At 39.6% G+C, this 1,153,433-nt stretch overlaps 4 protein-coding genes across 7 annotated transcripts; 1 reads left to right on the top strand and 3 right to left on the bottom strand.

The window, feature by feature from the left end:
• Positions 1-216,766: 216,766 nt before the first annotated feature.
• NELL1 (neural EGFL like 1) lies at positions 216,767-1,082,219 on the bottom strand. 4 transcript variants are annotated; one of them, XM_068554539.1, is made up of 20 exons: positions 1,082,133-1,082,219; positions 1,073,655-1,073,783; positions 1,004,048-1,004,198; positions 956,854-957,024; positions 918,899-918,995; positions 890,722-890,794; positions 889,983-890,065; positions 881,463-881,597; positions 880,438-880,540; positions 870,789-870,862; positions 864,112-864,211; positions 849,598-849,726; positions 669,261-669,386; positions 545,042-545,164; positions 428,219-428,314; positions 291,689-291,829; positions 263,305-263,498; positions 221,206-221,382; positions 218,690-218,914; positions 216,767-217,181 (listed from the first exon to the last, which is right to left on the bottom strand). In XM_068554539.1, the coding sequence occupies exons 1-20, from the start codon at positions 1,082,188-1,082,190 to the stop codon at positions 217,131-217,133; spliced, it is 2,436 nt and encodes an 811-aa protein (XP_068410640.1). In that variant the 5' UTR covers positions 1,082,191-1,082,219; the 3' UTR covers positions 216,767-217,130. The 4 variants fall into 4 exon arrangements, with proteins under 4 accessions (XP_068410640.1, XP_068410641.1, XP_068410642.1 ...); XM_068554540.1 differs by having other exon boundaries at positions 1,004,048-1,004,192; XM_068554541.1 differs by lacking the exon at positions 291,689-291,829.
• Positions 498,638-499,805, bottom strand: LOC137771339 (isocitrate dehydrogenase [NAD] subunit gamma, mitochondrial-like). Its single transcript, XM_068554570.1, is given in 2 exon segments — positions 498,638-499,555; positions 499,557-499,805. Coding segments are annotated over 2 exon segments (1,167 nt in total).
• On the top strand, positions 536,720-537,025 carry LOC137771338 (vacuolar ATPase assembly integral membrane protein VMA21-like). Its single transcript, XM_068554569.1, has one exon. The coding sequence runs from the start codon at positions 536,720-536,722 to the stop codon at positions 537,023-537,025; it is 306 nt and encodes a 101-aa protein (XP_068410670.1).
• A 17,051-nt stretch (positions 1,082,220-1,099,270) lies between the features above and the next one.
• Positions 1,099,271-1,153,160, bottom strand: SLC6A5 (solute carrier family 6 member 5). The gene is made up of 15 exons (XM_068554895.1): positions 1,152,645-1,153,160; positions 1,149,903-1,150,041; positions 1,147,203-1,147,334; positions 1,146,680-1,146,853; positions 1,136,875-1,137,016; positions 1,133,598-1,133,730; positions 1,125,802-1,125,936; positions 1,123,906-1,124,009; positions 1,120,351-1,120,475; positions 1,114,983-1,115,095; positions 1,114,114-1,114,245; positions 1,113,063-1,113,162; positions 1,106,633-1,106,733; positions 1,102,067-1,102,234; positions 1,099,271-1,099,426 (listed from the first exon to the last, which is right to left on the bottom strand). The coding sequence occupies exons 1-15, from the start codon at positions 1,153,158-1,153,160 to the stop codon at positions 1,099,271-1,099,273; spliced, it is 2,370 nt and encodes a 789-aa protein (XP_068410996.1).
• Between the last annotated feature and the right edge of the window lie 273 nt (positions 1,153,161-1,153,433).

Here is a 1,153,433-nt window from a genome sequence, read left to right as displayed (position 1 = left end):
CTAAACCCTTCATTCTCTGTACTCATCAAACACTTATATATTTTTACTGTATGCAAACAAATTTTCTCAGTGTAACTTTGCCCAAAACTCAGCGCATTGATTCTAATTGGTATTGAAATACACTGAAAGTTTAAAATGTTTTTTGAAAGGAATCAGAAATTTTAGACCGTGGGAATTGCTTTGTCAAACTTTAGATTCTGCCTCAGTTTCACAGGGTTGATCAGACTGAAAGAGAACAAAGACCGCCCTATTTGAAGAAATAGTGTGATGCGAAATTTCTGCAATGACTTCCCTTTGCCCACAGAATATGTCCAGACCCCTCGGCAGGTAGCATGGCATTCAAGGACCAGAAAGAAGTCCATTGTTGCTGGAGCTGAGTGAATGAAGGAAAGAGTAGCAGATGATAAGGCCAGAGACCAACGCTGGACCAGGTTGTGCAGGACTTTATAGGCTAATGAAATGATGTTGACATTAAGTCAATGAAATGATTTTGAGAAGTGGAAAAATATTATTTACGTTTGGAATCATCCAAGAGTTTATTTGGCTAGATCAACTTGAAGGATTGTTACTTACAAAGTCAGGGAAAACTGTGGAGAAATCAGAAACAGGAATCGTGAGTTCAGTTTTAAGGTTTGAAAGGCATATTTGATATCTAATTGGAGATATAATGTAGGCCATAAGTGTGTGGAGTTCAGTGAAAAGGTCCAAGCTGGAGATGTAAATTTGGGAGTAGATGTAAATTTGGATGGTGTTTGAGTTAATGAGCCTGAATAAGATTATATAAGGAGGGAATCATAGAGAAGACATTCAAGTCTGTGTTCTGAATCGTTTCCGTACTCGTGGTTAGGGAGATGAGAAGGAATCAACAAAGAAGACTGAGAAGGATTTCTGGTGTGGCAGGCAGAAATATGAGAATGTGACCCACAAGCTAAGTGAAGAAAGTTAAGAATGAGGTTTTGATCAAATGTGTCAAATGCAGCTTAGTTGAATAAGGTGAGAACTAAGAAATGTCCATTGGATTTAGCAACATGGAGGCCACTGGAGATCTTCACAAGAGCTATTTTATAAGATATTTGGGGAGAAAAGTTGAAAAACATTGCACTCAAGAGAGAATGGGAATACGGGAACTTGAGATAGAGAGTATAGGCAGAAAATCAGGAGTTTTGCTGTCAAAAAGGAAAAGAAAGATGTGGCCAAAGCTGGAGGGGAAGTGGAATTAAGAATTTGGGGTTTTTATGTTGGAATCTTCTGAAACGAGTTAGAATGTTTTTGGAAATTATGCAATAGTGAAGGAAAAAATGATGCAGAAGCTGAAGCAATATCTTTGAGGAGGTAAAAAGGGAGAAATATTGAGAACAAGCAAGGAGTTGGCCTTGGCATGGCCACTACCTCCTTTAGAGACAAGGTAGGGTACTGAGGTTGGGTAGAGTATACAGGTATAGAAGAATGTAGGTCAATATATAAGTAGTGAGAATGTATGGAAATTCTCTTTTGATTGCTTCTACTTTTCAAGGAAATATGTTGCAATTTTGTTGATTATGAGCTAAGAGAGAAAAGTAGGTGTTGAAAGTTTGAGAAAAAAAAATACAGCAGAAAATTATTTAGCAAGCTGAGTGAGGAAATGAATGGGTTATGAAAGCAGCTTTAAAATTGTGACTGAAGGGTTCCTGGAGGCCCCCAAGAGTCTTTAAGTAGATCTGTGAAGTTAAAACTATTTTTATCATACTACTAATGTTATTTGCTTTTTCACTCTCATTCTCTGAGTATACACTGGGATTTTTCAAAGACTACATGACATGTGGTGTTGCAACAAATTCAGTGCAGAAGCTGATAGGAGAATCCAGCTATCTTTTATTAAGCCATACACTTCAGAAATTTGCAAGATGTAAAAGTATTCATTTCTTATCAACTTTTGTTTTGCAAAATAAAGTTATTCATAAAATATTAAACTATCATATGATGGATTTATTTGGTTTTTAAATGGATTAGTAAGTCTTTTAAACTTTCTCTACTTTAACTTCTAATGTGGCAAATATTGGTAGATATAACCCATATAAACAGAATTACTTAATTCTATAATTTTTGGGAGTAGAAAAGGGTCTTGAGACAGAAAATTTTGAAAACCATTGAACACAGGAAATCTAGTTTGATTCCTGTGCAGCACTAAGGGTACTCTCAAGATGAGTGATTATGTATCTAAGATAAAGCCAGAAAAAAAATCCTAAGATTTGCATGGGACTGCAAAAGACCCAAATAGAAAAAACAATCTTGAGAAAGAAAAACAAGCGGATGGGACTTCCCTGGTGGTGCAGTGGATAAGACTCTGTGCTCCCAATGCAGGGGCCCCAGGTTTGATCCCTGGTGAGGGAACTGGATCCCACATGCATGCCACAACTAAGAGTCTGCATGCCACAACCAAGGAGCCCACCTGCCACAACTAAGGAACCCACATGCTGCAACTAAGACCCTGCGCAACCAAATAAATAAATAAATATTTTAAAAAACAAAAACAAAGCTGAAAGCATGACACTTTTTCATTTCAAACTATGTTACAAAACTATAGTAATCAAAACAGTGTGGTATTGGCACAAAAACAGACATGTAGATCAATGGGAAAGATTATAGAGCCCAGCAATAAACCCGTGCATATATGGTCAATTAATTTACAACAAAAGGACCATGAATGTGAAAGGATAGTCTTTTCAATAAATTGTGTCAGGAAAGCTGCACAGCCATATGCAAAAGAATGAAATGGGACCCCTGTCTTACACCATACACAAAAATTAAGTCAAAATGGATTAAATTAAAACTTGAATGTAAGACCTGAAACCATCAAACACATAGAAAAAACAGGCAGTAAACTCCCTTGACATTAGTCTTGGCAATTATTTTTTGTATTTGACACCAAAGGCAAAAATAAACAAGTGTGACTACTAGACACTTAAAAGATTCTGCAGAGCAAAGGAAACCCTCAATGAAATGAAAAGGTAACCTAAAGAATGAGGAAAATATTTGCAAATATGTATCTGATAAGGAGCTAATATCCAAAATATATAAAGAATACATACAACTCAGTATCAAAAAACCCCTCAAAAATTCAATTTCAAAATGGGCAGAGGAACTGAATACATGTTTTTCCAAAGATGACATACAAATGGCCAACAGGTACAAAGTTGCTCAACATCACTAATCATCAGGGAAATGCAAATAAATACCATAATGAGATATAATTTCACACCTGTTAGAATGGCTGTCCTCAAAAAAGCAAAGGATAGCAAGTGTTGGCTAAGATGTGGAGAAAAGGGAACTATTGAACATTGTTGGTGGGAATGTAAATTGGTGCAGCCATTATGGAAAACAATATGGATTCCTCAAAAAATTAAAAATCAAACTACCATGTGATCCAGCAATTACACTTCTGGGTATACAGTTGACCGTTGAACAACATAAGTTTGAACTGCACAGATCCGCTTCTACTCACAATTTTTTTCAGTAAATAAGTACTACAATACCATATGATCCATGGTTGGTTGAATTCACAGATGTGGAACTGCAGGTAGAGAAGGTCAAATGTAAAGTTATACACAGATTTTCAACTGTGCAAGTAGGTTGGCCCTTCTAACCCCCACGTTCTTCAAGAGTCAGCTGCATATCTGAAGGAAACAAAATTACTATCTTCAAGAAATATCTGTCCCCCCATGTTCATTGCAGCATTATTTACAATAGCCAAGACATGGAGGCAACCTAAGTGTCTATGAACAGATGAGTAGATAAAGAAGATGTGTGATACATATATACCTCACAATGGAATTTTACTCAGCTATAAAAATAATGAAATCTTGCCATTTGCAACAACATGGATGAAACTTGAAGGCATTATGCTAAATGAAAAATGTCAGACAGAAAAAGATAAATACTGTATGATCTCACTTACATGTGGAATCTAAAAAAAACAAAAAAACAAAAACAAAACAAACACAAAAAAACTCATAGAAATGGAACAGACTGGATTGCCAGGGGAAGGGGGTGGAGTATGGGGCAATGGGTGAAGGTGGTCAAAATGTACAAACTTCCAGTTATAAGACAAGTAACTCTGGGAATGTAATGTACAGCATGGTAACTACAGTTAATGATACTGTATTGTATGTTTGAAAGTTGCTAAGAGAGTGGGTCTTAAAAGTGCTTTTCACAAGAAAAAAATGTATTAACTATGAGAATTGATGGATGATAACTAAATTTATTGTGGTAATCATTTTGCAATATATACATGTATCAATCATTATGTTGTACACCTTAAACTAATACAAAGACATATGTCAATTATATCTCATTAAAACTGAGAAAAAGTAAGATAAAATAAAGCCAGTCAGCATTTTTATGTTTTCCTTTCATCAAGTTCTGATGCCTGGGCACTGACACAATGTAGATGAAGCACTGAACTTATCCAGGGTTAGATTTTGCCAAGCAACAATGTCAGAGGGAAATGGAGCAAGGTAGTCAGGTTGGACAGTGGAATTTAAGCTGGGTAAGGAGGGAAGTGAGAACATAAGGGGTCCTGAGAGGGAGATAAGATGGAGGTTCAATTGGTTCAATGGGTTGCATTTATATGGGTTTGAAAAATTGTTGTGAGTCTGGAGTAGAGGCAGTAGGTAAGAAAGAAGCTGGTGGTTTTGGAGTGTGACACTTGGAATTGCCATAATGAAAGCAATGTTAGTGATTCAACTATAGGAATGGATTATTGAATGGAAGGGAGGGTGAAATCATTGAAAGAGAATAGGTTATTGAATCTGTCAAAAGCCAAGATGCTGATCTATAGGCAAAAATCTTTAAGGAAGGAGAGAAAGGAGAGGAGGATATGAGGTTGTAAATGTGAATCTCTTGAAGAACTAGTGTATGAAGTCCCCAGAGGATCAGGGCAATTTTGTTGGGGATTAAGAGCCCCACCAACAGTGGGGTCCTACCTGTGGTGAGGCAAATGAATTATTAGCCTTCCTGAACCACCATCAGGTAACCTTGGGAAAATCTCTCAACCTCTCTAATCCTCAGCTTTCTTACTATGAATTGGGTAGATTTGTACCTAACTATAGGGTTGATTATAAAAATAAATTGACAAAACACATATAAAGAACTTACTTTAATGGTTGACACCCAGTAAGTGCTCAGAATATGTTAGCTATCATCATTATGATTATCTCCTCAGCAAAATATATGCTCTTTGAGGAAAGGCATCCTATTTCAATCACCTTGATATCTCCCTATGCAACTAGCATAGTGCTAGGTATTACAAAGTTTTCTTAAATTAAATTTGTATGACTCACTCATTTTCTACTTCAGTTAGCATTTTTGGAGAAAATGGCAGTAAATGAGATATTTTAAGATATACCTTAACTTGTAGAACACTCATCAGTACCCAGCAGCTGACCAAGAAATGCTTGGTTAGTTGCCTGAAAACATTAATCTCCGCCTATGCTTTGGAGTCTCCGTGAAACAAGGATAATGATACAGTACATGTTTGCAAATGATTTTGAATCTGTTAGATGAATGCAACACTAGAATTAAACTGTCATCAAATTTAAACTAGATTCTGTTTAATGCAAGAGGCCTCATAAACTGTTGTTTTTCTATTTAGGCCCAAAGCAAACCTACAGTTTTAACCTTGGAATTGACATTTTAGGCAAGGAACTTTACGTTTAGGTTCAGAATTATCTCTTTTACCATAATATTTTAATATGTTGATGATTCACCCTAATATGTAATTTACAGGTGCAAATGTGACTGGAAAATGAAAAAAAAACAAACAAAAACACTTTACTTTCAACTTGAATCAAGTGCCTTGCTATATTTTACCAGTTTCCTTGCAATCTCTAATTTTCTTTTTGAAATATGGAGATTAATTTTGGCCAATGTCTTAGTCTTCTGTTGCTAAAATTAGACCTCTCTAAGTGAAGAAATATAGCCCAGTACAAAGAAGAAAGGAAGTTAATAATAATAATTGTCATAGCAGCATACATTTATTGAGTGCTTACTGTGTGCTATTTACATAATTCTTTCTAACAGATTTAACTCTCACAGAAGTCCTGATAGTGAGAGGTGTCATCTTTGGTTCTATTATATCAATAATCAGAAAACTGAAGTAGAGATTAATTTCTACTTAATTTCACAGTCACACAGCTAGTAAGTGGGAAGCCAAGATTCACACCCAAGTAGTGGGTTTACAGTGGCCACATTTTCAACCAAGATCTATGCCTTGACACTATCCAGTACTGCTTCTTTAATATAGGAATGGCCTTCACCTTGTTTCTAGGTGGCAGTAGACACATGTCTTGGAATCTTTTTATTTGAATATAGTTGATTTACAATGTTGTGTTACTTTCAGGTGTGATTCAGATAGATATATATATACTTCAGATATATATCAGATATATATATGTCTGATATATATATATGATTTATATCAGATATATATATATTCTTCATATATATATATATATATATATATATATATATATATATATATATATATATATATGATATATATATATTCTTTTCCAGATTCTTTTTCACTATAGGTTCTTACAAGATATTGAATATACTTCCCTATGCTATACAGTAGGTCCTGGTTGTTTAAGTATAGTAGTGTGTATCTGTTAATCCCAAACTCCTAATTTATCCCTCAGCCTTCTTTCCCCTTTGGTGACCATATGTTTGTTTTCTGTGTCTGTGAGTCTGTTTCTGTTTTGTAAATAAGTTCATTTGTATCATTTTTTTAGATTCCACATGTAATTGATATCATATGATAGATATTTGTCTTTCTTTGTCTGACTTACTTCACTTAGTATGATAATCTCTAGGTCCATCCATGTTGCTGCAAATGGCATTATCTCACTTTTTTATGGCTAAGAAGTATTCTATTGTTTGTGTGTGTGTATATATATATACCACATCTGCTTTATCCATTCATCTGGCAATGGACACTTATGTTGCTTCCATGTCTTGGCTGTTATAAATAGTGCTGCTATGAATATTGGGGCTATTTTTAGTTTTTTAGTTTTTTAAGGAACCTCCATACTGTTCTCCATAGTGGCTGTACCAATTTGCATTCCCACCAACAGTGCAGGAGAGTTCCCTTTTCTCCACACCCTCTCCAGCATTTATTGTTTATAGACATTTGATGATAGCCATTTTAACTGGTGTGAGGTGATACCTCATTGTAATTTTCTTCTTGATTCAGTTTTGGTAAGCTGTATGTTTCTAGAAACTTGTCCATTTCTTCTAGGTTATCCAATTTGTTGGCATATAACTGCTCCTAGATTTTCTTATGACTTATTGTGCTTCTGCTGTATTGGTTGTTATTTTTCCTCTTTCATTTCATTTTGTTTAAATGGGTCCTCTCTCTTTTCCTCTTGATGAGCCTGGTAAGGGGTTTGTACATTTTGTTTATCCTTTCAAAAAAACAGCTCTTGGCTTTATTTTTTTTCTATTGTTTTTATCTCTGTTTTACATATTTCCTCTCTGATCTTTATTATTGTCTTCCTTCTGCTGACTTTAGGTTTTGTTTGTTCTTTTTTTTCTAGTTCTTTTAGGTGGTAATGTAGGTTGTTTATTTGTGATTTTTCTTGTTTTTTGAGAAAATCCTGTAACACTATGGACTTCCCTCTTAGGAATGCTTTAGCTGCATCCCATAGATTTTTTATTGTTGTGTTTTCATCGTCATTTTTCTTGAGGTATTTTTTTATTTCCTCTTTGATTTCATCATTGACCCATTGATTTTTCAGTAGCATATTGTTTAGTAGTCTCCATTTAATCATTTTTTTCTCATTTCTCTTTTTGTGGTTAATTTCTTGTTTCATGCTGTTGTGGTCAGAAAAGATACTTGAAATAATTTCTAACCCCTTAAATTTGTTGAGGCTTGTTTTGTGTCCTAGTATATGGTCTATCCTAGAGAATGTTTCTGTGCACTTAAAAAGAGTGTGTATTCTGGGTTTTTTGTTTGTTTTGTTTTTTTGTTGGATGTAATGTCCTGAAGATACTAAGTCTAACTGTTCTATTGTGGCAAATTGGTTCTCTATTGCCTTAGTGATTTTGTCTGGAAGATATGTCCATTGATGTCAGTTTGGTGTTAAAGTCTCCTACCATTAGTGTATTCCCATCAGTTTCTCCCTTTATATCTCTTAGTATTTGTCTTATGTATTTAGGTGCTCCTATACTGGGTTCACATATGTTAACGAGTGTAATATCCTCTTCTTGTATTGACCCTTTTATCATTATACAGTGTCCTTCTTTATCATTCTTTATGGCCTTTGTTTTAAAGTTTGTGTTTTCTCATATGTGTTTTGCTACCCCAGCTTTCTTGTTATTTCCATTTCCAGGAAATATCTTTCTCCATTCCCTCACTTTCAATCTATGTGTGTCCTTTGCCTTAAAGTGGGTCTGTTGTAGGCAGCATATTTTAGGTTCTTGTTTTATTATCCAATCTGCCACATTATGTCTTTTGATTGGGGCATTTAGTCTATTGACATTTAAGGTAATTATTGATAGGTATGTATTTATTGCCATTTTTAAACCTTGTTTTCCAGTTGATTTTCTATCCCTTTTTTATTTCTTTCTTCTTTTTGTTTTTTCTTAAGTGGTTTGATGGTCTTCTTTTGTATTATGCTCTAACTCTTTTCTTTTTGGTTTTTGTGAATCTATTGTATGTTTTTGTTTTTGTTTTTGTTTTGGCTGTGTTGGGTCTTCGTTGCTGCATGCAGGCTTTCTCTAGTTGCAGGGAGCAGGGGCTACTCTTCATTGCAGTGCACGGGCTTCTCATTGCAGTGGCTTCTCTTGTTACACAGCACGGGCTCTAGGCACACGGGCTTCAGTAGTTGTAGCACGCGAGCTCAGTAGTTGCGGCACACGTGTCCTAGAGCATGCAGGCTTCAGTAGATGTGGCACATTGCTCTAGGGCATGCAGTCTTCTGTAGTTGTGGCACACAGGCTCAGTAGTTGTGGCTTGCAGGCTCTGGAGCGAAGGCTCAGTAGTTGTGGCACATCGGCTTAGTCGCTCTGCAGCATGTGGGATCTTCCCAGACCAGGGATCACACCCATGTCCTCTGTATTGGCAGGTGGATTCTTAACAGCTGTGCCACCAGTGAAGTCCCTATTGTATGTTTTTGATTTGAGGTTACCCTGGTTTTCAAGTATGCTAACACATTACTATATGTACTTGCATTAGACTGGTAGTCATATAAGCTCCACACATTCTAAATGATCTACATTGTTATACTCTCCTCCCCCACATTTTGTGATTTTGATGTCCTAGTTTACATATTCATGTTTATCATTTTGCTGTTCATTGTAGTTCTAATTGTTTTCACAAAAATTTTTGATTGTTTTATTTAATCTATGTACTGGCTTATTAAACTGATCTACAATCCTTTTTTATATTTGCCTTTCTAATTGTGATTTTTCCCTTTCCTATAAATTTTTGCTTTTTTTCTATATAGAGAAGACCTTTCAATATTTCTTTTAGGATAAGTTTAGTATTGCTCTATTGTTTTAGCTTTTGCTTCTCTGAGGAATTCTTTATCTCACCTATTCTGAATGATAATGTAGCTGTGTAGAGTGTCCTAGGTTGAAGATTTTTCCCTTTCAGGACTTTGATTATATCTTGCCACTCCCTTCTCACTTGTAACGTTTCTGTAGAGAAATCAGCTGACAGCCTTATGGGAGTTTCCTTGTGATCTACTCTTTGTTTTTCTTTTGCTGCCTTTAGAATCCTCTCTTTAATTTTGCCATTTTAATTATGATATGTCTTGGTGCAGGTCTGTTTGGATTCATCTTGTTTGGAACCCTCTGTACTTCCTGTACCTGGATATCTGTTTCCTTCTTTAGGTTTGGGAAGTTTTCAGCTATAATTTCTTCAAATACATTTTTGATCCCCTTTTCTCTTTCTCCTCCTTTTGGAATCCCTATTGTGCATAGATTGACATGCTTTATATTATCCCATAGGTCTCATATGTTACTTTCTTTTCTTTTTTTTTTTCCATTTGTCTTTCTATCTGCTGTTCTGATTGGGTGATTTCCATTATTCTATCTTCCAGATCACTTATTTGTTCTTCTGCATTATTTAGTTTGCTTTTTATTGCCATTTGCTTGATTTTCATCTTAGCAACTGAGTTGTCTAATTTTGATTGGCTCATCTTTATAGTTTCTAGTTCCTTCTTACAGTGATCTGCATTTCTACTGATTGCCTTTCTAAACTCCTTCAGCATTTTTATTACCTCCTTTTTGAGCTCGAGATCTGGTAGACTGGAGAGGTCTCTTTCATTGTTCTTTCAGGGGATTTCTCTTGCTCTTTTAATTGGGAGTGGTTCTTCTGTTTTTTCATTTTACTTATATTTCTCTGACTCTGTGAATTTAGGAGAAACAGTTATCTACTCTGGTCTTAAATGGGTGTTTTTATGTCGGAGCATGTGTATACTGTGTGTCCAATATTTTTGAAGTGAGGGCTGGTTTTGGTATAAATGCCAGCCACATTTTTCCTCAGAGTGTGCTGGTTGTTTCCCCCTTGATAGGGGGTGTTATTGGTGTTGTGATGACCAGAACCTGCACTGGATGTTGCATGGAGCCTCCTCTTTGCTCTGTGGTTGTCACAGCCCTGTCGGGGGCAGGGTCTGCTCCCCAGTTGTTGCAGTAGAAGCCCCCAGATCCATTTCTAAACTTTTGTGTGAGATAGGCGGGACTGGAGTGCTCCTGCTGGGAAAGGAGTCATTGTGTATTTCTCTCTAGGAGCTGTCCACTGGGACATTCACTTTGTGACATTACCTGCTACCTGGTGTGTGAGTACACTGTTGTTGGTACTGCCCTCAGCCCCGCCTTAGCTGTAGGCATGATAGTTATGGGCTCAGATTTCAGCTCTACCTCCATGTGTGGGCAACACCCTGGTGCTCGTGTGTTCCTAGATCTTCTAGCAGTTGAGCCACACTCACTGTGAGCAAGCTGAGAATGAGGCTGCTATGGTGGGGTCACACCCCTCCCTTGCACGCAATGACAATGGGGCTCCTTTGGCAGACCCGAGCTCTGTCCCGTGCACACCCCCACTTCAGTCCCGGACCACTAGCCAAACTGATTCCTCTCCCCAGGTCTGTCTGCTGAATCTCATGTTTTAGCACCCAGCCTCTGGGCACACCAGCAAGCACGTGCCTTGGGCTGGGAAGTGCAGTGATGTGGCAAGGATCATCTGTTCTCATCCCTCTCTGTCCTGTCTGCTACAAGCCAGCTGTTGCACTTTCCTCTGAGTTTCTGAAGCTCCCTTTTTGTCCTGACTGACCTCCCAGCCAGCAAAGGAGGTTCCCAGGCTGAGGGAACCTTTCTTCTTTCACAGATCTCTCTCAGGGGTGCAGGTTCCATCCCTATTCCTTTTTTTTTTCCCCTTTAGTCCTACCCAGTTATATGGTGATCTTTCCCGCAGCTTTGGTTGTATGAGATCTTCTGCCAGCGTACAGTATGTATTCTGTGAGAATCGTTCCACGTGTATATGTACATTTGATTTGTTTGTGGGAGGAGATGGGGTCCTTCTATTTTGCCATCTTGGTCTCCACCCTCTCTTTGTATTTAGCATCTCTTGTGTCTTTATTTTCAAAAGGCCTTGGATGTATAATACACAATAAAGTTTATTTTTATGACTGCTTTATTTTATTTCTGAGGCAATGTCTACATGTGCTGGAAAAGTGTAAGGCTGTCTCTTTGTCTAACCAATCAGGAAAGAAATCATTCAGAGATTGTATTTCTGAGAGTGCCTTTCACCCTTTGAAGGGATGGTTAATTATTCCTTTATAGTAGGGTTGTTGGATGATTAAAGCCAAAAGCTTGCTGGGGTAATTCGGTAAGTGTGATTGTGACAGAATTTCATTACATACAGGTAGCATTTTGTCTTATGGAGATACGTTATAATATTTGTTGTTATTATGTAAGTTATCTGAGAGGAGAAATCTACACACCCAAAATAAACAACTGTTTCAAAGTGACCCAAAACTTGAGATAACCTAATTCCAGGCTTAAATACTTCCCTATTTCATTAATTTATTTGCATATAAAAATGTTTAAGGGACAATGAAAATATCTATTATAGGGCCAGAAAAATATATGGTTTCTGGATCCAGTGGAATGAATACTAGAAGAGCTAGATGTTCCACTGTCCTTTCCAGCATCTATTCTAGTATATACTTTTCATAGATACTCAGTGTACAATAAATATCTCCGTTGCTCTCTCTCCTTTTCTTTTTCATTTGTGTGTGTGTGTGTGCGTGTGTGTGTGTGTGTGTGTGTGTGTGAGAATCTCATATGCCTGTAGACTTTTCATGAGTAAATGAGAATTTCAGTTTCCAGATGGTTTCCTCTAATGGTTTTTGAGGAACATACATTTGAAAATTAGGACTTAGTATTAGGAAGGAAGTGAACCATACAATAATCTAACCACCATATGGAGACCATCGTTCGTCATAACCATTCAATACATCATCCATGAGCTACCATAACTTTTACACTTATAACTTTATTGAAATAAATATTAGATGATTGGCCTATGTCTAAATATACACCTTTTTAAGAAATAGAATTATGATCTTTCAAAAATAATCTCTGCTTTTGAAACATCTATTATGGTGTCATAAGCCCATAATGCATTAGCAAACATATTTAAACAAAAAAAGTCTTTAAGGCTTCAAAAGAATGTTGTCAAAGTTTATGTTCTTGAACATTATTTTTCCAAATTCTTTTTTTAAACTTCCTCTCATGATCAGTCCAGCTTAGTATACAGGAGAACCATAACTAAAGGCATAAGGCTTAAAACTCTTCAGGTAGGGCTTCCCTGGTGGTGCAGCGGTTGAGAGTCCGCCTGCCAATGCAGGGGACACGGGTTCGAGCCCTGGTCTGGGAGGATCCCACGTGCCACGGAGCGACCAAGCCCGTGAGCCACAGCTACTGAGCCTGCGCGTCTGGAGCCCGTGCTCGGCAACGGGAGAGGCCGCGACAGTGAGAGGCCCGCGCACTGCGATGAAAAGAGGCCCCCGCTCGCCACAACTGGAGAAAGCCCTCGCACAGAAACGAAGACCCAACACAGCCAAAAATAAATAAATTAATTAATTAAAAAAAAAAACTCTTCAGGCAAATTTTTTCCTGAGGCGTTTTCCAAAATGACCAACTTCCTCACTCAAACTTATTCCTAGTAAAGTGTTAGTGAATCTAAAATAGATATGAGGCTTACTTCTGTGTACTAAGGCTGGGTGAACAATGTAAGTGGACAGTTATTGATTACCTGTCTAAACTGATTGACACTAATTTTAATAATCTGGGACCTTTAGCCCTTATTGCAGCCAGTTTTCCATGAGTTCAAGGCTTTATTACTTCATTAGAACGAATAGAATGATTTGCTGACTTTTTCTAAAGGCTTTCCATGGTCAGAAAAACAAATTATTATGAAAGACCAGAAGTTGAATTGTGATTTTATAAAGAAGCGTTTGGTCTTTTAATGTTTGATTTGCTGTCTGAGTGCTTTCCAGATAATTAAAATGTTCTACTTCTCAAGCCTCTAATGTGAACTAAAGGACCTCTGAGGATTTCACCTTAAGTAATGTGGATCATTGTTAATTATGAGATAGTATTTAGTGATGCTGTGTAACAATGGCTGGCAAGTGAGCAAATTAACTCAAAACAAGTTTAAAAGCTATACTGGAAGAATGCAGCTTGTACTTGTGACACTGACTTGATAAGAAAAATATATGTATAACAAATGCATGTATTTTAAAGCCATACCATTTCCTCTACAAAATGATTTTTGAAAATGTCTTTGACAGCTAAAAATAAGATGGTAAATGGGAAGTCCAAATACAGATAGTAGTTAAATCAGCCAGTTTAATGAATCTCCCTCTTCCCACTACCACCTCTGCTCCTCATTTTAATCACAAGGTCCTGGGCCAAAATATAGAACGAGGGCTCCTATTGCACAGGTAGCATCAAAAATTAATATCAATTAGCTTGATCTTGAGGGGATAAATCTCTGTATTAAAGAAATAAATAAGTAGAAATATGCTGAGTTGGTTTCATCTTTCTCCCTTCTGGGAATTTAGCATTTAAATGAGATGATTACATTCCAATTTGTTCTCCTACAAAAGCAACTAATTTGTTGTATTTTTTGCTTACTTCTGAAAGGAGACCATGATAACTAGTGCATTTCCCTGTATATGATAAGTAATGAAGATGCCCATTTTCATTTCATCCTTGCGAAGCAACATGCCTTGCCACGTTCTCACACCTGCAACTATGTTTTCTGACTCTTCATTTTCTTCTCTAATTACTCCTTGATTGTGGGGTAAATTCTCCAGGCTGAAATCATTGTCTTTTTATCACCTCCCTGGGGAAATTATTCCACTTGTTTGCTGATATGTATGGCTGACTGAATAAAGTGATTCCTAATTAGAATATATGAAATAATCATTGGTCTATCTGGAGTCGTAATTAATGCATTAGGAAAAATTTACTGTGAAGAAGATAGGTATTAGCATAAATGAGCTTATTTTATCTGCTTTAAAACATAGAGGATACCTTTTAGATACGGTGTTTGGTAAAACAGAGCAATAATAATATGGCAATTTACTAAAATCGTTAGTGTGCGTCATTGAAAATATAGATTGTTGCATCTAAACTCCCGTCTACATAATGCACCACAGTAAAAATAAGGTGGTTTGACACCTTAGTAAATGTTACTGAAAGCTTAAAAAAAGGAAAAATTCACTTGTTTTTCTGTAGTGCTCCTTTAATAATTGATGTAATCTTTATTTAGCATTTTCCTGGGCTTGGAGGAAAAAAAAAGAACCCTACTACGGGAATTTTATTTTTACTTGGTAAGATAAACAAAATCTTCCCACTGCTTTAGGCATATGTTTCTGGGTAGGAGATAGTAAAGGTTTGAAGCCAAGGACACAGAAAGGTCAAAGGCCTCCAGGGAAAAGCTGGCTGGCTGGCTGCCAAAAGGCACACAAGATGTCCTTGGTTTGGAGAATTCACCACAGTCCATGGTCTGGCGTTCAGCCTTGCCAACTCAGACACACTATTTTGTCAACATATTGAGAACATATCTATCTTTTTGGAATGAATTCCCACAAATTCAGCTCAGATTGAGTGACGTAAAAAGCAAAGGCTATCCTATTGATTTACAATGAGAAATATAACTGTCATAAAGCTGAGCACATCTGCATCAATATGACCAGTTCAATCTTCCACTAAGCAAATCTTCATGGGAAGTCAAATTACAACCTGAGTTTGCTTGCTGAGCAAGGAGGAGGGCCAGGTCAGTGAGTGGGGTTGTACTGTTTTGTATTCAGTAGCACCAGGCATAACCTTTGATGTCTTCATGATCCCATTTCCACAGTAGAGCTCAGTTTGCCACAGGGACTGGAATCTTGAGAGTTTGTATCAGGACACCTCTTCACAGTGAATGGGGGAGGGTAGATACTGCCAAGGTTTACCTCTTCAGCTCTTCCTCTCTTCTCTTCCTGGCAAATGAGCTGCTTCCTAACTGAAACATTCTCTATAGAGAAGTTAATCCCTTGGATCAAGTCCTTTGAGGCTTTCCATCTTTCTAAGATGTTTTTGCATATCTTGGATCTGTGGCATTATACACTGATTCTACATTTTAATTCTCAGAGATCATAATTTTTCACAGTTCCTTAGAGGAGAATCTTACTATTGACCCATGTTAAATATCTTCATATAAAAACCAAAAAAAAAAGGGAAAATTCTCATGACAGTCTTAGTTATAAAGTTGTCTGAGCTGAAAAGTCTAAGATACCTTTACCAGGAAGCCATAGTCACAGCACGTACAGGCACACTCTACTGAAGGATATGACATTGGCCTTCAATATACCCCCTACTTTGTCATTTCTGTACTCTTCTCCATGGCTCTTCCGTTTCTCTCCTTTATCCCCTTTCTCACCCACCTTCTCTCCACCCCCACCCTTTTACACATGCTTATCACATCACAAATATCAAGAGGAAAGGGATGTACTAAGTGTCAGTGTAGTTTTGTGGAAAGCTCCCTGCACTACCATTCTGAATGCCGGAATTCAAGTTCTAACTCTGCCACTGACCAGCATTGCATTCTTGTTCCTGGCACCTAACTGTTCCTGAACTTGTCAGCTTATCTTTAAATGAGGGATTGGACCTGGTAAATTTTTCTGTTTTTGACTCTTTGGTGTGAACTATTTTGGGGAATTGTTGAAAGTTAAAGGATGAGAGATTAATTGTTGATGGAATTGGGGCCCTGGTTTGAGTGAGATAATGATTTGAAAGCTGTGTTCCTCTCTAGAAGACAGCCTTCTTTGAATGTTTATGGACATTGTATCTATTACAAAGTGATTGTATCTATTACATCTATTGCTTTCGTTTGTCCAGAATTCCTTGTTCCTCCCTTCAGGAACATCCTTCCTCTGGAGAACCCAGTGTAGGATATCTTTCCAAAAGAGTTTATTTCAGTTACTGATCTGAAACTACTCATTCAGCTATTGTTTGGATCCTTGTTACTTGCTGTTTAGATTCAGCCCACTTCCCAGCTTCAATTCCTACTCCTTTGCTACCTCCACCTCAGGGCTTTATCACATTAACTTTCTTCCTGTTCTCAGGAGAACACTGTATGTCTTTCATGACTGAATGTCTTTGCACATGCTGTTCCCTCTCTATCCCTACTCCACCTTTATAATCTGGCTCAGTCTTAGTAGTATACATCTGCATGGCCCTCCATGACATCCCACTCCTTCTCTTTGCTCTTGTACTGCTATATCCACTCTCTAATACAGCACATATCACCCCACACTAAAATTACTTTTACACTGTTAGTGTAATAAACAAAGTGCCTGTAACTCTAAGCAAAATTTCATTTGGCTTCTTACTCTTCTGTGGGTCTTAGCTTGCATCTATACAAGTCGATGATGGAAATCTACTTGAAACCCTGAGCCTTTAGGCTAGCTAATTCTGCTATGCTTCACATACCAGACGACCTTGGTCTTTTGAAGTTATAATGTACATATATTCATAATTTAATTAAACACTTACTGTGTCTAAGGCACTGTATAGAAAAATTGTACCTGTATTATCTCATTCAATTTTTCCATTGGAGAGATAAGGAAACAGGCTTAGAGTGTTTAGCAGTTTTCCAAGCGACACGCAGCTAGTCACTCAGTGGAACTAGGATCTAAACCAAGATGGATTAACTCCAGAGCCTATGCTTGTAATCACAATACTATCTCCTACCCATCATCTGTACTCCTCTAAACTCATTTACCATTTCTTCTCTGTACTTCCTCTTCTCTGACTGACTTCCCCTCCTCCTCTCCTTCCCATCCATTTCTACTGTGCCCTCTGGAACCCTCTACAGTGCAAATACCCCTACTTTTTAAAACCTTTTGACAGAAGTTCTACTTTCACTTTTGCGCTAACCAAAATCTGGCTCCCTGTCTGCAAACCCCATTCCCTTTATGCTCATTTTAGGAGAAACTGCTCCTCTTCTCTGTCCACATACCTTCTACTTCTGCATGCCTTCCAGAACAATACTCTTCCTCTCTTTTGTAAAATCCCCTCTTCATTTGAGATGTATGCTGCCATGTTCTACTACACTTCACCCTCCTTATTGGTGTCTTCTATTGATATACTTTGCTGACTAACACATTTGTTTTCCTACTCAAGCATTTTCATTTTCTTGAGGACCTTTAAAACTCTATATGAATAACCTATTTAACACCCAGCTCACAGTTTCTTCTCTGACTCACTCCACTGATCATTGACACCATCCTATTTCAACTATATAAATCCTAAACTTCATCATCTTTGAGCCATCTTCCAGCTACAAAATCTTAAGATTTTATTCTTCTAAGTTTGACTACAACCTCCTATCCTACTAGGTCTCCTAAGAAAAACTGACTTATTCTTCCACTTTATACAGTTCTCCATGTCCTTCATTCTTCTTACAGTTAATCATTCCATCTTTTCTCAGCTTGCCCACTCCCACCTGGTCAGACTTTCCTCCCTACCAGGCTTGGACATCAGAGTTAAACATCTAAATCACTTTTTTCCACCAACTCTATCAATTTCCACACTCTTTTATGTTTATGCTGCATCTTCAGTAAATGGCAGCAATAAATCATGCTACATCTGTACTTTCTGCTTCTGAAAATTTCAGAATATCACATTGGAATTATTACAAATACTCATTCCAGGGCAAGCTAGTGTCTTTTTTACTGAAATGCTATACATGTACTAACAGCACCTCTAAGGGCTGTGCAGCCTGTCCTACTTAAGATGATCCTCCCATATCCACATGTATATTTATTATCAAAAGGTTTTAAATTATATATAAAGAGGCAAGATAGAGTGGATCATTGGAAAAAATTCTAACTTTCTGCCATTAATTCTTATGCAGCTTTGAGAAGAATCTCTGTCCGTCTCTGTACTTTTGCTGAAAGGTGAGATTATTAGTTGACTTCAAAATGCATATTTCATATGCATTTCCTTTCCACAAGTCCATGGGAATTCTTTCCCATGAATTATTAGACTTGAAGCAGAATAGTGTTCCATTAAATTAATCTGATAATTGCCTCCGTAATCTACACAGGTGTACCTGTGATACGCATGTGTGCATGTGTGTTAGTGTTAATATAATGTTGTGTGCATATATACAAATACAGAGTTGTATGTAGAGCAATGTTTCCAAAATTGTAATGTAACCTGAAAAGTGGGGGAGTTCTGATGTTAAAAGACTTTGAAAATCTGGGTTCAAAAGGATAAACAGGGTTCTTTAACTATAGGATATGACAATACTTGTAACAAGCTGGTGTGCCTGTGAGAGAGATGTGGTTGCAGTTTTCAAATTTTATTTCATAATGGAAATTTCTTTGTAAAAAATCGGTTTATAAGACTTTGTTTTCCACAGTATACGCATTGGTAAATTGAGCTGTAAGAAGTTTATTTTCTCTAGTGCATTTTTGACCACCATTTTTGATCCAATTAACAGAGAGATAAGTTGGTCTAATGATCAACCAATCAGTAGACTTAATTAATAAAAGTAAAGTGAATAATGTTATTCAAAGTAAACAAGAGACTTGGTAAACAAATTGTGGTACATTCATACAATGGGATAACTTTAATCAGTAAAAAGGAATGGACTACTAAAACTCAAAGTAGTGTAGGTCAATCTTCAAAATATTATTTCTGAGTAAAAGAAGCCAAACAAAAACTTTTTTTAAATACTTTTTTCTTAGTGATTGCTTAATGGCCTATCATACTCCATTAATTTATCAGAATGTACTTCAGGTGAGATATAGAAATGTGTTCCTTCATAGCGCTGATCCCTCTTCCCCATTTTTGTGATATGATTGTTATACACATTGCATTTATATCCTACAAACCCAACAATACAATGTTATAATTATTGCTTTATATAAATGTATGTCTTTTAAAGGAGCTGAAAGAAGATAGGAGAACATGTATATGTTTACAGTTTGTTATACTGATCTTCTCATTTACCGTCTCATTCTCTTCCTTGTTCTTTTAGATTCTAGTTACCATCTGATGCCATTTCCATACACCTTTGTTCCCACCTTTCCCTTTTTGTTATATTTTCAAATAGATTGCTTATATGTGTTACAGGCCCAACAATATAATTACACATATATAGTTTTATGGAATAGCTTTTTAAATTAGTTAAGAGAAGAAAGAGAAGAAATAGCAGTTATACTGCCTTCTATAATTACCTACAGAATTAACTTTACCAGTGCTCTTCGGATTCAAATTAATGTCTGAGGTGACTTGCTTTCTGAAGAACTTCTTTTGGTGTTTCTCTGAGGTGGTCCTGGTAGCAAAAAAGTCTATGAGGTTTTGTTTATCTGGGGATGACTTTATATTATCTTTATTTTTGAAGGATAGTTTTTGCGAATTTAAGGTTCTCGCTTACAGAATTGTTTGTTTTTTCCTCTCTGAATTTTAAATCCCGCTGCCATCTGGCCTACATTATTTCTGATAAAAAGTCAGAAATTTTTCTGATTGTGGTTTCCTTGTATGTGATGCACTAGTTTCCTATTGCTGCTTTCAAGGTTTTTTTTTTTTTTCTTTTGGTCTTTGACTTTCAGCATTTCTTACTGTGACATGTCTAGGTGGCAATGTCTTTGAGTTTATACTACATGAAGTTCATTGAGCTTCTTAAGTGTTGTTTAATATTTTTCTTCAAATTTAGGAAGTATTCGGACATTTATTTCATGAAACAGTCTTTCTTGTCCCTTTTTCCCCTCACCTTTTTTTATGGTACTTCCATTATGTGTAGCCTGTTCTTCCTAATTGTATCCTATATTTCTGAATCTGTGCTCATTTTCCCTTATTTTTCCTCTGTTTTTTAGATTTCATAATCTCTATCAAACTTTCTTCAATACAAGATATATTATTGGGGCTTGTTTTATGACTAACATATGGTCTACCCCTGGAAGTATTCCATGTGCATTTGAGAAGAATGTGTATCCTATTGTGGGGTGGATATGTGATTCTTTCTTGCTACATGTCAAATCTACTGCGGAGCCCCTCTCATGATTTTTTAATTTTAACACTGTACTTTTCCATTACAAAATTTTCATTTGATTCTTATATATCTCTTTATTGAGCTTCTATATTTTTTGAATCCTTGTCCTTGCACCTTCCTTTACTTTCCTAAACATGATTACCTTTGGTACTTTGAATACATCTATTGTAGTCTCTTGGAAGGCTTTGTGTTCTATATCTAATATCTCAGCCCTTTCAAAACCATTTTATGGTGCCTCTTTTTTCTCCTTTTGTATGAATAACACTTTCCTGTTTCTTTTCATATTTTAAAATATTTGTTGGAAACTAAACATGCTAGATAATATATTGTAGCAACTCTGGATACTAATCTTCCTCCAAAGCTTGTTATTGTTACCTTTTTTTTTTTTTTTTTTTCAGTGACTTGGCTGAACTATTTTAGTGAAGTCTTTTCCCCTGCAGTGTGAAACCTCTGATATCACTCTGCATAGGGCAGAGCCTGTGATGAAAGGCTTTAGGAGGATTCCCTTTTACTATTTCTTTCCCTCATCTTTCTCTGACACTGGCTGCCTCTGTGGGTATCACACCCAGTTTTTAGCCCTCACTAATTGTTGGCCAGTTGCTTTATTGTTTACAACAATGTGGTGGGGCATAATTTGCTCTCAGTCTGGTCTAATTAAACAGGATAGTTTTGCAGGGTTAGGTTTTGTTTTTGTTTTGTTTTGTTTTTAATTTTTATTGGAGTATAGTTGATTTACAATGTTGTGTTAGTTTCAGGTGTACAGCAAAGTGAATCAGTTATACATAGACATATATCCACTCTTTTTTAGATTCTTTTCCCATATAGGCCATTACAGAGTATTGAGTAGAGTTCCCCGTGCTATACAGTAGGTCTTTATTAGTTACCCGTTTTATATATAGTAGTGTGTATATGTCAGTCCCAATCTCCCAGTTGCAGGGATAGTTTTTGAGGCCAGTCTTTCAGTTTATTCTGACTCCTGTAGAGCTCTTTTTAGCTGTCTCTTTCTCTGGTTCTTTGATAGACTCCTAGTTAGTGTATGGTTTAGCTTGTTGCTCTCATAGGGCTACCAGCCTCCTGTTAATTACTTGTCACTAAAATCTCCATTTTGTTTTTTAATAGCATCCTTTGGCTTAAATGTCTCTGACCTCTTGGGGGCAGTTGCCTGGCATTTATTTGGTCTCATAACTAGGACTTGAGATATACTGGTAGCCTCACTTTCCCAGGTAGAAATCACATCTCTTGACTCAGATCTGGGATAACAGACTAGTATTCTTGGCTCAACCTGCCCAGAGTACGGCTTCCATCATGCTGAGCTGCAGGAAGGGGAGGGAAAAGTGGAGGCCGAGAGTGGTTCAATGACATGGTAGTCTCTCACTGTTTTTACCTTGATTTAATAGTCTTACTTGGATAAGTGTTTTTTCATCTTCTGTATGTCTTTAGGACTATTTCCAGAGGTTTTAATTTTTTAAAAATATTTTTCACCAGTTATTATCACTTCTTTGGTGAGCTCCTCACACCACCATTTGGAAAGTCAACTCTATGAAAAATTAATATTTGTTGAGGAATTATGCTTCCAAGCATGGAGATAAGATCTTTCCACATATTATATCTTTTCATACTTACAATAATCTTAAGAAGTATCTGGTAATATTATCCCCATTGTACATAAGGGAAGGCTAAACCCACAGATGTTTCGTCATTTTTCCTGAGGTCCTTCAGGTGCCAAACCTCTGATTTAAACACAGACTAATCAATTCTAATAACCATGCTTTTTGCCCCATCATCACTGCTGCCTCCCATGCTTCACTACTCTTCATGAAGAGTTAATTCTAACAGAGAGAAAAGCGGGCATAACTAACGGACATATTTAGTGCCAGGGTTTTTCCATGAATGGGTTGCTCACAACTGAAGTCTGTGAAATGCCTGTGCAGCAGGAATTTAACTGAGTGGCTGCTGAGGAAGCCAAGCCAGCTGCTGGGAAATTGTGCCCTTGTTTAGAGAATCAGGTCCCTTTTTTATTCCTGCCAGAAGTCTTTGGGAGTTCTGTATTCTGATTTGATTATACATTCAATGTATAATTGCAATACAAGATTGAAAATGCTGTTTACAAAGTAATTCTAAAGTAGTTTATACTCTTGCATAGTTGAAATGGCTTGCTTCAAACAGCTCACTGCACCCAAACATGCTTACTTAGCTAAGCAGGAGGACTTCCAAATCCATTCTTCACAAAATGTTACAGCAACGAGGTGAACTATACCCTGTTGCTGGCTGAGATTTTCTGAACTAGTGTATTTGTATTAAAGTTTTTCAGTTTAAGGTGATCAGTCCTTCCTGTTCATTAGCATAATATTGTAGGGAGGTGCATCTATAACTTTATTATTGAAAACCATTCCTTGATTGAAGACAATTGTGAAAATATGTCAACATTTTAAAGAGTTTTCCAAATGCAAATTTTAATTTTCATTCCTCAAGACAACACCAATAGTTGATATTGCCAATATAATGTTTATGATCTTTGCAGGGATGACTTCTCCAAATTTTTTCAAGGCACGCTTTGTGGAAACAAATGATATAAACATTCTGTAGTCTCCTCTAATTTTCTTTCTCTTCAGGATTAATCTCTATGAAGTTTCAGTTTCTTAGCTTCAATCAGAAAATATTTCTTGGTCACCTAAGATTTACAAACCAGGCTAAGCACTGGGGAAAATATGGAAAAATTGAAAAGCATGGGCCCTGCCCACCAGATCACTAAGGTATGTTATTTGTGAAGATGACATACATGAAAGAAGTAGAAAATGTTCAAATTCTAGCACTAACATGTACTAGTGATAGGACTTTGAGCAAATTATTTAACCCTTATGGGTCTCAGTTTCTTCATCAATAAGATGAGCTTCATTAACATTTATTTTGAGAATTTTTATGAAGTTGCAATCAGACAATTTATGTAAAAGCTCGCACCCTATCTGACCCAGAGTAGAAATTATATTTGCTAGTGATGATGGTGATAGTGATTATATATGTATATACACACACATATATATGTAATAATCATCTTCATGTATCTACTTTATCATATAAAAAGAAAAAATAAATGCTATACATTTTCAATGTCAAATTAAAAACAATTTATTAGCTAATTTCAGGTTCTAAGTATTTCAATATTCTTATGCATAAGATATTAAGGACAAGTTTAAATATTTTAAGCTTACCAAATAACTAATACTATTCACGACTGAAAAGTCCGGTGAGTATAACTCAGTGCATCCAACTTTAATTTACCAAGTTAACCAGGAGTTAATCTGATTGCATAACTGAAAGTCTGAGGAATGACTATGCAAAAGGATGGAATAGGTCTTTTGATATTCAGCAATATGGAAAAATCACAAGAGATAAAGAATGACACTAGAGTAGAAGTTTGGTTTCAGAGAGCCTCAGACTTAAATGTGGACGCTAATAATTTCTAGCTGTCTGACGTAGATAAATAATGAAACTTCTTTCTTCCTAGTTTCCTCATCTTGCAAAAGGCATATTGTATATAAAATGCTTGCACAGAATCTGGAAGAAAATAATTGCTCAAAAATGTAAATTATTGTTCTTTTTATCTATTTTTAAAATTATTAATTGAATTGAAATTTGGCTTGCATTTCTGACCATGAAGCATCAGTCAGAAGAAATTCCTGGGTCTAATATGTTCAGGAGCTCAGGTCAGCGATAGATGGGCACAAAAACTGGATTAGTTACTAAAGAGGATGCCCTCATGAAACATCCAATGAATTGATACCATGACAGATGCCTGGGCCACAGAAACTGTGAGATAATAATTTTGTGTTGTTTTAAGCCACTAAGTTCTTGGTAATTTGTTATTCAGCAATAGAGAATCAATACAAAGCTTAAGACAAAAGAAGTGCAGAGGTGCTGTATTGAGCTTCATGTTTAAGGGCCTGAATAGGTGCCAAGGTACAATAACTGAGCATTTATATGTACATCGTACATTTTTAATTAGAACATGATGCACCTCTTATACAGCTGATAAACCAAGACATCCAAGATGTATATACGTGTGAAATAGGCTTGACTTCTGCCCTTCAAGGAGCTAACAAGTTAGTGGATAGGACAGACATGTTCATCAATTTAAAAATACAAGGAGTGAACAATAAAGGTGGGACAAAAAATGTTGACTGTGCGGTAAGAATGGAGGGCTCCATCTTCCCAGCTCCCAGTTGACTTTCAAATCTGACTTCAGAAACATTGAGACTATTAGAAGCCCCTCTTTTGGGCTTTTACCTTGATTTCAGCAGAAACCACTTACATCACATTTCAATTAGTGAACAACAACGTGTATCTTTGTTCCAATGTTTTAGATTTTCTCCAGCCAATTTATTATTGGTCTGAAATGTCAAGAGTAATAGACTGCTTCACCAACCCTTTTGGCTTACATCGGGATCCCAAATGCAACAGAATCTGATGTCACAGTAAAAATTATATAAATAATACTGAAAAAGCAGCACCCATAGAAAAATAATATAAACAGTCATATGCAGAGGATGATGCTCCAATTTCTGAAACCCCTTTTTTATCCTCATCATTTTCAGTGGAATCTAATTATGATGTTCCTGAATAATAGGCATTCTCAGAAGATGGGAGGAAAAGGGAATAAAAAGCCTGCGCTGCACTAATGGATGCAGTTCATGTTTAAACCCCCAGCCCCCCACCACCACCATTAATTTCCAAATCCCAGAGCTGCAGCAATTTATGATGATTACTCAATAATTTACTTCTGCTTTCCCGTTCCTTAAATTAGTGTTTCTCCCCCCTAACTTCACTTACCAGGGTAAAGGCTAACAGCCCCGCAAGAGTGTGTGCATTTAATGGGAATAAGTTGCCAATCCTATTGGGTTCTTTCCATAAAGAGCTGAGATTTTCTTTCATGCTAGAGAAAAAAAGTAACAACTCACTTGGAAATTCTCATTTCAAAATAGGTTATTATTTGGAAGAGGCAACCATCAATTATATTTTTAACTCTTTGTGAAGAGAAGGTCAAGTCCATTCATGCATTCATTCATTCAAATGTCCATCCATTTATACATGAATCATCTGCTGAGGACCAACTCTGCTAAGTGTTGAGAACATAAATATGACTAAGTTATGTTTCCTGTCATAAGGCAGTCTCAGTTAAGAGGAGAGAATTCTGCACCCAAACCCCTTAGGACCAAAATGACAGGAGCTGTAAGGGATTTGGAGGCATAGGAGACGTATACCTGATTCAGGCTGAGAATGGAAAAGAGGGTTGTTTTGTGTAGAAAATGCTCAGTGGGAGCTTTTTCGTGCCTGCCTGCTCTGACAATACAGGACCATTAGAATGGATTTCCAGGCAACTGAGGACACAGTTATTTTGCAGGCATGGAAGCTTGATGTGCTCTCTGTGTGAAACAGTGACTAGAAGGAACTGGGCAGATGACTGGCTTCAATGACGGAGGATCAAATAAGCAAAGGATGTGGGCTCTTCTTAATTACACATACAACATTTAGAATGGGGAAGAAACTCACCCCAAAATGAAGAAAATATGCTCAGGTTGGTCTTGGACATGGGCTGTCCTCTCCAGAGGGTGTTACCTGACTCAACTTGGAGTAAACAGGAGCTAAGTTACTAAAATAGAAAGCGGTTTGAGTTGGGTTGTTTGAATAAAATAATAAAAAATATGGAATATTTGAGTTTTAATACAAAGAGAATTAATTCTGTCATACACCAAAGGATGAACAGGGAGAGGAGGGCTAGTTCATCGAAATTATGAGGCGCTCAGCTCACTCCAAGTAAACATATAATCTAAGCTAAAAACAGTGTTCTGCTTAGGCAAATACAGCTTTAAATGTAAATTCCCTTTTTTAAGCATAAGCTCTTTGTATATTAAAAAAATATCAAAGGGGGAGACCTTCAAGATGGGGGAGGAGTAAGAGGTAGAGATCACCTTCCTCCCCACAAATACATCAGAAATATACCTACATGTGGAACAACTCCTACAGAACACCTACTGAATGCTGGCGGAAGACCTCAGACCTCCCAAAAGGCAAGAAACTCCCCACGTACCTGGGTAGGGCAAAAGAAAAAAGAAAAAACAGAGACAAAAGAATAGGGACGGAACCTGCACCTCTGAGAGGGAGCTGTGAAGGAGGAAAGGTTTCCACACACTAGGAAGCCCCTTCACTGGCAGAGACAGGGGTGATGGAGGGGGAAGCTTCAGAGCCATGGAGGAGAGCGCAGCAACAGAGGTGCAGAGGACAAAGTGGAGAGATTCCCGCACAGAGGATCAGTGCCGACCAGCACTTCTCAGCCCAAGAGACTTGTCTGCTCACTCGCCGGGACGGGTGGGGGCTGGGAGCTGAGGCTCGGGCTTGGAGGTCAGATCCCAGGGAGAGGACTGGGGTTGGCTGTGTGAACACAGCCTGAAGGGGGCTAGTGCACCACAGCTAGCCGGGAGGGAGTCCAGGAAAAAGTCTGGACCTGCCTAAGAGGGAAGAGACCATTGTTTCAGGGTGCACGAGGAGACGGGATTCAGAGCACTGCCTAACCGAGTTCCAGAGACCGGTGTGAGCTGGGGCTAACAGCGCAGACACCAGAGACGGGCATGAAATGCTAAGGCTGCTGCTGCAGCCACCAAGAAGCCTGTGTGCAAGCACAGGTCACTATCCACACCTCCCCACCTGGGAGCCTGTGCAGCCCGCCACTGCCAGGGTCCTGTGATCCAGAGACAACTTCCCCAGGAGAACACACAGTGCGCCTCAGGCTGGTGCAACGTCACGCCGGCCTCTGCAGCCACAGGCTCACCCCACATTCCGTACCCCTCCCTCCCCCTGGCCTGAGTGAGCCAGAGCCCCCTAATCAGCTGCTCCTTTAACCCTGTCCTGTCTGAGCGAAAAACAGATGCCCTCAGGTGACCTACATGCAGAGGCGAGGCCAAATCCAAAGCTGAACCCCAGGAGCTGTGCGAAAAAAGAAGAGAAAGGGAAATCTCTCCCAGCAGCCTCAGGAGCAGCGGATTAAATCTCCACAATCAAATTGATGTACCCTGCATCTATGGAATACCTGAATAGAAAACGAATCATCCCAAAATTGAGGTGGTGGAATTTGGGAGCAGGATATATATATTTTTTTCCTTTTTCTCTTTTTGTGAGTGTGTATGTATATGCTTCTGTGTGTGACTTTGTCTGTATAGCTTTGCTTTTACCATTTGTCCTAGGGTTCTGTCTATCCATTTTGTTTTGTTTTGTTTTTTTCATAGTATAGATTTTAGCGCTTGTTATCATTGGTGGATTTGTTTTCTGGTTTGGTTGCTCTCTTGTTTCTTTCTTGCTTCCTTTCTTTTTCTATTACTTTTTAACTTCTTTTTATTTTTAATAATTATTTTTTATTTTAATAAGTTTATTTTATTTTATTTTATTTTTTTCTCCCTTTTCTTCTGAGCTGTGTGGCTGACAGGGTCTTGGTGCTCTGGCCAGGTGTCAGGCCTGTACCTCTGAGTTGGGAGAGCCAAGTTCAGGACATTGGTCCACCACAGACCTCCCGGCTCCATGTAATGTCAAACGGTGAAAGCTCTCCCAGAGATCTCCATCTCAACGTTAAGACCCAGCTCCACTCAACGACCAGCAAGCTACAGTGCTGGACACCCTATGCCAAACAACTAGCAAGACAGGAATACAACCCCACCAATTAGCAGAGAGACTGCTGAAAATCATAATAAGGTCACAGACAGCCCAAAACACACCATTGGATGCGGTCCTGCCCACCAGAAACACAAGATCCAGCCTCATCCACCAGAACACAGGCACTAGTCCCCTGTGCCAAAGAGCCTACACAATCCACTGAACAAAACTTAGCCACTGGGGGCAGACACCAAAAACAACAGGAACTATGAACCTGCAACCTGCGAAAAGGAGACCACAAACACTGTAAGTTAAGCAAGATGAGAAGACAGAGAAGCACACAGCAGATGAAGGAGCAAGGTAAAAACCCACCAGACCAAATAAATGAGGAGGAAATAGGCAGTCTACGTGGAAAAGAATTCAGGGTAATGATAGTAAAGATTATCCAAAATGTTGGAAATAAAATGGAGGAAATACAAGAAACGTTTAACAAGGACCTAGAAGAACTAAAGAGCAAACAAACAATGATGAACAACACAATAAATGAAATTAAAAATTCTCTAGAAGGAATCAATAGCAGAATAACTGAGGCAGAAGAATGGATAAGTGACCTGTAAGATTAAATAGTGGAAATAACTACCGCAGAGCAGAATAAAGAAAAAAGAATGAAAAGAATTGAGAAGAGTATCAGAGACATCTGGGACAACATTAAGCACAATGACATTCGAATTATAGGGGCCCCAGAAGAAGAAGAGAAAAAGAAAGAGACTGAGAAAATAGTGGAAGAGATTATAGTTGAAAACTTCCCTAATATGGGAAAGGAAATAGTTAATCAAGTCCAGGAAGTGCAGAGAGTCCCATACAGGATAAATCCAAGGAGAAACATGCCAAGACACATATTCCTCAAACTTATTACTCAAAACACATATTACTCAAAAATTAAAAATCAAAAATTAAATACAAAGAAAAAGTATTAAAGCAACAAGGGAAAAACAACAAATAACATACAAAGGAATCCCCATAAGGTTAACAGCTGATCTTTCAGCAGAAACTCTGCAAACCAGAAGGGAGTGGCAGGACATATTGAAAGTGATGAAAGGGAAAAACCTGCAACCAACATTACTCTACCCAGCAAGGATCTCATTTGGATTTGATGGAGAAATAAAAACCTTTAGACAAGCAAAATATAAGGAATTCAGTACTGCCAAACCAGCTTTACAACCAATGCTAAATGAACTTCTTTGGGCAGGAAACACAAGAGAAGGAAAAGACCTACAAAAAGAAACCCAAAACAATTAAGAAAATGGGAATAGGAACATACATACCGATAATTACCTTAAATGTAACTGGACTAAATGCTCCAATCAAAAGACATAGACTGGCTGAATGGATACAAAAACAAAACCCGTATATATGCTGTCTACAAAAGACCCACTTCAGACCTAGGGACACATACAGACTGAAAGTGAGGGGATGGAAAAAGATATTCCGTGCAAATGGAAATCGAAAGAAAGCTGGAGTAGTAATTCTCATATCAGACAAAACAGACTTTAAAATAAAGACTATTACAAGAGGCAAAGAAGGACACTACATAATGATCAAGGGATCAATTCAAGGAGAAGATATAACAATTATAAATATTTATGCAACCAACATAAGAGCACCTCAATACATAAGGCAAAAGCTAACAACCATAAAAGGGGAAATTGACAGTAACACAATCATAGTAGGGGATTTAACACCCCACTTTCACCAATGGACAGATCATCCAAAATGAAAATAATTAAGGAAACACAAGCTTTAAATCATACATTAAACAAGATGGATATAATTGCTATTTATAGGACATTCCATCCAAAAACAACAGAATACGCTTTCTTCTCAAGTGCTCATGGAACATTCTCCAGGATAGATCATATCCTAGGTCACAAATCAAGCCTTGGTAAATTTAAGAAAATTAGAATCGTGTCAAGTATCTTTTCTGGCAACAACGCTATGAGACTAGATATCAATTACAGGAAAAAAAATCTGTAAAAAATACAAACACACGGAGGCTAAATGATACACTACTTAATAACCAAGAGGTCACTGAAGAAATCAAAGAGGAAATCAAAAAATACCTAGAAACAAACGACAATGAAAACACGATGACCCAAAACCTATGGGATGCAGCAAAAGCAGTTCTAAGAGGAAAGTTTATAGCAGTACAATCCTACCTCAAGAAACAACAAAAATCTCAAATAAACAACATAACCTTACACCTAAAGCAATTAGAGAAAGAAGAACAAAAAAACCCCAAGTTAGCAGAAGGAAAGAAATAATAAATGTCAGATCAGAAATAAGTGAAAAAGAAATGAAGGAAACGACAGCAAAGATCAATAAAACTAAAAGCTGGTTCTTGAAGAAGATAAACAAAATTGATAAGCCATTAGCCAGATTCATCAAGAAAGAAAGGGAGAAGACTCAAATCAGTAGAATTAGAAATGAAAAAGAAGTAACAACTGACAATGCAATGGAGACATACAAAGTATCATGAGAGATTACTACAAGCAACTATATGCGAATAAATGGACAACCTGGAAGAAGTGGAGAAATTCTCAGAAAAGCACAACCTTCTGAGACTGAACCAGGAAAAAATAGAAAATATAAACAGACCAATCATAAGCACTGAAATTGAAACTGTGATTAAAAATCTTCCAACAAACAAAAGCCCAGGACCAGATGGCTTCACAGGCGAATTCTGCCAAATATTTAGAGAGGGGCTAACACCTGCCCTTCTCAAACTCTTCCAAAGTATAGCAGAGGGAGGAAAACTCCCAGACTCATCTACGAGACCACCATCACCCTGAGACCAAAACCAGACAAAGATGTCACAAAGAAAGAAAACTACAGGCCAGTGTCACTGATGAACATAGATGCAAAATCCTCAACATAATACTAGCCAACAGAATCCAACAGCACATTAAAAGGATCATACACCATGATCAAGTGGGATTTATCCCAGGGATGCAAGGATTCTTCAATATACGCAAATCAATCAATGTGATACACCATATTAACAAATTGAAGAATAAAAACCATATGATCATCTCAATAGATGCAGAAAAGCTTTTGACAAAATTCAACACCCATTTATGATAAAAACCCTCCAGAAAGTAGGCATAGAGGGAACTTAACTCAACATAATAAATCCCATATATGACAAACCCACAGCCAAGATTGTTCTCAGTGGTGAAAAGCTGAAACCATTTCCACTAAGATCAGGAACAAGACAAGGTTGCCCGCTCTCACCACTATTATTCAACATAGTATTGGAAGTTTTAGCCACAGCAATCAGAGAAGAAATAGAAATAAAAGGAATCCAAATCAGAAAAGAAGACATAAAGCTGTCACTGTTTGCAGATGACATGTTACTATACACAGAGTATCCTAAAGATGCTACCAGAACACTACAAGAGCAAATCAATGAATTTGGTAAAGTAGCAGGATACAAAATTAATGAACAGAAATCTCTTGCATTCCTATACACTAATGATGAAAAATCTGAAAGTGAAATTAAGGAAACACTCCCATTTACCATTGCAACAAAAAGAATAGAATACCTGGGGATAAAGCTAACTAAGGAGACAAAAGATATGTATGCAGAAAACTATAAGACACTGATGAAAGAAATTAAAGATGATACAAACAGATGGAGAGACACACCATGATCTTGGATTGGAAGAATCAACATTGTGAAAATGACTCTACTACCCAAAGCAATCTACAGATTCAATGCAATCCCTATCAAACTACCAATGGCATTTTTTACAGAACTGGAACGAAAAAGTTCACAATTTGTATGGAAACAAAAAAGACCCCGAATAGCTCCCCAATCTTGAGAAAGGAAAACGGAGCTGGAAATAATCAGGTTTCCAGACTTCAGAGTATACTACAAAGCTACAGTAATCAAGACAGAATGGTACTGGCACAAAAATAGAAATATAGATTGATGACACAGGATAGACAGTCCAGAGATAAACCCACGCACATATGGTCATCTTATTTTTGATAAAGGAGGCAAGAATATACAATGGAGAAAAGACAGCCTCTTCAATAATTGGTGCTGGGAAAACTGGACAGCTATATGTAAAAGAATGAAATTAGAACACTCCCTAACACCATACACAAAAATAAACTCAAGATGGATTAAAGACCTAAATGTAAGGCCAGACACTGTAAAGCTCTTAGAGGAAAACATAGGCAGAACACTCTACGGCATAAATCACAGCAAGATCCTTTTTGACCCACCTCCTAGAGAAATGGAAATAAAAACAAAAATAAACAAATGGGACCTAATGAAAATTCAAAGCTTTTGCACAACAAAGGAAACCTTAAACAAGACAAAAAGACAACCCTCAGAAGCGGAGAAAATATTTGCTAATGAAGCAACTGAAAAAGGTTTAATTTCCAAAATTAACAAGCAGCTCATGCAGCTCAATATCAAAAAGACAAACAACTCAATCCAAAAATGGGCAGAAGACCTAAATAGACATTTCTCCAAAGAAGATATATGGATTGCCAACAAACACGTGAAAGAATGCTCAACATCACTAATCATTAGAGAAATGCAAATCAAAACTACAATGAGATATCACCTCACACCGGTCAGAATGGCCATCATCAAAAAATCTACAAACAATAAATGCTGGAGAGGGTGTGGAGAAGAGGGAACCCTCTTGCACTGTTGGTGGGAATGTAAATTGATGCAGCCACTGTGGAGAACAGTATGGAGGTTCCTTAAAAAACTAAAAATAGAACTACCATACAACCCAGCAATCCCACTACTAGGCATATACCCTGAGAAAACCATAATTCAAAAAGTGTCATGTACCACAATGTTCATTGCAGCTCTATTTACAATAGCCAGGACATGGAAGCAACCTAAGTGTCCATCAACAGATGAATGGATAAAGAAGATGTGGCACATATATACAATGGAATATTACTCAGCCATAAAAAGAAACGAAAGTGATTTATTTGTGGTGAGGTGGATGGACTTAGAGTCTGTCATACAGAGTGAAGTAAGTGAGAAAGTGAAAAACAAATACCGTATAATAACACATATATCTGGAATCTAAAAAAAAAAAAAAAAGGTTCTGAAGAACCTAGGGGCAGGACAGGAATAAAGACGCAGATGTAGAGAATGGACTTGAGGACACGGGGAAGGGGAAGGGGAAGCTGGGATGAAGTGAGAGAGTGGCATGGACATATATACACTACCACATGTAAAATAGATAGCTAGTGGGAAGCAGCCGCATAGCACAGGGAGATCAGCTCAGTGCTTTGTGACCACCTAGAGGGGTGGGATAGGGAGGGTGGGAGGGAGACACAAGAGGGAGGAGATATGGGGATATATCTATATGTATAGCTGATTCACTTAGTTATAAAGCAGAAAGTAACACAGTAATGTAAAGCAATTATACTCCTATAAAGATGTTTAAAAAAATTTTTTTAATAAATAAATTTAAAAAACTAAAAGTCCGGGCTTATAATAAAAATAATAATAATAAAATCACTTTTAAGTTTATGAATTTTATTATGAGTATAGCTTCAAATGTATATGATAAGTTCTAAGAAGTAGAGTTCTAAATTTTAATTATTTTCTACTTAGTCTGTAATGGTAATTTTTGCTTTTCCATTTGATTCCTTCTTTACTTAGGAGATTGCATTTTTATTCCAAATGACTGGGTGGTTTTAATTAAGTTTTTGATAGCTATCAGTTTGTGTTTTATTATATTCTAGAAAAGAGACTTATACAGTTGTTTCTTTGGGGAATTTAGTTTTTTGGTTGTCTGGTATGTGGTCAGTTAGTTTAGATTATTAAATGCATTATTAAAATTCAAAAAAAAAATACCGAGAGCATCAACTTTCTGTTCCTCAGTGTACAGTCTCTTGAACATACTAGGGTAACACCAGGCTAAGAGGCCCAGTAGTCCCTTGGTAGGGCCAGAGTGATTGGAATACTTAAAGCAACCCTCAGATAGTTAAACATCTACCTGTATACTACCAATGTTGCCCTACTGATATGTTACAGGAAAAAGGGGAATACAGTGAAATTAATGATAATCATTAGGGATATCTGGTTCAGAAAGAGGAGGCATTAAAAGATGAATTCTAAAAAAACTCTTTGGTGGCCAGACTGGACTCAGTCAAATCAGACTGCCCACAGACTAATTCACACAAGGTATGTCTTAGGTTATATTTCCTAGAAGAGCCTGAGATAGGCATTCTGTTGCAAACGATTATTTTGTGCAAGCAGGTGCTTTTAGGAGAAAACTTTAAGGAAGTCAAGGTGAGAGAAGAAGATGAGCAAAATGGGGGCTGTACTGAAATTTAGCTTCTGTCGACCCCCATCAGAGAAAACTGGAGCATGAACAGTACTGCAGAGGTAGACCCCACACTGAGGTTAAGGGGTTGAGCTTTTTACCCTCACATCAATCATTCAGTGACTAAATGCCACTCCCATGGGACAGCTTAACCTCTGGGCTATTTCTACGTGAGGTAGTTCCTGTTGACCTCAAGCACAGCTGTGAGTCATTAACTGCTGGAGGTTGGTTGCACTGGAGTAGGCAAGGAGACGTAGGTGGGCATCAACAGCACCTACTATTATAAATATATAACAGACTTTAGTGATTATGACTTTGAGCACCTTGGAGTTCTGGTGCTACTCTGCTTCCATCTCATTGGCCTCTAGGAAGTACAACCTTAGCAAGCATGAGACAGTGTCAGAATTAAGTCTTGGTCACTCACTCCTTGGAAACTCCTTTACTTGGGTTGTTTAGTGAAGCTGTAAGAACTGCCCAAAACATTAGCATCATTTGCAGAAAGAAAAAGGCAGCACGTTCAAACAGCACAGTAAAATCCTTCTAACCACATCAAGCTGGGTGACTAGGATGTACTGAGCTTCTTACAGAACTGCTTGAATCTTAAATGTTAGAGAAACCAGGATTTCAATGATGATATCATTTACAGGGAGATTCTGAGCCAGTCTGCCATCATGAGCTAGAAAACCTGGGTTACAATTGTTAAAAAAAAAAAAAAAGTGCGGAAAGATTATCAAATTATTCTACAAAGATTTCAAACATTTTAGAAGTTTATTTATTACACAGTAATGTGCTAAATTGTGCATTGTTTTAGTCTTGTCACTAAAGCTGGACTTCTTGACTAGTTACTTTTTCAATGGAATAGTTTATATAACTTAAAGCAAAAAAATGCTTTTAAAATCATTCTCTGGTCTCCTTTTGTATCTTTGCTACTGAAGACAATTTTTAACTTAGTATTTAATATATCTTACCCTAAGATTCATAAATATACTCTTTGATTTTAATGCTACCACTCTGTTTACAGCCAGGCAAACAGAGGGACTTCTTACTGTCAGACACAAAGAAATATATTATCCTTTTGTCTTGGTTACCAGGAAGCTCAAAGGTAAATTTTTAGTAAAACTCAAGTCAGTCTATATTTCAGAAACAACTAGAATCCTGACCTCATCACTACATAATTCTTTTTAGTGGTACCGGTCAATGTCTGCATTTTCTTATCCATCACTTCGAATCTTCTGATGTAGGCAGATATAAAAATAGTGTATCTATCTATCTATCTATTCTCTAAATATATGTATATTTACATGTTACCTAGTTTTTACATATACAGCATATAAATATGCTCATTTATATATATTTGTTTATACAAAACTGATTTTATGTTCATGTTATATATTTTAATTTATATTTGTTTACACAAAACACATTTGTATGTATAATTATATATAAAGTTATAAATGTACTTATATATGTGTTAAACTATACAAATACATATATATATATATATACATATATGTATTCTCTCAAATAGATCATTCAGATTAAAATTTGGCTTAAATATGAAAGACTGTTTTTGCAAGAACTAGAAGTATTCATCAAATAGGTTTTCACTTAAAACCTCACAAATATTAGTATACTCACGTTTTTATTAATCAGTAAAGCAAGGCCAAATGATGCAGGATTTCATACCCGGTAGATATATACACTGATGGATGGAATGATTGACTGATTGCTTGTTTTATTCATTTAGTAATCAATTTAACAATTACCGAATGTCCCTTGCTAGACTCAAGGAATTAAAAATGAGTAAGTCTCTGCCTTGCCTTGGAACTCCTAATATAGTGGGAAAGGCAGACATAGAAAGAAATAAAATGTAATTAACTGTATTAAATGCAAAATGTACATTGTGCAATGAGAGAACAGAGGAGGGAATATTAATAGACACCAATTAATCCCCCATTAGATGCAATAATAATAGTTATGAATTGATGCACTTCAACTATGAATCAGGGCTAAATGCTTTACTTAAGTTAATCTCATTTAATCTGCACAACAATTTTATGAAACGAGCTACTGAAAGTAAGTAAATTTAACAAAAGTAAGTAACTTGCATAAAGTCAAACTGCTTGTATTTGTTGGCACCAGCCTTCATTATAAAAATAATCCCATCCCCTGCAATTAGGGGAGTCTCCCTGGAGAGAAGATCTTTGATCCAGGTTTTTAAATATAAATAGCAACTTTCCTAAATATGAAGTTGAATTCAAATAAAGACTGGATAAAAATATATTGTGATCTTTGACTGTAGAGCTAGCTAAAGTTGAAACAGTCTGGAGTTACTGATTCATTTAGTTTTTCACTCATCGTAAGTTCATTTTCGTAATTCATATCTTTCTAAGAAATAACCACTGTATCACAATTATAATTTTTTGCATTAAGTTGTACATTTTATTCTTTGAAAGATTGAAAAAAACCTCAACCATGTATGAAATTACATTCCTAATATCATTAATTTATACATTCACTCATTATATTTGAATTGATTTTGCCAACTTCATCAGTATTTTTCCAAAGAACTAATATAATATTTGACTGTATCACCTTCATCTACAGAGCTTCTTTGTTTTCTGTTTTGTGAAATTTTACTTTTGCATTTATTATTTCCCTCCTGCTCCTTCTTTGAATTGAATGTGCTGTTCTTTTTTAATTTTACAGCTTAACAATTTTATTTTTTAAATATGAATTTAGGGCTACGTATTTTTCCTGTAAAGATGGTTTTGCTTACATCCCAAAGTTTTTAATATATCATGCATTTTTTTTACGTTTATTTTTTATTTATTTATTTTTCTCATTAGTCGTCCATTTTATACATATTACTGTATACAAGTCAATCCCAATCTCCCAATTTATCACACCACCACCCCCACCCCCTGCTGCTTTCCCCCCTTGGTGTCCATACGTTTTTTCTCTACTTCTGTGTCTCAATTTCTGCTTTGCAAACCAGTTCATCTGTACCATTTTCTAGGTTCCACATATGTGTGTTAATATATGATATTTGTTATTCTCTTTCTGACTTATTTCACTCTGTATGACAGTCTCTAGATCCATCCACGTCTCTAAAAATGACCCAATTTCTTTCCTTTTAATGGCTGAGTAATATTCCATTGTATATACATACCACATCTTCTTTATCCATTCATCTGTTGATGGGCATTTAGGTTGCTTCCATAACCTGGCTATTGTAAATAGTGCTGCAACGAACATTGGGGTTCATGTGTATTTTTGAATTATGGTTTTCTCTGGGTATATGGCCAGTAGTGGGATTGCTGGGTCATATGGTAATTCTATTTTTAGTTCTTTAAGGAACCTCCATACTGTTATCCATAGTGGCTGTATCAATTTATATTCCCACCAACAGTGCAAGAGGGTTCCCTTTTCTCCACACCCTCTCCAGCATTTGTTGTTTGTAGATTTTCTGATGATGCCCGTTCTAACTGGTGTGAGGTGATACCTCATTGTAGTTTTGATTTGCATTTGTCTAATAATTAGTGATGTTGAGCAGCTTTTCATGTGCTTCTTGGCCATCTGTATGTCTTCTTTGGAGAAATGTCTATTTAGGTCTTCTGCCCATTTTTGGATTGGGTTGTTTGTCTTTTTAATATTGAGGTGCATGAGCTGTTTATATATTTTGGAGATTGATCCTTTGTCCGTTCATTCATTTGCAAATATTTTCTCCCATTCTGAGGGTTGTCTTTTTGTCTTGTTTATGGTTTCCTTTGCTGTGCAAAAGGTTTTAAGTTTCATTAGGTCCCATTTGTTTATTTTTGTTTTTATTTCCATTACTCTAGGAGGTGGGTCAAAAAGGATCTTGCTGTGATTTATGTCAAAGACTGTTCTTCCTACGTTTTCCTCTAAGACTTTTCGAATGCCCAGTCTTACATTTAGGTCTCGAATCCATTTTGAGTTTATTTTCGTGTATGGTGTTAGGGAGTGTTCTAATTTCATTCTTTTACATGTAGCTCTCCAGTTTTCCCAGCACCACTTATTGAAGAGACTGTCTTTTCTCCATTGTATATCCTTGCCTCCTTTGTCATAGATTAGTTGGCCATAGGTGCATGAGTTTATCTCTGGGTTTTCTATCCTGTTCCATTGATCTATATTTCTGTTTTTGTGCCAGTACCACAGTGTCTTGATTAGTGTCTTGATTACTGTAGCTTTATAGCATAGTCTGAAGTCAGGGAGTCTGATTCCTCCAGCTCCATTTTTTTCCCTCAAGACTGCTTTGGCTATTCGGGGTCTTTTGTGTCTCCATACAAATTTTAAGATTTTATTGTTCTAGTACTGTAAATAATGCCATTGGTAATTTGATAGGGATTGCATTGAATCTGTAAATTGCTTTGGGTAGTATAGTCATTTTCATAATATTGATAATTCCAAACCAAGAACATGGTATATCTCTCCATCTGTTGGTATTATCTTTAATTTCTTTCATCAGTGTCTTATAGTTTTCTGCATACAGGTCTTTTGTCTCCCTAGGTAGGTTTATTCCTAGGTATTTTATTCTTTTTGTTGCAATGGCAAATGGGAGTGTTTCTTTCATTTCTCTTTCAGATTTTTCATCATTAGTGTATAGGAATGCAAGAGATTTCTGTGCATTAATTTTGTATCCTGCAACTTTACCAAATTAATTGATTAGCTCTAGGAGTTTTCTGGTGGCATCTTTAGGATTCTCTATGTATAGTATCATGTCATCTGCAAACAGTGACAGTTTTACTTCTTCTTTTCCAATTTGTATTCCTTTTATTTCTTTTTCTTCTCTGACTGCCGTGGCTAGGACTTCCAAAACTATGTTGAATAATAGTGGTGAGAATGGACATCCTTGTCTTGTTCCTGATCTTAGAGGAAATGCTTTCACTTTTTCACCATTGAGAATGATGTTTGCTGTGGGTTTGTCGTATACGGCTTTTATTATGTTGAAGTAGGATCCCTCTCTGCCCACTTTCTGGAGAGTTTTTATCATAAATGGGTGTTGAATTTTGTCGAAAGCTTTTCTGCATCTATTGAGATGATCATATGGTTTTTCTCCTTCAATTTGTTAATATGGTGTATCACATTGATTGATTTGCGTATATTGAAGAATCCTTGCCTCCCTGGGATAAATCCCACTTGATCATGGTGTATGATCCTTTTAATGTGTTGTTGGATTCTGTTTGCTAGTATTTTGTTGAGGATATTTGCATCTATATTCATCAGTGATTTTGGTCTGTAATTTTCTTTTTTTGTAGTATCTTTGTCTGGTTTTGGTATCAGGGTGATGGTGGCCTCATAGAATGAGTTTGGGAGTGTTCCTTCCTCTGCAGTTTTTTGCAAGAGTTTGAGAAGGATGGGTGTTAGCTCTTCTCTGAATGTTTCATAGAATTCACCTGTGAAGCCATCTGGTCCTGGACTTTTGTTTGTTGGAAGATTTTTCATCACAGTTTCAATTTCATTACTTGTGATTGGTCTGTTCATATTTACTATTTCTTTCTGGTTCAGTCTTAGAAGGTTATACCTTTCTAAGAGTTTGTCCATTTCTTCCAGGTTGTCCACTTTATTGGCATAGAGTTGCTTGTAGTAGTCTCTTAGGATGCTTTGTATTTCTGTGGTGTCTGTTGTAACTGCTTTCTCATTTCTAATTTTATTGATTTGAGTCCTCTCCCTTTTTCTTGATGAGTCTGGCTAATGGTTTATCTATTTTGTTTATCTTCTCAAAGAACCAGCTTTTAGTTTTATTGATCTTTGCTATTGTTTTCTTTGTTTCTATTTCGTTTATTTCTGGTCTGATATTGATGATTTCTCTCCTTCTGCTAAGTTTGGGTTTTGTTTGTTCTTCTTTCTCTAGTTCCTTTAGGTGTAACATTAGATTGTTTATTTGAGATTGTTCTTGTTTCTTGAGGTAGGTTTGTATAGCTATAAACTTCCCTCTCAGAACTGCTTTTGCTCCATCCCATAGGTTTTGGATCGTCGTGTTTTCGTTGTCATTTGTCTCTGGGAATTTTTTGATTTCCTCTTTGATTTCTTCAGTGATCTCTTGGTTATTTAGTAACGTATTGTTTAGCCTCCATGTGTTTGTGTTTTTTATGTTTCTTCCCCTGTAGCTGAATTCTCATCTCATAGCATTGTAGTCAGAAAAGATGCTTGATATGATTTCAATTTCCTTAAATTTACTGAGACTTGATTTGTGACCCAAGATGTGATCTATCCTGGAGAATGTTCCATGCGCACCTGAAAAGAAAGTGTAATCTGCTGTTTTGGGGTGGAATGTCCTATATATATCAATTAAATCTATCTGGTCTATTGTGTCATTTAAAGATTGTGTTTCCTTATTAATTTTTTGTTTGGATGATCTGTCCATTGGTGTAAATGAGGTGTTAAAGTCCCCCACTATTATTGTGTTACTGTTGATTTCCTCTTTTAGAGCTGTTAGCAGTTGCCTTATATATTGAGGTGCTCCTATGTTGGGTGCATATATATTTATAATTGTTATATCTTCTTCTTAGATTGATCCCTTGATCATTATGTAGTGTCCTTCCTTGTCTCTTGTAACATTCTTTATTTTAAAGCCTATTTTATCTGGTATGAGTATTGCTACTCCAGCTTTCTTTTGATTTCCATTTGCATGGAATATCTGTTTCCATCCCCTCACTTTCAGTCTGTATGTGTCCCTAGGTCTGAAGTGGGTCTCTTGTAGACAGCATATATATGGGTCTTGTTTTTGTATCCATTCAGCAAGCCTGTGTCTTTTGGTTGGAGCATTTAATCCATTCACGTTTAAGGTAATTATCGATATGTATGTTCCTATGACCATTTTCTTAATTGTTTTGGGTTTGTTTTGGTAGGTCCTTTTCTTCTCTTGTGTTTCCCACTTAGAGAAGTTCCTTTAGCATTTGTTGTAGAGCTGGTTTGGTGGTGCTGAATTCTCTTCGCTTTTGCTTGTCTGTAAAGCTTTGGATTTCTCCATCGAATCTGAATGAGATCCTTGCCGGGTATAGTAATCTTGGTTGTAGGTTCTTCCCTTTCATCACTTTAAGTATATCTTGCCACTCCCTTCTGGCTTGTATAGTTTCTGCTGAGAAATCATCTGTTAACCTTATGGGAGTTCTCTTGTATGTTATTTGTCATTTTTCCCTTGCTGCCTTCAGTAATTTTTCTTTGTCTTTAATTTTTGCCAATTTGATTACTATGTGTCTTGGCGTGTTTCTCCTTGGATTTATCCTGTATGGGACTCTCTGTGCTTCCTGGACTTGGGTGGCTATCTCCTTTCCCATGTTAGGGAAATTTTCAACTATCATCTCTTCAAGTATTTTCTCTGGTCCTTTCTCTCTCCCTTCTCCTTCTGGGACCCCTGTAATGCAAATGTTTTTATGTTAAATGTTATCCCAGATGTCTCTTAGGCTGTCTTCATTTCTTTTCATTCTTTTTTCTTTATTCTGTTCCACAGCAGTGAATTCCACCATTCTGTCTTCCAGGTCACTTATCTGTTCTTCTGCGTCAGTTATTCTGCTATTGATTCCTTCTAGTGTAGTTTTCATTTCAATTATTGTATTGTTCATCTCTGTTTGTTTTTTCTTTAAGCCTTCTAGATCTTTGTTAAACATTTCTTGCATCTTCTTGATCTTTGCCTCCATTCTTTTTCCAAGGTCCTGGATCATCTTCACTATCATTATTCTGAATTCTTTTTCTGGAAGATTGCCTATCTCCAGTTCATTTAGTTGTTTTTCTGGGGTTTTATTTTGTTCCTTCATCTGGTACATAGCCCTCTGCCTTTTCATCTTGTCTATCTTTCTGTGAATGTGGTTTTTGTTCCACAGGCTGCATGATTGTAGTTCTTCTTTCTTCTGCTGTCTTCTATTGTTCTTTTATAAACAATGATTGCTAGTGTTGGAGGGTCTCCTGCAGAGGTGGGGGGTTGCTGTGTCTCACCCTGAGGACAAGGACACTGGCAGCAGAAGTTCTGAGAAGTATTCCTTGGCTTGAGCCCTCCCAGAGTCCGCCATTAGCCCCACCAAAGAGCCTCTCATTGTTTTAATTATCTAAATTTTTTATAATTTCTATTATGTTTTGAGAATTATGAATTACTTTGAAGTGATGTGACTATTTTTATTTTCAAACATAATGACATTTTTCTGACTCTCTTTTTAAATTAATTTTACTTAAATAATGTTTTTGTCATGGTAACTCATTAATATATTGATTTTTTTGTATTTCTTGAGACTTCTTTTTAGACTCAACATTAGGCTCTGATGTATGGTAAATTTTGCAAATATTTCACGTGTACTTGAACAATATTTGTGTAGATGATGATATTCCTGAGGGCAGGTATTTTTGTTTGTTTTGTTCCCAGCCACAATAACAGTTCCTTACATACAAAAGGCTCTTAAAACATACATAAGTCTAATAAGTTTGCTATCTGCAATATACATATATAAATTCACCATATTATATTTAAAGAATGTAAAATTCATCAAATTTTTTTCCTCCTGCCCAGAAAATATAAGCTCCCAAGGCTTTACTTCCAATCTTCCATCTTTATTTTGTGGTTGCCTAGTATTTCAGTTCAATTTTGTTTTTCCCTATATTTTTATTTATATGTGTATTTAATAGTCACTCCTATATTGAAGCCCAAGGCTCCAATTTTTATTTCATGCCTATTTGTTTCTCATCACCAAATTGTACACAAATGCTTACCAGTGTATAACTGCAGGGTGAGGTTTATTTTGTTTTCACTATATAGTTAATAGGTTTATTTCATGAATATATACTAATAAATCAAGTTTATAAGATGAATTTCATGGTCTTTTATTTTTTCCATTTTAAATCAACTTTTATTGTTCTTGAAGTAATACATGCAGATGGTTTAGAAAGTGAAATAATACACAGAAGCTTATAACAAATATAGCTGTTCTCATCACTCCCCTACTCCTGCCTTTGGAAATCTCCTCCCAATTATTTCTTTGGACTGCCTCTTCTCTTATTTACTTTTAAAATTGTGAACACACACGTGCACACACACATACATTCATCTTTTGAATTATCACATACATTGATTGGCATAGTATTATGATATAAAAGGGTAAAAATATTTTTACCTTTCTTCTTTCACTCCTCTTCCTCATTCATCCAACATAATTGTATCATCATTTTTAGTTAAGTCAGTATTCAATGTTTTAATTCTTGTAACTATTTTTTACTGGTGAACCAATTTTCCTTTCTTGAGCATATTTTGATTATTTCCTGGAGTTAATACCTTTTAATGTTCTAATACCTGTTGCCAAATATCTTGACACCTTCCAATAATTCTGTAAAAATCTTTCAATCAACATTTCCTGTTGGATTAGATCACCTTATAATCACATCTGTTGGATAAGATAGTCATTCAACCGGGAATAAACTCCTTGGCTACTCCATTCTCCTGCTAGAAAGATGAATTTTTCTACCCTCACACTTGATGGATATTTGAGCTGGGGTTTTGGGTTCTAGGCTGAAAATAATTTTCTGCCTAAATTTTTAATATGTGGCTTTATCGTCTTTAGATTTCCATTATTGCTACTAAGAAGTCAGAAATCATACATATTCCTTTGGTGTCATGTGAGTCTATAAAATAGTCTTCTGACTGAACACATCTGTATCCTCTTTTCTTCTCAGTCATCTCATGTGAGGTGGAGCTCAAGATGGAGCTGTAGAAAAGTTTGAGTTAGTCAAGGAGAGAAATAAATTCCAAGAGATTCTAGAATTGACTAAAGTGGAAATAAAGTCTGAAGTGACAAATAAGTCTGAATCAACAGGTGTAGAAAAAATATTATCTTTATTACTAATCATACTAAAATAGGAGATTGTGGCTTAGGTGTATGTGCATGTGACAACAATTGGCTTCCTAATACTAGACTTAATAAATAAGCATATTTACATGCCCATTCATAGGCTATGCTGGAAAATGATGTAACATGTACGTCTCTACTCTGTAACTTAGAACATGGAAGAGCACATCAAAAGACAGTGTTCCTGGTAGCAACTGGCTCCCAAACAAAAAGGGAGAAGGAAGAGGTAATGCCATGCATGCCTAGATGCTACTCCTAAATATACATTCAGACTTCACTCTCTTCCCCAAGGGATGAATAAACTAGGGGGAAGAGAAAAGCCTGAATATTATATTAACTGTTGTCCTTCCGTGTGTGAATTAGTTTCCTAGGGCTGCTACGACAAATAATCACAAACTTGGTGACTTAAAACAAGAGAAATTTTTTCTCTTACAATTCCAGAGGCCAGGAGTCTGAAATTAAGGTGCCAGTAGGAATGCATTCCCTCTGAAGGCTCTATTGGGAGAAAATTCCACTCCCTTTGAAACAGGTATGAGAATTCCTTGCAGAGAGACCCATCTTTATTAGGCTGTTTTGATGAACTTGTTCCATGTAGAAGTTAAGCCTCCAGGGTCCGAACGTAAATTTGCTGGTGCCTAGATTTAAGGAAGTTAGAAGTTTCTCTGAAACTGGTGGGGGGATTTCTCTCACAGCTAAAAGAGAAATCGAGTAAAAAAGGAAGAGCTTGAATCTGCATGAAGAAATGATGAGAGGAAAAAAGATGCCATAGAAGTGGTGATGGAGTGGGTTACTGAAAAGAGACTTTGAGGGAGAAATGACCAAGAAGGGTGCTTTTACATAAAGATTCCAGCAGCACTCCTGTTATGTTTTTCATAGGGCCTGTCTTAAAACAGTACCTTAAATGTTTACTCCTGCTTGACTCACAGAGGCCCAGATGAATGTTGGGAACAGCAATGGTGTAATTATCTTTGATTAGTGACTAAGCTTACTAACCCCTTCCTTTATTTTATACAAAAACAACAAAAAGAGAGGAAGTAGGTGTTGACTATAAGGCACAAATGTAGAGCATTCATGCCTTGCTATAATTCCACTCATGAATATGCATAGGTTATGCATCAGTTGTTATTCTCAACAGCATAGAAGGTACCTCAACCAGTGCTATACTCATTTAGGATTAGAAAACAGATGGGGATATTGGAAAGCAATTCTGGGGAAAATATTGGGCAGCAGCCAAGCACTCTGAATTGTGCTCCATATGGAAGTAGTCCCTAGGCTTTTCATCATATAAAATGCGGCTGCTGATTTAAGATCCCAACAGAGGAGCTATAGTGATCTTTAGTGACTGCTTGGAATAATGCTGATGTTAAGGGTATGAAGGAACAACATTCAGAAGCAACACTGTACGGGGGAAAGTCTCTGAATTCAGGCAGCCCTGACTTCAAATTCTGCTTCTGTTGCTTTCTAGCTAGGTTGTCTGTCTTACATAGGTAATTAGCCTCTTTGAGCTTCAATACCCTCAATTGCAAAAATGTAATGATAATGTAACCTCTCAGGGTTTTTTTCCAAGTGAAAAATATATGTACTTTTAAAATGCTCATACATAGGCACTCAAGTAATGTTAATGGAAGGAAATCTAAACCTACCAGACTGATTGCATTTCCTTTCAATCCATCTTATGAATTATTAAAATATATATATTATTTAAAAATTTTACTTAGTTGAAACTATTTTGTTCTGTCCTAGTCAACTGGCAAATCTTTTACTGATTGTCTGAACGGTAATAATTTTTGGCTCCTGCATAAAAACCAAACTGTTCTCTTTCATTTATTCTATCCTACATACAGTAGATTTCTTCATGTACATATTAAGATCACAACTTCCTTCCTGAGAATTTTTTTTTTTTTTAGTCCCCATCGTGCGCATGTGGGATCTTAGTTCCCTGACCAGCAATTGAACCCGCGCCCCCCTGCATTGGAAGCGCGGAGTCTTAACAGCGGACGGCCAGGGAAATCCCTGTGAGTATTTTTTTATCACTCAATTAACTAGCTGACGTGCAAGTCCATCCTTTATTCCACTTGGCCTGTCCCCATGCCTACAACAGCTGATTGGACCAGTAGAGATTACTTGACATAGGATTGCCAGGTAGAATACAGGACACTTAGTTAAATTTGAATTTCAGATAAACAATGTATAATTTTTTATTTATAAGCATGTCCGAAATGTTACATGGCACACATTTATTTGCTCAATCTGGCAAGCCTAACACAAAATGGGCCAGATTTTTTCCGCTAGGGATTTAGAATTAAAATATAAAAGCCTAGCTAGTCCACAATGCATGTTGGGATTGGTAGATCACATGGATCTGCCATTGTACAATTAGAAATAAAGAAAGCTGGTATACAGAGATAAAAGGAAGAATGGCACAGGTTTCAGAAGTGCAGAGATGAGAGGCCACAGGGCCACAGAAGGATGGAAAGAGTTACTGCGGTTCGTAACTTACTATTTCTTTGTTTCACTTCATTCTGAATCCAGACTATATACTTTCTGATATTGCATTCCATGAAATGCCCCTGTATCCAATACGTTTCTTTTTTGGCTTAAGCAAGTTTGAATGAGGTTTTGTCTTTTGGAAGCAATATTCCCGTCATAAAAATCAGTTTTCATTCACCAACTATACCCTACCCCACCTTTCCCAGCATGGTTCAGAGGATCCAGAATCAGAAACTATTTTTGATTGGCATGAAAGATTGCTAACCTGCAAGCTCTTGCATTTGCCTGTGTGTAGCAAACAGACTGTGAAAATAATTACTGAGAATTAGTAAAATCTTATGTATTCAAAATTAAGAATGTTTTGAAATATTTTAGAGTTTGAGAGAAAAAGAAAAAAAAATGATGTTATTTGGGCAGAAGGTGAAATCTGGTTTTCTTTCACAAGCGTTTTAACAACAGGATATAATTTCTTCTGAGTTCTGTCTTCCGATAAACGTATTTAAATGTTAGTGAGGAACTCAGCAGAATTCAGCCAAACTAGCCTTTAGTTCCTTGTCAAACTAGCCTTTTAGTTTAGTTCAGTTCCTGGCTCTCAGTTCCTTCCCACATCAGGTATTTATAATAGCTGTTCTGCCTTCTGCTGAGTCTTTCTGGAGAATGATGGTCTCATCTGAAAGCTATAGCTGTTTAATAGTTTAAGGAGCATAATTAATGCTCATGTCCTTCTGTTTCTTTTCCCTCCCTACCTTGTGTTGCATTTTGCTCTGTGTTTCCCTAACCCAAGAAATTGAGATTACTATTGGCTATATTAATAGCAAAAGTATTTATAGGATAGAAAATTCTATTGATATTTAGTGTATTTTTATTTTGACTACAAATAAAACCATTGTTTAAGTGCAGGTAGATGGAATAGTAATAAAGGATGATATAGAAAAATAAATTGAAATATCAATGATATTATATTTTATTCATTTATTTACTTTATATACATATATATCATTGATTATCCATTGTTTGCCAGGCATTTACATTTTTATTAAACATTAGAAGGTTACATATAAGAAATTATAGCTGTGTTGAAATAACTGACAATCTAATGACAGAAACAGGCAAGTAAGCATGTAATTTGGAGTTGGCTAAGAAAGGAGTAATGGAAAAGGTAATGCTTCAGTTGCCTATAGAAACAAAGAGAGTAAAACGGGTAAAGAGGAGAAAGGAAAGCATCTTTCAAGTAGAGACAATAAATAGCACATTCAAACCCTTAGAGGCATAAGAGAACATAGAAGAATTTAGAAACTAAAAATAGTTTGATATATCTAACTGAAATATTCATTCAACAACATATCTTGGGCTGGAGTGGTAAACAGGTGGCCAGATAAAAATCGGCTTTTTATGCCATGATAATACATTCAGAATCTGTTCTTATTAAGGGAAGATTTTAAGCAGGAGAGAGTCATAGCCAGGTTTGCATTCTAACAGGATCACTCAGTTAGAGAATTGGAGCATTTTTAAGGAGCAAGAGAATTGTTGAGGGGAATCTGATTGTTTCCAATGTAACAGTCAAATATGATGATGGCCTAAACCCAGACGATGAGAGTAAGCAGTCACCTGTGTGCTGGAGATTAGACTTGGCGTGTTTAGGGAGTAGAATAGACCCATCTCAGTGACGTATATAATTAGGAGAGAAAAAGGGAGAAGGTGCAGTCTGCCATGATTCCAGAGTTCTGACTTGGATGACTGTGGGGATGTTGGGGCGTTTCTCTCTTTGTCTGTCTTTCTTTTTGTCTCTGCATCTCTGTCTCTGTCTCTCTCTATCTGTCTGTTTCTCTCTGTCAGTCTGTCTCTCTCTCTCTCTCTCTCTCACACACACACACACACACATACCAGCCCAGAAAAAAAACTGATTTGAGCAGAGGCAAAGAAAGTTAAAAAGAAGTGGTAAATTCATTGCTAATTTGAGGTACTTTGGGATATCCAGGAAGAAATGTTCAGCAAATGTATTTGAACATAAGTGGCTGGAGCTGAGCAGGATGGATTATACACAGAGATGAAGGTTGGTTATCACTGGCATATTCTGGCTGGTGAATCATTTTTGCAATGATAAAACAATATATAAACTTGAGTTATAGTAGCAATGTTCTGAATTTTTAGAAAAGAGATGATAACTTTGGAGTATAAGTAAATTTTAGAAAATGCATAGTCAGTTTATCAATTAAAAAGTGTAAAGGTAGTGAAAGGCCCGCGCACCGTGATGAAGAGTGGCCCCCACTTGCCGCAACTAGAGAAAGCCATCGCACAGAAACGAAGCCCCAACGCAGCCAAAAATAAATAAATAAATAAATAAAAATTTTTTTATAAAAAGGAAATACTTTCTTAAAAAAAAAATAGAAGTGTAAAGGACTGATTGTTAACCCTACCCTTCCTTTTTCCTTTCTCTCTGTATGTCTCTGTCTTTCTTTTCAATTTTTCCCTCCCCCTGCCACACACTTCCTTTCTTTTTCCCTTTTTCCTTCTACAGACACCGTTAATTACAGGACATGTCAAGTAACTCACTGTTCAAAACAAAAGTTGATTTTAAAAATTTGGGAGAAAGAATAACACTTGAGCTTATAAACCTCAAAGACTTATAGGGACCTCATGGAAAACTCTTAATTTATTAAAGGAATCTCCTTTCTTATCATTTCTCATGTTAAGAAAGCAACATATACCTCAATGTATAACAAAGAAGAGAGAAGAGATGCATCCAAATTCTGGGCTTAATGAAAATAAGTCTTCCCTTTACCGGTATATCTTGGGATAGACCCCACTCTGTTACTTTAAACCTTGAGGCTAGATTATGATAGCAGTCAAAGAAATCACTGTGCCCGGCTGACAACATATAACCTTTTTTAAGGTAAATATTCACAATATTTTAAAGCTGCTAATTCTGGATGAGTAGATCATAGAAACTTGAACTCAGTTTTCCTTCTTTTCTCCCTGTCCAGGGCCCCAAGCTATTGTAGAAAGACCAGATCACATTCAAAAGTCTCTTTCAACTGAAAAAAGAGTGCCCCTCTTAGAATAGCTGTTCTTCTCAAAATGTTTCTTTAGGCTGTCTCTGGGGCTTTGTGAAATCAAAGATAAGTTTTAGCTTGTACATGTGCAAACAGGACTTTGAAATTCATATGCTCTTTACCAGTGGATTGGTTTGGGGCAATTTATGGTTTTCTACCCGTTGGGATAGTCGTAGCCCTGAAAAGCTTCTGTGTCACAGGGGAAAAGATAAAGAAAGAAAAGGATAGTGACAAGGCTCGACATTTCGTGAATGTCTTTATAGTCCAGGCATTCTTATGCTTTTACTTTTACATACGTCATCCCGTGAAACCTTGATTCTCACACTGCCGGGTAGGTTGTATTAGCTCCAGTTTAAAATAGATGAAGCTGAGTGTTAGAGCTGAGTGACTCATATGAGGTCACACATCTTGTTAATGACAGAGAGAACATTCAAACCCAGCTGTGGGTACCTTTGAAATGTTCTGACTCCCCACATTCCTGTGTTGAACAGCTGATGAAATAGTCTACCTAAGGAAAACATATTCTCAAATAGAGGTATCTGTGAGATCCATAGCAAACCAATTTAAAAGAATTACTGAAAATATGAGGAAGGAAAACATGCAAAAAAAAAAAAAAAGATGCTTCAGACGTTTCCAGAAGTTTCTGTTTAGCTGGTTGAGACAATATTTTTTGTGGAAGACAAGTTGTTAACAATGTACTAATGACTTGGTGGGCAGCAAAAATTACAAACTGTTATTCATCATCCACAGATAACTTTGGTGTTAAAGAATTTAGAATGTTTGGAAATTAACTGCTTCAGCCTGGGAGCTTTGTCTTTCTCTACATCAACCAGATAATCTTTATTACTCCTGTGAGAAGCTAATAACTTTCATAAACTTTTATAGTCATGGTGTGCTTAACAATGGACTCTATGGGGATTAAAAAGGAGTTCACTGATTTGTAATATTTACCAAGTTGCATGGTGTAAATACTCCAGCCACTGCTAATTTCAAGCTATCAACATAACATCACTAAACATTGAATTGGGAAGAGATGCTCCTTAGCTCAACGTTATATAGTATTTCCTTGTAAGTAACGAAAAGTGCATAGATAATAGTAAAACACAGTAATGTAATTATGAGCTGATGAGTTTTGAGTATTTATTAACTTTATTTTTAATGTGATTTATTTAAGTTATATAATTTAAGTTTTAGTAATGGCTGTGCTTAAAAACTGGCTTTCAAAGCTTCTGAAAATTTGTTTGCTCCTATGATCTGGCACGAGATGGCTCTAGCACCCTACACGGATGCCTTCATTCTGCTTTTGGCTTCTCTGGGCTCATTTCCTCTCAGTCTGTTCCAATCAGTGCTGCATACTATTGGCCTATTTGTCTGGTTTGTCTCCCATCGTAATTCTGCACTATCCCACTCTTTCATTGCCTGGAGTGATAGCTATGTTTGGAAATTGTCCAATATATTAACTATCCCCAAAGCATTTATAGCCTTAGCACGTGCATAAGAATAGTAATTTCTTAATTGAAATGAACCTTTGACTAACAGTAGAAATTTCAAGGACCATAACAGAGCAGTGGGTAAACATTTTAGGCTGGTGGAATTTCTTAGTAACCTGAAAATTACAAGGATTACCTAGTTATCAATGCACAATATAGGTCCTGAATCCAGATGTCCTAATGCCTTTGCCATGTGATACTCAAGTCTTTCATTTTTTTGTTTGTTTGTTTTTTAGCATAAAACCAGACTTGGATTTATATGAAACCAAACCCAATAGTTCTGATGATCTTTCTGGGATTTCTTGAGCGAAGTGGTCTTTTAATAGGTAGCTTATTTCTTTGCTTGAACTGATATACTGCAAATGTCATCAAGGATTTAAACAAATAAAAGGCTTTGAACTGCATAATCTTAGATCTAGGAGGGATGTTATCATGCAGGTGAGGTGAGTTGAGACCTTCCTTTGAATAGGACAGTATTTTGATCATCCCAGACATATAAGGGTACCATTCTTCAAAGTTGTCAAGAGGAAGATATTTAACAGCTGCTCATGTTCAAGTTCAGGGAGGAAATGTTTTCAACAATAAGACTTCCTTCTGTCACACCTCAGTCTCTCCTGCTGTACTGTATATTTCACATTCTTCACTCAGTGACAGAATTGAGACGCATTGGGCCTGCCATCAGTGGTCATAAAGCCAAGCTATTCCTCGAAGATTGTTAATCTACTACCCTTGTAAGATTGTTGCTCACTACCCTTCCCTTTCCTTGTCTGAACAAACTCAATCCCTTTAACTTTTCCACTGGAATTGTATTTGCATGTTTCCCTCTATGCAAACATTTTAATCTCTTAGCAACTAATGCATGGTGGGGATTTACTACCACCATCACCACCCACCCACTCATATCCATTTATTTTGCATTTCACTTTTGGGATCCCATGAATGGCAGCAACCTGCTGCCACCAAGGAAACTGAGCCATATCCTGAACTGATTTATAAATATGTCTCCTCTTTGCTGCCTTTGAGACGTAAAGAGGAGACTTGGATCCCTGGTGCTAGGATGCATCTGTCAGGAAACAAATGGCAGAAAGAGGTGACTGGCAATAAAGTCCAAAAGGGGATCTGCAGATTCTCTTACAATAATCATAGTGGTGGTAAAATCACCTGTGAAATATTATAATCTTACTGTTATTATTAATAATGTTGCCGTTTAACAAGGCAAGCATTAAACCGAGCCTAGTCACTTATTAGCATCGTATGTAATGGAATGAGTCTCATATTAGAGGTCAGGAGATTTGGGTTAATCTTGGTTCTGTCTTGATTGATGACTTGAATGATTTAATTCCATAAATATTATTAAGCACCTATATTGTGTAGAGCAATACGTGTGGCACTAAGAATAAAAAAGAAATGTCTTCTGTCTTCAACGTATTCATGATGTAGTGGGTCAAGTCAATTAATCTCATTTCTAAGATTTTTTAAATGGAAGTTTGACATTAACTTATCTCCAGGGTCACTTTCAGCTTTACATCACCAGTATCTAAATTGCATAATCTTGAACATTTCTTATCATTAAGTTTCTTTCTTTTCTTGTTTACGAAGAAACATTGAAATGCAGAAGTTACTTTCAACAACAATCTTGCAGCTGATAAACTAGTGTGACCTTAAAAACTTTTCTAACATATCCAAGTCTCAGGTCCCTTACTAGCAAAGTCAGAATATTAATATCTACTTCTCAAAGATGAAGGGACCAAAAGAAATAATTTAGGCAAACCTTGGCACAAAGAAAGTACTCAATAAATGTTAGCTATTATTATATTTATTAATAGATTTTCAGAAGGATGAAATGTAAAATAATTTATATAAATTACTAGTACAGTGTTGGGTACATAGAGAGCCCTCAAATATGGAAACTAGTATTATCTGGTTATTAGTGCTCTTATTATTTTAAACCGTAGTCATTATGTCATTTATATTGATTAAATTCATTACAAACTCATGAGGAGAATTTTCAGTATATATTAATAATTAGATTCATAGAGAATAAGCTACTTGTTCAAGATCATACAGTTTCCCTCCCAACGGGGGTGAGGGGGGAACTAGAAGAAGAAAAAAGGAAAACGTTGAATTTAGAAAGAACATGGCCAACAATTTATTAAACTGCAAAACCAGCTTGGTTAATCAATCAACATTAGTCTCTGGAGGACCAGAGTTCTGCATGTAGTTGCAGGTAGTAAGGGCATGTGAGTGTTATTTCCTTCACTCCTTCAACACATTCCTAAACACAGCTGTGGACCAGACACTGTGCTGGGTAGGGACATAGTTAGAGAGAACAGACATAGCCTCTGCTTCCATGAAGCTGAAAGTCTAGCAAAGGAGAATTTTAATAGCCAAATTATTACCCCAAATTGCAAGTGGGACCCAAGAGAATATATGTTTGCAAGGGGAATTTGGCCAACAGGTGAGGGAATTTTCCCATGAGAAAGTGATGACTGGGCCACCAAATTCTGCAGAATAAAGAGGAATTGTTTAGATGAAGGGAGAGACTGAGTTAAGCACTTCAATCCAAGAGAGGCACACAGTAGGAGGGAACATTTTGTATCCCAGCAACAGGAAATCATGACTAGAGCAAGAAGGCAAAGATCAGAGTGATGTGAAAAGAAACTGAGAAAGTAAGGGTCTGGAAGAAGGCAGAATACAACATCTTATGCCTCTTGTTAAATATTTGGTCTTTATCATAAAAGCAATGAGAAACCACCAAAGGCTTAACTTGCTGGGGGTACAATCAGATGTATACTTTGCTAAGTCCAAAATGGCTATGATGGGAAGAACAGATTGGCGTGTATAATTTTGTTGTTCAAGTGGGTAGCTCCACTATTCCTATATTTGACCTGGTAAGGGATAGGACTGTAACATATAGATGAAGACATTACCAATGTAAAATTCTCCTCCCATCATTAGGGCCTCTTATGACCCTGATGATATAAAGAAAATAAAGATCATTATAGTTCACCAACTCTTTTATTAACCTGATATCTAACAGTATAGCCTCAAATTTGTTTCAGAGAAGATCCCAATGCCACAATACTCTACCAATAATTCTGTGCTGCCATCACCATCATTCATGCTTTTATTCATTCATTTATATATTCAGCACATACACATGGAGAATCTGTAAATAAACAGTGTTCTAGATGATAAGAATTCATCAAGAAATAAGAGACACAGCCCTCTTCCTTCAGGGAGCTTAACTCTTCATAACAGTAAGGATACAATAAACAAAAGAAGGTAAATTTCAGATTCTGAATTTGTCACATTTTGGTTAATGCTATGAAGAAAAACAGAAGGGTGCCATAGAGGAAATATGACACAAGGGAAAGCATCACTGAAAAGATATTTAAGCAAAGACATGGAGGAGATATCTTGGTGAGGGTAAGTGTATTTAATGAGAAGAAACAGTACGTGGGAAGGCTCTGGGTTGAGAGATGTTAAGGGAACATCAAAAAAGCCAGTGTGACTGGAGCCGAGTGAATGAGACATAGAATATAGAAGATGAGGTCAGAGAGGTAATGAGGTGTGGGGACAGATTGTACAGGATCTTAAAGACCATTCTTGGGGCTTTAGATTTTATAACTTGTACAAAGCCCTGAGAGATTTTTGAGTCAAAAGGTAACGTCAAGATTGAAATTTAGTATTACAGCAATTACTCTGGCTGCTAGATAAAGAATCCCCAGTACTCTGCACAAGAATAATTACACATTCCTGTGTATGCTCCCAGTCTAACAATCAAACACCAAAAATACTGGTGGAGGAACTTATGCATTATTTGCCTTTGTCTTATCTATATTATTAATCAAAATGAGCTATAACTATCCTTAAGCAAGAATGTCTGTAAACCCAATCCTTGAGATAAAGATTCTTCTTTTTTTTTTAAATTAGAGTGCAGAAGATGGTCGTTATGATAAAAAAATAAAAGAAAAATGAAAAAAGACTGCATTTCAGGGAAAGAATGTCAGATACATAGTTCTAACACTGAAAAGGAGCAAATGGGGGTAGTGGAATAAACCCTGTACTGTTCAAGCTCAAGGTTCAGAAGAGTTTATTCTAAGAGTGTTTGAATATTTCTTTTTTAAATAAGTTAAGCAGAAGAGCGAAATTTAACAAAATGTGTTTAAAAAAAAAAAGATGCCTGTTTCATTACTTTCAGGTGAGGTTTCTTACTTATCTAAATGGAAGATGCCAAGAATCTTCCATATGAGGATGAGCACAGCGTTTGCAGTGGAGCCCATTCTTTTCTCCCCTTTGATATTTGGTTGCCATTTTTTTCTGGAATAAGGCTGTTTGATCCATATCTCTGACTAGCTGATGTCCTAACTCTGCAACTTTGAGCATTATTTCTTAACAAATATGCACTCAAGTTTCTTCATTAATTAAAGGGGAATAATATAATATCTATCTCACTAGGACTTTACAAGGATAAAATATATGCAAAGTGTGTAAGGTAATCCTTGGTCTAGCAAGTGGCTTGTTGGAAGAGGATCCCAGAAATACACTGGGGGTTTAATGTTACTGGATTAAATATTCTTTATTTTCAAGCATTTTTATGTAAATGTCAACCTACATACCTTGCTAAAATTTTAAACCAGTATCATTTTTTTTTCCAGCAAATTATTATGTAGATATAATGAGAATATAGTAGCAACAGTTTTCTATTCATCTAAAGTCTAATGATTAGCTCAAATATATTATAAATATTAACTCCTTAAATCTGTAATATACCTTCAAATAAGAGAGCCAAGATTTTTATCACCTTTCTACACCCAGTGTCACAGAGGGGTCAAATGCATCATGCAAGTTCATATAATAGGACAGTTTTCACTCTGTTGAATCTTTCAACAAAGGTTACATAGATAGTAATAACTATTATTTAACAGGATTTCTTCTTTTTCTTCCCCAAGATGACGACTCTTTGGGAGAGTGATTTCTTTATGTTTATTATTTCAACAACAATGTCATGGCTGTTGCTTCCTAGACATTCTCTAAAGGCCCTAATAAGTGTGTGTGTGTGTGTGTGTGTGTGTGTGTGTGTGTGTGTGAAAGGGAGAAAAATGTGTCATAAAAGTGAAACAGAAAAATATTTATCTCTTTATTACACATCTGTGCTATCTTTGTGAGGGTCTCATAAGTCACTTTCAATAATGAGGAAATAACATTAACCCAGCCAGATACTTTATCTGAAAAGATAAGAGAAGCAGCTTATTTGCAACGATAGAGTCCATTGGATAAGCTTCTTGTCAACATTAAAAATGTTGTTCATTTAAATAAATTATATTTAAATAAATTATATTCCTAAAATATATGGGAATAAATAATTTCAAAATGAGGTTACAGATGAGGGATTTAATATCTGAAAAGACTACAGGTCTAGCAAGATTGAGAGAACCTAAGCAAATGTAATTTACAACATATAATTGTGCTGTTAAAATCTGGAAAGGTTCAGTTGAGAAGAGTCCAGGGGAAAAGTGAAAGTTTCTTAGCTCAGATTCTTATCAAGCAACACAAGAACACATTAGGGGTATCTCAGGCATTGTCTATGGTATTAGCTTCTTTCTTTCCTTACTATAAGTTCTTTGGGTACTGAGGTTTCTCTTCTATTTTCCCACAGTTCTGGATACAGAGGATTTAGTTTAAAGGACCCATCCTCCTTTACTGAGTTGCTTTGGCCCTGTCAGCATCCTTGGGTAACTTCAAAGAATATAGAAGAATCTCAGGAAATTTTCGGGGCCACTTATGTTCAGCATAAAATGAGAATCTGTGTGCACATCCATCCAAGATTTCCCCAAAGATATCTAAGACATAATGTTTTATTGGTTTCCCAAATTCTCGTCCAATTCTGACCCTGTCAATAGAAAAAGGGAGTGGAGTTTCAGGTTCTCTTTATTAAGTGCCCTTATATTACCTTCACATTATTATCCCAAACTCTATCTTCACAGTAATCATCCAAAATATCAATGGATTATCTTGTGCCTGAAGTTGTACTGAACATTTTACATCAAATATGTAATTTAATCCTCTCGAATAACTTAAAAGCATGCGCTAATGTTCCCGGCCTAATACTGCTAGTTTAGCAATCTAAGTTGTGTTGGGTTGTTACTATGTTCCAGGCACTATTCTGAGTACTTCATATATATTAACTTATTTAATTCTTCCCCAAAACATGATAAAATAAATCTAATAGTATTCTCATTTTACAGAAAAGGAGATAAAGACATAGGAGAAAAAAATCTTCTTTTTTGGGGGGAGGGGTGGTTAGTAAGTTGAGGCAGGATTCATATTCAGGGCATCTTTTTCCAGAGCCCATGGGTCAGTTCTAAATATCAACCATCATTGAATATGTCATAATTGTAGATATACTGTAGGTTACATGCCAAGTACAATAGATTTGAGACTCAATGGAGTAAAAAAACTCATAAAAGAGGAGCCCTTAGTGAGGCATAGCTCAGATCCCAGTGCAGACGAAGAAGAACATTCCTTAGGCAGGTCTTAGCTGCCTCCACAGTAGAGTCTCCAAGAGACCCAGGCATCAAGCACCACAGAAAAAAGCCCTCAAGGAACTTAAGAAGAATAGAATACAGAATTTAAAAGAAATATGACTCTATAATACATCGTTTCTAAAGTACATGGTCCTCATCCAAAAAAATTTTTGTAGCTACATATGGTAATGGATGTTAACTGGACTTATTGTGATCATTTTGTAATATATACAAATATAGAAACATTATGTCGTACACCTGAAACTAATATAATGTTTTGCCAGTTATACCTGTTAAAAAAATAAAGAAAAAAAGAAAAGAAATACAAAGACTATGCAATACATCACCATGTTCCTAAAGTATCTGATTCTCATCAGCATACAGCAAGCACTGTCTGTAACTTCATTCTAAGAATGCTCAGGATGCATACAACTTATACACGGACTTCCACAGAACGACCAGTGGCTATGAGGACCATTATGCAGAGAAGGACTCTGTGTGTGGCCTTCTCTGGCATCACCAGGAAGGCCTGGCAGGAGGCTTGCCATGGGCACAGTCAGGAAGCATAGTAGGACAAGGAACTGGAAGGGTGGCTGTTCCTATCATACGTGTCACTATCTCTTCTTTAAACCTCAAGACTGCCAAAATCACTACTAATTCCTGATTTTCTGCATATGATGGTGCCATTTAGTTCTCTACCATCTCTCTCAAAGCAGTAGCTTCATGAACCTCTTAATGCTTTCACTAGTCTAGTTCAGAGAAATTTCCTAGCTAACCCAGAAACCTTCCCAGTATTTGGAATTTCCATACACTTCTTTCTGGTTTCCAGCCCAAGGAACATAGCTCAACTCCTACTATCCATAGGGAAGGTCACTGAATCATCAAATTATGAGCTCTGGTTAGGTGAAGTCTTCTATAATCACTCAAATGAGCCTCTGCCTCTCATTTCATCCCCTGATGGCCACCAGACCTGGCTTGGAAGCTGACCCAAAGAACCATAAGAAACAGTCAGTTGTGCTACTAAAGGTATTAGCCTATCAATGTAAAAACCTTTCCTGCATTGGCAATATATGTGTGACATAGTACATGTGCCTTTATGTTAAAGATATAGATGGATAGATGATAGATAGATAGATAGATAGATAGATAGATAGATAGATAGATAGATAGAATTTAAAAATAAGGAATTGTAGAACTAGAGTAGATACAGCATAGAAGCAGAAAGGGATAAGGAAAGAGAACTAATATGGAATGTCTATCATGTACAAATTTCAAAATCTGCTAGATTCTTCCTATATCATGTTCAATGTTCACAGTAATGCTGTGAAGTCAGAGGTCAAGAGCACGGTCACTGGAGCCAAACTGTTTGGGCTTGAATCCTACCTCCAGTATTTAACTGGAGTGTTATGACTTCGAGCGCATTCATTAACCTCATTATGTCTCAGTTTCCTCCTCTGAAAAATGTGACTAATAATGCTACCTATTTCACAAGGTTATTGAGTTTTTAGAACAGTGCCTGTCTCATAATAAGCATTGAATGAATATTAGGTATTGATTTTATTATACTGAATTTTGCCAGTATTCACACAGAAAGTGGTGAAGAATCCTGATTGAATTCCAAAGGACTAAATCTATAATGATCTAAGAACATTCCTCAAAATTCAATTAAGAATTTACATTATTTTGCCTTATGCTATTTACTGACCATCTATTCATCAAATATCATTGAGCACCTACTATCTGCTGGGCATTTGGAGTACATCAGTGAACAAAAGGAGACAAAGATCTCTGACTTTTTGGAGGTGAAATCCCAGCTGGAGTGCTGGTGAAGGCAGACAGTAAACCATAATCATAATAAATAAGTAAAGTACATATTATATTGAAAAAGAAATAATTGTTATAGAAAAAAAAGCAGAACAAGGTGATGGAATCCAGGGGAGCAGGTAAGGTACAGGTAGAAATTGTAATAGTCATGTGGTCGAGAGAAATCAGAAGCAAATGACACTTCTTTCATTCATACTTCTGCATGGCAAATAGTAAATGCCCCAGTTGATGATTGTTAAGCTTAGCTAAACTTTGAAGAAGTGAGGACATCTGTCTGCTTGTTACAGTAGTCTGGAATTAAACAAATCTGAATTTGAATGCTAGCTCCAGAACTTAACTAGTGTGTGGCCTTGGGCGAGTCTTTGAACCTCAATTCTTTCATCCATAAAGAGAAATAATAACATCAACAATGCAGAGTTGCTAAAAGGATTAAATAGGATAATTTATGTGAAATGATTTTCTCAGTGCTTATTGAGTGCTCTCTGGCCACAGTTAATGATAACCATGGCCCTGTGTAGGATGCTCAATATGGGGTATTCCCTTCAGGGATCTTGGATTCAACATTTAAAGTCCCAGTGTCTTGTGAATGAGCTGTTATTTTCCTTTAGATATGGATGAAAATAATGAATAATGTAGTTACTTTTGGGCAAGGGATCAGAGATTGGAAGCCAGGTTGACACACCTACAGAAAGAGTATATTGTGACTCCTGCCACAGACCCAAAAGCCTGATACTTTACAGCATGGGCCCAAGACTGGGAAGCCATGAACTGTGCCCCTCTTATAAGCCATTCATTGGCTATCCTTTGCATACATATTTGCATTCCTAAGTTTAGGTTCTCCTTTAAGGTAAAAGCCCACTCTATGGGGGACTTGTTTTATCTTGGCCACCATCTTCCACTAACCTGAGAGAAATGGATGTGCCCTAAATTTTCCTTTTGAAAAGGTAAAACCTAATTTCTATAGAGAAAAACAGACTAAATTAATTTTGTTCCTATGTTTAGGTCCTGTATGCTCACTATGTGGGGAGATTGGGCACTATAGAAATAGATTTCTATTATAAATCCTCTAACAAAACTAATAAGTCCCTCATTACCCTGGGAATAAAACCACAGCTAATAAATGCAAATGGATTGGTTTGAGTACTCTGCTCAGGATAAGGGGAGTAGATCTTTAAATGACTCTGCACTTGTATTCTTTATTAATTAAATTACATAGTAGTTAACTCCCAATTGAAATTGAGTATTTGTTGTAAAGTGGGACATCCCAATCCTATTCCCCTGTCAAGTTTCCATTTTGATTTAGATTTTAATTAGATTTCTTTAGGAGTCTCTATTTTACCATAGGCATTTGAATCAAAGTACCTTTCTTTCTTTCTTCGTTGATTTGTAATTGATCTACAAAGTTTCTTCACTGTAAGACACAATTATTGTGGAATGGTCAAAAATAGCTAGCATGCAATGTATCTGATAAATTGTAACTCTGGAAATCAAGCAGGATGTCCCCACCATAAGGCATGTGTTCAATTCCTCAAAGCAAGAGAGTTATTTATAGTTTGTATTGTCATGTGTAATTAAAGGTTATGTATTGCAGGAGGGTGGGTGTCTGGGGAGAAGGCAAAGCATTACATTTGTTAAGCAGCCACTATGTCCAAGGCATCATGCTGGGCACTTTGTGTGTAACTTATTCAATCTAGTGAGTAATATTAGCCTAATGTGACATTTGCAAAGTTAAAGGTCATATTAGAGAGAATAACCATTTCAGAGAGCTGGAAATTGGCTATCCTGGGTTTTAAACCTGATTGACTAGCTCCAAAATGCTCTTCTCCTTTCACTGTATCAGAATAAATCTGGTATTCTTAGATTTAGGTATGTGTTTTTATTTTTTTAATCAAAATAATGGAACAACTGCAATGGATCCCAATTTTTCTTAGTTTGTGAAAGACATGACTTTAACTGCAGTGTGTTTAAGAGTTAGGTAGACTATACAATGCACGTGTACACACATACACATGAGTTGTTTTAGGAACCCAGTGGCACCAGCCTGCCACTCATGTAATGCTAAGACACACCATTTCCTGGGTTTGAAATCTCATCAGTTATATGCCATACCGCGAATGCAATATACCTTTAAAAATCATTTTTATTTCTTTTTTATTGTGATAAAATATACACAGCATAAAATTTATGATTTTAAGTACTTAAAGTCTACAGTTCAGTGACGTTAAGTACATACAAAGTACTGTGCAAACCATCACCACTATCTATCTGGTTCTGGGTTCTGTGCCCCAAAAGGAAACGCATATCCATTAAGCAGTCAGTCCTCATTTACTCCTCCCCTCAGCCCCTGTAAACCACTAATTTACTTTTTGTCTTTATGGATTTGCCTACTCTGGATATTTTATATAAATGGAATCATACAATACATGACATTTTGCGACTGGCTTCTTTCATTTAGTATAATATTTTCAGGGTTCATCTATGTTGTAGCATATATCAGTATTTCATTCCTTTTTTTGATAAAAAATATTCCATCATATGGGTATATCATTTATGTTTACCCATTCATCAATTGATATTTAAGGGGGGGACAGAAACTGTACATTAAATGTATATATCAACTGAAAAACGCATCCACATCTTCAAAAGGCTAAAATATGGCAAAATGGGCATCTTAAAATTGAAGAAGTGGAATCATTTACTGAAAAGCAGTCTATTTGAGCTGTGTCTCTCTGTATGTTATTTTACAGGGGTGAATCAGAGACTGGATTTAGTGGCTCTTCAATAAATTTTTGTTTTATTGGTTAAATAGCAGTGTCTTTGTTTTCATGTAAAAAATCATTAGGGAAAAAGAGCTAGTGAATAAATGAGCCAGATTTCTTCTTACACAGTTGTTACCTGTTATAGGGGTTTATAAATTCTAAGAAAGCCTTATATGTCCATTCCAGATGCCAAAAAAAAAAAAAAGCCTTGCTTTAGTTTGAGTTCCTGCTGTGAAATATAAAGTATGGAAAACTAAAATGTGCATTCTATTGTACATAAATGTTCAAAGCAGCATTTGTAATTGCAACATTGTAAATGTTCAAAGCAGCTATTTGTAATAGCCCCAAACTGGAAACAAATCACATATCCATCAACAGGTGAATGGATAAACAACTGTGATATATCCATTCAATATACTTATCAGCAGTAAAATGTATCAAGCTATTGAGACAGTAACAGCATGGATGGATCTCAAAATAATTATGTTGAAAGAAAGAAGTCTGATAAAAAAGTGCATACTGTATAATTGCATTTAGATAAAACTCTAGAAAATGCAAACTAATCTATAGTGATAAAATACAGATCAGCAATGGGGAGCAGGGAGAGGCAGGAAGGAGGAATTGCAAAGGAAAATAAGAAAACTTTTCGGAATGATGATGATGTTTATTGTCTTGGTTGTGATGATAACTTCATAGGAGTATAAAGAGGTCAAAATTTATAAAATTGTACACTTTAAATCTGTGCAATTTATCATATCTTGATTAGATCTCAATAAAGCTGTTTTTAAAAACATGATTAACTAAAAAATAAATACGTAAATACGTAAATGCATGTCCCAGATCATAGCTGTGACTGACCTTTCATTCAGAGAAAACGTAAAGCAAATTATTACTATTAGCAAAAAAAAGAGGGTGGATGGCTAGCAATTAGTATTTTTAATACTGGGCACCAGGGCCCATCCTATTGGCTATGCTGAGAGAAACAATTACAGGTATACACAATCTTCTGATAGAATCATCTGGTAATGAGTAGAAGCCTATGTTTATGCTCTCAGTGTTTAACCATAACCTTATCAGAAATACACATGCACTCCATTCCTTCATGAGAATGTGAAAAAAAAAAAAAAGACCAGACAAATGGTTCTGTCTTAATATCATAAGCATATCAAAGGCAGCAATCATACGCAAGCTGCAAATAGTTCTATTGTTATGCTACTCTTGGGTAGCTGTACTACCACAAATATGGCTAACTCAAGGGTAAGTATTGACAGTTCAGTTAATGCCAATTCTTTGTGGACAGGCTGAGTAGGTTGGAAATGGATAATCAATTTATGTACGTAAAGACAGAAAAGTGTTCAACAAAATGAATTAACACTGAACATGAGGCCAATGGTTTCTGATTTTGCCCATTCTAAGCAACAGAATCTTGAATATGGTAGTCAAGTATGCAGATTATATAGATAACCAGAGGGTTCACTTAGCACAGGACTTTGGGAAGAACACAAAATTATTTATTGAAGATGAAGACACTGTATTGAGAATTATGTTGATGGTACAGACTGCTAGACAACCAGCTTTAAGCCACGTTGTGTGTTGCTACACTAATCTCCAGTTTCTTTTCACCTACAAAAGTGGATTCTTAACACACATAGCTAAGGATATAGATCTGACCCATTTCAAAAACATTTTGTATCCCACTGGTACCGACACCCTGGGGCCTCGTCCTGCTTATGATGTCTGCTTCTTGCATTAGGACCTCTAATATGATTATTCATTCTTAGTCATTGCCTGTTAATCTCCAGAATGGCTGTGTGCTGCTAGAGCACTCTTTCCTCAACGTGAGTATTTTAAACTCGTGCTGTCTTTGGCATCTTACTTCTCTTTTAGGATCAGCATTAATTTTACATCTGCTGACCTGTCACCTCAATCTCCTTCAACACTCCCCTGCACATGCACACACATGCACACACATCCCTTCAGTGGGAATATTCACGTTCTGCTTCAAGTCTTGCTGAGAACGCATTGCCTATTGGGCAGAAACATGAAAACATCGATGCCACAGTACCTACTTGTACAACTCCATTGACTGTTCCCCAGGCAATAGTAGCTCAGGGAGTTACTGCTCATTCACTTCACGCCTAACATATGTGAGTTTTGCAAGCCTGAGCGGAAATCTCTACTATAGAGTAGAGGTCAGGATGCTCAATGTACCCGCATGCATCTCGCAAAGAGTAATTTTCTCTCAGTGGCGGATCCCAATATTCTAATTGTGTCTCCCTAATAGAAAGTGTGCTTCATCCTACAATGTGTTCCAAATGAAAATTTTAAAACCCGCATGAGGCAAAAGACATAATGAACAGAAGATATTACCTGGGATTTCCGATGTCTTTGCCTCTTGATTTCCATTTGCTTTGGTAATTGGAAGGTGGAACAGATGGTGACAATCTCATTGAATATGGTGTCCCCATTATAATAGCCCATTCTGCTGAGCAATTCTTCACAAGCAAATGATGCATTAGAAGGAACTGTGGCTTTCAAAAACTGATGATGAGCTCTGGGGGATGGATGATTATGCAGGGGATACTGTTGGTGGTTTATGGCCCTTAGATGCAGCTGCTTTGTAAAACTTGTGACACCTTTTGCAGTCCACAGAGGAGGAAAATGGAGACATAAAAGTGGGCAGCTGGATTTCAGTGATTATTAGCATCACAACTCCAGCTTAGAAAAGCTCCCAGATCCATTGCCCAGTAAGGCTAACATCTCCCCAAACAGCCCCCTATTTCTGGTCTTGCCTGAGGACGAAGAAAACCAACTCCAAATTATGGGTATAACTCATATTTTGAAAGGCCATAAAGAGCAAGTTCAACCACAGCAGCATCTGTACAAAACACAAATGAAAGTGGCTTTGTTCTAATTTGATCACTTTCAGGATCAGGCAACAGGTAGTTGTTGAAATAACCCACCTTTCCACAACTACTGTCTCATTGCAAAAATCCTCTCCAATTATATTAGCAAACACAATAACTTAAAATGAAACTGGTATAATTCATAAAACCCCACAGGTGAATGGAAATCAAGGTGCTTGTAAATACTGTCCCTCTGTGCATTTTCCGGTTTGCTGGGAGTCTTATAGAGAGTTAAACATTTTTGGGTTCTACTTGATAAGGTGGCATTTGCTATCAATTTATAGGTTTGAGTTTGCAAGACAAGCCATCAAGAGGCTGGTTATTTCCTTCTGGGTGTTTTGCACATAATTGGAATAGCAGAAAGAGAAGAGAGGTGACAGCAGGTTCTGCTGGTGTGTGTAAAAGAAACACTGTCTTTTCCCCTACCAAAGGAAACAATATTACACTCTTAAAACAAAACAAAATAAAAACCTTCTCTGCATCCCATTTAATATCTGCTTAAAACTTATTTGTATTGCTTACATGTTCCCATTAAATGTAAGGTGTGATTCTCAGCATCTTATTCAGCCCGTATTTTCTTAATGGAATCATATCTTTTCTCATTATACATCCATGCTTATTTGAATTCTCCTTTTAAAATAGAACCAGGAAGAGATTTATTTAATATTCATTTATTTTTCTATTATAAAAGTTGTACATGCTTTTTTTTTTTTAAACATCTTTATTGAAGTATAATTGCCTTACAATGGTGTGTTAGCTTCTGCTTTATAACAAAGTGAATCAGTTATACATATACAATATGTTCCCATTTCTCTTCCCTCTTGCATCTCCCTCCCTCCCACCCTCCCCATCCCACCCCTCTAGGTGGTCACAAAGCACCGAGCTGATCTCCCTGTGCTATGCGGCTGCTTCCCACTAGTTATCTATTTTACATTTGGTAGTGTATATATGTCCATGACACTCTCTTACCCTGTCACATCTCACCCCACCCCCTCCCCATATCCTCAAGTCCATTCTCTAGTAGGTCTGTGTCTTTATTCCCGTCTTGCCACTAGGTTCTTCATGGCCTTTTTTTTTTTTTTTTTCCCTTAGATTCCGTATATATGTGTTAGCATACTGTATTTGTTTTTCTCTTTCTGACTTACTTCACTCTGTATGACAGACTCTAACTCCATCCACCTCATTACAAATACCTCCATTTCATTTCTTTTTATGGCTGAGTAATATTCCATTGTATATATGTGCCACATCTTCTTTATCCATTCATCTGTCAATGGACATTTAGGTTGCTTCCATGTCCTGGCTATTGTAAATAGAGCTGCAATGAACATTTTGGTACATGACTCTTTAAATTATGGTTTTCTCAGGGTATATGCCCAGTATTGGGATTGCTGGGTCGTATGGTAGTTCTATTTGTAGTTTTTTCAGGAACCTCCATACTGTTCTCCATAGTGGCTGTATCAATTTACATTCCCACCAACAGTGCAAGAGTGTTCCCTTTCCTCCACACCCTCTCCAGCATTTATTGTTTCTAGATGTTTTGATGATGGCCATTCTGACCGGTGTGAGATGATATCTCATTGTAGTTTTGATTTGCATTTCTCTAATGATTAATGATGTTGAGCATTCTTTCATGTGTCTGTAGGCCATCTGTATATCTTCTTTGGAGAAATGTCTATTTAGGTCTTCTGCCCATTTTTGGATTGGGTTGTTGGTTTTTTTGTTATTGAGCTGCATGAGCTGCTTGTAAATCTTGGAGATTAATCCTTTGTCAGTTGCTTCATTTGCAAATATTTTCTCCCATTCTGAGGGTTGTCTTTTGGTCTTGTTTATGGTTTCCTTTGCTGTGCAAAAGCTTTTAAGTTTCATTAGGTCCCATTTGTTTATTTGTGTTCTTATTTCCATTTCTCTGGGAGCTGGGTCAAAAAGAATCTTGCTGTGCTGTATGTCATAGAGTGTTCTGCCTATGTTTTCCTCTAAGAGTTTGATAGTGTCTGCCCTTACACTTAGGTCTTTAATCCATTTTGAGTTTATTTTTGTGCATGGTGTCAGGGAGTGTTCTAATTTCATACTTTTACATGTACCTGTCCAATTTTCCCAGCACCACTTATTGAAGAGGCTGTCTTTTCTCCACTGTATATGCTTGCCTCCTTTATCAAAGATAAGGTGACCATATGTGTGTGGGTTTATCTCTGGGCTTTCTATCCTGTTCCATTGATCTATATTTCTGTTTTTGTGCCAGTACCAAACTGTCTTGATTACTGAAGATTTGTAATATAGTCTGAAGTCAGGGAGCCTGATTCCCCCAGCTCCATTTTTCGTTCTCAAGATTGCTTTGGCTATTCGGGGTCTTTTGTGTTTCCATACAAATTGTGAAATTTTTTGTTCTAGTTCTGTGAAAAATGCCAGTGGTAGTTTGATAGGGATTGCATTGAATCTGTAGATTGCTTTGGGTAGTAGAGTCATTTTCACAATGTTGATTCTTCCAATCCAGGAACATGGTATATCTCTCCATCTATTTGTATCATCTTTAATTTCTTTCATCAGTGTCTTATAATTTTCTGCAAACAGGTCTTTTGTCTCCTTAGGTAGGTTTATTCCTAGATATTTTATTCTTTTTGTTGCAGTGGTAAATGGGAGTGTTTTCTTAATTTCACTTTCAGATTTTTCAACATTAGTGTATAGAAATGCAAGAGATTTCTGTGCCTTTATTTTGTATCCTGCTACTTTACCAAATTCATTGATTAGCTCTAGGAGTTTTCTGGTAGCATCTTTAGGATTCTCTATGTATAGTATCATGTCATCTGCAAATAGTGACAGCTTTACTTCTTCTTTTCCGATTTGGATTCCTTTTATTTCTTTGTCTTCTCTGATTGCTGTGGCTAACACTCCCAAAACTATGTTGAATAATAGTGGTGAGAGTGGGCAACCTTGTCTTGTTCCTGATCTTAGTGGAAATGGTTTCAGCTTTTCACCATTGAGGACAATGTTGGCTGTGGGTTTGTCATATATGGCCTTTATTATGTTGAGGAAAGTTCCCTCTGTGCCTACTTTCTGCAGGGCTTTTATCATAAATGGGTGTTGAATTTTGTCGAAAGCTTTCTCTGCATCTATTGAGATGATCATATGGTTTTTCTCCTTCAATTTGTTAATATGGTGTACCACATTGATTGATTTGCGTATATTGAAGAATCCTTGCATTCCTGGGATAAACCCCACTTGATCATGTTGTATGATCCTTTTAATGTGCTGTTGGATTCTGTTTGCTAGTATTTTGTTGAGGATTTTTGCATCTATGTTCATCAGTGATATTGGCCTGTAGTTTTCTTTCTTTGTGACATTTTTGTCTGGTTTTGGTATCAGGGTGATGGTGGCCTCGTAGAATGAGTTTGGGAGTGTTCCTCCCTCTGCAATATTTTGGAAGAGTTTGAGAAGGATAGGTGTTAGCTCGTCTCTAAATGTTTGATAGAATTCACCTGTGAAGCCATCTGGTCCTGGGCTTTTGTTTGTTGGAAGGTTTTTAATCACAGTTTCAATTTCAGTGCTTGTGATTGGTCTGTTCATATTTTCTATTTCTTCCTGGTTCAGTCTCGGCAGTTTGTGCATTTCTAAGAATCTGTCCATTTCTTCCAGGTTGTCCATTTTATTGGCATAGAGTTGCTTGTAGTAGTCTCTCATGATCTTTTGTATTTCTGCAGTGTCAGTGGTTACTTCTCCTTTTTCATTTCTAATTCTATTGATCTGAGTCTTCTCCCTTTTTCTCTTGATGAGTCTGGCTAATGGTTTATCAATTTTGTTTATCTTCTCAAAGAACCAGCTTTTAGTTTCATTGATTTTTGCTATTGTTTCCTTCATTTCTTTTTCATTTATTTCTGACCTGATCTTTATAATTTCTTTCCTTCTGCTGGCTTTGGGATTTTTTTGTTCTTCTTTCTCTAATTGCTTCAGGTGCAAGGTTAGGTTGTTTATTCGAGATGTTTCCTGTTTCTTGAGGTAGGCTTGTATTGCTATAAACTTCCCTCTTAGCACTGCTTTTGCTGCGTCCCATAGGTTTTGGGTCGTCGTATCTCCATTGTCATTTGTTTCTAGGTATTTTTTGATTTCCCCTTTGATTTCTTCAGTGATCACTTCGTTATTAAGCAGTGTATTGTGTAGCCTCCATGTGTTTGTATTTTTTACAGATCTTTTCCTGTAATTGATATCTAGTCTCATAGCGTTGTGGTCGGAAAAGATACTTGATACGATTTCAATTTTCTTAAATTTACCAAGGCTTGATTTGTGACCCAAGATATGATCTATCCTGGAGAATGTTCCATGAGCACTTGAGAAAAATGTGTATTCTGTTGTTTTTGGGTGGAATGTCCTATAAATATCAATTAAGTCCATCTTGTTTAATGTATCATTTAAAGCTTGTGTTTCCTTATTTATTTTCATTTTGGATGATCTGTCCATTGGTGAAAGTGGGTTGTTAAAGTCCCCTACTATGATTGTGTTGCTGTCGATTTCCCCTTTTATGGCTGTTAGTATTTGCCTTATGTATTGAGGTGCTCCTATGTTGGGTGCATAAATATTTACAATTGTTATAGCTTCCTCTTGGATCGATCCCTTGATCATTATATAGTGTCCTTCTTTGTCTCTTGTAATAGTCTTTATTTTAAAGTCTATTTTGTCTGATATGAGAATTGCTACTCCAGCTTTCTTTTGATTTCCATTTGCATGGAATATCTTTTTCCATCCCCTCACTTTCAGTCTGTATGTGTCTCCAGGTCTGAAGTGGGTCTCTTGTAGACAGCATATATATGGGTCTTGTTTTTGTATCCATTCAGCCAGCCTGTGTCTTTTGGTGGGAGCATTTAGTCCATTTACATTCAAGGTAATTATCGATATGTATGTTCCTATTCCCATTTTCTTAAATGTTTTGGGTTTGTTATTGTAGGTGTTTTCCTTCTCTTGTGTTTCTTGCCTAGAGAAGTTCCTTTAGCATTTGTTGTAAAGCTGGTTTGGTGGTGCTGAACTCTCTCAGCTTTTGCTTGTCTGTATAGGTTTTAATTTCTCCATCGAATCTGAATGAGATCCTTGCTGGGTAGAGTAATCTTGGTTGTAGGTTTTTCTCCTTCATCACTTTAAGTATATCCTGCCACTCCCTTCTGGCTTGCAGAGTTTCTGCTGAAAGATCAGATGTTAACCTTATGGGGATTCCCTTGTGTGTTATTTGTTTTTTTTCCCTTGCTGCCTTTAATATGTTTTCCTTATATTTAATTTTTGACAGTTTGATTAATATGTGTCTTGGCGTGTTTCTCCTTGGGTTTATCCTGTATGGGACTCTCTGTGCTTCCAGGACTTGATTAACTATTTCCTTTCCCATATTAGGGAAGTTTTCAACTATAATCTCTTCAAATATTTTCTCAGTCCCTTTCTTTTTCTCTTCTTCTTCTGGGACCCCTATAATTCGAATGTTGGTGCGTTTAATGTTGTCCCAGAGGTCTCTGAGACTGTCCTCAGTTCTTTTCATTCTTTTTTCTTTATCCTGCTCTGTAGTAGTTATTTCCACCATTTTATCTTCCAGGTCACTTATCCTTTCTTCTGCCTCAGTTATTCTGCTATTGATCCCATCTAGAGTATTTTTAATTTCATTTATTATGTTTTTCATCATTGCTTGGTTCCTCTTTAGTTCTTCTACGTCCTTGTTAAATGTTTCTTGCATTTTGTCTATTCTATTTCCAAGATTTTGGATCATCCTTACTATCATTATTCTGAATTCTTTTTCAGGTAGACTACCTATTTCCTCTTCATTTGTTAAGTCTGGTGTGCTTTGACCCTGCTCCTTCATCTGCTGTGTGTTTTTCTGTCGTCTCATTTTGCTTATCTTACTGTGTTTGGGGTCTCCTTTTCACAGACTGCAGGTTTGTAGTTCCCGTTGTTTTTGGTATCTGTCCCCAGTGGCTAAGGTTGGTTCAGTGGGTTGTGTAGGCTTCCTGGTGTAGGGAACTAGTGCCTGAGCTCTGGTGGATGAGTCTGGATCTTGTCTTTCTGGTGGGCACATCCACGTCTGGTGGTGTATTTTGGGGTGTCTGTGGCCTTATTATGATTTTAGGCAGCCTCTCTGCTAATGGATGGGGCTGTGTTCCTGTCTTGCTAGTTGTTTGGCATAGGGTGTTCAGCACTGTAGCTTGCTGGTCATTGAGTGATGCTGGGTCTTGATGTTGAGATGGAGATCTCTGAGAGATTTTTGCCGTTTGGTATTACGTGGAGCTGGGAGGTCTCTTGTGGACCAGTGTCCTGAAGTTGGCACTCCCACCTCAGAGGCATGGCCCTGATGCCTGGCTGGAGCACCAAGAGCCTTTCGTCCACACGGTAACACAGCCAGAGACTCTTTATCCAGAACTCCAAGTGTCCAAGAGTAACCTCAAGTAATCAGGCAAGAAGGCTGTACATGCTTATTAAATGAAACAAGGCCACCCAAAAAAAGAAAACAGAGAAAAGCAAGAATTTATATAAACCTATTCATGTTAACATTTTGGTTATTTTTCCAGTTTTGTTTTGTATAGATAGATTTACAAAAATATTTTAAAATAATTATAGTGATACAATTCTGTATACTCTATTTTGTAATTAACTGGTAACCTACAATTTGTGAATGAACATTTAAATTGTTGAATAATATTCTATTGGTTAGATGCTATCAATTTTTTTAAAAATTCATTGTATTTTTGAACATTAAAGTTGTTTCTAAATATTTTGGTATTACAAATAATACTATGATGGAGAATTTTGTGTATAAGAACTTTTTGTAGTACAATTATTTATTTAGAAAAAATTTCACATTTAGACTCTATATTTCCAAAAGTGGTGCCATTTTAGCAGTGCCTCATTAGCAGTTTATGAAAACTGTTGTGGATATTACAAGGTTTTTAAAAAGTTTTCTTATTTGATATGCAAACCGGTATCTCATTTTAATTTACATTTCTTTGATTACTAGTGAGGCTGAGTATTTTTCCATGTGTTTTAATCTAATTTTATTTTCTCTTTTATGAATTGTCCATATGAATTTTCCATATTTATCTGTCAGACGTTTTCTATTCTCTCCTTTGCATGAATGTTCTCTACAGCAGAAATGTGCTGTCATACTTGATGTATCGTTTCCTAACTTGTTGCCTTCCTTTTAATTTTGGTTATTTCTGCAGGGAAAGTTTTTAACTTACATGTAGTTAAATGTTAGTCTTTTCTTTTGGACTTATTTTGTGGCTTTTAAGCTTAAAACGTCCCCACTGACACTGATATTCAGAAGCTTTATAGTTGCAAAGAAAGATTATATGGATTCTTTTTATGTATTTAACTTTTATTCCATCCAAAGTTTCTATTCTTAATAAACTATGGAAACCAAAATGGATTAATTCTTCCCCAAATGTTAATCAACAGTCCCAACACCAGACACCAGTTACTGAATAACCTTTTTCTTTGTCACTGACTAGGAATGCTTCCATAAACACACACACACACACACATGCATCATGACGATAATTCATTTGCGTTGCTTTAACACAGTGAGGTTTGTCCCAACAGGAAGGATTACTGCTTTAAATTCAGATATTACCAGGGCTGACACTCTTGTCAGAGTGCTCTATGTGTTGAGTCAGCCCTGCTCAGTGCCAACCTAAGTGAATTATATCAGAGTTCATCACTTCCCCTTGGGACCTGCATGGGTCTGTTGACAGCCCATCACTCTTGGATCAGTTCCCTAATCCTACCCATGCCATTCCAGCTCCCCACACCCCCATCTCAATTTTCAACAACGTTTGCCTCTGAAGTGACAAAATACTTTCTAAATGAGCTCCCCCAAATAAACACAAGGGCTCAATGACTTAGAAATACCCAATATAGACTACCCTCCAACAACGGCCAGGAAGAAATTCAAGACTAATTATTTTCTCCTTCTCCCATTTGTATCTATTTTCCATTGCTATAGGACAAGACAGCACTCTCTACTTGCCTAAGGAGCAGCTAATCTATCAGACCTCCAAGACTGACACTAAATATGCTATCAGAGACCACTATACCTGACATATTAACTTCCTATTGATGCTGTAACAAATTTTCACAAGTCACAAACTTGAGACTTAAAACAAAACAAATTTATTCTCTTACAGTTCTGAAATTTAGAAAACTGAGTTTCAATGGGCTAAAATTAAGGTGTCAAGAAAGACTGTTTTGCTTCTTGGTTCTAGGAAAGAATCCATTTCCTTTCTTTTTCAGCTTCCAGAGACCATCTGCATTCCTTGGCTCATGGTCCCTTACTCTATTTTCAGAGCCTGCTGCCTGGAATCTTCAGTTCTCTCTGACTCTCCGCCTTTGCTCTTTCACTTATAAGGATCCTCATGATTACAATGGGCCTACCTTGATAATCTCCACACCTCAAGATCCTTAATTATATCTGCAAAGTCCCTTTTGCCATGAAAAGTAGCATATTCATAGGTTCCAGGGATTAAGATACGGACATATCTAGAGATCATTATTCTGCCTACTACTCTAAAGTTGGACTAATTAAGGAAACCATGCCCTCACAGAAGTGGAAAAATCAGGTCCAAGTTTGGATTAGTATGGTAATAATTCAGTGTATACACAGTGTGTATTGGGTGGGTATTTTTGCCCATTTTATTCACTCATTAATTTTTCATTTACTTGTTCAGGAGAGACAGCATAGAACAGTGTTTAATTAACTATTCACTGGAAACAAAATATCGGGTTTTAATCCCTAACTCTGAATCTTATTGCCTAGGGAGTTATTTAATAAATACTCTGTGCCTCAGTTTTCTCATCGATAAAATGGTGAAAATAATAGTATCTATCTCATAGAGTAGTTGTGTCCGTATAATGAATTCATTCATGTTGAGAGCTTAGGAAAATGCCTAATACGTAAAAAGTACTCAAAAAAAATTAGCTGCTATCATCCTCATCTTCCTCATTATCATTATTCATTCATTGAACAGATATTTTCTGAATCCCGGGTACTAAGCTATTTTCTTTCAAAATTCTCAAAATCTAGAAGTCACAGGCACCTAAATAACTGAGTGACAAACCATACTCTGCTAAAGTTAAAACATTTATAGATGCACAGAAAATTGAGCAGTTGATCCTGAGGCCGTTGCATGTGTGTGTGTGTGTGTGTGTGTGTGTGTGTGTGTGTGTGTGTGTGTGTGTGTGTGTGTGTGTGTGTGTGTGTGTGTGTGTGTGTGTGTGTGTTGGGGGGAGCGGTAGAGGAAACTATCAATGAAGATGTGCCATTTAAGTTATACATTGAATGATAGATAGGAGTTTGAAGAGTGAACAATATAATGTGTGCTTAAGTCTTCTCTCTCAGCATAATCAATTGGATCCTACATTGGCTTACTAAACACCTATAATTTTTAACCCTCAGCTTGATTCTGTATGCAGTGGGAAAGAGACATAATATAAAACAGATTAGAATTGTTGTCACTAAGGAGCAAGGGAAACAGGTTTACATACTTCCAACAATGAAGATATACATGCCTAGATATTTACTTTGGGAATAATCAAAAGAAAAACTGAGGGAGTGAAAAGATTTAATTTTAGAATATTAAAAGAACCATCCTATACTATACAGAGGAAGCCTTTCATTCTGTGGATGAAGAGACTGAAATCTAAGTTTATCTAAACTCATATCTCTTAGACGGAAGACCAGACATCAAATTCTTGTCACATAACACATGTTCAGGAACTCTTTGGGCGAAAGCTAAGCTGCCTCAGATTTGAGCTGTAGTCTTTAATAAGTTTTCTTCTGTCTTCCCCACTTTTTAGCAGTATAATATACACCTCTGAAGCAGTCTTATTGCTTTAGTTAAGGATAACTGCTTTTATGATGTCCTAAGAAGCCATCTTTACTTTCAAGATTGATTTTTAATTATTTAATAATTGATAATAACAATCATTATAAAAGTGCAAGGCCTTTGCTTCTTGCTTCAAGTTGGGTATGAATGTTCAAAGAATGAAATATCCTTTCATTCAGTTCTCAGGAGAGACTCTGTGGTCATTATTATCAGCATTATTATCAGAAAAAAAACAGAGATTTAAAATGATGCAGTAACTTGCTCAAGCTTACATTACTAGTAAGTGGAGGAGCCGGGATTTGAAACCCTTTCTGCCCATTTGAAGCATTTGTGTCCTCACAACTTTAACATGGTGATTTGTGGATTTATTTCCTAATTCAACCTTCTTCAAAGGTGAGTGGGCACTGGAGATGAGAAAACCAATGACTAAACTTTGTTGATTCTCTGAAAAAGTGGCTGCTTTTTCCCAGCAATGTCCAAGATAGAAGCAGTCCTCAGCTGGACAAAATTTAGGTCGAGTGAGAGGACCAAGGAAAACAGTATGATCTTCACTGGCAGATACAATCATAAACTTCTTTTAAATCTGCTCTCTAGAAAGATACAGCTGGAGGAACATGTTACTTACAACTGTCCAGTAAAAGTTCACAGGATATAAGGGTCATCTTATCAATATCATCTCTAACAGCTAAATTCTCAAACAGGCTCACCTTTGAGAACAAAGTGAAAAATAATCCCTAGATATCCTGATAATTTTCGAGGCACAGTTCTTGTTAAAGACATTAAATGGGAGTTAAAGTTCATGTCTCTTGAACACCTCACTAATATTTTCCCAGAAAGGGCACACATAGAAGTAATGATTCACATTATTTCATTATATTTGTCTGTAGTTAATTCTGCTTTTTCCCCCAAGTCATTCTTTCTAATACTCTCTCCATTTGTTCTAGAAATTGTTAAGAATGGTGGTGAGAGCTAGATTTATCAGAACTTTTCTTCTTAGAAAAGATATAACATTATTATGTCTATACAGGTTAGGATGTTTGAAGGGCTGTCACATGAAGAGGAAATAGATATGCTATTTCTGGGACTAGTAGCAAAATGGGGGAAGGACAGAGCCTTGGGGGAAACTGGGCAGCCAGAGAAGGCATATTTGAGGTCAAGAGAAGGAAATACTTTCTGACAAGCAGTGCTATTCTAGAATAAAATTGGCTTCCCCATGAGGTAATGAGCCTTTCATCATGAGAAGTGTGCAAGCAGAAGAGAAAAGATTGCTTGTTGGGAATGACATAGAGTATGTTCCTGCACTGGTAAGAGATTAGAACAAAAGACATTTTAGGGCCCTTTCTAACTCTGAGATTATGAGCCTATGTTGTAAAATTTTATAGATGATAGATAGATAGGTAGGTAGATAGATAGATAGATAGATAGATAGATAGATAGATAGATAGATAGATAAACTCTACCTAAGATGGCTACTGTATCCAAAATCCTTTATATAAAAACCTTGCAGCCTATAGATGCTAAATAAACTTGCTGAATTATAGATTTGGTGATTAACAAATAAATTGACAATTGATGATTCCTTGAATGACAGCTATCTGGTTTTTTTTAAATTTTTTTTTTTTGCTGCGTTGGGTCTTCGTTCCTGCATGCGAGCTTTCTCTAGTTGTGGCGAGTGGGGGCTACTCTTCGTCGTGGCACGTGGGCTTCTCGTTGCGGTGGCTTCTCTTGTTGCAGAGCATGAGGTCTAGGCGCACAGGCTTCAGTAGTTGTGGCTTGAAAGCTCAGTCGTTGTGGCTCGTGGGCTCTAGTTGCTCCACGGCACGTGGGATCTGCCCGGACTAGGGATCGAACCTGTGTCCTCTGCACTGGCAGGTGGATTCTTAACCACTGCGCCACCAGAGAAGTCCAGATAGCTATCTAGAATATACAAAGAAATAATGGCGTTGAGAAAGAAGCCTTTCTTTTTTCCTCCTTTTTCTAAGCAATATAGCAAGGCAATTTATGGAAGCACTTTCTTTTTAAAAAATCATTGTATTCACTCCAGGAGGCTCCCTTGGAAACAGCAGTGAAAAGGAAGGAGACAAGCCTAAGTAGTAGCTAAATTTACAAGACCGAATTTTCTTGTTGGGAACAGCAATTATTCATACAAAAGCTTGAAAATTTGAGAGTTGGAAATTGACTAGTGTCTTCCCATATTTCTAACACACCATAAATTATTCAGTGTTGTATAATGAAACACTGCAAAACTTTGTGGCTTAAAACAACAGACTTTTTAAAATTCAAAATATGATTTGACTCGGGTTTAGCTAGGTGGTTCTTCTGCTGGTCTCCTAGACTCTCTCACTGAGGTCAGCTGCCAGTCAGGTGAGTGTCTCTGCTCATGGAGGTTAGTTGTGAACTTGTCATAGGGGCAAATGGACCATGATTCTCTCATCATCCAGCAGGTTAGTCCGAGCTTGCTCACATTGTGGTAGTGGCAGTTCCCTAAAGTAGTAAGAGAGAGCAAGCCCCAAAGTACAAGCACTTTTCAAATCTCTGCTTCTTTACATTTGCTATTATCTCATTGTCCAAAACAAGTGTCATGGGTTTAATTGTGTCCTCTCAATTCATAGGCTGAAGTCCTGACCCCCCAATACCTCAGGGTGTGAACTTACTTGGAATTAAGTTTGTTACAGATGTAATCAGTTAAATTAAGGTGAGGTCATCCTGGAGAAGAGTGGAGCCCTAATCCAATACGACCTTATAAACATGACCTAATTCAATATGTCCTTATAAAAGGGGGACACTTAGAGGCAGACACATACACAGGGAGAACACCATGTAAAGATTAGAATTACAGTGCCATGAGCCAAGGAATTCCCAGAAGATAAAAGAGAGACCTGGAACAGATCCTTTCCTAGACTCTTCAAAGAGAGCGTGGCCCTGCTGACATCTTGATCTCAGACTTCTAACCCCCATAATTGTGATACAATAAATGTCTGTTTTTTAAGCCACCCAGTTAGTGGTACTCTGTTAATGTAGCCCTAGCAAACTAAAACAGCAAGTCACATACCAAGTCCAGAGTCAATATAGGGGTGGACTCTTTAAGAGCATGGACACAGGGAAGCATGAGAAAATTAGTGACCAATCCTGCAATAATATCTCACAGAGAGTAAAAAAGGTAAATCAACAGGAGACCATACCTGGTATATTCAAGTAAGTATGTACGTTCAAATGGTTTGGTTTTAAAAAATCATTTTCAATAGTTCCTCTGTATTGCTATGCCATCAGGTTAACACACACTTAGGTTCATTTGCTTTTTTTTTTCTTCTGATTTTAGGGATCAATTTTTAAAATTTAATTTGTCTTCAGAATTATGCAAATTATTTGCTTTGTCCCACATTAAAATTTATAACTCGAAGTACTTCCAAGAAATTTTAACTTTTATGGCTGCTTCCACTCTGGGGGTAGATTTGATCTGTAGATTGTTAGCATGCAAGAGCCCTTTCCTTCCTTATACCTATCTTTATTAAAGTCCTAACCACATCGGATTGTAATTCTTGAACATTTCTGTTTCTCTCCTAATCTTATAAGCTCCTCAATGACAGAAATCATGTCTTGTTTTTCTTTCTGTCTTCAATGCCTAGCTCAGATATTCATTCATTTAATTATTTATAAGTTCAGAAAATGTTTATTTAGTACCTACAGTATGCTAGGACTTGGGGACATGATAATAACAAGACAGACATGGTTCCTGTACTTACAGAGCCTAAATTCTCACAGAAAAGGCAGTCCTTAAAAGGATAACTCTGATAAATTGCAGAAAATTCTACAGAAGAGGAAGAAACTGCTCTATAAATGCTCATTCAAATTAATGTTGTTTTGCTGCCAAAGCATTGCTTGGATAATTCTCATTATATTACCTCTGTAAGACTGAATATGACTTGAAATAGAACTTGAAATTACTTGTCTAGCTGAATTTGTGTGTGCAAAATTTCCTAATTTTATTTTTCCACTTTTGAACTGACAATGACCAATCACATAGTTGTCATGAGGAGCAGAGGTGGTCTGGGGACTCGAGTTTTTCAAATTACCCTTCCTGCAGTGTCACTGCACAAGTCAGTCACATGTAAGCAGCAGAAAGAACATCAGATTAGATGGAGACAAGGGGCAAGAGTAATAAACATGGAAATTAACCCAAAAAACCAGCACTGTTCAACACATTGTTTATTTCTTACAGGAGGAGCCCAGTTCCCTTCAGTCACAGAAGTTAATCGGGAGCAGGACCAAAGTAAGACTATTCAATTATTCATGAACACACATCAGTAACAAGTAATTACTGCATTTGGTTATAGGGATGCAGTTGGCATTGAACGTGGAACTAGACATCTTTACAGGAACCTATACAATCTCCAGAAGAAGACAACATCAGTGTCTAATTACCAGCCATTGCATGCAATCTGCATATTCTGAGAGTGTAATCCAGAATTTTTCAATTCTTCTCAATTCTGGCTACACATTAGAATTACCTGGAATCCCAAAATTTATATATATTTAATATATATTAAATATATATTATATATATGTGTGTATATATACATACAGACTATAGACATCATCCCTCAAGGAATCTGATTTAACTTATTTAATTGGCCTTGGGTGGGGCTTAGGCATCGTTTTTTAAAATCCCAAAATAAGACCTTCCAGTGTGCAACCAGGGCTGAGAATAACTAGAGTAGCCATTTGAGACCACCTTTAGATAAAAACAATGAGTAGAATCTCATTAACATTTATTTAACCTCTTTTCCATTTACATTACAATAATAGTGAGCCAAAATTCCCACTGGGGGTCATTGTTGGAGTACTTTTTGGTATTCATGAATACAAACGTGATCTATTGCTAACTCATTCCACAATTCTAAGGAAGACATTTGACCTCTGAAATACTCAATTTCTTCAACTGCAAAAAGGAGGAATTGGTCTGGATCAGAGTCACAGACATAAACGTCTACAGTAGAATTTAAAATTGAAGAGTATGGACTCTGGAGTCAGGTGGCTTGGATTCAAGTACCTGTTGTGTTAATACTACCTATATGAACTTGGCCAAGCTGGTTAATTTCTTTCTGCCTTAGTTTCCATTTCTGTAAAATAGAAATAGTTATAATGTCTCAGAGTGTTGTGAAGGTTAAATGAGTTAATATAGGTAGAATGCTCACCAACAGTGCCCTGCTAGTGTGATTGCTCTCATTTGCAAAATAGTATAGCCTATAAGCTTACAGCTTATAGCTTATAAGCATGAGCTATGGAAATAAACTGCTATTGTGTCTCACCCACGATAACTTATTTGTTCTATTTGTTCCCTCAGCCTTAATTTACTCTGAGTAAAATTTTCCTCATAGAGGGTTATAGAGTTAAACAGTTAATACAGGTAAAGCCCTTAGAACACTGGTAATGAACAGTATTTGCTTAATAATTGGGTTTAATAACCCAATAAATTCCACCTAATATATTTAAGGGTAGAGCAAAGCAGGTAAAGTAAATATTTGAAATGGTAGGAAGGTTGACATCTGGCCTAAAAGGGGAAGCTAATACCAAGTTTGAATTGATTTTTGCCATGACAGATCTTCTGATATTTTTCAGAAAAAGATTTTTATCTGAAATCTCTGGATTTACAGTATTGACCACTAAATAAATAATTTTGAACTGATCATGTTATACATGTCTGATGCCATCATTTGCAACTTCTGGTCTAAATTATTTGGGGGACCCTTTTAAATAACTGGAGGAACATTTACCTACAGTTTTCAGATCCTCCCCAGATGGTGTAGTTGCACAGTGGTTCTTCAAGTGTAGTCCCTGGACCAGCAGCATCAGCGTTACCTGAGAAATTGTTCCACATGCGAGGTCATCCAGACACACTGAGTCAGAAACTCTTGGGATGGGGTTGAGTAGTCTGTGTTTCACCAAGCTCTCCAGGGGATTCTGATGCTTGTTCAGTCGCTGAACCATTGATGCAGTAGAAATTGCATGGTCTTCGAAAGAGATTCAACCCCCCAGCTCCATAGCACAGTAGCTGTGCAACCTTGGTCAAGTTCAGTGAGCTTTCGGAAGCGGTGACCTACCACAGAGTGGTTAGGAAGACTAAACACAATTTGCCCCTTTCAGTTGGGCCCTTCCTTGCTGTTTCCATGAGAAAAGCCACAATCTTTCCACCTATTACTCCCTTTCTTTTAGGATAATAATCCTGCCAATTGAATTGTTCAACTGTTATGTTCTAGGAGTCCAATTCAATTGCAGTCTACACATATATGAAAAGAATGACTCTCTAAAAAACTTTAATCTCTGACGTCTCCTGGAAAACTCTCAAATCTCCAGAGCAGTTAAGCCCTAGTACCTTGGCTTGTCTCACTTCAGACTCTTATTTACAGTGAATTTCCATCCCTGATTATTAGGCTTCTTATTTGTGAACCCACAAAGCACTTTTTATTTACTCTATACTTTCTTCTAGGATATGTCTGATTTCATTTTCTTTTATTTTGTTTCAAAACACCAAAGTAGTAAAACAGTGAACTTATTCAGCTTATGATTTAGACCATTATAGTGGCTCATAAAGAAACATAAGGACAAAGAACAGGCCACATAGATGATACAAGAAAAACAGAAGAGCCCTCGACTCCCTTAGTCTCCTGCTTTTGGGAAAGGAGACACAAAATGAGTTGAGGGCAAGGAGAGGTATAGAACGCATATGCTCAGGGCTGCAAAAAACTGCAAAAGGTATCTAGTCTGATCATTCCCAAACATGAATATTCTATGACAATTCACTGGAAAGAGGTCTTTTTTTAAAAATAAGGATTCTTGGGCAACACTAAAAATCAACTGAACTAGAAGCTGTTAAAGTGAAACTTCAGAATCTGATACAAGGTACTGGTATTTGGAAATCTGAATCTAGTTATTTCTGCTTATTTAATGCTTGAGTCCCATCAAGCAGTTTTCCAGTCTCCAATTGGAAATCAGAGAGAGGGAACTCACTACCTGGAGAAGAATGTAGCACTGGGTTCATGAATGTGGATTCTGAGCCAGACTGCCTCTCTCCTAATCATGGCTCTGTCTCTGTAGCTACATGACCTTCAACAAGTTAGTAACTTCTACGTCCCTCTGTGCATTAGCTGCAAAATGAGGCTAATGCATGTTTTAGTACCAGCATTAGTTTCCTATGGCTGCCATAACCAATTACCACAAATTTAGCAGCTTAAAATAACAGACGTGTAATCGCTCACACTTATACAGGCCAGAAGTCTGAAATCAAAGCAGCAGCAGGGCTGCACTCCCTCTGAAAGCTCTCAGGGAGACTCCTTCCTTGCCTCTTCCAGCTCTGGTCGCTGTCAGTTTTCCTAGGCTACCTTGGCTTGTGGTCACATCTCTCCAGTCTCATTCTCTATTTTCATGTAGCCTTCTCCACTCTGTGTCTCTTAAAAGGACACATGTCATTGGTTTTAGAGCCCATCATGATAATCAGGATGATCTCTTCATCTCAAGATCCTTAACTAAAAGAGACATTTTCCCAATAAGGAGCCTTTCACAGGTTCTGGGTACTAGGATATGGACATATTCTTTAGGGGCCCGTTATTCAATCCATTACAGTACCCCAAATACTAAGACTTATAGTAAAAGTGCTTAGTGCTTGGTACGTAGGAAGTGTTCTATAATATTATTCCCAGCCCCTGATGCGGTCTCTTCCATATTTGGGGAACTTTTACCCTAGACATTTCTGCTTTATCTTGAGTTAAAATAAATCTCTATCACATTCTCTTACTGGCCCTGGTCCTGCTCTCTGGGTCAGGTAGAACAGCCAGATTGCATATTCCACATGACCGCCCTTAAATAATTTGCAAGCATAGTTCACATTAAAAACAAAACTGATGGCAAACACAGTCCACCTGAAGAGCTTTTTTCTCAACTCCTCCTAGAGGAAGTATCTCTAACCTCCCCTCTCCTTGTTCCTTCCTTCCCCATATCTACCTCCAACATTAGGAAATGTTAGCTTTGTTAAATATAAATGAGTTTAGGATGGCATTCCAAGGACCTTCATAATAAGCAAATACTCTGTTCATCTCTGAAGTTTTCAATTCTAAAGATAATAAGGCTGCATCCAGGACAAAGTATAGATAGTTAATAATTGGAGCTATAATAATATGAACTTCCAGAGCTGAAATTGTGAATTTATTTGAAAAAATTAAGATGAGATGAAATGACCAGAAGAGAGGGTAAACATCTAATCCAGTGTTATCTCAGACTTTAATATGACTTGTCTTGAGAAATAACATGAACAACCAATTTGGACAAAAAGTAACTTTTTGAATAATAGACTAGATAGGTGAAGACCTAAATAAAAATGTGCAATCCAGGACTTCCCTGGTGGCACAGTGGTTAAGAATCCACCTGCCAATGCAGGGGACACGGGTTCAAGCCCTGGTCCGGGAAGATCCCACATGCCACGGAGCAACTAAGCCCGCACGCCACAACTACTGAGCTTGCGCTCTGGAGCCCGCAAGTGACAACTACTGAGCCCTCATGTCTAGAGCCCGTGCTCTGCAACAAAGAGAAGCCACCGCATTGAGAAGCCCACGCACTGCAACAAAGAGTAGCCCCCACTCACCACAATTAGAGAAAGCCCGCGTGCAGCAACGAAAACCCAATGCAGCCAAAAAGTTAATTAATTAATTATTTTTTTAAAAATGTGCAATCCAAATATTAATAATAAATAAAAGAATATTTTTTTCAATTCCTGAAATCCCCATCACACAGCATAAATAGTAGACTGCATGAGGGACCTGTCAGGTGTGAGAAAAAGTAAGGGTTGAATTTTTAGACTAGTTCCCATGCCATAATATTCCAACCTGGGGACAATACTCCTCTACCTTCAGATGATCACCTTGACCAATGATTTTACCAAAGGTGACACTGTCAGGCCATAGCCTCCACTAAGATACACTGTCCTGTCTCAAACCAGTGAATTTTTCTTGAACTAACTCCATGTATCTTTCCTCCTATTTAATTCCCCGGGTGATCATTTCACACCAGTTTTACTTGAACAGCCAGCATGCAGAGTGAAATCTAGCAAAAGCACTAGGCCAACATTTGTGGAATGAAAGAGGCAGGGAGAGAGTCAGAGTGAGAGAGAAGAGGGGATTGAGAGGGGAGGGAAAAGGGAGAGAGAAGATGAAGAAAGGAGGACAGGGAAATAAAGAGAAAGACTGGACTGGGAGGAAAGAGATTAGGGTGAGAGAGGGAGAAAGGAGTGACAGAGTGAAGAGAGATAGATGAATAGAGATGGGGTAAGGAAGAGGGGAAAAGAGGGAGGGTATTATGAAGATTTAGGAAGAGAGACTAGAGGGAAGACATAAGAAAAGTGAAAGAAGAGACAGAGACAGAGAGAGAGAAACAGAGAGGGAAACTCAAATAGCACCCTAACTCCTGTCACTTTTATTGGGGTTTACACTGGATAAGTGATGTTTAACTGCACTTTATTCTCCTACAAAGTTTGAAACCAATTGAGAGATAGTCACTGGAGGCAGGCAGACAGAAATAAAAATGTCAACTTGATACTGGCTAAAACTGTGACAAATCTAGCTTTTCACCTGCATCCCACCCAACACTGAACTTTCCCCATGCCTCCACAGCCTGGGCTGGATAACTGTAGCAGCTGCTACTTCCGTCCGCCTAGGGACAGAATCTGTCATACACTTACCACGCTGCATGCTCTCTGAAGATGGGAAGTTGAACAGGAGAGCCTAAAAGACTTTTCCTTTTCACAGATAAGCCACACTTCCTCCTCTGGGTGGAATACCTGCTGGGCAGGGTGGTACAGGGAGACATGAGGGTTACTTTGATGGAACTTAAGAGGTTCTCCTCTTAACAACTCCATATTGAAATAACCGTTGTTTTATTTGACTCCAGATTTCAGGGACCCTAAAGTGCCAGGCTTATATTTTGTTCATCATTTTCATCCCCAACATCTAGCATTCATTCTAGCATATGGGAGGTACTCTGTAAGTAAGTTCTTGTTGAAAGAATGACTGATCCCAGTCTGTCCAAGATTTGAAAAGGAAAAGGGTGAGCAAAGAGTTAGCAGCCTAATGGTAAAGCTCAAACTTTGGGATCGGAGCAAATTGGGATAAAAGTTTAGTTCTAGCACTTAGGAGCTGTGTTCTTTAAAAATAACACCCACTGTAATGAAAAAAAATGTGATTAAAAACAATAACAACAATAAAACATTGGAAGAGAGTCACCACTTGTAGTGGACATTTGTTTCTCTCTCATTTTCTCTTTTTTCCAGTTTTTGTGTATCTAATATTTAAGCATCTTTTATCTTCAGGGTAAATTTCAAAAGAGGTGAAATCCAGGACTTCTTCCCACTATGGAAATTGATGGAAGGTCAGATAGTCCTGTGTTCCACTCCATGGCTACCAGGGCAAGGGCATACAGCCTAAGCCTGGGTGATCAGTTAGATGCCTCTGCCTGAGGCTGTCAATGAAACAAGAAGTAGGGATGCTTAGACATTATTCATGATGACAGCAGCATAGTCTACCACCCCTTGCTGTAACAGTGAGATCAGAGGTGATGTAGTAGTGAGATGTCCTCTGGAAGTGGCATGACTTTAGCTGTTTCTTAGCTGCTCATCAATTTCCCAGCTCCATTCTCTCACCTTCCCATGCGTTCTTTGTGTTAATCAATGTCTTTTAATAAACTCCTTTTCAGCTTAAGTTGGCTAGAATTACGAAGTAAGTGTGTCATTTGAAAATAGTAAATACAAATTTTCAAAGAGGACAAAAGGAGGATATCTGATCTAATTCTTTCTGTTTTGATTCAGGAAGAATTAATACGTAGCAAATATTCCATCAGCAACTGTCCTCCCATTGGGAACTTGCATACCTGAAGAGTGTTAGGAAACTTTGTCTAAAATTCCACCAAGAAAAAGAGACTCGCTTAACATGATTCTCCATCAATCCCCTTGACCAGTTCCAAGAAAGACCAGGAAGCCTGATGGTTGCCACCAAAGTTTCTCTATGTTGAATTTATAATCCCTTACACTTTGAAACACAGATTTGAGACTGTACTGCTTTAAGCAATGAAGTCTAAGTTATAATGTGGAAACATCTTAGTAAAATTTACAATCAGATCTACTGTCCTGGACCAAGTCAGGGACACAATAAACTGCCCCACAACACAGGAAAGCTTCAATTTACAGCACTTTGCTAAGCCATAAATGCACAGGTAGTCCGTGATGGTGTAAGCAGAACAAAATGCTGACAAAGTAAATACTTGCAGTTTTCCTAAAATTAAGTCACCTGTATTCCTGGACAATAGTTTCTATGTGAAGAAATTTTTATATGTATAGTCACAGAATAAATTCATTAAAATGCCTTCATGGAGATAGAGGTGAGGAGAGAATATTTGCCTCCTTAAAAGAATAAATGGCATCATGGAACCATGTTTCATGTGATCTATAATTTGTCTCTGGGAGTCAATGAAAACATAGCCAAGTTTACTGCATTTTAGTTAACTTCCTTAGTAAATTCAAGGTCCCTGGGTTACGGAAAATATTTATCTTTTTACTGACAATATGGCAAAGAATAAGATCTTCACTAGACGCTGCTTGAACTCTTTAGAAAAAGCTTCACTTTGACATCAGGGCTGGGGTGCTGAGTCTCACTAAGGTAGTCAAGAATTGTTCTGGCAGTTCAGGATAAGTGAGATTTGAAGCATCATGAGGATGGACCCTGCTGTGCTAACAGCAAGAGGGACCAACTCAGCTCTTCCAAGAAAGCCTATTGCGAAATTGAAAGTACAAGGGAAGAGCAATCTGGCCTTTTAGAGCAGAAGTTCAAATAGGGTTGGAAGTCAAAGAAAGCCAAAGAAAGAAACTCATTATAAAAATATATACCCCTTGAGTGATGGTTTTATATACATTCATCAGCTGCATACAATATTTAATTAAATGTGTTCTCTCACCTCTAGCTATTTTTTTTATACTGAATTAAAACTGCAGTAGGACAGTAAAAACGGTGGAATTAATTTAAGGCTCCTATTCCAGGAACGATGTGTTGTATAAAGTCAAGTGCTAATAAGAAATGCTGGCCCAGAAAGTCCTCCTTGTCAGATAGAGGAACCTGTAGGCAGCTCAGACTTCAGAAGGCTCTAGGGCAGGTGGGGCTAGTACAGATGATGGTAGAGAAAATGATAAAGTGATCTGTCCCCAGTGTGTGGAGGGCCCTTGAGGACACATGTAACGTCACATAATGATGAAAATAGTGTCAATAAGCCTAATTCTTGGTACGGGTAAAAACTTGGGTCATTTTACCTCCAGGACATGTTGCCTGCCTACCCTGGGTTAAGTAATGTGCCCTTGCTATGTACCACCTTTCCAAACTGTAATTCCCGTAAACTCGGTTTTTTTCCTTCTCATCTCTCTTTATTGAAGGCAAAGAATACATATACTCTGTTCTTGTATTCCTAGTGCTTATCACAATTTCTTGCCCATAATAGATACTCAGATAATTACTGAAGAAAGGAAAAGCAAGAGAGAGGAAGGATGAAAGGAAAGAATAAAAGAAGGAAGGAAGGAGGGAAGACTCCAGAATGTATCTAGGTCTGGAGTCAGCTTCAGAAAGGTCCAGGAATCAGTGAGTTTTCAAGAGGGAAGATGGGTAGTTGCACATAGAGATAGACAGAAAGGTAGCCAACAACATGGTAATGTCGTTGCAGAGACATGGACATTGACTGAAATTAAGGAAGAATCTTTCCAGGTCCTGTTAAGAACAATGAGAGAGAAATTCAGTCCTCGAAAAGGAGGAGAGGGTGGGTGAGATAATGCCCGTGTGGTTGACATCAGGAATAAGGTGGAAGTTCAAATATTTTCATAAGGACATGAGAGCAGAATTCAGAATAGGACAAAAGTCAAGAATAAATTTTTTGTTTTAACAATATTTTATTTCTTTATATCCTTTAAATCCACTTACTTTCCGACCCCTTCTCTTTTGTTTAAGACTAAAATTCACTAATTTAGAGCTTCTGCTCTTCAAAATATTCTCTTAAGAAAATGATAAAATCAGCCAAGTCTTGGAGAAAATATTTGAAAATCATTTATGATAGAAGACTGATATTCAGAATACATAAAGAACCCCCAAAACTCAGCAACAACAACAAAAATGACCCAATTAAAAATGGTCAAAAATTTGAACAGACAGTTCTTCAAAGAAGATATATAGATAGCAATCAGCACCTGAAAAGATACTCATTATCATTTAGTCATTATTGAAATGCAACAGAACAAAACAAACAACCCATTTCAGAAATGGGCAAAGGACTTGAATAGACATTTCTCCAAAGAAGACATCAAGTAAATGGCCAGTAAGCAGAGGAAAAGATGCTTACCATCACTAATCATTAGGGAAATACAAATCAAAAGTACTATGAGATGCCACTTCACACTCATTAGGATGGCTACTATTAAAAAAAAAAAAAAAGAAATGATGAGGATGTGGAGAAATTAGAATCTTTGTGCCCTGTTGGTGGGAAGTGGAATCAAATTCAGTATGCTAATAAGTATTAATTTCTTCTAAGTTGTAAAGTATGTTCTAATTGACTCTGTTCTAATAGGGGTATATCCTCATCTGTCTACAGTAATTAAAGCTAGTAAGTAAAAGATTCTTAGGCTAATAACTTTTAAACAGTAACTACTTGGAGTCTTTAAAGAATAATGGATGGCTGCTAATTTATTTGGATGAATAGATAAATTATTAGAGTTACCAAATTTTGTGAATTGGGAAACATGATAAAATTCCAAAGGCAAGGATACTTGTATCAACATAAAGCTGTAGATCACTTCATTAGTCTCCCCAATGTCATGTCACTATGGAGAAGGCAGAAGCTTGACTACAGAGGAAGGCAAGTTGATTTTTTGCTGACTTCATCATGTTAACTTTTACTTGACTCTTAATCCCGTCATATGTGCCTATACTAGTGAGGAAAACGTCAATGTCTTTAACCTCATTCCTCCAAGCAAGAGAATAAATTATGTTAAGACAAACAAAAAAACTGTGGAATCGAATGATCAGATCAAATGTATAACTACCAGGAGGGAATTGGAGGGTACAGTTTGGAGCAATGAAATTTGTAGTGGTAAAGAATTCAGACAGAAATCACAGTCTGGATTTGAATCCTGATCCTAGCATATGCTACCAGTGTAAGTTTAAGAAGGTTATTTAACCTTTTATGCCTTAGTTTTCTCAGTTATAAAATGATGCCCCACCTTATAGAGGTTTTGTGAAAAATAAATGGTATGATTTATTATTTTATTTTAAGAAATGTTTATGTGATGCTTATTATATACTAGAGTGTGTTCTTTACCCTTTACAGATATGAATTTATTTCATCCTGATACTGCTTATAAAGTACTTAGAATAGAGCATGGCACAAATTAGATGCTCAATACATGGCATCACTCTTGCTTCCTGTAATGATGGCACAGGCTCTTTTAAGAAAATTTAGAAAGTACACTGAGTTGTAAAGAAGGATGGAAAGAAACTTATTCCCATAAATTTAGAAGAAATCGTTTAAAACATTTAGGCGTATTTCCCTTATCCTTTCCCTTTAGTGTTAAAAGTAGAGCTCATATATTTTGTAAAATTGTATCCTGCTTTTGACTTTCCCTTTGTGTATTTTTAAATTTTAATTAAACTTTTGATTTTGAGATAATTATAGGTTCCCATGCAGTTGTAACAAATAATACAAAGATATCTCAATTTTTATATAGTTTCCCTAAATGGAAATATCTTGCAAAAGAATAGCCAATTATTACAACCAGGATATTGAGATTGATACAGTCAAGATACAGAACAATTCCATCACCACAGAGGTCTCCACGTGCAGCCCTTTCGTAGCTACACCCACTGTTCTGCCCAACAGTCTCTACCCACCGCCTGTGTCTGCTCTTCTCCCATCTTTAACTCCTGGCAAGCACTTATCTATTCTTCATTTCTGTAGTATTTTCATTTCAAAATGTAATATATGTGGAATAATATCGTATGTAATTTGTGGGGGCTGGCATTTTTCACTCAGCATAATTATTTTTTAAAGATTCATCCAAGATGTTGCTTGTATAAATAGTTCATAGCTCTTTCCTGCTGTGCACCTTTTTACTGTACTATTCCATTATATAGGTGGACCAGAGTTTGTTTAACTATTCACTTGTGAGAGACATCTGGGTTGTTTCCAGTCTGGGGCTATGATGAATAAATCTGCTATGAACATTCATGTACAAGATTTTGTGTGAACATTAGATTACATTTCCCTGGAATAAATGCCCAGAAGTACAATCACTGGGTTGTAGGGTGGTTATATTTTTCATTTTCAAAAGGAACTGCCAGACTATTTTCCAGAAAGTTTGTACTATTTGATATCCCCAGCAGAAATCTATGAATCTATGAACCTGGAGAATTCTAGACCTAGGAGTTTCTTTTTGGGGACTTTAAAAAATTATGAATACAATTTCTTTAATAGTTATAGGGTATAATTGTGTAATTAGAATTCCAATCACTATCTGGGAGACTGACCAATATAATTAAAAATTTATAGATGGTGAGAGAAGTAGAAGGCAATAATAGGAAGAAAAAGAGATTTGCCTTTCATGTAGAAGAAAATGCTTCCCCATCAGAACACTACATATAACTAGGATTATATTGTTTATGCCATATTAGATTATTCTTGTTTGCATAACATTGTAGCATATATATATCTTTTTACATATTGCCAAAATTCTTTACAACATAGTTTTCATAGGTATAGAATATTTTACTGTGTAAATATATTAATTTTATGAATTCTACTATTAATATACTTTGTTATGAGATTTGTATATTACGCTTAATTCTATAATAAACATGTTTATGCAAACATACATATTTTCCTAATTTAAAAATATTTGATGATGCTATAATTATTTGAGGTGGAATTACTAGATCAAAGAGTATGAACCTTGTTATGGTTTTTCATAAATTTGCCAAATCACCTCTCATAAACTTTGCACCACTCTATGTTCTCACAAATAGCATTCGAGAGCATGCTTTAAGCTAAACATTTTAACAACAGTGAGTATTCTCTTTTTAAAGATAGATCATTTGTTAGGCAGAAAGCAAATATGTCTTATCTATGTGCATTTATTTGATTATAAGCAAGAGTGTAAAAGTGTGAGAATATGATGGCATGTGGGCTTGTATTCATTTTATCTTATTTACACTCCTCTGAACTGTCCTTATTTTTATACCATAATCATATTTTTTCTTTTGTTTAATTGATTTATACAGGATCTTTATCCATTAAATATTAACCTTAACTAAACTTCTGGAGAATAGTATATCTTATTTGTTTTTTAGTGTGACTCAAAATTTTAAAGCTATTTTCTTATGCACAGGCATTTCACATTTTTAAAAGACTTATTGAATTTTTTCTTTGGTAGTTCTTCCTTTGCTTATCTGCACACAGAATTCTCCATAGAGAGAGAAGATAAATAATTACTGATTTTTTCAAGCGTTTTATGATTTTTAGAAATGAATACTTTGAACCAATGATTTTCAAATATTTTGTTCTTAGTATCTGATTACACTCTTAAGATTACTGTTGACTTCAGAGAGCTTTGGTTTATGTGAGTTATACTTCGGCTGTATTGGAAATTAGAGCTGAGATATTTTACAAATATTTATTATAAATTATTTTAAATTATTATTAAAAATAATAATTACTCATTACATGTTAACATAATTGATATTTTTAAGGGAAAATAACTATATTTTCTAAAATAAAAAAATACTGAGAAGAGTGACATTGCTTTAAATTTTTGAAAATCTCTTTAATATCTGACAATGGAAAACAAATTATACTCTGTTTCTGCATTCAATGTACAATCAATTAAATTATGATAGGTTGTTTTGATCAAAGTATTTTATCAGCTTTCTCATTCTAATACCCCATGCACTAACCTCCATCGACCCTATCTGCAAATTAATCTTATATAATTTATACATTCAAACCAAGATTAATAACCATGCACCTTGAGAACAGTGGGCCTTAAGAAGAAAATATACTACGCTCTCATGTCATCTTTACTTTCATATTTAAACATTTTTGGTAGCTGAGAATAAGATCCAAGGCTTCCTATGAGATACCACGGTTTTACAAAGGAAATAAGGTTTTTACTGTAGTAGCACCTTCCTTGATATTTTAACTTTTTCTCTTGATAAATTTTAAGGTGGGACTCCATATTTATTAGCCACTATTTTACATGCATCATGCTTTCTAGTAAATCAGAAGCAACCTGCAGTCCAAAAAGGATTCAATGCTTATCCCAAATTTGGGAGCACAAGATAGGAGAGAAGTATATTACATGATACTCTGAACAAAAATAAATTTAAATATCTTTGCCTAAGCGTGAAAGCAACAAAACTCATTTTAAAGCAATACAGTCAGACATGATCATTTCATCCATAATAGGACAAGTATACAGCTCCATGAGAATAGCAACCCTCAGTATTTCTGTTTTAACAACTTACAGGGGATACGCAAAAATCTATCATTCCTCCCTAATATATGAAAAACTAAAGAGCAATTTCATAGCAACTTCAGTGCTTTAAAAAAGAAAAAATTCTAGTCTCACAAAGATAGGTAGTTGGGAAGGGGTGGAGTCTTCTCATAGGCCATTCAGACAATGGTAATTTTTTTTTTTTTTGATGCTACAGCAAAACTCAATAAGTTAGTTTCTTAAATGTCAATTGCAGAATAGAATTTGAAGCCATATCAATTAATTTTCATGCTCCGTTATGTCAACATCTATTGGTCTTTCGTGCACTTTGAATGGATCCTTTACTTATACGTGATTTTGGAACATAATACATTATTCATTTGGAAAATACTGGTTCACTGGCTTATGTAGATCTTTCAAATTTTGGCACATTCATTGTACCATATCAAAACAATCACAGTCATTATTATTGTAACCGATCTCATCGGAAAGTCTTTCAGTATTTGGACACAGGTATTGGTAAGCTCATGATGATAGATACAGGCTTCCCCAAATTCTAATTTTTGCTTGAAAGCGCAAATGTTATTGACAAAATATGTGGCCAGTTTTTTTCCTTGCTGTGACAGGTTCATTTCTTTCATTAACCATAGTTTGTCTGTCAGTTGTTCTTTTGTTGCAGGAGGGGGGACCCCTTCCAGGGCCCGAGAATGGGCTCTTGTCTAACACTTGGAAATGAATTGTCCGAGGAGACACAGGTGCTGATAAAGCAAGAGACTTTATTGGGAAGGGGTGCCCAGACAGAGAGCAGCAGGGCAAGGGAACCCAGGAGAACTGCTCTGCCACGTGGCTCGCAGTCTTGGGTTTTATGGTGATGGGATTAGTTTCTGGGTTGTCTCTGGCCATCACTCTGACTCAGGGTCCTTTCTGGTGGCCATGAAACCGCTCAGCCAAGATGGATTCCAGCGAGGAGGATTCTGGGAGGTTGGTAGGCCATGTGGACTGGCGTCTCCTCTCTCCTTTTGACCTTTCCCGTATTCTTCTGGTTGGTGGTGGCTTGTTAGTTCCGTGTTCCTTACCAGGATCTCCTGTCGTAAAATAACTCATGCAGATTGTTACTGTCTTTGCCTGGCCAGGGCAGGCGGTTTCAGTCAGTGTTTCCCCTAACACTTTCAAGGTACAAATACTGTCTCATGAAAAAAGCAGCTAATCCAGCTGTCAACTCAAACAATCACAGATATAATTTTCTTCAAAACCACCATGAATTATACTTTCACATGGAGCAAAATGTTTTATGCATATTTTCCATTTGTCACACAGGATATTAAAATGTCTCATTAAAAGGTCAAGATTAAATAAAGTTAATAATTCTTCTACTTCATCAAGGACATTCTTAGGTGAAATTGGCTTTTTTCTTTTTCCCTTACTGGTGTATTGCAATGAGGAATACAATGACTTCTGCTATAATTGGTGCTGCTGCCTTCATCTATGCTGAACATCAGCATTTTACCTACTATCGCTTTTGCAGCATCAGTGCAAATGTCAACACAGTGGAAAAAAAGCTAATTAACAAACTTTTTCTTTATATTTTTTTCTTCTTTTAAATTTTTTTTCTTTTTTAACCTCATGGATCCCTGAAAAAGTCTCAGAAACCTCCAGGTTTTATGAGACAACAATTTGAGAACTGCTATTTTAAACTATTTGGAATATTTACTGTATTATTGTACAGGAAGACTGCATTTTTTCAGAATACTTAACCAATTTCCCTAGTTTTCCCAAGTGACTAGAATAAATTATAAGTAAAGTATATAAGTAATAAATATATATATAGTGAGAGAGAGAGAGTCTTTTTCTGTGCTATCAATTGATTTGTTCACTATTCTCCATCAGCATTACAGTTTTAATTACTTACCTTTCAAAATGTCTTTAAAATCCAGTGGGAGCAAGAAACCAATTATAACTCTTTTTTTAAAAAAATGTCAAAAGTGGTTTTATGTGCTTAATCACCCAAGAAAAATAAACATTATTTTCATGCCCACAAAACAAAACAAAATGATTCTAATTATAGTTGAGTGAAATTGATCTTTGTATAAGGAAATATTTAACCTACTCAGAAGCACAGTTTTTATTGATTAATTATAAACAAATTTAAAAATTAACTTGAAAAGAATTTAAAGTTGTATAATATTATGATTTTTCTTGGGATGATTGCTTCTCCTTTGTATGAGTCTACCTTTATACCTCTTAATAAGTATAGTTTTCAACATATAATTCCTGCATGTTTCATATTACTGTAATTATTTGTATTTCTCTCCACTATTGTTAAGATTATTATTTTTACTATTTCTTCTAACTCTCTGTTGCTAGTGTAAAGTCTTTTTATTTTTAGGCATAGATTTTATTTCATTTTAGGTATTGAAGAATCTTATAATTGTCATCCTGTTGGTTTTATTGAGTTATAAGAAGACAATGAAATCTCCTGAAAGTAGTGATAATTCTTTCTGTAGTTTTAGAAAAGTTTGAAGGAAAAAAAGAGATAATTTTATTGCTTCTTACCTGTTTTATATCTTACTTTACCTTTAAAACCTCTAATAGTGTTAAGTAATATGGTTATTCTTTGCGATTTTTCTAGAAGTACCTCTAGTGTTTCATCATTAACCAAGAGATTGATAGTTTGAGAAAAAAAAATCTTTGTTTCACCATGGAAGTATCTTCAGTCTAAAAATGGAGATGTACATTACATTAAAGAAAAAAATATGTTTCTAGATATAACTTGATTGAATCTTTATATTTTGAAGATAAAGTTTCCCCAAATATGCAAGAAAATGATTGATTAGGTTAATGTTAGGTGGATCCCAAATTCTTCCTATGCAAACACAGAAAACAAAGGAGCTCCATTTACAAAACTATGAAGGAAAGTGTTTTTGACTCCACAATTCTATACCTAGCTAAATGGCTGTTTATGCAGTTAGCAATGCCTTCTACAATGCATCAGATATTTTCTAAATCTCTTCTTTTTAAATTTTTCTGAACTTTTAAATTTCATGAAATAAGTATATTTCAGTGTAACATTACTACTTTGACACTTCAGAGAATCTTCTTTGAACTGCAGATTCTTTTCATGTTTCTGGAATTTTTCCCTGTTTATGCATCCTCACAGATCTCTATTTGCCTTGTAGTGGCTTATAGTAAAGTAGAAGCTGAATTTATTTCTGATATAGGAGTTTGCAAAAATCTTTCACCTGCTAGATTCAGAATCAAAAGGGAGTATTTAGTCAATTATTAATGTGGAGAACCAGCAGCTGCAGGAGTAAAATGGTATCAACAATTCCGAAAAAGAGCCCTAATGCTGGATCGTATTCTCTGCATAGCGTGGCTGTTTGTACCAAAAGGAAAACTCGGTGTTCTCCCACGCAGCTGGCAGTATCCCAGTGCCGCTGATCAACCCAAAGAAGAGATATGTTAACTATGGACTTTGGGTGATAATGAAGTGTCAATATATTTAGGTTCATCAGTTTGTAACAAATGTACCACTCTGGTGCGGAATTTTGGAAGTGGGGGAGTCTGTGCATATGTGTGGGTCTGTGGGAAGTCTGTGTGCTTTCCACTCTATACTATTGTGAACCAAAAACTGCTCTAAAAATAGGCTATTAAGGCCCAAAACAAAACAAAAAAACAAAAACAAAGAAAAAGTGCTCCTGCCACAACTGGAAGAATTCCCTTGGAGCTCACATTGTAGGTCCTAACAAACCAAATGATAATGTTTATCATCATGCCATCACACCCATTGTTTTTAATCTTTAAAATATGAGTGCAAGAGTAGAAATCTAGGATCAACAAACAATGTAGAGCCAGAGAACAAACATGAAAATGAGTGATTTAGTGTGAAAAATATACAAAACTGATTGGTCTTGCCTCCTTAACCAGGGTTACCTTATACAACCATGTGAGTTATACAATGTAAAGAGAGTTGTTGAGCACAACAGCCCTAAGAATTTGCGGAAAACAATTGAGAGATAACATTGCATTTTGTGAGAGAGGTTAACATGGAAGACTTGAACATCCTCCAGTCTAAGGAGTTTGAGCAAAATGTATCAAGAAAGCTTAGAGATTACTGAGTAGGAGAATGGCCTGCTGATAGTGGGCTTGCAACCTGTGTATAGATCACACTATACACGGGAAAACTTGAGGCAGGGCAATCCAACATCTCATTCCACAGCAGGTACTCTCATCCTGCCTTCAGACGCTGCTAGTGTTCAGCTGCCAGTTGCAGCTCTATTCAGTCATGAAGAGCAGTCCTGCCCAGGGACAAGCTGATTTCTGCTTTTATTCCACACTCTATATGATGGTCATTATTATTCAAACTAGTGAGCACCACCAGAATTAGAATAGTTTTGCCTGTCCTGAGATGATGCATACAACCAAGCCTATTCTTTCACTTGCCTTTAATAAGTGAGAAGAAAAATAAAAGTTTCAGTTACTGATGAGCAAATTAAGAAGTGCTCCATAAGACATTCTCAGTTGTTTCATTTTCCATCAATTGTATTCCCATCAATACTTGATACTTTCCACTACTTGATAATGAAAGTATCAGATATTCAAGCCTAATTCATTATTCATTCATTTTCTTATTCATATACTTACTAAGTAACTGCCTATTAAGTAAATACTATATGTCAGGAGAGCTCTAGGTACTGGGATAAAGCTATGAAAAAATGGACAAAAATCGTTGCCTGCATGGAACATACATGTTTCTTTTCTTTCTCCCTCCCTTGCTTTTTCTTTGTTACTTCCTTTTTTCATTTTTTCCATTCTTTCTTCCTTTATAATTTTATTGTCTTCTTTATTAAAACACAAAAAGTAATGCAACTACTAAAATAGATGCAATTAAAATGTATACAATTAAATAGGAATGTGAACAGAAATGTCTGTTTCAGTTAGAATATAGGAGGACACATAAAAACCTTCATTCCTGTGGCAACAACAAGAAAAGCACAGCAAAATAAAAATCATATTTTTCTATAGAGCTAGTTAAGTGTGGTAGATGCAAAGAAGCTTGCTGAGCTAAGTACCCACAAGATAAAAGCCTTTCACAGGTGTCAAGAAGTCATTCAGCATTCATATTGGTGGCAGTGAATGCCTGGGCTAGGTGCAGATTGACAGATGAGTGGACATGCCATAGCGAGACTGAGCATTAGATTATAGTATGGGCTAGTGGAATGGACTAGTCCCTTGAAGAAGCCCAAACACAAAAATTAATCACTCAGCAGAACAATTCTTCCCTCCATTGCACCCACTACAAGATTTTGTTGAGAAAGTGGCAGTGGAAAAGGAACTGGAAACCAGAAAGAAATCAGGTACTTCAGCATATTTTTCTAGTGCTCAGATTCAGACTCACTTCCAGAATTGAATTCAAAAGAAACCAACATTATCTGAAACTGAAGACCAAGCCTCATCCTCAAAGTTAACAAGATAACAAGGGCATTGCAGGCAACATAGTAAGTAGCGGTTGAGCTAATCACAGATGGACTCAGTATAATTAAAACTATGGCCCAGCCCAGTTTAACTCAACTCCAAGACAAATCAGAATGAGCAGCTTCTCATCGTATCTACCACAGAACAAAGACTTAACAGTCTCGTCGAAATAAAACAAAACAAAGCAAAATGTTACACTTCATTGTACAGTGTTCTTTAGTATGTTCAGAATACAATAAAAATTATTAAACGTGCAAAGAGGGATGAAAATTTGATCTATAATCAAATAAAGATAGTAAATAGAAATTGGAAATCCAAATGTCTATCAACAGAAGGATAAATAAACAGACTGTGGTATATTCTTATAATAGAATACTACTAGCACTAAAAGGAACAAATTATGATACGTGAAACAACACTAATACTTCTCAGATTTGCTATGTTGAACAAAAGAAGTCAGGCACAGGAGAATATATGTTGCATGATTCCACCCATATAAAGTTTTCAAATAGGCAAATCTATCTTTTGGTGCTAGAAATCAGAACAGAGACTACCTATTTGGGTAGGGGGAGAGTGGATTGACTAGAAAGTGACATGAAAAACTTTTGGGGTTGATGGAAATATATATCTTGCTTTGGATGTGGGGTTATGTGTATGTATGCATTTGTCAAATTCACTGAAATATGCATTTAGCAAGTCTGTTTCACTGTTCTTAAAATTGAAAAATAAATAATATAGATAAAAATAAAACTTAAAAATCAGTGCCAGTAAAAGTAAATTTATAAGACCAGAAGGATAACACAGGTAAAAAAAAAAAAAAAAAAAAAAATAGAATTCAGATAGATAAGCTTTGTCCTAATTACTAAAATTAGGTCACAAATTATTATGGAAGTTGTGGGTTTTATCTGCCTATTTCTGCTTAGAATACTCTATTGGGACTTGCAGATAGAGGAGAAGGCAGCACACTGCTGTTTGGCCTTGTTGGTCTACTCAGGAGTCTGCTCTGATTCTGAGGAATCTCTTTCCATTCCCATCATGCCCTAAATCTACAGGGTGGCCTTCCATCTGTATGGTCTTTCTCCTGTGTCCTTATGGACCCTACAATTGTTTTTCCAAAGATCTATTGTCTCACATGTGACTCACTTTCCTTTTCCAAAGCTTTAGCTATTTTCAGGAACCTACAGTAATAATTTTTTTTTTAATTTAAAAAGACAAGTTAATAACATGAATAATACTTCAATAGACTTTTTTCAGTCTAGTTTTTTTTTTAACAGGGATTCACAATGAGCACAGTACACAGCATAACTGAAAGACAACAAGAAAGAATCTGAATGAATGCAGGTAGAGAGCAGAAGGAAAATTTTGCCAACACAATTTCCTCCAATTCAAGAGGCCAGTGAAGTGTCATTGATGGAGCACTTCGGGGTATTCATAATTGTGCTAATTAATGTTTTAACATTGAAATTGCTATGGTTCTTAGAAGCAAATAATAGAGTCCATTCTTACCAGGTTAAGGAGAAATGAATTTCTTGAGGGGCATTAGTACTTTATAAAATTACTGGAAGAGTCAGAGTAAAAAACTCAAGTCTAATCTTTCCACATTCCAAGACGGAGAAGCTGCCGCCTCCTTCACATCAGTTTAGAAACACTCTTCCTCTGCTCCTTTTCGTGTTGACCTGAGCTCAGCCTGTTTCCCTCTGTTGTTTGCCTCTGAATAAAAATCTGGGTTGGGAGTGCCTTACTGGCAGAAACTAAGTCATATGCTTGCATTCTAGCTGTTGAGGTAGCCTGGGAAATAGAGTCTTGCTTTTCTTTTAACTTAACCTTGGGCTGTGATGATACACAATATAGCAAAGTACTAAAATTTAGAGAGGGTATTCAAAAGTCTTTGGTAAGATAGATGTCTACTACAAATACATTCTCTTATTTCATGCTTGCAAGACCCTATTTTTGTCTCCATTTTCCTAAAGATAAAGAAATGGTGGCTTTGAGAAATTAAATAATATGCTCAAGAGCACATAAGTAGACACATGGAACAAGATGTGAACTCAAGTCTGTTCACAATGTGAACACAATTCTGGGACAAGAGCCTGAACATCTCATTCTGGTCTTAGTTAAACAGTAACATTTCTTTTAGGTTTTAATCTACCAGTTGTTTTTATTTTTAATTTTTTTTAAAGTTGATTTCTTAGTTAAAGGAAGGAACTGGATGATGAATGCTGGGGACATTTCTTACATTCCGAAAGTAAGAGACCTAGCAACTCAATAAAGCCTAGATGTACAGATTTTCAAGTCCAAATTGGTGCTAAATTAGGGCCACTTCATTTATCTTCACTCTTAAGGATTGAACAGACTTTATTTCTGTAGTGGAAGAAGTAATTTTTATTTCCTAGACACACAGTTGGACTGACATAATTCACTGTAGTGGAATACTGTAATCAAAAATTACCTTGCTACATAACTAATCTTTCTGATTTTTTCCCCGGTTCTAACTCCAGGGTTGCAAAAGTAACCTTTGGTACTTTTTCTAGAAATTAGTGAGTCTTTGTCCTGCCTTAGAACAAGGATCCAATTACTCAGGACTCTATTTTCCTTTAATACTAGTGCTTGGTATCTCAAGCATATTCTGTTATCTAGAGGATGTTTCTATTTTCTATATTGATAAAACAAAAATATTTACTCAAAATCTTCTCACATGATCAAAAGCTTCTCACGTGATTGTTGGGTAAGATTTATTCTTTAAGGGCTTCATGATTTTCCTCAAAAACAAAAGCTCTTACTCTTTGGCAGAGTTTGGCATCAGTTAACTCCATATTAGATAAAGTAGAATGTAGAAAAAGACCTTAGCCATTACTAAGAATAGAGCAGATCTTTTAATTTAGGGATAATCTTTGCATTTTCTCTATTTTATGCTTTGAACAATGTCTAGAAAGAGAAAAAGAATTGGACTTAAGTCAGAAGACTTGAGTTCATTAGTACAGTACTTACGTGCCTTTGAATAACTTGCTTAAAGTCTCCAGGTGTAGGTTTCCTCAAATGATACATGTGCAGAATAAAACTAGTCTTACTGTGAAGTTGGACCAAAAGTGACTGTGTTAGTGAAAGTACTTATGTGTCCTCCTGCAATTTTCTTCTCAGCATCTGCTGTTATCTACAGCATCAGAATTATTCTTGCTCTACTGGATCATGTGAAAGAGAGAGAGAGAGAAATAATACTAATAATAATAAGGAAGAGGAGAAGGAGAGGGAGAAAGGAGGAAGGAAGGAAGGAAAGATGGAAGGAGGGAAGGAAGGAAAGAGGGAAGGAAGGAAGGGAAGGAGGGAGGAAGGGAGGACCCACTCTACGTTGACCCCACATCCCACATTTCTCATCAGGTAACATTCATTACTGGGTTCCGGCACCCTGGCCTACTTGCTGTATTGAACACATTGAGCGTGGTCCCCTTCTCAAAGAGATGCACTTGATAGTCCATCTTCCTGGAAGGCTTTTTCTCTCTACAATCTCTGGCTGACTGTTTAACCTAATTTAGGTCTCTGTCTAAAGATTGCCTCTGCTTGGAGACTGTATCTGATAATCAATGTCTGTTTTATTTTGTTCTCACACATTGGTTACCACCAGACAATGTATTATATATTATTTGCTTATTTTCTATTTTCCCCATTAGACACTAAGCTCCACTAGGCATGAGCTTTTTAAATTGTGTTCATTACCATATCCCCCAGTAGCTCAAACAACACTTGGCACATTGTTGGCAGTTAATAAGCATTTATTGAATAAATGACTGGATTTAGTTAATAAAATTAATAGATTAAAAATTCCGTGAGTTTTCAACTGCATATTAGTTAATGCCTTGGTAAATTCTGGATCTGGGTCAGCGGTAATTTCTTTACTCATCTCTCTGCCAACTTGATAATGAATACATCTATTTTACTTAAAATATTTTATAAAGATGCCAGTCTGACTCCTGGTATGGGGCTTCATGTAAAACCACACAGTAAGAAAATTTTTTCTATGATTTTCAAAAGTTTATCACAATTAAAACTTGACAGTCTAGTATGCCATTCCTAAACATTTGCTAAACAAATCTATTAATTAATCCATGCCAAGGTGTTATGGGGGATTAGTGTTACCGCTCTTAGGTAACTAGCTTGCAAATTAAAATAGCTGTACCTTAATTTGCTTCTTTACTCAGTGATTCCTGACTTTGCTACAGAGTGATAGCACCTAGAGAACTTAAAAAAATCCCCATGCCCAGGTTGCACCACATAACAAATCAGAATGTCTGAGGGTGTTAGTCAGGTACCAGTATTTTTTAAAATCCCAAGTCAATCCTAATGTACAGCAAAGATCACTTCCTTAACCCAAATGAATGGAAGTTTCTAACACCAGAGAAAAATTAGTGATTTGTGTCTCTGTTTTCTCCTAGAAAGGCCCACACTTCACCATGTTCATGGTTCTCACATAAGAGCTAGTCCTCTTCTTCTCCCTGGAAAGCACAGCATGCATACAACATATACCTTGTATATAATTTAAATGAGACCTTATGGGCATACTCTATAGGCTCCTGCCTTTAGACTTCAATTCCCATTGGTCCTTCTGAATGGAATGTCCTTCTTACAGTCTCTACCTGTTGATATCCATCTTTTAAAGCCTTGTAAAAAATGGTACCTCCTATTTGATATCTCTTTCCCTATTGGAATTGATCTTCCCATAGTCAGTCTACCCATTAATCTTTCTCTTGTTCCTCATTTATTACAGTCTGGTTTCCATCACTAATTTGGATAAGTCACCTTGCTTAGGCTGTGATTTAATCATCTGTTAAATAAGAGGGTTGGGACTTGAACTTGCAAGACTCTCAGCTCTCTTCTGGCTCAGAATTACTATGAATTCTTGTATCCTACACACTCTCCTAGAAACAACAACTTTTATCATTACCATGTATCTTGAGTGTACAACACACTAGTTTTAAGCTGATAATGGCTTTTTGGCTTCCGAGCTGTCAGAAGTAGAACAATTCCACATACACATACTTCTTTTCCTGAAAAATAGCAATCATAACTCTGATGATATTTAATATAAATGTGTGTGTATACCTCTATATATACCATATGTATATATAACATATATATACCTACACGTACTAAATATATATTCTATATAATATGTATATAAGCATATATGTTTTATGTACTATAAAACAATTTGCATGACATTTTTGTGTGTGTATTTTTCCGTTTTATTCATCTTAACAACATACAAAGTAGGTAGGCAAGTAAGTTGTATACCATATTGCAAAACAAAGACTCGAAAAGGTCAAGTGATTTGCCCAAGGCTTCACGTAAGTTACATGACAAGGCTCTATCTGAAATAGATGTCTTCTGCTTCCTTAGTTCATTGTTCTTTCTATTCCCTCAGAGTTATCTCTGTATTTATAATATTACAAGAGAATAAGTAAGACCTCCTCACGCTGTGGGGTCCAATGTACTCCACATTGTCTGTTGTTTTTCCTCAGACTTGGGAAAGTAAGCCCCCCCGCCCCCCCCCCCCCACCAAATGTCAAGGTTTTGGAGCTCTGCTTATGTGTGACCAGCTAGCAGGAACTAAAGTCATGCAGTATTTGTGTGACCTCCATTTACTGATAAATATCTAAGCCGGGGAAAGTGTCCTTCCACTTTCTATGACAAATCAAGCATATCTGACACCAACTATTCTTCTCTGTCAGGCATTTCACAGCTCGTGCCTCAGAAATCCAAATTCCTGTCATCCCTCAACAATCTCCCAGCAAGGCACTTTGTTTTCAAGTTAGCAGTGATGTAGATGTTTCCTAAAAGGAGAATGGCTAGTTACGCTAAGTGGATTATGTAGAAGAGAAAGAGAGGACCCTTTGAACAACTTCTATTACACTGACATCGGATTTTAACCTTTATAAAGTGATCTCATATCCATTATCCTCATTCAGTAAAGGAGGAAACTAAGGCCTCAGGAGTTAAATGCACAGTCATAAGATCAGAAATGGTGGAGCCAGGACAATTATCCATGTTTTCTGGTAGCTAATCTAATTCAGAAGAAAATGATGAATTGCCCATCCCACTCCATTGCAGTGATGAAGAGGAATTTTTTCTCTGACTTTGCTCTCTTCTGGGCTTATACTGAAGTCTTTCCAGTCAAAGACTTCGGATACTCTATATCCAAATGCAACTAGAAAAATGTGCCTAAATCAAGAAACTTCAGGGTCAGCTAGTGCTTTTGCCTAATCTTAACTGCCATTTTTGTACTTTTCTTGTTTTACTTTTTAATCCTTTATTTGGACAACCACTAAGTATAGGTGTATAGGCTTTGTCTAAATGTTGATTGTTAAATATAGATGAGGAGGAGGAAGGTAGGTGTGAGTATAAAGGAGTGTATAAGGGAGCCTTGTGATGGAACATTTCTACATCTTGATTGTGGTGATGGTTACATGAATATTAGATCCATGAATTATACCAATGTTCATTTTCTGGTTTGATACTTACTATATTATACAAGGTGGTATCACTGGGGGAAACTGAGTGAAGAGTACATAAGAACTTCCTGTGAATCTGTAGTTATTCAAAATTTTTAAAAAACTAAACATAGATGATGAATGAGTTCCCAATGTAAACAATGATAATAATAATAATTAGATAGTTAAGCCATGAGAATCTTGGGATGTCTTCCTGTCATTAGGAGGATCGAGTTGATATGTAGTAGATGGAGTTCTCTGCTTAAAGCTGACTCTGAGTGTTTTTCTGGCTCTACTGGCTAGTATACAGCTGCAGAAATAAGCTGCTGGGCTCAAATCCAGGCTCTGCTGCTTACTAGATATGCAGCTTCAGGGAATTTACTTTGCTCCTCTGCATCTCAATTTCCCCATCCATAAAATGGGGTTATAAATGTATCTTTCCCACAGAGTTATTGTATGGCATAAATAAGTAATCATATTACAAAATATAAATATATCAAATCAGCACATTGTATACCTTAAACTTACACAATGTTATATATCAATTATATCTCAATGAAAAAAATAAGTCATTATATGTAAAGTACTTGAAGTAATTATATATATTATATACATATATTTCAAGGAAAGTTAGCTTTGATTATCATTGTTTTAACTGTGTTTCCCTGAGTAGAATGAATGCTGTAGTATTTTTGTTTTGAATAGAAGAGTTCGGGAATTATCCTGAGTGTTCAAGGAGTTTTCCTCAATTTCACTGAAACAACAGATCCTTGGTCCTACATAGGCCTTCTAAGGCACTCTGGAGCTAAAACACACTTGGAGGCGGAGCATGCATAAGGATCTAAGGGGTACACAGTGGAGTTGGATCAGCCTCTCCTGTACCTGAGAAGATTCATTGTATTTGATCCTTTTTCTACATTAAAGCATCCAAGTCCCCTTTAGAAGGACATATAGTACATTAAACATTGTCTTCATTTCCAACTGAGATAGTGAATAGGGATAATATACACAAATAAATATGTAGAGATTATAAGATTACGTATAGTTTTTTTATCACAAAAGTTTTAACACTTCATCAGGAAATATTTGGTCCTATATCAGCTAATGCCACTGATTAATATCTCTTTGGAAAGTGGTGATGAGTGATAAAGAAAATAATTGGAGTTTGAAAAATATTCTTGGAGGATAGAGAGGTAGTGTTACCTTGAAGTGCCCTGGGATGTTGCTAGACAGCCAGATATGTTAGGGAAGAATGTGATGTGAAAATGAATGGGCATTAGAGGGTAGAAGTAGCATGGTTGGTGGAAAGGCACTGGTCTGGGACTCAAGAAATCTGTTTTTGAATCCTCCCTATGCTACTTACCTATAAGTACAACAATCTTAGATCAGTTACATGATCTTTATAACTTAGTATTATTATCTATGTGGTGAGAACAATAAGATCTACCCACCACATATTGTGAAATTAAATGTTTCAGCTTGTGAAACAATGAATGGGAATATGCTTTGTGGACTATTGAATGTTTCTTTATCCTAGGATTTCCTTAATCACTTTTGCTCAGATGCATTCTCCTTAATATAACAACACAGATTCCCACATTACTCCGTGTAGAGAACCTCTAAATTTTTTCACTAGAGGTGACTTTAAAATCTGTTCCTAATGATAAATGTCTCAAATTGATAATTGGCTAGCTCAACTTAAGAGAATATTATCCTCCTGTATCTCCTAGTTAATTCTGTAGGAGGATGATTTTGTTTTGAAAACTCTTTTAATATTCACTACAAATAAGTCAGATAATGCTTATTTACATTTTACACATGGGGAAAATAACATTCAGGTAAGGTAAGCTACTCATAATCACACAGCTGATAAATAGTTGATTTATGTTCTTATCAATCTGGCTGCAAATCCTATTATCTCCCCACTGTTCTATAAAGTAGAGGTGGTATAGATTCCACCAGTGTCCCATCTTTACTCAAATTATCTCAAGTCAAACAAAAATACCTGGGACAGAATGGTACTTGCAAAGATTACAAATATTAAGACACAGAATATAAAATAAATTTTTACATGTTTAAAAAATGGAATAAAGGACTAAAATGAAGTTACAGCGCAAAATTTTAAAAGAACCATGTAGGCAGTCACTACCCTAATCAAATGACCAAATTAACATTACTATACATAAAATGTCAATACTATCATGTCTCCCCTAATAAAAATTGAAATCACAACATCACTTCTTAGTATTCTCACCAAAACTGTGCAACACGATCTGATGTACAAAAATGTACAATTTGATCAAATTGTGAGAAAATGTCAGAAAAATCCAAATTGAGGACATTCTACAAAATAACTGGCTAGTATTCTTCAAAAGTGTCGGGTCATGAAAGAAAAACTGACAAACTGTCACAGATTGGAGAATACTAAGACTAACTTAAAACTAAATGCTATGTGGAATCCTGGATTGGATCCTAGAACATAAAAGGGACGTTAGCAGAAATGCTAGTGAAATAAAATTTGAATAAAGTCTGTAGGTTTGTTAAGAGTTGTGTATCAATGTGAATTTCCTAGTTTTAATAATTGTACTGTTGATATGTAAGACATTAACATTAGGGGAGGCTGGGTAAAAGGTATATGAGAACTCTTTGTGTTACCTTTGCAACTTTTCTTTAAATCTAAAATTATTCCAATATAAAATTTGAGAAAAAGTTTAAAAATATATTTAAAAATTATCAAATAGAATTTTTAGAAATGAAAAATTGTACATGAAATTAAAAACTCACTGGACCCACAATCATTTTCTGGTACACTTAAGGTATGTTCTTTTATTATTTGTAAATTTTACTTCAGGACAAATAACAAAACCTATAAATAAATATTAAATTTTAATTAATGATATGCAGGACAGAGTATTTAGGTGGAAGTGTATTCATGTCTGTAACTTTCATAGTAATATATAAAGAAAATAAGATGATGGTTAAATGGATAGTATAATAGAAATGTGACAGTGTAAATATAGCAAAATGAAGACAGTAGAATCTAATTCTGGGTACGTGGGTATTCACTGTAAAATTCTCCCAACTTGTGGAAGTTTAAGAATTTTTACAATAAAATGTTGGAAAAAATCAAAGGATAGTTTAAATAAGAAATTAGTTTAAAAGTTTGAATAAGATTTTAACAAGAAAAAAGTTTAAATAAAAAAGAAGGCATATCTGAAGAAATAAAAATTATGAAAGATTGATTAATAGATGTGGAGGGTAAACTAAGTCTAATATACAACTAACTGGAATTCTGAAAGAAGAGAGAACTGGGTACAAGCAATATTTGAGGAGATTATGGTTAAACATTTTCCAGAACTGATGATGGAAAACAATCAATATTCTATTCCATGTGGGATAAAGACCAGTAAATCCCTAGTAGGATTAAACAAAGAATGAAAGAAAAGAAACACAATCACACACTTAAGTGAAGCTTCAGAAAACCAAGGAAAAAGAGTGGATCTTAAAAAACAGCCAGAGATTTAAGACAACAAAAACTTGAATGAAACAAAACAAAACAAAAAACAGATCACCTTCAAAGGACTGACACAGACTGAGAGCTGATTTTTCAATAGGAAGAATGAATGCCAGAATAATATTTTCAATGTGTTGAGAGAAAATAAGTCCCAACACGTTTTTTTTTTCCTCACCAAAAACGTATTTCAAGAGTAAGAGCAAAATACAGACTTTCTAGGTAAGGAAAACCTGAAGGCATTTGATCTGGTTAACTATTGCTGCATAATACATTATCCCAAAACATAGTGACCTAAAACAACAGCCACTTGATTATATCACATAGTTTTTGTGGATCAGGAATAGGATGGGGCTAGAATGATTCTTCTATCACCAAATAGGGCCAGTTGGTGATATTTACCTTGTGGCTGAGCAGGTCTGAGGGGTCCAGGAGACTTCTCTCATGTTCCTGGTGCATTTAGGGTACAAGTGGGACTGGAAAACCAAGCTTAGCCAGACCACACCTCTCTCCATGTAATCCTCCTGCCCTCTCCATGTGGTCTCTCTAGCAGGGTAGGCATACTTCCTTCATGTCAGCTTAGAGCTCTCAGAGACCATGGCAGAAAGAAGGCTCCAGTTCTTGAAAATGCCCAGAACTGGCATGGTATCACTTCTACCACATTCTACTGAACAGAGTTGTCAGAGGCCAGCCCAGGTCCAAGGGAGGAAAATTAATTTCACTTCTCCACAGGAGGAATATGAAAGAATTTGCAGCCATCTTCATTTCACCACTGACTTCAGGCAGAAACAACTAGATTCCAGATGTACAGTCAGAGCTATAAAAAGGAATCCTGTACAGAGAAACTGATAATATCTCGGTAAATCTAAGTAAGCACCCACAATATGAAACAATAATAGTGTTGTCATGCTTGTAAAAAGGAAAAAGAGAAAAACTCTAAAATATACAACAAAAGGAATATATAAGTAGGAAGAGGATGAAAAGAATTTAAATATTCTGGAGGTCTTTGTATTATTCAAAAGGAAGAAAAAGATGTTGATTAACCTAACCATAGGCTTTCATAAAGGAAGTGTGCCTTTGTGAAAAACCTCAGGGTAACTACTAAAATACTAGAAATAGGTTGCATAGCTCTTGATGAGTAGAGGAAAAAAAGATTGAGAAGAAATTTAGGTAATGCAAGATAAAGGAAGAAAAGCAGAAAATTGCAAAAAGGGGACAAATAGAAAACAGAACGTAAGATGGAAAACGAATCCAACTATGTCACTAATTATAATAAATGTGCATGAACTAATTATGTTACTTAAAAATCTATACATTGTTTATAAGAAACACAACTAAAACACAATAATAAAAATAGTTAAATATACACAAATAATTTCATTTCCCTGTAATGGTAATATATAGCTTAAAAATATAATTTACTAAAAAGATACAATTTACATTAACAATAAATACATAAAGTTTTAAAAAATAAACCTAATATAAATTGAGCAAAATATTTACAGGGGAACACTATAAATTTTTAGTTAAAGACTTCTAAAAAGACCTCCAATTATTTATTGGAGACCTTTACCACATTCTTCAAATGGAGGTAAAATTTCTCCCAAATTCATTCATAAATTCAGTGTAATCCCAATAAAAATCCCAAGAGATTTGTTCTTGTTTGTTTGTTTGTTTGTTTGTTTTTAACTTTGTAGGTGATCCTAAAATTTAAATTAATGATCAAAGGGCCAGGAAGAATCAAAGGACTCCTGAAAAAGAAGGAAGAGTTTATGGTTCAGAAAGCTAATCCTTCTAAATGTCACAACTTATAAAACATTAGTTAATTGTGTCAATATGATAGTGGCACAAAGATAGATAAAATCACTATCAGTGGAACCCAACAGCAGATGGAAACTTACTTTGTAATTGGCAGAAACCACAAGGTCACAGTAGAGTTCCTAGTGCTCTGGCTTTAAGAGATCTGGGTGCTCCAGATCCATCAGTCCTTCTCAGGCTTCTGCATCACCATTGGCTGGACAAAGATGAGGCCAGGAAATTTTGTATGCTCCTGGAAAGACACTTCTAACACCGCACCCTATTATTCATACCCTCAGTATCAAGAATCAGTGAGTAAACAGAAACTGTCCTAGATGTTTAAAAAGAGGAGATATGTAACATAGGGAAATTCTTACAAATAAGTCAGAAGGATTGAAAGTCTAATTCCCAAGTTGTCATCACATACACACACACACACACACACACACACACGCAAATCAAAAACAAAAAACTTGCTCGTCCTGAATCATTATCCATCACAGTAAATGGCACCTAATTATCCAGCTGCCCTGGCCAAAATCCTTGAAGCCATCCTTCCTCTCTTCCTTTCCCACCTCACATCAAATCTACTGACAAAAACCTGTTGCCTCTACCTTCAAAATTTATGCAGAATCCAGCTAATTCTCACCACATCCTCTGTTACCTCCCTGGTTTAAGCCTTTGTTTTTGAACAGGCTGTACTCCCTGCTACTGCCCCTGCCCACCAACGATGTGTTCTCAACACAGCAGCCAGAGACTTGTAGACATTAGTGCTATGCACCAGATACTCCACCATGTGCATGGTTGAACTTCTCTGTCCCCTTGAAACCTAAATTACCATGTCATTTAAGTTGGCTGATGAAATGAGAATGGAAATGATGTGGTCACTTCTAGATGAATGGAAGCTCTAGCGGTTGGTGCTTGTTTTGACTGGTCTTTGTTTCTCTCACTGTGATGAGAACTAGTAGCACTCCCAATGGTAGCTACTCTGCCAGCCTGGGTCCTGAAGTGAGAATGTGGATCATAGTACCCAGCTGCCTTGCAATGAGTGTAACACGGGCAAGAATTAAACATTCATGGTGTGAGGCCACTGAGAACATGTGGTTATTTATTGCTAAATTACAACATACATGATTGATTCTGATTGTTTGATACAGTGATCTTTTGATCACTGATCAATACAATGAACCATTCAAAAATGTAATTCAGGGCTTCCCTGGTGGCGCAGTGGTTGAGAGCCTGCCTGCCAATGCAGGGCACACGGGTTCGAGCCCTGGTCTGGGAAGATCCCACATGTCGCGGAGCAACTAGGCCCGTGAGCCACAGTTGCTGAGCCTGCGCGTCTGGAGCGTGTGCTCCGCAACAAGAGAGGCCGCGATAGTGAGAGGCCCGCGCACCGCGATGAAGAGTGGCCCCCGCTCGCCGTAACTAGAGGGAGCCCTCGCACAGAAACGAAGACCCAACGCAGCCATAAATAAATAAAAAAAATAAAAATTAAAAAAAAAATGTAATTCAGATCATGTCATACTTCAAAGGCTTCCTGTCTGATAAACTTGGCCCCTTGTTCCCTCTCTGAACTCATCTTTTAACTTCTGCTTGATTACACTTTCCAGACTGATCTTCTGAACACACCAGGCATACTTCTGCCTCAAGAATTTTGCAGTTGCTCTTCCCTTTATCTGAAATGTACCCCCTGCCCCAGATATTCACATGAATTGTTCCTTAACTTTCTTCAGATCTTTCCTCTAATGCTAGCTTCTTAGTATAGCCTTTCCTGATAATTCCATTAAAAATTCACCCCAGCCCCACTTTTCCTATACTCGTTCTCTTTTTATTTTCTTTATAGCACTGATCACCATCAAAAAAGTAAATTTTACTTTTCTTTGCATATTTTTTATTAGCTATCATCTTTCTCCCTCAACTAAGATGAAAGCACCATAGAGTAAGAATTTTAATCTAATTTGTTTCTTCTGGATCCCTAACCCCTATAGTGGTGCCAGGAACATATCAACCACTCAGTAAGTATGAGCTGAACAAATGAATGGCAGAGGTGGCATTGAAGACAAGGAAAGTATGTGTTTCTACTAAATGATGCTAGGACAAGTGATTGTGTATAATAAACAAAAAATGAAATTGGGCCAAAACTTCATACCACATGAAAAATTAGTTCCAAACAGATAAAATTAAATTTAAAGGGAAAAGTATTCAATTTTATAAGTCTATATAAAAGGAATTCTTATGGGCCGGGGAAAGATTTCATAAATAATAAACCAAAGAACAGAGCATAAAGGAATTACCTACTACAAAATTAAGAATTTCTGTTCATCAAATATCACAGAGAGAATAAAAAGATACATGAAAAATAGGAAGAAATATTTTCATAAAAACTAATTAAGAGTAAGATAAACAATTCAGTAGAAAAATAGTGAATCGTAGGTACTTCACTGAATGAGAAACATAAATGGTCAATATACATGCAAATGTGCTCCTCTTCATAAAAAATCAGGCAAATGCAAGTTAAAGTCACAGTATATTCCATTTTGCATCTTCCAGGGGCACAAAAATGTCAATGTTTGGCAATATCAAGCCTTGGTGAACATGTGGAAGACCTGACACAGTGTACAGACACCTTAATAAACAATATACAATATCTGATAATGCTGAGGATGTAAATACTCTATGACCCCACAAATCCATATATGTTCTAAATAATATATGAATATGTTACATATATACATGAATATATCATGAGTTTCATATATATTTATATATAAACTCATAATCATATATAGCAAGTGATATATGTGGGAATGTTCCTGTATAAGAACATTCATAACAGAACTTCATAAGAACAGGAACAATCCAAATGTCCATTGACTGGAAAATGGTAAAAAAATTGTGGCATGTTCTTAAAATAAAATCATATACAGTAATGAAAATAAATAAATTATAGCTATAAATAGCAACAATAAATATTGCAAATATGCTGCAAAAAAACAAACTAAATAAATCACAAAAATCCACAGAGAATAATTCCATTTATACATGATTCAAAAATATTTAAAATAAACAATACTTTATTTAAATCTAAAATTAAATATAGTGGTTACTGTTTGTTTCTGAAGGAGGATGTATAATGGAATCTGGGAAGAGCAGACAAGAAATTTCAAAGAAAAATTTTTTTCCTTAAAATGGATGGTTAGAATATAGATATTCCTTTGTTTTTATTTCTTTTAATTTACATGTATTCTTATAATATTCTTTTATATCTATTCAACATATAATAAAAAATTTTTTCAGTTTTTGCGCTTAAATGTCCTTGCATTTGAAAATGAAGCATTTAGAGAATTCTATATTTATTTGCCATGATAACAGAAATGCTTTTGATTATCCAATTGTTTTGTATCTCTTTGGGTAGCTTGAAACTGTGCCACTCAGCGTTATAAACTGCAAGTAAATGCCTTTTGAGAAAGGCAACAAATCAGAGATGCAACATGCCATCACTGATTAATTTATGAAAACGAAGTTTTCAGCCTACAAGAACCAGGGGCAAAACAAAACAATAACTCACCAGGGGCCCATGAGCCCTGAAGTGTGACGCTTGGCCATGTGTAACTATTTATCATTCCAAGTCTCAAATCTGAATGATATCAATCATGCTGCTGCTAAGGTGCCAACTGAATATAAATTGGCCTTTCTGGGCATCAACAGCTCTCGTTCTGCCAAGTGATTTGATAGTTCTTTTATTTTAAAACACTTAGGATGGATTATAGAATGAAAACCCACACTTTGGAGCTGTTTAGAAAAATCAATTCAATCCATACTTAAAAAGACAAATCCTTCTGTTGTTTCTAGTGACATATCTTACTCAATAGAATATTCCCATGGAGATACAAATACTTGCACAAGGTAACTTTCGACAGCAATGTGATTGTTAGCACGTGTATCATGGCAATATTGGCACACTGTGAACCTCTACATTTACTCCAGTGACTCTAAGAGTGCTCAAAACATTTTTAGAACACCTGCTGAGGAATAGGTCCTCAAAGCCTTGAATGAATTTTTACAGTTTAGGGGTGGATTTCAATGGTTTTTGAAAAATGCCAAAATTAGAGAATAAAGGGAGATTTCAAGGGCAGGGCGTTCTTCATTTGGCTCATACACAAGAGGCAGCTTTGTGGAGAAAGGAGTCTTGATTCTGTGGATGGTTCATAAAGTGTTACTGATGCCAATTCCCCACGACAAGGTAGACATAAACAGGTCTCACTGGGAATCCTGTCTCTGCCACTTACTGCCTCTGGAACAACTGAAAAGTTAGTGAACTCTTCAAATGTCAACAAACTCCCATGAAATGAAGATAATTAAGACTATCTTGAAGGGTTGTTATGGCAATTTAAAAAACATACACATGTCTACTAACACATAAAATTACTCAAAACATGGCAAATAAAAGTAAAAAAGAAAATAGTAGTAGTAAATCTAATTCTGAGATCTTGAATTTAGGCAATATTGAATAGCAGTTAAATACATGAGGTCAGATTGACCTGAATTTAAATCACAGATTCTCCATTTCCTAGATAGGTAATTTATCTAGTTTTCAGAAAATTATTTAGCATCAGAAAGACTTTGAAAAATGGAATGATAATAGTATTCGTTGATTTATCATAATAATCATATAGCTATTTAGAATTTAAATGGAATTGGTGGTAAATTCAAGTAAAGTAGAAATTTTAAACATTTAAGTCTTATCTCATTCATAAATGAGATCAATGCCTTACAACAGAATGACTTGGAAGGCCTGGGCATGGACATATAGGCTATCCTCTTTAGCTTTCCCAGACCATACAGAATTGAAGTGACAGAGTGTGTAGTCTAGATCTGGGCAGTCTGAGATTAAATCTGGCTCTGCCATCTTAACTAGCTGTATGAACTTGGGGCCAGTGTTCGGGTCCTAAGCCTAATACGATTTTGGAAGTATCCTTTAAGGAAATGAATACAAAATTATAAATATGAAATTAAGTATCTGATTCTGAAATTTAAACTTTATTAACTCCAGAGTACATTTGCCTCTGATATCTTATAAGGTTGTCGGATTGGAGATCGAATATATGTAACATGTTTGGAACAGTGCCAGCACAGTGATCACTAGATAAGTGTTTGCTGTAATTACTGTCTCAATCCCACAAAGATATCTCTAGACCTTCCATACCCTAAAAAAACTTTTAAGAAGAAAAGAGGAAATAGGTCTATTATTCCCTACCCATATTATACATTTCATTTTATCCTGAAGTGCTAAAATGCCTAGTTATGCTCAGGACAGTACTGGTTATGGGTAGGTGCTGAAGACATGAAAAACAAGAGTTCACAGGGATAAGAAAAAATCTAAGAAGACCCCCATTTCTGCCCCTGGAGCAAGTATCATTGCTAAATGTTCTCACTTTCCCACTTACGGTTTTGGTGTTTGGTGGGAAGGTCCGGGAGAGTATTGTGCCTCACTCAGACTTGCTGGGGCTAAGCTCTTTGGAAAATGTTAGTTCACATTTTGGTTTCATCCTGCTTTCTCCTCTTACTTCCCACCTCACTCCCACCTCCCATAGTTGACCTCCACATCTAATGAATAGATTTGACAAAATAAGCTTGTTTAACAAATGTTCTGATTATCATTGATTTCATGTTCGCTTCTATCTAGTTCATTTTATTTACACAGAGGAAACAAGAGGTAATGATTACTACATAAAGGACCCCTTGTTGCATGTTTAACAGAACTAAAGAAGAGAGAAAACTTCTGTCTAGAGACTTCATAAATTTAGGTCATAAGTTTGATCACTTTTTTCTACTAGAAATGTTTTTTTTCTGCCCTTATCTGATTATCTGTTTTGAGGCTAAAATCAAGAACTATCCCATATGCCTCTACCAGTCTTCAACTACAGAATCTGTAGCTGAAAGGATATATTCTTTTTTTGAGATTCTCCAGGTTTATTAAAATTTCTGGTCTACTAAGAAGTTATATTATTTACTAAATCTAACTCCAAGTCATAGAACAGGTACTGGACCAGTCTCCTGGGAGAACTTTGTAAGCATCTTTTCCACATAAGAAGTGAAGTTCTTATTTCTGAATAGTAGGCTTGTCCTATCTAATTAAATACAACTTACTTTCAAATGTGATGTTTCTGGCACGGTTATGGTTATAAATTTGGTTTATCCAATTAGATCTTGGTAGCAATGAAGACAAATTCTTATTGAACCTTTGCAAACAACTATATTATAATGGGAAGTAAGGGGATTTAATAAAGATTTAGTTTTGCAGACAAGACCAATTAAAATGTACCTTTATTTTCTACAGAATCATCATCCTGAGGTTCTCCTGATGGTTTATTAGCTTATAATATACATTAAAATTTCTAAATGGCTATTTTTCCTAAATTCTGAGGGATCAGTTGAAATAAATTTCAGGGAATTTTAGTTTAGTTTACACAAGTATATCCAGCTATATTGAGGTTTAAAGATAGGCCAAGATGAATGTAAATAGGTTTTTCCTAATGCCCATCAAAAAACAGAACCTTATAACAATGCCTACAGCATGTAAAAATAATTATACAGTTAGATTTTTTATTAGTTTAATTCAGTTCTACAAAAGTAATGCCTACTTGAGAAGTTATACTAAAATAGTAAATTGAGTACTAAAATACCACTGAAAAAATTGTGTAAGGGTGGAACGAGATAACCAGAGTTAGAGCATTCTTAAATCCTTTTATTGTCTAGAAGTATATAAAAGACATTGATAAATTTTAGACTTTGTAAAATTAGGTATAGATGATAAAATTTCAAAGATAACTGCTTTAAAAACAGGGATAGAGAGTTGGAAAAGAAAGAAAATAAAAAAGAAATGAGATTTCCCCTCATAAGAAGGCAATAAAGAGGGGGAAAATAACCATCAAAAAGGCAAGGCAAAAAATGGTCAAAATGGAAACTATGAATTTTAGATTAAGACACATGGAGGCTAGAATGTGTAGTTCTATAAGAAAAAAAAGAACAGAAAAAAATCAATGTGTGCAGTGTTAATAAGTATAATTGCCCTTTCCTAAAAATTACAGATTTGTAGACTATTACAAAGCATCAGAAAATTATATTGAACAGTACCTGTCTAGTCAGACCTGCATGACATTATGTGCAAAGAAATTGACACAAGAATGTTGCTGGCAAAGCAATCAAACAAACGTTCAGGCAAATGACCTAAATGTCCATCTACAGAAGAAGGGAACATATATTGCTGCTGATTCAAACAATATAATAGTAAACAGTATGAAATATCTTTCAAAAATAAAAGATAGCTACAACTATTAGCATGAAAGACTCACATGATGGTATTAAGCTAAAAAATACATTGCAAATAGTATATACAGTATGATACAATTTATATAGAGCCAGACCACATACAAAACTAGCCAGTACATTGTTTAGTCATATATCAACAGAATAATAAATACAAAATTTAGTATACCTTCTATTCCTGATGAGAAGAAGGTGATCAAAAAGGGAATTCACATCCGAGTGAAACCCCCTTAATACAAATAGTTATTTTCTTTTTCTTTCATGGTATTGAATGTACAAATTATCTTACATGTACATTATAGTTTTATATGCACAAAATATTTCATTATAAAATAATGGTGCACGATTTATCCTTATTTCTTAGTGGTTAAGCTTTGAGTGTATCTCCTTTAACTTTGATGTGATTATTTTCAGATAGATGTTATAATTAAAATATTTTAGAGTAATTTTTATATTTCTATATTTTTATCAGAATAAGAGTTGAAACTTAATCAAATAATTTTTAGTAATCAATTGGAATAATTATTTTTGACCCATTATATGATTTAGATTCCAAGTTAATATATCATATTTGCAATACTTTTGGGGGGTACATTAGTCTCTTGATGCACTGTTGGATTTATTTACTAGCATTTTATTTTGAATACTCACATATCTCTTGGATTCATAGTTTCCTTTTATGTGCCATCTTTGTGATATTTTGAAATCAGTTGTATACTTGCTTCATGAAGTGAATTAAATGGCTTTACCTCTTTTATATCTCTGGAAAAATAGATTTACATAACACAGGAATTGGAATCACAAGTTAGAAGGATTCTACAATAAAGATATCTGACCTCAAGAAAACTTAGAAATAGTTCTCAGATAACCTTTAAAGTATTTGTCATGTGTTCTTATATTCAGCTTTTCAATTTTATCCTATTTTGCTAATTTATATTAGTAGATTAACAGAACCACCTCCCTCCTGCCATTTTGTTAGGATTTTCACATGTCAGTGCCCACAGTATATAATTTTACATCCTTTTTGCATGATTACTACCATCCCAGCACTTTCTCTTTTTGCTTATTTGTGCTTTCTTTCTCTGTTTATTTTTTTAGATTTGTCAGAAGAGTATATATTTTAATATTTTTTTCCAGAGATCCAGATCTTGAATATATATTTAACAGTGAACTATTTTTGTGGTTTGCTTTTTAAATTTTTTTCTGCTTTTGTCTTTATTATTTCCTTCCTCATGGAATGTTGGCAATCTAGACCAAGACCATGTGGATAATGGGCCCAAGGAGACTTGTGTTGGACAGTGTTTATGAAAGAAAGTAGTCTGGTTCCTAAGTACTGTGTCTGCTATGCCTAATTGATATGTCAGCCCTGACTTCTTTTCCTACAACTGATCTAATCTTCCTTATGCTTAGCTTCCCCCTGCCCCGACATAAGCATGTATGCACTGCTGAGTAGCAGTAAAAGTACTTCAGCCTTAAACTTAGCAATGATCTTCTTCTCTTACAAGCTCATTCCTTTTTCATAAATACTCCACCAAGGAAAAAACTTACCTTCTCAAATGGACTTTTCCGCACCTTTTCTCCTTCCCAACATCTTCACAGAAGTCCTTAAAAATTCTATCATTTTTTTCTTTTTCCAGCTTTGTTGAGGAATAATTGACAAATATAATTGTATATATTAAAGGGCACAACATGATGGTTTGGTATACATATACATTATAAAATGATTACCAAGATCAAGATATTTAACACATCATATCACCTCACAGTTACATGGTTAATTCTCCTTAATTCTCTTGTGTGTGTGTGTGTGTGTGTGTGTGGTGAGAATGCTTAAGATCTCTTGTGGGGTTTTTTCCCACAAAAATGTTTTAATTTCCGTTAAAGTCCGAAGAAAAAATTAACCTTTAAGATCAAGGATTATATTTGTCTATATACCAATGCAGTCATAAAATATACTTTGTAGTATGTTTTTATGAAAGAAGGGGACCATGAAAGCAAAATTGCCTAGAGGCCCACAAACATCATTATGTGGCCCTGAAAAAAAGGTACATTTTCTTTGCATAGATTGTAGTGTCACAGAGAGAGAAGGTGCAGGTCGTTGTCACAATTTTCAAATGTAGGGGTTTTTTTTCTTTTTCTTTTTCTTTTTTTTTTTAGGTATTTGTATTACCCCATTTTATAGATCATGTCTTGGAGAAGGTCACTCATCTGGTAAATGTTGAACCTAAGATTTGGTTCTAATTCCCACCCTCTCTAAAGTCCAAGCATATAAGTTTAGAGAGAGCAGTCCTGTTCCTAATCTAACAAGGCTTATGTCAGGCCTGGGGTAAGGTAACTGACATTCACTGTGTGCATCACATTGTAAAATGTAAAATGTAAAATGTTCTTAAGGGAGACTTAAGTAAGTAGCTTTTGTTGTTCCTCCCACTGAGTCTCCAGCCTGAATCTCTGCTACCAGTTCTCCCCTAACAGTTGTATCTTGCCTTTCAATGCTTCAAGTTCTGCTACCAGTTTGATATCCCTAATAAGCCATTTATCTCTATAGTATCAAATAATCTTTATTATTATTATTATTTATTGTCCCATAGCAGAGAATATCTTTCAAAATTTCCTAGGGGAAACAAAATGAAAATTTCAGTCATTCAACTTATTCCTTAGAGAAACCAAAGCTCAGAATGAGAAAATTGTTATGACCTCAGAGAGACAGCAGTGAGCAGTCCTGAAGCAAGATCTTAGTTCCCTGCCCAGGAATTGAGCCTGCGTAGCCTGGATGAAAACCAGGAATCCTATTCACCAGACCACCAGGGGCTAGAGGCTAGAAGCAAAGTGCCCCTGGCTCTTGCCCTATTTGAGAGCAAGAATGTTTCAAAGAGGCAAAAACTGTAAAAACAGGTACAAAGCTTATTATTAGAGACACAGCACAACAAGTGGGAGAGCACACAGAGAAACAATTTGTTTATTTAAGACTGAAGCAAGGGGGCTTCCCTGGTGGCGCAGTGGTTAAGAATCCGCCTGCCAGTGCAGGGAACACAGGTTCGAGCCCTGGTCCGGGAAGATCCCACATACCGCGGAGCAACTAAGCCCGTGCGCCACAACTGCTGAGCCCGCATGCCACAACTACTGAAGCCCGTGTGCCACAACTACTGAAACCCGTGCGCCTAGAGCCCATGCTCCACAACAAGAGAAGCCACCACAGTGAGAAGCCCGTGCACCACAAGGAAGAGTAACCCCCCGCTCACCGCAACTAGAGAACAGCCTGCATGTAGCAACGAAGACCCAACACAGCCAAAAATAAATAAATTAAATAAATTAATTAAAAAAAAAAGACTGAAGCAAGACAGAAATTCACACCCAGAGAGAAAGGGTGTGGGCTTCCTTCATAATGAGGACGAGTACAGTAAAGAGGCAGTTAAATCATTTCTATAGGGCAGTTCTTTCAGGTCTTTGTTTACCTTTGCCCAACTACCTCCCTTCTTTTTCCACACCTGACCTGCCCTAGGACCCTCCCCAACATGCGTGCGCAACTTTTTGCTAGATGGATTCCACTGCTGAGGCCTGTGGGGGTATGTCCACACTTATTATGGGATGGCACCCCCTCCTTTTTTGACCCCCAAGGAGCCTTCCTGCGCAGGTGCAGACAGGGAGGTTTCCTTGACCTCAGGAGTGATCGTCTTATCTCTTTACTCCAGCAGAGCTCAGCTCCTGCCGTTAACTTTGTCCTTGGAGTGTCAGGGAAAACAAAGCTTCAGCTTTACTCTGTTTGACAGACACCAGCTGTCCAGCCCAGGGGCCTATGTACCGCCTACCTCAGTTACAGTTAACCAAACAAGTGCACCTACTCCAAACTCATTTCCCACCCTACCCCCAGCCTTCCCACAACCTTCACTGCCAGCACATTTACAGCAAAAGATTCTAAGGCTCTGGGGTAACACAAATTAAGAAAGGAATTTTAGATCTTAATGGCTTATTTACTTCCTCGTAGAAGTCAGGAAATATGACAGACTAAACCTGTATCAAAGAAGTTTCTATAAGTAGGTTTACAAGCATTAAAATTACAGTAAATTTTGATATCAGATCTCTACAGTTGTAAAATCAGCCTACCCAAAATTCAGAAGCTTAAAACCTCAACCACTTATCTGACTTCCAATTTCACTAGGCAGTTCTGGTGTACCTGAATCTTTCATCTGGCCTTACTCATGCACCTGTGGTTACAGGTGGGATGGCTGAGGGTTAGCTGATCCCAAATGTCCTCCCTCATACATCTGATAGCTGACTTGCCCTCAGCTGGAGTGATGGGTATAACTGGGTCACATGTCACATGTCTCTTATCATCTAGCGGGCCAACCCATGCTTGTTGACATGATGACTTGGGGCTCCAAGAGCAGCAAGAGAGGACAAGCTTAAATGTGAAAACTTCAAGTCTCTGCTTGCATCATATTTGCTATTGTTCCATTGCCCTAAGCAAGTCACGTGGCCAAACCAGAGCTAGTGTATTTGTGGATTCTGTAAGGGCACTGATACCAGCAAGAATAAATAAATTAGAGTCTGTCACTGCAACAAAATGTCATATTTTCCAAGCAATCTTCCCATTGTTCCTCCTACCAACATAACATAATAGCCATCCCTGGGACTTGGAGTAATGAGAACAGTATCAAAGAGGCTTGCAATTTTACACTTTCATATGGTTAATGATTCTCCTCCTAGGCTCCACGTATAAAACTAGAAAAACCTAAAATTCAAGAATCTATATAGGTGAGACATATTTTCTTCATATTTTTCAACTCACTCATTTCTCAGAAACTCTAATTGGGTTTTATATTTGGACTCATGTTTGTTTAACAGGAATTTTAAATCGATGCTGAATGAGTATATGTGAGTGACCAAGAAGTGAATACACTCTGCCTGGAATAGGTGTACTGGTGGTAATTTACTGAGATAGGAGCAGTAGTGGATAAAGGGGTTTTCCATTGTCCATTGCTGTGAGGGACAGCACACATGGATGTAGCAAGTCTTGAAGAAATGTCTGCCCCTTCTCTGACATGAGCAAGGCTGTGACCCAAGCCCATCTCAGCAACCTATCAGGATTGATTGCCTTAAGCCTGTGGTTCTCAAAGTTTTTGGTCTCTAGAGCTTTTTAAACTCTTAAAAATTTTTCAAATGTCTAAAAAAACATATGTTTGTGTGGGTTCTATATGTTTATATTTACTATACTAAAAACATTTAAAACTGATAAATTTTCAAAAATATTTATTAATTCATTTAAAAATAATAAATCCGTTCTATGTTAACATAAACAATAATATTTAATTAAAATTATATTTTCCAAAACAAAGCAAAAATTAGCAAAAAGACAAATTAGTGGCAATATTTTACCTTTTTCCAAGTGCCTTGAATATCTGACATTGAAAAACACCTGGATTCTCCTGTCAGCTTCTGCATTCAATCTGTTGTGATGTCCCTTGTCAGACAGTCTAACCCTACCAGGTACTTAGGAAAGGATGAGAGTCAAAAAGACAAGTGACATCTGGAATATTATGAAACAATATTGATGGTTCTACCCCTGAGAGAGCTTTGGGACACCCAGGGATTGAGGATCACAATTTAGAACAGTGGCACGTTTCCAAGGAGCTCTGCAGGAGGCTAAGTTCTGTTCTGTCAGGAAGCCTGCTTGGAATCAGTCTTAGATAAATTAATACTGAAGAGAAAACAAACAAAAAAGGTATAGCCATTATGTAGATATATGACTTTTCAATGTCAAACATCCCTAAAGAATAGGTAGAGAAGGAGGCAGAAAGGATGTGGAAGATTCAAGAATTATTTAAAAGTCATTTAAGATTCTATATAATTAATGATCTCCATATAAATATAAATAATATTTTCCAAAGTAGTCGCTTTCCGAGGATCCCACAGTCATTTATTGGCATAGCTAGAATGAGAATTTTGATTTCCGCATTCACTAACCAAGTGTTCTTTTATGTATTTCATTTTTATTTTCCTGGAAAAGGAGTCAAACCACAACAATAAAATTCAGGAGTTTTGCTGGTGCCAACACTAATTCTTATGTAAAATAAGGATAACTGCTACCCAAGTCTGCTACTGCAGTGTGTAATGGAGAGGGAAGCTTTGGGGACAGAATGGCATTGTTTATGAAACTTTTAGCAAGTCTCTCTACTTCTGTGACTCAGTTTTCTCAAATGTAAAATGCAGATATATAATAGTAAATGCTTAAGATCATCACAAGGAAAGTACTGAGTACAATGATGACATTTACTGAACATACTTAAGAAAGGTTAGTTTCTTCCTATTCCTAAAAATACCATACTATCATGATTGAACATCCAATTTTGTTTCTAAAATAAATTCTTGCCTATCAATGAATAAAGGCAAGAACCACCAGGAAAGCAAAAAGTCTGAACTACGTATGTTCAAAACACAAACTCTCTGTAGGGTTGAAAGGAATTCAGGGAGGAAAAAATTCCTGTTTCTTGGCCAAATGAGCAGGTTAGGGTTTGTTTACAAAACAAGAATTTCTTAGTGAATGGCAAGTGGAAGGAAGGTACATGTTCAGCCTAGAAAGCAGACAAAATATAGTGAATTTTGTAAGAAGTAGGCTCTCTAAATCCCTATGAAGTCAGAGGAGTCCCTTCTGCTCCCTCTCCATTTTAACCTATGCTTACAGGTCAAGTATAGTTTACACATGTTTTATACTCATTTTACATTACAGATGATCAAAATAGCTGGAAAAGTTTACTGGGAAAAAGGTAGAAGCAGGCAATGCTGAAGAGATAAGAACTAATATTCTAGAATACCTACCTTCTGCCAGGCACTTAGAAATAAACGCTATCCAACAAATTTCATTAAGAATTCTACAAGGTAGATTTTATTGTTCTCATTTTACAGGTGTGAAAGTGAAACTCAGAGATGTTAAGTAATTTGTCCAAGGCCCATCTATCTGGATCAAATTCTAGTTCATATTCCTCCTTACTTTACCTCCTTGCCTTCACTTCTTTGCTTCTGGGCATGATAGATACTTGCAAATCAATGAAGGGTAGTCATGATGAAATAGAAACTTGACTGATCTTTTGGCCCCAAGTGATAAAAGCAGAAGGATTTACATTTCAACTTATTGAGAAAGAGATTTCTGCTAAATATAAGGATGAACCATTCTGCAGAATAGTCAAAAAGAAAGTGAGACACTTTGGGAGGTGAGTATAAACCACTAACTTGTCAGTTGGTGACAGGGGTATAAACTGATATCTTTTGACAATGAATCAGTAGAGAATAAATGGGACAAATGAAATACTTTTTGAAATTCTACCTAATCTAGTGATTTTATTTCTAAAAAGGGTGACTTTTTCCATGAAACATTTGTTAACTCCTCCCACATGTAATATCCTCTTTACTTTCTGAGGTCTTTGAGCAAAGACAGGAATTACATTTAAGAAATGGAGATGGAGATCTAGTTACAGGCTATGTGTCAGAAAAAGAATTGAGGAATGAAGGAGTGGTATTTCCAAGAAACGATTGATCTCAAAGGGTAAAACCAACCAACAATGATGAGATCTGTAGCATATTACTATTTGTTTCAAATTGATTTGACTTACTATTTTTCAGTAGCTTTACTGAGATATAATTAACATACCATACAATCCACCTATTTAAAGGGTACAACTCAATGTCTTTTAGTATATTCATAGAATTGTATATGCATCACAACCAATTTTACAATATTTTCATTACTTCAGAAACCCTGTAGCTCTTAGTGATCACCTACCAATTTCTTCACCTCTGTAGTTTTAGGCAACTGCTTATCTACTTTCTGCCTCTAAAGATTTGCCTATTTTTGGACACTTCATAGAAATAGAATCATTAACTATGTAGTCCTTTGTGACTTCTTTCACTTAGCATAATGCTTTCCAGGTTTATCCATGTTATACCATGTAGCAATACTTTCTTTTTTCTTACAAAATTATATTCCATATATAGAAATACCACATTTTATTTACCCATTAATCAGTTGACAGACATTTGGATTATTTCCAGTTTTGGGCTATTATAAATAATGCTTCTATAAACATTTATGCCCATATTTTTGTGTGACCATGTACTTTCATTTATCTTGTGTATATTTCTAAGAGTGGAATTGCTGGGTTATAGGGTAACTCTGTGCTCAACCACTTGAGGAACTGCCAAAATGTTTTCCAAAGCAGCTACTCCATCTTATATCCCATCAGCAATGTATGAGGTTTCCAATTTCTCCATATTCTCACAAGCGCTTGTTATCATCTATCTTTATGGTTATAGTTATCCTAGTGAGTATGAAGTGGCATCTCATTGTGGTTTGGATTTGCATTTCTTAGATGACTAGTGGTGTTTAGTGTATTTTTATGTGCACGTTAACCATTTCTACATTTTCTTTGAGGAAATGTCATTCAAATCCTTTGCTCATTTTTAAATTGGGTTATTTGTCTTTTTATTATTGAGTTATAATAGTTCCTTATATATTCTAGATACAAGTCCCTTATGGGATATATGATTTGAAGTAAATTTCATCCATTCTGTGGGTTGTCTTTTCCCTTTACTTATGGTGTTCCTGGAAGGATAAAGTTCTTTATTTTGAATGATGTCCAGTTGATCTAAATCTTTTGTTGCTTTTGCTTTTGGTCATGTCTAAGAAACCATTGTCTAATCCATAGTCACCAAGATTTAAACCTATGCTTCTTCCTAATTATAGTTTTGCATATTGACATCCTGTTGTGCCAATATCATTTGTTAAAAAGAATGCTCTTTCCCACTGAATTGTGTTAGTACCTTTATTGAAAATCAATTGAATTATAAATATGCGGGTTTACTTCTGTTCTCAATTCTCTATTCTTAGATGTGTGAGTCCTGCAACTTTGTTTTTCTTTTTCAAGATTGGTTTGGCTATTCTGGGCCCCTTGAACTTCCATATGAATTTTAGGATCAGCTTGCAAATTCTTGTAAAAAAGTCATCAGGCGTTTTGATATGAATTGTTTTGAATCTCTAGATAGAGATCATGACCTACTAACTCTCCAGAGGTCCCACCTCCTCATACTATCACATTGGGCATTAGGATTTCAACATATGAATTTTGGAGGTGGGGGGGCACGAACATCCAGACCATAGCAGATAGTTTTACTAATTCCTTTACAACATGAATGCCTTATATTCCATTTTCTTGCCTAATTGCCCTGACTAGAACCTCCAGTACAAAGGTTAAATAGAAATGGCAAGAGCAGACAGGCATTCTTGTCCTTTTCTTGATGTTAGAGAGAAAGCATTCAATCTTTCACTGTTAAGCATGCTGTTAGCTCTGGTTTTATTTTAGATGACTTTTTGTCGGGTTGAGGAAATCCCTTTCTGTTCCCAATTTGTTGAATGTTTTTATCATGAATGGGTGCTGAATTTCTGTGTCTACTGAGAAGATTATGTGGTTTTTGTCCTTTATTCTATTGATGTGGTGTATTACATTAACTTATTTAAGATGTTAACCTACCTTGCATTACGAAGATAGATTCCATATGTCATGGTGTATGATCCTTTTTATATATTGCTGGGTTCAATTTCCTAGTATTTTGTTGAGGGTTTGCATCCATATTTGTAAGATTAGCGTTACAATTAAACATTTTGCCACTGAAGAAAATTCTAGGTAGGAAATCACCATGTTAATATCTTTGGCATATGGTTCAAGCTGATTCAGATTAGACAAGTGGAATTCAAATCAGTATTTAAATCAGTTTTCAAAATGTTTTGGGAGTGGCTTTTCCCAAGGAGATCTAAATAGCACCCCAGCCCCATTGCCTATGTTTCAGGTCTCATTAGAATGTGTAATTACTCAGCAGAGTGATATGGGCTACAGTCATCTTGGGATGACAGAGGCAGAGAAGGGCAATAATTAAGAGCACAAACTCTCAAACTAAAACATCTAGATTTGAATCCTGGAGTTTACAACTGTTACTGTGTGACACTGGGAAATTTATTCAGTCTTTGAGCATTCAGATTCCTCACCTGTAAAAAGGGAGTAATAATAGAACTCATAATTTTGTTGAAAGGATTAAATAAAGTTTTTAAAACAGCATCATATATATAACTTAATAAGTGTTAGTGTATATTTTGACATAAGCCAAACTACTTGGATCACTTATTTTAATCCCTAATGACCTGAGAGGCATATGCCATGGATATGCACATAGCAGAATCATAGAATATTTATTCATAAAGTGTCCTTAGAGACAAGCAAACTCACTCCCATTATAATAAACATGGAGAAACAGGCCTAGAAAGAAGAAATGACATTCCTCAAATTCATACATATTTGTCATAGATCTGGGATAAATATTAACAATTTCTGACTTGGAATGCCCCATTTATTAACATCTTTTTCTTTTTTTTAAAAATTAATTAATTTATTTATTTATTTATTTTTGGCTGTGTTGGGTCTTCATTTCTGTGCGAGGGCTTTCTCTAGTTGTGGCGGGCGGGGGCCACTCTTCATCGTAGTGCGCAGGCCTCTCCCTATCGCAGCCTCTCTTGTTGCGGAGCACAGGCTCCAGACGCACAGGCTCAGTAATTGTGGCTCACGGGCCCAGTTGCTCCGCGGCACGTGGGATCTTCCCAGACCAGGGCCCGAACCCGTGTCCCCTGCATTAGCAGGCAGACTCTCAACCGCTGCACCACCAGGGAAGCCCTAACATCTTTATATTGTGGACTCTAACCATGTATCTTTAAGCCAAACTAACCAACCCAGTTTTGGTAACTCGTTCACGAATTAAGACATATCAGATCACACAAACAGTGTTCACAGAAATAACTCAGGACTCTCCCAACTTGACAGATAGTTTAAAACACTGAAGGAGAGCATGTGTTTTTGTACGAAATAAATCTAGATAGGAATCCCTCTTTGGGTACTTAAGAGCTGCATGACCTTTAGGCAAGTTATTTAGCATCTCTAATTCCCAATTCCTCAGCTGTAATTTGATCAATTCTAATACATGTGTGGCTCATAAATTCCCTCAGAGGATTAACATACGCTAATACAGTCGTCCCTTGGTATCCGTGGGGGACAGGTTCCTAGACCCCCGCAGACACCAAAATCCATGGATGTTCAAGTCCCTTATATAAAATGATTCAGAGCAGTTGGCCCTCAGTATCCCCGGGTTCCACATCCACAGACATGGAGAGATGATTGTATATGTAAACATTTAATATAATGACTGGCATGAAAAATTTGCTTTTTGCTTGTGTTGCTTTTACTATTTTTAATCTATCCCTATATGTGTATCTGAGTTTTTTGCTTATTTGTTTCATAATTCTCCTTTTACAACCCTAATCTGACTTTTAGACTCAGTGCTTGCTATTAGTACCCCTCTCAACTGTTCGGGGGCAGTTTCAATTCTTCTGCTGTCTTCTCTATGGTTTATCATCCAACCTCTCTGAGATAATCCACTCCCTGAGATGATCCACTGACTAGTGCTTTGACTAAGCACTACAGCCCCTTGTAGAAAAATGACAAGGTCATGGAGAAAGTAAGTCACCAATCAAGCACATTTTTTTTCTCCACTAAGTCCATGAATACAGAAAATTGTAAAGTTGGGTTGTCTTTATTCATGTTATTAATGAGGTGTTTCTTCACAGTGCTGTTGCTTCCATGGTCATCTTGTAAAATTAAATTGAATTTTACTCCTTTTCTCCAATCAGTGATAGTGCAGCTGGTCTGTTTAATTCCAATTATTTTTTTTTTCCAGGGAGATGCTCTGGTTAGATGTTAGCTGTTTCCTGTGTAATTAAAAGCACCTTTCCCTTTTTTCATGTCTCTCTTCTGCATAACTGCCTTGATCATGATCAAGAGTCCCTCTGCCTAAATGCATCTCTACTGGCATTGCATTAAGGGGTGATATGATATAATTTTCAGGCACATAGACTTGATTGCTCAAGGCTTCCTTCCTTAGCTGTGATTATTGGAGCTGGGGAGGGTGTGCTGGAGAAAGAGTTTAATTTTTATATCTCACTAGGAAACAGAACCCAAGTAAAGCAATCTCTAATTCAGAGCCAGTGACTTTTCCATTTCTGACTAGGTGAACTGATAGAGAAAATTTCAAAGATCAGTTGGGATTAAAAAAAGAAAATAAAGACCTTCATTTTGCCAGGTCAGATCTCCCACAAAGTAACTACCAGACATAAACTTGAAGAAAGCAAAGAGAAACATTAATGAGCAAGGCTGCAGCCCACATGCTGCTGATTGGGGTGTTCCTTGTGGTATCCAGCTTAATTGCACACATCTGGCTTGGTACCAGATCCCACAAGCCTCTGCAAATTAAATAAAGATGATGGTTTCATTTAATCATAAATAACTAAATATGCAAATAATTGAGGAAGGTTCCTTGATGGTGGTGGAGGTTAAATCTCCGGAAAAAGCAGGAAAGACTGAGCAATAAGTGAGTGGTTTAAGAGAATTGAACATTTATCTAGTGAAATTTAAAATTTGGCTTAAGACACAATTGACTTCCTTCACTAGAGAGAAAAATATCCACAAACAAAGGGGAAGAAATGATCAGTCCCAACATTAAGGCAAAATGAAGGTTATTTTATCCGTAGGGATATTTTGTTCAAATCCAGCATTTGGCTTGGTAAGCATCAGTTCACACTGGCATCATGTGACAGACTAGAAAGTTTAAGGGCTTTGCCTCTTTAGCTGTGTGACTATAGACAAGTTACTTTAACCCTCTGATACTGAGGCATCTCATCAGTTAACTGGACATAAACCACTTTCTATCTCAAGTGGTTATTTTGAAAATATATACAAGTTAGATAGCAAGTCTTCAGCAAATGTTTGTTTCCTCCCTCTTCCCTCACCTACCTCCTTTGGGACCAATCTTCCCCAAAGGACATGTTTCTATATAACAACTGCTTAAAGTTAACTCAGTGTTCTCTCCTGCATTCCTGCCCAAAATATTATTAAGGGCTTATGAAGAGCCAAGTCGTGTGCTCAGGGCTAATGATGAAAATAGAATATTCCATATTTTTAGAAGCTCACATGGTAGTAGACAGACATGTGAAAGTAACCAAATTTTATGTAATTCATTGTTCATTAAGTATTGATAGAGTGCCTGCGATGGATCAGCTGCTTTTCTGAACATTGAAAACAGCAGTGGGCAAGCAGCCCAAAAACCCTGCCTTCGTGGAGTTTACATTCTGGCAAGGAGGCAGAAGAAAGTCATATCTTATACTGAAGGTGATAAATGCTTGCGAGAGAGAGAAAGCAGCGAAGAAGCATAGGGATGTTCTAGTTAAAATGTTGCAATTTTAAATAGTCAAGGAAAGTTCTTTGATGTGTTGACATAAGTCAACATTTAAAGGAGGAGAGGGCTTCCCTGGTGGCGCAGTGGTTGGGAATCTGCCTGCTAATTCAGGGGACACGGGTTCGAGCCCTGGTCTGGAAAGATCCCACATGCCGTGGAGCAACTGGGCCTGTGAGCCACAACTACTGAGCCTACGCGTCTGGAGCTTGTGCTCTGCAACAAGAGAGGCCGCGACAGTGAGAGGCCCGCGCACCACGATGAAGAGTGGCCCCCGCTCGCCGAAACTAGAGAAAACCCTCGCACAGAAATGAAGACCCAACACAGCCAAAAATAAATAAATTAATTAGTTAATTAAAGGAGGAGAGGCATGGCATGTAAATATCTGGGGGAAAGCATCGCAGGTAGAGGGATTGGCCTACTTGAAGACATTGAGGAGAAATGTGCCCGAAGTGGCAGGATTAGCAGGAGTCCAGTGTGGCTGGAGCAGAATGAACAGGGGTGGAGGGGAGGAAAAAATAGAAGACACCAAGAAGTAAACAGGAGCCAGATCATGTACAGCTAAAGATCATTGTTGGGAGTTTGGCTCTTACTCTGAGTAAAACAGGGAACCATTGAAGACTTTCCAGCAGAAAAGTGACAGATTTTAACAGGCTCATTCTGGTCATTGGGTGGCCAACAGACTGCAAATAAACCAAAATAAAAGCAAAAAGGCCAGTTACGAGGCTGGTGCAATAATGCTGGTGGCTTAAAGAGAGTCACTATGTTGAGATTAGGTGTTGTCAGATTCTGGATACTTTTCACAGGTCAAGCCAGGAGGACTTCCAGATAGAATGGATATGGAGTATGAGAGAGTAGGCAAAGGAGAAACAGGATGTTTTGGTCTAAGCAACTTTAAACAGAGGGTCATCACTATCTTAAATGGGGGAAACTGCAGGAAAAACAGGTATAAGAAAAGTGGGGACTCACAGAAGTTCAGTTTTGGATATGTTAACTAATTCATGTTAAAAAATTACAGTGGTATATACAAGACATGTGAGGGCGCAAAGGAGAAATACTTGTTTCTGAGTCCGAAAAAGCAAACTTAAGCTGGGTAGTTGTCTTAATGAAAGTCCTAAACAAAACTCACTCTTAGTTTTGGATTCCATCAAATACCCTCTTCTTTTTATTACCCCACCTCCTAGCCAATCTGACTTCCACATTTCATTGAAGGTCTTTTACTTAAAGCCATCCTATATATTTTCTTTCTCTGAAATCCTACAGAGCCACCCTTCGCTTTGCACTTAGACACACAATCCAGCACTCGAATCTTCCTTGCTAGTACGCGTTTGTTTTCTTAGACACTTCTCTAGTGGTTTCTTGTACCTTCACTACCTTCCCACCTAAGACTCTTTGAGAACAGAAGCATGTGTCCAGCATCTTTTCTACTTTCTTGGGGTCCCCTTGCAGTCTTCTGGTCACTGGTTTTGCTCTACACCAGTCTTCTAGCATGTGTCACAAATGAAAAGAGAGTCAAGTCAGACACAACTTTCTCAGATTCTCTCACCTGATTTCATGCCTCTCCCTCCCAGGCCTCAGCTGTTTCTTGGCTGCCTTTGTGCCTCAGTAGTGGGGCTGCATGCTAGCCATTCGGTCAGTCACCCAAGGCCCAGCAGCTGCAAACCGGAGTCTCCACTTGGTCCTGCTGTACCGCAGTGTGTGGATCTGGCTGCCACTCACCATCTAGCTGGATGTTGCAACCCTGAAATGCAGAGCAAATAACTCCCTGAAAGGAGGATTTTGACCCGTGGGAGCCAGGAGATGGGAGGAACCCTGGAAGAGACATTCTCTAGTTCTCCCTCCCTCTAACGGACTGTTTCCAAGTTTCTCAGCACAACACTCCAGAAGTCATTCCAAGTAAACCTGATATATGTACTGGCCAAGAGACCAGCTAATTTTCTTAGAACACTAAAATATAACATATCTCAATTTGTTACAGGTTCCGAGGAAGTCTTCCATTAAAAGACCTATTTAACTTCATACAACCCAGAATTTTCCAAACATACAGGACCACTGGACTGTGCAAGGCATTCTTTGTCACACAACATCAAATATCATTCTGGAGCATGCGCTTTGGGAAAATGTGCTTTAAATTAGCCTAAAGAGTCACAGTGTAGACGTGTGAGAGGAGCAGCCGGCAACGTCCACTGCACGCCCAGGTCCTTAACTTTCACGCCCCTTCTTCCAGTCTGCCCAACAGCAGCTCTGCAGGAGAATGAGAGGCAGATAACAGAAGCACGGGCCAGGCTTAGCCACTGCTGGTCATGAGTCTTGCAGTCTCCACTGAAGCAAAGTGCTGCGAGGCAGCATTGCCTGGGAGAACAAGGATGAATATTTAGACTGATTCACATGCTTCTGACAGATAGTTGCTATGTTTATGGGCATCATTCAAGGAGTAGTTGTAAAATTTCTGGGAAAGGACTAGGATTCTGTCTGTTTATTGGCAGAGTTCTGTTCTTTTACTACAACCACTATGAACAGGGGGATGAGGAAGGGTGTGGGTTCATGGGAGCTCCAAAAGAAGGGTTTATGGCACCTTTGACCTTTCTCTGTATAACATCAGGTGTGGATCGTTTGTCACATTGCTGCCTACCCTGGTTGACACCCTGAGGTTCCCACCTGCTATACAGAAACATGAAAACAGGGGAACTTTGGCCACAAACAACATAGGAAACCTGTTTGCAATGGACCATGGATTAGCCTAGTGACCATCAGTATTTTCCACAAGGGTCATGACTTGTAGAAGAACCATTCATCTTTGCAGAAGCATTTCCGAGTTATTTCATCACAACCACTTTTTCTTCCCCTTATGGGATTCGATCACTAAACTTTTGGTTGCTGATATTTAACTTTCTGTACCTCTGGATTTGGATAAAACATCAAATTTTCTTCCTCAGTTCCTCAACAAGCCAGGAATGGCTTCTGAGGACATTATAAGTCTTCTGACCACAACATAATAAAATGTGCATGATTTGTAGTGCAGTAGAGAGAATATTATAACAGGTTCCACCATAGAACGTTTTCAGTTACTTAAATAAAGCATTAATTGAGAAAAACAGAAACATGCTTAAGGTTCTGCTCACCAGAAACTCAAATCTGAGGCTGTCATCCTGTACACTTAGCCTGTCTCTTAACATTGTTAGAACAGTAATAGCAGCAGTGGTGATAACATCTGCTGAGACCTCACTCTGTGCTAGGTACCACCTTAAAAGCTATACAAGCATGTTCCTATTTATTTTCTAAAGCAGTAACAATCAACATATATTTGGTGCTTGCTTACTGACACTTTCCCATATACTATACATAGGAAACTCATTTAATTTCCACAGTGTTCTTGTGAGATGCTATAATTATCCCTATTTTGCAAATTAGGAAGCTAAGCCACAGAGAGCTTAATGTCATACTAGGATGTTGCAGAACCAGGATATAAACCCACATGGTGTGACCCAGAGTCTATGTCCTTACCCACTGTGTCAAAGAGGCTCTTAGGTAGCTGTGAGTGGCTTTATACAACATACAAAACATTTAATGTTCAGCAATTCAGACAATCTGTGAGGTTGAGCAACAGTGTTTTACTCCTCATTTTATATAGGAGGAACCAAGACTCAGTATGATTAAATGAATAGCCCCAAATTGCCTAAGTAGCAAGTGATTAAAGCCAGACTCAAATTCTGGTCTTCTTGGGGAAATTCCATTCACTTCCTGGTGTGCCACCCTGCCTCTTTTTTCTTCTTTCTCTTTTTCCTAATCTCCCATGATCCTAAATTCTTCTCAGATAGAGGTTCAGTGTTACCATGGACCCAATAGTTTGAGCCCTTTTCCAGGATCACAGAAATTCTTTAACGCATAGTCAAAAAAGATGATTGGAAACCTGCCTCAACTGGGGGAAAAAATCTTGAGAGTAGAGATCACATCTAATACATCCTAGGATGAAATAGGAAAATCTAGTGTCAGTAGCAGTTAGGACTCCAGGATACCATACTACCAAATACTGGAATGTGACAGGGAAATATACTGTAGAAATTTCAAAAAGAGAAGGTCCTTGTGAACAGAGATGACCAAGGGTAAATTCATATGGGTGACATAGAATGGTACGGAAAGCTCATACTGGATAATAAGAAGAGGTGGAAAGGAGAAGCATTCCATCTGAGAGTTGTATTTTCCAGGTTGCCAGGCTGAGATGTCATGTCCATGTATCATCCTAAAATTCTATTAGGCCATTTACTATGATTCAAATTACCCTCAAACTCCCTGGTACTCAAGAGCTGGGGGAGGTCTGAATGTAGCTCTAAATATGGCAACTGCAGATGAAACAGAACAACATTTTTTGACAGGTAAAGGCTGCTGATCTGGGTCATGGACCATAGCCCTCCTGACAGTACAATAATTAGCCGCTGAGTGTTTTACTTAAATAGGCCCTTTCCCTTTGTGCGTTAAGCATTATTTCAAATTCTGTTATTGGTGTCTGTTTGCATTTGGTGCAGTTGTTTCATTATTGATGTAAAGGAGCAATTCAGAATTTCATGATTAATTTTAATGTGGATCTTCCTTCTGTAAATAATTGATGAGAGAGATGATTAGAGCAGTACCAAAGCAGGAGCTGATATTCTTTCTGTGAACTCTTATCTTCTCAGTTGCTCTCGTTTTCAAATCCCCCCTGAGAACCTTCATTTGGTTGCAGATGCTTTGTATTCCCTGACTTCTTGTCACTTAGTTCTTTGGTTATAAGGCTACAAATCCTGTGATAGCTTCATAAAGAAAATAAAATACTATTTTCCCATGTTTCTCCAACTATTTATAGGAAGAAAGCCTGAGGCAGCAGAAACAAAGTTATTTCTATCCTCCTGGGGTGCTGAGACCAGTGGCAAATGAGTTAAGTGAAATCCAAGAAAGGAAAACAGCTTACATCTATATAGCTCATTACACAGTGCTTTTAAAAATTAAAAACCAAGGTACCAGGGCTCATATCTCAGTAAATCGTAAGATATCTCTTCCACTCTTCCTCTCTTGCTGGGCCATCCTCCCTTCTTTGTTGAATTTCTAATAACTGGCATGTGTTCTTTGCTAAAATGTCTGGTATAGGCTCCAGGCATTGCTGTGAGAAGAAAAAGAGACGGCCAACCTCTCGGTGCTGCTGGGCACAACATTCTTCAAATGCATATTTTAATTTTTCTGACAGAAGATTGAAGTGAGTTAGAAGTCAGGAACTATACTCCTTTGGAGCCAGTGATAGGAATGCCCTGAGAGGTATATACAACTTCAATATCCTCATCTGGGCTTCCCAGTACAAGTGTTTGTCTCATTTGACTTTGGATCTGGTCTTGAACCCCTTGGGGATTCCTGGTTCTCATTCTTGGGTATCAGCCCTACTTGGGTATCTATCACTCCTTGTCCAACTTACAAGGAAGCAGGAATAAGAGAAAAAAATAGATTTATGGGAGTGATACATTGAAAGTGGTGTTGAACGGGGCGGGGGGCGGGGCGAAATGAGCTATGGAGCAGGGGCGGGGCCTCATCTGTCTCTGGCTTTGAATTTGTTTGCAACAATTCATTCTCCCTCCCACTTCTACCCTCATCTCTTCATTGTTTGTGAGGAGTCCAGCTCCACAGGGAGATCCTACAAGTGATTCTTCAGGCCTGACCACAGACGATTACAAGGCTTTGTCTGGTGGGCCTCACGGGGGAAGCTGCCTTCCCCACACCAGATTTGGTGCAGAGCCAGTGCACTGCAGTTTTCTGGGAGGAGCTGCAGTCAAGGACTCAGCCCCCCAACCCCCCAGACCAGCTGTGCTCATAGGAATAGGATGTCTGCATTCCTAACTCAGACCCTCCATTAATGGCACTCTTTATTGGGTGTCTTGATGGAGGTATCTCCACCAACACCTCCTTATCAGGGGCCTTGACTGAGGTACTTTTCTCCCCTCTGACTCAGTACTTTTCCACTTCTAGCCCTTTATTGTGTCCTCCTGCTCCCCTGCGTTCCTAAAAGGGCAGAGACCTTTGATTTGGTGCTCCTTGGCAGTGAGATAATCTCCCATCCGCACTGCGTGTCATCTGACCCTCACTTAGTGCCTTTCTGTGGGGAAAAATGGAATACTGAGGAGCCAGTGCCTTTTTCTTTGTCTCTTACCTGCGTTGTCACACTGAGGGAACAAAGGCTTGATTATTACTTTCAGCTGGCTTGGCTCATTGCCCTAAGTCACCACCTTCATACCTTGACATACCGGCACAGTAAGCAGGGTGGTCAGTTGAGCACCATGCCGTCTGGAAGAGCAAAAACCCAGACCCTTCCTCAGAGCACTTCCCCAGTGCAAGCAGGCTGTTTACAAACACTCTGCAGTTCACAGGGGGACCACTGGTCCTTCTCTTTAGCCCCAGACACGCTGGCTGAGCTCACCCGGTGGATCAAATAAGAAATCCAGCAAAGAGGCTCCAAGAAAACTAGGCAGCAGTTCCCTAACACACTGCTTATGGTCCTCTGATAAGGAGACGAGAGACCATTGGAGGCCCAGCTGAGTGGTGTGCAATAGCTATTGTTAACTTTTAGCAGGTCCCTGGCGCTGGTGATGCCCGGTAGCACAGGAAGTTGTCGAGGCTCATGCCGTTGGTGAAGGAGAATGCGGTGCTCTAGGATTGCTTCACTCAGAGGCCCTAAGAGACCTTAGAGATTTGATTAGTCTAAATCATCTCATGCCTCCATGATAAAGGAGGTAGTCCTGTTATGTTTAGTGAGGGAGTGCGGCGTCTTGTGGGCGGTGTTGCTGCAGAATCCCTCCTTCAGGGGCCTTGAGAGTGGCCGCCGCCACCAAGATGGCACAGCTTCAGCAGCAGTGGCAGTGGTGACCAGGGCAGCACAGTCTCCACTTGGTCTAGCAGGGGGACAGGCCCATGCTGGCCTCACTCAGGCTCCAATATGCCACGGAGAGGAAGCTCCTTGTAATCACCTCAAAGACTATCAGCAGAGAGAGGGCAGCGTAACAGCGGTAACCGGGTTTTCCCAACCCAAAGCTGTACAGCACCAGTTGTAGGTAGGGAATATGTGCCATCCAACCATAGGCTTTTGAGTGTCAACAACCCCTGCCCACCCCCCTCCGTGGAAGCTGGGGCTCCACCCAAACTGTCCCACCCTGTACCACCTCCAGGAGTCTCAGCTAGGGAACAGCTGCCTGGCTGCCTGCCCCGAGCCTGCTGGCCCACCCAATTCTCCACTCCTGCCTCCGCCAGGTAATGTATGGCCAGAAACCAGGCCATTGGCGCCCAGTGGGCAGCTACGCTGGGGTCTTTACATGAAGGGCCTCTGTGACTGACGCAAATACTATTCCGTCTGCCTCGCCCAGTGAGCCTGGAGGTGAGTCAGACAGCTCTGCCAACCTTTACTTAGGCCTCTCAGCCTTCACAAATAAACAAGACTAGGAGTTAGGTTGAGGACTCTCTGTCTCCTGGTGGGACCAGAGGCACTATGCCAAGGTCAGAGTTCAATGGAGGGGTGGGAGAGAACTGACCTTCTTGGGCCTTGGGCACACTGGTGCATAGGTGACTATAATCCCTGCATCCTCTGGCACCAGGATGAGGGGGGAAAAGGTCATGCTCTCCAGTGTTAGAACTGAGGCCACCACCACTGGGACACTTCCCCAGGGCCAGCTATGGGTAGTGGGTTCCTTCAAGGCCCTACAGTCTCCATTGTTATGGCTCCCACTACTGAATACTTTTTGCTGTAGATACATTATCTATGTGCATTTTTGCTTGCCTTCATTCCTAAGGCCTGATGGAAAAAGGCTGCAGTTAGGGTCATTTTAGTAGAGCATGTAGAAGCCCTTGGTCCTACCTGACTCTGCTCTGTGGCTAATGGACTGGTCATTTGGTTGGGCTACTAACACGTCTTGGCATATAAAACAAGCCCCACTGTGGGGATGAGACATTTGGATAAAAATCAGCTCTGCCCCTTACAGAGCTGTTAACCCGTGTGGATGCTTATCAGAAAAGCCCCTACACTGACCCGAGCAAACTGCTTGGGTCAGCTAAACCTGGAGACCTAATTCTGTCTGCCCCAGAGCAAGCAGATGTGCAGCCAGTTGCCTCCTGGATCCATGAGAGTATGGCCCAGGGAAATTTAGACATCGTCCTAAGACCAGGCTTACATGCATGGGCTACCACTGTCATCAGAAGATGCCAAGACAGCATGGAAAGCTGTCCTATCTGCCAGCCCCTGGCCTAGGCTAAAAATTCTGTCTCAGGGACAGCTTCTTTGAGCCAACAGACCAATACCCTCAATGTTCAACATGTTTGAGTCTATGATGAGGTAGCCTAGGCTTCTCACTTGGGCTGTCCCTAAAGTATCAAGGTGTGGAGTTGAGGGTCCAGCTTGAGGCCAAAATCCTATGTGTGATCCTCAGGTCTGACCACAGACAATATAAGGCTTTGCCTAGCATGCCTCATGGGAGGAAACTCCCACCCTGCACAGGCTTGGGGCACAGCCATGGGTTGCAGCTTTCTGGAGGGAGTTGTGGTCAAGGATTCAGACCCAGGCCAGCTGTGCTCATGTGCATGGCTGCATTCCTAGCCCAGGCACCTCCACTCAGAGGCCTCCTTATAAGAAGCTATGGCTGAGGCACATTTCTCCACTTGGACTCAGTACTTTTCCACTCCTAGCCCTTCCCCTTCTCTCTTCTCCCAACGCCCTAATTCATGAAAAGGCGGGGGCCTTGTCAGATGCTCTTCATCAGTAAGACATATCCCTCCCACACCTTCCCCAACCCAGCTGTGCTGCATGTCATTGGACCCTCCCTGGAGCAGTGCTATTCTATGGGGGAAAATGGAATAATGAGTAGTCAGCGCCTTTTTCCTTTTGCCTCTTGCCTGCACTGTTGCTATAATAGTGGCTTGTTACTTTCAGTTTGGCTTGCTGTCCTAATTTACCATCTTCATGTCTGAACACCCAACAATTTGTTCCTGGTTTACAGTCCCCATCACTCAAGATATGATCATAATTTATTTGAAGACATGAATATAAATAATAGTTTTTTGAATCAATGTGCTTTTACTGAGCAACTCTTATGTTCCAGAGGCTGAAAAATACTGAGAATTTGTCAGTGACAAATTAGACATTACCAGTACAAACAGGGAAAGAGTCAAGTGTAACCCGAAATGAATTTAATACCTTAGAGCAAGGGAAATACAGGGACTCTGTGATGGGATACATAAATGGACTTGGGAGATAAAAATGCTTCCAAGATAAGGTAATATTTGATTATAATGCCATGGGGAGAAGGTGGGGTATGAAAAATGTTCTGGGCAGATAGAAAATTGAGTGGGAAAATGAGACATTAAAGAGACTATGACATTTTATAAAACTAAAATACATGTTTTATGTAATTGTATTTTTTAAATTAATTTATTTATTTTTGGCTGTGTTGCGTCTTTGTTGCTGCACAGTTGTGGCGAGCAGGGCCTGCTCTTCTTTGCAGTGCATGGACTTATTGCGGTTGCTTCTCTTGTTGCAGAGCACAGGCTCTAGGCACACAGGCTTCAGTAGTTGTGGCACACGGGCTCAGTAGTTGTGGCTTGTGGGCTCTAGAGCACAGGCTCAGTAGTTGTGGCGCACAGGCTTAGTTGCTCCGTGGCATGTGGGATCTTCCCGGGCCAGTTTTGCAAATTCAGTAGTATCTACTCAAAAGGGAGGCCAAATAGTTGAGCGCAATGGCCTTCAAATATTTTGGCCATGACCTATCCTAATAAAAGTACCTTACATCATGATCCAGTACACACACACCTCATAATACTAGTAGTAGCAATTGTAGATAAAATTTTTTAATGGTAATGAGTACTTACTATGTGCCAGGCATCATGCTAAGTGCCTTATATACATTAATTCCTTGAATTTTCTCAATAACCTTATGAGGTGTTCACTATTATTAACTCTAACTTACAGATAAGAAAACCAAGGTGTGGAGAAGTAAAGTAAGTTACACAGGTCTTACAGTTGGCAAAGGGCAGATCCAGGATTGAAACTCAAGTAATCTGGCTCCAGAGTCTGTGTTCTCAGCCATAACATGCTGTTGCTACACACACACACACACGCGCGCACACGCACACACACACACACATTTTATAGAACATTACTTACATTACTATGTGTGATACACTTGTGTATTTATTTTGTATTTTGTATTTTTTAATGCAAGTTGAGACTCACTCAGAGCCCCAGTACAATGCATAGAAGTGGACAGTGCCCCCTGGAATTGCACAAGGCAGTGCCGTGCCCCTCACACTAATGGATTGGCATCCAAAGTTTGTAAAATTTGGCCCAGTATTTAAGAGCTTTGGCTTCAGAATCCAATATAGAGCTCACATATACTATCAATTTGACTATGTCTTAACTCTGTGACCTTAAGAAAGTCACTGTTAAGCTGCAACTTTTATGAGTGTTTGTCCCATAGGTTTATTAAGAGAATTAAATGAAGTAATGCAGTTTAAAAACCTAGCAGAAAACCTCACCTATATTCATTCTTGAAATGGAGTGGATGTGATTTTGTATACCATTTTTGGCATGGTCTTGTTTTGATTAAATGCAATAGGGAATTCTGAGATTAGATCAGGCTAAAGATCGAAGGGGCTACCTCAGGATTTGCACCAACAGGTTTGAAGCAGAGATTGTAGCCACATGGCGAAGCTGTCTTACTGGGAATTCAAGCATTAGATGAGGTTGGATTTGAACCAGAGACCCTGAAAGAACCAACAAGTCAGTGATGTACCACAACTAGCTCAATATCCACCAGCATCCCCAGCCATTAGCGAGATTCCATGCAAACCCTGTAGTATCTTGAGGTGTTTGCCCCACTGATAGTTGGATATCTCCACTGGCAGACGAATGAACTTGACTCCTGAAACAATGCTAAGAGATTGCTAGTGTGTGCTATTCTTAGACCTGACTTTGTGATCTAAGTGCAAACTCAGCCACCATTTAATTAATGAGCTTGGGCAAGTCTCTTAGCAAATCTCAGACTCACTTTTCTCATATGTGAAATAAGATTTGTCTAAACTTCACAAGGCTTTTGTAGGAATTTACAGATAATAATTATTACAGAAAAGGAAACTGAGATGGTGAAAGGTTAATCAGATTTCCAAGAACAAAGAGCTAATAAGACCACAGTTCTTTATTTTGGAAATATTTATTGAAACTTGTAATGTGTCAGGCACTGTGTTTTTAAGGGATTTAGCATAATGCTTCAAAACAGTACTTACTTAATAAGATTTCTTCTCTTTCCCTTCTTGGCCATAACCCTCTCAGCTGCAGCAAGGATGTGAGGTCTTTCGGCATCCTTTGGTTCAAAGGACTGTGTTGTGGGTGATAAATCAAATGGCAGATTTCTCAACTTCATGCTTTGGCCTACATTTATATCAGAAAGCGCCTGAGGTCTTCACTTGGAGAAGCCTTTCCTTGCATCTTCGTTCTTTTTAGTGAAAATGCATGGGGGATTGTGGTTCAATGTGAATTTTATATAAAATAATCCTGCAATATTTTCCTAAAGTAACTGTCAGAATTGTGATTTTGAGGGGATGGCAACATCTCATAACCTAAGAAGGCACTCGAGGTTATCTTTTCCCTTTTTAAAAACTGTATATCTCTAAACATAGAGTGATGGAGCTGTTGAAAATTAAACCTTTCCCAGAATTTTATGCAAAAGAATGTTCACCACATCAGCATTTATAGAGCAAAACACTGAACATAAGTTTTATGTTCAACAATAAAGGATTAATTAAATATGGGATGTGTTATTATGTTCCTGGTACATTCAAAATGATCAGTAAATATTTATTGAATAAATATGTAAATACTTAAAAGACATAGAAAACTTACTCCTTACATCTGAATTTTTAAAGAAAAACACAGAATTATCTAAAATTGGAATTTATTATATATGTATATATATTATATAATGTATATATAATATAGTGTTTGGGCATGTACAGGTCTAGATGGTAAGATTAGGGGCGGTAGGATTACTATTATATCTGTCTTTGGATGCTTCAGATTTTCTACAATGAATTTTTATATATTTGATACAAACAAAATTGCAGTTTTAAAAAAAGCACACTTACAAAAAACCCACAAGCTCACCAAAAGTCTTGCCAGTTTGGTTGGCCTATATAGTATTTTAGAAAGCATTAAAAATGGGTATTCACCTTATAAATCATATTTATGGACTTTTTTTAAGGCATAGCATATGGCAATCTTAGATCCACTTTTCCACGTTCCATATCACTCTTCACCAGCCTTAAACCAACCCTCCTTTGCCTTGTCTGGCTCCTATAGGTCATGACCCCTATTGGCCCTTGTAACTACTCTGAGATCTAAGAAACCTGAAATTCTGCTACTCAAATCTGCAGTATTCACTTATAGCCATGCAAAAGGAACTTATGACTCTAGCTTACATAAATCTTGTTCAGCTGAGATAATCAAACACTTAGTGAATATCTCCTATGAGGTAGGAAGTAAACTAGAGGATGTTGCTGCAGCAGCAATACATGCGGACCTCTGCCTTTGAGAGACTTAAGAACTAATGAAAGAAATATAAAGGTGTACAAAGACAATTTCAATTTAACTTGATAGGTGAATGTAATCAGAATACACAGGATGCTACGCTATGCAAACACAGCAGAAGCCCAGGGTAGGAATTCAAAATAGGCTTCCTGGAGAACATGCTGGAGTTGAATCTTGAATAATCATAAATAACCAAGTGAAAACAAGTGAAGAAACATTTTGCAACAAAGAGGCAGTCACAATATATTATTGGACATATACAGTCATCCCAAGACAGGGGTGTAGTTCAGGAAGAAACAAATTAAACTTTGTGAGAATCTGGACCCATTAATGTTTTATTCCAATTGAACATGAAGTATCAGGATCAGCAACAGAAGCTCAAGAGGAAAAGAGGTGCAGACAACTACAAAGTGCCCAGATGGGCTATGTGGGAAGGAGGATGGGGTACTAAAACCTAGTAGCTTAAAACAACAAGTATTTGTTATTTTTACACATTTTCTGAGGGTCAGGAATCTGAGAGCAGTTCAACTGGGTGCCTCTGGCTGAGGGTCTCCCATGAGGTTGCAGTTTTGATATTGGCTGGGGTTGCAGTCATCTGAAGGTTCTCCGAGGAGGATCTAATGTCCTGCTCACTCACAGGGCCATTGGCACATTTAGTTCCTTGCTACCTGTTGGCCTGAATCTTCAGTTCCTCACCATGTGGGAAGTTTCCATATAGGCTGTCTGAGCGTTCTCACAATATGACAGCTGGCTTCTCCCAGAGTGAGTGATCCAAGAGAGAGAGAACACACATGCCCCAAATGAAAGCCACAGTCTTTATAACCCAATCTCAGAAGTGATATGCCATAATTTCCACCGTGTCTTATCAGTCACACAGACCAACTTTGGTACAATGCAAAAGGGGACACAGAGACTAAATAGTAGGACTCAGAAAATATGGGGGACCGTTTTGGAGGCTGGCTACCACAGTGAGTTTTCTAGACCTGTTCAGTGCAGTGTTGGGGACTAAAGCCTAACTAGGTTACGATGAATAGAGAATGAGAGATGAAGAAGTAGAGACAAATAGTATGGATATGTCTCTCATTATGTTCTACAGAAGAAGGGAGCAGAATAATGGGACAGTAGCTGAAGGAAGACATGGAATCAAAAGAGATTCATTTTGTTTTCGTCTTTCTTTAGCATCCTCATTGTGATTGATCCAGCAAAGCAGGTTTTGGAGGTTTGAAGTTAGAGGGATGAAATACATGTTTCAAGGGTACTGAATTAGTTGTCAGCAGAGGTGTCTTCTAGTTCTTGGTCTGCACTAGCTAACTGACCTTAGGCAAATTACTTGACTTCTTGGAACTCAGTTAAATAATTGATAAAATGTAAATGATAATGCACCTACTTCAAATGCCCTTCTGTGGCTCAATTGCTATTATGCGTGTGAAAGTGCTTTATGGACAGGAAAGAGCTCCCCCAATGAGAGGGAAACCAGCAGCTCTTCATCCATGCATTTTGACCAGTACTCATTTCCCTAAGAGAAATTTGGCTTTGTCCACAGGCGCTCCCTCTGCACTGAAGAGCTGTGTTTTGATCATCCGGTTTTAAATGAAAACAGCTGGAGCACATGGCTCTTTGTTCATCTTGCCATATAACTAGATACGCTCCCAGTACGTTTTGAAGAGTAAAATATCAGACCCACCATGACTCAATTACCAAAATGTGGCTAAAAAGTACTACTTATGGGCACTGACCAAAGGCTTTGCAGTGCATTTATTCTTCTCAGTGGTTTCTGGAAACATATTAGACTCATTTGAGAAACTTTGAAAAAATACCTTTTTGTGGGATTCACCTGCAGAGGTTCTAATTTAATTTATCTGGGATGGCACATGTTCATCAGCATTTTTTAAAATCACCTCACATTTCTAACGTGCAGTCAGGGCAAGAACTACTGGTCTAAATTATATATTATCTACCTCTTTTTTGAGCTGGATTCTTAGACTCTCATTCTTTTGCTGCGTCGTATCACTCAACCTCAAACTCTGTCTGGTAAATTATAAGTGGTTTAAAGTGTTTATAATTGGAACGATGGCTGCCAGCCTACACTGAGAGGCATTATGTGAAACAATACTTTGAAATGTATTCTATATTTAGAAAAAAGACTTCACTCATTATGTTACAGGGTACCCTTTCTTTAAAAAATATGGGAGAAAATGTGTTATTTTATACCAGGTAGTACTCTTTTCTGAAGTGACTGGTTTATTTTCCATCTTTTGGCCACTCTGAACCACATAAACAGTAATGTTTCTCTGTGCCCATTGATGGCTAGAAAGGTTGAACACAATTGTGTTCTCTACCTAATGAAAGGTAAGAAGAAAACTATTGCTGTATTAAACTCAGTTTTGATCCTACCTTAATTTTCTACCCTCCATTTTCTTCTGCCTCAATTGTCTTCTCTATTTAAAGTTCCTACATCTAACATGTATGTTATTTTAACTATCTTAAATCCTTTTGAGAACAAAATGGGCTTTGTTCAAACCAACTGATCAACAAACTAAAAATAATCTAAATAGAGGGTTCTATTGTTTGCGTTATAAGGTAAAATATCTGATTCGACACTGCTTTTCATATAAATAAGAGGATCTATCCTCCAATTTCAGAAGTTTGGAAAGTTGAAGTGTTTCTAAATTCTTGTCTCTATTCACTTTGAAAACACAAGTACACTGGCTTTGCAGAACAAAGAGAAAACATGCAACTCAAAGATTACCTACTAGAGATCATCAAACTCTTCCTTACCCTCGTCTTTCTTTCCTCTGCCTTTCCCATGAAAGTTTTTCTTTTGCTAATGTGTCTTACATGTTCAATAGAACAGAATATTGTAAGCAAGAAATAAGCCTAATAGAGGTATAAATCTCTTCTGTTTTATAACTACTTAATATATCTGCTGTCTTTCCCCCCCACCCCCCCAGGGGAGTTTTTTCTCAGAAGTGAATTTTAAAATCTAATCCTAATCCAATTCAATCAGACTATATGGAAGGAAGACCTTGGGTTAAATCTATTCCATCTTAATATGAAGATATAACTGGCCCATCATCAGATTACCAAGCAAAGTAGCCAATGTGGAGACCATTGGGGTGTTTTTAGATAATTTAATTATAAAGCATAGCAAGTATGTATGTGTATGGTGGTGAGGAGTGCCTGTTGGAGGGTTAAGTGAGCATTTTCAATATCTTTATCAGTATTTTAATAATGCCCTTGAAATGACCTACACTCCTAATGTAAAGAAAATGACATTGTAATCCAGGAAGTTATGTAACATATTTCTGAGGTATGCTGAATTGAACCTAGGAGTTGTGGGAAGAGCAAATCACAGCCTTATGTCCTAGAAATCTTCCAGAATTAAGAAAAAAAAATCTCTCCCTGAACGTCATTCTGGCTTTTTGGCAGAACAGAAGGCTGCCTGGCTGAGCATTTGGGCTTTGTGAATGAACAGGGAATCTCTTACCATGTATCATCTAACTAGTACCTACCAAGAAATCCATGCTTTCCTTTTCTAGTTGCTAACCTTTCCTTGTTTCTCTCTGTTTTTGTTGCTCCCAGCTTTCCCCAGCTGTGTCAATTGCAGAATTCCAGGTGCTTTCTACCACCGTGATGTCTGGTGTGTGATGAACACCTAGAAGGGCTGCCAGGGATTTCTGGGGAATATTGGGTCTTCCAGAGGGTGTCAGGAGCTGCCAGAACCAAAGAGATACTCTAAATTAAAATTTCATCCTCTCTCTTGTTAATACTAATCCAGTATTGGACAAATTTCTGTTCATATTAATATTAAAAGAGCATCCACAAATTCATCTACTTTTTTAATACATATCTGTCCTGTTATGAAAGGGGTAGTTAACTCCAAGTGTTTTTTGCTAACAATTCACCATTTTAAAGAGCACTTTCAACTTTGCCTATCCAAATACCTAACTTTTCCATACTTTTTAATGTGTTATTTATTACTTCTGACTTTTCAACTTACTTTTGAGATTGTACAATTATTATAGAATTCTAACCAACACTAATTCTACATACTTACATGTTCAGCAAGCACTCCTAATGGGCACAATTCTGTTTTGGGAGAATGACCAGAGCAAATATCGGTAGACATGTTAAGTTGATAAACAGCTGATAGGCATTGTTGATTTCGTGGTGCTATTTATTGATCCCCTGCCCCCACAAAAGGATGTTTCTATTTACAAAAATGGAAATACATAAAGTAAAGGAAAAATTATCTGAAACTAAGTAGCTGTTTCAATTATTTAAACAATGATTAACGATTGTATGTTCTTGTCTGCATTACTTATCTGTAATCCATTTGAAAGACGATGATATTTTTCTCATTTAATTTGAGTGATGTTCAAGTATAAAGGTGCTGGCCATCTTTTCCAGATAGACACTGCAGTTGTCTGGTCAGGGAAGGACTTTTTCCAATAAGGTGACCTTAGAGCTACATCCTGAATAATGAGAAGAAGCCAGCCATACAAAGATCAGGTAGAGAACATTACAGCTGGAGGGAACCACTATGGCAAAGGCCCTTGGAGTAAGGCCCTTGGAGTAAGAAGGAAGATTAAAGATTTGTAAGGAAGGGGGAAACAGGTAGGAGACAATGTAGGAAAGGGACCAGATACAGTGGAGAAGTAAAAGCCATGGGATGAAGTTTGGATTTTATTCTAAGAGCCAAGGAAAGCAATAGGCAAGTAAAATTTTCTATTGAAGAAACCCCCAAAATAAACTCTATCATTTAGGTTCCCATCAGGAGGCAGAACTATTCAGTAGGCATATCATTACCATTTAGTGCAGGTGATAGTTTAATTAATTGTGATGCCACTGCATGCCATGCATTACTAGCATCCCATTTCCTATTGGCAAGGTGCTTAACTCTGAATTCAAACTCAAGGACACTTCTGAACCAATTCACAGCCTTGTTTTGGGTGGTCTGTGGTTTTTTGGTACCAATTTCTATAACTGTGAGAGGGGATAGAAATCACATAACAATTTTAATGGAAAGAATTTATGTAAGGGATGGTTAACTAGAATTCAGCTAACTAGGTGACTGAAAGGGTAAAAACAAAAAGAGAGAGAATTCTAAGATAATAACTGCAGGAAACAGCTACTCTGATTGGACTGTGCAACAAAGGCAAGAGGTAGGACTTACTAGAGCCTGAAGGAGGGGTTACTTGGAACTGAAACTCAGAACTATTGCTTGGCATGTGCTGGTAGCTCTGGATACCAGGAGGGGTCCTGTGAGGCTGGGATCCAGACCTCTGAGGATGGAAGACCAGATAGCTGCTATCGATATCTTTGACAGTGCTCGATGAGGCTATTTCTGTGAATGTTGGAAAGACTGAAAACCAGATTCAGCTGCTCCTATGGAAGCAACTGCTACCTCAAGGGTGAAGAAGCATTGATGGGGTGACGATCACAAGAACGGGAAACAGAAAGGAAGGAGCAAGTTTATCCTTGTTCTTGCAAAAAGGTAGTTTGTACACTCAAAGTCCCACCATCATAAAGCAGAGCATAGAGGTGCTGAAAGATGGAAACTCATTGACTGCCCCAGGAATGTAATGCAGGACAAATCAGTGCAGCAGGTGAGAGCTATTCAGTAGTCCTCCACTCTCTAAACTGAGCACCTAGACATCTCACCTCAAACTAATTAACTACTCTCCTTTTGAAGCCTCCCAAAGAGGCTTCAGAATTCCAGACTAACTAACCCATACAATTCATGTAACTCTCGAAGGCAAATGTGCTTATGCTTAGCTTTCTCCCAGTGCTATGGAACCCAGACAAAGAAGGCCTGGGTGATAGCAGGCCTCAGAATGGACCCTTGGATGGAAAAATGACCTTTCTCCCTCTCACAGCTCTCGTTCTCCCTGATCGTCAGCTTATTAGATTAGAGCTGTTGCACTGACTGCTAATCAGAAAACACTTGATTTAGTCTCAGGTGGTCTTCTTAGGTAATCAGCTCAGGTACCTAACGCCTGACTCCTCTTTATATTCTGAGAAGATTTGATAATCCACTTCACCTTTCAGGAGGCCTGGGGGGCTTCTGGGAATTTCAGTTATGACCAAAGCTAATTTTCATGCTTATAGGTGCATATTTAATGGTCGGCACAGCCTGCTCTGTCTTTGGTCTACATTCAATATCATCACATGTGGATGTAGCTACAGAGTCCTTGCTGTTCGGAGCTTTTATCTTGAGGAGTCCAGAGACTCAGGTACAAAAGTGTCCTTAAGAAACTTCTCAGAGGTTCCTGGGGTGTTATTGAGCACAAGCCATTTACCAGTTCAAAAAGCTGGTCTCTCCATGTACAGCTCTCTAGAAGGAAAGCAGGAAAACAAGGAAGCAAAGAGATATTCAACCCTTACTCCTTATCAGAATATATTAAAAAAAGAAAAAAAAGAAAAGAAACTCTCAAGTGGGCAATGTTTTCTGAAAGAAAAGCATAAATAAGAATATACCTAAAATTATCCAGAAAAGAATACTGGATCCAGGAATTCAAGTCTAATTAGCCAAAAAAATCCATACACTTTCCATCACATCATGCCACCTACTACCCTACACAGTGTAGTGAGTATTGGGAGCACAAGTTGTTAAGAGACATCATACATACTGGATACTTGTCTGGGTGTTATTTCAGATCTTTAGGGGAAAAACAGCCCAGGTAAAAATGCTTGATTGTCTGTGATGAGGCAATATCCCATGCATTTCCCTTTTCTTATTTTTTTAACCATACCAAAGATTGTAGTATAAATGACTTTCTTCTGTGGGTTCTCTAAAGCTGAGATGTTGCTAAATTCTTGGAGGAGGCAAGATTGCATTCCAAATGCTGGCATGAGCTGCGGCTAGAGAAACACTGGACTGGCAATGAGTGTTACTTGCAAGGATGCACTAGTTTTAGTTGATTTTTCGTGCTGCTCACAGGTGAAGTCCATATTCAGTTTGCAAGCCTTGTCTCAGCTCTGCACTGAGAAGGGAGCCTGTGATTTTATCTAACAGGGTAAGCAAAAGGTCATCACGCCACAGATTAGAAACACAGCTTTCTTAAAGGAATGGAAACTCAGAGATAACCACGCTGAAATCTCCTTCTGCGCACACGCTGGGGTATAACGTGGAGACAGCAGTGTGCGCTCAGAGAATTTGCAGAGATAGCCCAGCTCAAAGCTTTCATCAGGATGGGGGTGGGGTTAGACTGAGTGGGGGTAGACTAGGTGGGCATAACAACAAGCTTACCTTTTCAATGTTTTCAAAAGGAAACCACCAAAAGTGAGGTGATCCGGTGATAATAAGGCTTCATGTTGGTTTGTAGATTATATTTTGCACATATTTTCCTTGTGTCTTCTTCAAAACCCCCCTGGATAATAGAGATTATTAGAGTTAGAGGCTTAATTCTAGAAAAGAAGGGCCCAAACTGCTCTCAAAGGTAGTGTGGGATGGTGGGATAACTGGAAGAGAACAGGCCCAGGAAACACAGTCTCAACAAAAATCATGTATATATAAAAATATGCATATATATGAAAAAATATATATATATGTGTATTTGTATTATCTTCACAAAAATCCCGGAAGTAGTCAGAGAAGAAAGTATTATCCTCATTTAGAGATTTAAAAGACTGAAATTCACAGGTTATGGCTAGAGCAGAGATTAAACAGCAAAGCTAAACTTTTGTCCAGAAACCCTGGATCATGCTGTTTCCTTTATTAAGCTTCCTGAAGGTAAAGACCATTCATCATCATCAGCGACATCATTACACCAATAGCCACAAGGTACCAAGAGCTCACAGGCAAAGTATTATTAAATACACTTTCTATACAGCCTCATTTAATCTTCACTACAACCATATATAAGGTTGCTTGGTTACAAAGGTACATAAACCCCTCAATAAAAATGGAGGTTTTTAAAACCTCCAAAATAAAAATGGAGGCTCCACAATGTGGAGCTGGAACCAGAAAGCCCTTGAAGTAAACAACCTTATCCATGAAGATAGCCGTAGAATGATGCTAAGAAACAGAGTTTGGCATCAGGTGCACCTGGGTTTGGGTCACAGCTCAGGCATTTACTAAGTGTATAGAAACCTGGGCAAATTGTTTCACCAGCTTGATCTTTCTTTTCCTTATCTGTAAATTGGGAAATTATATTGTGTTACTTTGTTTTGTATATACTCAGCTAAAGGTAAGATCTGTATTTCCTAAGATCCTCTTCACAGTATGGTTCCCGGTTAGAGCTGGTCAGAAGAGGAACTTACGTGGGATTAGGTAGGTGAAGTGAAGCAGAAGTCATTCCTTTCAGAAGATCATCATGGTCCGACATGCTGATGGATGCGTGTGGAAATGCCTGGCAGTGTCAGCGTGCCCTCTCAATCCTGCATTCCCCAGCTAACTCATTTTACTAGTTGCTGGCTTTGATGAGCAAGATTGGTAGCAGGCCTACAACCAAGTGCCTGGCTGTGGACTTACAAAAACAAGAGCTACACAGAGGCAACAGTTTCCCAGAGAGCAACACCTATGCAGCTCTACTTCAGTGGCCAGATGTGCTTGGCTTCTTACATTTATCTGCAAGCTCTGACTTTTCCGCCTGTACCAGTGCTTCAGGCTGACTAGTTAGCAGTGGTTTCTCTAACCCTTTCTGATCCCCTCCTAACCCTCTCTTCCAGACTTTCACTTTCGCACCTCCTCCCATATTTGCGTGAGGTCTAATTCATATAACAAATGCCTATTCCTCAATATTTACAAGGACTCTGTTTTCCTTGGTCTTGACTAACTGAAATATCTCTACGTTTGTAATCTTGTAATGATTGAATAAGCTTACGTATAACAAAACTTGGCATAAAGTAATGGCACAATAGATGTTACCTGCGATTATTACCATCTATGTGTTGTATGAACATCAGCTCATAGTGTTTCTCTTCCTCTTTGTGCTTCTGCTGTATTACTTTCACTCTGTCAGTGGTTTTCTTTGTAATTTCACCTTGCACGTGGTCTTTTGTGGATGCCTTCAGCAAAATCTACTTCAGGAAAAATTCAGCTCCAGCAAACAAATGGTGTTTTTGTCCCTGAGTGTAGCAGTTGAAATTCTTAAGAGAGCCATTTGATTGCTCATGTGATTAGACCCAGTCAACAAAATCATGGATTACCTGCTTGTGTTGGTCCTCTAAACTAGCATAAAGGTAGGCAGATCCTGGTATTTGGACATAATCCACTTGGATACAAAGTCTAGTATACAAGAGCCATTCAATTTTCTTAGAGAGCAGGCAAGTAACATAAAGTAACTATGCTCCAGGAGAGTCTGTGCAAAACAATGGGAAAAGAGAAGCTAAATTGAAGATGTGGCTTGCTGAGAAAATTGTACTTATCTAGACTATCTTGTAGAGCTGATAAACTCGTATTTTCTCATATTTCTTATTAAGGTAAAATTTGTATGCAGTGAAATGTACAGATCTTCAGGGTATAGCTTGGTGAACTTTGACAATTGCACACATCAATGTTCAGCAGTATGCTAGAACCAGATTACAAGGACTGATCATTAAATATATAAAAATTCTTCAAGTCAGCTATTCAACCATTCGTAGGAGTATTAATACCAAAAGAAAAATCTACAAATGCTACAAATTGGGGGTTTTTTGCTGCTGAGAGTCAGGTTGTCAGCACATTCCTGTAAAATCTAGATCTTATCAAGGTATCAAATAATACCTTCATTCATGCCAGAAAGATCCTCTTGCTCCTTCCCTCTCTATTCCAACCCTCCAGTTTCTTTCTTTTTTTGGGGGGGGGGGAGGGTAGAGAACCAATATAAAGTATCTATTGATTATTACATGTGATAATGGGAAATATTAGGGAATGGGGAAATGGGAAAATTTTAGTACTGGCTTTTTTTTTAAAAATACATTTATTTATTTATTTATTTTAATTTTTGGCTGCGTTGGGTCTTCGTTGCTGTGCTCAGGCTTTCTCTAGCTGCGGTGAGCAGAGGATACTCTTCATTGTGGTGCGCAGGCTTCTCATTGCGGTGGCTTCTCTTGTTGCAGAGCACAGGCTCTAGGCGCACGGGCTTCAGTAGTTGTGGCACGCGGGCTCAATAGTTGTGGCTCGCGGGCTCTAGAGCACAGGCTCAGGAGTTGTGGCGCACGGGCTTCGTTGTTACGCGGCATGTGGGATCTTCCCAGACCAGGGCTTGAACCCATGTCTCCTTGAGAGCACAAAAGATGCAGGAATCTCCCATGCATTTGTCAGTTGTAAGCTGCCTAAAGCTACGTCGGAAGATGTCCAAGTGCCATAAAACCTCCAAACTCTGGAACTCCAGAGGCCCTCCTTTCCACGTGCTGCCTCTCCCCTTCCACGCAGGTCCTTCCAACCCTCCAGTTTCAGCTAGTGTACTGACTTTCTTCCCTTACGTTATTAGTTTTACCTCTTCTAGAACTTCATATAAATGTAATAATACAGTAAGTACCTTTTTGTTTGGCTTATTTAGCTCAATATAAGGTTTTTGAGATTCATCCATGCTATTCCAAGTAACCGTAGTACCTTTCTTTCTATTGCTATGTAGCATTTAATTTTTATAAATACATCAAATTTTTTTAATCCATATCTTGCTGCTAGACACTTGGGCTTCTTCTAGCTTTGGGCTATTGGGAGTAAAACCGCTATTAACATTCTTGTACAACTTGTTTTGTGAACATAATGTTTTTGTTTCTCTTGGGAATCTATCTAGAAGATGAACTACTGGCTCATAGGACAGGAATATTTCATAATTTTATGAAAAATTACCAGACCAATTGTCAAAGATGTTAGATAATTTTACACTCTCGCTAGTAACATAAAAGTTCTGGTTGCTCTCATCCTTGCCAGTGTTTGTTGTTTTCTGTCTTTTTTACTTTAGCCATTCTGCTTGGTATGTAGTGGTATTTCATTGTGGTTTTAATTTTTATTTCCCCTTTGACTAATGATGCTGAGCACTTTTACATTTTCTTAATGGCCACTCATATATCTTCCTTTGTAAAGTAACTGTTTAAGTATTCTGCCTATTTTTTATTGGATTGTCTTTTTGTTATTGAATTATAGGAATTCATATATTCTGAATACATGTAACCCATAAGACATATGTATTGTAAATATTTTCTCCTAGTCTATGGCTCACTCATTTATTTTCTTAATGTATTTTAGTGAGCAAACATTTTTGATTTTTTTAATAAATTTATTTATTTTATTTATTTATTCTTGGCTGCATTGGGTCTTCGTTGCTGTGCATGGGCTTTCTCTAGTTGCGGTGAGCGGGGGCTACTCTTCGTTGCAGTGCGCAGGCTCCTCATTGCGGTGGCTTCTCTTGTTGTGGAGCACGGGCTCTAGGCGCGTGGGCTTCAGTAGTTGTGGCTCGCGGGCTCTAGAGCACAGGCTCAGTAGTTGTGGCACACAGGCTTACTTGGTCCACAGCATGTGGGATCTTCCTGGACCAGGGCTCGAACCCGTGTTCCCTACAATGGCAGGCGGATTCTTAACCACTGCACCACCAAGGAAGCCCTCATTTTTGATTTTGATAAATTTTATCAAATTTTTCTTTTATGAAAATCCTGTCTGTGTATCTGGGTCCTGTTTATAAAATCTTTTTTCTCCTATGTTCTCTTCTTGAATGTTAATATTTTTAATTTTTGTGTTTATGTCTATACTCTTTTTCAGTTAATTTTTATATGTGGTCTAGGAGGTATGAGTCAAGTTTCCCTTTTTGAAAACATAGCCAATTGGTCTAGCACCACTTTGTGAAAAGACCTTCCTTTCCCCATTGATATGCTTTGTGGCCTTGATCAAAAATCAATTGACCATGTAAGTGTGGGTCTACTTCTGGACTGTCTGTTCTGTTCCATAACTCTATTTGTCAATTTGTATGCAACTACTACCCAATCTTAATTACCATATATTTATATAAATGCTACAAATAAGGTAGTCCTTCAACTCTGATCATTTTGTTTAAGATTATTTTGGCTAGACTAGGATCTTTGCATTTCCAAATAAATTTTATTTAAATTTTTGTTTAATTGAAGTACAATGTTGTGTTAGTTTCAGGTGTACAGCAAAATGATGCAGTTTATATATATACATATATTCTTTTTCAGATTCTTTTCCCTTCTTGGTTATTACAAAATATTGAGTATAGTTCCCTGTGCTATACAATAGGTCACTGTTGGTTATCTGTTTTATATATAGTAGTGTGTGTATGTTAATCCCAAACTTCTAATTTTTCCCTCCCCCCCCTTTCCCCTTTGGTAACCATAGTTTGTTTTCTATGTCTGTGGGTCTATTTCTGTTTTGTATATAAATTTATTAGTATCATTTTTTTAGATTACACATAAAAGCAATATCATATGATATTTTAGAATAAGCTTGCCAATTTTACAATAAGTAAAATCTGCAGATATTTTGATTGGGATTATGCAGAATCTGTAGGTCATTTGGGAGAAATCTGACATCTTAAAAATACTGAGACTCACAATCCATAAAAATTATATATCACTCCATTTGTTTAATTTAATTTGCAATGTTTTATGTCTTTCAGTGCCTCACATATGTTTTGTAAAGCTTGTTCCTAATTCATTTATGTATTTTGAATTTATTGCAATTTTATTTCATTTTTCACTTGGTGGTGGTGGTGGTAACTAGGAGTACAATAGATTGCCTATAATGACCTCGTCTCCTGCCAGGACCTGCTACGTAATTTGCAGGGCTATGTGCAAAATAAAATTTTGGGGCCCTTTGTTCAAATTTCAAGATAGTGACAGTAGAGCATTAAACCAAGTGCAGGGCATTTCTGAACATGGGACCCAGTGCAACTGCATAGATTACATAGCAATGACGCCCAGCCTGTCTCCTGCAATACTGCTAAATTCATTCGTTAGCTGAGGTAGAGTTTTTTTGGCAGGTAACTGAAATTTTCTACATAAGTGATATATTGCCTATAAGAAATATAGCTTTATTTCTTCCTTTCCAATCTACATTACTGTGCTGGCTAGACCCTCCAGTTAACTTCTATTCAGCATAATGTTGAATGGAAGTGGTGGGAGTGGGCAAAGGTGCTTTCTTCCGATCTTAGAAGGAATACATTGTCTTTCACTGTTAAGTACAATGTTGCCTAAAGATATTTCACAGATGCTCCTTATCAGTTTGAGGATCTTGCTGAGTTTGTTTGTTTGGTTTTGTTTGTTTGTTTTTTTTATCATGAATGTGTAATAAGTTTTGTCAAATTGGGTTATACTGGCCAAATAAATTGAGAAATGTTTCCTCTAGCTTTATTTTCTGAAAAAGTTCATAAAGTTTGATATTATTTACTCTTTAAATTTACTTCTTAAACGTTTGATGAATTCACAATGAAGACACCTAAGGCTAGAACTGTAGTTGCTTTAAGAAAATTTTCAATTATGAACTTAATTTATTTTCTGTTTCTCTTTTGTTGGTTTTGGTAATTTGTCTCTTTCAAGAAATTTCTTCATTTTATTTAAGTTGTCAAAGTAATTGACATAAATTGCTCATAATATTTTCTTATTATTCTTTAATATACAATATACATTTAATGTACAATCTTTTGGATTTGTAGTAGTGTCACTGCTTTACTACTTGCTTATATTGCTAACTTGTGTTCTCTCTCTTTTTTCTTAATAATAAAGTTAGGAATTTTGCTATTTTTATTAACCTTTTCAAAGTACCAGGTCTTTATTTTTTTAAACAGTTTCTCCACTTTGTATTTCAGTAATTTCTGCTCCCATCTTTATTATTTCCTATGCCACTTTGCTCTGGGTTTACATTACTCTTCTGTTGCTAACTTTTCAGTGTGGAATGAGAATGAGATTACTCATTTTACATCTTTCTTCTTTTCTATTATAAGCATTTTTTTAGAGCTATGGATTTCCCTTTTAAACACTGCTTTAGCTTCATCTTACAAAATTAAAAATTTTTTTTCATCAAAATTCAGTCCAAAATATGTTCTAGGGCTTCCCTAGTGGCACAGTGGTTAAGAATCCGCCTGCCAATGCAGGGGACACGGGTTTGAGCCCTGGTCGGGGAAGATCCCACATGCCGCAGAGCAACTAAGCTCATGTGCCACAACTACTGAGCCTGCGCTCTAGAGCCTGCATGCCACAACTGCTGAGCCCACGTGCCACAACTACTGAAGCCCGCATGCCTAGAGCCCCTGCTCCACAATAGAAGAAGCCACCGCAGTGAGAAGCCCGCACACCACAATGAAGAGTAGCCCCTGCTGGACACAACTAAAGAAAGCTCACGCACAGCAACAAGGACCCAACGCAGCCAAAAATTTTTTAAAAATTTAAAAAATATATGTTCTAATTTCTTTGGTAACTTCTTGGAACTAGGGGTTATTTAGAAGTGTTACTTAATTTTCTAATATTTGGGTCAATTTCCATATATCCTACTGATATTAGTTTTTAATTTAATTCTCTATTTATTTCAAAACCCTTAAAATTGTTGAGCCTTGTTTTATAGTCTATCATATCTTCTATATAACCAATGTTCTGTGCACGCTTTAAAAGAATGGCTATTTTGCTATTGGAAGGCAGAGTGTCATAAATATTGAGGAAGAATTGGTTGAGATTTTTCAAGTCTTCTATAATCTTAATAATTTTTGTCTACTTATTCTATTAACCACTGGGAGATAAGCTTTGAAACACCACTTATAATTATGAATTTGTCTATTTCTCCCATTAGTTCAGTCAGATTTGCTTCGCATATTTTGAAGTTACTTGGTCTTTACATATTTCATATTTCTGTCTTTTTTGATGACTAGCCTCTTTTATCATAAAATATCACTTTCTGCATTTAGGAATACTTTTTTCCTGCATTCTAATTTGTCTAGTATTCATAAAACTGCTCCAGTTTTCTTATGCTTTATGTTTTATGATTAATTAATTTCCCTGATTTATCTTTTTTTATCCTTTTAGTTTCACCCTGTATTTTGAAACCTGAAGTGCATTTTTTATTTAAAAAAAAAAACAAGCCCTTAGTTTGGACTTGGTATTTTATCCAGTCTGATAATCTCTGCCTTTCAATTGTTCATTTACATTTAATGTAATTATTGATATTGTTGGCTTTATGTTACATTGTTATTTCTTTAGTGTTAGCTGAATCTCTTTTTTTGACTTTTTTTTCATTAAAGCATATTTTGGTATTACGTGTTATCTTCTCTATTGGGTTATCAGCCATACTGCCTTTTTTTAAAGTCGCTCTAGAGAGTAAAATATGCATCTTTAGTTAACCACAATCTACTTTCAAAAAATATTACACCACTTTGCATGTAATATGAGTTACTTAAAGCAGCATCCTTCCATTTTGTCCCTCTAGTCTTTTGCACTACTGTTGCCATACATCTACAGAAGCTATGAACCCTACAGTGTATTGTTACTATTTTCACTTTAAGTGGTCAATTATTTATAGTAACAGGAAAATATACATTTACCTTTATATATATTTCATATGAATTTATAAATTTACACGTTTATACATTATATACATTTTATATTTACCTTTATATGCATGCCTATGTGTAGTGAGTTTCCATATAGTTTCGTTTACCTTTAACCTAAGGAATACACGCACACAAACCACATGCATACAATTCCACCCTACAAAATAGTTGCAAATATTGTGCAAATGAGCATTTTATTTCCCTGAACAATTTGCAGTGTAAGTTGCTGAATATAGAATTCCATGTTTACAGGGTTTTTGTTTTGTTTTGTTTTTTGTTAGCACCCTAAGGATGTCATTTAATAGTTTTTTCTCTTTTGCATTGTTTCTGGTGAATAGTCAGCTATCATTCTTACTGTTTATCAATGAATATACTGTGGGGTTTTTTTCCCTAATGAGAATTTAATCCCACTACCATCTTCTCCCATAATAGTAACATTTCTTCTCTAATTGAGAATTCTGGTTTATTCAGATAAAAAAATCTACCACAGTTTCTGTGTATCTCATTACCATATCCCAGGACTTACCCCTAGTGAGCTGAGAGTCCTCTTGTCCAATGAATTCTGAGAAGCAGACAGCAAGAGTAGTGGCAACGCCAGTGAAGATTATCTCCATCTTAACATGCTTGACATGTTGCCTGTGTATTGTCAATATACACAATCCAGAGAATACCTACAGTGAATATAAATATGTATCTGCCCATTGGGTAGTGATGTACCAAAATTAGGTGTTGGGGATTTGGTGGGAGCAGTTTGTTCCAATGGAAAGGAGTATTTTTTCACTGACTTTGACTTTCTTTAGGATGGCTAGTTCACAGAGATAATAAACAGAACTTTTTGTCAGCCTTATTATCATTTGTAAATGACCTACACACAAAGCATCCTCTTATTACCAGTTCTGCCTCCCTTGATATGCCACTACTGTCAGATGCACTCTAGTTCCTTCTGCAGACATCTGCTTTTGGAAATGATTCTAATACAATTATCTCAGCTATGACCATGATCACAGAATACTAATACATATATTTAGGACTGAGAAACTGTTTCTGAATTTTTAGAAAGATGTGTAACTAGGACAACAATGATTAGCGTCACTACAAAGCTTTCTGGTGAAGAAAAGGAAATTGGCTCAGACAGGTTAAAAACTATTCATAATCAGTCAGATAAAGTATTGAAAGTAGATTTAAGCCCAGATATGAGTAGTTCCCCAAGTTTGTATTCCTAAAGCCTAGACTATATGGTATTTCTCAAGCCCAAGTTATCTGTGAAATTCCAACCATTTCTTTAATCTTTCAGACTGTTAATTTCCACTCCTGTGAGGTAATATTATTATCAAGTGTCTTACAGATCCCACAGAAATTAGATGAAATAAGATAAAAACCTTAATATAAGGTATGAATTTTTCAATGTTTCTTAATTGAGAGATTGTTTTTTCTTTAGTTTTTGCATTCCAAGATCAATGTCTGGATTGATGGGAAAAAATAGGAAAATCTTTCTGTCTGATCACTGCCAAAGTCTTTTGTTATTTCTCCTAAATGCATTTGCAAAGTATTTCTTCAATATTTTCTGAGCAGGCACATAGCACCAAGCATCTTGAGTTGTTTCAAATAAGGGGCCTTCTCAGGAATTGATTCATGCAGCGTTAAGAATCTGAAATAAGTTTTCCCCCCAGTTTTATTGAGATTTAATTGAGATATAATATTCTGTAAGTATAAGGTGTACAATGTGTTTATTTGATACAGTTATATATTGAGAAATGATTACCATAGTAGGGCTAGTTAACACCTCCATCAGATCACATGATAACCATTTATTTTTTGTAGTAGGAATATTTAAGATCTACTCTCTTAGCAACTCCAAGTATATAGTACAGTGTTGTTAACTATATTCACTATACTGAATGTTAGCTCTTCAGAATTTTTCATCTTATACCTTCAAGTTTATACCCTTTGATCAATATTTCCTCATTTCCCCCACCTTCCAGCCCCTGGTAACCACCATTCTACTCACTGTTTCTGTGTTTATCTTTTTTTGATTCCACATAAAGGTGAGATTATACAGTATTTATCTTTCTATGTCTGACTTATTTCGCTTAGCACAGTGACCTCAAGTTTCATCTGTGTTGTCGCAAAATGCAGGATTTCCTTCTTTCTCGTGACTAAATAATATTCCATTGTGTGCAGGGTATACAGTTGACCTTTGAACAATTAGGACTATTATTGTTTAGGGGTGCCAACCCCTCCAGCAGTCAAAAATCTAGTATAACTTTACAGTCAGCCCTCCTTATCGGTAGTTCTACATCCACAGATTCAACCAAGTATGGATTGTGTAGTACTGTAGTACATATTTATTGAAAAAAATCTGATTATAAGTGGACCCATGCAGTTCAAACCCATGTTGTTCAAGGGTCAACTGTATATATAAACACCTAGGTATATATCTCTCTTCTTCTTTATCCATACGTCTGTAGATAGACACTTAGGTTGTTTCCATATTTTGTCTATCGTGAATAAGCTGCAATAAACATGAGTCTAAATATCTCTGAGATCCTGATTTCATTTCCTTTAGATATATACCCAGAGGTGGGATTGTCGGATCATATGTTAGTTCTATTATGAATTTTTTGAGAAACCTCCATACCATTTGCCATAGTGGATGTATGAATTTATATTCTCACCAACAGTGCGCAAGGGTTCCCTTTTCTCCACATCCTTGCCACACTTTTTATCTTGTCTCTTTGATGATAGACATTCTAACTAAGTGGCATGAGGTGATATCTCAGTGTGGTTTTGATTTGCAATTCCCTGATTATTAGTGATGTTGAGCATCTTTTCATATACCTGTTGGCTGTATGTATGTCTTCCTCTTAAAAGTGTCCATTCAGATCCTCTGGCCATTTTTCAGTCATATTGTTTGTTTTTTTGCAAGTGAGTTGTGTGAGTTTCTTATACATTTTGGATATTTACCCCTTCTCAGATATATGGCTTGCAAATATTTTTTCTCAGTACGTAGGTTGCCTATTCATTTTGTTGTTTCTTTTGCTATGAAGAAGATTTTTAGTTTGATGTAGTAGTAGTCCCACTAATTTATTTTTGCTTTTGTTGATTGTGCTTTGGGTGTCATATTAAAAAAGAAATCATCGCCAAGACCAATGTCAAGGAGTTTTGTCCTTATGTTTTCTTCTAGGAGTTTTATAGTTTCATATCTTATGTTCAAGTGTTTAATCCATTTCAAGTTAATTTTTGTGAGTGGTATAAAACAGGGGTCCGATTTTAGTTTTCTGCGTGTGATTCAGTTTTCCCAACACCACGTAATGAAGAGACTATCCTTTCACTATTGAGTAGTCTTGGCTTCCCTGTCAAATATTAGTTGATCATATACATGAAGATTTATTTCTGGGATCTCGATTGTGTTCCATGGGTCAACATGTCTATTTTTATGCCAGTTCTATATTGTTTTGATTACTACATCTTTGTAATATAGTTTGAAATTAGGAAGTGTGATATCTTAAGCTTTGTTCTTCTTTCACTGGATTGCTTTGGCCATTCAGAGTCTTTTGTGATTCCATGCAAATTTTAGAATATTTTTTTATTTCTGTAAAAAATGCCATTGGAATTTTGATAGGGATTCCCTTGAATATATAAATGGCTTTGAATAGTATGGACATTTTAACAATACTAATTCTTCCAATTCATGAATGTGGAATTCTTTCCATTTATTTGTGTCTTCTTAAAGTTTCTTTCATCATTATCTTATAGTTTTCAGTGTTCATTATCTTATGTGAAGTAAGTTATTCTTTTACTTACTCCACATAGCCTATTTCAACAATAGCTAAAAAGCACTTGAAAAAAAGAGAGAGAAGAAAAGAGAGAAAGAGAGCATCACTCCAAAAAACAAAGAACAAAAGAACAAGCTAGGTACCAAGTACAAGTTTGATTTGATGTTATAACAATGGACATTGTTGACTTGTTTCCAAATTCAAGTGGAAGGACACACTAATTTTTTTATTGTGTGACATAAGCTGTAGGTTTTTAAGATAGAAATTCTTTATCAGGTTAAATAACTTCCCATCTAGTTCAAATTTACTGAGAAAAAAATTTTATACCCACAAACAGGTATTGAATATTTGTTTCAAAGCTTCTTCTGCATATACTGAGATGACCATATGCTTTCCCCCTATTTTTTTTTCTGTTAAAATAATGAATCATACTGACTGATTTTCAAATGTTAAACTAATCTTGCATTCTTGGAATAAACCTCACTTAAGGTGTTTGCCTTTTTATATATGCTGGGATTTCATTTGTAATATTTTAAGGATTTTTGTATCTGTGTTTTAGCTTCTTGAGATAAATGCTTATTGGTTTTTCATTTGCTCTTCTTTTCTAATAGACGTTTAAAGCTATAAATTTCTGCCTAGGAACTGCTTTGTACTGATATGTCACATTTTCATTATTTCAAAATATTTTATAATTTTCCTTTTTATTTCCTCTTTTATCCATTGGTAATATAGAGTATTTTGCTTTAATATTAAACATTTGGAGATTTTCTTTTTATCTTTCTATTACTGATTTACAGTTTAATTCCACTGTTGTCAGAGAATATATGATTTCATCCTTAAAGTATCTTCAGCCTTCATTTATGTCACAGCATTTAGCCTATTTTGGTAAATATTAGTGATAAAGATTATTGATACCTTAAGTTTATAAAGATACATTTTAATAGTGATTTTTGGCTGATTTTAGAATATTGTGATCTTCAATTAGTTTAAGTAGAAGACAAGTAAAAATGTTTACAAGTGTGATATGCAAGATGAGTGCTTTATACTATGAGCTAGAGCAGGTCTCTCAATCTCAGATAATTCTTTGGGTGGCTGCCCTGTGCATTTAGCAGTATACTTGCCTCTACTCATTAGGTCTAGTAACAGTTTTCTGGTCCCCAATTTGACAACCAAAATTGTCTCCAGACATTGCCAAATGTCCCCTGAGGGACAAAACCACCTCCAGTTGAAAATCACTGAACTATACAAAGAAACATGCTTTTATAAAATCAGTGTACCTATGTAGATATATTTTTATTATTTAAAAAAGTCTGGGTTTTACTGTAAGAGCATGGCTGCATGTTCAATAATAGTTACTATTTCTGGTTAAAATAGCATATGATATCACTTATATGTGGAATCTAAAATATGATATACATGAACTTATTTACAAAACAGAAACAGATTCACAGATATAGAAAACAAATTTATGGATACCAAAGGGGAAAGGGGATGGGAGAGGGATAAATTAGGAGTTTGGGATTAGCAGATACAAACTATTATATGTAAAATAGACAAACAAAAATGTCCTACTATATATAGCACAGGGAACTATATTCAATATCCTGTTATAAACCATAGTGGAAAAGAATGTGAAAATGTATATATATATATTAATATATATAACTGAATCACTTTGCTGTATACCAGAAACTAACACAACATTTTTTTTTTTAATTTTATTTATTTATTTATTTATTTATTTTTGGCTGTGTTGGGTCTTCGTTTCTGTGCGAGGGCTTTCTCTAGTTGCGGCAAGCGGGGGCCACTCTTCATCGCGGTGCGCGGGCCTCTCACTATCGCGGCCTCTCTTGTTGCGGAGCACAGGCTCCGGACGCGCAGGCTCAGTAATTGTGGCTCATGGGCCTAGTTGCTCCACGGCATGTGGGATCTTCCCAGACCAGGGCTCAAACCCGTGTCCCCTGCATTAGCAGGCAGATTCTCAACCACTGCGCCACCAGGGAAGCCCTAACACAACATTTTAAATCAACTATACCTCAATAAAAAAATAAAAATAAATTAAAAATAAATAAAATAAAACATAAATATATAAATAAATAAGAAAGAAAAGAGAACATATGATTTCTATTCAAAATGCAACACATGAAAATGCTCCAAAAGCTGTGAAAGTTCAAACAAATGCAAGGAATTCTTATGTGTCATGGGTGGGAACCATGTGATACACTCTCTTCTATATTCTGTGCCTAGGGAGATATCACAATTCAATATGACACTGCTTTCCCACTAAGCCTAGGTATTTCCTCAGAATCCTTCTCAACAGGAGAATCAAGAAAGCTATCACCAATAGATCAGAGTGAAAAAACTCTGTCATCCCTGCATATGGCTTTTAGATTCTTCTCTTCATATACCACTTCCACTAATTTATTCAGTGATCTTCAAAAGGAATAAAGGGGAAAGGGCATCCATTTACTGTCTCCAGCAACAGGGTTCTCTGAGGATACAAGGTGCACTGCCACATTGATATGACAGTGTTTGGGAACCCTGTTCTGAACAGTGATACGGCTACTACATCTGGGGATAAACTGATTTTTGAATATGAATCCACTCTTCTGGCTAGTGGCTAAAATATTTTCCCACATTCAAAAATAACCCTCCTAGGTATGTGCACTGTGGATGCCAACAGTGGAAACACCTGTTTGTCTTGGCACAAGGAGATTGTAGAGTCCAGTATCACACAAAATCATCCATCTTAAAAGTAGAATTAATAACAAAATGTATGCAGACTCAGAGCACCTCCGACAGGAAGAGAGAAAATGTTGGAAAAGTGACTCAGAGATGAGTATTTCTAGATAGTTTCCACTGACAGAATGCCAGTTACATGAGAGGAAGCAGTGGAAATAAAGTCCTGATTAAAGAGGAGAGACAAAACAAAAAATCCAAGTTTTGCTTCAAATCAGTTCAAAGTCTGTATTCAAGAATCATTGTAAAGCTGCATTCCTGTATATTGATCCTCCTTTTTTCTTATTTTGCTATGGATACTTTTCCTTTTTCAAGAAATACAAGCCCAGAAAATAGCCTATATTTTGTCATGGAAATGACAAATTGATAAGAGCCCCAGAGCACTTTAGTGCTGTGAGGTAAAAGGCAATTATGCATTATTCCAAAATAACTGCAGAGCTAAGAATTGTGGAAGCAATATCTAAATGACTGCGGAAAATAAACAGGGAGAATTGTGAACTTTTTAATGCAGAGTTTCAGCCTGAGCTCAAGTTATAAATATCAGCAAATGCTCCACCGTGCTTCATTGCATTCCTCTAGTGCAATTTGTTTAGTGCTTTGAGATATGAGACAGCCATATATTTTACTCTCACTGCTAGTAGCCAATTTGCAAGAAAGCAAGTAATATAAAAATGGATATTTACTCTGTTACAAGTGGTACAGTTCATTATCACTCTCCACTGATGTTGTTACAAGGATAGCAAATCAATAATCAGTTCTCATTCCCTAACTCGGTAAACCATCTGCTTCCATTATTGTAAACCACGTTCAGTTTGGATGCAACTTTACTGCTGTGCTAGAAGCTGACTCATTTGATAAGACCACAAACATCACCACAGGAAAATTATTTCTTAAGTACCTATCTCTAAAACTTAAATGGTTAAATGCTAGGGAATTCCTTTGCCATAGGGAAAACCAACATTACAAGACATTATAAATGTATCAGCAAAGACAAGGGCTTTGTCTAAATTGTCAAATGACAAAGTCCATCTCACACAGCTTTTTCTCAAATAAGATTGCTCAAGTAAACCTTGGCTCTACGTAGGAAGCCTCAGTTAGATATTTCATCATAGCCTGTAGGACACTGCTTCTGGAGCAGCCATTGAGATTGAAGCTGAGGGTAATCATCAGTTAGATCTATCACACCCATAACCTGCTTTCACTTATCAAGCTCCCTTTAATTGTTTTTATAAAAACTTGCATGTCCTCAAAGTGTCATGTAGCCTAAACAATAAGATGTTTGCCCAAGTTTTTTTGTTTTTTTTCAGGAAGTTAGTCAGCTGTGTCCAGTTCAAACTCAAGCTGGTTGAAACTGGTTAAGACCACTAACCCTCCCATTGGGCATGTGTGAGGGTCCACTTGGTGAGATTTTGATGTCATAGGGCCAAAACCTCCACCCTCAAAGCATGTTAATGCTATTTTCTGACCATGCGTCCCATTAAGAAACCTGTAGCTTAGTTGCATCTGGGCAGAACAACACTTACTTCACCTTTTTCTTATCTCCAATCACCTTTCCCCATGCTCCGCACGCCTCAGCTTTATCCCGTAAGTATCCCGAGCCCCTCCCCTTTCGGGAAGCAGATTAGAGATTTGCTTTCCTGTCTCCGAGCTTGGCTGCCTTGTGAATACACGTTTTCTCTGCTGCAAAACTCAGTGCCTTGGAGTTTGGCTTGCTGCATGTTGGACAAAGGAACCTGTACACAAAAGACAAAGGACCAACTACACAAACCTGAAAATTGAGATGGAAATCACTGGATACATTTCAGGTAAAAAATTTAATGGCCCCAAGCCCAAGTGTATGAAATAATGTCTTTGTTTTATATAACTCAGTTTAATTGATGTTTCAAGCCTTTATTCTGCCAGATACACAAAATGCCAACTAGTAACTTCCAAGGAGACTCACTAAAATTGTACCTTTTCTTAGTCAATTCACGTTTTAAATTCGGTCGCTCTTTCTCCTCCAAAGCCCAATCTTCCCTTCCTCTTGCTGGGACTCACTACAAGTTCCTAAGAGGCTAACACCAATGTTGGAGGAAGACATTTATTCTAACCTTATAATTCTGTGCTAGCATCTTTTGAGATGCCATTTGCCCCATCTTGTCTCATACATGTCTCCCTCAGGCAGACAGTGCACAAGTTGGAGATACAGAAGCACAGAGATGGGACAACCTTTGTAACTTCTTGTCAAGTTCCATGTTCTCTTTCAGATTCTCCTTCTGGTCTGCAGGCTTCCTCTTTCAGCTATCTTCTGTGCCCCTTTCCATAGGTGGGGGAAGAATCAATTGCTATTTTGTGTCACTTTGGGACTTTTAGTGTGAGCCCTGACAGTTGTTTTCGTTTTTACAACGCAAGTGCCTGACTTTGATTGTCAAGGCTTCCATTTCAAAGACGCATTCCCTTCGAAGATGGCCGTCTCCAGTAAACACATTTCCAGCCACACAACTAGATAAAGAGCCAGGCTGAGGTTCCTTTGTTTTAGAGATCTTGGTTAATTTCAATAACTGACCATTTGGGCTATTTTTTTTCTCTTCCAGCACTTAAATTCCCACTCTTGGGTTTTAAATTCACCAGTAAACAGTAAGCCCTCAAAACTGTATGCCCTCACCCTCGACCCCAATCAAAGGAGAATACCAGGCCTATGCACAGTCTCTACCCACAACCTCACAGAGTGGCCCCAGGTGTGCCTTGTAATTTCCAGGTCTTGTAAGTAATAAACCTTTGTTTTTTTTTTTTTTTTCAAAGTTCAAAGTGATTGATGAGGGACATATTGGAATCTTAATAAGAATCACAAGGGCCAGTTCAACCACAGCACTGATTATTGATAGGCTGAGACTGGTGCAGAACACGACTGCAGGTGGATCTAGAGCAGGGCAAACATACTGCCCCTACCATACCTAGCAGCCATCTCTGCTCTATTGTTTTCCATTAGTGTGGCACAAAGAACATTGATAAAGCTTCTGACTGTAAGAGTTCCAGATAGGACTAGGGAGGCACAGGTCCTCTTTGCATTGATTCATGAGCTATCTTTGGAGCATAGAGACAGACCAACAACTAGCCAGCACCCCTTTCTTATCCAGTTGCCTCTGTACTCCCAGATCACGGAAGCTATCTCTGGTTAGATAGTATGGAGCAGAAAAGGGGCAAAAACTAAGTCGTAATGATCATGTATCCTTTCTAACACTTCCGGATTTATAACTGCTCAAGGATTTTAATTGTGGAAGTCAATAATTTGTAATGCATATTGTTTCCCACACTAACACAATAGGTGCCCTTCTATCTAGTTGCATGAAAGAGTTTATCCTGGTATTTAGGGAGTATAAGAAAGAACAAGCTATTTAATACTTAGACTCCTGCTTCAGACAGAGTTAAGTTTTAATTTGTCACTTCTATGTGCCATCTCAGAACAAGGGATAGTCCTACCTTACAGTCTTTATTAAACTCAACTAGAACCAAGTAATTATTCTTTCAACTGTGTCCCTTAATCAGATTATAACTATTTCAAGGGCAAGGCTGCATCTTTTCCTTTGTTTTGAAGGGATAATAAATGATCTTTATTTAAAATAAGACTTATATACTGAAAACATCATAATATATAAATGTGTAGTGTAGACAATGATTATAGAATCAGTACACCTGTAAAACCACTATCAGAAGTCCTGATGTTCCCCCATGTCCCCTTTCTGCTTACAAACACCTTTCTCACTTTATAGAAATATTACCTAGATTTTTAATTTTATTTAATTAAATATATGTGTGTATATACACAGTAATTCTAGTTTTGAACTTTATGTAGGTGGAACCAAATGTATGTATCTAAGATGAACTATGTCGTGTGCAGCTATGTTCATTTACGCTGATGTACAGAATTTCACTTGGTACAAATAAATCACTTTTTTTTTTTAATTCACACCAATGTTAGATCTGTAGTGCATTTCCAGTTTGAGAGTATTTTGAGCAGTGCTGCTATGAACATTCTTACATGTACAGGTGTCCTGGTTCACATACACACGAGTTTCTCTAGGTTAAACATCTAACACTGAAATTCCTGAGTCATAGAATGTGCAGATGGTTAACACTAGAAGATAATGCCAAATAAATTTTTACAAGGTTGTAAATATTTAGCCTTCCATCAGGAGTGTATGATTATTTCCATAACCTAAACATTTCTTGCTATTTGTCTAAATTCATCAGTTTAGTAGGGGTATAGTTATCATTCCTTGTGACTTTACTTTTTTTTTTCCTTATGACTTTAATTTGCAATTTCCTGACAACAAATGAGGCTGAGCCTTCTTTTATATGCTATTGACCTTGACTTTTAGCCTTTGGTGGAATCCCTATTCAAGTTAATTGCTAATTTTTCTTTGGGGTTTCTGTCTTTTTCTTAGAGGATTATAAAATGTCTTCATAAATTTTGAATTCAGACCCTCTGGTGATTACACATGTTGCAAATATCTCCTCTCTTGTCTTTTCACGTTGTTATAGTGTCTTATGATGAAGAATAATTGTACTTTTAATATGGCCAAATGTATTTTCTACTCTATGCTTAGTGCTTTTTGTAGCTCGTCTCAACAAATTGTGAAGATAGTCTCATATGCTCACATTTGAATTTTTGATCTATCTGGAATTTGTTTTTGTGTATGATGTAAAGTAGTGAATCAACTTTATTTTTTTCCATTTGAATACCCAATTCCTACAGCACTGTTAATTGAAAAGTCCATCTCTTTTCTATTGCTCTGCAGTATCACTTTGGTTAAAATTTGAATCCATATAAGTGTAGATCTATTTCTAATTTTGTCTATTGGTTTATTTGTCAATATCACACTGTCTTAATTGCTATTTCTTTATGGTAATTTATGACATCTGATAGAACAAGTCTCTTACCTTGTTATTTTCATCAGGTATGTCTTGATTATTATTGGTCATTGAATATTCATAAAAATCAAAGAATCATTTTGCAAACCTACTAAAACATTTGTTGGGGTTTTGATTGGGATAATATTGACTCCTTATGCCAATTTGGGCAAAAATGATAACTTTAAAATATTGACTCTTCATATCCCTGAACACAGTATTTCTCTCACTTTGTGTTTAGTTTTTTCAATAAACTTATTATTCCCCCTTAGAGGAATTTCACAAATTTTGTTAGACTTAGTGCTAGATATTATATAGATTTTGATGGTGCTGTCATATTGTATTTAGTACTTTTTTAACCTATTTGTGGTTGGAATATAGTATTAAATTTATCTTTCTATCTTGAGTTCATAAACAACTTTAGCATAACTCATAATAACAAACTATATTCTAGTAATTTATATTTTATTACAATGTCTTTAACAAGTTGCCTCTTCTAATAATTCTTTTATAGACTCTTGGATTTTCTAATAATACAATTATATCAATTAAAATTTTGATAAATTTGATATGTTCTTTTCTAATTCTTATATTTTTAGTATCACTTTCTTCCTAGTTTAAGGCTAAACTCAAATATAATGCTAAGTAGAAGTGGTAATGGTGGATATCATTGCTTTGATCCTGGCACCAAAAATAAACTTTTTAATGGTTCATTATTTAATATTGTTTGCTGTAGTTTGTTTGTAGATATGCTTTGTCAGGTCAATGAAATTCCCTTTTACTCTTAGCTTGATACTTTCTTTTAATATGAATGGATCTTGAATACTATCCAGCAATTTTTCTACCTCTGTTGAGATACTGAGATGATTTTTCTCCTTTAATCTGTAAATAAGATGAATTATACCAATTTATGTGCTATAGTTAAATCAGTTTTCATTCTTGAGGTATTAATCTTGGATAAGATGTATTATTTTCACATATTTTAAAATTCAGTTTTCTAATATTATGCTTAGGATTGGTTAAGAGTGACCGTAAGGAAAAACGCAGTTTTTCATCCTGTGAGTGCTTCTCCTGTGAGTGTCCTTTGTTATTGACACAGAACACTTCACTTCTGACACTTCTGATCACCAAATGTGTGGAGGTTTTTCCCCCACAGCAAGTGATTCTCCATGACACCAGATGGGTGTCCTACAATTTAACTCAATTCTGACACTTTTTTCTGATATCTTTTTGGATATACTGTTAAATCACACAGGTTAAGGGCCCAGTCCCACAAGACTGCTGCCACCCAATTCAGATGCCAATCACAAGTAGGTCCCCAGGTTACCCACAACTTCTGTCCAATTTGGCTGAAAATTGGAGGTCTCCATGACCCCAACCTCAGTTCAGTTTATTTGTTAGAGTGGCTCACAGAGCTCAGGGAAACACATATATCTGCCACTTTATTAAAGGATATGATAAAGGATACAGATGAACAGCCAGATGAAGAGATAACGTAGGGTGAGGTCTGGAGGGTCCTGAGTGCAGGAGCTTCCATCCCAGTGGAGTTGGCATGCATCAACCTCCCAGTGAGGATGTATTTACTAGTCTGAAAACAATTCAAACCCCATACTATTGGGATTTTATGGTTGCTTCCTCAAATAGGCATGATCAATTATTAACTCCATTTCCAGCCCCTCCTTGGAGAATGGGGGAGTGGGGCTAAAAACTCCAAGCTTCTAATCATGACTTGAACTTTTCTGGTGACCAGCTCCCATCCAGGAGCCCACCCAGAGTCGCTTCATTAGAAGAAAAGATGTTTCTAGTGCTCTTATCACTTAGGAATTTACAAGGGTTTTAAGAGTCTTATGTCAGTATTGGTTTGCAAACTCAGGAGTTCCCCAGATGAAATCTGAAGCTGGCTCCTTACCAGGAGGGCAAGGAGAGACCAAAGAAAGAGACAGACCACTCCAGATTGGTAGGTGGCAGATTTAATAAGCAAAGGAACTTACATATGAGGCTTGCCTTCAACAGTCACAAGACAAATAGCTCTCTGCACTTGCCTGCCAGAATCTTAAAACTTTATATAGAGGCCTTAATGGGTCCAGTCACATACACAGTCCGGATGGTCTAGAGTCGACAACACCTTATTCTCTCAAGGCTGCTTCCTTGAAACAGCTCACTCATGCTGTGGGAACAGCGGGCGGGGAGGGAGTGAAGAGCCTCTGATTGCCCAGGTCCAGCTTGAGGGTCAACCCCTGGTCACCTCTCCTCAATGACCTCTTCCAACAGTCAAGGACAGGGATGGGGTCAGAGACCAAATACTAGAACAAGGGATGCTCCTAGTCTCCTATCACTTAGTAAATTACAAGGGTTTCAGGAGCCCTGTGCTAGGAATTGGGGGCAGAGACCAATATGTATTTTCTGTTACCTCACAGTGAACTTTACTTCTATTTTTTTAATGGTATACATATTGGGGTTCAGTATTAAGGTTATGTTAGTCTCACACAGTTTCTATTTTTTTTTAAGCGTTTTTGTAAGATTAAAATGGTTTCTTCCTTGAGTGCTTGGGAGAATTTCCTGATGAAATCAAGTAGGCCTAGAGTTAATTTCTAAGAAGTATTTTAGCATGAATTTACATTTTTAAGGGGATATAAAGGGGATATGCAGGTCATCTACTTTTGCCAATTTTGATAGGTCATATTTATTAGTTTGTGTTTGTGATATCTCGCCCCCGCTTTTTTCTTTCTTTTTGGACTGCAGCCACTCTTGTGATGTTACTTTTTTTTCTCTTATGATGATAACTATATGTGCCTCTTCTCTCCTCCCTCCCACCTTGGTAAATCTCATCAGAGGTTTGGCGGTTTACTAGTCTTTTCAAAGAATTATTGGCTGGGCTTCCCTGGTGGCGCAGTGGTTGAGAATCTGCCTGCCAATGCAGGGGACACGGGTTCGAGCTCTGGTCTGGGAAGATCCCACATGCCGCGGAGCAACTAGGCCCATGAGCCACAACTACTGAGCCTGCGCGTCTAGAGCCTGTGCTCCGCAACAAGAGAGGCCGCAATAGTGAGAGGCCCGCGCACCGCGATGAAGAGTGGCCCCCACTTGCTGCAACTAGAGAAAGCCCTCGCATAGAAACGAAGACCTAACACAGCCAAAAATAAATAAATAAATTTATAAAAAAAAAAAAAAAAAAGAATTATTGGCTGTGTTAATCCTTTCTCTTAAATGTTTGCTTTATTTTTATTTTTCAGTTAAAAAAATATTTCCTTTTAATTTTCACAATCTTTGTCTTTTTCTAACTTCATGAGTTGGGTTCTTGTCAAATTTAATCTTTTTTTTTTATAAATTTATTTATTTTTGGCTGCGTTGGGTCTTCTTTGCTGCACGTGGGCTTTCTATATTTGTGGCGAGCGACAGCTACTCTTTGTTGCAGTGCGCGGGCTTCTCATTGCGGTGGCTTCTCTTATTGCAGAGCACGGGCTCTAGGCACACGGGCTTCAGTAGTTGTGGCTCGCGGGCTTTAGAGCGCAGGCTCAGTAGTTGTGGCGCACAGGCTTAGTTGCTCTGCGTCATGTGGGATCTTCCTGACCAGGGCTCGAACTCGTGTCCCCTGCTTTGGCAGGTGGCATCTTAACCACTGTGCCGCCAGGGAAGTCCCTAATCTTCTTTCTAATGTATACATATGTGGTTATAATTTCCTCTCTACCCAACTGCTACAGCCCATAAATCTTAACATGCAGTATTTTTATTCACTTCAAAATATACTCTAATATGCGTTGATAACCATTATGACAAATAAGATTTTCTTATTTTGACCCATATGCTATTTAGAAATAGTCCTTAACTTACAAATACACATAGTAATGTTTTTTAAATTGATTTTTAACCCAAGTACATGGTATTCCAACGATATATCAGATATAATCCAATCTTTTAAAAAATTTTGATGAGTTATGGACCAGCATATGGTCAATTTTTGTTAATACTGTGTGTGCTTGAAAAGAATTTGTGTTCTGAGGTTTGGGGATACAATGTTCTATATATTGAATACTTCCTTTAGGTCAATTTGTTTCTATACCACACCTTTTATACTTGTTGCATCTGCTTTGAAGGCTCTTCCCCATACATTTTCATGGCCACCTACTTCACTCCTTTCAGGCCTATGCTTACAGATTCTCTTCTTAGAGAGACTTTCCCTCATGACACTATCCCCAAACAGGCTTCATTTCTCATCTCCTTTACCCTGAGCTATTTTCCTTAAAGCACTTATCTCTACCTGACATATTATGTATCTATTTGTTTGCTTATTATCTCCCTAACTGTAATATAAACACTTTGAGGCAAGGGCTCTTCCTGGCTTGTTTACTGTTCTGTCCCTAGCACTTGAAAAGTATCACACACTAAGTGCTCAATAAATGTTTTGAATGACTAAGTGAATGAATTTAAAATAGTACTCAACAGAGAACTTGGCAAATGTATATAAAAGCTTCATTTACCCTGCTGTTACTTCAGTAGATTGGCAGTGCCCATGTAAGTAACAGGTATGCTTAAAGCACAGGTAAGCATGGAGCAGGAAATGGAGAATGAAAAAATCCTGTCATAGGCCAGCCCAGAGCAGGTGCTCAATAAGTATTTGCTGTATGAATTAAATAAAATTGAGAAAAAGAATAAAAAGAGGAAAGAAAGGAGGAGAAAAGGAGAGATCAAGTTGTAAATTAAACAAAGGATGACACTAATAGACAATATGTATCTCTACTCTTGCCTTGTTTAAGCACCTGGTGGCTTCTGCCCATTTACTTGCTACTTCCCAAGAGGGAAGGAATTACTAATATGATTAGTCAGTTAAGGAAAGAAGCTGAGTCTATGCAAAGCTCAGCCCCTTCTTTCCTCCTTGAGTTTTGGCACTAGTCTCTCTGCAGGCAATGTACATTCTACCCTGCTCCTCTGTACATTAAATTTCACAGGGGCAAATGCTCATATGTGGGAGTTATTATCCAGTAGTAAGTGGGTAAATCTATTTAATTCTGGGAATCAATTTTATGAAGCCCAGTATTACTGTAGACCCAAGTCACATTCTCCAAACAGTTCTATTCATAATATAACTTTTTTTTTGTTTTTAAATTTTGTTTCTTCTCTATTGCTCAATTGCTTCTAAAGTCAGGCTGAGAACAGGTGTGTCCATTTATTAGGGCTACCTGTAGTATATTCTCACTATGGTTTATTAGTATTATCTCTTTCAAGTAAGGCTTTCACAATGACAGAAACTATAGATTTCCATAAAAACAAAACCAGACTCAGAAAACTGAGGGAGGAAAGGAAAATAGGTTCCTATTTCAGAAATTCAGCCAATTTTCTATGCATGCTTTTTCTCATTCCATTGTTCAATCATGTCAAATGTCCTCAGGCTGTCTCCATAGGCAAAATGAAGTGTAGAGATGCAGCAGTTGCTCAACAAATCTAGACTTATACGGAAAAAACCAATACCACACTAAGGATATATTGGGGATTCACTGGAACAAATTACTGTTCATGTTTGTATTCTAGGTTGTCCTTAGAAAGAGCCTATTTTCTTAAGTGTAGGATCCTTCAAAGAGGCTTCTGACCAACCAAATTGGAGGGAATTCTAATGAACTCAGAGCCATTAAAGACATGCTGGTCAATGACAGTTTGGATGAACACAACTAAAACTAAAAGAACCTGGAAGTAAAATTAGAAAGGATAGCATCAGGTCATAGCCCAGGGTAATGCAATGCTAATGAGGAAGTTTGGTAGGAGGGCTACTTCATGCATATATGTTTCTAAATTTTTATTAAAATATAGTTGATTTACAATGTTGTATTAGTTTCAGGTGTACAGCAAAGTGATTTTATATATATATAAATCAAACATTTGTTTTCTGTCTGTGAGTCTATTTCTGCTTTATAAATAAGTTCATATGTATCATTTTTTTAGATTTCACATTTGAGTGATATTGTATGATATTTGTCTCATTTACTTCACTCAGTATGATAATCTCTAGGTCCATACATGTTGCTGCAAATGACGTTATTTCATTTTTTACGGCTGAGTAATATTCCATTGTGTATATATACCACATCTTCTTTATCCATTCCTCTGTAGATGGACACTTACGTTGCTTCCATGTCTTGGCTATTATAAATATTGCTGCTGTGAACATTGGGGTACATGTATCTTTTCAAATTATAGTTTTCTCCAGATACATGCCCAGAAATGGGATCGCTGGATCATATGGTAACTCTATTTTTAGTTTTTAAAGTAACCTCCATACTGTTCTCCATGGTGGCTGTACCAATTTACATTCCCACCAACAGCGTAGGAGAGTTCCTTTTTCTCCACATCCTCTCCAGCATTTATTATTTGTAGACTTTTTGATGATGGTCATGCTGGGCAGTGTGAGGTGCTATTTCATTGTAGTTTTGATTTGCGTTTCTCTATTAATTAGTGATGTTGAGCATCTTTTCATGTGCCTCTTGGCCTTCTGTATGTCTCCTTTGGAGAAATGTCTATTTATATCTTCTGTCCATTTTTTGATTGGGTTGTTTGTTTGTTTGTTTTGATATTGAGCTGTATGAGAAGTTTGTATATTTTGGAAATTAATCCTTTGTCAGTTGCATCATTTGGAAATATTTTCTTACAAAGACAATGAAATGTTGTCTTCTTGTTTTGTTTATGGTTTCCTTTACTGTGCAAAACCTTTTAAGTTTAATTATGTCCCATTTGTTTATTTTTGTTTTTATTTCCTTTACTCTAAGGAAGGACGGGTCCAAAAGAATATTGCTGTGATTTATGTCAAAGAGTATTCTATGTTTTCCTCTAGGAATTTAATAATATCCAGTCTTACATTTAGGTCTTTAATCCACTTTGAGTTTATTTTTGTAAATGGTGTTAGAGACTGTTCTAATTTCATTTTTTTACATGTAGGTGTCCAGTTTTCTCAGCACCACTTATTGAAGAGACTGTCTTCTCTCCATTGTATATTCTTGCATCCTTTATAGTAGATTAATTGACGGTAAGTTTATGGGTTTACTTCTGAGCTTTCTATCCTGTTCCATTGATCTATATATATGTGTGTTTGTGTGCCAGTACCATACTGTTTTGGGTTTTTTTCTAACATTTTTATTGGAGTATAATTGCTTTACAATGGTGTGTTAGTTTCTGTTTTATATCAAAGTGAATCAGTTATACATATACATATATCCCCATATCTCTTTCCTCATGCATCTCCCTCCCTCTCACCCTCCCTATCCCACCCTTCTAGCTGGTCACAAAGCACCGAGCTGATCTCCCTGTGCTCTGGGACTGCTTCCCACTAGCTATCTATTTTACATTTGGTAGTGTATATATGTCCATATATACACTACCACTCTCTGACTTTGTCCCAGCTTACCCTTGCCCCTCCCTGTGTCCTCAAGTCCATTATCTAGTAGATCTGCATCTTTATTCCTGTCTTGCCTCTAGGTTCTTCATGACCTTTTTTTTTTTTTTTTTTTTTTTTTTACATTCCATATATATGTGTTAGCATACGGTATTTCTTTTTCTCTTTCTGACTAACTTCATTCTGTATGACAGACTCGAGGTCCATCCACCTCACTACAAATAACTCAATTTCGTTTCTTTTTATGGCTGAGTAATATTCCATTGTATATATGTGCCACAACTTCTTTATCCATTCATCTGTCGATGGACACTTAGGTTGCTTCCATGTCCTGGCTATTGTAAATAGAGCTGCAATGAACATTGTGGTACATGACTCTTTTTGAATTATGGTTTTCTCAGGGTATATGCCCAGTAGTGGGATTGCTGGGTCGTATGGTAGTTCTATTTTTAGTTTTTTAAGGAACCTCCATACTGTTCTCCATAGTGGCTGTATCAATTTACATTCCCACCAACAGTGTATGAGGGTACCCTTTTCTCCACACCCTCTCCAGCATTTATTGTTTGCAGATTTTTTGATGATGGCCATTCTGACCGGTGTGAGATGATATCTCATTGTAATTTTGATTTGCATTTCTCTAATGATTAATGATGTTGAGCATTCTTTCATGTGTTTGTTGGCAATCTGTGTATCTTCTTTGGACAAATGTCTATTTAGCTCTTCTGCCCATGTTTGGATTGGTTTGTTTGTTTTTTTGATATTGAGCTGCATGGGCTGCTTGTAAATTTTGGAGATTAATCCTTTGTCAGTTGCTTCATTTGCAAATATATTCTCCCATTCAGAAGGCTGTCTTTTCGTCGTGTTTATGGTTTCCTTTGCTGTGCAAATGCTTTTAAGTTTCGTTAGGTCCCATTTGTTTATTTTTATTTTTATTTCCATTTCTTTAGGAGGTTGGTCAAAAAGGATCTTGCTGTGATTTATTTCATAGAGTGTTCTGCCTATGTTTTCCTCTAAGAGTTTGTTAGTGCCTGGCCTTACATTTAGGTCTTTAATCCATTTTGAGTTTATTTTTGTGTATGGTGTTAGGGAGTGTTCTAATTTCATCCTTTTACATGTAGCTGTCCAGTTTTCCCAGCACCACTTATTGAAGAGGCTGCCTTTTCTCCATTGTATATTCTTGCCTCCTTTATCAAAGATAAGGTGACCATATGTGCACAGGTTTATCTCTGGGCTTTCTATCCTGTCCCATTGATCTATATTTCTGTTTTTGTGCCAGTACCATACTGTCTTGATGACTGTAGCTTTGTAGTATAGTCTGAAGTCAGGGAGCTTGATTCCTCTAGCTCCGTTTTTCTTTCTCAAGATTGCTTGGGCTATTAGGGGTCATTTGTGTTTCCATACAAATTGTAAAATATTTTGTTCTAGTTCTTTGAAAAATGCCAGTGGTAGTTTGATAAGGATTGCATTGAATCTGTAGATTGCTTTGGGTAGTATAGTCATTTTCACAATGTTGATTCTTCCAATCCAAGAACATGGTATATCTCTCCATCTATTTGTATCATCTTTAATTTTTTTCATCAGTGTCTTATAATTTTCTGCATACAGGTCTTTTGTCTCCTTAGGTAGGTTTATTCCTAGGTATTTTATTTTTTTTGTGGCAATGGTAAATGGGAATGTTTTCCTAATTTCACTTTCAGATTTTTCATCATTAGTGTATAGAAATGCAAGAGATTTCTGTGCATTAATTTTGTATCCTGCTACTTTACCAAATTCATTGATTAGCTCTAGTAATTTTCTGGTAGCATCTTTAGGATTCTCTGTGTATAGTATCATGTCATCTGCAAATAGTGACAGCTTTACTTCTTCTTTTCCGATTTGTATTCCTTTTATTTCTTTTTCTTCTCTGATTGCTGTGGCTAAAACTTCCAAAACTATATTGAATAACACTGGTGAGAGTGAGCAACATTGTCTTGCTCCTGATCTTAGTGTAAATGGTTTCAGTTTTTCACCATTGAGGATGATGTTGACTGTGGGTTTGTCATATATGGCCTTTATTATGTAGAGGAAATTTCCCTCTATGCCTACTTTCTGCAGGGCTTTTATCATAAATGGGTGTTGAATTTTGTCAAAAGCTTTCTCTGCATCTATTGAGATGATCATATGGTTTTTCTCCTTCAATTTGTTAATATGGTGTATCACATTGTTTGATTTGCATATATTGAAGAATCCTTGCATTCCTGGGACAAATCCCACTTGATCATGGTGTATGATCCTTTTAATGTGCTGCTGGATTCTGTTTGCTAGTATTTTGTTGAGGATTTTTGTATTTGTGTTCATCAGTGATATTGGTCTGTAGTTTTCTTTCTTTGTGACATCTTTGTCTGGTTTTGGTATCAGGGTGATGGTAGCCTCGTAGAATGAATTTGGGAGTCTTCCTCCCTCTGCTATATTTTGGAAGAGTTTGAGAAGGATAGGTGTTAGAACTTCTCTAAATGTTTGAAAGAATTCGCCTGTGACGCCATCTGGTCCTGGGCTTTTGTTTGTTGGAAGATTTTTAATCACAGTTTCAATTTCAGTGCTTTTGATTGATCTGTTCATATTTTCTATTTCTTCCTGGTTCGCTCTCAGAAGGTTGTGCATTTCCAAGAATTTCTCCATTTCTTCCAGGTTGTCCATTTATTGGCATATAGTTGCTTGTAGTAATCTCTCGTGATCCTTTGTATTTCTGCAGTGTCAATTGTTACTTCTTTTTCATTTCTAATTCTATTGATATGAGTCTTCTCCCTTTCTTTCTTCATGAATCTGGCTAATGGCTTATCAATTTTGTTTATCTTCTCTAAGAACCAGCTTTTAGTTTTATTGATCTTTGCTATCGTTTCCTTTATTTCTTTTTCATTTATTTCTAATCTGACTTTTATTATTTCTTTCCTTCTTCTAACTTGGGGTTTTTTGTTCTTCTTTCTCTAATTGCTTTAGGTGTAAGTTTATGTTGTTTATTTGAGATTTTTCTTGTTTCTTGACGTAGGATTGTACTGCTATAAACTTCCCTCTTAGAACTGCTTTTGCTGCATCCCATAGGTTTTGTGTCGTCGTGTTTTCATTGTCATTTGTTTCTAGGTATTTTTGATTTCCTCTTTGAGTTCTTCAGTGATCTCTTGATTATTAAGTAGTGTATTGTTTAGCCTCCATGTGTTTGTATTTTTTACAGATTTTTTCCTGTAATTGATATCTAGTCTCATAGCGTTGTGGTCGGAAAAGATACTTCATACAATTTCAATTTTCTTAAGTTTAACAAGGCTTGATTTGTGACCCAAAATATGATCTATCCTGGAAAATGTTCCATGAGCGCTTGAGAAGAAAGTGTATTCTGTTGTTTTTGGATGGAATGTCCTATAAAAATCAATTAAGTCCATCTTGTTTAATGTATCACTTAAAGCTTGATTTTCCTTATTTATTTTCATTTTGGATGATCTGTCCATTGGTGAAAGTGGGGTGTTGAAGTCCCCTACTATGATTGTGTTACTGTCGATTTCCCCTTTTATGGCTGTTAGTATTTGCCTTATGTATTGAGGTGCTCCTATGTTGGGTGCATAAATATTTACAATTGTTATATCTTCTTCTTGGATTGATCCCTTGATCATTATGTAGTGTCCTTCTTTGTCTCTTGTAATAGTCTTTGTTTTAAAGTCTATTTTGTCTGATATGATAATTGCTACTCCAGCTTTCTTTTGATTTCCATTTGCATGGAATATCTTTTTCCATCCCCCCACTTTGAGTCTGTATGTGTCCCTAGGTCTGAAGTGGGTCTCTTGTAGACAGCATATATATGGGTCTTGTTTTTGTATCCATTCAGCCAGTCTATGTCTTTTGGTTAGAGCATTTAAACCATTTACATTTAAGGTAATTATTGATATGTATGCTCCTGTTACCATTTTCTTAATTGTTTTGGGTTTGTTATTGTAGATGTTTTCCTTCTCTTGTGTTTCTTGCCTAGAGAAGTTCCTTTAGCATTTGTTGTAAAGCTGGTTTGGAGGTGCTGAACTTTCTCAGCTTTTGCTTGTCTGTAAAGGTCTTAATTTCTCCATCAAATCTGAATGAGATCCTTGCTGGGTAGAGTAACCTTGGTTGTAGGCTTTTCTCCTTCATGACTTTAAGTATATCCTGCCACTCCCTTCTGGCTTGCAGTTTCTGCTGAAAGATCAGCTGTTAATCTTATGGGGATTCCCTTGTGTGTTATTTGTTGTTTTTCCCTTGCTGCTTTTAATATGTTTTCTTTATATTTAATTTTTGATAGTTTGATTAATATGTGTCTTGACGTGTTTCTCCTTGAATTTATCCTGTATGGGACTCTCTGTGCTTCCTGGACTTGATTAACTATTTCCTTTCCCATATTGGGGAAGTTTTCAACTATAATCTCTTCAAATATTTTCTCAGTCCCTTTCTTTTTCTCCTCTTCTTCTGGGACCCCTATAATTCGAATGTTGCCATGTTTATTATTGTCCCAGAGGTCTCTGAGACTGTCCTCAATTCTTTTCATTCTTTTATCTTTATTCTTCTCTGCAGTAGTTATTTCCACTATTTTATCGTCCAGGTCACTTATCCATTCTTCTGCCTCAGTTATTCTGCTATTGATCCCTTCTAGAGAATTTTAAATTACATTTATTGTGTTGTTCATGATTGTTTGTTTGCTCTTTACTACTTCTAGGTCCTTGTTAAACGTTTCTTTTATTTTCTCCATTCTATTTCCAAGATTTTGGATTCTCTTTACTATCATTATTGTGAATTCTTTTTCAGGTAGGCTGCCTATTTCCTCTTCACTTGTTCGGTCTGGTGGGTTTTACATTGCTCCTTCATCTGCTGTGTGTTTCTTTGTCTTCTCATTTTGCTTAACTTACTGTGTTTGGGGTCTCCTTTTCACAGGCTGCAGGTTCATAGTTCCCATTGTTTTTCGTGTCTGCCCCAAGTGGCTGAGGTTGGTTCAGTGGGTTGTGTAGGCTTCCTGGTGGAGGGGACTAATGTCTGTGTTCTGGTGGAGGAGGCTGGATCTTTTCTTTCTGGTGGGCAAGTCCACGTCTGGTGGTGTATTTTGGGGTGTCTGTGACCTTATTATGATTTTAGGCAGCCTCTCTTCTAATGGGTGGGGTTTTGTTCCTGTCTTGCTAGTTGTTTAGCATAGGGTGTCCAGCACTGTAGCTTGCTGGTCCTTGAGTGGAGCTGGGTCTTGGTGTTCAGATGGAGATCTCTGGGAGATATTCACCGTTTGATATTACGTGGAGCTGGGAGGTCTCTTGTGGACCAGCGTCCTGAACTTGGCTCTCCCAACTCAGAGGCATATCCCTGATGCCTGGCTGGAGCACCAAGAGCCTGTCATCCACACGGCTCAGAATAGAAGGGAGAAGAAAAAAATAAACAAAAAGATAAAATAAAATTAAATAAGTTATTAACATAAAAAACAATTATTTTTTTAAAAAATTTTTAAGTAATTTAAAAAAAGAAAGAAAGAACAACCAAACCAAAAAACAAATCCACCAATGATAACAAGTGCTGAAAACTATACTAAAAAAAAAATAAACAAAACCAACAAAAAACGGACAGACAGAACCCTAGGACAAATGGTAAAAGCAAAGCTATACAGACAAAATCACACAGAGAAGCATACACATACACACTCACGAAAAAGGGGGAAAATATATATATATCGTTGCTCCCAATGTCCACCTGCTCAATTTGGGATGATTCGTTGTCTATTCAGGTATTCCACAGATGCAGGGTACATCAAGTTGACTGTGGGGATTTAATCCGCTGCTCGGAGAGATTTCCCTTTCTTTTCTTTGTTTGCACAGCTCCTGGGATTCAGCTTTGGATTTGGCCCTGCCTCTGCATGTAGGTCGCCTGAGGGCGTCTGGTCTTCACTCAGACAGGACAGGGTTAAAGGAGCAGCTGCTTCTGGGGGCTCGGGCTCACTCAGGGCCGGGGGAGGGAGGGGTACAGAGTGCAGGGTGAGCCTGCAGCGGCAGAGGCCGGTATGAGGTTGCACCGGCCTGAGGCATGCCGTGTGTTCTCCTGGGGATGTCGTCCCTGGAATACAGGACCCTGGCAGTGGCGGGCTGCACAGGCTTCTGGGAGGGGAGGTGTGGAGAGTGACCTGTGCTTGCACACAGGCTTCTTGGTGGCTGCAGCAGCAGCCTTAGCATCTCATGCCAGTCTCTGGGGTCCGCGCTAATAACCACGGCTCGCACCTATCTCTGGAGTTCCTGTAAGTGGTGCTCTTAATCTCTCCTCGCGCACCAGGAAACAAAGAGGCAAGAAAAAGTCTCTTGCCTCTTCGGAAGTTCCAGACCTTTTCCCGGACTCCCTCCCAGCTAGCTGTGGCGCACTAACCCCCTTCAGGCTGTGTTCACGCAGCCAACCCCAGTCCTCTCCCTGGGATCCGACCAAAGCCCAAGCCTCAGCTCCCAGCCCCCGCCCGTCCCGGTGGGTGAGCAGACAAGTTTCTCGGGCTGGTGAGTGCTGATGGGCACTGATCCTCTGTGTGGGAATTTCTCCGCTTTGCCCTTCGCACCCCTGTTACTGCACTCTCCTCCGTGGCTCCAAAGCTTCCCCTCTCTGCCACCTGCAGTCTCCCTCCACAAAGGGACTTCCTAGTGTGTGGAAACCTTTGCTCCTTCACAGCTGTCTCCCACTGGTGCAGATCCCGACCCTATTCCTTTGTCTCTGTTTTTTTCTTTTTTCTTTTGCCCTGCCCAGGTACGTGGGGAGTTTCTTGCCTTTTGGGAGGTCTGAGGTCTTCTGCCAGCGTTCAGTAGGTGTTCTGTAGGAGTTGTTCCACATGTAGATGTATTTCTGATGTATTTGTGGGGAGGAAGGTGATCTCCACATCTTACTCTTCCACCATCTTGAAGCTCCCCCCCCCCCACCATTACTGTTTTGATGACTGTATCTTTGTAGTATAGTCTGAAGTCAGGGAACTTGATTCCTTCGGCTCTGTCATCTTTCTCAAGATTGCTTTGGTTATTTTGGGGTCTTTTATGTTTCCATTAAAAGTTTAAAATTTTTTATTCTAGTTCTGTGAAAAATGCCTTTGGTAATTTGATAGAGATTGCATTGACTCTATAGATTGTTTTCGATAGTATGGCCATTTTAACAATATTGATTCTTCCAATCCAAGAACACAGCATATCTTTCCATCCTTTTGTGTCATCTTAAATTTCTTTCAACAGCTTATGTTTTCAGAGTACAGGTCTTTTGCCTCCTTGGTTAGGTTTATTCCTAGGTATTTTATTGTTTTTGATCAGGCATATGTGTTTTTTTTGTTGTTGTTGTTGTTATTTTTCTTTTTTTTTGAATCAGGACTTTTATTGACAGCAACACCAACAGTGGTAATCAAAAGTGTACATGTAGCCAAATACTAAATTCTTCAGGGCGAGAATAAATGGGTTCTTTTATTGAGTCTTATTTCAGACATCCTGGGGTCTCTGTAGTACTGCAAAAATTCTTCAAGAAGGAATCTAACTCTGTGTCTAAATGCTTCAGTATATTGTCAGTCCTTCAATAGCACATGTTTCTAACTCTTGCTCAGGCACCATATTTTATTTGAAAATGCCCTTATGAAATGGTGCATGAGTTGCCATTTTGTTTCAATATGACAAAATATAAATTGTTTCTACAATGAATAGTGATGCCCTTTGGGAGCATACTTTAGAAGTTATTGGAGGAATATATAAAAAAGTTAATGACATAATATTTCAAACTGTATCATTGAAAGTGAGACCTACCTTTCTTAGGTCATGAAGTTCCAAAGATATCATCTCTTTATCTTTCTAACTTAAATCAGTGCCAGATGTTACTGGCTCCTGTTGAAGGAAATGAACCTGTTTCTTTCAAGAGTGTAAATATCTGTACTCTGTCACCAAGAGAAATAGGTGTCTTCAGAAATAGATGCTTGACTTTAACCATTAATGGGCAGGCAATATCTGTGGTTTGACTGAGAAAATGGCTCCTGGGGCAAGCTGGTTGATCAGCCATGTGGGGAACCAGTCATTTGCTGGTTTGTTCTCACATTCCTTTTCAGTCCTACCCCTGTTTTATTGTATTCTCCAAATGTCCTCTTCCCTCTGACTTATAGGTAGGTTGGAATAAAGGGAGGAATCAGTAGAAGACCAGAAGGTAGGAGGAGGGGAGGATCCAGGGTATTTCTCTTATCTCCCTGCCTTGGATAAATGTCCTCAATAGTGCCTATGTTTTCTGTGATTCCAGCTCTCACAAGGAGGGCTGGCCCCTATTCCAACAGGGCAGCCCCTATCTTTTTTCTATCAGTGATTTCTGTCAGTTGCTCCTGGTTCTTGTTTCAGTGCTTTGGTAACACCACTTCCTCTTGTTATCCCTCCCAATACTTCCAGCTTCTGCTAACTGATTTGGCTTCCTCTGTTTAGCTTCAGAACCCTTCCAACACATGTGTAACTAATCCCCTGTATTAAATTCCCTCTGCTTGAAATATCTAAAGTGTGTGTGTGTTTTTCTTTTTTTTTTTTTTTTTTTTTTCCTCTCTGGACCCTAACAGAAATGGTTAGTGATCAGAGGAGAAAGGATAAAGTGATGTTGGGTAACATAGAGGAAAAATAATAGACGTGAGAAGAAGAAACATAATTAAAAATTTATTTCCTAGTGTAGGAGGAGGAAAAGCATAATCAGCTTGGTTGTTCAGTTGAAGTTTTAACTCCTCTACTGGATTCAAATCCCAGCTCTGCCTCTTAGGGACTCTGCAGTTTTAGGCATATTACTTAACTTCTCTGCTTCAGTTCCCTCATTCGTGAAATGGTGTTACCATTGCCATGGACTTATTGTGAACATTAAGGAAATTACTAACAATGCCTAGTTCACAGCAAGTCATTAAAAAATGTTATAATTAGCCCTTTTTTTTAGTGTTGTGGTGATACTTAGGAGTTTCCTGTTTATTTTTGGTGTATTTAAGCTCTAAATAGATATTAAAATTATCCTTCTAAGTAAGGAAGTAGAATAATACATGAATAGAAAACTACATAAAAGAATGAACAAATGAATGCCTAAAACTGATACATTAAAGAGAGAATAAGTGAAACATTCTTACCCTCAGAGACAATCTTAGGGATATAATTGATTCTTAAAAATCACTCTCTATTTTCTTTATCCTCAGAGTGAAGATTGGAGAGGGAATGATATGTGCTCAATTTACTCACACCTTCCTTGATTACTTACACTTTTGCTTCACTTTTTCTCTAGTTCTTCCATTTGCTCAAAGACATAACTTCCTAATCTCACTGACAACATTCTATTAGAACTTTTACAGCCTGAGAAACCCAAAGTAGCAAAGACATAAAGACAGAGGCCAAGGTCAGAAGAGTGTATTGTAAAGGATTATAACCAGAAAGTCTCTTCATCAGTCTTTTTTGGGGGGGGGGGTCACCTACTCTTTGTTCCCCAGTAATGTTGTTTTTTCTCCAAGTGTGCTTGACTTACCATCCTTTAGTCTTCTTGGCTCCTTTATTCCAAAAGACATAAAACAAAATTCTAGAGTACTTACCACCTCTGTGGCAAGTGCTAATGGACCAGGAATTTGTCATGGCCACCAGGACCTTATTTGAAAAGTCAACACTTAAATATTTTTCCCATTTTTAACTTCAAAATTGGGTTACTAAGTCATTTTCCCTGCTTGCTTTCTAATTGTTCCATATATTGACATACAAAACCCTCCAAAACTTGGCCTTCCTTCCCTCTTCAAACATCCTTCTTACCATTTTCCCCTACCTCCTATTTCACAATTATAGGTAGTATGAAACTACCTATGCTACCATGTCACTCCTCTGTGGACTTTCTTATGTTGTTCTCATCTTCTGGAACACTATTTACTGCAGCCTTTTTTTGGATAGTTCCATCTCAATTCAGGCCTCTTGAGGTTTTCCATGACAACAGTTCCCAAAGGATGAGTTAGGTGCTCCTCCTTTTTACTGCCTTAGCACCTTATGGTGACCTCTATCACAACACTTAGCAACATTGCTTTTAAATCCATAGTCTATAACTCCTTATACATTTTAAGCTCCTCCAGGAAAAGGGCCAGTATTATTTCATTCTTCCTTGATCAACACACAGTTGGTGCATAATAAATACTTTTGGCTGAAAACCAGGTCAGAATATGTGTTCCAAAAATTTTAGCCCCAGGGCTTCAATCTACATAATTTAAGCAAATTGTTTTTGTTGTCTTTTCCTTAAATTATCTAGATAATAGTATCTGGAAAGGATAACTGCAGCATCTCATACCTGCTGTTTTAATACCATGTGAATTGCTTTCTCTCCCTAAAAAACAGTATGATGATATCTACACATTATCTAATTCTATCCCTGGGAAAGAACAGTCATTTGTTGATTATTTGCCTTAAGACAATGGGTGTTAGAATGTGGGCAAAATAGGAAATGACTCACCTGTTGCAGTCACTCATTGGGACCTATTTTAACAAAGCTTCATTCTGAACACTTGGCTTTTGTTTTAATACCTGCATAGAATATTGTTCAATCTTGGGCACTCAGTAAATACTGGCTGATCTGGCTTGATTGGATAACTGCAATAGAGACCACTTAATATCTCTCATGAACATGAACATGGTGGGAACCGAGGGTAGGTATGTTGAAGCCACCCAAGTAGGGAAAATTTGAGTCAATCTACTCAGTCTTCCTTCTCTGTAATGTGAAAATCCCTTTTTATCCTTTATTATTGGAAAAGTGCCACCAAGATGTATTGTTTCTTCAGAAATTCCCTCAATTTCTTAACTGTGCAGAAGAATAGGGTATGCTGCATGTAACTTTCAAGGTTAAGTGTTTCTTTCAGGTTTTCCAAGGGAAACAGTACCCATCTTTTTCAGCAGCCTAATATTTATCAGATCAAATGACTTCAAATTACTCAACTGCTCTTTACTTTGATTTTTGGTCCTTCGGAAAATAGGTAATCATTTCTTATCATTACCTACTTGCTTGCAAACGTGTATCTCTAATACACCCCTTTATCATCATTCCACTTCCCCACACAGCCTGACAGAAGAATCCAAGTGCTGAGCAGTTATAGAATTTACCCAGCTTGTTAGCAGTTCATCATTCTTTTAGAATTATTCCCCCAAAAGCACCTTCAGATGTTGAGGTTGCCTATGCATATTCTTGGAGGGGAAAAACAAACTGGATAAGCTATGTATTTTCCTGATGGCTCATCAATATGACTAAGATGTTTTGAACTATGAATAAAGCATCACCCAATCCCTGACAACCTATTTATGTAGTTGTCTAAGAGGGTGAAGCAAGAGGGGACAGGGCATCAGAAGGGGTCAATATGAGAAAACGCATCAACGAAGATTATCCTAATAATAAGTATTATTCACTGAGTATCGATTAAGTTTATGAACTTCATAATATATCTCTTAATCTTATAAAAATTCCTCAAGGTATGTGGTCCCCCCCCCCTTTTTTTTTTTAATAAACCAGGATGTTGCTATTTAGGCAAATTGATAACTTGTTCACAGTTAACTGAACTAAGATGTAGTGGAACGAGGATTCAAACCCAGGACTGCCTGGCTCCAAAACATATGCTCTTACCATTTTATCTTCTGTCCTCCAGTGACAGTTCTCATTCTTCTGCTTGCCACTTTGTTCTCCAGTCTCTATGTGCAGGTGGCTTCATTCAGATGCCTCACTGTGGCATCAAAATCATGCTCTGTGACCTCATCCCTTTGCTCCAAACTCTTCCATTAAACACCTGTTATATTAAAACTGTACAGCATCTGGCTGAACATCAGCAAATAGTCAAATCTTAACTGATGCCATTTATTTATTTCCGCATTTTCTATCGTTACTGACCCCTGCCTCCTACAAACCTGCTGACTGTGTCCTGATTGTGCTGTCAGATGGTCAGGATGCTAGGCTGGGCTTGTTCCTACTGCACTTTGACACCATAACCAGTCACTACTCATACCCTGTTTCTTAGAGCTCCTTCAAAATAGCTCACAGAGTCTTGGTCCTTAACATTAGAAAAATGAATGCCCAGGCTTAGAAGTTGTTTTATCCAGCAATGTTTTATCAATTAATGCTGTGATTGTATCCTTTCATCCAGAAGTGACATCTCTTTCCTCTGAATGTCTGTAACATTTTTTTCTGTATCTTGCTGTATTCATTTTCCTAAATAATATTGTCCAAAATAGGTGTTCAATGAAATAACCAATAAATACCTAGCATAAATATAAATTCATAAATGACTGAAAGAGTAAGCATGAACCATAGGGAGCTGGTCTCTTTACACTAAGTTTTTTGAACCAAGACATATGCATGTGCTTTGGAGGGATGTTTCAGGACATCACCACAATTCCTGCTATCTTTTGTTGGGCTCCAAAGCTTGAGCCAAATTACACTGACTTCTTTGCTTTTAAGTCCACCTCATACTGTCTGTTTCTCACTTTTGCTATTGTGCATCACATAGGCTGTTAACAAAAGCCAGTCAAACCTTTTTTCTTGGTCTGAGTTCCTCAGCTTCACTCTCAAATTTTGTCTTTTTCACAATATGCCATTTTCTTCATGCTCCAAACAGTGGCATTTTTAGTAGTTTTGTCCATTGTAGAGTGAGAGTGAGTTTTCATATTTTCTAAGATTGCTATGTAAAGTGACTAGAAAGATAAATCTCCCCACTGAAAAGAAGTGTGATTGAACCATCTAGATCCAGAGCAAAGAGGCAGATGATGAACAGGCTTCTGCCAGGGACTGGACAGCTGGATGCATTTCACAGCTCACAATGCAACCCTACTCGTGAGAACAAATGAAGAGTCACAGGTCTGCAGGAAAGTAGCAGCGGGATGGTTGTAGGCAGCTGAATGTAATTACCCACCTCAACCAGAATGCGAAAGTGAAAATTAACAGCTGCTACATTGTGGGGTGAGAGGACTCTTAGCCATGCATGTGCCAGGCACACGTTACTTTATCAAATGCAGCATAGCAAAGTTCTACTGAGAATTACAGTAAAAGTGGTGGTCTTACTAGAACCAAAATAGATCTCAGGTCTTGTGCAACCCAGTCCAAACAACTCAGCTGGGCATAAAAGATCTTCTATAATCCTAACTCATGCTGTATTATTCTCACTGCCCACTCTCCTCTAGCTTAGTTCTTTCATTTCTCTATCCTTATTCTGGGAAAGGCTTTCTGTTCCTAATTCTTCAAAACAGCTTTAAGTCTTCCTCTCTCAATATTTCCCAGCTACTCAGTATGGCTTTAGCTTTAGAATCACAGAACCTCTACTGACAGCTGTGTACTATAAGGCAAGGTCATGTCATCATTTCCTCATCAGTAAAATGTGCATCATTATCCCCAACTTTTAGGAGGATTTTAGGTATGAAATGAGACACCATTTGTGTAATGCTTAGTACAGTCTTTGTCAGATAATGTGTTAATTCTATATTTGTCCTCTACTCTCAGCTCCAAAAATAAAGAGCCTGGGTGAGTTGTCCATGAAATACTGACTTGATAATTAATTGAAAAGGGTTTGTTAGCTCAGAGTCTACTTCCTGAGCTCAAATGCCCAGAGATGGATTCTTTCAAACTATCTTTGAATGAAATGAAGGGAGGAATGTGTGATAAACTATAATGATTTTAAGTTAATGAACTCCATTCTGCAATCAAGAGATGAAATTGATATGATATAGTACCATCAGGTATACTAGGGGGATTTTTTTTTATCTTGGTGGGCAAAGAGATATTTGCAATGCATACGCATGTATAAGGCTTAAAGAGCATAAGTCTCAAGCTTTATCTGGTACGCTGTCAAGTATGGGGGGAAAGCTGAAACTGACTTTCAGAGGAGAATTCATGAAAATTTTAGGGTCTGCTTGAAATTCCAGTTAAATATCCGACTGTCTGTTTTTTGTGGTTATATAGTCAGGTCTTTTTTAAAAAGAAAAAGGAGCGTTTAACTCAAATTTCTACTTCTGCATTTTGGCAATGTCAGTGTTTGACTGTGAATGGACACCAAGTGCTATCCAAGGACTATTGAATAAAATGTCTTGTATGAAAATGAAATAGCAATGACCTCATCACTCCCTTCTTAATTTTTATAATTGCCTCCTTAATTTCACCCAGGGTTTTAACTCTTTAAGACCTTAAATATAAGTTTCTCTAGAAAATTTCTGGAATGTAGAAGTTCTAGTCTATGGGTATTTGTATACTGGTAGAAAAACATCTTCTCTATATGTGAGTGAAAATCACATAGGCAGTATCCACCCTAGTGCCTAAGTGATTCAGATTATAAAGAAAGGAGGAATCGTAACTTTTCAATATATAAAGGGGTTAAGTCAATATTTTTTTTAGACTTCCTAATCAATTAAGGTGTAATAAGCCAAATGGCAGCCCCCCAAAAGTAATGTCTACACTCTAATTCCGAGAACCTGTGAGTGTTACCTTATTTGGAAAAAGGTCGTTATAAATGTTAGGGGTCTCAAGATGAAATCATCCCATATTATTAGGTGGACCCTAAATCCAATGACAAATGTCCTTATAAGAGACACACAGAATAGATACATGCAGAGAAGAGGAGGAGGTAACATGACCACAGAGACAGAGACTAGAGTGATACAGCCACAAATGTAGGATCAACTAGAGTCATCTGAAGCTGGAAAAGGCAAGGAGGGATTTCTTCCCTGGGGCATATGGAAAGAGGATGGCCCCCTTTGATTTTAGACTTTTGGCCTAGAGAATTGTGAGGAAATAAGTTTCTGTTGTTTTAAGACATCAGGTTTATGGTTATTTGTTACAGTAGCCACAGAAGACTAATATACAAGGCTAGTTCTAATTCTGATACTCTTCAATATAATATGCAGTGTCTTTTCACTTTCTTCATTTACAAAATTTTCAAGTCCACTTTATATTTATTCTCTTCATTTTTTCTTATGTGCTGAATAGCAGAAATGAATGACAAACAGTCCTTTCTCAGATATACTGCAGCTACCAAGATGCTCTGCTATTGTTAATGAGAAGGTATTCTGTGTTTTCCTTTCTTCATCTCTGTAGATGATACTTTAAGAGCCTGCCCACAAGTCATAAGCTGTTGGATGTCCTATCTTACCTAGGCTTCCTTGGTCTACTACATTTTGTCTGGTTGTGAATTAGAGTGAGGTTGGAACAGGGAAGATCATAGGTCTAGCTGTCTTGTTTTTTCAGCAGACTTGCACAAATTTAAATCATCATCAGAACCCTTGTGTGAATTACTTCATATCTGGTGCCTGGGCAATGAACAGTTTTGGTAAAGAATAATCTTAAGTCTTCTGAATGAATACTTTCTACAAACACATCATTGGTTTCAGAAATGGAAATATTTATGGTGACTGATGATGCCTTCTAACAGGGAGAAGGCTGATGTTTTACAAGCTTAAGTAAGTGTTCCAGTTCCAGTAGAACTGAACTAATCAATAGAAATATCAGCACACACACTTTGCAGAAGCAGACACAGATTATACTGAGGAAATTCTGGGGTTTAAACATGAATAAATGCCATATGATTAAAGTGAATGATAAATGGGAGGGTGAAGTTAGAGTACAGAGAAAAGCAATTCATTTACTGACTTGTAAACTTTGAAGTATTAGATAACTTCTAGGGTGTCCTGTGGCTCTAAACCAGAGAGATCTGTGACAAATTGATTTCACGGTATGACATCAGTCTGCAGACATGCTTTGTATGTACCGTGTTTATTATAAACTTGGATGCAGAATTTAAGACTCATAATATCACACATTAAAATCCAAATCGATAGTTTCGATTTTAAATATTGAAAAGCATGGGAATACAGGTCCCATATTCTCAGCTGGCAATAACTGGCTAACAATCCAGTGAGCCCTATAAGATACATATTATTTATGTCATTGCCCTTCTTGTGACTCCCTCCATCTTACTGAGTACTTTTTTGAATTACATTATCACTTACAACAATTGATACTTTCAAATCTGTTTAAAGCTTTTGTAACTCCGATTTCTAGTTTAGTGACCCATTCCTTCAGTTAGTCATTTTCGAATTTTATTTGTGAAATTTATCTAAGAAAAATCCTCCCCTGGAAGTACCTGGTCCACAACAGAATCATCTCAGCTCTGTTCTCAAACATGATTGAAGGTAATATTCATCATTTGTAAATATTATGGCATACAGTACTCCTGATTTTTGTTCTATTTTCTTTAAAATATTTTAAGTTTTTGAAGTTGCTGAAGTTAATGCTTGTTGTTTTCAATCAAAAGAATATTTTAATTTTGCATTTAAAAGTAACATTCCCATGTCCCATCCTTATCTTTATTTGGTTCTTTACTTTCCTGAAACAGTAGTGCTAAATTACCACAAAACTGTATAAATGTCCCTTTTAAAGTTGAACATTTTTTATCATGTGAGATTGGCATACCAACTGTCAATAACTCCAGGTAAATTTGCATTTATATATGTTTAGATATTTCTATTTGGCTTCTTGTTTCCTAAAATATTTATATCCCTTCTCAATAATAAATTACTTTTTATTTTAAAAATTTCAGGTATGGAAAAGCTGCTACAAATTAGTTAAACCTCATTTTTCTGGTAATCTACCTCATTTCTCCTCAAAAGCTTTTCATACTTGATGGACAGTGTCTTGGAGAGTTGACCACTACAATCTACTACAATCTCTACAATCTCTACAATCGTTGTAGTCATGGTGGTGGCAGTTGTTGTGTTCTCAGATTAGTCAAAGAGATTCTTTTCTTTCTCAGTGTTCTGTTATCCCTGTTTGAAGCTATAACATAAGATGACATCACAGTTATGAATCACAAAACTGATTATGATTCCAACCTACAAGAACCAAGAAATCAGATGAGGGTAGAGCAGAGGCAGCAAATTGATGTAAAGATTCAAGTTTTTAAAAATGTTTTCTGAATTTATTTCTGAACATGCCATGCATTCCTTCCATCAGTGTACAAGGGTTCCATTTTCTCCACATCCTCATCAACATTTGTTATTTGTTGTCTATTTGATGACAGCCATTCTGACAGATGTGAAGTGATATCTCACTATTGTTTTGATTTGCATTTCTCTGATTAGCCACGTTGAGCATCTTTTCATGTGCCTGTTAGCCATCTGTATATCATCTTTGGAAAAATGTCTATTCAGGTTTTCTGTCCACTTTTTATTCAGGCTGTTTGTTTTTCTGATACTGAGTTACGTGAGCTATTTCTATATTTTATTAACCTCTTATAGATCATCTCATTTGCAAATATTTTCTCCCATTCAGTAGGCTGCCTTTTCAATTGTCAATGGTTTCCTTCAGTGTGCAAAAGCCTTTAAGTTTAATTGGGTCTCATTTGTGGGTTTTCTGTTTGTTTTTGCTTTTGTTTCCTTTGCCTGAGGAGACGGTACAAAAAAAAAATTGCTACAATTTATGTTGAACAGTGTTTTGCCTATGATTTCTTCTAGGAGTTTTATGATTTCAGGTCTTACATTTAGGTCTTTAGCCCATTTTGAGTTTATTTTTGTATATGGTGTGAGGAAATGCTGTAATATCATTCTTTTATGTGTGGCTGTCCAGTTTTCCCAGAACCACTTGTTGAAAAGACTGTCTTTTTCCCATTGTATATTCTTGCCTCCTTTGTCATAGATTAATCATAAGTGCATGGGTTTATTTCTGGAATCTCTATTCTGTTCAATTGATCTTTGTGTCTGTTTTTGTGCCAGTACTATTCTCTTTTGATTACTGTAGCTTTGTAGTAAAAGTTGGGGAGCATGATATCTCTAGCTCTGTTCTTTTTTCTCAAAAGTGCCTTAGCTATTTGGGGTCTTTTGTGGTTCTAAATCAATTTTAGGATTATTTGTTCCAGTTCTGTGAAATTTGGAATATTTTGATAGGGATAAGAATTGAATCTTAGATTGCCTTGGGTAGTATGGATGTTTTAACAATATCAATTCTTCCATTCCATGAACACAATAGATCATTCCATCTGTGTCATCCTCAATTTCTTTCATCACTGTCTTATAGTTTTCCTAGTACAGGTTTTTTACCCCCTTAGTTAGATTTATACCTAGGTATTTCTTTGATGCAGTGGTAAATGGAATTGTTAACTCTTTCTCATAGTTCATTGTTACTCTATGGAAATGGAACAGATTTCTTTATATTAATTTTTTACCCTCAAACTTTACCAAATTCATTGATGAGCTCTAATAATATTTTTTGGCATCTTTAGGATTTTCTACATATAGTAACATGACAGTTTTACTTCTTTCCAATTTGGATTCCTTTTATTTCTTTTTCTTCTCTGATTGCTGTAGCTAGGACTTCCAATACTGCGTTGAACAAAAGTGGTGAGATGGGCATCCTTGTATTTTTCCTCATCTTAGGGGAAATGCTATCAGGTTTTCACCATTGAGTATGATGGTAGCTGTGGGCTTATCAAAAATGGTCTTTTTTATGTTGAAGTATATTTCCTCTATATCCACATTGTGACCAGTTTTTATCATAAATGTATGTTGGATTTTGTAGAAGGTTTTTTCAGTATTTACTAAGATAATCATATGATTTTTATTCTTCAATTTGTTAATGTGGTGTACCACATTGATTTGTGGATGCTGAACTATCCTTGCATCTCTGGGATGAATCACACTTAATCATCATGTATGATCCTTTTAATGTATTCTTGAATTTGAGTTTGTTAATGTTAATGTTGAGTTTGCTAATTGGCAGCCTGAAATATTCTTTTGTATGTGTGACCTCTTTGTCTGGTTTTGTTATCAGGGTGATGCTGAGCTTGTAGAAATGAGTTTGGAAGTATTCCTTCCTCTGCAATTTTTTGGAATACTTTGAGAAGGATAGGTGTTAACTCTTCTCTAAATCTTTGGTAGATTTCACCTGTTAAACCATTTGGTCCTGGACTCCCTCTAGTGAGAGCATCAGAATCACAACTAACTGCTGAACAATCATTGACAGGAAGACACTGGAACTCACCAAAAATATACCCCACATCCAAAGACAAAGGAGAAGCCACAATGAGACAGTAGGAGGGACGCAATCAAAATAAAATCAAATCCCATAACTGCTGCATGGGTGACTCACAAACTGGAGAACAATTATACCACAGAAGTCCACCCACTGGAGTCAAGGTTCTGAGCCCCATGTCAGGCTTCCCAACCTTGGGGTCCAGCAATGGGAGGAGGAATTCCCAGACATTCGGACTTTGAAGGCTTGTGGGAATTGATTGCAGGACTTCGACAGGACTGGGAGAAACAGAGACTCCACTCTTGGAGGGCACACACAAAGTAGTGTGTGCATCAGGACCCAGGGGAAGGAGCAGTGACCCCATAGGAGATTGAACCAGACCTACCTGCTAGTGTTGGAGGGTCTCCTGAAGAGGCTGGGGGTGACTGTGTGTCACTGTGGGGACAAGGACACTGGCAGCAGAAGTTCTGGGAAGTACTCTTTGGCATGACCCCTCCCAGAGTCCACCATTAGCCCCACAGAGAGCCAGGGAGGCTCCAGTGCTGGGCTGCCTCAGGCCAAACAACCAACAGGGAGGGAACATAGCCCCATGCATCAGCAGAGAAGCAGATTAAAGTTTTACTGAGCTCTGCCCACCAGACCAACACCCAGCTCTACCCACAACCAGTCCCTCCCATCAGGAAGCTTGCACAAGCCTCTTAGATAGCCTCATCCACCAGAGGTCAGACAGCAGAAGCAAGAAGGACTACAATTCTGCAGCCTGTGGAATGAAAACCACATTCACAAAAAGACAGACAAAATGAAAAGGCAAAGGACTATGTACCAGTTGAAGGAACAAGATAAAACCCCAGAAAAACAACTAAATGAAGTGGAGATAGGCAACCTTCCAGAAAAAGAATTCAGAATAATGATAGTGAAGATAATCCAGGACCTCGGAAAAAGAATGGAGGCAAAGATTGAGAAGATGCAAGAAATGTTTAACAAAGACCTAGAAGAATTAAAGAACAAACACCTAGAAGAATTAAAGTACAAACAAACAGAGATGAACAATACAAAAACTGAAGTGAAAAATACACTAGAAGGAATCAATAGCAGAATAACTGAGGCGGAAGGACGGATAAGTGACCTGGAAGACAGAATGGTGGAATTCACTGCCACAGAACAGAATAAAGAAAAAAGAATGAAAAGAAATGAAGACAGCATAAGAGACATCTGGGACAACATTAAGCGCACCAACATTTGTATTATAGGGGTCCCAGAAGGAAAAGAGAGAGAGAAAGGACCCGAGAAAATATTTGGAGAGATTATAGTCAAAAACTTCCCCAACAAGGGAACAGAAATATCCATCCAAGTCCAGGAAGCACAGAGAGTCCCAGGCAAGATAAACCCTAGGAGAAACATGCTGAGACACATAGTAATCAAATTGACAAAAATTAAAGACTTAAATTAAAGAATTAAAGAAAACTTATTAAAAGCAACAAGGGAAAAATGACAAATAACATACAAGGGAACTCCCATAAGGTTAACAGCTGATTTCTCAGCAGAAACTCTACAAGCCAGAAGGGAGTGGCATGATACATTTAAAGTGATGAAAGGAAAGAACTTACAACCAAGATTACTCTACCCAGCATGGATCTCATTCATATTCAACAGAGAAATCAAAAGCTTTACAGACAAGAAAAAGCTAAGAGAATTCAGCACCACAAAACCAGCGCTACAACAAACGCTAAAGGAACTTCTTTAAGTGGGAAACACAAGAGAAGAAAACAACCTACAAAAACAAACCAAAAGCAATTAAGAAAAAGGTAATAGGAACATACATACCAATAATCACCTTAAATGTGAATGGATTAAATGCTCCAGCCAACCAAAAGACAGCGGCTGAATGCATACAAAAACAAGACCCATATACATGCAGTCTACAAGAAACCCACTTCAGACCTAGGGACACATACAGACTGAATGTGAGGGGATGGAAAAAGATATTCCATGCGAATGGAAATCAAAGAAAGCTGAAGTAGCAATACTCATATCAGATAAAATAGGCTTTAAAATAAAGAATGTTAGAAGAGACAGGGAAGGACACTACATAACGATCAGAGATCAATCCAAGAACAAAATATAACAATTATAAATATTTATGCACCCAACATAGGAGCACCTCAATATATAAGGCAAATGCTAACAGCCATAAAAGTGGAAATCAACAATAACACAGTAATAGTAGGGGACTTAACACCTCACTTACACCAATGGACAGATCATCCAGACAGAAAGTTAATAAGGAAACACAAGTTTTAAATGACATAATAGACCAGATAGATTTGATTGATATTTATAGGACATTCTGAAAATAGCAGATTACACTTTCTTCTCAAGTGCACATGGATCATTCTCCAGGATAGATCACATCCTGGATCACAAATCAAGCCTCAGTAAATTTAAGAATATTGAAATCATATCAAGCATCTTTTCCAAACACAACACTATGAGATTAGAAATCAATTACAGGTAAGAAAACGTAAAAAACACAAACACATGGAGGCTAAACAATACATTACTAAATAACCAAGAGATCACTGAAGAAATCGAAGAGGAAATCAAAAAATACCTAGAGACAAATGACAAGGAAAACATGATGGTCCAAAACCTATGGGATGCAGCAAAAGCAGTTCTAAGAGGGAAGTTTATAGCAATACAATCCTACCTCAGGAAACAAGAAAAATCTCAAATAAACAATCTAACCTTACACCTAAAGGAACTAGAGAAAGAAGAACAAACAAAACCCAAAGTTAGTAGAAGGAACAAAATCATAAAGATCACAGCAGAAATAAATGAAACAGAAACAAAGGAAACAATAGCAAAGATCAGTAAAACTAAAAGCTGGTTCTTTGAGAAGATAAACAAAATTGATGAACCTTTAGCCAGACTCATCAAGAAAAAGAGGGAGAGGACTCAAATCTATAAAATTAGAAATGAAAAAGGAGAAGTTACAATGGACACCGCAAAAGTACAAAGCATCCTAAGAGACTACTACAAGCAACTCTATACCAATAAAATGGACAACGTGTAAGAAATGGACAAATTCTTAGAAAGGTATAACCTTCCAAGACTGAACCAGGAAGAAATAGAAAATATGAACAGACCAATCACAAGTAATGAAATTGAAACTGTGATTAAAAATCTTCCAACAAACAAAAGCCCAGGACCAGATGGCTTCACAGGTGAATTCTATCAAACATTTAGAGAAGAGCTAACACCCATCCTTCTCTAACTCTTCCAAAAAATTGCAGAGGAAGGAACACTCCCAAACTCATTCTACAAGGCCAACATCACCCTGATGCCAAAACCAGACAGAGACACTACAAAAAAAAGAAAATTACAGACCAATATCACTGATGAATATAGATGCAAAAGTCCTCAACAAAATACTAGCAAACAGAATCCAACAACACATTAAAAGGATCATATACCTTGATCAAGTGGGGTTTATCCCAGGGATGCAAGGATTCTTCAATATACATAAATCAATCAATGCGATACACCATATTAACAAATTGAAGAATAAAAACCATATGATCATCTCAATAGATGCAAAAAAAGCTTTTGACAACATTCAACACTGATATGTGATAAAAACTCTCAAGAAAGTGGACATAGAGGGAACCTACCTCAACATATTAAAGGCTATATATGACAAACCCAGAGCAAATATCATTCTCAATGGTGAAAAACAGAAAGCATTTCCTCTAAGATCAGGAACAAGACGGGGATGTCCACTCTTCCCACTATTATTCAACATAGTTTTGGAAGTCCTAGCCACGGCAGTCAGAGAAGAGAAAGAAATAAAAGGAATCCAAATTAGAAAGGAAGTAAAAATGTCCTGTTTGTGGATGACAGGATACTGTACATAGATAATCCTAAAGATGCCACCAGAAAACTCCTAGAGCTAATCAATGAATTTGGTAAAGTTGCAGGATACAAAATTAACTCACAGAAATCTCTTGCATTCCTATACACTAATGATGAAAAATCTGAAAGTGAAATTAAGAAAACACTCCCATTTACCATTAAAACAAAAAGAATAAAATACCTAGGAATAAACCTACCTAAGGAGATAAAAGACCTGTATGCAGAAAATTATAAGACACTGATGAAAGAAATCAAAGATGATACAAACAGATGGAGAGATATATCATGTTCTTGGATTGGAAGAATCAACATTGTGAAAATGACTATAATACCCAAAGCAATCTACAGATTCAATGGAATCCCTATTGGACTACCAATGGCATTTTTCACAGAACTAGAACAAAAAATTTCACAATTTGTATGGAAACACAAAAGACCCCGTATAGCCAAAGCAATTTTGAGAAGAAAAACAGAGCTGGTTGAATCAGTCTCCCTGACTTCAGACTATACTACAGCTACAATAATCAAGACACTATGGTACTGGCACAAAAACAGAAATATAGATCAATGGAACAGGATAGAAAACCCAGAGATAAACCCACACACCTATGGTCACCTAGTCTATGAAAGGAGGCAAGGATATACAATGGAGAAAAGACAGTCTCTTCAATAAGTGGTGCTGGGAAAACTGGACAGCTACATGTAGAAGAATGAAATTAGAACACTCCCTAACACCATACACAAAAATAAACTCAAAATGGATTAAAGAGCTAAAAAGACCAGACACTATAAAACCCTTAGAGGAAAACATAGGAAGAACACTCTTTGACATAAATCACAGCAAGATCTTTTTTGACCCACCTCCTACAGTAATGGAAATAAAAATAAACAAATGGGACCTAATGAACAGTTTAAGCTTTTGCTCAGCACAGGAAACTATAAACAAGATGAAAAGACAACCCACAGAATGGGAAAAAATATTTGCAGATGAAGCAACAGACAAAGGATTAATCTCCAAAATATATAAACAGCTCATGCAGCTCAATATTAAAAAAACAAACAACCCAATCAAAAAATGGGCAGAATACCTAAATAGTCATCTCTCCACAGAAGACACACAGACGGCCAAGAGACACATGAAAATCTGCTCAACATCACTAATTATTAGAGAAATGCAAATCAAAACTACAATGAGGTATTACCTCACACAAGTTAGAATGGGCATCATCAGAAAATCTACAGACAACAAATGCTGGAGAGGGTGTGGAGAAAAGGGAACACTCTTGCACTGTTGGTGGGAATGTAAATTGATACAGCCACTATGTAGAACAGTATGGAGGTTCCTTAAGAAACTAAAAATAGAATTACCATATGACCCAGCAATCCCACTACTGGGCATATACCCTGAGAAAACCATAATTCAAAATGATATATGCACCCCAATGTTCATTACAGCACTATTTACAATAGCCATGTCATGGAAGCAACCTAAATGCCCATCAACAGATGAATGGATAAAGAATATGTGGTACATATATACAGTGGAATATTACTCAGCCATAAAATGGAATGAAATTGGGTCATTTTAGAGACGTGGATGGACTTAGAGACTGTCATACAGAGTGAAGTAAGTCAGAAAGAGGAAAACAAATATCATGTATTAACGCATATATGTGGAATCTAGAAAAATGGTACAGATGAACCAGTTTGCAAGGCAGAAATCGAAACACAGATGTAGAGAACAAACATATAGACACCAAGGGGGGAAAGTGAGGGGGGGTGGTGGTAGTGGTGGGATGAATTGGGAGATTGGGATTGACATATATACAATAATATGTATAAAATGGGTAACTAATAAGAACCTGCTGTATAAAAAATAAATTAAATTAAAATTTAAAAACCCATCTGGTCCTGGATTTTGTTTGTTTGGAGGTGTTTTTCCTTTTACTTATTTAATTTCATTACTGATAATTGGTCTGTTCATGTTTTCTGTTTCTTCCTGATTCAGTCTAGGGAGATTGTACATTTGTAGAAATTTGTCCATTTTTTTTAGGTGTCCATTTTATTGGCATATACTTGTTTATAGTATTCTTTTATGATTCTTTGCATTTCTGTGATGTCAGTCGTAATTTCTTTTTCATTTCTGAGTTTGATTTGCCCCCTCTCTCTTTTTTTGTTGTTCTTAATGAGTCTGGCCCTAGGTTTATCAATTATTTTATCTTTCTCAAGAAAGAGTTCTTTCATTGATCATTTCTTTTGTGTATTTTAAAATCTCTATTTCATTTGTTTCTGCTCTGTTATAATTTCTTGCCTTCTACTAACTTTGGGTTTTGTTTGTTCCTTTCCTAGTTACTTTAAATGTAGGCTTGGTTGTTTATATAAGATTTTTCTTGTTTCCTGATTTAGACTTATTTTGGTATAAACTTCTCTTCTAGAACTGCTTTTGCTGCACTGCATAGATTTTGGATCGTAGTGTTTTTGTTTTCATTTGTCTCCAGGTATTTTTTAATTTCCTCGTTGATTTCTACAGTAGTCCACTAGTTGTTTAGTAGCATGTTGTTTAGCTTCCACGTGTTTCTGTTTTTTTGCAGTTGATTTCTAGTCTCATAGTGTTGTGGCAAGAAAAGATGATGCTTGATATGATTTCAATTTTCTTAAATCTTTGAGACTTGTTTTCTGGCCTAGCATGTGATCTATACTGCAAACTGTTCCTTGTGTACTTGAATGTGTATTCTGCTGCTTTTGGATGTAAAGTTCTATATAAAGTCCATTTTGGTCTAAGTTGTTATTTAAGACCGGTGTTTCCTTATTAATTTTTACACCTAAATGATCTGTCCATTGATGTAAATGGGATGTTAAAGTTCCCTACTATTATTGTGTTACTGTCAATTTCTCTCTATATCTTTTAATATTTGCTTTATGTATTTAGATGCTCCAATATTGGGTGCATATATATTTACAATTGTTATATCTTCTTCTTGGATTACTCCCTTGATCATTATGTAATATCCTTTGTCTCTTTTACAATCTTTGTTTTAAACTCTATTTCATCTGATATAAGTATTGCTATCCTGGTTTTCTTCTGATTTCCATGTTCATGGAATACCTTTTTCCATACCCTCACTTACAGTGTGTATGTGTCTTTAGATCTGAAGTGAGTCTCTTGTAGGCAGTATATAGATGGGTCTTGTTTTTGTATCCATTCAGCTACTCTGTCTTTTGATTGGAGTATTTATTCCATTTACATTTAAAGCAATTATTGATAGTCATGTACTTATTGCCATTTTGTTAATTCCTTTGGTGTTATTTTTCTAGGTTTTGTTGTTGTTGCTCCTTTCTTCTTTTGCTTGTTTCCCTTGTGATTTGGTGACTATCTTTAGTGTTATGTTTGGATTCTTTTCTCTTTTTTATGTGTGTATCTGTTATAGATTTTTGGTCTGTGGTTACCATGAAGTTTATATGTAGCAATCTTTTGTGTGTGTGTGTGCATGTGTGTGTGTGTGTGCATACATCTGTGATTATTTTAAATTGCTGATCTCTTAATTTCAAATGCATTTTAACAACCCTGCATGTTTACTCCCCTTCTACATAATCACTGTTTATGACATCATATTTTACATCTTTTTGTTTTGTTTATTCCTGAACTACTTATGCAGGTATAGATGATTTTACCATTTTTGGTCTTTTAACCTTCCTAATAGCTGTGGCCTTTTCTTTTTTGCTTAAAGAAATCCCTTTAACATTTCTTATAAAGCTGGTTTAGTGGTGCTGAACACTTTTAGCTTTTGCTTGTCTGTAAAACTTTTTAAAAAAATATTCTTTATTGAAGTATTGTTGATATACAATGTTGTGTGAATTTTTGCTATACAACAAAGTGATTCAGTTATACATACATATAAATTCTTTTTGAATATTCCATTATGATTTATCATAGGATATTGAATATAGTTCTCTGTGCTATACAGTAGGACCTTGTTTATCCATTTTATATATAAAAGTTTACATCTGCTAACCCCAACCTCCCACTTCTTCCCTCCCCCAACCCCCTCCCCCTTGGCAACCACCAGTCTGTTCTCTATATCTGTGATTCTGTTTCTGTTTCATAGATAGGTTCCTTTGTGTCATATTTTAGATTCCACATATAAGTGATATCATATGGTATTTGTCTTCTCTGTCTGACTTACTTCACTTAGTATGATAATCTCTAGTTGCATCCACGTTGCTGCAACTGCATTATTTTGTTCTTTTTTATGGCTGAGTAGTATTCCATTGTATATATGTACCACATCTTCTTTATCTGCTTCTCTGTCTATGGACATTTTGGTTGCTTCCATATCTTGGCTATTATGAATAGTGCTGCTATGAACATAGGGGTGTATGTATCTTTTTGAATTATAGTTTTGTCTGGATATATGCCCAGGAGTGGGTTTGCTAGATCATATGCTAGTTCTACTTTTAGTTTTTTGAGGGACCTCCATACTGTTCTGCATAGTGGCTGTACCAATTTACATTCCCACCAACAGTGTAGGAGGGTTCCCTTTTCTCCACACCCTCTCCAGCATTTGTTATTTATAAACTTTTTAATGATGGCCATCTTACCAGTGTGAGGTGGTACCTCACTGTAGGTTTGATTTGCATTTCTCTAATAATTAGTGATGACGAGCATCTTTTCATGTGCCTACTGACCATGTTTATTTCTTCTTTGGAGAAGTGTCTATTTAGGTCTCCTGCCCATTTTTCGATTGGGTTGTTTTTTTTGTTGTTGAGTTGTATGAGCTGCTTATATATTTTGGAAATTAAGCCCTTGTCAGTTACATCATTTGCAAATATTTTCTCCCATTCTGTAGGTTGTCTTTTCGTTTTGTTTATGGTTTCCTTTGCTGTGCAAAAGTTTGTTAGTTTGATTAGGTCCCATTTGTTTATTTTTGTTTTTATGTCTACTGCCTTAGGAGACTGATGTAAGAAAACATTTGTGCAATTATGTCAGAGAAAGTTTTGCATATGATCTCTTCTAGGAGTTTTATGGTGTCAGTCTTATAAATAATAAGTCTTTAAGCAATTTTGAGTTTATTTTTGTGTGGCAATAGCATGTTTTCTAACTTCATTGATTTTACATGTGGCTGTCTAACTTTCACAGCACCACTTGCTGAAGAGACTATCTTTTTCCCATTGTATATTCTTGCCTCCTTTGTCAAAGATTAATTGACCATATGTGTGTGGGTTATTTCTGGGCTCTCTATTATGTTCCATTGATCCATATGTCTGTTTTTGTGCCAATACCATGCTGTTTTGATTATTGTGCTTTGTAGTATTGTCTGAAGTCTGGGAGTGTTATGCCTCCTGCTTTGCTCTTTTTATTCAGGATTGCTTTAGCAATTCTTGGTCTTTTATGGTTCCATATGAATTTTAGGATTATTTGTTCTAGTTCTGTGAAAAATGTCATGGGTAATTTGATAGATATCACATTAAATCTGTAGATTGCTTTGGATAATATGGCCATTTTAACAATATTAATTCTTCCAAGCCAAGAGTGTGAGATATCTTTCCATTTCTTTGAGTCATCTTCAGTTTCCTTTATTAATGCTTTATAGGTCTTAGCATATACATCTTTCACCTCCTTGGTCAAGATTATTCCTAAGTATTTTAGTTTTGGGGGTCTGAGTTTAAAATGTGCGTTTTTTGTTTTTTGTTTTTTACATTCACTTTCTGATAGTTCATTGTTGGTGTAAAGGAATGCAACCGATTTCTGTATGTTAATCTTGTATCCTGCTACCTTGCTGAATTTGTTTATCAGTTCTAGTAGTTTTTGTGTGGAGTCTTTAGGGTTTTCTATATATAGTATCATATCATCTGCATATAATGACAATTTAACCTCTTTCAATTTGGATACCTTTTATTTCTTTTTCTTGTCTGATTGCTGTGGCTAGGTCTTACAATACTATGTTGAATAGAAGAGTTGAGAGTAGGCATCCTTGTCTGTTCCAGGTTTTAGTGGGAAGGCTTTCAGCTTTCCACCATTTAGTATTATATTGGCTGTGGGTTTGTTGTAGCTTTTATTATATTGAGATGTTCCCTCTTTACCCACTTTAGTAAGAGTTTTATCATAAGAGAATGTTGAATTTCGTCAAATGATTGAGATGATCATGTGGTTTTTGTCTTTTGTTTATGTGGTATATCACATTGATTGATTTGCATATGTTGAACCATCCTTCTGAACTTGGGATGAATCCCACTTGGTTGTGGTGGGTGATATTTTTTATGTGTTGTTGGATTTGTTTTGCTAATATTTTGTTCAGAATTTTTGCATCTGTATTCATCAAAGATATTGGCCTGGAAATTTCTTTATTGGTGGTGTCTTTGTTTTGGTTTTGGTATCAGGGTTATGTTAGCTTCATATCATGTCTTTGGGACTGTTCCCTCCTCTTTGATATTTTTGGAAGAGTTTGAGAAGATCAGTATAAGTTCTTATTTGTATGTTTGGTAGAATCTGCCTGTGATGCCATCTGGTCCTGAACTTTTGTTTGTAGGGAGATTTTAATTACAGATTCTGTTTCACTTCTAGTGATCGGTCCATTCAAATTATCCATTGCTTCTTGATTCAATTTTGGTGGACTCTATGTTTCTAGAAACATGTCCATTTCTTCTAGATTGTCAAATTTGTTGGGGTTTTTTTTAGCATCTTTATTGGAGTATAATTGCTTTACATTACTGTGTTAGTTGCTGCTGTATAACAAAGTGAATCAGCTATACATATACATATATCCCCATATCTTCTCCCTCTTGCATCTCCCTCCCACCCTCCTCATCCCACCCCTCTATGTGGTCACAAAGCACCGAGCTGATCTCCCTGTGCTATGTGGCTGCTTCCCACTAGCTATCTATTTTACATTTGGTAGTGTACATATGCCAATGCCACTCTCTCACTTCGTCCCAGCTTACCCTTCCCCCGCCCCATGTCCTCAAGTCCATTCTCTACGTTTGCATCTTTATTCCTGTCCTGCCCCTAGGTTCTTCAGAACCTCTTTTTTTTTTTAAGATTCCATATATATGTGTTAGCATACGGTATTTGTTTTTCTCTTTCTGACTTACCTCACTCTGTATGACAGACTCTAGGTTCATCCACCTCACCACAAATAACTCAATTTCATTTCTTTTTATAGCTGAGTAATATTCCTTTGTATAGATGTGCCACATCTTCCTTATCCATTCATCTGTCGATGGATACTTAGGTTGCTTCCATGTCCTGGCTATTGTAAATAGAGCTGCAATGAACATTGTGGTACATGACTCGTTTTGGATTTTGGTTTTCTCAGGGTATATGGCCAGTAGTGGGATTGCTGTGTCATATGATAGTTCTATTTTTAGTTTTTTAAGGAACCTCCATACTGTTCTCCATAGTGGCTGTATCAATTTACATTCCCACCAACAGTGCAAGAGTGTTCCCTTTTCTCCATACCCTCTCCAGCATTTATTGTTTGTAGATTTTTTGAAGATGGCCATTCTGACCGGTGTGAGGTGATACCTCATTGTAGTTTTGATTTGCATTTCTCTAATGATTAGTGATGTTGAGCATCCTTTCATGTCTTTGTTGGCAATCTGTATATCTTCTTTGGAGAAATGTCTGTTTAGGTCTTCTGTTCGTTTTTGGATTGGGCTGTTTGTTTTTTTGATATTGAGCTGCATGAGCTGCTTGTAAATTTTGGAGATTAATCCTTTGTCAGTTGCTTTGTTTGCAAATATTTTCTACCATTCTGAGGGGTGTCTTTTTGTCTTGTTTATGGTTTCCTTTGCTGTGCAAAAGCTTTTAAGTTTCATTAGGTTTTTATTTCTATTTCTCTAGGAGATGGGTCAAAAAGGATCTTGCTGTGATTTATGTCATAGAGTGTTCTGCCTATGTTTTCCTCTAAGAGTTTTATAGTGTCTGGCCTTACATTAGGTCTTTAATCCATTTTGAGTTTATTTTTGTGTAGGGTGTTAGGAAGTGTTCTAATGTCATTCTTTTACATGTAGCTGTCCAGTTTTCCCAGCACCACTTATTGAAGAGGCTGTCTTTTCTCCATTGTATATTCTTGCCTCCTTTATCAAAAATAAGGTGACCATATGTGCGTGGGTTTATCTCTGGGGTTTCTATCCTGTTCCATTGATCTGTATTTCTGTTTTTGTGCCAGTACCATACTGGCTTGATGACTGTAGCTGTGTAGTATAGTTTGAAGTCAAGGAGCCTGATTCCTCCAGCTCCATTTTTCTTTCTCAAGATTGCTTTGGCTATTCGGGGTCTTTTGTGTTTCCATATAAATTGTGAAATTTTTTGTCTAGTTCTGTGAAAAATTCCATTGGTAGTTTGATAGGGATTGCATTGAATCTGTAGATTGCTTTGGGTATTATAGTCATTTTCACAATGTTGATTCTTCCAATCCAAGAACATGGTATATATCTCAATCTGTTTGTATCATCTTTAATTTCTTTCATCAGTGTCTTATAGTTTTCTGCATACATTTCTTCTAGGTTGTTGAATTTGTTGACATATAATTGTTCATAGTATTCCCTTAGGTTTTTTGTATTTCTGCAGTATCAGTTTTTGTCTCCTTTTTCATTTCTTACTTGTTTACTTAGGTTCTCTCTCTTTTATTCTTGTTAATCCTGGCCTGAGGTTTTTGTTAATCTTGTTTATCCTTTCAAAGAACCAGATCTTGCTTTTACTGATTTTTTTTCTCTTGTTTTTTAAATGTGTATTGTATTTATTTCCTCTCTTATCTTTATTTCCTCCTTCTGCTGACTTTAGGTTTTGTTTGTTCTTCTTTTTCTAATTCTTTTAAGTGGTAGGTTAGGTTGTTTATTTGAGATTTTTCTTGTTTTTTGAGGAAGGCCTGTATCTGAACTTCCAAGAACTGCTTTTGCTGCATCCCATAGATTTTGTGTGGTTGTTTTCATTTTCATTTGTCTCAAGGTATTGTTTAATTTCCTCTTTGATTTCATTGTTGACCCACTGGTTTTTTAGTAGCATGTTGTTTAGTCTCCATGTAGTTGGTTTTTTCTCCTTTCTTTTTCCATGGTTAATTTCTAGTTTCATGCTGTTATGGTCAGAAAAGATGCTTGAGATAATTTCTATACTCTTAAATTTGTTGATGCTTGTTTTGTGCCTTAGTATGTAGCCAGTCCTAGAGAATGTTTAATGTGCACTTGAAAAGAATGTGTATTCTGGATAATTTTGGATGTAATGTCCTGAAAATATCAATTAAATCTAACTGTTCTATTGTATTATTTAGGATCTCTGTTGCCTGATTGATTTTCTGTCTAGAAGATCTGTCCATTGATGTGAGTGGGGTGTTAAAGTCTCCTAATATTATCGTATTCCTGTCAATTTCTCCCTTTATGTCTGTTAGTATTTGTTTTATATATTTGGGTGCTCCCATATCATGTGCATATATGTTGATGAAGTGCATATATGTTGACAAGTGTAAAATCCACTCCTGGAGTCCAGGCGGGCAGTGGCTGTTCATGATCGCCCCTCCAGCCTGTGCAGGAGGTGTCCTGACCTCTGTGAGCATGCACATATGTAAAAAGGCTACAATGACAGGTCCTTCCCCCCCGCCCAATGCACCCCCGAAGCAATGGCACCGGCATCTAAGGCAACCTGGGCTTCCTCTATGTACACCCTCAGTTGCAGTCATACCAGATTCTAGCCCTCACAGGCCATTTCTGTATAGTCAACTCCAGTCTTCTCCCTGGGTCTGATCTCCAAAGCTTGAGTTCCATCACCCAGCCCCCACCCATACTGGTGAATGAGTGTCTCAAGCTGGGGAGTGCAGGGTGGCAGCACTGACCATCTGTACAGTCCTCCCTCCACTCTGGCTGCTGTGTTCTCCTCTGAGGCTCTGAAGCTCTTCTTCTGTTCCAGACAATCTCCCTGCTGGTGAACGGGCTTCCCAGGGTGCAGGAACCTTTCCTCTTTCACAGCTCTCTCCCAGGGGCGCAGGTCCCATCCTGATTCCTTTCTCACTTTTTTTTTCTTTTGTCATAACTGGTTATGTGGAGATTTTCTTGCCCTTTCAGCAGTCTGAGTTCTTCTGCCAGCATTCAGTAGATATTCTGTGAGGATCTTTCCACGTGTAGATGTATTTTTGACGTATTTGTGGGAGGAGGTGAACTCCATGTCCTACTATTCTGCTGTCTTGATCACATTCTTGTCTGTAAAACTTTTGATCTCTCCATGAAATATGAATGAAAGCCTTGCTGGGTAGAGTATTCTTCGTTGTAGATTTTCCTTTTCATCACTTTAAATATATCATGCCACTCATTTTTGGCCTGCAGAGTTTCTGCTGAAAAATCAGCTGATAGCCTGATGGGAGTTCCCTTATGTATAACTTGTTACTTTTCCCTTGTTGCTTTTAATATTCTCTCTTTAATTTTTGCCATTTTAATTACAATGTGTCTTGGGGTGGCACTTTTTCGGTTGATCCTATTTGGAACTTTCTGTGCTTCTTGGACCTAGGTGTCTGTTTGCTTTCCCAGGTTAGGAAAGTTCTCAGCTACAATGCCTTCAAATATGTTATCTACCCCTTTCCTCTCTCTTCTCCTTCTGAGACCTCTATAATGCAAATATTAGTATGTTTGATGTTGTCACAAAGGTCTCTTAAAATGTTCTCATTTCTTTTTATTCTTTTTTTTTTCTGGTCAGGTTCAGTGATTTACATTACTCTGTCTTACGGCTCAGTGATCCGTTCTTCTGTATCTTCTAATCTACTCTTCATTCCTTCGAGTGCATTTTTTATTTCAGTTATTGTATTCTTCAGCTCTGTTTGGTTCTTTTTTATATCTTTTCTTTGTTAAACATCTCACTTTGTTCATCCATTTTCTCCCAAGTTCTTTGATCATCTTTACAATCATTACCTTGAACCCTTTATTGGGTTGATTGCCTGTCTCCACTTCCCTTCTTCTTCTGGGGTTCTTCTTCTGTTGTTTTATCTCATTCCTTCATTTGGAATGTATTCCTCTCACCTTTTTTTTGCCTAACTCTCTGTGTTTATTTCTGTGTATCTGGTAGGTTGGTTATGTTTCCAAATCTTGGAGAAGTATCCTCGTGTAGGAGATGTCCTATGCATCCCAGCAACATGCTTCCCTTTGGTCACCAGAGCTAATACGCTCTAGGTGTGCTCTCTATGTGGGCTGTGTGTGTCTTTCTCTTGTGGTGGGTTGACTAGTTGGGTGGTCTTGTAGGCATGACTGGCCTCTGGTCCAGTTGGTTGCCAGGCCTTGCCTTATGCAGAAGCTGCTGTCACTGGTTGGCAGGGCTGGGTGGCTGATAAACCCTGGCTACTGCTGGCTCACTGGTGGTCAGAGCCAGTTTCTGGAGCTGGGTGGTTGTGGGGCTAGGATTCCAGGGTCTAGTGTTGGCCTGCTGGGGGGTGGGGTTATTTCCTGACATGGTTGGCTGCAATTTCCTAGGTGTCCCAAAGCTAGTGCTGGCCCACTAGTGAGTGGCGCTGGATCCCAGAGCAGCTGGCTGAGAAGATCAAGGTATCTCGGAGTTGGTGTTGGCCTGCTGATGGGCAGGGCCAGAACCCTTGATGTCCTGGGGCTGATGAAGGGCTTATGGTGTATTGGCTGTGTCCTGACAGGGCAGGCTATGGGGCTGCAGTGATCCTAGGGCTCACGTCCACCTGCTGGTGGGAAGGTTTCAGGCTTAGTGGAATCTGGGACTGATTCCCACCCACTTGTGGGTGGAACCAGGTCCTAGAGTCTCTGGGTGCAGGGCCCTGGGTGTCCTGAAGCTGGTGTTAGCCCACTGGTGAGCAGGACCAGGTGCTGACACAGCTGGCTTCAGGGTCCAGAGTGTCCCAGAGTTTGTGTTGGCCCACTGATGGGTGGGATGGGATCCCATGGCAGCTGGCTGAGAGGCCCAAGATGTCTCAGAACTGGTATTGGTCTGCTGGTGGGTGGGACCAGGGCCGAGAGGTTCCTAAGGCTGGTGCTGGCCTGCTGGTAGGTGGGCTGGGTCCTGCCACTGTAGACCACGAGGCTGTGGTGGTCCCAGGGCTGGTGTCTGCCCATTGGTTGGGTGGAGCTGAGTCTCAGAGTCTCCAACTATAGGGGGCCCTGGGGTCCTGGAGTTGGTGTGTCAGCCTGCTGGTGGGTGGGTCTGGGGCCCTGGGGGTCCTAGGGCTGATGCCTGCTCACTGGTGGGCAGAGTTGGGGCCTAGGATCTCTGGCTGCAGAGCCCTAGGGGTTCCCGGGCTTGTGCCTGTTAACACTGGTATTTGGGGCTGGGTCCCTTTTGTTGACAGGGTCAAGTCCTGGGATGGCTTGGGCTCAGGAGGTCTTAAGGCAACCTGCCTGCCAGTGGGTGGGGCTTTGTCCCCACCTGGCTAGTTGCTTGGCCTGAGGCATCCTAGTACTTGTGTCTACAGGCTGGCAGACAGGGCAAGGTCGTAGTGCTAATAAGCTAGTGAGAGGATTCCTAAATGGCACTTGCCAGCATCTGTGTCCATGCAGTAGAACAATCTCCAATAAATGGCTGCTGCCAGTGTCTACATGCCTAGAGGGAGTTCCAGTTGCCTCCTGACTCTCTAGGAGACTCTCCAAGATCAGCAGGTAGATCTGACCCAAGCTCCTCTTAAATCAATGCCTCTGCCTCGCATCCTGGACCATGTGAGATTGTGTGTGCATCCTTTAAGAGTGGAGTCTCTATTTCCCACAGCCCTCTGGGTCTTCTGAAAGTAAGCCCTGATGGCCTTCAAAGTCAAATGTTCTGGGGGCTCCTCTTCCCAGTACAAGACCTTCAGGCTGCCGAGCCTGATGTAGGGCTCAGACCCATTGCTCCTAGGGGAGAACCTCTGCAATTGTAATTATTCTCCCATCTGTGGGTCACTCACCTGGGGGTATGGGTCTTGACTATACCACAACTCCACCCCTTCTACTCATCTCTCTCCTTTTTCATATCTTTAGTTGCAGCAGATCTTTTCTGCTAGATTCTGGTCTTTTTCGTCAATAATTGCTCTGCAAATAATTATACTTTTGGTGTGCTTATGAGAGCCAGTGAGCTCAGGGTCTTCCTACTCCACTATCTTGGCCTGAACTCATGATTATCTTTTAATGTCATCCATTTAGAAGGAGTAAAAAAGCTCACTTGAAATTGAAATTTGAAAAAACATTTCAAATCATTACCAGGATGGCAGAGGGAAAACCAGGGTGGATTGGGTGGTAGTTCTAGGTCTATAACAAATTAATTATGAACTCTGGCCAATTCACGTAACATCTGAGTGTTGGTTTCATTTGCAGAAGGGAAGGTGGTGGGTTGGTCAGTGGCTTTTAAGCTATGCTCTCTTGATGTCTGTGAGTTGTGGTGGGATATATGAAGGTATTCCAGTTCTCCAACCCTTGCTCCAAGCAGAGAAATTCTGCTTTTATCTGATTTTTATAGCAAAGCACTGAATAAATTTTATTTTTAAACAGGTCTTATTGCTTAAGAACATTTGAAAGCCACTAGAGTGGGTTGTTTCCACCATCCCATGATAACTTATTGATACTATAAAAGATTATGAATTTAATTTTTTAAATAATGAATGGAAAACCGACCCTATGCAAGGCACTATGCTGGATGCTAGAAAATGAAGATTGTATGTAGTCTAGCCTTTTGCATAATACAAGGAAAATGTACATTAAGTCCATAACAGTAACGTTAGTGTAGAACTAGAAAGCTCAGAGGAGGGGAAGCTCTGAGACTAAATAAATAAACAAACATACACATAGCATATGAATATATATTAAGATATATGCATTATCAGTTGCATATAAATATATATAGATTATAGATATGGTACCTATATATAACATATATGATATATGTGTATATATATTTCATATGCAACCTAGAAGGAAATGAGGCAAAATTTATGTCTAATTGATGTCTTGTTAATATATAGGACTTTCATCTCCCTTCATATTCTACTGTCTTAAATCACAGTGCCTTTACACTATTGAAAATCAGAGGGTAGCTACATAATTGCTTATGTATTTATCATTGTTTCTTACCAATGTGTATGTTACACTTGAAGACAATGGTTATGATCTGTAAGGAGATATGTTTGTCAAACACTTTTTTTGTTCATTAAATGCATAGCCATTTCACACTGTAAATCACAGCATGAGACTTAAGCACATTCCATCAGGAGGTTTACCACACTTTTAAAAATAACTTTTCAGTTTCTGGCTGGAGAAGATATTTCAGGGAGTAATTTATTTCAATATGATCCCCTAATGGATTCAGAGATTGTCAGCACCTTCTAAAGGCCCACATAATGGTGATCTTTAAAGTAAAAAGTATTTTGTTCATCTTTTTATTTCCCCAGCTCAGCACAGTACTTTATGAATAAAGTACTCAGTTTTTTAGTAAGGAAATGTCATCAATTATTTTATAGGAAGTAAAACCCCGTATAGATAGGAGCTGGCAGTAGTTTAAATTGTGTTACTAAATATCAATAACATTTTGTCATCACGTTAGCACAGATTAAATTTAACTGAAATGAAAAGAAGAAAATACTGAGTCTTATGATTGTAGTTGTGAAACACCAGTATTTTAGGATGAGCCATCAATGCTAATGGCTCTGCAACAAAGTATGAATATGTACAGATTCAGTGAAAACTGTTAGATTCTGGAAATTCCTTGGAAAAAAAATGGAAACACACATTCTAAAATACACACCAATGTGCAGTCATCACTTACACCAGACGTTGGCAAGCGTTTTTGTAGAGGTAAGATGGTGATATTTTTGGTTTTGCATCTTTGTTGGAACTACTCAGTTCTGCCACTTTCTTCAGCAGTAGAGAATATATAAATGAACGTGCATGGCTGTGTTCCAATGAAATAGGCAGATGTCCGGATTTGACTCAAGGGACCATAGTTTGCCAACCCCTCACTTATACAGCCACAAACGATTCTTATAAATGTCTTTGTTTTTCCATTGAAAACTGACAGGTATTTTTTAATGGAGGTGCCATAAATATTTTCTAAATAATCATTTTCAAAAATCTCTGTTCCAAGATTACACTTAAAGAATTAAAATGGAGACGTGTTCTAATTTACCGTACTATAGCAGTAGTTGTCAAATATAGTTTTAACTGCTATATCATAATTTAGCACATGAAATTGATCTCATGTAGTGAGTTGTAGTGAATTTTATCTTCACAAAAATACTGACAAATATCAATAAATAAGTAATCTGAACTTGTAATTTTTAATTATTAATTCTATTAATATTTGGGACTTAAAATATATTTAGCATGACTGACTTAACAACTTAGGTCTTTGTCTTGATTTTGTGAACAAAATTTCATGAACCAACTTGATTCAGAACAATGATGAATTCAGGAGACTTAGGTATTACAAACCACTAAGATGTGGTTCACTTGAAAACTACAACTGTTTTAATTCTCAGCTCAGATATAATGTCATTTGCACATTTTATTCATTTTATGTAACTCAATAACTGCCATCTCTTAAAAATATGGTAGTGGCTCAAATGAAAACATTCACTGTTCTAAAATAACTACTGAGCATACAAACAGCTTTCTTAAAAGCGTATCCTCTACCATATGTGATGTGGCATGATTTAGTAGAAAATATCATTGGACAGGCATCAGGAGACCTGGTTATCAATCCCAATGTGTTATAAATCAACTAGATCTGAACAAATTGGTTGACTGGGATACATTAATTTACTCTAATGTAGGAATAACACCATGCACCTCTCCTATAGTGACAACTTGTATTAAAAAGCATGGCAGTCCCTCATAAGTAAGTATCAAATACTATATAAAACCGATGCAAGGATACTTTCTCTTTCAATGCCAGAAAAGTCTGCAAGCATTGCTGCTTCTAAATTGTGGCTTAAGATTTTGTTTCTTTTGTTTGTAAGAGGGAGGAGAAAGTTCCTTTTCAAATAATTATTTATGTTTGTGGTCTTTCCCCTCTTTAACATATCATAATTGCTCTCAGCTTGCATAAGCTGAACGAGTGGGTATCTAGGTGTGTTCAACAGTTTGAAATGTAAGTAAGATGCAGTTAGGCTCTACGTACACATATTAATACATTTCACAGGAATCTCAATACTAAGTATTCAGTGGATGGGACAAAAATCACAACAGGCAACTTTATTTGTAGAATTTGATCCAAAAATCCAGAAAAAATAAACAAAAGGAGCTGGGTCTCTATTATGTTTGTTAGTACACAAAATAAACAAAAAAATACATCAACATTTACCATGAGATCATTTAAATGTGTCTGCAAATGATCTGATAAGGGAAACGTGATTTACAACATGGGAAACTTTTTTTTTTTTTTTTAAACAGCCATAAACTTAAATGCACTGCACTGTAGGTCACCTAGACTAGGTTAGCAAGAATGAGCAATGTGGTAGGTCCAAAAGGCAACCCCCAAACACCTTCCTTCAGTGGAAACTTTGGTAATTGTCTGTGGTTAAAAACAAAAAACACCAACTCCTGTTCTTCATCATGTTGGATGGTTATTTTGTCCATTTTTCTCCCGTGATGATGAGTCCATTTTAAATACTTCAATTATTATGAAGACACTCCAAATCCACAGAACAGCAGACACTTCCATTCTGTGCATCAAGACACAAGCATTAGCCAGTGAGACATAGAATATAAATCAATATGTACTGTCCACCTTTATATTCAAAATGACCATCTACGTATTGAGACCAACTCCATGAATGCTATAAAAAAATTACTAGAAAAATGCCAGAGTAGGAGTTGAAAGAAAGGAAAGACTTATGAGACCCTTCAGGGTCTCTCTTGTTGGCTACTGCTGGCAGTGCAACTTCATACACCCCTGTCTGAGCTCAGACCATGTTTGTTTGAGACTCCTCTGTATTTCCAAGTTGTTTGTTTACACAACTTATTCACTGGACTTACTCTAAATGAGATTCTTTCCAAAAATAACCCCCTGAAAGATAAATTGCCATTAATAATACTAGTCAAAAGTACCAAAAGAGCCTGAAAATAACTCCAAAATGGCTTACAGAAAGGTGGGCATATTAGGGGTAAATATAGACTATCTCATGGTGACTGTGAAGGGGATGGTACCTATCAATTTTGGGGACTTCTTCATGAAAAATCAATTACATGTATTAATGTAAATATACCTTTATAATCCTCCTAAATGAATCTCAAACCTAATCTCAGAGAAATAATACTAAATAACATAGGTCTCCACATCTGGTCATTGTGTCTGATGGGGCTGAAGGTACAATGGGACCATGACTCTTGTTATATGAAGCTTGATGTCCTTTTTGTATTGGGGCTGCATTTTAAGATGGTACTTTTCAGGAAAGAGAAAAGAATCCACATTTAAAAGCATAAAAAGACAAGTTGGGATCCTTCCACTGATGCCTGAAGCTGAGCCAGGGTTTGATAGAATTGAATGGACTAATATTTTTAACATGCTTAATCATGGGAATCTTAAGCAGATGTTTCGGCAGAAATTTGACCCTGCCTAACCCTTGCTTCAAGTTGACTACAGTCATAGCTCTTCATAAGCTTTGAAGGTAGGAAGGGGTCAGTTATTAATTTTAATGACATATGAGGATGCCTCATGGGAACTCCTCCAAAAAGATAGGAAAATAATCACAATGAATTAAATCGCGCAGCCAGAGCTTCAAGTCCCTGCGTTAGGTACTGTGATAATTAAACAAAGCAAAAAACTTCATAGATTTATAGAACACTTTCTTCTAACACTGGCAGTTTCATGAAAGAGCTTATAAAAATTTCTAGGATGAAAAAAGATTTTTTTTTTTTTTAACTTTTTAATATGCAGGTCAAAATAGCTTAAATCAGCCATAATTGGGCCTAGTGCAATTGTTTAAATCCTGTATTTTAAAAGGCAAAAGAGAGTATTTTATTCCATGGTCATCATTTGGAATTTGCCTTAATACATGGTCCAGCTACAATCCATTCAGACAGATTAACCTCTGGTGAGAAGCAAATGCCTGCCTGTGTTTCCACCATGCCCCTTGGAAACCTGTGCATTCAGAAACATCAGGAGTGGACCTCCGGCAGGTGTTCTCTGGCAATGGTTCAAGGCCTGGTTATCCTCAGGACACCCGATTACCTTGCATTTGCAGGTTGTGCAGGGAGATCCAGTCATTGTCCACACTGAGCCGCTAAGCCTAGAGAGGCCATAGCTGTCCAGGCAAGTTTTTCTGATGTCATAGGCGATGTTATCAGCCAGGCAGGGGTCACTGACACAGCGGGGACAACATTCCCCTTCCAAGAGGGTTGTGTACTCACAGCTCAAACTGGGGCAAGTGAGCGGCCAGCAATCTACCTCTCCTTCCTGTGGAGAGAAAGCCAAAATGCTTCATCATTGACCTTACGCACAATCCTGTTGCCAAAGTCCCAGAGGGGGAAATTCTCAGGAATCTCCATCCCTGTCCGCACTAACTGTTGCTACTTTAGCATCATTATGGGTATGATGTGTTTCCTCCTTGAAGAACAAATACAGACATCACCTCCTCCAGGGTGCTTTTGCTGACTGTCTATACTGTAGCCATGGAAAGAGTTCGGTCCCATCTCTGTGTGCCAATGGCAACCCATAATTATTTTTATCGTGAGACTTATCATAATTATCAATACAATTCCAGATTACGTTTTGAGCTTTCAGGCTTTGGGCTTGTTCCTTTATCTCCCTGATGCTTAGCACAGTTCTGGTCAATAAATGTTAAGCAAATGAACAAATAGATGATAAGGTACTGAGCTAGTGTGTAAAGAGAAATCTATTTCTCTTAAGGTTAAAGAGGAACTTAAACCACTGTACTATTTCAATAACAACATGCACTGAGTTGCTTATATTGGATTTAAAATTGAGGTTGGGCAATATCAGGAGAACAATTTCATATTGGTTTTGAATGTAATGTCTGGCTAGTGACACATCCCTAATATGTAGTAAGGTGTTACAGTTCAGACAGAACCTCCAAGTATTCCAGAATGTGGCCACTGTGGCTCCACTGAGCTGCACATAGTAGAGACTACTACCTATGTACCCTCTTCCGTTATCATGGCACTCATTATAATTTATGTAAACGAATGCCTAATTATTCAGTCAGGTTCACAAGACTATGGCCTTTGGTCAGCTTCATGATAGACCATGTCTGTCATGCTCATTGTTATATCATCCAGAGTCTGGCACACGCAAACTATTGATACTTATTAAATATAACCCACTTTATTCTCAAGTCATTATTAAGTTACATTCAGCAGCTTCAGTTCTCCCAGGAAATAATAACCTTAGGGTCTGGGGATGAGAGAGGATACTCTTTTGAAATTCTATGAAAATATCATGTCTAAAATTAATACCAGTTTTTCTGAGTGCCTGATGATTGGCTTCTTCAAAGAGAAATGTAATTTTCCAGACTGATATGGAACCTAATTCTATAGTTGTGTTGGGTTTGTCTATTCTTGAATGGGAGATGTAAAAATGGCTATGATTTGAATATATCTGAGTTATACTCCTCAGTATTAGGAGTGATTAAGAAAGATTTGTTTCTATTAAGATTATCTGCACATTCGCCAGGTGACTTTAGAAAATCCAATAGAAACTTACAGCCAAATTTTTCTGAATGCCTGTTTTTATACAGTATCCATAGACTGAATCATTAATTTTAGCAAATGTTAAATTATGGAACACAGCTAACAGTTTCCATTACAAGTTGACTTAGTTATGACTTAGCTCCACTGGCTGTAATTACCTCAGAGATGGAACATCATATTCACTATGATAATGTGTCTTAACAGTCTTTGCAACATTAGACATCTTTGTTTGTGTTATATAATTTTAAACAGAAAGAACCAGGTCCAGAAATTAAGGTTTTCCTCTGGACTTTCTCAAACCTGATTATATCATTAGTATCCCCATATTAAGATACAAAATAACGTTCGTTTTTCTACATTAAGGTTTAGCACCGGAAACAAATTTTTCAATCTAGGAAATATGAACAATAGTAACTATTGTGCACTAAGTACCTTCTATGTGTCAAGTACTACACTTGCCTTTCACATAACTCTGATCTTCACAACAGCCCTGCAAAATAGGTGCCCATCGACTTGTGTACACTGAAGGAAAGAATGATCAAGTAAAATGTTAGGACTTGCTCAAGTTAATTACACACATCTTGCATGTGGGAGAACCAGGACTGTCTCTATGACCTAGAATCAATATCCATCCCTGATATTTCTACTATGTTCTGCTATCTCTGATATTGAAACCTTTAATGGTAATGTCCCAAGAAATGAAAGATTTGGCTCTGTAAGAACTACAAGTCCCCATCAAGTCTTTGAAAGCTTTCTATCATGTGGGGAATTTTATTGATCTGGAGTGGCTAAAAAGTAGCAACTGTAAACTAACTTGGACCAAATCTGTGCTATAAATGTCCTTTCTATCTTACATGGTGTTTTAAATAGTAGAATATGAATGTCTTCTGGAAGAACATATGCCCCGTAATTAGCCACAGGACCCACAACTCCCTGCACAGTATCACAAATCGCAGGAAACTAAAGCCCACAGGCAACTGAGCTCGTAAACCCCTCCAGAATATAAAGGATAACACACTCTAAAGGAAGCCAACATACCAGACACCGGCACTGCTGGCAGCTGTGAGTCCAGTTGTCTCCACTACGATAGAGCTTGTGTCCATTTTGATCTAAACATTGACTTGTGACCCTGGTGTCACACTCTGGGCAACAGAAAAGGTCAACGCTTGGATTCTGGCAATCACAAGCTGTCCGCCGGCAGAATATCTTTCCATCCTGTTTAGAAATGAGGTTAAGGAGGTTTCATCATTAGGGAAACGATAAGCTGCCCTATGGAAACCAAATCTTATAAACACTACAGAGCACATAGGAAAGATTTCTAGTCAAAGTGCTCCCCTGGCCACCTCCCATTTTGCTCGAAACAGATGCACACATGTATACTCACATATACACACCCTGCCTTTCCCTGACCTTGCTTGCAGGGCAGCCCAAGTAAACATGGAGACACTTCTAAGTTGCAAACAGAAGTCAATATGTTCTTTGAAACTTTTCTTCTAAATGTTTCTTAAAAATCATATTTCTAAGTAACATTATAACTAAGCAGCTAAAAATGCATAAATAATCAAGCACTCATTTGAGTGGAAAATCATGCTGCTGTACTTTTCCCAGTTCACAATGAACAACCTAATACATTCAAATGCATTCATCTAATTTTATCTCTGGCTCAACTCTGGGAGGAAGTCTGACTATACCCTTTTTACAGAAGAATTAACTGAGGCCCAGAGAGGCTAAAAGACTTATCTAGTAACACAGAGGTAGCAATTCTCTAAGCACCACCACCAGATGTTCTGGTTTCGAAATAATTTTTCTTCTACAAGATAGCTTTTAGGTTGTTTATTACAAGGAGCTACAATAAGGTGTCACTTCCCACCTTGAGGCAGTTCCCCAAATTATAGGCAGAGCACAATTTCTGGAATAATGGCCTTGAACACTCAGAAGGGATTGAAGGTCAACAGCACTCAAACATTAAGACAGAACATTTTGCAGTGTTTCTCATTTATATGTCTGTTGCTCACAGTAACTTCTCATCTCAGACAATGAAGAGCTAAAAATTTAAGGTGAGACATATGGCCACCTTTTATGGTTATAACTGCTTTGCCGAATATTTACAAAACCAGAGAATCTCAGGGCCAGAATACATCTTAGAGGACACATAACCAAACTTTCTGACCTATACTTGATTAGTCTAGAGCAACCATATTCGAAAGTCATCAAGCCTGTGCTTAAAGCTCTCCAGTCTTGAAGAACTCACCATTATGGAAGGTATTCTAATTATGCAACTCTGTACCTTTCTGAATGTTAAAAATTGTACTTTTTCTTGCCCATCTTCATTGATCCTTGTTTATACCCTTGGTAATCATAGAACTCCCCATCCCTTCTATCACATTTTTACTCTTCATTCTTAGAAGAGAGCTCTTATGTCTCCTCTGAATCATCTCATCTCTAGATTAAACCTCTAATTTTTTGACCACTTCCAATAGTTTTGAATCTTTTCACTGTTGTTGTTGTCACTTTCTTTTTTAAATTTGTTTTTATTTTTAAATATTTTATTTTTTAATATTTTTATTGAAATATACTGGATTTACAAAGTTGTATTATTTTTAGCTGTACAGCTAAGTGATTGTTATGCATACATGTAGGTATATATTTGTTTGTTTTTTTTTACATTTTCTTCCATTATAGGTTATTACAAGATATTGAGTATAGTTTCCTGTGCTATACAGTTGGTCCTTCTTGGTTATCTATTTTATATATAGTAATGTGTATATTTTAATCCCTAACTCCTACTTCATCCCGCCATTTCCCCTTTTGTAACCATAAATTGGTTTTCTATGTCTGTGGGTCTATTTCTGTTTTGTAAATAAGTTCATTTTATCATTTTTTAGATTCCATACATAAGTGATATCATATCTTTCTCTGTCTCACTTACTTCACTTAGTATGATAATCTCTAGGTCCATCTATGTTGCTGCAAATGGCATTATCTCATTCATTTTTTATGGCTGAGTAATATCGCATTGTATATATGTACCACATCTTTATCCATTCCTCCATTGATGGACATTTAGGTTGCTTCCATGTCTTGGCTATTGTAAATAGTGCTGCGATGAATATTGGGGTGCATGTAACTTTATGAAGTATGGCTTTCTCCAGATATATGCCCAGGAGTGGGATTGCTGGATCGTATGGTAGTTCCATTTTTAGTTTTGTAAGGAACCTTCATAGTGTTCTCCATGGTGGTTGTACCAAGTTACATTCCCACCAACAGTGTAGGAGGGTTCCCCTTTCTCCACACACTCTCTAGCATTTATTGTTTGTAGACTTTTTGATGATGGCCATTCTGACCAGTGTGTGGTGATACCTCATTGTAGATTTGATTTGCATTTCTCTGATAATTAGTGATGTTGAGTATCTTTTCATGGCTTTTTGGCCATCTGTATGTCTTCTTTGGAGAAATGTCCATTTAGCTCTTTTGCCTATTTTTGATTGGGTTGTTGTTTGTTTTTCACATAGAGCTGCATGAGCTGTTTTTATATTTTGGAGATAAATCCCTTGTCGGTCACCTTGTTTGCAAATAATTTCTCCCATTCTGTGGGTTGTCTTTTCATCTTGTTTATGGTTTCCTTTGCTGTGCAAAAGCTTTTAAGTTTAACTAGGTACCATTTGTTTATTTTTGTTTTTATTTTCATTACTCTAGGAGGTAGATCCTAAAAGATATTGTTGCAATTTATGTCAGAGACTGTTCTGCCTATATTTTCCTCTAAGAGTTTTATAGTGTCCGACTTTACACTTAGGTCTTTAATACATTTTGAGTTTATTTTTGTGAAAGGTATGAGACAATGTTCTAATTTCATTCTTTTACATGTAGCTGTCCAGTTTTCCCAGCACCACTTATTGTAGAGACTGTCTTTTCTCCATTGTATATTCTTGCCTCCTTTATTGTAGATTAACTGACCATCGGTGCATAGGTTTATTTCTGGGCTTCCTATACTGTTTCATTAATCTATATTTCTCTTTTTGTGCCACTACCATACTGTTTTGATTGCTGTAGCTTTGTAGTATAGTCTGAAGTCAGGGAGCCTGATTTCCTCCAGCTCTGTTTTTCTTAGGATTGCTTTGGCTATTCAGGGTCTTTTTGTGTTTTCATACAAATTTTAAAAGTTTTTGTTCTAGTTCTGTGAAAAATGCCATTGGTAATTTGATAGGGATTGCACTGAATCTGTAGATCACCTTGGGTAGTATAGTCATTTTCACAATATTGATTCTTCCAATCCAAGAACATGGTATATCTTTTCATCTGTTTGTGTCACTTTCTATTTCTTTCATCAGCATCTTATAGTTTTCAGAGTACAAGTCTTTTGCCTCCTTAGGTAGGTTTATTCCTAGGTAGTTAATACTTTTATTTATTTATTTACTTTTTTAATAGTTTTAAATTTATTTATTTATTTATTTATTTATGGCTGTGTTGGGTCTTCGTTTCTGTGCGAGGGCTTTCTCTAGTTGTGGCGAGTGGGGACCACTCTTCATCGTGGTGCGTGGGCCTCTCACTATCGCGGCCTCTTGTTGCGGAGCACAGGCTCCAGACACGCAGGCTCAGTAGTTGTGGCTCACGGACCTAGTTGCTCCACGGCATGTGGGATCCTCCCAGACCAGGGCTCGATCCCGTGTCCCCTGCATCGGCAGGCAGATTCTCAACCACTGCGCCACCAGGGAAGCCCCCAGTTAATACTTTTAGATGCAATGGTAAATGGAATTGTTTCCTTAATTTGTCTTTCTGAACTTCTGTTGTTAGTATATAGAAATACAAGAGATTTCTGTGTATTACTTTTCTATTCTGCAACTTTACCAAATTCAAAGATGAGCTCTAGTGGTTTACATAGAATTTTCTATGTATAGTATGATGTCATCTGCAAACAATGACAGTTTTACATCTTTTCCATTTTGGATTTTTCTCTCTCTTTTTCATCTCTAATTGCATGGCTAGGACTTCCAAAACTATGTTGAATAAAAATGGTGAGAGTGGGCATCCTTGTCTTGTTCCTGATTTTAGAGGAAATACTTTCTGCTTTTCACCATTGAGAATGATGTCAGCTGTGGGTTTGTCATGTATGGCCTTTATTATGTTGAGGAAAGTTCCCTCTATGACCACTTTCTGGAGAGTTTTTTTTTTTTTTTATCATAAATAGTATTAAATTTTGTCAAAAGCGTTTTCTGCATCTATTGAGATGATCATATGGTTTTTATTCTTCAGTTTGTTGATGTGGTGTATCACACTGATTGATTTGTAGATATTGAAGAATCCTTGCATCCCTGGGATAAATACCACTTGATCATGGTGTATGACCCTCTTAATGTATTGTTGGATTCGGCTGGCTAGTACTTTGTTGAGTATTTTTGCATTTATGTTCATCAGTGATATTGGCCTGTAATTTTCCTTTTTGTGGTATCTTTGTCTGGTTTTGGTATCAGAGTGATAGGGGTCTCATAGAATGAGCTTGGGGGTATTCCTTCCTCTGCAAATTTATGGTAGAGTTTCAGAAGAACAGGTGTTAATTCTTCCCTAAATGTTTGATAGAATTTGTATTCTTCCCTAAATGTTTGATAGAATTTGTCTGTGAATACATCTGGTCCTGGACTTTTGTTTGTTGGGAATTCTTTAATCACAGTTTCAAGTTCAGTGCTTGTGGTTGGTCTGTTCATATTTTCTATCTCTTCTTGGTTCACACTTGGGAGATTGTACCTTTCTAAGAATTTGTCCATTTTTTCCAGGTTGTCCATTTATTGGCATATAGTTGCTTGTGGAGTCTCTTATGATCATTTGTATTTCTGTGGTGTCTGTTTTAACTTCTCCTTTTTCATTTCTAATTCTATTGATTTGAGCCCTTTCCCTTTTTTCTTGATGAGTCTGGCTAAAGGTTTATCAATTTTGTTTATCTTTCAAAGAGCCAGCTTTTAGTTTCATTGATCTTTTCCATTGTTTTCTTCACCTCTATTTCATTTATTTCTGCTCTGATCTTATGATTTCTTTGCTTCTACTAACTTTCACTTTCGTTTGTTCTTCTTTCTGTACTTGCTTTAGGTGTAAGGTTAGGTTGTTTGAGATTTTTCTTGTTTCCTGAGGTAAGATTGTGTTGCTATAAACTTCCCTCTTAGATCTGTTTTTGCTGCATCCTATAGGTTTTGGATCGTCGTGTTTTCATTGTCATTTTTCTCTAGGTATTTTTTGATTTCCTCTTTGATTTCTTCAGTGATCCACTGGTTGCTTCGTAACGTATTTTTTAGCCTCCGTGTGTTTGTGCTTTTTACAGTATTTTTCCTGTATTTGATTTCTAATCTCATGGCATCATGGTTAGAAAAGATGCTTGATATGATGCCAATTTTCTTAAATTTTACCGAGGCTTAATTTGTGGCCCAAGATGTGATCTAACCTGGAGAACGTTCCATGTACACTTGAGAGGAAAGTGTATTCTTCTGCTTTCAGATGGAATGTTCTATAAATTAAGTCCATCTGGTCTAATGTGTCATTTAAGGCCTGTGTTCCCTTATTGATTTTCTGTCTGGATGACCTGTCCATTGATGCAAGTGGGATGTTAAAGTCCCTCACTATTATTGTGTTACTGTCAATTATCCATTTATGTCTGTAAACATTTGCCTTATGTATATTGAGGTGCTCCTATGTTGGGTGCACATATATTCACAATTGTTTTATCTTCTTCTTGGATTGATCCCTTGGTCAATATGTAGTATCCTTCTTTGTCTCTTGTAACAGTCCTTATTTTACAGTCTATTTTGTCTGATATGAGTATTGCTACTCCAGCTTTCTTTTGATTTCCGTTTGCATGGAATACCTTTTTCCATCCCTTCATTCACTGCCACCTTCTTCAGCAGTTTTGAGTATTTCCAATAATTGTTATCATCATCTACCATCAATTTAACATTTATTTCATGTCATACATTGTGCCAACTCTTTTATATGCACTGTCACATTTAATACTGATTATTCAGTGGAATAGAAATTTTTATCTCCATTTCTCAAATGAGGTAGCTGAATTAGAGAGCTGAATATAATTCCTCAGTAATGGTCTGACCAACACAAAATGAAGTGAGACTCATGGTCACCTTGTTTTAAGTACTGTACTTTTATAAATGCAGCCTGATTTCAATATTTACTTCCTTACTTACTTTGGTTATGTCATAGTGTTGACCTCTATTAGGTTAATGAAGACTAAAACCTCATTAAGCCCTACTGTGTCTTGTGTGGTTAGTTGTTTGGAAGTGTAAAACTTGGTGTTTACCCATATTGTATTTCACCTTGTTAGATCCATTTCATTTCTCTGGCCTGTCACAATGTTTTCTAAATGCTGTGTCTGTCATTCATCTTAGTTTGTCCTCCTTCAGTTTAGTGACATCTGCAAACTTGATGGGCCTGCCCTTAGGGTCTTCATCTACTTTATGGATAACAATGTTGAATAGGACAGCGCTTGCTGAGATATGTTTACTGCCAGCTAAAGTGGAAATCTTTAAATGCTTTACATTCTTTATGGAGACATGCTGGCTACATACGTAATGAAGTAACAGGTTAAAAAATGCTTTACCTCAAATGGTGTGCATCAACTCTATTACTAGGAGAAATGACAAGAAATCAGTGTTCAAAATATTAGGGGATGAAAGATTATATGTATATAAATGCATACACATACATACATATGCATATGTACATATATGTATACAAACATACGTATGTTTGCACATATTTATAGAGAGAGCAAGCAAGAGACTCTAGTTAAGCAGATGAACTGCGTCAGGGAATTCAGCTAGTCTGGACAAAGGAGTGTCCAGGTCCTAGGAGTTTTTCAACAATAGACCTTCAGCTTATAGCTCATATACCATGATTTTAACTCACTAATATATTTGGCTTATATAACCATACCCCAAATGACTCCCCTATGGATTTAACAGAAGCTAAGAAAAATGATAGCTATGACATGAAAACATTTGGTCAGCTCAGCTGACCACAATATTACTCTCCCCAAGTATAGAAGGACCAGGTCTTAGGAACCCACATAGCTATTCATGAACAACATCAAAACACAGGGATAGAGTCTTCTGGAAGCAGGTACTGTTCAACAGGCAATGAGACCCAATCAGAATGTCAAGTTTCTCTGTGTGTGCTGTTCAAAAGAATGAATAAGAATAAGTGAATAGCCACCAGGGTTAGTTCAAAATAATTTCACATCTCATCAATTATGTGAGAATGCCAAATAGGCCCCTCTTAGACTTTAACAGGCTTCAGAACAATAGCCATGTTCACACTGGCTTTTGAATTACAGGTTAACTGTCAAGAAAATTATTTTCCACTTTTACTGGGAAATAATTGTCATACATCATTGTATAAGTTTAAGGAGTTGCAGCAGAGTGGTGTTTGACTTGCATATATTGTGAAAGGATTACCACAATTGCTTCAGCTAACATCCATTTCCTTATATAGATAAGAAAGAAAAAAGTGAAAACAAAAAGAGGTGCAAAAGTTCTCCTTTGATGTTAACTATTAGGATTTACTCTCTTAATAACTTCCCTATATATTAGACAGCACTGTTAGCTCTAGTTGTCATGCTGTACATTACATCCCTAGTGCTTACTTGTCTTACAGAAGTTTGTACCTTTTGACCACCTTCTTTCAATCCCCCACCCACCCTCTACTTCTACAAGTCTGATCTCTTTTTCTATGTTTTTGCTTGTTTGTTTGTTTGTTGGGCTTTTTTGATCCCACCTCTAACTGAAATCATACAGTATTTGTCTTTCTCTGTCTGATTTATTTTACTTACCATAATGCCATTAAGGTCCATCCATGTTGTTGCAAATGGTAGGATTTCCTCATTTTTTTTCTGGCTGAATAATATTGTATTGTAAATATATACCACAACTTCTTCATCCACTCATCCATCTATGAACACTTAGGTTGTTTCTGTGTCTTAGCTATTGTAAATAATGCTGCTATGAACATGTGGGTGTAGATATCATTTTGGGTTAGTGTTTTCATTTCCTTTGGATATATTCCCAGTAGTAAAACTGCTGGATCATAGGGTAATTTTATTACGTTTTTTTTAGGATCCTCCATAATGTTTTCCACAGTGGTCATACGAATTTTCAATCCCACTAACGGTGCACAAGGGTTCCCTTTCCTCCACATTCAAGCCAGTATTTGTTATCTCTTGTCTGTTTGATGATGGCCATTTGAACAGGCATGAGGTGATACCTCTTTGTGGTTTTAATGTGCATTTTCTTAATGACTAGTGATGCTGAGCATATTTTGATGTACCTGTGGCTTTTCATATATCTTCTTCTGAGAAATGTCTATGCAGGTCCTTAATGCATATTTAGTTGTGTTATTTGTTTTTATGCTATTGAGTTGTATGAGTTCTTTATATATCTTAACCCCTTGTCAGATAGATGGTTTGCAAATATTTTTCCCATTCCATAGGTTGTATTTTCATTTTGAGGATGGTTTCTTTTGCTGTCCAGAAGTTTTTAGCTTGATGTAGTCCAAACTGTTTATTTTTAAAATTTTGTTGCTTGTGCTTTAGGTGTCATATAAAAAAATCATTACCATGACAAGGAGCTTTATTCCTATTTTTTCTTCTAAGTGTTTCATGGTTTAAGGTCTTACATTTAAATCTTTAATCCATTTTGAATTTTTGTGAATGGTGTAAAATAGTGGTGCAGTTTTATTTTTACATATGATTGTTCAATTATCCCTGCAGCATTCATTGAAGAGATGTTTTTTTTCCTCCATTGAGTGTTCTTGGCTCCCTTGTCAAGTATTAGTTGACCATATGTGCTTGGTTTTATTTCTGAGCTCTTGATCCTGTTCCATTGGTTCATTTGTCTGTTTTTATGCTCGTGTAATACTCTTTTGATGATGATAGCTTAATAGTATAGCTTGAAATGAGAAAGTGTGATGCCAACTGCTTTGCTCTTCTTTCTCAGTATTTCTTTGTTATTTGGATCTTCTGAGGTTCCATATAAATTTTAGGAGTATTTTTTCCACTTTTGTAAAAACTGCCATTGAAATCTTGATAGGGATTGCATTAAATCTACAGATGTCTTTTGGTAGTATTGACATTTTAAAAATATTAATTCTTCCAATTCATGAATATGGGATATGTTTCCATTTATTAGTATCTTATTTAATTTCTTTCATCAGTGTCTTGTAGATTTCAGAGTAGAGATCTTTCACCACCTTAGGTAAATTCATTCCTAAGTATTTTATTGTTTTTGATGCTATTGTAAATGGGATCAATATCTTTCTTTTTCAGAAAATTCATTGTTAGTATATAGAAACATGACTGATTTTTGTATGTTAATTTTGTATCTTGCAAATTTACTGAATTTTTTTATTAGATCTAATAGATTTTGGTTGAGTCTTAGGATTTTCTCTATACAAAATCATGTCATCTGCAAATAGAGACAATTGTACTCCTCCCTTTCCAGTTCTGATACCTATTATTGCTTTTTTACCCTGACTTCTCTAGCTAGAACTTCTAGCACCATGTTGATAGGAAGGGTGAGAGTGAGCACCCTTGTCTTGTTGCTGATCTTAGAGGAAAAGCTTTCAACATTTTAACATCGAGTATGATGTTAGCTGGGGGCTTATGTCATATATGGCCTTTATTATGTTGAGGCATGTTCCTTCCATGCCTAATTTGCTAAGAGTTTTTATTATGAAAAAGAGATGTTGAATTTTGTCAAAAGCTTTTCTGCATCTATTGAGATGTTCATATGGGTCTTTAATTATATTAAGGTGATGTATCACATTGATTGATTTGCCTATGTTGAGCCATCCTGGTATCCAAGGGATAATCCCACGTGGTTCCTTTAATGTGCTGCCAAACTTGGTTTGCTAGTATTTTATTGAGAATTTTTGCATATATACACATCAGGGATATTGGCCTATAGTTTTCTTTTCTACTAGGGTCCTGTCCTGGTTTTGTTAAAAGGAAAATGCTGGCCTTGTAAAAAGATTTAGGCAGTGTTCCCTCTTCTTCAATTTTTTTGGGGAAGAGTTTGAGAAGGATGGGTGTTAATTATTCTTTCCTTATTTCATTCCTTCCTTCCTTCATTCTTTCTCTATTTTAATTGAATCATAGTTGATTTACATTTTATTAATTTCAGGTGTACAATAGATTCAATATTTTTATAGATTATACTCCATGAAAGACATTATAAAATACTGGCTATATTCCCTTTGTTGTACAATATATCCTTGTATCTTATTTATTTTACAAATAGTTTTTAACTCTTAACCCCTTACCCCTATCTTGCCCCTCCCCTCTTCCTTCTTCCTACTGGTAACCACTGGTTTGTTGTCTATATCTGAGTCTTTCTGTTGTTGTTGTTGTTATATTCATTCATTTGCTTTATTTTTTAGATTCCACATATGTTATAACATACCATCTTTCTCTGACTTATTGCACTAAGCATAATGCCCTCTAGGTCCATCCATGTTGTTACAAATGGCAAAATTTCATTCTTTTTTATGGCTGAGCAATATTCCATTGTATGTGTGCTTGTGTGTATATGTATGTGTGTGTCTGTATATACCACATTTTCTTTATCCATTCATTTGTTGATGGAAACCTAGGTTGCTTCCATATCTTGGCTAGTGTAAGTAATGCTGCTGTGAACATTGGGATGCATGTATCTTTTCAAATTAGTGTTTTCATTTTCATTAGATATATACCCAGGAGTGGAATTGCTGGTCATATGGTAGTTATATTTTTCGTTTTTTGAGGCCCCTCCACACAGTTTTCCACAGTGGCTGCACCAATTTACATTCCCACCAACAGGATACTAGGTTTTCCCTTTCCTCCACATCCTCACCAACATGTTATTGTGGTCTATTTGATGATACCCATCCTGACAGGTGTGAGGTAATATCTCCTTGTGGTTTTGATTTGCATTTCTCTGATTAGAGATATTGAGTATCTTTTCATGTGCCTGTTGGCCATCTGTACGTCTTCTTTGAAAAAATGTCTGTTCAGGTCCTCTGATGTTTTTTAATTGGGTTGTTTGTTTTTCTGATATTGAGTTGTATGAGCAGTTTATATATTTATATATTTTGGATATTAACCCATCATCAGGTATATAATTTGCAAATATATCTCCCATTCTGTAGGCAGTCTTTTCTTTTTGTTGATGGTTTTCTTTGCTGTACAAAAGATTTTAACTTTAATTAGGTACGATTTGTATGTTGGTTTTGTTGTTGTTGTTGTTTGTTTGTTTGTTTTGCTTTTGTTTCCTTTGCCTGAGTTGAGACATGCAAAAAAATATTGCTACACTTTATGTCAAAGAGTTTTCAGCCTATGTTTTCCTCTAGGAGTTATGTGGTTTCAGGTCTTACATTTAGATCTTTAATCTATTTTGTGTTTATTTTTCTCTATGGTGTAAAGAAATGTTCATTATTTTCATGTAGCTGTCCAGTCTTCTCAGCACCACTTCTTGAAGAGACTGTCTTCTCCCCATTGTATATTCTTCCCTCTTTTGTTGTAGGTTAATTGATCATAAGTGTGTGAATTTATTTCTGGGCTCTCTATTCTGGTCCATTGATCTATATGTCTGTTTTTGTGCCAGTACTATACTCTTTTGAATACTGTAGCTTCACAGTATAGTCTATAGCCAGGGAGCATGATACCTCCAATTCTGTTCTTTTTTCTCAAAGTTCTATTCTTTTTCTCAAGAGTGCCTTGACTATTCAGGGTCTTTTGTGGTTCCAAATCAATGTTAGGATTATATGTCATGGAGTATTTTTATAGAGATTGCATTAAAGCTGTAGATTGCTTTGAGTAATATGGACATCTTAACAATATTAACACATTATTGCCTGGGAGATTTTTGCAGAAACTAACACCTGTGGCTGGCAATTTGTGATATAAGTGAATATTGAAACACCTCAAAATCAAACAGCATTTGAGCAAATATCAAAAACTTTTTTTTGCACTTACTGTATTTATTTGAAACTTTGTACATGTCTTACTAAACCATTCTAATATTTTGTTAGAGTGCTATAGGAAGTATATAGCAGGTACCTCTCTGCAGGGGAACAGAGCATCTATTGCAAATATACCATGTCTCACTGCGCTTTCCCCTGGAAAAGCAGAGTCTACACTTTCTGGTAGCATTTTTTTTTTTAGTCCTGTGGGTATTATTTCCTCTAGAATATGTTCTTTTATTTTACCTGATAGTTGACAAGGTGGATCTTTGTGGGGGGTTCTTTTATAAACTCCACAAGAAGGACCAAGTGCAGGGCTACCACTACATTCACCAGAATGGTCAGTTACCCATACTCTAGCTACTGCTAACAAAAATTGCTTGTAAGTCATTTTATTCTGTGCATTAAGGCTACAATAAATTTTAAATGCATTGAATAAACTGCAATTATTCAGAAACCCACTTTCTATTACCATTTTTGTGTTTTCTGGAGGATATTGAAGTTTGCCAGATATTGATTGAATCAATCAACTCCTTTCATATATTTATTATATACTAATATAAAAGTGGGCTTAGTTATGCAATAGCCAGTCCTCCTGTCTTCCTTTCCTGTAGATGCTGTGGAGGTGTCATGAATAGTTGTCACTATGTAGACTAGCCACTTGTCTTTCCATATAAGAAGAATCACTACTCCCTTCTGTAAGAATGTCATTTCTCCTCGTTGCAGATTTTCGGATTTCTCCTTTAATTGGTTTGGTAGACCCTGATTCTCTCTTATAGTCCCACAAACTCTGGTATTGTTTTTCAACAATATTTCAGATGTGGACACACTGTTGTAATAATTGTCTTGGTAAATATGGTGCCATGAACCCAGATAAGGTTGTAGGATTGATAATATTGTTTCTTGCAGTTTCTTTCCTTCACCTGTATAAATTTCAAGGTTGCATATGTATCCAGTTTCACTTTCACTAACCATCCTGACCAAAATTCCATATTTTGTAAGTTTTCTGGGATTATAGGTTTTGAATCTGAGTCGTCCTCTCCACTTTATCATTGCCTCTGCAAGTGATGGCTCTTGTTTGGGTATATAGATCAATTGAAATTTTGGTAGAAAATAATCCAAAAGAGGTTTAACTTTTGAAATTCTGTCTGCAGGAAGTGGAGTTTCTGAGTTATCATTAAAGTGAAGAAATGTCATTATTTGTTCAAACCTTCTTCTCATCATAATCTTTGGTAAGATAGATGTTTCAGTAAGAATCAGTTGACCAATATTCTTTCCAGTGTGACTTTCTTATCTGTCCCATCAAAATTATTAATCTAAGAAACCTCTTCATGTCACTATTGGTTACATCAGTCCATTTTAAAGCCTTATCATACTTTTTATATGATTTTTCATTCTGTTGGTGATACAAGTTTGTTTGAGAAGCTACCAACTCGAAAAAGTTGTAACTGAAAATTAATTCTGTTATTTCACTAACACTTTGTGGGTTATTACATTCAACAGTTACACCTGACATACCTGTGAAGTCTTCTAATTTTCATGAAATGTTGTCTTCAATACACTCTAGAAGCAAAGGAACATTCTCCAGAACCGTGAGTTTCATTTTCACTTTCCATATCAGAATCAATCACTGAGGTTTTTTCATCTTTTTGTTGGTCTAATATTCACATTGTCTGAATCAGAACTATATTCTGAAGAACTGTCATCTTCTGTGACACTAGTATTTATGTCACTCAAATAATCAGAGAAAGTATCTGCATAAAATTTACTGAAAAATTCTTCTTCAAAGTTTCGTGATGTGTCATTTTTGAAAATTTTACGGTAATAAAGTGGCGTTTATAATATACACAAGGTAGGTTGGAACAAAAACCTAACGGAGCAAAATATGAATGATAATGACAACCATAAGTTGTATAATGAACCCTTGATCAATTTTAAGCTGTAACAACTTTGCACGGTAATGTGAATTGTATCACCCTCTAAAGAACTTATTGACACGTCTCTGGTCAACAAATTGTTAATTCTTTCAATCCAAGAACAAGAGATATCTTTTCATTTTTCTGTATCATCTTCAATTCCTTTATCAATGTCTCATAGTTTTCAGAGTATTGGTCTTTCACCTCCTTGGTTAAGTTTATTTTAGGTAGTTTATTCTTTTTGATGTGACTAAACAGGATTGCTTTCTTGATCTCTCTATTAATTCATTCTTAGTGTATACAGAGCAACAGATTTCTGTATATTAATTTTGTATCCTGCACATATACTGAATTCATTTATTAGTTTAAATAATTTTTTGGCTGAGACTTTAGGATTTTTTAATGTAGTATCACTTCATCTGCAAATAGTGGCAGTTTTACTTCTTCTTCCCTTCCAATTTGGATGTCTTTTATTTCATTTCCTTATCTGATTGCTGTGTCTAGGACTTCCATTACTATGTTAAATAGAAATGGTGAATGTGGGCATCCTTATCTTGTTTCTGATTTCAGAGAAAAACTTTAAATTCTTCACCATTGAGTATGATGTTAACTGTGGGTTAGTCATAAATGGTCCTTATTTTTGTAAGCTATGTTTCCTGTTTACCAACATTGATGAGAGTTTTTGTCATGAATGGATGTTGAATTTTGTCAAATGCTTTTTATGTGTCTACTGAGATGATCATGTGATAAAAAGAAATTTTTTTATCACTTCTTTTGTTAATGAAGTGTATAACATTCATTTTGCAAATAATGGACCATTGTTGCATCCCTGAAATAAATCCCACTTGATCATGGTGTGGATCCTTTTTATATATTGTTAAATTTGGTTTGCTAATATATTGTTGAATTTTTGCATCTATATTTATCAGAGATATTGGTCTGTAATTTTCTTTTTTTGTAGTGTCTGTATGGTTTTGGTATCAGGGTAATGCTGACCTGTAGAATGAATTTGTGAATGTTCCCTCCTCTTCAATTTTTGAAATAGTTTGAGAACGATAGGTATTATCTCTTTATATTTTTGGGAGAATTCCCCTGTGAAGCCATCCAGTCCTGGACTTCTGTTTGCTGGGAGGTTTTTTATTATTATTAATTCAATTTCACTACTAGTACTCATTCTATGCAGATTGCCTATTTCTTCGTGATCCAGTCTTGGAAGGTTGTATGTTTCAGAAATTTTTCCATTTCTTCTGGGTATTCAGATTTGATGGCATATAACTGCTCATAGTATTCGCTTATGATTTTTTTGTATCTCTGTAATATTCGTTGTTAATTTCTCCTCATTCATTTCTTATTCTGTTTACTTGGGTCCTATTGTTTTTCTTGATGAGTCTGGCTAAAGAATTTTCAATTTTATCTTTTAAAAATCCAGCTGTTTAATCTTTTCTATTTTCTTCTGGTCTCTATTTCCTCTCTGATATTATTTCATCTTTTCTGCTGACTTTGGGATTTATGTGTTCTTTTTCTAATTCCTTTAGGTGGTACGTTAGGTTGTTTGAGACTTTTTCTTATTTCTTGAGGTAGGCCTGTATTGTTATAAACTTCTTCCCTCTTAGAACTCCTTTTGTTGGATTTCATAGATTTTTTAAAAGTTGTGTTTCCATTTTCATTTGTCTCCAGGTATTTTCTGATCTCCCCTTTGGGTTCTTCATTGACCCTTTTTTTTTTTTTTTTTTAGTAGCATGTTGATTAGTCTCCATGTGTTTGTGTTTTTCCCATTTTTTTCTTCCTATAATTGATTTCCAGTTTTATACCATTGTGGTCAGAAAAAAATGCTTGATATAATTTCTATCCTGTTAAATTTGTTGAGACCAGGTTTGTGGCTTAGCATGTGATCTATCCTGGAGAATGTTCCATGTGCACTGGTATAGAATGTATATTCTAATATTTGGGGTAGGAATGTCTTGTAGATATATATTCAGTCCAACTGGTCTAATGTGTCATTTAAGACAGTGGTTTCCTTATTGATTTTCTGAATGGATTACCTGTCCATTGATGTAAGTGGGGTGTTAACGTTCCCAAGTATTCTATTACTGTCAATTTCTACCTTTATGTATGTTAATATTTCCTTTATATATTTAGGTACCCATATATTAGGTGCATATATGTTAATGAGTGTTATGTCCTCTTCTTTTATTGATCCCTTTATCACTGTATAATTCTCTTCTTTGTCTTTTGTTATAGCCTTTGTTTTAAAATCTACTTTGTTTAATCTGATTATTGCTACCCCAGCTTTCTTGTCATTTTCATTTGTATGAAATGTCTTTTATAATCCCCTCACTTTTAGTCTTTATGCATCTTTAGCTCTGAGGTGAGTGTCTTGTAAGGGGCATTTAGACTGGTCTTGTTCTTTTTTATCCAATCAGACACCCTATATCCTTCATTGGAGCATTTAGTCAATTGACATTTAAAGTGAATATTGAGGGGTATGTACTTATTCCATTTTGTTACTTGTTTTCTAGTTGGTTTTTGTAGTTCTTCTCTATTCTTTTCATCTTCTTTTAGTGTCTCCCCTTGTGGTTTGATGATTTTCTTCAGTGGTATGTTTGTGTTCCTTGCTCTCTAGTTATTGTATATTGATTGTAAGTTTTGGATTTGTGGTTACCATCAGGTTCATGTATGTTGACCTGTAAATACTTGTTTTAAAGTAATAGTCATTTAAGTTTAAACACTTTCTAAAAGATCTACATATTTTAATCCCCTCTCCCACATTTTGTGGGTTTTGATGTCATATTTTATGTCTCCATATTTATCCCTTGTTTGTTGTAGTTACGATTGATTTTCTAACTTTTGTTTTATTCTTCGTGCTAGCTTATTTAAGCAGTTGATCCTCAGCCTTTACTATATATTCTTTACTAATCAGATATTTCCTTTCCTGTAAATTCCTTTTATTTTAGCCTTTTCTTTTCTACTTAGAGGAGACCCTTTAACACTTCTTTTAGAGTAGGTTTAGTGTTGATGATCTTTTAGTTTTTGCTTGTCTGAGAAGTTCTTTAACATTTCAAATTGAAAGAGAAATAATCTTGCTGGGTAGAGTATCCTAAGTTGCAAGGCTTTCCCTTTCAGCACTTTAAGTATATCATGACACTCCCTTCTGGCCTACAAAGTTTCTACAGAAAAATCAGCTAATGGCCTTTAGAATTTTCTCTTTACCTTTAAATTTTGCAATTTTAATTCTGATTGATTTGCCTCTTTGAGTTCATCTTGTTTAGGACTCTGTGTGTCTCCTGTACCTGGGTATCTGTTTCCTTCTTCAGGATTAGGAAGTTTTCAGCCATAAGTTCATCAGATACATTTTTGACCCCTTTCTCTCTCTTCTCCTTCTGAGACCCTTATAATGCAAATGTTAGCAGGCTTAATGTTGTCTCTGAGGGTCCCTTAAAATGTCTTCATATTTTAAAATGTGTTTTTCTTTTTGCTCTTCTAATTGGGAGATTTCCATTATTCTATCATCTTCCAGATCACTTGTGAGTTCTCTATTGCCTAGTCTGCTGGTAATTCCTTCTAGTGTGCTTTTATTTCAGTTATTCTTCAACTCTGATGGGTTCTTTTTTATATTTTCTAGTTCCTTGTTAAAATTCTCACTGGGTTCATCTATTTTTTTTCCAAGTTCAGTTAGCATTCTTATTACTGATTCTTTGAAATCTTTAACTGGTAAATTATTTGTTTTTTACAATAATGTTTTTTACATTACTTATTTTTTCTTGTTCTTTCTCATTTTGTCTGTCTTCTCATTTTGCTTAACTTTCTGTCTCTATGAAAGTAGGTGAAACAGTTACCTATCCCAGTCTTGAAAGAGTGTCCTTCTATTGGAGCATTCCTATGAAGTTGGCATTTGTGAAGTGGCTTTAGTGGGAAAGCTGGATCTGAGGTGAATACAGGTCACATCTTCCCCCAGCTATCACCTTGGTGGGAGATGGGGCAGGAACTGGAATGTCTAGAGCCAGAGCTAGGTGTGAGCTGGAGCTTCTCCCATGCTCAGTGGTTGTCACCTTCCTACAGGGATGAGGTTGGGTCCCAAGGTGCTGTAGCAGAAGCCTTGAGAGTCAGGTCTGAGGTGATTCTGTTCCAAGTGTGTGCCCTCCCCTCTCCCAGCAATAGCACCTTGGCCCCAGAGGGGAACAGTGCTGGAGAAAGAAGGGCTGGAGCAGGTATCTGGTGCAGGCCAGAGTATGTGCTGTGATGGTCCAGGCGCCCCAGTCAGAGTTTCACACAGCTCCCAATCCACAGCTTCCAAAAGCACCAGCAATGGCCACACTTGCCCCACTCAGACGAAGTGCTAAGTTCGAGCCAAGTGCCCACCCTCCTTGGCAACAGCAGCCTTTGCCATAGTGGGGAGCTTATCCAGGGCTATAGGGCCTGCTTGGGTGCTCAGTGTGTTGAGGCATGTGCTGGGGTGTTAGTAGGAAGCTGGCCAGAGCCCCACAAAGTTTCAATCTGCTTCCTTCCTTCCTGGGAGTAATCAAGTGTGTGCATGCTCTTCACGAGTTGAATCTTGGGTTCTAAGAAGTCCCACTGGTGTTCAAACCAGCTAAGGGGACTTGTCTTCCCAGTTTTAGACCCCAGGGCAGGCCGCCCCATATGTGGCTCAAACCCCTTACTCACCAGGGATGCTCTCTGAACCCGTGATATCTCCCTCCTCTTCTCTGTCCCCTCTTAGGGGCACAGGTCCTGACCTGATGGCTTCTCCTCCCTTCCTGATTCCATGTGGATCTTTTACAGCCTTGGTTGTAGAAAAGTCTTTCTGCCAGTCTCGTTTGTTTTCAGTGAGAATTGCTCCACGTACAGATGTATTTTGGATGTGTTCATCGGGGGAGGTCAGCTCCTCATCCTTCCCCATCTTGATCTCCTCAATTCTTTAAAGTTCACCAGTGAAGCCTTCTTCGTTGTGAGATTTTTTTCATTACTGAATCAGTCTCCTTACTAGTAATCTGTTTATTCAGTCTTGAGTCTTGAATCAGTGTTAGTAAGTTATGTTTTTTAAAATCTTTTTCCATTTCTTCTAAGTAAGTTTTCCAGTTTGCTGAAGTAAAGTTGTTCACAGTAGCCTCTTATGATCCTTTGAATTTCTGTGGTATCAGTTGTAATGTTTCCTTTTCCATTTATACTTTCGTTGATTGGAGTCTTTTCTCTTTTTTTCCTTGGTTATTCTAGGTAAGAGTTTGTCTCCCTCCCTTTTTTTTTTCTTTGCAATGAACTGACTCTTAATTTGGTTTATATTTTCTATTTCTGCTCTGATTTATTAACTGTCAAGAAAATAATTTTCAATAATAAACATGTCACAGGTCACCTTATTTAATTCAATGAGAATGTCATTATAAAACATCAGCTTACAGAGCACAACCACACTAGAATTCAAATTTGGCAAGAGAATGGAGCCCACTAATGGTGAGTAATACTACTTGCCATAGATTTGTGGGTTTATTCCTACAGCTTGACCTCTATCCTAGCTTGGGTGGTCAGAACAATGCCAACTTAAATGACAAAGATGTATTTTCACACCCTTTTGTCATAGAACCTAAATGCTTTTATGCAATTTTATAATGAAATTTCAGCTATAAACAGTAAGTATTGTAATATTTAAATTGCTACTGAATTTTAAATACCAGGGACATACACTTTCCTAGTATATTCTTACTGTAGCATAAAAATTATACTGTAAGTTACATTTTATTACTGAATAGTCAATACATTGAAACTTTACTCCTTATTGCATAATATCACTATTCCTTTTTTCTGCCATAGTTTCAAAATTTCTTAAGAAAGCAGACTTAGGTAGGATTACTTATATAAATTGAATAATAATATAAAACGGGTTTGGCAAGCTGATGCCCACAGTCCGAATTCAGCTAGTCACCTGATTCTCACTCAACAGTAAAGTTGAGTATGTGAGACAGATCTTACAGTGTGCAACACCTATCTATCTTGCCATTTAAAGAAGTTATTTGATCCCAAATATGAAGTATAAAATTAGTAGTGGTACTCTAGACCCATTTGTTTTACCTTCTCACATACAAATTTATTGGGAAGTGATATTCAATCTTTTCACAAAATAATAAATTTTGCCTTCAGGTTATACCCCACAAACTATTATTATTTTTAGTCCCCTCTAATTTGCACCTGGTGTAGAAAATTTTTAGCAGTCACTTAATCCAACTGACTCATTTTAATCAAGAGGAAACCCGGTCCAGAGAGGGGAAATGACTTTTCTACATAGCAAATTAATAACAAAACAGGAACTAGACCCCAATCTGGAGTTTTATAAGAATCACTTTCTACTATACTGCTTCCTTGTATCATGAGGAGACTGGGAGGTAGGATAAAAGGATTTCACACACACTCAGAACAGAAGCATTCTTGGGGTAATGGTTCTCAAAGTGGGGTCGTCTGACCATTAGCATTAGAATCTTCTGGGAACTAAAGGCATACCTTGTTTTACTGCATTTTCCTTTATTGTGCATCATCACAGACTGCATTTCTTACAAATTGAAGGTTTGTGGCAACTGTGTAGAACAGGTCTATTGGTGACATTTTTCCAATGTCATGTGCTCACTTTGTGTCACATTTTAGTAATTCTCACAAATCAAACTTTTTCATTATTACCATTTGGTATGGTGATCTGTGATCAGTGATTTTTTTTTGTTGTTGTAATTATACTTTATTTATTTTTGGCTGCATTGAGTCTTCGTTGCTGCACGTGGGCTTTCCCTAGTTGTGGCGAGTGGGGGCTACTCTTTGTTGCAGTGCATGGGCCTCTCACTGCAGTGGCCTCTCTTGTTGCAGAGCATGGGCTCTAGGCGCGCGGGCCTCAGTAGCTGTAGCACACGGGCCCAGTTGCTCTGCAGCATGTGCGATCCTCCTGGACCAGGGCTCTAACCTGTGTCCCCTGCATTGGCAGGCAGATTCTTAATCACTGCACCACCAGGGAAGTCCCGATCAGTGATCTTTCTTTGATGTTGGTGTTGTAATTGTTTTGGAGTGCCATAAACTGTGCCTATAAAAGATAGATAGTGAACTTAATAAATGTGTGTATTTTGACTGCAAAACCAACCACCAGTTCCCTGCCTTTCTCCTTGTCCTCTGCCCTCCCTATTATTTCCTGAGACACAATATTGAAATTAGGCTAATTTATAACCCTACAATGGCCTCTAAGCATTCAAGTGAAAAGTCATACATCTCTCACTTTAAATCAAAAGCTAGAAGTGATTGAGGTTAATGAGGATGGTATGCTGTGTCATAAACCAAGATGATAGGCCAAAAGGCAGACCTCTTGTGGCAAACAATTAGAAGTTGTAAATGCAAAGAAAAAGTTCTTGAAGGAAATTGAAAGTGCTACTCCAGTAACAGACAAATGATAAGAAAGTGAAACAGTCTTATTGCTGATGTGGAGAAAGTTTTAGTGGTCTGGATAGAAGATCAAACCAGCCACAACATTGCCTTAAGCCAAAGCCTACTCCAGACCAAGGCCCTAACTCTTTTCAGTTCTGTGGAGGCTGAGAGAGAGGTGAGGAAGCTGCAGAAGAAAAGTTTACAGCTAGCAGAGGTTGATTCATGACCATTAAGGAACGGAGCCATCTTCATAACGTAAAAGTACAAGGTGAAGTATTCCGGGACAAGATGGCAGAGCAGAAGGACCTGAGCTCACCTCCTCTCATGAAAACACCAAAATCACAACTAACTGGTAAACAACCATCGACAAAAAGAGACTGGAACCTATCAAAAAAGATGATACTCTACTTCCAAAGACAGACAAAGAAGAAACCACAACAAGATGGGAGGAGGCGTGCATTCACAATATGATCAAATCCCATACCCGCCAGGTGGGCGACTCCCCAAACCACAAAATAATTATAACACAGAAGTTCTCCCGCAGGAGTGAAAGTTCTGAGCCCCACATCAGGATCCCCAGTCTGGGGGTCTGGCATCAGGAGGAGGAGCCACTAGAGCATTTGGCTTTGAAGGCCAGCAGGGCTTGATCACAGGAAATCTACAGGACTGGGGGAAACAAACTCCACTCTTGGAGGGTGCATGATGTGCACTGGGACCCAGGGGAAAAAGCAGTAACTTCATAGGAGCCTGGGCCAGACCTACCTGCTGGACTTGGAGGGACTCCTATAGAGGTAGGGGGTGGCTCACTACAGTGACAGGGACACTGATGGCAGAGTTACTAGTGAGTACTCATTGGCATGACCTACCCTAAAGGCCGCCATTTTGATGCCAAGACTGGGCCCCACCCAACAGCCCTTTGGACTGAGGCATCCCAGCACTGAAGCCTAACAACCAACAAACAGGGTGGGAACACAGCCCCAGCCATCAGCAGACAAGGTGCTTAAAGTCCTCCTGAGCCACCTTTAAACACATCCCTTGACATGACCCTGCTTACCAGAGGGACAAGACACAGCTACACCCATGAGTGGGCAGGCACTAGTCCCCTCCACCAGGAAAAATGCACAAATCCAGGAAGCACAGGGATTCCCATACAAGATAAATCCAAGGCAGAACATGCTGAGAGACATATTAATTAAACTGACAAAAATAAAAGACAAAGAAAAAAAATATTAAAAGCAACAAGGGAAAAGAAACAAATAACTAACCTTATGGAGTTCCCTTGTAGGTTATCAGCTGATTTTTCAGCAGAAACTCTGCAGGCCAGAAGGGAGTGACATGGAATATTTAAAGTGATGAAAAGGAAAAAAAAAACTATAACAAAGAATACTCTACCCTGTAAGGCTCTCATTCAGATTTGACAGAGAAATCGAAAGCTTTACAGTCAAGCAAAAGCTAAGAGAATTCAGTGCCACCAACCAGCTTTACAACAAACACTAAAGGAACTTCACTAAGCAGAAAAGGCCACAAGTGGAACCAAGAAAATTATGAATGGTTATGAATGGGAAAGCTCACTGGAAATGTCAAACATAAAGAAAAGGTAGGAAATTATCCACACATGAATCTGATATCAAAACCTAAAATCGTATGAAGAGGCGAGTACAAATGCAGGATATTAGAAATGCATTAAAAAATTAAGAGACCAGCAAATTAAAACATTTTTCTATATATATATATAGACTGCTATATCAAAACCTCATGGGAACCACAAATCAAAAATCTACAAGAGATACACACCCAAAAAAGAAAATGTGATCCAAACACAACACTAAAGAGTCATCAAATCTCAAGGGAAGAAAACGAAAGAGAAAGGGAAGGAAAAAGACCTACAAAAATAAAACCAAAACAATTAACAAAATGGCAATATAAACATACCTTTTATTGGTGATTACCTTAAATGTAAATGGATTAAATGCTCCAACCAAACGACATAGAGTGGCTGAATGGATACAAAAACAAGACCTGTATATATGCCGTCTACAAGAGACCCACTTCAGACCTAGGGACACATACAGACTGAAAATGAGGGGATGGAAGAAGATATTCCATGCAAGTGGAAATCAAAAGAAAGCTGGAGTAGCAATATTCGTATCAGATAAAATAGACTTTAAAATAAAGAATGTTACAAGAGACAAGGAAGGACACTACATAATGATCAAGGGATCAATCCAAGAAAAATATAGAACAATTGTAAATATGTATACACCCAGCATCGGAGCACCTCAGTATACAAGGCAAATGCTAAAAGCCATAAAAGGAGAAATCCACAGTAACACAATAATAGGGCGGGCTTTAACACCCCACTTGCATCAATGGACAGATCATCCAGACAGAAAATCAATAAGGAAACACAGGCCTTAAATGACACATTAGACCAGATGGACTTAATTTATAGAACACTCCATCTGAAAGCAGCAGAATACACTTTCCTCTCAAGTCCACGTGGAACGGTCTCCAGGACAGATCACATCTTAGGCCACAAATCAAGCCTTGGTAAAATTTAAGAAAAATGACATATCAAGCATCTTTTCCAACCATGATGCTATGAGATTAGAAATCAAATACAGGAAAAAAAACTGTACAAAGCACAAACACGTGGAGGCTAAAAAATATGTTACGAAGCAACCAATGGATCACTGAAGAAATCAAAGAGGAAATCAAAAAATACCTAGAGAAAAATGACAATGAAAACATGACTACCCAAAACCTATGGGACACAGCAAAAACAGATCTAAGAGGGAAGTTTATAGAAACACAATCTTACCTCAGGAAACAAGAAAAATCTCAAACAACCTAACCTTACACCTAAAGCAAGTACAGAAAGAAGAACAAACGAAAGTGAAAGTTAGTAGAAGCAAAGAAATCATAAGATCAGAGCAGAGATAAATGAAATAGAGGTGAAGAAAACAATGGAAAAGATCAATGAAACTAAAAGCTGGCTCTTTGAAAAGATAAACAAAATTGATAAACCTTTAGCCAGACTCATCAAGAAAAGAGGGAAAGGGCTCAAATCAATAACATTGGAAATGAAAAAGGAGAAGTTAAAACTGACATCACAGAAATACAAATGATCATAAGAGACTCCACAAGCAACTATATGCCAATAAATGGACAACCTGGAAGAAATGGACAAATTCTTAGAAAGGTACAATCTCCCAAGTGTGAACCAGGAAGAAATAGAAAATATGAACAGACCAACCACAAGCAATGAAATTGAAACTGTGATTAAAGAATTCCCAACAAACAAAAGTCCAGGACCAGATGTATTCACAGACAAATTCTATCAAACATTTAGGGAAGAATTAACACCTGTCCTTCTGAAACTCTACCATAAATTTGCAGAGGAAGGAATACCCCCAAGCTCATTCTATGAGGCCACTATCACTCTGATACCAAAACCAGACAAAGATATCACAAAAATGAAAATTATAGGCCAATATCACTGATGAACATAAATTTAAGAATACTCAACAAAGTACTAGCCAGCCGAATCCACAATACATTAAAAGGGTCATACACCATGATCGAGTGGTATTTATCCCAGGGATGCAAGGATTCTTCAATATCTACAAATCAATCAGTGTGATACATCACATCAACAGCTGAAGAATGAAAACCATATGATCATCTCAATAGATGCAGAAAATGCTTTTGACAAAATTTAATATTATTTATGATTAAAAAAAAACTCTCCAGAAAGTGGTCATAGAGGGAACTTTCCTCAACATAATAAAGGCCATATATGACAAACCCACAGCTGACATCATTCTCAATGGTGAAAAGCTGAAAACGGTTTCCTCTAAGATCAGGAACAAGACAAGGATGTCCACTCTCACCACTTTTATTCAACATAGTTTTTGGAAGTCCTAGACAGGCAATCAGAGAAGAAAAAGAATCCAAAATGGAAAAGAAGTAAAAGCTGTCATTGTTTGCAGATGACATGATACTGTACATAGAATATCCTAAAGATGCTACCAGAAAACTACTATAGCTTGTCAGTGAATTTGGCAAAGTTGCAGGAAACAAAATAACACTCCAAAATCTGTAGCATGTCTATACACTAACAATGAAAGATCAGAAAGACAAATTAAGGAAATAATCCCTTTTACTATCACATCAAAAAGAATAAAATACCTAGGAATAAACCTACCCAAGGAAGCAAAAGACTTGTACTCCAAAATTATAAGATGCAGATGACAAAAAATGATATGATGCAAACAGCTGGAAAGATATACCACGTTCTTGAATTGGAAGGATCCATTTGTCAAAATGAACATCTACCCAAGGTCAACTACAGACTCAACACAATCCCTATCAAATTACCACTGGCATTTTTTTCAGGTCTAGAACAAAATATTTTCAAATTTGTATGGAAACACAAAAGACCCCAAATAGCCAAAGGAAGCTTGAGAAAGTAAAATGGAGCTGGAGGCTCTGAGTCAGCCTCCCTGACTTCAGACTATACTACAAAGCTACAGTAATCAAAACAATATGGTATTGGCACAAAAACAGACTTATAGGTCAGTGAAACAGGATAGAAAGCCCAGAAATAAACCCATGCACATATGTTCAATTAGTCTACAATAAAGCAGGCAAGAATATACAATGGAGAAAAGACAGTCTTTTCAAGAAGTGGTGCTGGGAAAACTGGACAGCTACATGTAAAAAAATTAAATTAGAACATTCCCTAACACTATACACAAAAATAAAATCAAAATGGATTAAAGACTTAAATGTAAGGCTAGATACTGTAAAACTCTTAGAGGAAAGCATAGGCAGAACACACTGTGACATAAATTGCAGGAATATGTTTTATGATCCACCTCCTAGAGTAATGAAAATAAAAACAAGTGGGACCTAATTCAACTTAAAAGCTTTTTCACAGCAAAGGAAACCATAAACAAAATGAAATGACAATCCACAGAATGGGAGAAAATATTTGCAAACGATATGGCTGAAAAGGGACCCATCTCCAAAATATAGAAACAGTTCATGTAGCACAATATTAAAAAACAAACAACCAGACCAAAAACTGGGCAGAATATCTAAATAGACATTTCTCCAAAGAAGACATACAGATGGCCAAAAAGCACATGAAAAGATGTTCGACATCGCTAATTATCAGGGAAATGCAAACCAAAACTTTAATGTGGTATCACTTCACACACGTCAGAATGGCCATCATCAAAACGTTTACAAATAATAAATGCTGGAGAGGGTGTGGAGAAAAGGGAAGCCTCCTACACTGCTGATGGGAATGTAAATTGGTACAGCCACTATGGAGAACAGTATGGAGGTTCCTTGTGAAACTAAACATAGAGCTACCATATGATCCAGCAATCCCACTCTTGGGCATATATCCAGACAAAACTCTAATTTGAAAAGATGCATGCACCCCAACGTTCATTGTAGCACTGTTTACAATAGCCAAGATATGGAATCAATCCAAATGTCCATCGACAGAGGAATGGATAAAGACGATGTGGTACATATATACAATGGAATATTTGCCACAAAAAAGAATAAAATAATGCCATTTACAGCAACATGGATGGACCTGGAGATTATCTCATACTAAGTGAAGGAAGTCAGACAGAGAATGACAAATATCATATGATATTGCTTATATGTAGAAACTAAAAATATTGATACAAATGAACTTATTTATGAAACAGAAACAGACTCATAGACTGAGAAAACAAATTTATGGTTACCAAAGGGGTAACATGAGGGCGGAGGGATAAATTAGGAGGTTGGGATTAACACATACACACTACTATATATAAAATAATCAACTAGAACCTACTGTATAGCAAAGGGAACTCTACTCAACACTCTGTAATAACCTATATGGGCAAAGAATTTGAAAAAGGATATATGTATAGCTAAATCACCTTACTCTACACCTGAAACTAACACATTGTAAATCAACTATACTCCAATATAAAATAAAAATTAAAAAAAGAAAAAATATAAGGTGTAGGAAGTAATGATGTAGAAGTTACACCAAGTTATCCTGAATATCCAGCTAAGATAATTAATGAAGGTGTCTAAACTAAGCAACAGCTTTTCCATGTAGACAAAACAGATTTATATTGGAAGACTCTAGGACTTTTATAACTAGAGAGGAGAAGTCAATGCCTGGTTTCAAAGGACAGGCTGACTCTCTTGTCAGGGGCTAATGCAGCTGGTGACTTGAAGTTGAAGCTAATGCTCTTCTACCATTCCCAAAATCCTAGGGCTCTTAAGAATTATGCTAACTCTACTCTGCCTGTGATCTATAAATGGAACAACAAAGCCTGCATGAGAGTACATCTGTTTACAACATAGTTTACTAAATATTTTAAGCTCACTGTTGAGACCTTCTGCTCAAAAAAAAAAAAGATTCCTTTCAGAATGTTATTGCTCATTGGCAATGCACCTGGTCACCCAAGAGCTTTGATGGAAATGTATAATGAGATTAATGTTATTTTCATGCCTACTAATACAGCATCCATTCTGCAGCCCATGGATCAGGGAGTAATTTTGACTTTCAAGTCTCATTATTTAAGAAATACATTTTGTAAGGCTATAACGCCATAGACAGTGATTCCTACAATAGACCTGGGCAAAGGAAATTGAAAACATTCTGGAAAGCATTCACCATTGTAGATGCCATTAAGAACGTTCATTTGTGATCCATGGGAAGAGTTCAACATAACATTTTGAGTATGGAAGAAGTTGATTCTAATTCTCATGGATGACTATGAAGATTTAAATACTTCTAGTAGAGAAAGTAACTGCAGATGTTGTGGAAATAGCAAGAGAACTAGAATTAGAAGGAGAGCCTGAAGATTTGACTAAATTGCTACAATCTCATGATAAAGCTTTAATGAATGAAGAGTTCCTTCTCATGGATGAGCAAAGAAAGTGGTTTCTCAAGATGGAAATCTACTTCTGGTGAAAATGCTGTGAAGGTTTTTGAAATGATAACAAAGGACTGAAAATATTCCGTAAACTTAGTTTACAAACCAGCAGCAGGATTTGAGATGGTCGACTCCAACTCTGAAAGAAATTCTGTGGGTAAGATGCTATTAAGCAGCATTGCATGCTACAGGGAAATCATAAAAGTCAATCAATGTGGCAAACTTCACCGTTGCCTTATTTTAAGAAACTGCCACAGCCACTCCAGCCTTCAGCAACACCACCCTGACCAGTCAGCAGCTATCAACATCAAGGCAAGACTCTCCAACAGCAAAAATATTATAACTCACTTAAGGTTCATATGATGGTTAGCATTTTTTAGCAATAAAATATTTGATATATACTTTTTTAGACTTAATGCTATTGCACATTTAATAGACTCCAGTACAGTGTAAACATGATTTTTATATTCAATGAGAAACACAAAAATTTGTGTGACTCACTTTATTTGCTTTATTGCTGTTGTCTGGAAGTGAACCTCTAGTATCTCTGAGGTATGCCCATAATTAGAAATGCAAATTGTTGTGCCCTGACCCAGACCTACTATATCAGAAAGTTTGAGGGGTAGAGTCAGTAAGGAAAGTCTCACAAGGGATTCTGTGCAAGAAAAAGTTTGAAAACCTCTGATGGAGAAACAAAGTAACCAAGACCACTGGGGAATTAGGATGGCATAACCCTCAAGCTCCTGCACTGAAAAGGTAGGGTTTGGAACTGCACAGGAATACGAAGTCAGGGGAATAAAAATGTAGCCTCTGTTCTTCAAAGGACCCCTAGAGTATTGAAGGCAGAAGTAAACCTGCCAATATGTTTATCTTTCAAAGAAAAGGAAACACAGGGGCAGAGACCAAGATGGCAGAGTAAGAGGATGCCAAACCCCCCATGAACACATCAAAAATACATCTACATGTGAAGCAGTTCTCAATGAAAACTAACTGGAGACTGGTAGAGATAATCTCTTACAACGAAGGTTGTAAGAAAGAGTCACACGGTGTCAGGTAGAAAGGGAAGAGAAGTTATAAGGTCAGTACCTGTTCCCATGGGAGGGTACTCAGAAGAGGTGGGGAATCCTCCCTGGGAGTGAGTAGTTAGAGCTATATATTGGGTGCCTCAGCCCTGAGGTCTGACAAGGGGAAGACAAAGCCCATGGGATGGTTGGACAGCCAGTGGAATTAACAGGAGGTCTGTAGGAAGTCTGGACTCCATTTGTGAGGAAGGTGCACATTCTTGGTTACTCCTGAAACAAGGTGAAAAGGGTGGATTGAAACTGCACTGGATTCTGGCTGTTTCCTGAAACCACCCCAGTACATGCCCCAGCCTGAGTTGGGCACACTCTGGCCTCACTTGCTTCACAGTGCAGCTCCACACTGGGGTAAAGGCTCAGTTTTGAGGGACATAACTGGGTATAGGCGGGAACAGGGAGGGAGCAGCCATTAGTGGCGCTTACCAAGGCAGTACTTTGGAAGTGGTCCCAGACATCAGTGCTGGGACAGCCCATCCCTAGACCCAGGCTGAGTGCTCACACCAGCCCCACCTGCTCTTTGGTGCAGCTCCACACTAGGATGAGAGCTAAAGCAGCTGAAGAGAGAGCTTAGCTGTGAAGGAAAAAGGCAGCTCAGTCCCAGTGCAGGATCTGAGCTGAGTCGGGGCAGTCGTTTCTGGCCCTTATGAAGGCAGCACATCAGAAGAGGTCCGGGACTCTGACTGGGTCCAGAGGTACCACAGCCCATGCCTAGACCCACAGAGGGCACCTGCTCCAGCCCTTCTTGCTCCAGCATTGTTCTCCTCTGGAGTGAGAGTGCTGGTATTAGGAGGGGAAAGAGCATACACATAGAGGGAATGGAGCCAGCTCATATTCGAACCTCAGGGCTTCTGCTCCAGCAACTTGGGACTCGATCCCAGACCCAATAGGGTGGTGCTGCCCACTGAGCAGAGGAGAAGCCCTAGATCACACTTGGCTCTGGCCCTAGCAACTTCATCTCCAGACCCATATCCTACCAATGTGTTAGTTTCCAGCACATTCTGGTGAAAGACATGACTCATGCTCATGTCAGATCCAGCTCTCCCACTAAAGCCACTGGACACATGTAGACTGTATAGGGATGCTCTCACAGAAGGACACTCCTTCAAGACCCCAACAGGTAACTCTTTCACCTAATTTCATAGAGACAGAGAAAGTTAAGCAAAATGAGAAGACAGAGGAATTTGTTTAAACTGAAAGAATAAAAGGAAACCCCTTAAAAAAAAACTAATAAAAAAGAGACAAATAATTTACCAGATAAAGAGTTCAAAGCATAAATAATAAGAATGCTAACTGAAGTAGGGAAAAAAATAGATGAATACAGTGAGGATTTTAACAAGGAACTAGAAAATATAAAAAGTCATTCAAAACCAAAGAATACAATAATTGAAATAAAAACCACACTATAAGGAATTAACAGCAGACTAGGTGTTACAGAAGAACTCACAGTGATCTGGAAGTAGAATAATGGAATTACCCAATCAGAACAGCAAATAGAAAACAAATATAAAAAATAGAACAGTTTAAAGGACCTCTGAGACAATATCACATGTTCCGACATTCACATTACAAGGGTCCCAGAAGGAGAAGAGAGAGAAAGGGGTTGAAATTGTATTTGATGAAATCATGGCTGAAAACCTCCCAATCCTGAAGAAGGAAACAGATATTCAGGTATAGGAAGCACAGAGGGTTTCAAACAGATGAACCCAAACAGATCCACACTAAACATATCATAATTGAAATGGCAAAAGTTAAAAATAAAGGGGCAATTCTAAAGGCAGTAAGAGAAAAACAAACAGTTGTATACAGGGGAACTACCATAAGGTTATCAGCTGATCTTTCTGTAGAAACATTGAATATACCATGTCACTTCCTTCTGGCCTGCAAAGTGCTGAAGGGGAAAAACCTGCAACCTAGGATACTCTACCTAGCAATATTATCATTTAGAATAGAAGGAGAGATAAAGAACTTCTTAGACACGCAAAACTACAAAAGTTCATCAACACTAAACCAACCTTAGAAAAAATGATAAAGTGTCTTCTCTAAGTGGAAAAGAAAAGGCTATTACAAGAAGTAAGTATTGATAGGAAAGGAAAAGTCCCAATAGTAAAAGCAAATTTAGATAAAGGCTGAGGATCAACCACTAAAATAAGCTAGTACAAAGATTAAAATACAATTAAAAAATTGTAAAATCAACTGTATAATAATCAATGAAGGGACAAACATAAAGTTATAAAATGTGATATCAAAAATACAAAATGTGGGAAATAAAAAATGTAGATCTTTTAGAATATGTTTGAATTTAAATGACTACCAGTTTAAAACTAGTAAATATAGGTCAACATATATGAATCCCATGGTAACCACAAATCAGAAAGCTACCATCATTATACGAAACTAGAAAGGAGCACACATATCACTATAAGAAAATCATCAAACTACAAGGAAAGAAACTAAAAGAAGAAGGAAAAAATAGAGAATAACTACAAAATCAACCAAGAAACCATTAACAAAATGGCAATAGGTACATATCTATCAATAATCACTTTAAATGTCAATTGACTAAATGCTCCAATGAAGTACATAGGGTGGCTGTTTGGATAAAAAAACAAGACCCATTTATATTCTGTTTACAGGAGACTCACTTCAGAGGTAGCAACACACACAGACTGAAATTTAGGGAATGGGAAAAGATATTTCATGCAAATGGAAATGACAAGAAAGCTAGGGTATCAATACTCAGATCAAATAGACTACAACAAGTCCGTAACAAAAGACAAAGGGAATTATATAATGATGAAGGGATCAATACAAGGAGAGTATAACATTCATTAATATATATGCATCTAATACAGGAGCACTAAATATGTAAAGCAAATATTAACATACATAAAGTTAGAAACTGATAATAATACGATAATGAGTAGGGGACTTAACACCCCACTTACATCAATGGACAGATCATCCAAACAAAAAAATCAATTAGGAATCAGTGGTCTTAAATGACATTAGACCACCTGGCCTCAATATTTATACATAGGACATCCCATCCAAAAACAGCAGAATACACATATTATATATAAGTGCTGTGGAACATTCTCTAGGATGGATCATATACTAGGCCACAAACAAGCCTCAACAAATTTAAGATACTAGAAATCAATTACCTGAAGAAAAATGGGCAAAGCACAAACACGTGGAGACTAAACAACACGCTACTAAAAAACCAATGAGTCAATGAAGAAATTAAAGAGGAAATCACAAAATACCTTGATATAAGTGAAAATGGAAACACAACTCTCAAAAATCCATGAGATGCAACAAAAGCAGTCCTACAAGGGAAGTTTATAGCAATACAGGCTTACCTCAACAAACAAGGAAAATCTCCAATAAACAACCTAACCTACCATCTAAAGGAATTAGAAAGAGAAGAACACACAAAACCCAAAGTCAGCAGAATGAAGGAAATGATAAAGATCAGAGAGGAAATGAATAAAATAGAGGCCAAACAAAATAATAGAAAAGATCAATTAAACCAAGAGATATTTTTGAAATGATAAACAAAATTGATAAACCTTTAGTCAGACTCATAAGAAAAAAAGAGGACCCAAATTAACAGGATAAGAAATAAAAGAGGAGAAACAACAATTGATATCATAGAGATACAAAAAAAACCCAATAAGAATGCTATGAACAGTTATATGCCAACAAATTGGACAACCTAGAGAAATGGACAAATTTCTAGAAACACAACCTTCAAAGACTGAATCAGGAAGAAACAGACAATGTGAATAGACTTATTAGTAGTAGTATAATTGAATTTATTAAAAAAACGAACAAACAAAAAAACCTCCCAGCACAGAAAAGTCCAGGACTGGATGGCTTCACAGGGGGAATTCTACCAAACATATAAAGAAGAACTGATACCTATCCTTTTCAAACTATTCCAAAAATTGAAGAGGAGGGAATACTTGCAAATTCATTCTATGAGGTCAGCATTACCCTGACACCAAAACCAGACAAAGACAGTACAAAAGAAGAAAATTACAAGCCAATATCTCTGATGAATATAGATGCAAAAATTCTCAGCAAAACGATGATATATCATGATCAAGTACGATTTATTCCAGGGATGCAAGGATGGTTCAATACTTGAAAAATCGATGTGATACACCTCATTAACAAAAGGAAGGATAAAAATCACATGATCATCTCAGTAGATGTAGAAAAGGCGTTTAACAAAATTCAACATATATTCATGATAAAAACTCTCATCAAAGTTGGTACACAGAAAACATATCTCAACACAATAAAAGCCATTTATGACAAACACACAACTAAAATCATACTTACTGGTGAAAAGCTGAAAGCCTTTCCTCTAAATTCAGGAATAAGACAAGGATGCCCATTCTCACCACTTCCATTTTACATAATATTGTAAGTCCTAGACACAGCAATTAGACGAGGAAAATAAATAAGAGACATCCAAATTGGAAGGGAAGAAGTAAAACTGTCACTAGTTGCAGATGATAGGATACTATATACAGAAAACTCAAAAGTCTCCATCAAAACACAATTAGAACTAATAAATGAATTCAGTAAATTTGCAGGATACAAGATTGATATACAGAAATCTGTTGCTTTTCTATACACTAATAATGAACTATCAGAAAGACAAAATTTTAAAAATCCCATTTGAAATTGTATCAAACAGAAAAAAGTACTGAGGAATAAATTTAACCAAGGAGGTGAAAGACATATACTCTGAAAACTATAAAATGTTGATGAAGGAAATTGAAGAGGATAAAAATAAATGGAATGATATTCTCTGTTCCTGCACTGGAAGAATTAATACAGTTGAAATATCCATTCTAGCCAAAGCAATACAGATTTAACACAATTTTTCACAGAACTAGAACAAATACTCCTAAAATTTATATGTGACCACAAAAGCCTCTCAATTGCCAAAGCAATCTTGTGGGGAAAAAAAAAAATAAGAGCAAAGCTGGAGGTATCATACTCTCTATACTAAAAACCCACAGTAATCAAAAGAGCATGGTACTGGCACAAAAACAGACACATAGATCAACTGAACAGACTAGACAGCCCAGAAATAAACCCATGTACTTATGATCAATTAATCTATGACAAAGGAGGCAAGAATATACAATGGGGAAAAGACAGCCTCTTTAAGAAGTGGTGCTGGGAAAACTGGACAGCTACATGTCAAATAATGAAATTAAAACATTTCCTCACACCATATGCAAAAACAAACTCAAAATGGATTAAAGACCTCAATGTCTTTAATAACCGTAGAACTCCCAGAAGAAAATATAGGCAAAATATTCTTTGACATAAATCATAGCAATATATTTTTTTGGCTCTGTCTCTTCAGGCAAAGGAAACTAAAGCAAAAAAGAAAAAAAAAAATGAAATGGGACCTATTGCACAGCAAAGGAAACCATTGACAAAACAAAAAGATAACCTTGTAAATGGGAGAACAGGATAGAAAGCCCAGAAATAAACCCACACACTTGTGGTCAATTAATCTATGACAAAAGAGGTAAGAATATACAAAGGAGAAAAGACAGCCTCTTCAATAAGTGGTGCTGGGAAAACTGGACAGCTACATGTAAAAGAATGAAATTAGAACATTCTCTAACACCATACACAAAAATAAACTCAAAATGGATCAAAGACCTAAATGTAAGGCTGGACACTATAAAACTCTTAGAGGAAAACATAGGAAGAACACTGTCTGATACAAATCACAGCAAGATCTTTTTGGTTCCACCTCTTACAGTAATGAAAATAAAAACAAAAATAAACAAGTGGGACCTAATTAAACTTAAAAGCTTCTGCACAGCAAAGGAAACCATAAACAAAATGAGAAGACAACCCACAGAATGGGAGAAAATATTTGCAAACAAAGCAACCAACAAAGGATTAATCTCCCAAATATACAAACAGCTCATGCAGCTCTATGTCAAAAAAAACAAAAAAAAACAATCAAAAACTGGGCAGAAGATCTAAATAGACATTTCTCCAAAGAAAGCATACAGATGGCCAAAAAGCACATGAAAAGATGTTCAACATCGCTAATTATCAGAGAAATGCAAATCAAAACTGCATTGAGGTATCACTCCACACACATCAGAACGGCCATCATCAAAAAGTCCACAAACAGTAAATGCTGGAGAGGGTGTGGAGAAAAGGGGACCCTCTTGCACTGTTGGTGGGAATGTAAATTGGTACAACCACTGTGGAGAACAGTATGGAGGTTCCTTAAACAACTAAAAATAAAACTACCACATGATCTAGCATTCCCACTCCTGGGCATATATCTGGAGAAAACCATAATCTGAAAAGATACCTGCACCCCCAGTGTTCATTGCAGCACTACTTACAATAGCCAAGACATAGAAGCAACCTAAGTGTCCATCGACAGAGGAATAGATAAAGAAGACGTGATACATATATACAATGGAATATTACTCAGCTCTAAAAAGAGAATGAAATAATGCCATTTGCAACAACATGGATGGACCTAGAGATGATCACAATGAGTGAAGTAAGTCAGACACTCATATATCACTCATATGTGGAATCTAATTTTAAAAAATGATACAAATGAACTTATGTACAAAACAGAGACAGTCTTACAGATACCAAAAACAAACTTACGGTTACCAAAGGGGAAACATGGTGGGTGGGAAAAATCAGGAGCTTGGGATGAACATACACAGACTACTATAAATAAGATAAATAACCAACAAGGACATATTATAGTACAGGGAACTCAATATTCTGTGATAACCTATAAGAGAAAAGAATCTAAAAAAGAATGAATATATGTATATGTATAACTGAATCACTTTGCTGTACACCTGAAATTAACACAACATTGTAAATCAACTATACTGCAATAAAATTTAAAAACAAACAAAAAATCAAATCAGACCTAATTCAACTTAAAAGTTTTTGCACAGCAAAGGAAACCATTGACAAAACAAAAAGATAACCTAGTGAATGGGAGAAAATATCTGCAAATGTTATGACCCATAAGGAGTAATATGCAAAATACATAAACAGCTCATACAATTCAATTAAAAAAAACAATTTAACAATGGCAGAAGACCTGAATAGACATATTTCCAAAGAAGATATACAGATGGCCAACAGGCACATGGAAAAAATATTCACCATCACTAATCATCAGAGAAATGCAAATCAAAACCACCATGAGATATCACCTCACACCTGTTCAAATGGTTACAATCAAAAAGTCTATAAATGATTAATGTTGGCAAGGATGTGAAAAAAGGCAACCCTAGCACACTGTTGGTGGGAATGTAAATTGGTACAGCAACTATAGAACATTGTATAGAGGTTCCTCAAAAAACTAAAAATAGAACTACCATAGGATCCAGCAATTCCTTTCCTGGGTATATATCCGAAGAAAGTGAAAACACTAATTTGAAAAGACAGATGCACCCCAAAGTTCATAGCAGCATTATTTTTAGTAGCCAAGATATGGAAGCAACCTATGTGTCCATCAACAGATGAATGGATAAAGAAATGTGATATGTATATACAAGGGAATATTACCTCAGTCATACAAAAATAAAATGAAATTCTGCCATTTGCAACAACATGGATGGAGCTAGAGGGTATTATGCTTAGTGAAATAGGTCAGACAGTTGCTCTATGTTATCACTTTTATGTGGAATCTAAAAAATAAAACAAATTAGTATAACAAAACCAAAACAGACTCACAGATATAGACAACAAACTAGTAGTTACCAGTGAGGAGAGGGAAGGGGGGGTGTGTAACATAGGGACAGGGGATTAAGAGATCCAAACTACTATGTATAAAATAAATAAGCAACAAGGATGTATTTTACAGTACAGGAGAATACAGCCATTATTTTATAATAACTTTAAATGGCATATAATGTGTAAAATATTGAATCACTACTGTATAACTAAAACTAATACAATATTTTAAATCAACCATACCAGTAAAATATCATAACAAGACACATATAGTGTAACAACTCACATTTTTCCCTATGGATTCTCTACTACTAAATATTTCTAAGAACAAGAATTCCACACATACAGGGAAGTATTTGTTATTATTAACTGATAAATAAAAATGAACAAAAGCGGGAAAAAAAAGAAAGGGAAACAAAATCTTAGGGCTTGCACAGCCAACTCCTGCCATCAAGAACACCCTAGACAGGAAGGTATTGATAATGGTGCTGGTTAAGTTCTGAGAGCAGAGCAGAGCAAAGCAAAGCAAAGCATTTTTATGAGTAGACTGAAGGATTCTAGAAGTCTAAGATCTACCCTGGCCCCAGGCACAGGCTGACTCATCCCTGTTCTTCACTCTCGGAGTGAGTGCCATGCTGAGAATGGCAGGGCTATTTTACTGTCAGCTCCTTGCAGAGAGGGTTATTCTCTCCTTACCTGAAGGAAAAGCATGAAGCCTTTAGTTTCCCTACTATGGCCACCTTCCTCCGTTTCTGGGCAAAGGCTTATATGAGACCAGATCAAATGGCCGGTATTCCAGACAATTTCAAGGCAAAACAATCTTCTACACTTTACCCACCTTCCTTGTCACAGCTCTTTGGCCCTGACTTTAATATGAATGGTGGGTGACTGCTTATGGTATCTATTTCTCTACCCATCTCTGTAATTCCCAGAAAAACTCAAGACCTGGTTTTGCTCAGGTCTTCAGTATTATATTTACTTTCAGGATGAATGCTTTTCTTTTTAGTTCACCTTTCTTTTTAATTAAACAAAAATAACAACAAAACAGAAAAACAAAAACAAACCCTCTGAATGAAGCACAGAAATGAAATCTGGCCTTTATAGCTTTTCTCTTTCTCCCACTGGATTTTCCAGCTACTAATGATAGTAGTAGTAGTAGGTGAAGGTGTAGGTAGAGGAGTAATTGCAAATCCTGTCTCTTTACTTGAAACTGGCACCTCAATTCTTTTCACCCAGGAAAATGGGCAGCTAAGTTTCCAACATGTCACTCTGAAGCTTTTTTCTGCCTACATTATAAGAACACACATAGCCACAGAGGCTGAGGGTCTGACGTCATCATTCATCAGGACCCATCATTTTACTTCTGTGTTATCTCCCATGTGATCTTACCTCTCTTGCCTCTTTCAGGTTCTCACCTTTACTTTCCTGAACCTTTACTTCAGCCTAAGTGGTGTCTCTCCATTTAGCCTTGATCTCCCCAGTCTGTCCATCATGCTGTCAATCAGACCATGATTAGGCCACACCAATCCTAAATGAAAAAATCTCTCATGATCCTCAGCTGCTCACAGGATGCAGTCTAAATTCCAAAGCTGGACTCCATGCCCGGCCTTTATCTCCAGGCTCATCAGCAGTTATAACCTTCCCATACTCTTCTTGCTCCTGATATTCTAATCTCATCATTCACTTCATATTTCCTTTAATATATATTGTTATGCTTCTGCTTCTTTGTTCTTGTTTTCCCTCTGTTTGGAGTTCACCTTCCCCACACCTCTACTTGGATAAATGTCTCATCCTTTAATGTTTCATTCAAAGTTCACCTACTCTATGAAGTCATTCTCTATTCCTTTCTGCATCCTCCCAGAATAGAGCATACTTCCCCTTTGTATGTTCCCTCAACAAATAAATTGTTCATGACTCTACCATGGCATGACAGGTGGTTAATTGTGTATCCATTTCCCCATTCATCTCCATGATCTCCAATATAAATGTAACCACTCATACTAAAATGCTGCATTTCCTAGAAACTAATAAAGCTGAGACCACTCTGCCTTTCCATGTAGTACAGATAGAAAATAAAAATGTCTCCATAAGGCCCTGGACAAATTTATGAAAGGAAAAGCCACAGATGGGTATCTATGAAAAGAAATTGGGCTGGAACTAAGATTTAGGGATCAAGCCCAGTGAGAGAACCATTTTTCACTCTGGGTTTCTGTGATCTGGATAATGCTGGAGGAACGTGGGTTCCAAACAATTCAGCAATTATTCTGTGCCTAATCAACTAAGTGGTCTAAAGGTGCACAAAATCATTGCCACTGTCAAGGAAGCACATGGCATCTAAACAAAGCCCAAATCCATGCTAGCCTAGCTTTATCATTGAACTCCATTCAGCTGTGGACATGTTTCAAGGCTTCTTTTTTCCATTGGCATGAAACATTAGCTAACCTGATGTACTGATTCTCAAGGGGGAAAGAACTTTGACTTTTCTTCTTTCAACGGTATGCCTTGACCCTTTGTTGGCTTGTGTGATTCTACTTGTGTGATTCTTTTTTATTTGAATTTGAAACATCAAGGGTATGACTGAAAAGCTAGCACTTTATATCTTAACCTTGATTTTATTTCTTAGCCTCTAAGATGATGCCATTATAATAGTTCACTTTGATGCTTAAGTACTGGAAATATTTCTTATCAAATCAGAATAGAATACTTACAACTGAAAATAATGGAAACAAACAAAGAGGATCACAAATAAGTTCATTTTTTGAGGATGATCTACAGAATTTGATTCAGGGTTTCAGTTCAGCTCCTAAAGCCAGATCTCCTCCCCATCCACAACCTCTTGGAAGCTATGCTACTAACGAGTAATTATTTTTAAAAAAGACTTATGTAGAGAACTCTGCCCAGTACTTTATTCATAAAGGAGTGCAGTGGTGGTGGAGGTGCATTATATTAACAAAATAAGAGGACAGGAATTGTTCCTTTCCTGTGGCAATGTCACAGTCTAATTCCCAGAAGTCTTTGGAGCTACTTTAGGTGTCAAAGCAGAATAAGTCAACTTAGCCTTCTTGGATTATTATTAGCCCCACCAATTAATGAAGCTTTGGAAAATTTTTAATGATTGGTAAGTGCCCTGCTTTATCATGGGCTTAAATAAAACAACAACTGAAAAATAAATTTTGGTTTCATACTGGTCAAGACTCAACTAAAGTCCCTTGCCTGTTCCAGGTACTGGGGATCCAGAAAGCCTAAGAAGAATTTGGGGTTAGGTTGTGAGCCTCCTCAAAGGTGTAGAAAAACAATATTTTCTAGAAAAGAACTAGCAAAGGAATTCATCTTCATTTTGCTGGCTGAATGGAGACCTAATTGCCAACCTCTTCCATAAGCCTTTCTCAACTATCCTAACCCACAGCAAGCTTTTCTGTCTCTCAAAAATTTTGCTCTGGGAATTCCCTGGCGGTCCAGTGGTTAGGACTCTGCGCTCTCACTGCGGAGGGCCCAGGCACAATTCCTGGTCAAGGAACTAATCCCGCAAGCTGCGCGGCATGGCCAAAAAACCCCAAAACTTTAGCTCTGAGTCAGTGCCACATGTTTAAATACTGTACTTAATAACTTGAAAACTTCTTGAGAGGATGTCCTACCCAGTCATTAACATAGTACTGAGTTGAGCGTTGAGCTCAGCCAAGTTGGATTGACTGATTACTTAACTGCTTTTTATAAATGTCAACAGATGTCATCTGTAGAGGGTTACAGGACATGTAGCAAGATGAGAAAACTATAAAGTTTGGGGCAAGCAAGTAGAATTCAAATCCCAGCTTACACATTTATATCTTGTGATATTAAGCGCACATTACTTCCCCTAAAACTTAGAAACTCAGTTTCTTCGTCTTTCAGAGTTGTGCTATATTAAGTGGGATGCTGTCATTAAATTACAGGGTGCTTGGCATAGAGGAGGTACTTAACAACTGGGGGCAATGGACCTAAGTTTAAATGTGGGGAACTATATTTATGTATAAGGGGGAAAATGGGTGTTATGGGCTAATGATCTAAACACCTGGTAAAACAGCTGTCCTAAATAGCTGCCCCCAGGTCTGTTGCAGGTGTGACAGACTTGAAGGCAGGTGAATGAATTGGGGGACTTTTCAAGGTTCATTTCTACTGTGTTTCCAGGGAACACTCAGAGTTTATCAGGAGACCAGCTCTCTACAAGGCTACTAAGCAAGTAATTTCTCAGAGTTCCCATGCCCGTAAGCCAAAGATTAACAGTCCTATCCCCATGGGACATAAAAAATACAAGGTAAGAGCTACAGGAAAGCAATATCAAAGGAAAATGAATAGGCAAGATCAACAAAAGAAGAAATAAAGCACAAGGAAATCAAACACTGTAATAGGCCCATTTTGCAAAGCATAAAGCAAAACTAGTCGATGACAGAATTTTGTTTTCAGAAGCATTAAACTCACTTCCAAACAACTTAATGTAAGGAATAGCCCAGCACTGAGAACGACAAAGAAGACATCATTTGGCCAGACGGTCTCGTACTATCATTATTGTGTGTTCAGAATGTATCAGAAGCCCACCTGTCTCTGACCACTGCAAGCAAGTGTCTGAGCCTTGCTTTTCTGGATGATGTCACCAGAAGAGTGAGCAAGTTCGTGCAGGTGATCATTTCAGAGAAAGAGAAGTTTTAATCAGCAGGACTGTAGAAGTGAGGGTTGAGGGCTCATTAAAGCTCTCACCCAGCTGACCTGAAAGGCACTGCCAGCTCTCAGCGGGAGGACTGGCATCGGCTTTTCTGCCCTGCTCCCCCCGTGCTCAGCAGTCTCTTTGCAACCCTATACCTCACTTTTCATTCCAAGCAGGTCTGCCTGCCACTCAGCAGCATCATTAGCTGTAGCTGGGATTAGAACAGGCGAAGTCTTTTCAGGAAATCGCGGGAGACCCATGACTCAACCACCTGGGGGAAAGACATGGGGAGGGAGAGCAGAGGGGGAGGGAGAGAAAGAACAGTGACGATCTCCGCTGCACCACATTAGCCTCACCTTGCAGGAACAGACAGTACACCTGTCTTCTTTCAGCGTCCACACCTGCCCATTGTGCTTCAGTCCTCCTTCATGGGGGCAGTCACCAGAGCAGGAGGGCCCAGAGGGACAGAGGCAGTCGAAGCCCCCTGCCAGGTTGATGCAGGCAGAATCATTCCAACAGGTATGAGTTCTTAAGGCACATTCATCAATGTCTGCAATAAAGAAAGCATGGAGCTTTAGACTCCAGTCAAGATGATCATTAGAAAATAATCATCACTTATAATAGCATTAGTGAACATTATTGAGTGTTTGCCTTATGCCAAGTACTGTGCCAAGCTGTTCACATGCATTATCTCATCTACTCTGCAAGGCAGCTAATGCAGCTGAGGCTCATATAAGTTAAATAACATGTTCACTGTCAGATAGCTAATAAGTGGTCAGTCTGGGACTCAAACCCACAGCTGTCAGACTCTAATTACTAAATTATCCAGGAGCAACTCTGAACTGCTTTTAGGGTATTCTCAAGAACTATACCATCCAGAGGCCATAAATACTGCTAATTCGTTAACAGTATGGATACACCCATGGAGATCTGGGTCTTACAGAAAAGGTGTGAATAGATTAGTCACTGAGTAGGAATGCGTGGGCAATTAAGGCAAAACGAGTGAGCAATTAGGGCAACCCTGAGCCAATTAGGCTGCCCCCAGATCCTGGGGCCAAGGTTGAAAGAAAAGGAAATAATTCTTGGAGGATGCCTTGCCTAATCAAAAACTCACCACCCTAAGGGCTAGCAACAATTTTGCTCACACAAGAAAACATCTCAGAGCTACAGTTAAGATATGGCATGAATGCTGATGAAAGACACCATATATTTTGCTGTTTTTCATTGACAGCCAAGTATGGAAGGAAAACATAAATCCAGTAGCCCTCCCTGACATTCAGGGCTCTGGTGACCTTAACATCTCAAACACATAGCTGTCCAGCCCTGGTTTGAGTCCTTTCCCTGCAGACAGTCTATTACTGCACAAGGCAGCCTATTCCATCTTTGAATAACTCTTCTAGAAATGTCTTACTTTTGAATTATAGTTTTCTCAGGGTATATGCCCAGTAGTGGGATTGCTGGGTTGTACGGTAGTTCTGTTTTTAGTTTTTTAAGGAACCTCCACACTGTTCTCCATAGTGGCTGTATCAATTTACATAATTCAAATAGAGTCATGTACCACAATGTTCATTGCAGCTCTACTTACAATAGCCAGGACATGGAAGCAACCTAAGTGTCCATCCACAGATGAATGGATAAAGAAGATGTGGCACCTATATACAATGGAATATTACTCAGCCATAAAAAGAAATGAAATTGAGTTATTTGTGGTGAGGTGGATGGACCTAGAGTCTGTCATACAGAGTGAAGTCAGAAAAAGAAAAACAAATGCCGTATGCTAACGCATATATATGGAATCTAAAACAAAAAAGAAAAAAAGAAAAAAAAGGTTCTGAAGGACCTAGGGGCAGGATAGGAATAAAGACGCAGACGTAGAGAATGGACTTGAGGATATGGGGCGGGGGAAGGGTAAGCTGGGACGAAGTGAGAGAGTGGCATGGACATATATACACTACCAGATGTTAAATAGATAGCTAGTGGGAAGCAGCTGCATAGCACAGGGAGATCAGCTCGGTGCTTTGTGACCACCTAGGGGGTGGGATAGGGAGGGTGGGAGGGAGACGCAGAGGGAGGAGATATGGGGATATATGTATATGTATAGCTGATTCACTTTGTTATAAAGCAGAAACTAACACACCATTGTAAAGCAATTATACTCCAATAAAGATGTTAAAAAAAAGAAAAAGAAATGTCTTCCTTACATTGAAATAAAATATATTATCTAGTAACTTCTACTTAGGCACTAGTTCTGAGGTCACTCAAGGACAGTCTACCTGATTTTTCTTGTGACAATTTTTAAGGTATTTGAAAACATTAGCAATTTGTCTATCATGTCATTTGTCTTCTCCACTGATTAATCTACTGCCAAGTCCTTCAAATATCTTTCAGGTGACAATGTTGAGTTCAACACATTTTTACAAAAAGTCTGCCATGCACCAGGGTTCTTTGCACACTGGTGCTACAGATGTTGGCAACGACTTATAAGACGTTGTCCTCATGAAGGTGATAAAGGAGGAACACAGCAGTATATATATAACTGTTGGTAGGCTACTGAATGGTAGGCTTGACTCCTATGGTAGGTGAGAATAGGAACAGTATAAATTAACTTACTCTTCATCCTAAAATTCATGTTAAATATGTATTGTAGGCATTTGTTTAAGAATTATGGAACTAAATTACAGAAAAAAATAGTTTAAGTGCCATTTCCCCCTAAAGTGCTCAAAGGCATAATATCAATTTTACTGCTAATATATATATATATATATATATATATATATATATATATATTTATAATATACTATATACATAGTTTCAAAGTTTTCCAGAGTTCTTTTTCACAAGTCATGTCATATAATTGCAGGATAGGAATAGTTATTTTCAGTTTACAAAAGAAGAAACTAAGTTACAGAGATGGCTAAGTGGTCACACAGCTAGTATCTGTTAGAGCAAAGACTGTGTTCTGGGCCTTCTGAAAGGTGCACTGGAGTTCTTTCCACTATACTGTGCCAACTCAAGGTCTAAAGTCTTCTTTCAGCATACTAGAATATTCTGTGGTTTTATATACTTTCAACTAATTTGCCCTCTAGATATTGCAACTCATTTTCAAAGATAAAATATTACATGGATCCTCTTCAGCATTTTTAGCTGAAATTCTGAGAATGATACGATATGATTACTCAGTCAAAGTTTGCTAGAATTTAAAACTATTGTGTCTTAAAAATAATGGAAACAAATGACCTATCTTCCCTTACTGACTGCATGCACTATATTGGTATAAAACTTGGCTTCACAGCCGTGGTACAAAGTAGAAGATGTTAAGGAATTCCAACAATATTTCTAAGACCTAGTTCATTATAAGATTTATTTATTTTGTCTTTGTTCTACCAATTGTAGCCTCAGTCAAGATATTTAGTTAATGAATAATTACTCCTCCTTTGAAAACTGTGGAAATGATCCCAAATTATGCTATCTAGAGTCCAAGTCAACTACAATCAGACCTCAATTGCTTCCTCATTATTCCTGGTCAACACATATGACCATATGGTGCTCCCGCCTAGAAGCCTCTCTCATCTTCCCAGCCTTCTTCCTCTACTTCAATTCTTCCCAACAAAAAGTAGCATCGAATGCGGGAGTCAGGAGGTCACTCATGTTCGAAACCAAACTTCCACTTAATTGAGTGCTTACTATGTACCAGTCATTTTGCACATCACACTGTATGTCCTTGGTCACATTATTAAGTCTCTCTGACCCTCAATTATCAACTGTATAAAACCATACCCACCTAATCTATTGTCTTTTGAAAATAAAACCAGATAACATAATATGTACTCAAAAATATTTGTTTCTTGATTTAATGAATGTGAATGATTAAGACCAAGTTCAAGCCCTACCTCTTCAGTTAAGCATCTCCCAATATGATGCCAGTTTATAGTAATTATTCACCTTCTCTGAACACTCATTGCAATGACAGTTGGCGGTACCTGGCTTACTGTTTAGGTATATGCTCTCTTGGAACAATACTAAAGTGGTATGTTTGCATTATTCTCACTCCTCAGTTTTTGCTGAAAGTAACAAAACATTGTCTTATACTTCTCTCATCACATTTATAATCCAGTTTGTATCTCTAGGAGATACAGATAGAGAGTAACTTGATGGTAGCTAGCTAGGGGGCTCATCACATATATATAATCATAAAAGTAACATTCAGATTTCTTTGAACTCAGTTCAAATTTTCATCCTTATCACCAGGACTATTGCATTAGTCTCCTATCTGGTCTCAACTGACTCCAGACACTTCTCACTCTAATTCAGTGATTTTTTGGATTGTGGGCACAATGGAAATATTTGGAGATTGTGGGCAAAATATAAATATTTGGCGAGCCTTTTAAAAGTACTGGAGCCCAGGCTCACCACCACTAGAACTGGATTTAATTGACATAAATTAGGATCCAGACATCTGGGCTCTGTTCAGCCAGAGGAGAATCATTGCTCTAAATACCCTCTACAGGGTAGTGGTGTTCTAAAAAGCAAACCTGTCCATGTCATTCCTCTGCCTGCCACTTCTCTGTGGTTCTCTGATGCTTATAATAGAAAGTTCAATCTCCTGGCATACATATAAGCCCCGATTTAGTACTTCAGTTGTTAACCTTCTGTCTTTTCCCCTTTCTCTTCAAAAGCAATGGGTGACCCACAAACAGACCATGGTGTTTCCTCTGCCTGTGCCTTGGAACATGCCTTTTCTAATTATGGGAGTACTCCCCCCACCCATCTCTGTTTCTTAGCCCCTATGGAATGGGTGGGGTATAAATTAATTGATAAGGTAAGCATTTCCCTTCCTGTGTTATCTTCACTCCCACGCATTCTTCAAGATCAAGACCAAGCATCACCATCCCTCATTCTGCAAGACAGTCACTATTGACTTTTTGCTTTCTCTGTACCTTGCACACACACAATGCTATCCTTGCATTCATCTCTTGGGAGCTCCATGTTTAATTTATCCATGGCTCATAGATAGATGGTGAGCTCATTGAGGGCAGGGACTAAATCTTTTTCCTTTTTCTCTTCTCAGTACCAAGTACAACAGAATATACTGTGGATGTGCAATGTATTTATTTAACTTACTTAAATCCAGGAATTTTACAGACCAATACTACTATAAAGCCGTCAAGGGCTTCCCTGGTGGCGCAGTGGTTGACAGTCTGCCTGCCGGTGCAGGGGACACGGGTTCGAGCCCTGGTCTGGGAGGATCCCACATGCCGCGGAGCGACTAGGCCCGTGAGCCACAATTGCTGAGCCTGCGCGTCTGGAGCCTGTGCTCCGCAACGGGAGAGGCCGCGATAGTGAGAGGCCCGCGCACCGCGATGAGGAGTGGCCCCCGCTTGCCGCAGCTGGAGAAAGCCCTCGCGCAGAAACGAAGACCCAACACACCCAAAAATAAATAAATTAATTAATTAATAAAAAAAAAAAAAAAGCCGTCAAAATTTGGTCTTTGGGGTGTTCAGTAAGCATAAGACACAACCACAACCCTTCCCTTCAGGGAACACATTTTATTGTTGACTTTTCATCAGGAAAAGCTCTTGGGTCTAGTTCAAAGTACAATAAATTCAGTGTGGTTTCAGTAGTAACCACACTGAAATAGGAAGGCCACCTTTCCTCCTCCCTCCACATCCCAGTTTCCTGTCAAATGCTTAAGGGGACAAGGGCAGAGAAAGACTCATCAACAAATCACCCCAGGAATTGTCTGGAAGATTAATTTCAACAGATCCACAACCAGTGGCTACAAAAGGATCTTTAATTTATGGTCTCCTCTAAAATAACCTCTAAATTGTCAATTAGTGCCCAGCTATAATATGCTATTTTAACATTTGTTTATTTTGCATTTACAAAGTTACAAACATATTGGCAGTGTTTTCCTCTCATAAATTAAGAAACCTGAGCAAAAAGATGAACACACTTAGGGTGCACAATAAAAACAGGGTTCAAAACCTGGATTTGCTTTTGCTGCTCCGGAATGAAAAGATTTCACAGTTGAATACAGGACCATATTGCCTACAGAATTCCATGTAATTGCTTTACTTATGACGCAGAAATCTAATTCTGCTTCCATGCAATTTAACAGATTTATGGAAAGCCAGATGTTAGCAATTATGGAAACTGACATTATTCATATTCTTGGTAATACAGACCTGTTTGCTCTGCACAAAGCCAGCTTAATCTATTATACATATCCCAAGGCATCCAAAGGGAAGAGGCACCCTATTTACATATTGCAACTGTTGTTCTCTGCTGAGCAAACACAAAGACATTCACCCATGATACTTACCCAAATCATCAGACAGGCCTCCAATGACAAAGAGGCAATGAAACAAAAATCAGGCAAAATATTCCATACTCAAATCTATAACCATTAAAGTGTACTTGTTTTTTCTTATTGTAAGTAATGGCTCTCTGTGATTTCCTTGTGTTTCTCCTTGTAAATTCATTATTTAAATGCCCCATGCTAGGATGAGAATATTTTCAATAAAATCCCACAGCTAGGCTTAAATTGGAACTAATTTTCTTGCACTGACATTGTCACAATTTCTGAAAACTATTATTATTGTACTCAATTTTGCCTAAAAAATATCTAGTTGTGCCTAGACGATCTGCTTTGTTCTTTAATTTGAAGTTCTTAGGTTACTTGCACATGTAAAAAAAAATACAATCCAGAGATGTTTATATCAACAGCAATCAAACCAATCCCAACCTAGCCCCAAACAACTTTCCTAGCCTTCAAGAAAAAAGGGCTCTGCAGAACTTTTAATAGCATAACAACTGTAATGGTACCTGCCTCAGGAGCTGAAACTTCTACAAGTTGATTTCAGAGATCAAGGGAAACAATTTTTTCCAATGGTTTGGTAGCAGTTAAGTCAAAGGAATGACCTTTTTCATTACCCCATCTTCTTCCTTGAATAACTTCTGCAACACATCTAGACTTACTTTCAAACTCCAGACAGGTGATATGTCAGAAAACAAAATTTAACCTGGGGTTTGAATATCCAGCTGTGTGTGTTCTGACTTGGAAATCATTACCAGACATTAGCAGCTTGGAAATGAGAACAGAGCTTGGGGGTTTATTAATGATAGACAAGATAGAGCACAGATGCCGCTCCCATAGCTAAAGCAGCATTGCTTCTCTTACAGTGGCAGAGAGAAAACTGCAGGGGAAAATATACATACTGCACATCAGCAAAATAAGTGAAAGAAACAAGCAGAGAAAAATCCGAGGTCTGAGATGGCTTGCAAAATACAAGGCTAATGAGATTTTAAGCATAGGAAGTTTCAGGCCCAGAACAAGAGAGGTGACAGCCATGCTCTATGTGTGCCAGTCACATCACACTTTGGTATCACATTCCCTTTAGAGCACAGACTATTAAGAGTGGGGCTAAAAAAAAAAAAAAAAAAAAAGAGTGGGGCTGACATACTTAGGACACATCAGAAGAGGTCCACCAGCATAGTGAAGGGCTCAAACTCATCTCAATTGAATGAAACATGAGGTGTTCAGCCTGAAAGGTAAAGACTGAAAGAAGAGATCAGTGAGCTATAGTTTTGTCTATTTGAGATGCTATCATGTGTTTCTTAGGAAGAAGTTCCAACGTCCCTCCAGCGTTAACGCTTCAGTCTTTATAGTTCCAGCTTCCAGCCTTTCTTGAGTTCGAAGAAACCTGTCCTTGTGGTGTTTCTTTATTGTTCAGTGTGTAATTGTGTTTTTCTCCAATGAGTCTTCTCCTTTTCCTTTAACTGAGCAGACTCTCTGAGCAAAAGAAAGGAACCCTTTGTCTCAGCTCACTCTTTCCTTATCTCTTCCTTAAATCCAGGTCTTATGTCCTAGGGCCTACGGCCTACAACCAGCAGCTCCCTCCATTTTTGCATCTTGGTCCTCTCCTAAATATTTGCAAGCTTCCACGTGACTCTCTTTTCAAAGCCTAAATCCTAAAGGTTCTCATGACCATCAGTTTGCAAAAGCATTACCCTTCATGTAAATGTTGTTATTTTATTTCAGTCTAAGAGCTCTCTACTTGATCCTTGTGGGATATGATGTTGCCTTATTTATCCTATTACCTCTTCATTCATCCAATCACTAATAATCAATCATCAATCACTTAACTAATTACACATATTTATTGAGCATCTACTCTGTCTTAAACATAGTGCTAAAGACTGGGGATAAAATGGGCAAAGGATACAGCCCTTTAAGTAAGGAATTTATAGTCTTCTTCCATTTTTAAAGTTATTAACATTTTCCAAGGTTCCATCTCTGGTCATTGGTTCTCTTTCTCCTCAGTGGAAGCAGTATAAGATACCAACTTAAAGCTTAAGCTTTGGAATTCAGCAGCTGTGGGTACAAGTTAACATGGCCTGTTGTCCCAATTTGCCTGGGACTGAGGGGGTCCCTGAGATAGGTGACTTTCAGTGATAAAACTGGGAAAGTCCTAGGCAAATGGAGCAAATAAGCCAACTGCATCCCAGTCCTACCCCTGCAACTTATTTACCCAATATCTGGAAAATTTAGCTAACATCTCTAAGCCTTAGTCCTATCATTTGAAATTGTGGATAAAAAAATACGCCCTGGGATAATCCGGTAATTTGAGTAAGCACATAATACAATGCTTATCATATAGTAATTGTTCAGAAATGATTAGCTGTTGTTATTGTTCTTCTTGTTTGTATTATTTTTTTTCTCTCCTGGATTTCATCTCAGCTTATGAATTCCATTGCACTATCTCTTCAGAATATACCTGAGCTCTTATTATGCAGCCAGCCCACACCTTCATCTGTTTACTGAGGGATTTCCACTTGAATTCTGAATTCTCACACAAATTCTCATAGATTTGATCGGTACTTTGGCCACCAAATCCAGAAATGCTAACACTCCAAGTTCTCTCTGAGCCCTAATTGGTAAATCTGGTGTATTAAGTGACTAATATCAAAAGAATATAGTTTACTGACACTCTACAAACTTGCCTTGGTCACTGACTATATTTTTTTCTAGGCTGTACAAATTAAGGTGTTTTAGTGCAGATGAAGAAAACAGTTCCTTCTAGGTATGAAAACAAGAGTAGAATACAGGCAGAGTAGCCTCCTAAATTAACAAAGTTGGCTTGCTTTTGCCATGAACAAGTCATGCTTCTTTAACTAGTGATTACATCTGTTTAAAATCAGTACAATTCTGAACAGTGCAGAGAATAAATAAAAAATCTATAAATATTGAAATACTATCCAAAGAGAATTTTACTGCACAGAGAAGCTACAGTATTGACACCAACAAACCTAGATTTATATGTTTTTACATATCTGCTTATGGGTAGGAGGGTAGGTTGTGTTATAGCTGCATCTGCATCACAGAGGGTACAACAGAGATGTTTTTACAAATTACTAAAATGCCTAACACTGGGCTATGCATTACACATTCTATTGTTACATTCATTTTATTGCTTAATCTCTTTAACAAAATTTCACCCTCAACTGAAAAGAACAACCCTCTGGCCCTTCAGGTTTTTTTTCTTTTTTTTTTTTTAGCATCTTTATTGGAGTATAATTGCTTTACATTGTTGTGTTAGTTGCTGCTGTATAACAAAGTGAATCAGCTGTACGTATACATATATACCCGTATCCCCTCCCTCTTGCATCTCCCTTCCACCCTCCCTATCCCACCCCTCTAGGTGGTCACAAAGCACCAAGCTTATCTCGCTGTGCTATTCGGCTGCTTCCCACTAGCTATCTATTTAACATTTGGTAGTGTATATATGTCCATGCCACTCTCTCACTTCGTCTCAGCTTACCCTTGCCCCTCACCATGTCCTCAAGTTCATTCTCTACGTCTGCGTCTTTATTCCTGTCCTGCCCCTAGGTTCTTGAGAACCATTTTTTTCTTTCTTTTTTTTTTTTTTTAGATTCCATATATATGTGTTAGCATACAGTATTTGTTTTTCTCTTTCTGACTTACTTCACTCTGTATGACAGACTCTAGGTCCATCCACCTCACCACAAATAACTCAATTTCATTTCTTTTTATGGCAGAGTAATATTCCATTGTATATAGGTGCCACATCTTCTTTATCCATTCATCTGTCGACAGACACTTAGGTTGCTTCCATGTCCTGGCTATTGTCAATAGAGCTGCAACGAACACTGTGGTACATGACTCCTTGGATTATGGTTTTCTCAGGGTATATGCCCAGTAGTGGGGATTGCTGGGTCGTATGGTAGTTCTATTTTTAGTTTTCTAAGGAACCTCCATACTGTTCTCCATAGTGGCTGTATCAATTTACATCCTCACCAACAGGGCAAGAGGGTCCCCTTTTCTCCACACCCTCTCTAGCATTTACTGTTTGTAGATCTCTTGATGATGGCCATTCTGACCAGTGTGAGGTGACACCTCATTGTAGTTTTGATTTGCATTTCTCTAATGATTAGTGATGTGGAGGATCCTTTCATGTGTTTGTTGACAATCTGTATATCTTCTTTGGAGAAATGTCTATTTAGGTCTTCTGCCCATTTTTGGATTGGGTTGTTTGTTTTTTTGATATTGAGCTGCATGAGCTGCTTGTATATTTTGGAGATTAATCCTTTGTCAGTTGCTTTGTTTGCAAATATTTTCTCCCATTCTGAGGGTTGTCATTTCGTCTTCTTTATGGTTTCCTTTGCTCTGCGAGAGCTTTTAAGTTTCATTAGGTCCCATTTGTTTATTTTTGTTTTTATTTCCATTTCTCTAGGAGCTGGGTCAAAAAGGATCTTGCTGTGATTTATGTCATAGAGTGTTCTGCCTATGTTTTCCTCTAAGAGTTTGATAGTGTTTGGCCTTACATTTAGGTCTTTAATCCATTTTGAATTTATTTTTGTGTATGGTGTTAGGGAGTATTCTAATTTCATTCTTTTCATGTAGCTGTCCAGTTTTCCCAGCACCACTTATTGAAGAGGCTGTCTTTTCTCCACTGTATATGCTTGCCTCCTTTACCAAAGATAAGGTGACCATATGTGCATGGGTTTATCTCTGGGCTTTCTATCCTGTTTCATTGATCTATATTTCTGTTTTTGTGCCAGTACCATATTGTCTTGATTACTGTAGCTTTGTAGTATAGTCTGAAGTCCGGGAGCCCGATTCCCCCAGCTCCATTTTTCTTTCTCAAGATTGCTTTGGCTATTCGGGGTCTTCTGTGTTTCCATACAAATGGTGAAATGTTTTGTTCTAGTTCTGTGAAAAACGCCATTGGTAGTTTGATAGGGATTGCATTGAATCTGTAGATTGCTTTGGGTAGTACAGTCATTTTTCACAATGTTGATTCTTCCAATCCAAGAAGATGGTATATCTCTCCATCTGTCTGTATCATCTTTAATTTCTTTCATCAGTGTCTTATAGTCTTCTGCATACAGGTCCTTTGTCTTCTTAGGTAGGTTTATTCCTAGGTATTTTATTCTTTTTGTTGCAGTGGTAAATGGGAGTGTTTCCTTAATTTCTCTTTCAGATTTTTCATCATTAGTGTATAGGAATGCAAGAGATTTCTGTGCATTAATTTTGTATCCTGCTACTTTACAAATTCATTGATTAGCTCTAGTAGTTTTCTGGTGGCATCTTTAGGATTCTCTATGTATAGTATCATGTCATCTGCAAACAGGGACAGTTTTATTTCTTCTTTTCCAATTTGTATTCCTTTTATTTCTTTTTCTTCTCTGAATGCCGTGGCTAGGACTTCCAAAACTATGTTGAATAACAGTGGTGAGAGTGGACATCCCTGTATTGTTGCTCGTCTTACAGGAAATGCTTTCAGTTTTTCACCATTGAGAATGCTGTTTGCTGTGGGTTTGTCATACATGGCCTTTATTATGTTGAGGTAGGTTCCCTCTATGCCCACTTTCTGGAAAATTTTTATCACAAATCGGTGTTGAATTTTGTCAAAAGCTTTTTCTGCATATGTTGAGATGATCATATGGTTTTTATCCTTCAGTTTGTTAATATGGTTTATCACATTGATTGATTTGCACATATTGAAGAATCCTTGCATTCCTGGGATAAATCCCACTTGATCATGGTGTATGATCCTTTTAATGTGCTGCTGGATTCTGTTTGCTAGTATTTGTTGAGGATTTTTGCATCTCTGTTCATCAGTGTTATTGGTCTGTAGTTTTCTTTTTTTGTAACATCTTTGTCTGGTTTTGGTAACAGGGTGATGGTGGCCTCGTAGAATGAGTTTGGGAGTGTTCCTCCCTCTGCTATATTTTGGAAGAGTTTGAGAAGGATAGGTGTTAGCTCTTCTCTAAATGTTTGATAGAATTTGCCTGTGAAGCCATCTGGTCCTGGGCTTTTGTTTGTTGGAAGATTTTTAATCACAGTTTCAATTTCAGTGCTTGTGATTGATCTGTTTATATATTCTATTTCATCCTAATTCAGTCTCAGAAGGTTGTGCTTTTCTAAGAAATTGTCCATTTCTTCCAGGTTGTCCATTTTATTGGCATATAGTTGCTTGTGGTAACCTGTCATGATCCTTTGTATTTCTGCAGTGTCAGTTGTTCCTTCTCCTTTTTCATTTCTAATTCTGTTGATTTGAGTCTTCTCCATTTTTTTTTCTGGATGACTCTGGCTAATGGTTTATCAATTTTGTTTATCTTCTCAAAGAACCAGCTTTTAGTTTTATCGATCTTTGCTATCATTTCCTTCATTTCTTTTTCATTTATTTCTGATCTGATCTTTATGATTTCTTTCCTTCTGCTAACTTTGGGGTTTTTTTGTTCTTCTTTCTCTAATTGCTTTAAGTGTAAGGTTAGGTTATTTATTTGAGATTTTTCTTGTTTCTTGAGCTAGGACTGTATTGCTATAAACTTCCCTCTTAGAACTGCTTTTGCTGCATCCCATACATTTTGGGTTGTTGTGTTTTCATTGTCCTTTGTTTCTAGGTATTTTTTGATTTCCTCAGTGATCTCTTGGTTATTCAGTAGTGTATTGTTTAGCCTCCATGTGTTTGTATTTTTTACAGTTTTTTTTCCTGTAATTGATATCTAGTCTCATAGCATTGTGGTTGGAAAAGATACTTGATGCGATTTCAATTTTCTTAAATTTACCAAGGCTTGATTTGTGACCCAAGATATGATCTGTCCCGGAGAATGTTCCATGAGTATTGAGAAGAAAGTGAATTCTGTTGTTTTTGGATGGAATGTCCTATAAATATTAATTAAGTCCATCTTGTTTAATGTGTCATTTAAAGCTTGTGTTTCCTTATCTATTTTCGTTTTGGTTGATATGTCCATTGGTGAAAGTGGGGTGTTAAAGTCCCCTACTATGATTGTGTTACTGTCGACTTCCCCTTTTATGGCTGTTGGCATTTGCCTTATGTATTGAGGTGCTCCTATGTTGGGCACATAAATATATACAATTGTTCTATCTTCTTCTTGTATTGATCCCTTGATCATTATGTAGTGCCCTTCTTTGTCTCTTATAATGGTCTTTATTTTAAAGTCTATTTTTTCTGATATGAGAATTGCTACTCCAGCTTTCTTTTGATTTCCTTTAGCATGGAATATCTTTTTCCATCCCCTCACTTTCAGTCTGTTTCCCTAGGTCTGAAGTGGGTCTCTTGTAGACAGCATATATATGGGTCTTGTTTTTGTATCCATTCAGCCAGTCCGTGTCTTTTGGTTGGAGCACTTTATCCATTTACATTTAAGGTAATTATTGATATGTATGTTCCTATTCCCATTTTCTTAATTGTTTTGGGTTTGTTATTGTAGATCTTTTCCTTCTCTTGTGTTTCCTGCCTAGAGAAGTTCCTTTAGCATTTGTTGTAAAGCTGGTATGGTGGTGCTGAATTCTCTTAGCTTTTGCTTGTCTGTAAAGGTTTTAATTTCTCCATCACATCTGAATGAGATCCTTGCTGGGTAGAGTAATCTTGGTTGTAGGTTTTTCCCTTGCATCACTTTAAATATGTCCTGGCACTGCCTTGAGGCTTGCAGAGTTTCTGATGAAAGATCAGCTGTTAACCTTATGGGGATTCCCTTGTATGTTATCTGTTGCTTTTCCCTTGCTGCTTTTAATATTTTTTCTTTGTCTTTAATTTTTGATAGTTTGATTAATATGTGTCTTGGCGTGTTTCTCCTTGGATGTATCCTGTATGGGACTCTCTGTGCTTCCTGGACTTGAGTGACTATTTCCTTTCCCATATTAGGGAAGTTTTCAACTATAATCTCTTCAAATATTTTCTCAGTCCCTTTCTTTTTCTCTTCTTCTTTTGGGACTCCTATAATTCAAATGCTGGTATGTTTAATGTTGTTCCAGAGGTCTCTGAGCCTGTCCTCAATACTTTTCATTTATTTTTCTTCATTCTGCTCTGTGGTATTTATTTCTAGTATTTTATCTTCCAGGTCACTTATTCTTTCCTCTGCCTCAGTTATTCTGCTATGGATTCCTTCTAGAGTGTTTTTAATTTCATTTATTGTGTTGTTCATCATTGTTTGTTTGCTCTTCAGTTCTTCTAGGTCCTTGTTAAACGTTTCTTGTATTTTCTCCATTCTATTTCCAAGATTTTGGATCATCTTTACTATCATTACTCTGAATTCTTTTTCAGGTAGACTGCCTATTTCCTCTTCATTTGTTTGGTCTCATGGGTTTTTACCTTGCTCCTTCATCTGCTGCATATTTCTCTGTCTTCTCATTTTGCTTAACTTACTGTGTTTGGGGTCTCCTTTTTGCAGGCTGTAGGTTTGTAGTTCCCATTGTTTTTGGTGTCTGCCCCCAGCGGGTAAGTTTGGTTCACTGGGTTGTGTAGGCTTCCTGGTGGAGGGGACTGGTGTCTGTGTTCTGATGGATGAGGCTGGATCTTGTCTTTCTGGTCAGCAGGACTGTGTTTGGTGGTGTGTTTTGGGGTGTCTGTGAACTTAGTATGATTTTAGGCAGCCTCTCTGCTAATGGGTGGGGTTGTGTTCCTGTCTTGCTAGTTGTTTGGCATGGGGTGTCCAGCACTGGAGCTTGCTGGTTGTTGAGTCAAGCTGGGTCTTAGCATTGAGACAGAGATCTCTGGGAGAGCTCTTGCTGATTGATTAATATTATGTGGGGCCGGGAGGTCTCTGGTGGTCCAATGTCCTGAACTTGGCTCTCCCTCCTCAGAGGCTCAGGACTGACACCCAGCCAGAGCACCAAGACCCTGTCAGTCAGCCACACGGCTGGAGTGCCTTCAGAGTTGGAGAAGCTGGCCTGCAGTAGCTCCCCTTCTGTGCTGCACATTAGAATCACCTGATTTTTCCTTGTTTTGCCCCAAAGGCAGTGTTCCACAGAGAAAAACAGTAGCCTTGAAAATAGTCACAGCTCTGCGATAGCTTTTTTTTTTGTCCTTTGTGCTTAAGTTGGGTTTCACCTGCTCACAGTGGGCCACGTGCAGAGGCCTCACACCTGGCTCTTCTGACCGGAGTTCCTAGTGTGGAATCTGCCCTTCGGTTTTATGTTACCTATATGTCCTTTATGTTACCTTGTATGCTTAGCTGGGAACGTAGTTTTCTATCTTCGTTATTCATTCAGAAATAATACTGTGGTCTTATTTATCTTTGTGTTTCCCACAGCACCTTTTACAGTGCCTTTCGTCTACTTACTTAGACGTGCATAAACAGGTGTTAAATTTGAATCTGATGGATTAACCCTTGTCCTTTGGGGGCCTCAGTTTTCTCTTTAATAAAATATAGGGGTTATATAAAATACTTTCTATGATCTTGTCCATTTTCATCTTTATATGATTACTTTTCACCTTTGCAGGACTGAGCTTGTAATTCCAGTGTTGTTACAATATGACTGGTGACAAATGGAGAACAGTATGGAAGTGAATGGAAGAACACAGTTTCAGGATAACAAAGAGATTTCTTAGAATTAAACCATTTTCTTGGACATTTACTGTTTATTGAAATATCCCTAGTCTCTCTTAATGAGTATTTGCAAGCAGGTGCTGACTGACAAGAGAAAGTAATGAAGGGAACGGCATGGTTTTCCTGTTTCATTGAAGCCTGGCAATGTTACCCTTAGTGACAAATATGGATGGGGAATCCAGCCAAGTGAAAACCAAAACTAATTCTCTATTTTAACAAATCATTCTCTCAAGCAAGTTGACAGATGATGAGAAATAATTTCTTCTCTCTTCTATGCCAAGGAAAGGCTGTAGGCACAGAGAGAGAGGTTACAAAGTAATTTCATTTACTACTAGAAGCATCCTGCAACTTACATAGAAATCAAAGGGCAAAAAAACACCATTGTCAGTGGTACAAAATTCAAAGGTCTCAATCTAAATAACACGAGATTCAGGTTACAGACCCTATGAATTCAAAGACTATCCATGTCTCTTACTTATTGTCTCTTTTTACCACTCTCTTTATTATGGTCCCTGATTTCTAGGAAGGGGTCAAAGCTTTTCCAAAAGCTTTGTCCCAGCAGAAGGCAAGTTAGTTAGGACATTGATCTAGGACAAAGATCTGGGTCACCATGCCAAGAAGGGCAGTAGCTACAGAGAAGACCAACATGCTATAAATAAATCTTAATGTGATCTCACGGTGTCTTTTCTTGGATGATTCCTTCTCTTTCATCTTCTTTCTCTCTTCATATTTTTTCTCTTAATCCACTGATTTGGTAAAAATAGACTTGGGGCTGCCTCCTGTTTTGAAGGCATAGTCTCTGGAAAGATCTAGAAGGCTTTTGGGAGACTCACTCAAAGGAAAAATGAGGCAAAGAGTAGGCAACTTGAACCCACTCTGCCCTAGAATTTTGGGAGGCAAGTTCTGTTTATTTTGAATTTGTCGTTCTGTGTTTTTTACCTTATGAGAGATAAAACCATAAGAGCCCAAACTAAGTCGGTTTCTAGTGAAAAGCAAAGGCGCCCATAGATAAAGATTCTCTCCCTGAGCAAACTCTAGTCAGGCTCCTCTGAGCCCTTTTCTTGACTAGGCCTCAACCTGGGCCTATAAACCCTGCAGACTCTTTTAGCACAAATAATTTTGTCCACCCCACGTTAGAAAAATTAACAAACAAACACTAGCATAGTTTCTAACAAACAGCCCAAGGCAGCATCAATAAAGTAACGGCTCCAGTCCCATTAAGTTCCTGCATGGGAAAGCTCAAGGTTGCAAAAGAATTTTCTGCTGTTCCAGCTAACACCTGAATGAAGATAGATAGGCCCCCATCACCCCTCCCAGTCTCTGTAGGAGAGTAGAAACCTAACTTCAATAACAGCTGGTTAACAAACCCAGATGGGATTCATATGGACCAACACCTTTTCCTGCTTTTTGTAAATTTCCACTTCCTTATTTCTACTCAAGCCTCCACTTTCCTCCTTCCGACTCCCTCATTTTCCTTTTAGAATGCCCAGTCAGTCACCTCTGCACAAATCTAAGTTGAATTCAATTCACACTGGACCCTCTTCTCTATTGCAGTAGCTTATTGCTGATTAAAATCTGTCCTTACCACTTTAACTAGAGTCTGATTTTATTTGTCTTTGACATGACTCAGGCTGCTCGAGTATAAACAAAAGGAATTCTTGCAGTTCATTTGTGGTCCAGCTTAGCTCCTCAGAGTAAGCAGCAGTTAGGGGTCAGTGTCCTCATTAATAATAGAAATGATTGCTTTGAGAGTCCTTTTATTAATTCATTTATTCAACAAATAATATTTATTGAGCACATATGATATGCTACACACTGTTCTAGGCATTGGGAATACTATTGCAAACAAAACAGACAAAATTCCTGCTCCTGGGAAGGTAAAATTTTAATGGAGCAAGCAAACAGTGGATAATTCTTTACATGTATCTTTTTTAGGAACCTGCGGATGCTTTGGTATCCCAGCCATGACTCATTTTATTGAGTCATGTTAACACGTCTTTATGAAACAGATTTCTATCCTTTTATTATGTATAATAACAATAATTTATTATACTCTTATACACTGTACTCCTTAGGGTTTTCAAAATCCTTTCAAATCATGACCTACTTTGTCCTTTCAAAAAAACTTCTTAGAATGTTAGCATTACCATGTTGTCCCATTAAAAGAACCAAGCAGAGGGTCAAATGATCATTGCTTCTCAAACATTTCTACCGAGTTTATCTCTATGGTAGGAAAGAGTGAACGCTCACTTTTCTGAATCCTGGACATACATAAAAGGGAAACCATGGGTCTGAAATGTATTTGAGGTTTCGTATTTTCTATTTTAAAAACTATTTTTCCTGCTAGTTTTTCAATCCAGCCATTTAGTCAGGATTATGATAGAAAGATCATTTTCCCCTCAAACCATTAAGCAAAGTAAGACTCCTCATCTAGCTTTGGGTACCCTTTCAGCAATACCTGTACCCCAGTATAAGAAATTCAGGAACATGCTCAGGGCTTACAGCTAGTAAGTTTCTGAGTTAGTTAGGACACAAATAGAGGCATCTTTACTTCAGGTCAGGCTTGTCCCACATCATCACATGATGGCAGGCTCCCAAGTCTGTAGAAAACAAACTTTCTGCAAAGACCAAATGGTAAATCTCCAACACAGCAGCCAAGACATAGACCCTCCAAATATGAACTGATGCTCACTATATGTAAAAGGTAATACTAAAACAATGAAGGCAAGGTCCATCTTTAAAAAAAATTACGATTAATTGAAGCATATAGAATGCTCACCATCCACCCCATAGTGTAGCTTATTCAGCCCTCTCCATTTCTACTGCTTGGACTATTACAGTAGCACCTTCCTGTTTTCCCTGCCTCGGCCTCTTCAAAGAGAAACTAGATTAATAGAGCACACCATTCTCTCACTATCTCAAAGGCTTTTTAGCAGGAAAATGACCCAGTTTGAGTTGCTACAAGGTAATATTTCTAGGAATTGGCAGAAAATTGAATTTGAATCAATATTTTACTTATATGTATCCCTAAACTAACTGCTTTAATAAGTCATATTAATTTCTCAGCTGAGAAATTTTTACTCACTGTGTGGCAGAGAACAGACCTCTCTGTTCTTCATTTTCTCTTTCTGTAAAATGAGGAATCATACCGAAACTGAAGGGTTGTTGTGAGAACTATAGGACAAAATGTCAGCACACAGGAGTTGCTTGATAATAATCGTGATCAAAAGCCATCTAATTCTGATGGCCTCACTTTTTTCAGAAGAAAGACATTCCAAGCAAAAGGAACAGAAGAAGCAAAATTGCACAGATGTAGAAAATCACAATGATACATGTCTGATAGAGGGTTTGAAACTTTGTGGGAAACACTATTCTATTTACATAGCTATCTTTTATATTAAAAATAGCTACTTAAAAAGTATCAGGGTTGTCGCAACAAAATAGATGTTTCAACAACCTTTAGAGACACTAATATTTATGAAATAATTCAAAACTTTCAACTCCTTAGCTTAGAACACAAGACCCTTCATAATCTGGTCTCTACCTTTTATTTCCAGGGCTCCTTTCTTGCCATTCTTCACCCATAACATGACCATATATATCATGTACTTCATCCACAATGGAAATCTCACCATCCCTTGAGCATAATTAGATCTCTTCCATGATTCTGTCTCCAATCAGACTACTATTCCTGCGTGGAATACTTACTTACCTTAATATCTACTTTGCCTGGAAAACTTACTTCTCATCCTATAGACCCAGTGAAGAATACCATATTTTCTGTGAAAAATTCCCATATACACTGCCATCCCCACATGCCCCAACCCTAAGAGGAGTTAGTCAATTTTTCATCAGTCTATCTATCTATCTATCTATCTATTATCTATCTATGATAAACAGTTTTTATTGTATGGAAATGTGATAGAGACTTAGGGTTTACTACTTCTTCTGAACACACAGAGAATTATACTTCCCTGAACTCATGCATTCAGACTGGGCTGTACAGCTATTTCTAGCCAATGGCTTGTAAGCAAACATAATGCGTGTGGCTTTCAGGTCCAATAATTTCAGCAAGAGACCCTCAAGTGCTGGATCCTGATGTTTCAGCAGTGGTTTTTACCTTGCTGCAGTTAGTGTCATTCTGAGATCCGAGTGAAAAATATGGTTCTGCTTCCTCCAAAAGATGCATGTACACACATATACACATACTTGCATACAGATTCAAGGCATTCATGGACCCCTCTGAAGCCTTTCAATGAAACAAAAAACCAAACTGGTTTTCAAACATGAGTGGGCATCAGAATCAACTAACGGGGGAGCATTATAAAACAGATCACCGGTCCACTCCCAGATTTGCTGATTCAGTAGGTCTGGGGGCGGGTAGAGAATTTTCATTTCTAACAGCTTCCTAGGTGATGCTGGTCCTGCTGGTCTGAGGATCACACTTCTAGAACCTCTGCCCTAAGCTACATGAAACTGAGTTCACAGGAAGTAACGTTAGGAAACTATTTTTAGGAATACCCCCCTGTCATTCTAGTGTCACTCATGTGGGACTAACTCCTCAGGAAGAAAGGAAAAGAAAGTCATTTAAAACTCATGAAGAAGATTTTGCATGGTGTTAGCTTCAAGATCCTGTGTAGGAGAAAATCAAAGTGCTTCTGTTGTTGCCTGATCTTTGTAAAAATGCCAAGTTCATATTGAAAGAGAAGACCTTAAAGAAAACCATAATTGCATTGAAAAGTACTTATTTTAGGGAAATATATCACTTTTTCTTTGTATATCATACAACTGTTACTCCTTCTGTATGAGCCACTGCACGACCCCCTCCCTGTTTCCAATACAGCCTTCCTTACAGCTGCCATCCGACTTGCTTCCTTTTCTCAGAACTCCCACTGGGCTGATTCATGCAACGTAGAATTGTCATGGAGCACCCCAGAGACCTGCATCACCCCTCTTTACATCCCCAGAGCCTAAAGAGGCAACTGGCTTCTAATTACTCCTTCTGAGTTATTGTGGCCTGAGACATCAAATTACCAAGTCTTCATTTACCACAGTGGAAAGGCAAGCAATCTTCTCGGTATCATTTAAAAAATTACAGGTTAGGCTGGTAATACATGAAGGAGATAAAATACTTATTCAAAGGAGAAATATGTTTGTCAAAAACATAATGACTGGGACCATTCAGCTTAGGGACAAAACAGCTATGCGCCAATAAGCCTTTAGAAGATCACTCAGTACAGGACGGTAGAGTTGAGTGATTTACATTTTTAATGATCACAGGAAAAAAAGAATGCAAGAGACACAAAGTCATATATTCAAATGATTTTCTTATAGCAAAATTAAATAATAATATAAAAAATTGCTGGTACTTAAAGGACAAGTATTATGCCCAAAAACATTTTGTTGCAGAACTGAAAAAAAAAAAACCAAAACCCTCTTTTGAACAGCACATTATTCAATGATACTGAACAAATAAGGTTTTCTAAAAATTGTTAGAGTAGGCTGTATTCATTTTTTCAGTTGAGTTTTCAGTTAGCATATTCTGCCAAGTGCCAAATCCATAGGATGCCGAGGAGGAAAAAAAGGGTTTAAAGCCAAATAAATTCTGGACACTCTCAATGTAAAGGCTCTGAAAAGTCCTGCAGTTGATAAACCACCTTAACTCTATTTAATTTAGAATTTCCCAGATGTATTTACTAGTAAAGCCTTTGCTGCAAAATATCCCAGCATTAGTGCCCTAAGATCCAGACTCTGATAAATGCTCTGTTGGAGGCATCACCCCAGTCTGGTCTTAACCACTGATGTCAACTGCAGGGAAAAGGAAAAGCTTCAATTAGTCACAATCACTTTGTTCTTGCTCTCTTTTGCCAGGCAGAAACCGGGCTCCAGTCAAAAATATAGGCCTATGAAGCAGAGCCGTGCTTTTTAGTTCAATGTAGCTGGGGACAGGAGATAGCAAATAGCCGCACCTCAGCAGCTGAGCAGATGCGAGCCAGACACAGCCCTTGAGTCCCTCGGATACAGCAATTCCCTGATGCTCTTGATTCAGACAGAATATAGCAGCTCTGTCTGGGTCTCAGTTATACTCCCTCATTCGCTCTTTGCCTTGTGTCTCACTGACCTCTAGCTGCTCTGCTTGGCAGCTCTTCTGCCTGTGGCTCATCGCAGGTCTCCTCCTTTCCACACAGCTCTACAGTGTTAACATACTAAAAGCAGAAAGAAGATTTGGGATCAAAGGCACCTGGATTACAGCCTCTGTGTGCCACCTACTGGCTGTGGCATTTGGGACAAGTTATCTTAATCCCTGGGACCTTATTTCCCTCATCTTGAAAATGGTGACAGTAAAAGGGCTTCCCTCCTAAGACAGTTGTGAGAACTAAATTATGTAATGCATGAAGTTCCCTGGCACATGGTGTAGGTGCTCAGTTCATGATAATAGCTCACATTTATCGAGCACTTAAAAACACAAGTGCTAAATGTTTTTTTCCTATGTTAGCTTATTTAATCCTCACAATTACTCCACAGCAATTTATGAGGTCGGCACTTCTGTAAGTTGCTCAGTGCCTGGCAGAAAGTAAGCTCTCAATTAATGTTGGCTCTTATGAGTATCACTGTTGCTGTCTTCATTTGACAGATGAGAGATTTAGGCAAAGGGAGGTTAAATGTTGACTATTATCATCTACTACTTGCTAGGATATTGGCATATAGGAACACTTATATTACAAAAAATTCCACCAGGAAATATTATTTTAATCATTGTACGCTGAGGAAACTAAGGTTTAGAGAGAGAGGTTAAATAGTTTGCCAAACGTGGCTCAGCTAGAAAGCGGCCCAGCTGGGATCTGAATCCCAACAATCCTATAAGTATATACTGGAAACCTGCCTCTCCTGTATCACACTGTAACCGGCTAAGGTTTCATAACCCTCCACCCCCCGCAGTGAGGTTTGTCACAGGGAGCATCTCCAGCTTCTAGCCCTTTTTGAAAATCTCCACTCCTATGAGAACTAGACACTGGGCAATGACAGCAGAACCCAAGTCATTCTTAGACCATTTCGATCAGCCCTGACGCTTCAATCAATAAAAAGTGAAATCTCCTTCCCAAGAGATTCCAGTGGAACATTCTCTGGTGGTTTTATGTTGCTCTGCAAGTTCACGTCAGCTGCAGCAGCTGCTCTGACAAGTAAATCCTCACTGGGCTGTTTACAGTGACCAGAAAACAGATTCCAGAGTCTGGGAACCTGCCTCACACAACCAAGTCCCTTTAGAGGAGGCAATAATGGGAGGCCAAGAGGTGCTGCGTCCCATAGGAAGAGCTATATGTTATCCCGGAGTCCGTCATCAACAAAATGGATTTTACCAGGATTTGAAAATTTTGTTTGATAACAATAATTACAAAATTGCATGAACAGTACAATTTAATTCAATACAAATCTAGAGAAGATACAAAAAGACCTCAGCTGTACTGCAGGCTATAAAGAACTGATGACAACAACAAACTTAATCTGATAAATTCCATACAACACGTGCAAGCACATGGCTATGAGAACATAGAAGAGGTAGGCCTTTTTTTTTTATTATTGGAGAAATATGACAGTGGCTCTCTATGTTAATTGACTATTCTTTCTAATCACTTGTAGACCTTTAAAAAATGACCTCAATCTATCCCATAACAGACCAACTGAATCAGATTCTCCCAGTGTGTGATGCCCCATTATAAGTATTTTTAAAAAGCTACTCACGTGAATCTACTGTGAAACACATTTGAGAGTCACTAGTTTAGGGCGTAAAACTTCATCAGGATTTTGACAAGTGGAAATGGGGATAGAGGGGTGGTCAGGGAAAAGCATACAAGCAAAGGAGTAAAGAGTGCAGGGTTTGGGAAGGGTGGAAGAAATATCTGCGGAGGCCCGAGGATTCATGTGGGAGATGAGAGGGAGCAGAGGAAAATAAAGATGCAAAGGCAGAAGCAAGATCACGGAGGCAGACTGACATTCAAGGGAATTTGAATCTCATTTTCAAAATATGTAAAATCCTGCTCTCTAGATATGGCATTGTTGATTATACACTAGTTTTCATTTCTAAATGACCCAGATAACTGTGCCCAGATAAAAAGGAACTGCTCACAGCTTCTATGTGAAAACCGAGAGTCACTGAACTCCCACCACTGCATCCAAACACAAAGTGCACCGGACCCCACAGTAATAAGGCATCCCTGTCATCTTCGTCTACAAATTCCAGCTAGCAAACCTGTGTGTGCCCATCTCTCCCGGACTTATAAACATATACAAGCAAATGGGAGAGAAAGAGAGAGATAGAGGAGACTCTGATAAGCTTCTCAAGAAGGGCGATTCCGTCTGTCTCTACAATACCTAGACTAGTCATTTCTTCAATTATATGATCTACTTCAGCAGAAAGAGGCAACAGTAAATCTTGCAAGGGTGCTGTCCTTTATGATGTTAGTAACGTTCGACGTTTCCAGTAGCTGATGAAGTCAGTAGAGCAGGTGTTAACCTCATCTAACAAAAAATGGCATGGAGTGGCAGGTGACTGTTGGCCTGAAAGCCTATAATTGCCATATTTTAGATTCCAACATATGCCATCCCTGCTATTGTCTGGGGAAAAAGCATAGCTGAGTGCATGTTGCTAAAACAATTAAAGGGTTTTTTAAACGATTGTTTTAGATGCTGCTATTTCTTTTAAATGTAAGCATTAGTAGCTGATGTTATTTAGGGCTTATTTTACTTGCTAATTTTCAGTGCCATTAAGATAGGTTATTATGATTCAAAATATTTCAAGTCATAAATCCTTCAAGAACAGAGATCTTATCTTCTTTATACTCATATTCCCAGGAGACTTAACCCAGTACTGGTTTAATGGTTGTTCTTAATAAATATTATGTTTCTGAAATGAAAGACTCACATGATTTTGTGATATTTAACATCTTATGTTACTCACTGCAATCTACACAACTAGTTGTGTCAAACCAAATACAAAATAAATTTGACCTGATACAGTTTTATCTATTCCTTCAATCATTTGACATATATGCATTGAATGCCTAATTTGTGCCTACATTGTGTATACATGATGAAATGTGTGTACAGTGGTGAAACACAGACAAGGTCTCTGCCCTCAGAGAATCTGTACATTTGTGGCAGGAGACAATTACACATATGTATATACACAATAAATTTGTAAACCAAAAAAATGCTATAAAAGATATAAAAGAGAGATATAATGAAGCAACTACCCCAGATAAAATAGTCAGGGAGAGTCTCCTCAAACAAGTGGCATTCGAACTAAGAATTAAATGAAAAAATAAGTCTACAAATAACAAACTGTGGAGAGGGTGTGGAGAAAAAGGAACCCTCCTACACTGTTAGTGGGAATGTAAATTGGTGCAGACACTGTGGAAACAGTATGGAGGTTTCTTAAAAAAACTAAAAGTAGAGTTACCATACGATCCAGCAATCCCACTCCTGGGTATATATCTGGAAAAATGAAAACTCTAATTCAAAAAGATACATGCACCCCAACGTTCATAGCAGCACTATTTGCAATAGCCAAGACATGGAAGCAACCCAAGTGCCCATCAACAAATGACTGGCTTAAGAAGATGTGGTGTGTATATATATATATATACATACACACACATACATATATACACACAGAGTGGAATATTACTCAGCCATGAAAAGAAAGAAATGTTGCCATTTGCAGCAACATGAATACACATAGAGAATATTATACTAAGTGAAATAAGAGAAAGACAAATACTATATGATATCACTTATATGTGGAATCTAAAAAATAATACAAATGAGTCTATATACAAAACAGAAATAGACTCACAGACATAGAAAACAAACTTATGGTTACCAAAGAGAAAGGAAGGGAGGGAGGTACAAATAGGAGTATGGGATTAACAGATACAACTACTATACATAAAATAGATAACTAGGATTTGCTGAATAGCACAGGGAACTATACCCAATATCTTGTAATAACCTTTAATGGAATATAATCTGCAAAGAAAAAGAAAACAAATCACTATGCTGTACACATGAAACTAACACAGTATTGTAAATCAACTATACTTCAAAAAAAAAAAAAAAAAGACAACCGTGCAAGGAAACAGGTGTTGAGTGTTCCAGACGGAGAGAACAGCAAAGGCAAAGGCCCTGAAACTGGGTGAGTTCACTGTCATGTTCAAGGCATGAAAAGATCAGAAAGGCTAACATACATAAGAGATAAGCCCAATACGTGGGCAGGGACAATGTCACCTGAAGCCTGAAGGAAGACCATGCAAAGAAGTTAGAAATTTATTTACATCCAATGGGAAGGCGTTAGAAGGATGTAACAAGAAAGTGACATGATCAGATTTACACATCTATTACACCAAGAAATATTCTGAACCAACAGTGCTCTCAACTACCAAAAATAACCTAAATGATAGTCAGATTTCTGTTCTTAGTAAGACCCATATACAAAACTATTTTTAAAGGTGAGGAAATGAAAGCGAATTCAGAAAATATGTTACTACTAAGAGCAACCCTAGTTCCTTGCCAAGGAATCCAGTTCACCAACATTTTCCTGGGCAGAGCAGGAAGCAGTTCATGGATGAAGAAAGTGCATCCCTGCGGGGGGGGGGGGGGGGGGGGCAGGGCTTTGTTCCCCAGGCACGTCACGCAGCATGGCAGAGAGAAATCAGCAGGTGAGGTGATCATGACATCTGTCATTCTAACAGGGACATTTATGACAGTGACAGGGCACGATTGATAATTACATCAGAACAATAGGTATAAAGTGGGACTGTCCCCAGCATCTGGGACATAGAGTCACCCTTGACCTAGGCTTGAGTCTCGACTTGTACCAAACAAACTACGTGGCTGGAAGCAAGGTGTCACCCTTTCTGAGATTGCATTTCTTTACTGGACACATGAACTGTGGTTGCATCTTCTCATTTACTGCACACCAACTACCAAAGGGTCTTGCTGGAGAGACAGAAGAATAAACCTCATTTCATGTTCACAGACTAGTCCAAGAGCAAATAAACTGAATGGCAGTGCAACAAGTGAAGCTACAGAAACATATGCCGGGGTAAAAGCTCTAGAGCTAGAGAGGAGAGGAGTGATGACTCCTATGAAGACATCAAAGAATGCTTCATGGGGTCCCAGTGAAACATGAGCTGAAGTTAGGAAAAGGAACAAAAATTCACATGTGAATCAGCATGATCAAGGAGAAGAGCTCCTTGACTCAGAGCTCTGTTCCATTCCAGTCAGGGGGGTCGGCCCGTGCAAAGGCACAGAAGTGTGCGACACCATGGCAGGTCCAGGCAGTTATCAAATTGGATCAACTACGTCATGTTTAAGGTCTTTTATGCACAAAAAAGCTAAGAGTCACCTATTTATTGATGTTAAATACTGTTTTTAAAAATGAAATTTTTATCTTTAGCCCCAAAATGTAATATCGCATATGTCAATATTCTATATTTCTATCCAACAACAGCCATTTGATCTATCCCTATTCACATAACATCTATTTACTCTGAGTTGTACACATACAGAAGTTCCTGGCCATGTGTAAAGGAAGTATATGAAGACCCAGGATAGATGCAAACCTCTGCCTGAGGTGGCAAATCATCGTTTTAACAATAAAAGAAACACGGATAGACATGGGGCAGAGGGCTGAATATGCAGGAACATGAACATTTCCATTTTATAGATGAGACAACTGAGGTAGAGTTTAGATAAGACCTTGCAACCTACTTAGTAATGGCAGAGCTGGAATTTGACTTCAGGGAGTCTGGCTGAAGGGTCTATGCCTCTAACAACTACACTACGTGCCTCTCAACAGTAATGCTGACATTGCAATGGACCATTCATGCCATGTGCCTATTGTTCCCCAGTTCATCTTTGCTTCAGAGCAATCTTAGGGGAAGAGTTGTAAAAAACACTGACTGGTTCTCAGGAGCAAACTTTAGAAACAATAAGATAGATATGCAGAGAGCAAAGTCAAATTTCCATTTTCTAATTCAGCATTCTGAACTTTGAGAACCCATGGTCAGAATGCTTGCCCTCTGGGTCTGTCCAAATCAGCATTAAGAATTCAGCTGAGTCCACATGGCATGAAATAACGGGATTGGCCAAGTTCTCATGGAAACGATTACATTTTTGATCAGTTGTTTGGATTTCATGAAAGGTATAAGGTCTTGAAGGGGAAGAACTCCATCTGTTAACTTCCTCTGTTCAGCAGTTAACAGAACTGCAAGCAGAAAAGTGATTCAAGGAGACCTTGCAAAGATGATAGCAGTGGTAATAGCAACAATAATAAGGTTAATTTGACTCTATCATATTTGTGCATCAATCCAAAGCTTATAATCTTTAAATATTATGGTATCCCATTTAAATCTAATAATATATGTGCATTATTATCCACATTTTTATGTATTCACAGGAGAAGGCTCAGAGAGGTACAGTGACTTTTGTAGTACAAGAGCTGAGATTTAAACTAAACTTTCTAAGTCCCGCAATATTTCCTCTTCTCCCACAGCTGTATCTTAAACTGTGAAAAATTCCAGCAAGTCATCATGGTTTCCTTCAGAAAGAACTAAAAGCCACAGCCTACAGACCCAGGTTTTGTCCTCTGACTGCCCCAGTTTCTGTATAATAGTACTAAAACCCTGCACTGCCTAATCCCTGGCCTGATCCCTGAATTGTAGAGGGAGGAAATTTGAAAACTGATGAGTTTAACCAGTGAGGGGTCATATCTTAACACTGGGAGCTGAACAGACTACCAAAGCAGGCTGCCCCTCCTGCAAAGGTCCAGATGGATGGAGGGCATGGCTGAAAGCTGCTTACCAATACAGGATTCCCCGGACAGTGAATAGGTCCCATCGTCATGGAAGCCGCTTCTGCACTCACAGTGGTACCACCCTGGCAGGTTAACGCAGCGGGAATGGTTGTGGCACTCAATGATCCCCTCTGTACATTCATCAATATCTGCCTCAGAGAAAAACACAAGCCCACCAGGACATTAATTTCTTTTGACACTAACCTTTCAATAAACACCTAAAACATGCTCATGTCAACATATCAATTAAAACTGGTTAGTCACCTAAAATAAAGTTACAGGAAAAACTGTATCCCATCTTGTTTTTCTAGAATCCAAACAAACAAACAGAAAGCTTCATTTTTTGGATGCTTTCTCATAAATTGAACAATGAATGAGAACTGATGGTCATGAAGACATTCCTAACAGCACATGCTGTGTTAGCTTCTGAATCACCAGAAACTAAATCGAGGATGTTTGGCACAGTTTTGTTATTCAGAGTATATGACTCTTCTCTGATTCAGTGATTTCAGTACAGTAATCCCAGATATTAATTGGTATTCTTTGAAAATATCTGTGAACAAATAAGTTCAGGAAACTCTAGGTTAAATAGTGTTACACAAATGTTTTATAGATTTCAGTCTCAGAGACTTATCATATTTATATGCCCTGCAAAACTTAGGAGAATCATAATATGCACTGTTTCCCAAATTTATTTGGCTGAGGAATGCTTTGTCTTTGGATAAGATCTTGTGAAACTAAGTTTTGGGGGAGCACAGTTTGAGAACCACTGTTCTAATTCTTTCCAAAACTGCTGATTCACTTAAGGACTTGATTTGTGATAGTCAATCAGAGCTCCTCATTCTTCAATCATGCCTGATGAAAAGAAGTTTTCTGGGCTGTATTTGCTCTATCAGCAAATGCCTGGATCATGCACAGATTCTCTAGCCCAAAGGCTTGCCTCTGAGCTGAAGGAAAGTGACACCACTGCAGAAAGATGATCTGTCAATCGTCATGCCAGGCTCAGCTCATCTTACAGAATCTCTCCAGGTAATTATTTCTTGGAATACAGCCATGGCTGGCTGGGAATCCCCCCCTAGTCCTCCTAGAAACACCTGATCTACAGCAGTCTTATACAAATAGAAATTTAATTAATACTAAGATATAACACATAATGGATAGAACGCACTTTGGAGTCCTGTTCAGCAGTGCCCTGCTGTAGGCATCAGCTACCAGTGTATCTATTATACTGAAAAGTCCTGAGTTGTGCACAAGGCTGTGAATGTAGCTTGAAACCTGCCAGTCTCATCTCATAGCATTCCAGCCAAGTAAAGAGAGGAAAGGTGCAGCTCTTTATTCTGGGCAACTCCATCCTGGCCTTTTTCTGCCAACTGCCATCTTCATCCTTTATGGCTGTGTCATTAAGTTCATGCAGTCCTTTGACATACAGACATACATCCCTCAGGTTTCTAAATGCAATCAGGCCACAGGACCTAGTGCTTCTATAGCACCTTCAGCTATAGCAGTCAGGTTGTGTGTGCATTTATTATAAATCTCCAAACAATAAAATTTCAACAACTATGTTTTCATTGCTGAAATTTTACAGGTGTGTGGTTCAGTGGGACACACCTTGAATCACTAAAATGTTCATAAATTGAAACAGAGAAGTGACTTGAGGCCATATCTCACAGAGGGGAAGGACTGGGCCCTAAGTTATGAAGTCAGTTTGGTTATTTCTAAATACAGGTCACCAAGAGGAACAGACATAACTAGAAGACTGATTTTCAGAGATAACTTCTCTATGAGAGGCTGAAAGATAACTCTCTGTAACAAAGCAGCAACAAATTTTTCCTCAGACATTTATTTCCAAAGCTTCCAGAAAGTCTGTCATGATCGCCACAGACCCTGTGATTTCTAGACTAATGACAATATTTAGGTAACAACCATCTAGCCACAGTTAGTGTGTCAGGAAACCAGGACATACAAAAGCAAAACTTCTCAAATAACCAAAGAAAGCATGTGTCCTGGTTGGTCTCATTGTCACCTGCTGCCTCTTTCACTCTCAAAACCAACTCAGTTTGGAGGATAAATTATCTGAACATCTTACAAATAATTCCTCCTGCTCTCAATTCTACAGGAAATTTCTAGGAGGGGCAGGAGTACTGAATGATGTGCAAATATTTTTTTTCGATTCACATATAGTTTTATTCCCCAAAATGAAATAAGAGAAACTAGTAAAAGCTTCCACAATCCAGCAGGATATAAGTTATCTGTGTAGCATGGGAGACTCTTATAGGGAGTGAATACAACCAGTCAAGTTATACATCTGCAATTACCCCAGAGACACTGCGGTATTCCTGGCTTATACTGAAAATTAGAAAAGTAGTGGAGGTGTTCCTTGCCTGGGAGCTGCACTGCACACAGCAGATTCCGGGGCTTCACTGGGAATAAGCAGGGCTCATCGCACACTAGCACCTGCAAACAAGGCTGCACATTTCTATTTCAAGGGCCAGGTCTATAACCGAAGCCAACAGTTTCATTTCATATGAAACCAGGCTGTACTTGAGAGGTGCTTATATTTTCGTCGTGTTCATAAAACTGGCTATTTCTTCTGTATAGTCGCAGTAGTATTAAAAGCAACAACCACAAACCCAAATACAGAAAACACTTGGAGGCTTTTCAGTGATACTTTGGGGACTTTAAAAACTGTTAACTGGCTTGTGGCTGCCTTTGTCCTAAGAGATTTGTTTCTCCCAGTCAGCACTTGCTACAGGCAAACAAACAAGACAGGTGCTCCGGGAACGGGGTCTCTGTGAGTTCACCGTGGAATCTGGCCCCCTGTCTCAAGGAATTCTGATAAATCACAGTGAGCCTGGGTGCATCACACGGTGTCAGACATTGCAAAGGAAACAGACAAATAAAAAAATCATTTTTCCTTCCTATAACAAATCCCAGGATTTTGTTTAAATCTCAGTTTAATCCAGCACAGACCTGAAAATGTAGCAGAGGAAACAAGAGATGTTGGAGGATTCTTGAGAGTGGAACCTATAGTATTCACTTTTGTATCCAAGTGTCTGCTACATAATGAATCACATGATAGCCCAGGTCAAACAGCTAACTTACGGTGAAACCAGGTTCAGAATGAGCTAGAACCCGTACTTGTCATTCTTCTATCACATCATGTCATTGATGAATGGAGAAAGGAAGATTTACACCAAGATAATGTATTTATTCAATTCTCTAAATATTGGCTGAGCTGAAAATACATGTCAAGGATGATATTTGTATTGTGGCAGTTGCAAAACAGATGCAAAAGTGAAGAAGATGTGATTCCTGAAACGCAGGAGCTCTCGATCAAGAGGAAGAGGTATATAACACCCACTCATCCTTCAAACCCTAACTGATATCACCTTCTCCAACTCCTCCAGACATACAGGTCCTCCCTCCCTAATGCCTCACTATGTACACACACATCTATTTAAGCACAGCAGTATTTCCCTTTTGTGTCCATCCCTCAAATGCAGACTTCCCAAGGATACAGACAACATCTTAGGTTTGCATTTCTTGGAATAATAAGTGAATGTCAAGCAATATGAAAGTACCCAGTACAAGTCTGTGGGAATGAATGAATGAAAAAATAAATGACAATGGACCGAACATAAGGAACAATGAAAAAGTGCTATAATAGAGATTCAAAGTACCACAAGAGATCCTGCTATTTGCAAATCACAAAGATACAATGTCAATTCACAAAACTAAATATTATGGGGTTAGTTTAATCTTTACATCTTATTTACCTCTAAAAGACACTATATAGTTTTTAAGACTTTGCTCCTGAGTCTAATCTTTAGGGATTTTCAGGCAACAAAACACACACAGTTAAAGTTGCCTTCAATCAAGAATCCTACTTGTACTTTGAGTTTTTAATTCAGCATCAAAAACAGAGGACAACCCAAGGTTTTTCCATAGGATGTGTCCTAAGCAACACATTTAACCCTATTTGGAATGTACAGTGAATTTGCTATCAAAAGTGATTGGCAAACACATCCTTGGATTCTTGTAAAATTCTAGTTTCTTGACTTGGATGAATCTCTTCCTTCATCTGATCTCCTCTCTCTCAGATTTGCTATTTGAAAATTTACAAAATAAAGTTGTTTTCAAAGTTTATTTCCAAGGAGATACTTTTGTATTTCATATTAATTGGTTAAAGTTCACAGAGAAATAGTTGATTATATCTTTTCTAGGGATTTGTAGGTTGAGCCATGAGAAAAACTTTTGGTGTTTTCATTCATTCAACAAAAGTTTATTGAGCATACTTGTATGAAGCTATATTCCACCCTATGATAAAAAGATGAAAAAGATAAGGTCCCTGTACTCCAGACACTTAGAGTCTATCATGGCAACTGGAATGTAAACATATAACCATGGTTGAGAACACTGGCTTTGCACACAAATATGACTTCAAACTCCTGCTCAACAACACACTAATATATTGTTTAGATTTTTCCAAATTTTTGCTTTCTGATCTGTAGATCAGGAATAACAAAATCAAACTTCATAGATGTGATGAACAAAAGAGACCCTTAAGCAAAATCTACTGTTTCCCCTATTGTATAGGATATTAACTTTGGACTCTATATTACTGCTTAAAAATAGAAGACAGAAAATAATTAATATTACCTTGTAACCAGGTCACTGGTTAGGACTGAGAGATGATTTCTGGGTCTTTAAAAATGTTCATTTGTATTTTTTTAAATTTATATATTTTTTATTATTTTTTTTAGCATCTTTATTGTAGTATAATTGCTTTACAATGGTGTGTTAGTTTCTGCTTTATAACAAAGTAAATCAGCTATACATATACATATATCCCCATATCTCCTCCCTCTTGCGTCTCCCTCCCACCCTCCCTATCCCACCCCTCAAGGTGGTCACAAAGCACCGAGCTGATCTCCCTGTGCTATGTGGCTGCTTCCCACTAGCTATTTATTTTACATTTGGTAGTGTATATATGTCCATGCTACTCTCTCACTTCGTCCCAACTTACCCTTCCCCCTCCCTGTGTCCTCAAGTCCATTCTCTACGTCTGCATCTTTATTCCTCTTCTGCCCTCAGGTTCTTCAGAACCATTTTTTTTTTTTAGAGTCCATATGTATGTATTAACATGTGGTATTTCTTTTTCTCTTTCTGACTTACTTCACTCTGTATGACAGAATCTAGGTCCATCCGCCTCACTACAAATAACTTGATTTCGTTTCTTTTTTATGGCTGAGTAATATTCCATTGTATATATGTGCCACATCTTCTTTATCCATTCACCTGTTGATGGACACTTAGGTTGCCTCCACGTCCTGGCTATTGTAAATAGTGCTGCAATGAACACTGTGGTACATGACTCTTTTTGAATTATGGTTTTCTCAGGGTATATGCCCAGTAGTGGGATTGCTGGGTCGTATGGTAGTTCTATTTCTGGTTTTCTTAAGGAACCTCCATACTGTTCTCCACAGTGGCTGTATCAATTTACATTCCCACCAACAGTGCAAGGGGGTTCCCTTTTCTCCACACCCTCTCCAGTATTTATTGTTCGTAGATTTTTTTGATGATGGCCATTCTGACGGGTGTGAGGTGACGCCTCATTGTAGTTTTGATTTGCATTTCTCTAATGATTAGTGATGTTGAGCATCCTTTCATGTGTTTGTTGGCAATCTGTATATCTTCTCTGGAAATGTCTATTTAGGTCATCTGCCCATTTTTGGATTGGGTTGTTTGTTTTTTTGATATTGAGCTGCATGTGCTGCTTGTAAATTTTGGAGATTAATCCTTTGTCAGTTGCTTCATTTGCAAATATTTTCTCCCATTCTGAGGGTTGTCTTTTCATCTTGTTTATGATTTCCTTTGCTGTGCAAAACCTTTTAAGTCTCATTAGGTCCCACTTGTTTATTTTTGTTTTTATTTCCATTTTTCTAGGAGGTGGGTCAAAAAGGATCTTGCTGTGATTTATGTCATAGAGTGTTCTGCCTATGTTTTCCTCTAAGAGTTTTATAGTGTCTGGCCTTACATTAGGTCTTTAATCCATTTTGAGTTTATTTTTGTGTATGGTGTTAGGGAGTGTACTAATTTCATTCTTTTACTTGTAGCTGTCCAGTTTTCCCAGCACCACTTATTGAAGAGGCTGTCTTTTCTCCATTGTATATTCTTGCCTCCTTTATCAAAAATAGGGTGACCATATGTGCATGGGTTTACCTCTGGGCTTTCTATACTGTTCCATTGATCTGTATTTCTGTTTTTGTGCCAGTACCATACTGTCTTGATGACTGTAGCTTTGTAGTATAGTCTGAAGTCCGGGAGCCTGATTCCTCCAGCTCCATTTTTCGTTCTCACAATTGCTTTGGCTATTCGGGGTCTTTTGTGTTTCCATACAAATTGTGAAATGTTTTGTTCTAGTTCTGTGAAAAACGCCATTGGTAGTTTGATAGGGATTGCTTGATTGAATCTGTAGATTGCTTTGGGTAGTACAGTCATTTTTCACAATGTTGATTCTTCCAATCCAAGAACATGGCATATCTCTCCACTTACCTCAACATAATAAAGGCCATATATGACAAACCCACAGCCAACATCGTTCTCAGTGGTGAAAAACTGAAACCATTTCCACTAAGATCAGGAACAAGACAAGGTTGTCCACCCTCACCACTATTATTCAACATAGTTTTGGAAGTTTTAGCCACAGCAGTCAGAGAAGAAAAAGATATAAAAGGAATCGAAATCGGAAAAGAAGAAGTAAAGCTGTCACTGTTTGCAGATGACATGATACTATACATACAGAATCCTAAAGATGCTACCAGAAAACTACTAGAGCTAATCAATGAATTTGGTAAAGTAGCAGGATACAAAATTAATGCACAGAAATCTCTTGCATTCCTATACACTAATGATGAAAAATCTGAAAGAGAAATTAAGGAAACATTCCCATTTACCATTGCAACAAAAAGAATAAAAGACCTAGGAATAAACCTACCTAAGGAGACAAAAGACCTATATGCAGAAAACTATAAGACACTGATGTTCATTTGTATTTTGAGACAATTGTAATATTTCAAAACATTCAGGGATAGAATCTATGAATCTATAATATACACCTCATAAAACTGGATTCTCTCCTCCCAAAAAATGTTACTTGAATTTAAGGAAGTAAAGCAATACCATAAAGTGCCACAAGTACAGTGAACACAAACCTGATTATTATCTAATATTTGCCGTGTTCCAGGACTGTACTGAACATAGCATGCATCGGAATACTTGAGGGAAACTAAAAAGACAAATAAATGAAAAAGAGAGGTTCTGTGGAAAGGCAAATCAAAACTACATGGAGGTATCACCTCACACTGGTCAGAATGGCCATCATCAAAAAGTCTACAAATAATAAATGCTGGAGAGGGTGTGGACAAAAGGGAACCCTCTTGCACTGTTGGTGGGAATATAAATTGATGCAGCCACTATGGAAAACAGTGTGGAGATCCAGCAATTCCACTCCTGGTCATGTATCCAGAGAAAACTTTAATTCGAAAATTTACGTGCACCCCAATGTTCGTAGCAGCACTATTTACAATAGCCAAGACATGGAAACAACCTAAGTGTCCATCAACAAATGAATGGATAAAGAAGAGGTAGTGTGTGTGTGTATATATATATAAAATGGAACACTACTCAGCCACAAATAAGAATGAAATAATGCCATTTGCAGCAACAGGGATGGACCTAGAGATTATCATACTAAGTGAAGTAAGTCAGAGAAAGAAATATTATATAGTACTACTTATATGTGGAATCTAAAAAAAATGATACAAATTGAACTTATTTACAAAACAGAAACAGACTCACACACGTAGAAAATACACTTATGGTTATCAAAGGGAAAAGGTCGGGGGAGGGATAAACCAGGAGCTCGGGATTAACAGATACAAGCTACTATAGATAAAATAGATAAATGACAAGGACTTCCTGTATAGCACAGGGAACTATATTCATATCTTGTATAACCTATAATGGAAAAGAATCTGTAAAAGAATATATATATGTGTGTGTGTGCACGTGCGTGTGTGTGCATGTGAGTGTGTACCCACTGAATCACGTTGCGGTACACCAGAAACTAACACAACGTTGTAAACCAACTATACTTGAATTAAAAAATAAATAAATAAAAAGAAAGGCTCTGTGGTAAAAACAGGCTAGCTCTTCCATCTTTTCTTCTTGGGCTCCCAAGGGTGTGTCCTGAGCACAGGTCCTTTACAGATGGGTGAGGCCTACACGTCTTTTGCAGATGGGTGAGCCCTACACGTCTTTTGCAGATGGGTGAGGCTTTGTGACTAAGCTCTAGCTCTAAAGTTAGAAATAATGTAATTCCAATATGGCCCGCAAAAATATCTCATATGAACCTCCATGCTATTTCCACCTTCCCACTGGAGGCTAATGTACAGGGGAACTTGGAAGCCACAGGTTGAAAATGGCAGAGCCTTTGTCTGTCTGGCTCCATGCATGACTAAGTGGAGCAGAGCCCTTCCACAGACCTGAAACTGTCAGGGACTCTTTATGTGAGCAGAGATATGTTTCTGTCTTATTGAGCCATTATACATTTTGGGGCTGCTTTATTGCTACAGCCAGCATTTCCGAACTGTTTTGATAGACCCCTTTCCACATTAAGGGGAAAGACTGTGCTAAGGTCAGAAGCATGCAGACACAATCTCTAAAAACAAAAACAAAAATAAGCAAACAAGAAAAAAACAGCACCTATCAAGATTATGCAGGCAGCTACAGGGGTGGTTTTGTGCTGAAAACCAAGAATCGAGATAATGTGCAAATGAGACGAAGCTTTGTAGTCAAATATACCTGAGTTTGAATCCTGGCTCTGTGACTTCCTAGTCAGAAGACTCTGAGCAGGTTGTTTATCTTTTTTCAGCTTCAGTTTCCTTGGCTCTTAAAGGAGGAGGATATTACCTAGCTCTCATTGTTACTTTAAGTATTGAATGAGATCAATGTAAAGCTACTCCACCAAACTAGGCAGGCACTCATTAGGTCTGCAATCATTAACATTCTGTAATTTCTAATCCCCACTTGGTCATGGAGGAGCTATGTGTCCAGGCCAAGACAGTCCAAGTCTCCAGGCTTCCATTCCTTTCATGTAAAAGGAAAGGACTGTGCTGTAGCACACCTCAGTCTTCTTCCAGCTTTAACTCCCTACAAGATGGCAGATCTGGGCTTTGGGCTGATGTCTTCATCTGCTACTAACCAGCTGAATGGTGTTATCAAGTTTAAATGATCGCTTTGTACCTCAGTTTCTTCATTATCTAATTTGCAATAACAAAAATAAATGTTTTGTCTGCCTCACAAACAAAGCTTCAATAAGGTATAAACAAGCCCTGGAAGTCAATTAACTGCTACACAGAATATATGGTGACATCATTATTACTGTTTCTTCTTCGTAAGTCCCGATCAGCAACTCGTTTGGGTCCATTAAACTGAATGGTGCCTGCTATTAATAATAGCATCAGTGGCATTGTTGATATTGCTCTTCTCTGCCTTTTGTAAATCTCTTTCTTTACTGACTTGGCATGAGAGAGTTGTACCCTTCTAATTTTATCTCTGAAGTGTTTCTTTTTGTTTGACTATTCTCTGAACAAATCATTCCCAAATTCTTCTACAACGAATCACCTTAACCCACTTTAACTCTCCTCTCTAATCTGGAGGGTGTCTCATCTACATCTCTATAACGTGACCTCTAACAGAAGTTCATACACACATTTACTATTGCCTATGAATAAGTTAATCTCAGAGGTCTCTTCATTTCAAACTCATTCTACCCAAAGCATTACATAACATATATCTTTCTATGTATCAAACTCATTTTCCTCCCCAATACTCTGTCTCAGCTCTCATTCCTCACAATCAATGAATAAAAGGTCAAAGTTGTTATAATGGCTTACAAAACCTTACATGATCTGCCTGCTCTTACTTCTTTGAGTTCATCAAACACTGTTCTTTTTGATTACAATGGCCAGGACAGCTACACTGACTTCCCAGCTACTCCTCAGGCATATCAGACATGCTCCAGCCGCTGCATATGTTGTCCACATAAGCTGTTCCTCTGTCTAGAATGTTCTCTCAGATACCTCCATGGCTTAATATCTCAACCTCCAAGTCTATACTCAAATATCCATCCTCTCAGCAAGCCCTTTGCTAGGTTTTAAGCTCATGAGGTGACATGAGGACAAAGCAGGACCTGGAATTCAATGGCACAAAAGGAATATTTTCTGGGTGAAGGAAAGTCAGAGGAAGGGAAGGGAGATGCATTGAAAATTCTTCCTTTGACATGGTTTAAAAATCTGTTTTGCATCCATTCGCTAGATCTGTTGCCAACACCACATACAGTTTCTTATTTTCTCAGACCTGAATGAGTGCAGTATCTCCTGGCTGGTCTTTCCATCACTGTCTTCTCCAATTCATAGATGTATAAGACTGATGTTCCCAAATCTAATTGCTCAGAAAATTTTAATTAAAATAACACTAGCTATTCTGGCACTCGATAGCTAATTCAGCTTGAGTAAGTCACTTTCCAAGTCAATACATTAACTCTTTTACTTTTACAATAAGCAAAGATTTAACTATATCAGTGTTTTTCAACTAGTACTCAACAGAGCACTAGGTTTCCATGGAGGTTCTCTTAGGCAAACCGGTTGAATCTCCAGATGGACCCACCTGGAGTGGCCATTGAGCAAGTTATACATTTCTGTAGTATAGATCTATTAAAGTTTCACTGTGATGCACATTGATAATTAAACAAACAAACGAACAAACAAAACCATTGAACTAGGTCATATTCACTCCCAGTCTGAAATTTCTATGATTCTGTGATTTTATTATATCCGGCTCTTCTAGTATTTACAAATGATTGTTATTGTAAAAACCTCCCACCAGGCATTCAAAGAGTCAATAATCTGACCTCACTTTGCCTATCAATTCTCTTTCATTTCTCAAAATTCTTCAGCACAAAACCTTGGCATACTCTGGCCTGGTTACCTTAGTATCTGCATATTCTATGTGCAATTTCATTTCATGCTTCCCACTCTGTAAGTGACTTTTTTTTTTTAAGTTAAAATCCAAGCACAAATTTTAATCCCACAAAAAAAGTCCTCTTTATTTCCTCTGAATTCCTATAGTGTTTAACAGTTCTATCAGCTGAATTCCTACTGTGCTCTTTAACACAGTTCTGCTACCCTATTTAGCTTATATCCACTCTATTTTAGAATATTCTGTGTTTCTTGCTATAGTTTCTCTCTTTACCAGATAGAATTTTTGAACTTCTACCTATTAATAATTTATTATATGTCAGGCCTTCCGACAAGTGCTTTATACTCACTACTTCATTTGGTTCTCAGAATGGCTCTGACATAATTTGAATTACCTTAAACAGAAAATGGGAGCTTAGATGTTTAAATCATATGCTCATAGTAAAGCATCTGGAAAGTAGCAGAGAGAGATTTAAACCAAGGTCTACTTGACTCCAGAATACGCCCATTAACCCATACAGCCTCCTGCATATTTTGGAGGAAGAAGGAACTTCTCTTTTAGCATCAACTGTGGCTAAGCACCATTTCAGGCCTAAAGATGATCTAACCTATTGTTAGCAACAGATATGCAGGTGAAAGAGTTGAGTACAGATTTCAGCCAATGCTACTACAAAGGAGAGAGAAATTAGAGTCTGAGGCTAACCAATTTAACTGCCTGCTGTAATGAAAATAAGCACTCTTCAGAGGAAAATTCTACCTCTACTAAGTAGGAATATAATATCCAATACACAATAAAAAAAATTATACATCTAAAGAAATAAGAAAATGTGACCATGCTAAAGAGAAAAAGCAGATAATAGAAACTAACCCCACTCTTACCCAGATGTTGGATAAAGTAGACAGAACTTTAAAGAAACACAGAAATATGTTCAAGGACTGAAATAAAAAGATACTGAGTTGAAAAATAAATAGACTTCTACTTTTATTGAAAATTGAATAAGAGGGACTGGACTTACCTCCCCACCCAAAATAACAAGAACAATCCAAACAATATATATGAACAAAATGGTTTTTAAGATATTGGAAATTAGGCAGTTAAGAAGATGATCCCTGAGAGACATAAAACACATGAGAAGAGTCCTGCAATTGCCCTAGTTTGCTACCTTGAGAGAGGTTCAGACCTGGTACAAGGGGGAGGAGCACAAGAGGAGCCCAGTGGACTACCTGGTTTAAGGATATGGAGCTAAGGGTATGGAGAGAACAAGACAGCTAGAGTTTGCAGAGCAGAGTAGTGGAGGGGCAAGAGCTGCACAGAGAGAACTCTGGAGTCCTGCAGGGTGTCCCATTCAAGTATTCAGCAGAGTACTGATCAGAAAATGAGTGTCATGAAACTACTCAAAGCTGGAGAAAGACAATCAGAATGGATTAGAGGCAACAGTACCTGGTGGTCACCTAGGGAGGGGACTAGTGCATGCTTCCACAAGTTAGACTGAAAATTCTCATAATTCATCGAGACGTACTGGATAGAGTACACAAAAAGGTCTTGCCTCAGTACTGTAGAATAATTAGCCCTATATTAAACACAGCATTGGCCTCAACTAGTAATCTTAAAAGCAAGACCCAAAAGGATATAATTGTATATAAGTATCTTAACTGTGTCCCAGAAGAAAGCTCAGGAATATTTATAGGAATACAAAAATATCCAGTATCCAAAAGGTAAAATCAATATTGACTGGCATTCAAACAAAGATTATTAGGATGACTGAAAAAAAAATCTAACCCAAAATGAAGACAAAAGAAATCATTTGATATCAAAACAAAACTGACACAGGTGTTAGAATATAGGACATTAAAACAGTTACTATAACTGTATTCATGTTTAAAGAGTTAATAGAGACATGAAAAGAGTTTATATATATTAACTGTATATTATAGATAGAATATATAATATTATATATATGATATAGATATATATATCATATATATATACACACACACACACCATCTGTGTGTATGTATCTCCAAATCAAGCTAATAGAGATAAAAGCTACAATGTATGAGATGAGAAATACACTGTATGAGGCTACTGGCAGATTAGAAAAGAAAAGATTAGTGAACTTTAAGACATAGAAATAGAAGCTATCCAAAACAAAATATAAATAAAAAACAGACTTTAAAAAAATTAAAAGAGAATCAAACTACAGGAGAAAATCAATATATGTGTAATTGGAGTCCCTGAATAAGGAGCAGGAAGACAGGAAAAATACTTGAATATTAACCAAAAATATTCCAAAGGCATTGAAAACTATAAGAAAATAGAATCAAGAAGCTCACTGTGCCCCAGGTGCAAGACACATGAAGAAGAAAACATGAAGGTACATCATAATCAAACTTCCTCCAAACAGCGATAAAGTAAAAAAGTCTTAAAAAGTAGTCAAAGAAAAAAAAAAAGATATGCTACATGCAGAGGAACAAAGATAAGAATGTCAGCAGATTTCTTTCATGAAACAATGCAAGTGAAAAAGACAGTGAAGTAATGGCTTTAAAAGCATAGAATGAAAAAAAAAAAACCTGTCAACTTAGGATTCTATACATAGCAAAAATAAGTTTCACAGATGAAGTGAAATAAAGACCTTTCAGATATATAAAAGCTGAAAGATATCACAGCTAGCCTTTCAGTACTACATGAAATTTTAAAGGGAGTCCTTCAGGCAGAAGGAAAATGATAACAGATGAAAATATGGATGCACACAAAAGAACGAAGAATATTGGAAATGGTGTCTGCATTGTAAAATTATTTTCTTTATTATTTTTAGCAAAAAATTAAAATTTTTATTTTTAAATTATTTTCTTATTATTTAAATATCTTTAAATGATTTTTGACTGTTTATTAAAAGAAAAACAATGTATTTGGAGGTTTCAAACACATGTGAAATAAAATGTACAACAATAGCATAAAGTCCAACAGGGAAGAAATGGAAGTGTATTACTGTAAGGTTCTTATATGTAAGGAAGTATAATAGCACATAAAGGTAGCCTATGATAAGTTAAAGGTTATACTATAAATACAAAAGCAACCAGTAGAGTAACAAAATAAAGATTGATAACTAATAAGGAAACATGATAAAATGCAATCCTATAAAACACTCATTGCAAAAATGGACCTAAAAAAGTAGACAGGGAACAAAGAACACATGGGACAAATAGAAAACAAATAGCAAGATGAGAGACTTTAGCCATATCAATAATCACACTAAGTGTAAATGGTTTATACATCCAGAAGTCTAGATGCAATAAATCTATTTTTCAAAAATGATGGTAATATAAATATATTTTCAGATAAACTAAAACAGAAAATCATAGCAAGCTGACTGGCACTACAAGAAACACTGAAGGAAGTTCTTAAGGGTGAAGGAAAAAGAAACTAGATGGTATCGCAGATCCAGTGGAAGAAATGAAGCACATTACCAATAATAAATATAGGTGAAAATATATAAACTATATGGATTATCTCTTTTTCAATCTCTTAACTTCTTTAAAGTATAAATAACTTTAAATCAAAAATTATGTCACTATTGTAGGACCCAGAATGTATGTAGATGTAACAAATGACAACAATAGCAAAAGGAGAGGTGGGTGGTAAAATGGAACCATACTCAAGTATTAAAATATTAACTCGAAGTAGTCTGTGAAAAAACAGAACTATACTGATCTAGCAAAACAGTACACAAAGTAGACTGAAAATTAAAGGTTCATAGATAATGAACCTTTTTGTAATCCCTACGACAACCACTAAAAATAATTTTAAAAAAGCAAAAAACCTAATAAAAGAAAAGTATTTGATTAACCCCAAAGAAGGCATCAATAAAGGGAAAAGAGGAATTAAAAAAATCAAAAAAATCAGACAAATAGAAAAGAAACTGAAAAACGGTAAAGCCAAATCCAACCATATCAATATTTGTATTCAATGTGTGTGTGTGTGTGTGTGTGTGTGTGTGTGTGTAGCTCATGCAGCTAAAGGCAAAGGTTATCAGACTAGATAAAAAAGCAAGATCGAATTATATATTGTCTTCAAGGGCTGCACTATAAATACAAAAGCACAAGCAATTTAGAATAGAAGTATGGGAAAAGATATAACATGTACACATGAATGTTAAGAAAGCTGGAATACTTATTATTTTTCAGCTTAATTAAGGGATATTTGGCAAATAAATTGTAAAATATTGAAAGTGTACAACATAATTTGATATATGTATACATTGGTAAAGGTTGGAATATCTATATTTATATCAGAAAGAAATAGGCTTCAAGATAAGAAAAATTAGCAAAGATAAAAAAGGCATTTCCTAAAAGAGTCAGCTCATCAGGAAGATATAACAATCCTAAATACTGAAAGTTCTTAATAGCAAAGGTTCAAAATATATCAAACAAAGCTAAAGAACTAAAGGGGAAAATACACAAATCCAGAAATTTTAACACCCATATTTCAGTAATTCATAGAATAACTAGACAGAAAAAAATCAGTAAGAACGTAGAAGACCTAAACAAGACTTATTGACATTTACTGAAATGACACCCAATTACTTCAGCATACATATTTTTTTTGCGAGTACACACGAAAAGTTGATCAAGATAAAACAAATGCTGGTTCATTAAACAATCTCTAAAAAGTTAAAAAGATTGAAATCTTACAGGGTATGTTCTCTGACCTTCAGAATTAAATGAGAAGTCAAATAACAATAAGATATCTAGAAAAAGTAAACATATTAGGAAACTACACCACTTCCAAAAGCCCATGGATTAAAAAAGAAATTATGGGAAAATATGAAATATGATGAATGACAATAAAAATACAACATGTTAAAATTGGCGGGAATCAGCTACAGCAATGCCTGGAAACAAATGTTTGGCTGTAATGCGTTTACTAGAGAAAAGAAAAGTTTAAGACCAATGATCTAACTTTCCACTGTAAGAAACTAGTAAAAGACAGGCAAACAGATTTTTACACTATATCTGGTCCTGCCACGGGGCTGGAGTATGTGAGGTAGGGTCAGTGTCGACATCAAGGCCTCTCAAAGACTCTATTAAAATAGAAGACATATTTCTTAACGTAACCTGAAGCAGAAGAGCCAAATGTAAATTTTTGATGCTGAGAACCAGAGGAAAAACAAAAACATGATTCTGAACAACAAAACGAAAGAAAGAGTGAAGGGCAAAGGCTGGAGGAGTAATTGTGGAGTACAGATCTAGGAGAACAGAAAGCAGGTAATCATGAGGTGCAAGGAGCAGGTACGTGGAGAGAGGCCCAGGGATGAGTACTTGAATGGTAAGTTGATGCTGAAACACCTTTTAACCTTGGACCATCAGTTTCAGGTTATACTTTAACCTTGCTTAACAACTTCCAGCCCCAAATAAACATATTGTCTCACCTAATTGAAACCTCCAGGGGTTCTAAACCATGGGATTCAGGTAATCAAACAGTATCATCAGGATTCAGACTCCTTCTCTGGTTACTCTGCTCTTCATTGTACTAGCTTCACTTTAAACCAGAGCCTCTCCAGCTGTTCTAAGCTGTTCTAAATCCATCGAAAAGAGAGATTCTTTATCAACAGCATTGTCAAAAAGCTAGGATTTGAGCATCATTGGTCTCAACTTGGTCATTTACTGAGTCCTGAAGTAATTACTGTGGCCATGTCTGGATTACCAGCCCATCCCTGGAGCAAAACGTAAACTCAGCTTCACCTGAGGTATCTGGACCTGAGAATTGAGTTCAAGACCAATCAAGGTTTTATTTTACAACTGCAGCATATCTGAGATGAATCTAATGGCACATGAACCCATCCTGCTTTGGACAGTCTACAACTTTCCCTTAGGAATGCTTCTCAGTCTCAATCAGAAAGGGCACTTTCAATTCCCTTAGGAATGCTTCTCAGTCTAAAGGGCACTTTCAATTCTCTATTCTCGTCTTAGCATCAGATCAAAGTTTCTGATATATGTATCTGTTGTTACCAAGAAGGTAAAGAAGGACGTCCAGTGTCATTCTATGAACTAAGTGTAAAAGATTCCTCTGGGGATTTGGGGAAGATGGCGGAGTACATGTGAAACTAGTAAAGGGGACATAATGTGTTCTGGCAATTCTTTGGGAATCACTTCATTCCATCATTATCATTGTTGCTCATCATCATCACCATTTACTGAGATCTTGTTTTGTAACATGCATGTTGTTAACTACTCTAAATACATTTTTGAATGCTTCTGTCAGTCTTACACACAGCAAGCGTTTGCAGCTGACTCCTTGCCAGCCATTCTCCCAGCCCCTTGTACCAGTCATTCATCTACTTGCTGTCAATTCAGTACCTACCTTTCCTCTGTTGACTCCGGAGAGTAGAATTCCTCAGACCCTTTTGTCAACTGGCTTTCAGCTAGGTGTGGCTGATTGGGGGCATTGGTGAGACTAAGGAGTGAGGGAGGAAGAGAGAAGCAGGACATTTCTTCCCATCCTCTCTACCTTTGGTAGCATCTCTGACAATGGCTATACCTTTCCAGCCCAAGCAGTGGGAGTGGCTCCTGCAATGCTAATCTCTAGGTCACTCCTGCTTCCCCCAATTGCTCATTAAGCTCTTCTAACACCTTTGTAGATAATTCACTCTATTAAACTACCTCCACTGAATTACCTGCTGAGGTTTTTGTTTTCCTGCTAGATTGTGACTGATACACCACCTTCCATTCCCTTCTGGAAGAAGAACTTTGAGTTGTTTACATAAAGGGTAGTGGTTCCTTAATCTCAGAAAAGAGGAAGCCCATATCCCAGCCCCAGGGGTGGAATTACTCTTGATCTAAATAACAGGTTTTCAAAGAGTAATCCTCAAGCTAGCAGCATTAACTAGCAGTGAACACACTAGAAATGAAAATTATCAGACCCTACCCCAGCATACTGAATCAGAGATTCTGGGGGTAGAACCCAGCAATTTGTATTTGAACAAGCTTACCAGAATCATCCTAACAACCATACTTTGAGAACCACAGGTCTATGATCATAATGCTATCCCTGTCGCCTTTCCCAGTGGTTTATCTAGATAAGGGCATGTGACCAAGTTCTGACTAATGAGAAGTAAGGGGAAGTCTGCTGGGGCTGGAAGTAAGAATGGGGTTGCCTTTCATGGTGAAATGACAGAATTCCTGGCATATCCATTCCATGTAGCAACCCTGAGGGAGGACTTGACGATGGAAAGTGCAGCCATCTTGGTACCACGAGAGAAAATCCAGTAAAATCACAGGCACACCAAACTAGCCTTCTGAACTAACCCTGCAGCTACATAATGCCAGATTTACATCATGAAACTTAATTCAGGATTTTATTATTAAGTCACAATTACTTGAGTGTTCTGTTACTTGCAGCCACAAGTAACAACTAACCAATAGAATACTTTTATCCCTCTTTTGTAGATAAGAAAACCAAGCTCAAAAGAGAGCAAATAATTTCTATAAAGCTAGCTAGTGCATGGTATGGTAAGATTTGAGCTTGTTTTTGATTTCAAAACTTCAGTAGGCTAGTCTCCCTTTCAATAGGTCACACTGTCACTCTTACCAAATTGCAGGTCTGCCTGATGTGACCAGGAAACTGAAATGGCTATGTTTTAACCTTTTCCCCTTGTGCCATTCATTATACCTAATCCTGAGTATCTTTATGGCCTTAAGAATCCTTGGTTAAGACAGCAGTGAAACCATCCTGAACAATGCTTTATTTTCTCGCTTAAAAGGTGGAACACAAGTTGGTTTTTAATTTATTCCTGCAAGATGTTAAACCTATTCCTTTCAGAACAGATCCACATGTTTTTCGTTGAGTATTCCAATAGTCTGCATTATTCATAGCGGAGGTATTTATGCAGTCATGATAAATAAGATAATTTACCCCCAAATAAAACAGAGGCTTCAGGCTCCAATAAAAAATGAGAAGTTTAAATAAGTCAGTCCTTTAGAAAACTTCACCATATTTCTGTCACCATCTGATTACACCCAAAGAAAAACTTCTTTTATATTGTTTAATGGCAGACAAGCAACCATAATAATGAAAAAGTTATTTTGGAAAAAAAGTAAAAGCCTTTATTTGTCAAATTCACAAAGGTTTGTAATTGGTGTTTTTGGAAGGGGAGAAAGAAAAGTGTCTCTTTTTCTATTCCGTGAGTTGGAGAAGAAATTCAGAAGAGAAAATTCAAGCATACTGTTAAACAGATAAAAGGACCTGAATTTAAGATCTCTAAAGAACATTCATGCTGCTTTGTCTGGCTCTAGTGCCACAGTATCCTGGATGAATCTGGTTTGAAAATGTCTTTGCTGGGCTGATGCTCTTCACCAAGGTTCCAGAGCCAGAGCTGGCCCTGTGAGTCAGCCTGAGAATCTATGATCTGGAAAGCTCAGCGTCAGGACCAAGTAACTATGAGTGGAAACAAAGAAAATGAGTCATCTCGCTTCAAACAACCAACCATTCAACTTGATAGTCCACTTAGGTATCTAGAGGTCTAGAGAAGACAGACTCCTGATAGAGTAGATTACATGGGGTGAAAATCACTCAGAAATGGATTAGAGGATAATATCATTGTCTGTGGTCATTTGTCATCTGTCCCTTTTCAGTGCCTATAGAGAAACAATAGCTCTTTCCAATTGTGTGGGTTAGCCATTGTAGTATTGGTAATAGCTAAGTTTGTCTAAAGTCCACATGCTTAGAAATCACTGATTCACAAGGGAACAGAGGAATGGAATTTTTATATGCTACCATATTCAAGGTCATACATTCCAAAGATTAACAGAATCCAGGCAGGCAAAATAAGTGAACGATGTAGCCCAGGCTTTAGTAAACTGGTGAGAGTACATGCCCTGCCTATTGGGAGCAGCTTTTACTTAGCTCCAGCCATGGTGGAATCCCAGCAAAGACCATTCCTTCACTCGGTTGAAGGTTCACTGGTTAAGTCTGCCTGTAAAGTTAATTTTATTTTTTAAAAACACCAGTTAGGCCAATACTGGACAGGGCACGGAAAATAAGTTTTCATTGAATTCAAGCTCTCAGTTTGCAAACTCTGAGTCCAATGACCATCTATTTATACAAAGGAAAATTGAGGCCCAATGAGAGAAGTAATTTATCTAAAGTCCCCTACCTAACAGCATGAATACACACACACACACACGATAACACATCATCTATCATGAGTCCAGAGATTAGATGATGAAATGCAAAGAAGGAAGAGAATGAATATATCTTCCATGTCTACTAAATGCCCAGGCACTATGGTTTAGTCTCTATGGCAACCCTGAGAAGTATGACTTACTCTCTCATTTTACACATAAGAAAAGCAAAAGTATAGGCCATGTAGGATACTACATGATTGAATTGAGATTCAAGTACAGGTCTGTTTAAGGCCAAATACTCTGTTTCTCCTAGTATGCAATATTGACTCTTTCTTCCACCTTCTTCTGTGAAATCATAAATACCACACATAGCCTCCTCCCTTGAGGACCTCAGAGTCTGTTGAGGGAGCCAGACAAAGAAACAATCACCTCTGTGGGGGAAACTCATTGCTACCTACCCAGAGAAACTCTAGCATTTCTGGGGGACACATCCAGAGCCAGGTCTGCAGGAAGATCATTACTCAGTTCAGTAGAGCTTCAGTTGCTGCTCCCCAACCTGCAGTGAACCGACGTGGAGGTGCGAACATACTCTCTGCAATATCTAGAGGATGCTCTGGCTTCACACTCAAACTTAGATCATGGAGCTCCTAAGACCGTCTTTTTGATGTGAAATGCTGTACCTCGCAGGCTTGACAACAATGGTGATCTCTCAGGGCAGGCTCAGCATGGAACCATGTGCAACGTGCTATCACACTCAGTATCTTGTTTGACCCTCACACCCCACACTGAATGGGGCACATTAAGGTTCAGATTTTCCCTTCAAACCTGGCGAAACTGAGACTCAGAAACTGCTCAAGGTGGGAAAGCCCCGCTGAGGTCTTCTGCCTCCTGGGTCTATGTTCTTCGTAGCGTAATATGCTAACTATTCAGGCATTTGGTGATAGAAAGGAGGTTAGTGGCAGGAAACAAGAGGAAGTTTCCTCCAGAGTGAATTAATTAACATGCTGCAATGGGATTTGATTCCTGTTGGTGATATATCTATTGGCTCCGTCTTCATCCATCCAGCTTTCACTTTTCTTGAGTCTTTCCTGTTTCAATAATTTTCAGTATGCTATTCCCATTTGTCCTCTCCCATCCTTGTCCCCTGGAGTGCACCAGAGACTGATATTTTCAAAACTAAGGGCTGGGAGTTTGGGATCAGCAGATGTAAACTATTATATACAGGATGGATAAACAACAAGGTCTGACTGTATAGCACAGGGAACTATATTCAATCTCCTGTGATAAACTGTAATGGAAAAGAATATTTAAAAAAAGAATGTCTATATGTGTATAACTGAGTCACTTTGCTGAACAGCAGAGATTGGCACAGCATTGTAAATCAACTCGACTTCAATTAAAACAAATAAAAATTTAAAATAGAGAAGTAGAAACATAGCAGGCATAGAATACCACAGATTGTTTATACTGAAGGCCACATGAAGGTCCGTACCATAAAAATGAAGCAAATGTCTAAAGCATCATTAAAAACAAACAGGAAAGAGGAATTATCAAATAATTTAGGTGTCCACACATGATTGCCAAGGAAAAGTCAAGTCATCCTTCAGAATGTTTCACCATTTTTTGGCTGCTTTACCTTTGGTCCTACTAAGAAGTTTCCTTCTGAGAAGGAGTCTATCATCCACTGCCATCACCACAAGCATGAGTATTGCTTTCCTCACCTAACTCCTGGCTTCTCAATAGTAACACTGGCAAAGGAAGAACGAATACATTGAAAATCAGTCTTCAACAAAATGGGACAGGACTGGACCCTGTAAAAAGAATAGCTTCCCAATTCCTTAGGCAGGGATTTCCTGTCACAAAGACCTGTGCCAGGTCTATTCCTGTGGCCTTAGAATAGATGACCTACACAGTCAGCCCTGGGACCAGAAACAGTCCACATACATTGTACGGTTTTGCTTGGCACACACAGAGGTCTATTTAACAACTGGACCAGATGCCAACGTTAAGAATCTGGGGATTTCACATACAAATCTTAGATTACTGGCATCTCTAAAAAAATTAATCTGGCAACCCTGGGCCCATGCTTCCACATGACAACAATTGGTGGGACATGAGCAGTGGTTGCCGCCTTTAAATAGCACATGAATTCTCCACTGCAGAGCAGCCCATACCTGGTTCTTCTCATGCTGGACAGGTGTAGGTACCTGAGTTTGTAACAGCTGCCAGAAGAGGCTGCCTTCATGTTGACAAGGGCAACACAATCTCTAAACTTTTTGGATGGTGCACCTCTGATATTATAAATATTTTTTTTAGTAACCCCTATATATAAGCATTTTTACATACCAAACATACACAAAAGTTAAAATTAAAAATAAGGTAAATATTTAAATCAATTAGTAATATTAATGACATTGTTATTTATTAATTTCACAAAAATGTTTGTTCTGTCCAATGTATTATTTTTAACATTTGCAAAATGACAGAACAGGTTTGCTGATTCTGAGAGTCTCGCTTTTAATTTTGAACTACTTTCTGTGCTAACTAAATGATGTTGCCAGGGCAACGTTTGCAATTAAATCATCTGCAATTAAAGATTAGTAAAATTCTATGTCTTTGTTTTTAAAAGATAACTAATACAAATAGAAATTTGAATATTTTAATACCAGTGGATTGATGTGACTTTTCTGGGGCACATGCCTGGTGCTGCAGGCAGGGATGAATGTCCCATCACCATTCTTACACAGTCACCACAGACGGCCAAATCAGGGCAGCTCAGACTCTAAGCAACAGGTTCTAGAGTCAACCAGAACCAGCTCGAACTCTGCCTCTGTCCCTTCCTGGTTATGGAACCAGGTATTATCTCTTTCAGTGCATGGGACTAGAATGGGGAAAATAATGGCTATATCAATGTGATATTTAAACGAGATAAAGCCTGCAAATTGTTGATCTCAGAAATCAAAGCCCATGCTCAACAGCAGGTAACTCTTAACGTTCTTAAATCTTATTATTTCCACTCTGTTCAGTTTGTTTAACAACACGATTATCTCTGACGGACTGAGAGTCACATGCATCTCTTTGAGAAAACTTGCCACTTTTAAAATTTTTGTTTTTTTACTTCCTCTTTTTCCTAACCTCTGCAATCTGTTTATAAATATATAATTTCTTAAAACTGAAAAAGATGACTTTCTTCGATGGAATAGTAGAGAAATGGGTCATCATAATCTGGCAAAAGTATTTTTTTTTCCCCCAGATATCTACTTACCAATGTCCACCCCCAAAAACACACATATATACATGTTCACTAAGGAATGACTTCTTTGCAAAAGCCAAAGCCCATATTATTTAGGGGAAAAAAGGGAATACCCTCATTAATAATTGCAAACAGTCCACATTTGGCTTCTCTTCCCATTATTCAAGTACTATTTCATAGGCATTAATTATTCCTGTGGTGCTGACTACAATTCATTGAGTAAAATGGTGATAGAGGAAAGAGGATTACAAGTCAGAACCTAACTGAACAGCAGAGACAGACTGATTGACTTTGGCAAGTACCTCTTCTGTGGCAGCTTTAGCGGGGCTGCCTGGGCCCCCAGACGGTAGCTAACTGTGGCCTGAATGCTTGAGAATAAATTTGGTGCCCAATAATCTTGAATCCTTAGATTAGGCAAATAGGTGCCCTTAACCCCTTGTTCTTACTCTAAAATGCCCAAATATGTTTTTCACTTATAACTCACCAGCTGATATTGAGTATCAGCTACGTTCCAGCAACCTGCTGCGGAGTTCAAGGCAGTGGATCTGTTGAAGTGGAATGTAAACGAGCTTTGTTGGTTTATATGTTTCAAATACTATTTCATGGTCATGCGGCTTATATTTTCAGATGGTTTGGCACTGCATACACAGATCTGTCCTTTCCTTGTTCTGTGGTTTTGGATTCTTCATTCTCATATTTAAAATAGAGATAATAATTCTTGTCTTATAGACTTTTGTGACTATTAAATGAGACTTGTACTACTATTTGCAGCATGTGAATAAAAATGTTGGTTTTCTTTTACCCCTTTATAACCAGTGGTACAGAGTTGAATGACTGGTTTCTGCCTTTTAGGAGTTTATACTCCTTGAAGGAGAAAAGAACATATATAATTACAATATTAGACAATATAATATTAATAAGTCAAATGCAGTTAAATACAAAACCAAAGCTACCATGTCATCCTCTCTAACAGTAAAATTCTGGGATTATATACTCCCTGATAGCATGAATTAAAATATGATAGGATTTCTGAGTGGCAATTAGCTCTCATTCTCTGTCTAACCCTTATTCTCAAATAGAGGTGGAATAAAAACATTATCTTTTGGGGAGATGGAAAGAGAACAGAAGGCCAGCAGAAAACAGGAATGAGAATGGGTCCCATGTGCCCAATATCCTCTTAGCTTGATCATCTGGGATCATCAACAATCATCAGTGGGCACCATCTCACTGGGACATTTCTGGCACAGCTGCACACTTTAGCCAAGACAAGGAACTAGAAGTAGCCTCAATGTGATATTGAGGCCTGAGGACAATAGCCACCAGGTGGCACCAAATAGCAGCAAAGCCTGGGTGGATTTAGGTCTCGGAGCTGGCTCACCTGGGCAGGCTCACTGAGTCTTTTCCTCAACCTTGTTATGAAGTATCTTTGCATTTCACATAATTTAATATTTTAGGGCCACTTTTTCCAATGCATGGGTTTTATTATAGTATTTAGATTTTAATAGAAGCTTTGAATTATATTACAATTCCCTACAAGATCTAGACTGTCCTCACCCTTTTTCTCATCTCATACCATTCTCCCCTCAGCTCACTGCACTCCAGAACTCACCACATGGCCTTCTCAAATCCATCATCTATCTTAGAGAGTTCGCACTCGTTGTCTCCTCTTCCTGGAATGTTCTTAATATACACAACAAGCTCCTTCTGTTATTTAGGTCTCAACTCAAATGCTACCATCGCAAAGACCCCTTCCTTGACCACCATTTTTGAAGTAGTCTCCAGTCTCTCCCTACTCCATTACTCTGCTTTCTTGTCTTGAGGGCATTAGTCAGTGTCTGATGTGATGTGGTATACATGTTTGTGTGTTGTCTCTCTTCCTCCACTAGAACATAAGCACATGAGGAGAGGGACTTTTCTGTCTTGTTATTACCATGTGCCTACATCATTCTAGACAGTTGATGGTGAGAATGGCAAGCTCAGTGGAAGCTCCTTTGTGTTGGGCTCCTTCCCTGTAGGGCCAACTGGAGTAAGCCACCAGTAACTCTAGAGGGAAAGTACAAATAAGAAAGTTGTAGGAAACTAGGGTGACTCAGAGAAAGTAAGAGATGATTCCAATGAATACAACTGCTGGAATATATTGGAGGCAACATCTTGATAATAACCGATGAGCAACCACAACTAGCACACATTGAGTGCTGACTCTGCTAAGCACTCTTCTGAGCACTTTACAGGTGTTTGCTTATCTAATCCCTTCAACAAACTAACGTTACAGAAACTATTATTATTATTATTTTACAGATAAGGAGATAGAGGCTCAGAGAAGTTACGTAACTTGCCCAAGATCACACAGCTAGAAAATGAAGGTGAGATATAAACCATGATCATTTATTTCCATTCTCTTAACTGAAACTAGTACTTCAAATCAAATCATGAAAATAGCAAACACTCATAAAAGTTATACTTAAAAGAAAGAGAAATAGCCAAGAACATCTTAGCTAGGAGAGACGGGTACAAGTGACTAGTCAAGAAGAGGGCAGTTCACATGGTAAAAAGAAAGATTACATCTGAAGTGGTCAAAAGGACAATAAATATAAAGCAAGAGAGGTTGGGGAGTAAATAAGGAACTCCTGAGAGGGTTCAGGAGCTGAGTTTGGGGGAAAAAAGTGCTCACACCACAGGTGTATCTTTTCATGCTCCAGGAATTAATACCATAGCTTAAATATGTTCTGCTAGGCTGGATCATGACATTTTGGCAGATTTGGGCAAGAGCAAATACACTACAATTTGTTACCACAAACTGTAACTAGGTTTAACCCTCATCCTATGCTTATGCTTTAGCCCAACCAGAGAATGTGTGAGAAGGAAGGAAAAGATGGACACCAAGGAAAAGATGAACACCAAGGAGCTTCCTTTATGCTTCTACACGATTCAAGTCAAGGGCAGAAATGGGAATTTGCTCAGTTCTGCTTTAAGAAAATGCTTCACAGATTCCATAGGACACATTTAAACTGCATTTGGATTCTATGCTCTATTCCAGCACAGTCATTTATGGTGTTTATTAAATACAGCCACTATTCTCTGCCTGTCTGCACATTTATAAATACAGTTTCTAAAAGGCATCCATTATGGCTTATGCTTTATAATTGAAAACAAGATGTGACCAGTCGTGCATTCACCAACAGTACAGAATCATGTTAAGTCATCCTGGTCTACTCCTAGAGGGCTGGAGAGGTCTTGTCATTCAACACAAGTGCCCAAGATGTTAGTTAGGCCTCAGTCTCCGGATTTTTCAGTGAGACCTTCAGTTCATGGGTTATCATTGTGTACATGCATTCACTGCCTCTCCTAGTAGATCAAACACAAGGATCAATGATCTAATCTGTAGTAGGAATCCTCAGAAGTTTTGGAATTAATTTTAATCGTCATGAAGGCAATGAGAATACTATTCATCTCTATTGCTCACCTATACACATACCTGTCATTTTTATGAAATCCCAAAGCAATCCAAAAAAGTGTAAAAGGTAATGCTGTGAAAGCACCAACATTCACCTCCCAGGTAAAAGGATAAATCATTACCAATACAGTTGCGGACTCCTCTGTATGCCCACCTGATCACATCTTGCTAGTATTAACCAGTGTTATGATCATAGTTTTGTCATTCCCAGGTGCTTCTTTATGTACAAATCCCTAAACAATGAATACTGTTCTTTTGCATTTTTAAAATGATATAAATGCCATAAGGCTGTGCACATATTTTTGTAACTTCCTTTTTTCACTCAACATTGTTTTGACATTTACTAATTTGTTCAATTTCTGTGCTATTATGTTATCCTCTCTTTGATAGAAATTCAGTTCCCCAATTTTTGCAATCACAATCAATGAACTTACAAACATTCCCATTGGTATGTTCTTGTGTACTTGCTCAAGAGTTTCTCAAGTATATTCCTGTAAGTGAAATTGTTGGGTCAGAGACACACACAGTGACCTTTACCAAAGTACAAAACAATTCTCCAAAAGCTTAGAAATTAATATAAATATGTGTTCCAGCTGAAAGTGTGCATTTTCTTTCCTGGAGCTTCATGTGTTTGTCAACACTTTGTACTGTCAAAAGTTTTACTACCACAGTGGGTGTGAGACAGTATCTCATGTGGTTTTATTTACATTTCCCAGATTACTAATGAAACTCATCTTTCCATACGCTTATTGATTTTTCTAATTTCTGTAAATTATATTTATCATTTGGTCCATTCTATTTGTTTTCCTTTTTCATATAGATTTTAAGTTACTTATATATTCTACATATTACCTTTGTTGGTTTATATCTGTTGTAAATATCTTATTCATCCTTATATTTTCACCTTTTTGGAAGGGATAGTTTCTTTGATGAACAAAAGTTAATTTATGCTAATGTAGAATGATCTTCAATATTTTATTTCCTCGTGTTTTTTAAGGGGTTGTTTCTACCAGTTCACCTTTCAATTTGAGGCATGCTCTAGGTTTTTAGCACATATCCCACAGTTGCTAAGATTTTTTTTCTTTAACACAGTGAATGAATTGTACTGAAAGTTATATTTTTAATGTGAGATAATTAAAATATTTCTCTCCTTGCATCATTTAATGTAATGAATTATTGAAAATTAGGTACTGTTAAATCATTCTTGAATCTCTAGGATAAAAGCAACCTATTCATGATATTTTTTAAATAATAATCATTTGGGCGTTGTTTTCCTTACATTTCTTCTGAAAATAATTTTTTAAAATATAAGTGATATTAGACTGTGATTTTCCTTTATTAAATTGATTCTGACTAGTCTGGCAACAAGTTTATACTATCTATATTAAGTGCAATTGGGAAGTATTTCCCCTTTTTTATTCTCTGAAATATTTTGTAAAGTTCAGTACTATATGTTTCCGAGATGTTCAATTGACCTCACTAAATAATATCTGTGCTTGAGTGTTGAGTATCTATACGTATGGTTAGATGAGTATAGAATTCTAACTAATTGAAAATTTTAATTTTTAAATTTCTTTTTGATTCAGTTTTTGTAAATTATATTTTTCCAATAATATGTGTATTTCATCTAAGTTTTCAAATTTTAAGATAATTTTTTTTTCATTTTAAGAATTACTTGTATCTGTACTTAAAGCTTCTTTTTTATTTCTAATAATGACTATTTGTGCCTTGACTATTTCCGCTTGATTAATGCCAGTAGGGTTTTGTTTATATAATGGATCTTTTTAAAGAAATAATTTCAGCTTTTGATGATCCTCAAATTTCATTTCTCATTTTACTTATTTTTGCTATTATCTTTAGTTTTTTTCCCTTTGGTTCCCTCTCTTTGTTTTATTCTGAGGTTCCTAACTTCACAAGTTGCATGCTTTTATTATTAATTTTAGCCTTTCTTTTATTCTCACAAAAGATTTGAAGTACATCAAAAAACCATTTAAGCTGTATTCAACAAATTTAATCCCATATTTTAACTCCTAAAATATGTGTTGGGATCCAACAATTCTATTTTCTGAAACCTCTGCACATGTTATTCTGTTGTTTATTAATTTTCTGACTCTCGTTCATATTATTTAGAGGTTTTGAATAAAAGATTGTGTTCAATGGAGCTACACCTGAGAACTGGGTGAGACTTGAGTTGGTGGTGAGTGCCTCCAGAAAGAATGAGATTTTGTTTCTGCCAGATGTCCCAGGAGAATAAGTCTTTAAAGAAAAAGTTTTTTTGTTAATTTTTAAAACTCAGGTTTCCCAGCTCACAAAAATAATATAAATCCAGTTTTTTCCTGGAATATTTCTTTATGTAAAGGGAAGATATTCAATGAAGAAGAGAAAAAAAACTCTTCAAAAAAACTGAAGGTGCATCTTGTTCACAATGTCTCAGGCCTTGATATGGAAAGAATTCAACAGTCCTGAGCTTGAATGCTGGCTTTCCTTCGTCCAAAGTGTGACCTTGAACAAGTTTCTTACTTTTGTTAGAGTGTGAGCCTGATTCTTTGTGACTAAAATATGGGGAATATAATACATGGATAGAGTGAAGATTAAATACACATAGTATGAACCCACCTAATGGAACACACAGAAAAAAACGTATGTTCAACATATGATGTGACTAGCCCTGTCTTTTCCATTTCTTCCCTGGGCAAGATAGAATGAGACCTCAGCAAATGAAAGGATCTCCTAGTCTATCGTCTGTCTGGCCATGAGTCTAAAACCACAGCATCTATTCAACAAACACTTATTGCCTATCTCCTCCATGCTAGGCAGTGAAGAATAGGATGCATGTGGAATATAAAAAATTTTTAAATAAAGGAACAAACCAAACCAAATAAAAATACATAGATATAGAAAAAAAAAAAACATGGTAGGAAACATTAGAGTGAGTCTAACATCTGTCTCTAGGGGTTAGGAGCTTAATGGACTCAGGTTGCTTGATGTTTTGAGATAATAATAATCATCACTCTTCTGTGTGCTTTGCATATATTATCTTCTTTAATGCCTCTATCAACTGCAATAAAGTGTTAGCCCCCTTCCTGATGAGGAAATGGAAATCCCAAAGCACACATCAAATCTGTATTAAAGCCCAGGTCAGTTTACTCCAGATCCTACTTCAAAGTCTTAAATAGTGGCTCCTCCTAAGAGTACAAAGTCATTATATGGTAGTATTTTCTGAAGTATCTTGGGACCAATTAGACCAGAAAGTCATAAACATGTTATCCCAAACATGATTGAGCACCATGATTTGGCGGGAGGGTGGACTTGTGAATTGTTGGGTGAATCAGGCATTACTGCGTCGAGCAGCAGCTGTGCTGTGATTCTGCAGTTCTGGATCTCCATTATCAGCCCGCTTTAAGTGTTTGAAATGTCAGAATAAACTCAGAAATAAGCAAATGGCAACCACAGTGACAATTCTTTTAAGCATAGTAATCCAACCCCACTTTGGGTGTTGACCTTTCTTTAAAAATCATTATTTTAAGACAGCGCACCTAATTTGTAAAAATATTTTTTAACACATGCACCAGCATGATTTTTTAATTAGTTTTCAGCCTGTCTTATCATATTAGGATGCTTATATTGTGAGAGTCTGACATGCTGGTGGCCCTGAACTAACCAGATGGTTTTGGAAGTTTTGTGTGTGTACCTAGGGGAAAACTCAGAATCCCAACCTTTATTCAGTCATCAATCATTTACTGAATTGCTACTATGAGTAAGAACGAGGCACAGAAGACATACAGAGAAAAGACATGGTCCTCACACCTGAGATTTCATAGTGTGGCAGAGGAAAAAGAGACAAGCAGATAAATACACCAATACTCTAGATGTTAGAGGGGATGAGTCAAGGTTTTTAGAAGAGAAGAAGGGGCGCTACTGTTGGATAGAGATGAGAATGAAAGAAATAGCATAGGCGAGATGTCTGATCTGAGCCTTGCAAGGCAAGTAGAATTTCCCCTGATGGAGGCGAATGCTCTTTTAAGAGCATTACAGGACCAGGAAACACCATATGTAAAAACCCTGGATGCAGGATAAAATGCAGAGTGTTCAGGAAACATGGAGGTCCTCAGCATGGCTGAAGCACAGGGCTTATGGAAGAGCAAGGTGAGGAAAAGATGAGTTTATCAGGTAAGATGGGATTCCTCTATGAAAGTCCTTAATTTAAGTCCTGCTTGAGTTAAGTGGGAAATCATCCAAAGGCTTTTCAGCAGAAACATGACATAATCGCATTTCTCTTTGGAAAAGATCACTCTGGAGATATGGGTTAGTGAAGACTGGAGGATTGTTTAGAAGCAGGAAAATCATGTGGGAGGCCTTAGAAGACAGGTAGTCTTCCTACAAAGTGACATCCCAAGGCCAGTATGACAAGGAAGTTTTCTCTCATTTATCAAGACAACATAATTTTTAAAAACTTTTCTTATGGAAAATATTAACTCTGAATCCCACCATATTGAAATGATCAAAGCAAGAGATACCAAGGGTGATAGCCATGGAGTCTGCAGAGAAGAGAGATTCAAGAGTGGAATCAATAGGATCTGGTAACAGGCTGGGGATGATACAAGAGGGAGACGCTGAGCATGACTTTGGAATCTCTGCTTCGAGCTAATGAGTGGGTGAGTTTAAAACAAACACTCATTGAAATTAAAATTAGAGTCGTGTATATCCTCTCTGGAAGCCAGGGGAAAGAGCAGAAAAAGGACCAAACCCACATGACTGGGAGAAAAATGGGAACAGAGAGAATGAGCAATTTAAAACCCAAGTTTCTCAAAACCTATTATAGGTACATCATGATAAGCATCGAGTTAATTAAGGCAAGAATTACAAAGGCACCCTGCAAATTTCTTGAATTATGCACAAAAGTTGGAGTCAGATGGTAGAAGATGCTGTGGAAGCAGAGGAAGGTAAACAGGCCTTTTGAACAAAAGACGTAAGTTCCAACTCCTGCCCCACTATTTACTCATCTCTCTGAGTTTCTGCCTGTACATCCAAGAACATGAAATAAGAATCCCCGCATGGTGCTGATGTGAGGATCAAATGAGATAATGGATGTGAGTGCATCTGTAAACTACAAAGCCCTTGACAAACATGAGGTATTATTATGACGGTATTATCACAATACAGTTAAATGCACTTGGGAAAATGCACCCTAGCTTCCAATTATTCTGTCAAAATATTTATTGGACACCTATGTGCCAGCCTGCTGCTCTAAGCCCTGGAGAACAAACGAGGGCTCTGCTCTCACAAAGATCTCATGGAACCAGCTTTCTCACAGTGACAGAGAGAAAGTCACAAGTTATTCACTAATTCGGGATGCCTTTGTCAAGAGAAAAATCCCTGTTGAGAATGCAGCTAAGTAGTTCCTGGATCCAGCACCAGGCAGGGATATAATTCACGCCTCCCAGTGATGTCACAATATTTATTATATCAAAGTGGGAATCAAGGAAAAATTTGGAGGTGAAGAGGGTTGGAGGATCAATTCCTGGATGTCAAAAAATAGAAAAAGAACCCAGTGTCACAGCCATGAAATAGAATCCAAAATTAAGGACTAGTTTGGGCAAGTGAAGTATTAGAATATGGAGACTCAGAGAAACTGCTGCAAAGTCTGAGACAGACATTATTTGCAGGGCCTAACTGAGAATAGCTTTACATGACTGGATTTACAGGCAACTATTCAAGTTGAGTAGCAATGTAAATGTTATCTGTTCCCTGAGAGCCCCTCAGAAAGGATCCAGGCACAGTAACAGACTAACCCCAGCCTTGTAGTCAACACATGACAGTCTGCCTGACCAGACCTTTCCCTAACTCTCCAGACAGATGTAAAGCTGTCCTCTGGGCTGCAAATGTCAATCTTGATGTTGAGGCATCCTCCTATACTATCTAGAGCAGTGCTGTCCAATAGAAATATCCTATGAGCCAGGAATAAAATTTCTAATTTTCTGGATGCCACATCAAAAAAGTAAAAAGAAAGGAGCCAAATTAATTCCAATAATATATATTTAACTCATTATAGCTAAAAGATTATCATTTCAATATACAATCAATATATAACATTTATTAATGAGATGTTTAGAAACCCCATAAGAAGCCAACTGTCACACTACAACATTAATAATAATATCTTAGCATGATGCAACAATGAAAGTAAAATGTAGTCCTACCAAGACAATAGAGTTGTGCTAAAATATTTTACATAAGCTTCAGTTTTAAATTTTTAACCAAATTAAAATTGAAAATTAAGGTGCTCAGGTGTACTAGCCATATTTCAAATGCTCAATGACCACATGTGGCTAGTGGCTACCACTCTGGACAGCACACGTATAGAGTTCAGGAGTATTAGAACTTCACAGAAACTTAAAGATCATCAGATTCAGTCTTTAGGTCACATACGCTTAAGATGAGGGAAGAAGGAACCTGTTCCAAGTATCATGCTCTGTATTGGCCCATATTGTTTTCTTGTGCTTTGAAGTAACTTTAAGGAGGATTATTATTCTCATTCCACAGCTGAGGAAATTGGAACTTGTACAGATAGGAGGATTTACCCAAGACACATGGAAAACACACGATAGAACTCAAACCCCAAATCCCTGCTTATTTCTGTTACTGAGAAACATAGAGTTGTCCCTCAGTATCTGCAGAGGACTGGTTCTAGGATCCTGTGGATACCAAAATCCAAGGATGCTCAAGTCCCTTATATAAAATGGCATGGTATTTGCACATTATGCACATCCTCCCATATACTTCACATCATCTCTAGATTACTTATAATGTGAACGCTATATAAATAGTTGCTGGCATGAAGCAAATTCAAATTTCGCTTTTTAGAACTTTCTGTAATTTTTTCGGGTATTTTCAATCCACGGTTAGTTGAATCTACAGATGCAGAACCTGTGGATACGGCAGGCCAACTATACTTCATTATTTGATTCTTGTCTTCTTTTTTTGTCTTAACAGTAGTATATCCCTGTGTCTTAGGTCCTATATCTCAACTGGTATGTGGTTGATATGGGGAGTTTCACTTACTCTTTGAGAGGAGGGCATAAACCTGACCCTCTCTTCATACTCATGCCTGTTCCCTTCAGCTTCCGGCTTATCATTCAAAATATGCTGTGTGTGTTCTCTCTTTGGGAATGAAGCATAGAAAAGGAATTATTCTATTAACATTATACATAGCAGCCAGCTTTCCAAGGACCTGTTCAAGGAGGAAAACCATGCACATTTGCTATGTCAGTTTTGTTCCTTCCTTGCATAGTCACAATGCAGGTGTATAACCAGAAAAGGCCACTGTGATATATCTGCCCACCAAAAGAATCCTAAAGCTCAAAACTGCCTGAAAGGCAGGAAATAATAATGAAGACCATGAAGAACAAGATACTAAAAGGCAACAGATATACTGTTGGCCTAACTTCCTTCAAAATCAAATTGGAAAAGATTCTGATGAATCAGGCTGCAAGAACACCAGGACCCCTTAACTTCTCTAGGATAACTTTCCTAGGGCTATGTGGTGAATGCTGATGATAATAGAGTTGCCTGAGTCAGGAAGAGAAATTTTCAATCAGGGTGAGAATAAATTCATTAACCAGTTTTAAAAGCAAACGTGCACTTTCTGCAGTATTTTGCGGTGAAAAGGTTATGGGTTTTGGAGCCAGAAGATCTTACTTGAATTGTGCCACTTTTTGTGCCATGGTCTCTCTATTCCTCAGTTTTCCCATCTAACCCAGTGCCAGGGAATTAATAGCAGTTCTTCAATCAAGACAAGTTAGTTACTTATCCAGGGTTGCATACTCCTGCACTTTACTGATAATTCTTATTCACCTCTCCATTTTTGTGAATTTTGATCATACCATCTCCTACCTCCATTATTGATAACGTTATCGATAATAAATAATTGGAGTGGCACCGGTTAGAAATCAGTCCACTCTAAATCAACAGAGGCCACCCGTATCGGCCTTCTAAGCCTTAGTCATGTTTTGTTTCCAGGAGAGAGTCTGCAACACACATGAGTAAGGACAGAGGATTTCAAAGCTATAGTCACTGTTTCCCAAAGACAAGAGGCAGGAGTGTTGATGACCTTTGTTCAGGGCTGGTCTTGAAACAAATTAAACTTTTGGGACTTGGCCAAAAAGTACAAAATATTGGAGGAAGGGAGACATGCAATAAGAGGAGTTATAAAATGTACACACATTGGCTCTCCAACACTCTTTGTATATGAGGCTTACTCTAGTTACTCCATTTGCCCCATCACAGACAGACTGTCTCTCACATGTATGGTGAGCTAAGGCCACAAAGAGGAGAACCTTGACCTACTCCATAACATTATCAGCTGGTAAGTAATAAGATATAAATCTTTTTCTGTCACTTATGACAGATTTGTAGTAATTAGAGCAGATGGGATACACCAGTTTAAATCCCAATAATGCACATATTATTGTCCACAGTTGATTACACATTCCTTTGTCCAGTTCATTGTTAATGACTCAAATAATGGGGTTTCCTGCTACTTTGCCTCACACCATAATCAGATGAGACACGCTGATGAGGTGAAATAATAGTTGTCAAAATGTTCTACATGGTAAGAAATACAAAGAACAAGCAAGCCCTACAATGGACAATGAGATTTTAAGCAGAGTGTCCAAGAAGTGTAAGTCAAACTCTAGGTAATACTGGGTCACATGTGAGACAACTACCACAACAATTTGCAAGTACAAAATCACACATCTTCAGCTGCTTTTCTGATTGAATAAGAATAAAAATGATAGGAAAATAGAACCAGTCTCTATTAAATTGCCAAGCTCAGAAGAGATAAAAATTTCCATCCACGAAAAAGTTTTTGAGATATCTTTAGCAGTAAAAAAAAAAAAACTTACTGAGATCACACACACACAAACACACACTTAAAGACCTACAGACGATGCATGTTGGCAAAGTCAGACTTACTTTCAGGGACTATTCACATTAAGATGTTATTCCACAATACTCATGGACAGTAAACAGTATAGAACAAACACATCCTTTACCAGCATCAGGACGGTCACCAGCAAACATCAACCCACTACGATGGAGAAAATAGTTATATGCTCTGGATAGTAGAATATGACACAGGGTGGGGAGAATACTAATTAAAAGAAACTATGAGTTTGAGTCCTGTCTTATATTTAATAACTTTAAGTGTGATGCTGAAAGTCAGTTTCTCTCCTCCTATAATGGAGAAAATAATGCCTTCATTGCAGAGTAGGAATAAAGTTCAAATGAGATAACATATCTGAAAACACCTTGTTAACAAAATTAACAAAAAGTTTGTAAATATAATATCTCAACTAAATCTTCCAACAACACTATAAGAAGCATAGCATCATATCACTGTTAGGAATAAGGGTAAATTATAACAGAGATAACCTGGATGAACCCTTTGTTAGGAACAGAGCAGTGGTTCTGGGTAGTGGAAATAAAAAGAAGATATAAAGGCCACCCAAATGTATATATGCTTCAAAGACAATGCAAATTGAATTGTTGGGAATTATATTTCCACCTGACTATAAATATTATGTAGGGAATAAAATACTAAAGCCATAAACGACAAATCATAAAGCAAGTCTTCCCAAATACGGGCTAACATCTTGCATGAAGAGCAAACAGGTTGACAGTACATAATCTTTAGATACTGTACAGTGGTTTAGCACTTGGAGAGAAGTGAAGAGTAATCTAAAGCTATTTATAAAACTCATCATTACAGGAGGCATTTTTGGGCCAAACAGTATAATACGTAGTAGAATAAATAAGAACTCTCATGACAGATGAAATCTAAATTCTAGAAGGTATTGAAAGTACTATGTTCTTACTAAGTTGTTATAGCTAATCACGCTAGTGTAATTATTTGGTGAAGTGGATGCTATAAAAAGGAAGATAATCCTTTTATGCCATGTTGATAGTATGTGTTTTTTATTGATTTACTTTAAATGTTTTTTTCCCAGATGATAAGTTAAATTTATCATTATATAAACTTTGTAATAGAAGATTCTAGATAGAGGCCTAAACGTATCCTTTTGCCCTCATATCCTTCAACTTCAATCCAATACCTATGTCTTCTCCTGAGGAACGCAGATCTGGTTAGGGCGACGAGACAGGTCCTAGAAGATGTCAGCAAGCTATGCCAGGATCTTGAGTCCCAGTCTAAACAGATGACATAGACTCTCTCATCCTGGGTTTGAAGTGTGATTAGACTGGTACTGGATAGCCCTGGGGTAAGGATGAGAACACAGTGGTGTCTAGAAACCTTGGTATTCAAGGATCCTTGGACCCATAGGAAGAAAGACTTTATTAGACTTGTGTAAATGCCCTTGGAAGCACCTGCTATTCCCTGTCATTAAAGATCATAAGAGAGCTGAGTGGGAGGATTAAATCCTCTCACCCTGAGGCTAGGAGAATGCTAGTCTTTATAGTAGAGTGGGCCAATGCAGACAGTCATCTTCCCAGTGCCTCAAACAGGAAACTTACAACTTGCTACAACTCACAACAACTTTGGCCACAGGGGCAGAGAAAGCTGGCCACTCCAACAGCTGGATTTGAATTCTATGGAAAGGCCAAGAACAAACTTTCAAAGAAAGTGGGAAATAAACACTACGAGATGACCTGTAGTTTTTTTAAAAAAATATAGTAACTAAAACAATGTGTTATTGGTGTATGAATAGCAAATAGACCAATGAAGCAATATGGCAGACTGCAAATAGACTTAGTCATATATATTAATGTGATTATAATGAAGGGGTACCCATGTTCAAGATGGACTAGACAAGTAAATGAGAAAACTGGCTCTTCCTATAGAATGACAACAAAAATAATAGATCCCTACTTCACACTATATATAAAAACACATTTTAATGTGTTAAAAAACCTTAAATAATAAATGGAAAGTTGCATAATACTCCAGAAAAAAGTGAGATAATGTCTTCATGATGCCACGTAAGAGAGGATTTCTGAAATACAATACAGACACAAAAATTAATCAAAAGGAGAAAACAAGAGAACATCAACAATTGACAAGAGATATCATGGACTAAGAGAAGATATGTGCAAGGATGATATAAAACAAAGAGGATGCTATAAAACAAAACAGTGTGTAATTAAAATCCTATAAATCTACCGGAAAAATATAGGTGACAATAGAAATATGGGTAGAAAATGCACTGAAAGTAAACAGAAGGACCAATAAATTGATGAAAAGTTGCTTAATCAAGGGAATGCATGTAACATAACCAAAAGAAACCAATTCCTATGTCAGATTAGAAAAAAAGTAAAATCTTCCCATACCAACTATTAGTGAAAATGTGTGGAAAACCAACATTGTATAGTATAGTATAAATAGTATAAATTGGTAAACCTCTTTGAAGAGTAATTTGTCAATATCTAATAAAATTGAAGACAGTCCTATCATGTGATGCGATAATTCCATCTCTAGATATGTACCCTAAAGAAACTCTAGTAAATGCTTGCAAGGATGTGTTCTATACAGTTTACTGTCTATGAGTATTGTGGAATAACATCTTAATGTGAATAGTCCCTGAAAGTAAATATGCTTACAAGGAGAATTCACAAATATATTAACTGCAACAATTTTTATGATATTAAAAATGGAAACAACCTAAATGTTGGTCACTATAAAAATGGAAACTAACATCATGTCTAATTTCTTCAAATATAAAATTATACAGCAGTTAAAATATATTACTAGAACTATATGTATAAATATGAATGTATCTAAAAAATAGCTGAGTGAAAAACATCAATTGTGGAGTAGGGGGATCAAGATGGCAGAGTAGGAGTATGGGGAGCTTACCTCCCCCCACAAACACATCAAAAATACATCTACACGTGGAACAATTCTCACAGAAAACTAACTGGAAATTGACAGAAGATCTCCTATACAACCAAAGCTGCAAGAAAGATCATGCAACTGTGTAGAATGAAAACAAAAAAAACAAAAAAAACAGGCAGCAGCTGAGAGCAGTGCCCCTGGGAGGGATCTATGAGGAAGAGAAGGTCCACATGGGTGGACATTCACCCCAGGGAGGGAGCAGATTGACTCACAGTCCGAGCACCCCAGACCTGGGGTCCTACATGGAGGAGACAAGCCCCCTTGCCTGTTAGGAAACCCACTGAGACAGATAGAAGGGCTAGAGAAGCCTAGACTCTCCCCACAAGGAGTGGGTACATGCTGGTTTGCTAACAATTAGGACGAGAGAGACTTGCACTGGCAGCTGCTGCCTCCTTGCTGTACTTCCCAATCTGAAGGGGTAAATGCCCTGGCTCCACTCACTCCATGTCACAGCCTGATGTGAGGTCAGGGCAAAGATTTGGTCTAGCTATGCAAAGAGAGACCAGGGCACCTGGTCCAGGCAGGTGATCCAGGCAGAACAGCAGAGACCACTGTCGGCGTGCACTGGGTGGCACCACAAGAATAAGCAGTGGCTAAACACTGAATCTCAGGCACATAGACCCTGGGTAGGGCTTCTCAGCGATTCCTTTCCCAGCAAGAGAGCCCCGGCTCCACCCACTCCACTCTGTGCAGCTTAGCACCAGATCTGGGGAAGACAGGTACTGGGAGAGGTCTGCCACAAAGGCAGCCCAGATCCCAGGTGGAAGCACAGCCACCTCAATTCCTGCAGTCACAACACCTCGATCCCCAGCCCCAGCCTACTTCAGACCACATCTTTGCACTACAACTGGGACAGACACAACTGAGAAAGGGACGTGATCTTGGGCTGCTTCTGAGAGGAGCCACAGATGCCAACACAGGTGATGCGTAGGTTCACTGTGACCACACGGGCCTCACTGGCTTCAGCAATCACTTCCTTTCAGGCAGGGCACATGCTCAAGGACAATGGAGCCTGACTGAACCCAACCCTCAAGGCTTCTACTCCAATAACTGGGGAGCAGACCCTGACCTGACAGGGGGGTGACAGCCAAAGAGCAAAGAAGAAGCACTGCCTCACATCCAGCACAGGCTCTAAACACAACACCAATAACACTCCCTATCAAGGGGATAACGACCAGCACACCTTGAGGAACGACGTGACTGGCATTTATACCAAAGCCAGCCCTCGCTCCAAAAGTTTGTAATTTGATGCAATCCCTATCAGATTACACATGACCCTTTTCACAGAACTAGAATAAATAATCCTAAAATTTATATGGAACCACAAAAGACCCAGAATTGCCAAAGCAATCCTGAGGAAAAATAACAAAGCTGGAGGCATAACCCTTGCAAACTTCAGACTATACCACAAAGCTACAGTAATCAAAACAGAGTGGTATCGGCACAAAGACATACATATAGATCAACGGAACAGAAGAGAGAGCCCAGAAATAAACCCACACATCTATGGTTATTTAATCTATGACAACGGGGGTAAGAATATACAATGGAGAAAAGGCAGTCTCTTCAACAAGTGGTGTTGGGAAAGCTTGACAGCTCATTTAAATCAATGAAATTAGAACACTTACTCACACCATACACAAAAATAAACTTAAAATGGTTTCAAGACCTAGTCTATCTACTAAAAATCAGTAGCAGCAATCTCAAAGGATGAACACTAAAGTTGTCTGTTGAAAAATCAAGTAAAAGGCAGAAATGACCACTATCATCATTATTATTCAACAGGATTATTTTGTACATTTTCAGCCCAACTAAAAGGACAAAATGAAAGGTTTTGCAAATATCAGAAAAGATTATTCAAAATACATCCTTGTTAAGAGTATATGTAAATGGTTCTGGTAAAAATCTGTATCATACATAAAACATCCCCCTTAGGTATAAAAATCATTGATTATTTAGAATATATGTAAAATTATGATAACTGAAACATTATATATGCTGAGAACAGCAAATAAAAGGAATGCCTATCAATGAGGGAAAGGTTGAGTAAACTGTAGTTTATCCACACCATAATAATCTCAATAACCCTTGACTTGAAACTGACATTTTTCAAGTCAAAAGCAGTTGAATATTGGCAATTTCATATCATTACTATGACTTCATGTATATTCATACATATATGTCACATACAATATATAATATACACTTACATACATATATGTGGATATATAAACAACATATATACATATGTAAATACATAATATAAACATATGTATAAACACAAACCTACACATACATATTCCTGAAGTGTGTATCTGTAAATTTTTATATTAGGTGGTTACATGGGGAGTGGGTCAAACTACAGGAAGAAGAGGAAGAAAGGGAAAAAAGAGAGAGAAGGGGAAAAACAACCTAACTGAAAAAAGTTGCCTACCATAAAGCAGCATTATAAATGTCTTTTTTTAAAAGTATGAAGCATGGATGTGTATGCAAAAAAAAAAAAATGGTGATGCATGTGAAAATGATGACCAAAATGATGGTGGTTTCTCAGGGTGTGGGGAAATAAATGTCATTTTCCTCATTAGGTGTTTATGTTTGAACTTGTATTGGCAAGTGTTTTGTTGTTATTCTTATTCTTTTTTTAGGGGGAAAAAAAGACAATAGGGCTATTTCCATCATGGAAGAAAAAGAAAAACTATGGAAAATTCAGAAATTTATATAAAAAATAAAGCAGAGGAAAACCCCCTCAAATTCTACTGCCCAAGATAACCCCTATTAACATTTGTATGCATTTTTTTTTACAGTGAGGGCATATGCTACATATATCATTTCATATTTTCCTTTTGTTACTTAACATTTATCAAAATATGATAACCATACAATATTTCATTCTTTGGGTATCCTAATTTCCTTAATTATACCCCATGCTAAATACTTGGTTACTTCCACTTGTACACTCTTTTGATTAATGACTAACAGCATAAGGCACATTTTACATAAAAATATTAGTTTACATTTTACACTGTTTCCCTAGGAAATCCCCATAAAAATGGAACACTGACTCCAAAGGTATGAAGATTTTTAAAAATCTTGATACTTATTGCAGAATTACTTTACTAGCAGTTTACGTAGCACCTAAACCAGTAGTCTAATTACTGCCCGAAGCAGCACCTCTGACAGGACAGTATTTAAACCATTGTGTTCGGGAGCCCCAAACCTATGTTTAAGGGGGTAACTGTAAATAACCCTGTCTAACAATTCATTCAGTTAGTCTGTTGAAGGTGTACTTGCAGGAAGCACATATTGGTATGTACTTCAAACAAGAAATTATTGTTTCCTTTTTTGGGATAATGGGAGAGGTGCAGAAAACATTAGCTTTGCTAATTATATCTAATAAGTTTATAGAAGCCTAATAGTAACCATAACAGAGTCAATTACCATTTATCAACCAAGGTTTATAAATCCAGGGAGATTCCGAAATGAATTTTCTGGCGCTAAAAGTTTCATGACAATTTGGTTTTGCTTTGTTTTCATTTTAACAGATAATCTTTTAAAAATACCATGTTTTTCAAGTAAAAAGACACTGTCTTGTAGTGGTAAATTGCAACTGAGCAATATTTTTCATGGAAGAAGTATTAGATTCTTAAGTAACTATTCTTCAAACTAGTAACTTCAGACCCTTGTGAGGAGCTTGGCCATATTCTAAGGAAATCATGAGAACAACAGGGAGTAGAAAGAATACTTTTCCATATCCTCTCACTGCCAGAATTTTAATAATCACTGTAAGACAGAATGATCTGAATGCTACAGCTGCATGTAGACTTTTCTTCCTTTTTTATGTTATTCTAGCTAATTATTTTGAATATCTAATATGGGATTCTTTATCTGTTTGTCAAATCCTCATTCTTTAATATTCCCAAGATATAGATCACCCATATCATTGTTGCCTATAGACTTCTATAGCTCTAGGAAAAATTAAGATACCTCTCTGGCATGTAAATTTAGAAAATATAATTTTAGATAATGTGAAACCTTCAACATGAGATGCTAGTCACGGCTCAAGAACATATGAGATGTTCATAAATTTTCCGTTGGGGATGTATGGCATAAAGGTCAAAAAGCATATAAAATTCTACAAAAATGGAAATTGAAAGCCTTCCTTCCTCATAAAGATTTAAGGAAGCAATTTCTACCACGTATATAAGAGTTGAGTCAAAATATTAGAATGTAAAAAAAATTAGAGACCAGTTTATATTCTTTTTCCATGGAGGATCAGAGTAGCAGGATAAGAAAAACTTCTAGTGCTCTCTAAAGAAACTATACTTTTGTTCTTTTCAAGATGGTCTGGAACTTTCAAGCGTTCATGATTTGGGGGATAAGGCACACTAGCTCTCTGTCCTCTATTCTCCTAGTTCTATTTTGCATTCAGCTAGAACGGCGATTCCCAAACTTGACTGTACCTTACAAAATGGTAAAACTGATGCATCATACTCAGAGATTTCGATTAAAATAGTCTGCTTTGAGTCCCTGGCTTCAGTGTTTTTTTTTTAAAGCTCCCCAGGAAATTCTAATGATTGAGAGACACTGAACTCGAACATTGGAGAGTAAGAAATCTGCTTGCAAAAAGTTCATAATCTAGTGACAGACAGAAGTTATCCAGTTCCTATCGTGCAACTTCTCCTCTTACCAACCACCACCACTAGAGTCATTTTTATAAAGAAAGGTAGCATTTGTCATGGTAGTATATGTCACATGGATCAACCCTAGGGGTAGAATATTATCTCCATTTTTCAAAAGATAGGAATAAAAGCTTTTTAGCAGACACTTGTCACACATTCACTGTGAGTCAGGCACTGTTTTGGACATTGGGGGTCTAGCCCAGATTTAGAGGCAAGATCACAGTCTGTAGGCAGAAGTCACAAAATTGCCTAAAGTCCAGGGTGGGCAAAGCATTCTCAAAAATGTCCTGCCACCAGCCATCCAGATTCTGCCTCTGACAAGTACACAGGCAGGGGGTTTTCTCCTTGATTCCGGTCCCAACATCTATCGTTGTTAGCGATAGGACTCTATTTCATCTACTTCTGCTCTTAGGAAATATCTAGCAGGTTTTGGGAGAATGATAATGATGTGTTTCCACTTTAATGCAACCCTTCCATTACTCTTTCAGTTACTAACATCAGTCACACTTGAAGACCATTATTAAGTCATGCAGCAATCTTCACCTGCCCAGATTAAAGAACACATCTTCTCTAACCTTTTCCCCAGAGGAATGACCTCACAGACCTTTCATCATTTTCACTGCTCTTTTCTGAGCTCTCTTCAACAGTCACTAAGTCTTGTATGAATAGAAATAATGAATAATGTGTATAAGCCCTTTATGAAGGTGTCTTTGTGAACTTGCCCTACAGGCTCTTTGGATTTAGATAGATTTTACCTGTGAGGCATTCACATTAGAGGAACATGATTTAATATTTCATAGTCTGATTCTGATTTAAACCCCACTTATTGGGCTTCCCTGGTGGCGCAGTGGTTGAGAATCTACCTGCCGATGCAGGGGACACAGGTTCGAGCCCTGGTCCGGGAAGATCCCACATGCCGCGGAGCAAATGGGCCCGTGAGCCACAATTACTGAGCCTGCGCGTCTAGAGCCTGTGCTCCACGCAACAAGAGAGGCCGCGATGGTGAGAGGCCCGCGCACCGCGATGAAGAGTGGCCCCCGCTTGCCACAGCTCTCACAGAAACGGGGATCCAACACAGCCATAAATAAATAAGTAAAATTAAAAATAATAATAATAATAATAATAATTACCTCCTAGGGTTGTGATGACTAAAAGAGAGAATCCATACAAAGTGCTTTGCATGCTACCTGGATACTCACACAATTAAAAAAAAAACAAAACCCCACTTATTGAGCACTTGCTATGTGCTAGGCGGTATCCTGGGGAACTTTCACGTCATCTCACGGAATATTTACAATGGCCTTTGGAGGAAGGCATTGTAAATTTCTCATTTTACTGAGGAATAAACTGAGGCTCAAAGCGGTTAAGTGACTGGTGATCCGTCCAAGAACATATGGCCAGGAGCCAGAAAAGAAGCTGTGAAGAAGAGGTAAAAGGCAGAAAGCCAAAATAGTAAAAAAAAAAAAAAAAAAAATCAATTCAAGGGCTATTTTCCCAACGATTCAGACCACCCTACTTGGTCAAGCAGGGGAATAGTAAGGAAAAAAATTAGAACAAAGCCTTATGAGGGGAACAGAAGGCATAACATTATAACTGGTTGGACTTCTTCCTTCTCCCTCTCCAGTGCTATTGGTCCCGTGTGGGTAGATGGAGGTGGGAAGTGCACACAAAGGAGCTTTAATCAGGCAGCACTGCAGAGCAGTCCCATTAGTTTCCTGGTAGACAGAGAGGTCTGAAAGCTATTTTAACTCAAAGAAGGAATTACTGCCCAGGATTTTTTGTCAGAGAAGTGTGACAATTTAGCACGTCTGTGGCTGACATTGTCAAGCCAAATGGACAGTGTAATAGCTTCACTTGTGTTACAAAAGACCCTGCCAGGTTGTGTGACACTCAGGTTCTTCCCAGACAGTGAAAGTCTCCTTTCCCCTGCCCTGCTTGACTAGGTCCTGCTGCTACCATCTCTCATTGACTGATTTACATTTCTTCTGAATGGAAACAGGAAGGTCATTTGTAGGAACAGCAGCCCTGATCCCTTCTTAGAACTGGAATGGTTAAAATAAAAGTAGTCCCCCCACCCGCCGGCTTAGGAGAGCTTAAAGCTTTGCTAATTCCAAAGCTAACAGTAAAAGTTTCGGGAAAACTTCTCATTGTATTTCAGAAAGAATTTTGCAGTTGCATCAGAGAGAGTCAATCATCAGCCATTTACTGTTTCCAGTCTCCCACTGCATCCTAATTATGATCATGAATTTTACACAGTAAGTTTCCAGACCATCTCAATTATTCACATGTGAGCTCTACTCATTTTTGCATCAGAGTGAGGGAACTTGACAAGGAGAGAAGACTATCCAGGGAAGGGAGATTGGGGGCGAGTCATAGAAAGCATAGCATACAAGGAAAAGTTGATGACTTGGAGATGTTTATCCTGGAGAAAAGAAGATTTAAGACTATGGGGAGAGGTGATAGTATAAAAGTGGAAGGAGAATTAGAATTTTATCATCTTTGCATTACAGTCAATACCTATGGGATCAAGATATTATCATAAAAGAAGTTGTTGAAGAGGCTTTACCCTTGATAATTGCCCTTGAGAGACGTGATGCTCCCTTTGCTCCAACTCTATCTTCTGGTGTGTCTTTCTGATGGTCCACAAAATGAGAAGTATGAATTGAACAGCCCTAAATCACAGAGTAACTTACCCTTTATTAATTTTTCTTTCCCTCTTTCTGGTAACAAGGAGTAGGGCTCAATTTGTAATACTTCCTAATAATTCTTGTTAATAAAGGGATAGAAAGGCCCATAGTGATAGGAATCAATAGGGCATAGCTAGGATCAATAATATTGTTTCATTTCTACAGTATGTGTCTTTTACTGAATGACCTTCTGTTTAAGGCCACTGATAATGGGTTTCCAGTTCTGGTAGTGATAACAAGTACTCTTGTTAAGTAAATCTATTTAAACAAAAAGAGTTTAATTAAAGAGGATTTATAAGTAAGTAATTGTACAGGTGCAACTCAGATGATGCCATGGATGTAGCAACACGTTTAAGGTATCACTTGGATAGGTTAAGATTAAAAAATTCTTGAGTGGTTGACAAGGTAGCTTCTTGTGAGTGATTTTCAAACAGTGAGTGGCTTGATGGCTATTTGGTATGATATTCTGGAGTAATTCCTATACTGGATAGAGGTCAGGACTCAATGACCTCTGATGGATCTGCAACCTTGAGATTTTATAATTCTTTGCTTTACTTTCTTTGACCCTCTATTACTGAGCATTTGTTATGCTAACAAACAAACCCAATTTCTTAATGGACAACAACAATAAAATATTTATTTCTTGCATATATCACATAAAGGCAGGAAGTCAGTTCAGGCTCTGCTCCAGGTTTACTGGAATCTGCCCCACCTGACTTCCCATTCTGGGTGTCAGGATAAAACAGCAGCCTCTTTGTATAACATGCTTCTTCTTATATCAGGGAGCATCTGCTTGGATGCAGCTTACATCCTATCGACTCATATGCTAATGACCAAAGCAAGTTACATGGCCAGTCTTGCCAATGGTACCTACAGAAGGCGCTGCAAGTGATGTGTGGCAAAGGATACAGATGTATATTCCTCTTATAGGGGTGGGGAGGAAATGGAGAGCTATATATGAACAATATTACAATTCACCACAGAACCATTCAGGCTGGGGACATGTGAATCATAATTAAAATTTTCCCAGCAGGGTGCAACTTCAAAACATCAATACTTCCAATTAAAACCACACTGAGATATGGCTCTGTCATGTCTCCCCATAATTAAAAAAGCATAGATAAAATAAATAGAAAAGCTTTCAAGGAACTCGGGTTATGACAAACGTTAACATGAGGCAAAGGAAAAATTTAGGGCATTAAGATAGATTTTGCTTTTAGCTTTTCTTTTTCCTTTTGTTTTTCTCATACGCAGGCCATAACGCAGCTGGCCATATCAGAAAGAGCATGGAGACCCACTACAGGGATATATGTGACATTGAAAGAATCCCTTTCCACTCTGTGTCTCTAAGATGCCTTTCTGTTCTGATGTTCATTGAACTGAGATAAGAGATGAGAGAAAAAGCTCTATCAAATAGACAGGGGGGGATCATCGTTACTATTATTTGTATTAGCTAAAGTTAATATACTTTGTGCATTAATTAATGATTACTATGTGTAGTAAATACTCCACAATTATCCCACAGATGGTGACAGCCCAGATTAGGTTATACTGAAATGGAAAGAGAGAAAAACAAATACCTAATTATAACAGAGGTATTGTGGAAGAAGGTATCGCTTATGTCAAGCTCTGCAACACAAGGGAGAAATTTACTACAGCATGCTCTTTATTTTGGTGTAGTGAAAAAGGAAGGAGCTTTCAAGTTTAATTCCCAGCTGCTTCAGTTACGAGGCTGGCGATTTTGAGTAAATTTCCAATCTCTGCTGATGACAATATGCACCTCCCCGTAAAACATGGACAGTAATACCTCTAATTTAATGCATTTTGATTAAATGCTTATTACATACTGGGAATTGTTCTAGGCTTTGGGTATTCAGCAGTAAGCAAGATAAAAGTCTCTATTGGGATTGACATATATACACTAATATGTATAAAATGGAAAACTAATAAGAACCTGCTGTATAAAAAAATAAATAAAATTCTAAAGTTCAAAAAAAGTCTCTATTCTCTTGGTGTTTATAATCTAGAGAGAAACCCAGACAATAAACTAAAATATTAATATATAGCATTATGTTAGGTGGTATTAAGTGAGATAGAGAAAACTAAATAGGAGAAGCAGCCGAGATCAGTGGTGGGAGGAGATCTACATTGGACCAGGTGGTGAGGGCAGGCCTCTCTGAGCAGAGACCAGAATGAAGGGAGAGAGAGAACCACAGGCTTTGTTGGGGATGACCACTCCAGGCAGAAGATACAGGAAGTGCACAAACCTCAAGGAAGCAATGAAGTTAATATAGTCAGTGAAAAAAGGCAAAAGCAATTGAAGTGATGGTGACAGTGACAGGGGATGGGAAACAAAGAGGTAAGCAGAGGCCAAATGCTACAAGAACTCAAAGTCCATGGTGCTACTATGTTTTAATGTGAATAGGATGAAAAGACAGGAGGTAGTTTGTAAAGGAGAAATACCTTAGAAATAGTACATGGTACATAGTATTATTTAAGAAGTATTTTAAGAATTAAGAAATACCTATTTTCCTTCCCTTATCCCTGTCATGGTAAAGTAAAGCATCCTTTTAGAATATCTGAGAACACTTCAAACCATGAGGCTCTTGGAACACAGACATTTGTGCAAATTTTAAGGGATACTTTTTCTCTTAATACAGGGTTAGTAGAAATAGTTATTTGATTTCTAAACCTGGTTTGCTACTAACAAACTTCGGGGTGCCCCAAGCAAACCTCATTTCCCCCCAAATCATTTGTCTGCCAAAAAATCAAACTGGTTACATGTAAATTATGTTGCCCACAAAATTCAGATCTTGCTCAGGTTTTCTTGTGCCCAATATTGTTTGACAGAGGGCCTTCCAAGTTAGCTAAGAGGACAGTTGTCTCTCTAATCTAAGACAAGGTTGAAAGTATCCCTTCCTTTCCTAAAATAAAAGCAAGTACCCTGACAACCTAATACTATGTGTGGAATTGAGGTCATGTCTCAGAAATCCCTGGTTAAAATATAAACAAGTCACCTTAAATGAATGATATCATAGACCAATGATATTTTCATGGGGACAGATCACCTAGATGGTCCTGACTGCCCATCCAACACAGAATGATTGAGTTTGATCTGGGAAAATGGATGGAAAAGGGTCCGAGGAGGCTAGGATTCAAGGATTGTGGCATCCAGAGGCATGGAAGGGGAAGGAGAGAACTGAAGGAAACATGACACTTCTCATCTCTCTATGCCTCTGCATTCCTCCACCTGAAATGCTGTCCCCATCCCCAACAGTCTTTTTTTTTTTTCCTGAAGTATATAGTTCACTTACAATATTGTGTTAGCTCTAGCTGTACAACATAGTGATTTGGTATTTTTATAGATTACGTACCATAGAAAGTTATTATAAAATATTAACTATATTCCCTGTGCTGTACAGTACATCCCTGTGACTTATTTATTTTATAGATAACTGGTAGTTTGTACCTCTTAATACCTTTCACCTATCTCACCCCACCCCCCCACCACTAGTTTGTTCTCTGTATTTGTGAGTCTCTTTCTGTTTTGTTATATTTGTTCATTCGTTTTGTTTTTTAGATTCCACATATAAGTGAAAATATACAGCATTTGTCTTTCTCTGTCTGACTTATTTCACTAAGCATAATACCCTCCAGGTCCATTCATGTTGTCACAAATGGCAAGATATCATTCTTTTTATGACTGAGTAATATTCTATTATATATACACCATATCTTCTTTATCCATTCATCTGTCTATGGGCACTTAGGTTGCTTCCATATCTTGGCTATTATAAATAATGCTGCTATAAACATTGTGGTGCATCTATCTTTTCAAATTACTGTTTTTGATTTCTTTAGATAAATACCCAGGAGTAGAATTGCTGGATCCTATGGCAGTTCTATATTTAATTTTCTATAGTGGCTGTACCAATTTACTTCCCACCAACAGTGTACTAGGGTTCCCTTTTTTCCACATCCTCACCAACACTTATTTCTTATCTTTCTGGCGATAGCCATTCTGACAGGTGTGAGGTGATATCTCATTGTGATTTTGATTTGTATTTCTCTGATGAGTAGTGATGTTGAGCATCTTTTCATATGCCTGTTGGCCATCTGCATGTCTCCTTTGGAAAAATGTCTACTCAGGTCCTCTGTCCATTTTTTAATTTGATGGTATTTTTTTTGATATTGAGTTGTATGAGTTTATATATTTTTGATACTAACCCCTTATCAGACATATCATTTGCAAATATCTCCTCCCATTTAGTAGATTGCCTTTTCATTTTGTTGATGATTTCCTTCACTGTGGAAAAGCTTTTTAGTTTGATTTGGTCCCATTTGTTTATTTTTGTTTTTGTTCCCCTTGCCTGAGGAGACAGATCCAGATCCAAAAATATATTGCTAAGCATGAGGTCAAAGAGCACACAGCCTATATTTTCTTCTAGGAGCTTCATAGTTTCATGCATTGAAGTCTTTAATCTATTTTGAGTTTATTTTTGTATACAGTATGAGTTTCATTATTTTACATGGAGCTGTCTAGTTTTCATAACCCCACTTATTGAAGAGACTGTCTTTTCCTCATTGTATATTCTTGCTTCCTTTGTTGTAGATTAATTGACCATATGTCTATGGGTGTATTTCTGGGCTCTATATCCTGTTCCACTGATTGATGTGTCTGTTTTTGTGCCAATACCATACTGTTTTGATTACTATAATTTTGTAGTATAGTTTGAAGTATAGTATAGCGTATGATGCTTCCAGCTTTGTCCTTCTTTCTTTCCTATCTTTTGTAAGAGTCCAGTTCCAATGTTGCCACAGTCATGGAATTCCTTGATTCCCTAGCAGGAAGAATCTCTCACATGAACTTCCATAGGCTTACCTGGGCTTCTCTATGGCACTGAGCACTTCCAACTTTGAATTTTAGTTACCTTTTGCCCTGCATGTCTTGCTTGCCCTCATATTATGAAAACAACTTAAAACTAAGACAAAGTTTGATTAATCTTTGTGTCTCCATTCTTTAAATCTGGGAGATCTGCACAGTGCTTCACCCATAGTAGGCATGCAATAACTGGTAGTAACATGGAAGGCATAAGTGGAAGAAAGAAAGGCTTAAGAAAGAAGGAAGGAAAGAGTGAATTGTTGGCAACATTTCCTATTTGATTTTTTTCTTCTTGGATACTCCCATCATCTCAGGAGGCATCAACAACACAGGTTCCTCAGATTGTCCAAGAAAAGCAAAACTTAGTCATTTTTTTTCTAGGAACTGCTCTGTAATTTTAAACACCAACCTACCTGATTTGATTCAAATATCACATTGATCTCTTAGTAGAATTAGATAACAAGACATGTAACAAATAGAGGAAGATTTTATTTTCCAAGAAGCATCTCAGAATCTGTTCTCAATAGTTAACTGCAAACCTGGCAGTGGGTAAAGGCCAGGGAGTGATTTATGACTCAGTAACAATTGCAGGAGTAATGTGCTTAGTGGCATAAGTTAAAATAATGTTGTAATGCTCCAAATCTTTAAAGTTCAACAATTTAGCTTAAGGGAAAGCAAGTTGTACTTGATTACCAGTGTCTTGTGTATCTGGAAGTACAATCAAACTAATGATGAACTGAGCTATAGGCAGAAGGTGCTTTGCTAATCAGGGACAAGAGTGAATTGAACTTTTCCAGAGATTGGAGGTATTAGCTGAGCCACAGCTGGGCAGAGGGTTAAAAAAAAAAAAAAAAAAAAAAAAAAAGACAGTGAACCTGTGTCTTGCTTCTGGGAGCTTAGACAGCTCAAAGGCCATCAGGAGGAAAAAAACCAAAATCAGTCTTGCTCTCCATTGACTCTAATGCTGAAGTCACTCCTGAAATTGAACTCAATTGAACTCCATGGTCTTCAGGAACAGGCTAAAATAAATGTTTTAGAACTTGTCTCTTTTTTATCTGTTGACCAGAGTCAACATGGGCTTTTAATATGAAGCCAAAAAAATTAATTTCATGCTTCAATTACAGCTTTATATACTTAATTAGGAGCCTGAATCTACTGGCTTTTCACATATGCACGCACGCGTATGAATGTGTCTCTATGTGTGTGTTTGTTCAGTGCAGTGACAAATAGCATGAACTTGGGAGTCACACAGAATTGGTTCAGTGTCCCAGGTTTGCCTCTTTATAGCTATTGACCTTGAACAAGTCCTAAGGTTCTCAGTTTCTTTATTTCTATTTTGAGAATAATGATGGTAACTTCCTCATTGAATTGTTGTGATTATTGAATGTGATAATAAATACAAATGTGCTCATCACAGTAAATAAACAATAAAAGGTAGTTACTATAATTATATTATTATACCACATTCACTTAATCTTGGAAATTATTTTCAGTTCTTTAAAGTCTATATCATTTAAGGGAAATGTCATGCCTTCCCTACATATTTACCAACATTTCTAGTTCACCAACTAGGAATCTTGGCTCTATGGATCAGAAAGCCCCAAGAATAAATCAGAAAGGAGCACATACCTAAATAGTTTTATTAACGTGTATTCTAGTTGGCAAGACTGAAAAAGTGGCAAGCCTGATAATTTTATCTTAGGCTCAATTTTATTCATTCTTTTCTTTCCTAAAATTTAGTTTGGAGGCAAAGCTTGGTGTACATATGGTGTGTGTATGTGTGTCTGTGTGTGTGTTGTGTGTGTGTGTGAGAGAGAAAGAGAGAGAGGAAGAAAGGAAGAGAGAAAGGAGAGAATGAATTTGGAGTATCCCGTTCATACCTTTTCCTGGGAGCATACTCTTAGTAAATACTTTCACAAGAATCCCAGTCTCAGGCTCTGCTTCTAGAAAAGTCAGTTCTAAATCAACTGACGTGGAAGTTGCCTGCCAGAAATAACCAGCTCTAAGGCATATGCAGGTGTCCATAAAATCACACTGCAAAGGCCATTAAGATTTTTTTTAAATTAAATGGTCTGTAGAGTCTAAAAAATTTGGGTAGATATGGGTAGATATGCTATATCAGCTACTAACTCTTTGACCTTGGGAAAGTTAATGAACCTCTAGTGACTCAGTTTCCTTATCTGTAATATCTATCACACAGGACTGTTTGGAGAAATAACAGATGTAGGTGTCTTCTCAGATGTCCTGGTACATCATATAAATTTAATAAATAGTAGCCTTAACCTTCCGTAAATTTTCAAGCCTATAATTTTTTCTCAAACACAGGAAAAGAGACCATTGAAAAGAGAGCAAAAAAATGAGTGGTACACAATGTGATCCATGTATAGAGCCACATTTCCTTAAAGTTTTCCCACTGCAAGGATTGACAAACTCTAGCAAATGGCAAGGATGTAAATCTGGGTAGAATTTCTCTGAGAGTTTTTGTAGCCTTAAACAGATGTGCTCTTGTCTTGGGTTTGAGTATGACCCTTTCTAAATATAATGATGAGGATTGATGACAATTAACATTTACAAGTGACTATTATGTACAAAACAGCTTGCTAGGGCTTCCCTGGTGGCGCAGTGGTTGAGAATCTGCCTGCCAATGCAGGGGACATGGGTTCGAGCCCTGGTCTGGGAAGATCCCACATGCCGCGGAGCAACTGGGCCCGTGAGCCACAAATACTGAGCCTGCGCGTCTAGAGCCTGTGCTCCGCAACAAGAGAGGCCGCAATAGTGAGAGGCCCGCGCACCGCGATGAAGAGTGGCCCCCGCTTGCCGCAACTAGAGAAAGCCCTCACACAGAAACGAAGACCCAACACAACTAAAAATAAATAAAAATAAAAAATTTAAAAAAAAAACAAAAACAAAAACAAAAAAAAACCGCTTGCTATGTATTTTATATTCATCGTTGTGTGTAATTTTTACAATGAATATGGTGAAGATACTACTATTTTTATCATTTTACAAATGAGAAAGTTGAGGCTCAGAGAGTTTAAGTCAACTGTCCAAGTGACACAGCAGTAAGTGGTAGTGTAGGATCTGAGCTCTATAGAGTCAGACCTCTTAGCTGCTGCACAGAACAACCTCTGGGTCAGGACCTTTTAGCCAGCACATTCTGAGCGTCCACTCTGCTCTAGTGTGCCAGATGCCACCGATATCAGGATGAGTAAGGCATGGCTTTGGCCCTTGAGGACTTCGCAGCCTAGTACAGGAGAGAAACACTTAAATAAATGTCAGTGTAATATGGTAAGCTCTGGTCATGAAGATGCACAGACTGCCAGGTAAATATATAGGACAGGTACCACCACTGACCTGAAGCCAGCAGAGAAATGTCATAGAAGGCGTGGCACTGAAGTCTACAAAGCGCAAGAGGAATACAAAGTACATACTGGGCAATTTAAAAGAGGAAGCCAAAAATATGAAAAGAGGTGTACTGGGAGACTGACATGTATGGCTGAAATATATAAAGGAAAGAAAAGTCATGAGATGAGATAGGAGAAGTGGCCAAATCATAGAGAACACAGATATCACACTAAGGACACTGGACTTTACCCTTTTGAGTCTAGGCAAAGGGAGCCATTGAGGCTTTTAATCAGGAAAGTGATGTGATTCTATTTGCATTTTAGATGCATTATTCTAGAGACAGTAAGCTTAGTAAGATTACTTTGTACCAGCTTTGTGAACTTGGTCATGTTGCTGTACATTTTTTTACTTCAATTCTCCATTTTTAAAGTGGAAATAGAGTACCTACTTCATACGGTCGTGGTGAAAGTTAAGTAAGTTCATGTAGAAAACCACACACGCAAGTACCTGGCATAGAGTCAGCCCTCAGTAAGTGTTAGATATTATTTACTTTTTTATGGATGAAGGTTGGAAAGCACTAATCAAGTGCTACTGTTCATTATACTCTTCAGATGAAGAACCCAAGAAAGGGGTCATAAGTGTCATCCCTGGTAACATTTGCATTCAGAGAGGCCCATTTTGCATCACGATCTAATTTCAAAAGGAGACAAATATGGCAATCTAGAAACGCACAAAGATATATCTAATCTCTCTGCAAACAGCATAGTGGTACTTACACTTTTACGATGCCTTTGGATTCAAGATGCTACAACTCAACATCCTCCACTCCCATAGCAGACCTTACTACTTATCTGAGAGGCATTGCTTACTCTACTGCATTATAATAATTGTTTCATTTGTCTGTACCAGGAAAGCCCTGGGCTTTGAGCAACTTGAAATCAGGTTCCCTATCTTTGCATCCAAAAGCCTAGAAAAATGTGTGGTACATTTTTTCCTGTTAGTGGAATGAGTGTAGATAATTCACAGTTTACCTGAAATGCAAGTGAAGGGGGATGGGAAAGGAAGTTCATTCCTCTAGGTTCTGACTACAGAGAGCTATGGCAAAGAAGATTATAGTGAGCAGAATAGGATTTAGGAATCTCACTGGCTTTTTTTCCCCCAAAATTATGGAATTCTAGGGCTGGAAGAAAACCCAAGGGACACTCTCCAACTGAGGCTGCTGGACTTTTTTTCTGTTTAGGTGGAGGGAGGATACTAGGTACTTTTGCCAAAACCCCCTTCTTGCGAATGGAGTTCAGCCCAATCATTTTCACTTCTAGGACTCATGCAAAATCTACTGAAAAAAAATTGTCCTGTACTTGCATGGAATTTTGTCTTCTAATCATCCTACTGACATGTTATCTTAGCCTAGAAATATGTGGATGTGTTTTGATGTAAAATAAGTAGGTCCCTGAAAGTTTCATAGATGATTTTATCTATAATTTGATTGATATTTACTCTCATTTCTATTCAGACAGAGATCCTTGGAATTCCCGGTAAGTCCTGGAAATGTCTGCTCTTCTCACTCATGGATGAATGGAATCTGGCTAAAAAAAGCCCAGATTTTCCAGCAGAAAAATATTTCAAGTGTCTGAAAGCAGAGAAATGTTATTTCCGATCTGACTTGTCTGTTCACTCTTTCCAGGCAGAGCTCCTCAGAAGAATTTTGGTTCATCTGTAAGTTGAGTCTGTTTGTTGTGTTCTGCAAATATGCTTCCAGATAAAAAAGAATCTGTCTGTAGGTGGGCATCCACTTTCTCTACCTTTCTGCATGGCATCCTGGGTCTTCTCTACTCTACCCTCACCCCAGGCACACCTTTCTTGTCTAGAGATGGCTCTTAAATATTATCAACCTTGGCCCTTTAAGGTAGGGCTTTTACTCAACCCACTTCATTTTTTTTCACTTTTCAGACAGGTAGTAACTTGTTATTCAGTTGCCAAATAGAAACTTGCCACTGTAGAAGCAAACTGGGGATTAGATGCAGACAATTCACATTTTAATTGAAATGCAGTTACATAAAAGTTTTCTAATTGACAAATTATTGACCCCCCCCCCCCGCAAGATACTATTAAAATTAGCATCACTACATAAGTTTAGGCAAAAGTAACTCACAAGAAACAAAACTAATATTAATAGAACTAAATTAGTAGTGATTTATAATTAAGAATCAAGAACAGTAGTAATTAAAGCCATAAACAACTTGAAATGCCTGTAACATTCAGTTAACAAAGCATCCTTCCCTCAGTTTCTAAGAACTTTGTCTGTGTGAGTTGTGGAGTTTTTCAGAATGGCCTGGACTTTGGTGATAGCCGATACCTCAGTGGAATAGTGAATTGATTCTTGAATAAATTTGAGAAATGTCTAATTATGCAATAGAAACAGTAGGTTTTAGTAATCTGTAATAAATCTTTTAATATGTTTGTTGCTAATATCCTTTAGAATGCAGCTGAGGACAATTCCATTGCCAGTGGTTTCATTTTTATTCTACTAAGAAGCTTGCCAGTGGGACTTAAGATACATTTTGAGACTCTCTGTCCCAGAGCTATTTTCAACCTGTGTTTACTGGAGCCTTAAATGTTGCAAGGGGGATTAGGGAAAAACACAGTGGGCTGGAGAAGCCTCTTACTTCTTCTCAGCTTTACCCAGAACAACCCAGACAACTCTTGAGATACAAACTCAGGAGTTCCAGGTGATTCTCATTCATCTATTGCGGTGGTCCTCCATCTAATCACACCCAATGTGCCCTGTTATAAACAAGCATTTTGTAATGCTTTCCTTACTAATTTCCTGAAATGAAATTTAAAAGTAGTATACACTACCTACACGTATAACCTTAAAAGAAATCTACATAAACTCTAAATATAAGATACAAAAGAAAGTAATTTATAATAAAAAATAATACATAATCAATAGGTAAAAGGCTGGGCATGGCTACTCTAGGAAATGTAAGAAAGCAGTTAGACACTTATCTCTGATAAGTTTATATTTATGTGAAATAGGACAACATTCAATTGTTTTACTTTCAACACTTTTTCCTATAGCTGATATTTTAAAATAAGACCTAAATACCTCTCTATCAATCAATCATAATCACCAGGAATGTGACAACTGCAAATGCAAAATAATGCAGGTGTAATTCTTTAGAGCCACAAATAACATAGCAGCGTTGCCATCACTAACATGATTTTCCAAGATGAATTAGAGCCCTTCTTTTGTGCCAGGTACTGCTCTGAGCACATTACATTATTGACTCATTTAAGTCTCATGACATTTTGAGATAGGTACTGTTATTATCTCCAATTTACAGCTAAGGAAACTGAGAGACAGAAGTGTTAAGTACCTTGGCCATCATCACACACAGCTAGTAAAGTATAGGATTTGGGATTCAAAGCTAGAAAGCTTGATGTTAACCCTTTCATTATGTCTCTTAGTGAGCAACTCCTGGTGAAGCTCTTAAGAAGACAAAAATGTACATTCTTCTCCCAATCACCCTAGCCGTTGCATTTCTGGAGATGCAGTGTGTGTTAAAACTGCGTAATGAATACCACTTGTCATATGTAAAATAAACTAGGTTCTAGGCTCAGATATTTACACATTGCTCTTTCATCTACATGAATGTCTGGGGAGCTATTCATACCTATCATGTAGGATACAGGACATCTAGAGCCACCATCCTCCATATTGCAGGACATCTGACATCCCCAGTTCCCTGCCCACTAAATAACAAGAGTACCCCCACTAATCACTATGAATACCCAAACTACCGGCACAGATTTCCAAAACTTCTCCTAGTGGCGGCTTCTCCTCCTGCTAATCATTACTATCCAAATTCTGTAGCCAGGAACCTTAGAGGACATCTTATTCTCTCTCCGAGTTCAACCAGAGCAGCTCTGCTTTCTGCATCTTATGCACTCAAGTTCCAGGCAAGATCTGGCCTGGAAAAATACAATCTTTTTGCTACTTATAAAAAAATAAGTTTTAAAACTATTGCTCCAGACTAAGACTCATTCTTTACCTCTTTTCACTGGCCATAATAGAAACAACAGTCTGTGGTCCCTACCATCTGCTCTAGTCTTCTTTTGCTTCTTTTGCTTAATGCCCCCAATCACCTGTTACTACAAAGAGCTGGAGAGACAGACGGCAGGCACAGCTGGAGAACTCAGCCCCTGATGCGGCTAGCTGTCTCTCCGCCCTGACTGACGTCCACTGGGCCTGTGTGCTCCTCATGACTTCAGCCGTTTGGATGCCGTGTCTGGTCCACTGAACCTCAGTGGTCCTCTGTGATGCTGGGAGCCTGCTCTGCCACCAGGGTTTCAGCTGGAGGGCACTGCATTGGACCGGAAGCAAAATAAACCCGCTATTTCTAAGAGAGTCCTGAACTAGGGATTAGGAGACACAGTTCTCTGCCACTAATTAGTTGTGTGGCCTTGAGCAAATTGTTCCCCCTCTCTGGGTTTCAGACTCTTCATGTGTAAAATAAGACTGGATTTCAAGATTCCCAGAGCCTTTCTCATCTCTGACCCTCTCTGCTTCTCTGATCCTGAGAGTCGACTGTGGGTAGAAAGGTAGTATGTACAGCTCCAAGGCAAGGTCAGTGGCACAGCCAGCTGAAGATGAGCAAGAAATACTTTTCTGGGGCCGTGGGCTTGCATTTTTTACATGCAAATAAGCTAGCAGGGTTATTTTGACCTCTTGAAAGCATCAGCAGAAGATGGCAGCTTGAAGGAATGGATGAACAATAGTAGTGATAATGCTGGAAGGAAAATGTGTTTTAGAATGAGCTTTTGCCTGGATTTTATTGTCTACTTGTCCAGTTCATCCTCCTTGTAACAGAAAATAACTTGTCTGTGAGGCTGTCCAAGGAATTTTAAAAGAAAGTGAATGAATGAGGCTTAGGGAGGAAGAGGAAAAAACTGGGGCAGGAGAGAATTTTATAAGATGATGATTGAAATGTCAAGTGTTGCTTCTCCGAAAGAAGATGAAAATGCTGTAACAAGTTCTGGACAGATGCCAAATGCTCTTGTCAGGAGATAGATGGGAGAACTTTACAGCAAATTAGGTGCCAAGTTTCCAGTGAGTCATCAGCATGTTGCTTATTATTAACAGGTCAGGGCTTGGAATGGGAAGCTTGCAATTTGAGTGCCAGCTCAGTCTCTTACTAATTGGGTGGCTTTGGGCATATTACATAATTACTGGGGTCTCAGTTTACTCATCAACACATTATTATTGCCAATATTTTCTATTATTAGCTGCTGATATTTTGTACCAGTAGAACTCCTTTCAAAGTTTAAATCTTAGTAAGAGTTTTAATATCTGAAATAGATAAAAGAGGACCCCTTCTACTTCCTGCCCATTAATCTCCAAGGTGGCCCCTAGGGGATGTTTGAAAACCATCAGATTACATCCTCTTTAAGATTTCTTCCATTCTAAAGTATTCTCTTTCATATATTCAACAAACATGTATCGTGAGCCTCATCCACTGCTAGGCATTGAGTACATTGAGATAATCGTGACATCATAACTGCCTTCCAGAGTTTTGTTCAATACTTACTTGCTTTGTCATGTAGAGTACCTCCAGGGAAAGACTATGAAAGTGAGGGAATGGAAGTATCCCTAAGCAGTGATAGTTCCTCATATAAATTATTGAACTGGTATCTGGCTTACACTTTAGTCTCCTGCAACCAGCTTCACGTGACCTGATCACTAAGACCGTGTACTAACCAACAGTGAATTTCAGATTTTGCAAGTCTGCGTAGACAGAGCTCAGATCATGGTGGATCCACTAAGGGAAGCATCCCTTTGCAAGGTCCCATAGCAGCCAGACTCAACACCCATGTTCAATAATCTTCCTTTATAATGTGGTCCATTGGTCACAACATTTCACCGTGAACACTGTCAGAGGCAGCAAAGCCCCTCACTAATTTGGAAACCACTAAAAATGCATCCCATAAGGTACAGTGATCAAGACAGACGATGAAGCTAGAGAATGACTTTTAGCTTCCAAAGAAAAGAATGACTGAAAATTAATGAGACTTGTGTTCTCCTGAGCCTCCCAAACTGGTCCTAAGCTGTCATGCTGAGATTTGCTTGAGCCATGGAAATATCCCTAGAAAACGTGTCTAGAACCAAAGTCGATTGTGCTAAAGGGGCAATATCTATTTAGAGATAGATTGGGATGTGTTGAAATGTACTCTCATTACTCGGTGTTGCCAGTTACCAAATGTGGCAGTTTTAAAACACAGTCAGAACTTTGATACTTTCTAGCAAGAGGTGGGAATGTACTGTATCTACTCCTGATTCTGGGCAGGCTGTGACTACAATTTTTGGAGTTTAAGCAGAAGTAAAGGCATGTGATGTTGAAATCTAGGTTGTAAAGGCTATGTAGCTTCTATCAATACTTTGTTTACTGAAACACATGAATGTGGATCCCTGCACACTACAGAAGAGATCCAGCTACTCTGAGATCATCATGCTGTGAGGAAGCCCAAGTCACATAAAGGTGGCATGTGCAGTTGCTCTGGTTGATAGTTTCAGCTGAGCCCAGCCTTTAATTGTCCCAACCCAGGCTCCAGACATGTAAGTAATGACACCTTCAGATGATTCCAGCCCCAGCCATGCATGCCACATCCTGTCTTTAGAGTCTTTCCAGTTGAGGTCTCGGAGAGACAAGCCTCCTCTGCTTGGCCTTGTCTGAATTCTTGACCCAAGGAGGCATGAGCATAATTAAAGTATCATTGTTTTATACCACTAAGTGGTCGGGTGGTTAGTTACGCAACAACAGATAAGCAGAACAACAGGTGAGGTCTGAATTAGGCATCCTCTCAGTGACAGATGTTGTTCTTATTCCTTAGTTTAGGAATGCAGAATAGGAACCTTTGCAGGATAGACTCTACCAAGCTAAAGAGAGAGGATAGACCCGACCTAAAAATAAGGAACCTTTGCAAAATTGCCCATAACTTAGATACTCAGTCCCTAAGGACTTGAAAGCCATGATTTCAGGTTTAAACAAGGAGCCCAGAACTGTAAAACACACAGGGGAAGGTCCCATGTTCATCCATATTGTCCTGTGACCCTCACTAATGAGGCAGGTTGATGTGAGGCTCTAGTTCAACACAGACCCAAGTTAATTTGCAACAAATCAATTCATTACAAATCACACCACTTAATGACCAATTCTCCAAAAAACATCAAATATCTTTTACTAGGTCTTGAATAGATTACCACTCTCATTTTTCTACAGAGCAGAAAGTGGAAGTCAGCCATCACCCAAATGACAGAATAGGTTTTCCTCTTTTGACATATAGTTAACCCATTTTCACTGCTGGACAGAGATCCACCACCATGCCCCAGAAGGGCAGACAGAAGAGAGATTCCTAGATATGGACTCTATAGTACAGTTAATTTTGTACAGGTTTTAGAGGATTACTCAGCAGATTAATTCTTAGTGAATATTTCAAGGAACACAATTTTTTTTTTTTTTTTTTCCTGCAGTGGTTCCATTGCCTCATTCAGTCCAGCTTAAATGGTATCCAAACTGCTATTCCACCCAGGAACAAGTGCTTAATTGCGACTTTGGGGAGTTTTTAATCCTTGGCAATTTTGGGGAGTTTTGACCTTTGTCAACTTTGTAGAATTTTTCTATGGTGGTAGGAAAGGAGGAGAAGTATCCACCTTTCAAAATTGTGTCCAGTTAGATTCTCAGGGAATATGCACACTTGCCTAGGTTAGTAGATAAGGACAGCTTCTTGGATACACATGAGCAAATGTGGTCCCCTTAATGCTAAGAAGTCACTACCTCTGACCGAGAACTCAGCTTCTGACTGTATCATTCTCCCTTAAATTCACAAAACCTATAAACTCTGCTAAAATAAAGCATTGCATTTGACAGTTATTTGGGCTAACCTAAGGAGAAAGCATGCTTATTGGTATCCATCAGGATGCAGTAAGTAGATTCCTTCACATGAAAGTGGTTTAAAATTCCAAACGGAATGTGGCAATGCCTGCTGCCTTCCTAGTTATGCATGTTTGACCCAGTACGCTTCTCTTTTATTGAATTCTAATTCTATGAATCTACACAATGAATAAAGTTCCATAGCCTCATTTAATGAAATTCTCCCATTTGAACCAAGACGTCCATCCTATTACTGGCCTTTTAAACCCAGCAGACTTACCCAAACACAACACCGTGACTGACAGGTAAAAAGAAGCTACAGACAGCATCCAGAATTCTAGAAAAACACCCCATACTTCTAGCTTACTCTCAGCTCAGTGCTCTTGTATTTGGCTCTGCTTCTCTGGTTTCCTAACATTCTCTGGCCCTCAGGAATATGCCACTCCATGGGGATCTTTTTACTTTCGTGGTCTTCACTTCCTACTTGACATCCACTGAACCACACTAGCTGATTAAATCCCAGATTAGCATTGTGATTACAGAAACTGTCTGTCTTCAAATCATCTTCTATACCTATGTGCCTCTGTCTCCTCAACTCCAAAACGGTGCTGATAATAGCACTGACCCCCAAATATGTTGTAAGAATTAAGAGAGATTTTATAGTTAAAATTTCATGAGAGAGATCCTAGCTCATAGTGATTACTTAATAAACATTAATCTGCTGCTGCTGTTAACTCCAACCTACCAATAATAGGAAGGGGATTGAAACCTTGTATCAGTGTTTCCTAAGGTGCTCTGAGGAACTTTGATCCCTTGAGTGTTTAATAGGTTTTATGGCAGGGAAAGATCTGGCATTCTAGGTAAAAATGCTAAGTTAAATTAAAGTTAAACTGATCTGTTAAATTTAGAACGTTTACCAAAAAGTACGTTGTTCCTGACGCTCAAAACAGAAATTTAAAAGTTAAAAAACTGAATTGTCACGAGGGCTGAGCACTGAGGGGATATTGGATACTGATAACTTCTAGGGCTGTTTTGTATTTCATATCTTAACCTCAAGTGAATTTACTGAGGATTTGCTTGGTACCAGGCATTGTGCACTGTTTATTCAAACACATTTTCTCGTTTATTTTTCATATCTACCCTGTGAAAATAAGAATTATTCTTACTTGACTGATGAGGAAAATAAGGCTAAGAGAAGATAGATGGTATCTTCATGCTAAGTGAATTCAAACCCAGGACTTCTGCCTCTGACCTAGTCTTCATTCACTAGACTATTCAACTCCCCATGTCACTGAGCACTTCTCTAACGATTTGAAGTGTTTTGTTCTCTGAAATGAGTAGTGAGCTATGAGTTGTTTCTGTGTTTCAGAAGTGATTGTTATCAATCATGGAATTATTAACAACACTTCCCATCTGCCTCTAGTTTCCAGCTAAGAATGTTAATTAAAGCACAAATCCATCCAAGAATTTGCGAAATTTATGACTGAAGATGTTTACCAATGATTCTGGTTAAAAATGCTCAGCATGTGTTCAGTAAATAATACAGATATGGATTTCACATCTCACTAGATGTCGATAAATCTTCCTTTGACTAATATATATATACATATATATATAATCTTTTTATATGCATCCTGTTGACATGTAAGCTACAGAATATATATAATCTTTTTATATGCATCCTGTTGACATGTAAGCTACAGAATATATATAATCTTTTTATATGCATCCTGTTGACATGTAAGCTACAGAAGAGAGGTTATACCACTTCAGAGGCTCTCACCAAATGGTCAGAGCAGAAAAATAGAACTTAGTCTAGGGACAGAACTTGAGGCTTTAGGCTTTTAGCAACCAAAAGTCTACCTCTATACCACTGAGGGCTAAGGCATTGGAGAAAATAGCCAAGTTTATCCCCAGCCATGTAAAAAGAGCTCTACTTGAGGGTAGTTTCATCTAAACTGCTCCATGATAGCTAATTTGTATGAGAAGAAATAAACCCTATTCCACAGCTACCTCAAGCCAACGATTCCTCTAGGAATGGAGCAGTTTAAAGGTCAGTGAGTCATTTCCAACAGCCAAAGCAGAATTATCTTTAAAAAACATTACGAAAGCTTCTCTACATCTTGCTGTTTGAGTCCTGAGCAAAGACTGCAGGCTTTTGTCATTGTTAGCTCCTCAGACTACCTAGGCTTTAGTCGTCCCAGTCTTAGGGACTGTAGCATAGTCAGTGGGAGCCACTCCTTCACGCGTGCCAGCCTCAGTCACAGATCAGAACGCCAGCCTTTCCAATGAACAAACCTCTATATGACTGGCGTCCATCCATTATCCTGTGCCTTTCCCATCAAGTTCTTTCAATCATTTCTGGTCTTCTTTACAAAAGCTTTCCAATGTTGTCTTGGGAACCCCAATTCCGAGGTAATTAGCCCCCATTCCATGACATCCTCAACCCTTCCCAGAATCCCTCCACCCCCCTGATGTAAAACCATTAATTTTATATTCATTCCTTTGTCTATAAAGTGAGAATGAGTTGGCATTCAGCATTCCTTGTGCACCAGGCAATGTCCTAAGCATAAGGCTATCTATCACCTGCTTCTTCAAGAAAATCTCTCTCACTATATCCCAATGCTGTAGAGGCCAGGGTCGTTCTCAGAGAGTTCTTTGCTGATGCTAGATCTTTATTTCACTGATCCCCAGCACATTCCTTTCATCTTTTGAGATTCATGCCATCCCACTTTCCCACCTCTGCTCTATCTCATATTTCTGGTCACTCCATTTTATCTACTAAGCACTTTGGAACATGCCTCACAGTCTATCTCCACTGCTGATTTCTACCATCATAGAGATGATGTAATCATTAATTTTTTCACAGAATTTTGGGCAGCTATTCTAACCATTTAACCATACAGCTTCAAAGTCCTCAGCCTTCTTGATGACAACAAATTGTATTTGCCCTTTCCACTTCTGCCCTTTTCACTATGCCCTGACCCCCTTCAAGGACTGCAGTCCCTCTCTCCACCCTTCTCTTTTACCCTGTTCCTTCACCTCTTTATAAAAACCTTGTAATCCATATTAAGCTTAGATCCCACATTCAGCTTCAACTGTTGCCAACATCCTCAAACTTTTCAAATCCTACTCTTTTCATTGAATCTCCCTAGTAAACCATAACTTTCAATTAATCCAGCTTTCCTTTTCTCTCCCACACCAACACATTTAACTGCATTTGGAGAAAACAATGTATAAGTTTGGGAGCTGGTTGCACTCCAAATAAGTGATCTTAAGGAAACTTTTGGTACCATTCAGCCATTTTTTTTTTCTTGTCTCTGGTCAGCTCCCTTCAATTTACCCACAGTGACTATTACAGAACTTTTAAGTCTCTTCTTATCAAAGTTGTCCCACTCCCCTCTCTGCAGAAGGCTCTGAACTGGACCGTGGAGATAAACAGGGCTGGGTATGGATCTTGCCTCCACCGTTCCCTAGTGTGTGTAACGTCTAACCTTTCCATGACTTGGTTTGCTTATCTTTCATAGTAGCTACTGTGATATTAAAAACATATAACACAAAATGTGACACATAATTAGCCCACAATATGTGTTATTGATATTGTGGAATTGTGGTGATGATGATGAGGAACTTGCTCGCATTTAACAACACAAAAAGATTTTAATTTCCTTCCCCACATCTACAAACATCCTTCTATTTCTCCAAGTTAGGTAGAGGCATCTCTCTACCTAAACTAACCCTTACGTCCCTGTTGGGACCTAGTCTCCTTAAGTCTCTGCTGACACATTGTTCAACTTTCTAGTTTTTCCTACTCATTTCTATACTTTTCCCTTTAAATTTTATGTTTCTACATTTTTCAACATTAGATTACGTTCTATATTCAGTTTGTTTGGTTGTTTTTTTTGGTTTGTTTGTTTCTCATTTTTCATTCAACAGTGTATTATGAGGACATTTCCCTTAATAATTTGAAAGTCTTTGAAAATAGGATTTTCAATGGTTATATAAACTGTAGTGTATTCATAGAGTATTATACAACTATGCCTTTTTTGTTGAAAATAAAGGTTGTTTCCATTTTTCATTATTATAAATGATGCTGTGATTATTAGCCTTGTACCTAAATTGTTATCTGCATCTCTGATTCTATCCACAGGGTAGAATTCTATAAGCAGACTTATGGGGTCAAAAACTATATTTTAAGGCTCTTTACACACATTATTGAATTGCTTTTCAAAAAGATTATACCGATTTATACACCCACCAACTGCGTATAAAAGAGATGGTCTCACCATACCCATGCTATCATTAAGATTATTTGCTGCTAAATTTTCAACCTCTCCCTCTCTACTAGTTCTTACAACAAAGGCTAAAAATATATTTAAGTGTTTTACCTCCTAAAAATAATAATTTTCTACTAGTGTCTCTCTTTGGATAATCATCTTCTTCTTCCCTTCACAGCTAGGTTTCCTGGGGAGTAATTAATCTTCAGCCTTGGTCTCTATCACCTAATCTTCCTTCTCTCATCTTAATTGGGCCTTCACTTCTCCACTTAGCAGATGTTACCAATGACGTCCTAACTCAGTCTAGCAGGCTGCTCTTGTCATTCATCATATATTAAATTTAAACATCTAACAGTGTTAACTTTTTTTCTAGGAATTCTAAATTCCCTTGCTTCTGAGACATAATTTTCTTCCGTTTTTCCTTATTTCTCCTTAGCCGTTGTTTCCAGGGGCTACTTTGTAGGTCATCGTCTATCCCTCCTTACATTTGCTCTAGATTATTTAATCTACACTAATGGCTTTGACAACAGCATATAGCTGATAAATCCCAAAACTTTACCTTTAGTTCAACTTATTCCATAAACTATAGCAAGAACTCTATATTAAAATATCTATTTGATTTCTTTAAGTAAATATCCTTGGGAACATAAAACCTAAAAGTCTGAAATTAAATTCATTCCACTCCCGCCCAAGCCTCCTACTCTTGTATTGATTGTTTTGGTGAAGGGCACCACTATCCATCCCTATGTTTAAAAAAGAAATCTGGAAGTAATAAATTTATCTCACTGTTCACTACTGACTAAACAATACTCAGTAAAATCTTACAAAATAATGTTCAACCCTATAAAACTCAGCTACCCTTCAGTCTTTTTTTTCTAATTACACTCACCTCCATTATACTCTCGGTCCTTGCATTTCATATTTCTTGTAGATTACAGAGCACAACACTCTGACTTTTGCCTCTTAAGACATTTTTTCCCCATAATGTTTCACCCATACAACACATCACACCAACCTACCCAGCAAAGAACTCTTCAATTTTCTGAATCAGCACCATGGAAAATTCCTTAAGCTAGACTTCCTGCCTGCTCAGCTAGAATTGACCTTGTCTTCCCCTGTGGTTGAAATTCAACACTTACCCTTCCCTTCCTATTCAGTCCTAGAGCACTTTCCTCAATTTATTTATTTATAAGTTTTTTGCTAAATTGCCAGCTCCTTAAGGGATGTATCATTTCTATTTGTCTTTGTCAACCTAGTTTGGGGAATTTATCAAGAGATTACAGAATTTATCCAGGCCTTCTGAAGTCAACATATCAGGTTAAAAGAATTGTATTTCTGGTCTCACAATCTCATGGAAAATGGATGTATATCTTCCTCTGCACCACACATATATTTCTGATGAAATTTCTCCATGCTTCTTTTGTGTCCTTGACAGCACCTTTTAAACATTTCGTCCACAAACTATGTCTTATTTGATAGCATTTTTTGGTTTACACAGTTGTCCTGCTTCTTGAAGACAGACTCACATTGTTATGCATCTTTTTGTTTCTATAAAGCTCAGTTTAATAGATTCCCAATAAATATTTGTTTATAAAGTTGAATGTCAAAAACGACAATGCAAGATCAATATAAAAAAAAAAATCAAAATCTACTGAGGGAATACTTCCACTCTACCACCCAAAGAAATTCACTCCTGCATTAATCAACTAGAAAACTAAAAAAAAAAAAAAAAAAAAATTACAAAATAACTCTTTCTGTCTATGGAGAACAGGCAGTGCAGGGCAGTGATCCCTAAGAGAAGAGCAAACAGGAAGTAAGTCATGTGATTTCCCCTAGCATACTGTCAGTATCCAGGCCACAGTAGAGAGAGAGAGCACCCTAAACAGTAGATTAGACACTGTGGATGATAAATCAGTAAAACTGAAGATGTAGCACTAGAATCTATCCACAATGAAGCAAAGAGAGAAAAAAAGAGAGTCTGAGTGACTTATAGAACAATATCAAGCAACACACAAATAACTGGAGCCCTAGGACAAAAAGAGATCAGAGGGGTTCAAAAATAACTTATTTGAAGGAATAATGCCTAAATTATGGCCAGAATTTTTTCAAAGTTGATAAAACCATAACATTACATACCCAAGAAATTCAACAAACCCAAAGAAAAGGGCATAAAGAAAACCCCACGAAGGCAAATATTAATCAAATGGATAAAAACTAGGGACAAGAACATGTTAAAAAGCCACCAGATTAAAAAAAAAATTTATAGAAAAGAGAGTAATGATAAGAATGATGACATATTTCTCTTCAAGCAACATTCAAACCAGAAAGACAACTTTTTTAAAGTATTGAAAGGAAAACCTGTCAACCTATAATTCTACATTCAGTGAAAATATCTTTCAATAATGAAGGTGTAAAAAGGCATTTTCATGCAAACAAAAGCTGCATCAATCACCAACCAACTTACAGTACACTGAATGCTTATGGAAATTCTTCACATAGAAGGAATTTGGATCTCAAAAAAAAAAAAATAGATTAAAGAGCTGTGGAAATGGTAAACATGTGAATAAATATAAAAGACAATTTTTCCTCATTTTTACCTCTGAAAAGTTGGCTTTAAAAACCTATTATTTATATATTTTGGAGTTTATAATATATGTAGAAATAAAATGTATGACAAAAATAGCACAGAGCCTAGAAAGGGGAAAAAAGAAGTTTACTGCTGTATAAAAAAACATGTGATAAAGTGCTTACACTACATGTGAGGCAAATCAATATTATTTAAAGGTACACTGTGACAAGTTAAAGATGTATATTGTAGACCCTGAAGCAACATCTAAAAAAAAATAGTTATAGCTAACAAGCTAATAGTGAAGATAAAATGGAATCATTAAAAAAAAAAAATCTTAAAGAAGGTGGGAAAAGAGGGGGAAAAGGGACAAAGAACAGAATGTATAAATAAAATACAAATTGAGATATGGTAGATTAAAACCCCGCCATAAGATAATTGCATTAACTGCAAATAGCCTAACCATTTCAATTAAAAGGCAGAGATTGTAAGATTGGATAAAAAAGACCCAATCTTATGCTGTCAAAGTATGTAGCTGAAATAAAACAACACAGACATGGAAAAATTTTCCGTGCATATAATAATTAAAAGAAAACTAGAGTAACTATAGTAATACCAGACAAAGTAAACTTCAGAAAAAGTAAAATTAGATAATGATCAAAAAGATCAATTAATCAACAAGATATAATGACCCTAAATGTGTATGCAGATACTAACAGGGATTCAAAGTTCATGAAGCAATAACTGACAGAACCTAAAGGAGAAATAGACAAATCTGCAATTATAGTCGGCTATTGCAAGGCTAATCTCTCAACCACTGATAGAACAAGTAGACAATAAATCAGTAATGACATAGAAGATTTGAATACTATCAACCAACCTGCCCTAATTGACATTTACAAAATCCTCCATCCAAAATTCTCTTGACCAGCACATGGAACATTAAATAAGTGTAACTATATTCTGGATTATTAAACAATTCTCAATAAATTAAAAAGACAAATCATATAGAGAATGTTATATTATAAAATCAGAATTAAAATAGAAGTAAATAATAGAAATATATTTGAAATATTTCCCAAGTTTTCAGAAATTAAACACACACACACACACACACACATCCATGGATCAAAAAGAAAGTCACAAGTAAAATTATACCATAATTTGAATTAAATGAAAATGAAAACACAAAATATGAAAATTTGTGGGATGCTGTTAAAGCAGTGATTAAAAGGAATTTATAGCATCAAATGCATATATATGAAAATAAGATTTCAAACCAATGATCTAAACTTCTACCCTAAGGAGCTTTAAAAAGAACAAATTATACTCAGAGTAAAAAGAAAGAAGGAAATAATAAAGATAAGAGCAGCAATCGTTAATACAGGAAATGGATAACCAACAGAGAAAAAGCAATAAATTCAAAATCTGATTATTTGAAAAGGACAATAAAATTAATAAACCTTTGGGCAGAATTATCAAGAGAAAAGAAAGACCACACAAATTACAATTATGGATTTTAGAAATGTCAAATCGACAGTCAGAAAATATTATAAACAACTATAAATTAAACAACTTAGATCAAATGAACAAATTCCTTGAAAGCACCAACTACCAAAGTCATTCAAGAAAAAAACAAACAAACAAATAGATGACTTCCACTTTTGGTCAAAAGGGAGTAATAGGGGCTAGTGTTATCCACCTGATACAACCAAAACACCTAGGCAAAATACATGAAATAACTCTTTTCAAGACATTAGACATGAGGTAATAAATGACAATGAATATCCCATGCTTTGATCTTTTCATCTTTCCTCAGAAATGTTATGAGGAGCAAATAAGGTTTTACATGAGAAATTTCTAGCTTAACAACAGAAACCTTAATAAATGTTTCCTTCCCTCCCCCCTCCCCTTTTTCCTTCTTGGCAATAATTCACTTCTACATGCCAAAATAATTTAAAGTGTTACTGTGAAAGCTTTCCCCAGAATATTTCAGGTCCAAAATGAATTCTGAATGAAATTAAATACCACTTTTAGACAACGTTGCCCACACAAACACAGACACACATGAGTACACACATACTCGCACATATACACACATGCACCACAAGGCATTAATTAAGGAACTTCTTAACAGGATTTTAATTCTTAGGGGAGAAAAAGCAGTCTACCTAAAGTGTTCGTTGGCTCCAAACATTATAGCACCTGTCAGGCTGAATTAAAATACATGTCATTCTCTCTTAGTCCGCTACATATCATTTAATGTGAATTCCTGATCCTATTTTTCCCAGAATCTTTTACATTTCTTTCTGGGGACTGAACATAAATGGAATTACCAAGTCGAGAGTCTAAATGCAGCCTCTAAAGAACAACCTCTTTATAATCTGGCTCACAGTTCTTTTATGATAATCAATACATTTGGATATCTCTCTTCAGGAAAAACATAGGCTTTGTGGTCATAAAATCCTGAGACTAGATCCCAGTTCTAACACTTAGTCGTTTTTTGAGCTCCTGAACCAACCTCAACCTTAATTTCATAATCAGTAAAATGATATATCAACCTTGTTATGTTGTTCAAGGAATTAAATCAGAAGATACAAATGAAATGTTTAGCATAGTGCATGACACAAAACCTCTCTTCTGTTCATTCCTCACCATTCATTTCTAAAAGTATATGCAGTTATTTAATGAAATATATGCATTTAAGTAAGCAATCTATTCTAAATTAAAAATCAGGGACTATCATTATAACAGGAATACCAACAAAGGGACTATTCAAAATATTTCATAAGCAGCAACAGATTTGGAAGTGACCCCCATTGTGTGCAGTTCCATCCTTCTCCCCTCTGTGTAAACATTTTGCTTTCTTCCAGGTAAGTTAGTCAACATATAGCCTTTCTTCCAAGGGCTCACTTGAAATGAGCATGACGGTGTTTCAGAATGGAATTTTTGTGCCTTCAGCGACTTTGTACAATAGTAACATTTTCTGTTTTTCAATTGTAATTTCAAAGTTGTTAGGATTTCTGACACATGACTTTTCATCATTTCTAATTTTCATCCAGATTGCAATCAGTATCATCATATGACATACCAATTATACCAGCTTATCCCTCAATAGCATAAATCATATTTCTACCCACAGTTATAAGTATCAATGTTCAAACAGTGATGCATTTTGTAAATACACTATAGCAGACAGAGCCTGGAAGACTTTTCCTTTTAAATTAACAACAATTTTTTTGTTGTTTGTTTTCTTCTTCTTTAAGGCTTTGTAGAAAAATTCATTGGAGATCCCCCGGATTTATCCCTCAGGGTGATTACAGTGAAATTATAATGAAAAAGAGAAGGACACAGATGGTTCACTTCTTTTAGAGCCATTCTATCAGATCAAAAGAGTCTTTATATTTTTGGATGAATACTTATTTTTCTAATTAAATGAACAATAATAAAATGACAATAAATTTCTACTTTTTCTGACCTCCCAGACCTGAGTTACAGAGGTATCATAACTATCCATTTTCTTTTAATTTTTATTTATTTATATTTATTTTTGGCTGTGTTGGGTCTTCGTTTCTGTGCGAGGGCTTTCTCTAGTTGCGGCAAGCGGGGGCCACTCTTCATCGCGGTGCGCGGGCCTCTCACTGTCGCGGCCTCTCTTGTTGCGGAGCACAAGCTCCAGACGCGCAGGCTCAGTAATTGTGGCTCACGGGCCCAGTTGCTCCGCGGCATGTGGGATCTTCCCAGACCAGGGCTCGAACCCGTGTCCCCTGCATTGGCAGGCAGATTCTCAACTGCTGCGCCACCAGGGAAGCCCTATCCATTTTCATTAGTGTTAACAGGTCACCAACAAAGCAAATTGGAGATGCATTTTGATAGCTTTTTAAAAGGATGAAATTATTTTGAAAAAGAAGAAAAAAGATGGAGGGTCAACTGTACCTTATTCCAAGGCTTATTGTCAAGTTACAATGATAAATTCATGTGGTGTTGGTTTAAACATAGACAAACAGATCAATGGAAAAGAGTAGAGTCCAGAAATAGACTAACTCATATATGATACTCATATATGGACAACTGATTTTTGACAAGGGTGCAAAAGCAATTCAGGAGAGAAAGGTTAGTCTTTTCAACAAACAATGACAGAACAATGAATATACACAATCAAAAGAAAAATAAAACTTTGATCCATACTTTTTCTCATTTAAAAAATTAACTCAAAAAGTAGCATAGACCTAAATATAAAGCTTAAAATGTTAAAATCTCTAGGGGAAAACACTGGATAAATCTTTGTGACAATGGGTTATCCAAACATTTCTTAGCTGCAACAACCAAAGCACAATCCATAAAAGAACAAATTGGACTTCATTAAAATTAAAATCTTTTCCTCTTCAAAGAAACTGTTAAGGGGATGAAAAGACAATCCACACATTGGGAGAAAATAGTTGCAAAGCATCTATCAGATAAAGGAATTTTATCCAAATATATAAGGACCTCTCAAAACTCAATAAAAAGAAAAACAGCACAATTTAAAAAAATGTTTAGAAAAGTTGAACAGAAACTTCACGTAGGAGACATGTGACGTCACATAAGCAAATGGAAGGATGCCAAACACTATTAGTCATCAGGGAAATGCAGATGACAGCCACACACAAAAAATATATAAGATACAACTAGATGCCCGAAATAATTATTCTGAGTAAAAAATATCAGACAAAAAAAAGAGGACACACTGTATGATTCCATTGACATAAGACTCTAGAAAATGCAAACTAATATATAGTGAGAGAGAGAGGAGAGAGAGGGAGCAATTCAGTGGTTTTTGGTTGGAGGGGAGGCAGAGAAGAGTTGGAGAGTAAATTACAAAGACAGATGAGGAAACTTTACAATGATTTCTATTATCACAAGTCCTATATCAAAACCTGTCAAACTGTACACTATAAAAAGCAGCTGTTTTTTCTATGTCAATTAGATGTCAATAAAGTGTTAAAAATAATATTAAACACATGTATATGTATTTATTTGGGTGAACTTTGTACACGTATTTGATTAATATTATGCAACACAAAATAATAATTATAAGTAAATTATAATGACATGGGGAAATTCTTAAGATACAATTTTAAGAAAGATTATTAGGTTAAAAATTGAAGATCCCACATGCCGCAGGGCAACTAAGCCCACACGCCACAATTACTGAACTCGGGCGCCTCAACTAGAGAGCCTGTGTGCCACAAACTACAGAGCCCACATACTCTGGAACCTGCGCCCCACAACCACAGAGCCCACGTGCCCTGGAGCCTGCATGCCACAACTAGAGAAAGAAAACCCTCATGCCACAACTAGAGAGAAGCCTGCACACCGCAACAAAAGATCCCGCATGCCTCAACGAATATCCCCCGTGCCGCAACTAAGACCTAATGCAGCCGAAAAAAAAAAATGAAAATGGTAAAGGGATTCACTAGGTAGAATAAAATATGAACAAAATACAAAAAATATATAAGAAAATGTAATCAATAATAGCATTAAATTTTCTAAGATCAATAAGATAGATTCTTTTATGATCAGGAAAAACTATTTTTAATCTAATTTCAATTATAAATATTATCAGACTCAAAATAATGATGATAATAGCCAATGTTGGTAGGGTGTCAAAATGGGCATTCTCTTACCCAGCTGGTGGGAGAATTAGTGAGTAAAAATCCCGAACAGAACAATTTGGCTTTGTGTGTTAAGACCCTCAATGTGTGCATAACCAGAGAAGTTTCACTTCCAGAACTTTTATCTGAGGATTGAGTCAAGCAATTTGCAAAGATGAAGCACACAGATGATCACAGCAGATCTTCTTAAGCCAGTAAACCATCAAATTTTCCTTTGCTGTTCACTGGTAAGAAACTGCTTATGGTGATGACAACGTAGGTCTGTTGTCTAAAAATATATTTATTATATTCTGTTAAGGGAAAAAAGTTTAAAAGTATTTACAGCATGATCTCATTTTAATTTTATAGTGTGGTGTCAATTTATATGCCTTGGGTGGGTGATGTTGGGAGGTGTGTGTACGTGAACATACAAAGAGAAAATGTCAGTAATCGTACAAACAAAATGTTAACTTGAGTTATCTCTGGTTGGAGGAACAAAGAAGGATCATTATTTTCCCTTTTATAACTTGATATCATCTGAGTGTTCTATGATGAAACTGCAGCACATTTTATAATCAGAAAAAAAAATGACTTCCATTTTAAATGAAATAAAAACAAAAAATAATCTTCAATTTCCATTCTGAAGAAAATAAAAACAAAGACAAAAGATGCTTCCAAATTTCATGAATATCATGTTTTGCTTCTTACCAGGAGCTCTTTATCTAAACAATTTGTACTCATTCAATAATACAAACATCGAAAATTATTCATTATGCATTAGCCATCCTAGTAGTTGTTAATCAGTACACAAAATGGAAGTGTTGAATGAAAACAAACAAACAGACAAAAAAGACAACAAACATTTCTACCTACAGGGGATAGGAAAGCTAATTGTGGCTAATTTCCACTTCAGGGTCTTAAATTATTAGTGGCCTCAGCCATGTTCACTGCGTTTATACTGTTGGCCTCACCTCCAGCTTAGGTAAACTCTCCAACATGGTGCTAAGGTGTCATTGTCAAGTAGTGCCTCACCTCCAATACTCTGTTATGAGACCCACTTCTTTCAATCTTGTGCTGAGCACAGACTTGCATTACATATCTCTGAGCAAGAGGTGCCTCAACTAAACCTATCAGCGTTCCATGCACATAACAGGTGCTCAGTTAATATATGTGAAATGATTCAATATGCTTGATAATTGAGGGACTATATCTAAATGACCCTCCAAATTTAACTGGAGTGATTGACACAAGTGGACTACCCTGAATAACTGAATTTCTTGTTTAATGAAAATCAATTTAGTCTAGCTTTCTTTCTAGTGACCCACTATTTACTGCTTTCAAAAAGTATTATACTTACTGCCTGCCTCCCCTGAGGGGGGTTGAAGTGCTAGGTGGTGAAGATTGAGACAAACAGGAACCTTACAATCATGATTGAGACAAACAGGAACCTTACAATCAGGAAGCTTATTCTCTATTGTTGGATACAGACAAATCGGAGGTATTTGACCAGAGTTAATACAGAGTTGATTCAAAGGATTCCAGAAGCAGGCCTCCTAGGTAATTGGAAAAGGTTTCTTCTTAGAGTAGATTTATCTAAACTGACACGTGAAGAATGAATAGGCATGAACCAAGTGAACAGGGTGACTGGGTGAATGCTGTAAATCATTTAAACAATCAGTCTACTCTCTTTTCTATTTTAGTAAGTGAAACAAAAATATGTCTTCTCTGATGACAGGATCAGTATAAAGGACTTGAAGACGAACTTACATTATAGGAGCCTATAGCTATTCTTTTGTTTTGCTAGTTATTTTAATTAAATCATTTCTATGCATTTAAAAAATACCTATCTAGGGGACAATGAAAGTAACATAACAACATTTCTGGTTAGATATATAGTCCGTGAAGCTGGGCTCTTGTTACTCAAGTTTTCACTGTGTATCCAATGAAGAAACAAGGTCAACGTAAATTTACTACAGGACTATGTGTTTAGCCAAAGCTAATGAAACATCTTGTCGAAGATGTACTGCCTACTGATACCAGATCTTATCAAATGATTGACAAGAAAAGAGAACTAACATTTATAAAGAAACTAAGGTGCCAAACTCTTAACATACATAATTTCAATCTTCATAGATGATCTAAGAACCAGGTATCCTTATCCCCAATTTTAGAGCTGGAAAATCATGGCTTGAGAGTTATGATTGCCATTCAGATCTGTCTAATGCAAAATTAATAATATCACATAGCCTTTACTGATTGCAAATATCAAATAAACACAGAATAGTGTGAAAATACAAAGCAGTACAAGATATTATCTTAACTCCAGATAGCTATAGATAACTAGGTAATATAGCAGGGAGGACAAAACACATCAAATGACAATTCAGAACATAACAAAGTATGTCAAATGACAAATGAGTAGTAACACACACACACACACACACACACACACACACACACACAGAGACACAGCCCAGGATGAGGGAAGATATGGTGGTTCAAGGTTGTCCTAAGAAACATTATAAATAGGAGGGATTTCAAAGACAGGCCAATTTTTGAAAGGCGAACAGGGAGGACATTTGAGACAGAAGAAACAAGGAGAGCCAAAGTTTGGTTTGGGAAAGAAAAAGTTTTCTGGAGAACAGAACCAATTCAATGTTGGTGTTGAAAATGGTTCTAGGCGGCAACACGTGAGGGATAAGATAAAAGAGATTTAACAATAAAGGCGTTTCAGACATTTGCAAAAACACAGCAGGCTCTGTAGAGCTGTGAACTAAGTATAGATAACTCCTCTAATTCCTACTTCCCATAAATTTTACACATCTTCAACAACTCACTCAGGTAATGTGATTCTCAGAGGTAAAAGCCTTTACCACAATTCTGGTCTATAAGCAATAAATGAGAGTTGCAGACTCTTCTCAGGAAGGCAAGCAGTCATGGGACCCCAACACTCTGCTGAAACTACTCTCACAAAGAATGTTACTGTCTTTGCTCTTCTCAAATCCCAAGGCCTTTCTTCCTTCTCATTCTTCTTGACTGTGTCACTGCCTCCTGCTTGACACACAAATTCTTGTTTCCAAGCCACTTCATCCGTGAATTAATAAAAAATTCTACACCTAATATGTTCCAGGTATGAACAATGTTCGTTCCATGCTCCCTATTCTTCTTTATTCTACTCATGCCTCCCCTTGGAAGAATGAAAGCAACTTGAAGGCAAATAATATATCTCATTTTTTCTTTCCCAAGAAAGTCTAGCTTTGTGTTAGTCACCAGATTGTGAGGCAGATAATCCATGTGACATAATAAGAGATTGACGAAATGGGTAGTGTCTGTTGCTAGAAATGGTCATGAATGAGTGGTTTTAGGAAATCCCAGAAGGAGGACAGGAGGAAGATCTAGTAAAGTTCTTACTTCCTTAAAGTATGGAATGGATGAAAACTATACGAAAGATGCACTCAACACCTAAAACAATGTAGTTAAAGCATGGTTTGCAGTTGGAATGCATGTTTCTCACGGACTTAGTCCGTTGGAACTAAGTTGGAATCATTTTCTTGGCTAAATTCAGGATGGTACTATATTAGCAAGAAAAGGTCCCCAAAGCGGGATCCTTGGCTCCAGAGTCATCAATTCATCGATTATGCTTTACCTCAGTTAGCACTGATCGACTGGCTGCAGTAACAGCATGGCCTCTTATCCCTTGCCCCGTAAACCAGCTCTGTCTGCCTGTGCTGGTGCCATCTGAGTCCCATCTCTAGATATTATTCCAATCAGTGATCAGAGATCAATCTGCTTCTCCATCATCAGACTATATTAAGTACTTTTAAATGTATAAAACCAACTCACTCAGTGCTTGGCCCTACCTTTTCTGTGTCCTCCAGGTGTAGCCTCGATTAAAATCTGTCTTGTTCTTGTGGCCTATTCATTCCCTTATACTTGATAACATCCAGAGTTGGGATTCTGTCTCAAGAACTGAGGACTGGAAGTTCAGTCAGTGTCTTCCTACCTATCTGAATATCCACTGACTTTCTTCTTCCCTGTCATGATGTTTCATTCCTTCTTAGGTCTAGTTATTTCTTAGTAAACTTGTCTAGAGCCTAGATTCCCACCTGTGAATTCTCCCCATGCTCTCAAACACGCACCTTCACCATTTGAGCCATACCTCCTTCCATCATTTCCAGTTCAATCTGTGTCCCACCTCAACCCTAAGCTTTAGCTGAGAGGACCACCTCTAGGTTTCAGTCTCTCCCATAGTAACTTGCTTCCCATGGATCAACCTCTACAAGTCTATGATACAGTGAGACAGGAAATGCTTATTTTACTTTCACGGGATCCAGCCATTATCAGTGATGTTACCAACATAAAATTGAGCAGAAAAAGTAAAAAGGAAGATTAATAATTCATAACCGCGTTATGTAACCTTACTGAGGCACAGAAGGGGGCTGGCTCTGTTTAGTTTTAAAGGAATGCACTGATGCATTGCAAAAGATCCATTCCTCAGCATATTTAATTAGGTGAGAGGCAAGTAAATGGGATAAGAAAAAGAAATTATGTATTTAACTAAATAACAATAATTATATGTTGCTGAAGTCATCTCCATTTCTAATGTCATGCATTTAGTAAATCCAGTGAACTATGAGAAGTTACACATTTTGAGCTCAAATAAAAATAGTATTTTTTTTCCAACAGTGGGCAAGAGATGTTCTTTTCATGTGCAAACAATAGGGAGGATAAAGTCTTTTTCTCTTTTCAGAAGGCTTTCACTTAATCATTTTCCTTTCATTTCTTTTCTTGTAAATAAATACAAAATACTGAGAGGAGGGCAAAATTAACCAGTCAGATTATCAATGCGAATAAGTACATTCTTAAGGCTGTGACTGTTGACCATAAGTGCAAAGTTCTCAATGTTTATTTAGTACAATTATTTGAGTCTTTTTAAAAAGGAGATATTGAAGATTCTGCCAAACTAACATATAAAAAGAGAATAAAATTGGGAAGTGTCCATAGAAGTGGTTAAAACAAACCTTTAGGAATGGCTTTTGAAGCCTCCTAATCCCAACATAGTACACAATATTGGCAAATACATAGATTCTCTGCAATGATTTATGACAAACTAATAGAGAATACAGAAGCTTACAGCAAATACAGGGCTACAGGAAATGGAAAATGAGAATAGAAATTTTAAAACAAGTGTGAAAACAAGTCTTGCAGTTACAAAAAAGTAAGAGAATCAGAATTAGTAATGCTACTTTTTTTGTTTTGTTTTTGCCTTTCCACAATTAACCGGAATATACTTATTATCTAGGAAAAAGTACCATGTGGAAGGTGGCTTATTCTCATAGTGACAATAAACTTTCCTGTTTTCTGGTGTTCTAGCCAATCATTCTATAAAGCATTTGCTGACTGTCCTGGCATGCTCATTACTGTACTACATGTTGTGAGGGATAAAAACGGACTAAGTTCCTGTCCGTGAGAAACAACATCTAGTTCAGGTGTTGAAATAGGCATGTCTAAAATGACCTAAACTGACACAAGAGTATACATGAACTCATGGGTTGGACAGGTGTTCCTGCAAGGTTTACTAAAGTCTTGGCACTACCATCTGGTGGGAAAGACAGAGAAGCTGATAACGCATACAGTATGCTCGTCTGATGAGTCTCTAGGCTTCCTCTCAACTGGGGAAGTCACTAATCTGGTCCAGATGACCAAAGAGATGAGACAACTTTTACCTTGATGTGAAGCTAACCGAATACTAGAAGGGAAAGTGCATTTGGTGGGTGAGGCACAGAAAACATGAGCAAGTCCAGAGAGCAGATACACTAAGCAAGATTACATGTCTGTGTTTGTGGATGATTGTAATATCAAACCAAGACCCAAATAATTCTTGGGAGTTTGAGGAATGAAGTAGAAGAGTTGACAAGAGTCACAGAAGACTGTAGAAAAAAAAAAAGCAGCCCTGACAACATTCACCTGATATCCAGTCTGGCTCTAATATTTAGACCATGGCGTTCTGCTGAACATAAACAATTTTACATGGAATTGTTCGGTGATCGTGAGAGAGCAAGACCAAAGTAATATAACTTTTAAGTCATATATGAGCACAGATAAAAATAAGAGTACAGTGCAAAGTGCCCAAAAAATTCAGACCGTTCCCACTTTCAGGTAATAGTGACTGCTGCTTCTTTAGCAATTACGACTTTAGCTCTGCTTAATTCCTACTGATTCCTAGATTAAAAAAAAAAATTATTAAGATACCCCAACCATGCGTTTACCCCTTCCTCAAAAAAGTAAGCAATAGCATCATACTTCCACTGAAACCTCCCCAAATCACTTAACACAAGACCAAATCACACAGAAGCCATCCTTTAACACTTTCTCGTGGAGATAACTACTATCCCCAATAGCAACGTCCCTTGTTGCAGCAAATAGTGAACCCAACTTTACTTGACTACAGGTTTATCCTGGTGTCCTTTAGCTGGGGGGTTATTGACAATTATTAGGACTTCAGCTGAGTGATGTAAGGTTCAGGACAAAGAATCAGGAAGCTAATAGCTCTAAGAACCAACAATAACAAGTATTTTCACTCCAGATTCCTCAAAAAAAACGCTAGTATAATAAGAACATCAACAATGTGTGAAATTCATTTTGCTTTACATTTTTGTAGCTATCTTTAGGAACATCATGAGACCATTTGCCTTCACAGTAGTTAAAACCAGCCAAACAGGGCACTGAAAGGCCAAAGAATCATTCAGAAAACAGGTATAATGTTTGCTATTATGTTCTAGAGGACAAGCAGAAAAATATGAAGCCTGGATAGTCCTTACACGTGGTACATTTATAGTCCACTTAAGACAAAACTAAAGTGGCTTTCATTTTATCCTTGGAGTTTTAGTCTTGAGTTTACTACATGCTAGACACCGTTACAAGTGCTTCCCAAAAGATCTTATTCATCCATAAGACAGCCCTACAAAAAAAGATGCAAGTATTATCCCAATTTTGTTGATGAGAACATTGAGGTACAGAACAGTAAAGAAAATAGCCCAGCGTCACATTTAACTAGTAAAGACGGGTTCAAGGTAAAGAGACAAGCAGTTTGAATTCAGAGCCCACATTCATAAAGCCTTAACCTCACTCCTTTTGAGAGATAGCTAACAGCACAAGACATAACATGGTTAAACATGAAAACGTGTAGAAGTAATACATTGAGCCAAATGACAAAGGGAGAGGGAAAAGGGGTAGGAAAATAACTGTGGCCACTCAAAGCACAAGATGTCCCATTGGTGTTAACACAGAAGGAAACCCCTCTCAACTATGGCAAAACTTCAGCAGATCAGAATTTGGATAAATGGATACATTTATTTTCTGATAATTAGACCTCTTTCTTTCCCAACCTTATTGTGGCAAATCTATATAAAATATCTAAATTCTAACTTCTACCTTAGAAACACTTTATAGGAATCAAAGCTGACTCTCTTTGTTATTTAAGTATCTTGTATTATAATCTTCACCAAATATTTATTGAACGTACTAGACATCGTCCAAGGCACTTCGGATATATCAGTGAACAAAACAAATCAACAGAGGTGCCCTAGTGGAACTTACATGCTTCCAGCGGGAGAGTGACAGTAAATGATAATAAATAATTAGATGATGTAGGATTTTTGGAAAGTTCATGGATTTTGGAAAAAGAAAATAGAGAACAGGTAAAGGGCACTGGGAGTACCAGGAGTGAGGCAGGATTAAAAACAAGTAGTCAAGACAGTCCTCTTTGAGAAGTGAAGGTATGAACATAAATTTGAAGGAAATCAGCCAAGCAAATTATTGGCAGGAAGAAAGCAGGTATCTCAAACATCCTTTGGAATCAATAGCATCATTAAATTATAATGTAGTTTGCTCCGTATGCTGAAAGAATTAGATTGGATGTGTTTTGAATTGGGAAGTCACCTAAAGATTTTCTTTTAAAACCTACATATAGTTCCCCCGCTAATCATTTGCTTCTTTTTTCAAAATTTACTGAGGACCTACCATACTCCAGGCCGTAGCTGTAAAGGATATAGAGACGAGAAAGACTTGGTAACTACCCTCAGGTTGCTTGGTCTGGTGGGGGAGGGATAATCATGAAAGCACAGTGTGACAAGCAAGAAAATACAAACAGGATCAAAGTGCTGCAGGGGACTCTGTGTATACAGGTAGGACACACGCTCCTTCTGGAGTTAGGCTGGATTCCTCCTGGCTTATGCTGCAGGTTGAGTTGTCTTCTATTTCACCACTTCTTGTTATCTGAAGTTCACGAAGCCTGAGTGGTGACCCCCATCTCACCCCCAAAATTATGTTTTATGATCTAAGGGGCACTGCCCTACATCTCTGAAGACCCAGGTTCTTTTTAAGGGAATTGAATGTACATCTGAGGTGGTAACAGCGTTTAAAAAGTTTCCCTTGAAACTTTTGTTTAATGCTCAAATTTCCTTTAAAAATTAAACTAACAAATTAAAGATTAGTTGTAGAGGTTTTTAGACAAAATGACTAAAAGTCCTCAGTTTTCCATGAACGAATGGGACCTAATTAAAAGCTTTTGTACAGCAAAGGAAATCATCGACAAAACAAAAACACAATCTATGGAATGGGAGAAAATATTTGCAAATGATGTGACCGATAAGGGGTCAATATCCAACATATATAAACAGCTCATAAACTCAATATCAAAAAAGCAAACAACCTGATTAAAAAATGGGCAGAAGACCTGAATAGACATTTTTCCAAAGAAGACATGCAGATGGCCAATAGGCAAGTGAAAAGACACTCAGCATCACTAATGATCAGAGAAATGCAAATCAAAACCACAATGAGGTATCACCTCACTTCTACCAGGATGACTATCATACAAAAGACCACAAGTAACAAATGTTGGTGAGGATGTGGAGAAAAGGGAACCCTTGTACACTGTTGGTGGAAATGTAAATTGAGGTAGCCACTGTGGAAAACAGTATGAAGGTTCCTCAAAAAACTGAAAATAGAACTACCATATAGTCCAGCAATTCCACCCCGTATGTATCCAAAAAAATGAAAACACTAGTTTGAAAAGATACCTGCACCTCAATATTCATAGCAGCATTATTTACAATAGCCGAGATATGGAAGCAACCTAAGTGTCCATCAACAGATGAATGGATAAAGAAGATATGATATATCCATATATATAAAGAAGATGTGTATACACACACACACACACACACACACACAATGGAATATTACCCAACCAAAAAAATGAATGCAATTCTGTCACAGAGAACAAACTAGTGGTTACCAATGGGGAGGGGGGTGGGCAAGAAAGGGGTATGGGATTAAGAGGTACAAACTACTATGTATGAAATAGATAAGCAACAAGGATATATTGTACAGCATAGGGAAAATATAGCCATTATTTTGTAATAATTTGAAATGGAGTATAATCTATGAAAATATTGAATCATTATGTTGTACACCTGAAACTAATATTATAAATCAACTATACTTCAATAAAAAATAAAGTCCTCAGTTTTCCATTTGCACAAAGTGTGAAAAGATGTCCATAAGAATTCAAAACATTCTCATTATTCATAAAATGCTACAAATCTTACATGTATTATAAAAATCATGTGGAAAGTGTCTTTAGCAAAAATAAATACACCCTAAAAATGCACCCACAATGTCAGTATATAGTGGAATAATCAAAGGAATGCAAGAATTACTGAAAAAGTGAGATTTCAAGTAAGCTTTTAATTGAAAAGATTGGTCAAGTGTAGTCAACAGACTATTTTAACAGGCAGCATAACTAGGCAGATGTTATGTTTCGTTCTGAGACCAAATTCTTAATATCTTTTGTCTTCCACATACTTGCTTCATAGACTCATGTTATCTGCCAGTAACCACAAAAGAAGCCTGAAACCTGTGTAAATAGATGGAAGAAGTGAGTATGTCACAAGCGTCTCAGATGTTTCAAGCACTGTAGGGGAACTTGGCCTATTTTATTTAATCTTTACCACAACTCTTTAAGATGGATAGATAGTACTCTTATCATTTTTACAGACCAACAAATCAAAGGATTAAGATAGAGAAGTACCAGGATCCTCTCCTGTGTCTAAAGAGATGACGTTGCTCTGAGGTTTTAGGGTTCCTGGCAAAGACACTCTCTGAAATTTTGTGAACCCACATCCCAAGCCAACCAAGCTGCTCAATTTATCTTGCAGACATATGAGAGACTATCCTGCTCACAGCCTCTTCTAACCTGTAAATATGCAAAGCCTCTGTCATCAATCCAGTCTGACAAGGGCAAATGCATCTTAATATATTTTCCTCCTCAAAAGTGATTTCCAAATGATCTAGCATTTGAATTTCAAAGCTGATGCAGCTGAGAATGTGTGGGTTTGGAATAGGAAACTCTCTTGGAATAGCGAGCCATACCTTTGCTGTGCACGCACTGAAGTTAGGGTGTTTACAGATAGGATTCAATCCAAGATAGGATTGAAGCTCCGTTGCCTGAACATGGCTTACATTCCTCTAATAGACTAGCTTCCACTTTTATATGCTGGTTTTAATAAAGTCAAAAATTCCCCCTTTATCATTTTAAAAGCTAAAATAGGAAAGTCAGATTCAAGCCCTTGTTTGAAAATCGGTTAAGACGTGAGTCATCTTTCATTTCTCCCAACTTGTCAATGTTACGTTAATACTGAAGCCCATAAGCTTTATATAATTGTCTAAAGATGTTTAAAAATTTTTTAATGTTTTGAAACATTTTTGACTTTCAGTTTAATGTTAAGTGTTTTAAAATCACTATTTTAGTGAACAAAGCAATCAAATTATTAAACCAGTATCTATCTTTTTGCATGAGCAAAATACTTCCTGTGAATGCAAGAGTGGAACTCACATTAGTACTTTAAAAGCATGGCACTGTACTGGCACTGTGAATGCAGAGTTCGGGGACTAATGCAGGAAACAGAACCATAAACAGACATTTAACATTATGATGTGAGAAGTCCAATGGAAAACTTAATTTCAAGAAAGAGTAGAATTATTGAAAAAGGAGGAATGGACTCCACAGTGAACAACAGGTTTTCTCCTGTTCATTCTCACTGTATTTCTTTTGGGGTATTTCTAGTCCAACATACTATATAAACAGAGTTAAAAAGTGTCAAATCCTTCCTATTTCTGACTGCCAGCCCCCAAAGGCAAGCATATTCTTCTCCTTTAGCTATGTCTTCTGGTATTTCCCTCCATATTTAATGCTCATTTCTTGATCTGTCTAATTTTTAACATTTTCAATTGACTTTCTTGTTTGGAAGATGAGGACACCTTTTTGTTCTCTGCTGCTTGCAGGTCTCAACACAGTTTATCACAAATTTTGTCAGCCAATTATTTAGTGCTTACATTATTATGACTACGTAAACACTCTTTATGGTTGGCTCAAGTTGATTTTATAATTATATATCCTAGCCTTTGAAATTTGTCTCCTGTGTGGATGCTCACTTTGCCAGATTCCCTGCACTCCATGGTTTACAGCCTCATTTTGGAGGAACACATCTCTAGTAGCTTTCTAAGAAAGAAAGCATAGAAGTACTTTTGGAAATTGGCTTCAATATCTAGTATTGTCTTTTCATCTTTGTAATTGATTTTTAGTATCTGCAAAACTGTAGACTCTAAATAACTTTCCTCAAAAGTATCTTTTCGAATTAGCGTTTTGGGTTTCTTCAGATATGTACCCAGGAGTGGAAATGCTGAATTGTAAGGTAGTTCTTTGAGAAACCTCCATAATGTTTTCTACAGTGGCTGCAACAATTTACAACCCCACCAATAGCGTGCAAGGGTTCCCTTTTCTCCACATCCTCACCAACATTTGTTATTTGTGGTCTTTTTGATAATAGCCATTCTGACGGGTGTGAGGTGATATCTCATTGTTGTTCTGATTTGCATTTCCCTGATGATTAGCAATGTTGAGCATCTTTTCATGTGCCTATTGGCCATCTGCAGGTTGTCTTTGGAAAATGTCTATTCATTCCTTCTGCCCATTTTTTAATTGGGTTGTTTGCTTTTTTGATGTTGAGTTATATAAACTGTTTATATATGTTGGATATTAATCCCTTATTGGTCATATCATTTGCAAATATTTTCTCCCATTCAGTAGGTTGTCTTTTCATGCTGTCAATGGTTTCCTTTGCTGTGCAAAAGCTTTTAAGTTTAATTAGGTCCCATTTGTGAATATTTGCTTTTATTTCCTTTACTTTAGGAGACAGATCAAAAAACATATGGCTGCAATTTATGTCAAAGAGTGTTCTGCCAATGTTTTTCTCTAGGGGTTTTATGGTATACGATTTTACGTTTAGGTCTTTAGTCCATTTTGAGTTTAATTTTGTATATGGTATTAGAGAATGTTCTAAGTTCACTGTTTTACATGTAGCTGTCCAGTTTCCCTAGCACCACTTAAAAAAATTTTACTTAGATATTTAGTGAGTTCTTCATGTATGGGAACTCATATCCTTGCATTCTGGGAAATTTTATTCATTAATCTTTGATAATGTTCTTCAAATTTTTTCTACTTTCTCTTTCTGGAACTTCTATTATCCAGAATTAACCTTCTGAACATATCCTATGATTTTCTTATTTGTTCTTTCTCATTTTCCTTTTTTTTTCTTTTATTCTTTTTTTGAGATATGTTCAACTTGACCTTCTAACTAGTCAAATGAACTTTTGTAGTTCTATCATGTTTTTCTAACGTCCAAAACCTCTTTTTATTCTTTGAAGGTTTCATTTTATAGCATCATGTCATTGTTTCATAAATGAAAGGTCTTTTTATTTTTCTGCATCTTTTCCTTTGGCATTTTCTTCTGTTCACATTGTCTCTCATTCACTGTGGGTTTCTTTTATCCATTCTGATTTTTATCTGTGCTTCATCTTTTAGGCTTTCTTGGTTACTTTGCTGTATGGTATTCAAATTCTAGTATTCCTAAGGGTCTTTTATTTTGAGGTGATCAGTGTTCTCTGAGAGAAATCATCTAATCATCCTCTTGAGAATTAAATGCCAGACTGCAAATAGGGGGAGGGAATTTGGGATGCTGCAATTCTGGAGATTTCTTTACATTTACTTCCTTTGATTTATTTTGTACATCCTCACCCTGCCTTTTGCTGTGCCTGGTACTCCCATTTATGAAGCTTTTCTGGTACAGTTTCTCATAAGAGCAAACCTTCAGTCTTCTGATGGGAGGGAAAGATGTAGCCCCTGTTTTCAAAAGGGAGGGGAAGGGACCTGAGGGATACTGGTCTTCAGAAGAGTTTTCACCCAATTCTCCTCTGTTCATCCCCCACACTTGATCTTCATCTTCAGAGGTAGCTTATGGTACCAATTCCTAAGTCTTCCCAAAATTCTTTGCAAGTAACTATCCAGATACTTGAGTTTCATTTTTCTCTGATATGCTGTCTGTTTCCATTTGTCTATATACTTTGCACTTCCATTCTCAGTCACTACTGTCTCTCTCCTCCTCTTTCCATACTTGTGTATTTGTATCTTTTTCTTATCCTTTTAATGTCATTTATATACTTTTTGTTCCTTTCTTGGAGATACGTGGAGGGAGCAGATATAAATGCATATATTTAATCTACCACATTTAACATGAATTCTCTCTCATTTAATATTAAATGGGTAGGTCAACATTGCCTGTATACCTTCATTTTATAGAAAAGATTGAAAAAGACTTGTTGTTCAATATTACGAAGTTGAGATAAGCCTAACACAATCTCACTTACATGCATTTCATTCATTCATCATTCATTCATTAAACATGCACTTCAATGTACCAGGTTTGTACTATGTTACTGCAGGCACCACACAGACAACACACACACACAGAGTTCTGCCTCAAATACTGTAATAACATGGTCAATCTAATATGGGAACATCCAGGCAGATATGATGAAACCAACAAGTGACAGAAAAGTAGGAGTAGAACAAACTGTCAAGAAGTGGCCAGAAATGACTATTAATAGGAACAACCTTATGCAAAGTCATGGCAATGAGAAAGTTTCATAAAAGCATCAGGAATAACAGAGAGATTCTTTTTTTATTGTAATGTGACCTGAAAGTGATGAAAGCTGAATTTCTCATTGACTGAATGAATTAATGTCTTTATCATCTTCCAAAACTATATATTTGATATCCCCTATGTGTACTCTTACTTACATGTTTCACCTTTTTCTTCATCAAAGTGACAACCTAGGTGTTTTTCCCCCAAGGGATTAAGTAAAATTATATTCTGGAGTCATATTATAAATATGTGTATCAAACTAATAGCTTCCTGCTCTTCCTTGGGACAAGCAATAGAGAATATTCAGAGAAGAGTGTCACACTCCTCAGAGAATTTCAGTACACGCCTTTGATGACAATGGTGGCTGCAAAGATTTATGAGAAAAGTTGAATTAATGACTGATTGGGTCTCTATTTCTGTGACCTTTCAAAATCTCTTCTGTCTGCAACTTAGCAGTTTCTCTCTACTAATACTCAGGTTAACATTTAACTGTCTCAGTATTGTACACCCCCCCCCCCAAAATGTGACAGTTTCCATGACAACTGATGGGGAAACATAGCTGATAGGATTTTCTTTTCCAACTTTATGTGGCAATTTCAGAACTCTCAAAATTGCCTTAGCAGGATTATAAAAGATCATTTTGGGCTTTGTCATCAAAGAGACCCCTTTCTCTCAATAGCTTATACCATGACCAGGATTTGCTAACTCTATTTTACACTTTTGGGTAGTAGGACCAGCTTTCAAGTCCAAAGGATTTGGTCAAAGACATTACATTAAAGTGCAGTATAACCAAAGGAACATAGTGTGCACATGTACCTCAGTCCTCTTCTTCACCCATCCAGAATTTCTGGAACAGACAAATGTGAGCAGGGTTCATTAAGGGGAAGAGTGGGTGAGGATAGTCTCTCTCTGCTCTTGGGAAATATATTTGTTATCTTAGGCTAGGCATGTGCAGCAATAAACAACCCTAACCTAATACCTTGTTTTTTACAACAATAATGGTTTAATTCTCATTCACTTTTCATGTTTGTGCAGGTTGGCTGCACCTCTGATCTAAACCTAAACTTTGGATATGCCATCGTCATAGCAGAGAGAAAAAAAGAGATAACTGAACTATGCAAAGGCTTTTAAAACTTCTGATCATAAGTGACATGAGTTGATTCCACTTATACTCTATTGGCCAAAGCAAGCCATATGGCCAAGCTTGATGTCATCAAGGTGGGGAGTATAATTCTTTCATGGGGAAGGACCTAACAAGGAATGGCTTAGAAACCCAGAAGGAAAGGACAAAGAAAAAAGACAAGGCAAAATTTTTGAATAAATAGTATAATCTACTATGGAAGAAGATACTCTTTTTCACTTTGCAGACCTGTGTCTTCAAGATTTTCTGACTCAGAAAAGCCTTTAACCTGATGCAAAGTCTCTGCCTTTCTTTAAATTAGGCAAAAAGACTTGCTCTCTGATCTCAACTGAGATCGGATCAATAAACTTGGTCTCAGAGCTGCCTACTTACAATTGGTGCCCCACCCCAGATTAAACTCCTGGAAAGAAACAAATAGTTCCTTATTCATCTTGTATCCATGATATGAAAGTCACTACCTGTTGTAAATGAATATTTATTGGACTGAGCTGAATTGAACTGAATTGAATGGCACTACCAGAGAAGACATAAGTTTTAATATATCTTTATTCATTCATTCATTCATTTCTGTAAACCTCATTTATTTAAAAGCCACTGACCACCTACTATGTAGAAATACAAGACATAGCAACTGCCTTTAGAAGCACATAGGCTAGAAGAATCAAATTTTTTCATTTCCCTTAAAATGTCTCAAAAAAACTTTATGGGTCTTGTGAGCAGATATACTATGAAAATTTACCATAGAAGGGTGGTCTTAAGTGAGGGCTGGCAGTGCAAAAATAAATAGACACTAAAAAGGCAATAGAAAGAACAGTGAAACTAAGAGCTGGTTCTTTGAAAAGCTGAACAAAATTGACAAACCTTTAGCTAGACTAATTAAGAAAAACAGAGAAAAGACTCAAAATCAGAAATGAAAAAGGACAAGTTACAAGTAACACCATGGAAATACAAAGGATCATAAGGGACTACTGTGAAAAAGTATACATACAGAAATTGGACTACCTAGAAGAAATGGTTTAATATACAATATTCTAAGACTGAATCAGGAAGAAATAAAAAATAGGAATAGACCAATTACTAGTAGGAGATTGAATCAGTAATCAAAAACCACCCAACAAACAAAAATCCAGGACCAGACAGCTTCACTGGTGAATTCTACCAAACATTCAAAGGAAACTTTTAAAACCTTCAACAAAAGCAAAGATAAACAAGTGGGACTACATCAATCTTAAAAGCTTCTGTACAGCAAAGGAAACCATCAACAAAGCAAAAAGGCAATGTACTAAATGGAAGAAAATATTTGTAAATCATATATCTGCTAAGGAGTTAATATCCCAAATATAAAGAACCCATATAACTCAATAGCAAAAAAAAAAAAAAAAAAACCAATTAAAAAATGGGCAGAGATTCTGAATAGACATTTTTCCAAAGAAGACATACAGATGGCCAATGGGCACATGAAAAGATACTAAACATCACTAATCATCAGGTAAATGTAAATTAAAAACACAATGAGATATCACCTCACACCTGTTAGAATGAATATTATCAAAAAACAAGTAACAAGTGTTGGCAAGGATATGGAGAAAAGGGAGCCCTAGTATACTGTTGGTGGGAATGTAAACTGGTGCAGCCACTGTGGAAAACAGCATGGAGGTGCCTCAAAACAATTAAAAATAGAACTACCATATGATCAAGCAATTTTACTTCTGGGTATATATCTGAAGAAAATGAAAACACTGATTCTAAAAGATATATACTCCCCTATGTTCATTGTAGCATTATTTATAATAATGCTTCATAACCAAGATATGGAAACAACCTAAGTGTCCATCGATAGGTAAATGGATAAAGAAGATATGGTATACACCACACACACACACACACACTGAGATACTACTCAGCCATGAAAAAAAAAAAGAAATCTTGTGAAAACATGAATGAACCTTGAGTGTATTATTATGCTGAGTGAAATAAGTCACACAGGTAAAGACAAATATCATATGATTTCACATGTATCTGGAATCTAAAACACAAAACAAATGAATAAACAAGCAAACCAAACCAAAATCAAACTCACAGATACAAAGAACAGAATGGTGGATGCCTGAGGGTAGGGGGTTAGGGGGTAGGCAAAATGGGTGAAGGGTTTCAAGAGGTACAAACTTCCAGTTATAAAATAAATAAGTCATAGGGATGTAATGTACAGCATGATGACTATAGTCAGTAATATTATGCTGCATATTTGAAAGTTGCCAAGAAAATAGACCTTAAAAGTTCTCATCACAAGAAAAAAAGTTGTAACTCTGTATGGTGACGAACAGTATCTAGACTAATTGTGGTGATCATTTCACAGTGTAATCAAACACCCAATCATTTATATGTTTTACACCTGAAACTAATATAATGCTGTATGTCAATTATCCCTCAATAAAATGTAATAACATTATCAGTTTTAAAAAGATGAGGGCTGGCAGGTAAACCTCAATCACTAAATCTGAATTTAGCACAAAAACACATATCAAAATGGCTCTTTTTCATAAAGTAAGAAAGGACAGCTAGTTGTTTGCATATTTATTTTCTTCTTCTAGATAATAATTTACTTAAGGGTAGAGACTGGGTTTTGTTCATCTATGTGTCACCAGCGATTAGCACTGTGTTAATATGTATTCAAAACATCTGTGCAGTTGAATGAATAAAACTCTGCCTCCCAAATTCAATTCATACCTACACATTCTATTCCAATTTATTCATTTATTAGTTCCTCAATTGTTGTACAGACCATAGAGGAACCCTAGCTTAAAGTAGTAGATAATTAGGCCAAAATCACAGTTAGCCACTAGGATCTGAAACTGGCTACCTGGTTTCAAAGACCATTCTTCCATAGCTCCCCGTAGTTTCCATCCACCTACCAAAGTGTCAATAACACATTCATTTGCATGTTAACTTCACGTCCTTCACTGCCTTTCCCAGGATAGAAACCCTGACTATTTTGGTCACTACTGTATTTCTAGCAACTCTTCCCACCGAACAGAGGGAAGAGTAGGTGCTAACATAAGTAGGTGCTCAATAAATATCAAATAAATTGATTAAATTTATTCTAATAAATTGAATAAATGGAAGACCAACCGATTAGCGCAAGAAAGACATCAGTGCCTCATCGGTATAAAAATAATAATGCCCAGCTCATAGACTATTGTGAGGATTAACTGAGCCAGTGAATCTAAAGAATCAGCCTAGTGCTAGAGAGATAGAAGGCCACTAAATTACCGGTGACTAAAAAGAAGAAAACTCCCTAGGAGCAGGTGTAATTGACCTGGGTGGGATTTGGAGAGGAAAGACATGTTCTGTTTTGTTATTTCAAAACAATAAAATAGGTATTGGATGTGACGTGGGACAGCAGGGAGTGGAGGGGGCACTTAGGAATCAGACCTGACCCTGGTGAGAAATCAAATAGGAGAGGTAGCATAGGGTCAGATGATGGGAGCAAGGAGAAGGGAGTCGCCCTTGACAATAGTCTAATCCGATAACCAATCAAGGCCTCCCAGTCCATCAACTCCTGTGTTCCACTTCAAATTCTTAACACATGAACCTCACGTGGTAAATTAGTCTGATTCATAACAACTCTATTAGGTACATCATAGATGATACACTAGTAAGGAAAATAACCTGTAGAGCCATGTTTGGGAGACAAATTATCCTCTTTTGGTTTTGTAAACTCCTTAAACAAGGATTCCCAATTTCAAAAAATCGTGAACAGCTCTGACGTAAAAATCACCAAACGTGAGAAATGAATGGAAACATCTATTAGTAGTTTCGGAGTAATGTTACAGAAAAGGTACTAAAGGCAGCAACGCATTAATGTTAAAATAAATGTAATGATTATTATTATAGTAAAGTGAAGGAGAAAGAGGAAGAAGAGGAAGAGGGGGGAGGAGGAGGAGGGGGAGGAGGAGGAGGGGGAGAAGGAGGAGGAGAAAAACAACAAGAACAAGCAGCAGCAGGAAGAGCAAATGCTCATATAACACATACTACATTCAAGGCTCTACTCTAGGCCCTCTACACATGTCAACTCATTTAACAGTAAGAAGCAGTGTATCATACTATTTAGGTGCATGAACTTGGAGCCATGCTGCCTGGGTTTGTGTCCCCACTCTGACACTTACCAGCTATGAACCTTGGGCAAATTATTTAATTTCTTACTGCCTTACTTTCCTCATTCATAAAAAGGGATAAACTCACAATTTTTGTGAGGATGTGGTGGGTTCCATAAATAATCAACATGAAATATGAGACAATATAAATTACCTAAAATGCAATTTGCACAACTGTGCTCCTGACCCCACTAAATAATGAAGGAAAACAAAGGACCTAGACTTTATTCCACATGTGCCCCAGCAAGTGAAGGGCAGTCATGCTACCCACAAGTTGCCTGCAGTGCCTTTCCCTGTGAGGATCTCTTGTCGCCAGCCCCCTGGTTCAGAGGTATGACTGTGAAGATCCAATTGCCACTGTATGTTTTATTGTGTTTAAGCAGTAATGGGAGATCCTGTATGTAAAAATTACATTAGCATCTTCCAGTTTAAGGGTAAAGGGAAAGTGGGGAAGATAGAAAAACCATTTATCTTTCTGTCACCTTGACTTTCTTCAGTGAATTTTGGCCTTATTACATGAAATTTGAATCAAAGGTCAATTTCATCCCCTTTCTTTCCCTCATTTTCCTTTGCAAATGACTAATTAATGCAGGGAGTATAGGCACAGAGGCTGAATGACTTGAAGGGGAAATGAATGCTCACAGAGGCCACCGTTTATGAAGTCAGCCACCTCACTAATTACCAGGGAGGCGGCCTCACCCCAAGGTTAGAAGCACTAAATCATCCCATCTGAGGTAATATTCATTTTAGCACATCATCCTGCTATCAGTACCATTTTTTAACTTATTCCCAGGTATGAACAAGGTAGATCAACCACACTTGATTTGTGGGCAGAAAAGCAGACAACAATCTTTGTCCTCAGTGGAGAATCAGTAATGCATTTGGAGACACCTTGCATAGACTTTTATTTTCTCTCTGAAGAAAGATATTTGCTTCCTGGAGTGTTGTAGCAGCAGGGGCTCCAGGAGACCAAAACACTGCATAGCTCAATCTTTGCAAGAGGCATAATTTCTTTACAGACACACAGCATCAGAAGTTGGTTTACCAAAAGGCTTCCCTCCATCTTTCCCAACCCCTCCTGAGGATGAAGAAGATACTGAATGTTAAGGATTGTGGAAACACCAGTTCCTGGTGAATGGAACGTAATTAGTGGCAACTAAAATGTTACTTGGCATGGGTCTTGGAGTCCCAGACACATGGCTGCTACATCTGTTTTTAAGCCTTGGTGCCAGAGAATGGAGAAACGCCACCCCCCTCTCCTTTTTTTTAATGTTCTTTTAGTAATGCAAATGGAAGGCAAACTTTAGGCAAAGTAAGTGATTACGAGCCCCAGCCTGGGTACTCAGTTGTTATCAGAAGGAGGGACATCAAGGTGACATAGTCACTACCTTGGACCGTTCTTGTAAAAATGGAAAAGATAGGGAGTAAATAAAAAAAGAAAAGAAGCCAAACAAACAAAGAAACAGAGATCAATAAACCCAGCACCATCATTACATTTTTAATCTGGATGTGCGCAGATGGGACAAGAGAAACTTGTCCGTCAGATTGCTAAAAAATAAGATAGCCTGGTGTTATCAGCCTCATACTGAGAAATTCAATCCTTTTGAAGTCTGGAAAAGACGCACTTATCCCACTCTGCTTAAATCACTCGTTTCTTTCCAGGGCAACTGGCTTCAAGGCAGCCATAGACAGTGCACCTCTGAACATGGCTGGCAAGCCAAGGTACGTTTACCCAGGTTTCTCTGGCTTTCCCTTCTGTAAAGTTGCTGAGAGGAAGGGCGAGGAAAGGTGGAGGAAATGACACTCCATGTGTGCATTCAAGCACAAGTTCAGTTTCCTCAGTCAAAGCACCAACTGACTCTGGTTTTAGACAGTTATAACAACCAAGAAGGAGTGAAGAGCACGGTTAACTGAGTAATTCAGGAGGTACCTTGGGGATTATTTTGGCCCTCTAGTTTTTTTCATTGCCTCCTGATGCCTTTTTTTTGGGGGGGGGGCGCAGGGGTGGTTCTTTATATTTTAATGCCTCATTCAGAGGTTGAACAAAGGGAAGGAGGAAATGGAAGCTGCCCTAGTCAGCATGGTTTTCTGTTAGAAGCTGGGGGGTGGGGATGGGGAGGAGCCCTGCATTGAGATAGGCTGAAACTATTCCAGAATTATCTGTGGAGTCCTTTGCCCAAAGGAACCCTTATTAAGGGACCTGAAAACCAAAGGTCCATTTTCAAATTGCCCCATTCCCACTCCATAAAACGCCCTTTAAAATCCAAAGGATGCAACGAAAAATGATAATACATAGGAAGAAAAGAGTAGTATATTTATGAAAGGTCTGGGGATTTCTTATTAAAAGAAAAAGAGCTCAGGAGAAGAGAAGGGCTTATCAGGCATCATAGTAACCAAATCACATCTGGGTTTTTCTTTTGCTGTATCAGCGGTTCTTAGACTGTGATCCATGGATGCCTACGAGTCAATGGATAGACTTTAGCGGGCAACTAAAACCCCTTCCGCATTTTCAAACATGTTCAAGGTATATATGCAAATATTTCTGGAGAGATTATTCAGAGCTTCCATCAACTTCCCAGAGTGGAGAGTGTGTGTGTGTGTGTGTGTGTGTGTGTGTGTGTGTGTGTGTAGCAAAAAGGGAAAAAAACAAACTAAACAAATACCCTGCCTACTTTATTCCCACCAGGTCTTTCTTCCTTGACCCCCCCTCTCCCTCACCCCGTCCTGCATAAAAATATTCAGATTAACTTGATTTCCAGAGACCCTTTATCAGACCCAGCGGCACAGAACTCTCATGCATCTTCCACCTGCTTCAAGCTCATTAAACACATAATTAGTCTCTCTGGACGATAATCACGGTTGCTCAAGTTCATGAATTTCTTTCTCCCTAATCTCTAATTCTGGGTAGGTTTGTGTCATACGGCTTCAGGAAGACCAGTCTGTCATTAAATGGAGGGCTGTAAAGATTTTACTACCATCGTAAGCAACGAAAGCCTTGATCATACTATTATTGCCTCTACAGGAGGAATATAAACCAAAATGCCATTTACGTGCCCCCACTGAGGCCCCCTGCCTCCTGACAGCTGGTGAAATATGTCCTGCATTTTACCTCGGAGGGATTGACTCAAATTGTGACAGGTCATGGGAAGAAATAAATGTCGATATCTGGCCATAGCCTCAAAAAATATTTTTCTACATCAGAAGGAATTGCTTTGCTATTGCACAGGGGTGACAAACAACTAAGATTTGAGGAGGATGCGTGACACGGCAGCAGAGATGCCTTGGAACAGGTATGCAGACAAATACAGGCCAAAATAGAGAAAGAACTGGAAGCCAGATGTCAGAAGACCCGGGTTCCTGTTTTAGTCTTGTTATTAACCCAGTGTGAGGGGCTTCCGTGGTGGCACAGTGGTTGAGAATCTGCCTGCCGATGCAGGGGACACGGGTTCGAGCCCTGGTCCGGGAAGATCCCACATGCCGCGGAGCAACTAGGCCCGTGCGCCACAATTACTGAGCCTGCGCGTCTGGAGCCTGTGCTCCGCAACGAGAGAGTTCACGGTAGTGAGAGGCCCGCGCACCGCGATGAAGAGTGGCCCCCGCCTGCCGCAACTAGAGAAAGCCCTCGCACAGAAACGAAGACCCAACACAGCCATAAATAAATAAATAAATAAATAAATAAATAAATAAATAAATAAATAAATAAATAAATAAATAAATAAATAAATAAATAAATAAATAAATAAATAAATAAATAAATAAATAAATAAATAAACAAACAAACCCAAAGTTTAAAAAAAAAACAACTATATAACCCAGTGTGAGGCTTAGGCAGGACATCTAATAACCTTTCTGGGACTCAGATTTCATAAACATAAGATGAGGAAACAGGATTTGATGAAAGATTTATTTATGCTCATCCTTCTAAGCAGTCAAACTTCTTCAAATCTAACGTTATGTAAGAACCTAATACACAGAACCATACAGGTGAAGCTTCTAAGATTTCCATCGGGATGGGTGCTGAAAGCCCATTCACTGCATTGCAGCCTCACCCAGGCCACCCCTGAGTGTCACTCTTTCCATCATATAGTTTCACAACCATTGTAATAGGTGCTTCATCCAGATTCGACATCCTGGGTTATGGGTGATCTCACATTCCATCTCTGAGATTTCCAGGTGACTCAGCAGTCCTCAACAGCTGTCACATAGTGTTACCCATACTTGTAACAGTGACAGCAAGCCACTGCAAGGGGCTGAGGGGCCCTCTAAATTGGCAGTCATGAGTTTTATTAGCTTTAATAAAGCTTCTCATATGTTTTATTACTGCACACTTTTTTATTAGCTGAAGTACTGGATCACCCAGAATACTCCATTCCAGACATATAAATGAGGAAAGAGAGGGTACCATGATCAGGGGCCAGCATCACTGCCTGGGATGCCTGTGGAACTAGAGGTTTATTTCCAACAGCCTGTGATACCTCCTGGTCGGTGAAGGATTGCAAAGTGATGCAGGGGCAATAGCCAGGCTCGTGCAGGAAGGGCAGGTGAGACTCAGAAGAGATCTCGAAGCAGAACCAGACCTGGCCAGCTTCCTCTCAGGCCTCTTTCTTTAGGCACCACTTTGCCTTACTCCCTCCATGCCACACCCCCAGCGCCCTCATCGAGACACACTGGAGGGGGTCATATTCCATCTGCTGTGTTTCTAGGTTATTTTTGGTTTTTCTATCTCTGGAAGCTTCTCAAAGGAGGTAAACATTCCTGAGGTTGATAGGGTATTTCTTCCTGATACTTCGTTTTCTGTGAACTCATTTCCCTCCAAACAAAAAGCACAGATGTTCAAGCCTTAACCTTTGCCTCCATGCACTGAGCAAGGACCTCAGAATCAGAAAGACCTGGGCTCAGTTTTTGCCTCAGTCACTTACTGTGTGATCTTGAACTCACTCAACGTCTCTAGACTTCAGTTTCTTTACCTGTAAATAATCCATCTTACGGAGCTCACCTGAGCATTAGAGGAGGTAAGGAAAAAAACACTTGGTTCAGTGCTTGAGGCAGACTAGGCACCCAGAAATCACAGTTTCTATTATTTAATAGCAATAAATATTAATTTCTATTTATCTATCAATTTGTTGAATACAATCTGAACAAAATTATCGAGTTTCTAATACCTACACTGGGTTCAGAAGAAGAAACATTCTTTCTTTTGAACAACATTTTTTATAGCTATAAGTTTGGAGAAAATAACTAACTGAACAGAGAAGACACTATTCTACTAGTTTTCCATCAATCAAGCTGTTTTGAAAATATAAAGCAATATTTTCCTTGAATTTGAGAACCTCTACATGAAACTTCATATGCAAACTTGTCAGCCTTGTACCTGAAAATCAGTCATCATAAGCTTCCCTCTCCCACTATGGTCTTTGGTTAAAGGCCCTGAAACAAAATCTACGGCGGGGCACATATTTTCATTATTGAAAATGGGGTAAAAAAGATCATCAATATAAACCTCATATTCTATTGATAGCCAAAATCGTTGAGGAAGGTCTGTCAAAGTACATCTCTGAAATCTCCCAACCAACGCTTAAAATCCTCACAAGGCACTCGTTGATGTGCTGCAGATCTTTATTGGGCTTCACACCTGCATCATGATCCCACCCACTTTATCTGAATCCCACCTCTGGTAGATCGTGTCTTTATTAAAAACTTGGTATTTTGTTCATAGTAGATATTTTGCATTGATTTGATTTTTTAAAATATTCCATTATAGACAAAACAGAAATAGACTCACAGACGTAGAAAATAAACTTATGGTTACCAAAGGAGAAAGTGGGGGAGGGATAAATTAGGAGTTTGGGATTAACAGATACACATTACTATGTATAAAATAAACAACAAGGACTTACTGTATAGCACAAGGAACTCTACTCAATATTTTGTAATAATGTATAAGGGAAAAGAATCTGAAAAAGAAAAAAAATATATATATATAAAACTGAATCACTTTGCTGTACACCTGAAACCAACACAACATTGTAAATCAATACTTCAATTAAAAAAAAAATACTTTTTCAAGGTAAAAAGGAATGGATTGCAAAAGGAAGAGTGGGATTTGTCTCTAGAAATTAAAATCTCTTTGAAAAGAAAAAAAATCATTAGAATAATATTTATCTTGATTACCAAGGTTTTTGGCATCTGAAGTGAGAGTCTCTTTCACCTCACCCTAGTTTCAGTGCTGCTATAGGCCCCAAATAATTTTTTTACACAAACCTCCACTAGGTATTTTTACTCTACCCCACCCTGACTAGGGTTTACTGTGAGTTATGTTATTGGTAGGCATATATTAGTGTAGAGGCATGAACAGTAAAGTCACTGCATGGAAGCAAACACTCCTCAAGGTTGCGGTTTCAACAGAGGAATTCCTGAGAACTGGATAGCAAAGCAAAGCCCACAAACAGGTCTACAAAAACCTCAATGAAACCACAAAGTGTCCTTTGCTTGTTCTCTCTCTCTCTCCCCTGACATATGGCACAATACCAACACTTTCTGTTGAACACCTACTATATGACAGACAATATCCTAGAGCACTTTACAGGTGCAGGCACACTTTGGAGACATTGCTGGTTCAGTTCCAGACCACCACAATAGGTGAATACCACAATAAAGCAAGTCACACAAATTTTTTGGTTTTTCAGTGCCTATAAAAGTTACACCATACTGTAGTTTATGAAGTGTGCAATAGCATTATGCCTAAGAAAAACAAGGTACATACCTTAATTTAAAAATACTTTATTGCTAAAAAATTCTAACCTTCATCTAAGCCTTCAGCGGGTCACAGTAGTAACATCAAAGATCGCAGATCATTATAACAAATATATAATGAAAAATGTGAAATATCCCGAGAATTATCAAAAAGTAACACAGAGACGCAAAATGACCATATGCTGCTGGAAAAAATCGTGCCTACAGAATTGCTCGATGCAGGGTTGCCACAAACCTTCAATTTGTAAAAAACAACAACAAAAGCAATATCTGCGAAGGCACGATGAAGTACAATAAAACGAAGGTAGGCCTGTATCCCATTTAATTCCCTCAACCTTGTAATTTAGATATTATTTTCTCCACATCCAGACGAGGAAAATGAGGAGCAGAAAGTTCTAAACCTCCCTTGAGGTTCTGATACTAATTCACGAGGGGACTTGTGTAATCTGACTCCCAAATTGGTATTATCATATTAAAAGAAAGAAACTGGCCAGATTATAATCTCTTCAAAAAAAATCATCATATATGCCATCTGTTGGGGGAGGGAGGGAGGAAACTTTGGGTTTATATTAAGCTAATTCCCTCTTAAACTAAGTTGCTATTCATCTGTCTCCAACCGTAAGCATCTCTAAACCCACAGAAACGGCGAATGCCGTTTGCTCCAGTGCAGGGAGCTCACCAGACACACTACCCCACAGGGACTTCATAGTAGGCAACCTTGTATCAAATATTCTCTCCACTGAGATAAGGAAGATGCAAATCATTTTTGTGATCAAACAGCATAAAGCTTTTAAATAGGTAGAGATGCCATATTACATCTTATCGCTGAAAATCTCAATAAAGATACCATGAACAGAAATCCACAGGTGTAACAAATCACATTTAACTGTGACTGGTATCCGATTTATGTTAGGTTATAAATTATTGAGTCATGTGACTATGCTGTTGGAATAGAACCCAGGCCAGAAAATGTAAAAAAGAATCAAAAAAGAAAAAAGATGGAGAAATAAATTTCTCTTCTCCTTTCCTCGTTTATCCCTACCCCACTCCATCTCTCAGTTTTAAAGCAAACCTAATGGAACCTGAAATTTACTCAGAATGTATTCTCTCCGTTGGCAATGCACTTTCAAAATAACTAAATGTTTTTCAGTTTACTACAGAGCGGAAATGAAATGAATGACATAAGTTCTGAATACTTGATGCACTGTAGACATTAATCATCTTGTTCTCTCAAACAGATTTGTTTTCTTGTGTCTACATGATGGAACAATGAAAAATGAAAAGCAATTGACATTTCCACTGTATCAGAAGACAAAAAACATCCCATATGAAAAAGAAGGGAGAAAGCACTGCAATGTAGAAAGTAACTAAAAGCAGTGATAAAGCAAGCTCATTTAAAAAAAAATATTAAACTAAAATACGTAATTATTATAAAAATTACTTTCAACATAAATGAAATCTTAATGGAGTGATTTTATGTCTTCAATTTAAAAATGCAAAACTCATTTAAATGGTGTTGTCTTCTCCTAGTTTCATTCATTTTTTCTTGCATTCTTTCACTCTTTGTGTGCTCACTGTCATGTGTATATGTGTATGTATATGAGAGAGTGATATACAACACATCCCTTCAAATCTCAAGAAGGATGTAAGAAGATGACAGATTTCATCTAGGCCAGTGTCTGTTGTTCACCTAAGATAAAATCTGACCAGCTATGTTGGGAATAAATGTCATGTCAAAGTAACAACCTTATAATCAGCTGATTGGAAATCAATGCTCACATTAAAACATGTGTTCTTTCATTTCTAAGTTCTTTAACAGGCTAGTTGCCCTTTTTAATGATCTAGCATCCATATCTCTACAAGTAGAGCTACTGGAAAAACTGTAACAAAAGGACTCAGAGCCTTGGAGCATTTGTCCTTCTTTCCTTTTCATCCTAAAATAGTGACCTGACCTATGGAAATAGAGAACCAGGAGATAGGCAGGCCCCAGCAATGTTCAAGGACTATTTGGAGAAATAATGAGTAGCTTTGTTTAGTAGGAGGGCAGGGTAAATGCATGAGGTCGAGGAGAGATGAGGTAAGAAAGTTAATTTGGACAGATACTGGATAAGGCATGAGTTCTAGTATAAAAGCATATTATCAGTCTTGGCAGGAAATAGGGATCCACAGAAGAATCCAAGTCATATAATCAGAGTTGGGCTTTGGAACAATAAATCAGACCTACAATTCATAAAATAAATTTGAAGGAGCTCTACCGAGAAAATAGAGAAACCTGCCACTGCAATGCTGTGAACGAGGGGGATTGGGAGCCTGAGTTAAAGGTAGAATGAATATTTCAAAAGAAAATTCAGATAATTTATTGGCTGTCAATGACGCAAAATAAGTAATTTTTAAAAAGATTCAACTTTTGAGGCTGAGTGATAAAAAGTGGCATTAATAGAAATAAGGAGATAGTTTAGTGAGACGGCTAATTGCCTAATTCTGGAGTCAGGCCTATATAGTTTTAAATGACCTTGAACAAGATGCTCAATTTCCCTAAGCCTCATTCCCTCATCTCTACAAAGAGTATAATCCTTATCACATAAGGGTGTTTTGAGATGGAGAAGTTAATTGAGGTAAAGCACTAAGTGATACCATAATTTGGAGAGAGTAATCACTCAATAATCTACTTCTTGTGATAATTACTGTTATTAGAAAATTCAGGAAAAGAAAGGCCTCAACTGGGAATAATTTGGTTATAAGGGACAAAACCCCGCTTGAATAAATTCAAGGGAAAGTATGGTTGATTATAAAAACATACAGAGAACTTTCAATGACCCCAATGACAAGTATTGCTGGTCTTCCCAGGAACTAGGCGAGCTTTAAGAAATTTACTCTTTCCATATCTTTCTCCTTGTCTTCTCTCTTCTCCTGCTGTGGCTTCCTTTACAAAACTCTTTTTTTTCTGCTTCTCTATGAATTCGGCTTTCCTAGCATCAACTCTGCTCCTATTTACTGTCTTAAAATTCCGGTGGTCAGCACAACCTTACTGACTCAGTCTCGCATCCTGCTTTGAAACCTCTGGAAGACAGAATCCAGAATCAACATGAATCGACACGTGTTCAGTGCCCACCCAACTTCCTAGGTGTCAGGACTTAATTTGGTTAAAGGTCCACAATTCCTGCTGTGGCTAGGGGCAGACTTACAAAAACAAGGGGGAGTTGATGAGAAGGAAAATAATGGGAATTTTTAGCAAAAGGAATTAATTCAGGATAAAGAAAGATGATATGTCCATTTGTGACCAAGTCAAGGGTCTTTCAACACACTGAAAAATCAATTTCAGAGCAGCATGTGGGTCTAGAGTTTGGAAAGGATTAGGTCCCAGAATATAGATTGGTGCGTCATCTGTTTAGCAGGTGATAATTGATGCCTGCAGAGGAGCTAATGAAAATCCCAAGGCAGGAAATAGTACGTGAAGATAACAGTCTGTTTTGGCCAACTTTCTGATAGCCCAGAATCTAATTTTTTGCATTATCTTCACTGGAAACATTTCCATTGACCTCAATTACCTCAGGCCACAGACCTTTGTGTTCTATTAGCACAGAGCACAATGACAAGTCTGAAATAATAAATTCGAGACCAAAAAAACCAAAGCAAAACAAAAAACCCAACAACAAAAAACACCCCGAGTCCAGTTTCTTCTTACAATAATAAAACCAAAACTACAAAGTAGACGAATCAAACCCAAGATATTCCCATACTCTTTACAGAATTAGGTGAGGCCATCCACTTTAGTCCCTGATGAAATGCTGAACAAGCCACCACTGGAATGTGTGATGGCAACACCAAGAGGAAGGATAGAGACAAGAAGTAGCAAGTCCTGGGGCAGCAAAGTGGTTTGTGTGATTAAAGAAGAGCTTGGTGGCCCCAGGCATCTTTGGGTAGAAGAACCACACAGCCCTCAGAGATGGTGAAACTTGGGGTCTTCACAGATACTGGTAAACCTTTCCTGAAATGCAAGATCCCTTGCCATCCCCTTACCTAAGAGAAGAAAAAGCAGAGCAGCTCTGGTTAAAGTGGGAGTAGAGGACTTAGAGTGGGCTCTTTGGCTCCCATCCCATCCCAAGTGAGTAGCAAGGGGACTTGGCTGAAACCCTAAAGCTCTTCCAAGAAGCAAAATTTGAACAGCACTGACAGAGGCTGCTCTCCTCTGGGCCACTGAGGGAAAGCCCTCAGACTGAGATTCAGGAGACCCAGGCAGAGATTCTAGCAATAATGCTGTCCTGCAGGTAATGAACTTTGGAGTTTAAAAAGAAAATCAAAAATAAAATTTTAACCCCATCTCCAGGCCATACCAGCTACATGTTTAGTGCCTAAGATTTCTAATCCTCATCATTATTATTTCCATTTTATAAGAGGTTACTGTGATAATTTAGTAGTAAAAAGTATGATTCTACAGTGCCTGGCATCACAGCAAGCCGTCAGGTAAGGGTAGTTACAAGTCATTTTGATTCTTGAACAAATCACAGTGCCATTGGTGTTAATTTTGTCTATAACATGAGAGGTTAGGACTAGGTGAACCCAAATCCGAATTTCTAGCAGTCTATGAAGCAGAACTGGAGAAGGTAAATCAGAAAATCTGAACTTACTTTAATTACTCTTGTATGGACCACATACTCAAAAGTTCCTGATAAAGCCTTTGAACTGTACTATTTTGCCCCCTATATTCTATATAAAGGCAAAAGATTGAAGAACAGCAAGAACTAAGTCAGTCAACCAGTTCATTCTGAGTGTGTGACCTAGTGTGGATTAAGCAAAAGAAAATATGAGTATGAAACAAAAGTACTAGGAAAATGTTTTAAGAAATCGCTTGCAATCTCGTTCTTTTATTTTCCCCTCTCTCCTTCCAAGAGTAGTCAGGCTCCTGCTATATTTCAGGCCTGAGAAACAAAGTTGCTTGAAGGCCACATGCCTTTTGTGAAAACTAAAGTTCAACGAGATTGTACTAATATATCCATGGGGGAAGAGGCCCAGTCCTTTTGATTGCAGAGGTGGGAGCAGGAACAAGAGAGATCTTTTTGCAACACTGATTAAAGGATGAATGAGGATGCATTCCACAGGTGGTGGAAGCCTCTGTCCACTCATTCTCAGCACCCTACAAAACAGGCTGAGCTGGAATTGACAGAAATAGTTGAATGATGTGTGTAGGGAGACAGAACTCTAATAATTGTGCTCCCACCTTTGGAAAGATTCCCTTTTTCTGTGCCCAGGTAGATGCTGGTTGCTTCTGTATGCCCAACATCTATTCCTCATTCTTTTGATAACATTCTTGACTTTCCATTAGGCACCTCTCTTTCCCTCAGTCCCTGTGATTCATGCAGAATGATCTACCTGCATCACTTAACCCAAACAGTGCAATGAGAGCCAATTAAGGACCCATCTGTTGGAAGAGCTAAAGAGCTCTTCTATATCCACTAGGATAAGCAACACATAAAGAGGGGTGCTTGGGGTGGCAGGTGGCCAAAATTTTACCATGGGGGAAGAGCCTGCTGAAAGGAAACTAACCCAGATGAAAACAACCGTGAGAGAAAGATAGATTCCTAACATTATTTGAGCACCTTTATCTAGCTATGCCCAGAGACGAGGCTCCTCCCTTGGACATTTCAACAATGTGAAAAACATTTTCCATTTTTGGTTAAGATAGGTTGGGTTGGATTTGTGTCATTTGTAAAGCCTCCAAATTTAACAGTCTACGCAGGTTTGGTCTATGAGCATCCCAGCACTGACCAGTGGAGGCTATACAACATGCTCAAATGCTTTGTGCCCCATGAGACCCCAAGATCTTCATAGGACTCTGTGAAGGAACCCTCTTCAATATGCTAAAGATTGAATTCCCACTAGTCTGAAATGGGGGCTCAGAATAGGGTTATAATTTATGATAATAAAAATAGAGTAAGTGGCTTTTCCTATACACCTGAATCTATGTAGAATGATTTGACAGCCATTTCAGCAGCAAAGTGTGTCCTCCACAGGAGGTCAACTATCTCTTACTTGATCCTGTCGGTGACTTCCCAGCAGATATTGATAACTGAGTCACTGCCCAATTCTTCAGGCATCAGCTAATATCAATAGGGCCAGCTAACTCTTAGCTGCTCTCACCTTTGCATAATTATCCAATTAAAAGAAAGAGTTGCAATGCTCAGCTCTATCTCAGGGTGACTTTAGAAGCAAATGCGAAGGGTTCAGAAACTTCAATAGGCCTCACAAGCTCCTGATGGAAGACTGAGAAAGACCTTTCTTTCAGATGCCCTCTTAGGTTAAAGAATCATAGCTCATTCTTCATAGAAGACATACAGATGGTCAACAGGCACATGAGAAAGTGTTCAACATCACTACTCATTAGGGAAATGCAAATTAAAACCACAATGAGATACCACCTCACACCTGTTGGAATGGCTATTACCAAAAAGAAACAGTAAGTATTGGCAAAGATGAAGAAAAGGGAACCCTTGTGCACTGTTGGTGGGAATGTAAATTGGTGTGACGACCACGGAACACAGTATGGGGGTTCCTCAAAAAATTAAAAATAGAACTACCATATAATCCCACAATTCCACTTCTGAGTAGTTATCTGGAAAAAAAAATGAAAACACTAGGTTAAAAAGGTATACGTACCCCTATGTTCATTGCAGCATTATTTACAATAACCAAGATATGGAAGCAACTTAGGTGTCCAACAATAAATAAATGGATAAAGAAGATGTTATATCATATATATACACGTACTTATATTTATTATTTACAGTCATCAGGATTATTAGCCATGAAAAAGAAAGAAATCTTGCTATTTGTGGCAGCATGGATGGACTTGCAGGGTATTGTGCTAAGTGTAATAAGTCAGAGAAAGACAAATACCATACGACTTCACTTATATGTGGAATATAAAAAGCAAAACAAACAAACAAATAAAACAAAACAGACTCACAGAGAGAACAAACTGGTGACTTCCAGAGGGGAAGGGAGCCAGGAGAAGGACAAAATAGATGAAGGGGAAAAAGAGATACAAACTCACAACATAAGAGATAAAATCTATTTATTCTTTAGTAGAGTGGTAGAGACCAAGGTATCAAAGACATCATCTAGAGTAAGAGACAAATGAGTTAAAAAAAAAAAAAAGAAAGAAAGAAAGGAATGGTGATTTCTACCAAGCATTAGTTAAAGTACTCTGTAGTTCCAATTATTCTTCTTAACTCTGCCTTTCTCCCCTTATGAGCACACATGGCAACCTGGTAATAGAGTGTGGTTACATTATAGGAATATCTAGATGCCCAGGCCATGGCTCACATAGCAAAAATTTGGGACATTGTCTGAGATTTCACCCTTAGAACATGGTACTTCATGCCAAAATTGTAATCTCTAGTCAAATGCAAATATCATGGGTGGATCTCTTGCCTAAATTCTTCAGTACTTTTCTACAGATGAAAATACAGCTTTACTTTCTTCCCCCAGAAGGAAGTGGAGGAGGAAAGGAGGTACTGAAAATGCGGAAAGAGTCCAGAAAAGAATTTTCCTGGAGTGCAGTTGTCAAACTTCATATGTGCAAAAATTTTAGTATGGCTGACACCAGGAAAGGTAGATGAAAAACCAAGCATGACCACGGCCAATTCCTGACAACTAGAAGGAGTAACTTGAAGGCAAGCTGAATTATCTAAGCCTGCATCTGTTCTTTCAGACTGAGATAAGGTTAAAGATGCTTCCTGTCCTATGAGTGGCTTAAATCAGAAATGCTGAGTCAGCCTCGCTTTCTCTGACAGCGCAAGCATGCTACAACTTCCTTTTCCTTAAGTTTCAGTGATGCATGTTTCTACCTGACAGCTAAAGCCTAATGGATCCCTGGTACAATCTGAGGTTATGAACTAAGTCTACTGCCAGCAAGAACTCAGAATAATTTTTCTTAGGTCAATTTGTACTTTCTGGGTAGCGTCCCCCCGGGGAACATAGAGTAACTTACCTAAATTGCTGATATTAGTTGGATGCAGGACAAATACCTAACACCTGTACAACAGCCCTTCACAGTCCTCACTCAGGCTCTAGTTTGCCAAGTAAGCATTTTGCATTTAAGAATTTGGGAAAAAAAGACGCCGTTCGACATTTGTCAAAGTAACAAAGTCTTCCCACTTGCCCCTTTTAATTGTCTGTGTCTTATACTGTACCCTGGATAGCTTTGTGGTTTGCAGGTAACTTCTATTACCTAAAATATATTTTTTTCTTCCCAAGGAGCTCTGGCTGAAGATCTCATATCGTCAATTCGATAAAAATCTTTTACGTTTTCACTAAAAAGACACTTTGTGTGTTCTATTAAGATTGCTTTATAGCAAGTGGTAGTTCAGCTTTAACAGCCAATGTTACAGGAAGGGTTGTATAATTCAAAGTAGAAAGAAAGGAAAAGAGCTAAATGTGGTGCTTTTCTTTGCCACCTTCTTTCTATAGCTCTGCGACATTCAAAGACACGCTGTGAAATCTGTCATTGCTGCTGTCACTCGGTGTCTGAAATGTGTCACTTTCCGTTTGACTGACACAGGCCCTTTGTCAGTGTCTCTCCCTCTGTCTCCTCTTACATCCTCTGCCATCCTATGACTGCTATGCCTAGTGCTTTGCCCTGGCACTGAGATGTGGATAGGGATCGTTAACTACGAAACAAGTGGACATACAAAGAGAGAAGAGCTAAAATCAGTACAATCACACAAAAAGATAGACGCTAAAGGGTGACATGTTAATGAAACTGAAAGTCTAATTTTTTTCCTTTATTTGTGGCACAGATAAGTCATAAGTATTTGCCAACTTAGCTTTTCAATGTGATCTGATTGCAGAGCAGAAATAAAAGTTTCCCTCAACTCAGGAATTGGAGAGAGACACAGAGGGCATCACATGTCTACCAACTTTAGAGATAACATGAAATTGATTGGACTGTGAATAAACAGGATGGCAGAATTATGACCTAAAATGAACTTGGCAGCCTAGAGCTGTGGGTCAAATCCAAAAAGAGAAGTTTAATGGGAATAAATTTAGGTTTCACCACCAGGAAGATGCTACATGGAAGGAGCTATTTCCCTAACTGGTTCCAAGACGGAAAACTAGGACCAAAAGTTGAATCATAAGGAGGCAGATTCCACCTGAAAATACAAATGAATGTGACAAAATGTGCTGCTTCAGCAGGACTGAGTTCCTTTCACAACAAACAAACAACAACAACCATAACAAAGAGATTAGAATGAGTTCATAAGAAAACAAACTTTGGGTGGAGAGTGGGGCATGGGGTGGGTATGTGAATAAGAGAAGATCTAAAGCTCATCTCCAATCTTGAGATTCTAGAAAGGATTCTGTGACCCAAACCAGAGTTTTATTAAAGGTGACTTTCTTAAAGAAGGGTGAAAATTAAGAGAAAAAAGAAACACAAAACTAGAATTTATTTCTAAGTACTATCCAATCACTGAGTAGTCCACCAGTAATGTGTACAGAAATAATCTTTTACATTTGCATAGATATTCCATCTGTGAAATTCTAAACCAGTTGGCAATGCTACAGTGAAGGAGCTATGAAAAGGAAGCTGACTTGCCCAGGGTAAGGGTGTTAGTAATGTTTTTCCTTGACTTGACACCACCATCACTATCGACTTCCATCATCAGCATTACCATTATCTTCCATCAGCATCACAGCTTTCACAGATGAGAGATATTATTGCAAGGTAACACACAGTGTTTTAAATGCAGGCTCTGTAACTAGATTTCCTAAATTCAAACACTGGATCTGCCTTATCTGCAAAGCAGAAATAGAGACACAGACGTAGAGAACAAACATATGGTTACCAAGGGGAAAGGGGGTGGGTGGGATGAATTGGGAGACTGGAATTAACATATATACACTATTGATACTATGTATAAAATACATAACTAACAAGAACCTACTGTATAGCACAGGGGACTCTACTCGGAGCTCTGTGGTGACCTAAATGGGAAGGAAATGCAAAAAAGAGGGGATATATATATACATATGGATGATTCACATTGCGGTACAGCAGAAACTGACACAGCAGTATAAAGCAACTATACTCCAATAAAAATAAAAAATAAAAAAAAACCCTGGATCTGCCATATTCTTGGGTTACTTAATTTCTCTATGCCTCAGTTCCCTCATCTGTAAAATGGGGAAATTGGTTGTATGCATTTTGATGCTTAAATTTGTAAATATATGTAAAAATACTTAAATCTGCATCTGGTACAGAGTTAGTGCTCAATAAGTGCTAGCTATTATTATTTTTACTTATCCTAAATAAATTCATTTAGCCATTATTATCCTAACGTGAAAGGAGAGGAAACTAAAGCCCAAATCAAAAATTATGAGACTCAATGGTAAGTGCTGAAGCCAGAATTCAAAGGCACGTCTATGTCTCATCCTAAAATCCAGGCTTTTCTTAACAATTTACCTTAATTTCTACCAAATGGCAATAGCTGAACACCATCAAAATCAGACTGTCAACCACAAACACAGCTTGACAAAATGCCTAGTTACTAATAATGAAACCAAACACCCAATTCAATGTTTCTTAGCCAACCATCGATCATGAAGTATTGTCTACTTGTAGACTTACAACTGACCTGAAATGAAGAGGTTTCATATTCCATTGCCATCTCTCTAATGCTATATTTTCCCTGAGGCTTTACAGCTAATTTCAAGAGACGTCTTTGGAAATGCATCTAGTTGTACCTGCGTATACCTATATCTAAGTTTTTTGTTTTTTTCTTCAATAGACAGATGACTGTTATCCCCAGCACAGACACATCAGAATACTGTAATGACCATCCTGAGCAGGGTTTCTAACCGCTACTGAATAACTGGATCACTTGGGAGTTGTTAGTTCCAATTAGTGCTATAAAAATCACTGACTATAAGTTCCCTATTTAAAGTGTAAGGAATTGGAAGAAAAGAGAAATGGAGAAATGAGCATACGAGGCAAGAATGGAATAGGAATAAACTTTTTAAGGAGGCAAATATTAATACAAAGTAAAAACAAAAACATTTTTAAGTACTATATAAAAGAACTTAGAATTCAGCTCAGAGGACACTTATTGAGCATCTACCGTTTACCAGACACTTTAAGGGTCAGGTGATCATTGGCGAAACAGGCTTTATCTTTGTTCTAATGAAATATGGTGCTCCTTCCACCTGCCTTCCTCATACTGGACCTCGCTGAGGCCCTATAAGGATCCTTGCTTTTGCCTGAGGCCAGTGTCCTTTGGTTATCCTGAAGATTCTCCCCAATACCAACTGATGATACCGCCTTGATTTTCTGTCTCATCAAGGCAGGTGGGCCCATGGGCCCAGAAACTCCATACAGCTGAACTCATGCACATTAATGAATCATTCAACATGAGGAGAGACACAGGGAGTGAATTACACAAGGCTTTCAGATTGTTAGAGCAGGAGGCACCATACATGGAATATATTTTAATGAACATTTAAAGACACAGAGAGCCTCAGGAAACATGGTTTGTAGCCATGTTCAGAGTTTGATGCTTGGAACTCCAGTGGAAGACACAGGCCTTAGGTGAGTAAGCCAAGTCCACTGTTACTATTATCATTATTATTATTAAAAATATCTTCCATAAAAAAGCAATGATTTATGATTCATTATTAAAATAAAAACAAAATACAGTCTGATATCTATAGCATGGGCTAACTCTTGTTAATTACAAATATACTTTTGAAATTTATATAGATGTCTGTATTTTACACAAATATAATATTAATATTTAATATGCAAAATTTTAGATAATTTAAAATGTGATTGTAGAGCACATGTGCCTATGAAGTCTATCTATAAATTATATAAAATTTAATATAGATGTATATTTAATTATATAATTTATATATGTTTTACACAACTTAAAATTATACAATAAGCATATTTTAAGTTGCAAAAATTGAGTGTACATACGTAAGTATGCTAGGTGAAAAGAAATAGAGTAATATGAGTATTTCCTCCCCTGGAATAAATATTATGAGTAATTTTAATTTTTTCTTTATACTTTTTCATATTTTCCCATTTTTTACAATGAAAAAATACCACTTTTTTATTTTCTAATTTTTTTTATTGGGGTATAGTTGCTTTACCATGTTGTGTTAGTTTCTGCTGTACAGCAAAGTGAATCAGCTACATGTATACATATATCCCCTCTTTTTTGGATTTCCTTCCCATTTAGGTGACCACAGAATATACCACGTTTTTTAATCCAATTTTTTGATGGTTTGTTTTTTGGGTTTTTTTGGCCATGCACGCAGCATGTGGGATCTTAGTTCCCCAACCAGGGATAGAACCTGTGCCCCCTGCAGTGGAAGCATGGAGTCTTAACCACTGGACCACTTGGGAAGTCCCTGCAATGTTTTTATCTAATGCAAACATCAAGGGAACCTTTGAGACATACAAAAAAATGATGAATTCATTCATGCTTAATACCAAGACGCAGTCTTCATTTGTTTTATACTATGTTAATTTTTAAAAGAATTGTAAATAAATCATTTATGGACTTTGCACAAAAATAGGAGTCCAACATTTATTTTTGTCCATATAACCCTCCCTCACATATGATATATAGCCCTCATATATAATTATATAATCTAATAAATATAATGTGTGTGTATATACATGTATATTCTATGGCGCTGGAATAGAACAGAACTCTTTGCACTGGAAGTGATCCATCAGAAACTCACTGAAATATTATAGTATTATAGTTAATGTAGAAATTTTTGACATGTTATTTTATGATGGGAAACAAGATGAAACTGCCCCCATCTCTACCTCTATTTAACATCATTCTAATGTACAACTCCTTAAAATCAACCAGGGAAAGACAGGAATCTCAACAGGAGAATGGGCAAAATGAATCAACAGGCAATTTTTTTTTTTAAAGTAAATCTAAAAGACTAAGAAGCGTAGGAAGAGATACACAAATTCACTGGTACTTAGAGAAATTAAAATTAAACAATGATCTATGATTTACACAGACAAGATTGGCAAATTTAGAATCATGCACTGTTGGCAGACGTTTGGTCTGATGCAGCCGTTCTGGAAACAATCTGGTAGGATTTAGTCAAATAAAGTTTATACATGCATTTTAACCCATCAGCCCCTGTTTTGGTCTATGTACCAGGAAAATTTTCAGAATGACAAGATGACAACTAAGAGGCTATTCAGAGTGATATTGCTTGCAGTCAAGGGGAATAGTGGCTGTCTGGGTTTTATTTTGGAGGGAAAATGTATGAGAAAAACATGATGGAAACATGCTTAGGACACTGCATCATGCAGCATTACCAGTTTTTCTTTGTACTTGAAGACATGATCTTTTTTTTTTTTTTTTTTTTTTGCCTGTGCCAAGAAAGCACGGAGTCCTAACAACTGGACCACCATGGAATTCCCGACATTATCATCTTTGTATCCTATGAAACAGACCTTGTATATTTATATGTTCTGCTCCACATTGATTCTGAGTGTAGTTTATTTAGCTTGTACATATATATTCTGCCAAAATAAACAATCATTTAATGTTGGAAAAAAAAAAATCTCTTGTCAGTCAGAACAAGTGGACTTTAAGTAAACAGGGCAATCACTCTAAATCTTACATTTAAACAAAGGTGTTGAATTTTTTCAAGAGAGGAATCATGGCAAAATATACAGCATTATACCATTTGAATAAGTTGAAAATCAAAATGCAAAAAAAAGGAATTCACATTTCAAGGAACACATATAAGTAAAGAAACATATCAGATGCATTAAATAGTTGTCTTTATGGTAGAGCGAGGCTTGAGAGAAGGGAGCAGTGAGAGACAGAAGAGATTAAATAAACAAACGAGAGAGAACTTACAAGAGTAGCATGATAACGTGCAGCAAGTGAGAGAGATGATTAGCTCATCCTTCTGCATCTGAGCTTAATACAAATAAGTATAATCCCAGCCCACCTTTCAGACAGACTAGATTGCTCAGCTTTCCCAAGGTGGTCCTGTAATTTCACACTGCAAGATTTCGTTCATGCCATTTTCTCTTTCTGAAATGCTATTTCTCTACTTTGAGTTGGATGTGTCTGATTCATTACTTAAAATGCTATCCAAATGCCTGTCATTCATGACGATTTTCTTGATTCTTCCTCCATTGCCCCCAAACAGAAGGAATATTCCTCCTCTAAAATCCTACGAAAGCTCTTTATGACTCTCATACAGAATTTATCATTTTAAAAATCATGTATTAATAATTATTTATGTAATTCTCTTATCTCCCCTAGTAACTCATCATCTGGATTTATTTTAAAGCATTTTTGTACCTAGCAAGTAGTTGGTAACCATTTACGGGCGAAGTAAATACATGTGAATTCTGCAATTCACAAGTGACCCTAGCTGCCAAGTCTGTATTTCTTTAGCCCTTTCTTCAGAAATCCTTCGTTTACCTGGGATAAAATTGGTTTCTGCTCTTGTATATAGTATTCTGAAACCAGTTTTTATTTAGTAAATGAACCACATATTATTTTATAATTTTGAATATGTAAATGAGGTAATTCTATAAATGTGGTGGTTTCAGTTGCTCGTATTGGAAAATTGCTTTAGAAAACATTTACATCCAACACTCCCTCCCCCTGCCCCACTGCCCCCTTCTATCAGCTTAGTTCCCTATAGATTTTTCTCCTTAGGAAAAATGTAACAGTGCAGGTGATGACCAAGTTCACAGGGTATGGCTTGTTAACTACTGATGCTTTGATGACAAGCTTTGGGGCAAAAATTCATTTATGTGATGAAGGAAGTTTCATCATCAGGTATGCGCACGTGAAAACTACTTCTGCCAAAACTTGCAACTGCGTGCTCCCAGAATTGAAGAGGGTACTGAAAAGATACTTAAGGTCTGTATGAATTGACCTGGTCTCTGTAGGCTAGATGTTATCTCACCTAGTGTTGTCTTCCCCCCACCCTAATCAATAAATTCTCATACTTGGTTGATTTTGAGGATTGATGTTTCTTTTTCATTATTTTTTCAGGCTTCTCATCTTTGAGACTTCGATTCAGGTGTTATTTTCAGAGAGGCCAGTATAATTTCTACTCGTGAAAAAGTAGAATTATGCTCTTAATATTTCATGCTTTTCAAAGTCCTATATTGTAACATGACTTGTGATATTTCCCATGTAGTGTTAAATAATGGGGGAATTACTATGACTAGAATAATAGAAGAGATTCCACTCTATCATGAAGAAATTTCTCTACAATTACTGATGCCATTTTAGTGGGTGAAGTGAGCTCTAGAAACTGAATGTGTCATTTAAGTAGGAGTTAGAAAGAAATATTTCTTAGGTCTTTTGCCCCAGGGACCAAAACAGGATTTTTCTTTCCATGTGTTTTATTTAGCCAAATATAGATTCGAAAGTTAGAAAGAATGGTCTTGTTACCAGTTTGCTAAAATCATTTCATAATCTGCTTGATCTCTCCCAGAAGGGATACCTGACTATCCTAAATGTGATTAAGTTTCAATTCAAACCACCTCACTTGTATTACAAACAGAATTCTTCTCACCTCGAAATCTCATTCACCATAAGCTCAAGGAATTCTGATTAGTTTCAAAGAGAGGGCAGATATGGAGAAGCTAAAGCAATCAGTCACCCTAGATATCTCTTCTCACTGTTAATCTTCTGGATTTCCCTCCTTACATCTTGCTCACTTTCCAGTAAAGCTGCCTACATTTTCCAATTTTCCCATTTCTTAGTGGTTTTCAGCACACTTCATGGGGAATTTTTCCACTCTAGCCTCTTCAAATAAAACTGTGAAGTGTATCTTAATTCTCTCTGACCTACTTAATGCCTCTTGTATGTGTGTGTGTGTGTGTATATATATATATATATATATATATATATATATATATATATATATATATATATATATATATATATATGCACACAAGGTGCCCTCATCACCTCTAAAAAAACCCACATCATCTGGGTCCTGTTAAAATTGGTGGCCTAGTAGCCTACACACAAGAAATTGGTAATTCTTGTTCCTTCTGAGTAGGGGAACTTACAGCTGAAAGACAGATGGAAAGACTTCCAATGTATCTCCTTACCTAAACTGTAGAGCATCTGAATCTGCTAACATATATAAAGGTTACCTCTTAAACATACTAATACTTAAACTTTAAAACATGGTGACTCTGGGTGACTACAGTTGGGAATGACACTATCATATTATGTAATTTCTGCTACATGTTAGTTCATGTGTCTCCTCTCCCAAGACACAAAACAATTAACCCAAGTACAAAACACTCCTTTAATACGATTTTGCATTGAAAACTGCACAGAGTGAAATCTGCTCACAACTTTATAGTATACAAGAATAGCTCTGTCAATGAGTCTCAGAAGAATGTTTCTCTGCCCAAAACTCTAAAGAATAGACAAAATACACACACACAGGAGTTCTACATATATTATTTATGCTAGTATTCTATGACAAATGGTGTAACATAGTTGGAAAAAAAAAATGCACATAGATCTTAGAAACAGAAAGCCCTTGGTTTGAATTCCAGTTTACCCATGCTTATTAGCACTTAACCTTAGGTGATTTTCTTACATTTCTTAGGCTTGTTTTCTTGATTTCAATTTGGAGATGAGAATAATGTCTAATCCTGTAGATTGAGTGTGAGCATTAAAGGAGTTAACTTAATGTAAATTGCTTGGAACAATCTTGACACAGGCAAGGTATTCAATAAGTGGTCGACATCTTGCCCTTGTATGTCTTTGCATACATATGATTTCCATTCTGATAGTTATCACTATAATTTCATCTAGACTGCTCTACTGTCCCCAGGCCTTGGTTGGATTCCATTCTATTGACCATACTACTGAAACCAGACAAACTCTTAAACACCCAGACCTGAGAGGGTGCCCTACAGTGAACGGTACTGCTGGGACAGGGTGTAAAATTACCCAACAATCTTCCCAACCTCACACCACATTAACACAAAGAGTCTATATCGAAAAGTTGAAATCATCTATTTTGTAGTCAGTTGCCTCTCAGTGGTTCCTCCACATCATATACTTCTCATCATTTCTTGATCTTAACCTCATTAATCCATTATAATATTTTTGTGAGATTCTACTCCACCTACCTTACTACTGATAGAGTGTAAATACATCTGAGGTTAGAGATTCTTATTTGCGTCTGTAATGTCAGCCATCTCCTGGTGACTAAATGTTTTGTGAATATTATGCACACAGCAAATATATTAAAAAGTACATGTTCTTTTTAAAATGAATTTATTTCTGGAGTCACAAAGCAAGGCTCCTGTCTAAATAACTTGTTCATCAGCCACAGGATTTCTTTCAGCTTTACTATTTTCTATTCAGCACCAATTGTTTGCAGTTTAACTCCTATTTTTTCATTTAACAAAGTGTATTCAATTTTAATTATCGTTCCCAAATTTAATTTTGCTCTTCTGTGCCCAAAGCTATCAAAGCTTTCGACCCTCAGGTCTTCCTGTATTATTTCTTAGTTCGCCCTGGTATTTGTAACTCCACTAAGGACCATCTGCAGATTTAATTCACTTGAATCCTCCTTCTTCCAGATCATTAATGAAGTTGTTAAATAAGTCTGAGCCCAGTGCTTATCTCTATGGTATCTTGATGGTCCTTCAACCCCAATTATGTACTAAATTTCCCTTTGCCATTTCCTCTTACTTATTTTCCCTTGGTCATTTCCCAAGCCACTGAAAGGCCCACTTCCAAATCATTTGAAATTACATTTCAAATGAAATTTCATGTGAAATAGCTCTTGATTTTTTTTAAAACCTGACTTAACTATCCTTAGTGGAAAGGCAATTTATGGCCCCAATTTCCAAAACATCCTGCAAATTTAAAGAAATAATTCAAACATTTAACATCATAAATAATGCTCTATTGGTCTTTGAAATTAGTCAGATACTGTACTTCCAAAGGGGAAATGTCTATCTTTCCAGGAAGCCTCTTCTAATATTTTTTTAGAGAGAGTAATTTTTTTAGAGAGGGATACTTATAAATTAAATTATATCCCTTCCCCCAATCTTCTATTTTCTGAAAGAAAAATATATTTTATATCCTCTAATTCTACATTCATTTATACTACTATTATTGTATATACATTTTCATCCATGGGTTCTTGTGACTCTTCATTTATGAGTTAGAAACACTTTTAGAACTGAGGGGTTAAATTCCAATTAAAGATGCTGGATTGAATACTCACATCTACCTCTACTTTCTCCATGAAACACTAATAAAATAATATCAAAGAGAAATTATGAAGGCCATAAACCCTCAAAAGGCAAGGACACTGGAGAAGAGACAAGGGCAACATAATTTTGGAAGATGGAAAAGAGGTGGATGAGAGTTAACTCACTCAGAAGACCTAAGGAAAATGACTCATAGCCTGCAGTGGGGAAGCCAGAAAGCAAGGTGATTTACACCACAGAACACAGGAAGCGGTGGCATCAGGTATCTCTGGCACTGCAGGGAATAGTGAGGCTAAAAGAGGAAAACTAATTGGAAACTAGATAAAGAAGCAGTTAGACTCCTCAGAGATGTTCCCTCACCCCAGCCAGACTCCTGGCCTTTCTCCTGCCCCAGCAAAGACTGGAGTTTTCTTCTCAGCAGAGGGTACCTCAGAAACTGGAAGACAGTTGAGAGCAAAGATACCATACTAAAAACGGGGGATTCAGTGGAAATACACATACTGAATTTTGAAACCCTTTGCCTTATCCATCCCACCTGGCTCTCAGAATGCTAGCAACCAAGTATAATTCTTCCAGAAATGTCATTGATCCCTTCTATTAGACTGGAAGAATCTTCTCTGAAAAATCTGAATAGCTCAAAAGAATAAACCTAAAATCATTTATATCAATATCACACATAGGTAAACTGAATTTTCAACCAACTTTTTAATGTCTCACTCATAAAAATAAGCAGAGAGCCAAGGCTACTAGATGTTTGAGAAAATACAAAGAACAAACTAGAAGAAAAAAATTCAATTTATAAAAAACAGATTATATTAAGTAATAAAAAAAAAACTTTAAAAGTAATTCTTGCTATTATCTCTGAAAAGGTCAAAAAAGACACTACCTACAAGAACTGGAAACAATATAAAGAGAACACTCAGAAAACAGTAATAAAACAGGATAGTAGAAATAAATAACAACAAATTTGGAAGATAAGTTTGAGAAAATATCTACACCTCCCAAAAAAGAGAACAAAAAGTGAAATTTAAAAAGAGAAAGATAAAAAATGAGGCAGAAGTAATCAAATAATTAGACCAATCTAAAGGTCTGACACTCAAATAATAGGAGTTACAGAAATAAATAACAAAGAAAATTCAAGGGAATAAGTCATCAAAGAACTTTTTTTTTAATCCCGAAAACAAACCCAGAAATTTCTAAATTGAAAGAATCTTGAAAGTTCCCAGTACACTGTTTTAATAATAGACCCTCACAAATGTACATTATCATCAAATTTTATAACACTAAGGAATAAAGTTTTCCAGAATTTTCCAGATGTCATACAAATGATCAAGAATAGAATGGCAACGTACTTCTCAAAAGTTACACTGGAAAATATAATAATAGAGTTATTCCTATAACATTCTAAAGAAAAATGCTTTTTAACCTGAATTGCTACATCCATCTAAACTATCAAATAAATGCAAAGGTAGAGTAGAAACTTTTTCAGACATGCAACACTTGAACAATTTATCTGCCGTGCACACTTAGGAAGCTAATTACATATCCGTCCTCTAAAAATAAGGATGTAATGCAAAAACGAAAAATAGACAGGATTCAGAAAACAGGAGATCCAACGGAAATGAGATTATGTTGAAAGGCTATCCAAAAAATCCCAGCTGTGCTGTACACCCAACAAGCTTCCAGTGCAGAATGGAGGGGGTCAGAAGGCTTTGGAAAAGTTTTCTTCATTGAGTTAAAGTTGTAAAATATAAAATATATTTGAAGGCACTGGGATGATAGTATTGGGTTGGCCAAAAAGTTCATTCGAATTTTTCTGTAACATCTTACGGAACATCTTTTTGGCCAACCCAATATTATTTGAGGAATATCTGAGATTGAATGGATGTTGAGTGAATAAAAAACTGAGCAAATAAACAATAACAAAATGAGATAATAATTAAATCCAGGTAAAGCAAGCATTTGTACAATACAGGAGAAATAACCATAGCTAACTCTGCAGAGTACGTAAAAATATCATAGAAATAAAAAGATAAACAATACTGACCTAATGAAACTGAAGAAGGAGGAAATAAGAAGTGTTTGTGTGCGGTGTGTATGTCGGCATGTCTGTGTGTGTCTGTGAGTGCACTGTGAGTGAGAGGTTGAAAAGATATAATTCTTCATCTTCCCTGGTGGTCAATAGATAATGCCTAAAACTGAGAAATCAAGATATAATAATATGAATGTTTTATAATCAGAGATGTAGAAAAGAAAATTATCGACTCTGGAGAGGAAGAATGGAGTAGGATAGGAACAAGAAATTGCTGCGTTTTCATAACTAATCATGTAGAACTATTTGCCTTTTAAAACTGGGCATTAGAAAAGAACAGACAGTGCCTTAGATAAAAGGGAAAAGGACTTGACTAGATACTTCATAAAACAGTAAAAATCAAATGGACAATAAGCATATATGTTCAACTATATTAGTCATCAAAGAAGTGCAAATTAAAACCAAGAATATACTATCACAACAGCAGTATGGCTAAGATGAAAAAGACAGTAAATAAGTATTGATAAAACTGTGGTGCAATTAGAATTCTCATCTGTGTCTACTGGGAATATAAATAGGTACAGCCACTTTGAGAAGCTGTTTGTTTGGCAGTACCTATTAAAATTGAACCCAAGCATATTCCAGTAATTCCATTCCTAGATATATAGATATATGGAAATACTTGCATACGGTCACCCAAAGTCATATACAAGGATTTTAGTCTGGCAAAATAAGCAAAAGTGGAAACAACTCAAAGGTCCAACAATAGAATGGATAAATACATTTGGCATATTCACAAGATGAAATACTATTCGACAATGAGAATTAAATAACTGCAACTATAAGCAACAGCATGGATAAACCTCACAAATCTATTGTTGAGCAAAAGAAGTCAGACACAAAAGAGGACTTACAATTTGACCCCATTTGTAATGACGTTCAAAAACAGGCAAAACTCTTCTACGGTGCTATAAGTCAGGGCAGTGGTTCCTCCTGGTGGGGTCTTGGAAGAGGACAGGACGGGGTGCTTCTGGGATGCAGTTAAGTTTCTATTTTTTAATCTTGTTCCTGATTTCAAAGATGTCTTTAGCTTTTAAAAATTCATTGCGTGATATATGTATCTTTTGTGTGCTTATCTATCTACAGATTATATTCCAATAAACGTTTATTAAGTTTTTTGTGAGTTTTCCAGATCTCCTGCTTTTCCCTCTTCCTGCACTCTTAGGATTATGTCAAGTCTTGAGGTCACCCTTAAACAAAAGGGGATGAATGTGACATTTACCAATCAAAGGTTTTATTAGATAACATCTCGGCTAATTATTGCAGAAATTGAGGAGAGAAAGGGAGAGTGATTTAAATAAATAATTACAGAATTTATTTTCCAGGAATACCTTCAATGATACAGACAGCTGGAACAATAGAAACTGCCCATTGCACTGTAGAAGCAAATTCTGATCTCCAACCTAACAGCTGTTCAAGCCTCAGTTCCCTCGCCCATAAAATGAGGATAATAATAGTATTTATCCTATAATCCATTTAAGTACTTGTAATAGTGGCTGGCACATAGTCACCTCAAAAATATTGACTACAGGTATATTAATAGACTGAAGAATAGGAAAATAGTTTCTGCTCAGATGCCCAGCACTTGAGTGCTAACTACTACTAAATTATAAGCAAGATGGTTCACTTAATGAAAATGTATTTACTTGACATTAAAATAAGTTTGCCTTGAGAAAAAAACTGAGGGTGTTAGATCAGGGAAAGGTCTGCAGATACGTATATAACAGACTTCAGATCTCTCCAGAAACTTCCAAATTGTTGGTACACTGCTTACCTGCAAACATCTGTTCAGACATCTTGTCTCCTTCTGATTTTTAAAATGTCACTACTCTGAGGATGTGTTAAGTCATGCCCTAACATGTGCAGGGTTTTGTAAGAACAATATTTAGGCATTAATCTCTGTTGGAGTGGCATCAACATTGGGAGGCTCACATTGCCTTTATTCTGCTTCAAGTTCAAAGTTTGGAGTGGTGGAACTAAAAGACCCATATTAGAATACCAGCTCAAGGCTTACTAACCGCATGAACTTAGAAAAGCCATTTTAATCTATATGAATATGTTTCTTTGTCTGTAAGATGGACATGAAGCTTACTTCACAATGCTTTATTGGAGTGTTCTAAAAAGAAAGTATCTTTGAAAGAGTCTGTGACTACAAAGAGCTACATAAATATTAGCTACAATTGATAACACGGCTCTCAAATAGAGAAATTATAAATGACAGTCTCTGCACTGTGATTCTTTACAATCTACCAGTTTATCATCATCTACTGTTTACTAATTAGACTTTCTCTAGTTCCTGTGACTTGCACGCCTGAGAAGTTATATAACTTGGTCAATGCCACATGGTGAGTGGTTGAGGCACTTCATCTCGAAAGGTTACGCTGTGCCCCACTGTCCTAATTCAGGAATGCCCTATGAGTAAAAGGCATAACAATGGCATTCTTTTGGCACTTCCAAATTCAGCCTACATATTAATGAACTGGAGCTAAGAGAAATGAAGACTCCTGTAGGAGGGAGGCAGGTGGCATGACATAATAATGAACAAAAACTTAAAGAGCATGGAATTTTAAATCACCACACAAGAATTCAAGTCCCAGTTGTCCCCCTGATTATAAGCCTTACAAACTTGAGCAGTTTCTTTAATCTCTTAGCCTCAGTTTCCTCATCTGTAAAACTAGAATGATGATAATATATCTTCCATGGAATTGTTATGAGATTAAAAGAGAGATGATACAGTTCCTGGAAACATGCATTGGAGACTGTAAAGATCTATACTACATGAAATACTTCTATTACACTAGTCCCATTCTAAGGAAGAGGGTATCAACTAAAGTATAACGAGGAAAGTTAGTCTCTCAGATCATCACCACAGCGTCGATGGTATATAAAGGAATCACAGTGGCATGCTCAGAATTCAGAGTTTAACTGAGAAAAACAACACACAAGAGATGAGCTCTGACAACTGTTAAAGATAATCAGCCTTGCCTTTTTGGAGAAGGGCAGCAAAGGACGGTGTTTAAAACCCAGAGCTTTGAAGCACAAAGAACTGTTCAAATTACATCTCTGACACTTCCTAGCCCTATAATCTTGGTCATGTTACTTTACAGTTCTTAATCCCAATTTACTCGATAAATGACGATAATCATCAATGATTCACAATTTCTTGCATGTATACTAAGTGCCACGCACTATTCTAAGAGCTGGGCTATAGCAGCAAACACTGACAACAATCTCTGCCATCATGGTGGTCAACCTTCCCGTGGGAGAAGAAAGAATAAGCAAGATAGATTAGTGATATATTCAGTGTCATAAATGGTGATAAGTGCAAAGAGAAAAAATAAATAAATCAGAGAATGGGGGTGCTATTGATTGGGGCAAGATTTAGGGTTGCAATTTTAATAAAGTGGTAGGAAAGGCCTCACTGAGACTGACAGTTGAGTAGAGACCTGAAGGAGATAAAGCAATGAGCCACCGAGATATATGGAGAAAGAACATTACAGAAAGAAAAAACACCAGGTGCAGAGAACCTGAGATATGCTTATATGCTTGAAAAATGGCAAGTGGGAACAGTACAGAATTATATAATGAAATTAGACAAGCAATACAGGTTTGGAGGGTGCTAATCAGTGCCAGACTTCTGGGTTATAGTATAGTATGTTAAATAACATACTATAATATATGTCAAGCACTCAGCACAAGTTCTAGCCTCAATTAAGGTCTAGCCTAAGCATTAAATAATAGCTATGAAGGTTAAATAGTGCCTTCATCATCCTGACTAAAATCTTAGAAATTGGAGAAGTATAACTACTGCAAGAGACACTGAGAAAAATATGTAGAGAAAAAAAGTAAACATCTCTAAAATGCTAATCCATGGAGTTAGTGGGGAATGCATAAGTGACCATGGTATTTCCACATAACTGGAGACCAAGTAGCTGGAAAAGTTAAAGCTTGCTATTGGGTACTTGAGATCATTTTATTGAAAGAAAGTGCCATAATAATTTGCTGACAGTAAATCAAAAAGTGCTTAAAAGTGCAGTTCGCAGTTCTTTGACTTTTCTAATCAAGTGGTCCAATCCAAACAGGACTACGTGCCAATTTAAGAACCAGGGAGGTGCCATATCTGGGCAGGCTTACCTGGGTCAGGGGTATGTTAAGACAGGCTGGGGCTTGTCTATGGGAGGAAGGAAGGACTTGCTTCTCCTCCTGAAATGAACCATCTAGTTTATGTCTATTAATGTTTTCTTCATAGATACTAATGCTTCTTTCATCCAGAAACATGTTATACAGATCCCATACGATCTAATTTATATTCTTTATCATTAACACCTTGAAGTGGGAAGAATAGGACCAGGAAAGGGATGGAAGGAAAGTGGTTAGGACATAGGCCGTTTTGGTTTGGAGACACTGTGGGTTAATAGTTGTCGAATCAAGTTAATGTTTTATAGGGTTTTTTTTGCGTGGAGCAAGAGAAGTTAAACATATATGTTGGCTATGCTACAGGGATGGGTGGTAGGAAGAAAGGGGAGAGAAAATAAGTAAACATGCTATTAAACGTAATCCATTTTATGAAAGGGAAAACCAAGTTGATACGGAGCACACAGGAAGGGACTTGCCATTAACTAGGAAGTCTGAAAAATATTTTTGAAGAAAAGCTTAGGTTAAAATCTAAGTAAGATAACAAGGGAAGATGGGGGCTGGATATGGTGGGAGGAAGAAGGAAGGTGGGGAAGGAGAAGCAAAGAGTTCCAGGTAGAGCAAATACCCTGGGCGGAGACCTGCAGTAAGAAGATCATTGCTTTGGCTGCATAGCACAGGGAGATCAGCTCGGTGCTTTGTGACCACCTAGAGGGGTGGGACAGGGAGGGTGGGAGGGAGGGAGACGCAAGAGGGAAGAGATATGGGGATATATGTATATGTATAGCTGATTCACTTTGTTATAAAGCAGAAACGAACACACCATTGTAAACCAATTATACTCCAATAAAGATGTTAAAAAAAAAAAAAAGAAAAGAAGATCATTGCTTTGAGAAAATGTAAAAAAGTTCAGTTTGGGAAAAATTCAAGTTATTGATTATAACTTGAAATGGGGAAGGGACTCAGAGAGAGTCCAGGTTGGAGTTTACACTAAGGGCAATGGAAACCATTTCAGGTTTTTTAGCAGGAAAATGATTTGATTGCATTTGCATTTTATAGGGATTATGTTGGCTGCAATTCAGCAGAAAGAACAGTTTTTTGTGTGAGGAAAGAGCAGGACTTGGGACCTGGAGATTTGCCTTTTGCTATCATTCCAAGCAAAACACAAATGACAGTGGTTTAGACTAGGCAGTAGGATGGAGAAAAAATAGATTGTGGTGGCTGATCGAATGGGAATGTGAGGGAGAAGAAAACATCAAGGATAACTCTGATTACATATGATCTAAAAATACCAGGGATGAAAATGTGTGATTGACAACAATAATTTTCTCATTCTTCCCAAGATATGTCATGATGACAGTATCGTGGCTTTGGAGACTAACACAAAAACTAAAAGAGATTCTTATTAAAGTATCCATTTATTCAACACATGTTTTGGGCAGCTGCTATGTGCCAGGTGTTGCCCTGGTCCCTGGAAACACAGTGACAATAATATAAAAAAACTCTTGCCCTCATGGAGTTTATATCCTGGCTGGGCAGTTGGACGAGACAAAACAGCATTATCATATCAGAGAGTGATACGGGCTCTGATGACCATAAAAGAGTGACAAGCAGGAAGAGATATGTTATTTTAGTTAGGGGGTGAAGGTCTTCCTGAGGAGGTAACACTTGAGCAGAAACCTAAATGACATGAGGGAGCTGACCATGAAAATATCTGGGGGAAGAACATTCCAAGCCACCAAACAGTAAGGAAAACATGACTGGAAAACAAGGTATTCAAGTGAGGGGGAGCACAGTGAACAGTGAGGACAGAGAAGGAACAGGGAGTGGGGCCCAGAGCATGAAGAGTCTTGTTGACCACTGTAACGACTCTGACGTTTATTGAGTGAAAATGGAGAGCCATGGAGGGTTTGGAGCAGAGAAGTGTCTGCATCTAACCTAGTTTTTAGCAATGTCCCCTTGACTACCATGCTAAAAAGAGATGATAGTTGTACAACAGTGGATGGGAGATGAGTTAGGAGGCTTTGGCCATAATCTAGATTAAAGATGATGATGTCATGCACAGGAGTGGTAGTGGTGGAGATTATACAATGTTTGGGTTCCAAATATATCTTAAAGGCAGAGCAAGGATTTGGATGTGCTGTGCAAAAGAAGGAAGTCAAGGACAATTTCAAGGTCTTGATCCAGAGAATGGGAAAGGGTAGATTTCATCATCAACTGGAATGGGGAAGACGGTGGGAGGAATATTTTGAGAGGGAACAGATCATGAGGATTCTAGATAATTAGAGACCCTCAATAACCGATCTTTTCCATTATAGGCACACCTTGTTATATCGTGCTTTGCTTTATTGTGCTTGGCAGACATTATGTTCTTTACAAATTGAGGGTTTGTGGCAACCTTGTGTCAAGCAAGTCTATTGGGACCTTTCTTCCAACAGCATTTGCTCACTCCCTGTCTCTGTGCCACATTTTGGTAATTCTCACAATATTTCAAACTGTTTCATTACTGTTACATTTGTTACAGTGATCTGTGATCAGTGATTTTTTTCCTTTAAATTTTTTTAATTGAAGTATATAGTTGATTTATAATGTGCTAATGCAGGGATTTTTGATGTTACTACTACAACTCACTGAAGGCTCAGATGATAGCATTTTTGAGTAATAAGTATTTTTTAATTAAGGTATATACAGTGTTTTTTTGAGACATAATGCTACTGCATACTTAAAAGACTACAGTATAGTGTAAACATAACTTCTATATGCAAAAAACCAAAAAATTTGTGTGACTTGCTTTATTGTGACAATCGCTTCATTGCAGTGGTCTGGAACTGAACCTGCAGTATCTCCGAGGTACGCTTGTATTTTAATTAATATCAGATATTGGTGATCAACATGTAAGCCTGTATGTGTGTTACAGGCAGAGAGAACATTACAGGCAAAAGCTCCAAGATTTGAAAAAATAAGGTGCATTTCAGTGACCAGAGTAGTTTAGAATGGGCTGGGATTTAAGATGTATGTGGAGGAGAAGGAGGAGATAAAGCTGGAGAGGTAGGCAGAGGTCCAATCAGGGAGGTCTTTAGATATCATGCTATGGAAGATGGACCTTATCTTGTAAGCACTGAGGAGGTACTGAAAGGTTTTCTTAGCAAGATTAATAAAATAATCTTCCAGAATCTCCCCTTATGGACTCAGTCTTCTTGGCTAAAATTGTTGCCTCCCATAGATAACTTCAAGGTCTCTATTAAACTGGAGAATGCTTTAAAACCACATTAGCCCACCAAGCCTGAAACTTCTTATCTTTTCAACCACCACCAAAATGAATGCATAGATATTGCTATTTGATTCATCATATTTTGGACCCAAGCGAACATCTTCAGGCAACTACCTTTTCTAATCAGTGGATCCTATTAGGAGAGAGTGATGCAAATTGCAAGAGTTTACATTCTTTTTCGGCCAAGCTATTGGCTTCAATTAGGCTTTTTCCACATGATCTACAGTGCATTAAATATACTTGGATAGAAAGAATCCTTGGATACTAGTTACTAGGGAAAATTTGTAATTTCTGGGCTCCAGTCGGTCATATTCTTACAGAAGCCTGGATTTCCTTTCTGTTCAGCCATTGTGCTTCAAGTTACAGGGGTGTTTGTATTTCCCAGGGCAGAGGACTAAAAATGAGCCTATGAACAAAACTCCTGACTTTCATAGTTCAGTAGTATGAGCTTGCCTGGTGGGGAGGAAGAACCGCTTGTCATCTAAATAGTCAGGAATTATTTTCTGCATTACTAACTAGACTAGGTAATCCCTAATAGCTTTCATGTATTTGATGAGGAATGCCAATCCATTAAAAAGATTGGTGCCCTTTACTTTGCTTCCTGGAAAGCATGCTGCCAAAGCTACTGGAAATACACAAAATTTCTATACTATACTATTCTTATTAATGGCATTCTTGTTAATGGCCTTTCTCTCCTCCATCCCCAATATAATATATTTTTACTTCGGTGTCTTTAAAATTAGATTTCAACTGGAGCCATTACAACTTGTGATCTATAAAATGAAAAGACTGGACCATGTGAAATTTAGGGTCCTTGTGTATACTCATTCATTTATTCATTTACCAAATATTTGTTGAATTCAAACATAATAGGATATTAAAACTGGACTTTTCCTATGTTAGAGTTCTGATACATAATAATGTTATGTTTCAAAGCTGTATGCTAGACTACCTTTATAACACTTTCAAAAATCAGCTGTGCCTACGTTAACCGTTAACCACCCTCCAGCTCTGTAAACAAAGACCTAGAATTTTAGTAAGGGATGGTGATGAGGCCAAAAGTGAGAACTTGGTTAGAGAGAGAGATTTGGCATGCTTCCAGTTCCAGGTCATCCCTTCTTTACTTTTTGCACGAAAGAGGGGGAAGAACATCCTCTCTAAACTCATCCCAGGGTGACAGTCTTCAAGCACATCTAGAAATGTCCCCTGGATGGTTAGGGACAAAGCAAATTATATTTGACTTGTGCCCTAAGAGCCTAAAGGTTAATGCCTGGGTCTGGCACTGCCTCAGTCACATAGCAGAGGAAAAAAAAAAAAAAAAAAAAAAGACCACATTAAGAGAGGGCTGCACTTGGACTGAAGGAGGGGAAAAGTGTCTGCTTTATTGGAATCCTACAAAAGAGCATCAGAGTGTCACCCTAATCTTACGTTAATCTTGCAGAGCAAAGGAGCTACAACAGAGAAGTGGCCTTTCACAAGCTCAGAGCTACAGAAGATAAAAGGATCGTCATGTCAAGGGAACTTCGTTTGGAAGTAATTCGTGATCAAAGGCCCTTACCAAAACACCTCACAAAGGAAGAACCAGCAACTGCACATCGCCCATCCAGAGGGCCTCAACACTAGAAACCCACTGTACTGGTTACGTGAGACCTTATTCTCTTTCCCATAAAATTGTCTCACTCAGGATAAGATTCCTGACACCTATGAATTTTAAAATACAATACTGAAAGAGGAAAAGAGAAAGTGTCCACATCTCCTCACTGCAGGCTTCTCAGACTGTGGCAGGCTGATGAGTGGATTATATGCCAGGCACTCTACCAAATGTCTTAAGCAGACTATTTCATATAACCTCACAATAATAATATGCAATAAGTAATATTGATATCCTTTTTTTAGTGGCGAACTGAAGCTTAGAAACATTATGTATATCTGATCTAATCTCATAGATTCTGGTAAATAGTGGAACCCAACTGAGACTGACCTAGAATGATGTCAGAGGGTGCGTTCTTACTCTTATTTTGTTTATTCTCTTCTCACCTTAGGTGCAACAAAGATGTTGAAAGGAATATATAAATCAATGCCCATCATCAAGTAGGAGAGTATGGTTTATTACCCACAGAAGAACATAATTTATTTAGCCTTGCATATAATCTGTTAGATTTAATTGCCATTGAACACAGGTAATATCATCAAGAGGCAACAGGTTATTGGAAAGTGTGTAAAATTTGGATTCAGTCATGCATGGGTTAGAACCACAACTCCACTACTGACTGGCTGAGTAACACTTATACACATCCTCATATATGTTCCCTAGGGTGGGGCTAGCTGCCTCACAAGAAATAACAAATGCAAAAGGTTGGGACTCATAATCCATGGGTAGTGGGCTGATGCAAGTTTCACTTCACAGAGGCTAAATAATTCATGGCAGATCTAGTAGCAGAACACAGGTCTCTGTCCTTCCGTCTAGAAGTCTTTACACTATCCCAGGCTGCCTCTTTATAGTCCAAATCGCTGTTTGTGAACAGAAGGCATAGCTCCCTACAGTTGTATTGAAATGACTTGAAAACTTGCTCTGTACCAAGGAGATGAGAATGAAAAATGGTTTCAGGTATTTTCCCAGATGTCTGAAACCTGGCAAAATGGTGAGCCTGGCAGGACCATGGACAGGGTTTTGAAATTGCTCCAGAGAGATCTGAGAGTTCAGTGACAACTCCATTTTGGAGCCATGGAGAAGTGTGTCAGATCTCTAGCTCAATTTCTCCATCACGGCTGAAAAAAATAAAGTTGAGCGGGTGGAACTGAGAAGAGGAGGGGAACGAGATACTATAGGTTCAGCAGCTGAACCCAAGGCTGAGCTGCTTTAAACATGAATGATCTCAGTGCTGGTGGGTTTGGGCTCCTCCCATCCTCCAGCACAATGCCTCTCCTCTGCCATTCTCTATTTCTGGAAAGAACCAGTGCAAGGAATAGTTCCTCAAACAAATTTATACTCATCTGACTTTAATGAAATTTTTAAGAGTATCTGCATCTCTCCTTTTCTGGTGGGTTCAACTGGATGGGCAACTCAGAGAAACCTCAACTCCTAGTACTTCCCTTTTGTATGATGCCACAAAAATCCTGCTTACTCTTTCCTGGGCACCTGTTAGCTACACAACAATAGCAGCAACATTAATAATAGAAGCTGCCATTTCCTGAGCATGCACCATGTGTCAGACAACCTGAGAAAGCTCATGCTAAGAAAAGTTAAATAACTCTCCTAACTGCTGTGAATTTGCACTCGTTCTCCTCCCAAATGCCCTCCCCAGAGTCCTGTTACACCTGGCAAGGAAATATCCTCTTCTCCATTTAGATAATGGAGCTACTATCCACCCTTGTAAAGACTCTTAAAAAAATTTTCTCCATAACAGAGGTGAGCAGAGATGTAGCAAATAGAACACTGGTAGAGCTCCATCAAAATTGGGGCAAGATTTAAAATTTGGAAAAATAGACAAGTTCTTTCTTCTGACCATTCTTTTTACTTGGAGGATGGACAATATACTCAGGGTAAACTACTATCCTCTGCCTATATACCTACAACGCCCTGAAGCACAGGGAAAAGAATAGACTAAATTATCCTGCAAAAAGTCGTTTCCCTTTAGGAAAGGTTAAAAGGCCCCCAGTCACTGAGAAAAATGAAGTCCTTTTCATGGATTTTAAATTCTCTTTATGTTAAGCTTTTAAAAAATCATTTCGTATTACAAACATAATTTATATTTATTGTAGAAAAATTAGAAATTTCGGATAAGCAAAATAGAAAAAAATAACTAGAAATTATACTGTGAATGGACAATGCTGTTCAACTTTTTTGCTATTTATTGATTACCCAGAAATAGAAACAGCCTCACAGGTACAGAGAACAAACCAGTGGATCCCCAAGGGGAGAGGGCTGGGGGAGGGGCAAGATGGGTGAAGGGGATTTAGAGGTACAAACCACTAGATATAAAATAAATAAGTTACGAAAACATAACGTACAACACAGGGAATATAGTCAATATTTTATAATAACTTTGTATGGAGTATAGTCTATAAATATGTCAAACTACTAGGTTGCACACCTGAAGCTAATATAATATTGTTAAGTCAACTATACTTTAACAAAGAAAGAATGTTCTAATTACGGTAAACCCAAAGTACTTCTAGAACTCCTGAAGAGATGCTTTAAAAATGATTTTCTGTCTCCTAAAAAATGCTTATATTTTATATTTAGAAATATAAATATTTATATAAATATTATATATTTATATTTTAATATTATTAGACAGATAGATATATAAATTTTAAAAAGCCTGCTTAAAATGCTGTTAAACATCCTACAGTGCACAGGACAGCCCTCTGCAACAAAGAATTATCTGTCCAAAATGTCAATAGTGCCAAGGTTAAGAAACCCTTCATTAGACAAGCTTGCTACCTTATATTTAATCTCACTTGTTGCTTGCAAATTTGCTTAATGCTAAGTAGAAAACATTCACTTCTTAGAGGATGATACTATGCTATTTTATGGTAACATATCTCTGGATTTAGTGTAACTCTTTGATTTTATATTAGAAAAGTCTCTAGGACGACTCCTATCGTTTCATTTTGTTTCGTATTTGGCTCCTCTACATCAGTGTGGCATGATATCCTTTTAGCTCTCTAGGATTACAAAGAGATTTCACTGGCGGACCTTTTCTATCCTAAGAGTAACACACCTACTCTTCTAACTGGCTCTTCACTCACCTCTCTCTTTACACATCTCCATGTTAGATGTGAAACCAAATCAAAGCTAAGGGCACAGAGAAGGAACAAAGGGTAAGAGAAGAGCCAACATAATACGTCGTCCAGAAACCAAGGGAGGTAAAATGTTTGCTTATCTTGAGTGGGGTTGTGAAAAGTGTACATTTACTAAAATCTTATCAATATAAAATAAATGCAGAGTTGTTCATCTCTGTGTTACACATCAAACGTGAGTGGAATTTTCAACTTCATTATATTTCAGATAGGCATTTTCTTTTTCAGTGACTTAGCTGAATATACTTGCATTCTGAAAGGCTATCACAAGCCATGAATAAAACTAGTAATGGGGGGCAGGGGTCGGGGACAAAAGAAACATTTTTAAAACTAAATTTAAGTGGATTCTATATAGCTCAAATGGGACCATTTAATTGGTCCTAAAATTAAAACAAACCAAATAAAACTTTTCATGTAACCATGCCGTTAGACATTCACAGTGCATTTGTATTTCTCCTTTACACCTTGTGTCTCAAGGCATCTAGCATTGCTATTCAATGTCAAGTGGAACTACTTAATGTTTATTGCTAACAGTGAGCACGACAAAATAATTCTGACAAGATATGACACAGGTTTTTAGTGTTCGTCCTATAACTCACCTAGATCCCTTGCACACAAGCGATTGGAAATACATGTACTTTACACTATCCATAAAAAAATCTCATAGAATTAGAATATTGGCCAATATTAAATGGAATGGTTTTGCTACAAACGGAGGACAACATCACATACAGAGAAACCTTATTTTATTCTTTTTTCTTTTTTTTTTTTTTTTTACCTGATAGCAACTGTATAAGTTTTCAAGAGTAAGTAATTCTCAATCTCCGCTTTAATATTTATCTAGGAACCAATGACCTGCCAATGTCTGTCTTACTTTTGCCTCTGGTCTTGATTTTCTCCTTTATCTCTCTTTTTCCTGTTCCACATTATGGACCAGAATGTAAGCACCGATTCAATCAGCCACTTATTGAGCAGAGCAAAGGAAAGAGGTCAAATCAGCAAGCCACCAGAAACCAAAACTAATTCTTCCTGGGCTGCCACTGACTCAGGCCCTGGTCTAAGATCAATGCTCTCCTCCAATTCTTTACGATGCAAAAAAGAGTAAGAACTTTACAGTAGATGCTCTGGTTAAATATCACTATGACAATATAAAAATGACTGGTTTATAACAAGCAACCCGAGGTGCTTGGTGAAAGTGCAGGCTCACGGACTCTCCCCCAGATATTCTGATTCACCAGGAGCCCAGATTTTACAGGAAGTTCATCATTATCCCTTTGAAACACATGCAAGGGTTTAAAATGTAGTTTGTGGAATACAAGTTGAGTTTTATTCTCAGTTCTAATACTGGCTCTGTAGCATTGCAGAATTTACTTAATCTACCCAAGCTTTAGTCTGCCATCTATAAAATGAGCGTAATAATATCTATCTCTTCTGTTTGTTCTTAATATTAAAATAATCATTTAAAAGTTCTCATGCATAATTAGTACATGATAAATGGTATATCATTAGTAATATTAGAATCCCTCATCATCAGCAATATCATCATCACCATTCTGTCTCCATTAATTCCTGTATTCTAATTTTAGGGAAACACAGCAGTTTTGGAGGAAATAATGAGAAACCTTTAGATTTTTTTTTTTTCATTTTAGAAAACCTAATTAAAATCAAATGTACTGCAATACGGTTATGTGCGCTAAGTTACTTTGCTTTTGACAAGAATCCTTCAGTTCCATGTGATAATTCTCTCACGCTGCTCAGAGACGGAACTTGGCTCTTTATATGTTTTTTTTTTTTTTTAAAGACAAACCAAGTAATTATTATTTAATAAATGTGATCTGATTTGTTGATAATATCACAAAATATGGAAACAATGATGCTCTTTGTTGATTTCCTTGTTGAATAATTTATGTAGTTAAATTTTGACATGTTCTTAAAAGGATCAGGCTGTCTTATAAATACACAGGCAGTGCCATGTACTATGTCAAACAAGGTGGGGTATAATAAACAGGCTCATTTAAAAAATTTATTATTTAAATTCAGAAACCTTTAACGTGAAGGCAAGGAAGCAAGAGCTTTGCTTAGATCTTCGGCATTAGATGAAAACATGCTCCCCCTCATCTAATAATAGGGGTAAGGACTAAAGCATCATATTTCCATTTTGCTATGCTCTACTATGAGATGTGTCAAGTGTGACATGCCAGACCCAGAAACACATAATACTGTGATTTTAACCTAATGAAACTCATGGGAAAATACAATGAAATACTCAGTTTTACATGGCATACACCTCTTGTTTGCACTGATACATACACTGCCACTTTGGCACTGAATGTCAGTTTCATTCACACACAGGTAGGAGGACTTCTCCAATTAATAAAAGAGCTAGATTTCACCAAAGAGTGCCCAGTGTAGACACTACATTTACTGCAAATAGAAAGCTGTACGTAATGGAATCTTACCAATACTAACTGGCTTATATTATCAGGTCCATGAATGATAATGTTCCTAATAAACCAATATTATAATAAAATCCCAAGCACACCGATAAACCTGCTGCTGGGGTTATTTAATGTGCTTTTACACAAGGAGCATGCGGTTCTAATTTAGATTCCGTGGATGCAGCAGATTGTTATAACTCCAGTGTTTGCCTGTGACGCTCCCCAATAGAGGATTAAGTGGAGCAGGTCAGTTTGTCAGGCTTTATCTCTAATTAGCACTAAAAATGCACACTGCAAACGGAGGCAGAGAGAAGACTCGACCTTGCTAAATTAGACACGGTGGAGGGAGGGCAAATGAAGCTCTGTTTTCAGAAGGAGGACGCCTATTACACAGTAATCAAAAGGTACCCAATTTGAGGAGAACCACATCCACCATCAAGACATAATGTATTAAGTCAACCCGCAGTACTATAGCTCCAGAGAAAGAGCCTCCATTCTCTCTGAAGCCTAGTCTCTCTCTCTCTCTCTCTCTCTCTCTCTCTCTAACACCAACACACACACACACACACACACACACACACACACACACACACACACACACACACACACACACACACACACACACACACACACACACCAGACGAGGTTACCTTTCTCGCAGTGGCTTCCTGTGAATCCAGAAGGACAGACACATTTGTTAGGAGCCAAGCACGTTCCACCATACCTGCAGCCCTCTTCGCAGAATGCTGTCACGAAAAGAGAAGGGATTTCTCTTAGATAAAATGGCAATAAGGAAATTCATGGAAAGTAGCATGGGCATTGAAACAATTCTTTCATTGTTGCACAGGGAATACCTATCTATGTTGACATATTTAAAAGTCACGGTATACAAAAAGAAATAAATGAAATAATACCTATTTCACTGGTTTACATCAGAACAATTGAAGTAATGGATATAAAGTATTTGGTGCTAAATGGTAGCTAGTATGAAGAACTCTTACAGTTGCTATTAGTATGATTATTGATATACTTGAAATCGAAGAATCAATTGAGGAACTAGAAAGGACAGGGTTAGGATAAAGGCAAAGGCATTTAAAATACTCACTGTTTTGTAGATACTCTTTCTTACTAAGCATTTTTATTACAATAAAAACATTTTTACATTTTTTTAAAAGATTTTTGGTAGTCAAAGCAATTTTTAAGGACATAATAAATTTAACTAAGTGCTTACTTTTGAATATTTAAGATGCCTCCAACATTTCTATAATAAAAACAATGCCTTGTCCTTATAGAAAAAATGCTTAACACATCTCAAATTATTCCTTTAGGGAAAGTGCCTCAGTGTAAAAATCCTATTTCAAGGGGTATAGACTTGATAAAGCTTTTTGATAAACATTGCAAAGTCATCCTAAGGCCATTTCAGCACAACCCTGCTAGCCTTGGATTAGTTCCCCTTATTACACACTAGCAGAGCATATTTCCATGCCCCTTTCCTTTGCAGTTTTAAATATAAATGTTCATTTATGCATAATTGATTACCATCTCCTCTTCCATCCATTGGACTGAAAGACCTATCAAGGCAAGTACTATGATTATTTTTGCTCCCCGTGGTACCATAGTCTCAGAATCTGAGGCCACAGTAGATGCTCAAAAAATATTTGCTGAATGAATTAGTCTATATTCTGCAGGTTGTTCTGACAGGAAAACACTTGTTCTTACAACTGTGCAATACTTCCATCTGAATAAGTTATTATCAAACCCTGCTGGATAACCAATAATTTTGTGTTCTTAACCTGCAAAATTTCTCATTAATGAAGATGACTGCAACTTGTTAACGCAGAATTTCTTTTATTCACATGAGAGCTCGGTGAGCAAATGTTTTGATTTTTAATTGCAGTTGGAAAATGTCACCCTGGAAAAATGTCATGGTTATGTTTTGCCATCATCACATAAATAATATGGGTCTAACTTTAAACAGCTCCATTATGTCTTTAGATAGTTGAATGCTAGTTCAAGTAAATAGAACTTCTCACAATATTGTCATTTTCCACATCATTTGATGTCTCTTGGAAAATTTAACATTCTGTAGTTTAGCAATTAATTGTGAGCTCCTCTGTTTCTGCCAGAGGATATATAGTGTATATCTTGGTATTCGAATACCATTTCCTATTTCCAGCATCTCAGTACCCTGAGACTAAGAAAAAAAAGGTTTAGACAATATCTGCCTTGGTATGTTCATCAGAAACCAAATACATATAAATATATGTATACAAATGTATGTGAAATCTCTTGTCCCCCCAAATCACACATTGTGGGCTCTGGTGACATACATTTCAAGTAAGATATTTAGAGTAGAGCTCTACATCAAAGCTAATAACAGAACAAGAAAGATTTTTTGCAAGCTAAAAATGACAGATGGAAATCTGGTAAAGAAAAGTTTCAAGCGGCACCCAAAGAAGGCAGGGGCTTGGAAGCAGGAAGCTCAGTCTGGGTTTCTTTGTGGCACAAACAGCACTTGATCCAGATCTGTGTACACACATGTGCGTGTGTGCGTGCACACACACACACATCAGCAGACATGGTTAGGAGACTTGGTGCTGTTTTATAATACATGTGTGCTCTTGATTTACTTACCTCTTAAACAGAAATGATAATAGATTTTGTGAAGAGAGCATATGTTTGTGATGTTCTAAAAATGTGCAGAGAGAATAAATAGGGTGCCATAAGGATAAAATGAGTCAATATTTGTAAGGGACTTAAAATAGTGTTTGGCACGTAGTGTTAAGTGTTTCATAAATAAAATTAATTGGTTATGACTGTGAAACTTGTACAAATTGTCTAATACGCAGACAGCATAAACCCATCCTATAAGGTGTTCAGCTTCACCAGGATGGGTTTAAGGCAACCCTTGTTCTTTGTGCTTGATTCAGTTTCTCAAAAGATTAGTAGTAGTAGCCCTTATCATCAAATATCAGATAGGTGTTACTGTTTCCAAATAAAAATGGTGAAATGGGGACTCAGAAATCCAGTGCCCCCTGTAAGCTGCACAGATGATAAGCAGCAGAGCCAAGATTCAAACAAAGACTTCTTTGGCTTCAAAGTCTTACCTCCTCTTTATAAGATACAGTGCAGATTCACCTGCAATCTGGCATTCGCATAGGCAGGTTTATCCCCTTTTTGAATAGTCCCATAAGGGCTAAGGGAACTGACTACAAATTGGAAGAAAAAAATATCTCCCAAATTGCACACATTGCATTGAACAAGGGGTGTAGGGAGTTGTGCAAGTTCATGCACCTATTACCTAAACTCCATTTTTTGTCCATTTTTAGTCACATTTCACCCAATTGCACATGCTGCTTTGATTGGAACTTATCTGGAATAAAGAAGAAATTCACTGCCTACCTGAACCTTAGGTAATATGCCAAAAATTTCAAAAAACACAAAAGCAAATTAAAAAGGAGCATGTCATCCAAAACTTAAGCTACTCTGGAGAAATCAAGATCAGTGCAAGTTTTCTTTGAAACCTCATACAACATCAAAACACACTATTGTATCCTAGTCTAAAAATTGTGCACAGATTCTGTATATCTGGATAGGCCCTTCTGGATCAACTATGAACCTAGCATTTCTTCTGGTACTCATAGGACCTATAATTTGCACAGCATTACTTAGTTGATGGCATAACCAAAACAAGAAGCCAGGTCACCTACTATACCTCTTTCTAGCTTATGAGAAGACAGGATGGTAGAAATCACATGGTCCAAATCCTTGCTCTGTATTTATTAGCTGTGTCACCTAAGCAAATAATTTCACTCCTCTGGACCTCAGTTCTCTCAAGAGCAAAGCAATAATGATAATAATGAAAACACCATGCTGTGCGGGTTAAATTAAACTACCAACGTAAACCACCCAGCACAGGGCACTGCAAGTGGAATAAGCTTAAGAACTGGATGTGACTATCTTAACTTACCACCAGGCCTTTGCTTTTCCAAATACCAGTACTATAACGCACCAGTTCCTCATCTAGATTCTGGAGATGCAGCAGTGAAAAGATCCCCGTGCTATGGCACTTATTCTTTAGTAAGGGCTAATTGTCACTCCTTCCTTGACTTGGTGACCCAGTAGTATCATGTGGTTTGCCATGGGACTTGGAATCATAGCTCCTTTGCAAACTCAGAAAAACTCAGGCATCATGGGTGTGTCACTCCTTTGTCGACCACTTTCTAGATTCCAAAGTATGGTTTGTAGACCGCAGATATTCAGTGAGATTACAAACTTGACTCTGTCATTATAATGTCATTTGTTATTAACTGCTACCCTGGGGGAGATATTGGATCAGATCAACTCTAAAATGGTATGATTCTATTTTTGAAAGGACTCTTCCTACTGTGCAATAAAATAAATTAAAAAATTCAAAACTGAGGGAGTTTATCCAAAGAAAGACTACTTTTTATATTTAAAAAATTCTTAGCGTGTGAAACAAATCTTGGACTTTAAGGGGAACAGAATGAGAAAGTGGGTTTGCAGATGCCAGGTTTGTGGATGCCCAGTATTATCACCATGTGCTCAATTTGACAAAAATAGTTTTACACTAATAAAAAAAAAGTAATAGCCCTCCAAGTTCTAAACACTTGGTATGATCCTCTTAAAGTATAACTGGCATATATTTAGTTCCTAGGGACACCCTGTATTCTGAAAAATTAAGGAAACATACAAGTTTCAACACCATCTGGTAGAAGTAAACCCTTTCCCCTCCCTCCTGGTTTCCTTGAGAAAGCATTTTCCTTAAGCTCATTTCTGCCCTCTCCTTGCCAGCTTTGCTCATTCTGTCCCTAGGGAGGTAGAGAGATTTATTCTATTGGTAAATTTGGAAACAATATATATCAGGATGATGTTCCTTGGGTGGGAGAAACAGGAGAATGGGCTGAGAAAAACTATCATTAGGAGTGAGTAATATTTACATTTCTAGTTTTATTTCGGACAGTGAGTTAGTAGGTGTGAATCTCATTATTAAAAATAACTATCAAGATATCAAAATAAATAAAAGCTGGCCACCATGGACCAATGGTTACAAGGTGTCCTAAACCAAAGATTATAATTAATTTGATTATATGCACCTAAATTCCAAAGGGGGGAGAAAATATTTAACATCTGGTCATGCTCAGTAAAACTCCATGCCTACCTCGCTTCTCTCTTGGGAGTGAGATGCCTTCAAATGGTATCAATTTTCCTTACTTCCCTGATGATGCCTTTCTCCCTGGGATTCAGTGGGTAAGCTGGTCTTATCCTGTGTTTATTCTTAGCAAACCAGCTTGACTTACAGACTTAAACGCATGTTCTCCAATCCAGCTCTGTCAATAATAAAGGTGAGGTCACCCCCCCTCCACCATGCCTGCTTTTTGGTTTATTCCTCACCTTGTTCAAAACATAATATTTATCAAAGATCCCCTCAAACATTTTGGTTGTTACAAGATGGCAGGTAGGGTCAGGGTGCTACTGGCATTTGGCGGGTAGAGGACAGAGATGTTGCTAAATATCCTACAATGTACAAGTCAACCTTGCGTAGCAAAAAAAGTACCTGGCCCAGAACATCAGTAGTGTTGCAGGTGACAAACTCCACTCCGACTTTACACAATTAAGTCTATGGGGTACCTCCATGAGTAAAATTAGGTTATTTTAATCCCTTTTTGCATCCTCCCAAAGTCTCCCCCCAAGAGTGTAACATATACAGGTAAGAGTGAAAACCATCCAGATAGCTATTCTGATATATGAAACCAAACATCCAGATGTCTGCAATTCTCACTTTTCATATCATTCTGGTCTCAAGCACACAATATACTGCATGACTTAATATTTAATTATTGGCCCCTAAATCACCTTCACTCCTATCACTCACTATTTGTGTTTGTATCTGCGGCTCTGCTAGCCTTTTGCACTCTTCTTTTCAACAGTATTAATAATAATGACAACAATAGTGACAGTAAATTCCATTTATTGAAGACCCATTAAGTACCTTATAGACCTAATATTCCATTTCATCTTTACAGCAATGCTGTGCGTTTCTCACGCTATTCTCCTTTTCCGATGAGAAAGCGAGCTTAGAGAAGTAAAGTAAGTTATCAAAGGTCGCACCACTACTAAGTGGCATCCTGAGTTTCAAGCTCAGAGTCCTAACAACATCACTCAGCAGTCTCCATTTAGGGATTAGCCACCTACTATGTGTAGATAATGTGCTGAGTGCTGAGAAGTCTAAAAGGAGACATGAAAATTGTCTCCACGCCCAAGAAGCTCACAATCGAGTAGCAGAGAATGGCACATATAAAACCAAGCACATTCAAATGTGATCTATGCCCCTGTAGCAGTATGAATAAAGTACTGAGAGAACGTGGAGAAGAACGTGATTAACTGTGCCTGGTGCACCCGGGCAAAGCTTTGCAACAGAGCTGGCATTTGAGCTGGGCCTGGAAGAAGGAATGGGATTTTTGCCAGGGGGAGAAGCACAGGAAAAGAGACAGTTCAGGTCATGGTTTTGTCCTGCAGAAAGGTAACAAATAAATGAAGAAAATGAACAGGTGTTGTTAACTCACATCAAGGTTAGGGACTGAACATTAGAACAGAACACAGTAAGCCATGTGGGGAAGCAGGAGCGTTTTACAATCTGTGAGCCATCCTCTCCGTCAACCCGTCTCTCATCCACTTCCCAGATTTGTTACTTACCTTAAGGTACAATAGTGTCTTGCCTGGGTATCTGCATATAGACTTTTCCATTTTTCTATCCATTATTCTAGTTGGTTTAAAACAGTGCTTTGCTGGTCTTTTTTAGTACACTATATAGTTAGAAATAAGTTTTACATCAGAAACCCCATACGTACACACATAGACAACCAGAAATATAAAATGTACTCTTAGTATGTGTAATGCATTCTGATATTTTCTATCATATTGCCTTGCATTATACTGTATTGTATTGCCTTCCATATATGGTATTGTATTATATTCTGTTGTATGTAATTTATAAATGCAGCTATGAATCAATGACTTGCTTTCCCAACCCACTAAAACTGCAGTTTAAACCATGTACTTGTTTCATACATTCTTGGTGATAGTCACATTTTTCTAGTCCATAGCATTTTGTGATAGCATGTGGGCATAGAGTCGCTTTTAGATTAACCTTGAAATCTTCACATTGAGATGTTGGTTTTAGCTCTAGAAAGACTGAAAAGATAAGAAAATGTCTACAAGTGTTATTTTCTATGGATGTAGTTACAACTGAGATCATACGGCCTGCAAAGTTGAAGTATTTGCTCACTAGGCCTTTATAGAAAATCTGTTAGAGAATATGAACTAGACAGGAGTGGCATAGCTTGAAGGGAGAGATAATGCATCCTTCTGCATTTGGGGGGTGCTATATATGTGTTTCTATAACTGGACTATGAGATTCTCAAGGGCCATGGTCATGTTTATTGCAACTCTGCCTTCCTCTATATCATCCTGAACTCTGGCGACACTGAACCCATATTTCTTGGTAGAGTAATTTAATTATATAGGAAAATAAAAAGTTTGAGAAGACAGTCTTGTGTACAAACTAACTATATCGTGAAATTTGAGATAAACATTTGATCAAGTCAGATCATTCCAGCTTTACAAATTTATCAGTCATCTACTGTGTGCTTGACACCAGATACTCTAAAAAGATATGATCCCTGTTTTCCAGGATCTGGGATTCTAACACAACGATTCTCCCTGAGGGCAATATCCCCCCCAGGGGCTATTTGGAAATCTCTGGAGACATTTTTAGTTGTTACAGCTGGAGGAATGCTACTGGCGGGTAGAAATCAGGGATACTGTTAAACATCCTACGTGCACAGGGCAGCCTCACAACAAAGAATTATCCAGCTCCAAATGTCAGTATGATGAAAGTTGAGAGAAGACAGTCCCTTAATTTAGTAATTAATAAATACTTATTGAGTACCCTCTGTACCAAGGATTATTCTGAGAACCAGGGCTCAGACAGACAGATAAAAACATGTCAACATATGGGTTTATATTCTAGGGGGAAGATACAGAATAACAAAATGAACATGGCAGTGACATCACAAATGAGATGATGACAAGTGTTACGGCCCAAAATAGAGCAGACCAGGGGGATATGAAGTATGCCAGTGGGGAAGGTTGTAATTGAACAGGGTAATCACGGAAGGCACTAAGACAGTGGCATTTGAAAAAAGACCCAAAGAGGAGAAAGAGTGTTCCAAGCAGAGGATACCACAAGTGCAAAGGCCCTAAGGAGCAGATTGTGAGGCTCGCATAATGCTTTACAGATCCCAGCAGTACACAAAACCAAGAGGAGGTAGAAAGAAGGAAAGGGTTGTTTCTGCCTGGAAGGTCAAGAATGGCTCCAAAGAAGAGCTGCTGCCTCAGCTGAATCAGAAAAATAAATAATAAACCATCAGGCAGCTTGGGGCCAAGGGTGTTCAAGTCAGGAGGAAGGAACAGCGTCTGCAAAGGTATAGAGGCATGGAGCACGACTGGGTAGAGCTAAAAGAGGCTTCAGCTGCCTGGAAGAGGGGCTGTGAGGAAGGAGGAGTCGGGGGGATTAGCCGGGATTTTATGAACGCAGGATTTGTGCTACTTCACAGACGGGCCACTTCCGCTCTGCCTGTCTCACCAGATACCCACTGGTCTTATGAAGGATTTAGGACTGCCAATATTATCTTATTTTTCCCCAATTCACTTTCATTCAGAACAAGAGTGGTCTCTTTCTTAGGGAGGCAGAATCAAAATGTTGAATATGAATTCGTTTTTATGATTTTAAAATCTCTGAAATGTAGAACTGGAAGAATCATATAAAAGGGAGAGCAATTCAACAGGAAATTACTAAGAACTTGGGAATGAGGGATGTTCAGCCCCGACCATGTGCCCCTGGGAGGTGGGGTCAATCTCGGACACATCACCCAAACAACCGGGGCGCCTCGGTAAGTCTTCAGGACCACCTATGGCTCAGTGAGCGGTTAAGAGCATGACTCTGGAAAGAGAGACCTGGGTTCCAGTCATGGTTCCAGCCCTTATTAGCTGGTTGATTTCTTTTCCTAGCTTTACGGAGATATAATTGACATATAACATTGTGTAAGTTTGAAGTGTACAACATGCTGGTTTGATACGTTTATATATTGCAAAATGATTACCATTGTGATTATTTTTGGAACGTTCCTTCATCTCCTTGAGCATCAAACTTCTTTCTTTCTTTTTAATTTTTATTTTTTTATTGAAGTATAGTTGATTTACAATGTTGTGCTAGTTTCAGGTGTAAAATGATTCAACTATATACATATATATGTATATACATATATATATTCTTTTTCACATTCTTTCCCCTTATAGGTCATTACGAAATATTGAATGCAGTTCTCTGTGCTACACAGTAGGTCCTTGCTGCTTATCTATTTTATATATAGTAATGTGTATATGTTAATCCCAAACCCTTAATTTATCCCTCCCCCCCCTTTCCCCTTTGGTAACATAAATTTGTTCTCTATGTCTGTAGGTCTACTTTTGCTTTGTATTTAAAGAAAAAAAAAAGATACAAATGAACTTATATTCATACTCCTTACCTGTATAACTTGGTCACTAAGAGAACCTACATCATACTGATATTACCGGGCTTAAGTAAGATAGTGCAGATAAAGTACTTGACATAATGTCCACACATCGTAAGCGCTCAGTAAATGTTAGTTCTTTTTAAATCTGTCAATCTCTCTCTCTCTAGGTTAATTAATATAGTACAGCATTTTCTTTCAAATATCAAAACTCTTTGCAGCCTACCTTCCCTAACTGACACACAAATCGATGGCAGAGTTTGAGAGCTTGTTGAGCACTGGAATCAATAACAAAGAAAATGATGAAGGGGATGAAGACAAAAACCCAAGAAGAGGAATAGAATGAGAGATGGTGTTCAAATTTCCAAAAGCACAATTCAGGAAGTTAGCTCGGGACTCCCTACAACGTACAAACTAAGGCAACAGTCAAATTACATCTTTGCAACAAAAACTCTGAAAGCAATTCCAAATTTGGTGTTCAGCGTTTACAGGAGCATTAGGAATGGGAGCCTGCAAGTGATAGCTGTGAAAAGCAGTTGAGGAGAAAGCCTGGGGTGCGAGGGTCAGAAGGTTCCCTGCTGCACTGCCATGCTGGAGCCCAACACATCTATTACCCTTGGAGGTCCCAGTCTAGAGATTTTAAGAAATAAATTCCAGCAAGCTCTCCCAAGAAAAATCACTATGTGATTTTTATATAACCGCATGGAATTAGATGTTAAATCTTGAGTGAGATATGGATCCCAGCTGCAGTGACAGAAGCTGGGTAATTGGGGTGGACCCAACTTCTCAAGAGAGCTCTTCCATTTCCCACCTCCATCTTGGAACTTGAACAGTTTCTCAGATTTGTAAAGAGTTTTATGCTTTTGTTTTAGAAAGTGCTTCATAAGAATCTTGAATGGTGATTTGTAATGGTACCTTCATTCTGTAAATGGGAAAACTGAGAGGAGAGAAGCAGATGACTTGCTCAAGAGAAAGTTAATTAGGAAGCAGAGACAAAGAATTCCAGGCTCTGGGATTCTAAAACAGCATCAGGTATCTGAGAAGTGATGCCAGCTTTACCCAATGGGAGAAAACTAGTTTGGGGATTTAGAATGTGGGGAGGGAAGGAGAGAAGGTAGAAATAAGGGAGGAGGGAAGGATGAAAGCATAAAAAGAATAGAGGAATGAAAAAGAATTAACTTAGCAATCAGACCCTGCAGCAAACACTGCTCACCGCACCCACACTCTGTAACGCCTAACACAGACAGACACCTAGGTTGTCAGATGAGAGGCTTTCAGAAATGGGCACCACGGGTGCTGATCTCACATCTGCCATTTTCTAGCTGTGTGACCTGGGGCTGATCTAGAAATATCAATGAACTTTATTTCCCTCACGACAAAATTGAAAGAAAAATAGCACCCTCATTACATGGTTGTTATGAGGAATAAAGGTCAAATACTTAGTCCCAGTTACTCAAAAGATTTTAATTATTATTATTAGTTACATACTTATATACACAGTGGGGAAACCCATTTGAGGACAGATACACTGACGTGGGGAACCGAGGGTAAATGAAACCCTAATTCACAGGGCTATCAGGCTACATTTGTATTCTGTTGAAAATGTACTACTTTTCAGTTCCATGCTTGAAGGTCCCGACCAATGAATCCAGAGTTAGAATTATTAATTATCATGTTGTAGAATGCAAAGGAATTCCAAAGAGTGCTGCTTGCTGGTGGACTCAAAACATATATTTGACCTTTCCTTGGCTGCCTTCAAAGTCAAAACCCAGGGTCCTCTTAAGCGAGCTTGCCTGATTAATGGCTGCTTTCATGTTCATACACACCCACCGGGCCTCTAGCCTTCACCACCGCCTGGTTATCTGTATTGTCTAGACGTTTAGCTATATCTCATCTACAACATGAGCTGCCCTCACTCTTCAGCCAGTGTTCCTTTTGAAATATTTAAGCTCAAATCCCTCTAAATGTATTTCTAATTTATAGGCAGCGTGGTACAGGTAAAAAGAACACAGCCCCTGGAATCAGAGAAACCCGGATTAAATCACTAGCTGTGTGACCTTTGGCTAAATTACTCACCTTCTCTGAGCCTCTGTGGGCCCACTTGTGAAACGAAGACATAAATACCTCTTCATCAAATTTGTTTCAAAGTTAAATGACAATATAAACATGAAAGCAAGTGGCACAGAGCCTGATACATTGCCTTCCTCTCCAGATTTGTCCTTTGCCACTTTCACTGGCTGCCTTACCCCCCAGGCACAGTTCCCCACACAGGCTGAGCTTGCTTTTGTGGGTTAGCCCACATGATGCTGCCTATGAAGAGAGTAAGCAAGATGTTGTGGCTACTATTTCCTGAGGGTGTTATAAAGGAGTTTTCATGGCGTCCAACTTGCTGCCCAGCTGGGGAGCTGCTCCCAGCTCAAGACTCTCAGCTGGAAGGGAAGCCGCTCATGCAGAGAATTTTTAAATATCTCCTCTATACCCACAGTGTGCAGAGACTGTTCATTCTTATCAGGGTACTATGATCCCAGCAAGGAAATGACAGGTACAGAGTACCAGGTTAGAGGGACAGAAAGACAAGGTGGGGCATCTCACAGCCCAGCCAGCATTTGCAAAGTACACAGGAGAGAAGCAGAGCCTCCCTCAGAAGCCATTTGATAACATTTGGGCCTCAAGGACTATATTCTTTCCTTGGATAATTATAAGAAGTCAAAAGGGAGTTCAGGCTAAAAAAAAAAAAAAAAAGTACTTGGCAACCCCAATTTTTTGTTTGCTCATTTGTTTTTTCAGTGAGAAGGAACATGGAATGAATATCAGAACCCACTGCAGGCTTCGGTCATCTCTTTTCCATAATATTAGACTTGAAATTTATTTGTTTTTTTAAATAAAGCGTGGGTTTCGAAATTCCTATCAAACATTTTCATTTCTTTTATAAAGTTCACAGTTAAAAAAAAAAATCTAAGAATCGTTGATCCATGCATTCAAAAACCAGCAGTTGAAATCTTACTATGCACCAAGTACTCTGCTAGGCAGTTAACATATAATAATGATCAGAGCAGACAATGTCTCTGATTTTATGATGCTTACCTTTTAGTGGGGGGAAAACAAGCAAACAAGTAAAAGTACAAAAATTCAGATAATAATAAGTGTTATGGGGAAACCTAAAGCAGAGTAAGGGAGATAAGTGTTAGGAGAGGGGTTAATACCTGCGTAGGGTAGTCATAAAGGCCTAATAAATTGACATTTGAACAGACACATAAAGGATGAGAGACAGCAGACCAGGCAGACAAGGGGGGTGAGGAGTGTTCTGGGCAAAGGGAGCAGCTCAGTGCCAAGGTCCTGGCACAGGCCCTTACTCAGCACCCTCAGGCACGGCAAGCAGGCCAGGTGAGGCAGGGGCTGAGTCACAGGAGACGGCAGCAGAAAGCTCATGGAATTGCACTTCTCTTAGTGTCTTTAGGACACGTAAGGACTTTGGTTTTTTGCTCTGAATGAGATAGCCGTTGGAATGTTTTGTGCTACAGAGTGACATAATGTCACTTAGGTTTTAACAGGATCTTTCTGGTTGTTGTGTTGAGGAAAAATAGACCATGGGGTGGAACAGGCGATAATAAAAGCAAACAGAGCACTTATAAAGCTATTACAATAATTCAGATGAGAAACTGATGGTCCCCTAAACCAGTGTGATAGAAGTGGAGGCGTGAGAGGAGTCAACAGCTCCCCCAATCATCTATGGACCAGGTAGACTCCACAGAGTAGAGGCAAGAACTTTGTCCAAAGGAAACAAACTGGGTAAGTAACATGTCTCTTGCCCTTCTTCTACAGAGTTATGAATTAGGGAGGCTTTTTCTCTGGCGACAAAATGGACTACGTTTACATGTATTTTTTCTGCCTGGAATTCTTTTCCCCATCAGTAAATTGGTTAACTCCTCCTTGGCCTCCAATCTACAGCTGAAATGTCTCCTGAACTGGGAAGCATTTTATGTTGTATGACCCTCTTTCACCCCAGGCCTGCAGTCTAGGTTAAAGGCCTGTATTAGTTTCCTAAAGCTGCCGTTAAGAAGTTACCACTGACTGGTGAGTTAACACAGACAAAAAATATTACTCTCTCTCTGTCTGAAATCAAGGTTTCGATGGGGTTCGTGCCTTCTGGAGGCTGTAGGCGGAACATGCCCCGTGCCTTTCTCCCAGCTTCTCTGGCTGCCAACAGTTCTTGGCATTCCCTGGCTTGTAGCTTCCTAAATCCAATCTCTACTTTCATCTTTCTACGGCCTTCCCCAGGGGGGCTCTGTCTCAAATCTCCCTCTCATTTCTCTTATAATGACACAAGTCATTAGATTTAGGGCCCCCACTAAATCCAGGATGATATCACCTCAAGTTCCTTAACTAGATCTTCAAAGACCCTATTTCCAAATAAGGTCACATTTACAGGTATTGGGGGTTAGGACATGGACATATATTTGGGGGGGGGGGTCACTATTTAATGCACTATAAGGCCCCTCCTGTATTCCTCCAGAGACATTTCATCACGTATCATACTCTCCTAGCTGTCTTCTTACCAGTCTGTCTGGCCTAAGAGATTTGAGCTTTTCAAGTATGCACTTCATGTCTTTCATCCCTGTCTCCAGTTCCACAACCAGTTCTTGGCACATAATACATAATCAATCGCTCCTTATTGAATAAATTAATTACAAATCACAGAGTAGACTTCTAAAACCAGTAAAAGATTTAGCTGAATGTCACTAGGCACTTTCAACTTCCTGTTAGCACTGGAGAAGATACTCAGGTGGCTTCTACTGGCCTGTTACAAGTACGTTGGCTTCTATTTTCTTCTTCAACAGAACAGAATATACAGTATAAATGAAATTTTATACCTATGCATTGGGCAATGGAGAAGAAAAATTCTTAATCGTAAGAACAATACTAGTGGCTTTCGAACTTTTAAATAAAATCTACCTCAATAGTTAAATCATTTCCTCTTCTTTCACTAACCATTCATGGTGTTGGTATTTACCATTTGCTATTTTTCAAAAGAGGAATCAGGAACTTCCAACATCCAGAATGATACCATATCCAAAATTACACCCAAGAAATTACTGGAATGGAGAACAATGTCAAAGCAGTAAGCACAAGAGAAAACATCTAGGTAACCAAATGAAGTGAATGAGATTATCATCCAAAAGGGTGTTTTGATTGTATCTCAAATTAGGAAAAAAAAGGAATTGATGATCATTAGATATAAAATCGGAGAACCTGGGCTTCCCTGGTGGCGCAGTGGTTGAGAATCTGCCAGCCAATGCAGGGCACACGGGTTCGAGCCCTGGTCTGGGAAGATCCCACATGCCGCGGAGCAACTAGGCCCGTGAGCCACAACTACTGAGCCTGCGCGTCTGGAGCCTGTGCTCCGCAACAAGAGAGGCCGCGATAGTGAGAGGCCCGCGCATCGTGATGAAGAGTGGCCCCCACTTGCCACAACTAGAGAAAGCCCTCGCACAGAAACGAAGACCCAACACAGCCAAAAATAAATAAATTAATTAATTTTTAAAAAAATCGGAGAACCTGAGAAGCAGTAGATAGGAAAGACAAGGAAGGAAGAGAAGTAGAGATTGGCTACAGCAACAGAAGCCATGTCAAGGATTAAAAGCAAGGAGTTGAGGACTTAGGACATTTCTTAACATGAAGATGAAAAGAGCATATGGAGAGAGGGGATAGAGGGGGTCCCAGTCTCTCAGACTAGGAGTCTCCTGAGATGACAGTAGCAACCTCCTGGGCATGACGGCAGAGATGCCTTACTGTCTATCAGATTTATAAATTCTACAGACTATGTCAAGGCAACTGATGAAAGAACTAAGTCTTACTTATTTCAAGAGCTGCAGAGTAAACAGTAATGCTTACAGTCTAGCACATTGTGAGACAATTAAATAAAAGGCCAAATCACTTCACGTTCATTTTTTCGGTTTCATAGGACATTACTATAATCAGTAATACTGAGACAGAGCCATACTGAGGACACATTGACCAACTGAGGGCCTTAGTCTGATGCTTGATTATTTCTAAATGTTGTAGACAAAGAAACTAAAACATATAGAGGTTAAGTAACTTACCCCCAAATCATCCACATAGTAAATGGCTTATGAGTAGGGTTTAGAAAGATAAATAGGAGTTTTCTAGGTAAGTAAGATGGCACCAGATATTTTAACAGGGTGAACTGAGGGACAGGCCTTTTAGTGCATGTAGAGAACGTTTGCTGTTTTTGCCTGTTCAGCATTCACTCCCCATTAACAGTAACACAATATGCTGTTTTATTTCAGGAGTCTCTCTTATCCCTACTCTCAGTTTGTGTGGATTGGGTTGAACTCATTGCATGTCCCAATTCTAAGTATGGAAATATATAATTAAGCCAATTCAAAAAGAGACCATTTTCTTGATGCTATCATAGTGTTGGAGGTGGTAGGAAATACTCTCATTCCAATGGAATTGCTTAGCTAATATAAGTCTGGAACTGCCAGTGGTCACCTTTCCTTTCACTTGAGAGAATCGGCCTAAGAAAGAAATCTAACACAGAAAAATTCAGATTGAAGGAAAGGGAAAAGAGAGACAGACGTATTCCTTATACTAATTTGGAAATACTGAGTCCAGCAGTGCCTGATCTGTCCCTGGATTGTTAGTTTCAGGAGCCAATAAATTCCCTGGTATGTTTAAGCCAGTTTGAGTTGGGGTTGCATCGCTTCCAGCTGAAATATTTTTTACTAAAACAGCAAAAAAAAAAAAGAGGCTTCCTTATGCTGGGAACTTCAATTAATTCAGCATGGGTGGAACCGAAAATGCTTAGAAAAAAGGGGCAGGAGATGAGGCTGGAGACAGAAGCAGACTGTGAGTGCAAGTGGGTAAGAGCTGATATGATGTGAAGGTGCCCGTGACTGCTAGGACCAGCGGTACAGACCTCACAGTAAGGTTTTAAGTGCTTTGTGAACAATTCAGAGCATACCAACGGCCACACTGGAGAAACTGCTCTGAAACAGGAAGAACTTATTGGGAGAAGACATCTTTTTTTAGGAAGAAAATTTAGAGCAGTCAGCAAGGCCACACTGCCCCAGATGCCATGCAGCACTTACACGGCATGCTCTAACAGACAAGGCACAGGGCAGGGGTGTGAAATATGATGGCTTGGAATGAAACTGGAACCTGTGGTCAGAAGATAGGTGCATGTCCTCAGCATCTCTTCCCAACCAGACAGCAACTGGGTGGCCTTAGAAAAGTCACTTAACATGTTGGAAATGGAGGGAATGACCCCTACTCTGTCAACTTCACAGGATTTCCGGGAGGTCCAAATAAGATACGGATATGCCAATGTTTTGGAAACTGTAAAGCTCTATGCAAATGTCCACTATTGTTAATGTGGTCAGGCGATCAGGGATTGGGTGTGAGCTTTGACACTCATTTTCTGTGTCATCACGAGCAGGTCATTAAACCCTTGGGATCTCATTTCACTTCTTTCTAAGAAGAGATCAAACTCCACGGTGTTGGATGTTCCTTCCAACTACAACAGTATTTCGATAATTCTCCAACTATGCATTTTCCCTTTGTGGAAAAGAGGCAAATAGCTCAGTTTAACAAAGTTGTTGGGATTTTTCCAGAAGGCAAAAGCCATACTACTTCTGAAGCCAGAGCCCAATCACATGTCAGTTCCACAGCCAGCAGCACCTGCAGCTATGACACTGCTAACAGAAGCAGAATTCCCAGTGTTAACTCTGAACAACACATGGGTTAAATCTGCATCGACTATTTGGTTTAATAAAGCAGTTAGTATGCTATGCATTCTTTGAGAAAGACTTACATAAACTTTGTTAAAATTAAACTCCTGGCACTTAACAGATTAAATTATAAGGAAAATTCACTTAGGGTTGACACATCATTCCCTGGAGACTATCATTGCATAGCATTTGCACGGTCAAAAATTGCTTTGAAATTCACTGAGACACTGTGATGAGGCAGGCAGGCATTATCCTCATTGTAAAGGCAGGAAAACTAACGCTCTGGCTGTAACCCGACTCAGACCCAAAATACACAGTAGGAGGAACAGCTGGAATTTTAATTCTGGGTCTTTTGACTTCCAAGTTTCTTTCTATTAGGCTATATTCCCTCTTGGTACCAACTCTCCCAGGGTTACCATTAGGTGCCACTGCTCTTCCTTTTGTGTTATGTACACAGAGGAGACTGATGAATTTTTGAACTGGGGAAAAGAAAAGAAAATTGTTACGAGGGGCCCAAACCAGCTGAATGTCATAAGCAGAGTTCAGATGAATTTGTTGTCTGGGTTTACACAACCAAATACACATCATGCAATCCTCTAGCTCCTATACCAAATTTCAGGCCCAGTGCCCACATGTGTGATTGATGGAACTCAGTTAATACTACTCTCTGCTGCCTGATTTCTTAGTGACACCAAGTTATCTCAGCATGTTACAGCTGCCCTGAAATCTCTCCACTGGCTTCTGCTACAATTGGGTATTGATTGAAAAATTCTATTACTGTACTTAGTTATACAGCTTTCAATAAACAGGTTGCAGATGGCACTGTGGCTGGTTTCAAGGAGAGCTGAAAGACCAAAGGGTAATGGAATACCTGAGAAAATTAGCAAGAAGCCTTAGATGCTCAGGCAGGATACACGGATCTCCTTTTTAGAGTGTGACCTGTTAATTTAGGAAGTACTGACTCACTTTTGGTCCTCAAATGAGGCACGCCAGCTGGATACAGAATTGACACTGTTTAACAGCAACCTGACTGTACTTCAAATAAAAACAAGAATAAGCACTTGGCATGTGATGGTTTGGAGGGGCTAACACACTCCTAGTTCAATTAACATGTGTTGAGCAACCCTTCGATCCCAGGCACCAAAATAGGTGCTGGAGATACAAAGACAGATAAGACATGATTGTGATTTCCACTATCAGGAACTTACCAGCTATAACCCACAGGCCAAATATGGCCTGCCATCTATTTTTGTAAATAAAGTTGTATGGGAACACAGTCAAGCTCTTTAATTTACCGATTATCTTTGACTGCTTTTGTGCTACAACAGCAGAGTTGACTAGTTGTGACAGAGACCATGTGCCCCAGAAAGCTAAAATATCTATTACTTGTCTCTTTACCAAAAGAGTTTGCTGACCTCTGGGTTAGACTATTGTGGGAGCAACAGGTGCTAATGGATGATTTGAATGTAATATCTTAAGTCCTCATAATCAGAACACATGATGATAAGAAACCATTAAGGAAGGGTACCTAATCTTTCCTTAAGTTGCCAAGAAGAACAGCTGCATTAGCAGTCTCTGAAAGAATGAGCCAAGTTGGTGAGGTAAAGAAAGGTAAGAAAAGAGAGGGAGGACACACAGCAGAAGGGCCTGCTAAGCAAAAGTGCAAAGTTGTAGAACAAGAAGATCATTCGTGTGCATGGGAATGTAACCTCCATAGGAGCAGCTGAACTATGCAAGTTTCAAGAGGAAGGTAGGAGCCTGGTTACAAAGAGTCTTGTATGTCATGCTGCAGGGTCTGGGCTTTATCTGTAGGCTATTCCAGGCTACTGAAAAGATTAAACAAGGGAATAAATGGTCAAATTTTTATTTCGATGGAAACACAAAAGACCCCAAATAGCCAAAGCAATCTTGAGAAAGAAAAACAGAGCTGGAGGAATCAGGCTCCCGGACTTCAGACTATACTACAAAGCTACAGTCATCAAGACAGTTTGGTACTGGCACAAAAACAGAAATATAGATCAATGGAACAGGATAGAAAGCCCAGAGATAAACCCACGCACATATGGTCACCTTATCTTTGACAAAGGAGGCAAGCATATACAGTGGAGAAAAGACAGCCTCTTCAATAAGTGGTGCTGGGAAAACTGGACAGCTACATGTAAAAGAATGAAATTAGAACACTCCCTAACACCATACACAAAAATAAACTCAAAATGGATTAAAGACCTAAATGTAAGGCCAGACACTATCAAACTCTTAGAGGAAAACATAGGCAGAACACTCTATGACATAAATCACAGCAAGATCCTTTTTGACCCAACTCCTAGAGAAATGGAAATAAAAACAAAAATAAACAAATGGGACCTAATGAAGCTTAAAAGCTTTGCACAGCAAAGGAAACCATAAACAAGATGAAGAGACAACCCTCAGAATGGGAGAAAATATTTGCAAATGAAGCAACTGACAAAGGATTAATCTCCAAAATTTACAAGCAGCTCATGCAGCTCAATATCAAAAAAACAAACAACCTGATCCAAACATGGGCAGAAGACCTAAATAGACATTTCTCCAAAGAAGATATACAGATTGCCAACAAACACACGAAAGAATGCTCAACATCACTAATCATTAGAGAAATGCAAATCAAAACTGCAATGAGGTATCACCTCACACCAGTCAGAATGGCCATCATCAAAAAATCTACAAACAATAAATGCTGGAGAGGGTGTGGAGAAAAGGGAACCCTCTTGCACTGTTGGTGGGAATGTAAATTGATACAGCCACTATGGAGAACAGTATGGAGGTTCCTTAAAAAACTAAAAATAGAACTCCCATATGACCCAGCAATCCCACTACTGGGCACATACCCTGAGAAAACCATAATTCAAAAAGAGTCATGTACCACAATGTTCTTTGCAGCTCTGTTTACAATAGCCAGGACATGGAAGCAACCTAAGTGTCCATCGACAGATGAATGGATAAAGAAGATGTGGCACATATATACAATGGAATATTACTCAGCCATAAAAAGAAATGAAATTGAGTTATTTGTAGTAAGGTGGATGGACCTAGAGTCTGTCATACAGAGTGAAGTAAGTTAGAAAGAGAAAAACAAATACCGTATGCCAACACATATATATGGAATCTAAGAAAAAAAAATGGTTATGAAGAACCTAGGGGCAGGACAGGAGTAAAGACGCAGACGTAGAGAATGGACTTGAGGACACGGGGATGGGGATGGGGAAGGGTAAGCTGGGATGAAGTGAGAGAGTGGCATGGACATATATACACTACCAAATGTAAAATAGATAGCTAGTGGGAAGCAGCCGCAGAGCACAGGGAGATCAGCTCGGTTCTTTGTGACCACCTAGAGGGGTGGGATAGGGAGGGTGGGAGGGAGATGCAAGAGGGAGGAGACATGGGGATATATGTACATGTATAGCTGATTCACTTTGTTATAAAGCAGAAACTAACACACCATTGTAAAGCAATTATACTCCAATAAAGATGTTAAAAAAAATTTGTATTTTGGCTAGATGTCTCTTAGAGGACAGAGGAGTATGAATTGCAAGAGACAAAATTAGAAGCTGTTAGGCTTAGAAACAATTCAATAGTACCAGTGATAGATATTAGAGGTCTAGGCTGTGGTTGTGGCGAAACTATCATTCAATAATATTAAAGGAAGGAGACCAGTGAAGAGGAAGATGGGCGTCACTGAGGAATTTCCTTTAAAATGATGTTAAACATAGCCAGCATCTCTGACAAGCTTTTTCATCACCTAAATGGAGACATAGAAAATCAATGTGAGGCAGGTTGGGTGTATATTGAATATAATAAAGGAAAGAAGAAAAAGTTAACAACAGCTGCATAAAGAAGAGAAAGGTAACTAAAAATGTGCTCTATGTCAGACACACTGCCACGTTCTTCACATACTATTACTTGATTCCTTCTATTGCCATAAAAAAACAAACAGATACTATTATAACCATTTTAAAATAAAGGGAAGGGTCTCGCTAGGGATTATGTAAAGTGATTAGTATAGAGTCTGGGACATGACAGGTGCTTAACAGAGATTTGATGTCTTCCTTTATGGAACTGTCCTGAGAAATTATCTGTATTGAATCCAACCAGAACTGAGGGCTTTGTCATTTAACAGATGATTTTACATACCTTCTCTCACCCAAGCTTTTTGCAGGTACTCAGGACCCACTGGAGACAGTTCAGACTTGGCCCTGGCATCACAGATGTTACAGTCCATTGTACTGCTGTACACATCTCCCTTGGGTAGTGAGAGTTTAGTTTGGAAGCAAAAATCAGAGATCTTGAGTCAATTCCATATTTTGATCAGTTATATACATAAACAAGCTCACATGAATCTCTAACTATGGAGATATTTGGAAACTCTGAACAAGAAAAATGAGATCTCAGTTGGTTTCCTCTCAAAAAAAAAGGTATTACTAAGTACATAAGTTTCTTTATTTGAAGCGCTAAACTCCGTATGAAGTTTGCTTGCTCTTTTCTCCAAACTTAAATAGATGACGTATGTCAAGTACTAAAGTAATTAAACAAGGAAGCCATTAGGCTAAGCCGACTCTAATGCATCAGGAGCCTAGGTAAGCAAATGGAAACCTAAGCTAGTGTCAATTCCTGAAAATGCCTCGAGGTTAAGAAATCTAAACTTAAGAAGAACCAATCACAAACAGCCAACCAGTCTTCCCCAAAAAAGGCAAGCTCTTAAGCTATAGCCAATCACATAACTTCCTTGCTTTGTCTCCATGTCTGCTCTACAAAAGCCCTTCCTTTAGCTCCTGCTGGTAGAGTGCTGCTGGATTTTAATTGATGTTTGCTAAAGTAAACTCTTAGACATTTTAATGTGCCTCAGTTTATCTATTAACACAGGGGAGTGTGTTCCAAGAGCTGGTTGGTTCCTCCCTTTATCATAGTATGATATGCAAATAAACATTTAATAAATGCCTTTTGATGGAGATAATGGATTGGTCTGGGGAATAGTTTCAGCTACTGGCCATGTGGACTTAGCTGGAGAAATTATCTTTCCTTACCCACCAGCATCAATTCACTCCCAGTTAATACCATTCATCACATATGCTCCAGACTCCCACAGTCATAAACTCTAATTACTTTGTCTGAATTACCAACACGGGGCCTTGTTTACAAATGCCTGAGTATCCCTTTTGGAATAAGACTCCCCTTTGCCTGCCACAAGCCTCTTTGTGAGAATTCAAAAATACATACAGAATACACTAAATACAAGTTTATGCTTTTGGCAATGCTAGGAAACCACACAGATAAAATAGGGTCCGCCCTAGTTAATAGTTCATTTTGCAGTTCTAGAAGCTGATGATGTGACTCTCCCTTTTCTGAACTCTGTCATTATGTAAATGTATAACAAGAAACGTTCTGCCTTAGTTGATTCCTAGTGCTTTACAAATTAGGCATAGCTAAAAACTGTGAGCTTTTCTAAGAAAATGATATATCATATCTCTTCTCGCTAAGTCAGTGCCCAATCCAGGGATAATCACACACATATTAAAGCCAAAATAGGAGTAAAAGGTATATTAGCTTTAAGTTTATGGAAACCAGAGCCTGAGACAAGTTTGAATGTTTATTGTGGCGGGGGCGGCGGATGGGGGAGGGAAGTTGGTGCAATCCAGTGAAAGCAAGAGGGAAAGAGAGACAATGAGAAGTAGTTATGCCTGTTTGCTAATGCTGCCATAACAAAGTACCACAAACTGGGTGGCTTCAACAACAAAACTTCATTGTCTCACAGTTCTGGAGGCTAGAAGTCCAAGACCAAGGTGTTGGTAGCATTCGTTCTTCCCGAGGGCTATGAAGGAGAATCTGTTCCATGCTCCTCTCCCCTAGCTTCTGGTGCTTTGCTGACCACCTTTGCCATTCCTTGGCTTGCAGCAATATCACCTTGAACTCTGCCTTCATCTTCATATGGTGTGTGTGTGTGTGTGTGTGTGTGTGTGTGTGTGTGTGTGTGTGTGTGTGTTCAAATTTCCCCTTTTTATAAGGACACCAGTCATATTGGATTAGGGGCCCTCCCTACTCCACTATGACCTTATCTTAATTATACCTGCAGCCCTATTTCTAAGTGAGATGACATTCTGAGATACTGGGGGCTAGGGCTTCATCATATGAATTTTGTGGGAACACAATTCAACCCATGACAGTAGGTATGATATTGTGATATAATAATAATCTTCATCCACAGTTCCTGGCACATAGCTCCTAAAACTCTTGTAATTTCCTATGTAAGAGCTGTAGGGACATCTTTTTAAAAAAATATTTAGTTTTGTTCCCCGTTCCACAATATAAAGGTGAAATGGGTACCTTCTGTTATTCATAATAAATCCCTTTCAGGGGAACCAACTACATGATTAGCTGGTTGGAACTTTCAGCCATGCCCCCATCCCCCACCTCCAGGGAGGGAAGAGGGGCTGAAGATTGAGTTCAGTCATGAATGGCTAATATTTCAATCAACGATGCCTACAAAATGAAGCCTCCATAAAAACCTAAAAGGACAGGATTTGAAGAGCTTCCAGACTGGGAAACACAGCAGCCTTTCCTTTACAGTAGGTAAAGCCAAATAACATTGTGAATGATGATAATGGTTTCTTGGTGACATGGGATATATCTCAGAAGGACCATTATAAAACCTCTGCATCTCAGAACAGTCTGCAAGAAGGAGAGAAAACAATTCACATGTTGTCTCCCTATGACTCCTGCCTTTTCTCCATCAAAGTTTGCTCCACAGAGCATCCACTGTCCTGTAATTTTAGATGGTATTATTTGACCCCTGTGGAGGTGCTGGGGAAGCTAGAGCTTCTGGGGGCTGGTCAGGTTGGATTTAGACATGGGAGCTGCTGCAGATCCTCCCAGAGCCAGCACGATGGAGGGGGTCCCTAAGCCTGGCACTAGACCCCAGGACAGGTCAGAGAATCACTAAACTCTGGTTGGTGGCTGGAATACTAGAACTGTGAGAATGACAGGAGCCATTGCTCAGCTATTCCAGTCAGGAAGCAGGGCAAGCAGCCAAGGCTCAGGGGACAGATGAGCTCAGAGTACCTGGGGAAGTACATAAACTAGGTCCAGTAAACATGCATTTAAAAACACAGCAAAACATAATTGTCAGCACTGACACCAACATGATAAAAAAAAAAAAAAAAGACAATGTATGGATATGGAAAGTGAGTGATGAGTGAGTGTATTCGTTTCCTAGGGCTGCCATAACAAATAACCACAAACTTGGTGGCTTAAAACAACAGAAATGTATTCTCTCACTCCATGGCTTCTAGGTGCACAAATTCAATCTGTGACTCCATCGTTTCTTGCTGTGTATCCCTGGCTTCACATGGAGTTTTCCTCTTCTTATAAGGAAACCAGTCATATTGGATTAGGGCCACCCCAATGACCTCATCTTAACTTGATTACATTTGCAAAGACTCTATTCCCAAATAAGGTAACATTCACAGGTACGAAGGGTGCATGACTTTAATAATATTGGGGGTGGGGGGAGACATACAATTCAACCCATAATGGTGGGGATAAGACCAACAGGGCTCTAGAAGTGGATTTATTCCTGATTACTTGCTTGATATCTGGCATGTCTTTAAATCTCTTGGACTGGGGATTCCACCTCTCTAAAATGAGGTGAGTGGCTCTTAATCTTTTATAGATAGACCCTTCTTCAAAAATGTATATAACTAAATACACACAAATGTTTCAGGGGGGTCTCCAGTCTTCCTAAAGCCCATCCCTGGACCCCTAAGAGCAATCTCTGTCCCAGTTAATCAAGATCTCATCAAACTTTGCCAGTTTATAGTTTTATTATTTATTTCTATGCTTTATTAACATTTTGCTCAAGTTTTATGGGCTATTCCAAGTCCTGTGGCAGGGACAGCTCTCTTTAGACATAAAAAAAGAAAGGAAATGCTTCTTTCCTACTTGCAATACTATCCATGCCAGGAGTTTCAAGGGATGAATGATGTTGGATATTTTTTGAGGAGTCAGAGTACCTTTGCTGCTGTCAATCTGGGGTAAAGTTTCATGAAAACAGAAGAGCAGTCAGTATCTGCACCCACTCCAGAAGCTCTGGAGTAAATAACCTTTTCAGGAGCTTTGATAGATCTGGACCTTGGGCCTTCCCCTAGACCAGATAATCTCACATATTTTAAGCTACGCTCAGAGCTTAAAGTCTGCAAAGTCTGCGAACCTCTGACACAATGATTATACCTATTTAAAGTACGCATGATGGGTGACCACACATATTTTATGTTTTCTCCAATGTCTTTCCATTGCAATTGCTCTTCATAAAGCAGGAGGACTGTATTTATCTTACTCCCTTAGTATGTGGTCCAGCAAAGTTCTCTGATTAGCATTTAGCAAATGCTACCGAGGGCAGAACAATATTGAATCAGCTCCCACACACATTACCTGTAGAAACTGTATGACACATGCATTCTCTTTTACTACTGCATTGCCTACATGTCACATCTCACTCAAAAGACTGTAAGAAACTGGAGTGTGGGGAATCATGTTGGACTCTTGTATATTCCTCAACTTAGAAACCATGTGGCACAGAGTAGCTGGGCCAGGACGAGGGTGAGACAAGAGAAGCATATAAGGCACATAACTTAGGAGGCACTCACTCTTCAGGGCATGCAAGCACCCTGCACAAGAGATATGTAATTTGTTAAACAGTGGCTGAATGAAGGGGAAACAAGGAAAGATGAAGGAAGACAAGCACTGGAAGAAAGAAAAGTGGGAGAGGAAAAAGCAGCCTGGAAGAAGAGGAAGGGAAGAAGTCATAGTTAATGGGTCGGAGACATCATTCACTAAATAACCATTTGCTCTTCTACATTTCTCAGCCTCCACTGCAGTTGGCCAGGGTCATGTGACTAGTTCTAGCCAATGGGCTCTGAGTAGAAGGCACATGTGCCATATAAGAGTCAGTAGGTCTTGTCTACCCATCCTTTCTGCTGTCACAGTGATCTTGGAAGCCATGTCAAACACATGGCATAAGTATAAGATGGAGGAGGGTGATTCAGTGCACATCAGACTTTATGTAAGAAATAAACTTTATGGTATAAACTACTGAGACTGTATGGTTTACTATTAGAATGCCATAGTTTTTTCTATCCTGATTAATACAATGACATAGCAAATGTGATGGATGGGGTTATATGGATTTTTTAATGTTATCTTTGATCATAGGAGAAAAACAAAAATGATCCAGAGACTATCCTTTACTTTATTATGATATAAATTATGTAGACTGACTCAGCCTCCCTGGCCTCTTCCATTTCAGTTCCATTTTTAGGAAAAATTACACTCAGTGCTCCAAGCCAAGTACCTTGAAAACTGCCATTTCACTGAGAAGACCCTAATGGCCTACCTAGTCCCAGCTTGCATTAATAACTCTTTGCATTGAAACAACTTTCACAGGAGTCCCTTCTCACAATATATCTGTTCTAATGATTACATATTGTTTAACTGAGTATAAAACTCACCACACTTTTACATGCAAAATTGGTCTGAAATTTCAACCCAGTTACCTCTTTATTTAAGCCTTACTCTCTCAGAATATCAGTAAGATCTTCAAAGGGAATATCTTTTATTTCTTGTGAGTTTTGGAATTTGACTTGTTCTTGCTATATAATCCTTGAATGTAACCACTTCAGCAGTTAGACATTTAAAGGGCCACCTGAGTAAAGGAAAGAAAAGAGACACTAAAACTAAAAAGTAAGTTTAACTGCAAAGTATTTTATTTTCACATGTGTTTAATATGTGTGTATACTATGTGTACATGTATGAGATGTGTTAAGTGTAGTGCCAAAAGCAACAGATTAGAAGAAAAAAGACCTAATGCTAGTGAGGCCTCTGCCTATTATTAACTTTGTGATCTCAAGCAAATCACTTAAACTATTTGGTTCTTTTCTTACGTATAAATTTCGATAGAACCAAGCAAGATTGAAACACAAGTTGGAAAGACTATAAATTCTGAATTAACAGGTCTGGGAATGAAACCTACTTTCCCCATTTACTGACTCTGGCTTGGGCTAGTCACTGGCTTCCACAAACCTCAAGTGGATCAGGTATACAGATGGGGATAAAGTCACCCTATACAGTCACTGTGAGATTCAAAAGATAATAATGTAAAAGGGCTTGGCACAGTGCCTGGCTGAGAGTAACTACTAAATAAACGTGTTTCTGTAAGTGCTACACAGATGGGGAGTGTTATTATTACTCACATACATATAAAAAGTTCTAGTTAATATTCCAGGGCAAGTTTATGGCATAACCTGAGGAAGTTTATAAGAAGCTGCGGATTTGACCTCACAATTACATTTTTGATGTTAGGTCATCTCTAAAGAATGCTAAAGATTTTTTAATGTATTGAATAATGTGCAAGAACTATTACCACATAAATGTCAGTTGCTGATTTTTCATGGGCCTAACTCTAAAACAGACTTGGGATAAACGGTAATATTCAAACAGAACTGAAGCAAACTTTGCTCAAGAGTGGAAGCCTTTTGAGTCTATCACCTCTGCCTTTGGGGTTTGATTCTGATTAGCCATATGAACTGATGATCTGATTAGTTATGTGAACTTGGACATATTATTTTAATCTTCATGAGTCAGTTTTCTCCTATGCAAAATGTGGAAGTTAATAGTATCCACTTTGCTGATATTGTTTGGGGAATATCTTTAAGAAAAAATGTAAAGGACTTAGTGGAGGGTAGACCCAACACAATCAATACTGGCCAAGAGGCATAGAAGTTATTATCATAGTAGTGTGGGGTTAAGATGGCACACTCTGGAACCAAGCTAATTGGGTGCTCAATCCTGACAGATTGCTTAAGTTTTCTTTGTATCTGTGTCTTGATCTAAAAATTAGGGATCGTAATAGTATCTGCTTCATAGGCTTCTCCTGATAATTAAATGAGCTAATACATATAAAATGTTGAGAATCGTAACTGATTTATGGCCAGTAAGCAAAAAGTGGGCTATTATGATCATTAGAACAGGTTAAAAATCACTTAAAAAAAAAAAAAAGAGCTTTTGATGACATCCCTCCGAAAGACAAAAACAAACAAAAGCTTTTGCTTCTGATTCTTATTGGAAAATGAAGAAAAGTTCAAGGAAAGCAGGAAGAAATTGGGAGGAGGAGGTAAGAGGCTCATCTGGAAAGCCTCTGTGGATGTTTCATTTGTGAGAGTTAGGCTACAGATGGGATAAAGCTGGTATTCATGGTGGCAACTGGCAACATTAGGTCAGTGAAACACCCCAAAGTTCTGTTGGCCACTGCCCAGAGCTGAAGGGAGCAGTTCTTGGCAACTGTGATGCTTTGTCATCTGTCATCTTTGTCACAAATGTTATCTTTGGTACTACTGCTATACAACACCATTCCTGTAGCATATTGTTCATTCATTTTTCCTACAGATGTTCATTTAGTGCTTTCCTGCTGTGTGCAAAACACTACCTAAGCTCTAGCAATGCAGCAGAGAACAAAATGCTGCAATCTTATACTCATGGGACTTAGAGTCTAGGGAGGAAATGGACATTATAAAAAGATACTCACACAAGGAAATACAGAACTGCAAATTATGAAAATGTCTGTGAAGGAAGGTGATAGGACTGGTACAGTGTAGTAAGAGCATAGCTTTGGACACTGGGTTCAAATCCTGGCCCTTCCACTTACAAATGGTGTGACTTCGGGCCAAAAACTTAACCACTCTATGCCTTAGAAATTCTTCTGAAAATGGAAATAATGAATTAATTTACTTCACAGGGTGATTGAAAAAATCAAATAACACCTGTAAGTAAAGGAATTAGACTCTAGAACATAGCAAATGCTTAGTAAATATTAGTTATTATTTTAATCACAGGAGCTTCATGGAAAGGCTCTTTCTTCACTTTGTTAAACAATATATCCAGAGGGCAAACAATACACACACACACACACACACACACACACACACACACAATATACACGTAACATTAAGATCATCAGTCGATTGCTCTTCTAATCTAAGATGTGTTTGGCATGATATACAAAACATAATGGCCTGACCAAATTTTCACTCTCTAACTGGATGTCGTATATACATGGATTCTAGTTTCTAGGGAAGAAAAGGACCTAGCGATGTCATTGCCTTTATTTGACCGTCTTCAGGCAGGCAGCTTCCCAGCTGCCCTGGCAGTGAGGACCCATCCATTTCTGAAAAATCTCCTGGGAACGAGACATTTTAATCTCCATTGGCAGACAACAAATAAATGGCATTGGAAATTTCATACCCAGATGAAGGTTGATGCTTAATCCAAAGTGATTTATGGCTTGAGTCACATGGTTATTATTGACAATTTGTTGAGTAGATCTTTGGCATTTTCCCCAGCCACAGCTCTTTCCTTAGTTTACATAAAATAAGATCAGAACAAAGTAAGACACTGAGATAATTAAGGGGAAAGTGAGAAAAAAAAGGAGAAAGAGAGCAAGAGGGAGAAAGAGGGAAATAAAGGAAATTTATAAAGTCAAATTGAATGCATTTGAATTTTTTGTCTTTTTCTAGTTGTTGCTGTAACTGCCAAAAAAAAAATATTTAGGGGTACCTATAGGAATGCTTGAATCGAAAACTTAGGATAGATTTACAGTAGAATGAATAAAATTCAGCACATTTTTAAGTGTTTCAGACATTTTAAGTGCCAATTTAAAAAAAAAAAAGGTTTGGCTTTTGTATTTTGCAATATCATTAATGAGTTTTTAAAAGTATTAAATGTTCTTTCTTTTCTAATTGAATTAGATTGCTCTTCAGGGGCCTCTGCAAATAGCTTAGTATGTTCACAGAGGATACCATGCCTCTGATTCTATTAAGTACAAACAGATTTTTTTAACCTATGAAACAATGGAGAGTCAAAACTAACGAGTTGGCTGATCTTGCTCTGGGACCGTAGGTATCTGAGCTGTTCTTTTCTCTTCCTCTGTCTGCTCCCACAGTACCTGTTCTCAGTCTCCCTCCCCAGCTGCCTCAGCAGATACAGCACAACATACAGGTGATTAATCCAGCCACTGTCACAGAATCTACACAATCACAGTAACTTTACCACTAAAGTCACCAGAACATTGTATGGAAACTAATGAAATGGTTCAGTCCTCTCCCAGAGGATCCACATAGGCAGCCAAATTAAAATAACAAAAACGTATTGGTAAGTACAACTGCATGTATTTCATTCATACTTTTGAATTCTATGAGGATATAAATATATATAGAGAGAGATAAATAAAGTAGAGATAGGTGGAAGTAGAAAGCCAGGGAGATCTCTCTCACACAAATCCTTTAAGAAAATAGTGACCATTAACACTCTCTGGACAGAGATATAATACTCAGCAGACTACATTACGTATTACATACTTGGTCTAATGAGGGGTCAGCAGACTACAGCCTGCTGTCTGTTTCTGTAAGGCCCATGTGACTTAAGACTTTTTTTTTATTTTTAAATGTAAAATGTAAAAACAACTGACTGGCAGTTTGGTAAGAACAATTATTCCATTTTGCTTATTGGCTCATAAAGCCTAAAATATTTACTACCTGTCCCTCTGCAGAAGAAGTTTGCCAACCACTGGCCTACACTTTTTATCACCCATGACACCTGGCCTCTCTCCTTTGTAGCAGTCACTGCACATATGCTCCCTTATTTAATGTCCGTCTATCCCTCTAGATAAATTCCCTGAGGATAGGGACAAGGAGAAGCTCTGTGACTGTTACACAGCTGTGTCCCCAGCACCTAAAACACAGAAATCACTCAATAAGGACTTGATTGAAAACTTAATAAGTGAATAAACTTTGATGCATATGCAGGACTTTCTCTGGCCCTACTGATTATACATCCTAGTAGCAAAGTAGAAACCAGGGAGGAAAAGAAACCGGCCTAAAATTATACAGCTCCACAGTGGAGAAAAGGGAATTTCAATTCAGTGATACTTATTCCTATTCCAGTGTATTTTCACAAAAAGCTTCCTCTGAGCAAAGGAGGAAAGAGCCGATTTTGTCTGATCTGGTTTACACATGTGTCTATGAAGAACAGATAAACCAAACAGAACACGTACTCAATGGGATAGGGAAAGTCATGCAAACACTGCCAACTATCCATTTTCTCCCCACACTCCACCTTCCACCTGTTTCCCCCACTCAGTGCTTCAACGTTTAGTGCCTCCCTGTGCAAAGGTCAGGAACTGAATTATATGGCAACTCACGGTACCAGTAAGTAGAAAGAGATGGATCTAGGGGAAGTACCTAGTGACGCTAAATACAGGCATACATACATATATACTTACATATGGAAGCAAGCTTAGAAACACATAGCTCACACCATTCTACTTATTTTATTATAAAGAGAGCAAAGGCCAGACCACACTCCTTCACCCTTGCCCAATCACGTCATTGAAACTGCATCTCCAACTTTTTATATTTCTGATTTTCACCACTACAATCACAACAACGATAATGACCACAGTGGTGATGTGTCAGGAACCGTCCAATTTCAATTTAAGCATAACCTCGAAATAATGTAGATAAAGATCAAGAAGGTAGTAAGTGTTAGAGCCAGAATTCAAATCTAGATCTTTCTGACTGCAAGTCTGGTCACCGTAACCACTACCTTAAATTAGAACTATCCATTTTGGCTGCTGCTTTGCTCCTTAGTGCTTGTCTTAGTCTTTATGTCCTCATTTCCATTTTTATTGATTTTACACATATTTTGTCTTTTAAAAAGAAGCATGCAGTCTGATCTGTCTTAATCTCATTTTACCCAAGAATGACCTTAAATCCATGACACAGAATAGGTATGCATGGACTCTAAAATAATTGATAAAAATATTTAACCAGTTTCCAGTGACACCTATTTATTTTATTTATACGACACCTTTTTCTACAAATGATTTGAAGAAAATTAGAACAAAAGACGTACAAAATGATCTTATCACAATACCAAAACTAATCTCAGTAGAATAATAATTTAAAAGAAAATATGGGGCTTCCCTGGTGGCGCAGTGGTTGAGAGTCTGCCTGCCGGTGCAGGAGACGCGGGTTCGAGCCCTGGTCTGGGAGGATCCCACGTGCCGCGGAGCGGCTGGGCCAGTGAGCCACAGTTGTTGAGCCTGCGCGTCTGGAGCCTGTGCTCTGCAACGGCGGTGGGGGGGGGGTGGCCGCGGCAGTGGGAGGCCCGCGCACCGCGATGAAGGGTGGCCCCCACTCGCCGCAACTGGAGAGAGCCCTTGCGCAGAATCGAAGACCCAACTCAGCCATAAATAAATAAATAAATAAATAAATAAATAAATAAATAAATAAATAAATAATTTAAAAAAAGAAAATATGAAGCTCCAAAAAATCCATGAAAGAAACTCTAGGTAGATGCTTGATCTCTAGTTGGAAGCAATTACAAAGAAAACACCAATATATTTAGTTATGTAAAAATTAAAATATAAAGATCATAAGACAGTGAAAAATAATTTAAAGGTAAATGACATAAAAGGAAAATATCAGCTAATATAACAGACAAAGTCAAATTTTGGGATTTTTGAGATGCTTCCTCAAATAAATAAGAAAAACACTAAGTTAAAAAAAAATGGGCAGGACTTCCACTTCTTGCAATAAGTTTAGAGGATATGATTATTCTTTCTACCCTAAACAACTTCACTTGTATAAAATATATGAAACAACCACTTTCAGGAATCAAACAATGAGAAGTCCGGGAGATTATGCCTCATAGAAGGAAAACAAATAAGGCAATCCCTAAGATTGCCTCAATTTTCTGCCTGGATGCACTTTCCAGACAATGGTATAAGGAAAGTCAGCAGGGTACAGCAGTCTTGCTGAGGTTTAGGGACAAAGATTAGAGTCTGAGGAAGCAGAGGTGACTGGAATTTGAGGGCAGAGTACTCAAGAAGAGAAAACCGAGCAGAGAAAGTTTTAAAAGTCTGCATATGGGACCCCTTGAATATTTGAACATAAAGCTGTGCATCCTTGGAGTAATACTCCAAGTAGCCAGGCAAAGAAGAACTAATGGGGCACTGTGACCTGAAGCACTTATTGGAGCTTAACAGGGATAGCAAACATTCAAGTTCTGTCCAGTAAAAGTTGAGAGATCTTGCTGAATACCCAGAGCATTAAGTAGAGACCCCAGAAAGAACCAAACTTAGAAATAGGTCTAAGGAACCCCTTGGATAAAGGCTATATTAGATTCACTCAAACTAAACTTAAAAACATACCTCAACAGGCCATAAGAAAGAATACCAAAGCACTCCCCCAAAGAAACTGATTTTATTTAGAAGAGAATGTGGAAAAGTTCAAGCTTTAGGGCACTCTGAAAAAAATAGAGATTTTGATGGTAAGCAATTAAGAGGAGGCTGATACCTCCTTATGAGCAACAGGCTAAACCCCAGGTCAACAAGTTTACCAGAGGGAACCAGGGGAAGAGACAGTGAAAAAGAAACCCCTGTGGTCAGAATATACTCCAAAGATCAGCCTCAAAATATTCTCCAGAAAAGGGGTCTGAATTTAATTGAATCATATGGTGGAGCACATTATGTTTCATAGGATTATCCAATACAGCAGAGCAATCAAGGAGAAATTAGTGGAGCCTGAGAGCTACCAATAGTGTGTTACCAATAGAGGCAGGTAGCTTACAAAAGAGATCAGAGAAAGAGAGAGCCTGATAAAATGACTATCTGCCAGGGTGACCATGAGCATGTTCAAGACTATACTTCTGAAGAGCAAATCAGAGACTTCATACTTCAAGGAAAATTGAATTCACTGAAATTGTACCAACAAATACAAACAAGCAAACAGCAAAAATATAACTCTTGGAGGTGGGGATCAATATTCAGGGTTGCTAAAATATACTGTCTAAAATGCCCACTTTTCACACACACAAAAAAATATGAGCTACTCAAGGAAACAAGAAAGTATGACCCATACACAGGAAAAAAAATTCTTAAAAAGCAGGCAACAGAAACTGCCTGTGAGAAGCCTCAGGTATTGAATTTAACAAAGACTCTAAAGCAGCTACACTAAATGTAATCAAAGAACTAAAGGGAGCCATACTTAAAGAGGTAAAGGAAGGTATGATGATAATGTATCATCAAATACAGAATATCAATAAAGGGATAAAAACTTATTTTAAATGAACCAAATGAAAATTCTGGAGTGGAAAACTACAATAACCTAAATAAAAGATTTACTAAATGTTCTCCAAAATTGACTTGAGCTAGCAGAAGAATCAACAAATTTGAAGATAGATCAAAAGATTATTCAGTCCGAAGAAAGAGGAAAAAATGAAGAAAAATAAAGAGTCTCAGAACTGAGGGACACTATTAAGTGCACAACATATGCGTAACTGGGATACCAGAAAGAGAAGACAGAGAGAAAGGAACAGAAAAATATTCAAAGAAATAACGTTTAAAACGTCCCATATTAGATGAAAAACATTAATTTACACATTCAAAAACCTCAACAAAATCGAAAGAGGATAAACACAAAGAAATTCAAACCCAGACAGATCACAGTTAAAATGTTGAAAATCTAGGACAGCAGCAAAGGAAAAACGACTCCTCACGCATAAGAGAATCTCAATGCGATTAACAGCGGACATCTCATCAGAAACAATGGAGGTCAGAAAACAGTGAGATGACATATTTAAAGTGCTGAAAGAATAAAGCTGATGAACAAAAATCTTGTTTCTAGGAAAAATATCTCCAAGGAAGATATAGGAATGGCCAACAGGTACATGAAAAGATGCTCAACATCACTAGTCATTAGAGAAATGCAAATCAAAACCACAAGATATCACCTCACACCTGTTAGAATGGCCATCACCAAAAAGATAAGAGATAACAAATGCTGGATTGGATGAGAAGAAAAGAGAACCCTTGTGCACTGCTGGCTGGATTGTAAACTGGTGCACCCACTATGGAAAACTGTATGGTGGTTCCTTAAAAAATTAAAAATAGAACTACCATGTGATCCAGCAATTCTACTTTTAAGAATACATCAAAAGGAAAGAAAAACACTAACTTGAAAAGCTATATTCACCTCTATGTCCCATGCAGCACTGTTACAATAGCCAGGACATGGAAACAACCTAAGTGTCCATCAGTGGATAAATGAATAAAGAAGTTGAGGCATGCATTTATATACATGTACACACATACATACATATATACACATACACACCCACAGCCATAAAAAAAGAAAAAGGAAATCCTACCATTTGCAATAACATGTATGGACCTTGAAGGCATTATGCCAAGTGAAATAAATCAGACAGTGAAAAACAAATACAGTACGATCTCACTTATATGTGAAATCTTAAACAAACAAACAAAACAAAGTCATAGAAAAAGAGATCAGATTTGTGGTTACCAGAGAAGGGGCCACGGGAAATCAGAGAAAGGTGGTCAAAAGGTACAAACTTTCAGCGATAAAATAAATACTAGGAATGTAATATGCAACGCTATGCCTATAGTTAACACTGCTGTATGATACATATGAAAATTGTTAAGAATATCCATCCTAAGAGTTCTCATCACCAGGATAATTTTTTTCTTCTTTTCTTTTTATTCTATCTGTATGAGATGATGGATCTTAACTAAACCTTTTGTGGTCATCATTCCACAATATATGTAAATCAAACCATCATGCTGAACACCTTAAACTTATACAGTGATGTCTGTCAATAATTTTTCAATAGACCTGGAAAAAAATAAAAGAAAGACTTAGATAAGAAAAAAAAATCTTTCAGCAATGAGAAAAAATAAAAACATGCTCAGATAAACAAAACTGAGAAAATTTGTTGCTATCTAGCTCATTTATAAGAACTATTAAAGGAAGTTCTTCAGTTTAAAACAAGTGACCCCAAATGGGATTCTTGCCCATATTTAAAAAGAAAAAACAGTAAAGGTACTTATGCAATTATAACACCGTATAAATGCATATTTCTTCTCCTTTCTTCTCTTGCCTCATTTAAAATGCATTTGTGTAAAACAGTGTGCATGCAATTATATTACTGGGCCTATAACATATGTAACTATAATATATTTAACAAAAAAACACAAAGAATGTGAGCGGAAGCAAAGCTATATTGGCAAAAGGAATTCACATTAGATGGCAACTCATATTCACAGGAATAAAAGAAGAGAACCAAAAATGGCAAATAAGAACACAACAACAAAATTTATAAACCATGTCATTGTTCTATTTTCTTCTCTCAGCTACTTTAAAAGGTATGAAATTATACAAAGAATCACAACAATGCATGGTTGGGTTTTTAACATATATATATGTAGTATGTGTAACAATAATAGCACAAAAGGAAGAGGAAATAGAGCAATATAGGGGTATTTCTGTATTTCACTGGAATTAAATGAATATAAATCTGACATAGATTCTCGTAAGTTAAAATGCATATGGTAAGCTTTAGATAACCTACTAAAAAAAATAACTCAAAACATCTAGTGAAAAAGTCATTAATTAAAATGCTATACTAAAAAATATTCACTTAATTTTAAAAAAAGCATTAACAAGAAATAGAGTCTTTTAAAAAAGGACACAAGACACACTGAGCACAAAAAGTAAAATGGTAGACATAAATCCAACTATAAAAATAACATTAAATTTGAATAGATAAAACATCCAGTCATAAGACAAAGATTTTCAGTGTTTTTTTTTTTTTAAAGCAAGCACACAAACAAAAATAAGCAGATGACAAAGGAATTACATCTTTTAAGTACTAAGAAAAAAAAGGCTACAATTCTATATCCAGTGAAAATATCCTTCAAAAAGTAGGCAAAATACTTTTCAGGTCAACAAAAGCTGAGAGACTTTACCAGCAAACCTGAACTTTATTAAAGGAAGTTCTTCATGTGGAAGGAAAATAATACCAGATAGAAAATTGATTCTTAAAAAAAGGGAGGGAGGAGGGGAATAAAGATTGCCAGGGATGGTAAATATTAGGGCAAACACAGAAGATATTTTTATTCATTTAAAAAATTTTAAATTAATTGACAATTTAAAACAAAAACAGTAATAATGTATTTCAGGGTTTACAACATGGATAGATATAAAATGTATAAAAATAAGAACACAGATGTTGGAAGGGGATAACTGAAATATACTCTTTTGAAGATTTTAATTTAAACATGAACTAGAATAATAGTATTTGAAGTATGGCTGTGATAAGTTAAAGATGCATATTACAAACCATAGCACAATCCTTGAAAACAAAAACGAAAAGATACCACTAATAAGCTCGTAGTAGAGATAAAATGGGATAGTAAAAATTATTCTGCTCATTAAAAAGAAGGCCGGAAATGAGCAAGAGGGGCAAAGAACAGATGGAACAAACAGAAAACCAATAGGAAGATGGTAGATTTAAACCCCGAAAGAGTCCTAGTGTTCATTCCAACTTTACTCATAATAGCCAAAAACAAACAAACAAACAAACTCAAAACAGTCCAAATGTCCATCAATAGGAGACTGAATAAACAAATGTTGGTATATCCATACAATTAAGTACTATTCAGCAATAAAATGGGATAAACTATTGATACACCGAACCATGTAGATGAACCCTAAAAAAATTATCCTGAGCTAAAGAAGCTTGTTACTGAAGAGTTATGTACTATGTAGTTCTATTGATATGAAGTTCTAGGGCGGGAAAAACTATTGTGGAAGAAATCAGAACAGTGGTTGCCTCTGGGTGGAGTCAGTAACTAAAAACAGGCACAAAGGAACTTTCTGGGATGATGGGAATGATTTATAGCTTGATAGTGATGGGATTAATCAAGTATAGGCATTTTTCATAGGTTGTTGAAAAGTACACTTAGGACCTGCATATTTATCTATATGCAAATAATACCGCAATTTTAAAATGTTTTGAAAATAGGTTTAAAAATTTAACATGAGAAAGCATGCAAAAGATCAATACACTAATGGGAAAAAATCTCAACATTACTAGTAATCAAAAGGTTCACTTTAAAACAAATGGAAAAGGGCACCCTCTTACACTGTTGGTGGGAATGTAAATTGATACAGCCACTATGGAGAACAGTATGGAGGTTCCTTTAAAAACTAAAACTAAAACTACCATACGACCCAGCAATCCCACTACTGGGCATATACCCAGAGAAAACCATAATTCCAAAAGAGTCATGTACGACAATGTTCACTGCGGCTCTATTTACAATAGCCTGGACATGGAAGCAACCTAAGTGTCCATCAACAGATGAATGGATAAAGAAGATGTGGCACATATATACAATGGAATATTACTCAGCCATAAAAAGGAACAAAACTGTGTCATTTGCAGAGACGTGGATGGACCTAGAGACTGTCATACAGAGTGAAGTAAGTCAGAAGGAGAAAAACAAATATATATTAACTCATATATGAGAAATCTAGAAAAATGGTATAGATGATCTTATTTGCAAAGCAGAAATAGAGACACAGACGTAGAGAACAAATGTATGGATACCAAGGGGGAAAGGGGTGGTGGGATGAACTGGGAGATTGGGATTGACATGTATACACTAATATGTATAAAATAGATAACTGATGAGAACCTACTGTATAGCTCAGGGAACTCTACTCAGAGCTCTGTGGTGACCTAAATGGGAAGGAAATCCAAAAAAAGAGGGGTTATATGTATATGTATGGCTGATTCACTTTGCCGTACAGCAGAAACTGACACAGCAGTGTAAAGCAACTATACTCCAATAAAAAATGAAGAAAAAAGAAAAAAAAAAAAATGGGAAGAGGTGGCAAGACAAGCATTCTCACGTGATACTGTGAGAAACTAAATTGTTTTAGCCTTTGTGGAAAGCCTTGGTCTAATTATTCTACTTCCAAGTATCTATTCAAAGGAAATAAATCAGGGATGTAGACAAAGATTAATGTAAAAAGATATCTTCTGAAGCATTATTTGTAAGTGAGTAACATTGGAAACAACCTAAATGCTTAAGTCTAAGAGGAACAAGTCAGAAAATAGAATTATATATTATTTATGACAAATCGATACACAGAAAGAAAAAAGTAGCCATACTGGAAAGGAATTAATAATAGTATTTTCTCTGAATGATAAAATTATACTTGTATTTGTACTTTTTGTAATTTTCCAGTTTCGCCAAGATTTTTCTCTCTCCAAGAAGGAAAAGAAACTCCTATTTTAAAAGACACACAGAAAAACTAATAAAGAGAAAGTCAGAGTCAGCTTACAATAATAGAACGCAAATATGTTTTTAAAAAAAGGACAAGAAAGTATGATTTGGAAATTCTTAGACAGGGAAGAAAAGGGAAATATGATACATTATTCTCTACCCGAAAGGAGAAAAAAATGCATCTCAGTGAAGATTAAATGTTTCCAAGACCTACCTCTATAACATCTATCTTCCTCTTTCTTTTCTCAATCTCACCCATTTTCTTCTCCCTCGCACTTGCCTACTACTATTGCCCCTTTTGCTACTTATGGAATTTAGACAGAACGACCATTGTATTTTCAATGACCTCTCTTCTCCAGCACCTTGGCAAGGAGGTACCAATTGACAGATCACTGGGATTTCTCAGAACATCCAATGAACCAAATATCTCCACTGAATGGTAAGTTGCTTGAGAGCAGACTCTGTATTTCCTTAATCTTTCCACACTGTCTGGAACCTGTTGGTATTTACTAAACATCAATGTGGACTGAAAAACTTTAACCTGTTTCAAGGAAGCTGTCACTAGGTTTTCTCTGGGAAGCAGGTACTTCTAGCAGCAACACGGTATTTGTAGAATATATAGAAAAAAAAAAAGAGAAGAAAATATAAGATCCCATGTAGGAAATCAGCAGCACTACCCTTGAGAATCAAGATTGAATCATTAATTTTTTGAAACACCTAAGATAATTTTCCCTGCAGGGCCCAAAGGGATACAGGAATGCGAGAAAATAAAGTAGAGCCAAATGCTCTCTTGTCTAAATCCCAACTCTGCCATTAATTAGCTAAGTGAATTAGAAAAATCTCTTAAGCTTCTGAGCCTGGGATCCTTATCTGCAAAATGGGGTAATGAGTGTCTCATAGGGCTGTGGTGAGGATTAAATAAAATAATGCTAGTAGTTTCCAGCACAGTGACTGCCACATAGGTAGGTAATAATTAATGGCCTAAGTAAAATGTTGATCTTCCCCTTTAGGAAATTAGGATCTAGCAGAATATGTGAACATTTTGCAAGAAATAATCATCCAATGCAGATAGCAGTACAAGAGCAAGTTTTTTTTGAGAAATGGAGAAAGGAGATTATTCTTAGTATGGAGTTAGGGGGTGGACAGTAAATACCTATATGATTCCATATGTTTTCACTCTATCACACAAGGTTCTGGTTTTCAGACACAGTGGGGAACAGATAGAGTCCTTCCCCTTAGTGGAACTTAGATGCTAATGGAAGGTGTCAGATAATCGACATGTAAACAAATAAGAAAATTCCAAGTGATACAAAGGTTTGTAAAATAAAAGAGGCTAATATGCTAGAGAGACTGGAAGCTAGTCCAGTGAGGTGGTCAGAAAAGGCCTTTTTGAGGTGACATGTTAGCTGAGACCTAAATGAAAAGGACAGTCATCTTGGAGCTATGTCAGAGGTGAAATGAGAGGTATTATCAAAAGTAAATTACCCTGACTGGAGCAGAAAACCCAAGAGAGCTAAATGGCTCACTGAGTTTAAAGCTGTTTCCTAGGTCACCAAAAATTGGGATAAAAATAAAATGGCACCCATGATGAACAGAAACAGGAGAGAAGACCAGAAATTATGTATTCCAATAGGTTTGGCTAAATGACCACTTCCATCTCTCCTGACATTGTTATTAGCTTCACAAGCAAAAAAATAGAGGTGCTGTGAGAAAGAACTTCAGGGAGAGAACAGCCAGTGAGTTTTCAACACATTGTTCTGCCTCATCACGTGATGTGGTCACTGTCTGAGATACCCCCTAGTCTTTAGGGCTCTCAGCCTCAGTTTACAAATCTGTTACGTTACCACAATACTTTCTCCACCAACCGGAAGGGAGACCAACATGATAGAAATAAAGCCACTTCACAAGCTGCAAGTGTTTTATTGCATTGTTGTGTCCTGACAAAATACGGGTGATTATTTTTTCTCTCCAGTTAAGTTCCATGCATTAGAAAATTTTAAAGAGCTCTTTGATGACTGAGTGAAGCAGTTTTATTCCAGGCTGAATTGGCTGATCACTTCTTCATACAACAATGGTTTGTGCTTTTATCCTAAGGAGACACTTTCAATTCACTTAAGGATAGTAAAGGGTCTAATGCAACACAAAAGCAAAGCAGGAAATTGGGACAGATTGCCTGCCTAGTCAAAGAGGGAGGGACAACCATCCCAGAGGGCAATGGGGCATTTGCTCAGCGGTCTGAGGAATAAATATATATATTTTTTAATCTTCCAAAGCAAGCAGGAGGCAGATGTGGCTTGACCTTGAGAAACTCCCCTTGGCAGACTGATTTCATGAAACCAGGCACAGCTAGAGGGTAATGAAATCAATATGAAATCAGTTTATTGGATCATAGTCAACACTTCTACAAAAATAAAGTAGTACAGAATAGAACAGAATACTATAGTTTATTTAAGAGTATATCACATAAGTAACGGTAACTTTACGAACTTTTTTCCGGTATGTGTATATGCTTGCATCCTAAGTCACAATATAAAATGGATTTCTTACTATTGGCAAGAGTCAAAATTTTTTAAACCACTGTTGTAGGGGGCATCCCTTCCTGAAGAAGACAAATGTCCTCCAACCCTAGGGCATATACCTACTGCACTCACAAACTCAAAATCATAGCATCTGAACTAGAAGGAACCAAGGATACCACCTAAATACATTATTTTACAGATGGCGAAATGAGCTAAAGAAGTAAAATTACTTTCCCAAGATGACAAGGACTTCAAGACATGAACCAAGTTCTCTTTAACTCACAGGCCAGTGATCTTTACATTACACCATATTTAAAGTCATAGTTTAACACTGGAAAGGAATTGTTCAGAGAATCAGAATTGTCCATGCATTTTCCAGTCACTACAAAAGAGGGGAGTTTTTCTAGGAGTACAGAATCCATCATTTCACGGGATCTTCCCTGCCCACACACCCTCCAGAAAGTGAGTACAGTCTGACTCATTTGGTGTACATCTATTCTTTTCATTGCTCACATCTTCCCCAGAGACTACCTCAAATGATGCCCCAGGGTTTGGTGTTTAGAAACACTATCATACAAAAGTTAAGAGCTCAGGTGCCACACCCCTGGATTCAAATCCTGCTAGATCATAAACCCCATCAAGGTGGAACTATATCTTTCTTATGCGCTGCCATTTCCTCAGTATTTTACACCATGTGTGGGACTGGGCCCGTGCCCAATGAAGCTTTGTGGAAAGAAACAAAGGAAAGAAAGGAGCCCTAGGTCTGCCCCTTATTAGTAATGTGACCTGGACAAGTGACTTCACATCACTGAGCCTCAGTTTTCTCATCCGTAAAATGGGAATACTCACACAGTTATTTAGAAGATCATGTGAGAGAATACAGATCCAGAACCCAGCACATAGCAAACATCAGTAAGTGTCTGCCATTATTACTAGCGCCCTCCTATCCTGGATCAGTGGTCTTTGACTTTTAACTCAGTACAACCCCCTTTTGTAAAAGATACCATATACATAAGAGATGAAAAGCAAAACTCGACTGGAGTGCTGCTGGTTGGCCTCCCTCTTGCCTCCAGCAATGGCCCCTGAATCACCTCTGAGGAATCCCAGACTTGATGAGAATTTTTGCATGAAAATCACTCCCCGGGACCATGACCTGGCAGGTCTCTGGCAGAATTACTGCTGAAGCTGATATGGATTGCCGAGGCTGGAGAGGAAATGAAGCCCAATAATGAGCACCTGTCAGAGCCACATAATTAAAAATCCCCCTGGAGACAGCCTCCCATGGCTCATATACAGCACTGATGACGCATTCTTAGAGGCAGGGAATTTCTGAGTCATTAAAAAAAAACAAAACAATAACAACAAAAAAATGCCACATCCTGTAAAAGAAGACAATGGATGAAGGAAGAGCTCTCTGACAAACCCTAGAACTTGTAGAAACTAATGTCAGAGTCATGAGCCATTCTCCTAAATTTCTGGAATTTATGGATTGCCCTGCAACTAACAGCTTCCTCCAGGCACACATTTGCATATGGAAATGGGCAATGCTTTTTATTCATTCTCATTTCTTTCTTAATGTTAAATTAACTGAGCCAATAAACCGCAGGAAGTATTACTTGAAATCTGCCTTCAATCACTCTTAACATAAAATATTTAAGTGTGCATGGAAAGCATATTTCAGGGGCCTTGCCCTGGGGAACAGCATAGAAAGGGAAGTCAGAATTCTGTGTCAGGTAAGGAAAGCTTTGATGCCGCTCTCCAGCTGGCAATGGGACCAAATGGAAGCGATGTGGGAGCTTCCCACGCTGCTGGGAAACATCAGAGATGTGGAGAGAGCCAGTAAGGGGCCCGGCCCTCCTGGGATAAACTGCAGATTGAGCCACCTGTCAAACGGGAATGAGACCACCTACTTTTCAGGGACACTGTGAGGACAAGATAATGTATGAGAAAGTACAATAAGTTCCTCACCAGCACAGCATCAGATTCACACCAAGTATTTTCAGTGTTTATTCTGATACTTCAACACTATCTCAGTGAAGCTGAGTGCCTCTCAGACTATCATCACCTCAGGGTGATGTCAGGGCACAATACTGGCTTTTCAATGATTTAATGAAGAATGAGGGCTTCCAGCTCTTTCCCTGCTCTCTGGAGCAGTGTGCTGAGCAGTTTAGCATTGGATTTCCAGAGGATAAATAAAAATAATTATTACAATTATTATAAATAATGCCAATGACGTAGACTCATATTCAAATAGATTTGCTTTAAACAGGACTGCAAGGCAGTGCTGTGAGTAAGAACATCACTGTTGTCAGTAGGAGGGGAAAGGGGACGCCATCCCACCGAGGCTTGGTCGTGGGGCTCTGGCGAGAGCAGAGGTATCTGCAGTGATTCAGGAGACATGAAGCCCATTGAAACCTGGTCATCATCTTCTGGGGGCTTTGAGGTGTATCCCTGGCCCCTGTAGCACCTCCCTCCCATCAGACTTCATACTCTTGGATTCTATTTTCTCTGTTTCCTGCTGAATTTCATAAACTCACTCAAAAATAAAGAACAATCTTAAAGGCCTTGGAGGCAAGGACTGGGTCTTAGGAATCTGTAGATCTTTAGCACAGTGTTTGGCATATACCAAGCAGTCAACAGGCATTTATTAAATGGCCAGTATATGCCAAGCATGTGTTAGCTGCTGGGTGTACAAAAGAAGGAAAAAAATAAAAATAAAAAACACCATCCCAGCTCTCATGGGGTTTGCAGTCAAAGGCTGTTCATAAGGTTGGCAAATTTAACAGTTGTTTGTGCTTTGATGAGCTGAAACTTCCAAATCACTACATCAATTATGTTTAGTAAATACTGCTGAGACCTCACTGTTAACAGAAGATTCAAACTTGAATGAGGTTCTACTTTAAAGAAGCTTCTAATCTAATAAATCGTATTAACATGCGTACAAATAATGATGGAAGAAACAAGTAACACGATAATCTAAACTCATTACAAGTATTATCTCATTTATTTTGAAGGACAGCCTTATAAAGTAACCCCACTTTACAGGTGAATAAACTGAGGCACAAAGAAGTTAGCCATTTATCATGGTTAGTCACACTGCTCATAAGAGCTAGAGCCAGGATTTGAACCCACAGTTTGACTCTTATGTATTATGTTTCACATCTCCCAGACTTACCTATTATGTTGCATGTCTGCCAGAAACAGAGTATAGTAAGAACACAAGGGGAAGAATAATTCCTCCTGGGAAAATTAACCCATCGATTTTTCCTGCATCTATTTGACAAACATTTATTGAATACCTAATATGTGTTGCATGTCGGGAATGCAAAGATAAACTGGATGCATTCTGCTTTGGAGTTTACACTCTGATGATATTAAAAAGAGAGGTCTCATGAGGATAACCTCCTTCCTGGAAGGCGGAGCACTTCCGTTGGGCCTTGAAGGATAGATAAGACATTTGTGGTGTGATAGGGCCATCATGGCCTTGTTTCAAATAAATTACAAAGGTACTAACTTCAGAAAGATGGATAAGCCCCTGTAAATCATTTTCCAGAAAGAGAAGAACTACTCTGTGCCCTTCAAATTTACAGCTTCTGGAGTGAGCTAACTGTAGCCGCCATCCTAAAGCACTGCCTCCCTGACCCCAAAGAGTAGATGGTGCCTACTGGGTTAAGAACATGGATTTCACACTGCCCTATCTCTGGGCGCCAATGTCAGTTTGACCTGATTTATGTTTCCCCTAATTTTATAAGAAACTTTCTCTATAGTACAAGAGAAAGAACACGCTGTGCTATAGAATCCAGTCAAGGTCAGGGAAACAAATGAATATCCTTATAGGCTATAGAGTGGAACAAGAACTTTGAAGTTTTAAGTTGCTCGCAACTGACATATGCGCCCATGAATCTTCCAGAATTATTAGTTATCTTCTAGAAATAACAGCTTTCATTGGAAAGCCTTTACCTCCTACCCATTAGAAATAACATATTTTTAGAACTTAAGCAACATACAGAATTTCTGTTTTGAGATATGGGGACTTTTTATTTTATTTAACTTGCATGGTTAGAGAATAACTCATGCTAGAATTTTAAGGATGCTTAAAATCAAATAATCTAAACTCTTGGTTTTATAGCCTATTAAGTGCATGACCAGAGAGCTAAAGTGACTTGCCCAGGGCGAGACCCCTTGTTAAAGTCACCCAACCAACAAGCATTTAGTTAAAATAAACCTGTGTTCCAAAAATCAAGGGCTTTACTTTTCAACATCTGTTTTTGCGAACGTTTCCTCTGCCTGAAATTCATTTCTTTCCCTGCACTGCTTACTTCCCATAGCCAAATTTACCTATATGTTATCAAATGCCCCAAGGAAATGTCTAATCCCCTGAGGGAAATATGAAATATCTTCCTAGACTGCCAGCAGACTGCTTTCTACTAGCAGGCTTAGCATGGATACTGCACAGAGAGAGACAAAATATCTAAGGCAGAAACTCCCACAAATCTTTGATGGTAGTGTGAGTTAAACCTCTCTGGCAAGAAAAAGCATTTTGGTGTATATATCAAAAGCCACAGACTTGTTTATAAACTTTGAGTCAATAGTCCCACTTTGATGAATATGTCCTACAGAAAAAAATTTAAAGCAATGAAACAACAACACAGCTTTATGTATCAATATGATCATGACAGCATTATTTATAAAAATACACCCAAACAACAGTTCTTTACTCCAGTAAGAGAATACTTAAGTAAAGTTTAATTTATACAATCAATGGAATATTATGTGTACTACAATTATGCCTGGAAGGAGTTTGGGCAGTAGCATTTAGTAGCTAAGAACATGAATACTGGTTCTAACCTCAGCTTTACCACTTACTAGCTGTGTGATACTGGGCAAGTTTCCATAATCACTGTATAAGTGTAAATTATTATGATTATTATCATAAATATCATTATTTACACTAACCTAGGAAATGAACTGTTTATGCTAGATGGAATATATTAACAGGAACAAAGCGTGATTTAAGCAAATAATAATGTTTATGTTATGATCACAATCATAACGACATAAAGTAAGCAACCATCATATCAAGATAATAATTTATGTGTCCCCACCCCAGGCTCTAGGCTTATGAAATGTTTTCGTTATCACCTAAGGGCCCCCCCTTTTGCTTCCCCCTTCCCTAGCTCTACCTGCAGGAGGAAGTAATTCCCACAACCAGAACCTCCAAGCAGCAGAAGTGGAAACCCAGGCATCTGTCTTTGCTGTCCAGTGAGGACCAGCCGCCCATACTTTTCCTGAAAAAGATCCAGCATTATGCCACTCACCAGTATCCTGAGACTTTACCCAGATCACATCTAACCATCTTTCATGGGAGTAACTCCATTCAGTGATCAAGGAAACTCTTTAGTCCCCAGGACTACACAGGGGAGCTCTGGATATCTTAGGGGTGCAGTAGGCGTGGGTACACCTGACCTTGCTGAGACTCGGTGAAATCAGCTTGGATTTCTCACCACCAAGACAGGGAAGAAGTAGACCCTGTCACCCCTCCATGTTATGCACTGGACCTCCGCCATAACTGTGACACTAAATACAGAAGAAAGATTAGAAGGAAATATATCAACATGTAAACAATGATAATCTCTAAATAGTGATATTACGCTACAAGTGATTTTTCTCCTTCTTTTTATTCTTCAGTGTTTCCAAAGATTATTTCACTGGTCACATTTTAATCTTTAATAATGGAGAAAAAATAACCTTTTTAAATGTGTGAAAAAAAATGGATCTCCTCAACTGTTTGCAAGAATTTTAGGTAGCATGATGTCAAAAGAAGTCATAATTTGACATTTTTTTTCATGCTAGAAATTTTCCAAAAGAAGTCTCCTGGGTATCAGCAGGATTTAAAAATCAGGGACTTAACTGTGGGTACAGAGAGGATTAGAGATATGGATGACACAAAAAGAAGAGAAAGCTGGCATATTGAGGATATTACTAAAAGCCAACATATTTTTGAAAAACTCATGTTCAGAAACTATTCCAAATATGTACTAAGAAACACTAAACCCCTTAAAATGAGAAGCAAACTTAATACGTCCATATGGTAAGAGTGTAAGATAACTGTTGAAAGGTCATTGTATTATTTGCAACTTAACATTTCTTTTTAAACCTCTCTATAGACCAAAAAAACAAAAACAAAAATAAGCAAACAAAAGAAAAACAGAGTGACTCCTTTAACTGGGTCAAAAGTTTGAAAGGTTTGCAATATGTTTAGAGGCAGAAAACAAGCAAAACCACCACCCAATATATTCGGGTAAAATGCTGTTTATTATATCCAACTTTGAAAGTGACTAACTCTGTGGACAAACAATGAAAAGATTTTAAATATTCTCCAAAAAAAGTGGCAATCATTTAGAAAGAATGTTCTAGACCTTTGCAATCTCTAAGATTCATAAATATTTTTAACAACATATTTGAGATCACCTAATGCAGCGACATCTGAGAAATTTCAGGGATCTCCATCAGACCCTTTACAAGCATGAAATTAAGTAGAGTCACATAGAGAGACAGAGCCTGGCTTATTTGCTGTTTTCAATCCTTCACCCAGTTCTGTCCATTCTTCGACCTGAACACTTACTGAATCTGTACACTCCTCTCCACCATCACTGCCTGCATAGTGGTCCAAGCTACCACTGTGTCTTGCCTGGATCATTAAGCAAGATCATGGGGCTAAGAGCATGAATTCTGCTTCCAATCTCAGCCTCACCACTTACTAGTTGCGTGACATTGGGCAATTCCTATTTCAATAAAGAATAAAATGTTTCTCTTATTCCTTCCTGCCTCTTACACCTGTCATAGCTGCACTGCATGCAAGTGTTTACAGTTGAGGCCATTTCACATACTGATTAAGAGCCCTCGTGCTACATCTACTGTACCCTTCTTCTGAGCCACCCATCCAGCAGCCAGTAATCCTTCCACATATAAATAGAAAATGTCCCCTCCCTTTCTTAACCACGTTAATGGCTTCCCACTGCTTTAAGAATTTAGGCCGACTTTTAAACTTACAAGGTTCCCATCCCCTTCTCTAGTTTCATCCACCATCACTTCCCCTGCTTTCTGTGCTCCAATCATGCTGAGTCTTCTTTCACTTCCTCAAACTTTGGCTTCAAGAGAGCAGGGACTCTCTCTCTCTCTCTCTCTCTCTCTCTCTCTCTCTCTCTCTCTCTGCATCTCTGCCATGGATGCAAAACACCTGGGTTTGCTCATTTCATTTCAGCACACTGTGAAGTGCCTGGAAGGTGCTGTTATTAATAGTAACATCTCACCTTTACTGAAGCCTTACTGTGCCTCAGACATGGTCTTCGAGTGCTTTATTTATATGATCTCACCAAAACTCTACGGCATCAGTGCTATTACCATCCACATTTCACAGATGAGGATAAAGGTTGACAAAACCAAGGAAGCTGCTCAAGGTTGCAGAGCTGGTGACAGTGGGAACTGGGGAAAGAGGACTCTGGAGTGTGAGCTCTCCCCAGAGATGTTCCATCAACATTCGTTGAATGAGTAATTGAATAACCGTCTGTTTCCAGAGTGCCTAATGACTTGACTCTCAAATGTAAAAGATCCAATTCAGTGTATCAGCAAAACTGAGAAGTATGTCACGTTAATAGTCCTTGGAGTTGCTTGGAAATTGCCAAAGTCAAAAAGTTAAAGCTATGAAAATAGGACTTTTATTAGAGGAGATCTAAGGTCATCTTCCTCATAGAAGACAAGGTCACATTTACTCGGAGTTTTTCTACCTTTTTCACTTAAGTTGTTGCCTCTTAGAAGGAGGAATCATGCCTCATTCACCTCCGTGAGTCCTGAATGACAGGTGACACTGGGCCTGTCCCATGGTCAGTACTCAGAGACAGGCAGTCAGATTGTCTGGCTCCATTACCAGGGAAGATTTCAAGAATCTGAATTTTAAAAAGGAAACTGAAAAACCTAGCAGGGTCTTGAGAACTGACTGTCAGATAACCCTACTGGAAAAAAATCACATGGGTGCAGGTGCATGAATGGTTTCAAGCTCACTCGTCGTAGAGAAGGGGAGGCTGTGGAGGGAGACTCCAAATATAGATGGCTTCTTATAAGGAGGAAGGACATCCTATGATCTCCATCTCCCCTCAGAGGTGAGAAAGAAGAGATGGCTTAATTAATTGCTGGGTTTTAAAAAAACTGCAGTGCCAGACCTCATATTTTGATAAACCATAAAATGTTTCCCTTATCCATCCCTGGCTTTTATAGGTACCCATAATTGCACTGCACATGAAAGGGTATACAGCTGAGACAATTCTGTGTACTGGGTGAAAAGCATGGGCTTGCACCTTGCTCAGACATAATCTGCATTCTTACCTTTGCCACTCCAAGAAGAATTTACTATAATCTTCTAATCTTCTGTGTCATAATCTGTAAAAAATGGAATTCTCATAGAAATGAGAAGGAAATGTGACACAAAGTACGAGCCCAGTGTCTGGCATATAATTAGGGCTTGATTAATGGCAGCTGCTATTATTTTCATCATCAGTATTATCATTTAATTATTTTTCTGGGGGAGTAATTATATTTGAGGGGATATGTGTTAACATCAAGCTGCACAAAATCGTCCTTCCAAAAAGAAAGAGAGAAAAAAGCTACCATATAAAAGAAAACATCCTTTCTAAAAGAGCCATCTCACATTGGAACAGTGCACTGCTAGGTAGAAGCTAAGAATATGGACTGTCCAATCAGACTGCCTGGTTCAATCTAAGCTCTAACCTGTGTTAGCTGTGTGGATAGAACAAGTTACTTAATCTTCCTGCATCTTAGTTCATCCATCTATAAAACAGGGTAATAATGGTACTCACTCTTGGTTGTGAGAATTAAACAAGACAATATGTAAAGCACCTACCACAAAGTAGGTGTTCAGTAAATGCTGTTATTTCCCTAGGGATAAGAAGAGGTTATTCAACCTCTTTTTATGCAAAATTTTGGGATTATCCAATCATGCAGGACATGCTCAGAATGCTTTGGGGACAGCTCCAGTTCTTGCACTAAAAGGTAATCTAAGTACTTATATCCACGATCTATTTTAGAGATTTTTAAAACAGAATCCTGGCTACACAGGGACATGTTATTAATATTGGTATAGAACAAGATAAAGAATATATATCTGATTTTATGCTAACACGCCACACAAAGCAGTTGCTAAAATGCATATGCCCTCAAAGCCCCAAACAGACATACACAAATACAGGGAAAAACATGGGGAAAAGAATGTGCATATTTTCCCAGGCATGGAAAATACACACTTTTGTAAAAAGGTAATTAAAACCTGCCTATCAATACAGGCTAACAGGGGACTTCCCTGGTGGTCCAGTGGTTAAGACTCCACGCTTCCAGTGCAAGGGTCATGGGTTCCATCCCTGGTCAGGGAATTAAGATACCACATGCTGTGCAGTGCGACCCAAAAAAAAAAAAAAATACAGGCTAACAAAATAGACTTCTTAAAGACATATATTTCCCATGGATTTGTGCTGCCTCTGTGCTCCAATATAATTTTATAACATTTAGTTTACAAAAATTGACTAAGGAGATATTTAGTATATTGCTCTGCAATGCAACATTTAATTTTATAGCATGGATAATGCATTTCTTTTTACAAATGTATCAGTTTCTTGATAGCATCAATAAGCTGCTTCAGTCATTAAACACTATGTGAGAAACAAGTACAGCTACAGATTTTCTTACTGAAACACACAGATTAGTTTTCAGCTCATAAAGCCACTACACGGGTTACTTGCTTGGTGTCTGCAGTCCGTGCACTGAAGTTGGAAAGGAAAGCTCAGCCAACTTGAATGACAGACTGTACACACATTAAACCTTCGGATGGATTCTCAGCACCCATCAGATACAGAAGAAAATGGCTAAGACGCACTCAGTGCTCTGCAGGCTCTAGCCCTGTTACCTCACCAGCATCCTCCTCTTCCACTCCAAAATTCAAAGTCCTTCCTGCCTCTGAACGTGCACACAGGCTGTAACATCATTGCCTGCTTGGCCGCCACCCCTGCAAACCACCATCCTATGTTAAATTCCTATAATATGACATCAACCCTACTGGATTTAAAAAAAAAAAAAAAGGAACATCAGCTAATTCCTACACCTTCTTCCTGGTTCAACCGACGACTACTTCCCCAGAAAACAGGGGCCTTTGTTGACCCAGAAACTAGGTCAATTTACAGTCACACACTCTTGCGATAGCCTGTATTATTTTTACAGCATGTATCACAACCGTCATTAACTAATTCTTTGAATTGATCTATGTCTTCCCACAAGATTATAAAGACCCAAGAGGACAGGCACCACGTTTGTTTTTGCTTTGCTTTGGATCCATTGCTTACGCTAATGCCTGACACATAGTAGCCACTCGGTGACTATTTGCTGAATTAAGTTTCTGTTCTTCTTGACACAACACTGAATGTCAAGGTGTTATTGTCATTATCAGTCTGTTTGGACACTAATTCACAGTGAGAGTGAACACTAATATTATTACAATAAGTGTAAAAGAAAGTGCACATACTTAAGGCCAGATAGATCTGGTTTCAAGTATGAGCTCTGCTACTTACTAGTTTTATATAACTTGAACAAGTAAATAGTTCCTCTGAACCTCACTTCTTTCATGTATTAAATGAGATTTAATACTAGTTTTCTCACACAGCTTTTGTAAAGTTTAAAAAATGAATATAATGCACTTATCACAGCCCCTTACACATTACAAACATTAAGTAGAAATGCCTTTATTAAGATTACGAAATTGTAGCTCCTATCCCTACCCTGTCTAATATAAAGCTCCATCATTAAGGTCATACACATTGGAATAATGACTGGAATGAAGAGCAGTTGGTTCTTTATCATGAATGATTAAAAATAACTTACATTTTCTAAAAGTTCCCATTTTACTCATCCAATTAGGAAAGGCTAAAGAGGAACTCTTCTTGACAAAATATTTGTTTTTAAATCAGTTCTTATCTTGTCACTGAGGAAGAGTGCGAGTAATGAGGAGCTGGAAGGTGAAACATTTTAAAAATCATTGTATGAAATGAAAAAAAAGTGTTACATTCAGAAAATATGTATTTAAACTATTCTTGAGGCTTTAAGGGACAGTATAGGGTGAGGAAGAGAGCTTTGGAGTTTGAGCTGTAATCAAAGAGAAGTTATACCAATTGCTGGCTATGTGACCTTGAGAATGTTACCTTACGTTTCTGAATTAATAAAATAAGGATAATTATGATAAATTACACTTGCTCCAAAGAGCAGATGTAAAACTGAAATAAAAGTATACGTGTGTTACGTGTTTAACATAGTGTGTGGCGCATAGTAAATTTTCTGAAAAATGGGGGCTCCTTGGGCTTGTCTGAAGGTTAAGTCTACCTAGGAACTTTGCTTTCTTCAAGGCGTTTTAGAGCCTCATTGCTCAACAATACTCTTCCTTTTGATGAAATTCCTATAATGTGGTCTCAACCCCATGGGATGATCAAAAGAAACATGTTTGACATACAGCACCTAAGCAGTTCAAAGAGGAAATTAAACCATTCACTGTGTGTATAATTAGAAATAATGTCAGCGGCTTATGATTTTATCAAAAGATAATGTCATAAGAAAATGGTTTCCCACTGCTAAATAAAACTTGAAAGTAAAGTTGAAGAAGTGGTAGTATGTTGGGGAGGACGGAGAGAAAAGGAAAACAGAATTTTATAGAAATGAAATAAAAAATAATCTCTTGACGCTCTCTTCTTCCTAGAAGACAATAATCTTGGAAATGGAATCACATGCTCTATGGTGAGAGAATAAGACACTTATCGATTATTCCTTATAGAGATATTTGATGCCGTTCCATCACATTTCCATACCTATATACACTTTAGGCATATTTCTTCAAAATCTGACAAAGAAATGCAGGGTCTTACAGGTCACATTTCCCCTGGATGACCTCCTAGAAGCCCTCACAGAGGGAGAGTTTAGGGAGGCTTAATTTGCCCTCATTCTCAGCAGCTTTCTTCCTTGGTGTCTTAGCTCAGCACCTCAATTTTCGAGTCAGGTTGGCTTCCTTTTACACAATGTTGATGATACATCCACCAATATTGTTATCTTTGATAACTCCATACCGTGATACATTATAGCCTCCTTGACATGCAGATTCTCCTTTAAGCTTTACAACCACCTCAGGAGGTATTTACTGTTTTATCCCCGTTTTATAGATGAAGACACTGAGACTCTGAGCAGTTGAATAACTTTCTCAAAGTCCCTCAGGGGTAAGTGACAAGGCCAAGGTTCCAACCTAGAGCTGCCTGATTCTACACAGCCCATGGTCTTTCCTACATGGGTTTAGTAATGCTAAGCACTTGGTTTCACACAAGCTTTTTGTTTAGTTTGGTTGCTGCCCGTGACCAAGAGCTCTGAATCCTTCTGAGTCGAAATAAGAATAGAGAACCATACTCACTTAATAACTTTAAGAAATTAATTCTGAATGCTAGTTTTACTTGCTTCTGTCACTGACCAATTAAAAATTGATCTTGGGTTCAACTTGACCATTTCAGCTGCAGGCTGCTGAATTGTGGTTCAATCTGCTAGTTTAAAGCAGTGGTTCAGATGAACCTCTCTTCTGAAAAAAACATAAAAAAGCTTTTGGCTTTTAGCTTAGAATTAAAGCTAGGGAAATGCATCACCACATTTTATCATGGTATAGATCACAGAATGAATGCTTCTGTCCTGGGCTGGCTTTTGAGGGATGTGGTTAGATTTCTGCCCCATTGCTGTAGATAGATGTTCAGAACAGACTGCCTAGAAAGGAATCATGTCTGCCTGAGTTCAAAACAATTACATATTCACCATGAGCCACTGTTCTTTACGTGTGTGTGTGTGTGTGTGTACCTGTAAATATGTATGTGTGCTTGGGAATGGGTACAAAATAATTTTGTAAAAGGAAAAAGGAACTGTCCTTTTAATTATTTTTTCCTGTTATCTGAATTTGCTTTTATCTCATTAAAAAACACACACACACATGCATGTATGTATGTATTAGGGGCTAGCTGCAAATGGATTAAATGGAGTATTTCCATCCATAACAGATCAGGTATAAATCTATTAAAGCTTCATGGATACTAACATCTTTTAAATTTTAATTAGCCAAAGAGATGTCAGTGTTCACAGCCATGACAGCTTTCGGGAGAAAATTGTATCCCCTGATGTAGAGTCACCAAGGACCATTCAAGCAGAGCAATAATGCAGCAATAATGCAGTCAGAGTGTTCATTTTTAGAGCAAATATCCAAAGAAACATATAAATAAATTGCATAACTGTAAAGGAAATAATGAGAAAAGACACACTGTCAACATCCTAATTCTTCATAGAACAAACCTATAGTTAAAGAATCTAATTTCCATTCATGGCATAAAATAAGATTAAAAAAACTCAGACCCCTTTTATGCCTGATGACTTTGGCTTCTATTGTCCCTAAATGTTATTACATCTCAGAGTCACAACGGTAAAGTTGAAAGATACCACTGCTAATAAAAAAAAAAAACTTCCACAGAATCAGATGGGAAAAAAAATATTCCCCTCTTTCACCTGAAGTATAAATAACCTTGCAGTCATCATTTCATACACTTTCTTATAATCTCCTTATCTCTGATTCTGGCATGAATCCAATTGCAGAGTACAACCTATGATAAATGAGAGAATGAGCTTTCTCATTTATTAAATGAAGTCAATGAGAGTTTCATCTGGCAAAGCATCACTGAAAGGAGAGAATCGAGGATGTTAATTTCAAGGAGAAGATTGCTTTCAGAACATCCAACTCAAAAGAAGATAAAAAGGTTGATATTCTGCAATTAGTGCAGAAGCTCCTAGTGCACAAACAGAAGTTTCCTGAACTTCCCGTCATCACCATTATTATACTTTGGAAAGAATCAGAAAGGAGATGCGTGCGAACTCATGAGCAAGTCGAACTAGTCGATGCAGTTTATGCTCAGATTTTCAGCTCTACTTCCTAACATGATTTATTGGGTGCACCTTTATTCCACCAGATGTATCACTAAATTGATCCACTTGTATGGATGAAATGACCCATCACATCAGGAGATTGACCAGCTGCTCCAATGAGTTGATTAATTGTTTCAGTTATATTGACAATTTGGCTTGACCCAAAGACTTGGCCTTTGCAGATTCAGAATGCTGAGTGTCATATCCAAGTGAAAAACACTAGGCTCCAATAGATAAAAGGTGCAAGGACATGGGCAGGCATTTCAGAGAAAAGGAAACAACTGGCTAATCAACATAATTTCAGCCTCATTAGTAATTAAAAAAAAAAAAAACATTAACAAGTACCAGTTTTCACTAGCCAAATTAGCAGACAGAATTGATGCAAAATAATTCATATCCCTTGACCCACTAATTCCACTGTGAGTATGGTCTCGTCGGAAAACAATCAATATGGAAAAATGTGCACTAAGATATTCACTGCAGTGTTAGTTACTATTATGAGAATTTGGAAACTGAAATGTCCAAAAGTGTGTGAAAGGTTAAGATGATTGTAAATGCTCAAAATAGAAAAACATGCAGCTATTTTCTTAAAATGATGCTTATGAAATGTTTATAAGAAATGTAATATATACATAAAATCTATATTGCCTTAGACTATGCAGTGGATACAGTTTGATAGCCTCTGTTCACCACATGGCTTTGTAGCATGACACCTTTGCTCTGCTATTTATCATATTCTCTTCATATCTCTTGGAAACGTCCTTTTGATAAACACATTGCTGCATTTTACTTGCTAGAATGGCAATAATGATTAATTTGAATGCATTTATGCTTGTCACCCAACAGGCATCAAATGATTCTCTAAGTACCCCTAGAATCTATGTGCTTCTCAAGTCTTTTGCAGTGTAACGATCCTTTAAATAGCAGATTTTTACTGCTAAATTAAATTTCAAATTCAATAACCATAAATAAGGAATAACACATCTTCATCTGCACATTTTTCACACTGAGCTCAGAGTAAAACATCATTTCTTATTTTCTTGATGCCTCCTGTCATTCCCAAGGAAAGATTGACCATACATTCAGAGAAGAAAGTTAAATGTTACTTCAAAATACAATTAAGCCTCAAGGTTTGTCTCTTAGAACAAATGATTGCACCCTGGGAATTTTGGTGGCTTAGTAAATCTTGGTGATCAAAGTGGCTTTCTATTACCTAACAAAATTTGGACTCTCTTGTGTAGCACTGAAGACCTTCTCCACTGTGCCTCCTATACATGGGTCCATCTTCTTCCCATATTGCTTCCTCACATAAATGAAATGTCTTAAAAGACCAAGATAGCCAATGTTTTACTGTCCTTTCTTACACCATATTCTTCGTCCTGGAATGCCTCTTCCTATCTTCCACCGCCACATTCCTTAAGAGGAATGACTATAAATTTATTGGGGGCCTCCTATGTGCTGGGAACTTTTGGAGGCACTTGGGATACACCTTGAAGCAAAGCAGACAAAGATCCCTGCCCTCACTGGAGTCTGCATCCCTGAATAGGAGAGACAGACGATAAACAATGGAGAATAATTAAGCAGAGGATACAGAATATAGAATATTAGGTGAAAATGCTAAGTAAAAAACAAAACAAAGAAACACAGTAGGAAAAGGGAGATTAAGAGTGCAGAAGAGGGCTTCCCTGGTGGCACAGTGGTTGAGAGTCTGCCTGCTAATGCAGGGGACACGGGTTCGGGCCCTGGTCTGGGAAGATCCCACATGCGCAGAGCGGCTGGACCCGTGAGCCACCATTACTGAGCCTGCGCGTCTGGAGCCTGCGCTCCGCAACAAGAGAGGCCGCGACAGTGAGAGGCCCGCGCACCGCGATGAAGAGTGGCCCCCGCCTGCCACAACTAGAGAAAGCCCTCGCACAGAAACGAAGACCCAACACAGCCATAAATAATAAATAAATAAATAAATAAATTAATTAATTAATTAACTAAAAAAAAAAAGAGTGCAGAAGATACAATGTAAGCTGTGAAGAAAATGTAGGCTCTAAATTAGCATAAAAATATGGGCTGCAAATGTCTGTGCTTTAGAGAAGAGAGTTACATTTTATTTTTCAAGCAAAAGAAGTTGATTTATCTGAGATCACATGGCTAGTTAGTTCAGCCCAAAGGACTAGAACTCAAGTCTCCTGAAGGCCATTCCAACGTTCTTCCCCATTAGAAGCTCTTGCTACATCTGTGTTACGTATGGGGTAAAAAGAATGGGTTTGGGAATCAAAAGGTCCAAGGCTCAAGGCCTGTCTCTTGGACAAGTTACTTAACTCTTTTCCCTAAAACTTTTCCACCTAGAAAATGCAGATAAGTACAGTACCTACATCACAGACATGCACAAAGGCAAGAGGAAACGATACATAGAAGACATTTTGACGGTGCCTGAAATATTGTAAGCACGTGTTAAATGCTACTGTAACTTTTTGTTTGTTTTTAAATCTCATTAGAATACCAAACTCCTATACCATAACGGTGAACAGCAGATGCCAGCTTAGATAGTAACATTAAATGAGCATCTACTATATGTAAAAGTTTATACTGCTTAGAGAGCTGTCATACATGTGATGAGTAAATTAGAAGCTTTCATGCCAGTGGCTTTTTTATGTTGTTTTTTATAGGAAGCTGACTGCTAGAAGGTTTCAGAGATCAAACAAAGCTGGAGGTCATGGTACCAGATGCAGTTCTCCTTCTTAAAATAGTGGACTTGGACATTAGTTCATCTTTGACAAAAATTGACTTTTCACAATGCCCTCTAATTTTCTGGAAGAATAAATGCTTCAATTTCTCCCACGATATAAAAAATCATACCAACCTGGAAAAAGGTATATTTTTATAAGAAGAACATCTTTCTGAAATTTATCCAGGCCTCCAATAAGAGCAATGTGAAATATATCTTAAGGTATATTTCTATCCACAAACACACATCTGTATTTTTTAGGTACTCATCTGATAGCATCATACATGTTTTCTTCTAGACTCTAATCACCTTGAGGAAAGAACCAGTTTTTCTTTACTCACAATTCCTAGCACACTGTTCCTAGCTTCACTCATAGTAGGAACAATAACTATTATGGAACAATAAATGTCTGGTCAACACATGGGTCCATACATATCTGGTGCCTTGGCTTATCCTTAGTTGCTGAGAAGAGTCCTGATATATCACAAAAGAGGAAATAGTTTCCATATATTTCTGTATAAAGGCAGAAGCTAGAATAACAATGTCATTGTTATTGGTGGATCCTAATGAAACCATCTCTCATGTAGAATCTCCTTTCACTTCATTTCTACTCTATTCTATTCTATTCTATTCTATTCTATTCTATTCTATTCTACTGTATTTTTTGGCTGCATCATACCACACGGCATGTGGGATCTTAGCTCCCCGACCAGGGGTCGAACCCATGTCCCCTGCATTGGAAGCGTGGAGTCTTAACCACTGGACCGCCAAGGAAGTCCCTCTCTTTTCACTTTAATTTTGGGCTTGGCGGTATGACTTGCTCTGAGGTAATGACCTCAACGAGTGTCATAGAAGCAGAGCTTGATAAGCACTTACACATTGGGGCTGGCTTGTCTTTCTGCATTGCTCCCTTTTGGAGTGCATCCATCATGCAGGAAGAAAGCCTGTCTAGCCTAACGATGGCTGAGATGTCACATGGAGGAGAACAGAGATGCCTCAGCCAACTAGCATCAACTGCCAACCATGAGGATGAGATTATCTTGGACGTTCCATGCCCTGGATGAGCCACCATCTGATCATAGCCTCACGCATAATCCCAGCTAATAACACACTTAGCAGAAGAACCGCTCACTGAGCCCAGCCAACCCCAAGATCACAAGAAAGAATAAACCACTGTTGTTTTAAGCCACAGCACTCCAGGTTGTTTGATGTGCAGTAACAGATAACTGAAATATAAAGGAAAAGATCACATACTTAAGAGTCAGACAAGCATGGGTCCTGGACTCCCTCTTCCACCTACCAGTTTTGAGACCTCTTGGCTCATTGCAGAACCTATTACAATTTAGTTTCTTCATCTATAGAGTGGATAAAGACACCAACCTCACAGAATTTCTGTGAACATGAAATGAAACATTGCCACACCTAGCAAGCACTCACAAGATAGTTAGCTGTCATTGTGGGCATTGCTGAGGTAATAGAAATAATGTGGATTTAATTTCTTTTTTAAAAAATTTTTCTTTTGATTTTTATTGGAGTATAGTTGATTTATAATGTTATGGTAGTTTCAGGTATACAGCAAAGTGAATCAGCTATACATACACACATATCCACTCTTTTTTAGATTCTTTTTCCATATCCATATAGGCCATTACAGAGTATATTATGGACTTAATTTCTTGGTAGTGTTATTGATGCAAATCTCATTTGGTAGTTCAACCTGAGCTATTATTGTATCACTTTTCCTCACTTTCTCCTTAGCCTCTGTCAGATCCAGACCTTAAGAAAAGTGTTAGGAAAGTAAATGGAAAAGACTCTATTTCAGACAAGCCTCCTAACCACTTTTCCCGACCACCTGGCCTCCACTCTCATTCCCCCACCACAATCTCTCATCCACCCAGCAGCCAAAGTGACCTGTCCAAATTCTTAAACCATTTCCCATCACTCTCCAACTTTAAACCTACCTATGGTCTAGCACTGGTACCTGAACGAATCCCAAAGCCCTTCATCTGAGCCAGAATCCTAGCTGACCATCACCACATCCCTCTCTCATTGCCTGGCCCTCCTCTTTCCCTTCCGCAATGTCCTCTCCAGTGAAACCAGTCGTCCTGCTTCTTCAAATGCCCGGAGCTCTCCCTTCCCTGTTCCTGCTACTTGCACCAGATGTTCACATGTCTCTCAGGCATCGTTCAGAGATCAGCTCAGATGCCACCTCAGAAAAGCCTTCCCTGATTAGCTCAAGCAACCCACATCCTCAGTCCTTCAACCACCAGTTGCTCTCAGTTACAGTACCCTTGTTTTGTTTTGTTTTCTTTCTTCCTCCCTTAGAACTTGACATAATTTTCATTATTTGTGTTTGCAGGCTCACTGCCTAATTTCCCTTCTGGCAAATGAAAGTCCTATGATATCAGGGTCATATTACATGACGTGGAAATTATGTGAAGTTTAAATTACAGTGTCCATAAGTAAAGTCTTATTAGAACACAGTCACATTTATTGTCTGTGGCTCGTTGCTTTAAAATGACAGCATTGAATACTTGTAACAGAGACCACATGGCCCACAAAACCTACAATATTTACTATCACACACACACACACACACACACACACACAGCTGACCCTGGCCTAGAGCAGTGTATGACTTATTACAGGAGGCCAATCTGTATAAATCCGAGGGACCTTTTAAAAGGAAAAAAATACCCAACAGTGAAATCTTCCAGGACCCTGGCACAGGCAACATCTGACTAGGAATACTTTTCCCCATGAAAAGCCAGTTAAGTACAAGTTTCTGCCTAGGCCCTCAGAAGTCTTCCAGGTTCTTTATTCTTCTCTGAATGCATTGTGTTTCCATAAGGAGCAGAATTCCAAGTCTGCGTTCTCATCAAGGGTTCTAACTGATCCACACACAGAGAAAAGCTAAATGAACAACACTGAAGATGTTTGGAAAAATTAAACACAGATTTCTTAATAAACCCGAAAATAGCTTAATAAAGCTGAAAATAGGCTCCTGGAATCCCAAGGCATGTTTATTTCTGTTTAAATAGATGACTTCGCATAGACTGTTATCAGCTCAGCAGGGATCCTGAGAGAAGTACTTTCCTCCTCCTGTGCATTTTAAGCTCTTTTCCAATGAAATTCAGCTGGATTCTATAAAAAGCATCTGTCAATCTGGAGAAAAACAATAACCATGGCCAAGTAATGCTAATACCCTCAGCTGCCCATTTCTGGAGTGCTCTAAACAGACAGGAAATAGGCTCACTGGAGAAGATCAAGAGTTTGACAATCTTTTTTGTAGAAAGGTGGCTTCTTGGAAAAAGAAGATGAAAATATCAGGTGGAAGAGTGATAAGGTTATTCTCACTGGAAATGCTGTTGTGGTGGTTTGCTTATTTACCTGAACCAGAGGAGTGTGGTGAATGTTTGAGCCATGGGCATGCCTTTTGCTACCATGACAGAGAAGAGGTATGTGCAACTACGACAGACCCCAGGCAGAGCCTAGCCTATGGGCAGCTTCTCAGGGCCAACAGGGGAGTAGATGATGCCACTGACATTAGAATGAAAGATGATTGAGGAGGGCAACAGATACAATGTCAAACGAAATGCAAGGCCATTTCCAGAAGGAGTGAGAAATCAAAATGGTATCAGAGCAGGGAGTTCACTCTGGAGCTGATCACCAAGGAAGAAAAGATGACATGTTTCTAGAGATCAAGTTCACTATCAAGGAGGCATTTGAGAGAGATGAAGGAAACAAGAAGGGTGCTGGGAAGAACAAAATGACGAACCGTGCTCACAGACATACTGACAGAGAAAAACATGAAAAAGAACAGAAAGCCTTTGAAGAGCAGCTGTTGGGCTGAGAAGGAGCTTAAGAAAAATAATAAATCTTCCTAATCACAAGAATTAGAGTCAACTACGATGAGGGGTCTAGTCAGGTTCATTAATCAATGTGAAGAGTTCATTCCAAAAAAATCACTTCACAGAAAAATCAGATGCTCCCCTTAAACCTTGAAAATCTTACCTTTTAGATAAACATCATTAGGGCAAGGTTTTGTAGGTAAAATGAGTTTAACAGTAATTACATGCAAAATAAGAAAGGAAGGGAGTTCAGAGTAAAAGCTGTGAGTATCAGGTAATGGGCAGATAAGTGGCTTGTGATGGTATTAAGAGCTCTCCCAGGCAGGGTCCTCCCCTTCTGTCTCCTACTTCTCCTTTCTTTTTCTTTCTCTCTCTCTCTCTCTCCCTCTCTCCCCCCCATAGAGGCACAACTTACTCTGGGAAGATTTCTGATTTCTCCTCTTCTGTGCTCTCATGGCGCCTTGCTTATACCTCTATTACAATACTTATCACACCCCATTTCGTACCTCAGAGATACTGCAGGTTCAGTTCCGGACCACCACAATAAAGCAAAAATTGCAATAAAGCGAGTCACACAAATGTTTTGGTTTCTCAGCGCATGTAAAAGTTATGTTTACACCATACTGTAGTTTATGAAGTATACCATAGCATTATGTCTAAAAACACAAGGTACATACCTTGATTTAAAAAAAAATTATCGCTAAAAAATGCTGACCACCATCTGATCCGTCAGCAAGTCGTAATCTTTTTGCAATCATAACATCAAAGATCACTGATCACAGATCACCATAACAAATATACTAATAAAAGCGTTTGAAATATTGCAAGAATTTTAGCAAAACGATACAGAGACACGAAGTGAACAAATGCTGTTGGAAAAATGGTGTCAACAGACTTGCTTGATGTGGGGTTGCCACTAAACTTCAAGTTGTTAAAAACACAATACAGTGATGCACAATAAAACGAGGTATGACTGTAATTCCTGGATGATTGTTGATTCCCTCAGCCCCGAGGGATCCTCGAGAGAAAGGACATTGATAGGCAAGCTGCACCCTCAGTGGTTTGCACAGCACCCAGCTCAAAGCAAGTATTCAATGGAGGACAAACAACACTGAGGAACAAGTGAATAAGTAAAAGAACAGATGGGTGAAGTTACTGTGCAACAAGTACCTTGCTGCTGGCAAGAATAAAATTGGCATCCAAATAACCTAATTCCATCACAACACAAATACCTTGAAAAGGATCAATCCCAGAGACTTTTCTTATCATGGAGTAAACACGTTATTTATAAACCAGGCTTTCCAACCTCTTTTTCTGGTATTTGGCATATAGTTGATTTGTGACACCATGCTTTTTCACAGAAATTACATCTTTTATCAAACTGAAAAATCAAACCTAGATGAAGTACCCTAGGTATGGCTCCAGCCACAGCCTTAAATAGTTAAATATTATTTCATTTGAAATTCCTTTGTATTTCTTTCCACAATACTACTAATATATCCAGAAATCTCGACTTCTTCCTTTGCTATTATAGATTTCTGCACAATAACTTCAAAATCTATTTTCTTTTATTTTTCTCATTTCCCATGTTCCATTTAGGAGATAATGTAAATGCCTAAATAGGAAGCAACTCCAAATATAAGGAAAATGATTCCCTTTTTATCAGTGATAAGACCTAAAAAAGAAAACAGGAAGAAAAGATATTCTGGGCAAAGCTGAATAACTCTGAGGGACATATTAATTAGATAACTATCTATGCATACTATTTGATTTATGGATTCAGTTATTACACATAGTTGTATTGAATGCATTATTTAATAGGTGATATTAAATAATAGATTAATTTAGAATTATTACTTTTTCCTTTACCATGACATTGAAATAATTTCATTTAATCTCGTCCCATGAATCTTGACCTCAAGGTCTTCCCCAACCCAGAGTCATTTTTCAAGTTCTCTAAAGTTTTCCAAACCTATCATTATCCCATCTGTCTAAGTTGTTTGAGATAAAGCACTTTTTGAATCTGTATTTAATGCTTTCATTGGAAATCTCAAGCAAAGTCAAAAGAATCCAATCGTATAATATTAGGATTTATTTCCCCATTTGTCTAGTAGGTAAATATATGTGATCTCCAGTGTGACCAAAACCTGAAATTTGTCGTTAAGTGATTTTTAAAAGGCACATATATAATGACACTCAATACTTGCAATTATGACAATATGCTCCCAGGAATAATGACTCATTTTTTGTTGAGGGATTTTTTTTTTTGCCTCCTTTAAAAATTTATTCTACAGATAATTTCTATAAAAGCCCCAAACTGGCATAGCTAATGTCCTCTCTTCCCTACTCCAAATACTTTGTCATTCAAAATCAAAGAACTGACAGAACACCTGTTACTATAAGAACATTATAAGACTTTGAATTTAAGGGAATTCCTTTTTTCTGAGGGATAAAAAAGGGGAAAAATACCTTGTATTTGAACATAACACAATATTTTCTTTCTCCCTTGTGGCAACAACCATTCATTTACATCTATTTGGCATGAACTAAATTTGGCATTAGCTCTAGCAAACCAGATGCTTAAGCAGATGAAAGCCCAGACTAGTGTCTTTCTCAGTAGACACTGTTTTTACTCAGGCTGTGTTGGTTTTTAAGCATTTGCAAAATTGGTAACAAGATATTCCAATTTTTAAATTGCTTTGTGAAGTTGAGTCATTTTTGTTTTCCATTTTCAATGTGTCTCTTTTCTCTTTTCCTTGCATTTCTTAGAGCAATCGCAAATGCAATATATGTAGCTTCCCACAGCAGCATAAGCAAATTCATTTCGATGTGAAGAAGACTTTACCGCATTGAGTCCCCAGGTTATGCAAGTTGTCAGACAAACTCCAAGAACCAAGTGTCCCCCCTCAAAAAATTTCTAGCTCTGTAACAGCTTCCCGCAGATATTTTACATATTCCCAGCTGAGCCCCCAGTAATACTGTCAGTTTTTTGCAACCTCTGTAATGATCCAGAACTGGATAAATTTATTCAAAATTCTCCTCTTTGCAAAATTCAGCATTTCTTTTCCACTTCCTATCATTATTTTATTCTCTTGTTTCAACAGCACGTCATTTCTTTTCCATGTTTTTTCTTTTTTTAATCTGCCATTACTACAAAGAAGCAGTTCGACTATTTGATTTACCATGTTCAATATGTGATGCTTGATTCTGGCACTATTCTCCTGATTATCTGGATATTCTGCCTTTCTCATCCTGGGCTATCTAGACAACCTAAAATATGGGGAAGCAGTTTAGTAATAGTGGTTAGACACTGGTGCCACTGGCTTGATTTTAATCCTGGCTCCACTATTTACAATCTGATTGACCTTGAGCAAGTCAGTTACCTTTTCTGTGCTTCGGTTTCTTTGTCAATATAATTGGCTCATATGAGGATTAAATGAGTTAATATATGTAAACCATCTAGGACAGTACCTAACATATTAAGGGTTCAAAAAACATTAGCAATAACTTTTCCTATAGATTACATTAGGAGATAGCTGTGGTATAATGAAAAGAGATCTATTACTGAAACCTAATCCACTTTCATATAAGAGTATGAGAAATTCACCATGTACAAACCCTCATGACCATTTAAACACCTGGGTTCTAGAGCCACAGTGCCAGAACTGGAACTCAGGCTTCACCGCCTGTTAGTTGTGTAACCTTAGACCAATTTTTTAACCTCTACATGCCTCAGTTCTCTCATCTATAAAATTGGGAATACAATAATCATCATCTGAGAATTAAATAAAATTCTCATCTATATGAGAATTAAATAAAATTCTTCATGAAAAGCATGAAGAATTATGCATGGCACATAAAAAAAAATTATTAGCTAAAATCATTATTATCTTCAATCCAATTTGGCACGTATTTAATTAGTACCTACTACACACAATGCACTATGTTGAGTAATACAAGATCCAGAACATGGGCTAAAATATCCCTATCCTCAAGGAGCATATAATTTATTAAGGCTCAAGTCAAGTAGATAAAAAATACAAGACAAAATGTGAAATGAACAAATTCAAAAGTCCAATAAAAGGGTTTTGTTCATTCAGAGAGGATAAGGGGAGTATATCTGGATGGGGGTAATTAGAAACCTTCTCATAAAGGAAGTACTTTTGGAACCTTGAATAATGGGTAGACTTGTAACAGGCAGAGACTCAACTGGGAAGTTCCTTAATGAGAGGAATTACATTACATAGAAGGAAAAGAAAAGGTTGTACTTAGGTAAATGAAGGTATCTATATTGCCTGGAACATTATATAGGAAAATTGGAACCTCTAAGAGTGGAAAGACAGTGTGAGCTAAAATTATGGAGGGTTTTGAATACATTACAAATTGAGGGAACAGGGTAATGGCAATCTAAACACTGCTTAAAGGAGATTTGTCTGATGCCAATGTTGAAAATGAACTTGAATGAAGGAAAAGAAGGAAAAGGTGAAGAACCCACTTCTCCTTTTGTGTTCCTTAATTGTGATTTAAGTGGCTTACAGTAAAACAAAATATAAGAAAATGAAATTAATAGAGCAAAATACATTAAAATCAAGTAATAGAATGATATAAGAAAATTTCAGAGAGGAAAAAAATGCTGAAGGCTTTTTCCTGTGCCTGCTAGTAGCCAAGGCAATGAGGGAAACTTTCAATTGATTGAATACCTCACATTATCTAGTAGAAGAAGGGCACAAATTCATGGTGAAAAACACAGGTTTTCCTGGTTCTTAGAGGACTCTTCCCTTGTTGACATTTTAAACAGAGTCATTGTTTTCCCCAAAATTCAGAGATGTCCCCTAACAAGATTTTGAATACCAGAAAGCTGAAGTAAGAATGTTAAAACATCCTTCTAGAAAACCAAGTCTATGAAGATGGTGGTGAGGAGAGATATTTACAGAGTGATACTGTTTAGCTGTCCAACTTTGTATTGATATTTATTGATAGCAGGATTTAGCTTTAAACAAAGCAGAATAAACTGACAAAGCCTAAGATAAAATTATGTAACAATAGTACAGAAATCTTCTCAAGAAACAGAGGCCGCCTGCCAACTACCCGTTTTATGACCTTGAGGGCTTTAGTGCTCTCTAGAGAGAAGCAATCTTGTAAAGGTTCATAGACTGGAGCCAAAGAGGAGAATTTTGCAATAGATTAGTTCTTCCAATCCTCCACTCCTACCTGGGAATTCAGTCCATTCTTTTCTTCCTTCCTTTGACCTTCCTTCCTATCTTCCTTCCATTAATATTTAGAATGAGCATACGCTAAGAGCTTGTCCCTGTCCTAGGTGCTGATGCTATAGTGATCAATGACTCAATTGCTCCTGTTGCCAAGGAACACATTGTATAGTAAGGTTGATGGGAAGGAAAGCATGTAATGACAACTGGAGAGAAAAACACTAAGTTGGATACACAGAGGACTCTGGGGGAACTGGGAGTTCCTCCCTTCAATCTCAGCAGGGAATGGAAAGAGCTGGTCAAGGGAGGCTTCCCAAAGGTGGTGACAATTACATCTAGTCCTCTAGATGACAAGGAGATCATCTCCTGAAGGGGAGAAGAAGCAAGACCACATACAAAGGCCTGAACTAGAAAGAATACATGGCTCTTTGACAATGAGCTCTGCTTGCACTCTCTTGTGCCACTTTGTGTTGTTATTGGGATGGGGAGAGGGGGTAGAAATGGTGAACCTGGAGAAGGAAGCAGAGATCAGAACATGGAAGGTCTTTCATGCTGTGCTCAGTTGACTTTCTTTCAAGGCCAAAGGAAAGCTGTTGAATGAGAAGTGTTAGGTAAGGAAGTGACATGATCCTATTTCCCTTTTAGAAAGTTCAGGCTGAGTGCACTGTAGAAATAGATTTAAGGCAGGACACAAGGTAGAGAAGGAACAGAGATTGGGAAGTCACCAAAGATGAGAAAGGCTAATGAGAAAGGAGGGGTAAGTGAGAAAGAAGAGAGATGGCTGGATTCAAGAAATAAAAAGGAGAGAGATAAGGGGACTTGATGAATAAGCAGATATGGTTTGCTACCCTAGTTGAAAGTCAGTTATAAACCCATAATAGAATAATAGGTAAAGTAACTTATCCAGTAAGTTCCAAAGACAGTAACGAATTAATATCATTTCCCAGTTCTCCTCAGAACTAGCTTTTAGAATGGCATAAAATGGATACTAATGAAAATAATAATTTATAAACTACACCAAGCACTTTCCATTGGATAGGCACAGTGCTACCAGCTTTATGTGTATTTTCTTGCTCTATTTTCCCAACAACACTATGAGGTAGGTACAGTTATTATCTCATGTTACATATACGAAATGTTAGGCAGTGTCACCCATATCATTCATTTTTTGGTTGATTCAATAAACATATTACTTATTTTGTATGTACCAGTCATTATGTTAGGGGATACAGAGGACAAGGGAAAAGAATACATGGTATTTGCCCTAGAGATGTTCATAGCTAAGTGGGAATATCAAATACTGATAAATGGAAAATTCCACTATGGTGTACTAGGTGCCATCACAGCAGTGCAGTCTGGCCCAAAAACTATGGGAAGATTTTGGAAACAATCATCTTTAACAGAGAGGGGAAACTTCAGCTCAAATGTACCTATCAGCATAAATTCCCATTGTCAGATAAAAGCCAATAGTTGGGCTACTATCTGCAGTTGGGCTGGTTGTGCGATGGGTAAATTTCCCTAGCCATGAGAGAAAGGGGTACAGAGTGGGGAGAGTGGGTTAAGGTAGTACGGGCTCATGTAGCATTGGAGGTAGGGGGACTTCAAGCCAAAAATCCATCCCTTCTCCACTCATCAATCCATGCCTCTGGTTCCAGGTCTATATCTGCCCAGAGGAAAGCACCATACAGGTCAGTGGCAGCCATGGCCAATGACATGTCTAGTGTCCAATAAAAGGAATACCATCATTATTTTATAATTGACTTCTCCCTGCTTGCCTTGTTCTTCAAGAAAGACTTCTAGATAGGGTTGAAGGCAGTCATTTCCTCCTCAAATTAAATCCCCTCAAACTGGCGTTTGGTTTTCCAAACCCTGAGCCCTGACATTATACAGAACGAGGATAGGTGAGATTAAGGTAATATGATAAGACAGAGCCTTTTGGAAACCATAAGGACTTTTTCAGGTCTCAGTTCAATGTCTTTAACTTATGGCCCAAGAACCATGGTAGGATCCAAGGGTTATAGCTGAGATACAGAGGTTTCCAAAATATTATTAAGGATTTACTATTTTTCTCAATCTCCCTTCTATCTGCAAGCTATTCCTGCCGATAAAACTACTGTAAATTTTTATAGGCATTGCTTTCATTTCCTACTTGAGTAATAAATATTTCCCAGCACTAATAATATTATCATTTTCGTTTGTGTTTCTCCCACCTATGAACTTAGAATTACTGTAAATAAAATATATTATAATAAAATGACAGTATACATTCAAACGAGCTCAGGGTTTTTCATTCTCTTATGTACATTCTGTCTTTGAAAGAGAGATTAAAAGAAAGTAAACCATGGAAGATTGTAAAGCAGTGAGCATGGAGTTCACAGTCCATGGTTCTATTTGTATAGCAAAGAGTCATGAGCCCAGTGCCTGTTAACTGGGTATATAATGTCTAGACTCTTGAGCTTAGAGGCTCAAGGAAGGAATTCAAGAACCCCCTTTGCAGGAGTGCTGCGGTACTCAGAGATGCCCATGTGTGAAAACTGACACCGGGAAAAATTCCTTCCTCACATAAACAAGACCAGGGGAAAAGATAGGATATCTAGGAGGGAGTGGAAGCATTCTGAACTAGCTCAGCTTTATGGTATCTTATTTATTATTAAAATGACAATGTATATGTTGTAGGCAAATTTTATTGCACCAATTAACTCATTAACAACCTCTAGAGAGAAGCCAGACTCCTTTGTAGGCTGGTTTGCAGAATTTTAATGACCCAGATAAGAGAAAATCAGTGTGCCAGGTTCTGGAAAAGGCCCAGGACTCTACGAACAACTTTGATTTATTCACTGTATCATCTCATAGAAAAGTGTGAATTGTGGATTAAAATAGAGGAGAATTCCTCAATACATATACGACAAAATAGGTATGGCTAATTTAAACCAGCAATGTTTATGGCATTTATGGCATTCAAATTTAACAGAAAAAAAATCAGACTTGATTCCCTCCCCCTACCTCTTCTGAGCTGGAACAGGAGCTAGTTTATTCTAGAGTCCACATTAGCCAAGCTGGCTGGGCTTTCTGACTGGGTAGAGCAACGTAAAGTGTGGGACAGGAAGGAATTTGAAGGCTAGCTAAGCCTCTAAGGCACTGACCGTTTAATTGGCAACACTGATGTCATCTATGACATTTTGAATGACATCCGATGTGGTATCCTGGCCTCCAATGTCTGGAGTTTGGATGTCTTTGTTCTCCATGGATGCCAAGACTGCAATACGAATGGAGGTGGCATAGGAATGGAGCTTGCGGTAATCCAGAATGATACAACTTGCCAGCAGCATGGCAGTAGGGTTGGCCACATTCTTATTGGTTATAGTCTTGCCTGATTGCCTTGAGGGCATTTCAAACACCACGTGTATGTGGCCATAGTTGGCACTAGGCACAAGGCCTGCTCCCCCAACCAACTCTGTGCAGACGTTATTGACAATGTTGCCATAAAGACTGGGCATCACCATGGCATCAAACTGCTGGGGCCAGGATACCAGCTGCATGGTGGTGTTATCCACAATCATGCCCTCAAAAATGAGCTGAGGATAGCAGGATGCCACCTCCCTACAGCACTGGAGGAAGAGACCATCTCCCAGTTTCATGATGTTGGCCTTGTGCACAGCCGTCAGTTTCTCGCACCCCATCTGCTGGGCCAGCTGGAAAGCATATTCAGCAACATGCAAAGGCTTGGCCTTAGGAGTGATCTTTAGGCTCTCTATCACTCCTTTCACACTCTCGTGCTTCAGGTTGCTGTACCCACCCTCTGTGCTTTCCCGAACAACTAAGATGTCTATGTTCTTATGCCTAGTTTCCACACCTAGTGGACTCTTAAAATGAATGACGTTGGCATAGAGATCTAGAGTACTGCGAAACACACTGTTTTGTGATTTGTGAGATGGTGGTAGGTTGTAGTCAGTTTCAAAGTTGCCCTTCAAGGCCACGTGGTTTTGATGGACTGCCATGATGGCGCTGTGAACTTCTTCCTCTTCACTAAAAGTGGAGGTAATCTGCACCTCCTCAAAGTCCACGTGGCACACACACATGTCTGAACACATTCTTGATGTGCAGCATAAGTTCAGGTCCAATGCCATCCCCAGGAATCATAGTCACAGCGTGCCACCCACCATACTTAGCTGCTGGAGGAATGTTGTGTTTAAAAGAGAAGCTCCTCAGTGAGGTCTCATGGCCAAGGAAAATCTCCCAAGAATGGCCTAGAATAGTTGGTGGGAACACGGCCTTCACAGAGCACCTGGCAGCTGTCAGCATCTTCAGTGCCATGATCCATAAGTGGAGATTTAATTTATGTAAAAATACGTGCTTTTCCTCTTGGCTTGAACTGGCTTCTTTTGGTGGAATTCTAGATCCAAAATTCTTGCCTCAGTCACAGTTGTCTCTCCTTCCTTGTACTCTATTTTGGACAGACATTCTACTGCAGTGAGAGACAGAGTACTAGTCACAAGGAGATGTGTTATAGAGTAGAAAATACACTTTGGAATTGGACAATTCATTAAGCACATTCAATGTACCCATATGATATACTTAAAAATAGACTTCATATTTTATAACACTTTTAGGTTCACAGAAAAATTGAATGGCAGGTATAGAGATTTCCCAAGCAAAGCTTTCCTTGCCTCAAAACTACAAATCAGCCCTTTTGTTTATTTTTTTCCCCAGAAAGCTAGCTATTAAGCAAGTACCAGCACACCATTGTTAATACCTTCTCCCAAGTAATATGTTTCCTTCACTGGGATTAGCACTTCATGTCAGGTCTGTTGGAAATTTAAATCTTTTTCTAATAAGTTCAGACAATTTATTATTCTCCATTAATTGCATTAGGAAACAATCCAAGGGCCTATTTATAACTTCAATTACAGTTGTTTTAATTAATTAAAGCTATTGATGGGATCTGAAATTTGTTTTGGTAACAATTTAGTTCTTGATTACAGAAAACTTTCTATTGATATTATTTACCTTTATTACATTTGTTTTATAGTCCATCAACTTCTACCAATTTTTCTCAGTTATTTAATAATTAAACTTGAAAGTAATACCAAAAAAAAAAAGATTTCCTTGCCTCTACAAAGGCACAGTCTCCCCAGCTATCAAGATCCTACACAGAGTGGTACATTCGTTACAACTGATGAAACTACAGTGACATCTCATTATCACCTAAAATCCATTGTTTAAATTAGGGTTCACTCTTCATGTTGCAAACTCTGAGTTTAGAGAAATGTATGACATATATCATCTAGTAGATTCATATAGAGTAGTTTCATAGCCCTAAAAATCCTCTCTGCTTTGTCTCTTCATCCCTCCCTCTCTGCAACCACTGGTAACCACCTATCTCTTTAGAGTCTCCAGAGTTGTGTATTTTCCAGAATGTTGTATAATTGGAATCATACACTCTGTAGCCTTTTCAGATTGGCTTCTTTGACTTAGTAATACGCATTAGAGTTTCCTCCATGTTTTTTCATGGCTCTGTAATGCATTTCTTTTTTGCATTGAATAAAATTCCATTGTCTAGATGTACAACAGTTTATCTATTCACCTACTGAAGCACATCTTGGTTGTTCCCAAGTTTTGTGAACGATGAACAAAGCTACTATAAACATCCATGTGCGAATTTTGTGTGGACATAAGTTTTCAGCTCATTTGGGTGAATAGCAAGGAGCAGAGTTGCTGAATCGTATGGTAAAAGTATGATCAGTTTTGTCAGAAACTGCTAAGCTGTCTTCCAAAGTGGCTGTACCATTTTGCATTCCCACCAGCAATGAATGAGAATTCCTGCTGTTCCACATCCTTGCCAGCATTGGTGTTGTCAATGTTCCAGATTTTGGCCATTCTAATAGGTTTGTAGTGGTATCTCATTGTTTTAATTTTCATTTCTCTGATGACATATGACGTGTAACATCTTTTCATATGCTTATTTGCCATCTGTATATCTTCTTTGATGAGATATCTGTTAAGGTTTTTGCCAATTTTTAAAATCAAGTTATTTGTTTTCTTACTGTTGAGTTTTAAGGGTTCTTTGTACTTTAGATAACAGTTCTTTATCAGATGTGCCTTTTACAAATAATTTCTCCCAATCTGTGGCTTGTCTTCTCATTCTCTTGACAAAGTCTTTTTGCAGAGCAGAAGTTTTTAATTTTAGTGATGTCTAGTTTATTATTTCTTTCATCAATGCAGTCTTTGGTGTTGTATCTAAAAAGTCACACCATACCCAAGGTCATCTATAACAGATTTTCTCCTAGAAGTTTCGTAGTGTTTCATCGTACATAGAAGTCTATGGTCCATTTTAAGTTAATTTTGGTGAAGTGTTTGAGGCCTGTGTCTAGGTTAATTTTTTTGCATATGTTGATGTCCAGTTGTTCCAACACCATTTGTTGAAAAGACTCTCTTTATTCCATTGTGCTGCATTTGCTCCTTTGCCAAAGATCAATTAACTATTTACATGGGTCTGTTTCTGGGCTATTATCTTCCATTAGTTTATTCATCTGTTCTTTTGCCAATACCACAATGTCTTGATTAGTGTAGCTTCACAGTAAGTCTTGAAGTCAAAAACTGTCAGTCCTCCAGCTTTGTTCTTCTCCTTCAATGCTGTGTTGGCTATTCTGGGTCTTTGGCTTCTACATACAAGCTTTGGAATCAGTTTATCAATATCTACAAAATAACTTTCCGGTATTTTGATTACATTTGATCAAATCTTGGAAAGAGTTGATATCTTGGAAACTTAACAATATGAAGTTTTCCCATCCATCAATATGGAATGTCTCTCAATTTATTTAGTACTTCTTTAATTTCATTCATCAGAGTTTCATAGTTTTCCTCATATAGATCTTATATATATGTTGTTAACGTTTATACCTAAGTATTTCATTTGGGGAAATGCTAATGTAAATGATACTGTGTTTTTAATTGAAAACTGGTGTGTAAGAAAGCAACTGACTTTTGTATATTAACCTAGTAACCTGCAATCTTGCTGTAATCACTTATTAGTTCCAGGAGGTTTTTCTGTTGATTCTTTCAGGGTTTCTACATTGATGATATTGTCATCTGATAATGAAGACAGTTTTATTTCTTCCTTTTCAATCTGTATACTTTTTATTTCCTTTTCTTGTCCTATTGTATTCGCTAGAAATTCCAGGGTAATACTGCAAAGGAGTGGTAAAAGGGGACATCCTTGCCTTGTACCTGATCTTACTGGAAAAGCTTTGTGTTTCTCATCATGAAGTATGATGTTAGTTGTAGATTATTTGTAGGTATTCTTTATCAAGTTGATGCAGTTTTTCCTCTACTTCTAGTTTACTGAGAGCTTTGTATAATGAATGGGTGTTGAATTTTGTCAAATGTTTTTCTGCTTCTATCGATAGGATCATGTGATTTTTCTTTTTTAGCCTCTTGAAGTGATGGATTATATTAATTGATTTTTGAATGTTGAAACAGCCCTGCATAACTGGGATAAATATCACTTGATTATGCTGTATAAGTCTTTTTATACATTGTTGGATTCAATTTTCTAGTATTTTGTTAAGAAGCTTTATACCTATGTTCATGAGAGATACTGGTCTGTAGTTATCTTTTCTTGTAATGCTTTTGCCTGGTCTTGTTACCAGGGTAATGTTGGTTTCATAGACTAAGTTATAAAGTATTCCTTTTGCTTGTGTTTTCTGATATATATTATAGGGAACTGGTATAATTTCTTCCTCAAGAGTTTGGTAGAATTCACCAGTGAACACAACTGGGCCTGGGGATTTCCATTTTGGAAGGTTATTAATTGTTGAGTCAATTTTAAAAATATATATAGGCCTCTTCAGATTGTCTGTTTCTTCGTGTGTGAATTTTGGCAAGGAATTAGTCCATTTCACCTAGATTATCAAATTTGTGAGTGAAAAGTTGTTCATAGTATTCTTTTATTATCTTTTTAATGCCCATAGGATCTATAGTGATGTCCCTCTTTTCAGATAGTAGTAATTTATGTCCTTTTTTTTTGTTTTGTTAGCTTGACTAGAGGCTTATCAATTTTATTGACGTTTTCAGAGAATCAGCTTTTGGTTTCGTTGATTTTTCTCTATTGATTTTTTTTCTTTTCAATTTCATTGATTTCTGCTCAAATTCTTAATATTTCTTTTCCTCTGTTTACTTTGGATTTAATTTGCTCTTCTTTTTCTAGTTTCCAAAGGTGAAAGCTTAGATTATTGATTTTAAATCTTTCCTCCTTTCCATTATATTCATTTATTACTATGTATCTCCCCCTAAGCACTGTTTTCACCACATCCCATGAAGTTTGTTAAGTTGTGTTTTCATTTTCATTTTGTTCAAAATATTTTTAAAATTTCTTTTGCGATTTCTTCTTTGACCCATATGTTATTTAGAAATGTGTTGTTTAATCTCCACATTTAATTGGGGATTTTTTCAGCTATCTTTCTATTACTGGTTTCTAATTTAATTCCATTGTGGTCTGAGTGCAGACATTGTTTATGATTTCAATTTTTTTGGATTTGTTAAGGTGTGTTCTATGGCCCAGAATGTGGTCTGTCTTGGTGAGTGTTCTATGTGAACTTGAGAAGACTGTGTATTCTGCTGTTGTTGGGTAAAGGAATCTACAAATGTCAATTATACCCAGTTTATGATGACATTGTTGAGTTCAACTATGTCTTTACTGATTTTCTGTCTGCTGGAGTTTGTTCCTTTTATTGTTGTTAACTTTTTAAGAAACTGCTAAACACTTTCCCAAATGGTTATACCATTTATATCCCTACCAAGAGAATTACAGCTTCACATCTTCATCAATACTTGGTATTACTGTACTTCTAATTTTAGCCATTCAAATAGGTTTTGGTGGTAGTAGCTCACTATGTTTTTGATTTGTGTTTCCCTTCTCACTATGATATGGAGTGTCTTTTAATATATTCTCCCAGATCAGAGCTACAAGCATTAATATCTGATATTTCTAGAAATCAACCACTCAACCCTGGAAGGCAGGCAAACTCTTAGATTCCCAAAGCTATACCAGTTACACACTTTAACTGAAAATTAAGCATATCTTTAATTTTAAACCAGCCACAATCCCATTCTCACTTAACTTTCGGGCACCACTACCCCTGATGTAGGTTAGCGGTTGTTTGGGGAGGTCGGTGACTTATTTACGAAGACTTCCAAAGGCTGTCAAAATTCAAGAAGATGAAGACGCAGATTTAATAGTGGCTACCACTATGTAACACTTGCCACAACTAAGGTACTCTGTTGAATATTTTATATACATCATCATAATCCACCAAGGTAGGCATTATAGTTCCCATTTTACAGATGAAGAAACTGGCTAACACAGATTCTACAAATTCATATATTGTGAAGGAACAGAGAATGGCAACAGGTGAGGTGAATATTTCTAGGGGTCCTAGAGGCCTAGGCCAGTTTCTCAGACTTGACCACCCTAGGATCTCATTGAAATGCAGGCACTAATTCAGTAGTTCTAGTGAGTGAGGGGAGCAGAGTCTTCATTTTCAATTTGCTCCCTAGTCATACAGTTCTACTGGCCTCTTATCACACTTTGAGTAGCAAGGGCCTGTATTTACATCCTCACAAGGTCCGGGCAAGTCGGGGCCAGCATGTGATGTGCTTAGAGGCTGCTGGGAATAAAGCAGTACTGCTCCTTTCTAAAAACTGATATAAAATGGCTATAGAGTAGGAGCCAGCTGGGTACCTGCTTGTCACTTAATATGGCACATAATATGGATAACAGCTGTCCACCACCAGTGCCTGAGGCTAGAGCAGATGATGATACTAAGCGAGAATGCTGGCAGAAAAATAACCAGACCCAACTACACAATTTTGTTTCTACCAATGGGCCACCCTTACATACACCCCAATCTTCTTCCTAACCCTGGAAAGGACATACATCTTTTAAAGGTATGGATAAAGAAGGAAGGAAGCCCTGAGACTGGGAGTATAAACTGGATAGTGAATGAAATTTTAATAGCCAGATTGACCTATAAACATCCCCAGACATTAGAAAAATTTCCTAGCCTCAATGGGACAAAATTATGATATGTATATTACAACATGCAGGTGTAAGAACAACAAGAGTGCCATGGTTTCACATATTTGAGTGGTAAGAGTTAAACTAAGTCTATTTTAAGTGTGATGCTAAGACAGTAAATGGGTTTAAGTAAGGGAGAGATATAATACAAGTTGCATTTAAAAAATGATCCTCTGGGAAGCAATTTTCAGAATAAATAATAAGGTGACTATCCTGGTGGCAAGGAGGCCAATTAACAGGCAGTCACTGTGGTTCTCAAAAAGTGATCCCCAAACCAGCAGAATCAGGACCACCCTGAACTGCTAAGAAACGTAATCTCTTGTAACTATCCCTAGACATACTGAACCTGGAAGTCTGCAGTTGGGAACCCAACAATCTGTGTTTTAATGCTTCTGATGCATGCTGAAATTTGAGGACCACTGGGCTATGAAATGGTTTCAACAGGAAATGATGAGCAGTTGTACTAAGAGGAAGGCAGTGAGGAAGGAGAGAAAGACTTTCAGAGATATTTAGGAGATAAACAGGACTAGGCTATTGACCTGGGAGACATGGAATATTATTCTTAATGTTCTTAATGAACTGGGTGACTGATAATATAATCGATGAAAATGATGTACAACACTGAAAAAAGAGCAGTTGGGTTGGGGAAATAGAATAGAAAACGAGTTCAGTTTCAGACATGATGTGTTTGGGGAGCTGTAAGACATCCACATAAAGATGCCTGGTGGGTGGCTTAATAAATAAGTCTGCAGCTCCAGAGAAAGGATTGTGGGTGATGACAGAAATTCAGGAGTCATCAAGTTATGGGAGAGAGTTAACCACACAAAAGTATATGAAATAGCCTCAGGCAGAGGTTTTCAACTTTGCTTCTGCCATGACAGATGATGAATGGCATTCATATGAGACATGTTCCCAGGAGTATACTCAGATTGTAGTGAAAACCAAACACACACACAAACGTCTGAACAAAAGTAGTTGGCCAAATAAAGCACAGAATTCCCAAACTGTTTTTATAGGTCATATTTACAAAAGCATTTTACCTGCAAATGATTAGTAGAGTCATCTATTTACTGATCTCAAACATGACTTCTTTTTGAGGGAAAAAAATATATATGGCTAATCTAATATAAAAGTTACATAAAATTATATTTTAAAGATCAAATTCAGACCTCTACAGTTAATATTTAAAAAGTAAGCATGTACTAACAAAGAAAAATAATTCATATTTTATGGTTAAAAAGTATAGCACATAATATTTATGTTTATTCCTGATGTTAATATAAATGGTATTACTGCACACGTCCTTTGGATAATCACACTACCTTTGATTGGCAAACTGTAACTAGAGCCTCCTTCTCATTTCTGTGCTATGCGGATAAAGATGCATGCTTTCTTCATCTCTCTTCCTTATTCAAAAAGTATCCATGGGTAAAATCAAGGAAACAAATACAAGTATAAATCCACAGTTTACAATTATAATATTTCAGAATTGCTCTAACTATCAATGCCACATCAATAACCACAGTTCCTGGGTATTTTCAGCAAATATAAAATAGGCTATGAATTATGAGCAATTCACTTCCAGCTAACTCCGATTCCACTTTTCCCCACACCAACAAGCCCACACCATTGAAATGCAAATGAGTGAATATGACATCCTTATAATGGTAACTTTGAGGTGAGTCTAATTATTTTAAAATGTAAATCATTCACAAGAGCTTGTAACTCAACACTTACGAATAAGTGAGTGGTTTTGACATATGTCATAACTGATTGTGACACTGTCGTGTGTCATATGTCACTAAGGTCAAGAAGTACTAGGCTAGAAAGATGACTGTAGACAAAGCACAGAAAAATTATGAAGACAAAACTGGGGACCATCAGTCTTTGAACGATGACAGGAATAGAGATGAAGTTATCTGGGAGGCAGGAGGAGAACAGAGAGAAAAGGATGTCATAGAAGCCAAGAGAAGTGTAACACTCAAGGAATGAAGGGTCAGCAGTATCAACATCCTTTGAGAGGTTAAGTAAAATTAGAAGAATGATGGGGTCACTGACCACAACCATGAGGCTGTATAGATTAGTGATTGTGAGCACTGACTCCAAAGCCAAACTGTCTGCCACATATAACCTCTGTAACCTCTGTAATTTTCACGACTTCTTTTGGAACTTATATTCTAGTGGGAGTAGACAGCAGAAAATACATGAATGATAGATGGACAAATAAATGGATACAGAGATAGATAAATACATAAACAAGCAAGAAACAAACACATAAGTGGATCTTTTAATGTCAGAAGAGAGAAATGCTATGTAACAAATATAAAACCTGTTGCCTTCAAGGAACTTGCATGCTAGGCAGAGTTAAATGGAATGAATGTAGGTAGAATACAAACTGGCAGTGGATGGTAAATGATTCCTGAGTGACCCAGCTGGGAAGTGGAAATGTACAGGATGGCTTGACCACGTATACGGGTAGGGATGGTGAGGGAAAGTGTTTCAGTCACATCTGAAAGAAGGGCTAGCCGCAGATAAGTACAGAGGGAAGGAGAGGATTTCTGAGATGGAGGCAAAATTGAAAGGCCTGTAGGATACACTAAGCATTGCCATTCACCTGAAAGGAAAGGTTTATGTAGGAAAACAGTGGTAGACAAATGGAGAAAGTACACTGGGGTCAGAGAGTGGAGAACCTTGAATGGCAAATCTAAGAAATTTATGAGACCTTGAAGGCAGGAGAGAAACATTCAGGATTTTTGAAATAAAAATAAAAGGTTTCGAAAGATACCCCTTTAAAAAGGAAAACATGCACTTAAAAAAAGAGACAGTAAATTTTCAATGCACAAGACCATTTATATCAAAGCTTTGCCTTAATGAGAGCAGAATTTTAAAATACACACCCACTCCCACCCACCTGCACATACACTCTTTAGAAAACTCTTAATATCCATTTCATGTTGTCCTATAGAACCAACTGATTATGAACATTGTTTTATCAATACTTTTCTAAAAAGATCAATGCACAGAGACATGATTTGTTCCATTTTCTCTGTTGCACAATTAATGCAATTTCTCACCTGTCATTCCATCGCTATTCAATAACCACAGAAGAGCTGACAGATGCATAGTTCTCACAGAGGACTGTGGAGAGCCAGATTTAAAGTAATCCAGAGATGTCCTCCTTGTTTTCCAAAAGGGGATACATATTTTACAATACTGAATTGGCTGTAGAAGCCCTTGTTTGAGGAAGAGCTACACTTATTCTTACACTAAGAAAAGCTTTTCAGATACAGTTTTCATTTAGTAAAGGAAAAACTCCCACCCTGCCAAAAGGATATTGAGGTTGGGGTGGGGAGTCACATTATTCTTTTCTCGGGGGAGGAACAGGTTGGCTTTTGATTGAAACAGTAAAGTTTAGAGTCAAGTCATGAAACTGACGCTTAAGCAGCAACTTTGGCCTTTCTTGAAAAGACAGGTGAAGACTCAAGATTACAGGTTAATTGGAAACAGCTTTTTATCTTCCCTTCTAACTCAACTTTACAGCCACATGAACAACTCTATTAAATACTTTTGCTATTACCTAGGGCATTAACTATGCCACTCAATTCTCTCTGCTGGTCTGGGAGGATTGTTGTCTTCCAAGAACTATTCACGAGTATAATCATTATATTGTTCTTCGACGGCTCTGTATTTCAGAGGTTTCCCTTTGAACCAGGATCTGGCAAGAGAATCTCTTTGTGTTAATAATGACTGGATGCATGAGTTAACAAAGTTCTCTCTGTTATATCTATCTCAGTTTTTAGTTCAAAACATACACACACACACATTCCACAACTGTTGACACAAGCTCAGGTAACCATACACTGTGGGTTTTCTTAAAAATTCCCAATTAGCCTGAAATCATAGTGCCTATAAAGCACACTTCATACTTGTTAAACCAGTGTGCCCCAGTGACCCAAGTTTTGCAATCAGGTTATTATAATAACTACAGAATCTGGAAATTAGAGGGGACTTTCTGAAGCCAGCTATTTTAGCCAGCTGGTTTATCCCCTGTCAACATTACAAAGTAGGCGTGATTACACTAATCTAAAAAATCTTCTCCAAAGGATTCCCTCCAGCCTCCCCATCCCTGGCCTGCAATTGTTCTCCCTTCATTCAAGATGGACAACGGACTCCACTGGGCACCATATCCAAGGCTGTGTGTTTGGTAGCACTTTATCTCCATCTGAAAAATGCAACTAGGAGGTAGGTGTTTTATTTTCATTTTATAAATAAACATAGTGATATGCCAAGAGGATAAGCAACTCCTATTAAGTTAACAGCAGATTCAAACTCAAGTCTCTTCCCCCTAAGCTTGTGCTCTTTCCCCTGCATCATGCTGCTTTTTCTCTCCTGTGCTTCTATATGTCTCCATGTGCAACCTTCCCCCTCCCACTCCTATCCCTGAGAAGGGAAGGAAGACTCTCACACAAAAACCAAATCACCATGGTAGACTTTCAGGCATCTAACAGATAAACTGATGATTATGCAAAACTAAAAATATCCACAAAGAAATTTCCAAGTAAAGATGGTTAAATGCATGTACTTGCATCTGCTCTGTCCTGAAATCCCATTACGTTTCTATTTCAATTTTTATTTTTTGTTTTTAAATTGTAAAACTACAAGGGCATTGAGAATGACAGAGAAGACAAGACAATTTCGTAAACTGGAAAGCAGATGAAGGAGTGATGACTGACTTTTCAGATGTGATAAAGCTGAATCCTAAACACTCAGAGAGAAAAGCCAAGAAACCATTTGTTTTGCAACACAGAACCCCAAAGCCTCAGGAATTGGCAACAACAGATACCCCTAAGAGTGGCAGGTAAAGGTGGGTGGAGAGTCTCTTTAAGAAACAAACACCCAGATCATCTTCCTTATTCAGCTCAGTTTCATGATTGCCCCCAGCCACCAACCTAGCAGAAGAAGGAACATTTATGCTCTGCTCTGGGGAACACTATGCACAACTAAATGCAAGTTCCATGCTGAATTGAGGGGAAATAAGTGAAAGTTTATACAGCAAACAGAGTGCTGAAAGGTGGACTTACATTCCCTGGATAGGAGTTTTGAAGAGCAGTTTCTAAGAAAACCAGCCAACTAAAATTAAAATATTTAAAGATATTGACAATCGAGTGTTTCTTAAGAGAATGGACCAGACCATCCTATACTGAATTTCACTGTCAACCATCACATCTCCATTTGCACAGAACTTTCAATTCATGTGTTATTATCCAGATGTTAAGTATGAGTGAAGAGCCAGGTTCAAACATGTGGAAAAGCTTCTGACATAAAAGACAGAAGCCAAAGCAAATCAGTAGACAGAAGCAATGAGGAGGATACAGGGACTCCGTTAAGAGAACACTTCAAATGAATTATCATAAATGTCCTAAGAGAAAAATGACACCGTGTTCCTAAAACAAAAACAATATGCTACTTAAAAAAACATAGAGAAAAAGTGGTCTTGAAGTACAAAAAGGACAGCAATGAAAAGCTCGGTATAAGGGTTGGAAGATAAAGTGGAAGAAATCCTCATCTAAGATATTAGATGAAAATGACAGATAACATGGAAATAGCAAAGCAAATAGGTAAGAAAATTAGAGAACCAGGAAGTCCAGCATCAAGATAACAGGAGAGCCAGAAAAGAAAAAGGAGACCAAAATGTGGGAGTGAGACAGTATGAAACAAGTCACCAAAGAAATAATTCAAGAATATTTACAGACTTAAAAGTTATGAATATCTAGATTGAAAAGGTCCACTGAGCGCCCAACAAAGTGAAGGAAAACTATCCCATATCATCAGGAAATTTAAAGCTGTCAATTACAAAAAACAAAGGCTAAAATGTCAGAAAGACATTGGACTTCTCAAATTCCATACTGGAGCCTAGAAGATAATGTAAGAATGCCTTCAAAATTCTGAGAAAGGAAAATTATTTACAACCTAAAATACAATGTCTTTTCAAATTATCAGTCAAGGATGAAGGTAAAATTATCTACTAGACATGTATCTTTTGCTTACTATATGCCAGACAGTTTCCTAAGCAATTTTTTAAGTATTCATGCATTTAATAATAGTAAGACATTTTTCAGAGAAGGTCTCAAAATTTTTCTCCCATGTACCCTTCCTCATATAATTAATGGAGAATGCACTCCATCAAGCCAGAGCAGTAAACCAGGAAAGAATATGCATGGTATATAGGAACAGGGGCTACCACCCCAGGGAGAGGCAAAGGGGATCCCCAGTATCATGATGAAGAGCAATTCCCAGGAGATGAGCTATGCAGTGAGCCTATAAGTCAGTCTACCTTTGGAGGAGATTTATTCAAGAACATGAAAGTGTTAATGTCTTTGAGGGTATTTATATAACTGGTGAGAATTCGGGAATAAATTATGATAAATACACAGTAAACTAAGCAAGAAGATGAATAAACTAAATGATTACTAATGACAGGGGAACCAAGAATTGTAAAAGAAAGGAAACCAAGGATACCTGATAGTAATTCATTTACCAATAGCATGTACATGGTCATGATAACATAAATGCAGAATATTGATCTAACAATAAGATGCATGCTGAGGTGTGCAGAAGAGAGCCAAATCCCCCGTATATGGTGGAAAGTCAATAAAAAATGCCAAAGTTGGAAATATAAAGAAGTAGCAAAGAAATATGCTATTTAGAGATATGGACAAAAACACCAAAAAAAGAATGTTAAAAGCATTCAAAGTGGTTGCCTCTAGGGATAGGAAATGGGAAAAGTTTTCCAGGGGATAAATCATTTTTATAAAGCCTTCTAGAACCATTTAGCTCTTTAAACTACATGAATGTATAAACTTGATAGAAATACAAATCAATTTTCAATGTGCAGAGATTGTTCCTTTGAGGCAGCAAAGCATAAGGGTTAAAAGTCAACAGACTGCTTGGGTTCTAATCCTGGCTCTTTTACTTATAACTATTTGACCTTGGGAAAACTGCTTCGAAATCTCTCTACCTCAGTTTCCTCTTGTATAAATGAGAATAATATCTTCGTCAAAGAGTTTTGTGAGAAATAAATGCATGCAATTTGAACAGTGCCTAGCTCAATGCATGTCTATGATCATTATTATTAGTGTGAATGCCATATTTGAGGGTAATTTATATCAGTCTAAATAATAAAAGAATAAAACTAAAACATGCCATTTCATTTTATTTTGATTCCAAATTGCACATATTGGTCCAAAAGTATAATGTTGGAAATTCTAAGAACCAACAAACTAACATTCTAAATAGTAATGGTTTATTAAGCAACCCTTTGATAACAATATAGTTGCTTAGTTCGGTCATTTATTATATGTCTATTCGAAAGGGTAGAGAAGGTTCTGTAATATTATATCCACATAAAGAATATTTACAGCACTTAATAGTTTAACATTCCTCCACTTAACAATTTGAGAAATTGATAGAAAATATTAATATGTCTTATAGGGGAAAATGAATTAACTTCCATTTATAATTCTCCTCTTACCAAAAAGAAACGGTTTTAAAATCTGTCTTCATATTTTGTGAGCATGGACTAATTTTTTAATATTTTAGGGTCTATATGAGTTAAAATTCATTCCTCTAAAGTATGACAAGAAAAGGGGAGAGGCTCCTCAATAACACTCAAGACAGAATATCATTTGCCCTCATGTAGATGAGGGCTCTATCCGCTGCATATGTATTAGTCTGCTGGCTTAACCAGCTAGAAGACAGACAATTCTCCAGCAACTTAAAACACTTCTCTTCACAGAGCTACAGTTTGGTATGGGATGCCAAAGGATGAGAACATACATACATAAGTGGTCAGCTGAAGGTGAATGTTCTACATCGTTTTTGTCCCAAACTGCCAGAGGGTATGTTAAAAAATGAAATACACGAGGATGTTCTAAGCTACTAATGAGTCAGGTTTGAATATCCATGGTGCCAGCCACTTCATCCTGGATTCCTCTGGCTGTACAAAGGGACATCTTATGAAGACACTGTCGTGATAGTAAAGCAGCCTCATGGACAGTAATCTGTTTCCTGAGGCAGCCTACAATACTGCTTGTCAAATCTAATTACCAGCAGAACAGAAACCTATCACTTGTCTAGTACCTTGTTAACATGTCCCCAGTGAGCTTACATGAAATGAATGCAATAATAGCATAGCCCACTGGAAAAAACCTGGGAGACATTGTCTAGGGTGCTCATCAAGGTCTGGGTGTCAGAAAGAATAGTATGTGATAAAACTAAGTAACTATTTTCAGACAAACATAAAATGTGCCAGGTTTGTTCAAATTAAATTCAGTCACAGGTAACAGTGTTACGCTTTCTCATATCTATGGACTACTTGGGTGCTGTTTGATACAAATATTTTGGAAGGTTGTATGTCAGCTCTGAATCTACATAAAGTGTCTGGAGATAAGTGAAGTGTCAGTTTGTGTATCTGAAAATTAATAAAAGCATTTTACTTTCATTCATCTCATCTGGAGAAATCCTAGTTCCTCATTTACAATGTCTAATGCAATCATGGCAGTGTATCGAGAAAAAAAGTTCAACTCACAGTGGTGTAACATTTGTATATTTAATGCTCTGTACACAGACAGCAAGAGGGGGAGAAAATGAGGGAGGGTGGGAGGGAGAAAGGAGGAAACACTGGGAGAAATATTTTAGACTGTGGGTGATTCCTTCTGCCATTCCACTTCACTGGATGAGTATCTGCCATAAAATGAGAGAGTTTGAGATGGGAGATGGGAACCTGTTGTTGTGTGACTCAGTCTCTGTTATTCCTGCATGCCTCTAATAGCATTAGTATTTTACTGAATGTGACTTTAATGTTTAAAGACACAGTATTTATTTTTGGTTGTCTTTAATGTGGCTTCAAATCACATTATCTTCATCTGGTGCTTGACTAATAAACTTCAATCTCTTCTAACTCTTCAGGGAAGAAAATGGTTGTGTTAGACTCACTAAGTTCAACAGCTGCTCTTCCCACCATCTTGGCTATCTCAATAAAGAGCTCATTTTTTTGGCTCACACTGAAAGCCTCAGAATCATCCCTCTTGACCCCTTATTATCTCATACTCACACCCAATCCATCAACAAATCCTTTTGGTTCTGCATTCAAACAATTGCTTCAATCCCACCACTCTGAAGACCTCCAGATCTACAACTGTAGTCCATCATCATCTCTCACATGAACTATGGAAATATCCTATCTTGTCTTCCTGCTTCCACTTTTGCCTCCTTATAGTCAAAAATCCTCACAGCAGCCAGAGTAATCCTTTACAAAAGATAAATCTAATCATGAAACTACCCTGCTCAGAGAAACTCTACTGATTCCTCTGCATACACGGAATAAAATCCGGTGCATACCTTACCAGGACTTGCAAGTCCCTGGTGATCTGACCTTAGGTCCTCTGAATGCATCTGCTACCAATGTTCTTGAACACTTAACTCCAGCTGCCCAGGTCTACTTGCAGTTCCTTCAGCATCTCCAGCCTCAGGGATTTCACACTAGCTGTTCTCTCTGCCCGCAACAGTCTTCCCAGATACCTGCCTGGCTTACCTCCTCACTAGTTCAAGGCTCTGCTCAGATGTCACCCTATCAGAAAGCCTGTTTATTGTTTATATCAGAGAACAGCCTCCCTCCATCTTTCACTCTGTAGCTTCTTATCCTGCTTTATTTTCCTTCTTGGTACATATCACTAATCGAAAACATGTATTTATTTGCTCATTTGTATTGTTTAATTCCCCAGCTGCAGGGACTTAATCTGTTTGGTTCCCTGCTATACCCACGATATCCAGAACAAATCTTGGCACTCAATAAATACCTGTTGACTAAACTGAGGAGCTATGCTGAGCTGTACTTTATAGGAGATTTAAAGGATTTGATGATAATTTTGATTGTACATAAATTGCATCTCAGAGTTTATTGGCCACATATGACCCCACTCTAAAGTGTATGATCAGGACAACTCGATTCAAATTCAACTTAAATTCAAATCTGCTAAGCAGGGTGAACTGCTTCATTGATATCAGCTGGGTTCCCAAGAGCTAGGCCAGCTAAATCCTGGAAAAGAAATCATTTCTGAGAAAACAGAAAAATAATTGTCTTTTAACTACAGTGGTCTAGAGAAACTCCTCCCTGCTGTTTTATTTTTTCTTCTTTCCTCTGTAAAATACCAGTGTGACCATGACACTCTTTTGCTCTATGGAGATTAAAGTCCAAACTCCTTACTGGAGCCTTCAAGATTTCCTGGCTACTGGCCCAGTCTACCCATTGGACCCTTCCTGGAACTCTTTTCATCTTCTGTTTTCAACTAAACTTGTGACCCAGCAGCAACATGTTATACTTTGTTCCCCCAAAATACCATGAACAATTGTTCCTCCATGAATTTGCTCATGCTATTTCTCTACCCCTCATATTCATTTAGCAAACTCCTACCTGTTCCTTGAAATTCAGATAAAAAGAAACCTGTTGGTAAAGACTTCCTTGACCCCCTATTACAGAAAGTCACTCCCACTATGCTTTATAATACCTCTGTTAAGACCCAATACACTTGTAAAGTTATCAAAAGATTACCCACAGAGATTATAACATCCTTAAGGGCAGAGATGACATTTCATTCATTCTTAAATCTCCAAATACTAACGCAATATTTGGAATATAACAGATGTTCAATAAATGTTTAAGGCTGTTGGGCTTCCCTGGTGGCACAGTGGTTAAGAATCCGCCTGCCAATGCTGGGGACATGGGTTCGAGCCCTGGTCCGGGGAGATCCCACATGCCGCAGAGCAACAAAGCCCGTGCACCACAACTACTGAGCCTGCGCTCTAGAGACCGCGAGCCACAAGTACTGAAGCCTGCGCGCCTAGAGCCCGTGCTCCGCAACCAGAGAAGCCACCGTAATGAGAAGCCCGTGCACCACAACGAAGAGTAGCCCCCGCTCGCTACAACTAGAGAAAGCCCGCGCACAGCAACGAAGACCCAATGCAGCCAAAAATAAATAAATAGATAAATAAATTTATTTTAAAAAATGTTTAAGGTTGTTAAATCAATCACCCTTTCCCTGCTTCAACAGGCACAATATAAGGGGTTCTTTGTCCAAGACCAGACTTACTTAAGGTTCAAATTTGTCTTATCTCAGGGACATTCTTTTCTTACTCCCCTGATTGCTGGCCTACTCTGATCTTGTGACTCTACACCTCTGAATTCTCTATTTCCTACGCTTGGATCAAACTTTGGCTTCTCTGAATACTCCCATTAATAACAATTATGGCTACCATTTCCTGAGCTTCTGACTCTGCCAATGCTTCTCCACTTTTCTCATTTCATCTCTCCACAACCCTTGAGGGAACCAAATGGGTTCACAGAGCGTGAATGTTATGGCTAATGTTATGTGTCAACTTGACTGCACCACAGAGTGCCCAGATATTTGGTCAAACCTTATTCTGGCATTGCTGTGAAGGTGTGTTTGGATGAGATTAACCTTTAATTCAGAAGATGAGTAAAGCACTTTGACCTCCATAATGAGGATGGACCTCATCCAATCAGGTGAATGCCTGAAGAGAACAAAGGCTGACCCTTCCCCAAGTAAGAGAGAATTATCCTGCCTGACAGCCTTCATACTGAAACACTGGTTCTTCCTGACTGATGGCCTTCAAACTGGTACCTCGGCTTTTCCTGGTTCTACAGCAGCTTCCAATCTTTGGACTCCAACTGGGACACTGGCTCTGAGATTTTGGACATGGCCACCTCCACAACCATATGAGCCAATTCCTTATAATCATCTTTCTAACTATATATGTGTTTATATGTGTGTGTGTACATGTTCCCTATTGATTCTGTTTCTCTGGAGAATAGTGAGGAAGGAACTTTACCAAGACCACATTGCCAACAAGCTACAGAAAAAGAAATTCCACCCAGGTCTGTTTCCAGACCATGATTTAACAAACACCACCCACACGATATAATAAACAACTTTCACTTTAGCTCTGACTCTAAGGAAAGATTTTTCTTTGCTCCTAGATAAAATCTTGATCAAGTCCCATAACTTTTTTCCTCACTCTTAGATAATGGAAAGTCTCATGAACAATTGTCCAGCACTAGACATTAATCCAAACTCCAGACCATTTCAACCTCTAATCACTGCTGGGGTCTACTGTGGCTGGGCACTTCCAGTGGGAGAAAGGGACATGGTCCTTTCTCTTTCCCCACCTACATGTTTCCTTCTTCCTTAGGTGGCTAACTAATTATTTTTCCCCTTCCAGGATAAGGTTGGAGAGAAGAAACTAGGAGAAAAGGATGCATCTTAGATGGGAGGTGCAGTTGTCATTTAGGTGGCTAACTAATTATTTTTCCCCTTCCAGGATAAGGTTGGAGAGAAGAAACTAGGAGAAACGGATGCATCTTAGATGGGAGGTGCAGTTGTCATTTAGAGTAGGGATCTCTGGCGGCAGATATACAGTTAAGGACTCTGTTGCGGGTGCTCCTCTCCTGCCACTACACTGACTTTGACAATGACTCTCTTTCAGGTGGCCACTATAGCTTCAACTCCTGTTTCTATTGCAATCCACACACAGTCTCGCTGTTCCATTGTTACTTCCTTGCAACATCCTTGGCAAAACTTAAAATAGCTCCAGTGCAGCATAGTGGCCACGAGGAGACACCCAGGCCTCCTCTGAGGGCTATTCAGACAGCGCTGCTACTTCCCATCACAGCAGAAGCTCCCCTTCACTTCAGCTCCAAAGCAGCTCACCAGGCTGTCTTCCAACACTCCCCAGGTGGGACTCAGGTTCCAGCTCACTGTGTCACCAAACTTCAGAAACCACATATGAGGCTCCCCCAGTAATACAACTGAAGGGCTCCCAGGCTTGGTAAGAGAAACAGTACAGGCACATTTGGACGTGAAGAGGCTTGCAGGACAGATTTGTCCAGAAAAGGTCTCCTCAAAAAATGCTAACTCCACTCCCTTGGACTTTCCACATCCTTGAAGTGGGTGAGGTATACAAGAGTCATGAAACTGGCTCAGAAATATCTACTGAGAAGTGTCCACTTGGTGGCCTGGCATCTCACTTTGAAATTCTACATTAATTGTGTCTTGGAGAACATTCTAACATCTCCTTGTAGTGGACACTGTTGGTCCCTCCCCTGTAAGCAGCTCTTTGCAGGAAACTGCCCCCAGCAGGAAGCCCCTTTTCTTGTCACTTTACCAAAGCTATATTGTAAGTAATTTTAAAAACAGGCACCCCCATGCTCTACTCATCTCCAGCCCAAACACACCTTTCAAATCTTTTGATCACACAATACCTTGTCTAACTTGTTGGTTCTTTCCGTAGATAAAAGAAGTAGAAATGAAGAATAAGTGATTAACAGACGACGAGATCTCTTCCCTAGCTTCCCCTTCAGTAATCTCTGGAACAAACTGTGTGAACAAGATAACATCTAGAGGAAGATCACGAGGAGTTGACAAGTCTGCCCACAAGCCTGCACACGGGGGGATGGCGACGACTCTGACCCCCCATCTCAATGATTAACTGAGGTTACTTCCCTGTTTCCCTTTAAAAGTTTTCATGGCCGAGCAGAATCTTTGGAGGTTGTTTTTTCGGGAATGTTGAGTCCACCGTCTCCCCAGATTGCCGGCATTGTGGTTAAAGGCACCTTTCTTTTCTACCATTTGTGAGTATTGATTTTGTAAGCAGTGTGCAGCAGGACACCCGCACATCTCCTTGGACCTTACCATTTCCTCACATACCTGCCCAGGTCCCCCTTCCAGCATCTGCATTGCTGAGCCTGAGAGGAGGCTGGCAATAGACAAATGCTGGGAAATTCATTTTCCTCAGGAGCAGCCAACCACCAACAACTCAGCCCCTGGGGGAGATAACTCTGGGTCACAGTTATCCAAAGTTCCCATAAGGATGGAGCTCCTGCTGCCCGTAATTGTAACTCACTTCTCAAGTGAAGCACCCAACACTGGCCACCTCTCATTTCCTGTCTGACTCTCTGATTCCCTTACCAGTGTTTCCTGTGCTTGCCTCCCAAATAAAATCTAGGAGCTCAGATCCTTTTCTTATAGCCTGCCTCTGGGGAACCCAAACTCAGATACTCTTATACTCTTAATCAATCTACTATATTGCCATTGTTTTGACACCCCGGGTCCTTCCCTCCAAGTTTGCACCCACAGCCTAGAGCAAGAGGCTTTAGGAAAGGGAGTCACTGATGAGAGCAGTCAAACACCTACCACGACATCAGGCTCCACAGTCTAGCAAAGTGAGCACTTTAAGCCACTGGCAGTTTGATAGCATGAATATATCTGACCCAAGGGAGTCAGGCTGAGACCTGCTGTGTATTTCATGCTAACCAAGCAGTCCAAGCATGATGATGGCTTTAAGCTACTTATGACCTCCTGAGGCTAAAGTGAAGAGTTATATGGCCTTTGAAAGAAAGAAAAAAATATATATATTAGTAGATCCAACAGCAGATCTACCTTCCAAACCTTAACTGTTACCACTAAGGGCAACCCAGTGGGATTTGTTTCCTACCTAGCTTCACACCCAGATCAGCAGCACGTCACTTCTGTTAACTACACAGTACAGATCTAAGTCCACTCCATGCAGTATTTGTGTGTTCAAGTCACACCAATCCATAGATATCTATGTTTGGTTCCTAGCAAGAACTAATATATAATTATATAGAGACTGTTCAGTAGAGGTAAAAAGTACATATCATATGGATATGAAGTAAAGAAACCTTGAAAAAATAAATGTCATAAACATGAATGGGTAGTATAGAGTGCTTTTTATGTACCAGACACTCTGCTAGGCAATGAAGATGAGAAAGATAGCAGTTCCGCCTATGAGGGAATCACAGGCTGGTAGGGGAGACAGCTATGTAAATAGAGGGTATGTACACCAAGTGTCGGTATGTCTGTAAGAACTGCTTGCAGTGGGAGTATGTCTGAACGCTAAGGGGATTGGGAAAGTCTTCAATGAGAAGGTAAGGCTTGAGTTGATGCTTTAAAGAGGAAGGACATTTTCCTCAACGGTTAAAACCTAGAGAAAATTCCAAGCAGAAATACCAGCAAATACAAAAGCCGTTAAGTAATAAGAGCACAGGGCGATTCCCCATCAGAAGTGGAGGTGAGAAGGGTCAGTGCTGAATCTGGACAGGCAGGCACAAGCACATCAGATCTTTCCAGAAGGAATTGGGTAGGTGTTAAATCGTATTTTGCTAGTGCATTTTTTGTGAACAAATTGTAAAATAGAAAGAATATAATCTGCAATCAGGAAACACAACAATCAGAGTGTTTCAGGAAATGGGAGGGAAGGGGAGACACATTAATTACTATACAAATGTATGAAAAGCTACTTCTTAACAACACGTCCTCATTTCCAGTTTCCCAGCTCTACTGAAGTTGTCTCCTCCCCCCAACCCCTGCCCCAGAGGTTTGCCTGGATATAATCTTGTCAAACTGCATTCCAATTCTCCCTCCAAATCTAGTTTAGAAAAAGTATTTTGCTGAGAAACTTTGAGTTCAGTTGTTAGCTCTGTGGTAGATGACCCAAGCAGAAAAGCCTATTTGCCTTACGATATATCCTGCGGGTTTCCTAAGGAGAGCTTCTCTGTTGTTTAACCGCTAAAAGACTAAGGCAATTACTTTCCTGGGAAACGGAATGTCTGAAGGCTATCAACAAACTTAAGACAGCTGAGGTGTCAGATTTAGAAGTTCAGCTTCTGTGGACAGGCAAGATAGATGCAAACCCCTGTGAACCACAGTGGGCGGAAAACGTTGGCACCCCATATCATTCTTCTAAGACCCATCTATTCACTGCTAAGGACACTCTCTCCAGGATACACTAAAAGCCTCAAGACAGTCTACCAGGGCTCTTATTCTCTTTGTTCTTAACTTGTAGACTGTATTTTCCCCTGTAACTTAGCTCACCCCCATCCAGAGTGTCTGTCATTTCAGATCACGGCCGTTCCCTCTCTCCCTTCCATGTCAGAGAATGGTGAAGAAACGTGCTTCTGGAAAGCAATTCGATGAGTGTATGAAGGCTGTGGGGCTTGCTCAGCTGCTCTCAGACATCCCTGAGCTGCACACAAAAGCATCACATCCCCCCCAGTGGCCATCTCTGCACAGCTGGGCTCTTTCAGAAATGGCTGTGAAATGTACTGTGAAAATAAGGGACGGGAAACTCCGCTTAATGGCAAAGACGAAGCTCACCCAGCAGACAGCACAGTTCAGCTTGTTGGTCGTTTCATCAATGATCACCAGCGTGTCTGCCACATTTACAGCCAAGGAGTTAGCAACAAAGACAAGTCTGACCCGGGATTGTTGAAAATGGCTGGTGGGCAAAGATGAATATCCAGGCAGATCAACGGATTTCAGATCCCTCGGGCATATGCATGCTCTCCTGCTGTCCAATTTCAAAGCTCCCTTTTCACCCACCCCCTTCCCTGCACGCAAAGGCCTTTTTCCACAAACTGAGCAAACGTTCCTTTAACATTAATCTTACTCAAGATACTTAATATATGCATTTGTTTGCTGGGCACTGAATTTTTTAAGGCATCTATTAATTCACCCTGGTGACACAATTTCCATAATGTAATTTCTTGGGTAGCAAGGAAATGGCATTTTTCCATCATTCCATTTTCTTCAGGTACCATTATGAGTGTTCCATTTAGTCTTACAATTACTCTTATATTTAAACATACGCTGACTTCACAGAGACACATTTATTATTTTCATTGCCTAATGTTATGAAAAGAAATCCTCAGCATAAATCAGTGGCCTACAATTCTTAGGCAAGTTTGGTAGTTGAATGACCAGGCATCTGGAGAGGAGCAGTTCCATACACGTGCATGCTTTCTTGCAACTGGTCCACACTGCTCCTTTGACATGGGTGTCTTTCTCTTTTTCTCCACATCACCTCCCTCTGCAAACTTCTGACCTTGCTTATTTCACTAATTTCTACTCATCCTCATTAGTCAGCTTAAAAATAGCTTGTTCATTCTATATGGGAAAAGAATCTGAAAAAGAATATATTCTCGCAGCTGAGCAAGCCCCACAGCCTTCAATATAATATAAATATATATTGCTGTACACCTGAAACTAACAACATTGTCAATCAACTATACTTCAATAAAAAATAAATTAAATAAATATAAATAAATGACTTGTTCAAACCATCCCAGACATCTCTTCCTGAACTAAGACTAAGGTTTTGTTTTGGCCATCACACCCTTGATTGTGAACATCTGACATATTCTTGGTTGATCAAGAAGTGTAGCGTGAATTATAAGGTGACCACATGTCTATCCCAGACCAGTGAAATCATTAATATCTTCCTCTTCACTCTAAAAAATGTCAGAAGTTGAATATTATAGTACGTGGTTGCCTTATGATCAATACATTGGAAGAAGAGTATATTCTGCATTCAAGGAATCTGCATTTGATTCTGAGCTCTAGTGCCTTTGTTACGTGGCCTTGAACAACATATTCCCCCTCTTTAAACTCAGTTTCATCATCTGTAAAACAGAGTTGACAGTGCTATCTCCCTCCAGAGTTATCTGGCAAATAACAGAGTAAAAATTACTTTGATAGCAGGTAAATTGCCGTGTAAATCATAGTTCCCACCCTACCACTATAGTTGTAGTATGTACAGTAACATATAAAAATAGCTGTGAAACAAACAAGTCGAGGAAGATATCATAGAATAATGAAAAGATTTCCAGAGTTAGAAACATGGCTTCTCAGCCTCATTCTATCATGAAGAGGTTATGTAACCAAGCAGGACCCTATGGGGCCTTCCTGGGACAGACCCCCTCCCACCCCCCCCCAACTGCCAATGTCCTCTACTTGCCTCTTGTTTGTAGAAAAGCTTTAGTCTCTCAGACCACCCCTGAGTCATAAAAGGCTGGCTCAAGAATTAATGATTGAAAGAATGTGAACATGTAGTAACAGATAGTAGCAGTTGGGCTAGGAGAACTGGTAACAATTTAAACAGTAAATCAACCACATAGCAGAGTCACAGAATCTTTAGTTCCTCCGTGAAAGACATAGATAACACTGTCTGATGCACATTCCTAAATTGTTTTACAGACATTAAAACCCCCACCAGGTCTGGAGCCTGTGCTCCGCAACAAGAGAGGCCGCGATAGTAGAGAGGCCCGCGCACTGCGATGAAGAGTGGCCCCCTGCTTGCCGCAACTAGAGGAAGCCCTCGCACAGAAACGAAGACCCAACACAGCCAAAAATAGATATAAAAATAAATAAATAAATAAAAGAGCCTTCCCTAAATTAAAAAAAACCCACCAGATGGAAGAAGCTAACTGCATGATGACTATAAGCACGTAGCCCCCAGACTGGCTGGAGCCTGAGGGTTGATAAGGTTAAGTCGTGACACCACCCTGTTGCCTCACCATCAACCAGTCAGAAAATTGTGCATGAGCTGATCACACACCATGTAACTCTCTACCTCACCTTGCCTTTAAAATTCCTGCCTGCTTCCCTGAAATCCATCAGGGAGTTTGGGTTTTTCGAGCATTAGCTGCCTGCACTCCTTGTTTTGGTGTTTGCAGTAAACGCTGCACTTTCCTTCACTACTACCTGGTGTCAATATATTGGCTTTACTGCATGTGAGCAAGCCAACCCAAATTCAATTCAGTAACAGTTATAGGCAAGTCCTTTCCCCAGGGCATTCTGACATACAAATAAGAGACACGATCCCTACAGGTGCTTCTACCTCTATAATGACTTGTTTGTCCATCAATGAAGAGTTTCATTTCTAGATTAATCCTTATCCTCAGAAACATATGATTTACTTAAAATGACATAATTTTGGTAAATTTACTCAAATGTAAATACTTTTCAATAGAGACTAGGATACTTCACCTGTTATCATTTGTATACTCCAAGTTCAGGAATTATTCACTTGGTTAAATTGATCAAGAGGTAGGTGCTAAGAGGCCTTCAAATGCAAACTCATGTATAAGTGATCAATAGCTGCCTTCAAAGAGATTAGAACCTAATATTCAAGCCTTTTGTATCATTTTTCCTACCCTCTGACTTACTCGAAATGTTTCCCTTCTTGTGATACCTCTCCTAAAAGTCTGAACACATAAAAGTAATAAGCAAAACCTCAAACTGTACATATGTTTGTTCAAGGTATGAAAAGCTTCAGTTTTAGCTCCATTTCTGACTAATTCCCAATTGTCAACTTATTATAGAAGAAGGAGTTGACTGCTTTTGACTAACTTTAGTAAGGGATATCAATGTATACCTGGGTTAATATTGAGGTTCAGTCTGCTGCCCTAAAAAATGGCATAAAGTTTTCAGATGGACGCAGCTTCCTTCAGTTGCAACAGATTTGAAAGAAATTTGATACATGGTTACGGGGTGTGTCAGGGCCAACTTGGTCACGAGGCTCTGAGCTGGGCTCCTGCACCCCAAATCCTGTTGCACCTTTTATTCCAGGGATCAACCCTGACGTAAGGCAGAATGCATAAATGTCCCCCAAATCAATATTAGGGTATTTTACAAATCTTACTCAGTGTTTCTTCCTTGGTCCCTGTTTCCAAGATTCTAGTTACCTAACCTCTCTTACATACCAGTGAAAAGAGGATGGACTTTGAAGTTAGGTAGACCTGACTTCAAAGTCTAGTTCTACCATTTGCAAACAGTGCGACTACAGGTGGTTACCTAAACCTCTGTTGTCTCATTTGTAAAAAGAATAGTGCATGCCTTTTGGGGATTTGGTGAGGGTTAAGTGTAATAGTATGTGTAAAAGTCTGGACAGAGCCTTACATTTAAATATACCACACATGTTAACTTCTGTGCGTGTCTGTGTGTGTTCAATAAATACAGCCCTGTTCATAAATCCTATTCTTGTCCTTGCTCCTCTGACAGACTGAAGCTTTATCCTTGAACTTGTTCCTGAACTTCATTCTAGTGTCTGGAACCCAGCTACCCATAAATAGACCATCTTAACACTAAAAATCTGCTTGGTTCACTATTTCCCACTTCTGAGTTCTCCTCACTGTAATCCATTCCATCATCTTGAACACCCCTGTCTTAGTCTGTTCGGGCTGCTGTAACAAAATACCACAGACTAGGTGGCTTATAAACAGAAATGCATTTCTCATAGTTCTGAAGGCTGGGGAATACTAGATCAAGGCCCCACCACTCTTCCTAGTTCATAGCCAGTGTCTCCTCACTGTGCCCTCACATGTTGGAAGGGGCTAGGGAGCTTTCTGAAGCCTCTTTTATAAGGCACTAATCCCATTCATGAGGGTTCCACTCTCATGACTTGAGAACCCTTTAAAGGCCCCACCTCCTAATACCTTTGGGTTTTAAGAATTCAATATATGAACTTGATGGGGACACAAACATTCAGACAATAGCACTCCCTCACACCCTTGCCAAAAGTTTGCCTAGACTATGATCATGAATTCTTGATTCTCTTGCACCCTGGGTGGCACATGTAGTCTCTTCATTCTCCTTACTCCTTGATCATTTGACTCCAATTATCCGTACCTGCTGGATCTAGTGCTGTCCTGTCCCGTCAAAGTGGTCAGCTCCCGCTCTTGCTGGATGTAACAGGTTATTGATACTGAAATGTCTCTAATTCTAAATACTAAAGACTTGGCTAAGGAGGAGTAAATTGGTTAATAATGTATGGATTATGTATTTATGCGTTTCTTTTTATGCTGCCAAAGAACAACTAGGAGCTGGCTCTAAGCGTCCTCAATTGTGTATTTGCCTGATGCTCTACGTAAATATACTCTGATGATTTTAGGAGAATCTTCTTTTGTATTTGGGGAATAAATTATCTCAACTCTTCCTTTTAGTTCAGAAATTCTATGAATAATCTCTGAGTACTTAACCCAGACCCTGACACTCTCCATCATAGACTGTCATACAGGTATCTTAAATAACGTAGGTCTGATTTTTTTTTAAAGAGTATTGTGTGGTATAAGCCCTGGCAGGTTTGTTGTTGTTGTTGTTTCTTTTTTGTAATACAAATGCCTGATTTAAACATTGATTTCCAAGGCATTCATTTCCAAGAGGCATCCCCTTCAGAGATGGTTAACCCAAATAAACACACTTCCAGCCTCACAACTACATAAAGAGCTAGGCCACCTCCCTGCACTGAGACACCTTTGTTTTACAGATGTTGATCGATTTAAATATCTGACCATTTGGACTACTTGTTTTTTTTTTTCCTCTTCCTGTCCTTTAAATCACCACTCTTATGTTTTAAATATGTTCTACCAATAAAGAGTGAGCCCGCAGAAACCTAGGCCCCCCCCACCCTTGACCTCAATAAAGGCAGAACCCCAGGCCCTGGGCTTCATCCTGCCTCTGGGCCCACCCCTGGTGACCTTGCTGCACTGCTCCTGGTGTGCTGTGTAACTTCCAGGTCTTTTAAGTAAGAAACCTTTATTTTTTTCAGTTTCTTGCTGGTAATTGCTGAAGGGCATCTTTGCAGTCACATGAAGAAAAACAAGGGTATATTCGTTTATAGTATACCTCTAAAGACTGCATTCAGTAGAAGAAAAAGAAAATGTAATAAATTACGATCTTTGGCATCCTGACGGCAAACCATAACATTGGTGACTGATAGGCTGAGACCGGCACAAAACAGGGATGCTTAGCAGTAATTAAACAGATCTCAGCAATTAGCTCTGTGTTGATACTTTCATGCTTAAAGCCTCAGTGCACCTCATAAACCTCTGTTATTCAGATATAGACATTTACATTAGGACTGGACCTCAGATTCCTCACTTAAGGATGCAGAGCTGAGGACCAAAAAGGAATATTACTCAGCCATTATTCAAAAGAATGAAATAATGCCATTTGCAGCGACATGGATGAACCCAGAGATGATCACATTAAGTGAAGTAAGCCGGACAGAGAAAAATATCATATGATATCGCTTACACGTGGAATCTAAGAAAATGATACAAAATGAACTTATTTACAAAACAGAAATAGACTCACAGAGGTAGTTAGCAAGCTTACGGTTACCAAAAGGGAAGGGGGAGATAAGTTAGGAGTTTGGGATTAAAATATACATACTACTATATACAAAATAATCAACAAGAACCTGCTGTATAGCACAGGGAACTATACTCAGTATCTTGTAATAACTTATAATGGAAGAGAATGTAAAAAGAGTATATAAATTTCTACATATGTGTATATATATATGTAACTGAATCACTTTGCTGTACATCTGAAACTAACACAACATTGTAAATCAACTATAGCATAATAAAATTTTTTTTTAAAAAGGAAAGGAGGATGCCCCAAGAATATAGTGGGGTTGAATGGCTGAGCTAGGACCAAAATCCAGCCCTTATGGTTTGCAAATCCAGAAGCTTCCCAATCAGAGCACCAGGAAAAGGGGAAGGTGTGCTGAGCTACCGACCCACTCAGCCCAGCCAGGTGACCCTCAGCAGCGGGCAGCCTCACCTATTTACACCCATGTGCCTATCAAATAGTATCATTTCCATGTGTATCATGACGTGAAAGAAACTGGAAGTTACTATTTTTATTCCTTTTCCCCAACATTTATCATCTGCAGTATCAAGGAATAGAGTGTTTTGCTCAAGATAATACAATTTAATGAAATGATCTGAGGTAGAGTTATTGGTTTAATCTTACCCAAAGGGGGAACTCTTTTGTGTTTCAATTCTTATCAGCCAGAGACAAAATATGACAACTGTCCCCTGCCAATCTGGGAGATTAGGCTATAGGCCTGCAAATACAGCTGGAATCTGATAAGAAATCAAAACAGCACCGTTCTAAAGAAGAGGGAAATGATATTTTAACTCCAACAGTCAGGAACCAAGGAAGAACCCTGTGGGTTTCGAGGATGGTATGAATGATGCAGAGTGGTGCCTGTTTTATTGACCTGGACTGAAAGGCTCCAGAGAACAGTGAAGAGGAGAAAAGCATCCACAAAACTCCACATACGCATTCATACAATGAATAACTTTCTAGGGAATAAGAAAAAACCCTCATTCAAGAATACTGAGACTGATAATAATTTGCCCACGCCAGAGGAAAAAAAGTACAAGTCTGTAGTCAAATCTGCTAATTATTCTTCTATCTAAAATGTTGCCTGCCTTTTGGCTTCATAGTAAGAACTTTAACCACCCTGATTCATTAGCATCTTTATTCCAAATATATGTTATGCTCATAGAAATACAAAGATTTCTCCCATTGGAATGTTAAGGATTCTTACTGCTTTCCTTCCCAAAGCAGTTGAGTTACCATACCAACAGTTAGCACTTTCTTAGAAAATGACAGAAAACCCAGAGCTACAGGATTAAGAACACTACCGGCGGGGGGGGGGGTCCCCCACTTCAGGCATGACTGGATACAGAAGTGCCAACGATATTAACAAGGTCTGATTCAACTTTGTTTCTCCACACAGTTCTGTGTGTTGGCTTCATTCTCAGACAGCTTCTCCCCTGTGGTTTCAAAATGGCCATAAATGTTCCTGGTCATATTCTTCCAGACCCTCTTCCATAGCAGAAAAGTTAGTCTCCCTGTCGAATGTAACCAGAGGGGAGAAAGAAAAAACTAATTGGATCTGCTTGGGTAACATGTCAAACCTGAACCAATCTCTGTGGCCAGGAGAATGCACTTCTATAATTGTGTCAGAGAAGGGTTACGGGTTCCAACACTAGGGCCATAGGGACTAAAAGTGAGGAGGGGTGGCCCCCAGAAGGAAACTGAGGAATCGTTACCAATATGGTGAAAGAACGCTCACTGGTAAAAACAACAGATGTCCATCTCTCCACTCTGGCCATCCTCCTTTTCTCTCCCCAGTTGTCTGTAATCCAGGTTCTGCAGCTGTCATTCCCCTGACTCTACCTTAGGAACCACCACTGGAATATGGAGATTAACCTAACCAGGCCCCACACTCCTCTGATCTCCATCACCCAAAATGCAACCCTTCCCTGCATCCATCTCAGTTCAAACTCAACATCAGGTCTGCTGCTTCCTTTCTCCTTCCTGTTCCTTGCTCCGTTCTGTCCCAGAGATTTTGTCTATGGGACTTCAGTGGATGGGAAACGTATTTCCCTAAAACCTCATCCTCTTCAGAGAACGCTTCCTCCACCACGTGGAACAAGAATCAGGTCCTCAACAACCATCAGGTCCTTGCTCATGCCCCAAAAGCTTCCTTCCCTTACAATTGTCTCATGCAAAGTCTACTGTTCCCACATGAGCTGTGTTGTAGGAAAAGTCTTGGCATTCTCCAAGCTTGTATCCATATAACGACTTGGTATCCACACACATGACGCCTCCAGTTTTTCAAAAACCCCCTTCTCCTTACCTAATCTCATCCCCGGCCTAGACTACATAGCTAACTGCCTCAGTCATCCTTTCTAAAGCCTCAGTTTCCTCATGTATATAATGGGAACAATAATTCTGCCTCCTTCATAGAGAACGGGTATGACTTAAATGAGATATTTGTTGTAAAGCTCTTAGCACAGTGCCTGGCTCACAGGTGTTCAATAAAAGCCAGCTGTTAATTCTGTGGGTTAGATGCGGAGCCCACATATTTAATATTCACTATTTTAAATGACCAATGCTAGCATGAGGGGAATGCCATGCCAGTACTTGGCCTATTTTTAAACTAGTGTAATAAGCCTAGTCATACCGTTCAGTATGTTTGCTTTTTAAAATAAGTAACCACAATTAAGTCCTAGCCCTTGCACTTCAAGAGATCTAGTCTCCACTTTCATTTGTCTGATAGGTCAGTTCTGTCTACTATGACGGATGTTAAAAAACTATATGAGCCTGAAGAATTCTCAACCAAATTCAGTCTTGCCTCTTTCTTGATTAGTTGAATTCCAAAATGATTCCATCCACGGTAGCTTGAGGGGATGAAGAATTTGCCTTAATAAATTACCCTGTTGTTCACTCAACTCCTAAGACTGTGAGTTTTCAGCCCCCCCAACCCCTGGGCCCCCACCCCCCCGCCAGACTGTAAGCTCCTCAGGGGGCAAGAACCACATGTTCACCAGGTCACGTGCATTTTCTGAGGTGCTTGGCAGCGCTCTGTACCCTGTGGAGTACTCAGTACCTTTTGTTTGATGTTGTTGACAAGACCTAAAAATAATCCCTTCAAAAACCTACCATTAAAATGTAGCAAAACTGGAAAAAAACAAAAAAAACAAAGAGCTAGCTATTATTATTGTCAAAGTGGTGGGCTTCTAGGTAAATGGCCATACTTTTCTTTAGAGTATTATATTTCTATGGCTTCGACATTCATTGTGTAAAAAGAAAGCATACTTTATATTAAATGGAATAACCTGAATATGGTGGACCCAACCACCAAACCATTCTCATCACTATTCTGATGAGAAAAGACACATCCAAATAGAGATCAAATGTAGAATATTTGTACTGCGAGCAAGATCCTTATTTATTGACTTTCTTAATTTTCTCAGTAAAGCGAAAAACCCTTTTCACACGCGACATAGGGAAAAGTAAATTTTACTTCTTACTTTTAGTAAATTCTAAAGGAAAGGAAATTCGTATTTACTGGGTTCCTACTATGTGCCAAATGGTCAACATAGGTTATTTCACTTAATCCTCACAACTATTTCACGGCTTATTTTCCTCAACAAATATTTATTAAATAACCCTTATGTGTTAAGCTTTATGGACACAAAGATGACAAGGACATGCTGTCTGCCTTCCCAGGCCACTGAGGGAGATAGATTAAGCAAATTAGCACTTGCACTATGGTGTGATAAATGCCAAGACAGAGAATGATATGCAGGAACACGGAGGAGGGGTGAAGGCAAATGGATTGAAAGAGGTAGAACTTGAACTGCATTTTGAAGGACAAGCACCCACCAAATAAAAACGAAGGCAAAGATTTTTCATTCAAAGTGAGGACGCAACAACTAAGAACATACTATGTACAGGCACTTGATTTAACCCTCAAGTCAGAGAAGTTTAAGTAACTTCTAAGGTCATGGAACTGCTAAGTGCTAGAAACTAGTTTTGAACCCAGCAGACTGACCTCAACAATCCACACACTTAACCGTTGAGCTATTCCACAGCAAGGAAGACTTGGAACACTGTACGTAGTCTGACTAAAGTAGGACTGGTTTTGTTGGAGGGGAAGTGGCAGGAGATGAGACTAAAGAGGGAGGTGGGAACTAGATCAGAAAAGACCTGTGTACCAGGCTAAGAAGTGTGAATCCCATCCTTAAAGTCATGGGAATGCCCGGGAGGATCTTCTGCATAGAGTTCACAGGGGAGAGAGATTCACAATAGTACCCAATATATTCCAAGCATTACCCTAAGCACTTACCCTCCACTTAGCCCTGAAAACAACCCATGGAGATATATACAATTATTACGCCCAATTATAAAAGCGAGGTACAGATTGGTTGGGTAACTAGCCCCAGATGTCACAGCTAGGTGTAAGAGCCAGGCTTCTAAGCAAGCAGTCTAGCTCCAGAAGCCATGCCCTTCTTCACTCTGTCATCCAGCCTGCAGGTAGGCCACAGAGAATCGGATCTGGACGTGCGCCGGGTGGATTAGAAAGCAGCCTGACTGGAAAAGACAGGGGTGGTAACATCCACGATGAAGTTACTGTCATTTCCTCCAAATTCATTAGGCGAGCAAGCAAACTGAGAGAAGTGAAGAGGCTAGGCCCTACATCCCACAGTGTGTGTGGGAGTGGAGGTCTGAGGTCAAGAGTGTCAGATTCAAAAGCCCTTGTATTTACACTGTTGGAGGTTGCCTCTTGCTAATTCAATTTCAATAAAATTATTGCAAATTCCAAATTATCTGGGTCTAAAATAATGAGGTTTTAGTCTCTGTAAATTCAGCATTCAAGTATGATCCCACTAAGTGGCATGGATAAGCGTGTCAGGAAATTATCCACAAATTGCCGCGTTTCCCTATCCTCGAGAACGCATGGCTCTCCTCTGGCTGATGGCTGCTGAGAGAGACTGTGGAGCGTGTTACTATTTAAAGCTGGTAAGCATCACCATGGTAAGCAGGTCACTATGAAACGCACATGTCTGCTCTCTTATGAATTGTTTTTAATACGAAACTGATCTTGAAATGCAACAAAAGTAAATGCTCTAGACTTGTTTTCTTTTCCCTTCTACTCTCTCTTATCTTAGTATAATTTGAGCTTTGATGAATGCTACTCATTTCTATTCAATATGTGACTTTATGGGGAAATTCCATCCTGAGACAGGAAATGCTATACTGTAGAAGGAATTAGGTATTCTCAGCCCCCAGTATATGGATTCCAGCCATCTGTCTGCTTAATAAACACTACAGTTTTGCATTCAACTGAAAGCCAGACCTGGGCTGCTCAATATAACAAAGAAAATGATGGAAAGCCCCATTTCTTACTTTCAGGGCACCATGCTGCCTCTCTAGAGATCTCCTCCATGTGCTTAGGGGTACAGATTAAAGAGTGTGCCATATTCTTATTAACTGAAACCTATCCTAAATGTTTTACAGCTACTGGAGTAGTCAGTAGTCACAGCTATCTGTTGAGCACTTGAAATGCCTAGATCGAGAGGTGTCAAACCTATTTCTTTTTACCTTTGTTAAAGCAACTTCCAGAAAACTTAAATTAACCTGTGTGCTTTACATTATATCTCAACTGGGCATTGCTATTCTAGAGCCTTTCCGTCTTCTACTAATGTCAAACCATATGCCTGTGTATGTGCATGTGTGTGTTTTACTTTGTTCTGTTAAACATAAAGCAAGTCCGCTTTTGAGAAATTTATTACACCTTATTTTTCTTCTACTTAATGTAGGCTTTAGAGAGATACTATAAATGAATATACCAATATTCAATATCCTTATCTGTGCAAAACAGAGTTTGCCATTTAGATGCCAAAGATCATTTCCTTGCTTTAAATAGTCTAGGAGGCTGAATTCAAACCATTTTCCAAGCTCATCTGGTCACATCTCCAAAAATAGGCTGTGTTTTAGAAGAATATCTAGAATTCCTCCCTTATCTACATAGTCACTTAATACAAGCAAAATATCCATTTTATGAAATTTTAATATTCTACTTAAAAGAAAATCGATCTTAAATTAGTGCATTTTTCCTAACACAACTTAAAACTATAGTTAAACTATATTTGAATAAATACTTGAAATTTGGCCTTATCCCTGTCCAGTATCTGTTTCAGAATATCGCACATTACAAATAGTATTATCCCTAAATCAGTAAGGTGATACAAGAACACAGTGCAAGAGAACCAACACATGATGATTTCTCTGTTGTAAGTTTAAAAATGGAAAATTCACCGATTTTGGAAGAAGTGATCACAAAACATAGGAAGAGAGTTATAGTAACAAGCAGGAATCAGTTATTTAAGTAACAGAATTATGAGAGGTCCCGCGCTCAGGTGGAGAGTTACTTCACTATGCCACTGGCAGTTCTGCTGAAGAGATGTGTAATGATGCTGAGTTTTCTGCACTACTTTCAAGTGACCCATAAAGTTTCTCAATTTTTCTTACAACTGGCAGGATCAGAAGCTTGGGTAAAAAGTGAGCTATCTTTAATTTGACAGAAGCCAGAGAGAAGTGGTGATGACACGGTTGGAAAGAATGAGTGCATTCAACTGGAGACCTTTTTAAACCCTGGATACGCCGTCTTTCTTGCTGGAAAGCCTACTCTTCACAGTGCATCAGCCAGAACCCATTTTAGAATTGCATATGGAGGTTTGTTTTCTACAAATCATAATGCAGCCACTTTTATTCACTTAGAATCGTATTCACAACAGCAATATAGCAGAGACTGCTAGTGTTCACCCACAGCTGTGGCCTCCCCCTCTTTCCCAAGCACACAGACATTCTGCTGTATCGTTAGGTGGGCCATGGACCTAATTCTGCTCAGTGCCATGTGAGCCAAAGAGGTATGCATCACATTCAGGCCTGGCCCATCGAAACCTCCCACGCATGACCTAATTCTCCTTCCCCGTCTGCGGATGGAGCGGTGAGGATTCTGAGAACCAAGAAGAGGTCACAGCGACAAGATGGAAGGTGAGTGGGTCCCTGAGTTACTGTGTGGGGCACAACCCTCTACAAACACCACCAGCTCTTAGTGAGTGATAGGCAAGAACTCAGTGTTTTGGAACTACTGAAATTCTCAAGCTCGTCTGTGACAGAAGCTACCACTGTTTCCTAACCTTATACAAGCAGTTTCACACGTTAACCCTACTGCCTTCCAGTTTTCCCTAAAATTTAGAAGCTAAGGGTGAGAAGAAATTTGAAAATGTCATTATGTTTATTAGCAAATGAGGAAACTGGCTCATTATCACAGGACAAGGTGTAATCCAGATGCCCTGGAAAATAAACATCTATGTATAAATGAGAAGATTAGGCAAAAGCAATAGAAACAGATACCAAACTCAGTGTGGTTGAGTTGCAAGATGGCTGTATTTTAGGGACTAAAGCTTTGAGCAGTTTTCAGCAGAGCTGAGTTACTCTGCCAGGAACGTATCTAACTTTATTCTAGAAAACAAACAGAGTGGTATGCATGAGGCTGAAATGAAGAAACATATCCTTGTGTTGCGAATAGGAAAAGGCAGAAATGTGAAAGCAGGCAAGTGTAAACCACAACACGTTCTACTGGTCAGTACTAGTTTAGCACCCTACCAAAATCCTGTTGAGGAAGGATTGCAGTTAGCACTACTTCCAAACTATGCTGACACTTGCGCATTCTTTGTAAATGTTTTTAGACTTATCCTTTACCTTAATAAATATCTGGATCAAGAGAAGCCTCTAAGGGGACTTCCCTGGCGGTCCAGTGGTTAAGAATCCACGCTTCCAATGCAGGAGGCACAGGTTCGATCCCTGGTTGGGGAACTAAGATCCCATAAGCCATGCGGTGTGGCCGAAAAAAAAAAAAAAAAAGAAGCCTCTAAGGTAATATTAAGAAGTATCTGGGCCAGGCAGACCCAGCAACAGAACCTGTTCTAGGCTCTTGACTGCTTACTTAGCTTTCACAGTGTCATAGTCATTAAGAGGAACCATTAAGAAATGTCATTTGCAGCAACATGGATGGACCTAGAGATTGGCCTACTGAGTGAAGTTAAGTCAGACAGAGAAAGACAAGTATCATATGATATCGCTTATATGTGGAATCTAAAAAAGGCTACAAATGAACTTATTTACAAAACAGAAACACAGTCACAGATGTAGAAAACAAACTTACAGTTACCAGGGGGTAAGGTGGTGGGCGGTGAGGGATAAATTGGGAGACTGGGATTGAAAAATACACACTACTATATGTACAATAGGTAACTAATAAGGACCTACCAGATAGCACAGGGAACTCTCCTCAATACTCTGTAATGGCCTACATGGGAAAAGAATCTAAAAAGAGTGGATATATGTATATGTATAGCTGATTCACTTTGCTGTACAGCAGAAACTAACACAATATTGTACATCAACTATATTCCAATAATTTTTTTTTAAATTTAATCAGGGACTTCCCTGGTAGTGCAGTGGATAAAAATCTGCCTGCCAATGCAGGGGACACGGATTCGAGCCCTGGTCCGGGAAGATCCCTCATGCGGCGGACAACAAAGCCCATGCGCCACAACTATTGAGCCTGCACTCTAGAGCCTGTGAGCCACAACTACTGAGCCTGCGTGCCACAACTACTGAAGCCTGCGTGCCTAGAGCCCGTGCTCTGCAACAAGAGAAGCCACCGCAATGAGAAGCCCACGCACCGCAACGAAGAGTAGCTCTCCACTCGCCACAAGTAGAGAAAGCCCGCGCACAGCAACGAAGACCCAACGCAGCCATAAATTAATTAATTAATTAATTAAAAAAGAAAAAATTTAATCAGGAATTTAACATCAGATATAGATATTGGCTATTTCTCATAATTGCATGATTAATTCAGTAAGTAACTAGTATTATGAAATAATTGTCACCCTTTACAGACTAAAAAAATAAAGAACCAGATCTATTTATGCTAACCTTGCCTTAAAATATAACATCCAGCGGCGCTGTCCGCCGCGACCGGTCTCCTGCGGAGCCGACTGAGCGTGGCCCCTGAGCCCAGCCCGCCTGTGAGCGCCTGGTGCGGGCGTGTGGACACCATGGAGCGCTTTGATAAAGCGGCGCTGAGTGCTCTGCAGCCGTGCGACTTCAGAAATGAAAGTTCATTAGCCTCTACTCTGGAGACGCTCCTGTTCTTCACAGCTTTAATAATCACTGTACCTATTGGGTTGTATTTCACGACTAAATCTTATGTTTTTGAAGGCGCCTTTGGTATGTCCAATAGAGACGGCTATTTTTATGCTGCTATTGCTGCAGTGGTCGCCGTCCACGTGGTGCTGGCCCTCTTTGTTTATGTGGCCTGGAATAAAGGCTCACGGCAGTGGCGTGAAGGCAAACAGTATTAAAGCGAATATCACCTTTTGATAGCATTAAATTGATTTTTTTTAAGTGGTAAGTGCGTCTGGGATATTGATGATTTTAATAAAGTTGAAAGAACATGTTAAAATCAATCTTATGGAGTCACGTTTGACTAGTGTACATTCTGATCCTTCTAAAACAATGGTTTGTATCATCAGTTTTAATTGTATGAGCCTCTCATTTGCAAATGAGAATTTGGAAAAGTTAAATTGGTTGCAAATAAATATGTGAAATTAGTTACACATTATTCTGGGAAGAATTTGATTACCCTACAACAAAAAAATATTTTATAGCATTTCGTCTTTTGGTTGGCTTTGAGTTTTACTCCTCTGGATATATTCAGATGTACATAGTGGAGCAAATCTAAACTTTATTTTTCGCTGGAACACTTTCCCTAACTATCATGAAAATACCAGGTCATTGGATTTTGGGTTGTAAATGCCTACTGGAAATTGCTTAAATCCTGGACACTGGAATTAATCTGAATGTCACTGAGAAATTTTGCATAAAGTGTAATCCCTCGTCAATAGAAATCTTTCATTACATTATTTCCTCGGGAAACTAGGCTGAATCACACCCATTCATGTAAAAGGACTGGGTTTATTGAAGAATGCAGACAGCAAAGCAAAGAGCTACCTGCCTGGGCACCCAGCCTACTCCCTCAAGGCCCCTTGCAGGCCAGCCTCCTGCTTTCAGACAAACTCTGTAATGATCTGCTTTGCTCTGTCATTCAACAAGGAACTTATGCTTTAATTACAAGGTTGTGTAAACTCCCTTTAAATTTGTTTTTCCTACTTTTTAATAATGTATATGAAGGAATTTACATTTAAATGTGTTAATTTTTGCATACTTAGGGAGTGTAAACAATCCTGAAAATAGATTATTTTTATCATCCAGGAAGTATTCTTGGAATTTCTAGTCTAGTCTTTTAAATCAGTGCCGTTATATCCCAGATACATAGATAGATAATGTACCTAGGTTAGATAATCCTTGAGGTCCTTTCTGATAGAAAAAGACCCTGTGGTTTTACTTTAGTATCCTTGGTCTGTGTTCTTTCTAGCCACTTGGTACTACTTGTGTGCAATCTAAAAACACACCTGAAAAAAATGCATATTAAAACAGGAAGAAAATTTAAATTCCCTGTAATGTTGCCACCTGGAGATAACCACTATATTGGTTTACATCCTGTGTGCATTTCTTAATGCTAGTTTGATACACACTAAAAGTTTGGTTTAAGTTCAAATTCTGCCAATTTCACCTGGCGGCTATTTGCATTTTTTCAGATGAGTGATTATTGGCTGTTTTCTTAAAAAGCACATTCTACCTTTACTCTTTTAACTAGATATCTCATTGTACAAATTTCCCATCATTGACAATCCCTAATACAATGGCCCTTGCTCTGAGGGTTTGCCGTTACTGATTTTGTTTATTCACCCCTAATTTTGATGCTGTGGAACTGGACTAAAGGAGTAGAGAGGTAGTTAGGCATAAAAGCAAAGAAGGCATTTGTGTTTATTTAATTGTTGAGAAAAAAAAAAAAAAATTTTGGGGCTTCCCTGGTGGCGCAGTGGTTGAGAATCTGCCTGCCAATGCAGGGGACACGGGTTCGAGCCCTGGTCTGGGAAGATCGCACATGCCGCGGAGCAACTAGACCCGTGAGCCACAACTACTGAGCCTGCGCGTCTGGAGCCTGTGCTCCGCAACAAGAGAGGCCGCGATAGTGAGAGGCCTGCGCACCGCGATGAAGAGTGGCCCCAGCTTGCCGCAATTAGAGAAAGTCCTTGCACAGAAACGAAGACCCAACACACCCAAAAAATAAATAAATAAATAAATTCATTAAAAAAAAAATATTATTATAGGACTATTTTTTATTCTTGCTTATAGTTAAATATTATCTACAGTTTAAATGTCTTAAGTAGTTATTCTAAATATAAAATGTTTTCTTAAAAAGACTATAGTTTTGGTAAAAAATTATACAAATTTAATATGAAATTGTAGAATACTCCAGATTGAGTCTAGTGTACTGTATGGTAGATTTCTAGATGGTCCCCTCTTTAGATGTCTTGTTGTACTTAGAATTTGTCCACCTAATTTCTTTTTCTATAATGCCAAGGTTTTTCTTGTACTTTTGGGATCTTATGCTATTTGTAAGATATTAATGTCCAGTGCTGGATTATTTTGTTTGATTTCAGACATTTGCTGAGTAGATAATATGGGTGTTTTTCTGCAAGTATTTAAACTGGGGATTCATGTAAAAGCAGATGTAATTTCCTCTTGGAAAAGGTACCCAGCATTTGAAAGTTAGAATTGGATATTAAGGTTGGTATTTGGGGTTATTACAATATAGACTTGTTTTCAAACAAGTTAATATTTTCTTAGGGTTTTAACTGTTAACTGACTAGTTTGCTGCTGTTGAAATAACATGGTATTTGACAAATAGATTTATTTTTCAAGATGTCTCAGTGATTTCCTCTTGTACATCCTTTCAGGATGTATAGAAAGGAAAGCTACAACTGAGCCCTTATATAAATGTTATAAGGTAGGAATATGTTCACTATTGTTTGAAAACTGATTGTAAGAACAACCTCAATTAGGGAGTGTAACTTGAAGTGTCAGTACGGGCTACTGATTTATCACATGACCTTCTTAACCTCACCTACCATTTTGCTCCCCAGAATATAATCTTTTTTCTCATTGTGCTCAAAAATGAAAAGTCTGCTGTAGAATGCACCTGATGTCATTAGCTCTTCAAGTGGATACCATTTTACATGTGACAGCAGAATTCAGTTTTGAATTGTTGAAGAAATTTAAACACTCCATAAAAAAGAAAAAAAGCCAACCTGCGTTTCATGGGAATCTAACAGAAATATACTGTAAGATTATTTTCATCATAAAGATCTCATCAGCTTTGCCCAAAAAGCAAAAAAAAAAAAAAAAAAAATGACATCCAACCAAGTACTATAGTTTTTCAGAAGGTAAATACCCTTTGCATATATTCTGAACTGAGATGGGTATGTTAAGTATAGCTGGCGCCATTCTATAAAAGTAGCAGTTGTTAAGCACTTTAAATATTTTGCAAATAATTGCTCCCCCAAACAGATCATAATCCAGCAGAGAGCCTAGAGATTGACTGTGACATCTTTCAATAACGTTGCCTAAAGAAAGTCTCCTGGTCCATTGAGAATTGTTAGTTAGGAAAGAAAGACAGTCTTATCTTGATTTTTCACCAGAAAGTCAATGTTCAGTAGCCTGTTTTAAAATAAAATTGACTGATATATATATGGCTCTGCTAATCTCATGCATCATTTCGGATGTGACAATTACAGATAACAAACATCTATGTGACTCACCAAAGTGCAACCTCAAAATGCACTCTAAAGAATCAACAGTTGTCTAAGTGTCAGATTTCCACTCCCTCTGAGATACAAGCCGGTTTAACGTGTTTCCCTCAAGCCCCTAGGGATGCAGTTATGTCTACTGGGCGACAAACTTTAAAAGGTAAGCAGTGACTTTGGTAAGTGATGGAAAGTGCTTAAAGCGCATCCAAGAGACTCTTTTTTTGCCCAGGAAAAATGCACTTGTAGGAAAAGAATATGAAAAGACTACATCAAGGTCTGCCTTGTTAAGTCAAAATAACACAACCAATATATTGCACCTAGCACCACACAAGCTCCCTTCTCGTGACTGTCTTCTTCATGCACTATTGCTGGTTTCAAGACTGCAATACAGCTTCTGTGTCTGTCTGCCTTTCTTTACCAAGCTGATGAACATAATGTCTCTTGAAAGCTTAGACTAGACAATCCGTTTCATTTTCAAGTTTCAGTCACATTTTTCAAAGGAAGCATTATTGAAAGTTTAAGCATAAAAATAGTCTCTGGGCCTAGAGACTTCCTTCTCTTAGAATTAAATCAGTATTGTAAAGTGTCCTTCCTGCCCCCGCCCTTAAGGACTCTAACAGATACATTCAGATCTAAATTCAGTACCAGTGCTTGTTGGTAAGTATTTGCATGGCAGTGAGTTTACAAATAAGGTTGAAGTTATTTTAGTTCTGCTCAACACGGCAGTACTAACACTCCAGTACTCCTGTAAACATTACTACCAATATACTTTTATTCACAATAATATTAGTGCATCCAAAATAGGTGAGCATTTCTGGGCATTGAGGAGAGTCTTTATCATGTATCTTCTCCAGCCCTCAGGAAGGAATGGTAGTGAAATGATTGTTTTAAGTTTCTCTGTTTGTGTACCCAAGTAATAGCTTTTTCCTTTATAAAGAGGAGTGTCAATTTGGCAAGTCTGATGAGGATTGGATCATGCGTGCCCGAGACCGTGGCTCCAGCACAATAGGAGCCATCTCTTCTCTCAGACCTTCTGAATTAGTTCAAGCTGTCTGATACTCCTTGTCCAACTCCCTCTATAAATGATTCAGTTACTAGTGGAAAACTCAACTATAAAAGGTATGCCTTGAAACAGACACATATTTGGGTACCTGAGTCACAAGGCTGAGGTTGAAGCCAACTCATGATCTGCCTTCCCCTTGCCCTTCATCACTGTTCCACCAATAATACTGTCTTCACTTTTATAGCATTTGATAGCTTAAAACACAGCGTTATATATTCCTTTAATAATTCTTTGCAATAACACTGCTGGATAAACACTGAAGGTAACATTAACCCAACTGTAATATGTAAAAATACAGAAGTGACAGTTCTCCAGTAAGGAAATCAGGTCTAAACCCCAATTCTCCAATCCCTTTGCCCAATCTTCACCTCTACTGCAATGCTTCCCCACATAACACTGATGAAACACAGGATTCTCCTGATCTTATTAAGGTTAACACAATTGACCATGAGAATTACTTTAAGAAAATTATTTTCCCTAATTCATAACTTTCAAGGGAAGATTTTCAGAGTCCATGGACACCAGGAACATTATTTGAGCTCGTATTTTTCACAGTTGGGACTTTCAAATTCCACAAAGGTGAAGCCATCACCTATCACAGTGGCAAGAGAGGGCTTGACAAACACAAACTCACTGACCTGGTGCAATCAATATCATTTTATGAGGTAATGTCATTTTGAAAAATAATGCATTAAAATCAATTCCCTGTGTTGCTCCTCAGATTTACAGCATTAGCATGCAGGTATCAGCAGTGGCTTGATAACCCGTGGAACTATATTAATGTTTATATTTTTTTGTTTTGCTTTGGAAATATCTTCAAGTCTTCTTTTAAAAGTTGAGCACTAGTTTCTTTATTTGTCTCATGGAACTTTTTAAAAAACACACAAATATTACATATATAAATCCCCACTGTAGGAGATGCAAACAATATTGAATTTATAGCAATAAGTGGATGTTCTTGTTCATACACACACACACACCCATTGGTAATAAGGTGAACAGTATGCATGGTTCCCATCTCCCTGTATTTACATAAATATATGTAGAGAAATGCAAATCAGAACAACAATGAGGTATCACCTCACACCGGTCAGAATGGCCATCATCAAAAAACTCTACAAACAATAAATGCTGGAGAGGGTGTGGAGAAAAGGGAACCCTCTTGCACTGTTGGTGGGAATGTAAATTGATACAGCCACTATGGAGAACAGTATGGAGGTTCCTTAACGAACTAAAAATAGAACTACCATACGACCCAGCAATCCCACTACTGGGCATATACCCTGAGAAAACCATAATTCAAAAAGAGTCATGTACCACAATGTTCATTGCAGCTCTATTTACAATAGCCAGGACATGGAAGCAACCTACGTGTCCATCGACAGATGAATGGATAAAGAAGATGTGGCACATATATGCAATGGAATATTACTCAGCCATAAAAAGAAATGAAATTGAGTTATTTGTAGTGAGGTGGATGGACCTAGAGTCTGTCATACAGAGTGAAGTAAGTCAGAAAGAGAAAAACAAATACCATATGCTAACACATATATATGGAATCTAAAAAAAAAAAAAGGTTCTGATGAACCTAGGGGCAGGACAGGAATAAAGACACAGTCATAGAGCATGGACTTAAGGATATGGGGAGGTGGAAGGGTAAGCTGGGAGGAAGTGAGAGAGTAGCACTGACATATATACACTACCAAATATAAAATAGCTAGTGGGGAGCAGCCGCATAGCACAGGGAGATCAGCTCGGTGCTTTGTGACCACCTAGAGGGGTGGGATAGGGAGGGTGGGAGGGATATGCAAGAGGGAGGGGATATGGGGATGTATGTATACATATAGCTCATTCACTTTGTTATACAGCAGAAACTAACACAACAATGTAAAGCAATTATACTCCAGTAAAGATGTTAAAAAATAAATAATAATAATAAACTAGCCAGGTGATTATACTATATGTATACCATATGTATTGTCTTGCAACTTGGTTTTATTTATTTTTCTTTCTTTTTTTCTCAAAAATATGTCTTTCAGTGTGGGTGTGTATATGTGTGTGCAAGTGTCTGTACATACATACACGCAGAAGTTCAAAGCACTGTATTGTATTCCATTAAATTATACTCCAAATAAATTAAATCATTCCATTACTGACAGGTACTTGGGCTGTTTCTGGTTTTTGGTAAGTACAAATAATGCGGCAAAAACATCCGTGTATGTGCATTTTTCGCCCCTGAGGAGCATATGCTTAGAACACATTTCAAGAGGTAAAATCAATGGACTCAAGAGAATCCCTCTATGACCCTTCAGATTTACTTTAAAAGTAGATTGATTTTGTCAAATTGCCATTAAAAAGTCTCACCGATTTAACTCTCAGTCATGCATGAGGCTGTTTACCCCAACTTCCCCAACACAGAATAAAATCAATCTTCTAAGATTCTCCTCTTAGAAGTCATTGTTCATTATTTTTCACCATCAGCATGTCATCTCTTCAGAAGAATACTGATAACGCGCTGTGTGTCCTTGGGTAAGTTACTTAACCTTTCTGTGTCTCAGCTTTGTGAACTCTAAAATGGGGATAATAATAATACCTAACTCAAAGGGTTATTTCCTGGGTTTTTTGTGCACTTTGCCTCTTTTTCAATGTGACTGTGTCTCTTTCCTGTTTGGTTGATTCAGTTAGTTAATGATCGTCTACAGTGTGCCAAGTACCATTCTAGTTGCTGGGGACAGAGTAGGGAGATGTAACCAAGTGGTCACTCTCACATAGCTTACATCCCCATGGGGAGGCAGACAATACAGAAACAAACACATAAATGTATAATGTTATGATAGGCTGTGTTAGTAAAGAAAAAATAAAGGAGAGTATGGGGCGGAAAAGTACTAGGGGTCTATTTCAGAAAGAGTGGTCAAAGAAAGTCTCTGATGATGGGGGCAGACTTGAGCAGAGACCTGAAGGAAATGAGCATGGAGGCTCAGGGGAGCCCAAGTGCAAAGCCCTGAGACAGGAATGTGGTTGGCCTGTGTGAGGAATAGCGAGGAATAGCGAGGAATAGCGCGCTGGTGCCGAGGGAGCATGGGGGAGAAAACAGAGATGCAGCTGAGAAGAGCCAGGGACCAGATTCTGAGTGTTCTCATTAGCCAGAAGGAGGAATGGGAATTTTATTCTAAATGCAGACAGAAGCCAGGGCACTGGCCTCTGAACTGCTCCAAACACAGAGAGGGGCTGAAACTTTAAGCTTCCTACACTGAGCAGATACCTGGAGTGTGGCCATGAGCAGTGCCCACATGCCCTCTGAGCAGGGCTCTCAGCAATCAGCGCATCCATCACAAACACAAGCCAACAGGCAAAGCTGAAGAGGGCCATGAAAATACGGAACCATGCCCCTGAACCACACTCACACCTTCTTCCTTCAACCCAAAAGGTAGACTCACAGCACCTTCTTCTCTGATGCACAGTGCCCTTGCCAACTGACAATCCAGGGACAGGAGTGCTGGCCATGCTCGGCCACCAGAATGGCACAACGGATCTGCCACAGGAGCGCCAAGAGCTCGGGCAGGGCTGCAGCTCAGGGCTTTGCCCCTACACGGCCAGCCTACCTCTACAGATGGTCCCGTTGCCCACGTAGCCTGGTTTGCAGGTGCAGCTGTGACCCTGGACGGTGTTGGTGCAGATGGCATTCTCATCACAGTTGTGCTGCCCGCTGCCACATTCGTCGTGCTCTGTTTGCAGGGTGAGAAAGAGAGACACCTTTTCATAAGTTGGAATCACTGGGGTTGGAAAAGTTAGTTGGAACTCACCAAGTAAGAATGACAGCGACTACCGTGCATTGGGACCTTACTCTATGCCTGGCAGTTTCCATGCCTGATGTGGTTGAAATCTCAAAACCTCAAAACCTCTAAAAGATGGATGCTATTATCCTCACTTGGCAGGTAAACAGACTGAGTGTCAGAGAAGTCAAGCGACTTATGCAAGTGACAATGATTGCTAAGTGCTTCTCTAAGGTCACAATGATTGCTAAGTGCTTCTCTAAGGTCACTGCTTCTTCCATGTCTGCAAAGGTTTCTGCAGAGGTTCCAAGGCAGTGGTTCTCAATAGGGGCGGGGGCAGGGTGTGTGCAGTGCTGCATCTCCTCCTCCTAGGAAACATTTGACAGTGTCTGAGGATATTTTGGGGCGTCATGCTTTGAGAAACGAGATGCTACTGGAATCTAGTGGATGGAGGGCAGAGATGCTGGTAAGCATCTCACAATGCACAGGACAGCCCACGACAACGAAGAATTAACCAGTCTGATATGTCAACAGCCCCAAGGTTGGGAACTGGGTATGGAGGCTCCCATTGTCTGGGTCCAGCTCGTGAGGTAAACCACCTGTCACATCCTCTCAATGTTCTTCTCCAACAGAACATAGAGGGTAAAACTAAAGAGGAAGGCCCAGCTAATACAGCCTGGCAGAGGAGCATTAACCCACAAGTATTTTCACAAGGTTCAGAATTTAACCACTGGGCTGATGCCTAATGTGTAGTAATATGGTTGTATATATTCAAATAGCCATGGCATCCTTAATCCACAAGACACAGGGGGAAATACATCTAACACTACGAAATGGACTGAAAGATTCCAAGTTAGAAATCAAGATTTCACAGATAACTAGACTCTCCCCTCATTATCAGGACGTTTTAATACTCACTTAAATGACTCCTCTGTAAATAAATAATGTGAGAAAGTTTATGCCCTTTATTCTCTTTAACATCTGCTAGTATACCTTCTTAGAAATCTTAAGAAGAAAAATCAAGTAGGGTTATTTAAGTCATAACAGGTTATAAAACAAGAGTTGAAATCCCAGCTATAAATCTCAAAGAAATCAACACTAATTGAACAAAATTAAAAATTCAATATAGTTTGTTAAGCAAACTGTTAGATCAATGTACCAATAAACTGAAATATCAACTATCTTCATGAATTTTTTTAATAAATTTATTTATTTATTTTATTTTTGGCTGCGTTGGGTCTTTGTTGCTGCACGCGGGCTTTCTCTAGTTGCGGCAAGTGGGGGCTACTCTTCGTTGTGGTGCGCAGGCTTCTCACTGTGGTGGCTTCTCTTGTTGCGGAGCACGGGCTCTAGGCACGCAGGCTCAGTAGTTGTGGCACGCGGGCTTCAGTAGTTGTGGCTTGCGGGCTCTAGAGTGCAGGCTCAGTAGTTGTGGCACACGGGCTTAGTTGCTCTGCAGCATGTGGGATCTTCCCGGACCAGGGCTCGAACCCATGTCCCCTGCATTGGCAGGCGGATTCTTAACCACTGAGCCACCAGGGAAGTCCCTTCATTAATTTTTATTTTAAATTTCCTAACGGGGACCAGTAATGAGAAGGGTTAAATTCTACAAAGTAGAGCTGTTTCAGTCACCCACATGCAATAATGTCAAGTATACAAATGCACGTGGCTCTTAATTTAACACCTTGGGTATTTCAAAGAAAATTTTTCTTTAGGCCTTAAGACCAACGCAAACTCTAAGACAGAAATGCGCACAGGTTAGCAAGCAGTGTGAAGGGAGAAGATTCATGAAGACACACTTCTAGTCTGTGCTCAATCCTCTCCAGGATAGTCCAGAAATAGTATAACCCTATGAATGTCCAATCACATTTACAGACCTAGCAAGCAGCTAATATGTACAGGTGCAATACCAGATGATATTAGGGACACAAAGAAGTCTAAGAATATAGGCTTAGACCCCAAGAGTTTTCAATCTCCTTATTTAAATCCATTTAAGAAGTAATTATTAGAGGCTGTATTGGGAATACAAATGAGTAGATATGGTCTCTGCTCATATGAACATTTTAATAGAGGCCACCAGACAGCAATACGTAACCAACCGGAACACATGGGAGAAGTGATAAGAGTTATAAGTAGGTGACCTCATATTTTATCATATAAACAGAACATATTTTAGAGTGAAAGGGGGCTCTGCTAATAATTACACTGGAATAACAGGCATAACTCAGAATGACCTAGGCAAACTGGCATGTGTGCTCATGCTTGATAAGAGAAATAAAGATTAACTGGAATAAAAGTTCATTGGAGGGAAGAAATGACTTCTAATAGGGAGAAAAGTCTTCTTGAAAGACGTAGTATTTGAACTAGTCTTTTAAAAATGGTCATGGTTTTCTCAGCCAGAAATGCCCATGAAGGGCACTCCAGGCAAAAGAACAGTATGGAGAAAGGTATGGTTTTATGCAACATTCCAGAAGTCTGGTCCATCATTGCCCATCTGGTGTCCCCCACCTCACCGCCCCTGCCACCAGCTTTATAAAGTTATAACTGACAAATAAAATTGAAAGATACTTAAAATGTACAAAGTGATAATTTGATATACATATACATTCTGAAAGGATGCCCCCATCAGGTTAATTAACACATCTATCCTACCTTGTATTATCTCCCAATATTCTTGATGCAAAGCCCCTTCTCTAATGAGGTGGCCCCATCACTGTCTTGCAAGTGCATGAGCTGACTCCTACCTCTCTAGTTCGTCATGATGTTTCCCTGACTCAAAATACTCTCCCAGTATAGCTGAATATCTGTGCCCCGGCCGGGCTTCAAAGACCACTTCATATGCACACTTTTCGCCATGCAGGCTTCCACTCCTGCTCTCCGTAACACATGAACTTTCACCCTCTTGGAACTTTTAATAAATTTAATATTTTATCTCTTTGGAGGCAATCAAATCACAATATATGGTGATAAGGTTTGCGAATTTTGTCTTGAATGCCTTATTAAGTAGTTAACTTTGAGGAGAGGAATTGTAGCCCATTTTCTACAACCCTGACTTCACTTTCTCTACTTCACATAGTAGTATTGAGCCTCGAGTGCCAAGCATTGGGATAAATATTGTACATATATGATGTCATTTAATTCTCCCAAGTCACATGAAATAGGTTTGCTCATTTTACAATGAACGAACTGAGACAAAAACACATTATTAAATTTAAATATTAAATTATTAAATAACCTAACATCACGAAACTAATAAGTGGAGGAGTTTGGACCTGTGACTCCAGACACTGAGAATGATCACATCACTGAGTACTTGGAAGTAACCTGGACATGGCTGAAGCTAAAGCAAGTCACACGGAAGTGATCCCCTAACGCCAAGAATAAAGGCTGTCTTTTTCTGTACTGGTCCCAAATACCCACTGAAGATCCAGCCTATCCCCAAACGACAAAGCTTCCAAAACTTTCACATCTTATTATCTTTAGTCACAACCGAGTTTTCAAAGTAACCAGTACCCTCAAAACTATGTTTGACAGAGATGGCCATAGAAGAAATGGTCTCCTTCTAAAAATCTCAAATCCCCTTCCAGCTGCTGGAGATGCTGCAGGTGTGAGATAAGCTCTTGTGAGAGGTAGCAGGACACAGAGGCAAGAGACTCTAGAACCACACAGCCCGGGTTAGATGATCCTGGACGTGCCACTTACCAGCTACGTGCACTTGAGTGACTCAGACATCTGTGTCTTCTTAGTTTCCACATGTAAAATGTGGATAATAATACAACCTATGGGGGGGGGGATGAATTGGGAGATTGGAATTGACATATATACACTATTGATACTATGTATAAAATAGATAACTAATGAGAACCTACAGTATAGCACAGGGAACTCTACTCAGTGCTCTGTGCTGACCTAAATGGGAAGGAAATCCAGAGAAGAGGGGATATATGTATACATATAGCTGATTCACTTTGCTGTATAGTGGAAACTAACACAACATTGTAAAGCAACTATATGCCAATAAAAATTTTTTTTAAATGGTTAAAATGGTAAAAATAATAATAATAATAATACAACCTATCTCCTGGGGTTTTTATGAGGACTCAATTAGCTAATATAGATACAATGCTTATTACAGCTAACTGCAACTAGTATGTGCTCCATAAGTGTAAGCTATTTTATTATCATTGTTCTTATTACTACTACTAGTATTACTCCTACTCTTCCCACTACTACTACAATTATTTGTGAGCAGACTCAATTGTTGAATGGTGGTTAAAACTGGTTAAGAAAACTTTCTTTTTCCTTTACAGGCTGGTAGTTCAGGCAGAAAGGCTGTGAACAGATAGGCCTTTGAAGACACAAATTAGAATACCTCTTTGAAGGTTCAAAGAAATATTTGCTTCGATTCAATTATGGTCCCAGGGAAACAAGACTATAGATTGGGAAGGTGAAGGATTTATGTTTAGGATCGCTGATATATAACCAGAGTTTGATTATGGTAAATTTGGAGCATCAAACCTCTCAGGACAAAGAAATACCAATTTTGGCAGCAAGCTCTCTACTAATGATAATTATTGTTATGCTGGCTAATATTTATTGGTACTCATTAAGCACTGTCGTTATCACACGGTTCCTTTCTCCTTCCTCTTTTCCCTTCTATGGGATGGCTCAGAAGGGCTCTAATCCACCTCTGTAACATTGTAATCAATAGCCATTGTCAATTAACACACTGTTTTCCTTAGAGAACTAATCAGGATCCAAACAAGCTACTGAAACAGTCACTTCAGCTGTGGCTGCAAATATCCACATTTGCGGTCTGGCTGGCTACAGTTTCACTTTGTTCAAAATAATCTAGTTTGAATTTTACAAAAAATTGTTACAGTAACCTCACTGGGACAAGCCAAGCAGGTTTTATTAGTCATATTTTATAGACGAAATTGCAGTTTGGAGCATGTAAGAGGCTTTTCCTAAAGTACACAGATAGTAAGGTGTACGTCTATAACTCAAACTCCCATCTCCTCATTTCTTCTCCTGCACTCTTTCTAAACTCCCACTTTATTATGTGACTCAAAGGAGTATCTATAATGTTGGCCACAAGGTAGGCAATTTCTTTTACCTTTAAAAAAAATAATTACAGATTTACAGGAAGCTGTAGAAGTAGTACAAAATGTCCCTTATCTCCTTCACCCAGTTTCTCTCCATAGTGCTATCCTATATAGAGGTAGTGCCATATCCAAACCAGAAAACTGACAGTTGTGTGTCATTTTTAAGTAGTCTACCGACCTAATTCAGTTCACACCATGTTTTCAAACTGCGTTCATGTTGTGTGTATGTACACATGGCTGTAGTTCTAAGTAATATTAACTTGTGTATAAATTTGTGTAACCACCACCACAATCATGCTATGACTTTGTGTTTGCACCTAGTCCACACTCCCCCCCTCACCCCCAATCCCTGTCCCCTCTCAGCTACTAACCTGTTTTCCATCCCTATAGTTGTCATTTAGAGACTGTTATACAAGTGGAATTACACAGTAAGTAATCTTTGAGATTGACTTTTTTCAATAAGCTCAATGCCCCTGAGCCACATCCAGACTGTTGCAGTTTCAATAGTTCATCCCTCTTTACTGCTGTGTAGTATTCCATTGTAAAGATGTATCACAGTTTATTCAACCATTCACACATTGAAGGGCATGTGGATTGTTTCCTGTATTTTACTACTCTGAACAAAGTTGCTATGAACATCTGTGCACAGGTTTTTGTGTGAACATATATTTTCATTACCCTGGGATAAATGTCCAAAAGTGTGATTATAGGGGCATTGGGTAAGTGCATGTTTTGTTTTGTAAGAAACTGCCAAACGATTTTCCAGAATGGTTGTACCATTTTACATTCCCACTAGCAATGCACGAGTGATCAAGTTTCTCTACATCATTGTCAGCATTTGGTATTTTCACTTTTTAAATTTTAGTCTTTCATGTGTGTGTGTTATGATACTGCACTGAGCTCTTAATTTGCATTTTGCTAGTAGCTAATGATGTTGAATGTCTTTCCACATGCTCATTTGCCATCTATTTTTCTTTGGTGAAATGTCTTTTGTTCATTTTACAATTGGATTTTTTTTTTTACTGTTGAGTTTTGAGAATTCTTCAGATACTCTAGATATAAGGCCTTTGTTGGATATGTGATTAGCAAATATTTTCTCACAGTCTCCAGCTTGTATTTTCATCCTCTTAGCAGCCTTTCACAACGCAAAATGTATTACTTTTGATGAAATTCAATTTACCTATTTTTCATTTTATGCATAGTGCATTTAATGTCACATACACGAACTCTTTCTCTAACCCTAGGTCTTAAAGATTTTCTCATATTTTTCCTAACACTTGTGTAGTTTTACCTCTTAGATAAGTTCATGACCCATTTTGACTTAACTTTTGTATATGGTAAGAAGTTTAGGTTTTTGCCTATGCATGTCATTTGTTGAAAAGGCTACTTTTCCTCCATTGAATTGCTTTTGTACTTTTGTCAAAAACCAATTGGGAGCTTCCACAGGGAGACCAGCTGAGGGAGCTCCCTTGTTGCTCAGATGATGATGTCTGCTTAGCACAGAGGAGGGTCTGGTACCAAGAGCATTGGTAGAGAGGTTAATACCAGACACCTCTGTGAGACCTGGTGGGCAGCCCTGGGATCAGCAACCAGGAGTCGTGGCTCCTGGAAGCCTGCCTGGATCTGGTGAGTGGAGGCCTAGGAGCAAAGCTGCGGCAATAGGAGTAGTTCCAGTGACAGCAGCGAATGTCAGCACAGCTCCCTGTTGCTTGGTTCCCCCCTGAGGACAAGTTTATAACCAACAGGATATTCCTGAAATAATACATCAAATATGATACCAAGAGAAGAATAACAATAACTCTTGTAATCAAAAGTAAACACAGTGTGCGACCTTCAAGATGGCAGAGAAATAAGACAGGGAGATCACCTTCTTCCCCACAAATACATCAAAAATATGTTTACATGTGGAACAACTACTACAGAACACCTACTGAATGCTGGCAGAAGACCTCAGACTTCCTAAAAGGCAAGAAACTCCCTACATACCTGGTCGTGTGGCTGACAGGGTCTTAGTGCTCTGGCCTAGTGTCAGGCCTGAGCCTCTGAGTTGGGAGAGCTGAGTTCAGGACACTGGACCACCAGAGACCTCCCAGCCCCACGTAATATCGATCGGTGACAGCTCTCCCAGAGATCTCCATCTCAACGCTAAGACCCACTGGACGACCAGCAAGCTCCAGTGCTGGACACCCCATGCCAAACAACTAGCAAGACGGAACACAACCCCACCCATTAGCAGAGAGGCTGCCTAAAATCATACTAAGTTCATAGACACCCCAAGACACACCAACGGATGCAGCCCTGCCCACCAGAAGGACAAGCAGCCTCATCCAGCAGAACACAGGCACCAGTCCCCTCCACCAGGAAGTCTGCACAACCCACTGAACCAACCTTACCCACTGGGGCAGACACCAAAAACAACGGGAACTACAAACCTGCAGCCTGCAAAAAGGAGACCCCAAACACAGTAAGTTAAGCAAAATGAGAAGACAGAGAAATATGCAGCAGGTGAAGGAGCAAGGTAAATCCATCTTGTTTAATGTGTCACTTAAAGCTTGTGTTTCCTTATTTATTTGCATTTTGGTTGATCTGTCCATTGGTGAAAGTGGGCTGTTAAAGTCCCCTACTATTACTGTGTTGCCCCTTTAATCCAGATTTAATTAAATCTGGATTAAATCCAGAAAGCTGGAGCAGCAATTCTCAAATCAGACAAAATAGACTTTAAAGACTATTACAAGAGACAAAGAAGGACTCTACATGATGATCAAGGGATCAATCCAAGAAGAAGATACAACAATTGTAAAAATTTATGCACCCAACATAGGAGCACCTCAATACATAAGGCAAATGCTAACAGCCATAAAAGGGGTAATATAAAGAATCTTAAAGATGCTACCAGAACACTACTAGAGCTAATCAATGAATTTGGTAAAGTAGCAGGATATAAAACTAATGCACAGAAATCTCTTGTGTTCCTATACACTAATGATGAAAAATTGGAAAGAGAAATTAAGGAAACACTCCCACTTACCAATGCAACAAAAAGAATAAAATACTTAGGAATAAACCTACCTAAGAAGACAAAAGACCTGTATGCAGAAAACTATAAGATACTAATGAAAGAAATTAAAGATGATACAAACAGATGGAAAGATATACCATGTTCTTGGATTGGAAGAATTAACATTGTGAAAATGACTATACTAACCAAAGCAATCTACAGATTCAATGCAATCCCTATCAAACTACCAACGGCATTTTTCACAGAACTAGAACAAAAAATTTCACACTTTGTATGGAAACACAAAAGACCCCGAATAGCCACAGCAATCTTGAGAACAAAAAACAGAGCTGGAGGAATCAGGCTCCCGGACTTCAGACTATACTACAAAGCTATAGTCATCAAGACAGTATGGTACTGGCACAAAAACAGAAATACAGATCAATGGAACAGGATAGAAAGCCCAGAGATAAACCCACGCACATATGGTCACCTTATCTTCGATAAAGGAGGCAAGAATATACAATGGAGAAAAGACAGCCTCTTCAATAAGTGGTGCTGGGAAAACTGGACAGCTACATGTAAAAGAATGAAACTACAACACTCCCTAACACCATACACAAAAATAAACTCAAAATGGACTAAAGACCTAAATGTAAGGCCAGACACTATCAAACTCTTAGAGGAAAACATAGGCAGAACACTCTATGACATAAATCACAGCAAGATCTTTTTTGACACACCTCCTAGAGAAATGGAAATCAAAAAAATAAACAAATGGGACTTAATGAAACTTAAAAGCTTCTGCACAGCAAAGGAAACCATAAACAAGACAAAAAGACAACCCTCAGAATGGGAGAAAATATTTGCAAACGAACCAACTGACAAAGGATTAATCTCCAAAATATACAAAGCAGCTCATGCAGCTCAATATTAAAAAAATGAACAACCCAATCCAAAAATGGGCAGAAGACCTAAACAGACATTTCTCCAAAGAATATATCAGATAGCCAACAAACACATGAAAGGATGCTCAACATCACTAATCATTAGAGAAATGCAAATCAAAACAACAATGAGGTATCACCTCACACCAGGCAGAATGGCCATCATCAAAAAATCTACAAACAATAAATGCTGGAGAGGGTGTGGAGAAAAGGGAACACTCTTGCACTGTTGGTGGGAATGTAAATTGATACAGTCAATATGGAGAACAGTATGGAGGTTCCTTAAAAAACTAAAAATAGAACTACTACACAATCCAGCAATCCCACTACTGGGCATATACCCTGCGAAAACCAAAATTCAAAAAGAGTCATGTACCACAATGTTCACTGCAGCTCTATTTACAATAGCCAGGACATGGAAGCAACCTAAATGTCCATCGACAGATGAATGGATAAAGAAGATGTGGCACATATATACAATGGAATACTACTCAGCCATAAAAAGAAACGAAATTGAGTTATTTGTAGTGAAGTGGATGGACCTAGAGTCTGTCATACAGAGTGAAGTAAGTCAGAAAGAGAAAAACAAATACCGTTGCTAACACATATGTATGGAATCTAAAAAAAAAAAAAAAAAAAATGGTCATGAAGAACCTAGGGGCAAGACGGGAATAAAGACGCAGACCTACTAGAGAATGGACTTGAGGACACGGGGAGGGGGACGGGTAAGCTGGGACAAAGTGAGAGAGTGGTAGTGTATATATGGACATATATACACTACCAAACGTAAAATAGATAGCTAGTGGGAAGCAGCCGCATAGCACAGGGAGATCAGCTCGGTGCTTTGTGACCACCTAGAGGGGTGGGATAGGGAGGGTGGGAGGGAGACGCAAGAGGGAGGTGATATGGTCATATATGTATACGTATAGCTGATTCACTTTGTTATACAGTGGCAACTAATACAACAATGTAAAGCAATTATACTCCAATAAAGATGTTAAAAAAAAGAGAAAGTAAACACAGTAAGTAAAATAAAGTAACACTGTGCTCATCCTTTTTGTTTGTAAAGTGACATATTCTTAAAGGAACCTAACTGCTACAGGTAGAGGTGATCATTTTTTTTATTATAATAAATATCTGACTTACAAAAAAAAAAAACCAATTGGTTGTATTGGCGTTCTCTGTTTCTGGGTTCTCTACTGTGTTCCACTGATCTGTGTATATATTCCTCTGCCAATTCCATACTGCCTTGATTATTCGAAGTTACAGAAAGCCTCTATATCAGATAGAGTGACTCCCTCCACTTTGTTCTTTTCCAATATTGTTTTAGTTATTCTAGTTCTTCTTCCTTTCTATATAAATTTTAGATAAAGCTTGTCCATTTCTATAAAAAATCTTGTTTGGATTTTCATAGGAACTTATAGATCAATTTGTGGAGAACTGCCATCTTCACTATATTGAATCTTCTAATCCATGGACACAGCATGTTTCCCTATTTAGTTATTCTTTGACTTCTTCCATCAGTGTTTTGTAATTTTCAGCACACAGATCCTGTACATGTTTTATTAGATTTACAACTAGGGATTTCACTTTATTTGGAGTTATTCTATATGTTACATTTTTAATTTTGGTTTCTATGTATCAGTTGCTAGTATATAGGAAAACGATTATGTGTGTTAATCTTGTAGAGCTTTTGACTCTGCTGAACTCACTTATTAGTTATACAATTTTTTCTGTAGATTTGTCAAGATTGTCTACATAGACAATCATGTCATCTGTAAATAGGAATAGCTTTATTTCTTCCTTTCTTATCTGTATGCTTTTTATTTCCTTGTGTTGCCACCTTATTCTGCTGGCTAAGACTTCTGGTGCTATGGCACACAGGAATGAGAGCCGACCATCATTTGTCACCAATCTTAGGAAGAAAGCACTCCGTCTTTCACCATTAAGTATAAAGTTAGCTCCACCTCATACGGCCTTGTCAGTGCCGGGTGGAGGTGGAGGTCTTGCTGGGCCCCACTGGCAATGAAGTTGGGAGAGTTGGACCACCCATCAGCCTTGCCTTGCACTGCCTTGTTCAGTCTGCGTGCTGCTGGGCTGGAGTAGAGTCCCAGCTCCATGTTGGGCCCCACTGACATTCCCACAGAGAGGGAATCAGAGCACTACTTGCTTCTACCAAGCAGATTTTCTATGAACATATGGCTCAAGGAGGGTAGGTATTTTCTAAAAGGTTTCGGCTCTGTTAGAGCCCCTTCTCTAATTCTTCCCCTAGGAGCAGTAGAACTGGCTCTCCTTGGAGCGTTTGTCCTCTGTGCCTGTCTGTGGCTTCAGGTTGCAGGCTTCTTCAGCTCCCCATCCGGGAGACACCAGAGGCAAAAAAGAAAACGGAGAACTCACCCCTTGTTGTTTCTCACCTCCCAGAGTTGCTAGGTAGTCCACCTTCTTTCCACCTTTCAGAGTCTTGCTGGATATTTTTTGTGTTATATCCAGGGGATTTTTAGTTGTTAAGGACCTGGGAGGAATGGGGATAGTCTACCTTGGCCAAAACCCAAAGTCTTCAGTGTGTTTAATTTTTAAGAAAGTAGTCACTTTCCCTCTCTGGTTTTTCAAACAGAGAAATCCCTAATAACTGGGATTTTTCATAAACATACTATGAGCACATTTATTTGTTTAGCATATTTATTGAGCACATACTACAATGTAGATGCTGCTCTAAATGTGTTGTAGCATTCATATGAATTAAATATTATCATCCATATTTTCTAAATGAAGAAATGGGAACAGAGAGGTTTTAAGTGGTCCAAGGTTATAGGATGGTAGACTCAAACCAAGGCAGTTACTGTCAAACCATGGCAGAAGAATTAGCATCATGTAGTTATTAGTCATTCTTGAAATGTCTTTCTCCCTTAATCCCTTATCATCAAGCCATCATCAAGTCTCATTGATTTTTCTTTCTAAATATCTTTCAGGTTCATTCTTTTATCTCCATTTCCATTTCCACCACGCTCATCCAAACTACCATCATCTTACCCACATCTAAGCTGCTGTCACTTGAGCTCCTGCTATAGATCCTCAGTGGAACCCTCACATTCACTATTGCCCACCTTCAGTTCATTCTTCATACTGCACTTAGAATAATCTCTTAGGCATTCAAATGTGATCATCTTCCTGTCTTTCCTAAAACTTCAGTTATTTTTCACTGGTCTTAAAATGTGGACAAACACTTCTATTATATCCTCCTTGGCCCATCATCATCGTCTTGCCTCTACCTAACTACCTCGGTTCATTTTCATATTTGCCTGCTCTGTTCCAACCACACTTTATTTCCTGCCTCAAAAGGGCTTTTTCCCTTGGGTCACAGGCACTTTCACATGCTCTTCCCTCTTAGCTCCCTTAACACTTGCTTATCCTTGGTATCCAACTCAGTTCTTACCTCCTCGGAGAAAAGAATCGCTGATTTCCCTGACCAGGAAGTTTCCCCTGTAATATATTCATATAACCCCCAGCGCCTCTCCTTCAAAGGGCTAATCAGTTATTGTTTTATGCTTATTAGTGTATTAGTGGTTTACTAACATCTGTCTTCTTTACTAGAGCACAAAGGAGACAGAAAATATATTTCTTTATTCCCAGCCCCTAGCAGAGCTTCTGAAACCTAGTAATTGTCTAGTAAAAGTACCTATTTATATAAGAAAGGAAGGGAGGGAGGGAGGAAATAAGGAAGGACAGAAAGAAAAGAGTATTATTGTCTTTGGCATCAAAAATTGTAGACAGCTCACGGAGAATTAAGACAATGGAAAAGTAATTGAATCAGGCAGCTGGGGGAAACTTAGCTGGGCAGAGCTTATAAATGAAATACAACCAGGTAATAATGTGTTGATATATTTATTTATCACCGTGACTGTGGGAAAAGAAGAAAGGCATGCAGCTTCAGGAGCTCTCTCTGAGGCAGGCCATTTCTTTCATAAAGAATAGCTGAAGACACAACCCCTGGACTCTGAGAAAATAATTGTAAATCATGCGTCTGATAAGTGACTTGAATTGAGAATATATAAAGAACCTTTACAACTTAGCAGGAAAAGATAACCCAATTAGAAAATGCGAAAAATATTTAAATAGACATTTCTCTAAGGCATGTATATAAATGCCTAATAAACTCATGAAAAGATGCTCAGCATCTTTAGTCATGAGGGAAACCCAAAGCAAAACCACAGCGAGATACCACTTCACACCCACTAGAATGCCATAATCAAAAAGACAATAAAAATTATTTACAAGAATGTGAAGAAACTGGATCCCTTGTACATTGCTAGTAGGAATGTAAAGTATTTGGAAATGACTTTGGCAGTTCCACAAACTGTTAAACATAGGATTACTGCAGTTTCCAGCAATTATGCTCCTCTGTATACACCAGTTAGAAATTAAAACCGGTCCACACAAAGACTCACACAGGAATGTTCATACTAGCTTCGCGCATAATAGCCAAAGGTGGAAACAACCCACATAGCCATCAACAGACGATTGCATAAAGAAAATGTGGTATACCCTTGTAATGGAATATTTTTCAGTAATAAAAAAGAGTAAAGCACTGCTCATACTACAACATGTATCATGGATAAACCTCAAAAACATTTTGCTAAGTGCAAGAAGTCAATCACAAAAGACCACCTATTGTATGATCCCATTTACGTAAACTATCCAGATGGCAAATATATAGAGACACAAAGTAGATAAGTGGTTACCTAGGGCTAAGTTCAAGAGAATGGGTACAAGTTTTCTCCTCAGGGTGATAAAAATGTTCTAAAATTAGAGTATTATAATGTTTGTGCAATTCTGAAAATATACTTAAAACCACTGAACTGTACATTTTAAGGAGGTGAACTTTATGCTATGTAAATTATATCTCAATAAAGCTGTTAAAAATTACTAAGGATAAAGTTCTGAAATAAGCTGGCACATTTATCTCTGTGGCCATGTCTTAAGATAAGGATATAAAGATTCATCAGACATAATTCTTGGGTGAAATTGTTCTTCTGCAAATGAGGATTAGGAATGTTAGTTATTCTGCTAATATCCTAGGGATATGCCACATTTCCTTAATTAAAAAACAGCATTTATTTAATAGTAATATTTGGGGAAGGAGAGAGAAGTAATTAGATATAAAATGTATTCATCCCTAGTTTCTTAAATGTGAAATCTGAAAATCTGTGTTTTAGGCTCAAGGACAAATGTTCAAACACAGTACTTGAATTCAAGAAGGAATTTTCTCAAGAAACAATTTTCTAAGTCAAAATACATATAACTCTAAACCCTCTATTTGCCAGAATGGACAACTAAATCGCATTCCTTATTGAGCTCCATTCCACCCCACTTTGCCCTCAGCAGGATTCCATCACGGTTCTGGGGGTCTCAGACAAAAGCTGGTGGGAGGGCTGTCTGATTTTCACACTGGTTATTACTCTGGCCCATAAAAAGGAGGCTTGAAGCCCTGTTAGTCCCCTGCTAAACTCAGGTGCTGAGATCCTTGCCAAGAACAGGTACCCCAGTCGTGGGGACCTGAATTTGGGTGTGTACCATACATCCATTCTTCCCCCACTCTCAGGGACACCACTGAAGAATCTACAGGTTTCCATCTTCCCTCTTCTGGGGCTAAACTGCTGTAGCTTAGACTACTTTTATCCTCCCAAACACCAAGCCTTATAATTCCAGCTCCCTCTGGGAGATTCAGTCTCTGATTTTTTCTTCTTTCTTTTTTTAAATGAGGTAATACTGGTTTATAACATTATATAAATTTCAGGCATACAACAGTATATTTCTGTTTATGTATACACTACAGTGTACATACCACCCAAAATTTAGTTTCCCTCCCTCATCATAGAGTAGACTCCCTTTTCCCATTTTGCATCCCCCAACCTTCCCCTCTGGTGACCACTGCTCTGTTCTCTACACCTACATGTTTGTTTCTGTTTGGTTTGTTCAGTTATTTTGGTCTCTTAGTTTGTTTTTTTATGTTCCACATGAGTGAAATCAGATGGCATTTGTCTTTCTCCATCTGACTGATTTCACTTAGCATAATGCCCTCAAGGTCCATCCATGTTGTCGTAAATGACAAGATTTCATCTTTTTATGACAGAGTAGCATTTCATTGTTTATATATATACCACATCTTCTTTATCCATTCATCTGTTGAACACTTAAGCTGTTTGCAGAAAATGTGTACTAATTCTTCCCATTGGCAAAGAGGCTTTGGATCTCTATGACTGGAATCCGTTCTCAACTCAAAGCCCTGAGTAGGGTTATGAGCAGAATAGATATGGTGGAAGGGTTGCAGAAGTAAAGACGAGGAGTGAAAGGAAACGAGCCAGTTCCCATCCTTTCTTGCGTGTATGTGTGACCTGTGTAAAATAATCTTTTATTTTTATTATTATTTTCTGTAATATATACCCTAATTCCTCCACAGCAGAGAGAAACAAAACACAAAGTAGTAACTCAATCAAGTGCTTTTCTGCTTGGATATATAGTACTATATATTAAATATGGCAGGTCATATATAATATATATTATTCATTTACATATGATATTTGTACATACATAGAAAATCTATAAAAATGTATATTAAACTATTAACAGTGATTTACACTGAGAAGTTGGATAGAGGATAAATGGAAGGTACTTATACTATTTATTTTATTCACTTTGTACTTGTGAATTTTTTACAACCAATATGTATCTTTTATTACTAAAAAATAGAGGGTTTTTTGGTTTCGTTTTGTTTTAAAGAAGAAAGAAAATGGTTTTTGAGTATAATCAAGTTTGTATGGAAAATACAAGACTTTGGAGGCTGACAGATATGGATGCAAATCTCAGCATTGGATACAAATCCCAGAAAGATTTGACAAGTTCTCTGTGCCCCAGCTTCTGTGTGTATAAAATGCAGACAATGATACCATGACTAAGAGTAGAAAACTGGGTTTAGTCTCTGCTTCCTCAGATCCAAACAGATTATACTACAGAAGGGATATTCAAGAAACATTTATACAGTGAATGTTCATGGGAAGAAACTTTGTAAAACATCTGGTATCATTTGGGGCACACAGTAGGTGCTCCAGAAATGGCAGAGGCCATCACCACCACCACCATCATCATCAACATCATCACTGTGTGGTGTTGGCCTGCGTTTTCCATGAACCCTTCCTCAATAATTCTGGGAAGATATTACTAGGAGCTTTGTTACTCTCCTTTATGTCCCCAAGGCTCTGAGTCCAAATCCAGCTTTGTCACTTGCTCTCTGAGCATCAGTGTTGTCACCAGAAATTGGAAGCAGTAAGATCCATCACACAGAGCTGTTGGGAAGAGTAGCTGAGCAAGCATGAAGACGTGTCTAGGGTGTACCAGCCAAGTAATACGGATTCAGTAAATGTTAGTTTTTTTTTTGTTTTTTGTTTTTTAATTTATTTATTTATTTATTTTTGGCTGTGTTGGGTCTTCGTTTCTGTGCGAGGGCTCTCTCTAGTTGCGGCGAGCGGGGGCTACTCTTCATCGCGGTGCGCGGGCCTCTCACTATCGCGGCCTCTCTTGTTGCGGAGCACAGGCTCCAGACGCGCAGGCTCAGTAGTTGTGGCTCACGGGCCCAGTTGCTCCGTGGCATGTGGGATCCTCCCAGACCAGGGCTCGACCCCGTGTCCCCTGCATTGGCAGGCAGATTCTCAACCACTGCACCACCAGGGAAGCCCAAGTAAATGTTACTTTTGTTCCACATGGATAATTTAGCGACGCATCATTAAACTACGAAATTAATGAAGAGCTGAACTGTAGTCCAATGTTTCTTTTAAAGCACTAGTCCAATAGAAATATCCAAAACGAGAATGAAAGAAAGATGTGAAACTGTTGTTTGACTGTGGTTTTATGTAATGGTCACTTAAGCATCCCCAAAGTGACCCTTTTATCTCTCTACTGCAAAGAGGCTGGCTTGCTATTGTTTTGGTTCCACAACTACCCAGAGAAACTCTGAAGAAAACTGTCCAAATATGAAATATGGCAAGAAAACTAATGTTGTGTTGATGTTGACATGAATGTACTGTTCTTTCTCTTTCTGAAGCAAGGCGATAGTGCAGAAAAACAAAAGGAATCTGGGAGAAAGATTGGCCAAAGGGAAGAGTCTCTCTTCCTCCCCCTTTTTACCAGTGACTATGACTCTTTTTCTAGTGCTCTGAGGGCTCAGTTGACTCATGAGGTTCCAAAGAAAAAGAAGATAGAATTAAAGGGAAACACAGAACCCTGAAAATGTGCTAGTCCTATTATCGTGCTTTCCAATATATCCCTTCGTTCCTTTTGAATTCCTTCTCCATACCCAACTGTAGTGAGTTTAATAGTGTTTTCCCCCAAAATTCATGTCCACTAGAACCCCAGAACGTGACCTTATTTTGAGACAGCGTCTTTGCATATGTATTTAGTCAAGGCGAGGCTATAATGGATTAAGGTGGACCCTAAGTCTGATGACTGGTGCCCTTATAAGAGGAGAAGACACAGCAGGAAGAAGGCCACGTGAAGCTGGAAGCATAGACTGGACTCGCCCAGCCACAAGTCAAGGAGCACCAGAGCCACTAGAAGACAGAAGAGGCAAGGAAGGGCTCTCCCCTTGAGCCTGTGGAGGGAGTGTGGCCCTGCTAGCTCCTTGATTTTGGATTCTGACCTCCCAAATTGTGAGAGTAAAATGTTCTGTGGTTTTAAACCACCCAGCGTGTGGCAGTTTGTTATGGCAGTGCTACAAAACTAATCTACCAACATTATGTATAATTGTTCACCTGATAAGGTTCTGAGAGGACAGTGAGGGACCAAGTCCTGATGCCCGTGGTGTTTCCTAGAAAAGAGACACAGGAGGATTGAAAGAAAGGGGACTGAAGATACAAAGTCCATAATGAAGTCATGTGACAGCATTTGCGGGGTAAGGGGAAGAGCAGGTATTTGAGAGACACGCATCCTGAGTTTGAACCCCAGTCCCCATGTGAAGCAGCTCTAAGAAATCAGTAAGTCACTTAAACCTTCTGAGGCTCAATGTCCCCATCTTTAAAAAGAAACGATACCACCCACCTTGCTGTGGAGTTGTATTAAGAAAGATATAATTAGAAAGATTTGCACAGTTCTTACTACATAGTAGACGTGCAGTAATTGTTAGCTTTTTTTGTTTTGCTCAGCTGGGCTAGGATTCTGAAAATTAGAATACTTAAAAATATATGCCAGGCCATATATCCAGACAAAACTATAATTCAAAAAGATACATGCACCCATATGTTCATAGCAGCACTATTAATAGCCAGGACATGGAAGAAACCTAAGTGTCAACTGACGGATGAATGGATAAAGAAGATGTGGAACATATATATAATGGAATACAACTCAGCCATAAAAGAGAATGAAATAATGTCATATACAGCAACATGGATGGACCTAGAGATTATCAAACTAAGTGAAGTAAGTCAGACAGAGAAAGACAAATACCATATGATATCACTTACATGTGGAATCTAAAATATAATACAAATGAACCTATCTACAAAACAGAAAGAGACTCACAGATATAGAGAACAGACTTGTGGTTGCCAAGGGGGAGAGAGGGTGGGGGAGGAATGGAATGGGAGTTTGGGATTAGCAGATGCAAACTACTGTATATAGAATGGATTAAAAAACAAGGTTCTACTGTATAGAACAGGGAACTACATTCAATATCCTGTGATAAACCATAATGGAAAAGAATATGAAAAAGAATATGTATACATCTGAATCACTTTGTTGTACAGCAAAAATCAACACAACATTATAAATCAACTATACTGCAATAAAATGAATTTTAAATATATATACATATACATATGCCAGGCCAACTAACAAAGGAAATGCGACCCTAAAAGTATTAAAGTGTATATTTATTAAGCTTGAAAGAGGCTTACAATCTGTCTGTGCTGCCTCAGCTCTCTGATGAGTATTCCTGGGAATCTGTATTAACAAGAAAATCCCTGGAGCATGAGAAGCCACTAAGTTTTCTTAGCCTCCTGGACCGGAGGGTACACTCTCTTGGATGATAAAGAAGCAAACAAATTGAGCCTAAGTGTCAAAGCAATACCAGAATTCATACAGTGAATCATTACAGCAAGGTGATAGATCTAGAAAAATTGTCTTAGTGAACAACGGGATGGAAACACAAGGCAGAGGAAATAACGCCATTTGTATATAGAATGTGCATGTTGTAGGCCAGGATTGCTTTCCAAAAGAAAATGAAGTTGCCCTATATGTCTCCCATGCCTGTCTCCCACCTCTGTGTAACTCCTGGTGTTTACAGGTAGTAACAAATATCATTTTCTCCTCTGGGTCTGTGGCAGATTTTCTAAAAATGGCCAAATCAATATCTCCCAACCCACGTGCTATTCTGCAATATAACCTCACCCTTCCCTGGATCATGAGGTCCAATCTATTCCTCCCTTAGAAATGCATTTGTAACTAAGGGAATGTGGCAGAAACTATGTCACGTGACTTCCAAGGCTAAGGTCAGAAAGAGTCTGGCAGCTTCTGTAATGCTCATTCTCTGGATGCCCCATCCCAGGACATTACCTCTTAGAACCCAGCTGCCAACCTGTGAACGGCTGAAGACACATGGCCACACATGTATGTGTACAAGCTCCACGTGATGGTCCCAGCTGAGCCCAGCCATCAAGGAGTATCAACCCCGGCACCAGACACGTGAGGAAAGAAGGCTTAGGAAGATGGCATTTCTCAGTTGTTTGAGTCTCCCCAGCCCTTAATTCTTCCCAGCTGAGGCCCAGATATCAAGGAGATGCAAGCCATCCCTGCTGGGCCCTGTCTAGATTATCCACCCACCGAATTTATGAGCATAGTAAAATGGTTGTTGTTTTATACGACTAAGTTTGAGGTGGCCGTCATACAGCAATAGATTACCAGGACAGTATCCCTGGCTCTGCACCCAGGGCATGGTGTGACACAGCAGCTCAGTGAGGTTGTATGGAGCTCAGTTGAAATGAAATCAAAGCACCTGGAAAGACTGTGTTTACTCCTCTGAGACATGCTTCAATCTTCAGAATGAGGTATATTAAAGGGTAACACACTATCTGCCAATAGTTTCACATTGTCTTCACTCTGCAATGGTTTCAGTTATCACCTGACATAGATGGGCCCTAAAATGAACCCAAGGATGAGCAATTTTGCAGCAATCGAAATATATTTTCATCAACTACATGATCTCCCTAGAAACTTCAATGCAAATGTTAATAGCACTGGTGAAACCTGTCACCAAATTCTGTATCGGTTCCTCTGATTGATGCTATCTAGCAATGTATTAATAGGGGAGGAAATAGAAAATCATACCATCAGAGCCAAAGGTTTTTCTGGAAAATTTATAGGAGGTCAAAAGCACAGATAAAGGTCAGAGACAAGGTTTTGTCCTCTCAAAAGGTGGTAAAGTGAAGGGATTAGAAATCTGAGCTCTGGACACACACCATCTTAGGTTAAAGTCTCAGCTCTGCTACTTAATGACTGTGTAATTTTACACTTATGATGTGTTATCTCTCACACTGTTTCTCCTTTAGTCAAAAAGGCCGGATAAAGATTAAATGAGATAATACATATGCAATGTCATTCAAATATTTATCATGTACCTACTATGTGTTTGCACTGTGCCAACACAGAAAACCAAATAGTAAATAAAGAGAATTTCCCTGCCATGATGGAGATCACACTTTAGTGGGGGAGACAACCAACAAATAAATATGTAAAGAAATATGTGACATAATTTTGGGTAGTGATAATTAATATGAGGAAAAATAAACCAGAGAGAAAAGATGGGGAGTGACAAGAGCACTAAATTAGATAGAAAGGTCTGGGAAGGTTTCTCTGATGCCATTTAAACAAAGACCTGGGTGAAATAAAGGAGCAAACCATATGGTTATTCTGGGGAACAGCATTCAAGGCTGAGATAAATCCAAGAGAAAGGCTCGAGTATGGAAAAAGAAGATCCAGGAGGCCAAGGTGGCAGGAGTGGAGTGAGGAAAAGGGATGATGGTAGGAAATCAGGTCTTCCAGGTGGCCATGGGTCAAATCAGGTAGGTCCCTCAAAGTCATCAGGATAGCATTTTGAGTGTGGTGGGAAGCCACCGCTACATGAGTGGCTTAGCACAGTGCCTTGCATATTATAGCACAAGCTCAATGAGTGGTTGGTTGTCATGTGATTATGGATGAATATCAAGGTAGGACAGCAGAAACACATTCCTTAGCAGCGGCACTAAACAAACCTCCACTCAAAATAAGCGTTGCGATCAGAGAGTGTCGGACCTGCTGGCTCCAAGTGGAGTTGATATTTCTAGCCACACAGGCAAGATACAGAAACAAAAAAAGAAAATGAAGCCTGCAGAAATGCCAGGCATTCTGCTCCCACACAGACTACATTACCCTGTTCTTCATGATTTTCCAAACTGGGGGATAAGAGCACTTTGTGCAGGAAAATATTATCATTTCTTTGTGACTGAGTCACAATAAACTGTGAGCTTGTTGAGGCTATGACCAAGCTTTGTTTCTGTCCTTGACATGAGGACCTAGTGCTTCATGGTCCAATATGGCAGCCACTAGCCACATATGGCTACTGAGTCCTTAAAATATTGTTAATCTGGATTGAGATGTGCTCTAAGTATAAAATAGACACTGGCTTTCAAGACTTAGTCCCATAAGTAAGAATGTAAAATATCTCAATTTTTATATTTATTATGTATTGAAATAATAATGCTTTGGATACATGGCATTAAATGAAAAAAATTTAAGTTTTGTTTCACTTGTTTCTTATTTTCTTAATGTGGCTACCAGAACATTTAAATGTGGCTAGAGTTATGCATCTATTGGACACTGCTATACCAGGTGGTTCTTAAATGTGGGCAGGAAAGAAATGGAGGAACAGGAATATCTCTAAGAAGATTTTTGCATTCTTAACTGGGGGTGACAAATGGGGCTCATCTTGAAAGCCAGGTCTGATTGTTGTTGCCTGGAGTGCTGTATCAGAAAAGATTCAAGGCCCCAATCTACTGGGAAGATTGCTAGGGTTAATTTATAATATCTGCCGTGGACACGAGGAGAAAGTGACAGCACCACATACAATGAAATGACTATTCTTGTACAGAAATAATATTATCAATAATTTCTTGAGAATGCATTTTGCTGTGAGCATGTGTTAGACATTTACTCTTGCTGGATATTTTCCATTCACAATTTTATTCTATTTTTCACAGTGACCTTGAAAGGTAGTAACTACTATCCCTGTTTTACCTACGTGAAAAATGAAATTCAGAGAGGTTAGTTTCCTAAGTTAATAAAGTCCAGGATGTGAACCCAGTACAGCATCTCTCTAAATCTCACACTCTAATCACCACTTGCTGGGATCGGGTACTATTTCCTGATAAACAGAACTTTCTGGGATGCTGGGTTGCCAGCATGAATCTTGGTATTCTGCTTGCTCCCCAAAGGTTGGTGTCTGACTTATTCCTCTGCTTGGGTCTGTGCTGACCCTCCTTTCACATATAATATAGCGGTGTCAATGGAGTGTACCCTCAAGCCATTTCCCTACCTTGGAAAGTTAGTCTAGACCAGTGGTTCTCAAACTGTGGCATGCATCTGAATATGGAGGGCTTATTAAGACACAGATTTCTGGGCCCTGCCCCTAAAAGTTTCTGATTAAGTTGTTCTTGGGTAGAGCCTGAGGATTTGGATTTCCAGTAACTTCCCAAGTGATGTTGATATTGCTGGTCCAGAAACTAGACTTTGAGAATCCTAAGTCTATATCTAGCTCCTAGATCTTCTCGGCCACACATTAAATCATCTCAGGAATTTAAAAAATGAATCAGTGCTCAGTCCTAGCCCAGAACAACTGAATCAGAATCTCTATGATGGGGTCCAGATATAAGCATTTTTTAAATCTTCCAGAAAAGAAGGGAAGGTTGAGAACCACCGAGCTACCTGCTTCTTCTATTTAACCCTGCTCTCTAGCTGTTCCACAAGATAAAGTTGGGGAAAATAACTAAGCCTATTCCAGTCAAGGGGCTAAGGCATCACTGATTCACAAGACAGGCGCAACTGCAGGGCTGAGCTCCCGCCTGCGGGTTGACGGGTGGGTATCAGGATGGGGGTTAGGAAGTGTGGAGGCCACAGGACAGGCACAGCAGCCGGAGAGAGAGCTCTCAGAAATGCCACCCAGTAACTGACATTAGTCTGTCCTGTAGTGATAGTTTAATAGATTAAAGGTCAATGTGTGTTCAGTCCCTGTCCTTTGCTTCATAGCTGGAGAATCTTCTAAGGTGAAGGACACTGACATTGTAACTATCATGTGGCTCAACAGGAATGAAAGTTGATGGAATGGAAATGATTCACATCTGTGAGGTTCTGCAAAGAGGAGACCCAGCACAGCTAACATCTAATCCTGTAAAATCTACAAAGCTTAGAATTTCATGTATAAACATCATGAGTTTTTCTTTTCATAAAAGTAAGACACATCCTTGCAATGTAAAAATCTGATATTGGCTTCTCCCTTTGCAGTATCAAAAGTGAAAGCAGCAGACATTCTCTAAAACCTTCCCTTATCCCTGTCACTCAAAAAAAAAAAAAATCAGAAACATCAAATGAAATGACTTCTTATCTGTGAAATTTTCTGCTGTTTGGTAATTTTGTAGAAGCGCAACTCAAAACCATCAACATCTCCAGGACACAAAGTTCCTGAAACACTTCTATTTTAGATTTACTTACAGGAGGATTTTTTTTCTCTATAAAGACATTTTTTTCTCTTTTTCAGATGCTTCTTTATTGCCTTGTGGCTATGGCAAAGATGCTGATTGGCTCTAAAATGCAGACACATTTTCAAATATTTGTTGATATGATTTTTTTCAAGATTTCTATAACAAAATTCCTTTTACTTATTCAGTTTCCAATGTTGGGTCTGAATGCAGACCCAACTGAATCCTTATCCAGTTACTGAAGAATGATCCAATTCCCTCCCATTTGCTGTAAAATATCAGGAGAAACTTCCATTCTTTATTTCTGATTGACTTGAGAGTATCAAAACTACAAAACACTTCAAATTTAAGTTTTCTGTCTGCCAACCTCTTTGAAAAGGAATTGTATTCTTTTATAAGGTAAATCAACTATTTGCAACATTGTAAATTGCTCCATTTATCTTTCCAATTTTAACTTTTGAATTTTCACATAGGAGTAGTCAAATAACCAGAGTCTTCACCATTATTTGATGTTTAGAGGAAGAGAAGAAATAACAAGAAATAAACTGTCAGGGTTTGGATTAGTTATATTCATTTTAATTGTTTAAATATTACAAATGGCTATCGCTCCTCAGTGATAAACGGTTTAAAAACAATGACTGAAAAGTCCTGCAAAAACCTTAATAGATTCCTAGATGTCCACCTTGCTCTTTATCTTTAGACTCAAAAATGGCTGAGGACCTTTTGTGATACATTTGCCCTAAGAGGTAACTGAAACAGCTCAGATTCTGGGCATGATGTAAGCACTACTGACTAGATTATCTGCTGATCCATAAAAGTGTGACCACACCCCCTTCTGTGGCCTTCTTTTTAACTGAGATGCTTCTAGTATAGAATCTAAACAAACCACTACTTGATCAAATCTCCACAGGAAACATACAGTTTTAAAAATCTGTCACTACAAAATGTGCCTTCTAACTATGACCACAAGTCACCTGAAAATTTAGAACATGCAAACAGGGCCTCTATCACACTACATATTGCCATGTGTTTTTGAAAATGGAAACAGTGGTAACCAGTTATAATAGTAGCCTAATTCACTTTTCATTCCATACAAACACACACACGTGCACACACACACACACACACACGTGTAATATAATCCTGACGTCAATAAAGAAAATCAGTTGACTCTTGAACAAAATGGGTTTGAATTGCAAGGATCCACTTATATTCGGAATTTTCTTCACTAAATTCATATTACAGGAGGAACTTCAGTGCATGTCCCGAGCTGCGGTGTCGGCTCAGACATTTCACACGGAACTCTGGTCAGAAGGGCCAGGGCAAGGCCTCTGCGTGGGGCCCACTAAGAGTGACTGAAACAGACTAAGCACAAAGGGAAAAAAGGTGGATGGGCTAGGCCTGAAGTGAGATTGCCCGATTTATGTCCTTCCCAGATGAAATGTGGATCCTCTAGCAACAAGGGGTGTAAAGAGAGAGAACCTTCAAGATGGCAAAGGAGTAAGATGTGGCGATCACCTTCCTCCCCACAAATACATCAAAAATACATCAACATGTGGAACAACTCCTACAGAACTCCTACTGAACACTGACAGAAGACCTGAGACTTCCTAAAAGCCGTGTGGCTGACAGGGTCTTGGTGCTCCGGCCGGCTGTCAGGCCTGAGCCTCTGAGGTGGGAGAGCCAAGTTCAGGACACTGGACCACCAGAGACCTCCCAGCCCCTCGAATTATCAACTGGCGAGAGCTCTCCCAGAGATCTCCATCTCAAAGCTAAGACCAAGCTCCACTAAGCAAACAGCAAGCTCCAGTGCTGGACACCCCATGCAAAACAACTACCAAGACAAGAACACAACCCTACCCGTAAGCAGAGAGGCTGCCTAAAATCATACTAAGTTCACAGACACCCCAAAACACACCACCGAACGCGGTCCTGCCCACCAGAAACACAAGATGTAGCTGCATCCACCAGAACACAGGCACCAGTCATCTCCACCAGGAAGCCTACACAACCCACTGAACCAAACTTACCCACTGGGGGCAGACACCAAAAACAATGGGAACTACGAACCTGCAACCTGAGAAAAGGAGGCTCTAAACACAGTAAGTTAAGCAAAATGAGAACACAGAGAAATAGGCAGCAGATGAAGGAGCAAGGTAAAAACTCACGAGACCAAACAAATGAAGAGGAAATAGGCAGTCTACCTGAAAAAGAATTCAGAGTAATGATAGTAAAGATGATCCAAAATCTTGGAAATAGAATGGAGAAGATATAAGAAATGTTTAAGAAGGACCTAGAAGAACTAATGAGCAAATAAAGAAAGATGAACAACACAATAAATGAAATTAAAAATTCTCTAGAAAGAATCAATAGCAGAATAACTGAGGCAGAAGAACAGATAAGTGATCTGGAAGATAAAATAGTGGAAATAACTACCGCAGAGCAGAACAAAGAAAAAATAATGAAAATAATTGAGGACAGTCTCAGAGATCTCTGGTATAACATTGAACGCACCAACATTCAAATTATAGGGGTCACAGAAGAAGAGGAGAAAAAGAAAGGGACTGAGAAAATATTGGAAGAGATTATGGTTAAAAACTTCTCTAATGTGGGAAAGGAAATAATCAATCAAACCCAGGAAGTGCAGAGAGTCCCATACAGGATACATCCAAGGAGAAACACGCCAAGACACATATTAATCAAATCATCAAATATTAAAAACAGAGAAAAAAAATGGAAAGCAACAAGGAAAAAGCAACAAATAACATACAAGGGAATCCCCATAAGGTTAATAGCTGATCATTCAGCAGAAGCTATGCAAGCCAGAAGGGAGGGGCAGGACATATTTAAAGTGATGAAAGGGAAAAGCCTACAACCAAGATTACTCTACCCAGCAAGGATCTCATTCAGATTCAACAGACAAGCAAAAGCTAAGAGCGTTCAGCACCAGCAAACCAGCCTTACAACAAATGCTAAAGGAACTTCTCTAGGCAGGAAACACGAGAGAAGGAAAAGACCTACAATAACAAACCCAAAATAATTAAGAAAATGGTAATAGGAACACACATATTGACAACTACCTTAAATGTAAATGGATTAAATACTCCAACCAAAAGACACAGACTGGCTGAATGGAAACAAAAACAAGACCCGTATAAATACTGTCTACAAGAGACCCACTTCAGACCTAGGGACACATACAGACTGAAAGTGAGGGGATGGAAAAAGATATTCCTTGCAAATGGAAATCAAAAGAAAACTGGAGTAGCAATTCCCATATCAGATAAAATAGACTTTAAGATAAAGACTATTACAAGAGACAAAGAGGACACTACATAATGACCAAGGGATCAATCCAGAAGAATATATAACAATTGTAAATATTTATGCACCCAACATAGGAGCACCTCAATACACAAGGCAAATGCTAACAGCCATAAAAGGGGAAATCGACAGTAACACAATCATAGCAGGGGACTTTAACACCCCACTTTCACCAATGGACAGATCATCCAAAATGAAAATAAATAGGGAAACACAAGCTTTAAATGACACACTAAACAAGATGGACTTAATTAATATTTATAGGATATTCTATCCAAAAACAACAGTATACACTTTCTTCTCAATGCTCACGGAACATTCTCCAGGACAGATCATCTCTTGGGTCACAAATCAAGCCTTGGTAAATTTAAGAAAATTTAAATTGTATCAAGTATGTTTTATGACCACAACGCTATGAGACTAGATATCAATTACAGGATAAAAAATGTAAAAAATACAAACAGAGGGAGGTTAAACAATATGCTACTAAATAACCAAGAGATCACTGAAGAAATCAAAGAGGAAATCAAAAAATACATAGAAACAAAGGACAATGAAAACACAACAACCCAAAATCTATGGAATGAAGCAAAGCAGTTCTAAGAGGGAAGTTTATAGCAATAAAATCCTACCTCAAGAAACAAGAAACATCTCAAATAAACAACGTAAACTGACACCTAAAGCAATTAGACAAAGAATAACAAAAAAACCACAAAGTTAGCAGAAGGAAAGAAATCATAAAGATCAGATCAGAAATAAATGAAAAGAAATGAAGGAAACAATAGCAAAGATCAATTAAACTAAAAGCTGGTTCTTTGAGAAGATAAACAAAGTTGATAATTAACCAGACTCATCAACAAAAGAAGGGAGAAGACGCAATTCAACTGAATTAGAAATGAAAAAGGAGAAGTAACAACTGACACTGAAGAAATAGAAAGGATCATGAGAGATTACTACAAGCAACTATATGCCAATAAAATGGACAACCTGGAAGAAATGGACAACTTCTTACAAAAGCACAACCTTCCGAGACTGAACCAGGAAGAAATAGAAAATATAAACAGACCAATCACAAGCACTGAAATTGAGACTGTGATTAAAAATCTTCCAAAAAACAAAATCCCAGGACCAGATGACTTCACAGGCAAATTCTATCAAACATTTAGAGAAGAGCTAACACCTATCCTTCTCAAACTCTTCCAAAATATAGCACAGGGAGGAACATTCCCAAACTCATCCTACGAGGCCACCATCGCCCTGATACCAAAACCAGACAGAGATGTCACAAAAAAAGAAAACTAGAGGCCAATATCACTGATGAACATATATGTAAAAATCCTCAACAAACTACTAGCAAACAGAATCCAACAGCACATTAAAAGGATGACACACCATAATCAAGTGGGGTTTATCCCATGAATGCAAGGATTCTTCATTGTATGCAAATGAATCAATGTGATAAATCATATTAACAAATTGAAGGAGAAACACCATATGAGAATCTCAATAGATGCAGAAAAAGCTTTTGACAAAATTCAACACCCATTTATGATAAAAACTCTCCAGAAAGTAGGAATAGAGGGAACTTACCTTAACATAATACAGGCCATATATGACAAACCCAGAGCCAACATCGTTCTCAATGGTGAAAAACTGAAACCATTTCCACTAAGATCAGGAACAAGACAGGGTTGCCCACTCTCACCACTATTATTCAACATAGTTTTGGAAGTTTTAGCCACAGCAATCAGAGATGAAAAAGAAATAAAAGCAATACAAATTGGAAAAGAAGAAGTAAAGCTGTCACTGTTTGCAGATGACATGATACTATACATAGAGTATCCTAAAGATGCTATCAGAACACTACTAGAGCTAATCAATGAATTTGGTAAAGTAGCAGGATACAAAATTAATGCACAGAAATCTCTTGCATTCCTATACAATAATGATGAAAAATCTGAAAGAGAAATTGAGGAAACACTCCCATTTACCAATGCAACAAAAAGAATAAAATACCTAGGAATAAACCTACCTAAGCAGACAAAAGACCTGTATGCAGAAAATTATAAGACACTGATGAAAGAAATTAAAGATGATACAAACAGATGGAGAGATATACCATGTTCTGGATTGGAAGAATCAACACTGTGAAAATGACTATACTACCCAAGGCAATCTACAGATTCAGTGGAATATCAAACTACCAATGGCATTTTTCACAGAACTGGAACAAAAAGTTTCACAATTTGTATGGAAACACAGAAGTCCCCGAATAGCCAAAACAATCTTGAGAAACAAAAATGGAGCTGGAGGAATCAGGCTCCCTGAATTCAGACTGCACTACAAAGCTACAGGAATCAAGACAGTATGGTACTGGCACAAAAACAGAAATATAGATCAATGGAACAGGATAGAAAGCTCAGAGATAAACCCATGCACATAGGGTCACCTTATCTTTGATAAAGGAGGCAAGAATATACAATGGAGAAAGGACAGCCTCTTCAATAAGTGGTACTGGGAATACTGGACAGCTACATGTAAAAGAATGAAATTAGAACACTCCCTAACACCATACACAAACTCAAAATGGATTAAAGACCTAAATGTAAGGCCAGATACTATAAAACTCTTAGAGGAAAACATAGGAAGAACAGTCTATGTCATAAATCACAGCAAGATCCTTTTTGACCCACCTCCTAGAGAAATGGAAATAAACACACAAAAAAACAAATGGGACCTAATGAAACTTCAGAGCTTTTGAACAGTAAAGGAAACCATAAACAAGATGAAAAGACAACCCTCATAATGGGAGAAAATATTTGCAAATGAGGCAACTGACAGAGGATTAATCTCCAAAATATACAAGCAGCACATGCAGCTCAATATTAAAAAAACAAACAATACAATCCAAAAATGAGCAGAAGCCCTAAATAGACATTTCTCCAAAGAAGATATACAGATTGCCAACAAAGACATGAAAGGATGCTCAACATCACTAATCATTAGAGAAATGCAAATCAAAACTACAATGAGGTATCACCTCACACCTGTCAGAATGGCCATCATCAAAAAATCTACAAGCAATAAATGCTGGAGAGGGTGTGGAGAAAAGGGAACCCTCATACACTGTTGGTGGGAATGTAAATTGATATAGCCACTATGGAGAACAGTATGGAGGTTCCTTAAATAACTAAAAATAGAACTGCCATATGGCCCAGCAATCCCACTACTGGGCATATACCCTGAGAAAACCATAACTCAAAATGAGTAATGTACCACAATGTTCATTGCAGCACTGTTTACAATAGCCAGGACATGGAATTAACGCAAGTGTCCATCGACAGATGAATGGATAAAGATGTGTCACATATATACAGTGGAATATTACTTAGCCATAAAAAGAAACAAAATTGAGTTATTTGTAGTGTGGTGGATGGACCTAGAGTCTGTCATACAGAGTGAAGTAAGTCAGAAAGAGAAAAACAAATACCGTATGCTAACACATATATATGGAATCTAAAAAAAAAAATGGTTCTGATGAACCTAGTGGCAGGACAGGAATAAAGATGCACATGTAGGCGGTGGACTTAAGGACACGGGGAAGGAGAAGGGTAAGCTGGAACGAAGCGAGAGAGTGGCATGGACATATATACACTTCCAAATGTAAAATAGATAGCACAGGGAGATCAGCTCGGTGCCTTGTGACCACCTAGAGGGGTGGGATAGGGAGGGTGGGAGGGAGACGCAAGAGGGAGGAGATATGGGGATATATGTATACGTATAGGTGATTCACTTTGCTATACAGCAGCAACTAACACAACAATGTAAAGCAATTATACTCCAATAAAGATGTTAAAAAAAATAATAAAATAAAAAATAAATAAATTCATGTTACAATACTACATGATCCACAGTTGGTTGAACCTGCAAATACAGAGGCACTGCATATAAGAGGCTGACTATAAATTCTAAGTGGATTTTCAAGTGTGTGGAGGCTGGCGCCCCTTACGCCCTTGTTCAAGGGTCAGCTGTACTTTTAAAAAGCAATCAAGACAAATAAGTCTTCATTGTATCTGCCTGAATTTACCTATTCAACTGTACGTTCAATCAAAACTCACCATAAATATTTGTGAACTACTTAATCATTAGCAAGCAGTACTATGAGAACCATTCCACTTACTGAAAATTAACACATCTTTTAAAACACTCAAAATGTGTTACTGGATGTATGATAATTATATTCTTGCCAAATAGATGATTCTTCCACTTCATCCTCAGTTGAATTAAATAAATATCATTGTGTTTACATTCAGACATTATAAGCAAAGGTTTCAATTAAAAGATAACATACAACTCTGGGATTTGTAATAAAGAACCATAATTATTACCACATAAATAGGAAATTAAAAATGCAATAAATATAGAACATCTAAAAGAAAAAACCGTACTACTCAGTACAAATCAATGAAATTAATACCACCTACTACTCCAGCACTATTTCCTGGAATCAAACGGTGGTTCATGTGTAATATTTTGCCTTTTTCATGTATCTTTGACAAAAACCTCTCTTAAGACCATTTGAAATGTAGAGTTAAACTACAACAAGTTACATTTGAATAGTACCTTAGTTAAAAAATAAAAGTTAAGACAACTTCATTTGCTTCTCACATCAGTTCCATATGAAAGGCAAGAAACTACTATTGTCCTCATTTTGCCTGAGACCATAACCCAAGTCTCCTGACTTCTAGTCCAAAGACTGAGTCTCACCAAGAGTGAGTATATCTTCTTTATCCATTCATCTGTCGTTGGACATTTAGGTTGTTTCCATGTCCTGGCTATTGTAAATAATGTTGCAGTGAACACTGGGGTACATGTGTCCTTTTGAATTATGGTTTTCTCAGGGTATATGCCCAGTAGTGTGGTACATATATACAATGGAATATTACTCAGCCATAAAATGGAACGAAATTAGGTCATTTGTATAGACGTGGATGGACCTAGAGTCTGCCATACAGAGTGAAGTAAGTCAGAAAGAGAAAAACAAATATTGTCTATTAATGCATATATGTGGAATCTAGAAAAAGGGTACAGATGAACCTACTTCCAGGCCAGAAATAGAGATGTAGATGTAGAGAACAGATGAGTGGACACAGAGGGGGATGGGGAGGGTGTGACAAATTGGGAGATAAGGATTAACATATATACACTACCATGGGTAAAATAGATAGCTAGTGGGAACATGCTATAAAGCATAAGAAGCTCAGCTCAGTGCTCTGTGATGACCTAGATGGGTGGGATTGGCGGGTGGAGCATGGGAGGGAGATCCATGAGGGAGGGGATATATGTATACATATAGCTGATTCACTTTATTGTACAGCAGAAACTAACACAACATTGTAGAGCAATTGTAGTGCAATAAAAAAAAAAAATGAGTGAGTACAGAGTCCTGCACAGGTACTTACATCTTCTAACAACGGTAGGAGAATAGGACTGTTATAAACATCATTTTACAAAATGAGAAACTAAATCACAGAAGAATAAAGAGCATTGTTTTAGTTTCCTATTGCTGCTGTTACAAATTACCAAAAACTTAGTAGCTTAAAACAATACAAATTTCTTATCTTTCAGTTCTAGAGGTCAGAAGTCCAAAATGGGTCTCACTGCACTGAAATCAAAGTATCAGCAGAGCTGTGTTCCTTTTGCTGGGGGTGGGGGGCTGCGGGTGGGTAGTGCTATGGAGAAAACTGTTTCCTTGCCTTTTCCAGCTTCCAGAGGCTGCAGGAATTCCTTGGCTCAAGGCCCCATTCATTCATTTTCAAAACCAGAAATGTCTAGCTAATTCCTTCTCATGATGCCATGTGTCTGGTTCTCTTTCTTTTGCTTCCCTCTTTCATTTATAAAGACCCTTGTAATTACACTGGGCCAACTCAGATAATCCAGGATATGAAGCCATCTCAAAGTCAGCTGATGAGCAACTGTAATTCCATCTGAAACCTGAATTCTCCTTTGGTTTTTTTCTTTAACATCTTTATTGGAGTATAATTGCTTCACAGTGTTGTGTTAGTTTCTGCTGTATAACAAAGTGAATCAGGTATACGTATACATATATGACCATATCACCTCCCTCTTGCGTCTCCCTCCCACCCTCCCTATCCCACCCCTCTAGGTGGTCACAAAGCACCGAGCTGATCTCCCTGTGCTATGCAGCTGCTTCCCACTAGCTATCTATCTTACATTTGGTAGTGTATATATGTCCATGCCACTCTCTCACTTCATTCCAGCTTACCCTTCCCCCTCCCCGTGTCCTCAAGTTCATTCTCTACATCTGTATCTTTATTCCTGTCCCGCTCCTAGGTTCATCAGAACCATTTTTTTTTTAGAGTCCATATATATGTGTTAACATACGGTATTTGTTTTTCTCTTTCTGACTTACTTCACTCCGTATGACAGACTCTAGGTCCAACCACCTCACTACAAATAACTCAATTTCATTTCTTTTAATGGCTGAGTAATATTCCATTGTATATATGTGCCACAGCTTTATCCATTCATCTGTTGATGGATACTTAGGTTGCTTCCATGTCCTGGCTATTGTAAATAGAGCTGCAATGAACATAGTGGTACATGACTCTTTTTGAATTATGATTTTCTCAGGGTATATGCCCAGTAGTGGGATTGCTCGGTCGTATGGTAGTTCTATTTTTAGTTATGGTAGTTATATTTTTAGTATGGAGAAAATATGCACTGTTGCTGGGAATGTAAATTGATACAGCCACTATGGAGAACATTATGGAGGTTCCTTGAAAAACTAAAAATAGAACTACCATATAATCCTTTGTCTTTTAACCTAACATATTAACAGGTTCCAGGGGTTAGGATGTGGATACCTTCATCTTCTGCCTACCACAGTGACAGATGGCTAGGAAGTAGTACACCCAGGGCTTGAACATGAACTTGTTTGACCCCAAAGCCCACCCATGCTCTCAAATCACTATTATACTGCTACCTTAGAATATGGCCAATATGGCATACAAAGTTTTCTCTGCCAGGGAGGCAGAAAACACCGTCTCTACTATGTTCTCTCCCCCACTGTCCACTGAGTTGCTGAGGCTTAGTAAACTGAGAGGACATAACAGGTAAGAGTTAACAACTGGGCGATAATCTCTTCCTCCAGCCTCTGGGAATGCTTGAGGAACATTTGATCCCTGGCTGCACATTCTGCAACATCAAGTGAGGAAATACAACCTTTAGAGATAAATGATGGTCCCACTAGGTTTACCACATGCTGATTTCTGATTTAAGGCTGTCGTCAGAATAGTTAGGTACCTATGTCAGCAGTTGTACTTCAGAATGGGAACTGGGCACACTCCCCTCCACGTACTAGGTGACTCTCACGAATATTAAGCTGAAGGACCACAGTCCCTGCAGCTTCTCTACAGCCAGAACTTGAACCTGTTTGACACCGAAGCCATGCTCTCAAATCCCTCTATTATATTGCTACCTTAGAATATGCCCAATATAACATGCAAAGTCTTCCCTTCCAGGGAAGGGACCCAGACTAGGGTCAATTCCCACGCCTTGAAACCAAAACAAATCCCATGCTTTGGGATGGACACCAGCAGCTGCATCTAGGTGTCTGAGGCCTCTCTGATGTTACTGGTTGTGCATGTGGCAGTATTCCTTGTTCCATACCTTTTCTTAAAGTAAGTTACTTGCTGCTGGGTAAAACTATCATGTCTTGTCAATTCGACTGACAACACAACTGGAAACAAGACCTGTTACCTTGTTCAACAAATGACTGAGTATTTTTCCACAATCTGCACAAGAGCCACTCCTGAGACTCCAGTTTCAGTACTGCTGAATATCACAAGCAAACATCTGTATTAAACTCAAACAACAACAGAAAGTCTTCTTTCTTTTTCTGGTAATAGCTACAACATTCCATGCAGCTGAACAATATATCCAGAGGACTTCGACCATAACCAAGGCAAATTTATTAAGAATCTGGACTTCCATGGTGGTGCAGTAGTTAAGAATCTGCCTGGCAATGCAGGGGACACGGGTTTGAGCCCTGGTCCGGGAAGATCCCACATGCCGCAGAGCAACTCAGCCCGTGCATCACAACTACTGAGCTTGTGCTCTAGAGCTCGCGAGCCACAACTACTGAGCCCGCATGCCACAACTACTGAAGCTCACACACCTAGAGCTTTTGCTCTGCAACAAGAGAAGCCACCGCAATGAGAAGCCTACCCATGGCAAGGAAGAGTAGCCCCCGCTCGCCGCAACTAGAGAAAGCCTGTGTGCAGCAACGAAGACCCAACGTAGCCAAAAATAAATAAAATAGATTTATAAAAATAAAAAAAACTATAGAAAAACAATTAAAATATATCTGTGTCCCAAGTAATATGTGCTTCTTATAATGCCAGAAGCACTCTAAGTAAAAAAAGTAAAAACAAAAACAATAAACAAACAAAAATCACAGTAGAACACCAAAAAATTGTTGTAAGGTCATTTGTTTCAACTAAACTTAAGAAAGGTGGTCCTAGTAAATTAGTAAAGCCCAATGGACTGAGTAGACATTTTTACTATTATATATGATAATGAGTATGCTAATAAGTGCTTATGGCTCATCTACAGTATAGAATTTGTTGCAACCAGGTTATAGTCTTCCTGATTTTTATATTTAACGCAGTCCAATGCCAAGGAGAACATATAATGTGTGTTAAATGAAAAAAGAAAGTAAATTTAGGATTCTTAATAATTCCTTGAGCTAACAAGTAATTATAAAATAAACAAACATAGGAATAAGCAATTGGAACAATGTGATTCCAATCTTTGGTAGCAATCTGACAATATCAAGGCAAGTTAAAGATGCACATAGCAGAGGAGACTTATACCAGTGTAATAATTCCAGCATTATTTGCCATTGTAAAAACTAGTGAACAGGAAAAAGAATAAGTAAATTGTGGATTACTCATGTAATGGGTTACTGTATAGCAATTAAAATGAATGAACCAGAGCTACATATGTGAACATGGATAAATCTCAAAAACATGTTGAGTGACAAAAGCAAATGACAATTGAATATATGCAGTATGATATCATGTTTGTAATGTGAGAAACATACCAAAGAATACTACATAGTGTTGATAGATATATGGATAGACAGTAAAAATACAGAAACATTCATGGAGATAAGTATCAAATTCAAGAGAAATAGGAAGATGAATGAGATCCAAGAGAGGTATACAAGCATTTTAATGCTACCTATAACTTCTTAAAGAAAGTATATGTGGCAAGACAACAAAATATTAAAATTTGATAGGATTCAACGGTAGGTACAAGACTGCTCATTACATTATACTCTCAGTTTTTCTATATGTTTGTAATAGTTTGTGAACCTATTAAAAGAATACACTTACCGGGTCACAAAAAGATTATGCTGGAATGGATCCTTGAAATACTGTATTCAAGATCAGACGGTCAAGAACACACAGCCAGAGGCCTAGGAGCAGCTAAGTGGAAATTCTGAAACTTAAATCCAGTTTCTCTAATTTGCACATCTGTTCTCTATTCACTGTGCCTTCCAGTATATTAGGCTTTACTTTCATTTCTGGTTCTTTTTAGTTAAATAAAATGTTTTTTAAATTTTTAATTAGAGGGAAAAAAATCTCAGTTCAGTAGTTCCGCCAGTTCTGGGTAACAGCTTTTGTAGCCTTAAGGGTTGTAAATTTCAAGACTACAGAAATAAGTAAAGGGAGAGAAAAAAGCCGCAGGGCCATCTGAAAGTCTTTACATGTCTGAGCTGGAAGGAATCATTTCGCTGAAACTGCCAACACATAAACCTCCTATGGGAGCCAAACACACTTGCAGACTTGTGGATAAAGGGCTGGGGTGCAGTTATTCTTAATGGAGAGGACAGCCACCTGCCTCATCCCTCAGATGTCAGTCTGAATTTCTACCAGAATCATGAGAAGTGTCCCAACCCCAGAAGCAGTGACTAAGGAAGAAACGCTGTTCACCTCCTTCCCCAAAATGATACTGCCTAGAAAAGAACAGAACCAAAAATCAATCATTTATCCTTAGATTCCTTCTGTGATTTTACCTTTCCCCTTGGTGCTCCTCCCCTAAGAGGTGGCCAAACCCTTTCCTTAAACTGCAGAACGTGAATCAGCTCCAAAGGAGGGGGAAGGGGACTAACATTTATTGAGCTCTTTGCCAGATGTTCCCTTGTTTCAGCCTCACACTCATCCTTTGAGGCAGGCATTGTCCATCCTCTTAAACAGAGAGGAAATTGGGTTTCCAAAGGTCAGATAACATATCCAAGTTCATGCATTTAGGTAAGTGCAAGAAATCTACCTAAAATCCACGTTTTTTCTGCTACACCATGCTTCCAAAAGTCCACAGTCTTTGGCACTTCATGTCCTCTCTCAGATCCTCAGGTTTTTCATCTGAAATGTAGATGAACTGTAGTAGCCTATCTTTAACATTCTATGATTCTGAATAAAGCAACCCTGGGGAAGACACAGAGTTATAATTCACAGAGACAACTTGGAGACATGAAGTTAGAATAGAGCCTGTGACAAGTAATAGAGTCAACCCTCTTTATCAGAGATATTGGATGAAATTTTAAAATAAATAGGAACAAATTTGAAAGGAAAGTGTTCATTGCTTAACAGTCAATCTACTCTCCGAGACAGGCAGGTCATCATGGGTGAATTTACCACCTTAAGTGTTGCTTTGTTGTATGCTTTTCTGGGCACAGAAACCTCTCAAATCAAGCCTCATCAGCAGGTATCTCACCACCATCTTCCATCGTTTTCTAACCAGCTACTCTGAAATCCAGAAGGAAGGTAGTTAGTCTTCCTTACTTCCAGCTTTCAGATATGCTGACTTTTCCGTTCATGTTCTCACTCTCTCTTTCCATGAAGTCCTGTCACTTCTCTCTCTCAAAGACCAGCTCCAGGCTCGCCTCTCCTGTAAAGTCTTCCCTTGACTAACTCCAAGAAGATCCAATGATTTTAATTATTTCAGATTTCTCTTGTCTTTTTGATATAAGGGGGAAGAGAAAGGGAGACTTTAAATTCTGTTTCTACCATGTGCCAGATATTCTGCTAAAGCCTCAATTACTGTAATCACATAAAATCACCTTTAATCCAGTCAAGCTACTATTATTCCTATTTCACTGATGACAAAACTGAAACCAGGCAAAATTAAAGTGACTTGCTGAAGGTCACACATTTGGAAAACCAGAATTGACAACCAAATCAACTTGGATCTAAACCCCAAATAAAGGGTTTCTGCTCAAAGAACAGACTGGGGGTGTGCAGAAATGTGGATCTTTGCTTATTTTTTCCCCTTCTCCTAAGTAGTGGCAAATAACTCCATTGTTTATCCATATTTCTCTGTTTCTAAAATGTTAGGTCTCCCCAGGGCCAGCAAGCCTTACACTGCCAGATGCCCAAGTGATGTAAAAATGAAATGTATTATCCTCCAATAAATAATATTAATGTTGACCAAGGATATTGGACATAAAACCAAACACACTGTCCTCTCCTTGAAACTAATCACGCTACATCAGCACTCAAAGAGCTGTGCTGCTCTGGTTGCCACAGCTCAATAAGGACTTAACAAGACTTGGAGAAAGTCCAGGGATGAGCAATTAAAACACCCTAGGAGACAGAAAAGGCTGTCCTAGAAGAACAAACTAAAATCAACCAAGACCCTTAAGTTTACCAACATAAAAACTGAGAACTGATGGATTCAGAGTCTGTAAAAATATCTGTGGATAAATAGTATAAGCACACATATGCTCACCATCATTGGCATCTGCTATTTTTTGTGCATCCAGCAGCCATTTCCTTTTCCCCCGGTATCTGGGGTTCCTTATGGGGAGCTTCCTGTCCTTTACCACTAGTGTGTATATTGTGATGGAAGAGTAATTTCCCTCCTACCTAGGATCTGAGGTAATGGGGCCTTGCTGTCAATAGCACCATAAAGCCATGGAGAAGTCGTATGACCTAATCTCAGCTAATCAGATTCCTCCTCTCCTTCAGCTTTAAATTTTGAGAGAGGGAGAAATAAGAGGGCAGAAGAAGTGGTGGTTAGGTTTATCCACTCAACCATTCTTGCTATGGAACTATTCCTTTCTTCCTGTATCCTGGTCATTGGGAACCTCCAGGATTCCAGTCATTTTCTATATGAGTTTCTCCATCCTACCAAGCAAGTCTATGAGTTCCTGATAGTCTTGTCATAAGTCCCTTTTGTTTAGGTTAGAGTCAGTTTCAGATACTTCTAAAAAACAGATACACTCACCAAAGCCCAGATATGGTGCTACAAGGCAACCACTTTTTCAAAATAATAGTAAGTAAGAAGCAGGTTAAAGACTAGAAGGGAAGAAACTGATGTATGTCAGATACTGCACTAAGACCTTTATACCTACAATTGCTTTTAAGTCTCAGAATAACCCCGCGAGGTGAGAAGTAGAATCTCAATTCCGCAGTCTGAAACTGAGGTTCAGGAAAGATGAATAGCTTGCCCAGGATAAGTGGCAAGAAATGAAAGAGCATAGAATAAAATACAAGTATGTCCCTAGTCAAACTACAAAGAATTGTAAATTGAAACAAGTGATACTTGGACTGTTTGGTTTATAATCTTTGTGGACATCAAGAGAGAAAACACTATTTTACAATGCCTCTGGGTGATCCTGTCAGATCCAAGCCCTCAGGATAGATGGAGAGATAGATGGATGTACAAAAAGAAGAAAGACCATTGGTCTAGCTCAAGAGAAGACAGTTCTTATGTGATTAGCTGTTAAAGCACAAGCAATAATTGGTGCTAACACAAAAACAGAACAGAATGCTATCTCTGAAGTTTCCATTTTTAAGATATAACGTATTTACTTCCTACTGCATATAGATTTTTTGAACATTATATTTAGAAGAGTGAAGAAATTCACTGTCACTATACTACTATATGGCTTCAAACTTTCCATCTCAACAGATAGGACCTAAAGCAAAAATCTACATGACTTAGAAAAAACATGGATTTCACTTCAATCAAAATCTGTTCATCAACTGGGCTGGTGACCTTCACTTTAGTAAAATATGTATATCATAAATTAAGTCATTTTGTAAAGAAACTACTACTCTTTTGGGAATGGCATGTGCCCCCCCCTCCCCACCGACCACACTCCCACCCAGAGGTACTGACATAGGTCTTGACAAAGCGAGGGTTTCTTCTCAACTGACTCATCTGAAACAATACACGTTAGCATGCCAAGGAAAATAAGACCAGAGAAGATGCTGTAGGAATGAGGAAGAAAATGTGGGATGTTGACTAAGACCAATCTCTTCATTTTGCAAAAGAGAAAACTGAAGGTCAATGAAGCCAAGTGACGCAGCCAAGCTCACAGAGCAGCTCCTGGCTGACTTGGGGCTCATGCTCAAGCATCCTGGTGTAGGATGGGGTTACCGCCTCTATACCACATTGCCCACACTCAACCTAGAAAACATACTGTGGGCCAACAAGTAAGGAAACAGAAAATTATCCTTTTAGGATCTGTAATCCTAAAGTAAGAATCACGGTAACGGAAATGCCGCTGTTTCTCTTCTTTTGTTTCAGACTAAGGGAATTATTTCTTTTTACCTTCCCTCACACACATTTTTGTTTTTGTTCAAAGACATGACTGATTTCCTAATCCTATTCAATTTGGCACCACAAACCTGATTCCAATCACATTATTAAAATGAAAGGAGAGCTGTCGGGTCAGCGTTGTCCCCATCAGGGACATCCATTATCCTTTGACAGATAACATGGGGGATCAGAACACTGCCACCCAACTGGGAAGCATCCCTGAAATATGAATGAAAATTGGACCCTACCTTTTCATAGGCCGTGGCTCTGCTGATGGAGTGCCATCAAACAGATCGATGTCTCCATTTCCTTAATGAATGATCATCTCACCAGGGGAAAGAGAGTGGATATTGTTTCAATCTTTGTAAACTTTGCTGCAAACACTGGAGCTCTCTTGAGCATCCTCAAGGATCTAACAAGCCCTTACCCTGAATAATATACTCATGCTTTATTTCTTCAGCTGAACCCATGAACAGATCCTCTGAAACCTATAAAATGATTTCTAAACAGGAAATCTATACTCAAGTTTTTTGGACATCACTTCAGCAATCATAATTTATTATGTACCTACTATGTGCATCGTACTAGGCTGGCCCTGGAAAAATGTCTAAGTCAGGCACTGTTAGAGAGACTCTCTAATTTAATAGGAGAGGCAGATCATATTCATAAAAGGTGTGTAAGATTTCATTGTACTGAGGGAACCAAATAAAATTCCCAAGTAGCATGTTTTCCCCCTGAATTTTGAACAGATTTCCCTATTTGAAAATTGTGCTTTGAGTCAAACCCAACTCTGCTTTGTGGTGCTGGGAATGGGACTCCAAACCACATCTCTACCTTGCCAGCTGCACCCTGTTAGGCTCTGCCCATAAGGATGCAGGAAGGGAAAAGCAAGGTTTCAGAATGCAGAAGGGACTTCATCCTTCTTATTTGTTTTCATTTTGATTCCTTCCTGTAAGCATGATCCTAGCAATGATTCTTCAATCCAACAGCAGCAATTTTCTGCCAGTAGCAGCATTTGGTTCCACTTTGCAGTTTTCCTAGCACTTGAAGAACCATTGTTATGGCGCCCCCAGACGTCAATACCAGCTGGCCAACACTTCCTCCTTAGACATCCACAGACCAGTCCCGTGATACCACTTTTCCACTCTCAGAGACACTAGCACCAGCTAAACAGTGCCCCATCCTCGGATATCTGAGTCTCTGCTCTGTAAAGCCTCTTCTCCAAGCTTCTAAAATATTAGTAATTCCGTCCTCACCCTTTTGTCCTCCCAGCCCATCTGCAACCAGAAGATGCTTTATCGGTGGTACCTTGACATTCTTTTTGCCTTTTTAGTTCTTTAATATATAATTACAATTCATCATATTAAGTCCCTCCTTTAATATATCTGGTATGATTTCTCTCTCCTGGGTGAACCCTGACTGACTGCAAAGTTCAGAGGATCCCATTTCCTTAAGAATACAGTCCCTAGAGTCTGACAACCTGGGTTTGAATCTCAGCTCCTCCACGCAGTAGTTGTATGAAGTTAGTTCACCTCTCTGTGTCTGTGTTCTCATCTGTTAACTTGGGATAATGGTAGTACCTACATTGTAAGGTTGTTGGGAGAATTAAACAAGTCAATATATGTCAAGTATTAGAGTAATACCTAACTCATAGACGCACTATTAAAATTTTAGCTATTCTTCTCCCAGGATGGACCACATACACTCAGAAACCAGTCTCTCACCTTTGGTGCACTAGAAGGGAAGAAATAATGATGATAATTTACGGTGTTGCATTTTCCATTCTTTAAATGAAGATCTGAGGTTTTTGCAATTTGCCATGGTCCAGTCAAGAAAGTGAGAACACTTAACTCGCTAAAATCGAGAAAAAAAATAGAGGAGTAAAGGTCAACAAAATTAAGTGGAGACATTCTCTGTATCTAACACTACAAAAATACAAACTTCTTACTGGGTATGTGGTTCAGAGATGGTAAAAGAAGAGGTGTCATTCCCCAGCTCTTTCCTTAAATCAATATGTACTGCTCATGTGACAGTGGGATGTAGGGAAAGAGAATGATTTTGAAGTTGGAATTGGGTTCCAAATCCAGCTCTGCCATCTCCTACCTCTGAAACTGACAAGTTACTAACTCCTCAGCCTCGGATTCCTCAGAGCCACACAGCCCTGGCACTTAGTAGGTGTTCAATAAATAGCAGCTTTTCTCCTTTCAGTAAATATTCCCTGAATAAATTCAACTGTCTAGTTTCACCTTGTGCTATTTTTTTTGCTTTTCCTTATCAAGCCAGTATAAAACTACTGCTCTATGCCACATATCAGTCCAATGAAAGCCAGCAGTATCTCAATGATGAGTCAGAGGTCTAAAATTGGTCCAGCTCCTGCAATGTCACCTTGGGGACAGGAAGTATTCAGCTCACTAAAGACTGGTGGAACTTTAATAGGGATATGTGGGCACTCAGGTACATCCTCACTTTCAAAGAAGTTTCTCTGACATGGAGCTTACTTTGCCTAATACATAAATGATGAGATAAGAAGATAAGGGCTGGGATTCAGGATTTACCTAGAAAGCACAGTTTCCTATGCAGAGGACATTTTTTGAAATAAGGTGTTCAATTATTAGGAGAATCTACGGAGGACAGTTTCTTTAAAACGGCTGGAAACTTAGACAAAAGATTTGCAATGGGGCGTCCAGATGACCTAACCAGGAGAGTGATCCTAATCCTCGGTCCAGAGAAGGGAAAGGAAACACATCAGAGACAAACAGAACGGAGTGGACTGATCACAGCCAAAGAGCTTCTAAGACAAAATTCACAGAAAGGATTAGGCCAGTGTGTTCTTTGCTCAGCCAGAGGAGGAACAGAAACCCTCCTTCTAAACTGAGCCCTAAACAGCTCCCAGCTGTAAATAAATAGAAATGGATGACTGATTTCTACATTATTTGCCGACTGATTTCTACATTATTTGCCAACTAATTTCTCTTCCACAGAAAGCAAAATGGTCTACTCTTGATCTTAAATTATTTTTGATTGCTCACAAATCATGTTAGAGGCTAAAAGAGAATCTCTGTGTAAATGCTCTGATAAAAATCATGAACAACAGCATGGCAAACAGAATTGGGCACAAATTAGTAATTCTAGAACAGGACATATTTCAATCATCTAAAAATTTGTTTTCCAATTACTCCTCACTAATTTGAACAACAAAAAGGAAGCATCTACTATAAACTCAGCTTTGGAAACAACCATAGATTTGGGCTTTTTTTCTTCCAGATGATGTGCTATAAATCAGAGATTATGCAATACAGATTAATACTATAAAGAAAGCAAAACAGTGTTGCCCAATGCATATAGGCACACCATTGTCTCCTAATCATATGTATGCAAATTATGGCCTGGGGCTAAATACAGCTCTCCAGTCAGCTACCTCTTTTTGGTTTTGTTTTGTTTAATTTAATTTAATTTATTTTTTATACAGCAGATTCTTATTTATCTATTTTATACATATTAGTGTATATATCTCCCAGTTCATCCCACCCCCTCACCCTGCTTTCCCCCTTTAATGTCCATATGTTTGTTCTCTACATCTGTGTCTCTATTTCTGCCCTGCAAACCGGTACCTCTGTACCATTTTTCTAGATTCCACATATATGCGTTAATATACGATATTTGTTTTTCTCTTTCTAACTTACTTCACTCTGTATGACAGTCTCTAGTCCATTCACGTCTCTACAAATGACCCAATTTCGTTCCTTTTTATGGTTCAGTAATATTCCATTGTATATGTGTATCACATCTTCTTTATCCATTCGTCTGTTGATGGGCATTTAGGTTGCTCCCACGACCTGGTTATTGTAAACAGTGCTGCAATGAACACTGGACTGCATGACCCTTTTTGAATTCTGGTTCTCTCAGGGTATATGCCCAGTAGTGGGATTGCTGGGTCATATGGTAATCCTATTTTTAGTTTTTTAAGGAACCTCCATACTATTCTCTATAGTGGCTGTAACAACTTGCATTCCCACCAACAGTGCAAGAGGGTTCCCTTTTCTCCACACCCTGTCCAGCATTTATTGTTCATAGATTTTTTGATGATGGCCGTTCTGACTGCTGTGAGGTGAAAGCTCATTGTAGTTTTGATTTGCATTTCTCTAATAATTAGTGATGTTGAGCAGCTTTTCATGTGCCTCTTGGCCATCTGTATGTCTTCTTTGGAGAGATGTCTATTTAGGTCTTCTGCCCATTTTTTGATTGGGTTGTTTATTTTTTTAATATGGAGCTCCATGAAATGTTTATATATTTTGGAGATTAATCCTTTGTCTGTTGATTCGTTTGCAAATATTTTCTCCCATTCTGAGGGTTGGCTTTTCACCTTGTTTATAGTTTCCTTTGCTATGCAAAAGTTTTTAAGTTTCATTAGGTCCCGTTTGTTTATTTTTGTTTTTATTTCCATTACTCTAGAAGGTGGGTCAAAAAAGATCTTGCTGTGATTTATGTCAAAGAGTGTTCTTCCTATGTTTTCCTCTAAGAGTTTAACAGTGTCCACTCTCACAATTAGGTCTTTAATCCATTTTGAGTTTATTTTTGTGTATGGTGTTAGGGAGTGTTCTAATTTCATTCTTTTACATGTAGCTGTCCAGTTTTCCCAGCGCCACTTATTGAAGAGACTGTCTTTTCTCCATTGTATAACCTTACCTCCTCTGGCATAGATTAGTTGACCATAGGTGCCTGGGTTTATCTCTGGGCTTTCTATCCTGTTCCATTGATCTATATTTCTGTTTTTGTGCCAGTACCATACTGTCTTGATGACTGTAGCTTTGTAGTATAGTCTGAAGTCAGGGAGTCTGATTCCTCCAGCTGTTTTTTCCCTCAAGATTGCTTTGGCTATTTGGGATCTTTTGTGTCTCCACACAAATTTTAAGATGCTTTGTTCTAGTTCTGTAAAAAATGCCACTGGTAATTTGATAGGGATTTCACTGAATCTGTAGATGGCTTTGGATAGTACACTCATTTTCACAATATTGATTCTTCCAATCCAAGAACATGGTATAACTCTCCATCTGTTTGTATCATCTTTAATTACTTTCATCAGTGTCTTATAGTTTTCTGCATACAGGTCTTTTACCTCCTTAGGTAGATTTATTCCTAGGTATTTTATTCTTTTTGTTGCAATGGTGAATGGGAGTGTTTCTTCAGTTTCTCTTTCTGCTCTTTCGTTGTTAGTGTATAGGAATGCAAGAGATTTCTGTGCATTAATTTTGCATCCTGCTACTTTACTAAATTCATTGATTAGCTCTAGTAGATTTCTGGTGGCATCTTTAAATTCTCTATGTATAGTATCATGTCATCTGCAAACAGTGACAGTTTTACTTCTTTTCCAATTTGTATTCCTTTTGTTTCTTTTTCTTCTCTGATTGCTGTGGCTAGGACTTCCAAAACTATGCTGAATAATAATGGTGAGAGTGGACATCCTTGTCTTCTTTCTGATCTCAGAGGAAACGCTTTCAGTTTTTCACCATTGAGAATGATGTTTGCTGTGGGTTTGTCATATATGGCCTTTATTACACTGAGGTTGGCTCCCTCTATGCCCACTTTCTGGAGAGTTTTTATCTAAAATGTGTGTTGAATTCTGTCAGAAGCTTTTTCTGCCTCTATTGAGATGATCATATGGTTTTTATTCTTCAATTTGTTAATATGGTGCATCACATTGATTGATTTGCGTATATTGAAGAATCCTTGCATCCCTGGGATAAATCCCACTAGATCATGGTCTATGATCCTTTTAATGTGTTGTTGGATTCTGTTTGCTAGTATTTTGTTGAGGATTTTTGCATCTATATTCATCATTGATATTGGTCTATAATTTTCTTTTTTTTGTAGTATCTCTGTCTAGTTTTGGTATCAGGATGATGGTGGCCTCGTAGAATGAGTTTGGGAGTGTTCCTTCCTCTGCAATTTTTTGGAAGAGTTTGAGAAGGATGGGTGTCAGCTCTTCTCTAAATGTTTGATAGAATTCACCTGTGAAGCCATCTGGTCCTGGACTTTTGCTTGTTGGAAGATTTTTAATCACAGTTTCAATTTCATCACTTGTGTTTGGTCTGTTCCTATTTTCTATTTCTTCCTGGTTCAGTCTTGGAAGGTTATACCTTTCTAAGAATTTGTCCATTTCTTCCAGGTTGTCCATTTTATTGGCATAAAGTTGTTTGTAGTAGTCTATTAGGACGCTTTGTATTTCTGCGCTGTCCACTGTAACTTCTCCTTTTTCATTTCTGATTTTATTGATTTGAATCCTCTCCAGCTTTTTCTTGATGAGTCTGGCTAAAGGTTTATCAATTTTGTTTATCTTCTCAAAGAACCAACTTTTAGTTTCATTGGTCTTTGCTATTGTTTTCTTTGTTTCTATTTCATTTATTTCTGCTTTAATCTTTATGATTTCTTTCCTTCTACTAACTTTGGGTTTTGTTTGTTCTTCTATCTCTAGTTATTTTAGGTGTAAGGTTAGAATGTTTATTTGAGATTTTTCTCATCTCTTGAGGTAAGATTGTATTCCTTATAAACTTTCCAGTTAGAAGTGCTTTTGCTACATCCCATAGGTTTTGGGTCATGGTGTTTTCATTGTCATTTGTCTCTAGGTATTTTTTGATTTCCTCTTTGATTTCTTCATTGATCTCTTGGTTATTTAGCAACATATTGTTTAGTCTCCATGTGTCTGTGTTTTTTATGTTTTTTTCCCTGTAATTGAAGTCTAATCTCATAGGGCTGTGGTCAGAAAAGACGCTTGATATGATTTAAATTTTCTTAAATTTACCGAGACTTCATTTGTGACACAATATATGATCCATCCTGGAGAATGTTCTGTGTGCACTTGAGAAGAAAGTGTAATCTGCTGTTTTTGGATGGAATGTCCTATAAATATCAATGAAATCTATTTGGTCTACTGTGTCATTTAAAGCTTGTGTTTCCGTATTAATTTTCTGTCTGGATGATTTGTCCATTGTGTAAGAGAGGTGTTAGAATCCCCCACTATTACTGTGTTACTGTCAATTTCCTCTTTCATACCTGTTAGCAGTTGCCTTATGTATTGAGGTGCTTCTATGTTGGGTGCATATATATTTATAATTGTTCTATCTTCTTCTTGTATTGATCCCTTGATCATTTTGTAGTGCCCTTCTTTGTCTCTTATAATGGTCTTTATTTTAAAGTCTATTTTATCTGACATGAGTATTGCTACTCCAGCTTTCTTTTGATTTCCATTTGCATGGAATATCTTTTTCCATTCCCTCACTTTCAGTCTGTATGTGTCCCTAGGTCTGAAGTGGGTCTCTTGTAGACAGCATATATATGGGTCTTGTTTTTGTATCCATTCAGCGAGCCTGTGTCTTTTGCTTGGAGCATTTAATCCATTCACATTTAAGGTAATTATCAATGTGTATGTTCCTATTACCATTTTCTTAATTGTTTTGTATTTGTTCTTGTAGGTCCTTTTCTTCTCTTGTGTTTCCCACTTAGAGAAGTATCTTTAGCATTTGTTGTAGAGCTGGTTTGGTGGTGCTGAATTCTCTTAGCTTTTGCTTGTCTGTAAAGCTTTTGATTTCTCTGTTGAATCTGAATGAATTCCTTGCTGGGTAGAGTAATCTTGGTTGTAGGTTCTTCCCTTTCATCACTTTAAATATATCATGCCACTCCCTTCTAGCGTGTAGAATTTCTGCTGAGAAATGAGCTGTTAACCTTATGGGAGTTCCCTTGTATGTTATTTGTTGTTTTTCCCTTGTTGCTTTTAATAATTTTTCTTTGTCTTTAATTTTTGTCAATTTGATTACTATGTATCTCGGTGTGTTTTTCCTTGGGTTTACCCTGCCTGGGACTCTCTGCGCTTCCTGGACTTGGGTGGCTATTTCCTTTCCCATGTTAGGGAAGTTTTCGACTGTAATCTCTTCAAATATTTTCTCGGGTCCTTTCTCTCTCTCTTCTCCTTCTGGGGCCCCTATAATGTGAATGTTGGTGCGTTTAATGTTGTCCCAGAGGTCTCTTAGGCTGTCTTCATTTCTTTTCATTCTTTTTTCTTTATTCTGTTCGGCGGCAGTGAATTCCACCTTTCTGTCTTCCAGGTCACTTATCCGTTCTTCTGCCTCAGTTATTCTGCTATTGATTCCTTCTAGTGTAGTTTTCATTGCAGTTATTGTATTGTTTATCTCTGTTTGTTTGTTAATTCTTCTAGGTCTTTGTTAAACATTTCTGGCATCTTCTCGATCTTTGCCTCCATTCCTTTTCTGAGGTCCTGGATCATCTTCACTATCATTATTCTGAATTCTTTTTCTGGAAGGTTGCCTAGCTCCACTTCATTTAGTTGTTTTTCTGGGGTTTTATGTTGTTCCTTCATCTGGTACATAGTCTTCTGCCTTTTCATTTTCTCTATGTTTCTGTGAATGTGGTTTTTGTTCCACGGGCTGCAGGATTGTAGTTTTTCTTGCTTCTGCTGTCTGCCCTCTGGTGGATGAGGCTATCTAGGAGGCTTGTGCAAGTTTCCTGATGGGAGGGACTGGTGGTGGGCAGAGCTCAGTAAAACTTTAATCTGCTTGTCTGCTGATGGGTGGGGCTGGGTTCCCTCCCTGTTGGTTGTTTGGCCTGAGGTGACCCAACACTGGAGCCTACCCGGGCTCTTTGGGGGACTAATGGTGGACTCCAGGAGGGCGCACACCAAGGAGTACTTTCCAGAGCTTCTGCTGCCAGTGTCCTTGTCCCCGCAGTGACACACAGCCACCCCCTGCCTCTGCAGGAGACCCTCTAACACTAACAGGTAGGTCTGGTTCAGTCTCCTATGGGGTCACTGCTCCTTCCCCTGGGTCCTGATGCACACACTACTTTGTGTGTGCCCTCCAAGAGTGGAGTCTCTGTTTCCCCCAGTCCTGTCAAAGTTCTACAATCAAATCCTGCTAGCCTTCAAAGTCTGATTCTCTAGGAATTCCTCCTCCCATTGCCAGACCTCCAGGTTGGGAAGCCTGACATGGGGCTCAGAACCTTCACTCCAGTGGGTGGACTTCTGTGGTATAAGTGTTCTCCAGTTTGTGAATCACCCACCCAGCGGTTATGGGATTTGATTTTATTGTGATCGTGCCCCTCCTACCATCTCACTGCAGCTTCTCCTTTGTCTTTGGATGTGGGGTATCTTTTCTGGTGAGTTCCAGTGTCTTCCTGTCAATGATTGTTCAGCAGTTAGTTGTGATTCTGGTGCTCTCACAAGAGGGAGTGAGCACACATCCTTCTACTCTGCCATCTTGAACCTCTTTTTTTGTGAATAAAGTTTTATTGGAACATAGCTACATCCGTCTTTGTTTACATATGCTCTATGGCTGCTTTCCTGCTACAACACCAGGCTTGAGTACTTGCTACCCACACTGTATGGCCTATAAAACTTAGACATTTTACTATTTGGCCCTTTCCAGAAAAAGTTTGTTCACTCCTGTCCCAAATTGTTGCACAGATACTCTCCTATATTTCAGTTGCAAAGGGAGAACGGATAAGACCCTCCTAACTCAAACTACATGCAAAATGTGGCTCCCTAGAAACAAATAAAAGGCTACTCATTGAGTCCTCTCTTTAAGCCAAGTTCTAGTGCAGCCACATTTTACCTAGGAATTTGGATAGATGGTAATTATGACTAGTAGATAAATATACATTACTGAAGCCCAAGAACTAAGTTAGCCCTAAAGACATAATGGAGATTATGAAGATTGTTCTTCATTTATCCAAAACTAGTAATGGGAAAAAAAGACATTCTGTGTAACTATCATTGTTCAAAAAAGCTAGAAAATAATAATACATTGATCAAAACGATCATCCTTTCAAGAAAGATTATATGCTACTCCATGTAATAGGGAGAGATAGTATAAGGGAAACTAATCTATAAAATATCAACACAGTGTAAGTTTACTTAAAGAAATATGAACACTTATCAAACGTGCCAAAAATTAAACTTTTACCAAATATGCATGAGACTTTGATGAAGCTGAAGAGTATAATCTGACTTATCAAAAAGTCAAAGTATAAAGCTATCAATTTCAAGAAGGTCTTAAAATCAGATAGATTTGGGGCATAAGAGTTCCACTCTGGGAACTCTTTATTTTATCTTCACTTCTAAATCTTAGAGCCACAAGGAATGAGCAGCAAGTGACTGCCTATAGGCAAGGAGGTTGAGAATTTGGGAAGTATTCCTCAACAAATGAGATGAAGAAGGAAACAGTAAGACAGGAAAAAAACAAAAAAGCAAAATTGTAAAACATGAATACCAAAGACAGAGCTGTAGCATAATACAGAAACACGCATTGAGAGAAGATACATTCTGCACTTAGTAACTGCATATTTGCAAATGTGAATACAGAAACACCAAAAACATACATTGGGACAAGAACGGCAGGAGCTTAAGGAATAATAGTATAACACAGAGCAAAACTAGCTGGGTAGGAGGGAGCTCAGAGAGTGCGATAGGTAACGAAGAACAGCTGGGTGATTGCAACAGAATTGATCAATTCATGAGATGGATGGATATCAAATTCACTTTTCAAAAATACTCTTTTCTTCACGCTACTCTTATGGTCAAGAAAGTAAACTGGAAACTGCTGTTAATTTTATTACATCTAACATTACTGAATTCCAGTTCTTTCATTCATACACATTCATATAACGCTTATCAAACATCTATTATTACTTATATAGCAATTGTTATCTATTAAGCATTAGCCGTAATAGATATTCACCATCATTCTAATTTTATATCCCATTACTACCACATGTTCAAGTCTATCATAGATTGCATTATTGGTCCCAATTCTTCACACTTCTTTGTATCCACACCCTTGGCCTGGTAACTTTGTAGCTCCACTACTAAAGGAAGAGTGTATTCCTTTGCCTTTTTGTCTCAGCCACGTGAATTGCTGTGGACAGCGGATGTTAACAGACATGATGTAAGCAGAGATTTAAAATTTATGTGCATGTATGTTTGGGCTTGTCTTGCACTTTCCTTTCCATAACAATTACGTGTCTCTGCTCACCTGCTGTCCCAAGGGGGAAGAGAGGAGACACACACGAGCAGACTCACATCATGAAGCAAAGTCACCCCAGTTAACCCAAAGGTCCTTTGACTTTTGAGGTGGTTTGTGATCTATAATTACTGTGGCAATAGCTAACTAGAATGTAATCAAATCACCTTCCCTCATTATACTTTAAAACAGCAGTCCCCAACCTTTCCGGCACCAGGGACCAGTTTCGTGGAAGACAATTTTTCCACAGACGGGGTTGGTGGGGGGATGGTTCAGGCGGTAATGGGAGCGATGGGGAGCGGCATATGAAGCTTCACTCGCTCACCCGCCGCTCACCTCCTGCTGCGCAGCCCGGTTCCTAACAGGCGCGGACCGGCAATGGTCCGTGGCCCGGTTACTGGGGACCCCTGCTTTAGAACACTCCAAATACATTACTTCCTCTATGCCTATATTTCTGCTGGTCTCTGGCCTAAAATATCCTCTCTTTACCTCTTCCATATTCAAAATATTTTGTTTTCAGGAACTAGCTCAAGACCAACTTTTCCAAGGAGATATCTTCAGCTATGGTCTGATCATAAACAAGACTACTGCGAAACACCTATGCTCCTTGAAGGCCAGAACCCAGACAATAATTAATTATTCTATGAATCAGTGATTCTCAGTCTGGAAGATGCTGAGTAGTTTTTAAAAATTTCCTCAGGTGTTTGTGATATTCTGCCCTTTTCCTATGCCTTGCCCAGTCAGAACACAACTCCTCAGTGTTTCATAATATTACAGTCATTCTTTCTCATCCTGTGGTAGCTCTCAAGGATAACTTCTGATTTTTGCCTTACAACCATAAAAGTCTCTACTGTCGTTTACTTAACATTTTCCTTTAAATTGATTTTTTGACTTAACTAAACGTACTAATAAGGAGAATTTATCATTGAAAAAGAAGTCAATGTCTCATTGTGTTATTCATGGTAATACTATTGATTAACGTCTTAGCAAAAGGCCTTTAAAATAATCTGGTGTATCACTTGGACTCTCCTTTAGAGTGAAGAGGGAAGGAGGAAGAGTTCTGAGTGAGTCCATATTTATTTTCATCTATACAACTAGATTGCAAACCCTTTGAAAATGAGGATCAAGTCTCATTAAATAATTAGTAATTGGTGGCCTCAGACAAGGCCAAGAAAATAAAGAAACATTGTGAGAACAAAACGAAATCCTTATTAGAGAAAGAGGACTGTAAAAAAAAAAAAAACTAGCACTACTCCCCTTACTAGTTCACTAACGAATTGTAGGTAACTCATATTAGCATCTCAGAAAGAACTCAAGTTGACCACATAACATGTTACCACTCCTTAAACCTGGAGTCCATTAATGTCCTTGAAGTCCATAACATGGCTTTGGGTGAATAAGGGTCAGGATGGAGGAAGAAGGTGGTAAATACTCTGATATGTTACACATTCTTTGCAATGGAAAGGGCGTAGGCTTCAAACAAGGAAGGTTGTGGACCTAACTCCCAGTTCTATGGTTCATTATTTAGGTGACTTGGACAAATCCATGACTTCTATGGATTTGTTTCTGGATCTGTAAAACGGAGATGGCAGTATCGATTTCATAGTGCTGTAGTGAGCATTAAATGAATTAAGCAAACAACATATGTAAAATCATAGTACAGAGTCAGATCCATACTACAATTTCAATAAATATCCACAGACCCTCTCCACCTCCATTTTGGAAAAGGCCAAAGCATGGAGGGATTCCGGGGCCACACAGGAGTTTTCAGACAAGACTAAAGTGCCAGAGGTTGTGCAGTTTTCAAGAGTTAGTAAGGGATTTGTTAAAAGGGAATCAAATAAGAGAAGCAGACACCTTTGTGCCTCCCACACTGCAAGCACCAGAACTGTTACAGTTCTCAGTGCGGTCATTTTCAAACTGTAGAGAATTCACATCAAAAACACTAGGCACAGCAGCCGCATAGCACAGGGAGATCAGCTCGGTGCTTTGTGACCACCTAGAGGGGTGGGACAGGGAGGGTGGGAGGGAGACGCAAGAGGGAGGAGATATGGGGATATATGTATATGTATACCTGATTCACTTTGTTATAAAGCAGAAACTAACACAGCACTGTAAAGCAATTATACTCCAATAAAAATGTTAAAAAAAAAAAAACACTAGGTGCAGGGGGCATGGGGTGTACTTTAAAATGCAGATTCCTGGGTCTCACTTACAGTCCACTAAATCTAAATCTCTGGGGTAGATGCTCCAGAATCAGCAGTTGCAACAAGTTCTCCAGGTATGAATATGCAACTTGAAGTCTGTGCATCAATGACATAGTGACCTACCAATATTACTCTCAAGGAGTCTAGAGTCTTTGCCAAAGCACATGGACCATGGGCAATGTCTCTTGGCTTTGGGGAAAACGCAACGTCAGGCAGCCCTGTTACCTATGAGGGAGTCTCTTATCATTGCATCTGAAGTCAATAACCCTGCCACTAGGGGAGAAAACACATTTAGATAACTAGAGCCAGAAAACCTGAGTCTTGGTGCTACTCTCACTATTAGTTTAGTAGTATACCTCTCGACAAATTATATTTTATTCTCATACAGGAGCTCATTATACCTGGATTTACTGTTAGACTTCTCCATTCTGGGAATTCCTTATTCCTACTGCCCGTCCTTATTGGAGTTTGTCAATACAGACAGAAACACAAGAGTCTCAGAAGCTTCAGTAGGGATTCACATGATCAGAAATTCACATTTGTGTTACCAACGAAATGTCTGGTTGATGACAAAATAGAGTAGAGAGGGCCCATGCCGGCTTGACATCTATTGGGTGTGATGCAAATGTAGGCAAAGTGTATAAGGATGCTAGGCTCCGCTTTTTCTCTTTTGTAAAGAGAAATGTACATGTAAATTGCCCATGCAATTGTTCCTCAACTGCATGAGGTAATTTAAGTGGAATCAAATTTAAAGGCCTAAAAAATGCTATAGTGACTAGTATGTCAATTTGACAGCCATTACTAATTGGTTCAAGCCTACTAGTAGGACATTTGGCAGGAAGCTGTCACACAGTAACAATGGCTGCTCAAAACCTCAGGTGTGCCAGTTTGGCTCATAGGCAGCTTTTTAGAGTCCCCCTGTGATCAGCAAATGTAACTGTGATCACATTTCCAGCATCCCACAGGACGAAAACAAAGGGACTCTTGAGACAAGCATTTGCTCAATCACTCACCTTTCCTCTTGAGAGGGAATGCATTTTATTGTACTTCAATGAAACAACTAAGGGAGAATTCAAAACAAAGGTACTGGTATTCTGAGCTGGATGGTACAGAAAGTTCCTGGAGACAGAAAAACTTCCTGACGTTTCCATGTACAACAGGTACCACTTACTATGTACTAGGCACTGTACTAAGTTGCTTTATCTGCATTAGCTTATTTAATACTCACAGCAACCCACGAAGAAGAGGAAGAAACCTTAATGTTAGTACATCGATTCTCTTTGCAGGTAAATATGGAGGCCTAACATTAGCAAGAATAAAATAGTAAGTACATTTTTTATTGAAATACAGTTGATTTACAATGTTGTGTTAGTTTCAGGTGTACAACAAAGTGATTCAGGTAGATAGAGAGATAGATAGAGAGATAGATAGATAGATAGATAGATAGATAGATAGATAGATAGATAGATAGATAGATAGACAGACAGACAGACGGACAGACAGACAGATAGATAGATAGATGAAATCTTTTTCAGATTCTTTTCCCTTATAGGTTATTATAAAACATTGAGTATAGTTCCCTGTGCTATAAAGTAGGTTCTTGTTGGTTATCTATTGTCTATATAGTAGTGTGTATATGTTAATTCCAAACTCCTAATTTATCCCCTCCCCTTTTCCCTTTGGTAACCATATAAGGTAAAGACTATGGAAGCCATGCAGGAAAACAAGGGTGTTCAGATAAGATAAGCACAAAGGATCAGTTAACTGAAGATCTTGCACGCCAACCTTGTAAGCCAGAATTAGACTGCCCAAAGCCTGAATTTTCCCATTACCTATGACAGCAGTCATCCCAAAGAGGAAGTATTTTAAAACTAAGCTCCAACATTTAAATGTGTTCAAAGAAAAAAAAACACTGTTGTTTGAAGAAATAAGCAACAATCCTATTGCCATGATGACCTGAAGATGCTTCCACACCAACAGAGCAGCCAAAGGTCATTTAATCATTCTGTTTGTAGAGAAGCTAAATGGAGAAAGACTGATATCTAACTAGCAACCCATTTTTCACCTTAAGGATGAGAAATGCATAAATTTAAAACCAGGACTGTCACACCCTATTTCAGTGGATTACTTTTGAATTCTAAAGTGGACCAATTAGGATTATTATCCACCTGATTAATATTCATCATGAATTCTAATAACAACTGTAAATATCTACAGTGATTAAGTATGCTCTGCCAAAAATCCCTTCTCATATCTCTTTGTATCAGGATATAACACATGTGCATTCACAATAAAATCAAGTTCTAACACTAACTCTTGAGTTAGAGAAAAAGAGAGAGGGAGAGCACAAATATGAAATTGAAGAATGGTTAGAAATGAAAATCCAGCCATGCAGAAAGGCCCAGAAGCCAAACAAATGAGAAGATGTCATCTCCAAGTGCTAATGGGGCTACCGGCTCACAAACCCACCCAGAATGCAGAATTGATAGGAAAGAGCTAAGTAAATAGGATATTTCTTTTGGAAATGAAAGGCCAGGGCGACACTGCTTCCCATTTTAGACAGCAACTCAGTCAACTTGAATTTTGTGCAAGATATTCTATTTGTAGCCTGGAGCAGGATTTTCAAAAAGGTTGCCAGGACATCTTTGTTCCAGCATGGCCTGTCTGCATGGGAGATGAGGAACAAGGGATTTGCAATGACTCATAATTAAGATACAGAAATTTAGAATGATTTACTTCTTGAATGTCAATAAGAATGGTTTCAAGGTTATTCCCTCTCATTCACTGGCATGTCAGTTCTGGAGAGGGAGTGAAAGAAGTGGAGGTAGATTACAAGGATTAATTACCAACAACCTGCGGCCTCTCTTATCTATTCTGCAGCCTATATTGAGAAATCATAAATGATGTAGGATGGTAGCTCACTTGAGCACACCCAGGGAATCTATTCACCATGTGAACTGTAGCACACACAAAAAGTAAGAACAATGGGGGCTTCCCTGGTGGCACAGTGGTTAAGAATCTGCCTGCCAATGCAGGGGACACGGGTTCGAGCCCTGGTCCGGGAATATCCCACATGCCGCGGAACAACTAAGCCCATGCTCCACAACTACTGAGCCCACGTGCCACAAGTACTGAAGCCCACGCACCTAGAGCCTGTGCTCCACAACAAGAGAAGCCACCGCAATGAGAAGCCCGTGCACCACAACGAAGAGTAGTCCCGGCTCACCACAACTAGAGAAAGCCCATGTGCAGCAACGAAGACCCAATGCAGATAAAAATAAATAAATAAAATAAATAAATTTTTTAAACAACCAAAAAACTAAGAACAATGGGTCTTAAAGCAGTCTCTAAACTTGAACGCAGAGGATGAATGATCACACCTGCTTTCTCCTTCCCTCCCCCAACCTCCCCCAAGCTCCCACCTGCTTTGCTGCAACTGTAGCATCTTTCTCCTTCCTTCCATCCCCACTATCTGTCCTTCCCTTCTATTGTTTGAGATCAAGACTACATTTAACCAACTATCTTATCATTTGAGGGGACAAATAGCAGTCTAGACCATCTGATTAACTTGGCCTCAAGGTCAGTAGCTATTTTTTAGTCAACTACTGTGTACTCCACTCACCACTCACAGTGGTACTATATGCTATGGAGCATGGGAAAGGATAACTTTGAATGTTGTCAGACAGTTTTTGCAAGATACCATGAATATTTTGTGGGAAAGGTGAAATTTAATAACAGGGACTGTTCGGTAGGGTGGCCCTACCTTCCAGCTTGCCTGGGACAGGGGCAACTTCTGCCTGCCGTCCTGGCTTAGTTATTGAATTGCACTCTCATTCACTGTTAGGAGTGACCGAGTTTGAATGAAGAATGTACCCTATGCAGTAAGGAGGGAGCTGTCTCTCAGATTTGAATCTTGGCTTCAGTCCCTTTCGGCCAGGTGACCTGGAGAAGTTTCTTAGCCACTCAGAGCTTCAGTTTTCTTGTGTGTAAAGGAGGGAGAATGATAGTACTTGCTTCCTGGAAATCCTTGTGAGAATTAAAGAAATAAATGTATGCAAAGCATTTAGGAGAACACCTGGCATGTAGCAATAGCCATAATTATTATCAATTAAGACACATCAATTAAGGTAATGTATTACCTGCTCCAAGAACCTTCCTTGTATCTACTCCGAACCCAAACACATACCTCCAAGGCTGGTTCATGTTCCTTCCACTGCATTTTTATAGCGACACAGACACACACAGACATACACACACACACACACACACATATATATCCCTCTAGGTACCAAGGCAATAATCAAGTCAATAAATACTTACTGAAAGCCACCCATCATATATCAGGCACAGTACCAAGCACCATTTATGGGATTGCCTCTTCTTGAAGACGGAGAATTGCCTTATTCATCTTATCCATCTAGCCTAGTACATAGTTAGCTCTCAAATATCTGGTGAACTGACTTGAAGGGAAGAAAGAAGAGGGATAGCACTGCCGTCCCCTGGAGTAATGAGGAAACGTTTCGTGGAGAAAGTGGAACTTACGTCGGGAGAGTTTTGACAGGCAGGGGAGACAGAAAGTGTCATTCTCCATGTGACAAAGTACATCAGCTATTAAACTAGAAAAAGAATGTGAAAGTGCTTTATAAATCTGAGATCACTGTACATACCTAATTATAAGCAAAACAGAGAACTGGACGTTAGAGTGACATTTCCAGAAGATCCTCCAGAGTCTACAATTCATCTTTTCCCTCACTGACCTCTACAGTGAAGCCTGTAATTCACCCCATTGGCTTCCTACTGTCAAATAATTCACCTAAATCAGGATGCCTGGAACAGCAAGGGTCTCTTAGCAGAGACGCGTACTGCACAAATCTCTTTCTGAGAAGTTGTAGGTAAATCAAACTTTTCCTAGCCCAATCAAATCTGAAATGCACGGGAGTAGCTAGTTATTTAGGGATATCCCATAGTGAGTTCTACTGTAAAGTAGATATAATAAATTAATAGAGGAAATCACACTCTTTAATCTCTATTGTTTCTATAGCTGACCTTGCTTTCAGAGAGTGTTCTAGAAAATCGAGGCAAAGTAGCATCTCTCTCTTTCCACCGCTCTCTTTCTCTCTCTCTCTCTCTCACACACACACCTATCAGTGAGTCAAGTCTTATAAGCCCCATCAACCTCTAACAAAAAATAGCCTGTTTTCCCTGCCTTGCTACCCAGAAATATCTAGGTTAAGCTGCAAGCTGCCTTTAAAAAGAAATTATATGAGTTACATTTCTGAAAATGTGCAGAAATAGCCTCAGCCTTAAACATGTACATAAGGTATTTGGTGCAGTGTATGGCATATACTAAATATCCCATAAAGGATCTTCTTTGCACTAATAGCATTATTAATAACAAGAATAGAAAAAAAGGTATTAATAATTAGACCTTAAGACTAATTCCTCAGGAAAGGTAATGAATGGTACACTCCCAGGATAAGATATGGAAACAAAACTATTTGGGGGATAATACTTGAAATAGTGGCTATTTTTCTCAAAGCCAAGAAAAGAGAAGAGAGTGGATTTAGAGTTGGGATCAACCATATGATCTCAGAGAAGGAGCCTGTTATCAGCTGAACAGGAGCAATGCTAAATCAGTCTTGTGTCACTGTGTCTTGGGCCTGGCTGGTTGAAAGAGGTGCCCCCCCCCACCCCGCCCACATATGATATAGGAAACGAGAAACCACAAAGTCAAATACTGTGGGCTAACAAGCTTGGGTTAAAATTCAGCAATCCAGCAACACCTTGGTCTACTAACCTAATACTGTCCTGGGGACATTGCTACTAGTTAAAATCTAATAACAAGTTTAGAATTTCAGATTTGCAAGGAGCTGAGGAGACATATAGGCTAGATTAGACATGAATGACCCTACAGTGGTTCAATAGATAGGTCTAAAAAATAACCTTTGGGGTATAATTTTTAAATTTTTTTCTTGGGCTTACACAGCAACTTCCACAGTCTTGATGGTTGAAAAATTTGAAATACAACTGTTTGGGCCTTTGAAAACCAGATCATCATAAAGTACTTTCATAGCAAAGTACTTCACCAGGTTCAGAGGAAGATCACAAACATGCAAATGTAATTTCAATTGCCAAAGTCATAAGAAAAATACTTTATTTTCATTGTAATAAAAATATCCTACTGGAAAAAGATCAGCGCAAATACAGTAACAAAACGTTAAGGAAGATTGATCTAATTTTGAGAAAAATTGGGAGCGAAGACAAAGGGAGAAGCATCAGAAATCCAAATACACGCTCTATAGCCCCAGAAGAGTACTGTCGTATTGAATTTAATATAGGGAAATTCCATTCTGGACCCCAAGAAATACCTCACAGAAATAAGACAGGTTTCTTGAGGAAAAAAGAAATATAAATATATATATCAGCATATATATCCTGATTCAGAAATGCAAAGGAGCCCAGGCCTCGGTGGCTTTAGGCTTTAAGGCAAAAGTTAGAGTAAGAAAACTATTTCTCTGACAGTTGTAATCATCTTAAATAAATATCTAAAAATAGAAAAAATCCATATGGCATTGAAAATGCTAGTAAGGCATAGAAATGCTCACCTTATGTCAAGTGGAAAAAGGAATTTATAAAAGGGTCTATCACGGTTTTGTTAAAAAATACAAAATTTTGCATTTTTATGTTTATTTTGTGCAAAGAAAGGAATAAAAGTATACATAGCAAAAAGTTAAGAGTCATCTCTGGGATAATTATCTCTGTGTATACACAAGTATACATACCAAAATGTTGCTTTTACCTACATACTGTGTAGGTAAAAGGCACTGTATATGTAACAGTATATGTACCAAAAAGTTACTAGTAATCTCTGGTGATTATAGATTAATTATGCTTTCTCCTTTATATATATTTATATTGCACACAAGTTCCACAGTAAACATGTATTTCTTTTATAATAAGAAAACTCTGAAATAGTAGGGCTAAAGAGTATATCATTTGTTATGAATTCTATAGGAACTAACATCAAAGTTTAGTAAGGTCACTCTAATACTAGAATGAAGAGGTGTTTCAGAACATTAGGAAAACCTTTTAGAGGACAGCCATAAGATCAAGCACTCACTATTTGGATTTACTGATGAGAAATAAGCTAACCCAAATCCTGATTAATAGGCTATATCTACCAGCAGAGTGGTCTCTAAAAAGCATGTATGTGCCCACATCTGCTGTGTTTATCATTTTGGTCAATGATTTGCATGGACATCTATGTTACACTGATCGGATATATAAATGACTGATAAGGAGGAGAAAAAAGTGTTAGATAATAGAATTTAAATCCAAAAGGATCATAGCAAGCCAAGAAGATGTAGGTAAGTGTCACAAGATGTAGTTATATAGAGATAAATTTAAAAGTTTTCATTTCTGTCTTTAAAAAACAATTGCATGTATAACACACACACACACACACAGACACACACACACAGTCTGATACGCATTCAACAAAGTATTTACGGGTTTTTTTTTTTTAAAGGATTTCATTTATTTTTTATTGGGCTGTGTTTGGTCTTTGTTGCTACGCGCGGGCTTTCTCTAGTTGCAGCGAGCGGGGTTCCTCTTTCGGTGCGGTGCATGGGCTTCTCATTGCAGTGGCTTCTCTCGTTGCGGAGCATGGGCTCTAGGCCTGCAGGCTTCAGTAGTTGTGGCACGCGGGCTCAGTACTTGTGGCTCGCGGGCTCTAGAGCACAGGCTCAATAGTTGTGGCCTAGTTGCTCCGCGGCATGTGGGATCTTCCCGGACCAGGGCTTGGACCCATGTCCCCTGCATTGGCAGGCACATTCTTAACCACTGCACCACCAGGGAAGTCCAAGGGATCTTATAAACATATATAAAGTAAATTTAAAAAGACAATATTATGGGAATTCCCTGGTGGTCCAGTAGTTAGGACTCCACATTTTCACTGCTGAGGGCACGGGTTCAATCCCTGGTCAGGGACTAAGCTCCCACAAGCCACGTGACATAAATAAATATATAAACAAACAAACAAATAGACAATATTATATATTAGGTAAATATGACTGAAACCAGATCCAATTTGTTTGGAGAAAAAATGGGATTTTTCTTTTGTTGAATAAAACTGTGACATGTAAGGGTGTGTCTGCCTTCAGTCCTAGTTGGATTTCAAATTATGTCCTTAAGGTGTTCTCGGTCTCTCTGTCTGTCTTTGTGTGTGTGTGTGTGTGTGTATGTGTGTCTCTCTCATTTTTGCCTCTGTTTCTAATTGCATATCAACCTAATTCTCATAGACAAATGATGCGGGAGAGTGCCATGGGGAAGGAAATATGGCCACCAGTGGTTCTAAGCCCACACCCTTGCAGTTACGAAGCAAAAGGACATGAAATTTTCCCAGCGTCTTCAACAGAGAAGACTCGGGTTTATTCTAATTGGCCTAGCTTGCATCAAATGCCCGCCCATGTGTCCAAGGGTCAGACTGGTCACATGACTACCTCTGTGCCAAAAAGTGACCAAGGAATTAAGATTGACTGTCCCAATGAGACCCAAATGGAGTAAGGGAGGGGTTCGCCAAAGATACTGGAATAAAGGAGATGGAAAAGACTTCATGCAGAGTAAAACTTCAATTAGCATAATGCATTACATAATAGAAAATTATAAACCAAATCTCATATTTTAATGTGAAAAGGAATATTGGCATCATAATAGCCAAATCAACAGTAATATCAGCAACAGAAATGCCTACAATACAGTCCTGTATAGTTATTATGTGTGAGCCAAAAGGTAGCTCTAAGCTTCCTAACAGTCAAATGAAAGGAAGAACCTAGACAGTTACAAGATACAAAACATCCTAAAATAAGAACAAGCCATTCTTCAGAAAAATTAGGAATTTGGGATTAACATATACACACTACTATATATAAAATATATAATGAACAAGGACCTACTGTATAGCACAGGGAACTATATACTTTGTAATAACCTATAATGGAACAGAATCTGAAAAAGAATGTACATATATCTGAATCATTCAGCTATACATGTATCTGAATACATATATCTGAATCTGTATACCTGAAACTAACACAACATTGTAAATCAACTATACTTCAATAAAAACAAAAAAATAAATATAATAAAATTAAATTTTAAAAAAGAACAAGTCATTCTTTCAAGGGAGCTTTAGAGCATCTTCATTTTGATACTGAAACATGAGAAAAAATTCACTCTTAGATCTTCATAATAAAAATGGTGAGTCCTCGGTAAAGTACCTTAAGCAACATCCTTAACAATATCCCTACAACAGAAACAACAACAAATTTCTCTCGGTTGTTCCCTATTACATCCTTCAATAAGGTTGGGCTTCCCTGGTGGCGCAGTGGTTGAGAATCTGCCTGCTAATGCAGGGGACACGGGTTCGAGACCTGGTCTGGGAAGATCCCACATGCCGTGGAGCAACTAGGCCCGTGAGCCACAACTACTGAGCCTGCGCATCTGGAGCCTGTGCTCCGCAACAAGAGAGGCTGCGATAGTGAGAGGCCCGCGCACCGCGATGAAGAGTGGCCCCTGCTCGCCGCAACTAGAGAAAGCCCTCGCACAGAAATGAAGACACAACACAACCAAAAATAAATAAATAAAAATAAAATTTAAAAAAAAAATCACCTTTAATAAGGTAAAAGCCCAAACACCACTTGACAGAAGTGGTTTTATAAAGGGAAAAAATAAGCACCAAGGTCCCAATAGACATTGCTCCAATGAGTTGGCAAGATTAAAAGGTATAATTTAGAGCACTGGGAATGATGGACTGAATATCATTCAGGCAATCCTGAGTTTTTGATAAGAATTATATAATAGTAGTATCAAGGTTTTATCTCTCATCAGAATTCAGAGAGCGGATATACTGCATCACCAACAGAGAACTGAATCATAGGCTCTGACAAACATGTGGGAAGAAGGCAGCAATAAAGTCTTCCGGCAGGACTTAGGAGTTTAACCAATGCAAATGCCTGAACAACCACTTGACCTTGCAAAACCTTCCTCAGAAAACAATCCTCTGCCTGTTTCAATGAAAAGAAAGATGAGTCACTGAAAAATATGCTTAATTTTACAAGTTGATGGCCATGAGGTTTGACAGCAGCACTTGAGGAAAAATACTTAGGAGCTTTAATTGCCCACAGGTTCAACTAGAATCAGTAGCTTGGAGACTTTAGGTGGATTTAAGAGAATTACAGCATCTACCAATAAAACAAGGCAGGGAAAGGTTCCTCTCAATGGACAATGAATAATACTGTGGGTATCGCTGAGCACAGTTAAATAGACAAACTAGAACATGTTAATGGATGAGTCACTAGGATGGTAAAGAAAGTCAAAACCTTGTTAGATAAGAAATGGATGAAAAAATTAGGGAAATCTAACTTTAAAGAAAACAAGAAATGGATGAGTCACTAGGATGGTAAAGAAAGTCAAAACCTTGTTAGATAAGAAATGGATGAAAAAATTAGGGAAATCTAACTTTAAAGAAAACAAGACACAGGAAGGGAGAAGGAGGCGGTAGTTATATTCAACAGCTTGAAAGAATGTCATATACAAATTGGACTCCAAGGAGTAGAACTAGCCTCAGCATATCTGGGTCAGATGATATATTTTAACTCAGTATAAAAAGGAAGAGCATTCTAATGGTCAGAGACATCCAAAGTTGGAATGAAATGCCTGAGGAGATAGTAAATTCCATGGCACCAGGATTATTAACGCAGAGATTGGATGGCCTTTTGTCAGAGATGACCTTTTAATTTCCTTCCAGCACAGAGATTTTTATGGCTTTAGGAGCCTATTCATTTATTACTTTATAAACACTTATTAAACACCAATTGTGTTCTTAGACATTTTTCTACATGCTAAGGATGTAGCATGGAATAAGAATGGTATGACCTTTCTCTCCATAGAGTTTAAAATGTAATGAGGAAATAGACAATAAATATTAAGTAAGCAAGTATGTGAGCTAGACCATTACAGATTTTGATGACTACTATAAAGGAAATAAATAGGATGATGTAGAGTAACTAAGGTGGGGTATGGGTGTGGGTAGAAGGTAGCATTTAGTCTATTCTAGGTATGCGGTCAAAAGAAGAGTATTTTAAGGGGATGATTTTAAGCTAGGATCTGAAGGAAAAGAAGGAGCCAGACAAAGTGTTGAGGGAAGCAACTTCCAGGCAGAGAGAATAGCTAGTGCAAATGCCTTGAAGCAAGAAAGAGCTCAATGTGACCAAGGAATAAAAAGAAAATCAACATAACTGGGTAATACTGAGCAAGGGAGAAGACTGGTACCCCACAAGGTCAGAGGCAGGAAAGGATGCATAGTATCTTCAAGGGCATCTGTAGTGAGAATTTGTCAAGTGCCAACCTTATGATCAAGCCATTCCTTCATTTCTAACAATATCTTAAATTTTGTGTTCTTGGTATTTGGGAAGAAATCATATCATTGATTCACTGAGTCAAGCCTCTCTCAAAATTAGTCCTATGTCTGGACTTTTCAGTTGCTTGAGCCAATATGTTTCCTCTGTTGTTTAAGCCAATTTGGTTTCCTACTACTCAATATATAAAATCCCTAATTAATATACAATGTAAGGTGCTTCAATTTTATCCTATGGACAAGAGAAGTTCTTGAAGACTTTTAAGCTTGAAACAGAAATAATTTCTTAACATTTTTGTTTTTTAAACTACTCTAAACATTATTTTCTGTTAATAAGAGAATTCCAAATTTTACATTCAGTGGCCAACTAATATATTTATTCCTTCATCTGTAAATTTATTATTTGTTTTAGATGGCCACATCCTTCTCCCTTTCTTTTTCTTTCATTTTATCAAAAGCTTTGGCTTCAGCTCCTGGATGGATTAGGGTACTATTCATAGAAACAGGAAAGACTGGAGAAGAAAGATGTTTTGAGGGCAGGGAGAATTCAAGAGAATTCACTTATAGACAAGGTAAGTCTGAAATGCTTATTAGATACTTGGGCAGAACTGTCAACCTGGCTCTTGGATTTAGAAGATTAGATCCCAAGAGAGAGTTCAAGACTGGAGATACACATTTTGACATCATCAGCATATAAAAAAGTATTTAAAGAAGTCGGGGGACGTCGATGGTGGTGCAGTGGTTAAGAATCTGCCTGCCAGTGCAGGGGACACGGGTTCGATCCCTGGTCTGGGAAGATCCCACATGCCGCTGAGCATCTAAGCCCCTGCACCACAACTACTGAGCCAGTCCTCTAGAGCCCACGAGCCACAACTACTGAGCCCGCGTGCCTAGAACCTGTGCTCTGCAACAAGGGAAGCCACCGCAATGAGAAGCCCGTGCACCGCAATGAAAGAGTAGCCCCTGCTCACCGCAACTAGAGAAAGCCCACGCACAGCAAAGAAGACCCAACACAGCCAAAAATAAATAAATAAAAAATAAATAGATTTATTAAAAAAAAAAAGAAGAAGAAGAAGTTGGACTACACGAGATCACCAAGGCAATGAAATTCCTGCTATTAGTCTAAGGAATGGACATATCCCAGGCCATAGATCTCAGCAGTTTGGAATAAGAAACAGAAAACCACAGGCCTGCACATAGGCAACTAAAGTGAAGATCACTACAGGGGCAGATCACTACTGTCTCTGATAATAGCACCAATAATTAGCTGGAAAGTACAGTAATGCTTTCTGAAGTCAACCTTTGAATGTTAGTAACAATTACTCGATACAAATAGTTAGACTTGCTTTATCTATAGGATGATATAAATCAAAAGAACATTTTTTATTGAGGTAGAGTTAATGTACAACATTATTTAAGTTTCAGGTATACAACACAGTGATTCACAATTTTTGAAGGTTAATTCTATTTATAGTTATTATAAAATATTGGCTATATTCCCCATGTTATACAATATATCCTTGTAGCTTATTTATTTTACACACAGTAGTTTTTACCTGTTAATCCCTACTCCTATCTTGCCCCTGCACCCTTCCTTCTCACCACTGGTAACCACTGTTCTCTATATCTCTGAGTCTGTTTATTTTGGTTTTATTCACTAGTTTGTTGTATTTTTTAGATTCCACGTATAAGTGATATCATACAGTATTTGTCTTTCTCTGTCTGATTTACTTCACTCAGCATAATACCCTCCAAGTCCATCCATGTTGTTGCAAATACCAAAATTTCATTCTTTTTTATGACTGAGTAGTATTCCTGTGTGTGTGTGTGTACCACATCTTCTTTATTCATTCATCTGTTGATGGACACTTAGGTCACTTTCAGACCTTGGCTATTTTAAATAATGCTGCTATGAACACTGGGGTGCATGATCTTTTTGCATTAGTGTTTTTGTTTTTTGAATTTTTTGCATAAATACCTAGGAGTGGAATTGCTGGGTCATACGGTAGTCCTATTTTTAGTACTGGCTCAAAAACAGATACATAGATAAATGGAATAGAATAGAAAGCCCCAAAATAAATCCACACACTTATGGTCAAAATAACTTTGATGGTAAGTTGTTTGAAACAATCAAGGCTCCATGAGAAGGAATGTCATTGACAAAATAATTGAGTTGAATGGAAATAAGAAGAAAATAAAAGATTCCCAGTGAGAAATGTTTGCTAAAAATGAAATCATGTAGAGAAGCACCAAGTAATAAGATGTAGGTATGATTCCACACCTATGATTCCATTTTCATCCTATTAAGTGGTTTTGTGATGGAAATAGTATAACACTTTTTAAAATGAGGTACAAACTACAGGATTTTAGTTCTCCTTCCATCCTCTTGATGAGAATGCACCACAGCAGAACATTCTGAATTCTCTGAAGAAGAATTGTATTTTCTTTGACCTTACTCTATTTTTTTTGAATTTTGTTTTATTTATGCAGCAGGTTCTTATTAGTTATCAATTTTTTTTTTTAATTAATAGACTTTTACTTTTTTTTTTTTTTAAGTATTTGGGTTTTTTTTTATTTATTTATGGCTGTGTTGGGTCTTCGTTTCTGTGCTAGGGCTTTCTCTAGTTGTGGCAAGCGGGGACCACTCTTCATCGCGGTGAGCAGGCCTCTCACTATCGCGGCCTCTCCTTGCGGAGCACAGGCTCCAGAAGCGCAGGCTCAGTAATTGTGGCTCACGGGCCCAGCTGCTCCGCAGCATGTGGGATCTTCCCAGACCAGGGCTCGAACCCGTGTCCCCTGCACTGGCAGGCAGATTCTCAACCACTGCGCCACCAGGGAAGCCCAGTTATCAATTTTATACACATCAATGTATACATGTCAATCCCAATCGCCCAATTCATCACACCCCCACCCCCACCCCCCTCTTTTCCCCCTTGGTGTCCATACGTTTGTTCGCTACATCTGTGTCTCTATTTCTGCCCTGCAAACCGGTTCATCTGTACCATTTTTCTAGGTTCCACATATATGCGCTAACATACGATATTCATTTTTCTCTTTCTGACTTACTTCACTCTGTATGACAGTCTCTAGGTCCCTCCACATCTCTACAAATGACCCAATTTTGTTCCTTTTTAGGGTTGAGTAATATTTCATTGTATATATGTACCACATCTTCTTTATCCATTCATGTTGATGGGCATTTAGGTTGCTTCCATGACCTGGCTATTGTAAACAGAGCTGCAATGAACATTGGGGTGCGTGTGTCTTTTTGAATTATGGTCTTCTCTGGGTATATGCCCACTAGTGGGATTGCTGGGTCATATGGTAATTCTATTTTTAGTTTTTTAAGGAACCTCCTTACTGTTCTCCATAGTGGCTGTATCAATTTACATTCCCACCAACAGTGCAAGAGGGTTCCCTTTTCTCCACACCCTCTCCAGCATTTGTTGTTTGTAGATGTTTTGGTGATGGCCACTCTGACTGGTGTGAGGTGATACCTCATTGTAGTTTTGATTTGCATTTCTCTAATGATTAGTGATGTTGAGCATTCTTTCATGTGTTTGTTGGCAATCTGTATATCTTCTTTGGAGAAATGTCTATTTAGGTCTTCTGCCCATTTTTTGATTGGGTTGTTTGTTTTTTTAATAGGGAGCTGCATGAGCTGTTTATATATTTTGGAGAAGAATCCTTTGTCCGTTGATTCGTTTACAAATATTTTCTCCCAATCTGAGGGTTGCCTTTTCATCTTGTTTATAGTTTCCTTTTCTGTGCAAAAGCTTTTAAGTTTCATTAGGTCCCCTTTGTTTATTTTTGTTTTTATTTCCATTACTCTAGGAGGTGACTCTATTTTTAAAAGCCAGAATGACTAATGCATTTATATTGTACCACAGTTTCTTTCAGAAGTGGGACAAGTGGGGGCACTTTGGATGAGAGATAAAAAGTGTGGTATTAAGTGCATGCAGCATAACAGGCAAAAACAGGCCTTGGCCAATGCAGGTGACTTTTGCTAATCAGGTTGATGGAGAAACAAATAGTCCCACTGTTATCTAGGTACCTGAATTGGGCATTCGAACCTCAGATTAGCTTGTGAAGGCTGAGTAGTAATGTGTGTAGAATTCTGAGACTCACTCGGTCATCCTAGTATTCAATTAACACTTTGACCTTAGCCATCTTGTTCTCTTAAATTCCACAAGGTATTTAAGCAACCCTGTTTCTCAGGCCTCTTATGAAGTACAGGGCAGAGAAAATAATGAAAAAGCCCATAAATGAAAACTATTTACTATTTACATCAACTTGAAATCAGTCACTGTATTAGTCTGGTAAGACTGCCATAACAAAAAAGCACAGACTGCATGGCTTAAATAACAGAAACTTATTTTCTTACAGTCCTGGAGGCTGGAAGTCCAAGACCAAAGTACTTGCTGGTTTAGTTTCTCTGGAGGGCATCTCTCCTTGGCTTGCAGAAAGCCACCTTCCGTCTGTGTCCCCCATGGCCTTTTCTCTTTGTACCAGCACTCCTGGTATCTCTTCCTTTTCTTATAAGAACACTAGTCCTATGAGATTAGGGTTCCATCATTACGACTTCATTTAACCTTAATTACCTCCTTAAAGGCCCCATCTCCAAACATAGTCACACTGAGGGTTAGAGCTTCAACCTATGAATTTCGGGGGTACACAATTCAGTCTATAACAGCCACCCAGTCCAAAATGTCTGTCTTTTAAATAGTAGCTCACAAACTCATCCTCACTACCACTGATTTACTTTTGACTACCACTGTCCTTCATCCAGACAATCCCCAAAGCTTTAAAACAATCTGTCTCTAGATAGCCTTTTCTCCATCCATCCTCAGCAAGACTGTCAAAGACCCTGTTTTAAACTAAACTCTACAGGATGAGGTTGAAGCTCCAGGCACAGTGGGTAAGGCCCGTTGCAACCTGAATCCTTCTGTCTTTCCTCTCTTCTTTGCCGTCCACTCCTTTTTGACATTGACATACCCCTTTGATACCAGCTGACTCGAAATTTCCCTTACATTTGCCACCTGACTCCTCTACTTGGACTACCTTTTCCCATCTCTCAGGTACCTGGTCTTCTTCAAAATTAGGAACCAGTATCATTAGCTCAGTAAAGTCTCATTGTTCCCTAGGCAGGTTTAATCTCTTTCTCAGTACAATCTCTTTAAATCATACCAATCTCTGTTATTGTACTCCTGCAGTATGATATGTCTCCTCTTCTAGACTATAAACATCTTGGGTTCATAGTAACTGTGATTTATGTCTTTCTGCATCTTTAAGTCTCAATGAAATTGTTGAATTGAATTATTTAAAACATACAATTACAGAGACAAAAAGTACATATTGCACCAATTCCTAAACTAGTGGCTATTGTCTACAATACTCAAAAGGTTGCTAATACATAAGCAGTCTTTGGCTCTGCCCTGTCTCTGCATAAGACTGCCCCCCAGCCCCTCCAATGATTCTGTGATGTCAAACAGGCTTGAGATCTTGAAGGTCAGGCTCTACCAACTTCATTTAGAAATTAATCCCAAGTAATGCATTCTTGGGGGCATAGCTTCATGCTTTTTTCCATATCCAGAATCTTAAAATATCCAGAATCTTAAAACTTGGCTGTATCTAGAAAAGATATATACACAAACACACTATACTACTCAAATATAACCCAACCAACCCGTAAGACCCCATTGGAATATACTTACATCTTGAGGTATAATAATCTAGTCATCCCCACTACATTCCCTGCCTCCTCATTTCTCTCACTTATTCTGAGAGGCTTCTCACACCCAAACCCTGCTCCAGCCAGACCCACCTCCTCTCCACCCAGCTCACACTAAAGCAGAAAAAGAAGACAAAACCAAATAAGAAAAAACTCTGACCTAATTGTGAGATAAAGATTCTCTTCCCAGAGGCAAGCCTGGAGAGAGACATTTAACATCTTAGAGCTACACCGTCCAATATGCAGCCAAATGTGACTCTTCCAAATTGAGATGTGCTGCAAGTGTAAATTACAAATGGGATTTCAGACTTAGTGGGGAAGGATGAACATAAAATACCTTGCTAATAATTCTACATTAATTACATGTTGAAATTATAATATTTTGGATACAGTAGATTAAGTAAAATGTAGTATTAAAATTGATTGCACCTGGGTTGGAAAAAAATGCTACTAGTAATTATCAATGTGTGTGTCTGTGTCTATGTGTGAAGCACAGCAAGAGGCTAAAATCATAGTTAAAATAGCAAATCCGTGAAAATTATACACGTTTAAATTGAATAAGTTATTTAAAATCAGTATGTTAGGATGAAAGGAACTTATTCCCAAAGAGACTGCAGTAATACCTTCAGGGAAAAGAAGATGACCTTTCCATTTGTAGCAGAGCTAAAACAGAGCACGAATCCAGTAATAAATTCTACAGAAATAGTAATGTATAAGTCTCCTTTGTTTCCATGAAAACACACTATTAGTCTAGTTTCTTTTGCCTTGAAATAAAATACCCATTGCTCAAAACTTGCTAAAATATTCATAAATAAATTACTTTCCCTGAAAGCTCCATTTGTTTCCATTAAACAAAAGAATAAGGAGACTTCAAATGTTATGATTACACACACACACATATACAAGCCAGTTGTGGAGTAGCAGAAAAATACAAATTGCTAATGGATTCTAGAGTCTAGTGTAGCTAAGAAAACCCTGTCACCTTTTAACTGCTATTCAGGAAGAAAAGGGCACATGATAAAATTAAAACATACCACACACTGAAAAGTGATTTAAAATAAAAACTCCTTCCCATTCTGAATAATTAACCTAGAGAACACCATGTCGGAGGATATTTACAAATAGACATTTCAAACAACACCCAGGATCTAAAGAAATATTAGCTGAGAAATATGGCCTCAAACCATGAATAGAAAATAGTTCCCAGCTGAGGATGCTCAGTGTTTCCCACAGGGCACGATACTGCAGTTTCTGATACTTTAAATTACCCCCTGAAGCTTTTACCTGTCCTCATTTAATAAGGGGAGAGTAGACTTCCATATGCATTCTTTGTATTCTTTGAAGACATAAATGTGCTTATACTTAATAAAAATCCAAATGCAGTTTTCTTTGGAAAAAAAAAGAATGTCCTTGTTTTTTAGGTAACATACAAATTAACTAGCAGGATGAGAGGTGTCTGGGGAGACTGCTAAAACCATTAGGAATAATTGTGTTCTGGTTATTAGGTCTTGGGACCTCATCCCATCCTGAGAGTTGACCATGGAGCAGATGATCTGAGTGGGAAAACTGGACTCAGCAGGTGGCTCAAGTAGGAGGGATATGGATGCATATCCATATGCATGGATACAAGCATATGGGAGAACAAATGGCGGTGTGCTAAACTTTTACAAGCAATGGGAGAACAAATGGCGGTGTGCTGAATTTTTACAAGCAATGGGAGAACAAATGGCGGTGTGCTGAACTTTTTTGCTTAACTGTCCAGCAACTAACATTGTGGCAATTATCTAAAGATTGGTTGGAGGCAGAGTCCCACCTAGCACGATAGATGATGCCAAAGAGGATGGGTGATTCCCCTCCCCACACCTGGATAACTAGAGCACGGAGGTATGACTTCAGCAGAGACAATTAGATGCCCTCTCTCAGGGCCTTTGGCTCTTGGGAAGTGAATCAAAGGCTTTGGCTAATTAGACTTATACACTGCAGTAGGACTTTAGATTTGAGACTTCAGTGGCATGATGCTGAGTGTCCAGGGTTGGAAAAACCAGATACACAGTTGCAAGCGTTCAAGTGCAATAGCACCATCCAGGGCATTTTAATCAGGCCATTCCTAAAGCAAGATTGTGGATGTGCATTTACTCCCTCGGTTTGCATCTCCCATCTACCTACTTTCAGATCTTTCCAGAACATTTATTTTCTGCTTAAATTAATCACAGTCAAGCCTACTAAGTTCACACCAATGGAGAACTGAGAAGGATGTATAACGTGGCGTCTAAGTAGGTGGCTTCAGGGAAGACGGTCAATGAACAAAGGGGTTCACACCCTAAGGACTTAGAGTGACTGATACAAATAAATCAGGGGCTCATTTCTAGAGGATCCAGAGTAATGGATAAGTTATTGAGATCGGGACGGGCAGAGAAACTAGAATCCAGCTTTAATAATGCTGGGAGAGAGCCAGGATCGAACCGAGGCATGAGATCAAAGCCAGACCAGAAGCATTCTGAATGCTATGTTGAGTACAGTAAAGCATACCAATCATTATATGACCTTGGACAAGGCAAGTAACCTCTCAATTCCTCCATTTCTGTCAATAATGTTACTACCATATGTCCAAGTTGAGAAAACACAGGATGCTTGGTTTCTGAACAACATGGAAACATGAAAACACAATCTTTCTGGAAGAATAAAAAACACACCTTGGTAAAAAGGTAAGATGTTTTTTTACTATTTAATAAATAAATCTGAATTTAATAACCACATCTAAACCAAAAACTGCCTGCCCACACAATCCCATCATACTCATTAGGAAGTTTGAATGAAATACAGATATGATATGAAGACTGAAAAAATATTTTCCAAATACAGACAAAAACTATGTCATAGTAGAATATGTTCACTTACTATAAAGATGAGTTCATCTACCATGAGGACTCTAAGACATCCCATGAGACTAAGAACCAAGGTAAAAATATAGAATGTCAAGGTGGCAGAATCATATCTAGTATTCAACTGATTACACATTTATAGAACATATAGTTGGAAAATAATAACAGGCAAAACTCATATAGGATGGCCAGGTACTGCTTTAAGTACTAATTTAATCCTCACACCTCACTGAGTCCTTATTTAATCCTTACAACTATACTATGCTGTAGGACTACTGTTACACTCATTTTAAAAGTAAGAAAACTGAGGCACAGAGAGGTTACAGTAATTGTCCAAGGACGTAAAGCTAGTAAGGGGTTGCAGGTAGGGTTTGTATCCCAGCAGCCTAACTCCAGAGATGATGCTCTAAACTACTACATCATATTGCTTCTCAAAGAAGAAAAAATGTTATTAAAGAGCAAGGACATCAGAAACTTGAATTCAAAATTGAACAACCAACATATATAATCAATTTAAGATTGCAGTTTTCATTTGAGCCAGAGACAAGTTGGTTTGTCATGTCTCAGCAAGAACCATTGTACCAAAAAGTATAAATACAAATGCATGTCCTGTGTCAATCTCCAGTGTGTCATTCTCAAAATGCAAAGAAGTTGATGGTAAACACTTTAATTTATTCAACAAATATCAAATGCTTGCATTCATACACAATGCTTATTGTAATATGCTTGTATAATTTTCTATTACAAAAAAATATATCTAATACTACATGGTCTATTTATGTGAAGAGGAAAATGAAATACTGTAGAGATATTTAGATGGAATGAGTCAGCAAGGACAAGCATAATAGCGGTCAAAGGCAAATATTTTAGAGAGGTTGGGATTTTTTATTTTTTTTTAATTTGGTGTGTATTAAAGGCTGCCCCAGTGATTTTACCCCAACTCTTGGCATTATCCTAAATGATTTCAATGTCCATGTGGGTGACCAGTGACCACTCTATTTTCAAAGCTTTAGATTTCTTCAAATCAAACTTCTACCTCCTTTCCACTTCAGTGTCTCCCTCTCATAATCACCTCTTGGGTTATCCAGTGACCTTGAAGTGATCCATATCAGGAATCTTAAACTCTTAACACCCTGATCCTTAACCATAACTTCCTCTCCTTCCAGATCTCCAACTTCCCTACTCCTAACACACCTGCTCTTTAAACTATGAACCCTGGTGCTGCCCCTATTTTCCCTTGTTTTCTGATGTTTATCCTAGGGAAGTTCCATAGTCCATCACTTAAACTCCTGTCTCTCCCACTAACACACTCCCGTATCCCCAGCCAATGCTCAGCCCTACTCAGACTTCTGTCCCTGAAAGGCAGCTGAGCATGGCTGGAGAAAGATCACGTCCTCAGATGGGCTTTGCTGAAAATTTCTTCTTTCCAATTCCATGTGGATCTTCAACACTTCAAATTAATTTTTTAACTTCCTTCTGGGACACTCCCTTCCCCATATCTTCAGTCACTTTCTCACTCTCTTTAAATCTTCACCCTCTTTTAAACTCAGCAGATGCCCTCAGTTCCAATGTGACCCGTTAATTTGTGATCAGGAGCAGTCAACTCCCTCAGTCTCCTGCCCTATGTCCCAACTATGAAGTTCCATGTCTCGGGAATACCCATAATTCCTCCTTTCCTACTGACTCCCAGGGTGAAGAATCCTCTTCTATTCAACACTGCTCTCTCTATGCGGGCTTGTTCATCTATGTGCTATTCAAGTATGTCCTCTCTCTTCAGCCTCTGGATTGTTACCGAAAACTTGCTTTCATCTAAAGGTATGCTCAAGTCTCTCCCCATCTCATCAACCTCAGCCTCTCCTCCCTTATCCCATAGCCCTCTCTTGCTACCATCCATTTTCTCATTACCTTCCACCAAAGCTCTTTGAAAAATTGATTTACACTCACTGTCTTCACTTCCTGATCACTCATTCACCTTTTAATATATAGCCCTCTGGCTTCTGCCCCTGTCCCCGGCACTTCCTGGCAAGGGTCACAATGCACTCCTACATGTTAACTCAAGGGACAATTTACAGCAATGTTACTTGACCTCTCAGTTTCCTGTTCTCTCCTTAAAACTCCTACCTCCTTCATTTCAAGGACAACACTTTCCTGGTGTTTCTCCTTCCTCTTAACTACGTCTCAGTTTTCTTAGCTATGTTCTCGTCTTTCTTAAGTTCCTAAAATGCTGGTCTTCCTAGAGTTCTGTTCTGTGTTCTCTCCAAAGGTAAGTTCATATATTGACACATCTTAAAATGCCACCCTTGTCTTGACAACACTCCGCAAAACTCTCCATGTCCAGTGATTTAGAGTTCCAGACAATCCACTTACCCAGCCCCTAGTCATTTCCATAAGGGTTTCTGAAATTCCCTTCATCCGGCCTGTCCAAATTGAATAAATGATCTCCACCACGCCCATTCCCAAACTCTCATTTTCCCAGATGCCTTTCTCTGCTAGTAGCACCATCACCCACCCAGTCCCCTGAGTCAGAACCTGAACATCATTCTCTGCTGACTTTTCACTCACACACTCCCAAATCTCAACAATCTCCTGGAACTGCCACTTGTACCTTAGGCTAAATCTGTACTCTCAATCCTCATTGCCTTAATTCAGGCCACTTCCTCTTACCTGAAATAACGCAAGAGACTTTCACATGAGTTTTCTGCCCCTAACCTCACCCACAAGACACCCATAGACCAATTGTTCATAACCCAGACCTATAAATACTACACTTTACAATACAATGTTCTTTATAACATGGCCTGTGTTAACTTTCATCATCTACCCTCCTCACCTCCCTCTCTCACATTTTATGCGCTAACACATTTCCCAAACCTAGTTCTTAAAGATGGCCATTTCAAATTTTGTCTCCACTGCTTGAAACACCTTCTCGCATGTCCTATAACTGTGTGGTTTATTTCTTGTCATCCTACAAAATCCTCCCCTCCAGGAAGGTTACATATTCTCCTCCCTCCAGGAAGCCTTTCTTCAGTTCCTTCTCTCCCTCTGCATTAATCTCCCCCTCCTCTTGACTACTTAAGAAACGTATATATTATTTTTTTATTGAAGTATAGTTGACGTACAGTATTATATAAGTTACAGGTGTACAATATAATGATTCACAAATTTGAAAGGTTATACTCCATTTATAGTTAGTATAAAAATTGGCAATAATCCCCATGTTGTACAATATATCCTTGTAGCTTATTTTATACCTAATAGTTTGTACCTCTTACTCCCTCCCCCATTTTGCCCCTCCCCCTTTCCTCTCTCCCCACTGGTAACCACTAGTTTGTTCTCTATACCTGTGAGTCTGCTTCTTTTTTGTTGTAGTCATTAATTTGCTGTATTTTTAAAATATATTCCACATATAATCGATATCATACACTCCTCAGCCATAAGAAGAATGAAATCTTGCCATTTACAGCACCATTGATGGACTTGGAGGGAGTTACGCTAAGTGAAGTCAGTCAGATAGAGGAAAACAAATACTGTAAGAAATGTGTATATCTTTATATTTTTGCCCTGATCTCCTTGAAAGAGTATCTATAGCTTTACATGTATGCCTCACCCATTGGACATGTGTTCCTTAAGGGAAGAAACTGTGGCCTATTTATCTCTGTATCCTCAAAACTTAGCATAAACTCTGGCAGATAATAATCAGTCACTAAATGCTGGATGGATTGAATTGAATTGGATTTCACAGTTCAGTTTTGCTTTTAAAAGTTGGCTGCAAAGATAGATTTCCCCGGCCATGTCAAGTCCTGGACCAATCATCTTTCTACCCAGATTCAATGTTACCATTCCCCAGGGTGAGAAAATATTCTCTGCGATGCATGCATTATTTTTGATCACTGATGATTTCAGCTGATCTAGAAACAGGGTCTTGAAAACAATCCATTCCCCCTCCCCTGGTCAGGAGAGGTAACAGTTCACTCAGCGGTCTTTAAAGAAGACTAACATTTTACCCACAAGAGGGCTCAGATCAATCAAACCTTTCAGCATAAGCCACAGAGCCATATGGCTTATTACTCGGGCAATCTAATCCCATTTTCACAGCTCTTTTCATCTTGTCCACTAAATGGGAAGATAGAAGAGCCATGAGTTTTGTCACACTTGAACACTTTAATGCTGCCCCTAGCATGGTTCTCAATCCTAGTAAAAAAGACTTGATAAATCAATGGCTGCCTCTGGGGTTTGAAAGAAGGATTTCTATGGGGTAAAAATGCTTTCTCAACTTCTAAAGAGAAATAGCACAGTGTGCTAACGTAGAGACTTTGGAGTCAGGTAATTCTAGATCCGCCTCCTATTAGTGGAATAACCTTCGGCAATTGACATTAATCTCTGAGCTTCAATTTGCCTCACTGGTAAAATAAGGATAACACTACCTCACTGACTTATTATTTGTAATTATGATAAATAAGGTGATAAAATGTATTAAATTGTCTTGCAGGGTACCAGGCACGTTCTAGGCCTTAAATAAGTGATATTTCCTCTCTTTTCCCTTAGTTCCAGATCCCAAAAGCCCTATTTAAGATGAACTACATGAGGACAGACAGACTGTGTCTGTCTTACTCACTGCTGTATCCCAAGTACCTAGTATGTATGCCCGGTATATCACAAGTGCTCAATAACTATTTAATGAAATGTATATTCTTACAAGTCTGTTCTACCCACTCCCACCAAAACAAATCTTAGGTTATTCCCAGCTACATTGACACAGTAATGCTCTCTCTGTCTCTCTCACTCTCTCTCTCTCTCTCTCTCACACACACACACAACAGACAACACACACACCATTAGCAACTCAGACCCAAAGCCCCAAACCGAGCTTCTCATTTTTGGGAGCTTGTCTGTAGACCTCAGATGGGTTTAATGAATGGTTCATCTGGTTAAATCGAAAACGACTATTTAACACACTAGCAATTTTATGATTTGTAAAATACCTGATAAAAATACAATTGTATTTTAAATGCCTGGACTAAAATTCTTCTTCTCTAAGAAGGTTATGGGGAACATAAAAAGTCCCAACCGTCTATGTGCCATCTGCAGCAACAGGAAGGAGGCATCCCATGAATTTCAGAAAAATAATTTAGAAAGGTCATTCTGAGGTTCTAAGAGGTGACATAAATGACAATTACAGAAAACAAATCTGAACTGAGATCAGACTTTTCTGTGAGAAACTCTATGTAAATGCAGAAAGACACAGAAGCGGTTGTGGCCAAATCACAAAAACCACTCAGGATGTAATTAAGTAAAAGCCCATGGGAATAGACAGTTTTAAAAAAAAAGAACACAAAGATATGAAGTATCCTGTGCCTGAAATATTTCATTCTCATGCTCATTCCTGGAAGGAAAAAAAAAAAGCCCTATAATTACTTGTTTGCATATTTTTGTTTAATTAAAAAGAAATTCATTTGAGAGAATTCTCATTTTAAGAACCATCTTCACAATTGTCAGTTGCACAGATAAAAGTTTGAGACTTCATAAAATGAAAATGCTAATTACATTACATCTAAGAGTCCACAGTATTTTAGTGTCTGATCAAGGTCAATATTATCACAAGCCCCACTTCTGTCCTTTCCCTCCTCCAAACCCCAAGCTGCCCAGGACCTTTCTGACAAGAAAACAAATGCAGACTGAGTTTTTCACAAACATATTTGAAACAATGTCTCTCAGCCAAAATTACAGGCAGCTTTGCTGGTTGGACGTTTAGCATGCACTTCGTTTTGAACAATGGGGTTGGAACGTTAATCACTGTCAAGCAAAAACATACCACCTGTCAAAATGGCTACACTGGGAGCAATAGGCAGAGATGAAGGTTGATAAGGGGAGAATTGGGATCAGGAAATAGATTAAAAGTATAAATTCTCTCAATCACACTGATGCTACCATTGCTAGACAACAAATGCTTTGTGCAAACACAAACCTATCAGCCGCCCTCCCCTGCCAAACTTCCTTTGCTAGAAAACATACAGAACTGTGACAAGGTACAGCAGATCTGCCCACATTGTTCAGGAGTGGTCTAAACACTCTGATACCCCAAGCACATTAAATCAAGCGCTTCACCTTCAGAGATCACTGGTGTCCATACCTACTTCTATGATGTCAACCAATCTTAAGGTCAAGATCAGGAAGAGACAACAGACTTCTACTTATTTAGAACAAAGAAATAAGCCAGGCCTAACAAATGTAGGAAGATGTTTCAATAAAGTGAGACTTACAGACACACCTACCTCTGTATAGCACTTTAACTCGGAACAGATGTTTGAGGATATTAACTCATTTGATTTTTGCCATAACACTATTTGTAATAGTTATTCCCATTTAACTGATACAGAAAGTAGGACTCAGAAAGGTTAAGGAAATTCATCGAAACTTCATCTCCATCATATAACTTTTAGTGAGAGCTTACTCTGTGCTAGGCACCATGCTAAAGGAATTTTATATGCATTATGTCACTTAATCCTTAAAGCAAGCGTATGAGGCAGAGATACTATGGACAGTCCGCATTTCAGATGTGGAAATTGAGACTAAGAGAGGCAAAGAATTTAACCAACGTCATCACATGTGATGGAAGATCCACTTGAAATTCACACATCACATGCACCATCAACACACAGCATGAAAATAGAAACACACACACATCACTCACACCATACGTCCACCACACACACATCAGAGACACACACCACAGGTACCAGGTACACTCCATCGACATGTACCACACACACACCCTCCATATTACACACACACATCCCACACAGAGCATACAAATGCAACATACACACACATACACACCACACGCACACTGTTCATGCCACACATAACCCATATACCACACACACACACCACATACGCCTTATACATGTACTGCATACACATCCCCACACCATCTACATATATGTGCATGAACTTACGCCACTCATACCACACACACACCTGTTTTCAGGTTGCTGTCAAAGCCCCTGGGATGCCACCTGCACTCTACTTTCTGAGGAGTAGGTGTTCAGAACTTGATAAAGGACCCTGGTTCTCAAGTCAAAGACATGGAGAAATGTCTTAGGAAAAAGAAACAAAGAAATAACAACAAACAAAGCAGAATGTTTATCACTCTAGACCATAGGTCCACAGCCTGACTGTGTGGCCAGGCCACGTGGAGTTCCACCTGGGGGCTTTGGGAAAAATACTTAAGTCCAAGTCTCACTCTAGACCAATTCAGTCGGAAGTGTTTGTGTGAGAGGGTAGAGTTCTGAGCCACAGCATTTGGAAACACACCCACTGCAGATGATTCAAATATGTAGCCAAGGTGGACAATGTCGTCTTCCGCTCATTCAAGTGTACTTGCATCTCAGCATCCTACTGCCCAGGCCACAAGGGAGGCCCATCCTAATCAGTGTGGCAAAGGCAACAGCTGGGGCTTACCCACCCCCACTGCCTCCCTGCTACCTTCCTCTCTCCCGGCCCCTCAGCAACTGGGGGAGATCACTGAGAACAGGGGCAGGGGACCCTCTGAGTGGCAGTTTTCCAGCCTAAAGCCTTAAAACTGAACCAAAACACAAAACAGGAAGCTGTGACAGTCACCAGGTCAGAGTCTGCAGCCCCTCTGCGCCCACGCCAGTCTGGGAAGCCCCTTTCTTGGCTGTGTTTTGGGTAAGAGTTGCCGTATGCTTGACAACTGTGCAGCCATGGCTTGATGAGAGCAAGGCATGGCCAGCCCGCAATAGCATGTGGACCACCCATTTCTGCTGACCACCAGCTTTCCTGCTTTTAGTTCAAAGGGGCCCCTGCGGCCTGTCTCCAACCTGAGAACCCACTGCTGGGCCTCACTATGCTCCAGAGAAACTCATTCCCACAGCCACAGTGCCTTTGCAACTGCCCTGCCCTCTGCCTGAAATACTCTCCTCTCACGTCTTTGCATGGCTGGTCGTTTCCAGTTCTTCAGCTCAAAGCCACCTCCTCTGAGAGGCCTTCCCTGACCACCCCATCTAATATGGCCCTTCCCCCAACCCTAGTCACTGGCCAGCTTTACCCTATTTTGTTTTCTTCATTGCACATGTATCACTAGCCGGTATTTTTTAACTTAATGTTGTCATTATTCCTACCTGAAGTTGTCATATACACAGTAACCAAATAAACCTGTTTACCTGTCTCCTCCCATCGCCTAGAACAAACTCAATCATAGGAACTCACTGCATCTGGTCCACATCCTGGCACATAGTAGGTGCTCAATAAATATTTGACTAAATGAAAAAACAAATGAGTGAATGAAGAGCAGGACTGTTTTTTTTTTAAGGTTTTAGGAAATCTAAGACAGGAAATATAAACCTACCTGCTACAGTGGGAAGCGATGCATCGAATACTAAGCCGTGAACTGAAAACTCCTTAACAGCCAGGTCACCAATGGGGCGAACTCAGGTCCACGGGATGACAAAGCCGGTGCTCTTAACCACTAAAGCATAAAAAGTCTCCCTTCCTAAGTAGAACCTAAGGCAAAGAGTAAAACCTGGCACAAAGGTCTCACGATTTTCCCTGGTACTCTTTTCTGTATGCTGTGGCTGGTGTGAGAAAGAGAGGGGATGGAAAAGAAGTAACGGAACCAAACAGATACACCAAGGGTCAATGAGTCTTTATTTCTCCACGTGCAGGATTTATGTTCCAGGACTGCGGTGTGGCCCCTAAGCTAATACACTATTAAGGAAATATTATCAGAAGGTTCTATCACACAGAAGAATTTTAAAAAGGAGAACTTGCTGTTCAAATTTGGAGACTTCACAAGGCTTCTGTTTTGGCAATTTCTCTGCAGAAAAAAAATACCTCGAGTGAAATTCACCCTGGTCCCTAGCCCAATTTGCTGGCTGCTTACAGATGATCCAGTGTGAGAGCTGTGTGGGGCTTTGCATCCTCTAATTAACTTTCAGTGGGTGAAGACTACACCACGAGCCCACAGGGAGAAGCTGAACCCACCGCTGTTCATCAGCAATTCAAGGAACCGATTGAAGGAAGCCTCTGAAAGCCCGCTTAAGTGAAATCCACCAAGAGCAGTCAGTTTGGCTTCAGAAGTAAAACAGTCAGAGCCTGGTCCTTGCCTTCCATGAATCTATCACCCAAAGGAAGACAGGCTTTACCTGCTAATAAACCCCTGCTATTCCCATTCTTGCAGCTTCTTCTGCCTGAAATTACCTCTCTCTCCGGTTTTGTCTCCCCTCCCCTACACCCATCAGTCCTCCCCCATCTACCTATTAAAATCCCACCACCTGTGAGGTCCAGGGGGGACTGCTCAACCTCTGAGAAGCTTGCTTTCTTCATATGCACAACCACAACCAACTATGGAACACCCCGCTTTGGTTCCACAATGGGTTCTGGCATTTGATCAAGGGCGATATGGAATTCTTTTCTGAGCAGTTTATGTGTTTATATGCCTTCACAATGAGATTTTGAGTTCCTTGGCGACAGAGATGGTATCCAGCCCTTTTTGTATCTCTTGGTGTCATACACACTTAAGATACTTGTCAAATAATACTGAGAAAGTAGACACAGCCGGCTTGCCCTGAGGAGGCCCAATAGGGATACATCCTTGTCAATAGAGGCCTTAGCTTGAAGACCACTACCTGTACAGCTCAACTCTCCATTAGGGTACTCCTGCTAATGGCGAACTAATCCAAGGCAACTACCTTTCTAAGGGATCAGAGAAATGGAAAGGATATAGCACACAAAGGCATTTAAAACCATATGCTGATCCAAGTATGGAAACAGGATTCTGACTCAGGAAGTCTGGGCCCCAGCTTGCATCTGAGAAGCACAGAGAAGAGGGTCGTGACTTTCCCCTAGGCTATGCCAACTAAAAATTGGCACTTGCTATCTGCCTCTACAAGGATTAGGTCCCTAGCCACGGTAGCCGCTGACCTTCCACACCGTCTGAAAGGAGGTCAGGGCTGAGATCAGGAATGATGCACTCTGTGCTCTGGGAAAAGCTGGCAGAACAGGTCTTTAGGTATAGTTAAATATTTTCAGGAGAAAAGGTTATGAGCCCAAATCTTGCACCTCCTCATATCTAGAAAAGCACGAAAATCATTAACGATGACATCTGTTCCTTGTAACTAGCAGCAAGCCTCCGCCTAAGTGTGTGTTTGGTTGCACACACCCGCACTTCACTAAAATCATACATAATGCTGGCCTTCCCCCTACCTCTTCGGAGCAGTTCCTCAGAGCTATCTGAAATGCTGCCTCCCAGGCTACAGTCCTCATTTTTCCTCAAATAAAACTTAACTCACAACTCTCACGTTGTGCATTTTTTTTTTCAGTCGACAGCTGTAACTCCTAGATGAGAATTTCCTTTGGTATATTCCAAGGAGTATTTATCCATGAAATGCTCCAAGAAAACAGATTTGGGGAATGCTCTACATTACATCTCCCACAGACAGATTCAAAATGCTCCTTAGTTAAGCACAGGCTCTGAGAAAGATTTCAGTGAGTAAATCTATTTAATTTCGTTCAGCTCAGCATTTCCCACATTCATTTAAGCATGGAAAACATTTGTTTCCAAATCTCAGCTATTAAAGTCCCACAGAACTACCATTGCTCTAACTAAAATGTATTCTAAGAAAATTCCTTCAGCACCGCTTTTAGAAGACCAGTGCCTCGGGATCTCTCGGTACCATGAAGCAGGAAATGATGCTTTTCTAGACAATTAAAAGTGAGTTGTATTTTTCTGCCTATTATCTTTCTTTACTGTTGGTATGGGTACTGGTAGCTCTCCATTTTCCATCCACCCAACTCACACCCACACCTATTCTCATCCTTCTCTGCCCTGTGCTGTCGTCCCGGATGCTCTCTGTTGGCTGCCTTCCAGGTGGAGGACAGAAGCCGAGAGGGTAGGAGTAATTCTGCCTAGTTCCTTCATGCCACCATAGCGACAGCCCTCAATGGCAGCCCCAGACCCACAATTCTGGCTCTCTCTTGCCTCTGCCACCCTCAGACCTAAGGATGGCAAAGGCCGAGTGTGTCACCTTGCTTTCGTATACCCTTAACCCCACCAAGGTCTCTGTAAGTAACCCCATCAATCAGTCTCTTTCTGAAACATCTGGGATGAAGTCTTTTGTTTTCTTCTGGCAGACCCTAATTGCTAGAACAGGAAAGGAAACTGATATCTATCAGCACCTTCTGTGTATCAGACAGTACACAGAAGAATTTTATATAAATTATATAATTTAATACTTACCACCTTTGATGATAAGCATTATTACCCCCATTTTACAAATGAGTAGAATGAAACCGAAAGGCAACGGAAGAGCTTACATAGCCCAAGAGGGGCAGAAGCACATTCATCCTGAGGGTATTCAGTCTGTCAACAAATACTTTCTGTGAACTTACTTTGTTTTAGGCCCTGGGCTAAACTGTGGAGATAGAGTCGGGGAAGGGACATAAAAAGGAGGAGAGAAGAAACAGAGGCTGACCTCTCATGTTGTACAAGGAAATCCCTTCACCCTTGAAATTCAATGTTGTAAAATAAGAACTGACTTACATCTGACTCCCGGTACATCTGGCCCACCACTCTGATCCTGACATTGGCTGCAAGGCACACTGTAGAGGGCAACATCCACCACCAAGGCTGAAGAAGAAGTCCCATAGCCATCTTTGTACTAGATCTGTCTTACTCAAACAAATCTAAAACACCTGGTCACGACCAACTTGATTGGCTCTTGAATTGTATCTCTGACATAACTGGATAATCAAGAGATAATAGCAGCACTGTCAATCTGTGTATCCAAACATTAATTTTGACATTTCTGTATCTGACATCTGGTTAGTATTACCAACGCCCACCTTTCTATCTTAATTGCTTGGATTAACTCTTTCTCTCCACCCGACCAATTCCATTTCAAGTGATGGTAGTAGTAACTACCTGCCGAGCCGTAAGTGTGTGCTGAGCACTTGACCACTTTCTGAAGTTAAGCACTGGGGCTCTAGATCCAGCTTGTCTAGGTTTAAAACCCAATTCCAACACGTACTACTTAACAAATTGCTTAATTTCTCTAAGTCTCAGTTTCTTCACTTGAAAAATAGGGATAACACCTATTCATAGAATTGCTATGACAATTAGATATTCCAGATTAAGCACTGCCCTCTGTACCTGGCACATAAGAGATGAGGAGGAGGAGGAGGAGGAAGAGGAGGATGAGGATGAAAAACACATAACTATATAGCACTTACTCTGTACCCAGCTTTTTTCCAAGTGCTTTACATATACTAACTCATTTAATAATCATAAAAACTTTATATGGCAGGTATTATTATTCTTTAAGCTCTGGGACTGAGGAGACAAATTAAAACGATTTGCCCAAAGGTACATGCCAGTAAGTGATGGAGTGGGCATTCCTATCAGGTCTGCCTAATTCCAGAGTCTGAGATGAAGAGCACTACAGACTAGCAGTTTAGGGGCTTCTTTGTCAAGGGAACCTCTACCTCACCTCTGGGCTTTGGGGTTTGTCAGCCTTTCTCTCCCTTGCTCTCTAATTACAGCATGTTCTGTTACTGAAACTCCTCTTCCTACTTAGCATTCTATTCAAGCCAATTCTTCAGGGACTCTCTCTCAGCCTTTGGATCAAGTTTAGGTCTTGAAATGGGCATATGGGCTTTCCACCTGCTGTGACTGCTACCTTCACTTCCCATCTGCTCCTGAAACAGCCACACTAAAAGCAGAAGACATCTGGGGTGAAATGTCCACTTCTCCTTGTACCTAGGAGCCTTCCCCTGGGAATAAGACCCCAGTGACAGAGTAGGAAGGAAAACTACAGCATAAGAGAGAGGGTGCTATTGCTAACAAATAAAACCTGTATTCATTCTGTCTTTCTACCTCAGATAGATAGATAGATAGATAATTTGACAAATCTGAAAACCTAAAGCTTCCCTCATGCTGTTTGGTAAGATCTTATTTTCTCAGTTGTAGTCTCCAACACTCTGCATCCAACAGATGCAGGGAAGTGAGCATGAATGCCGATTTCACATATCTCAAATTACCTGACTTGATCATAATGCAACTCTCCTTAGATTAAATATGCAAGAAAAACAGTAGTTTACTTCTAACATCCATTTCGCAGGAGCTTATCCCAAGATGTTCCCTTGCAAAATTCCCTTGCCCCATCACATGGCCCACCTGAGGTTTCCTGCAAATCAACTATACTGCTCTGCCTGTGTCGAGCTGTCTCACTCATAGATATCCCCATTCCTTAAACTCACACATTCTCCCTATAATGCTCCTCAGCTCCCCACTGTCCTTCCCTTTCTCACTTATCCTCAGATACCGTTTTGAGATGTGATGTGTATTCTTCCTCTCAATCCAGACTTGATACTTACCCCTTTCCTGCTTTTCTGAGTCTATCGCTTATTTACCTTCCTTTTCCCCACTTTCTGCTACTGGTGGCACCATGGTCCATCTCCTTTCTCTCTGTCCTTACGCTGGTTTTGACACAGACTTCTTTCACGTGGTCAACAGACCATCATCTTTTTTAATCTTTCCAACACTCACCTTCTGCTTTATGTTGAAATATTGATGGATATTTCAGCCTCCTTGTGACTTTATAATGAACAACCTGTCTACAAACAGAGAGCTCCTTGGAAAGAAACATCACCTAATTGTAGCTTGGGTTTCCTCGACCTTTCAGATTGGTCCACACCCCTAGTACACAACTGTAGAAATCCAAAGCCTTATGTTAGATTTAAGCAAATCCCAACAGGGTGGGATTGGGGCACACAATTTGAATGAATTCATTATGCCTATGGATAGTTTTACTGTCTGAAGTGTGCCATTTTCTTTTCCTATGAAATAAATTTAGATGTCAAACTCAGCTCCTGGGACTTCCCTAGTGGCACAGTGGTTAAGAATCCGCCTGCCAATGCAGGGGACACGGGTTCGATCCCTGGTCTGGGAAGATCCCACATGCCCCGGAGCAACTAAGCCCGTGCACCACAACTACTGAGCCTGGGCTCTAGAGCCCGCGAGCCACAACTACTGAAACCCGTGTGCCTAGAGCCCGTGCTCCGCAACAAGAGAAGCCACCGCAATTAGAAGCCCATACGCTGAAACAAACAGTAGCCTCCGCCTGCCGCAATTACAGAAAGCCTGCGCGCAGCAACAAAGATCCAACGCAGCCATAAATAAATAAATAAATAATTTTAAAACCCTCAGCTCTTCCCTTGATTTTTGAAAGAAGGAAATAAAGAAGGAAAGAATGGAAGGAAAAGCACTCTCCCAATATGTGTTTGTAAAATCAGATATATTTATTTACTTTTTAACAGGAGTGCCTTACATCCCAGTAATGCAAACTTAACACACTGAACATGAGACGTCCTTGGTCTTACAAGTCCTCTGTCCACGCCACCACTGAGAATTTTCTGCTAGCCATTTCGCCCCACATAATGTCCCAACTTCCCATCATATCATTGGCTACTCTCTCCCCTCCAATCTCCTTTCTCATTTTCCACCAACTCTAAATGTTATTTTACTTCCACAGTCGATTACTCTAACTATACCTTCCGTCCTCTCAATTCTAGCCACTGAGTTCATTGAATTATTTTCCTAAGCAAAAAATCCCTCTCTAAGAGGAATTCTCTGGCCGCTATTAAGATAATAAAAAATTTTGCCCTGCTACACAACGTTTATCCAAAACTGTCCTCAAGCTCCAGTGAATCAGGGAAAAGTAATCATCAACTCTGGCACTTAATGGCCAAATACAGACTCCAGAAGGCAACTGGTAAGAGAATAAAGGGGGAGTTTGGTCTGGAAACACATGCCTACAACCATTCTATAAATCCTTACCCAGGAAACCTTCAAGATGGCACAGGAGTAAGATGTGGAGATCACCTTCCTCCCCAAAAATACAACAGAAATACATCTACATGTGGAACTGCTCCTACAGAACACCTACTGAACGCTGGCAGAAGACCTCAGACTTCTCAAAAGGCAAGAAACTCCCCACGTACCTGGGTAGGGTAAAAGAAAAAAGGAAAAAAGAGAGACAAAAGAATAGGGACGGGACCTGCACCTCTGGGAGGGAGCTGTGAAGGAGGAAAGGTTTCCACACCCTAGGAAGCCCCTTCGTGGGCAGAGACTGCAGGTGGCGGAGGCGGGGAAGCTTCGGAGCCACAGAGGAGAGCACAGCCACAGGGGTGCGGAGGGCAAAGCGGAGAGACTCCCGCACAGAGGCTCGGCGCTGAGCAGCACTCACCAGCCCGAGAGGCTTGTCTGCTCACCCGCCGGGGCGGGCGGGGGCTGGGAGCTGAGGCTCAGGCTTCGGTCGGATCGCAGGCAGAGGACTGGGGTTGGCGGCGTGAACAAAGCCTGAAGGGGGCTAGTGCGCCACGGCTAGCCAGGAGGGAGTCCGGGAAAAGGTCTGGAGCTGCCGAAGAGGCAAGAGACCATTGTTTCAAGGTGCGAGGAGAGGGGATTAAGAGCGCTGCCTAAACGAGCTCCAGAGACGGGCGCGAGCCGCGGCGATCAGCGCGGACCCCAGAGACGGGCATGAGACGCTAAGGCTGCTGCTGCCGCCACCAAGAAGCCTGTGTGCGAGCACAGTTCACTCTCCACACCGCCCCTCCCGGGAGCCTGTGCAGCCCGCCACTGCCAGGGTCCCATGATCCAGGGACAACTTCCCCGGGAGAACACACGGCACGCCTCAGGCTGGTGCAATGTCACGCCCGACTCTGCTGCCCCAGGCTTGCCCCGCATTCCGCACCCCTCCCTCCCTCCGACCCGAGTGAGCCAGAGCCCCCGAAGCAGCTGCTCCTTTAACCCCGTCCTGTCTGAGCGAAGAACAGATGCCCTCAGGTGACCTACACGCAGAGGCAGGGACAAATCCAAAGCTGAACCCCAGGAGCTGTGCGAACAAAGAAGAGAAAGGGAAATCTCTCCCACCATCGTCAGGAGCAGCGGATTAAATCTCCACAATCAACTTGATGTACCCTGCACCTGTGGAATACCTGAATAGACAACGAATCATCCCAAAATTGAGGCGGTGGACTTTGGGAGCAACAGTAGACTTGGGGTTTGCTTTCTGCATCAAATTTGTTTCAGGCTTTATGTTTATCTTAGTTTAGTATTTAGAGTTTATTATCATTGGTAGATTTGTTTATTGATTTGGTTGCTCTTTCCCTTTTTTTAAAATATATAGATGTATATATATATATATTTTTCCTTTTTCTCTTTTTATGAGTGTGTATGTATATGCTTCTTTGTGTGATTTTGTCTGTATAGCTTTGCTTTTACCATTTGTCCTAGGGTTCGGTCTGACCTTTTTTTTTTTTTTTTACTTTAAAATGTTTTAATTTTTAATAATTTGTTTTTATTTTAATAACTTTTTCTTTCTTTCTTTCTTTCTTATTTTTGCCCTTTTCTTCTGAGCCATGTAGCTGACAGGGTCATGATGCTCCAGCCAGGTGTTAGGCCTGTGCATCTGAAGCGGGAGAGCCGAGTTCAGGACACTGGTCCACCAGAGACCTCCCGGCTCCACGTGATATCAAATGGTGAAAGTTCTCCCAGAGATCTCCATCTTAACGCTAAGACCCAGCTCTACTCAAGGTCCAGCAAGCTACAGTGCTGGACACCCTAAGCCAAACAAGTATCAAGACAGGAACACAACCCCACCCATTAGCAGAGAGGCTGCCTAAAATCATAATAAGGTCACAGACACCGCAAAACACACTACCGGACATGGTCCTGCCCACCAGAAACAAAAGATGCAGCCTCATCCACCAGAACACAGGCACCAGTCCCCTCCACCAGGAAGCCTACACAACCCACTAAACCAAGCTTACCCACTGGGGGCAGACACCAAAAACAACGGGAACTACGAACCTGCAGCCTGCGAAAAGGAGACCCCAAACACAGTAAGATAAGCAAAATGAGAAGACAGAAAAACACACATCAGTTGAAGGAGCAAGGTAAAAACACACCAGACCTAACAAATGAAGAGGAAATAGGCAGTCTACCTGAAAAAGAATTCAGAATAATGATAGTAAAGATGATCCAAAATCTTGGAAATAGAATAGACAAAATGGAAGAAATATTTAACAAGGACCTAGAAGGACTAAAGAGAAAACAAGCAACAATGAACAACACAATAAATGAAATTAAAAATACTCTAGAAGGAATCAATAGCAGAATAACTGAGGCAGAAGAACAGATAAGTGACCTGGAAGATAAAATAGTGCAAATAACTACCACAGAGCAGAATAAAGAAAAAAGAATGAAAAGAATTGAGGACAGGCTCGGAGAGCTCTGGGATAACATTAAACGCACCAACATTCGAATTATAGGGCTCCCAGAAGAAGAAGAGAAAAAGAAAGGGTCTGAGAAAATATTTGAAGAGATTATAGTTGAAAACTTCCATAATATGGGAAACGAAATAGTCAATCAAGTCCAGGAAGCACAGAGAGTCCCATACAGGATAAATCCAAGGAGAAACACGCCAAGACACATACTAATCAAACTGACAAAAATTAAATAATTTTGGTAAATTAAAAATATTTTAGTAAAAAATACTAAAAGCAACAAGGGAAAAACAGAAAATAACATACAAGGGAATCCCCATAAGATTAACAGCTGAACTTTCAGCAGAAACCCTACAAGCCTGAAGGGAATGCCAGGACGTATTTACAGTGATGAAAGGGAAAAACATACAATCAAGATTACTCTACCAAGCAAGGATCTCATTCAGATTTGACGGAGAAATTAAAACCTTTACAGACAAGCAAAAACTAAGAGAATTCAGTACCACCAAACCAGCTGTACAACAAATGCTAAAGGAATTTCTCTAGGCAGGAAACACAAGAGAAGGAAAAGACCTACAATAACAAAACCAAAACAATTAATAGTAATAGGAACATACATATTGATAACTACCTTAAATGTAAATGGATTAAATGCCCCAACCAAAAGACAGAGACTGGCTGAATGGATACAAAAACAAGACCTGTATATATGCTGTCTACAAGAGACCCACTTCAGACCTAGGGACACATACAGACTGAACATGAAGAGATGGAAAAAGATACTCCATGCAAATGGAAAACAAAAGAAAGCTGGAGTAGCAATTCTCATATCAGACAAAATAGACTTTAAAATAAAGACTACTACAAGAGACAAAGAGGGACACTACATAATGATCAAGGGATCAATCCAAGAAGAAGATATAACAATTGTAAATATTTATGCACCCAACATAGGAGCACCTCAATATATAAGGCAAAGGCTAACAGCCAAAAAAAGGGGAAATCGACAGTAACACAATCATAGTAGGGGATTTTAACACCCCACTGTCACCAGTGGAAAGATCATCCAAAATGAAAATAAATAAGGAAACACAAGCTTTAAATGATACATTAAACAAGATGGACTTAATTGATATTTATAGGACATTCCATCCAAAAACAACAGAATACACTTTCTTCCCAAGTGCACATGGAACACTCTCCAGGATAGATCATAACTTGGGTCACAAATCAAGCCTTGGTAAATTTAAGAAAAATGAAATCATATCAAGTATCTTTTCCGACCACAACGCTATGAGACTAGATATCAAATACAGGAAAAAAATCTGTAAAAAATACAAACACATGGAGGCTAAATAATACACTACTAAATAACCAATAGATCACTGAAGAAATCAAAGAGGAAATCAGAAAATACCTAGAAACAAATGACAATGAAAACATGACGACCCAAAACCTATGGTATGCAGCAAAAGCAGTGCCAGGAGAGAAGTTTATAGCAATACAATCCTACCTCAAGAAACAAGAAACATCTCAAATAAACAACCTAAACTTACACCTAAAGCAATTAGAGAAAGAAGGACAAAAATACCCCAAATTTATCAGAAGGAAAGAAATCATAAAGATCAGATTAGAAATAAATGAAAAAGAAATGAAGGAAACAAGAGCAAAGATCAACAAAATTAAAAGGTGGTTCTCTGAGAAGATGAACAAAATTGACAAACCATTAGCCAGACTCATCAAGAAAAAAAGGGAGAAGCCTCAAATCAATAGAATTAGAAATGAAAAAGGAGAAGTAACAACTGACACTGCAGAAATACAAAGCATCATGAGAAATTACTACAAGCAACTCTATGCCAATAAAATGGACAACCTGGAAGAAATGGACAGATTCTTAGAAAAGCACAACCTTCCAAGACTGAACCAGGAAGAAATAGAAAATATGAGCAGACCAATCACAATCACTGAAATTGAAACTGTGATTAAAAATCTTCCAACAAACAAAAGCCCAGGACCAGACGGCTTCACAGGCAAATTCTATCAAACATTTAGAGAAGAGCTAACATCTATCCTTCTCAAACTCTTCCAAAATATAGCAGAGGGAGGAACACTCCCAAACTCATTCTACGAGGCCACCATCACCCTGATACCAAAACCAGACAAAGATGTCACAAAGAAAGAAAACTACAGGCCAATAACACAGATGAACATAGATGCAAAAATCCTCAACAAAACACCAGCAAACAGAATCCAACAGCACATTAAAAGGATCATACACCATGATCAAGTGGGGTTTATCCCAGGAATACAAGAATTCTTCAATATACACAAATCAGTCAACGTGATAAACCATATTAACAAACTGAAGGAGAAAAACCATATGATCATCTCAATAGATGCAGAAAAAGTTTTTGACAAAATTCAACACCCATTTATGATAAAAATTTTCCAGAAAGTAGGCATAGAGGCAACTTACCTCAACATAGTAAAGGCCATGTATGACAAACCCACAGCAAACATCATTCTCAATGGTGAAAAACTGAAAGCATTTCCTGTAAGATGAGAAACAAAACAGGGATGTCTACTCTCCCCACTATTATTCAACATAGTTTTGGAAGTCCTAGACATGGCAATCAGAGAAGAAAAAGAAATAAAAGAAATCCAAATTGGAAAAGAAGAAATAAAACTGTCACTGTTTGCAGATGACATGATACTATACATAGATAATCCTAAAGATGTCACCAGAAAACTACTAGAGCTAATCAATGAATTTGGTAGAGTAGCAGGATACAAAATTAATGCACAAAAATCTCTTGCATTCCTATACACTAATGATGAAAAATCTGAAAGAGAAATTAAGGAAACACTCTCATTTACCACTGCAACAAAAAGAATAAAATACCTAGGAATAAACCTACCTAAGAAGACAAAGGACCTGTATGCAGAAAACTATAAGACACTGATGAAAGAAATTAAAGATGATACAAACAGATGGAGAGATATACTATCTTCTTGGATTGGAAGAATCAACATTGCGAAGATGACTATACTACCCAAAGCAATCTACAGATTCAATGCAATCCCTATCAAACTACCAATGGCATTTTTCACAGAACTAGAACAAAATATTTCACAACTTGTATGGAAACACAAAAGACCCCGAATAGCTAAAGCAATCTTGAGAACGAAAAACAGAGCTGGAGGAATCAAGCTCCCGGACTTCAGACGATACTACAAAGCTACAGTCATCAAGACAGTATGGCACTGGCACAGAAACAGAAATATAGATCAATGGAACAGGATAGTAAGCCCAGAGATAAACCCAGGCACCTATGGTCAACTAATCTATGACGAAGGAGGTAAGGTTATACAATGGAGAAAAGACAGTCTCTTCAATAAGTGGTGCTGGGAAAACTGGACAGGTACATGTAAAAGAATGAAATTAGAACACTCCCTAACACCATACACAAAAATAAACTCAAAATGGATTAAAGACCTAAATGTAAGGCCAGGCACTATAAAACTCTTAGAGGAAAACATACGCAGAACACTCTATGACATAAATCACAGCAAGATCCTTTTTGACCCACCTCCTAGAGTAATGGAAATAAAAACAAAAATAAACAAATGAGGCCTAATGAAACTTAAAATCTTTTGCAAAGCAAAGGAAACCATAAACAAGACCAAAAGACAACCCTCAGGATGGGAGAAAATATTTGCAAATGAAGCAACTGACAAAGGATTAATCTCCAAAATTTGCAAGCAGCTCATGCAGCTCAATATCAAAAAACAAACAACCCAATCCAAAAATGGGCAGAAGACCTAAACAGACATTTCTCCAAAGAAGGTATACAGATTGCCAACAAACACATAAAAGGATGCTGAACATCACTAATCATTAGAGAAATGCAAATCAAAACTACAGTGAGGTATCACCTCACCCCAGTCAGAATGGCCATCATCAAAAATCTACAAACAATAAATGCTGGAGAGGGTGTGGAGAAAAGGGAACACTCTTGCACTGCTGGTGGGAATGTAAATTGATACAGCCACTATGGAGAACAATGTGGAGGTTCCTTAAAAAACTAAAAATAGAACTACCATATGACCCAGCAATCCCACTACTGGGCATATACCCTGAGAAAACCATAATTCAAAAAGAGTCATGTACCAAGATGTTCACCGCAGCTCTATTTACAATAGCCAGGACATGGAAGCAACCTAAGCGTCCATCGACAGATGAATGAATAAAGAAGATGTGGCATCTATATAGAATGGAATATTACTCAGCCATAAAAAGAAACGAAATTGAGTTATTTGTAGTGAGGTGGATGGACCTAGAGTCTGTCATACAGAGTGAAGTAAGTCAGAAAGAGAAGAACAAATACCATATGCTAACACATATATATGGAATCTAAACAACAACAAAAAAATGGTTCTGATGAACCTAGGGGCAGGACAGGAATAAAGATGCAGATGTCGAGAATGGACTTGAGGACATGGAGATGGGGAAGGGTAAGCTGGGAAGAAGTGAGAGAGTGGCAAGGACATATATACACTACCAAATGTAAAATAGATAGCTAGTGGCAAGCAGCCGCATAGCACAGGGAGATCAGCTCAGTGCTTTGTGACCACCTAGATGGGTGGGATAGGGAGGATGGGTGGGAGACGCAAGAGGGAGGAGATACGGAAATATGTGTATATGTATAGCTGATTCACTTTGTTATACAGCAGGAACTAACACACAATTGTAAAGCAATTATACTCCCATAAAGATGTTTAAAAAACTTAAATTAAATTTTGAAAAAAATCCTTACCCAGACGCTCCTCTTCTGCCTGCATCCCACTCAAGCTGCCCTTTTGAAAATATCTGTTGATTGGCATATATCTCAACCTCATTTTACTTACACATAACCCAGGTCCCAGAAGGAACCACCGTTAGCTCCCAGATGCGTGGGAACAGTTTTATTCATGTCATACTGTGCTCCTTTGCCATGGGGCCTATGTATCAGTTAGGATTAGGCTTCAGCAACAAAAAGCAGTGACTTGACTTTGAGGGCTTAAATACTGAAGTTTATTTCTCTCTCGTTTAAAGCAATTCAGAGGCAGGCAGTCCAAGAGTGAATGATATGCTGATTGTAGGGTCAGCAGCACCCAAGCTCTTTCACTGTATCCAATTCCAGGTGAGAAGGAGGCGGTAAAAGGAAAAGGCTGAAGAAATAGACTCCAGGCTGAACTTCCAGGAACAATTCCCCAAACCACACCACAGAATCGCCACACCAATGATTATGCTGCCCTTGCTGCAATCAGTAGGTTATAGCATTAGAGAGCTGCCGCCTTTCCAGAACCACTCCAACCCTGCCAGGATCAGGAAGCTGTCAAATCAGAAAGGCTCCAGAAAAAGCTGGAAACTGACACCATTGTCTCTGCCATGACTTAAGCCAGCATGATGGAAACCTCTATCACTCTCTTTCTTCCCACATAATTCAGTTCCTGATCAAAGCCTCCAAGACGTCACCTGTTTGACAACTCTCAGTCATACTTTGTCATGCTTGGGAGCTGATAATAAGGGAATTTGGGAAATGTAGATTCTAGCATTCCAGCCAACATAAAACAGGAAGGCATTCTGTGGGGTTGAACAGGTGTTGAGTGAGACAATCCACTGTCTACCATCTAGATTCCATTACCACTCAATGCATTTTTCTTGAGAGGAATGGAAAGGCTCATCCTGACAGGACATCTTCTGCTGACCAGCAGATATCCTCAGCCAGCAACATTTGAAGGAATGGAAGAGAGAGACAGGACTGGAATCTGGTTTCAGAGCATTTGACCTTTGAGTCATGGCTCTATTAAAGAGTGATTGTAGAGATACAGAAAGAAAAAGGAGAGAGAAGGGGACACAAAATGGTGTTTGTTTTCTGCATTGCTAGGTGCGGAGAATTTGCCCTCTGCTCTAAGCTACTGTTCTGTTTCTTTAATCACCTCCCTTATCATTCCTCCTTGGCTTTATAAGGTTCAAACACTACCATCCATTTATCTTCACAGATTTCTTATTCAAAATTCACTGAGGTGTAATTTATCTTTATCACATCTCTATGCAGTAGGGAAGGACTGGTTTTTATTGACTGAGGCACAAAGAGGTTAACTGGCTCACCCAAGGTCACACAATGAGACAGAAGGATAAAACACCACCAGGGAATTCCAAGTCAATGGTATATGCTTCCCAAAGAAACCCTCCAGCTCTAAATGCTTAGAGAAAACCTACAGAGTTTGGTGGTGGGGGGTGGGGGGGGGGGTAGCTAGCTTTAGACTGTGTCCTGAAGGGACAATTAACTGAATATCAAGGATTAAAAATTTTCTGGTGAGATTTTATATCTTTTGAGCTTTGAGATCTCAAATTTGATTTTCAAGATCAGTTAGTTCAATCATGCAAGATTTTTCTCCACAAATGCATTATGTGCGCGTGCAATGGACGTGTACGTGGGCACAAGATGGAATAAAACTGAGTCTCCAATTTCTCAAAACGATCAAATCGACCATTTTTCATCTGTGAAAACTAAATCTTCCAAAGCACTCAGTTTCTTGCTCTCTTGGGATGTAGGTAGACTACTTTGTAGGGTCTATGTAAATAGTCATTCATGTATTTTCTCTGATGTCAATAACAGAAAATTCTGATGCATAATCTGGAAAAAACTTAATCAGAGTCTGATGATCTGGGTCACCCGTGTAACCCTGGAGTAAATTAACTTCTCTGGGCCTCAGTTTTTCCTTCCTAAAATAAGGATGATAGCTCTATGACCACTAATCTCCCTTCTAACTTAAAAGTCTCCAATTCAATACTTATGTAACTGCAGAGGAAAGGTTTCGTTAAAGAGCTGGCAATATACTATAAATCTTAATCTTAACAATTTAAATTCTCCTTTCTCTTTTTTATAAAAATGACATAAACAGGAAATAAATAATTGGATAAATTTTACCATATGACAGGTTTATGAGCTGAAGCAAATGCCTTAGGGTTAATTAACTGCATACTTTCAGCACTGTGGCTAAGTCCTGGTCCAAAGCTGGTGATGGCCAAAAGAGATAACCATCATAATACCGTTCCCAAGGCTTCTGTGTATTGAGATAACAATAAAAGCACTTTTAACAGCAGTTATTAAACCCCAATGTGTCCAAAAGTTCCAAGTGCTTTATATGTGTGGTCTCATTAAACCCTCACATCCATGTTCCCACTTCATAGTATATAGCACATGAGTCTAATTCCATACTTAATTCCTGGAGAAGACCTAGTCTTTGTGAAATAACGTCTTGTCTGTTTTAGAAAGCTTTGTAGTTTTTTCTCTTTATCCGTTTACTTTACTATCAAGAATAGCCTGATTTTCATTAGGGTACCCACACCACACACACACACACACACACATACACACACACACACACACACACACACACACACACACACACACACACACACACACACACACACACACACACACACACACCCAGGAGCTTTGGGAAACACCAAGTCCAACCTAGGCTCTTGAGATGAGCCTGCGACTAAAGCTAAATTAATCTCCATAATCGCCGGCCACAGTGTTTGGTGCAAGAGTGGACATGTGAGCTCGGGGCTTCTGGGAAAGAGGCTTTCGAGCACTTCTGATAGAGTTTCTCAGAGGCAGCCTTCTCTCTGTCTCTTCAGATGTGAAAGAAAGTGTGCTGTTGGCACCCATCTTGGAATCACGATGAGATAATGAGATCCCAGGAGGCTTAGCGTGAAGTTGAAATCAGGGAAGTCAGAGCAGAGAGAAGGAAAAGAAAAGGAAAGGAAAGGAACCAAGTCTTTGATGACATCGCCGTGTTGCTGTGTCAAACTAGCCCGCAAAATTGCTTGACCTCTGGACTTATGTGTACATGAATCAATAAATCCCTCTTACAGCTTAGTCTACTTTGAGATGGATTTTTTGTTACTACTTGCAACTGAATACATCTTTAGTATCTACCACAGCACATAGACTATTCGATGTCACATTTATTGCTTACTTACAATGTAAACAATTATTTTTTAAGTACCTACTATACACCAGACACTATTCTAGGTGCTGGTATACAGCAGTGAGAAAAACCAACAAGAATCCTTGCCCTCATGGAGCTTATATTCTAGTGGGAGAACCAGACCATAAATAAGGTAACTGAGTGAAATATACAGCATGGTGGATAGTGATACACTCTAAGAAGGAAAAGTACAGTGGAGAAGGGAAAAAGGAAGTGTCACCAGGGACTGACATTTTTGAAAGGTGGCCAGGGAAGCCTTGCTGAGATAAAGGCTTTGGTTAGAGGCCTGAAGGAAGTGAGGAAGTGAACCAGGCAGATGTCAGAGGGAAGCACATTCCAGGCAGAGGAAACAGCAAGTGCAATGCCCCTGAGTCCAGATGGGGACGGAATTGATGGTACCAGTTCAGGCTTCAATGGTCATGAGGGCACATTTAGAAAATAACAACAGAGAGAATGTATGAAAAAGGACCAACCTGTTACTTCCTGAAGAAGGCCCTGTCCCCTACCTTAAGATAGTATTTTAGGGGGTGGAGGTAGGATGCACTTGTTCTGTTCTGATTCAATCCATGCTATCGCCGCACTACCTAGAGGAGATAATTCACTAAGCCTCCATTGGAAACACAAACCCTCAGTATTTCTGACTTCTATTATTCTTACAGAAGTACTCCAATAAGGACAGTGCATGACAAACTGCATCATCGTTAGTTAACTTAATTGAAATAAAGTCAAGTATTTCCTAAAATATGATGAGCGTCATGCTGGGATCCCTAGTAATCCAAGAACCCTGACCCAAGACCACGCAAGGTGACCTCCTTGCACTGATGCATTGCAAAGAGGAAGGACCCCATCATCGGCCACACTTTCAAACAGAAACTATCATACTTTCCTAATTACAATTCATAACCTTTTCGACTTTGTTGTTTGAATGTGATTTTAAACATTGCTGAGCACTCATTGAGATAAACCCTGCCTATTCACAGCTGAAATTTCAAATTTCCTATGTTGACTTCCCAAACTCAACATGTCCCAAGAAGCATTCATGTCTCATTTTATTTTCAATATTTTACAGCAAGGTGGGGGGCAGACTTTTGTTTTCAAGAGAAAATTTCACAACAGGCTCTACACCCAAAACAAAATTTAGGTCAAAACAAACCATATATCCACTTTTCACTCTCTTGCCGATGTGTCTCTGGCTGACAGGCGATCTGCCTCTGTTTTTGCCCTGGCAGAGAAAGCAGAATCTCTTTACAAATGCACAGGCTATTGCCATGGAAATGAACATGAGGTAATAAATATGTCATTATGAGTGCCATCATATCTGGTAGGTGGGTAATGATAGCACTTGCATTTAGAATCTTTTTGGTGATTTATAAAACATTAACTTAGTAAGCCTCCAATGCCCTAGGGAGAAGGCGGCTGGTTTTATACCAGTTTTGCAGATGGGGAGACTGAGAGAGCAATTATGAGATTTCCCCCAAAGCACTGAGGGAATAAGAATTAAATGTCACTCATGCAGAGCTTTCAACCCCAGATTTAGTTGCTTAACAATGCCATGAGGCTCTCCCTATCCTCACATAGCAAAACACCTTGGAAAAACAAAGTGCTGAGAAATGTGACAGAACAATAAAGTGGATACTATATTTCAAAGGTCCCACCAGAGGGAAAACCTTACATTTCCATTTACATAAAGTAGAACTGGTATTTGTGGTCTGTGAAAGGCAGAGGAAGGAAAATATGCTGCAGAAAGCGTACTGAATGAAAAGTTGGCTTTAGCGCATTGCCAGGCATGGATCTCCGCAAGCATGCATGGCTTTCACACTAGACCCCTCTCCCTGGCTGTATCCTCTATTCCTTCCTGTCTTACAATTCCTTTCCAAGCCCTCCCATAGAGCCAGCTCCTCCATCTGTACCCTGCCTGCCCACAATAAAGCCTGCCTCTTAAGCATCTTCAACCCACTTCTCCCGTATAACATTCAAATGTTATTCATCTTAAAAGTCAACTTGAGGCGGACAAAGTATCTTTCACTTGACCTTGCTGTTCCTTTTAGGTTTCTCTACAATGCTTTCTAACTGTGTGACTGCCAAAAGCCTGCATATTCTAACCACTGTGCAACTTTCTATCAAAATATCTCTTTTTAAATCCTGTTATCGGAGACAGCAATGATTCTGCTCTTCGGAAGATTGCCAATGACTCTCTTCTTGTCAAATATAATGGAATTTTCCATACCTTCACTCTCCTAAAGCCTCTGTATGGTCTCTTAATTTTACTCTTAATCTCTTAATTTTACTGCCACATTTACCGCTGCTGCTACCCCACAACCCAAGGCCTTCATATGGGGTTCTCCTCTAGGACATGGCCTTACGCACCTTTCTCTGGACACTTTCGTATATCCTTATTCACATACTTGTAGCAGGATGACTCACATCTCTATTTCTCATACCTAACTCTCACATCTAATCCAGTTTGGTATTTTTATCCACTTATAAGTTGAATTCACCTTATAAGAAGGGAGGAGATCTCCATTGCTTTCTTTATATGTCTCATTCCTCTTTCCACTCTAAAAGTAAGGCATATCAATCAGAGTTATCGTCCAAGGCATTAACTGGACCATGTTAACTGCAGGTAGAATTATACATCTAAAGACAGGCCCAGCCAACTTCCCGTCTTGTCTTTGCTTCTTTACAAGTGAGCACTGGACATGGTGGTCCATAAAGGACAGCTGGTGATATAATTTGATCTTGATTGGTGAAGATGTCTTCACTTCAACTTGTGATTAAATTGCCTATGGAAAACCACTGGTGCACAATTACCCTGTAGTGAAGAAAATGGGCACTAACCTAAAAGATGATAGCGACGTGATGATGATGATGAAAGTAATAAGTAATAGTAATAGTAGAATAATAGTAGTCATTACTGCTATCATCATCATCTTCCTTGAGTTTCATTTGCCACTCCTGAATCCTCTGGTTAAATATCATCTAATACCATTTTGCTTTATTAAACTGCACTGACCAGACACACCTGAATAAATATCCTATCGTCACTACAGACAGGACCCATACTGTTCTATGCCAAAATGACTCATTTTTTCCAATAATGCCATTTCCATTCATGGAAATGCCATCTTTCTAGTTTCACAAAGTACAAACATTAGGATTTTTAAAACTTATTTCCCTCTCTTCAATCTCCTCTATCCAACCTGCCACCGAAGCCACCAGCTTTATCCAGGCTTTGATGAACAAGTTTATCATACAATCCACCAACTAGTCTCTGAGCATTTAATCCCGCTTCTTCCAAAGCACACTACTGCCAGATCAATCATCTAAATACCCAGTCCAGGAGTTTATAATGGCTCCTGATGACCTATTATGTCTAATCTACTCTGGGAGACTTATATGCCCTCTATACCTGGTTCCTCCAAACTTTCCAGACATTCTTCCTAAATTTCTTCAAAACACGGGGCCTCTTCCTTTTATCACCTTCTTTTGTATTCAGAGATAATATTATAGTTTAGAGCATTGGTTTTGAATTATTCCATGTATAATAGAATTATCTCCCCATTTCTATATTAAGTTTCTTATGGACAGAGGCATTTCTTATCCTACCTTTCTGAACTCACCAATATCCACAAGCCCTACCCACTGCACCACTGCTGGAAATACAGAAAATGCTATAGAAATGCATACTGATTGATCAATGGAGTACAGCCACCGTCGTGCTCAGTAGTGACTATCCTGTCATTGCTACGGTTGGATAAACTTTCAATGGTTTTCCAAAACATTTAGAATTAAATCTACACCCTTACCAGAGTCCACATAACCCTACAAGACCTGATCGCTCTGTATTGACCTAATCTTATCATGTGTCTCTCTCAGGACAGCCTTCTCTCTGTTCCTCAAACACACCAAGTTCAATCCTTTTTTAGGGACTCAGCACTCAGTGGTCCCTCTAACTACAGCGTTCTCACGGAGCTTTGTATGGCTTATCCTAACCCCTTATTCAGATTCTGGCTCAAAAAAGCCAATGCCTCAATAAGCCTCATCCTACTGTCCTTTATAAAATACCCTCCTGATCAAACCAATCATTCCCTAGTCCTATATTCTCTTTTGTTTTTCTTCGCAACACTTATGACTGAAATAACAAGTTTTTTGTTTTTAACCAACTGTTTCCATGTCTGGAATATAAGCACCATGATGGCAGGGATTTGGTCTGTCTTATACCCTGCTCTCTATATGTAACATCTAGAACAAAGCCCAACACATTGCAGACACTCAAGTATTTGTTGAATAAATGATTGATATAAATATCATTAAGATCTGTTTTGCAACTCCTTGAATCATCTGGCTGATAATAAAGCACGAACTGTCTTTTAGGTCATGTGGGTAAAAGACAACCTACATTCTAGCCCTGGTAGTAGGGAGGGGTACAGGTGTTAGAATCTGAAAACAGTTTGCAAGGATTTAGGCATGCGAATGAAACACCAAGTTTTGGGACCAAAAACTGAGAATTAAGAGGTAAGAGCCAGTGTTTCAAATATTTTCCTTCAAATCTGCATAAACAAATTAAAATATATAAAGCAGTTGAGGAGAAACAGGAGGCTAATATTCATTGAGCAACTATTATGTTGCAGGTTTGGTGAGATATCTAGTTACATGTTTTATTTGCTGATTCCATGTGCCACACTGCCACTGATGGTTTTACATTTATGAGTTCGCTTAACCTTCATATTATGCCATGATACAAGTACTGCTATTGTTATCACTCCTATTTTACAAACAGGAAAAAAGGTTCAGATGGGTTAAAATGACTTGCTGCCAGTCACATGAGCTGTGGAGGTAAGATGTTAATTCAGGCCTTTCTGGCTCCAAAGTCTGGGCTCAACTCTGCACAGTGTGTCCTCCATCCAGCTGGTAAATCTGGGCACATCAACAAATGCCTCCCAAATCATCATCTTCATCTGCTCCCTGAATACCTGGACTACACCAGACATACTTCTCTGGTTTGGTCCTTCACAAGTTAACACTCATGAGACCTTTCTATCCATTCCTAAGAAATACAATCACCATCATGCCTAAAAAATGTAGTAAGTAATTTTCTTTTCTTCCTACCACTCAAGGAATCTACAGAGATGCTTTTTTATAAAAGCTACAAATAAACTGCTCTTCTGATCCACACTTTCCCAAAAGCAAAGGATCTCTCTGGGTTTAATGGAAAGCAATAAAGGTAATAGTAATAAAGGTGATAGTGTGTTTTCCCCCTCTTTTAAGAGGTACTATGATTACATGTTAAATATTAAGTGGAAAACAAAACCAATAAAAATTTTAATAATAGGAACAATAACAGCTAACATGTACTGAGCACATATCATATGCTAGGCATTAGGCAAAGTGTTTTACACCGATATTTTATTTCATCCTCAAAACCACCCTATGACATAAATATTAATATTATGCACATTACATAGCTGAGAGATCAAACTTTAGGGAAGTTAAGAAATGTGCACAAGTTCATTTAGTTAGGAAACCTAGTTTCACTAGCTCCAAGCACTACACAATCATGCTTCCAATACTCACGTATTTGGACTTCGCGTTCAAAAAGCAAGCTCTTTTCAATAGGCTATTGTAGCCTGTAACTAGATGCCCCTCAAGTGATACTTAAAACTCTGCTAAAATTCCTCCTCTGCTCATACCAATTCCATGGCAGGATGCCCTCATTAGGCACAAATATTGTCAAATTCTCTAAAAATGCTTAACAGCAAGGACTCTGTCTCTCCCACTACTTTATCCCCAGCACATAAAAGAGGATCTGAAACAGAGCTGACACTCCACAAATATTTGCTGTTGAATGAGTGATTATTAGAATTGTCAAAATCAAGGATTTAAAAGCAAAGAAGCCAAAGGAGCACGGAAGCCTTTGGTTAAGGGCGTCCCACTCTCTTAAGGGCTCTCACTGCCAGTGAAGTTAAAACACTCTGCTTTGCCTCAACAGGCCTTGGGTCTTTCTCAGCCCCTGCTTTGACTCCTGCCAGGCCTTCCACTGGCAAAGTCTCTCCTCGTGGTTCCAACAATAACAAAATGTTATTTCACAGCTCCGAAGCCACTAACTCAAACTTTTCTTTGGTCACCCCAGCCTGCAGTGCTACCTTTCCTCTGACCATAGCACTTAGACCACAGCACCACTCATAGCACTTAGAATCATACATTTTAAAAGGCCTGAAAACAGAGGTCTCCACCCTCATTTTACCAAAGAAGAAAGTGGACAGTTATGTATTTTGTCCAAAGTCATAAAACTCATAATAGTTCAAGCTGAGATTTCACTGTGGGTCTTCTGATATTTAGTCCCCATTCATTCTGTGATCCTCCATCACCTCTCTTCCCCTCCCCTTGCCCCCAGTACAGGCTAATCCTTGAGGAAGGGCACAGCTGGTCGCAATTATCATTACACTGTCAGCTGTGTTGCTGCTTGGGCTCTGTGGGCACCAGTTTAAACAAAGAAGCAGGGTGAGTGCCAGAGGGGTGACATTTGTCAACAAGTGTTCAAAAGCATCTACAAAACTCAGCGTGAAAAGGGCTTCAAAAGGGAGACCAGCTGTCCATCCTGAACCAGTGTCTCCCGTTTTCCTTCACAGAAACCTCCTCATGTGCAAAAGGAAGGTTCTTTGAACACTTGTATGATAATTCCAAGTCACAAGTTAATAATGGTTAATAAAACATCACTATGGCCTGAGTCAATATGCAGAAGTCACATAAAATATTCAGTGAAACAAACGCTACCAAAGAAAGAGTATTTCAGTAGCACATTCACACATTCTTTTAAAACATGTTAAAAAGTTGTAAATATAAAACTCAAAGGCACCTTTAAAAGTAAAGTTCTACAAATCAAACAAAATTGCAGTTGCAATACTCCAAATGACTATAGATGTGCACTTGGAAAAAAAAAGGAACAAAAGGTGCCTATTAGTATGGCAGGCATTGTGGATAAAGAGAGGAAAAGCCATGATTCTTGGCTTCAAAGAGTTAAGAGTTTAGTAGGCCCTCTGAACGTCAATTTATAATCTAATATTCTCCTGTGATCGATGAGAAAACTGAGGTCCAAAGAGATAAAATGACTTACCCAAGGACATATACTGTGTTAGTCGGGATTAAAATGTCTCTCTAGTAACCAATACAGAATTTTTTCCTCTCTACCCTATTCCTTTTAGCCAACTAACCATTGGCATTTGTTGTGAATGGTGACCCAAATTATTCATTTAGTATATGGATAGTAACATTGTTTCTAAACATCAGTTGTTAACATGATTATATCCACAGAGGCCATTTTCTGACTTTATTATTATCATATTTTATATATATATATATGTGTGTATATATACATATACACATATATTATATACTATTAGTATCTCTGTATTAGAAGTTATTTTCCAAAGTAAACAAATGGGTACCATAGTTGGGTAAGCATGGACATCCTAGTTGCAGGAGAAACAAATTCAACATGAGGCACTGTGACATCTGTCCTCCCCTGCAAGCACGCCCTGGTACCTAGATGCTCAGTGTGGTACTATAGCCCAGGTCCAGTCAGGTTTCAAGACAATTACCCTATGTCACCAGATGTCCTCCGATAATCGCCCCTTCTAAGCCAAGGTGCACAGCTTATCAACGCCCACCAGTCTATCTATTACCTGTTGCTGAGCAGCCCACTTAGGGACCGTGACAACATGACAGCATCAGTTCTGTGTATTTCATACACGCAGTCCTCACCTTTCTTCTCGCTACAAGAACAAAGCCAATCGATTGCAAAGCTCCAGAGAACACACAGCCAACCAACAAACACAAAATACTGACCTTCTTGCAAAAGCCTGTGCATGTTTGGGGACCAACCGCATAATGTATTTGTCCTCGGCATTAAAAAGTCAGGGCTGAAACATTCTTTTCTTTTCTGAATTATTTATCAACAGCAGGGAAAATGGAATACCACAGACATAAAAATAAAGAAAAAAGCAAGGCTCTTTCAGCTCCCTGGTTGCTTAGAGATATTTTCTGGCCCTGACTCTAGAGTTGTCACATTTACCCTGTGGAATTAAATGTGGAGACCTTGTTAACAGTAATGGGACATGAGAATTGAATTCCCTACACGCTGTGTTCAAATGCCCCTTCGTGAACTCTATTCTTCTAAAAAGGGTATTGTCCTAGTAATGGCTGGGGCCATTAAAGCTTTGCTTGTCGTTTAAAGAAAAAAACACAGTAACTCCCCATTTAGTCAATGGCTCAAATTCTATCATCTTTAAGTCTTGGGAAGACAGCCATGACCCAGAGTCCGTGAAAGAAGTCTCTGCGGCATATAACGGCCACGAAACCCATGTACTTGATTCCATCGGGAAATACTAGAGGCAGACGTAGGGTAGATAAGAGCCAATGGGAGTTTACTGATTTAGCAAGCCTCCTTACCTCATCCTGAGTCACTGCGTAGATGACTGCTCTGCCCATCTGTTGTTTCCACAGCCTGGAAGGTCGTTATTCCAGGGATCAGCGTGGCTTACTCCTCTCACTTCTCTCATGTCTTTGCTTTTGTGCCCCTTACTGTGAGACCTTTCCAGACCACCCCATATAAAACTGCACCGCTGCCCACCCTAGCACACCCATCTCCTTCCATCACTTTATTTCTCCCCATAGTTCTTACCATCTGGCATACTAGTTGTTGATATTTCCTGTTTATTGTTTGACTCCAACCAACTAGAATGAAAGCTCAACTGATAGCAAAGTTTTCTGTTTTCTTCGCTAATGTATCACGACATCTAGAATAATACCTGATGCTCAGTAGATTTCTCAATCAATAATCGTTTAATGAACAAAGTAATGAATGAATAACTCACTCTCTGGAAGAACCAGAATTTGATGCCCAATATGTTACAGGAAGCAAGGAAAACCACGGTAAATGTTATTTCTAGAGCAGACCCAGTAACAGGAAGAGATCTGTCCCGGTGGCATTTTTCCCAACGTTTTTTTATTGTGGTAAAGTACACATAACATAAAACTTGCCATTATAACCATTTCAATTGTACAGTTTAGTGGTATTAAATACTACATTTATATTGTTGTGCAATCATCACTATCATCTAGCTCCAGAACTCTTTTCATCTTGTAAAACTGAACCTATATACCCACTAAACAATAACTCCCCAGCCTGTAACAACCACCCTTTTACTTTCTGTCTCTATGAATTTCACAACTCGAGATTCTACATATAGTGGAATCATTCTGTATTTGTCCTTTTGTGACTGGCTTATTTCACTTAGTATAATGTTCCCTGTGGTTCATCCATGTTGTATGTGTCAGAATGTGCCTCCTTTTTAAGGCTGAATGGTACTCCATGGTATGGATATATTGCATTTTGCTTATTCATTTATCTGTTGAGGGACACTTAAGTTGCTTTCACATTTTAGCTATTTTTGTGACTAATGCTGCTGTAAACACGTGTGCACAAATATCTCTTCAAAATCTTACTTTCGGTTATTTTGGGTATATACCCGGAAGTGGAATTGCTGGATTATATGATTTTTAATCTATCTTTAATTTTTGGAGGGACTACCAAACCGGTTTCCACAGCAGCTGCACCATTTTATATTCTCCCCAACAGTACAACAAGAGTTCCAAATTTCTCCATACTCTTGTCAACACTTGTTCATTTCTGTTTTAAATCACTTTTGATCCTACATCCCTCATTCAAACCATCATTTGTTCAGATCAGTCATAAATAATAACACACACATTAATGAAGCAAATATGAAAAGAGAAAAAATGAAAGGAGATTCAAGGGAAAAAGCTATAATAACACACCCGCGAGTACAGAGTCAAGGGACAAAATGAGATGAGAAAAGAGACAAAATAAAATTAAACATGTCCAAACAGCAGGGGAGCAAATTCAAAACTCCAGGAACTTTGAGAGGTAAGCACGATTACATGCCAGTGCTATTTTCTAACTTGCCGGTTTTCTAAATCCTAAAAATAGATTGAGGGCACTGCTCTCTGGCCTCACTCATGGGGTTGGCTCTGAAGCTATGAGCTGCTCCAATCTGTCCTTAAAAAAAAAAAAAAATGGTTTGCTTGAGGCCAAGAGAAGCATGACAGGCTATATATATCTTCACTTGATCTCCTCCGCCGCACTATAAGCCGCTCAGCCTGGGTTGCTGTGACCTAACCGTCATTTAGACCACACACTCTCTGGCTGAGACAGGAACTGTCCCCTCATGCCCCTCTCACATTGATAGGCAAGGATGCTGTCTGCTTCCAAACAATGCCACGCCTTTCACGTAACCAAGTCAAATGGACCACCTGCTCGAAGAAAAGAATTTCTCTTAATGAGAAAATACCCTAAAGTTTTGGAGAATCAAAAAGCAAGCTCTCTCTGGGCACATTTCTTCAACAGTTCATCCAAATTCAGAATCAAATCACTGTAATATGAAGGTATTTTCTGACGCCTTATATGTCTCTAACATCCCATCTATTTGAAATTCCTGATACGTTAATGCTTTCCCTACATTCAACTGATCAACCAGAATGGGAAAATGAATGCCAAAAGGGGAAAAATAATTGCTAGCTGATCTAGGAAGACTCTTTGAATTTTAAAGGATAAAGAACTCGATAAAAAATATGGAAAACACATCTCATAAACAAGACAGGGGCTCGCTGGAGCGCCTGTCTAGTTACAAAGTGTTCTTAGGTAAAATAATTATGCAAGGTCCTGACAACGCCAAGATATGTGTTAATGCTACACAGTTCTTTAGGGTCCTATACTTTTCCCAGAAATGTCCTTTAATGAATAACACCTAAGAAACCCTGATCCCTCCCACTGCGTGAACCTCTAAGCATGTGTATTTCCTGCTTGGGGCTGGTCTGAGTTTTGCTCTGTGACTCACTCACTCCTCATCCAAATTGAGGCAAAAACAACCATCACCATCCATCGTAATAACAGAAGACTAAAAGCATGTATATGATAGACCCAAATGAAGACAGAGAAGCAAATGGATCTTAATACTTCTTCAATGTGGCAGAAACTATAATAATGCGTCCAGAAGAGAGGATACTTTGCAGTCACGAACAGTTGTATTTTTATGGAACTTTACTAAGTTGGCCAACGTTCGTGAAATAAGTAGAAACAATTAAAATATTAATTGATAGCTGCAGTGTGATTTCCACAATGTAGGATACCCATGTAGGCATCGGGTATTCAACAGGTAGACGACAAACTCGTTGTTGGCTTTACACATCTCTCTGTATGCTGTGATTTCCCTCTGAGGACATTTCCCAACTGTCAAAACCCCATCCTGGAGTCCAACCTAGACCAAGCTTCTGACACTTGTCCTGAAAGCAATTTGTCCTACGGCTGCCCCTAAGGACTAACCAGATGACAGCCAGAAGAGCTGATAAATGCCAAAGGTGTTCACAGTTTAGGGGGCTTCCTTTCTCAGGGAATAAACATAAATGTTTTAAGGGAGCTTATAGAACATATTCCAAAGCTCTGGTCTACAGGAACTTACAAAACGAATGACTCCAGAGGTGATATTTTTCTTTAAATAAAGGAATGTATTCCTTGCTAGTTACAAACCATTGTGAATCTACTTTTTGCTGATCTCCTTAACCCATGAGCCCAAAGCATCTAGCTGCAGGCTCCCAGAGAATCTGGACACTGTCAACAGAGACTGAGCTTCTAAAGACAAGGGGCTCTCCAGATGTATTTCAAAGAGCCTCGATGTCACTGGAAGTGCTTCTAGAGCCACTTGGTGAGAAGAAGGGAGAAAGGGAAATTTGTTGATCAGGTCTTAGTGCTTCAATATTGAGCACCATCTCAGAGTCAGTCGTTGGGTTGGGCTTCTTCATGTGTTTAAACATTAAAACCCAACCTGCTTTCTTGGGGTTACAAACTGAGCCATAGGGCACTTAAGGAATCACACCTAGATCCCAAAGCTTATAAAGGGCAGAGCTGTGGGTTAAATAGGATTCTCTTGGACCCAAATCCCAGGCTCTGTTTGTCATTCTAATAATGGCCAATGCATACTGAGCCTCTGCAGTCCATATTGCATTAGCATTTTAAAGGCATCTTCCAAAGAGCTCTGATGGAGGTTGCATCTGAGTCTCTGAAGGTTGCAGTCCTTCATTCTTATCTACCCCTACTCCAGCACTCCCAAGGGCTGTGGCTATGGACAATTCTCTAACTTCCCTGTGTCTCAAGTAAGATTCCTCACCTGTAAAATAGAGGTAGTAGTAGATAATGTTTGTTGAACATTTGCTCTGTGCTGAGCTCTCTTCCAACCACTTTAGAAATATTATCTAATTTACTCCTCACAAGAGTCTGGGAGAAAGGTATGTCCATTTCCCCAAAGTTGATTCAAGTTGACACTACTAATAAATGCCTGGAGTTGAGGCAGGAACCCAGGTCTGTCTGATTCAGAGCCTTCTGTTTTTCCCACTTCTACCCAGGACACCTCCAGGTTTGCTGTAGATTGACAAACATGGAGATGGATCTACATCTAAAGCACCACGCACCCTATTACTTCTTATTTCTCTTATGCCATCTCCCACTCAACATCAAAATCAAACCCATTCAGACAGCCCCCTGTGGAAAACACATTCTCTCTACCATGTAGTAATTAACGCCCTTCTTTCTCCCAGCACCAGTGCTCTTTCCCACATCATTTACACTCACACCTCACAATTTAGCACCTATATGCCTTATAAAATTATGCTCCTAAAATGTAAATTGTACGCCCCCCGAAGAGACCATAATTTCCTAGAGGTCAGGAACCATATCTTAAAGAATCACAGAATTAGAAAAGTAGTAGCTTGCAAGATTACCTCTTTTTTTAAATAAGCTGAACTCCTTTCAAAAGAAATCTTATTTGGAATCCCAGCTCCTGTGACTGAAAACTATTGAGCTAATTAATCCTTAATCTTTCAAGGTCCAAAGGAAAGTGTTGAGACAGTGGCATTCATTCAGTGAGCTGGTGTCCAGGGTAGAACTAGAATCTAAGTTGCCTGATTCTCATCCAGTGGTTGCTTTTCTATGAAAATCCTGGGACTTTTCTGTCTCCCCTCAGTATCTCTCTTTGACTTGGCTACAGGCAAGGAGAAAAAAAAAAAAAAAAAATTGGACCAACTGCCTTGAATCTGGAAAACCCTGCCAGAAGAGCTGAAGAAAAACAGGGCAGGTAGGACCTGGCTATCAGATCACCTTCTAGGACCCTCAAAGGAGGAAAACAGCATCATAATTGCAAGTGCCCTTCAACTGACATATTGGACAATCAAATTATTCAGAAACCTGATGAAGCAAAGCCATTGCTTTTAATCTCTTTAGTTCAAACTCCTAATCTATGTCACTAAGGATGAAAGGCATTAGCACAACCAAGTCCTAAACATTTTTTTTTTTTAATAACTTATTTTCGGAACCACACTCTCTCCTGGCAACTTAATACCCACTGCCCCTTTCTTTTTTTTTTTTTTTTTTAATTTATTTATTTTAATTTATTTATTTATGGCTGTGTTGGGTCTCCGTTTCTGTGCGAGGGCTTTCTCTAGTTGCGGCAAGTGGGGCCACTCTTCATCGCGGTGCGCGGGCCTCTCACTATCGCGGCCTCTCCTGTTGCGGAGCACAGGCTCCAGACGCGCAGGCTCAGTAATTGTGGCTCACGGGCCCAGTTGCTCCGCGGCATGTGGGATCTTCCCAGACCAGGGCTCGAACCCGCGTCCCCTACATTGGCAGGCAGACTCTCAACCACTGCGCCACCAGGGAAGCCCCCCTAAACATTTTTTAAAAATTTAAATTAAGTAGGATGACACTTAGGAGATTTTTGAGGAATAAACTCAATGTCATCTTTATCTAGCACTTTCTGTTTTCTAATATTTTAATAACAGTTTTCTAAAACTAAAATGTAATACAGTTCACTGCATTGTATTCCATTCCACAGAAAAAAGTGGAAAACACATAAAGTGTAAAGAAAAGATATCACGTATAATCTTCCATTCACAAATACCTTCTGATACCTATTTATCTGGGGGAATATTCCCTGCCTCTATTTCTATGTGTTTATGTATATCCGTAGATAATTTGTATTTATTATTTAAATTGGAAAATAGTACATATACTGGTTAGAATTTCATCATACTGTATGATGAGAATTTTCCATTGACATTGAATAGTCTCCTGAATATTATTTTAAAATTCATTGTATTCCAATATATGAATATATTGTAATTTATTCAAACAAACTTCCATTAGTTCATATTTAGGCTGCTTCTAGTTTCTTTTCTTATAAATAATAAGTGGAATAAATGGGCACAATGAAAATCTTCTCACATATGTAACTGTGACTGATTGTTTCTTTAGAATAAGTTGCTGTAAATAAATATTTCTAGGCCTTTTGATACATCCTGTCAAATTATCCTCAAGAATGTTTGTATCAATTTATATTCTTACCAGCAATGTATGAAAAGGTGCCTGTTTCCTAAACCATCTCCAAAAATGGGTGGTTGACATATATGTAAATAAATATAATATCTATCCATATATCTACACAGTAGGCACATACATAAATTTAGTATAAGTGTCTAATTGCATTTCTTTTAATTACTACTATGCTTGAAATAGTTTTCAAGGCTTTGAATAGACTCTAATAGATGCTGTCAGTTGCCTAGACAACTATGGATCTACACATACATATCATATCATCTCCTTCCTTGACAATACAACCCAAGTATTATAAAGGAAACCAGGACCTGCCCCACCTCAGGGGTAAATCTTGATTCAAGGTAATTCTATTTGCTTTTCTAAGGTATAATTTATTAATAGGCATATTAAACAATTTTGGCCAAGGAGACATGAAAACAGATCTGCTAGGGATGGATTTCTGATAAAGTTATCCTTGCTCTTAACAAAGGACTCTAGGAAGGAAATCCTCTTTTCCCTTATGACTTTGGGACATTGTTAAATTGAGATATGATGCATGGGGTTGCCTCAGCCATTCTGAGACCTGGAAGGGAGTTAGATCAAGTTTCAAACTATCACGATGAAAATAGCAAAGTAAAAAGTTGGAAACAATCTATGTCACTGATGATGTCATAGAGCAGCTGAATTAACTAATTCTAGAAACACTGTCCTAGACGTTTTGTTATAAGAGAATAAATTTATCATTTAAGCCGGTAGAGTTGGGTTTTTTAAATCATTCTTTAAGCTAAAATCATCCGAACCAATGTACTTACACTGTCTCACTTCATCCTTCAACAACTCTGTGAAGGTGTACAGAGGATACTGATGAACAAGCAGAGAACTTTAATGGTTTTCTAATTTACAAAGTAAAAAGGTGGCACTGCCGAAGCTTGCAACAAGTTGAGTTTATACACCAGATTTTAACCATGAGAATTTATAGCTTTCATTTGGCTCAAGAATAAGTAATGTATATTTTCAATACTCTTACTTAAAGGAAACATAATCCAAAGATACTTCACTATATCTTAGACAAGTGTGGAAATAGCTAAACATATATGCATTTACCAAGTCTTTAAGATGGAAATAAAGAATACATGATAGCTTGCTGGGTTATTAAAGAGAAATGCCCATTCACTGTGTCGACTCAAATGTGGGTATAAGCAGGGCTGCAAGGCTGGCCTCAACAGTGCTGTAAGTGCTAAAGCATCCTTAATCAAACCCCTTTACGTGAAAGCTTAATTGTGATTCTGCATGCACAACTCCAATAATGGAGTGTACAGAAATACTAACAAGCCTTTTATGATGAATTTGGGTCAAGAGCAACACACTTCTTAATAGGTTTGTGCACGAACACCCTGGGGGCAAGATCCATCATTTATTCTAGTTGGTCTGCAGCAGCTAATGTGGTTCAGGTCCTTTACAATACGTGCTGATAGAAAAACAAAAACCGAAAAACCAAAAACAAACAAACAAACAAAAACCTCTCAGTTAAACCCAATAAGGAAGCCAAACACCAGACAAATCCTTCATCCTAAAATATCAAGGGAAATGCCCTTTGATATCCTCCCTAAGACATATTTCCTGGATTTAATAAACCTTAGCACTATTTTAACACTACTATTGCTAAATGGAATAAGTTTCTGGTCTTTGGCTTTTCCAGGACTACATATGGAAATCTAAAGTTGGCCCGGAAAACCAAATATTCTATTAATTTTCACCCCATGAACACTGTTTAGAGGGGTCTCTTAATTTTTTCCTGTTTTCTCCTTTTGTTAACTTTTTTGTTTTGTTTTGTTTTGTTTTGTTTTTCACCTGTGAAAACAGGTGATGGGCAGAGAAGCCCAGTCACAAATTTGTACATGCAAGTAATGTAGCTTTCTATAATTTCTTCGTTTCAACTTAATGAATGGTTCTGAGCTCCTATTCTTCTGGACTAGTGGGGTAGTGAAAATGTCTCAGTCATTTTAAGGAGTCTTTGCTTTCATCTGTCTGTGTCATGGTTCTAGGAGATTCCAAGTAATCAAGACACTCACAGAGAGACATCAGTCTGGTCCTTGGCCCGTGGAACACACAGGTCACCATGGAGATGTCCCATTTATCTTTAAGGGCTCTTTGAGGCATCATGACAGTCAGGACACAATTGAAGATTTGGGACCTCCCCATGAGACCCTACCTACAGAGAATCCCACAGCCTTTCTCTCCCCAGAGTCTTACACATCCCAGAAGGCAGCCTTGGAGGCAGAGCCCTTCCCTCCAGAAACCATCCAAATCTCTGCTTTAATTACCTTCTGCCACCATGTCACCCACCACCCATTCAAAGGAATCCTTTTCTAGTCTACAATATAGAGGGCAATTCTTCTTCTCTCTGATTCCACTCCCACCCCAATATTCCCTCCAAACTCTAACCGTCTCTGCTCTACAAAGGCAAGAGCTCTCAACCGTGACTGCATATTAGACTCACTTGGACGTTTAAACAAAAACACTGAAGCCAGGTCACAACCCCAGACCAAATGAAAATCAAAGCCTCAAGGGGTAGATCCCAGGTATCGACCTTTTAAAATTCATGTCCTAAGTGATTCTAATCTGAGATGAGGGTTGAGACCCTCTGCCCTAAAGGGTTAGAATTTTGGAATCCTGCTTTGGTACTTTCACATCCCTCCTCTGGAGGGAGAGGAAGGTGACAAAGTCTGTCTAAATAAAGGGAAGAAAAAATGAATATACCAGGCAAACAAATCAAAACAAAAGGCAAATGCCTCCAAAGAACATCAGAGTTTTTAATTGGGTTTTGAAATATCCAAAGGTACAAGTCTTATTTTGACTTTTCTTATTCAATATATCAATAAATGTAGTCTGTTATCTTCAGTAAAACGTTTTGCAGTCTAAAGCATTTGATAGAGCATTTCCCACTAAAGTAAAAGTAGTCTACAAGTCCATGACTGGAATTTTATTCTTATATCTGTATCACCTCTTGACTGAGAGGCAAGTAATTAGAACTTGCACCTTTTATGATGCCAGACAGTCAAAAGTATACCAGAGCAAAAGTGTCCAAAACAAGCACATACTATGTGCTTGAAAGACAAGGATAATCAGTGCCTAATTTACTACTGTGCTCAATCAAGGTGGAGGATTTTCTGCTTTAGCTCCATTTCATATGGCTCTGCTCAATGAGAAAATATCAGGTATCTCATATTTGAAATGTTCTGTATTTCATCGACCTTAGTAGGAAAACATTTTCCATAAAACTAGTGTAAAATTTCTTTTACATCTTTTAAACTGTTATCTCACATCTTTCATTATGTGGTACTTAATTTAAACCATTAAATTAATAGACTATTATATCTAACTTTAACTAAGCTTACTTGATTTCAAATACATACTTCCTTCAAGCCCTCTTCCATGCCAATATCAAAAAACGTAAAAAATCTCTTAGCAAGATAATGGAAATCACATATAATATTTGTTGTCTCACTTGTTCCCTTTATTTCTTACCTTTATGGAAAGTTTTTGGCATAAAAATGGATGCTTACCCATTACTGTCAAGTACCTGTCTTATTGCTGCATGCTTTTACCATAAATCACAAGTATCCTCCTTTAAAACTGCCTGAGTATTCAAAGGTAATGTCTTATCAAACAACCTAAACACAGGGAGTTTAACTGGGGATAAATGAAAGTCAGGGACCAATAAATCAAGCAGGTTGACCATTTCAAAAATCAAAGGGTCCAGGGAAGAGGAAAGGCCTCCCCAACCTCAATTTTAGCCACTCCTCCAGCTTCAAAATTCATAAAAAAGGAAGGGCAACTCAGGGATCTCTTACAGAACAGAAAGTGATTTAGAATCACACACAAATTCCAAGGCCAAAAACTCCCCCAGTGACAAAGGTCCAATGTTTTCGATTTCACCAACAGAAACGTTCCTAGAAAAAAGTATGGAGCCTCATACAAATTACACGGTTATGTCAGGGAACCCCAGCCATCACAGTAATGATTCAGTTAGAGCACATTTTAAAATTCTAGATAATTATTTTCCATGTTGAATCCTCAGAACTTTTATTATCCCATGAGATATGACTTTTTCACTATTTAACCAGAAAAAAAGTAGGAAAAAGGTAACATTTCTTTTCTGTTTGATATATTGTCTTTCCTCTCCAGCATCATGCTTGGCATCTGCTGTCTCTGGTGCAGCCTTTCTCAAAGAACTGTTGTTACAGCATAGAACTGGGAAAGGCAGTTCTGGGGATCCTTCTCTGGAACTTGTCAAGGGCCAACACTATAGGATGTGAAATACCCAGTACTTATCTAAACCCTACTAAGACTTTAAAGAGGGATTGATTTGGTAAACTTGGAACATTTTTGTTGGTGAATGCACATTTGAGTTTTCTCATCTGAAGATCTTGCCTCACTAACCATGAAATCCCTGGGGGCAAAGAGGTCATTTGTCACTAATGTCTTTGGCCATATTTCCTAACACTCATGACAGACACTAATTGTATATTGGACACATAAATGAATAAATGAATGAGTGAGTGAGTGAATGAATGAGTGAATCAGTCATTCAATAAATCAATGTACCACCAAAGCTCATATGTCTTCTTTAATTCTAGGCTCACTAATTTTTCATTGAATGGAGATTTTCAATATGACTACTAACTTCTAAAATGTTAGCACCAGAGTAAATGACAAACTAAAAAAAAAGAGAGAGAAAAAAATGACCCAATGTACTTTGAAAACCAACTAAACAGTGGCAGCAGATACTAACTGATTCAGGATAGAGACAAGAATGATCTTTGGAAATAAGAATGTCAATAATGAGAAATGCCATGTCAGGAACTCATGGCAGACGAAAGGAAGTCTTCAGGCCTGTCAATTTCTCCTAGCAAATTTCTTCTGGAAACGAAGCCCTGAAAAGACATCTTACAGTGGCAGATATCTATTATACACCTCATTTATTACATAGGCTACTAACCACTTGGGGGAAAGAAGTCTTCTTTGCCAATAAAGAAATGATAGAAATTAAAGGTGTGGACCTGCATATCTTGTAAAGAGCACATTTGGCCTAACAGGCTTATTTTCAGGACACCAAGGTAAATGTCAGAGTTCCAGCTTACTATGGAAGTGTCTAATGGAGGACCTTGAATCTGGTCTAGAGGAGAAATGACCATCAGGGAGAATGCTTGTCTCTTACCTCTCCTCATTCCCATCCATATTCTATATTCCCATTCACATCTCATCTATATTCCCAAATTTCTACTTTACATGTATGCTAACATGCCTCGGTAAACTCCAATAGCTCCTCTTGGCTTGCAAAAACATTCCAAATGCTCCATCCTGACAATCAAACACCCTTTTCTTATTGCATTTTGCTTGAACTTCCATCATAGCACTTAGTACAATGTGTTTAATATCATCATTATTTTTTGAAACTACGTTCCCCATCACATTGTGAACTGCGACTGAAAAATAAGGTTACTTTAATCAATAGCTCCTCATGTCAATGGACACAAAATTTGTGAAGAATCTATTGTGTCATTTGCTATGGTATTTATTAGCACCATTCACCAAATACGTCTAGTTATCAAACCTAGGCACATGGTAGGAAGGCCTTTCCTCTTCTCCTTGTAGTTGGTTGAGGACTGGTAACTAGTTATAGTTAGTCAATGAGGTGTAGGTCAAAGGGATTTGGTTAGACTATATTTTGGCTGATACAAGATGCTCTAGGCTCTCTTTCCCCTGTCTTGGTGACTAGCAATGTTCACAATAGTGACTATTCCATCAGCTTATATCCCAAAGTCATTACGATAAGCAGAGCACCACTCCTGTTGACCAGTGAAATACATGAGCAGCAAACAAACCCTGATTATTTTAAGTCACTCATATTTGAGGTTGTTACTGCAGAACGTCCTAACGTGACTGATACAAGGGCCATGATAAATGTTTTCACACATATTATTTGATGTTCACAATAACCTATAGGTAGAACAGATATGAGCAATGTTTTATAAGTGAGATTTAGAGAAGTAAACAATTAGCCCAGGGTCAAGCAGCTTTATTCATCCCCTCATTCAATACTTACTAAGCACTGCCCTGTGCCGGGCCATATTCTAAGTGGCCAAGGTAGAGCAGTGAACAAAAGGGAAAGGGTTCCTCCTCTCAGAGCTTACATTCTAATAGAAAGACATAAATTTTTAAAAATCATATATAAATAACAGAAACTCCAGATGGTGATAAGTGATATTCAGAGGATTAAAATCAGGTGATATGACAGAAAAATGGGTGGCTAATTATATGAATCAGAGAAAGCCTCTCTGAGCTGATCATTTTTAGGCTGAGATCTGAATGCCAAGAAAGCTAGGTATGCAGAGAGTAAGAGGAAAGGACTTCTACAAAGAAGCAACAGATCATGCAAAGGTCCTAAGGCAGAACAAGCCTGTTGAATAAAAAAAAAACAAAGTCAAATGTTTGGGTGGCCACCTCCTAATGGACAAGGATGGAAATGGTACAAGATAAAGTCAGAGAGGCAGAAAGGAAAAAAGTCACATAGGGTTTTAAATCAAAATAAGGAGAATTAATTTGATTTTCTGAGAAATGGAAAACTACAAGAGGTCTTTAGAAAGGCCTGTTTTTAAAAGTTTGCCCTCATCACTCTGTGAAGAGAGTTACAGTAGAGCAAGCCTGGGGCAGCAGGTCCAGAATGGTAACCACTGAGGAAGTCTGATAGTTTGGTAGTAGAGGATATGGACGGAAATTGATGAAGTGGACGGACTTAGGACAGGGTGTGGAGGGTAGATTCAACAAGTCTGATGTACAGACTGAAAGTGGAGGGACAAGAGAAGGAAAGCAATCAAGTATCACCCATAGCTTTTTGGCTTGAAAAACTAGATAGATGGTGCTTTCATTTGCTGAGATGCGGAAAATTGGAAGAGGAGGAGGTTTGCAGAGGTGGAAGGAAATCAAGAGTTCTGTCTCATACACGTTAATATGAAATGCCTATTAAACACCTATGTGTAGATGTCAAGTTGAATATATGATTCAGAAGCTCAGGAGAAAGTCTGGAACTGGATAGAAATTTAGGACTTATTAACATAGAGATGCTGTAATGTCATAATACTGAATGGAGGCATCTGAAAAGATGATATGGATGAACAAGAGAAAAGGGTCCAGGGCAGGGGTCTACAGTACTCTAACCTTTAAGATATCAGCAGAGGAAGAAGAATAGCTAGGGACACTGGGCAGGTGTGACCGGTGACATAGAAGGAAAATCAGAAAACACATTGTCTCAAAAGTGAATAAAATAATGTGCTTAAAAAAGGAAGATGTAGTCAGCTTTGCTAAATGCTGCTGAGAGGTCACAAGAGATAAGAAGATTAGACTGAACAAAATGGAGCTCATGGTTGACCTTGATAAATGTACTCTCTGTCAGAATGGTGCATCTGGAAGACTTAGTGGGAGTGGATGAAGAAGGTGTGTGAGGTAAGTACATGTAAGGAAGGCAGTAACCACTGACGATGCAATTAAGATATTTGCTATGAACAGAAGCAGAAAAATGGGCAGTAGATAAGAAGAAATCTGGGATCAATGGAAGTTTTTTTTTTTTAAGAAAAATATCTTATCCCCAATTCTATGATCTATGGGGGAAATCCAAAAGCCCTCACTGAGATTTCTGACACTCCTGAGAGGAGGCCGTGGTGACTGTGATTGTTGCATGCATGTCTGTATAAATGTACTTTGGGTGGCAGGGAAAGGATCGGAATGGTTACCTCTGAGGTCACGATATCCTATACACACATGTACCATTTCCCTCATTGTCCCTCATGTTAACCTGCATTCATTGGGGTCAGAAGGGGGAGGGTCTCAACCAGTCTTCAAGGTGGCAGATTTTGCTGAAGGTTGGAGGGTCATGAGGAAGACTTGCCCGGCATACTATACAGCAAAACCACCACAACAAAACCCCTCACACTAAATATTCCTCCCCTTAAAAGTCCTTTTAGCCATCCTTTCACTGAGCAGTTTTCGTTGACCCCTGTCCTCCACAGCACCCAGCCTTCTACTCTCTGGCTGGTTCCCCTCTCCTCCCTCTTTTTTTTCTCTCTTTTCTTCTAACTTTTCTGTTTTCCCTCAGACAAAATACATGCGCAAACAAAACAAAAAGTTTCCCTGCAGAACTACTTACTCTTTTTTTTGGATGGTGTACCCACTGATACTCACACACTTGCCTTTTACTCCAAACAACATATTTCCCTTTCTAAAAGTAACTCTGGAGCTAGTTCTTAAAATAATACATTTTCCATCTGGTTGCATATATACTGTACAAACTACCAGGCAGAGCACCTATCCTTAAGAGGCTTTCAACAAGCACCAGCTCTTGTCTTCCTCCTTCAGTGAAGAAAATAAGAGCAGAGGTGCTAAGTATTCTGATATAATTTCAACAAGGCCTTTCCACCCAGCAGGGCCTTAATCAGGTCTGAGTTGCAGGATATGGTGCCTCTGTGTTGGGAGACGATCCACTGCCTTTGCCTCATGTTAGGGTTAACGTAAGTCAGGACCTGGACAGACCACTGAGAACAGAACAAGACTCATTTGTAACATCACAGATTTTTAGACTGTATTTGTTTACAGGTCCAAAAGAGTTTTGCCCCCTTAAAATGTTTGGATCACAGCAAAATGTTTATGAAGTCTCTTTCTTCTCTGGGAATTTTGTAATAATATGTAAAAGACAGGTAAACGATATTTGGCCTACTGCAGGAGTCAGAATCTTGCATCAATCTGAAATCCTTTAGCCAAAGAACAGTAACATAAAAATATACAACAATCAATGGCAAAGGTATTTGGACATACAAACATGCTTCTCAAACTTTTAAAACTTTTTGCACCTCTGAAAAGGCCATTCAAAATAAAATATATTGGGGCTTCCCTGGTGGCACAGTGGTTAAGAATCCACCTGCCAATGCAGGGGACACGGGTTCGAGCCCAGGAAGATCCCATATACCGTGGAGCAACTAAGCCCGTGTGCCACAACTACTCAGCGCACGTGCCACAACTACCAAAGCCCACACGCCTAGAGCCCATGCTCCGCAACAAAAGAAGCCACCGCAACGAGAAGCCCGCACACCGCAACCCGCACAACGCAACGAAGAGTAGCCCCCGCTCGCCACAACTAAAACAAAGCCCGTGTGCAGCAACGAGGGCCCAACGCAGCCAAAAATAAATAAATAAATAAATTTTTAAAAAATTAAAATAAAATAAAATATATTAAGAAAAGAGTGGAATTCCATTGTGAGTGAAAATAATTTAATATTTTAAAAATAAATAAAAATAAATTAATTAATTTAAAAAGAAATCATTTTTTATATACCAGTCATTAGGACAAAGAGAAAGATGCAAGAGTCAGAGAAATACATAGCATGACTGAAATCTTGTATTCAGGGAGCCCCTTCCTTATAGGTTACAGATTGGGCATTTAAAGACATTTCATCCAAGAGAAGAAAGACTCAGAGTCTTCTACAACCCTTAACCAATTTACTGTTCCTGTCTCTGTGCTCGTGATTTGAACGATAATGGAACACCAAACCAAATGCCCACCAAGCCAGCACTGCTCACACAGAGGCACTGACCACAACCCTTGGAGTTCCAGTTTGGTGCTGACAGCCCAGTGATAAAGGGAAGAAGAGGGACAAAACTGACAATAAGCATATGTCAGTGAAAAGTCTTGACTGGCTCCCATATAACCAATCCGTGCCCACCAGATACTCTTGCTCCTGCTTTAAATTTAACCTCTTGTCTTTCCCAACAAGAACAAAGTACATTTTCTCACATAAAAACACATTTCATCTTGATGGAAGGAGAATAGTTTGATACTTTTCTCATTTTGGAATTGATGTCTCTCTCTAAGTCCTTCAGTGTTACCATAGGCAACTGGGTCTTCAATTTCAAATCATATACCCATGCACGCATGCACACACACAGAGGCAGAAATACTAGGAGTGGAAATAAATTAGGCAGACAAAATTTCTCTTATGATCATTTCATTCCTAAAAGGTTGATGATAAGATAATGCAAGAGAAGAACTAGTTAGTTAAAAATAGTACTTAGTGTACTTAGAGCTAAATGTAATGACACAGATATGGCACAGAGAAGGACTGAATCAGAAAAGCAACATTGCTCCTTAATGCTCACCGGTACAAGAGAAGTCATCCACGCGAATGTATCCTGGGACACAGTCACAGCGATATAACCCAGGCAAGTTGACACACACAGTGTTGGCATGACAGTAATGCATCTTAGCCGCACACTCATCAATATCTGAAGGAGAAAAAAAAGAAGCAATATCACGGTTAGTCAAATGAATGAACCGGAATGTAATCATCTTACAATGAAATTAGAAAAAGCGAGTGCCCATTGAAGCCAAGAGAAAAAGCAAGATGCGTTAAACACAAAAGCTTAAGTGCAAATTCAGCTGATGCAGAAGATCCCATCTTAAACTGAAAATATTTCTAGAAAGATGCATGGTGGGACACAACAGTGAAGAACCTAAGTATGAAGACTGAATATGTTATTATTAATCTCTAACCAAGAAAGATACTTGATTTAAATGTCCAAAATCAAGGAGTTCTGTGTCCAGGCATTGATACCAATGAATATTTATTAGGTGTCCACTGTACATGGTGTTGCTTTTATCAGAGAGATCAAGGGAATCCAGGCCCTCTCTGCTTGTTTTTCTTACTAAGACATGCTTTACTCCATCTGTTACAAAATGATGGTGTAGCCACTTTCTCCCACGTTGTACTGTGAATACAGACTGCAGCTACTGTCTAATGCAAATTAATGTCTTTCATCCCTTAACCTGGAGATGCATCCCATGTCAAAGATTAATGGGCTGATTCAACAAAAAAGATCTTTTCTCTTTGGAATGGAGATCAGAGCACCACCTGCTTTCTCATAAAAAGTTCATGGTAAGAATTAAGATAACCTACAACCTTAAGTACAGAGTTTAGTCTCTTCTGGAGTTTATGTTTTCAAAAATGGCTTTACAGCAATCTACAGATCCAATGCAATCCCTATCAAACTACCAATGGCATTTTTCACAGAACTGGAACAAAAAAATTTCACATTTTGTATGGAAACACAAAAGACCCCGAAGAGCCAAAGCAATCTTGAGAAAGAAAAATGGAGCTGGAGGAATCAGGCTTCCAGACTTCAGACTATACTACAAAGCTACAGTCATCAAGACAGTATGGTACTGGCACAAAAACAGAAATATAGATCAATGGAACAGGATAGTAAGCCCAGAGATAAACCCAGGCACCTATGGTCAACTAATCTATGACGAAGGAGGTAAGGTTATACAATGGAGAAAAGACAGTCTCTTCAATAAGTGGTGCTGGGAAAATTGGACAGCTACCTGTAAAAGAATGACATTAGAACACTCCCTAACACCATACACAAAAATAAACTCAAAATGGATTAACGACCTAAATGTAAGGCCAGACACTATAAAACTCTTAGAGGAAAACATAGGCAGAACACTCTATGACATAAATCACAGTAAGATCTTTTGTGACCCACCTCCTAGAGAAATGGAAATGAAAACAAAAATAAACAAATGGGACCTAATGAAACTTAAAAGCTTTTGCACAGCAAAGGAAACCATAAACAAGACGAAAAGACAACCCTCAGAATGGAAGAAAATATTTGCAAATGAACCAACTGACAAAGGATTAATCTCCAAAATATACAAAGCAGCTCATGCAGCTCAATATCAAAAAAACAAACAACCCAATCCAAAAATGGGCAGAAGACCTAAATAGACATTTCTCCAAAGAATATATCAGATTGCCAACAAACACATGAAAGGATCCTCAACATCACTAATCATTAGAAAAATGCAAATCAAAACTGCAATGAGGTATCACCTCACACCAGTCAGAGTGGCCATCACCAAAACATCTACAAACAATAAATGCTGGAGAGGGTGTGGAGAAAAGGGAACCCTCTTGCACTGTTGGTGGGAATGTAAATTGATACAGCCACTATGGAGAACAGTACGGAGGTTCCTTAAAAAACTAAAAATAGAACTCCCATACGACCCAGCAATCCCACTACTGGGCATATACCCCGAGAAAACCATAATTCAAAAAGAGACATGCACCACAATGTTCATTGCAGCTCTATTTACAATAGCCAGGACACGGAAGCAACCTAAGTGTCCATCAACAGATGAATGGATAAAGAAGATGTGGCACATATATACGATGGAATATTACTCAGCTATAAAAAGAAATTTTGCTTTACAGAAGAGTGGATGTCATGAAAGTCAAGAGGAAAAATGTTTCGAGAAAGGAGTAATGGTCAGTTTTGTCACGTGATGCTGAGAAAGTTGAATAAGACAGAAGGAGAATTAACCACTGGATGTGGCAAGGAGTTCACTGCTGCCCTTGACCTGATAAGAGTAGTTTGGGAAAGTGGCTGGCAAAGCCTGACTGGAGTCAATTAAAGAAAGAATGAAAGATGAAGGAGACAGAAAAGAAAGGCAAACTTTTTGAGATATTTTGTCATCAAGAGAAGAAAAACTGAAGTAGTAGCTCTAGGGAGACTCGATGTTGAAAGACAGTCTTGTTTAAAGACTCTCTCGTGATGGAAAAGATCACAGTGAGTTTATACACCATTGGGAATGATTCAACACTAGTGAAGAAAATTGACGATATAGAAGAGAGAACAGATCTTTGCAGAAGCCAAGTCCTGGGGAGGCAAGAGGAGTTGTGTTCCAGGCCACAGATGGAGCAAGTCTCTTTGCAGAAGCCAAGTCCTGGGGAGGCAAGAGGAGTTGTGTTCCAGGCCACAGATGGAGCAAGTCATCTTTACAACAAGAATGAAACCAAGAGATAAGGGAAGAGATGGAGATAAGTTGGCATATTTGGTGGTGGAAAGATGAAGTAGTTCTCCTTTACTTGTTTTTTTATTTCCTCAGTGAAACGAGAAGAAAGAGAACTAGGAGAGGAAGGAGGTATTGGATGTTTAAGGAAAGGGGAAAAGGTATGAAATAATCATTTCGGAAAGAAGGAAAGAGAATTTACTAGAGAGTATATTAGGTGGCTGCAGAGGCATGTGTGATTTGTGGCCATAAATATTAAGTGAGAGCAGTCAGCATGGCCATGTGTTTTTTTCCTGTCCCATCCAGATATCTGGGGTAGGGGCAGGGTACTTGGAAAGTTAGGTGTACCCAGACATGAGTTTTTAAACAAACAGGATGGGTTAAAAGAGAAATAAGGGAACTGAGGTTGCAAAAAAAAGAGCTGATGAAAATGAGATGCCAAGGAACCTCAGCTATTAAGGACAGAAGTGAGGACAGTAAGAGGGATGTAGACGGTTGAAATGCACTGCCCAGATCTCTCCTCACAACTGAAGAACTTATTCCCCCAGCTGCCTGAAGTACCACCTGCTAATGACCTTCAGCTGTTAGCCTTTTAGGAAAACTGTCCTTGACTGAATCGAGCTGCCTTACCCTTAGTTACACTGCCATCCTGAGGACAACCTTCAATGGAGGCTGGTTCTCCTTTACCCCAACCCAAGATAAGTGTAAAGGACTATCCCAGGTTCAGAGAATTCATTGAGATGAGCTAAATCCACCCTCTGCCCAATCCTGTATCCTTCCCTTCCCCCACATATGTTCATCCCTACAGCACTCCCTAACAAACTTCCAGCACACCAGTCTCCATCTCAGAGTTTGCTTCCTAGGGAACCCTAACTGCAGCAGGAATCCTGATGGAGGCAAGGAACTATTCCAGTGAGAGTACTGGAGCGTGTGAGCTGGAAAGCTAGGAGATGGAGTTATAGAGTAATGTGCTTGACATTGAGATTTCAAAGGTGATTTAGTTATTGTTGATTACAAGGTCTTTCATATGACTATGTGAGAGTAGAAGAATCAATCATTGTAAGTGAGAGACTAGGACACCAAGAAAAGCCAGGTATAGGAGGGGGCTAACCAGCATTAGTACTGACTGTTCATCCAGTATTACCAGTTTTCCTCTTCCTGGGCACATAATACAACTGTACTTCCCCATCCTCTTCAAAGCTAAGCATGGCTATATGACAAAGCATGAATCTGAGCAGGGGCATACCACCTCGGGGTGGAAAGATTAAGGGCTAGCATCAGGCTTAACACATTTCCTTCTTCCTTTCTTGGAAAGTATGGGAGCACAGAGATGAAGTCTCTTTCAGCCTGGCTCCCTGAATGAGGAGCAGGTCACCAGACCAGCGTGATGGACACGTTTCATGACCTAGAAATATGCTTTTGTTAGTTTAAGCCCCTGAGCCTACTCTGACTAGTACAAAGAATGACCATGAGAAACATCTCAAAGAAGATCATTAAGCTTGATCTTGAAAGATGAACAGAAATTCAGCTTAGAGATTGGAGATGAGGAAACAGAAGGGAAACTACAGGGGCTAAACTTTTTGTCTTTGCAGAGTTAGAAAGGGAGAGGACCATTTAGTCTGTACATTCAAAGAACACCAGTTAGCCCTCTACTACACTTTGAGGCAGAGTGATGAACAAAACTCCATCATGGACCTCATAGCCTGGCAAGACACTGAGCAGAACTTATATGTTCTACCAATAATGTGAGATCATTTCATGGGGATTTGACCTAGTCTGAGAGGTTCAGAGAAGGATTCTCTATGGAAGTGATTGCTCATCCAAGACCTGAAATAGAAATGAAACAGGTGAAGGGGAGGGGAACAACATACCAGATAGAGAAGAATAAGAAGAATTCGTTAGAGGAGGGAACTTTGCCTATTTGAAGAGAAACTGGAAAGATGAGCTTGGGCCAGACCCTGCTGGGCCCTGGAGGCCACGTAAAGGAGCCTGGGCTTTAATCACGGTGGTGGCACAGTCCAATTTCTGTTTTTAAAATATCACTCGGCTGTAGTGAAGAGAATGGACTGGAGCAGGGCAAGCGGAAGGCTAAATCACACTGGTATTTTACTCACAGAGATGCGGCCACACTGAACTCATTCTGTACTGCTAGGATGCCCAGCCATTTTTTAAGAGGAGAAAATAGTCAGGACTCGCCTCAGAGGCAATTCAATCTTCCGCCCATGGGCCACAGCTGCCAACCAGGCTGCTGATGGCAATGACTGTTTCTCTGTCATGGACCCTTGTCAGCTCCTCCCAGAGAGAAACTCCTGGCTCATTTCCCTCAGGCCACTGCATAACTGCTGAGAGGCGACTGCCTCATCTAGATTTGAAGGAGTTACTTGGCTATAACAAGTTTATTTTGATTCAAACAGCCAAGCTATCTCCTTGTTTCATAGGATGCCAAGGCCCTGAGTAAAAATATTTTCAAAAATCAGAAAGGGGATGTTAGGAAACCCCAGAGAGAACTTCTCACACAGGTTTATCCAACCCTTGCTCTCTGCGATCCACCCAGGACCCCATGGCCACAAATCCCTGCCACTCTGCTGATGCGCCTTTGAGTTGGTTTTGTTTTCAATTCATACCATTGGTAATTCCAGCCCTTGCATATCTAATAATGCTCCGGTATCAGTCCAGAAAGAGGAAGAATCAAAGTAAGGCAGAAAAGTTGACAAATGTACCAGAAAATTAAACTATCACAATCTTATCTTTGTTGCTTAACTTCTATCACACAAACAGCAAATATAAAAATCCTGGTAAAAATGATGGTAGGGAGAGAAAAAGTGTTTAGAGTCATCGGTTAGGTCCCTTGAGACAAGAGGATGGAAGAAAGTAAGGAACTGACAATTCCCCTAGTTTCAGGATGGGGACTGGGGATGGAGGGGAGACACATCTGCCTAAGAAAGATTGCCTCTCCGTCCTCAGGGAAAGGCACAACCCTGGAGACAGTTCCAAGAGGATTCAAGAGTGCTTCACAAGCAAGTCTGGTTATGCAGAGAATCAAAACAGAATTAACATCTTCAGAGAGCTGGGATATCCTGAGAAAATCTTAATAGCAAACAACTGAGATTTTTCAAAACGAGCCTAGGACAAATGCTTTTTGTGCACAGACAAAAGATCCTAAAAGGTTATGAATAGTTACCAAAAAAAAAAAAAAAGAAAAAGAAACAAACAGAACTCCCCAATTAAAGAATGAACTGATGCTCAGAAAGAGAAACTGAACGAGCCCAAAGCAATGAGGGTTTTTTTTCTTTTTTTAATATATATTTATTTATTTATTTTTGGCTGCGTTGTGTCTTCGTTGCTGCATGTGGGCTTTCTCTAGTTGCAGCGAGCGGGGGCTACTCTTTGATGCGGTGCACGGGCTTCTCATTGCAGTGCCTTCTCTTTGTTGCAGAGCATGGGCTCTAGGCACGCAGGCTTCAGTAGTTGTGAGATGCAGGCTCAGTAGTTGTGGCTCGCGGGCTCTAGAGTGCAGGCTCACTAGTTGCGGCGCACGGGCTTAGTTGCTCCACGGCAGGCATGTGGGATCTTCCCGGACCAGGGCTCGAACCCGTGTCCCCTGCACTGTCAGGTGATTCTTAACCACTGCACCACCAGGGAAGTCCTACAATGAGGTTTTTAAATATAAGCCTGAAAAGCCATCTGACTTTTGCCCGGGTGGTGATGGTGCTTTGCCTAAAGCAGATCCCTCTCTCAAGCAGTGGTCCTTTCCAGTCTGATATTTACCCAAAAGCCAGAAGGCAAGAAGAGACAATGTCTGAGACTGAACTTCAAAGGAGAAGTTGAACACACTCAAGGCCAGCCTCAATCTAAAGGTTTGGATCAGTCTAGCAAGAATTTCTAAGAACCACAGTTAAGCTGACTACCAGAAGGATGAATGGATAAACATTTTAAAACACATCATTAAGCACAGTATGATACCAAAATGAATAAGAGGCTAACAGTTGCTAACCTCAAAAGGTAAAACTAGGAACAGCCCCTAGCACCTGGTTAATACCCAGTAGCTGTCATTTCGACATATGAGACACTATGCTAGGTACCCCACAGGTAGCATCTCGTCACCCCATTTATTCCACTTGACTACTTACTATAGGAGATAGATACCCCCATGTCAAGATGAGGAAACCGAGGCTCAGAGATTATTAGATCACTTGTCCAAGGCATAAAGTCAGTAAGCCTAAGACCCTGGGTTTGAATCCACAGTCTCACTTCAAAGTTGGCATTGTTTTCACTGGGCCAGTTCTAGCCCTCCGTAACTTTTCAATCCTGTGACTATGTTACACATGGCTGATGCTATCACAAAGTGTATGGAAACAGGCAGATCTCCAACTACTAGGTCCATGTGCAATACTGTTCATGACTTTTGTTTTGTATTACACTCTCTGTTAAAATAGTAAAGCTGTACTGTGCATCACCGCTTCTGTGGCTCTTTTACATTAAACCCTAACACTTTCAAACTTTAGACTCCAGAGATCCAGGACCCCAAAACAGGTGATAGCATTCTGCTCTGAGCTGGAACCCTTGATACAACCTTAACTCAGGATGCTTAAGACTACTGAAGGCCCCTTGTAGGATTAGAAACTAGTGACAAAGGGGCCTGGGTCTTTTATTAAATATTGTTAGAGAAACATCTATAAACCCCACTGCAGTATATATCAGCTGGAGTATAATGGGGCTCAAATTGTGATTCCTTCTTAGAGATTGCTTGTCACCTTTGAAATATCAGTGCTTGTCCTCTGTTGGTCTTCTGGGGTAATAAAAATACATAATTTATGTCCCTTCCCAGGAAAATAAAGTAGTTTGTTTTCATTTTAAGAAGGTATACCTATGGACTTCCAAATGAAATCTGATGTGGCATAATGATTCTTCACATATCACCAGCCTCCACCTGCCTAAGACTGTTCGGAACAAACAGAGCTGAATCTGGCATCGTCGTCATTAAATTAGAGTGTAGACCTTGGGTAGCAAAGATAGAAGCAAATGCAAAGAATTCTCTAAATAAAACAGTGTGATCTACTCAGACTTGTTACATAAGAGTTTCCTAGAAAAAGGCAGCCCAGATAGGGTTGGGTGCAGAGGGTGGGGCGAGGGGGAGTAGGGGGAGGAGTTATGCCCCACTCCCTGTGCACATTTAAAAAAGAAACAGAGTGAAGAAAATCAATATTTATTGAGACTGTGCTCTGTGCCTAGAACTGTGTGCATCTCATTTCATTATCCCCAACCATCCAATGGGCTGCCATCAGAAACGACATGGAGAGCACCTACAATTTCACCCCAAGTTTCTGTGACTTCAAGAGCACACTTCTTCCACTCTGTTGGACACGAGCACTAGATTGACAGTCAAGAGTCAAGCTCTATTCTTGCTCTTTCTATTAGGTAACACTAGCACTGGGCACTTCTCTAGACATCGGTCTTCCCATTTATAAAATGGTGAGTTGGACCAGAGAGCATCTAAAGACTTCCCTGGTTCTAAAGTTCTTGACACATTCAGGTGTTTCTGTCCTCACAATTCATCATAAACCCTGCCTCTGAAGCATTATATTCTGGGCCACCACCTTTCATCCTGTTTCAATGAGCTTGAAGATGTTCCAGATGTCTTTTCCAAGACACAAGTCCTGGAAAATACTACTAAGGTGACCTGAACCTTCACACTGTTCCCTGATACCTATTTCAACTGAGTTGGCATCTCCCCAGAAAATGAAGAACAGCCAGGACTAGCAACAGACATTCAAACAAAAGCACAGCTCGGGACAAGTCCTCCAAGGACTAGTAAGATAACTTGCAGAGCAATTCTACCTGACTTTAATTTCCTGACTTTTCAGAAATCATGAGTTATAAAAACACGGTGGCACTGGGATTGATATTAGAACTGTCAATACTCTCCCAACTGTGTCACACTGGATATTTTGTAAAGTGAGGGCCTCTATGGTCTCTGATTTGAACTTATAAAAATCCAGTGAAGCAGACAAGGTATGAATTATTATGACCTTTTTCAGATGAGAAAATAAAGACCTAGAGAAGAATTCTGACTTGCCCAAAGGTACACAGATAATCAGTGAGCTGGTAACAGAATCAAGGTCTTCTAACTCTGGAGTTAGTGCTTTATCCAATGTTCCGTGCTTCTCTATAATTATTGTTTTCTTCCTAAAGCAAGGGGAGAGAAATTAAATGCCTATGGAATCTAGAAATATAAACCAAATGCCAACAGAAGCCAGGTAGAAGATATGCGTGCAAAATATGCCCCTTCCCCCAAATAAATAAGGTATATATTATTTTTCCTAAAATATAAATCAATCCCTCCCTCCCTACCTTTCTCTCCCTTCCCTCCCTCACTCTATCAATCTCTCTCAATCGTTTTCATTTCTCTACTTCCAAGAACAAAGAAATGGTTCTCTCTTACAAGGTAAAAAACACTGTGCAAGGCGAATAATACATGGAAAATTACACTAAACCTCAGTGGCAGAAAGACAGTGGAAGAATTTGAACTGTTATCTTCACTTTACAGATAAGAAACTAGGGCCATAGGAATGGACAGTTAATTGCCTAAGGTCCCATAGCCAGGCGGTGTACCTGGACTGCCAGGATGTGAATTCAGGCAGCTTGGTTCCAGAGTTTGTACTCATCACTCTGTAGTATTGCCTCCCAGGAACTGTGGGCTAGATCGCTGATCTTTCTAGAGAAGTTACATACCCTAGTATTAATTTAACTTTTTAAAATAGTGGCTCCATTTTTTTTCAAATATTTTGAACCAAGCAAAACACATCTGCCTATCAGATTCAACCCACAAATGTCTGTGCCTTGAAGCATGTTATCACAAGGAATTTTGGGGGGCAGGGGGGGTGTAAGAGAGAGGGGTGGGAAGAGAGAGAGAGAGAGGAAGGAGGAGGGTGGAAGGGAGGATGGAAATGGGCAAGGAAGGAAGGAGGAGGAGAAGGGAGGGAGGGAGGGAGGGGAAGGGAGAGAACATGACAGGAAGTAAAGAGAATATAGGAAGGCAAAGAAAAGAGAAAGTAAGACAAGAAAAGAGAAGAGAAGAGAAAAATAAGACAATCTAGGGAGCTTCCTATATAACGTCTATGGACTGAATTGTGTTCCTCCAGCAAATTATGTTTATACACTAACCTCCAATGTGATGTCATTTGGAGATGGGGCGCTTGTGGGGTAATTAGGATTAGATAAGGTCATGAGAGTGGTGCCCTCCTGATGAGATCAGTGCCCTTTTAAGAAGAGACACGAAAGAGCATACTCTCTCTCTGCCACGTGAGGACACAGGGAGAAAGAAGCAATCTGCAAGTCAGGAAGAGAGCCCTCACCAGAACCCAACCCTGCTGGCACCCTAATCTCAGACTTCCAGCCTCCAGAACTGTGAGTAAATTTCCATTGTTTAAGCCACCCAGTCGATGGCACTTTGTTATGACAGCTCCAACTGACTAATACAATAACCCTTTAAATTTCTCTGTTGCCTGGTGAGATGAATTTTTACATCATATTCTAAGATATGTGTCAAACAAACATGTCATCTGCCAGATCAAATATTTGCAGATTAAAAATTCAAATAACCTTTTGGTCATCCCATGCATAGTAAAGAAGTCTTCTCAAACAAGGTTAAATACATCATAAGGTAGAAGTTAGATTGTTGGATTTTCTGACATTTTAAAAGTATTTCCCATATATAGCTATGTCAGATATTTGCAAATTCATGCTAAGATGTTTTTTTCCCCCTGCTGGGCTCAATTTCAGAATTAAATACTGTCATAAAGTAACATCTCTTTGTGCCACTGAGAATCACAGCACACCGATTTTTAGCTGACATCGGAAGAGCACTGTAAGATACCTCTCTATGATTTTTTTTTTTTTTCTCCCAGGCTGGTATTTCTGACCTTGGAGAGTATCCACAAACTGATGCTGAGCGTCTGCAAGGAAAGAAGCACACTGAGTGAAAGGTGACTCATTCAGCTTTAGCTGTAGGCTGTGCTGCAGCCTACGTGAATCTATTAATATCTGAACCCTACTTCAGCCAACGGTACCAACAAAACCAGTGAGCGCTTCCAGAAAGATCCAAGATTTCCTCCTGAGTTATGAGTCAGTTGGAAATGTGGAAGCTATGATGGTCTCCTGCCTTCCCTACCCCTGGGAAAGGAAATTCAAGAGCTATTAAGAGACTGCTGAATTCCAGAGGCAGTAACGATTCCAAAGGTCAGTGAGATGTGGTCCTTGTATTCTGGCTTTTATACTAAGTGAAAAAAGCCAGGTCATACAGAACCAGTCCTAATCCAGTAAAGAGGCAGTCACCTGAACATGAACAAAGTTCTACCGGAACAAGAAGTGGCTAATTCCATCAAAAACTACTGAGGAAGGTTTCACCCAAAAGATGTTTGTTGTGAGTCTTGAGAAGGCAAGAAGAAGGCTTCATAAAATGTTGATGGCCTTCCCTTATCACTTTGATTGGGCAGCAATTCTTCTTTTTCCCCCAGCTTTATTAAGACATAATTGACATATAACATTGCAGAAGCTTAAGGTATACAATGTGTAAATTTGATACACTTATTGTTGCAAAATGATCACCACCATTGCCTTGGCTGACAGCTCCATCAGGTCACATAATTACCATTTCTTTTTGGTGGTGAGAAGACTTAAGACCTACTTTCTTAGCAACTTTCAAATACATAATACATTATTGTTCATTATAATCACCATGCTGTACATTAGATCCCAAGAACGTATTCATCTTATAACTAAGAAGTTTGTACTCTTTGACCATCAAAAGATGAATGAAAAAAGATGTGAGATATACAAGACACACACACACACACACAATGGAATATCATTTAGCCATAGGAAGGAAGTCCTACCATTTGCAACAACATGGATGAACCTTGGGAGTATTATGCTAAGTGAAATAAGCACTTCTCTCTCAGACAGAGAAAGACAAATACCGTAAGATACCACTTATATGTGGGATCTAAAAAAGCCAAACTCATAGAAATTACTAAACTGGTGATTACCAGGGGCTGGGAGTTGGGAAAAATGGAGAGATGTTGGGCAGCTATTCTTTTGCTTTACAAAGATACACAAAAGTTAGCCAAGAGTGAATGAGATGGGAGACTCCAGTACCACCAGCCAAGCATCTACATCCTCTTTATCTCTGGTTGCACTATTCTTTCTATAGGTAGCATTTATTGATCACTACTTTGTGCCATAGTTATAAAGCACTTTGCATGTATTAACCCATTTCATCCTCACAAGTACCATATAGATAGGTATATATTAATATTTTTATTTTATTTTATGGAGGCACAAAAAGTTAAACAGCTGGAAGGTGACCTCAGAGAATTTGAACCTTGGTATCTACTCTATTCTGCCTCTCTACAAAGCCACCTTAGCTTCCCCTTCCTCATATCCACTTTCCTCGGTTAATTAAATAGCAATTTCCTGTAGCCACAATTTGTCAAATTATTTATTCACCACTTTTCCCATGCAGTCAAAATAAAGTGCACAGAGGTTTCAGTCTTTTAAAAATAAATGATTTGGTGCCAGAGGTTTATATCTGATTCACTACAGCATCAAATTAACCAGTGATTAAATACCAGGCTCTGAATTACACAAACAGGCGCCTGTGGACCTATGGGCAGTTCGTTAATGAACACAACCGGGTTTCAATAAAACCAGTCCTTGTCTTCCAGCACCTGTATGAAGAATGATGATCAGCTGAATGTCCTCAGGAAGGACAGCTACTTCTCTGTGCCTTTCCCCATATGAAGAGATTCCTTAGATGAAACAATCTTCTTGAATTGAAATCAACATTATTCCCAACTCCAAATTTTTACACATCTGACTGAATCCATCTTATCTAATATGAAAGCCAAAACCATAAAGCATTTAAAGTGGTCCTTAAAATTCACCAAGTCCAGACTCCTATGAAAAGTGATTGTTGAAAAAATTTAAAAATAAATTAAGAGAAATGAGAAAAAAACCCACAGAATAATGACTCATAACCCACTTTCCTCTAAAAACACAATTCAAAAGTACAATGGAAAACACCCTTCAAAAGGAGGAAAATGGAATAGAATCAGGTTTTCATACAATCCACTGGTCTTGAACTACTTTTAAATAGAAGAACCGTTTAAAAAATAATAATAGTTAACGTTTGTGTAGCATTTACCAAGTACCAGGTACTGGCCTACATTTATTAACTAATTTAATTCTCATAATAACCCTTTGAAGTAGGTTTTTCATAATTTCAAGCCTATAGATGAGGAAATTGAGGCATGGGAGACTAAGCAACTTGCCCAAGGTCACCCAACAAGGAGGGGGCAGAGCTAGAACTTGAGTCCAGGCAGACCTGGCTCCCAAGGTAGTACTTTAATCTTCACACCGTCACTCTCTACCGGGTTCTTGGGGGAGAGAAAAAATCTTAGCTATTTTTAAAAGTTTGTGATTCTCCAAAGGGCCACAGCACAGGAGCAGATATATAGTATATCTCTGGTATTAAATCTTCATGAAATATGGCAGCCACTAGGCACACATGGCAATTGAACACTGGAAATGGGCTAGCCTGAATTGAGATCAGCTGTTAGTATAAAATGTATGCTGGATTTCAAAGACGTGGTATGAAAAAATAACTGTACAATGTCTCAATAATTTTTATTTTGACCGCTTGTTGAAATGGTAATATTTTAGGTATTGGGTTGAATAAAATCTATTAAAATTTAAAAAAAAAAAATTTTTTTTCATGAGAAAACGATAAGGAAAAAAATGTCAAAAAGACACCTTAGGGGGCTGACAATGAAAAAAACACTTAAGACACATTGCTCTATACTGAAGTAACTCCATTTGGAATAACATCTAACTTGGAAGCTCAATATAAAAAACAGAATTAAACCCTACATCAAATTTAAAAGCTTCTATACGGCAAAGGAGACCATCGACAAAATGAAAAGGCCACCTACTGAACGGGAGAAAATATTTGCAAATCATATATCTGATAAGGGCATAATATGCAAAATATACAAGAACTCATACAATTCAATAGAGAAAAGTCAAACAATCTGATTAAAACACAGAAGACCTGAATAGACATTTTTCCAAAGAAGACGTATAAATGGCCAAGAGTCCCATGAAAGGTACTCAACATCCCTAATCATCAGGGAAACGCAAATTAAAACCACACTGAGCTATCACCTCACACCTGTCAGAATGGCTTTCATCCAAAACACAAGAAAAAACAAGTGTTGGTGAGGGTGTGGAGGAAAGGAAACCCTTGTGCACTGTTATTTAGAATGTAAATTGGTGCAGCCACTGTGGAAAACAGTATGGAGGTTCCTTTAAAAATTACAAATAGAACTACCACATGATCCAGCAATTCCACATCTGGGTATTTATCCAAAGGAAATAAAATCACCATCTCAAAAAGGTATACACACCCCTATGTTTACTGAAGCATTATTTACAATAGCCAAGACATGGAAACAAGTGTCCACCAATGGATAAAAGGATAAAGAAAATGTGAAATATATAGATTTAGATATAGATGTAGATATAGATATATACATACATACACACACACACACAATGGAATATTATTCAGCCATAAAAAAGTAGAAAACCTTGCCATATGTGACAAAAGGGATGGGGGACCTCGAGGGCATTATGCTAAGTGCAGTGAGACAGAGAAGGAAAATACCATATGATCTCATTTACATGTGGAATCTGAAAAAAAAAAAATCCGAACTCATAGAACAGATTGATGGTTGCCAGTGGTGAGGGGGCGGACAAAATGGGTGAAAGGGGTCAAACTTCTGGTCGTAAGACAGGTAAGTCATGGAGATGGAACGCACAACATGGTTAGTATAGCTAACAACATTGTCTTGTTAAAAAGAAAAGATTTAAGCAGAGCTGCTAAGGTAAAGAAGAGGAGCAAGCATATGGTTGGGATGAAGGAAAAAAAGAACCATCCACCTTTTAGCTGTGGCGAGTAACACTGCAATGAACACTGGTGTACAAATATATGCTCAAGCACCTGCTTTCAACACCTCTGGGTATAGATCTAGGACTGGAATTGTGGGCCTATCTGGTAATTTTATGCTTGGATTTTGAAGAACCACTGAACTGTTTTACTGCCCCAAACTGTTATGGCTGCACCAAGATGAGGGGTTTGCAGGGGCTGGGAGGCGGGAAGGATGAGAAGTCAGGGCTTAATGGTTACAGGGTTTCTGTTGGGTGATGAGTAAGTTTCATAAATAGAGAGTGGTGATGGTTGCACAACACTGTGAATGTAATTCATGCCATGGGATTGTACACCAAAAAATGGCTAAAATGTCAAATGTTAGGTCAAATGAAATGTTAAATAAAATTTAACACACAATTTGTAAAATAATGTAATAGGTCAAGCACCACTGGTTTGAACACTTTACATCAGTGAATTGTATGGTATGGGAATTATACCTCAATAAAGCTGTTTGAAAAGGGGGCAAGGGGGACAATCCCAAACCTGTATTTCTCCTTTCTCAGGGGGACAAAAACAGGTAAGCCCCTTTGCAGCTGAATGTCACAGAGCTAGAAAGAAAAATATGTGGCCCATCTCAGTTCAAAACCCAGCTTCGCTACCAATGAGTGTTATTCTGGGCAAGTTACAGAATATCTCTGAACTGGGTTTCCACGTCTGAGGAGCACAGTATCCTCATGCAGAGTCAAAGAGACAGTGTGCATGACACACATGTGCACCTGGACAGTGTCTTGGGCCTCCACAATGTCTTTGGCTGCCTCTTCTCACTTTTCGGCTTCAAAGGCAGCCATTCTTTTTTTTTTTTTTTAACATCTTTATTAGAGTATAATTGCTTTACAATGGTGTGTTAGTTTCTGCTTTATAACAAAGTGAATCAGCTATACATATACATATGTTCCCATATTTCTTCCCTCTTGCGTCTCCCTCCCTCCCGCCCTCCCTATCCCACCCCTCTAGGTGGTCACAAAGCACCGAGCTGATCTCCCTGTGCTATGCGGTTGCTTCCCACTAGCTATCTATTTTACGTTTGGTAGTGTATATATGTCCATGCCACTCTCTCACTTTGTCACAACTTACCCTTCCCCCTCCCCATATCCTCAAGTCCATTCTCTAGTAGGTCTGTGTCTTTATTCCCGTCTTACCACTAGGTACTTCATGACTTTTTTTTTTTCTTAGATTCCATATATATGTGTTAGCGTACGGTATTTGTTTTTCTCTTTCTGACTTACTTCACTCTGTATGACAGACTCTAGGTCCATCCACCTCACTACAGATAGCTCAATTTCGTTTCTTTTTATGGCTGAGTAATATTCTATTGTATATATGTGCCACATCTTCTTTATCCATTCATCTGTTGATGAACACTTAGGTTGCTTCCATGTCCTGGCTATTGTAAATAGAGCTGCAATGAACATTGTGGTACATGACTCTTTTTGAATTATGGTTTTCTCAGGGTATATGCCCAGTAGTGGGGTTGCTGCCAGGCTGCCAGGCCTGGCTCTCCTCTCTAGCCGGCCTTGGGGGACCCAAGCCAAAGGGAGCAGGCTTCTCAAGTTAGTGTCCTCTGCCCGTCAGTGACTCCTCCACAGAGCCAGTCAATGCCCCTTGACTTGTTCCTTCAAAGATGAGAAGAGGCGGTCACTCTCCTCCTCCTCGTCCCGCGGCTCCCCATTCCCCATCCCCATCAGTGACAGCAGGGCTGCCACCCCCCGCTCAGGCTAACTCACTTTCCTTTTCCTCCTGAGGGTAGCTGCCATTCCTGGGACTACATGATGGCACGGCCAGTCGATCTGTTGAGGGTGTGTGCGTGCGTGTGTGTGTTCTGTAATGTCTTTGTCCAATAAAGTGTGAAAAATTAAAATGCCTAAGTTTAAAAACTCAGAATTTATGCCTTTTGAGTTGAAACCTCATTTGAGGGCAGCAGATTCTTAATTTAAAAAAAGCCTGATAACAAAGATGAATTGGTCTTCCTACCTTAGGAAAATGAACTTAATCTTAGAAAAATAAAATTTAAATACCAATAATAATAATAATAATAATAATGGCATTTCGGTGAGGTTAAAAAATGCTGAGATCCCTCCTTTTAGATATACATTGAGGTCTAATTCAAAGATATGCCTGAGAGTTGCAAACAAATTTTAGAATTTTAAAATATACCCCCCACTCCACAGAATAAAGAGAGAAAAAGAGGCAGACAAAGCCGGGGGTGGGGTGGAGGTGGAGATGGAATTGGGAGGCATTGATTATCAGATGCTCATCTAAAAACATTTTCTGGGGAGAAAAGCTGGAGGAAGAAAAGAGGGCCAGAACTCAGTCAATGGCAGACCCATCCTCTTCGGGGTCTTATACACCTCAGCCCGTGGAGCACCTAATTCAAGGTAAAGATGCTTTTACCAAGTGGTACAACCAGGGCTCTCTTAAAAAGCCACATTAAAAATTACTATTGATCTTTCCAAGGATTGCAGCACTATTTCGGGTTGGGGGGACGGGGTGGGGCGGGTGTTTTCTCTGCGGGTTCCTGAGGGTGAAAGTGCTTACCTGGGCCCGAGCCTGGCCCTGGGATGCTCGCTCTGCCTTCAGGAGTGCAACGGGCCAGGAGCTCTGATGGCTGGCGTGGTGACAGAGGTGAGGCCAGCTTGGCCAGGGCGTCCACAGTGAATAAGGGGAGACCGAGGCATAAACAAAGAAGGACACTGAGGTTGAAGCCACTTTGGAGGGAATACCCATGGAACAGCCGCAAGGAGGTAATGAGCAATTCTATCCAGCAAAGGGCGTGACGGGAACCATCATACAAGAGATGTTCACACAATTGATAAGGGAGAAGGTAAGAAATGGGAAGGCCAGGAATTCCTGCAAGAAGGATTACCAGAGGAAAGGCCCAGGGCGTGAAGGAGACACATCTGTGAACATGACTTCACAGAACTGAAAGGTCATGAAGGAACCAGACAGAACTAAGGAAAGTGGGAGGAAGGTGAGCGTAGGTCAAAGCCAGGCCTTGAACGTCACGCTCAGGGGTCTCCACTTCAGTTCTGAGTTAAAAGGTTTATACGGACCACATGGAAACACAAGCTGCTTGAGGATAGCAATTTTTTGAACACGAGGAGTTGACAAATATTTTTGTTTCATTCTTAAAGAAAATATTAATGAGGTGTATATACACCTATTGAGTGCAGTGATTTTTGACTACTTAGTTCATTGTTGTAGATCTGTAAATGAATGAATCAAGAGAATTATTAAAGTGTTTTAATCTAGAGAATAACACGATCACTGATGCATTTTTAAAAGATCGTTCTGGAAATGCACGGAGGGTGGATCTGGCAGGAGAGCGCTGGTGACCACGTTAAGAACAGCACCAGTAGAATGAGGGTAGAAGTCTGGCTGCAGTGGGTGGATAAGTGGAGAGAGAGTGTGCACGAGCTTGCAGCTGAAAGATTATACCCAGGGACAGGAGTTGATGAATTTAGGGACAGAGCAACGAAGTGACGGCAAGGTCAAGAGCTTAATGAAGTGGTGTGGGAGCGAAGGCGACTGTGCTCCCAAAGATAAAAGTCTTCAAGGCAAGTCTTTTGCCAAGAATGAGGGCACAGCTCAGCGTGGAGATGAAGCCTGAGCAGCCAGGTACCAAAGGCCTCCGTGAGTGAGGGGGAGTGGCCAGGAGATGTGTCACTGACGGCAGCTAGAAGGGACAGCAGGTGTCAAAAGCAGATGGCTGAGACTTCAAAATAGAAAAGGTTTTGTTATGAGGAAGAAAGAAATTACTCTAGATGCAGCAAAGCTATCTTTGGAGAAGCCAGTGTCCCCTCTGGCCTCCAAGGTACATGAGGTTCTGAAGAAAATGCAGTCTCCGCTCAGAGAGCCGTAGGAGAGCTGTATTCTGAGAGGAATTCAAGGAGGCTGAGAGATGGAGGGACATTATTCTGCAGAGTCTGAGGACGTGGGGGCATTTGTTTACAAGGCAACAAGGGCTCCAGAGAACACAGTGCAATGGGAGGAAAAAGACCAGACAGAAAGAAGAATCAGCTCAAAGGACACACAAAATAGGACTGGAGGTAGGGTCTAGAGGACAAGCGATCGGAAGACCTGGCAGTTCATGCAGTGAGTAAAGATGATGGAGATGGGCGGCGGCGTGGCTCCAGCAAGCCCGGGGGATGATCTTAGGCAACGTCAAAAGCCTGATGACGTTGCTCAGTCGAAAAGTACATCCTTTGCTGGGGACCAGATTGAATGCCAGAGAGTTCTTTGGGGCCAAGGAAGAGGCAGAACTAGTGGAGACTGCATCATGATGGCTAAAGAAACCCCCAAGAGGATTCTGCCCAAGTGGTAAAAGATGGCATTTGTGGGTTACAGGGATAACCACCACGGTTTGTCATCTGGGGTCTTGAGCTGGGGCTCTGCCTACAGTGGTGTGATGCCGGTGCTGCTGCTTTGAACGGGCTCATGAGAGATGACTGTGTCCGTATCTTCCCAAAGCCACAGTCAGGTCTTCACATCGGCTGCTTAGTGGTTATCGTTAAAGCATGGAAATAAACAATCGCTACAAATCAGGCCCCCTGCTCCCTGAACCAACATTAAACATTGACCAGCACACCACTGCCTGCCTTGCCCTTGTTCCTGTAACTCATGAGAAACAACATTCAGGCCTCAGATTCCAAGCTGCCTCTTCTCTACTCTGATCTCACCAGGCCACCCTCAAGAGAACTGCCCACCTGCCTAGACTTCTACAGTGAGTCTGTTTCTAGTTCCACCTTCACTTTTAGGTACTCTCACACTAGACCTACCCCTGGGTCTCCCAAGCCCCAAGCCCTCCCACTGACTGCCCACCACCATGCTCTCCAGCTATCAGGTCTTGGCATGATAAATATTAATAGTAAACAAGTAGATTTGAATGTAGATTCTCCTCTTGTACCTTGCTGTGTGACCTTTCCTACAAAATGGCTATTTTATAGAAATACCCACATTGGATTGTTTTTAAGGATTGATCAAGTATGTAAATTGCCTGGAGTTGTGCCTGAAATGCATAAGGGCCTCAATTTTTCCCCATTCTCTCTAAGGAGGAGATATCATCATCATCATTATTATTATTATCGGAATACACAGTACTTCTGTGGGCCAGACACTCTTCTAAGCTCTTTACATGTATTTAAAATTTAAAAAGCAATTTAAAAAGCAATCGGTACAGGACCTGCACACTTGGAAGGGAGCTGTGAAAGAGGAAAGGGTCCCTCACCCTGGGAATCCCCTTCACCAGCTGGGAGATCAGGCAGAACAGACAGGGAACTTCAGAGGCTCAGAGGAGAGTGCAGCAGCTGGCTTACAGCAGACAGGGCAGAGAGAGACGAGCATAGACACTCCTGGCCACCTCCCCGCACTCCCCAGCCCAAGACACATGTACGCTGGTACATGTGGGAGCCAGGCGCTGAAGGTAGGGCTTCAGCCGACAGACCCAGGGAGAGGACTGGGGTTGGCCGTGCAGAGAGAGCCCAAAGGGACAGGAGTGTGGTCTGGCCACACTGGGAGTGTGTGCAGAACAGAGCCAGGTTCCACCATAGAAGCCCTGTTGTTAACGCACAAGTAAAAGGAGGTGCAGGGCCACCTCTAGGACCTCTGGGAGCCACAAGCACCAGTGGATTACCCACACGCAAAAGCAGGGCTGAAATCTGAGCCAAGTTCCACGGCTGTGTGACTTTGGCGGATTTACATGGCTGGTGGCTTTGGATTCATGCGGCTGGTGGCTTTGTAAGTGCAGTTTCTGTCGGACATCCAAGCAGATTACTGGCTTTCCCGCGGCTGAGGCAGGTCCAACATTAGCAGGGGCCATAAGAGAATACTATGAACAATTACATGCCAACGAACTGGACAACCTCAAAGAAATGGACAAATTCCTAGAAGCATACAACCCACCACAACTGATTCAAGAAGAAACAGATAATTTGAACAGACTGATCACTAGAAGTGAAATAGAATCTGTAATAAAAAAATTAAAAAAAAACAAAACCTCCCTGCAAACAAAAGTCCAGGACTGGATGGCTTCACTGGGGAATTCTACCAAACATACAAAGAACAACTTACACCAATCCTTCTCAAACTCTTCCAAAAGATTAAAGAGGAAGGAACACTTTTCAAGTCATTCTATGAAGCTGTCATCACCCTAATAACAAAACCAGACAAAGACAGTACCAAAAAAGAAAATTACAGCATAACCCCAATGAACATGGATGCAAAAATCCTCAATGAAATGATAGTAGACTGAATTCAAAAAGACACTAAAAGAATCATACATCATGATCAAGTGGGATTATTCCCAGGGAGGCAAGAATGGATCAACATCTACAAAATCAACATGATACGCCACATTAACAAAATGAAGGATAAAAATCATATGATCATCTCAACAGAGCAGAAAAAGCATTTGACAAAATCCAACATCCGTTTACGATAAAAACTTTCAACAAAGTGGGTATAGAGAAGGGGTCCCCAGCTCCTAGAACTGGTCCTCAGCCTGTTAGGAACCAGGCTGCACAGCAGGAGGTGAGCTGCGGGCAAGAGAGTGAAGCTTCATCTGCTGCTCCCCATCGCTCCCCATCGCTCACATTACCGCCTGAACCATCCCCTACCCCATTCCGTGGAAAAATTGTCTTCCACGAAACTGGTGCCAAAAGTTTGGGGACCGCTGGTATAGAGGATATGTAACTCAACATAACAAAGCCCATATGTGACAAGCCCACAGCTAACATCATACTCAACAGTGAAAAGCTAAAAGCTTTACCTCTAAGATCAGGAAAAAAACAAGGATGCCCACTCTCACCACTTTTATTCAGCATAGTACTGGATGTCCTAGTCAGAGCAATTAGGAAAGAAAAAGCATCCAAATTGGAAAGGAAGAAGTAAAACTGTCACTATTTGTGAACAACATGATTTTATATAAAGAGAAAACCCTGAAGACTCCACCAAAACACTTTAGAGCTCATTAATGAGTTCAATAAAGTTGTGAGGTACAAAATAATACATAAAAATAAGTTGTGTTTCTATACACTAAGAAAGAATCATCAGAAAGAGAAATTAAGAAAACAAGCCCATTTACAATTGCATAAAAAAATAACAAAATAGGGCTTCCCTGGTGGCGCAGTGGTTGAGAATCTGCCTGCCAATGCAGGGGACACGGGTTCGAGCCCTGGTCTGGGAAGATCCCACATGCCACGGAGCAACTGGGCCCGTGAGCCACAACTACTGAGCCTGCGCGTCTGGAGCCTGTGCTCTGCAACAAGAGAGGCCGCGACAGTGAGAGGCCCGCACACCGCGATGAAGAGTGGCCCCCGCTCCCCGCAACTAGAGAAAGCCCTTGCACAGAAACGAAGACCCAACACAGCCAAAAATAAAATATAAATAAATTAATTAATTAAAAAAAAAAAAACCTATGAATAAATTTAACCAAGGAGGTGAAAGACCTGAACACTGAAAACTATAAGACACTGATAAAAGAAATTGAAGACAACACAAATAAATGAAAAAATATTCTATGCTCATGGATTAATTTATATTACTTAATTTATTAATATTAATGTATTGATTTATATTAATATTATTAAACTATCCATATTACCCAAAGCAATCTACAGATTCAATGCAATACCTATCAAAACTCCAATGGCATTTTCCACAGAAATAGAACAAATAATTCTAAAATTTGTATGGAACCTCAAAAATTTCCAAATACCCAAAGCAACCTGGAGAAAGAAGAACAAAGCTGGAGGCATCATGCTCCCTGATTTGAAACTATATTACAAAGCTACAGTAATCAAGAGAGAGTGGGGGGTGGGGGGAAGTGTGTTACTGGCATAAAATCAGACATACAGATCAATAGAACAGAAAAACGAATCCAGAAATAAACCCACACATATATTATTAACTAATTGTGGATAAAGGAGGGAAGATTATACAATGGGAAAAGGACAGCCTCATCAATAAATGGTGTTGGGAAACAGGACAGCCACATGCAAAATAATGAAACTAGACTACTCTCTTACACCATATGCAAAAATTAACTCGAACTGTACTAAAGACTTGAATGTAAGACCTGAAACCATAAAATTCCTAGAAGAAAACACAGGCAGTAAGCTCCTTGACATCAATCTTGGCAAATTTTTTTTTTTTAATTGAATCTGACTCCGAAAGCAAAAGCAAAACTACATCAAACTGTGCTTCTGCACAGCAAAGGAAACCAACAACATGAAAAAGCAACCTACCAAATGGGGGCAAATATTTGCAAATCATATATCCTATAAGGAGTTAATATCCATAACATATAAAGAACTGGTACAACTCAATAACAAAGAAACAAACAATCCAATTTAAAAAATAGGCTATAAGATCTGAATAGACATTTTTCCATAGAAGACATACAGATGGCCAACAGGCACAATGGAAGATGCTCAACATCACTAATTATCAGGAAAGTGCAAATCAAAACCACAATGAGATATCACCTCACACCTGTCAGAATGGCTACTGTCCAAAAGACAAGAAATGCTAAGTGTTGGCAAGGATGTGGAGAAAAGGGAACCCTTGTGCACTGTGGATGGGATTGTAAATTGGTGCAGTGTTAGAAAACAGTACGGAGGTCCCTCAAAATATTAAAAATAGAATGACCACATGATCCAGCAATTCCACTTCTGGGTACATATCTGAAGAAAATGAAAACACTATCTCAAAAAGATATCTGGGGCTTCCCTGGTGGCGCAGTGGTTGAGAATCTGCCTGCCAATGCAGGGGACACGGGTTCGAGCCCTGGTCTGGGAAGATCCCACATGCCATGGAGCAACTGGGCCCGTGAGCCACAATTACTGAGCCTGCGCGTCTGGAGCCTGTGCTCCGCAACAAGAGAGGCCGCGATGGTGAGAGGCCCACGCACCGCGATGAAGAGTGGTCCCCACTTGCCGCAACTAGAGAAAGCCCTCGCACAGAAACGAAGGCTCAACACAGTCATAAATAAATAAATAAATAAAAGAACGTGAATTTCTAAAAAAAAAATCTTAAAAAAAAAGATATCTGTACCCCGATGTTCATTGCAGCACTATATACAAGAGCCAAGATATGGAAACAACCTAAATCCATCAGTGGATGAATGGATAAAGAAGACGTGGGGGATATGTGTGTATATATCACATATACATACATACATATGCACAGTGGCATGCTACTTGGCCATAAAAAGAATAAAATCTTGCCATTTACAACAAGAATGGACCTTGAGAGCACAGTTGGCCTTGAACAAACAGGGGTTAATCTGTATATAACTTATAGTTGGTCTTCCATTTTCATGGTTCCTCTGCATCTGTGGATTCAACTATGTAGTTCTGTAGTATTAATTATTGAAATATATCCAGTATAAGTGGACCCACGCAGTTCAAGTCTATCTTGTTCATGGGTCAATTGTATTATGAAGTAAAATAAGTCAGACAAAAACAAATACCATATTATTTCACTTATATATGGAATCTAAAAAACAAAACAAACGAACAAAGAAGACAAAACTCATAGATATGGAGAACAGACTGGTGATTGCCAGGGGGGAGGAGAGTTGGGGTGGGTGGGCAAAATGGGTGAAGGGGGTCAAGAGACACAAACTTCCAGTTATAAAATAAATTTAAGTCTCGGGGATGTCATTTACAGCCTGGTGACTATAGTTAATAATATTGCATTGCATATTTGAAAGTTGATAAAAAAATAAATCTTAGTTCTCATCAGAAGAAAAAATAATCTTGTCACTTTGCGTAGTGATGGATGGTAACTCGAGTTATTGTAGTGATCATTTCACAGTGTATACAAATAACAAATCATTACGTTGTACACCTGAAATACAATATGTCAATTATACCTTGATTTTAAAAATGTCCTCTAAAATTTGAACATAGATTATCACCCACTCCTATCCATGCTCCTGTGCATTTGCTATCAGCTTCAGAAATAACCTCATTTATTTACTAAGTCCCCTTTCTCACATACCTGGGTTATTTAAACCAGAGTTAAATGAAGGTCAGTTTTCAACTAGCTAGAAATTCCTCTACGTATATTTTATAATGTCAAGAAAATGTTCTGAGGTCTTTAGCTAAGCTTTTTAAATATTGGGGTAAAATCTATTGAGTAACATAATATATTTCCAAGCTCCAGAAGAGGTCTTTAGAGAAGAGGGTATTTCTTGGTGAGAGGATATTCAGCCACAAATGAACTGCCTGACACTGGCTGAGGTAAAATACCTATGTGTCATGTAAAAACAGCTACAGTTTACTGAACACCTATTATGTGCTGGGAAATGTGCATTCATTAGCTTTAACCTACATGATTCTTCAAGGCATTAATTTTCCACTCTATAGAGAAGGAAATTAAGGTTTTGAAAAGTTAATTAAGTTTCCTAAGATCATGTGACTCACAAGTGGCAGAGCCAGGGTTGAAATCTATTTTATTTTGAAGCTCCAACTTTTTCAAAATATGATGCTCATAAAGAGATTGTACCTGATCATAAGACAATTAGTTAGGAGTGAGCATATTATAACATGTTCTTCCTACCAGAGCCAATACATCCTCTATCTGAGTGAATCTCTGTCATTTGTCCCCCAAGGAGCTGGAGGCTTTGCCTCACATCCAAATCCCATCTAACAAAAATGATCCTCCATCAGACATACTCATAATGATATTCGTTAAGGTCCATCTAAAAATAAATCCATTTCTTTTGCAAGTAATCAGACCAAGAGAGCCAAAGTTTAAGCAGACCTCTCTGCACTTATGGCACTGATCTCCTCCCTAATTTGTCCTATTTAAGATACTAGGCATCTCCATGAGCCCAAGGTCACAAGGCTGAAAGAGACAGAGCCAAGCCTAAATCTCAGACACCCTGACCCCAAGGTTCACTGCTGCTTATCAGAAATATGCCACCACACCATCCACCAAAATATCTCTGTTAAACCTGGAGAAACACTGAACAAGCAAATAGGGAGAACCCCAAAGCCTTCTTCCATTATTTATGATCCACATCGTGGCTGTATTTTGCTTGCCCTCCTAAGAGAGGGGTGTTGACCATAATTTCGTGACGAACACCCACACCATCACCCATGACTAATGATGCTGTTGAATCCTGCGAAGATGAACCCACCTTTATAGACCCAGCTGTGAGCAAATGTTTCTGGGCCATTTAACACCCATTCTTGGGCCATTTCTCTTCTTTGCAGACTCTTTCTTTTCTGTATCATTGTACACTGTACATTGTACGTCACAAACTATAGGAAGCGGCAGAACGGAAGTTGAAGAATATGAGATGAATATGAGATGAACATGAACATGAGACGAAGCTAGCTGGCTCACAAATGCACCGCAGTCCATGAGAAGCCCTTGCTCCATCCCCCATCATGGCCAGAAGAAAATGAGCACTGAGAAGCTACTTGCCTCGGCAGTGCCCCCCTCCCCAAATAAGAACCATATGACAATCTGACTGCAAAAAGGCACCTCTTGGGTCCACATTTGTCCGAGGAAATGGCCAGCCACAGAGCGCCTTCCATCCCTAACACTGAAAACTCCTTCCTCATCTGCAACACCCCTCAACTGCTCTCTCCTCCCTCACAGTCAACCAAGGACTGAACAGCAATTGGAAAGTCTCCCCCTGCCCAACTTCCAAAAATCACACCTATATAGAATGCTTGCCAATCAGAGACTATCTCAGCCTTTCCTCTTTTTACTCTATAAAAATGACTCTCCTTTGTCATTCGAACCCTGCAGAACTGAAAGTAATGGCAGATGGATTCCCTTGCCAGAAGCTTATGAATAAACACTTTGTTAATTTTGTCGTGGACTTGGTTTTGTTTCTGACAGAATGTATATAGTTAGCCATATCAATATGGATCCTAAATGAGGGGCTTGATGCATTATTTATAGCCCACTCCTCTGTCCACGAAAAGAAGCCATTAAAAGAGAGACGACTTGGTCCAAAGGTGGGAAGAGATTCATCCACGATAATTTTTCATTGTAATCTCAGTGATAATTTTATTTAATACTATTCAAACTTTTAGAAGAATTTCAAGGGATTACCACACTTAGGTTATTTTTATACACGCCTTTCACCTACCTTGAAGATGAGAATGAAAAGTGAGACATATTAATATAATTAAACCAATTTCCATATGTTTAATACATATTTCACTTTTGCAATCCATTAGACCTGATTCTGCTGCTGGTCTAGGATGAACACTGGATCACTGTATTCGAAAATGAGTAATTCTTGCCTTACCACTGCTTTATTCTGAACAATTATGTTAAAATAGCTGCCACTCTGAGTATTTTTATCTATTTCCCATCCCCCAACCATCTGGGCTGGGGGGCGGGCTCTTCACTTCTCTCTCTTTTTTATCTCTAATACTCTTACACTGGCTGTGTCCTATCTCTGTGCTGTGATATTGACTAGCCTCTTTAAATTCAGATAGATGCTATCTTCAAATGATAAATCATAGCAGGCTACTCATATAATTGATCTCAAACTCCCCGTGCCCCCAACAACCTTTAGGTCTGGCATTTTGAAGGACTTTGTACCTTTTTGAAAAATTAAATGGTGATGAGAATGCTGAAGGGAGGATGTCTCTCTCTCTCTCTCTACCTTAAAGAATGTTGCAAATCTTCCAAGAAGTGTGAACACTGACCTCTATAACCATTTTGAAGATATACTTTTAAAAAATTAGATGTGAATTATGAATAGCAGCCTGTGGTAAGAAATTAATACTCTCTTACTTTGCAGCTGGAAAAAAAAATTGTATTTCCTTGACCTGTACATGCAACATAAGATAGTGTGAAGTTGAGGAAAATGACCTGTTGCTATCAGTACAAATCTGTTGACTTTGTCTGGATTATGTATACAGCTTACCCAGGAGAAAGCAATGAGGTGGTAGAACGGACATATATGGGCTTTGGGCTCAAATTCTGGTTTGAGTCTGGGCTTGTTCACTAGATTTGTTGCATTAAGCAAATAACTTCTCTGAATCTTAGTTTCCTTATGTGAAACCCTAACTCTTCCACCTTGTAAGGTAATGGTGACACTTAATGAGACAAAAATGTACAATACAGATTCAGACATACAGAAGCACTTTGTTAAAATTAGTTTACTTCCGTCAAGATTATCATTTTTCCCAGACCGCTGCTATGTCTCCTTTGAATCACACACTCTGAGTCATGTCCCTTGGGGCTTGCCCTGGTCATCTATAAACTCCTACAGCCGGGTGTATAAAATCTAGAACAGCAGGCTTTACTGGAGCTACAAAAATTATTCAGCAACACACACACAAACACACACACACACACACACACACACACACAAAATCACTTACTCCCTAGGAGTCACAGAAAACAAGCTGTCAGCCTAGAAGACTGATTGACAGTTTGCTTTTTAAATTTTTTTAATTAAGACTTTTTTTAGGGACGGTTTGGATTCATGGCAAAATTGAAGGGAAGGTACAGAGATTTCCCATATCCCCCTGCTCCACACAGCAGAGCCTTCCCCATCAACAATATCCCCCATCAGAGTGGTACTTGTTTTACAATTGATATGCCTACACTGACATAAAATTACCCCAAATCCATAGTTTATATTACAGTTTACTGTTGGTGTTAATCATTCTATGGACTTGGACAAATGCATAATTACATGTATCCATCATTATGGTATCAGACAAAGTATTTTCACTGACCCCAAAATCCTCTGTGCCCCATCTATTCATTCCCTTCCAACCTCTGGTAAAAACTGATTTTTTTTCTTTTTTTTACTTTCTCCATAGTTTTGCCTTTTCCAAAACATCACATAGTTGGAATCATACAGTATGTAGCCTTCTCAGATTGGCTTTCACTTAGTAATATGCATTTAAGGTCCCTCCATGTCTTTTCATGTCTTCATAGCTCATTTCTTTTTAGTGCTGAATAATATTCCATCAGCTGGATATACTTCAGTTTGTGTATCCATTCACCTACTGAAGGGCATCTTGGCTGCTCTGAAATTTTAGCAATTATGAATCAAGCTTATATAAGCATCCGTGTGCAGGTTTTTGCACGGATATACACTTTCAACTCCTTTGGGTAAATACCAAGGAGTACCAATTTGTTTTTGGAACTAAATACGGCAAATTGTAAAATCTGCCTCTGAGGCAGAGGTTGACAAACTTTTCCCATAAAGGAACAGGTAGTAAATAGACTTATGTGGGTCACATCTCTATCACAACTGCCCAACTCTGCCACTTTAGCATGAAAACAGCTACTGTATACACAATTCATAAACAAACACGTATGGCTGTGTTCCAATAAAACTTTATCTACAAAAACCAAGCAGTGGGCCAGATTTGGCACAAGGACCATAACTTGCTGACTCTTGATCTAAAGGAAAGCAGGGAACAAGTACATGGAGTCAGCATCTTTTGTTCTCCTTCCCTCCTGCTGTGTTTCAGCAAACCCTGGTATTTAAAGTAATTTCACATCCAAACACTTTCACAGGACATCAAGTTTGCGACACTCGTATAATATTAGGGCAAGACAGGGAGTTCTTATTGGTCTTCAAAGAATCATTTCTCACTCATACATAATGGTAACATTTGTCAGTATGATAATGAAAAAATAGACAATAGACACCTCTTTCAATGAATTTGGGTAATCTCCTATACTTTATAACACTAGTAACTAGAGAATTATTTTCATTCTTTTTTTTTGTCTTTCCAGATCACACAAGCACTAAATTCCTTAGGCATAACCTAAGGTAACTCAAACAGAAAGCTTTTTTGTTTTTTAATTCCAGGATATGAACACAACATTTTCTCACCCTTCCTTGTTCCATCCTTGAAGCTTAGTGAAAATTTGATCTAAATTATTTTGCTCCTGGCTGTGAAATATAACTAGCATTTTCATTCTGCTGCCTCCAATGTCAAAGCCAAGCTTTATCTTCAGTTAAAAACTATTCCATTAAGACTCAATAGTCCACTGGTTACTCATTCCTTTTTCTCTCCTGTTCAAGATTTTTTCAATCTACCTTTAAAACTGGAGCTTTTTATCTGAAAGTCATGCTGAGTTTGATCTGGATTTATAACCTCTTTTAGCATAAAGGCTGATAAAGGATGAATGGGTTATTATGAAAGTGAGTGGAAGCATCCAGGATTGACAATGATGCAGTCAGAATCTGCCAGATGCGATTGGAAGCATCACACTCTCAGTTTAAGTTTATCCAAAGGACAGAAGTCAATGAGTGGGGGGTGTCCACAGTGGATAGACTCAGACTCACCTCAAATTTCATTTATTAGCTGCAGCAATGATCGCTCGAGAAGTCTTTCAATTCCACCTACTCCATACTTAAAGATCACACTTAGTTAAATGAAAACACTAGTGCTTTTAGTAGACTGCAGAAGCGAAATCTTCTTACCGTTAAATAGACCATGGACCCAAACAGAAAGCAAAATTTTGACATCAAATCTATTGCTTGAAAATCTAGAGGCTGAAAAAGAGCACTCTTTTCCTTCTTTCTCAGTCTTTTGCTATGTTTTTGACATTGGGAATAGTCATTCAACTTACACTGCTGAGAACAAAACAACTGGGTTTGGTCAGGTGCTAGGGTAAGACACGGTCCCTGCCTACACGCCCATGGGGAATATGCTTCCTATACATGGAACTCAGAGGTTCCTGGTTCATTCCATTTATTCCTCCTTCCAAAAGCATTTACTAAGTGACTGCTGCATTTGAAACACAGAAGACAGAAAGATGAAACAGCTGCCCTTCAGGAGCTCATGGGTTTGAAAACACAAATACAACAGCTTCTTGACGTTCCCATTTCAAGTTTTGTCCTTGAAAGTCCATTTCTGCCAAAGCAGCCTGAGCTATTTTTAAAACAACATAAATCAGATCATATCCCTCTCTTGCTTAAAACTTTCCTTTGCTTTCTCCTTACATTTAGAATAAAGTCTATTTGCTTTCCTATGATCCATATAGGACCTGACTCTCACCTGTCTTTCCTACCACCCTACTGGTCTCCAATTCTATTAGAACACCACCAAATTTCTATCTGTTCTTTGAACCTATGAAGCTCATTACTACACTGGGACATTTCTTGTTCTTTCTGAATAGAATAATCTATCTAGAATAATCTTTGCCCAAAACTGGTCCCTTCTCATCCTGCAGGTCTTAACTCTAAGGTCACCTCCTCAGACATGGCCTCTCTGAAGACCTGGATAAACTAGCACTTTCTCCAGTCACTTGTCACCCTTTCTATCATCCTGAAATACAGGGTTCATTTATTTGTTCTCTTGTTTGGTATCCGTCTCCTCCAATAGCATGTGGTTCCTATGAGTGTAGAGAGCTTGTCTGTCTTATTCACCATGGCACCCCAATACTTTGAATAATATCTAACATATGATAGGCACTCAATATTTTAATAAATAACTGAATGTATATTCACGTGTGAGAATATTTAACACTTATTTAATTTTATGTGCTAAACACTGTTATAAGCATATTATATGAATGGTCTCCTTTAATCCCCACACCGTAAGAGGTAATTACTTTTCATACCCATTATACAGGTGAGGAAACTGAAGCACCCCATCATCAAGTTCTAGTCCAAGGTCACACAGCTAATAAAGCGCACAAGCTAGGAGAATGCGCTCTTAAACCATTACCATGTTGAGAAAAATACCCTAGATGGTGTGTTGTTAACCTGTCTGGGTCTATGCATATACTGCCATTAAGTCCTCTCAACTCTAGTACTGTGAGAAGGATTAGAGCCATGAGACACAGATGCACTGTGCTTGTGCCATCAGGCCAAAGGGAACCAAACAAAACAAGATGATGGGCAGTCCCTTGTACTTACAAACCACTGGCTAACAAATGGCACCTATCTGGAAATAATCATGGTGCCTGTACCTACTTGATACCCCAGCAGAGTTGGCCCAGCAAACTACCATTCCATCCTGGGCCTGAGACATCCTTGATGCTAATATGGAAAGCCAGACTTTCAGCTCAGAACAAATTTCATTAACCAATAAATCAAATCAATACAATAACTAAAATCTATTGAGCCAAATGCCACATTTAGAATGTATTCTTTATCTTGTTCTATCCTCCTAACAATCATAAGTAATTGCTACTATTCTAATCATTACTGAAAAATTTGTTGGTTGAAGGGCATATTGGTCTATTTACATCAATGTAACAGCCAGGAGGACTAAGAAACTGAGGTGACAGATAAGTAATTACCTTTGACTCTACCTTTAACATTCATATACCCAGGACGTCAGAGCTTCAGAGAAGCTCAGGACGTAGCCCCATTGTTAGATGCAACCGCAACCTTGTATGAGAAAGGGAGACAAAGGCGCCCCTTTCTCAAGACATTTCAATGCCACCTACCTGAAAATCGCAATAACAATAGGAATCTATAGTACCTAAGTTGAGAACAGCACTCCTTGGAGTTGTGCAGAGTGCTACCTTCATTATCATAAGCAATGTTCCTGCCAAGTCATTTCTATTTTTTGAGGCTCTTTGTATATTTTTTAAAAATGAAATTCCAAAATAGGATTATAAAAACTGTATTGATGTTTACCTAACACAAAATAAGACTTGTAACATAACAGTGCATTTTCATTGAGCCACTGGCAATGATTAAAAAAATTAATGCATGTTAATTTACATATACTATATAGCAGTGAAGACTGGTAATAAGGCCCAAGTTTAAAGCTGTATGATAGATGCATAATTTCAATGCTGTCAGAATGTCTGTCACCGCAGGCATAACCTTGCAAGGAAATGTCTACAGTCTAAATTAGAGGTCGTTACAAATGGGCCTTCCACTCTGCCTGTGATTCTGCCCTGAATCTTATCACAACTCATAATATAATAGCCAACAAGAGGTGTTCTGAGAAGCAGTATATGCCCTGGTGACACTGATACCATAAGAGATTCAACTAGCAGTGTGACCCGAAGCATGTTATTGTTTTCTCCAAACCCCTTTTTCTTCCAGAAGGCTCTCATAAAAGGAAACTTAGCTCACCAGTTTTGGGAGAGTGATCCTCGCCCTGGGCAAAATCCCTCCTATAGCTTCTGACCTCAGGCTATGTGCTGCCTCACAAGAAAACAGCCTCCAAGCAATCTGCTGTGCGGTCCACCACACTCCTAACCGGTTCTTCCTCTCTGATATTTTTAACCTTCCCAATGGCCCAGTAAAAAACATACTGACTTAATTCTCATCTACAATCTTGTTCCCTCCCCTCTGCTTCACCTGGGAGCCGGCCAGATGCCCACTCTAGCTGGCCAGTCTGGGGATTCAGTGACCTCCACCTGAATATACATTCTCCATCCCTGAGGTTCTAGCTATCCCAAATGGCCCAGCCCCTGCTCTCTGCCTTACTACTAGCCCAGCAGTACCAAGGACCCCTAAACTCGCCATCCCTTTAGAAAGCCTTGCTCTCCACTTTTCTGAGCTTTCTACTAAAAGTCATGCTGTAAGAGAAAGAGTAGCAAACAGTAACAATAATCTAATATCTACCTAACACTATGCCATATGCTTTCACACCTTAAATAAGGATTTTTAAATGCAGGCATTGGGGAGTACAAAGCATTATAGGTTGAAGAACCTAAGAGAACAAGGAAATGGAGTGAGAAAAATATGCGTTTGTGTAGGGAAAAGCAATTTTTTTTCATTTATGAGAGCATAATATATATTAAGGGTACAGGCAGAGATAAGTCTGGGGGAAAAAAATAGCACTGGAACCACATCCTAGAGAGTTTTGAAAGCCAATATAAGAGTTTGGCCTTTGTTCAGGAGGCAGGAGAAAGCTGCAGAGGTTCCTACTTACTGAACTTGCTGAATCTGGGCTGTATTTTTAAAAAGATAAATTTGGCAGCATGGGGAGGATGGATTGGAGGAAAAGAACTAAAGGTGCTTGCTTTTATGCAAAAGCTTCATGGAGACATTGTCATCTAAAGGTAACAGTCTATCTCTGCATCTTTGATTACTATGATTAACTGATAAGAGACCAGTGGCTACTCGGCAGTTGCAGAGAAAGAGTACATAAATATGTTATTGCTATAGAATCACCTTGGTGCTGTCCAATTCCTCTGTACTTTCAGAAAGTTTTCTTTCCTTGCTGGGTCCACACCAGACTCCCAAAATGGTGAGCTCACTAGAATTCTGAGCGCTCTAGCTCAGAATGAAGCCCCAATAAGCTTGTCCTAATTCAACTTCCTAAAACATGACTCCTTCTGACGCTGAGAGCCAGAAAAACAAGTGATCGCCACTGTAAAGAATTCAGCTGTAATTTTCAAGGTCCCCAGAGGCACTACAGATGAAGTATTAAGCTACAAGAGTTCAAGTCGCTGTTAGGAGGAAAATGGTACATTTCTGCGAAAGAGCATTGCCTGGTGGTTCAGACTGTGGGTTTTAGAATCAAGCAGCCTGGGTTTATATCTCACTTGCCTCGCCTGCTATCTGCGTGACCTTGATCAAATTGCTTAACCTCGATAAGGGCAAGAGTAGTACCCACCTCGTAAGATCATTTGAAGAATAAATGAGATGAGCCACATAAATCACTTAACACATAGTTGGTGCTCATATGATTTGATCTCTATTTTTGACAAAGATCGCTCTGACTGCTGGATGTAGACTACATGGGATGGGGAGAAAAGGGAAATGTAGAGAGCAGAAAAGAGGCTATCTCACTAGTTCACAGAAGAGACAATGGCATCTTGAACACGGGGACAAGTAGATGGACAGGAGATACATTTCCTGGGTAAACTGTATAGAAATTGCTGGATGGAGACTTGCTTGATGAAGACAAGAATGACTCCCATGCTTCCAGCAGTAGAACTGGATGGGTACCAGTCTAATAGAGTAAGATAGTAAAGACGGCCAGGGGCATGTTTAGGGTAGAAAGTCAGGTGTTCAGCTTAGGACACAGTATTTCGAAATAGGAATTGGATGATTGTATACACACTCGGAGCTCAGAAAGATCTGAGCTGAAGGTATTAACCTGATGCCACCTAATGTGGATTTATAGGGGAAAAAAAGAAACTAAAAAAAGAGAGTTCAGGACTGAAGTTGGAAAACATCAAAATTTTGAGTTTAGTGAGAAGAGGAGCCTGCAAAGATGATTAAGAAAGAGTGACCAGAGAGGTGGGGAGGGAAAGAGGGAAAATATGTAATCACAGAAGAACAGAGATGAAGTTGTCCCAAGAAGAGGAGTGGTGATTAGCCCAGGTCAAATGCTGCTGAGAGATCAGTAAAGTGATAACAGGGAGCTGTCCCCTGGATCTGGCAACACGTTAAGTCGGAACAGAGTGGTAGGCTGGAAATGGCACTGGGATAGGTTACAGAGTAGATATAAGAATTGGAAGCAGCCTAAAGAGACAATTCCGAGAAACAGCCTTGAACAGACATACAGATAGGAGCAAGGGCTGCTAGAGGATGTGGACAAAAAAAGGAATTTTTGTAGGGTGAAAGATAAGGATAGTATACTGAAGGAAGGAATTCTGGAGAGAGGGTGAAATTGATGAAGCAGAATAAAGAGTGAGGTCCCAGGAAAGCAAAGAGAACATGGAATGCAGAGCACAGAGAAGGACTGGCCTTTAATCAGCTAAGAGGCACTTGTTGCAACAGGAAAGAGGAGCATTTGGGTGCTGACATGGGGTGGATCTGGGGGTTGGATGACAAGGCAGTTCTCTTCTGGAGATTTCTATTTTTCTCACTGACATATGAAGTAAGGTTACAAATTAAGGGTGGGAGTGACAGCATAAAGAGGTTTGGTTGAAAGTTTGAGTAGAAAGAGAAAGCATACAAGGTTATTAGTAAAACATTAGATGATTGCTGAGTAATGTCGAATTTCTAAGTGAAATTTTGTGATCCTAAGTGTAAAATGAAGTTTACCTGGTTTCTTTCTCTGGTCATGCTAAGCTACCTGTGAACAATGTGGAGAAGCTAGATAGTTGGGTTCATCCAAGGTTAAGGTATACAATGTGGAAGAAAAGGCCACAGGCATTGGGAAATATTTTTAAGAAAGTGATTATAATAATGGGCCACGGAATTTAACCTGTACCAAGGAAAGACATGAGAGGACCCAGGAATCATGAAGAAGATGTGGAAGCAATGGATTAAACATTTCAAAGAGGTAAAGTAATTTTTTGCTATGGGAGTGGTTGAGCAAGGAAGTTGGACAGATACAATCTTCTGCCTAAAGAATGGAATTGATTCAAGATGCCGGAAACATTGCCATTTCTGATGATGACAAATCCTTAGGCACCACCATGGAAATCATCAGCATAAAAATATTGTTTAAACCATGAGAAGGAGTTGACGGATGGCTATGGTCAAGTGGAGATAAGAAGCTCATGAGACTGAGATATCACCATGTTGGACAGCTTCATCCAAGTAGATGTTGAAATCATCAAGAATAATGACAGGAATTGGAATGAAGAGAAAGACTGTAATCAGAAGCTATGGATAAGGGAAAATGATAACAGATGAGAGTATCAAGATCAGGGAGAGGTTAGGTATAGTCAGATGGTGTGGATCCCAGTGATGAGAGAGATTTTTGCCACAAACTTTTTGGAAGGCAAGTTGGAAGTATCTACCAAAATTTGAAATGCACATTTGATATAATCCACTTACAAGATTTGTTTTCTACAGATGAACGTGAGCATGTACACGTGCACCAAGAGATAAGTTCAATGATATTCGCTGAAAACATGTTTTGAAGAAGCAAACCTAGAAACAGCTGGAATATTCACCAATAGTAGTCTGGTTAAATAAATCAGGCCAGAGCTGCGCAAAGGAATACAACATAGACATAGAAAAGAGGAAGATGAGTCCATATGCTGCCAACATGGAATTATATCCAACATATATGGTAAGGTGGAAAAAGGGGCACTTAATAATATGTACAATATGCTTCCATTTGTAAAAATAAAAAGGAATATATGCACAAACTTATATGTACGTATTTTCCTAAATACGCACACAGTATCACTAAAAGGGCATCCAAGAAACAAGAATAGTGGTTATTTCCAAAGAGGACTGTTGGGGGGTCTAAGAGAGGCAAGAGGGAGATGTGCATTTCACTCAATAGTTTCTTATAAAGATTGAATATTTAATTCAATTAAATATTAATTTAATATTAATATTAATACAATTAAGCAATATATTGTATTGCTTTTTTAAAAAAATAAAACCACTGCATTTTATTTAAAAGGAAAAATACAGGGGCTTCCCTGGTGGCACAGTGGTTGGGAATCCACCTGCCAATGCAGGGGACACGGGTTCGAGCCCTGGTCCGGGAAGATCCCACATGCCACAGAGCAACTAAGCCCGTGCGCCACAACTACTGAGCCTGCGCTCTAAAGTTCGCGAGCCACAACTACTGAAGCCCGCGTGCCACAACTACTGAAGCCCGCGCACCTAAAGCCCGTGCTCCGCAGCAGGAGAAGCCACCACAAAGAGAAGCCCGTGCGCCACAACGAAGAGTACCCCTGCTGGCCGCAACTAGAGAAAGCCCGCGTGCAGCAACGAAGACCCAATGCAGCCAAAATAAAATAAAATAAATTTATAAAAGGAAAAATATAAGACAAAGCCCACTTTTTAATTATAGGAGTACACTGAGGATTGAGGCAATTTTGTAAATCTCTTAGCACAGTGCCTAGCACATTCCAGGCTCGTAATAAAAATATTTACTGCTATTATTGTTGTTGTTATTATTATTACCTTATTTCATTGTAGTAGTGAATCAGAAGCCAGTATGTCCAAAACCAAGGTTATCATTCTCTCTACCAATCCTCTCCTCCCCTCCTCATCCAGAAATCACTTCCAAAAGGTGCCACCCTCTCCCACTGCTTAAAAACCTCTAAGATCTCCCTTTTCTAACCACCATTCATAACTCTTAGCAATTGACAAGTGCCCCATTCGATTTTCCTCATCTCTACTCCCCATAGGGTATACCTTCCGCTCTGATCAGTCCTATAGGCTATCTTTCCAAAATAACAAAAGTACGTAAAAGGATGAATTTACATCAAAATATAGGTTTGGCCACATAGCATAAGTTTGGTGTGTAGTGCTGTCTTTATTTTATATATCCTAACAATTCTAAATAATTCTAAATAATTTGTTCTTTATGTTTGAATTCTTCTTTGAACAGAGTTATTTAAGGAGATTATTTTGAATATAATATACATTTCTGAGTAGTTGAAGTTTTTAGGTTTTTGAAACTATTGTCATTCTTTCAGAGTTTTACTGTGCCCAATGTCGAAGCATATAGTCTGACTAATTTCTAGTTTGGGGACTTTACTAGTGTTTTTCTATTATCATCATTGGTAATGTTCCATGAACATTTGAAAAATAGGTATATTCTCTATAGGGTACAAATTTTGAGATATATGTATTAATTCCCTTTCGTTAACTGTTTGATTCTTATGCTCATTTATTTTCTGTTTTATTTGCCATAGACTGAGAGTAGCACATTAAAATCTGCCACAGGAATTATGTTTCTGTCAATTTTTTCCTGCTTGTCTAACAGATTTTGCTTTATGTCTTGATATTATATTAGTAAACACAGATTCATATCTACAACGTTATTAAGGATTTTACCTTTCCACGATATTAAGTGACTATTCTCTTTTCTCTTAAAGCTTTTTACCTTGAATTTTATTTTGACAGATATTAATACTGCCTCTCTCGCATTTTTCTGTTCAGATTTGTTTTCTATACTTGGCTCAGTTCTGGAATTTTACTGCTTTTGTGCTTTTGTTTTTTTAGAAATAGCACCTATAACATGAATATAATTATTTTTTTAAATTCAAGGGCAGTCTTTTGCCTTAACTTTTTATGTTTAATTTATACCATATACTTAATTTTTCATTATCTTATGTTTAATTTTCTATATTTTAGGTTCCCTCACCATTTGTCTGTTTATTTGTTCATTGTGTTAAGAGGACTTGATTAGTTTGCTTGTACCTTCTGTGGTGATTTAGAACACTGATCCTCTATCTTTAATTTTACTAGTATTTACCTTTAAGATTTTCAAAAGGAGAATCACATCCCCTCCTCCTGTCTCTCATACATGTGTGTGTACATGTTTTTCCTTAGCAATTAATTTACATAAAAATGATTTACATTTCCTTCTAAGAGCAATCAGCTTTGATATTCATTGGTATGTGTTTTTTAATTAAAAAATCATTTATTAAAATGATTACTCCATTCTTGAGCTCTTTACTTTAAATTATTTCCTGGTTATGTGGTATGCCTCTTCTAATGTCTGAATTTTGAGCCCTTAGACTTTCTGTTGTCATATATAAAGAACAATTTGACTGGAGAGGTATTTCTTAGATTGCATAATTTTCTCCATCAAAACTCAACATAATTTCTCTTTTATCTTTTGATATCTTGTTTTGCAGAGGAAAAGTCTGGGACCCGCTTGATTTTTGTTTCTTTGAGGCTATACTTTTATTTTCATTTTTATTTCGTCCTCTAGAGGATTTTATAGAATTTTAAAATTCTTTATCTTTGAAAAAGTCATCAGAATATATTTAGTATAGTACTCTTTCTGCTATTGTTACATGGAGTCTTTTGTTCTATGGATGAATATACGTTTTGGTTTTATAATTGATTATATAATTTACTAGTCTATGGTATTTTCAATGTTTCATTTGAGAAGCACTATTATAGTTGCATCCTATCTATAACCTTCTGACCCATTTTCTTTCGTTTTTGCCCTTTCCCTCTGCTTTCTAGGACAACTTCTCAAGTTTGAGTCTATTGATCTGCTATTGATTCTATTTTCTACCATGTTACTTATTTACGGTACAGAACAGGAATTTTAATTCTGCTCTTAATTTTGTAATATTCTTGCAACAGTTGCCTTCTCAGTCAATATGTCTATCATCTTGAACTGAACTTCAGCTTACGGGCTTTTTATAGTATTCTGATATCTCCTTGTGATTATGTACTTTTATTTCCTATCTTAATGAGATATCATCTAAAATTGCCTTTTGTTTCCTGTGGAGCATCATTTACAAAGGCATGTAAATTATTCTATGTCTTATGTTATTCTGGTCAATTTTTATTTATTTATTTATTTATGGCTGTGTTGGGTCTTCATTTCTGTGCGAGGGCTTTCTCTAGTTGCGGCAAGCGGGGGCCACTCTTCATCGCGGTGCGTGGGCCTCTCACTATCGCGGCCTCTCCTGTTGAGGAGCACAGATTCCAGACGCGCGGGCTCAGTAATTGTGGCTCACGGGCCCAGCTGCTCTGCGGCATGTGGGATCTTCCCAGACTAGGGCTCGAACCCGTGTCCCCTGCATTGGCAGGCAGATTCTCAACCACTGCGCCGCCAGGGAAGCCCCCCTCTGGTCAATTTTTAAATAAGCTCATACGCTTTCCTTTTTATACGTCTTTAAATGAACAGAGAGCAAGGTAGAACTAGTGATTAAAGGGTGTGAAAGATCCTTTCCATCACTTTTATTCTCTTGAGGACTTGTTATTTGTCCTCCATATTTGAAATTGGAAGGTGAGCTGACATGGACAAAACCTAGTCTGGCTCTGCTAACACTCTCAAGTACAGTTCTGCTGGCCAGTGTCTTCTCTTACCTCCCCTACCTGACTCTGTAATCCTGAAAAAGATTTTTGTCCTAGGAAACTGAGATGGTTTGTAATCTTGCTTTAATGTAATCCAGCCTATGAAAAACCATAATTCCCTGCACATACACCATTTCTGGGTCATTTTCTGCATTAGCCCCTGCCTACAGTAGTGTATGTGAAATAACCACAGATGCCAGCAATGTCCCGTATCTTGTTTACAGTTACAGTCTTTAGTGGAGGAAAGTAAGGAGCCAACAAAGGGTAGCTAAGCGAAAAATCCAACTCTGTCCAGCTCAGAACATGATACCCATGTCATACAGGGTCAGCCCCAATTCTGGTTGATGCAGACTCTACATCCATTCTGGACACTGATGGTGGGATGAGTTGAGGCTGTTTTCAATCTTTTTCCTATTAGCTGAACTGTTCCACATCCAGAGAGCAAAAGACCATTTCCAAAGCTGTGCTTCTCAATCCAACCTGTAAGCATTTGAGTCAATAAAATTTCCTCCAGGCTCTGGAAAACTGTTTAGTCACTTTTAGTTAACAGTTTAAGAGTTCAGTTGTTTATGTCTTCATAAAAATTCATCCAGAATCAGTAAGAACCCAAGAGAGACACAGTCAGAGATTCTAATAGATTCCAAGTTGTTCTACGACCAAGTTTTTCTCCTTACCGCTCTCAATAACCATGTTTCTTCTGAACTCTGTGCCACGTGACCCATTATTGACAAATGGAGAGATAAGGAGAACACTGCAGGAAATGTACTTTCTTGTGAGTTTAAGAGTGAAGCGAAACAAAAACACTGTAGAGCTGAGATCTTGGCAAAGACTGATCTGTGCATGTATCACCCGTGGTTGCTTCAAGCTTGAAGCTCCCTCCTCTTGCTCACGACATTATAATGAAACTTGGCCTGTGTAAATGAAGAGTATCTGGAGTGGAGCGACACATGTATCAATACTATTTATCTTAACTCACCTTTAGGGAAGGTACAGGGAGATACTTGGAAAGTTTTGTGCAACACACAATGAATAGATCGAAAAGAAGATATCTTTAATTACAGATTTAAAAGGTACTAAGGTCATGTGTTCAGGAATTTCTTTGGTATGGTAGCATTTGGGAACTGTTGACCGAAACCACGTGCCTTGGCCAGACACAATAATAACCGCTTGCATGAGATGTCTCACAACAGGAGGTCCCGATAAGGAACATGGTGCTGCCACCAAAAACTAACCAGGAGAATTCCGGAGGGGCCAAAAGGAGGGAGGAGACACCAGCCCATAATATGTCCTGCCAACCTCCCAGAAACCCTCACGCTGGAATCCATCTTGGCTGAGAGTTGCGTGTGCCACCAGGAAGGACCCTCTGTCACACCAAATATGGGCACAAGCAAGGTGACTGTCCAGAGACAACCCGGAAAGCTAACCCCACCACTATAAACCCTGAGACTACGAGCCACAGCCATGCGGCAGAGCAGTTCTCCTGGGTTCCCTTACCCGCTGCTCTCCGCCCAGCGCCCCTTCCCAATAAAATCTTTTGTTTTGTCAGTATGTGTGTCTCCTGTCAATTCATTTCTGAGTGTTAGACAAGAGCCCACTCTCAGGCCCTGGAAGGTAACAGTATAACTTGTTGCTCCTGCTGAATTTGGTCATACTATAGAAAATCTATAGGTCTAAATATTTCACACATCGCATTGCCTAATTTCTATATGAAAAGGAACCCCAGATAGGAAAGAGGTAGGAAAGTCCCCAGATGTCACTATCCACCAAGTCCATCAAATAAAACTGACATAATCCTAGACTCCTAAATTAATTCTCTACCCCAGTGGTCCCCAACCTTTTTGGCACCAGGGACCAGTTTTGTGGAAGACAATTTTTCCACCAGGGGGGAGGGGTGCGGGGGATGGTTCAGGAGGTAATGAGAGCGATGGGGACCAGCAGATGAAGCTCTTCTCGCCTGCAGCTCACCTCCTGCTGTGCGGCCCGGTTCCTAACAGGGAGCTGGGGACTCCTGCTCTACCCCATGAAAATTAACCATGAAATCCTGTTAATTCAACCTCAGAATTCTCTGAATTCCTCCCTACATCGCTGCTTCATACAATCACACACACCTTCACTTACTGACACTGCCCAAATTCGAAGCCTCTTGTGTCTTCCATCTGGGAAGTATGATAACCTCCTGCTAGTTTTCTTCCAGGGGCTCTCAAGCTTGGCAGCACATTAGAATCATCTAGAAAGCTTTTTAAAAACACTCATGTATGGATGAATTTTGTGGTATGTAAATTATATCTCAATAAGGCTGTTACAAAAATATTCATGTATAAACTCCACCCTAGACTAATTAAATCAGTGTCTCTGGAGGTCTGGCCCTCACATTGGCATTCTCTGAAACACTACAAGGGATTCTAGTGAACAGTCATCGTAAGAATCACTGCTGTGGTCTCACACATCGGTAGCTCCCAAACCTGGATTATTAGAATGTCTGGGGGAGGTTTTCAAAATATGGAAACTTATACGTAATCTCTACAACCTCCCCACACCCCTAGCCCCAACTTCTAATTCATTAGGTCTGCGTTACTGCTTTTAAAAAAATGCTACCCAATTGACTCTGATTCAGATGACCGTCAGTGAGGTATGACTGCATTACAACAGGCTGCCCACACGAGAATACTTCTGCTTTCTACGATAGTGCTTCTCAAATGTGAAAGTGCCTACAAGGAACCTGGGAGTCTTGTTAATATGAGGAATTGATTCAGTAGGTCTGTGAGGGTCTTAAGATTCTGCATTTCTACTAAACTCTCAGGTGATTCTGATGCTAATGGTTCTGGACCACATTTTGGGCAGCAAAGTCCTTAATCTCCTAGAAATGCCATTTACCACAAAAACTCATCCTCAACCAATAAGGCTAAAAAACTGGTTTTCCCAGTCTTGATCTAGTTCTCAACTATATACCAAATGCTTGTCTTTTTTAATTCCTGGCTACTTTATATTCAACAGCTACTGGAAGGAAGTAGCTGCCCATTTCTCTCTAGCTTAAACTTTATTGTGTTTTGCTTAGAAGCCCCGTTTTCAACTGATAATGGAAAAAGTTTACGTATTCCCTATTTTAGCACTTGAATTAATTGGTTGAACCTAACTACAAAAACAATTTTTAAGATATATTACTAAAATGTGAAGTAATGAAACAACTGAACTGTTTTTATTGTTTTCACTTTACTGCCTTCAAATCTCAGATTAAATGCTGCTTCCTCCAAGAAGCCTTTCCTGATTGTGCTTGCTCATGACAACCTTATGCACCAAAGGTCTCACCTCATCCACTAGAACCTGCATCTGAGGGGCTGGCATCTCCTTTGGCTCAACACTGAACAACTACACAAGAACTCAACTTGAAAATCATCAACTCATTCATTAGATAAACTGTCCTTACTGACATCTATTTATATCCAACTGCAGATTCCCAAAACTGTCAGACTGCAACAGACTAAAAATTGGTTTATATCTGTACTTTCTCTTCCATTCAAGATACATCCTGGAAATGGCACCCTCTGATTCTTTCTTTAGAAAATCCAGGCACTGAGACTCCAGATCAATCCTAAGTAATCTATTCCAAGGTGGCCTATGATGATTACCAAAGATTATCTGCAAAATGCTAGCACTGATTAAGGTTTGTTATCTGCCTCCCAGGCCATGAGACCAGACAGTCATTCAACATAACTTCCAGGTGTGGAGAGAGTTGGCTCCAAGTCATCTTGTACAAAAGAGCAGCTTACAACGTCAACAGCAGAAAGAAAAAGGGAGGGAGATTGCCTAGGAAAAAAAGGTTCAGGGAGCTTTGATGAGATAAATGATGAGGAAAGAGCAAGAGAGATTCAAAGGTCAGGGGCATAGTTCTGGGTGCTGCGTACTTGAACAGGAAGTAGAACACACGTTAGTGAAATGTAGGCTACAGACATATTGTTGACTAAAGACGTACACATATGGTTAATGGCACATATTCTGAATAATCAACAGAAAAAGAAATGTTTTGCTTCTGAGACAACAAAATTAGGGCATGTTATTCCTGACTGATGTTGCCTGAGGCAGCCATGTCTCAATATAGCTTTGAAGCATACGTTCTTTCCTTTTTCAATTCCTCTTTACTCATTTCTCTGGCATGAACCAGAGTTCTGTTTCTCCGTATAAATCTTTGCCAAGCTTTACGTGCTGGGTTTTGTTACAACTTAACCACCTATCTTTAGTCTGTCATTTTTTATATCTCCCATCCATATAAAGAATTGTTACTGTGGTATATTCCTCATAGAAAACGCCAAGAACCTTCAAGGCAAAGAATGCTCTTACACAATGAACTATTGATGTTTAAAATGAAAATAGGATTCAAGTCAGAGTTCTGCAGCTGAGGGGAAAAAAAACAATTTAGCTGAGAATTATAAATAAAATCCAGAGATCACTCTGTACTGGACAATAATAGTGAGACAACTGTGATGTATGAAGTTTCAATATTTCAACTTGTATTGTTCTTTCCTTCAAATAACAATGGAGTAATTTACAAGCACTCAGTGTTTCTATTCCAGGCCATTACACTTGTGTTTAATAATTCCCACATTTACTGACTTGATTGTTGTATGGCATTTGGCTATTAGCTGCATCAGCTCTCTAGAAGTTCACCTGCTACACTAGCGACCCTGATGGCTTCCGGCACCAAGCTAAACAAGTTAACAGACCAAGCCTTCATAAAGATATCTTAGTTGCTAGTTTAAATTCATTCTCTTCTGCATATATGGGTAGCAAGGTAATACTATTCCCCTGATAATGAGAGGAGCGTGGCTCCCCATTTTCTTTTTTTCTTTTTCTTTTTTTTTTTTTTAATTTTTATTTATTTATTTATGGCTGTGTTGGGTCTTCGTTTCTGTGTGAGGGCTTTCTCTAGTTGTGGCAAGCGGGTTCCACTCTTCATCGCGGTGTGCGGGCCTCTCACTATCGCAACCTCTCTTGTTGCGGAGCACAGGCTCCAGACGCGCAGGCTCAGTAATTGTGGCTCATGGGCCCAGCTGCTCCGCGGCATGTGGGATCTTCCCAGACCAGGGCTCGAACCCGTGTCCCCTGCATTGGCAGGCAGATTCTCAACCACTGCGCCACCAGGGAAGCCCCCCATTTTCTTTGCTTCTCACGAACTTCTGCTATCCAGTTGGGCAGAATGATGAAGACCTGATCATTGTGAGACACACTGAGCCATCAGACAAAAAAGAAACCCTACAAAGATATCTAAGATGTCAGACCTGAAAAAGGGTGAAACACTTTCATTCAAAGACACTCATTCTTCAAAGAAGGAAACAAATGCTTTCCGGACTGACTGTCCCATTAGGTCACCTATTGAGCTAAAAGACTGGAAGAATTTGCCATCTTCTCCGCTCTTAGAGTAAAGTTTTGAGTCCAGATGTCTGAGTCCATGAGCTACCTGCTGCTTCCAAGAGCCACCCTCATCAGTCTGGACACACAAGGCTAAACAGAGAGATTAGAAGTCATGTCATCCTCACCTGATGAAATAAGAGCCGGCCAGAGACCTGTCCAAAGCCACACTGATGATATGAAAAGGGATCTAAATGACAGGAGACTGATTTGCAAGATGCCATTTGAAAAGTATCCTGCTCTCCTTCCAGCTACAAAATACTTTGTAGTTTTCTATTTTGGCAGATGCAGTAACTTAATGCTAATGATACAACTATTATTATTATTACTACTATCCTAACCATTTTGAGACTGATATATGCCAGATTTACTGCTAAATGCTTAATATGCATTATCCATTAATTCCCATAAGTAATATTTATTGAGCATCTGCTGTGGGTATCAGGGTTACAGCAATGTTCAAACCAGACTCAATCCCTTCCCTAGAGAAAGCATACATTCTGGTTAATTTATTTACTTAATCTTCACAATAAACTTACTAGATAGGTACTATTATTAAAATTTGCCCGAGTACACAGTAAATAAGTGATGGGGCAGGATTTAAAACCAAGCCACCCTGATTCCAAAGCCATGTTCTTAACCTCTTAACTATGCTGATGTTCTGAGGCAAACCTGAACTATACAATGGGGGGAGGGCTGGAAACAAGGTGAGCTCTTAGCGTACTTGGTGTCTTTACACTGGGAGACATGTTTGTCAGTTTCTAGGCAAGCAGGGTAAGTAGGTTTTCCAGTTGTCAAAATGAGGGACAAAAAAAATTGCCCGATATTATCCATCTGGCAAGTGGGAAAGCTGACGTGGCTAAGAATCTCTCCTACTTGGAGATGCTGTTTAAGGCATCTTCAGGCTCAGATCTTGGACAGTGATTTCTCAGATTTCTTCAGACGCAAATCCCAATGACATTGGGCGCTTTGCAACTCATCATGAATGATGGAGATTTTATACTCAAATCACACTGTGCTGAATTGTGTATGTTCAGCACATACCAGGCTCTAGATGAGTTAAGAAACAGCAGGTGCCAAAGTTAAGAAAAAAACATGGAAGCATGTCTTTCAAATAAACACATTCTGTGTATTAATGTACTTTCATGCGAAGTAGGAAAACACCTGTTTTCTTCCATTTTAGTAGCAGACCCCTCATGGAGCCCCTGACAGTAATAGACTCACTGCTCTTGGATCAGCCCCATTGTCTGATTTTCTAATTCTTTTGCCTCTAACTGCAGCCTCTGAGAACCCGACCTCCCAACACCAAATGGAGAGAAAAAACAGTTCTGATTTAAAGCTCAACCAGGATCCTCAACCATGAGTCTATCAATTCCAAGACCTTCCTTATGTTTATAAGGGCTTCTTAACTCCTGAAATTTTCTCTCTTTTAATTTATTTTATTGAAGTATAGTTGATCTACAATGTTGTGTTAGTTTCTGGTGTACAGCAAAGTGATTTTTTTTTCATATTCTTTTCCATTATAGTTTATTATAGGATATTGAATATAGTTCTCTGTGCTATACAGTAGGACCTTGCTGTTTCTCTCTCTCTCTTAAATAAGAAAGCCCCAGAGGAGAAAGGCTATGTACAGATATTAGTGTATAACTAGCTTCCTTCCAGTTTTCTTCTCATTTACTTTGGCACAAGGCTCCACATTGGAATCTTGATCAGTTTCCCTTTGGCATCAGGCTACTTCAATAAAACCGCCTTGGAGTGACCAGGTAAGTAAGCTACTTGGGGTGTGAGATGAACAAACGTGCTGTTCGGGGCAGGAAAATGATTTTGTCCCTTCAATTTAAATGACCACATAATCCCTGACAGCACCATACTTGTCTATAAATACCTATATATCTGTGACAAGGGAAAAAATAAAATGAATATGCGAAGAGTACCTAACTCTATGTCAGGCATTGTGCCCACATACTTCATCTTCAAGCTTACAATGACCCGAAAAAAGCTCAGAAAGGTTAAATAACTTTCCCAAACAGGGTCACACAAACAGTAAGTAGTGAAGTTGTGAAGCTGCCTCCACAGTCCATATTTTTCCAGTATATTCCTCGGGTCCTTAATTGGTGATTCCCAGCCTACAGTACAATAACCATTTCAAGAAAAATTCAAAAGTCCTCCAAATAATACTGTAAACCAAAAATCAATCTAATTTTAAAATGTTTAATAATAAATGTATGTCCCACAACCCTCTGTGTGGAAGAACAGACCTAATTAAATAAAACCAGGTTACACAACTTCACAAACGGTTGGGACTTACTGGACTAAATGTACAGATTTTACTCTGCACGTTACTTCCCCTCCTGACCCCCTTCTCCCAGAGTAACGTTATTAAGCCAAGTGCCAGCAATAACGCTCCAAAGGTGCCCTTCTTGAAATCTTTAAAGAGTGTTGACAACTTCTAGAAGCCCTCACCACAAATGGGAGGTACAGTGTGTAATAATTTTCCAGGCAACGAACCATCCAAAGGGCTTGAAAAAAAAACACATCTGTTTCCACATTCTAAGGCCTTCTGTTCTTGCCAAGTGGACAGAGATATTCACTGCTTTCAACTCCAGACCATAAGCGCCAAATAGAGTGTTTCCACAAGATAGAAAATTCCAAAAGAAACGCAGCGTCTGGCTCTGTTATGTAGGCTTTAGGTCCCCGAGGACTCCAAGGAATGCATGTACACCTATACACGTGTTTAGAGCTAATCCATTCCTGCTGCCACTGCCTTAGTTCAGAGGCTCGCTGGGCCCCTAAAGCCTTGTTTATTTAATAAACATTAAGCACATTATGAGACCCTGGGGGTTTTCCTCCGGGCAAACTCAAGGTGTTCTAAAGGCAGTCCTGCCCCATCAATCTAGCCCCAAGATTCGATTCACCTCGAGTCAAACTGCACAGCTGTGGCAGGCACCTGGACTCCTGAATCTGTTGGTCAATAGCAAATTGACCAGCCTATTGACCTTTTTTTTTTTCTTCTTCTCTCAACTCTTCAAAGTTGAGATTCTGACTGTACTCTTAGCAGCCCCACCTACCTGCTCTATCCATTTATCTTGAGCTAATGTGGAATCAAAACTCTGGAAAACGTGCATGTTTGAACGTATGTGTGTTTCTGTGTGTGAGTGTGTGTGTGTGTCTGTGTGTGTGTGTGTGTGTTGAAAAGCAAAGAGAAGTAAGAAGAGAAGGAGAGGAAGCCCCAGATGGAAAGTGATAGCTCAATTTCTACACGTACCCCAGGTCTGTCAGTGATTCTAATCCATATAGAGTTATCCTCTGCTTATGTAACTAAGTAGGAGAGAGTGGACTCTGGACTCAGAATGTCCTTCTTTAAATCCTGAGTCTATTTATTAACTCAGCAGCCTTGGGCAAATAAATTAAGCTCTCAATGTCTACGTCTAAAATGGGGAGAATATTGATTGTGAGGATTAAATAAGGTAATACGTGCAAAAGATATAAAATAGAACATACCGGGCTTCCCTGGTGGTGCAGTGGTTAAGAATCCGCCTGCCAATGCAGGGGGCACGGGTTCGAGCCCTGGGCCGGGAAGATCCCACATGCCGTGGAGCAACTAAGCCCGTGCGCCGCAACTACTGAGCTTGCGCTCTAGAGTCCGCAAGCTACAACTACTGAGCCTGTGTGCTGCAACTATTGAAGCCTGCGCGCCTAGAGCCTGTGCTCCACTACAGGAGAAGCCACCACAATGAGAAGCCCGCGCGCCGAAATGAAGAGTAGTCCCCACTTGCTGCAACTAGAGAAAGCCTGTGCGCAGCAACAAAGACCCAACACAGCCAAAAATAAATAAATAAATTTAAAAAAAAAAAAATAGAACATACCACATGGTAGGCACTCCAGAGATGTTAGCCACTGTTCATGTCATTACTCTGTCCTGTAAAGCACGGCCCTTCCTACAAAGGGACTTGCATTCATCCTATCGAAGGGTCTGGCATACACCCAAAGTCCACCCACACCGCAATAAACACATCACCCTTTATGAGAAGGACTGACTGAAAGCAAGGAAAGCGTCAAATTTGGGAGGAAAAGAATGTAGATGATGGAGTTTTAGAAATGTATCTTATTGCTGGTATAGACCAAGCCAATGCTCCTCCCAAGCTCTTTGCGTTTGCCTCTAGTTCCTTTCTAGACTTCTTCATGAATGCATTTTTCCTCAGTGAAGAGGAAACCCCTGCCTCTGTAAAACCTGTCAGTATTTCCCTTGGCCAAATACCATCCCGAAGATATTCCTCTGAACACTGACAATTGCCTTGCTCCCAACATATGGAAGGTCTCAGCAGAACAAGCCTTACTTCTATTAGAGACAGAGCGTTTTATCCCAGGCTAGGCCAGGGAGATTGAACACTACTTTAGAATGCAAGACTTTCAGAAAATATCGTGTCTGCAAATTTAGAAGCTTTCAAGTCTTGCAAGCAGTCAGTATCTAGGACATCTGGTTTAATGTGCTGTCTAGAAATCTCCCTTGATCATTTGCTTTCCTTGCACTTGTTAGGGACTCTCATGTTTAAAAAGTGTGACTTCACATGAACTCCCCTTTCATATTCAAAAACAAACCAACAGAAATGAAACAATAAAAAAATGTTAAATATACTTTCACTAAGCTAATCCCTTACTCTGCAGGGAAGGAAAGTCAAGGATTAACATTGTACTTAGGAACTACTACGTGTCAGACAGCCTCATTTCCTACCTCATTCAAGCCTTAATAAAATGATCCAAGAGAGCAGAAACTATTTTATTCAGGTTATAAACCCAGTGCCTAGATCACTGCCTGGCATGTAGGAGTTGTCAATAAACACACAATGAATGATTGAATGATAGTACCTGTTACCTTACAGATCAGTAAGCTGATGAACACAAAGAGAAATAAATAACCCAAAGTACTCAGATGAGGGAAAAGCTACAGATTGAAAACTGTAAATCCACAGCCCATATTTTCCCCACTATTCCATGTTGTACTTTTTCATGGCATATTAAAAACAAAAGCAAAATCAAAAAGCATTCCTTTGCCAACTCCACTGATACGGTCAGAGCAGAGAGTTAAAACACTTGCTATGGACCACTGCCAAGGCAAAATGTGAGATCATCAGAGGATGAATGCAATTCCAGGGCTGCCTGTTAAGGTTTTCTTATCAGAGGGATGAAAGTGGTACCCTGAGAGAACAGGGAGACATCACGGCTTTATAAAGAGATTGGCAGCTCTAAGTAAGGGAAAGGGGGAAAAGATGTCATCATTTATCATTCACATATCTAGCCTGAAAAGCCTTTTGTTTCATTATTAGCAAGGACTCCAGAGCAAATGAGCCCCAGAGAACAAATTTCATGAACTGTATTCATTTAAAAGGGGAACTAGAAATCCCACTCAGGAAAAGGCTGACAAATCACATAAACTGTAATATTCAAAATTATAAAAGAATTAAGGACACCTAGGGCAGACATGGATGAGTTCCCCAGCAAAGGCATAAAGTGCTTATAAAGGGTCCTACCCAGAGCATTTTTGACAAAAAAGGGAAAATACTTGATCCTTGAGAATTGCTAGTTTGATTTTTAAAACTGATGTTTTCTCTTTCTTCCGTAGCTCAAAGAATATCAGAACATTTAATCACACAAGCACTTACTTAGTTGAATGGGGAAAAGTCGTTTCTTCCCAGATTCATTGCAAAACCTTTTGGCTTGTTTTATAATAACTGAAAGTGAATTCAGAGTTAAGACAAGCAGTGTCCCCTTAGAATTATCTACTCCACAGTTAAAATCGAGCCCTATATAATATAGCTAGGACTAAACATCTCTTTTAATTCAATACATGCAATCCAATGCCAGGCTACCAGGAAAATAAAAAGGAAACCTATTATCTAGTCGTAAAAACAAAACCAACGGTTTGTACTTTTTTTTTGAAGCCTCTTAATAATTCTCTAGATGCCCTCACTCAATCAGGGTGGAAAATACTTCCATGGTGACATGAACAGACCATATTAAAGCAAATGGAGTCAAGAAGCAAAATCATCAACTCATTCTAGCAAATCTAAGATCAGTGTGTCCAAGAGACTCAAGGTGACTTCTGAAAAAGAAATGTAGAAATTACATAACAGAACCTAGGACGCTGTCTATACTTGAATTTCTCTAAAATCTTGCCATCATGAAGCCAGTGGGAACCAAATCCTTTTAAAAGATACCTCTCAGAGTGGCATTGAACCAAATGTAAAATCGATAGCTAGTGGGAAGCAGCCACATAGCACAGGGACATCAGCTCGGTGCTTTGTGACCACCTAGAGGGGTGGGATAGGGAGGGTGGGAGGGAGACGCAAGAGGGAGGGGATATGGGGATATATGTATACGTATAGATGATTCACTTTGTTATACAGTAGCAACTAACACAACAATGTAAAGCAATTATACTCCAATAAAGATGTTAAAAAAAAAAAAAAAGGTACCTCTCAGATGAAACAGCTTCCTAACTGTCCTCCTGTTATCCAGGGTCATTTAATCCGTTAGGCTTATAAGCCTATAAGACTTTTAGGAGCCTATAAAAATCTTTAAGACCTGGGGGGCGGGGAAAGAATGTGCTCAAAAATACAAAAAGAAAACTACACAATCAATATTAACGTGTGTTGATTTGTCTACAAAATGTACCATTATGTCAATTTCAAAAAAAAAAAAAAAAATTATTAAAATGTACATTTGCAAAAACACCTTTACATCTGAAAACAATTTGTAGGTTAGACTTTTCTCACTTATCCTAGGTATGCATTATGATTGTTGAGAAGTCAAAGTCATTCATGAATTAAATGTGTAACCCAGGTCAAAAATTTCAAAAGCAAAATTAATAAACTCCTTTAAAATTATTACAGTAAAAATTGCTATTTAACAGAGGACGTGGGTGTATTTTAATTTGTTTAATATGAAGGGGGTTCGGTCCTCCACAGTATGAGCACTTAACAGTTACAAGGATTTAAATGCCTCCCCTGGCCCCAGCATCCTCTCCCCTTTTCCCCTTTCCCATCCTTCCTCCACAGACCCTCCAGAGTGATGGCTGTAAAATACTAACGTAATCAGAGAACTCCTCTGCTTACATTCTTGAGTAGCTCCTCACCGCAGTTAGGATAAAACCCAAACTCCTTATCATGGCCTAGAAGATATTCAGGGGCCAGTCTTACCTTAGACCACTCAATCCCTCACTCTCCAATTTTTGAGAAAACCCTATTAACCCTATCTTCAAAACATATCCAGAACTGGACCATTCTCACCACGTCCTCTGCCATCACCCTATTCTGAGCAACGATCATCTCCTGCCTGGAGAATGAAAACTGTCTCAAAGCAGATCTCTCTTCTTCTATCCTTGCTTGCTATAGTGAATTTTTACATAGCAGCCTGAGTCAATGTTTCAAAAGGAGTCAGGTCACGTTACTCCTCTGCTCAAAATTCTCCAGTGGAAGAGTTCAAACAGAATAAAATCCAAAGTCCCCATCAATGGTCTACTAGGCCCCCCATATAGTCTGGTCCCTTGCTCCCTCTACTTTTCTCCTTTTCTTTCATCTTCATTTGCTTTTCCTGCCTGGTTCACACTGGCCTTCTGGTGGTTTCCTATCCTACCAGGAACATTTCTGCCTTTGGGCCTTTGCGCTGGCTGTTCCCTTGGCCTGGAACATACTTCTTCAAGATTTCTGCAGGGCTAACTCCCTCACCTCCTTCAAGTCTCTGCTTCAATGTCAGTCTCAAACAAGACCGACTTTGACCACCATATTATAAGTCACAACCTATCACTGCCACACCAACCACACCAGCACTGGTAATCCCTGTTCTACTCTTGCTTTTACCCAGGGCACCACCTTCTAATATAGTCTGTAACTAATTTATATAGTAGGGTTGTTGTTTGGTTTTTTGTTTATTGTCTGTCTGCCCCTTCCTTAATATAAGTTCCAAGAGACCAGGGATGTTTGATGTTCACGGTATATTTCAAGTTTCTAGAACTATGCCTGGCAGCTCAATGAACACAGGTTAAATGATGAATTGGTCTATTTGCTTTTCCCACACTGGGCTTTTCAGACTGTTGTATAATAAAGAATTTGTCTAGCCTTTATCCTAGGATCTGGGTACAGAGCTTTTAAAACTCTTAGAATTTCCCAAGTAACAGAAGTGTTTTTGTTATTCCTGAGCCCCCTGAATCACATCTGAGTTTTTGCTAATGGGGTGACTCTTGGTGGGCCCCTAGGTAACTTCAGGATGGGGGCTAGTCACCAGAAAGACCAACCACATGATTACAGGGTTGGAACTTTGAGCCAACCTGACCTTCAGGGAGAGGAGTGGGGCTGGAGATTGACTTCAATCATATAGCCAGTGATTCAATTAATCATATTTACATAATAAAATCTCAATAAAAACTCTGTACATCAAAGCTCATGGACCTTCCTGGTTGGCAAACACACTGATGTGCCAGGAGGGTGACACATCCTGACTCCATCAGGACATGGAAGCTCTATGTTTAGGACCCTCCCAGACCTCGCCCTATTCTTCTCTTCATTTGGCTGTTCCTGATTTGTATCCATTATAAACTGTAATTATAAATATAGAACTTCCCTGAGTTCTTTGACTTGTTCTAGTGAATTACTGAACCTGAGGAAGGCTGTGAAACCACCTCCCACTCCAGATTTGTAGCCAGTGGGTCTGAAGCTAGGGCAGTCTTGTTGTAAGCTGGGCCCTTTAACTCGCAGGGTTGTGCTAACTCTCAGTGCTTAAGGCCAGGACTGAAATGCAATACACCTGCTGATGTAGAAATATAGTCCCTCAAACCTATTAGGGACAAGGGGCCTAAAGTTCACTCTTTCTACTTCTTTCAATTTTGATAAGTTTATAAAATAGAGAAAGAGCATTAACCAAAAGGGATCAAATTAATAGATTTACTAATACTGGGTTGAAGACTATGGCATAGATCTAAGGAATCTCCTAGAATCCTCATACTTCTAGATCAGCACCATTCAAAGGAAATATAATGTGAACCTCAAATCTTAGCCACCTACATATTTTTAGTTTTTTTACTAACCACTTTTTAAAAAGTATAAAGGGTAAATTTCATTTTAATAAATTTTTATTTAACTCATTATGTCCAAAATATCATCCCCAAATGTAATGAATATAAAAACTTATTGAGATATTTTACTTTTTTTCACACTAATTCATCAAAATATGCCACGTATTTTATACTTATACTGAAAACAAGCAGGACCCTATGGGGCCTTCTCGGGTGCAAAAGCCTTTCCCAGTCCCCTATTCCTTGTTTGTAGAAAAAAGGTTTTAACCTCCTAGGCCTTCCAAGACTTCCAAAGAACAGGCTCAAGCAGCCAATGGTTAGGAGAAGAGTCACAGGACTCCTAGTTCCTCCTGAAGGGATATGGATAATAATCTGATGTATATCTTTGAGTCATTCTAGAGAAACTAAGACTCCCCCCCGACCGCGGTGGAGGATGGTGACTACATGCTGACCATAAGCATGGAGACCCCAGACTGGCTGGAACCAGAAGGTTGAGATTCCCCAAACATCACCACCAACCAATCAGAAGAAGGTACATGAGCTAATCATGCATCCTATGACCCTCACCCCTAACAATTACTTTAAAAACCCTTGCCTGAAAGCCACCAAGGAGCTCAGGTCTTTTGAGCACGAGCTGCTCATTCTCCTTGCTTGGTGCCCTGCAAATAAACCCTTACTTTGCTGCAAATACCCACTGTCGGTTTGGCTTTCTGTGTCCTGGGCACAGGAGACCCTACCTGGTAACAAGAGCACATCTCAAAGTGGACTGATCATATTTCAAATGCTATCAATAGCCACATGTTGCTAATAGTTACCATACTGGACAGCTCAGTTCTAGATACCAGAAACTGTCTTGAAAAGAATAGACTAACCAGTTACGAGAGGCAAAATGGGAGAATGGCTGGCCTGAGGCAGGTCTTGCCTAAGTCACTTCCTTTGAGCAGGAACCTCAGGCTAGGAGGTAGGAGGGGAGTGTGCTCATTTCAAAAGAGCGGAGCCCATCCCTCCAGAGCAAAGGATGGGTTCACCCTCTTCTAAGGAAACACGGCCCCGTGAATGTCTCAGACTCTGACTAGTCAAATTGGAGGGCAAGTACAACAGGGAAGCAGCAGAAATCCCACAACCTCCAGTTCTCCACAGGGGAGAAAAAAGGGAACTTTTCTTCTCTATCAGCCACAGCAAAAACGGTAGAGAAAACGATTTCCCTTTCACTGCAAGGCCTTTGCAAGCGTTAATGCCAGCTAATGTTTCTTGAGCAAGGCACCTCATCAAGAAATTTAAGAAATATATTTCATTTAATCTTTACAGCAGGGACTTCCCCAGTGGCACGGTAGTTAAGAATCCTCCTGCCAATGCAGGGGACACGGGTTTGAGCCCTGGTCCAGGAAGATCCCACATGCCACGGAGCAACTAAGCCCGTGTGCCACAACTGCTGAGCCTGTGCTCTAGAGTCTGCGAGCCACAACTACTGAGCCTGCGTGCCACAACTACTGAAGCCCCTGTGCCTAGAGCCTGTGCTCCGCAGCAAGAGAAGTCACTGCAATGAGAAGCCCACTCGCCGCAACTAGAGAAAGCCCGTGCACAGCAACGAAGACCCAATGCAGCCAAAAATAAATAAAATAAAATAAATTTATTAAAAAAAAATCTTTACAGCAAACCCCTTTTTCAGATAAGTAGATTAAACACAGTGAGGTTAAATATAATACTTTATCCCAGGCCAGCTAGTAAGGAGCAGATTTGAATTTGGAAACCAAAACTTTGACCCCAAAGCCTAACTTCCCAACTAAAATTCTACAATGTAAACAGCTTTCCCCCTTCCTTTTCACCTGGCCAATTCCTGCACACCCATCAAAGCTCAACTGAAAGACCACCTCCTCAGTGAAACCTTCCGTGATCTCCCTGCTCAACAGAGTAAACCCTACTCCCACTCCACCCCAACCATTTCTCTCATTACTCTAGTTGATTTTGTTAGTGTCGTATCATCACTTGAAATTTTTACACACACACACATTTCACATATTTGTCTCCTCACCGTCTGTCTCCACTAGAATATAAGTTCCATGAGAGCAAAGACCTTGTCCGTCTTGTATACTGTTGTAGCCCCAGGGTTTAAATCAGTGATTTGTGCATACAGTAGGAAGGGCTGATGAATCAACCAGATGTGTCAGGACGGGTATCAGGTTTTCTGATGCCAAAGATGCTTCAGGTATTAAAAAAAAAAAAAAAGGAAGTCCACAAACACAACCACTGTCAGTAGAGATAACTGAGGGGATCCTAGACAATTCAAGAATTTTCTTCTGTTGTATTTCATTCTTCCCTACACTCTGGTTCATTATTTGGTACATAATAGGATTCTGAAATCAATAATATAACAATTTACCAGATGTCAGCAAGCATACGGAGAAACAGGTTGCAATGTTACGTAAAAACACATAGCACGCAAAGACCATCCTCGTAATAATGATGGCACAGCTAATCCACATCTTCACAGGAAACCAAATGACATAACTTATTAGTTAACAATAACAGTTAACGTTTTTAAGTGCTTATAATTCCCAAGGTTTTAACACATATTATGTAATTTAACCTAATCTTCAAAACATTCCTATGAAGTAAATAATATTATTGTTTCCATTATACAGAGGTTATTAGTCAGGGTTCTCCAGAGAAACAGAACCAATAGGATAAATATATATACAGATTTACATATATATATAGAGAGAGAGAGAGAGAGAGAGATTTATTACAGGAATTAGTTCATGTCATTATGGAGGGCAAGAAGTCCCACAATTTACCAACTGCAAGCTAGAGACCTAGGCAAGGCAGTGGTGTCAGGATTAGTCAGAATCCTGAAGGCCTAAGAATCAAGGGAGCCTATGGTGTAACTCCCAGTTTAAGGCTAAAAGCCTGAGAACATGAGAGGCCACTGGTGTAAGTCACAGAGTCTGAAGACCCGAGAACCAGGAGCTCCAATATCCAATGGCAGGAGAAGACGGATATCCCAGCTCAAGAAGAGAGAGAGAATTCACCCTTCCTCTGCCTTTTTGTCCTAGCCCAGCCCTCAACGGTTTGGATCATGCCCACCCACATTGGGAGAGCAATCTTCTGTACTCAGTCTACTAACTCAAACACCCTCACAGACCAGACACACTGGAAGTTATGTTTTCCCAGCTATCCGGGCATCCCTTAGTCCAGTCACGTTTTCATGTAAATTAACCATTACAGAGAAGGAAACTGAGACTCAGAGAAGTTAAGTAATTTGCTCACAGTCCCAAAGCGAATAAGAAGCAGAGTCAAGATTCAAATCCAGGACTGTATGAGTCCAAAGCCACAGCTCTGCTAAGTGAGGCTGTAGCTATAGAAATGACTTAAAGAAATGAATAGTGACAACGTGGCCTTCCCAAGGAGAAGCAGAAGCGGAGAGTGACGCTAAGGTCCTATTTACCTAGTTAATATGTCTAACGCCATGTGGTTCATTAGCACAAAGCATTCTTCACTCTGGCTGACCTGCTGGGCCCATGCAGATAGACTCCTGAAGATGTCATAAGATGAATTAAATTTTTTTTTAATATAAGAACATAGATCCAACCTCTGATCCAGCAACAGCGTACTCCACTTAATCCCAATGGCAGCAATGGTAGAAGCACTAGTACAAAGCAGACCTATTTATTCATCCTCATGCCCTGTCATCCCACGGTTCATTCTCTCCCATGTTCTTAAAATCTAAAGCCAAGAATGTGATGCATGCAAGTCCAGAGGCTTTGGAAATTTCCCAGTCTGCTTTTCTGAATCTCTCCAAGAGAATCCTTCTCAAATGCTCTCCTCACCTTCACTCCCCAAAGGGAATCTTGCCTGTTCTCCTGGCTTTTATTCCTGATGATACTAAAGGCATCCCAACAAGACATTCTTACTTACTCTAATTTTATTTCACCAAGGAAAAGCAAAATTTATATTTTACCAATTCAGAGAAATTAAGAGCTTCTTGCTTTCTGATATACATTAGGGTCTGAAAGTGATCGACATGATATGGCTGGCTTCCCGTATTCTCAAGGACAGCTGTCATCTGTTCTCTGCCCTAAGAGACCTAGGGATGACAGGCAAGATTCCCTTTGGGGAGTGAAGGTGATGAGAGCGTTTGAGAAGGATTCTCTTGGAGAGATTCAGAAAAGCAGACTGGGAAATTTCCAAAGTTCTATCCAACATATGAGGTAAATATTCATTGAGTATGACCATGGGTTAGGCACTGAAGATAATAATCTAAATAAAATTTGGTCTGTGCCCTCAGGAAGCTGAGAAACTCACAGTATAGATGTAGAGATAAAGAGTTAAGATTAAGTGCCATGCAAGGTGAAAAGTATGTAAAAAGAGGTTATCTTTAAAATATTACCAGAACTCGATGAGGGAACTGTTTGTTCTACCATGGAGAAGGGTAATATTTGCACTGAGCCCTGAAGGATAAGCATGATTTCACAACTCATCATGTGTCTAATATAGCATTAGGTGCCAGGGCTGCAAAGACTCAACCAGAGGAGACCAGAGAAAATGGTGATTGTCTGACCAAAGTTGGCTCTGGGTCCACAAGCAATGGAAGTTAATTCTCGCCCTGCGGAAAATCATATCTCTCATTCTGGAACTCAACACAAAACCAAAGAGATGACACAACAGTGAAAGGGTGGGAGGAAAGGAATTAGGGCCAGAAGTCTGCTGGAAGCACCATAGCGTGTAGTCCCTCTGATGTCTCAATGCATCAAAACTAGATGTCACATTTCCTTAAGACATTCTAGAGCTTTAAAGCCCTGCTTATACAAATAATCCACTGCTACATCTGACTTAATCACATCTCCCCCACAACCAAGAGGAAGTGCACTTGGCACTGTGGATAAAGAAAGGTTCATATTAGATCTGGGAGATCGCCTCGTTTTACAAGTGCAGATAAACACAAATATCACCATTAGGATTTCAGCAATAGGAGGCTTAAGTGTCACCAAGAGAGCAGGGTAAAATGCTGAGAAGTCTCCCATCTCACTTCCAAAACAAATCTCAATGCACAGTGCAGTGAAATAAGAAATGACACAGAGTGTGCTTAGTACTAAAAGTGAAAGAAAACAATTTAATTTAAACAAGCTAATCCAAACATTTGCTTCACTTAAAGCTTGGAAAATGCCCTTTCATTAAATCGTTTTCATTTCAAAAGATGACAGTCAGACCCAAACTATTTTATTATAATAGAAGAAAGGAACATAAAGCTAATACATTTCATTCATTCATTCATTTATGGCTGTGTTGGGTTTTCGTTGCTATGCGCGGGCTTTCTCTAATTGCGGCAAGAGGGGGCTATTCTTCGTTTCGCGATGCGCGGGCTTCTCATTGCCGTGGCTTCTTTTGTTGCAGAGCACGGGCTCTAGGCACATGGGCTTCAGTAGTTGCGGCACGCAGGCTTCTCTTGTTGTGGAGCACAGGCTCTAGAGCGCAGGCTCAGTAGTTGTGGCGCACGGCTTAGGTGCTCCGTGGCATGTGGGATCTTCCCGGACCAGGGCTCAAACCCGTGTCCCCTGCATTGGCAGGCGGATTCTTAACCACTGCGCCACCAGGAAAGTCCCAAGATAATACATTTCTAGATTAAGCAATTCAAAATGTATTTGAGATTTTAGAAAAATTTTATAATGAACTTATGAATCACTAAGCCTAAACCAGAGAGAACCGTGAACAAATTTGCTTCAAATGACATCCATGGACCCATGCCCACATAATTGCCCTTCTACCTATGAGTCCAACAGTTACATAGTATGGGAGCTGTGCCCATTGGTGAGTGATAAAATCTCCCTAGACAGAGGACTTGTCCTTGTACACAACAACATTGCCTATATTCTGGGATCTTCTATTGCCCAGATTTTGAGCTCAAACTCAATCTCCTTTGGCTAGAAGCTGCCAAACAATTGACATAGCAGTTTTTAATCAACAGCCTCTCTGCACATAATAAAGGTATAAGAAAAATGAATAACAGTTTCTTTAAACCATTTAAATGTCTTTGGAAATAATCCAAATACTTATCTTTTTATTGTTATGATAATAATTCATTGTCATTATAGAAAAATAAAGAAATATAGATAGATAAAAAGTTTTAAATTATTCATAATCCATAGCCAGTTTTAAATTTGGGGGTTAAATTTGCAAATGTTGATACAATTTTTCAAAAGAGAGATTTCATTTAACACCCCACTTGCAGCTTGCTTTTTGTACACAGAATATTATATCAAGTATTTATTTCTCTTTTATTGCAGACTACATTTTTGTTAATTACATGGATTAACATTAATGACACTTGATCAGTTTCTTGTTATTGGACATTGTTTCAATCACTCTTTATTTTAAAAAGGATAGGTGGATAAACATCTAGATATTGACATATTTATAACACATCCTAAAGATAACACAACCATAACACATCCTAAAGATAAATTCTGAGGGGTGAACTGCTGGCTCAAAGGATGTGTAAAAGTTTAAGACTTTTGATGAGCACTGCCCAATTGCTCTGCTAAAAAAGGAAAGTATGAGGGTGTCCATTTCCCTGTTTGTGCTATCTTGACACATTTGATAGTTTGGAAAATGGTATCTTGACTTATTTGATAGTTTGGAAAATGGTATCTAATTGTTTTAATTTGCATGTATTTGATTAACAGAGAAGTTTAACTTTTTTTTTCATTAGATCATCTTTTTTTCTTTTTTTCATTGAAGTTGACTTAAAACCACTTATATTAGTTTCAGATGTGCAACATACTGATTTGATATTTTTATAGATTAGGTACCATAAAAATTATTACAATGTTATTGACTATATTCCCTATGCTATATGTTACATCTTTGTGACTTACTTTATAACTGGTAGCTTGTACCTCTTCATCCCCTTCACCTGTTTCATCCATTCTAATTTTTAATGGGCCGATATATTTCTTCTTTTATGAAATGTCTTCTTATATGTCATGTTTTGCTTGATATTTAAAATTTACATGTTTATCTTTTTATTGATATGATGAAGTCCTTAATATATGAAGGATATATACAATGGTATTATTTTGCAAATTTGTCATTTGTCTTTTACTTTTAAAGCTTTCAAATTTTGAAACCCACAAACCCCTTTTCTTATCCTTTTTCCTAGAAATGTCTTCAATTTTTCAGGCCTCTGACAGCCAAATATTTTTACCATGAAAATCATGGAGATAACACAGGCTGTAGCTAGAAACCAAACATGGTTTTTGTATCACATTCCTACCACCTAATTACCATGTGATCTCAGGAAGTAATTCAGCATCTCTGAGCTTCAGTTTCCTTATCTGTGCTAGACAATTTCTAATATCTTTTCTGGTTCTAAAATTTGGTAAGTCTATGAAATGACAAATATTAAAGTTTACATTTGATGTGCATTTATGTTTTAGAGGAGCATTTCTTTTTCAATTTTAATAAAAATTGAAAAGAAATTTAATGGTGAGAAGAGCCTGCTAAAGCAAATGATTTATTCAAAAAATGAGCTTTGTGCTCAGCATAAAAATATAGTCAGTCTCAAATGAATGCCCATTTGAAAGGTAGGTCTGGGAGCCTATCTTCTGAGGGTAGAATGTTGTATTATAATCATAGGTTGTTAGAGTTCCTGAAAAGTTCTCTGAAGTTTACATAATCCACCCCCATTTTTCAGATGATGACACTAAAGTCAGAAAGTGAAAGTGACTAAGTCACACACAGAGTTAGATGAAGAGTTGAACAGGAATGCAAACCTCCTCGCTTCTGCTGCAGCCCGGCTTTAGCTTTTGGATCCCAAGCATAAAAGTTCGATTTATGGAAATTAGCAAGTAAAGTCATATTATTTGCCAATATCATGTCATATTGCCATGGCCAATACGATGTCGTATAATTCACTGGACGGAACTTTCGTGAATCAATGTAACTCAAATTAGCGTTTGGGAACAAGGGCTATCGAACTGCACTCCCTGGCTTCAAAGTCTGGCCCTGCCCACCACTGCTGCTGATACCTAGGCAAATTGCTGGCGCTCTCTCACTTCAGCTTTTCTGGAGATGACAAAGTGCCTAGCTCACAAGCGTACTGTGGAGATTAAATGCATTCATGTGAGCTTCTTGCTTGGCCCAAGACCTGGGAAGTTGACAGTACTCAATAAACATCACTGGTACACTGACTTAGATATTACAATGTTCCCAACTATACAGCGTGGAAATCAGTATTTCCCTCCATCCCTCCTTTCCCAATCTCACCTATAAGCAGAAGTTAAAAAGGATTATTATGAATAACCAACAAGTACTTTTTACAAAAGTTTTTAATGAGTTTCTATGGTGTGTTCAGAATGATGTTGAACTGTATGAGGAATAAAAGTTGAAAGAGAAACAATCCATGTCCAGGTGTTTCCTCTTACAGGAGGCATCCTTGACCCCTTATTCCCATCAGGGCCATGTTTAAACAATCTCTCCTCAGTATTTCCTCCGCTCAGTATGACACCCGTTAAAAAATAAAACCATAGATCAATATCTTTCCTAAATCAGACCAACATTCAGCTAGAACATCTAACAAAAGTTTCTGTTCATAACAGTGAACCATAGGCTTAAATACACAGTAATAGGTTTATAAAGAAATATGCAAGACCTATAAGAAGAAAATAAACTCAAAAATTTTATTAAGGGATTTGGAAGTTGACCTGCAAAAGAGAGAGAAGCTATATTCCTATAAACATGGCAATGCTCTCAAAATTACCTACTGATAAATTTAATGCAATTTCAACATAACTGTCTTTCAAAGTTGATACAATTATTAGAAATACCTTCTGAAAAACTCAATAAGGAAGAAGAGTCAAGGAATTTTTAAAGACAAAAGAAGAAAAAGAAAGAGAAAAAGATTTGAGGTAAAAACTTATATAGTCTGATATTGAAAACACAGTGCAATACTACAAAAACTGAAATACTGACTTGTTATTTTTTTATTTGATAAAAGATTTTAAATCAGAAATAAAATGAGGATTATTAAGTAAATAGTTCTGATTCATTTGATCAACTATTTGAAGAAAAAATAATAATGCTACACCCTTACTCATCACAAGGCCAAGGAAAGCACAAATAATGGTCTTAAATGAAACTAATGTATAAATTACAATAGTCCATCAGTGACAAATATCTTTCTAATCATAAAAGCAAATAAGGAAGCAATGATGATTAAGATTTTAAAGATTTGATGTAAACCAAAAACCTCTATCAATCCAGGAACATCATAAACAAAATTAAAAGGCAAATGACATACTTGGAAAATAACTGAACGTGCTCATAAAACACAAAAATAATAAAGGCAAAGATGAATACACTGATTAAAAAAAACAGGCAAAGGACATGAATTTGCAACTCCCAAAAGAAGAAATGCACATGTACAATATGCATATGAAAAATATTTAACACATTAAGAGTCAGACCAATGTAAATTAAAACAACAGTGCACTATCACTTATTGACCTATCAAATTGGAAAGACTCAAAAACTATAATATCATGAGGATAACGCGGTTAGGGTAAAAGTACTATATAAACTATGTGGTATGAAGTCATACAATTTTTTGAGGACAATTTAGCAATATTTCACAAGAACCTTAAAAGGGTAGAATCTATTTTCTTTAGCCATTCTACATGTTCTAAGAAAAAAACAGAGATATTCACAAAAATGTGTACACAAAGTCCCCCCAACAATTGTTTAAATATTATTAAACTTTAGAGAGTTATAATACACAGAAGATACAACGCAAGAAGCCACTTAAAATTATGGTCTTGAATATTTAATGCTGAAAAATATATTATTTAATGGAAAAGCATTCAGCACATAGTAAGTACAATATGATACGAACTTTATAAAAAAAACTGTTCATATTAGAGAGAGAGGGAAAGACAGAAAAGAGAGAAAGACAGAGACAGAAATAACGGAGACAGAAACTGGAAAAGTCATTATCGAAATGTTAACTGTGGTTGATCTCTACGTGATAGGATTATGGATGGTTTTACTTTGTCTTCAGAGATTTTTCTACATTCCAACTTTTCTGCAATGAAAATAGACTACTTTTGAAATCAGGAAAAGCAATTATATTTTGAAAGATACATAGGAAGAACCTACAAAAACGTTAATGGGAAAAAAAGAAACACATCAAGTTTTTTGTTGCTGTTTTTTATTGCTATTGTTTAGATTCCATAGAAACAGGAATTGATTTTGACCAAGAATCTGGTTTATCAGAGAGACACATTCACTCAAGTAAGGCACCCTGCCACCTGAAGGAGACCTATTGTAAACATGCACACACACACACAAAGAAAAGCAATTTTGCCAAACAATTATGTTTTAGGGAAAGCTTCCTAGGCCTGACAATTTCCCCAACTGCCTCTGTTTTTTGACTGATGGAGATGATGGCAGGAAGCTCTCAAAAGTGATAAAAAATGACTGAGAGAAATGCTGATGGATTTTTTTCCCCCTTAACGGTGCAGGACTTGAGGTAGTTTATTCTGCACCTCCTGCAACTTAAAAGCTGACACTGAGTATGTAATGTACATAGCATACGGCTGAGCAAAACCCCCTGGGCTCCCTGGGGAGAGCTCCTGCCCTGAACTCTTGAGGGTCTCAGAGGAGATCCTCTGAAGTCCCAGTGCACTTGAGTTCAGAACGGGTCATGCTAACACAGACCATCCAGCTGTAACGGATCAATAGTCCCAGCTTCACCTCATTGGCGCAGCTGGGATGGAGCCTTACTGAGTATGGGCTCAAGACAGCTGGCACTCAGCTGCAGCAATGTGGTTCTAGCATCAAACCAAAAATGCCTGTTTCACCCTTCAAGCTGTCTGATGTCTCTAACCTGACAAGCCTCAGTGATTCAAACTCTCCCCCTTGATCCAATCCCCACCCTGATTTAGCCCCGTCCACCTTTCCAACTTCATCTTCTATCTCCACGTCCATTCCTTCGACTCACCCACCCACTCCAGGCTCCTCATGTCCTCAAACAGGCCAAGCTTGTGCCGGCCCCAGGGCCTTTGCATCTGCTGTCCCTTTGGCAGTGGAACGCTCTCCTGAAACGTTTTACACTTTAGCTTCTGCTCCTTCAGATCTCAGCTGCCTCTTCAGTGATCAACTAAACCAACTCACCAGTGCTCTCAACGACTCATCTCTAGAGTCCAAGATATAACTCACTTCTGTTTTCTTCACAGCACTATTGGAAATGCCCTTGCTCACTATATCTCCATGTCTGGAACTGGCATACTGAAGACCATTCAATAAATATCTGTGGATTGATTCACTAAATTAATAAATTGTTGACTGTACCCCCAAAATATATGTAGAATGTTATCACTCTCAACATCTCCACTGCTACCACTGTGGTCCCAGGTACCACCATATCTTCCTGGATTTTCCCAACAGCCTCCTGAGTGATCTGCCTGCCACCACCCTTGCCACCCTTGTCTCCCTACCCGCGAAAGTCTATTCCCAACACAGCAGTCATAGTGATCCTGTGTAGAAATGTCAGACCATGGGACTCTTCAGCTTAGGTTCCCCTGTGGGAAAGTTCACTCGGAGCAAAAGCAAAAGTTCTTACAATGATGCACAAGGTCTTGGAGATCTCACTCGCCCTGACCTCTCCATCTCCCCTCCTCCCCACACTCCAGCCACACTGGCCAGACTCCTGCCGCTCGTCGCTCCTGCCAAGAACATTCCCACCTTGGGGCATTTGCACTGGCTGTTTGCTCAGCCTGGGACTCTCCTCCCCAGATATCCACACAGCTCACTCATTCTCTTCAAGTCTCATCGATTGCCATCTTCTCAGTGGGCAGCATCCTGACCACCCCACTGAGAACTGCACCCTTCCTAGGATCAGCACTGCCCACCTGCCTGACTCTACTGTACTTTTCTCCCTAACACTTACCATCTTCTAAATCATTATATTTATGTTCTACTTCCAATTGCTAGATAGGATGTAAGCCCTACAGAAGCAGGATTTGTGTCCGTTTTGTTCACTGCTATATCCACCCCCCGCCGCCTCCGCAGCCCCCTAGAACAATGCCTGACGCGTTGTAGGCACTCAACAAATATCTGCTGAATGAATGAATGAACCACGAGAAGAAGAAATAGAACAGGTACTTATTTTGGCACCATTTGTGTCAAACATGTGGTGAAGGTCACTTCCTTATCTCTCTGCCACTGCTGCCCCAGAATTTATAAATGGAAAATGTTATGTCCCACAGTTAAACAGATGCAAATAAAATGCAACCACTGGATTTGATTGGGTACAGAGTCCAGAAAGTGAGAGGTACTCCTCTATGAGCTCCTGTCCCTGGGATCCCTTCCCACTAACAGGACACAGACCCCAGCAGCCGTGACAATCTTGGTGAGCCAGCAGGGTGGTGAGGAATTGTTAAGAGTAGCCCCCTGAACCTCAAATCTACAGAGGCATGGTCACTTGGCTGTCAAGAATAGATCTTAGAGTCACAGAATTTCAAAATGAGATGCAATCTTTGTGGCCCCTGAGTCCAACCCCCTCAACTTTACAGACGAGAAAACTAAGTCCCAGAGAGGTTAAGTGACCTTGAGGTCACCCAGGTATTTCCTAATAAGGAAGGCAAGAGGACAAACATTAAAGAATAAAACTTTTTCAAAACCATTTCTCTAACAAAGAGGCTCTTGCTGACCCCAACCCTAGTTGTGCAGGTTGATTCAGGATGTAGGGCTGCAGATTTACATGTCACAGCAGATTTAGAAATAATTCTTCTTGTCTGAGTCAGACAACACTGCATATTTTAATTCTGCCAGTTGTTTCAGAGTCTGTGCTATCTACACCTTATTAAGTCAACCTACCCCCCAGAAAAGCCAATTTAAAATAGACTGTCTCAAAAATTACATTTATATAATTTATGAGTTTTAAGTAATATCTATTCAGATTGTCACTTCTAAGAATCTGATTAAAATTATTAGCTTACAGAAGAAAGATTGAAGCAAGCCTTAAAAGAAAAAAAGAAAACCTTGCAGGTTTTTCTTTTGGTTTCCCCACCTATCCCTGATATTACGATGCTAAATAAAACCATACAGATGATCTCCTGTGATGGAAGGGGGATGGGACGAGCCAAGTTAATAATACTGCCGACAAAGGCAGACAATTATATCTTATTTTTATTCATGGGCTCTGAAAGCATTTCAAATGCAGCACAGCCATCTCCAGTAACTGACATCTACATCTGTGTTTGCTTGTGGCATCCGTTGTCAACCTAACATTTCATTAATACATATTTTTTTTTCAATTTAAATTTTAAATCCTTGAATCTGGGCCTGCAATGGGGAGTTGCCAGGAATTACTGAGCTCTGTGGGTCTTCAAAAGATTGAACTCGTATGTAGCAACATAAAGTTGAGATCTTTGTTGGGGGTGGGTCTGTATGTTCTGAGACCCACCAAATTGGGGGCGGGGGTACTTCAAGTGATGTCTGTGAATAGGTATCCAGGCTTAAACAGTTTTTCCTCTTCCCTGATGGCTTAGCAGGAAAAAAACTTAGGAACTCCTAAAAATGCAGTTCAAAAATCTTAAACACAGTTCACTTTACTGTGGAACGAGGGAACGCAAAGGAACTAGGGGACGAGAAGAAGACCTCAGAGATGGATGCAGAACAAGGTCCTGAGCCTCCCATACGGCACGACTTCAGAGGGTGCCACTCGCTATATTCCATGTGAACAGCGCTCCCTGACTTTATGCAGTGACCCCCACCTTTCTCCCAGTTAATCTCTCTCCTTCCTTCCTTATTTTCTACTTATTCCCATTGTTCAACATGCTGACATTTGTAAACCCATGAGATCAGTTCCAAGGGGCAAGATCAAGGGCTTTGTGCTTTACTATTAAAAAAAAAAAAAAAAAAAGTGCTGCCATCTATCAGTAATTCCCAACACTCTCTCATTTCCTTCATTCACTCATCCATTCTACAAACATTCACTGACAGCTTACATATTGCTGGGCACTGGCAAGTTACATATTGCTGGGCACTGGCAAGAATCAAGTTGAATTGAGTCACAGTTCTACACAGGGGCAAAGAAACCATATCTAATATGCAGAACCACCTCAGACACCAAGAAGTATGAGGATGGACCACCAGATTTCCTGCTGACATAAGGAAAAATTAGTGAAGGGGACTCAAGGCCATATAGGCTGATTCCAGGACACTGCAATTTCAGACACTTAAGCAAAGATGAAACACGTCTGTCACACCATCTGAGGATGGTACCTGTGGTAGAGTGTTGGCAAAAATGCCCATAATAATTCTCCTCCCTGTATCCTTGCCTTTGGGTAGTCCCCTACCACACTAACTCCCATCTTGGCCATGTGATTTGCTTTGTCTAATAGGACAATAACAACCATCACAAAAACAGAGACATAAAAAGTGCCTGTGTGTTGGCACTTGCCCTCTCATGCTGCTCTTGGGAACTCTGGAAACACTACCACGTGACCAAGTCTAAGCTAGCGCCCTAGAGGATGGCAGATGTGTGGCTAATTCCCTCCATGCCCCACCTGACATTAAGCCACCTTCTCAGTCATGTAAGTAGGCCCTTCAAAGACCATCCAGCCCAGGCTGACCTGAAGAAACATAAGAAATTATACACATTTTTGTTATTTGACAATAACCTTGAGGGTGGTTTGTTATTCAACAAAAGTTACTGAGTCAGTACCTCACTCTAAGGCAGGGGAAACTCAAAGATACATCCTATGACAGTGGCCCTGATTGGGAAAGACTGTGTTTAATGTGCAATCCTAGACATTTTAATCCAATACTATCTAGCTCAGATCTTGGAGGAGAATTTGCTTTATGTTTCTTGATTAATGAACATTTCAAGTAGCTACAGTTTCTGGCATCATCGCAAAGCCAAATCAACTAAAGGTAGTTGAAAGCGATGTAATTTGGGGGGGAAAGATAACATTTGAAAACACTTGTGGCAGAGATGCCTGGTCAGGAGAAGTTTCAACAACAAAAGCAAAAGCGGAAAAGGACAACAGTGAGTCTTCCTATAATGGCTGTAGGGCTACGCTGCCCGGCTCCCTTTACACGACTGAAGCACTTAATCCCTCCAATTTTGAGAGTGTTGGCAGCTGATAGATCTCAGCTGAGTCGCTCTCTAGGAATCTCCCTCAGCTGAGGAGAAGCTGCCTTGCCCAAGGTCATGTCCCTTTTCTAGGATCACATCCAATGACTGGTCCCCCCTGGGTTGATGCAATCTGCTCACTCAAATGCAGGACAAGTCTGCCAGCCAAGCCCACTCCAGAGCTTCCTGTGGGATTGGCTGAGGCTTTAATTTTGACCACATCGCAGTTCAACTTCTTCCTCTTCCCAGTCCTGCTTCCTTCCTTTCTTCACGGGCATTGATCCTGAGATCACTCCCTCCAAAAATTCCTGCATGCTAGTCTCTAAGCCAGGGTGGGCGTTCCGGGGAACTGGATCTGAGACACTCCCAGAAGCACTGTCTTGCCAGATGAGGAAAATAAAGGGCAGCAATCACAGAAGGAAGCCATACATAACAGGGAAGAAAAGGAGAAGAAGCCATCAGAAGCATGAATGCTCAATATGCATGAAAAGGAAGCAAGGGAAGTAGCCTAAGGAAAGAAAGTAGTTGATGAATAGGGCTTAAACACCCTTGTGACTGGCTCACCATGGTTTGTATAGCCCCGAGAAAGCAAGAATCATGTTTGTTCACTGTGAGGAGAAGGCCAAACCTAAGTCACAGGAGCCAGAAAACAGAAAAAAACAAGTAGGTGAAGAACTCCTCTCCTGGAAAAGAGGGGACAAGAGGCAGGAGAATGTGGCCACATATCAAACAAGGATTGTAAGAGGCAGAAAGACATCAACAGATCAAATGAGACAAAGACACAGGAATACAAATGAGAATCTAACAAAAGACCTGAAGGAAACTGGAAATTATAGCAATATTTTGACTTTCTTGTTAATGAACATGAAAATTTTGAAGAAATAAACCACTTTCTAGAAATCACAAGATCACAGGTTGATTCAAAAGTGTAAAATTTGACTAGACCAAAATGCATCTAAGAAATGAAAAGACATCCAATAATTAGTTTCAAAAAAGCTTCCAGATCTACTTTCATCAGAAAGTTGTTTCTAACTTCAAAGTTACCAATAACCCATGTGCGATACAGTGTCCCAGTTAAAGGAAGAAACGGATGTTCCCTGATGAGCCCAGGCCTGCTCTAGGGCTGATGAAACAGTGAGAGACAGAACACGGAAGTACCTCAGTGTGGTAGAGTAAAGTCTTATATGGTAAGAGACAGACCCTCCAATGCAGATGTGAGCCCTCCCTCAGCCTAACCTAAGTGTGCAAAGGCACACCCCTCAGCTCTGGGCCTCTCTGACTTGAAGGATTCACCCTCCAAGTGGATTGTGTTATCACCCAACTTTTGGTGCGCTTCCCCAGAGGACTAGGAGGTACTGGTGAGCCGTGTCCATTCACCTGTATCCTCAGCTGTTGTATAAGCTCTAAGTCTACATGTTAGCTGGTTCAGTAGGCAAACCAAGTAAAAGCAACTCTGAACTGAGTGTAAGTTGTCATTCTTGAACCTAAACCAACCCTCCGCTGTCTTGCTAAACTCTCTTCCTAATCTATTTTATTACGTTAACAAACCTGGATACCATAACCTAATGTAACAACACAAAACAATCAGAAAACCAGTTCCAAGACAAAAGCCAATTTTGATAAAGAACCGAGTTGTAAAATACTAGAAAATAGTATTTAAGGTATTTAGAAATTCTAGAAATTTTAAGCATGAAATATTAAATTGTACACTGCCGCTAAATAGATGTCTGTTCAGTAATGCAAGAATGACTTACTATTAGAAAATCTATTAATAACATCATGAATGCATCTGTTAATAACCAACAGGATCAACTAATAGATGCCTAAAATGAATGTGATAGGGCTTCCCTGATGGCGCAGAGGTCAGGAATCCGCCTGCCAGTGCAGGGAACACGGGTTCGAGCCCTGGTCCAAGAAGATCCCACATGCCACAGAGCAACTAAGCCCGTGCGCCACAACTACTGAGCCTGCGCTCTAGAGCCCGCATGCCACAACTACTGAAGCCTGCGCGCCTAGAGCCGGTGCTCCGCAACATGAGAAGCCGCCGCAATGAGAAGCCTGTGCACCACAACGAAGAGCAGCCCCCGCTCGCCGCAATTAGAGAAAGCCCACGCACAGCAATGAAGACCCAACGCAGCCATTAATTAATTAATTAATAATAAAATGAATGTGATAAAATTTGATGCAGATTATAGTGAAACACTAGGGGAATGCTCATTAAAATCATAAACAAATAAATAAAAACAGGATGCCTACTATCATTTTTTAAACATTAGTTACCATTAGACAGTTCTGCCAGTAAGCTAACACAGAGAGCAACTGAAAATGAAAAGATCTAATTGGTACCTCTTTCATAAAACACATGGGTTGTATTGTTTTACCTCAATTTCCCAAGAGCAACATTTCTCACACTTTGCTTCACGGAATCCCTAAAGGTTCATGGATGGATACATTCTCAGGGATCCTCCAGTTCTCAATAGTGCTTTTATGTTTATATTTTTATTTCTATGATCATCTTAAATGTAAACTTTTAAAAATCTAGAATAAATGAATGGGGAAAACTGTATTTGGCCTGCAGGTCACAGATGATTTTAACTGCGAATGGCCATATAATTTGCTCACAATTATTCCCAAGTATTATTGGATTTTCTTTAACTTAGTTTTTTATTGAAGTATGGTTGCTGTACAATACTATATAAGTTACAGGTGTACAATATGGTGATTCACAATTTTTAAAGGTTATACTCCATTTATAGTAATTATAAAATATTGGCTATATTGCCTGTGCTGTATTGTACAATATATCCTTGTAGCTTATTTTATACCTAATAGTTTATGCTTCTTAATTCTCTACCCCCATATTTCTCCCCCTCCCTCCCTTCTCCCCACTGGTAACCATTATTTTGTCCTCTATATTTTCGAGTCTGCTTCTTTTTTGTTATATTCACTAATTTGTTGTATTTTTTAGATTCCACATATAAGTGATATCATACAGTGTTTTGTCTTTCTCTGACTTATTTCATTTAGTATAATGCCCTCCAACTTCATCCATATTGTTGCAAATGGCAAAATTTTGTTCTTTTTTATGGCTGAGTAGGATTCCATTGTATACATATGCCACACTGTATATATATACAACATCTTCTTTATCCATTCATCTGTTGATGGACACTTAGGTTGCTTCCATATCTTGGCTATTGTAAATAATGCTGCTATGAGCATTGAGATTCATGTATCTTTTCAAATTAGTGTTTTTTCTTCTTCTTTTTTTTTTTTTCGTTCACATATATATCCAGGAGTGGAACTGCTGGGTCATATGACAGTTCTACTTTTAGTTTTTTGAGAAATTGCCATACTGTTTTGTATAGTGGCTGCACCAATTTATTAATACATTACATTGGTACAACAATTAGTGTACTAACTGTTGAGTGCTGATAGGAAAAGAACACAGTTGCACATAAATTTAACATTTTCATCAAGTGATGACATGAATGAAGGCTTTGCAGTGATGGAATGAATGAAAATCAGGGAGAGACCCGAGCCTTCACAGAGCATATGATATTTGAGACGTGTTGAACCGTATGACCTTGGGCTGAAGCAATCAGTACACCGTCACATCACAAGCACTGGTTTGAATTCAGCAAAATAATGTCATTAACTACATGTAATAAATGCTGTTAATCTGATGTGTATTAGTTTTGTGGCTTATAATTAAGAGCTACCAATATAAGAAGTATATTCCTAGTTATAAGTTTTTATATCTTAGGAATGTTATTCTAATTATCTTCAAAAAATAATTTAAGCCATTACACATTGTTCAAAACATTGTTTTCTTTTAAAAATTGGTCTACACCTTACTGAGACTTAAGAAACACTGCTTTAGAGAATCAATTAAAATGCCATTAACACTAATAAAAGAGTTCAGTAATAAAGACAGATACAAAGTAAATACACAAAAATCAATAGCACCCTTAAGCACCAGCAATAAAAAGGTATAAAATATAGTGGAAAAATATAATCACCATATTAGCAGCACAACAAAAGATAACCAGAAAAACATTAACAAGAAATATTCAGGAAAGGCATACGCCAGGGGAAAAAAACTATTAAAACTTAACCTAGAGGTCTGGGCATGATGGTGGAAGAGTAAGACGCAGAGATCACCGTCCTCCCCACAGATACATCAGAAATACATCTACACGTGGAACTGCTCCTATAGAACACCCACTGAATGCTGGCAGGAGACGTCAGACCTCCCAAAAGGCAAGAAAGTCCCCACGTACTTGGGTAGGGTAAAAGAAAAAAGAAATAACAGAGACAAAAGAATAGGGACGGGACCTGCACCAGTGGGAGGGAGCTGTGAAGGAGGAAGGGTTTCCGCACACTAGGAAGCCCCTTCGCGGGCGGAGACTGCGGGAGGCAGGGGGGGGAGCTTCGGAAACACGGAGGAGAGCACAGCAACAGGGGTGCGGAGGGCAAAGCGGAGAGATTCCCGCACAGAGGCTCGGCGCCGAGCAGCACTCACCAGCCTGAGAGGCTTGTCAGCTCACCCGCTGGGGCGGGCGGGGGCTGGGAGCTGAGGCTGGGGCTTCGGTCGGATCGCAGGCAGAGGACTGGGGTTGGCGGCATGAACACAGCCTGAAGGGGTTAGCGCACCACAGCTAGCCGGGAGGGAGTCCGGGAAAAGGTCTGGAGCTGCCGAACAGGCAAGAGACTTTTTCGTGCCTCTTTGTTTCCTGGTGCGCGAGGAGAGGGGATTCAGAGCGCCGCCAAAACGAACTCCAGAGACGGGCGTGAGCCGTGGCTATCAGCGCGGACCCCAGAGACGGGCATGAGACGCTAAGGCTGCTGCTGCCACCACCGAGAAGCCTGTGTGCGAGCACAGGTCACTCTCCACACCGCCCCTCCCGGGAGGCTGTGCGGCCCGCCACGGCCAGGGTCCCGTGATCCAGGGACAACTTCCCCGGGAGAACGCATGGCGCGCCTCAGGCTGGTGCAACATCACGCCGGCCTCTGCCGCCGCAGGCTCGCCCCGCATCCGTACCCCTCCCTCCCCCCGGCCTGAGTGAGCCAGAGCCCCCGAATCAGCTGCTCCTTTAACCCCGTCCTGTGTGAGCGAAGAACAGACGCCCTCAGGCGACCTACATGCAGAGGCGGGTCCAAATCCAAAGCTGAACCCCGGGAGCTGTGCAAACAAAGAAGAGAAAGGGAAATTTCTCGCAGCAGCCTCAAAAGCAGCGGATTAAAGCTCCACAAACAACTTGATGTACCTGCATCTGTTGAATACATGAATAGACAACGAATCATCCCAAATTGAGGAGAAGGACTTTGGGAGCAGGATATATTATTTTTTCCCCTTTTCCTCTTTTTGTGAGTGTGTATGTGTATGCTTCTGGGTGAGATTTTGTCTGTATAGCTTTGCTTTCACCATTTGTCCTAGGATTCGGTCCGTCCGTTCTTTTTCTTTTCTTTTTTTTTTTTTTAACTTAAAAATTTTTTTTTTCATAATAAATTTTTTCTTAATAATTTTTTATTTGTTATTTTAAAAAATTAAAAATTTTCTTAATAAATTTTTTCTTAATAATTTTTTTCTTATTTTTTATTTTAAAAAATAAAAATGTTTTTAATAAATTTTTTTCTTAATTTTTTTCTTATTTTTTTCTTAAAATATTAAAAAATTTATTTTCAAAAATTAAATTTTCTTTTTTAATAAATTTTTTCTTAATATTTTTTTATTTTTTATTTTCAAAGCTTTATTTTATTTTATGTTAACTTTATTTTATTTTATGCTATCCTCTTTCTTTCTTTCTATTTTTTCTCCCTTTGATTCTGAGCCATGTGGATGAAAGGCTCTTGGTGCTCCAGCCAGGCATCAGGGCTGTGCCTCTGAGGTGGGAGAGCCAACTTCAGGACACTGGCCCACAAGAGACCTCCCAGCTCCACGTAATACCAAATGGTGAAAATCTCTCAGAGATCTCCATCTCAACATCAAGACCCAGCTTCACTCAACGACCAGCAAGCTACAGTGCTGGACACCCTATGCCAAACAACTAGCAAGACAGGAACACAGCCCCATCCATTAGCAGAGAGGCTGCCTAAAATCATAATAAGGCCACAGACACCCCAAAACACACCACCAGACGTGGATGTGCCCACCAGAAAGACAAGATCCAGCCTCATCCACCAGAACACAGGCACTAGTCCCCTGCACCAGGAAGCCTACACAACCCACTGAAACAACGTAAGCCACTGGGGACAGATACCAAAAACAACAGGAGCTACGAACCTGCAGCCTGTGAAAAGGAGACCCCAAACACAGTAAGATAAGCAAAATGAGACGACAGAAAAACACACAGCAGATGAAGGAAAAGGTAAAAACCCACCAGACCTAACAAATGAAGAGGAAATAGGCAGTCTACCTGAAAAAGAATTCAGAATAATGATAGTAAGGATGATCCAAAATCTTGGAAATAGAAGAGACAAACTGCAATAAACATTTAGCAAGGATGTAGAAGAACTAAAGAGGAACCAAGCAACGATGAAAAACACAATAAATGAAATTAAAAATACTCTAGAAGGGATCAATAGCAGAATAACTGAGGCAGAAGAACAGATAAGTGACCTGGAAGATAAAATAGTGGAAATAACTGCTGCAGAGCAGAATAAAGAAAAAAGAATGAAAAGAACTGAGGACAGTCTCAGAGACATCTGGGACAACATTAAACGCACCAACATTCGAATTATAGGGGTCCCAGAAGAAGAAGAGAAAAAGAAAGGGACTGAGAAAATATTTGAAGAGATTATAGTTGAAAACTTCCCTAATATGGGAAAGGAAATAGTCAATCAAGTTCAGGAAGCACAGAGAGTTCCATACAGGAAAAATCCAAGGAGAAACACGCCAAGACACATATTAATCAAACTGTCAAAAATTAAATATAAAGAAAACATATTAAAAGCAGCAAGGGAAAAACAACAAATAACACACAAGGGAATCCCCATAAGGTTAACAGCTGATCTTTCAGCAGAAACTCTACAAGCCAGAAGGGAGTGGCAGGATATACTTAAAGTGATGAAGGAGAAAAACCTACAACCAAGATTACTCTACCCAGCAAGGATCTCATTCAGATTTGATGGAGAAATTAAAACATTTACAGACAAGCAAAAGCTCAGAGAGTTCAGCACCACCAAACCAGCTTTACAACAAATGCTAAAGGAACTTCTCTAGGCAAGAAACACAACAGAAGGAAAACACCTACAATAACAAACCCAAAACATTTAAGAAAATGGGAATAGGAATATACATATCGATAATTACCTTAAATGTAAATGGATTAAATGCTCCCACCAAAAGACACAGGCTGGCTGAATGGATACAAAAACAAGACCCGTATATATGCTGTCTCCAAGAGACCCACTTTGGACCTAGGGACACATACAGACTGAAAGTGAGGGGATGGAAAAAGATATTCCATGCAAATGGAAATCAAAAGAAAGCTGGAGTAGCAGTTCTCATATCAGACAAAATAGACTTTAAAATAAAGACTATTACAAGAGACAAAGAAGGACACTATATAATGATCAAGGGATCAATCCAAGAAGAAGGTATAACAATTGTAAATATTTATGCACCCAACATAGGAGCACCTCAATACATAAGGTAAATACTAACAGGTTAAAAGGGGAAATCGACAGTAACACAATCATAGTAGGGGACTTTAACACCCCACTTTCACCAATGGACAGATCATCCAAAATGAAAATAAATAAGGAAACACAAGCTTTAAATGATACATTAAACAAGATGGACTTGATATTTATAGGACATTCCACCCAAAAACAACAGAATACACATTTTTCTCAAGTGCTCATGGAACATTCTCCAGGATAGATCATATCTTGGGTCACAAATCAAGCCTTGGTAAATTTAAGAAAATTGAAATTGTATCAAGTATCTTTTCTGACCACAATGCTATGAGACTAGATATCAAATACAGGAAAAGGTATGTAAAAAATACAAACACATGGAGGCTACACAGTACACTACTTAATAACGAAGTGATCACTGAAGAAATCAAAGGGGAAATCAAAAAATACCTAGAAACAAATAACAGTGGAGACACGACGACCCAAAACCTATGGGACGCAGCAAAAGCAGTTCTAAGAGGGAAGTTTATAGCAATACAAGCCTACCTCAAGAAACAGGAAACATCTCGAATAAACAACCTAACCTTGCACGTAAAGCAATTAGAGAAAGAAGAACAAAAAAAACCCAAAGATAGCAGAAGGAAAGAAATCATAAAGATCAGATCAGAAATAAATGAAAAAGAAATGAAGGAAACAATAGCAAAATCAATGAAACTAAAAGCTGGTTCTTCGAGAAGATAAACAAAATTGATAAACCATTAGCCAGACTCATCAAGAGAAAAAGGGAGAAGACTCAGATCAATAGAATTAGAAATGACAAAGGTGAAGTAACCACTGACACTGCAGAAATACAAACGATCGTGAGAGATTACTACAAGCAACTCTATGCCAATAAAATGGACAACCTGGAAGAAATGGACAGATTCTTAGAAATGCACAACCTGCCGAGACTGAACCAGGAAGAAATAGAAAATATGAACAGACCAATCACAAGCAGTGAAATTGAAACTGTGATTAAAAATCTTCCAACAAACAAAAGCCCAGGACCAGATGGCTTCACAGGCGAATTCTATCAAACATTTAGAGAAGAGCTAACACCTATCCTTCTCAAACTCTTCCAAAATATTGCAGAGGGAGGAACACTCCCCAACTCATTCTACGAGGCCACCATCACCCTGATACCAAAACCAGACAAAGATGTCACAAAGAAAGAAAACTACAGGCCAATATCACTGATGAACATAGATGCAAAAATCCTCAACAAAATACTAGCAAACAGAATCCAACAGCACATTAAAAGGATCATACACCATGATCAAGTGGGGTTTATCCCAGGAATGCAAGGATTCTTCGATATATGCAAATCAATCAACGTGATACACCATATTAACAAATTGAAGGAGAAAAACCATATGATCATCTCAATAGATGCAGAGAAAGCTTTCGACAAAATTCAACACCCATTTATGATAAAAAGCCCTGCAGAAAGTAGGCATAGAGGGAACTTTCCTCAACATAATAAAGGCCATATATGACAAACCCACAGCCAACATTGTCCTCAATGGTGAAAAACTGAAACCATTTCCACTACGATCAGGAACAAGACAAGGTTGCCCACTCTCACCACTATTATTCAACATAGTTCTGGAAGTGTTAGCCCCAGCAATCAGAGAAGACAAAGAAATAAAAGGAATCCAAATCGGAAAAGAAGAAGTAAAGTTGTCACTGTTTGCAGATGACATGACACTATACATAGAGAATCCTAAAGATGCTACCAGAAAACTACTAGAGCTAATCAATGAATTTGGTAAAGTAGCAGGATACAAAATTAATGCACAGAATTCTCTTGCATTCCTATACACTAATGATGAAAAATCTGAAAGTGAAATTAAGAAAACACTCCCATTTACCACTGCAACAAAAAGAATAAAATATCTAGGAATAAACCTACCTAAGGAGACAAAAGACCTGTATGCAGAAAACTATAAGACACTGATGAAAGAAATTAAAGATGATACAAATAGATGGAGAGATATACCATGTTCTTGGATTGGAAGAATCAACATTGTGAAAATGACTCGACTACCCAAAGCAATCTACAGATTCAATGCAATCCCTATCAAACTACCACTGGCATTTTTCACAGAACTAGAACAAAAAATTTCACAATTTGTATGGAAACACAAAAGACCCCGAATAGCCAAAGCAACCTTGAGAACGAAAAATGGAGCTGGAGGAATCAGGCTCCCTGACTTCAGACTATACTACAAAGCTACAGTAATCAAGACAGTTTGGTACTGGCACAAAAACAGAAACATAGATCAATGGAACAGGATAGAAAGCCCAGAGATAAACCCACGCACATAGGGTCACCTTATCTTTGATAAGGGAGGCAAGCATATACAGTGGAGAAAAGACAGCCTCTTCAATAAGTGGTGCTGGGAAAACTGGACAGCTACATGTAAAAGTATGAAATTAGAACACTCCCTAACACCATGCACAAAAATAAACTCAAAATGGATTAAAGACCAAAATGTAAGGCCAGACACTATCAAACTCTTAGAGGAAAACATAGGCAGAACACTCTATGACATAAATCACAGCAAGATCCTTTTTGACCCAGCTCCTAGAGAAATGGAAATTAAAAAAAAATAATAAACAAATGGGACCTAATGAAACTTAAAAGCTTTTGCACAGCAAAGGAAACCATAAACAAGACGAAAAGACAACCCTCAGAATGGGAGAAAATATTTGCAAATGAAGCAACTGACAAAGGATTAATCTCCAAGATTTACAAGCAGCTCATGCAGCTCAATAACAAAAAAACAAACAACCCAATCCAAAAATGGGCAGAAGACCTAAATAGACATTTCTCCAAAGAAGATATACAGATTGCCAACAGACACATGAAAGAATGCTCAACATCATTAATCATTAGAGAAATGCAAATCAAAACTACAATGAGATATCATCTCACACCGGTCAGAATGGCCATCATCAAAAAATCTACAAACAACAAATGCTGGAGAGGGTGTGGAGAAAAGGGAACCCTCTTGCACTGTTGGTGGGAATGTAAATTGATACAGCCACTATGGAGAACAGTATGGAGGTTCCTTAAAAAACTAAAAATAGAACTACCATACGACCCAGCAATCCCACTACTGGGCATATACTCTGAGAAAACCATAATTCAAGAAGAGTCATGTACCAAAATGTTCATTGCAGCTCTATTTACAATAGCCAGGACATGGAAGCAACCTAAGTGTCCATCATCGGATGAATGGATAAAGTAGAGGTGGCACATATATACAATGGAATATTACTCAGCCATAAAAAGAAATGAAATGGAGGTATTTGTAATGAGGTGGATGGAGTTAGAGTCTGTCATACAGAGTGAAGTAAGTCAGAAAGAGAAAAACAAATACAGTATGCTAACACATGTATATGGAATCTAAGGGGAAAAAAAGGTCATGAAGAACCTAGTGGCAAGACGGGAATAAAGACACAGACCTACTAGAGAATGGACTTGAGGATATGGGGAGGGGGAAGTGTAAGCTGTGAGAGAGAGAGTGGCATGGACATATATATACTACCAAACGTAAAATAGATAGCTAGTGGGAAGCAACCGCATAGCACAGGGAGATCAGCTCTGTGCTTTTTGACCACCTAGGGGTGTGGGATAGGGAGGGCGGGAGGGAGGGAGATGCAAGAGGGAAGAGATATGGGAACATATGTATATGTATAACTAATTCACTTTGTTATAAAGCAGAAACTAACACACCATTGTAAAGCAATTATACTCCAATAAAGATGTTTAAAAAAATTTTAAAAAAAAACTTAACCTAAAGACTCAAGAGTACTTGAATAAGTGGAAAGAAAGGCATTTGGGATAAAACTAAATAATGTTTAAAAGGCAATTATGCCAAAATTTAATTATATGTTTAACTCAATTTCAATTAAAGTCCACACAAGATTATTACTGAAATGTAACCATGTTGGCCTGGAAGAATAAAACGGTGAGAATAGTCAAGAAAGTTTAGCAACAGATAAGAAATAAGAATGTGGTCCCCAAAAAAGTTATAAAAGTTGATTAATTTAACTAAACAGGTATCTTTCTACCAGAGTTCTTGGTGCCTTTCCAATGCAAATATGATCTGTATCTGAGGAAGAGGAGTGATAGAAAATTATGCAGTATTTACCAAGTGCATTTGACAAAGAAACTCTTCTTTATAAAACAGTCCCTGTACATATTTCCTCTGCACCATAGAAGATAGTTTGAGAAACGCTCAAAATACTACAAATGAGTCTCCTGGACTCTGTTTCTTGACCTCCTCACTATCAATACTCTTCCTTCAATCCACTTAAGCCATTCACACCATCACTCGCACCCAAGACCTTATCAGGACCAGAAATTTTACTTCCTTCAACAATTTCATTATAAGCCTCTTACATTCAAACCAATAGCTCTTTATACTTCTGGCTCACTTGCACTGCTTCACTTCTGTCACAATTCTTCTACCTCATAGAATAGTAGATCCATTAATCTACTATTTACTTTCTCATTGGTCAACCAGCCTTCTCCCCTGTCTTAGACTAGATTCCATGTCTTTCTTTTTAATCATTTCCTTAACCTTGACCTCCTCAATCATCTGTTCCTCTATATACTTTGTCCAGGCAAACCCTAAGCCTTGTTGAACTCAACTCTTCATTTTGCTCTGCCTTCACACAATTAATTGAAAGTTCCAAAAAAAAAAAAAACCAACAACAACAAAAACACTAATTCACACAACCAGCTTAATGGACACTCCTATACATTCCTTTTAACTGTTCCCTCCCCAACTCTGAGAAGACTAGTTAAACCTTCTCCTCTTACCTCCAGATTCCCATCGCTGTATTCTCCCCACCTCTCATCTGATGACCCCACTTCACACTCCATAGAGAAAACAAACTGCCTAATATAGAACCACACTCATCTCTCCACCAACAAATCAACACACCAACCACACCCATCTTTTACTTCTTGTTAAGAAAAAAGGAATGTCCATTCCCTATCAAAGGGCAATTTCTCTACTTGTCCTATAGATGCCATACTACTTGCCCCCTAAATGATCCCCTCTCTCTGACATCACAACTCTCTCCTCTATTGGATCTTTTCCATCCATGTTGGTACATGCTCTGATCTCTCTCATCTTCAAACATGAACATATGTACACACATTCCCAAACAACAAAAACAAACTTCAACTTGTCCCCTGATCTGTCCCTCTGTTACTAACCCATTTTTCTGTTACCCTTCAAAACTTCTCAAAAGAGTTGCCTACACATGTTTTCTCCACATTCTTACTTTTCATTCACTCCTCAACCTACTCCTATCTGGCAGCCTTCTGCCTCAACTACTCCCATTGGGAACTGCTCTTTGTTAAAGTCACCAACAAAAGAATCTTCTTGCTGAATCAAACAGATATTTTTCTGATCTAATGTTTCTCAGCAGCATTTGAGAGAATTAATGCCTCCTCTTGAAATCCCTATCCTAGGCTTCTGCTTTCTCATTGAAAGCACCTTCTATCTCCCTGGGCACAATTTATCAGTCCTCTTTGCTGGCTCCTCCATCTCCATTAAACTCAAAACTTTAAATCCTCAGGATTTGGTCTGAGCCCCTATCATTCTCTCTTGATGATCTCAGCCGTGTTTATGGTTTCCAATATCACTTACATCCTGATAATTCCCACATTTGTATCTCCAGTCTGCACTGGAGACTTCTCCTTTGAACTCAGGACTCCTATGTCCAACCTCCTACTACTCACCTCCTCTTGGATATTTCACAGATATCTCAAGAAGAACATGCCCCAAAGGGAATGCTTGCATTTCCCTCTCACAAAGTGACACCATCATCTACACAATCACTAAAGCCAGAAACTGTGTGATCCTCCCTGAATCCTCTTGTCTTTTATTCCACTCTACTCTCTCCATCCCCAAGTAGTATTATCTGTTTGAATATATTTCAGTAAATGCATGTCAAGTCCATCCACTTCTCTCCATCTTCACTGCTACCATCCAGTCACCGTCCTTTCTCCCTGGAGAAGCCTCTCTGGAGTCCTTGTTTCCATGTGATCTCCTCCACCACATTCTTCATAAATCAGTCATTAGATCATATAAAAATCTAAATCCCATGATCTGTCTCTGCTTAGAATCTGTTAGTAAGGAATCCTTACACTTAGAAAAAAAATTAAAAATTCCTTAGCACAGCCCTCAGAGAATTCAACATGTGAACTCTGCCAGCCTCCTGAACTGCATGGTGTGCCTCTTTCCCCCTATTTCTCTAAGCAAACCCACACTCCCAAAAACACACCATGTCCTTTTCCAAACTTACGACCTCGACTTCTAGCATTTATTAACATTTTTGGCCATTTCATTTATTTTCTCATTTAGTATCTATTTAATATCCAGAAAATAACTCTCACAAGTTCAGAGCCAGACCTTGTCAACCTCTTAACTGCTGTATCCCTTGCAGTGAACATAGGTGCTTGGCCATTATAGATTCACAGTAAGTATTTTTGAAGTTACTGGGTGAACAGAAGTACTCTCCCTTGCCCACATGCCGCTTTCACCCCAAATGGGACTACCATATTTTCTTGCACTCATCTTTAGCTGCTTTGAAAAGATAATTTTGTCACAGCCACGTCCCATTTCCATCTTTGTGCATTATTAATAGCAACTGGATCAGTATTCATAAACTTTTTATGAATTTTATGTGCATTACCATAAACAACACTCAGTGTGCTTATGACGATTTCAAAAGCTACTTCAATGCATTGATCCATAATTACTATTCATCTGGGTCCTCAATTTACCAAAAGACATGTTTACGCACTAAATATGAAAAAAAAATAGGCATTACAATGAAATACAATCTCGCAAAGCACGTTCTGTGTATGCAGTTAGGGCAACATAGATAAAACAAATACAGTAAAATTCAGTTCCCAATGGTGCTAGAACACAAGGCTGGGAATCTGTGTCAGCAACAGTTCCCTGACCTCCCATTCACCTTTCATCAGATGTTCTCAAGCATCATCACCTGCAAGTCCCCAGGACAGCCTGCCAAGGGGCTGGCTCTCACCAGCAAGAGGTGAAAAGACAGGACGCTGCAGTGAGGAAGCCGCTGTCCCCAGAGCGGGTTTCCATTTCAGGCGCCTGGTGCTGAGACCTCTGACACCTCTGTGTCCAGGCTAAGCTTTGGGAGTACAGACCGTTTGGACCAGCAGCACTGGTGAGTCTCTCAATGAATATTGCTCCACAGCTTTGCTAGGCTCAGTAATACCTGTGAATATTTCTTTTCCTAGCCCCTGTTTTATTGTTTTCTCCCAGACACTGTCTTCCCTGTGGGTTCATGAGCAGAGCAGTATGGCCCAGTGTCCTGAAAAACTGTCCATGAGACATTAAGAATATATGGATGTTTTCCGGGGTATATGAATCCTATGCAATACAGTATGTTTTGACAACAATCTTTGTTTTATGTAAGTATATCTGGGATTATCTGGATGAACTCTTTATAACAGCGCTGCTGTGCAATTGTTGTGCCCATCTTTGTTTTTTATTTATAAAGCGACGTGCGAAGAGGTTATACTTTAAGGACTATTAGCAAATAAGAAAGAGGCGGACTTGACTGATAAAGCATATGTTCAAGGCCAAATGAAATTTATGGCACACTTTCCAAAAGAAGACTTAACGATGGTTCAGATACAGAAAGTGGAGGCAAATGAGTGGTCACACCGCAGTTGGTGGTGTACATGTGCCAATTCCAGAGAACCTGTACCTTAGGATCCGTGCTCTCTACATGCCGCCACTGCAGATTGAATTCCAGCACACACCATCATTGGTCATGCTGAATCAATGAAATTAAAATTTGAATTTTATTGCCCTGTGGTTTTGTTTATACTTAACTCGTCAATTGGTTTGCCTTTGTAGATGTATAAGAGCTATAATTATAGGGAACATATACCTGATTTTATGTTTGTACGTATTTAAGAACTATTAGAACAGACATATTTAAATCAAGGTCAATGTTTGCTTGTTGCCCTTTAAAAGTTTATGAATACTGATCTAGTATAAAAAGCATGATGTTTAGAATCAGACCAATCTAAGCTCAAACCCCAGCTCTGCCAGCACCTAGCACTGCAGTCTTTTGGAGCAATTTACACATTCCCTTTGAACCAGAGTTTCTCCAGAATGATTGTAAGCATTATGAAAAGTGATGTATGCTAACCACCCAGCCCACAGCTGGTGAGAAATAAAGCTTGGTTTCCCTGGACTTGCTGCTCTGTAAAACCAGCTAAAAAACTGAACTCAATAACCACTCAGTGTTCACCCATTAACGGCACAATATTACATTAGTATGAACCCTTTATATTTTTACAACACAGTTAAGTATGAACTGACAGTAACCTTGGAGGCAAGCAATTAGGCATTATTAGTCCAGTCTTGTTGAAGTGGAAAATGAATTTTAAAGCAGCTGATAAATTAGGAGTTTGGGATTAAAATATACACACTACTATATATAAAACAGATAAGCAACAAGGACTTACTCTATAGCACAGGGAACTATACTCAATATCTTGTGATAACCTATAATGGAAAAGAACCTGGAAAAGAATATCTATGTATGTATAACTAAATCACTTTGCTGTACACTTGAAACTAACACAACATTGCAAATTAACTATACCTCAACAAAAAAAAGCAGCTGAGAGACATTGAGAATCATGCAGTGATACACCATCAATGGTATAGTTTGCACTCAGCTCCTTTAAGTCTTTTTACTCAAGTGTCACTGTTCTCTTCACTAGACTATGTCCAGATTATGATCAAAGGAATCCTCTAAATTCTTTCAATGTGGTACTACACTGTGGTTTGCTGATAGGTGCGTGAAAAGGGCCCAGCTATTTCATCAATAATGTACAACAACAAAGCTGAGAAAGAAAAGCTGTACAGCCATGGCAGGAAACACTGGCTTTAAAGCAAGGGCACTGATTACTGACCTTGACAATTTCATTTTTCCCTTTCTCCTTTCATCATTTAGCTCACAATTGCATCCTTTCAGATTTTAAAGTCTATTACAAATTCATGCTGCAAAGAGGTTGTGTAATGGCTTTGGAAATTATATTAGGTCAGAGAAGAGTTATTCTTTTTCTAATGACCCAAGATAATATGAGGGATAAGTGGTTTAAGCTTTCACCATGAAAATATAGGTACAGTTGAATTTCCATTGAAACTGGAGGGACCGCTCACTCTCATCTTTTTTACCCAAGATTGGCTATGAGGGCCAAAGTCCAAGACTGGCAAACACTATTGCCAGAGAAATTTCAGGGTCCAAGCAGACATAAAAATTCCCGATTAAGAATATGCCAGATCCTTCTCATGCTCATGTGAGAAGGGGGCCAAGCCAGCACTAGCAGCAAAGCCATGGCTCCAAGAGCACAAAGGTAACAGAAGCAGAAACATAGGGTCAGGGTAAAGGTTAGAAGGCTACATACAACGCTTTGACACGTGATGCCACATTTGCGCACACCCACTTCATTAATACAATTTAATTCCTTCAAAATGCATTCAAAGATGAATCAGAAGATGTTTACCAACTCATACATATAATAGGGGAAAAAATTAAAACAATCTAATAGTCCAAAAATAGTGGAATGTTTATGTAACTTACTCTATCCTCGTGATAGGATATTGTGCAGCCATTCCATTGATGTTTACAAAGAATTCTAAGGACATAGGGAAGTGCTTTTGACATGATGCCCAGTATTTTTTAAAAGGTGTAAATATTCACAGTGTGATCTCAACTGTGTTTAAAAAAAAAAAAAATTACGCGGGTGAATAGAAAAAAAGCTGGAAGGAAATACATGAAAATATATATTATAATTTTAGGTTGGTGAGATTAGGAGGAAATTCTTTCTGATTCATATTTTATCTGTATTTTCCATCATATCTGAAGTGATCATGTTCCTTCAGTATCAGTAAAAATACTAAGTTACACAACTTCTACAGAACTATTAACATTTTTTGCATCCACTGAAACAGAGCTGAGCTCCCCTCAAAAGAAGACTTTGTATCACCTGAAGCCAAAGAAAGGTGTGTGTCAATGGAATAAGGGCATTAAAGATCTCTGTTGGCTCAGAGATGACCCCAGACTACCTTTGGGAATTCCCACCCTCCAATTTCATGCCTTTTAGAGAAGGATTTTCCTCTGTTAGCCCCTGCATGAGGACTCAATAAAGCCAAACCTGCTATATTATTGCATTTTTTTGTTTGTTTTATGCAACAAAAACTGAGCCAGTTAGCAATGATGATGTTGGAGATTTTTAAGAGATCTTGGTACAGGTCTTCCCCAGAAAACTGGATTTTCCCTCATCTAGAAAATCATCCAGCAGTGTTAATTTTTTATTTACGAATCTTTTTCTTTATGGATCTTAAAAAACTTTTCTAAAGGCAGAGTAAATATGTGCTTTAAAAAAAAAATCCCTGGAGTTTCTCACCTAGAACTTGCACCCTTCCCCTTAAACATAGGGCCTTCCATTCACCTCTGACCTGCCGTCCCTTTCCCATTGAGTCTTACCCCTATTCCTTCTTACCTCCTTGGTCCTTTAACCCTTCCTCATCCTCTAACCCTATGTTATTAAAAATGATTATTTTGAGTAAGTTTTGTTTCAGTCCACAAGTTAAGAAGTTTATTCCAGAATGTACTTTATTCTCAGATAAAGTTTTGCTGCAAAAATAATAATAATAATAATACCAATAGAGAAAGGAACAAAAATGTCATCTAAAATAAGCAGCATACTTAGTGACTGGAGTAAGCTCAATTTTCTGTCATAGACCAGGAACAAATATCTGGAGGGCAGTATTAGTCCACATACCATTTTGAGTTACTTCAGGGGAGAATTGTGTTTGAAGGTGACATGAGTTGGTAAGAAGCAGCTAGCCAAGCAAAGATCTAGAGGAAGAATTTCCAGGTAGAGGAAATAGCTGGTGCAAAGGTGCTTAGGTAGAATATGAAAGTTAAGTAAAAATATGACATAATTCAAAAAGATATTGATACATGCACCCCAGTGTTTACTGCAGCACTGTTTACAATACCCAAGGCATAGAAGCAACCTAAATGTCCACAGACAGAGGAATGGATAAAGAAGATGTGGTACATATATACAATGGAATATTGTTCAGCCATAAAAAAGAACCAAATAATGTCATTTGCAGCAACTTGAATGGACCTAGAGATTATCATATTAAGTGAAGTAAGTCAGATAGCATATGATATTTGTCTTTTTCTATCACTTATATGTGGAATGTAATTTTTTTAATTGAACTTATTTACAAAAAAACAGAAACAGACTCACAGATTTTGAAAACAAACTTATGGTTACCAAAGGGGAAATGTTGCAGGGGCGGAGGGATAAATTAGGAGCTTCGGATTAACATATACACACTACTAAAATAGACAACAAATAAGAACCTACTGTATAGCACAGGGAACCCTACTCAATATTCTGTAATAACTTATTTGGGAAAAGAATCTGAAAAAGAATGAATATATGTATATGTATAACTGAATCACTTTGCTGTACACCTAAAACTAACACAACATTGTAAACCAACTATACTCCAATAAAAAAAAAATTTTAGGTAAAAATATGATAGAATTATTAAGTGCAAGTGAATTTTGGAAGTCACCTAGGCTAGAGTATCCTAAAGCTCCACAGGATGTTAAGTGGTACTTCATTTTAAAAATGCTCCCTGGTCAAGTAAGTTTGGGAAAAGTTGAGCTAATTAAGTTTAAACTGTTTAAAGAAGAAAAAAAAAAAAGTCACTCAGCTGCTAGTGGGCATTGGGAATCTCCAAGTGTTCCTTGGAGCCCAAGTTGAGATATGCTTTCCAACACCTAAAGTTGAGGATACTGAGGTTCAAAGACATTTGATGGCTTGACCCATATCCAGTGGTGTGCTGGTAAATGTTTAACAACCAACTCTCCTCCTCCCTCCTATCCCCAGAATACACATACTGTGATGGGCATACCCTTAGGTGACCTTTGTGATCCCCAAATTTTGATGCTCATGCTTTTGTGTATGTTCTTCCCCTTGAATGTGGGTAGAACCTGTGACTCGCAAAGCTGATGAGATGTCACTTGTGTGATTAACTTACAGAAGACTCTTATCTTGCTAGTCGACTCTCACTAAAGAATTTCTTTCTGCCTACTGGCTTTTAAAAAGTGGCCGTCCCTGAAAGCAGAACCTGAAAAAAAAGACTTGGGTACAGGAGCTTCTGGGGATCCATTGTGTGTGTTATGCTTCACAATAAAACAAGTCAACACCAATAACAACAAAGGTCTTAAATGTAATAGCTAACACTTATTAAATGCTTTCTATGTGCTAAAAAAAAAAAAAAAAAAGTGGCCACGGGGGAGGCCCACAGGGCAAGGAGCTGAGGGTGGTCTCCAGGAACTGAGAGCAGCCTTTAGCTGACATCCAAAAAGAACCCAGGGCCTTCAGTCTTACAGTTCCAAGGAAATGAGCTCTGGCTACAATCTGAGGGAGGCTGGAAGCAGCTTCCAACCCTGTTGAGCCTCCAGATAAAAACACAGCCCACCTGACACCTTGATTGTAACATTGGGAGACCCTGAGCCTAGAACCCAGCTAACCTGTGCAGGACTCCTGACCCACAGAAACTGTAAGATAATAAATATATACTGTTTAAGCCAATAAGTTTACCATAATTAATTCTGTAGCAATCTATACCTAATATAGACATATATATGTACACACTTTTATTATAGTCTTACTGCTATAAAGGATGTGTAGTACTACAAATAATAAAATATGCCATAGTCTTTATTATAAATTCTATATAGCCAGTTGATTCTCACAGAATACTTTTGTTGATTTTTTCTGAATTCCTGAATCCATAGACAACCTATTGTTGCAACTGATGAACAAGCAAAGATCCAACATGAATGCTGGTTGATATTCTTATTTAAACTAATGAGGAAGATGAAACAAAAAAGACATATTTCAAAACTTTGTTCATTTTATGCTGAGAGACATTTTGCTGAATTGGAAAATAGTTTTTGAATCCCAGAAGACTATTTCTTCCATTTTTTTGTACTATTCACAAGGTAACTACTACAGAAATGAAACGCTCTTACATTTACTCTGTATTATTAATACTTTCTCTATCACTTTGTTTAGTCTAGGTCAGGAATCAAACATTTTCTGTGAAGAGCCAGACAGATATTTTAGGCTTTGAAGGCCATATATGTATGTGTCATGTATTCTTCTTTGTGTATTTTTTAAATTCGTTTGTTGCTATAACCTTATAAAAATGTAAAACACATGCCTAGCCTTCTAGGTATATAAAATCAGTCCTGAGCTGGGTTTGTTCCATGAGCCATGATTTGTCAAACCCTGGTCTAAACAATCAACAAAACAATAAATCAAATACACTCTGATTTGTATCATTTGCCAATTTCTGTGAAGTAAATACTTCCAGCATGGCCAGTTTGAAGCTACTGACATGATGTCACTACATGTGGAGCTGGGAAGAAACGCATAGTAGCGCACCATTTGTCTTAAGTCTGCTCAGGTTGCCGTAACAAAATGACATAGATCAGGTGACTTGAACAACAAAAACTTACTTTCTCACAGTTCCAGAAGCCGAGAAGTCTAAGACCAAGACACCGGCTGACTTGGTCTGCAGTGAGAGCTTTCTTCCTGGCTTACAGACAGCCCCCTTCTCTCCATGATCACGTGGCAGAGAGAGCGAGTGAGCCAGGTCTCTGGTGTCTCTTTGTATAAGGACACTAAACTTATCCTATCAGGACCCCACCCTGATGACCTCATTTAACCTTAATTACCTCTTCACCTATCTCCAAATGCAGTCACATTGGGGGTGCAGGATTCAATGTATGGATTTTAGGAGGACAACATTCAGTCCATAGAACAATTTCATAGCATTTCTACCACACAGATGCAAGATCACAGATAATAACAGTAAAATGTAGAAAAATAATTAGGGAATGATGAGTTTTCTGTATTTATTACCTTTGTTTTTAATATGATTTATTTAATCATAAATCGATGTAATTTAATTTTAATATGGGCTATGCTAAACTGGCTCTCAAGATGCCTGAAAACATCATGCTTGGCTCTCACAAGCCATTTCAAGCCAATTCCAGACAATTCCAGCACATCACTGCCAAAAGCAAGTTAGTGCCAGAGCTGGTTCTAGAACCCTTTTTTTTTTTTTTAATTTTTATTGGGGTGTATTTGATTTACAATGTTGTGTTAGTTTCAGGTGTACAGCAAAGTGAATCAGTTATACGTATACATATATCCACTCTTTTTTTAGATTCTTTTCCCATATAGTCCATTACAGATTAGTAAGTAGAGTTCCCTGTGCTATACAGTAGGTTCTTATTAGTTGTCTATTTTATATATAGTTGTATGTGTATGTCAATCCCAATCTCCCAATTTATCTCTCCCCCTCCTTATCCCCTGGTAACCGTAAGTTTGTTTTCCTATATTTTTTTAATCTAGTGTTTTCTTTCTCCTTCAGCAAATTGCCAAGACAACATTATTAACACCTGTATTGCCTAATATCAAAAGGCAATGCAATCAACCTATTGTGCCAAGTAGTTTTTTTCTTAATTTCTCCAGGTTTTAAAAGGTATGAAGACTAATATATTTTTATCCCACAGCCTATAAATCCTTGGCTCACTCATTATGCATGATTCCTGTATGAGTTTACTATTTGCTTTCTTGCCAGTCCAGAATTTTCTTGACAACATTTTGATTAAGTATCAAAGAAAGATTATAAACCAGTAGTTTTCCAAATAGCTATGCACTGGAATCAACAGAGGAAGCTTTATAAAACAATACACCCGACAAATTTAGTCGTATATCAGAATTTGGGAGGGATGGACCCCAAGAATCTCTATTTTTAACAAACGCTGATGGTGATTCCAATGTAACTAGGCCAGCATCTGTTGTCAGACAAACATTTGAGAACTCTTAGTATAAATGATAAAATTACTCTAAAGAACATGCCTTTCAGCAAGCTCAATATTTCTTATTCCTTCATATGCCTTTCTGGGGGTCCTTTTCAATCTTATCTGTATCAATCTTTATAGTAATGCTTTGCTTCCATCCTGTGGACAACACGAACCAAATATAATTTTACTAGTTTTCTCATAAAAGTTAACAAGGCAAAACTGTAAGCATATGCTGTTTCCCCAAAATGTTTCCAATCTTTCCCTTCTGTTTCCTTTGCATCTCCCTGAATATTCTATCTTCTTTATCAAATTTGCTCTTAGGAAGGGATTAGATAAGCTTATTCACACTAACATGTAAATGACTAATATGGGATCAACCTCAATTTTGCTCTCTCTCACAAACTATATCCCATCTCATCAACAAATCCTATCAATGTCATGATGTATCTATCCAAGAAGCCAACCCCTTCTCACCACTTTTTCCACTAGAACTCTAATGAGGCCACCAGCCTCTTGTGCTAAACTATTATAATAGCATTGTAATGGATTTTCCTGGTTCTACCTTTGCCTCCCATCAGTCTGTTCTCAACACACAATCAGAATGGCACTTGTAAGGTATAAATAAGTATGTCATTCTTCTGCTGGAAACTCTAGTGGCTTCCTATCTTACTCAGAGTGAAATCCAAAGTCCTTACTTACCATGGTCTACAAGGACCAGCACGATCACCTCTCTGCTCACCTCCTACCCCATCCCCTCTGTCACATGCTCCATCTACACATGTGGACCACACATTCCCTGACCAACCCACGTAAAAGAACACACACACCTTACATCTCCCCATCATTTCTTCCCGCCCTACTGCATTTCCTTTTCAAAGCACTTGTCATTTGACATACTATTTATTACTGTCTGTCTCTTCCACTAGAAAGTAAGCACGATGAGAGCAGCAATTTGTTTTTGTTCATTAGTTTTGTTCACTATAGCTTCCCAGTACCTGGCACAGTGTCTGGCATGCATAGTAGTCATTTAATATTTGTTGAATATAACTGATTGACCAAGAGGTAATTTTTGTCACCTTCCCACAGGCATTTCTCTCCACCAACTGCCTACCTGTTCTCCATCGACCCCTGATGGCCACCCTTCAGCACACTTGGATTCCTCTCAATCAGGACCAGCTTCATAACTTGTGGGGCCCAGTACAAAATGAAAACATGGGGCCCCGTGTTCAAAATTATTATCAAACATTTCAAGATGGCAACAGCAGAACATGAAATCAAGGGCGAGGTCTTTCTAAAGGCAAGACCCTGTGTGATTATACAGGTTGCTCACCCATGAAGCCAGCCTGCTTTCAGTTCCCTGAACCTGCCACACTTGTCCTCGTGCTGGCCCTGCATGCTGCCTGACCCACCGTCCCCTTCTCTCTAACCTAGCGGTCCCAGATTGTCCCTCAGGGAGGCACTTCTAAGCTCCCTGGGATAGATTAGACCTTTTGCATTTCCACTGTGTATTACCTCTTCCATAAAACCTTCACCCTTGTGATAACTGTGTTGATTTTGGTCTTCTCTGCTAGGCTATAATGCAGCTGGTAATGTATTATGTAACTGTACTCCCACCACAGAGCCTGGAACCTAGTAGGTACCAATAATTCCTTGTTAAATTGGCTGAAATGACGAACAACTTGCTAGTTGTAGAATTTTAGATATTATGAAGTAGACTGGAAAGGTATTTGGATCATCAGGGAATTCTCAGGCTGTAGCAAAACTGGCTGTAGTTGGAAGAGACTAGGACCCAAGCAGTCTATTGGGCGTTTCTGCCTCAGGCCTAGGAAGGTGTGGACATAGGACAGTGTAGGTCATAAAAACTGATACAGCTTGCGCAGCCTTGGCAGTGAAGCATGTAACAAGAGGAAGAGTAAGATGTTAAAGTTAGGAAAATGCAAGCCTGAGAAGAAGGCATATAAAATCAACAGTATCCCCAAGTCATGCTAAACCGGAGACTGCCTTGTTGGCGTCTTGATTTGATACACAGGAGCCATGAGAGGCAGCCAGGTATCAGCAGTTTCTTGGCAGTGATGGTGTCATGATTCAGTAAAGAGCATCAAGGGGAAGGGCCTGCATAACATGAATGCAGGTGTCCTAACCTCAGCCCGGCATGCTGAGTTGCCAAGGACAGTCTGAAGCACAGTTAAGAATCAAAGCAGAACCCCAGCCCCAGGAATTGGAGAAACTCTTTAGCATTTAAAGACTAACTAGAACACGGAGCAAATAGGTGGAAACTAGGGTCTCAGCTAGGTATTCCATTCCAGAAGCCTGGTGCTAGAACAACAAGATGAATTCCAGATCCCAGCCACCAGCTGGTGCACACAGGTTGGCCCTGGGACTGAATGAGGCTGGTGCCGAGGATAGAAGTCCTCGGGTCCTCACCAGTACAAGCATATAGAAGGCAGAGCCAAGGCAAGTGGACCTTCCTGCCTCCCACAATGTGACTTTCTCACCCAGGTGAGTTCCCGAAAATTTGTCTCAACAAGTAGATTCCAACCATTCTAAGTTTCCAGCACTGCACTGTAGCAGACACTTATTTAACTATCTCCGTACTCATTCCCAAATCTTCCTTGCCTACACTCTACTCAAGAGTTTGAAAAAAGTGAAGCAATCAATTTTCCAACATCCTTTGCAGCCAGGGGTGGCCATGTGACACAATCCTTTCCAGTGAGACAGAAGAGCTTGGTTCTGTGAGGGCTTTAGGGAAAGTCTTTTCTCTCCCCATTAAAGGGACAGACGTAGCTGCCACTTCTTCTCCCTTCTTCCTACTTTGAAGAATGTGATGTCTGGAGTATAGAAGCCATCTTGCAACCATGAGGCAAGCCTGAGGATGAAAACCAGACATGCTGAGGATGGAAGGAGGAAAAATAAAAGAGCCTGGCTCCTTGACAGCATCATTGAACCAGCATCCAGACATCTTGCTATGTGAGAAAGAAAATTACAAACACCGTATTATAGCAGAGAGCACACCTACAACCTTCACTTACACCACTGATTCTGTAGTGACAGAAATCAAAACATGCAACATTAGAGAGTATTTCTAAAATGATGTGCAGCGGTTCAGAGTCGGGCACTGGCTTCAAACCTGAGTCTCATTGCCTATTAGATGTGTGAACTTGATCAAGTTTCTCAATCTCTCTGTGCTGATGTCCTCAATGGAGAATAATGTCCTCAGTGGAATTATAACGGAACCTACATTATGGAGTAAGTGAAGGGTTAAAAAGAAAAACGAATAAGCTTTTAGAACAGTACACAGAATATGGTAAGTGTTCAGTGAATACTGGCAATTACAATGATAGTGCTGAGATAATAAAATTAAAAGATTCAGAAAAGGAGCCATCACCACTAGCCCTTCCCCGTTTTTATTAGCCAAAGTATGGTCCTACAGTCTTCCTAGTACAAATTACCCATGGCCTTCTCTTTTTGTATTACACAGTTGTTTTTTCTGTGTTAGCATCTAATTCATATATGCATTTTAAAATGGAGAGGGATGGAAAATATATTGACTACTCAACACCAAGAGACTCATCAAATCAAGATCATCTTTCCAAAAACAATCAAAACAAATAAAACAAAAGCATCTACAACATATTGCCTCGCTGATTGAACCTCACTATTATCTCCTGGTTTTCTCGTACAGTTGCAGTACAATAATGTAACCTTCACAATGTGGATTCATGGCTCACAAATCAATAATCCTATGTGCCTTGATATAGCTGGTAGAATAGGATGCTTGCAGCTTGCTCATAAACCAGGTATGTTAAACCCTAACTATAAACAAGTTAGTGGTATTCAGTTGCCAATACAAAGTATCATGTTTCATCTATTTTATTCATGAACTTAATAGCCCATGAAAAAGACCTATTTACATTTCTGTTCTGTTATTTAACTACCAACAAACATATCTCCCCATGCCCAGCAAGAAAGGCCTCCAATATCTGCCCACTACAAAGAAATTAGAAGAATTGGAGACACTTTCATTTCCAGCAATAAGGCAGAATAAATATCCTGAGAACTGCCTATTTCTTAACAATGAGTGTTGTCAGATAAAATATAACAAACCCTTTTCGACAAATGAATATCTGAGCTTACAAGGATAGAGAAGAAATTTGCAGTCATCAAAACGAAGGGGGAGCTAGCAACCACAGATATGAGTCACTGATGACCAAATGACCACCAGATTTCACTGTTCAGGAAAGAAGAGAAGGATTTAGATTTTCCAAGATTAGAAACAAAATCCTTAAGTAAAGCTGGGACTCCTAAAGAATCATGCATGCATTGGGGAAAATGTGGGCTAAAACTTCATCTGCCCACCAGAAAAGGGAGATGGATAAGTAATGCGCCTCTCTTGTATGTATAAAAATATCCCCCTGAATTTGTGTAACCACAGGCCTAGACTGACAGTTTCAAGATCAAATCTATTCATCTTTGTAGCATGGGATAGATACTACAGGTAAAAATATTAACATAAAATGGCCTCAAATTAGTAGTTCCCAAGTGTACCGGGAAGAAGCAAAAAGCCCTATGCTATCCAGCCTTATGACTAAATTAAATTTTAATTTAAAGTTCAGTTCCTCACATTAGTCACATTTCAAGGGCTCAATAGTCACATGTGACTAGTGGCTACCATACTGGACAGCAAAGATAGAAAATATTATACTTCCATCATTGCAGAAATTTCTATTGAACACTACTGGTCTGTACATACACACTCTTAAGCCAGGCTTCATAAGATCCCCATAGCTAACTGGTACTGAAAATGAATTCATAATCCACAATTACTAAAAATAAAAAATACAAGGAAACAAGGCACCATGAGTGAGAGTAAACAGAAAAAGAACAGTGGAATAAAGCTAATAACAACTTGGATAATAGAATTTTCCAATACATATTATAAAATACATATGTTTTAAATGTTTTTAAATTGAAAACGGACTCAAAAATGTAACAAATTAAAAAGATGCTATCAAAAGGGGTCAGGGAGATTTGAAAAAGAACTAACCGAACTTCTAGAAATACATATGTATGTATATATATGTGATATATGTGTGTGTAATCATTGAAATTACAAACTCAGTGACTACAGAAAGAATTCATTCACTGGCAGATATATCTAAATAAACTACCAAGAATGCAACACAGCACTTTCCACAGCAAGTATAGAAATATGGGTAAAGAGACATGAAAGGCAGAGTGAGGAAATCTAACTGGAGTTCTAAGGGAGAGAGAAGAGAGAGAATGGGAAAGAGCCAATACTTGAAGAGAAAAGCTGAACATTTTCCAAATTTTATGATACTCACCCCCCCCCTTCAAATTGAGGAAATTAATACTAAACAGGATAAATATAAAGAAATCCACACCTGGATAAATCATTTTTTTTCTACAATTAAAAGACACATTTATTTTGTCATTGTTCATAAAAGAAATGAATAAATCTTAATGAAACTGCAGATAATCAAAGAAAACAAGATTATACAGACTGAAAAGCATCACAATATTCAAGAGAATATTGACGACCACAGCAGCAGATGTCTCCACATCAACAAAGGGAAGCCAGGAGACTGTGGGATAACGGCTTTAAAATACTGAGAGAAAATAAGTGACAACCTAGAATTAAATATAGAGATAATTATTCAAGAATAAGATTGAAATAGTCATTTTCAAACAAACAAAAACTAATATATTTACCACTAATAGTTCTCACTGAAGAAACTTCTCACGGATACCCTCTGACAAAAGAAAAGTAAGCCAGGACAAAAGACTGACAGGTAGAAGGGAATGGTGAGCAAAGACCACGTGGATAAATCACACCAACAATGCCTATGCAGTGTAATTAGTTTGGGTAGTGAGGAAACAAAATAGAACTAAAAATCTGAGAAAAGCAACATAAAAGACAGAGATGGTTGGACTTCAAGCATTCTAAGTAAGGTCTGTTCAGAAGGAGGATAAAAATAATTTTAGATTTTGTTAAGCTAAGTCTGGATGTTAAAACTTGAAAGGTAACAACCAGAAATAGAGAAATAAAGTGGATAACTTCAAAGCCAGTGAAGTGATAAAGACATACTAAGAATGATAAAAACCTAATTCTGAAGAGCAACTTTTTGGGGGAAGGGAGAGGCCATGCAGTTGGAGTGGGTACAATGCCTCAATTAGATTAGTAATCGTTACATAAATAAATGTTTTATTTCCTAAATCAGATGTTGGCCACATGGATATTTCTTTTATCTTTTGTATCGTTTCACTTGTCTAAAATACTTAATAAATTAAAACCAAAAAAAAAAAAAATGATATGGCTCACTTGAAAACTATCTGCTGTACAAAGAAGTATTAAAAAAACCTCACAAGATGAAAGTGCTTTCAAGTTTACGAAGTGCTTCTATTCTCACTGCCTCATCTGATCTTCACAACAAGCGGAAAAGGAAAGTAAGATGAGTTTCATATTCTCCATTTTGCAAACAAGGAAGCAAAAATGACCAGGGCAGTGAATCCCCTTCCCAAAGTCACACAACCAAAAAGTAGCAGAACTTGTCCTCCGTCTCAGTCTTCTAACTGTAATTCAGTGTCTCCCCAGAACACAATGCTACCTTGAATCTGTCAAAAAATTTAAAGACTACTTTATAGAATCAGCAAGCCCCATAGAAATGGTATTTTACCTGAAAAAATTTCGAGTATTAACATAAGAATATACTCAAAAGGAATTTAAACAAGATTTATGCACAAGGATGTTCACTGAAGCATTATTTATAAAAGTGAAAATTGAAAATGACCTAAATATCTCACAATACGGAAGTGCAGAGAATGGTATATTTGTGCAATGCAATGTTACACAGTCATGATAAACCATATTCTAAAAGAATATTTGTATCTTAGGAAAATGCTAATGATATAATATTAAGGGGAAATATGGTAAATATCAACACTGTAATATCCATTCTTTTAAACTATAGATGTTGATGTAAAAACTAGCAATAATGATAGATATATGCATATTGAAAGCCTATAAGTAAATGCACCAAAACATGAACAGTAATTATATCTGGGGTGGAGGGGGGTAAATCATCAATGATTTTTATCTTCATTCTCTAAAATGAACACATATTGCTGCTCTAATCTGAGCAAAGTAAAATTAACAAATTTTAGAACTCCCTTTTCACAAAAGCACCAGAAACTTTAAATATCTTACTCCCCCACTGAGTTAAACAGCTAAAAGTTAAAACATGCTAAGAGAAACCAAAACCAAAAGAAAATAAAACAAATCAAAGATGAAGATAGAACATTTTTGAAATTGCATCATATGAGGCCTGGTTCTCATTATCACTGGGTCCTAAACAAATAGGTTAACTGGCCTCAGACATATAACCAAAAACCAAACACAGAAGGACCCTAATCCCCCAAGTTTCTGGAGTACCAACACTATTAGCTGAATATCAGAAAGGCTGCCCCCCCCAAAAAAGGCACTCCACTCCAGCCGCGACATTTCCTCTATAACTGTTGTCTGTGCCACTGAAAGGTCAAATGATGTCTCAGAAAGTGCAAACCACCCAACTACAGAGACACATCATATCTTCTAATCGTAAGAAGGCTGTAACCTGAACCAGGACAAATTAGGGACCCTTCCTAACCATCTACAGTTCCTAAATCCAGGCATGCAAGGGCAGTAACAATTTTCTTGTAGGAGATACCCGTTCTGAGTCTCTTCTGCTGACTCCTAAAGAAATATCTAATGTAATTTTAAAGTTCAATTCACAAGCCAGCATCCAATACTACAGGCTGTCACTTCCCCAAACGTTTGTGTACCCATCATCTAATATATCGTGATGAGCTTCTGATCACTTCATTTAGTTCTATACTGACAATCTCTTAAGTAACTATTCAGCAGGTCACTAGAGGTCTTGCTGAGGATGGAGATTAAGATCTTCAATCTTGTTTTCAGGTATAATGTCCCTGTCATCAAAATAAAAGCAGTTAACCGTTTTTCCAGCTCTTTTCTGTGAGACAAATGGTGAGTGGAGAGGGGAATGAAAGCTGGAAGCTAACATATTAGGTGATTCGTCCCTTTATTTAAATCAAATGTTCTTCTCGTATCCTTTATTCAAGCCCTCTCCTGTTCCCTTCTTCCTCGCCTGCTTCTCCTTGGCACTGCGAGCCTGAATCCAAGCAGTTCAGGAAAAAGTAAGTTTGGAACTCAGAAAAATCAGATGAATCTAGCTGAAGTCAGTAAAGTGGATTTTTCAGAGACAACCCTGGTAGGTCAGGCTCTTGCATAGAGACTCAGATCTCAATTAGGTGCCTTTGGGTGGTCACAGTGATGGTGGTAGTGACAATGATGGTATGATGATGGTGAGGGAGAGGAGGAAGATGTTGAGAAAGAAGTGATATGAGCTGGGAAACTCAGCAAAGATTAGCCTATGAAACAAAACATATTTGTTACACAAACACCAAAGTGACTAAAATACAACCGACGTCAAAGGAAGACAGTACAGACCTAGTTATGATGTGAAGTTTAAATTAAGCTTAACTTTGCCATTTATTGAAGACAAAACCCCTGTCTCTTCCACCTTCAATGAATGTCAGGAAGGTACAACACAACAAGCACATTCCTGACATCCAATTAAGATATTTACCGGGAAGCAAATAGTTCTGTACTTCACTGCTTCGTTTCTGAAACATTAAAGTTAACACTTACAAACCTACACATGATGTACGATGAGAAAGGAGCATTAGCTGGCTCAGGTGATTCTAATGTAACCTGTATTGTGCTAACCCAGCAAGGGAATCTATTTCTATTAGGTTCCAAGAACTCACAAGAGGCAGAGAGCAGAGTGGGGGAGGGCAAATATTCAGGGTAACATATTAAGGATAACTTGAGAGCTTTCTTTTTTTTGGATTTTATTTTATTTATTTTTTTATACAGCAGGTTCTTATTAGTTATCCCTTTTAGACATATTAGTGTATATATGTCAATCTCCCAGTTCAACCCATGACCACCCCACACACTTTCCCCTCTCAGTGTCCATACGTTTGTTCTCTACATCTGTGTTTGAGAGCTTTTTAATTTAAGAACTATAAACTGTCCAACTAATTTGTTTCTAAGATAAATCACTGGGAACACACAATTCCTCAATAAACATTGCAGACAACACAAAATATACCTCATCTCATACTCTGGCCAAAGAGAGAAATAAGGAAAGTAGAGGGGGAAAGTGGAGAAAAATATAAATCAAAGAAGAAAGAGAAAGGAAAAGAGAAAGAGGTAGAGTGTATGGATACAAAAGAGAGGGAAGAAGAGGAGAGAATTGTAGAGAGGGGAAAGAAGACCAGAATAAAATCAGACTGTGAGGTAGGCTCAGTAGATTGTCAGGCAAATATATTAATTAATTAAACTGGTTTTGCCAATCCCAGCTTTTCATTTCATCAGTGGACACTCCCTGTTATCACTGCCCTTTGAAATGCTGACTAGGTCTTCAGTATGGAGTCATTCACTTAAATCCCCTATGTTCTCCAAATGTTTTTTCTAGCTCTGAATGGGTCATATTTCCTCTGGCCAAAGCACTCCATGAAGTCTGCAGGAGGAAATAATTCTCTTAGCACCAAGACCAGAGAGCTTGCCTAAAGCAGTAGTTCTCAATCCTTGTATTAGAATCACAAGGAGAGCTTTAAAAGAAAATACTGACGTCCCAAATAAAATACTGATGCCCTGTCTGCCCTGAACTAATTAAATCAGAATCTCCGAGGACCAGTCCTCAATGAGGAAATCTTATGCTCTGGCTGGAAAACATTGTTCCAGCCCCTCAAAAATGTAGAAGGGCTTCTAGAGTGTAGGTACCTACACTCTAGATTTTATAATTATAACATGATATATATAATTATGTTTTGTTTTTTCTCTGTTTTCAGCTGGGTTCTGCAAGAAACAAATGAGTTTCTAAGAACCAAGTTCAGAGGCAGGTTTGCTCTGCAGACTTGTGTCTACCTGACTTTTGTAACGTGTGTGCAAGAGGAGCTAAAACCACTGAGAAAGCTCAGCTGCAGGGGGAATTGTGTGTTCAATGACCCCTGAAGCACAGCCCAGCTTCACCCCCTTTTGTCCACTGCCAGGCCCACCCCGGCAGCTCAGCACCTTTTAATGCCTTTTACCTGTTCATTTTAGTCCAACAAATAAACTATTCCAGAGAGGGTGCTAAGGTTTCAAGGAAACTAAACTACTAAAAATCAAAACAAAACAAAAGCCTTTTAGTAACTGTAAACCGTAAGAAAATTGTCCTTAAAACTGACCCTCTGCCCTCTGGTTCCATTGGCAGAATCCCAGAACCTGAGAGGTGGTTATCGCCGAGACAACCCAATTCTGAGAGAACCACAGCATTATTTGCACATAATCCACAGACGTCTTTGAGCGTTAACAGTACAGTGGAGGAATAAACAGGCATGAAGATCATTATCAACTCTGGGCCTGGTGTCAAGATTCTCAACAGAGGATGTTTGAGAACTGACTTCGTGTTGTCATGTATTCCTTTATTCTGCCAGCTTGGAATTTTTTGTTTACTTTGGTTAATAGTCAAGAGTGCTTTACTCATTGCTAATTGGAGACACGGTCCCTGCCCTGCAGGAGCTGGAAAACTAAGTAGAAAAAGCAGAAATAGAGAGGAAACAGCTAAGTCAGGCTTTCCCCAAAGTAATCATGGGAGCTTTTGGAGCTTCAATCAGAGATGCGCTGTGAGACTGGCCGGTGCTCTCAGACATGGTGAATTACTGCCTTGTGAGAACTAAACCAATGGGTGTAACATTTTTCCTACATATGTCGTTTAAAATAAATGTTGATCTTAAACCTTCCCCTCAACCAGTCCCTTACGCTCCTTTATGAAAGAAAAATAATCAGTGGCATTGATTCTCCTATCTTCCCCCAGAGAACATTCATTAATCCTTGGCAGGACACTAAGAAAGGACATGTTACAGCCCACCAGAAGGAAATGTCCCCAAAGTGCTAACGGTGCATGTGTTTCTAAGAAAGAGAGGGACAGGCATCTGGGCTGGCATACAAAAAGCAGCAGAATGTAATTATCTGGAGCAGGGGTCTTGAGGTGAAGCAGACACATGTCTACACTTAGCTGCATGACCTTGAGCAGGATATTTAATCTCTCCAAGCTCAGATTTCTCCTCTGTCAAGTATGTATGATAAGATTATTTAATTCAAAGGATAACGGCGGATATTTTACAATTTACTAATGAATGCAAAATGCTCAGCACAATGCCTGGCACAAAATAAATGCACGATTGATTCACTCACGCAAGAAATATTTCATGAGTATATAGAAGGTGCAAGGCAACGTTCTAGGAAGTGGGACAAGAAACACGACACAAATTCCTGCTTCTGTGCTGCTTACCATCTACTGTTAACGGTGTAGAGTGTTTCACGTGGTGGTGATTGCTATGGAGAATATGAAAGCGGAGAAGGGGGACAAGGAGTGGGGACGATACGCAGTTTGAAATAGACCTTACTGATTGGACAACATGTCAAATCAGGAAAAACCTGAAGAGGTATGGGAATGAGCCATACAGAGGAAAAAGCCACGGCCTAGAGGGAAAAGTTTGTCTGGTATGTTTCAGTTAAGCAAGGAGGTAGGAGGGGCAGGAAGAGGCTAAGTATGGGGAAGATTAGGAGGAGATGAGATCTGGGAGGTAAGGGCATCCCCGACTCGGGAGGGCTTTGAAGCTTGGCTTTTACACTGAGTGAATTAGGAAGCTGAGGAAGAGGTCTGGGACAAGTGACACGATCTGATTTACACTCTACCAGGATCCCCTTAGCAGCGATGCGCAGAAGAGATGGGGGGGTGGTGTGCAAGAGCAGACACAGAGAGGGGAGTGAAGAGACAGCTGCAATCATAGAGGTGACAGTTGACGGTTGCTTAAACCAGATAATGACAATAAAGATGGTGAGAAGTGGTCAGATAGATTCTGGATCTATTTTGACGGTTTAGTCGACAGAATTTGCCACTGAATTAAATGTGCAATGTGAGAAATTGGAATCAAGGATAGCTCCTGAGGTTTTAGCCTGAGCAACTGGAATGACAGCCTTTAACTGATGGGAATGATGGACAGAGAAGCAGGTTGGGGAAGATAAGCCATGGGAAATACAAGAAGCTCAGTTTTAGATGTAAGTTGTACATGCCTTCTGTACACCAAGTGGAGTTATAAAGTAAGCAGTAAAATATGTGAACCTAGGATGGAGGGGTCAGGGCTGGATTCACATGTAAATGTGGGAATCACTAGTATATAGATAGTATTTAAAACTATAAGACTATGCTAACACATATATATGGAATCTAAAAAATAAAAAAATGGTTATGAAGAACCTAGGGGCAGGAGAGGAATAAAGACACAGACATACAGAATGGACTTGAGGACATGGGGAGGGGGAAGGGTAAGCTGGGAAGAAGTGAGAGAGTGGCATGGACATATATACACTACCAAATGTAAAAGAGATAGCTAGTGGGAAGCAGCCGCATAGCACAGGGAGATCAGCTCGGTGCTGTGTGACCACCTAGAGGGGTGGGATACGGAAGGTGGGAGGGAGGGAGACACAAGAGGGAAGACATATGGGAACATATGTATAACTGATTCACTTTGTTATAAAGCAGAAACCAACACACCATTGTAAAGCAATTATACTCCAATAAAGATGCTAAAAAAAAAAAAGAAAGAAAACCCTGAGACTAGATGAGATCAGCAAGGAAGGGAGTAAAAACAGAAAGAGAAGTCCATGAAGAGCACCCTGGGAGCTTCAATGGTGAGAACTCAGGAAAGCGAGGAAGAACCAGCAAAGGATACTGGGAAGAATTAGCCAATGAGGACAGACAGGTGATATATATGTAACCTAAACTTCCTTTAAACTTATTCACCTAATTATGCATGCCCCCATGTACCTACCCAACTAGTACGGCAAAACAGTTCAGAACATGAACTTTAAAATGCGATAAACGTGGATTCAAATCCAGAATCTTCCACTAACGAGGTCTGTGATGCTGGGAAGTTCTTTAACCTTGCTGAGTCTCTGTTTCCTTGACTATAAAGTGAAGAGAATAACACTAATTTCATAGGATTATGAGGAATAAAGGAGACTTTGCATATAGAGCATAGAGCTGGGTAACCCAGATGCTCAACGAAGAATGGCTACATCATATGTAAATCAATGAATTTAGAACATTCCCTCACATCATACACAAAATAAACTCAAGATGGCTTAAAAACTTAAATATAAGACATGACACCATAAAACACATAGAAGAGAACATAGGCAAAATAGTCTCTGACATAAATCGTAGCAATGTTTTCTTAGGTCAGTCTTCAGAGGCAATAGAAATAAAAGGAAAAATAAACAAATGGGACCTAATCAAACTTCTAAGCTTTTTCCCGGCAAATGAAACTATAAACAAAACGAAAAGACAATGTACGGACTGGGAGAAAATATTTGCAAAAGATGCAACCAACAAGGGATTAATTTCCAAAATATACAAACAGCTCATACAACTCAATAACAAAAAAACAACCCAATCAAAAAATGAGAAGACCTAAATAGACATTTCTCCAAAGAAGACGCACCAATGACCAATAAGCACATGGAAAGATGCTCAACTTTGCTAATTATTAGAGAGGTGCAAATCAAAACCACAAGGAGGTACCACCTCATACCAATCAGAATGGCCATCATCAAAAAGTCTACAAATAAGATAGCCTCAACCACCAGAGGGCAGACAGCAGAAGCAAGAAAAACTACAATCCTGCAGCCTGTGGACCAAAAACCACAGTTACAGAAAGATAGACAAGATGAAAAGGCAGAGGGCTATGTACCAGATGAAGGAACAAGAAAAAACCCCAGAAAAACAACTAAAGGAAGTGGAGATAGGCAACCTTCCAGAAAAAGAATTCAGAATGATAGTGAAGATGATCCAGGACCTTGGAATAAGAATGGAGGCAAAGATTGAGAAGATGCAAGAAATGATTAACAAAGACCTAGAAGAATTAAAGAACAAACAAACAGAGATGACCAATACAATAACTGAAATGAAAACTACACTAGAAGGAATCAATAGCAGAATAACTGAGGCAGAAGAACGGATAAGTGACCTGGAAGACAGAATGGTGGAATTCACTGCTGCGGAACAGACTAAAGAAAAAAGAATGAAAAGAAATGAAGACAGCCTAAGAGACCTCTGGGACACCATTAAACGCAACAACATTCGCATTATAGGGGTCCCAGAAGGAGAAGAGAGAGAGAAAGGACCAGAGAAAATATTTGAAGAGATTATAGTCGAAAACTTCCCTATCATGGGAAAGGAAATAGCCACCCAAGTCCAGGAAGCGCAGAGAGTCCCATACAGAATAAACCCAAGGAGAAACACGCCGAGACACATAGTAATCAAAGTGGCAAAAATTAAAGACAAAGAAAAATTATTGAAAGCAGCAAGGGAAAAACGACAAATAACATACAAGGGAACTCCCATAAGGTTAACAGCTGATTTCTCAGCAGAAACTCTACAAGCCAGAAGGAGGTGGCATGATATACTTAAAGTGATGAAAGGGAAGAACCTACAACCAAGATTACTCTACCCGGCAAGGATCTCATTTAGATTTGATGGAGAAATCAAAAGCTTTACAGACAAGCAAAAGCTACGAGAATTCAGCACCACCAAACCAGCTCTACAACAAATGCTAAAGGAACTTCTCTAAGTGGGAAACACAAGAGAAGAAAAGGACCTACAAAAACAAACCCAAAACAATTAAGAAAATGGTCATAGGAACATACATATCGATAATTACCTTAAACGTGAATGGATTAAATGCCCCAACCAAAAGACATAGACTGGCTGAATGGATACAAAAACAAGACCCATATATATGCTGTCTACAAGAGACCCACTTTAGACCTAGGGACACATACAGACTGAAAGTGAGGGGATGGAAAAAGATATTCCATGCAAATGGAAATCAAAAGAAAGCTGGAGTAGCTATACTCATATCAGATAAAATAGACTTTAAAATAAAGAATGTTACAAGAGACAAGGAAGGACACTACATAATGATCCAGGGATCAATCCAAGAAGAAGATATAACAATTATAAATATATATGCACCCATGATAGGAACACCAGAATGCATAAGGCAACTGCTAACAGCTATAAAAGAGGAAATCGACAGTAACACAATAATAGTGGGGGACTTTAACACCTCACTTACACCAATGGACAGATCATCCAAAATGAAAATGAATAAGGAAACAGAAGCTTTAAATGACACAATAGACCAGTTAGATTTAATTGATATATATAGGACATTCCATCCAAAAACAGCAGATTACACGTTCTTCTCAAGTGCGCACGGAACATTCTCCAGGATAGATCACATCTTGGGTCACAAATCAAGCCTCAGTAAATTTAAGAAAATTGAAATCATATCAAGCATCTTTTCGGACCACAACGCTATGAGATTAGAAATGAATTACAGGGAAAACAACGTAAAACAGACAAACACATGGAGGCTAAACAATACGTTACTAAATAACCAAGAGATCACTGAAGAAATCAGAGAGGAAATCAAAAAACACCTAGAGACAAATGACAATGAAAACACGACGACCCAAAACCTATGGGATGCAGCAAAAGCAGTTCTAAGAGGGAAATTTATAGCTATACAAGCCTATCTCAAGAAACAAGAAAAATCTCAAGTAAACAATCTAACCTTACACCTAAAGAAACTAGAGAAAGAAGAACAAACAAAACCGAAAGTTAGCAGAAGGAAAGAAATCATAAAGATCAGAGCAGAAATAAATGAAATAGAAACAAAGAAAACAATAGCAAAGATCAATAAAACTAAAAGTTGGTTCTTTGAGAAGATAAACAAAATTCATAAGCCATTAGCCAGACTCATCAAGAAAAAGAGGGAGAGGACTCAAATCAATAAAATCAGAAATGAAAAAGGAGAAGTTACAACAGACACCGCAGAAATACAAAGCATCCTAAGAGACTACTACAAGCAACTCTATGCCAACAAAATGGACAACCTGGAAGAAATGGACAAATTCTTAGAAAGGTATAACCTTCCAAGACTGAACCAGGAAGAAACAGAAAATATGAACAGACCAATCACAAGTAATGAAATTGAAACTGTGATTAAAAATCTTCCAACAAACAAAAGTCCAGGACCAGATGGCTTCACAGGTGAATTCTATCAAACATTTAGAGAAGAGCTAACACCTATCCTTCTCAAACTCTTCCAAAAAATTGCAGAGGAACACTCCCAAACTCATTCTATGAGGCCACCATCACCCTGATACCAAAACCAGACAAAGACACTACAAAAAAAGAAAATTACAGACCAATATCACTGATGAATACAGATGCAAAAATCCTCAACAAAATACTAGCAAACAGAATCCAACAACACATTAAAAGGATCATACACCACGATCAAGTGGGATTTATCCCAGGGATGCAAGGATTCTTCAATATACGCAAATCAATCAATGTGATACACCATATTAACAAATTGAAGAAGAAAAACCATATGATCATCTCAATAGATGCAGAAAAAGCTTTTGACAAAATTCAACACCCATTTCTGATAAAAACTCTCCAGAAAGTGGGCATAGAGGGAACCTACCTCAACATAATAAAGGCCATATATGACAAACCCACAGCAAACATCATTCTCAATGGTGAAAAACTGAAAGCATTTCCTCTAAGATCAGGAACGAGACAAGGATGTCCACTCTCACCACTATTATTCAACATAGTTCTGGAAGTCCTAGCCACGGCAATCAGAGAAGAAAACGAAATAAAAGGAATACAAATTGGAAAAGAAGAAGTAAAACTGTCACTGTTTGCGGATGACATGATACTATACATAGAGAATCCTAAAACTGCCACCAGAAAACTGCTAGAGCTAATTAATGAATATGGTAAAGTTGCAGGATACAAAATTAATGCACAGAAATCTCTTGCATTCCTATACACTAATGATGAAAAATCTGAAAGAGAAATTATGGAAACACTCCTATTTACCATTGCAACAAAAAGAATAAAATACCTAGGAATAAACCTACCTAGGGAGACAAAAGACCTGTATGCAGAAAACTATAAGACACTGATGAAAGAAATTAAAGATGATACCAACAGATGGAGAGATATACTATGTTCTTGGATTGGAAGAATCAACATTGTGAAAATGAGTATACTACCCAAAGCAATATACAGATTCAATGCAATCCCTATCAATTTACCAATGGCATTTTTTACGGAGCTAGAACAAATCATCTTAAAATTTGTATGGAGACACAAAAGACCCCGAATAGCCAAAGCAGTCTTGAGGGAAAAAAATGGAGCTGGAGGAATCAGACTCCCTGACTTCAGACTATACTACAAAGCTACAGTAATCAAGACAATATGGTACTGGCACAAAATCAGAAACATAGATCAATGGAACAAGATAGAAAGCCCAGAGATTAACCCACGCACCTATGGTCAACTAATCTATGACAAAGGAGGCAAAGATATACAATGGAGAAAAGACAGTCTCTTCAATAAGTGGTGCTGGGAAAACTGGACAGCTACATGTAAAAGAATGAAATTAGAATACTCCCTAACACCATACACAAAAATAAACTCAAAATGGATTCGAGACCTAAATATAAGACTGGACACTATAAAACTCTTAGAGGAAAACATAGGAAGAACACTCTTTGACATAAATCACAGCAAGATCTTTTTTGATCCACCTCCTAGAGTAATGGAAATAAAAACAAAAATAAACAAATGGGACCTAATGAAACTTCAAAGCTTTTGCACAGCAAAGGAAACCATAAACAAGACGAAAAGACAACCCTCAGAATGGGAGAAAATATTTGCAAACGAATCAACGGACAAAGGATTAATCTCCAAAATATATAAACAGCTCATTCAGCTCAATATTAAAGAAACAAACACCCCAATCCAAAAATGGGCAGAAGACCTAAATAGACATTTCTCCAAAGAAGACATACAGACAGCCACGAAGCACATGAAAAGATGCTCAACATCGCTAATTATTAGAGAAATGCAAATCAAAACTACAATGAGGTATCACCTCACTCCTGTTAGAATGGGCATCATCAGAAAATCTACAAACAACAAATGCTGGAGAGGGTGTGGAGAAAAGGGAACCCTCTTGCACTGTTGGTGGGAATGTAAATTGATACAGCCACTATGGAGAACAATATGGAGGTTCCTTAAAAAACTAAATATAGAATTACCATATGACCCAGCAATCCCACTACTGGGCATATACCCAGAGAAAACCGTAATTCAAAAAGACACATGCACCCGAATGTTCATTGCAGCACTATTTACAATAGCCAGGTCATGGAAGCAACCTAAATGCCCATCGACAGACGAATGGATAAAGAAGTTGTGGTACATATATACAATGGAATATTACTCAGCCATAAAAAGGAACGAAATTGAGTCATTTGTTGAGACGTGGATGGATCTAGAGACTGTCATACAGAGTGAAGTAAGTCAGAAAGAGAAAAACAAATATCGTATATTAATGCATGTATGTGGAACCTAGAAAAATGGTACAGATGAGCCGGTTTGCAGGGCAGAAGTTGAGACACAGATGTAGAGAATGGACATATGGACACCAAGGGGGGAAAACTGCGGTGGGGTGGGGATGGTGGTGTGCTGAATTGGGCGATTGGGATTGACATGTATACACTGATGTGTATAAAATTGATGCCTAATAAGAACCTGCAGTATAAAAAAACAAACAAAGAAAACAACTAATACTAAACTTTCATTGGGTTATTTGTATGGAAATATGTTAATATAAATGTTTCAGACATTACATGAAATTTCTAAAAATCTTATATTTGTATTTGTATGGAAATATGTATGGAAATATGTTAATATAAATGTTTCAGACATTACATGAAATTTCTAAAAATCTTATATGTTCTGGTATAATGTTATAAGTAATAATCCTAGTTATTACTTTAAAATGTATATCTCAGAAATAACTAATTTTCTTGTCAACTGCATTATTATGAACTTTCATCAAATCTTTAACTGTGGTCATTTTTAAGTCTTTTCTCATTTACAGACAGTTCTGGGTGTACTCTGCTGCTTTTGCAAATATGTTCCTATTAAAGGGTTTCATCTTCAAGAAATTCATGGAAAAGACTCTGACAAGTACAGGTTTCTGGTAACTGACTGTACTGCTGAACTGAATGAATAAGCATTTTCAGAACTCTAATGAAAAACTGATGAACTCATAAAAGTGCTAACAAAAGATCAAGATGAAAAAAAAAATTTAATTACATGGGACTGAGTGAACTGATGAGGATGAGTATAATTTTTGTGACTTTCTGTCTGAATTAAAAAAAAAAAATCCCACAAGGACTCAGAGGCAAAGAATATACAAATCAATTTTCACTGCAAAGTAAAGGAGCTGTTACAGTGGAGGATTACTGGACTGAATGTCAATATTATGACATAGTATGAGTGTGTTTCAGGTTTGGTAACTGCAATCATTGTTGCTTTTGTTGTGGTCATCCATGTACAATGCTTGGTGTCAGTCTATTTATCTCTTGTAAAAATAAAATACACTGTGTGTGTGTGAAAAAAAAATGTCAACAAACAATAGGTGCTGAAGAAGTTGTGGAGGAAAGCGTAACCTCTCGGTCTAAGTGGGATGTAAACTGAGAAAGAAAAAAAAAAAAGTCTACAAATAATAAATGCTGGAGAGGGTGTGGAGAAAAGGGAACCCTCTTACACTATTGGTGGGAATGTAAAATGGTGCAGCCACTATGGAGAACAGTATGGAGGTTCCTTAAAAAACTAAAAATAGAGTTGCCACATGATCCCGCAATCCCACTCCTGGGCATATATCCGGAGAAAACTCTAATTTGAAAAGATACATGCACTCCAATGTTCATAGCAGCACTATTCACAATAGCCAAGACATGGAAGCAACCTAAGTGTGTCCATCAACAAATGAATGGATAAAGAAGATGTGATATATATATATATATATATATATATATATATATATATATATATATATATAGGCTACAGTTTTTGAAATTATTACTCATTAAGCACTTTTTCATCACCTACAGGGGATGCAAATAGCACAGTCTCAGGCACTGAGAACAGAATTAAATCTAGCAGAGAACAAAAGATGAAAAGTTCAAAAACATTATATAGACCATGGTCTCCAAGACAAGCGCTTTGAAAGAAGTGGCCTTTTCCATTTGATTTATACAGTCTTACTAGCAAGTGGGACAAGCAGGGCACTCAAGTGCTTCAAGAAGGAATGAATAAGAGACTGATGTGAAGAAACACTTAAGAGTTTGGGGCAGAGAGAGATCCCTGGGAGTTGAAATGGACAGAGAACACTTCATCAATGAGATGGCGAAAAACGTTTTAGGTAAATTTTTCCCACTGAATGAACCACAATTTACATAAACAGGCAAGATGAAAGAGAAAAAAAAAGAGTCTGGATTATAAAAGACTATAGCATTGGGATTACTGAGTAAGCCTTGGAATCTAAACAGAGAATCCTTTCGCCTTGCTAAGTTTTGTATTAAGGAAATTTCTTTGGTTCTCATTTGTCAATCACAGAAATGCAATCTCCTTCACTCATGAATATCAGAAATAAAAGTGAATGGTCATTGAGCTCTAACTTGGGCCAGGCACTCTTGAAAGCAATCTACATTCAGTTACTCCTCAAAAGAATCCTCCAAGATAGACACTATTATTATTCCCACTTGATCGATGAAGAAGTTGGGACAGTACAATTTTAACTCTACTAAGTACTTAGCAGAGCCAGGACTTGCACCTCTACTCCAGAACTGAGCCCTTAGCTATTACAGTGTGTCCTGTAGAGACTACATGAGCGCATAGGTCCAAACACTGACAAGCGCCAAAGAACTTGTTAGGTAAAGAAAGCCATGGAACAGAGAATTTAGTCAAATTAATGATAAAGATGATAATCAATATCATTCCCCTGACTGACTTGATTTTGAGCAAATCCATTTTTCTAAGTTGGTTTCATAGTTCAGATATTTGTAAACGAATGAATGAACAAAATACACACATTCCGAAAGTACCCTAATCTCTGAGTGAAACTGAATGTGCTTGTTCTTACTTTGGAACATCAAAACATCTCTAGATCTTTTTTCTTCTCTCTACAGGATGAGAATTGTTACTAGTTTCGAAAACTCATTAGCCATCTTTATTTGCAAGAAGACTTTTGAAAAACATTGGCACCTGTTCTGGTAGAGCAGCTTCTATGCAATGATGCACCTCCTTAGAGAAATGCTTAGTGATTATTAATACATGCACAAAATGGAAATAAAATAAAATGTGGTGTACTAAAACCCATCGAAGCAACTGAGCAGAACGCCAAACACGTCTGTTTTCCCCGGAGTGATGGGCCAGAACAAAGATGCCACGCCAGCCACCCGTGCCCATGCAGCTGGGACATGGGGGTGAGTGCGAGCAAGCATCATGCATTGTGTTTATTAGCATGTTCCAGGGTACATTATCTCTCAGGTAACGGTCCACGGGCCCGGCAGGGTTGCACACTACCGACATTCTAAGTCTTAATACTCAAAGGACTTTTTCTTTTCTAGGTAGGGAGTATTTTTCCCCACTGGCCTATTCAACCTGCAGTCTCATAGCCTTAAAAAATAAACGAGCAGCATTAGATATTTTCTGATTTGCAAAGTGATAACATGCGCATGGTAGAACATTCAGAAAATACAAGTAAACACAAAAAAATATGTTACCTGTACTAAAAAAAAAAAAAAAAAGTTACCTGTATTGCCACTCCCCAGGGGTAACTCCTTAGATTCCAGAATTTAAAAATCAAAGTACAAGTAAAACTAGCACACGGGACTTGGAGGGATGACAGTCTTGTGGCTGACTAGACTGTTTCTTTTACTGTTCTTTTAACTCTGCTATAAAGTCATTCTGTGAGGTTTTTTTTATGGGGAAGAAGATATTAGGGCTTAGTTACAATTCTTTTTATAGTGAGAAAATAAAGATTTAAAGGGGGAGATCAGGACCACCCAGCTGCTTGTCTGAACAGAACTAGAACTTCTGTGTTTCCAGCAGCAGGCTTGGCCCTCTCTGTACTCAACTCTCCAAGGTGAAATCCCGCTGTTATAAATTCATGGCTTTGGGTCTTTACGGCATTTTGCTTTTCAACAGTGCCCTATAAATTCACAATATCCTAGGAAGGGAGGAAGAGCTTAAGCTTTGAGTTACAAAATTTCAGTGAGTATTCTTTCCAGATGCAGCCCCTCAAGGGAGCCAGAGGACCCTGAGAGCCCTTCACGGCACCCCTCGCCCAGGACTCTTCTCGCCTATCACAGCCCCTAGGATTCTGCCTGCTTTCCTTTATGTCTTGAACTCTACCACCTCCTGTCTTCTCTTGGGGTTAATACTAATAATATCAACTCTTTATTGAGTGTTTAATATATGCCAGGTGCCATATTAAATACATATACGTTATCTAATTTAACACTTAGGATAGCCTTGTATTCAGTTTATTATCTCTATTTCATAGACACAGAGATACAGGAGGCATATTCCCAAGGTCATGGAAAAGTAAGTAGTGAAACTCAGATTTGCATCTAGGACTGTCCAATTCTAAACTCTTCTTGCTTCTGGATACTGAGAAGGATGAACTCTTCCAGGGTCTTGCCACGGCTGTTCTTGAAACCCTTTTATTGTTAAGAGTTACTACAGATCACTCTGGGGAAATCAGACAGAAATATCAAAACAACCAAGAGGACTTTGGACTTAAATCATCTTGATTTCAAGGTTTAGCAACCCAATTTAGCAGCTGTGCTCCTGACCTTTGGCAAATCACTTGAATTTCAGAGCTTAATTTCCTTTTCTCCAACTGGGAGGATCTAAGTATTCTACTCAAACCTATGGTGTCTTTAAAATTTGTCATTGAAACCTGTATACTTTTGAAAGGGAAAGGGGGTGCTATTAATAATTGTGGTGTGACAACAGGTATAAAACAGGACTTGCCAAGGCAAATCAGTACACGTGGTCCTCTGTTAAGGTCAAATAACCTCCTGAATTGCCCAGCATATAGTTGAGGGTCACAGTGTAATAGACTCCTTTTTTTTTTCTGTATAAATGAAGCATTGAATAGTACAGTGGTTTTTCAACCAGGGGCAATTTTGCCTCCTAGAGAACACTTGGCAATGTCTAGAGACATTTTGGTTGTCACAACTCGGGGAGGGAATGCTGTTGGGATCTAGTGGGCAGAAGGTAGATATGCTACCAAACACCCTACAATGCACGGAATAGGCCCCTACGAAAAACTGGCAATTATGCCAAGGTGGAGAAACCCCCAAAATGCTTCTCACGGTTTTATCCTGGGTCAGCCCAAACATGGCGCTACTGAAATCAGTCCCCTTGGAATTCAAGAGAAATGGTACATTCTTTTGATAGTTTAATTACTAGAAACAAAATTGCAAATGGGCTTATCACCACTCTGAAAGTATCATCTCACATCTCAGAGGCAACTCCCTGTGTAAGGAATAAAGAGGCCAAGTACAGCGTACATAATGCAATCTGCATACATTCAAAGAACAGCAAGCTTGCATGCAATCAACTCAGGTGCTTCTCTAAAGGTATAAAATTGTAATTAGCAATAATAAAGCCTTCATCTGACTTGCCTTCCCTAGGACATGCTCTGATGATGAAATAAGTTTAACTTTTAAGCCCTGTGCCTAAAATGAAGCAACTATTTGGGGAACCAAAGTTCTCTGAGTGTGAATGAGCAATTACCCTCAACTGTACGGGCCATAATTAATTGATCACTCACTCATATTTTCACATTCTCAGATAAACATGAAAGAGATATTAAAGATTTAGAAAGCTCTGTTCAGATTTGCACCCCTCCCTCACCCCCATCCGGCCAAGCTTCAATATTCAGTGTTTCCTTCAGTCTGTGCAGCTTGGCTCAGGAGATTGGCTGTAAGGCTGGATATGTAAACACATTTATCTCAACTCTTAAGGCAAATGTAGCTCATTAAAATACAGTTACAAGCAAAACATAATCCCTCTTTCTCTGTAGAAAGGGCACTTTGTAGTTTGGGTACCCTTCTGAAGGTCTAAAAACTTTAGGAAAGAGAATTTTTTTTTTTCTTTATTCCTAAGTTTCTCTCTGTACTATCAGCCAGCAGATCCCCACCGGGAGAGGTTTCTTCCTGCTCATCCCGAGGGTGAACAAGTTCAAACAGCTTCACAGATCACTGCTGATCAGTACAACGTCCAGCTGGTCTACTGCATGGGCTCCCAAAATTAGTGACCAGTTTGGGCCTCCGACAGTGGTATCTCTTCCAAGCAGGAAAGGGATAAAAGGAGCGAGTTCAGAGGCCCTCCCACACAAAGATGTCTTTTCTGACACAAGTCTATTTATCAAGGCAGAAAAAGTACAGAGAGACAAGAAGGAGTGATGTCTTCCTGCCACTGCAGATCAGGGAGGTAAAGTCAAAGTGATACCAGGCAGGGAGACTGAACAGCTGAGATGTGGAGAAGGTTCAAGAGATAAACCATCTTGAGTTTAGAGAATAAGGCGAAGTTTCTGCTTTCTACTGGGAAAGTCCTTCTCCCCATCTGCTTTTTCATCTTTTAAAAAATGAACCTTTAAAAAAAAAAAAAAAAAAGAACTTTCTTCTCAGATAGAATTAACCACTCCCAATTTGGAGCTGCTATAGGAGAACATATACAGTTCTATTATATTCTTTGGACTAAACTAATACATTTATTTAAATGTATGTTTAGGGCGTTTTTTATTTCCTACTGCCCAGCACTGTGTCTTGCACAAAATAGGGCATAAGATAAAGTTTTGACCAACTGAATTGAAATTATATGGGAACCATATCCTGATGCTATATTGGTGTGTATTGGCTCTGGAGTATAGCCAGATACATAATGGTTAATATCTCTCAAGCGCTTACTAAGTGCCAAGCACCATTCTAGGTGCTTGGTAGTTGGCATACGATAGTATTATTTCCACATACTAATTGGACTACAACCGAGTAAGATGGGTACTCATATCTCCATTTTAGAATCAAGCAAGTGAAGGCACAGAGAGTTGTCTGTGGTCGCGTGACTGGTAAATGACGGGCCAGGATTCAAAGTAGGCATTCCATCTGTTAAGTCCACATTCTTAACCATTAGGTTATACTGATGCAAGAGACTATTCCAGGGTGAACAATGGGCAGAGAAGAGTCTAATGCAAGTTCACGTCATAAGCAGGTACTGGGCTCAGATTAACATATATACCCTATTATATATCAAATATATAACCAACAGGGACCTACTGTATAGCACAGGGAACTGTACTCAATATTTTGTAATAACCTATAAGGGAAAGGAATCTGAAAAAGATATATATATATATAAATGAATCACTTTGCTGTACACCTGAAACTAACATAGTATTGTAAATCAACCATACTTCAATAAAAAAATAAAATTTAAAAAATTCCGGAGCAGAATTCAGGATTTGGGTCCAGGGCTAAACCAAGAAATGGCCCTCAGGCAGGCCCCTCAGAGTGCTAATCACCTCCTCTGGGTTGTCTGCACCCAGATGGGTGCTGCTTATCCCGACTAGTCCTGGAGCTCCGGGACAGGACTAAATAGAACACATCAGTATTTCTCAACCACAGCGCTCCTGGTATTTGGGAACTGGTAATTCCTTGCTGTGGAGGGTTTGTCCTGTGCACTGCGGGATGTTTAGCAGCATGCCTGGATTCTACCCACTAGATGCCAGTAGCATATCCCAGTTGTGAAAACCAAAAATGTCTCCAGACATTACCAAATGTCCTCTGGAGGCAAAATCACCCCCAGCTGAAAATACGTGTAGCCCCTAACCAGACAAGACAGACTCAGAGTGTACAATGACCCCACTTCCCTTTCTGTCATCAGAGTAAACCACACTCACCTGGAATGATGGGACACTCTAACTCTTAAACCCCTCTTGGGCCACATATAGTCACCCTTTCTCCCGCCACTGAATACTGGCAGGACAGAAGGTGATGTTAAAGTTCAGCAGCGTCTTACTGCTTGGGAGTCTACATTTCCTGTGTAACGGATCACTCATTTAGGGGAAAAGGAGTCCAGTTGACCCTCGAACAACACGAGGGTCTGGGGCAGCAACCCTCCGTGCAGTTGAAACCCTATGTGTAAATTACAGTCAGCCTTCTGTATACGCAGCTCCTCTGTATCAGTGGTTCCTTTAGCCACATTTCTGTATCCACGGATTCAACATCCGTGGACTGTGGAGCACTGTAGTATTTACTACTGAAAAAATTCCGTGTATACGTGGACCTGAGGTGTTCAAATCCACGTTGTTCAAGAGTCAGCTGTATTGGTCCTCGTTTTGCCCTAGAACTAGAATGCCCTTCATCAGACTAATATACCCTAGGAGGTAAGAAGAGCAAATGTAATCATTCCTATTTAAAACAGCATGCACACGAGACTCAGGTTAGGTGATTTATCCAAAGTCACAAAGCTGGCTTGTGTTAGAACTAAGACTCAAGCCCAGACTTTTTATGTCAAACTTGATTATAGCTCCCTGACACCCCCAAGGGGAGTAAAGCTTTCACAATACCAATTAAATCAGAAAGAAATGTGAAAACTTCCCAACTGCATTCTGATGACTAAATCATCTTGAGGCGAGAGTGGGAAATGTCCAAACGTTAGGAATACTTAAAATGAAGCAGCATACAAGGGCTGAATGGGAAGCAGCCTGTGCCAAAGAAAAACAAATAAGGATTCTGCCACATCGCATCCATTTCTACCTTGTACCATTTGGTAGATAATAGAGTTAAGCATTCCTGCAAAAACCCACTCGCTAAAAATTCCCAAGTACAGCTGAAGAGTCACTGAAAATATACATCTTCTCTTGCACCAGCTTGGGGGGAAACAACAGCACATTACATGTTGGCTTCATCTTTACATCTGCAGCCAAGAACCTCTTTTCCTACCAGACAGCCACGATGTAATGTACCTGCCACAATGAAACAGCCAGTGACAAGAACCAGGCAGACAGAGAGGAAAACAGCATCCTCTGAAGAACTGAATATTCTCCTAATCAGGGAGATCAAACCCAAACATCTGACACCCCTGGAGCTACAACAGTGAGGACAGTTTGTTCCCAGTTGCTATTGGTTTAGCAGATCAGTCTTTGTGCCCACTAGCCAAAATATTTCCCACTGTTCCATATACTCAGACATAGCTTTTACAGAATGACAGAATCTGTAACACCATGGCCTCTAACCTCCTGTGGACCCCGAGTGTACTCCTTTGGAAGTTGTAAGGCTGAGGTACGTATGAAAGTGTTCGATCATTCATATGTTACACATATATTACTAAATCCTATTCAATCCTAGTCCCTGGGCTACGGATACCAGGAGGAATAAGAAAAGGTTCTTGATGCAAATTACAGAATTAAGGAAAAGACAAACATGCAAATATTTACTTTGGATACTTTGAGGTAAGCCTGATAAATAAGTTCAAAATGTAAGAGGACTAAGGAGAAATACATGACCAATTGTGCCTAGGATCTCAGAAAGCAGAAGGATGATGTTTAAGCAAAGTATTAAAGATGGAGAAGTTAACCAGGTAGATAAAAGAGGGAAGGATCTCCCCAGCAGATGGAACAGAATGTGCAAAGGCACGGATATATGAAATACCCAAGTAAGTTACAGAATTCTCAAAACTTCAGTAGGGCTACAGCACAGACAGTGAGTGGGAAGTGATCAATCATGGCCAACTTTATCTTCCACTCTATGGAACTAGTTTCTATTTTACCTCCTAGATAATGAGGAGTTATTGCTGATTAGGAGAAAAGACACATGATCAAATTTGCACTGACAAATATCAATCCGTCTGAAATGTAAGGAATGGACATATAATGCAAATTAGACAGAAAGCAGAGGAGGGGACTTCCCTGGTGGTGCAGTGGTTAAGAATCCACCTGCCAATGCAGGGGACACGGGTTCGAGCCCTGGTCCAGGAAGATTCCCACGTGCCGCAGAGCAACTAAGCCCGTGCGCCACAACTACTGAGCCTGCGCGCCACAACTACTGAAGTCCGCACGCCTAGAGCCCGTGCTCCGCAACAAGAGAAGCCACCACAGTGAGAAGCCTGTGCACCGCAATGAAGAGTAGCCCCCGCTCGCCGCAACTAGAGAAAGCTCGCGTGCAGCAACGAAGACACAACGCAGCCAAAAAATTATTTTAAAAAAGAAAGCAGAGGAGGCTTCCAACAAAAAAATCTAAATAGAGCGGAGCTCATATTCCAATGGGAATGGGGAAGACACATAAAGAATAAATATAAAATATGTTAAAAGAGCTTCAGGTATATATGTGTGTGTGTGTGTGTGTGAGAGTGTGTGTGTGTGTCTGTATAAAATTCATTTAATCCTACAAGGTGGTACTATTATCATCTGCATTTAACTCATGAGAATACTATATCAGTCAGAGCTTGATTAGGAAAATAGAAGCCAACCTATGGATTCCAGGTATGGGAAAGAAGGTGAACACTGAAGCTGTTCATAATGTTTGGAAGGACCAGGAGAGTAAATGCTGGGAAGCAACCATTAGTGATCTCATACTGTAGCAATGAAGTCAGTCATTTCGAGAGCTCACCAGGAAGCCGCTAAAAATCTAAAGAATCTCTGGGACCCTCCTACCACTGCTGGGAGCTGCAGTGTAAACAGGTCATTCTTAAGAGCTCACTGGAAAACAGCTGTGGCGCCCACATCCACCAGGTGTCTGGCTGTAACTGCTTCTGGAGAACAGGGGCTTCTCCTCTCCTGCCTCCCAACACGTGTCCAAGGGCCTGTCATTGGCTGCTACTAACCAGAAATCATTTAGGAAAGAAAAGCCTGGGAACGTTTTTTCCTGCTTCTCTGTAATATGATGTAAATGGTGCCTTTAGAAGGGGTTGGTGGTGGTGGTGGTGGTGCCCAGTCAACAACACAGAATCCAGCATAAAAACTGAGGCACGGAGAGTTTGGATGACATTCCCAAGAACCCCTAAGCGTTGAGACCAGAGAGGTTAAGTAATTTGCTCAGGGTCACACAGCTCATAACAAGTAAAGCCAGAATCTGGGACCTAGGCAGTCAGATTACAAGGCTTACCCATTTAACCACTATGCTGATATGAGAAATGAGGGAAAAGGAGAGATGAAGAATAACTTGCAGGTTTCAGATTGGATAACAAATTTAGATGCTGCTAAATTTAAACTATTCTAAACTGTTCTTTTGTCCCCCAAAAAAGCCACGTGAAACAGGAAAAAAGAAGAAAAAAAAAAAGCTTAAAGGCGATAATCCTCACTTTAATGGAATTCCAAAAGGCTCTTAAGTTACTGGTATCTGGACCTTGAACATTTTCAGCACACCTGTGACTTCAGTGGCCTAGAGGAAGTGCCAGGACAAAGCAGTGTGAAAGCCCCCTTAATTTTAACCCTGGAAGCAGAGCAGAGGTTTTGGGATCAGATCCTTGAAGCTGTTCTTCTCAGTCTTAAGAGAATGTTGCCCTAATAGTCCCGGGATAAAATGGCTTTCCAATGAGATTTCTATAAAATATTACTACAACTACTAATAATAAATTCAACAGCCAATATTCCTACCATTCAGATTAATGTGGCTTTTCCATTTCATAGTCCTTTACTCAAAGCTTTCACCCTGATCAAATTGCTAAGGGACATGAATTTTAAATGCCTCATGGCTCAAGTAAAAATGACTCAAATAGATTGTTTCAAAACTTGTAAAAAGCCTACAACAATCTACCATAGTAAATAAAGCCAATATTTATACCTAACTGGAATCCTCTATAATATTTCATTCATTCATTCATTCCTTCAGTGGCTACTCTGTACCCCACACTGTTGCAGGGTCCAAAGCTACAAAGACAACAAAGTCACATTCATAGAGACCAAGGGTCAGCACACTTTTTCTATAAAGGGTCAGATAGCAAATATTTTTGGCTTTACAAGTCATATGATCTACTCTTGCAATTACCTGACTCTGCCATTGTGGTGTGAAAGCCTCCACAGACAATGTAAATGGATAGGCAGACTGTTTCCAATAAGACACATTCAAAGACAGGTAGCTGGCTGGGACTTCCCTGGTGCTCCAGTGGTTAAGAATCCACCTTCCAATGCAGGTTTGATACCTGGTCGGGGAACTAAGATCCCAAATGCCGAGGGCGACTAAGCCCATGTGCCACAACTACTGAGCCGGCGCGCTCTGGAACCCACACACCACAGCTAGAGAGAAGCCCGTACACCGCGAGGAAGAGCCCGCTCACCGCAACAAAAGATCCCGCATGCCGCAACGAAGATCCCACGTGCCACAACTAAGACCTGATGCAGCCAAATTAATTAATTAATTTTTTTAAAAAGACAGGTAGCTGGTTAAATCTGGCCTGGAGGCTATAATTTGCCAACAGTGGTCTAGACCACTAAACCAAAGTATGAATCCTCGGAATCTAGAAAAATGGTACAGATGAACCTATTTGCAGGGCAGGAATAGAGATGCAGATGTAGAGAATGGACCAGTGGACACGGGGTGGGGGGAGGGAAGGGGGATGGGATGAACTGGGATATTGGGACTGACATATATATACTACCGCGTGTAAAACAGATAGTGGAAACCTGCTGTATAGCACAGGGAGCTCAGCTCGGTGCTCTGTGATGACCTAGATGGGTGGGATGCGGGGGTGGAGAGGTGCAAGAGGGAGGGGATATATGTATACATACAGCCGATTCACTTTGTGTACAGCAGAAACTAACACAACATTGTAAAGCAACTACACCACAATTTAAAACAAAGAGAAAAAAAATATCAGCATCACTTGGGGACTTGTTAGAAATGCAAATTCTCAGGCCCCACACAAGCCCACTGAATCAGAAACTCTGGGGGTCGGCCCTAGAAACCTGTGTTTTAATAAGCCCTCCATGTGATTCTGATACATACTAACGTCTGAAAACCACTGGTCTGGACCTGCGCTGTCCAATATGGTAGCAACAACCAACTATATAAATTAAAGTTTCAGTGCTCACTTGCACTAGCCACATTTCAAGTGTTCAGTAGCTGCACGTGGCTGCTGGCTACCCTATTAAACATATTTCCCTTCACTGCACAAAGTTCTATTGGACAGCACTGGTCTAGACAGACACATTGACCAAAAATTGCCAGGTGTCATGATAGGTACAACAATGTACCAAGTACAAGTGGGGCATGAAGTTAGGGATGGTCAGTTCTACAGGTGGGGAAGGGGGTCACTGAAGGTTTAACAATGATGGGGCATGAGTGGGAAACCAGTAGGGAGAGGTAACTAAGGGTAAAAGTACAGCGTGTACAAAGGCACCAAGAGGTGAAGGGCATAGGTTGTTACAGGGACCTGTGATTTCTTCACCACAGCTAGAAAAAAAAAAAAGAGTGCCTGTGGGTGAGAATGGAGAAAGGAAACTAGAGAGATGGCGAAACTAAATCACGGCACACTTATGTGCCTTTCTCAGGGGTTTGGAGACCTCCTCCTGGGTATTCAAAGTAGGATTGGTTTGTGTTTACAAAGATCACCCAACCAAATGCTTCCATGGCCTAAGGAAAAGTAAGCAATGTGTTTATCTGATTTATCTCAAGGCTTCTCTAGGTAATTGGTTTATTCTTAGCTACTGGAAGGGAGAAAGTGGGTGAATTCAACCAAAACTGATTTGTCATTAAAAAGAAGGTACGTAATTGCACTCACCTTGCCCTGAATAGTCCTGCCTGCCCAAACACACAATGGAAATGGAAAGGTTAGTTAATGACATATTCATTATCTAGCATCCGTCCATTAGTGGCCAGTAATGCCAATAAGCACCACAATGGAAGAGCCTCTTTCCACCGCAGGATCTGCAGGATGCAGTTACTTTCTGCCAATATGGGAAGGACAGAAGGCAAATGCTATATAGGATCCTGCAGCTCAGTGTTCAGATATAAAAGCTCTATACATCAGATCCCCATAAACCAGGCTGAAATGGCCATTTATATAGCAAAACAGTTGCCCAGAAACAGCGACAGTGCAAAGATCATTGTTTGTGGGAATGAAGAACATACTGTGTTTCTAACAGGATGCGCCTGCTTAAAAGAGAGCAATGTTATGTTTTACTTAAATGCAATGTTAACACCTGTAAAGAAGAACCATTTAGAGGAAAAGCAGAGATGGGGCTCTGGAATCGATTATTGGTGGGAGGGGAAAAAAGAAGGGATGGGGAGGAACTTGAAAATGGGCCTTACATTCCATTATGAACCAAAGGTGTTTCAGAGCTGCTGACATTTTCACAACAGCACTGATTCGGCCACAGGACAATAAAGCCGTGGAGCAAAACAACAGTCACCTGAGGGTAACAGGTTAAAGCAAATTGTGAAAGAAGAAAGAAGCTTGACCTTCAAAGGCTAATATACTGTCAGGCCAACACAACCGAAACTGAGCGTCACACCTCCAGAAGAAGGAAGAAAAAAAGGAAAAAGAAATAAAACTGGTGAACAGAAGAAAAATTGTCAAAAGGTGGTTACCTAAAGAAAAAGAGTTGACATAACAAGAAAAGGAACAGAAATCTGAAAAAAAACGGACAAAGTTCAGGTCAGTGAACAAGTATGCTCAGTGATAAGTGAAAGCCAAGAGGCAAAATGTCTGACAAATGCCATGGGAAAGGTCAGCTAAGGAAAACAAGAGCCAAAATTAAGGCTATTTCTTCAAAAGTGCTTAAGAAGCTGGTAAGAAAACCATCACAACGGGGAGATGGGGGGTGGGGGGGTGGGACACAATCTCTGACTTTCTTTAAATAATATTTTATTAACAAGTTCACCAAGATAAGTAAACAAATTAATTACTTTTCCAGTCCTGTGTTCATTTATTTAATCAACACTGTTAAGCCTCTAATATAGTATTGTGCTAGGCAATGGAGTCACAAATATACATAAGATATACTCTCTGTCTTCCAGGATTTCATAGTGTCCTGAGATTAGAGCAATCTACAAGCAAATAATTACAGAAATGTAAGTTCTCAAACCAGGGGTTGTGCATTCACTGAATTATGGTTTCATCAGCCCCATGAATATAAAGCTTACTTGGGAAATAAGCCTGTCTAGTGCTTGCTTAGAAAAAGTTCAGACTGTAAAGAATGCCAGCATTGCAGGGCTGAGGAAATAATAGCACATTAAACTCCATTTCTTCATTAATGTGTCCTAGGGAGGATCTTTCTCAGCTGTTCAAACAGAATTTACAGTGTGAACAGGGAGAGAAGATAAGGTAACAAAATGTACAAACTTGATTCCACTCCAAGAATTTCCATCTCAGAGGTTAGGAAGACCTGCCCCGGGGGTTGGTTAGACACATTCTGGCAACTGAAAGAATCTAATCTTAAAGTGACAGCACAGGCAGCTTCTGCTCAGGGCCCCGGTTTCCTACTGTATCAAATCCAACTAAGTCACTGACTTGACACAGTTGAATCCAACTGAAAATCCCCTTCCCAGGAGCCAACTGAAGGAGCTCCCACACGACAAGGCTTTAACAATTAGAACAAAATAAAGTAGTATTGGATTATAACCCAAAGTACAAAATAAATATCTCTGAGTCTTCCTCCCCAAAACACATAACCCCAGCCTAATAGTGAGGAAAAAAATCAGACAAATCCCAACTGATGGACATTCTATATAACGTCTGACCAGTACACCTCAGAACTGTCAAGGTCATCAAAAACAAGGAAACTGTCACATCAAGGGGAGCCTAAGGGGAGATGATGACTAAATATAAGTGGTGTTCTGGATGGGATACTGTCACAGATAAAGAACATTAGGTAAAACCAAGGAAGTCTGAATAATGGCATGGGCTTTAATTGATTACAATGTACCAACTCTGGTTCATTCATTGTAACAAATGCATCACACAGCTGGGGAAGATGCTAATACAAGGGAAACTGAGAACTCCTTGCACTCTCCTTGCAATCTTTCTGTAAATCTAAAACTGTTCTAAAGTCAAAAGTTCATTTAAAGAACAAAAGAGAGAGGAAAAACATCCTTGGCAGATGATGTTGGCCCTACTTAATTCTCACAGCAACCCAATGTTGTAACGGTTGTAATTATCTCCATTTTACAAAGAAGAGAACTAAGACAGAGAGTAGTTAAGTGACTTGCTCGAGGTCTCATGACTGGTGGCAAGTGGATTCAGATCCAAATGGTCTGATTTCAGAGACTGTGCTTTCAGCCACCACACTGTACTTGACCCCACATCCTGCACTCCAAGTGCTTTCTCACCTGCACGCGCTTTGTTCCTACTCACCCCTTCCAGGGATAGGGCTTTTCTCTAGCCTAGACCACTGCTTCTGGGCTTTCCTGGCACAGGCTCTGAGATTTTCTCCTGCCTGGTTGCCTCCTTTGCTGCCATTTCCGCCACCCCCATCCTCTGGCCATCTATGTTCACCCCTTGCCTCAAGATTAGAAACCATACTGGCATCTTCCTAGGCTCTTCCCAACCAACTCCAGGTTTTTCTAACCTGTCCAGGGCTAATATCTTCAGCACTGTTATACCCTGGGGCCAGAGGGAGGGCTTAGGTCAGATGAGTATCCACTTCAACATGGGGCACAAGCCAGCAGTCCCAGGGGACGGCCAGGGCTCTGCCTGCATCAGGGCACCATGAGTATCATGGGAGAGACCAAGAATGGTGGGCTGGTCCTAAGAGATGCCAGCCAAGACTCCCCCAGGATGAGGGGGTGAGTGGGCTTCCCATGCCCCTAACTCAAGACAATTCCTGGATGGGGGAGAGAGAAAGGGCACCCCTGGGGAAAACTCTGTGGTCTTCAGTGGAAGGCTGACAGGGAGAACAGCTCTGAACACAGCACACAGGCAACATCTGGGATACGCTCTCCGAGTTGGAAAAGACAGAGCAAAGCACGTGAAGATTCGCAGCTCCAGGATGCTTGCTGTATGAAACAGAGCATTCCTGTTATAGGAGGGTGCTCGACTTACCTTAGCGTGGCATCAGCAGGAAAATACAGCAGCTAAAGTGCTGCCCAACGTGGGGTGGCCTATGTCCTCTGGGCTCGAACATCGACATGGAAGCCAGAGGAGACACAGGTCCTAACTCAGAGGCGCTCTCATCGTGGTACCCGGAAGCCCAGCCTCAGCGGCAGAGCTGGCTCAGTGGATGGGAAAATGCTAAGGCCCTGGAGTCAGAAAGTTGCTCAACTTGTCTGAGCCGCAGCTCTTCGACTGTAATGTGGGAGCAATGGCTTTTATCTCACAAAGTGGTTGTGAAGATAAAACCAGTTTGCAGGTGTAAGGCTGGCGCAGTAGCAGGCCTCCAAGAGGGGCTCAGGCAATAGTCATTTTCTGCTCTTCAGATTACAGTGATGACTACAGTGGTAGAAATTACTCTAGACGTTGAAGACAAACACTCGTTTTATGACTTTTTTTTTGCATGCCCACTACATGCTGGAGATGATGAGCCCAACAGAGACAGAGCTCCTGAGCTTAGCTTACCGTCCTAGGGAGAAGGCGGACAATAATCAATAAATTACAATCAAGGGTGCTCACCAAGAAACTGACAGAAGTACTCTGCATATGCGACAGACACAAAGATGGACATCTAAGACCGCCACCCCCAGCCCCCCACCGACCCCGCAGGAAGGACTGGCCACCCAGCTGCAGAGCGCAGTCAGCAGGCAGCCCCCAGCTGTCAGCCCTTTCCGGGTCCACCTTAGCTGCAGCTCTGAGGACATGCTCTTCCCAGGGCAGCCTGCACTGGGGGTGGAGCCAAGAGTAGATCTAAAGGCATGGGTGTCCTGGTCTGACGTGACATACACGACAACTCGGACATACAATATTTACTCCAGATCTTCGATGTATCAGCATTATAACTTCTCCCTCTGCCCAATCCTGCTTCCTTCCATTTCATAGGTGTTGATCCCTAATAAACATTTTGTAGCCCACACTCCATCTCAGCAGCATCTGCTTCGGGAGAACCCAACTGGTAACAGGAAGAGAGGGGTGTGGTCCATCCCATGGAGGGCAAAGGAAGTCCAAAAAGGCTTCACCAAAAAGAAAATTCTGAGATCGATTTCTGAGGATGATTAGATCTTAAGGAAGCAAAGCGAAGAGAAACAAGGTTGCCACCTGAGAATTAAACTCATAAAATCCACATACAATGGGGTGAGATTAGCCATCTGGGGAAATAAACCCAGGGAATGTCTGTAAATGTGTGACTGAGGAATTCAGAAGCACTGAAAATCCCAATCAAGGTGATCTGGGAGTCATTTCAAGGAATGAGAACTGCCCGTGTGATTGTAATTTACTAAGCGGAAGGAAGCCTCATCAATGACGTTGTACCCTGTTTAGAGAAAAACTGAACAGAAAGGGGGTTGGGCAGCCAAAGGTAGAAAATTACTGCAGAGTGACATGGCTCAAAGCTGGCCAAGCTAAGGACAGTTTGCAGAGATTTTTTTTTTTTTTTTTTTTTTTCAGGATCTGAGGCAAAGGAGGAGGGCCATATTTCTACCTGCTTTAAATTCTCCAGTATAGAAGTATTTCTAGTCAAGCTCTCTGCGACACCTCACCATTCAAAAGAGCCCCTCAGGTCTACCCTTAGCTTAGCCTGTTTTTAAGGTATGCAGTTATAAGCACTTTACATACATTATATATTATTTACCTTCACTTTCTAGATGACAAGTATTACCACTTTGATTCTGAGGAGGTTGAAACCCAGGGTCCTACATTTTAAATGACTTGCCTGCAGTCTTAACTGTTAGGGCAGAGCATGGGATTTGAACCCTGGTTGGCTGTGCCCTGGGCTTTGGGGATTACAACTGCACACTCGGCAAGTTCAGCCATTTCAAACCTCACCAGAAGCTTCCTGTTAATCCTAGTTCTAGCGGAAGGGTGAAAAGAAGGAAGGGCAGACAAGGCGGGGTGGGGAGTAGTTAGCAAGCTGAATCCTTGTTTACTGTAAGAGAAACACCATGGAAAATGAACAAAACTGTGTAAATGATAGCATACACACACACCCATAAGAACAAATGGAAATAAACAATGGAAGAAATTTCGAAAGAAACTTCCTTAGAGAAGGAGTGGGAAGGGGTGAGTGGCAGACTGCTGTTTTTTCCATTATAAGCCATGGATCCCTCTGTCACTTTAAAATATACAAAAGCTGTATTTTGATAAAAATGAAATTAATATGAAGTGCAATGCTCTATGAAGAGAAAAAAAAACTCCCGTAGCACAGTCTGAAAGACACGCCCTCAATCCATTCCTCTGAATACTTTACACCTCGATTCAGCCAGAATAGTAAACAGCCGCATTGCCAGAGTGCAAGGACAGAACTGGGATGTCAGGAGGGCCCATTCTGGGGAGAGGAGATTCTGGTGGCCATTCAAGAAGAGCCACCTCCTGACCGGGGGTAGTGTACTGTTCGGATGCAGTGACCAGCATACCAGAGCCAGCTACTATGAAAACCTTCCTCTGAGCACATGCTCGTTAAGGAACCCTCTGATCATTTTTCTTTCCCTTCAAGGTGAGAATATCCTGGTCTGCCTGAGATAAATGTCTGACCTGCCTGACAGTTACTGTAAATTACTGAATTGACATTCTGAGATATTGTCTATAATCAAGTTCTACGAGCATGTCAAATATAAGCCTGTCCCTCAGAGATGGAGCTCTTCTCAGCAAACTGGCAAGATCAGATGTCTGAGGCAGCAAGAGGCAGACTTGGGAGGCAGTGATTTGCATCAGAGGAATCGCCCCCTTGAGTGTGATCTCTGGGTAACCTATCACACGTACCTCTGCTGGCGAAACCCTCGGCTCCACTGTGAGCCCCAGGCTTGTTCTATGAGATATTATGAAGTCAAATTAGGGCTTGGGGTCTTATTTTACTCCTCCCACATCACAGTGAGCACTGAGAACACAGGTAATGGTCCTTCCATCTTCATATCCTCAGCACTTTGCACACCACCTAATAAGTAGAAGACCTTCCATAAATGTTACTTGAATGAATGAATGAATGAATGAATGGAGTGATGCTAAATTCCATGAGGCTCCTTAGAAGTTGATGTGAGACAACTGTGGGCTCAAAGCCAAGGAGGATGCTGAATCAGGTGCACTGGAGTTCCAGGCATTTTGCTGGTGGCAGCTGTGAGTCAGAGGTGGTCATTACTGGGACCCATCATCAGCACTTGCAATGATGACAATAGTAAAACGAAGTACAAAGGTTTGGGAACATATCAAACTGACACGGGCCATAGGACAACCAAGTGTTCATAAATGTCCACTTCCCACCAACCAAATTATCTCATTTGCACTTTACTTGGTATTCTGAATTGCCTCCGTTGATGGCACCTTGAGAGCAACAGTATTTTAGGAACTTCACCTTCCCCTCCGTGTTAATTACCACTTGCCCTCTCAAGTGCCCAAGGTCAGTGAGGTAGTAGAAGAGCTGGCACTACAAGACAACAGAAAGTTCTCCAGGGCCCAGGCCCCCAGAGGCAGACCTCTCAAGTCTGCCTGTCTCACATGCTGGTGTAGGATATACGTGAGGGCGAACATGGGGATCCCGACAAGCTAGCTTTTCCTTATAAATCTCCTCTCTCTCAGCTTCTGTCCATAGCTTTTTTCCTAACTAGTTCTTTACCCACATCCTTCACTCATTTACTCATTCATTTATTCAGCAAACTTTTTTTTCAGCATCTACTATGTACCAGGCTCTGTGAATCTAAAACTTACTCTAATGTAACCTTTTCCCCAAGACACTCACAGTCTAAATGCCATCTATTGGAAGGAAATCTAAAATGTTCAGATCTCATTTTTAATTTCCTAGTATTCTTTTACATAGAATCATGTAGACAAAATACTTGGCTTTTTCAGTCAATCAATGAATATTCACTGAATCTTTCCGCTAAACGATTAGCATCAACCCAGCCTTCATGACAGAAAAGCTTGCAGGTCTTACCCTCAACACACTTTCAGTGAAGTAGGTTAGACAAGTCTGCACATATGAAACAATAAGCAAGCAATGTAAGAAGTTTCAAAATATGTGATCCAATTTCTAATTACTCGGGGATTCAGGGTATAATTACTGTCAGAGTTGAGAGAAGGTGAGTGGGAGCAGGTTAGTGAGACCTGGTGAATTCAACCTCTTCCACTAAAGAGGCTTAGGCGAGTTACTTCACTCCTTTGGGCATCTATTACCCCTACCGTAAAAGAAGAGGGTTGTCTTCAATGATTCAATAAAGTCATTTCCAGCTCTGAACTCCTTGGTATGTCTCTTGTACAAGTTATAGAAGGCTTCATGTTCGGGCATGAACTTCATATATGACGTTTTAACTACATATGTGAAGTTACAGAAATCATCTTAGATAGCAGGCCACACTTTAATGTTTAAAGTTGCTTGTTTTTAACTGGGCATCTAGATCCTATGATCACTGTTCTTTAATTTGAGAACTGAAGGATGTGATAAAATTACTCACTGTTAAACCATAATTGCATAGCACCTACAATTGCAACTGAGTGTGAATGAGCATGCAACCCTCCCACACAAAACTGGCACTGAGACACCAAGAGGATGGAAGCTGGCTGCCTTGTTTCTAACAAAACAGAGAGCTCTCCAAGACAGGGAAGAGAAGGCCAGCCAGGAAGGCTGGTGGGGGGAGGGGGTGTAAACTATGCATATGCAAAAAGCTCCAGACGACAGTTGCAGCAGTTACAGCACACAGCAGCCCCAGGCTAGCAATAACTTTCACCCCAATCATTTCTGCAGCTTCTCACCCCATGCCTGATATATACACACCGGTTGTGAATGCCCCAATCCTAACAATATGTCACATGCTATTATGTCTTCTAGGGAGAATATGTCACAAAGAACTGATAGTTGTAACAAGTTTAAAGGTTCCAGTAATTTCAGAAATGCCTGTCTCCATCCCAACTTTGGTAAACAGACAATAAGAGGATATGGGAAAGATACTAGGTGAGTTGACTGCTTTCTCTTGTTTCCCTAGTTATGGGATAGGATGGAGGTTGACACCTGGAATAGAATCCTGCCTTGTTCCAGAAAAAAGGTCTGTGACCTTCTGTTCTAGTCCCAAGAATAAAGCAAGATCAGCCCACCTTCACCTCGCATTGTTATATGTAAATATATCACCTGCTACCCCACCCACAGGCGGATATCCATAAAAAGTTAACTCTGATTTTTACTTTGTGTTTTGCTTTCCCAGGAATTCACAGTGTTAGAGGCAGATAGAGACGTTTATTTCATTCAGAGGCCAAGGAATTCACTTTGGCCCATCCAGCTGACCTCCCTATGAAACTGTCAGAGAGAAAGAGTGTCAGGGTCAATGACAGTGGGGAAATAAGGCACCACACTGGCCAAAACTCCAGCGCCAAGCTTTCCGATGAATGGGATGGAGTTGGTGGCTTCAATCCCAAGAGAAGTCTTGGGATCTTACCCTGCATAAGAGACCTGTCACTGAGAACCTATAAACGCTGATGGGAGGAGAGCAAAGACAGGACTGAGGACCAGAGTGGGTGGGGTCTGTTCAGGGAGCAAGGCCTGAGTCACTCACCACATGGAGGGAAGATGAAAAAGGGCGAAGATCAAGCACGGTGACCGCACCCGCTAGAAGATGGGGCTCAATCATTAAGGTACAATATGACACAGGTATATTAATGGTCCCCCTTCTTGAGAAAAACAAGACTTGGAGAGAAGGGTCCTCCATATCTTGCATCCCCCCCCCCCCAACAGGGTGGAGATTCTGCCATTCAGAGACCTTACTGAGGGAGTAGGAAGGCTTCTGATTGTCTACACTTGCTGTCACTCTGAGTCTTAGTGACCCCAGGCAAAGCATTTGATTTTAAAAGTTCTTTGTGTGCCACCAGGAAGGTAACACACAGGACTGACTTTATCCCAGTACTTAGCTAGACACTAGATATGTATTTTTTTTAATTTTTACTTTTTTCTTATTTAATCTTCCCCTGAAGTCTAGGAGATTAATAATTGCATCTATTTTATAAAGAAACTGTGACGCAGGTTAAGTGAGTTGCCTAAGGCTTACTGGCAACAGACACAGGTGGGATTCAAGCCCAAATTAGTCTAAGTCCAAAGCTGGCTTTATCGCCGCTTTGTTATACTAGCGTCACACGTTATGTTCCTAACATTATGAACAATTATTAACCAAGAATAAGCCCACCAAAGGGGCACCCACCACTTTGCCACTTTGGTCTGCATCTCTAAAGCATCCATCACCGCTAAGTTTGCCTCTGCAAATTAAAGTCATTTGAACGGTGATGATTCAAGCAAGGGTTCCTAGACAATATTAAAAATGAAATGCCACTGTGAGTTAATGAGACATCGGAAAGCTTTTAACCTTGGGGCTGCAAAAGTGCGCCGTTAATGCTGACGCTCACAAACACTGTGTTTATCAAGAAGAGAAGAGATTGGAAATACCTGCTACTCATTCATAAAGACAAGGGTCAAGAGGCAGCAAAATGCCAGTGATCAGGCAGCAGCACCCCTGAGCAGTGACGTGGGCTCCAAATGCCACCAGTGTGATGGACCATCCACGTTCTTTGCCCAGCAAAAACTCTGTCAAGAGTCCAGTTCAGGGCTTCCCTCGTGGCGCAGTGGTTAAGAATCCGCCTGCCAACACAGGGGACACGGGTTCGAGCCCTGGTCCGGGAAGATCCCACATGCCGCGGAGCAACTAAGCCCGTGCACCACAGCTACTGAGCCCATACACCACAACTACTGAGACAGTGCTCTAGAGCCCGCGAGCCACAACTACTGAGCCCAAGTGCCACAACTACTGAAGCCCACGTGCCTAGAGCCTGCGCTCCACAACAAGAGAAGCCACCGCAATGAGAAGCCCGCGCACTGCAACGAAGAGTAGCCCCCGCCCACTGCAACTAGAGAAAGCCCAGGGCCAGCAACAAAGACCCAACACAGCCAAAAATAAATAAATTAATTAATTAATTTAAAAAAGAGTCCAGTTCAATAGCCACTGGGTGGGAATGAAGCCCGGGACAAAAACCACACTAAACCTGGTGGAGCAGAACTTCTGCACCCAGTATCAGCTTCTGGATTGAAAAGTGGGGAAATCTGTTGTGTCATCCAATTTGTAAACACAGGGGAAAAAAGGCAATTGTCCAGCATGCTCTGGAAATAATAGAATACGAATTTAAGATGAGACTTAAATGAGAAATAGCAACGAACCTCGTTTTAAGTCTTAGTGTGGACAGTCATCATACAGACGTTTTTACCCATGCCTAAGCGTCAATGAATACCGTCATAATGAAATACAAGCTCCTAAGGATAATGTGACTACAGCTATTATTCTGAATATGAGTCCTCACTTTCCAGGGATGTAGCTAAGGCAAATACGGGAAATTAGATTTGGTATATTCTGATTCCAGGACACGCCCTAGATGACTTTGGGATGGATGTGGTCTTAATTAAATTTCTGATACGCGCTTGTTTCCTCATCATTTGCTTCCAGGAGACAGGCGTGGAAAAAATTAACTAGTTGAGGTATTTCACCAAGGTAGCTGTGGTTCCTAGGCTTGGGGGTTTAGCAAACTGGCAACACTTCAAAAAAAATTTTTTGGTAATAATGTTTACCTTACAAACTGTAGCCAATATTCTTTTTGGACAGTATAGATGTTTCATATACCATGTGCTACCACTATCGTTTTATTTTAAAAAGGACACTTTAAAACAACATAAAGGATGGTTCTTTATTTTAAATTCAGCATTATAAAAAACTCATTCATTACTCTTATTTTACTCATTTTATCATGGATATGTGCAAACCATCAAACAGGCACCAGTCCATGCCTGGTATTTGAAAATCTCCATGGAGAAGTTAGGGCATGTGGTTTGGAGCCAGGATTCCTGGGCTGGAATCTCAATTTTCTTATTAGATAAAAACGACTCCTCTGATTCTGTGCCTTCCTGGAACAATGGGAATACTAATACCTCTTTCCTCGGGTTGATATTAGAATCAAGTAAGGCAATAAACAAAAACACTTTGGGGGCTTCCCTGGTGGCGCAGTGGTTGAGAATCTGCCTGCCAATGCAGGGGACACGGGTTCGAGCCCTGGTCTGGGAGGATCCCGCATGCCGCGGAGCAGCTGGGCCCGTGAGCCACAACTACTGAGCCTGCGCGTCTGGAGCCTGTGCTCCGCAACAAGAGAGGCAGCGATAGTGAGAGGCCCGCGCACCGCGATGAAGAGTGGCCCCCGCTCGCCGCAACTAGAGAAAGCCCTCGCACAGAAACGAAGACCCAACACAGCCATAAATAAATAAATTAAATAATTAAAAAAAAATACTTTGTAATCAAAAAAGATCTGCATTCATGTTTATTACTATACATATTATTATGTAAACTTAGCCTAAGTCATTCTAATTATTAGATTTTATTATCTATTATTTCAATTAATATATATTGAACACCTATTATGTACCAGCACCTGTGACAGGCTTTAGAGACATAGAGAGGAATATGGTGATTCCCTGCCACTGAAATTCACAGCACAGCCAGGGAGAAAGACACTGATGGACAACGAAACTTCAGTGTCACAAGCGCTATAAAGGTCATCATAAAGTGCAGTGGGGAAACAGACAGGAAGACAGTTCTTCAGGTGGGAGCATACAGCACTAGTGATAGAAGGATGAATACAAGGTTTCCAGGCAGAGAAGCTGAGGAAGGGATTCCAAGGCAAAGGCAACGCAAAAAGAATACACATGGGTCCTTCTATTTTTCTCACATCCGTCACTCCACAGAAGTCCAGGGGAAATTTTCATCTGTATTTTGTATTTAAACACTTCTTCACCTTAAAATCTGAGCCTACATGGCTTTGTTTCAAAAGCTCAGCTCTGATGAGCTACATAGTTTCATTACTGGGATGACTTGCTTATCAAGAAACCATGCCAACCATCCAAATCGGTAACATCTTTCATGTGGGACTGAGGTCAGGCTTGGGGACGAAGGTCCAGAGGATCCTGTGCCTGCTCTCGAGTGAGGGGATCAGACATGGAAAAAACAACAAGCAGCTACTTAAATGTTCAAAATGCCACTTGTGGTCAAAGCAAAAGCTCATATCATCGACGCTGGGGAAATTCTAAATGCTGCTTTCTCCACGTTTTCAACCCTTGTGGATGACCATAATAAATCACAATCATAATAAATCAATAACAAGGAAACATGACAACAGCTAAAAAAAATTTGAGCCTACAGAGTTTAGAAACACCTACTTTCATAATTTATGTACAACACAAAAAGTAATTTGGCATTAATTCTAGCAGTTTATTTCTTGGAGTCAGAGACCCTCTGAGCTAAGGATCCTGGATTTAACCCATCCTGTAGCTTACACAGTGGCAAAACCTCTTCCAGCTTCCCTGGCACAAGGGCCATTGGTCTCTGCACCAACACATGTCAGAAGACAGCAAAGAGTGTGGAGAAAGAGGCAGGGTCCCAGATCTCTCATTTATGGGATCTGACCTTGGGCAAGTCACTTTCCCTCTCCAAGCTGTGGTCTCTGGGCCAATAAACTAGAGTCTGAGCTAGATGGTCTGTAGTGTTCCTGCCAGCCTCAACTTTCCAACACACGAGATTAATGTGACATAATAGAACAATGGAGTCTTAGTGACCACTTCATTGTTGATGTTCTTTAGGCTTGTTCTCATCATATAGGCTTATATCATATCTCGAGGTAGTGGTAGCTGGCCCACCAGACACATCCCCACTCTGTCAAAGAACCAGGGATCTTTCAGTAAAGTGAAAAGAAAAAAAATACTTCTGTGTTTATAAGCATGATTTATAGGAAAATGTAAAGACCTTGAGCCTCCTGAAGTCAGGAACCAAGTCTAAATGACTTTATTCCAAAATTTAGCACAGAGCCTGGAACATAGGATATGCTCTGCAAATGTTTGTTCAATTAATGATCAATTAGTTAATGAATGAGAATAGAAAACACATTTAAGAATACAGAAATTATCAACTCCATTAGCGAATGAAATATTAATTTAATACTCATTCTATTAGTGGTTAAAAATTGCAATCATGCTTTTAAGGAGTCAGCACAACATCTCAGGGGCAGAGGAACTGGGGGCATTAGAAGAAATCCTTAGCGTTCAAGATCACTCCTAGGATAGCCAAAGCTTGCAGAAGGAAATCCATTGCAAGTGGAAGTGGCAGGAGACAGCATGTGACAGCTGCAGGGGGGAAGAGGATTAGGAGAAGAGTCTAAGTTTAAGGGCAGTGTGCCTCACTAAGGTGACTTAGCAGAGGAGGAAAGTTTTCCACTGGCTGAGAGCCACAGAATTGGGCAGTTCTCTGGCAAGCAGCCCTTGGGCAGTAACACCTTCTGCCAGACTGAAGGCCATACTTTTTGGATGGAGCAGGAGACAGGGATGTTTGGGGGGAGGGAGGAATGTGGGAGGCAGATTTGGTGCAAATCCAGAAAGACTTTTCCAGTTGAGGAAGTTCCAGACAAATATACCTACCTCTTGCTCTGCAGCATCCCGTTACTCTTTACTTACGAAGATTAAAGCTTTCTAAATAGAATGGAATAGACAGTCCAGACAAGCAGGAAGACTTTCCACTCCATCTATCCCTCGACCCTCAGCATTTCACATTCATGAAATGTGAAATGAAATGCTATGGATACAACGTTTATCAAAGACAAAATGGCCAGAATACCCAAATATCCACATAGTCTTTCCCTTTGTTCATTAATCAATGTAGGTAATTGTTATAGAATATCTTTGCCCGGCCTCCATATTCTAGGAGCCTCTATATTCTAGTCTAAAGCCTTTTATGACCCCTAATAGGTACTTAGGTCCTCCTCAGAAATGTTACGTTGCAGAGACGCTGGAACCATTGGGAAACACATGGAGAAGTCGTTTGCCATTCCTGGTAGCCATGGAGATATGCCGCTTGGATCTCTCTTCAAGAAAGACCTTACTGTTTGGTTGTGAAAAGCACAGATAGCTGACAGCCCCCGTCTGCATCCCCGTGCCACAGCACCAGAGCTGAGGCCACATTCTCCCCAGGCTGTCCCCAGCGAGTAACTGAGCCCTGCAGAAGTACCAAGCCCAGGCCATCTGTGCCTCACATGAGACTCCTCTTTTTTGGGGTGCTCCCCACTGATGGGCCAAGCCCTTATCGGGGGTGCATGTGGTCTGGGGCTTTCCCTGCACAAAGTTACTTCCTTTCACTTCGTTTTTAATAGGCATTCCCATCCTCGCCAATAAATCATTTGCCCTTCAAAACCTCCCAAAACACAAATTCTCCAGGAGTATCCATGAAGTTCTTTTCATCGGGCTGAATGGGGAGGAGGGCATTCTCTCCCTCTCCCAACGGTGGGAAGAGTTTATTTCCATCCAGAGAAATGCTCTCTCCAATTGTCCATTCTTCTCTTCCCTCTCTGACCTTCTCAGTAGGATGAAGTGGATGGTCCAGAGTTCTTAGGCACCTCTTTGTAAGCCCTACTTATGTGGTCCAGCATCGCACTTCAGAATGAGGAAGTTGTTGCCACCTGTTGTTCTGTTCTATGCCTCTGAGCTGTTCTCCACAGGACAGAAAGAGTCCAATTTTAACATCGTGCTACATAAAGAACATTTAAGTCCAAAAATAATGGCTATCAAAAGCCTCACATTCTGCTGTGGCTTATAAAAAAGCAAGGTATCTGACCTATATAAACCCCTGTCAAAGGTACTCCATCAGGATGAATTGGAGGCATTACAGTGTTTTCTCCCATGGAGTCTCAAAAATACTTCTCCTATGGAGTCTCCCATGACTTCAAAAACATAAGAAGATGTTAAAAGTTCCTAAGAGCTGTCTTTGTCTTTCCTAGGTGTTCTTTAGCTTTTTAAAAATGTATATTTGTCCATAATTGCTAGGAGAAAGCATAATAAGACCCTAACACCATCACTTTAGATTCTGGCTAAAGATAAACAGCCAACAATTCTGAGGTTCTAACTCTGGGCCCCAAAAGGCATGATTAGGATGACTGGACAGTTCAAGAAGGTGCTCTTAAGTAGTTACACTCAAGCATTTCACAATGATCTTGAATCCCACTACCCCTCAGTGACATAGGAAACTAGATTAAGGTTCTCATTCAAGGTCAAACAACAACTATGAATACCAGCTGATTAGGAGAGAAAAGTTTCCCAAGGGCAGATCCACATCTTTCACCATGATTTAGTTAATCACTGCCAACACCTTTTGTCCAACCCCATTTATTAGCCCTTTCTGGATCTGAGGGACATCATCTATCAACACTCTAAACATCTCCACCCAAACACACTCAAAGCCTTCACACGACCTTTCAAGTAATCAAATATAATTAGCAAGAACACTCTGGAGTATCCATGTTCTTTACAGAGCAGGTGGCAGATTAGAAGCTAAACCTTTGATACCATAATGAACAAAAGAACAACAGAATCCACCTAATTTGAAGCTGAGACACATTTCCAGTTAAAACAGCTTAAAACTCAAAATAAGAAAAGCCCATGCCCATTAAAGTTGAGGGAAAAGTTCAAGTAACAGAAGTTGGGACTTGTTACACGGGGGTCAAAGTTTTTATCAATGAGTTTTTTAAAAGAAAAGAAAATAAAAGAAGGTCCAGAGGAAGAATATTAGTAAGCAGGTAACTCTTTTAAAAATCGCCTGTTTCCAATTCCATCATTATTGATGGACTTGTATTAGTACCAATCTAGCCACCAGGGTAAGGGGTACTAATTTTGGAGGGTGAATTCAATGGATGCCCTTCAGCTTCCCTTAAAAGCTTCAAACTCTTGCCTTGGAAATATAAATATAGTAGCATGAAACCAAAGGAAATTCAAGCTGGGGCACAAATTTTTAGGATGGAAAGTCTAAGGGACCAGTTGATTATTTGGGGTCATCTGTGTTATCAACACGAAAAATGTCATATACCAGATAGAGTGTTGCCAGGAACCCAAGAACTAACAAGTAGCACAGCTGTGGACAGACTGCAACAGGATGACACAGTAGCATCACATTAAAATATGATGAAGTCCCAGCTGTTAGGAAAGAGCCAACTATGATGGGCAAGAAAGCAAAGCACAGAAACAAAAAACGAAGCAGCAAGTTGCCATATATATTTTATGTACAGTATTCTGCCATAACAGGGTTGTGCCAGTCTTACAGGCATGGCTCCCTAACCCTGGCATTTGACATCCATCACTGACCTAGAGTAGGAGCATGGCATACAATATAAAATATTACAAACCATCATGTATTCCAAACTTGGATGCCATGAGTCTTTTTGCATAATGAGTTTAGCCTAATATGTAATAGGAATCTCATTTAATGTAATCTGCCAAATTACATTTGTTGCTCATCAAGTAATAGGTGTCATCCTATTCTATTCCTATTGAAAATAAGTTCCTATTGAAAAGGTGTATTTCATTTAAAAAAAAAAAAAAAAGCTGAGTTTATAGAAAGAAGGAAGATTTCCATAAAAGTAGCCTTTATAAATAGGCAAGACATGTAATTTTCATCATCCTTGACATTGTACAGATTGAATTTAATCCAATCTTCCCTTATACAGAGGCAAACGTGGATGGCAATTTTCAAGCACACTCATTAGACGATCGAGTTAATAATGTTGACCAGCGGGAGGATGAAAGACAGTCGAAGTTTCCCTACTGGTCAACATTATTGACCAAGCCAAAGCTGGTAAATTAGCTGCTGCTTCGGCTCAATAGCCTGCAAGATGTGTTTTGTGTCGAGGTGCTTACACACCTAGGAAGAAGATTAATTTTGGTAATAACAGGACCGGAGGTACCTAAAGATGACAGAAGGCAATGTGTGAGGTGCTTAATGAAAATTGTCACCACCATCAGTGTAAAAAAAAAAAAAAAAAAAATATTGTAAACTGAAAGTGCAAAAATATCTCCTTACAAAAGAAACTTCAGAAGCAGTAACAACAACAACAAAATCAGCTGTGACTAAAAGAAAAAAAAACTTCTGGTATCTAAACTAAATGTCTGAAATGCAGGGTGGCCTGCATTCTCATAGAGGATCCATCTATCAAAAGTGCTGGAAAACAGGCATCTTTCTCTTTTTCTTCCATGTATCTAAATGACTATTTATTGAAAACAGCCCATGTAAACTATATATATATACACACACATACATATGTATACATACATATATATATACACATATATATGGCACCAAAGGAACTGTTTAACATTCATGATTTTTAAAACCATTCTAAAATATAAGGACAGAAAAAAAGAATAAAGAAACAAGATTGTAACAACGAATAATAGTTTGCATTTTGCTTCTTGCTTTCTGGCTCTGTCCACAGGTAAGTAATTCATTTTGAATAAACTTTCTATTGTGTTAAATTCACAAAGAAGTTGCAGAGGTAGTACAGTGAGAGCCTGAATATCGTAATCCAGTTTCTCCTAATGTTAACAGCTTACATTACCATGGTGCATTTGTCAAAACTAGGAAATCAACATTGGTACATTCCTATTAACTAAACTCCAGACTTCACATTTCACTGGTTTTTGCACTAATGTCTTTTTTTCTGTTCCAGGTTCCATCAAGGGTAACATGTTGCATTTAGCATTACTCTCTTTTTCAGGCTGGTTTGGGGAGATGGACTCCAAATCTGCTCCTAGTTCTCCGGGTTGTAAAGTATAAGGGAAGCCTTGAGTCTCATGTCTCATCCTGTAGCTCCTGATGATGCCCAACACCTGGTCTTGTCATGTCCCATCCATGCGACTGACTTGGTGTCAGGAACCTTGAAATCTTAAATCCAGAGTAGTCATCACCTTTCGCTATTTCATTGAATCGTGAATCAGAAAAATCGTGTTGGGCTCATTTGGTCATACATTGTATTTATTGGTAGATTTTGTGAAATATTTCTTTTTTCATTTTATTTTTTAATTAATTTTTACTGGAGTGTAGTTGCTTTACAATGTTGTGTTAGTTTCTACTGTACAGCAAAATGAATCAGCTATACATATACATATATCCCCTCTTTTTTGTATTTCCTTCCCATTTAGGTCACCACAGTGCATTAAGTAGAGTTCCCTGTGCTATATTGTATATGTTCTCATTAGTTATGTATTTTATATATGGTATCGATAGTGTATATATGTCAATCTCAACCTCCCAATTCCTCCCACCCCCCCTTTCCCCCTTAGTATCCATACATTTGTTCTCTACGTCTATGTCACTATTTCTACTTTGCAAATGAGATCAGCTATAACATGTTTCTAAATTCCATATATATGCGTTAATATGTGATATTTGTTTTCCTTTTTCTGACTTACTTCACTCTGCATGACACTGTCTAGGCCCATCCACGTCTCTACAAATGACCTAATTTCGTTCCTTTTTATGGCTAATATTCCATTGTATATATGTAGCACAATTTCTCTATCCATTCCTTTGTTGATGGACATTTAAGTTGCTTCCATGTCCTGGCTACTGTATATAGTGCTGCAATGAACATTGGGGTGCATGTGTCTTTTTGAATTATGGTTTCTCTGGGTATATGCCCAGAAGTGGGACTGCTGGGTCATATGGTAATTCTATTTTTAGTTTTTTAAGGAACTTCCATACTGTTCTCCATAGTAGCTGTATCAATTTACATTCCCACCAACAGTGCAAGAGGGTTCCCTTTTTTCCACACCCTCTCCAACATTTACTGTTTGTAGATTTTTTGATGATGGCTATTCTGAGTGGTGTGACTAATTATTAGAGAAATATTTCTTGGCATATTTTCCTCTTGATATTCTAGTGGTGGGGGTTGGGGTTCTCCCCTATAGCTTTTCTCATCATTAAGGATAAAGGGTTTTTTGGCCAAAGAAAAATGGAAGGTATGCCCACTGGGTAGGGAAAAAGAATATGATATAGAAGTTCCTACTAGATAGAACGAGGAAGTTGAAGACTTTCCAGAGAGGGCAGCATGGAGATGGGGGAGATTCCAAGAGGCTATATGAAGAATGAAGGTGTTAAGGACCTAACGTCCCCAGCTCTTTAGTTTTATGGGGGCAGAGGCATCAAGAAGATAAAAATCCCAGAGAGGGCAGAGGAGGATATAAAAACAAAGAATTTGCTAGTCAACTTGCCATCTGGAAGTCTGGAAGGAGACCCTCCAACAGGGTGCTACCACACCAACAGGGGGAAGTTGCAACTGAACAGAAATGGTGGCGTGGCACACTTATGCAGAGAGAAGATCAGTGGTTCTCAGGACCCTGGGTATGGGCAGGAAGGATTTCAGAGTTTCCTGGGTCCCCACCATGACAAGGTTCCTGAGCATGCCAGCTAGGGAGGTCACCAGGGAGGGGCTAACAGGAGAGCAAATGGGAGCTGCAATCAGGTCTCAGAGAATCAACAGCCCCCTGACAGCAGAGGTGGGAACCATGGTCATCAAGATGGAAAGGCTCCCTGGGAGCACTCATCATGCATGGAAACCCGCATAGGACACAGAAGAACAGAGACTACCACCCAAAGACTGGGTAAGATGAATTATACCTCATCCAAGGGTAGATAGAGCAAAGCAGCTTGGAAGAATAATGCTTAGACCAGACACCCTGGCCCCTCTGCCATAAGGACATGTCAGTATCATCCTGAGAAAATGAAGGGAAAGGGGAAATCTCCAAAAGCTGCGAGTAAGCTTGAAACTTTGAACAGACTGAACACTTAGGCTTACCTAAATGAGACCGAGTTCATCCAAATAAGAGTTTCAAACTAAGAGAGACCCAAGGAACGCTAATTGGACACTTCCCCACTTCTTTTATTGAGAAGAAGGCAAGGGAATTAGATCAGGCTGAAGAAAATAAATTCTTATATACTGAATTGTAGGGTATTGATTTCTGAGTATTAATATACCTGATACCTGAGTATTAAAACATTAAGTAAAAATAAACCTTTGTGGAATGAGCATAAAATGTTTCCCTTCCTCCGTCCTTCCATCTAAATCCTGTTCATTCTTCAGCTCCCATCCTCTTCATGAAACCCCTGTCTAGTTCAGCCCCCACTGACCTAACATTTCTCTGAATTCCTCCTCCACTTAAACTCAGTAGCATGCCAGGTAGCCTGATTAGCTCTAAGGAGGTGATTTACAGAAGATAAAAATCCTGTCTTACTCTTCGATGCCCCACACTGCCCATCATGAACCAGGGCAGCACATAAATATGTGCTAATTGACTTAGTGATTGACACAGAGTAAAGTAAGGCAAAGAAAGCCGGGTGAAGGGATAACAAAGGGAAGAAAGGAGATAAGAAATGGAACCACTGAGCTCTTCTGGGATGTGGAAAGTAAAACTATAAATGGAAGCTGGTTTTTGGGGTTTTTTTTTTTCGCTTCCTCTGACTCTTAGTTATTCATAGTTGCCAAAATTAATAACTATTAATCATAGGAAAAGGATGAGCCAAGTTAATTCCTCTGGACAAATCATGCACACTGCAACCTAAGGTGATCCATTTTCTTTGCAGCAGTTAAGAGAAATAACAAAAACAAAAAAACATGAAGTCTATGGGAGACCTGTCTCCTTTGAGACACTTGCAATTCTAAAATAAAATAACATTACGTAAGTGAGGAGAAAGGAGAAAGAAAAAGGTTTCCACCAGGCTACCGCTCCTGTTGAGGTTTCAAGATTTCGAGGAAAGTGTGGTGGAAATATGGAGATGGTTAAAATCCACGTCTAACGTAGTTGTTCAAATAAGATCTGATTGTCGCAAGGTTGAATTTGTTACAAACAATAATTATTTATGACACTTTATTGCAACATCCTCCAAAGCATATGGTTACTTTATTAGAAATTAAAATTCATTTTCATATAAATCTCAGCAGGGTATTACACCAAAATAACTAGAGTAACTCCAGGGGACAACGAATAATTCTAGTTTAGCTCTTCTAAGGCCTGGCACTTGTAATATAAAATTTAAACTAATTCACTTGTAAGTATAATGGCAGATTTGGAAAATGTGGACAATCTACCTACTACGAGTACGAGTATGAATCTTTCTTTACCACTTTGGGGACATGTATAATTTATATTTTCCTCATAAGTTTCCACTGCTTGGTTTTACATTTTCAATGTAAAAAAACCTTTCTGTTCATTACCAATGCTGTTGCTGTCCTTTCTCACTTTTAATTGTGAATGTTTAGAAAGCATAGCTTTCAGCTGATGGCTCTCTGTTCACAGTGAACAATACATTGGATCATAAAAACAGTCATGCTGTTGTGAGCCTGTACAGGCATTGATGCACTGCAGCTATTTCTAACTGTTAGATTTCACATAGGTTTCATCATATTTCCTTTATTGTAGCATTTGGTGGCTCAGGGAATCTTCATGTTTTTTCACGACAATGCTCAGTGCTTATTTCAAAATTGGCCTGCTAAGTTCATATCATGATTGTTTTTGATAGCGTGCTGTACGTGGGGGAAACGGGTGTATGTGTCTCCAAATCCAACATCCAGATCCTAAACAACAATGACTTAATAGCTACAAAATATGACACCCCCAAATCTGTATATGCTTCAAAAAATTAAAGTAAGTTAGATTCCTCAAAAGTTGGTTTAATTAACTAGGACATTATCTGTAAGCTAGATAGTGATTATATGATGATCCCAGTTTTATCTTTACATTATTGTCTTTGAAGATATGGAAGAATATAGAAATCACATTTATTTTGCTATCAAATTTCATTGAGGATACAGAAAATGGTGATGCTAAAAGAGAAACTCTTACTAAAGGAAAACCCCTCTTGTTTCCTCTACTCACAAAATACTTCTGACTCCAGATGTGTGGGATTATTCCCACATCAACTGACTCTCTAAACACCAGCTGGGGAACTTCCTTGGTGGCGCAGTGGTTAAGAATCCGCCTGCCAATGCAGGGGACACGGGTTCGATCCCTGGTCTGGGAAGATCCCACATGCCGCGGAGCAACTAAGCCCGTGCGCCACAACTACTGAGCCTGCGCTCTAGAGCCTGCGAGCCACAACTACTGAAGCCCGCGTGCCACAACTACTGAAGCCCGTGCACTTAGAGCCCGTGCTCTGCAACAAGAGAAGCCACCGCAATGAGAAGCCTGCGCACCACAACGAAGAGTAGCCCCTGCTAGCTGCAGCTAGAGAAAGCCCGCGCGCAGCAACGAAGACCCAATGTGGCCAAAAATTTTTTAATTAAATAAAGTCCTAAAAAAAATAAATAAATAAACACCAGCTGGGTGTCCTACAATTCAATTCTGCCACTATCCACCCAGAGGTAGTGTCAGGTCCCACAAGTTAAGGGCTCAGTCCCAAAAGACTGCCCCAACTTCAGATGCCAATTGCAAATCTGGGTCACCGTACTTCTGACTGGCTTCCCATGACTCCTGCCTCAATTTCTATTATTTGCTACTACAGCTCACAGAACTCAGGAAAGCAGTTTACTTACTATTAATGATTTATTACAAGGGCTATTTTAAAGGATACATATGAACAGTCCAATGAAGAGATACATACAGTGAAGTCTGGAAGGGTCCTGAGCACAGGAGCTTCTGCCCCCGTGGAGTCTGGAGTGTGCTACTCTCCTGGCACAAGGATATATTCTTGTTCACCAACCCAGAAGGCCTCTGGACCCCTTAGGTTAGGGTTTTTATGGGGGCTTCAACCTCCAGCCCCTCTTCCCTCCCTAGAGGTCAGGGGTAGGGCTAACTCTCCAATCACAGGACTAGTTTCCCTGGCAACCAGTCCCTACCCCCAGGCGCCAGTCATCTCATTAGCATAAAAAAGACCTGCATCACTTCAGATGTTTCCAGGGGTTCTAGGAGCTTTGTGCCAACAGTGCCAGGAAAGGGGATGGGGGCAGAGACCAAATATATTCTTTCTTTCATTTGCAACAAAAAAGCACATTTAAATATATTCATTAAGATTCTGTTTGCTGGCCAAGCTAATGGACACTAGCCAAAAGCGGTCCACTGTTGCCTTGTCTAAGTGAGAAGTGATGGCAACCTCCCTGCTTGCTGCAGCAAATGTCTCACCAACAGATCTACCACAGCCCAGCGTTGCTGTGTGTTCACTTAGTCAACAAACAGGTATGGCACACCAACCCTAGGCTAGCGCCTGCCCTGGAAAAACACTGCAGGGAATAATGTGTCACTCATCAGTCGCGCCATCACGATTACGATAAGTGGAATTGTAATGAAGAGAACATGTAAAACGGAAACAGAGTAGAGAGAATATCGAAGTCTGCCTGGAGGAAGTCAAGGAAGGCTTCCTGGAAGTAGTGTCTCAATGCAGCCAGGAATATTATGGAAGAGTCTGCCAGGCACACAAGCAAGAGGAGGGCATTCTAGGCAGAGAGACACCCGCTTCACTAAAAGCTGTAAGCACAGCAAGGCAGTAATGAGCACCATCAAACTCAAAGTTTCTAGAAAGTGGTCAAAAATGATACTTTGGGCTGGGGGAATAGCAGTCATTCTGATCCAGTGGCAAGAGGCCAAGACTTGGATCAGAAGACAGAGGTTCTGCTCCAGGCTGTTACCAATCACTATTCACCTGACCTTGACCCACACCAGGACAGAGAGGCCACTGACTTGTAAGTGACAGAAAATACAACTAAAACCCAGGTTCTCAATCTCTTTGGATTGCCCTTCCTAATCTATAAGATGTTCAGGTTGAGCCAAATAGTTTCCAAAGATTGAAATTTCCAGAAAGTACTGCAGACTGCAAACCCTAGCCTCCAGCACCCTGGACAGCAACAAAATATGTAAAGAATCCAATTTAAAGGCAAGGCCAGAAATTAAAATCACAGACGAAGCAAGAAATACAGAAACCCAGTCTTATTTGTCAGGCATGCGTGCGGTGATGGAGATCACATTTAAATAGAAACAGTCTCCTGCCCAGCCCCCTCATCTGCAAAGCCCTGTTTACAGAGCTGCCCCAGGAACCGTTCTTAGTTACATATTCAGCAGCCTGCAACTCTGAATTAATGACCTTGCATGTAAATATCTTTGTCTTCATAAAAATGTTATTGGGTTAAATAACAATATTTTCCACATTTTTTTCCTTCACCCTACACAGGCTTTGAAGGAACAAAGGAAGGAGAGGGGTTGCCGTGCCTTTTTTGCACAATACCTCTCACCTTGGGGATGTGATTTTCCTCAAGTACAATACTTCTGGGGGAATGAAGAATAAGAGACGAGTTTAATTTCCTTCTGCCAAATTAACGTCCTCTGCTGCTGCGAGGAATGGGCGTAAGGATAAGCCTGGAGAATGGGACGCTAGTGTGGACGAGCAAGCATGGTCCCCAGAGCAGGTTCTGGTTCAAGGGCAGCCACTCCTCAGGCCGAGAACTGGCCAGGCATGTCCTCCGAAGAGGTCAGCATCAGTGCCAGGAGGTGGTTACTGAAACCTGTGCCAGTTTACGTAAACAACCAACCAAGGGAGGTGCCAGTGTGCTGGCCTGGCCTGGAATGCCTCCTCAGCTATCTTTTCATTGTTATGTAGGGGAAAGAGCTAAGGGTTTTGGAATCAGAACTTTTTGGATTTTTAACTCCAGCACAGGCTCTAGCCAGACTGGGCATGGGATGTATGTCTCTCAGGGCCTCCGTGTACGCCTCTTTAAAATGGGAATAAGGTCACCTACCACACAAAAGTCATTGGGAAAATTAAATGACAGCATGTGTATGAAGTTTAGAAAATAAAGATTCATGATTTTCCCTTGTTGAAAATACACCTTAGAAATCTCAGTAGCAGTTAAATGGTGGATTTCTGCAGTCAGCCCAGCCCACTGAGCTACAGAAACAAAGACAACATACTACAACAAAATCATGTGGTGCCAGAAATGTTGGTATCAGAGATGGAAGTAACGAGACAGGGGAAAGACATTCTTAGGCATGTGTGCCCTCAGTAGGCAAACTTCCCCTCCCTGGTGATGGCCTATGGTTCCACGCTTTCTCACCAGGCCATGGTGGCCACTCTGACCCTCCCTGGATAGTTCCTTTGGATGATCTCCTCACCTAGGAGCTGGAACACATCTGACAAAGCTGGATCTTCTGGGCAAACACCACAGTTGGTTTTCAGGGATTGGGGCTAGTCAGGAAAATAGGGAGCTGAGAAATCCAGGAGTAGGAAGAACCAGAAGACAGCCACAGGGCATGGCCAGGGAAGCTGCTGGGGTCAAGACACAGAGAAGCAAGTGTCATCGGATGCAGACCAGGACTTCTCCTGAGGGCCAGACTCGGTCTCAAAGCTGAGGACAGAAAGAAGTCAAGTACCAAATTCTAAAGCAAGTTAAAAGCAACTGAGTGCCCGACATCTTCAGCAGGCTCTGCTAACCAAAGCATTGCAACTCCGTTCCCCTCCCCTGTCTACACAAGCAGAAGATTATGGAGCAGGGAGACAGGATAAAATGCCAAGAGTCATTAGCTTGGGAGGAATGTCTTGGTCACAGAAGGATGGTTCCAAAGGATTGGGGGTGCCAGCAAGAAGGAGAAACCGAGATGTTATTCAGCTGGATGGATATCTGCTTAGGCAATGAACCTATTGATCTTCTCTGTGTCAGAACAGAAGGAAAAGAGTATTAGAGAGAAGTGGCCAACAGAAAGAGAGGTTTGCAGAGCAGTGGCCTGCACCCCTGGTATTGGCATGTCAAGAATGCATGTTTCCTATGTGTCAGGTGAACACTGAAGGCTAACCAGAATTCGAGCTATTTTTCCAGGTCAATATCCAAAAGAATTGCCACTTGAATAAGGAGATCCCAGCAGCAAGGGACTGTTGGAGTACATTGCTGAGAAAGGGAATTAAAAGGAGGGGTGGTTAGATATGAAAGGCCAGGCCACAGTCAATCTCCATGTTTGGGACACATGCCATGGGAGGTGCCACGGGAGTTCCCACAGGACCTGCCACAGACTTTACACACTGACCCATGAAAGGACGTGTATTTGGCTGCCCAAGAAGAGGCAGAATGAAAAACCGGATTACACTCCATCCCCACTGCAAGCCTTCAGGCCAAAGCTTGGGCAGTGCTCAAAGGGAAGGGAAAAGATGAGCATTAAATTGGATATGAAACTGAAGTCTCAAACTAGACTGGACTTTTTATACACAGAAGTCACTAGAAAGTGGTAGAATCAGCCCAGGATGTTGTTAAGGAAACAACTGATGGCAGTGATTGAAGACAAATAAAGCTGCTTCTTGCTTTATACCCCAACTGACTTCAGACCATTCAACAGACCCACATCAAAGTCTGCTATGTGATACTAGATGAGTTCGAGGACTAGAAAGAAGGTCAATGTCAAGAAACTAAGGCAGTGGGACAGAGAGGATAATAAGAGCAAAGTGGAGAAATCAAAACAATAAAAAAGTTTCAATGCCCAGGCCTGGTTTGTATCCATCACCCTTTCTGTAATGAGTGAGTGAACAGGCTTGATTTTCCAGCACAGAGTTGGGAAGATGCCTTACCCAGAGGGAGAGGCCCACCTAAGCTTATCAGCTACAACCAAACTGCTGGAACGAGAGTTCCTGGTCAAGTGCCCCAGGCTCCTTCATCCCACAGAGGCTCAGGACCAGAAACCACAAACCATCTTGCTCTTCAGCAATTACAGGGGGAAAAAAACCAACAATAAATAAGAGAGCATTCTGTGTCGCACAGACCTGGATTTATACCCAGCTCTGAGACTGGTTGGCTGGAAGAGTGAAGGCCAGTGGCTCAACTTTGAGGTACTTCAACACCGTGAAGGTGGAAAAACTGAGGCTCAGAGAGGTTAAGCACTTTGCCTGAAGCTAAACAGTTAGCTAGTCGGGGAGGCAGCTGAAGAGCTCAGGCCTGTCTGATTCCAAATCTTTGTGTGGTAGCAAGCTGAAAAAATAACAACTGTCCCTGAGGAAAAAGCTTTGGAAAACCCATCGAAGTATTATGAGCATAAGATGTTGCCATTATTATCTACAAGCAGATGATAATAGGGCTTGTGGGATTACATTCACAGCTATTATTTACCATGATAGGTGGTTCAATTCTGACTCAGATAACTAGTGTAACATCTGCTCAGAAGAAGGAATCTTAAGTCTGAAGTGCAGTCCATCCCTGTGCGATAAAATAGCAGGAAAAGCAAGGGGAATTTATTAAATCAAGGAAATGGTATTTCTTGAAACAACAGGAGATTCCAACTACCAAATAGCAGAGTGAAAACACCACATCACATTTACCTTCCCTGATGGAAGGTGTAAGTGCAGCTCAACCCAGGAGGCTGAGTTGGGGATGGAAGCTAGTCTTTGTAAACACAGACAAATTCCAGTCTTTTTTGTGCCTTAGTTTTCTCTTTTATTAAGTGGAAAACAATATATCAAAATCGAGAAGTATTCTCCACAAAATATACCATGCCCTGGAGAAAGCAAGAATACCATTATAACATTGACATACATATGTGTGAAGAATCATTCCAAACCCTTTACATATATTAACTCATTTTATCCTTAGAGCAATGGTATGATGTAAGAGCTATTATTATCCCCATTATCCAGATGAGTTAAAGCAAGGCACAAAGAAGTTAGGTAACTTGCTCAGTATCTACAGCTAGTAAGTGGTAGAGAAGGGATTTAAACCTGGGCAGTCTGGCTCCAGAGCAGATGCCATACAGATTTTTACTAGATCATAACAACTGAGCTCAAATTAGTTGAGGAGGGTTACAAAGGGAGAATAATAAATTAAGTAGGATGTATCTAGAGCAAAATCTAGTTAAAATGGCTTTGACCTTTTTCATCAGAATTAGGCAATGTTTCAGCCCTGTGGGGTTTCTTTCTTATCTATTAAAAAAGCCATTTTGATTATTGCCTACCGTATGCCAGAGTTTGTACTACGCAAATATTGCATTATATGTTCAGTAGTTTTCTTCTGGATTAATTCTTTAAAATACTTAACCCTTCAATCCAGTTGAATAATAACAAATACTTTTGTAATTTTTGAAGTTTATTTACATGATTTCTTACATAATGTTATGTAAGTGACAGTTATAAAATTGAGGGGAAAGAAAAGAAGAGCCACCTGGCCACAGCTCTGTTCTCTGATTCTCTTAGAGAGGGAGATAACTTCCCATCATTGCAGGGTAAGGCATACTTGATGTCTACAGCCATTTGTTTTATTGATGTGGACTTAAGAAGGTAAAAAGGTGCCCAAATGTATAGAACAGTGGTTCTCAAAGCACATTTTTGCCATCCGGAATGAGGGAGGATACTGCATCATCTGGGAACATGTCAAAATATCAAATTACCAAGCCCCACCCCAGACCTAATGAATCAGAAACTCTGGGGATGGGGCCTGGCCATCTGACTGCAGGTGATACTGAAGCAGGATGAAGTTCATGAGCCACGAGCACGTGGTAAAACCCGATCCTTCAGGGTCCTTGAGAAGGTGAAGATTACAGTTGCCCAGAGCTCATGGGGAGAGAGGAGGCTGACAGGAAAAGCATCTTCAAATTAGGGGTGAAGGTGAGAGTGGCCAGCTGACATGGGCCACCTTTCCAGACAATCTCCCTCTCATCCCCATCTGGAACATGGACAGTCAACGTCTGGGGAGAGAAGTGCACCTGGGACAGGACTGTAAAACGGCAGAATGGGAAAGGAGGGTCTTGGGACCCTGAAAAGTCCTGATCAAACATCTACTCCTTCGAGACTAGCCTGAGGCATCACCTGGTCTGCTTTCCGGCGGGGGCTTCCTGGCTTCCAGAGAAGAGAACCAGGTGTATCACAAGAGGGAGTGAAGAGGAATGTGGCAAACTGGAGGCCTGCAAACCTTGTCAAGAGGCATCACATAAAGTCTCCAAAGTGCCCTGCAAGCCAGAGAGAAACATGTGCAGGCCAAATATGGCACCTAGGATGCCAACGTGTGACTTCTGAATCTGAGTCCAACTGCCCCATGACAAAGAAGAAAACAGAGATCAAAGAGGTGAAAGTTCCTAAGCAAAGCCTCACAAGACAGTGGCAGCAGTAGCCTGGCCCTGAATCCGAAAGGCTCCTTCTTCCATTGAAATGCCCTAATTTTTGCTACAGTGTGAATCTTGTAACTAATCAGGGTTCCTCTTTTGCTCAGCAAAATATGTGCAGCCCAATTTTACTAATTATATAAGGCTTATTGCCAACAAATTCAGGTATAAAAATTTCCTTCTATATTTCTAGTCTAGCCATGATTTCATTGCCTAGTGGGATTTTCATTTTACATTTATTTCTACTATTTTACCGTTCATTTATATTCTTGTAAGCCACCTCAAACACTTTATGGAACAGAGCAGGATATACCTAACGAAGAGTAACTTTATTTGACCTCATCATCCTAATGGCACGTCCATTCTTCTTGTTCACAGATACTCAAGACAACTAGTTTGATCATTCTGGTGAGTTGACCAGGTAAATCAGATCAAAAAGTTATATTAGTAATTTTTGCAGCAAACAGAGCTGACCTAATCAACCCAGATCCTTGAGGGAATCAACATAACTGGGAGGGAACCAATAACTCGGTCAGTTCAACATGGATTTTTAAAAATTCATTGAAATCAAAGAGGACCCAAGTAGGGATGCCATTTGGGGACTCAGAAAAAATTTAATCCTCGAGTCTTAGTGACCAAAGCGAGTTAATGTACCTTTAAAACTAAGCAAATTACTCCATCTCCCTGCAAATGGCCCATCATCATAAATGTTGGCTATTAAGGTGCCATGTGATTCTGCATGGACCACTGAGAGGACACGAGATGGTGATCACTCATCACTAATGAACTGAACAGAATCCAGTAAGAGTCATGCAGATGCCCAGCCCAGGCGAAAAAAGGAGATGGCTGTAAAGATCAGAAAAATGTAAAGAGAAGAGCATCGCGACATTTGTAAAAAAATAAAAATAAAAAATAAAACCTATCATATTCTAAGGAGAGCTGGAGGGGAGAAGAAAGGGAATGAACATTTTCTTAGTTTCTACCATGCATCAGGCCCCCTACTGGGTGGGTTACTATGTTATCTCATCTGATTCCAACGTATACAGTAGAATTACTAGCACACATTGCAGATGAGGGACCCGAGAACCCAGAGAGCTCAAGTCATTCACTTAAGTCAGGTAACAAGTAAGAAGCAAACCCAGGATATAAATTCAGATCTGTCTGGCTTCAGAGGTCATGCATTTTCACAAAAAGTGGGTGAAAGTAAGAGGGTCGAATATTTTTTACTCACCTAATATGTCCAACACTTTCTTAGGTGCTAGGGATATAATGTTCAAGGGCAAAATCACTGGAAGAATCAAGAAATTATGCAAACATACAATTAGCATCGTGAGGGTACATAAAAAGGAGACATATAGGGTCCTAAGAGAGTGTATATTGAAAATTTGACCCTGATGGTGAAGTCACCTGAGAAGTAACTGATCTGAGATCTGAAGAAAAGGTGGAAGATAACAAAGGAGAAGTTACAAGGAATGGGGAAAGGATGCTACAGATTGTTAGTGAGAGACTGCTCATGTGCATAGAAAGAGGGAGCATGGTGCAAAGTGAGACCAGAAGAGAGATCCTAAAGGGCCTTATGGCCCATGATAAGGGTGCATCTTTTTCCTTAAAGCACTGGGAATCCATGCACTATGGCAAGGGGGATGGCATGATAAGTTTTGCATTTTGAGAAGATGGCTCTCTGTGCAGCATGCAAAACCCGCTGGAAAGAGCCAGAAGGAAGGAAATTAAGAAGCCACTGCCACAGTCGAGATAAGAGACAAGGAAAGCTGCGACTAAAGGGAGGCAGGGAATGTGGATGGAAACGGATGGACTGATAAGATACTCAGGAGATAAAATCAAGCAAACTTGACGATGGATTGGATACTGGGGTGAAGGAAAGGAAAACATTAAGGATGCCTCATAAATCTGTGCCTTGTGTAACAAGATGGTTGGTGCTATCACTCACAGATAGAGGAAATACTAGGAGAAGAGCAGGTGTTCCAGAGGAACACGGGACATCTGTTTTGGCCACACTGCATTTGAGGTGCCTTTGAGACATCTAAGTAGCTGTCAAATACGCAATTAGACTCGAAGGCATGGAGCTTAGATGAGAGGTCTCAGCTGGGGGTCCAGTATAAAGCTGTTAGTCAATCATCCATCAGAGCTAAGCGACGCACTGATGTAGATGCGTGGGGCAGTGACAAGGAACAGGGAGTGACAATGAGACAATGTCCAGGATCAAGCCTTGCAGAGCTCCATCACTTAACAGCTGGAGAATGGAAGTGAGCCGAGAGGGAGCAAGAATTCCAGAATGTTGCGTCACAGTAGAGTATGTGTTTTAAGAAGGTGCAGGTGGGGTGGGAATTGAATAGCTTCGAATGCTACCGTGGGCAATAATACACACCACAAAGGATGAAGACTGGCAGCTCCGTAACTTGCCATTGTCACAGAGCTTAATAGGAGCTAAAGTAGAATTGGAGCCAAAGTCTTTCTGCTACCTAAGATTGTTCTCTCCCCACTACGTTATGCTAAAAACAATGAAAATCAAGATGTCATCTTAAAATAACAGAGTTAGCAGATCTGACCTTACTCGAAGTAAAAGTGGTATGTAAAAAATATAATATTTACCAAAACAAAGGTAAATTGGGTGGAGGTTTTTTTTCACTTAACAAGAAGATTCTAAATGATTTAACTATAGAAATCCTTTAAAGTAGTAAGCTCTGCCTTTTAAAATTATTTCATTAACTAAAATTCCACATACAAACAACTTTTTAGAAAGAGCAAATCACATACACATAATTTTTAAAATCTTCCAGAGCACTTTCACAACTGTTATTAAAATCCTGGCTTTAACACTGAAAGACAGAGACTCCACTTCTGATTCTGCCCTTAGTGACTATACAACCTTGATCAAGTCACTTAACCCTCTTCACCTGCAGAATGAAGGGGCTGGACGATCTCTAAAGATACCACGCGGGCAATATCCTATCTTACTGCCTGCATAGCAACATCGTGCAGAGTATCGTTTCATCCGCTCCACAGGTAAGGCAACTAAGGTACACAGAGATTGGATCACATAGCCAGAGAGTAGAAAATGGGGATTTAAATCCAGTTCTCCTAAATCTCAATTCAGGGCTTTCTCCGAGTAATCATTATCAACCATACCATCATTTTTACAGCAACCTCATCAGCAAATTTGAAAGACATCACAGTAGAGGATAGCTATTGTCTTTTCCTACCCAAAAATCTATCCCTCATTTCTTCTGATATAACACCTTGAGTTTCCTTTAAGGGACCACCTCTCCTCTCCACATAGACTGAGTAGAGATGACCTTTGCTGTCACTTTCCAAGCATGGGACTGTACCCCAGGACTGGCTAATCAGTATGTTATAGCTTCAAGGATACCATGAGTGGTTCAGGGCCAAGTACTGGACCTAAACCAGACTAATTAGACTCAATTCTATGATTCTTGCTAAAATGACCGGGATTACCTAGTTAGCAAGCAAGCTTGAAGCTGAGGGTAGCAGTAGAATAGATTTGCCTGTAAATAAAACCAACAAAAGCCAGAGATAAAGAGACAGAGTCCTGGTGAGATTGTTTGAGCCCCGGATCCATCCTTGCCCGAAGGCTACTTTCAGTTATTTCAGTCCATAAATTTTCTCTGCTGAAGCCATTTTGGGTGTGGATTTCTGCTATTTGTATATCAAAGAAATCCAGTCATACAACGAGCACACTTATACATCATTACTGGATTCTTATTTCCTTGCTTTTTCGGGGGAAATTTTCTGGCTAGAAACCCTGAATCTAACACATACCTACATTTGCTTAGCTTATTATTAAGGGAAACCAGAGGTGAGAGAAATAGGAATAGGGCCAAGTCAAACGTCTTAAGTTTAATTGAGCTTGTCAAAGGTCTGATGATTTTTGCCAACTATTCGCAAAATTAAGACAATAGGCCTAATGTGGCACTGCTCTGCTCAGAATAAGAGGGATGCCTCCTAGGCACTGGTTTTTATTTTGTTTCTTTTACACTTTTAAAATTGAGATGCAATTAAAATACAACATTATTTTAGTTTCAGATGTACAGCATCATAATTCAACATTTGTGTGTATTTCAAAATGATCACCACAATAAGTCTAAGCTAACATCCATCACCATACATAGTTAACAAAAAAATTTTTTCTGGTGATGAGAACTTTTAAGGTTTATTTTCTCGGCAACTTTACAATATGCAATACAAGTGTTAGCTACGGTCACCACGCTGTACATTACGTCTCCATGACATATTTAATTTATAACTGGAAGTTTATACCTTTGACTCCCTTCACCCATTTTGCCCATCTCCCATCTCTGCGACCACCAATGAGCTTGCTTTCTTCTTTTGTTAATATTCCACAAATTAGTGAGATCATATGGTATTCATCTTTGTCTGACTTATTTCACTTAGCATAATGTCTTCAAGGTCCACGTTGTTGCAAATAGCAAGATTTCATTCTTTTTAAATGGCTGAATAATATTGCATTGTGTGTGTGTGTATATATATTACACCACATCTTCTTTATCCATTCATTGACTGATGGACATTTAGGTTGCTTGCATATCTCAGCAACGGTAAATAACGCTGTAATGAACATAGCCCTGCATATATCCTCTCAAATTAGTGTTTTTATTTTCTTCAGATAAATACCTAGGAGTGGAATTGCTAGGTCATGCAGTAGTTCTATTTTTAATTTTTTGAGGCATCTCCATACTGTTTTCCATAGTGGCTGTATTCTAGGCCACTATTAACTTAAATTGCTTCATTTTCTACCACTTCCCCACATTTCATTCATGTTCTAGGTATAATAAACTACTCAACTGCATTTCACCATCACATCGTGCCCTCTCTCCAGCCTGTTTTCTGTCATACCCAAATGCCTTTGATGGACCTTATGATACCCACAGCTGAGAATTCATGGTCCCTACTAAAATTATTTTTTCAACTTCTACACACTCCTCTAAAATCACTTCTGAAATGACAAAAATTACGAATTTGATAAATAAAGGTGTCAAAATACATCTGCATTTCCTCTGGCTGATATCCTTTTTCCTCCCCCTCTGCCTGGTAAAATACTACTCAGCTTTTAAAACTCACTTTCAAGTGTCTTTTATAATATAGAATGGTAGTTTCCACATACGGCTACCACAGGTTTCGCTGGGATAACAAACGATCCCATATCTCAGTAGCTTAAAAACAGCAAAAGTTAATTTAACTCACATTACATGTCCAGTGCAGGTCAGAGGAGGTGGGTGCAGATTACTGTAATACTCAGGAATCTAGGCTAACAAAACTGCCCTTATCTGGGATTGCTGTTGCCAAGGGGTTTGGGAGGTTCTTACCCAGTAATTAAATACTCTGGCTTGGAAGCAACACACATGACTTCGGCTTAAAACTCCGTGGTCAGAACAACATGTCCCATGGCAAATGTTTAGTGCCTAGAAGTGCATAGAACCCAAAATATTTAGTGAACTGCTCCACAGTTGTGCATCAGAATCCCATGGTCTGGGAATTGCTGAGTTATCCAATAGTCAGACTACGGGGTAAGGCACAAGGAAAGCAAAAGGAGTGAAAGGAAGAGAAAAAGAGAGAGAGAGTACATGCAAGAGTATGAAATTTAAAGATAAATTGATATGTAATCTTTCTTAAGTTATACATTAGTCAGCCCAAGAAAAGTTAAGAACTTTATAGGACCTCTTTATACCTACTTTATAATTTTATTTTCAAAAATAATGACTTATCTACGAGGGATACATCATAAACCTCTCAGCGGTTAGGGTCTCTAAAGATTCTGCACGGACTCTGGGTCCATGAAGGGTCCCCAGAAACTGAATCTTCACCAAACTTCCCAGGAGATTCTGCTATTCAGCAGCATTCAGGAACCCCAGGGATAAATGAATGGGTATACACAGCCTGACCTAAACGTCGATCCTAGCTATAATCTTTCTGGAATTTATACCTTCATCTTTAAAAATGAGGCATATAAAATCACTGTATAGTGTATTGTGACCATTAGATAAGAGGACATGTGTAAAAGCAACCAATGTCTAATGTGAGAGAGGAGGTCAGGAGATGCTAATCTCCTTTCTTGGTAGTCTTGGTGCCCGCAGCGTATCTGAGAACAAGAAGCGCTCAGTAAACTCAGAGAAAGAAAGGGAGGGAAGAAGAGAGGTCAGCTATGCAAAATACTTAAAACCTCAGTGATTCAAACACATCTATTTTAAGTCATCAAATACTTAGAAAAAACAGTTTCTAACCAGTGTGCCATGAACAGTACTAGGTGTTGGAGATGCATCAATGAATAAGACACCCTCTCTGACTTTAAGAAGATCCCATTCTTCTTTTGCTGGGTACCACTTTGGGAGAAAAAACCCAAATGCTAACAATAGGGCACAAAAACCACCTCCAAAGTTGTGTTTCCATGTACACATGACTAGAGGCAATAAGCCTCAACCTGACCATACACACCTAGCATGATAAACAAGAAGAGGCTGAGAATCCATGTCCAAGAATAGCTTGGTGGCCTTGTGAGTAACCTCAGTCACCAAGCAGAAATCAATAAGGAGCACAGCCTCATGCACTCCAAGGCCAGAAAAGGGATTCAGGAATTGAAAGATTTTTCAACAACAAAGGGGCACACAAGGGTTCCCAAGATTTCCCCTCAGATAATCAAAAATTCCAAGTCTCCAAGCACATCATTAACTAGTTTGACCATGTTTTCTATTATTTCCAACTCTAAGGTACCTGGGTTAAAGCAGATATTTCAATAAAAAGATTATTTCATTCCCTTGGAAAATATGGTAAAATATGCTATTTACATAATACCAGCAGGCCCAGTGGTATGACTTTTCAAAACATATATATGTATATACATGTGTATGTGTGTGTGGACACAAACACACACACACACTCTCTCTTATATCTTCCAGTCAGGAAGAGTTGACATTTACAGTTTCTTATAGTTTTAGTAGACCAGGTTTCCTTTTAGGTTAACATGGCTGGTTTTTCTTTTTCTAGAAGAAAGCCATGGATTTATGATGTTCGGCCCTGTACTAAATGAGCTGAAGGAAGATTTATAGAGCAAATAAACAGAAAGATTTACAGTTCCTTTCTCAGAGCAGCTAAAAATTATGGAAAACTCATTGACCTTTTAAGAGAAGAACTTGGTTCAGTCAACCAGAAACTAAGTGCACCTAAGAGGCTTCCAATTAACCCGTTAATTTAAATCCTTTGTCTTCCTCCAGTAAATATGATGGGGGGGCCTGCCGAATCCCATTCATTCATTTTGAAGTGTAACTACCTGTGGCCATTATAAACAAAATGTCCTATTACACTACGCACTAAGCATCGATAATGTGGATAATAATTAGAAAATGAGGAAACTGGAGGGATTAGAAAGAGAAGGGAAATGGAGCAGACAGCTAAACGAGAGGAGCTGATTTTGCAGGATAACCTAAGGAGAAAGGAAGGAAGCCGAGGGGAGGACTCCTGGGTCTTGGAGGAGGAGGATGGAGGAAGGGGATGAGAGCATGAGAGCAAGAAGGTGATAGGTCCAGGTCTGCTATTCATCTAGGTTCTTCCATGAAGTTCTCCATTTGGGAGAGACTAGGAAAGGGATCTAGGAAATCCAGGAGGGCTTTCCTTAGCTGTGTGGTCTAGGACTGTGAAATAAAAACTGCCCAAACTGTTTCCTACCTAAGGTATCCAAATTATGTTCCCGGGGCCCACTATAAGAAGAGAAAGTAAAAACAGATAAAACACCTCATTGAGTTCCTCTGATTGTTTCTTCTGTCTTTTGTTGTTGTTGTTGTCGCTGTTGTTGTTTTGTGTTTTTGTCATGGAGACAAATACAGTCTGAGATTAGGGTTGTGGGCATACCATTTATTAACAGTGTAACCTTGGGTAACTCATTTATCCTCTCCAAGCTGTGGTTTTATGAAAATAAAAGTAGTACCTTAGGGCTTCCCTGGTGGCGCAGTGGTTGAGAATCTGCCTGCCAATGCAGGGGACACGGGTTCGAGCCCTGGTCTGGGAAGATCCCACATGCCGTGGAGCGACTAGGCCCGTGAGCCACAATTGCTGAGCCTGCGCGTCTGGAGCCTGTGCTCCCCAACAAGAGAGGCCGCGATAGTGAGAGGCCCGCGCACCGCGATGAAGAGTGGACCCCACTTGCCACAACTAGAGGAAGCCCTCACACAGAAACGAAGACCCAACACAACCATAAATTAATTAATTAATTAATTAAAAAAAAAAAGAATAAAGAGACTTAAAAAAAAAAAAAAGTAGTACCTTAGCTTGTAGAGTTGTGAGAATTAAGTGAAATAATGCATGTAAGATGCTAAGCACACGGACTGTCACTGAATAGATGCTGAGAACATGGTAATTGGCAGCAGGGGCAACAGAAGCATCATTATTTGTTTACCATGGGGCTGAATTCGATCTAATGATGTATAAAACAGCTGTATAAAAACAGCTGGCTTAGGTATAAAAAGATGCAGGTTTAATTATAACGTCTGAGCCTCAATTCCCTCTTGCAGAGATAAGAACTAGGATTATAGAAGCTAAGCGATCTAACTCCACTACTTAACTAATGGGGTAACCTCAGGCAAGCCACTTGACTTTTCCTAGCCTTAGGTCCTCATCTGTAAAATGAGAATATCAATATTTTTATTAGGGTATAATATGAAAAAGATGAAAAAGCACGTAATTATATAAAATATATTAATAAATATTAGCAGCAATGATTACTATGATTTATTCATTCACTGATGCACCCAACCATTACAACAGATTAGCTTCTACATTCCAGGTGAGGCTTGATGTTAGAAACTTAGCAGTGAAGGAAGCAGACAAAAACCCCTGACCTCCTGGAGTCTACTCTCCATGCTAATAAGAGTGCCTTGTGTCCAGTAAGTATTCAAAAAGCAATCTGAGTATGTTTTAAGAGAATAAAATAGTCTTAAAATGGCAATCCATATTGTACAGGATTTGATAGAAGACTAAGGAAATAAAATATATTAAAGCACTTGATAAACTACAGTGCACTACACAAATATTTGTTATATTTATTCTACTCATACATACGCTTAATGGTCACATATTCAGCAATATCAAACCCAAACTTTACCAAATGAGGGAAAAGAACAGGATGAACCATTTTCTTAATTATTATTCTGAAAAAAATAGATTTGTAATGCATAGGTTAGACAAAGTCCTAAAGAGAAAAAACAGATTTTGTATGAGTTCACATTAAAGAAGTTTTCTTAAACTTTTACAACTCACTGGAGTCATAATATGAAATCTTGACATTTGTAATATAAATATCCAGAAATTTCTGGGAATCCCCAGATTTGTAAACATTAGTAGAGCCTATAATTCAGGTAGTAAAACACATTAAGGACCATTTTCCAAAATGTGTTCCACAAAACACTAGTTTCACGGAATGATAAGAGATTTCATGTGTTAAGATGATTTCACGTACAAATAAGTTGAACAGATGCTAGGTTAACCACAGTATTCTAAGGGCTTTTTAAAGCATCGAATGCAATTTTGATCGCTGACATGCAACATGTTTGAAACATATATGAACAAAGGAATCACTTTTCCCTCCCTTCTTAGGACAAGTGGAATAAAGTTTACAAATGCTACAGTAAGCACAACTGCAACACTGGGATGATCCCTCCAGATCTTCAACAAGAGGGGTTCAATACTCAGTGACCAGTGGATAACCACAAAGCTGGGTGGGGATGTAGAAACCAAACTGCCCGCCTGTCACTAGGTAGCCAGTTAAATTCCAGTGCGCTTTGGCAATTACTGTATGTCATGGACATTTATTGTCTATACTAAAATATATTACAAATTATGTTCAAAAGTGGAAAAAAACCAACGTAAACACTGTGTGTGTGTGTGTGTGTGTGTGTGTGTGTGTGTGTGTAGTGTTCAGGCTGAGTTTTTCACTTTCAAATATAATATCCATAACCGCTAACAAGAAAAGTCTACTTTTGAAGCTATACCAGAACTAATTACATAATAAGTGGTGGATTTCAATTGCATCCTCAGGGTAGGCCCAGCTCTTAACAATGGATTGGGGAAGAAGGAGGGCAATGCACTGAGATATATCCAAGAATACTCAAAGAAGCCCCTAATTTTGATCACCTATGGGAACAGCACTAGTGAATAATAGTAGATAATCATTCACTACTAATGAGTTGCAACTCATCAAAAAGGCTTTGGAAAAAAATCCACTTTGTGGAAGTATATTGAGATATTGGGAGCAGAAAAAGTACTAAAACCACTTATCTTTTTGAAATATAAGCATTTCCAACTTCACATTAAATAGATTCCCTTTGACTGCCTACACCCCAGACCAATAAAACCTGGATGTGAGAGAAATTGCCCAGTCTCTTATGGATTTGCAGAAGAGTAGCCCAGGAAGGGAGAGCTAACTAAAGATCCCCAAGCATCCTGAGAATCGCTATTTATCACAGCTTGACTGCAATTGAGAAAGGATGCTCTGTTTACCCTGCCCACCACAAAATGCTGTGCTGGTGTGTCAGATATATAAATATTACTTCTGTGTAAGAAATTTGACACAGACTAGAAATGGAGAAAATGGACACCTGGTCACATGTGTCTTGGCAAATTAAAAAAAAGTATAACAGGAGTCAACTGGAGTTATTTTTCCTCTGGATCATTCCATCGGGCTATGCATTACTTTTTGTGTCAGGAGGACCCTAGATTAAGTCCCGTCTCTGTCATTTACTACAGAGCAGTGATGTGTGATGTTGGGTTTCTTTATTAACCAAGTAGAGACAGTTCGGATTAAATAAGATAACAAGTATAAAGACCTGCCTAGCACAAATGCTAAGCTTTTCTGGACAAAGGAAAACTATCAAATACTTGAGAGGGTCCCATTTCCTACCACCAATCGTTCATTTATTCAATAAATACTTAACTGAGTAGCCACTCTGTTCCAGACACTGTCCTAGGTGCTAGGGAAACAGCAGTGAACAAAACAAGCAACAACTCCAGCCCCCATGAACCTTACATTCTGAATGCTCATTTCCCTTCTTTCTTCCCAACCCTAAACAAATAAATTTATTACCTTGTCTGTCAAAGGCAAAACCTAAGTTTGCACAACGCTAGAGGCATTGACAGGTAAACTCTAATCTATCTGCTACACCAAATTCCTTTCGTTTGGCTCAGAAAAGCTCCCATTAGATTTTTGAGGAGCCAGGTGTCAACATCAAAAGACAAAGTCAGCATTTCAGCAGCAGCAAGAAAAGTGATAAATAGCCAGAAGTGAATGGGAAGAAGTCCCTGAATCTCTGCAGCAGCTCCTCAGACGCTGTTAGCTAGCACTGGGCTTTCTGCAAATCTTTTCAATACTATAAAAGGAGGGGAAGGCTCTTGTAAAGATGTGTAAGCTACAACTGGAACACATGTCAAGGTCGCTTTGTCCACTTTAAAACTGGCAAAGAAATTAACAACATCTCTCTATGAGATGCTAAACACCTTCACGGAAAGACGCCATAGAGCACTGAAGTTTATTCATGGGGAATCATGACTCCATTTATTCATCGGTTCATTCAGAAAGTATTCCCTGTATATTTAGCATGTTCCAGCCCTAGGCTGGGTCTTGGGGATACAAAGATGAATCAGACATAGCCCTGAACTTTGAATAGCTCCTTACCTAGAAAATATGTTAAAAAGTAATTAAGAGGGGTGGGCTCTTCCTCTTTTCCTCTTTTATTTTCCTCAGCATTCACCATCCCTTTTTCTCTTCTACTCCCCACCCAAATTTTGAAGTGTACTTCTGCAATAAAGTTTATTGTTTAAAAAAAAAAAAAAAGTAATTACGATCCTGTGTGACAGGCACTCTAATACAAGTCTGAACAAAATACTTTCAGAGCCCAGAGGAGGAAGCCACTAAGTCAGCCATTAGAGTTTGCTGTGCTATAGATGAAGCAGCCAGAGAACTGATTCTAATTCCACTTTTCAGATAATATCCAATCTACCCCTCACATGCACTCCATCAACCAATCCTGCTAATTTCACCTCCTGCCCTTTTTTCCACCTCCACGTCTACCACGACACCTTGCCTAGATGACTTCAACAGACTGACAACTGGAGTCCCTGCCTTGCTGTTATATTGTCTCCCACTGCAGCCAGAATGATTTTTCAAAATACACATCAGATCTTATCACATCTTTCTTAAACCCTTCAGCAACTTCCCATTGTTCAGTGTGGACCCTGAACTTCACAGGCTTAGAGGATGCCTCCCTCTGCACTCACCACTCTCCGTCTCCCACCCTGGGTTCCAAACAAAGTGTGCCTTTGCTCTCTTGTACCTCCAGATCTTGAAAGATGTTGTTCCCAGCTCTCGCACTGATCTCCTTCTTACCCTCCCTCTGGTTTCACTAACTGAATCTCATCCTAATGTCTCTGCTTGAACGTCCCATAGCACCCCCTACTTACTTTCCCAGTCAATCTCAACCTTGCAAAACCCCTCTCTTATGGCATCTTTCCTGCTAGTTTCAGGAATTAGACCTCCTCTTCCTTACTACTCACTGACGCATATCCTGAACCATAGATTGTAAGACTGAATTATGTCTAATTGAGCATTTATCACACTTATACGTAACATTTAACTAAAATCCGATTTTGTACTAGATCCTACCTTAGACCTTTTTGCTCACTTGAGTTCCTATAACAATTCTTAAAAGAGACTAATAAGGTAAAAATTGGCACACTAATTTTACAAAGTGGAATGGAGAATGATGAAGTTCCCTGCCTAAGTTCACAAAAATAATGGTAAAGCCAGGATTTCTAATTCAAGTGCCCTTAATCTAAGTCAAATCTTCTATTATCCCCCTGCTATTCTTCCCTAATTATTCTGAATGTACAATTCTTGTTTTCCCAGGCAAGCTTCATAACAAAGCAGAAGACACAGTAGGCATTATACCAGCCACAATACCAAGGGCCCAATTAAAACTCAATGATTTGAATTCTTCTCAGTCCTGTCTAGATATTAGGCATCTTGGAGATAGCCAAGAGGTATATATATGTATATATATTTTTTAATGTTTTCTTTTCTTTTTTTTTCTTTTTTCAACATCTCCATTGGAGTATAATTGCTCTACAATGGTGTTCCAGTCTCCACTCCATAACAAAGCGAACAAGAGGTATATATTTTTTAGGGGCTTCCCTGGTGGCGCGGTGGTTGAGAATCTGCCTGCCAATGCAGGGGACACGGGTTCGAGTCCTGATCTGGGAGGATCCCACATGCCGCGGAGCGGCTGGGCCCGTGCGCCACAACTGCTGGGCCTGTGCGTCTGAAGCCTGTGCTCCGCAACAAGAGAGGCCGCGATAGTGAGAGGCCCGCGCACCGCGATGAGGAGTGGCCCCCACTTGCCACAACTAGAGAAAGCACTCGCACAGAAACGAAGACCCAACACAGCCATAAATAAATAAATTAATTTAAAAAAAAAAAGAGGTATATACTTTTTAAACAACCAAAAATGTTTAAGTCTACTAAATTCCCATTTCCATTTAAAGCTCTAAAACTTTGACTCGTCCCTGGAAAGTGAGCAGGGATTTTTTTCCCCTTCCTTTCTTTTTTCTGTTTTTTTTTTGCTACATAAAAATGCTAAGGACTGTACATAACATAATATATGCATAGTCTTTCAAGGAGACACTCTGAAGTCTTAAATTACTGCACAGTAAGCCAAAGGTGAAAGTACATCATTGGAAAATAATCTAAGACCATCCTTGCAGGCTTTGCCTCTGTGTACCATCCAGCCCCTCTGATAGATTCACCAAAGAGCACAGCAAGGAAGATTCACCTGGGAAAATGCCAGACACTGGAGCACCCAGCTCTCAGAAGGAAGTCATGGTCAAGAAGCAGATGGAACATGTCTGCGAGGATTTGAGGAAAGACACCGAGCAAGGCCAGACAAGCTTATTTCTTTGATTTAATGATGCTTTATTTCCTCGGCATCCATTGTGGCCAAGTCTGAGAACCCATGAAGACACCACTATGGAAGCACTGTTACCTAACCTGGCTCTCTGCCCCCAGCATCTCCCCAGCCAATGTTGCCTCCATGTGGCTATGAGATTGACTTTCCTAACGTATCAATTCAATAATGTCCTCCCCACCTCAGATCCCCCACTAAATTCTCTGTGGCCTACAGCGGTGATCTCTGTTTTTAATCATGTATCTTCACTGATACCAATTTGGGGCATGTACCTCCTATATGAAAATATGTATTTAATAAAATACATATATGTATTATTATACTAATATATGATGTACATTATAAAACTTCACCAAAATAGAAATTTAAAGGATGAGATGAAAATAAACTTAAATGAAAGTTCTAATATTTTTTCCATACCCCAATGGATCCAATTTCTCACCTGCTGTTATGTCTGCATCCTACATGGGTGTACACTGACCTACAGGATAAAACTCAGACTCCTTAGCATGCTTACAATGCTTTTCACCATCTGACCACCAGCCATACCTCCATTCTCATGTAGATTTATACATAAAAGGAGATTTATTATAGGTATTGGCTCAATACCTCATACAGACATTGTAACACATATAATACGTTATGTTATGGATGTTTAGATGTCCCACAATATGCCATCTACAAACTGGAGAACCAGGAGAGTGGGTGGTATAACTGAGTCCAGGTCCAAAGACAGGTACACCAGGAGGCTGCTCTTATAAGTCCTGGAGTCTGAAGGCCTGAGAACCAGGAGCTCTACTGTCCCAGGGTAGAAAAGGATGGATGTCCTAGCTCAAGAAGGGAAAGAAGGAATCTATCCTTCTTTTGCTCTTTTGTGCTATCCGGGACCTCAATGAATTAGATGACTCCTGCCCATATTGGTAAGGGGAGTCAAGTGTTAATCTCTTCCAGAAACACCCCCATAGACGCACTCAGAAATCATGTTTTACCAGCTGTCCGGCCTTCCCTTAGCACAGCCAAATTAACATATAAAATTAACCATCACAGTTAGATATAATCTGTGTGTGTGTGTGTATGTGTGTGTGCACACGCATGTGTGTGTGTAAGTCTATCTCAACCCTAAATACCTGAAGGCCAAGTTCTAGTCCAAGCACTGCCAAAGATGAAAATATTTATTGTTACTATAACGATGAATAATTACATAATGTATAATTATGTAATTATCATCATCAATAAGTTACAGTACACAGCTACACTGCTCTACCGTTTACAAAATATTGAATACTTTCACATTCAACACCTTATTTAACCTGCACAAGCAACCAGTACTATTTAGCAGATGTTTAAAAGTCCTGTTTGGACCATGAAAAAATCAAAATACAAAAGAACTGGGTGACTTTCCAAGATTACCCAGCTGGTAAGTGGTAGAGCCAGGATCACTCAAGATCTCCTTATCCTTAGTTCATGTTCTTTCACTATATCACTGCCCTGGGAGTTGTCAAGAAAAAAAAAAAAAAAAAAAAAAAAAAAATGGAGTCAAGGAAAATTCTACAAAGCAGGAATATTTGAGGATAGCTGACTACCAAGGCAAACTCCCAGGCACGGACAACCTGCTTAGTTCTTCTGCCAAGAGCTCTCTCTCCCACATTCAAGTGACTTTAATTTTTCACTTTCTTTTGCTATGCTACTTGAAATTTAACAGTTTGGGGGTTTTCTTAATTAACAGGCATCCTCTTTTAAGAATACACTTACCTCTGGGAATGTTATATGGATATCAATCATTTACAAATGTGTGTAAACTTGTTTCATGAATTGCTTTCCTCCCAGCATAAACCTCAGAACTGTAGCACATGAGAAGCTGTAAATTTTGTTTGGAAGGAAGAAGTGATGGGTCACTTTGGGACATGAGGTGTATTGGGGATAGAGCAATTCCAGATGAGGTGATACAGTGAGGGCCATGGGGAAGTCTGGAGATAACACAAACAAGAAAGAGGAAGCAAGATAGTGAAATCCTATCTGGTTTCCAAGTGAGCAAGTTTTCCTACAATCAGTTGAAACCAGAGGTACCTTTGGGGGGATTCAGGAAATAAACAAAAAGTAAGAGGCATAAAATTAATGGGGGAGATTTTTTTTAATCACTTAGTAACTGTGGCAAAACTGGAAAACTATTGACCTAAACAGATTCTTTTTCTTCCTAGGCACACAGCTGGACAACATTTACCAGCCTCTCCTGCAGTTAGGTAAGGCCAGTGACTAAGTTTGAGACAAGTGGAATGTGGCCAGGACTGGTCCATAAATACCTCCCGGCCATCACCTTCCATTCCCTTTCCCCTACCATGGAAACCGTGGAAGCCACGTTGCACATGGCGGAGCCAAAGAGAGAAGGAGCCTGGGTCCCTGAATCACAGCTTTGAGAAAAGACACCTGCCAACCAGGGGCATCCATTTCAAAGCCTAGAGGAATAGAAACAAAAGCTTCTATTTTGTTGAATCCCAGAGAATGTTTTCTTTTTTTTTCTATAAGCAACTGACTAAAACAATTCTTTAAATGATGCTCTTCTTATCAAAATTAAGAAAGAGCTACAATTTCTCTCTTGCTATGTGGTGAAGAAAGTCAATCTATAGCAAATAATGGAAGTGCAGTTTACATGGAATGAAGTGAACAGTCAGCGTCAGAACATTACATGGGTGGGGTATTAGCAAAAAAAAAAGAGCAAAATCAGCCCCAGATTCTAAGTGGTAGCCCTTGATAAACACTAACAAGACAAATCGGACTCAAGAAAGCAGTGTCAGATACAGAAAGGTACGAATCGGGGAGAGACTTTCATTCATTCATTTGTTCTTTAAACAGTTTGGTGTGCCCATCACATCCTAAGCACTTTTCTAGTGCTGGAGATACAGTGAATAAAACAAAATCACTGCCTTCCTGCAGCTTTTATTCTAAAGGGAAAAGTCAGATCATAAACCTTTAAACAGGAAAACACAAACAAGAAAACAATTTCAGAAAGTGCTATGAAGAAAATAAAATAATCACATAAAATGAAAATGGTATAGAGGAGCTGAGGGTAGGAACAGAGCTAATTATGTGAGGGTAGTTAGGGGAGACCTTTCGAAAGAGTGACATTTGAGCTACAACTTAAATGATGACTGGAAAGGGGATTTGCAAAGATCTAGGTGAAGGGCATCCTAGGGCCAAGTAAGAACTATTGCACAAGCCTATTGGAGGAATACAAGAAGTTAGAGCCTGATGGGAGAAGAGAGAACACAGGAAAGAGTGGTACGAGACAAACACAGAGAAGTAGGCAGGGTCCGGTTCACACAGTTCCTTACACAGGACCAATCCTGGACATTATTCTAAGATGCATGGAAGCCATCAGATGATTTGAAACAGAAGAGTGGCATAATATGACTTACCATTTTAAGAGCTCACTCTGATCGATGTTTGGAGAATGGATTATGGGGGGCAAGAGTGGACACCATTGCAATCACAAGCCATGAGATAAAGGAGGCTTGGACTAGAGTCGGAGCAAGACATGGGTCAATTCGTGATTCATTTTCCAAGTAAAACTACCAAGACTTCCTGATGTAGCAGATGTTGTGGGTGAAGGCAGCATGGAATTGATGATGACTTCTCCATCTAGTGACCTCAGCAACAGGATGGATGAAAGTGTCATTAACTGAGATTGGGAGAAAAGTATTTGGGTTGGCCAAAAAGATCATTCGGGTTTTTCCATAAAATCTTACTGGAAAACCCAAAAGAACTTTTGGCCAATGCAATACATGGTCCTCTGTTCTCAGGACCCTGGAACTCAGGAGAGCTCTGTAGTACAATAGTTCAGCTACATGATGAGTTCACTTGGCTTCTATGTGCTAGCTTAGAAAACTAATCAACACTTAGGACATTTTTATCATGAAGAAATAACTAAAAATTCCAAATATCTTATAAATGATCTTTCAAAACATGGTTAAATTGAAAAACAAGAACAACAACAAAACAACAAAAAAAACAAGTGCTACTTTAACCTCTAGTCCTGACCACTGCCCCAGTTGGTTTGACTGGGGCTCCTTCCTAAGTAATGAGCTGAAAAAATAACCCCGTGGTTCAACCCAAGTGCAATAACCAAGGTTTGGATTTGGGCTATATTTTTTGCTGTTTTAATTCCAAAAAGAAAGCTATAGGGATGGGGGTGGGGGGATGTCGTTAAGAAGAGGCAAGAGTTTAAGTAGGTGGGAGAGCGGGAGTAGATGTTTTTGTAAAGCAGCCTTGGGAATAAAGAAGCAGAGGCGAAGAAAATCCAGGCCCAGGAAGAAAGCTCATCTCTAGCTCCTGCTAGGAGGAAAGTGGCAAGTGGGTTATCATAAGCAAAGCAATGGCTAGAGACCTCTGTGTCCTGGGAAGGCTGACGGGGGAGGTGAGGGAGGTGGTGGCAGTGAGATTGTTGCCAGATATCTGAATACCAGAAGATCTCTCCATTAGTCATGCAGGCTAAATAAGAAGGGGAAAAAAAGGATACCCCGAGGTATTCTTATCTCAAACATTCTGAACCCCTGGAAATAAATTAGAGCAGGAGCTTAGAGTTAAGGTTCTACTAACATGAATAATCCAAAAGACACTTTAGATCCCTGTGCTGTCCAAAGCAGGAGACTGAAGCCCAGATTTGACCATAAACTAGGCTACATGGATCATGAGGTGTGTGCATTTTATAAAATTTCAAAACAAGGGTTACCTGATTAATCCTTGGAGAATTAGAAGTATAACTAAGCATACTCACCATTTTCCCATGCATTCTCTTCATCAGGAATTCACAGGGGCTTGTTTCTGTGGCAGTGCACTCACGCTAGCCTCTGCATCCAAAAAATATCTACCCCCTTAGTTCTTCTGAATCTTTTCTCTGCTTGAACTCTGACCTTTCTGCCACTTTCCCAGCCTCTTAACACTCTAAGGGTCAGACCCTTTGTCATCATTGCCAGTCATGCGAAAGAAGTTATAAATCACCTTGCTAATCAGTTGCTGTGTTTCAGACATCTCAGTAGTTTTGTTACATGAAATTATTAAATTCAAACCAATAAAAGTCATTTTGTTCCACGACATATTATCCTTGAATTCAGCTCCACTTGTGTTTTTCCAAGGAAGGAATAACTTCATCTTTATAAATTACTATACTTGGTACCTCACCGCTAAAAATATGTTCCTGGCGGGACTGATAAAACCAGGTCCTTCCATCTAAGAACACTCTCCCCTGCTACCTTCCAATTCTCCCAAAAGATGCAGACATGAGAAGCCCACTTTCTCAAAGTATTGGTCTCAATGAGTACACACTCTTCCAATTCCAAGAAAGATCCTCATAAACACTGATATAAGCTGATGATGATAACCGTTGTGACCCACTAAATCACTCGTAAATACCAGACAATTTGCTAAATTTTTGACCTGCACTGTCTCATCATCATCTTAATTGGGAAATCCAATTTCCCACGTTGGAATTGGCCATAAAAAAGCACTGATTTACAACTTGCTGTCTGCAAAATATCTATTACCTGGCAGCAGGGACAGAGCAGACTATTAATGATCCATACGATTCATACTTTTTCTAGTAACTCTCAATGCTTGCTCCATAAAAAATTACTTCCAGTCATGAGCGCTGAGTTGGAGGTATCCTTCTGAAACTACAAGATTTGGGTCAACTAATTCAGGCAGGTGTACCAATAGGCTTAGGCTAAGTCACACAAAGGTAACAGATAATTGCACCCTCCAAAGTTTCAGTGATTTACACAATTATTTCTCACTCATGCCACATGTTCATCACCTGTCAGCTGTCACACAGCTCTGTGTAGACTTCATTCTGGGACCCTAGCTAAAGGAGAGGCCCTGCTCTGGAACAATGCAGGTTTATGAGAAAGAGGTGGAACCCTGTAATAGCTCTTAGATTTTCTACTATGAAATGGTACACATATCACATCCATTCGGATTTCGTTAGATGAAGGAGATAGCAAATATTTTGAACAATACCACATTGGAACAGGGTGGGGGATGGGGAGGAAGGGAGCAGCATAAGTCAGGGCATAAAGCCCTGGAGGAGAAATGAGTTGAGTATTATCTTTACTTCATTTCTCTGAGTCTTTCTGTCCACACTTGCAAAATGGAGTTCATGTGGCCAACGCTACCATTTTCCTCAGAGATTTGCTGAAGGCTCAAAGAGTACAATATATATAAAAGCAGTTTGAAAAATTCAGAGCACTCTGTAAGTAGGAGGTATTATTTAATGCTACTTGTAGTACTCTCTATGCCTGGCAGATTGCATGATGTATACGCATCACACTGTTCTTTATTCTTCAACATAACTTTTTACTACAGGAAGAAAAAGTTTATGAGACTCTATATAGACTCCAAATTCAAGAAGATCATGAATAGACCCCAACTGCTGTACTTTCCTCAGACACTACCTCTAATTGAAGCTAATGAATCAGAAACCATTTAAGACCAACCCATTGAAAATGTCATCCCAAAGGTAAAAAAGCCTCAGTAGACCAGATTCATAAAACACCAAAGTCCAACTACAGAAATTCTCAAAATGGGGAATGTTCCTGCTCAAGTCAGACGAGGCAAAACGAAACGAACTCCTGTGAATTGTATCACAGGTGACAAAGGGTCTTATTATCTTTTATTGATTGGCCAGGAGTTCCGATATCTTCTCTATGGCAATTTCTATGACAATCTCTGCAGAGCAGGAGTCCTTAATACACTATATCTCTGCTACTACCGTAGGAAGTTAAGAAAATTGAAAGTCTTTTGTGCTTCTTTTTCCACTGAGAGCCTGAATAGGTTTTTCATGTTAGCCTGGACAATGTGTGTAATATTTTGTTTTAATTTGCAAGCCAGTCTTGTTCATTGTGGTTTGGGAAATATGGGGCATTTTCACTCCACTTACTCAGAGTAAAAAATAACTTGCCTGAAGCAGTTCATAAGTTATCTACTCCTCTCTATGCTATAGTGAAACAATGAACTCAGCCTCTGAGAGTCTCTAGTACCCAGGCAGGCATGTGGTGAGCATGCCAGAGGATAATTATGAAGACAGAGGTGGGTAAATGGCCATAAACTAAATCTTACCATAAAAGAATGTAGTATACATAGCTTTCTGCCCACCCAAAACCACCCATACACCTGCCTCCTATTGCTACAACTCTAATTAGTTCAGACAAAGGGCAAAGATCATTTAGTCTCAGGGAAGGCAAACCCCCTACTCCAAATCTGGGGGTTGGACACAATTAACCCAAGCCAATGACAGTCATCTCATTGGTCTAAGGGTGGAGAGGATGTAATCCTGGTCCGAAAAATAAGCAGAAGTCTTCTGCATGGAGAGAGAGGCAAGGAAGTTACAAGGGACCTTCTAGGAAGGACTTTCTTCAAACTTAAAAACACAGAACCTGAGAGGGCAGACAGCAGAAGCAAGAAAAACTACAATTCTGCAGCCTGTGGAAGGAAAACCACATGCACAAAAAGATAGACAAAATGAAAAGGCAGAGGACTATGTACCAGATGAACGAACAAGATAAAACCCCAGAAAAACAACTAAATGAAGTGGAGATAGGCAACCTTCCAGAAAAAGAATTCAGAATAATGATAGTGAAGATGATCCAGGACCTTGCAAAAAGAATGGAGGCAAAGATCGAGAAGATGTAAGAAATGTTGTAACAAAGACCTAGAAGAATTAAAGAACAAACACCTAGAAGAATTAAAGAACAAACAAACAGAGATGAACAATACAATAACTGAAATGAAAACTACACTAGAAGGAATCAATAGCAGAATAACTGAGGCAGAAGAACGGATAAGTGACCTGGAAGACAGAATGGTGGAGTTCACTGCTGTGGAACAGAATAAAGAAAAAAGAATGAAAAGAAATGAAGACAGCCTAAGAGACCTCTGGGACAACATTAAATGCACCAACATTCACATTATAGGGGTCCCAGAAGGAGGAGAGAGAGAGAAACGTCCCGAGAAAATATTTGAAGAGATTATAGGCAAAAGCTTCCCTAACATGGGAAAGGAAATAGCCACCCAAGTCCAAGAAGTGCAGAGAGTCCCAGGCAGGAGAAACACACCGAGACACAGAGTAATCAAACTGACAAAAATTAAAGACAAAGAAAAATTATTAAAAGCAACAAGGGAAAAATGACAAATAGCATACAAGGGAACTCCCATAAGGTTAACAGCTGATTTCTCAGCAGAAATTCTACAAGCCAGAAGGGAGTGGCATGATATATTTAAAGTGATGAAAGGGAAGAACCTACAACCAAGATTACTCTACCCGGCAAGGATCTCATTTAGATTTGATGGAGAAATCAAAAGCTTTACAGACAAGCAAAAGCTAAGAGAATTCAGCACCACCAAACCAGCTCTACAACAAATGCTAAAGGAACTTCTCTAAGTGGGAAACACAAGAGAAGAAAAGGACCTACAAAAACAAACCCAAAACAATTAAGAAAATGGTCATAGGAACATACATATCTCTAATTACCCTAAACGTGAATGGATTAAATGCTCCAACCAAAAGACAGAGGCTTGCTGAATGGATACAAAAACAAGACCCATATATATGCTGTCTACAAGAGACCCACTTCAGACCTAGGGACACATACAGACTGAAACTGAGGGGATGGAAAAAGATATTCCATGCAAATGGAAATCAAAAGAAAGCTGGAGTAGCAATACTCATATCAGATAAAATAGACTGCAAAATAAAGAATGTTACAAGAGACAAAGAATGACAATACATAATGCTCAAGGGATCAATCCAAGAAGAAGATATAACAATTATAAATATATATACACCCGATATAGGAGCACCTCAATACATAAGGCAACTAACAGCTTTAAAAGAGGAAATCGCCAGTAACACAATAATAGTGGGGGACGTTAACACCCCATTTACACCAAGGGACAGATCATCCAAACAGAAAATTAATAAGGAAACACAAAGTTTAAATGACACAATAGACCAGATAGATTTAATTGATATTTATAGGACATTCTATCCAAAAACAGCAGATCACACTTTCTTCTCAAGTGCACATGGAACATTCTCCAGGATAGATCACATCTTGGGTACAAATCAAGCCTCAGTAAATTTAAGAAAACTGAAATCATATCAAGCATCTTTTCTAACCACAACGCTGTGAGATTAGAAATGAATTACAGGTAAAGAAACCAGAAAAAACACAAACACATGGAGGCTAAACAATACATTACTAAATAACCAAGAGATCACTGAAGAAATCAAAGAGGAAAACAAAAAATACCCAGAGGCAAATGACAATGAAAACACGACAATCCAAAACCTATGGGATGCAGCAAAAGCAGTTCTAAGAGGGAAGTTTATAGCTATACAAGCCTACCTCAAGAAACAAGAAAAATCTCAAACAAACAATCTAACCTTACACCTAAAGGAACTAGAGAAAGAAGAACAAACAAAACCCAAAGTTAGTAGAAGGAAAGAAATCATCAAGATCAGAGCAGAAATAAATGAAATAGAAACAAAGAAAACAACAGCAAAGATCAATAAAACTAAAAGCTGGTTCTTTGAGAAGGTAAACAAAATTGATAAACCATTAGCCAAACTCATCAAGAAAAAGAGGGAGAGGACTCAAATCGATAAAATTAGAAATGAAAAAGGAGAAGTAACAACTGACACTGCAGAAATACAAACGATCATGAGCGATTACTACAAGCAAGTCTATGCCAATAAAATGGACAACCTGGAAGAAATGGACAAATTCTTAGAAATGCACAACCTGCCAAGACTGAGCCAGGAAGAAATAGAAAATATGAACAGACCAATCACAAGTAATGAAATTGAAACTGTGATTAAAAATCTTCCAACAAACAAAAGTCCAGGACCAGATGGCTTCACAGGTGAATTCTATCAAACATTTAGAGAAGAGCTAACACCTACCCTTCTCAAACTCTTCCAAAAAATTGCAGCAGAAGGAACACCCCCAAACTCATTCTACGAGGCCACCATCACCCTGATACCAAAATCAGACAAAGATACTACAAAAAAAGAAAACTACAGGCCAATATCACTGATGAATATAGATGCAAAAATCCTCAACAAAATACTAGCAAACAGAATCCAACAACACATTAAAAGGATCATACACCATGATCAAGTAGAATTTATCCCAGGGATGCAAGGATTCTTCAATATATGCAAATCAATAAATGTGATACACCATACTAACAAAGTGAAGAATAAAAACCATATAATCATCACAAAGAAAAAAACAAAACACAGAACCTCACACAGAGAAGATTTTTAACCCCTGCCCCTTCCTTCCTTCTTTGGGATGCTGGTATGAGGACACCATGTCTGGGGCTACGGCAGCCACCAAGCAACCACAGGAAAATAAGCCCAAAGCCCAAGTGTGCTGAGGATGGCTGAATGAAAAAAGAGGAGGGCATCTGCTCTAAATGTTGATATTCACTCTACTTGGTTCTCAGTGCCTCCCATCCAGATGCCCAGTATTTGACCCCTATTTTAGTCCCTGAGTTCTATTCTTAGACTGTAGATGGGCTCTAATGTTTAGTCATTTCTCCTTAAGTGCTATCTTTCTCATTATGAACATGCCCCCTCTGGAATTGCGGAATGTCCCCATGATCACAGAAAAATGACTAAAGCCTGAGGACATTACCATGACTCAAGGTGGTACCACAGTATACACTGACCCAAGGCCCCGTGCACACAACAAGTTGAGAAGTATGTTCAAGAAAACAGGGATTCAGACCTAAAATCACTCAACATAATCAATAAAATAAGGCCTCACACACAAAGGGTAGGCATAATACCACAAATGGTACCTCATAAAATTGATTCTACGTAACAAAAAATGAGGAGAGAATCAGAGAGTCCCAAAACAGCATTTGTACCAGCAATTTCCTCCCAGGTTCTGCCAGGTCTCAACAGCTAAGGGGAGCCAGGAATGGTGGGTGTACTGCTTCCAATAGACAACTAAAACACCTGCCAATGGTAGAATCAAGATTCAAATTATTTTGAGGTTCCTTCTATCATTTTTATAATTGTTCATAGTCTATCCCCACATATAGCAGAAGGTAAGAAAGCCAGTTTTTTAGACCATTACCTGGCTTGTGGGATTTTTTCACGATGAATGGAGAGGAAAGTGTTCACATTTTTTATTTTTAAAATTACAGTAATTTTCTGACAAAAAATACAAAATAGCATAAGGTAAGATATAAAAAATAAATGTTAATGTGAAGTATTGAAATTAATAGCCCTCTTCCTCAAAATTGACAAATAAGTAACATGATGTTAATGGATAGATGAAAAGGTTCATAACTAAAGGGCAACTTCATCCTCCCAAGTGGCATCCCAAATCAAGTTCAAATCTATACAGGTAAGCAAAAGGGAAAAAAAAGTGTAGAAAAATGTGTGTGTGTCCGGGGTTAACTATTAGTTAGACTTATATTGCTAATGAGAACCAAAGCAGTAATAAAGAAAGTCTTCCAGAAGAAATGAAAAACAGAGGTTTCCTACCAGGTTCTGAACACTAACAGTAATTAGAAACATTTCCTTAACAACTGAAGAGGTCTTTAGTCAAAGCCAAAAAGTTAAGCAGCGGTCAACAACATAAAACAGAAGAATGGAAAGGAATTTACCATTATTGTCATCAATTTTCTTTACCTTGACAATACCTGACCCACTTGAGAACCAAATCAGTAGGAGGAAAGTGACCAAGATTTTGCAGCATTTATTCCAGTCAAGACATCTACCTTCCTAATTAACAGAACACCAAGGTTCAATATATTAGTAAAGATGACAGGAATAATTGGGTCCAACCAGGACGGAAGAACAGCCTAGCCATCACATTGCCTATAAGAATTTCTCTAAACTGATGGGAGAGAGCCAGTGAGCACTGGAGAAATGGATGGGCTCAGATTTTAGGGCACTGTACATGTAAATCCAGGGTCAGAACTAATCCCTGATCCTCTGGTATATTAAAGGAACAGGAGTATGCAATGCTTGCCCCAGCATGCTGAGCATGGAAAGAGGGGTTCACATAAGACAGAGGAGTTGCTCTGCTCTATAAAGTAGAAAAGGGGGTCACTGATGCTTGAGGCCACCAACCTACTATACCAATCCATGTGCCAAAGTTATGAGTCCATCTGTCACAGGGACTTTTAGTAGAGTTTGGGAATTAGCAACACATGAATCAGTCATTAGGAAACACAACTGAAAAAAAACTCTGCCCTTGGCAGGTGAAGATGATGGCAATTGGGTATAAGCTAGTATCAAAGCATCCATTCAAAAAGAGGATCCACCATGTAACATTTAACTGAAATTGAAGAAGACAATCTACCCAAATAAGACAACATAAAATGAGGTGTTTATGGTTTTGCTGGTGATTGAAAGGTCTTGCTTTTACATGCTACTAAGCAGCCTGGGTAAGTCAGAAGAAGAGAATATCCTAGATTGTTGGTATAATTTTTTATAGGATCCCATAGGACCAGAACCAAGTGAAGGCTTTCATTCTTCAACCACGTCTACCAGGAACACATTTCTCACAAGTTGACTTTATTAAATAGCTCACTTACCCTCACAGTAGGCAGAGTCTCCCTGGACAGAGATGTAACCATTCTTGCACTCACAAGTAGCTTTGGTATTCCAGTTTTTGCACTCTGAGTTTTCACCACATTTAGGTCCTTCAGCACAAAAGTTATGACCTAGAAGAAGCAAATAAAATTTTAGAACAGGAAAGAAAAGAATAAAAGACTTCCAAATAATAAAGCATGAGACATTTTTATTATATGTCAGCATACATGAGAACACGCCTTGGCAATATGCAAAGGTAAGCTGGCAAGGGGGTAGAAGAGTAGGACTAGGAAACTTTGGACCATCCCATGCTTCACATTTTTCCCCCTAATATACAAACTTGCTAAAGTTGTTCCTTCTTGAAGGCTTTTATCCATGTTGATCCTGAATCTTCTTTCTACTGCCTTCTTATATGACTCGTCTTTCTATAATTGTTTTATTGCAAAATTTATGATACATAAGAGATATATAAAATGAATATATATGAATATATAAATAAAATGAATACAATATTATCAATACCCCTTTATTACAGGTCCCCAATGAATCCTCCTCCCAGCCATCAGACAACTCTTAATTTTTGTGTTAATCACTCCCTTTCATATTTTTATAGTTTTACCATACATAGGTATGTATGTCTAAATTATAGATTATTTAGCTTTGCCCATTTTGAACTTCACGTGTGAAATCATACTGTAATATCTTCCATGGTGTTTTTTTTTTCTATTCATCCATGTTAATGCCTATAGCTATCTTTCATTTATTTGTCAATGGTGTATAATATTCCATAGCATGAATATTCCAAAATTTATCCATTATACTACACGTTGACATTTGAGTTATTTGCAAGTTTTGAATTACAAAAACTGCTGCAAGAAATGTTCTTGAACATGCTTCCTGGGGCATACTATTTTTTTTTTTTTAAATAGACCTTATTTAACAAGGTATTGTCTTTTTATTTATTTATTTATTTATTTATTTATTTATTTATTTCTGGCTGCGTGGGGTCTTCGTTCCTGTGCATGGGCCTTCTCTAGTTGCATCGAGCAGGGGCCACTCCTCGTTGCGGTCCGCGGGCCTCTCACTGCGGTGGCTTCTCTTGTTGTGGAGCATGGGCTCTAGGCACGTGGGCTTCAGCAGTTGCAGCACACAGGCTCAGTAGTTGTGGCTCACAGGCTCTAGAGCGCAGGCTCAGTAGTTGTGGCTCACGGGCCCAGTTGCTCAGCAGCATGTGGGATCTTCCCGGACCAGGGCTCGAACCCGTGTCCCCTGCACTGGCAGGAGGATTCTCAACCACTGCGCCATCAGGGAAACCCGAGGCATACTTTTTTAACCACATGTTTAACATTTCTTTGCCCAAGAGTCTTCTTGAATCTCAGACATTCCTTCTAGGATAGTTATTTTTCTTAATGTATCCTTTATAAGTTCCTTTAATGAAGATATTTTGATAGTAACTGTGCTCAATTTCAATTTATCTAAATATGTCCTTTGACCACCCTCCTAATTGAAAAATAGCTTTTTTGGGTATAGAGTTACTTTGCCTCAACATTTTGAAGATATTCCATTGTTTTCTGGCTTCTATTATCACTGTTGAGAAGTCAGTTGTTAACCTAATAGTCATTTCTTAGTATGTGACAAACACTTTCTCTGTGGCTTTTAAGATCTATTTTATTTGGTTGGTTGGTTGATGGGGAAGGGGGTTTGTTTGTTTGTTTGTATTCATTAACTTCAAGGTACTTAGGTGTGAATTTATTTTTATTTATTCTTCCTAGGATTCCTTCAGATTCTTGAATCTAAAGATTAAATATTTTATCAATTTGCAAAATTATCAGGTATTTTCTCTTCAAACATTCTCTTTTCACCATTTTATCTATTCTCTCTTTCTGGAATTTTAATTAGATAAATATTATTCCTTCCTTGTCATGCTCTCCTCCATGTTTCTTAGACTTGCTTTAATATTCCCCTTGCTTTTTTCTATGCTGAATTCTGTTTAACTTTGGGTGTATTTTTTGATTTGTTAATTCTCTCAAGTTGTGTCATGTTGTTTCAGTCATCCATATCATTTTTATTTTACTTACATTTTTATTTTCTAGAATTCAATTGCTTTCTTTTTCAGTCTCCTTGATCAAATTTGTGGTCTCTTATTCTTTCATCTTTTAATTTCCTTTTTTAAAAACATATTAGACATATTTTATACAGATAACTCCAGTATCTTTAGTCTTCTGACTTTACTAAAGTAAAATCAGCATCTGAATTTACAGTTTGTTGTTTTGCTGAGTATCATGCATGAGGACTTATTTTCTTGTGTTTTGAGTGAGTCTTTTATTTGTGAGCTCATATTTTTTAGGATTTAATCTGTGGAAATTATTTGAGGTTTGGGCTGTAAAATTGTATTTCTTCAGAGAGCATCTGTGTTTGCTTTTGTCAGGTGCCTGAGGGAACTATCAACCCACAATCACTTTAAATTATATTTTGCCTTGGGGCATAAGGATTGAACCACACAGGTAGAATAAATTTAGGCCCTAAGCTTTCAGGAATGCAAACTTTTCTCTGCCATACTCGCTACCTAGAGTCAAGACTGATAGGCAAGTCTCCACTTGCAGAGTGGATTTTTCCTAGTCACCCACTGAGGATTTACCCTTCAAGGTTCTTGATTTATGCATCTCACACCAGCCCCAGGCTTTGTCTCCTGTCTACTTAAACGGTGTCCATTAGAAGCCAGATTCTACTGTTCTGCCCTCTGGGCAAATGCCAACTCCAGTGTGTTAACTTATCTCAACAGAATCACCCTTTTCCAACATTTCTGGTCTCTGATATTTTTTTCTCCTACCTCTATTACCAGCTGCACCAATTTCCCCCCGCCCCCCCCCCAAAAAATTTATATGTTACGCAGCATTTTTAGGTGAACAAGAAGTAATAGGTTATGCCCACCACAGGAATTGTGAAGTTCAAATATAACAAGGTATATGAAGGTGCTTTATCATCTTTAACTCAGCACATTTTAGCAAATAATAATTATACTGCTACATCACATATTGCAGTCTCATAAAAAACAACTGTTCTTGAAGAGGAGATCTAATTTATAATTCAGGGTCTATACCAATAAACAAAATAAATCGCTTTGCCTGTCTAGGTACGTATACCGGGAAAGGACAACATCAGTGACTTTCACACTGTTCCTCAGAATCCTGGGCACAGATGAGTTGTCAGATAGGGCTCAAGTCCCCCACCCCTGATTCAAATAGAATAGCTTTGCTTTTATATTTTTGATATAGTGATCATATGAACAACAGTTTCTGGCTTTAAAAAATATAGAAAACACTGAACTATATCAACTCCAAGTTTAATTCCTTTTGGTGATAACATTCTAGAATGTTTTTCCTTTGAAACAGAATTTTAAACCAACACTCTTTAGACAATACTTAGTCTAAAAGATAACTCTTATTAAATAATAACATTCATGTACCTATAATATGTCTGGCATTACACTAGATGTTTTAAGTGGGGATAATAATATACCTTATTAGTATGTGTGGAAAGAGTTAAATGCGGTAATCCATATAAAGCACTTAGAGCAATTCTTGATACATACTACGTGGTCACTAAATGTTAGCCACTGTGATGAGAATGATAATGATTATGATAATGATAATACTGACAACGACAATAGAAGTTCAAATAAGTTGATAACACTGTTATCCTCAGCTTCAAGATAAGAAAAGCCCAAACTCATTAATATCTAGTAAGTGGAGATGCTAAGATTCTAAATTAAGTCTGGTAAGCTCCAAGGCCCATGTACTTTTCCTGTATCCTCTCACAGAGCAAACCTAGCAAAAAAAAAAAAAAAAAAAAAAAGTGAAAGATGTAGACGCTCCTTGTGATGTTAGAGAGTAGATCCACAGGCTTAGGGGAGCGTGGTATCACATCCAGCCTCACTACCTGACCTGTTAACTGGAGATTGCCCCAATCAAAATCAGAGGAAGAATTTGTTGGAAATGTGAAACCTGTGTCAGTCAAGAACACTTCTACAAGGACTTGAAAAGCTTATAATAACCATTAAAAGTACGTGATGTTTTTGCTAGCAAAGGGACAATTTTTAGGCATCATAGCTTTCTTTGCCAGAGGAAGTGCCTGGCCTTCCCTCCCCATGTCAGAATTGATCAATAATTAAGTTATCACATTTTCTTTCATTATAATGCTTGACTCAATGTCATATGTGCATCCTTTGTTACATGGCTATTTTTTTTTTTTCTTTCCCAAGACTGCAACTGTCCTTCTCCTTCCACATGCATTTGACAGGCTGGAATAAAGCCCCTCAAACACTGTTGATTTTCCAATGCATATCTCTCTATCAAGCATGTGCCATATCAATTCACAATGCAGAGAGTTGGGTCAATTGTATTTCAAGGACAATGAAGGGCCCCTGTGAGACAAACCAAGCTTATGGACAAATCCACTTTGGTTGGGCCTCACCATTGTGCCAAAAACACGTGTGGTTTTTTTTTAAATCAATGCAGGCCTTCATTCAAGCAATATTTATTCAGTGCTCGCTTGCCTTTATGCATGAGTGAATAATCGTCCACTGAATTTGTATGGGGCACCTACTCTGTGGACTGCAGCACTATGCAAGCTCCTGGGGGCAATGTCAAAATGTTTGAGACATTCCCTGACCACAAGGAAATTAGAAACTCTAAGGGGATATAAGCTAAATACAGGGGTAGTTAAGTAAGATGTGAGCAGTACAAATTATCATAGCGTGTCAGAGAAGAAGAAATCCCTTCTAGATGACGCAAAACTTGACCTTTGATTCATCACAGGTAGAAACTTGAAAAGGGGCAAGACACAAATCCTAGTGGGAGTAATGGAACTCCAACCCTTGAGGAAAAAGGGTAAGTTTAAAGAACCTCCAATAATCTGGCACAGTTGTAATAATAATGATTAACAGTTACTGAGCATGTAATATATGCTAGGCACTCAGTGAAGTGTTTCAGATGCATTATCCCATTTAATTTTGTTAACAACCCTATGAAACTGGAATTATTATCCCTATTTCACAGATGCAGCAATTGAAGCTCAGAGAAGTTAGTGCACTTGTGAAAGTACACAGAGCCATATATATATATATATATGTATGTATGTATATACATATATATATGTGTATATATATATATAAAAGAAGATGTTTCATAAGATGTTAAGGAAAAACCTGAACGAACGTTTTGGCCAACCCAATACATACATACATACATACACATATATTCTGCTGGGCAATTCCAAATATTCTTTAAAAATCCTAACTCTAATCACTCCAACTTCTTTAAGTCAGGTCTATGTCTGACTCTTTTCTTTCAATCCAGAGTTTCCCACACAAGGATAGCTGTATGTATGGATGGATGGCTTATAGATGGATGGAAAAATGGACAGGCAGAAATATGGGTAGTTAAATTAATGAGTGAATAAAGATATGAATGAATCTACATTGGCATTTAATGTCCCCTCTTAAGCAACTAGAAGGCTAATGTGACTGGTTTGCTAGTTGCCATTTTTCTTTCTTTAGACATTTTTACTGAAGTATAATTTACATACCATAAAATTCACCTATTGTAAAGACAAAGTTTGATGAGTTTTAGTAAATTTACACTGTCATACAGCAATCACCACAATTCAGTTTTAGTACACTTTCATCACCCCAGCTGGTCATCTTCATTCTTCAAAACCCACCCCAGCATAGTTGGCTGCCAAGTCATGAATCCTCAATTAACTTTCCACATTTCAAAATCCTTCTAAAGGTTTTGTCTTTCTTATCTGATGAGTCTGAATAGCATGGCGTTTAAGATACAGATCCTTCCCTTCCAGATATTTGTCTTGAGTTGCTACCTACAGTCTTTTTCTCAAGTCCTCTAGCTAGCTTTTGGTACAGTTTTTTTCTTCAGCAGCTGGTTATCAACAGAGACTGATACATGAGAATCTTCAATGTCACCCTCTTTCTTAAATCACTCTTTTTTTCCCAGAATCAGAAGCTGTGACCAGATTGTAGAATACACACACACACACGCACACACCTGCTCAATATTCATGTTATTTTACTTGAATATTTTTAATAAGTAGCTCTAGAGTCTGTGGAATTATCGTCCTATAATTAGAAGCACACAGTGACGTCATTTAACTAGTACTGGTCCAAATACAGAGAACACTTTTATTATAAAAGCTGCTATTCATTGAGTTTTTCCAACTTGCCAGGCACAGAGCTAAGCATGTTACACACCTCAGCTAGGTAAGTAAGGGAAACCCTCACAGCAACCCTAAAGATTACTATTATCCTCACGTCACAGATTAGGAAAATGTGGTTGGGACTAGCTTATCCAAGGTAACACATCCAGGAAGTGGGAGAGTTATGATTTGACTCAAGTTCTTGTTAAGACCACTAAGAAAATGATTATTCTATGATTTAAATACTTTGGGGCATAGACTTCTACTAATGATTATTCTCTGATGATGTCTGTGGGTCTCAACTCCTGCTATGCCCTATAAAATTTTTTTAAATAGGCCCATTTAGGACCCAACTGCAGGCTCTGCCAATCTGTTCTTAAGAAAAATTGAGACTAGGCCAATTCTTGTGCTCAATCTCTTCTGGCCTCTGGCTGAGAACATCCACGCTTCTCTAGAAGCAATAATAAAGGCTCACACCACCCTCTAAAAGCATAGGAAATAACACTGTCTTGCATGTCCCACTTTACATATTGTATTTTGTGTCACTATAGCCATAGCCCACTTGACATTTCATTTGGATGTCCTCACAGTTGTCTCGCAGCTCACCCATCTGAAACTGAACTCTTGATCTTAATTCCAAAATCCATGCTCTCCAAGTTCTCCATAACCATCTGCAGGACCTGTATCCACTTAAACCATCTTTTTCTTTCTTTTTTTTTTTTTTTTCTGGAGTCATCTTTGTCCTCTCTCCTCAAATACTGGCCCTTGCCAAGTTCTATTAATTTTATTTCATGAATATCTCTGGAATCTATCTCTTTCTCCCCCACTCCACAGCAAGAAGAAAAACTCATCCTACTCCAAACTATCATCTCTCAAATGGATAGCACCTTATTTGCCTTCCTGTTCCCCTTTTTGCCTGTCCCTAATCCATTTTCCTCACAAACAAATCTTTTTAAAACATAGATTGGGGGACTTCCCTGGTGGACCAGTGGGTAAGACTCCATGCTCCCAATGCAGGGGCCTGGGTTCAATCTCTGGTCAGGGAACTAGGTCCCGCATGCCACAACTAAGAGTCCGCATTTCGCAACTAAGAAGCCCGCATGACGCAACTAAGACCCAGCACAGCCTAAATAAATAAATAAATAAATAAATAAATAAATAAATAAATAAATAAATAAATAAATAAATAAAACATAGATTGGGTCATGTCACAATCCCCCTTAAAAATCTTGTGAGGGTTTCCCATTTCACTTAAGAAAAAATACAAAATCCTTAACTTTGATTTGAAACAACAAACAAGGCTCTCCTCTCCCTTCGTCATTTCCCTCCAATTGTATCAGCCTTTGTTTTAATTCCTCTAGTACTCCAGTCTCTTTCCTGATTCAGGGTCTTTGCAAGCTTGTCCCACCAACTCAGAACATTATGAAACATCCCTGCCAGAATAATTTCTACTCAGTCGTCAAGTCCCAGCTTAAATATAATCTATTCAGAGAAGGCTTTCTTGTCCCTCAGGTCTAAAGAAAATCCCATTACTCTCTCCCATACCACCCTATTCTTCTTGTTTATAACAGGTATCACAATTAGTAATTACATGTTAATTTCTGTGTTTATTTGTTGAATGTCTGTCTTCACATTAGAAGCTCACTTCTTCAAGGGAAAGGACCCTGTGAGTTTGTTTCCCTTGTGCCTAAGGCAATATCCAACACATTATAAACACTCCAATATTTATAGAGCTAATGACTAAATCCTCAGTCTTCCAAAACTAGAATTAAAAGAGTGTTTTAAAGATGAATAAACCAAGGCTCAAAGATGTTAATTACCTTCCTTGTGGTCACATAGCTAGCAGGCGATGGGTGAAAGAGAGATATAAACCCAAATATGATTCTAATACCCAGCCTCTCTCCACCACTGTACACGACCTCCCAGCCATAATTTTAATCATTAAGGGACATTCAAGGAATGCCAACCCTGGCCTGAAGAGACCAGTACTCCATCAGTCTTTAGCAATTTCTAGTCCCTGACATGCCTTGAATCTTTCCATAGGAACAAACCTTATTTCTTTCTCCAGGACACAGTCCATTATTACTTGCTGCTTTATCTCTAAGATAAAGTTTGAAGAAAAATAACATCACACAACAGAACACCATCCATGGATGAGACACCAAGATGAGTAAGACCCACTTGGAGCTTATTTACACTCGAGTGGTGGAAATGAGCAGATGTTCAGAGGAAGACACACAATCTGCTGAAATGGGATTCCAGGTTTTATTCCAACCACCTCCTTAATTTTAGCTCCTGGCAGAGGTACCATTCATTCATTTGACAAATATTAAGCCCCTGCTGTGTGCCCAGCCGCTGTGCTAGACAATAGGGATATAACGAAAATGCCACAAACATCATAAACACGCCCTCATTCATCTAACACTCTAGCAGGGATGGCTACCCTTGAGTGTTGGGTTACAGGAAATATTGTGATGGAGAGGAGCAAGGTACTTCCGCTATGTATCACAGAGAAGGGTCCTAACACTAGGTATCAAAAGGAGATTTGAGGGACGAGTGAGGTTGACTGGACAAAGCATAAGAGTTCCAAACACAGGGAGCAGCATGTGTCCACGACATGATCAAGGAAACTAAAGAAGAAACGTTAAGTGTTGGGGTCATATTTTCTCCTCTCATTGGGAGCGGTCTAAAATTTGGACTCCCCTTCGTGGTCCTGAGTCTAGAGTTCTATTGCCAGTGAAAGATCAATAACACTTGTAAAACTCTTCGCTTTCTTTAAATCCATTGGCCTAATCTGCATATAATAAACCCTGCCCATCGTAACGAAGCCCTCACACTGCCACTCTCCAGATCCCACTCTGTACCTTTTTATAATTACAGCAAACCATCCACCCATTCTGCTTCATCTCTGGTTTCTCCAACCAACGATGGATAAGCATCTTTACGGTTTGCTACTGTGACTTCTTCCACAGCAAGGAATGAATAGGTCACTACCCTTGGGCAGGAGTTAGTTTCTCTAAGATAAAGTTTGATTCCACATAGAGCACCACTGCTTGACCTCAATCTCCTGCCCCTAATGCATCCCCCAGAGGTCAAGCAGGTTACCTTTGAAATGACAATCTGAAAATGCACCCCAGATTTCTCTACACTAACTCAAATCCTAAAAAGCCAATACTCCTCATATCACTGCTGCTTGCCCAAGCTTGAAAGTCACAAGGAGCAAAGGTAAACTGAGTACAATATATTCCATGTGCCTAGTTGGTATGGAGACAGCTCCACCCATGGACTGGCCCTATAGGAGGGATACGGCCCAAAGATCCTTTATGGGAACAGGATGCCCTAATGTACTCCACAACCAACATACATACCACAGAAGCCTGGGCCCTGGAGGGCTGAGGACATTCCTTTAGCTCCTGTGGACAGAGGGTTGTAACATCAGGATGGGCCTACTAGAGACAGAGCTCTGGATTCTCACAGGTTCTGTCTTAGAAAGCAATTGGTTTCTCTACAATAGTCAACACTTAGGGGTCTTCCAGCCCAAGGCAGCCTGGTCTTAGTTTCAGGTCTTCTCTCTGGGGCAATGTGCCTCCTTCCCAAGGCTCCCTGGGCCTGGATCCACTGTGGCACTTTCAGGAACACAGAATTCAAGGGCTCCCTGAGACTGAACTCTTCTCCAAATGCCCTCTGTTCCCAACCTCAACAGTTGAGCATATAGCCCTGTCATTCCAGTGCCCACTGTGGCCCACGGCTGCAGGTATTTTGATCAGATTCCATCTATCAATATGCAGAGGACTTGACCCATCTATAAACTATGCGTTCCTCTATATAGGCACTAGCTTACCTTCTGATTAAGTGCCTCTTTTACAGGTCTCTTTTCATCTCAAATACGCTGAAATCCTCTAAAACCATTTCAATTACAAACTCATCTAAGATGATGATGAGGGCTAGAAAAAAAGAAAATCTTGCCACACCAAGACTCTTTGGGAGGATTTCACTGAAGGGCATAAAATCTTAAGTAGTACAAATAATCTCAACTAATTTCAGCCCAGGCCAGATGACAAGGCAAGTGGGCATGAATTAAAATTACAGATACACACATTGGGAACAGATGTCGGAAAGAACTTTTTCCTCAACACTGAAAATCTTAAACATGCAGCCAAACCCTCCAAAGTCATTGGCAACACTGAAGATAAAATTAGAGCCAATTATGAAGGGAATAAAACCCTAAGGAGTGTAGCAAGAATTCTGGGATGAGCCAAATGAGTGGTGTGTTTTCCTGGAGCGATCCTGACAATACACAGTCAAGTTGGCTTTTTTTCCCCCTTCAACTGAGAGCACCGGCAATTTATGAGCAATCTTTTTCTGCTGGGTTCAATCTACACTACATCCACACTTTTATTACTTCTTCCAAGGCAGAAGCATAGATGTCATTCCGGTGTCCGCTCCCCTTTCTCCACCCTCATGGCCTTACGCTTAAGTGGACGGGCTCCTGCTATAGCCATTACCTCAAGGTAATGATGAGGGTAAACAAATTGCATGCTGCCAGCACAAACTGTCCTGAGGCATTAGAAACAAACTGCACCAGTGATTAGGGCTGTTCTGGGTAGTGCCGCTGGTGACTGAGACCTTGGACCCCAGCAATTGCAAAGTGGCTTCTCCCTGCCAACGTCTAACATCTTGATTCTTTTTGCATGTGTCTTCCCTAACTGTCCTGCAGTTCTGTCCCTAACAGCAGCATCCTGGCTGCACCAGTAGCCCTGTGGATATAACTACCTGCTCAGCTGATTACCTTCATTTTTCTCTGAAGGGTAGAGAAATTAGTTACAGCATTTGTCATTACCCAAGATTTGAAGAATACAACTGTATCAGAAAACGGGCATGACTCAGTAAAAAAAAAAAAAAAAAAAAAAAATTTAGCTTCATAATCAAGCCAACAGATTAGGTCTTGAGCAAACAAGTTATAACTCTGCAAAATGGGTCTTAACACTATTTCACAGATGAAACAGAGACTTCAGCGGGTACTGAAAATAATTTCAGTCATTGACATGAAAACGACAGGACTATTCTGTATGGTAGGAACATATCTTCATCCCTCCCTTTTCTCCTACATTCAAAGTATCAATTCATAAAATGTAATCATTAAAACAAGCCTTATTTTTTCCAAGTTGGAGAGCTTTATGGATACTATTTAATCAACCAACAGGGGTCAGAAAGCAAAAAGCACCATCTGTGCTTTCTCAAATTCCAGTCTAAACCTAATGAAAATAAACTTTGGAAAACTTCAAATCCCCAAGCAGGCAAGAGAAAGGTTTTGACTCAGATTTCTGAGCGATGATACTGAGGGGTGATTTCCCTCAGACTAAAGACCTGACACTCCCAGTAAGACAGAGAGAGGTGATAAATATGCTAATTGAAGGGCCTTCAGTGCAGGTATTGAAAGAGGCTACAGCCACTTCCGTGTCTGTAATCAATAATATCAGGGTGGCAGAAACCACACAGCTGAAATCATACCGCTGTGCTCATCCCTGAAATAAGCATTTCAGGTCATCAGTCTTACCTCTCCGCTCGCTCGCTGCCTGCCAATCAGGAGACAGTCTCAATCCACAAAGCAAACGGTACAGCCTCTCCATATGCAGGATAAAAATTAGTTTACATAGAAATTGAACGTTTCTCATCTTTTCATTACTTTCTGGTTTTGAGAGGGGCAAGGAGGAGGGGGAAGGAGAACTGAATAACGTGCCTTAGAAGAGGCCCAGCGGGCTTTCCCAGTCTAATTAGAATCAAAATCGTCCAACCCCCCTCATCTTCCAAGACTCCACTCAGAAAACACGAGCACAAAGGAAAAGGTAAAAGACAAATAGAAGTTAAAGGGGAAAAATATCTTCCACAATATTGTGAGAAACTCTTAGGCTACTTTTAAGGATGCTTTGGGAAATAAACTGGAATCAAGAGACACAGAGCAAAATTCATGGAGAGCATAGGTCAAGACAATGGACCTTTGAGCTCATCTGGATGGATTTTTTTTTGTTCATCATCACATAAATTTTACATTTTTATGAAAAAGAGAACACCCCACTGCCCAGACAAATCTCCTTTTCATTTTCTGATTGTCCAATGTGCAGAGCAAGTCCCAGTATGTGCACAAGTGGACTGAATGCTCTGGGCTCTCTCTGCTATGGGTCAACAGGAAAGGAGGTAATGGCAGTAAACGGTGCTGACAAGGGCTTCAGTCAAAAATAATGCTTTTTTCATTCTAGGGTCTGAATTCTGAGATAGGAATAAATAGGAGAAACCTAAGAGAATCCATATACCCAAATGGTTTCATTCAACCCGCTTCCCAGGAAAAGAGCCTCCCCACCTTTTCCCTATCTCTTCTAAAGACATACATTGGTTCCTGTTAAAACATAGACTTGTCAAGGGACATAAATAACTCCCTCACTCACACGCACCTCCAAGAAAAACCATCAGCTGCTAAATAAAAGAGCTGGTAGTTTCCCAGCTGAGAAGGACGCAGGTGGGAGGAAGAAGAAAATCCTCAACTGTACAGATCGGCCCTGGCTATGATCGCATCTATGAAGCCCTATTCCTGCCTCCCACTTTTCCCTCAAAGCTGACTTAACTTTGGTAAAAGCCACCAACTCACTAGCAACAGGAGTCTTAAATGAGTCAACTTTTCAATGAGATGTCACATCTCTCAGCATCTTCATTTGTAAAAAAAAAAAAAAAAAAAAAAAAAGTTTCTGCATCCCCAAGAAGTGCTAGCAGAAGCTGTGGTACACAATCTGTTGTAAACCGGGTCAGAGCAATGAAAATCTTCTTGAATTTCTGTGGGATAATCAATGATCCTGCTCGAATGAAACCATAAATCAGAAAGGATTTACATACACTGAGTCCCACTTGGCACCTTAACAAATATCAAGTGATGGATTTTGCATTAAATTATAAGACCTACCTAACAACCCTATCAGTTACCAATAAATGCATCCCTCTGAAATTCCAGTCAATCTTTAGTCTTTCTAAAGCATCTGAGCTGCAAATACACTTGTAGCCATGAAAGCAGATAAATAAGGGGAGATACTCTGACGGCATACCACGAATTCTAACAGCCATTCATGGCTACCCAGGTACTAAGTTTTCCTGGGAATTTTTACCAAAACACAGCTCTCTTACGATTAACCACAAAGAGAAATCTCAGCCCAAGCTGAAAACATGCCATGATCAAATATATACTTTTATATATCAGAAGGTACTAGAGGAGGGGTCAGTGAATTACGAGCTGCCACCCGTTTCTCAAAATGAAATTTTAATGAAACACAGCCACTAATTTATTTACCTATCACCTCTGCCACTTTGGCAATACAACAGCAGGGGTGAGTAGTTGCAATGGAAACCTTCTGGCCCCTGAAAGCCTAGAGTATCTACTTTGCGGCCCTTTACAGAAAATATCTGCCAACGCTTGTGTTAGAGAAAAGACAGAAAAAAGTAAGATAGGATATAACCTGAGCTAAACTGCTATGCTCCTGGCTTCTTAACTCTAGAAGCTTCCAAGGTAAACCAAAAAGAATCTAACTCACTGGATATGTGAGAATGTGGAGAAGACTGTATGGTGGGTAGAGGTTTAAAATAATAGCAATGAGTTTAACTGGATTTTTTTTGGAAGATTTTAAATCAATTTTAGATTCTCCTAATCTATTTAATTCTGCCTGGGTGAGAAGTTTCAGAGAGGAAGTGATATTTGATCCAGAGGATTTGAAGAAATAAGAATAAATTTGGAAAAGAGGGGAATTTCAGGAATAGGAAGCAAAATAATTTCTGCTCGTGCATTAATTAGCAGTTAAGTGTTACTTACTGGAAGCTTTTTTCCTTGCAGGAAGTAAAAAAGCTGTATATAAATCTATGAGTAAGGATTCAGTGTCTGTCATCCTCTGGCAGATAGGGGAACTGGCCCATGGAAAGAGCTGATAAGAATGTTTCCCAATCCCACTCATGAGAAAAAAATGCAATAATGATGCAGGAACTATCATTATTATAGGAACCATCGTTCACTGAATATTTATCACGTGGTAGGCATGATGCTAGGTGCTTATGCATTATCCCATTTAATCCTTACAGCAGTCTTATGAAGTAGATAGGATTATTATCCCCTTTTTACAATTGGTAAGACTATAACTGAGGACGGTAAATAGCATATACACATATCTAAGTAGCAGAGTTTTGGACAATTGTTATTGTCATCACACTAGTCATTAAACCTTCAATCCCTGCCCTCCATCCCCACCCAAAGCCCCATCCCCAAGCCCTCTTACCTCTGCAGACACTGCAGCACTGATTCTCTGGGAGAATGTGATCCTTCTCTGAGCAGTTCAAAGGAGGGCACGCTTCAGTAATTTTTACTAAAACTCCACCCTGCAAGCCAAATAACCAGGAAACAAAAAAATGTTCATATTTTTAGTTGCTGATCCGAACATAAATGCTCATTGTCAACAGTCTGCGGTGATAACAACCTACAATAATTAACAGTACTCCCAGGAATCCCACGATAATGACGATGAGACTCCTGGAAGAGAGAAGGCCAAACTCCCTTTCTATATCAGAAGAGCCTCAATTTCAACAATTGGGTTTCTTTTTTTCTTTTTTCTTTTTTCTTTTTTGTTTTAACAAATGGGTTTTGAGTATCTTCTATATAGCAGAATGTCACCGACAGTGTAGAGCTGGTAAATTTTTAACAATTGACTATTGGATGGGGAACCCTAAAGTTAGCATTTGCTGATTTCTGTGGTGTCACTATCCGGACATTGTGAACTACCAACATGACATCACTGACCACAGAGTTGGGAAGTTATGTACAATGAGCTCTCGTGAGCTTTTATGAGACAGTTGTGGCACTGCCCTGAATCACAAGCACTGTGAACCCAAAGATAAATAAGACATCTTCCTTGCCCTTGATAAACTCACAGTTTGGATGGAGGGAGAAAAAAAAAAACTCTTAAACTAGAAACCATAATACAATACAGTAAGTCCTAAAAAAATGTGCTCTAATTATGCTATGGTAACGCATCATAGGAGAATAATTAATTCTGCCCAAGTGGGGAGAAAGTATGAAGAAAATGCCACATTTGAAGGAACTAAATAATGGAATAAGATAAGGAAGAAGAGACTTTCCTGGCAGAGGGACCAGCAAGGACCAAGGTATACAGGTACGATGAACTGAAAGTGGATCAGTTAGATGAGCACTAGATTTTCCCTAGAAATAAATAAAGTCACTTACGATAAAATTTTAAATATTCAGCAGGTGAACCTTGAGGACCTCACTTCACCAAAGGTACTCTTTGTTGACATCACTAGCATCTATATTTAGTTTCACTCTGAATTTTTAAAATCAGCTCGATAGTTACTAAAAAAAAAGGGTTTGAGAGTCTCTTATTTTATCTAAAATGTTAAGTTTTTTTCTCCCATTCTTAACAGCATGGTTAAGTCCACCAAGCAGCAAGCTCATTTAAGTCCAAAAGGTAATTCTCAACACAGATGGGAGAGTAGGATGGAGCTGGGCCACCAGGAAGGATGGGGGAGATTCTGAGTTTTCCATCTCCAAGATATGCTGTCATTCCAGCGTTCCTTGGTTTGGCAGAACTCCCATTATATCGGGCACATCCATTCGTAAATATGAACATAAACATAACTTTAAATGTCAAATGTAATTTAATTTCCAACTACTCATCATCTGGATTACTGGCACCATGGTTTCCTCTCCTTTCTCATAAATTTCAGCCAAGGCATTCCTTGTGGTGTCTTTTGTTCCCTTTTGCTCTTCATTTCTTGATCTGTCCCAAGGCATCTAGAGCTCTTGCTTTTCTCCTATCTTAAAACTGGCCCTAAGATGCTAAGAACTAATCCTGCTATTCACCCACGGTCCCCGTTTCAGCTACGTTCCACTCTCGCCCCTCAATCCAGGCCACGCTGGATGGCACCTGGCCTCAAGAGCTAGCACCAGTCTAAGGGCAGTATGCCTATCAGTTGTACCTCAGCTTTTGCAACAGGGAATCAAACCGATTATTACAAACCAATGGATGTTAATAACCTCGCTATCAGCGGCATAAGCTGAATGCAAAGGAAAACACGATGCTTGCTTACTTATCATTGCTGCCTCGACTTCTGTCCTTCAGTATTAATGTATTTATTATCTACTGCCTCCTTGCATAAACACGAATGGTGAACTCTGTTGGATCCCTTTTATCAGTTCACTGTGCCCGTCCCCCAACTTCAAATGCCTTTCTGCTAATGGCTCATCTCTCAACCCTCAGAGGGTCCCTTTGGGCACCGGAGCCACTTTGCAGGGAGCCAGAAGTTACCTACAAGCTCCACAACCCCCAGCCCCACGGCCCAGAGCCAGTGACTGACAGGCATGGGAGGTTCTTTACTTCAAGGGGAGACGATAGCTGGTATACGTTCAGAACCCCAGGTGAATCAGGGTACCTCTGACCTTTCACCTAAAATTGCACCCTTGCTGAGCTGCCTGCCCTGCCCAAGCCTGCATCCCCACACCCTTACTGCTTCCTCCCAGGAGCACTAGCTTAATAAATCACTTGTACTAAAATCCTGAGCTCAGGGTCTGCTTCTAGGAGAATCTCAACTAAGACAATAAGATAAATTTCACTCTTGCTGTCAAAAAAATTAAACTGTTAAAAGAGATTATCTCTAGGCGGTGAGATTCTGGAGTGATTTTCTTTTACTTCCTTATATTTCCTTCCTTTCTCTATAGTCCAAATTTTATATCGAGTATATATTTGCTTTTATTAAAAAAAGCAATATTAAAAACACTACATTTGTCATTGAAATCTAAGGTGAATGTGTTTTTGGTACATGGGAAAACTGGAGACTCTCATTTTGCAATGCTTTGGACATGAAATGTTTGTAAATACAAGTTAAAAATCTGCATGCAGTAATATCTCTTTGGTGGCTATCTGAAAACATTTAAAACCCCTATCTTTGTGTCATGTGTCAACAAGCTTCAGCAAACTGCTTCAAATTCTGTGTATTTTAAAACATCATTACCGTTCTCCTGATTTCTATAGGTTTGTTATGATCATTAAAAATAAATTCTTGAATTAAAAAAAATAAAAATGCTACAGATGGCTTTTTAAAAAATAATTACACATGAAAGGTTCTCTTTTTTTTATATATAAAAGGTTGCTTTGACTACTGATTAAAGCAGTCAACAATTCCAATCAACCTTTAACATATTTAATGAGTAAGACCGTAATTCCAAATGTTCAAAGAGAGACAAACCCCTTTGCATGAATTTGAAAATAATATGAACTGTGATTACAGTAACGTAAGTGCCACCAAATCCATTTAGTCCAGCCACATAATTTGGCACAAACCCTTTTTTACTTTATTTTCAAACTCTCTCTAATAAGTATCTGATGATTAACATTTTTAAACCTTCCTGATTGTGGTATGTTATTTTATGACCTTTGGAACTCTGCATTGGTGGGAAAATATAATTCATCCATTTTTTCTCATTTAGAGTAACTGTCACCATGTCACTGATCAAATATAAATGCTTTCAAGTTCTTTACTAATCACTATGCTTCAACCTGAATTTCTAATACCATATAAAACTCACATCTTTAAGTAAAAAAAAAAAAAAAAAAAAAAATGTTGCTAGCCTAAAATAATGTCACAGGGCAGCAATAACTGGACAAAACTGACCAAGACTGCTAGGAGAGTTTATTCATCTTGATAAAAGAAACAAAACAAAACAAAACAGTATGTTAACTCCTGGAATCACTTGGTGAAAATATTGAAAACAAAAGTTTGTTTCTTATCTAACTGGTGTTGCTGAAGCTTTGAAATGATCCCAGGAAAATGAAACACGTGGATCACCAGGCAGCGTTTTGTCAACTGGGGATCTGCATTTGAACCATAGAACACAGAAATTATGTGAGTAATTATTTGCTCAATTCTCCCAAGGATAGCACTTATGCAGGACCATTTTAGATGTCTAGGAGAGAAGTTAATTCATCACACACAACAGGTACCTTAGGGCATTAAGGCTTAAATCTTGCAGAAGGCTGCCGGAGAGAGACCCGAGGTCTTCTCATCCTACACCCGTCACCCTCTCTCCCTGTTGACCACATCAATTAAATGTGTCCCAAAGCTCTTCTCTGGCCTTTTATAAATGCTACCCTTTATCAAGGGAATCAATGAGCCATAGCCTGACCAATCTGGTATTCTCAGATAGACTGAAAAGTGATCATTCAATCCTTCTGAATCCACCCTTCTACAATTCAAAAATGTGAATTATTTCCAAGCAAGTCTAACACCATCAGGACTGGCAGTAGAGAGGCTAAGAGAGGAGCCTGTAGATTCAGACCACACAGGTTCAGATCCCAACTGGTTCCTTGACTAGCTATGTGACTCTGATCATGTGTGCCTCAATTTTCTCATCTGTAAGATGGGGATGATAATAAGGCTACCTACCCCTACCTAATAACAGGGTTATTATGAGGTTTATATTAGATAAAGTTTCAAATGTTTTAAATAGTGTCTAGAAAATACTAAATATTCAAGAAATGTTAAATATTATTGTCAGTGATGCTTCCCTCTGTGCATAAAGTATTCAGTAAATAACTGTAGAAAGACAATAAATGAAGAAATTAATGACTTTTTAAAAGATGCTGAAATTATTCGCATGCACACAAACCACATATGCAAAGAGAATAACCTGTCTGCCCCAACTTCTTCCTAAGTTATAAAACCATAACAAAACAAAAACAGTAAAAGATGGACCAGAGCAGGGAGAGTACCTACAATGTGCCAATAATCATGTTAAGTACATTTCCAATATGCTGGCATTTAAATCCACACCCATAGCTTCTAGAGGTCTCAGATGGTGTCTGCCCTGATCCTCTCTGCTGATAACAGGGATGGAGTCACAATCGTGACCCTTGCCAGGGTTACCCACTACTTCTGCCCAATATGTAAAGGGGTTGCTAGCTGTGAGTGACAGATGCAGGGTGGATACTGAGATCATCAGCAGAGTGGGTAAGACTGCCTTTAGTCATTCCAACTTCCCTTGAGGTGGAAGAAAAACGTAAGGGTTTTAGAGTCCAAATCATCTTCCCTCCCCCAGAAGTGAAACAATCTACAGAGAACGTGACATCTGCCTTATATTCGGGGAGGACACGTGTGGTCATGTGGAATAAGAAAAATAGCTCACACGTGTTGAGGGCTTACTTTGTACCAACCAAGTCCTTCACATGCTTTATCTCATTTAATCCACCCACCATCCCTATGTGGTAATGTGCCAGCCGCACGTTGGGGGTCACCCCACCCGCTTCCCCACTCCCAGGTTTGGAAGCTCCCATGGTTGACTGAGAGATCACGGAGCCCTCACTGTCACACCATCTCTACCTCTGCCACAGACTAAGGAGTCCACCCCACAGTCCCCACTGACGCAGAAGGACCACCACACCTGCATACCCGCCAGACTGTCCAGACCAATGGAATCTCTGCCATTCCCAGGGGCAGCCAAGAAAGAGCGAATGGGAAACACAATGGGGAGGTCCAAAGGAGTTAACTCCTGCGGTAGATTCTGGCCAATGAGAGACAGGAGACAGGAAAGAGCCTTCCCTCCCCCGAAGCTCCCCAAAAAGAACAAGATTTGAGTTCCCTGAGAGCTTCAACGTGTCTCTAAATGCCTCATTGTCCTCAACCTTTCAAATACACTCTTTTCTTTTCTCCAGGGATGTGACGAAAAGCAAATGAAATGCCATAGGAAACAGCACTTGGAGAGATGGTCTATTCCAGCCAGCCTCCCTGGAGATGCCCCTCAAAACCAGGCCTGCTTCGCTGTGGGGCAGTGGCGGCTCTGGAAGGCACCTCCTTGAATTTGCTCTCCCTCTCTTCCTTCTTTCCCTCTGTCTCTCACTCTTGCGTTCTAGGACAGCACCTCACCCAAGTAAGTGCTTGGCTAGCTCTCACACCTCATCCAGCACTTTGTTCAAATATGACCTCCTCCGAGAGGTTTTCCCAGACCGCCCATCCCCACCTCAGAGCTCTCTACCCCTTCAACCTGCTCTGTATTTTTCATAGAATTTGGCACCCTAGTTGACCCTTGAACAATGCGGGGGTTAGGAGCGCCGACCCTCCACACAGTCTAAAATCGGCACATAATTTATAGTCAACCCTCTGTACCTGTGGTTCCTCCGTATCCACGGTTCTACATCCAGGGATTCAACCAAGTGCGGATAGTGTAGCACCTCAGTATTTACTACTGGAAAAAATCCGTGCATAAGTGGACCCACACAGTTCAAACATGTGTTGTTCAAGGCTCAGCTGCATCTTGTATATTTATTTGTTTATATCTTACTGTCTGTCTCCCCACCAGACTGCAAATTCTATAAAGACAAGGACTTTGTTTTGTTCACTGTTCTACACCCAGAATCTAGTACTATGCTGGTAAGTAGCAGTTGCTCAATGCATCTTTGTTGAATGATTTTTTTTTTTTTTACTGGAGTGCAGTCTTAAATGAGATCTATGGTTCTACACATCTTATTTTGAGAAATACACGGGAGGGGGCAGGCAGGAGACAGAGGCATTGTCTAACATCGTATCAGACTCTTAGGAGCAGAGGTGGCACTATCCACAACTAACATCACAGACTAATTGCCCCAACACCAAATCAAAACCTTTTCCCAGGGCCACCTGACAACCTCCCTGACTCATGGTAGCTGCTAGCTCCCTTCCCCCTTCTCACTTCCTTCCCTAACAGTCTTTCCCAAGGCCACCTGACCCACAGCTGACCACAAGCTAACCACACAATGACAGTGGCTGGGAACTCCACAGCCAGGATTCAAGCCCACCAGAGAGTCCTTCCCCTCAGTGATCTGCTCAGGACAATATGCTCCATTCCAGAATCCTACCTAAAGCCCACATCTCCTTCCCTACAAGTAATGGGGATCATAAGATTGAAACTTACTCTGCATTCCCGGCAGCTCTTGGTTAAAATCCGCTGGCCCTCTGCAAGGACTTTTCCTCCATAGATACATTTTGCTGTAATAAAACAGAAAAACTGTTCAGACAGTCATGCTATGCCACAAAATGACCTCAGGGGCACCATCCAACTCCAGTAGATTCCACAGAATATAAATGCTCTGATTCTAAGCAATGCAAAGCTCTTTGCATGTCTGGAGTTAAGGCATGGAAATAGTATGGGGATAACTGTTGAATCCCCTTTCAGACTGTCATCTCTATTATGTTTGCCAGGAGTCCTTCACACCAAGCACATACAACTATTTCAATGCTGCAGTTGCTGAAGGAACTAGAGAATGAATTGATGTGGTCAATGTTAAAACAAGGAAGAAGTGGTTGTCATCACCGTGGAGTATAATAGCATAGCTTTGATTCAGCTACTCCAGCCATAAAACAGATGACTGGGTGAGAGCGGACTTGCATATATACTCCACTCATCAGGACCTCAGTCACATGCAGAAAGACACCATTTTTCCCCCTTGTCATCATAGGAAGCGCATGTCTTTAACTTATCTGTTCCCAAGAAGCTCAGAGACAACTAAGAAATACAAGTGAGTAAAATGCTGTATCAAAATGCACTAGACAGACTGCCTTTGGAAAGGTAAGCTTAACAGGCTGATAGGGAGGGCAGGGAGGAGAGACAGGCCTTGGAAAAAGGTTAACAGAGAAGCATAAATGCTGACCCACTTTTAAGCAAGCGCAGAATATGTTAATTTGATATGACCCTAATGTATCTCTGCCAAATTCTCCAGCCACATCCACAGGACCAGGAAAGCAAAGGCCTGATCACTCCCTCTCCTGCACAAATGAGGATCCTTTCAGCCCTAGTCCTCAGGAGAAGCAGAAGTGAAGACATGTGCTCTCAGAGATCTCCACCACTAACTCACTGTCTTACAGAAACCACCTCACCTCTCAGAACCTCCATTTCTATATCTGTTAGAAACAGGTGAATTCAATTTGGTAGTTTCTTAGTTCTACAATCTTCAGACTCATGGAATGTTCAGGTATGTAGGGACCTCAGCAAACAACTCGTCCAACTCCCTCTTGTTGACCACAGGAAGAGGAAAGCCCAGAGACACTGGTTTACTTAACATCACGATCCCACAGTGGCCACTATGGTGTGCAATCCAGATCCCCCTCTCCACGGCCAAAGGTCACATTCCTGAAACTGCCAGACAGGTGACGACCAACAGCTGTCAGCTGAATAGTGATCCAGGACTTGCCCTTGTCCAAAGTCAAGGCCCCTTCCCAGCACAGCCCACATCCAATGAGTGGCTGATGAAGATGTTGCAAAGTCCTGGCCCCTTGCCCCAAGTCAGGATAACTCCAAGGGTCATTCCAGCTCCACAACTCCTTGGAGAAATGACTGAGGTATTTGTCGTAACTGCACTGCAGTTCAACCTCTCCTTCTGCCCAACTCAGCTTCCCTCACTATCTCATTCCCACCCCAGAACTGATCCTGAACTTCCTAATAAAGTACAAGCAAATCTCCATTTCAGAGTCTGTTTCTTCTCAAAACCTGCCCTGCAACAAACTCAAATCTGTGCCTCTCTAATATCTGCATTCAGTGAATGGCACCAGTATCCACCCCTACCCTCCACACGCACCACCCATACCCCACCGCCTAGGGCCCTTCTAACCTCTTCCTCTTACTCAACCCCGTGTCCAATCAGTACCCAAATCCCTGCAAAGCTCCCTCCTTAAGTTTCTCAAGTCAACTCACTTTTCTCCATTCCCACCACCTGCCCCCAGCTGCTACCTTCACTCAGGCTAGCCCTCTTCTTTAGTCTACCAGGAAACTTCTTAACTTGCCTCCTATGTTCTGGTCTAATCTTACCCAGTCCTTCCCCATACAACAGTCGAATATATTTTAAGTGCAAATAGGACGCTCTGCTTTAAAATCATTATGAGTCGCTCATGCCCTCAGAATATAGTTCAAATTCCTGAAGTCAGCACACAAGGCCATCCCTGTGCATTCACTCTCCCTCCCAAACTCCCAAACATTCACACCTCCACTTAAGACTCCAGCCACGCTCTGCTTCTGGGATTTGCATATACTGTTCTGCTTCTCCAGAACACTCAGCCTCATCTACCTGCTCCTGGTAACCTTCCATCCTATATACCCATCAATTTCAACTTGGGCCTGACTTCCCCCAAGAAGTTGTTCTTGACCTCTAACACTGGAGAACTGCCCTCACCTTGTGCTTCTGTGGTACTCTGGACCTCGTCCTAACAGAGAAAAAGATCACATTTTACGTCTGTTGCCCCAGTGAGGGTAGGAACTATGTCTATTCATAACTTTCTCTCTAGCCCCAAGCTCAGTGCCTCTCTGGGCTTATTGTTAGTAACAATTTTAGAATTAATGAGCCTCCTTGGTAGCAAAAACGAGAGAAATTTGCTGATTCCCAGATGAGAGTTCTTTCTGCTATTCAATGCTATTCCAAACATTAAAAGCAGATACCAAGGTTTTCAGAGCAAAACCATCAACAACAAGGTAGAGAACCAATACAATTTTCTAGATAACCCCCTTCCTCACTTCATTTTAAAAAATGATCCCCAATCATCTTTTATGCCTCAGTTTTCCAGATAAATCAGTTGACTCTGACTCATTGGTCCTAATGATCATGTGGATTCCCCAATTTGCTTGCATGGGGAGACCATACCTCCAAGGGCCTGAAATTCCTGCCTAATAAACTCCCACACTCCCAAACACAGCTGCTGCCAACTTGTCAAGATGGCTTGCTCCAGAGTGACCGTTCTGCTAAATACACAGCTGTCAAATCTGCCATCTGCCCCTTGGCCCAGGGTGGGAAGCAAAGAAACAGACATTCCTTCCTTATTTTTGCACCTTGCCACCCCCATGTTAGGATCACACTTGCTACCCTGTCTGAAGACATTCGCCCGATTCCTCTCATCCTCTGATAGACACTCATCCCAGAACTTCGATCTGGAGACAGGAGTGTCTTACTGTTTACATTCACACCACACACGGGGACACATCCATCCCTCAAATCTACCAATCTGGTATAAAAATTAAATGTCCACTGAACTTCATGTCTTCACATGGCAGGGTGCCTTAGGGGCTGCAAATGACATCAACATGATGCTGTGTACCTCAGCCATTCACAGCCTTGGCACTGATGCAGGATGCATGGACGACTACAATATCAAGTATCTAAAAAGTTATCTCAGGACAGCTTTCGGCATCACCACCGGAGGTCACAAGAATTTCCCCTGCTTTCTCATCCTCACCCCACTTCACTGACGGTGCCCTTCCTTCCCGGCCCCACCGTATGCCTAACACCAGTCCTCATTATCTAACCTCTTTTTTTTTTTAAACATCTTTATTGGAGTATAATTGCTTTACAATGGTGTGTTAGTTCCTGCTTTATAACAAAGTGAATCAGTTATACATATACATATGTCCTGGTATCTCTTCCCTCTTGCATCTCCCTCCCTCCCACCCTCCCTATCCCACCCCTCCAGGTGGTCACAAAGCACCGAGCTGATCTCCCTGTGCTATGCGGCTGCTTCCCACTAGCTATCTATTTTACATTTGGTAGTGTATATATGTCCATGCCACTCTCTCACCCTGTCACATCTTACCCCTCTCCCTCCCCATATCCTCGTCCATTCTCTAGTAGGTCTGTGTCTTTATTCCTGTCTTGCCACTACGTTCTTCATGACCTTTTTTTTCCCCTTAGATTCCATATATATGTGCTAGCATACTGTATTTGTTTTTCTCTTTCTGACTTACTTCACTCTGTATGACAGACTCTAACTCCATCCACCTCACTACAAATACCTCCATTTCATTTCTTTTTATGGCTGAGTAATATTCCATTGTATATATGTGCCACATCTTCTTTATCCATTCATCTGTCGATGGACATTTAGGTTGCTTCCATGTCCTGGCTATTGTAAATAGAGCTGCAATGAACATTGTGGTACATGACTCTTTTTGAATTATGGTTTTCTCAGGGTATATGCCCAGTAGTGGGATTGCTGGGTCGTATGGTAGTTCTATTTGTAGTTTTTTAAGGAACCTCCATACTGTTCTCCATAGTGGCTGTATCAATTTACATTCCCACCAACAGTGCAAGAGTGTTCCCTTTTCTCCACACCCTCTCCAGCATTTATTGTTTCTAGATTTTTTGATGATGGCCATTCTGACCGGTGTGAGATGATATCTCATTGTAGTTTTGATTTGCATTTCTCTAACCTCTTGATCTACAGCTAAAAGGCTTATTTTTTATATCTGAGGAAATTCAAGCAGAAGGTGAGTCAGGCTCCGATGCCTGTGGCTGGGGCATTCGGGATGCCATTCCAACAGCTTTTAGTATGAGTAGAAATGTAAATGGATACCTGAAGCCCTTCACATCACGCTGGGGACATGCAAACGAGACCATTTCACAGTGTCCGACGATGAAATTGAAACTCGGCACCAACACACACTTCTCCACGATGTCAGAAACAAAGGTACCGGGGATTTACAGAAACAGTTATGCAGTTGTATCTTTTTGCGCCCACAGACACCTGGCCCTTCAAATCCGAGCCTGATTTCTCTAGTGCGATGGATGGACACTTTTGCCATTTGGGTGCACACTAAATAAACAACCTTTAGGCACCACTTGGCACCCCTGTCAGATGTGGATGTGAGGTTGCTCTGTCTTTATTTAGGGATTTGCACGTTGCACACACTCCAGCCATCCCTTGGCACTCAGCAGCTGAGAACATCAAAATCAACACTCTGTGTTACACTTTAAAGGAGAGGGGCAGAGCAGAAAAGCTCAACACCCAAGGAGCCATCCTCCCTCGGTGAGCTCGTTCACAGACCTAGTTTCAGATACCACCTCTCTGAGCATGACGCCCACATCAAACAGGTTGTCCCTCAGCCATCTCCAACTCTCCTATGCCGAACAGAATGTATTGTTCCTGAAACCATTTCTTCCACCTGCCTTATTTCTGTTAATCACACTATGAGTCTCCCACAGGCTCTTGTTCGAAACCTGGTAACTTCTCCCTTACAGATGCTCTGTCCCTGATTCATCTGTTTCACGTTAAAAAAAAAAAAAAAATGCTTACGGAGTACCTACCCTGCCCCAGGTCTTTTGGCCATCACTCAGCTTCATCCCTTCCTTTCCATGTCCCCCGGCTGTGCCTACCTGCCTGCCGGCCTCATCACCTCCACCTGCAAATGGGCCTGAATCCCACACCCAGCTCCCTGCCTCCAGCTCTCCCCACGCAGGGGGCTTTTGTCAAAGCATTTCTCTGATTACGCCACAACCCCGCTTCAAAAGCTTGCTTCTGAGCCCCCCAAACAAACGCTGTGTTTACTTCCATGATTCTGCATGTGCAATTCCCTTTGGCAGGTGTGTTCTTACCTACCTTGTCCACATGGCAAACTCCTGTTCATTTGTCAACACCTTACTCAGTTATTCCTTCCCCTGTGAAGTCTTCCTAACACACACACACCCAAGTTTCTGATGCAATTAATCACTCCCTTCTCTGTGCTACCCCTGCATCTTACATAGCATGCAGACTGCACAATACTCTGTTGTAATGAGATGGTGCATACATCTCCCTGGACAGCAGTGGGTAGAGAAGACAGGTTAAAAGCATTAATTCTGGAGCCAGACTACCTGGGTTTTATTTTGGCTCCACCAAGGCTGAGAGCCCTTGGACAAGTTAGTTCTCCTCTCTGTGCTTTACCTCCTCATCTATAAAATGGGGGTCATAGTGGAGCCTATGACTCTAGGTTGTTGGAAGAATTAAATGAATTAATACACATAAAAAAGCTTAACACAGTGTCTGACATAGAATGAATGATCCACGTGTGCCCGTTTCTGTAACCAGAGGAAAGAACAGAGTTGGGAGAGGAATTTCAGTAAGGATGACTGAATGAATTCAGTGGAATACAAGCAACATCATCCATCCCCAACCCGCCCTTGCAGCTTATTTCTACTTCTCACCTACAGAAATCCTCTGTTATCACCTAACAGACTATCTCCCTTTCCTTCTGCAACTTCTTTTCCTTTGCAAATGCTGTTTTGCATAGCTCAAGATTCCCTCTCCATCCTTTTCCTTCTCTCCCATCTCTGATGGTTCCCAAATCTATCTACCAAAAGAATACTAATTCTAGGACACCACTGTCCAGAGATTCTGATTTAGCAGGTCAGAGAGGGGCCCTGGGACACTCTATTTTAAGAAGTTCTCCAGGTGATTCTAATGTGTAGCTAGGTATGTTCAATTCCTTAAACAGAGCAGACACCCAAGAAATGTTGGAGGAATAAGACTCCTGCACTACTTTCTGGACTTCTACGCCCATAGCTAAGGAATCTAGAAGGCTCTCCTGAGTTTTCCCTGATGCCTCCCAAAAAGATGGAGCAAGAGCCTAGTATCAGGAATTATGAAAACTGCCTTGCTGGGGCTTCCTTGGTGGCGCAGTGGTTGAGAATCTGCCTGCCGATGCAGGGGACACGGGTTCGAGTCCTGGTCTGGGAAGATCCCACATGCCGCGGAGCAACTAGGCCCGTGAGCCACACCTACTGAGCCTGCGTGTCTGGAGCCTGTGCTCCGCAACAAGAGAGGCCGCGACAGTGAGAGGCCCGCGCACCGCGATGAAGAGTGGCCCCCACTTGCCGCAACTAGAGAAAGCCCTCGCACAGAAACGAACACCCAACACAGCCAAAAATAAATAAATAAATAAATAAATAAAAATTAAAAAAAAAAAAAAAAAAAAAGAAAACTGCCTTGCTCTTGGAGATGGCCTGATTTATTGGGTTTTTTGATCGAAACAAAGTACTTTTCTCAGACAATGAATTGAGACTTAAACACTTAGACCAAGTTCTTTCCTATTGCCACATGGATGCCCTCATCTGTAAGTGCCACAGCTCCTTGAAGCCGTGACAAGTGGATGAACACTTAGTAAATGAGCACACAAAACAATCTGCTTTTATGTGTCGGCTCTTGAATCAAATCAATACTGTTTCTCAGAAACCCTAGGACGCTGCCCCACCTAAACCCAGAGAGTAGCTTAGGAAATTTTATCTGAAAGGGACAACCAAAGGAAATATTTTCCATCCTTTACCTGATGTGAAAATATTTGAAAACTTCTATATCTTTTCAAATTAGAGGGTTTTTTTCTGCTTACTTTTTTTTTTTTAAACATCTTTATTGGAGTATAATTGCTTTACATTGTTGTGTTAGTTGCTGCTGTATAACAAAGTGAATCAGCTATACATATACATATATCCCCATATCCCCTCCCTCTTGCATCTCCCTCCCACCCTCCCTATCCCACCCTTCTAGTCTTTTCCATATATATGACCAGGAGTGGAATTACTGGGTCATATGATAATTGAGTAGTGTTCTTAATCATTTATTTGTACTACCATTTTATTAAACTATAAACATCTCAAACTACCGATCAGAGCTGCTGAGAAAATTCATTCTACCTAGCTAAATTGCTATCAATTCCAAACAAAGGCAAAAAGCACACTGATGGCTTAGCTAGCTCATGTATCAGCATCTTGGTAAAATCAGGTAACTTGCTGAAATGTTTTTTAAAACTTAAAATTCTCCAGTAAATTAGAATAAAGAAAAATGACTATCCCACACATTTCTAGTGAGAGGATAATTGGATGATATATATCAAGGACCTTGAAAATGTCAGTCTCTTGGCCCAATAATTCTACTTTGGAGAATTCTATCTTAAGAAAATGTAAAATACAAAAATGTGTCCTCACAAAACATATTATTGAAGAGTAATTTATAATAGTGAAAAGTGGGAAAACAACCTAGTTATCCAACAATTGGGGAATAATTAAATAAGTTATGCAACAGCCAAAGAGCGGAACACTATGAAGCTCATTAAAATGAGGTTTATACAGAGTTTTTTAAAGGATAGTAATACACTTAAGTGATAATGGTAAGTCAACAAAGTAGGTTAAAATCATCTGCACAATAAGACCTCAATTGTCCACAAAATATAAGTTTTAAAAAATGAAATCCACTACAACTTCAAGAGTGTTTGTTTCCAAGTGGTGGCATTATGGGTGATTTTTCCATCTTTACCTTTACCCTTATGTGTTTTCAAATGTTACATCGCTTTTACAAGTAGACTATCAAAAGCTTAACACAAAAAACAGCTGAAGGACTCACCTACTCCCGTGTCCAAACAACAACTGCCAAGAGACAGCATTCACAGATCTATCCACAGAGCTCAAAATAATAGATTAAAAGTACCTCATATTGTTTGAACAAATTCCTAAGTTTCTCAACTTCTTCCTCTATTATATATAGAATATATCAAGATAGAAAAAAATAATCTATACCTACTAAAAACTATCTTTCCATCATGGAATCAAACTATAATCTTAACATCTGGGCACTTGATCTATCTGTATCGCCAGACATGACTTCCAAAAGCACTTAGAATAGAAATAAGAAAGTTTCTTTTAGATCAACTCTGAGTAAGCCCTCCAGAGTAATGGGTGTACCGTGCCAACCATAAACAGAAGACATTTTCCAAAGTTCCTTTTGAAAGAGTATAAAAAAAGATTGGGCTGGTACAAACAGACCAGCTATCCCTACTTCCACTGTCATATTAGGTGACATGCTATTCTTGACAAAAAACTAGACCACTGTGTTTTGAAGACCTAGTGATGATGGTGTTTTTTTTGGTAGAGAAATGGTCTTGAAAATTATCCATCGGCTGGCACATTTCTAACCTAAACTCTCCTTTTTCAAAGAAGAGCATATGGTTTGATAAAAAGACTATGGGCTTTGTAGTCAGACAGAATTCATTTTATATCTCACCTCTGTTACTCACCAGCCTTGCAAACTTGGTAAATTATCTTCCCCAAGCTTCCTATAAAACAGGGATAAAAATAATCCCCACCTAAAAGACTGCAGTGAGGTTTCAATAAGCTAATAGAATGAAATGACCTAACATAGTAACTGGCACATACCAATCATTCTAAATGACAGCTTTTACTCTTCCTGGTTGTCTCAGTGTTCATTTCACCATTTCATTTGAAATAGTGTCCTTTGTAATACAGAGGGAAAAGGATTTTTAAATCATTATAAAATTTGGACCAGCCAACTCTGAAGGAAATTGTTCCAATATTTTAACTGAAGTTCAATCCAGAAATTCCTAACAAAGGCCCTTTAATAATAGGAAACCTGGCCAAGACCTCAGATAGCCGAAACACAGAGTGTGGCCCTTGATCAATCAAAATGAGGGAACCAAAGCACATGGAGCCTTGGAGTCCTGACTACAGAGCAACTCCACACACTACCAGTTGTTTGACCGCGGACAAGTGACTTAATCCTTGTGAACACCAGCTCCCTCTACATAAGAATGTAAAGAATAGTAATTAAGGTTGATGTGAGGATTAAAAAAAAAAATAGCCTATATAAAGTGTCTGCACGTCACAAGTGATTAAAATATAGCCGCTCTTATCATACATTTATTATTATATCAACTGCTAGGACTTCCTTTCATCAACGTTAATCAATTGGGGCCTGAAAAATAGGGGAATAAATCAATCTCGAAGCACAGAGGGCCACCCTGACCCTCAGTTAGTACTCACGTCGGCAGACCTTACAGCACTGGCCTGCAATGTGCACAGGGAGGGAGTCTGGAGAGCAGTTGAGGGGGGGACAGGACATTCTTCGACATTCCACAGCGCCACTCTAAGGAAGGAACGACAGGGAAAGGAATCTCAGCAGAAGTGACCTCAGCAGCAGAAAGCTCACATCTCATCCCAGAAGCCTCACCAGGGAAACAGAAGCAGTGTGAGAAACTCCCAGTCCACTCCAGGACCACAAATAAAGAATTTTCTCCAGCCCAAATGAACCCATGCCACCTCGGTTACTTTTCTGATATACATCACTGGCTTTATTCCACCTGCCCATGTGGACTAAGTAGATTAGGCAGAAAACATAAAAGCCTATTTTTACAAGAACATAAATAACACCTTTTGCAGACCCTGTCAACCACTGTTGAAGTGCTAACAATCATTTTGTATTTTTGCAGACAAACAATGGCTTTCTTCAGATAGTTATCAAATAATTTCAACTGAACTGGGTTTCCATATTAATGTGGGGGGCCTCTTGTAATTCTCTGAAACAGATCAAATAGTACATACAAATAATGCAAATAATGGATAACCTGAAAGAAAGTCAGGGGGTCCTGCAATTCTCTAAAACAGAAAATGGATACCTTGTAAAATACAATGAAAACACCTAGAAACTAATTAAACCACCTTTTTAAAATGTATTATAGCAGAGAAAAGTTGTGAATGAACCATTAGGTGGTTTGAAAACCAAAGGAGTCCCTTCCTCCCTCTGATACTCTAATCTCTAAACAGTAAGCTTCTTAATCATGTTAGATCATATTAGAGTGTGTTGGAAATTAAAATCTGCTTTCTCTTGATAAGTATTCGTGCTTGTAATGACACTTTTCCAGCTTCCCTTCACAATTGCTCCAATTACTAAATAGGCACTTAGTAAAAAGGCAGTACTGCTTAGAGTTAGCATTATAAAGAAACAGGTTACACAATAATTAGTACAACTGCCCTCTTAAAACTGTCCATTTATGTACAAAGAGGCTTACTGTGCATGTGCAGTTCCTGCAGTGATCACCGTCAACCCAGGAGTCTTGGTCTCTATAGAGCAGTCCACTCACTTGACAGGTCTTCTCACAATGACAGTTTTCCAATTGACTAAGTCTTGTCTCTGCATAGTTCAGCTGCAAACAAGAGTTACTACGTGTAATTTCTGTAATTCAACTGCATTGTCCTAACAAAGCTAATCGCAACAAGAAAAAAATAAATCCAAGCGGGAGAAGAAAAAAATGCTCAAAGCAGTTCAGTGATTCTTAGCCAGATCTCTTTTTCGAAGATTTTTTTTTTTTAATTTCACACAAGGTAGAAGCATTCTAAATTGAAGACATATTGGCTCCCATGGTCTAATGAGCACCAAATGAGACATTAAACTGTACCTCAGGGACCTCGTGGGTGTTCATCAACGCGTGTGCTTTCAGCTCAAACCCACACAGAAACACTTGTAATGAATGTGTTCTCAAGGACTCCTTACAATGTTTACAGGAGATCTAATCAGCAACTCGGAAGCACTTACATTTATCTCCCACCATCCTGTCCCTCTTCTTCACACACTAACCAGAGTGTCATGGTTTACAAGCTGGGAAGTCATTGCTTCCTCTTTTATGAAAAATTCTGGGAAGTCATAGGCAGATCTTATTTCTCCCCAGCTCAGGATCCTCCAAATAGAATGCCCCAGAATCCACTTTGGCGTTCAGACAAGTTCAAGAGAGGCAACCAAACCCCCAGGTGAGATGAGGACTTTGTAAAAAAAAAAAAAAAAGAAAAAGAAAAAGAAAAGAAAAGAAAACCTTTTTCCTTTTTTTAGGTCACCCAACTGCCACCATTAAACATGGAATCTTAGAATCTCCGACTTGAAAGAGTTTATAAAGTTTGAATGACATGACAAGTAACCCCTTCAAGTGGTCATCCAGGCTCTGTTTGCACATGTAACTGTGATGGGACACTCATTACCTTCCAAGGAAAGCTACTTTTCTTGGTTAGCTCTGGATGTTTGAAACGTCTTTCTTAGCTTGAGCTGTGAAATTTCTCTCCCTTTTTCCTATTAGACCTAGTTTTGCCTTGTGGCCCATCCTGAGCAAGTCTAACTGCTCTACAAACATTTGAGGTTATCCTGGCCTCATGCCTCCTCCTGACCCACAGTCAGCCCACCAGGTTCCCCTAATAGCTCCTCGTGATATGGTTCCAACCCCTCTTGACCATTTTCCATGTAGGCGACTCCAGGTTGCCTTCAAAACTATGGTACAAAAAACTTGAAATGTGGTATGATCTCTCTGTCATCACATCCATACCAAGGAGTAACTCAGCCTGGTAGCAATATCACCCTTCTTCCTTTCTCCTTACATAGAGAAGGTCATGATAGAAGAACAAATACCACTTTCTAAACATTCATCAAATAGTTTCTTTCCCTTCTCAATCATACTTATATATCCCCGTCTTGAGTATTTTCCCCATACAGGAGATCGAATCCATTTTTGATCCCAACTAAGACTATTTCAAGGCAGTATTTTAGCTATAATGGTTGAACCTGGCTAATGATGACTTCTACCATCTTTCTACCTTTTCTATGGTTCCAGCCCATACATGCTCCTCTCAATTACTCATAACAGTGCTGCTACTCTTTGGAAATGGAATCCACATGTAATTCAACCTTGGTTTTTGTCATTTATTCCATCTCTTGCTCTAAACTTTTGGAATTTCTCAAGAAAATTTGTTCCTTGTCTGCCTGTCATGGGTAGTACCAAGAGGAAGGGAAAAGAACAAATAGAATCCTAAACAAACCACATGCACTATAATCAACCTTGAAAAAACTGAGTCGACCGTGCCTGAAACTTAGCTTCCTATGACTCCTCTACTATACATGATCTTCCAAAAATTCAAGTTACATTTATATCTCCAGCCTAATCATAGAGCGTCCAGAATCGACGGTAATTACGTTCTCTGGGAATTCTTTAGGAAATGCAGATAACATATAATTCCAAGAGTTTGGTGACACCAAGTACCAAAACCATGTATTGGTAAGAGATAATAAAAAGGAAGTGATAACTCATCACATATTATCTACTTCATTTCTATAGCCTCAGTAGTTCCCACATAAGGTAGTGATAGACATATGACCGTGGAATGAACAAGAAAGAGTTGAACTAGAAGGGAATCTTTCCTAAAAGTGGCTCAGAATGAAGAATCTGTTTGTGAGAGGAAAGTGCCTGTCTTACTCTGAAAGTCTGGAAGAACCCTAGTGTCTGTATCACTCCAAGAAGGGCACTTCTTAAGGACTAGTCCAAAAGGCTATTCTGTATCTATCCAAGTTTCCTGAAAATCCAGGAGCTTGCCTAAAGGCAATATTGTCAATTTCCAGTACTGCCCAACAAAGCTGAGCTATGCTCACCTACAAAACTCAATTCCAAGGAAAAGCCTCAATTTTAATACAATGGAAGCTATTCTCAAGGCCGATTTTGCTTCCCTTCTGAGTACTGTATTTAAATTTTTAATATATTTAGCCTGTTCTGACAACAGTGAAAAACCCTAATCTTTGTGATGATAAGAATGCATCAGACAGACACCAAGACAAAGGAATATTAAGGCAAAAAGCTAATTTTTCAAAGGCACTTAATATGTAATCTTGCCTTCCTTTTCCCCTGCTAAATCCTGAAGCAACAATAAAGGAGAAAAACAACTCTGAATTTAAAAATGAATTACATTTTCTGTCACTGGCATTAGCATGCTGAATTTATACAAATTCATTTTCAAAAGCTATTTCTACACTACCTGCCATTTTCTCTAAGAATGCCTGCAGATCCAAAATAGATACGGTATCAAATCTACATCTCTTTTCTGTTTTACCTTTGTTTGCACATTTATCTGAGCAACCATGGACCGAATCATTTATTCTTAACTCTACACATTCAAAGACAGACAGCAGAGGCCTTTTCCACAGTAAGAGGTCAATGAATGAATCTAAGTACATTAGTCATGCAGCAGATTTCTTTTTTTCCTTTGAAATAGTATTTATTTGGCATTTGCTATATGAAAGGGAAAAAAGAAATCTATTGTGTTAAACCTTTAGGCTTAATTGAAAAATCACTATTGAGCTCCTCGAAACAATGAAAGTCTCAAAATTAAATATGTTACAAGCTGAAATGCCACTCCAAGTGCTGCTTGATTTACATAAATAGATTTGTCAAAGATTTAAACAGAAGTAATCAAGAAATTCCCCGTCTTCAGCATCTCTTCTTCCTGAGCTTGAAGGAAGAATGTGATTACCACACAGGTGGGATGCAAGAGCAGGACACAGCCTGGTCCTATCGCTGTGTACCTGGCTCAGCAGGCGTGTGGTTCCCACAGTGTAGAGACTACCTGGGAGAGCTTCCAGAATAAGCCAGGGGATTGGTGGTCTCTTGTGGCTCACTTAGGGGAAGTGTCAGGGGACCGCTTCCCTGCACCTTCTCCCCCTTGAAAAAGTATGGTTTTTGCCACAATGTTGGGATTCTTCAAGAGGGCTCTTCTGTACCCTGGCCTCTGTCACCTGAAGCTACATGCAAGCTGCTTCCCTGATCTTTCCTATATCAAGCAAGGGCACAGTCATTTTCAATCACCCTGTACTTTGAAAGGAGAAAAGGAACAGCAAGCCCTCCTAGGCACAACCCTGAGCTGATCTGGTGTCTGTGTCTGTTTGGTTTGATGTGACTTTGGCTACCAACTCCTGGCCAGCTTGTGTGCTGGACTCGCTCTCCGGTAGGATTCCATGGCTTCCACTGTGACCCAAATGTGAGGACTTTCTGCTGCTTTCCAAAACCTCCTGGCTCTAGACCAGGGCTCTGACAGCAACTTTCATGCAATCTTTATAAAACGAAGAATAACTGTCACCATTTTACATACATGGAAACTGCAGCTAGAAATGAGACCAGTGACTCATTCCAGGCTGCAGACATCCAAGGAAGTGACAAAAATGAGATTCAACATCAGATGAATCTTACTCCAAAGCCCATTTCTATCTCCACCATGATCTACATGACTAATGCCTATTTTAATCACAGCTGCTGGGCAACTCAAACCAAACCTCCAAACCCATCAGCTAAATCTTGCCATGATAGGCTTATTTAACTAAAGGCAAAGCCCAAATCCAGATCGATTTGGTGCCACAGAATTCCCTTTGCACCCAGGAACCCTACTTGGCTTCCAGTTTGTCTTATCGCTCCAGACTCCATCTCCTTCACTCTGCCAAGAGATGTATTACACTCTGCTTCCACCAAGATGGCAGACTAGGTACCCTAAAAGACTACACCGATTGAACCAACTAAAATGCTGGATAAAATACACAAATCATAACTTTTAAAAATCATCACAGGAGCTGACAGAAAAGGAATAAAGCCACAGTGGCCAAAACAAACTGACAGCCAGGGATCCAGGGAGGCGAGTGAGCACCAAAGCCAACCTCCATGACGTTAGCCAAAACATGGAGCCCTCAAGCTCCCACCTTGCACAGGGGGCCAGGGAGAGGAAATAGAGAACAGGGTCTGCCCAAGATGGGATGTCTTAAAGGAAACTCCTACATCAAGGTACGGCCCCAAAGGGCTGTACGCTCAGCTTAAGAGTGAACAAAAAGGAAACAAGGCTTGCACCAGGCACAGAAGGAAGACCTTCCTACTCAGACCATGGCACTGGCTAGAGGGAAATATCTTCCTTCAGAAGTCTTAAAGAATTCTTTGCTGAGAATTCACCTGGCTGATCCTAGGTTAGCAGTCTGATTCTGAGCAGTCCCTATGATCTGAAAACCCTTAAGGAGATAATGCAATAGCAGTGACCCCTGTGTGGTCCTGGCAGGAGGACACATAATGTAAACCCAGGACTCAGAAAATTCCCACATCTACCTAAGGAAAACAAGTGGCTGTAACCAGATGGGTGAGTTAAGAGGGCTTGTCCTTGCCCTGACGTTCCTCCTTCAAAAGCTGCTACAAGCTCTATGCTCACGTTTCACTCCCAACAGGTACCATCTGAACACACACTTCTCTTTTCCTCTCGTCTTATGTGCTCCTTCTTCTTCTCACTGGTATCGCCATCCTCCTACTGGTAGCATCCACCTCCCTCTCTCCATCAGTCATTCCTTCTTTATATCTTTTGGTTCTCTTTCTAATCCTCTCTCCTCCAACCATAAACTTCCTCGGTTATGATCCAACTTACAGAATCTAAGTTGGAGTCTTGGCTTTGCCATCCACTTTGCTTGGGAAAAACTACATAACTTTCTTGGGACTCAGTCTTCTCATCTGGACAGTGGGCTAATAAACCTAGCTCAGAGGATTGCTGGAAGGATTATAGAGAGAGTGAATATAAAAAGTTTAAGCATTGTAACTAACACATAGTAAATGCTCAATAAATATTACCTAATATGAATATCTTTCCAGTTTATTCCAGATCAGGGGTTGACAAACTAAGGTCCATGGACCAAATCTGGCCCAGCACTTATTTTTGTATGGCCTGTGAGCTAAGAATAATTTTTACATTTGTCAATAGTTATATTTTATTTTTTTATTGAAGTGTAGTTGATGTACATTATATAAGTTACCTGTGTACAACACAGTGATTCACAATTTTTAAAGGTTATACTCCATTTATAGTTATTATAAAATATTGGCTAGATTCCCTGTGTTGTACAATATATCTTGGTAGCTTATAATAATTTGTACCTCTTAATCTACCACTCCTATATCACTCCTCCCCCACTTCCCTCTCCCCACTAGTAACCTATTTTGTTCTCTATATCTGTGAGTCTGCTGCTTTTTTGAAATATTCACTAGTTTGTTGTATTTTTTAGGTTTTTTTAGATTCCGCATATAAGTGATATACAGCATTTGTTTTTCCCTGTCTGATTTATTTCACTTAGGATAATGCCCTCCAAGTCCATTGATGTTGCTGTGAATGGCACAATTTCATTCTTTTACGGCTGAGTAGTATTCCAGTGTGTGTGTGTGTGTGTGTGTGTGTGTGTGTGTGTGTGTGTGTGCATACCACATCTTCTTTATCCATTCGTCTGTTGATGGACACTTAGGTTGCTCCCATAGCTTGGCAATTGTATATAATGCAGCTATGAACACTGGGGTGCATGTATCTTTTTGAATTAGCATTTTTGTTTTCTTTGGATATATACCCAGGAATGGAATTGCTGGGTCATATGGTAGTTCTAGTTTAGTTTTTTTGAGAAACCTCCATACTATTTTCCACAGTGGCTGTACCAATTTACATTCCCACCAACAGTGTACAAAGGTTCCCTTTTCTCCACATCCTTGCCAGCATCTGTTATGTGTGTTCTTTTTGATGATAGCCATTCTGACAGGTATGAGGTGATGTATCATTGTGATTCTGATTTGCATTTCCCTGAAGATTAGCAATGTTGAGCATCCTTTCATGTTATATTTTTTTTCTTTTATAAATTTATTTATTTTATTTTATTATTATCATTCTTATTTTTTTTGGCTGCATTGGGACTTCACTGAGGTGAGGTGTGCAGGCTTCTTATTTGGTGGCTTTTCTTGTTGCAGAGCATGGGCTCTAGGCACGCGGGCTTCAGTAGTTGTGGTGCACAGGCTTCAGTAGTTGTGGTGCACGGGCTCAGTTGCTCCGCGGCATGTGGGATCTTCCCCAACCAGGGCTCAAACCCGTGTCCCCTGCATTGGCAGGCGGATTCTTAACCACGGCGCCACCAGGGAAGCCCCCTTTCATGTTATATTGATTGATTATATTGAAGTGAAATAAGTATATACATCATGTTCTCAATTTTGCTTCTTGATCTATAAAGACTAAAATTTACTAGCTGGCCCCTTACAAGAAAAGTTTGCCAACTCTTCTTCTAGATTATCACAGATTCCAAATTTTGCAGTGAAGATGGAAGTACTCAGTTTCCTCATTATAATTCTATTCACGGTTTGAAAGAAATAGACTTATAAATCTTCCAAAGTGCTGCGGGTGTTGAGAAGGTGGATTCAACCATTTTCTGCTCACAATTAAATATCTTCTGCCTCACAAATGCCCATTTTACATAATAATGTTTTGAGGACAGAGCTCAATGTGACTGCTAGATAATAATGTACAGCTAAAAAGAGAAAAATGACATTCCTGCAAGGGGAAAGAATAAGAATGAAAAAGGGCACTCTCATCGCCAGGAGATGGAGAACCACAGTCACCTGAGGCTGAGTGGCATGTTTCTTGTTCCAAAAATTTGGTAGTGAGCTAAAATATAATTAACAGTATTGAGATCAAGCTGCTCCAGACAATATGACATAAAAGCTTCTATATGCCACAAGCTGGAAGGCAAATTATTGCCTACGTTTCACATTTCCACTGTACTCTGAAGTGAAAAGAATCTCTCGAGTCTCAGTTTTAGTTTCTCTCTTTACAAAAGTGCTCTCTCTCCTTTGCAGACAAAAGGGGACTTGGCCAAAGACCTAGTTTGAAGCAGAAACATTATCTTCAGCAGCAGAGTCTTTGAGTCCAAAATACAGCCCTACATCCCAAACACTGACCTACCCACCGATTTCTTCCACGTGCTACGGCTGATGGCAGGAGCAGTCACAGCCGCAGGTAGAATAGGATTAAGGTATCATTTTCACTGTTATTAAAATTCTCCCTTTTGCAGAGCATAATGTCTCTTAGGGCCAACCAAATTCTTTCTTTGCCCTAGGCCGGAACTCATGTCCACGACTGATCGGTATCATAACAACAGCATCGGCCACGTTTTCTATTTATTCAGCGCCTTTCTTCACAAGGTTCAGGGCTTCTCATTATCAATCTAAACTTTATGAGTATATATTACCAAAGCCCCTAATTGTTTACATTCCCGGCTCTGCCACTCAATATGAACGTCTCTGGGGGTAGAAATCACATCTTCTTCCTCACTGCCTCCCATGTGCCTAACACAGTGCCTGGTAAATAGCAGATCCTCAAAAGACGCTTGTTAAGTGTATGATGGGGAGGAGGGAAAGATGCAGAATTATAAAACTGAAGGTGCTGAAAGGCAAACTTTGCCTCCTTCACTATTTAACTCAGGACCAGTTTTGAAATGCATCATATATTAGAAATGTGATATAAAGCCTTCCTGTGACAATAATCTGTTCCTAACAATATCTATTTTGCCCTTTTGCGATTACTGGCAATGATGCTTGCATCCAAAATGCATTAGCTTATAAGCAGCAGTGACTCTGACCATATATCATCTCTCAGTGTTACTGGTTTAATAGCCAATGGGCAAATTCCTTTTCCACTCCCAGGGAATATACAGTGATACATATTGCCTTTCTTCCAAACATTTTTCAAGTATTTTGATACAGCCTAATAGTATCAAAGGCGTAAATGGTTATGTTTATTATAGGTTGTCCTATTTCAAGAAAGAATAAACCATTTTTATAGTAACATATAGCAGATGCCAACACTAAAAATGTTTCCATTATAGCATATCACTCTAAATTCCAGATAGGATGGACAAAGAAATGAAACATCACAAGTGAAATTTAGATACCTACTTTTGCAGTCATCTTGGCCAAAAGCTCCTGTAAATCCATTATTCCTTGCACCAAGCTTAAGAAATCACTGCAAGTTGGGCAAGCTCAATAAAGAAAATATAAAATAAATGTTGATACTGTGCTAACAGAAAAAATATATATATATTTAAACAGTAGTTTTTTAGCTATGTAAAAGTGTCTTCGCTTTTCTGGTTAAGTATGACTTCAAAATTGGAGTGAATTCACAGAGGATTTCAGATCTAGATCTTTTTCTTTTATTAATATGCAAAAAGAAGGGAACAAGGACTAACTGAAAAGGACAGTATGTTTCTACCTTGAAAACATTTTTAAATTTAAACTAAACTCTCATTTTTATTGGGACTAAAGAATTGTGAATTATCACAGAAGCAGCAAAAGTACACTCATATATATCCAAGTCAAGAAGTTTAAAAAAGAGTTTATATACATATATTTATATAATTATATGAAACATAACTTTCTATATTAACCTACAGACCCAAAACTGCTCATATAATCTTTTCTTACCTTCAAATGTTAATTCTACAAATAATACATAAGCTTTTTAAAAATCCAAAGACACAGAAGTATTTTAGTATACATAAAATCTCTCACTAACCCCACCACCTCATAAGTCAATAACGTAAATAGTTTGTTTGTATCCTTCCTGAAGTGCTTCTCTGATGTTATCAACAAGCTATATAATATTTATAATTCAGAAATGCTTTAAGTTGCTACTTACTGCGATTCAGGTTCGGACACTGTGTTATGTATCCATTCGGCATAAAGATGATTTTCCCATCTTGGATAATCCCCTTGATAACAGAAGAGAGAGGTGGCAATTAGTATTACAGTTACCAGTTCAAATGGCCCCTGTCACATGCTCTCTGTAGGGAAGTGGTTTTTTTCTTGTTTTTTGTTTTTTTTAGCAAGACTGATAACCGTATTCAGAAGGTGAGTTGGCCTCAGTCCACACTGACCTACTCCAAACCATCCTCTTCTAAAAAAATCTCAAAATGTCCATTCATCTTGAGAAAGCTACAATTACCTACCACCGGTTTATGCTAATGATATCACAGAACTAAGGATCCATCAGTCAATGTTCTTAAACTGTCCAACTAAAAAGACATTGATGCAATAAAAATTCTCCTCAATGCCTTAGTCATCTTGGAACATTAAATATTGCTGATTTACAGGATTTTTTTAAGTGGGAAAAAGCGACAATAGGAACATATTATACTAAAATGCTCTACTGATTCATTTAGTCTAGGAAATAAAATTAGACACGGGGAAAACTCCTTAAGAACCTTGCTCTTAGCTAACTGAGTAACATGAGTCTTTGCTGGTGAGTCTTAAGATTTGCTCAACATCTCACTGTGGATAAAAGGTGGTCTTTTAATTCTGCAATCTAGTCTGGAAGAACAGCCCTAATTTAAGAAAGTCATTGGGGCTGCCATCTCTCAATGAAAATATTGACTTGGCTTTTGGATTTTTCACGTTGAATTTCAAGATTCCGTTTTTAGGGTATTTTTTTTTCCTGATTTGATGGAAGAGATATTACAGAACAGATGGAACATGTAGAAGCTGGTTCTGAATATTGAGCTTAATCTATGAATAAAATACAGGCTTATGATAGTGTGGTGAGTCTTTCAGAGGGAGCAGCATTTAACGTTTATGTGCTCATCTTCTAAACAGCAGAAGGTAGTCAGCAAATGCTGTTTCTGCTTATTATTCCAAGATAAAATATTAATTGGAAATATTAATAGAAATAACAGGGTCACAAGGCCTCTTCCTCCGAATTACGTACTTTGATTAACCTCTTCCTCTTCCAGGATGATGCAGTGCCCGTGATTACGAGAAGAGATGCCTCACCATGGGAAGGAGGTGCCTGCCGTAGCTCCTCAAAATGAATGTGTCATCTATTGCTGGGGAATTACAGGGAGCAATTAATGGAGCACAGTCTAAGTCAATCAGCTTCTTCCTGGCACAAAGTTGCTCAGTTTTTCGAAGCAAATTAACTCCTTTGAGAGGCCAGGGTGCCTTTCAAGCACATGTGAGGAATTTGAGAGAAGCATGGGATTGGCAGTCAGGGGCCCAAAGTTTAAGGTCTGGATCCATCTGTAGCTAATTGGGTGGACTTAGTAAGTCAACCACCCTCTCTGAGCTTCAGTTGCTTCATCTGTAAAAAGAAGTGCTGTATGCAAAAGCTACAGAACCTTCTAGCACTCAAGTGCTGGGTCAATGAAACAGGCGTCCAAACTGAAAGTGTCACAATTTAGATCTCTGTGCTTTTGCTAACTTTCAGGATAAAGGAAAAAAAATCAGTCCAGAGCAGACAAAGCGATAGATTTCCATCAAAGAACAGACCAGAGAGAACTAAATACACATCAGAAAATATCCGTCTAATGAGGCTGAATATGGATGAAGTTATAGTGACCAACTATTCAGGTTTGCCTGGGATTTAGAGATTTCAGTGCTAAAACCGAGAGATTCCCAGGCAAACCAGGACAGTTGGTCACCCTCCCTGATGCCAAAGTGGCAAAAGCACACGTACCAGGAAAGGATCAGGTCTATCTATTACCTGCTGGTTAGAAGAGCCTAAATCATTCTTATTTTTATCAGCCATGGAAAGGGCCCTCAGAAACCTGGAGTATATTTGTCATGGTATTACCTTTGCCAAAACAAAAAGTCCATTTGAAAAGGATTTCCCATCCACTTATCCTGTAGCAACATATATTATACACAGCAGTATTCCTTTTGTTTTTTTTGTGTTTTTTTTTTTTAATAGGTGCTAACTTTAATAACTTTCATTACTGAGTACACACTGGGTACTAGCAAAGAAAGAGTATTCACCCTGGGGGTTTAAATCTAAGTTAGAAAAGGCATTAAAACCCAGATATAAAAAGTAACAAAACGAGGAGACCACAACAGTCTCCTTCCATCTGAGATTACTTTCCCTGATTTGGATTTGTCTTTTAGGTCCACTGAGCACACTGCTTAGTATCTTCTCCTTTTTCATTTCTGATTTTATTGATTTGAGTCCTCTCCCTCTTTTTCTTGATGAGTCTGGCTAATGGCTTATCAATTTTGTTTATCTTCTCAAAGAACCAACTTCTAGTTTTATTGATCTTTGCTATTGTTTTCTTTGTTTCTAGTTCATTTATTTCTGCTCTGATCTTGATGATTTCTTTCCTTCTGCTAACTTTGGGTTTTGTTTGTTCTTCTTTCTCTAGTTTCTTTAGGTGTAAGGTTAGATTGTTTACTTGAGATTTTTCTTGTTTCTTTAGGTAGGCTTGTATAGCTATAAACTTCCCTCTTAGAACCGCTTTAGCTGCATCCCATAGGTTTTGGGTCGTCGTGTTTTCATTGTCATTTGTCTCTAGGTATTTTTTGATTTCCTCTTTGATTTCTTCAGTGATCTCTTGGTTATTTAGTAACGTATTGTTTAGCCTCCATGTGTTTGTCTTTTTTACGTTGTTTTCCCTGTAATTCATTTCTAATCTCATAGCGTTGTGGTCAGAAAAGATGCTTGATATGATTTCAATTTTCTTAAATTTACTGAGTCTTGATTTGTGACCCAACATGTGATCTATCCTGGAGAATGTTCCGTGCGCACTTGAGAAGAACGTGTAATCTGCTGTTTTTGGATGGAATGTCCTATATATATCAATTAAATCTATCTGGTCTATTGTGTCATTTAAAGCTTCTGTTTCCTTATTTATTTTCATTTTGGATGATCTGTCCATTGGTGTAAGTGAAGTGTTAAAGTCCCCCACTATTATTGTGTTACTGTCGATTTCCTCTTTTATAGCTGTTAGCAGTTGCCTTATGTATTGAGGTGCTCCTATGTTGGGTGCATATATATTTATAATTGTTATATCTTCTTCTTGGATTGATCCCTGGATCATTACGTAGTGTCCTTCCTTGTCTCTTGTAACATTCTTTATTTTAAAGTCTATTTTATCTGATATGAGTATAGCTACTCCAGCTTTCTTTTGATTTCCATTTGCATGGAATATCTTTTTCCATCCCCTCACTTTCAGTCTGTATGTGTCCCTAGGTCTAAAGTGGGTCTCTTGTAGACAGCATATATATGGGTCTTGTTTTTGTATCCATTCAGCCAGTCTATGTCTTTTGGTTGGGGCATTTAATCCATTCACGTTTAAGGTAATTATCGATATGTATGTTCCTATGACCATTTTCTTAATTGTTTTGGGTTTGTTTTTGTAGGTCCTTTTCTTCTCTTGTGTTTCCCACTTAGAGAAGTTCCTTTAGCATTTGTTGTAGAGCTGGTTTGGTGGTGCTGAATTCTCGTAGCTTTTGCTTGTCTCTAAAGCTTTTGATTTCTCCATCAAATCTAAATGAGATCCTTGCCGGGTAGAGTAATCTTGGTTGTAGGTTCTTCCCTTTCATCATTTTAAGTATATCATGCCACTCCCTTCTGGCTTGCAGAGTTTCTGCTGAGAAATCAGCTGTTAACCTTATGGGAGTTCCCTTGTATGTTATTTGTCGTTTTTCCCTTGCTGCTTTCAATAATTTTTCTTTGTCTTTAATTTTTGCCACTTTGATTACTATGTGTCTCGGCGTGTTTCTCCTTGGGTTTATTCTGTATGGGACTCTCTGCGCTTCCTGGACTTGGGTGGCCATTTCCTTTCCCATGTTAGAGAAGTTTTCGACTATAATCTCTTCAAATATTTTCTCTGGTCCTTTCTCTCTCTCTTCTCCTTCTGGGACCCCTATAATGTGAATGTTGTTGCGTTTAATGTTGTCCCAGAGGTCTCTTAGGCTGTCTTCATTTCTTTTCATTCTTTTTTCTTTAGTCTGTTCCGCAGCAGTGAATTCCACCATTCTGTCTTCCAGGTCACTTATCCGTTCTTCTGCCTCAGTTATTCTGCTATTGATTCCTTCTAGTGTAGTTTTCATTTCAGTTATTGTATTGGTCATCTCTGTTTGTTTGTTCTTTAATTCTTCTAGGTCTTTGTTAATCATTTCTTGCATCTTCTCAATCTTTGCCTCCATTCTTATTCCGAGGTCCTGGATCATCTTCACTATCATTATTCTGAATTCTTTTTCTGGAAGGTTGCCTATCTCCACTTCATTTAGTTGTTTTTCTGGGGTTTTTTCTTGTTCCTTCATCTGGTACATAGCCCTCTGCCTTTTCATCTTCTTTATCTTTCTGTAACTGTGGTTTTTGGTCCACAGGCTGCAGGATTGTAGTTTTTCTTGCTTCTGCTGTCTGCCCTCTGGTGGTTGAGGCTATCTAAGAGGCTCGATGGGAGGCTCTGGTGGTGGGTACAGCTGACTGTTGCTGTGTCCCTTTTGTTTTCTTAATGACTGATTTAGTCACTTTGTAAATTACTTATTGCCTCTCCCACACCTTTCTTCCACCTGCCTCCCTCCTCTGTCTTTCCACTTTTAATCTCCGGCACACACGTGTGTGTCACACAGATCATTAGGTGAAGATCAATGATGTTGAACAAAAACGGAAATAAGAACTGACAGCTTCTCGATCCCTATCAACACAAAAACTCAAGGCACTTGATATTTTTTCTGAAAAAGAGGACATGAGGGTCAGCCCACATACTGGCATAAAAACATGTTCTTGCCAAATGAATCAAGATGAGAACGCTAATTTATTTGAATGGATGTAATTCCATGTTGGATTAAATGAAGGGTGGCAATGTACTGTACAAATACCAACTGTAACCCAAAGAAGTGTGAGTGTATGTATGTGAACCTATAAATACATACCTGTGTATATATCCCAGCACCTCCCCACGACAAGAACCAAAAGGTCTTGCACTGAATTGTCATATGAACTAGAGTCATCCCTCAGTAGCTGGAAGGTAGTGGTTCTGGGACCCTCCCTTTCCCCTCCACCACCCACCCACCACAGATACCAAAATCTGCGGATGCTCAAGTCTTTTATATAAAATGGCATAGTACGGTAGGTGCTCTGCATACACAGGTTAAGCATTCATGGAGTCAACCAACTGTAGACTGAAATTGGTTGATTCTGCGGATGTGGAACCTGCAGATAGAGGGCCAACTGTATTTAGTGCCTGGACATTTGTCAATAAAAGCAGCATTTGCTAAGCCTGTATTTTTCTTTAGAAAATTGAGTTTTATAAGGTATAAAGCAACAAACAACAAAGCAGCTCGATCAGCCTTATTTCTCCCAGAAAACTCATCTGTGAGGATTTCTATAGATGAAAATGTACCTTAGAGCACAGCAACTTCTCCCCAGAAAAGATGAGATAAGGGATAAAAAGATAGAACTTCTATTATTTCTCTTCATTTAACTTTAAATGTATCTACACTTAACTGAAAAAAAAGAAAAACTCTGGCTGGGCCTCTAACTAGTGGACCTCATTTGATCTCATTTTTTGAGACCTATGCTTTACTTCATACCATTCACCACAGCAGTATTTCTCAAACTGCCAGTTTCTTAAGAATCACATTGAGTATTTGTTTAACATTCAGATTCCTGGGTCAACCCCAGATTCTGTTTCAGGAGGGTTGGAGTGGGCCCAGGAATCATCATTTTTAAAAGCTGTCCCAAAGGATTCCCATGAAAGGTCAAGGGGCCCCACTTTGAGAAACCCTGCCCTGTTGTCAATCACTTGGATTTTCTGGAGCAAGAGTGTTTACTCCTTACAAGTTCACAGTGGTGAAAGTAGCACCTGCATCCAGTACACGAACAAAATAAAATCTTACTGATTTGGAACTGAATGGCAACTAACCAAATTACTAAATTATAAAAACCATGAAAGCAAAAATCATAGGTTTTCACCTCAGCTTTCCCTGCAATTCCTATCGTAGTATATTTCACGAAGTAGGCACAATCAATACCTAACCTGGATCAAATTCCTAAAAACTATAAATTATATAATTATAAGAGAGCAAAATTTGCCACTCAAAATGTCTCACTGGCATGCAGATTATTTAGACCTGAAAACAATCAAGGCCCAAAAGACTCAGGAAGAAACTTTGACCTTCCCCCTAACTGCCTAAAAGAATTTAGATAGAGGGCCTGTTCCCAGAATAGAACTGTCATCAGAAATATCTGCAAGGAATATGAACTAGGTGTGGTGGGGCAACTTAGAGATCAGCGTGCACTCTGCACCCCATTGTCTCTGCGTGGCCCAGCAAACATTTATTTACTGAACATTTGCTTTGCCATCTCCGTGTGAATTGCCTACCTCCCCTTGAGTCCCAAAGACCTACCACCACACTCTCTGCTGTCTTTAGCTGAAGACAGTATTTAAGATGAGGGTTTCAGCCATTTTGGTAAGCTACTCAGTTTTCCTGGGTCTCTGCCATGTGTACATGTTATTAAAATTTGTTTGGAGTTTCTGCTAATTGGTCTCACGTCAATTTAATCCTTAGACTCGTCAGAAGAACCTAGAAGGGTAGAGGAAAATTTCTTCCTCCCTGATGCAATATTGAACTATAATTTTCACAGCTATTAAGAGTCTGTGAAAATCATGTAGAACGCTAGTTGTTAAACTAGGGGAACATATCAGAATTTTAGAGGGGGTGAGGGAGCACAGTCATGTATGAAATTTTGACAGTGGTTCTGAGGTGATTTTTTAGATGCCTGATGAAAACTACTGATCTAGGGCCAGATCACCTGGTCATTTGACCTATGAAAAATCTAAAGCTCTGATACTTTAATTAGCTTTCCTAAAGGACACCTTAATCTTAGGCCATCAACTATAGGTCTACTAACTCCAAACGAGGGCTGGGCCACTGCAACACAGTGTAAGTAAAATATATCATTTGAGAAAGTCTCACAGTTACGTGGGCTTTGTAGCACAAGATGGTGCTACAAGGAAGTCCTGTTACCAAAATGAGGTTCTATCTTAACTGCCTTCATGGAAAGATACTATTCAACCATCCATAATGAATTATTTGCATTAGATACTAACAGCTTGCTAAAACAGTTTTTCAATGCTGGAAAACTGAGGTCCTTTTAGGTAGCATAACATTCTCCCCTGCAATCTTATTTGCACTATTAATTTGCTAAACAATCCATTTTCTTGTTGTCAGAGCAATGCTAAATCTCAGCCACTCTGAGGATCTAAAAAATTCCCTAAGGGGCAGAGCCCAAATTAATAAGCTTTTACTATCAGTACGATGGAAAGAAGAAAAACAGATATTTTTTCGTCTTTGTGACATCCACCTGTTGCCACCTTCTACCTCTCCCTGCACTCAGCTCACCAGGCACTGAAAAATAAATTTGCACCAGGCAGGTTATACATTATGGGTTTGTTGCCTGGGACACTAATGCCCATTATTTCCATTGTTCCAAGAACATTTACTCATTTCACAGTAAGAAATATAGGAAGATGCAATAAAAAGATTAGAAAAATTATGCCATTATTATCCTCTTATGTATGGAATAACTATTAGGCAAACCCTACTAACACTCGGAGCTTTCTGATACAAATGAAAGCAGCTTTGCCGCCAAACAAATGCTAATTCTTTCCTTAACGCTCTTATTTCCCTGCAGATCTCTGTTTACATTGAAGAAAATGGTTCCATTTTTTTGTATGCTAAAACACTGAAACAAATTGCTTTGAAAGGGAAAGGGAAAGGAAAAGGAGGTGGGGAGGGTTCCTGGAAGGCTTGTAAATATATGGATGAGAATGTGCTCTGTTTATAAACTGGCAAGGACCCAAGCTTTGGCAACAGGCTAACAGAAAGTAAGACCTGGGAAACCGACAAGGAGGATTTTCACAATGCAGCCAATTATGTATTTCTGCTCTGAAGACAGTTAATAAAATATTCCAGCTTGCATAAAAGCCAAGAAAGACACTTGTCGACTTTCATTATGATCAATAAAAACTGTCAGTTCATTAGCATATCATTAGCTGTCCTGCTGTTTCCAAAGCCTTAATGCACAGAAATATTAATCTACAAATATATAAGATTCCCCAGTTCTGTGACTTTGACTTTCTGCATGAAAGGAAAAATGAGAATTAGAGATGGGAGGAATCCAATATGGCTTCTTTTTCTATGTGCCTATAAACATATGTTTACCATCTGTGGAATTATGGGAACCAGCTGAGGTAAAAAAAAAACAACAGCTGTGGCATTAAAAAAAAAAAAAAAGTAATTTCACTTCCCAGTGACAGCTCAGCTGTTAAGGAGACAGTGAAGTCCAGGTAAGGGAAAGGTTTCAGACCCAAGTTCACCAGACAGAAAAAGAGAGAGAGACAGAGACAGAAAGGCTTGGCCTCTGTGAAAGGCTTTGAGATGGGAATTCTCCACGAGATCTCAACTATTTAGTAACTGTCAGAACACCCAAACCTCTGAAGCACTGTGATTCACCTAGGCTTACCCTCTGGAATAATGACAGCATAATCATCTTAGAGTACATCAAAGGGAAATTCAGCAGTAGGCAACCACCTTGATAACGAAAATCTATGACAATCAGAAGATTCAGACAAACCTATCACCACTGGCCAACTATTTTCTCAAATGAATGCTGTTTTGAAGTGAAGAAATCCCCAGCCTGTGTTCTGTGTCTCTGATCGGAAGTAACTAAAGCTAGAGGCTTACGTGCCAAGCAGCAAGCAAGTGATACCACCCTCTGCTCTTTCATCAGCAGCACTTTCATTGCACTATTCCTAACGATGCACCAGGACCCAGAAATTAGGTTTGACAAGTGAGCTTTTGCTTTTACTTTGCCTATGAAATGACGTATTCATATTTAAAATAGAGAACAATACAGTTTTAACCTGAAAACACAACATAAGCATTATTTAGTTCTGGAGCCAAAAGGCAGGTGTGGTTCTTGGACCCAGGAGGCAGCTTCTACCAGGTATCTATTAAAAGCCTGAGAAGTCACCGGAGAAGTGACTGCCTCTTTTACAGGGAGATTTTTGCAGCATTGATCAAGATAATTTCTGTAATGAGACAGTGATACATTCCCCCTACCCCAGCATTCTCACCTCACCAAAGGATGGAATGAAACACGGGTTGGTATATAGGGAGATGAGTTTTGAAAGGTTTCCTTCTAAAGAGCTGTTGGATGGAGCTACTCCTATAGGGGAACAAGGAGAATCACAACGCTCCCTAGGGAGATGTGGTGTGTGGAATTGCCACCTCCTTTTGGTGCTTCTCACTGGGACCACCTGTTTCTTTGGGCTGGAGCCCTGGAAAAAGGCAGGTCTGTCTCCCCCACAGGACATGGCATACCTAAGTGAAATGCTCCACCATCTAACACAGCGACTAGTACATAGCAAGCAAGCCCCTAAAAAATATTTGTTGAATGAATAAGCAAAAATATTGAAAAAGAAAGTTCTAAGCTTCAATCCTATTTCTTACAAACTATGTGAGACTGGCAAGTTGCTTAATCTTTCTGAGCCCCATTGCCTGATTTACACAGTAGGGATAACACAGTCGGCCCTTTGTATCCGCAGATGCACAGTCCACAGCATACATGGATTTTATATAAGGGACTTGAGCTTCCATGGATTTTGGTATCCGCAGGGGTCTTGGAAACAGGATACAGAGGGACAATTATAATAACTACCTTATTAGGATTCTCTGAAGGTGATACACAATTAACTAAGATAATATATGTACAGCCAGACTAGGTCTAGAACATAGAAAGCAGTTAATAATTGTTGGTGCTCTCTTCCTCATCCCCACAACCCACCTCCGCAGGAAAATGATTGCCCAAGTCTGTAAACACCCGTTGTGTTTTCTGCCTGTATCACGTATTTGGGCTCTTAAGCAAGGATTCCTTATATCTACAGAGAATCATACACTCATCAAGCTGGAATAGATAACAGGACAAACTATTCTCCCTGTCTTAATCACAAGCTCCCAACTAAAACAGAAGTCCCTAAAAGGCGGCAAAAGTGCCTGTCTTTACTACAGTATAGAGTTAAGCATATACGGAGCATTAAATATATAAGAAAGAGGGAGAAGGAATGCATGCTGTAAACCTACTAAGTGCGGGGTGCTTTTAATATATATATTCTTTTTTTTTTAATTAATTTATTTATTTATGGCTGTGTTAGATCTTCGTTTCTTTTTTTTACTTTATTTTTTTTGGCTGTGTTGGCTCTTCGTTTCTATGAGAGGGCTTTCTCTAGTTGTGGCAAGTGGGGGCCACTCTTCATCACGGTGCGCGGGCATTTCACTGTCGCGGCCTCTCTTATTGCGGGGCACAGGCTCCAGACGCGCAGGCTCAGTAGTTGTGGCTCACGGGCCCAATTGCTCCGCGGCATGTGGGATCTTCCCAGACCAGGGCTCGAACCCGTGTCCCCTGCATTGGCAGGCAGATTCAACCACTGCGCCACCAGGGAAGCCCAATATATATATTCTTATACAATCTGCATTACCTGTATGAGAGACATCTTTGCACTTTACAAATAAGGCAGATTCATAGCTTGTGCATTTATTCATTCATTTTAAGAGTACATCATCTGCCAACTGTGTACCTGATACTATTTGAAGCACTTGCTGAATAAAACAGACACAGTTCTGACCCTGGTAAATCTTAGAATCTCAATAATGTGACCAATAAGAAACAAGTAAGCCCCCCTATAAACTATTCAGGATCAGCTACCTAATTTGCAGAGTTCCTTGTTCAAAAATTATTGAAAACTTGAAGGTAGCAACAGCAGAGCCTTAAACCAATCATGGGGGCCTTTCTAAGTGCAGCACCCTGTGGGATTGTTTTCTTCATCCTGCTCAAACCTGCTGGTGAATTCTGGCCAATTTTTCATTTCAGTTGTACTTCCCAGCTGCGGAATATCTATCTGGTTCCTTTTTGTAATTTATCTTTATTGATATTCTCATTTGTGCATACATAATTTTCTTCACTTCCTTAAGCTCTTTGTTCGTGTTTTCCTTTAGCTCTTTGAACACACTTAAGATAGTTGTTTTCAAGTCTTCATCTAGTAGGTCCAATATCTGGGCTTCCTCCAGAATGGCTTATGTCCACTTATTTTCTTTCTTTGAATGGCAATACCTTCCTGGTCTTTTGTTTGCCTTATGACTTTATTTGAACACTGGACAACTGAATACTGTAATGACTCTGAAGGTCAGTCTCTCCCTTCCCCAGGGTTTCCTAGGTTTTTTTTTGTTTGTTCTTTTTTGTTTATTGTTGAATGCTGTAGTAATCCATTTGTTTAGTAACTTATCTGACTATTTTTATAGAGACTGTATTCCTTATTATGTCTGGTCACTAAAATCTCTGTTCCAGAACTTGTGTTCAGAAAGTTTTTAGACCAAGATTTCCTTGAATGCCAGGAGCTTGGAGAGGGGGAAAGTTGGGGGAGAGCATGCTATATGCTGGAACCCTCATTTAACACTTAGCCATGCTTGCACTGATCCTAGGGATCGGCCCAAAGTGAACGCATAGGGTATTCTCAGCTCTTTTCTTTTTTTTAATTATTTATTTATTTATTTTTTCCACACACACACACACACACACACACACACACACACACACACACTGTATTTTATTTTTACAAGAGATGAATAGACTGACACCAAGCATTGTACATGGATGACCACAACAAAAGCAACAATGATGGGAGCTGTTACAGTGGAGGATTACTGGACTGAATGTCAATATTATGACATAGTATGAGTGAGTTTCATGTTTGGTAATTGCAATCATTGTTGCTCAGGTCTTTTCTGAGCATGAATCTTGCTCTGGGCATGCATATAACTTTCTAAATTCCCCATATACATGATTGCTTTTGAATGCCTTAAACTGCCCAAAGAATCTCTCTCCTCAGCTCTTCCTCCTATCTCTAGATTGTCTAATGTGTGTCAACTGTAATCTTTTGCCCCAGATTGTTTGGTAGCTTTGCAATATTTTCAAGAAATGTCCACCAATTTTTTTGGCCTGGGAGAATTCTGAGTTAGGTGAAATAGAGATAAGTGTCTTCCATGAGTCCTTCAGACAGTCCCAGACAGAACAGACATACGAAATAATTTGTAGATAAGATTTGCTCTGCTCCCTCCAGAGCCAGGGACCATTTTCCCACATGGGAACATGGGCTGACATCTTCAAGACTGCCGCTGAGCTGTAGCTGGTGTGGGGCGAGGGCAAGTAAAAATGCCGTAAAGCTTTCCTGTTATTTTGATGTTGCCTTTTTCTTGATTCAAAATTAACTTGGTTGCTACAAACATTTAATGTTTGCCAAAATTCTGACAAGGTTGGTTCTAACAGTTTCTGCTTGTTTTTTGATGTTTCTGTGGGAGTAAAGAAACTTGGAGCTGCCTACTCCACTGTTTATTGACATCCAGCTACCTGTGTTCTAACAATCCCTCCTGGAGATTCAGATGCAGTCTAAAGTTGGAGAGACACTAATCTAAAAAGACACTAAAGCAGAAGCTAATTTTTGACTATATCTTATATTTTGTGAGCTCTTTATAGAGACCAAGGTGAAACACTAATCTAGACCATCAACACATGTCACCTATGTCAATGCACTCAAATTTGAACCTTCAAATCTACAGATCAAAACCAGTGAGAAAGGCCTTTTAAAAATATATAAATTCCCAAACCCTACAGTTCAGATTCTCAACAAGTGGGTCTAGGTAGACATAGAAATTTGAATTGTAAACTCTTCCCATCTGACTCTGATGTCTTTCCATGACTCGGAACCAGTTGCTGCCCTTCACTACAGACGCAAGACCCCTTAGAAAAGTGTAGCTTCACCAGTGGGTAACTAGCTACAAAACAAGAAATAGCATAAGTGAGAGCCAGTTTGGAACAGAGACATTTGGACAAATTTCTGATGATTCTTGGACACATGGAAAATCATAGAACATGAAAAAAATCACCTGTATGGATATGGATATATGTACATATTTATACACATACATATGTGTAAATTATCACCCTGAAAAATTATGTCATGATTTTTAATTTCAAATATTTATGATGTACAAAAGGGTTAAAACCAAACTACAGCAAATACCTGTGAATTTCCCACCCACCTTAAATAAGATGTTATCACTATAGTTGAAGACTTCTGGGTACCCATTTCTAATAAAATCCCCATTTATTCCTGTTAGAAGTTAAACTAGTCTGAATTTGGTGCTTATCATTTCCATGCATTTACCTTTTTACATGTGAATGTATAAATCAGCAATAAATTGGATTGTTTTGATTTTTACACATACAAATGATTTACTACCATAATATTCTCCTGCTACTTGCTTTTTCATTCAACGTTATGTTTGCAATTCATCAATTTTTACTCAAGTTCTATGATTTTAATATTTACCACAATTTAAACCTTCTCCCAGTGATAGAGTTTTTTCCCAAATTTTTGAAATTACAAAAGAAAGAAAATGTTCCTGTGGTAATGTTTGTATATATCTTCTTGGGTACATGAGTTTCTTCAATGAAGAAACATAGAAAGAAGAGTTTCTTCAGTGTTTATACCTGTAAGTTGGGTTCCTGTGTCATAAGGTACACACATCTTCAACTTTATACAAAATCTCCCTAATTGCTCTCCTTAGTATTCTACCAATGCAAGTTTCCACTGCAATGAGTATGTGTCCTGTTCTCAACTGTCTTCCTCACACTTAACACTGTCAGGTTTTGGGGGGGGTTTTTTTTTCATTTTTGTCAGGCTGATGGCTAAGAAATTGTATCTACTAATGGATTTTTTTTTATTTATTTATGGCTGTGTTGGGTCTTCATTTCTGTGTGAGGGCTTTCTCTAGTTGTGGCAAGCGGGGTCCACTCTTCATCGCGGTGCGCGGGCCTCTCACTATCGTGGCCTCTCTTGTTGCGGAGCACAGGCTCCAGATGCGCAGGCTCAGCAATTGTGGCTCATGGGCCTAGTTGCTCCGTGGCATGTGGGATCTTCCCAGACCAGGGCTCGAACCCGTGTCCCCTGCATTGGCAGGCAGATTCTTAACCACTGCACCACCAGGGAAGCCCCCTCTACTAATGGTTTTAATTTGCATTTCCAAGATAGCTACTGAAATGGAATTCCTTTTAGTGCATTCATTGGCTATTCACGTTTCCACTTTGGGGAGCTGCCTTTTCGTATCCTTTGCCAGAATTTTTATTGAGTTATAAGAATCTTCCTTATTGATTTATAGCATTTGTTTAATGGATATTATGTCTTTGTCAACTGATCCTTGTTGCCAAGATCATCTGTGATAAGCAGATCTTTTTATTCTACATATTACACTTATCAATATTTCCTTTAAAGATTCTTCATTTTTTAAGCTTAAGAAATTTTTCTCTACTCTAAGAACATGAAGATATGCTCCTACGTTGTCTTCTAAAACTTGCAAAGTTTTGCTGTAATATTTAGCTTTTAAGTCAATTGTAATTGTAATTTTTTTTTGCATATGGTGTGCAAATACATATTTAAAGCTTTTCCTGTCATTATACACAAAAATCAATCACATCAATTAATATATATACGAAATATTTAAATAACTGATTCTCCTAACCATTTATCGATGAATAAATGGTCTTTTCCCCATTGATCGGGAAAGCCACTTCAAGTTTCCAAGTTGCCACATGTAATGGAAGGGTATCTTTCTGGCTTCTCCATTCTGTTCTATTGATGCATGTGCCAATGCTTGCACCAATATGACATTATAAGATTCCTATAACCTTATAATAAGCCTTTGTATCTGAAAAAGCCAAGTCCTTCTCCCATTTTCTTCTTCAGAATTGTCTTCATTATTCTTGTTCTTTAATCTTCCATTAGAATTTTAGAATCGGCTTGTAGATTCCACCCAAAAAAAAAAAAAAAAAAAAAATCCTGTTGGGAATTTATTACAGGTTCACAGAATCTAGAGATCAATTTGAGAAAAACTGACTTTACTGCTTTAAGCCTCCTTCTCCAAGACTTTACTGCTTTAAGCCTCCTTCTCCAAGACTTTATTGCTTTAAGCCTCCTTCTCCAAATGGGAAGAATATATTTCTTCCCATTTAGGTGTTCTTTAATATAGCTTTTAATAGAATTTTACAATTTGCTTCATAACTGTCATGCATATATTTGATTTTGTTCTTAAGTACTTACACATTTTTTATATTATAAACAAAATATTATATTTAACTGTATCTTTGTTATTGCTACTGCTGCTACTTCTGTTCAGCAATGCAATTGATTTTGTTTTTCGATTTTGTATTTATGCAAATGAAATGAAAACTTCTGTTCACACAAAAAGCGTCCAACAGTCCTTCTGAACTCTCTTGGTCATTCTAATAATTCATGAGTCCAATTTTTTGTAGACAATTATATAATTCATGAATAATTATATTTTTCTTTTTCATAATTCTTAAGGTTTTAATTTACTTTGCTGGTAAGAATCTACAATGTAGTGTCAAAAAGAAACACGGTAATAGGGATGGCCTGTATGATTCCTGACTTTAACAGGAATTCTCTTAATATTTAAACCGTAAGTATGATGTTTCTATGTATGTTTTCTTTATGTACTTTTTATCAGTTTAATGAAGTTTCCTTCTATTCCTATTTTGCTAAGAACTTTTTTATCCTGAGTCAGTACTGAATTTTATGTAGTGTTTTTCTGCCTCTTGAGATGACCACAGTATTTTTTTCTCCTTTGTTTCATGTGTTGAATTATGTTAATAAATGTTTTGGTGATAAAAACAAATTTATATTGTTGAAATAACCAATAACTGGGTCTCTCTCTCTCTCTCATGCACACACACACACTGCTAGATTCAGTTTGCTAATATTTTGTTTACATTTTTAATCTAATCTGTGTTCAAAAGTAAATTACCTTGTATTATACAATTCCTTTCTTATACAGTCCTTGTCTAGTTTAGGAATCAAGGTAACCCTATCTTCATAAATGAGTGTTCTCATTTATCCTCTTCTCTGGAAGAGTTTATGTAAGATTGGAATGGTTTCCTTGGATGTAATAGAACTTGCCTATGAAACCATCTGAACCCAGCAGTTATTTGGTGGAAAGACATTGTAGACTAAAAAAATGGTCACAGTTCTTTGCTCTTTGCTGGGTCCATGCCCTGTGCAATGGGAATTTGTGTCCCATCAAAAGGTGGAGTCAATTTCCCAGACCCTTGAATCTGGCCTTGTAACTTGCTTTGGCCAAAATAATGCAGCAAAAATAATGTGCAAGTTTCAAGCATAGGCTTCAAAAGGCCATTCCCACATCTGCTCCAGCTCTAGAAACCCTGATCAGCCACCATGTAAACAAGCTTGGGCTAGACTGGTAGAAAATGACAGATCACATGAAGCAGAGATGAGCCATCAAACTGAAGGCCATTCTAGTACAGCCAGCCCCCAGAAAACCTACCAGCTAACCAAAGATGCATGATTAAACCCACTGAGAATATAAGAACAATTTAGCAAAGCCCAGCCCAGAACGCCAACTCACAAAATTCTGAGCTACATAAACGGTTGCGGTTTCAAACCATTAAGGTTTGAGTTGATTTGCTATGCATCAAAAGCTAACTGATACAACAGATTTCGAATCATGAATTCCTGATGATACATTAATGATTCTAAGACTACCTGGGTTTTGCACTTCTTAAGTCCATTTTGATAATTTATATAGTTTTAAGAAATTGTTCATTTTTCTGTCATTTTCTATTTTATTGGCACAAAATTGTCAATAATTAATTACCATTGTTTTAATTTTTGCAGTGATTTTTGTGTGCTTTTATTATTTATACTGGTTTTCATACCTTCTCCCATTTTTTCTTGCTCAGACTTCCAGATGTTCAGTCTAAGTTCTTCTTTTCTGAAAAAGTTGCCTTTTTTCACTGGCTACTTTTAAGATCTTCTCTGTGACCTTGGGGTTCCGCTATTCTGCTAATATGTCTAGGTGTGGCTTTCTATTTATCATCATTTGTGTAACAGATTATTAAAATGTTAAATTCTTCCCTTCCTTGCATCCATATCCTTGCAACGTTATATTGCAGAATAGTCCCACAAGAGATGAAGTCTATTTATTTACCTCTCACTCCTGGCTTTCGTCATATGACTTGCTTTGGGCAATAAATTATTAGCAAATGCAATCAAGCAAAGAGAGCCTTGAAATGCACTAGTGCTGTAAGGCTTCCTCTTTTTCTTACACTTGGAAACTCAAGACTGCCATGTGGATAAGCCTGAGTAGAATCCACATGGGGAAGAACTGCAGTACACCAGTCAACAGCCAATCTACCACCAGAAATGTGAAGCCACCTACTGACCAACCAAATGACAACAGACATATCAGAGAGCCCAGTACATACCAGCGTACCCAGCCCAAGCCAGAAAGATCATCCCATCAACCCAAAGGATTATGAGCTAAATAAAAAGGCTAGGGATTCCCTGGTGGCACAGTGGTTAGGAATCCACCTCCCAATGCAGGGGACACGGGTTTGAGCCCTGATCCGGGAAAATCCCACATGCCGCAGAGCAACTAAGCCCGTGCGCCACAACTACTGAAGCCCGCGCGCCTAGAGCCCGTGTTCTGCAACAAGAAAAGCCACTGCAATGGGAAGCCCGCACACCACAACGAAGAGTAGCCCCTGCTCACCGCAACTAGAGAAAGCCCACGCGCAGCAACGAAGACCCAACGCAGCCAAAAATAAATAAATAAATAATTTTTTAAAAAAATAAAATAGCTATAGTTTAAGCTTCTAAGTTTTCTAAGTTTTCTAAGTGACTTTTTGACAGCAAGAGCTTACACTTTGATTGCACTGTTTCCTGTAATAAAAATTGATGTCTTATCAACTTTAGAGAATCCTCAGCCATCATACTTCTAATAGTGCCCATAACCCCTTTCTCCCATTATCTTTTGGAATTTTCAAATATTTATGGAAGCATATACATACATACACACACTAAATACATATAAGCAAAATACATACATAAAATTCTTTTCCATATATATGCATCTTCCCTACATTTTAACCTTTCCTATTTTCCTCTATCCCTGCACTACAATTAAGGTAATTATTTGACAATATTTTCCATTTCACAAATGCTCTCCCTACCCGTGTTTAATTTACTGTTTAGCAGATTCACTGAGTTTTTTTCACTTCAATGACTATATTTTTCATTTCTGGAAGTAACTTTTTTTTTTTATATTAGCATATTTGCATACATATTTCCATACAAATACAAATATAAGATTTTTAGAAATTTCATGTAATGTCTGAAACATTTATATTAACATATTTCCATACATATTTCCATACAAATACAAATATAAGATTTTTAGAAATTTCATGTAATGTCTGAAACATTTATATTAACATATTTCCATACAAATAACCCAATGAAAGTTTAGTATTAGTTGTTTTGTTTGTTTTTTTATACTGCAGGTTCTTATTAGGCATCAATTTTATACACATCAGTGTATACATGTCAATCCCAATCGCCCAATTCAGCACACCACCATCCCCACCTCACCTCAGTTTTCCCCCCTTGGTGTCCATATGTCCATTCTCTACATCTGTGTCTCAACTTCTGCCCTGCAAACTGGCTCATCTGTACCATTTTTCTAGGTTCCACATACATGCATTAATATACGATATTTGTTTTTCTCTTTCTGACTTACTTCACTCTGTATGACAGTCTCTAGATCCATCCACGTCTCAACAAATGACTCAATTTCGTTCCTTTTTATGGCTGAGTAATATTCCATTGTATATATGTACCACATCTTCTTTATCCATTCGTCTGCTGATGGGCATTTAGGTTGCTTCCATGACCTGGCTATTGTAAATAGTGCTGCAATGAACATTGGGGTGCATGTGTCTTTTTGAATTACGGTTTTCTCTGGGTATATGCCCAGTAGTGGGATTGCTGGGTCATATGGTAATTCTATTTTTAGTTTTTTAAGGAACCTCCATATTGTTCTCCATAGTGGCTGTATCAATTTACATTCCCACCAACAGTGCAAGAGGGTTCCCTTTTCTCCACACCCTCTCCAGCATTTGTTGTTTGTGGATTTTCTGATGATGCCCATTCTAACAGGAGTGAGGTGATACCTCATTGTAGTTTTGATTTGCATTTCTCTAATAATTAGTGATGTTGAGCATCTTTTCATGTGCTTCGTGGCCGTCTGTATGTCTTCTTTGGAGAAATGTCTATTTAGGTCTTCTGCCCATTTTTGGATTGGGGTGTTTGTTTCTTTGATATTGAGCTGAATGAGCTGTTTATATATTTTGGAGATTAATCCTTTGTCCGTTGATTCATTTGCAAATATTTTCTCCCATTCTGAGGGTTGTCTTTTCGTCTTGTTTATGGTTTCCTTTGCTGTGCAAAAGCTTTGAAGTTTCATTAGGTCCCACTTGTTTACTTTTGTTTTTATTTCCATTACTCTAGGAGGTGGATCAAAAAAGATCTTGCTGTGATTTATGTCAAAGAGTGTTCTTCCTATGTTTTCCTCTAAGAGTTTTATAGTGTCCAGTCTTATATTTAGGTCTCTAATCCATTTTGAGTTTATTTTTGTGTATGGTGTTAGGGAGTATTCTAATTTCATTCTTTTACATGTAGCTATCCAGTTTTCCCAGCACCACTTATTGAAGAGACTGTCTTTTCTCCATTGTATATCTTTGCCTCCTTTGTCATAGATTAGTTGACCATAGGTGCGTGGGTTAATCTCTGGGCTTTCTATCTTGTTCCATTGATCTGCGTTTCTGTTTTTGTGCCAGTACCATATTGTCTTGATTACTGTAGCTTTGTAGTATAGTCTGAAGTCAGGGAGTCTGATTCCTCCAGCTCCATTTTTTTCCCTCAAGACTGCTTTGGCTATTCGGGGTCTTTTGTGTCTCCATACAAATTTTAAGATGATTTGTTCTAGCTCCGTAAAAAATGCCATTGGTAAATTGATAGGGATTGCATTGAATCTGTAGATTGCTTTGGGTAGTATACTCATTTTCACAATGTTGATTCTTCCAATCCAAGAACATGGTATATCTCTCCATCTGTTGGTATCATCTTTAATTTCTTTCATCAGTGTCTTATAGTTTTCTGCATACAGGTCTTTTGTCTCCCTAGGTAGGTTTATTCCTAGGTATTTTATTCTTTTTGTTGCAATGGTAAATAGGAGTGTTTCCATAATTTCTCTTTCAGATTTTTCATCATTAGTGTATAGGAATGCAAGAGATTTCTGTGCATTAATTTTGTATCCTGCAACTTTACCATATTCATTAATTAGCTCTAGCAGTTTTCTGGTGGCAGTTTTAGGATTCTCTATGTATAGTATCATGTCATCCGCAAACAGTGACAGTTTTACTTCTTCTTTTCCAATTTGTATTCCTTTTATTTCTTTTTCTTCTCTGATTGCCGTGGCTAGGACTTCCAGAACTATGTTGAATAATAGTGGTGAGAGTGGACATCCTTGTCTCGTTCCTGATCTTAGAGGAAATGCTTTCAGTTTTTCACCATTGAGAATGATGTTTGCTGTGGGTTTGTCATATATGGCCTTTATTATGTTGAGGTAGGTTCCCTCTATGCCCACTTTCTGGAGAGTTTTTATCAGAAATGGGTGTTGAATTTTGTCAAAAGCTTTTTCTGCATCTATTGAGATGATCATATGGTGTTTCTTCTTCAATTTGTTAATATGGTGTATCACATTGATTGATTTGCGTATATTGAAGAATCCTTGCATCCCTGGGATAAATCCCACTTGATCGTGGTGTATGATCCTTTTAATGTGTTGTTGGATTCTGTTTGCTAGTATTTTGTTGAGGATTTTTGCATCTATATTCATCAGTGATATTGGTCTGTAATTTTCTTTTTTTGTAGTGTCTTTGTCTGGTTTCAGTATCAGGGTGATGGTGGCCTCATAGAATGAGTTTGGGAGTGTTCCTTCCTCTGCAATTTTTTGGAAGAGTTTGAGAAGGATGGGTGTTAGCTCTTCTCTAAATGTTTGATAGAATTCACCTGTGAAGCCATCTGGTCCTGGACTTTTGTTTGTTGGAAGATTTTTAATCACAGTTTCAATTTCATTACTTGTGATTGGTCTGTTCATATTTTCTATTTCTTCCTGATTCAGTCTTGGAAGGTCACACCTTTCTAAGAATTTGTCCATTTCTTCCAGGTTGTCCATTTTGTTGGCATAAAGTTGCTTGTAGTAGTCTCTTAGGATGCTTTGTATTTCTGCGGTGTCTGTTGTAACTTCTCCTTTTTCATTTCTGATTTTATTGATTTGAGTCCTCTCCCTCTTTTTCTTGATGAGTCTGGCTAATGGCTTATCAATTTTGTTTATCTTCTCAAAGAACCAACTTTTAGTTTTATTGATCTTTGCTATTGTTTTCTTTGTTTCTATTTCATTTATTTCTGCTCTGATCTTGATGATTTCTTTCCTTCTGCTAACTTTGGGTTTTGTTTGTTCTTCTTTCTCTAGTTTCTTTAGGTGTAAGGTTAGATTGTTTACTTGAGATTTTTCTTGTTTCTTTAGGTAGGCTTGTATAGCTATAAACTTCCCTCTTAGAACCGCTTTAGCTGCATCCCATAGGTTTTGGGTCGTCGTGTTTTCATTGTCATTTGTCTCTAGGTATTTTTTGATTTCCTCTTTGATTTCTTCAGTGATCTCTTGGTTATTTAGTAACGTATTGTTTAGCCTCCATGTGTTTGTCTTTTTTACGTTGTTTTCCCTGTAATTCATTTCTAATCTCATAGCGTTGTGGTCAGAAAAGATGCTTGATATGATTTCAATTTTCTTAAATTTACTGAGTCTTGATTTGTGACCCAACATGTGATCTATCCTGGAGAATGTTCCGTGCGCACTTGAGAAGAACGTGTAATCTGCTGTTTTTGGATGGAATGTCCTATATATATCAATTAAATCTATCTGGTCTATTGTGTCATTTAAAGCTTCTGTTTCCTTATTTATTTTCATTTTGGATGATCTGTCCATTGGTGTAAGTGAAGTGTTAAAGTCCCCCACTATTATTGTGTTACTGTCGATTTCCTCTTTTATAGCTGTTAGCAGTTGCCTTATGTATTGAGGTGCTCCTATGTTGGGTGCATATATATTTATAATTGTTATATCTTCTTCTTGGATTGATCCCTGGATCATTATGTAGTGTCCTTCCTTGTCTCTTGTAACATTCTTTATTTTAAAGTCTATTTTATCTGATATGAGTATAGCTACTCCAGCTTTCTTTTGATTTCCATTTGCATGGAATATCTTTTTCCATCCCCTCACTTTCAGTCTGTATGTGTCCCTAGGTCTAAAGTGGGTCTCTTGTAGACAGCATATATATGGGTCTTGTTTTTGTATCCATTCAGCCAGTCTATGTCTTTTGGTTGGGGCATTTAATCCATTCACGTTTAAGGTAATTATCGATATGTATGTTCCTATGACCATTTTCTTAATTGTTTTGGGTTTGTTTTTGTAGGTCCTTTTCTTCTCTTGTGTTTCCCACTTAGAGAAGTTCCTTTAGCATTTGTTGTAGAGCTGGTTTGGTGGTGCTGAATTCTCGTAGCTTTTGCTTGTCTCTAAAGCTTTTGATTTCTCCATCAAATCTAAATGAGATCCTTGCCGGGTAGAGTAATCTTGGTTGTAGGTTCTTCCCTTTCATCACTTTAAGTATATCATGCCACTCCCTTCTGGCTTGCAGAGTTTCTGCTGAGAAATCAGCTGTTAACCTTATGGGAGTTCCCTTGTATGTTATTTGTCGTTTTTCCCTTGCTGCTTTCAATAATTTTTCTTTGTCTTTAATTTTTGCCACTTTGATTACTATGTGTCTCGGCGTGTTTCTCCTTGGGTTTATTCTGTATGGGACTCTCTGCGCTTCCTGGACTTGGGTGGCCATTTCCTTTCCCATGTTAGAGAAGTTTTCGACTATAATCTCTTCAAATATTTTCTCTGGTCCTTTCTCTCTCTCTTCTCCTTCTGGGACCCCTATAATGCGAATGTTGTTGCGTTTAATGTTGTCCCAGAGGTCTCTTAGGCTGTCTTCATTTCTTTTCATTCTTTTTTCTTTAGTCTGTTCCGCAGCAGTGAATTCCACCATTCTGTCTTCCAGGTCACTTATCCATTCTTCTGCCTCAGTTATTCTGCTATTGATTCCTTCTAGTGTAGTTTTCATTTCAGTTATTGTATTGGTCATCTCTGTTTGTTTGTTCTTTAATTCTTCTAGGTCTTTGTTAATCATTTCTTGCATCTTCTCAATCTTTGCCTCCATTCTTATTCCGAGGTCCTGGATCATCTTCACTATCATTATTCTGAATTCTTTTTCTGGAAGGTTGCCTATCTCCACTTCCTTTAGTTGTTTTTCTGGGGTTTTTTCTTGTTCCTTCATCTGGTACATAGCCCTCTGCCTTTTCATCTTCTCTATCTTTCTGTACCTGTGGTTTTTGGTCCACAGGCTGCAGGATTGTAGTTTTTCTTGCTTCTGTTGTCTGCCCTCTGGTGGTTGAGGCTATCTAAGAGGCTTGATGGGAGGCCTGGAAGTAACTTTTGACTCAAATCTCCCTGGTCATATTTATCATCTCTAGTCATCATGCATTTTTTTTAATTTGTTATTTTGCTTCTTTAAACATTTTAAGTATAGGGATTTAAGAAATTCTTTATCTTGTAATTCCAATTTCTACAGCCCTTTGAGGGATAATTGGGAAGTTTGCTCTTTCTTCCCATTCTTACTCATGATGGCTAAAAACTCATATTTGCATGAACTTACTCTGTAGTAATCTTGTGAAGTTTGCATTAAAAGTGATTTTCCCAAAGATTATTTGTATTTTCTTCATTAAGAATCCCAAGGTGCCCAACCCAGGATCACATTAAGATAGTTTCTTGAGCTTCATGAGTATATAAATCCAAATTTTACATCTGCTTGATGTCAAGAGCTGTGGTTTCAAATTCTTATCAGGGAACTATTTTTTGTGTGTGTGGAGATAAAGCAGAGAAAAGCTAGTCAATGGACTGCCTCCCTTTGCTAAGTAGTAGACTATTTCTGCCTACCCTTTCACTGGAGGGGTGGTCTTCTGAATCATGGCTTTATTTCAGAAGTTTCTGTCCCAACTTCTAAGCTTGCATGGAATCTAAGCCATTCTCCCCATCCCACACAGAATGTTGAATTTAAGGCTCTAACTGGAACTTCTATACATTGCTAATGAGAGTGTAAAATAGTATAGCCACTTTGAAAAATACAATGACATTTTTTATGAAGTTAAACATACACCTAATATACGGCCCAGCAATCCCACTCCGACATATTTACCCAAATAAAAATGAAAACTTTTGTTCATACCAAAGCCTGTATGCAAATGTTTTAGTAGCTTTATTCATAAATGCTAAAAACTCAAAACAACCTAAATGTTCATGAACTAAGGAATGAATAAACAAATTGTAGTATATCCATACAACAGAATTGGAATTTTACTCAGCAATAGAAAAGAAAGAATCCCTGATATACACAACAACATGGGTGAACCTCAACATATATACATACTTACATAAATGGTTCCATTTATAATGCATTCTGGGAAAGGCAAAACTATAGGGCCAGACAACAAATCAGTGGTTGCTAGAGGTTTAGGATGAGGAGAAGACTTGAATAAAGTGCAGCACAGGGGAATTTTTGGAGGTTATGGAACAATCTTTTATCCTGATGGTAGTTACATGACTGCACAGATTTTCCAAAACTCACAGAACCATACATTTAAAGAGGAGAATTTTATTGTATATAAATTATACCTTAATTTTTAAAAAAGGAAAAGGAAAGAAAAGCCCAGGACCAGATGGTTTCACTGGTGAATTCGACCAAACACTTAAAGAATTAATGTCAATCCTTCTCAAACTCTTTCAAGAAACTGAAGAGGCAGGAACACTCCCAAACTTATTTTTCAAGGCCAGCATTAGCCTGATACTAAAGCCAGATAAGTACACTACAGAAAAAGAAAAGTATAGACCAGTATCTTTGATAAATATAGATGCAAAAATTCTCAAATTATTAGCAAACCAAATTAAAGAGTACATTAAGGAACATACACCATGATCAAGTGAGATTTATCCCTGGGATGCAAGGCTGATTCAACATATGCAAATCAATAAATGTGATACACCACATTAATAGAATGGAAGATAAAAAGCATCACCATATCAGTAGATGCTTTGTCAAAAGCATCTGACAAAATGCGGTATCCTTTCATGATAAAAACACCCAAGTTGGGCATAGAAGGAATACACTTCAACATAATAAAGGCCATATATGATAAGCCCACAGCTAACATCATACTCAACAGTGAATGGTTGAAAGCTCTTCTTCTAAGATCAGGAAAAAAGACAGGGTGTCCACTCTCACCACTCTTTTAAGTCAACATAGTACAAGAAGTCCTAGACAGAGCAATCAGGCACGAAAAAGAAAAAAACAAAAAGGTTTCCAAATTAGAAAGGAAGAAGTAAAAATGTCTTTGCTTGCAGATATGATCTTATACACAGAAAATCCTGAAGACTCGACCAAAAAACTTTTATAACAAATCAGTGAAGTCAGTAAAGTTGCAGGGTACATAATCAAAATATATAAATCAGTTGCATTTACATACACTAACAACAAAATATCCAAAAAAAGAAATAAAACAATCTCATTGACAATAGCATCAAAAATAATAAAATACTTAGGAATAAATTTAACCAAGGAGATGAAAGATCTGTACACTGAAAATTACAAGACTTTGATTAAAAACTGAAGAAGACACAAACAAATGGAAAGATATCCCATACGTTCATGGATCAGAAGAATTACTACTGTTAAAATGTCCACACTACCCAAAGCAATCTGTAGATTCAATGCAATTCCTATCAAAATTCAAATGGTATTTTTCACAGATATTGAAAAAAAAACCCTAAAATTTGTATAAAATCACAGAAGACCCCAAATAGCCAAAGTAATCTGAGAAAGAACAACAAAGCTGCAGGCATCACACTTCTGTATTTCAAACTGTACTACAAAGCTATAATAATCAAAACAGTATGATACTAGCAAAAAAAAAAAAAAGACACATAGACCAATGGAACAGAATTGAAAACCCAAAAATAAATCCTTGCCTATACAGTCAACTAATATTTGCAAACCATATGCCTGATAAGGAGTTAATATCCAAAATATACAAAGAACTCATACAATGCAATAGCAAGATAAAGTCTGATTTTAAAATGGGCAGAGGAACTGAAGACACATTTTTCCAAAGAAGACATGCAAATAGCCAAAAGGTACATGAAAAGGTGCTCAGCATCACTAATCATCAAAAAATGCAAATAAAAAACCATTATGAGATATCACATTATACCTTTTAAAATGCCTATCATCAAAAAGACAAGAGATAACGAGTGTTGGAGAGGATTAGAGAAAAGGGGAACCTTGTGCACTGCTGATAGAAATGTAAATTGGCACTGCCACTATGGAAAGTAACATAGAGGTTCCCCAAAACGTTGAAAATAGAACAGCCATATGATCCAGCAAGCCCACTTCTGGATGGCTTCCACATAATTTGGGGTATATATCCGAAGGAAATGAAATCACTACCTCACAGAGATATCTGCACCCCCATGTTCACTGCAGCATTATTCTTAATAACCAAAATATGGAAACAACCTAAGTGTCTGTAAACAGATACATGGATAAAGAAGATATGGTATGTCTATGTGTATATATATACACACACACACACACACACACACACACACACACACACGAGTGGAATATTACTCAACCATGAGAAAGAAAAAAATCCTGCCATTTGCAACATGGATGGACCTTGAGGGCATTATGCAAAGTGAAACAAATCAGACAGAGAGAGAAATAATGTGTAATATCACTTATATGCGGAATCTAAAAACCTGACTCATAGAAACAGAGAGTAGAATGATGATTGCCAGGGTTCAGAGGGAGTGGGGGAAATGGGAAGATGTTGGTCAAAGAGTACCAGCTTCCAGTTATAATATGAATAAGTTCTGGGGATCTAATGTACAGCATGGTGATTATAGCTAATAATATTGTATTATATAATTGAAAGCTGCTAAGAGAGTAGATCTTAAATGTTCTCACCACAAAAAAGAAATGGTAATTATATGAAATGATGGAGATGTTAGCTAACATTATGGTAGAAATCATTTTGCAATATATTAAGTGTGTCAAACTGTTGTATACCTTAAACACACGTAATGTTATATGTCATTGATATCTCAATAAAGTTGGAATAGAGAAATAGATTAAAAGAAAGAAAAGGAATAAACTTAAATATCTAACTTCCTGATATTGGCCTACATCTCTCTGGTTTTCACTTCCCTTCATGTATTTAGCCTCTAAGGATATACCTTATTGTAAGTGCAATGACAAATCATAAAAGATTTCTGTTGTTTTATCCAGCATTTACAGGCATTTTGAAGCAAGAGGATTTTAAAAATATCTAGTCTACCATACTGCCAGAAGCAAAGTTCTGCCATTCTATTGAAGAACAAGACAATCTTTAAATTTCATGATGTTTTTAACTTTTTCAATTCACTTTATCACTGAATCCTCATGTTTTTATGAATGCAGTTATTGTATTGGGTTAGCCAAAAAGTTCGTTCGGGGTTTTTCCAAAACACCTTATGGGAAAACTCGAACGAACTTTTTGGCCAACCCAATATTACCCTCTTTATAGACAGGAAAACCAAAGCTCGTGGAAGTTGAGCCATTTCTTATTGTTTATCTAGACTAGACATCCACCCAAAACTGGATTAACAGGTTCTGAAAATGAAAACCAATTTGAAGATTACCTTAAATCTCCCAGAAGTAGGGCAATAAGAAACATTTTGAGGATTATTTACATTCTGGATCATCCATATCTGGCAGTAGAGTGAAGTGTGTGACCTTGGGCAAGTCACTGAACTCTCTGTCTAGTCTCAAAACACCTACGTCAGAGAACTGTTGTGACAAATGATTAAGTTCACATCAAGCACGTAGAAAAGCAAAAGTAGAAAGTAGTGCTTACTTTGAATAAACCATGCTTTTGGTTGCGCTGACCAAGCCATAAATTGCTTCCTGGGGGAAGGTTGGTCTCAGGAGGGTCTATCACACGTTCATAAATCCTATAAGGGCAAAGAACACAGTTACTAATAAAGAGGCTCAAAGCAGAACCAAAAGGTACATGCACACTGTTTGAAGTACTCACGGCATTAGCTGCTGGTATAGAGAGATGAAGCCAATATGTGGCACATTTTAGATGACAGGTAACATAAACAGAGATCTGTTTCCTGACAACACTTAGACACATTATCTGGGCCCCTCCTGGCTTTCTATCTTTGCCCTTTTGGCAGGGGAAGAAGGAAAAGGGTAACATTTTTGAGTGTCTATTCTGAGCAACGAATTTCATACAAACTCTGTGAGTAAAGTGGTTTTGTCCATGTTACAGGTGAGAAAGCTGAGGTTCAGGGACCGTAAATGGGTCAACCAAGACAGCCAGGGAACAGTAAAGTTGGGATGAGAATCTCCACCTGTCTGGCTGCAAAGCCCACGTACTCTCCTTTGTGCTCTACTACTCCCTGACTGCTTTATTCAGCTGCTACTCATTTCTACAGTAACCTCTTAACCCCCTCTAAATAACTGAGTAGCAGCTGCACACATGATAATGTGCCTAGTGTACAAAATCAAGTAACTGAAGTCATCACCCAATGAACAAATATTTATTGAGCATTTCTTTATGCTCCAGGCTCCATACAAGGCAACAGGAGACAGAGCAATAAACCAGATGTACAAAGTCCCACCCTCATAGAGTAAAAGATAAAATTCTGTACGTGAAGAAAACCTTCATATGATATAGAAAGACATATAACTAATACAGAGAAGGCAACAGTCCCAGGATCTTTGAAAGCACTGATAAAGCCTACTGAACAACTGAATTGTCTCAGTTGCTCTGCCCTCCCAAGCCCCACGTTAGTCACTTACAAATCTTGAAATTTAGAAACAGTCCCTGTAACCACCAGCTGATCACAGGCCTCCACCTCACCCCTGGCAAGTACCTTCCAGCACCTGAGTACTGAGAAGGGAAAGGAAAAGCTTGCCTAAGAACTGAACTTGTCTCCTTAGACGCTCAGAAGATTCTGAATGGGGTGAGATACAGGGACCATCTGTGAATTTCCATTCCTCATGACGGCCCTGTCCATTCCATTCATTCCTCTGTCCTTACTTGGAGCAGCCTTGGGGAGAATCATCCCCCAGGGAGGTCCAGAGGTCTAACAATTCATCAATCCCCCCAGCTGGGATGCAGCTGACTGCCTCCTGGCAGAAGGTGATGGATTCCTCCAGCAGCTCTCAGTAGGAAAGTGCAGAAGACCTGAAGGATTGTCCAGTTGTGTCAAAGCCAGTGAACGATTGCAATGCCGTTGCAGCTGGGAACTATCACACATCGTGCATTACTCTCCTATTCCCCACTGGAAACATGCTGTTTCCTAACAATACATGTAAAGTATTCAACTGACAAAGCTCTAAATATATCAGGTCCCTCTCTATTAATTATCTTTCCACTATAAATGGAGGCGCGAAACAAAATCAAGGAAAAATAAGTTTCCCTGAAAAAGACAGCCTGTGTTTTCTCCACAAAAATGCAACCTTTCTTTCTGTATGTTAGAAGGAAACATTTTAGATGAAACAATTTGTCAAAACTGCTTTAATACAAGAAGATGCTATATACTTCCTTAAAAAAGTTTTTTTTTTCTAATATTAGTGAAAAACTAGAAACAAGCCAAATTTACAACAAAAGAGAAACACATACGTTACAGTAGTGCAGCTTGACAGAATTTACTACAGTCATTAAGAGTGATTAAATATGCAGGTTATGAAATATGGGAAAATACATACAAAATAATTTTCACCAGAGGAAAGTAGAATGCAAAATTATTTATGCACTGTGGAGATAACGATGCAAAAATTATGTTCAACGCTGGTGAATTTCAGAAGAGGCCACAGAGAAACGGAAATCGCTATTTAGGGGAAGAGGCAGAAGCATAATTTTCTAGGAGGTCATTTCACTAAAAAATTGAAAATGTTGTCAAACTATTTATCTTCACCTTCATTTTAAAACATTTGCATCTATCAGAGTGAGAGGAGCTTTCCATTCAAATGCTTTCTTTTTGGTTTTCAATATGCTAGAATGTGAGCTCCAATGAGCAAAGGAGGCCTTTATCTAATGTTTACGAAGTGCAGGATCCTGGACTGGATCTGGAGGCAGGAAAAAAGAAAATCTCATAAAGGACATTAGTAGAAAACTGGTGAAATTGGAATAGAAACCGTAGATTACAAAATAGTATTGTACTGGTGTTCAATTTCCTGATTTTGAGAATTTGGATAGTGTTTATTTAAATGTCTTGTTCTTAGGAAATATGCACTGTAGTATTTAGGGGTAGAGGGTCATGAGGTTTGCAACTTACTCTCAAAGAGTTCAAAATAACAATGTGTATATACACAATATAAGTACATACATATGGAAACACGCATTATTACTTTGAGAGACAGAGCAGAATCTGAGCAAAGAGTTTATGATTGTTTTTTGGACCATTCTCAATTTTTCTGTAGGATTAAAATTATATTAAGCTAAAAAGTTTTTAAAATAGAGTGAAAAAGCTAAAAAGGTCTATAATTATGTAAATTAAAACTACATACATGCAAAACTATTTTATCGATTAGCCAAAGAGATACACAAACTTTAAGAGTCACCTAAGGTATATGACAGTGTTTTCCTAAAGGAGTGGGAATGGTTGCGGGGGAGTGGAGTGAAAGGAAGGAAGGGAGGGAGGTGGGGAGAGGAGGAGAGGGGGAAAGCGAGGAAGGAAGGAAGGAAGGGAGGGAGGGAGAGAGGGAGGGAGGATTGCATGGATTAATGCTGATAGTATCTCATAAACTAAGAAACAGGATTATCACATCCCTAACCTCACCCTTGTACAGGGGGAGTTATGCCACCAACATACTAGACAAATACAATCAGAATCTTGGCAAAAGGGCTAATGATCCCTGAGGTGGGCTGGCTCATGCAAATAAGCCGGTAGGGCACAACGGATCTGTCACTTAAATCTAGTATTGCCCAAATCAACTGAAATGAAAAGTCAAAGCTAATACATGAACTCCTTGGTTTCCAACGTGGGCAGGAAATCGAATACTGTATTCTGATATTCTAGTATTCTGGTTAATGAGGTTTCCTTCCCGTCAGGAAACATCTGACTGTCTACAATGTGCGTGACACTCTGCTGGCTATGGGGACACACAGGCGAAGTTAGCACAGCCAAGTTCCTGCCCTCAGGTCAAACGCCTGAGCCAGACAGACAACACACCCACACGCACCTTACAATTCACTGCAATAAGTGCAAGGATCTGCGGAAGCAGAGAAGAAAGAAAATATCGTATACGTATAGCTGATTCACTTTGTTATACAGCAGAAACTAACACAACGTTGTAAAGCAATTATACTCCAATAAAGATATTTTTTTAAAAAAGAAAGGGAAGACTTTCCAAAGAAGGGGACACTATAGCTGAGTTGTGAATGAAGAATAAAGTAGAGCTGACACACCCACATAACAGCCAGCACTTACACAGTACCGAGTGTGTATCAAGCATTTGTACTAAGGACTTTCCTTATATTGATTTACTTAATCCTCACAATACCACCATCAGGCAGGTATTCTTGGCTCGGCAAGGTCAAATAACTTGTTCATGGTTAGGCAGCCGGTGAATGGCAGGGCTGGGATTTGAACCCAGACCCCAAGTCTGTGCTATTCACTCAAATAAATTAAAATTCCTAACTTGACTTACTTATCAGGAAGGGAAAGGGGAAACAAGATCACGTGCCAAAGCACAAGGTCAGGACCGGTTAGCTCTCCCAGAACCCATTTTCTCTTCCTCCTTGCTACACTGCTATGTGGCTACAACGTTTCCAGCCTCCTTCACCTCTGGGTGTGGCCATGGAATGTGAATGGAAGGGATCTGCACCACTGCTAGCCATGACCTAGCCCCAGAAAACCTCCCTCAAGCATCTTTCACATTGTCTCTTTCAGCTGACAAGAGAAGGCTCTAAGGGCTGAGAGGTGGGCAGAGCCACAAGATGGCAGGGCCTGGATTCCTAAATGATGATATGGGAGGTCACCTGCCAGCCAGACACACCCAACCGGACGGCAACCCAACTGAGATAGAGAGGATTTTCCATAGTTGTGGCTAGTATTCTTTACCCTGACAAGTATACCCCAACGAAAAATAGAAAGGTGACTGTTATAGATTCACACCCATAATGCCAAGAGATATCAGAGATCGTGTGGTATAGCAGAGACACATGAATTTGGGATAAAATAGATTTAGGTTCACATTCTAGTTGTGCATTCTACTAGCTATATGACCTTAATTAAGTTATTGAATTTCTCTGTACCTCAGCTTTCTCATTTAAAAAACGGGGATGGGCTTCCCTGGTGGCGCAGTGGTTAAGAATCCGCCTGCCAGTGCAGGGGACACGGGTTCGAGCCCTGGTCCCGGAAGATCCTATATGCTGCGTAGCAACTAAGCCCGTGCACCACAACTACTGAGCCTGTGCTCTAGAGCCCAGGAGCCACAACCACTGAGCCCACGTGCCACAACTACTGGAGCCCGTGCGCCCAGAGCCCATGCTCCACAACAAGAGAAGCCACCGCAATGAGAAGCCCGTGCACCGCAACAAAGAGTAGCCCCAGCTCTCTGCAACTAGAGAAAGCCCGCACGCAGCAGTGAAGACCCAATGCAGGCAAAAATTTTAAAAATTAAAAAAATAAAAAACGGGGATGTTACTGCTGACTGTATGGGCTGTGGTGAGGCTTGAATGAAATACTTTTAATGCCATTGGTACACAGTAGGTGCTGCCAGTCTGTAAAATTCACAGGTGTGTAAGGATGCAGAGCTACACAGGTCACATGATACATTTCAGCCCACCGGCTGCACCTCACATCAAATGAATCCACTGAGATGGGATTATCAGTATCTTAGGTGCCTGGCTTGTGCTTTGGGACACAGTTTAGGGGAATGACATCACTGTCGCACAGGAGGGTGTGGGAGTTCAATGTTACAATGCAAGAATTTAGTGTCTACTTTGTCATAAACTCCCACACTTTGAAAATTTTTAAATCCTAAATTTCTTTTCACCTTTTCTACAAATTTAAAAGCTAGAACAAGTGAGCATGTAACAGGAACAAAACAAAGGAATTAACAGCATTAACTTCTGTTGCTGTTTAACCTGATTAGAGTGCACACTGACAACCTACTTAGATTCTAAACTTTGGATTAAAACAAAATTTTTGGACAAAGTACATTTTCTATGACATACCAAAATCCCAGTATTTTTACTATGTTAGTTTTAAAATGTCATTCATTAGCTTTTTTCAATTCTTTCAAGACGTAAGTCGCAAACTTTTCTATGCAAATTAAGCAAACATCTTAATATCTTTTACATCCCTCCAAAATATATAATTCTTTGACATTTACAAAAGCTTGACTTTTGTTGAAAGTTCATCATAAACTCACATTAGACAGGAGAAGGGCTCAGGAAAAAGGAAGAGGTATAAGAAATGTTTTATAATATATTAGACTGTATGTTTGAACACACAATCACCAAACCAAGAACAACAACAACAAAATACATAGTTTTTATATGAGTAAAATATGACAAGACACTACTCCTAACACTTTTGCCTAATCCAGTACTAGGCACTTTCCTACTCCATTTGGGACCTTAATTGGATTTAGCCAATCCATATAAAAGGTTTCTGGGGAAACAAAAAATGTCAGCAGTAAGCCAAAGCCCTCTAAGTTCTTACTTCAGGCCATCCTTATTTATCCTTTTTATATATATTATTTTTTATGTATTCTGATTGCCCTGTATTTTGGTTCTTTACTGATCTCTGAGACCCTGCCCACTTGGATGGCCCATTTGGACATACTCTCTAGGACATCAGCATATGACTCTATACCCTCCCACTAACCGTTGAAGTCTAAAATTCTGGTCCTGGCTGAACCTGCTTTCCCAGACCTTCCTGCCAAGGAAGGAGCAATTGGTCTTTCCTGGTACCCCTGGGTCCAGCACTTTCACACTCAAGTTGTGTCTGCACTTCCTGACTGCTACAACCACTGATTATCTGCTGAGTATGGAGGAAATAAAACCCTCGCAACAAATCCCTGAACCTGCTCACTTGTCTCCTGCACTAACACCTTCCCTGACCATTCTATATAAAGTAGCAACTAACCACTCATCACTTAGCTTGTTTTACCCTTATCAAAGCACATGACTCTCCACAGTTGGCTCTTTGCTGATGGACTGTCTCCTCCTACCAGAAGTAAGCATCTTGAAAGCAAGGACCTTGTCTATCTTTTTCATGTCAGTATCTCTATCATCTGGAAGAGAGCCTAGTCAAAGTAGGTGCCCACTCCATATACTGAATGAATGAATGAAGGCAGTATGTTCAGAATAAGAGGGCTACAGACAGTTATACAAGCCCTAAAATATTATGGCTAAGACTTTATGATGCGCAATTCCCAAAAATGAATGACACAAACTAAGAAATCAGGCAGTTGAACTTGAGACTTTATGCAGATAATCCTGAGGAAAATACAGTCAATGAAAATGAGTGACATGTGATAACTTTTTTCAAGTGTTTTCCTCCATCACCCCCAGCTCATGAGATTTACACAAGAAGCCCCCCGCCCCCCCAAAAATAGAGCAAGATAAACCCCTCTCACTGTTTTCCATCCAGAAAAGAGATAGGAATAGCAAGTTTGAATCTGTCAGGCAGACAACATTTCAGAAAGAAATAGTCAAGAGAAATAGCAACTTGAAAATTAATCAGATCAAGCATAGTCCTTTTGATAAGTGCCCAATTTACTGCTTAAGTTGATGGCGTTATAATCAGCCCAAATTTATCATATTCCCATAGGCTATCTGACACAAATAATGCATTTACTCTATAACCATCTAAAATCTACCCTTTTGGCCAAAAAAAGCCCAATTCCCATTTAGTCGTGTTTCTAGGCCTTGAACTCAAATGAGATGCTGCCTATTAAGATGTATTGGGAGAATTATGGGAATTTTGCATGCCATTTGTATCTAACGGTATTTTAAAGTGTAAGTAACTCATTTCTAATACGATAGCATGAAAAATTAAACATCCAGTCAAACATAAAAACTGCTCAAGAGGAATGAACACTGCAAAGAGAAACTGTCATGCTCCTTGTGAAAGTCGGCCACTGAATCAAGAGCTCCCATTAGGAATTTTCTTCACGAGGTACAACTTCTCTTTATTCATGACTTTAAGAATGCCCTCCCTAGCAAGCATCCCATCTGCTTAAAGACCAGGCAATATTCTATGAAGAACTAGATTTTCTGTTAACCGATAAAGCCCTCAGAGCTCAACACAAAGAAATGCAGTGGTTCAACAACACTACATATGAAGGAATGTTGGATTTTTATTTACCTGGGTGAAGAAAGGCCTCTGAAAGGGACTCCACAGTACCTTTCCCAATTATACAGAAGAATGAATTTCCAATGTAAACCTTGTGAATTGACATGTATTATGCCGCTGTTCAGTAAGACAATATGAAGCCCAAATGAGATGCTAAATGAAGAGGTTTATCTGGGGCTTTGCCTAGAATTGAAGAAAAGTGTTCCCATACTCCCTGAAGAGGAAAGTTACAATGACCTTCCTTTGCTAGATAGGGAGCCTCATCTTCACTGCCTTTAAGCCAGCACTAGTGAATATCAAGGTGCTCCTTAGAGAAAGTTCCCTATTAGAGAACACAAGACAACTCCCATTCTATCTCCCCTCACTAATACGGTGGCGGGGGAGCTTACACAGGAGGCAATTCCCTCTTTTGAACTCAGGCTAAAGGGGGCATCATGCAATCTTCCCTCCTCAGCTTCACAGGGGAAATTTAAGAACACGAAGTTCTTGATCACCACTAGAAAAACAAAAGACACCTGTGGCATCATTGGCATTGCTCTTGGCCCTGATGACTGTTCAGCATTCATTCCGTAGGTCATGGCAATCTACAAAATAGTTCCTCAAAGCTTACTCACTGTGGCAAGAGTGTTTGCCAGCGATGTACACTGATGAGCTACTTGCTGAATTTCCGTGTCAGGTTGCTTGGCTGTTGGTAATTATTTGCTAACATGGAAGACACATCACACAGGGCTTGTACCAGAAGGACATGAAAGGAATACCCCAAAGGGGAGCTCTGTGGTCTCCTCCTACCAATTTGTTTAACAAAACCAACGACACTCAGCAAATGACAAGGGGAAAACGGCACCTCTGGCATTGTACAGGAGGTACAGACTGTAATCGGGGAGATGGATTATAGAGATGAATACGGTATGGCACCAACATGTAAGAATTGACTTCTAAACCAAATTCATGCAGAGCTCAGGAGGGAGGACGGTAGCAGGGCTCAGCAGGTTTCTAAACAGTTTCACAGCCGCTTTCAGCAGAGTAAATACAAATGTGAACTAAAAAGAGAAGGCAAAGTTGAAATCTGGATGGAGATGCCTTTGTTGTGGTAAACGAGAAGGCAGCAGTGTTCAAATGAGATTAGCAAAGAGACTTTGCCAGAGAAGGGTATGAATACCCTCCAAGAGAAAGAGAGGTCTTCCCAAGAAGATAAAGTCCTCACGTGACCTGCTTCATCCACTTAGAAAACACTTGCCAGATGCATGCTTTTTCTTGTCTGGCAATTCAATTTTACTCTTTTCTCTCTCCTCATCTGGATCTCCATAACAACTTTCCTTTCTTAACCATATTTTATGCCCCAAATATCTCTCTCCTACAACTTCTTACTAACCCTTATGCTCTGCCTATCCCTAGATCATGCTGATTGTGGAGCAGGTCAGACAACCAGCTCTGTCATACTTAGCATTGTTATCTATGATTCAACAGTGTAATAGCAGTGTGCTTATTGAATCTGCAGGAAAATACGGAGTTGGTATGACTGTTTCAATCATAACAAATTTTAAGATAATACCACCAGGGTTAAAAGAGACATTAATAGGCAGAAATTAGGGCCAAATCAAATAAGATGAAATTTCACATCAAAAAATGAAAGATCCCATGCTTAGGGACTGTGCTTCTCAAAGACAGAATGTGAGATCTAAGGTTTAACAGAAATACATATTGAGAAAAAGTACACAGCTGTTTTGATCAACAGTAAGCTAAGATAAGGCTGCCAAAAAGGATGTTATCATCTTAAACAGTACCAGAAGAAGACAATTATCTCATTCTAATCTGAGTCCATCTGCCTAGAGATAATCACATGTAGCTGTAGGAACTTCTCAGATGATAAACAGACACACTTTAGAAAGACCCAAGCAGGATTGTGAGGGCCTTGTGAGCCAAATCAAGTGATGAATGGTTGAAGGAACAGAGGATGTTCAGTCTGAAGAAGTAAAGATTAAGGGAAAGCAAGATAAAGTCTTCAAATATTTGGAGGACTGTCATGTGGAAGATGGATTGGATTTGGTCTATGTAGCTAAAAGAGGTAAAACGTATACCAACAAGTGTAAGTTACAAGGAGGTATTTTTAGCTCAAGGTAAGAATTTTCTAGCAGTCAGAAAACACAGAGAGAAGGAACAGCCTTGGGAAGCAATGAACTACAGTCTCTGAAGGATGTCCTAGTAGATGATAGAAGACCACTTGGCAAGGACAGTAATCCTCAAACTCAGACAGAGAGACACAGCCTCAAAACTTTTAAGAGCTGCCCTTGATTACCTACTATATGCAAGAACTTTACAAACTTTATAATCCTTGAAATAACCCTAAAATGCAGGCATGGCTATACTCAATTGATAGATGTTCACAGAGGTTAAATGACTTGCCTGATACCATTCAATAAATGGCAAAGCCTAAATTCAAATCCAGATGTAAACTCGTGCTATGCCATATTGTCTTATAATCCTCTACTGATTCTGTTCTTAAAAAGTCAAATGTTCAAACAGTTGGTTACATAAACAGTGTGAGATACAGAAAGATCATTGGACTAAAGTCAGAAAACATCCATTTGTGTCTTACCTTTACCATTTAAGCTTTGTGACTTGGGGCAAGTTACAAAACCTCTCTGGGCCCTCACAGTTTCTTCACTCACAAACTTAATAACAATACCTATTACATAGGTTTTCAATGAATATAAAACAGATAATCTCAATAAAGGTACATTGCAAATTCTAAAATGCTTTTCTAAAGTAAAACATTATTAACGTTATTAGGTAAGATCAATGCTTTCACCCTCACAGAACAATCCAGGAGGTACTTTAATTTGAAGTATTTTCAGAAAAAAGATACCAGAAGCCTTATCTAAGACACTTGGCTCAATTGGTTAGAAAACAGTACCCACTGTCAGCTTTAAAATTTCTATAAAAGAGGAGTTTAGGGGCCGCAATGTGATAGGAAAGAGAGGAGAGTAAGAGCCTCCTAAATCACTCCCTTGGTGTAGCCACTGATGGCACATGAATCCATAGTCATGAGTCCCATTTTTTTCCAGGAGTTCAGAAAATGTGCTGCACAAAGTGTTCAACTATACCCCAGACTAGCTGCCTCCAAAATATTTGCTGATACTCATGAGTGGGTGATAATTTAGTGTAACCCCATTTTATTATTCATCTAAATGAAGATTTAAATTTAATGATAAATCAAAAGCCTGACGTTTATATAAAGCACACATCAGTAACTAGGACCGTCGGGGTCAGAAAGGACATTGAAGGTCTCTGATTCAACCTCCATCTGCCACTTGTTATATTAATATATAAACATCCAAAAGCCATCTGTCATGCAGAGATCACATGGGACATCCTCATGTAATGCTTTAAAGCTTCCCAGAGCAAATGGATGACTCCCCAAAGGCCTGAGATTGACCATTTCCAAACAACCCATGTGAAATATTTCAGGGTCTAGAAGCTATGATAAGGGACAAGGTAAATATTTCTCTCTCTCCATGAAGTCCTGATGCAGCCACAGACCACCACCACCACCTGCAACACTGGCGTCCCCAAGAGTCACGCAGAGATCTGTATTCTTTGACTTTTCACTTTTTCAGGACCTTGGAAAGCACACATAAGGTAAGGTCTCTTGCCAAACATTAAGGGAGCCTAGTAAGCTTTCCAAAAATACAGATTTCTACACCCCTCATAAAATAAGATTTAACAGGTGCCAGCCTGGCCCCACTGTAAAAAAGAATCTCTGATGAAGGCTTTATTTGGCAAAGTCTGTCCTCAAGAAGCAAAGTCAGGCTTGACTAGGGTCTCCTCCTGCCCAGCTACAGTCAAGCTAGCCTATGACAGGAGCAGCTGGGGCTCTGCTTAGGGCAACTCCAAGGCAGAGTGAGAGGCACAGGGGAACAATCCCCTCCATGAAGCTGTTTCTAGATGTTTTTCTACTTAAATTAAAACAAACAAACAAGAGAGCAGCACAAAGAAAAGAAAAAGTCCTTCAGCGTCCCAACGTTTTGTGGTGCATATAAAAAAGTAAAAGGGTTCTCCTGACCGTGGCCCATTAATAGTTGTGTAGATGATGGATGAAGGGACACAGGAACGGACAGAAAGACAATATATAGGCAGCCACTTGTATATTTATTTGACAAGAGTAATATTATATCCCTGGCCTCCTGGAGCCTTCATTACAGTGTAGATAAATTATAGTTATTTGTTCATTGTTGTTCAATTTCAAATAGCGGCAAATGCTAAGGTGAGCCGAGTATCTCCATTTACCCCCTCCAGATAGACTCTGCCTCGCTCTATGCCAAGGAAGACTAAGAGGTTCCCTCTCCTTCTTGGTTCCAGTTGGTTTCAACCAATGGGAAATGCCAGCAGGAGGGCAGGAAGGGTTGAAGTTGGGGTTCTAATTAATTCATATGGAAAAGACAGCACAGTGCTTGGCACACAGTACTAGCTAAATAAAGGTAGCTGCTCCTTTTAAGAACAAAACTAGTGAGGAAGGCCCTTGACTACTAAGTGGTACTTTCATGCCTCTCTCTCTCAGCTGCTGTCTACAGCCTTCCCAATATAAATGTGTCAATACAAACTTGATTGTTTTTTAATGTTTACTGAGAGGACAACTTTTGTACCTTGACTTCTGCTTTGTATCAAGTTCACTGAATTACTCATTTAGTTTGGGGCTCTTTCTTTTAAAAAGTAATCACTTTGTTGAAAGAAATTTTTATTTTTTCATGCTATCAGTCCTGTCAGAAGTTCACAATCACCGAAGAAGAGCAAAGCAATTTAGATAAAATTTCCTGTTCTGAAGGAAGACTTTTGTTATTGTGAGGCATTCAATAGTAACTGCCAGCTGTTTAATCAAAAAGTTATTGTTCATTGTGGAGGAAAAATTGGAGTTTGGAAAACAATGAGGCTACAACTCCAAGTTCAGAAAGCGTCTGATGAAGTTTCAAATCCTTTTCAAACTCCAACTGATCATTTAAACTGTAATGGCCCATTTCTGATAAGGCATTTCATGGATGATAATAAGAAAATCACTGAGACAACTGAGATCTCCCACTAATCTCTTTAATTATTCCCTTTCCTAGTGGCTCCTTCATGTCAGATTACAGGGTATAAATTAAAGACAGTTTTAAGAGATGTCTCAGGTAAGCCTATTATTAAGGACACATAGGTGACACCTTTAATTCCAAAACCAAAATGAATGATAAAAGAAAAATTAAGAAGGTGAGGGAATTATAAGGGGAAATTTTTGCATGTTAGAAAAAGAAGGATTTGAAGAAGGCTAATGGGAAAAGAAAAGATTCAAGAGTCAGAAGGACTCTCTTCTAAATTCTGGGCTTACCCGCTAAACTTGGGACGTGACCTTGGACAAATCACTTTATCTTCCTAGGATTATTTCCTCACCTTTTACATAAAGAAAATGCCTGCTCCTTTTACCTTTTTAAGGCTCTATACGACACTGTACAGTAATTGCTTTAAAAACTGATGTGAAATGGCTTAAGTAATGCAGTGTTGAACCACCTGAATGCTTGTTGGTTTTTCAGATCCTCCCAAGGACCCAGCTACATCCCTTTCCTTATGTTTTGTGCATGAGATAATCTGGTAACCTTTTAATAATCTTGCCTTTTTTGATCAAGTTATTCAAATTGATTTCTGTCACTTACAACATAAGGATCTTAACTAACGTGAAAACGTAAGGGAAAATACACTTAACTGAAACAATTCTACACTCAGATGAAGAACTACAGTAAGTCTTGGGATGCCCCCTCAGCAGCATATATGAAGATAAAACTTCTGATCTCACCACACCTTGGTGCCTACCTCATTTACGTTCTGTGATGTAATCAGCAATTTATGAATTTGTGGGCAACTTGATAACAGTTCTTATTTGCTGTGGCATCCCCAGTGCCTAGACCAGTGCTAGGCACAAAATGTATGCTTAATAACAATGGTTTTCATCTCATGTATTTTTGCATTTGTGTCAGTCTAATCAGTTCCTGGATGCAACCATCTCTCTGTGCTTGTATGATTACCCAATAGGTGAACTGGCTTGGCTCCCTCTGCCTTTTAAATGGATTAACTGCCAACATACTTTTTTAATATTACTAGGTTGATGGAAACGCTGAAATGCAAATTTTCAATTGAAAGAGGATATTTAGAATAACAGAAGAATTACTCAAGTAAACCCCATGCTACTCTTCCACGCATAAATAAAAATTTATATGCACATTCCCCTAGTCCCTTTAACCTTTCCCTCATCTTTTCATATAGATCACAGAAACAACTCTCAGTAACACATAACTGACTAGACGTTACTGAGCACTTAATACTACTACTCAAGAAACACCCATTAAGTTAAGGAATGAATAAGTGAACTGCTTGATGAAATCTAAGGCCTTAGGAACCTCTCCAATTCACAGAAGCTCCAGCCACACTGAACTATTGATATTTGCGAGTCCTAAAAGTTTTGTGAACTCTCTTGCTTCCCACCTTTGTACATTCTGGTCCCCTGGTTCAAGATACCTTTCTAGCACTTACCTGGCTGTATCACACACCAAGACCCAACTCTGTTGTCAAGCTGGGAAGCTTTTCTCATACTATCTTTCTCAAGTTTTACTGAAAATGTTACTTTTGTCCTGATTTGTATGCTGCTGTCAGAATGTCTGATGCCAACCTGAATTTCTTTCCTTTGTAAATTACATGGTCTTTTTGCTTTGAAGTCATGAGAATATTTTTATATAAAATTTAATACCCTTACTAGGAAATCTCAGAGTTGACTTTACAGGTCAATTTTCCCAAATTCATGATGGTTCCGCTCAGTATGTAGATCTGGACTTTCTTTGGTTTTCTTGCATTGTACTTTTTAACGGCTTTATTGAGATATAATTCACCTACAATATAACTTATTTAAAGTATATACTTAATGGTTTGGGATATATTCTGTTATTAACTTTTTAAACTTTACATAACAAACTTAGCCATTTTAACCATTTGTAAGTGTACAATTCAGGGGCATTAATTACATTCACAATGATGTGCAACCACCACCACCATCTTTTTCCAAAACTTTTCATCACTCCAAACAGAGACTCTGTAACCATTAAGCAGTAACTCCTTATTCTCCCACCCCTCAGCCCCTGTTAACCTCTACTTTCTCTAGGATTTGACTATCCTAGATACTTCATATAAGGAGAATAATATTTGTCCTTTTGTGCCTGGCTTGTACTTAGCATAATGTTTTCAAGGATCATCCATGCTGTAGGATGTATCAGAACTATATTCCTTTTTACAGCTGAATAATATTCCACTGCATGTATAGACCACATTTTGTTTATCCATCTGTTGATGGACACTTGAGTTGTTTCTGACTTTTGCCATTGTGAAAAATACTAAAATAAACATTGGCATGCACATATCTATTCAAAGCTCTGTTTTCAGTTCCTTTGGATACGTACCTGGGAGTGTGACTGCTAGGTGATATGGTAACTTATATTTAGCTTTTTGAGGAGCCACCAAACGATTCCGTAGCTGCTGTACTATTTTATATTGTATAAGGGGTCCAATTTCTCCGCATCCTCACCAGTTATTTTCTTTTTAATTATAGCCTTCATATTAGTATTAAGTGGTATCTCACCGTGCTTTTTATTTGACTAAGCAAGTTGAGCGTCTTTTCATGTGCTTATTGACCATTTGTGTATCTTCCTTGGAGAAATGTCTATTAAAATCTTTTGCCCATTTATTTTTGAACATCTTTATTGGAGTATAACTGCTTTACAATGGTGTGTTAGTTTCTGCTTTATAACAGAGTGAATCAGTTATACATATACATATATCCCCATATCTCCTCCCTCTTGCGTCTCCCTCCCTCCACCCTCCCTATCCCACCCCTCTAGGTGGTCACAAAGCACCGAGCTGATCTCCCTGTGCTATGCGGCTGCTCCCCACTAGCTATCTATTTTACGTTTGGTAGTGTATATATGTCCATGCCACTCTCTCACTTTGTCACAGCTTACCCATCCACCTCCCCATATCCTCAAGTCCATTCTCTAGTAGGTCTGTGTCTTTATTCCCGTCTTGCCACTAGGTTCTTCATGAGCATTTTTTTTTTCTTAGATTCCATATACATGTGTTAGCATACGGTATTTGTTTTTCTCTTTCTGACTTACTTCACTCCGTATGACAGACTCTAGGTCCATCCACCTCACTACAAATAACTCAATTTCGTTTCTTTTTATGACTGAGCAATATTCCATTGTATATATGTGCCACATCTTCTTTATCCATTCATCTGTTGATGGACACTTAGATTGCTTCCATGTCCTGGCTATTGTACATAGAGCTGCAATGAACATTTTGGTACGTGACTCTTTTTGAATTATGGTTTTCTCAGGGTATATGCCCAGTAGTGGGATTGCTGGGTCATATGGGAGTTCTATTTTTAGTTTTTTAAGGAACATCCATACTGTTCTCCATAGTGGCTGTATCAATTTACATTCCCACCAACAGTGCAAGAGGGTTCCCTTTTCTCCACACCCTCTCCAGCATTTATTGCTTGTAGATTTTTTGATGATGGCCATTCTGACTGGTGTGAGATGATATCTCATTGTAGTTTTGATTTGTATTTCTCTAATTATTAATGATGTTGAGCATCCTTTCATGTGTTTGTTGGCAATCTGTATATCTTCTTTGGAGAAATGTCGACTTAGGTCTTCTGCCCATTTTTGGATTGGGTTGTTTGTTTTTTTGATATTGAGCTGCATGAGCTGCTTGTAAATTTTGGAGATTAATCCTTTGTCAGTTGCTTCATTTGCAAATCTTTTCTCCCATTCTGAGGGTTGTCTTTTCGTCTTGTTTATGGTTTCCTTTGCTGTGCAAAAGATTTTAAGTTTTATTAGGTCCCATTTGTTTATCTGTGTTTTTATTTCCATTTCTCTAGGAGGTGGGTCAAAAAGGATCTTACTGTGATTTATGTCAGAGTGTTCTGCCTATGTTTTCCTCTAAGAGTTTGATAGTGTCTGGCCTTACACTTAGGTCTTTAATCCATTTTGAGTTTATTTTTGTGTATGGTGTTAGGGAGTGTTCTAATTTCATACTTTTACATGTACCTGTCCAGTTTTCCCAGCACCACTTATTGAAGAGGCTGTCTTTTCTCCACTGTATATTCTTACCTCCTTTATCAAAGATAAGGTGACCATATGTGCTTGGTTTATCTCTGCCTTTGCCCATCTTTGAACTGGGTTGTTTGTTGTTGAGTTGTAGGAGTTCTTTATTCTGGACATTAATCCCTTACCAGATATATAATTTGCAAATATCTTCTCCTATTCTGTGGGCTTTATTTCTCTTGGATACTCCTTTAGATGCACAAAAGTTTTTGATATTGATGAAGTCCAATTTATCCTTTTTTTTTTTTATTGCCTGTACTTTTGGTATCAAGAAATCATTGCCAAATTCAACTTCTTAGAGATTTTTCCCCATGTCTTCTTCTAAGAGTTTTATAGTTTTAGCTCCTACATTTAGGTCTTTGATCCATTTTGAGTTAATTTTTATATGTAGTGAAAGGTAAGGGGTACAACTTCATTTTTTTGCAAGTGGATATTCAGTTTTACAGTACCATTTGTTGAAAAACTTTTTTTCCCACTGAATGGCATTGGTACCCCTGTTTTGAAAATCAACTGACCACATATGTGAGGGTCTCTTTCTGGATTTTCTATTCTATTCCATTGGTCCATATGTCTATCCTATGCCAACACCACACTGTTTTGATTATTCTAAGTTATATAGTAAGTTTTGAAATCAAAAACTGAGTCCTCCAAATTAGTCCTTTTTCAAGATTATTTTGCCTATCTTGCATTGTAATTTTAAATATTAGTTCCATTTGATTATTTCATTTTTCTTCTTCAGGTACTTCAATTATATATATATATATATGTTGGATTATCTTTACCTATTTTCTTTATTGACCATTTTCTTTCCAGGTATTTTTATTCTTTTTTTTTTTAATTATTCACAGTATTTATTCTATAAGGTTGCTGCAAATACAGAACTAGCAAATACTGACTCATTATCCCAAAGGAAATACAGAGTTAGGCTCCTGTGAGCCTCAGATCACAACATTTTCACTAATCAATGCATAGCCTTGTTTCATGTGTGTTTCAGTTTAAAGACACCTTATTTAATATATATTTTTTGATTTATTAACATTGAACTTAACAGCAACAGCACTATAAGTCACTCCTAAATAAAGCTTATCTAACACATGCATTTTCTGTCAAGGATGATTTTACTGTTTATTTTTACTTATTTAATACTCATTTTCCTAGTTATTTTAATGCCTTTCTTCAGTGCCCCCTGTAGTTCTTTTTATTCTCTGTTGGGGTTCTTGTCATGTTCTTTATTTCTAAAATAATAATGTCTATTTCATTTCTTTCCTGCATTCAGTCATTCATGCTTTATATATTCCTGCTTTTTTTATATTTCCACTCTGAGTTTCTGAATTTCTGATTAAGAGTGGGTTTCATATCTCTAAAAGTTTGTTAAAGGATATTTGACTCTGGCTGGAATACTGTATTACAGTTTTTTCTACTTTGGTTTTTTAAAAGAATTTGCATCGGCTGACATATTTTCTCATTTTTAATAGTTTTGTACACAAGTTTCTGCTCTTTTATGTTCATTTTGTAAAGATTTATTTTCAGGTACATTGAAGTTTATGGTACTTTCTGCCTCCATTTATGCTAACAATGTCAGTATGTATACATTTATTTGCTCTCCTTGTTGACCTGTAAGTGTTTTCGGAAAGAATGTGAAGAGATTCAGATTTAGGCAACCACCATTTTCCTGGAACAATCCAGACATGAGAGAAACTTTTCTATATCCTCCCTGTGACATCCCCCCAAGCTAGATTAATAGCACCATCTCTGTATTCTTAAGCATCATTTACTACACTATGGTGGAACCTACCACCTTGTTATAGGAATTGATTTACCTTTCCAACTACACCCTGGGATACTTAGAACATATAGCTTTTCTTCAATATAGGTGGTTATGACTTTATTCCTAACTACATTTACTGGATTTATAACATGACTCTGCTGCTTACCAGCAATATAACCCTGAGCATATAAGTTACTTCACCACTGTATTCTAGTTTTCTCATCTGGTTTAGGAAGTTTGAGGACTGACATGATCTTATTTAAATGAATTACTCTGGTTGATGAATTGAGAATAGACTAGGAATAGGGACATAGCAAAGGTGGAATCAGGGAAAACTACTTATTGCAGACTATTGCAACAGTACAGGTTGCATATGCAACAGTACAGATGAGAGATGGTAACAGTTTGGACCAGACTCTACAGAGGTGGTGAAAAGTGGTCAGAGTCTAGATACATTATGAGTATAAAATTTACAGAATTTGCTGATAAATTACATTTAGAGTGTGAGGGAAAACTTAAGGAATAAAAGATAATTCCAAGTTTTGGGAGGCCCAGTAACCCAGGGAAGAATAATTTTCAAGGAGAGAGTGACCAATAACATCAAGTGCAGCTGATCAGTCAAATAAGATGAAGATGGATAATTGACCCTGGAATTGACAATGTGGAGGTCTTTGGTGACTTTAATAAGAGTGTCTTTGGTATGATTATAGGGATCAAACCTGACTAGGATGGATTCAAAAGAAAAGGGGAGAGGAAGAAGTGAACAGTGTTTACTAGCTCTACTGGAGATTTATACTGTAAAGGAAACCAGAGAAATGGCGAGAGAGGGATATAGGATTGAGGAAAGATTTTTATCTATATATGATAGGTTTATACAATGTATTTATATTGCTTGTGATAGTCCTGTTGAGAGGAAATACTGATGATGCAGGACTGAATGAAATGGGACAAGTGATGTCCTGCACAGGGAGGGGGATGGCCCTAAATAGGAGCATGGAGAGCAAGCATAGCAATGGGAAATGCAGAGTCCATGGTCCAGAAGCAGGCAGGCTGTGGAGTCAGTAAAGTTCTGACTATTTCTATTTTCTGGGTGAGGCAGGAAGAAAGTTTATCCACTGAGTGTGGGGGAGAGGAGTAAGTGTTGAGGGTGTAAGGAAAGAGGATATATGGAATATCGCCTCACAAAGGAGGAGAGTATGATGGTTTTGCAGTCAAACAAGCCTGGGTTTCAGTCCCACCCTCATCTGAGTCCTGCTTGGGACCTTAGGTAGGTTAACCCTCCCTGATCCTACCTCCTCATGGTCAACATGGGAATAAAGATGCCTTAAATACCTGCACCCACATCTCACAGGGTTGTCCTGAAGGTCAATGAGATGCTATATGTCAACTCCCAACACATGGTAGGCCCCTGATAAATACCATTCATTCCTTTCCTACTTTCTTATCTTCTGCTCTCCCCCTATTTCCCTCTTTTTATCTCAAGTATATATGGATGAGGATGAAATTAAAAGTCTCATTGACAATTTTGATATTAAAGAATGCAATAATCCTTCACTTTTCCTTTCTCTTCTGGATCCCTTGGGACTCTTTCAAACCCTAACACCCAACCAAATCAGTCAGTCAAGCAACCAATGGGTATCTGAGAACCTTCTCTGTACCCAAAGCTGTGTGTGTGCTGGGGTAGAAGAGGGACAAGAGAGAGGATGTTCTTCTCTTAATTAAATAACCTTATGTTATGAGCAGAAAAATGAAAATCAGAAGGAAGGGTATCCCCCACATGCACACGAGTCTAACACAAAAATATCGTGTATCCTTCAAGCCCAGCTCTAAGCACGTAACCATCATCTGAGGGCACCCAGAGACCATTAAGTTCAAACTCTTCATTTTGCATGACACCCAGAGAAGGGAAGTTCTTCCTTTGGGTCACGTAATTGAGTAGCAGAGATAGAATTGGAATCCAAATCTTCTCATCTACTGGCTAGGATTCACTGAATTTTACTTCACAACATTTTCCTCCTCCTCTTCCTCCTTCTCCTATTATTACTGCTGGTAAAAATTATTAACTGAGTGCTTACTATGTACCAGCCATAAATCTATATGCTTTCCATGTATTACTTCAATTAAATCCATGACGTAGGGTCATTTATTACCTTCTTCTCCCCATAAATGAGAAAACTGTGGTCCATTTAACTTATTAGGGAAACCATTGGAAAGTGAGGGATTTGGATATGAACACAGCAGTCTGGCTCTAATCCAAAGGCTTACTCACAAATCACCATTCATTATACCTTACTCATTTCCACTGGAAGTCAGTTCTCCCACATTCAAATCCTCTAACAGTTGACTCGTGTCTTTGCTTCTGACAATGCTTAGGGCTCTGAGCATTTCATGTCTTGGAATTGTGGGTTTATGCCCATCTCTTCAAATACTCTTCAAAGAATATTAGATGTCAGCTCCTTCAAGGTCCAGAATTCTCTCTCATGCCTAGCCATTTATGCATAACATTCCTCCCCCCATTTCTTCACTCATTTATTCCCTACTTCAACAAATGCTCAAACAAGTATCCACTCTGAGTCAGGCATTCAGCCAGGTGCTGGGGGTTCAGCATTGAAACACAAGAGAAGTTCAAGTTGCTGACACTCTTTACCGGAGGTACCGGAGGGGTACGGGTCAGAGAGAATGAGACACAGTAAAATTGTAAACAGGTAAATGATCAAGATAATTTCACACAGTGAAAGTCCTTCAGAGGCAATAAAAGAGGATGAGATTATTAATGTGATCAAGAGTGATCAGTCCGAGACGGCACCACATCCCTCTAGAAGCTCAGGCACATGCCTTCCAAAGTAATTTCCAATATAAATACCACTGCCATTTCTTTCTAGCAACCAATGTCAGATTATCCTGGACACAAATAACAGGAGTTACTCTTGCAATACTGTGCTCTCTGAATAGTGAAAAACAAAAGCCAAGAGATCGGCCTTTTCATCTATGTCTCTCAGCACCATTTGACAATTTCCTCTTTTCTGACCATGTAATTATATTTTCCAAAGGCCTTATCAGAGAATCCATTTGAACAGAGGCTAACATCATCACTCAATAATGTGTCTGTAATTGGAGTGGATCTCATCTGTATTCCACATGAGTTGGACGTGTGGGCTGAGGTGAATGCAAGAGGAGGTCCTGTGGGCTTGTCTTTGAAGGATCATCTGTGGGGTCCCATCCTCCTGTCAGCTGTACTTCTCATTAACTCTGCTGGAGAAGGAGGTGAGGATGCACAGCCCTCTGTAGAGACCTATTCACTCCATCCTCAAGGCCTTCTGCTTTCCCCAGTTCCCACTTCAAGCTCCTGGCATATCACAGTGACATGAACCCCTCTTTGTGCACAGCACGTTACAGTTTACATGGTATTTTCACACCTTTTTCTTCCTGGAGAGATAGACAAAAGCAATTATTCTTGCCACCCTACTTTTACTGATGAGGAACCCAAGGAAACACAGCTAGGAAGCAGTAAAGCCAGAGAGTGATCCAGGGTATCTGACTTTGAACCTGTAACAGTAAAGATCCTGGTGGGAAATAGTCACCATGCTGAAATTTGGTCATTTGAAAAGAGAATAATAAATTAAAGGGATTATTGACAGAAGTACGAGCAGGGAGTAGATAAACCACAAGAGATGGTAGACTACCAGAGAGACTGTAAAAAGGGGGTGGAGGTTGGGGAGCTCTTTCCTCCCTGGGCATAAAAGGGCCAGGCACTCAAAAAAGGGTCCACCTGTTAGGGTCTGTGGCTTTCAGTCAAAAGTGACCTGGTGCAATGTGACCACACAGAGAAGGAGATAGGGGAGTAGAAACCCTCACCTCCCTCCAACTTCCTGCCTGTTCTTCCTGCTGATGAAATTCAAAAGAAATCTAGATGGCAAAGGAGCGCCCAGATGCAGTCCACATAGGTCAGCCTGCAAGGACACAGAGCAGAGTGGAGCAGAGACGGGAGAGATGTTTCTGGAGAAGCAGATGGAAGATACCCAGCCCAGACCCCAGGCTTTGACCACCATCCTACCCTGTCTCCCCCTTGAGGGAGGACTGGAGTCAATACCTAAGCACACTCCCTTTTGAAGGAGGTGACATTTGGGTTAATCCCAGTGATTGCCCATCTTGCAAATATCAGGTCACCTTTTTCATGTGGCACTTAGTAAGGATAAGCTTTAGGGCAAGGCTTGGTCATATAACGTCTATGTTGAACAGCCTTGTGGATACTGTAAATGTTGTCATCATTTTCGTCTCCACTGAAATCAGGAATCGAGGCTGACTCCAAGTGAAGCCTTGAACCCACCTGCAGATGTCTAGTCCATTGCTGCATGGCTCTAACTCCAGGGGGTAAGCAGCAACCCCCTCAAGCTGTCCAGGACCCAACTTGCAGTTAAAATATAGCAGGAAAAGAAAAAGATCAAGCTATGGGAAGGAGTCAACATTAGGATGATCAGAAAAGCCGAGTACAGAGTGCAGAAAGGGCTGTCCTGCCAGTGGAGATGCTGGAGATTGGGCCGGCAGAGGAGCCGTGACACTGAGGTCAGTCAACAGAGAAGAAATCCAAACAAGTTGCCAAACTGAGCAGGTAAAGCAGCAGGCATCAACAGTCAGGGATCGGTGAGCCAAGAAGCCGAGAGATGAGACTATGAGGAGGTGAGAGTAAGGAGAAAGACGGGCCTGGGGAAAAGCTGCAGTCAGGCACTGGCTCCGAGGGGCCTGCCATGGTACTTCACGTGGAAGGGGCAGCTGTGTTTTAAGGACCTGTGAGAAGGCAGCAGCAACAGGCAGAGGCCAGGTTTCCCAAAGTAAAGGCCTAACAAGAGCTCCCAGCCAACAGGGTTAATGGACTCTAGAGACAGAAGCCAGGCCAGCCTCTCGGACCCACTCATATTCTTTCCCCTGTTTGATCATGGCCTTGAAGATTCCCTGATGGCAGGAACATCCATGTATATAAATGATTCCTGAGTAGCCAGATACTCCTGTTATCTCCTTGTATTTGTCGGCCTGTTTACTTCTGTTCTGCTCAGATGTGGAAGACCCATCATCATTATCAACTTCAGCACCAACAGCATCATGGCGGCATTTATTGAACAATTACCAGGCATGGTACTAAACTACTGATATGCTGTGGCAACACTGACAGCCTACAGATGTCATTTCCCCTTCTTTGTTCCAAGTACCTCAGTTTTTTTTGAGGGAGAAATGTACCAGCACCATGGAAGGAAGGATGGTTGGTCTAAGGGGTCAATCATGGTGACCCCTTTTCCCTTTGTTATTGTCTCTAGATGCTTTTCGCTTTTTTTTTTTTAACATCTTTATTGGAGCATAATTGCTTTACAATGGTGTGTTAGTTCCTGCTGTATAACAAAGTGAATCAGCTATACATATACATATATCCCCATATCTCCTCCCTCTTGCATCTCCCTTCCACCCTCCCTATCCCACCCCTCTAGGTGGACACAAAGCACCGAGCTGATCTCCCTGTGCTATGCGACTGCTTCCCACTAGCTATCTATTTTACATTTGGTAGTGTATATATGTCCTTGCCACTCTCTCACTTTGTCCCAGCTTACCCTTCCCCTTCCCCGTGTCCTCACGTCCATTCTCTACATCTGTGCCTTTCTAGAGGCTTTTCACTGGCAAGAATGACAGAGTACACAGATAAAAAGGATGGCATAGGTCCCGGATGACATGTCTGAGCACCAACTCATCTCAGGCACTGCCTCGTCTAAACTTCTTGTTTAAATAAACATTATGTATCCTTACAGTTTAAACCACTGTTATTTGCAACCAGGAATGCCTCATCTGATGCATGTGCACTGTCACACTTAATTCTAGTAATCCCATGAGGGAGGCATTATATTAACCTTATCTCACGATAGGGACTTATAAGAGTTAAGCAACTTGCCAAGGGTCCCACAGCTAGTGGCAGAGCCAGAGTTGAAACCCAGAGCTATCCAACTGCAAAAGCTTGTGCTCTTAACCATGAAACTACACTTTCTCTCACTGTGTTCACCCGATGCCTGACCCTGGCCAGCACCAGCTCCACTTCAGCCACATGAAATAAGATTTAGCATCATGCCCACGCTCAGAGCATCTGACCCTCATCATATACCCACTTCAATCTTGTAAATCCCATCTTAGCATAGGCTAGTTGCTACGGTCTCACCTAGTTACAGAGCTGAGACAGGCCACGCTGATCCAAGGGCAGGGGCACTTGGCTCCCTGCCCTGTTGCCATAGTCACTGCTGTGTGTGACAGGCCAGAGGCGTGGATTACAGCCCAAAGCAGGAGGCTAGAGGCCTGCAGGTAAATACTGTTCCCCACACTGCCAAGGGACAGGGCTGTCCAGACTATCCTACAAGGAACAAAGCAGCCCTCATTCCTCCTAAGTATGTTCCTGCTGCACACCGATGGCGTATCAGGCTTTATTCTGTTAAATGAAAAAGCAAATCAAACACCAATACGTACAGTGCTGTCTTATTATTGAAAAAAAAAATGTGTTTGCGTATGCAAAGAAAAATTCCAGAGAAGAGAAATAAAACTGGTAATAATGATGACTTCTGTGCAATGGAATTAGGGGCAGGGTGATTGGTAACACGTGGTTTTGAACAGTTTGCACCTTTCATGGTTTTTTTTTATTTATAAGTTATCCAGTATTTTATTACCTATTATATCAATTTATATGGTGAATGCTTTATAATAAATTAATTATTCCACTAGATAAAGCTAAAAATAACCTATACTGCAAGAATTTTCACCCCAAACTTCACAGTGTTGCTTAGAATTTGTGTCCTCATAGCTTCTTGTTTTCTTCTTTGTTTTTAATTTTGTGTAATGTGTGAAATCAGGCAAGCACCTTTCATAATTTAAGAAAATTAAAGAAAAAACATGTCCATTGAACTTCGCAATAAGGCTACACCAAAACAGCCTGGGACAATCATGAAATCCAGCCTGAAGGGCTTACTAAAGGGCTTGATGAAAGCCCCTTACTGGGGGCCTCAGCTGGAGGTTGAAGAAACAGACCCACAGAATTTTAGGATGGTGGATATACTTGTCTGGACTGTGGATATAGCAACTGTATTTACTCTCCAGCAGAGAGGGCACATGCCCCTTAATCCTACCTGTGACTGGCTTTTGTTTGTACCCTCTCTGTAAATTACATCCACTCCTTCATGCCTGCCAGAGCTCCTGCAGACACAGGACACATGTAAATTCAACTCGAGAGTGAGGCATAGTTCACCCTGTGCTGTGAATCAGACCAGGAAATCACTGAAAGTCTTCTATAGATTAACTGCCTTCCTCGAGAAAAGAATAATCCTCAGAAATTCAAAGCAGAAAGGAGGAGATATAGGGATATATGTATATATATAGCTGATTCACTTTGTTATACAGCAGCAACTAACACAACAATATAAAGTAATTATACTCCAATAAAGATGTTAAAAAAGTAAAAATATTAAAATTTTAAAAAAAGAAATGCTAAGCTTACTTCGTCTTCACCTGTCCCCAGGCCTGATATTTACAAAGCATGCTGAAATTTACAACACCTACTCCCATGCAGGTTCTCATTTCATCCTCTCTCTCGATAACCCTGTACAAGCAGACTGAGTAGAGACGATGCCCATTCTATACAGATCAGGAGACTGAGGCAAAGAACAAGGAGACTTAACTAATGGAACCACCTAGAATGACAGGATCACAAGTCAGAAGCCACAAACACAGACCCTTAGGCCACTCTTCCATTTATTTATTCATTCAAGTATTCACAAATATTTGTTGACTACCTATCATGTGACAGCTCTACAATATACACCGGTGATACAGTGGTGAGCCCTCGGGGTGTATACAGCCTGTGGGAAAGACAGACATCAATCAAATGATCAAAAACCACTCTGTAGATAAACAGTTTATGGTGAAACTGTAAAACACAAGAAACTTCTTTCTTTTGTCCTGAAAATTAAGGATAAGTAGAAATGAACTTGATATTCGAGAAATGGCATGTACAGATATCCTGCTGCTTAAACGAATATGGTACTTAAAGAACTAAAAGAATGTAGTGCAAGAGGAAATTGAACAAGGAAACATGGGCCAGATTATTCAAAAATTTAAGCTATATTAAGGATTGTGACTTTTAGCCTAAAACTCATAGAAGGCCATTAAACGAGCTTTCATGTGTATTGGGGTGGGAAGGGAATATAGTGATCAGGTTTGCAGTGTGAAGTCTTTATGTATCGCCCTAATGTCCATGAAAATTTGCTGCCTGTGAAAATGACTCAAATTCAGTGTGCTCACCTACTGCCTTGGCCTTGCTCTCTTATTAGCTCCTGCAGGCTCTAGTACATATCTAATTAGATACCAATAAAAGAAGCAGTAATGACAAATGCCCTCCTAAAGGCGGGTCCCCTACCGCCCAACCCTTTATTTCACCATCAGTAGTTTTTAATGAGACCTTGTGATTGCAAAGTCACCGTAAAGAACACAGAGAGTTTATCACCTTGAAATAGGGAATATCAAAATTTATATTGGAACAGTGTAAAACCACCCATGTAACACTGGAGACTAGTGTAACGCATCTATTTCACATTTGAAGAAATGGCCGAATGGCTCATTTGCAGTCAGTCATGATTTAAGATTAGGTCCTTGGTCATTGCACATCAGCACAGAGGCACATGCAAGGCATACCAATCATATGCGGATAATGGGCCATTCGAAGGCCTGACCCCATATTATGTCTGTGGGATTGAAGTCATGAACCTGTCTGTCAACATTCTAGATTCCAGGAAGGAAGGAGAGTCTTTAAATCTAAAAATAATTTCACATAAGCTTTCTAGAGTCCAAAGACCAACAGTGATTGGAATTTATAACAAGATCGATTTTGGTGCAACAAGGAAGCAGCCCTTTGAAGTGACCAGCCTCCCCAGTCTGAGAAAGTAATACATGGAACTCGGCCTTTGTTGGTTTCAGTTTATAAATGGGATGGCTTACACTTCTTCCATGAGAAGTTAGAAGTGTTATCTTGTCACATGGGAGTGTTAAGAAGATGGAGGAGGAGAAGGAGGGAAGAAGGTGGAGGGGATTGGTAGAGAATAATCTCGCTGAAAAAGGAGTAAGGAACGACCTCTGGACTCTGGCTCCAGCCTGCCACTGACTTACGATGAACCCCTGGACGACTCATTTCTGTTCTCAGCACCTCAAAAGTCCCTATGTATACGATGCAAGAACACCCACCTCAGAGTGCTTTTACAAAAAAATCAAGTGAGGGCTTCCCTGGTGGCGCAGTGGTTGAGAATCTGCCTGCCAATGCAGGGCACACGGGTTCGAGCCCTGGTCTGGGAAGATCCCACATGCCGCAGAGCAGCTGGGCCCATGAGCCACAACTGCTGAGCCTGCGCGTCTGGAGCCTGTGCTCCACAACAAGAGAGGCCGCGACAGTGAGAGGCCCGCGCACCGCGATGAAGAGTGGCCCCCACTTGCCGCAACTAGAGAAAGCCCTCGCACAGAAACGAAGACCCAACACAGCCAAAAAAATAAATAAATATATAAATAATAATTAAAGGTGCTCATGATTAAAAAAAAAAAAAATCAAGTGAATATGTAAATCACCTCTTTAAAAAAAAAAAATCCAAAACACTAACCTCAACTCAGCAATGACTGAGCAAAAAGTCTGAGTTTTTCCCAGCATAGTGCTGGGTCTCTAAGGGCAAAATGTCAAAGAATTCAAGAAACTGGAATCATAGATTGCCCAGCTCCTTCCTTGCTTGCGCTTCAAAGACAGCACCAACTTGGAGAACACTGAGTAACTGAATGAGCTGTGCTGGGGACACACCAGAATGAAACACAGCCCAAGGCGGTTAACCTCCAGTGGAAATGAAATTCCATTCTGGGTAATACCAGTATTCTGAGTATCCCAAAGAAGCCAGCTCATGGCCCCAACTCCAAGCCTGTAAGTTCCTTTGTGTGAAATTTGCTGTCAGGAAAGTGATACTCTCAGACGAATAGACTCTAACGAGTAGAGATGCAGCAGGACACTCCTGAGGAAGAGTTAGAGACAGCATCACACAGGCTCTTTAAGGAGAAGGGAGATTATTTCTACTCTAATTGCCCCAGAAAACCCTCAGTTGAGGGCCCAGGCACATTAACCAGCTGGCTTAGTGGCTCTGGAGCTCCAGAGAGACACACTCGCAAGAAGTTAAGATGGATGGGCTGAGAGACAAAAGTCAACTGAGTTAGGGGGTTAGAGCAGGGAAAAGCATGCACAGAAACCTTTTCCTTCCAAGCCTCCTCATCCTCACACCCCATCCCCATCACACGCCCTAAGAGAAAAGCAGCCAAACAGGTTCAGCTATAAATCTGTTTCCTTGCATCCAACCGCTCTGGCTGCTATTATTTATAACATTAATTTAAGTTCCCAGAGAGATAGAAGAATTTCTTTCTGGTAGTATAGAAAATCAGTTCTTTTCAATGACAACATCTGTACCCCTGGTCTAACTAGAAAACTAATGTAGTATTTGGAATTCTTTTTTTTTTTTTTTTCAATTAAAAAGTCCTCATGGCTGGCTCATGCATGTTTTATTCCCCAATGCTCCTTTCCAATGAGTGAAGCATAAAAGGAAAGAGACAACTAATGTATAAATGTACATTTTTTAAAAAATACGGTTCCATCATACATATTGTTCTGGTTTGACTTTTTATTTTCTCTCATTGCTTTCCTTTTTAAGGAATAAACATACATATCCATCAAAAAGGGCAGAGTAGAATTGTAACAATAAAGATTCAAGCTTCAATATTTTCTCCTACAAGAAAACATTATTTCTCCTGCAGCCTATTTCCCCTTCCATTCATCCTGTATAGACCCATGTCCATGCAATACAATCACAACTCAAGATGTGTCTGAAGGCATGTAGATGAAATCACTATAAGTTGGGAATGAAGTCTTATTTTCCTTTCTATTTTAATACATCTTAGGCCCCATGTATGCAATACTGTCCCTCCTTATTAATCTCCTCATGGCCTCAGGTAGCCAACAAACCACCAGATAAAGAGATACAAACCACCTATTGTATTTCTTTCTAGTCCTTTCCATTTGCAATTTTGAAAGCTCAGGAGTGCAGGTGGATAGGGGGAAATGCAGGCCACTCTCTCATTATCCATTTCAATTAAACCTTTCACCTCCTACCTCTCTCTGCCACTGAGGCCACGGTTGACCAAAAGCACGTTTAAACCCACCAGGCAACAAGAGGAAAAGATAAAGGTTTTTGAAAAGACAAAATTAGAAATAGGTTTATCTACTGATGTCATTAGAAGATAGGGCAAAGTTAAATTTGGAATCCACCTAATGAGGTTGGGATGAATAAGCCACAAGGTACAAAGCATGAGTAGAAGTGTGAGGGTCTCAGCCAGAATGAGACAGCCAACATGGTAATGTCTGAGCTGCCTTAACAATTATGCAGCCACTCTCTACTCTGCCAAAAAATCTACCACGTGGACTGTATTACATTGGCCACCTAGACAGTTAGATGCATTCTCTCCCATTATTTAAGTCTCTACAGCTTGGCAGCAGCAAAGGCTTTTTTTCCTTCAGTATTCAGAGGATGTGTTATGTTTTTTAACAGCACAACTATCCATCATCTGCTGACTACAGTACACTGCTCTATCTTGTAGGTTACCAAGCTACCAGGGCCTCCGTAGCCAGGGCAGCCTGTACCCCACAAAAAGGCTGTCTGTTGTCACATGTCTGGGTCAGAACATGTCTGAAAGGAAGAAAGAACACAAGGTGGAGAGAACAAAATGCCAACATGCCTTAGATCCAAAAATGCATATTCGGCATCTACTCCAGCAAGAAGGGAGGCAAGTGAGAAAAAAAAAGATTGGGCAGCTAGGGTAAGTAATCTTTGCTCTCCAGCAGCATGCTGCACTGTCAACCCAGGTATCAATTCAGATGACTGCAAACCCCCTGCCGGTCTACTACAGAAGCAGCCCTGTGAAGGTGGCATGCTGGGTTGCTCTCCAGGGTCCTGAAGGCAAAAAAAAAAAAAAAAAAAAAAAAAACCCCATACCCTGAAACTAAGCACTGTGATGAGCTAGAATCAGAGAGATGCCCAGAAGAGTAGAGGTGGAAGAAGATTTAGAAATAATCTGGTCCTAGCCCCTCTTTTTATACCTAGGGAGCTAAGGCCCAGAGACAGTAAATGAATTTCCTAGGGTCATACAAATTTAACAATTTCTTTCAGCTCAAGTTTTCAATCCAGAATGTTTTTGTGCTAAAAAGCCAGATTTTCAAAGTAGAGAAGCAAAGAGTATCTATTTTGTTTAGGAGACCCAGGAAATTATAACATATTTGTTTCCTCATTCACCTGGCTTTATTTACATCTCCTCCTAAAAGCTCTGACGATTTTGGCTCATGGCTTGAGGAGGGGGGAAGTAAATCTTTGAACCTCTTCTCTCACAGAAATAAAAAAGGAAAGAAGCCATGCCACATTCTCAAAGCCCTGCCAGGACCAACGAAAGATCGTATTACATTGGAGGAGATGTTTCCTTCCCCATTCAGCCTCAGTTACATATTTTTAAAGAGACTCTGCAATTACTTATTTTTAAAGGGACTGTGTTGGCATAAAAGCCATGCACCATGATGTTGCACTACCTACCATGGAACTGAAAGACAAACTACTGGAGAACCATGCCTAGGATTTGGCAGTCAGAATAACTTCAGGGACCTGATTGACCTCAAACCCTACACTGCACCATGGATCCACATTACACACTAGATCCTCATCCATGGGACACTGTCACTGTATAAAGCCACTGTCTTTATACAGGTAAAAATCTGACTAAATTGTGTTCATTTTCAATATGATACTCTAACATCTTTTCTATATGATGATATATGTTTATAGTACTTCATGATGCTGTGTGTTCATATAGTAGCTTGAAATTTTCTAAGGATTTTGCACACACTCTCTTGCTACATTCCTACAATAACCATATGGTAGAAGAGTTACTATTACTCCCATTTTACAGATGCAAGCACAGTTTCTGGCATAGGAAGGGAGGAAGGATTAGAGGACAAGAGGATGGGAGGAATCTTCAAAGAATCTTAAGACACAGATTTCCTGATTCCATACCCCTGCATCATTGCATTGAAGTCACATTTTATAAATGGAAAAACCAAGACAAAGGTCCAGCATTCGCTACAAGTTTAGGTTAGACCAAAGAGCCCATATGCCTGGTCACTTGGAGAACAGCTTTTCTTCCCCTGTCCTCCCCTCTGTCATATTTCCTTCTCTGTCTCTTCCTGCAGGCTTTCTCTCACTGCCAACTTCATCCACTCACCCATACACACTCTTCTCTCACCAGCACTATGACGACTGGCTGTGTAATGCTTATAAGATGAACCTCATTCCAAGTCCAGTTCTCCTGTGACTGGTATGGAATCACATCACACAGAGGCAAAAACTGTAAAGCTGGAGAAATTGTCATGCATTTTCACCTGGGATGGTAAGAAATTGAGAGGCTACTCCACGTCCCCAGGAGCTCTTCCTCCTGTCGTCTCCCAGACCTGATTGTCTCTAGCAGAAATCTAGCAATCCATCGTGCACTTACAACGTCCCTTGTACTGTCGCCTTGTACTGTTACTTAAATTTACACATGGGTTATATCCTATCTTCCTAGCTTGCTTGCCATCTCTTCCTGGACAGAAGATCTGGTACTACCGGGTTAGTTGGACATGAGGCATATGCTGGATTCTCAATTTTAATTTTGATGATGAGTTGTGTGCATGTGCTCCCGTTTGTGAAGTAGATAATCTATCAGTAGGGGAAGCAGGAGACTGAGAATCTTGGCCTGGCTCCTTTGGAAGCATTGGCCTTTGATAGTCAACTCTTAATTTCCCCCTCCTTACTCTAGTGCAAATGTTTGTATAAAAGTCAGTGGAGTACATTATACGTGACTTAACTACCTTAAGGAATGTGTGGTTTAATAATATGATGTTTGTAAATACTTTAGGAGCTCTCTGGAAAGAAGATGCCGTGTCACCATATTTCATTATGAAAAACCTAGAGATATAAACAGATGCTCATATCCTGAAGTTACTCTGAAATATTCAACAGGAACCTTGAATTACTGACTCGTTCAGTGATTTATAGTAAGTTTGTTTTTCTGGTTCTGCATGTTCTTCAAAATCAGTTGTACGGAAACATTGAATGTGCTCTGCAGTGAATAAATAGCATGCGTTAGAAGTAAAATCTAAATATGTTTACTGTCTAGAATATAATCGTTAACGGTCAGAGTGACAACTGGGCTGCAGGCATGTGTGTGTGCACGTGCTCTGTCTACATGTGCACCTTTGAACAAATGAGGTGTGAGTTCAGAGCTCCGTTACAATGGGACTGTGTAAGAGAAATTTTTCCAGCAGTGAGGCAAGAGGAGGTGGGATTTGTGTGGGGAGACCTGCATATTGCAGAAAGTTCTGGCTGAAGGCTGGATGCATGTACCATTTGAATGGAAAACACTTTTGAGTCCATTCCTCCACTGTCACTTCAAGACCAAGATGCTGGGAGTAACGCTTCTCAGTTCTCTCTACTGCTCAGCTGCTATTACGAGTTGTCAGAATAGCCTGCTCACAAGGCTTCCATCTGAGTCCACGACTCTCCTGATGTCCAAGGACCAGGGCCAATCACTGGGGGGGCCCTGGTGGCTTCAGAATTCAAAAGTACTGGACAAATAAACCATGGATTTCCTGATGGCAAGAACTCCTAATACTTCGTATCTCCACAGCCTGGCAGAGGTAGTGTGTCCAAAACTTTCACTGGATGGATTGATTGAAAATTAAAAGTTACCAAATAAAGAGAAGGAAAGAAAATCCCTTTTGTGGTGAAAGAACTCTTAGGCCCTGAATCCCCAATGTCAATGGATTGTGGGCTTTGAGTAATGGGGACAGGCCACAGGGTGAGCCGAGAATGGAGAAGGGGAATCTGAGGAAGATTAGTTCAGGCCTCCTTCTCAGCCTTGTTGGCAACTATTAATACCAAGGCAGCTAAAGAAAAACCTAAGGCAGTGGAGATAATCAGGCTGGCCACCCAACTGAGTGGTTCCTTTTATGTTTCTAGCTTGAGGTGATCTGCTACCCACACTTTGGGAGTTTCTAACTAGGCCCAGCTGAACAGCTGAAGCAGGGAGAAAAGTGTGTCTCAATAGCAAGCAGAAAGTGTTAAACTACCAACTAAAATAGCAGTCGCTTTTCTTGTGACAATTTGTGTTATTAGGTCTGAAAGGGCTCTGTTTCTCAGTTCTAAAAAAGGTAGAATATCCTGCTACATTCCAGTTCCTCAGAGCAAAGGAATTGCCTGGCAATCTTCTCTTCCTGATTTCAAGTGTTTTTATGGTTCCTGAACCTTCTGTAGCTTCTCTCTCCTGGGGAAGACTTCCTGGTATGGTTCTAACTTTGTCTTGGGAAGGACATGAATTTCAGAGGCAGAGAGGAGGGAAGACAAGCCTGGGGAGTTAGATCCTGGTTCACAGTTCTGGCTCTATGCTTTTTACGTTATGTGATTGAGACTGAGTTACTTACCACCTCGGAGCCTTTCTAATTCCAAATCTGTAAAATGGGTCTAATGAAATTGCCCCCACACCACATGGCCGTCCTAAGGACTATTATACTTAGCACATTAGCTGGCCTATGGTAGATGTGCAATAATAGATGGAGGTCCCTTCCCTTATGCCAAGGCAATGGGTTCCATTAGTAACATTCCACATCTTACCCAACAACTCCAAAGACTGGCAATATAAGACAAGGGGAGAAAAATACTAGAAAGAAAGAACAAACTGCTAACACTGAGTCTGGCTCTTGCCTTCCCCTCATATTCTAAGTCCAGTGACAATAGTCCCTCCCGTTGGGCTAAATAGGCTAGTGGTTACAACAAGCATGCACAAGTCAGACTCGGGTCCAAATCCTAGAGCTGCCACTTAGCAGCGGCAGGATTGCAGAAATAGAATGTAACCTCAGCTCCATCATTTTTTTTTTTTTTAAAGAAATGATACTTTTCTTGTGAATGGTAACATCTGAGTTTTCAACCAAATATTAGAATTTTGGAACACTTAATCTAGCACTGAAACCTTCACAGCTTGCCAGTAAAGTTTTTTTTTTTTAATTTATTTATTTATTATTTTTTTGGCTGTGTTGGGTCTTCGTTTCTGTGCGAGGGCTTTCTCTAGTTGCGGCAAGTGGGGGCCACTCTTAATCGCGGTGCGCGGGCCTCTCACTGTCGCGGCCTCTCCCGTTGCGGAGCACAGGCTCCAGACGCGCAGGCTCAGTAGTTGTGGCTCACGGGCCCAGTTGCTCCGTGGCATGTGGGATCTTCCCAGGCCAGGGCTTGAACCCGTGTCCCCTGCATTGGCAGACAGATTCTCAACCACTGCGCCACCAGGGAAGCCCTCCATCATTTTTAAATGATAAAAATAACAGCCTGAGTGATGAATTCATCTATGTAAAGCACTTAGCACTGTCACTAGCACAGTCAACATGCAATAAACATTATCTATCACATCACCATCTATCTTCTACCCAGCACAACTCTAGCAGGTGACAGGTTGAGAAAAATAAGACAGTGTAACTTTAAGGGTAAAGGAATCAAAAAAGAAGAATCTCACGGCAGTATGAAATACATAGCTTAGAGAATAAAAATCAGCCTTTCTGAAATTCACTCTCTGTGAGGGTGGCCTAGATAAGTAGTAGAGCAGCATCTTGATAAACAGACCAGAGCTTCTGCCACCCTAAAATCAACCAGTGCTGGCTAGCAAGAAACTTCTGAAGAAGATACGTTTATTCCATGTAATAGACACTAGCCCACCTTAAACTTTCCTCCTCCCTACTGGGGATCTGCTTCAGGTACTTGGATTACCAGGGTCCCTCACTGATGTGTTGCAGCCCGGCCTCTCCTCCAGCTTCTACCCCCTCTATATTTTTTTTCAGGGGAAAGCACGAACGCAGTCCCCCACTACCACAAACTATGCAGTCGAGTTTCCCACATTTGGGGAAACCGCAGGTGCCGCCTCTATTTAAACCACTGGTTTTCAAACGCGAGTCCATGCACCAAGGCCAACCTGCCTGCGTAAGAGCTACCCGGAGAGCTTATGAAGAATATAGTTCCACCCTCAGAGAATCTGATCCACTAGGTCAGAGATGGCGCCCGGTTACTCATATGTTTTTTATAGGTTCCGCAGTAATTCTTAAGTGTAGTCAGGTTTGGGAACTCTGTTTCTAGACTTTTCCTACACCAAAATCAAAATTTACCTCCTCTATGGGCCAGTCGCTCCCGGCCTCTCTTTCCCTAACCTATCTAAAAAACCCATTTGTGTTGGGCCCATAAATCATTAACTGGCAACAACTTTATGCTTTCCCTCCAAGATCTTACATAAAGAAAAACATGTTATGTCATGAACCAAAGTATAAAAATTTTCAAGAGTAGGGAAATAATATTTAGAATCTCCTCAATCCATTCCGTATAAATGGGGCTGACCCTAAAGCGTACTGTGGGTTCCAGCTCTCATGTTCTCTCCCTACTTTCCTGGTAGAGAGGCCAGGATATACAGTAAATGAAAGTTTGGAGACGAAGAGACACCACAGATGTGCAGAATAAATAATAATATAATAGTAAGAAACACCACCATGTATTGGGTGCCAAAGGCCAAGCACCACCCAAAGCACTTTATGTGAATTATCTTTAACATTCGCATCTGTGAGTATGTGCTAGCATTAGCAGTCCCAGTTTACAAATTAAAAAACTGAGATGAAAAGATATTAATGTGCCCAAATTCCCACAGCTAACAAGTGGCTGAGGATGGCAGAGGAGACTATTTCAGTGGGACCAGAGCATTTTGAAGGCAGGAAACCTTCGATTAGCAGAGACATATCCTCTCTCCTCTTTTTCCTCTTCTCTAGAGAGGAGAATATGGGGAAATAGAAGATAAAACCTTTGAAAAGAGGAAGCAAAAAAATTGCAAAGCAAGAAAACAGTGGTGTCTCCAGGACTTTTCATTTGGGAATTACTAAACGAGGACTTCGAGGCTCCCTTCTGGCCTATGGCATAAGAGGACATGCAGGACCCTTCTTCTCTCCCATTGGGGCAGCATGAGTGGTGGGTAGGGGGAAGCAAGAGTGTTCCCTGACAGGTCACTTTAGTTCTAGAGAATTGAAAGAGCCAATAAGCTCTTGAAAGTGGAAATGGAGTTAGTGACTGAGGGCTGGCTTTACCCAGGCTGCCCAGCCCACGGTAAAAAGGAGCTTGTGGTTTCTATGGAAACGTGGTCCAGGCACACACATTACATCTACTTGAAGCCACGATTCTTCAGAAAAATCCAGAAAGAGCCCGAAATAGATGACATCAACTGTACCAAGACTCACTTTAAGATGGCGGGACTTCCCTTAAACCTGACGCTAGTTTCTGTTCTCTGCCTCTCCAGGTCCTCTTCTAAAAGAGACTGCAGAGCTGGAATGGCAAGTACATTGAAGTATCACCTCATCAGAAATGCAGTGTGGAGCTGACTGACCTTGGATTATGCTTCCTTCTATTGGGTGCCGGAAGGGAGGCTGTCCCCAACATGCCTGTACCTTATCCTGGGCCCAAGAGAACAAGTTCTGTGGCTGAACAATCACTTGAACTTGGACAGTATCATTAATGAAAACCAACAATTCATAGCTACCTTGCAGCACCAAAAATTCTCTATAATAGGACTCAGATCACTACCCGTAAGGACTTTCAGTGGGTTCTGGAGAAATCAAAATATTCCCCTTGACCACCATCATCCAGCTGTCCAGCCACAAGTGATCCAGTAGAGACCAACAGGGTCCTTTCTTCAGCTGGCAGTAAACCTCCCCGCCCAGGGACGGACACAGGAGCCAATATCTCCTTCTCAACCCAACCCACAACCTCCTGTGAAAGCCCCGACTTCCAAATAGTCCCGCCATCCTCTGACAAGCTGGGAGGCTCATTCCTCTGCAGAGGATAAAAGGCATCAATTCCAAAAGATTCAAAGAACAGCCTCTTTAAGAAGTTGCCATTTGGAAAAAATATTTAAGCAAAGCTGTGCTTGATGAAGTCAAATAGGATTAGCCGCTCCACTAGCACTGCCTTCTCAGATTCATTCGAAGGTAGACCAGCTCATTCGCTTCCAAGTGGAACGAACTCAACAACAATATATCACAGTTAACTGTGATCACAGCTCCATGGAATTCCACTACCTGGAGGACACCGAGGTGCACTTAATATTCCCCCATCTATAATCAACCTTTTGTACATTTCTTCCTAATTGCCGGATATGTTTCCATTTTAATGAACTGTTTTCTTAACATATTACAGTTGGTCATTCCAGCACGCCTAATGGCCCATTTTGGTATGTTAAATGACGATTAGGGTCCTTTGGCTTGTTTCCCAGCAAGGCTTGGAGGGGGTTGGCTTTATCCCTTCCCTTTGCTCAATTTCAAGGGCACAGTCACGAAAGATCAAAGGCAAAGTCATACCTGTTGCAGTCGACGTGGAGCAGGAGATGGGAGGCACTAACTGACAGTGCGACCTTGTGCCACTGTCCGTCAGCCATCCGGTACGGAAGTGCCTCTGTCCTGGGCTTGCCGTCATGTATGTAGTGATATCGAATCTCATCCCTCAGACCACTGCTCTCCAGTTCGAAATAGCTGTATGTAAAGAACAAAAATATGTTTTATTTTACTTCTGGATATCACAGCCATCATCAATCCTCATGACTTACTACCAGGATTCCCAGAATCTAAAATTAGCTCAGCTTGAGGCAAAGAACCAAAACCCACAATCAATTGTACGGTATGGAACCCAATTCACCTTTTGTCTGAGAGCCCTCACGGTGACAGCTTGAAGCCCTGAAATGGAGACTGAATGATCCGCTGTGAATGACAGGCCACAGGCTAATTAGCAAAGCTTGGTGCAGTGTCGCTTAAGCATAGTTCAGAATGGAAATAAACTGTCAGAGAAGAGATGAGTAAGGCTTTTTTTTTTCTTTTACTTCCCTCTGGACAAGAATCTATAAGTGAAGAACAACTCTTAGATAATCAATAGGGGAGCAAAGTTTGAAGCTACTCACATATGTATCAGTATTTCAAAATTTCATGGAATGAAACATACAATTAAGTTTTTCTTTCCCCAGATTGTTACCTTCTTTTTCCAGATCCATGAAAAACTTTTAGCACCACCACCGCCGTCTGCACTTTAGTCATAAAAGGCAGCCAACTTTGGGACACTCCTCAGTCACACACCAGGGCTGACACTTTCACGGTTGGCAGGCCTACTTAGTCTCCTACGTGTCCCTTCTGAAATGTGTCACCATGATCATCATCAACACAGGGCCCGATCTCACTGCCAAGCACTGCACTAGGCGTTTGACATATACTATCTAATCTATCACTCACAAAAAACTGTAAGACTGATATTACCCCTTTTGAAATATTAAAAAAAAAAAACTGAGATTCTGGAATTAAGTAACATACCCAAGCCAGGATTTAAACTCAGGTCTAGATGTGACAGTCTACGCACTTTCTACCAGTTTGGTGCCCATCTCAGAGGCACAGGACAAAGTAGTAAAGATGGCCTCAACCGGCACTATCTCCCAGCAGCTTATTCATACAGACAACTCAAGAACTACTCACCTAGATAGGTAACCAGGTTCAATCCCAAGATCTGCAAGGACCTACTGCTTCTCCTCTAATCCATTGAGTTGGCCTGACCCCACCGCCCAGGCACATGTAAACCAGAACATAAGATGCATCTTCCATGAGGACTGAGATGAATATATCATGAAACTCAGCCTCTATTATGCATAACTTCCAAATCTCACATCACATATGAAAACAAATGCACATTTCTTGCTCATCTTTCACAGAGATCTTCCCAAGAGAGCACTGCAGGGGAAGCAAAATCAAGACCAGCCTCTGACTACCTCATCTGCACTATACAAAGAATCAGGCCCAAGATGACAAATTGAAAAGGTTACTTATACTATTGCAGCCGACTCCTGGGCCCAGGTACATACTTACTAGTAATAATATAATACATATTTTTTAAGACTACTAAGGAGGAAATCCCTTAATATAGAAGACATTCATTTTAAGAGAATTTCCCAATTTTTTTCTAAGCAGCCAGAACACTGGAAGAATCGAACAATCAGAAGACTTAAAAGGTCAGGAAAACCTTAGAGATTATCTGGTCATTCATTAATTTATTCGTGTCATGACTGAACACATAGTGAAAAGCTAAGATAGGATTTAAAATACAGATCCTGTTCTCAAGATGCTTTGAGAATAGTGAAAAAGGAAATAAAATATGTGCCCCTCCCTCCAAAAAAGCTAGAAATTGGCCTACGAGAAACAAATGGGAAGCAAAGCTGTCATTTTAAAAGTGACTGGCATGTACTGGAAATGGGCCAAGTACTTTCATAAACATCTCATTTAATTTCTTCAAGGTAAATATTATCATCACTATTTTACAGATGAGTGCACAGATGATCAGAGATATTAAGTACCTTGCCAGAGACCACACAGCTCCTGTATGGAAAAGCAGTAGGACCTGACACCTGAGACTGTACCAAGATCAACACATCATAAGAACACTTTCAATCACTTTATTTTGACCAACAAGCTACTGTTGGGGGAAGAGACATGACCTTGAAAAGACCTCAATCAATGACAATCAAAAATACTCCAGGTAACTTGAATCATAAAAAAAAAAGAAAAAGAAAAAGAGAGGCATATACATTTAACAAGATTTGATCATTATTCCTGAGGTTATGGCCTCATTGAGCAAACGCTCAATGTATTATAAACAGATCTTTTAAAGATCATTTTGCAATGAATTGGAGTAAGTGGGTACCTTGGGATAATCACAAATATACAGTTATGAGAAAACAAATGTGCCCCAATGTTAGGCAAATGGATACTTGTGTCTTGGGGTAAAGTATCTGACAGCATCACGCACATATACAAAAACTGCTGTATCTCAAACAACTTGGATGAAAGTCAAGATGATGTGTTTAATTTAAAAAAAAAAACAAACATGTTAGAGTTGAGAACTGCTTACAGGTGACAGTAATTCCCCAGCATTTCTGGCCTGCAGACAGGGCCAAATCTTGTGGCCTGAGAATGCTCTCAGGTAATTAAAAAAAGAAAAAAAAAAGTTGGATAACTGCAGAAGTGGCCCTAGAGATGACAAAGAAACCAGATGGCTAAGTGATATCTAGATAAAAGTGTTTCATGAGGGACTTCCCTGGTGGTGCAGTGGTTAAGAATCCGCCTGCCAGTGCAGGAGACATGGGTTCAAGCCCTGGTCCGGGAAGATCCCACATGCCTCAGAGCAACTAAGCCCGTGCGCCACAACTACTGAGCCTGCATTCTAGAGCCCATGAGCCACAATTACTGAAGCCCGTGCGCCTAGAGTCCGTGCTCCACAACAAGAGAAGCCACTGCAATACGAAGCCTGCGCACCGTAACAAAGAGTAGCCCCCGCTCCCTGCAACTAGAGAAAGCCCGTGCACAGCAACGAAGACCCAATGCAGCCAAAAATAAATAAGTAAATAAATTTTTTTTTTAAAGTGTTTCATGAGTGCTGGGAAGGGAAAAAGGCAGGATTTCCAGGCAGTAACCCTCTGCTAATACAGATGTACGGCTTAGTCCTGAAAGCAACATGGAGGAGGTGGTCATTCGGCCTGACAGTGCTTGACTGTAGCCTAAAGGGTAGACTCATGATTTGTAGTAGAGCCTTGTTACTCAAGTATGGTCCCCTGACCAGCAGCATCATGACCTGTGGAAATTCAGCTTATGGGGCCCCAATCAAGACCCACTTGAGTCAGAATCTGCATTTTAATAAGATCCACAGATGATTCATGTACACATTAAAATTTAAGCAGCACTTAGTGGGAAGCAACCGCATAGCACAGGGAGATCAGCTCGGTGCTTTGTGACCACCTAGAGGGGTGGGATAGGGAGGGTGGGAGGGAGGGAGATGCAAGAGGGAAGAGATATGGGAACATATATATATGTATATCTGATTCACTTTGTTATAAAGCAGAAACTAACACACCATTGTAAGGCAATTATACTCCAATAAAGATGTTAAAAAAAAAAAAAATTTAAGCAGCACTGTGGTAGAGTACACCAGGTGTTGCTTTACTTCCTGGCCAACTAGTCATGGTGAGGAAGGAGATGTTATGAGCAAGTGAGTAAGAGCCATGTGGTGCTTGCAGGGAAAGGAAGGCCACTGGAAGAGATGGTAAGCCAGTGTCTAGTGAGCTCTCTGCCCCGAACAGTCCTCTCTCTTCAGGCCTCAAGTGCTTTAGGGTCCTCCCGGGAGTTTGCAGGAAGGGGCAGCTGTATGGGTGATAACGTTACCAGCCAGATTTTGTGAGCAGCAATTCTCCCCTTAGTCTGGGACCTCAGCCAAGTGTGCTGTTCTACTGAACTGTCTTGGCTCCCGGAAAAACCTGCGCATCCTTCAAATATTTGAAAACAGCAATGACAGTCACTACAAAGTTTTCTCTTTCAGACCAAGCATCCCCAGCTCTATCTTTTATACTCCTGTCCCCCACCCAGACTGAGGCCTTCCTGGTCAAGGATGCTGTCTTAACTCCTCTTTCCAGATCCTTCCCCAACTTGGTCACCATGATCTAGGTATGGTAAAATGGATCAGTTGCCACCATAAATACAGCATCCAGGAATAAAGACTCCTCCTCTGGGCTGTGCACAACTCTGACTGCATCCTAATGCTGACACTGACTTCCAAACATCTAACACTACAAGTCCTTTGATACAAGATGCTATGAGGGTGAATCATTCCCATCCTGTACTTACACAGCTCAATTTTTTTCAACCTAAGCCCTTGCTTAAGTGCTAGGCGGACCCTATCCAGAATCAGCATGAATAATTCTCCAAAGCCCACCCTTGAGTATTAAAAACAATCAGTTACTACGAACTGAAGTCAAATTTCACAAGACTACCTGAATCCCATGCTATATTCATAAATAAAATTTAGGAACAATAATTCCAAATGACATAAATAGATTAAGCTCAACAGAGTTATTTTTATTAAAATATTTGTCATTTTCCTGAAAACTTATACCAAGGAATCCATTTCTTGAGAATATTAGATAGACCGACAAGATAACTATACACAGTCAAAATGTTGAAGTGGTTATTGCTGGATGAATGTGTTTCTTCCATATACTAGGATGAAAACAGCAAAAGTTAATTTTAAAATGGTATCAAGAAATTCCCTGGTGGTCCAGTGGTTAAGACTCAGCGCTTTCACTGTCGTGGGTCCAGGTTCAATCCCCGGTCGGGGAACTAAGATCCCACAAGCCTAGTGGTGCGACTAAATAAATAAATAAATAAAATAAAATGGTATCCAGTGCTAATTCATTAGTAAAGACAAAAAGTTTCTAAGAAAAAGTCTCTTTTCCAGCGATTCCACAAGGATATATATATTGACTATTGGAGAAATAACTAACACCCCCAAAGAGCTCCAGAGTCACTGTAGCAGTGGCTTACATTCCAGCAGCTCTCCTGTGCCCCTGAACATCCACCTCCTGGAAGTCTGGGTGGGGAGGTCCCGGCAAAATGGATCTGGGAAACAAGGCCACTCCTACCCAATGTGTGTCCCTGGCAGGATTATTGGGACAGGGAAAAAGCCAGGTGGGCCACTACCTACTTTCTGTAAGGGGAAACAAATCATCACAGGTATAGGAAGCACCTGTGTGGACCATTCCCCCAAATCCGGAAAAATACCAATGATGATTAAAAGAAAAATTTCCTAGCATACGGTCTAGAATTTTGTAGGACCTCAGGAAAGGTTAATTCTACCTTTAACAATATAGCTAATATTTATTTAATAATAGCCAAGCAAGACTCTTGGTCATATATCCAGAAAAGACGAAAACTCTAACTCGAAAAGACACATGCACCTCAATGTTCATAGCAGGACTATTTACAATAACCAAGACATGGAAGCAACCTAAATGTCCATCGACAGATGAATGGATAAAGAAGACGTGGTGTGTATACACACACACACACACACACACACACACACAATACATACATATATACAATGGGATATTAGCCCTAAAAAAGAATGAGATAATGCCATTTGCAGCAACATGGATGGACCTAAAGATTTTCATACTAAGTGAAGTCAGTCAGACAAAGACAAATATCACATGATATCACTTACATATGGAATCTAAAAAAAATGATACAAATGAATTTATTTACAAAACAGAAATAGACTCACAGACATAAAAGTCAATCTTACGGTTATCAAAGGGGAAAGGGAGGAGAAGGAAAAATTAGGATTTGGGGATTAGCAGATACAAGCTACTATACACAAAATAGATAAACAAGGACCTACTGTATAGTACAGGGAACTATATTCACTATCTTGTAATAACCTATAATGGAAAAGAATCTGAAAAACAGATATATCTATGTATAACTGAATCACTGCTGTACATCTGAAACTAACACATTATAAATCAACTATACTTCCGTTAAAAAATAATAATAGTCAATACTTATGGTGCTTATTACCAGAAAATGACTATAGGTCTTTATATTTCATATCAAAATAATCTCCACCGCATCCTATGAGGTATTTATCTATTTGTTATTTGCTTTAACAGACACTTCCTCAGCATTATGTGCCAGGCACTATTCTACAAATATTTACTTATTTAATCTTCACTGCAACCTCAAATATTACCAACTATTACCATCCCCATTTCATAGAAGATGGAACAAAGACACAGATTCAATAACTTTCCCAAGGCTACACAGCTAGGTAAGAGCAAAACTAGGATTCCAATGGGAATAGTCTGGCTCCAAGGTTCCTGCTTTATGCAGCCTCCCAAGTCCACGCTTTTAACCACTACCTCACTTTGCGGAAAAGAAATTTAAGATTTGAAGCTCATACAGGTGACAGAACTATGACTTAAACGTGGGTCTGACAGACACCAAGTGGAAGGTCCCAATGGCAACATCCCATTACTTTCTACTGTGTAATGAGGCTTCAAGTATATTACCTCTAATTCTGCCAACAATCTTCAATGCCAGTAATTAAATTCACATGAGAAGTATGGAAACTGAGGCTCAAAGGAGAAAATGCCTTGCCCCAAGTCACATCAACTCCTAAGATTTAAATCCAGGTCTGTTGAATTCCAGAGCCCATGTTGTTTCGACCACACTGTGCTCCCCTCTAGATACAGTGACATGACCCTATCAGGGTCAGAGGGCAAGTGAATTCAGGTAGGCCCCATCCCTGGTCCCCACGATGCCACGGCATCCCCCCATTTCTCACACCATGAGGAAATCATACATGCACCCCAATGTTCGTAGCAGCACTATTTACAGTAGCCAAGACATGGAAGCAACCTAAATGTCCATCAACAGATGGACTCAAGTGCAAGCTCCCATTCCTCACACTATGAGGAGATCATCATCTACAGAGAGAAATGCTACAGCTATTCCTAGAGAAGCTCTTTTCCCTCTCCTGGCCCTTTGCCCACTGCTGGGATAATGAAGAGAAGAAGCCAAAAATACCAGGAAGGTATATTATGTTCTACCTCAGGCCAGGGGCTCAAGGACTATGTGTACTGAAAAGAGGCAATGGCACAATTTTTAAGTAAATAATAATAAAAAGAGCACTGGTCCAAGGATACCAAGACGTGATTTCAACCTTCAATCTGCTATAGACAAGCCATGTAATCTTTGGTAAATATGTCTCTGCCTCTCTGTGCCCCGGTTTCTCATGTCTGTTAAAGAAAGTGATTAGATCTGATCCACAGAGCCCTAGGATTCCTTGGAAAAGCCTTAGGGGCTAGCACAGAGGAAAAGGATGGGGATTCAACCTCTTTTTAACCAGAGCAGCTTCACTCTTATCTGTTATATGGAAATTGGAATTTCCCATAAGTTTGTTTGGATGAAAGCAATCTGCTTCCAAACACCATGAGAAAATCATGGTGTCAGTAGTCTTAAACCACTGAACTAAATAATCTTTAATAATCTCAGGTCTAAATTCCTACAATTCCAATACTACTTTGCAAACTGATAAACTTTAAAAGAAACTGAATAATTGGTTGCTTGGTTAGTTTCATTCTACCTTGACTTTTCTGGCAATGCTTAGGCTCCAGGTTCCTTAGCAGCCTGGGGGATAGAGGACAGGAGATGGCAAACATGGCAAATGTAGCAGATGTAGCTAATGTTCACACCTTGCCTTTCTCCCTGGACACACACCAGACTGTATTTCTCAGTGCCCTTGAGTCTAGGGGGGACCATATGACTAGCTAGCTGTCACCAACAAAACATGAACAGAGGTGATATGAATGACCAACACTAGGCAGTTAAGAGATGGGTGTCTTATCTATGCCAGTTGCAGAGGGCCTAATAGAGGATTCAGAGCCCTTAGTGGGTGGTGGTGTCATTAGATGGAGTAAGTCTGGATCCTCAAATGACTGCAGGGAGCAGGAACACCATTCCTCCCATAAGGACTAAACAAAAATAAAGCTTTATTGTTAATAATCCACAGAGATTTAGAGGTTATTAGATTACCTTGACTTATTAATGAGAGATACAGCAACATGAAACTGAGGAAAGGTAAAAAACTGAGAAGTAACCATGGACATGAAGCTACTGCTAGGCTATAAATAGAAAGAAATGACAGGAGGCATGAATACAGTCATCTCCAGTCCTATGCAAGATAGATAACCTGCTTTGTCCGGCCTAATATTCTGTTGGGCAAATGATATCTTCCCAAAAATAGCCACAATGGTATCGCCCATCTCATGTTGTCTTCTACAATGCAACCTTGACTTGTTTCCAATTGAAAGGAGGGATCTATGTCCCCTCCCCTGGAATCTAGGTAGGCTTCTCAGTGCTTTAAGGGCAAAAGTGATGCCTGATGACTTCCAAGACTGGGTCATGAAACATGGTGCAGTTTCTATCTCATTTGCTAGAACACTTGAGCTTGAAGATCCGAGTCACTGTGTAAGAACCCTGACACCCCTGATGCCATCATGTTGTAAGAAAGGCCAGCCCAGACTGGGGAGACTACATCTAGGTACTCTGGTCAACACCTCCAACTACGAGGATAGACCCCAGCCAGCCACCAGTAAAAATACGAGACATATGAGTGCAAACCCATCCAGATGGTTTCCCCAGCTGTCCACTCTTCCCAACTGAAGCCACAAATATTGTGGAATAGAGACAAGCCATCCCTCTCTGGATACTGTCCAAAGTCCTGACCCACAGAATCTGTGAACGTAGTAAGTTTGGGGATGATCTGTTACCAAAACTGGAACACTCTAACTTCAGGTATACAGGTTTTACACCTTTAAACATTGAAACTATCTTTTAGGTATGTCCCTACTAAATGCCTGGGGCTATTGGCCACATGATCAAATCTCAAAGTGTCAATTTTCTGCTTACAGCCCCACAGACTTATAACTATGCATTTTCTTCTAACATAAAAAATGGAATTCTGCCCAGAAAATGCAATGGAAAGAGTATCAATAAATCATATCTTTTAAAATGCATCATTTTCAGTAGTTATTTAAAGAAATAAATACTGAAGGAATACATTGGTATCTTTCTCACCAACCCATTATTTTTCTTGTATCAAGTCCCAACATTTTGGCCTCAAACAACATGTTCAGTGAAATGAAGTGGTCACCTCGGTGGTCCTTTTATAAATCAGGTATCTTCTATGGGTTCTAGCCCCAAGTTCTCTTCCAGTCTATAAAGTTACCAAGTTAAAGGATAATCCTAATTTATCTGGACAAACTTCCATTAATACCAACTTCTGTCTCCTTTATTCACAGCAATGTGTGTAGTAGAAAGAGGACAGACACCAGAAAAAACATGCCTAGTATACGAGGGGCTTCAGAATCTAGCCAGCTTGTGTTCAATCCCTGACGCAGCCATTTAATCCCTGTGTAAATGTAGACAAGATACATCCTTTCTCTAAGCCTCCTTTTCTTCATCCAGTAGAAAATAATATGCCTCACAGGTTTCTTTTAAGGAAAAAAAATGACATAACATTTGGAAGTCACCTTACAAAGTGCCTAGTGTCCACTTACTTCTTTCTGCAAACATGGAAACAAACAGCCTCACAGAAGGGTGATGCTGATGAAAGAGTCCACATCCTGCTTTTTCTCAGAAAGAATGTTTCTCTGCCCTCCCCCTTCCCTTGTTTAGATTTGACATCATGATTTTATTTGCAGTTGTAAACTTACATATTACTTCTGTACTCGATCCTCTTAGCAAACACCTAGCAAGAAACTAATGGTGACAGCAACTACAAACTGCCTCCATTATTGAAAATAAAACATTTACTGTGAAATTAAATGTAAAAATAAGGTTCTTTACCCCTATTCACAAGAGTTCCATGACAGTCTTAAAAATCATGGGAGTAGGCATGCTATTCTTAATGAAGGAAAGGCTGGCTTCTAACTTTCCCAGATACGGAGAACCAGGAGAAAAGACACGGAACCTTGGAAAGTTAAGATAAAATTTTTATAATTTAAAAAAATTTAAAAGTTCACAGCAACCGATGAGCTAACAAAGGGGAAAACGATTGTCAGCATTTGACTAAAGGCCTCCAAATACAGTCAAATATAAATACTTATTAAGCAACCCAGCCCAAGGCATGGAGCTTAGAACCACACAGCTGTATCTTATCTTAAACTTAAGGTATAGCTCCAGAGCTCCAGGAATTCAAAATTAAGATGTTTCTAAATAGTAATAGTAGTAGTTGTAGTAACGGCCAACACAAATATAGTACTTTCTAAACTTCTAAAAACTTTCTAAAGACTTTAAAGAGAAGGAATATTACTGTTCTCAAACAAGAAATATAAAGTCTTCAGTTTTTTTTTTTAACTCTGTTGAATTTTTTTATTTTTATAGTTCAAAAATAAGTATCTTTGAGAAGATAAACAAAATTGATAAACCATTAGCCAGACTCATCAAGAAAAAAAGGGAGAAGGCTCAAATCAATAGAAATAGAAATGAAATAGGAGAAGTAACAACTGACACTGCAGAAATACAAAGGATCATGAGAGATTACTACAAGCAACTATATGCCAATAAAATGCACAACCTGGAAGAAACGGACAAATTCTTAGAAAAGCACAATCTTCCGAGACTGAACCAGGAAGAAATAGAAACTATAAACAGACCAATCACAAGCACTGAAATTGAAACTGTGATGAAAAATCTTCCAACAAACAAAAGCCCAGGACCAGATGGCTTCGCAGGCGAATTCTATCAAACATTTAGAGAAGAGCTAACACCTATCCTTCTCAAACTCTTCCAAAACATAGCAGAGGGAGGAACACTCCCAAACTCATTCTATGAGGCCACCATCATCCTGATACCAAAACCAGACAAAGATGTCACAAAAAAAGAAAACTACAGGCCAGTATCACTGATGAACATAGATGAAAAATCCTCAACAAACTACTAGCAAACGGAATCCAACAGCACATTAAAAGGATCATACACCATGATCAAGTGGGGTTTATCCCAGGAATGCAAGGATTCTTCAATATACGCAAATCAATCAATGTGATACACCATATTAACAAAGCGAAGGAGAAAAACAATATGATCATCTCAACAGATGCAGAAAAAGCTTTTGACAAAATTCAACATCCATTTATAAGAAAAACCCTCCAGAAAGTAGCCATAGAGGGAACTTACCTCAACATACCAAAGGTCATATATGACAAGCCCACAGCCAACATCATCCTCAATGGTGAAAAACTGAAACCGTTTCCACTAAGATCAGGAACAAGACAAGGTTGCCCACTCTCACCACTATTAGTCAACATAATTTTGGAAGTTTTGGCCACAGCAATCAGAGAAGAAAAAGAAATAAAAGGAATACAAATCAGAAAAGAAGAAGTAAAACTGTCACTGTTTGCAGATGACATGATACTATACACAGAGAATCCTAAAGATGCTACCATAAAACTACTAGAACTAATCAATGAATTGGGTAAAATTGCAGGATGCAAAATTAATGCACAGAAATCTCTTGCATTCCTATACACTAATGATGAAAAATCTGAAAGAGAAATTAAGGAAACACTCCCATTTACCACTGCAACAAAAAGAATAAAATACCTAGGAGTAAACCTACCAAAGGAGACAAAAGACCTGTATGCAGAAAACTATAAGACACTGATGAAAGAATTTAAAGACAATACAAACAGATGGAGAGAAATACCATGTTCTCGGACTGGAAGAATCAACATTGTGAAAATAACTATACTACCCAAAGCAATCTACAGATTCAATGTAATCCCTATCAAACTACCAATGGCATTTTTCACAGAACTAGAACAAAACACTTCACAATTTGTATGGAAACACAAAAGACCCCGAATAGCCAAAGCAATATTGAGAAAGAAAAATGGAGCTGGGGGAATCAGGCTCCCTGACTTCAGACTATGCTACAAAGCTACAGCCATCAAGATAGTATGGTACTGGCACAAAAACAGAAATATAGATCAATGGAACAGGATACAAAGCCCAGAGATAAACCCATGCACATATGGTCACCTTATTTTTGATAAAGGAGGCAAGAATATACAATGGAGAAAAGAGCCTCTTCAATAAGTGGTGCTGGGAAAACTGGACAGCTACATGTAAAAGAATAAAATTAGAACACTCCCTAACACCATACACAAAAATAAACTCAAAATTGATTAAAGACCTAAATGTAAGGCCAGACACTATAAAACTCTTAGAGGAAAACATAGGCAGAACACTATGACATAAATCACAGTAAGATCCTTTTTGACCCACCTCCTAGAGAAATGGAAATAAAAACACAAATAATCAAATGGGACCTAATGAAACTTAAAAGCTTTGCACAGCAAAGGAAACCATAAACAAGACGAAAAGACAACCCTCAGAATGGGAGAAAATATTTGCAAATGAACCAACTGACAAAGGATTAATCTCCAAAATACACAAGCAGCTCATGCAGCTCAATATCAAAAAAACAAACAACCCAATCCAAAAATGGGCAGAATACCTAAACAGACATTTTTCTCCAAAGAAGATATACAGATTGCCAACAAACACATGAAAGGATGCTCAACATCACTAATCATTAAAGAAATGCAAATCAAAACTACAATGAGGTATCATGTTACACCAGGCAGAATGGCCATGATCAAAAAATCTACAAGCAATAAATGCTGGAGAGGGTGTGGAGAAAAGGGAACCCTCTTGCACTATTGGTGGGAATGTAAATTGATACAGCCACTATGGAGAACAGTATGGAGGTTCCTTAAAAAACTAAAAATAGAACTCCCATATGACCCAGCAATCCCACTACTGGGCATATACCCTGAGAAAACCATAATTCAAAAAGAGTCATGTACCACAATATTCACTGCAGCTCTATTTACAATAGCCAGGACATGGAAGCAACCCAAGTGTCCATTGACAGATGAATGGATAAAGAAGAGTGGCACATATATACAATGGAATATTACTCAGCCATAAAAAGAAATGAAATAGAGTTATTTGTAATGAGGTGGATGGACCTAGAGTCTGCCATACAGAGTGAAGTAAGTCAGAAAGAGAAAAACAAATACTGTATGCTAACACATATATATGGAATCTAAAAAAATAAAATAAACAGGTTCTGAAGAACCTAGGGGCAGGACAGGAATAAAGACGCAAACGTAGAGAATGGACTTGAGGACATGGGGAGGGGGGAGGGGAAGCTGGGACGAAGTGAGAGAGTGGTATGGACATATATACACTACCAAATGTAAAATAGATAGCTAGTGGGAAGCAGCCGCATAGCACAGGGAGATCAGCTCGGTGCTTTGTGACCACCTAGAGAGGTCGGATAGGGAGGGTGGGAGGGAGATGCAAGAGGGAGGAGATATGGGGATACATGTATATGTATAGCTGATTCACTTTGTTATACAGCAGAAACTAACACCACTGTAAAGCAATTATACTCCAATAAAGATGTTAAATAAATAAATATCTTTCAGGTACTCAATGAAATATTTCCCTTCCATCCTATGCTCCATCTTCCCAGCACCAAACACCCCTCACAGGCAACCACTGTTAACAGTTTCCTGTGAATCCTTCCAAAGTTTTTAAATAAACTTTTTAACAATAGTCAGATTTTCAGAAAAACTGCAAAGATACCACAGAGGCCATATATATCCCATAGCTAGTTTCCCCTATTATTAACAACTTACATTCATATAGTAGGTACATTTATCACAATTAATGAACCACATTGATACATTATTATTAACTAAAGTCTATGTCTTAGTCAGATTGCCTTAGTTTTTACCTAATATCTTTTTTTTTTATTCCATGATCCCATCCAGGATACGGTATTACTCAGTTATCATGTCTCATTAGATTCCTTTTAGCTGTGACAGTTTAGACTTGCCTTTTGACCTTGAGAATTTTAAGGAGTACTGATATTTTGTAAAATTTCCCCCAACTGGGATTTGTCTAATGTTTTTCTCATGCTTAGACTTAGGTTTGGATTTTTGGAAGGAAGGCCACAGAGGTAAATTCTCATACCATACCAAGGAATCATACCGTCGATATGACTTATTACTGTTGATATTAATCTTGCTGTTCCCCTACCTGGCTGAGTAGTGTGCTAGGTTTCTCCACTGTAAAGTTAGTCTTCCCCCTCCTCCCTATCCCTACTGTGTTCTTTGGAAGGAAGTCCCTCTGTGCAGTCCGCACTTTAAGGAGTAGAGAGTTAAGCTCCATTTCTTTGAGGGAGGAGCATCTACATACATTATGTGGAATTCTACTGCAAGGGAGGTCTGTTCTCTCCATCTATTTATTCAATCATTTATTTATAACAGTAAATAAATAACTCATGGGTTATCACTTTATACTTTGGGTTATTATCCAGTATTAGTTTACTTCGTCCTTAAATTTTTCCAGCTTTAGCCATTGGAAGTTCTTTCATTTGGCTCCTATGCCCCTTAAACATATTCCCATCATTTGTGGTTTCTTGGTTTTGTTTCATTTTGAGCACTTCCTTGGTTTCTGGTACTACAAGATGCTCAAGCCTTATCTTATGTATTTTCTGGCCCAGTCCTAAAATCAGCCATTTCTGCAAGGAGACCTGGTTGTTTTTATTGGAGAATGGTTTTGAAACCAAGATCTGAGCTCTTGGTGTGCTCATTACTACTGGGGTACTGTTGCTTTTAGGTCCTCTGTGCTAACAGAACAAAGAAATATATGTATATACACTGGTTATTATACCACATATCCATAAATATTTCTATATTATGTATCTGCATCTAAATTAAGCTAAGCACGAGTTTATACTGATGTCAAACTTTAATGCATTACCATATGGATCATTCCGGTCTCTTCCCCATAGTTATCTGTATGTGACCTCCCACAATCCACCATCCATTTACTTAATTATTCACGTCTAGCATACATGTATAGTGATTGCAGAATTGTTAACCCACACCCTCATGTCAACAACTTTCAACTAGAGTGAAACATCCATATACAGTTCCTTTGGCCTTTAGTCTTACAGACTCCACTTGTTTCCAAAGTTACTAAGGTCAGCAACTTTTTCTCCAACTCCCTTTTTACTGAGGTTGTTTCACACATTTGTAATACAGTTAGATTGTTAAGTCACATTCTGCATTCCATCCTGGGATCCCCTGATCCCCTGAATAGTATTTTTAAATATGCATATGTTAAGGTTCACCTTTGTGCTGTAAATTTCTATGAGTTTTGACAGATGCACAGTGTCGTGTATCTACCATTAGAGTATCATACACAATAGCTCCACTGCCTGTAAAAGTCCTCTGTACTTTACCTATTCAACTCTCCCCCAACCCTCAAATCCCTAGAAATCACTGATCTGTTTATCACCTCCTTTTTTTGCCTTTTCCAGAATATCATATAAATGAAATCATACAGTATATAGCCTTTTCAGACTGGATTCCTTTACCAGGAATATTAAATATGCATTTAAGATTAATTCATATTTTTGCATGACTTGATAGTTCATTCCTATTTTAGCACTGAAGAGTATCCCATTATATAGATGTACCATAGTTCACTTACCCATTCACCTACTGAAGGATATTTTGGTGTTTCTTTTAGGTGATTATGAATAAAGCAGCTTAATAACATTTGTGTGCAGGTTTTTGTGTGAAAATAAGTTTCCAAGTCAACTGGGTAAACGTCTAGGAATGTGATTGCTGGCTTGTATAGTGAAGACTGTGTTTAGCTTTGTAAGATATTATCCAACTGTTTTCCAAAGTGGCTGTACTATATTACATTTCCACCAGCAATGAATGAGAGTTCCTATTGCTATACATGCTCGTCAGCAATTGGTGTTGTCAGGTTTTTTGGAATTTAACCATTCTAATCAGTGTGTAATGGTATCTCATATTTAATTTGGATTTCCCTAATGACAATGATATTGAGCATCTTTTCATATGCTTATGTGTCATTTACACATCTTCTTTGGTGAGGTGTCTGTCCAGATATTTGGTCCATTTTTTACCTGGGTTGTTTTTGTTGGGTTTTAAGAGTTCTTTGCATATTTTGGACACAACTTTTTTAACAGATGTTTTGCAAATATTTCTCCCAATCTGACTGTTTTCATTCTCTTAATAGTATCTTCTGCAAAGCACAAGGTTTTGGCTTTAGTAAAATTCAATTTACCCATTTTCTTTCATGAATCATACACTTGATGTTGTATATAAAAACTCATCACAAAACCCAAGGTCATGTATATTTTCCCTTTTGTTTTCTTCTAGAAGTTTGATACTTTTGCATTTTACATTAAGGTTTATGATCCATTTTCAGTTAATTCTTGTGAAAGTGGTAAGGTCTTTGTCAAAGTTGTTTTGTTTTGGGGGGTTTTTTTGTTGGTTTTTTTTGCATAAGGATGTCCAATTGTTTCAGCCTCATTTGATAAAGACTATCCTTTCTTCCAGACGTTTTTATGCTATAAAACCAAATATGAATATATTCTTTTTTTCCCATTTTTCTAACATTAGTGGCAGTATACCGTCCTTACAGTTCTACACTTTCACTTAATGTAACAAGAGATCTTTTCATACACAGAGCTTCTTTATCCTTACAGTTTTCAATTGTTATTTGAAACATACTCCCACTCAAAATTCAAATCAATGACTTCTATATAGCACAAATCCAGGCTACAACTAGTTAATGGTCCATTTCCTCAAGGCTAGGCAAGGTTTACATAGCATGAAAGCAGAACTGAAAATCATATGCAAGGGATGGCCCTCAGTGTTAAGGTAAGTAAGCAGCAAGCACTGAGTAGTATGAAGACATTTGATATACATGCCTCCCTGCAAGGAATCTACATGCCACTTGAGGTATAAAAAAAAAAAAAAAAAAGTACAGAAAAACAAACAATACAAGCCTGACATTTAAAGAAAGGGGAAAAAAGTCCATTCTTGAACGGTGATCCAGGAAAGTTTCAAGAAGGCGGTAGATGAGAACTATTAGACTGGAGGGAGAGGGGCGAGAAGATGCTTCAGGAGGGAAAATATCCTCCTGAAGGATAGAGTCCATCCAGCCTCCCAAAAGAACTTGTGCCCTTCAAAATTAATCAATTTTAACTGCACTGACAGAATTCCTGTTATATTCCCCATCTCCATCATGCCTGCTTGAGGGCTGGAGAAGCTTCCTGGACACCATCATCCTGAAGCTGACCTTATCTTCATCCTGGATCAGCTCAGACCACCCAGGCATCTGGGAGGTAGAGTCGCTGTAAAAGCAGCATCTCTTAAAAAGTGCTCCATAGAATCTAAGGTGCACATAAATCATCTTGGTAAAAGGCAGGTTCTGATTCAGTAGGTCTGGGCTGAGGTTTAGGATACTGTGTCTCAAATAAGCCCCCGGCAATGCTCCTGCTGCTGGTCTGCAGGCCACACTATCTGTAGCAAGGTCTCACGAGATGAGTATGGCTTTTAAGATGCACAGGTTGGACTAGAGGTGAAAACTCCTGAATGTTAGGGGATATTTAGGAGGTACTCATCTCTGGTCTAGGACACAGGATGCAAGAGAAGGTGATCAGAGACTAACTCATATGTCCTTGGAGTTGGAAACCGTGACCAAAACTTTCTCTGAAATCAGAGAGTGTTTACTGGGCAACTGCTTTTCCATACTAAGAAAGCTTCAAAAGTCAAATCTCCTAAAAAGAAGATGGAATAATTGCTTTAAAAATCAGGAATTTCGCAATCACATAAAATATATCCCTGACTACCTTGGAAATGCATTTGTAAAGATGCCTCCCTTTCCATCAAACCAAGAGGCCAAGAAAAACTCTTCTTTCATGCTAAGAATGTCCTTTAACAGAAGACCTCACAATGAAATATAAACAGAAATTCTGCTGGCTTACTTAGACCACAAAGAAGTTAGATGAGCAAGTCAGATGAAGAAAGAAGCTGGAGAGAGCCATGGCATCAAGACAAGACAAGGTATTACCGAGAGATGGCTCTTGATCCTATGCCTCCTTCCAGAAACAGACCCACCAGCAACCTTCTCAGCCCTTATACTCAAAAGCAGTTTCTCACTTGTGGCAGGGCAAAGACCTTTAAATTACTGCTTCCTTTAATTACAAAAGGAAACATAGAAACTTTACAGCAAAGAAAACTATCATGCTCCACTTTAACCAAGTGATCAAGGTTAACATGACCAGTAACAAGATATGTCAACATCAGGAACCCCTTGACAGGATGGCATGCCTGGAGAAAGCATCACATCATTTCTATAGTATTCTTGTCCCCCCAAAAGGGTTACCTTCATAAAAAAGAATGAAATAATGCTATTTGCATCAACATGAATGGACCTAGAAATTATCATACTAAGTGAAGTAAGTCAGAGAAAGACAAATGTCATATATCGCTTATATGTGGAATCTAAAAAAAAAAACAAAATGATACAAATGAACTTATATACAAAACGGAAATAGACTCACAGACATAGATAACAAACTTATGGCTACCAAAGGGGATAGCAGTGGGGAGGGTGGAGAATAAATTAGGAGTCTGGGATTAACATATACACACTACTATATATAACATAGGTAACAGACAAGGACCTACTGTATAGCACAGGGAATTATATTCAATATCTTGTAATAACCTATAATGGAAAAGAATCCAAAAAAGAATATATATATAACTGAATCACTTTGCTGTACACCTGAACTAACAACACTGTAAATTAACTATACTTCAATTTTTTAAAAAGGTTAAAAAAAAAAAGGCTTAACCATGAGAAAACGTCAGAAACTCAAACTGAAAGGTATTCTACAAAATAACTGGTCAGTATTCTTCAAAAATGTCGAAGTCATGAAAGGCAAGGAAAGTCTGGGAAACTGCCACATTTTGGAGATTAAGTAGAAATAGTAACTAAATACAAAGGTGGGATCCTAGATAGGATCCTGGAACAGGGAGGGGCAAAGGGTGTTAGTGGAAAAACTGATAAAATTCAAATAAGGCATGCAATTTGGTTAACAGTCCTGCAGCGATGTCAATTTCCTGCTTTTGATCATTTTTTCCACGGTTACGTAAGAGGAAGGTAAGTGAGGGATATACAAGAACTCTGTACCGTTTTGCAACTTCCCTCTAAGTCTAAAATTAGTTTGAAAGAAAACACTAAGTTACTGTTTACTGTAAATAAATTACTCCCCCAAAACACAGAGCCAAGGAGGCCATACCAATGGTTGACATCGCAACGGAAAATTCTGTGACATTTTCTGTACTTGGGGAAAAGGAAAGACTGGATCCTCTAGGCATTCTCTCTTGACTCTGCTTTTCCCCCAGCAAGATCTTGGCTCATGGCTTCTCCTTGTCTCCCCCAGGCACTGCATCATTCTTATAATAAATCAAGGGACACAATCAACTCACTCTGGTTCCAACTGTGAAATCCACCTTCTACCTGTCAAAGTTGCAAAAAGGTGAAATCTTAAGAAGAATGGCTAGGAAATGAGCTGCTGAAATTGACTGAAAGCAACTTTCTGGGGAAAAGAATGAAAAGAAAGACAGCAAGAGAAAGAAATTAAGGGTTCTCCCATCCTGCATGAGACAGGATGGGTATCTGAGAGCAAGGAAGGCCCAAAGACATACAGAGGGCAGAAATTAGCAGACCACTAACTACTGGGGAAAAGGAACCCCAAAATAGTTCTATAAAGCCCTCATCTCCAGCCATCCTGAGCAAAATTTGAGTAGGAACAAGGCCTCAACTCTAAACCTTGGAAGAGAGCAGTCAATGGCTCCTCATCTGTCACTAATATAATGACAAAGTTACTATTATTATTAGTTCTTTTATGGGTCTTTGGTGTTTTCAAGTTAGATATAGAGATCAGATTTCAAACATGACTGATTTTAATAGATATCCCAAGAGTAGAGCATACAAGATAGAGCCAGACATTAAGAAAAATTCAACCCATGCCCTTTGGGCTGAGAACAGGAAGCACAACTGTATAATAATAATAACATCTACCACCATCACCAGTTACTGAGTTCCTACTATGTAGCAGACATTGTTTCAAATCCTCCAAATAAGCCCATAGGGAAGGTATTATAATAATATATATATTATATTATAATATATAATAATAATAATATATTATTATATATGTATAATAATAATATATTATATTATATTATATATATTATATAATTATATATATTATATATATTATAATTATATAATATATAATTATGTAATTATAATAATTATAATATAAATATATTATAATTATATAATATATAATTGTATATTATATATTATATATATTATATATAATATATAATAATATATTATAATAATATACCCATTATTATCGATGAAGAAGCTGAAGTTCAAAGATATAAAGTGATCTGACTAGCATAACATGGTTAGTAAGTGGTGGATCACAGATTCGAACCCAGATTGACATAACACTAATGATGTTCTTTCTACTCCATGACACCATGTCTAGGATGTTGTAAAGCACATGAAGTTGCAGGCACCAGCAAAGAGACACTGAGACTGTTGGCACTGTGTGAATGAAGGTAAGAGCTGGTAGCAAAACTTCCTCGGGGACTTACATGCACCCATCACAACAGATGACAGTCACTCAAGCAAAGTTTCCCCTTCACAACCTCATCACTCTCTCCACTCTCACTCAAGCAAAGTTTCCCCTTCACAACCTCATCACTCTCTCCACAGAGAAGACTGTTCTCAGAAGAAAGAAAGATGGTTCACATCAACTCAGCATAGAAGAGACTGCTAGCTAATCACCAGACCCAGATACTTTTATTCTTGGCACAGAGCTGGACTCATTTCCTAGCCTCTCTTGCTGTCAGGTATGGCCATGTGCTGGAATTCCAGCCAACGGAATGTAAACAGAAGTAACTGATGTATGTTGCTTCCAGGAATGGCCCTCAACTTCCCACATACAATCCTTCTCTTTCTGGATGCTGGAATGAAGATCACCCCCCAAGCAACTCTGAGTACCACATGTTGAAGAGGGTGGAATGACAAAGCAGATGGAGCTGACTCTCTAAATCTCCACCAGAAATACCTGCATTGGTCTATTATGTGAGCAACAAACACAGTACATCCCTAGCTAAAACTGTCAATTAAAAAACAGTCCCCTGAAACTAATTTTAAAAGATACATGCACCCCTATGTTGATAGCAGCACTATTTATTTATTTATTTATTTATTAAACATCTTTATTGGAGTATAATTGCTTTACAATGGTGTGTTAGTTTCTGCTTTATAACAAAGTGAATCAGTTATACATATACATATGCTCCCATATCTCTTCCCTCTTGCGTCTCCCTCTCTCCCACCCTCCCTATCCCACCCCTCTAGGTGGTCTCAAAGCACCTAGCTGATCTCCCTGTGCTATGCGGTTGCTTCCCACTATCTATTTTACGTTTGGTAGTGTATATATGTCCATGTCACTCTCTCACTTTGTCATAGCTTACACTTCCCCCTCCCCATATCCTCAAGTCCATTCTCTAGTAGGTCTGTGCCTTTATTCCCGTCTTGCCCCTAGGTTCTTCATGACTTTTTTTTTTCCTTAGATTCCATATATATGTGTTAGCATACGGCATTTGCAAATGAAGCAACTGGCAAAGGATTAATCTCCAAAATTTACAAGCAGCTCATGCAGCTCACTATCAAAAAAACAACCCAATCCAAAAATGGGCAGAGACCTAAATAGACATTTCTCCAAAGAAGATATACAGATTGCCAACAAACACATGAAAGGATGCTCAACATCATTAATCATTAGAGACATGCAAATCAAAACTACAATGAGATATCATCTCACACTGGTCAGAATGGCCATCATCAAAAAATCTACAAACAGTAAATGCTGGAGAGGGTGTGGAGAAAAGGGAACCCTCTTGCACTGTTGGTGGGAATGTAAATTGATACAGCCACTATGGAGAACAGTATGGAGGTTCCTTAAAAAACTAAAAATAGAACTACCATATGACCCAACAATCCCACTACTGGGCATACACCCTGAGAAAACCGTAATTCAAAAAGAGTCATGTACCGAAATGTTCATTGCAGCTCTATTTACAATAGCCAGGACATGGAAGCAACCTAAGTGTCCATCATCGGATGAATGGATAAAGAAGATGTGGCACATATATACAATGGAATATTACTCAGCCATAGAAAGAAACAAAATTGAGTTATTTGTAGTGAGGTGGATGGACCTAGAGTCTGTCATACAGAGTGAAGTAAGTCAGAAAGAGAAAAGCAGCACTATTTATAATAGCCAAGACATGGAAACAACCTAAATGTCCATCAACAGATGAATGGATAAAGAAGATGTGGTATACACACACACACACACACACACACACACACACTGGAATAATACTCAGCCATAAAAAAGAATGAAATAATGCCATTTGCAGCTACATGAATGGACATGGGGGAGGGATGGATTGTGAGTTTGGGATTAGCAGATGCAAACTTTATATATAGAATGGATAAGCAAGGTCCTACTGTATAGCACAGGGGACCATATTCAATATCCTGTAATAAACCATAATGGAAAAGAATATATATATGTGTATAACTGAATCACTTTGCTGTACACCAGAAACTAACACAACACTGTAAATCAACTATACTTCAATTTTAAAAAGATAGTCCCAAAGATAAGCCACAAGAATTTCTCTAAGCCACAGAAAAAGCTTCCTGCCACTTCATTTGATAAGGTGCAATGTCTACAGAGTTTTAAAATTGTCTCATTTGATTTTAAATATTCACAAGAATGAAAACATAATATCTTGACATTCGTCACTTTGGCTCTTCAGATCACAGGACAATGTAAGGGGGTCCATGGAATTAGGAATTTTAATGCTCATATCTTGACAGTGACAATAAGAATCTCCATCTTATGGATGAGGACATTGAGACTCAGATAACCCAAGCCATGGCTCCTTCTCTCAATTCTCCGACCCCAAAACCAAGGCTGTTTCTTGTCAATCTCAACTTAAGTCTCTCAGAGATCTCATAGTTAGACCAACTGCCAGTAAGCAATAGAGACTGGTCTGAAATTCAGATCTTCCGGATAGATAACGTACCATCCCATACGGAAAGCATTTAACACACAAAAGCATAGCCTCAGCAAATTCTGGGTCCCTCTGCCTCCACTCAGCCACAAATATTCTCTCTACAGACCCCCCAACCCCCCATCCCTCTCTTTTATGCAAAGGTCATGTTCAAAGCACAAGCTAATTTAAACTGTATCAGTCAAGTATCTAGATGAGCTCCAGCCAAAGCTCTTTCTTGCTTGGAGGGGTTTCATGGTGAGAACTTCCACGGGAAGCCAGCTTCCACAGCTAGCCTTTGGATGATTTTCCTGGAAGGCTATCAATCTCCTGACCAGCTCCTCACCCAGAATTATGCAATAAAAGTTAATTCTCCAGGAAGTCACACTCACATGCCCAGAGAGGAGACCAGGACTCTTTCAGCAAAGATCTGAAAGACTATTAGAGGCAGAGAATGCCAGCTGCCCCCTGAGTGCACTTTCCTCTCCTTCCTTTAATAACAGAATCTTAGTGGGGCACATGGCCGCCCAGAATAAAGGCCACATTCCCCACCTTTCTTACAGTTAAGTGTGGCCGTGTGATCCAGTTCTGGCCATCTGGATGCAAGCGAAAGTCACAGTAGGATACAAGGAGCACACGCTCCACTTCTGTTCTCCATCCTACTGGCTTAGCAGGGGTTGGGAGCAAACCATCATGAACCATGGGGCAGAGGGCAATATCCCAGAGGTTGCAGGACAACAATATAGAGTCACATCAATGCTGGACTACCTGCATTCACACTGCTGCATGAGCGAGAATTAAACTTTCATCTCGTATAAACCACTGTTATTTTGGTCTTTGTTTCAGCAGCCAAACCTGTATCCTAATCAGATTCCTCCTGTACAGATTCCCCACAGCAGGTGCAGGGAGATTTATGGGTGGTCTCCATGAGTCTTGGCTTGCCCTCCAGCCCCGCTTGAATGGCAGTTTCCTCTCTCTGGCCTTCAGAGAGCAAGGGCATAGGCATAGTTAGAAATGCCTTGCAGCGATTCCCACACACTTATCCACAGAATGCTTGCATTAGAATCACCTGGCAACTTACTTCACACTGAGATTCCTTGACCAAATTTCCAGGGCTTCAGATTCTGGGCATTTATAACATTCCTAAAATCTGTATTTTAAAAGTTCACCCCATAGTTAAAATATTCAACCATGTCTTCTGGAGCCTGAAGTTCATGGGGATACGAGTGCATCTGCGGAAAAGGTGTCGGTGATTCTTGGGACCCTTAGATCATCGCCTGCTGCTGCTTCCCCTCCTAGACCTCGTGTTTTTCTCCCTTTCGTGCAGTAGGATCCTTCAGTTCTATTATGATTTGTGTCCCTGGGGCAAAGCTGTTCTCTCCAGCTTTCCAGGTCAAGCACCTCAGTTGCACCCACAGGGATCACCTTCTACACTGCAAGCTGGACCTGCTTTAAGCCTCTTTACCCCCATTGTCTACATGAAGACCTCATTCATTCATCAGCATATATCATCACAAGTCCAAGCTCTTCCAGCAAAGCCAAGCACACCAGACTCCTATGTTACCACCACCAACCTTCTGGTTTCATCTGCCACCTTTAACTTCCCACCCAGCGTTTTTGACTCCTACCCCCTCCACCTGGAGTTCTCTTCCTCTCCTGGACACTTACAACTCACACCCACCCTTCCAGACTCAGCTACAGCATCCATATGAAGGGCTGTAAAGATGGTTACGACTCCCAACACTGGTTAACTGTCAAAGTCTCCTGGAAAACCCAGCTTCTCAATTCTCATTTGAAACAGATCAATCCCGGAGGGATTTCACTGTCCACATATGCAGGCCCTGGGCAGACCTGCCATAAGGGCAACTCTTGACCTAGCAAAAAGGCTTTCTATCTCAGGAAAGGGAAAAAAAAAAAAAAAAAGATTCTCACTAATGAAATCAACATATTTACACCATGTTTCGCCCTGCTAGGGCCCCCGAGGAAAGAAGATGAAATTACCTTCTTGCTAATGTCTATTTGATTTCTTTCTGTGAGACCTTGGTGTCCATTACCCAAGTGCTCCCTGAGTCCTGACAACATCAATTTACTGAACCATTCTCTTGACCTTGACCTCTTCAACTTCTGCGTGGCATGGATTCCTTCTGCTTGGTTTCCAACCTTTACTTTGCCTAATAATCCAACCTGTATATGTTCTCTGACCCCTAGCCTAGCATCAACTGCCAACTCATGGTCTGCTCCCATCCATTCCTAGCTTGACTTGGTCATCATTTCTTACCTGGGACCACCATGGACCCAGTACAAACCTAATAAAACATAGTGTCCTGACTAAGCATTTAGATACCCTGGGTATAAGCCTCTTAGAAAATAAAGCTGTACAGCATAGGGCTTATAGTTAAAAACACTGCATCACATACTTTAAATTTTGCTAAGGGGGTAGATCTTATGTTAAGTGTTTTAATCACATACACACAAAATAATATTTTATTTTTTATTATTATTTATATTAAATAAATAAATAATAAAATATTATTTATTTTTTTTAAATAATAAAATAACAAAGAGGGCAGGAGGAAACTTTTGGAAGTGACGGATAAGTTCATGGCATAGATGGTAGTGATGGCACAGATGTATACATATGTCCAAATTCATCAAGTTGCTTGTTACATATGTATAGTTTTTTGTATGTCAATCATACCTCAATAAGTTGACTTTTTAAAAAAAAAAAAAAAAAAGGAAGGAGGAAAATAGAAAAGAAATGGACCTACTTTTACTGCCTACCCAGGGGGGATCTAGAGAGAGGCCCTCAGTTCATCTCTCTGAGAGTATTTAAGAGCTTTCTGATGGCTCACCCTCATTTGCTAAGCAAGTGTTCCCCAGTAGCATGCAAAAGGGACAAGAGAGCAGCCCTGATATTCAGATTAAGCATTAAGCGAATCACTATAGAATCCAGGCTGAGCCTGCTGGAATATAAGTTAATGCTGCCTTTTTTAAAAAATTAATTACAGTGTTTGAACATTATCTCATTTTAAAGATCTAGCTACCGAGGCTCAATTAAAATTCTTCTAAGTGTCAGAGTGAGAAAAAGCCCCAAATGGAGATGTAACTTCATCCTGAGTTTTAAACATATGAAAACAGTTGGATACTTTGCAATCATAACAAGTCCTTTGGATATGGACATTATTACCCTACAATCAATTCAAGATGCTTTACAATCCCTTTGCCAGCAGGTGAAACCCCCGTGTACTTCATATAAGGAGCTAGTTATAAGCTGATAATACTCATTGCAGAAGAATGAATACATCCACCCCTTCCCCAACCTCATCATAATCATATCTAAGCTCAATCAGGCACTTGACACATCCTACTATAATGTGGGAGCCTGAGAACAAGAGGCTCAGTGGTAAATTCTCCCAGAAATGGTGCTAGCTGGTAATTTGTATGTAGAGGCAGCCAGAGAAGGGGAAGAGTGGAGGGAGGGAAGGAGTCATGCCCAGAAATACCCTTCATCCTTCCTTCCCTCCACCTACCTCCGCATCCCACACTCTCCACCTGGCAAACTCTTATTCACACATCTAATTCCAAGTGAAATGCCACCTACTCTATAAAGACTCCCTTGACTTTCCCTGGAAGTTGATGGTTTCCTTCCGTGTTTCAACAGAATTTTTCCTAATTTATTCATTCAATAAATATTGACTGGGCATCTACAAGGTGCCAGGCACTGTTCAAGGCGCCTGGGATATAGCAAAGAAGAAAACAATTGAAATTTCTGCACTTAAGCTGCTTATCTAATGGAAGAGAGGGGGGAACAAGTAAATATATGCTGTGTAAGATGACAAGAAAGTATATAAAACGTAAAGCAGGGTCGTAGGAATAGAGCATGGCAGGGGCAAGGAGGGACTATTTTAGACAGTGCTGCCAGAGAAGGCTTCTCTAACCAGGTGTGAGCACATGAAATGAAGCAAGGAGTGAGTCCTGAGGGAGGACGTGTTCCTGGACAAGGGAAATACTCGCAAAAGCCTTAGGACCGAGGCAGGAGAGAGCTGCCCATGTTTCTGAAGTAGCAGGGTGGCCACTGGGGCTGAACCAAGTGACAACATAGAAGGGCAGGAGATGAGATCAAAGGGACAGGCAGGGGCCAGACCATATTGGGACTTGTATTGTAGCTATCGTAAACCCTTTGGATTTTATCCTGAATCAGTGCGGAAGCAATTGAAGGACGCTGAGCAAAGGAGCAACGTGATAAGTCACCCTTTTCTAACCCTTACCCAGTGTGCTGTACCTATTGATGGGTTTGTCTCACCAAAGGCACACCTCAATCTCCCTGAAAACTAACACAGCATCCAGTTCACAGAAGGTGTTTAATAACTCTTTGGAGAGGGAAAAAGGAGAGCAGAACAAATAGAAGATGCTGAGCCGATAGTGGGCGTATATGGGCACCAACACTGGCTGTCCTCCACTATCTTTCTCAGGAAAGGATCAGCCTCCTGAGTTCTGTATCTCCCCATGGTTACCTTACCTCAGGCTTTATTTAGAAACATCACTGTTCTCTGAGCACAGAAATAAGCAATTATTCCAGCTTCCCCAAACTACAGAGCACCAAGAGTCACTACCGAAAAAGGCTGCTCAAAATCCCTGTAGAATTCCTGGACCATCAAAATAATATTCGATACTGTCATGGGGTTCAAGTTCCATTGCTACTACAGTCTGGATTGAAAACCACATCTCACCCTCCAATACTACCCACTATAGATCTTCCTAAACGGTTTGCTTGGAAGGAGCTCAATGGACCAGATAGATTCTCTCTCCATCCCTGAGGTACCATGGAGCCATAGTAAATAATTGTTAGAGTCCCCAAGGCACTCTGAAAGATCAAAAATGAAGTTATTTTGAACCCCCAGGGGCTGCTGTACTTCTAGTTCAGAGGCTTTGCAAAAAGTGGGAAAAGATTCCTATAAATTCTCATAGTTTTCCTCAAGTTTAAAGTGTCTGGGGACTTCCCTGGTGGTTCTGTGGTTAAGACTTCGCCTTCCAATGCAGGGGGTGTAGGTTCGATCCCTCGTCAGGAAGCTAAGATGCCACATGTCTCGCGGCCAAAACACCAAAACATAAAACAGAAGCAATATTGTAACAAATTCAATAAAGACTTTAAAAATGGTCCATATCCAAAAAGCTTTTTAAAAAAATAAAGCGTCTGAATGTTACCAGCCAATCCACCCATTTCTGGGATCCACAATGGCTTAAAGGAGGGAAATTTGACATCAATCAAGTCCTTGAGTTGTACTTTTCCTTGACTAGACAAGCTCAGGAGCAATTTATCTTACCTCATCTGAAATACAACAATTTAAAAAGTCGGGCTTCCCTGGTGGCGCAGTGGTTGAGAATCTGCCTGCCAGGGCAGGGGACACGGGCTCGAGCCCTGGTCTGGGAAGATCCCACATGCCACGGAGCAACTGGACCCGTGAGCCACAACTACTGAGCCTGCGCGTCTGGAGCCTGTGCTCCGCAGCAAGAGAGGCCGCGACAGTGAGAGGCCCGCGCACCGCGATGAAGAGTGGCCCCCGCTTGCCACAACTAGAGAAAGCCCTCGCACAGAAACGAAGACCCAACACAACCATAAATAAATAAATGAATACATTTGTCATTTCTACTTAAAAAAAAAAAAAAAAGTCTCATCTGACAATTTATAAGCAGATATTGTAGTTGTCAGCCCCCTCTTCCTGCCTCTGAACCTGCACAGGTGGACTGAGCCCCAGGCAGTGCCCTCACTGCACCAACCAAAGCCCAGCTGGGCACTGGACACCGTCGAAGCATCTGAACAACAGCGTTTTTCAGCAGGCCTCTGATTGCCAACCACACGAAGGCGAAGTGCAGGCACCGATGACTAATGAAACACTAACTGGGTTCAACACCATCAAGCCTCCGGTGGCCTCTTCCTGCCAGTTCCATGACACCCTCCCCTATTCAGCTGTGTTCAGAGTTCCAAGCCTCTCTGAGGCCACCGAACTGCTTCCTTCTGGACTGACAGCCCAGAGAGGCCCTGAATCAATGCTGTAGGCGCAGGTTTTCCCAGTGTTTGTTAGAATGCTAGTGCAACTGCATGGTATTAAATACTACTCCCCAAAGCACTGCATGATAAAAATAAGTTTGGGAAATGCTACAGTAAGCAAGTTGAAGGAACCAATACAATACACTGGTTAAGAAAACATGCTGAGGAGATGGGCACCTGGATTTGACTCCCAGCTCCATCATTTTACCAGCTGGGTGACCCTTGCCAAGGCCACCAACAATCTACGCTTGACCCTCGCCCATGATATGGGGATAATGATAGAAACTACTTCATCATTCTGTAAGGATTCAGTGCAGTGATGCATTCGAAGTGCTTAATAAAGGGTCTAGGACTTTATCACATGATTTTAAAGAGCCTTAAATATGCTAATATTTACTGTGATTCTCCAGGAAAGACAGAGTATGTGTCGTCTTTCTCCAGTTTATTTCATCACATAACATAACTCTTGTTTTACAAGACTACTTGCAGACCCAGGAGTCCTTGGATCCTATGTGGCGGACCTGCCATATGCTTGTCAGTGATGCGTGTACTGAGGCTGGAATGCCATCAATCACAACACGTCCAACTCAACAAAACTGTAATCACTCACATGAATGAATGCCGGAGATAAAAAATAAAAAGTGATGTTTAAAGACAACATGTTGGTCAAAATCCTTAAGCACCCTTCTGGGTCTTATTTCCAGTACTTTAGACTTGGCTTTGTATCCTAGCTCTGCCACTTTCTATCTACATAATCTTGGGCACATTACTTCAGCTCTCTGAAAGGCACTGTTTTTCCATCTTTGAGATCAGGAAACTGCCAATCTTGGTTGTGATGAGGACAAAATGAGATAATGATGCTCCAATATCTAGCACATTCTGGATAATCAATTTTGCCTCCCCTTTCACTGTGTCTCAGAAGTGTAAATTCAGGCTGAAAGCTATCATCATATAAGGGGGGGCCAGACCAACAGCCCCAGTTTCTAGCCCAAGGTTCTTCTGTGAATGGTGAGGTCAAAACCACCAAACGAATTCATGTGCTCTTTGAAAAAAAATACATCATCATGTTTTGAATGCTGGGAACAATTATGAAGCACTCCTACCTCTGGTTGGTTTGATCAAGATAAAACACAAGACACTGAATATACAATACCCAGAAAGACATCAGTTATTCCATGTTCCCAAAGCTGAGAGCCAGGTACCCAGAATCAGATCAGGGCAGAACAAAAGGAGACAAATGGGCCAGCAGTGGTTATTTTCACTGTCCCCTTTAAACTCATCATGTGTACCTACTAACTGTTTCTGCAGAGCCAATTCTGCTAAACCAATGATGACTACGCAGCCCCAATTTTCAAGGACAGCTATTCTAGGATAATTTCTTGTCCTACTGCCTAGTTAGTCACTAACCCATCCCAAGGATTCCACAATTTCAGGAACTAAACTCTACCTTCCAAACTAAGAACAACCCCTGAAGTCAGCCTAAGATTCATTATCAGACTATATGTTCCCAAACTCTGACTTCAGAGAATGTGGCCACCACGGCCATAAGAAAATGAAATGTCCTTGGGGTGATTTGTGGAAAGCAATCTAATGCAGCTTCGGAAAGAAATCCTGTTTGGAAGATGTAATGCGTGGCCAAGGGGCTTTTTAGCTAGTTGCGTCTCTTTGCCCTTGGATTCCTTTCGTCCTTTCAGTTTGAAGAGCATCAATCATGATTCCTGAACTCCTTTACCAGAAGGAGCAACAAAAATGCCAGCACGGTAAATGCATCCTCTGCACAGTCACCTAAGAACTCTCTCTAAAGCCACCAGCTCAGCACGCCTCTCTCCTGCTTTTCAACACCTCACCGGCACCCCAACCCCGACAGAAGGGGATCACCAACTCCGCTAGCTATAGGGGCCCGGAGGTACCGGCACATGACTGCAGTGGGTTGACAGTCTGAACTATTTTTCATGAAACAAGCAGCCCTTTAAGTTTCTTTAGTTTTCTTCTTCGAATAAAAACATGTGTGCAAGAATTTCACTTTTCTAACTGTACATTAATAAAAAAAAAAAATTTTTTTAAAGCCAGCAACCAACAGGGTCTCACAGTGATGGGGAGACAATCGGGGGGCTAGGGACTGAGGCCATCCGAAGAATGCATGTCGTGCTTCTCATGAGAAGCTAGAAAGCTGAGATTTTAGGCCAAATCACCCAATTTTTTTTAATGTTGGCAATAATTTCATGAATTTTTTAAAATTCTAATGGAAAAAAAATACCGTGGGGGCCAGTACAATGGGAGCCAAACAAAGCTCTTCTGCAAGCCATCTCTAGGCCTGCACTTTCAACCTTCATCCTATAAGATAAAGTCCATGCTCATCAACAAACCCTACAAGGCTGCCTCTCGTGGGGAGCCCACCAAGGTCACCACACCAGTTCTTTGCCATTCCTGCCCTGCAGGCTATACTCCAGCCCCAGGACCTCTTCTTTTTGCCTCATACCACACACCACATCCTGCGCCTCTGTGCCATACCCATATTCTTGGGGATAAGACCCTCCACCTCTCAGGAAAGGCTATTACTGGCTAGAAGAACCTCATTCTCGTTGATTCCAGATGAACTGATAACCTTTACAGCCAATTCACTCCTACCAAGCTATGAGTATCAGCAACCAATTCAATCAGTTTAGGGTTGTGGGGGGAGGGGGGGGTTCCTAAACAATTTTTTTAAAAAAACACCAAGTTCATTTGCTCTATAAAAAATGTAACTGCTGTAGCTTCGCACATTACGAAATTATTTTGATTTCCAAGGAACAGTTCTCATGGATGGGTAGACTTTCTTTGTATACAGCTGGTGCTCCATAAGTGATTTCTGACGAGAAATGATACGGCCTGTATAAACATCATGCTTTGTCATTTACGAAGCACTTCCCCTCACACTGCAAAAATGTCACAGCAGCTATTACTATTAGCTTCTCATCCAGAGCCACTCCCTTACTGAGTCCTCTATTTATAACACTCCATATACACCAGCCCTCAGTCTACCCACTGAGCACGCCAAGCTGGTTTCTGCCACAGGACCTTTGTACTTACCCTCTCCTATACCCGGGACACGCATCTTTCCAATTTTCTCATAGCTGGCTCGCTCTTGGGTTCAGTTCAAATGCCCCATCTTCATAAAGCTTCTCTGGCCTCTTTCCCACAGGCCTGTCACTCATCCCTGTTTTATTTTCTCTCGTGACATGTATAGTTAGGTTTATTTTTGTATTTACCATCTGACTCGCCCCACTAGAATGCAAGCTCCCCAAGATCAGGTCCCTTGCATGTCCTCTTCACCACGGCAGAATCCACCAGCGCTCCTGCCCACAGATTAGTGTCTGACACAGACTAGTATCTGAGGAATAATGAATGGATTCCAATTTGACAGATAAGTAAACCGAGGCATAGGGAGGGGCCTGCCCAGGGTCTCCTGGATATTCACTGACAGAGCAGAGGCTTGAGCCCAGGCCTTCTAACTTCTGGCCCCACATCCCTGCCAATGTACCACTCTCATCAATGGTTTGACAGTCTGGAATGCCTTCCACCCGGAACTTGGCAAGTCAGGGTGTTAAATCTTTCAGCAGTGACAAGGCCCATCTCTCCACATTTCTCTCCACAGAGCCAAATGAGTAAATACCTATTACGCAGGCATGCAAGTGTTTCACAACTACTAATTCTAAAGGAAGTCAAAGATGACAGTTTAAATTCTCTAGGAGAATTCCACTGAACTTGAATGATTTTATGCATAAGTATTAATGCAATTGTGACTTTTTTACTAAGAAAGTTAGGGTTAATGGCTACACTTGCTGGTTTTCCATTTCTCAAACACTATGCAATCCAAAATCTAATAAGCATATGTGCAAGCATGAGCAATTTGCCCAAAACGTTATGCTCTCTTGCTATGATACTTCTCGTCCTCAATTAAGGTCAAAGTCATCTGAGCAGCTTCCTTTCTTCTGACAAAGATTTAAATTTTATTTAATTAGTGTGTTACTGAAAAACCTCCTCATTTTCTTAACATGCAATCCTTCCATTCATTTATTTCTATCTGAAAATTACTACTTTCTAATGCTCACTGCAGCCTTTAAACTTTGCCTTGAAACTGTCTGCACTCTGCTAGGCATAAAGATAAAAATGATGGAAACCCAGATTCCAGGTGTCTTGTCTCCTAGCATTTAGAAGCATCTCTAGATGATGCATATTCAACTTTTAGCTGCTGTTTCCTTCTTCAAGAAGAAGCCTCCTTCCAGAAGTAGGTGATCCCATTTCCCAGAGAATATTTCCCATCCATTCTTACCCTTTTCAGCTTCTATTTTTGTTAATTTATTTAACTAAAAATTTGAGCAAAGCAAATTCAAGGAACTCTATACTATGTGACATGCAAACACAAGGATAAAAAAAGTCATGTACCACTTCATCCTGCCTGCTCAGGGCACAGTACCTCCCAGTAGCCCAAGCCAGACCCCTGGGCATCACCCTTGACCCCTCCCTCTCTGCTCCCCACCACATCCGACATAAAACCACAACCAGTTCACTCTAACTCCTAATTATCTTAATCAGTTTCTCTTCATCTGCACCACCGTTATCTGACCCAGTCCAGGTCTCCATCCTCTTATCTAGAGTCTAGATTCTGGACAACTGCAACAACCTCCTAACTGGCCTTCTGTCTCCAATTTTGCCTCCTCCACGCCATTCTCCACTAAGCAGCCAGTGCGATTTTTCTAAAACACAAATCTAATCATGCTGCACCTGTACTTAAATCCCTTGCATGACTCTTCATTGCCCTTGGAATAAAAGCTAAGCTCATATGCATTGCTTAGAAAGCCATTCACAATCTAGCCTCTTGCCTGACTCTCCGGTTCACTTCTGGCCACACCTCGCCCCTTCTTCCTTACCTAATGCTCTGCCCACTCTCCAACAATGCGGCATTTTTCTTCAATTATTTTAAGGCACGATGATAGCTCTCATCTCTCATCCCTTTGCTCACGCTGCGTCCAGAACCCTCTTCCATTCACCATCTTCTGCCTGATTTCTACTCATTCTACTTTGCCTCTTAAGCATAACCCTCAGTGAGAAGGCTTTCCAACTTCTTTTGGGAAAGTCAAGGTACCCTGCTCTGTGATCCCTGTATTCCTCTTATCAGGGCACTAACCATACTTTGTGGTGTTTCATCAACTGACTATGTCCATCCCTGTATGTTTCACAATTGTACCACAGTATCTAGCACCACACATGGTATTTGATAGATTTGCATTAATATTTCCTGAATGTTGTTGATGAGGGAGCTTACAGTCTAAAAGGAACACAGCTCTAAATCTAGAGCCTCCCCATATTTGTTTGGAAAGTGAAGACCTATTTGTATACTTTGAAAGCAGCATAGAGAGATCTGCATTTGGACAAGATTCCAATTTGAACTTGTTTCTTTCCTTCCCAAATGTAAGCAATTTAACAACTGAAGTCACCTACTTTTTTTTTTTTTAATATAAGCCTTACACTAAATATCCTTGAGGAAAGAATTAAACTTAAGTTTATATAAGAAGTTTAATTTCTAAAAATGTACTGTTAATCACCCATGAAAAAAGCTTTTTATTGGGCTAGGTTCAAACCATGTAATACTATTCTGGAATTTCCTCCACCTCCTATCCCTCCATTCTGACATCTTCAATAAATTGTCTGAAAGTGCAAAATAATTTACATATTAGCTTAAATCATCCATAATTAGGAAGGTAAATCTGGTGCTTAGAAATTACTGAATGCATTCCATTAGGACAACCACTATTTTTAGATTATATATAACAATCTCTTGATGTGAAACCTAATTACTATTTCAAATGATGAGAAATTCCCAATATCTACCTTTTTGACTTCTGAAGAATTTGAGACGGTATGAGGAAATATCTACAAACAAACATGAGGAGAGGAAGGGAAATAAGATTTGGTGAGCACCTTGAAAAATGAGACGCTTGAGGAACTATTCACCTAAGTGCTTCTATAGAATCCTCCCAGTAACTCCATGACATAGTAATCATTCTTCACTTTCCATGAAAGGACGCCGAGTTTGAGGTGAATTAAAAGCAGCTGCAAAATCTCACCTGTCTGGTAATTGATAGAGCCAGGAATTGAACCCACGTCTATCTGGCATCAAAGTAGAAAGTAGTTCTTTCCACCACAAGAACTCCGAAAACTGAAGAGTATCCTTCGAAATACAAAATTTTGTAAAACAGGAGAGCGAAAAATGTCCTTCTTAGCGAGCGATAAATGTCCTCTTCATCTCCTTACAGAAGTGTTCCACAGGAAGCTTTTTCTTAGACTCCTAGCTTTCAGCTTCCTAGCTAATTATGCTTAGATTTAATTTTATCTATAATTTAGGAATAAAATTGAAAAACAGAAGATTTACCATTATATCTTATAGAGTTGCGTATACCGGCAGAATGTTTGATTAGATTTAATCTATGTTAATTAAGCTTTCCATTAAGAAAGCTCCATATTCACACACTTGAATCAGGAAAAATAAACATTAAATCTGCAATGCTATTAAGATAGCTCAGAGAGACAGATTCATCTTTGTTGCTCCTCCAACGTGCTCTATGCGTATAGTAAAAAAAAAAAAATAGAATAAAAATCCATCAAATTAGAAATATAGATGAGAATTAATAACAGAGTGCCCATTCCATTACATGGAAGAGTCTATTTCAATTGCTACCTCCAGGTATGTTTTCAATTGCCTTTATATTTAAGTTTTCCATTTCATTTTATCTACTCACTCAAGGTATTCATAGAAACTCAACTTGGCTCAGTTACCTAGGGAGTTTCTAGATATTGTTATGCCAAGAAATGCGCTCCTGGTTTAAGGAATCACCTCCCAAATGATCCACCTCTGGCTGCCGGAACCCCACCAGGGAGAGAGATGCCTGCCTTTAACTGAAGGAAACTCAGCCACTGAATGAACTCTTCGGCCATTAATTCAATAATGGCCTTACCTGAGAATAGCTGGAAGCCTAGCAGAAATTGGAAACAGTGATTTCCAAAACAGTAAATGCAGTTTTTCTGGATGACAGCTTTGGAAAAGGCAGTGGATGATGACTTCCCGTGGTGCACATGAGGGAAAGTGTTCAGATCCAGAATGTGGTTTCCCCATTGTGCTTCATCCGCAAAGGTGACTTTTGACTGGAAACTGAACACTACCTGAAGACTGGGGTGATAGATACTGTTTTCCTTTAACCAGTGAACTAGAGTCAAGTGGCTGTTTGCTTATCTGGCCACTCCTCCGTATCCTCTTTCCCCTCAGCATCAAATTTCCACCTTATGCAAGAGGGAAGAGATATGGGAACATACGTATATGTATAACTGATTCACTTTGTTATAAAGCAGAAACTAACACACCATTGTAAAGCAATTATACTCCAATAAAGATGTTAAAAAAAAAAAAAAAAAAACCACCATCATGGCTTTTTGTTTTTTAAATTATGTGCCAAGAACTATGGTAGATGTTTTGCAAATACTTCTAATCCTATACAAAAATCCCAAGGGATTATTCGTTTCAGTCTCCAGATACCAACACCTTTGCCCTTTTCACTGTCCTGTGCAGCCTCCCACATATAGTACATCCAGGGCAGTACTATTCCTGGAACAATATGTTCCATGTGAACCTTTGAAATCAGCCATGAAATTTCGGAGCAGCCCTAACCAGAGCTGGAGAAAATGAATCATCTATTCACTTAATAGTTGCTTAGTACATACTATGTACCTCAGAGTACCACCTGGAAAAAGCCCCTATGTGATGCAGTCTCTTACCTATGTTACTTTCATGTATTTGGGCACAGACTACATCCCAGACAATCAAAACAGAGACCACCTCGTTATTCCAATGTCCAGGTTTTCTCATCCTTGGCACACTGCTAGATCAAATTTCCCAGTATTAGTCAATAAAATGCGGTACAGGCAATGCATGACGTTTCCAGGCTTAGCCCTTAAAGCTATCCAAGGAGGATATGACAAAAGTCTAATCATAATAGAAGCTATTAATCTATCTCTCTCAGAATGTCATAGTTCAAGTTCATAAATCAAAACACAGAGAAGTTGAATAACACAAATGTTACACATAAAGTTATATCTATATACACACAAAAACTACCCATCCTTTTAAAATGTTCCCCCTCAAAAAATAAAAATATTGAGCACGTACAGGTACCAGAGAGGTTTTCCATCTCGTACCTTATAGCACATGTTTTACATGTTCAGTTAACAATAAAACCAGGAGTCACCCATTAAGTATTTTTTAATTTAATCACTTTGAAATTTTTAATACTCCTCTAACTTGGATCAAAGAGGAAGTTAACTGAAATTAAGAATTATAGAAAAGTACAGAAAAGGAAAACAGTATATAGCAGTATCAGTGGGCTATATTCAGTGGTACTCATAAGAAAACATAAAGCCTTCAGTGATTTTACTAGTAAACAGAAAATACTGAAAACAAATGAACTAAACATCCAAGAAGCTAGTAAAAATACCAAAGTGATCGAAAAAGAGGTAAGCAGAAATCAATGAATTTAAAGTGAAAAACAGTAGACTTGATCAATAAAACTTAAGAACTGCTTCATTAAAAAGGCCAATAAATTACACAATCCATGATGAGCTTGACCAAGAAGGAAACACATTATTCCACATTACAAGTTAATGAAGATATAACCACAAATATAAAAATTTTATTAAGAATATAATGTCCAACTATTTGCCCCAAAAAAGGGGGCAATCTCAACGAAATATATGATTTCAACAAACTGTAAATTGGTCCACAGAAGAGCTTAAAATTAATTAAACAGAACAATACCATAAAAAGAGATGGAAAATGAACATTTTCAGTAATAAAAGAGTTCCCAGCCTCCCCAGACACAAATTATCAGCCCACATTATTTTCAGGCTAATTCTATCAGAGTCATTTATAAAAGAGGTATTGCCTATATATTTAAACCAGTCTAGAGCATAAAATTCAAAAAGCCTTGAATTAAATCACGTACACAGGAAAACCTATTGTATCTCACTTATGAGTTAAAAAGTGTTTAATGAGTTTAAGGTAAAATGTTTAGAACAATGCCTGGCATTTATCAATGCTTCCAGTAATTAGTTATTATTACTATTTTTATTAATATTACTATTATTAATATTGATGCAAAAATCCTAAACATTACTAAATATAAATTTAAGGATTTCAGAAATAGTTCAACATTATGGACTTTATTAATGTAATTAATGTTAATAAATGAAAGGGAAAAAACACATAATTATCTCAAAAGGTACCCTGAAGAGGGTGTTTAATAAAATGTAACAGCTGTTCATGATTTTTTGGCCTTTTAAATCAGGAAGAAAAGTAAATTTCCTTTACATGATGATTATATGTATATACATATATATCCATATACACACATACATATACATACTATATATACACATATATACATATTTATATATATAAGCTAGATTGATTTAATAGCATGTAACAGCTGTTCATGATCTTGTGGCCTTTCAGTAAATCAGGAATAGATCTAAATTTCCTTTACATGATGACTATGTGTGTGTGTGTATATATATGTATATATATACACACACACACATACACACACACACACACACATATATAAGATAGATTGACAGATCAGAAACTACCAGACATTATATTAAGCAGCTTAAACAGATAAGGAACACATTAAAGACAGGATTGTCTGATGTCTTCTTCCTGACTTTAATGAGGACCTTTAATATGCTTATTACTCACCACTGTTATGGAGATTCCAGCCAGTATCATAAGACAAGAAAAAGGGATAGCTAGTATAAACATTGGAATGTGAGCGACATAGCTAGTATAAATACTGGAATGAGAGAGACAAAATTTTCAATATTTTCAAGTTACAAAATTGTACACTTAACAAATCAAGGGACGTCATCTAAAAAAAAAAAAAAAACATTTAAATGCCTGGCTCATGGTACACTAAATAGCAAATGTTAGTTAAAAAAAAAAAAAAAACTATTCCACATAGCTCACACAGTTTAAAAATCTAATACAAAAATCAGACAAAAGGCATCAAAAGAAAACTACAAACCAATCTCTCACTCATGAATACAGATATAGAAATTAATATACTATCAAATCAAATCCAGGAATATATAAAAAGGATTATACCACATGACTAAGTGGGATTTATCCCAGGAATGCAAACTTGGTATAATATCCAAAAATCAATTAGTATAATACACCACATCAATAGAACAGGATAAAACCACATGATCATCTTGATAGATGCAGAAAAAGCACTTGAAAAAAGTTGACACCCTTTCATGATAAAAAAAACACTGAACCAACAAGGAATGGAAGAGAACCTCCTCAACCTGATAAGAGCATGTAGGAATAGAGGAAAATTTCTTCAACCTGGTTAAACTCATCTAAGAAAATCCACACCTAGCATCACACCTCATGGTGAAAAATTGAAAGCTTTCCTCCTTAAGATCAGAAACAAGACTATCTGTTCCCATCACTTCTATTCAACATTGTACTGGAAGTTCTACTCAGGGCAATTAGGAAAGAAAATAAAAGGCACTCAGATAAGACAGGAATAAAACTCTATTTGCAGATGACCTGATCTTGTAAGTAAAAATTTAAGAAATCCACTAAAAAATTATTAGAATAAATGAGATCAGCAAAGCTGCAGGAAACAAGATTAATATGCAAACATCAATTTGCATTTCTATAAAGTAGCAATGAGCAAACAAGTGAAATTAATAATTCCATTTACAATAGCATCAAAAAGAATATTTAATAATCTTTCAATTTAACAAAAGCCTTGCAAAATTTATACTCTGAAACTATAAAACACTGTTGAAAAACTTAAAGAAGACCTAAATAAATGGAAAGACATTTCATGTCTACGGATCATATGATTTAATATTGTTCAGATGGCAATACTCCCCACAATGATCTACGGATTCAATGCAATCCCTTTGAAAGTACAGCTGACATCTTTGCAGAAATTGAAAAGCTGGTCTTAATACTCATATTCAAGAGGACTGAAATAGCCAAAACAATCTTAAAAAACAGGAAACAAATTTGGAGGACTCACACTTATCAATTTCAAAACTTACCACAAAGCCAAATAATCAAAACAGTACTGGCATAAGAATAAACAAGTATATCAGTGGAATAGAATTTGAGAGTCCAGAAATAAATCTTCACATTTATGGTCAACTGATCTTCAACAAGGGTACCAAGAAAATTCATTGGTCTTCAACAAATGGTGCTGGGACAACTGGTTATCCACACGCAAAAAAATGAAGTCGGACCCCTATCTCACACCATATTAAAAAAATTGACTCAAAATATATCAAAGATCTAAATATAAGAACTAAACCTATAAAACTTTTTAAAGAAATCATATGGAATAAATCTTCAGTCTCAGGATTAGGAAATAAAAGAAAAACTGGACATCAAATTTAACAAATCTGTGCCTCAAAGAACACCATTAAGAAAGTGATAGAATCTACAGAATGGGGGAAAAAATTCTGTAAATCACATCTGATAAGGGATTTGTATCTATAAAATAACTATTACCAAATCATAAAGACACACAACCCAATTAAAAATGGACAAATGATCTGAATAAACATTTTTCCAAAGAGGATATATAGCAGCCAATAAACACATGAAAAGATATTCAACATTATTTGCCATCAGGAAAATCTAAATCAAAAGCACAGTGCAATATCACTTCACACCTACTAGGATGGCTATAATCAGAAAGAAAGATAATAACTAGGTTTTAACAAGGATGGAGAGAATTTGGAACCCTCATACACTGCTGGTGGGAATGTAAAACGGTGTAGGCACTTTGCAAAAAACAGTCTGACAATTCCACAAACAGTTAAACATAGTGATCACTTGATTCAGCAAGTCAACTCCTAGTTAAATACCCAAGAGAATAAAAATATATGTCCACACAAAAAACTTGTACAAGAAAGCTTATAGCAGCATTATTCATAATAGCCAAAAAGTGGAAACAACTCCAGTGTCCCATCAATTGATGAATGGATAAATAAAAGGTGGTATGTCCAAACAATGTAATATTATTCTGCAGTTGGGGAATTCCCTGGCAGTCCAGCGGTTAGGACTCTGCACTCTCACTGCCAAAGGCGCAGGTTCAGTCCCTGGTCGGGCAACTAAGATCCCACAAGCCACAACGTGTGGCCAAAAAAAAAAAAGAAATGAACTACTGACACATACTACCAACACGGAAGAACTTTGAAAACATTCTAAATAAAAGAAGCCAGCTACAAAGGGCCACCTTGTATGATTCCATTTAGGCAAATCCACAGAGACAGAAAGTAGATTAGTGATTGCCTAAGGCTGGGGGACCCATGGGGAGATTGGGGAGTGATAGCTAAGAGGTGTGGGATTTCTTCGAGAGGTAATGAAAACTTGTAAAATTGATTGTGTTGATAAATGCACAACTCCGAATATACTAAAAAAAACCAAATGTGAAAAAAAAAAAAAATCAGCTAGGAGTCTAATAGTGCCCATCATATCCTATTTGTAGCAAATGCATATTTAATTCACCTTGATCGTGACAGGTGCAATGAGGATCACACAGGAGAGGATCAAAAGAAAAAACTGGGTGTCTGACTTCCCAGTCGACAGTCTATCAGATCCTTAATAGATTCCAGTTTATCAATCCAGTCTATCAAATCCCTGGATCCTCTGCTACTGAATAAAGAAGAGCCCGATCAACTTCTATACCTGGTCAAATGTGCATGCCAAATGTCTACAAGGCAATTTGCTTCTCTAGACACTGTTACCTTGGAAAACAAAAAGAAATCTGAAAATGACTAAAGATTCTCACATATTACAGATGGGAACATCTTTTGTATTATAAAAAGCCTAATTCCTAAATATATATTCCCCTCTATTTCTTGCATGCTGAGAGCCTCCTTAACTAGATGTTAATCTCCTTAAGCATGGAACCAGATCTTTAGTACCCACAGCCAAGTGCATTACAGATTCAGAGTTAATCCTTTATACCTTGCCTTGATTAGACTAAACAAACATGGAGGAAGGTACCATAGAATTCAGAAGTGGAGGGGAACTTATTTTCTACTTCTTTATATCTATTTTGTTTGAGTCAAGACCTGAGGTTTTCCTACTACAGTGAAAAATGGTCAGATGATTTCCATTCAATGATCCTCAAGTTCTATTAGAATCCGGCCAGGAAAGTAAGAGAAGGTGGCCTCAGATGACTCTCCTGGCAACACAAAAGGCTTTTCAAAACGTTTCTTAAAGTAAGATTTGGACTTTTTTAGATTCCAAAAGAGAAACCCATAAAACAGAGTTTCAAGACTTAGGATTAGACAAGGAGAAGAAATACATATTTGTTAAGAGCTGTGCACTTAACATGCACTATCTCTTTTCATCCTCACGGCCATCCTGCAAAGCAGATTATTATCCCCATTTACAGATAAGGATATTGAGGTTCCAAGATATTAAACAGCAGGTATTGCAAAGCTAGAAGTCAAAACTCCAGCCTCTATCATGTCTGACTCTGAAGCCAGTGCTCTACTATATCGGTTGCCATTCCACTCACTTCTCACCTGCTTTGGGAAGTTCTCTGCTTCCACTGAGAAGCAGTTGAAGATGGCCCACACTCTATTCTTGGACATTTGTATGGCCCTCATACTGAGGAGGCCCTCACACCCAACGCCACAAAGCCAATAGGGCAAGGACATGACCTTCCTATGTCTGTGAAGCTGAGACTGACTTGACATCTCCACCCTTGGGCAATAAGAACCTGTGCTTTCTCCCAGCCTACAGAACGTGTGGACCCTAACCCATACCTGCTCACCAACACAAATGCCAGCTTGCTTTTGCCAGGGTGACCCAGAGACAACCAGCTCACTGTGCTGCCTGCATCCCCACAGAAGGATCAGGGTCCATCACATCCCTTTGAGGCTGAGGCCAAACTTAACCACTGGAAAGAGCCAGAACTGTCGATCCTCACCTCTGTTGAAAATGTACATGGAAAGATCCTCTGCTCCAGCCAATGGTCTGTTCTCTGCACCTCTCCCCACAACCAAAAAAAAATTTCATTTCCTTAATTTCTTCCCTGTGTGACTGCCCACACTGTTCTCCCTGCTTCTATACCCTTCTCTTTCCCTTGCCTGCAGAAGGCTACCTGTTCAGGAGTCTCCCCTCTATGTGGTCTTCCTTAACCACCAATTTAATGTACTGAGCTCAGTGAACTTAACACCTTTATATCATTTTTGCCTCAGTTTACCTATTTAGGTTGATATATCAAAAAGTAGTAAAAGGAAGGTTTATCTGAGCTCTGGTTCCCCAGTAGTGACCCTGACAAGAATTTGAGAGCAAGTGATTTCCTAAGGAAGTGCTCCCAGGAGAGGTAGGGAGGGAGGGAAGGAAGTCCCAGCCTCAGCCTGATCCCTGGTTGCTCTGGGGGATGAATGAAGCCTCAGAGCCTGCCTGGCCTCCGGGCATCGAAGGCCAGGGAACTCGGCTTCCATACTCCCACACTCATGAGTCAATCATTGACTCCAGGCTGCCTGGGGAGGAAGTGAACTCCTAGACACTTCCGCTCTCAGTACAGTAGGGTGAAGGGGCTATGGAGGCTGAGGGTCAGTGCTCTGAGGCAAGTTGGAAGGTGCCAACCTTCAGAAGCAAAGCCCATAGAAGCCAGGTGAAGGGCACACAGAACCTACACAAGAGATGTGAGGGGGCCAGGGGAGAGCACCACCGTGTCTGCTGCAAGGTCAAGGTAGGGCTGGCTTCATGGGCATGTGACCAGTGCATTTGCACAGGATCCTGCCCTCAGGAGGGACCCACACTTGGGGTTTAATGCTCTGCAGTCACCATCTTGAAATTCTCAGTAATTCTACCTTTGACTTTGTGTTTTGTCAGTGAAGTCCGATGGGACAGCGGAGCATGCACTGGGCCCTTGGAGCCTCCGTTCATGTGCAGCTCCCTCCCACCACCTACCACCTCCCTGGGACCAGTTCTCAGCCACTGGCTTGGTTGCTCCTGGTGCCCAGGGCCCACCTGTCTTTCCCCAGTCCCCTGCCCTTCCCCAGTTGCCACCCTCTGCTTAGGCAGTGACTGTTCTGTGGGCTTGGGGGGGGCCAGTGTCCTGCCACTGCTGTCCACCCCTGGGGGGGGAGGGAGGGGTACAGGGGTAAATTTGGGGAGCCACATAATTTTGAAGTTAGCTACACACTGCCTAGTAACTCCAGTCTATTACTTCTCTATTAATAGCTCTTTTTTATTCTTTAGTTTTTTATGTGGTCATGCCTTGCTTCTCACATTGCCAAATTCTGTTAGATTTTGTTTCTTTCACTTCCCCACAAAAACTGGCATAGCACTTAGAACAGAGTAGGTACTTCATAAGTATTTTCAATGGATTAATATAAAATTGGCATTCAGGGCTTCCCTGGTGGCGCAGTGGCTGAGAATCTGCCTGCCAATGCAGAGGACACGGGTTCGAGCCCTGGTCTGGGAAGATCCCACATGCCGCGGAGCAACTGGGCCCGTGAGCCACAATTACTGAGCCTGCGCGTCTGGAGCCTGTGCTCCGCAACAAGAGAGGCCACGATAGTGAGAGGCCCGTGCACCGCGATGAAGAGTGGCCCCCGCTTGCCACAACTAGAGAAAGCCCTCGCACAGAAACGAAGACCCAACACAGCCATAAATCAATAAATAAATTAATTTTTTTTAAATGTATATATAAAAAAAAAATTGGTATTCAATTAAAATTGGCTGGGAAACTCCCCTGGTGGTGCAGTGGTTAAGAATCTGCCTGCCAATGAAGGAACACGGGTTCGATCCCTGGTCCAGGAAGATCCCACACGTCACAGAGCAACTAAGCCCATGTGCCACAACTACTGAACCTGCATGCCACAACTACTGAAGCCCGTGCACCTAGAGCCTGTGCTCCGCAACAAGAGAAGCCACCGCAATGAGAAGCCCGCGCACCGCAACGAAGAGTAGCCCCCGCTCGCTGAAACTAGAGAAAGCCCGCGTGCACCAACGAAGACCCAACGCGGCCAAAAATAAATAAATAAAAATAAAATTGGCTGGGAGGTTCCAGTTCAGGATGGTGACAAAGGTAGATCCTGAGTGCACCTCCTCCTCCACACTAAGTCTACAGCTACTTATGGAACATTTTCCTCTGGAAAAAACCTAAAGGCTGGCTGAGCACATGGGGCAAATGAGGAAAAAAAAAAAAAAAAAAACTGCTTCGAAGCAGATAGGATAAGGTGAGACAAAATCTCACTGTAAACCCCAGCCCCAGTTCAGAGACCCAGAGTCAGTAGGGAACTTAAAACCCAGAGCTTCTCCTTAAGGAGCAAAGAGTTTGAACCCCACATCAGGCACCCCAACTCTTAACACCTGCACCTAAGAGACTATCCTCCACAACGTCTAGCTGCAAAAACCAAAGGGGCTCGTGTCCACGAGACCCACAAGGCTGTAATGACCTGAGAAAAGAGCTCACACACTGGGACTCACCCAGCTCGGGACCCAGATCAGAGGAAGCCTCTGGTGCCCAGACTTCAAGGGAAAGAAGCTCATTCGCTTATAATAAAGCATTGGCCTGAGGGGCAGGCATCTAATCTAACACACACATCCAGGAACCTGCTGGAACACTCTCCAGAAGGAAGACTGGCAGCCGTGCCATCTTGACGTTCTCCCTCTGCAAACTCCAGAGGGTCAGTATCTCCCAGAAGGGAGCTTTTATACCATCCGGTGCCCTGGTTTTTACAGCTGCCACCCAAGGGACACCCTTGATTGCCTGGCTCTGGAGCCCAGCTCCTGGGTCCCATGGGACCGTAACAGTCGAAGAGGCAGTCCTTGGCAGGCTGTCACCCCCAGGGCACTACACAGACAGCAGACTGAAATACCGCCAGTCTCTCTGAGAAAGAGATCTGTGTGCTTGTCCAGGAGCTTTGGTCTGGGGAGAAGGCTTCCAGCACACTTACAGGGGCCAACAGAGGGGCTCTCAGGGAATGGAGGTTAGCAGACACAATCTTTCCCCTCACCCTCTGCTTTGCCACAGCTCACCAGGATATCCCAGAAAGGACCTTATACCCTTGTCTTAGATTATCGAATAATCATTCCTTTGAACTCCCGAATAGAGTGATCTTTCTCAAACTTAAAGCCATTATGTAGTTTCCCATCATCTACAGGGACTTTAGTCCAAGTTTTTCAACACAGCATCAGAGCTTTGCAATGATCTGGTTTCCGCCTGCCTCTATAATACCACCTATCTCTGCCTGCCTCAACGACCTCAGCCCCTGCCCCACACACTTGATGTGTCATCTACTTACCCACTTACCTGTTCCTTCCCCAAATCGTCACAACCTCTTCCTTGAATGTTGTTCTTCCTATTCCTTACTCCTTCCCATTCAGCCTGTCAAATATCTACTCACTTGATTTCCTTATACAATCATCATCTTTTCTGAACCCTTTCTTGGCTCACTACAAAGCTTAGCAGAATTGCCTACTACCTTTATTCCCTAAACACAAGTTTCCAGCACTGCACCTACAATTCTTCGTGACATTCATTTGTCCATATTCCCTACTAGCTTGTGTGATGTGATCCTTAGAATAAAAATTCTGTATTTTTCACCTTAATATCCCCAGCGTCAAGCACAGTTCCTGCATAAAATAAACACAATGAAGGCTTACTGGAGGTTGTTGGTAAATATAACTTGCTTGATGGCCTAAATCAGATGGATAGCATGTGGTTTTATATGAGCAAAGTCTATCAGGAGATAGAAAATAGGTGAGAAAGACATCTTAATGCGAAGTAAGTCCATGAATGTGTTCAACAGTCACAAGGCTTCAGCAAGCTGAACATTTTCCTGGAGCTACACCCTCTAAATTCCAAGGCATTTTGTATAGCCCATGAATGCTAGGTAGATTTTTGAGAAGTAGAAAGCTCTTTCTTACCTGCGTTCCAGTTCTCGAATGGACAGTATCACTCCTGAAGTGGATGGCTTCTGCTGTACAGTGGCCAGAAAGGTGAATTCACTCTTATTCCGGAACAGCTGAATTAATTTCTCACTCACATGAGGGGCTGCGTGGATCTCTCTTTCTGTATCTACGAGTCAAGAAGGAAGAGCAGGAGAAACAGAAGGGAGAAAGAAGAGGAAGTGGAGGAGGAGAAGAGGAAGGAAAGAAGAAATACAGACGGGGAAAGAGGAGAGGGAATACGAGAAGGAAAAGGAGAAAAGATGCACAGTTAAAAATGCCTTGTCCAGAGGATCCGCGGTACAGTCTCCCTTTTCCCCTCTTGTCAGTAGTTTTCCATTTTAAGGCGTCACCCACCACTCCACACGGCTGCACGCATTCAAGGCAAAGCCTGGAAATGCCGTCTCAGCCACCGTGCCTGCTTGTCACTTCGACAAGTTCACAATTGGCCAGCCAGTGATTTTCTGACAGGAATTGTGATGGGACACGGAGCAATTTGGCCTGCTGCAAACAGATTAAGCTGCTGAAAATAAGGCAAGAGGCAGTCTGATAAATGGGGCCCGAAATTCAGAGAATCCTGAGTCTAATAGGATCCAGTGCCACTCAGCAGTCTCTGATTTCCCTTTTCCCGTGGCCTCAGCTTCTTTCTCTCCACAATGCATCTAGGGAAACCTGTCCTTGCCTTGTACCCAGAAGAGATTTACTAGAGCTAATAATGCCAGACAACTCTGCTTTTGCTTAAAGGATAAATACAAGGCATGCTCATGATTCAACAGCGTGTCTGGAATTTCTCTGTAAACATGCAGTGGATGACTGTCCTCATGAAATGTTTATTAAAGGTGAGGCCAATTCAGCCGGCCTAGAGGTGTGGGAGTCAGCTAATCCTCCTCCTGGACAGAAATCTTTCTTTCTGCAACATCTGCATAATGAGAGACATCCCTCATTTCAGGCTCACCCTTGTCATGATAAGCTGGGCATTACGTCACTATTTTACACTATACTTTCTGGCAGCAGAAAGTAGGCACCAAAGGAGCTGAATTAGAGAAAACTATTCAGAGGATGACAAATGAACACCAAAGACGTGTTTGGTGGCCTTCTCTCATGCCCTGACCACGTCCTCTGACTGTACGATAACTACTTGGGTATTACTTGGGTATTTCTCCAGGACTGCCCGAGGAAGCTTTGAAAAACATAGAACTGCATTATTTACAATAGCCAAGATATGGAAACAACCTAAGTGTCCATTAACAGATGAATGGATAAAGAAGCTGTGGTATATACATACAATGGAATCCTACTCAGCTATAAAAAAGAATGAAATATTGCCATTTGCAGCAACATAGACGGGCTTGCAGGGCATTATGCTAAATTAAAATAAGTCAGACAAAGACAAATATTGTATGATATCACTTATATGTGGAATGTAAAAAAAACAACAAACTAGTGAATATAACCAAAAAGAAGCAGACTCACAGATACAGAGAACAAACTAGTGGTTACCAGTGGGGAGTACATAGGGGTGGGGCAGTGGGAGGTACAAGCTATCGGGCGTAAGACAGGTTCAAGGATGTATTGTACAACACAGAGACTATAGCCGATATTTTGTAATAACTGTAAATGGAAAGTAACCTTTAAAAATTGTATAAAAAAATTTTAAAAAGAAAAGAAAAACATAGAACTGCAGAGGCTGCATGGGCCAAGCAACATCACAGACTTGTATTCGGACCTTGAAGAACCTCATCCTGGAGAGGGGCTTTTAACAAAAAGAAATCCTTGAATTCTTGACCTCAGGCCTCAGTCTTCTCATCTGCAAAATGAGGGGGTTGGACTAGGTGATTTCTCAGGGCCTCCCCAGCTTTATCTCCTATAATTCTATACATTGCTCTTTCAAGTTTGCAGCACAGCAAAGAACACCAGTCTTCCAGCTGTTCAAGTCTAGGCTATGGACAGTGGGAAGCAAGGTTGGTCCTCTTCCAAGGAGGGACCCAACCCAAAAACACTGTACCCACAGAAAACCTACCTCAGTGGCATTTGCCTTTCTGCCCAAAGAAAGGCTTTCACTACTTTACTACTAAGTGGCATGCTGTCAGCTTTTGTCCAGGGCTGAGATGAGACAGCCACTTAGGGAATGCTTTTATGCCTTCTACAGAATCCTAGCCGAAGACTCTCCAGGATGATATTCAAAACCAATTAAATGTACGAACAAATCACTTTGTAAACTAGGGATCATTAGCCAATGTTTGTTAATGTTATTTTTATTATTACTACTGCTGGGCGAAGAGTCTCATAATATATTTCACCTAGAATTTAGTGCCAGGAAAAAAACACTTGGTTCTTGAGCTTAACTTTGTTGTTTACTTTTTTTTCCTTTTTGCTACTTCCTACTTTACCCATCAATTAGGAATCAACTGATTGTTAATGGCTGCCCAGGGAGCTCATTAGAGGATTCTGAAGCTTAGGCCCAATGCAAAGAGGGCCATGATTGATCAGCAATGCCTACTGGGGGAGTTAAGAATATCAGATCAGTTATGGGTATCCTCACCTCTCATTCAAGTCTCCCTGGGGGAATATCATCAAGCCAGATGGCCAATGACCCCCAAACTTATATCTGCAACCTCAACCTCCCCCTTAAGTAACAGACTCATATATGCAGTATCCTTCTGACTATCTCCATATTCAGTATCTGAATATCTAACACCAAGTTGTATTCGCCCACTGAGCTCCTGTTCTCTCCCCCAACCCTCTCTTATCTCCTAGAGTTCCCAGTCTTAGTAAATGGAACCACCCACTTCCTCAGGCCAAAAAACTAGAAATTGTCCTCGATTTTTTCTTTTCCTCCACCCTCTGTATTCAATCCAAGAGCATGTTATGAGGGCTCCCATGTCTGGCATCTGTCCATTTCTTCCCAGCTCTACTCTTCAAACTCTTGTCCAAGCTGCCATCATCTCTCCAACTGCATCCTCACTGGTCTCCGTGTTACCTTCCCTTCTCCATCCTCCACACAGCAGCCCAAGTGCCCTTCTTAAAGCAGAAATCAGGATCATTTCCATCTCTAAAACCCTCCAGTGGCTTCCCATCGCTCCCAGGATAAAATCAGGCTCTTCCGCATGGCCTTCACGGTCACACACAAATTGCCTCTTGCCTACCTCTCCCTTCTCCTCCAGCTCTCACTGCAAATGCAACCTCTGGTCACTCCCTCCAACAGGGCCCCCATTAATGTCTAAAATGCCACTTTGGTGACTTCCTTCATACCACTTATCATAGTATATGTATTGTGATCAATTATTTCCTTGTATCACTTACCATAATCTTGTTTCATGTTCCTTACCTTATTTCCTTTCTTTCCCCACTAGGATGAAATAGCTCTACCTAGTCAATTTTCAAGAAACACTAAAAATGCTAATGTGATGAGGAAGCATCAGTAAAAACGTGTTAGGTGAAGGGAGGAGGCTGAAGAATGGAGAAGGAGAGAAATTAAACGATGCTGTTCACAAGCTCTTCTCTGCCTAATGTAGAAGAAACTTCATTTCCATTTTCCCTGACTTACAGGATGAGGAGGGTGGTGATTTTCAATGTCAACAAACATATACCTGCGTTTATGCTGTGCCAGGTATCGGCAAAAAGGTAAAAACCGTTTCTGGCATCCAGGACAGCTACATAAGCAAGACAGTTACTTGGTGAAAACAGAGTAGGGCAATGCATAAAAGAAGGAAGGAAGGGAGCCGGGGAGGCTGGGGATGACATCGTACAGGATGTAACTTTGAGCCTGAGTCAAAAAAGATGAATAAGCATTTACTAGACGAGAGAAAGAGAGAAGAGGGCATTCTTTGCAGGATCACTGTGAGGCTGTGAACACCCAGGTGTTTTCCATTATCCCGGCATTTTTCTTTCTCTGCAAGCCTCTCTCACTAAAAGTCCAGCAGGAAAGCATCTACTCAACCTAACATTGGAGGGAACTCTCCACTGATCGGTGAGTTAAGAGAGCAAAAACAGCAGCAGCCAGAAACAGGACAAAACAAACACACCAGGGCAGCCTGCCTCAGCCTTGACTGATGGTGAATTCAGGCGACATCTCCGTAATCACAGCATGTGTACACTAAGAACCTCGACACGTGGCAGAACCTCGATATAGACATAGCACATCCTTCTAGCCTGAGTCCCACATAAGCTCGTGGTTAAGATTGGCCCCGAAAGATAAAGCAACACTTGCTAATTGAAATGACAGTTGGCTTTTCATTTCTAAGTAGAGAGGAAATTTGCCATTTCAGAACTGCCAACTGTCCACAGGGCAATTCCTACTGTGTGGAGAGAGGCACGTGTCCCACTGTTAGGTCCTGGGGCCCTTCTTTGAGAACTTCAGATGTTATTGATCCAAGCACTTTCAAAGCAGCAGAAATCACAAGCAGGAAGTAGTAGGGACACCAGAAGACTCCCACTTAATGTGTAAGGGATTTCTATCTCCATGAACAAGTTCACAATAATGTCCCATTAAACCTCCATTAGCTCCAGAAGCCTGAATGATAAAAAGCAAACACGTGTATGGCTTACGATGGTGCCAAGTGCAGGGTTAACTGCTTTGCGCACATCATCTAATTACAATAATCTTAGGAGTAGCCATTATTATCTTTCCTACTTTACATATGAGAAAACTAAGGTTTACGGAATTTAAATGATTTTTCTAAAAGACACTGGGCTAGGAGTCCACGGTTCTGAGATCCCAGCCTTGCAGTCTGGTTCCATATGCTACACTCTTCACTGTGCTATGTCTACTGTTTGCCAATATGTGGAACCTCAGGGCTTGGTGCCTGTGGAAAAGGGACAAATCATCATACACCCAGCGCCTGACACTGTATTCACTCGGGAAATATTTATGAACAATCTATTTGTACAACCCCTGAGCTAAATAACAATCCCCCATTTTACAGGTAAAGAAACTGAGACACAGAGAAGTTTTATGGCTTGCCCAAGGTCACACAACATATGACTGGAGATAAAATTGAGTCTTGCCCCAGCAGAGTTGATCAGGACACTCCACAGCATTCGCCTGGCACTCCTGCTTACGTTTTCATTCGCCTGTCTTTCCTCTCTCCCACCTGCTTCATCCTCCGCTCCAGCCACACAAGCCTCCTGCCTCTTCTTCCCACGGCCATGTTCCTTCCCGCCTTGGTATATTCTCATCTTCAGTGACCTCTCTTCTTTCTCTCTTCTGTGGATACCAGCTTAATCATTACTCCTTCAGGCCAGCTCTCCCTGACCATCCCAGACCAGCTTGAATTCCCTATGTTGTCTTCACTGTACTTCTTGTAAATATCAAGTCTTTATGTGTCTAATCATTTTATTGTGTGGCATCCCTTCATTAATGGCTATCATGCCTACTGGACTACATTCCACGGGGAATGGTTTATCAATAGATACTCACACTCAGCATGTTGCCTGGCACATGGTAGAACCTCAAAAAATGCATTAATAATATTTCTTGATTCCAAAGCCTGGAACACAACAGGGGAGGTTTACCAGACACTCAACTATAACCCCAACCTGCTGAGAAAAAGTACATTAACATAATGAGCCACCTAAGGGATAATAAAGCCAGCTAAGCATCCCTAACTCCTCTATTTGGGGTCTAAACCCAAGGAACCCTGTGACACATGGTATTAATCATTTTTATAATTACTATATGACTCAAAAAAGAGATTCAGGTGGCCCCATAATTTTACTAATTAGATCATCATGGTGGAGAAGCTAAGCTCTTCTTATAAATATTTAAAAATACCAGTAAGGAATATCAATGCACCCCCTTGTCACTAAGAAGTTAGCAAACTGTGATCACTCCTTCTCTTCAGGCTGTCCCCCTACACTGGCACCATAACCTACCACTGGTCAAGTCTCCCCCCCTAACCCTCATCCCTCCACCCCCATCTCAGTTGGATGCCTCATAATAAAGATAGGGGTAAAGCATGGATGCCAGCTCTATCTGAATCACAGGGCAGGAGAACAACAACAACAAAAAAAGGCTGATAAAGATTTTTTTAATAAAAAGACTGCATTGTATAAGCTACAAACTTGCAGTTATAAGATGAATAAGTTCTAGGGATGTAATGTACAGCATGGTGACTGTAGTTAACAATACCATATTGGCTACTTGAAAGTTGCTAAGGGACTTCCCTGGTGGCACAGTGGTTAAGAGTCTGCCTGCCGATGCAGGGGACACGGGTTCGATCCCTGGTCCGGGAAGATCCCCCATGCTGGGAGCAACTAAGCCCGTGCACCACAACTACTGAGCCAGTGCTCTAGAGCCCACAACCCACAACTACTGAGCCCATGCTCCGCAACAAGAGAAGCCACCACAATGAGAAGCCCACGCACCGCGACGAAGAGTAGCCCCCGCTCGCCACAACTAGAGAAAGTCAACGCACAGCAACAAAGACCCAACGCAGCCAAAAATAATTAAATACATTTAAAAAAAAAAAAGTTGCTAAGAGATCTTAAAAGTCCTCATCACAAGAAAAAAATTTCTAATTATATGAGATGATGGATGTTACCTAAATTTACTGAGGTAATCATTTTGCAGTATACATGTATCAAATCATTAAGCTGTACACTTTAATACAATGTTACATGCCAATTATATCTCATTAAAACTGGGGCAGGGAGGAGAGGGAAGACTGCTTCGTATAGCAAAAAAGCTATCCAGGGAATGATTGTAAATTAGACTGTATACAATGGAAAATTACGTAGGATAACATAATATCAAAGGTATTAGAATAGCACAGGAAATTCCTAGGCAATAATGTCAAACAGGGACACAATTTTATGTACAATGTCATATCAAGTATATAAAAAATGTATTTAGTGATGCATAGCAGAAAGATATGATGGCCTTCAATCAAAATGTTAGCATTGGGAGCTAATCTGGGTGACATGTTTCTCCTTTCCACATGTCTCAATTTTCTAGATTGTATTATTATTTCCAGAATTATTGTAAGGAAAAAACAATCAGTTTTGTTATAGAAACAGGGGAGAAGCAAAGAGGGCATCCTACAAAAGAAGAAAATAAGCATCAACCACCCAGCTTTCAATCATGAAATTGTGTCTCTTTAAATTAGTGAGAGCCCCCCTCCTCTCCCTCCAGCCAAGCTCAACCAGGTCTGGCTTCCCATGGAATAACACTCCCCCTCCTTAAAGCAGAGGACTAGCCAGCTCCCAGAATGGCCTGCTGGGGCATTTCTCAGGAGCTGAGACCCTCAGCTCATGACAGCTCAGGCTGATGGGATTGAGTTGTATTTTGGTCATAACGGACAGTCAAGTCAGGTGTCATTTTAATCCACACTCATGGTCAAGAGTCTGAGAACGCAGAGGTATGCCCACCACATGGTGGATGAAGTTGCCCAGAAGGTTGTCAAGTACAGGCAAGGACATTGTTCCCAGCACGGGATGCTCTCTGGGTTGCTACAAAAGACATGAGGACAGTCCTGGTCCCAGCCCTCTGCAAACTGCTCACTCAACCATCCGATCATTAGCTCATTAATTCTTCACCTTTAAAACCTTTATCGAGCACTCTTCTGAACCTGGCACTATGGACACAAAACTGACTAAAACACATCTTTTATCTGCCAGGGGCTAAGCATCTAGTAATAAAGACACACACATAAATGAATGGGAACCGTTCAGTTGTTCAGTTCGGAGGCAAAAGAAAAGTTAGTATGCTCAGGAGGCAACACATGGCTGGGATAACCTGGAGCAGGACCAGAGAGCTCCCCCTCAGAGACCTGATCCTCCCGATATGGGACAGTGCAGAGTAGCGGTTAAGCGCTCAGACTCCGGAGCCTGACTGGCTCATCTTCCAGCTTCACCACTTACTAGTTGTGTGACCATGGACTCATTAACCTCTCTGTGCCTCAGCTTCCTCGTCTGTAAAATGGGAATAAAACTGCATCTGTCTCATACAGATAGTATAAAGATTCACACATGTTAATCTCTTAAAACAGTGCCTGCCACACAGGAAGAACAGGCCAATTGTTTATCTGGAACACAGCTGGGGCAGGCCCTGAGTCCTGGAGGATGGGGTGTACCAGGCTATGCCAGCCACCGCCCTGCCAGGAGAGCCTTGGGGCCGTGGCGGATTATGGCTGTGGCCCAGCAGGAGGGCAACGGGCGGGTGAGCAGGGGTTGCCAGCCATGGCTGGAGGCACGATGAGTGGCCAGTTCTCTCTTCTCTTAAGCTAAAAAGTGCGCAGAGTCTATTGAGCTCCCAGCTACTCCAATCTAGGTCCAGCCAGCCGACCGACATCCAAACATCTTTGAATTTTTGCCGTGTGCTAGATGTTGAGCTAAGGACTTTAAATATATTTCCTAATTTAATCCTCACAGCAGCCCAGTGATGTCAGTATTGCTATCTCCGTCTTATAAATGAGGTACAAAGAGCTAAGAAACTCTCTAAGTATCATCACTGGATTTCAAACTCAGATCTGTGTACTGCCAACCACGACACACCACCGCCTCTCTGCCCTGTTCACCCATCTCAGCCCAACTGGTGTTTGAACGCCAGCTCCACCATGTAGCCTCTGTGAGAGGTTGGGTAACTCAGCTTCCTTCCTTCATCCTTGAGTTGCCCCGTGTGTAAACACAGTGGTAACACCACCCACGTGGCAGGGCTCAGTAAGGAGTGTGCCTACCACATAGCTTGTGCTCCAGAAGTATTTCCCCTTCCCTGGCCTCTCTTTAGGATAGCATTTCTGAGACGCTTTGCAAAAGTGGCTCAGAAATCTACACACTGGAAGTCTGAGCTTTAACATTTGCCAGTGGGTTCACACATGACCACATTTCATATTCATAATAACCCATTAGGCAGGTATTAATAACCTCCCTTTAAAGATAAGGAATCTCTGGTGTGTACAAGTGACTCACCCAAGATCCTACCTCCAGCAAGTAGAGATGGGTCTTCTGACTCCAACTTTTCAGCTCTTTCTGTATATTTTTCTGTACGACTTCCCTAATCCCCAGACAAGGAAGAATCTTTAAACTTCTCCACTCCGCTCCAATGCCAGGTGTCCCCTACCTAAGGGGCACCGCTCCTCCAAAACCCTAAACTGCCCCATATATTGAGCGTGCACTCTCTAGCCTGTTTGAAAAGTTTGGAACAATGGGCTAACCTTATTATAATTACTTCCCTTTTGTGCACAGGCCTAATTCTCAGGCTTAAGAGAGACATTTTCAATGCGGTACTGGCCTTGACCTTGCCACATCTACTCAAATTCAATAGTAAACAGTGAGGCATCATGTTCAACCACCAAGCTCTCTAGTTTATGATTATTCATTATAAATCATTTTTACATGTTGCTTCAAACACTGTTCAAGAATAAAAATCTGCCTGCATTGAAATGCACAGTGATTTTAATATGCAAACCTCCTACAGAGATGATGTCTCATTTTAATTATTGTTTCAGTTTAATGGGTTTTCATTAAATTAAAGGATGGAGCAATTATGAGGGTGAACAGCTAATGTTTCAAAGGTAAGCTCCCGTGGCTCTGTGGGCAAAGAGATAGCTGTGGCATCTACAAGCAGAAAGCGACACTCTTCCAGATAAGCCTGTATTCCGCCTGATGGAAAACAGCGCTGGCTATTTCTTTTCCCAGCTTTCAGAACAGAGCTGGCATCTCTTCATGGTGATAGGCAAAGAGCTCTAAGCATGTGTTTTACTTGAGGTATCTTAATCACGTAACTTTTCTATCAGGAATCCAAGCACCCCTGTTCGTGAGGCCAGGAAGTGCTCTTAAAAGCCCACAGCCTGCAAAGCTAGATGCCAAACCACAGGAAGATACTCCTGATGTATCTGAGGGTCTTCCCCCTCACATACAAGTAATTTACTTGGTTTTGTGGATGAGTATCTGACTTCCCACCTCTGGGAAAGTGGTCCAACTTCAACACAGGCTGCAATGACCAAAATCATATTAATTAGCAAACTGTCAGGAGCTCAAGTGAGAAACAATTTTGGTGGCCTCAGAGATATTTCACCCCAGGAACTGCACGAACTTAGCACTTGGGGACCAACAGGGTAGCATTACCTCAGACAGAGGTGAAAGAATGAATGAGAAGTAAGGAATGAGGGGAGGGTCAGAGGTAAAATCTGTTTTATTGGGGTCCCAGTGGTCAGAGGTGAGGGGTATGACTCCATAGTGGAGGAGGTAGGGACTCCGCATGGCAGAAGTCTGTACCTGGGGAGACGGAGGGAGCTTGGCAAACCTCAAATGTGAGCTTTCTTTCTCTCCAAGTAAGCTGAAGGAAAGAGGGAAGCTACAGGAGGTCCTTCCAGAAATAATTGGCCTATTAGGTTAGGGCAGGCCCGGTCACTATACATGCCAAGAAAATAATATGGGAACGTCTCACTATGCTATGCAAAGGAGGGAAAAAGAAATCCTTTCCACAACAGAGAGAAATCATAAAGCAGCATCGGTCCCAGGTAACACAGGAAGAACTAAGTGACGAATGAGGTACCCTCGCTGCTCAGCACCGCCCTACCCCCAGCCTGATACTGACCACCTGTCAGGGCCCCTGCTTGCTGGCATGGCCACTGGAGAAGGTTCTTTGCTCTATTATTTCAAGTGCCCTGAATATTTCCGAAGGGATAATAATTTGGAACTCCTCAGTGGAATGTTTTCTCTTCAGCTCCTTTATTTCCACTGTCCTAAAAAGCACATCATCAGGTCTAAGATCACATGTGTTAATCTAATTACATGCCTTGTTAGCTGATTAGTTCCAGAGTCACTGCTGGGAGGTCTCCCACACTATTTATCTATCTGCATTGCCCACTGGGTGTGCTTCCTGGCTCCTGGAAAGTGTAATTACAGGCCTTTCAAACCCTGTGCTGAGGAGGGTCAGTAAAGCTTTCTGGACACCTGAAACTCCAGGTTTTGAACAGAAGCTCCAAGAAATGTGGGAATGAGTGCAGAAAGGGGCTCTGGGTGTGGATTCTGGCAGATTTGCTGTGCTTCTTTGAAAACTGACCTCTTTAATGTTTCATAGGATCAGAATGCAATCTTTAATGTCGCCCTTAAAATGAATCGTTGGAGATGCTGCTTGCCTGAATTCAAAGCCAATTGCCATCTGGCTACTGGATCCTTCTCCACCAATTTCCCACGGCCACCCTCCCAAACAAGATCTACAACCAAGCGCTCAAATTACAATCCCTACTTACTGAGGCTTTTGTAAAGAAATGAAAATGTCGATTTGGGGGAAAATTGGTCTTTGATCGTTGTTGCACATAATTTGGCTCTGGCACGTCCTAGGGTAACAACACTGAGTCAGTTTTCAGTAAATTACTCCTTCAGTGTATTAAATAGTGTCTTTATGATTAATTCATCTCAAAGGGTGCCCGGTAGGTTTCCAAGGAGTCTTTTCTACCTGGGTATGATCTGACTCAGCCAGAAGATTTTTTTTTTTAATTTTTGGCCATGCCCCACGGCATGTGGGATCTTAGCTGCCCGACCGGGGATCGAACCCGCACCCGCTGCAGTGGGAGCGCGGAGTCCTAACCCCTGGACCGCCAGGGAAGTCCCAGCAGATACCCTTTCCAGCCACGAACCACCTGAACCACTCCCACCGCGAGTGGTTGTTCGCTGACCCTCGGGCGAGCTCTCTCGGGCCCCAGGTGAGCCCTGGGAGTGCAGAGCACGTGTGGTGCCTGGGGCAGTGCCCGGCACAGGTGAGGAGCTCCAAGGGCATGGGATCTCAACTCTCCTCCCACCTGGAGCTCCAGCCACCTTCTCCAGGCCAATGCAAAACCTGCCCATCTCGCGAGACCCAACCCAATTCCTCTAACTCCATGAAGCTCTGGAGCCCCCAGTTCAGCGTGCTTTCCCCCTTCACTCCAAAATCCAATCATTCGCTCAGTCAAACATATTCTCGGAGCGTGTTCTCTGTGGCAGGCGCCAGGCCACAGTGAATAAGACAGACTCAGTCTGGACAGAGACATGCAGCCAGTATTTGTAGCTGCACTGACCACTACCACCCATTGTGACCCATCTTACATTCTGCATCTTGCCAAATCCAATGGTCAGTTCTCTATCCTCCGCCTAACGAACCTCTCAGCAACCTCCAACAGCTGTCCTCTCCCTCCTTTTTGAGGCACTCTGTCTTTTGGACACTGCATTCTTCTGGGTTTCCTCCTACCTCTCCAGCCATCTTGAGGCTCCTTCATACCCTCATCTGCCTGCTCTCTGTCAGGGTGTCTCAGGGTACATCCGTCCATCAGCAAGCCCTGAGCTCCACCTCCATCACCACCGAGACCCTCCATCCTCTTGACTGTAATACTGCAGCAGTTGCCAAATGCCAACTTGCTTCCACTTGTTTCTTTCCCCCTCCTCTCCTCTCCCCGCTCCCCTCTGACTTCCTCTCTCTCATGTAGCAATTGGAGAATCAAGGAAATCTTTTTCATACTTAAATCACATCATATCAATCCCCTCGACCCCTTACTTTAAACCCTCAAACAGCTGCCTGTATTAGTTTCCTGTTGCTGCTATAACAAATCACTGCAAACTTAGTGGCTTAAAACAACACGAACTTATTATCCTACGGTTCTGGAGGTCAGAAGGTTGAAATAGGTTTCACTGGACCAAAACTAAGATGTGGGCAGGACCGCCCTCCCTCCAGAAGCTCTAGGGGAGAATCCATTTACCTTGCCTTTTCCGTGGTTCATGTCCCCTTCCTAATCCTCCAAGTTAGCTTTGTAGCAACTTAGCATCTCTCTCTGCCTTCACCTTTGCATCACCCACTCTCTGACGGAACTTCCTGTTTCCGTCTTATAGGACGCTTGTGATTACATTGGGCCCATCTGGATAATGCAGGATCACCTCCCCACCAGAAGATGCTTAACTTAATCACATCTTCGAAGTTGTTTTTAATCATGTAAAGTAACACAGTCACAGGTTCTGGGGATTAGGACAGAATATCTTTGGGTGGGGGAGGGTCATTTCTCAACCTACCACACTGACCAGCACAATTGAAATAAGACCCTAACTCCTTACAATGGCCTGAAAGACCCTGCGTGGCTTGGTGTTGCTGCTGGGGCTGAAACAAAGACCAAGCTTTTACTTTGGCCCTGGCCGCACCCTCCGACCTCCTGGGGTACTTCCACCCACACTGGCCATCCTTGTGCCCCTTAAACTTGTTTGATCCAAGGGTTTTTGTACCAGCTCTTCCAAAAATGTCAGGTCTGGAGCAAAACAGCCTGAATTCAATTCTCAGCTTTGCCACTTACTGGACCTAACCTTGGCCACATGATTTAACCTCCCTGTGCCTCTGTTTTCCTTTCTGTAAAATGGGGCTCATAATACCCATCTCCCTGTTAGGACTATTATGGATTATTTTAAGGATGAAATTAGTTAACAAATGTAAAGAATCTAAAACAGCGCCTAGCACATAAAAAGTGTTCATCATTAATCATGTAAGTGATCAGGAATGATACTATTATCTTTGCATGGCTGGCTTCTTCATTCAGGCATCAGCTCAAATACCTCCTCTGCCCGGAAGCCTTCCCCAATAATCCTATCATCTAAAGTCTCTCCTCTCCTTCTCTTTCTCTCCTCGGCATTGCTGTTTTATTTCCTTCGTAGTCTATATGGCTATCTATAGTTACTTATTTATGAGTATACTTGTTCTCTGTGATTCCCCATCAATGCTGGAACCGAAGCTTCAGGAACCCAGAGACTCTGTCTTTTCTCCGCTACATCTCTAACAGCCAGAACAGTGCCCATCACGTGGGTGTGCAATAAATATTTTTGAATGAATGAATACGATATATTTCTGGTTCTCTCATCCCTGCACCTGGACCAAGGGCCCCCAAGGGCAGAACATCTTCCACATTCCTCTTGTGTAATCAGGACCCAGCACAGTGGCTGGCACACGGCAGCATAGCAGACTCACAGTTAATGCTTGCTGATTGATTAATATATAAATAAGCTTTAGAGGCACCTTTAAGATAAAGGCTCTAAAAAAAAGATCGTTCTCCAGCCAGTCACTCAAAGACTGAGAGAGAAGGAATTCCAAAGTTACACAAGGAAAAAAGCGAGATTCAGAGCAAAAGTCCAGCATAGAGAACAGACTTGTGGTTGCCAAGCGGGGAGGGGATTGGGGGGAAGCATGGAGTCAGAGGTTGGGATTAGCAGATGCAAAGTATTATATATAGAATGGATAAACAACAAGGTCCTAGTGTATAACTATATTCAACATCCTGTGAGAAACCATAATGGAAAAGAATATAAAAAAAAGAAGGTATATATGTATAACTAAATCTCTTTGTCGTACAGTAGAAATTAACACATTATAAATCAACTATACTTCAACTAAAAAAACAACACTAAAAATTTTTAAAAACAAAGCAGACGTCCAGGAAGATGTGCTCCCAAGCTTGCCCTGTCCCCAGCACACACTAGTGGGTCGGGCAGCTTTCTAATTATGGTGAGATCTTCGATTTAAAGGAAATATCAAAAAGGATGCTGTGGCTAGCTTATGCGTGCAATATACAGTTAAAAGCCAATTGCCAGGGCTTCCCTGGTGGCGCAGTGGTTGGGGGTCTGCCTGCTAATGCAGGGGACACGGGTTCGAGCCCTGGTCTGGGAGGATCCCACATGCCGTGGAGCAGCTGGGCCCGTGAGCCACAATTACTGAGCCTGCGCGTCTGGAGCCTGTGCTCCGCAACAAGAGAGGCCGCGATAGTGAGAGGCCCGCACACCGCGATGAAGAGTGGCCCCCGCTTGCTGCAACTAGAGAAAGCCCTCGCACAGAAGCGAAGACCCAACACAGCCATAAATAAATAAATAAATAATTTTTTTTAAAAAAAAGAAAAATATTTAAAAAAAAAAAAAAAAAAAAGCCAATTGCCAGGGAAACTTCTGCCAAGCCCTAAGTACCCGCCACCCTGTGTTTCTCCTTTCCACTGATGCCTGCAGCTCATAAATGCCTAGGCAGACGGGGGGCCTTCTCCTTTAAGGTACCTCACACCCGGAGACTCAGTAAAGTAGTCTGGGGTGAAGCCGGCATCAGGATTTATTTGTTTAAGTATCCCAAGTGATTGTAAGAAGCAGCCACAGCTGAGAACTGGGTCCTGTGCGGAGTCCTGGCTCCAGGTCCAAAGTGATAAAGTGACCAGCCTCAGGCCAGGCGCAGCGCCAGCATGTCAGTTTAGCCCTCAGTGTCCTCCACCGCTCTCCCAACCTACATATCACGTTTCATCAAGTCCAAGGTGGCACAGATTACAAGATACACCGTTATTTTACACGCCTTACAAAGAACACCAAAAGCTACCCATTAGGACTTTGACACACTATTGATCATAAGACCGTTTATTACATAACTACAAAAATGTGAATGTGTGTGTGTCTTAGAATCAATGGGATATAGTATAAAAATTCCCAGATTTCATATAAAGATCCAGACCTCCAGTAAAAAATTAAATGATCTGGCAACAGGGCCCACATTCCCACAGGTAACAATGCAGTGAATGCGGCATTGAGGAGATAACAGGGCACTGCACGATGTCGCCCGTTGTCTGCATTCCCTCGTCGGTGCACAGTGTACTCAGCGATGACCTGGCTGACCCTCCGTGCATCTGGGATCGCAACCCGGCCCCGGCACGGCTCTAACATGTGCTAATACCACACACTCTACATACACCCAGGCTCCACACAAAACCTCCATCCCCTGCCTTCCCAGGCCCTTCCCGGCTCACTCAGGTGCTTCTCCACAGATGCTGGGGCTCTGGTAACAGGTATCTCTGAGGTTTGGATCCTCTCAGCCCTTGGTGTGGCCAGGAAGAGTACTTTAGGCAAAAAAAAAAAAAAACCGCCCCCTTGTCTTTTCCCCGGTGTAATATACAAATATAGCCATTTTCCTCATGTGCCATGATACGAAAAAGGTTGGGAAACACTGCCCTGTGTGGAAGTGGAATTTGAGATCAGAAGATCTTGGATCCACCATCAGTCCTGGCACTTAGTATCTGAGTGACAGGTCATTCAATCCCCCTGAAACTCAGTTTCTCCTCCATTAAATGGCAACTAATATAATGATGATACTTATATCACAGAATCTACATGACATGTACATGTAACCATCTACATGAACAGTTTTTTAAAATGTTTGTCACTGTCACTTTCTTCCCTGTCTGAGTGCCAGGGTTGGACGACACCACACGAGTTGGGCACGTGCGGAGACTATGTGGAGAAGGCTTTCTCTCACTGGCTTTCAAGTCACTTACAATCCGGCAGTGTGAACAAGTGGAGAGAACACCATAGGATGAAAATAAATCCTGAGTGAGTAAATAAGCTTACAATGAATCCATCACTAATTTGGGCCAGAGATGGGGAGGCCATGAGCATATGGATGGAGGGGGATGGTAGGCATCTCCGGATAAATTAGGAAATAGACGAGGATCACCCAAGCCCTGTGTCAGCAGAGAGGGCCACTGGAACAACAGTGGGCCTTTTTTCTTTTTTTTTTTTTTTTTTCAGTGAAATTGACATGTCTTTTTACAAAAGCACTTCAGCTTACTTTTTCAAATTCATGATGTAAACCAACAGCTTCTTTCCTAAACTCTTTGTTGCGGTCCCACAACATCTATAGGGTGTAAGGCATACTTATAAGTGGACTTTCCTGCCACTATTCCCCCAAATCTCCCCGTACAAGGCATACCACACAATCCAGACCCCACATTCTAAAAAAAAAAAAAAAAAAGATAAAAATAAAAAAACAAGAATGCCATATTTTATCAACCACAGAGTAATAATGTAAGAAAGATAAATGCAAAGATGCCTGTCAGCGTTTCTATTTATGTGTAACCACCGCTGTCGCCCTCTCCTTAATTATGCTCTTATTCACTATAGGCATAGAGTCTGTCAGTGTGGGTCCAGGTGTAACTGAGCCCAGGAGCCCCGACCAGCAAAATGACGTACCACACACTCAGCCGTTCCGTGCAACTTTTTCAAATGAATTATTGGAGAGATTTAAGAATTCTTCCAAAATGTCACAATAATAACTATTTTATCTTTTTTATGCCATAATTATGATTTGGAGCTTTGCTTTTCTTATTTCATCCAGGCACACCACAACTCATGAATAAAATATGACAAGTTTGATAGCAGCCATTGGAGAGGGTTCATCCGTAACAGCAGACGTGCTCAGTGTACAAAGAGCTTTTGTATTCTAACAGCCTTTGTTTCTGGGATGGGCTTTTATCTCAAAGAAGAAACACCTGCGTTCTCCCTTCCCCCGGGTCCCCCTCCCACTACCCCACAATTCCTGTCTTCAGCACAGCACCTGAAACCGTGTTTACTTTCTCTCTTAATGAGGACATTTCTAAATAATTAGGGAACAAATCAAAAAACCAAAGGGTGCTCTGCTCACTATGAAACTGACTTGAAACAGCACATCAAACAATGTGACTCAGGGGGCTTCCCTGGTGGCGCAGTGGTTAAGAATCTGTCTGCCAATGCAGGGGATATGGGTTTGATCCGTGGTCCAGGAAGATCCCACATGCCTGCCGTGGAGCAACTAAGCCCATGCGCCACAACTACTGAACCTGCGCTCTAGAGCCCACAAGCCACAACTACTGAGCCTGCGTGCCACAACTACTGAAGCCCACGTGCCTAAAGCCCATGTTCCACCACAAGAGAAGCCACCGCAATGAGAAGCCCACGCACTGCAACGAAGAGTAGCCCCCGCTCTCCGCAACTAGAGAAAGCCTGCGCGCAGCGAGGAAGACCCAACGCAGCCAAAAATAAATAAATAAATTTAAAAAAAAAAACAAAAAAACAATGTGACTCAAAGAGACACAATCAGAACCACAGACTAGTGGGCAAAGTACATAACTTTACATCTTAAACATCATTCAGGTGATTGCACTCACCTGGAGAGATATTTAAATCATCCACAACGTTCTCTTTCGAGAATTTTCCTCTCCCCAGCAAAGGCTGCCAGGTCCCTTCCAAGTTCAGGCTCTGGTCTGTCTTTCAAAGAAATATATGTGAAAAAGAAAGGAAAGGAACTTGCACAACCACTGGCATTTATCATATGGCCCTGGGGACGTCAGACTTCAAGTTTCGAGGTTTCATTTTTTTCAAGCGAATCTCTGAGCATCTTGTTCTATCACACACAGAAAACCAGCTGGCTTCCAAGTTTCCTCCCAAATACATTTTTGCCCCAGAGTTCGTTTCAAAACATGTAAGAGCAAAAAAGACAGTTTAAAGTCACTGCTTGCCTAGAACTTGAAGAACCGAGATGTAGACCTCCTGGATGAGCAATTTGCCAAACTTCCCAACTTACGGGTTTGTCTGCAGAGCATGACAAGCACATTTAAGATTCAGCTGAGGCTAGGAAACATTTGTAACAATCCTCCAGAAAATGAAACCCGGCATCATCAGGAAAACCAGAATGCAAAAGCTTCAGCATATGTTGTTGTTTTCTTGTGTATACTTTGCAGGTGCACAGTGATGACTATTTGGGGACATTGTAAACTCGTACTTTTTTTTTCATCTTCACTCAGTTCCTCCAAGACACCAGGTAGTCTTGAACTGCGACTTTTACTACCCACGAGAACCATTCTGAAGCCCAGTGAATGGCGACTACATTGAGGCTGTAGTTTCCGAGATGACTTTAGTCACATTGTCTTACCTAATGCCATGTTGCATTAAACGGCATCTTGCCATCGACAGACACTTCACGGCATCAGGGAATGCAAAGGTGGTTAGGTGCTGATGACAAATACACCCGCACACACACACTCACATGCCAGACATGCTTGCAGTGTGGACAGCAAGATGAGTCTGAGTCTTTGGCAGATAAATAAGGTAGCAGCTTGAATGCTCATGAAAGAAAGCTAATTTTTATTCCCTCAGGGCAAGGCACAGTAGCAGCGCTTGGCACTCTGAGGAGCTGCCATTTGTAGGTGCCGGGCTGAGCCTTCCTTCTTTCAGACCCAATATTTCAAAGAGGCCAAATAGGGCTGGGAAATCTGGCAGCAGCATTTAAATCTTTAACAGACACTGTCAAATGGGATTAGACACCAAAGTTCAGGTTTAGGGGCAAAAAGAAACTAAGAACGAAGATAAAAACATGACCAAATCAGCCGCATGTATACCAATAACAATGCTGCCTGAAATCCTAAGAAATCTTGTTTTTAAGTCAAAGGATCTCAAGTGGCAAATCTCAAGGTCTTGCTTGATAGATCTGGGAGCTGACTTCTAGCACCACGGGCCCTAGTCGGTCACTCCCTCTCTCCCCCATTGGCTGGGTGTTAACCTTCCACACCCCATCTCCCTTCTTCTCCCACCCAGGCCTATGAGGGCAGAGGAAGGACAATGCTCGTTAGATCCACTTGTCCCAGATCAAGTCTAGGGACTCATGATCTGGGACATGAGACCCATCCACACGTGTGCCAACACCAGTGTGTACCCAAATGTTTCCAGGGCTCTCCAATCATAACCCTACATGCAGCTGATCTGTGGTGTTCTAGACAGATCCTGAGTAGCAGAGAATGAAACCAGCCACACTAGTCAAACCAATCAAAAGGATGAATCAAACACTTGAGAACATTACAAGTACATGTACTCCAGCCTAAACCTTTCACTGGTGGTACAGGAAATATTGGCATTTCCCAATTCGAGTGTTAAACTTCCTCTTTCCTCTGTGTAAGAGGGCATCATGGCTGGCTGAGTGGACGCTCAGATGCTGTAAGTATAGGCAAGCTCCCTCCCCGCACTAAACCATATAGCCGCTATACGTTCTGGGACTTTCGTTTGGCAACTGGGGTGGAAAAAAGAAGGATTTCTTTTTTCTGTGAGGATGCAGGTAGAGAATGATGTCTGCTCCCTCCCCACCCCAGCCTTTGGACAGGGTTTGAGCTTCTATATCTAGAGGGATAAGGGCTCAGAGGAGATGGAGTATTTTCTTGAGAGATTTTGTGGGGTCTAGGCAAAGCAGGGATAATTAGGGGCCAGGAAACAAAGTGTGGAGTAATTGGAATAAGGGTCCTTCTCCTACTTAAAGCTAGGAATGCTCTGTTCCTCCAAGGGGCTGGGTCCCAAGCCAAAGTAGGGAGGATAGCTCTGTCTTCAAATGGAGCAAGTGCCTTCTGCATCCCTGAAGACCGGCATCCCTGGGGTCCACTGGGCACAGCACCCTGGACAGAAATAGTGATTCATAAGAGATTCTAACAGTCCTGGCAATAATGAACCTTCTCCCAGCAGACTCCTGAATTGGCCAGAGATGAGAAAAAAAACATGCCCAGTGGTGGATGAAGCTGTCAGACTTAGTGGTGAGGTGTCCTAAAAGGGACCCCAGAAAGACCTGGTGTTCCTGAGATGTTGCACGGAAAACTAGGTTCTTCTTGGGCAGAATGCAGCAAGAATAGATGTTTCTGTGGTTATTATCAATACCGTGGGGTTCCACTGGTATTCACAGGTTTGTGAATCCTGGTGACATTTAAGTCTCCCTTAAAACAAGCCATTAGAGCTATTATCAAAAAGACAAGAGATAACTAGTGTTGGTGAAAGCATGGAAACAAGAGAACCCTGGTGCACTGTTGTTGGGAATGTAAATTGATACAACCACTATGGAAAACAGTATGGAGGTTCCTCAAAAAATTAAAAATAAAACTACCATGTGTTCCAGCAATCCCACTTCTGGGTATATATCCAAAGGAAATGAAATCACTACCTCAAGCAATATCCACACCCCTATGTTCATTGCAGTATTCTTCACAATAGCCAAGATATGGAAACAACCTGTGTCCATCAGCAAATGAACGAATAAAGAAAATGTGGTATAACTTCCACTCTCAGCCAGGCACCTCTGAGCACTGAACAACCTGGTCAACTGTACAATATGATGCTGAGAGAGCACCAGGGTAGTGGAAACATTCAATCTGAGTTTGTCTCCATTTGACGTTGCTAAGGCTTAGTTTCTATATCTGTAAAAAAGGGGGGAGGGAGTAAAAGTTTCTCATGTAATCCTCACAATAATCCTATAAAGTAGAAATCCCTCAAAAAAATAGTACTTTTTATTCTTATCATTATAAAAACTTCTCCAGAGTCTTCACATATAACTTCCTGATATAAGACCATGTCTATTTTCCTGTAAATCACCTCCCAGGACTATAATAATAGAGGCTCAATAAACATTGCTCACTTAAAAAAAAAAAAAAGGAAAGAAAATGTGGTACATAAATATACATATATATTATTATTATATTATTGAAATACTATTCAGCCATAAAAAGGAAGAAAATCCTGCCATTTGCAACAACATGGATGAAACTTGAGGGCACTATGTTAAGTGAAATAAGTCAAACAGAGAAAAACAAATACTGTATGATTTCACTTATACGTGGAATCTAAAAAAAATAAACTCATAGAACCAGAGAGGAGAACGTTGGTTGCTAGGGGCTGGGAGGTGGAAGAAATGAGATGTTGGTCAAAGGATACAAACTTCCAGTTGTAAGATGAATAAGTTCCGGGGATCTAATGTACAGCATGGTGACTGTAGTTAGCAATACTGTATCATATACTTGAAAGTTGCTAAAAGAGTAGAGCTTTTTTATTGAGATATAACTGACATATAACATTATATTCATCTCAGGTACACAACATAATGATTTGACATTGGTAGGTATCATGAAACAATCACCACAAAAACATCCATCACCATACATAGTTATAAATTTTTCTTGTGATGAGAACTTCTAAGATCTGCTTGCTAAGAGAGACCTAAAATGCTCTCACCACACATACACCAAATTATGTGAGGTAATGGGTACTAACTAACATTGCTGTGGTAATCGTTTCACAGTATATAGATACATATAGCAAATCATCATATTCTACACCTTAAACTTACACAATGTTACATATTAATTGTATCTTGATAAAGTTGGTGTGGGGGGAGAACAAGCCATGAGCAGCATTAAGTAAGAGCATCCAGTGCCAAGGCATCACAACGTGGGCTTCTTCCATGAGGCTCTAGGTCAGCCCTACAGGGGAGCACAGAGCTGAAGCTCCGTGGAAATTTACAAGAAGTAAATACAGTAGTTCCTTGGTATCCATGGGGAATTGGTTCCAGGACTCCTTCAGATAACAAAATCCATGGATGCTCAAGTCCTTTTATGTAAAATGGTGTAGTATTTACATATAACCTACGCACATACTCCCATACACTTTAAATCATCTCCAGACAACTTATAATATATAATACAATGTAAATGCTACGCAAATAGATGTAAATACAATGTAAACGCTATGTAAATAGTTGCCAGAGCACAGACTTTAAGTTTTGCTTTTTGACTTTCTGGAATTCTTTTCTTTTCCAAATATTTTTGATCTGTGGTTGTTTCAATCTGCAGATGCGACACCTGTGGATACAAAGGGCCAACTGTACTGAAACACCCTCAAATTTTGAATGTGAGGCTCATAAAAGGAGGCAGGTTAACGTAAGAGTTGAGTTTAAAGGCAATGAGAAACACACTTAGGTAAAAGCAAGGGGGGAGGCGGGGGAAGAAGACAGAGTTTGTCAGGCAAGCCCACACTGAGCCCCAACTATGCTATTCAACAGCTGCAGGACTTTTCTGAGTCTTAGGTTCCTCATTTGTAAAATAAAAGTAAAACTCCCCACCTCCAAGATTGTCATGGAATATGGTAGGCTCCATAAAGATCTGTTCCTTCTCCATCCTTCCCTTTTGTTCTCCCAACCCACAGAATTTGCAATGATTTTGGCACATCTGTTACATAGAAAATAGAAAAACAAAAACATTCACAGATTCTCACTGATAGAAGGGACCCTAAAACAGCGGTCCTCAACTGGGGTGATTTTGCCCCCAGGGGACATTTGGTAATGTCTGGAGACATTTTTGGTTGTCGCAACCTGGCGGGGGTGCGCGGTAATACTGGTACCTAGTGGTTAGAGGGCAGGGATGCTGTTAAACATCCTACAGTGCACAGCACAGCCCTCACAGCAAAGCATTATCCGGCCCCAAATGTTAACAGTGCCAAGACTAAGAAACCCTGCCTGCGAGGACCTCTAACCCAACCTCCCACTAATTCAGGCATTCTCTCTCTAATATCTCTGAGAGATGGTCTTCCTGGCTTTTGCCTGAATACTTTCAGGGACAGACACTCACCATCTCCTGATAAACCCTCTCCATTATTGATCAGATCTAATTCAAAATGTCTCTCTGTAGATTAAATCAAAATAAAGAACTTCCAACTGGTTGGTCCTACTTGTGCCCTTTCCTTCTCCACAGAATAAACCTAAAACCTCTTGAGCTTGTCATGTGGTTGGTGTATGCAACCACTTGTATGCAAAGCCCTGGGGGAGAACAGAACATGAATGACCAGAGTCCCTGCCCTCAGGAAGCTTACACCCTAACAGAGGAGATAGAGTGATGAACAAGCTACAAAATAAGGCAGAATAAAATGTGGATTAAAGACAATGTTAAGAAATATACCGTATCCTCCAGGAGAAAGAACCCATTTAAGTCTGTGGTCATCCAGGATGGGTCAAGAAAAAAATGTGATACACAGGAAAGAAGTTAAAGAGGCTGAAATGGAGACAGAGGAATCTCTGGCTGATAAAAAACCAAAAGCACAGACTTCCATCAGGAAAGGGCAACACACTCTCAAGGATCAGCTGTAGGCTGGACAGATCTTAGAATCAGGAACGTGATGTGGTGGGAGATGAGAACAGAAAGATGGGTTGGAGCCAGATTCGTGGAAGGTCTCAAATGTCATGCTAAGGAGTTTGGATTCTTCAGGCCACATTCTGAACAGGGCAATCCATTCTGAACAGGTCCTATGGGAGAATGCTGCTGGCCACAGCTTGGAGTGTAGACTAGAGAAAAGAAAGATTAGCAATCTTATGATGGGAAATCAGAATGAGGGGCTGTTTGGGAAGGAAAGTGATAGGTATGTGTTATGGACTAAATTGTGTTCCCTCCCATAAATTCTATGCTGAAGTCCTAACCCCCAGTGTGATGGTACTTGGAAGGGGGGACCTTTGGGAAGTAATTACATTCAGATGAAGTCATTAGAATGATCTGGACATTATGTTCCTATTAAGGTGGCCTAAGACTGATGGCATAGGTTCTTTTGGCTCATACTGAACTTGAGTCCATTAAAAACCCCAGGTCTTTTACTCCTAAACTGCTCTCAAGGTAGGCTTGCTCTTGTGCAGTTGAACCATTGGGAAGAACTTTGTACTAATCCCTATGAAATTCCATCCTGTCAGTTTCGGTTCCTGGTTCTTGCTCACGGGGATACTGAGAACCTTGATCCTGACATTCAGTGAAGGAGTTATTTCTCCCAGCTCTTCATCACCTCCAGCAACAGCTGTGGAATAGGGGACTTGAACAGACTTTGGGTTGGTTGCGGGTGGGTGAAGGAGGGTTTGATTTCTGCTGGTTTGCAGCATTCCTCTCAGCTGCTTTCCTGCCTGCTTCACTCAAGATGCTCAGGGCCTTTGCCTGAGCACACCAGGTGAGGGCAGCCCTCTAGGTGACAGCGCTCCCCATAATCACTTCTGAGTCCCCCACCATCATTCCTGCACACCTCACTACCAGAAACCACAGAGCTTCTTCCCTGCCCTGTGGGGAAAAGGAGGCAGCAGAAATGGCTGAGGCATGTCAGGCCAGAGACGTGCACGTATATGGCCTGTGGGTGGGTGAGTTGTTTCCTATCCTCTCTTGGTATAATGTAAAATATCTGAATTGAGTGAAATACCATTAAGAGTGTCATTCTTTTATTTTTGTCAGCAGAGTTATGTGAATCTGAACTTTCCACTAAGTCTAAAAAATAATCTGGTCCATAGGCTGACATTAAAGCTCTATGCTGTGATGTACCGTCAAATATAAATCTCCAAAATGGCAAATCTATAAGGGAGAAAATTACAGAAATCAGACTCGTTGTAATTTTGAAAATTGACTTTTTACGTTGCAATCATTTGTGTTATATCCATTACATTATTTTCTTTTAATGTCACTATAAGGCAGCCAATTGTCCTTTTGGGGGAAGGGCTTTCTTTTTTTGTAAGATCATGTTCTTCCTCCCTTTTTTGATATTAAAATATCTTTTCTCCATAAAATATTGGCGAAATGAATAGATGATAGTTAATATATTTGCATCCTTACTTGGCAAAAATAAAAAGCTGAAGACTCTGCATCATTTCCTAAATGTTTTCTGCAACTTTACCAGATTGTGAAGCCCAAAATTCCAGGAGCTGTCAACCCAAAGGTCTGATAAGCATACCTATGATTGTCTTCTTCCAAGTTGCTGCTGAAAAATGCCAGCCCAGAGAGGATTACGTGCAAAATCAGACAGCATGGCCCTGGGGACCACCCTTCATGTCAACATCAATTCATGAATCAACACATTTAGGATACGCTTGTTCAGCCAACTATAAATCCACCTAACTATATTATCAACAAGCTCACATTTAACCATCATGCCCAAAGAGCATCCTGAGAGACTGTGCTTAAGGCCCCACTGAAATCAAAGTATACTTGTATATGAGATAACAATGGATGAACTGCTTGAGAACCCAGAGGTATTTGAGGTTTTTTGCCTGTTTGTTAGGCACTTTCCCTCCTTTTTTGTAACTACACCATTGTTTTCCTTTGGAGATCCACCACTCACTCACTTTCAGTCTACTGGGTTCAGGTCTTGACTCCACCCCTCAACTCCATAGGTGGACATATGACCCAGGCTGACCAATCAGCATCATCCATCCTTCCGAGCACAGTATTTGGCTCAGGGATGGGTATATGACCAATGACAGCCAATAAGACAGTTCCAAAGTTTTTGTTTTACTTATTGACAAAAAAGAGGCATCTTTCCACTGACATTCTGGAGAGAATATGATATAAGCCTGGGATCCTAGGGGCAACCTTGCTCCCCAAGGGAGCAGCCTGTCTGCAAATAACCAGCCCCAAACAGCAGAGCTAAAAAAACGACGAGAAAGTGAAATTAAGTCATGATGACATCATTAGAGTACCTTAATCTACGAGGACTCAAGCCACTCTATCCCTAACTTTGGTTACACGAGACAACTAAATTTCTCCTTTTTTACTTAAGCCATTTTAGTTGTCTGTTGATCTATTGCAAGTAAAAGAGCTTGGCTGGTGCATAATATTCTTTCAAAAATATGAGTTTGGCAAGTCCTATCATTTCATTTATCACACAAACATTTAGTATGTGCCTTCACAGTTTAAGGCACTTGCTAAACTCAGGGATATAACTGAGAATAAACTTGGTTCTGGCCTTTAAAAAGGTAGTTTAGTGAAGGAGACAGACAGCTAAAGACACAAATTATGAGAAAATATGTGGTCAGGGCCAGAGCCAAGTATAATTAATGTAGGAACACAAAGACCAAACTGAATTGATTCTGCCTTTTAGGGTCCACGAAGCCATCAGAGAAAGGTGACATTTGAATGGATTATTGAACCAGCTCCAGGGGAGTCAACAATTTCTCTTCTAATGTTCCCATATGTTTAATTAAGAAAGAAATCTAGAAATTTGCCAAGAAGAGATATTAAGATCACTAGCCTATGCTTTCTGGAACCCAGAATTTCCCCTTTAAAAAATAGTAATTATAAAGGATATATATCCAGCCCTTCATCTCCTCCCTCATTTCCCATGACTTCCCTAAGATTATAAGACAGAGGTTGGATGATCAAAACTAAGTCCATCCATTTCTCTGGATGAAATTCATCTGAGCCTAGGGCTAGAACTTGTTTAAAGCACTTTGAAGTTCTCTTTCCATTTTATAACTAAATTGGACTTTCACTTCCTGTTTGTTCCACACTGTCCCATATTAAGATCATTCCTCTAGAAGGAAAGATTGAGGCAAATGAAAGAAAGTGTTTCTGTGTCATCTGTTAATCTTATACCACCTAGTCCAAGCATGGTGCCCATTCCTACCTTTTTCTTCTACTTCTCCCAGCCATAGTTAATGATAAGATTTTAAAACCATGGTAATCTCTAGTATATGAGACATATCTCTGAAATTTTCTGTTTAAAGGACAATAATTGGGGTAAAGAATAATTTTGCGGTCTCACCAGTTATAACTTTATTTAATAGAGAAAATTCTCAAAGAAGAGTCGGTTTTTCTTCGCCATTTGTACAAGAGATGTTTATAAATTTTTGCCCTTCCACAGTTCCTGCTGTTGGAACGGGTGCTCCCAAAGCTGACTAAAGCTAGAGTTGGCATCAGAGCATCTCAACTGATGCAAGAAAAGCACCTGACCAAAATGCAACAAGCTTTCATGATGACAGGGGGAAAATAACTCAAAGTAGATCTTAAAAGTTCTAACCACAAGAAAAAAAAAGGTAACTGTGTATGGTGGCAGATGTTAACTAGACTTGTTGTGGTGATCATTCCTCAATACATACAAATATCAAATCATTATGTTGTACAAAGGAAACCAAGATCATGTTATATGTCAACTATACCTCAAAAAAAAAAAAAAAAAACCTCTTAGCAACCTAGGAATAGATGACAACTTCCTCATTCTGATACAGGGCATGTACCCCAGAAAAAAGCCCTACAGGTAACATCATATTTAATGGTAAAGCATTGAATGCTTTCCTCTAAACTAGGGACAAAAATGTTAAGCATCACTTCCACTCAGCATTGTACTGGAAGTCCTAAACAGTGCAATAAGGCAAGAAAAGAAATGAAAGACAAAAGATTAGAAAGAAAGACGTAAAACTGCCATCATTAACAGATGACATCATTGTAAATGAAGAAAACCTCATAGAGTACGTGAAAGGAAAAAAAAGAACTACCAGAACAAATAGGTGGATCTACCAAGGTCTCAAGATAAATGATCAATATATAAAAGTTAATTTCAATTCTATAAAATAGCAACAATTAAAAATGAAAGTTAAATGGTATTACATTTAAAATAGCTTTTTAAAAATCTAACATCAAAGAATATATCCAATGAAAGATGTGCAACACCTCTACACTAAGAACTACAAAATAATGCTGAGAGATATTTTTAAAGACCTAAATTGTTAAAAAAACAAACAAACAAACAAACAAAAAAACCTAAATTGTTGGAGAGACATATAGCGTTCATTGGTTGACTCGTGAAAAGCTCAATATTTTTAAGATGCACGCTGTTCCAAATTGATACACAGATTTAATACAATCCATATCAAAATCTCAGTAGAATTTTTTGAAGAAATTGAAAAGCTGATGCTAAAATGTAAATTTAAATTGAAAGGATCTAGAATTACCAAGCAATCATGAAAAAAAGACCAAAGCTGCAACTACTACACTATCTGATTTCAAGACTTACTATAAAGCTGCAGTGATCAAAAGAGTGTGGTATTGGGCTTCCCTGGTGGCGCAGTGGTTAAGAATCTGCCTGCCAATGCAGGGGACACAGGTTCGAGCCCTGGTCTGGGAAGATCCCACATGCCACGGAGCAGCTAGGCCCGTGAGCCACAACTACTGAGCCTGCGCGTCTGGAGCCTGTGCTCTGCAACGGGAGAGGCCCGCGCACCGTGATGAAGAGTGGCCCCCGCTCGCCACAACTGGAGAAAGCCCTCACACAGAAACGAAGACCCAACACAGCCAAAAATAAAATATAAATAAATAAATAAATTTATTTTTAAAAAAAAAAGAGTGTGGTATTAGCGTAAGAATAAAGCTACAGATCAGTGGAACAGAATAGAGAACACGATCACATGATTTTTTTTTACAGAGTCACCAAGTCAATGAAATAGGAAAAGTCTTTTTAACATATGGTGCCAGAAGATCTGGATATATGTATACTAAAAAATGAGTCTCAACTTTTATCTAATACCACACACAAAAATTAATTCAAGATGTATCATAGACCTAAACATAAAAGCTAGCACCATAAAGTTTCTAGAAGATAAAATTTTTTCATAACTTTATAGTGTAGGCAAAGATTTCTTAGACAACATACAAAAAGCTAACCACAAAATAAAAAGGATTATATATTGGACTTCATCAAAATTTAAAATTTCTGCTCATGAAAACACCAGTAGAATATGAATAGATAAGTCAGAGACTGGGAGAAAAATATTTGCAATGCATGTTTCTGACAAAAAGCTTGTAGCCAAAATATGTAAAGAACTCCTACAAGTCGGGCCTCCCTGGTGGCGCAGTGGTTGAGAATCTGCCTGCCAATGCATGCGACACGGGTTCAAGCCCTGATCTGGGAAGATCCCACATGCCGCGGAGCAACTAGGCCCGTGAGCCACAACTACTGAGCTTGCGCATCTGGAGCCTGTGCTCCGCAACAAGAGAGGCCGTGATAGTGAGAGGCCCGCGCACCGCGATGAAGAGTGGCCCCCGCTCACTGCAACTAGAGAAAGCCCTCGCACAGAAACGAAGACCCAACACAGCCAAAGATAAATTAATTAATTAATTAATTTTTAAAAAAAAAGAACTCCTACAAGTCAATAATTAAGAAAAAAAAATAGTAACAGGTAAAAGACTGTAACAGACCCTTCACCAAGATATAGGAATGGGAAAACACACACACACACACACACACAAAAAGATGCTCAACATAGTTAGTCATCAGGGAAATGCAAATTAAAACCACAATAAGATATTGCTAAATACACATCAGAATGACTAAAATTAAAGGGACTAATAATACCAAATATTGGCGAGGATGTAGAGCACCTTAACTCTCACACTCCGTTGATGGGATAGTAAAATGAACAACCACTTTGGAGGACTCTTTGGTAGTTGCTTATAAAGTTACACTGGCCCTCTGACCCAGAAAGTCCACTCCTAGATATTTACCCAAAAGAAATTAAAATATATTAATACAATGGAAGACTAATTGGCAGTAAAAATGAAACACTGATACATGAAACAACATGGCTGAATCTCAAAAATATTATGTTGGGCAAAATGAAACCAGATACAAAAAGTGCATACAGTGTGATTCCATGTGCCTGAAGTTCAAAGACAGGCAAAGCTAAGTAGCTGACGGGGGCACGGGGGCGGGGGGCGGTGTGCAGTGACAAAAGTGTTCTCCATCTTGTTTGAGGGCGATGATTTTATGGGCATATATAGCTGTAAAAACTCATCAAACTAAATTAAAACGTCTTCATTTTATCATATGTTAATTACATCTTAATTTACAAAAAAGAGAAAAAATAACATAGGAAAACTAGATTTTTTTTACTCTATTCCAAAAGATGCTAGTACTTTCCTGCCCACCAGAGTCCCTGATGTTTACTATAGTATATGATATCCACTTTCTCCCATTCCTGCTCCCAAAGCTAACTAAACCAAGAATTGTCACTCAACCAAGGTCAGACATACCTGGAATAGCCTAATCACATACACTCTTGGATTATTTGTAATTATTTAATGTCTGTCTCTCCCATGAGATTATACAACATTTCCTGGAACATAACAGGCCCTCAGTAAATACATGTCAAATGAAAGATGGATGGATGGATAGATGGACGGATGGATGATAGAATATACTCGTATTATCTGGTCCAATTATTCCTATGAGTACATAAAGGAGAGAGATCTAGGGAAATTGAGCAGTTTGATCAAGGTCACACAGCTAATGGCAGAGCTCATACTGGGACACAGATCTTCCAGCTGATAACAAGAGACACACCAGAGGAGATGTGTTCTCTTCTGCTGCTGTATATTGTGGTGTTTACACGTGATGCCTGGAAGCATGGCCACCATCTTGCAGGCGTGAGAAAAGCAAAGCCAACATGCTGAGAACGCGAGAAGAAAAAGATGGGGTGAAAAACTTTGGTTTTTGCTCATGTCACAGGGCTACTAAACCTAGAGCTTCTCTTCTTTAGGACTTCTTATTACATGAGATAATAAGTAAAGCTTCCTTATTACTTAAGCCAGATGAGTGTGAACGATCACTTACTTGCAGGCAAAATATCCAAAACTTACACAAGAGCATGAGGAAATACGAGGCATTCAAGAAATTGACACAGCAACGTGACTGGAGTACAGAGAGCAAAGAGGGTGGTAAGACACTGTCGCGCATATAGACGAGGCCATGTCACACATCCCAAGGTGATGGGAAGGCACTGAAGGAACACTGGTGTTCTAACTCCACTGTGGATAGGCAGGAAGGAGAAAACTTTAGCCATGGAATGAAGGTTTTGCATGTAGACTGACACGTTGTAGCCTTAACTCTGGCACAAGCTCAACCATCTTTGGCTATGGCCAGGGTATGCAGAGCAATTCGTGCTTAGCAATCTGACCAGTCAGGAAATTCACTAAGACTATAAACTCCACCCCCCCAGACCCACCTTTCTTTCACACAGTGATGCCAACAGACAGGCCAGGTGAGGGCATATGGGTTACTGATATGCAGGTCCCAACTACACAAGCAAGAGAAACCACACAGAGCTGACAGAATCCAGGTCTGAAGCTCACAAAATCGACTTCTCCTCTAATATCCAGATCACTCTTATCTGAATATTATCATAGGATCTCAGGCATCGTCCTCTGCATAGATGCCTTCCAAACTCCATCTCAAATCCTTCCTCCCTTTTAAATGAAAAGATGCCAAACCAAACAGCTCTTGCTTTCCGTCATGCCTAGACTTCCTAATATCTTGCTGATCAAGACACATTCTTCTCGCTGAATCAATCAATGTATGTTTATATGCTTATTTCAAAAGACATTCTATTTCTACTAATATATCATATAAAATATTCCTAAACATGCATGACCACATGAGAATATCTTTTTATACACAGAGGCTCAAAGCAGGTACATTTCCCACACAGACAACTTAACTTCTTCCTCACTATTTAAATATATTCAACTGCACTCCAGGTCAGCACTGTCCGTCATTCTGAGACAATATTCAATTGTTCCACAAAATTATTATTACATATGCCAGGTGTTTTATAAGAAGGAAGTCAGGCATGTAATTGTGAACAAGACACATCTCTGAGTTAAAGTGGAGCAGACCAACAATGAGCTATCTCAAGAGTCGTCAGCGGGGACTTCCCTGGTGGCGCAGTGGTTAAGAGTCCACCTGCCAGTGCGGGGGACGCGGGTTTGAGCCCTGGTCCGGGAAGATCCCACATACCACAGAGCAACTAGGCCCGTGCGCCACAGCTACTGAGCCTGCACTCTGGAGCCCGCAAGCCACAACTTCTGAGCCTGCGTGCCACAACTTCCGCGGCTCATGAGCCTAGAGCCCATGCTCCGCAACAAGAGAAGCCACCGCAACGAGAAGCCCGCGCACCGCAACAAAGAGGGGCCCCCGCTCACCTCAACCAGAGAGAGCCCGAGCGCAGCAATGAAGACCCAACACAGCCAAAAATAAATAAATAAATAAACTTCAAAAAAATAAATATTACATTAAAAAAAAAAAAGAGTCGTCACCGGAGACTTCATCAGAAGGCAAAGAAAAGGACAGGGTTTTATCAGCCTGGTATGGTGTGAGCATGGTGTTAAACTTCAGTCATGGGGATAGGTCAAAGTCGTTGCAAGGTCTTTCCAGCTTTCAGAGTATATCGTGTATAACCAGGAACAAACTCCATGGAAGCTGTATGTCTTACATGTCTTAAATTTCCATTTACCAAACCACCACAAAGAAGTAAATAATTGGTAAGGAATGGTGAGTGGATCAAGAAAACAGATCTTAAAATGATCTAGGATACATGATGTAAATAAAATTTCACCTTATATGAAAGTCCCACTCGGCAAATATGATAGAATCGGAAAAGGGCAATGCTCAATACAACTTTAAATAATAACCATCACTATTGAGTGCCCACTATGTGCCACATGCTTTGATTCCTTACTACACACCTAAAAGGGGAAGGCTACTAATATCCCCCCACTTTGCAGATGAGGAGTTTGAGGTCCGATTGGTTGCCCCAGACCACTGACCTAGTAAGTAAACAGCAGGATTTGAACCCAAATCTGTCTGACTCCAAATCACATCTTCCCACTAGTCCATGTCACCTTAAAGTTTTTGAAGCTTGGAGACCTTTGTCTGATGGTTCCCAAAGAACTTCAGTCTATGGCCACTGTAAGGAGTAAGGTCAAAGGTCCTACAGACCCTGTGCTTCACTCTCTGTCAACTAACACTGTCAAATGATACCCTCGACCTGTAGCCACAGTCCACATGACCAGAGAAGTCTTCCCTAACTCAGGAGATAGGGATTCTAGTGGAACTCTGCTACTGACTGGCCCCTCACATCTCAGTTTCCTTACCTATTAAATAGAATAATATCTGCCCTGACCTGCCTCACCGGCCCATTCAGAGTTAAATAATTAAGAGTGAATAGGCCCAAGATAGGTAAGAAAATCTTATTCCTTGTGAAGGCATTTTCACTTTGCATGGAGGTCCAGAATGGAAAAGCAGAAGGAACCCTGAGATCAGAGTCAGGTGCCCAGAAATAATAGTTCTCGATTCAACCATTACTATCCATGTGTTCTTGGACAATCCTTTCCCTACCTTGAGCCTCAATGTCCTCATTCAGAAGATGGTGACATTGCACCAGATCAGTAACTCTTCAAATGTGGCCCACTGCCCAGTAGCAGACCACTCGCATTCTCTTCAGGAGTCTCAAACTTGACCAAGAAATAAAGGTGCTTTTATTAATTTCATGAGTAGATAGCCCCTCATTTCAAAGAGTTATTTTTATGGACAGCTAAGTGTTACTTACCAGCAACATACTAATTAGGTTACTGTAATGTGTTACCAGTCAACTAAAATTAACGTGTTTCTAGTCTACTAAGGACTTAAATACTTGGCAACATTCAATGCTCTTACTGTGTATGAACATGTGCAGATGGTTGGAAGGCCCACAGTTTTCAGGAAGAATACATTGGTATCAACATCATTAGCGCTATCTTTAGTTGATCGTGGCTCTCAATTACTGTTATGACTGCTTATAAATTAATGTTAATTAAGCTCCATAATTACTATTATAGATTGTAGTGGGTCATTTGATTAACCCTACCACGTGTGGTGATGCACTCTTGGATCCACAATGTTTGAGGCCTAGGATTTTCGATAGTTGGACTTTAAGGCATATAAGGATTGGATGCCTGGTCAAACTAAATATTTATTGAGCACCTATTATGTAACAAGTTCTGTTCCAGGTATTAGAATCCTTCTGTGAACAACACAAGGTCCTGTCCTCCAAAACTGTATGTGCCATTGGAGGATTATAGACAATAAACAAACAAAACAAGTAAGTAAGGCAATGCCAGGCATCAATCAAGTATGATGGAAAAGATAAAACAGGGTAATGTGATAAAGAGGGAATGAGAAGGTTATTTTAGCCAAGACCAAGAACCTTCAAAGTCTTCTCTAAGGGAGTAACATGTAAGTTAATAACTGAATAATGAGAAGCAGGCTCATGAAGATCTAGATGAACTGCATTCCACACAGAGGGAACAGCAAGTAAAAAGGCTCTGAGGCAGGAACAAGCTTGGAGTATATCATGGTTTGGACTGTCATTCACCAAATGTATTCCTGTCCTCCTCCCACTGTGGACAGAAAACACTACCCTGCCCCCTGATGTTGAGACTGGACATATGACTTGGCTTTGGCCAATGGGGTATAAGCAAATGTGACAAGAGCAAAGGCTTAAAATGGGCCTGTGTGATTGGCCTGCCCCCTATGGTTTCTGCCTTGCCCACAAGAAGAGCATGCCCTGAGTAGTTGCTGCTCCTTCATCCTGGGTTCCATAATGATCACACTTGGAGCAGAATTCAGTTCAAATTACTGTGAAGAGCCAAGACCAGCTGGATTTTCAGCTTGAAGCAGAACCTCCTAGCCAAGCTCAGACTAGATCAGCTGATTCACTCAACTTGGAGTCCTATAAAAGTGAGAATAAATGTTTATCATTTTATGCTCCTGAGTTTGGGGGTAGTTTATTACACAGCAACAGCTGACTGATACAACATGTTCAGACAGAGAGAAAATCGGTCTGATTATAGTGAGGAAGGAAGTCATCTTCCATACTCATATACCAATATGGATGAGATAGGAACGAGCCTGATAAGGTAGAGATTTACAAGAAAGGTTTTAGCTTGGATTTCATTTTAAGTGTATTGGTAAGTCATTAGGGAGTTTTAAACATAAGAGTAATAGTACCTGGCTGCTGTATGTAGGATGGACTGCAGAGGTGCAAAAGTGGAAGATGGGATACCAGTTAGGTGGCTATCATGATATTCCAAGCAAGAAACGATAGTAGCTTAGATTAGGGATATGGCTATGAAAATGCTGAGAAGTGATCTAAGTCAAGATATATTATGGAGGTAGAGGAGATGGTTTTAATTAGTGGACTGGATTAGTGATGTAAAGATAAAAAGGTTCAAGGATACTCCCTAAGTTTTGGGTCTGAGCAACTGAGTAAATGATGGAGAAGGCTTGGGGTAAGAAGATGTCCAGAGTTGAGGAGTGGGAAAGGTGGGTGGTTTTGGCATCTTATGTTTGAGATGTTAACTAGGCAGTTAGGTGTTCAATTCTGCATTTCAGGAAAATGGTACAGACTAGAAATATAAATTTGAGTGTCAACAATGTATAGATGGTATTTGAAGCCATGAGACCAGAGGAGATCACCTAAAGACATGAATACGATAAGATACCTGAAGATACAACTTAGTCCAACATTTGGAGATATAGGAGCTGAGGATAAGTCAGCAAAGGACACCGGGAAACATGGGCCTATGCAAGAAGAAAAGCAGGCAAGGTCAGTAGCAGGAAATGAAGAGAAAACTCATGGCTCAAACTGAATTCATACATGGCCCTGAGTGCTTGCTCAAGAAGATGTACATCTCATTACAAAAGAAAATAAAGGCCAAGAATAACTTTGAACAGTAATATCTCATTGTTATGATACCTCACCTCTAGAAAGTAGGGATAGATTTGGCAGGTGAGTCACAGGTCTTGTGCATAAGTGGACTTTAGTTAGAAAAGTTTCAGAGTCACGGGATTTAATGGTTTCTACAAGCAGAAAGCGAGCTCTGTGGAGTCTGTGACTAGAGACTGGGTGGGACTACATTAGTTCAGTGTAGATCATCTGGCATCTATATCTACTGGAGAGGTGTACACAGAGCCATCCTAGGTGGAAAGAACAGAATGCAAAGGAAGAGTGAGTTCTTTTACCCCCATATCTCCCCCACCACCAAAAAGAAGCACTGCTATGGACTGGTGATATTAAGGGGCAGATAGTAGAGTCTTTAGTGTGTCAGGAGGAGAGGTGAAGGCAAGGCCCACAAAGACCAGGATCCTTGAATGTCAAGGAAAGGCATTGTGTTTGCTGCTGCTTGGAGGGATTTCCAGTCATTTCCCTCTTGGTTTCCCTTCACTGCCTCTTTGACCCTCTTCCTTGTCTACAGCCATTAAGGTAAGACATGGCTCAAAACCTTCTCCAGCTTGGGAAGATGTGTCCTTCGCAGCTCTCCCCCCACCCCAAGAGAGCCAAATAAGAACCAGACTGCAACATGGATGGACATAGAGATTAACATACTAAGCGAAGTAAGTCAGAAAGAGAAAGACAAATATCATATGGTATCACTTATATGTGGAATCTAAAATACGACACAAATGAACATATCTATGAAACAGAAACAGACTCACAGATATAGAGAGCAGACTTGTGGTTGCCCAGGGCTGGCAGTTGGGGGGAGCAGGGTGAGGGATAGACTGGAAGTTTGAGATTAACAGATGCAAACTATTATATATAGGATGGATAAACAATAGGTCCTACTACATAGCGCAGGGAACTATGTTCAATATCCTGTGATAAACCATCATGGAAAAGAATATGAAAAAGAATATAATTATGTATAACTGAGTCACTTCACTGTACAGCAGAAATTAAACACAACATTGTAAATCAACTATACTTCCATAAAATTAAAAAAAAAAAAAAAGAACCAGACTGATGCCCAGATAGAAACAACAGCCTTCTCTTGGAAAAAGAAGTCCTTCCTACTGCAAAGTCCACCTCATTAGAGGAAGTACCAGAGTTTGGGGCCAAAGCTCCAGCAAATAATAAAAATATTCCTTTGCTGACTCTTCATCGTCTAGGCTTTGGCTCCTCAAAGGATGGTCCACGGACCAGCAGCATGAGCATCTCCTAGGAACTTGTTAGAAATGCAGAGTCTCAAGTCTTACCCCAATCTACTGAACAGAATCCATATGGTAGCAAGATCCCTGCAAGTTTCACACGCACAGTAAACTCGGAAAAGCATGACTTCAGTATGTATGTCCCTTGGGACTTTGTAGGAAGGGATGACTGATGGAGCAGAGGTGATGTATTCCTCAGTTCCCTGGCCAAATACCCAATCCAATCTTCATGAGCACAAGATACGAGAATTCCAGGAGTTGAGAGAGGTTTACACAAAACTTGGAGTGTTCCGTGGCAGACTTAACCTTGATGGGTTCGGGTGGCTCGTTTGTATGTTCTCTGAATTACTCACCACCCCCAGAAGTCAATCTCTTAGAAATCCCAGTCTCTGGAAAGTTTTTAGGGATGTTAACAGATATGAAAACAAAGAAAGACCCTGATGATCTTGGTGGTTTGACAGGGAGGAATCCAAGATGCCTCCGCCCCTTTTATCCTAATTGGGGATATTAAATAAATCCTGATTATGTCCGTGGACTTCAGAGACGGGGGGATCAATTCAATCACAATGGGAAGGTGGTATCATCTGTGAACAGGTAGAGAGGAATGAGAGCTCTTCTGCCAGGCGATGTAATATGACACGTTCTTAAGCTGAGATAGATAAAAAAGCATACTGGTGGTAGCACAAGGCCAGGTTCCAGTCGGGAAAAGTAAAAGGTCTCTATCTAAAATGCTGGCCCTGAGAACCAGACCTGCCTCAAGGCAGAGGGAAAAGTACCATCAGGAAGCATGAAGGCTTCGGGGGTGAACGTGCGCACACAAAGCTACTACTTGGACTTTGCAGTAAGAACATCAGAAACCCAGGAAGGACTAGAATAGCTTAAAAATTGATTTTGATCTTGAAGTCAAAACAAGAAGAGTGGGAAAGAGAAAGAAGAAAAGAAAAGGAAAATCTCAGGACCAGTCAACAGTACTAGGCCTAAAAGTGGCAGAGAAGGAACTGAAGAAGCAGGTTGAAGCCATTTCAGAAAAGTTAAACCAGCAGAAAGAGGGATGGGAACACCAGACAGAATCGAAAAGAAAATATTAGAAAAAATAGATTCAAGTTCCTTTTCTGCAGGCAAAGAGGTGCTAGAAAAAGATTATTCTTGACATCACTGAAACAGAAAAGGGACCTAAGCCTGCAGAAATCAAGTGCCGTGGAAAGACAAAGTAGGTTGATGCTGTGACCTGGGGCACAAGTAGCAGCAGGAATCCGTTAAGGGGCTTCTCCATCAGAACCAAGAAAGAAAGGAGTCCTAAATCTGAGGAATTTCAGGGCCAGGGGCAGCCATGGAAGCTGCTGTGCCCTAAATGGCATCGCAAGGCTAAGAAAGCTTCAGGATCCTGCAGTTTTAGAAAATGACAGGAAGGAGAGGAGTAGCCATGCCACTTCCAAGTTGAGTGACCTTGGACAAGTTACCTAACTTCTGAAGAATGGGGGATAAAAATAGCATGGATCTCATAGAGTTGTTGCAACAATTCATTGGATTAGAAAAGTGTCTGGTGTGTTCAGCACTCAGTAAGTGCTGGCTCTTCTTCCCTCACTGCACATAAATTCCATGAGGACAGGGATTATTGTCTGTGACTGCTGTAAGCTTAGACACCTAGAATAGGACGTGGCAAATAGTAGTTGCTCAATAAATATTTGTTAGGTGAATGAATAGTTCTGTCTCTGAATCTTCATCCTAGTATAAGGGTGAAGCGTATTAGTTACTATTTCTTTTTTTGTTGTTATTCTTTTCCATTATGGTTTATCACGGGATATTGAATATAGTTCCCTGTGTTATACGCTAGGACCTTGTTGTTTATCCATCCTATATATAACAGTTTGCGTCTGGTACTCTCAAACTCCCAGTCCATCTCTCCCCCACTCCTCCTCTCCCTTGGCAACCACAAGTCTGTTCTCTATGTCTGTGAGTCTGTTTCTGTTTCATAGATAAGTTCATTTGTGTCATATTTTAGATTCTACATATAAGTGATATCATATGGTATTTGTCTTTCTCTTCACTTAGTATAATAATCTCCAGGTCCATCCATGTTGCTGCAAATGGCATTATTTCATTCTTTTTAATGGCTGAGCAATATTCCATTGTATATACGTACCACATCTTCCTTATCCATTCATCTGTTGTTGGACGTTTAGGTTGTTTCCATGTCTTGGCTACTGTAAACACTGCTGCAATGAACATAGGGTTGCATGTATCTTTTTGAATTATAGTTTTGTCCAGATACATGCTCAGGAGTGGGAGTGCTGGATCATATGGCACCGAGTTACTGTGTATCTTGTTGTCTACCTCTGGATGGGTCCTTTAAAAACCACCCTTCCAGACCCCTCAACTTTTCTGGACCATTCCCCAACTGCTTTTCCCATTCCATCCCCCACTGTACATCAAACACTCCCTCTGGGGAGCCCTGCAGACAGTGAGGGGAAGTCACTTCCTCTCTCTGTGCCCAGGGAATGGCTGGGAAAGATGTCCATGAATGTGTCTGTCAATTACTCAGCTGAATCCCACTCAAATCCCCCTGCACATCAGTTGAGCAAGGGGCCCCTGTCACGGTCACTGCCCAAGGTTTCTGGAAAGACACTGTCAAGAGAATGACAGAAACGAGAAAGTGCTTTTACCATGCTACAGCTCCCACTCTCTCTGCCTCGACAGAAAATGTAAACACCGGCAGGCAAGCGGCTGGGTTATTGTCTGCTGGGAACGTTTAAAGTTCATTGCAGCTCTATTTACAATAGCCAGGACATGGAAGCAACCTAAGTGTCCATCGACAGATGAATGGATAAAGAAGATGTGGCACCTATATACAATGGAATATTATTCAGCCATAAAAAGGAATGAAATTGAGTTATTTGTGGTGAGGTGGATGGACCTAGAGTCTGTCATACAGAGTGAAGTAAGTCAGAAAGAGAAAAACAAATACCGTATGCTAACACATATATATGGAATCTAAGGGAAAAAAAAAAAAAAAAAAAAAGGTCATGAAGAACCTAGTGGTAAGACCGTAATAAAGACACAGACCTACTAGAGAATGGACTTGAGGATACGGGGAGGGGGAGGGGTAAGCTGGGACGAAGTGAGAGAGTGGCATGGACATATATACACTACCAAATGTATAATAGATAGCTAATGGGAAGCAGCCGCATAGCACAGGGAGATCAGCTCGGTGCTTTGTGACCACCTAAAGGGGTGGGATAGGGAGGGTGGGAGGGAGGGAGACGCAAGAGGGAAGAGATATGGGAACATATGTATATGTATAACTGATTCACTTTGTTATAAAGCAGAAACTAACACACCGTTGTAAAGCAATTATACTCCAATAAAAGATGTTAAAAAAAAAAATGAGCTACAAAGCACAGCAGGAAGCTAAGAGGCAGCATTCACTGATGGGGAGCATTTGGCTCCCAAGAAACAACCACACAAGGGTGGTGTGTGTCCTGCCCATCCCCAAATACAGCCCGGAAGACAGAGTGGCATTGCCGCTGCACGAGGCCACTCTTACCCGAGGGCTCTCTCCTCTGCAGGTTCCACTGGGCAATGTTAGCAGGCCCTGGAAGGCACTGCCAAGCCACCGCCATCTTCTCGGCCCTGTCTGCTGACCCCTGTGGCCTCCCTCCCTACCCCTTCACAGGCAGTGCATCCTCTAGAATGTTCTACAACGACAGCTGTGCTATGCAAGACACCAGCCAGTGCAGTGTGAACCACACTTTCAGGGAATTCACTAACTGAAGCAAAGTCTGGCTCCTCTGGAGTCAAAGACCAGGGCACCACCGCCTCTGAGGAATAAAGAAAGAAGCCCCATCCCTCGCATCTCCATGGCTCTTAACCAGTCTACAGGGTTCCTCCCCAGACGTTACCTCACTGGCGATTCACAAACCCCTGGGAAATTGGTATTATTTCCCCCACTTTACAAGTGAGGGACATAGTCCAATGTCACGCAGTTAGCCCTGGCCAAGTTGGGACTTGATTCCAGGGCGCAGTCCAGAGCCCAGGCTGTTAACTGAATTTTACCAGACAAGAATGAAGGGAAAAAAAAGAAATAGCCTCTTTGAAAAACATCACATTTTCTTAAAAGAGTTCAAGGAGTAAAGCGACCCAGATTTTGATTCCACAACAGCTCAGACCATTCTCTCCTGGGACCTCGTGTCCAAGCTGAAGCACTCTTGTTCAAAACCATCAGTGATTCCCCATCGTCTGCGCTCCCTGGACCCAGAAAACCCAGCGCCCTGGACAGCACCTCAGCACCTTTCTTTCTCATTCATCCATTCGGTCCGTCTGCACCGAGCACTTCTGTGCGCCAGTGCTCTGCCAGGCCCTAGCATCTCTGCCCAGACTGTCTCCTGCCTGCTCCTCAACATGCCCCCACTCACCAAGGCTTGGAGGGTCCTCTTGTGGGATGCTTTCCCAGACACCATACACACGTGCATTCACACACCCGCCCCCCAACCCACAGCAGAAATATTTGCTATGATCTCACAATCCTTTAGATTACATTTTCTCACACTACTTATAGTCTGTATAAATACCTCCCTCTGCCACTCAACTGAGTATTACTAGGATACAGTAGCTGAACACCACAAAGAACCTAACTCATGGAGTTTATATCTAGTGGGGAAGAACAACATGAAATTCACATTTAACTGCAGACAACAATTCCTGTTGGTTCCAACTCAGAGTGTTGGACAGTGCCTACATAATAGTAGCTCTTAGTAAATATTTGAGTTTTTCCCACTCTGAATTTTTACAAATGGAATATTTATTCTAGAATCCTGTAGAGCATTCCATGGAAATAATATCAATAATAATGTGAATTATGGCTGATGCTCATTGAATATGATGTGCCAATTGCTTGCTAATCTCTCTGTAGGAATTACGTTCCTTAATCTTTACAACAGTCTTTAAGTTCCTTAATCTTTACAATCTTTTCACAGATGGCAAAATTGAGGCACAGAGAAGTTAAAGCATTTGTTCAGGGTCATATTCCTTTTGACCATTATCATGTATTCACGGATTGCCAGTAACAGCTTATTTCAATTGATGACAATAATTATTGCTTTTTATAAGTAAATTGCCCCACCTCAGCCAATGGGAGCCTTTTCACTGTGCCTCTTGGCCATTTTTTGCGCTAATCCAGATATATCTGAAAGCAGATAACCCAGGGCCATCTTGATGTTCCCCTGCCCCAAATTTCGTAATTAGCTACATCTAGGGAGCTCTGGTCCCCTTCAATGGAGAACAATATTAGGGACAAAACAGGAAGCCAGAGGGCCAAGACTGAAACCAGGCTATCAGACTCAAGAGCCCGGGAAAATAATAAAAATAGGAGTAAGAAAACAAAAATTAACAGTAGGGAGAATGCTATGCACAACTATGGGATGGAAGTGGGGTTGGGGAGGAAGAAAAGGTCTGGAAATGATTGATTTTTGCTGTATAAATTTTAGGATTATTTCCTTTGTTACAGTGAAAAAGTAGTTTGTAATTTAAAAGATAAATACAGAATGTTCTATAAAGTAAATAAACTAATGCCACATTTTGAACACTGGTCAACAGAGCACAGGCCTGAGAAACCCCATGGACCAAGTAGACCTCTGTCCTCTCTGGATGGAGAGAAAAGCCAAGACGGTTCTAGAACTTCTAGACCATCCCAAACCACAGTGAAGGGGCTCAGCTTCAACTCTGGGCTGAGTGCCCAACTTCCTTCCTGACTGGGGGCATCTTTGGATCCTTGTTTGCACCACCCCTGTGTACTAACATGTGGTCCTCAGCCAGTGGGTACCTGGGGTTCCTGGGGCAAGGTCAGCGTGCCCTGTGGGAGAAGCTCTGATCCCCTCCCTGCCCTCTCACCTGCCACCCATGAGAGCAGAGAGGGCGTGAGGAGGCACTCTCTATCACATTACATCACCCATTTTATTTTCTTCTATTTCACACCTATTTCTCTCACCTCAAACCTCCACCACCTCCCATAGCCCTCCGTGGATGACCTCACTTCTTACTTTACTGAGAAACTAGAGAAAACGACCTCATCTTTGCACCTTTAAGTCTGTCAGCCTCATGGCCCTGTATTCATTGTCCTCTGTATTCATTGCCCTCTGTATGTATTATACCCTGCCTTCCCTCTGGCTGCCAAGGATCAGTTTGTCCTGCTCCTAAGATCAGTCCCCCACTCATGTATGGGATTCCAGCTCCTCTCACCCCTGTTCAAGGACCTCCCTCCTGCTATTAGCACCCCTCTCTCCTGCATCATTCTTTTTTATTTACTGAAGTATAGTTGATTTACAATATTGAGCTAGTTTCAGGTGTACAGCATAGTGATTCAGTTGTGGGAGTTTTTTGCAGATTATATTCCATTATAGGTTATTACAAGATATTGAGTATAATTCCCTGTGCTATACCGTATATCCTCGTTGCTTATCTATTTTATATATAATATTGCATCTGTTAATCCCACACTCCTAGTTTATCCTTTTCCCCCCCACTTTCCCCTTTGGTAACCATAAGTTTGTTTTCTACGTCCGTGAGTCTGTTTCTGTTTTGTATATATTATAGATTCATTTGTATTGTTTTTTTAGATTCTACATATAAGTGGTATCATATACTATATTTCTTTATCTGTCTGACTTATTTCACTAAGCGTAATATTCTCTAGGTCTATCCACGTTGCTGCAAATGGCAATATTTCATTCCTTTTTATGTCTGAGTAGTATTCCATTGTGTATATATATATATACCACACCTTCTTTATCCATTCATCTGTTGATGGACATTTGAGTTGCTTCCATGTCTTGGCTATTGTAAATAGTGCTGCTGTGAACATTGGGGTGCATGTATCTTTTCAAATTAGAGTTTTCTCCAGATATATGCCCAAAAGTGGGATTGCTGGATCATATAATAGCTCTATTTTTAGTTTTTTAAGGAACCTCCATACTGTTTTCTATAGTGGCTGCACCAGTATACATTCCCACCAACAGTACGAGGGTTCCTTTTTCTCCACACCTTCTCCAGCATTTGTTATTTGAAGACTTTTTGATGACAGCCATGCCGACCGATGTGAGGTCATTGTGGTTTTGATTTGCATTTCTCTAATAATTGGCAGTGTTGAGTATCTTTTCATGTGCTTCTTGGCTGTCTTATGTCTTCTTTAGAGAAACGTCTATCTAGGTTTTTCATATACAGCTTTCATTATTTGAGATATGTTCCCTCTATACCCACTTTGGTGACAGTTTTTATCACGAATGAATGTCGTCAAATGTTTTTTCTATGTTTATTGAGATGATCATGTGGTTTTTGTCTTTCCTTTTGTTAACGTAGTGTATCACATTGATTGATTTGCATATGTTGAACCATCCTTGTGACCCTGGAATGAATCCAACTTGATTATGGTATATGATCTTTTCTACGTATTGCTGGATTTGGTTTGCTTATATTGTTGAGGATTTTTTCACGTATAGTCACCAAAGATATTGGCCTGTAGTTTTTCTTTTTTGGTAGTGTCTTTGGTTTTGGTATCAGGGCATTTGGAGGCCTCATAGAATGAATTTGGGAGTGTTCCCTCCCCTTCAATTTTTTTTGAATAGTTTGAGAAGGATATGTATAAGTTCTTCTCTGTATGTTTGGTAGAATTCCCCAGTGAAGCCATCCAGCCCTGGACTTTTGTTTGCAGGGAGTTTTATTACAGATTCTACTTCACTTCTAGTGATCAGTCTGTTCAAATTATGTTTCTTCTTGACTCAGTCTTAGCAGGCTGTATGTTTCTAGAAACTTGTCCATTTCTTCAAGGTTGTTGCGTTTGTTGTCATATAATTGTTCATAGTATTCTCTTATGATTTTTTGTATATCTGTAGTATTGGTTGTCATTTCTCCTCTTTCACTTCTTATTTTGTTTATTTGGGTCCTCTCTCTTTCTTCTTGGTAAGCCTAGCTAGAGGTTTGTAGGTTTTGTTTATCTCCTATTTAATTGTCTCCACTATATTATTCCCACTCAATTTCAAATATGTTATATCTCCTGCCTTAAAACAAAACAAAACAAAAAACAAAAACCTCGCTAGATGCCAAGTCACCTTCCAGCAGCTGCTCCTTTTCACTGTTCCTTTTTATAACAAAACCTCTCAGAACGCTTGCCTATACTTGCTGTCTCTGCTTCTTTGCCTTCCTTTCTCTCTTCAACTTCACTTTCTCTTTTAACAAGCTTCGTCACAGCCACTCCATTGAAACTGCTCTAGTTAAGGCTCAGAAAAGATGCTTATCTTGCCAAATCTACCGGACCATTTGGGTCCTCATCTCCTTCAATCTTCAGCAGCATTTGAACCAACCATCCACACCTTCTTCATAAGCATTTGTCATCCATTGCAAAACCCTCCGAGTCTCCTTCTTAAATTCCAGGTTGGTTCTTCTCAGTTCCCATTGCTGGCTCCTTCTACTCCAGATTTTAATTGTTGAGGGACCCATGGATCAATCTTTGGAACTCCTCTCTGTCTACACTCACCCCCCAACACTCAATATGAGTTTGTACCAGAATTATCTGGAGGGCTTGTTAAAACACACATCACTGAACTCCACACCCAGAGTTTCTGATTCAGTCAGTCTAGGGAAGAGCTTGAAAATCTGGATTTCTATCAAGTCACCAGGTGCTACTGCCACTGCTACTCATCCATGGACAACACCTTGAAAGCCGCTGCCCTACATGATTTCATCACTCCCTTGGCCTCAAATACCACACTCGTGCTGATGACACCCAGAAATATACCTCCAGCCCCACCTCTCCCCTTAACTCTGGACTTGTAGGACCCAACGCCTCCTCACTTCTCCTGTGGGCATTAAATAGGCTCCCCAAACACAACATGACCTAATAGGACTGAATGATAGCAGTATCCCCACTAGTCTTCCCAGTGGCAATAAGGAGAAGGCAGCCTTGATTCCACCAGAGCCCTCAAGCCCCATATTCAGTTCATCACAAATTCACAAATCCTGTTGTCTCTACCTGCAGACTCTTGACCACCTCCTCCACGACATTCTCACTCAAAGCAATCATCTCCCCTGGACCCCTGCCTATAAGCCTCCTGTCTGATCTCTCTAGTATACCCTTGGCCCTCTCCATTCTACCCTCCACAGAGCGCCAGCCATATTTCAAAAATGCAAATCATACATCATTGCCCCACTCAACATCCTCCAACTGCTCCTCTCCCATGGAAAATAAAGTCCAAATATGATCTGGCCTTTGTTTACCTCTCCGACCTTAACTCCTACTACTCTCATCCTCACCGTCTTCACTTTAGTCACCTTGACCTCCTAGATTTTCCTCAAACTCACCAAGCTTGGAGCCTCTGTACTTGCAGTTCCATCTACCCAGTATGCTTTTCCCCCAGGTTATGGTACAGCTTCTTCCATTACTTCAGCAAGTCTCAGATCTAACATCATCTCCTCCTTCAGACCTTTTATAAGCACTTGATCTGAAAACCACCCTTGTCACCTGTACTCTGGTATCTTCCTTTTTTTCATAGTACTTATCACTAACTGAGCCTTACTATATATTTGTCTACTGATTGACTTGTCTCCACTAGAATGCAAAGTCCATGAGGGTAAAGACTGTCCCCTTCCTTGCTGTATTCTCAGCACCTCGAATAATAGCTAGCAAATAGAATACACTCAAAATTTTGTTGATGAATAAATAAATGAATGAGTGGTCCTCATCTCTGTTCAAAATTATCTTGTAATTTCTTTGTCAGTGTGCTTATGATCTGTCTCTTCTGATCTACACAAGCTCCGTGAGGGCAGGGAATTTGTCTTCTTATTCACTGCTGTAGCCTCAGCAGCTGGACAGTGGCAGGCGTGTGGCAGGCACTCAACAAACACTTAACAGGAGTCAAACTTTTGCATGGGGTCCACCCCTCCCCAGTAGAGTCTCGCCCTAGACCTAGGGCCCTTTATCATATCTTCTCATCTCCCATTCTCCCCTCCTCTGACTCTGCTTCGTACCTCCACTTGTTCCTGCCCCTTCTGGCCTGTGCTCCCAATCTAGTTTTTTCTAGGTATGGCTCAGCTTGAGCTCAGACCACACCCTGAAATTGCAGTCATCCTGGAGAAACTCCCAAGGCACGTGTAGGTTAATTTTTTCTACTGCTGATGAACTACCTCGATCTATGACCATTTACAGTCACTCCCAGGAGGCAAATGCATGAGGCCAAGAGCCTATGGAGAGCACTAAACTGTAGTTGGCAGTCCCAGGGGCAGTTGAAAAGGTGCAATGTCCTTCTCTCAGAGCAGCAGGCATAGAGCGGAGCCAATGGCTCCCCACAACCTGTGGAAAGAAGTGAGGAAAGGGAAATGGCAAGAAGGAAGAGGAGGGGGTCAGTTAACACCACTTGGATACACAGCTGTTAATTTTTACATGATTTCATTTAGTGACGGCTATCCCTATCCTACCGATGAAGAACTGAGACCTGGAAAGTTTAAGGAACTTCTTGATGTTTACCCAGGGAGTAAATAACAAAACTAGGACTTGAATCTACTAGAATGTAAGTTCTGCAAGGGTAGGGGCTGGTCTTCATGATCTCCACTGTGTTCCCAGCACTTGGAAGAGTACCTGGCATTTCAGTTAATGTCTTATTGAAAGAAAGAATGAATGAACCCAGGTCTAAATGACACCAAAGTCCATGCCTTCCCCACCATAACTTCCTGAGCCTGGCATTCAAAGCTTCTCACAGCCAAGCCCTAACCTGCCTTTCCAGGCTTCTCTCCCACCTATTCTCACGTGAACTCTTTATTCAAGCCAAACTGTCCTCTCACTGTCCCTTGATCATTGTCCCCCTGTCCCTTTGCTCATGCCATTCCCCCAGCATCCTATGCCTTCCTCCCCCTCTCAGCCTAACCCAGCCCTACTCATTCTTCCGCTCCGGCTGCAAGTCCTTCCGGATCCCGCCAGCCCTGAAGCATCTCTGAACCTCAGTCCTCCAACGGCACCCACCATCGGGGAGCCATTCAGGAACACCAGTGATGCCCATATGGCTCATTATCTTTTCACACACGCCTGTATTGCCTCCCTAACTAGACTCATCTGGTAGTGAGCTTGGCAGCAAAACTACAGGAGTACCCCCAAACTTTCAATGCAGAACAAAAGGACAAAAGCCATAGTAAAGGGAGCAACTAAGACCCACCAGCCTGTGGGCTCCTCCAGGGAGGATTCACACCTTATCAACACACTCATTCAAACCAGCCTGCGCAGAGCACCCACAACGTGCCTGACACTGCTCAGAAGCCAGACCCAGTCCCTCCTGCCCCGCAGTTGCTCCCGACGTAGCTGGGGAACCAGTCCTAGAAACAGATCATTGAAATGTAAGGTTACGAGTGCTGAGATGAAGGTCAAAGAAGCCATCCCCTCTAAGTTGCACTATTATTTTAGTAAAAGCTTTAGAGACAAGCAATATCCCCTTCAGTGACTACATGTATACCTTGACTGTAAGACACACCATGTTAAAAGGTAAAATGTGAATCTCAAAATAGAGAAAATATGGTAATACCGACCACAAAAAGCTGATTGAGGATTGAAGGTGGAACTTAACACAGGAGGAACCCAAGTACCATCTTCCACTCACTAAGATCCACAAAGCACAAGAACCAAGAGGGAACAGGCAGGAGGAAAGGGCAAACTGTAGGTAGGTCTCAAGTGGATGTAAGTGAGCCCGATGTACATAAGATCCCCTAAGCACCCCCATCACCTCCTCCCTCCACCAACGACAGGGAAAGAACTTGGGAAATGACAGCTGGTGAGAAAAAGACTCAAAAAGGCAGCACAAAAACTGTGAACAATCCTAGTGGGCAATCAGGGCAAATCCTAGGAAGGATGGGTCCCAGCAGGGATTCACTGTGAAATGCTTCTCTAGAAAAGGAGCTTTGGAGAGTACACCAGTGATTTTGGATGAGGGAAGCCCCTTAGTTAAATAGAGTCTGCTAAGACAGCCGGGGACAAAACCAATGTGTGTGCATGCACGTATGCACAGCTTACCACACACGCATGCACACACCTACTCCCATTACAGACACTAACATCTGCCATTGACTCAACGCTGACTAATGCCAGGCATGTACTTAGCATTTTTCATGCATGCTTTTTGTTTTGATCCTCATAGTAACTCTGTGAGGTGGTTATTCTTCTTATTTGACAGGTGAGAAAACTGACATGCAGAGAGGTAAATTAACTAACCCACCCCACTTGTAAACGGTGGGTCTGGAATTTAAACCCAGGTCTTCGTTACCACATACACACACAGCCCCGTCCCCAAGCACATACTCACACTCACACCCATACCCACATCACACTCCCAAAGCCATAGGAGTACATTCACACACATAACTTCACACACACCACTCCACACGTCCTACGCACACCTTCATGCTGAACCCCCTTCTGGCCTAGCTCAGCTGCAGTTCTGTAGTTCTAGAAGGTTCTTTCAGCCATGAATTCCAGAAGCTCCAGCTTTCTCCTCCTCTTTCATCTGGCCACAACCATTAGCCCGTTAAACCCAACAAAATGATTTCCCAGTGTGGTCTCAAGTCATGCAACAGAACCTCACCAGGTCATCTCCAAAGTCTTGTAACTTGCCAAGCTGTGAAAGTTCTCACAAAGCATCTGAAGCCCCTAGTGCCTCATGCAGGTGCAGACCTCCCTGGGTATCTGCAGAACTGCATTTCTCAAGGTGAACAGCAAAGTTAAGGGGTGTGGGTGTGAAATGCCCCTCCTGGGGCTGCAGCTTGAAGATACCGGAGAACCCAGGCCTGAACATACCAATGAACTCACCAGTGGCCACTGGATGTCAGGAAATGATAGTGGATTTAGAACCACAAAGAAAAATGGTGATCATAGGAAGCCTTCAAAGATGATGTATCCTTCCCCTGAATTTAAATAAAACTATTCAAGACAGAGCCAACTCTGACTGCTCAGGAGACTTAATTCCTCCTTCAATCACCCACTTACAGTCAGGAAGTTCCTCCTTGGGTATAAACTACACTCCTCATGCAGCCAGGCACTGGCCCTGGCCTCTGTGGGGATGGGGACAGCTGGCTGCCACCACCCTTATTGTGCACATCCAGGAACCCCATGGGAGGCGTGCTGCCCTCGGACCCCCGCTCTCCAGGATGAATGATCCCAAGTCTCAGGGCCTTGCCCCAAAGCATGTACATTCTGTTCAAAGCAGCAATCACATACCATTCCCAGGCACAAATCAGAGGTGCTTGCCTCATTTTCCCCTTATTAATGCTGTAGGAATACACCAAAGCAAAGTGGGTCAAGCACAGGGTCTGGGGTCAAAGAGGTCTGGGTCCAAGTACTGACTCTGCCTCTTAACCTCTCTGAGCCTTGGTTTTCTCATTTGAAAAATTAGGGCTGCTATGAAAATGAATTCAATAGAGTGAATTCTATTTGTGGGGGACTGCACACATCTTTGGGAATATGATGGAAGCAGTAGACCCTTTCCCCAGAAAAATACATCGATTTGCATGCAACTTCAGGGGGTCCACAGACTCACCGGGCTTGTCCGTGGACTCCACGCTGAGATCACTGAGACACAACAGATGCCTCCTAGCCAAGCACAGTAACTGTTAGTTATTAATATTAATAACAGAGTACTATTAATAATATTTTATATATTTGCTTATCTCCCAACTACATTTTCATTTGCTGAAGGATAGGAATCATAACATGGACCTGCCTGTAATTCACAATTCCTACACAGTGCCTTGCAGTCAGCGAGCCACTAGGTCCTTTGATGATTTGGTCCAATGGGGAGGCTGTATGTCTTAAGGTCCTGTGAGATTCAAAGAAGCTGGGTATCCTCCTTGGAAATCCATCTTCTCCCTATATTTGACAGTTGCTGCCACTACACTGGAGCTCAAGCCAGAGATGAAACAGCTGCTTTCCTTTTCCCTTGGCCCGGAAAACTTCAGTCATTCCATCTACCAGGCATCCGGAGTGCATCCAATTTCCTCCCTGTTGGCTTGCCTTCCCCACCACCATGACAGAAGAGGACATAAAGTTAGAAGAAAGAGGTGACTGCATTCTTTTGTGAGAATTGCCCAGCACAGCATAGCACCAGATACAAGGGTGACCTTCAGTAAATGCCAAGCACAGAGATGATGGATGGATGGATGGATGGATGGATGGATGGATGGATGGAGATGAGCAAGGCCTGAACCAGAGATCAGGAAATCTCAGAACTAACTCTTCATAAGACCTGGATTCTAATTTTTTTTCTGCAACTAACAAGCAGTATCATCTTCTATAAATCCTTTCCCACTCTGGATATCTGTTTCCTCACCTGTAAAGTGAGACAATGGGGCTAAAAAGGTGATTATGTTTATAGGACACCCAGATTCATGAACTTGCTTTGCTTTCAAGCCAGAGAGTGCCCTGGCAGCCACTTACACTAGTCCCACGGTGATGCAGCCAGACGACTGCTGCCACCAACACATCTGCCATGGAGCTGCTCCCAATTACTCTTGTCGCCCAGATGCGTGCTCGAACAATTCCTCCCCTCTCATCAGGCCACTCACCTTCATCTCATGCTCTGGGGCCTCCCTGATGCCACAGAGGCAGGAGACATCTCCTCACATGGCATCCACACACATGCAGCCCAGATGTCTTAAAACACAGATGTTTCGTGGTAGGAATTTGGACCCATGGGAGTTAGGAGTCAACAGGTACATTCTTCTCCCGTCCTCCCTTAGTGTATGGACTATTTGGAGAGGCGGTGACAATACGTGACCTCTATGAGTACATCCTGAGAGACGGAACAATCAGCTTGCCAGGAACCCATGGCCCGCTTGGTGACGCTCTGTCTTATACTCCCTCCTCCTCTGCTTCATCTTTTAAGACTCTCACTCCTCAATGAAGTGTTGGTGCAGAAAGTGATGATCTCGTACGTACCATGTGCCCACTGTGTTTCTAGCACTGTGTATCACCTGGGCTAACTGCAGCTACAGCAACAATAATTAGCATTTATTGGGCATTTACTACCAGCCAGGCACTGGCGTAAATGTTTTAAACCAGTAAATCCTTTATCCACCCCATGAAACACATACTGTTATTATCTCCATTTTACAGATGAAGAAACTGAGGTATATCTAAGTCAAGTACCTTATCCAAGGTTACACAGTTACTACACAGGGGAAGTGAGATACTCAAAACATTCCTGTGGGACGAATGATACCGCTCTCTTCTTTGACAAGTGAGAAACAGAGACTGAGAGAGGTCAAGTCAGTTGACAAAAGTCACACAGCAATTAAGTGGCAGAGCTGCAACTTGAAATTCTGAGGTATACAGCCTACTATGCCCTCTCCAAGGATTCTTTCAACTCTGACATGTTAACCTGTTAAGTCTCTGATGAAAGATAGAATCTTCTGGTGCTCCTCTCATTCCCAAGGCCAAAGTCCTTCTCTTCACCAACTGCTCTAGTTTATAGAGAGCGAAAAATATGAAGGAGAGAGGTGGCCAATTCATGATGGACACATGGCATGAGCAAGAAATAAACTCTTGATCTTGTAAATCACTAGGTGTTTATTACAACAACACCTAGCCTTCCTGTCAATACATGAATTGGTACAAGAAATGAGGTGTTGCTGTAACAACACAACAACAACAAGAGATAAACTAAAAATATGTGGCATTGGCTTCTGGCAGTGGGCAGAAAGAAACTGTATTATTGGAGACTGGAAAGATGTTTATTTCTATTATACAGTGATGGAATATTTGGTAAAGCTGTCATCTGAAATAAACTGGAAGACAGAAATGTACCTGGTGAGTACATTTATGTCTCACAATTCTGGAGGCTAGAAGTTCAAAATCAAGGTGTTGGCAGGGTGAGTTCAGGTACACTGAGCAGAAAGTTAGTATATGTCTCAATTACTATTGGCTGCATTTGACAAGGACTAGGGGAAAGAGATGTGTTATGCATTGAAATGTGTCCCCCCAAAATTCCTACATTGAAGTGCTAACACCCCATACCTCAAAATGTGACCATATTTGGAGATAGGGTCTTTACAAAGGTAACAAGTTAATACGTGGTCTTTAGGGTGGGCCCTAAGCCAATATGATTAGTGCCCTTATAAAAAGGGGAAATTTGGACACAGAAATGTAGATAGAACGAAAATAATATGATGAGACATAGAGAGAAGACAACCATCTACAAGCCAAAAAGGGAGGCCTGGAAAAGATCCTTCCCTCACAGCCCTCAGGAGGAACTCACCCTGCCAACACCTTGATTTTGAACTTCTAGCCTCCAGAATTATGAGACAATACATTTCTGTTATTGAAGCCACTCAGTCTGTGGTACTTTATTATGGCAACACTGGCAAACTAATACAAGATGAGAGACAAAAGAATTGGCCACCTTGTGGATGGAAATGAAACGGAACATAGTCTAGAAATTCCAGGATTTGTATTGTTGAAAGAGACAACTTTTTTTCATCTCCAAACTGTAAAAAAGATACAACTGAGAAATACTTTGAGCAAGCCAATCAAAACTCAGTTTTAAAAAAAAAAAAAAAAGAAACTCAGCCTTGAGGCAAGGATCGCATCAAGGGTTTGGACATCCACCCTTTCCTAAAACATCTGAACAAATTAAAGTAGTTCCAGTGAATCCCTTCAGTTGGACAAAATGGCTAAGGGTCTGGCTCTTCTTCCACGAAAGCCTGATAAGTTCAAGGTAATGAAAAGTAATTGTGAATGTGGCCCTTGGTACATAAAACTGACTGGAATTAAATGAATACTATCTTAAACTAAGAGAGATGGTGACCATTTAGGAAACAAAACAACACTTGGGCCCCCAACCTTCTATGGGGAGGAAGTGGATTGACAGAGTTTTTCAGCTGCCAAAAAGGATAATGAAAGAAGAGAGACTCCTAAGAAAGTGAAAGCAAGAGCCATGGAAAACAACAGACAGGAGATCCACTTCCGGGGAGCCACAGAACATGCCCAATCCCTAAGGTAAGAGGCCCTTGTAGCATCTCTCCCATTAAATCCCAAAATTGCTATAATTGTGTATCTATCAGTCTCTCCCTTTCCAAAAAAAAGTATTTATTTGAGTTATTCTAGCCCTGTTCTAACATTATATATTGGGTATATGGGAAGCAGAATTTTTAGTGCATGGGTATCTGAAGCAAGAAAGGACAAATAAATAACTGATGTTAAAGTCCATCACAGGATCCTGGGCTTTGAGTGGACCGCCATGACTGGATAGACTTTCCGTATGGTCTCCCAAGAGGGAGGCAGGAGGAGGGTGTGTTTTGCGAGCTGAAAGGAAATTGAACCAAATATTTGTGATGAGAAGGGAAGACTATAATAAACTATATTATCATTCACAAATATTTGCTGCCTTTCCCTGGGGAAGGTCATTTCTTTGCTTTGTCATGGAACTTGCTTTGAGCAAAAGTGACATATTTCTAGGCAGAAGTTTTAAAGGTCAGCTCATGCTTTGCCATGTTCTCTTTTCCCTCTGTCACAACAACCAGCAAGGTTCTACATAAAGAATGCTCTGTCTGCTTGTTCCAGAGGCCCCAGATGTCCCACGATGAGCATGGAGAGAGAAACCAGCCCTTGTTATGAGACACAGTAAAACCCAGCCTAGATTGAGTGACACAATCATAAATATCCTCCTGCTTGAAGAGTCCAAGCCAATATTCCTTCCACCTCATGAACATTTGGCTTCTCATTCCTCTCATTCTACTGGGGCTGAGTTCTAAAGTATCAAGTTCTAGAATCTGGAGACCTGGTCAAGAGTTTAGATGAAAAAAGCACGGGCAGAGAAACCCAGTTTGAAGACTAATAATACATTTTGTCAAGAGATGGAGTTCAGAGCTTATCTTGAGGATGTATTTGCATGTTTGACATCACTACACAACAAACAAGACCATGTAATTGATTCCATGGACCATCGTGTTTCAGGCAGTCTTTCTTACTTGGGGAGGGAAGATTAGGTCACATCAGAGTATCAAGTAGAGGACTTTAGAATATGCAGGAAACCTACCCACCAAAGTGTAACTTTAAATAGGACTCTCTCCAGCTATTTACCAAGAAGGGCAGTTACTTTCCCCTGGACCAAAGATTTTTAACCCCAACAGCCAATTAGAGTCACCCAGAGAGTTTTTACAGGACTATCAAAGTCTAACGTGAACCTCACATTTGATGAAATAAATCATAATCTCTTAAAGGTACGTCCTCAGCATCTGAATTTTTTCAAGTTCCCTAAGTGATTCTAGTATGAAACCAGGGCTGAAAACACTGTACCAGACAGGAAGTTCCTTGAGAGCAGGGGTCATAACTACCTTCTTCAAAGCTATATCTCCAGCACCTAGTATTGTGCCTGGCACTTTGCTAACTAACGCTCAGTAAAAAGAGAAAACAAATCTATTAAATAAAATAAAAGAACACTGAATAAATGAATCCTGACCCTGAACAGACCATTTGATCCCACACTGGTTTCTCCCTAAATGTTATACATACCATTTCATCTTTTCAAAATTTGAAACTTTTTCTCTAGAACTGCACTGTCCAATACAGTAAACACTAGCCACATGCAGCTACTTAAATTTAAATTTAAAATGCTTAAGACTAAATGAAATTTAAAATTTCTCAGTTACACTAGCCATAATTCAAGTGCTCAGTAGCCACATGTGGCTTGTGGCTGCAATATTGGACAGCATCAATATAGAGCATTTCCGTCACTACAGAAAGTTCTATCGGACAATGCCGTTCTGTAACAACCAATTCCATTTTTAAGAGCTGCGAGTGCCCTTGGTGGTTTAATCCAACCCTCTCCCTCTACAGATAGTAATGAAATTTAATGGTAATGAACATAAGGACACAAACATGGGTCCAAAAAACCAACTGTGTAATATCAAGAAGGGAAAAGTCAGAGCTTAGCAAGTGAAACAGCAAACAAACCAATCTCTATGGGGTCTTGGTCCACAATAAGTTTATTATGAATTAATTCTGTGATGGGGCTGCAGTAATAGAAACTTGATATGAACTTGAATATAAACTTGAACAACGAGGGATGCTCTGCTGTGTCCTGGTCAGACTAGATTGTAAACACCATGTTCAATTCAAGACATCAGACATCATTAGGAGCAGAGACAATTAGCCAGGTAGTTGAAAAAGAGAAAATGATGGGGAAATTCAAAATGATGTCCCATCAGGAACTGCTGAAGCAACCAGAAACGTTAACCCTGGAGAAAGGAAAGGAGGGAGACCTTGAAAGCTGTCTGCAAATATCTGAGAGGATGTCTCATGAGAAAGGGATTTAGACTTTATCTCTGTGGTCATAGTGCCTCATTAAATCATTTCTTTATTCACTGCCTAAACAACTCTTTCTTAAGTACCAACTCTAAGTGCCAAGCATCGTGCTAGGCACTGACTTACGACGGAAAAAAAACAACTGGAGTCATGGAGTTACCTATGATCTTCTGGGAGACAAAAACATACATAGGAAACAAACAAAAAAAAAATATATATGTGTGTGTGTATATATATATATACACACTTTCAACTTATGAAAAGAACTCTGAGGGACTAAACACTAGGAAGTGGTGAGTCATAACAAAATGGGGAACCCTCATATGTAAGATGGTCAGGGAAGACCTCCTTGAGGGAGTGATATATAAGAGTAGGAGCCAGATAGAGAAAATGCAGCTATAAGGTGGTCTTCCAGGCAAAAGGCAAGCAGGAATGACGGCATGGGTCAGTGAAAATCTTGGGGCAGTCAAGGAACCAAGAGGTGGCCAATGTGACCAGAGTGATTTAGATGGGATCAATGCAAGGGCGCAGCATTAAACCAAAATTTGTCTTCCTTTAAATTATTTCTAACAGAGAATTCCAAAAATAATATGAGCTGCCTCACGATGTGGTGTTACTTCCCTCACTAGGCGACCAACCATAGGATTAGACTAATGGATTATTGGACAATTAAGGATTCCCTTAAAGAAGCCTCTCTATAGTGAGGTATGTATTTTAAGAATTTAAGAACCACGGGCAAGGAAGCATGCACAAAGATGAACCTTTAAGTATTGTTTGTCAGAAATCTGAATCAAGCCAAGTTTCCACCAATAGGCGAATGAATACATTGTGGGGTTATACACCAGTTCAAACTAATGAACTAGATCTATTCATCCTCAAAAGAATAATGGTGAGGGCTTCCCTGGTGGCGCAGTGGTTGAGAATCTGCCTGCCAATGCAGGGGACACGGGTTCGAGCCCTGGTCTGGGAAGATCCCACATGCCGCGGAGCAACTAGGCCCGTGAGCCACCATTACTGAGCCTGCGTGTCTGGAGCCTGTGCTCCGCAACGGGAGAGGCCGCGATAGTGAGAGGCCCGCGCACCACGATGAAGAGTGGCCCCCGCTTGCCGCAACTGGGGAAAGCCCTCGCACAGAAACGAAGACCCAACACAGCCATAAATAAATAAATAATAAATAAATAAATAATTAATTAAAATTTCAAAAAAAAAGAATGGTGAATATAATAAGTTTCAGAAAGGTCCCTACTATATGATGCCATTTATATGTCTTAAGCCACACAAAGCAACAGCTAACATTTACCAAATGTTTACTATATGCCCAATAATATTCTAATATATTACATGAATCAAGTCAACCCACAGAACAATCTGAAGATAGATGCTTTATTATCCCCATATTACACCTGGGCAAAATGAGGCAAAGAGAGGTTAAAGAACTTCCCCAAGGTGATACAGCTATTAAGAGTCAGATCTGGGATTTGAATCTAGGCCACCTGGTTCCAAAGGCTGTCTTTAGCCCCTACACATATGCCCTCTCTGTTATGTATCTTGTGTATGGACACATACAAAAACATAAATGTGGCAATATATAAGCATGCAAACACATACATACACACCTACATATACACAAATGGACTAAATACTAATCAACCATGTTAGTGATGGCCTTTAAGGAGGTTGAGAGAGAGGAAGAACAGGGAGGGGAATATAGAGACTTCAACTTAGTCTAATGTTTTGTAAGGCTCTAAACAATATGACAAAATATTAACATTTGTTGATTCTAGAAAACAGCTACAGCATTGTTGCCTTGCGCTTGTCCATATTTTTCTTTTCTTTTGCAAAATAATTCCTTGTCAAGCTAAATATTCTATGACTTTAAAGACCTGAGGTCCAGAGAAGTTAAGGGATATACCCAGGAATCAACAGCGAAAGAGCCAAGCTAGACCCTGGGTTCCCAGGCTCGCGGCGCCATGCATGCTCTGCGACCCCATGCTGCCAGATGGTGTGTGTGCCTTATTTTTTCACAGACTGTAAGCATGAGGGCTGAGCAAGCCTAGCTTATCAGAACATCTTGGCTCCCCTTCATACACTGGCTGCACCCCTGATAAGTTGTATTTAAATAAAATATTTGCAAATCAAATCATATTTTCTCCACTGATTTACATTCTAATTTTGGAGATGTGTTCCCACAGGAAAGAATTTAGTCCCAATATGTTAAAATAAACCCCAATTAAGAATCACAGCATTCATTAAAGAGCACAGCAGTTAAGGTGGAGCTAATTCTCCCACAATGCTCTCTCAAGAAAGCGCTGGTCAAATGGCCATAGAGACTACATTTTAAATGGACACATATTAAACTGTAGCTCCATGGTTAATTCTGATTTTCTTGCATGTTCTCTTTAAGCAGCCAAACAGATTACCAGGTATTCATCTCCAGATATTCAGCAGGACCCTCCAAGTGAAGGAATTATTAAAGATTCTATTAAATGAAATTCATCAACTTACAAAACAACCATCTGTCCTGGTTGATTTAAAATACCTGCCAAGGAATAAAGACGCAGACGTAGAGAATGGACTTGAGGACACGGGGAGGGGGAAGGGTAAGCTGGGACGAAGTGAGAGAGTGGCATGGACATATATACACTACCAAATGTAAAATAGATAGCTAGTGGGAAGCAGCCGCATAGCACAGGGAGGTCAGCTCAGTGCTTTGTGACCACCTAGAGGGGTGGGATAGGGAGGGTGGGAGGGAGACGCAAGAGGGAGGAGATATGGGGATATATGTATATGTATAGCTGATTCACTTTGTTATAAAGCGGAAACTAACACACCATTGTAAAGCAATTATACTCCAATAAAGATGTTTAAAAATAAATAAATAAATAAAAATAAAATACCTGCTAAAATATATTTTGGCAGATTGTCCTTTGGTGTCTCTTAGAAGAAGATATATCTCTAGCATATTGCACTTATTTTGTCTTTCCCACCATCATGAAGTAGGGAAAAACAGCCATGAGACGGATTGGGACCTGCACAAACTCTGCAGGTATAGACTCCTGAATTTAAATCCTATGTCTCTCACTACCACTAATGTCAGTTACTGGAACTCTCTGGGTCTCAGTTTCCTCATCTGTATAATGGACATGAAAACAGTACATATACAGGAATGTTGGTGGAATGATTAAAAGGCAGATAAATTTTAGGAGTTGAGGTAATCCTTCTTTTAAAAAAAAATGGAGGTCAGACAACAGTTATCCATCCTTATTAGGCATTAAGTAAGTAGGTAACTGCAAATATATACTCCTTGAGAGAAAATGAAACAGAAATATTTTCCTGACTGTAAATACATTAATTGTTTAAAGTTATCTGAACTTACTTTATACCTATTTATTTGCTTAATGTCTGTTTACCCTTAAGAGCCAGACTTCTTCTGATCTGCTCACTGCTATATTCCTGGTGCTTGAAAGAGTGCCTAAAACATAGTAGGTACCTGTTAAATATTTATTTAATTTTTAAAAGTACATTTTCTGAATAAATACTCTTAATAATAATATTGACTAACATTTTCAAATTCTTTTTATGGCTTACAATAAATTTATATTATCTAAATTAACCCTTAAAAATATCTTGTATCATAGACACTACCACTATTACTTAATGTCCAGAGAAGAAACAAATCCCAAGAGGTAATTTGCCCAAGGTCAATTTGTTAGTATGGAATTGGCTCTTAAACCTAATAGTTTCTAAAAGAATTATTATCTTTTTACATTCTCTGCTGTCTCTCTCCATCTCTGCTTTCCTTAATGTACAATTTGACAGGAAAAGGAGCATGACTGAGAAAATAGATTTTAGTGCAGATGTTAGAAGTGGGCAGTTTTGGGAAACAGAGTTTATTTGATCTATGACATCCATTTACTCACATAGCCATTGAATGATCTTCCAGAATATGCCAGGGCAGGTGTTAATTTGCCCCAGAGAGGAACTTGTAAACCCACTCCACTCCCACAGCTTGCTTGAGGGTTTGTTTGTTTTTTGCTTTTTGGTTTTTGGCAAGAGCAAAAACATCTATATTTGGGAGATGCTGGCATGTGAATTGAATCACTCCACTAATTGATTAAATGCAAAGTTATACTAAATTACTCCACTCAAAGTGAGGTTGACTCAGAAATGCTCCCAGAGGTAATTAGTGACTAGGCACATCCAATCAACAGAAAAAACAATTTAGACTTGGGCAATAGTGGGTGGCAGGAAATCTGGAAGATCAGCATTAAACAAACCCTTTGGGTAACTCCATCTTACTCAGATTTTCTAAGTATTAAGAGCTATGGATCAAACTTCAAGCACCGTCTTGTAAAAATGATTATACATAGGCAGTGCTCCTATGAAACAGAAACGGATTTACTTCCTATCCATCTTTCAAGTTCTGGTTCAGATGCCACCTTCCCCAGGGAGCCTTCCCCAGATTAGCCAGTAAGAAGAAATTTCTCTACTCAACATACTTTATCCATACCCCACTGCAAGCCCATTCTCTTGTCCTCTACGTTACAATGTCTGACGACATGCTGTGTTTGCCTTCTAGACTGTACCCTCGTTGCAGCCAGGATCTTTGCCTTATTCATCTGTGTCTTCCCCAACATCTAGCTCAAAGCCTAGAATGCAAATAGGTGCTAAAAGCCTCAATCTTCTCCTCAAAGTATCCCACGTTAGCCTTTGTTCTATCTTGTCGCATAAAACAAGCTACTGGAAAGATACTACTTTTTCTGTAGAAATTCTCCTAGTGTAGAACTCCTATAAGGTAGCACTTTCCTGACAGGAAAAAGAAAGTAACACATCAAAGAATTTGCACTCATGTATATTCTAATTCACTTTTATAAATGAAACACCAATAGACAGACACATCCTCCCAACTACTCAATGTTAAGACATGGCCAGTCAGGGAGAAGTACAGTCCCAAACCAAAGCAAAGCAAACAGTCCCACTCAAAGCAAAGCAAAATATTCCAGAATGATTTTTGAAATTCTGATTCTGGTATTCAATATTTAGGATGTTTTTCAGCTTAGAGAAGATCTATGACAGTCTTACACATAGCCATTTATTCTCCCCGCCCCCATCACCAATCCCTATTAAAATATGATTTGTTTCAGGTAAGAAGACAATAAAAATCTTAGTCATTCAAGCCTTTACACTCTACAAGGACAGCAGTGACAAAGATAACCTTAAAAAGCTGAGTAGCCAGAAAATAAATCCTATCAGGCTTTGGAGCTGGTATGATAGGAGTGCTTCCAGTTAACTGAGCTTTCTACTTAAATTTATCAATATTAAGAGGCTAGCATTGAAATGAAGGTTTTCACTCCCTCAATACACATCAACTCAGAGCTGGACTTAGGATGGTGAAATAAGAGAAGAAATAAAAATAAAGGAAGGAAAGAAGAATGAATTTGTTTTTTATACTTATATTTTTCTCTTTTTTCTTTTTTTTAAATTTATTTTATTGAAGTATGGTTGATTTACAATGTTGTCTTAGTTTCCAGTGTACAGCAAAGTGATTCAGTTATACATCTATATATATTTTTTTCATATTCTTTTCCATTATGGTTTATTACAGGATATGGAATATAGTTCCCTGTACTATACAGTAGGACCTGATTGTTTATCCATTCTATATATAATAGTTTTTTTTTTTCATTTCCACAAGACAACCTGTCTCAGCCAGTGGGGAGATCCTCTTCCAGCTCATGGGAAAATGAGTGAGTGGCAGAGGGGAACAGAACAAGCCACAGTAGCAGGACAGCCAGGGTGATATACGTGACCTCAGGCTTCCATGTTTCCGTGGCTCTGTGGCTCTGGTTCTGGCTTAGCTCCCACCCAGGCAGCATCAGTTATACTTATTTTTCAAAGTACTTTCTCACACACTGTCATTTAATTCTTACAATCAATCCCATTTCCAGATGAGGAAACTGAGGCTGGAAGACATTAAGAGACATATCCACTGGTCCCCCTAAGTACTGCCTCAAGGTACTTCCATTTACTTATTGATAAAATGGAAGCATGATAATAATTACCTTATATGGTTGTAGTTAGGTAAAATAAATTAATACATAGAAAGTGCTAACCCCTAATCTTCTGCCCCCTCCCCAATCCTCTGCTTTTCCCACCATCCCAAGTTACCTTTGCAGGTTAAAATCTGACATTAAGGGACTTCCTGGTGGTGCAGTGGTTAACAATCCACCTGCCAATACAGGGGACACGGGTTCGAGCCCTGGTCCAGGAAGTTCCCACATGCCACAGAGCAACTAAGCCCATGTGCCACAACTACTGAGCCCATGTGCCACAACTACTGAAGCCCATGTGCCTAGAGCCCATGCTCCACAACAAAAGAAGCCACTGCAATGAGAAGGCCATGCACTGCAACAAAGAGTAGCCCCCACTCGCTGCAACTAGAGAAAGCCCACATGCAGGCTTGTCTGATAAAATGCTTGTTCACTAAAATAATGAAACAATGAGTAAGCCAACAAAAGAGTTTTTAAAAAATCAGTTAAAAAGTTCAATTAATCTAAAAGAAGCCAGGAAGAGGGAAAAAAGGAAACAAAGAATAGATAGACAGATAGAAAACAAACAACAAAAACATAGATTTAAATATGACAGTGTCAATAATCACATTAATATAAATGATCTAAATACCTTGATGAACAGAAATTATCATACTGGTTTAAAAAAAAAAGTAAGACCCATCTCTATACTGGCTACAAGAAGAGCACTTTACATGTTATTATATGATTAATCTAGAAATAACTATGATAGGTGAAAGAATTCAGATCCAAAAAAAAGAAAAAATAGTAGACACTGTATAATTCTATTCATATAAAATTTCTAGAAAATGCGAACTACTGTATAGTGCCAGAAAGCAGATTAGTAGTTGCCTGCAGATGGGGGTTGGGAAATATAGGAAGGAGGGATTATTTTAAAAAGAGGAAACTTTGGGGGTGATAGGTATGCTCATTATCTTGATTGTGATGATGGTTTCACCGGTGCATTCACATATCAGAATTAACAAACGATACAGTCTGAATATGCACAGTTTATTATAAGCAATTACACCTTAACAAAGCTGTTAAATTTTTTAATGATACTTAAAACTATGTAGGGAATAACTTGGCAAATCTACTGTATACTCTAGCTATAACTGTAACTATAAATTATAGACTAGATTTTGAAGACTTTGAAAAAAATGTAAAATATCTCATTAATAATTTTTTGTATTGACCATATGTTGAAATGATAATATTTTTCATATATTGGGTTAAATAAAATGTATAGTTAAAATTAATTTCACTTGTTTCTTTTTACATGTTTAATACAGCTACTACAAAAATTAAAATTACAGATATGGCTCACTTACTTATATTTCTATTGGGCAGTGCTGCACTGGAAAGGAGTACTTATCTGGAGTAAACTGGAAATATCATATTGCTCATATTTCTGCCCAACAGTGGGTAGCCATCCTATGGTAGACAAAATGATATTCCCCACCCCCCAAAAGATGTCTGCATCTTTATCCCAAAAATCTATAAATATATTACTTTACACAGCAAAAGAGACACTGCAGATGTGACTGAGTTATGGATCTTAATATGAAGAAATTATCCTGGATTATCCAGGTGGACCCAATATAGGGAAAAGGACCCATAAGGGTCCTTATAAGGGAAAAAGGGAGCAGAAGAGTCAGTACCAGAGAAGAAAACATGACAGAAACATAGAGAAGGAAATGTCACCTCAGAAGCAGAGGTTGAAGTGATGCACCCACAAGCCAAGGAATGTAGCAGCCTCTAGAAACTGGAAAAACAATAAACGGATTATCCTATAGAGGCTCTAGAAGGAACACAGCTCTGCCAACACCTTGATTTTAGCCCTTTTTAAAGCCCATTTTTGACTTCTAATTTCCAAGCAAAGTGTTGAAGTTTCAGCCTGGTTTCTCTTTGCTGCTTATAGTAAAAGGTAAGAAGAAAAAGACAGATTGAGGGAAGAGCTGTTAAGCAAAAAGGAACCAGGACTGATTATATGCAGAATTCCCAGCCTATCCAGATTAGAAAAGACAATAAAATTAGGAGATTCACTGTCAGGAAAGTCTACTCTGGAACAAAGCCAAGGGTGTGGTTGAACCACCTTTTGCTAGTGACTCTGAAGGACCAAAGGGTCAGAATATTCAATCACACAGAGGGTTCTTTGAAGAGATCATGGTTGTAATTCATGGATCCTCTCAGCCATCCCAGCAGAAGTCAGAAATAGAGATTAGATTAGCTCGGAAAGATCTGTAAATGAGCCTTTTGTCTAATGGACAGGGGACCCTCTGGGTTCTTGAGAATGTTATACCATCAGAAACACTGCCAACTTGGACTGAAGGGGACAGAAAGAACATGAAATGAAAGAAGGCTGATCGACTCCCAAAACTCTATAAGCAAGAAACAGGTTGATAAAACTATTCAACTACAAACCTATGCTACTGTTCGTGAAAAAGAATGATTCAGAGGAATGAGTCACAAGCCCAGAAAGCAGAGCCAAGGACCATAGAGAATGATCCTCAGGCCCTGAAACCCAATGGAGTTTGCCCTGCTGGATTTCACATTTTCTTGAGCCTGGTGACCCCTTTCTTCTTTCCAATTTTCCCTTTTGAAAAGGAACTTCTATAACTGGCATCCTATACCTGTCCCACTATTATATTTTGTAAGCAGATTACTTGTTTTCTAGTTTCACAGATCCACAGATAAAGAGTAATTTTGCTCCAAAATGGCAAATACTCAGAGTCCCACTCATACCTGATTTAGATTATTTGGATAGTGAGATTTGGAATTTTTCAACTGATGAATGGATGAGATTTTAGACTCTGAACTGATGTTATAATTGGTTAAGACTGTTGGAGATATTGGAATGGGGTGAATGTATGTTGCATGTGGGGCAGACATGAATCTTTGAGGGCCAGTGGGAAGATTTTGTGGTAAGCAGAATGACTCCCCAAAAATGTCAATGTCCTAATTGCCAAAACCTATGAAATATGTTACCTTACATGGCAAATGGACTTTGCAGATGTGATTAAATTACAGATCCAGAGATGGAGAGATTATCCAGGTAAGGTAATCACAAGAGACCTGGAAAAGGAAAACCCTCCTCAAGTCCCATAATAAAGTTACTCTTCCTAGCAAAGAAGCTGAAAATCTCTCCCTATTGTTGGAGAGATTTGGGATGGTAGACATCCCAAAAGCAGCTGCTAAAGCAGAGAACACACAAATTAGAAAGCAGAGATCTAGCCCAGGGAATAACTAAATGAGTGAATGACCAGCATATAAAGTAGGCAACAAGCCTTTCATAGAGCACATTGGACAGAGGAAATTTTAATTCAATTCAAAATGTTCACTTGTCACCTACTGTGTGCCATGCACAATACTTGGCCTTTGAGATGTAGGGGTATTTAGATAGGAAGACTTCTGCTTTCATGAAGCTTACAGATGAGCCAGGCTTCCATAGCAACTCTGTTGACAAAGTGTCAGCAGCACTTCTCAAATCAAGAATGGGATGGTGAAATGTCTATTTAGGTCTTCTGCCTATTTTTGGATTGGGTTGTTTGTTTCTTTGATATTGAGCTGCATGAGCTGCTTGTAAATTTTGGAAATTAATCCTTTGTCATTGCTTCATTTGCAAATATTTTCTCCCATTCTGAGGGTTGTCTTTTCATCTTGTTTATGGTTTTCTTTGCTATACAAAAGCTTTTAAGTTTCATTAGGTCCCATTTGTTTATTTTTGTTTTTATTTCCATTTCTCTAGGAGCTGGGTCAAAAAGGATCTTGCTGTGATTTATGTCATAGAGTGTTCTGCCTATGTTTTCCTCTAAGAGTTTTATAGTGTCTGGCCTTACATTTAGGTCTTTAATTCATTTTGAGTTTATTTTTGTGTATGGTGTTAGGGAGTGTTCTAATTTCATTCTTTGACATGTAGCTGTCCAGTTTTCCCAGCACCACTTATTGAAGAGGCTGTCTTTTCTCCATCGTATATTCTTGCCTCCTTTATCAAAGATAAGGTGACCGTATTTGCATGGGTTTACCTCTGGGCTTTCTATCCGGTTCCATTGATCTATATTTCTGTTTTTGTGCCAGTACCATAATGTCTTGATTACTGTAGCTTTGTAGTATAGTCCGAAGTCAGGGAGCCTGATTCCTCCAGCTCTGTTTTTCTTTCTCAAGATTGCTTTGGCTATTCGGGGTCTTTTGTGTTTCCATAAAAATTGTGAAATTTTTTGTTCTAGTTCTGTGAAAAATGCCAGTGGTAGTTTGATAGGGATTGCATTGAATCTGTAGAATGCTTTGGGTAGTATCATCATTTTCACAATGTTGATTCTTCCAATCCAAGAACATGGTATACCTCTCCACTTACCTCAACATAATAAACAGATTGCCAACAAACACATGAAAGGATGCTCAACATCATTAATCATTAGAGAAATGCAAATCAAAACTACAATGAGATATCATCTCACACCGGTCAGAATGGCCATCATCAAAAAACCTACAAACAATAAATGCTGGAGAGGGTGTGGAGAAAAGGGAACCCTCATACACTGTTGGTGGGAATGTAAACTGATACAGCCACTATGGAGAACAGTATGGAGGTTCCTTAAAAAACTAAAAATAGAACTACCAAACGACCCAGCAATCCCACTACTGGGCATATACCCTGAGAAAACCATAATCCAAAAAGAGTCATGTACCACAATGTTCATTGCAGCTCTATTTACAATAGCCAGAACATGGAAGCAACCTAAATGTCCATCGACAGATGAATGGATAAAGAAGATGTGGCACGTATATATAATGGAATATTACTCAGCCATAAAAAGGAATGAAATTGAGTTATTTATAGTGAGGTGGATGGACCTAGAGTCTGTCATACAGAGTGAAGTAAGTCAGAAAGAGAAAAACAAATACCGTATGCTAACACATATATATGGGATCTAAAAAAAAAAAAAAAAAATGGTCATGAAGAACCTAGGGGCAAGACGGGAATAAAGACACAGACCTACTAGAAAACAGACTTGAGGACACGGGGAGGTGGAAGGGTAAGCTGGGACAATGTGAGAGAGTGGCATGGACATATATACACTACCAAATGTAAAATATATAGCTAGTGGGAAGCAGTCGCATAGCACAGGGAGATCAGCTCGGTGCTTTGTGACCAGCCAGAAGGGTGGGATAGGGAGGGTGGGAGGGAGGGAGACGCAAGAGGGAAGAGATATGGGGATATATGTATATGTATAACTGATTCACTATGTTATAAAGCAGAAACTAACACACCATTGTAAAGCAATTATACTCCAATAAAAACGTTAAAAAAAAAAAAAAGAAGAATGGGATGGCCTCTCAACAGTAACTGAATAGAACTTGCACAACGCAAAGAGAAAACTAATCTTGTTTGTGTTCTCTTCACCATGCCCAGTTTACTTACTTCACCAATTCCTTAGTAAGAGTAAGCGGAAATTAACATATCTGTAGTCTTGTTATATATTATTATATAGTATCTGTAGGTGTGCTGTATATTATTAAGAAGGCTTAAATTCTCTGCACAGGAAATATATATATCTCATCCCATAATGTTGGTTCAGTCATTCTAAAATAATCCTTTTGTTATCTTCACAAAAGGCTGGGTTAAAAGAAGCCTGCCAGGCATTTTCATAGAGGAATATCTAGGCTGCCATATCTGATCAGATCACTCCCCTCCTTCAACTCATCAAAGGCCCCCACTGATCTGAGAGTAAAGTAAAAAACTAACATGGCCTATGGGCAAGGGTAATATTTGCAGTAGTTAAAAAGTACATGGCCTCCCACCTATCAAAATAGACACTGGCCATAAAGCATCAGTACACCCAAGCCCGTGGATATAAGCTAAATATCAATTCTGCCTTCAGGGCCCAGTGTGACCTAGCCCCTGCCTACCTCTCCAGCCACTCACCACCTTTCAGCCATGCTAAATGTCTTTCCATTTGTTTCTGCCTTAAGACCTTCCTACATACTATTTTCTCTGCCCAGAATGCTCTGAGCCGCCACCTCTTCCTTCACCAAGCTTTCTATTCATTTTTCACTCTTCTGCTGACAAATCACTTTTTCAGGGTAGCCTTTTCCTGACCACCACCATCTCCCCACTCCCAATAAATCAGATCTCCCTGTATACTCTTATTTGGCAACCTATACACTCCGTTCATGGTAAGAACAGCCATTGGAAGTCAATAATTACTTGTGTAATGACTGTTTCTCTCACTATATTTATTTACTCTTACTAATAATCCTACTATTAGCATGTTGCCTGGTACACAATAGGAGTTCCATAATAATAGCTAATACTTACCAGGGATTTACTATGTTATCAGGCACTGTTTGATCCACTTTAATGGATTAGCTCCTCTAATCCTTGCAACTGCCCCCTTAGGTACTATTATTTCAGATGAAGACACAGGCAGAGTCAGCCTAAGGAATCACCCAAAGTCGCAAAGTCAATAAGTGGTAGGGTTGGAATTTAATCCCAGGCAGTCAGGCTCCAGAGCCCAGGTTTTTAAGAAGCACATTATACTGCCTTTATGAATGCTTGCTGAACAATTTAGTGAATTATAGTCAAGTTTATAGTCGGCAGAACCAAGTAAGCTGTACCCCTAAGAAAATGCAACCATGAAACATCCTCTTTGTGCATGGTCCACCCATTAAATGAGAGATGAAGATATAGGAACAGGAATGGACGTAGGTATAGGTAAAGATATGAATAACAGTAGAAGAAATATCCTATAAAAATAATGTGGCTGGCCAAAGGCTTTCAAGGACTTTACAAATTCATTCCACTTTAGATCCCCACCAAAATCCCCTGGGAAATATGTCACTGCCAAGCCAAATATTTCATCACCACGCCCCCCCGACTGCCCCCTCCCACACCCTCAGAACACTCCCCATATATCTAAACACCCTTGGCATTTCTGAACATTCCTCATGACGATAACACAAGAGAAATAGCAGAGATGATCCTCCGACAAATACACACCAGAGGAACAGTCCCCAGACAGACCCTCCTCCCCAAGTTCTGCCCCCATGCAAAGGAGAAAAATGCCTTTACCTTTAAATAAAAATGCTTTGCTGGTATTGTGCAGTCCAGACACCTGAGTGACTCCAAGGGTGGTGTTCACGAGGTCGAGCTCAGTGATAATATCCATCTGAAGGTGGGGATCCATCCCAAAGCCCACCACTGAAAAGGAACAAAGAGCCATCTTGGCTTAAAATGCTGACTTGCTTGCGGCAACATGGAACAGAAATGACAGAGGCCAGGAGTGGCAGGGAATACGAGGAACTCAGTGATGAGTGCTTAGAGATGCTCTTTCCCTGGATGGAAAATGAAGGCAACTCTTTGCTCCATCACCCCCACTGATATTGTGGTTTTGTCGATCCTTCCCCCTCTCCCATTCCCCATTACAGATTGATAATCCCTTTGCAAAACCCTAGGGGCCAAATATATTTCAGAACTCAGACTGGATCATCTGTTGGAAAGCTAATATGGCCCATATACTACATTTTATGTAACACCCTCAGCAAAGCCTACATCAGCACCCCATAACCAAACACAATACTTGTAGAGCAAAAAGTCTGATGTTGTCCTCTAACTGGTATAAATAAAGACTATAAATAGCCTCATACCTGTTCAGGTCAAGTTTTGCCACCAAAGGAGTTCAGCTCAGGGTAGGTTTTGCTGTCAGGTGAGTTATGAAGAAACTTTGGGTTTCTGAGCTTTTTTAGATTTGGGAACTGTGGATACAGGATTGTGGCCCTGATCTACCTGCTTCAGAGACTGATACAGTAGTGAAATCTGACACCACCGTCACCAGGAAACACCTCCACAGAGCACTATTAATGAGGCACCAACACCTGCGATAAAGAGGAAGAAAATGAGAGGGATCCTGTTCCTGATGGATAAGGGTGGCAGAGGGACTGGCCAGGAAAGAGAATCCCCAGAACAATGGATGTAGATGTCAAGGGGATTCGTGAAAAGTTAGACACCCTGACAACTCTTGTTGGAGAACCTTAGCACAGAGAAACAGGGCCCTGAGCCCCCACTGCCTCATCTGAAAAAGGCAAATCCTTAAGCCTGTCTCTCATCTACAGGGTGTTCTGCAGAATGATTCGCTCATGACTGCAAAGTGGCTTCCAATTATATATATTAATAAGGCTGGCGATCACTCCAAGGGACTATGTTTAAGCTATTCCTAAAGGCTGTGCCTATCTACACTTAGCACCTCAGTAGTGCAATTCTGATTGCACAGGTGGAAATGTTTTAATCAGCAACAACTGTCAACGTTTGTCTGGTGGTAATGCAGTCGCTGAGGCAAGATTTGGAGAGCTTACACCAAATTTGTTCCAGAGAGACCGAGTGCATTTCATCAGGGCATCACACGCTGTGACAATCTCATCTGTCCTCCTGCCCTCACCCCTTTCCCCACAGATCTGGAGAAGGAAATGTACCCTCTCCTCACTCTTTTCCTGTTAGGAAACAGGGGCTGCTGCAGCAATCGAGGCTTCTGTCAACAGAAGGTGGCTCTGGGAAGGGTCTTTGGAGCCGAAGGTGGACAAAGGGTTAAATTAAAGACACAGTGCACAGAGCTGCCTTCTCAATTTTTGTCAGGCTTCCCCTTGTCCTCTGAAATGCAGCCAGATGTGAGACCAGTTTACCCAAAGACCACTCATTCATTCAGTCATTTTTCAACAGATATGACTGAGTGCTTTCTATGTAACACACACACTGCATTGCGAGGCACTGGAGATGGCCTCCTTGGGCATGCATTCCTAGGGCAGCGGGTGAGGAGAGGGCAAAAAATGAACAAATACATAAATAAGATAATTTGAGATGGCAATAAATGCCACGAAGAAAATAAAACAGAGTTATGAAACAGAAAGCAGCTTGGGTGGAGGCTTAAAAAGGGTGGTAGAGGAAGGTTCCTCTGAGCAGACACCTGATGACTATGGCGGCCGGCGATGGTGCAGTTATTCCGGAAGGGGAGATCTGGAGGGGAAAGCTTTCCAGGTTTAGAGAACAGAAAATGCAAATGCAAACCAGGAACAAACTTGGCGTGGAGAGGAAACAGTGAAAAGGCTAGTGTGGCCAGAGCAGAGTGAGCCCGGGGGAGAGTGGTAGAAAATGAGGCCCCAGGGTAGGCCCTGCCTTGTGAGCCGCAACAAGGAGAGGGATAGTATTCTAATTGCAATGGAGTATCACTGGAGGGCTTTAAGGTATGTGTCTAAGGGGAGGAAGAGTGGGATGTGCTCTGATTTACCTTATGATCTCACTTAAGGTTCCATCCTACCTGCTTGACACAGACTCCATTCACAAAGACTGATGACTGACCGAGTACCTACTCTGTGCAAAGAAGTACTGTGCTAACGGGCATCTATCAGCCCAAGTCACAGCACCATGAGCCTCTTGTTGAGACTGGCAATGTTTTTCTCCAAGTGAGCTCAGATACCAGCAGTTCTATGATCACCTTGAAAAGGCAGGAAAGGAACTCATATTTCAGTTTGATCTATAGTGCTCTACACCTATATGGCAGAAATTAATTTAAGAGTGATCTCAGAGGACCTCCACACCAGTCTATCTCTGGCCAGGAATTTGGAACGTGGTTTGGGAAATGTGCCCTTAGCTGGACACAAGAGGAAGGAAGCATCCCTGTAGGCTCAGTGTCTTGCACAAGGCTTCATATATGTCAGGCCCTGAATTTAGGACCTGATTAATTAATTGATGAGTGGACATATGATCGTTGCTCTGGGTGCAGTGATCTCAGGGCAATATGCATATCTGGGGAATACCACGAGAGGACAGGACGGCATTCGAGCCCAGGAAACTTTCTAAAAGGAATATGGTTGACTGAATTATTGGCTTCAAATCTTTACCCCTGGATTTCCCCGGTGGCGCAGTGGTTAAGAATCCACCTGCCAATGCAGGGGGCACGGGTTCCATCCCTGGTCCAGGAAGATCCCACATGCTGCAGAGCGCATGCGCCACAACCCATGCGCCACAACCCCTGAGCCTGCGCTCTAGAGCCCGCGAGTCACAACTACTGAGCCGGTGTGCCACAACTACTGAAGCCCGTGCACCGAAAGCCCGTGCTCTGCACCAAGAGAAGCCACCGCAAAACGCATGCCTCAAGAGTAGCCCCCACTCAGGGCAACTAGAGAAAGACTGCTCGCAGCAACAAAGATCCAGTGCAGCCAAAAATAAATTCAAAAAAAAAAAATCTTTACCCCTCCCATAGCCACACCCTTTGCTATGTGGCTTTGCATGTCCTTCCACTAGAGTGGGAGTAAACCTCCCATCCCTTGACTTTGAGCCCAGCCATGTAACTAGTTTGGGTCATTAGGATGTTAGCAATGTCACACAAGCAGAGGCTTGGATGTGCCTGTGTGGTGGGGCCTGTTCTCTTGTACCTCTGCATCACAGTGAGAAAAACATGGCCCTACTGGGCCACTGCTCCAAGGAGACTAAGACACACGGAGCAGACACCCTACCTGGGTTTGGAACGACGCCCAGCCAAACCTGGCCCCAGTGAGCCAATACCAAACCAACCGACAGACGCATGAACCAAAAGAAATGTTGCTTTGAGTTTAGGGTGGCTTGTTATGCAATATTATTGTGGCAGTAATTGACCAATGCGGGGACTAAAGACCCACTATAATGGTTATCCTTAAGATGTTTGAATCTCCCAAACTTGGAGCCCTGCAACCGGACAAGCCTAAAAGGCACCCACACAGATTCTGTAGAGCTGGCAGAACACCCCAGTCGTGCCCTTGGATTCCCATCTCCATGTGAGAACACCTCAATCTGGAAAGTGTTGTGGAAACAACACTAAACTAAGAGCCACTTTCAGTCCTGTCTCTTCTCCCTACTAACTTTGTGCCCTTGGAAAAATCACTTCACTTCTCCGAGCCTCATTTCCCTTAACTGTAAAATGGGGATAATACCCGCCTCCCAGCCTCGTGAGGTTTCAGTGATAACTGCATGAACACTCCTAGCACATATCTGGTGCCCAGCTGCGGTCTGCTGCATCTGTCTTTCATAGGACCAGCTCTCCAGACCATTCCAACTCCCTGGTCCTCAACTCCACTGGAATCATACGAAAGATACAGGTGGCTCCCATTTTCCCAACCCCTCCACATGCCCAGATGACCTAGAAGGGCTTCTCACTCTGGCCGTGCTTTGTTTATTTTTTTTTTCTTTAATTTATTTTTTGGCTGCGTTGGGTCTTCGTTTCTGCTCGCGGGCTTTCTCTAGTTGCGGCGAGCGGGGGCTATTCTTCATTGCGGTGCGCGGGCTTCTCATTGCAGTGGCTTCTCTTGTTGCGGAACATGGGCTCTAGGCATGTGGGCTTCAGTAGTTGTGGCGCACAGGCTTAGTTTCTCCGCAGCATGTGGGATCTTCCTGGACCAGGGATCAAACCCATGTCCCCTGCATCGGCAGGCGGATTCTTAACGACTGCGCCACCAGGGAAGTCCCTGGCTGTGCTTTGTGAAATCTATATATTAAATCTATATTAACCCCTCCCCCTATATCCTACAAGCAAAGGGGCTTCCCTGGCTTTAAGATAACTGTATTGCTCTCGTCATGAAAACATCCCATTAAAACAGAACGAGAGAAATCAATTAGGCTTCCAGAAACAGTACTGTATTGTTTTCTCTAAGTGGTCCCCTTCAAGATGAAAACACCTGGTGCCAATAGCAGGATGAGTAAAAGATAGCACTTTGCCCACTGCCTAAAAAATCAGAAAATCTATTAATAAGGCAGCATTTGCATGGCTTCACCTGAACCTTATACAGTATGAAAGTGTTGGTTCCGTAAAAATATTTTTTTTATTTTAATATTTCTGCTTCTTATCCAAGCATGTAGCTCTTGCCCTTTCCAAGGAAACTCTGTTGAAGTTTTCTACTTTGGCCATAACTGCTCTCACATGGCTGAAGCTGGGTATTGGAATTAAGCCGGATAAAAAGCTTCTGGGGAAAAAAAAAAATATTTTTTAAAACCTGGAAGGCAGCATGTCAGTGTCGCAGAGGCACTTGAGGCCTGGCTCTGAGATTCAGAATCTCCACCCTAATCTCCCAGGACACCTGCTGCTGGCCACTCCTCAGTCTAGCCCAGAGAGTGTTGAGGCCCAAAGCCCATTCAGTCCACCTTCAGGGTCCCAGGCCTAAGCTCCCGAGCAAATCCTCCTGCATCTGGCTCACTTCAAATCTAATCCAGCTCACTGTGCGTGATGGCAGCTGTTTTCCCCTGGTCCATGCAGGGGAATACGATGCTGGAGAGATGCTCCAAGACCTCATTTACCAGCAGGATTTCACAGCCATTTGATCGGATTTGGGCCTCTGGACTCCTACAAAGTTTCTTACTACCCCAAAAGCAACATCCTTAAAGAATATGCTCTATGCCTGTTCCAAATCAGTCAATATTTCACATGATCACTGGAGGCTGGGGGCTTTTGTTCACAGCTCTATTATTCAATTCATAGTTAATGAACTGCCTGGGAGGTGCTTCTAAAAGAAAAGCTCTCCTTTCCAGCAGGTGGCAGCAAAAGGCATTCACTCAGCCCCAGGGGCTCCCTCTAACCATTGCCCTGGTGACCAAACCACACTTGAAAGCCATGGGGGAGTAATCACTGAGTTTTACATTATTCACACTTCCAGGTTACTGGAGAAAACTCATGGACATAATGTATTATTACTGCTTGTTATTGTAGCCTTCTAAATTTTCCTTATTAGTGATGTACCTGGAAATCTCAGATTTTTTTTCACCCAGAAATAACCAGAACTGGAGAACAGGACCCATTCGTGACCCCACTTTACTCTTTAAAACAAATTCTCTGAACAATGAGTAATTTAAGCAGCTTCCTGTGACACCTATCATTAGATCTTTTCATATGTAACTGCTACTGCACTGCAGTGCTGCTTTAATTAAAATGTGCCTGATACCATCTATTCATTTCCATTAAAAGGCAGTGATATCTGAGCAGCTCACTCAGTGAATTACGTGTTTATTTCATCTTGGACTGTTAACAGCCCAGACAACAATTGTCCCACTTGACAAATAAACTTCCCGAGTGGCTGTTTGGATCCTGATAAACTAATTGAGAGCCAGGCTTAGCTACCTCAGAGGATGGATGTGTGATACTGGTATGATGGTTCCTGGGCAAAATCAAAGAAAAAAATTGCTCATCAGACGGCCTCAAGCTGCAAGAAATTGTAAGTGAAAGAAGTGAGATATAATTCCCCCCTGTCTTTCTCATTCTTCTGATAATTTCTGTAGAAGAAATATGTAGCCTCTGGTGTTCAAAGAGTACCGAGTGGCATGGAAAACTCAAGCTCCCTAAGCAACTGCCACAACCAATGGGCAGATCCTTCCACGCTTCCTTGACTTTGGACAAGCTGTGCCTTCTGCCTGGAATGCTTTCCCTACTCTGTGCACCTGGAAAACTCCCTACAAAGCCTTCCAGACACAACTTTCAAACGTCACCTCCTGATTAAAGCCTTCCCTGACTACCGACCACCCCGCCCCAGAATTCACTCCTACCGCTCCTCCTGTTTCCTCAATACAAACTCCTGTACTCCCACCACTTTTCCCCCCACCCCCATCAAGCTGTACAATAAAAATGCTTTTCAGTTTCTATCTAGATTCTCAGCTAAGCTGTAAGTTTCTGGAAGTCAAGCAAGCCGGTTCCTCTTTGTATAAGCAATCCTGGCACCCAGCAAGACACTCAACTCTTCGCTGAATGAATGAATAGATACAGGAGTAAATCTTCCCTACAAGAGCATGTTTACAAGTTTTAAAGGGGCTTGATGTGGGGAAGGGGAAAAGACAGTGTCGTTAAAGATCTCCAAAAGCAAAGCGCCCTGGAGACACAGTCCACTTCTGGGGGAAGCACTTTTTGCCGACTTTTCAAGAGTAATGAGAACAAAGGACGTAAGTATGTTTGGTAGTGATGTGCACTTGAGACGTGAAATGCCCGATGCGCTGCCCTCTCCCCCACCTAGTTTCTCTCTCTTTGGTTCCTCTGTAAGATGCCCACCAGCACCAAATTCTCTGCACGCAGGGCTGCTAGCCCAGGCTCTGCGCTAGCCTCGCCTGCCCTGATCTTCCAGAGGCGCGTTTTTTCCAGTGTGTTCTCGGTTTTAAAAGACCAACCCATCTAGATGGGCCGGAACTCAAGAAGCACCTATTCTAGGCTGGACCGAGTCTTGGCATCTCGGCAGCCTGGGGAGCTCGGATGGAGATAGGAAAGGGATGGGGATTCCTTTTGTCCGCGGAGAAGTCCACACCCGCCGCTCTGTCATTAAGCAAAGGAAAAGCTGCTTCCCGCTCAGTCCTGGGGAAAATGGAAAGGGCCAGCGGAGGGAACTTTTGAGCGGACCAAGGCCGGGCATCCCTCCCCAGCCCTCTACAGATAAACTCTGCATGGGAAGGAGGCTATGCCTCTAGAGAAGGGAAATGAGAGTGATACAAGAGAAAAGCAGAGGGAATGACTACACACCGATTCTGGGGTGCAAAGTCGGCCGCGCGTGGCGAGGATGGCTAGCGTAGGGATGAAACCTCGCGACGCCCCACCCCACCCCGCGGGGGAGGGTCCTATTTTTGCCAATTTCCTCCTCCACCCCACCCCACCCCCACCTTCCCAAATCTACTACTAGTCTCCCGGAGTAGGCGGCTGAGAGAGGGTCTCCAAACCCCAGGGGACATGGGGGCTGGGGGCGAGTAGACGCTGAAGGAAGGAGGCGCGCTTAGAGTCCTCACAACTGCGTCTCTGGAGGCAGAAAGAAGTGGGGACTTCAGAAAATTACGCCAATTATCCTTGCCTCCCCTTCACAACCCCCAACGTGCAGTTATAGCACTGTAAAACTAGTGCGGAGCTGGAGAGAATCTCCCCGGGATTGCTCCCACAGTTCCAATTCCCCCCAGTTTGTCCTGCCCTCTGGGGGGTGGGGAGATAGGGGTGGCAAGAGAGACTACTCCTGGAGTTCCCCTGGGGAAGAGTCAGGAGGGGACGAGGAAAGAGATCGCGGAATCCCAGGAACGCCCGCAGCCCTCACCCCGCGCCGCGCCCTCCCGGCCCTCGCAGCGCCCGCCGGCCGGAAGCGCTCCCTCTGCGGGTGCGCCTCCCGCCGCTGCCCCTTCCCCGCCCGCCGGGGCGCAGGGAAAGCGGTTTCCACGGCGCCTGTCAAGTTCACGGCTGTGGGGCTCGCGGGCCCGCCCTACTGTGGGTTTCCACCCGGAAGCCGGTTACTAGCAGCAGGAGGGCGCGCCCGAATGGCCGCGCCCCTCACTCCTGCGTCCGCCAGGCCGTGTCCTCCGGGAAGGGGGCACTCCTCGAGGGCATCTTCCAGCCTGTGAGTCCCACTTTTCACCCTTTCACCTGGACCGGGGCAGAGAGATTCGAGGGGCCCCTCCACGCCCTTCCCCGGACCAGCGCGGAGCTCAGCTCCAGCTCTCCTCACGCCTAGGTGGGCGCCGGGCACAGCGGCGCGGCTTCCCCTATCCCTGGATCCCTCCGACGGCCCCAGCCGTGCTTACCTGTCCTGGCGGTGCACACACAAAACCACACAATTAAGATCATCACATCCTTCGGCATCGCTCCCAAGGGTCCCCGCCGAACCGGGCGCGCGGAAGCCAGGAGGAAACAAATGCGCCTCGATCCCGAGGCGCGCCGGGCTCGCAGCCGCCAAACTTGCTAGCGGGCGGCGGGGGAGGTGTCTCGGCAGCGCCGGGTGCTGCGCTCGGGGATCGCGCCCAGGAAGGCGGCCCCGGCCGCCCCGCCCCCTGCCCGTCCCCCACAGCGGGCGGCGGCCCCCTGCTCGGGCCGCGGCCCCCGCTGCGGCTGCGCTCTCCTCGGAGCTGGAGCGGGAGCGCGGGGCTCGGCCACTCCGGCAGGTTGCGCTCGGCGCTGGGAGCGGCTTCCCCTCCGCTGCGAAGCCCCGGGCGGCCGGCGCAGCAGCCGCTACCACTCGGAGCACCGGAGCTGGAGTCCCAGGACCCGCGGGCAAAAGGGAGGAGCTGGAGGCGGAAGCACCCCTTCGGCTTCACGCTCTCCAGCCCAGACGAGCCGGCCTCGCCACCGCCGCTGTCTCTGCCTCGGTGCCGCGCTGGAGACTGCAGAAGTTGCCCCAGTTCATCTTGGTCGAGACTAAGAACCGCGGAGCCCCCGCGGGTGGGTTTTCTTCCCGGGGGAATCCCGACCCAGGTGGCGCCAAAGAGCGCGCCCAGCCCCTCCCCGGAAAACAATCACTCGGGATTTGCTTCGGCAACTGGTTGGCGAGGGGCGAGTAGGGCCCTGAGGGGAATGATGGCGAGTCGCGGCTCGCCACCTGCACCTTCTGTCCCCTCTCCCCGTGGGTCGCTCTGACTGGTACACGCTTTGGAGGTTCAGGGAAAGGGCGCTGAGGCAGGGGGCCCAGAAAAAGGGTCGCTGAGCCCGAGCGAGCCACGGTGGGGTTTGGGGGGTCTACTTGCAAGCCTTCCGGTTCCGCAGGTCAGATGCTGCCACTTAGGGGAAATTCCTCACCTTTTTTTTTTTTTTTTTTTTTCCTTGAGTGACTTTCTTGATGGTTTTGTCAAAAGCCATCATAGTCACTTTTAGGTCTTTCCCGCAGTCCCTCTGGGACCCTCCCGAACACCATTCCCGGGAGAGAAAAGCTGGGCTTTGTTTTAGGAGTGTGGGAAAGAAGACAAGTCCTCCTCCTTCTATGTGACCCCCTTCTGGAACCGAGCCTTCCCTAGAAATAGCTCTCAGGTTTGTCGCACTTCCATCCAGGAATGTTATTTATAACTAGGATGCAGAGTGTGAAATCAGACATGACAGAACCTTTGATTTGTACCAAATGAGCCCCACGTGATTTAAAACTCCTCAGCTTGCTCGCACTGGTCCCCTCTCCGAGTCCACCCCACACCTCTGACACTGGCAACAGGGATCCCAGAGAAGGAAAGGGAAACTTCTCTGAACACAACCCTCCCTCATTTCCCAGGAAACAATTCCAACGTTCCAGAATCCTGTTCACTAGTAAGGATCTGCCCTTCTCACCTCTCGGGCCCCCTCTCACTCCCGGTACTCCTAACCCCTACATCGCTATGATCCCAGGATCCGCCACTGAAGGTCACCAAACTAGCAACACAGTTTATTAAGAGAAGGTTTTATCTGCATACTCTTCTGATCTCTGTCCTATTTTTCTGGATATTTCTGTATGCAAGCCACTGTCCCACTCGGCCCTTTGCATTGTGGTCCCTTAGCAGATGAAAAAGGAAATGAACAAGAGATAAATTCCAGCTCCTAACAGCTGAGGTAGAAGAAGGGAAGCCAACAAAGAAGTGTACTGCCACTCCAAAGTTGAGTTGAAAGATTAAGAGGTAAACTGATGTCAAGGCTGAACTGATTCTCCATGTCTTCTGGGATTCAACTCCAGCCCAGAGGGGATCTGTCTGCCTTGACTCTCTCTGTGTGTTTTCATTACAGAGTCAGGACTTTTTCCTTCTACTTGGAGCATGTTACATTTAAAGCTAACATTAAAATCACACATCTTTCAGAAAATTGGATTCCCCAAGTTTAGTTGGGCCTAATGAGCGAGAACCCCCCTACACCATGTTGTGTTGTGAGACCCATGGCCCCTGTCTCTCCACGGATTTTAAATACACCTCAGCAGGAGCAGCCCTTCGTGGCTTTGAACTGTTGTTTTAAAGGCCCTTTTATTGATCTCAGAAATCCTAGAAGTCACAGTGACCCCAACAAAGGGAAAAGGTAGTCTGAGTCAGACCTTTAGAGCTTTCTCTCTCTTAAAGCTTCTGTGTAATTAGTTGGTCCTGTGGGACGGAGCTTTTAGCATGTTCCATTAAAAAATAAAGCAAGGCATATGTTCTGTCAAAGCTTTGCAGCATCACATCCATTAGCAGTAACAAGTGTTAATCTTAACAAGGTCATAAATCTTCCTAGATAACTAAGTACTTCAATCTCCTCCTATAAATGCATTTCTTGAGTAGGGATTTGGAGTGTGTAGCCTAAGGTAACCTTTACAGAATTCATCTATCAAATTTCTGTGGTGTCAATTAAGGGACCACGTGGCTGTGATGTTGGGATATTGCAATGGGATCCATGCTCAGTGAAAGCAGTGATGAGGCTTGGTTTACCCAATACCATATCCCGAGTCCACCCTGCCCTTCTGAATGGCCTCCCTCCATGGTCTCTCCAGGAACTAGAGGCTTCCTTTGATCATCCCTCTGCCTCTTCTTCCTGACCCCTAAATATTGGGGAGACTCAGGGCTCAGTCCCCAGTCCTCTTCTCTTCCAGCCACACTTACTCCTATGTGTTGTCATCCAGCCTCCTGGCTTTAACTACTGTCTACACACGGATAATTCTCACATGTGTATCTCCAGTCCCCACCTCTCCTTTGAACCCCAGGCTTACATACCCAACTACCTATCAGGTGCCTTAATTGTAATATGGCCACATCATCAAAATTAAAAATATTTGTGCTTCGAAGGACATCATGACAGGTGAAAAGACAACCCACAGAATGGGAAACAAGTTTTCAAGTCCTATATCTGATTGAAACTTGTATTTACTAAAAATTATTATAACTCAATAGTAAAAGACAAATAACCCAATTTTGAAATGGGCAAAGGATCTGAATAGACATTTCTCCAAAGAAGATATACAATCAGCCAGTAAACACATGAAAAGATGCTCAGCATCATTAGCCAGCTGGGAAATGCAGATCAAAACCACAATGAGATATCACTTCACACCCACTAGGATGGCTAAAATCACAAAGCCAGGTAATAAATGTTGACAAGGAAGTGGAGAAATTAGAAATTTCATATACTGCTGGTCGGCAAGAATGTAAAATTGTTCTTCGAACAGTTTAACATAAAGTTACCATGTGATCCAGCAATTCCACCCCTGGGTACATACACAAGGACTGAAAACATATGGCCACACACTAAGTTGTACACAAATGTTCATAACAGCATTATTCATAATAGCCAAAAAGTAGAAACAGCCCAAATGCCCATCAGTTGATGAGTGGATAAGTAAAATGCAGTATATTTATATAACGGAATATTATTCAGCAATAAAGAGAAATGAAGTACTGATACATGCTACAATAGGGATGAATCTTGAAAATATTATGCTAGGTGAAAGAAGCCAGTCACAAAGAACCACATGTCATATTATTCCATTTATATAAAATGTCCAGAATAGGCAAATCTATAGAGACAGCAAGTAGATTCTTGGTTGCCTAAGGCAGGGGGAAGGGGAAGGAAGGATTAGCAGGTGCCAGCTAAGGAATGCAGGGTTTATTTGGGGGGTAATGAAAATGTCCTAAAATTGATTGTGGTGATGGACGCAAAACTCTCACAGATATTCACAATAATCTAAAAGCCATTGACCTGTACACTTTAAATGGGTGAGTTGTATAATATGTGAATTGTATATCAATAAACCTGTTTTTAAAAAACTTCGTTAATGATCATGAAAAAAATTGTAGTATGGCCAAATGAGGACTTTTGATTCCCCCCGCCCCCCAAACTCCCTTCCTGCTGCCTTCTAAGGAGATGGCACCAGCCTTCATCAGGTGTTCCAACCAAATGATGCGGGGTCATCCTTGACTTGCTTTCCCTTAGACCTAAAGAAAAATCCCAAATCAACTACTTCTCATCACCCTTCACTACTCCCACCTTCCTCCAATCCATGACTACCCCTTCCCTCGGCTACTGCCCTAGACTCTCAATCATTCTCTCAGCCTCCACTCTTGCCCCTGACAATTCAGCCATCCCCCAGCAGGAATAGTCTGCTTTTTAAAATATGTATCAGATCACGTTCCCTTGCTCAAAAATCCCCTGCATTTTTCCATCATATCTTGAAGAAATCCAAACATGTTACAAGGTCTCTGCCCACCTTCCCAGCTCTCTCTCCCTCTCCCCTTCATTCACTCCAGAATCTTGCTATTCCTCAAACATTCCAAGTTCACACCCTCCTCGTGGTCTTTGTATGTGCTGCTTCCTCTGCCTGGAACATTCTTTCCATAAATCTTTGTGTGGTTCACTTTTTACCTGACTTAAATCTCTGCTCAGATGTCAACTCCTCGGGGAGACCTGCCTAAAGAAGCTTCTCACTTCACGCCCATGGCTCTCTGTCTCCTAACCCTGCTTTATTTTTTTTATAGTGCTTACTACTATCTGAAATATCAATTGATTTGTTGACATTTATTCTGTCTCCCCCCAGAGAATGCCACAAGTGTAGGATTTTTGTCTTCCTTGTTCACCACCATATCTCTCTACCTAGAACAGTGCCTGGCACATTTTAGGAGCTCAATAAACGTTTGTTGAATGAATCAACAGATGTTCTCCCAGGAAGCAGCATAGAGAACTGACATTTCTCATTGACCATCACCAAGGCAACAGTAAGACTGCCATGTCCCACTGGCCCTCAGAGCTGCTCCACTGCTGACTCTATGTAGGGCAGTGGATTCCACAGAGGAAAAATGAGGAAGACTCCTTCTTAGTATCCAAGGCTGAGAAACTCTCCATCTCATATACTGCCCTCCAGTCCCCCTCCATAAGTCACTCTCCTTTGTCCAAACAGCCTTCCAACTACCTTCATATTTATGGGTGCACAACACATTTCCTTGTAAAACTGGAGGGAATAGAGGATAGTGCTGCTATGGATAGGATTGTGTCCCCCCAAAAAGATATGTTGAAGTGCTAATTCCCAGTGCCTATGAATGTGACCTTATTTGGAAATTGAGTCTTTACAGATGTCATCAGGTGAAGATGAGGTCATTAGAGGGCCCTAATTCAATGTGACTGGTGTCCTTATAGGAAGAGGAAAATGCCATGTGAAGACAGAGACATAACAGATGTCAGCATGTGACAGGCAGACACTGAAGGGCTGCGAGCCAGAGAGCGCCTGGGGCCACCAGAAGCTGGAAGAGGCAGGGAAGGATCCTCCCCCTAGAGGCTTTGGAGAGAGCATGGACCTGCTAACACCTTGATTTCAGACTTCTAACCTCCAGAACCATGAGAGACTAAATGTCTGTTGTTTTTAAGCCTTCCGGTTTACAGTGCTTTGTAGCAGCCTTAGGAAACTAACACAAGTGCCAATTTGCTGGCAGAGCCCAGGGAAGTGCAAAAACTCCCAAGTTTCCTTCACAAACCCAGCAAGCCCCAAACTCTCTAGAACTATGCATGCCTAGACCTGGGTGGGTATTTTCATTTCCTGAAATGCACGTGCAATCGTAAAGAGGGGTAGAATGAATATATTCACACACATACCTCCGTTTCAATATGAATATAAGAATTCTACACACAAAAAATGTATTCTCTACTCCAATTACTACAATCAATTTCAATGATGTCCAGATTAGAGGACCCATATTTTGTGAAGATAACTATTGTCCTTCTGTCTTGCAGCTTCAGACACATTTTAGAACAAAGCTAGGTGTAAATCTGTAGGAAGACGTAGAAAAATCTGTACATAGACATATAGATAAAGGCATCTCATAATTCTTTTGGATGAAACTCTCCTAATCCATAAAATCAATAATCTGAGTTTTGAGTTTCTGAGGATAAGAACTAAGGTGTACATAGTATCCAGGTTTTAAGTGTTACATAAGTACATGTTGTCCATTCCTATAACCAGGGGAGAGCAGAAACCCTATCCTCTAACAGGCCCTAGAAGCAGACCTTGCCCCAACACTAACCAGAATGATAATGGCTCCATTTATTAAGTGTAACTAGGTGTGGGTTACTGAGCCAAGTGCCTTCTATGGATTTATTCCTCAAAGCAACCCAATTAAGTAGGTGGGATTATTACACCCATTTTACAGATATGGAAACTGAGCCATTTGTCAAACGTGTGCCCGAGCAAAGCTTCAAACCCAGACAGTAGGACTGCAGAATCTGTGCACTTAACAGTTGAGCTATACCGCTTCTCCTGGGCTAAAGCCTGTGGATTCAGTCTCCTTGTTGAGGTCTTGTGGGAGACTAATAAATACATAGCAGCCCTATTTCCTGCATGAGTTCTGACCAACTGAGAAATAAAAGAGTTAGCAGGAGGCCAAACATGGCCTTTATGAATACAGAGACAGTGTTGGGAGAGCACAGCCGCGTGTGAAAGCCAGAATGGACTGGCCATCTGCCCTCCCTCCAGGCTGGACCTTGGCACAGCCGTCTGGTCCCACTGACCAGGGTGGAGCGACAAAGTGAAAGAGAGCGCATTGAGAAATGAGGACCAATGGCCATCCGCCTCCTCTATTAAAGTGGAGAGAGTAGGGAGTATAGTAAAGGGCCAGGAGGGTCTAAGGAAAATCCCTCACGTGTAACCCAAAAGGTTGGGGAAGAAATGATCCTCTTGATCAACTCTCAAACTTTCCTCCATAAAGGCTCCTTCTATTGTCCCGTGGCCCTGGGCTGCCCACAAAGTGCTCACCCAGCCTTCTTTTCCAGGGCTGAAGATGATCCTTTATTCCTGGTAGAAGGCCCATGTGCTCCACAGTGATACCATCACTCTGCAGGAAAATTAGGAGGAAGGCATCCTTTTGTACTTACACTGAATTAGGGAAGATGGAGCATTCGTCACTAAAGTACCGTATCAATGAGCTGGCCTGTTGACCCAAAGCAATGAATATCTACTGGAGGAAATTTAGTCCGTGGGATGGTAGAGTGGGAGAGGTATTTTTGAACAGGGATAGCCTGCTCTAGTTACTTTAGGCAACAACCTATCACATCAGTCCTTGAGACTGGCTCTGCCCATCTACAATACCTAAAACAGAAATGGTCATTTCCAACGCTTTTAAGACTACTTTCCAGAGTCACAGGCCATGAAAATTCTCCTCGCCAACAAAGTAACGTTAAACTCTCCCACATCTCCCAGTGGTTCCCTGGGTGTCCTTCTAGTCATCCCAGTTCATTTTATTACCTATATCAGTAAGGGTTCTATCTGCCTTCATATAACAGGAAAAACTCCCAAGTAATAACTTACATAAGAGATGTTTAAGACTCTCTCAGGCAAAGAAAATATTCTAGAGTTGAGTGAACCAGGTTTAATTTAGTGGCTCTGTGAAGTCCACAGGGAGCCAGGCTCTTCCCAGATCTCCGCTCCATCATTCCTAGAATGTAGTTCTTGTCCTCATGGTTCAATATGGCTACTGGTACTCCAGCCATTATATCCACATTCCAGACAGCAAATACGGAAGAGAATGAGAAGGAGAAGGGTATGCCTAGGAGCCCCATGTATCACTTCCACTCAGACTTGGGCAGAACCTAGTCACATGGTCACTCCCTATGTATCTGTTAGCTACCGCAGCATAACAAACAACCACTAAATTTCAGGGGCATCCAACACTAAGCATTTCCTCCCACACATCTGCAGGTTGGCGAGGATTCAGCTCATTCAGTCTCATTCAGGCATGTCTGCTTCAGGCTACAGTGGCTGGGCTGATCCCACTTCTCACAGCAGGTCTGTGTGTCAGCTGAATGACTCTGTCCCACATGTCTTTCATCTTCCTTGGACCACTGGGCTAGCCAGGACATGTTCTTCTCATAGCATAAAGAGGACATGGAAAGAGGCCAGGTCTCCTAAGGTCTAGATGCAAAACTGGCACACTGTCACTTCTGCTTACATGCTAGTAAAGTCAAGGGACAAGTACAATCCGTCCACGATGAGGACATAACCTGGGTGTGATTCGGATTGGGGTGAAAAAAGTAGAGCCAGTAGTCCATCTACCATACCTGGCTGCAAGGGAACTAGGGAACGTCATGTTTTGACTGGGTGACAACAAGCTTAGCTAAAGTCAGAAATGTTACTGAGGAAGGCAAGAACAGAAGTTCAGAGAAATTCAGTCTCTATGGCACTCCCTCACATTGTTCCAGCTTTGCAAAATACCAATACTGGTCTAGTGCAAGTTCATCATCATTCTTACCCTCACCCCAAGACACAGGGTGTATAAGAAGCACTCACCTGAAGGCAGGAAAAGAGAGGGACCGCACACCGAGATTGTCACAAGCCTACGCTTAGCAGTGCTCTCCACTTTCAAGCAGGTGGGGCAGAGTGATTTTTTTTTTTTTATTATTATGGCCTCTTCTCAAAACCCACAGCCAAGAAAGATCAAATTCATACAACCTTGGAAGGCAGCACCCAAAGCTCTCTCTGTGCATCTCTGCCCAACACCAGCATGGGATGCAGATGGCATGCAGTCTAGATGCAAATGGTACAAATGAGTATTCCTCGTAAATAACCACAGAATGCCTTAGCCTCCCCTTCCTGAGTGAGAGGAGAAAGCAGAAGGAACCGAGTAATGGGATAAGACCATCCAGGCTGTCCTAAGAATCCTGAGTCCCACCTCAAGGCCCCACCTGTCCCAGCATCCCCCCTGGACTCTAAGAATTTGCCAAGATCCAGAAACTAACGTGGCAGCACCTGGCAGGGTAAGACTCTCCAGCACCATGCTCCAGCCTCTGTCCCTATTGGCTGGTGTCATCTCCATGCTGATTGCTCACATTTTTAAATATAACCCCTGATGGCCCCAGTCACATGAGTCAGAAAGGAGATTACCTGTAAACAGACCCCTATGTTTCTAGGTTTATGACCTGGTGTCTTGGTGTTCCTTCTAACATTTTGAAAAGGCTGGTTTCTTGCACAATCAAACCAGTGTTCTTGCCCCAGGTCTCTCCCCACTTCCTCCCATCCTTGACACCGTGACCAGGTCAATATTCTGAATGCACAGATCTGACTATAAGAGTAAATATCCAACATTTATCTGTGGTGTTAAATTTGCACATACAAATTTTAACTTAATGCTCATAGCAATTATGCGAGATGGGTATAAGTTTTCCAATTGTACCAGTAAGAAAACTGAGACTGTGCTAATAAGATATAGAGCTGGCACTTGAACCCAGGACAGTGCTTTGTCTCTGGCATCATGGATGCCTCTGCCAGGAAATATCTCTCCATGATTCAATAACCGTCCCCGGTAGCCTCTGAACTCTTCTTGTTGCCACTGAAGGCACCTGACTGTCAAGTCCTAAACTCCATTTTCAGCCTTAGTTCTCACTTCCACAAGCATATGTGATACTTTCCAATTTCGCCCACCACTCTTCCTTGAAAGAGTCCTATCCTCATACCATCACTCACTTGCTTTCATCCACCTGGGAAGCTCATCCTAATACCTTCCTCATGGTCAAAACCCTCCCCATGTCCCTATCTCCTGAAGTCCTGCCTAATCCTCTCAGCCAGAAGGAATTTCTTCCTCTGCATCCCCTCAGTATGTTCTTGTCCTAAATCCTGTGGCCACACTTGGTACTTGCCACCGTGTGTTATGGCAACGTGTGTACCTGTCTTAAAGCCCCACTCACTCTGAGTAACCTGGAGGGAGAGACCAAGTCTTACTCGTGTTTTTCCTACATGTTATAACACTGAGCTCTGTTCCTTGTACAGAGCCAGTACTCAGTATTTGCTCATTTGATTAAAAAATGCATTTATTATCTACTGTGTCACAAATTATTAGGTGCTGGAACTATATTAACATCTTAACATAATTAAGACATTGAGTAGAGTGTAAAAATAAATACATGAGTGAATGGATCAATAAATGATGAAAATGTGATTCCGTTTCAATGCCGATCCACACTATATTCCAGATGTTATTTTCTCCTCATCCTACAAGCAACAGGAGAAGTTTTCTGCAAAAGGGAATGGGGCTGGGTTCAATGACTTACAATATGAAAATTCTCATAAAATTACAGATTACACTAAAAGGCAAGAAAGGAGCGGCCCAAACCACACACAGTCTCAGTTTATGCAGTAGAATGTGTAACTCAGAGAAGTAAATCCACTTTTGTCAAGTTGAGAAAGGCACTGGAGGAGCTTTCTCCTGTAAAAGGCTCCTATGGTGAACCTTTCAGACAGCGACTACCCACCCTACTTGCATTGCCTTGTAAATCCAGTTCCCACAAAACAGACTGTCATAGAAGAATCTGTGTATCAGAGATGCTGGAATAAATGACCTTGGACTTCTATGCAGCTGTGAGATTCTGAATGCCTGGTTCCAGGAGAGACATCTGGGGAGATGGAAGAAGGAGGCATGAACAAAAGCAGAGAACAAAGGAGCAGGAGTGAGCGCCTTAGGAAAATAGCCACAAAGTCCAGGGGGAGGAATAGTTGCCAAACAAATGAAAACAAGATGAAAGATTGGACGCAGGAAGCCAGGGGAGGTATCAGAGCAAACTCCGTTAGCTCCTTCCAGACGGATACTTGTACCCTCTTTAACAGCCCAGAGTAGATCAACTTGCTACAGATGTGTGGGCGCCAAGCTTCCCACATTTCATCATCATCCCCGTTTAGGGAAAGACTGTTTAAAGGGGTACATACACATATATACACTACTATATATAAACTAGATAACCAACAAGGACCCACTGTATAGCACAGGGAACTGAACTCAATATTTTCTAATAACCTATAAAGGAAAAGAATCTGAAAAAGAATAGATATACATATACACATTCGTATAACTGAATCACTTTGCTGTACACCTGAAACTAACACATCATTGTAAATCAACTATACTTCAATAAAAAAATAATAATAATATAGGGCTATAAAAACACAACAGCGCATTTCCAAGTGAAAGTCCATGGTGTCTGGGCTCTACTTTGAAATACACCAAAGAAATAAAGTTTCAGTTCAGGGTGGGCAGAGGGATACAGGAAATAAACTTGGACATGAGTTGATAATTGTTGAAACTGAGTGATATGGACATGGGAGTTCATTATTCCACACTCTCCACTTTTATATATGCTTGAGAATTTTCCAGAAAAAGTTAAAACACAAATACATCACAGGAAGGAAATCAAGGATGACAAGCCAGCACCAAATTCTGATGCCATGGAACGTTCTTCTTTCAAGATGAGGTCTTCACTGAGTTTGGTATTTGCGGCTCCATCTGCCTGCTGAAGCACAGTATTATGCACAAGCCTGAGGGGGTGTGTGGAAGTCTCCTTACCACAGGAGGGACACCTATGCTCATGGTCTGGGGTTTGCAGCATCAGCTTCTGAGGGCATCTCTTCTCCCACCAAGAGTGGTGCAGCTCATGCCCATAGCCTGCCCACGTGGCAGCTGAAGTTGGAGGTGGAATGCGAGTGTCTGTGTTTATTGGAGGACAGGGTCAAGCTTCCGGGTTAACATGATCAGACAGGAGCGCCCAGCTGCCAGTCTCTACACATGTCACCAGAGCTCAGGGCCCCTCTCTGGGCAGGGCATGTGCGGGCTCCACACACTTAAAAGGAGAGGAATGACATTTATTTATTTGCTTGTGTGTCGGTTTAATATGGGTAGTCTTTCTGCTAAGCTCTGTGTTCCATGAGATCTGGGACTGTTTTATTTTTTATTCCGTGTTGCCTGGGGTCTGACTCAGTGGAGGAGCAACGTAAATGTTTGCGGAACTGAAATAAAGTTGAATTGAAGACTGACAAAAATGGTCATTAAAACACACCCAAGGATTTAACTTGCCCAATCCTTCTGTTCAGATTCACTCAGATCCTCTCTCCCTCCCTCTCTCTCCTTCCCCAGGAGGGATGATTAATAATTCAGCAAGGGCTTCCCTGGTGGCACAGTGGTTGAGAATCTGCCTGCCAATGCAGGGCACACGGGTTCGAGCCCTGGTCTGGGAAGATCCCACAAGCCGCGGAGCAACTAGGCCTGTGACCCACAACTACTGAGCCTGCGCGTCTGGAGCCCGTGCTCCGCAACAAGAGAGGTCGCGATAGTGAGAGGCCCGCGCACCGCGATGAAGAGTGGCCCCCACTTGCCACAACTAGAGAAAGCCCTCGCACAGAAACGAAGACCCAACACAGCCAAAAATAAATAATAAATAAATAAATAAAATAATTCAGCAAACAATAGTGTATTCCGACGGCTAAGAATATAACAATTTAATTGATATTTGTTTCTGCAGCAGTGCAATATCTCATTTTCCCAAGAAGGCAGTTTTCCATTTCTGTTCCAGGTTTCTCCCAACAAAACAGATCAATCCTGGGAATACCTGAAGGCCATTTGTTAAGAAAGAAGGAATGTGGGTAACGGGTTTGAAATAGACACAATTCTGTAATCATCAGGTTAAACACTGACATTTATTTAGGGTTTTGTGAACTCATACATTATTAGGATAAATTCTAATTTATATCAGTATATAATAGGCAAATATATAATACCATAAATTGCATTTGTACACATAAATACAAAATTTGAGGTAGGGCCTCAAGAATAATGACCTCTTAAATGAATAATGCACAGTATATAATATGTACTCTATAAGATATATATATGATGCATCATTTATAATGTAATATATTTTCTTCAAGTACAGTTAATGAAAAAATATAAGGACCTGATTAGGGAACATATCTTTATTCATAGGCGACAGGACCATGTAAGATGCCTGCATTTAGGACATTAGCCAAGTACACAATTTAAGAATTAACCTATTCCATGATAGGTCCATATAAAGTGCAAAAAAAGACCAAAACAATGAGAGACAAAACAGTTCCTAGTCAGTTACTAGGTATCACCCTAACAATAAAATACACCTATAAGGCAAATGGTTACCTGAAGATGTATTTAATCCATAGCAGGCAAATCAAACCACTGCTTGATCTTCAGAGGTGATGAATGCCCAATCTGAAAACTTTCTCTTTCGCTGCAGGCTGCTCAGAGGTGACCCGAGCAGAGACCACAATTCAAAATTACTTGGCCTTTCTGTACAGTTGAAGCAAAATCCAGGAAAGATAGGAAGCTTCACTTCTGCAAATCCTAGGACCACTTTGCAGAGAAATTAGTATCAAGATTAAATCACCCAAACCTTTGCTCCCAGCCTGGAGATTTTCTGCATGATACCTGGTATGAAACATAGGTAACGCTCATTTCATTCGTTGGCCTTGGTCTTTATTTCTCTGCAAGATAACCTACCACCCAGCCTGCCCTTGCTCGAGTCATCTGCCTCAAAGAAGTGTGTCACAGACCCAAATCCAAGTGCAGCAGCAGTATGATCTTGCCATCATGCTTACATTAAGCAATAGTTATTGTGCAAGTCTCTGAGAAGAGAATGATGACTGATAGCCAAGGGAACAAAGAGGAAAGAAAAATATCTTAATTTTAGGCATGGGAAAACCATGCTGACAGGTTAACATTATCAGGAAGCACTGAGGCACATGTAGATAACAAAATTAGAACTTAATTAAAGGAAAACTCCACTCCAGTGCAACATTAGCAAAGACAACCCAAGTCTTATCCATTTCCGGGTCACTGTGTTCAATGTCCTTTTAAAGTGCCACTCACTGAAATACAAGTTGATTCCATTTCTGACATGTTAAAAACACATTGGAAGTTTCAAAGATGTTGAGGTCATCGAGATTTTGCATTGACCACAGATTTCATGCAATAAATAAATATAAAAGAAAAAGAGAAAAAAGACCAGACTGGACACATTTGTACATGGCAAACACACAGCCTTAAAGAGATTAAAAGTTACTAATATGCAAGACAAATATTTGCATAAGAAGCCACAACACCAATTGTTAAGACATATACATTTTTTTCTCCTTTAAGGATATTACAGCGTTACTGTTTTTAACATATGGTTTTTTTTTTTTCTCTGGATGGGTTTCTGGCATTTGTTGGTATTAGGAAATAATCTCACAAGTGGAAAATACCCCACCATTCTGCACAGTGAACCAATGAAAGTCCTTCCTCAGCAACTCGGTTTTTGCCTCAGTTTGAAGGGGAACTCTCAAGTGGCACTTTATGACAATGCTGCTCATTTTATTTTTATTCGTTCATTTTTTTCCCTTCCACTTGACTGTGCATTTTAATAGCATGGAAACATCCATCTGGTCATACGCATCTCAGCTCTTAGCGTCCCAGCCAAGTCTAGGGGAGGTGCGGCACGAGTAGATTGGCGATGACTAGAAACAGCTCAGATACTGAACACATCTCTGGCAAGGAAAGTCTCAAAAGTTAAACACGACTGTAGAAACTGGCAAAACTAAACTCACAAGGTAACTATTTCCAGATAAGCTTAGAACCTTCCACCTTTAAGGAAACTGTACATAGAACTTGAAAGTTGTAGGAAAAAGGGAAAAAAAACAAACAAAAACCCAGCTGCTCAGGGAACAGGTCCTGGGTCTTAACTGGACAAATTGTAATGAATACAAATGTCGCTGCCCCCAAATGCAAAACACACTAGCTAGTGAGGCTGTCCCCATTCTGACAATTAAGTTAACTTGCAGTGTGTACAAAACAAATCTGGCAGCATCCATGAGTTTTTTCCCCCTTTCTTTTAATCACAACAGCAATAATTAACAGAAACTGGGTTGGCATCCAGCATCAGACTCGAGTTTTAGCCAAGAGGCAAGAGAGGAAAGCCAAAAACCATTCATCCTGACACAAACATACCAGTCCTATGGGAGAATGCTAATTGATTTCAGCTCTCTTCTTCAACCTTCAAGTTGGAAAGGCTGCAGAACATTTCCAAACCTAAGTTAGTCCTTCCTTCCTCTCCCACCTCATCGGATATCAATTGGAGAGGCTAATTTTTGGTACCACTATGCAGAATCTGCTACAGCAAAGGGGGCTTCTCTACAGTATGGCTTTCTTGGGGAAACCAGTGTTAATGGCGGACAGGTCACTATGGGAAACACTGGGACAGGGGAAGAAGCCACAACTCAGCTTCCTAAAGCTAAGTCTAGGGGAAGCTTAGGATTTAGTCTCTGTGATGGATTCTAGTAAGTTCTAGCTTTGGGAGGTAAGCAGAAGAAGAGAACGAGGAGGGGAAAGAACAAACGTGCCCTGCAGACAAAAGAGATGAAAAACCTAAAGTTCGAAACCCATCTTTGTCTCCTTTTCTGAAAGTTTCCACAGGCTACTCTTGAAAACCGGAAGTTCACGTCGGTGTTGGCAAATGACAACAATATTTGCCCCAGAAAAGGGAGAGCTCAGTAAGATGAGTTGAGATTTTCCTTTTTCCTTAACAAATGAAGTCATTTTTAAAAAAGTGTTACTTTAAGGTCTGTTGTTGGGTTTCATTACTGTTTAACAGGATGAAAATGTCACATCAATATACAAGATTTGAACTGAAAACTTTGCCTGAGACCCTGTAATATGAAGACAAACAAATAAGAAAATGATTGAAATGGTCTCCCCTAAGGAAACAATTTTAGGTTTAGATATTATAACTGTAAGGGAAAAAAAAAAACCCAGACTACACTATCCTACACTCACCATCTCTACAGTGATTAATAAGATATTTATAAAGACAGAAAACACCACTACGAGTACACACTACGTGAACACATATCACATTATGGAAATCTCATATATGCATGTTCAGGATACAAGAAGATAATAAAGGTTACGGCTTCACCAACCTCTGCAGACATATGATTTGCTCTCATTAGAGTGCGGTTATGAGTACTGTGAATTGGGGACTCTTAAAATTGAATTAGCTAAATGTAGTCTTAAAAGCTATAGCTTTAATTAGCTCACTTGCTACTGACCTAACCTGTACCTATCAGAAATCTCTGTAAATACAGTGACCTAAAATGTACTACCAGTGCAGTGAATATTGTGGTTGCTTTCTCTTCAACTCTCCATTTCTTTGATTCTATGGCCACAATCGGCATTGACTGTGAATGAAAAAATGATGAGTAAAAACCGAGACATTATGTCCTTTAAGAGTTTGTGTCTTATATATATAATATATAGACAGAACCAGGGTAAGTCTTGTTTTCTCAGAGGCTGAAAGACAAGGTAGCTACAGCTCATAGAAAGACATTTAGAAGAGAAGAAACATGGAATGGTGACATTGAACCACAGTGCTAGACATCATGGAGAAACAAAAAGGGCACTCTGCTATGAATGTACAACTTTGGGCACAAATAATACGATGCAGAGGTGGAGGAAAGGATCCAAAGAATTCACAAATATGGTTATTCAAAAAAAAGACAACTGAGGGGAGAGAACCAACTCTTCACTGAGATTTGCAGTTTGCAGAGAGAAAGCATCTGAGTCCTTGGTACACTTGAGACAGTTGGTCCAGATGAAGGAAACAGAGCCCCAATCATGAATGGAAATGGGAACTCCACCACCTTGGGTGTGTCCAAATCCACCGGCTCGTCTTACTCAAAACCATTTTCTGACCACTGCCGACCCTCCAAAGGTACCCAGTCCTGAACTTTGTGTGTCAGAATAAAATCACTACATTGCTCAGATGAGTCCAAACTAACAGTCTGGTTATCCTGCCGTTCTGCATAAGCCTGACTGGCACCACCAGTGACAACCACAGAGGATGCTTCTCTACTGACCAACGCACACACATCTACTTGTGACTTCGCTGGAAAGCGCTCCCCTAGTTGATTCGAGCCTGCGGGGTAAACCCCACCAGAAACTGACAGCATGGACACAGGCAAACCGCTCTTCAAGTGGTCCATCTAGCTCCTGGCTACAGCATGCGACACTATGTCCTACTTTTCTAAGTCACCACTCTCGTGCACGGGTATGAACCGAGATGTGGGGAGAAAGAAGAAAAATGGGAAGAAAGCTGGGGAAAACATTAGGGGAAGGCAGGGAGGAGAAACGGAATCAAGTCTGGGCCATCCCATGCCATCGGACTAGCACTGGGTACCCAGTTCCAAATCCTTCACTGGCAGTTTGAGTCCCAGGGAAGAGGTTCCCAAGGGGTCGATCATGTTCTTGTAACGCTCCCCACGGTGCTGAGCTAAGAAGGGGCCCCAGTCCGGCTGCGGCGAGCACACCAACTTCAGCCTCTGCAAAGAAGCCAAAGACACACAGGGTCACAGAAGCAAAGCACCCTCTTCCCCCAGGCACCACCCACCCATCCCCAAACTGGGTGTGACCACATTCGCCAGAACGCCTCCTGGAACCAAGAGGTCCCCCACCAAGAGAAGCAGTTAGGAAGATCAGCTCCATTAATTAACAAGGCCAGGGATGCATTTAAGGGGAGACTTAGTTTAGTTCACTTGAAATTATTTACATCACCCTGCAAGCAATATTACAGTTGCCCAGGGTTTGCCTTGCGCAAGATGAAAGGAGAATAAAGGGCCCAGATTTTAATTATACATTTTTTTCCCTCCAAATGGAGAGGATCTACAAGCTGCTCTCTCCACTGCCAAACGCAGTCTGCAAAGGACATGTACTCACTTTTGTTCTGTAGCCTCAACAGTGAGTTGTTACATCAAAATAATTGGATTTTGTTTAGCATATTTCCCCAAAGGATATAAATGGCCGGAAAAAAAAAACCCCTCAACCACAAAGATACATTGCCAAGAGTGAGCAAAGATTTTAATTATCTGTTGACAAAAATATACGCTTCTGACTTGGTTCAGAAGTGTGGGTTCTTGCAGGCAAGCTAAAAATAATGGGAATGTCTCTAATCTGTCAACTGAACCTTTCATGGAAAACATAATTTGACTGGAGCATTTTCTAGAAAATTAAAGAAAACATATTTCTGACTACATAAGAGGGAACAAGTATGTGTTTATTACCTATTAAAGGGAAGCTGCTTCTTATAGCTGTTAGTTTAATCTCCCCTTAATCATCAGTTTGCAACCTTTGTGCCCCGAACCAACCATAATAAATGTATTTTGCTGACTCATCAGTTTAGAGGATTTCAGCCTAAGACAAAAGTAGCAGAGGCTAAAGCAGCTTCTGTTCAGAGGGAAAGAGATTTCTGGGCCAGTGGGTAGGAGGTCCATCTGAGGCTCGGGCAAGCCATCCCTGGCGGTGAGGGGGCTGAGTCAATTTACCTTAAGGAGATAACAGACAATTTCCTGAGGATGGAAACTGGAACACTGCTTCAGTAAGAAGACGCCTGCATCTCCCTTTGTCAACTCTGCCTCCATCTTTAGTCCAATAAAAACAAAGGCCGCCTCCTCATCGCGTGGACATGCGTGTAAGGCGTTTACTCACATGCTCTATTCCCGTCTGCTTCTCCCCTCCCGAGCCTGCGAGAGATGCTCCAGGGCCCTCTCCTCCTCAATCTGGCCGACCAAGAGCAAAACCCACCCAGCTGTTCTTCACTACCCTCATCAGCAGGTGTTTCTTTGCCTCGGTCTAATCCAATGCCCCTCAAGCTTGAATCTGCATCAGAATCACCTGGGGGCTCGTTAAACCACGGACACCAGAGTCCTACTTCCCTGAGAGTCTAGTTCAGCGGAGCAGAGCTGGATCCTGATCGTTTGCGTTTCCAACAAGCTCCCAGGTGGTGCTGGTGCTGCTAGCCCCTGGGCCAGACCCTGAGCAGCACCGGCCTGGTCCAAGACGGCAGCCCTCTGGACCGCCAAGACAAGGCAGGGCCGATCTCTTCCTAAGGCGTCTGAGCACGTGATTTCTCATGAATAACAAAAGCCTGACCACACTTCACTGGTGGCTCAGCAAGTGGCAGTCCCCTCACCAGCCTCTCTGGAGTGAGGGTGGGGAGTCTTTTGCATTAGAAATGGGAAATGAGGGGGCTTCCCTGGTGGCGCAGTGGTTGAGAATCTGCCTGCCAATGCAGGGGACACGGGTTCGAGCCCTGGTCTGCGAAGATCCCACATGCCGCGGAGCAACTGGGCCCGTGAGCCACAACTACTGAGCCTGCGCGTCTGGAGCCTGTGCTCCGCAACAAGAGAGGCCGCGATAGTGAGAGGCCCGCGCACCGCGATGGAGAGCGGCCCCCGCTTGCCACAACTAGAGAAAGCCCTCGCACAGAAACGAAGACCCAACACAGCCCAAAATAAATTAATTAATTAAAAAAAAAAGAAATGGGAAATGGGTGCAGCAAGGGACTAACCGACAAAGACAACCAACATGCCTTATACCAGGCATGCCCTGGACCTTTCATTACATCCTTCGGGGATGGTGACATTTTCATCAGCTTGGACCCCTCAGCCATGCCTAACACAGGCATAGCAGGAAGGGGGAGTGATTTTAAACGTAATCGTAATAGGAGTTTGGGGGGAGGCACCTCGGACAGAGAGGAACATCAGGAAAGGGGGAATCTGATGTGTGGTGAAAAACCAAACACTGGGATTTAAGCTCTGGATGAGGGGAGAGGAGGGGGAAGCACCAGGAGAGAGGAGACACTCTGATCGTTTATTCCCCAGAGCCGTCACTGCTCTGAGGAAGAGCATAATATCAGCGTGGCCTGTGGACTGGCTGAGCCCCTCCATTAGCGGAATAATACATAATAAGTTTAGACTTGCTTTAATTAAAGACATTTCCTGTTTTGGAAAAAAAAAAATACATAATAAGAATGGGTTTAACAGAAACGGTAGCAACTGTAACCACTTAATCACCACGTCTCCCCTTAGAATAAGTTCACCAAATCTTTTGTTTTTTTAAAGCGCGGAGCTCTCAGAGCTTCTCCTCTGGGAGGGGACAGCAGGAGTGGGAGCTGATACAATTACCTCAATAAATCTGCCAGGAGCCAGATGCATTTTTATCACAAACATAATCGGGATCCAGATAACGGAACAGGCGAGCATTAGCCATCCGAGCACCATGGACCAGTTAGGGTAGCGGTAAGAGCCATAGGTCATGGGCTCCCACTGGTAAAAGCTGAAGCAAAGGATAAACTGGGAAGAAAAGAGAAACACACGCGTTAGGGTGGGGATGTGAAGTATTCCTTCAACAGTCATGTACTGGACCCCTGCCGTGAGTTGGCTGCTTTTTTGTCTATTATCTCATTTTACCCCCATAACGACCCTGAAAGGGAAGTATTATTACTTCATTTTCTAAATGAAGAAACTGGATTTCACAGAGATGAACGTGACACACACTGAGCCGCTGATGCTGCATTTGCCATCCCATAAAAACTGAGCAATGCATATGGGTGTCTATACACACAGACTGGCTGAGAGGACGATTTTAAAGGCTACACACCGAGGTGGCGGACGGGTGGAGGCAGGAGAGGGGACGGTGGGTGTTTTTAAGGAGAGGGGCATCTCTACTGCCTATAATGGATAACCAAGCTTTTGTAGTAAGGGAAAAATCCATTAGATTAATGTGAAAAATGAATCGAATCTACTTCGTTTTCCCCTTGAATGGGGAAGAGCCCATCCGCAGGAGCTGCCTCTAAAGCCGGCTGAGAGGTCCCCAAGCAGTGGCTGAGCAGGAAGTTTGGTCCTATAATCAGCTGTGGGACAAAGAGAGTGGAGGCCCAGCCCTCCCCTCAACTGATGCAAGGTGAATGGGCCTCGTCACCAACCCGTGAGCCGAGAGGCCGGGGACGGGCAGGCTAATCCCAGCTCTACCACTAATTGGCTGAGGGACCTGTACGTCTCAGACTTCTCTGCTATGTAACAGATCCATTTCACACCAGGTATACAACACAGGGATTTTCCGGGAACAACAGTGTGGTATTTACTCAGGAGAGTAAATTCAATTGGAAATTGAATGCAAACTAAGACCACTTGACTGTTACTGAAATGAATAGCCCAGTTTGCTTTTTTTTTTTAAAGAAATTCACGTTCTTTTATTTATTTATTTATGACTGTGTTGAGTCTTCGTTTCTGTGCGAGGGCTTTCTCTAGTTGCGGCGAGCGGGGGCCACTCTTCATCGCGGTGCGCAGGCCTCTCACCGTCGCGGCCTCTCTTGTTGCGGAGCACAGGCTCCAGACGCGCAGGCTCGGTAATTGTGGCTCACGGGCCCAGTTGCTCCGCGGCATGTGGGATCTTCCCAGACCAGGGCTCGAACCCGTGTCCCCTGCATTGGCAGGCAGATTCTCAACCACTGCGCCACCAGGGAAGCGCCCCCCATCACTTTTAAGAGAGGTGATGATGCATCGTCTGCCCGTTTCCCCCCATCACCGCACACTTTGGCTGGCAACAGTGACGCGAACCCTCTGAAGTCTTGCTTAGTGTAGCGGAGGAGGAACAAGGTGACAGATACGCTGGAAAAAGAGGCACCGAAAAGGACAGAAGAGGGGTTCTAACGCTCTAGCCAAGCCTCTGTTGGGGGAGGGGGCACTGCCCTCAGAAAATTGAGTTCTTCCCTTTATTCATCCCACCTATGGCAGCCTCCGCCTAGAACAATGTACCTGCCTAAGTCCTTCCCTCCTCCTCAGCTCTCTCATTCTATCCTAAGCAGTAAAAGAACTGCCTGAAAATGATTAGAGGGAATTATGCCAGGCAAGATAATATATGGAAGTGTTTTGGGAAAGTGTGAAGCATTAGACAAATGTAAGGCATCTGTGTGATTGCTGTAAAGCCCAGGCTGCCGGGGCAAGTGATTATTTCAATGCAACAGCAGTTCAATATATGGATTCGAAGCAACATGAGACTGAAGACAGTGGTTGAGAAAACTGCTCCTATAAGAGATATCTACTCTAGGCCCTCTTTTAAACATTTGCCCCTAGAGTTATAAGCTTTATTAACCAGTCTATTGGAAGTATGGCTTAATGTAATTATGGTAAGTTGCCCCGTTTCATTTACTATATAAATAGCAATACATCTGCTTACATGCGTGCATAATTCAGTAACGTGATCTGCCTATGTATACAATAATTGCACACAGAATATTTATAGCTCTATAAATCCATGAAGGCACATATAAAAAATGATCAATTTTATTTCAGGGTTTTTTAAGTCATTTAAACCCATAATCTCAGCTCATTCTAGCCTACTACAAGATAGCCGTGTTACAGAAGGGCAAATGGCAAAAAAGAAGGGTTAGCCTTGGTCCTTTGATACCCATTTCCTCATTACACAAATATCACATCAAATTTATCTGTGCAAACTTGGTCTTGCCATCAATTTCCCTCTGCCAAGTCAGGTTTGACAAAAACCCTGCCCTCAGATGAACCTGGCCATGAGAAAGGATAATTTAGCCACCGAGCCAGGGACCTCTCCACAGGTTTCTGAGGTGAGTTTTATAACGGAAATCGAGCAAAGCACAGCACAGTTGAGGAACTTTCTCAAAAAAACACAGCAAGTCCCTAGAATCCCTTTCCCCTGACATTCTGCTCCTAAAGAAGATTAGGATTATTTTAATCCAGAATTGGCCAAACTCCACTTGGAGATGAAAGCAACTAGGCTTTTAGAAATGTATTAGAAATGTATTTAGAAATGTATTATCTTGAAGCCTAGGTAGCCTTGGATTCCATTCTTATTCTGCCCCCTGCAAGCTTTGCGGCCTTGGGCAAGCTCCTTAGCCTCTCCAAGCCTCAGCACAGGCAACTGTAAAACGGGGGAAGAATCACCCACCAATCAGAGTGGTTGGGAGCTTGAGAGACATAGTTAATAAAGCTGCTACCTAATACTATATCTCCACAAGTCGTCCTGCTGATTATTATTATGTGATCTGCGTCTGCAGAATATAATAAGATTCTCTGAAGCTTTATCTCTTCCAAGACAGGAGGGAAAGGTCGGTAGAATCTGGAACAGATTCTAACTTTGATTCCACCCAAGAATAAATTGTGTGTAGTAGTAACTGAGGGACGTGGCGAAGCTCAGCAGAGATGGGGAACAGCGGGGAGGGGGGATCTCCCGTCTTCCTCCCAAGAGATGGGTAATTCCCCATCCTTCACACACACTTCAGTCCTGGATTCAAGAAACTGAAAAGTCTACCTTAGTCCTTTTCAACTCTCATGCCCCAAATCTGGTGGGACTTTTCAGACAAATTACAGATGTGGGCTTCTGTATGATGTCTTCCTGTCAATGCAGAGGGAGGTAAATGCTGAATGGTTTTTCTCTCTAAACTTCTGTCTTTTCAGAAAGAAATTGAGATGTTTTGATTAAAACTCACCCTGTGACAGTGTTTTTTTTTTTTTTTAAGGAAAATATATGTTTTCTCTACAATTTTACTGTCTTGTTTTCCTTTAAAGAAGCTGGTACAGTGTAGTAAAAGGGTCTTAATCTGGTTTCTAGTGCCACCTGCTGGGCCCAGAAGGAACTACAGCCAGCTTCCTGCAGCTTTTGCCCAGATGACACCTACAAGCCAGGGAGGAAGAGAAGGAAAGGCAAGGTCTCTGTCAATTACTGTGCTTGGAGAGTAGATGGAGGCAAAGCCAGGAGCTGGGGCACAATAAAGGAGGTGACAGGATATGCCTGTAAGTCCCTCTGCAGATTTACTGGCACATGAAGGGCTCTGATCTTTAAGAAGATGAATGTCAGATGATCTCAAAATGTCATCATCACACTTGAGGATGATAAGATAGTCCTCAAAAGCAATAAAAATGAACAATAAAAGTCTAACTTCTGCTATACATATTAGTTGTAGAGTAGCTGTGTTGAGCAGTGTTTAGGATTAAGTGTTCTGGAGCCAGACTGCCTGGGTTTGAACCCAGGCTGTTGCTAATTATAGTTGTACAATCCTAGGCAAGTCACATAACCTCTGGTTGTCAGTTTCCCCATCCGTAAAATGGAGATGATTATAATACCAACCCCTCAGAGCTGCTGTGAGGGAGAGACGAGGTGATACATATAAATCAGCAGCCCCCAACCCTTTTGGCACCAGGAACCAGTTTCATGGAAGGCAATTTTTCCACGGATGGGGGTGATGGTTCAGGCAGTAACACGAGCGATGGGAAGCGATGAGGAGCGGCAGAGGAAGTTTCACACACTCACCCACCGCTCACCTGCTGTGTGGCCCGGTTCCTAACAGGCCACAGACCACTACTGGTCCTTGGTCCAGGGGTTGGGAACCCCTGATATAAAGCACTGTGCACAGAGCGTGGACCCCAGTTAGCACATGGGAAATGTGATCACGCGAGGCAGACTGATATAATGGGAAACGTTCCATAGGGAAGCTCCAAACTGTGCATGCATCCTTGCTCTGCACCCGACCAGGCAGGCACCTTTAGGCAAGGCGCTTCACCTCTTCACATCTGCGTTTCCTCAGCTGAAAGACACGAGTAATACTCATCCTACCAGCTCCGCAGCCTCATGTGTATGTAGGCACAGGTCTTGTTCAACATAAAGCATCACATATGCACGCAAGGTGCTACCCACGCAATAAAGCACACGGTCCTTACAGTTAAAATGGTTGGAGTAACAAACGCCCAGCAGACTTTCCAGAAAACGTTTGGCTGGAATCCAATCATCATCTCGATATCTTCACAGAACCTCTGCAAGCCTGCAAAGAGACCAATGGAGATCAAGCATGAGGTGCAATGGCAGGGGTGAGGTGGGGCAGGGGACAGCGTGAGAGCCTCTCACTCGAGTGCCGTTGGCTGGGACGGCCCCATCCTGGTGTCGACGTGACCCCTATTTATGCAGGAAACCATCAGACAAATGACTTGCTGCCGGGAAGATTAAGGCAAATGGAACATTTAAATAGATAGTAAACACCCTCTGCAGTGAAGTTCAAAGTGAGATGTCATCCCACCATGACATCTAAAAAGCTCCATCCCGGCCTACCCCGGGAGTCTCCACACTGCCACAGCCTGGCATAGTCACCCGTGCGGCTGTTTTTGAAGGTGGGCTCATGGGCTCAGCAACCAACTCTGACAAAGCCAATTAAGATTGTGATCGATAAGCACAGTGTGTTAGGAAAGCCTTGGGATTTTGAGGGAGACTCGCTGCATGTGTCTTTTTACCCTTCACCCTCACAAGGACACTCTCCCATGAGTCAGTTTATCTCTGCTCTATGTAAGATGCTACGGGCAGGCAAGAACCAAAGTGAATGCCACGTGGCCATCACCCACTTTGTTGGAACTCAGAGGATTGTGGTCTTCTTGGTCGCTGATCAACATAACTACATAAAGTAAAAAGCAGACAAGAGAGTTATTCTCAGGGCCCCGCATAACCGGCATCCACTCTCTGAAAGGAAAAGCGACAGAGGATGTTTGAGGAGGGAACGGTTTCTTGTATTGTTTCCTGAGCTCATCAGAAGCACGGCTTTCTCAGAACTGCGGGATCGCTATGCTGAAGGCAACTGAAAGGGCCCCAAGTTCAAGCCCTTTCATAGTCGGCGGTTCTGACTGGTGGCCCCAAATCATGGGCCACCACAGGCAAGAACCGCACACTTTGAGCAGCTGACCTGACCATCTTTGGGTTTGTTTGTCTCCTTTCATGTCATCAAACACCTTGAAGCGAGTGGCCTCTGGACACTAGACCCTCTGGGCATAAGTGAGGGGTGAGAACAAAAAAAGAGACAAAAGTCAAAGATGAGGCCCTCAGAAACACACATGAGATCCTGAAAGCAGGCCTCTGTTCTTAAAAGATTCTAAAAATGTCTATTATCAGTATCAATCCAGTTACCAGGCTATTAAATCATCCCCAGGAGATGACGGTGCGCAGCTCGCCTGGGGAAATTGATGTGGCAGGGTTCAAGGTTAGACAGAGGAAGACATACAGATAGCCTCCTACGGGAGGAGGGGGGTGGCAGTAGAAGTGCTCAAGCTCCCCCAGAGGGGACCAAGAGCTGGACCCAGAGCTGTAGGAAGGGGTGGATGATGGTGGCCCAGTTTCGGCAAGAGGCAGTTTGATGCTGAGGTGCAGTGCTGGGACTGAAGGTGAGATGGCTTGGTTTCCAGAGTCAGCTCAAGCCCTGGAAGTCAGCTCTCCCCGTGGGCCTCCCGCGGGGGCTCTGGACGACAGGCTTCTGCCTTCAACAGGCTCCAGGTCCCTTGACTGCTCTGCTTGTTCCACAAATGTGGCCCCCCAGATGCAGCCCAGGGACACCGGCTGGGAGCCACGAGGCAAGCCTCCCGCCTCTTGCTCATTCCTGAGTCAGGCTCTCCAGTCCCTCCATCCTCTGCCTGCTCCAGCTCCCACCCAGCACAGCCCGCCCACGCCCCGACTCACGCCCAAGTCCCCACCTGAGTCCTTTACAGCCTCAATGTCTACCTTCCCCTCCGGCCTTTGTTCATATGGCTTCCTCTGCCTGCGCTATCCTTCCCGCTGGTCCAGATCCCTCTTCAAGGCTAACTCTTTTTATTTTTTTTATTGGAGTATAGCTGCTTTACACTGTTGTGTTAGCTTCTGCTGTACAGCAAAGTGAATCAGCTATACGTATACATATACCCCTTTTTTTTTGGATTTCCTTTCCATTTAGAAGGCTAACTCTTGATAGAGGACTTGATCTTGGGGCCTGGAGCATGTGCATGGAGACTTGCCTGCAGCATGACCTTGAACCTGGAGGGGTAAGAGAGCTCCAAAAGGGATCAGAGTAACTGTTTCTCACTGAATTAGCAGAAAAATAGCAGGAAAAGAAAAAAAAAAAAAAAGTGGTGAACTCATAGCAACTGTTCTAGATTCAAACCAACAGATTTGGTGCCCAGAAATGGGCCCACCACAACCTCCATATAACCAGCCAATCCCGAACTGTTAAGTCAAGGACCTCCTTCAACCAACCGATCACTTTCACCCATGCAACTTTGTGGCTTTTGTCTTTATGAACCGTACCCTTGCCCTTGGTCTGAGTATGGTCTTCCAGGGGCTGCTCTCCCCACTGCGTGGCCAGGGCCAGCCTCCTAGCCTGTGAGCCAAGCACTCATACAGGGCCTGGTGCTCAGAAGGGCGCCACCCCTGGATTAATCTTAATCTCTCCTGTCGCCATCTTGAAACTCTTGACAATTTTTTAACACAGGGCTCCACATTTTCCTTTTGCACTAGGTCCCACAAATTAGGTCTCCAGTCCTGTGTGTATCTCAAATATTATTCTCTTACAGTTAACGTAATGTTTTGGCTGCATCTCTTGGAGCCAAAACCCTATGTGTGGACTCAGATTTTCCCTGCCTTGGTTAACAATAAACTCAACACTAAGTCTCATCTTTATCTACTTTTATATTCTTTTATCTCCAAAACTCCACCTTCTCAAGTTTTTCTGGCTACCCTGGCCCTCCTTTATCTCTGGGCAGCAAAAGTGCACAGCTGAGATGCACACCTTAGTACTGGCCTTCTTCTCAATGTACGAAGTAGATTTGCTCTTCCTGGCAGCTAGTTGGAAAGATCCGTGAATATAGAAAACTACCTCTGCCCTCCCCACTTTCCTAGAAGCATGCAGGGCATACAGTGAACACTTAATAAATACCTGTTGAGGACTTCGCTGCCTGCCAATGCAGGGGACACAGGTTCAAGCCCTGGTCTGGGAAGATCCCACATGCCACAGAGCAACTAAGCCCGTGTGCCACAACTACTGAGCCTGCGCTCTAGAGCCCGTGAACCATGACTACTGAGCCCATGTGCCACAACTACTGAAGCCCACGTGCCTAGAGCCCGTGCTCCCCAGCAAGAGAAGCCACTGCAATGAGAAGCCCGCGCACCGCAACGAAGAGTAGCCCCCGCTCGCCGCAACTAGAGAAAGACTGCGTGCAGCAATGAAGAACCAACGCAGCGAAAAATAAATTAATTAATTAAAATAGGTATTGCTTAAAAAAAAAATACCTGTTGATTTACTCACAGGCATTTACCTATGTGAGTTATGAATGGACTGAAACCTCTTGTTCCTAATGTTTTCTGAACCCCAGCAAGTGGAGCCGGGGGAACTTACACCCTGAATGAGAGGTGGACAGTGACATTTCAGCCGAGAACACATGTGACGATGGAGCTCAGGGAGGGGGACCAGAGAGAAACAAAAGTAAGCTTGAATTTGTGGGGTTCCGGAGAGATCATGTGTTTTTGTTTTGTTGTTTTGTTTTCTTTTATACTAAAAACAAAAACAAAAAAACTTTGAGGCGTTCAGCCTGCAGGATGGACAACCAGAACTGGAGAATGACATATTCCATCCTGTAAACGTCATTGCCTGTGTGACTCTAACATCCCTCACGAGGATGTGGAGAAAGACAGAGTGGGGGTAGGATGTGAAACAAGAAACTGATCAACATGGAAGAAAACAGATCAAGACAATTGAGCATATAGTGATTTGGGGGAAATGCACAGTGTAGAGCCAGGCAGATAAGCAGGCAGCAGGGCTTTGTGGTGGCAGGTCAATCCTATGGTCCCCCCAGCGAGAAAGTCCCTGTATTGGCTCCCAGGAAAATGCAAATCACTTCTTCAAAGCGACTCTATTAGGTAACAGTCTGTTAAAGGGATTGTCCCTACACCAAACTCAGGGAGTGCCACTTTTCTAGCTACCTCAAACCCAAATATTGGCCTTTGAAGAGTGTTGCCTTGAGAACCTGAATCAGATATTTTGATCTAAAGATAAAACTTGAAAATTGTACCTACTGTATTTTAAATGTTTGAATGGCAACCTCTAGAATCTAGACTCTAGAGATCATTAGAACTAAGAAGAAAACACAAATCTCTGCAATCCACCTACTTATTTTTCAAATTCAGCAGCCAGGATGGGGGGGAATCAAATCAGTCGGGTTCATTTTCCCTCTTCACAGGTTCATGTTCAACCTCCTTAAACTAACCTTGCATTTGTTTGGGGCCTCATCATCTCAATAAAGAATCCAGTGTCCTCGGGAGCGTACATTATATATTTGTGCAGGCTTTTGCTTTCACCTCTAACAATTATGTTAGCTTATCTCAAATATTTCTTCTAAGAGTCCCTTCTTAGAATTCCATCCAGGTCCAAATCAGAGGTTCACACCCACATCCGACACAGCAGGAGTCAAGTTCACCCTGAGCTCAGCACAGAGTCCACCTGGACCTGGAAGCTGGCCCAGCACCAGCCCTCTAGAGGCCAGGCGATTTCCTGGGTGGTCCCCAGGAAGATTAGCAGAGCCCAGGGAATGAAGCACTCAGGACTTATTTTTTCCTTCAGAACCAAAAAATCTACCATCAGTTTTATATGGAGGCTGGGGGGAGCTACTTAAGTTCTAAAAATAGAGATGTTAAAAGGTTTCTGTTTTAATGATGCTTGTAAACCACACTGAACAGCCCTGTTTTATTGGAAAGAATTGTGCAAATGTGTCTTTTGTGGCAAATAGCAGCGAGGATACAGACAGCAGAGGAGGTCAATGAGATGGCTTCCTGCACCTGGGCCAGTGCTGCAGTGAAGAGCTTTCCTGACTTTGCCAACAGACCATCTGGTGACTTTAGCTTATATACAGACCCACGAGGGCTTGAGTTTCCAAAGGAGGGCCCCAGAGGCCTCTCCATGGCAAAGCCTTTGGTATCTGGGCAGAAAGTTAGGATTGTGGTAGATTGGCTGGGCTTCTGCCACTCTCTGCTCAGGTAGGAAGCTCTTTGAAGCCTCACCCTAAATGCAGGTCCTCAATCACAGTGTCACTGCAAGGCTCCAGGCTGTCTCATCAGCCCAAAGTGTTGGCAGTTTGGCCTCTGATCCCATCACGACAGCTGGCATGCCTGCCCACTTCTCTAGCCAGAAACTAAACTCTCCCTGCAGGGGGATGTAATCTCCAGCTGAGACAAAGTTCCCTTCTGCCAACACCTAACAATGACTACAGTATCTTCCTGTTTCTAGGGCACCTAACGTTTACATGAGAGGTTTCCTTTTTCTATTTTGATTCCCCATCACCCTCCATTTTAATGCGTTTTTCAGGCAAGCAAGAAGCTGCTGAACCCTGATGGACAGGAGGCTAACAATTACATTAAAAGCAAGATGCTCATACCAAGGACATCCTGCATCCAAGTGATACCCTGCCTTTCTTTTTACCATCTCCTTTTGGTCCTGAAGTACAGATGGATCATCTGAGTTGGCATTTTTCACCTTCCTGGTATTTGCTAAGGAGGCCTTATCTATATTAGGGATGATTCTGAGACTTCGAGGCACAGGGAAGTCAGCAGTGCCTTGAACCCAATAGGACTTGCTTGTGTTGACCGGCGGCGCACACTGCACACAAGGAGCCCAGGAGATCACCCGGTGAGACCCCCTCCCCCGCACGCCCAGATACCTCCACGTGAAGGGCAAAGACGGCATCTGCTGACTTACCATTCCTGTTCTTCTAGATAATGGCCCTGATGATTATGGGATGCAGGTTGCTATGGTGATATTAAGAAGGGTTAATCTGTAAAGGAACAGGCAGTTTCTTCCTGGGAAAATCTGGGGTTGAGATCTTGTATCACAGGCTCCCATGATGCTAATGAAGTCTCCTAAGGATCTGTTAGGCCTGTGTTCTCTTTTCTCACTAAAGTATCCAGGAACCAGCCATGACGCTTCTCCTCACCTCAAGCTACAGGAAGACTGCAGCTACTGAGACCTCAAAATGCAAAAGAAGCCTTCCCCCGCCACCCAATCTGGCCATTGTCCTCAGGCATTAACGACGGTTCACTTGCCAGACCACACCCAAAGGCATGTCCTGGTCCTAGCAGTTTCTGGTACAAAGACTACTGAGTTTCACCATCAGCCGTCTTTTGTTTCTCTATTAAATCTAGACCCCAGTGGTCCTGAGGCAAGCTGGAAATAAAGGTACAGCTCTCTTATGTTTCCTAAATAGCTGCAATGAAGCCCTTTCATTGTCTTACAAAATACGGGAAACCTGCTTGCCATGGACGCTTGGCAACCGACACTAAGTTCTGCCTCAGCATCAGGCACAGTGGTTCCCTTACCGTACACATAGGAGATCCCCACGAGCTCAAAAATGGCAATGATGACGAGGGCGTAGGAGGCGGCATACGTGTCCACAAGCTGAAACATGTAAATTCCACCCTGGTAGGGGAGAGAAACAACCGACATCAATAGGCCTGGATCTAGGCTGTCTCCCACTTCTAGCAGTCAATCCTTCCATCCTGAGCAGGGTCAGGTGCAAACAGGAGTCAAAGGATCTCCCCTCCCCTTGACATCAGTAACCTAACGCTGGCCAGGTATGTAAGCTGGGGGACTTGCCGTGTTAGCAAAGCAGTCCCTGGAAAGACTCCGAGCTAATCAATAGAACAAGCCCAGAAAAGTGATCTAACATCTTACTCTTAAAAGGCAAAGGTCAGCATCTGAAGATGTATATGTGAAAGTAGCCAGATTGCTTCATTTTTGCTTTAAGCAATAGATGACCATTTCTACCCATATACCTGCATGTGACTGACCTTCATGTGACCTTTAGGTGTCTCTGGGCACTCCTCAAGCAACCCGTTGCATTTTCAGCTCACTCTTTAAGTCTCTCTACAATAGATGAGGCTTAGAGACCATCTCCTTTCAATCTATCATTTTCCAGATGAAGAAACCAAGGCCCAAAGTAGTGACTCGCTCAAGGTCACAGGGACAGCAATATATATATATATATCTCAGGTAAGCTAATACTCAACTTACCAGACACTCAGGACTAGAAGGAACTCAAGTGGCTATAAATCTTGTATATGACAGGTAATCAATTTCTCTGGTCAGTATTTTCATGTATTCCATTTTCTTAAAGTAGGACACACCTGTCTCGTTGGCTCAAGAAGGCTACATCTCAATTACGAAGATGCTAGAAGTATCATTAGTAGCCAAGGTGACATATTTTCCTCTGTGGTAAGAATCCCTAATGAACTGATGCCATCTACATGGAAATGGCAATGATTTGGCTGTTGTTATAAGGTCCGGGAGCTAAGAGTAAAAGGCTGGAGAGCCGTCAGGCCCCCCTGCAACCTGCCCCCATCCCAAGCCTGCGCCCAGCAGGCAGCTTACCTGAGTGATCATCGGGAAGCCCATGATGAAGAAACAAATGCAGCAGCCCAGAGTAAAGACTGGCTTGTGTGTGCGCAGGTACTTGGGAAACTCGTCCGAGATGGAGGTCACTATGGTCTCGATGGTGGCAAACTGGAACGATGCCAGCAAAGCGACACCTGAGACACACCGCCCAACCCCAAAGGCTCCAAAAAGCCCTTTGTGTTTCCCATCAGGCAAAGTGGTATTTGTATGAGGTTTGGGTTTTAGGGTTGCATTCCCTCGATGGGTCTGAAAGACTTTGCTGGGGTCCAACCCACAAGGCCAGCGAGGGGAATCCAAGCAGGATGTGGGCCTTAGAGCAGTGTTTCCAGCCCCCAGAGGCTGCACTCATACCCATCCATCAGGACACTTTAAGCTTCACTTTGTATTCATGAGATGTAAATTCCTCGCCTCCCGTTTAAATAGCATTTGATCTTCTGCTTGAGGAAAAACCCTCTTTGCACCCAACTACTAAACTCTGAGTGCCTGTCAGCATGATTTGTAGTAGTCTCAGCCCCAGAGCAATTCCCCTAAAACTGACCTCATATTATTTTCCCTTATTCAGCCCCAAAGAACTTGCTTTGGCAAAATGACACCAAAAGCAGGAAGTACACAGGCTAAAACTTGCATGGAGAACAGAGAGGGAGAGAGCACGGCTCCTTCGCCCCATCATCTGAGTCACCCACAAATGCAAGGTTATCCTGAGCCCTGGACAGGTACCTCACCATCCCTACATCCCTCAGGGAAACGTTTAAGTACCACTAAGCTCAACCCCATTGCAGGCTGGATGCAAGACCCAGGACAGGAGTCTTCAGGAGAAGCAGGGATCGAAGCGGGGAGGGGCTCACCATAGTGTCAAGTCCAAGAGTGAGGAGCATCAGGAAAAAGATGATGGCCCAGAACGGAGAGAGGGGCAGCCTGGTTAAAGCCTCCGGGTAAACCACAAATGCAATGCCTGGCCCTGGAAGGAACAAGACACATGACTGCAAACAGGTCCAGCTCAAGGCCACCTCTTCCTGGAAGCCCACAGGGTCCTCTCTCCATGGAAGCCCTGAGTTGTTAGTTATCACATGCTGCTCCTGCTATTTGCTATGTTTTTACTCCTCTCTATCCATTTCCCCAATTAGATCTCAAGCTCCCAGAAGGGAAGGACCAGGGGAATTAGGTCCACATCTCAGGGAACTCAGAGGAGAAGCTCAAAAAGAGTGCCAAAGCAGAGACTCGGGGCCAACTCGACTCTAAGGCCAGGCTGTTTCCCATGCAAATAACATGAAAACCTCCATCTTTGTGTTCATAAGTTGGGGGAGAATGTAATAATTACCCTCTAGAACAGTGGGTGATTTTGCCCCCCTGGGCACATATGGCAATGTCTGGAGCCATTTTTGATTCTCATAACTGGGATGTCATGGGGGATGATTACTGGTGTCTAGTGTGGAAAGGCCAGGGTTGCTGCTAAACATCCTTCAATGCATGGGACAGTCCCCACAACAAAGAATTATCCGACCCAAATGTCAAGAGTGCTGAGGTGGAGAAACCCTGCTGTAAGGGTTAAACATGCCCAGAATGACATCGTTTCCCCATTTTGTTACCCTTCTTCCTAGTCACTCCTCCAGGAGAAGCCATTTACATAAAACATGAATCAATCTAACACTTTTAGGAATTTGCCCTATAAAGGCTTGGTAAAGATGGGGCTACATCAGTCCACAGGTAATTAAGTGGGGAAGAGGGAAGCATGATATAAGAGTTAAGAGAGTTTGGTCTCTAATAGTTAGACAGACCTGGGTCCAAATTCAGACTCCATGACTTGCCAGCTGTGCAACCCTAGAGAAGTTACTTAATTTCTGTAAGCCTCAATCTTGCCCATCTGTAAAATGGGGATAACAATAGTTCCTCACAGGGCGGTTATGAGGGACAAATGAGGAAACGCACGTAAAGCACTGAGACCAGTGCCTTGCACATCATCAGCACTCACAGAATATTAGCTTTTCTTAGGGGTGGACAATGAACTTGGAAATTAGCAGCTCCGATTCCAGTTTTCCCAAGAATATCACGTGTGGTCTTGGTTGAGGATGTCTGAGCTGCAGTTTTGTCTGCTAACATAAAGCCCCACCAGCCGTTCCTATCTTCCTCACAGCCTCACTGGGAAGATGGCTAAAGACCTGGTAGTTGTGAATTTCCCTGTAGGTAGAAACCTAGATGATAAGGGGCAGAGACCAGGGAACGTCAGGGTAATCCACAGCCAGCGCACGTCTGGAAGCCAGAAATCGTAGCTCCTGGAGTTTTTATAACTCAAGCATAATGACACTTTTTTAAACTGGAATTCATCAGGTTGTTAGCTCCCAATGTTGCCTAGGGCTTTGGGTATTTAAAACATAAAGCCTGGAATGCCTAAGATACCCCCGCTCGATACATTTATTGAACAGACAGTAGAGACAGCCTCTGAAGGCTCCCTGAGTGAACCATAAAAGAAAAATCTGTATTAAGCTACAGTTCAAAATAGGTCTCAAATGCAATGCACTGAAGAAGCCAGTTCAGTGTCCGGAACACCAAGGAAGCCAGTTCAGTTTTGGCCCATGAAGTGGTCGAGAAGGTCTTCAAATGGCCACTGCCGGAGGACCTCGGCTCATTGCTTAACAGGATTCTGGCCGTTTGGGCTTTACTGCTTTTTCAGGGAGGGGAATGATTTCAAAATATTCGGCCTGTTTCCATTTCAGCAGCCTCCCTAAAGTATGCAGGGTAAAGGCATCATTTTCAGCAAACTCCATTTATCCAAGATGGCTAGAGAGTGGATTTTTTAAATACAGTTTTAGAACATTTTGTAGAGTTCAGAAAGATGGACTGTCCGAGCCACGGTGGAGTTTTCCCCGGGCGAGGCCCTTGCGTCTGATGGAGGCTGAGTCCTGCCTCCTTCCTCTGCCTCTGGGAGGCAGCAAGGCCCAGTGGGTGGACTGCAGGCTCCTCTCCCCCATGGGCCAGAAAACTGGCTCTGCCTCTTACTAGCTGCGGGACCGCAGCTAAGACTCCGGACAAACCTCAGTTTCCTTATCCGTACAATGGAGATAATAATGGCACCTACACTCAGGGAGTTTCTGTGAGCAGTAAGTGTGTTGATACAAGTAAAGGGCTCAGAACAATGCCTGGCTGTGGCGAGAACTCAGTAAGCATTGACCATTATTACTCTTCCCATGAGAGGGGATCAAAGGGGTTCTGCGTGCCAGCATCTTGGGCGGGGCCCCCAGAGACCTACAGTGACAGCCTCCTTGGTCCTAGAGAGCCACTGAAGACACAACCAGGGGCTCCGGTCAATGGACCCATCACGACCTGAAGCACACGGGGAGTGGTTACTCTGCTGAGAAACCTACTACATGTGGACGCGTTCTCAGAGGACGCAGCACCGGAACCCTTTCCTGTGCCTTTGGAAGGATTGGCATCCAGGTGACAGACAGATGGTGGGACGGTCAGTCCAGTTTGAGAGCGTTCATCTTGATCAGCAGGGTCTCTGAACTATGAGGGGGTGAGGGAGCCAGGGCAGAACTTCCTAGTGGCCTGGTTACCTGAGAGTTACCACCTAGACCTGGGACTCTATATGCAATACGCACCTCTGTGTTCCTCTGCTGTGGTCTAACCGAGTCTTGCCGCTAGTGGGTGAGCATCTCGGCAGGGCTCTGAGTTGGATTCTGACCGTGAGTCAGTGCTCCCCAGGTAGCAGTTGGCTGGGAGATGACTCTAAAAGGCTGACTTCCCAGCAAGCTCCTTCTCCGGCGTAGATGCCTGAGAAGACCACACCCCCTTCCCTGTGCCCATCGTAAAAGCAGAGGACAGCTTGGTCTCATCACCAATCCCACCCTCAAGCCCCCAGAAGCTCTGATACGGCCAAGATTTGGGGTAATGACTTTGAGCCTCCCTTACAAGGGAGCTGTAAATGAAATGGACTAGGGTTAGGTCATTAAAGAGAACCTGCTTTTGGCTGAATACCAAAGCACAGTTACTAATGTTGGGTCAGCAAAAATGAACTGAATGTCCACGTGCCAATGTTGCCCAGCTAGGAGAGCTTGGGGCTGGCACCTAATGCAGGCCTGACCCCGATCTCTGTATTCTGCAGAGCCTCCATTACAACGGAGGAAATTGGACAAGCCTGCTAATCACATATAAGAATGTATGCGAATTCAGAAGACCTCCCGGACCACTGCCCCTCCCTTGTGGGATGAGACCCACTGTCCCTGCGCTGGTGACAATGAGAAACTACCAAGTACAGTTGGCCCTTGAACAACACAGTTTTGAACTGCACGAGTCCACTCAGACATGGATTTTTTTCAATCGTAAATACTACAGTACAACACAATCTGCAGTTGGTTGAATCCATGGATGCGGAGGAATTGCAGATTCAGAGGAACTGTATCTACGAAGGGCTGACTCTAAATTATAACACGGATTTTTGACTGTATGGAGGGTCGGCGCCCCTAAACCCTTGCATTGTTCAAGGGTCAACTGTATGAACACAACACGTTAGAATCTGTGAGAAGTACTCCTCTCTCCCTGTTAAAATCAGAGGAAATGAAAAAATTCTGAAAAGGGGAAGTTTCAGAGGGAAACAGGCCATTTGTCTGATGCTTTTTATATAAACGAAAAACAAAATTTAATTTGGGTTTTAGCAACTTGTGCCCCCAGATCCCTTTCCTGGGGCAGGAAACGTTCAGAAGAGTTGACGAATGTGGCCCACATCTTAAGAATCACTATCTCTGGCCACTCGGCCACCGGTTCACAAGGAGCTCAGTAATGTCACAAAAATAACAGAACACCTCAGATCTGCTGGCAGGTGGAACAGGACGTACCTGCTCCAGCTACGCTGCTGGAAGGAAATGAGGACAGCGTGGGTGGTACAGGCACCCCGAAAACAAAGCCTCCGCCACTCCCTCCCTCCCCCTCACCACCTCCCTGCTCCCCAGAAGGTTTAAATTTTTCAACCAGGGAAGGGCATTTGCTCAGCTCTGGGACCTCTAATTTAGCGCACTGCTGCAGAACCAAAATCCCTGGGGGTCCAGCACCCTCTGCAGGGAGAGACAGCTCCCCCCCACCAACAAGCTGGCTCTTTAACCCTTTGAGGGCTGCAGTGCACCACCAGCGCCGCTGAAGCAGTAATTAATTATCCTTAGGGAGCCAGGAGACAGCCAGCGGCCCACCAAGAAGGTGACATTGCTAGGGCCTAGTTCTTTCTCGTGCTGGCGTCTGAGCCATTATCTGAGACTTGCAGTGAGCTCCTTGAAGAAAGATAACTGCACAGAGAAGTCACAGACAGGTCCACACTCTGGATCGTCTGGGCCCACAGCCCTGTCCCCACAGCCCCTGGCACAGTCCCTACACCACGGCAGCCCATAAATGCCTGATTACAGAATGCCCGTCACGATAGACAACGCCACGATGAAATCCCTCAATCACTGAGACCTGCTCAGCGCCCAAATCCTCTGTAGAATAAGGCTGGGTGGAAGTAAAAAGTTAACTAAAAATATTACACACTGTCTACAAGATTCTGTGCTAGAAATATGGATTAAATGAGATAAAAAAGGAGAGCTCTCTGTACACTCCAAAGGGACCACACAAATGCTAGCCATTAATAGAGGGATCACTTGGGCAGAAGGTAAACATTTATTCCACATCCCTCCCACCACCGCCGTCCAACCTTTCCACCCACTGGGGAAACAATTTGCAGGGTCTGCATTGTGAACTAAGCAGAAGACCCCGAGAACACATCTGACCTAACAACCAGGAAAGTGCTTCATCAGGAAAAGGCTGCTCTTGCTAAGCATTAGTGTTTGGTGCCTACAGAGCCCTCGGCAAGGAATGCCACCCTGAAGCAGGTTGTGCCTACATCCGCTGCAGGAGCATTAGTTTGCCTAGAGAATCCTCTCCCCGTGCCCAACAGGTAGAGACCTTACTTCTGCTGGAGCTGAGTTAAGAGAGGACGGGAAAACAAAGGAAAGGAGAGGGAAGCAGGAAAGGGGCCTTTATAGACACACCTCTGGGGAAGGACCGGCCAGATCTAACCCTGCATGAGCTTCAGACTCCAGCTGTTCTGGGTCCCTCCGCAAAGGGGGACCTAGGCTGTCCCCCTCTCCAGCCTGTTCCAGAAGGCCAACTTCCTAGCATAGCATAAATGAGGAGCTCAGGGTGTGAACCTGGAACCTGCCCTACGACAGCAGGGTGACCAGCGCACTGTACCTTGGTCTGCCACGTTCTCGATGTTAACCTTGCGTTCATTGGCCATGAAGCCGATGACTGAGAAGATGACGAAGCCGGCGAAGATGCTCGTGGCACTGTTGGTGCAGGTAACAATTAGGGTGTCCCTGGGAGGAAGAGACAAGTTTGCCAATAGGCGTGCTTTGTGAGGAGGAAGGGATAGGGGAGGGACACGTGAATGTGTGCTCGCGTGTTTGTGTGCCCATGTCCACATGCCCATTCCTAAATAGGAATAGGAACAGGCTGGTCCTGTTCTCTCTTATTCACAAGGAAAGGAATCACCAGTCCTGACCACAGGCTCTCTTGGGCCAAGTGGATAAGCACCAAAAGACTCAAAAAGCTCTCCCTCCCCTAACTGCCCTGCTCCAGGGCCTCTGGGACAGAGCTCTGGCTCCACCTGCCCGAGAACTGGATCTCCCCTCCTGGCAGTGGCAGAGGTAAGTCTGTCCATCAGAGCAGAAATTGAGGGGATGAGGCCTTTTGCAGAGTCCGAGACAGGAATGACGTATGAGAGAAGAGAAGGCGGTGGGACCAACAGATGCCACCAAGCATGAGAACAGCCTGGGGTTGGGGCACACGGGCCTAGAAGGGCAAGGGAGGCGGGGAGAGGAGAGAGACCAGCACCTCAGTGCCAGCGCCCTCTGCTGGCCATCGTTCCCGGCCTGCCCTGTCCATCCCAGACACAAGAGAGGGGTCACAGCTAGATGGAGCCGTGAGGCCAAATTCTCTTACATGTTAGAGGCATGACCTTGACCAAGTCACTTCCTCTCCACTCTGACTTTATTTATTTATTTATTTTACACATATCCACTCTTTTTTTTAATTCTTTTCCCATATAGGTCATTACAGAGTATCGAGTAGAGTTCCCTGCGCTATACAGTAGGTCCTTATTAGTCATCTATTTTATATATAGTAGCACATATATGTCAATCCCAATCTCCCTATTTATCCTTCCCCCCCTTACCCCCTGGTAACCATAAGTTTGTTTCCTACATCTGTAACTCTACAAAAACTTCTGTTTTGAAGATAAGTTCATTTGTACCCTTTTCTTAGATTCCACATATAAACGATATCATATGATATTTGTCTTTCTCTGTCTGACTTACTTCACTCAGTATGACAGTCTCTAGGTCCATCCATGTGGCTGCAAATGGCATGATTTTGTTCTTTTTTATGGCTGAGTAATATTCCATTGTATATATGTACCACATCTTCTTTATCCATTCCTCTGTTGATGGGCATTTAGGTTGCTTCCGTGTCCTGGCTATTGTAAATAGTGCCGCAGTAAACAGTGCATGTATGTTTTCAAATTATGGTTTTCGTCAGATATATGCCCAGGAGTGGAATTTCAGGATCATATGGCAGCTCTATTTTTAGTTTTTTAAGGAACCTCCACACTGTTCTCCATAGTGGCTGTATCAATTTACACTCCCACCAACAGTGCAGGAGGGTTCCCTTCTCTCCACTCTGACCTTAAATGGTGGCAATGACTCCACCTCCCTCACAGGTTGCTGTGCGGACAGAACCAGATGAGGCCTGCACCACACAGAGCCTGGCACAGAGCAAGTGCTCAACCCACCTTGTCCAGGACCTTAGTTTACTGATGGGGAAACTGAGGCCCAGGGGAAGGTAATGGGCTCATAATGGTAGGTTCGGATTTGAACCCAGACTTCCTGCCCGTTAGCCACACCACACAGCCTCATTTCTAACAAAGCCAGAGCAATGCTTCCCCCTTGGACGATGCTCAGACTGATTCTCGCGGGTCATAAGTTAATAAGCAACTATGACCAAAGAAGTTCAGACACCTTAGTCTGGCATTCTAGCTGTTACGGGCTGAATTGTGTGCCCCCAAAATGTAAATGTCGAACTCCCAACCCCCAGTTCCTCAGAATGTGACTGCATTTGAAAATAGGGTCTTTAAACAGGTGATTAAGTTAAGAGGAAATCGTGAGAGTGGGCGCTAATCCAATATGACTGATGCCATTATAAGAAGAGGAGATCAGGGCGCACAGTGGGAAGACCATGTAGAGACACAGGGAGAAGACGGCCAGCTACAAGCCACACAGAGGGGGTTCAGAAGAAACCAGCCCTGTCAACACCTTGATCTTGGACTTCTAGCCTCCAGAACTGCGAGAAAATTAATTTCTGTTGTTCAGGTCACTCACTCTGTGTTATTTGTTACGGCAGCCCCAGGAGACTAACACAGAGGCTCTCTCCAATCTGGCCTCAGCCAATTCTCAGGCCCCGTTTGCTTCTTGCCCGGTGAGCACACACCTGCTCCAGTCCCACCAACCTGCTCCCCGCCACGTCTCCATCACACCCATCCCCACTCGTCCCCACCTGAAAACATTCCCTTCCTCCCCTAACACCTTTTGAAATCTGGCCCAGCATAGATGTCACTTGTGTGAGGCCGTCCCAGCCAGGCTAGGCCACAGCTTAACTATAATCTCTTCCTTTTGGTTCACGAAGTATCTCATGCATGATTAAAAAGAACAAGAATGGCAACTGCTGTCTACTGAGCACCTACTATGTGCAAAATATTGCTGTGAGAATTTTGCATACATCATCTCTTACCCTTCAACAAAATATTGTAATCTGCATTTTACAGATGAGAAAACAGAGATTCAGAGAAGTGAAGTATCTTACCCATGTCTTGGAGTTTTAGAAAATGGTGAAGTCATAATACAAATGCAAGTCTCTCTGACTCCAAGGTTCTTTCTTTCTTTTTTTTTTTTAATCATCCCCTCAGTATTTTCTTACTGTTTGTCACAGACGGATTTAACTTTCAGATGTCACCTCCTCCAGAAGCTGTCCAGGCTCTCTCACATCTTTGGGGTTCCAGAGTCCCCTAATATCACACTATCCAAATGTCACCCTGCACCAGAATCACCTGAGGATCCTGTCTCGATATGTAGATTCCTGGGCCCGTCCCACCTCCTGATGTTCTGTTTCCTCAATCTGGGAGGGGACTCAAAGTTTGCATAACTTTGGGTTTAACTGACAGATAAAATTGTAATACATTTTAACATATTTAAAGTGTACAACGTGATGATTTGATATACATATGCATTGAAACAGGAGTCCCACCATTGAGTTAATTAACACGTCCATCACCAAGGTATTCTTTCCACTGTACCATGCTGCCTTTCTTACAGGGCTCTCTAGAAAAATGTTTGTCGAGTGACTGAATGACCATACTTCGTCAGCGACTACCATACAACTGTATCCATGGACTAGATAGCTCACAAATGACTATTCCAAGACACAACCAGCTGCATGGCTGAGAAACAGAGAAACTCAATTCCATCCCATGTGTCAGAATCGGGGTGCAAGTTGGGGTCCAAGCCAGGCCACCAGAAGCCAGCAGCTAGACCTTAGCAGGCGATTTCCCCTACACCAGAGCTAACTGTCTGGCTCTGCCTTGGGTGAAGTGTGAGGATATGGCCTCAGTTGTCTGATGACACAGCCCACGATTCTGTCCCCAGGCCCTAGTCCCACTCACCCAACACCTCTGGGACTTGAAGTGCCTCCACATACCTGTAGCAGTTATTATGGAATTTGTTGTAGGAAGAAAGAGTGATCAGGCCTCCCCATGCAGCAGATAAAGAGAAGAAAATCTGAGTGGCAGCATCTTTCCACACCTGGGAGGCAAAAGAGGGGAAGATTCAAGGTCACTGAAGGAGGCTGGCCCGGGGGAGGGGAGTCTCCCAAAGCCACACCATCTCCCCCGGGGAAAAAGGCAGTCAGGACAGGATGACTTTGGCACCAACATAAACGAGAAACATATGTCATTTGCACTGGAAGCCAAAAAGGCAGTAAATGACCTGGGAGACTCTAACTTCATTCTAATCAAAGGAGAGGAACTCAACAAGCGACGTACACATTTCATGCTTGCAAGCCCTACAATGTAAAACTATACAGAAGGGGAGAGCCCTTTCTTTAGCTGGAAACACACTCAAAAAAACAATTTGGAACAGCAAAAATATTCATGGATACAAAATGAAAACCTGTTAAAATTGACATTCCCCCCATAAAATAAAAAATAAAATAAAATTGACATTCCTAAAGATTACAACAACTTACTAAAAATCTGAAATTCTGTAGCCCCTCATCAAAGTAAAGCAAGCTCTGTGCCACAGCTCAGTGGATTTTACAGTGCCACTTCATTCTCGAACTTGGCTGACAACACCGCTTGGTCATCTTGGTGATTTCTTTTAATTGTCCTCATCAAATTCCAGAAAGCTACTCAAGAGTTTGAGCTATAGATTTATATGATTTGATATGGACTTCCTATCATTTTTATAAATTAAAACTGGTTTTTAAATTGTGCTTAACGTATGCAAAGAGAAAGTTCAAGTGTGTGCTGGCAAAGTCTGTACCACAACCTCCATTCTCCCATGCTCCTTACTAACAAAGGCTGTGGTTTTATTTAAAGGCAGCCATCCGTCCAGCCAAATGGCCACCTCCCAGAATCAAGGAGAGGTGCAGCTGAGAGGAAATCATCATATGACTTAGTTTCTGGCCAATGATGAGAAAATCAAGTGTTATGTGGAATTTCTGGCTTTCTCCTCTTTTAAAGAGAAGGAGGATGCCTATCTCTATCTCTTCCCTCACTGCTTTGTGCCACCTGGAATGCTGACATGATGGGTGGCGCTCTGGCAGCTACATGGCAGCTATTCACTGAGGATGGTGGGGCAGAAAGACAGGAACCTGGGACACTATGGAGCCACCCAACCAGTGCTTGACTGTCTACCACTGGGCTGCAAGTGAAATAAACTTTTGTTTAAGTTGCCATTATCTGGAGGTTTTTCATTATGTGCAAACCCAATCCTAGTTATGCTTTCTTAAAATCTTCTGGAAAAGCAGATTTTTCTTTAAGGTGAGAAAATGCATTTCTTATTAAACAATCACCCCCTCATGTGAAGTTCTGGGGGTTGGGAATTTTAGAGTAAGATATGCCTATGCAGAATATGCCAAGAGAAAGTATAAGTGTGTGCTGGCTCTGTGTCGGTGTGCCAGAAGTATTCAAATCTGTCTGAGCCCTTTAAATTATAATTGCTTGCGGTTTGCCTAAGTGCTATTATTTTCCAACCAGCAAAACTCCATTTCCAACACACTATAATTAGCAACAGATAAGTGGCATGAGGTGGCCCAAAGCTATTAAGGGAATTTCATTCTTCATTTCAGCCTCGGCAGCCTCCCAGATGTAGGACAACTATTTCAGGAATCTGAAACCCCCAGCTGCTCACTTCTCATTAAAAACTTCCTGAGTGTGTAACGTTTCAAGATTATCAGGAGCTTGTGGAGGCAAACAGTGAGATGCCCTGTGGGCAGAGGTCTGACCACTTCTGCTAAACAGTGTCCCGGAGCGGGACCCATCCCCATGTGCCGTTTCCCCCCACAGGTGCGTCATAAATGAAATCAGAAGCCCACCGTGGCATCCGTAAGTTTCTCCCACTTAGGGGTGATGAAGTACCAAATCCCAGCGCCAGCTCCAGGCAGGGTAACTCCTCGGATGAGAAGGATCACGAGTACAACATACGGGAACGTGGCCGTGAAGTACACCACCTGGAAAAACCACCGACACGAGGGCAGGAGTGAGCAGACACACAGGATGTGACCCAAGGAGCATCAACAGAGGCAGAGTGTGATCTGCCACCCGGACACAAGTGCCTGATAGGCTAGTTTTCCCCAAACTCTTCCAGGTCTGGGGACACAAGGAAGGCACTGGGACCAAAGGTGAATCAGAGAGAGCCAGAAATGAAGTCTCGAGGGGGACAGCCAAGACTGTGGGTTGAGTCAGCCTGCAGTGCAGAAGTGGACAACTCCCTAAGGACCAACTGAAAGAGAAAGGTTATGTGCCCCCCTCCTCCTTAACTCCTAGCCCACCCTCTGCTTCAGGCCCCAAATCCCACCATTAGAGATTAATTTCTTTAGCTTAAGTTTTCCATCCTTGTTTGTACACACACCCTAAGTGAGGCAGCCTAGTGACATGAGAGAACCATGATCTTAGAATTTTAGACATATTTAGGTTCAAATAAAATCACATCTCTGGCCCTGAGTAGCTATGAGACTTAGGTCAAGCTAATCAGCTCTCTGAATCTCAGTTTCTGCAGCTGTAAACTGGGGATAATAGCACGTTTCTTAAAAAAAAATAATTGGGTCTCCGAGGTCGAGTTCCTTCACCTTTATGCATCTAAGCCCTGGCACAGCTCCCAGGTCATAGTAGGCCATGATAAATGCTTGTTGAACTTAACTGCATTTAATGACCATCTGTTACAAGTTAGGTGCTGTGCTAGGGGCCCATTTAATCCTCAGAGACAATGTCTGAATAATGGGCTAAGCAGTTCCAAACAGGACACCGTGAAGTCCAGGGGAGGCCACTGGGCTCAATCCAGGAGATTACAAAAAGATGCACGGAGATGACACACCACGAGTTGGATCTTAGAGGCCAAGTGCAACGCAGAGGAGGTGAGGTGAGGTGGGAAGGTGAGGGAAGAAAGTGGGAAAGGCAGGGGTGAGGGAAAGACCCTAAATTCCCTAGGAGCACGGCACACAGTTGAGGCTAAGAGCAATGGGGCACTAGAGACATGGGAGGAGACAGGTCGTGGAGGCCCCGAGTACCAGCCAAAGGAGGCTCCTAGATTCTGCACGAGAGGGAAGGACCAGAGCCGAGAAACATTTGGGGAATATCATCAGCAGAACTTGGGGGCTGTGGTTGAATGGGGATGAGTGAGAGGCACCTTCCTTATCTGTCAATCAAACCTCAGAGTGGAGGAAGGGCTTGGGACCAGGATTCAGTAGACAGAGAGAAGAGCAGACTGGGAGAGCTTGGGCTCTGCACTCCCACGGGCCTGAGTTCAAATCCCAGCTCCATCACTTATGAGCTGGGCCACCTTGGGAAGTGACTTAACCTCACTGAGTCTCAGTCTCCACACCTGCAAAGTGGCAATAACAAAAGCATACTCCTCACAGGGCTGTTGGAAGAGCACAATGGGACAATGCATACGACATGGAACAGGCCTGAGACCCTGGAAAGAGAAGTGCCATTTCTGTCTTGCCAATGACTCACCAGTCCTAAATTTAATAACCCTGGCAACCCTCAGCTCATAAGCCAGTCACATCCCAAAAGTGCATTAGGAGACACTTGGAAGGATGAGGCTAAGCTCCTGTCCTGGACCACCAAACCCTCCCTCATCCACAGGATGGGCATAGACAGCCGGCTGAGCACTGTTGGTTCAGAGCCCCTCTGTGCTCACCCACAGCCTTCCGTCCTGGGGAACCCAGAACACCTGCCTCCGGGAGGGGGATAGAGTGCCCATCACACACCAGCTGCACAGACCCCATGGCCTGACAGGGGCTCCGGCCTGGCAGCGGCTGGCAGGCGCTGGGATTTTAAGAGATGAGAACTGATTCAAGGACTGGCAAAGGATGGATTGAGGGAAAGTCAGGGTTGAGATGAAGATAAATCTCTCGGGGTTACTTATTAATCCAATAAATACACACATATGCATACATAGGTACACATATTTTTGAGCATCTAATATGTTCCAGGCACATGCTGGGGAGGGTGGCTGGGACGATGGCCATAATAAAGGGGAGGACAGGGAAGGCCTCACTGAGAAGTTGCCCAGGACTTGAAGGAAGTGAGAACGAGCCAACTGGATATCTGGGAGAACATTCCAGACAGAGGGAACCGCTGTCTGGACCCTAAAGACCCTAAGAAGGGAGTGCGCCTGCCTTCTAGGAGCAGCCAGGGGCTGGGCAGGGGCACAGGCGGGAGAGGAAGGTGGGGGTAGGGGTGGAGGCAGGGACAGATCCTGCAGAGCCCTGTGGGCCCGTGTGGGCGGGGAGGGGACGGGGAACTGCTGCAGGGGTTTGGGCAGAGGAGTGATACGATCTCACATTTTAGCCGTCACCGGCTTGCCAAGTCACGCTTACACTGCAGGGGCAGCGGTTAGGAGGCCACAGCAGCGATCCAGGCAAGGGACAGCAATGGCTCCATGCAGGGTGTTTCAGGGGAGCTAGGAGAAATGATCAGAAACCAGATGCACCCTGCAGGAAGAGCAACAGAACTTCCTGACCAATTTAATGTGGAGTGAGTGGGGAGGGGGTGGGGGAGAGGGAGGAGTCAAGGGTGACCCCAAAGGTTGTGGCCTCAGCAGCTGGTGGGCAGAGGTTCCGTCAGCTGAAATGGGACAGGCTGCAGGTCAAGGAAAGATAAGGAGTTATGTCTTCCTCTAAACCCAATTACTCGTCAAGGCCAAAGTCTTCCTGTCTACAGACCAGAGATGGGCTGGCCTCCTCTTCTCGGCACTGCTGCCACCACCGACCAGGAGCCCCCTCCCTGTCCCCCGGGGCAGCAGCCCCCTTCACTCTTTGCCCTGAGGCACTGGAATCACCAGGGACCATGAGGGGGGGCTCCCTGCTCCCTCCTATCCCCCCCCAAACCTGCTTCTCTCCTTCCCCTTAAGTGAAACCCTTCCACACACAGACGGCAGGAAACGCAAAGGCATCTGACGTCTCAGGAGAAAATCACCCACCACAGGATGACCCGGGCTGTCCTCCCAGCTGTCGGATGGGGCTGGGGAGAGGAACGCTACAGGGCCGGGAGGGGCCCCGCCAAGACAGCAGGGGCAGGGTGACAACTAAGGGATATCCTCTTCACCTCCTGACCATGTGGAGCTGGTGGGAGATGAGGATGGAAGGAGGCAAGGGAGAGGAGATGACGTAGATAGTGGGGTCCAGCAGGAAGAAGACCCCAAGAGTGTCGCCAGTCTAACTGGCTGAGACGCTGCTCCCATTTGAGTGCGGGAGACAGCCCATTTCTGGAGTTCCCTCCATGGATCAGCTCTTTGCAGTCCCATTTTACAGAGGAGGAAACTGAGGCTCAGGTCAAGCCTCTCACAAAGGGTTAAATATCTCACTCAAGGTCTCCCAGCTGGAGCCAAGATCCAGACTTGAAGCTTTCTAACTACAAAGCCTATTTCCATTACCTTTAATGCCACTCACTGGGCCACATGATCAGAAACGTGTGAGGCAGGGCGGGGACTAGAGTGAGGCAAGGGAACACCCGGGGTGCACAATTTAAGGAAGCACTCACTCTCACGGGGCCGAGCCTGCACATGCAGGAACCTGAGAGTGAGCGCCGCCTTAAATTTCACACCCTAGGCACTTGCTTGCCTCACCAGGTCCGGCCCTGGTACGTGGAATGGTGCACTCACTTTGTCAATGGGGATTGCGGTGAACTGAAAGGGCACACAGTTTCATTTCGAAACCCTGGGGATGCCTCCAATGTGAGTCAGGCCTTAGGTGTTTGTGGAGGTTTCTTCACAGCTAGTTCTCCTGTGTCATGGGGGCTTCAGAATGCACCTGTTTCAGGATGGACTGCCAGCGGAATTAAACTTGAACAGTAATGAATTATACTTGGCAGGAGTGACAATGAAGAGTTGATCTGAGCCTGCTGGCCTGACACCTGGCAGCATTGTCCTCACAACGGGAGCCCTGAACAGGTGGTAAGGCCACTGCCCCCACCCCAGCCAGTGCCAGCTAATTAAGCTAGCTTTGTGTCTTTGCCATAACTCTCAGGCACAGAGGCCCCTGAGGTCAGATGGGCTGCATTTGACCTTCAGACTGCCTGCTGGTCGCCCCTGCCTCTGGAATTCTAGCTGCTCAAAGGGAAACTCAGGTCTCATAGGAAGCAACCGGCCACTCTTGTCTCCTAGGGCCCTGAACAAAAGGAACTGAGTTTATCTTGCTGCAACAGAAGAAGGACATCTCTGTTGCTTAGAAATGACAGTCTTGGTGGAACTTCGATCACAAAGGAGCCTGTCATAATGAGGTGTCGCAGCCGTGCTTCCAAACAAAGCTCCATGATTAATGTCTGCACAAGCCAGGGCAGGATAATAAACTGGGATGCATTATTTCTGGTGGTATTCCTCATTAAAAGAAAATTAATCATTGATCCCTAATTGGAAACCTTTCTCAATGAAGCAGAAAGATAACTTAGCAGATCTAAAAGGAAAGCTTACTTGCTCAGGGCTACTCAAAAATCCCCATTTCAAAGAGAGAGAGCCCATAAAATCTAGCACCAAGGATTAAATTCTAAATCAATGCCAAGAACTGATTCTAACACCATCCCCCCAAAATTGCAGACTGATAAGCAAAGAAGGATCTTAGAGAATATTTATTTTAACCCTTGAATTTGCAGATGTGAAAGATGGGACCCGGATGCCTCCTGGGACTTGCCCAGCTGGCAATGACAGCTATTGACAGCAGGACGGGGTAGCAGTGCAAGGGTCCTGATTCACAGTGGGGGGACTTTTATCCCCCCAGATGCAAATGACGGCTCCAGAATTCTGCATTTCCATCTATTTCTAATAGCCGCTCCTTGGGAGAGGATGTCATGTAGTGGAAAGAGTCTAGGCTTTAAAGGGAGACAGACCTGGGTTCAAATCCCAGCGCTGCCACTTACAAGCTGTGTGACCAGGACTTCCCTTGTGGTCCAGTGGCTAAGACTCTGCGCTCCCAATACAAGGGGCCTGGGTTCCATCCCTGGTCAGGGAACTAGATCCCACATGCTGCAACTAAGAGTTCGCATGCCGCAACTGAGACCCAGCGCAGCCAAATAAATAAATAAATAAATAAATAATTTTAAAAATAATAAAGTATTCGGGTGTTTGTGAGTAGGTTATATGTAAATACTACACCATTAAAAAAAAAAAGCTGTGTGACCTCCGGCAATTTACTCTACCTTGATGCGCCTCAGCTTCTCTATCTATAAAATGGAAAGAAATGTCGTTACCTAGCTGGTTGTTGGGCAGATTGAATGCACTAATGCAGGTAAAGTAGTTAGCAGAGTGCCTGGCACACAGAGTGTTCAACCAAGTTCCCTTTCTCTTTTCATTTCCCCACCAGAGCCACTGCTTTCAAGATGTCAGCACGGCACAATATCCACTCAATACATCAGTCAATCATTATCACAAAAATGAAAAGAGTTAATGTCAATTAAGAACTGACCATATGCCAGGTATTTTATATATATATATATATATTCTCTCACCTAATCTTAGAACAGCTCTATGAGGTATGTACTATTATCCCCATTTTACAGATGAGGAAACTGAGGTTCCAATGGTTAAATAGCTTATCCAGAGTTACACAACTAGAAAGTGATCAAGACGGGATTTGAACTCAGACAGGTCTGACTCTAAAGCCACCAGGCCGTCCTTCCTCATGTCACCAACAAGGCTGCTGATCTGATCCTCCTCACCTAACACCTCTTCTCCTGCCAATCACACCTTCTAGCCTATCCTGCTAGAGACCTGTCTGGCCACTCGATTATGGTTGAAGGTGCCCTCTCTCTATCTCTAGCTACACGTGATGGTCCTGCAGTTCGATTTTGGCTGAGCAAAGACATGGTCCCTCTTGCTAAACAATCACCTGGCTGGCCCTTTACTGCCATTCCAAACTCAGTTCCAAGTCACAGAAGGCGAGGAGCCCAGGAAACCTCAGGACTCACAGGGCGTTACTGTGAGGGTCATGCTAACACTTCCTCATCATCCTCCTGCCCTAGAAAAACAACTGCTCCAGTCTCATAATACTCATTCAGAGCTGGCAGGGTCCTCAATCCCAGCCCTCATTTTACAGAGGGGGAAACGGAGGTCAGAGAGGAAAATTACCCCCAGCTCACCCAGCAAGTGTTCCGACAGAATCATGTTAGAGCCAGCAGGTCTTAGACATCGCCCAATCCAATTGCCTTCACTTTAGAAATGAGACAACCGAAGGCTCCTGAAATAGCTAAGATAAAGAAAATCTGCTTTCCACTTATTGGCTAAATAAATAAAAGCTAAGGGCAAATCCAAAGCTCAGCCAGGTTTCATCGTCCAAGCAGAGATGTCCCTACACAGAAAACACCACGGAAGGGCTGGGGGGCTAGAACCCAGGTCTCCTAACCCCCAGTCTGGCTCTCTCCCCACCTGATGTCATTTAAGGGCACCACTGGCTCAGGGGACCCCGACCAAGCTGCCAGAATACACCATTCAAGCCCACGTGGAACCAGATTACATGGAGGGCACCAGAAAGAATTGTTATCAGAAGGCCCTCGCGAGCTTGTCCATGCGTCCGGGGAGAATACAGACCGCTCTCTGTGGCTGATGGGTGCCAGGTGTGGGTGCCTGGTGGGGCCTGTGAAGCAGGCCTGGGAGGTGAGAGGCTGCACGGACCCTCACCCCCGTGAGGCCGGATCCTTCCAAACGGGTTGTTTGCTATTGTGACCACAGTAAACCCTGGCCTGGACGACTGGACCAAGCCAAACTCCACAACCTATGGTCTCAGAGTCCACCATCACATTCTATTCCTTGGGCCTTAAAGACATTTGGGGTTTCATGCTGAGACATGCAAATGACTCTCCAGATGGTGAACTCGTATTGGCTATCATCAAAGTGGTTGGTTAACCGTTTCATGGGTGTTTTCTAAAGCAGCAGGAAGATGAGAGGAAAACACTGGGACCTTTACCACAACATCCAGCGTGTCCTGAGGGACCCTGCACACCGTGCCTGCCGTGCCTTGGAATGGAGCTTGGGGTGGGTGTCCTACCACCTCCAAAGGACCTGCTAAGCGACTGTCTAGCAAGAGGGGCCAAGCACGTGCTCCACCAAAATCCCGCGGGCAGGACTATCGCCCTATCATGCTGGGGGCACGTGGGGTGGGAGAGTGTTGGGATGGGGTTGGAGAAAGGGCACGAAAGGCAGAGAACATGGTGGTCAGGAGTGAGGAGAAGGAATCCCCTGCACAACTTTGATCTCCTTCCAGCTTCCTGGGAGGAGCAGTGACTGAGCTGGCAGCCAGACCAAGAAGCAAAAAGCCGGCAGCACCAGTTCTAGACTTTCGGGAGAGATTGAATCATATCGGGGAATGCCATCTGCTGAATGAAGGGCCCCCAATAGGGAAGGAAGAAGGAAACTCACCACAGAGCCCCCGCCATCCACGAGGAGCCCTGAGTACATCTGTCTCAGTTAACCCTTAAAACCTCCCGGGGAGAAAGGCATTATTATCCCATTTTACAGACAGCAGTGCAGTCACTTGTCCAAGGCCTCACAGCTACTCAGGGACGAATCAGAATTCCACCCACGCCTCCCGACTCTCATCCCAGTGCCCTTCGGCTGCTCTGTGACACAAACAGCCCTGGGGGTCCCAGAGCTTTCTCTCAGATAAATACAAGTTCTTACTTTTCCTGAAGTCTTGATTCCTTTTGCCAGGGATGCATACACAATCACCCAAGCCAGGAAGAGGCAGAAGGCTAGTGGCCACCTGATCTCGCCAGGATATTCAATCCCTGCAGAAATCTTCAGCACAAAGTACCTATGAGTTGAAAGGAGAGAGGAGGGAGGGGAGGAAGGAGGGGAAGAATGAGCTGGCAGAGGTGACAGTCTGCAGGCTTTATCCTCCTGCAGAGCCTCAGACAAAATCCCAGCATCCCACCCTCCCCATCAGGGACCTGATCAGATCAGGCCGTGAGGGATTTGCTGATCCGGGCTCCCTCCCACAGCTGTCTGCGGTGAGACCCACTGAATTTACCCTGCTTTTAATTAATTATGGCCCTAAAGGGCTTCCCTGGTGGCGCAGTGGTTCAGAATCCGCCTGCCAGTGCAGGGGACACGGGTTCGAGCCCTGGTCCGGGAAGATCCCACATGCCACGGAGCAGCTAAGCCCGTGCGCCACAACTACTGAGCCTGCGCTCTAGAGCTCGCGAGCCACAACTGCTGAGCCCACGTGCCACAACCACTGAAGCCTGCGTGCCTAGAGCCCCGTGCTCCGCAACAAGAGAAGCCACCGCAACGAGAAGCCCGCGCACCGCAATGAAGAGTAGCCCCCGCTCGCTGCAACTAGAGGAAGCCCGCGCGCAGCAACGAAGACCCAATGCGGCCAAAAATAAATAAATAAAATAAATAAATAAAAAATATATATATTATGGCCCTAAAGGACCTACTGTATTAGCACAGGGAACTATACTGAATATTTTGTAATAACCTACAAGGGAAAAGAATCTAAAAAAGAATATGTGTGTGTGTGTAACTGAATCACTTTGCTATATACCTGAAATTAACACAATATTGTAATTCAACTATACTTCGACTTAAAAAAAATTAATTATGGCCCTGGGCGGGCTCTGAACAAGGCTATGTCAGCTCCACCGTCATCTGGAGCTGCCGCAGGAGCAGTGCAACAAATCCAACAGCGTCGGGGGTCCTGGTGTAGCAGCCCCCAGAATGGGCATTATGGAGGTTGTTGTCTTTATATAAGGACACATCACTAACAGAAACTCTAAACTGTCAAGGATGATTTTTGTGTGTTTCTGTATTGTTCTACTCTTTTATGAGAATGTATCCCAATAGTTTTTGTACAACTTTAAATTTAAAAAAATCAGTACAGAGTCATTATGGTAAAAGAATTAAAAATGCTGCTGTGCATGTTAGTTCAGGTTGTGATGGGCATGTCCCAGGGCTGAGGTTGGCTGAAATGTAAAAGCAGGGCTGGCTGGGCCTTACTCAAGGAACGTATTCGAAGACAGACAACCAGCCGCAAACAGAAGGGGGCTGGCGCTCATCTGCAGCGGCTGCTGGCACCTGTGTGTAAGCTGAAGGTGGCGACGCCCGCATCCCTGGCTAGAGGGCGAGCAGGCAGCCTCACCCCCGGGGAGAGGAAGCAGCTTCAGAGACCATGAGTCATGACGCCAGATGCGACAATCCCCTCAACTCCGTAATAAAGTCACACAGCCTGGATGAAAGTGTTGTGCGTGCAGGTGGGTGTCTTTCTGTGACCTGAACCAAGGGCCAGCCAGCATCCAGACTCTACTGGACTGCAGACATGACGGCCGAGCGTCCTGACCTCCTGAGGGAAGTGAAGGGGGCAGCACCCCTCCGGCCAGCTAGCCAGCGACACTGTGAGAGGCTGTTTTGCGGTTCATGAGAGCAACCTGGAGCTCTTTTAGTCTCAACTCCTGGGGCAACCTGGGCTCTACAGTAGAGTAGAAGTCACCAAGGGTGGAACCAGCCTGGGCTACCAAACCTTAGGGACCATACTTCTAAGCATTGAAAAGGACCCCCAACCCCACAATGGGTAGGCCATCTAGCCAACAATTCCACGGCCCCTTGGCCATCTCAACTACTCCATGATTTAATAAGGAATATTGGATGGGCCCCAAGAAGCTCCTGATAACATTCCCTCTTGGAAACTAAGACTGCTCCCAGAGGATTAGCAAAGCCACCAAAAGCAGATTTGCAAAACACTTTATAATACGCCTGACCACATGGATTATGTGATCAGAATTCAGCCCACCACGAGGTCAGACTCCTTTCTCAGAGTTCAGGGTGAATCAAGGCCCACCCTCACTGGTCCTACGTTTTCTTCAAAGGGGGTTATTTCTTCATTCAGCCTAAGTGCCCCTTCTGTTCTACAGGAAACATCCATGTGCCCTCTTAGTCCACAGGAGAGAAAGCTTGGAAGAACTAGTGGGAACAGTAGTAACCACTTCCTACTATCTAAGTAAAGGCCACAAACCAGGGGCCCCCTGATACATGCATTTTACGTGACCCCAGAGTTTCCTTTGAATTAGTTTGCTAACATTTAAAGTGGGAGAGACACATAAAAACTCCTATTTTATTTCCAACTTCTCTTGTAAAATGGAAGCTCTGGCAGCACTGCCCACATTCCCATCAGACAGGGGTCAGTTGGAGCTGAGCATCAGCACCCTCCCTTATACTGGGCAGACCTCCCCTCCCGTTAGCCACAGTCCCCACCATTCTCTATCGTCTTACCTCTTCCTCCCTGCCCCCAAGTACATTTGAGTTTACAACCCCCGACTTAAGGCCTAGCTAGAGAACATTATCTACTCTCTGTTGAACTCTGTCTCCATCTACCTCCCTTATGAAATAATTCCCTGAACGTTATTAAATCTTCCTGTGGTGGCTGAGGATTTCCTAAATCCCTAAACCTCAATCCCCAATGTCTGGCAAAATGGATGAAGAAAGTAGAAAACTAAGACAGAACTGTTTTTTTTTAAAAAAAAAGGAAAGAATTAGTTCTCCTTTAAACCAAATCACTGATCATGATTTGTTTCCTGACTTTCCTGAATTTTTGTCTCTCTTCCCCTCACAAGTGCAGAAGGAAAAAAACAAAACAAGAAAAAACAAAAAACAACCTAGTCAGCTGAAGGTCTGCTTAGATCACATCGGAGGAAGGTTTTGCAATGTTTTTGGCATCAACATCATGAACTACAGCAGCACCAATTCTGTTCCCACCAGCATTCAGCCAACTCTCCTCTCCAGGCCCACAGGGCACAATAACCCGCTCCCAGAAGCCAGACCAGGGAAAAAGTCTTCCTCCCTGAGCATCTGAGTAGGTAGGGAGGGTACAGAGGGAGGCACAACCCATCCCTCTAGTCTACAAGTTGGATAGTCACTAATTCACTGGGTTTCTCTTAGAAAAGTTTTTTAAAAATCTTACTTGAAATACTCTTCACTCCCACTGACAAACGTCTTATTGGCCTGGCTGGTGAAATTAACCATTGTCAAGTTGGGATAGGCCGTCATGCAGAAAGTTGAGTTCTTGATCTGTATTTTGGGATGGTCACTGATCACACAGGAATCTGTTTAGGAGAGGATGGAACGAAAACACAGTGAAATCTGTACAGAAAATAGACACGTGTATCTCTCTAGCAACTTAAAAACAAAAGCCAAACATATTTGCCAAATATTGCAGAGTAACTTTGCGAGGGTATTAACTGAGCAAAGCTAGATGCAGATGAACCCCAAAATTGTGTGCTATTCATCCCAGAGCCCCCGGTACCCCCCAGCAGTGCCCGGTCCCGGCAACGACGGCTCTCATTTCTGGAGCGCTCTCTACACGCCAAGCACTTTACATGCATTATCTCACCTAAGGCTCACAACAGCCTGTGCTGTGGGTACTATTGCCTCCGTCTTTCAGATGAGGAAAAAGGCTCAGAGGTTAGGTCATTCTACCAAAATCACACAGCTAATGAGGAAGAGAATCAGGATTCAAAGCCAGATCGTTATGACTCCACAAAAAATAAATGGCTTGCAGAAATGAATTTTAATCAGACATAAGTAAAACTTCTGAAGGGCTCTACCACAGAAGGCTTACTAATAAGCCCAGCTTGAACCCACTGCCTGGCACAACGGCCGACATACAGAAGTTCCCTAAGATACATGTGCCATGTGCTTTCTGCACACTCGCACGTGCTCGTGAGCCTGCAACAGGACTGAACACATTGGTTCTCAACTGGGAACGAATTTGTCCACTAGGGGGCACTTAGCAATGTCGGGGGACATTTTTAGTTGTCATATTTGGGGAACAGGGTGGTACTGGCAACTAGTGGGCAGAGGCCAGGGATGCTCCTAAACATCCAACAATGCACAGGACAGCCCCACAACAGAGAATTATCCAGCCCAAAATGTCAACAGTGCTGAGGTTGAGAATGCCTGACCTAGGCTGGGATGGGAACAGGGAACTAAGCAGGTGAGTCTTAGCATGTCAGGTGCCGTGCTGGACGCTTTACCACTTATTATCTTGTGGAAGCCTCAGAAGACCTGGGAGGTGCCTATGATTGTCCTCATTTGAAACAGGAAGATACTGAAGCCTTTCTGACCACATCACAATGTTTCTATGATCACTTGATGGATATTTTAGATAAAGAGTCCACCAGGATTAATGCCAAAGGATATTAATTTATAAAGAAATGAAAAGTAATAATAACAACAATAACTAACACTTATATGGCACTTACTATGTACTATTTTAAATGTCATATGCATTAACTAATTTGAGCCTCACACCACACTTGCGAGGTAGGTATTGTTATTATCTGTATGTTACAGGTAAAGAAACTGGGCACAGAGAAGTGCGGTTGCTTGCCAAGGTCACACAACAGAATCAGGAGGCCAACAGTCACTCTCTCTTTGGAGGCCATGCTCTTAACCACTTTACTGGGAAGCAGAGAGCAGGGAACATAAACTCAAACACCTTCAGAAGCCAGGCTGGTGACACAAATTACAAAGATATAAAATGGAGGGTAAAAAGGGGTGGCAAAACAGAGAGTACGGTCTGCCCTCCGTATCCGCAGTTTTACATCCATGGATTCAATCAACCACAGAATGAAATTTCAATGGCGGTTGGCTGAATACTGTTTTCATTGTACTACACCATTTTATATAAGGGACTTGAACATCTGCAGATTTTGGTATCCGAAAGGGCTCCTGGAACCAATCCCATTAATACCGAGGGACGACTTACCAGCCAATCAGTGCCATGCTTTTCTAGGTGTCCTGATAAAAGATGCAGAAAATCCGGATATTTACATGAAATCTCTCCATTTTAAAACATTGGATGGCATTTTTTACAGAGCTAGAACAAATCATCTTAAAATTTGTATGGAGACACAAAAGACCCCGAATAGCCAAAGCAGTCTTGAGGGAAAAAAACGGAGCTGGAGGAATCAGACTCCCTGACTTCAGACTATACTATAAAGCTACAGTAATCAAGACAATATGGTACTGGCACAAAAACAGAAACACGGGTCAATGGAACAAGATAGAAAGCCCAGAGATTAACCCACGCACCTATGGTCAACTAATCCATGACAAAGGAGGCAAAGATATACAATGGAGAAAAGACAGTCTCTTCAATAAGTGGTGCTGGGAAAACTGGACAGTGACATGTAAAAGAATGAAATTAGAATACTCCCTAACACCATACACAAAAATAAACTCAAAATGGATTCGAGACCTAAATGTAAGACTGGATACTATAAAACTCTTAGAGGAAAACATAGGAAGAACACTCTTTGACATAAATCACAGCAAGATCTTTTTCGATCCACCTCCTAGAGTAATGGAAATAAAAACAAAAATAAACAAATGGGACCTAATGAAACTTCAAAGCTTTTGCACAGCAAAGGAAACCATAAACAAGACGAAAAGACAACCCTCAGAATGGGAGAAAATATTTGCAAACAAATCAACGGACAAAGGATTAATCTCCAAAATATATAAACAGCTCATTCAGCTCAATATCAAAGAAACAAACACCCCAATCCAAAAATGGGCAGAAGACCTAAATAGACATTTCTCCAAAGAAGACATACAGACGGCCACGAAGCACATGAAAAGATGCTCAACATCACTAATTATTAGAGAAATGCAAATCAAAACTACAATGAGGTATCACCTCACACCAGTCAGAATGGGCATCATCAGAAAATCTACAAACAACAAATGCTGGAGAGGGTGTGGAGAAAAGGGAACCCTCTTGCACTGTTGGTGGGAATGTAAATTGATACAGCCACTATGGAGAACAATATGGAGGTTCCTTAAAAAACTAAACATAGAATTACCATATGACCCAGCAATCCCACTACTGGGCATATACCCAGAGAAAACCGTAATTCAAAAAGACACATGCACCCGAATGTTCATTGCAGCACTATTTACAATAGCCAGGTCATGGAAGCAACCTAAATGCCCATCGACAGACGAATGGATAAAGAAGTTGTGGTACATATATACAATGGAATATTACTCAGCCATAAAAAGGAACGAAATTGAGTCATTTGTTGAGACGTGGATCGATCTAGAGACTGTCATACAGAGTGAAGTAATTCAGAAAGAGAAAAACAAATATCGTATATTAACGCATGTATGTGGAACCTAGAAAAATGGTACAGACGAGCCGGTTTGCAGGGCAGAAGTTGAGACACAGATGTAGAGAACAGACATATGGACACCAAGGGGGGAAAACTGCGGTGGGGTGGGGATGGTGGTGTGCTGAATTGGGCGATTGGGATTGACATGTATACACTGATGTGTATAAAACTGATGACTAATAAGAACCTGCAGTATAAAAAACCAAACAAACAAAACAACTAATACTAAACTTTCATTGGGTTATTTGTATGGAAATATGTTAATATAAATGTTTCAGACATTACATGAAATTTCTAAAAATCTTATATGTTCTGGTATAATGTTATAAGTCATAATCCTAGTTATTACTTTAAAATGTATATCTCAGAAATAACTAATTTTCTTGTCAACTGCATTATTATGAACTTTCATCAAATCTTTAACCATGGTCATTTTAAAGTCTTCTGTCATTTACAGACAGTTCTGGGTGTACTTTGATGCTTCTGTAAATATGTTCCTATAAAAGGGTTTCATCTTCAGGAAATTCATGGAAAAGACTCTGACAAGTACAGGTTTCTGGTAACTGACTGTACTGCTGAACTGAATGAATAAGCATTTTCAGAACTCTAATGAAAAACTGATGAACTCATAAAAGTGCTAACAAAAGATCAAGATGAAAAAAAAAATTAATTACATGGGACTGAGTGAACTGATGAGGATGAGTATAATTTTTGTGACTTTCTGTTTGAATTAAAAAAAAAAAAATCCCACAAGGACTCAGAGGCAAAGAATATACAAACCAATTTTCACTGCAAAGTAAAGGAGCTGTTACAGTGGAGGATTACTGGACTGAATGTCAATATTATGACATAGTATGAGTGTGTTTCATGTTTGGTAATTGCAATCATTGTTGCTTTTGTTGTGGTCATCCATGTACAATGCTTGGTGTCAGTCTATTTATCTCTTGTAAAAATAAAATACAGTGTGTGTGTGAAAAAAAAAAAAAACATTGGAAATAAGGCCAAATTGTCCTTAAGCACTGTGGACCAAAACAAAACAAAACAAAACAAAACCAAAAAAAAAAGCACATGCAGCCTAGATCTGGTGCATGGAATCCCAATTTATGCCCTCTGTGGAACAGCGAAGTGGGTAAAACCATGGGTTCAGGAGTTCCACTAGCCCTGAGAGCTTGGATGAGTTCCTTAATCTGTCCAAGCCTCCATTTTCTGATAATAGTGTATCTAGTTTGAAGGTTGTTCCAAGAACCAAATTAAGCGAGATAGATCATGAATGGAAAAATTTCATGCAATGCCTAGCACACAGCTGGATTCAGTAAAACTTTAGCCGTAATGCAATCGCCATTGTTATACCTTTGCATGGGGTGAGCATCTCTAATCCTCAGCATCATCTCTCAATCCCACTTGCCAGCCATAAATTATCTACTACCTCCCACACATTCCCCCAGAATATCTCAGAATACTGGATAAAATTGAAAAGAGTAATTAAAAGAATCCCTTCCCTCTGATTAGTCCTTTAGACCAGAATTTTTCTAAACAGCAGTACTACTGACACCTGGGACGAGAAAACTCTCTGTCCATGCCTTGCAGGGTATTAGTAACATCCCTGGCCTCTGCCCACTGGATACCAGGAACATACACCCCCCCCCCCCACCCCACCCCAGCCCAGTTGTGACAACCAAAAATGTCTATGAACACTGTCAAATGTCTCCTGCCAAAATCTCCCAGGTTTGAGAACCACCACTATTAGAGTCCTCAAAATGCCTTCTTACTCAAAATTATCTTCTTTAATCAAATAACAGAGACTTTCAGGGGGATTCTCACCTCATAATTACCAACTATTTACCGAGGAAGCATTTGTTTCCCCCAGCAGGGACCAGAATGAAGACAATTAAAGCACCATCCATAGCCCTTTTCTGTAAGTAAGCACAGAAGTTATTTCTCGTCCTCCTGCCCAAAAGTACGTCCCCTAAGACAGAAGAGATCGTTAACACACGGGCAAACGTCAAATCGCTTGCTTCCAAAACTGGCACTGAGAAGCACATGGGCAGCTTCCCTACAGAGCGTCTCTGGGCGTCTCTGGATCACCGCTCTCCGCTGCAGTGCAAGGTCACAGCGTCCCTGAGGCACTGCAGCAGGGCTCCCTGCAGCCTCAAGCCTCCTGCAACATCCCTTCCCACCACTGGGCGGCAGAGGCGTGCTTCCCAGCACACTGCGCCTTCAGGTCGGCCAGCAACGGAACGATGGGCCGTGTCATCGGCGAGCTCTGCGGCCCAGCAACCCTGAACAAAGAACAGCGATAAGCATCGTGCTGAATTGGAAGCTGTTCGAATGAGATTCTCTTTACGCGGGCAATTATGAATAAATGAAAGCACGTGAAAGACCAGGGAGAAAAGGAATCACTGAATTAAGGTTCTAATGAAAATTAAGCCATTCCAGAAACAGAAATGGTAGTTATGCGCTTCCCATTTTAAATGACCCAGCTAGCTCCTAATTTCAAAGAACAGTTGTTGGTCTTACTTGGCAGGGCATGGATTAGCCCTTCAACATTACAAATACCTGGAGGGTTGAATGCCCCTAAAGAAGACAGCCTCTCTCACAATCTACACCTGAGAAATGTGTGGCAAGCTCAGCCTCCGCGGTGGATGGAGCCAGGGCTTTTGCCCATGGCTGGAGCAGGTACAGGGTCCTGGCATCTGAATGATGAGGTGGGGCTCCCAGGCAGTATGTCCCTAGCAGAGCTGAGGGGCCATGGGATAAACCCCTCCCTGCTATGAGTGAAGGTCATAATGGCGTGGGAATCTACCCCCCTCTCCTGGGACCAGCGACCCACTATCACGGGGTAGGGTGAGCCTGGAAGGTCATTTGTGGAACACTGCCTTGGGGGAGGGAGTTTTTCCATTTCCTAAACAAGCCTCTCTCAGTATGGCCACTTGGGAGGCAGCCTGAGACATCATTGTCTGGACTCCAGTCTTGTCCAGCAGAGCAGTGGGGCTACAAAGCTACCCATGTCTCTGAAAGTCAGGCCATCAACCCCTTTTCCAAGACACCCCAGGACCCCAAAGGATCAATACTTACACAAAGGATACCTGGCCCCGGTCCAGTGCGGATAACCCAGGGAAGGACAGATGGAGGGGCTCCACTAAGAGAGGGGAAAGGATTGATACCTCCATCTTCAACAAACAAACAAAAACTTTTAAAGCACTGGCTAAGAATGAAATAAGATCTGCCCAGCCTGTCCATATGTTTCCAGGGAATAGAGTGAAAAATGTCCATTGTCTCTCTCTGCTCAGAGCTTGCATCGTTTTTATGGTTTATACCAGTCAACAAGGTGCTTAGCTGTATAATGTCTTCACTCTGCCTTTCATGTTCCCCGGGATATTGTGAGCCAGACAAAAAATTCCACAAAACCAGGGGGGGCCCTGCACCCACACGCCTGGCCCAGTCATCGTGCTCAGCTTGCTGTAAAAAAATACACACACACTATATATATGTGTGTATATATATATACGTACACATACATATACATGTATATTCTCCGACTATAAAATAAATACACATCCCTGATAGAAAATGTAGAAAAAAAAGAATGGCCCCAAGTTTACCAGTTAACATTTTGCGTATCACCTTCCTATATGTTTTCTAGTCAGCACATATTGTTAGTAAAAATGAAATTATACTATAAATTGGTATCCTGCTTTTACATTTAACATGATATGCTGACGATTTCCCTATGTTTAATGAATATTCACTTTTAAAGACTATAGAATACTTCATCCTACGGATGCACTATAATTTATTTGAACCACGGAATTATTGAATTTTTGTTACACGTCTACGTGTTTCCGGTGTTTTCCTAGATTGTAAATGTGACTGCAATGAACAATCTCGAATAGTCCTTACCTGTGTCTCTGATTTTCCTCTAACAATAGATCCCCAGAAGTGGAATTACTAAGTCAGACTACTGTTTAAACGAACTTTCTTTTAAACCCACAGAATCTCAGCTAAAAACATCAGTTAGGGAACAACTGGACAGATGTCACTCTGCCAGGACTGATAGAATAGAACCTTCAGGAACCCTGGATGAGCAGAGAATCAGGGGTCATGAGACCCAAATTCTTGTGCTGGCTCTACCTTGAGACTTGTGGCCTGATACTTCCACCCTCTAAGGCTTAGAATCTACTTTGTCACCTGTGAAATAGTGATCATGTCACCTGCCCCTTGGGACGTATACAGCTCTTATTAGGAATAGCAGAGACATCATTTATGAAGCTGCTTTGTAAGCTGCGGAGCATTTAACATGGTGGTTAGGACCATGGCCTTGGGAGGCAGGCAAACTTGGGGTCAAATCTAATCTAAGCTCTACCACAGAGCTAGCTTTATAAACTTGAGCTCCAGATTTTTCACGTGTAAAATGGAAATAATAATTAAACCATATGTTGGCTTGTTATCCATCTTAACATTGGTAATATGAGTTAAAGGGTTTAACATGGTGCTTGGTGTGTAGTAAGTAATGCTGGCTATTATTATTAAGGTGCTGCACAAATATTAGTGGCTATTGTTAGCAGAGGAGAACGTGTTTCTGAACTCCTATCCCTCCCGAGGAACAGCTGTGGGACCCATGTGATTCCCTGAGGGACGTGCCCAGGGAAGCTTCCTTGGAGGCTGGATCAAGGCAACATCTCTCCTTGGAAGAGGTACTCCCTTGGAAAGTAACTTCCGTCCCAGACACAATCTGGGAAGGACAGGCAGGGCACTGTTATGACCTTGAGGTTTTTCTCCATTCCAGCCCCACATCCTAGAAAATGCACTTTGCCAAAATGGCATTTTTGGGAATCCATTCCGGCAGCAGATTGTTGGTTGTGAATCTGAGAACAGCTACCTTAAGTGGGGTACCTGAGTGGGGTTTTCTCAGACAGCAGCTTTGCAGAGGTGACCCTGAGTTGATAGGGACTGCAGGGCAAAGGAAGTGGGCACTCCATTCCAAACATGGTTAAGGGCAGCTTAATTAAGGGGCGTGGGCAAACACCAACCTGGTGGTTCTTACCCTTGGGTGCAGCTGGGGAACTGTAAAAATAGATTCCTAGGCTCCATCCCCAGAGCGCCCAATTTAATTGGTCTGGGCTGGACCCTAAGTGATGTCTTGATTTGCTAGTTCCCCAGGTGATTCTACTGTGTAGCAGCTTGGGCTGAGAACCACTGCACTAAGTTAAGAATCCGTCCACATGGAGATTGTAAAGATGAGGGCACTGAGGCTCAGAGAGTCTAGAGGCACTTACTCTCGGTCATTCCACTAGTGGACCGCACACCTGGGAACCCCACAAATCCCCATCCTCCCATTCCTGAGCACCTCAGGTGCACTGGGTTTGAATTTGATGGGCGCATGTCTCCAGCTTTAGCTTTCCTGCAGTCTCATTCAAAGCTTCTCAAGGTGGAGGCTGGACATGTTGTGTGCATACATGCACATATGTGTAAAAATACTCCAGTGTGAGTTACTGCCTTTAGGAATGTGCATCTCTCTGGGGTGTGGGAGGGATGGATCATCTTTCTCTCTTACACACTCAAGGCGTTTAAGTAACTTCCTAGTTCTGCAGTGTGCAGGCTGTCAGGGCAAAAGTACTGGTTTGGGGGACCAACACTAAAAGACCACAGGATTCTGACTTCAGCCAGATCCAGCTTAAAGGGAATAACAGCTCCGCTGGGGAGAGAAGAAACTACTTGCCTATTGGTGTCCATTAAAATGATCAGCACCTTCAAAGGCAACTGATACTAGCACCTTCTATTTGTACGCTTTTCCAACTGCGATCATATCCTCCGTTTCTTTTCTCCTTATAGAGGTAAGTAGGATGAAGAATGTTGTTAGGATTTCTATTTTTCAAATGAGGAAAACTGAGATCCAGAGAGGAGAAGTTACCTGACACAAACACATGTACCATCAGGGGCAAAACGTCTTACAGACCAGAAGCCTTGCCAGCCACTCTGCCCTGCTCCTCCTCACCGTCACGCTCTTGCCCTTGACCCAACAAGCTGACAGCTCCCCCAAGTCCTCAAGTCCCAGTGGATTTCAGGCCCGAACCAGCCTTCCCCCAGGAACACGCCTTGCCTCCCCGGGCAGCCTTCCCCTCTTCTAGGTTAGGTCTTCTGCGTTATGCACCTTTCTATCACAGGTCCTCAGTTTAAGTGTCTCTTCTCATGTTTACCTCATGCACTAGGCAGCATTTTGTGAAGTGTGGACCCAGGATCACAAGCGTCACTCCCCTAGACGCTAGACCCCATTGCTTTACAAGTTGTACCGTGCATATGAGTCACCTGGGGACCTGACCCCAGCCAAATCTAGTTAACTCAGACTATTTGGTGGACTTGTAATTCTACATTTTAAACAAACACTCCAGCTATTCATGAGCAAACAAAAGTTTGATTACCCCTCCTCTAGGCCATGAGCTCCTTAAATATTAGAATTAAGTATATTTGATGTTGGTTTTAATCTCTGTGCCCCCAGCACCTAGCATAAAACCTGGCAAACATAATATGTTCTCAATTCGTCTTCATTGAATGAATGAATAGTTCACCTAGTGTAGGTATCTCCAAACTTACCTAATAAAAGTTTGGTTTTATCTTTGCATTCTGGCGTGTTCCAAGGGTTGTTGCAGGAGCCCCAGGGCAGCACAGACACAAAGGAGGCAAACAGGTAGAAAAGTGTGTAGCAAATAATCACATTGTAGTATATGGCTATTAGGACGGAGATGATCAGCATTGCGATGCCACAGCCTGTGGAAGCAAAAGTTCCAGGAATTCATTTCCTCCAAATCCTGTGGAATCCTTACAGTTGGGCACAGGGTGGGGACCTAGGTCTTGGCTCTCTCTTACAGATGGATACACTAATAGTGGGATAGACTCTTGTGTCTACCAGGGACATTGAGGCATTCTGCCAGGAACGGAACAATGCCAGAGGTGATCTTGGGCCATTCTCCAGAGGGCCCCAGTGGTGAAACTGATCAAACAGAGAAGGAAGGAGTGGGTTCTCCTGATCACAGAAGCCGGTCTCCCTCCCCGGGGCCACGTGGTGCCATAGAGGGCAGGGGAGGGCTGAGGGAGCTGGAAGGCAGGGGAGACTCACCTTGTAGGGCTGGGATGGCCTTCCACACAGACACCGGCCCCTGGCTGGCGAACTGGCCCAGAGACACCTCTAGGAAGAAGATGGGCAACCCTGCCAGAGCCAGCATCATCAGGTAAGGGATGAGGAAAGCACCTTGGAAAGAGAGAGTGAGAGGTGAGAGCCCAGGGGGGCCCAGGCCAGCTGGCTCCACCTTCCCCCTCAGGGAGGAAGCTCCCTTGCCTTCTCTAGGAAGCTTTCGATATTCCAGCTCAACCACAGGTACCCAGGACATTTAAGAGCCCTCCTCTAAAAAGTACAAGGGTACCCTGCAAACACATTCTTTTTTTCAGTTCCCCACTGGATGGGTCACTAGGGGTTGCGTACTGGGTGAGTTTTATTTTCTCTTCTTTTCTCTTTCTTATTTTAGTACCTCAACGTCCCCAAATTAAGCTCTTCTAATGTTCAACAAATCCACACCTTTGATTCACTACTGGAGTCAGATTTGGTGAAATCTCATTGGCACCTCAGCCCTCCAAAACCTTAAAATCTTCTAAGCTAGGACTCCAGGAGCCCTCAACTTGCTACCTGCATACCTTCTGCCAACCAGGGTTGGACCTGCTCTGCCAGACGGGTGGCAGGGACATCCCTTTCCCCACTGCCTCAGCCATCACACACGTCTCAACTTCCTTCTCCACATTAGAAGTCCCTTCCATCCTTCAAGGTCAACTCAAATGCTTCCTCCTTCAGGAAGCCTCCTTTCTCGTCCCCCCACAGTACCTCTCCCCAGGCGCTAAGCACTTGACACTATTTATGTGGGTGTCTTATCTAGACCGAGGGCCCCTGGTGTTGATCCTTCATGTCTATTCCCCAGAACGCCCAGTCTAGGGCACCAGTAGCTGGCAGGTCTCCGCAGACTTCCTGAGGGTTCTCTGGGGTTCTTTATCCTCAAGGATTCTTTGAGGTTGTTTGGTAGAGGCTTGGGGAATAGCCATGACCTTTGGACAAGGGAGTTCTGTCGCAGAGTCAGAACCAATTCAGGACTCGAGATGCCAGAGCCCAGAACACTGGGCTCCACTGAAGGAAAGCTGATCTTTCTCTAGTCTCTTCCTCCTGCTGGAAAGGCCTTTCCTGCCAGGGCAAAACCAGGGCTCTTGCTTTAAACCAGGGCTCTTGCTTTATCCTCTCCTGAATGGGTTTTCAAGAAAGATGTAGATTGCGTAATCTTTCTCTTTTGCTCCTGGGAGGGAGGAAGCGAGCTCTCCACCCGCGCGAAGGGGCCCAGAGCCGCAGTGCGGAAGAGGTTGCCTTCCCTCCCAGCGTCCCACTCCCTGCGCAGCGCAACACTTCGCAGATTGCAGATCGCAGATCCCGGGCTGAGCAAAGCACGGACCCTTTTGACTTGCCCAGCAGAGAGAGCAGCAGGGCTGCAAAGCTGCCGCGCTCCCTGGACTGGAATTCCCTTCCCACCCTCATCCTGAGTGTCGCCCCCTTTCCTGGTACTGTAAAGCTTAACGCAGCACCCTGGTCCGGGGACTCCCTGCAGAGAACCAAGGGGTAACATGGCTGGGGCGCCCGTATGTGTGTTTCCGGGGCACCCCTGATTGCGAACGCTCTGCGCTCCTCATAAATACTTGTCAACGTGTCCTAATTTGGAATTAGGGGGAGGGGTATTAACATATTTTTCCGTTTTCATCATCACGTGGCGCTGCATCTGTCCCTTGTCCTTGTGCCTGGAGCGCACCGAGAGACCAAAATCAAAAAACAAAACCAACCAACCAAACAAACACACAAAACTTAAGCTGCCTAACCCGATGGGATGAGGGGCACAGCTCTGGTCTCCTTGGTCCAGTTGAGAAGCTGTGAAAGGGAATCCTAGGTGCAAATTCCTATTCCTAGAGGGGGCTTGACTTGTCAGTTTAGCCCCGCCTTGCAAAGGGGACCGTGAACGTGCCAGGTCCCTCCTCAGTGGGTACAGGAGAGGATCCTAGAGGCCTGGCAGCTGGTGCATGCCTCACTGGCGTCCTCCCCACTTTAGAAACGGTTTTCCTTCCACCCAGTGAGGACAAATGAAACGGAAACCGTTTGTGCAAAACGATTTTTGCTAAAGTCAGAGTATGCCCTGCTTGTGCCCATGAGGATGTGTGTGTGGGGGTGCTTCTAATAGATTTTCAACAGCACAACCCCCAGCCCCTCTGTTCTCCCCACTCCTGGTTCACCTGCATCCTGCGTTCTGCACGACCCAAGCGCCCATTCCCAAAGTCCCCTATGTAGGCTCGGATTTCCAGGTTATGATCTTAAAACCTCCTTAATTCAGTGTCCAGGACCGCACAGCTCCTGGCTCTAAAGTTGTTTAGGTGCGGGGAGTGTGTCGGATACCGAAATACTTGTGGGCTAAATTAGGATTTGAACTTCCCTGCATCAATGCTCAGTTGAATCGGGGCCCAGCCCCCCAAGCTGGACCAGCGAGGAAGCGTGGGGACCCATCTCGTCTCTGAGCTCCATCTCCAGATAAAAGCCTCCTGGATCTAGTGCCAACCACTTTCAATAGCTCCTGCCCTCCGGCTTCACACGGATGCCCACAGGGGACGAACTGGAGTGTGAGGAGGCTTCTCTGAGCCTCTCCTCTCAGCTTCGGTCCCCGTCCCGGGGCTCTGCGTCACCCCCCAACCCACAAGTGCCCACCCCGCCCCGCCGCAGGCGGAAAGAGCGGAAAAGCCATACCTCCCCCGTTCTGGAAGGCCAGGTAGGGAAACCTCCAGACATTGCCCAGCCCTACTGCATACCCCACCATGGACAGGATGAAGTCCAGTTTGCTGGACCAGTTCCCTCGGGCCTTATTCTCATCCCCTTGCTCGTCCTCCTGGGGGCGGAAAAGCACATGGTCGGATACGAGCCCCGGAGAAGGTCCGCAAGCAGGCCCCATTCCGCCCCTCCCCCACTGCTGAGGATCCTTCCCAGCAAGCAGGACCCCACTTTTCAACCGAGGATGCATCGGCAAGCAGGACCCCAATTCTGAAGAGAGGATGCATCTACAAGCAGGGCCCTGACCCTTCAATCCTGCAGAGAGTCGTTCAGCAGGAGGCTCCCAATTCTGATCTGAAGAGCCATCTTAAATAGACTCCTGAACCCCTCTTTCCCAAATCCTGCAGTCAAATCACACCAGCAAGCAGCTTTCCCCAAACCTTGAACTGTAGGTTGATTGCAAGCAGGTCGCTCCATCCCCAACCCATGACCAAGAGTTCATTTGACAAGCAGGCCCCCAATATCATGCCTAGAGTCCCCAGCAAGCAGGTCCCTAACCAACCCCTCCCCCCAAAATTCCTCACACCCCTTACTCAGCCCTTTCTTTTTTTGGACCCCATGCTAAGGCCAGAAGGAGAGCTGCAATGCCTGAAGCCAGCCAGAGCCCCTGCCTCACTTTCTCTAAAGCCTACGGGCAGGACCTGCCTGGTCAGCTCATTGAAGGGGGCACCTTTCAGCAGTGGGGCAAGGGAGGTGGGAAGGAGAGAGACACCGGGGGAGGGTGAAACAACAGGGAGAATGGAGAAACAGACATGCAAAGAGACAGGACATTGAAAACCTTGAGTTCTGGTCTAAACTTTATCCTCCCAGCTGGATAACCCCAGGCAAGCCACTGGCCCTTGCTGAGCTTCTGTGTCCCCATCTGTAAACTGAGGGGCTCAGAATCACTGTCCCCTGAGGCACCCCCCAGCTCCCACAGTCTGTGGATCTTTGGAGCTCACCTCTCCAAGCTCACACTAAGATGCTTTCTTGGGGCAGTCCCTGGTTCTGGAATGCCTCACTGGAAAGCAGAAAAAACTGTAGGTGAAGGCACCTCAAATAAACTCGGGAAATGTTCAGGACGCCTGGACACCACACAAAGCTGCCAGGGACCCGAGCCACTGCACAGCTTCCACATCCTCAGTCACCCTCCACCTCATTCTAGCAACCTGGCACGTCCACACTGTTCCACAGGCCATGGAGGGTAAAGCAGCAGCTGCCAAAATGGGAAGGAAGTCTTGGGGAGAGAGGAAGAGGGCCGAGGTGGGCGTCAGAAAGGCGAGAATCAGAAAGATGGGCAGAGCTGAAAATAGGCAAAGGCAGGGCTTGATCTATACTGAACACCTTTAATATCCCCACTACATTCCTCCCACACACATACCACCTCCAGCCACCGCCCCCCCACTTCAATTCTTCCGGGGCTACGAAGGGTGGGGATTCCAGCTCCTTTTGCCGCAGTGCGGAGGTTAAGCAAGGCACACGGAACAAATTTTCTGCCTCTACCTGAGGTCACACTCTTGGGCACATGCTGTCACTGGCTGTTAATGCACACAGTCAAACGCTCCAGAGGCGGACCCCAAAAGCAAGGGCAAGCGGGAAAGCCTAAGTTTATGTCCATTTCTAATTATTGTAACAGCTGAGCTCTTGCTGCGTGGGCGTGTGTGTGTGTGTTTGTGTGTGTGTGTGTACAAACACTAGAGTAACTAAGAAGGGCTATACACACCCTAGATCTCACACAGGCAGATGTTCTGGTTCAAGAGCCCACCACTGGCTACACACGCTTAGCCCTTGAGCCCAGGGGAGGAGAGGAGATAGCGTAGAGGCAGGCAATGGGAAAGGAAGAGCTAAAGTATGTGAAAGGGGATGGAGGAAAGAAATCAGGGAAGGAGGAAGAGAAACTGGAGGGAGATGGAAGAAGACAAAAGTCCATATGGGAGGGGGGCCACCAGGAATAGCTGCCTCATCCCTAACTCAGGACTGGGATTTGCTTTGTGGGCTTTTCATGCCTCTGGTTGAGCGTAAAGGATCAAATGCACAGGTGAATCCAGGTTTTTGGGGCCTGAGGCTCATACAATTGAGAGAGGTACTCTAAGAAAAAATATATATATACAAAATTAGGTACCAGGTTTTGGAAAATATAGGCTCTGAGGCTTGAACTTCAGTACTGGCCTCATGTAAGCCACCTCTCATCAAATGAGTTCTCATGTGATAAATGTAATTCGCAGTGCAAAGCCTACAGGACTTAAATTATTATTCCCCCAGGTTTTTCTCTGTATTTTCTTCTCCTTTTTTAAATTAAGAATTGTTTTGGAAAAAAAAAAAAAGACCCAGTCATTAGCAAGAGGGGGAGTCCTGTCTGCAGAAAGGGGTAAGAATCTAAATGCCTCAACTGCTTAATGAGTCTGCACCTGGATTTCCGCTACCCCTGAGGCTGGGAAGGGGCAGGTAGCGGCAGGTCCTGAGGTCGCAATTCCTCTGGCAGCTTCGCTGCAGCCCTCGCGCCCTGAACTAGTGACCCCAGCGCAGTGCGAGTTTCCGAAGCCCCAAAGCTGCCTCCCGCATCCATCACCTGGCACTGCCAACCGGTCTCCCCATCAGCACACGTGCACCCGCTTCGGCCAGGCTCGCCTCTCGCGCGGCTGGGGAGCAGGAGGCGGCGTGGCTCGAGCGCGACCTGCTTACCTGGACGGCAGACGTGGCCACGCTGCCCGGGAGCACGGACGTGATTCCATCCGTGCCCAGCACCACGGTGCTCTGGCTCATATTCGCCCAGCCTACGGCCGGGGTATTGTTCCGCTCCAGGGTGCCCTTGCCCACGCTCACGTTCGCATCCCCCTCCGGGCCGCGCAGGGCTGGAATCTTACAATGCAGCGCGTTGCCGGGCCCGGCGCCCCCTGAAGGAGGGGCGGCCTGCGCGCCGTGCGCCTCGCTCAAGTCCCGCAGAGCCGCCGAGGCCGCCGGCGCCCGCGGGCTACCGAGTTTGCAAGCCCCTACTCCCGGCCGCTCGGCCTCGCAGGCTCGCGCGTCGGGGAAATGGAAAGTTTGGGCGCCGGTGGAAGAGGACCTTGGCACACGCGGCGGCGGCGCGGCGGTCGCCGCGGGAAGCCCCTGCTCCGGGCTTGTCCTGGGTGCGCACGAGCCATCGTGGAGGCCCAGCGTCACCGCCGCCTCCAGGCTGTTGGCTGGTTGTTTATTCATTTCCTTGGGAGCACCGCAATCCTGCAAACATAATGCGAAGTTCGTGCAAAAAAAAAAAAGTCACGGCAGCTTAAAAAATACCTGTATCTACATATGGAGACGTTCACAACTCAGGTCCCGACATAATATCTAGGGAACAAATTGGAATCTGGATTTTTTTTTTCCTTCTCCAAGAAAAACTGTAATCATTATTTCTCAGTCTGTCCGTCTTGTGGATAACTGGATGACATAAAGAAACTAATATTCTCCTCCCTGATAGAAGGTGAGCTAAGA

The sequence above is a fragment of the Eschrichtius robustus genome, chromosome 11, assembly GCF_028021215.1.
Source record: "Eschrichtius robustus isolate mEscRob2 chromosome 11, mEscRob2.pri, whole genome shotgun sequence".
In the NCBI taxonomy this organism is placed as follows: domain Eukaryota; kingdom Metazoa; phylum Chordata; class Mammalia; order Artiodactyla; family Eschrichtiidae; genus Eschrichtius; species Eschrichtius robustus.
The sequence above is the reverse complement of the archived record's forward strand: the minus strand, read 5'-3'. Positions and strand labels throughout refer to the sequence as shown.

Excerpts from the sequence above, each read along its gene's own strand:
- LOC137771338 (XM_068554569.1), top strand. The coding sequence starts at position 536,720 with ATGGAGCGCTTTGATAAAGCGGCGCTGAGTGCTCTGCAGCCGTGCGAC.
- NELL1 (XM_068554539.1), bottom strand. The coding sequence starts at position 1,082,190 with ATGCCGAAGGATGTGATGATCTTAATTGTGTGGTTTTGTGTGTGCACC. Across the intron at positions 1,073,784-1,082,132 it reads TGTGTGCACCGCCAGGACAG|TGGTGGGCTTTGGGATGGAT; the intron begins GTAAGCACGGCT and ends GTTCCTTTTCAG. Across the intron at positions 221,383-263,304 it reads GTACTGTCTGTTCCTGCAAG|GATGGAAAGATATTCTGCCG; the intron begins GTGAGGCTAATG and ends ATTTCTAAACAG.
- SLC6A5 (XM_068554895.1), bottom strand. The coding sequence starts at position 1,153,160 with ATGAATAAACAACCAGCCAACAGCCTGGAGGCGGCGGTGACGCTGGGC. Across the intron at positions 1,124,010-1,125,801 it reads AGAAACTTACGGATGCCACG|GTGTGGAAAGATGCTGCCAC; the intron begins GTGGGCTTCTGA and ends TTTGCCTCCCAG. Across the intron at positions 1,102,235-1,106,632 it reads TTACTCCAACCATTTTAACT|TTTATCCTTTGCTTCAGCTT; the intron begins GTAAGGACCGTG and ends TTTTCTTCCCAG.